Genomic DNA, 1,153,433 nt, shown 5'->3' with positions numbered 1-1,153,433 from the left:
ACTTTGACCACCTCCTCTGCAGCACATTCCAGGCACTTACACCCTCTGTGTAAAAAAACCTGCCTCTCATGTCTCCTTTAAACTTTCCCCTTTTTACCTTAAACCTATGTCCCCTAGTTATTGACAATTCTACCCAGGGAAAAAGGCTCCAACGCTCCATTCTATCCATACCTCTCATAATTTTGTAAACTTCTATCACATCTAGCTTTGCTATTCATTATTGGTCCTAATAATGCACAGTGTGAATCTGTTCAGTTTAACCCTGGTGCTTCCCATTGTGAGAGTGTTGGTGCCCACTTCCTTGTTCTCCCTGAAAGTATTTCTCCAGCAAGCTGAAGCAGAACGCTGGGTCATGGCTCTGTGTTAGCACATTCATGTTCAGAGTCAGGTAGGTGGCCTGGAATTTACGTGTCATAAAGATATTTAGACAACAAATAACAGAGCCTAAATGCTCTCAAAAAGAGCTAATTAAAGAGTAGGTGCATTGTCCCTGAGAATGGACTGGGTACAGTGGCAGTCCATCAGAACAAAGAACAGTAAACACAGGAACAGGCTCTTCAGCCCTCCAAGCCTGTGCCAATTATGATGTCTGCCTAAATTAAAACCGTCTGCACTTACAGAGTCCAAATCCTTCCGTTCCCATCCTGTTCATGTATTCATCTAGATGTCCTTTAAATTCTGCTATTGTACCTGCTCCCACCAACTCCCAAGGCAGTGCGTTCCACCCTCTGTGTAAAAAACTTGCCTTGTACATCTCCTTAAACTTTTCCCCACGCACCTTAAATCTATGTCCCCTAGTACTTGACTTTTCTACCCTAGGAAAGAGCATCTGACTATCCACTCTATCCGTGCCACTCATAATCTTGTAAACATCTATCAGGTCGCCCCTCAACCTCTGTCGTTCCAGTGAGAACAAACCAAGTGTATCCAAACTTCTCCTCATAGCTAAGAAGCTAGCATGGAGTTAATACTCAAGTCTGTACCCTGGAGCTCTTAATATACACTTAATATCAACCACACAAGCTTCCAGACCTCTTCATAAGACACTAGACACTTACACTGATCCTGGCCCTCGATCAATATCACACAAAAAAACAGATCATCCGATCAACATCATGATACATGTGAGAGTTTGCTGTGTGCAAAATTGGCTGCTGTATTTCATGCATGACATTGTCTACATGTCAAAAGAAGTCCATTGGCTGTAAAGTACTTTGAAATGTTGCAGTGGTCATGAAAGGCTCAGTTAAAGTACAAAGTCTTCTGCTTTTTTAACTGCTTTTCAATTCATTTATGTGATGTGGCTGTCGCTGGCCAGACCAGCATTTATTGCCCACCCCGAGTTGTACTTGAGAAAGAGGTAGTGGTGAGCTGTCTTTTTGAACCACTGCAGTCCATGTGGTACAGGTACTCTCACAATGCTGTCAGGTAGGGAGTTCCAGGATTTTGACCCAGTGACAGTGAAGGAATGGTGACATAGAGTGAAGTCAGGATGGTGAGTGAGTTGGAGGGGAGCCTTCAGATGGTGTTCCCATGCATCTGCTGCTCTTGTCTTTCTAGATGGTGGTGGTTTTGGGTTTGGAAGGTGCTGCTGAAGGAACCTTGGTGCGATCTTGTAATGCACCTCGTAGATTGTACACGTGGCTCCTAATATTTGTCAGTAGTGGAGGGAGTGAATGTTCGTGGATGGGGTGAGAAACAAGCTGGGCTATTTTGTTCTGGATGGTCCTGAGCTTCTTGAGTGTTGTTGGAGCTGCACCCATCCAGAGAAGTGGACAGTATGCCATCACACTCCTGTCTTGTGCCTTGCACAGTGGCACAGTGGGTAGCACTACTGCTTCACAGCGCCGAGGACCCGGGTTTGATTCCTGGCTCGGGTCACTGACTGTGTGGAGTTTGCACATTCTCCCCGTGTCTGTGTGGGTTTCCTCCAAGTGCTCTGGTTTCCTCCCACGTTCTGAAAGATGTGCTGGTTAGGTGTGTGGAAAACGGGAGAATTTCATGGTAACCTCATTGCAATATTAATGTAAGCCTTATTTGTGACTAATAAATAAAGTTTTACTTTACTTGTTGAGGGCAGGCAGGCTTTGGTGAGTCAGGAGGTGAGTTACTCGCTGCAGGATTCCTGGCCTCTGTCCTGCTCTTGTGGTACAGTATTTATATGGCTAGTCCAGTTCAGTTTGATGGTAATCCCCAGGATGTTGATAGTGGGGGATTCGGTGATGGTAATGCCATTGAATGTCAAGGGACAACAGTAACATTCTATCTTCTATAATCAATGCCTGGCAGTGGAACATGAATGTTACTTGCCCCCACTTGGGTTACTGCCACATGGATTTCCTCTGGGTGCTCCGGTTTCCTCCCACAGTCCAAAGATGTGTGGGTTAGGTGCATTGACCATGCTAAATTGCCCGTTAGTGTCCCGGGATGCTTAGGTTAGAGGGATTAGTGGGGTAAATGTGTGGGGATGGGATCTGAGTGGGGTTGTGATTGGTGCAAACTCGATGGGCTGATCGGCCTCCTACTGCACAGTAGGGTTTCTATGATTCTATGATTCACTTGTCAGCCCAAGCCTGGGTCCAGGACTTGCTGCATTTGGACCTGGAGTATTTGAGGAATTATGAATGCATTGTGCAGTCATACATATACAGCAGTGGTTTGATTCCAAAATCTGCTTAAAAAGAATAATGTTTTCTCCAAGTATTCTCCTTCCGCCAGACTAATTGTCATCTTTGCCCTCCAATATATCATGGATGACAATCTCGGAAACTCAAGAACTAATGTGCAGAGGCACGAGTCCAATTAATTTCCCTAATTTTACTTCATATCTTAGCCAGAGCTGTAAGAGGCACAAGTTCAGGTCAGAAAGCAACAGTCACAACCTTGGAATTGCTGTATATTTGCAGCGATAGATAATTACAATTCAAGATTCATGCTTCACTACCACAAAAGCTTAAAGCAATTATACATTGCCTTCACTATCTTTCAGGCCAATTTGTATCTGTCTACCTTCAAAATGTGACCAAAAGACCCTAAAATAAAAACCATACAGTATCAAGAATTGGAGAGTACACATCAGAAAAGCCAAGTTTAGTTCACAACACTGGTTCCTGCAGACTTATAAGTGACTCAGTCTCATCATTTATTCAGCTGTAAGACCAATTTATTGTTTTGAGAGTTCAGCAACTCCGGCATATTTTCTCCATGCAATGTTCACTCAGTAATCCTGGAACTCCCTCCCTGTAGGTGTCCCTAAAAGAGGATCTCATTGAAATGGAGCACCACAGTGGTTAGCACTGCTGCCTCACAGTGCTGGGGACTTGTATTCGATTCTCTGCTTCTGTCACTGTCTGTGTGGAGTTTGCACATTCTCCCCATGTCTGCATGGGTTTCCTCCAAGGTGCTCCAGTTTCCTCCGACCTTCCAAAAGACATGCTGGTTAGGTGCAATGGCAAATTCTCCCTCAGTGTACCTGAACAAGCACTGCAGTGTGGTGACTAGGGCATTTTCACAGTAACTTAATTGCAGTGTGAAGAAAGAACAAAGAACAAAGAACAACACAGCACAGGAAACAGGCCCTTCGGCCCAACGAGCCCGCGCCGCCATTTTAACATTATGAGTGCCCTCCTCTACCTATGACCTTTGTAAACGCCTATTGGGGAAGATTGAGGGAAGGCTAATTTAGGGATAATTTATTACACCAATCAGCCTAAGAGCACTTTTTTGGGGGTGTGGGAGGAAACCGGAGCATCCGGAGAAAACCCACGCAATCACGGGGAGAATGTGCAAACTCCCGCAGACACCGACCCAAATCCATGTACCTGCACAGCAATCAGTAATAGTCACTGACCTGTCATGTTGCCCGTCAGATGGTCCAGTTTAAGCATACACTAACGACATGAAGCACTAGGCAGCTCTCAAAGCAACATCCAAGAGCAGCCCTCGCATGACCCGTCGCGTGTATGCTCCTTGTTTGGACAACAAGGCGGACTGAATCACCTGTGAAGTAAAAGACATCAATAAACATGTAAAACTTAGACAGACATTTATGAAATCCCCAGAAGCTCAGAAGTAAGACAAGTGAGCCATACAATATGTTGGAAGGTCCGTAGGAATCAATTGATCCCCAGGGACATCCCAAGGCTCTTGATCTTTATTTAGATCAGTCTCCTGTATCCCTCCATCTCTGGTCTGCTCATGTGCCTATCTAAGTAAGCCTTAAATAACTCTAGCGTGCCTACCTCCACCACCCTACTTGGCAGTGCATTCCACACCCCCACTACCCTCTGTGTGAAAAACCTCCCTCTAACATCTGAATTATACCTCGCCCCCCCCCCCCACCACCACCCCCCCGCCCCTCACCCTAAGCCCGTGGCCCCTTGTAATTTTTGTATCCAACCTAGGAAAAAGCTTACCTCTGTTCACTCTATCTATACCCTTCATAATCTTATACACCTCTATTAGATCTCCCCTCATTCTCCACCTTTCTAAGGAGAACAGCCCCAATTTGCCCAATCTCTCCTCATAGCTCAGTCCTTCCATACTAGGTAGCATCCTGGTAAACCTCCTCTGCGCTCTCTCCAGGGTCTCCACGTCCTTCCGGTAGTAAGGCGACCAGAACTGGACGCAGTACTCCAAATGCGGGCGAACCAACGTTCTATACAACTGCAACATTAGACGCCAGCTTTTATACTCTATACCCCTCCCTATAAAGGCAAGCATACCATAGGCCTTCTTCGCCACCTTCTCCACCTGTACTGCCAACTTCAAGGACTTAGGTACTTGCATCCCCAGGTCCCTCTGCGTTTCTATACTCTTAATAGGCCTACCATTTATCGTGTAACCCCCCCTACATTATTTCTTCCAAAATGTATCACCTCGCATTTATCTGAATTAAATTCCATCTGCCATTTCTCTGCCCAATATACCAGCCTATCTATATCCTGCTGTATTGCCTGACACTGCTCCTCACTATTAGCAAGTCCAGCCATCTTTGTGTCATCTGCAAACTTGCTGATCACACCACTTACTCCCCCTTCCAAGTCATTTATGCATATTACAAATAGCAAAGGTCCTAGTACTGAGCAATGCGGCACACCACTAGTTACAGACCTCCAGCTAGAAAAGGACCCTTCCACTACTACTCTCTGTCTCCTGTTACTAAGCCAGTTCTCAATCCATCTAGACACCTGTCCTTGTATCCCACGATCCTTAACCTTTTCCACCAACCTACCATGAGGGACTTTGTCAAACGCCTTACTGAAATCCATATAGACGACATCCAAGGCTCGTCCTTCGTCGACCATTTTTGTCACCTCCTCAAAAAATTCTACCAGGTTCATCAGGCACGACCTCCCCTTTACAAAGCCATGCTGCCTATCACTAATCAAATTGCCACACTCTAAATGCTCATACATCGTATCTCTAAGAATCCTTTCCAACAACTTCCCTATCACTGACGTCAAACTCACCGGCCTATAGTTACCCGGGTTATCCCTCCTACCCTTTTTAAACAACGGTACCACGTTCGCTATCCTCCAGTCCTCTGGGACCTCACCTGTGTCCAAAGAAGAGACAAAGATTTGCGTCAGAGGCCCTGCAATTTCCTCTCTCGTCTCCCTAAGCAGCCTGGGATAAATGCCATCGGGCCCCGGAGATTTATCAGTTTTAATACTACCTAACAACCCTAACACTCCCTCCCTCGTAATGGATATTTCCTTCAACTGGTCTACAGCTCTCTCCAAGACAGCACCGGACAACAAGTCCCTCTCCTTTGTGAATACTGACGCAAAGTATTCATTCAGGATCTCCCCCAGTCCCTCGGACTCTAAGCATAGTTCCCCTCCTCTGTCCATAAGAGGACCGATTTTTCCTCTAACCACCCTTTTTGTTTCTAACATGGGAGTAGAATGTAAGCCTATGCGTGACTAATAAATAAACATTCTTTAAACTTATAAAATTCTAACAGGGTTAGACAGGATAGATTCAGAAAGAATGTTCCCAGTGCTGGGGGAGTCCAGAACATAGCTTGGGGATAAGGGGTGAAGCTTTTAGAACTGAGGTGAGAAGAAATTTCTTCACCCGGAGGGTGGTGAATGTGTCGAATTCGCTGCAACAGAAAGTAGTTGGGGTCAAAACGTCATCTGATTTCCAGACGAAATTAGGAATAGTTCTTGGGGCTAAAGGGATTAAGGGAGTTGGGGAAGGAGGTAATCAGGATATTGAATTTGGTTCAATTGATGGTCAGCTATAATCATAATGAATGGCGGAGAATGTTCAAAGGACCGAGTGGTCTACTCCTGTTTCTGGTTTCTATGTTTCTACATTTACCTACACCACACGGACAGCTCATGAAGGCATCTTATCATCACCTTTCTCAAGGGCACTTCAGCGCAGGCAATAAATGTTGGCCCAGCCAGAAACACCCACATCCCACAAATAAAAATAAAGACACTTTGTGAAGCAGGAGCACTGCATTTGAAGTAACTTTCGTACAGTGAATTTGTTGTTTGATTAGTACCACAAATTGCACAAAGGAAGCCACCCAGTCTCAAGATTTACTTCATTGTTTGAAGATCTGGTCGGAATTTTTGCACAGAGTGAATCTAAAGCACCAAAGTGATGTAGAATGGTTAAAATCTGACAACCAATTCTTTATTGTGCTGGGTGTGGGAAGAGCTGCTTGATGCTAAAGCAAGGACAAAAATCAGAGCAATGGTTTTGTTTTGTGACTTCATGTTCTTTTTGAGCAGTGTGAAGTCGTGAGAAGATTCTGAAACTGAATAAATGTCTGACTGGCTGCAGCGTGAATGCTCTTTCCTCATGGTGACCACCAACATGCCAGTCAATGGATTGGTCAGGTTCGCCCTACACAAGTGGGAATGTTTTCCACGCTCTCACATGGATGATAGGATGCCACCCAGACCCAGCAGACAGGGGCTGAATCCTGCAAGTTCCGACTCACGCCAGAATTCTACCGCCTCGCCCACCACAGAATCGGAGCGGGTGAGTGGCGGGCAACAGGCGTGTCTGTTGACTTCTGGCGAGCATTTCCAGTCCTGCTTGAGCGAGGCTGTAAAATCCCGCCCTGAGAGATGTGGCAATTCCAGCCAAGGGCTCACTCCATTGCAAAAATACAACCAAACCAGACAAAGCAAAGATTTACATTTCACCTCAATGTAACCTCGGGAAAATGCCTTTGAACCAGAATGACTGCAATGCTCTTACATTTACTCAGCTAGATCGATTGATGTTCATTTAAATGAATATGAACAGAGACTCATACTTCTCTACCCGAACCTAGTGGCGCACTAAGGCAACCTTTCATCTGTTCCCATAGAAAGTAATTGCCAGAACAGTCACTAGTTTATCACTCGGGCTTATAGCTTGAGAGGAAGCCACTCTGCGTCAAGCTGGCTGGCCAGCAGTCCCTCCCACGCCAGCCATTGGCATGTTTGGAAGGATTTGCAGGTTGACACTCAACCTGTTTGACTGTGTTCTGAACACACCTTACTTGTCCATCAAGTCCTGGGGTGGGACTCAAACCTGGAGCTTAAAGTTTGAAAAAGTTTATTTATTAGTGTCACAAGCAGGCTTACATTAACACTGCAATGAAGTTATTGTGAAAATCCCCTAGTCACCACCCCCTGGCGCCTGTCCAGGTACACCAAGAGAGAATTTAACACGGCCAATGCACCTAACCCAGCACATCTTTTGGACTGTGGCTGGAAACCGGAGCACCCAAAGGAAACTCATGCAGACACGGGGAGAACTTGCAAACTCCGTACAGACGGTGACCCAAACCGGGAATCAAACCCGGGTCCCTGGCAGTGTGAAGCACCAGTGCTAACCACTGTGCCAACGTGCTTCTGGTTCAGAGGCAGTGGATGGTGCTACCCACTGCATCACTAAGCCACCTATCAGCAGGGATAGCTTGGCTGTATGATATTGTGATGTGCATATACCTTTGAGGAGCATATCTCAGACTGCCATTGTTTAATTTTCATTACAAGACAGCGTGTGATTACAGGACTCTGTAGACAGAACACAGTAGACCCAATGGAACAGGCGAGTACGTAGCCTACTATTGTGTTTATACCCTCAAATAATGAACCCATATTATGTTTTACCAATCCTTGGTATATGATCGATATACTTGCGATAAACAGAAGAATGCAACATTACAGAGCATATAGCAGGAATAGGCTAGATGGGCTGAAGGGCCTATGCCTGCTCCAATTGGTTTGAATCAATGCTGTTATGTACAAACGAAGCATACCACCTAAACAATGACTTCAGATATGGCTTTTAAAGATAGATTTGCCCATAATAAAGATTTGACATAAAATTATCGTGACTGCAGTGAATCCACATTGTGCCATCTTTCCAGCCAGATCACTCCTGAAAATATAGGCAGCAAGAGAGAGAGCACAATCTGTTATGTGTGAGAGAATTCCTCAGGAACATCAAGTACCTGCCAGTATCGAGCACTATCTGCTGTAAAGCAGGCTAGTTTAACGAGTCCAATGAAAGGAAGAAGGTAAGTTTCTAAGATAAATTAATCAGGGAGGGGGTTCAGACATTGCAGGAGGGTGTTGGCTCAGGGTGGGCGCTGGAAAGGGGTGTCAGGTGGGTGGGGGTGTTGGGTGGGGGAGCTGTTGGGTTGGGTGGGTCTAACAGCATGTCACTGGGGGGTTTTAACTCACCTAATGTTCTTGGGGACCCCGAGTTAGACCCACCCATCATTGCAAAGTGACTGGCCAGAACGTCCATGTATCACAGATAGATGGTCAACACTGCCACATCAATACTGGTTGCTGACCATTTCAAGCCACTATCTTATATGGGAAAAGGTAAGAAGCCCTTCATTTTGGGACCAGGAATGCAACCTTTAACTATTTAGGAAAATGAATAAACATTTAAGCAGGGTGGCACAGTGGCTTGCATTGCTGCCTCACAGTGGCAGGGTTCACAGTTCAATTCTGGCCTCGGGTCACTGTCTGTGTGGAGTTTGCATGTTCTCCCCGTGTCTGCGTGCATTTCCTCCGGGTGTTCTGGCTTCCTTCCACAATACAAAAACGTGCGGGTTAAGTTAATTGACCGTGCTAAATTGTCCCTTGGCACTAGCAGGGTAAATACATGGAGGTAGGGCCTGGATGGGATTGTGGTCAGTGCAGACTCAATGGACTGAATGGCCTCCTTCTGCACAGTAAGGATTCTATGAAATTATCCTTTGATGAAATTAATGGGGGATCTGCGTCTTTTTTGGATTATTTATTGGTCACTGAGGGTCAAAAGAGGAATAAGTTTTTTTTGTGTAACTTCAATTTACAGTGAGGCAGGATTGATTTTACACTAATACCAAAATTCGAAATTAAGATCAGGTGGTGAGGTCCAGTCAGGGATTGGAGTGGGTGGAGTGAGATTCCCTTGTCCAGGGAATATCTTCCCGTTCTGTGCCGGATCGTCACCTGACCCGGATTCAGGCTCCCTTTGCACTGTTACACCGAGTCAGTGCAAAGCGAACCCTATTTGTTCCGATGTTCGAGTTGTGGAGGAAACGTGCTCCAGATTATCCTTGTGCGTTCAAAATAAAATTCTTAAATCATAGTTATTTTTATTTCCCTGTGTCATTAACATTTTACAAACTTGAATTTGACTGAAAGCCGCACCAGATGGAACGGAATTTATAACATTTGACGCAGATGCCACAATTTGTTTTGATTACACCTGAGGCAGCCGTTAAAATTCTGTCATGTGGAAAGTCTATGTTGACTTTTACTAGTAATGATTATACATTTATGAGTGATCACCTCGAAACCATTAAACATCATTGCTGCTAATTTATACACTTTCAATGAAACTCTTCCCAACAAAATTACACTTTATTTGCTTTCATTAGAATTCAATGGCTATTGGGGCTACGTTACGAGAACTAAGTCGTCTGGGTGGCTCAGTGGTTAGCACTGCTGCCTCACAGCACCAGGGACCTGGGTTCGATTCCCAGCTTGGGTCACTGTCGGTGTGGAGTTTTCACATTCTTCCCGTGTCTGCATGGGGTTTCCTCCCACAGTCCAAGGATGTGTGGGTTAGGTTGATTGGCCATGCTAAATTGCTCCTTAGTATCAGGGAGACTAGTTAGGGTAAATGCATGGGGTTATTAAGATTGGGACTGCGGTCAGTGCAGACTTGATGGGCCAAATGGCCTCCTTCTGCACTGTAGGACTTTATGATTCTGGTGTACAAGGGTGTTCCTGGCTCAGAGTCTCGCAGGAAGCTCAGTGCATCCTGCACAATTTTCAGAAAAACAGAACTTTGCTGGAAATCACTTTATTTGAAAAGTTATCAATTGGATGACCTGAGAGAGAGCTTTCCCAATCATATTCCTTCACCTGCCTCTCTCTCAAAGGTAATAAGCTACTGTAGGGTTTTGGCAGCTTTCTGACATTCGGCCCACTTAAGTTGTCATTGGCATTGTATGGATCTGTGGTAAACTGGGAAACTTCCAACTGCATTTCTTGTCACCTCCAGATTGAATAATTTCAGTGCTGTCCTGGCCTGTCCATCCTTTCCATCATTCTCAGTTCATCCAAAACTTTGGAAGTGGAATTCTAACTTTATTCAAATCTTACACATCCATCTCCCTTGGTCTCGCTGCCCTCCATTGACTCCCAGTCCCCTAATACCTACAACTTAAAATTCCCATTCCTGTGTCCAAGTCTTTTCAAGGTCTTATCCCTCCGTAACTGCGCCAACCTAACAATACAGGCAAATTTTCCCATCCCGCCTGCCACAGAATCGTAACGGGCTTGGGGGGGTGGGGGGGCCATGCAAAGACCCGGTGACCTCAAATGGGATTTTCCGATCTTGGGGCAAGCACGGCTGGAAAACGCTACAGTGCAGAAGGAGGCCATTGAGCCCATCGAGTTTGCATCAACAACAATCCCACCTAGGCCCTATCGCCGTAACCCTACGCATATACCCCACTGATCCCTCTAACCTACACATCCTGGGACACTAAGGGGCAATTTAGCATGGCCAATGCACCTTACCCTCACATCTTTGGACTGTGGGAGGAAACTGGAGCACCCGGAGGAAACCCACACAGACACGGGGAGAATGTGCAGACACCACACGCAGATAATCACCCACGCTGGGAATCAAACCCAAGTGTAGTGAGGCAGCAGTGCTAAAAACTGTCCCACCCTATATCTTTTTGCCCACACCCCCACCCTTGCACTGGAAATCTCAGCTCCTGAACATACACAATGCACAGGCCTCCACGCTCTGATCCAGGGTCCTCTCATGCAGAGCTCCACACCAGAAACCACCGTCCCCATACCTCATACTTGTCGGATTCTAAAGAAAACAAATACAAACATAATTTTGTCACCTCTAGCACAATCGTCCTGACTTTGCTATGTTTTGACGCACAGCTAGGCTCCATGAATTGTCTCCCTCAACCTTTCCACTTTACCTCCTGTCATGGCTCCTTCAAGACACAGAAACATAGAAAATAGAAGCAGGAGTAAGCCATTTGGCCATTCAGGCCTGCTCCGTCATTCATTTTGATCATGGCTGATCATCAAATTCAATATCCTGATTCCCCTCTTCCCCTCATATCCCTTGATCCCTTTAGCCCCAAGAGTTATATCTAATTTCTTCTTGACATCACACAACATTTTGGCTTCAACTACATTCTGTGGGAGTGAATTCCACCACCCTCTGGGTAAAGAAATTTCTCCTCACCTCAGTTCTAAAAGGTTTACCCCTTATCCTCAAACTATGACTCCTAGTTCTGGACTCGCTGACAATTTTTCCGAATCTACCCTGGCTAATTCCTTCATAACCCATCTCTTTGATCAAGAAATAAGGCAGAGTTTTCCCTTTGCAGGCAGAGGTTCTGTAGCGTTTAGGGTGCGTCACAGGCTGAACTCTGACTAGCTTGACAAATGTCGCATGTGGGGCTCTGAAGATATTCAGCGAGATCAGGATTGAATGTTGCTGTGAGTTTCACAGTGACTGACAGGGTATTTGCCTCACTACACCCAGGTCAGGCTCCAATAGGCAACATTATACACTCATGCCAGCCTTTGATAAGTGGAGAGGGCAAAGGTTGATCTCGACAGATGTGTCTGAACAGGTGTTCCGGGGTCTGGAAATCTGTTTCCTTGAACATGAGACACCCAAGCAGCACAGACAGCTGTGTGCTTCCCTTCTGACTAAATTCCGCTCCCTCCTCCCAATCCAGACCAGCCATCAGCAGGATGGAGTGACCGTGCTGAGATGGTTGGAGCTGAGGTCAGCAACTGGAGGCTACGGCAATGAAAAGGGGGCCAGGTTTGTGGACAATCAGCAGCAAAAAAACGATGGCCCAGAGTTTGTTGTAGAGATGCCGGCGTTGGACTGGGATAAACACAGTAAGACGTCTCACAACACCAGGTTTAAATCCAACCAGTTTATTTGATAGTGATCCCACAAGCTTTCGGAAACGGTGTTCCTTCGCCAGGTGTGTGGAAGGTTCATGAGGACTGCCTCAACCGGGACCTGGGGTTCATGTCGCACTACCTGTAACCCCCATGACTTTCCTGGGCTTGTAAGATCTCACTTACTGTCCTGTCTGGAGACAATACACATCTCTTTAACCTACACTAATGCTATCTCCACTCACATTGTCTGCATCTTTAAGACTTGAATAGCAGATTAGCTGTAAAGACTTGCATTCTAATCAGTATTCTGTAAACTGTGTGTGACTTTATGTGCCCTTCTCTGATCAGAACCTTCCACACACCTGATGAAGGAACACCGTTTCCGAAAGCTTGTGGGTTCACTATCAAATAAACTGGTTGGACTTAAACCTGGTGTTGTGAGACTTCTTCCAGAGTTTGTTGCCAGAAGAATGGCAGCTTCAATGGAGCTCACCATGTGTAAATCATCCACAAGTTTGTGGTGATTTGTAATTCACAAGTATCTGTTCCTCATGAGTTGCAGAGTGATTTCAGCCTTTCCAACACTTGCCTCATGAACACAGCAGCTCCGCTCTGAATCTCCCGGATGTTTTGTGTATTAATATCTACTCAAACCCATGGAATATTAGAGATAATGGGCCCAATTTTACCATCGCGTTGCACCTGTTTTTGTGCGTGAGATCTTGGTAAAGTCGGGCGTGAGGAGAATAGGCTGGTTTCCCCCTTTACCAAGGCCCAAAAATGTCTGCAATTGGGACTGTGCCCGAAACGGGTACGATGGCCACTTAGATGCATTTGCATGCATTTAAATTGACTTAGTGGGCAGCGCACTGAACCCTAATGGTATTTCCCCCACTGTGTTCGCTCATCCAAGATCAGCATGAAACAGATAAACTCCACAAAAATTTGATTTGTGCACTCCCATTACTGAGGAGATAAGTGCCTAGCGTCCAACAGCTCTGTGCTTGAGATCAATGGGGGGAGGAAGGATGGGGGAGTCTGCTGCATCTCTGTCTGAGATCAGTGAGGGGGGAAGGGGGGGGGTCCGCTGCCACTCTGTCTGAGATCAGTGAGGGGGGAAGGGGGGGGTCCGCTGCCACTCTGTCTGAGATCAGTGAGGGGGGAAGGGGGGGGGGGGTCCGCTGCCACTCTGTCTGAGATCAGTGAGGGGGGAAGGGGGGGGGTCCGCTGCCACTCTGTCTGAGATCAGTGAGGGGGGAAGGGGGGGGGTCCGCTGCCACTCTGTCTGAGATCAGTGAGGGGGGAAGGGGGGGGTCCGCTGCCACTCTGTCTGAGATCAGTGAGGGGGAAAGGGGGGGGTCCGCTGCCACTCTGTCTGAGATCAGTGAGGGGGGAAGGGGGGGGGTCCGCTGCCACTCTGTCTGAGATCAGTGAGGGGGGAAGGGGGGGGGTCCGCTGCCACTCTGCCTGAGATCAGTGAGGGGGAAGGGAGGAAGTGGCCCACGGTCAGTCTGGGTGGCGGAGGGGTAAGGGGAGAAGGGGGTCAGTAATGTGGTGGGGGTGAGGTAATGTCTGTGGGGGCCGGGGAGGGGGGCATTATCTGGCCCGGGAGCGACGTGGCAGGAGAGCCACATTCACTCATTTTTTTTGTGTAGTTGGAGGCGCCAATTGGAGCTGCAGGATTTCAGGCACGTTAAACAACCCCCAAAGGCTTCTGCAGGGTGATTGGGAATCGCTGGTATTTTTTCAGGCAGGATGCGTATGGGGGTGCCTGAGAACAGATGTAAAAGTTGGGTCTGAAACATTCCCAGATTCAAGTCCATCCAGCACTTCGAATCAAAACAGTAAAATAGAGATTGAAATTTTCAAACCTGATTCTTGCAAAGCTCGCTTAGCTGACCTGTTGCATTCTACCCTCTGGGGGAGGCGATGGCCTCACAGTATAATTATAGAATCCTACAGTGCAGAAGGAGGCCATTCAGCCCATCGAGTTTGCACCAACCATCGTCCCATCCAGGCCCTATCCCCATAACCCCAAGCATTTACCCTAGCTAGTCCTCCTGACACTAAGGGGCAATTTACCACGGCCAATTCACCTACCTGCACATCTTTGGACTGTAGGAGGAAACCGGAGCACCCGAAGGAAGCCCACGGGGAGAACGTGCAAACTCCATACAGACAGTGACCCAAGTTGGGAATCGAACCCGGGTCCTTAGCGGTGTGAGGCAGCAGTGCTAACCACTGTGCCACTAGACTATTAATCCAGAAACTTAGCTAATGTTCTGGGGACCCGGGTTCAAGTCTTGTCGCACCAGGTGATGGAATTTGAACTCAATAAAAAATATCTGCAATTAACACTCTACTGATGACCACTGTCAATTGTAGGAAAAACCCCATCTGGTTCACTAATATCCTTTAGGGAAAGAAATCTGCCATCTGTACCTGGTCTGGCCTACATGTGACTCCAGAGCCACAGCAATGTAGTTGACTCTCAGTTGCTCTCTGAAATGGGGCTAGCAAGCCATTAGTTGGATCTGTTTCAAGAAGGCAGCTCATCACCTCCTTCTCAAGGGCAATTAGAAATGGGCAATAAATGCAGTGTTGTCCATGTCCAACGAATGAATTATAAAAAAACTCAGCTCATCCAACACTCTGTTATCTATACTTCACACTAAGGCCTGATCTTTCCAGCCCCTCATACCAGCAGGACCGTCTGCTCCTGCCAAAGTCAACAGACGTTTGAATGTCTTGCCACCCTATGAATCATTGGTTGCAACTGCATTTTGGGACAATGTGAAAAAATTAGACAAATGAAAGTCCTTTCTTTATTCAAGGTTCTCTAAGTGTTGATGAGTGTCACTCCATTTGTTCCTCTCATTTCCCCCGTGAGCTTTTAATTAAAATAACTGGTTCTGGTGAATAAACAACAGTCTATATGCGAGAAGGATCTAGGAAAATTTACACTTTGCCGTGTAATTGGAGGAACATGCAATAAAACTCTGCAAAGCTCCCCATCAGGTTTTGCAATTTATTATTGTCAGCAATGTAGCTGGAGAGCGACATGAAACAACAAGAATGGAAAAGGATCCGGTTATTTATGAGATCTGTGTTCAAGGAGCATTTCTGCATGACAAACACAAAATGACAAGATAATTTAACACTACATAAACGTGCAGTAAAGTTTATCGCAGCTAAATGTAGGTGACAATATTTTTGAAGTATGCGCCTGAATACTCATCAGTAATTCGATTTCGTAAGTGAGAACCAGCGTGGCCCTCGGCTATTTGGGAAGATAGAGATTGGCAATAAGGAGGTGATTCAGAATCATATCCCTCTGTCAGCTCTGCTCAAAATACAGCAAAATATGGACCAGCAAAGCTCAATAACTATTAAAGCAACAAATAAAAGGGAACTTAATGCTGGGTGATTATTTTTATTATTATTTACAATACTCTCGATGCATTTAAAAGGAAGTTATAGATAAACACATGAGGGAGAAAGGAATAGAAATTTACTAGGCTGATACCGGAGATGAGAGGGTTAGCCGATAAAGAGAGACTAAATAGACTGGGTCTGTACTCGTTGGAGTTTAGAAGGCTGAGGGGGGATCTTATAGAGACGTATAAGATAATGAAGGGGATAGATAGGGTAGAGGTAGAGAGATTCTTCCCGCTTAGAAAGGATAGCAGGACTAGAAGGCACAGCCTCAAGATAAGGGGGGGCAGTTTAGATCGGAGTTGAGGAGGAACTTCTTCACTCAAAGGGTGGTGAATCTCTGGAATTCTCTGCCCGTTGAAGTGGTGGAGGCTACCTCGCTAAATATATTTAAGTCATGGGTAGATAGGTTTCTGATAGACGAGGGAATTAAGGGTTATGGGGAGAAAGCGGGAAAGTGGAACTGATCCACTTCAGATCAGCCATGATCTTATTGAATGGCGGGGCAGGCTCGAGGGGCTAGATGGCCTACTCCTACTCCTATTTCTTATGTTCTTATGTTCTTACAAACTTATGTTGGGCTTGAGAAAGAAAGAACAAGGTAATGCTTTTCATAACCTTTTAGTCCAACCCACTTCACAGCCAGTGCAATAACTTCTGAAGTGCAGACACTGTTGTGATGTAAGCCAATTTGTGCACATGATGTGGAGATGCCGGCGTTGGACTGGGATGGACACAGTAAGAAGTCTCACAACACCAGGTTAAAGTCCAACAGGTTTATTCGGGATCACGAGCTTTCGGAGCACTGCTCCTTCATCACTCACCTGATGGAGGGCCAGTGCTCCAAAAGCTTGCGATTCCAACTTGTGCACAGCAAGCTCCCACAAACAGCGGTGATGTAGATTGAGGGTAAACATTAACTAGGGGGGTGCTGAGGGCAACACCTCCGCTCGCCTTCAAATCGGTGCCATGGGATCATGGACACTCACCTTCCAGGACAGAGGATGATAAGAAGAGGAGTGGGAGGAGACTCAGATGGAGATTAAACAGGTAACATAGAGAACATCGTGTGAACCTGCTACTCTGCTTAAAGGTATTTTTGAATTGAAAAATCATTTGCAGTACAGCATCATAGTTGAAGAATAGTGAATGGTCTATAACATTTGACTCTGCAGAGATACCCTTGGCCTGTTCTGGACACTGCCTCATAGAACATGCACGTAAGCATTGAGCTTACATGCATGTTCTATGAGGCAACCCATAGGCTGGCATTCTGTAATAGCGTGGCCCTTGAAGGGGGAGGAGTGTTCCAAGGGCTACATGACCAGTGAGGACTCCATGGATCGCCCTGGTTGGAAGCTGAGCTAATCGGCAGGGGGTCACGGACCACAGCTCAACAAAGGATCAGCAAGTAAAGTCTAGGAGCCCAAAAGAACAGTTGCACCATAGCCTGGTCTTGTCCTGTTGTATGCGAACATAAAAATTCTGTTGGCAATAAAGCCTTTATAGTTAAAGCTACACTGAGTCACCCTTGATCTATCACACGTTCCAAATCCTGCGCCAAACTCATATTGGCTCTAATGACTAGCAGTGAATATCGGGAGGTTTCTATGAAGGTAGGCTGGACAGCTAACAGTGGTTAGTACTGCTGCCTCACAGCACCAGATACCCAGGTTCGATTCCAGCGTTGGGTGATTGTGTGGAGTTTGTATGTTCTCTCCGTGTCTGATGGGTTTCCTCTGGTGGTTCCCTCCCACAGTCCAAAAATGCGCAGGTTAAGCGGATTGGACATGCCAAATTGACCGTTAATGTCCAAAGGTGTATAGGTTCGACGGATGAGCCATGGTAAATGCGTGGGGCTATGGGGATAGGAGGGAGGTGTGGGCTTGGGTGGGATGCTTTTTCAGAGATTTGGTACAGAATCAATGGGCCAAATGGCCTCTTTCTGCACTGTATGGACTCGCAATGCCAATTTCTGGCAGGAATTAAGACAAAGTGCCTGTATGGGTTTCCGCTGGGTGCCCCAGTTTCTTCCCACAGTCCAAAAGAAGGCTGGTTAGGTGAATTGGCCATACTAAAATTCTCCCTCAGTGTACCCAAACAAGTGCCGGAGTGTGGCAGCTAGGGGATTTTCACAGTAACTTCATTGCAGTGTTAATGTAAGCCTACTTGTGACAGATAAATAAACTTTGCTTTACTTAAACATATCACATTGTTCCCTGCATTAGTCTTGGGAAAGTCATTATTATTTCTTTGTAATCACATTATCCGCTAGCCATTCCAGGAAATATTTCTCCATTATTTCAAACACATCTAAAATTATAAAAATCAAGATTTAAAGAAATGTCATTAGAACGGCAATCTGACAGCTTGATTGCATGCGGTGTTTCAGATAATTCTTCAACTTAAAACTACTGATGCTGTATTGCAGAAGGTTTTCTTTCAATCACCCAAAATTACTTTTTGACAGAGCAGCAGAAATGATCGCACAACGCACAGAACACCTTTCTGCTGCAAATGGCACTCGGCACAGTGCTGAGATCAGCACACTTCGGGAAGAGAGGAAATTGTTTCCATGTGAGTTCAGGTGACATTCACAAATCCCTTGGGCGTTTATCCTGCCATTGCTCCTGAACTCCTTGATTAGCTTCCAGTCCCGTAGCTAATTCCCTGAGCTCACTCCCAGACCCGCACGCAGCTCACTCCCAGGTATTCAATTCTTCTGGTTGTAACATGTGCTTAAAATTAAATTACTGTGCTTGATTGCTCTTTCAAGGTGACATCATCTCACTTTAAACAGGCTCTGTTAACAAAGAACAGTACAGCACAGGAACAGGCCCTTCGGCCCTCCAAGCCTGCACCGATCATGTGTTCCTAGTTGTATCCCTCTATTCCCAGCCTGTTTGTGTGGCTCTCTAGATAAGTCTTAAATGATCCTAGCGTGTCTGCCTCAACCACCTTGCTTGGTAGTGCATTCCAGGCCCCCTCTGTGTAAAATATGTTTCCCGCACATCTATATTGAACCTTGCCCCCCCCTCCTTACCTTGAACTTGTGACCCCTTGTGTTTGTCATTTCTGACCTTGGAAAAAGCTTCCAACTGTTCACCCTGTCTACGCCCTTCATAATTTTATAAACTTCTTTTAGGTCGCCCCTCAACCTCCAAGGAGAGCAACCCTAGTTTACTCAATCTCACCTCATAGCTAATACCCTCCATACCAGGCAACGTCTTGATAAACCTTTTCTGCACTCTCTCCAAAGCCTCCACGTCCTTCTGGTAGTGTGGCGACCAGAACTGGACGCAGTATTCCAAATGTGACCTAACCAACATTCTATATAATTGCAACATCACCAGCCAACTTTTATATCTGTGCCCCACCCAATAAAGGCAAGCATGCCATATGCCTTCTTCACCACCTTTTCCATCTGTGCTACCACCTTTAAGGATCTGTGGACTTGCACACCCAGGTCCCTCTGTGTGTCTATACTCCTGATGGTTCTGCCATTTATTATATAGCTTCTCCCTGCATTAGATCTATCAAAACGCATCACTTCACATTTATCTGGATTAAATTCCATCTGCCATTTCTCTGCCCAATTTTCCAGCCTATTTACCTCCTGCTGTAATCTCTGACAATGTTCATCACTATCTACAACTCTGGCAATCTTTGTATCGTCCGCATACTTACTAATCAGGCCAGCAACATCTTTTTCCAAATCATTTATATATATATCAGAAACAACAGAGATCTCTGCGGAACACTACTAATCACAGACCTCCAATCAGAAAAAGACCCCTCCACTGCTACCCTCTGCCTTCTATGGCCAAGCCAGTTCTGTAGACATCTAGCTAGTTCACCTTTGATCCCGTGAGATTTAACATTTGCGCCATCGTGCCATGAGGGACCTTGTCAAATGGTTTACTAAAATCCATGTAGACACCATTCAAGACCCTTCCCTTGTCAATAAAACCCAGATAAAGGCAAATTACTGCAGATGCTGGAATCATAGAATCCCTACAGTGCAGAAGGAGGCCATTTGGCCCATCAAGTCTGCACTGGCCACAATCCCACAAATCCCTGTAACATCACATATTTACCCTGCTATTTCCCTTTACATAATGGGACAATTTAAGATGGTCAATTAACCTAACCCGCACATCTTTGGAATGTGGGAGCACCCAGAGGAAACCCACACAGGCACGAGGGGAACATGGGTCTCCAGCAGTGTTGCCTATACCCTGAGGTTGCCTTCCATCCCTTCGCTCCGGTGCTGTCACCCAAGGCTGGAATTGAGCCCAGGTCCCTGGCGCTGTGAGGCAGCAGTGCCAACCGTTGAGCCACAGTGCCACCCGACTGGAATCTGAAACAAAAACAGAAAATGCTGGAAAAACAAAAAAAGGCCTCAGAGTGTCTGTGGAGAGAGAATAGAGCCAATGTTTTGAGCGAGGATTACACTTTGTCAGAGCTGGTGAAGGGTCATCCTGACTCACAGTGTTGGCTCTAATCTCTCTATTAAACCCAAACTGGACTGTTTTAGTTCAGACCGATCCTCCTGCCATGTTTCCTATCTTAACCCCACATGAAGTTAAAGATATCATGGTCTGAAATTTTCCAGTCATTACTGCCAGCAGCATCTTCCAGTCCCACCAAGTGTGTGACCAACAAGGAAACTCGCTGACCTTGGTGGGTCTAGAAGATCCTGCCCACAGACTTTCTGCTCAATGCCGGATCTGTTATCACAACGGCAACGGGAATAACTTCTTCACCGTGTCAAAACACCGAAAGGAAGTTCAAGCAAAATTTGGCATCGGACCACATAAGGACATGTCAGAGAAAATGGTCAAAGGTTTGGTCAAAGCGTAGTATTTAAACAGCATGGAACCATAGAAAAATCACAGCACAGGAGGAGGCCATTCGGTTCATCTTGTCCGTGCTAGACACTCAGGTGCCCTCTCTAATAGTGACACACTGGTCAGATCTGCTGCCTCACAGCTCCAGGGACCTGGGTTCAATTCCCAGCTCAGGTCACTATCTGTGTGGAGTTTGCACTTTCTCCCCATGTCTGCATGGGTTTTCTCCGGGTGCTCCTGTTTCCTCCCACAGTCTAAAGATGTGCAGGTTAGGCTTACCGGCCAAGCTAAATTGTCAGGGGATTAGCAGAGTAAATATGTGAGGTTATGGGAATAGGGTGTGAGTGGGATAGTTGTCGGTGCAGACTCGATGGGCCGAATGACTTCCTTCTGCACTGTAATGATTCTGTCCTACTCCAATCCCACCTCCCTCACCCAAGCCATAGCTTACAGCACTTAAGGTGCAGATCCAGGTACTTTATAAAACAGTTTAGAGTCTGTGCCCTTAAAGTATCTGAAGAGAAGAAGGAAGAGTTAATTACGATGGGCGGGGAGGTTTCGGGAGAGAATTTCAGACTTTAGGACCTTTGCAGCCTAGGACATGGCCACACGTGAAGACAACATGTAATGAGAGAATCAGCACACACTGTGTCTCTGAGCAATGCAGAGTGTTCCTGCCGTAGACAGGAACACACAAACAACAAAGACATCATTCAGCCCCTGGAGCCTGTTTGTCATTTCAATTAGAACACGAGCTGTATTTTTACTCCATTTCCCCTGATAACCTTCCCCAAGCAGAGACTGTCAAATAAAACTAAATACCGTGGATTCGGGAAATCGGCAATAAAATCAGAACGTGTTGGGAGGAGTCAGCACATCTGGCAGCATCTGCGCGGAGAGAGAAACAGAGGGGGCAATTTTCAGTTTTTATTAACTGAGTGTCGAATTGGCTGTGGAAAGAGGTGATTACAACCCCCACCCTCTCCCCCTCCATGGCTGCACTCCTTTACCCAGCCTCCACCCAATCCGTCCCTCCGCACCTCCCACCTCACCCGGTTCCACTCCATTACCCAGCCTGCCCCCCACCCCATCCGGCTCCACTCCTTTACCCAGCCTGCTACCCCCCCCACCCTCCGTTGATCCCTCCCTACAGACATGGAGAACAACCTCCCATGCATATAGGAAATCTCCCCCCTCCATAGACACAGGAAACCAGCCAATGCCATGGAGACCCCCCTCCCATGAATATGGAGAACCTCCCCTCCCAACAGACACAGGGGCCCCCCCCCCAACCCCACGGACATAGGGCACCTCCCTCCCCACCACAGTCACAAGCCCCCAACCCCACCGACATGAGGAACCTCTCTCCCCCAACGGATACAGGCCCCCAACCCCATGGACACAGGGAATCTCCCCGCTACAGACGCAGGGCCCCCCACCCTACAGATGCAGAATACCTCCCCCCCCCACCCCCTTGCACATGGGGTATTCCGCTCCCCCATAAGTCCACACGGAATCCTCCAATGACCCCCCACCTCCAAAGGAAGTCCCCTCCTTAGGACTGGCCTCAGGCACTACCGCCGCAGTGCCAGGGAGCAGTGCTAAGGTGGTGTCATGGGCAGTGCAGGGGGGCAGACTACTAGGGTAAAGCCTGGGCATGTGCTCTCTCCCCCCAGGGACTGTACTTTCAATGAGCGTCACCAAGTTCCTGTTTTTAAAAACCTGTTGTAAATGAGGGGGAGGTTAACGAAGGAATCCCCACTAATGACATGCTAATGGATAATAAGATTCATCACCTTCCTGGGCATGACCAAATTATGTCAATGTCGGGAGGTTTTGCACATGTAGAATCATAGAATCCCTACAGTGCAGAAGTGGCCATTCAGCCCATCGAATTTGCACCAATGCTCTGAAATAAGCATTTTACCAAGGCCTAACACTCCGCCCTATCCCTGAGCATATAGCATTGGCCAATCAATCAAACCCCTGCACATCTTTGGAGTGTGGGAGGAAACCGGAGCATCCGGAGGAAACGCCACAGGGAGAACATGCAGACTCTACACAGAGAGCCACCCAAGGCTGGAATTGAACCCAGCTCCTTGGCACTGTGAAGCAGTATTGCTAACCATTATACCACTGTGCTGCTCCATTTCACCCATGGCAAATGGAGGGGGGGGGGGGTGCAAAATCCCAGCCAGAGTTAGTGGCTGAAATTCCCCCAGTAGGATCTTCTGGTCAAGCTAACAAGGCTTTGCCATGTTCAATGGCAACCTCTGCCACCACAAAATGGGTGAAGGTTGGGGGGGGGCAGTGGTGGTCACTGTGAGGCAGCAGTGCAAATCACTGAGCCACCATGTCAACATGAAGTCTCACAATACAGGTTTATTTGGTAGTAAATGCCACCATCTTGAAACAGCATTTTGAAAGCTAGTGGTGTTTACTACCAAATAAACCTGTTGGGCTTTAACCTGGTGTTGAGAGACTTCTTACTGTTTACCCCAGTCCAACGCCAACATCTCCACACCATGACCACCATGTCAAGTCAGAGCTCACTGGACTCCAACACCTACAGGGATCATTTAATCACTCTGGCTGCAATTTTCAGTGGGCAGTATTGCAAGTGGAGGCAGAGAATCCAACAGGAGTCCCCAGACAGCTTTTATGTCAACAGGATTTCCCATCCCAATTGTCCCCCCCTCAAGTAGTAAGGTTACCCACCGCCCCCCGCCCCCCCCCCCACCACCCCACCCCTCGCCGAGGCAACGTCATGTTGGAGGGATTTACAACAGGTCCTTGCAAACAGGGACCTGGCGAAGTGAAGGCTCACAGGGAAGTACAGCCTGCATGGAACAGAGTCATGCCCGGGCAGTACCTGGGCAGTGCAGAGGCACTACCCCCTTGGGGACTCCTCCAGGCTAAGAAACAACTCCGGAACAACAGCTGGATTGATTCTCCTCTCTTGCAGGGAATAAATCCCCATCCGGGAATCATTCAAATATGGCACCTGGATCTTTGACGCCCTGAGAAAGCATTTGCAGGCTGACTTCCTTCTTATCCTCACCCCACAATTCACCACACTCCCAGCCCGTGGATAGCTAATTAGTTCCCCGCTACGTAATCCCACCTGGCCAGCCCATCCGACCCTGAGTGAAAGGGTTGCTCACTTTGAATCCCATCGCCAAACTTCTACATCTACACGTCTACAAGATTCCGCCCATTGCCTCTGACCAATTTGGTGGGCAACTTGCAGCCTGGGGGTCACATGCAACCCACCTGGGTTTTGAGTCTGACCCACGAGACATTTTGTTTCTCCAATGCCCATGCGCAGCGTTGCCGCATTCTGCTGATTTCTGCCCGTGTAGTTATCCTCCTCCCAGTGTGACTGAAATGATTCACACGTAAAACAAGACAAGTAAAGTGAGGTACTCGCTGACTGCTCAGAGCAACGACTGTGACAGCAGTGTGCTCCCGCTCGGTGTCCTAAATTTAAATAGTTCTTTTGTTTTTATCGTTAGAAGTTAATGACAATATATGAATGATTAAACATTTTCTAAATAAAGTTTATTAGTCACAAGTAGGCTCACATTATCACTGCAATGATGTTACTGTGAAAATCCCTTAGTTGCCTGTTCGGGTACACTGAGGGAGAATTTAGGATAGCCTATCCACCTAACCATTTTGGACAGTGGGAGGAAACCAGATCACCAAGAGGAAACAGACATGGGGAGAACATGTATACTCCACACAGACAGTGACCCAAGCTGGAAATTGAACTCAGGTCCCTGGCACTGTGAGGTAGCAGTGCTAACCACAAGATTATAAGACCATAAGACATAGGAGCAGGATTAGGCCACTCAGCCCATCGAGTCTGCTCCGCCATTCAATCATGGCTGATATTTTTCTCATCCCCATTCTCCTGCCTTTTCCCCATAACCCCTGATCCCCTTATTAATCAAGAACCTAACTATCTCTAACTTAAAGACACTCAGTGACCTGGCTTCCACAGCCGTCTGCAGTTCCACAGATTCACCACTCTGGCTGAAGAAATTCCTCCTCATCTGTTTTAAAGGACTGTCCCTTTACCCTGAGGTTGTGCCTTCTGATTCTAACATCTCCTAGTGGAAACTCTATCCAGGCCTCACAGTGTCCTGTAAGTTTCAATAAGATCCCCCCTCATCTTTCTAAATTGCAATGAGTACAGACTGAGAGTCCTCAACCATTCCTCATACGACAAGCTCTTCATTCCAGGGATTATCCCTGTGCCCTCCTCTGGACCCTTTCCAAGGCCAGTACATCCTTCCTTTGATACGGGACCCAGAATTGCTCACAATACTCCAAATTGGGTCTGAGCAGAACTTTATACAGCCTCAGAAATACATCCTTGTTCTTGTATTCTAGCCCTCATGACATGAACACAAACATTGCACTTGCTTTCTTAACTGCCGACTGAACCTACACATTAACCGAGAGAATCTTGAACAAGGACTCTCAAGTCCCTTTGGAAGAGGAATGGAAACATAGACTATTTTCTAAACAGGAAAACGCTTAGGAAATCAGAAACACAAAGTGCGTAACCTCACACTTTTCCACATTGTATTCCATCTGCTACTTCTTTGCCCACTCTCCTAACCTGTCCAAGTCCTTCTGCAGCCCCCCTGCTTCCTCAATACTACCTGTCCCTCTACATATCTTTGTATCACCTGCAAAATTAGCAACAGTTCCTTTTTCCAAATTGTTAATGTATATTGTGAAAAGTTGTGGTCCCAGCACTGAACCCTGAGGCACACCACTAGTCACCGGCTGCCATCCTGAAGAAAACCCATTTATTCCCACTCTTTGCCTTCTGCCAGTCAGCCAATCCGCTATCCATGCCAGGATCTTACCATTAACATCATGTTAACTTATTTAACAGTCTCCCATGTGGCACCTTGTCAAAGGCTTTCTGGAAATCTAAATAAATCACATCCACTGGTTCTCCTTTATTTAACTTCCTTGTTACTTCCTCAAAGAACTCAAACAGATTTGTCAGACATGACCTCCCCTTGACGAACCAATGCTGACTCAGTCCTATTTTATCATGCATTTCCAAGAACTCTGCAATCTCATCTTTAATAATGGACTCTAAAATCTTGCCAATGACTGAAGTCAGGCTAATTGGCCTATAATTTCCCATCTGCTGCCTCCCTCCCTGCTTAACCAGTGGTGTTACATTCACTACCTTCCAGTCCTATGGAACCCTGCCTGCCTCTAGTGATTCCTGAAAGATCACCACCAACACCTCCACAATTTCCTTTAGAAGTCCGGGGTGTAGTCCATCTGGTCCGGGTGATTTATCCACCTTTCAGTTTCCCCAGTACCTCCTCCTTAGTGATGACCACTACACTCACCTGTGCCCCCTGATTCTCTGGAGCATCCCACTGGTGTCTTACACTGTGAAGACTGATGCAAAATAACTATTCAGTTCCTCTGTCATTTCTTTGTTTCTTATTATTACATCTCCAGCTTCATTTTCCAGTAGTCCAATGTCTATTTTTGCCCCTCTTTTACCTTTAATATATTGAAATAAACTCCTGCTATCTTCTTTTATATTACTAGCTAGCTTGGGTTCTGAAAGAAATGGCGGAGGTGATAGTGGAGACCTTGGTGGTTATTTTCCAAACGTCGCTGGGTTCTGGGGAAGTGCCGGAAGATTGGAAAACGGCTACTGTTACGTTGTTGTTTAAGAAGGGTGGCAGGCAAAAGGCAGGGAATTATAGGCCGGTTAGTTTGACATCTGTTGTAGGTAAAATGTTAGAATCCATCATCAAGGAGGAAATAGCGCGGCATCTTGAGGGGAATTGCTTGATAGAGCAGACGCAGCATGGTTTCGTTAAGGGGAAGTCGTGTCTGACAAATTTATTGGAGTTCTGTGAGGATGTGTCTAGGGTGGTGGATAGAGGAGAGCCGGTGGATGTGATCTTTCTTGATTTTCAGAAGGTGTTTGACAAGGTACCTCGCAAGAGGTTATTGCAGAAGGTAAGGGGGCATGGAGTTGGGGGTAGGGCGTTAGCGTGGATAGAGGATTGGTTGTCAAATAGGAGGCAGAGAGTGGGGGTCAATGGGTGCTATTCGGATTGGCGGTTGGTGACTAGTGGAGTGCCCCAGGGGTCGGTGCTGGGGCCTAAGTTATTTACCATTTATATAGATGATCTGGAGGAGGGAACCGAGTGTATGGTGTCGAAATTTGCTGATGACACCAAGATTGGTGGAACGGCAAATTGTGCGGAGGGTGTGGAGAGTCTGCAGAAGGATCTAGATAGGCTGGGCGAATGGGCCAGGAACTGGCAAATGGAATTTAATGTTGGCAAGTGCAAGGTGGTCCACTTTGGTAGGAATAATGGTAGGAAGGACTATTACTTACGGGGTGAAAAACTGCAGCAGGCGACGGTGCAGAGGGACCTCGGGGTCCTTGTGCATGAGTCGCAAAAACCCAGCCTGCAGGTGCAGTAGGTGGTCAGGAAGGCTAATGGGATGCTGGCCTTCATAGCGAGGGGGATTGAATATAAAAGTAGGGAGGTCTTGCTGCAGCTGTATAGGGCATTGGTGAGGCCACAGCTGGAGTACTGTGTGCAGTTTTGGTCACCGCACTTACGCAAGGATATTTTGGCCTTGGAGGGAGTGCAGAGGAGGTTTACTTGGCTGATACCGGAGTTGAGGGGGTTGAGCTATGAGGAGAGGCTGAATAAACTAGGCTTGTACTCGTTAGACTTTAGAAGAATGAGGGGAGATCTCATTGAGACATATAAGATGATGAATGGGATGGATAGGATAGAGGTGGAGAGACTCTTCCCGCTCAGAAAGGACAGTAGGACTAGGGGGCACAGCCTCAAGATAAAGGGGGGGCGGTTTAGAACGGAGTTGAGGAGGACCTTCTTCACTCAAAGGGTGGTGAATCTCTGGAATTCTCTGTCTGTTGAAGTGGTGGAGGCTGCCTCGCTAAATATTTTTAAGACGCGGGTTGATGGGTTTTTGATAAGCGAGGGGATTAAGGGTTATGGGGAGAGGGCGGGAATGTGGAACTGAGCCACGACAGATCAGCCATGATCTTATTGAATGGCGGGGCAGGCTCGAGGGGCTAGATGGCCTACTCCTGCTCCTATTTCTTATGTTCTTACACTCATATCTCACCTCTCCTCCCTTGTTGATTTTTAATTACCCTCTGCCTGCTTTTAAAGGCCTCCCAACCTGTGGCTTTCCACTAATCCTCGCTACTTTGTGTGCTTTTACTTTTGCTTTCATGCTGTCCTTGACTTCCCTCATCAGCCTTGGATGCCTCGTCCTCCCCTTACTATGTTGCCTCCTCCTTGTTCCTCCCGAATAACCCCCATAAACTCCTGTCATTGCTGGTCCACTGTCTTCCCTGCTAGCCTTCCTTTCCAATCAACTCTGACCAGCTCCTCCCTCATGTCTTTTTAGCTACCTTTATTTAATTGTAGGACCATTACGTCTGATTCCAGCTGTACCATTGTGCCACCCAACTCATAATGAAACTCATGATGAAACATTCAGCATGTACTAAGCATGTTTAATCTTATTCATGAAGTCACGGCTAATGAACAATCCCGCTTTCAATCTTGTGGCCCATAGAGATGAAGGAGAGCCACGCTCGTGGCCCACTCACTAGCCTAGGTTGCCATCATTGTCTTGTCCTCGAACACCAATTCAGCTGATGCAATCTCAATACGGGTGCCACACAATAGGAAGAGAACCGTTCTTCATTTTTGGATATCATTCATCAGTTACAGAGACTGAAGAAACATTCTCTTGGAGGAGAATAAGAGAGGCCATTGAGTGTTTGGATAACAAGATTCAAGTACGCCGCTCCTCACTCTCCCCTTTCAGGTCCCCCCTGCTCTCTGATTGGAGAGCGTTAGGGGAGTTCTCCCCAATGTCCTGGCAAAAACGTATACCTCAGCCAACATCATTAAAACCAATTATCTGGTCATTTATCTCGTTGCTATTAATGAATTGTTGCAGTGTTTTCTATATTATAGTAACGAGTACATTGCAAACATACTTCATTGGCTGTAACATGCTTTGGGATGTCTTGAGATTAAATGATTTCATTGATTTTGATTGATTTGATTTATCGTCACATGTATAGGGATGCAGTGAGAAGTGTTGTTTCTTGAGTGCTATACAGGTAAAACATACCATTCATGAGGTACGCAGGGGAATAGGAAAAGGATAGGATACAGAATATAATATTGCACTTACAGGTAGGATGAAGAGAATGATAGGACCATTCAAAAGTCTGATGGCGAAAGCTGGGAGAAGCTGTTCTTGAGTCTGTTGGTATGTGATCTCAGACTTTTATATCTTTTCCTGACGGAAAAGGATGGAAGAGAGTGTGTCCAAGTACATGGGTCCTTGATTATGCTGGCTGCTTTCCCAAGGCAGCAGGAAGTGCTGACTGAGTCAATGGATGGGAGGCTGGTTTGCTTGATAGATTGGGCTACGTTCACAACCCTTTGTAGTTTCTGCAGCCTTGGTCAGAGCAGGAGCCATACCAAGCTGTGATACATCTGGAAAGGATGCTTTCTATGCTAAGATAGAGACTATACGGATGCAAGTCCTTTCCATTATTCATCATCGTTCCACTGGGATTGCACACCAAAGATGCCTACTAAACCAAAAGACACAGTCCTTAGAGCACAGAACATGCTACACGTATAGACAGGTAATAGAAAGCAAGATAATGAGCTCCTTATGTATGCATTTACATATAGCTCCAAATGTACCTCCATTTTGAATTAATTTAACATATCATAGAATCATAGAACCCTACCGTGCAGAAAGAGGCCCTTCGGCCCATCAAGTGTGCACCCAACACAATCCCACCCAGGCCCTACCCCCATATCATACCCACTAATCCCTCTAACTTATGCATCCCTGGACACTAAGGGGCAATTTCTTAGCATGGCCAATCAACCTAACCCGCACATCTTTGGACTGTGGGAGGAAACCGGAGTACCCGGAGGAAACCCATGCAGACACGAGGAGAATGTGCAAGCTCCACACAGACAGTGACCCGAGCCGGGAATCGAACCCAGGACCCCGGAGCTGTGAAGCAGCAGTGCTAACCTACTGTGCTACCGTGCCGCCATATCTATCCGCAGGCCGGAGATGACCATTTTCTCACAGTACAGTCACTTCCAAACACAAACAACAGAATCAGGTTCACAAAAAACAAACTATTTTGGGCTCCTCCTGAATTCTGAATAAACAGAAATGTTTTTGCTACCAAATGTATTTGTCGAGCTGAGAAGCTGCTTCAGGGCTTTCAAGGGGGGGATCAATAGCATTATAATGCGGAGCAGAGAGTATTACCAGGGACGTCGCCACGGAATCAATTACCATGGTTACTGCCGGCCTACAACGAGGAGCGGCAATTAAACAATTCTAAATCCCTTCATCAGCTGCTAGTGGTAAATATTTCCAATATTCTGCCTGGAATTTTTAGCGTTGAACGTAAGAAATAGGAGCAGGAGTCGGCCATCTAGCCCTTCGAGCCTGCCCCGCCATTCAATAAGATCATGGCTGATCTGAAGTGGTCCAGTTCCACTTTCCAGCCTGCTCCCCGTAACACTTAATTCCCTTGTCTATCAGAAATCTGTCTACCCGCGACTTAAACAAGTCAGTTGAGTCAGTAAATATTCAGGAGTACCCGAGTGTTATTGAATTCAGCTGAAGAACATCGGAAACAGGGGCTGACGGCCTATCGAGCCTGCTCCCACCATTTGATCATGGCTGACTTTCTACCTCAGCTCTACTTTCCTGCCTGCTCTCCCTGGGCGTGATATTCTGATTCCTGTTGCCAGCAGGATCATCGGGTCATGGACGGTGAACCCCAACGGTGTGGGGGGTTATGGATTAAATGGAAAATCCCACTGGCAGCAACTGCTGGCCAACAGTGGGCTCCCTCCCACTGCTAAGAAATCTGCTGTGGGGCGTGTGTGGAGAATCCCTCCCCACCCCCCCAACCCCCTACCTCAACCGCCCCCCCCCACCCCCCCTCCTCTCCCCACCCCACCACCACCCCTTCCCTCCCTCCCTCCCCCACCCTCTACCAATATCCCTTGATGCCCTGAGAGACTAAAGATCTATCTATCCCAGTCTTAAATGTATTAAGCAATGGAACCTCCACAGTCCCCTGGGGTGGAGGCATCCAAACAACCTTTGAGTGAAGAAATTTCTCCTCATCTCAATCCTAAATGCTCGGCCCCTTAACCTGAATGCAGTTTCCCCAGCTGGGGAAACAATCTCTCAATATATATCCTGTAAAGCTTCTTCAGAGAATATAGCTCTGATTTATAGTCCCGGATGTGGAGAGGATGTTTCCACTCGTAGGAAAATCTAGAACCAGAGGGCACAACCTCAGGCTGAAGGGACGATCATTTAAAACAGAGATGAGGAGGAATTTGTTTAGCCAGAGAGTGGGGAATCTATGGAAGCCTTTGGCACAGAAGGCTGTGGAGGCCAGGTCATTGGGTGTCTTTAATACGGAGATAGATAGGTTCTTGATTAATATGGGGATCAAGGGCATTGAGGAAAAGGCAGAAGAATGGGGATGAGAAAAAGAATCAGCCATGATTGAATGGCGGAGCGGACTTGATAGGTCGAGTGGCCTAATTCTGCTCCTATATTTTATAGTCTTATGGACTTATCAGCATAAGGCAATGTACTCATCCCCAGGGACCAATTTAGTAAACTCTTGATTCACCGTCTTCAATGCAAATACATCCTTCCTTAAATAGGGAGACTAAAATTGCACACATTATCCTAGATGTGTTCTCACCAATATCCTGTAACATTGTAGCAAGAAATTTTTATTGCTTGTACTCCAAGCCCCTTGCAACATGTCACTTGCTTTCTTAACTGCAAGCTGCAACTACATGCTAACTCCTCGTATTCCTTGTATGAATATACCCAGTTCTCTTCATTCATCAATATTCACAAAGTTTCACACCTTTTTATAAAATATTCTGCTTCTCTATTCTTATGACCAAAGTGAATAACCTCACACTCCTCCGCCCCACCCCCCCCAACCCAGCATTAAATTCTGTTTGCCATTTTGTTGCCCACTCAATTAACCTGACTTTATCCCTGCGTAGCCTATTTGTGTCCTCCTCAGAGCTTGCATTCCTATCTAGCTTCACATCATCAGCAAAATGTAGATACATGACTCTTATTCCTTCATTTAAGTCACTAATATGGATTGTTAACAGTTGCGCACCTAGCACTGACCCATGAGACACACCATTAGTCACAACCCACCAACTTGGAAATACCTCATTTTCCCCGACTCTCTGCTTGTCTGTTAACTAACCTCTATCCATTTAATATATGACTCCCAGCTCCATGAGTCATTATCTTATGGAGTAACCTTTTGTCTGGAGTCTCAGCAAATTACTTTTGGAAATGCAGGTATATGACATCTACTGGATTCCCTTTATCTGCCCTGATATTTACACCCTGAAAAAAATTTAAGACATTTGCCCAACAGTATTTCCTTTCTTAAAACCTCATTATCTTGTTCTTAGCATACCATACTTCTCTAAGAGCATTGTTAAGACTTCTTTAAGAGCAGTACTTCCCCGATTTTTTAAGTGAAGTCATCCAAGTATTCAAAATATCCAATTTACAGTAAATAGAACAAAAGGAGAAGTAGTTTGCATTTATATAGCACCGTTCATGATTGGTGACGATCCCAAGGTGCTTTATCATCAGTTATGTACCTTTGAAATGCAGTCACAGTTGTAATGTAGGAAACAAAGCAGACAGTAAGATCCCAAGAACATGGATGTGAAAATGAGTAGGTAATCTATGGTTATGATGTTAATTGCATTCCAATTCTTTTCCTGCACCCAGTAGTGCACTAAAGCAGGCTTTCATCTGTTTCCATAGCTGGTAATTCCTGGAATACATCACTAGTCTGTCACCAGGGGCTTAGAGCTTGAGGGGTGTCAGTCCACATCTCTCCTGCTCTTTATGCCAGCCATTGGCATGTTTGGAAGGATTTGCAGATTGGCACCCAACCTGTTTGACCGTGTCGTGAATGCACTTTCTTTGGTCATTAAGTGGGACTCAAACCCAAAGTATCTGGCTTAGAGGTAGGGACACTAACCACTGCGCCACGAGACTCCTGTGATGTCAGTTCAGAGATAATAATTGACCAGAATATCAGACAGAACTCACTTTGTTGAAATAGTGCCATGGGATTTTTTAAATTATACTTTTAAGAGATAAGAGTGTTGCTGGCTGGCCCAGCAATTTTTGTCCATCCTCAAGTGCCCTTGAACTAAATGGCTTGCTCAGCCATTTCAGAGAGCATTTAACAGCCAACCAAATTTTTGTGGATCTGGAGTCACATATTAGCCAGACTGGGTAAAGACATCAGATTTCCCTCCTAAAGGTCAGATGTATCTACCCAGGAGGGCAGAGAGTGTAGTCCAATGTGCCAACTGAAAGGTGATGGCCAGATTTTTACCATCCCACCGACCATGAGAATCATAGTACGCGAGCGGCGCAGACCCTGGAAAGGTCTGTTGATGTCGAGCGGGATTTTATGGTTTTGGGATGAGCCGTGCAGCAGAATCATACTGGAGGACAATCCTGACATTTTCTACAGACACCAAAGACCGCTGACCTGAAATTGTGATACTAATAAAATTATGACCTGAATTTACTGTTCCCTCACCAGCAGGTGTTTAGGTGGTGGGTGGTGGCTGGGGAGGGGGATGGTGGCTGGGGAGGGGGAGGAAGGAGGGTGAGGGGGAGGGGGGGGAGGGGGAGGAAGGAGGGTGAGGGGGTGGGGGGGGGAGGGGGAGGAAGGAGGGTGAGGGGGTGGGGGGGGGAGGGGGAGGAAGGAGGGTGAGGGGGTGGAGGGGGTGTGTGGGTGGGTGGGGGAAGCACGCAATGGAAACAATGGGTGTCCCACTGGGCTCTTTGTTCTGATTTTATGCTGGGGCAGGCTAGGCCTCAGAACATCCCAATTCAGACTCTCATGTGACCAATTATTTATTTATTCGTGTCACAAGTAGGCTTACATTAACACAGCAATGAAGTTACAGTGAAAATCCCCTAGTCGCCACACTCTGGCGCCTGTTCGGGTACACTGAGGGAGAATTTAGCACAGCCAATGCACGTAACCAGCATGCCTTTCGGACTGAGAGGGGAAACCGGAGCACCCAGAGGAAACCCATGCAGGTACGGGGAGAATGTGCAGACTCCACACAGACAGTGACCCAAGCCAGGAATCGAACCTAGGTCCCTGGCGCTATGAGGCAGCAGCGCTAACCACCGTGCCACCTTGACATGCCTATTATTAGCCACTTAAGGGGCATTTCCCACCCAGCTTCCATGGCAGAGGGATTTCCTGAGCGTGGGAGAAGATTGAAAATGATCGAGATTTGGCCTCAGCTAGGAAATAGCACCGCCATTAGAAGTCCCCTTCTAACTTTGGGTGTACCAACTCCACCCCAAGCACCCCCCCTCCCCCACCCCCGCCACTTAAGGACCAGTGGCCACTAGATCTCCCTCCCCCTCCCCTCCCCCCAGCTTCCGCCCACTTTCCATTTCCACAGGCATTCCCCTACTCTACCCTCCTCCCAGCTGGATGCCCGAAAACTTACTTTTCCATCCAGTCCATGGACTGAGGCTCTGGTATCTTCATGCATTTCCTCTACTACCCACTGCAGTTTCTTTTCACGGCAAAGTTTGGACAGCTGCCAGCCAATCAGATTAGCTAACAGCTCTCTAAGGTGGGACTTCCTTCCAAGGGATGGGCGGAGATCCTGCCTGCAGCCAATTGATGCTCACTCGAGATGGTGGGAAGGGAGGTCCTGTCGTCCAAAATATCCTGGCCCGTGTACTGTTTGGTCCATCCAGTGTGTGCTCCTCAAATGAGGCCAGCATTTATTGCCCATCCCTAAGTACACTTAAGAAGGTGAAACAGCTCCTTGAACTGCTGCAGTCAATATAGTGTAGGGAAATCCGCAGTGCTCTTGGGAAGGGAGATCCAAGATTTTGGATGATGAAGGAATGAAGACACATTTCCAATCCAGGATGGCATGCGAGTTGGAGGGGAACTTTCATTTAGTGTTGCTCACATGCATTTGATGCCTTTGTCCTTGCAGGTTGTAGGTTTGGGGCTGTAGTTGAAGAGGCTTTGGTGAGTTGTTGCATTGTGCAAGGCGTACCATCCTCATAATGGTGAACACTGTCACCCTGGCAGAGGAAGTGGAAGTTTAAGGTGTTGAATGGGATGCCAGTCCAATGAGCTGCTTTGTCCTGTATGGTATCAACCTTCCTGAGTATTATCAAAGCTGAGGTTAGCCAGGAAAATGGAGAATATTCCATTGCACTCCACAATTGTGCCTTGTTGATGCTGGACAGGCTTTACAGGGGCAGAATGTGGGTTACTCACTGTAGAATATCCAGCCTACGGCCCGAAATTGTAGCCAAAGTATTTATCTGGCCATCTCATTAAATTCCCAGTTATTAATGGTCCTCAGGGTGTTGATGTTTGGGTTTCCAATGACCACAATGCAATTGAGTTCCAGGGAAGACTTCCCCTCTATTTGATATAGTTATTGTCTGGCATTTGTGTTGCGTGGATTTTCCCTGCCAGTTACCAGATTGTGCCTGGATCTTATCTTAATCTTGATACCTGCAGCCTTGGACAGCTTCATTTTGTGAGGAATTCTGAATGGCACTGAACACTATAACTATTAATGAACATCTCCATATCTGACCTGATGATGAGAAGGTCATTGGTGAAACAACAATAAAAACAACAACAACTTCACAGCATCACAGAAGGAGGCCATTTGGCCCATTCTGGCATCATCATCTCTCCAAACAAGCATCGTGACTTGCTGTCCTTTTCCCATAGCCCTGCATATTGTTTCTATTTAAATAACCATCTAATGCCCTCTTGAATGCTTTGGTTGAACCTGCCTCCACCACACAGGGCGGCACAGTAGCACAGTGGTTAGCACTGCTGCTTCACAGCTCCAAGATCCTGGGTTCCATTCCCGGGTTGAGTCACTGTCCTCGTTTACACATTCTCCTCGTGTTTACGTGGGTTTCCTCCGGGTGCTCCGGTTTCCTCCCACAGTCCAACGACGTGCGGGTTAGGTTGATTGGTCACGCTAAGAAATTGCCCCTTAGTATCCAGGGATGCCTAGATTAGTGTGTATAATACGTAGGGAGGGGGGTAGGGCCTGGGTGGGATTGTGTTCGGTGCAGACTCGATGGGCCAAAGGGCCTCTTTCTGCACTGTAGGGTTCTATGATTCTATGACACTCCTCACAGTGCATTCCAGACCCCAACCATTCATTATGTGAAAAAGTTTTTTCTCACATCAAACTTGCTTCTTTTGTAAATCACTTTAAATCTGTGCCCTCTCATCCTTGACAATTTTACAATTGGGACAGTTTCTCCCTATCTATTCTGTCCAGCCCTCTCATGATTTTGAACATCTCTATCATATCTCCTCTCAGCCTTCTTCACTCAAAGGAGAGCAGTCCCAACCTCTCCAGTCTATGCTCATAACTGAAGTTTCTATTCCCTGGAACCGTTCTTGTAAACTTCTCCTGCACTCTCTCCATTGCATTCACATCTTTCTTATAATGTGGCTCCCAGAACTGTATATGATATTCAAGCTGAGATCTAACAAGTGTCTTCATAGAATCCCTACAGTGCAGAAAGAGGCCATTTGACCCATCAGGACTTTCTGATAGAGCATTCCACCCAGGCTTCATCCCATGGCTCTACATATTTGACCCACTAATCCTCCTAACCTACACATACATGAAGGATCACTAAGGGATAATTTAGCATGGTCAATCCATCTAATCTGCACATCTTTGGACTGTGGTTGGAAACCGGAGCATTCGGAGAAAACACACTCAGACACAGTGAGAACATGCAAACTCCACGTACACAGTCACCCAGGGCAGGAATCGAACCCGGGTCCATGGCACTGTGAGGCAGCAGCGCTAACCACTGTGCGACCATCTTGCATAAGTTCAGTATAACCTCCTTGCTCTTGTATTCTGAGCCCTTCTTAATAAAGCCCAGTAAGCTCTATTAACTGCTTTATCCACCTGTCCTGCCAGCTTCAATACTCAATGAGTTTGGTGAATTACCAAGCTAAATTGTCATTAGTGTCCAAAGATGAGTAGATTAGGGGGAATTAGGAAGGTAAATACATAGGGTAATGGGGATAGGGTGGGGTTGGGGACACCTGAGTAAGATGCTCTTCAGAGAGTCGGTTCAGACTTGATGGGCTGAATGGCCTCCTTCTGCACTGTTGGTATTCTATGACACCATGCATATATACGTTCAGATCCATCTGCTCCTGCACACCCCTTTGAGAATTTTAACCATTATTTTACATTGTCTACCTGTGTGGCCTTTCTACCAAAATGAATCATCCCACACTTTTCTACATTGATCTGCCCATTCCAAGATCTTGTCTGTGTCCTTTTGAAGTTTACATTGTCCACTTCACAGTTTACAATACTTCCAAGTTTAGTATGATCCACAAGCTTTGAAACTGTCCCCTACACGCCAAGACCTAGATAATTAATATATACCAGGAAAAGCAAGGGTCCCAATAGCAACACCTGGGGAACACCAGCACAAATCTTCTCTGACCCGAAAAATATCCATTGACCGTTACGCTTTGTTTCCTATTATTTAGCCAATTTTGTATCCACATTGCTAATGTCCCTTTTATCCCATGAATCATAGCACTGTGGTTGGGTAGCACAGTGGTTAGCACTGCTGTTTCACAGCTCTAGGGTCCTAGGTTGAATTCCCAGCTTGGGTCACTGTCTGCGTGGAGTTTGCACGTTCTCCTCATATCTGCGTGGGTTTCCTCCCACAGTCCAAGATGTGTGGGTTAGGTTGATTGGCCATGCTAAGAAATTGCCCCTTAGTGTCTAGGGATGCGTAGGGTTAGAGGGATATGGGGGTAGGGCCTGGGTGGGATTGTGTTCGGTGCAGACTCAATTGGCTGAAGGCCCTCTTTCTGCACTGTAGGGTTCTAAGATCTATGAACTTTTCTCACAAGCAGTGTGGCACTGTATCAAAAGTCTTCTGAAAGTCCATGTACATCACATCATTTACATAGTGCCTTTAATAGAACAAAATTTCACAGCAGTGCTCTGAAGCAAAATTAGACTCGAGGCCACGTAAGGCATTTCTGGGGCAAAAGGCCAAAAGCTTAGCCAAAGGGGTAGCTTTAAGGAGTGCCATAGAGGAGATACAGAAACAGAGAGGGAAAGAGGCTTAGGAAGGACATTCTAGAGTTTTGGGCCTTGCCAGCGGGAGGCACACCCACTAATAGTGAAGCAAGTAAAACTGGAGTAGAATTATAGAACCCCTGCAATGCAAAAGGAGGCCATTCAGCCCATCGAAACTGCACTAGCAACAATCCCACCCAGGCCCTATTCCTATAACCCCACAGATTTACTCTGCCAATCCCCCTGACACTAGGATCAATTTAGCACGGCCAATCAACCTAACCCACACACCTTTGGACTGTGGGAGAAAAACCGGAGAACCCCAGAGGAAGCCCACACAGACACGAGGAGAATGTGCAATCTCCACACTGCCAGTGACCTGAGGCCGGAATTGAAGCCAGGTCCCCAACGCGGCAGTCGTGCTGACCAGTGTGCCACTGTGGACATATCTATTAGAAGTGAACACCCATCCTTTTTCTCAAAACAGGTAAATAAGAATATCAATTCTAACAATTAAATTAATTAATTATAATTTTGAAATAAGAGCAGGAGCCTAATTACTTTCAACTGCTCCTTGGAAATTCAAACAGATCTTTTCCCCACCTTTGAAGAGTTTCAAACAGCTTTGCCCCTGACATGTTTAAATTGATTTTTACATTTGAAGAGAAATGTTCTTTGTTTGAAATCTGGGGAATTTCAGAGAACAGAATTAGATGAACACAGGTACCACAGCAGGTTATAGGGCTGTAGAAGATTACAGAGATAGGGAGATAGGGATGTCATCGCTGAAGATAGCTGGGCCCAGGATTTTGCCCTGAGGAATTCTTGGGCCTGAGACAATTGGCTTTCAACAACCACAGCCATTTTCCCCCTGATTACCTTCAACTCCAGTTTTGTTAAGAATCCTCAATGCCACATCCTGTCAAATGCTGCCTTGATGTCAAGGGCAATCATTCTTGTCTCATCTCTGAAATTCAGCTCTTCTGGCCATGTTCAAGCCAAGGGTATAATAAGCGCTGGAACCAAATGGCCTGACACAACCCAAACTGAACAGATTGTTAATGAGTAAGCACCACTTGATGATGCCATTAATAACACTTTGCATATTTTGTGATGTTTGAGAATGAACCATAGAACCCTACAGTGCAGAATGAGGCCCTTCGGCCCATCGAGTCTGCAACAACCACAATCCCACCCACGCCCTACCCTCACACCCCCACATATTTTACCCACTAATCCCTCTAACCTAAGCATCCCAGGATACTAAGGGACAATTTTAGCATGGCTAATCAATCTAACCCACACATCTTTGGACTGTGGGAGGAAACCCACGCAGACACGAGGAGAATGTGCAAACTCCACACAGACAGTGACCCGAGCCAGGAATCGAACCCAGGTCCCTGGAGCTGTGAAGCAGCAGTGATAACCACTGTGCTACCGTGCCACCCATATGGACTGATATGAGGTGGCAATTGGTAGGAGTGGGTTTGTCCTGCTCCTTGTGGGCAAACCAAATCTGGGCAATATATCAAATTTTAATATATAATAACACCATCTATTTTTATCTATTGAACAGATAATAAATCCAATGTTTATGTGCACCTTAAAGTTTGTTTATTAGTCACAAGTAAGGCTGACATTAACGCTGCAATGAAGTTACTGTGAAATTCCCCTAGTTGCTTTCTAAGTTCTTGTGTGCACATTTTTAATGGAAGTTGCCCATGTAAACATAATAATTACAACAACCTGCCAGTATATAAGAATCTTATGTTTTACGAGTATAGTTTCCTTCACTGATGGTGATCTGACAGAGGAAGTCATTTGAGGAGTAATATTTGGAAGCAGTTACATATAGGTGGCACAGTGGACAGCACTGCTGCCTCACAGCACCAGGGACTTGGGTTCGATTCCTGGCTTGGATCAGTGTCTGTGTAGAATTTTCACATTCTCCTGGATTTCCTCCGGTTTCCACCCACAGTCCGAAAGATGTGCTGGCTACGTGCATCGGCCATGCTAAATTCTCCCTCAGTGTACCCAAACAGGCACCTGAGTGTGGCAACTAGGAGATTTTCACAGTAACTTCACTGCAGCGTTAATGTAAGCTGACTTGTTACACTAATAAATAAACTTCAAATATTATTTTTGAGTGAGATTGTAAGTTAGTGGTAAAAGTTGAGGCATGAAGAGCTGCCAAGTTTGAGAAGGAACTCTAGGGATTTGAGAGAGGCTGAAATTATACAAGTGGAGGAGAGGCTGATGGGAGAACGCGCAAACACAAACGGTGATTATGAGGAAAAGCGTGGGAAGCAAAGCATAAACTTCTAATATATCAACGAAGGGAACTTAGGAGGATTCATGGACTTTTAATGAAGATATTGACCTTAATTTCAACTGCAGGTGAAGTTAGCATGGTAGGCGCATGAAGGGGCCCCAAAATTTAGTCAATCTTATAGAAATTTAGCCCAGGCTGCTTCATCTGCCTGTGGCCTCAACTGAATTTCAGCCGCTGATTTCCCACCCAGATTGGAAACTATTAGGAAAACTGCCTGTTAAAGGTAGGTGGCATCAGTGGGTGCAAGGGATGTGCCAAATTGGGCGAGTGAGGGGGCCAGCGGTGGTTCTTGGGAGGGGTGGCCTAGGTTTCTGGTGTAGCTTGGAGGAGAAATCCAGCTCCCTCAATCCCCCCCCACCTCCCCATCAATAGAAGCCTTTTCTGGCTTCTTCTCCTATCCTGACAGTCCCTGACTGACCTTCACAGTAACTTCATTACAGTGTTAATGTAAGCCTACTTATGATCAGGAGATGGAGCTGTGGTGGCTTTTCCAATCAGGTCTTCTTTAGAATTGCATGCGGATTCCAATGACATCACTGAGCTCTGACATATCTATTTAAAGAAAGCGCCCCCCGGCCCCCATCCCCACCCTGGTCAGATTACCACTGTGCTATTTTACAGTAACTGGTTACTCTGAAAATATCTAAGAAGGTAGAGGGACAAGCAGCTTCACATGCTGATAATTCAAAAAGTGTAAGGAAACTGGACAATCGAGAGAAAACAGTTTTGAATCCTTCTGTAAAGAAAGTCATATTTACCTTGATCTGGCTTTTGACCTGTTCAGTGGAGAAACCTGCTAACAAGGAATATAAAATCTTTGTTCAAACCCCCAGTGGAGAGATCGAGTGGAGGAGAAATTATCACTTAAATCTCATGTTTAAAAAAAATGACAAAGGAATGTGTGGCTTGTGTTCTGAGGTTATATAAGAACATAAGAAATAGAGCAGGAGTAGGCCATCTAGCCCTTCGAGCCTGCCCCGCCATTCAGTAAGATCATGGCTGATCTGAAGTGGATCAGTTCCACTTTCCTGCTTTCTCCCCATAACCCTTAATTCCCTTGTCTATCAGAAACCTATCTACCCATGACTTAAATATATTCAGCGAGGCAGCCTCCACCACTTCAACGGGCAGAGAATTCCAGAGATTCACCACCCTTTGAGTGAAGAAGTTCCTCCTCAACTCTGATCTAAACTGCACCCCACCTTATTTTGAGGCTGTGCCCTCTAGTTCTGATATGTTATGATATATGTTACAATAAAACACTTCAATATCACTGCAATTGTAACAAGACAATTTTTCCAGCAGAAAGAACTCTATTAAATATTAAAGCTACATTTTTAAGAGTCAAGTATCTAACTGCTCCCTGCATCCAATTGGAAGAGTTACTTTGCAACTACCACTTAACTCTGCTGCCGTCAGGACAAGAATGTGACGAGGATTCTCTACGGCATTAAGTCTGTGGCTGGGATTTTCCAAGAAAGATAAAGAGAATTCCTGAGGTCATGGCCATACGCGGGTCCCAAAACTGTGTGTTCAAGCAGCGAGACTGGGGTGGAAACCTTCCTGGCTGCAACCTCTTAATGGACCCATCATCCAATCAACGATAGCAGGCCCTTACCACACTGCCAGCCCAGTCAGAGGGCCAGCAGTTCTGTAGTCTCAGTAAGCCCCACCGTCAGAGGTAGGCACTGCTAAGATTCGAATCATAGAATCCTGGCATTGCAGGAGGAGGCACCGACAACAATGCCACCCAGTCCCTAACCCCATAACCCCACACATTTACCCTGCTAGCCCGCTGACACTAAGGGCCAATTTGCCGACGGATGGCATGGTGGCACAGTGGTTAGCACTGCTGCCTCACAGCTCCAGCGACCCAGGTTCAATTCCCTGTCTGCGCAAAGACTGCATGTTCTCCCCGTGTCTGCGTGGGTTTCAGCTGATGCATTCAGAGTGGCTAAAAGTAGTGGGCGATTAGAAGATTGGGAAAAATTTAAAAATCATCACAGAATGACTAAGACGGTGATAAAGAAAGGAAAGATAGACTATGAAGCTAAACTAGCACTAAGTATAAAAAAGGACAGTAAAAGTTTTTACAAATATATAAAGAGGAGGAGGCTGGCTACAGTGAATGTTGGACCCTTAGACGATGAGAGGGGGGATTTAGTGGTAGGAGTGGGGGGCAGAGAGTGGGGGTCAATGGGTGCTATTCGGATTGGCGGATGGTGACTAGTGGAGTGCCCCAGGGGTCGGTGCTGGGGCCTCAGCTATTTACCATTTATATAGATGATCTGGAGGAGGGAACCGAGTGTAGGGTGTCGAAATTTGCTGATGACACCAAAATTGGTGGAACGGCAAATTGTGCGGAGGGTGGGGAGAGTCTACAGAAGGATCTAGATAGGCTGGGCGAATGGGCCAGGAACTGGCAAATGGAATTTAATGTTGGCAAGTGCAAGGTGGTCCACTTTGGTAGGAATAATGGTAAGAAGGACTATTACTTACGTGGCGAAAAACTGCAGCAGGCGACGATGCAGAGGGACCTCGGGGTCCTTGTGCATGAGTCGCAAAAACCCAGCTTGCAGGTGGTCAGGAAGGCGAATGGGATGCTGGCCTTCATCGCGAGGGGGATTGAATATAAAAGTAGGGAGGTCTTGCTGCGGCTGTATAGGGCATTGGTGAGGCCGCAGCTGGAGTACTGTGTGCAGTTTTGGGCGCCGTACTTATGCAAGGATATTTTGGCCTTGGAGGGAGTGCAGAGGAGGTTTACTAGGCTGATACCGGAGTTGAGGGGGTTCAGCTATGAGGAGAGGCTGAATAAACTAGGTTTGTACTCGTTAGAGTTTGGAAGAATGAGGGGAGATCTCATTGAGACATATAAGATGATGAATGGGATGGATAGGATAGAGGTGGAGAGACTCTTCCCACTCAGAAAGGATAGTAGGACTAGGGGGCACAGCCTCAAGATAAAGGGGGGGCGGTTTAGAACAGAGTTGAGGAGGAACTTCTTCACTCAAAGGGTGGTGAATCTCTGGAATTCTCTGCCCGTTGAAGTGGTGGAGGCTGCCTCGCTAAATATATTTAAGACGCGGGTTGATGGGTTTTTGATAAGAGAGGGGATTAAGGGTTATGCGGAGAGGGCGGGAAAGTGGAACTGAGCCACGACAGATCAGCCATGATCTTATTGAATGGCGGGGCAGGCTCGAAGGGCTAGATGGCCTACTCCTGCTCCTATTTCTTATGTTCTTATGTCCTTACGAGTTGAGGAAATGGCTGAGCCTTAAATAAGTTTTTTGCCTTGGTCTTCACGGAGGAGGACGCAAATAGTTTGCCAGATCTTAAAGATAGAAGGATGGTAGGAGTTGAGGGCCTGAATGAGATCACTGTCACTAGAGAGGTAGTGCTTGATAGACCAACGGGACTAAAGGTGGACAAGTCCCCAGGACCGGATGGAATGCATCCCAGGTTTCTGAATGAAATGGCAGAGGTGATAGTGGATACCTTAGTAATTATTTACCAAAATTCGCTGGATTCTGGGGAAGTGCCGGAAGATTGGAAAACGGCTAATGTCACACCGCTGTTTAAAAAAGGTAGCAGGCAAAAGGCAGGGAATTATAGGCTGGTTAGTTTCATGTCTGTAGTTGGAAAAATGCTTGAATCCGTCATCAAAGAAGAAATAGCGAGGCACCTAGGAAAGAATGGTTTGATAGAGAAGACGCAGCACGGATTCGTTAAGGGGAAGTCATGTTTGACAAATTTATTGGATTCTATGAGGATGTGACTAGTGCGGTAGACAGAGGGGAACCGGTGGATGTGGTGTTTTTAGATTTTCAAAAGGCGTTTGATAAGGTGCCTCACAAAAGGTTGCTACAGAAGGTTAGGATGCACGGAGTTGAGGGCAAGGTGTTAGCGTGGATAGAGGATTGGCTGTCTTAGAGGAAGCAGAGAGTTGGTATCAATGGGTGCTATTCTGATTGGCGGTTGGTGACTAATGGAGTGCCACAGGAATTGGTGCTGGGGCCTCAGCTATTTACCATTTATATAGATGATCTGGAGGAGAGGGCTGAGTGTAGGGTGACGAAATCTGATGACACGAAGATGAGTGGAAAAGCAAATTGCGTGGAGGGTGTGGAAAGTCTGCAGAGGGACCTGGATAGGCTGAGTGAGTGGGCGAGGACCTGGCAGATGGAGTACAATGTTAGCAAGTGTGAGGTTATCCACATTGGCAGAAATAATAGTAGGAGGAATTACTATTTAAAACGTGAAAAGCTGCAGCATGCTACGGTGCAGAGGGACCTGGGGGTCCTTGTGCATGAGTCGCAAAAACCCAGTCTGCAGGTACAGCAGGTGATCAGGAAGGCGAATGGGATGTTGGCCTTTATAGTGAGGGGGATTGAATATAAAAGTAGGGAGGTCTTGCTGCATCTGTAGAGGGTACTGGTGAGGCCACAGCTGGAGTACTGTGTGCAGTTTTGGTCGCCGTACTTTCACAAGGATATATTGGCCTTGGAGGGAGTGCAGAGGAGGTTCACTAGGCTGATACCAGAGATGAGGGGGTTAGACTATGAAGAGAGATGAAATAGACTGGGTCTGTACTCATTGGAGTTTAGAAGTATAAAATAATGAAAGGGATGGATAGGGTACAGGTAGAGAGATTCTTCCCGCTTAGAAAGGATAGCAGGACTAGAGGGCACAACCTCAAGATAAGCGGGGAGGGGGGGGTGGGGGGGGGGGGGCAGTTTAGATCGGAGTTGAGGAGGAACTTCTTCACTCAAAGGGTGGTGAATCTCTGGAATTCTCTGCCCGTTGAAGTGATGGAGGCTGCCTCGCTAAATATATTTAAGTCACGGGTAGATAGGTTTTTGACAGACAAGGGAATTAAGGGTTATGGGGAGAAAGCAGGTAAGTGGAACTGATCCATTTCAGATCAGCCATGATCTTATTGAATGGCGGGGCAGGCTCGAAGGGCTAGATGGCCTCCTCCTGCTCCTATTTCTTATGTTTCCTCCGGGTGCTCCAGTTTCTTCCCACAGCCCAAAAGACATGCTGCATTGGCCATGTTAAATTCTCCCTCAGTGTACCCAACAGGTGTCAGAGCGTGCCGGCTAGGGGAATTTCGCAGTAACTTCATTGCAGTGTTAATGTAAGCCTACTTGTGACACTAATAAAGGAATTTTAAAATCTGGCTGGTGGTAAAGTTTCATCCTTTCTCTTTCTACTCTGTCACAATCTAATTGTGTCTTTTTAGTAATATTGCTGCTTCACTCCTTTCCCACTCTCCCTGCTTTTAGTGACGTTCCTGCTGTTTTACTTTGCCATGCCACAAATACGATTCTGTAAAGTATTAAGTCTGTGTCATTCCGACAGATCCAGAAACATGCAATTTTCTTTTTAAACCTGAACTCGATGCTCCAACTAAAGGAAAGGGTTACATCCCTGTGCATTTCTGCTGCTTCCTCTGAGCTGATCTTGGGATGAAAACACTTGGCAAAAGTTCTCCTTGTCAGAACACCTACTGGCCTCTGTATTTTGGTCGCCGGCCAATAATAACAGTTTAAAAATAGCGAGAAACCATTTTTGATGATGACATAATGTAAAGCAGCCTTACTTATATCCTTCTTGAGTGTAAGGGGATAGTCCATTACATTGTTCATGAAATGCAACCCCAGAAATTTCAACTGATATTATCAACATTGTTTGTCATACATTAACCTTTACAACTGCTCATTTCTAATGCAGTCAAAAACTGGGTGTGTAATGAAAATATTGCATGGGGTCTTTTCATACTCGCCATCTAAACACAGGGACTACGAGAACAGTCGGAGGCGCAGGATACTGTGGCGAGTAACTCAACTCCTGATTCCCCGAGTCATCTACAAGGCACCAGTCAGGAGTGTGATGGAATACTCCCCATTTGCCAGGATATGTGCAGCTCCAACAACACTCAAGAAGCTTGACACTATCCAGGATACTCGATTGGCACCACATCCACAGCCTGCCCCGCCGACACTCAGCAGTGTACACTAGCTACAAGATGCACTGCAGCAATTCACAGAAGATTCTTAGACAGCACCTTCCAAATGACCACTTCCGTCTAGAAGGACAAGGGCAGCAGATACATGGGAACACCGCCCTCCCCTCCAAGCCACTTACCATCCTGACTTGGAAATATATCGCCGTTCCTTCATAGTCCCTGGGTCAAAATTCTGGAATTCTCTCTCCAACGGCATTGTGGGTCAACCCATAGACCGTGTACCGCAGGATTTCAAGAAGGCAGCTCACCACCACCCTCTCAAGGGCAACAAGGGATAGGCACTAAATGCTGGTCAGCCATGTCCCTCGAGTGAATAAAAAAACTATCCCTCGCCTCGACATTTAAATGTCATAAACAGATACAAACTTAAGTATCAGTTTGAGTTGGTGTGTTCTTGCATTTTGGCTTTCTATTTGAGAATTCCTACCTTGTTTCTTACTGATCTCAGTTATTGCAAGGGACAGTGAGAACTAATGAAATGCAGAAGCAATCCTAAGCTGAACTCTGAATCACTTTTGTGGAGTCTGGTTACAGAGTAAGCCTGGCATTGGCTTACGAGCGAGCTGCTAAATCTATCCCTAGTAGCCAGGGAGTGGGTCACTAAAGAAAAGAAAATAATCAGAATAGCACATCCCCCCTCTCCCCACAAAAAAAATCCAAACTTTAACTTTGGCTTCACCATTTCTTAAAACATCATATCAGAGGAACAGCAGCGAAAGTATTTGTTTAAACAAGCTGGAGTTAGAGTCCAGAGTGCGACAGTAATGTGAGAGGCCGGACAGCTGAACGTCAAGGTATGAAGAGAGCCAGACGCAGTCTCAAAGACTGTTTACTCTAAGAAACCGTAAATCCCTAGAAAAACATTGCCTACTGTGCACAAGTCTACATAGCTGCAATATTTTTAGATATGTAAGTTTGTAAGGGCAAGTTTGCAGCTGGCAAGATGGGACTGAGGCGAGGAAAGTGATTTGATTTATTATTGTCACCGGTATTGAGATACAGTGAGACGTATTGTTTCTTGCGCGCTACGTACAGACAAAACATACCGTTCATAGAGTACATAGGGGAGAAGGAAAGGACAGGGTGCAGAATGTAGTGCTGCAGTTACAGTTAGGGTGAAGAGAAGGATCAGCTGAATATATGTTAGGACCATTCAAAAGTTTAGGCCTATACTCTCTGGAATTTAGAAGAATGAGGGGAGATAAAGTTGACGTATACGAGATGACAAAAGGTATGGAAAAACGTTGACATGGAGCAGGTGCTTCCTCTTCAGGGCATTCTAGGATGAGAGTAGGATAAAGGGCAGCAAATTTAAAACAGAGATGAGGAGAAATTGTTTCTCCCAAAGGGTTGTGAATCTGTGGAATTCACTGCCCCAAAGTGTAGTGGATGCCAGGATAGTGAGTGAACTTAAGGAGAAGTTAGACAGATTTTTAATTGGTAATGTGTTGAAGGGTCATGGGGAGAGGGCAAGGAAATGGGGATGAGGAGCATATCGGCAATGATCGAGTGGCAGAGGACACGATGGGCTGAGTGGCCTAATTCTGCTCCTGTATTTTATGTATTTATGAAAAGTCCGATGTCAGCAGGGAAGAAACTGTTTTGAGTTGGTTGCCACATGACCTCAGACTTTTGTATATATTTCCTGAAGGAAGAAGGTGAAAGAGAGTATGTCTGGGAGGCGTGGCGTCCTTGATTACCATTTTGATTCTAAGTATTGAGTGGACTTGAAACTGGGACTGTTTTAGATCCGACTTTCAGACCCGTTCTGAGGCACCCCCATACGCACTCTGCCTGAAAAAATATCAGCGAATCCGAATTGCTCTGCAGAAAGTGGGGATTCACCTATCAGAAACCCCACAGCTCCGACTGGCACCTCTAACTGCGCGTGTGCAGAAAAAAAATGATAGAATGTGTCTTCCCTGCCACATCCCTCCCAGACCAGATAATGCCTCCCCTGGCCCCCACAGACATTGTCCCACCCCTCAATATTACTGACCCCCTTATCTCCCCATCCCTTCCATCACCCAGACCGATCATAAGTCCATCCACCCCTTCCCCTGCACCAATCTTAGGCAGAGTGGCAGCAGAACCCGCCCCCCCTTTCCTTCTCATTGATCTTGAGAAGAGTGGCAGCGGACCGCCCCCCCCCTTCCCTCACACCAATCTCAGGCAGAGTGGCAGCGGATCCCCCTTCCCCCGCACCAATCATAGAACCCTACAGTGCAGAATGAGGCCCTTCGGCCCATCGAGTCCGCACCGATCACGATCCCACCCAGGCCCCACCCCCACATCCCTACACATTTTACCCACTAATCCCTCTAACCTACGCATCCCAGGACACTAAGGGGCAATTTCTTAGCATGGCCAATCAACCTAACCCGCACATCTTTGGACTGTGGGAGGAAACCGGAGCACCCGGAGGAAACCCATGCAGACACGAGGAGAATGTGCAAACTCCACACAGACAGTGACCCGAGCCGGGAATCGAACCCAGGACCCTGGAGCTGTGATGCAGCAGTGCTAACCACTGTGCTACCATGCCGCCCTCAGATCTCAGGCAGAATGGCAACAGACTCCCCTTTCCCCTCACTGATCTCAGGCAGGGTGGCAGTGGACCCACCTTGCCCTGCGCCAATCTCAGGCAGAGTGGCAGCGGATCCTCCTTCACCACCCCCCCACACCCCCCGACCGCACCGAGAGTTGTTGGACCCTCAGTAATTACCTCCTCACTAATTGGAGTGTCCGAATCGAACCTTTGTGGAGTATATCTGTTTCGTGCCCATTCTGGATGGGCGAATGCAGTGGGAAAGTGGGAGGTGCCAGTAATGTGGGTCGTGAAGCCCAGTAAGTCAATTTAAATGCGTGCAAATGCACTTAAATAGCCATCGTGTCCATTTTGGGCTCGGTCCTGACTGTGGCCATTTTCGAGCCTCGGTAAAGGGGGAAACAGAGCCGAGGATCGTGCTACTCGCCTTACGCCTGAGTTTACCAAGTCGTCACACCTGAAAACAGGCAAAACTTGATGGTAAAAACAGGCCCTGTGTATCTTTCTAAATGCCTCTGGATCATTATTATAGAAGGACATGCAGTGTGGAAAAGAGGTGGGGTGGGGTCAGTTAAGGATGAAATCAGTGCAACAGTGAGAGAGGATATTGGCTCAGAAAATCTAGATGTAAATCAATCTGGGTGGAACTAAGGAGCAGCTAGGGGAGGAAATATTAGTGGGAGTTGTCTTTTGGCCTCCAAACAGTAATGGTAAGGTATTAAACAGGAAATTAGACATGCCTGTAGCAAGGTTGTTATTGTAATCATGGGTGACTTTAATCTAAATATAGATTGGGAAAATCGAATTGGCAGTAATACTGTGGGTGTCTAAATTCCTGGAGTGTGTATGAGATGTTTCTTTATACCAGCATGTCGAGGAACCAACTAGGGAACAGACTATCCCGGATTTGACATTGTGCAATGGCATTGGTGCAATAATTAATAATCCTGTTCTTTCGGGATTGTTAGGGAACAGTGATCATAACATGGTAGAATTCTTCAAAGAGTCATGGAGTCAGACAGTGTAGAATAAGCCCTTCGGCTCATCATGTCTGCACTGACAAAACTACACGAAATCTACACTAAACCCACTTCCCAGCACTAAGCCTTGAATGTTAATTTGTGCTCATCCATGTACTTTTCAAAGGTTGTGAGGTTTCCTGCCTCTATTAGCTTCACAGGCAGTGCATTCCAGACTCCCACTGTCCTCTGGGTGAAAACAACCTTTCCTCAAATCCCCTCTAAACTTCCTGCCCCTCACCTTAACATTATGCCCCTTCGTTATTATCTATTGACCCTTTAATAAGGGGGACAACTGCTTCATATTCATCTTGCCCTTGTTATCTAATAATTAATCTTATTGTTATCGTATCATTATCTCATCTTCATTGCAGTGTTAATGTAAGCCTTACTTGCGACTAATAAAATAAACTTTACTCTAAACCTCAATCAGCTGCCCTCCCACACCCATGCCCCCCCACCCCCCGGCCTCCAGTCACACAAACAGCCTTCTACCACTACATTCTGTGTCCTACCACTAAGCCAGTTTTGGATCCATCTTGCTAATATATCCTGGATCCATCCTTCTTTATCAGTATCCCATGTGGAACCTTGTCAAAGGCTTTGCTGAAATTCATATAAAATACATCAACTGCACTATCCTCATCATCGCACACCCGATCATCTCCCTGAAAAATTGAATCCAATTCGTTAGGCATGACCTAGACGAAGGTCATGCTGATTATCCCTGATCAAATCTTGTCTCTCCAAGCGGAGATTAATTTTTTCCTTCACTAGTTTCGCTAACTCTGACGTGAGACTCACTAGTCAATAATTCCCTGGTTTATCACGACTACCCTTCTTGAAAAGTGGAACCACGTTAGCTGTCATCCAATCCTCTCACACCTCCCCTGTGGCCAGAGTGGAATTAAACATTTGGGTCAGAGCCCCTATAATTTCCTCCTTTGCCTCCACAACAGCCTGAAGTACAAGTCATCCAGACCTGGGGATCTGTCCACTTTCAAGCCCAGTACCTCTTACTCTCTACGTCAAACTATTTAAGAACCTCACAGTTCCTCTCCCTGAATTCTGTACCTACATCTTCCTTCTCCGGAAGGAAGACAGCTGTGAACACCTTACCAATGTCCTTTGGCTCCGTGCATCTATTATCCCCTTGGTCCCTAATGGGCGCTGCTATTTCCCTAGTTATCCCCCAGAATCATACAGCACAGAAGAGGCTCTTTGACCCATCGAGTCCGCACTGAATCATTAGAAACATCTGAATCCCACCTAATCCCATCTGCCAGCACTTGGCCCATAGCCCTGAATGTTATGGCACACAAAGTGCTCATCCAGATACTCGTTAAAGGATGTGAGTCAACCCACCTCCACCATCCTCCCAAGCAACGCATTCCAGACCATCAGACCAGAACTTTTTCCTCACATCTCCCCAAAACCTCCTGCCCCTTAGAATATCTTGGGATTCTCCCTAAATCTTATGCACCATTTCTTTTTCATGCCCCCTCTTTTCTTAAGTTTCTCCCTGCATATTCTATATTCAAGACTAGAGGGCACAGCCTCAAGATAAAGGGGGGGGTGCAGTTTAGATCGGAGTTGAGGAGGAACTTCTTCACTCAAAGGGTGGTGAATCTCTGGAATTCTCTGCCCGTTGAAGTGATGGAGGCTGCCTCGCTGAATATATTTAAGTCACGGGTAGATAGGTTTTTGACAGACGAGGGAATTAAGGGTTATGGGGAGAAAGCAGGAAAGTGGAACTGATCCACTTCAGATCAGCCATGATCTTATTGAATGGCGGGGCAGGCTCGAGGGGCTAGATGGCCTACTCCTGCTCCTATTTCTTATGTTATGTTATTCTTAGTAAGGCCCCATTGATTTAATCCCTTCATACCTTCAAAAACCTTCTTTTTTCCTTTCTTATTGAGTCCTGCATGTCCACATGCAGTAAGACTGGGACAACATCCAGATGAGGGGGAGGCAATTGCTATTATCGCTAGACTATTAATCAGCTAACATTCTGGGGACCTGGGTTCGAATCTCGCCATGGCAGATGGTGGAATTTGAATTCGATTTTTAAAAATTTGGAATTAAAAATCTACGATCACCACAAAACCATTGTTGATTGTCAGGAAAACCCATCTAGTTCACTAATATTCTTTAGGGAAGGAAGTCTTTACCTGGTCTGGGTTGCATGTGACTCCAGAGTCTCAGCAATGTGGTTGACTCTCAACTGCCCTCTGAGATGGCCTAGAAAGCCACTCAGTTGTCCCTCCCTAACGGCATTGTGGGTCAACCCACAGCACCTGGACTGCAATGTTTCAAGCAGGCAGCTCACCACCACCTTCTCAGGGGCAACTAGGGATGGGCAATGAATGCTGGCCAGTCGGCGACACCCATTTCTCATGAATGAATTAAAAAAAGGCTTGGGCTGACAAGAATAAAGTAACATTCGTGCCACACAAGTGCCAGGTAATGACAATCTCCAACCAGAGACAATCTAAGCATTTCCCCGTGACTTTCAGTGGAGAATCACTGAATCTCCTACTATCAACATCGTGGGGATTACCATTGACCAGGAATGAACTGGATGAATCATATTAAAACTGTGACTATCTCTGCAGGAGAAAAGCTTATCACCTGATTCTGCTAAACTTGTCCGCCATCTACAAGGCACAAGTCAGGAGTGTGATGGAATACTCCCCTGGATGGGTGCAGCTCCAACAATGCTCAGGAAGCTTGACACCATCCAGGACAAAACAATGTGTTTGATTGGCAACCCATCCACCACTTCCAATATTCACTGCCTCCATCCCTGATGCACAGTGACAGCAGTGTGTACTAACTACAAGGTGCACTGCTGCAACTCACCAAGGCTCCTCTGACAGCACCTTCCAAACCCACAACCTTTACTGCCTGGAAGGACAAAAGCAGCAGATGCATACAAACGCCACCACCTTCGAGTTGCCCTCCAATCCACACATCGCCAACTCCCAACTGCCTTTGGGAAAGGGGTGATGAGCTGCCTCTTGAACCGCAGCAGTCATTGTGGTGTAGGTACACCCACGTCTTTGGACTTGAAGGGGCAATTTAGTATGACCAATCCATCTAACTGGCAGGTCTTTGGACTGTGGTAGGAAACTGGAGCATCCAGAGGCCGTATTGACGTTGGGAAGGCGGTGGCATTGTGGTAAGTCACTGGACTCAAATTTGATTGAATTTTTTGAAGGGGTAATCAAGAAGGTAGATGAGGGCAGTGCAGTTGATTTTATCTACATGGACTTTAGCAAGGCCTTTGACAAGGTACCACATGGTAGGTTGTTGCATAACATTAAATCTATTGAGATCCAGGGTGATGTAGCTAAATGAATACAAAATTGTCAGAAGCCACAGGGTGGTTGTAGAGAGTTGTTTTTCAAACTGGAGGCCTGTGACCAGCGGTGTGCCTCAGGGATCAGTGCTGGGCCCACTGTTATTTGTCATTTATATTAATAATTTGGATGAGAATATAGGGGGCATGGTTAGTAAGTTTGCAGGTGACAGTAAGATTGGTGGCATGGTGGGCAATGAGGTAGGTTATCTCCAATTGCAGCGGGATCTTGTTCAATTGGGCCAGGGGACTGATGAATGGCAGATGGAGTTTAATTTAGACAAATGCGAGGTGATGCATTTTGGTAGATTGAACCAGGGCAGGACTTACTCAGTTAATGGTAGGGTGCTGGGGAGAGTTACAGAACAAAGAGATTTAGGGGTACATGTTCATAGCTCCTTGAAAGTGGAGTCACAGATGGACAGAGTGGTGAAGAAGGCATTTAGCATGCTTGGTTTCATTGGTCAGAACATTGAATACAGGAGTTGGAATGTCTTGTTGAAGTTGTACAAGACATTGGTAAGTCTACACTTGGAATACTGTGTGCAATTCTGGTCATCCTATTATAAAAAGGATATTATTAAAATAGGAAGAGCGCAGAAAAGATTTACTAGGATGCTACCAGGACTTGATGGATTGAGTTATAAGGAGAGGCTGGATAGATTGGGTCTTTTTTCTCTGGAGCATAGGAGGCTGAGGGGTGATCTTATAAAGGTCTATAAAATAATGAGGGGCGTAGATCAGCGAGATAGTCAATATCTTTTCCCAAAGATAGGGGAGTCTAAAACTAGAGGGCATAAGTTTAAGGTGAGAGGGGAGAGGTATGAAAGTGTCCAGAGGGGCAATTTATTCACACAGGGGGTGGTGAGTTTCTGGAACAAGCTGCCAGAGCTGGTAGTAGTAGAGGTGGGTACAATATCCTCACCAAGTTACCTCCATGACAGTGTGAAGTGTCGACTCCACATTAAGGGTACACTCCACCATGTTGTGCGACACTACCATCATGCTAAATGGGATAAATTTCAAACAGATCTCGCAACTTAAGACACTGTGGACAACCAAGTGTCCTTGGCCACAATCTGGAACCTCATGGCCCATCATATCCCCCATCCCCCCAAAACCACCAAGCCGGGTATCAACCCTGGTTCAATGCAGGAGGGCATGCCAGAAGCAACACCAAACATACCTAGCAATGAGGTATCAACATGGTGAAGCTACAACACAGGGCTACTTGCGTGCCAAACAGCATAATCAGCAAGTATGGGCAGAGATAAGCGATTCCATAACCAATGGATCAGGTCTAAGCTCTGCAGTCCTGCCACATCCAGTCATGAATGGTGCAGGAAGTTCTTCAAAACATCCCCATCCTCATTGATGGAGGAACCCAGCACATCAAAAGATAAGGCTGAAGCCTTCACAGCAATCTTCAGCCAGAAATACCGAGTGGACGATCCATCTCAGCCTCTTCTGGAGATCCCCAGCATCGCAGATGTCAGTCTTCAACCAATTCAATATCACTTCATATGATATCAACAAATGGCTGAGGGCACTGGATACTATAAAGGCTACGAGCTCAGTCAATATTCCAGCAACTATACTGAGGTTTTGTGCTCAAGAATTTACTGCGCCCCTAGCTAAGCTGTTCCAGTGCAGCTACAACACTGGCATCTACCCAGCAACGTAGAAAATTGCCCAGGTAAGTCCTGTGAACACAACTCTTCACTCACCTGAAGAAGGAGCAGCACTCCAAAAGCTTGTGCTACCAAATAAACCTCTCACCTTAAACTTATGCCCTCTAGTTTTAGACTCCCCTATCTTTGGGAAAAGATATTGACTATCTAGCTGACCTACACCCCTCGTTATTTTATAGACCTTTATAAGATCACCCCTCAGCCTCCTACGCTCCAGAGAAAAAAGTCCCAATCTATTCAGCCTCTCCTTATAACTCAATCCATCAAGTCCCGGTAGCATCCTAGTAAATCTTTTCTGCACTCTTTCTATTTTAATAATATCCTTTCTATAATAGGGTGACCAGAATTGCACACAGTATTCCAAGTGTGGACTTACCAATGTCTTGTACAACTTTATTGTGAAACTTTTCACTGTACACAAGAAACAGGACAAATCCACCCAGCCAGTTATCGCCCCATCAGTCTACTCTCTCGTTAGCTGAAGTTGTAAAAGGGCCAGATAGATAAGAGCTCTTATCTATCCCCATTGTTGACACTGTTCTCCCAATAATAAAATATGAAAGCAAACATTCTCTGTTTCCAACAGCTCAAGGAAAATGAGGGAAGGACAATAAATCAATGGGGTGGGGGGCAAAGTGGAAATGATCGAGCTTCAAGTTTCTAGGTGTCCAGATCTCCAACAACCCATCCTGGTCCCTCCACACTGACACTATGGTGAAGAAAATCTAACAACACGTTTACTTTCTAAAGAAGCTAAGGAAATTTGGCATGCCTGCTACAATTCTCACAAATATTTACAGATGCATCATAGAAAGCATTCTTTCTGGTTATCACAGCTTGATATGGCTCCTGCTCTGCCGGAGACCACAAGAAATGACAAAGGGTTATGAGCGAAGCCTAGTCCATCACACAAACTAGCTTCCCATCCATTGACTCCATCTACACTTCCCCCTGCCTCAGAAAAGCAGCCAGCATAATCAAGGACCCCACGCATCCTGGACATTCTCGCTTCCACCTTCTTCCATTGGGAAAAAGATATAAAAGTCTGAGGACACGTACCGACCAAATCAGGAACAGCTTCTTCCCTGCTGCTGTCAGACTTTTGAATGGATTTACCTTATATTAAGTTGATCTTTCTCTACACCATAGCTACAGCTGCAACAATATATTCTGCACCCTCTCCTTTCCTTCTTTCCTATGTCCTCAGTAAACTGTGTTATTGTCTGTGTATTGCACAAGAAACAATGCTTTTCCCTGTATCCTGATATGTGACAATAATAAATCAAATAAATCAAAAATGCTGGTCTAGCCAGTGAAGCCCACAACCCATGAATGAATAAAATAAAGACTTAGGTTTCTTTTTGAGCTAACCGCTCTTTGCTTCTCATTCTCTTTTCTTCATTTCCTTCGTTAAATTTCAATATTCATCTTAGCTCTCGGTTGAATTCCAATTGATGTAAGCTTTCTTTTTCAGCACAGTTTAATCTTTATTATTCACCTCTCCCAGGGAGATTGAGTATTGGATGTCTTTCTCTCTCCTTTGTGGGGATTGGTCCACTCTACAGCCAAAACATTTGTTTTTGGAGGCCTCTCATTGTTAAATTCCCATTTTTCCTCCAAATGTTTGATTACAATTCAGCTAGAAAAAAAATCCCATTTCAACTTACTGAAGCTGGAGTCACTTTCCATTTAGGTCTTTTTATGCTCAATTGTAACTTTTTCATAACTATTCTAAGCCTAATGATATTATGATCACTATTCCCCAAGTGTTCCCCCATTAAAACATGCTCCACATCATTCTTTTGAACTACATCCAGTGTTTTTCCTTCCTCTTTGGGATAGAAACACGATGGGCAAGGATGTCCTTTCTATTCTCAGAGTGGAATCTGATTGGGTTCAATGTTGGCCTGGGAGATGTCTCTCCAACAACAGGTTAACCCGCAGAAAAGTTCCATCTCTTCAAATTCCCATCCCACTTTAAGAATTGGGAAAGCATTACTTCTATAATCATTAAGACCTAATTAAACCAGTAATTAAGGATTTGAACAGTAGAGAAAACACCCAGCCATGTTTCTTCGATAATTGTGCCAAGGTTAAAGGCTGGTAACCTCCAGATCAAGATACAAACGTACTCCAATGCACCCGTTGGCCCGATCATTCCACAGAACTGTCTCTTGGTGCAGTGTTGGGTTGAGATTAACACTTTGAATATTAATTCATCTGAATCAACAGCTGCTTCACATTGCAGAGGATCAGGGAGACAAGACATCTTGTCACAGGATTTACAGATGAGGTGCTAATTACCTGCATCATTTTTGAAAGGCTGTGCCTGAGGAGAGTTTGGTTCAGTAGACAATTTGCCAAGTGATCGTGTAAGCCATTCTGTACTTTCTGACATTATCAATCTGCAGTGACATTCACATTAGTTGGAGTTGTAAAAGGCTCAATAAGCTCTTGTCTATCTCCACTGTTGATACCATTCTCCCAATGATAAAACAGAAGAGCAAAGTTCCCAAGTCTCCAAATAGCAGATCATCTTGAGAGGTTATGACAGGATATTAATGGCAACCAGTACAGATAAGGGTGTGGAAAGGAAGTAACTTGTAATGATCTATTGCCTTTCACAACCTCTTACAGTTATGAGAGAGTTGCAATCGAGCATAAAACCACATAAAAGGTAGGGGACCCCAGCTTCAGTAAGTCAAAAAAGGACTTTTTTTTCCCCCAGCTGAGTTGGAATCAAACATTAGAAAGAAAAACAAGAATTTAGCAATGAGAGGCCTCCAAAAACAAGTGGACAAAGGAAAAAGGAGGAGGGAAAATAAGGACCTTAACATCTCACATAAAATGCACCCAAGCACCTTACAATCAGTAAAGTACTCTTGAAGCATGGTCACTGTTCTAATAACTGGGGTGGCATGGTGGCACAGTGCTTAGCACTGCTGCCTCACAGCGCCAAGAACCTGGGTTCGACTGGGTCACTGTCTATGCAGAGTCTGCACGTTCTCCCTGTGTCTGCGTGGGTTTCCTCCAGATGCTCCAGTTTTCTCTGACAGACCCAAAGACATACTGGATAGGTGCATTGGCCATGCTAAATTCTCCCTCAGTGTACCCAAACGGGCGCCAGAGTGTGGCGACAAGGGGATTTTCACAATAACTTCATTGCAATGTTAATGTAAGCCTACTTGTGACACGAATAAAACAATAAACTTAACACAGGAAAGTAGCAGCCATTTTGCATGCGGAAATCTATTCCCTAAGTGACGTTGGTTGACGGATAGATGCTGTACGCGACAGCAGAAAGAACTCTATTCTTTCATCTCTGACATGGGATCTTTTGCCATTTTGAGAATGAAACAGAGGCCTTAACATCTCATGTAAAGGACATCACCACCATTGTTGCAAGAGCCCCACCATTTAGCACAGTCTGCTCTGGAGGGGAGGCTGAATCCGCACTGTTGGGAGTCAGAGACAAGAATGTTGTCACTGAGCCAGTGGTGGTGCATGATGATTTGGTGAGCAAGAAAGCTATATGTTTGTTATTGAGAGCTCAGGATTGCACATGTATAGCAAACGCACTCATATTAATTTACCAAAATTCGTTGGACTCTGGGGGCAGTTCCCACAAATTGTAAAACAGCAAATGTGATACCACCGTTTAAAAAAAGGAGGTAGACAAAAGGCAGGTTAGCTTAACTTCTGTAGTGGGGACAATTCTTGAATCTACCATCAAGGAAGAAATAGCGAGATATCAGGATAGAAATTGTCCCATTGGGAACTCGCAGCATGGGTTCATGAAAGACAGGTCACGTTTAATTAATTTAGTGGAATTCTTTGAGGACGTTACAAGCACGGCAGACAATGGGGAACCAGTGGATGTGGTGTATCTGGATTTCCAAAGGGCATTCAACAAGGTGCTGCACAAAAGGCTGCTGCATAAAATAAAGGTGCATGGTGTTACTTTGATTTATTATTGTCACATGTATTAACATACAGTGAAAAGTATTGTTTCTTTCTTGCACACTCTATAGACAAAGCATACCATTCATAGAGAAGGAAATGAGAGGGTGCAGAATCTAGTGTTACAGTCATCGATAGGGTGTGGAGAAAGATCAACTTAATGCAAGGTAAGTCCGTTCAAAATGGAAGAGGTTGTTCTCGAGTCGGTTGGTACGTGACCTCAGACTTTTGTACCTTTTTCCCAATGGAAGGAGGTAGAAGAAAGAATGTCCGGGGTGTGTGGGATCCTTAATTATGCCGGCTGCTTTGCTGAGGCAGCAGGAAGTGTAGACGGAGTCAATGGATGGAAGGTTGGTTTGCGTAATGGATTGGACTTCATTCATGACCTTTTGTAGTTTCTTGCGCTCTTGGGCAGAGCAGGAGCCCATACCAAGCTGTGATACAACCAGAAAGAATGCTTTCTATGGTGCATCTATAAGTTAGCGAGAGTCGGAGCTGACATGCCAAATTTCCTTAGTCTTCTGAGAAAGTAGAAGCGTTGGTGGGCTTTGACTATGGCTGTGAGTGTAACACTACATTCTGCAGCCTCTCCTTTCCTTCTCTACGAACGGTATGCTTTGTCTGTATAGCAAGCAATTCGCGTTGACACTAAAATGAGTGGCAGAGCAAAGCGTGCAGAAGACACTGAACATCTGCAAAGGGATATAGATAGTTTAAGTGAGCGGGCGAGGGTCTGGTAGATGGAATACAATGTTAGTAAATGTGAGGTCATCCATTTTGGTAGGAATAACAGACTATTATTTAAGTGGTAAAAAATTACAGCATGCTGCTGTGCAGAGGGACCTGGGTGTCTTTGTGCATGAATCACAAAAGTTGGTTTGCAGGTATAGCAGGTCATTAAGGCAAATGGAATTTTGTCCTTCGTTGCTAGAGGGATGGAATTTAAAAACAAGGAGGTTATGTTGCAGCTGTATAAGGTGCTGGTGAGACCACACCTGGAGTACTGTGTACAGTTTTGGTCCCCTTACATGAGAAAGGATATATTTGCATTGGAGGGGTGCAGAGCAGATTCATTACGTTGATTCCGGAGTTGAGATGGTTGGCTTATGAGGAGAGACTGAGTAGTTTTTAGTTTATTCCTCTAGCATCAAAGCAATATCAAGCCTCAGGGAAAAGTATAACTCCAAGAAATAAACTATTTACGGCAAATATTCACTTCTAATGCCCCAGAGAGGAATGGCATGGTGGCACAATGTGCCGTACATACTCTTGCAATTTGGCCAACGTTGTCTACCTGATACACTGCAGGAAAGGATGTCCCGAGGCATGGAAAACCGGGGAGACCATGCAGACGCTACGATAACGGATGAATGAACACCACTCAACAATCACCAAGCAAGAGTGTTCTCTTCCTGTCGGGGAACACTTCAGCAGTCTAGCTTCTGATCTTTGGGTAAGCGTTCTCCAAGGCGGTTTTCCCGACACACGACAGCGCAGGGTCACTGAGCAGAAACTGATAGCCAAGTTCTGCACACATGAGGACAGCCTCAACTGGGATCTTGGGTTCATGTCACACTATCTGTAACCCCCACGACTTGCCTGGGCTTTGCAGAATCTCACTGACTGTCCTAGTTGGAGACAATACACATCTCTTTAACCTGTGCTTAACCTTCTCTCCACTCACATTGTCTGTACCTTTTAAGACTTGATTAGCTGTAAAGACTCATATTCCAACCATTATTTTGTAAATTGAGTGTGTGTCTTTATATGCCCCGTTTGTGAACAAAACTCCCACTCACCTGACGAAGGAGCAGCACTCTGGAAGCTTGTGGCTTGTGCTACCAAACAAACCTCTTGGACTTTAAACTGGTGTTGTGAGACATCTTACTGTGCTTACCCTAGTCCAAAGCTGGCATCTCCACATCATTCCTCCAAAGATGTACGAGTTAGGTGGATTGGCCATGCTAAATTGCCTCCTAAGTGTCCCAAGATGGATTAGCCATGGTAAACATAACAGGGATAGGGTGGGGTAAAGGCCTGGGTAGGATGCTCTGATGTGGAGATGCTGGTGTTGGACTGGGGTAAAACAGAAAGAAATCTCGCAACATCGGTTTAAAGTCCAACAATGCTCTGTCGATGCAGGCTCGATGTATCAAATGGCCTCCTTCTGCACTGTATGGATTCTACCTCTGTTCTGTTCAAGGCTTCAGTTCCTCAATGCCATCACTCATCAGGCTTGTTCCACTGCCCAGCTCCTGGCTGCAGTCCTGTTCTCTCATTCTCTTTCTCTCATGAAACTTCTCAGACTCAGTGGTGCTACCAGTCAGTTTGGCTGGATTTCCAATGGCCTCCTCTCTCCTTAGCCAATCTCCAAGGTCTTGAACAGCCATTGGCTTCTGCCACAATGTCACTCACAAGCCCTTGGTTCATCCTTGCTGCTTTCTGTTTCACCCCAAGGCTTCTAGCCCCACCCTTCAGCTTGTCAAAGATACAGCTCCCTGCAGGGAGAGTTTCAGGGGGTCTGCTTGGTCCTGTCCACCAACATCGCCTCCTGCTGCCGGAGGACCCAACCTGCATATCTATTCCTCAACCAAAATTGTTCAAAACTACCTGGATATCACATTGCTGTTTCCGGGAGCTTGCCGTGCAAAAATTGGCTTCCATATTTCTACATTTCAACAATGGCTATACTTTCAAAGTATTGTATTGTTGTGAAGCATTTTGAAATTGTGGAAGTCCTGGGGTGTTCATAGTCTTCATAGTCTTCATTTCTCAGGTTTGCCTCTTCCCACATTGAAGTTAAAATTTATTCAGTGAGACTACCTCATATTCTCCTGAACCTAAGAGAATGTCAGTCCAAATTACTTGCCTCATGGGACAGTCCCCTCATTCCAGACAACGATTTAGTGAACATTCTCTGTGTCGCCTCCAATGCAAGGAAATACCATTTCTTAAACACGAAGATTAAAACCGCACAAAGGTTTCTGGGCGTGATCTCACCAGAGTCCTGTACACTTGTAGAAAGACTTCTTTATTTTTGTACTCCAATCCCCTTGCAATGACCTGTGTTTCTTGAGCGGGGATAGGAAAAATGCACATCAGACGTCAGATCCACTTCTGACCACTTGCAATGACCCCTTCTGGAATGTGTGTACATGTGTGTATGTCTGTGCGTGTGTGTGTGTGTGTGTGTGTGTGTGTATGTATGTGTCTATGGGTGTGTGTGTCTATGTGTGTGTGTGTGTGTGTGTGTCTGTGTGTGTCTGTGTATGTGTGAGTGTGTGTGTGTCTATGTGTGTGTGTATGTGTGTGTGTGTATGTATGTGTATGTGTCTATTTGTGTGTGTGTGTGCGTCTGTGTGTGTATGTGTCTATTTGTGTGTGTGTATGTGTGTGTGTGTATGTGTGTGTGTCTATGTATGTGTGAGTTTGTGTGTGTGTCTATGTATGTGTGAGTGTGTGTGTGTGTGTCTGTGTGTGTGTCTATGTGTGTGTGTCTGTGTATGTGTGTGTGTGTGTGTGTGTGTGTCTATGTATATGTGAGTGTGTGTGTGTTTGTGTGTGTTTAAGGTTAACATTATTTATTAGTGTCACAAATAAGCTCACATTAACATTGCAGTTACTGAAGTTACTATGAAAATCCCCAAGTTGCCACACTCCGACGCCTGTCCGGGTACACTGAGGGAGGATTTAGCATGGCCAATGCACCCTGACCAGACTGTGGGGGGAAACCAGATCACCATTATTGCTGTTGCATTAATTTTTGTCTGCAGTTTGCTGCTGATTCTTACAATTCAGGAAACATGTAAAGTGCTGGTGCCTCCAGTTGCTGAACTGACCTGCTACTTCCTGATCACGTCCTGACTTTGGAAGAGGGCCAGGAGTTTAAGCAGGAGTACAATGTACTTTTTGCTCAGGCACGTATTGTCTATCCAGGATCAGCCCTCTAATCTTGATCTTGATTTCACACCCTGGCGGTCACACAAAATCTGACCATGTTTGAGGAAACCAGGGGCATGGCCCCTGTCTACATCAGTGGGAGGAAGTAGATGTGGTTGAGAGCTTCAAGTTTTTAGGTGTTCAGATCACCAACAACCTGTCCTCGTCCTTGAACACAGACGCTATAGTTAAGAAAGCCCACCAGTGCCTCTACTTTATCAGGAGACTAAGGAAATTTGGCATGTCCACAACAACTCTCACCAACTTCTACAGATGCGCCATAGAAAGCATTCGTTCTGGTTGTATCACAGCTTGGTATGGCTCCTGCTCTGCCCAAGATTGCAAGAAACTGCAAAAGGTCATGAACGAAGCCTAGTCCAACACTCAAACCAGCCTCCCATCCATTGACTCTGTCTACACTTTCTGCTGCCTCAGAAAAGCAGCCAGCATAATTAAGGACTCCACGCACTCCGCACGCTCTCTCTTCCATCGGGAAAAAGATACAAAAGTCTGAGGATGTGTACCAACCGACTCAAGAACAGCTTTTTCCCTGCTGCCGCCAGACTTTTGAATGGACCTACCTCGCATTAAGTTGATCTTTCTCTGCACCCTAGTTGTGACTATAACACGACATTCTGCACTCTCTCCTTTCCTTCTCTATGTACGGTCTGTTTAGCGTGCAAGAAACAATACTTTTCACTGTATGATAGCTCATGTGACAATAATAAATCAAATCAAATCATATTTGTCATCTCTGTGTTGACCAATGGAGGATGTGACAGAGTTGTGCCATCTGCTGGATCTGGGAATACGCACAAGGTTGAACTCAGGGACATCTCTGCCTATTGCTGTGAAAGTCATTACAGCTCTACAACTCTTACACAGCCGCATCCTTCCAAGGGTTCCCCTGGTGACATTTGCCACATTAGTCAGGCTTCATTCCACTGATGAATCCAGAAGGTTGCAGGAAGTTTGTCTGTCGCTTTTCTTTCTATTTTCCCCCAGGAGAGGAGGCAACAGCATGAAAGTGCGAGCACGTTTACCAGCTGCTGGCAGGCTTCTCTAGTGTGCAGGCCTCATTAGGAGCAAACGCGTCACTATTAATATCTTATATAATACAAAAGCAAAGGAGTTATGCTAAATGTCTATGAATCACTTGGTTAGGCCTCAGCTGGAGGATCATGTTCCGTCCTGGGCAGCAGACTTTAAGAATGATATCAATTGATTCCTACAGACCTTCCAACATATTGTATGGCTCACTTGTCTTACTTCTGAGCTTCTGGGGATTCTGTAAATGTCTAAGTTTTGCATGTTTATTGATGTCTTTTCTTTTACTTCACAGGTGATTCAGTCCGCCTTGTTGTCCAACAAGGGGCATACACGCGGTGGGTCGTGCGAGGGCTGCTCTTGGATGTTGCTTCGAGAGCTGCCTAGTGCTTCACGTCGTTAGTGTACGCTTAAACTGGACCAACTGACGGGCAACACGACAGCTCAGTGACTATCACTGATTGCTGTGCAGATACATGGATTTGGGTCGGTATCTGTGGGAGTTTGCACATTCTCCCCGTGATTGCGTGGGTTTTCTCCGGGTTCTCCGGTTTCCTCCCACACCCCAAAGACATGCTCTTAGGCTGATTGGTGTAACAAATGGTCCCTAAATTAGTCTTCCCTCAATCTTCCCCAATAGGCGTAGACAAAGGTCATAGGTAGAGGAGGGCATTCGTAATGTTAAAATGGCGGCGCGGGCTCGTTGGGCCGAAGGGCCTGTTTCCCGTGCTGTGTTGTTCTTTGTTCTTGGAGAGAGTGCAGAGCTTATTTACCTGAATGGAACCAGGGATGAAGGGCCTCAGTTTACATGAGGAAATGGGAGACGCTGGGAATGTCCTCATTGGGCAGAGAAGGTCAAACAGAGCTTAATTAAAATTCAGAGAGATTTTGATCAAGTTCTAAATCATTTTGGGCGTCAGCTGAATACATTCTAATGAGTATGTAGATGCTAGATGACATTGTCTCAGCCTTATTCCGCAGCAGTTAATCACTAATGATGCCACTTGAATGATTTTAACCACTTTTAAGGCAAATAGATGCCCACAATTGATGTGGTTTGAACAACGCGTGATTTCATTTTGGGCCAGTGATTTCACCAGATCGCTAGTCGATGTTAAATGATGACTGATTGGTTGCTTTGGAACATAGGTCACATCAAATTCATGCAAATAAACGCTGTTGAATGCAGAATGAGGTATCAACATTTTATGATGTGGAGATGCCGGCATTGGACTGGGGTGGGCACAGTGAGAAGTCTCACAAACACCAGGTTAAAGTCCAACAGGTTTATTTGATGGTAAACGCCACAAGCTTTCGGAACGCTGTTCTTCGTCAGGTGGCGTTTACTATCAAATAAAACTGTTGGACTTTAACCTGGTGTTGTGAGACTTCTTACTGTACAAGGGCAGGACAGAGGCTAGGAATCCAACAGGGAGCAAATCACCTCCTGACTCCCCAGAGCCTATTCACCATCTATAAGGTACAAGTCGGAGTGTGATGGAATGCTCTCCACTTGATTAGTGCCATTCCAACAACACTCAAGTAGCTCAACACCATCCAGGACAAAGCAGTCTATTTGATTGGTACCCCTTCCACAAACATTCACCCCCAACACCAGAAACACACAGTAATAGCAGTGTGTACTATCTTCAGGATACACTGCAGCAGCTCGGCAAGTCTCCTTACACAGCACCTTCCAAACCCATAATCACTACCATCTCAAAGGATAAGAGCAACAGACACTTGGGAACATCATCATCTGCAAGATCCTCTCCAACAGGTTCACCAGCCCGACTTGGAAATATATCACCATTCCTTCATTTTTGCTGGATCAAAATCCAGGAACTCCCTCCCACAATATTGTGAGTCAACAAACACCAGATGGACTGCAGCAGTTCAAGAAGGAAGATCACTCAAGGGCAACTAGGGATGAATAATAATGTTGGCCAGCCAGCAATGCCTACATCCTGTAAATGAATAAAAAAATTCAACTGCACAGGTTACCGAGTTCATAAGTCCAGTTACTGGCAGCCCATCTAGATCACCATGATATGGTAAGACAGCACAAATGTCTAGGGCTTCCTTGAGTGCCTCATTGGTGAATAGGCTAGCAATACCCAATGAGCGCTTGGCCATGGCCTTTGCAATAACATCCAGGTCTTGTACAGTCTTCGCAAAAGTGAAGGAATTCTTCACCATTTATAAAACTCAGAATCCCCAGTCCACCTCAAATTAGCCTGGAAGGACATCTCAAAAATTTGATTAACATTACAACCAGTGTTCCAAATTACCCTTCTAGGGCACTTTGGATCTCTTGGCCAGGATTTAAAAAGCATTAAATGTAACAAGAGTAAGAAAAGCATGAACAAAGTGAGGAGACGTGTGATTTAAAATAGGGTGACTGCAAAAATGGCCCTTGCGCTGGCCAAGACTTGTTTGAAAGTAGATAAATAACCTTAGAAAGTTTGAAAAGTGTAACTAAAACTAAAATTGATTGAATTGGCTAATGCGTTACAATTTGGATTACCTGTGGGGATTAAGAAAGCTGAGGTAATTGCGGAAATAGCTGTTATACTTGTTGACCATGTGGTGGCAACACCAGTGGTGTTTTCCACAGTTAGGATGCTGCCATCAAGCCAGGAGGACATCCTGCCCACTGCACAAATGGGTCAGGTATTCTGTGAGTCTCAGTGCCCTTGTGTTGGCAGCTACGTAGGCTGCCAAAGACTGATGGATCATACTAAACAGCACGTCCTTTCGGCTGTCCACAATAGGCAGAGTACTGACTGTATTCAACCAACCCATGCTTGCAAAACTCAGAACATCATGTCTAACACGGGCTAAAATTCCACAACTGCAAAACACATACTGAACAATTCTGCGTGTGTTAAGAATTACAATGACAACAAATTTAAGATTATCAGTCAGCCGCAATGTGGCTCTCTTACCTTTGTTTGAAGCCACTCATATTCATATACAGACCTTGCCTCTGCAAGCAAAAAGAGCATGTCCAGGCATTGTACCTTTTTTAAGTTCTCTCGTGCATTCTCCATTGCAACACCTCATCCAATCAGATTTACTTGCCAAACAATCAGCACCCTTTTCCTATGCATTATAAATTGTTATTCCCTTTGAATCTTGGAGTACATGCATCTGTCCTGATGAGTGCAAGACAAAAAGCTTCAAGAGCATATCCCTTTTCCCAGAAATAATCAAATTTAGAATTTATAATTGAGTTGGCATCAATTGACATTTGCAAAAGGAAGTTCCAAAGAGTTAGGAAACTCCATTGTAAAGGTTGGGGTAGTTGAAGGCACGATTGCCAAGACTACGATAAAGGGAGTGCAAGATGCTCGAGAGGCCACAATTGGAGGCATGCAGATTTCTTGGAAGATTGGAAGATTGGGTGAGATTACATAATTGTGACATATTTGTACCAAAGAATGAGGACTGAAGGCATTTGGATTTGGAGCCAACGCAGACCTGTAAACAGAGTCAATGGTTGAATGGGGCATTGAACCTCCAATTTGTATCCCTGAACCAACAAGGAGAGGGGGTGGTGCATATTCAAATGAACACCCTTGTCCAATCAGAGAGATTCACCAGAACATTCAGCACACGAGCGTGAGATATTTTATCTGTTGATCCTGTGTTTCAACAATGTAAGAATCCATGTGAAAGTCACTGAGCAAACTGCAGCCTTCGTATCACCTGCACTCGATATCCCATTCCCTGCTGCCTCTTCAAGGTGGAAATGGTAACGTCCAGAGGTGAATAAGCCTAGTACAGAAAACAGATTCATTGCTTCAAAATGTTATTATATGGTGCAAGGACTGAATGAGTTCTTGCATATGGATTTGTAAGTCCTGGGATTTTTGGATGGCCATTAAGCTAAGAGCTGATAGGTAGGGCAATCACTGAGGGATTGCTGAGAATTAGATGATGTTAGTTACACTGCAGCATAGTTTCTTGATCAATAAGGGGGTCAAGGGTTATGAGGAAAAGGCAGGAGAACCGGGATAAGAATCATATTTAGTTACTTATTTATTGGTGTCACAAGTAGCACGTTAACACTGCAATGAAGTTACCGTGAAAATCCCTTTGTTGCCACACTTTGGTGCCTGTTTGGGTTCACTGAGGGAGAATTTAGCATGGCCAATGCACCTTACCAGCACGTATTTCAGATGGTGGGAGGAAACCGAAGCACCCAGAGGAAGCCCACGCAGACACAGGGAGAACATGCAGACCCCGCACATAAATGACTCAAGGTGGGAATCGAACCTGGGTCCCTGACACTGTGAGACAGCAGTGCTAACCACTGTGCCACCACGCTGCCCCCATATCAGCCATGATTAAATGGCAGGTCAGACTCAATGGGCCGAATGGCCTAATTCTGCTCCTATATCTTATGGTCTAATTCAGGAGATGGTTAAACTGATAGCACAGCTATAGCATTGGTTAGGAAGGCTCGAGCTGAAATACCAATGGCTAAAGATAAGGTTGCACAAGGCTCTCCCTGTGCCACGTTCGGGGCACCAAGTCTGACTCTGGTCATGGTGCTGCAGCGTTGACACCCCTCGCAATAGAGACAATGCAGAATAAGAGCAGCCAGTCAGGAGCCTGAGATGAAGCTGAAGAATTGTTCATTCTGGAAAAATAACTAAATAGAGAGAGGATTCAGGATACTTAAAGGAGTAGATGAATGGAGGAATCTATAATAGAGGGGTATGAATGGAGAGCTTCAAAGAGAAGGGCTTTGGTTTAATAAATTAATGTAGGGGAAGGTAAATGTAGTATAAGGCCTGGCACATATAGGGTTAATCTAGGACTGAGTACACTATTGTCCACGCAATGATGTAAAAGACACATGACCCACAATCAGGATCAGTCTAGCATTGGACAGAGCAGTGTGTGCAAGCAAGCACGGAGCCAGCTCCTAGATTTCACCCTTTATTGTATATTTTTCAATAGCTCTGAGAGTTAATAAAGGCTTATAGTAAACCTTCCTATGACTACAAAGAGATCTGCAGACCAAACCAGCCCATAAGCAACACCATACAACATGGTGGCAGCTTGTGGTAAAACCCAAGCAGGAAAAGAAGAGAAAATGCTGAAAGACTGAGAAAAAAATTCTGTAAAGCAGCCTGACCTGGAAGGACTCCAGAAACAGAGACCCAAAGAACAAAGAACAAAAAAAAATCACCAGAAGAAAAATCACCAGAAAATGGCCCAAAAGGTCCAGCTTGGAATTTAAAATGCCTGAGTGTGGGAGAAAACGCCACTGAATCTCCTTCGAAAGTCTAGCTTCTAATCCCAGAGTGCTGAGACAGCAAACCAAGCAGGGGTGAGCTAAATCTTTTAAATTCCTGGTTACATCAAGTCCAGAGAAATCTTTAAATGAATCAGGGTCAGAAAAAAACCTGTTGTCAGAAGTCGAACCCTGAGCCGGTGTCTGAGTTTGCTCTGAAATTGAGAAGATAATTGTCAAATAATCTGGGTGAATCGCGGCTTTTAAACTCATAGAATCCCTACATTGCAGAAGGAGGCCACTCGGCCCATCGTGTCTGCATCGACCACAATCCCACCCAGGCCTTATCCTCATAACCCCATGTATTTACCCTGCTAATCCTCCTGACACTCAGGATCAATTTAACATGGCCAGTCCAGCTCTGGAGTGTGGGAGGAAACCAGACCACCCTGGGGGAAACCCACGCAGACATGGAGAGAACATGTAAACTCCACACAGATAGTGACTCAAGGCAGGAATTGAACCGGGTCCCTGGCACTGTGAGGCAGCACTGTGCCACCCCAAACAATGGTTTCCTGGTCATCAGTAGACTGTAAATCCCAGGTATTTTTTAATGAATTCAAATTGCACCATCTGCCGTGGACGGGATTCGAACCCCCGTTCCCAGGACATTAGCTGAGCTGGATTAATAGCCCTGTGATGATACCACTTGGCCATCGTCTTCATTGCCTCAGCTGATGGAAAGCAACAACCAGGATTCAACAAATTCTGGAAATAAAGTCTAAGGCTGAGCAAGAGAACTCTCCAGGCAATAGCTCCAAGCAGCCATCGTTGTCTAATTCTCTGGTTGGCCATGTACAATGGCATAGTCTGCTGTTGGCTGAATTCCACAGCAATCATAATCCTTGTTCAGTGTCCTTCAATATGATGAGAAAAGCTGTCACGTCTCTGGTACCTGCTGCTGTGAGATCTCTATCCTGGTCACTGCAGGGTCTCTGTTGTCCCCTGGATGCTTCTGGGCTTGATCATCCACCTGCTGTGTGGAAATAACATCTGGTGGGAAGTTTGCTGCATCTGGCAACCATTTCCCTGCTTGACGGTGCCTTCTGTGTTAATTACTGTCGTCTGTCGAACTACAAATAGCCTGGCAGCATTGTATAGAAGGGGGAGAAAGCACAGTACCCACACACTATTCTATTGGCCACAGAATTTGACTAGCTCCTCCATGGCATGTTATATAATCCAATTAAAATACATTTGCTAATTTCTGGGCTATCTGCTCACTGGTCTGGGTGGCACAGTGGTTAGCACCGCGGCCTCACAGCGCCAGGGATCAGGGCTCAGTTCTCAATCTGGGTCACTGTCTGTGCGGAGTCTGCACATTCTCCCCGTGTCTGTGTGTGTTTCCTCCGGGTGCTCCAGTTTCCTCCCACAGTCAGGAAGACGTGCCAGTTAGGGTGCATTGGCCATGCTAAATTCTCCCTCAGTGTACCCGAACAGGTGCCAGAGTGTGGATTTTCACAGTAACTTCATTGCAGTGTTAATATAAGCCTCCTTGCGATACTAATAAATGAACTTAAAAACTGCTTTAAGATGGGTGCCAGGAACCCAGGTTCAATTCCTGGCTTGGGCCACTGTCTCTGTGGAGTTTGCACATTCTCCCCGTATCCACGTGGGTTTCCTCTGGGTGCTCCAGTTCCATCCCACACTCCAAAGATGTTTGGTGGATTGGCCATGCTAAATTTCCCCTTAGTGTCAGGGTAATTGGTACGGGAAATAAGTGCAGTTACGGGGGTAGGTGGGATCGTTATCAGGGTGGACTTTATGCACAGTAGGGATGTTACGGTCTGGGCTCTGGAAGTTGGTTGGCAGCTTAAATATTTCACTGAGACTGCAGCCTCTATTTTTACTGGTTTAAAGCACTCATTGTGGGAGCAGAATGGGCTAACACAATGGATATTCTCATTTATGGGGTCTATGGTGACATGCCACTGATATCAGGCAGTCATTTCTAAGGTACAATGGGAATTGTTCCTGTCAGTCACTAAGCACATACTGTAAATATTATAAATAAACTGGGTTTTAAATAAACATCCTGATAACTCTGTGGCTCTTCCTTGCTAGAACCCTCGCCCAGCTCATTCTACTTGGGACCAGGAAGAGCTGGAGTGATTCCACTCCTGGCACCCCAAGATCCCACCACTCCGCCATAGAGAAGCCCTACTCTGCAGAAGGAGGCCATTTGACCCATCGAACCTGCCCCAACAACAATCCCACACAGGTTCTAGTCTGTAACCCCATGCATTTACCCTGCTAGTCCCTGACATTAAGGAGCAATATAGCATGGCCAATTGTGCTAAGCCACACATCTTTGGTGTGGGAGGAAACTGGAGCACCTGGAGGAAACCCACGCAGACACGGGGAGAATGTGTATACGCCACACAGACAGTGACCCAAGGCCAGAATCGAACACAGTCCCTGGCGCTGTGAGACAGCAGTGCCAACCACTGTGCCATCATGTCATCATATATCAGGATCGTACAGTGCCACCTCTGCCAACTAGGATCGGGCCCATCCTCAAGGTAGAGGAACAGACCACCTCCAGTGGGCCATTCTACTCTTGCAGCCTGTGCTGGAGGATGAACCTATCAATCAGGTGGATTTCCAGTGGAGTGGAACCTATCAAGGAGGAAGGGGCCATGCTGTGGAGTTTCCCTCTGAAACTCCAGCCCTTTTCCCTCAGTCAGTGCTATCCACACTAGAGTCCAGGTCTGTGGGATTCGAACCCTATCCAGTTCCTCTTTTTAAAACGGGATGTGAAACCACAGAACAAGCATTTATTTTCGAGGAATGATGGGGTTTGGTTTGGAGTCAAATCTCATTTCAGGATCTCATTCCTTTACGGGCTTAGCTCCAATTCTTGGACACTGGGTTCCTGTGTTATTTGGCAGAGTGCTTCCCCTAGTTCCCCATCACCACTGGATCCACTCACTGTGGCTAAGTGCCTTCTCCAGCCCACTCATCCAATTCCTCTTCTGTATTTCAACTTGAAATTGATGGAGATTTTCCTTTTCTTCATTTGTACGGCACCAGTGCTAACGCTTTCTGCCTGAGTCTGGATAATGAGCGTGGTGGCAAAAAATGCTCTTCTCCAATTTGAGCTTTACACACACACACACACACACACATTCCAGAAGGGGTCATTGCAAGTGGTCAATAGTGGAATCGACATGCAATTTTTTTCCATCTCTGCTCAAGAAACGCAGGTCATTGCAAAGGGATTAGAATGCAAGAATAAAGAAGTTTTTCGACAACTGTACAACTTGAAACCTTTGAACAAAGAACAACACAGCACGGGAAACAGGCCCTTCGGCCCAACGAGCCTGCGCCGCCATTTTAACATTATGAGTGCCCTCCTAAACCCATGACCTTTGTCTACGCCTATTGGGGAAGATTGAGGAAAGACTAATTTAGGGACAATTTGTTACACCAAAGTTACTACTTTGTGCAGTTTTGGTCTTCATGTTTAAGAAATAATGGGGGTAATTCTCCCGTCACGACCCGCAGCTTTCCTGGCAGGTCGGGTTAGGAGATGCACGTCATTGGTCTTATTCGGGATTTGTACACGTGCCAGGAACATACGCACATCTCCCAAAGCCGGGGAACAATCGGAGACCACCCCACGCTGGAATCTGGCAGGAAGGCAGGTAAGTAATTTGAATCTTTTTTAAAATGTATTTTAAATGTATTTTGAATGTTATTATCGGGAACTTGCTGGTCCCAATTGAATCTCCCACCTTGCCAGGTGTACTTCATTCCGGTGGGGTTTGGAGTAGTTCCCCATGTTCGGGTAACTAGCGGGAGACTCCGCCGGAAAGAAGGAGGGGCTATCAGAGCCCCCCCGGGGGTTTGGCAGATGGGGCAGCGGTGCTCCCTGGGCATGGGCAGCCTGGCAGTGCCAGCCTGTGCCCCCAGCACTGCCCAAGAGCCAAAGTGCCCATGCCCATGGGATACCTTGGCACTGCCCAGCAAGCATCGGTCAGTGCCAAAAGGGTGGGGTCTATTGTGAGTGGTGCCCAGGGGTGATCGGTGGGGAGTGGAGGGGTCCCACTGCCAGTCTGCACTGCGATCTATCTGGGGTGGAGGCCAGTGATTGGGGCAGGCTGGGAGGGAGATGGGTGCTCTGCGGGGGTTGGGGGGGGGACCTTCCTCTTGGGGGTGCTGTCAGCAGTGGGGAGTCTGCCAGGGGTGAGGGGGTGGGAGGATCGCCACTGCCCTGTGCAGGGAGGCTAGATATTGGTACACTCTTGGTCAGAGGGGTCAGGGTTGGCCTGGGAATTGTTGTGGGGGCCACATCGGGGGGGGGGGGGGGGGTGGGGGTGCGGGGGGGCAGGGTGGGGGGGTGCTGGAGGGGGTCCCAGATGATTGAGTTGGCCAGGAAACAGGGAGTCTGACAGATCAGAGCCACTGCGCACGCACAGAGTTCCAGAACTGTCAAACTCCAGCGCAAATAGGCTCCTTCCTGCTGGGTTTTAATGATAGTCATGGATTGTGACTCTGCAGTACACAGAGCGTGGAGATTCGAGTGAGAAGTTGAACTGACAAAACAACCATGATCTTGTGAACGTTTTTCCCCAATGATTCTGCACTTTTGGGAGAATTGCCTCTGATATTTCCTTGCATTGGAGATGATACAGAGAATGTTCTCTAAATTGTTGTTTGGGATGAAGGGATGTCCCACAAGGCAACTAAATTGGGTCGGTATTCATTCTAGAATACCGACCATGCAGAATGAGGCCATTCAGCCCATCGAGTCTACACCGGCCACAATCCCACCCAGGCCCGACCCCCATATCCCCATATATTTACCCGAGCTAGTCCCCCTGACACTAATGGGCAATTTAGCACGGCCAATCCACCTAACCCGCACATCTTTGGACTGTGGGAGGAAACCGGAGCACCCGGAGGAAACCTGCATAGACAAGGGGAGAACGTGCAAACTCCACACAGACAGTGACTCAGACTGGGAATCGAACCCAGTTCCCTGTGCGGTAGCAGTGCTAACCAAGATGCCACCCTTCACTCAGGTTTAGAAGGATATGAGGTAGTCTCACTGAAACCTGCCAAATTCTGAAGGGGCTTGATAGGGTAAGACACTGAAAGATTGTTTCTGCTGATCGGGGATTTAAACACAGGGACATGGTTAAGGGGTCGATCAATTAGGACTGAAATGAGGAGAAATATCTTCACTTGAAGGATTGTGAATCTTCGGAATTCCCTACCCTGGAGATTTGTGGATGTTCCATTGCTGAATATGTTTGAGGCTGGATAAACAGATTCCTGATCTCTCAGGAAATTTATAGATATTCACAGAATCTCTAAAGTGCAGAAGGAGGCCATTTGGCACATTGAGTCTGTACTGACTCTCTGACAGAGCATCCCACCCTGGCCCTATCCCCATAGTTAGCCTGCTAACCATCCAACCTACACATCTTTGGACACCAAGGGCAATTTATTGTGGTCAATCCACCTAACCCGCACATCTTTGGACTGTGGGAGGAAACCGGAGCACCCGGAGGAAACCCCCGCAGACACTGGGAGAACATGTAAACTCCACAAAGATAAGGAGGATGTGGAAGCATTGGAGAGAGTGCAGAGGAGATTTACCAGGATGCTGCCTGGTTTGGAGGGTAGGTCTTATGAGGAAAGGTTGAGGGAGCTGGGGCTTTTCTCTTTAGAGCAGAGGAGAATGAGAGGCGACTTAATAGCGATTTATCAGATGATGAGGAGGAAAGATAGAGTGGACGTGCAGAGACTATTTCCTCGGGTGGATGTAGCTGTTACTAGGGGGCATAACTATAAGGTTCATGGTGGGAGATATAGGAGGGATGTCTGAGGTAGGTTCTTTATTCAGATAGTGGTTGGGGTGTGGAATAGACTACCTGCTGTGATAGTGGAGTCAGACACTTTAGGAACTTTCAAGTGGTTATTGGATAGGCACATGGAGCACACCAGAATGATAGGGAGTGGGATAGCTTGATCTTGGGTTTGGACATAGCTCGGCACAACATCGAGAGCCGAAGGGTCTGTACTGTGCTGTACTGTTCTATGTTTCTATGTTTCCACACTGACAGTGACCCAAGGCTGTAATCAGACCTGAATCCCCGGAGCTGTGAGGCAGCAGTGCCATTGGATTAAGTGATAGGGAGAGCGGGTGTGAGAGTGGAGTGGTAGCTCAATGTCATCCATGTTGGTATTGAATGGCAGAGCAGGCACAACAGCCCATATAGCCTAGTCCTACCCCTGGGGTGTTTGTGCTTCATTCCCAATCACATGCCCTGCTCCTCCAGAGTTCTTTGTTCTTTCTTTTTCATTCCACACAAAAGGCCAAGATCGACCCGGGTCCCTGGCGCTGTGAAGCAGCAGTGCTAACCACTGTGCCACCATGCCTCCCATCAGGTGGCCCATGGTGCCCGTGCCAGCTCTGTGAAAGAGCTATTCGATTGGGCTCACTCTTCCTGAGAGAAAGGTGGAGGTGTTAGCTGCCCCTATTGCTAGAGTCTCTTCCATCCAATTCCCTCAAGCACAAATTAACGCTGCAATCTTGAGCCCCTGGTCCACATTGATTGCACAGTGAGAAGTCTCACGACGCCAGGTTTAAGTCCGACCAGTTTATTTGATAGTAATCCTCATGGATTGCCACAGATGCTGCCGTCAGATCATCTTTTCCCCATTCTTTGAGATACAAATTTAACACACTGGCTGCCTGCCACTCTGCTTCCAACATCCACCCAGAACAGATGCATAAACCAATGTAGAATTGCCAATCTCAGTTAAGCCACTAAACCATCGGCAATTTCTTTTGTGTGTGTGTGCGTGTGTGACGCTATTTTTAAAGTGGACCTTGTTTTAAGAATCTGCCAGTCCGTCGAGGCCTTTGCATATTTCTCCTCCTGTGTAACCATTTACCCTGAAGCTATTTTAGAAAGCCTTTGCGCTGTGTTCTGCATGACACATGCTGCAAGTGGCTCATTTGCACTGTAAACAATTTGACTGCAACTGGGAGTCGACAATTTTTTGATTTCCCAGTCTCGTAAGTGGGTTTATGAGGGTCAGGAGGTTAGACATAACGTCAACTTTCCATAAAATAAATCCCATTCAACGACACATTTGGAAAGTTACTTACCTCCAGGACTATAATTTTCATCACGTTAAAATTCTCACTTGATTTTAATCTTTTGGAAAAAAAAATAAGAGCAGAATGATATTGGAATGGGTTTTTTTTTTGAAAAGGAAAGGGTGTGCAATTGTCTTTAAATACCCCATTACTACACCATCTCCTTGCTGCTCTTTAAATGCCAAAGCTGATTCCCAGTCAGGGTCGAAAGACGAAATAATTCTGGAGTTAAGCAATGGCAACAAAACATGCATGTGTTTGAAAGATTATCTGATTATGTTGCTGCCAAATTTGTTTTAAGAAATGTCAGAAATGTTTTGCCAGTAATTTGCGAGAATGCAATGCCAGGTATTGATCACTGAGCTCATCTTTTGGAGCTCATGGGTTTATGTTTATTGAAACAGCACTCAGTCCATTCACTGTGTCAGCATAAAGAAGGATTATTGAATGGGGGAGTGATACTAATGGACAGGCTAATTGCTTCTACAGTCCCCAGTCTTGGACATTTAGTTAAGACTCTGCTCTAATCACAAGGAACGATTCATTTTCTCGATTTTTTTTTGATTCGTTAGAGCTTACTTTCAACAGGGAACTGGGTGGGAATGGCTCGAGCAATTGGGGCAGCTAACACCTCCGTCTTTCAGGATGAGTGAGCCCAATCGAATAGCTCTTTCAAAGAGCTGGCACGGGCACGATGGGCCACAGGATGGGCAGCACGGTGGCACAGTGGTTAGCACTGCTGCTTCACAGTGCCAGGGACCTGGGTCAATCCTGGCCTTTTGTGTGGAACGAAAAAGAAAGGACAAAGGACAGTACAGCACAGAAACAGACCCTTCGGTCCTCCAAACCTGCACCAATCATGACGCCTGCCTAAACTAAAACCGTATGCACTTACAGAGTCCATATCCTTCCATTTGCATCCTATTCATGTCTAATTGCCCCTTAACTGCTGCTATTGTACATTGGAGTTTTGCTACTGCTATTGGAATTTCACATTCTCCCCGTGTCTGCGTGGGTTTCTTCCGGGTGCTCCATCTTCCTCCCACAGACCAAAGGTGTACAGGTTAGGTGGATTGGACATGTTAAATTGCCCCTTAGTGTCAGGGGGATTAGCCGGGTAAAAACATGGGGTTAAATGGAAAGGGCCTGGGTGGGATTGTTGTTGGTGCAGGTTCAATGAATCTAATGGCCTCCTTTTGCACTGTAAGGATCCTACATCACTACGAAACTTGCATTTCTACTGCCATGGTGCTCCAATTTATCCTACAGTCCAAAAATGTGTAGGGTAGATAGATTGGCCTTGCTAAATTGCCTCTTAGTGTCTCAAGATGTGGAGGTTAGGGAGGATTTGTGGGGTAAATACATGGGGTTGTGGGGATAGGGCCTGGGTGGGGTGTTGTGTGGGAGAGTCAATGCAGACCCAATGGGCTGAATGGCCTCCTTCTGCTCTGCAAGATTCTATGAGTGATGTCACCAATAACCTTGTTTCAAAGTCAGAACCGTGTTCAATCCTCGTGCACTGGGACAGCAAGGGGTCTTGAACAAGGTTGTAATGTTCTTGCAATGTCAGTTACCAAGCAGGCTGCATGTTCAAGTGAAGGTGTTGCAGTTTATAAACAGCACGCTAAGAGGGAAATCACACTGAAATACATGATGGTGAAATTAGTACATGGTTCCATTGTGCTAAAAGCAGCAGCGAGACTGATTGGGTAAAGTTACTGAAGCAGCAAGGAGAGGCAGCATGATATGGGGGATACATTCACCTCTAGCCTTCTCTCTTAACCACAAAGTTAATAGAGAGCTGCTTTTCCAACTCATCGCTGTAACCGGAGCAGAAATGGAAGAAAATGAGGATCAGATACTTCCTGGAATATTTTATTGCCCTAAAAATTATTGAATTGTTCAATAATTTGATTTCGGCGCAATAAATCACATTGTTAACGCAGGAATTCAGCGATGGAGAGGAGTTGCATTGCTGCATATCTTGAACAAGGCAGCTTTTCGATAAGAATAGAAAGCAGGAAATGAAGCTCCGAGGAAAATATACACAAGAATACATTTTTATTCAGGGGTGTAGAACTTCTGAACAATTCTGGGTGGAATTTTCCATCCCTGGATTAAGTCACAGAATCGCAGAATACTACAGAGGCCCTTCAGCCCATTGAGTCTGCACCGTGGCACAGGCAGAAACCAGGACGTTTTCCGCTGTAGAGGTCAGTGGGAATTCACACCATCCCACATAACGCTGTAGTTATGCAGTTGAGGATTTCCCAACATTTTGCGTTCCAGGGCCTGGTTGGAACATACACACGTCCCACTATCATATCCAGGCGCCATGATTAAAAGGCACTTTGTTTTACTCACTGGTGAAGGAGGAGATGGCCCAGTGATTACAGTGACCGTCAGCCCCCAGACTCAGTGACGCATCCCTGGATCCTTCTCAATGCAGTGGAGGTCAGGATGGCCGCCCCCTACCCAGAGGGTATGAGGAGGAGGCCGAGCTGTTAGATTATCCCAGTTTGGGAGGGAGTGTCCAGGGTGGTCAGTGTCAGAGCCTCCACCAGAGGATTGCCCTGTGATGCCGGGAATGGACTCATCCACTTAGCCAGGGGTAAGGAAATCTTCAACTGCTTGTACTCACCTCACTGAATGGTACAGGGGGGCATGGGCCTCAGTGCCAAGGGCACCATGCACGCGGCCCATGTATAAAGAGCTACTCAACGTGATAATGTGATGCCTTATAGCCCCACTGCAGTCCATCTATGCCGCAGGTGGAGAGGCCACTGTGGGTCCCTTCAACACACACAGAGCTCAGGTTCTTCCTGGGAGGCAGGCGGGGGGGGAGGCAGAGTGTTAGGCACTGAAGGAACCCGCAAGCACAACTAATGACATTCCTCTGTGAATTATGAGCGGCACGGTAGCACAGTGGGTTAGCACTGCTGCTTCACAGCTCCAGGGTCCTGGGTTCGATTCCTGGCTCAGGTCACTGTCTATGTGGAGTTTGCACATTCTCCTCATGTCTGCGTGGGTTTCCTCCGGGTGCTCCGGTTTCCTCCCACAGCCCAAAGATGTGTGGGTTAGGTTGATTGGCCGTGCTAAGAAATTGCCCCTTAGTGTCCAGGGATGTGTAGGTTAGAGGGATTAGTGGGTATAATATGTAGAGATATGGGGGGTAGGACTTGGGTGGGATTGTGTTCAGTGCAGACTCGATGGGCCGAAGGGCCTTTTTCTGCACTGTAGGGTTCTATGATTCTATGATATCCTTCTAACAGCAGGGGCTGACTGCCCTGGAAGAGCTACCCCAGACCCGAGTGGACAACCTGCATCGATCACATGGCCCACAATCCAGTGAGCCATTTGTAAAACTGGAATAATGAGAATGATAACAATCCCTATTATCCCCAACCTGTGTCTTTCTGCAGGAAAAGATGAGGAACATGAGAGGGAGAGAAAGGAGATTGGAGGGGGGGCCTCAAGAACCTCAGCGACTTTGAGGAGCAGGCAGCTTGGCTGGACCGAGGAGGAATCACCCTGAGGCTGCGGGAGAGGTCAACGTGTGTCCTCCATCCAGTAAGGATCCTCCATGATGTAGTCACACAGAAACCCAAGGGGCATGTATTCCTCCATGTTGGAAGCAGCTCGTACAGTCACTCACTTTTTCCTCTCTCACTTACAGGTGCCAGTAGGAAGAGGGCAAGGGAACAAGAGGAGACCCTGTCCAGCAGTTCCTCCAGCTCACAGAGGGAGGAGGACATTGGGGAGGAGGAAGGAACTGAACCTGTAGCGGTACCACAGCAATCACCTACACCCTCCATCGCAGAGACACACATCTCAGCGGGTGCGAGATGTAGCCAGGTTTCACATCCTGGTGGTCACTGCACTGCCCGCAGCAGGTGGGGCCAGGGTCAGCCAAGGTCACCAACATTCAAAGGGCCTGCTGGGAAAGAGGAGAAGGACATCGAGCCTCTGGGTCGGGCCCTGTTCAAGGAGCAGCAAGAGGTAGAGGAATGTCGGGCAGATGTCCCTCAGAGTCCATCCGCCTGCTCACTAATGAACTGCTGCCGACATGTATGTACAACGAGGTTTCTATGGAGATGAAGGTGGACTTCATGGGGATCCCAGTCCAGCTTCTGCTGGAGCTATATATGGACCTGGAATCTGCTTTTGCAGTGACTTTGTGTGGTAACCGAAGAGCACAAAAAAGGTACTCAGATGCATTGTTTAAAGAATGATCTTTATATAAATATATAACAACATTTAACGATAACAGTTACTCAGCAGAGCAGTAATAACTATGAAAACAGATTTTTTTACCAGGAGATTTACCAGGATGTTGCCTGGTTTGGAGGGTAGGTCTTATGAGGAAAGGTTGAGGAAGCTGGGGGCTTCTCTCTTGAGAGCAGAGGAGGATGAGAGGCGACTTAATAGAGGTTCGTAAGATAATGAGGGGGATTGGTAGAGTGGAAGTTCAGAGATTATTTCCTTGGGCGGTTGTAGCTGTTACTAGGGGACATAACTATAAGGTTCATGGTGGGAGATATAGGAGGGATATCCAAGGCAGATTCTTTACTCAGAGAGTGGTTGGGGTGTGGAACGCACTGCCTGCTGTGATAGTGGACTCGGACACTTTAGGAACTTTCAAATGGTTATTGGATAGGCACATGGAGCACACCAGAATTGGAGGGGGTGGGATAGCTTGACCTTGGGTTTAGACACAGCTCGGCACAACATTGAGGGCCGAAGGGCCTGTACTGTGCTGTATTGTTCTATGTTCTGTGTTCTAGAAGCACTAGTAAGACTGGTCTTGCTTACAGAACACTCTCTTGCAGACTGAAAAGCCCCTCCAAAACCTACATATGCTCAGAATCTCAGCAGATACAAGTGAAGCAATTTCATTGGAGGGAAGGCATCTAAGAACACTCTGTACTCAAAATGACACTCTGTACCATAGCCTGCCCCTTAAATTTTAATCGCCATCAGGACAGAAATACAATAAAAATAATACCTTAACTATACCAATGTCTGGCAGGAGCTTTGCAGTTACTTTCTAACCTACACAATGCCACAGGTGAATTTTGTAATGATTGATCTGGAATCATAGCTGAAGATTGTACAAGAATGTTCCTCTTCCATTCTCCCAGCTAAGTCACCAGCAAACCCGCAAACACAGGAAGCACTCTGTGGTGGACACCCACAGCAGCATTTCCTTCTGCCGTGTTACCTGTAATGTTGCTAACTCCGAAACTCTGAAACTTTTCCTTGAGTCATAACGCAAACGCAATATGGTCTTGGTGTCTGTGAACAACTTTTCCGTGTTGCAGTCTCAAAATACCAGTCCATTTGAGTTTAGAGTTATAACTACCTCTGATTGCTGCCAAAGTTGCTGGTGTGAATCTGATTATCCAGTTTGAAGTGCCTCTCTTTGGTATGGTAATCATGTCCATGGTAGTCATGTCCCTCTTTCTTCTCTTGTCTCCTACTCACTTTCGCTCTGAGATCAGGATGAAGCAGATCCGGATGAGATTTTGGCCTTCTTGCCAACAATAATTCTTCTGGAGAGAGCCTGGCTGTGGATTATGCAGATACAATCCTGGAATAAAAGTCTTCAGTGCTTTGTAGTCAAAGTATAACCAGCCATCCTCTTCAATCCTTCCATCAGGATGTGACCAGCTCACTCTGCCAAACCATTCAAAGCCAGATGAAATGGTACAGCACCCACATACCATTATTTTGCATGAATTCTTAAAATAATTCACCTGTAAATACAGTGCCCATCTGGTAAACCCTAAATTGCAAAAATTTGACATAGCTTCTCAATTGCCCCAGGAGCTGTAATATTGCTCGTGATAAAATCAAAATCCTGTGAATGCTGGAAACAAAAACAGAAAATGCTGGAAAATCTCAGCAGGTTTGGCAGCATTTGTGGGAAGACAATAGACCCAATGTTTTGAGTATAGATAACCCTTTGTCAGAGTTCTGACAAAGTGTCATCTAGACTTGAAACATTGGCTCCATTCTCTCCCTAGCATAACTCATGATATGTGCTTCCAACCATTCCAAACACATGTCTACAACAACCAACAACATGTGGTACATGAAAGGTCCCACAAAGTCCACATGCAGTCTGGACCACATCCTATCGGGCTAAGGATGAAGTGGTGCAGATGACACCATCTTCTGGTGTACCTGACAAGGCAAATGGGATTTCACCTTGTTCTCCAAGTCTAGATCCATATTAGACCACCTGGCTAGACTTCCATTCTAGGAGCACCTGGATGAGACTCACAAATTTCATCCGTGACTTGTGCACAATCGGGGGGCTGAACGACAGCTCTCAACCCCCACGGTGTCACAGTATGCATCCATCCTACACAATTAACTCATCCCTATGCTTCACATAAGGTTTCAACTCATCATCTTCTGTGACAGTCAGCTATCCTTTCATCAGAAATCTTTTCAGAAGGATCTTTGTCAGTCTACTGCTTAATCTGCTTTGCACTGACTGGAGAATGTGCAGTGTCACGTAAGAAAATTGTCTCTGGTAGTGGGAGATGACACAATGCATCTGCATTTGTGCTGTCTTTCCCTGCTCTGTACATGGTGTTGTACCAGTTAGTGGACACTGTAAGTGCCCAGTGCTGTAGTCTCACTGAGGCCATGGGAGGAACATATTTCAACTCACTGGAAAGATTTATCAATGGATTGTGTTTGGTACAAATGGTGAATAAATGATTACAGAGGCACTGATGGAATCTTCTTACTGCAAAAACGATAGCAAGACCTACTTTGTCCAACTGTAAATCTCTGTAACCCATCCTCCATTAAATGAGAAAGTCCACCCCTGCGGTGTAGTGTGTGCGGCATCGCATGGCATATGTTCCCTGTCTGGATCAAAATGGAAGCCTGACAACACCAGGTTAAGTCCAACAAGTTTATTTGGAATAACGAACTTTCAACAACAGATGAACGGACACCTCGCGATAACTGCCAGGCAGGAGTGTTCCCTTCCTGTTGGAGAACGCTTCAGTAGTCAAGGGCATTCAGCCTCCGATTTTCGGGTAAACATTCTCCAAGGCGGCCTTTTCAAGGAGCAACTTCTTTTCTTATCATTTTCTCCTCATTGCCCAAAAGAAGGGGTGTTGAGATCGTAATAATGTAATGGAGTGCATAGTTTAAAGAATATATAAATAAATAACCAAACTGAACAATAACAATAACTCAGCAGGGCAGTAATAACAGCGATAACTGTGAAAATAGGAGGATTAGTAAAACAGGTCTTGCTGGCAAAATATTCTCTTGGAGACTGAAAAGCCCTCCAAAACTCACACACGCTCAGAATCTTCAACTGATGCCAATAAAACAATTACGTAGAAGAAAAGGCTTATCAGAACACATTGTACTCAAAATGACACTCTGTAACGCTATGCAAGATCTTGACCTCCCTCCAGGTGCCTCTTCCTCTCAAGCGGTCTAATATCCCCCCAGGTATAGACCATCGCCGTCCATTACTATTGCCCGCAGCTTTCCACAATGAGATCTACCTTGTGGAGTTGCTGGAGGATGTCGAGGATTCAGGTGGCTGATGCTCCTCCAGCTACTGCTGCTTGTGGTGTTCCAGCCTCCACGGACACGGAGTGGGGGGGGGGGGGGGGGGGCCTCCATCTTCCCATCGCCACAGCTTGCCCCTTCAGGTCAGTGCTGACATCTGCAAACTCCACTGGTCCAGATGTGTTCTGGATCGGCTGGAAAGCCCGCTGGCGGCGCGGATGATTGGCAGGGAATGAAATTCCAGCTGGGCCTTCATCTCCATCCCATTGACGGGATGTAGAAAGGTTTCATGCCGGCCTCTGGCAGGATTGGAAACCCGCCAGGATGGGTAGGAGTGCCGGTTCCTGCCATCACTTCACGCCGGGGGTAGGACTGGAAAATTCTGCCCCCTGTAACTCTGCCACCTTCAGCATTTTTGGACTAGCTTTGAGAAATATTAATTACTACACCTCAGCCCAAGCAGTTAGCTGTTGGGTACTGAAGACACAGGGTGATGTACCATAAGAACAAGTTTCAAATCTGAACACCATCGTCACCTTTCGTGCCATATCGAGTTCATCCAATCACAGCATCCCTACAGTGCAGGAGGAGGCCTTTCGGGCCATCAAGCGGCACGGTAGCACAGTGGTTAGCACTGCTGCTTCACAGCTCCAGGGTCCTGGGTTCGATTCCCGGCTCAGGTCACTGGCTGTGCGGAGTTTGCACATTCTCCTTGTGTCTGCGTGGGTTTCCTCCGGGTGCTCCAGTTTCCTCCCACAGTCCAAAGATGCGTGGGTTAGGTTGATTGGCCATGTTAAGAAATTGCCCCTTAGTGTCCAGGGATGCGTAGGTTAGCGGGATTAGTGGGTATAATATGTAGGGATATGGGGGTAGGGCCTGTGTGGAATTGTGCTTGGTGCAGACTCGATGGGCCGAAGGGCCTCTTTCTGCACTGTAGAGTTCTATGTTCTAAGCTTTAACTGACACCAAACCCACTCAAGTCTTATCCCCATAACCCCACCTATCTACTCCCCTAATCCCCCTTTCACTAAGGGGCAATTTAGCATGGCCAATCCAACTAACCTGCACATCTTTGGAGTGTGGGAGGGAACCAGAGCACCCAGAGGAAACACATGCAGACATAGGGAGACAGCGACCCAAGCTGGGAATCGAACCCGGGTCGCAGGCACTGTGAGCCAGCCGTGCTAACCACTGTGCCACCCTGACGCCCATCAGCAACTAGAACTATAACAGTCGTAATGAAGCTCGTGCTGGCATTCACTGTAAAGCGTGAGGCCAACTGAGGAATAGAAACATTTTCTCCAATTAAATAATCACCCCTAATTGACGGTTGTTAATAGCAAATGGAAAAAAAGTGAAGTGCTGGCAAACACCGGCATTTTCCTGAATGTGTTCAAATATCGAAGACCAAAATACCTTCAAGTGCCAAAGAAATGGTTGAAATTGATGGTGAAAGACTTGCGAAGCAGTTGTGAGCCTTGTTATTGAGTGCAGAAACTTGGGAAGATCTAGAGCAGAGAAACGATGACTGGATACTGATGGGACGCAGATGCTGAGCTGGATATGCGAAGTAACAAGGATAAGATCGGAAACCAGCAAATCAGGGGATCAGTGAGGATTGTGGCAGCTTTGAGAAAAATTAGCTGACAATTACTGAAATTGTATGATCGTATGTTACACAGAGAGAGAGAGAGAGAAAACATGGTGTAAGTGATGGAGGGAGAAATTCCAGGCAGATGGAAATAAGGATAGAATCATAGAACCCCTAGAGTGAAGAAGGAGGCCATTCAGCCCATTGAGCCTGCACTGACAACAATCCCACCCAGTCCTTATCCACGTAACCCCACATATTTACCTTGCTAGCCCCCTTGACATTAAGTGGCCCATTTAGCCTAACCTGGACTGTGGGAGGAAACCCACGCAGGCACGGGGAGAATGTGCAAATTCTGCACAAACAGTGACCCAAGCTGGGAATGGAACCCGGGCCCCTGACACTGTGAGGCAGCACTGTGCCGCCGTGCCATTCTTTATTTTCTACCCACCAACTAGTAGAGTTCCTGACTACCAACAATTGTCATCAATTAGACTAACTTCTTAAAAGCCAGAAAAGAAACTCTCACCTTGCAGCTATGGTAAGGATTCCATCCTGTAGAATGAAGGCATTGCGTCCCAGACTGCTTCAGGCTGCCGGTGACTGCAGAGTACACACTTCCCAGATAGCCTAAGATCAGATGGAAAGTTGGGGTTTCAAGGGACTTAAACACGGCTGGATTGGAAGAGGAATGAGTAACTGAGGGGAGAGGATGGAGAGGGGTGATTAACATCAACAGGGTGACCCCAAATCAAATGGGAAAGGCCAAAAGGAGGTGTTCAAATTACCCATTCCCCTCTTGCTGCCCCCTTCCCAAACACCCCCACCCTCGGTATCAATGGGAAAATGCTTTCAGCTTGCCTTTAGTAGTGAGGACTGGTTCAGGTTGAGGGTTGGGACAGACCTGCCAGGTTTCTGTGTCCTGAATGTGCATTCTACTGAGTGACCCAGCTTAAAGACAAGCACCGAGTTCCCAGGTCGTCTGAAACAGTAATTGAAGCTTGGGGCTTTTGGCTCTTATTTGAACTTGCCTGTACAGATTTGAATTTTATTTGAACCTGCCGCTGTACAAAACCTTAGTTAGGCCTCATTTAGAATATTGTGTACAATTCTTGTCACCACATTGCCATCAGGATGTAGCTACTTTGGAGAGGGTAGAGAAGAGGTTTACCAGGACGTTGCCTGGTCTGGAGGGTATTAGCTATGAGGAGAGGTTGAATAAACTTGGTTTGTTCTCATTAGAATGACAGAGGTTAAGAGGGTGAAAGAAATCTACAAGATTATGAGTGGCATGCACAGAGTGGATAGTCAGGTGCTCTTTCCTAGGTAGAAAAGCCAATTATCAGGGGACATAAGTTTAAGATAGAGTCATAGATGTTTACAGTATGGAAACAGGCCCAACTTGTCCATGTCGCCCTTTTTTTTGAAACCCCTAAACTAATCCCAATTGCCTGCATTTAGCCCATATCCCTCTATACCCATCATACCCATGTAACTGTCTAAATGCTTTTTAAAAGATAAAATTGTACCCGCTTCTACTAATACCTCTGGCAGTCTATTCCTTCTGTGTGAAAAAAATTGCCCCTCTGGACACTTTTGCATTTCTTCCCTCTCACTTTAAACCTATGCCCTTTAGTTTTAGACTCCCCTACCTTTGGATGCATGGGGAAAAGTTTAGAGGAGAATGTCTGGAACACACTGCCCTGGGGAGGTGGTGGGAGCAGGTACAATAGTGACATTTAAAGGGCAACTAGACAAATACATGAATAGGATGGGAATGGATGGATACGGACTCGGTAAGTGCGTATGGTTTTAGTTTAGGCAGACATCATGATCAGTGCAGGCTTGGAGGGCCGAAGGACCTGTTCCAATGCTGTACATTTGTTCTCTCTTTGTCCTTTCTTTATCTGTTGCTGACCATTGCTGGCACGTAATCTGGGGTTATGGTGACTTTGACATGTGAACATCTCAGAATAAATATGTTGGAACAAGCATTGTTTTCAAAATGCTATGCAATATCCATGTAACACACAGCCTTGCTTACCTTGTGATTTCAGGCCAGCAATTTTGGAAGGGAAATGTCTAAGTTTTGTTTTTGAAACTTTATTTGTTAGTAGCACAAGTATAGTTTACATTAACACTACAATGAAGTTACTGTGAAAAATCTCCTAGTGGCCACACTCTGGCACCTGTCCAGGTACATGAGGCAGAATTTAGCATGGCCAATCCACCTAACCTAACCAGATTTTGGGAGGGAACCTGAGCACCCAGAGGAAACCCACACAGACACGGGGAGAATGTGCAAACTCCGCACAGACAGTGATCTAAGCTGGGAATGGAACCCGGGTCCCTGGCACTGTGAGGCAGCAATGCTAACCACTGTGCCACCGTGTCGCCCTAGTGAAATGTGAAGCTCGAATGTCTTGTATTAATTTTTAAATGCCTGGATATTCAGTAGAAGCTGACTGGTCTGAGAAGGATCTGGCCGTTACATTTTTATGCACCGCAGAATCAGGTCAATTGCTAAAATTAACCACTCACAATTTCTCTTGGACGTGATTTAGTTTAGTCAGAGCTTGCTAACTAGGATAGGGACACCAGAACGGAATCACTTATGCACAGCCTCGTTGGTGATTATTTTTGCATGTACTGCGTCCGTGTCTTAAAGGTATAGCACGATACTGCACAGATTGGGCCATTTGGAAGGAGTGCCTATCACTGCCTTGAACAGCAGGGACAGACACTCTCACCCAGATAGAGATAGAGGGATCAGATTTTCAGTTCCTTTGGCTCGAGTCAGCATTGATTGGCTGCTTGGCAGACAGCCAAAAGTGCATTCTGACTCCAGCCTCTGCCAGTAATAAGCTGCCTAAACCCTGAATGCAAGTCTTGTCTGCTTTGCACTCAGGTCAGCTCGCTGGCAAATTAATATGTAATAATACTGACATGATGCTATTCCTGTGCCACACAACCGATCGACAAGAGAGAAGGTTTCTCCTCCCCTTCATTTTCACTCGAGCCGATTTCCTGGTGATAAAAGGTGTCAAAGTAACCTTGCCGACACAGCTAAAGGGAACAGCATAGTTATTTAGTTTGAGGGATTCAGGGCATTACAATTAGCAACGGAAACTGAAGACATGTCAGGTGGAGAGTAATGCAGGAGCCTGCTCTGGGTGTATAAATAATCAGGCCTCATTTAGCAGTGGCAGGTTAACCGCCTGTTTTATATCAGGACATGGGCTTCCTCTGTTGTCCAAGTAACTGTTTCCCTCAATGTGACGCAGCATCCCTACAATCAACTTTTCCCACTGCAACTCAAAAGCGAGTGAAAGGATGTGTTATTACGTTGCATCGTTCTCCAGCTTGGGACCTTGCAAACCACTTCAAACCCAATTAAGTACTTTTCAAAGAGCGTGTACTGCTGTAATGATGGAGTTTTGGCAGCCAATTTACACGCAGAACGTCCTATATTTGCATCCAGGAACAACAGTATTGTATTGACCAGGCACTGCAGTGAGGAGAATATCTCTGCTCTTTTTCTGATAGGGATTTGGGATCTCTGGGACTTTTATATCCATCTGACAGATGGGGGCCTGCATTTTTAATTCATTCATAGGATGCAGCCATCACTGCCTAAGCCAGCATTCATTGTCCATCCCTCATCGCCCTTGAGCTGTTGGGGTGAGCTGCCTTCCTGAACCATCAAAATCCTTTGGGTAACAGGTGCACCCACAATGTTCATAGAGGGGGGGAGTTCCTAGATTTTCATCCTGTGACACTGAAGGAACGGTGATATATTTCTAAGGTGCCTGATTTGACTTATTATTGTCACACGTGTTAGTATATAGCGAAAAGTGTTATTTCTTGCATGCTATACAACACACACTATACATAGGGAAGGAAAGGAGGGAGTGCAGAATGTAGTGTTACAGTCAAAACTAGGGTGCAGAGAAAGATCAACTTAATGCAGTCTCTAGCTAAGACTGTAACACTAGGGGAGGAGGGAAGGGAGTCTTGAAGCAATAGTTGTAAGTGATGGTAATCCTATGAATTTGCTACCCTTAGCCTTCTGGCTGGTAGAGATCACAGGTTTGGAAGGTGCTGTTGTACAAAAAACAATGTATAAAAATATTAAAAAGACAAGTCTAAAGGCAATGTATCTGAATGCACGGAGCATTTGCCATAAGATGGATGAATTAACAATGCAAATTGATATAAACGGGTATGATATGTTTGCGATTACAGAAGCATGGCTGCAGGGTGGCCAAGGCTGGGGACTTAATACCAAAGAGCATTTGATATTTAGGAGGCACAAGCAAAAAAGGGAAAGGAAGTGGGGTGGTGTTATTAGCTAAGGATGAAATCAGTGCAATAGTGAGAGAGGATATTGGCTCAGAAAATCCAAATATAGAATCAGTCTGGGTGGAGCTAAGAAGCAACAAGTGGCAGAAAAAAATAGTGGGAGCTGTCTATAGGTCTCCAAACAATAGTAGTGAGGTGACATTAAACAGGAAATTAAGGTGCACGTAAAAGGGGTGCTACAGTAATCATGGGTGACTTGAATCTATGTGTAGATTGGACAAACCAAATAAGCAAGATGAATTCCTGGAGTATGTACAAAATGTATTTTTAGACCAGTGAAGCAAAGAACCGACTAGGGAATGTGTTATCCTAGATTTGGTATTATGCAGTGATAAGGGGTTAATTAATAATCTTGTTGTGTGGAGTCCTTTAGGGAAAACTTGACAAGTTGTTGCCGTGCACCTTGCACTGAATTCACATTGTGTATGTGGTGGAGGGAGTGTTTAAGATGGTAGCTGGAGTGACAATCAAACAGGGTGCTTTGTTCCGGATAGTATTGACCTTCTTAAATGTGGCTGGCGCTGCGCTCATCCAGGCAAGCAGAGAATATTGAATCGTTCCAGCAAGGACAAAATGTGTTTGCTCTCTTAGTGTTTACTATCAGCATGTTTTGCACAGAAAGAGGTGCATCTTTTCTTACCCTTGGAGTGTGTGTTCCAATTGGACAATTCAGCAGCAAGATTCTGAGAGTTGAAAATAAGAGAGGCTATTTCCTTTCCATGCATTTGCTTGAATTAAGGCAACATCACACATGGTCTCATGAACAGAAACATGCAAAGATTGGACACATAAAGATATTGCACTTTTACTGATTACATTAATTCAGTATCAGAGTCCATGATTTACGATCTCCTAGGTGGCAGTCCCATGGTTTCTCGAATGTATTTGATGGTTTAACGTTGGAGTGAGGGCTTTGTAAAGTTTTGAGGGTTTTCTTGCAGTCGAAGGTTGGTTCTCAGGTGAAATTGGAACAAGTTCAGTACTTTGGCTACTCAACAACTTGCAGCTAGTTTCAGAGTCTAAATCTCAGACTGGCTGACAAGTGACAGCTCTTTAAAGGGAAAGGTGGCCCAGCCTTTCCTGACAGGTATTGTCTTGACCACGTTCATCTGCAGTCTGCCTCGGACTCTGGTGGATTTCAAAATAATAAATGAGCGCAGAATCCCTACAGTGCGATGGAAACCATTCAGCCCATCGAGTCTCCGCCACTAACAATCCCACCCAGGCCCTATCCCTGTGACCCCACATGTTTACCCCACTAACCTACACATCCCGGGACACTGAGGGGCAATTTTACCATGGCCAATCAATTTTACCATGACTAATCTGCACACCCTTGGACTGTGGGAGGAAACCAGAGCACCTGGAGGAAACCCACACAGACAGTGACCCAAGCTGGGAATCGAATCCGGGTCCCTGGTGCTGCGAGGCAGTGGTGCTAATCACTGTACCACCGTGCCACCCACAAATCTTTTCTGATCTCAATACTTGAAGGCACTTGTCAGTCACATAGTCAGTGGCCACGTCCACACAGAACGGTTTCAAACCAAAAGATGTTGATTATGCAATAGGAACTGGATATTATCAACTTTCCTCCCTTCATCTATAAACCTGAAGACATAGGCCCAGATCCTCTGGTCTCCAGATAATCAGAGACTGGATGAACCCTGGAAGATGTGGATTCCGAGGAAGACCCAATGCAATGACTTTGTGAAGTGCCTGGGCAGTTTGAACTCCCAATGGATAATTTCCCTATTCTCCACAACCCTCCAAAACAATCTCTAAGTCTGAGTTAGAGTGAGAGGCTGCAGACGATTCCAACTTATTTACCTGGATATTTGCCCAGGAAATGTTAGCCAGAGAAAACCTAGTCGAACTCTGGGGTAACTATAGCACTGAGCCCCAAATTCACCACTCAACTCTAACCCCTCCTGGACCTCCCCCTTCCCTTCCCCAACGTCCCCCAATCCCACCCCCCCAATCCCAGCCCCCCAATCCCAGCCCCCACCCCCACCAATCATGACTCTCCCGACCCAACTTGACTAGACCCAAACCAGACCTGACAGCCCCTCCCAACCAAACCTGACAAGCCCAACCCAGCTACGCACTCACAAACCTCACCCTATTGTCTCACCCTCCTACCCTGCCACCTCGCCCAGCTGCCATACTGTCACCCTGTCAGTTCAACTACTTAACACTATACCCAATGGCCACCCAACCCCCCCTACCACTCTACCTAGCTGCCACCCTGCTTCTTTACTGTCCCTCCGCAGCTTTTTAAAGATGCTTTTGGACGCTTATACTCTTGATGAAGACAACGGTTGGTACCGTTAAATGAGAGCATGGCCAAATTGTTAAGTGTTATTTAATTGCCCTTGAGGCGTAGATCTTAAACATTGTGGTCGATTTGGTTTAGTTGGTTAAGACAGATATGGTCAGATATAGGGTGTGTTGCAATTATTATGAATCCACAGGTCACTCTGTCTCTTCACATCATTTATAACCGTGTCTTTCCCTATCTCTTCTGCCAAAAAGGATCAACTCACACTTCACTGTATTAAACTTCATTTACCACTTGTTTGCCCATTCTACTACCCTAGATATCTCCTGTTGTAGACAACTGGTATCATCCTCACTGTTTTCCACATCTCCAAGTTTGAAATGTTACTCTCTAATGCGGAGAAGTGTGAGGTAATTCACTTTGGTAGGAATAACAGATGTGTCGAGTATAGGGCTAAGGGGAGGACTTTGAATAGTGTGGATGAACAGAGGGATCTAGGTGTATGTGTACATAGATCCCTGAAAGTTGGGAATCAAGTAGATAAGGTTGTTAAGAAGGCATACGGTGTCTTGGCGTTTATTGGTAGGGGGATTGAATTTAGGAGTCGCAGCATCATGTTGCAACTGTACACAACTCTGGTGCGGCCGCACTTGGAGTACTGTGTGCAGTTCTGGTCCCCACATTACAGGAAGGATGTGGAGGCTTTGGAGAGGGTGCAGAGGAGGTTTACCAGGATGTTGCCTGGTATGGAGGGGAGGTCCTATGAGGAGAGACTGAGGGATTTGGGGTTGTTTTCGCTAGAAAGAAGGCGCTAAGAGGGGATCTTATTGAAACATATAAGATGATTAGAGGTTTAGATAGGGTGGATAGTGATAGCCTTTTTCCTCAGATGGAGAAAGCTAGCACGAGGGGACATGGCTTTAAATTAAGGGGGGGTAGTTATAGGACGGATGTCAGGGGTAGGTTCTTTACCCAGAGGGTGGTGAGGGATTGGAATGCCCTGCCTGCTGCAGTTGTAAATGCGCCTAGTTTGGGGGCGTTTAAGAGATCCATGGATAGGTTTATGGACGAAAAGGGATTGGTTTAGGTTAGTGGGTCATTGTTTTTTAACTGGTCGGCGCAACATCGTGGGCCGAAGGGCCTGTTCTGCGCTGTAGTGTTCTATGATCTATGTTCTATATTCAAGTGCTTGATTTTGTTTTCCTTGATCAGTGTTTTAGGAACATTACTCACCACTGATGGAAATTTGACAAGCCTCCAGTAACTAGGACAACAATTTCTTGATGAAAGGTGTGATATTTGCCATTCTACAATGTTCTGGTACTGTCCCTGCACATCGAGGGAATTTTGAAAGATGATGACAAGCCCTTCCACCATCTCCAACCCCATGCAAGTCATCCGGACAGGAAACTTATTGAAGCATAGCCAGCTCATCCAGTATGTTCTATCAATCTTCACTCCATCCATTACCTACATTTCTACAGAGATTGTTTCAGCATCCTCTTAATGAGCACTCAGTAAGTATTCTAGCCTGGCTAGAATATATCACTCTCCTTGCTCTAATAGGACCCACCCTGTCTCTTACTATCCACTCATTATTTACATGCTGGGAGAAAAGTTTTAGAGTTCCGTTTTATGTAAATCACTGTCCTATTATAATCTTTCTGCCAGGCTTATTTTCCCTTTCAATTTGTTGTATTCGGCCTAGTTCTTGCTGGAGAAATTTGCTCTGGGTTGACTGGAAGATTTCTAGTTGACTTCTGAAATGAGTAAGACACTTGTTCCAAAAGAGAGAGAGGGACCTTTTTGCCTGTCTCTTCTGCTGAAGTCTTTCTTGCAATTTCACTGCAGTGCCTACCTGTTATATTTTATTTCTTGTGTATCTCCAAAGGATATTGGGTAGGTCTGTTACAACTGTTTCCGTATCCAGCACTTTGCATTTAATGTCTCTTCCTTAGATAGCGACAAATCATGGGAAATAATTCTCATCCTATTTTCAATGTAAGGGCCATCCAAACCCGAAATTTAACGCTGCTCTCTCTCCACAGATGCTGTCAGACCTGCTGAGATTTTCCAGCATTTTCTGTTTTTGTTGTAGGTAATTTTCCACATTGTTGGGTAGCTATTGGTGTTGGAGCTGCAATAACAACCACTTTGCCAGAAGTACCATTAGTTCTGGAACACAAATCTTCAGTATTACAGCCAGAATGTTGTCAAGAGCCGTAACTTTTGATGTATGCAATGTACTCAGCCAAATCTTAACATCGCGAGCAGCGAATTAAATTGGCTGAAGGATACTGGAACATAAGAACAGTATTCACAATCTAACCACTAACGTCTGTTCTGTCATTCAACGATATCATGGAAGGTCCACAGTCTAACTCCACATACTACCCTTATCCCATATGGTGGCACAGCGGTTAACACCGCTGCCTCACAGCACCAGGGGCCTGGGTTCAATTCCCTGGTTTGGGTGACTGTCTGTGGGGAGTCTGTACATTCTCCCCTTGTCTGCATGAGTTGCCCCTGGGTGCTCTGGTTTCCTCCCACAGTCTGAAAGACATGCTGGGTTAGGGTGCATTGGCCATGTTAAATTTTCCCTGTGTACTCGAACACACCGGAGTGTGGTGACTAGGGGATTTTCACAGTAACTTCATTGCAGTGTTAATGTAAGCCTACTTAGAACCATAGATCCATAGAAGATTACAGCTCAGAAACAGGCCTTTTGGCCCTTCTTGTCTGTGCCGAACCATTTTTTGCCTAGTCCCACTGACCTGCACTTGTCCCTCCACACCCCTCTCAGCCATGAACCCGTCCAAGTTTTTCTTAAATGTTAAAAGTGACCCCGCATTTATCCAGCAGCTCATTCCACACTCCCACCACTCTCTGCGTGAAGAATCCTAATATTTCCTTTAAACTTTTCTCCTTTCACCCCTAACCCATGCCCTCTGGTTTTTTATCTCCCCTAGCCTCAGTGGAAAAAGCCCGCTTGCATTCACTCTATCTATACCCATCAAAATCTTATACACTTGTGACACTAATAAACACAGTTTAATCTTTAAACTTTAGTAACTCTGTGGCAAGGAGAAAGTTCTCAATTTCAGATTTAAAATTGATAATTGGTTGAGCACATTTGTGGAAGAGAGTTGCACATTTCTGCTGTACTTAGTGTGAAAGAATGTTTTCTAATTTTACTCCTGAAAGGTCTGGCTCTAATTTTTAAACAATGTCCCACCGTCCCCTATTCCCCGATCAGTGAAAAGGCTTTACCTCTATCCATTCCATCTGATGCCTTTAATATTAATAATAATATTTAACTTGAATCACACCATGCTTTGGCTTCATAATTTTCACAGAATACAACCCCAATTTGTGTAATCTCGCCATGAAATTCAACTCCCTGGGTTCCAGGTATCATTCTGATTAAACTGCATTCCCACCCCCCTCCCACTCCCAAATCCAAATACCCTTCTTAATGCATGGTTCCCAGAACTATCTATAGTATTCCAGGTGTGGTCTAACTTGGCCTCATGTTGATGTAGCAAAATTTCTACCTTTTGTTTTTCAATCCTCTAGAAATTAAAGACAACATTCCATTAGCCTTTTTGATGATTTTCCGTACCTGTCCATGGTAGTTTAATTATCTATGTACCTGGACCCCCAAGTGTTTTTTGGCTCACCGCTATTTCTGTTTTTTTCACCATTCAGTAAACACTCTTGTCTGTCCTTTTTCAAAAAAGTCTCACGTTTACTTGCATTGAAACCTCTTTGCTACCTGGGCAAGGTGTTCTCTTGGAGAATCGGTACAGACTTGATAGGCCGAATGGTCTCCCTCTGCTCTGTCGGAATTCTATGATTCTATGCCTCATTTGAAGGTACATCCGATGCCAGTCTTCTCACTGAATTAGGTGTGGTTGCCCTGATTGGTGATAAGAATGAGAAACAGGAGGTCACAGGTTGTAGTGGAATATAGTGAGGTTGCTGATGTCCCACTGCTGCTCAGGGCTGCCCAGTTTTGATGCTCAATATCTCTGTTATACCTATCCCATTTAGCACAGTGACAGTACAGCACACAATGAAGTAGAATGTCCTCATTGTGAGTATGAGTTCATTTCCACAAAGGCTGTGCATTGGTCAATCTTACCAATATCGTCATTGACACATACATCTGCTGTCGTTTTCTTGAGGTTAGGGAATTCTTTAAGGTTTACCTGTCACTCTAAGAATGCTACCATAGACTGTTATATGTAAAACGCATCCCTGTTTATTTACAGATCTATGCCCATCTCAGTGCTCAGCACAATGGTTAACACTACTGCCTCACAGCGCCTGGGACCCGGGTTCAGTTCTTGGCTTGGGTCACTGACTGTGTGGAGTCTGCATATTCTCCCCATGTCTGCGTGGGTTTCCTCTGGGTGCTCTGGTTTCCTCTCACAGTCTGAAGGACATGCTGGTCAGATGCATTGGCCATGCTAAATTCTCCCTCCGTGTAGCCGAACAGGCGCCAGAATGTGGTGACCAGGGGATTTTCCCAGTAACTTCATTGCAGTGTAAATTTAAGCCTACTTGTGACACTAATAAATAGATTTTAAACTTTTAAGACTACAGATTCCCACCAGATCTTGGTCTCTTTGTCATCCGATATTGCTCCAGTAGGCATCAGGTGCTCCTGATGTTAAATTTTCACTCTTTATCTTCCCTTAGTCTTTATCCCAACGATATACATTCTCTAACGTCTGCGACAGATAGATTGGTGAGGACAAAGTCAAGGAGACTTTCCCTCGTGTTGCTTTTCTTGCAGCCTGCCACAGACCCAGTCTGGAAGATATATTAATTTAATGAAACAAGCCAAGGTTCTTCACGGGAGCATGAAACAAAATATGAGACCAAGCCACCTCAGGAGATATTAGGTCAGATGACCAAAGGTCAAAGATGTCAGCTTTGAGGAAAGCGGGTTCGATAGAGAAGGAGGTGGTGTGGTGTCAGGTGGGTCTCCCAGAGCTTCGGGCTTTGGTAACTGAACGTGTGACCACTAAGGATCGAGTGACTAAATTGGAGCTACTCAAGGGGCCAGAGTTAGAGGACTGCAAGTTCTCAAAGGATTGTGGGTTGGGAGATGCAAGAGGCCATGGAGGGATTTGAAAACAACCGTTTTAAAATCAAGGTGTTTCTTCACCAAGGAACAAGGAGGTCAGTGATTAGAGGGGTGACAGAGGAACTGGACCTGTGCGTGTCACTCTTGGTGGTGGACACTGAAGTCCCTTACAACGTTGCACATTCTATGCTCCTGTCCCCGTCAGTCCTTCCACATCCTGACACACAACTATGGTCCGCAAAATATCATTCTAATTAATTTTAGGAACTCCCGATTCGTAACGTGAACAGAAAGTCCTGGTGGATAAAATCAATTTCTGCAGACATAAATCCACCGAATAGGAATTCAATTTCTTCCCTGGAAGGAACACTGAACTATTCTGAAAGCAGATTCTCAAATAGATTAAGCCATAAAAAAGTTAATAAATACTGGATTTCATGAAAAATAGAATATAAAAGTGATGCTGTATCAAACCACAATTAGACCACTGTTGGATCACGACACAGAGTTTAGATCTCCAGACTATAGGGAAGGATGTTGTGACTGGCAAGCTGCAAATACAAAGAAAGACTAGAAAGATGTGAGCTATTTTTGTTGGAAAGGAGGAGATTGTGAGTCGACGTGATAGGGCTGTTGAAAATTATGAAGGGGTTGGACAGTGTGGAAGGAAACAAACAGTTTCCACTGACTGAACAGTTTCAGCAAGGAGAGAGAGAAAATTGAATGTAAGACATCAAGTGCAAAGAGTAGGGAAAAAAACATTATTGCGCAGAGATTTTGTGAGGCTGTGAAATGCCCCAGCTGACCAAAGCAGAGAGCATGTCCATGTTTGAGATTAGGTTAGGTAGGTAGATGAAGAAAAGAGGGATAAGGGGAGATGGGGAAAGGGGTGGGCATGGGGAAGGCTTGCTATGGACAAGAAACACCAACATTAGGCCAGTTTCTAGATTGTAATATCTGGGTAATATGCTAACCACATATTTAAAAACCGCACAACACGGATAAGACATCTGTGTGGTGTCTATCACATCTTTTCCTTGATTAGTTTAGTTCAAGTTTGGACAATCTGATGTATCCGGAAAGCCCTGCAGAAAGTACAAGCCAATAATCTCACTCATTTTCTTTTGTTTCCTTATTAAACAGAATGAACCAATGTTGATGGTGATGGTCAAGTATGACCCATGGATGGGCTCCTGCCGAGATAACCATGGGAAGATGGAGCTGAGGAATTGAATATGGAGATCCCATTGGCAAGCATGAGGGCTGAACCAAAAATGGGCTGATACAGTGACAAAAGCGGGCGATGGCATGGAGATGGATTTCAGCAGGTTTTGTGTGATGTGTATGAAGTTGGAAGCTCAGGCGAGGGTCAGATAAAATGCCAAGGAGGTCAGCTGCATGGTTCAAGTTCGAGTAGAGGCCTAGGATTGGGACAGAATAAAGTGTTGGAACCAAAGATGATTACTGTGGCTTTCCAATCACTTAGCTGTAAGAAGTTACATCTTACAAATAGCCTGACGATATATTGACCGTGGATAAGTTGAGAGAAGTGGTGGAAATTGAGCACTCGGTACCATCGATACAAATGTGGAATTATTATGATCAGATGAGAAGGGGTCAAATGCTTCTCTTCGATTCCCTCTTCTTGATTGATTGCAACAGGGTTTAAAAAAATATGCTTACAATTCCGTGAGCATTTAACTTTTTGTTTGATATTATGTGCTAAAACACACAAAAGGTTTTCTTGTCAGGTAACATTCTCTCTCTAACTGCCAGAGATTCAAATATGGTTACGGCTAGTGTATTCTAGTTACTTTGATTGGTTCATGGCTGGGAACCCAAGTGATTATGTCAAATGGTTTGACTCTACCGAGTTGAATAGTGAGACAATTGCCTGGACACTTTGCTAATAAGGTACGAGATGGTGCTGCTGTGGCCTTGCAGGCAGATTGGACAGGATTTTCCTGCCCTGAAACTGGAAAATCACACCAAAGGACGGTCCGCCCCTCGCCTACTAAGATTTCCATGGCAGGCGAAATGAGGAAGTTCGCCCCGTTCCAATGGTTTTGGAATATGGAAGGTACAGGATGCAAATGACAAAGAACAACACAGCACGGGAAACAGGCCCTTCGGCCCAACGTGCCCACGCCGCCATTTTAACATTGTGAGTCCCCTCTTCCGCCCGTGACCCTTGTCTACGCTTCTGGCATTCCACATTGGAAACCAGATTGAAGGGAGACTAATTTAGGGACAATTTGTTACACCAATCTGCCTAAGAGCACATCTTTGGGGTGTGGGAGGAAACCGGAGCACCCGGAGAAAACCCACGCAAGCACGGGGAGAATGCGCAAACTCCCACAGACACTGGCAGATAAGAACATTGGACTTGGGAGCAGAAATAGGCCATTCAGCCCTCAGGCTGCTCCACCATTCAATAAAATCATAGCTTATCTGGTTGTGGCCTCAGCTCCATTTTTCCGTCTACCCCAATAACCTTTGGCTCTCTTGTGTTTATCAAAAACCTGTTTCATTTCTGCCTTGAATAAATTCAATGACCCAGCCTCCACTGCTCTCTGGGGAAATGAATTCCTCAGACTAACAATCCTTTGACAGAAGATATTTCTCTGAATCTCGGTCTTAAACAGTTGACCTCTTATTCTTAAACGGTGTCTCCTGTTGTTAGTCTCTCCCACAGGTGCAACATCTTTGAACATGATCCCAAGTGACTGGAGTATGGTTTTAGTCTTCAAAAAAAATCCTTTAAAGATTTTCAGTCAGTGAATTCAAAGTTTTTGATATAGATCATAGTTTCACAGCAGGATGAAAATGTCAAGGGACATCATACAGATCAGGATGAAGAGCAAACCAAGGATGGATTTGTTTTGGGAGATGTTCTGACTGCAATTGGATAGTCAAAAGTGGAGAAGGCAGTCCCAGGGTGGAGGGGGAGATCATGTGATCCAGTATGTCAAAGGTTGCAGAGAGGTCCAGGAGGTCAAGCAGCGATAATCTAGCTCAGTCACAGTGGATCATCTGTGACCCCAGTTCATTCTGTTTCAGTACCGTGGAGGCAGTGGAAAATATTTTGGAGGAATTTGCTCAGGGATGGCTGTGAGAGATGGGCGTGGATCCCAGAAAACATGACCTACAAGAACTGGAAAGGAGCTGGAGGTTTAATTTGGGACAGGATGATGGGAAAAGATGCCATGAGTGTGCATTGTGAGGAAGAGATAAGGACGGCAGTGTTGAAATTTTATCACAAGCTAAAAGAATAACATTCACAACTCTTGCATCGGTCATTAAGTTTTCAGAACTGTGAAGCTAAAAGGAAAGTAACAAACCAGTTGGGTGTTAAATGTGGCTGTATGGATATCAATGAGATGGCATATATGATACTGAGGAAGTCTTGTGGGTGTGTAATTGTGACATTTGTGAATTCATTATTTCACAATGTAAGCAGCAATGACAGAGGCTGCAAGTATCACAAACTAATCTATATCAGGAAGAGGAGTCAAATTCACATCACAAACCATGAATAAATCTGTGTTCATGGATTGAATTGGGATGGCACAGTGGTTAGCACTGCTGCCTCACAACGCCAGGGACCCAGGTTCGATTCCCAGCTCGGGTCACCGTCTGTGTGGAGTTTGCACATTCTCCCCACGTCTGCATGGGTTTCCTCCGGGTGCTCCGGTTTCCTCGCACAGTCCAAAGATGTGCAGGTTAGGTGAATTAGACATGATAAATTCTCCCTCAGTGTACCCGAACAGGCGCTGGAATGTGGCAACTGGGGGATTTTCATAGTAAGTTCATTGCAGTGTGAATGTAAGCCGATTTGTGACTAATAAGTAAACTTTACTTGAATGTTAACAGGTAGGGCGGCACGGTAGCACAGTGGTTAGCACTGTTGCCTCACAGCGCTAGGGACCTGGGTTCAATTCTCAACTTGGGCCACTGTCTGTGAGGAGTTTGCATGTCGTGCCCGGAAGTGCATGGGTTTCCTGCGAGTGTTCTGGTTTCCTCCCACAGTCCGAAAGACATGCTGCTTAAGTGCATTGGCCATGCTAAATTCTCTCTTTGTGTACCTGAACAGGCACTGGAGCATGGTGACTAGGGAGTTTCTCGGTAACTTAATTGCAGTGTTAATGTAGTGTGACACTAATAAATAAGTAGAGTTAATGTTACTCGTTGTGTAAGTAAACGTGCTTATCCTTTGAATGCTGTCATTGGCAGCACAACTTGAATCTATTAATGTGATTGTGTAATTCTATTCTTTAATTCGGTTTTCTCATTTTCAGGAATAAAATCTTGATATTGATGTTGGTGCTTTTCCTGAGTGCTTCTGGGACTTTTACTTAGGCCACAGCCAGTCAAATCAGTGGCCCCAACATCCAACACTGGAAATGGGGTGAGCTTCCTATATAGACCCCGACGACCCCAGCTTAAACAATTGAAGCCAATTATCAGGCCTTCTGGTTGGGATGTTGACCTTCACTTGTTATGGACCCAAATTCATCTAGAACCAATTTCTGCCGTTGTGACTCTCCATACGATATACAATATGGGTGACGTTCCCGTTGGGGAGCAAGGCAAAGTGGTTAAAACATTGTTGAAAAGTAAGAACAAAGAACAACACAGCACGGGAAACAGGCCCTTCGGCCCAACGAGGCCACGCCACCATTTCAACATTGTGAGTCCCCTCTTCCACCCATGACCCTTGTCTATGCTTATGGCACTCCACATTGGAAACCAGATTAAGATGGACTATAAAATGGCTACCGTCCAATCCATCAGCTTTGCTCCATCTCCCTCAAAGAGAATTTTTGTTTAGGCCATTTTTGGGATGTGGTCATCATTGGCTGTCCAGCATTTATTGCCCATGCCTAATTGCCCCTGAACCAAATAACTTGCTTGGCCATTTCAGTAGGCACTTAAGAGCCAATCATATTGCTATGGACTTGAAGTCAAATGCAGACCAAACCAGATTTTCTTTCCAAAAGGAACCAGATGGGTTTTAATGACAACGGTTCTGTAGTCATCACTAGCCTTTTAACCCCAGGTCAAGATGGGCTGAATGGCCTCCTTCTATGGTGTAACTGTTCGTTGATTCTATAATCAAGGAGGATTCTTTTGGATGACATCACATTTCCAAACATTGAGCAGGAAAATAACACACAAGACGGCAAAGGCTCATTAGTAACTTCAACACTTGTGGTGTTGACAAGTTATCTCCCTGTTTATCAGTTGATGGAAGGAAGGTTAATGTTGTTGGGTTAACCTTGCACTGACAGTAGCTACACTGAGGTTCACAGAGAGAATGATGGCCAGATACTCAATGCAGGTGCACCTGTGGTGTGACCACAGGAAAAAGTCAGCAACTGACATCCTCTCCTGATCAATTGAAGTCTTACGAGGTTCGTTAGCGATTGAGGAGCTGATTGGCTGCATCTGAGCCCACACGGTGGCTCTACCTGCCAATTTCGGAAAGACATCATCTTATAAACATCAACCAGCAAAAGTCATTGTGAGCATGAACTTTATATCACTGAAATCCCACAGAACCCCTATTATTAATAACTCTTTGCTTCTGACTGAACTTTAATGTGCAGCTGACATAAGGCAGTGACTGTTTTAGCAGCATTCCTTCCCAATATTGCTTCAATTAGTTCATGCATTTCAGTGCAATTAGTTATAATGATTAAAAGGATAACTGAACCAGGATCAAATACATATCTAGAAGCAGATTGCCTTTATCTGATGGTATGCATAGAATCAGTTACCAATATAGTTACGTGCGTGTGTGGGCAAACGCCCACCAACAAGGACTTACGGTCGCAAATAGGTAACATAAGGTCTTCCTTTCCATAACTGCTTGAAAATGTAACTATTTTAATATTACTAATCAGCTAATGTTGTACTTCATAATGAAATAAAGGTTTTCATTTTTTTGGGAGAGTCTTTTGAAGTGGGTATTGCAATTTTCCAGTCTTATCTTCAATCCTACAGTTAAGCAAAAGAGTGTCTTAACCTGCAAATTATCGTTAGATATCACTTGAAATCTGGAACACTCTCCCCCCCACCCCAGAGAACTGTTGAGGAGGGGGGTGTCAATTGAAACTTTTAAAACGGAGATCATTCCATTTCTTTTGGAGGTAAATATTAAGAGATATCGAGATTGGTAAATGAAGGTCAGATACAGGTCAGTCGTGATCTAATTATGAAAAGGCTGGAGAGAAAGGTGGGATGGAAACGGATGGGTAATTATAAGAACATAAGAGCATAATAAGAATATAAGAAATAGGAGCAGGAGTAGGCCATCTAGCCCCTCGAGCCTGCCCCACCATTCAATAGGATCATGGCTGATCTGAAGTGGATCAGTTCCACTTTCCCGGTCTCTCCCCATAACCCTTAATTCCCTTGTCTATCAGAAATCTATCTACCCGTGACTTAAATACATTCAATGAGGTAGCCTCCACCACTTCAACGGGCAGAGAATTCCAGAGATTCACCACCCTTTGAGTGAAGAAGTTCCTCCTCCTATGCCGATGGAGTTAGATTTTTTGATTTGATTTATTATTGTCACATGTTTTAGTAAAAGTGAAAAGTATTGTTTCTTGCGCGCTATACAGACAAAGCATACCGGTCATAGAGATGGAAAGGAGATAGTGCAGAACGTAGTGTTACAGTCATAGCTGGAGTAGAGAAAGATCAATTTAGTATACGGCAGGTCCATTCAAAAGTCTGACAGCAGCAGGGAAGAAGCTGTTCTTGAGTCAGTTGGTACTTGATCTCAATCTTTTGTATCTTTTCCCCAATGGAAGAAGGCAGAAGAGAGTATGTCCGGAGTGTCCTTGATCATGCTGGCTGCTTTTCCAAGACAGCTGGAAGTGTAGATGGAGGGTTAGGAGGAGGCGCGTGTGGAGCTTTAGGATGGCATAGATTTAATGGGCTGAATGGTATGTTTTTGTGACATACATTCTGTGTCTTCCTGTGAAATTTGAATGTGGGACAGCTTCACTGAATGGTCTACGATGTTCCTCTATTCCTGTGTCAAAACACAGAGAAGTAACAATATTAAAATCATTCTCTAAAGCTCCAAATACTTAGACTGTTGTGCAACAAATGTCCCAATAATCCACCATCATTAGACCAGAGCAAGTGGACAGGATATCCAAAAACATTTTGCATATATAAATTAAACATCTCAGATATTACACTTGCAACTGAGGATTGGGAGGGATGTTTGTCAAATAGTGTCCCTTCAGAGCCCTCAGACATTCTGACGCAGTAGAGGAAATTAAGGCTTACAGGACACTAGCCAAGAAAGAGGTTGAGGCTGCCATTCAGACTGTTTTGAGCCTCTGTTAAGTATGCAGCAGTCTGAAGAATACAACCGGAGACATGTGTCTGAGGAGGCGAGTCCATAGATTAAACTGCTAATGAAATTTCCTATCTCTTGTCCATTATCCTTCACATGAGTCAGAGGTTCAGACAGTTAAGTGAGCCTTGAGGCACTAGATGGTAAGCTGTGTGGATGATGGTGTATCACTGAGATTACTGCGCTGTGAAGTCATCCCAGTGACCTGCTACGTGAGCAAGCCAAGTTTACACTACTCATGCACACTTGTGGCTAATTGACCATCCAGCCTGACTCATCAATGGCACTTGGAGGGGATAAGTCTGTCATTGAGGTTGATGCGTCTCTAGACACTACTGGCAAAAGGTAAATAGATTTAGAGCTGTACTCCAAGAATATCAGAAGAGGTATTATCTGAGCTGATTTGGGTCATAACCTCGGTTGCAGTGCGTGACTTAAGTTACTCTCAAACACTGTGTCTGAGGTAACTGAAGGTTGAAAGACTTGAGTCAGTGTATTGTACTGTGGGGGTTTTGGAGGTTGGATGTACAATATCTCCAACAGTACCTGACCAACCTGGCCTATAAATCCTCCTTGGTTTCATCTCTCTCTCCACACATGGGAGTTGCTACTAGAAAATCCTTTGTGGGGTACTATGAATTGGGAGGAGTGCGTGTGTGTGTGTGTGTGTGTGTGTGTGTGCATGTGTGTGTGTGCATGCATGTGTTGTGTGTCTGTGTGTGTGTGTGCATGCATGTGCTTTGTGTGTGTGTGTGTCTGCATGTGTGTGTGTGTGTGCATGTGTGTGTGTGCATGCATGTGTTGTGAGTCTGTGTGTGTGTGCATGCATGTGCTTTGTGTGTGTGTGTGTGTCTGCACGTGTGTGTGTGTGTCTGCACGTGTGTGTGTGTGTGTGTGTGTGTGCACAAGTTGGGGGATAGGCTTGGTGGGGGGTGCATCAGCAGATACAGTTAAGCTTTAGCTATAATATATCAGCTATAGTTAAGAAAACCCACCAACGCCTCTACTTTCGCAGGAGACTATGAAAATTTGGCATATCAGCTACAACTCTCACCAACTTCACAGATGCACCATTCTGATGCATTCTTTCTGATTGTATCACAGCTTGGTATGGGCTCCTGCTCTGCCCAAGACCACAAGAAACTAAAAGGGTCATGAACGAAGCCCAGAACAACACACAAACCAGCCTCCCATTCACTGACTCTGTCTACACTTCCTGCTGCCTCGGAAAAGCAGCCAGCATAATCAAGGACCCCATGCACCCCGGACAGTCTCTCTCCCACCTTCTTCTGTTAGGAAAAAAGATACAAAAGTCTGAGAACCGTCTCAAAAGCTGCCATCAGATTTTTGAATGGACTTGCAAAAAATTAAGTTGACCTTTCTCTGCATCCTAGCCATGACTGTAACATTACATCCTGCACCCTCTCCTTTCCTTCCCTATGTATGGTATGCTTTGTTTGTATAGTGCACATGGAGCAATACTTTTCACTGCATGCCAATACATGTGACAATAAGAAATCAAATCAAAGAAGCTCTTGGTAAGAGATACAGAGTTATAGAGCTTTGCAGGGCAGAAAGAGGTCATTCGGCCCATCATGTCTGTGCCAACCATCAAGCACCTGCCTATTCCCATTTACTAGCACTTGGTCCATAGCTTTCTTTGCTGTGGCATTTCAAATGTTCATCTAAACGCTTCTTAAATATTATGAGAGTTTCAGTTCCCAGCAGCCTCGGAACAGGATGCTGGGAACAGGATGAAAAGAATTTTCCTCAAATCCCTGCCCTGCCCCTCACCATAAATCAATGCCCCCTGGTTACTGACCCCTCTACAAAGGGAAAAAGTGTCTTCCTATCTACCCTAACTATGTCCCTGATAACTTTGGACACCTCATCATGACAGAGGAGAAAGCAGGTGTCGTCAGCACGATGGGTAATTCCCAATTCCTGCTCTGGGAATGCAATGTCTTTGGCCCTTTAAATTCGTCTCCGCCTTCTTCTGACGTGCTTAGCAACAGCCATCACCGATGAGTGTCAATGAGGCAGGAATTACGTAAAACATGACGTCGTCACGTCATTACCATCTCATTTGCATGCACCTGCATGGTGTAAGCTGACTCCCACCCTCCACTGGGAAATAATAGCAAGAAATGGGGGGGGGGAGGAGGCCTTAATCCGACAGCAGAGACCCAACTCACAGAGATAGAGAGCTACAACCAGGGGAGAGAACAGTTACAACACGGCAGCCAAGAGAGAAATAAAAACAAACCCATAGACCAGAGTAACGTCTCGGAATAATTCCAAAAATAGACTCGTGTTCCTATACTTATTGTGTACATAATTCACTGTCAGATTTCACTTTTAACAAACTGTTCTATTTGTAAATATAAATAAACCTAGGAATACGGGATGTGGGATGTCTCAGAAGCAGTTTATCCTGTTCCATCCAGTTAACTCAAATAATTCCTGTCCTCCCATCGGCTGTTAAAGCCGGAATTCTAAAATCTCTCCCTCAACCTGAATTAAATGAAGTCTCCCAAATGTGCAACTAATGATATAACTGAGAATCTTTGCGTGTTCCCAAGTATCTGCGGCCCTTGTCTTCTAGATGGAAGTGGTTATGAGTTTGGAAGCTGCTGTCTCAGGATCTTTGGTGAATTGCTGCGGTGCATCTTGTAGATAGTACACATTGTTGATGCTGAGTGTCTGTGGTGGAAGGATTGAATGTCTGTGGATGGGGTGCCAGTCAAACGGGTTGTTTTGTCCTGGATGGTAACAAGCTTCTTCAGCATTCTTGGAGTTGCATCCATGCAGGGAAGTGAGAAATCACATTCCTCACTTGTGGCTTATTATAAATATCAAGAACATTGAAACTGAGTTGAGGCAACTCAGAGAGTAACACGTCATTTGGAGGAAAGTTAAACTCTGTTGCACTTCCTGTAATTTTTCAATTTGAAATGTTTTGTCTGCAGGTTGTACGTCTGACATGGAATGCATATTCTAAATATCAAAATTACAGGTTGAGTATCCTTTATTCGTAAATTCCAGAAACAAACACATCCAAAATCTGCACCTTATTTTAACCTCATTGACCTTTAGCGCAGGAAGCCTGTGACACAAGCAGACATGACCTGAGTCAATGTGAACCTCTGCAGACCACACCTGCCCTTTAGCAGGGGAAGTTTAGCTCTTTGTCTGTGTTTGACACACGTCTGGTACATATATTTATTATTCAGTGATTTTCTTGCCATTTTATTGACTTACTGGCTTAGGCTATTGTATTGTCAGTAGGACTAATCGTATTTGCAGTATCGGAAAACCGAAATGACCTGAAATCCAGAACCCAATTGTACCCAGGAATTTTGGATAATGGACACTTGTCCTGTATTACAACTGTATCAAGGCACCTGAGAGTGGGACAGATTGCATGGAGGCAAGTTGAACTTTATTGCGTTTCCCGTAATTTTCAAGTTGAAATATTTTGTCATGTAATTTTATAAATATTATGAACAAAATATACTTTGTGGAATAAAGGCACAATCCATATTAAGTAGATCAGAGGGATCTTTTAGTCTGCTATGCACTTGCAAGAAGTCTGGTTTTATGTACAAGTCTTGTAATTTACATTTATATAGAATCTCTCAATGGCCTCAGACCATCCATCCCAAAGTGCTTCACAACCAATGAATTACTTGTGTTAATCGATGTGTAGTCACTGTCATTATGTAGGCAAATTTGGGCATGTGGGGTAGTGATGGCCGAGTGGTATTATCTCTAGACTATTAATCCAGAAACTCAGCTAATGCCCTGGGGACCCAGGTTCAAATCCCGCCACGGCAGTTGGTCCAGTTTGAATTCAGTTTAAAAAAAATCTGGAGTTAAGAATCTAATGATGACAGTGAAATTGTTGTTGGGAAAAACCCATCTGGTTCACTAATGTTCTTTAGGGAAGGAAATCTGCCTTTCTTACTCAGTCTGGCCTACACCTACATGTGACTCCAGAGCCACAGCAATGTGATTGACTTCCAGCTGCCTTTGGGCAACTGGGAATGGACAATAAATGCTTGCCAGCCAGCGATGCCCATATCCCATGAATGAGTAAGAAAAAAACATTAAGCTCTATAAACAGCAAGTGAATGAATGATATGAATGAAATGTGATGCGGGTATTGGTTGAGTGAGGAACCAATAAGTGAGGAATGTTGGTTGAACTCTCTACTTCCCTTTGAATAGACCCATGAGATCTATTCTGCAGAAAAATTCAACCATTTCCAGCTGCATTCATCAATGACCTTCCACTCTAAGGTCAGAAGTTTGTTGATGATTGTATAATATTCAGTTATCATCCGCGATTCCTCAGATACTGAAGCAGCTGACGCTCAAGTGCAGAAAGACTGGGACAGCATTCAGACTTGGCTGATAAGTGGCAAGTAACATTTGTGTCATACAAGTATCAAACAATGACCATCTCCAACAAGAGAGACGCTAACCATCTCCCATTGACATTCAATGGCATTGCCATCACTGTCAACATCCTGGGGGTTACCACTGATCAGAAACTGAACTGGACCCAGCCTACAAGGTCAGAGGCAAGGGATTAGGTGGTGAGTAACTCATCTCCTGACTCCCCAAAGCCTGTCCACCATCTAGAAGGCACAGGTCAGGGGTGTGACGGAATACTCTCCACTTGCTTGGATGAGTTCCAAGACATTCCAGTTCCAACAACACTCAGGAAGCTCAGCACCATCCAGGTCAAAGCAGCCCAGTTGATTGGCATCTCATCCACAAACATTCATTCCTTCCACCACTGTCGCACAGTGGCAGCAGTGTGTACCAACTACAAGGTGCACTTAGAAATTCACCAAAACTCCTTCGACAGCACCTTACAAACCCACAGTAAATCACCCAGTTCCCCACCTACCTCTGATATCAGCTGCAGATAGCTGACTCAGCAAGGGTAAAATAAACTCGGAATCACACAATCGAAAAGTCGTCTAAAATTGAGAGTAATTGAAGGATGAATGTGTCATTTCAAATTGGCAGAATAACATAACCAGGTCCAAATACTGTGATGTTCAGACCCACTGATAACAGGCTGGGCTAACAGCACTCATAGTTTCTTAGTTTTAATTTTAAATGAACCTGGCTGCCCTGTCTGATCAGTGACAGAGTTCCTTCACAGGGACACGTTGCTACATGTTTTCTCTACAGGGGAATAAGATAAACGGACTGATTCTGTCCAACAAGTTAACTTCGTCTTGTACGGAGGAACTGCGCACTTTCAGGTTAGACAATATTACCGATACCTCCTCCAACAGTTGCTTTGACAGTCGGAGTTACTCCCCTTACCTACAGCAGGTCTGGCTGAGAGGAACAAGCACTATTCTAACAATAGTGTGCGTCTGTGTGGAGTTTGCACATTCTCCTCGTGTCTGCATGGGTTTCCTCAGGGTGGCACGGTAGCACAGTGGTGAGCACTGCTGCTTCACAGCTCCAGGGTCCTGGGTTCGATTCCCAGCTCGGGTCACTGTCTGTGTGGAGTTTGCACATTCTCCTCGTGTCTGCGTGGGTTTCCTCTGGGTACTCCGGTTTCCTCCCACAGTCCAAAGATGTGCGGGTTAGGTTGATTGGCCATGCTAAAATTGCCCCTTAGGATGCTTAGGTTAGACAGATTAGCAAGTAAAATATGTAGGGATAGCGGGGTAGGGCCTGGGTGGGAATGTGGTTGGTGCAGACTCGATGGGCTGAAGGGCCTCTTTCTGCACTGTAGTGTTCTATGATTCTACGAAGGTATCATCAAATAGGACAGCTGTTGGAATCAAGCAAACACTCTTTGCAATAAAGGACCCAACATATGGGAAATGGCCTCTGGTGAAATGCCAGCTTGAGGTGAGCACTGGCCATCTGGAGCACTGATTAGTCAACGAAAAAACACCAATGATACCATTGCTTAATCTAACCATTAGCCAAGCCTGTGAGAATGAGAATAAAATTTGGTTAATACATAGACCTCCTGAGTCACAGACAATGCACCCGGTATCCACCGTGGGGAGAGCTCAGGAGCCATGCTAAGTTGAATTAAAATGAAGTTCTAAGTATCTATTACGGTTTTCTCGATAATAAAACAAAACTCTCATTCAAGAAAGCTTATTCAACGCAGTGAAGCTCCTTCAAGGACTTAATCCATTATGAAAACAAACATTTGTATTCAAATCCCCACATTGAAGACAGCCAAACATTTAATAATGTCTTGATGCTGTAAATCAAACTATGAACTCACAGTGATCACTCTCTTCACCAGCCACCCACTCCCCCTACCCCCCTGCACCCCACCCCCCACTATGATGATGAAAGGTTCTGGAAGCAGTCAAGCAGTATATAGTTATAATGATAACTCTTAGGGTAATGGCAACAATCATCCATTGAAATTCTCAGAACAATAACTTCATAACCTCACAGGCAGACGGGTAATTTTTTCTCCAAAAGTTAAAAGGCAGGGGATTTAAATAACTTGACAGCTTGACAGTTATACCTTACCCGCTCTTCGCGAGCATTTATGTGTCCAGAAGAAGTTCATGGGGCAGACAGTGTGGGTTGAGCCCATTCCTGGAGGGTAAGTCAGACCTGCTTGAGTGCTGGGTTTAAGTAGTCCGTAACTCCTGCCTGCATGCAACACATCCCGCTCCCCTCTTTCCCCTCCCAGTGAAAGTGGAATCTGCTGGAAATAGAACAAAGAACATAACAGCCCGGGAAACAGGCCCTTCGGCCCAACGAGCCCGCGCCGCCATTTTAACATTATGAGTCCCCCCTCCACCCATGACCCTTATCTACGCTTATGGCATTCCACATTGAGGGAAAACTAATTTAGGGACAATTTATTACCTCCAATCAGCCTAATAGCACATCTTTGGGGTGTGGGAGGAAACCGGAGCACCCGGAGAAAACCCACGCAAGCACGGGGAGAATGCGCAAACTCCCACAGACACCGACCCAAATCCATGTGTCTGCACAGCAAACAGTGATAGTCACTGAGCTGTCGTGTTGTCCAGTATCTGGTCCAGTTTAAGCACACACTAACGACATGAAGCACTAGGCTATTCTCGAAACAACCAAGAGCAGCCCTCGTACGACCCATCGCGTGTATGCCCCTCGTTGGACAACAACGCGGACCGAAGCACCTGTGGATTAAAGAGAAAAACATCAATAACATGCACATCCTTATATGTTACCAGGGACGTCCCAAGGCTACTGAACCTTATTTAAAACAATCTCCTATATCCCTCCATCTCCAACCCACTCACGTGCCTGTCTAAGTAACTCTTAAACAAATCCAGTGTGCCTGCCTCCACCACCTTGCTTGGCAGAGCATTCCATACCCCCACTACCCTCTGTAATGGGGGCAGGACTTTCATATCCGGCCATTTTCAAAAGTTTGTGAAAACCCAGCCTCAAGTGTGGGGATAAATCAATGGGAAACGATGATTTCCATCATAGAAGGTTATAGTTCACTACACAAACACTTCTCTGTTTTTCATGGGTCTGATTTTGACACACAGCTCCAGCAAGCCCACGTCTCACAACAGCACATGTACTTTCTAACAGTACCACAAAAAAAACCAGCTGTTTCACCTCCATGTCACCTCACTACATTTATAATATGTCTGTTAAGTAAAAGCTGGATAAGTTCAGTGGGTCTGGCACGGAGAGAGAAAGAGTGAACATTTCGAGTTGAATATGATTTCTTCGGCAACGCAGAAGTGGAACGTCATGTTCAGTTCTAATGATGGATCACCTACCTGAAGCATTGTGTGGAATTTTCCAATCCCATCAGTGGCTGGGGTTCGTGGCAGGTGGCAGTGAAAAACCCTGGATTAAGGCCAAAAGTCTGATTCCTCTCAGCGGAAAAATGAATTGGACTTTTCTCCTTATTGCTTCGCTGTGGATGGCACGGTGGCACAGTGGTTAGCACTGTTGCTTCACAACACCAGGGACCCGGGTTCGACTCCCAGCTTGGGTCACTGTCTGTGCGGAGTCTGCACATTCTCCCCGTGTCTGTGTGGATTTTCCCCCAGTGCTCCGGTTTCCTCCCACAGTCTGAAAGACACACTGGTTAGGTGGATTGGCCATGCTAAATTCTCCCTCAGTGTGCCCAAAGAGGTGGCAGAGTGTGGTGACGAGGGGATCTTCACAGTAACTTCATTGCAGTGTTAATGCAAGCCTACTTGTGACACTAAGTAAACTTTACTTTCATGGCGGAATGATGGCTTATCAGAAGATGTCATTTATCTGTATTAGCATGTCACAAATAATTATTAAAAGTGGAACTCAATGGAATCATGTTCTGCCTCCCAATCAGATGCCACGCTAGCAGGGAATGAGACCTGCCAAAATCACACTGGATATCAGTGGTATACAGCTGTCCATCCACACCTGAGTTGTGACTTTACAATGAGTGCAACATGTAAATCTGGCCTGCGATAGCATTGCCCCAATTCCTCAGCAATGCCAGTATTAGCCCTACACAGCTGTGGGTATTTGAGGGGTTGCTCACCCTGGCTGCCCAGGATGCCAATGTGGTCAATTCACTCTTGGCTTCCTTGAGTGTTGAGCTGATCTGCTGCCCTATTTCAGCAGGACACATTGTGTTGTCAGTCAGGGCAAGAGAGACCAGAGTAACTGAAGAGGTGGGTGGAACATTCATGCCAGAGACATGGGGGTTAAGGGGGTCTGGGAGGTTTGGGAGGGATATATTAGGCAGAGGGAAGATTCAGAGAACAGTACAGGAGGAAGCCATTCAATCCATTGAGTCTGCACTGACCACAATCCCACCCAGGCCCTATTCCCAGAACTCCATACATTTACCTTGCTAATCCCCCTTACACTAGGGTCAACTTAGCATGGCCAATCAGCCTAACCGGCACATCTTTGGACTGTGGGAGGAAACCGGAACACCCAAAGGAAATCGGAGCACCCGGAGGAAATCGGAGCACCCAGAGGAAACCCATGCAAACACGGGAGAAAGTGCAAACTCCACACAGACAGTGACCCGAGGCTGGAATTGAACCTGGTTCCCCGGCGCTGTGAGATAGCAGTGCTAATTACCGTGCCACCTGATGTGAAGGCACGAGGCCCACATGGGGTCATCAACAGTGATAGGCTCAGGGGGAAGGGTCAGGAATGTCCACTACAATGTGGATCCAAGGTAACTGGTGGGAGGCTGGAGTATCACAAGAGGAGGTTCTACCTGCACATTGTGAGGTTTCAGGAAGATTTGGGAGACCTGGACATTGACAGAGGGTGGGGTGGACGGGGTTGAAGTGGTCTCAAAAGAGAACTGCAGAACCACCATCTTGAGACACCAAAGTTACGACACAATTTAAAATCAAAACTGGAACTGGATCTGCCCGGGAGGGATCTGAGGCAGCGTGGGAGAAGCTCATGGCTGGACTTATAGGGTGTGTCCTCATTTTGCTTAGAGTAACAACATAGAAATGAGCTGATAGAACTTAGAGAGGGTTTAAGTTTATTTTATTAGTGCCACAAATAGGCTTACATTAACACTGCGATGAAGTTATAGTGAAAATCCCCTAGCCGCCACACTCCGGCGCCTGTTTGGGTACACTGAGGGAGAATTTAGCATGGCCAATGCACCGAACCAGCACGTGGGAGGAAACCAGAGCACCCGGAGGAAACCCACACAGACACAGGGAGAACGTGCAGACTCCACACAGACAGTGACTCAAGCTGGGAATCGAACCCGGGTCCCTGGTACGATGAGGCAGCAGTGCTAACCACTGTGCTACCGTGCTGCTCCATTGGAGCCAGTGACATGTGGAAGCTTTAAAGTGAGACTGCAGGGTCTACAGGAAGTTAATCAATTGAAGCATTCACAGAGAGAAATGTGAGAATGGAAGAGGCAGCCAGCCATGAAGAAAACACAGCTGCTGGATATCTACAAGATGATCAATGAGACTCTCTCAGGTGCTTTCTACAATTGGCAATGGCTACCGGGTCAACGCACATCAATTATCCCAAAAGCGCAGGTTCGGTATAATCAGTATACCAGGTTGGACACAGTCTTTGGTAAGGGTTGGACATATCCTGGAGGTGCTGAAGCCTCTGGGTCAGCTCTGACAAAGGGTCATCTACAATCAAAGAATCATAGAAAAATTACAGCACAAACAGGCCCTTCAGCCCACAAGTTGCGCCGATCTTATCTCTACCTACAAAGCTTACCTATAACCCTCAATCCTATTAAATCCCATGTACTCATCCAGAAGTCTCTTAAAAGACCCTATCAAATTTGCCTCCACCACCACCGATGGCAGCCGATTCCATGCACCCATCACCCTCTGAATGGAGAACTTACCCCTGACATCTCCTCTGTACCTACTCCCCAGCACCTTAAACCTGTGTCCTCTTGCGGCAGCCATTCCAGCCCTGGGGAAAAGCCTCTGAGTGTCCACCTGATCAATACCTCTCATCATCTTATAAACCTCTATCAGGTTCCCTCTCATCCTTCGTCTCTCTAAGGAGAAAAGACCGAGCTCCCTCAACCTATCTTCATAAGGCATGCCACCCAATTCAGGCAGCGCCCTTGTAAATCTCCTCTGCACCCTTTCAATGGCTTCCACATCCTTCCTGTAATGAGGCGACCAGAACTGAGCACAGCACTCCAAGTGGGGTCTGACTAGGGTGTTATACAGCTGCAGCATTATCTCCCGACTCCTAAACTCAATTCCTCGATTGATGAAGGCCAGTACACCATATGCCTTCTTAACCGCATCCTCCACCTGTGAGGCCGATTTGAGAGTCCTATGAACCCGGACCCCAATATCCTTCTGACTCGAAACATTGGCTCTATTCTCTGCTCACATATGCTGTCAGACCTGCTGAGATTTTCCAGCATTTTCTGCTCTTGTTGCTGCTGAATGCTGCGTTCTGTTGTCTTTGGTACCTTTGGCAAGTGTCTTCTGGAAGTCCAAGGACTGTTTGGGCCTCCTGCTGTGAAGCAGGTTCACCCTCCTCTGCCCATGGAGCTGGGCGTGGATGGGCAGCAGGGATTGGGAATTGGGATTGGCCGTACAGTCGTGGAGTCACCTAAGTGCTGAGCTGCAGGGTGTCCGGCTGCTGATCCCCCTCCCTGTTACTGACTCAGTCAGGAGCAAAGAGACCTGCAAGGAAGGTACGGTGCTCAGACCTCTTTTGCCTAGCCAATGATGGATCACAGCAATACTTAAAATGGTGGAGTGCGGGTCGGAGCGCAAATCCAACAGCACCTGCAGTACCAAGATCTCCAAGATGGCCATCACCCTTCCCATGGAGACTGCGAGGCACTCACATGTTGAAGCCATAGTATGGCATCGGGTGGCACAGTGGTTAACACTGCTGCCTCACAGCACCAGGGAGTTGGGTTCAATTCCCGGCTCGGGTCACTGTCCGTATGGAGTGTGCAAGCTCTCTCCATGTCTGCTGGGTTTCCTCTGGGTGCTCCGGTTTCCTCCCACAGTCCAAGGACGTACAGGTTAGGTTGATTGGCCATGCTAAACAGGAGGACTAGCAGGGTAAATATGTGAGGTTACAGGATAGGACCTATGTGGGATTGTTGTTGGTACAGGCTCGATGGGCCAAATGGCCTCCTTCTGTACTGTGTAGGGATTCTATAATCGGGCAGAACGTGGACAGACATCTCCATCCTTCACCCTCGCCTATTGACTGCCTCTCACATTGCTACCGGATGTTCCGCCACCTGTCTGAGCATCTCCAGCATGTTTATGATAGACGTACAGGGGGGGTAGGAAGAAACACAGAAAGGGATCGACAACCAGAGGGCACATAAGGTTTAGCATAGGTCCTATCCTGTAACCTCACATATTTACCCTGCTAGTCCTCCTGTTTAGCATGGCCAATCAACCTAACCTGTACGTCCTTGGACTGTGGGAGGAAACCGGAGCACCCAGAGGAAACCCAGCAGACATGGAGAGAGCTTGCACACTCCATACGGACAGGCACAGAGGTTTAGCATAATTTGCAAAAGGAGAAAAAGCGGCATGAGGAAAAAACCTGCTCACACAGTGAGTGGTTAAAGTCCCGAATGCACTGTCCGACAATGTGGTGGGAGGCAGATTCAATCACAAAGAAACAAGACTGTTACCCGTAATAGGAAGAATGGGCAGGGTTACGGGGAGAAGGTGGGGGAATGGCACTTGGTGAGGAGCTGGTGCCAGTGCAATGGGCCGAACGGCTTCTTTCAGCATGGCAAGCATTCTGAGATTCCGTAAAACAAGAGCCTTTCCCAAGTGAGAGATGGGAATATTGGAAAGTCGGTTATATGAAGCTATTGTCATATACCTTGCCGACCCGCAATAGAATGACATTTACACAGGGCATGAGCGAGACAGTGCCTCTGAAACCATAAAGAACAGCGGAGAAATGTAAAAGTGAAATGCTTGCCCTTAACTGGGATTTGAACCACAATCTTCAAACTGAGAGACAATCGCGGTACCAACTGAGACCTTCCAGTGCTTTCAGACTCTCAGCATGGACCCAGGTCATAGCGTGACTCTGGGTCCTAGTGTTGGCAGCAGCATGTAATATAGGTGGTGGGGGTTGGGCTGGAAACTCTGAACTGGCAGTACTGCAGCCTCAGGACTTGTCAAGCAGCAATGCCTGGGGTCACTATTGCATGGGTGCTGGGTGTGTGTGTGGGGGGAAGGGAATAGGTAGGGCTGTGTTGCCATTCTGAGGGTTGTTGGAGGGAGGATGGGGAGAGAGAGCGTCATGTCATTCAGCAATTGGGACCAGGGGGTGATGTGGGGGCCATATGCAAGGGGGGTCCCGGAGGAGGGAGGTGGGTAAAGTGGGTCAGTGATGTTGGGGGCTCCCCAGTGTCTGTAGGGGGGTAGTGGGAGGCTGTATTTGGCCCGAAGAGGTTCTGTCAGGAGAAATGCTGTTTCTTAGCTTTGTCCGCATATGCGCAGTTTGGGACTCCGATCTGAGCTGCTGGCGGTCTGGTGAGTTAAGCCCCGCCCACTGCCTCTAGTGGCTAGAAATGGCCACGCCCATATTCTCAATGTCTAAATCCATAAGATTGGGAGTGAAAACTCACCCAAAAAATGAATCAGGAACTCTCCAGTTCTCACACTAGCTGGGCATTTCGAAAAAGGTCTTGTAAAATACCACCCACTGTCTCTCACCACATCAGAAAAGGACATGAATTATATGAGGAAAACAGGAAGGAGCCACAAGATCGCTGTCCAGTGGGGATAAGCCATTAGGGAGGATTGGAGAATTAGGAAGGATAGCAGGACTAGAGGGCACAGCCTCAAAATAAGAGGGGGTGCAGTTTAGATCGGAGTTGAGGAGGAACTTCTTCACTCAATGGGTGGTGAGTCTCTGGAATTCTCTGCCCGTTGAAGTGGTGGAGGCTGCCTCGCTAAATATATTTAAGTCACGAGTAGATAGGTTTCTGATAGACAGGGGAATTAAGGGTTATGGGGAGAGGGTGGGAAAGTGGAACTGATCCACTCCAGATCAGCCATGATCTTATTGAATGGCGGGGCAGGCTCGAAGGGCTAGATGGCCTAATCCTACTCCTATTTCTTATGTTCTTATGTTTAGAAGGTTAATCTCCATAGATTAAAAAGGCAGTGATTAAGGTGAGACTGCATCAAAGCATGTCAATACTAACTGATACTGATAATTTTCCTCTGGTCAGCTCAAGACCTTTTTCAGGTGTATGCAAGCTACCTAGTTTGGAGAGAGGCTTCAGATAAATTAAATAAGAGCAGAAAATGCTGGAAAATACTCAGCAGGTCTGGCAGCATCTGTGGAGAGAGGAACACAGTTAATGTTTCGGATTGACAGCCTTCAGAAACTCACTTGCCCTATGTCCTTTGATCCCATCATCCCAAGAGCTACACCTAACTGCTTCTTGAAAACATTCAATGTTTTGACCTCAACAACTTTCTGTGGTTGTAGATTCCACAGGCTGACCCCTCTCAGGGTAAAGAAATTTCTCCTAATCTCTATCCTAAAGGTTTGCCCTTTATCCTTGGACTATGATCCTTGGTTCTGGGTGCCCCACTATCGGAAAGAACACAGAACCCTTCCAGTGCAGAATGATGAGAGGGAGGAAGGTGAGATCAGGTTGTTGAGTTGGATGATCAGCTATGAGAATAATGAATGGTGGAGCAGGCTCGAAGGGCCAAATGGCCTCCTCCTGCTCCTATTTTTATTTTAAATCTTTTACTGTATCCTTAAATTTACAAAGCCAATGCTCAGAATAGACCAGGCAAACCCAAATCCATTCCTTGCTCACTCCAAAAAAAACCAAATTCAAAATCCAATTGAATCCAATTCATGGTCCCCACAAGAGAGACAAACAAGATCCTGGACCCCACCTTGGGTTTGATCCGATGCTTGATCTTAGCCCAGAGAGAGTGCTACTCCGACTCCTATTTTCTATGTTTCGATGAGAGAGCACACGGCTCTCACAGGTAATGTTGTGTACAGTCAGGGTACACCTCACCTCACGTGCCTATGCTTTACGTGTGAATCACTTCAGTCACACACCCGTAGGAAATAAAACTGAGGCCGTTTGGCCTGTCGGGTCTGCACAAAATCTCCGACCGAGCATCACGTCCTGGCCAATCCTGTAACCTCACATATTTACCATGACTAATCTCCCTAAGGGGGCAATTTAGCCAATCCACCTGCACATCTTTGGAGTGTGGGATAAACTGGAGTATTGTGGCAGTATGCCAGCCACTGGACGATATTAAATCTATACGGTATCAGGGTGTTCCATGGGGGCAATTCTCCCAGCCTGCTGTGCTGCTCGAGCGCAGCGGGCAAGGATTACATCAGTGGGAGGCCTGTAACCGGCAATCACAGCTGACATCGCGAGTCTCCGAGGCTACATTTTTGAACATAATCAGCCCCACACCAGAAATTGTCGCGAGGCCGATTACCATATTTGAAATTCCAATTTCAATATGATTCACGAGCTCTGATAGGCCAGCTATCGAGAGGGGGGTTTGGGAAGTTGGAGAAGGTGGTTGGTGATCAGGAAGCCAGTGATGGAGCAGCCAGTCTGTGTGCACTGATCTCTGCACTGACAGATCGGTTTATTTTGGGAGAATCCCAGCCTTTGACTCTGATACTTTCCGCAGGAAGTGTCGAATGCATTACCCACACTGAGATTGGAATATTAGGGGGCAACTCATGAGGATGGCGAGACTAAAGTACAAGACGAGATTGACTAGGTTAGGCTTTTCTTTGCTGGAATTCAGGGGGGATCTCATAAAATTCTAACAGGACTAGACAGGGTAGATCAGGAAGGATGTTCCTGATGGTGGGAGAGTGCAGAACAAGGGGTCACAGACTAAGGATTCAAGGTAGACCATTTAGGACAGAGATGAGGAGACATTTCTTCACCCAAAGGGTGGTGAGTCTGTGGAATTCATTACCACAGGAAGTAGTTGATGCCAAAACATTGAATGTATTCAAGAGGTAAGTAGATATAGCACTTTGGGTGAAAGGGATCAGAGGTTATAGGGAGAAAGCAGGATTAGATTGTTGAGTTTGATGATCAGTAAGGATAGGCAACAACATCTCCTTTACGATCATCCTCAACACCAGTGCCCCACAAAACTGTGTTCTCAGCCCCCTACTATACTCCTTATACACCAAAACTGTGTGGTCAAATTCCCTTCCAACTCAATTTTCAAGTTTGCTGACGACACCACCATAGTTGACAGATCTCAAACAATGACCAGGCAGGAATGAGGTAGAGAATCTGGTGACCTGGTGTGATGACAATAATCTCTCCCACAATGTCAACAAAATGAAGGAGATTGTCATCAGCTTCAGGAAGTGTAGAGGAGAACATGCCCCTGTCCGCATCAAGGGGGACAAAGTGGAAAGGGTCGAGAGCTTCAGGTTTTTAGGCGTCCAGATCACCAATAACCTGTCCTGGTCCTCCCACGCCGACAATATAGTTAAGAAAGCCCTTCTACTTTATCAGAAGAGTAAGGAAATTGGGCATGTCAGCTACGACTCTCATTAACATTTACAGATGCACAATAAAAAGCATTCTTTCTGGCTGTAACACAGCTTGGTATGGGCTCCTGCCCTGCCCAAGATCGCAGGAAACTACAAAAGGTTGTGAATGTACCCCAATCTATCACGCAAACCAGCCTCCCATTCATTGACTCTGTCTATACTTCCTGCTGCCTTGGCAAAGCAGCCAGCATAATTAAGGACTCCACGCACCCCGGACATTCTCTCTTCCACCTTCTTCCATCGGGAAAGAGATACAAAAGTCTGAGGTCACGTACCGACCGACTCAAGAACAGCTTCTTCCCTGCTGCCTTCAGACTTTTGAATGGACCTGCCTTGCGTTAATTTGATCTTTCTCTACACCCTAGCTATGACTGTAATACTGTATTCTGCACTGCCTCGTTTCCTTCTCTATGAACGGTATGCTCTGTATAGTGCACGAGAAACAATACTTTTCACTGTATCCCAGTACACGTGACAATAATAAATTAAATCAAATCGAATCAGCCATAACCTTGATGAATGGCAGAGCAGATTCGAAGGGCCGAGTGGTCTCCTCCTCCTCCTACATTCTATGTTTCTATGACATGTGGATTAAATGTCAGCAAGTTAACATTATGTGAAGCACCGGCCTGCAGACAGCAGTCCTGAATGTGAAATCATCTCGTTTCCATGGTAAGGCATTTGGCCAGTTGGCTTGTGTGAAAAGTGGAACAGAATCGTCTGGCAGGTAATTGCCAGCTTCACACAGCTCGCATCAGCTCATTCACAATGGATAGTGGGAATGTGATGAGCTGGAGAAGAGATGAAATCTGAGGATAATCTGCCTTTTACGATCCCAAGCCAATTGTCAGTGCCAATAACTAATGTACTTCACAGTCAGTGAAATAAACTACAGATCTGAATTTTGATGGCACCTTTTACAACTTCAGGATGTTCCAAAGCGCTGGACAGCCAATCAAATGCAGAATTTGAATCGCAGTCACCACTAAAGCAAAGCAGCCATTTTGTGCACTGCAAGATCCCACAAACAGTGCAATAGATCACCAGATTATGAGTCCAATATTCTGATGAGTGGCATTCATCATTGGATTGCCACTCTCTTTCTATTATTCTGCACTGAGGTAGACCTCTGCATTCCTGATCCTGAACCTCTGAACCCAGGCCTTTCAGAAATGGGGAGCATAACTGTTCTGGGATCCCTTCTTCGGAGCATAGGATTGTCAGGAGAAGTTACAACCACAGTTCTCTGGTCTTGCATGCCCTGCTACTGCTGATGGTGGGAACGGAGCATTTGGCAATCAGCCACATCTTCATTCACTGCAGCAGGGTTAAAGCTGGGACCTGAATATCCAAGGATGTATGACGTTCTAGGAGAACAGAAAGTTGAAAAAAGGTGGGAGGGAGCACTGTTAATCAAAGAGGGCATTAGCGCTGTAGCGAGGGGTGGCCTTAATTCAAACATCAGGATGTAGAACGCAGATTGGGTGGAACTAAGAAACAGTACAGTGTCGAAAGTATTGTTGAGAGCGTTTATAGGCCACAAAATAGCAGTGGTAATGTAAATCACGGTATAAGTTTTGAGTTTAAGTTTATTTATTAGTGTCACAGTATAAGTCAGGAAACTAATGACAAGGGTAAGGGGAATTTCAATCTACATAACAGCTAAGTAAACCTCACTGGTGCTAATGTTGTGGAGGATGAATTATTGGTATATATGTGGGATGGTTTTCTAGAGCAGTATACCAAGGACCCAACTAGAGAATGAGCTATTTTCGATTTAATAAATGAAAAGGGATGAATTAATAATCTTGTTGTGAAAGGAACCTTGAGGAAAGAGTGATCATAATATGAAGGAATTTTATATTAAATTTGAAAGTGATATAGTTCAATTCAAAAACTAGGATCTTAAATCTAAACAAAGGGAACTATGGAGGTATGGGAGACATAGTAGTTATGACGAATTGGGAAAGCAGCATATAAGGTTTGACGATAGAGGGGTAATGGCTAACATTTAAAGAACTAATACATAGTTTGTAACAAAAATACGTTCATTTGATGCACAAAAATGCAAGGAAAATGTTCCAACACTGGCTAGTGAAAGAAATCAAGAATTGCATTAAATTATAAAAAGAAGTGTACAGAATTGCCAAACAAATGGTAAGCCTGAGGATCGAGAACATTTTAGAATTCTGTGAAGGATGATCAAGAAAAAGATTAAGGAAGGGGAAACGTAAGATGAGTAAGAAACATGGATTTATGAAAGGGATATCATGTTTAACAAACTTGTTTGAGTATTTTTGAGGAGTTTTTTTATTATTAATTGACTGAACATTGGAACCATTGCATTTTTACTCATCCCTAGTCGCCCCTGAACTGAATGGCTTGCTAGACCAGTTCAGCGTCAACTACATTGCTGTGGCTCTGGAGTCAAATGTAGGCTAAACCAGGTAAGGACAGCAGATTTCCTTCCCTGAAGGACATTACTGAACCAGATGAGTTTTTCCAACAATCGGCAGTGGTTTCATAGTTATCAGTAGATGTTTAATGCCAGATTTTTTTGATTGAATTCAAATCCCACCATCTGCCAGGGCAGGATTCGAACCCAGGTTGCCAGAATATTAGTTGAGTTTCTGGATTAATAACCTAGCGATAATACCACCCCAGGCCATTGCCTCAAGAGTGTAACTAGCAGAATGAATAATGGAGAACTGGTCGATGTGGTATATTTACATTTTTAGGAAGCTTTTGATAAGATCCCACACAAGAGGTTAGTATACAAAATTAGATCATAATAAATGGGATTGAGGGGGAATATACTGGCATGGATTGTGAACTGGTTAACAAACAAAAAATAGAGTGGGAATAAATGGGTCATCTTCTGGGTGGTAGGCTGCGACTAGTGGGTACCAAGGATCAGCGCTTGGGCCCCAACTATTCACCATCTGTTATCAGTGATTTGAGCGTGGGGGCTTTAAATGTTATGTTTCCAGTTTGAGGATGACACAGAACTCGGTGGGAGGGTGAGTTGTGAGGAGGATGCAAAGATGCTTCAAGTGGAGTTGGAGAGGCTCAGTGCGTGGACAAAAAGTGCGGCAGATGGAATACAATGTGGAGAAACGGGAGGTTATCCACTTTGGAAGGAAAAACAGAAATACAGATGTTTTTTTAAAATGGTGAGTGTTGAACTTCAAAGGGACTTGCGTGTCTTTGTTCATGAGTCGCTGAAAGTTAACCTTCAGCTAGAGCGAGTAAGGAGGGAAGCAAATGTGATATTAGCCTTTATTACAAGAGGATTTGAGTACAGGAGTAAAGATGGGTGTAGCTGTTACCAGGGGGCATAACTTTAAGGCTCATGGTGGGAGATATAGGAGGGATGTCCAAGGTAGATTCTTTACTCAGCAAGTGGTTGGGGTGTGGAATGCACTGCCTGCTGTGATAGTGGAGTCGGACAATTTAGGAACTTTCAAGCGGTTATTGGGTAGGCACATGGAGCACACCAGAATGATAGGGGATGGGATAGCTAGATCTTGGATTCAGACTTAGCTCGGCACAACATTGAGGACCAAAAGACCTGTACTGTGCTGTACTGTTCTACGTTCTATGTTCTATATCTTACTGCAATTGAATAGAGCCTTGGTGACACCTCACCTGGAGCGTTGTGTACAGTTTTAGTCTCCTTACCTAAGGAAAGATATAATTGTCATAGAGGGAGCACAACAAAGATTCACTAAATTAATCCCTGGGAGGGAGGGATTGTCCTGTGAGGAAAGATTAAATAGACTGGCCCTTTACTCTCCAGAGTTTTGAAGAATGGGACGTGATCTCATTCAAACGTACAAAATTCGAACAGAGCTCAGCAGAGTAGATGCAGGATGGATGGTTCCCCCTGGCTAGGGTATGGTGTCTGGAAAAGAGGGACACATTCTCATAATAATGGGCCATTTAGGACTGAGACGAGGAGGAATTTCGTCACTCAGAGAGTAGTGAATCTTTAGAACTCTCTACCCTAGAGGGTTGTGGAGATTCGGTAGATTTCTACATGTTAAAAACATCCAGAGGTGAGGGAATAGTGCAGGAACATGGTGGTGAAGTTGGAGATCTGTCATGATCTTATTGAATGGTAGAGAGAGCTCAAAGTGGTGAATGGCCTACTCCTGTGTTCGATATATTCAGTATTGCAGTCTCAATCTAGATTATATACACAAGAGTCCAGATTGGGACTTGAACCCAGAGAAAAGCCAAGGCTAACATCAATATTTGGCATGTGGGTGAGGCTAGCCTTATTGTTTCTCTAAGACTGATTGTAGTTTTTCTTACGGATCCAATAATTGGGCAACAAACTCAAATCCACCTGAAACCATAACCGAACATATCCAGAGTTCAGCGCCTGTGTCCTGATCTCTGACGTAAAAAATTAGCAAGTTTCAGTGTTATTCCCTCTCTTGGCAGAGTGCATCCAAGTACTCACCATCAGAGGATTACTTTCAAAAGCTCTCACAGGGAAAGCCCGAGGAAGCTGAATTGCAATCAGAAGTAATGGCAGAGAGTGGAAAGGCATTGTGAGGGGGATTATGGCCACTCCACCTGAACAGCAATCAAGTAACAAGTTCAAAGATAATGAAACACTTCACCAAAATGATGTGTAATCTTAACGATTTAGTCTGTGGCAATGCTGAATCTTCCAGGACAACTGCGTTACGTTTCTCAGTCCAAGTCATAGGAGAACAGATTAACCAAATAATTACCCGTTGGGTCTGAAAGTAGCAAAGTTCTGGTTTGTCATTCTTCACTTCTTGGATCTGGATTCCATGTGCAAGATCGACAAAGAATCTTACAATGCTCTGCAAACTCAGTGAGTTCACGACACAATTGCCAGGAGATTATTGGTCTGTAAGCATATCCCAAAGCCAAAAAACTGGTGGTGACAAGTTTTCACTCCTATCCATTGATTCAGGCTAAGACTGATATTTGATATGTGACTGGGGAGGTGATGGTCTAGTGGTATTATCGCTAAACTATCAATCCAGAAAATCAGCTAATGTTCTGGGGACCCGGGTTCAAATCCCACCATGGCAGATGGTGGAATTTGAATTCAATACAAAACATCTGGAATTAAGAAGCTACTGATGACCGTGAAACCATTGCCGATTGTTGGAAAAACCCATCTAGTTCACTAATGTCCTTTAGGGAAGGAAATCTGCCATCCTTACCTGGTCTGGCTTACATGTGACTTCAGAGCCACAGCAATGTGGTTGAATGTCAGGTGCCCTGGGCAACGAGGGATGGGAAATAAATGCTGGCCAGCGATGCCCATATCTCAATAATGAATTTTTTAAAAATCAAGCTGATTCTCAACATTGGGAAACAAAATAATTTGCACAAAGATCATTCTCAATAGAGCTCTCTCCACTCAACCTCAAGAACATATTAAAACCTTTCCACAAACTTGGTAAATCATCAATGTTATCAACAATCTCTCACACTATGGGCTAAATTAAAAGACATAGTGATAAGCCAGAGGTAATCCCATGGTCAAATCCGGGAGTCCCATTGGGATATTATCCAGGATCTCTGCAGGCAGCCATCAAGATTCCCAGCTCTGATAGGTGAACATCCAAGAGCTCCCGATCAAACAGAGGCTGGCACCTCGTAGATACCGGAGCATCACTGGGAGCAGTGGCCACAGGCGGTACTGCAGTGGGCGCAAGGATCAGACTGTCGCTGGGGCCTTGGAATGCAGGTAAGTGGGGCAGGGTCACCAGGGCCAGGCATGGAGGCCCCAGGCAACTGGGGAAAGGTGATCAGTGTAAAGGGCACAGATCCTCTCGCCATTGGAGTCAATAACTGAGTGTTTGGAAAGCGGTGATAGGATCAGTCCAAGTCAGCATGGATCTACTGAGGGGAAATCATACTTGACAGATCTTGTGGAATTTTTTGAGGGTGTGGACAAGAGTGAACCAGTGGATGTTGTGTGTCTGGACTTCCAAAAGGTCCCACACAAGAGATTAGTGAGCAAAATTAAAGCTCATGGTACTGGGGGTACTGTATTGATGTGGATAGAGAACGGGTTGGCAGACAGGAAGCAAAAAGTGAGCAATAAAATGGTCCTTTTCAGGGTGGCAGGCATTGACTAGTGGGATACCCCAGGGTTCAGTGCTGGCACCCCAGCTATTCACAATGTACATTAATGACCTGGACAAAGGAATTGAATGCAATGTCTCCAAATGACACTAAGCTGAGTGGCAGTGTGTGCTGTGAGGATGCTAAGAGGCTGAAGGGTAACTTGGGCAGGCTGCTGAGTGAGCTAATACTTGACAAATTCAATATAATGTGGATAAATGTGAGGTTTATCCACTTTTGTGGCAAAAACAGGAAGAAAGTTTATTATCTGAATGGTGGCAGTTTAGGAAACGGGGGAGTGCAACGTGACCTGGGCATCATGGTGGAACAGTCACTGAAGGTTAGCATGAAGGTACAGCAGGTAGTGAAGAAAGCTAATGGCATGCTGGTCTTTATAGCAAGAGGATTTGGGTATAGAATGGGGATGTCTTGCTGCACAGGGCCTTGGTGAGGCCACACCTTGAGTACTGTGTATAGTTTTGGTCTCCTAGTCTGAGGAAGGACATTCTTGGACATTCTTGTCCCCCTTGGCCATTGACACTTTGCCCCTTAGACAGCGCTGGGGGCCCAGACTGGCATTGCCAAGATGCCAATGCCCACGCATACCCTCCTGCATCCTTCGTGGTGAAGAAACTGCCAGGTCAGCTCAGAGATCCAACATAGAAATATGAAAATAGGTGCAGGCGTAGGACAACGTCTTCATTCAGAGAGTTGTAAACCGTTGGAATTCTCTACCACGGTAAGCTGTTGGGGCCAGTTTGTTAGATATGTTCAAGAGGATGGGGCCCTTGTGGCTATAGGGATCAAGGGGTATGGAGAGAAAGTGGGAATGGGATTCTGAAAGTGCATGATCAACCTTGTTCATATTGGATGGTGGAACAGACTCAAAGGGCTGAATGGCCTACTCCTACACCTATTTCCCATATTTCTATGTTGAGTCCATAAGTTAACCTGGCAGTTTCTTCACAATGAAGAGTGCAGGAGGGCATGCCAGGAGCAGACATACCTAAAAATGAGGCATCAACTGCTGAAGCCACAGGATTACTTGTGTATCAAACAGCAGAAGCAAAAGGTGATGGACACAAAAGTGATCCCACAACAACCGGATCAGATCTAAGTTCTGTCAGCCTGCTGTATGCGGACCAGAATGGTGTGAGGCAATTGAACAAATCACTGGAGGAGGAAGGTCCACAACTATCTCCATCCTCAATGATGGGAGATTCCAGCATTTCAGTGCAAAAGATAAGGCTGGAGCATTTACAACATTTTTGGCTATCTCTACATCCATCTCGGCCTCCTCCAGAGGTCCTCAGCAGCATACCTGCCAATCTTCAGCCAATATGATATCAAGAAATGGTTGAAGGTACTGGATATAGCAGAAGCTATGGGTTCTGACAATATTCAAGCAATAGTACTGAAGACTTGTGCTCAAGAACTTGCCGCGCCGCCAGCCAAGTTGTTCCAGTTCAGCTACACTCTGGCATCTACCCGGCAATGTGGAATATTGCCCAGTAATGTCCTGTACACAAGAAACAGGACAAATCCAACCCGGGCAACGGCCACCCCATCAGTCTACATTTGATCATTAGTAAAGTGATGGAAGGGGTCATCAAGAATGCTATCAAGTAGCACCTAGTCAGCAATAACCTGCTCACTGACGCTTAATTCCTGACCTCATTATGGTCAGCACGGTCCTTCCTAATTCATTAAACTGTCTGGGCAATTTTGCATTCTTTAAAAAAGTGTATTAAGTATAAGTTTATGTAAAGATGAACATTTCTCTGTTTTTATTAAGTGTATGGAAACACATACACAATTTTGATGACAATTTTACAAAACAGATGATCTGTGCTCTGTGTAGTTGGGACAATAGCTTCCATCTCAAACCTCACTGACAAAGAATGACATCAGGATGGCATAGTAAAGGCAAGCTGCTGTCCACAGCATATGTCCTGCACAAATTTGTTCAGACATCCCCTTTCCAGGAAACACATTGCATGCGTTACGATTCACAGTTACAGGTTACACACACATGCAGAAAGTCACCACACACAAACAGAGATCTATTAATTCTAATCTGTCTCACATTTATCTCCACACATATTTTGCACACATAATGTTTAAACTGTTCAGGTGCTCAAATGGTTTGTGTGTGGGTCATTGTTGGTTGTTTATCTGCTGCTTGCTGGCTCCTTGGGTGATGTTTCCTTTCCAGGGAATGTCATTGCCATGAAGAGTATTACCACTGACCCATTACATTTGGAGAGTGGTTAACATCACAGACTGATCGTCATTCTGTTCCTTGTTCAGGTGGTGAAATCAACTCTTCCTCACCACCTTTCTGCTGTGTGAGGAGCTACTCCATTTTACGAATGTGTCCACGGTTTCAATGATGTATCTGCTTGTTCGTTTTCACCAGGTATGATTGATGTGATAACTACTTTGCACAGGTTCCAAGTTGCCAAGTGGGTTGACTTTTGCTGAGTTTGTTGAATGTTTGCACTCTGACTGGCTCTCCAACGCAATGAGTTACCTACCATGTACTCATTGGTTTTCTGTCACTCCATTTTGATTTTGTCACATCTCTTCCTACTTCTGGCTTCAGTAGCTTTTTTTTGCTATTGGGAGCATAGCCTGAGTGTGATCGGACATTAGTCGCTGGACTGGACTACTTTCTATGCCATCAGTAGGTGTGTTTCTCTACACTAAGATTGCCTTGTACATATCTATGCTGCATCTACTTGATGTTTGGTCAATGCTTTGACAATAGGAGGTGGTGGCATAGTGGCATTGTCACTGGACTAGCAATCCAGAGAGCAAGGGCAAGATCTGGGGACCTGGGTTCAAATTCCACCATGGCAGATAATAAAATTTGATTTCAGTAATAATCTTGAATTAAAAGTCTAATAATCACCATGAAATGATTGTCGTAAAAAACTAATCTGATTCACTAATGTCCTTTAGGGAAGGAAATCTGCCTTCTGTACCTGGCCTGGCTTACGTGTGACACAGCAATGTGGCTGACTTTCAAATGCTCTCTGAAATGGCGGGCAGTTAGCAATGGGCAATAAACATTGGCTCAACCAGCAATGTAAATGAATAAAAAACAACATTTCTACCACTGCCTCAGCCTTGACTGGGTAAAGTGTAGAGATGACATGTTGTACTGAATTTCCCAATCATTAATGAAGCATCTGAATTCATCACCCGTGAACTGAGGGCCATTATCACTCATCACAATGTCATGAATGCCATCAGGATTTTGGCATGTGCTTTCAGGCATTTTAAAGCTCACAGGCAGTCATTGACATCAATGTCAGAGAGAAACACAGCACAGAACCAGGCCCTTCGGTCCGACTCATCCATGCTGACCAGGTTTGCAAAACTGAACTCCCAATTGCCTGCGTTTGGCCCATATCCATTACCTGTCCAAATGTCTTTTAAATGTCGTAATTGTATCTGTCTCTATATATGGACCACCCTCATTTTGAAAATTTACTCTCAGGTCCCTTTTAAATCTTTCCTCTCTCACCTCAAACCTATGCCCTCTAATTTTAGTAATGGCAAATTACCACAGATGCTGGAATCTGAAACAAAAGCAGAAGCTTGTCCAATTTCCAGTAATATGAATATCCGTTAACAGTGTTGTGCTAAGTCATTCCAAAGAGAGTGAAGAGGTCTGCTCCAAGCTTCATCCATGGTCTGTTTTGGTCATCATGAGTGGCTGTTTAGCTTGCTTAGCTTGATGTTCAGTACAAGCACTGCACTGGCTGAAGTGGTTCTTAATCTCTGTTACAACTAACCGCAGATCATGTTCCCCAGCAGTTGTTGTTTCAGCCAAGATCCTTGTTTTGTCACTACCCTGGGCATGGAGACCCTCAGATTGTACAGATGTGCGTGAGGAGGGACGTTTCGTTCTCTTCATTCTGTACACTCTCTGCTGGTAGCAACAAGGTTTAATCTAACGAGGTACGGTAGCACAGTGGTTAGCACTGCTGCTTCACAACTCCAGGGACCTGGGTTCGATTCCTGGCTTGGTCACTGTCTGTGTGGAGTTTGCACATTGTCCTCGTGTCTGCGTGGGTTTCCTCAGGGTGCTCTGGTTTCCTCCCACAGTCCAAAGATGTGCAGGTTAGGATGATTGGCCCTTAGTGTCCTGAGATGCGTAGGTTAGAGCGATTAGTGGGTAAATGTGTAGGGATATAGGGGTAGGGCCTGGGTGGGATTGTGGTCAGTGCAGGCTTGATGGGCCAGATGGCCTCTTTCTACACAGTAGGGTTTCCCCTTCTATACCTTTTCCAGACCCAATAGTTATGTTTTAAAAGGAACCAGACTTTCTTGAGTTAAAATAGAATAAGTTTATCAACTACTAAAAGGGGAAGGATAAATGGTAAAACACATCCATCTACATTCATACAGATTAGAAGTACGAATTGAGTCCAATAGCAGGTAAATATAAATAGAAAGTTATACAGAATTGTCCTTGAGTTGTAAGGACTGGATGATGACAGGTTGTGGTTGATATGGGTTGATTCCAGTAGTTGGTTTTTCAGGTGCCGTATGGTTCAGTAGAGATTTTAGTTTCTTTTCCAACTGCAATCCATCTCCTGGCTAATTCACTTTCACAGTCTGAGGGAAAGTTTTAGACATTCCAGCAAATGTTGTCTATTTTTGCAGGGGTCCTGGCTCGGTCACTATACTCTCTTCAATGTGGCAACATCTAGCTGTGTTTGGTAACACACACAGATGTTTTTGCACTCACACACCCACACACTAACACACACATAGTAATACACACTTACACACACATTATAGTTGAATGGGACACTTAAATAATTATATACAGGGTCCCTGAGATGAGATCATCCTAGAATCCCTACAGTGCAAATGGAGGCCGTTTGGCCCATCAAGTCTGCACCGACCCTCCGACAGAGCACCTTACCCAGACCCAGCCCTATCCTCATAACCCTATACATTTAATCCTCCTAATCTACACATCTCAGAGCACAAAGGGGCAATTTAGCTTGGCCAATTCACCTAACCTGCACATCTTTGGACTGTGGGAGGTAACCAGAGCACCCAGAGGAAACCCACACAGACATGGGGAGAATGTGCAGACTCCACACGGACAGTGACACAAGCCAAGAATCAAACCCAGGTCTCTGGCGCTGTGAGGCAGCAGTGCTAATCACTGTGTCACCGTGCTGCCCTTGTTATGTTCCTTTCTCTTTACCAGTTTTGGTAATTAGTCTTTGGATGGTTTTACTTTGTCTAGAAACACAGGGAGAGATTCAATTGTTCCTGAGAGAAACCTTATGCAACTCTTCCTATCAATGATTGGGCTGTGTCCTTTTTAAAAACATGTAGAACTAAGGTCTTTTTAAAATCATAACCCTACAGTGCAGAAAGAGGTCCTTCAGCCCATCGAGTCTGCACCAAACACAATCCCACCCAGGCCCTACCCCCATATCCCTACATATTATACCCACTAATCCCTCTAACCTACACATCCCTGGACACTAAGGGGCAATTTCTTAGCACGGCCAATCAACCTAACCTGCACATCTTTGGACTGTGGGAGGAAACCGGAGCACCCGGAAGAAACCCACGCAGACACGAGGAGAACGTGCAAACTCCACACAGACAATGACCCGAGCCAGGAATCGAACCCAGGACCCTAGAGCTGTGAAGCAGCAGTGCTAACCACTGTGCTACCGTGCCACCCTGTAAAATATTTCTGATATTTCTGTGTATAATTCCAAGGTTTTTGTCTCTATCATTTAATATCTCATTTTCATGTTCGGACTAGTCACAATTCCTTGATGACTTGCTTGGGTGCACATCAGCATCTCTTTTCTCATCCCCTTAGGGCTGATGACTTTAGTCCATTTGTGCAAGATTCCATCTTCGGTGATCACTTTCACCCTGCCTGCCCAAGGCTCTCTCACAATAACAGGTGGTTTCAGGCCTACTTTTCATTATGACTTCCTGTAACACTGGGAAGTTGCACCTCACCGTGAGCTAGATGCTTGTCTGTATATCCATTGTGTCTGTTGGCTTAATGACTTCCAGAGTGTGTTGTGCTGTTGCTTCATATTGAGTCTGGAAGTTTTAACACTCTGTACGCGCATCATCAACCTCCTTCAAAAGGATGGTGGCTCTCGCCATCCTGTTGGTGATGTACATCTGCTGCTCTTTCTTGTATTTCACCTCCAAGTGACACCTCTGCAGATGAAATAACATCATTGAATGATGCTTTGGGCCAGATTGGAGTGGACTGAAGATGCTTTGAACTGGCTTGTGGTCAAACTCCCCTGTCACTTTATCTCTCCCAAACAGGTACTGATTAAAATGCTCACAAGGCAATCAGAGAATCCCTACAGTATAGAAGGAGGCCATTCAGTCCATCGCATCAGCACCAACTCTCCAATAGAGCATCTTACCCAAACCCTATCCCTGTAACCCCATGTATTTATTCTGCCAATCCCCCAACCTACACATCCACAGACTCTAAGGGGTAATGTAACATGGCCAATCTTCCTAACCTGCACATCTTTGGACAGTGAGAGGAAACTGGAGCACCCAGAAAAAACCCAGACAGACACAGGGAGAATGTGCAAACTCCACACAGACAGTCACCCAAGGCCAGAATTGAACCCGGGTCCCTGGAGCTGTGAGATAGAACAAAAAGAACAAAGAACAAAGAACAACACAGCACGGGAAACAGGCCCTTTGGCCCAACGAGCCCACGCTGCCATTTTAACATTATGAGTGCCCTCCTCTACCTATGACCTTTGACTACACCTATTGGGGAAGATTGAGGGAAGACTAATTTAGGGACCATTTGTTACACCAATCAGCCTAACAGCACATTTTTGGGGTGTGGGAGGAAACCAGAGCGCCCGGAGAAAACCCACGCAATCACGGGGAGAATGTGCAAACTCCCGCAGACACCGGCCCAAATCCATGTATCTGCACAGCAAACAGTGATAGTCACTGAGCTGTCGTGTTGCCCGTCAGTTGGTCCAGTTTAAGCGTACACTAACGACGTGAAGCACTAGGCAACTCTCGGAGCAACATCCAAGGGCAGCCCTCGCACGACCCACTGCGTATATGCCCCTTGTTGGACAACAAGGCGGACCGATAGCAGGGCTAACCACTGTGCCTCCGTGCCGCCAGAGACCTTTTCACAATTTGGGCATAACTTTGCCAGATTGCACTAACACTCTGGATACAAACACGCTGGGCTGCCCTTGCTGCATGGGAGTTACTCCAAGTACTGTCTGGCTGGCATCGCACTGCAGGGTGACTTCATAGTTAACATCGGAGCAGCTCAGAACTGCTGTTCTTATCACTCATTATTCAATGAGAGTGAAAGCTGCTTCTTCATAGATCAATGAATGCCAACAGTACAGAAAAAGGCCATTCAGCCCATCGAGTCTTTTTTAAATTCATTCATGGGACATGGGTGTCACTGGCTGGGCCAGCATATATTGCCCATCCCTAGTTGCCCTTGGAGGGCAGTTGAGTGTCAACAACATTGTTGTGGCTCTGGAGTCACATGTAGACCAGACCAGATAAGGACAGCAGATTCCCTTCCCTAAAGGACATTGGTGAACCAGCTGGGTTCTTCTGATGAGTGACAACGGTTTCAATGGTCATCAGTAGATTCTTAATTCCAGATGTCTTTTATTTCATTTAAATTTCACCATCTGCCATGGTGGGATTCAAGCCCGGGTCTCCCAGAACATTAGCTGAGTTTCTGGATTAATATTCCAGTGATAATACCACTGGGCCATCGCCTCCCTGCACCGACCACAATCCCAACCCGGCCCTATTCCCATAACATCTCGTATGTACCTGGCTAATCCCCCAACACTGGGGTTAAGTTAGTATCAACCTAACCCTAATCAACCTAACCCGCCCATCTTTGGACTGTGGGAGGAAACCGGAGCACCCGGAGGAAACCCATGGGGAACGACAACAGATGTCACATGATGCTAAGGTCACATGACAATGGCAAGCCACGATACACAAGATGCACAAAGACAAAGGCATTTTTTCCAAACAATCTGATCATTATCACGTTGCTGCCTGTGTTTTTTCATTTGTTCCTGGGCCATGGTGTCTCTGGCTGGGTCAGCATTTACAGCCCATCCCTAATTACCCTTGAGAAGTGGTGGTGAGCCGCTTTCTTGAACTGTTGCAGTCCATGTGGTGTAGGTGCACCCAAAGTAATATTAGGGAGGGAATTTCAGGACTTTGACTCAGTGTCAGTGAAGGAACGGCGATACATTTCCAAGTCAAGATGGTGGATGGCCTGGAGGAGAACTTCCGGGTGGTTCTTGTTCCTGTTCCCAGGTATCTGCTCTTGTCCTTCTCGATAACAATGGTTTTGGGTTTGGAAGGTGCTGTCAAAGGCACCTTAGTGATTTGTGTCTCCTTACCTTACGGTACATAAAGTAAGGGTGGCACAGCGGTTAGCGGTGTAGCACAGTGGTCAGCACTGCTGCCTCACAGCACCAGGGACCTGGGTTCAATTCTGGCTTTGGGTGACTATTTGTGTGGAGTCTCCACATTCTCCCTGTGTCTTCATATATTTTCTCGTATACTCCGGTTTCCTTCCACAGTCCAGAGATGTGTGGGTTAGGTTGATTGGCCATGCTAAAATCGTCGACTAGTATCAGGAGAATTAGCAGGGTAAGTCACGGGGTTATGGGGCAAGGGCCTGGATGGGATTGTTGTTGATGCAGGCTCGATGGGCCAAATGGCCTCCTCCTGCACTGTAGGGATTCTATGTTTGGAATTTTATGGCCTTGCTAGACCCAAAACCGGAAATTCCCACCCAAGGTCAATGGACATTTCCACTGTCCGTCCCTCGCCCAGTCCACGACAGGCCAGATGGTAAAATTCCAATGCGTGTTTCTCACCACAGTGGTTGCACTTCAAGGAAATAAGATTTCATTGGCTGTAAAACAACTTTGGGCAGGATTTTCCATTCCCACCCAATCGGCGCAGGGGGATGAACCAGCTGGTGAGAATTTCCAGCCCTGCAGCGGGTGAACTGGAAAATTCCACCCTCTGTATTTCCCCAAGTTTGGGAAAACTGCCATATAAACAAGTGTGTTTCTTTAAATAGAGTAAGCCCGGGCAGATTTTAAGTTTGGTGTGGTGATTTATGAATATCTCAGTACGGCTTGTTTTCTTTTATCTGCAGCCTTCCTGTTTCCTTATTCATTGGAAGCAGGAATTTCCCCGTTGTCCACTTGTGAGCAGGGAAATATAAGATTGAGGTACCGCAGTGCTGTCGCTGGAAAAGGAGTGTAAATGCAGCAGAACAGTTTTATACGGACAGTTTCCATTATAAAAGAACAGAGGAATTGAAACGATAAAGAATTATCCTAAAACTATGACAAAAATGTGACAACGTATTTTGTAGACACACAACTCAAATAGATATATGTCTTTAATATAAATAACAATGATCAAGACTTTCTACACTTGGCACTAGGGGCACTGTCCCACAAGCGACAACGTGTGCCAGTGTTGGGGCTGGTAACTCCAACCCAATACACAACCAGTGATGAGTTCAGAAGAAACTCCTTTATCCAGGGTGTGGTTGGAACATAAGAACATAAGAAATGGGAGCAGGAGTAGGCCATCTAGCCCTTCGAGCCTGCCCCGCCATTCAATAAGATCATGGCTGATCTGAACTGGATCAGTTCCACTTTCCCGCTTTCTCCCCATAACCCTTAATTCCCCTGTCTATCAGAAACCTATCTACCCATGACTTAAATATATTCAGCAAGGTAGCCTCCACCACTTCAACGGGCAGAGAATTCCAGAGATTCACCACCCTTTGAGTGAAGAAGTTCCTCCTCAACTCTGATCTAAACTGTCCCCCCCTTATCTTGAGGCTGTGCCCTCTAGTCCTGCTATCCTTTCTAAACGGGAAGAATCTCTCTACCTCTACCCTATCCATCCCCTTCATTATCTTATACGTCTCTATAAGACCCCCCCTCATCCTTCTAAACTCCAACGAGTACAGACCCAGTCTATTTAGTCTCTCTTCATAGGCTAACCCCCTCATCTCCGGTATCAGCCTAGTGAACCTCCTCTGCACTTCCTCCAAGGCCAATATATCCTTGTGGTATTCATTACACCAGATGTATCCGTGGCAGATGCATAGATGCGGTTAAGGGAAATGTTGATGAGCCCATAAGGAGAATGCAATAGACAGATACACTGATAGGATAGATGAAGAAGGTGGGGAAGAGGTTTGTATACTGCATTCAGGCTAGCATGGATCTGTTGGGGCTGAATGGCCTGATTCTGTGCCGCATGTTCAGTGCTGTAACATATTAAACCATAAAGTAAGAGTCAACAGCGTTAAAACTGGGTAATCACAGCATGTCAGGTCCCTGAAATTGCACATCCACACCGAGTTAAGGCTTGTATAAAAGAAAAGGCTCAGGAGGTGTCAGAAATAGTCGCAGATCAGAGGACTGAGAGGTTTTTAGAATATAGTAAATGTTGGGCAAGGAAAGAAAGGGAAAACAGAATATGAATGCAATCCAGGAAAAACATAAAATTATTTTAAAAATTAACAAAAATATAAAACATGAAAATCTTCTTTCGGTGGGTAGAAGGGAAGCATTTGGTGAAGACAAGTGTGGGTCCATTACAGGTAAAGTCAGGAGAGCTTATAATAGGGAATAGAGAAAGGGCAAAAAAGCTAAATCATTGTGCCTGTCTTCACTGAGGAAGATACAGGAAATCTCCCAGATGTAGAGCTCCAAGGGACTCAGAAAAGTGCAGAGTTGAATAAGATTAGTATAAAAAGGTCGTATTGGAGAAATTAATGGGACTGAAAGTTGGTAATTCCCAGGACCTGATACTAAGTATCCCATGGTGTTGAAAGCCATTGCTACACAGATAGTGGATACATTGGTGATCATCTGCCAAAATTCTATAGATTATGAAATGGTTCCTAAAGATTGGAAGGCAGCAAATATCTCACTATTGAAGAAGGGAATGAGGGAGAGAACAGGGTGAGAGAGACCTGTTAACTTTATATCAGCGGTAGGGAAAATGCTGGAATCCATTATAAAGGATTTGATAAATGGATACTTGGACTGTCATGATCTGATTGGGCACAGTCAGGGTGGATTTATGAATGGGAAACCATGGTTGTGGTTTTTTGAGGATGTTACTCATAAAATTGATAGAGTGGATGGACGTTGTATATTTGGATTTTCAGAAGGTTTTCGATAAAATGCCCCGCAGGAGGTTAACCAGCAAAATAAAAGCACATGGATTCAGGATTGTAATATTGGAATAACTGGATCATTCTCGTGTTGCAGGATATTGGGTTACTGCAAGGATCAGTACTTGGGCCCCAACTGTTCACAATATATATTCATTATTTGGATGTGGGGACCCAATGTAATATTTCCAAGTTCACAGTTGACACAAAATTAGGTGGGAATGTGAGTTGTGAGGAAGATGTTAATCGGCTAAAGGAAGATTTGTACAGACTTAGTAAATGGGCAAGAACATAGAAGATGAAATATAATGTGAGGTGATCCACTTTGTTGAAGGAGTAGATGTACAGAGCATTTCCTAAAGGATAAGAAATTAGCAAGTGTAGGTGTACAAAGGAACCTGGGTTCCCTTGTCCATAAGTTACTGAAGACTAACAGGCAGGCTCAGCAAGCTATCAGGAAAACTAATGGAATGTTAGCCTTTATCGCAAGAGGATTTGTGTACAGGGGTAGTGAGATCTTGCTTGAAGCTTGGTTTGGCCACACCTGGAGCACTGGGTGCAGTTTTGATCCCCTTACCTCAGAAAGAATATTATTGTCAGAGAGGGAGTGCAGCAAACCATACTTGTTCCAGGGATGGCAGGATTGTCTTATAAAGAGAGATTGGGCAAACTGGACATTGGGTTTCAAAGAATCAGAGCTAATCTCATTGAAACCTACAAAATACTTAAAGGAATAGACAGGGTAGTTGTAGGTAAGATGTGTTCCTTGGTTGGGGAGTCTAGAGCCAGAGACACAATTTCAAAGTAAGGGAGAAACCATTTAGGACTGAGAAAACCTTCTTTACACAGAGGATTGTGGATCTTTGGAATTCTTGACCCCAGAGGACTGTGAAAGCTCAGTTATTGAGTATGTTTAAAGTAGAGATTGACAGGTTTCTGATTAACAATAACATAAAGGGCTGTGGGGAGAATGGGTGTAAAAGGCATTGAAGTATCTGATCAGCTATGATCATATTAAATGGCAGAGTAGGCTCGATGGGCCGAACAGCCTACTCCTTGTCCCTATCTCCAGTATGAGGTAGTTTGCACTTTGACCTTTATGAGGTAGTTTGCACTTTGCACAACATTACTGCCATAAATAGGGAGAGACAGTAACCTAGTGGTGATAGCACCAGACTTGTAATCTAGAGGCCCACATTAATGCTCCGGGTTCATGGGTTCAAACCCCATCACAGTATTTGGTAACAGTGATCTCGGTAACAGTGATCGTGAAAAGAAAGACTTGCATTTACATAGCCACAGTGCCATCCATTTCACTAATGCCTATATGCGATTCCAGACTCACAGCAATGTGGTTGACTCTTAACTGCGCTATGAAATGGCTCAGCAGTCACTCAGCTGAAGGGCAGTTAGGGATGGTCAATAAATGCTGGCCTTGCCCATGATGCCCATATCTCATGAAGGAATATTATTAAAAATAGGTAGGAAACTATTTAGCAAATTCACAGCTCCAGGGACCTGGGTTCGATTCCCGGTTCAGGTCACTGTCTGTGTGGAGTTTGCACATTCTCCTCGTGTCTGCGTGGGTTTCCTCCGGGTGCTCCGGTTTCCTCCCACTATCCAAAGATGTGCGGGTTAGGTTGATTGGCCATGCTAAGAAATTGCCACTTAGTGTCCAGGGATGTGTAGGTCAGAGGGATTAGTGGGTATAATATGTAGGGATATGGGGGTAGGGCCTGGGTGGGATTGTGTTCGGAGCAGACTCGATGGACCGAAGGGCCTCTTTCTGCACTGTAGGGTTCTACGATTCTATGAAATTTCAAAGAGTTCCCCCAAACAAGTTACTTAACCTGTTTTAATACAGAAACAGGACTATTTTAAAGTTTATTTAATAGTGTCACAAGTCGGCTTACATTAACACTGCAATGTAGCTAGTGTGAAAATCCACTAGTCGTCACACTCCGGCACCTGTTCGGATACACTGAAGGAGAATTTAGCACGGCCAATGCACCTAACCAGCATGTTTTTTGGACCAATGCACCACAATTAAAATATAACAACAAATGATCACTTTTCCCAAAGATTTAGCCTGTATAAATTTAATGTGACGGAATCCTACTGACCTCTGAGAAACAAGACAGTATTGCAATCCAAGCTGTCTCCCCGAGTGGAATCTAGCACAGTATAGTTGATGCTGACACTGAATGTTCCGCTCAGTGAAATATTTCACCTGTATAAAGCAATGATAATGTGGAAACGTGTCAATAGGAACAGGTCACTCAGCCTCTCCAGCCAGATCTGTCATTCAATGAGATGATGGCTGACCTCTGACCTGGGCCTTTGTCCCACAAACCCTAACACCTTCGGCCCACAAAAATCTATCAATCTCAGATGTAACACGAGCACTTGACCTCGCCTCAACTGCCATTTGCAGCAGCAAGTTCCAAACTTGGGTCACCCTTTCCGTGTGTAGAAATGTTTCCCAACATTATTCCTCGCCTGTCGCTAGCTTTTGAGTTTGCTTGCTCGTCCTAGATTCTCCGTGACAGAAAGGACAGATCGAAATAAACTATCAGGTCTTATTTATATCTCAAAAAATGATATTTTTAGCTTTTAACCTTCCAGGAATTACAACTCCAGTTGGTGTACTCCCTCCTCAGAATTTAACATTTGGGACTCCTGATATTATTGTGGTGAATCTATGTTCCACTCTCACCAAACCTTCTGAAAAATGTGCTGATCAGAACTGAACGCTGTTCTCAAGGTATAGCCTAACTTATGCCACAGTTATTTGCATAACTGTGGCATACGTTCTGTCCCCTTATAGTCATTTGGTTGTACAGAACTTGGGTATTGATGAAAAAATACATTTTATTGAAACTTTTCATCTTGCATTCATCAGGACAATTGCAGGATAGCCAAAAGTCAATGGAAACAATAACTTCATATTGTATGAGAAGAGGATGCTGATCTGTTGGCAAGTAGACTCTGATTGGTAGAGGCGTTGCCATTGAGACTGCACCACTTGATGGTGACTGACAGTTAACTGCCAAGCATTGTTTGAAAATTTAAACTAGGTGGCTTGACTCTGATTGGTCAAAGCATTGCCCTGAGGAATGAGCCAGTAAATGGCTGACCGATATTTTGTTTAGCTGAAACCGGCACAATGTGTGTACCTGTTCTTCCTGTCTGCCAATAACGGGACGCCATGTATTAATATATGTAGCTTCCAGTACATGCAAGTGCACCACACTGAGAATCTGACTGACAATCTTAAATTGATTTTCAGCATAATGAGGAATAATTAGCAAACGTTGCCCAATCGTGGAATCACATTTAATACTGGATGCCGTGTTTTGAGTATTGCAAACACAGGCTGGTTGAGTGCTGTCTGTTTCTTGCCCATTGCCAACCGTAAGTTTGACATGTTATTTGATACAATCCACCAGTCTTTGAGATGTTCTTCCTACATAGCCAGCATCACACTGGTTCTAAAATTCAGATAGCACATTAGTCAATTGTGTGATGGGCTGACGGCAGCATCGCATCAGTGGCTGGTTTCCTGACATTGATAATTTTGTGATTATTAAAGTTTAAAGTTTATTTATTAGTGTCATAAGCAGGTTTATATTAACATCGTCATGAATTTACTGTGAAAATTGCCCAGTTGCCACACTCCGGTGCCCGTTCGGGTACACTGAGGGAGAATTTAGCACGGCCAATGCACCCTAACCAGCACGTCTTTCAGACTGTGGGAGGAATCCGGAGCACCCCGAGGAAACCCACGCAGACACGGGGACGATGCGCAAACTCCATATAGACAGTGACCCAAGCCGGGACTCGAACCCGGGTCCCTGGTGCTGTGAGGCAGCGGTGCTAACCACTGTGCCATCCTCTGATGAGTGCAAGATAAAAAGCTTCGACAAAATGTCTTTTTTCGGCAATACGCAAGCTCCATCTCTTTTTTTATACTTGTAATCTATCAATTATTCACTGTGTTTCTGGAGTTTATTATGTTTGTCTTTTAACCCCTTCTCAAACTACACAGCTAGGATGATTTATAGTCTATGTCTTGCTTGCCAGCAATGTCTGTGTTTAAACCGCAGTATGAATTCTCATGCACACCAAACCTTTCCTACTTTTTACAGTATCTTTTTGTTAAAGGGATTGAAGGAAAGCAGGACAGGACTCTGAGTCAGATGGGCAATTATCAGTAAGTCCCTTTGTTAAGCTGTCTTGTGAGGACTGGTGAGGTTTAATCTCTAATGTCTCGTGTACAAACAACGGCGAAGAAGGTCGAAGGTAACCCCCTGCCCCTCGCTATGGAATGCGCTGGAGTTCTAAATAGAATAACTGGAAAACACCATCAAACTTATTAACGTCGACAACTCAGTGCAAAGTATTAGTGAAAAAAAGGTTGAAGCACATGGAGTGGCTGGGAGCAGGAACTGAAAGAGAAATGCTCTGTCACTCTGCCACATGACGAATCCTGGACAAAACCTGCAATTATTTAGAATCAGGAAATGAAAGTAATTCTGCGGCTGCACCACGCTGGTTTATCTGCCCATATCTCCCAGTACTCAAAAACGCAGCGACGGAGGAGTCTCGCTCACTTTGCAGTCGGATAAAATTTAATGACATCTTGTTTGGGTGGGGAGCATCACAATGACCTTGTGAGTTTGACAGGAATGAAAGAAAGTTAAGGCCGATCTTCAATATCGCATCACTGATAGCGTAATGGGATAACTGGCCACATGTGCATTTGCAAACGTACAGTTAATCTGGCAATTAAAAAAAAAGTTTAAAATATATTATAAACAGGAATAGTGGGATCATGAGCTATGAATAAAAGAGAATACTTTGAATTTAATGATTATTTATCCTCACACAGAATGACGATTTCCATGCTATTTAATGAGGTTTGAGTTAATACAGCAAAGTAGTTCATTACCACACATTAAGAGTTACAAAGGCTATTTGTGTTCAAAGATCAGCCTCTACACAGCACAGAGACTGGCTGAGTATGTTCACTCTGACTTCGAGATAAATGACCCTTGTAATATAACCATTGAACCAGGACAATAAGAGTCAAGACACTATTATACCCTGTTATATTTTAAAAGCCTAACCAAAATATTACTTATCTGTATTCAAGTGTTAAAGTTAGCTGGCTATCTAACAATAATTTATTCAGCACAGCGCCCAAATAACAGCAGTGTGCTGGATAATTATTTACACAAGTTGTGAGCCAATTTGCAGCCAAGTTATTGTACATGCAGCTAAAGTAACATTTCCTCTGTATTTCTTATGAATATTTTCTAAATACAAGTAACGTGTGGAAACAATACACACCATTTTGTTTTGTTCCTTCATGAGATGTGGGCCAACATTTATTGTCCATCCTTTGTTGTCCTTGAGTGGTGAGCCACTTTCTTGAACCGCTGCAGTCCATGTGGCGAAGGTACCCACAGTGCTGTTAAGAAGTGAGTTCCAGGATTTTGACCCTGTGGCAGTGAAGGAACGGTGATATACGAGCTGTGACTTGGAAGAAAACCTACTTGGAAGCTGCAAAGCAATGATAAGTTATCAACTAAAAAAAGGATATAAACCAAAAATGCTATTTGAATAAAAATCTTTTTCTTTAAGCAATGACTTTTGTAACTTCTAAAGAATCTTTCCATACAAGTTTTGTTCTTGTTAACTTAACCTCCTGTTATACAATGAAACCAGGGCCCAGAGTGTCATTTCCACGATACTCATTAGGAGAAACCATATAACTGCTTTATAAATCTGTCCTTTCACATTATATAGCCTTCCTCTTTGTGTTATTGAAGACCATAAGTGTTCCGTATTTATCATAGAATCCCAACAGTGCAGAAGGAGGCCATTCAGATCATCAAGCCTACACCAACAACAATCCCACCCTATCCCTGTAACCCCATGTATTTATCCTGCTGATCTCCCTGACACTAAGGGGCAATTTAGCATGGCCAATCAACCTAACCACACATCACTAGAGTTTGGGTGGAAACCCACGCAGACATGGGGAAACATGCAAACTCCACACACAGGCTGGAATTTTACCAGCATGCCTGCCCCGATTCCAGGGCTCCGAGAATGGGATTCTCCCTTGGCCTCGGGCAGGCTTGTACGAACCTTGGGTGGATGTGTCGGTAAAATTCCTCCCAGAGAGTCACCCGAGGCCAGAATTGAACCCGGGCCCCCGGCAGTGCTAACCACTGTGCCTCCCTGATCTTCAACAATTCATATTTTCCAGTTTAAAATAACCAAGAATAAAAGTTCCATCCTCCTTTCTAGTTATCTTACTTTCATCTCTCCTTATAGCTTGTCTGACAATGTCACCCTGGATGGAAAGGTTTGGTGTTTGCCACAGGCTGCTAGAGCTTCTTTGTCTATCACGGTGTGTCATCGTTCTGGTTCTGTTGTTGACCTAGAAGTACAGTAGACTGATCTATACTTGCTGTTTCGCTCTGCACTTGAAATAAAACTGCCCCCAGACTTGCTGGCGATGTATTTGCTGTCACTCTGGTCATCAATTCTTGGTCACGATGTGCCAAGATTTTAGAAGAGATTAAAAGTTGTTTAATCCTTTTGAAAGCAGTTTGCTGCTCCCCATTCCAGCACCACTGTTAATTCTGTCTCAACAGCTGTCCCAAGGGCTCATTGACCTCTCTAAATTTAGTACGAACTTGCCCACTTGGTTGACCATCCGGTGGAATCTTTGAAGCTCAGTGATATTCCTGGGTTGTGGAAATTCTCTGTTTTTTTGTGTGGATCAACTGTGATTCCATTGGTTTGTACGATGTGACCTAGAAACCTAATGATTAGCTTTGATGAACTCACATTTTTCATCAATGTCGGGCCGGCGTCCTGTAAGGCTCTGGGAGTTCCTCTGACCCTGCTCTTCCCTTGTGGAACCGAGTACGTGTGCACATGGCATTTAATCTCTTCCATGCCTTCCAGAGTAAGAGATATTGTTCCGTGAAAAATTTCTGGAGTAGATGCTATTCCAAAGCACAATCTATCGAACCATTAATGACTAAATAGGGTTATTAATGTAGCAGCAATCTGGATTCTTTGTCCAGAGACAAGGTCTAAAATCCACTGTTCATGTCCAACTTGGTAAATAGAGTTAGTTCTCTTGGCTAGTTTGGCAAAGCACCCATCCGCTGTACCTGCTTCTCCCCTTCCACTGATTTATTTAATTGAGTTAAATCTCACGTACACTCTTAGACAGCAATTTGACTTTGGGATGGAACCATTCTTGAACACTACTTTGTTGACCGATGAGATGATCCCTTGCTGTCACCTCTTTTCAGTTTCATCCTTGACTTTATCCAAGACTAGGTGAGGGAACTTTGCATGGTAATCTTTTTACTCCAAGCCATTTTATATCCCTATCATATTTACATCCTTGAAAGATTGTAGAATTCGTTCTGAAGGCAATTTTGCTTACTTCTAACTAATTTTCTAACTAAATTTATCTTTCCATTCATTGTAGATGTTTGACCTCTCATTGCCTTTTTTAAAAAAAAGTCTTTTAAGGAATGTGGGCATCACTTGCTAGACCAGCATTTATTACCCATCACCTCTGAGGCTACTGCACTCCATGTGGTGAAGGTACGCCCAAAGTGCTGTTAGGAAGGGAGCTACTTTGTAGCAGTTTGACACAACTAAGTAGTTTGCTAGGGCATTTAAAAGTCAATCACATTGCTGTGTGTGTGTGTGTGTGTGTGTGTGTGTGCCTGAACTCACATGTGGGCCAGATTTGGTAAGAATGGCATATTTCCTTTTCTACAGGACATCAGTTGACCAGATGGCTTTTTACAACAATTAACAGAGGTTTCGTGGTTGCTATTAACAAGACGAGCTTTACGTTTTAGGTTCCATTAATGGAATTTAAATTCCATCAGCTGCCATGGTGAGATTTGAACCTGTATCCCCAGAGCATTAGCCTAGGCCTCTGAATCACAAGTCCAGTTTCATTACCACTACCTCCCCACTTCACCAACTAAGGAACACGTTCAAGGGAGAGACAGGTAAGGAGTGGCAGAGATTTAGGCTTGGGTTTCTTTCCTGGAGGTGGTTAGCGGGAGAATTCCCAGCTCTGCCTCAGGAGAAAATGTCCACAAAGGATTTTCGTCGAGGCAATGGTTGGTTTAGCCGACCTTGGAAAAACTTCAGAGGCAGCCACAATGGGGAGTTTAAAAGGCCCACCTCAGTGCTCTGGGACTTCATCCCAGTTATAATGAAGACAGAAAGTCCATCCAGCCCTTATCCCTCACCCCAGACACTCAGGCTCCACCCATACTGCCCCAGGCATCCACCAAACCCTATCACCCCTCATGCCCCACACCAAGGTCAGCCTGGCTCCTCACTCCCCCCCTCTCCCGTATAAGCTCCTCATGTTCCCATGTTAAATCACAGCACTTTCACACCTATTCAATCACTACAATTAACCCACTTATAACAGTAGGATATCTAAAAAAGCTTTAAAAATGTATACATTAATTGCATTCCACTTTCTTAAGGAAGAACATTTTTTATTTCAAGGCAATAAAAATGCCAATAAGCATTGACTTGAGCCGGGTCTCTACCTTAAAAAGAGACTCTGTGCTCATTAGAACATTGCCTATTGAGGGACCTTTGTGCAAATTGGCCACTGTAGCTCCCTTCAGTACAGCAGTGACTGCAAAAACAAAGCCTCGTAGGCTGTAGAGCATTTTGGGACAGAGTAGATTGCAGAAATTGGATGGCAGTGTTCCCATTCCAACCATTCAAGGGGTCGACAAGACATTGCTGCAGCTATTTTACACGGTAAAGGGTGTTAACCGGCAGCAAGTGGGATGTCAGGAGAATGTCCCTGCCGCTGCCGGCAAATCTGATTGGCTAGTAGTTTTTCTGTCCCAGACACTGCAGCGAACAGGACTGATGTGAGTTAATGCTTTGGAAGGTCTAATACAGATAGGAAATATACAGTAAATGGCAGAACCCTTAAGAGTATTGATAGGCAAAGAGATTTGGGTGTACAGGTACACAGGTCACTGAAAGTGGCAATGCAGTTGGAGAAGGTAGTCAAGAAGGCATACGGCATGCTTGCCTTCATTGGCCAGGATATTGAGTTTAAAAATTGGCAATCATGTTGCACCTTAGTTAGGCCGCACTTGGAGTATAGTGTTCGATTCTGGTCGCCGCATTACCAGAAGGATGTGGAGGCTTTGGAGAGGGCACAGAAAAGATTTACCAGGATGTGGCCTGGTATAGAGGGCATTAGCTATAGGACAGCTTGGAGAAACTTGGTATGTTCTCACTGGAGTGCCGGAGGTCGAGGGGAGACCTGATAGAAGTCTACAAGATTATGAGAGGTATGGACAGAAAGGATAGTCAGAAGCTTTTTCCCAGGCTGCAAGTGTCAGTTACTGAGGGACATGGGTTTAAGGTGCGATGGGCAAGTTTTAAAGGAGATGTACAAGGCAGATTTTTTACACAGAGAGTAGTGAGTGCCTGGAACTTGCTGCTGGGAGAGGTAGTGGAAATGGATATGGTAGTGACTTTTAAGGGGCGTCTTGACAAGTACATGAATAGGATGGGAATAGAGGGATTTGTTCCCAGTGAGGGTTTTAGTTCAGTCGGGCGGCATGGTCGATGCAGGCTTGGAGGGCCGAAGGGCCTGTTCCTGTGCTGTAATTTTCTTTGTTCTTTGAGACTTTCCCAGAGTCTAAAATTCCGCGAGTCCAGGACTGGGTAAATTTTGGAGGTCTCAGGCGTGGGGAGGGTGGGGGTGTTGGCGGAGACCACCTGCAGATGTCAGATCTAGTGGGTTGGTGGAATTGGGGGCTGGGGGAAGGCGGGGGGCGGGGGGGGCGGTGGGTGTTGCCTGATGTTAAGAAGAGGTATATTGAGAGTTGTAAAATCATGAGGGGCATAGATAAGGTGAATAGCCGAGGTCTTTTTCCCGGGGTAGGGGAGTCCAAAACTAGAGGGCATAGGTTTAAGGTGAGAGGGGAAAGATTTAAAAGGGGCAACCTTTCCAGTAAGGTGCGAATATGGAATGAGCTGCCAAAGATGGTGGTAGAGACGGGTACAATTACAACATTTAAAAGACATTTGGGCAGGTATCTGGATGGGAAAAGTTTAGAGGGATATGGGCCAAATGCAGGCAAGTGGGACCAGCTCAGTTTAGGAAACCTGGTAGGCATGGCCGAGTTGGGCCGGAGGGCTGTGCTGCATGTCTCCATGGCTCTAAGTGGCTGTTGATAGAGGTGCCCCTCTCGTCCCTGCCCCTGAACCCCTCCTACTTGCCTGAACATTGATACTGGGCGGAAAATGACCTTCAAGTGGTCATTAATTGGCTACTTAAGGGTCAAGGGTGAAGTGGAGGGTGGTCTAGGCTGGTGGGAAGGCCATCCAAAGAATTCTATAGTCCCCCCCGCGCCCCCCAATAAACCCATCGACAGAGAAAGACAAAATTCTACCCTATATAAACAGAGGTTCTTTCTTTACACGGGTAGCCCAGTGTCAGATCAGCAGCTTCATTCAGGTGATTTATTCCATACATCACCAAAATGCGATATTTTCAGCCTGTTTCAGAAGCAATGCACGGTTAACAATAACAAGTAAGTAGCAGCAGAATTCTAACAGAGCTTTACAATTGTATTCCTTATCGTTGAAATGAGACATTGAGTATTTAACAAACCACAGCCGGCTGGAGGCTGAGAAACAGAAAACAATTTATAAAGAGCGATTGAAACTAGGGGCACAAAATTCAAGAAAATATCCCCCCCCAACCCCCTCCAGTAACGTGCAATCAGATCGAACGACCTGGTGCCAAGCGTCAACAATTTCCTAAATTCATGAATTATCATCTTCTTTTAGTAATTTACAAAACTAATAATAAGGTAACGGAGATTAACAGCACTCCCAGAAATTAAGCCAGGAGGCAGGCAGGCTAGGACCAGGGTCAAAGGTTGGTTCCTAAGAGGGAAGAAAGCAGCAGACAGAACAGGCAGAGCTTTGTCTGAAAGCTGCATCTGCTGCAGCAGTGATCCTTCTGCTAACAGCTCAGCACTGGGCTTGTTACTCTGCAGCCGCTCAGTAGATATTAGACCTCAGTAACTGAAGAATCAGATATTCCCCTTTCAATGTCCAAATTGAACCCAGTAAGATCTGAAACACGTATTTAACTGAGAGCTGCAACTGAAATCTATTCACATTGCTGGGGCTTTGAGCTGTTGGCGACATCTTTTCCTTCACCTGACTAGGGTTTTTTTCTAAAAAAAGAAGGTCCCGCAATATGATCATTTCCTACAGAGCTCAGTTGAAGGCAGCACTCAGCAGTTTCATAAATAATGCCGCGCTATCTGAGCGAGGGCTAATATTTCAGCCCCTGAATCACAGCCTTTCTGTCTAAGTCTCCGAGAGCTCAACTTCAGTTACAGCAGCCTGGGGACACAATGAGAAAATGTCAATCATCCTTACTCAGTGGGTGGAGAGGGGAGGACAAGATATTCCTTCAAATTATAACAAACACCCTCTCTGACCACTTTCTTCTATTCAATACCTGCTGCAGGAATTAATGCCAAGTATCGTACTTGGCAATCGCCTGGTTAAACCAACCAACTTACCCATGAGGGCAAACCATGAACATGCAAACTCAAAATTCAAATCAATTTGAAACTGAGCTATGACGCTTTTCAAAAAATGATTTCATAGGCACAAGGATTACCCCTTTAATGAAAGTATTAGTGGACTAGCCTATGTTGACTCACCTTGCCAAAGGCAGATGTCTGTCACACAGCTGATGAGGAAACCCAATGAGGCTTAGCATTACAGTTGCTGGAAGGTGTTTCATGGAGATTAGGTTTGAAAATGCTGACTCATATATCTACAGCAAGAAGTCTCACACCAGGTTAAAGCCCATTAGGTCTATTTGGAATCATGAGCTTTTGGAGCGCCTGTTCCTTCACCAGGCGAGCAGAGGTAGGTTCACAAACACGTCATATACAGGCAAAGACACAACTGCAAGATAATTACAGATTGGAATGTGAAGAATGGTTGGAGTGCCATTCTTTACAGGCAATCAAGTCTTTACCAATACAAACGGTGTGCGTGGAGAGGAGGACAATCGCAGGTTAAAGAGGTGTGAATTGTCTCAAGCCAGGACACTAGGATTTTGCAAACCCAGGCAGTATGGTGGGGGTTACACGTAGTTTGACATGAACCCAAGATCCCGGTTGAGGCCGTCTGCATGCGTGTGGAACTTGAAGGAGTTTCTGCTTAGTCCCATATATCTACAGTTTGGAGACTAACGAAGTCAAGGATCTGCTGATGACATCCGTGTCTCTAACTAGAGGATGGTGCCATTGAAGTCATACATATTTGGGTGATTTGTGATACTGACTATACTCTGCAGGAGTTGCTGGTACTTACTAACGATCTGACCTGTCACGGAGCTAACAACAAGCTGCAGTGAAAACTCAAAATTCTGGAAATATCCAGCAAGGTCAGGCAGCACCTGTGGAGAGAGAAACGGAGTTAATGGCTGGTATTTTATAATCTCGTTCGGGCAAGGCTCATAACATCCCACCCAAGGCTAACATAGAATTCCGTTTGTGAGCCTTGCTTGCTCTGATTATGGGGCAGACAAGGCAGTAAAATTCTGGCCAATGTTTCATGTCAAGGACCTTCCATTACCACAGATGCTACCCGACCTGCTGAGTATTTAAGCATTTTGAATTTTTATTTCCAGCATCCACACTATTTTGTTCTAACTACCAGTATTGCCCATCCTTTTGCTGGGGGGGGGCGGCGGGGGGAGGGGTGGGGAGTTGGGGGGGGGGGGGGAGGTGCGGGCGGGGGGGTAGACAGGATCTCTTTGGGATTGGTTGAGCGACTGGAACTAAGTTAATCCTCTGTGGTAGTCTTGGTAAAACCACAGCTGAACCAAGATGATCTGCACATTAATTAGATCGAATCCAGAGGGGGGGACCCGTTAGCACAGCTGGCATTTACCACTCAGCTCCTGATAACCACAAGAGCTGATGCTATAGACTGATTCTTGAAGATAGTACTGAGAGACTGCTGCATTGTCAGAAATGTGGTCTTTTGGGTGAGATGTTAAACAGAGACACTGGTCTGAATTCTGTGGTGCTGTTATGGCAAGGGCAGGGGCAGAAAACGTGGCAAACCGTTCAAAGGTCCATTGACTTCGGCAGGACCAGAAGATCCTGCCTGCAGTAAGGTCCACACACCACCCATCTTTCCGGGTTGTTGTAAAATGTCCTATTACATTACACACCTTAAATAACCTGAATAACCTTTCATCTTCAACCCTCATTGGGATTTTGTATTGGAACACAGAACAACAATGAAGACAATTAAAAAATGGTGCATTTTGGAGCACCTGCATATGAAGTTTTCTTTCTAATATAGTGGTAAGCGGTTAAAGAAACACTTAAAATTGAAGTCCTTTTTGAAAAATTAATTTTTTCGGGATGTGGGCATCACTGGCTAGACCAACATCGATTGCCGTCTTTAGTTACCCTGAGAAGGTGATGGTGAGCTACCTTCTTGAACTGCTGCAATCCCTGTGGTGTAGGTACAACCAACCCACCTTCTACTTTGGATAGCATGCTGGCACAGTTAGCACTGCTGCTTCACAGCGTCAGGGACCTGGGTTCAATTCCTTGGGTGACAGTCTGTATGGAGTTTGCATGTTCTCCCCATGTCTGCGTGGGTTTCCTCCGGGTGCTCCGGTTTCCTCCCACACTCCAAAGATGTTTGGGTCAGGTGGATTGGCCATGCTAAATTACCCCTTAGTGCAAGAGATACTAGCTAGCATAAATGCATGGGGTGAGATTGTTGTCGGTGCAGGCACGATAGGCCTCCTCCTGCACTGTAGGGATTCTATGACCTCCGTTTTGGCCTGTAAGATTGCCCCTTTGTGACATTGGAATATAACCCAATTGGTTCCTCTGTATTCAGAAGATGCACTGCCATATTCTTTTAAAAATTGGCCTTTGAATGCATAGACCGCAGCCTCCTAGCCACCAATGACCTCCAGAAAAAGTTTGCTTTAAATTTGTCTCAGATAATTTGTCTTTTCTGGGCATACTTGTGCCAGAGATCTAATCTTGTCATTAAACTGATCTGTCTGGCTGCCTCCTTTCCGAAGCTTATGGGCCAACAGATAAACATCCAACGTAGGACTGCGTTTGAGGCTTGGGTAACTGCCCCCACCACTTGAAATATAATCACTCTCAAGCACCATTTAATATCAATGCATATTTAAGCTGTCAACGAAGTTCCAGAACAGAAGGTTGGCTCACATCTACCTTGAGGCACAGCTCAACAGCCCCTCAAACAGAGTTAATGCTGATTTATTTTTTAAAAAAACAGGGGAACGATCTTAATATGCTTGTCAATTGATGCCCCAAAGGATGCTGGATGCAAAATCAGGATAGCAACCAGCCAAGAATAATTTTCATGGGCAGTAAAATAAATATGCAATGACGTGCTGAAGAATGCGTGTAAACATGCACTTCAGCAGTAATTTTAGATGTTCCTTATAGATACAAATGGAAGTACATTAATAAAGAGGAGCTGCCGGTGCTGTAATTAGCATTCTTCTCTGCATATTAAATCAGTATGATTACAGGTAAGTGCATGACCCATTCTAATGTACCCTAAAATAAAATCCCGTATCAGTTAACAACTAAATTTCATCCTGTATATTTTCACAAGATTGAAACAATTACCAAGCTGATTCACAGTGCATAACATCTTGCTGAAAGCATCAGAAGATTTATGCGAGAGATAAACTTTTCAATAAAAGGTTTCCCGCTTAATTTTTTTTAGCATAAAGTATAGCATGAAGTATGAAGCATAAGTACTGGTATGGTGGCACACTGGTTAGCACTGCAGCCTTGTAGCGCCAGGGACCCAGGTTCAATTCTGGCCTCAGTCACTGTCTGTGTGGAGTTTGCACTTTGTCCCCGTCTGAGAGTTTCCCTACGGGTGCTCTGGATTCCTCCCACACTCCAAAGATGTGCGAGTTAGTTGGATTAGCTATGCTAAATTTGGCCGTGTTAAATTGACGCTAGTGTCAGGGGAATTGGCAGGATAAATATGTGGGGTTACAGGGGTAGGGCCTGTGTGGGATTGTGCTCGGTTAGGACTCGATGGGCTGAATGGCTTCCTTCTGTACTGTAGGGATTCTATGATTCACCCAGGGAGCAGTTTGCATGGTGGTACAGTAGTTAGTACTGCGGCCTTACAGCGCCAGGGACCCAGGTTTGATTCCTGGCTCAGGTCACTGTCTGCATGAAGTCTGCACATTCTCCCCACGTGTGTGTGGGTTTCCTCCCACAGTCCAAAAGATATGCCGGTTAGGTGCATTGGCTATGCTAAATTCTCCCTCAGCATACCCAAACAGGTGGCAGAATATGGCGACTAGCGGGTTTTCACAGTAACTTCATTGCAGTGTTAATGTAAGCCTAATGTGATACTGATAAACTTAAAGCAGTTTGAGTGTGGAACTTGCTGCCACATGGGGTAGTTGACGTGAACAGCATGGATGCGCTTAGGAAAAGCTAGATAGAATATCATAGACATGATAAATAAACAGATAGAAGGTTATGAGTTGAATGGATTAGATGAAGTAGAGTGGAGGATTTTCAGTGTTGCTAGGTAGTTATTTCCAGTATTTTGACTGAGCAATGATGGAGGAATGGTGACACACGTCCAAATCAGAATGGTGTGTGGCTTGGAGGTGGATGTCTTTTCATGTCCCTCTGAGCGGTGGAGGTCCCAGGTATGGGGTCACAGTGAAGCTCTGGCACGTTTCCGATGGTTAGGATATGCTGGAGATATTGTGCACCAATGATGCAGAAAATGGATGTTTATGTCAGTAGTCGGGATGCTGATAAAGCAGGCTGCTCTGTCTTGGATAGTGTCAAGCTCTTTGAATGTTGTTGCAGCTGTTTAGATGTAATCAGCAGAGTCACTGAAATCACTGTCCAGAATGTACTGTAATAACTGCAAACTGATGTCTGAAAGGAAGAAACTATCACTATTTCGAATGGTATAGGAAACGTCAGAAACAAATGAAAAATTTACAACTGTTTTTTGCTACAAAAATCTCCAGTTAAAAAGTGCATCTATCTTGTTTAATGTGGAGTTCACACAATTTCCATTATAATGTATAGATCGGAAAACGAAAAACGAGAGAAAGTTATGGTAACAGGAAATAAGGTTTTGTAGACAGGAAACATATACGGATGTAAGATTTTTAAAAGATATTTTGATGCACTGTGATTGATATAAAATATAACTTTATTAATGCAGCATTTCATAAAAGATAAGCAAATTATTCTAATTCCTCTAATTTGTTTCTTTTGATTTGCAAACGTTTTTAAAAATGCAATTTTTCCTTTGATTTTTACCTTCCCCTCCTCCCATGTTGGAGACCCATTAACTGCCTTGAGAGCAAGAAACCTGAATCAAGCTGGATACTGGGTACATGCAACTGTTAAGCTGGGTGCTTCTTGTCCACATATCGATTGAGGGACATATGACAGACAGTCACTTTGCACAAAATGATGGCCTCACAAATGTGACCTTAAGCAGCATTTCACTTTACAGAATCAATGTTTAATCAGATTTCACAATACAGGGAGAACTGAAACAGTTCTCTGCATCACGGATTATTGATCAGAGCTAATGTTACATGTCTGTTAATGGATTCCAGGCCTGAGATCATCACAGAAAATGCTGGAAATGCTCAGCAGATCTGGCAGCATCAACGGAATAGGAAACAGCACCAACGTTTCAGGACAATTCTGAAATACCGTCATCAACCTAAAAGGTTGGACGAGATTCAGCGGCGTCCCAAACGCGTGTTTCCCGCTGGCAGGATGTGGCGTGTTGTTTGTTACTGGCAGGATTCTCTGGTCTCACTGCTGCCAAATGGAATTCCCACTGACGTCAACCCACAACGCAGGGAATCTGGACAGGGCTGCGCCGCCGGCGGGACTGGAGAATTCAGGCTGTTAACTCTGTTTCTTTCTCTACAGATGCTGCCAGCTAGAGCAGCTGAGCATTTCTAACATTTTCTGTTTTAATTTAGGTTTCCAGAATATACAGTAATTTGATTTTGCATTGAGGAAATTGCAGTCTACTTTTAATTCAAATCACTGACCACTCAGGTTTTGAAGGACTGTGTTTCCAGCAATGCCTTTCCAGTTTGCTGTGCCACTTGTCTTGCTCAATTGGGATAATTCAAACAGTTTTTGTGCAAAATCACTCATCATCAGCAGTGGATTATACAACTGCCACGCAATGTTAAACAAAGGAAGTGGAATCTTAAACCAACCTCGTAAAGGATTACATCTTTCTTTTGTCATCATGTGCTTTGGGTTAAGGCAGAAAAATGTGAGCAAAGAATTTGAGATTTGAATCAAATACACCCAAAGCTGGGGCGAGTATACATAATATTCCATCTCTTTCGAGATTACTTTTCACTTTTCCCTCCATTCACATGAGCAAAATCAGTGATGAAACTAGGAAGAATTAAAAATTGACACAACGAGATTACAATATTCACAGCAGCTAGAATATCCATAAAGCCTTAATGGAGTGAAAATGTTCTTGAAAGTAACTAAAATTTGTTGTAGCAATCAGAGCGACGCACTGCTGTGTTCAACAGCACGTCAGTGTCATCACAGTGTCACCTTTGCTGACGTCTTCAATACAAACCCACAGTAGTACAGTGTAGCTAAACCACCTGTTCCATTTCTGCCCATTGCATTATTTTGAAATGTGCACTCATTACTATTAATTTTAACTTGGTAAGACTGGAGTAGGTCTTACAGGGAGACTCAAGTAGGTGAAACATTCTTAAAAAATCTCAACCTCGATTGTCTGATTCAGGATCGGGGAATTTTTCCTGCTTGAAACTCTTAGGCTCCTTAAAAGTAATTCAAAACACACCAGATCGATCTATAAACTGCAGAGGGTACCACACAAATGCCTGAGTTAATTTCCCACAGCAATTTTAGTTTCAAATAACCGTGGCACATGTTCATTCAGCAAGAAGTCTTAGCACATAAATATCATCCTTTTGTCGGTCTTTAACTTTGGCTAATGGCGTTTTGTACTTGACACATACAAGGAATTAGAATAGAGGTCTGATTTGAGTGTGAAGGTAATCATGCCACGGGAACAAATTAATATTTCTAGCCAACCCTCAATTATGCACGTTTTTGATTTCACCTTCAACTTTCTGACTATTCTCCACACACACAAATAAACATACTGGAGAAAGTTTGTGTTCTGGAGCAATTATTTATTTTTGCTGAGCGTTCTCTGCTTCTCGGCATGCTCCACAATCTTCTCTTCCACGTACAGCCCTTTCCGCCTGCGCACAGTATTCATGTACTTCTGTGCCTGGTTTACCGTATCGGCCTTCTCTCCAAAATGCAAGTACTCTTCTTCTGTTGTGGGAACCCAGTAGGGATCGCTGGGAATTACCTGCATCACAAAGCGAACGGCAACTGTTACAATGGAGTTGAACCGAATCACGACAAAGAATTTTGGGGTGGGGCAGAGGGAACAAACAGCTATGCACAAAAGAATAAAATCTTCCTGAATAATTCAGCGTATGATCATCGAGTGAGCAGGATGGCAAGTATATAAACACCGTGATCTTTACGCCATTAAGGGCTGGAAGCTAGTGTTGCAGAATGAAATACTTTCCACCCTTGGGACACAGGCTGGGAAAAGAAGAGCAGATGTGCGGCAAAGCTTCCTTGTCTCAAACTACAAACCTTAATCCCAAATTTAGAATAGCACACACCACTTAAAATTCTTCATTTCTCTCATTTTAAGGCACCTCTGGGTTAACTGTCAACGTCACGATAAATTCAATGGTCCAACTGGTTAAAAGGAGTGCAAGTCAAAGAACGAAGACTCCGATGTTGTGGACATGTGTACGTGTGGCTCCTTTCAAACACATTTACTTACTGGTCAAACACACTTAAGCTAGCACAGAGGGGAAACTTTTATCTCAGCAGATTGCTGGCTTCAGATTCTAAGTTTGTAGCTGTTGTCATTTTTTCACCTTGCAGTACTGACCTGCTGGTATCACATTCTCATCAGGTTCTGTTCTTCTCTCAACCCTGTGTTTTCTGAACTCCACTGATTCCTGGTCAAGCAATGTCTGTGATTATAAAATTCTCATCCCTCACCCCTCCCTATCTCTGTAATCACCTCTAAACCCACAATCCTCCAAGAAATCTACGCTTCTCAAATTCTGGCCTCTTATACAATCCTAATTTTAATCACCCCATAATTGGTGGCTGTGCCTTCAGTTGCTGAGGCCCTGGACTCTAGAATATCTCCCTACACCTCTCTGTCTTGCTTTCCTTTAAGACAAGCTACCTCTTTGACTAAGATTTTGGTCATCTGAAGTAACATCTGTGTATGGGGCTCAATGTAGTACTTTGGGACATTTCATTGCATTAAAGATGCCATGTATAAGTTGTTACTGTGTTGAGCATTGTTTGAACTTCAGAACATATTTACAGATTAGAGAAAGTTAACAGGTGATCGTTTTATTCACTTGTATCATGATCTTAGGAGGGAATTTAATGACAAACATTATTTTTGTGCAAGTCTCCTTTGTATATAATCGTTATATAATATTTTTGAATATCAATAAATGAGATGGTAAAGTTTCTCATACTGAATCTAGTAAGATTCCTGACTTGAGTCACTGTCTGTGTGGAGTTTGCACATTCTCCCCATGTCTGCATGGGTTTCCTCCCACAGTCCAAAGATGTGCGGATTAGGTGGATTGGCCATGATAAATTGCTCCTTAGCGTCAAAGGGACTAGCTAAGATAAATGCATTGGGTTATGGGGATAGGGCCTGGGTGGCATTGTGGTCGGTGCAGACTCGATGGGCTGAATGGCCTCCTTCTGCACTGGAGGGATTCTATGAGTCTCTGATGAAGAATTTTATATCACACAGTACCCACAGTATTGCTAATAATGAATTTGAATAATATGAATAATTCAAATTTAAGGATTGTGTCCTGATAACCTAGTTACTCAGCTATCAACTACCTGCTAAGTTGGAGGAGGCAATTTTTGTTACAAAGTTCAGAATGCTGTGCTGTGCAGTACTAAGAATTTGGGTCAAGGCCAACCAGTCTCTCAATTGTGCTGGGTAACTGGAGAACGAGTGAATGACAAAGTGCTTCCCTTCAATACAGCAGGGAGAGAACAATCAGTGTGGAGATACTGCAGACTACCCCATCCCCCCCGTGCACCTCCTCGCTCCAGACAGCATTGGCAAATGCCTGGGAGCAGATCTATGCTAACTGGTCGAAAGATCAAGGTCAAGTGCTGAAGCTCTGAACCCCACAAATAATTGGAACCATCAAGCTCAAGAAATATAAAATAACCTAGGGATTTGTTGTGAAACAAGCAAACAACAACTGGACCTTTTGCAAGATCCCCCAGTCTATGCAGAATTGGCTATTGCAGGTAAAGAAGTGCCAAAGCTAAACTTCAGTATTCTAATTAATTTAAATGAGGCTTTCCTGTTGGTTTTGGGTAGGATTGCAGCATGCACTCAGATTGCCTATCTGCAGGGGTTAATTAGGAAGTGTGGAAATGGCTCCTAAAAGTCTTCAAAACTGTAGGTTTTAATTTCATTTATAATTTGCTTAAAGCTCTCGAAAGGCCAGGCATGTCTTCTGTAATTTCTGTTGTTAGGGTTTTCTAGCATCTTTCGAATGGTGGCTTTTGTTCTTTTTATAATCACTGTCCTTTTCTGTCATTTTGTTTTAATGGGTTTTGTTTGAGAAAACATACATTGAGCATCCAGCAGAGATTCTGAACAAGAGCTTGCGTACATCAGTGGGAGAGAGACTGCACCAGTGGGAGAGAGACTGCAGCCAAATGAGATTTCTGGGGGGACCAGCACAAATCAGATGGTCTGCACCTGGGCAGGACTGGAACCAATGTCCTAGGGGGAGTGTTTGCTAGTGCTGCTGGGGAGGGTTTAAACTAATGTAGCAGGGGGATGGGAACAGAGTCAGGAAGTGGGGACAGAAACAAAAAGGCAATAACGGGAAAAGTGGAAGGCAGAGAAATCAAAGACAAAAGTCAAAAAGAGACATGGTACAGAGTACAGAGACTCTAGAGAACAGGTCCAGTAAGGCTAAGAGAAATAACACAGGGAGAATGTACAAAACATGTCAGAACAGGTAGATGGTTTGAGGTGTGTTTGCCTTAACGCAAGGAGTATGACAGGTAAGGCAGATGAACTTAAAGCTTGGATTACTACATAGGACTCTGATGGAGTGGCAATTATGGAGACTTAGATGAAAGAAGGGCAGGACCTCCAGCTTAGCAATCCAGGATTTAGATGTTTCAGGTGAGATAGAGAGGGTGACAAAAGAGGTGGGGGTGTTGCTTTACTGAATGTCACAGCTATACAGAGGGAGGACACCTTAGTGGGATCATGCAGTGAGGTCAAATGGGTAGTAGTCAAGAACAGGAACAGTGCAATCACACTATTGGGGTTTTACTACAGATCTCCCAACAGCCAGTGTGAAGTGGAGGAACTGATATGTCAGGGAAGATGTCAAAACAACAGGGTTGTTGTGATGGGCAATTTTAACTTCCCCCAACATAGACAGGGATTCATTCCCTTAGTGCCAGGGGCTTGGATGGGGCAGAGTTTGTTCAGTGTGTCCAAAAGTGCTTCTTGAGGCAATATGTAGATAGTCCAACTTGGGAAGGGGCCATCTTAAACCTGGTTCTAGGATACGAGCCCAAACAGATGATTGATATCTCAGTGGGGGACCATTTTGGGAATAGTGAGCACAATTCCATAAGTTTCAAAATAGTTGTAGAAAAGGATAGTAGTTACCACAGAGTGAAAATACTAAACTGGGAGAAGGCTAATTTCGACAGCATTAGACAGGAACTAGGGAATGTAGGCTGGGGGCAACTGTTTGAGTGTAAATCCACATCCAATATTGGCTAAAATCTTTGTATCCTCTTCAGCCACGGGCAAGGTACCAGAGGGCTGAACAGTAGCTAACAGTGTTCCTCTGTTTAAAAAGGGCAGAAGAGACAATCCAGGAAATTGCAGGCCTGTGAGCTTTACATCAGCGGTGGGGAAATTGTTGGAGAAGATTCCTAGGTACAGGGTAGTCTCATATTTGGAAGAGAATAGGCTTATTATTGATAACAGCATGGTTTTGTGAAGGGGAGGTTATGTCTCCCAAACTTGATTGAGTTCTTTGAGGAAGTGACAAGAAAAATTGACCAGGACAGGGCAGGGCAGTGGATGTTGTATACATGGACTTTAGTAAAACCTTTGATAAGGTTCCTCATGCAGGCTGACAGAAAAGGTGAAGTCATCCAAGATGAGCTAGTGAGATAGATGCAAAACTGGCTTGGGCATAGAAAGCAGAGGGTTGCAGTGGAAGGGCACTTTTCTAACTGGAGGACTGTGTCCAAGTGATGTTCCACTAGGATCAGTGCTGGGGCTTCTGTTGTTTGTAATATATATAAATGATTTGGAGGAAAATGTAGGAGGGCTGATTAGTAAAGTTACAAATGATACAAAAATTGGGGGAGTAGCAGATAGTGAGGAGGACTATCAGAGGATACAGCAGGACATAAATCAGCTGGAGACCTGGGCCAAAAGATGGCAGATGGAATTTAAGCCAGACATACGTGAGGTGGTGCAACTTGGAAGGTCCACTGCAGAAGGAAAGTATATAGTAAATGGTAGAGCCCTTAGAAATGTTAGCATACAGAGGGATCGAGGCACACAGATCCATAGTTCACTGAAGTGGCAACTCAGGTGGACAAGATGGTCAAGAAGGCATATGGCATGCTGGCTTTCATGGGTTGGGGCGTTGAGTATAGGAATTGGAAAATCATGTTGCAGCTGTATAAGACATTGGTTAGGCGTCATTTGGAGTATTGTGTACAATTCTGGCTGCCACACTACCTGAAGGATTTTGATGCACTGGAGAGAGCAGAGGAAAGATTTACCAGGATGTTGTCTGGTTTGGAGGATATGGACTATGAAGAAAGTTTGAACAAACTTGCATTGTTTTCATTGGAATGTCGGCGGATGAGGGGGGAACCTGATAGAGGTTTACAAGATTATGACAGGCTTGGATAGAGTGGATAGTCAGTGTGTTTTTCCTAGGGTCAGAGGGTCAACTATTCAGGGGTATAGGTTGAAAGTGAGAGGGGGAAAGTTTAAAAGAGATACAAGGGGCAAGTTTTTCATTCAGATGTTGGTGAATGCCTGGAACACACTGCCAGAGGTGGTGGTGGAAGCAGATTCTACTACATTCAAGGGGCATCTAGATAGATACATGAGTAGGCCACGAAGGCAAGAAAATATGAGAGGGCCATCTGTGTCGGCACAGGCTTGATGGGCCGAAGGGCCGGTTCCTGTGCTGTACTGTTCTTTGTTTATCTTCAGTTTGGATATTCGTGTAATAAAACAATACTGTGCGATAACCGCTTAGCACGTTTATCTGAAATTTCTCTTTTTTAAGCGGAACATTAACTCATTTGAAATAAATGCAGTCCGAGTAAAATTTCAAACGAATGTGATAACCATCTCATTCTCCAGTGCGATTTACAGGCTTTGGGTTGGTGCAGATCACATTTCCAAAACACAAATCTATTCAGTCAATAAATTGTAACTTCTAAAACAATATTATTTAAGCACAAAGCCTAATGCCAACAACAACATTTGGAGGATTCATTGATTACAGGCGAGAGACTGATTTAATAACAGATATTGCCCGTGACCCTGTATCCTTCAGCATGAGTTGTGCAGTAGATAATTCAGTCTATTTATGTAATCAGGGATCATCAACTCCTTCACGCCATCCTCTTTATATCATTAGTGCTTATTGTTTGAAAGAAAGAAAAGACACGGAAAAAAGGTTTATTATGATTGAATCCAAAGAGTCTAAAGATTAGCTGGCTCGGTGGATCGGCCATTATGAATCGACCCCTTAGTGTAGGGGGACTAGCAGGGTAAATACATGGGGTTATGGGGATAGAGCCTGGGTGGGATTGTTGTCGGTGCAGGCTTGATGGGCCGAATGGCCTCTCTCTGCACTGTAGGGGTTCTACGATACATTCTAAATTGTTTTTTTTAAATAGGGGCACCAGCTGAAAAACTCTCTCCCTAAAACTCAGTGTACTAATGATGAAAATATTGATAGATTTATAACTTGGGCTCTAACCAACTAGCAGTAAATATTGTGATCATATTGGTATGTAGGTCACTAGCACAGATACCAAGCAGGGTGTGGACCAGTTGGAAAGTAAAGAAAAAGAAGAAAGAACAACCCAGCACGGGAAACAGGCCCTTCGGCCTAACGAGTCCGCGCCACCGCATCATCCTACACCTTTTTCTACCCTGCGTGTCTACGAATGGAACCCCTAACTTAGCCAGATTCAGGGAAGAATAGTGTCAATTTGGTAAACCAATCAGCCTAAGAGCACATCTTTGGGGTGTGGGAGGAAACCGGAGCGCCCGGAGGAAACCCACGCAACCACAGGGAGAATGCGCAAACTCCCACAGACACATGCCCAAATCCATGTATCTGCACAGCTAGCAGTGCTAGTCACCGAGCTGTTGCGGCGCCCATCTACCGGTCCAGGATCAAGCACACACACCGACACGAAGTACTAGGCCACTCCCGGAACCTCCAAGAGCAGCCCACGCACGACCCACCGTGTGCATGCCCCTCGTTTGACAACAAGGTGGACCTCCACCTACGGAATAAAAAGACAAAAACGTTAACATACAAGTCTGCATTTCCGGTGTCTCCCGAGGCTGTGACCTTATTTAATACCCCCTACTACAACCCTCCATCCTCGTTTCGCTCATGTGTCTGTCTAAGTAACTCAGTCCCTCCATGCCAGGCAACATCCTGGTAAACCTCCTCTGCACCCTCTCCAGAGTCTCCACGTCCTTCCGGTAGTAAGGTGACCAGAACTGGACGCAGTATTCCAAATGCGGTCTAACCAACGTTCTGTACAACTGAAGCATTAGACGGCAGCTCTTATACTCTATACCCCTTCCTATAAAGGCTAGCATTCCATAAGCTTTCCTCACAACCTTCTCCACTTGTGTCGCAACCTTCATGGACTTGTGAACCTGCACTCCCAGGTCCCTCTGTATTTCTATACTCCTAATCGGTCTACCTTTTATCACGTAGCTCCTCTCTGCATTATTCCTTCCAAAATGCATCACCTCGTATTTGTCAGGATTAAATTCCATCTGCCACCTATCTGCCCAATGTACCAACCTATCTATATCCTATTGTATCACCTGACATTCCACTTCAGTATCCGCCAACCCTGCCATCTTGGTGTCATCCGCAAACTTGCTGTAGAACCATACCTTGCTTTAAAAAGGGATTGCTTGAAATATATAGTCAGGCCATTAAGTCTGCAATACTGCTTTTCTCCAATATAAACCATCTTACTCAATCTCACACTTCGCTTTGTCTCCAAACATCTTTAAGGCAAAATACTCAAGCAACCATCTAAGTGCTTTTCAAAGAACATTGACTCTGCTTCAACAACAGTTTACACCGGGGAAAAACATATTCCAATCACCTCGGAGCAAAGGATTTTTATTCTTTAACTTCAACATAATTCTTACGATCATCTTAAGTTTGCATCACATGTTACTGGCTGACTGACCAATGGAACCAAACCATCGCTTTAAAGCCTTCATTTACAAGAAGGTAAGGAAGCTGTTTCCACTCGTGCACAAATCCAAAGCAAGGGTGCATAAATATGACAGCTACTAATATGGAGGAATTCAGCAGAAATGATTTTGGAGTGTGAAGTGGTTGAGGCGAATAGGATCACAGAATCAAGATTCATTTAAAGGCAAATTAAATGTGGAAGGAGGGAACAGCAAGATATTTTAAGAGGACTCAACAGAGCAAGATGAGAGGAAAATCGGGAAGAGCACAAATTCCAGCATGGAGCCATTGGGCCAAATGATCTGTTATTGCGCAGTGATTTTCTATGTAACAATCGGATCATTCTTCGGCTAACTCAGTCCCTGTGGAAAAGAGTTCCAAATTCTCCATTTCCCTTCACAACTGCAACCCATCAGCGCTGGGAAGTCCAGTATATGTTACAGAACGGTCCCTCACTGCACTGTCAAAGATGCAAAATATACGCCAGAATTTACTGGGAATATTGACGGTTCTCAGATTCTTTTAATTATTTTAACTGTTTAGGGGTGAAAGGAAGAAAGTTCTACATTAGCTGAGCTTTACAAAGTTAAACATAAGCTGCTTTGTTCGTTAAACCCTTTGATAGAAGTATCCGTTCAACAACTCAGAAAAAAAAAGTAACCACACTGACAGGAAATCTCGATGACTTCTGTGGAACATAAAAGCAGCTTTTGCAGGAGACAATTATGACAAGATTACTTTTTTTTATTAACTTTAGCCTTCAAGCCACTGGACTGGAATGCCACTTAGGATTTATGCTGCTGATTGCATGACCCAACATTCACGCTGCAGTCAAAAATCATAATTACTGCACCAGCACAGGCAAGCCCTTACACCTGGTTGGGAATCTAAGCTAGTGAGATGTCTAATTTAAAGAACACAGATGGCAGTGAAACCAACGACAAGATTTACTGTAAAACAAAACCCTTTTCTGCTCTGAGAACTCAGGGCAGTGCCGGAGGGGCATATGTCACCGTACATCTGCTTCTGTTTAGCAGCACAGAATTTGTGAAAGCATAGCAAGACTGAAAAAAAATGCACTTATCCTGCCAGTCAGGAGCCCTGCTCTCCAAGATGAATTAGTTCCATGCGATGGTTCAGCTGTTGTTTTTGCCTCTCTCAATTTCTCCTCTCCTGAAGGTACTGGTGCCAACAACCCTCAGTACCTTTATTTTTGTGGCCCATTCTTTATGAGAGAGAGTGAGAGAGGGGTTTAAGGTTTTGTCGACTGTTCAGCTATGGGAGTCTTCGAATCCCAACAAGCTTTGCTTTTTGTCATGGTCCATAAAAGCACAGTTTCTAACAGCGGAAGTGGCCAGTATCAGGAACTTGGCTGATTTCCCCAATGCCTTGGCTCAAAGCTACTGATGGTCAGTCGCTCGCCCTTTCACTATTTTAGTTGAAGTCAGCCTAGCTGATCATGGACCAGAAATCAAACTTTAAACCTTTCTGGTCTATATGTCTCAGTCCTGCAATGTATGCTGGATTTAATTAGGTTTATCATTTAAATAAGATTTGGTCCTCAATGCTCACATGGATTTATTGAAAGAATGCAAACAAAATCCATTTATGATGAGATTACCCAGCCCTCATTACTTTTTCACAATTGAGTTATATTCACAATTGAACTTTATCTCATTCACTTTGTGACAAGGCAGCACTCATTATTCCAAACATGCTTAGCACTGTGATGACTAATATTTTTGAAAGACTTTTCCCCAGATTATTTCAGTGCTTTTGCTTTCTGTGTTTCAAACCATTCTTGTGGATGAGTCCTCAGTCATATGTCCCCAACACTACTGTCAGTTGTCCTAATATTGAGATGAAATATCATAGCATGTCTCAGATGACAAACAGATTAGTTAACCTACCAGCTTTCCATTCTTGGATAGAATAATGCCCTGCAAGACCCTGTTTTAAAGTTTAACTGAATAGTGCTAATAAAATTTTTAAATAGAATCATAGAATCCCCTCAGCAGAAAGAGGCCATGTATTTCTTACCTACATAATTCCTGTCATTAAATTATCACCCTCTTCTGTCAAATTCTTTGATTATAAATTTCTGCTTCTACATTGATAACAGAAGTTGTCGACATAAACTTGTCACACTGCCAATGGATGCAAAGCAACATTTCCAACTCCTTAGGGTGGGATTCTCTAGCCTCTCAGCTGTGTGTTTCTCAGCAGTGGGAACTGACGTGCTGTTGGTTGGTGGTGGGATTCTTTGGTCCCACTGCTGTCAATAGGATTTTCCACTGAAGCCACCCCACCCTGCCAGGAAACCCGTGGGTGGGGGTGAGCTGCCGGCAGGACTAGAGAATCCTGCTGCCAGCGAATGGCCGGAGAATCCCACCCTTAGTCTGCATTGCAGATAACTTTAACCAGCTTTGCTTCCCAAACTGCGAAAAGATTTGTTAACCGTATTACACAAAAGAGACAAAAGCTATTTAAACCTCTGTGTCTGATGGCTACATTTTCAAAGCCAAAAAACAATGAAGAAACTTGGCTTTGTCTTTGTGTAATCTATCTAATGCAATTAAATCAAACCACTTTATTTCAAATCTTCCAATAATTCAACAGTTTAAGCACCAAACTCCTATTTTGCAATGAGGTTTATATTGCTGAATTCAAATGATTGGATATTTCAATTTTTTAATACCATATCATCTAAATTATTGTAGATTGTAGCAAAAGCTAACAAACAATTCACAGATGTTTCCTAGCCATAATCAGTTTAATCTTCCCTAAAAAAGAAAATTAACCTCAACTTAATCACTTTGGAAGTCCCCCTCTTCAAAGATTCAAGATTTGTTACCGTATGCAACATGCCTCAAGAACCAATCTCTAGGGAAGTGACAGTTACATCTCATCAATTAAGATTTGAGAAAGCAGCCCCACAGCAATCAAATTATGCCTCAATTATAGCCACCCATGTCCAATCACATTTACTTTTACTGTAGTTTGAATCTTAAGAGGTTTACAGCATGGAAACTGGCCCTTCGGTGCAACTTGTCCATGCCGCTCAGCTTTTAACCACTAAGCTGGTCTCAATTTTTTTGATTTGATTTATTACTGTCACATGTGAAAAGTATTGTTTCTTGCGTGCTATACAGACAAACATACCATTCATAGAGAAGAAAATGAGAGAGTGCAGAATGCAGTCTTACAGTCATAGCTAGGGTATAGAGGAAGATCAACTTAATGCAAGGTAAGTCCCTTCAAAAATCTGACAGCAGCAGGGAAGAAGCTGTTCTCGAGTCGGTTGATAAGTGACCTCCAACTTTTGTATCTTTTTCCTGACAGAAGAAGGTGGAAGAGAGAATGTCCGGGGTGTGTGGGGTCCTTGACTATGCTGGTTGTTTTGCTGACAGAGCGGGAAGTATAGACAGAGTCAATGGATGGGAGACTGGTGTGCGTAATGGATTGACCTTTTGTAGTTCCTTGTGGTCTTGGTCTTGGCCTGCATTTGGCTTATATCCCTCTATACCAATGTAACTGTCTAAATGCTTTTTAAAAGACAACATTGTACCCGCCTTAATTACTACCTCTGGCAGCTTGTTCCAGACACACACCATCCTCTATGTGAAAAAATTCCCCCTCAGGACCCTTTTGTATCTCTTCCCTCTCACCTTAAACCTACGCCCTCTAGTTTTAGGCTCTCTTCCCTTTGGGAAAAGATATTGACTATCTAGCTGATCAATGCCCCTCATTATTTTATGGACCTCTATAAGACCACCCCAAGCCTCCCACGCTCCACGAAAAAAAGTCCCAGTCTATCCAGCCTCTCCTTATAAATCAAACCATCACATCCCAGTAGCTTCCTAGTAAATCTGTTCTGCACTCTTTCAAGTATAATAATATTATAATAGGGTGACCTGAACTGTACACAGAATTCCAAGTGTGGCCGTACCAATGTCTTGTACAACTTCAACAAGACGTCCCAACTCCTGTATTCAATGTTCTGACCTATGAAACCACACATGCTGAATGCCTTCTTCACCACTCCATGATGATATCCATCATCAGCTTGTGGCTTTGCTGCGAAGGTTGGCATTTACTGTCCTTCCCTAACCGTTCAATGCACTTGAGTATCTTGCTCATAAGAACATAAGAAATAGGAGCAGGAGGAGGCCATCTAGCCCTTCGAGCCTGCCCCATCATTCAACAAGATCATGGCTGATCTGAAGTGGATCAGTTCCACTTTCCCGCTTTCTCCCCATAACCCTTAATTCCCTTGTCTATCAGAAACCTATCTACCCATGACTTAAATATATTCAGCGAGGTAGCCCCCACCACTTCAACGGGCAGAGAATTCCAGAGACTCACCGCCCTTTGAGTGAAGAAGTTCCTCCTCAACTCCGATCTAAACCGCACCTCCCTTATTTTGAGGCTGTGCCCTCTAGTTCTACTATCCTTTCTAAGCGGGAAGAATCTCTCTACCTCTACCCTATCTAGCCCCTTCATTATCTAATATGTCTCTATAAGATCCCCCCCTCAGCCTTCTAAACTCCAACGAGTACAGACCCAGTCTATTCAATCTCACCTCATAGGCTAACCCCCTCATCTCCTGTATCAGCCTAGTGAACCTTCTCTGCACTCCCTCCAAGGCCAATATATCCTTTTGCAAATGCGGCGACCAAAACTGCACACAGTACTCCAGTTGCGACCTCACCAGTGCTCACCAGTTGCAGCAAGACCTCCCTGCTTTTACATTCTATCCCCCTCACTATGAAGGCCAACATTCCATTTGCCTTCTTGATCACCTGCTGCACCTGCAGGCTGGGTTTTTGCGATTCGTGCACAAGGACCCCCAGGTCCCTCTGCACCTTAGCATGTTGCAGCTTTTCGCCCTTTAAATAATAATCCTTCCTACTACTATTTCTACCAAAGTGGATAACCTCACATTTGCTCAGTCGCTTCAGGAAACAATTAAGAATCATATCATTGGTGTGGACAGGACATATTTATAGACAAGATTGGATAAGGATGAGAAGTTAATTTCCAGAAAACAAATTAGTGAACAATTTGGGTCTTTACAACAATCTGACAAATTCATCATCACTTTTAGCACCTCTCTATTTCCATATTTGTTTCTAAATCAAGTTACCATGGTGAGATTTGAACATATTTGGCAGAGCCCTGACAAAACTCATAATGTAGGTTCTACTCTCTCTCCACGATGTTGTCTGATCTGCTGAGATTTTGCAGCATTTTCTGTTCTTGTTTCAGATTCCAGCATCTGCAGTATTTTGCTTCTATCTGGAGATTTAATAGCATGGACAGTGAAAGAACTTTCCCCCTGGTTGGGAAGTCACTAACAAGAGACCTATCGCTAAAAAATTGGAAGTGAGGTTGGGGGTCACCACTGACCACTATTATTTCTGACTGCAAAAGAGGAGATCAGCAAAACTCAACTCATGAAATCCAGAATGGCAAGTCAAGCTTGGCAACTGGGTTCATGTACATTTCAGGTGATGTGCTGGCGACTCACAATTGAAGAGGGCACTGGTTTACACTGCACTGAAACAGTTTAACGTGCACCTTTGTTTCTAGGGTGGGTTAAAGTTCAAAATGATGGCAATCAGGTGTTTGAATGGGACGTTATCTCAGAACTCATTCCAGTGTTTCTCAGGACTGAGTGAGAACACATCAGCGGGATCCCAGCGAGGAACGCTCTTAGAGGTTCTGGAGTTCACTGTATACTAGTAAATTCAAATTGGCTATGGTTTGATTCTGCTTACGGGTTATGTGCACCTGTCTGGGGGGTGGAATTTGGTGTCATGGTGGGCACTATTGGATGGATGTTGGTTTCAGTGTCCAACAGAGTTAGTTGCAGAGTTAAGCTAAGCAACTGGGGGTGTGACATATATGTTGCAACGCCCTCCCTGCCCCTCTTTGGAATACCTTGGGGTATTTGATAATATTCAAGGCGCAACAATTTATCTTTGAATGTATTTGTCATTATCTTTAGGTGAGTAGGAAGATCTGGACAAATATTACTACACTGTGCTTTTGCAGCACGGAAACTTTGTCACGGAATGGATAGGATGGGGAGCATTACATATTAAGGGTAATTTGGATACTGGGCTACAAGGAAAGCGCAGGAGTGGGATCAGATTGCTAGATCTGACAAGATGGGGCAAATGGCCTCCACCTGTGTTTTCAAATCCTATGCTTTAAATACAATTGCAGTCCAAATACTATGGATGGGATTCTCTGAGCTTATCCATGGCCACCCCACTGCCAGCGGGTGTGGAAAATCTGGCGCTCAGCCAAAACTCTGTTCACTGCAGCGGCACTCCAACTGTGGCCAAGGTCAGAGGTTTTTGGCACATTTCTTTTGACATCATGGTATGGCTTTGCCTGAGTATGATATTCGGGCACTAAGTTTAACAAAGTTCTCAGTGTTGATATGCCATTTCCACAGTATTTCATTTACATATAAGCTAACTTGCTGTCATTTCTTGATCATTTAGAATGCAATACATATATAGATGTATGCAAAACAGCACTGATTCCTCTTTTTTTTCCATTTCATTGTCAATGCAATTACTGCAAGATTTGTGAGTGAACTACATTTATAAGAACTCTTATTCAGTGCCACTTTAGAAACAAAAATAAAGCCAGGAGGTAACAGCAGCTCCAGCAATGTATGAAAAGGAACAGACAAGATAACATTTCAGATTCTCTCATTGTCAGATGTTCCATGTATTGTCAGCATTGTGCTGTTAGTTTCAGTAGTTACAGCTCCATCTGCCTCAAGGACGTATTAGTTCACAGTTACAAGAAATGGGACTGGCTTTACTGCTGAGGCTGAACATGAAGCTGAGCAAGGTTAGCAATTCAATAAAACCCAAGCTGCCCTCAAATTCATTGTTTCTTAGCACTGACCTCAGTGGAAATTGCAGAACTCACTTTACACTGTAATAAGAAGCTAGTCAGTGATGGCCATATGTTCGGAAAACTATTTTGTGTGATGGAGTTTTTCAAGGAAAAGCCATTATTCAAGAGATTGAATTACATGAAATACAATGTCACGTCTTTTCTTAGCATCCATTACCGGCAGAGAATTTATGGGTTGCTTTAATTCAAGATTGAGAGAAAACACCAAACCTAACAAGAAACTAATGCGAAATACTGTGGCCCTGTTGAGTTTTAAGCAAACAAACATCAGACACCGAAGTTACATGATAGGACACCAGCACACAAATATTGAAACATCTTCCAAAGTTCTGTTCTTCGCTATTTTAACAAAGTTATTTCTGAAACAGCATGGATAAGGGATTTCTTATAAAAGTGTCAAAGTGTTTATGTGTTACTGTCCTAGAGTTCTGGCTTCCACTTCTACAAGGTGCTATTGTGGAATTGGAAGCAAATGCATCATCAGCGATATATGCACAAGACATGCAGGCTGCTGGAGGGGAAAGTGAGGCTTCCAGGTCGTGTTAACTGTTTGGAGCTAATCTGCTGATCTCTGTGTTGTCAGAATAAATCTGTTACTGCAAAAAAAAAGTGACTTTTCTGGAACAGATTATGTTATCGCAATAATTTTCTTATAAAAATATAAACTCAAACCCCTTGTTTGACACTGAACCACAGTGACCAGAAAGATGCAAGGTTTGAGCTATGCTGAGTTAGTCAGTCTCAACTGAGAAGGCAGAGGAGGCAGCAACAAGCTTCAATCATCTCTGACCGAGGGAGATGAAATGGCCATTAGACAGGCTTCCCCTTCTGCTTGTCCAGACACTTTGTTTTAATTGCCAATATTGAGGATGCTGTGTGTGCACTAAAACCTCGACAATATTAATTGATTTTCTCTTTCAGCCCCGTGCTGTCTTCCTTCACCTCACCATTAATTTTGACATATTCTCACAGTTCACCATACATTTACTTATTGAACTCTCCTTTCTCTCCTTCAATTCTCATGCTTTATTTTCCCCATGCTTCAGTCAATTCTGACATCCTTTTCCTTCCCATCATTGTCTTTTTTGAGCTCTCCTTCCATCTGGCATGTTAATTCTACCACTCTTATTGAGGTGAGGGGGGAATCTGGAGCAGCACAGTGGGATAAGTTGGAAGTAGTTTTTTGATCTGATTTGATTTATTACTGTCACATGTATTAGTACACAGTGAAAGTATTGTTTCTTGCGCGCTATACAGACAAAGCATAATGTACGTAAAGAATGAAGGGTGACAGTGCATAATGTAGTGTTGCAGTCATAGCTAGGGTGTAGAGAAAGATCAACTTAATGCAAAATAGGTCCTTTCAAAAGTCTGATGGCAACAGGGAAGAAAGAAGCTGTTCTTGTGTTGGTTGCTTTATGATCTCGGACTTTTGTATCTTTTTCCGATGGAAGAAGGTGGAAGAGAGAATGGCTGGGCTACATGGGATCCTTAATTATGCTGGCTACTTTTCCGAGGTAGCAGGAAGTGTAGACAGGGTCAATGGATGGGAGGCTGGTGTGCGTGATGGTTTGGGCTACATTCATGGCCTTTTATAGTTTCTTACAGTCTTGGGCAGAGCAGGAGCCATACCAAGCTGTGATACAACCAGAAAGAATGCTTTCTGTGATGCATTTGTAAACGTTGGTAAGAGTCGTTTTTTTTCGAGCTGGCGGGAATAAACCAGATATGGTACAGTGGGGGTAAAGAGAAAGTGAGGTCAATAACTGGGTGAGGGAGGACTAACAGACATTAACTAAAGAGTTGGGGGGGTGGGGTGAGTGACAAAATATCAGGTTCTTCTGTGGGTGGATATAGAACGCCAGTTAAAATTGGGAAGGAGAGTGCCAGCATTGGTTAGGAGGATGTGCAGGAAAAGGAAAATATAAAACTCAATGTTTGCTGCCTACAGATCCCTCCGGAACATAGCAAATAGGATCAGGTTCAGATGCTGGTTTAGGATGAAACCATTAAAAAGATAATATTTAAAACACTTTTCTATCATTCACAGATTATCTGATGCCACTGGAGAAAAGGGTAATTAATTCCCCAAACTGTTAAAAAAAACCCAATTCCCATATAAAATTAAAACTGTAGCCACCAGTTTCATTGTGTTAAATTATAAAATCTACAATGCATCAAACAAAATGCCAACATTTTCCAGGTACCCATGCCTTCAACATCTATATTCCTCTTCATGTGCTTTTGCCTCCAATATCCACCAATGAAAATTTGACATACCTAAAGCCTAAATCGTAACCTTAAACCCTACTGTAGTTTTAATACTGGCAAGACAAGACTTGGTGATAGCACTCTTACCACTAAATCAGATTGTGGGTCAACTCCAGACAGTTCAGCATCATTTTTTTAAAGTTAAAGCTTAAAGTTTATTTATTAGTGCCTTACAGTAGGCTGACATTAACACTGCAATGAAGTTACTGGGAAAATTTCAACAGGTCTGGCAGCATCCGTAAGGGGAGAAAAGAGCTGACGTTTCGGATCCAGATGACCCTTTGTCAAAGCCCATTATCTCTTTTGGTTTCAGATTCCAGCATCCGCAGTGATTTGCTTTTATTACTGTGAAAATCCATGAGTCGTCACACTCAGGCACCTATTCGGGTACACTGAGGGAGAATTTAGCACGGCCAGTGCATCTAAACAGCACATATTTCATTCTGTAGGAGGAGCACCTGGAGGAAACCCACACAGACATGGGTAGAAGGTGCACACTCCACACTGACAGTGACCCCAAGTCGGGAATTGAACCCAGGTCCCTGGTGCTGTGGGGTGGCAGTGCTAACCACTGTGCCAAATCTAGGATGGCATTCCACTGGAGGGCTGAGGGTGATGTGAAGTGCACTGTTTTCATATGAGATATTACATTAAGTCCCTGTCGAACCACTCAAATGGATGGACCAGATTCCACACCACTTGAAGAGTGAGGAGGAGTTCTCTTGGTGTTGTATCATTATCCACTTCTCAACTAGATGTCTAAACCAGATTATCTGATCATTAGCACAATGCTGTTGCCAATGGAAATGGTGTGCACCATTGGCTTGGGTTTTTAAACTTTTGTTACTACGGGGTCTGCGTTTGAAAAAGTAATTCATTGGCAGTGAAGCACTTTCAGACGTTCTGAGATTCATTTAACAAATTTGTTCTTCACAAATCATAGGTTTATATATTCAGGGATGTTTGTGGAATTCAGCAGCCGGGGTCCTTTGGTAACCTTTGAACTGTACCCCAGGATTTATCATTGGGGGGCAGATGGAGGTAAGTGGCAAAAAAAAAGGGGATTAAAGGGAAGCAGCAAGTGTGGAAGACTCTCGGTAATCATTAAAGGCAAAGATAAAAATATTCACAAGTTGTATCTGCAGCAACCAGGTTATTTTAAGGTAAGTTTCAATGGACATAAATCAGGGTAAGTTCCGCGCTCCCATAGTGATGCTGGCATGGGTTGATGTGTGGGCTGCAACATTTCGTTCTGATTGTCCGAACCATGCCCCAGTTTGAGTGCAGGACCACTGAATTTATCGAAGAGAAAATAGATGGTCCTTACAACAAAACAGATGCTCAAATATGCTGATCTATCCACTTAATAAAAGCCATATGTTAAAGTTTTATAGCAGATCAAAGTTGGAGTTACCCTCTTTGTAGGCCTAGAGTTCCACTTTTGAGAATTTAAAAAATGTAGATATAAACCGTTTTTTGAACGTTATTCCAAGCTCTCAGCTTCCCACCAGCACCCAATACCAGTGAGAAGCGCTGCATCAAAAAATGCTCCACGCTTTATTACAAACATCCATGACACAAGAATAACATGTATGTTTCCATGCATGTAACAGGAACTCATCAGAATTACTTCATGGCACCATGCCTAATTTCAGGGATTGTTTTTAAATCTGAAACTATGAACACGTACTTTACTCACTGTCATGTCATTCACAGAAAAATTGATGCATTACATACATTCACAAAAATGCACATGAAGTATATTTATAAATGTGCACATGCTTAAGCATGCACTCACATGTAAATATATTAAACGTGCTAGTGATCTGAAAGATAAATAGAAATAATGATGGGAATTAGATCAGCAGACATCATTACAGAAAAGGAGAGAGGTTATAACTTGTCAGGCATGCATCAAACCTGTAAGGAGATGTGCACCAGTATAAGAAATTGGATAGCCATTTTAGGAAAATAAACTTGCAGAGTTTTGGGGATAATAAGAACATAATAAGAACATAAGAAATAGGAGCAGGAGTAGGCCAACTAGCCCTTCGAGCCTGCCCCGCTATTCAATAAGATCATGGCTGATCTGTCGTGGCTCAGTTCCACATTCCCGCCCTCTCCCCATAACCCTTAATCCCCTCTCTCATCAAAAACCCATCAACCCGCGTCTTAAAAATATTTAGCGAGGCAGCCTCCACCACTTCAACGGGCAGAGAATTCCAGAGATTCACCACCCTTTGAGTGAAGAAGTTCCTCCTCAACTCCGTTCTAAACCGCCCCCCCCTTTATCTTGAGGCTATGCCCCCTAGTCCTACTATCCTTTTTGAGCGGGAAGAGTCTCTCCACCTCTATCCTATCCATCCCATTCATCATCTTGTACGTCTCAATGAGATCTCCCCTCATTCTTCTAAACTCTAACGAGTACAAGCCTAATCTATTCAGCCTCTCCTCATAGCTCAACCCCCTCAACTCCGGCATCAGCCTAGTAAACCTCCTCTGCACTCCCTCCAAGGCCAAAATATCAGGGAAAACTGACTGGATTGTTTCACAAAGAGTTGGCAGAGACTCAGTGGGCTGAATGGCCTTCTTTGGTGTCAGGGTAACTCTATGGACAGGATCTTATGGTCCCGCCAAAGGCAGCCCCCTGCAGCGGGGCAGATAAGCAATTCAAAGCGCTGTAGATTTTAGCAGGACTGGAAGATCCCACTGGCAGCCAATGGCAAGTCACCTCCACCACTGGAAAAAGTTTCACGGGGGACTGGAAAATTCCAGCCTCTATTGTTTCTCTGATAGATCTGCTATATATTTCTATAATGTTATTACATAAACACCTAGACATATATATTGTACGCACGCACTAATATATAAGATTTATGGGTTTTAACTAAAGAATAATTTTCTTTCTGAAATATTTGTCTAATTGTCACTTAAATGAGGTACTTAATCTCTTTAAGTAACCAAAGAAAAGAATACTAACGCTATATTGGCCTAGATTTTCATGCAGTTATGGAGACGCCACACCTCAGACAAAATGGTGACAGGGACCTGGATCTGAAGTGCTGCTCCCATTTCCATCAGATCTTATTTTTGCCGGGGGAGGGAAGAGGATTGGATGTCATTCACAAATGGAGCAAATCTGCCAGGATTACTGAACCCGGCACTGAGTGCAAACAGCCTCGATTTTTGCTGGAGCGAGGTCTGTTTCCCCAGCACCTGACTGATTTACGAGAGTAGATCGCAATATGCGTAAAAGGTGGATAGCGTCAGGCTGTCAAGTTATTTAAATGTCCTGTTCTTTGTATTTATAAAAAAAAGCCCGCTGTGGTTCTGAGTTGCAAATTTCAATAGCTGTTTGCTCCCATTTAGCCTGAGATCTACCATTATTGTGTTATTGCTGTTTGCCTGTTTCCACAACCTATCATCATCAGAGTGGCCAACATGGAAGTTCACAGTTTGAGTGACAGCTTCAAGCGATTATTGAGAGATTAGCTATTTCTGATGTGGGGTTATGAATACAAGGGCAAAGGATAGTGGGTGGGGGCATAAGTTGACATAAGAGGTGGGTAGAGCACAGGTTGGCATAGAGTATACAAGGGGCCTTGGACTACAAAAACAGAAAATTCTGGAAAATCTCAGCAGGTCTGACAGCATCTGTGGAGAGAGAACAGAGCCAACGTTTTGAGTCTGGACCATCCTTCGTCAGAGTGAGCCTTAGGGGCTGGATGGGGACATAAGCTGGCAGGAATGGGAAGGGAATAAAGAACAAAAAACAAAGAGTGCAGGAACAGGCTCTTCGGCCCTCCAAGCTTGCGCCAATCAGTGATGCCCTAACTGAATTAATATCTCCCTTGAATTTTCCCCCTTTCACCTTGAACCTGTGCTACCTTGTAATTGACAGTGGGAAAAAGCCTCTGTATATCCACTTGTCCATACCTCTATCAGATCTCCCCTCAGCTTCTGTCTTTCCAGTGAGAGAAAACTGGAATGCGGGGTGTGTGTGCGTCTGGGTGTGTGTGTGTGTGTGTGTGTTCAGGGTAAGGTCAGAGAAGCTGATTATTTTTATTCCAACTGGAACAAAATTCCAGAAGATTGAGGTGAGGCTTTTAAACAGTCTACCCCGGGCTTTGATAGCCCATGTGCCCGCCTCATGCTGTTTCTTGGGGCAGCGACTTGACCCCACCACCCCTTGGAATGAAAATCTGGCCATTCAGGTTAGTATCAACTGAAGCGGGTGCGAAAATCTGGTCCATTGGCTGGGATTTTGGACTTGCATTTGCCACCATGATATTTGTGGCTTGATTGTCCTTGTCTCTGCTCCCCATCATTGACATAACAAGGTTCCCACTCAGGAAGGTCGAGAAACTCATTTAAATAGATGAACATCTAATTATAGGGCGTAGTCGCCATATCATCCTCCTGCATTGGGATATCCTCCTCACCAATGTGAGATTTACAAGAAGTTAAGAACAGGAAGCAGGTAACAGAACTCCACCAGCTAAGTACAGCCCTGGCGGGGGAGGGCAGTGTCCTTTTGCAGTGCCAAAGGGACTCTTTGGAGAGTTCCATGGGATGGGGGTTCTTGTGGGTAGATCTTATGTGGAAAGGTTGAGGGAGCTAGGGCTTTTCTCTTTAGAGTGGAGGAGGATGAGTGGCGACTTAATAGATATTTGTAAGATGATGAGGGGGATAGATAGAGTGGACGTTCAGAGACTATTTCCTTGGGTGGATGTAGCTGTTATTAGGGAGCATAACTATAAGGTTCATGGTGGGAGATATAGGAGGGAAGTCTGAGGTAAGTTCTTTACTCAGAGTGGTTGGGGTGTGGAATGGACTGCCTGCTGTGATAGTGGAGTCAGACACTTAAGGAACTTTCAAGTGGTTATTGGATAGGCACATGGAGCACACCAGAATGATAGGGAGTGGGATAGCTTGATCTTGGTTTCGGACAAAGCTCAGCACAACATCGAGGGCCGAAGGGCCTGTACTGTGCTGTACTGTTCTATGGTCATCCTGATGTCACATGATTACATGATAATGGAGTTGTTGGCTAATCATAGCGTCAATCCTATATTAATCTGTCTCCAACTGTATATGAAAAGATCCCATTGGAGGAAAGCTTTGGGAGCCAAAGGTCTAAATTAGTTTGTTGCTCCCGAACATGCCACTCACCAGACAGCATCTCTCAAATTACTCACACACTGTATCTCAAAATTACGCTGAGTGAGCCTTATCTGTCAGCAATATAAGATATAGGGTCAGAATTAGTCCATTTGGCCCATCGGGTCTGTTCTGCCATTCGACCATGGCTGATCTGCTCCTCATCCCCATTTTCCTGCCTCTTCCCAAAAACCCTTCAACCCATTACCAATTAAAAATCTGTCTAACTCCTCCTTAAATTTACTCACTGTCCCAGCATCCACTGCACTTTGGGGTAGTGAATTCCACAGATTCACAACCATGTGGGAGCAGCAGTTTCTTCTCAGCTCTGTTTTAAACTTGGAACCTCTTATCCTACGACGATGACCTCTCATCCTACAATATTCCACAAGGGGAAGCATCCGCTCCACGTCTACTTTATCCATCCCATCTCTAGAGTTCTCTCTAGAACAAGTCTATCATCAGTCCACACATTGCTGATGAGAGCGCAGACCCGGTGGGCAGGTCATGCCATCCGTATGCCAGATGAACGCATACCCAAGCAGCTCCTTTTTGGGGAGCTATCTGCTGGAAGACACTCACACGGAGGGCAGAAGAAACGTTACAAAGACACACTCAAGGCCTCCCTGAAGTTGCTTGACATTGACACGACCACCTGGGAAACGCTGGCACAAAACCGCTCTACCTGGTGTTGCCTCATCCACAAAGGCTGTCAAGTTTATGGAGCAAGGTATATTGCTGAAGCACAACTTAAGCACGAGTTGCACAAATCCAGAGCCACCAGTGCAACAACTACAGTGCCTACACAAGTCTGTCCAATATGTGCCAGGACATTCTGTACCCGAATTGGCCTGATCAGTCATCTTCGGACACACCACATCCAGCCTCAAAATGACTAATGGTGTTGAGGTCTTCATCGAAGACGATGGATAAACAACAACAACTTTATCCATATATTCTATCATCTTGTATACCTCAATTTGATCTTTTCTCATCTTTCTAAATTCCAGAAAGTATAAGTCTAAGTTGTTCAATCTCTCTGCATATGACAAACCCCTCATTTCTGTAATCAATCTAATGAACCCTCTCTGAACTGCCTCCAATGCCACTACATCTTTCCTCAAATAAAGGGACCAAAACTGTGCACAATACTCCAGGGCAGTCTCACCAATGCCTTGTACAGTTGCAATGATACTTCCCTAGCTTTATATTCTATACCTTTGGCTATATATGCCGACATTCCATTCACTTTCCTTATTATCTACTGTACCTGCATGCTAGTTTTTTGTGACTCATGAACGAGGACACCCAGATCCCTCTGCACCAGAACAGCCCAAAGTCTCTCTCCATTTAGATGAAGTTGCCTTCCCATTTTTCCGACCAAAATGCATGACCTCACATTATATCTATATGGACTTCCTGATCATTCAGATTAATGGCTGAATTTTGGATAAGGGTTCCACACCATAAGGCTTTAATACCATTATTCCTAAGGGACTCATCTCCAAACTTCATGGACTGGGGCTCTGCTCCTCCCACTGCAACTGGATCCTAGACTTACTAACCCACAGAGCGGAGTCAGTAAAGATAGGCAGCAACATCTCCCCCACGATCATCCTCAAAATCAGTGCCCACAAGGCTGTGTCCTCAGCCCTTTACTATACTCCTTATACACCTATGACTGTATGGCCAAATTCCCCTCCAATTCAATTTTCAAGTTTGCCGATGACACCACTGTTGCGGGTTGAATCTCAAATAATGACCAGACAGAGTACAAGAAAGAGATAAAGAACCCGGTGAAATGATGTGGCAACAATAATCTCTCCAATGTCAACAAAACGATAGAGTTTGTCATTAACTTCAGGAAGTGTAAAGGAGAACATGTCCTGTCTAAATCAATGGAGACGAAATAAAAATGGTCGAGGGCTTTAAGTTTTAGGTGTCCAGATCACCAACAACCTGTCCTACTCCCTCCATGCAGATGCTACAGTTAAGAAAGCCCACCAAAGCCTCTACTTTCTTACAAGACTAAGGAAATTTGGCATGTCCGCTACAACTTTCACCAACTTCGACAGGTGCACTATAGAAAGCATTATTTTTGGTTGTATCCCAGCTTGGTATGGCTGCTGCTTTGTCCAAGACTTAGTGAATGAAGCCCAGTCCATCACTCAAACTAGCCTCCCATCTACTGATACTGTCTACACTTCCTGCTGCCTCAGAAAAGCAGCCGCACAATCAAGGACCCCACATACCCCGTAAATGTTCTCTTCCATCTTCATCCGTCAGCAAAAAAATACAAAAGTCTGAGATCATGACCAATTGACTCAAAAACAATTTCTTCCCCACTGCCATCAGACCTTTGAATGTACCTAACTTGCGTTACGATCTTTCTTTTCACCCTAGCTATGACTGTAGTACTACATTCTGCATTCTCTCCTTTCCTCCCCTATGTATGCTTTGTCTGCATAGCGTGCAAGAAACAATGCTTTTCACTGTGTACTAATACTGTGACAATAAATCAAATCAAATTATGGTGGCAGAGGTCTCCTGCTAGTCATAAAATGGCTTCTGTGTACGTAAGAACATGGAGCAGCAGTAGACCATTTGGTTCCTCAAGCCTGCTCTGCTGTTCAAAAAGATCATGGCTGATCTTTTCGTGGACTCAGCTCCACTTACCCGCCCGCTCACCGTAACCCTTAATTCCTTTACTGTTCGAAAATGTATTTATCCTTGCCTCATAAACATTCAATGAGGTAGCCTCAACTGCTTCAGTGGGCAGGGAATTCCACAGATTCACAACCCTTTGTGTGAAGCAGTTCCTCCTCAACTTAGTCTTAAATCTGCTACCCATTATTTTGAGGCCATGCCCCTCTAGTTCTGGTTTCACCCGCCAGTGGAAACAACCTCTTCTATCTTATCTATTCCCTTCATAATGTTTCTGTAAGATATCTCCATATTCTTGTAAATTCCAGTGAGTATAGCCCCAGTCTACTCAGTCTCTCCTCATAAGCCAACCCTCTCAACTCCAGAATCAACCTGGTGAATCTCCTCTGCACCCCCTCCAATGCCAGCATATCCTTTCTCAAGTAAGGAGACCAAAACTATAGACAATACTCCAGATGTGGCTTCACCAGCACCTTATACAACTGCAACACAATCTCGCTGTTTTTAAGCTCCATCCTTCTAGCAATGAAGGACAAAATTCCATTTGCCTTCTTAAGTACCTACTGCACCTGTAAACGAACTTTTTGTGATTCATGCACAAGGATTCTCAGGTTCCTCTGCACAGCTGCATGCTGCAATTTCTTACCATTTAAATAATAGTCCATTTTACTGTTATTCCTACCAAAATGGATGACCTCACATTTACCTCACTCCATCTGCCAGACTCACTTGCTCACTCACTTAAACTATCCATATCCCTTTGCAGACTGTGTCTCCTCTGCACACTTTGCTCTACCACTCATCTTAGTGTAATCTGCAAACTTTGACACACTACACTTGGTCCCCAACTCCAAATCACCTATTTAAATTGTAAGCAATTGCAGTCCCAACACTGATCCCTGAGGCACACCAATAGTCACTGGTCGCCAACCAGAAAAACATCTATTTATCCCCACTCTTAGCCTTCTGTTAGTTAACCAGTCCTCTATTCATGCTAATACATTACCCGTAACGCCATGCACCTTTATCTTATCCTCTATTCATGCTAATACATTACCCGTAACGCCATGCACCTTTATCTTATGCAGCAGCCTTTTGTGCAGCACCTTGATGAATGCTTTCTGGAAATCCAGATACACCACATCCACCATTGTCCACTGCACTTGGACTGCCTTCAAAGAATTCCACTAAATTAGCTAAACATGATCTGCTTTTCACGAACCCATGTTGGGTGTCTTCCCAATAGGATGATTTCTCACCAGATGGTTCATTATTTCTTCCTTGATGATAGATTGAAGCATTTTCCCCATTACAGAAGTTAAGCTAACTGGCTTAACCCCGTTTTTTGTCTACCTTTTTTAAACAGTGACATCACATTTGCTGTTTTCCAATCTACTGGAACTGCCCCAGAGTCCAATGAATTTTGGTAAATAAACACTAGTGCATTTGCTATTTCTCCCGCCATCTGTTTTAGTACCCTGGGACGCATTCCATCAGGGCCAGGAGACTTGTCTACCTTTAGCCCCATCAACTTGCCCAACTCTACTTCTGTAGTAATAATAATTGTTTCTAGGTCTTTACCTGCCATAGCCTTCTTGTCATCAATTTTTGGCATGTTATTTGTGTCTTCCACTGTGAAGACCAACACAAAATACCTGTTCAGTGATTCAGCCATTTCCTATTATTAAGTCCCCCTTCTCTTTTTCATTTTATATATTTATAGAAACTTTTGCTATCTGTTTTTATATTCTGAGCTAGCCTGCTCTCATAATCTATCTTACTTTTCTTTATCTTAGCTCTCTTTTGACCTTTAAAGATTTCCCAATCCTCTCTTTCCCACTTCGTATGCATTTTCTTTCAATTTGATACTCTCCTCTATTTCCTTCGCTATCCATGGCTGATTATCTCTTTTTCTGCAGTTCTTCCTCATCATTGGTGCACACTTTTGCTGAGCACTGTGAAAAATCGCATTGGAAGTCCTCCTCTGTTCCTCAGTTGGCCCACCATAAAGTTTTTACTCCCAATCTACTTTAGCCAACTCCTCCCTCATCCCATTGTAGTCTTCTTTGTTTAAGCACAAGACACTGGTATTGGATTTTATCTTCTCACGCTCCTTCTGTATTTTAAATTCAACCATTACTGTGATCACTTCTTCTGAGAGGATCACCAACTGTGAGATCATTAATTATTCCTGTCTCATTACACAGGACCAGAAATAGAATAGCTTACTCCTTCATAGGTTCCATTACATACTGTCTGAGGAAACCATCACGGATACATGCTATGAAGTCCTTCTTAAGGCTACCTTGACCGACCTGGTTTGACCAATTGACATGTAGATTAAAGACCCCTATGATAATTGCTGTACCATTTTTACATGCATCATTTATTTCCCACCATGACGTTATTATTTGGCAACCGATAGACTGGGCCTATCAGCGACTTTTTCTCCTCACTATTTTTAATTTCTAGCCAAATGGATTCAACACTTTTCTTTATAGAATCTATATCATCTCTCACTACTGCCCTGATATATATCCCTAAATATCAGAGCTACACCACCTTCCTTAACTTCCTGTCTGTCCTTCCAAATAGTCTGATACCTCTGGATATTTAACTCCCAGTTGTGACTACCCTGTAAGCATGTCTCTGTAATGACCACTAAATCATATTCACTTGCGATGATTTGTGCCGTCAACTCATGTATCTTGTTTCGAATGCAACACGCCCTTATTCTAGTTTTTATATTTTCTTTTTGAATCCTAACACCTCCATTAATAACAGTTCCTGACTTCTTCTCCCATTTTAATTTTTTTTGTAATTTTCCATGTAGTTGAAACCATGCTGTGGATATACAATGCTTTATGGTCACCCTTTCAACATTTAATAACTCTTCAAGCAACCCTACATTATGCATATTTTTATATTGCAGGTTCAGACCACCAGAAAATAGATTGAAATGGCTGCCCCTTCACCTCAAGGCATTTGCATTTGAAACCAGCCAAATCAGTAGGTTGACCAGCTCTTGTTCTGATGTGTAACATACCTCCAATTTAAAGAAACACTTGGTTCTCATTCCACCTATTTTAGAGGCAAATAAAAAGTGTTAAATTTTGGTGTGCAATGCTGCCTGAAAACATCTGACCCAAAACTAGGTAGGGACAATTCCTTCTGGATCCAGCTGGGATCCATCCTTAGCTCATCCTGGCTATTACTTGGCAAGGCAAGCAGCCCAAAATGTCATGATTCAGTTGGGTGGACTGTCTCTGGGCGTGCTGCAGACGGTGAAACGTATATGTGGTAAGACATCAAAGATCCACCTGCAATTTTATTTTATTCATCCAAGGGATGCGGGCATTGCTCATTGGCTAGCATTTATTGCCCATCCCTATTGCACAAGAGCAGTTGAGAGTCAACCACACTGCTGTGGTTCTGGAGTCACATGTAGGCCAGACCAGATAAGGACGGCAGATTTCCTTCCCTAATGGACATTAGTGAATCAGATGGGTTTTTCCGGCAATCCATAATGTTTTCATGGTCATTATTAGATGGTTAACGTCAGACTTTTTTTCACTGAATTCCACCATCTGCTGTGATAGGATTTGAACCCAGGTCCCCAGATTAGCTGCGTTTCTTGATTAATAGTACCACTAGACCATCACCTCTCCGATATTGTAATTGTGCTACTTCCACCCCACTGACCAGTTTCAGATTCAGCAAGGACCCATATTTCTTCTTGATTCATATTCATTCCACATGAGCAGCTTTGTCACAGAATTCTATAGTGCACAAAGAGGCCATTTGATCCACTGAGTCTGTATCGACCACAATCCCATCCAGGCCCTATCACCATAACCCCATACATTTACCCTAGCTAGTTCCCTTGACATTAAGGGCCAACTTAGAATGGCCAATCCAAACACCTAAACATCTTTGAACTGTGAAAGGAAACTGGAGCATCTGGACGAAACCATTGCAGACACGGGGAGAATGTGCAAACTGCGAGTGGTTGGTTCTTCGGCAGTTTGATATACTAATCCCATCCAGGGGTCTCCAAACTACGGCCCGCAGCGGGCTGCATCCGGATTGAAGTTTGGAGACCGGTGATCTAAACTGATGCTCAAAAATCTTTATGAAATCAGTGAATCACTTTCCTATGTACTGTCAGCCCCTTTTATCATGAGAGATCACATTTAGTCTCTCAGCAGCAGACCCCACACTCTTCAAGAACAGTGGAACATGTGGCAATCCCAAAGTTTTGACCCAGTTTCTCCATTCTTCCTACATGGATAAGAGGTTAATCCAAGACCCTGGGATGTAAAAGATCCTATGGCGCTTCTTCAAAGAAGAGGGGAGTTTTCCTTGGTGTCCTGGCCAATATTTATCCCCCAAATAACATTACTAAAACTGATCCACTGGTCACTCACCTCACTGCTAATTTACCAGAGCAGCTCTGCTGAAATTATCTTGTAATTCTGGGGTAGCACGAGATAAAATACCAAAACACGAAGGAACAGTAACAACTAGTGAAAAGTAAAAGCTTTTGGAAAAATGTTATGAAGAATCCTCCTACTATGCTGCAGTCATATAATGGCTGGAATTCTCCAACTTCACGTGCAGCTGGGATTCTCCAGTTCCGCTACAGGGAGTAGAGCTTTGGCCGAGCATCAAATTCTCTTTTCTTGCTGGCAGGGCGAATGAGATTGGACAATCTCAGCCAATATCTTGTTTTATTCCATTAGTTTAAAGAAAGAATATAATGAATATCAACTATAGAATAAGTAATGTTGCTTTGCTGAGTTGGACATATGGATTATGGTGTCGCCAGGGGCTGTGTGCTGGAAGGGTGGTGTTTCCCTCCCAATATGCTCCAGTTTCTGGATAAGAGCCTTCCCTACCAAGATAGCCACGAGAAGTCACATTAAGTTTTAAGTTTAAGTTTATTTATTAGTGTCACAAGTAGGCTTACATTAACACTGCAATGAAGTTACTATGAAAATCCCCTAGTTGCCACACTCCAGCGCCTAGTGTTCGGAATACACCGAGGGAGAATTTAGCATGGCCAGAATACCTGAGCAGATTGTAGGAGGAAACCGGAGCGCCCGGAGGAAGCATGAGGAATCGGTGCAACAAGGATCAGCTGCACAGCCGTATCAGACTATAAAAGCAGAATACTGAGTCCTGACCAGGAGAGAAAGCCACTTGTGACTGAGAGGAGGCTGACTGAGAAAGGGAAGGATTTACTGTGAGCAAAATTAGGCTGAAGGAAGAGTTAGGTATTTATTTCCTTTTTTCCCCATTTAGGTGAGTGTCTAGAGACCTGTAAATAAACATTCCCCTTTATATTGGATCTGGACAACTGAGACTTATTGCATTGAGAGAATTCAACCCCACCTAGTGCAATCCCCAGCCCCTGGTGACATCAAAGGACCCACGTCCAAAGGCAACAAAAGTAGTAACCGAAAACTGGTCAACTTGCCAAAAACAAATAAAAACTAGAACTAAAACAAAAAACAGAAATGTGCTAGAAACGCACACACGTTAGTCAGCATCTGGAAAGTGAAAAGACAAATGAATAGAAAATGCTGGGAACATTCAGGTCAGCCAGCAACTGTGAAATATACAGATTGGTTCACATTTCGTGTGTGTATTATTCCGATAGTGTCCACACTCACTACAGCAACCTGTTTCTTTATTTCCTCCAGATGCTACCCAACATGTTTAGCATTTCAATTGTCTCCTGTCTTTATTTCTGACTCCGTTTTTCCCTTTTTATTTTAAAACTTAATTATCCACATAAATAACTTGAAGCAATTTGCCTTTTTTAAGATAAAGAATGAATTATTGCAATATAATTTTCATAAGCAACTTATGCACAGCTTTTCACAAGGCAACATCTGCATCAATTAGAAATAAACAGTTCATATCATTACAAGTTTCTAAAAGGACCTGACTCAAAATACATTCACTTAAAGAATTAAAATTGGGACCTTATTTTCCAAGGAGCATGTGATCTCCTTATTCTTCCTCCTGAACTTTACATTTATGTTAAGTTCATGTTCCAATTGCACATCCACTCTATCTGTACATGTGGAATTTTATACTTGCTCAATGTAGTCAGTACACTTCTTCCCACTTTCTGCCAGTCCAAATAAATATCTTTAAGTCCTGATCTCTGCTTCGACTTTGCAGCTTGCTTGCTATCCATTGTTACGTGTAGTACTCTATCAAACACCTTTTGGAAATACAAATTTATTAAACCCGCTGTGTGGCACACAGCTATCGCTTCTGTTACTTCTTCAATAAAATGTCTCACAACACCAGGTTAAAGTCCAACAAGTTTATTTGGCAGCACGAGCTATCGGAGTGCTGCTCCTTCATCAGGTGAGTGGAGAGTTGACTTCACAAACAAGGCATTTACAGATACGGACTCAATTGCAAGATAATGGTTGGAATATGAGTCTTAACAGGTAATCAAGTCTTTATAGGTACAGACAATGCGAATGGAGAGATTAAAGAATTGTGAATTGTCTCAAGCCAGGACAGTTAGTAAGATTTTGCAATTCCAGGTAAGTCACGGGGGTTACAGATAGTGTGACATGAACCCAAGATTCTGGTTGAGACCGTTCTCATGTACATGGGACTTGGCTATCAGTTTCTGCTCGGCAATTCTGTGTTGTGTGTCTTGAAGGCTGTCTTGGAGAACGCTTACCAAAGATCGGAAGCTGAATGCCCTCGACTGCTGAAGTATTCCCCTACAAGAAGGGAGCACTCCTGCCTGGTGATTGTCAAGCAGTGTCCATTCATCCATTGTCGTAGCGTCTGCATGGTCCTGCCGATGTACCATGCCTCACCTTATGAAGGAGCAGCACTCTGAAAGCTCGTGCTACCAAATAAACCTGTTAGACTTTAATCTAGTGTTGTGAGACTTCTTACTGTGCCCACCTCAGTCCAATGCTGGCATCTCCACATCATGGTTACTTCTTCAAATACAATAAGGTTGATCAAGCATGATTTTCCCTTTTGAAATCCATGCTGACAACCTTACAATTTAGTTTTGGCTTCTAGATGCTTTTCTTTTACATCTTTAAGTAAGGATTTCATTATCTTTCCTACAGCTGATATTAAGCTAATGGTCTTCAGTTCCCTGGACTTGCTGCATAGCCACTTTGAAGATAGGAATCGCAATTGCTGACTGTCAGACATCTGGCGCTATTCCTCTTTCAAATGCATTTTGAGATATATATGCAATAGCATCTCTGTCACCTCTTCTCAAACTTCTTATACTATGCATGGATGCATAGTAATAATCAGACATAAGAACATAAGAACATAAGAAATAGGAGCAGGAGTAGGCCATCTAGCCCTTCGAGCCTGCCCCGCCATTCAATAAGATCATGGCTGATCTGTTGTGGCTCACTTCCACTTTCCCGCCCTCTCCCCATAACCCTTAATCCCCTCTCTTATCAAGAACCCATCAACCCGCTTCTTAAAAATATTTAGCGAGGCAGCCTCCACCACTTCAACGGGCAGAGAATTCCAGAGATTCACCACCCTTTGAGTGAAGAAGTTCCTCCTCAACTCCGTTCTAAACCGCCTCCCCTTTATCTTGAGGCTGTGCCCCCTAGTCCTACTGTCTTTTTTGAGCGGGAAGAGTCTCTCCACCTCTATCCTATCCATCCCATTCATCATCTTATACGTCTCAATGAGATCTCCCCTCATTCTTCTAAACTCTAACGAGTACAAGCCTAGTTTATTCAGCCTCTCCTCATAGCTCAATCCCCTCAACTCCGGTATCAGCCTAGTAAACCTCCTCTGCACTCCCTCCAGGGCCAAAATATCCTTGCGCAGGTTCGGCACCCAAAACTGCACACAGTACTCCAGCTGCGGCCTCACCAATGCCCTATACAGCTGCAGCAAGACCTCCCTACTTTTATATTCAATCCCCCTCGCTATGAAGGCCAGCATCCCATTCGCCTTCCTGACCACCTGCTGCACCTGCAAGCTGGGTTTTTGTGACTCATGCACAAGGACCCCGAGGTCCCTCTGCACCGTCGCCTGCTGCAGTTTTTCGCCACGTAAGTAATAGTCCTTCCTACCATTCTTCCTACCAAAGTGGACCACCTCACACTTGCCAACATTAAATTCCATTTGCCATTTCCTGGCCCATTCGCCCAGCCTATCTAGATCCTTCTGCAGACTCTCCACACCCTCCGCACAATTTGCCTTTCCCCCAATCTTGGTGTCATCAGCAAATTTCGACACCCTGCACTCGGTTCCCTCCTCCAGATCATCTATATAAATGGTAAATAGCTGAGGCCCCAGCACCGACCCCTGGGGCACCCCACTAGTCACCAACCGCCAATCCGAATAGCACCCATTGACCCCCACTCTCTGCCTCCTATTTGACAACCAATCCTCTATCCACGCTAACACCCTACCCCCAACTCCATGTCCCCTGACCTTCTGCAATAACCTCTTGTGAGGTACCTTGTCAAACACCTTCTGAAAATCCAGAAAGACCACATCCACCGGCTCTCCTCTATCCACTGCCCTAGACACATCCTCATAGAACTCCAGTAAATTTGTCAGACACGACTTCCCTTTAATGAAACCGTGTTGCGTCCGCCCTATCAAGCAATTCCCTTCAAGATGCCTCGCAATTTCCTCCTTAATGACGGATTCTAACATTTTACCTACCACAGACGTTAAACTAACCGGCCTATAATTCCCCGCCTTTTGCCTGGCACCCTTCTTAAACAACGGCGTAACATTAGCCGTTTTCCAATCTTCCGGCACTTCCCCGGAATCCAGCGACGTCTGGAAAATAACCACCAAGGCATCCACTATAACCTCCGCCATTTCTTTCAGAACCCTCGGATGCATTCCATCCGGTCCTGGGGACTTGTCCACAATCAGCCCCTCCAGTCTGTCGAGCACTGCCTCTCTAGTAACAGTAATGTCATTAAGACCCTCCATTCCACCACCTTTCCATCTCTAACACCCGGCAAATTATTCACGTCCTCCTCCGTGAAGACAGAAACAAAAAAGTTATTCAAGACCTTAGCCATATCCCCATCCCCTACCACTAGCTCCCCTTTCTCATCCTCTAAAGGACCAACGTTCACCCTAGCAATTATAAGCAATTATTTACTATTTCTAGCAAACTGAGGAATACGTACTTGCAGAATGTTATAAATGCCTAATGCAGGCTGTACACTCTCTCCCCATTGGGGTACGTACCCAATTATCTAAATACACAAAGTGTAAGCACAGGTTAGCAGAGTTGATGTTTAAGGATCTCCAAGTGTGCTGAGGGTATGCTTAAGTTTAACCAACGTACTGATAACTGTCCTGCTGTTTGACAAGCTTGGAACATCCTTTCCATTAGGAAACCCTTGTGTGAATATTTTGGGGTTCATATAGGAAAAAGGGCCCACAGTAAATGCACAGAACTGGTTTATAATAAACCCAATTATTCAATTCTTAGTGCACGGAAATGCAATTCCCCTGTGATTCCTTTCAAAGGACAAAGCAAATAATGTTTGAGCATTTTTTTTAAAGACCATGTACAATGTACAAGAATTCATACCGTGTGTTCAAGGGGATTTATGCTGTTGTCCTGGCTGCGATAAATTTGCTTTCTTTGCATCACACAAGCATAAGTGCTCACACAGTATTTAGCTACGGTCACTGTTTGGAATAGCCGGGGGGTTATGAAAGATGCAGTAGGGCTGGTTGAGAGTTTTAAACGTCATTGCTAAGTCGTGAATACGGCTATGATTTCAGGGAGGCACTTGCTTAGGCAGTGATGCCTAATAGGTAATGAGCAATCAGAAAGCTTCACAAGGCAAAGCAACAAAATAGGACAATAGTGATTTCATTGAGATCAAATATTAAAATCAATGTCTCTCAGAAACGCTGTTCTCCTCTGCTCTTTACTAAACTTGTGTGGATTTTCTTCGATTTTCAATAAGTGATACACCAATTTGTGTAAGAAATCATTTCGATTTCAAGGCACAAAAAAAGACAGAAAAGTAAATTTTCTTATAGAGTTATTAAGTGATGTGATGCCACAATGAAATAATGTAACAGAATAGGAAATGGTTTAGGCTATTGGATACTGCAATCAAAGCATGTAACCGGATCTGAAATGGTTTTGAAATCGTGCCTCTTCCGAATTTTCACATCAATAAAACCGAACATCTGGAAAAAATCCCATTCTTGTACAGCATGGCATACAGTCAATGCAAAGCACATTGCCATTTCAAAGCTTGAATCAAATACAGTCCTACATTACAGTCCAAGGCTCATCATTGGTCTGCTGAGTTTAGGATAGTTTATTACTTTTAAAAAGGAGCATGTGACAGATATCAAATAGCAGAACAGCTGACAGATTGAGTGGGGTTCATATTGCACATTAAGCTAAGTCCATTAAACGCTCCTCACTAATTATGGTTTCTTCCATATGGCCAGTGGAAAAGGGCAAAACCAAAGTGGCACACTTTACAGACACAAATAAAAATACCATTTTCCACTAGACTGTGAAGTACAACTTATTTTTAAATATCTCTAATTTTTGTGGCCTTTTGTGGTAGTTACTGTGAGCGACATAACTATTTAAAGGTACATCTATTTAAACACTGATTCAAATTCAGTTCAGAAATGAGATAAAAGTTTCCCCTTTCGTCTGGCTGTGAAATAAGTTTAGATGGTCTCTAAACAAGTTGAAGACACGCAACAGAAAAGTGCCCTGAGCTTGATACCATGTTGGTTATCAGATTCAGACAAGTAACATCTGAAGGATTCCTGCATAGTACCCTTCTGGTGTTGGAACAAAGACATTTTGCATTGAGATCTGACAAGATTTGATGCTGACAATCAGAGAGAAGGTTCTATCATCCCTCGGCACAGGCATCCTTCACTTGATCTATGCCTGGCCTGCCTTGTTCGCAACACAACCTTTAGAAGTGTACATGCTGTCCAACCATCAATCCTCTAATGAAGAAAACAAATGGAAAATAACTGACTGCACTGTTAGGGCTGATAATGTGCTGAGAGGTACTTGTTTTGAGCTGATATGATTAGATGTAGAAGTCTGTGGCCTATCTCAGACGTGTTAAGCACAAACTGCAAGCAAAAAGCGCCTAATTTAGTAGAAACCTTTCAATCAACTGTGCGCAAGACTTGTAAAGACTCTGTGTTTATGTTAATTAGCAACTATTTCCCTTATGCAGTGGGAGTGCCTGAAATTGCTCCAAACATGAGGCGACCATTTCCAATCAGAGCTTCAGGCAAAGAAGCTAAAAATTCAAATGCTACCACTTCCTTTCATTCCAGTAAATCTTTTCATCTCTAAGGCCTTGACATCCTCCCTAAAGGTGGCAGCAGTTGGGGGAGAAATGGACAAAATACTTTGCTGGGGCCTGACCAGTAATTTACAAGGGCTCGGCACGACGACCTTCTTTTTGAACTCTAAGGGGGTGCAGTTTTCCCATTCCACGGGAATGGTAATAAGCTGAGGGCGGGGGGCAGGGGGAGGTGCGCGTGGGCAGTGGGAGGCTGTGGAAAGGCTTGTGGGTCGGTTTCGGGGTGAGCACGGCCTGACAATTCTGCCCTAAGCCTCTAGCAATAAAGTCAAGAATACGTACTGTTCTAGTCATGAGTTCATCTCTTGTTATTATCATGCTCTTTCCTCAGAGGTTTTAACACATTGGCTGGAACCCTACCACCTCACTCACCACGGAATCAGCGAGGGTCCGAGAACAGAAATCTCCGTTGACCTTGGGCGGGAATTTCCGGTCTCGCCTGAGCAAGACCATAAAATCCCGCCCAGTGTCTCATACACACACACATACCAATAACTGATACAGATGAGAAAGAAAACAACAAAATTAAAAGTTGAGATGATTTCAGTCTTGCTCTCAGCAGGCCTGTAGTTTTTTTTTTAGCTGAACTTATGCTGTGGCTGGTGTGGATGTCATGTAAAGCAGAAGATTCTGAATAAGCTGTGAGGTTTCCTGTGGTTGAATTGCTATCAGGTTGGGTCTCAGGTGAACTTGATAATAACAACTTGACTGCAAATGGCCAATTCAACATATATGAATGGCTGAATTACAAATTGGTATCAAGGGCTGATGCTATTTCACCATGTTAAGGTCTGAACACTTGAAACATTAGGGTAGAGAGCTGAACAAATAAGACAATACTAATCCTACTGTGAAATGATATCCTTGAGAAGATTAACAGAGGAAGCAAATAAAGGCAGTAGTGTATGTTTAGAGTGGGCTACAAGTGCACGAGTGTGACTGATAACAGCAGCAATTCTAAGAGGAAGACGGGACAGGAATAGGGAAAAAATATATTAAGTTAGAGGAATATTTATTTTCTCCTCTTTTGGCATTTGTCACAGTGGGCAGCATGTGGCACAGTGGTTAGCACTGCCTCTCAGTGCCAGAGACCCAGTTCAACTTCCGGCTTGGGTCACTGTCTTTGTGGAGTTTGCACATTCTCTCCATGTCTGTGTGGGTTTCCTCTGGGTGCTCCAGTTCCCTCCCACAGTCTGAAAGACGTGCTGGTTAGGCACATTTGCCTTGCTAAATTCTCCTTCAGTGTAGCCAAACAGGTGCCAGGTTGTGGCAACTAGGGGATTTTCACAGTAACTTCATTGCAGTGTTAATGTAAGCCTACTTGTGACAAGAATAAATACATTTTAAAATTTATATGCTGGTTAGGTTGGCCATGCTAAATTGCCCCTTACTGTCAGAGGGACCAGCTAGGGGAAATACATGGGGTAGTGAGGATTGGGCCTGGGTGGGATTGTGGTCGGTGCAGATTCGATGGGCCGAATTCTATGTAGGATTCTATGATCTGTGTCATGTCCAGTACAGTCATGAAGATATTACAAATTTTGTTTTTTTTTGAATGGACTCAGTTTTTAACATAACTGAAAACATATCATTGGCTCCAGACGAGATGAAGCTCAAAGCAAATGCCTCATTAAAATATGAATAATCCTGGGTACTTTTGAAACTCAAGTCCTTTCGTTTAAGGATAAACTGTATACAAAAAAAGACTCTCAAACAATAATAGAGATGTAAAACTCAATGGGCATTAGGTGAATATGACTTGCGTTGACTTTTCATTGTATTGCAATGGTCACTCATCTCAAACGTGAAGACCCTTGTTGCCTCAAAATATTCAAACATGGTAATGCCACAACACAGGGCGTGTGTCAGTCATGCCCACTCCTCTATTGAGGAAAAATATTTGGGCTTGTATTGGTCATATGGTTAAAGCAGTCACGTTTGTAAAAGTTACAGCTTGTGCTGTTCAGATTAGAGAAACACTGTGAGATCCCATTTGAAATGCCATTAGAACAGCAGCAAGACAATGCAGCCGAGGTAAAAACAGCTATAACCTGAACGGGGAAGAAGAAACCTACCCCAAACCTGTTCCAATCTCACCTGAGACCCAACCTCCTGACAACTCAACCACAGGAAACCTCACAGCTTATTCAGAATCCTCTGCTTTAATGCAAATCCACTCCAGCCACAGCGTCAATTCAGCTTAAAAAAAACAGCATCTGCTAAGAGAGAAACTGAAATCATTTCAACATCTAGTTTTATTGTTTTCTCTCTCAGCTGTATCAATTATTACATGTGTGTACATATGAGACATTGTGCTAAAATCTCTGGGGAAACAGCATGATAATAAATAATCTACTTTATTTTTAAATTCACAAAAGCTTGCTGCTGGAAGTAATTTAAATTGGGGCAAACACACATTAATCTCACACAAAACTTTGATCATAAACAATAGGGAAACCTCTGTCTATGACACTGGACTTAAATTAAGTGCTTAGCCAAATGGACGAAATGGTCCTTGTTGGTCCTGTGTATTTCTACCCAACATTATGTCAAATGTGTCTGTAGGGGGCAAAGGGACAGGTGGAGAAGATGATGGGTTGTTGGAATGACGTAATGGGTATAAATGTTATTGGGTCTAGTGGTGTTTCTATTGCATTGCTGCACTGTTCTGTGAATGTATAATCTCTCCAACTGTTTATGTAACCCAAATCACCTACGATAGCTGCGTCGACAGATTACTGATACCTGCCGCAACTTCATAAATATGTAACTTCAAAAAATGTAAAAAATAATGCATTTCTATCCATGACTTTTATCATTTTTACAGAGGGGTGGTACGGTGGTTAGCACTGCTGCCTCACAGCACCAGGGACCTAGGTTCAATTGCCGCCTTGGGTGGCTGTCTGTGTGCAGTTTACACATTTTCTCCATATCTGCGTGGGTTTCCTCCCATAGTCCAAATGTATACAGGTTAGGTTGATTGGCCATGCTAAATCACCCTTACTGTCAGGGGGGCTAACGGGGTAAATGTGTGGGATTGCGGGCATAGGGCCTGGGTGGGATTGGTCAGTGCAAGCTTGATGGGCTGAATTGCCGCCTTCTGCACTGTTGGGATTCTATAGGGTTCTACAGGAGACCACCTGGCTTCAGGTAAGTTTAGAGACAGTATATTTGATGTACTAGGTATCACAATTACATGGATAGGCCAGAGAGTTTTTAACCTCTTTATCCTTCTTTGTATGTTTACATATTACAAACCAGTTGTCATATGTATAGGAAAAATATACTGTATGCTGTCCAATATGTTGTTCCTTCTCCCCTCTTTGTAAAATTTTTATTATGCTAAAGACGAGTTGCAGCTGAACAGGGTTAGAATCAATGTCCTGGTAAACAGATTAACTAGTAATTGTTTTGATTTATTATTGTCATTTGTATTGGTATACAGTGAAAAGTATTGTTTCTTATGTGCTATTCAGACAAAAATACCGTTCATAGAGTGCACAGGGAAGGAAAGGAGAGAATGCAAAATGCAGTATTATAGTCACAGCTAGGACGCAGAGAAAAATCAATTTAATATAGAGCAAAAATCAATAACAGAAGAAAGAATAGTTTAGGAGGAGCAGAAATTGGACAGAGGGAAGAAAACAAGCAGAATAGCATGGTGTTGGAATGCACGTTTCAATGCAAGGCGTATTACAACTAAGGCAACTGGGGTTCTGATGCATAGAATCACTACAGTGCAGAAGGATGCCCATTGGCCCATCAAGCTGCACTGACCACAATCCCATCCAGGTCCTATCCCTGGAATCCCACCTATCTACCCTGCTAATTCCCTGACACTAAGGAGCAATTTTCCACGGCCAATCAATCTAACCAGCGGATCTTTGAAGACTTTATATCTTTGATATAATGCCTGTATGGGAGACTTTGCTTAAAAATGGTCAGGAATGGGAATAAAACATGCCTGGTACGTTGTATACAAGGAAGATATACTGAAGGGGAAAAGACAGTGGTCGGGCAGAGACTATATTGATTAAAGGTAATTTTACAATTCTACCGAGGGACAATATACTATAGGGTTTTACTGCACACTGTATAAAATTCAGGAACAGAGAAGATGTTTAATTCTTTACCACAGAGCACAAAGAGGTGATCGAGGAGCAAATATCTGCAGGCAAATGTCAGACAAATGTAAAAGTAAGACCATTATTGGTAGACAACTCCAATTACTTCAAACAGACTGGGAGAGAAGCAGAATACAAAACAAGGAGGGTGAAGAATTTCAAAAATGCGTGTAGGAGAACTTTCTTTAGCTCAATGAGGAATGAATCAGTGCTGGATCGAGTTCTGGGGATCAAGTAAAGCAGGTGGTGTGTGTTTCAGTGAAAGATCATCTGGGCAATAATGGATTATTACATCATTTAAGCTTAAATTAACCAAGGAAAGGGACCAAAAAAGATGCAGAGTGAAAATACCCAATTTATAGAGAGCCAATTTCAGTGATGCTCAAAGTAATTTCACACAGATCAACTGGAAACAAAGAATGGCCAGGAAAACAGTAAATAAGTAGTTCAGCTAAGTGCCAAGCATTTTTCCATGAGGAAGATAGATGGGGCATTCAAAACTGGGTGATACAGGAAATTAAAGACGAAGAGAAAACAGAAAAAGGTTATGACAAGTGCTGGGTATGGAAGTCAATAGAAAATTAGCACATAGAGTGCAGGGAGGAACTGCAAAAGGATACAACAAGAGCAAAGAGAAAACATGAGGAAAGATGAGCAGAGAACAAAAAATAAAACACACAGTGTTTTAGAAACATATAAACAATAAAGGAATGATACCGGACAAAGAAAATCTTCCTGTGGAGACAGAGAAACTGAATGAGTAGGGCATCTGACTAGGGCGGCAAGGTTGCACAGTGATTAGCACTGCAGTCTCACAGTGCCAGGGTCCCAGGTTCAATTCCGGCCTCTGGTCATGTCTGTGTGGAGTTTGCATTCCCCCCTTGTCTGTGTGAGCTTCCTCTGAGAGCTCCGGTTTCATTCCACAGTCCAAGGATGTGCGGGTTAGGTTGACTGGCCATGCTTAATTGTCCCTTAGTGTCAGGGGGACGAGCAGGGTAGAAGTGTGAGGTTACAGGAATAGGGCCTGGGTGAGTCAGTACGGACTCACCCAGTATGGGCCATATGACTTCCTTCTGTACTGTAGGGATACCATGGTTCTGGATTTCACGAAAGAAGAGGGTTAATGTCGCAATGTGTTGTGTATTAATAATGATTTCTTAACAGCGGCTTTGAAGCTGGACACGCACTTTAAGGTAATACATGCATGACGTTAATGGAGATGACGTCATTGATCATTTACAAGGGTAACTGCGCAGAGTAAGATTGTAGCCTGTAGCAAACATATCGCCTTAATAAAGCTCTTAGTTTGTTGAACCCCCATGGTCTCCTAGCCTCAATTCTGCAGATGCCACACACAAAAACTGGCGATGAGGGAATCGAATAATGCTCATAGCCACCTGGAGGAAACAAATAAATTATCGAAGAATTCAAGGAAAAGAACTTTGAAGATAAGTTCTTCACATGTTTTGACCAGAACGAACTTGATAGCCATGAGGAACAATTACTCTGTAGCAGCAAATCTAGAGCTGGGGCTGTTTTGAAACAAGGAAAACAGCCTGAAGCTTGTGTTGTGTTTTGTTTTAAAAGAGGAAGAGCAAGGTAGTAATAAAAATCCAAGGTACACCGTGGGCACTCAGGACTTCCATAGAAAGAAAATGGCAGGAGTTATTGGTGTGAAGGGACCATTTGATGAGAATACAGTGTGATGGAGCTTATATATGGAATGGTTTGACTATTTTGTACAAGCTAACAATATAGCAAAGGATATAAAAGTTCTTACATTCCTGAGCTTAATGATTTGGGGGGGGCGGGGGAGGAGGTGGTGGTGGTAAATATTTAACCTCCGCAGGAGTCTGGTGCAGCTGGCAATTCTGCAGGACCACTATTCATCAAAACCTTTAGTCATTGCAGAAAGGTTTAGATTTCATAAGCGCAATCAAGATGAGGGAGATAATGCAGAAGAACCTTTTGTCGTTGAGTGAGCAGTTTTCCTTTATGTGAGCAGGAATTGGCTCAATAAAACTTGTTCTGTGGCTGCCTTTAACATTTGCTTTGTTTGTACAAAACATTCTGCTAGGCTGTTTGCAGCAGGATTGTACTGTGCAGAACTAATATGTTGTATTCCATTCTTCTACAAGAAGTTTTCAAGTTCTTGAGATATGAATTGTGGTCCATTATCACTCATCAATCAGGGAATCCGCTGAAGGTTTCTCCCAATCGTTCTCTCTGATGAGGTTGACGTAAGAGGTAACATTTTGAATGAGCATCGACTGTAATTAGAAGTATGTGTCCTTCAAAGGATCCTGTACAATCAACACATACTTGCTGCCTAGCCTCTTCTGGACATTCCTAAGGATGCAATGGTGCTAACCGTTTTTAACCTTCGTGCAAGATGAACATGTTTCTGCCTTCTCTTCTATTTCAGCGTATAATGCAGGCCACCAGAAATTGCTCAACATCTCCTTTATTCTCACAGTTCCACAATGGTGCTCGTCTATTTGGTTCAACGATGGTCTTCTCAAAGGTGGATGAAATGATTAGTCCTCTCCCCCAAAGGAGACATCCTGTCTGTTTCCATAACTCAAACCTTCGAGTGGAGTACAACTTCAAATCAGGGTTTACTCCTGAGGTCTTGTCTAAGCACCACACCCAATATCTCAGAGAGTACTGGATCACTTTGAAGTGCCTCTTCACTTGTCCTGAGTTGACAGGAGTGTAATCTACTTGTTCAGGGTAGAAGATGCTTCTGCTCGAACTACCTGTTGACAAACTGGTTGGTAATAAGTTCTAAAGTTTTTCTAAAGTTTATTTATTAGTGTCACAAGTAGGCTTACATTAAAACTGCAATGAAGTTACTGTGAAATCCCCTAGTCACCACACTCCAGCGCCTGTTCGAGTACACAGAGAATTTAGCATGGCCAATGCACCCAAGCAGCATGTCTTTCAGACTGTGGGAGGGAATCGGATCACCCGGAGGAAGCCCACGCAGATATGGGGAGAACGTGCAAATTCTACACAGACAGCGACCCAAGCCAGGAATTGAACCTGGGTCCCTGACACTATCAGGAAGCAGTGCTAACCATCGCGTCATACCACTACTTGGTCCAGGGGATGTATCCTAGGTTCTGAAGAAGTCAAGGGTGGCAGCAGAATCTCTCAATGTAATCTTTCAAGCCTGCTTAGATTTGGGGATGGTGCCAGAGGACTTGAGGATTGCAAATGTTACAGTCCTGTTCAATAAAAAGGTACAAACCTGATAACCACAGGCACATCACTGTAATATTAGAGGCAGGAAAAATACTAAAGGCTACTGTGAAAGACAAAATTAACTTTCACTTGGTGAAGTATGAATTAAGAACAAAAGAACATAAGAAATAGGAGCAGGAGTAGGCCATCTAGCCCTTTGAGCCTGCCCCGCCATTCAATAAGATCATGGCTGATCTGAACTGGATCAGTTCCACTTTCCCGCTTTCTCCCCATAACCCTTAATTCCCTTGTCTGTCAAAAACCTATCTACCCGTGACTTAAATATATTTAGCGAGGTAGCCTCCACCACTTCAATGGGCAGAGAATTCCAGAGATTCACCACCCTTTGAGTGAAGAAGTTCCTCCTCAACTCCGTTCTAAACTGCGCCCCCCCCCCTTATCTTAAGGCTGAGCCCTCTAGTCCTGCTGTCCTTTCTGAGTGGGAAGAATCTCTCTACCTCTACCCTATCCATCCCTTTCATTATCTTATACGTCTCCACAAGATCCCCCCTCATCCTTCTAAACTCCAACGAGTACAGACCCAGTCTATTTAGTTTCTCTTCATAGTCTAACCCCATCATCTCCAGTATCAGCCTAGTGAACCTCTTCTGCACTCCCTCCAAGTCCAAAATATCCTTGCACAAGTGCGGCAACCAAAACTGAACAAAGTACTCCAGCTGCGGCCTCACCAGTGCCCTGTACAGTTGCAGCAAGACCTCCCTGCTTTTATATTCTATCCCCCTCGCTATAAAGGCCAGTGTCCCATTCGCCTTCTTGATCACCTGCTGCACCTGCAGACTGGGTTTTTGTGACTCATGCACAAGGACCCCCAGGTCCCTCTGCACCGTAGCATGCTGCAGCTTTTCTCCCTTTAAATAGTAATCCCTCCAATTTAAATTTAAATTTAAAATTAAGGTGGGAGGGTGGGATTCTCTACCTGTGTAAAGGGTCGGGTATCCTCACTGCGCTAATTTATAGGATTAGGGGCTCAAGAAAAAAAAACTACAACTACCGGTAAGCGTCCTAGTGACGACTTCCGGTTTCTAACTAATTTAAAAAAAAAACGCCGAAAAACTCGCGACTTAAATTAGAAATTTAAATTTAAACCAATATTTCTCTTCGGTGTTCACGCAGGGGGACATGAATGTAGCTGTGGAGGACACTGGGGTGCAGGGGTGTAAAATAGAAAGTATTGCAGTTGAAACCGGGGGTGTGCTGGATATTCTAGAGGGCTTGAAAATAGATAAGTCCCCTTATAATAATATAATAATATAATAAGGATCTTATTGAAACATATAAGATGATTAGAGGTTTAGATAGGGTGGATAGTGATAGCCTTTTTCCTCGGATGGAGAATGCTAGCACGAGGGGGCATGGCTTTAAATTAAGGGGTGGTAGTTATAGGACGGATGTCAGGGGTAGGTTCTTTACCCAGAGGGTGGTGAGGGATTGGAATGCCCTGCCTGCTGCGGTTGTAAATGCGCCTAGTTTGGGGGCGTTTAAGAGATCTATGGATAGGTTTATGGACGAAAAGGGATTGGTTTAGATTAGTGGGTCAGTGTTTGGCCGAAGGGCCTGTTCTGCGCTGTAATGTTCTATGTTCTCCTACTATTATTTCTGCCAAAGTGGATAACCTCACACTTGCTAATATTGTACTCCATCTGCCAGGTCCTCGCCCACTCGCTCAGCCTATCCAGATCCTTCTGCAGACTTTCCACACCCTCTGCACAATTTGCTTTTCCACTCATCTTTGTGTCATCAGCAAATTTCGTCACCCTACACTCAGCCCTCTCCTCCAGATCATCTATGCGAATGGTAAATAGCTGAGGCCCCAGCACCAATCCCTGCAGCACTCCACTAGTCACCAACTGCCAATCAGAATAGCACCCATTGATATCAACTCTCTGCCTCCTATTAGACAACCAATCCTCTATCCACGCTAACACCTTACCCCCAATTCCATGCCCCCTAACCTGAAGCAACCTTTTGTGCGGCACCTTATCAAACGCCTTTTGAAAATTGAGAAACACCACATCCACCGGTTCCCCTCTGTCCACCGCACTAGACACATCCTCATAGAAATCCAATAAATTCGTCAAACACGACTTCCCCTTAACGAATCCGTGCTGCGTCTGCTCTATCAAACCATTCTTTTCTAGGTGCCTCGCTATTTCTTCTTTGATGACGGATTCAAGCATTTTTCCAACTACAGATGTTAAACTAACCGGCCTATAATTCCCTGCCTTTTGCCTGCTACGTTTTTTAAACAGTGGCGTAACATTAGCCGTTTTCCAATCTTCTGGCACTTCCCCGGAATCCAGCGAAGTTTGGTAAATAATCACTAAGGCATCTACTATCACCTCTGCCATTTCCTTCAGAACCCTGGGATGCATTCCATCTGGTCCTGGGGACTTGTCCACCATCAGTCCCGTTAGTCTATTAGTCAGGGATAGAGAGCATTTTTTTTAATGCATCTGCCCGGTTGAATTCATTGACTAAATAAGAGAGGCATGTGATAAAGCAACACATAGAAAATAGAAGTACAATGGAATTAAACACAGTGATAACTTGAGTAGGTAACTGGCTAAGAAATAGGAAGCAGGGAGTAATACTAAATGGATATTTTAGCTCCTGGAGAGAGGTACATTGTTGGTTCATCTGGCAAAGCATTCTGACCACTTGTTTGTGATTAATAAATGACCTGGACATGGCAATAAGGAGCACAATTTTGAAGTTTGCCAATGATATAAAACTTGGAAACATAGTAAACGTTAGCAGTAGAGTTCTAGAGAGACAGGTAAAGTGGGTAGACACATTGCATGTGCAATTTAAGAAGAATAAGTGTGAACTGATGATAGAGACTTAAGAACAGCTCCTTCTCTGCTGCTATCAGAATTTTGAATGGACCTACCTCACATTAAGTTGATCTGTTTCTGTACTCTAGCTATGACTGTACTACTACATTCTGCATTCTCTTGTTTCCTTCTCTATGAACGGTATGCTTTGTCTGTATAGCATGCAAGAAACAATACTTTTCATTGGAAACTAATAGACGTGACAATAATAAACCAAATTAAAATCAAGAGAGGGTGAATATAACCTAAAGTGCCCTATTTTGAAGGGGCAGTGGTTTAAGAAGAGGGATCTCTTACTTTTCATACACAATCAGAATTAAAGTGATATGTTAAACAAATCTGTAATTATTCACCTTTATTTCTGAAACTTGATGCAAGTTATCCATCAATATTCCAATGCTATAAAACTTGAGCGTTGTTGTACTTTTTGACTGAATTACTGTTAAGTTTTTGGTTTCTCTTTGGTTATTTTGCAATGAACGCAATTTTTTAACAAAATGATTGAGTGAATTTTACATAGATAGTTCTTTGTTTGACTGCTTGGTTTTAATGAAGGGGAAGTAATGGTATGTGTCAGTAAACCTACTTCAAGCTCAGAGCTCACACGCACCATGTGGCCTAATGCTGAATCATACCTACTAGGGACAGGTTTGAGTTATCAGATGCCAGCTGGAAATCCCACATCGTGACAAATACTACACATGGCAAGATCTTAGGAACAGCCAAATAAATGGATGGCATATCATCTCGTAGTAATATTTTTCATTGGATGAATGGGTTTCCTTGTTCTTTTCTCTCAAGCCTTGTAAAGAAGGGCTGCAATAAGCCTCCTCTATTCTTCTAAATCGTAAACTGGATGGCACTGGTTTGTGTGCCCCGAGCCCCTGGTGCAGAGATTCTGACTTGGAAATATATTGGAACGTCCTCCCTAAAAGCACTGCAGTCAACCCACAGACTGCAGCAATTCAAGGCGGCAGCTCACCACCACCTTCTCAAAGGCAACTAGAGATGGGCAATAAATGCTGGCCAGCCAGTGACGCCCATGTCCCAAAAATGGGAAAAAAGAAAAAAATCTCTTCAAAACTATCAAGAGTGGAAGCGGAAGATCACTGTGACAATGCCCACATTGTTTGTTTCCCTGACTGTGGTTTGAAGGGTCTCTTTGATGCTGAATCAGATTGGTTCATTGATTTAATTAGAAAATAGCTCTTTGATCTAAGGAAATTTCTTGTTCCATTGTAAGATACAGGTTCAACTGAGGTGAGTGATTGCTCATATCTCAGTTAATCTGAACATGCATTTTGCAAGCCTGTCATCTCTGTCTAATTTTACTTCAGTGATCAATTAATTTTTGTCTGTTTGCATTTCGATAAAGTACTTTGAGATATTTTTCTATGTTAAAGAGGTTGTATAATTGCAAGATGCTGTATTGTTTGATACAAAAATGTGCGGGTTAGGTTGACTGGCCATACTAAAAATTGCCCCTTAGAGTCCTGAGATGCGTAGTTTAGAGGGTTTAGCGGGTAAATATATAGGGGTATGGGGCTGGGGTCTGGGTGGGATTGTGGTCGGTGCAGACTCAATGGGCCAAATGGCCTCTTTCTGCACTGTAGGGTTTCTATGATTCTATGATTGTAGAAAACTCCTTTCTGAATCGCTAAAGTTAATGTCATATAAGGAGACATTAAATCGGTTAGGATTATATTCATTGGCGTCTCGAAGAGTGAGAGGGAATCTCGTAGAAACTTATAAAATTCTAACAGGGTTAGACAAGGTAGATTCAGAAAGAATGTTCCTGATGAGGGAGGAGTCTTGAATTAGGGTCATAGTTTGAGGATAAGGTTAAAATTTTTAGGACTGAGGTGAAGAGAAATTCTTCACTCAGAGAATGTTGAATCTGTGGAATTCACTACCACAGAAAGCTGATGCCAAAACATTGTGCGATTTCAAGAAGAAATTAGATGTAGCTCTTGGGGCTAAAAGGATAGAAGGATATGGATGAGGGGGGATCGGAATCAGGATATTGAATTTGATGATCGGTCATGATCAAAATGAATATCGGAGCAGGCTCAAAGGGCTGATGGCCTACTCCTGCTTCTAGTTTCTATATGTTTCTATGTATGCATGTTGTTTAACCCGAGAAAAGAGAACATGTAAATACATTGTCTTCTGGCCAAGCAAAGCCTCAATTTTAAAACTTTCATCATTGCTTTCAAGTCTCTCCATAGCTTCCTCATCCTTCCTATATCTGTAATCTCCTCCACAACCTTCCAGGGTACCTACGCTCATCTAACTCTGGTCTCTTGAGACAACCAATTTTAACTACTCCAAAATTGGTCGACGTGCCCTAGGCTGCCTAGGCCCTAAGCCCTGATACTGGGAGGTAATAGAATGTCAAACTCAGTAAGCAGATTACTGCAAGGAGGTAACAACTGTTAGCATAAAAAAAAGTATTGTGCTTGCCCAACTCTCTATATGCTACAAGATCAGTTGTTTCTCAGTCAATACATTTTAATGATTTAATGCTCTTAACTAATCACTTCAGAATACTACCACACCACTGGCAAACTACTACTTCACCTGTGTTCTTTACATCAAAGGCATGAATCCGAACAAAACCCAGATGTTGAAAGAAAACCCATATCATCATAATGCTAGATGCTTTTTGTCAGTCACAGCATTAAAAGTTGAAACATCCACCATTCACTTTATTGAAATCCTAGAGGCAACACTGGGATATACTCTCTTCCACCAGCATGTGGCTAATACCTTGAGCTGTGGATTATTTGACTTAGAACATGATGCCTGACCATGAAATTAGTGAAATGGCTAACGGATCTTTGGTATGGTCGGTAACATTAGACACATTAACACAATCAAGGCTGTCACATGAATAGAACTACCAATGTGCATTGGCTTCTCATAGGAGTTCATGTGTATAGGAATCTATCATTCAAACAGCATTTTTTAAAAGCCAACCCCAAAACCTGGCTTCTCATCCTTATGCTATGCTAGATCTCACATTTATGACTGCAATACTGCAGGATGAATTGTCTTAATACTTGCAAATTAGAAGAATGCACAAGTATCCTATGTAGTGATGAACTTAATAGTTGACTTATTTTACTCCTAATGCCAAGAGGATTTTGTCCTTAAAATGTTTAAGTTTTAAGTGTATTTGAAAAGCACCATCCAAGGCACTGACAACAAAGAATAATTGGTCCAACATGCTTAACTCAAAACAGGTTTTCTAGACATTTCTTGGTCAACCTCTCCATGTGGGAGACTGAATGTTGAAGGGAAGAGGAAATTGTGTATGCCAGAAGCTTAAAAAATGTCTTTATTAGACAACGTGAATGGGACAATTTTCTGAAAAGATGATAATGAGCCATAATCCACAAAGGAACAAAGGTATCTCTCTACACTAGAGAAAAACAATTGGTTATATATAGCCTGAGGGGAACCACTCTGCAAGCTGTGGGGCAAGACGAGGAGGCAGACCTCCATGTACTACGTCAGCCGGTACAGGGACTGAACCTGCGTTGTTGGCACCGTGTTGTATCACACTCCAGGCAAAGTGATGAGTGAACTTGTTTCCTTATTTACTTGAGAGAGTTAGAGAACTCATATGTCATTTTTCCAATGAAAGATGATGTTACCTATGACTGCCATTTTAGGAAAACACTTTTGGAACAATTATTTTTATTAGGTTTAGATTGAAAAATACGGTCAAGAAATATTGAGGCTGAACATGAAGCTAAAAGTGGTTAACTAACACCCACTGGGCTGAGGAACTGAGGATCTTGTGAAGCATCAAAGAATATTTATTTAAAGTGAACTAAAAAGAGTAGGGAAAAAAAATTATTTGAAACATAGCAGGAGAAGCCATGTTGAAAAATTACAAGCGATCATAATAAGACATACGTGAAAAATCAGAAGGACACATGAATGAAGATAAAAGAACCTAGATTTTGTGTCATTTACACTGAGAATCCTAACATAATTCATACTGAGCATCTGGCTACATTAAACTCTTGTGAAACTAATCTATTTGAGATCACAATGTTAATAAGGGGAAGAAATCTTCAAAAGGACTTGCCTTGTTGGGTTTGCTTTGGCAGCATAAAAAGTTTTTAAAAACCCTCAAAATTCTTTCCCCTTTTTGACTTCTGCTTGACTATTCTGAGAACAATTTGAACCAATAAAAGTAAATTGGTAGCAGCCACATTAATCAGTCATACGAGTCTAACCATGGAGGCCACCGACATCTATGCGAACAGGAACTCTGGATCCTGAAGACTCAAAAAGCATCACCAAATTGGATTTACAGGGCTATAGCTTCCTGGCTCCTCAGCGTCAGATTTGGGGATAAAGACGTGCTGCAGATTCCATCTTCAAAGTTTCTACCAAAGGGTTTAAAGGACAAAGGAAATTACAGAAAAGGAACAGGCCTTTTGGCCCTCCAAGCCTGCACTGACCATGCTGCCCATCTGAACCAAAATCCCCTACCCTTCCGGGGACCATATCCCTCTATCCCATCCTATTTGTATATTTGTCCAATCACCCCTTAAAAGTCACTGCAGTATCTGCTTCTGCTACCTCCCCCAGGAGCAAGTTCCAGGCACCCACCACCCTCTGTGTAAAAAACTTGCCTAGCACAACTCCTTTAAACCTTGCCCCTCACACCTTAAACCTTGGTTCTCTCGTAATTGACTCTTCCACCCTGAGAGAAAGCTTTTGACTGGCCCCACTGCCCATGTCCCTCATGGTCTTGTATCAGGTCGCCCCTCAACCTCCGACATTCCAGTGAGAACAAACCAAGTTTCTCCAATGTCTCCTCAGAACAAGTGCCCTCCACACCAGACAGCATCCTGGTAAATCTTTTCCGTGCCTTTTCCAAAGCCTCCACACTCTTCTGGTAATGCACTTTACTTAGTGTAGTTTACGTGGCAAATGTCTAGGAGGGCTAACTTCCTGAGGAAATTGCACTGGGAACAATCTGACAAAGCAACTTGTTCTGACAGTTTTACACCCATAGTTACTCTGAAAAAGTTAGATGCAAAAACAAGCACTTCTAACTTCAGGGTAACTATTTTAAACACACAGACTGAGCCTCACATGAACCACACCCCTCCCTCCCCCACCCCCCACCCCGGCAACCACCCCAGAGGAGCTCCCAACCAAGCAACTGCCATGTCTTCCCCCCCGCACCCACAAGGGATCCTACCCCGCCTGATCTGACTTGGCTTGACCTCAGACTGACCTAGCCATCCTTCCCAACCATTCCCATGACTGTGACGACCCTTCCCCCACAACTCGTCACCCTTTCTCCTCAATACCCCTCCTCCTCACCCGACCACTGCCCCCTCAACCCCCCCCCGCAGCAAGTGCAGCTAGTGCTGTAAAACGGGAGTACATCCTCCTTCACTCTGCTCCTTTTGTGCTTTATTGCTGCAGCCACGGACCTGCTTCGCTTCTTCAGTCTCACTCAGTCTGAGTCAGGAAAGTCAGGCAAGACAGGCACTTTTGAATGAGAGTGTGGGTAAGCCACTACAGAGTGACAATCCACTGATGATTGCAGCTCTAAGGAAGTTACGGGTAAATGTTACAAACAGGAACTATATTAACAGATTGCTTTGGTGATTCAACTTCCAATTCTTTCTATAAATAATAGTTCTAAATATGGTCCTGAAAGCCTTATGCTATAAAGGTGGCCAACACAGTAATGACATCTTAGAATCAGCACTGATGCTAAAGTTATGAATATTTATCAGTTTTAATTTGAGACACCAATTATTTTTCTCTATCAGGTTCCACTTTTCCCTGTCGAAGATTTAAATACAAATTAAAATACAAATTAAAATACATTGCTATGAAACTGTCACCACCGTGTAATTTAAAATTTACATTTTATTTTGAAATTCGTTTTGCGTAATATAAATTCAATCCTATGGTATTCCCTTTGTGATTCATTTTGCTCCAGGTCTTTTCAAGTTTATTTATTAGTCACAAGGAAGGCTTACATTAACACTGCAATGAAATTACTGTTGAAAATCCCCTAGTCGCCACACTTCAGCGCCTGTTCGGGTACACTGAGGGAGAATTTAGCAGCACCAATGCACCTAATCAGCTTGTCTTTAGATTGTGGGAGGAAAGCGGAACACTCGGAGGAAACCCATGCAGTGACAGTGACCCAAGCCAGGAATCGAACCTGGGTCCCTGGCGCTGAGAGGCAGCAGCGCTAATCACTGCGCTCGTTATTATACACAATACATTTGCACACTGAATCAAAGTTAACTACATGCTTTGTGAGAGAATTTAAAAGTGTTACCAATATTTTAATTCGCAGCATGCACGGACCATAATGACCACAGAAAATGCTTGAGTAGACTAACCAATGCTGGTATTTTCTTTTACTGAATTATGAAGTGACCCTTTGAGCTAACCATGATCATCTGACTGCAGTTTGATGTGCAATTTTCAAACAACTTGCATTACAAGCAAAGCGTTTGGTTGAATAAAAAATATCTCCAAGTAGTCAACACAAAGTAAAATACATGGACTTTGATTTTGCCAGCTCTTTTTTTTTTGCAATTATATATTGAAATTAAATAAGGTTTAAAATCTAGTTGTGCATTGTGGTTTGAGTAGTAACGTCTGGTCCTTTGATTTTTTTTTAACAGTGGAAATAGACATTTATCTGTGATCAGTGCGCAATGAAAATGTGTATTTCAATCTGCTGAAGCACATTTAGTTTTACTCAAACAATACCCTGTTCCACAATCCCAGGTGTTCTCCTTAAAGCAGGATGGTATCAATTATGAAGAGAAACTTGAGATACTTGGGACTATCTCCGCTGGATTAGAGAACACTCTGGGGGTCATTTCTAGAGGGATAGAATTGAAAAGCAGAGAAATTATGCTAGACTTGTATAGACTTTGCCGTACCACGATCAATCCTGTTTTCCATATCCTAGGAAAAGGATTCAAAGGCAGTAGAGACAGTGGTAAAAATTAATCAAAAGAATGAGTTATGAAGGCTTTTAAGATTTTAATTCCATGATTCTATGAATGAAACCAGAACTGAGAGATTATATCGCTTGGAAAAGATTGAAAAGGCTGAAGGCTCTTTCCTCAGGAAGAGAAGACTGGGTGGTGACCTTATGAAAGTCTTTCGGATAATGAAATGGTTTAAGACAGGGTTAGAGAAGGTGTTTTCATTTGTGGATGTGCCCAGGTTAGGGGCAATAAACAAAGATAGCTACTAATAAACCCAATGGGGAATTCAGGAGAAATACCTTTACTCAGTCAGTGGTTAGAATGTGGAACTTAGAAATAGAAATCATAGAAACCCCACAGTGCAGATGGAGGTCATTCTGCCCTTCGAGTCTGTACCAACCATAAACCCACCCAGGCCCTATCCCCATACCCCTACATATTATACCCACTAATCCCTCTAACCTACACATCCCTAGACACTAAGGGGCAATTTCTTAGCATAGCCAATCAACCTAACCTGCACATCTTTGGACTGTAGGAGGAAACCAGGGCACCCGGATGAAACCCACGCAGACACAAGGGGAATGTGCAAACTCCACACAGACAGTGACCCAAGCCGGGAATCGAACCCGGGTCCCTGGAGCTGTGAAGCAGCAGTGCTAACCACTGTGCTACCGTGCCACCCTTGCTACCATACGGAGTGGTCAAAAGGAATAATATAGATATATTTTGCACCGTCTCCAGACAATACTGATAATCCGTCTGCACAAGCGCGTTGGCCTGCTCAGAAGTCCATTGGTGTCACTGCTTGAGATTGCAGACTGGAACTCAGACTGACAAAAGGAGGAAGGAATGAGGACAGGTAATATAATCTAACACTCACAATCCACTTACATTGCGGAGACAGAGTTTAGAAACATTGACCAATGCGATTGCAATAAAATATCCCACAAGGAAAAGATTTTACTTTCCCATCTGCAAACCTTCCCATTTAATCCCCTGTAAAAAGAGCTTCAAAAACCCATCACTGTCAGCCCAGGATAAAAACTAACACACTCTCCTCCCGCTGCCAGGGACAGTAATGACTGTGAATGAACCCTGCCCCCTATAAAGATGATGTACACTAACCTGGGTCTACCATCAGTATGCATCTGCTTTTGCCTGGTGTTGAGGGCAAATGTAACATATACTTAAGGGGAAGCTAGGTAAGTACATGAGGGTGAAAGATATGAAAGAATATATTAATTGGTTAGGTGAGAGAGGTGAAAGGAGATACATGTGGAGTATAAAAGTTGGCATGGGCAGTTTTTGTGCTGTTAACATTACAAAGTATGAACAGTATAAATTAAGCTAATTCCTCTGCACTCAACATCTATAATCTCCATCATTGGTGTATCAGAACTGAGTATATATGGTCTTACGCTGCAAGAATTCACCAAGGTTACTTCAACAGCATTTCCTTTTCCTACGACCAGAATTACCGAGGAAAGCAGAGTCGTAACACTGTGGGAGTATTATCCATTCCAGATTGCACTCCAAATCACACATTATCTTGATGTTGCCATATATGAGGCTGGTAAGTTAAAGTCCTGCTAATGTAATAATTTTCATCCGTCAACAAGGGAAACTAATTTCTTTATTTAACTCTGTTCTACTTTCAATTAATTTTGTCACCACCCAGCCTCTAAACAGCATGGGGAGTTGTGCTAAATTTTGACAAGCAATGAAAGGTGATCTATTTGATGACTTTCAGCAAGACTGGTGCAATAGACAGCAGATGAGATAACTGATTTCTTTCATAGGTCCTATAACCTTGCATTGTTTACAGACACGGAACCTACAATTTCAGTACAGATCCATGAGTCTCGGGAACTTGTGAGATCCCTTTCTGATGTGCGAGGACAATGAAGTCGGATGTTGGATTTTTTTTTGCAGACGGTGATTTAAAATGGGCAGATTTAAAAGAAACGGACAATATTTGAACAGAGAAAATTGTTCACAAAATCAGCAAACAAAAAGGTCAGGAGAAGCTGGCCAGTCATCAGTTTAATGAAAATAAGGTTGGAGGATCAGGAGGTGAGGCTTGTGGATAAGATTCCGGCTTTGCGTGACTGTCTGTGTGGGGTCTGCATGCTCTCCTCATGTCTGCATGGACTTCCTCTGGGTTCTTCAGTTTCCTCCCACAGTCCAAAGATGTATAGGTTAAGGTGGATTAGCTATGTTAAATGCATGGGGTTATGGATGGGGGGGGGGGGGGGGCGGCGGCGGCAGGGTACAATGGTCTTCCAGAGAGTCAGTACAGATTCGACAGGGCAAATGGGGCAGTGCCTTCTGCACTGTTGGGATTCTACAAATTGGAGAAGGCATGAGATGAGATAGGCAAGAAACTAAAGAAAGGTGTGAGTTCACAGATAGAGCATGAGAAAGCAGCATTAGAGGAAATTCTTGTTGGAAAAGAGTGTGAAGAATATAGACATATATTGTAGATAACAGAGACATATAAGATAATGAAGGGGCTAGATAGCGTAGAAGTAGAGAGATTCTTTCTACTTAGAAAGGAAACCAGAACTAAAGGGTACAGCCTCAAAATAAGTTGGGGGGGGGGGGGGTGGCGGCGGAGGTGGTGTCAGTTTGGAACAGATTTGAGGAGAAACTTCTTCTCTCAGAGGGTAGTGAATCTCTGGAATTCTCTGCCCATTGAAGTGGTGGAGGCTGTCTCGCTGAATATGTTTAAGTCACGGGTAGATAGCTTTCTGATCGATAAGGGAATTAAGGGTTATGGGGAGCAGGCGGGTATGTGGAACTGATCCACTTCAGATCAGCCATGATCTTATTGAATGGCGGGGCAGTCTCGAGGGGCTAGATGGCCTACTCCTGCTCTTATTTCTTATGTTCTTATTTCTTATGTAAGAAGACAGGACAGAGTGATTTAACAAGGCGGCTTGTGGTAGAGAAGCAGAGACAATCCTTGCATTCCAGGACGATCCTAGACTAGTCAGTAGCTTTAACAAACAAGAGCAGGGCCTGATAATGATTTATGTGCTCTAGTCAGATCTGATGGTAAGTGGCTAAACCAGTTATCCATCATATTATTTCAAATCTTCATCCCTTGGAAATATGGAAATGAGTATGAGGACCATACTAAGGCGTGAGAGTTTTATTGTTTGGTATAGAGATTGAAAGAGGGAAGAAGTGGCAATATTGTGGTTGGGAAATTTTTATCATATTTGAGAGGGTGGTAAAGAATGATGATTTTGAATAAGACACGAGGGATGGAAGAAGGTGAGATGCTCAATGGAGAAGAAAGTGCCAGAAAAGTAGGGAGTTAGGTCAAGGTATGATTTGGTAATAAGTGGCACACCGTCCCACTTGTGGGGAAAATGTAGGAAGGTGTAGCCATGCGCCGAGTGTCATTGTGATGCCAATGTAATCATCCACAATATGTAAATGGATGTCAAAGCTTTCATTCATAAGTGAACAAGAGGGAGATGTGCAGAGGGGCAGTGAGGTATGATCCTTTGTTAGAGTCTGCAGGGGTTAGCAGCAGAAAGGGCGAGTTGGACAGGAAGGAGACTGGCAAGATTAGCTCCAAGAGACTGCACTGGGTGGGAAAGGTGATGAGAGAAATAGGATAGAGCAACTGGAATTGCTGCTTGCCATGAGTCAATGCCTCGAACCTTCATTAGAGTGAAAAAATTCTGTTTGATCAATTTCTGTTTAAGTTAGTTATTCATTTGAAAGAATCTCTCTCTTCATTGCTCCTGTTAAAAATAATGCATTAATAAACATGCTTCATTTGAATATATGCTTTCTCCGCTGATTTAATAATGGAAAACATACTTGTCTGTCTCTTGCTGGTTAGCTGTCAGAATTTGCGGGGGTGTAAATGCCTTGTATTAGACATTGTCACGTGCACAGTCTGTTAACATGATTTCGCCCTGTGGTGCATCCGCAGTTTCAGACTCAAGAAATATTAATGGACTGATTTCCTAATCAGACAGTGAAACCCGGTGTCTGATTTCTGTTGTTTAAACTTTTAAATATGGAAAATCAGGTGCTGTGGGCCTGTGATCATTCAACTTTTAGTTTTATTCATTTCTGCCCAGCCATGCCCCAAGAAGGTGGGGAGTGGGCCTCCTGTAGAAGCTTAAAAATAAGTGTCTCGTCAAGCTACTTCAGACTATACTGGAGTCACGTGGTGATGGCTGGTTTCTTTTCTTCAGGGAAGCAGTGAACCAGTTAAGTATTTACAACAGCCCAAAACTTGCCATGGCGGAATTCAAATTGTCAACGTCTGGATTCCTAGGCCAGTACCATAGGATTAAGCTTCAGTTTCCCAACAACACCTGTCCTTACTTTCAAGGCCTGGATACTGGGTGCTGCATTAAACAGACAAGTGCAATTTTAAAAAAACTATTCATTTCCCAACGTTACAAAGCTGGTGCTCAGGGTGGATGGGGCAATCCTTTAATCCATTTCATTGCTTGCTGTAAACAACAATTCAAATTGAATCCAATTCATGGTCCTTACAAGAAATCCAAGCTGACAAGAACAGGCATGCACCTGATAGAACATTACAACACAGTATAAGCCCTTTGGCCCTCGATATTGTGCCAAGCTATCCCACTCCCTATCATTCTGGTGTGCTCCATGTGCCTATCTAATAACCACTTGAAAGTTCCTAAAGTGTCTGACTCCACTATCACAGCAGGCAGTGCATTCCACACCCCAACCACTCTCTGAGTAAAGAACCTACCTTGGATATCCCTCCTATATCTCCCACCATGAACCTTATAGTTATGCCCCCTAGTAACAGCTACATCCACTCGAGGAAATAGTCTCTGAATGTCCACTCTATCTATCCTCCTCATCATCTTATAAACTTCTATTAAGTCGCCTCTCATCCTCCTCTGCTGCAAAGAGAAATGCTCCAGTGCCCTTAACAATTCCTCATAAGACCTACCCTCCAAATCAGGCAGCATCCTGGTAAACCTCCTCTGCTCTCTCCAATGCTTCTTATAGTGAGGTGAACAGAATTGCACACAATATTCCAAATGTGGTCTCACCAAGGTCCTGTACAGTTGCAACATAACCCTACGGCTCTTAAACTCAAAGCCCCTGTTAATAAACACTAACACACTATAAGCCTTCTCCATGGCTCTATCCACTTGAGTGGCAACCTTCAGAGATCTGTGGATATGAACCCCAAGATCTCTCTGTTCCTCCACATTCCTCTGAACCCCACCGTTGACCCTGTATTCTGAACTCAAGTTTGTCCTACCAAAATGAATCACCTTGCACTTATCAGAGTTAAACTCCATCTCACTTTTCAGCCCAGCTCTGTATCCTATCAATGTCTCTTTGCAGCCTACAAGAGCCCTCCACCTCATCCACTACTCCACCAATCTTGGTGTCATCAGCAAATTTACTAACCCACTCTTCAGCCTCCTCTTCCAAGTCATTGATAGAGATCACAAATAGCAGACGATCTTCGGCTTGATCTGACCAACAATTGATCTTAGCCAAAGGGCCCAGAAGTAACAAGCTAGAGTAAAAATTGAAACCAAAGGCAAAATACTGCCAATGCTGGAATCTGAAATAAGAACAGAAAATGCTAGAAAATCTCAGCAAGTCTGGCAGCATCTGTGAAGACAGTATAGAGCCAAAAGTTCAAGTCATCCAAACACAAAACATTGGCTCTATTCTCCCTTCACAGATGCTGTTAGACCTGCTGAGATTTTCCAGAATTTTCTGCAAAATTTGGGACTTCCTGGTTATGTCTCAAATTATCACTACCCATGACAGCGACAACGTCTGTGAGAAAAGCATATTCTGACAGACCTCTTTAAACTGAGTGTTGGTCTTCTCATGAGAAGTAGTTTTCAACAGTGTGACTATACATAGCAAAATAAAATCATTAATTCCAAAGTGCTCCAAGAGCTTCAATCAACAATTCCTAATTTTGATTGCACATAACAAGTCAGCTCTTTACATGGCTTGAATCTTTAACTGCTCAAAACTGGTTTCCCAAATGATGTCATTGACATTCACAGTTAAAGGAAACGTACATGTTGTCAGGGTATCAGCCCAGCATAATCACCCCATAGGTTCTGGGGTCAAGTCGCACTGCAAAAAACTGGCTGCACTGAGGGAGTGTTGGTCTGATGAAAGTGCTGTCTTTGAGAATAGGCTATAAGTCAACATTTGTGCCTTCAGGGGTACATGCAAAACCCCATTGCACGAATGGAGCGGTGGAGTTCTCCCCGGTGTTCAAGTTAATACATGTCCCCCATCGAAAAAATAGATTAAAAGCAAATTACTGCAGATGCTGAAATCTGAAACCAAAAGAGAAAACGCTGGAAAATTTCAGCAGGTCTGGCAGCATCTGGAAGGAGAGTAAAGAGCTGACATTTCAAATCCAGATGTCCAGCTTTGGCAAAGAGTCATCTGGACTCGAAACGTCTGCTCTTTTCTCTCCAAGCAGATGCTGCCAGACCTGCTGAGATTTGCCAGCATTTTATTGATAAAAAATAGATTATCTGATCATTATCACATTGTTTGTGGTGTGAAAATTGTTGGTGTGGTTCCTACATTGTATCATGACAATCAAATTAACTTCATTGGCTGAAGTGTGTTTTGGGAACATCTGGAGGTCATGTAACATAAGTGCAAGTCTAGAGTCTGCCCAATCCCCCTCCCAAGTCCTTGGTTTTAAAACAGCATATTAATGATGATTCATCCTTCAATTCTAGGAATTTTTAAAGATGTACTGTGTGTCACCTCTGTTAGATAAACATCTCTAAAAACTCTCCAACCTTTGTAGGATATTGAGAACCCACACCACATGGAATTTTGTTTACCTCCCAGTGACTGAACACCAGCTGCGGGCTAGCTAGGCCACTCGTCCGTTTCCTGATTTCATCAGCAAAGCCAAAGCTCTCTGCGACCGGCAAAATGGCCTTGATTATGAACATTTCTGTCCCTTCCTTCATCTCTTCCTGTAACACCCGGCCTGCACGCTTTGAAAGGACTGCGTAGACCCGACCTATGAAAGCATAAAGAGACTTATTAAAACATTCGCTTGAGAAACCTGAAAGCAAAATGATGCGGATGCTGGAAATCCGGAATAAAAATAGAAAGTGCAGGAAATATTCGGGTCAGGCAGCATCTGTGGACAGAGGAACAGGGTTAACGTTCTAGGTCAACAATCTTTTAAGCTTATAGAAAGGTCAATATGACTCCATTTTCAGTAAATAGCAGCCACTGTACAAGTTTGTCTGATATTATAAAGGCATAGCCATCAAAATAAACACTCAAGTCTTGAGTATATTTGTTGTATTTTTCAAGCCAAAATTAAACTCTTAATCTGATTGATTGCTGTTTAGTCAGGAAATGCACTCCTGTGAAGTAGAGATAGTTCTGCCAATCATTCTTCTCTCCGAAATGGACTGTCTACCTTGGGTTAGCTTGACTGAAGACTTTAAAACTTGCCCAGTAAAGCTGAGAAAATTCACTTTATTGAAGTTGAGATCTGCAGTTCCAACTGTAGAGCTCATCTACATGTTCAAATCACTGCATACATTTCCCCCTCCAATAACCTCCTCCAGCCCACCTGCAACTCTGCTCCTTTTGTACAATCTCTACTTCCCTTGCTCCACAACTGACTTTTACTCTTCTGGGTTTAAGGTCACGGTACCTTCTAAACTCTGAATTTTTTTCCCTTAAATTTCCCCACCTTTTAACTTTTACCTAAAACCTGTGTCTTTAGCAAACCTTTGGTCACCTTCCCTTTGCAACTCAGTGACAATTTTACCATGAGGATGGTTTTTACAGTGTTAAAGGTGCTATGTAAAACCAAGCTTCCCTATGACTCTATGTTGTTATTAAAGCTGGATGTTCAATTCTCTACCTTTAGATCGTTTGACCAACCTATTATGCAGGTGTCGACTACTACAGGTCCAAAGCTCTTGCTGCTTTGTCTGCAGAAGCAAGGGAACTACAATTAACTTGCTGTTAAACCGACTCATCTGACAGCATAAATGTAGTGTTAACTTGTAACAAGATCAAAGTCCAGAGATCAGTGGTGGAGATTTCAACTCTACCCTTTCTTTCCCACTCCTCCAAACCCTCTCCGGTGTCATTCTGACACTAATGCCACCTTAAGTGCTGACTGCAATAGTGAAACCACCAGCAGAATTCTGGCAGAAGAGGCCCAGTTAAGTTCAAATGTTTGATATTTTTAAGGTTTCTTTCAGCCCAGGTGGACTTGGAGCGCTCCTCTGTGTGGCCCCTGTGTCAACTGGTAAACTATGTCAGAGACTGTTGTCGTAGATCACGATGGCAGCCTAGTGCCAACTAGAACTGAACTCCTGCCAAGGTCCTAGGTTCCTTCTACAGGATTCTGGCGGGAGTTTGAGGTTGATCATTCAAATGAGGCCCAGAATAATGATCTCAACAGTTAAAACCTTTGATTGCTGCCCACTTTGACTTCCACAGGCCGCACCTCCACATAAAATCGAATCTTGTGACTGGCTGCTTGCACATCTTAAATTTTATCAGCAAAATGATGCTTCTGTAGGATTTTTTTTCAAAGGTACATTAATATAGAACAATCATTTAAGGATTCTCTCAATACATCTTACATCGAAAGCCAAGAGAGCAGAGGCCTTGAGCAACTCATGGAAAAACACCTCTGTATTGGAAAAGTAAAAGACCTTTCAGCCTTTCAAGTCTAATTTCTCATGAGCGCTCAGTAGAAGACAATGGTGCTAAATGTTGGTCCGGCTATAGTCAGAAGGAAGGATATCAGAGTAATAGATAGGGTACATTGTAGAATGATGCTAGAAATGGGGAGGGGGGGGGGTTAAATTTAGAAGGAAGTTAGACAGAATGAGCTTTTTCCCTGGAGAAATTGAATGAGATTATCCAAAATTAGGGAAGTGTTTTTTAGAGGGTATTTTTCAAAGGTTGATAAATTGGCAAAAAGGTATTCGGTATTTGAATTATCCTTAAAGAGAGGAAATGTAACCTCGCCAAGGCTAGTCCTGGGGTACAACATTGCTTTATTAAAACAAAGGAAAGGCTGTGTCTATGGCTTACATCAATTCAAGGCCTGTGTTCTGGACTTAGAGAACCTGTGGCAGCTCTAAACTCCCACTGCATGTCTCTCATTCAGCATGCTCTTGCTCGCTGAATAGAGAACCTCATGTTCCACAAAGCCCATGGGAGCTCTACTAGTGATATCCCATGTCCTTTATGGCCACTGTAGCACCCCTTCCCTTCTGGATGTATAAGCTATGGGTCTTTCTGTTCCCTCTTCCCAACAATGTGAAAGCACAACCCTGATTCCATAAGGGACATGTCACACATCAGGGTGAGTTTCGCAAGGGATGTGTCACATGTCAGGAGATCCATAAGGGATGTGTGACACAACAGGAGGAGTTCTGTAAAGGATGTGTGACACATCAGAAGGAGTTCCTTCTTAGGATCAAAATGGACTAACAAGTTTGATGGCAATAATTCTTGTTTTACCTTGTTGAAGGCCTCAGCCTGGGATGCCTTCCATGGCTATCTTTGATGCTTCAGCGGCAGGTATTGCAAAGGGACCAGTAAGATAGCTAAGGCCGGAATGAATTTCCTGTACTAGTTCACCAATCATAAGAAAGATTTAAACTCTGATATTCTTTGGGGCCGGTACCCCTTGATGGTCTTTACTTTCTCTTCTACAGGGTGTAAACCTTTTGCATCCATGCAATAACTCAAATAAATCGCCTTGTTTGCCTGAAAGGCACATTTTTCTCTCATTCAGCAGATCCTAGCTCTTGAAAATCTTTTTAGCACCTCACCTAGGTTTGCTAAGTGCTCTCGCTCTGAAGTGCCTGTGACCAGGGTCCAGGTATACTACTATTTTCGTAGTCTCCTTTGTCCACTGGAATATGGCACATGCCACATGCCAATGAGACCTCGAAGGGCAGGCAAGTATATTCATATAAGCCCTTGTGTGTAATTATGGGATGCCTCATCTAGTTGAAGATAAGCATGGTTCAAATCCAGCTTAGTGAACATTTGGCCACCAGCTAACTTGGAAGCCAAGTCCTCAATTCTGGGATAGGATACATGCCTAACTTAGAGACCCAGTTGAACATTAATTTATAATCCCACAAACGTAGACCGATTTATCTGGCTTGAGTACAGGGACAATAGGTGTAAATTGTACAGTCTTATTATGGTTAGATCTTTCAAGGTGCCAGAGTTCAGCTTCCACTTTCTCCAATAGGGAGTAATGGACAGGACTTGCTCTTCAATATTGAAGTGTGGCATCGGGGTTGGATAGGGTTCCTCTGATCTTTCCTGAAAAACTTCAGGATGTCTGTCAGTGACCTCATATAGTGTTCCCCCACCTCGTCGAAAGAACTCTATCCAATTTAACCTGATTTTCTGGAGCCAATTTTTCCCCATTATGCTCGATCCTTGCCCAAGCGTGACAACAAATGGGAGTCAGGCTGAATGTCTTAGTGGTTCATCTGTTTAGATGACTAACCTGGCCTTTGTTTTCCAATTTAAAAAGTTGAATACCGGTTTGGAGATAGTTATATCCTGCACCACAATAATAGCTCCTGTGTCCTCCTCCATTTTCAATGGCTATCCATTTACCAGCTATTCTAACCTAATTTGGGTGACCTTTTTGTCTATTCCTGCAACTGTGCCTTGGCTGAATGGCCTGGCTGTGCCTACAACAGTCCAACGTTTGGCACATGCAACCTCCCAGAGTATGATCTCCTCAACATTTGGGGATATCATTGTATTTCCTTGATTGCTTGGTGACACAAACTGGGTTTTGGTATTTATAGAATCATAGAAGCGCTACAGTGCAGAAGGGGCCATTCGGCTATCAAGTCTTCATCGATAACAATCCCACCAGGCCCTATCCCTGTAACCGCACATATTTACCTCACTAATCCCCCTAACCTACACATCCCAGGAGACTAAGGGGCAATTTAGCATGGCTAATGGACCTAACCCGCACATCGTTGGACTGTTTGTAGTGTATTGTGATGGAAACTTGGACATCTTACTTGCACAGGTACCCTCAGTTGAGGGATGGTCACTACTACTCAATGTTTCTCTCCCTAACCAGAGAATCTCGCTTAGAAACCTTCTTTTCAGCCCTTGAGCCCCTTTATCTCTACTTTGCAGTGACAGGGCTATTTCAATAGCTCTATTTAAGCTCAGATCAGGTTCTGCTAATAGTTTGTTTTGGATTATTGAGTTGTTCATTCCATACACCAAATTCATTCAAAGATGATCCAAATTCACAACATTCTGCTAATACTGCAATTTGGCCAAAAATTCCGTAATGGATTCCCTAAGGGCACTCCCTGTTGTACTAAAGTAATATCTCTGGAGTATTATAATGGGCTTTGGATTGTAGTGGGGTTTTTAACCAAATCTACAACTTCATTGAAAGTCTTCGAATCAGGGGTACCTGGATGAGTCAGGTTCTTTTATTGTTCTAAAAATCGGAGCCCCATGATCCATTCTGTCTTGCATCTCCCTCAATGTTATTTCCCTGGATAAAGTAACACAGGTGCCTTATGTATTTGGGCCCAGTCTTCTCTGTTCATGTCATAAGGCTCAAATTTACTGAAGAAAAACATTTTTGCTTTATTTTTCTTTCAAGAGATTAAATCACTGCTTTTCTGCTCAATGATAAAGGCTACCAGGAGTAGAAAAAGAAAAAAAACTTATTCATTTTCGTTGCCAATGTCATGACCTCACCAAGGCCAATCCTCTGGTGCGACAATGCTTCATTCAAATAAAAGAAAGGCTGAGTCTGCGTCTCACAATAACTCAACACCTGTGCTCTGAATCTATATAACCCTGGTCCAGGCTGAGTGTGAGAGTTTCGAACTCCTGCCACTCATTTTTCATTGGGTGAGTTCTCGATCGCTCAATAGGGAAGCTCGTATTCCATGAAGCCCATGGGGAAATCTATTAATGACTCCCCCCTGTACTTTATGGCCACAAAACAGAAAGATACTAGAATGATTTGCACGCAAGGAAGGCTGTAACATCATTTAAATGGGTAAATGTAAAAATGATTGAAAAGAATGCAAACAGATAGAAGGACACCAGAATGGAATCAGTTCTGGCTGAAGAGTTAACATAGACTCGATAAGCCAAATAAATTCAATGATTCTAGACTTAAATCTTCGACATATAGGAGGGGGGAGTGGAAGCGCAGGAATGTACATCTCCAATGGAAACATTTAGAAAGAAGTTGCAAGAGCTCTTCTCAGACATGTGAAGCAAGTGACACAAGCAGTGGAGCAAAAGGGGAGACTGTTGCACGAGCATCCTAGCTGATGCTTCCCTGTATCCAGGGATATTTACCCATACTGAGGAAGTCTTCAGGCAGCTCATTTGCCAAGGGCCAATTGAGGCCCTTACACGTAGAGCAAAGGGTTAATGTCAGAAGCATACATCATGCTGAAGTAATAATAATATCAGATCACACAAGTGAGGAGAGAGAGAGAGATCTGGAAACAGGAGAAGCTTCAACCTTGTTTGGAGGTCCAAAAGAGTATGATCCACAGTGTCAGAGTAGTTCCCAGAGTCTGACAGAGTGCAGGACTAACAATGAGTTTGCCAAACCTACAATCAAATTTCCAGGTCACATTGTATAAGCCACTGGAACCAGTTGATCCACAAAAGCAATCAAAGAATTTTCACAATTCAGCTTCAAAGATTCCATCGGATGGTCAACCAAGTGGGCAAGTTCGTACCAAATTTAGAGAGGTCAATGAGCCCTTAGGACAGCTGTTGAGACAGAATTAACAGTGGTGCTGGAATGGGGAGCAGCAAACTGCTTTCAAAAGGATTAAGCAACTTTTAATCTTCTCTATAATTATGGCACATTATGACCCAGAACCACTGACAATGGTGGCGGTCAGTACGGACTATCAACAAGTTTGGGGGCAGATAGAAGGGGGAAAGGTCACAGAGGGTTTTGAACACAAGGATAAGACTTTGAAATGTGAGGCTCTGGTGCATGGATGATTGAACTAACAAGTCTAGAAGTAGCAAAAGCACAGACTGAGGGTTTCATCAGTAAATGGGCTGAGGCAGGTATGGAAGAAAAGTAATTCTCTAAAATAAACATCTCAGTTGTATGACATGATGGGTGGAAATTTAGAAAGGAGAATAATTTATTTCCCTAATCATTGCAACAGCGCACAACTTCTATTTTTGCTTCCAATTAAATCAGTAAAGGACTGTTCCAACAGACCTTCCTTATTTTCTGTGCTCTTTCCAATTCAAAGGTCAATTCTGTCTCCCATAAAATCCATATAGATGATATAAATTGTGTTATTCAATGCTGGATAATTTCAGTACAGTGCCCAGGTATCATTAGGGAAAAAGAAACAGAAGGCAGTCAGATACGTCACACTACAAAATAGATAGACTCAGCTTGGTACAAGGACTGCCTCCAGTGTAACGAGACATAAATAATAGTGTTAGATGGCATTAATTTTCTGATTGCTCAAACCTCAAATTCTTGATAAGGGTGCACAAATACTACTTCCATCAGTGGCCAGGTTTTCTTCAGAAAGAGTTAAATTCAAAGCAGATATAACTGTTCCCTACAATTCTTACCTAATACTTCGGCAGTTGCCATGATTTCACATGTGTACATTGCTGCCATTAGCCGCTGAGGCCGTGCCTGGAATGCAAAACGACAAGCTTCCTTCATTGTAGCAATGAGCTGGCCTGAGAAAGGACCATAGCAATCTGCAAGCACCACCTCAGAGTTACACTTGCCATCTGCCATGCCATCAGCTGGAGTCCGACTGCTCTGGTCACCTTGTCCCGTTGAGTTTTCCAATATGGGCTCCAATTCAGAAAGGCTATTTTCGCCTGAGGTTACCTGCTGTTGTAAATCCTGAGTCTTTGCTGTTTGTCCCTCAGTGGAAGATTGATTGTGCGTTTGAACAAGTTGCTGTACTTTACTCATGTCCCATTTTTCTAAAATGAAGCAAACACCCATGAGAGGTTCTTCACACACAGGACCTGAAAGCGTAGCCAATTGAAATCCACTGATTATACTGTTGTCAAAATCTTTGTAGGTGCCCAAGTCCTTACTGGTTTTGTCAAGACACTGCCACATGGATGGCCGATGGTAATCTTCTACTCTATTTAGTAAAATATTAGGACCACAACGGCGTGGTCCAAATGATGAAATTTGGTCCACTGCATTTCTCCATTTTCGGCCTACGAAATTTTCCTCCAGCTTTTGCTTAAACTTTTGAACAGCTTCAAGAGTTGTCAGATTGATCTCCAGAGCTTCTCTTCCCTCTTTTATTGATAGGTTGAACTGCTCTATTGTACGAATCAAATCACTGTTTTCTTCAAGTAGCTGTGTCACTGCTTCAGGTAGTGGCATGGCTCTCACACTAAGAGTGGACAACTTATTGGGTGTATTCAAGGTCACAAGTCCATCTGAATCCACAACGACACCTTCAGGATATTTATTCTGATCCTCCTTCTTTTGGTGAATGACAGCAATCTTTTGCTGCGTGCCTATGTCTTCATTTACCATGTCCACTTTTGGTGGCCGAATGACGGTCTCTCTGAAGGGAACAATTGGTTCTGATGAACTTATTTCAACCTTTGCAAACCTGCAACAAGAAAGAAATGCTCATATTATGTAATATTGAACAAACTGACCATTGCTTTTGATAAGTTTCCAAACAAGATGCTTCTTTACAAGAAAAAAAGTCTTCAGTAGTAGTTGTAACAATTGAGCTAGATTATGAACAGGCTGGAATAGTGTGGGCAGAAAGCACTTAGAGGATTTTAGCTTTGTATGGAAATCAGTCACCAGGGAGTGGTGTTGGCACTGTTGCCTTTTACGATGTATGCTAATGTTGTGGATGTAAGTACTGGGAGCAAGTTGCACATGAAGATATTCTATGCAAGATTGCAGTTAATGAGATAATGCTCGATTGCTTCAGATGGATTTAATGTGTTGGCGGATTGAGCTCATGATTGGCAAATGCTGTTTGATTTGAAAAACTGCAAGGTTATACATGTGGGCAGGATGAACATTCAACATACGTACACCGAGGAACCAGAAAATGGAGGAGCTGCAGAGAGAAAGTAATCTGGGTATTCTTGTATATGGATCTTGAAAGGTTCGTATTCGCTTCTATAAGGCAAAATTCAGAGTGAATTGAGTGTTAGGATACATTTATACTACTGAGTAGAAGATGAGACAATTTTGCCTTTGTACAACATCTTGGTCAGACCTAGTTGGAAGACGTTCAGTTTTGGTTTTCCCACACTGATTGATTTCTTACTGTCACATGTATTGGGATATAGTGAAAAATATTCCTTCTTGCGAGCTGTACAAACAAAACACACCGTTCATCGAGTACAAAGGAGAAAAGGAAAGCTTAGTGTTCTTGACGGTTTGGAAAGGGGACAGGGGAAGGCTACCCGATTAATGTCTAGTTTAAAGCATTTTAGTTATCAAGATGATCCAAGGGATCTGGAACTTTGCTCTTTAGATAAGCGTAAGCTTAGGGCGTATTGATTTAAGGTTTAAGATGATAGAGTGAATGGATTTTCCTCTGAATTGAGTTGGCTCCAATTAGGTAAGGGAGAATCAGGTGTCACAGTTTTAAGTTGTGTCAGGACAGGCGTGGGTTAAATGGGAGAATGTGCTTCATTTCCCAGGGAATAGTAAACCTTTGGGACTGGCCGCTGGCTTGTGCACAGGATGCTGATTCACTAAATTCCTGCAAGCAGGAGCTGGACTGGTTTCTGGCTCAGGAGATCACCTCGTAAAATAAGTTAGGCACCTCATGGAATTCCAGGCTGAGGTGACCTGCTGGGCCAGTTTTCACTGCCTGGGGGACAGTGGAAGGTATCAGAGAGCAACTTCTTTGATTATGTCCCCAAAATTGGGCTGGATCTTTATCTGGAATATCGCCTGTACTGAGAGATCAGAAGGGGCGGAGTGGAGAATCTGTATGTTGTGATAAATAAGATATCAAAATCGGGCTGGTTGAACCAGGGCATCTTTTAAATCCAACATTTTTTTGTATGTTCATAAATGTAGTAGAATTGTCAAATTACCAGAAAATTAGTAAAGCTCTGAAAAAGAAAATTATAGTGAAAATAAGCAAAAACCGTTTCCAGCAACACAAGATTTAGTATCTGTGAGACATAGATTTAAGTAAAGTTTACTTATTCGTCACAAGTAGGCTAACTAAAATCCCTTAGTCGCCACACTCCGGCGCTTGCTCAGGTATGCTGAGGGAGAATTTAGCACGGCCAATGAGCCTAACCAGCATATTTTTCGGACTGTGGGAGGAAACCAGAGGAATCCACGCAGACAGGGGGAGAATGTACAGACTCCACACAGACCCAAGCCGGGAATTGAATCTGGGTTCCTGGCGCTGAGTGTGAACCACTGTGCCTCAGTAGCAAAAGAACCAGAGACAATGTGAGAGATCTTCTTTAAAATAGTTATTAAGACGTAGAATGTGCTGCCTGAAAGGATGGAATAGGAAGATTCAAAAAAGAATGGGATAAATGCTTCAAGGAAGAAAAAGATTACAGGGCTATGGGGAAACAGTGGGGAAGTGAGATTAGCTGAAACATCTCTAATGAACAGTATACACAGGCATAATGGGCTGAATGGCCTGCTCCTGTGGTGTAGCATCGTAAAATCCTATGAAGAGTGGTGCAGCACGTGACTGCATTGAAGAACAGTATCTTGAATGCTTTGATTTCAAACATGAGGGCAGCATGTGGATATGACCAGGGACGGATCATTCCCTGCGGGAGCGAAACAAATGTGCGTGTAGCTGACCCACAGGTCTCTAAACTGTTCTTATACAACAGCAGTGCTGTAACTCCACAATCATCGGTGAAGCAGTATTTAAACCACCACACCCCATGTGTTGCACTTGAAATGCATTGAGCTCCATCCAAAACTCAGTGGCACTAATCGTAGATTTTTGCAGCGATGCTCCCCGCTTCAAGCTGTGAGTATGTTAGGCTCCATTATTTGGCCACAAATGCATATCACCTGATTTTTTTTTCTCAAATCGATGGGATCCAGTGGGTGTGGGGGGGAGTGGGAAAGCAATCTGCTCTCCAGCACTCAAGCAGCCATTCAAAGCATTCAAAAAGAAATCTCACCCCATAAAGAAGTGCTTGCGTATGCAACTTCCATCCGGATAGCTTTAGTTTCTGGCAGCTTTGCTGCAGAGTGTGCCAGCTGAGGCTCAGCTCCCAAATCCTTCAGTTCCACAGCTGAAAGTAAGTTGGGTGAGGGCTGCATCTCTAGCATTAACAGCAATCACAGCTGAGACAAACTTTACACTATCCAGATAATCCATCACTTTTCGTTCCAGGCACCAGACAATGACATATGGGTTACATAGGCAAACATGAGAACGCTTAAAGCAAAAACATTGCAGAAGGCTGTATATTGGAGGAACTCTAAGTTAACCAACTTCTCCAGAACGTATGCAAATTGCGAGAGGAGAAAAAGATTAACTCGGTCTCGAGTTGCATACAATAGTGAAATTGTTGAATAGTCATTGCAGTCAATCACCATTGATTAATCTATAAAGAGGCAATGAAACTGCCCTGGAAGGATTCGGAAGCTATAGATCCAAAATCACCTGCTGCTCCTAAGTATGCCTACATACCATATGTCATATCCCAAAATACTGTATCCCGACATATTTTCTGAAGGAAATAAAATTCTAATTTGGCTCAATCAACGCAATCTGCTCCACAAAGAGGTTATTCTACTGGTTCACTGAAATTAAGATGTGGAGTTGCCGGCGTTGGACTGGAGCAAGCACAGTAATTAGCCTCACAACGCCAGGCTAAACTCCAACAGGCTTATTTGTAGCATGAGCTTTCGGAGTGCTGCTCCTCACTCACCTGATGAAGGGGCAGCGCTCTGAAAGCTCGTGCTACCAAATAAGCCCATTGGACTTTAACCTGCTGTTGTGAGAATTCTTACTGCGCACTGAAATTAAGTTCCTACAGATTGGTTTGATAGTATACGCCACGTCCTTTCATTTTTAGCTTGGGGCAAAACGAAACAGCTTATTGTGATCCAAATTACCTCGTCCACTGAAAACATCAGTCATGTCACCTCTCAACCTTCCAACATATGATGAGACAAGCCCAATTTTCATAATCATCTTCATAGTCCAATCCCTTCATCCTCTTAATAATTCCATACCCTTTTCAATAGCCACAATATCCTTTTGCAGCAACTAGAACTGCATATGAGATTCTACGTGTGGGCAGGAAACGCCATGTTTAATAATTTGTCCATGGTTTAGTTGTGTATGATGATCAAGTAATCAAAGTATATCAATTATGCTAATCATAGAATCCCTTCAGTGCAGGAGGCCACCATTCGGCCCATCGAGTCTGCACTGACTACAATCCCACCGAAGCCCGATTCCCTCAACTCCACATATTTACCCGGCTAATCCACTGACACTAGCGTCAATTTAGCATGGCCAATCAACCTAACCCACACATCCTTCAACTGTGGGAGGAAACCAGAGTACTCAGAGGAAACACATGCATATACAAAGAGACCATGCAAACTTCACACCAACAGTGACCCGAGGCCTGAATTGAACCTGGGTCCCTGGCCCTGTTAGGCAGCAGTGCTAAGCACTGTGACACTATGCCATTCCACAATATGATATTTTGTTTAAATGTAGCCAAGGTAAGACACTAATATTGCACCATGCGAGTCTTTGTCTTAGCTGCAGCCTTATTGAACAGGATACAGCATGGCCCTAGCTCCGCTGGAAGTCAGTTATTGCTGAGCGCATCCAAGGATGGAAACATCATACCTCCTAGCCATTAACGCTGATCAGTTATACAAGAGTTAGAAGGTCCTATTGTGTGAAGTAAAACAGTTTTAGGTAGGATCACTGCCTGTGTGTAGTCTGCATGTTCTCCCCATGTCTGCGTGGGTTTCCTCCATTTCCTCCCACAAGCTGAAAGATGTGCTGGTTAGGTTCATTGGCCATGCTAAATTCTCCTTCAGCGTACCCGAACAAGCCCGAGTGTGACAACTAGGGGATTTTTCACAGTAACTTCATTGCAGTGTTAATGTAAGCACACTTGTGACAATAAATAAACTTTAAACTTTAAAAGATGTTGGGAGCCAGTGTTCACTGCATTTTTATACTTACTACAATTCACTTAATACATTGTGAAACTTGTGACAACATACTCATACCCAGAGTAGTCTGTAGCTAGCAATTTCCTTTTAGCTCTCCCAACTCTAACGATTACAGTCAAGCTCTGAGATCATCTAGGTGCGAAACGTTGGCTCTATTCCCTTCCCACAGATATTGTCAGACCTGCTGAGATTTTTCAGCATTTTCTGTTTTTGTTTCAGATTCCAGCATCCGCAGTATTTTACTTTTATAATTATAATCGACTTTGGCCTTATAAAAGTTAGACTGAACCCCAGATCTTGCATGTGGCCCCCCCAATAATCTATAAAGCAATAGGATCGCACCACCATTTTATTTCAATAGGACTTTTAAGTACATCTCCAAAGTTTTTTTTACCTACGCCCAATGAGTATTGTTGCAATAGCTTCTATTTATTGTCAATCAGGTTTCCTGGATCTCTTATTTCCCTTTTGTATTGCTTCTTCCATTTAAGTGATACCTGCTTCCTAGCAGGCAATTAGCTAATCCCTTGTGGCTAAAATTCTTTGAACTACAGTTTAATTATAACTCATTATCATCATCAGTAGACAATTACCTGCCTGCACACGCTTAGTCCATTTGTGGTTGTATTCATTGCTCCAGTAATGCCAGATTAGGTTGAGTTTCATAAATTTTATCTTCTTTGTAAATAGTTGCGATGGTAGAGTTAAATAAATGGAAGTAATCCAGCAGCAAATCACTCTGCTCCCTTGTAGAATATAAGGTAACTTTTGCAATAACTTGCTGCTTTGCTGGCAATGCCTTTTTGTTGGATTCATTTAATGTAAATTAAGTATTACTGTTGCTCCTTGAACAGGGCAGACACACTCCATCCTGTACTCCTCCAACAGCAACATATAAGTAACCATAGTCTACAAAGGAGCATAGGCAACCCTCTCCATTAAAGAAACAATTGATTTTTCATGGATAGAGTTGGGAATGAACTGAAAACCCTGTACACTTTCCCTTTGTGCATGTGTGTGCACGTGCGTGCGCGCGTGTGTGTGCGTGCTCAATTTAAATAATTGCAAGCTTTTCTGAGTTTAAATAGAGAGGGTTATTATGTTCTTATGATTTGAGAGCTGGGTGTCTCAAGTTCAGTGAAGCTCATTGTATATCCAGTTTTCAAAGGTTGGGATCAGTGGAAGACTATGACCCCTTACGTTGTCTTGCTCTTGTTGTTCATCTAGTTGAGTTGGAGGTGGTCGGATGTGCCAGGTCCTTGTCACCTGTCGGGGCCTAGGCTTTTCTTTGCTGGGCTTCAAGCCCACTTCCTGGCAGAGGTGCAGAGACTTTATGACACTCTGGATGGAGCTCGATGATCCTATCATGACTTTTGCCTTTTCAAGCACTTTGTTCCATTGAGATTATAATCCTGGTTTTGCGAATAACATGCAGGCACAGAGGCATCTGCCGTCTGTTATCCTGTTACACTGTGAAAATCAGGATTGTCTATTTTTTATTTTTGATGGTGTTCATCCACTGGCGTGCTCTGGCAGTGGAACGAGTGAGGCTGTAGTTTGTTAACGGGTCTCCTTCTTTCCAGGATTATGCTGAGTTGCTTGTATGACATGAGGGTTGTGCTGTATTTACCTGGTTTGCTTTTGTATGTGGTGTAATCCTTACACTGATGCTCAGGGTGTAGTCTTCACTTTATACAAGATGATTGGTGCCACAGCAGGGTGGCAGGTTGGTGGTTTTGTACAGAAATTATTGGTATGGCATTATACAAGCTCGTTATGGGCGAGCAGAATCCCCCATTAGAGGTTATGTTTCTCTTTTGTAATTTTGTTGTTCTGGGAATTAGAAATCCTTGCTTGCTTCCTGAGAAAGTACAGACAGATCATATATACAGGAAAAGACTTGGTTTTTTTTGTCACTGGTGTCTCTGGTGCTATTGGAGTGGGGACGATGTAGATGATTAATCCTTGGATTTCTAACCTGTTAGGTTGGTCTTGTATTTTGATTTGGCTATGCGGGCAATGGCAGTGGTTACTTCGTTACTTGGCTCATGGAATGGATGGTGGGCATATCAGCCATTGTTAGGGTTTCTCTGCCATGAGGAAATGGATTGAATTGCATTGATAGCAGGGCCTGGATGGCATCTCTGCAGTACTTAGAGAAAGGGATAGTTTGCTTTGTCCAATGTATAACAGTGATGTGAATATTCTTGGCTTGTTATTTTAATGTGTTGTTGAGCAGGTTAGGGCAGAAAAAGCCGTGTTTGTCTGAGTCAGGTGGACGGTATGTTGAATGGGGAATAGGGTGCCCTCTCCCAGGATGTCCCTTTTGGAGGCTTCTGACTGTCTCCTTTTTGAGATTTGATTCCCTTGAGATGTAGTGTCCTGTTGGTTGCAGAGCCCGAGTTTGAGTCTGGGTGCTTTGGTTCTGTGTTGCTGGAGTCCCTTTTCGGTTGGAGATTAGGCTGGTTTGCACGTTCCTCACCGTTTGCGTGGGTTTCCTTCAGGTGCTTTGGTTTCCTCCCACAGTCCAAACATGTGCAGGTTAGGTGGATTGGTCATGCTAAATTGGCCCTAGTGTCCCAAAATATGCAAGTAAGATCAATTAGCCATTGTAATGGTGTGGGATTAGAGGATAGGATGTTGGGAAAGGGCCTGAGTAACACTGTCTGTCAGAGTGTCAGTGCTGACTTGCTGGGCTGAATGGACTCCTTCTATGGTTGGAGGAGAAGGTTGCCTCCTCCAATTGGTCTAAAATGGAGAATTTTAATCTGCCTGTCTTCTAGGTTGGGCTCCCTGGAACGGGGATAGGGACAGGCGTGCAGGAGGACGGGGAGGGATGAGGGGAGTGGGGTTCCTTGTGAAGGTTATGCTGCCCTGTTCCTGGTATCCTTGCAGTGAAAGTGCATTACTTCCAGACCTTTAATTCCAATTCATCAGGGACATACCCATTCCTCAGTCACTAGAATTGGCTCTTTTTGAGTTTTGAGAAAGTATGTAATTAAAACATTATTATTGCAATAGTTACATCTGGGTGTATTTTATGAATTAGTAATTGACAAAGCCATATCCTGAGGATGTTGTTCATTTTGGTGGTCTGTGCTAATCATTAAAGGAAATGAACTGAAGCCGTGACAACCAATTCTCCCTCTCACCTTTCTCGGAGGTCATCCAAGCAACGCTGTAGGTGCACCTCTCCAGCAGTTACTAATACGTGCTCTCCTGTCTCTTGGACGAGCACTTCCACACATGGGTCAGCCTGGTTAAGCAGCTTCATTCCTCTCACCAGCTGGGGCATTTCACCTGGATGAGTAAATAAAACAAATCTAAGAATGAAGAAGGCACAAGGTATAAACTGCAATCTGAATCAACAGATTACTAACTCACACCATTCGTTTAGATACCAGATTTATGACTCAACTATGATCCTCACTACCCTCTGTGGAGTCTGTCGGCAAGAACTGGCTCCATTCAAAAGCCTATGAATTCCCTTAATGTAAATCTCCATTTTATACAACGATGATTCTATATTGGCACTAACCATTAATTCCAATATTGTGGTGAAGTATATCACTTCAGAACATTTTGTGCATTTTTCCCCATCACAACTGGCTGGCCAATATATCTTTTTTGGAAGTAGGTCCAAAAAGCAAAAGAATACAGCCTTCTTTTTGGAAGAAGACAACCAATGCATCCACTGTTTCCATGGTCATCTCCTTTAATACACTGGGATGGAGATTATCAGGCCCTGGAAGTTTATTGGCTTTCAGCCTCATTAATTTCTCCAACACAATTTGCCTAATAATACTAATTTCCTTCAATTCTTTCTTCTCACTAGACCTTTGATTCCTTAGCATTTCTGCAAAGTTATTTGCGTCCTCTGCAAAGACAGAGCAAAGCAAGTTGTTCAACTGCTCTTCATTATAAATTCCCCTGTTTCAGACTGTAAGGGACCTACATTAGTCTTCACTAAACTGTTTTTACATTTATAGAAGCTTTTACAGTCCACTTTTATGTTATCTGCAAGTTTAATCAATCTCTTTTCCTTAGCTGAACACCTACTTTAGTAACTTTATAGGACTCTACTTTGGTTCTAATATTATCCTTAATTTATTTTGTAAGCCATAGTTGGACCACTTGTTTTGTTTTTGTGCCAGAAAGGAATGTATAATTTGCTTCTTCATTATCAGCCATTGTCTATGGCATTGACCTTCCCTCATCCTTCCCTGGACTGCTCCACTACCCTTCCTGACAACTTCTTCCACTCTGACTATCCTCCCAATCCATCCCCGATGACCACCAACCCACACTGATCCTGGACCCACCCTACCTCATTTCTCCCTCCCTATCCTAACCATTTACCTTCTCCCTGGCTTCTCAAAGTGCTTGGGACCAACAAGTGTCATAAAAAGGGGACAAGGCTTCACTTCCCCTGATGCTGCTGCACTAGTAGTCATGACGTGGAGATGCCGGTGTTGGACTGGGGTAAACACAGTAAGAAGTCTGACAACACCAGGTTTAAGTCCAACTGATTTATTTGATAGTAAACTCGCAAGCTTTCGGGGTTTGCCCCTTCGTCAGGCGAGTGGAGAGTTCTGGCCTCAGACAGGAGTTCTTGGACTTAAACTTGGTGTTGTCAGACTTCTTGCTGCTGCACTACACAGGCCTTGGAAAACCATTGCACTTCACTTTTCTCACTTGTATTGACTCGGAAGGTTGGGTGGGAAACATGTAGCTTCATTCCAAGGTAAATAAAAAGCAGCAGTGTGGCAATCTGACTCTGATTTCCATGCCTCAGGAGTTCTGGATGTATATGCTTTTTGTGCTATGTTCTGTCCACAAAAAACAGGAAAAATCCAACCAGGCCAATATCTGCCCCATTAACCTACTCTGGATCATCAGCAAAATAGTGAAAGGGGTCATAGACAGTGCAATCAAGTGGCGCTTACTCAGCAATAACCTGCTCACTGATGCTCAATTTTGTTTCTGTCAGGGTCATTAAACTCCTGTCCTCATTATAGCGCTGGTCCAAACATGGACAAAGGAGTTGAACTCAAGAAATGAGTTCAAGAGTGACTGCCCTCGATATTAAGGCAGCATTTGACAGAGTGTGGCATCAAGGAGTAAAACTGAAGTTAATGGGACTCAAGGAGAAAACTCTCCACTAGTTGAAGTAATGGTTGTAGTTGTTGGATGCCAATCATCTTAGTTCCAGGATATCATTGCATGAGTTCCTTAAGATAACGTCCAAAGCCTAACCATCTCCATGCTTCACCAGTGGCCTCCCTTCCATTATACAGTTAGAAATGGGATTGTTCACTGAAGATTGCACAATGTTCAGCACCATTTGTGACTCCTCAGATACTGAAGCAGTCCATGTCCATATGCAACAAAACATTGACAACATTCAGATCTGGGCTAATAGCTGGCAAATAAGACACCACAAGTGCCAGGAAATGACCATCCTCGACAAGAGAGAGTCTAACCACATCCCCTTAATATTCAATGGCATCACTGAATGTCTCTCTATCAACATCCCCAGGGTTACCATTGACCAGAAATGGAACTGGACTAGCCACGTAAATACTGTACCTACAAGAACAGGTCAGAGCTAGGAATCCTGTGGTGAGTAAAACAGCTCCAGATTCCCCAAAGCCTGTCCACCATCTACAAGGGACAATTCAGGAGTGTGATGGAATACTCTCCACTTGCCTGGATGAGTGCAGTTTCAACAACACTCATGAAGCTGGACATCAACCAGAACAAAGCAGCCTGATTGGCACCCCATCCACCAGCTTAAGTATTCACTCCCCCCACCACTGATGCGTAGTGGCAATACTATCTTTACAAGATGCACTGCAGCAATGCTCTTTTGACAACACTTCCCAAACCTGTGAAGGACAATGGCAGCAGATAGATGGGACCACCACCACCTGCAAGATACCCTCCAATGTTGCGTCCAAATTTCCACTATTTGCACCTGTACAGCTCACAAAGAGAAGGCTCAGACAGCCTGTTCGAACTTGCTCTTTGCTATTCAGTCCTGACAAGGACACATGAAAATAAGTGATTTTCTACAACTGCCGCATCCCCAATTCTGATTTTGTAGTCTCCTCTTTTTTCTGCTTTGCATTCAATCTCTTTTAATTTATTAAAATCATCTGTGCTCTGTGCACTGGCTTCTGTTCTTTCTTTCCTAATTTTACTTACACTACACTCTGTCTTACATTCCTTCAGGTTTCAATTATGGAATCAATAATTAATAAGCACCTTTGTCAACCTTAAAAGAGGCCCTCAAAAGAAACCGGCTGAAATTATCATGTGAAATCATTTCATTTTACCAAATTACAATATTTCCAATTTAGCCAGCTGGCTCTGAATGTGTTTAAAAGTTGAACAGTTCATCAATAAAAGTACACAAAGATTTCCTCTTGCATTCTAAAACATAAAACTCTTTTCACCAATAAAGCTCCATAAAAGCTTGCAACATTGCTCATTGTGTAGACCACAAAAATGGAGAAGGCATGTTTACCAATTTTTGTATGTAATAAATGGTGAGGCATGGTGGCACAGTGGTTAGCACTGCTGCCTCACAGTGCCGGGGACTCGGGTTCGATTCCCAGCTTGGGTCACTGTCTGTGTGGAGTTTGCACATTCTCCCCGTGTCTACGTGGGTTTCCTCATGGTGCTCTGGTTTCCTTCCACAGTCCAAAGATGTGCAGTTTAGATTAATTGGCCATGCTAAATTGTCCCTTAGCACCTCGAGATAGGGGAATTAAAAATGTGTGGCTATGGAGATAGGGCCTGGGTAAGATGCACTGTTGGAGAGTCGGTGCAGACTTGATGGGCCGAATAGCCTCCATCTGCATTGTAGGGATTCTATGGACCAATATTTCTTGGTTAGGTCTCAGTTGGAATGATGGGTCCAATTTTTATCTTCTCACATGGTGGCTGATGTTGTGGCTTTGGTGAGGGTGCAGTGAAACCTTACTAGGCTAATTTCTAGTTTTAAGTATTTTGGGTATCAAGATAAGCTAAAAAAAAAATCGGGATTTCACCCTAATGGGAGCACAGATTTAGGAGTGGTCTGTTTGAGATTTATAAAGGAGTAGATTGTGTTCAAACTGACAGTTTGTTCCAATTCAATAGTTTGGGGCATATTCGGGATTACAATTTTAAATTGTATAAGGCCAAATTGAGTAAGGTATCAGGATGTGGCTCTTTCCCCAGAGATTAACTAATCTCTGGACTAGGCCATCAGATAATGCAGTGGATGACAATTTGCTGGATTTCGGCAAGTGGGAGATGTACTGGTTTCTGGCTCAGGCACAGATCACCTTGTACAAAAGGAATGGCATTTTCTGGGCCAGGACTATCTTCTGGTTTTGATTACTGGGGTTGAAAGGCAAGAGTTGGGAGTCAAGAAAGGATTTTCCCAGGTTTGCCCCTCAAATTGGCTCAAACTTTGAAGATACTCATTCAGCTTTCCCGGGTCACATGATTTTAGGATGGGAGTGGAGAGTGAATATGATGTGATATGTGAAATATCACAATTGAGAGACACAGTTTGGGTAGCCCAGTGGGGCCTTTTCTGATTGTCACTATTGGCAACTCTTCATATTCACTAATTAGGTTGAGGATTCTGATCTCCACATTGACACTGGAGCTGGTTCAAGAAGTTCACACACAAGTTTAAACAGAAAAGGCTGAAAAATAAGGCAACGATCAGGTGAATCAATTATTTTTCATGCATGTTATTGCTGGAGACAGAGTGGCGAACAGGCAATCAGACACTGAGCACATCCGTTCTGACTTGTCCCACTGGGATTTTATGGGATCATACTGATCATGGGAAGATCTTAAACACTGAAATACAATGATGCTGTGCCTTAAAATAGGGAACTTCTAAAACAAAATGAACATAAACTTGCTCTTTGAAGGCACCTGTTAAATGGATTAGAAGCTAAAAATAGATACTTGGTAATGACTTCCAAACGGTAATTGACTGGAGGGATCCAGTTTATGTCATTAACCACAACAAAAAAGCTCAGGCAAGTTGCAAAATCCATCAGGAACCCTCAATAGCCTCTGAACTCACTCCAGGTTTTATTAAAAATGTCGTTCCTATTTTGCTATGTCACAGAATAAAACTAAGGGCATTTATTGTTATAGTGACACCTGACCAAAAGCACGGACACAATGAAATGCAGGCACACATCTCAAATTCCTGATCAAATAAGTCTACGCTGGTGCAATTAAGTGATAGAGCTACAAGAACCTAATTCATTCAACCTTTATTTGAAAGGGGCTATTTCATCACAGATTAAAAGAAAACAAGTTAAAAGCTAAAATATGCATTTTCACAATGGTTTATCTAGTTAGCCAGTGAGTAGCAGACACTATACAGAACACAACTGTCCCAAATTTGATTTTTAACCCTGTTCTGGATGAAAATAGGATACATCGCAATTGGCCACATTCTTTTTTGTTCAGGGAGGGAAGAACCAACCAGTCTGATGTCTAGTCACAGATTTCAGATGGACTTTGGGCAATGTTAGAATGAAACACTGCTGCTTGGGGTGGCCCAATGCGGTCGAATATAATGTCAGGGCTCACAGTCAAAATTTTCCATGTACAATACCCACTCTGGCAAGAGAAACTCCTATGAATGATGCCTATTTGACAACCACTAGCAGTGGAACTGAACCAATTCCTGCAGAGGGACAAGGAATTGAGAATGAAACAAGGAGTATGTTAGGTTTTGTAGTAACGGACAGCGTTATAAAGTAAAAGAAAAAAAAGAAAAACCCAGAGTTGAGGAGGGATGGCAAATTGCTCCAGCTTTCTTTTCAGTTCATGATGAAACCTAACTTGCTTAAGTGTGCTGCTACTTGATAACCCATCTCTAGCTATCCTTCAACTTTTGTGGATAATAATTGCTCTATTATGCCTTATGCACTGTTCACCAGCTAAATTCAGATAGTTATCTGCTGCACTTCACTGTCAGTTAAACGGTCTGTCAATGTCTGTCTACGGGCTCTACATTACATTACCATACAGAAAGTATCTCTGTCATATCACTGAATGTCCATTCCCAGGATATCCATGCAAGCTTGTTCCAAGTTACACAGTGAATGCAAGGGGTAAACAAGCATCCTTGGAATATTCCTGTAAACGTTGTTTTATAGAGTCACAGTATCATAAGTGTGGGGGAGGCCATTCAGCCTTCAAACCCAGGCTGTCTTTCTGATGAGAAATCCAGTCAGTCCTTTTCCTTTGTTCTATCCCCTTAGTCGTGCAAATATAGCTCCTTCAAGCAGCCATCCACTTTCCTTTTGAAATCATTGACTCTTTCCCCTTCCATCACCCAGTGGGTTCCATGATGTCATCGCTTGCCACAAAAACATTCTCGTCGTATCTCCCCATCTTTCTTGCCCAAAACCTTAAATTTATCACTCACAGTCCTTGTACAATCAGCTAACATAACAATTTTTATGCCTCCACCTTCTCAAAACCTATAAATTTATGGGGTAGCATCACCACAACAGCAAGTTGCACTTCTACAGCACTTTCATAGAATCTCTACAGTGCAGAAGGAGGCCATTCAGCCCATTGAGTCTGTACCAACCACAATCCCACCCAGGCCCTATCCTGTAGCCCTCCACATTTACCCTGCTAATCCCTCTAACCTGCGCATCCCAGAACACTAAGGGGTAATTTAGCATGGCTAATGAACCAAACCCACATATCTTTGTGGTGTGGGAGGAAACCGGAGCACCTGGAGGGAACCCACACAGACATGGGGAGAATGTGCAAACTCCACACAATGTAGTAAAACTTCCAGGGTGCTTCACAGCAGAGTTAGGAAACAAATTCGACTCTGAGTTACGTAAAAGATGTTAGGGCATGTTACCAATAGCTTGGTCAGAGGTAAGCTTTAAGTAGAATCTTGAAGGAGTAGATATGATGAGGATTATGAAGAGTATTCGTAAGAGTTTAGAGCTCAGGCAGCTGAAAGCATGGCTGCAAATGGTGGAACAATAAAAATTGGGGTTGCTCAGGAGGCCAGAATCGGAGGAGTGCAGAGATCTTGGAGAGTTGTCAGGCAAGAGGAGGTTACAGAAACAGTAAGAAGTAAGGTCATGGAGGGATTAGGAAACAATAATCAGAATGTTAAAACTGCGCTAGACACAGTGTTTCATTAAACAACATATTTTAACTAGTCTTACTAGGCAATGTCAATACTATCTGCATTTGTTATAATACACAATACATACTTGGATGTTTGGGCTCCACAGCAACCCGCACTATAGGAGTTGCCTCGAAGTTCAAAGGTGTAAAAGGTGGACATACAGGGGAAGTTGACAACGTAGCAGATTTTAGGACGTAGTCTTCTAGGCCTCCAATACCTGTAGATGGAAAATAAAAACAGAAACACTGTCAAAGAGGAAAAAGCTGAGCAAACCAATTAAGGCAGTGTCTCATCTGAGTCAAGTATTCCGATTAATGGCGTACAACTTTATCTGCATTGTATTGATTGAAATCACTTCAGTATACATTATAGAGGTAAACTGGTTAGATAGGGAACTTGAGTAAATGGTTTCACATCAGCAGATAAGAACAATGAGAAATGCTAACTGGTTAAAAAGTGGATGCTTACAACTTTTGTGATTTTGAAGCTGTGTCACAAATGTTTCATCACAAGCGATCGAATTTAAAAAAGCTGCAAATGGAAGCTTTTAAAAGCAGTTTAAAAGCTTTAAATAGCACTAAGTGAATGTGCCTACGTTCTTCAAATGTCGCGAAATATTAGGTCTTAAGACGACTCCATAATAAAGCATCAGCCAATATTTTTACAAAGTACACCCTTTGCAGGATTTAAAGTAGAACTTCTGCAGTGATGCAGAAAATTGACATTTTCCATCTAAAAGCAGCAGCATTTTGCCAATTTCAGAACTCAACTTTGGGTTCAATAAACTTATTTTTAAGAATGTGTAAAGATTGCATGTTCCTTTTGAGCAGTACATAAATCTTCACACAATGTTAGCCCTTGCTAAACTGATGGATTAGACCTCTTCCCAAGTACTTATACTTCAATGTAACCTGTGCGTGAAGGGAATGTTCAAACACACAATGAAAAGAGGTTTTATACATCTGGGTAACGATCATTGAAAAGGAGTATGTGGGGGTGGCAGAGGAGTGAAGTAAAATGATCACACAGCCTTTCCATTATTGGGTATGTAATAGTCATTTGGAAAGCTGGAGTGAAAGTGCAGCAGTTCAGGCCGAGAGTGGAGACTCCCAACTTGTCGACACATGAACCCTGCCAGGAAAGACTGGTTGTAATTGCTCAAGGTGGTGGTGGAGGGGTGGGGAGGCATTGAGTGGAGCACATCGATGAGGGGCCCAAGCATAGTATAACATGCTTCACTACAGGAAGTGACTATAGCCCAACTTCTCAATAGCTCCCGGGCAGTGGATAAACAGCACATTGATGTGGGGAGGGGGGGCCTCCAAAGCATGGCTCAGCATGCTTCAATAGCTGGAAATGACTATACTCCATCTTCTCAGCAGCTAGTGGGTGACAGTTGAACAGCAGCAGATTCTACAGAGAGCAAACCCAGTGCTGTGTGGAGAGCACGTGTAGGATGCCTAAGGACAGGTAAAAGGTAAGATTGATGGAAGAGGAAGACTGAGATTTAACAGGGCGAGTAGGCAAGAAACTCAAAAGCCTGTAAAAAATGCAGCTTCAGGACATTTTTGTTTATTCATTGATGGGGTGTGGGCATCACTGGCTGGATCGACATTTATTAGCCTTTAACTGAGTGATTTGCTAGGCCATATCATTCATTTAAGAGTCAACCAATTACTGTGGATCTGGAGTCACATGAAGGCCACATCAGGTAAGGATGGCAGATGACCTTCTCTAAAGGATGTTAGTGAACCAGATGGGTTTTTACAACAATCAACAATGGTTTCACGATCACCATCTGCCTTGGTGGGATTTGAGAGCCTCTAGAACATTACCCTTGGTCTCTGGATTACTAGTCTTGTAACAATGCCAACACGCCACTGCCTCCCCATTTGGTGTAGCCAGCAGTAAGGTAAAGTCACCACAGTCCCAGTTGATTATAGACTTTGAAGGGAAGAGCTGATGGGTGGTGATTTAACCTGAGGATGACCACACCTCAGGCAAGGTTGAGGAGGCAGAACCTTCATGAATAAACTCAACTGGTACAGGAACTGAGCCCATACTGTTGGCATCGCTCTGCATCACAAACTGAGCTAACCAGCATCCTAGCTAGCAGCCAGACACTGAAAGGTAGGTGTTTGGGGATGGAGGCATTTGGGAGATTACAAGAAGTAAATAAGGAACTTCTGAGAACAAATGAAAATAGAAACTACTGGGTATATTCAGCAGGTCTGGCAGCATTTGTGGAGAGAGAAACAGTTAACATTATAGGTCGATGACCCTTCATCAATGCTGGGAGTGTTTAGAAGTTTATTACCTTCAAGGAAGGCAGGAAATGGTGGTTGAGTGGGGGGCGGGGGTGCACAAACCAAAGGGAAAGTCTGTGACAGGGCAGAAGGTAGGAAAAATTAACAAAAGGGGTGATAGTATAAGGCTAAAATAGATTGTAATGAAGCAAAGGAACAAAAGACATGTAAATGTGAAAAGCCGAATGATTGGGGGAATGAAATATTCAAAATAACTTTCAGAGCTTGCATGTTTAGCCTCAGGTTCCTTCCTTCAGTAACCTCCCCAAGGATGAGTTAGGAGAGAATACAGCAACCAGGCAGACTAAGCCATCAAGTCTAAGCACAAAAAGTGAGGCCAGACAACACAACATGAGTTCTGATGTGAACGTTAATTCTGTTTCTCTCTCTGCAGCTGCTGCCAGACATGCTGAGTGTTTCCAGCAATTTCTTTTTACATATTTGCCAGATAGAAAGAGGCCAGCTGAGAGACAAAGCGTGGGCTGATTCTAGGGCAGGGACGAAAGGGGGGCTGCAACTCAAACATCAGAATTTGAAAATGGAAAAGAGTAAGGGCAAGTGTGCAGATTTCTGCCACAACCAGAAACACTAGCAGAAGAAGCCTAAGATGTAGGAAGGCAGAAGTGTACAGCAGAGATGCCTGAATGCAGGACAGGGTGGCACAGTAGTTAGCATTGCTGCCTCATGTATGCCAGGGACCTGGGTTCGATTCCCAGCTTGGATCACTACCAGTGCACATTCTCTGTGTGTAAGTGTTTCCTCTGGGTGCTCTAGTTTCCTCCCAGAGTTGGAAAGATATTCAGGTTAGGTGGATTGGCCATGATAAGTTGCCCCTTAGTGTCAGGGGATTAGCAGGGTAAATACGTGGGGTTACAGGGATAGGACTGGAGTGGGATTGCTGCTGGTGCAGGCCTGACGGGCTGCATGACCTCTTTCTGTACTGGAGGAATTTGATGATTCTACAATTCGATGAGCTTGAGACACCAGTATAAACAGCCTGACTGCATCCGGACAGGTTAAGTCCAAAGCACAGTGGATGGTGGGAGAGAGCCCTAACAGAATTCTGGAGAGGACCAAACAATAACTCTGAAAGGGCGAGGAACTAAAGAGAGGGTGAGAGGCTGCAACTGAGACAGCCATGACTGGCAACAAAAGCAGTCATCATGTTGAATAGGATCAGGCTGGGTATTTGGGTATAAAAAAAAATGGCAAAAGCTTGATACCGAGAGACCAGATGGTAAATGCAAAGGTAGATAATATCCTGTGAAATAAACTGACTGGACAAAGAGCTCAAACTGTGACTTGGAATAAATGATTTGAATGCCCTTCTGGATTACCTGTACACACAGTCATCATTCAACACTAGCCCACTTTGACAAGTAGTGACTTAAGAATATTAACAGACAGGTGATTGCATCGCTGTGACAACCCAACCAACAAGGTAGAATAAAAGTAGGTATGCAGCTTTGGAATGCAGCAAAAAAAAACTGCAGTCTGTGAAAAGCCAAACTGACTGCAAATCCTGTGAACCTTGCAGTCTCACTCAGGGATCCAAGCTATTTTTCAATTATAATCCTTAATTTAATGATAAGAAAGCAGACTGTAAGAAATTATTCAGAGCAGCGTACCTCTACAGTTATAGCATTAACCTTTAGATCACTGAAATGCTGCGAAAAATTCTCTATCCAGACAGCCAATTAATATTTTTCTGGTTTCAGACCGCACTCTGTGATATTTAAACTGCCAACATTCCAGCTACTCAAACATCACAAGTAATTTTATTGTGCAATATTAGACATACTCAAACCAAAATGTACTATTAAATCAAAATTTTAATTTTACAAGGGTGGCACAGTAAGTAGCACTGCTGCCTCACAGCGCCAGGGACCCAGGTTCAATTCTGGCCACAGCTCAAAAATTACCCCTTAGTGTCCAAAGATATGGAGGTTAGGTAGATTATCCATGGTAAATGCATAAGGTTATGGGGATAGAAGGGGGTGGGGAAGTGGACCTCGGTAAGACGGTCCTTCCTGACACAAGTCGGTCAGACACGATGGGCTGAATGACCTCCTTCTGCACTGTAGGGATTCTATGGTTCTAAGTTAAAAGACATACACAATAGAATTTCGCTGGTTTCTATTTCTCCAGACCAACGCTTTGTAATACTCTGGAAAAATAGGTTAAAAATATTACAAATTTCTTTCCTTAAAAAAAAAATCACTGGCCGTAAACCAGTTAACAAGACTTCCTAAATTGCAGTACTCCCCTAGTTCTGTCACAGGTTACAGATGGCATCCAGATCAACTTTAATTTTTTTTTCACACATCAAAACCAAGGGATTCAATGAGCACAATTAAATGTGAATGGGCCGGATAGTCTGTTTCTGTGCCGTAAATCCCATGTAATCCCACTAAGAGGAAGCGGCCGGATTGTTAATCTCAAAAGCATGCTGGAAGAATTTGGGAGTAGAGTTATCCAAATACATTGGGGTTAGTTACACAACTAGTGCTCCTATGACGGGTCCTCCAAATACCCATCAATGGGTTTGTAATATCAATGTTACATTTACTTCTGAAAATGGCAACAATCTTCTTTTTATGGTTACTCAAGTCAGAAGGTAACTGGTGTAAACAATATAGGTAACAACATTCAATTGTAAAAAGAGTTGGAAACACACTGACAATGAATGTGTAAACATCATAGTTAGTTAAAGAGAAAAAGATGTTCTCTTTAGCAAGGTTGTAAATGATGTTCACTACCAAGTTGGATACTGAAATATATTACCAAATCAGAGTGTATGGAATGAGAAAAGGCCATCCAATCTGTCAGGTCTGCACTAAGTCCAGACTTGAATGAGCAATGCACTAATGGGAATCTACATTTCTCAGTCCATTTAACCTGAACAAAAACTGGGAACAAAACGCACATTTGCCTATGTAACAACCGTCAAAAGTAATCCACTGCCTCCGAAGCGCTGTGTGATACTGCAGCGCTAGAAAAAAGATTCTGTATGAATGAAAGTCTGTCTTTCGTTTCACAAATGCAAACAAAAATATCTGCAGAACATCTGGCAATATCCACAACTCCATTATTCTGTTTGTCCAACTGCTGGTGTCTGGAAAGGATGCTTCATTTGTACGTGGTCTTGTCAAAACTCCATCGGGAGCACTTTGTTCAGTTATGGGTCCTGAGCATCAGGGGAGATATCTTGACCATGAAGGGAGTATGCTGAAGATTCCACAGAATGACATCATGGCTTACAATTATGAGGATAGGTTGCATAAACTGTTTCCTCAGGCGACAAATATAGTTTAAGACTTCATCTTAAAATTGGAGCTAGGCCACTTAGGAGTGAAATCAAGACTTTTTTTCACATAAGGGGCAATGGGAATTTGAAGTTTGCTGCAACAAGTGATTGCTAGGCCAATGAAAATTTTCAAGAGCAAGTTCAATAGATATTCAGTGAGGAAAAAAATTGAAGACATATGGTATAAAAGGTAAATGAATGCAGCTGATGGGCAGACCATAGAAAGCATTCTTTCTGGTTGTAACACAGCTCGGTATGGCTCCTGCTCTGCCCAAGACAACAAGAAACTACAAGGGGTCGTGAATGAAGCCCAATCCATCACGCAAACCAGCCTCCCATCCATTGACTCTATCTACACTTCTGGCTGCCTCGGAAAAGCAGCCAGCATAATGAAGGAACCCATGCACTCCGGACATAAGAACATAAGAAATAGGAGCAGGAGTAGGCCATCTAGCCCTTCGAGCCTGCCCTGCCATTCAATAAGATCATGGCTGATCTGGAGTGGATCAGTTCCACTTTCCCGCTCTCGCCCCATAACCCTTAATTCCCTTGTCTATCAAAAACCTATCTACCCGTGACTTAAATATATTTAGCGAGGTAGCCTCCACCACTTCAACAGGCAGAGAATTCCAGAGATTCACCACCCACATTCTCTCTTCCACCTTCTGTCAGGAAAAAGATACAAAAGTCTGAAGTCACGTACCAACCGACTCAAGAACAGCTTCTTCCCTGCTGCTGTCAGACTTTTGAACAGACCTACCTCGCACTTTCGCTACACCATAGCTATCACTTTAACACTACACTCTCATCTTTCCTTCTCTATGAATAGTATGCTTTATCTGTATAGCATGCAAGAAACAATACTTTTCACTGTATACTAATGTATGTGACAATAATAAATCATACCAAATCAGCCATGACCCATCTGACTGGAGGAACACATTTGAGGGTCTGAATGGCCTACTTCTCTTCCTGTGTCCTATTCCTCTATCTTGTCTCCTTGCAGCATTGAAATCATTCTTTCACATGGAACACTTGATGAACAAACTATATATTTAATCTCTCCAGTTTTAATTTCTGTTCTCAGTCAAATATTCATGCAGCTCTTTAGCAAAGATCAGCTGCTTTCGTCAATAGTTTTATTTGTCATTGCACCTTAACTAGTGGAGCAAAAGATTCTAGTCTTGAATTCTAGTCGAGAATTATTAATGAACACTAGTTTTTGTTTTACATACAGCCCAACTCAACACAACTTCTACGCTTTTGATTTGGAATTGAAAACAATTCTGAAAACCGCTCGTCTTATTTTGAAAGCCTAAGATCTAAAGGATCATCAATGGTTCCTCCCTGGAGCAGTTTCTATGTATCTGGGTTCTTTCATGTTTGGGTATAGTCCCTCCTAGTTTCTTCATTGGTTCAGCGAATTTAACTCATGAGCAGATGACTGATTACTGTGGTTTTCCGATTTGATCTCTGGCGGACAGCATGGTGGTACAGTGGTTAGCACTGCTGCCTCAAAGCACCAGGGACCCTGGTTCAATTCTGGCCTCGGGTCACTGTCTGTGTGGAGTTTGCACGTTCTCCCCGTGTCTGCAAGGGTTTCTTCTGGGTTTTTGGTTTCCTCCCAAAGTCCAAAGATGAGCAGGTTAGGTGGATTGGCCATACTAAATTAACCCTAGTGTCAGAGAGATTAGCAGGGTAAATATGTGGGGTTATGGGAATGGGAATAGGACTAGCGTGGGATTGTGGTTGCTGCAGATTTAATGGGCTGAATGGCCTCCTTGTGCACTGTAGGAATTCTGCAAGGTTAAGTGATCTCAGCAGTGGTGAAGTTGCAACAATTGGACTCAGCTACCTCAGCAATAAAATAAAGGACAAAATAAATAATACCCAATTCTGGGTATTTAGCAAACACTGATGGAAGTCTTGTGTAAAACAAAACAGGATTGATACAGCTGTAATTTTCCCAGTGCAAAGTGACCTGCCAACATTCAGTTAGTCTCTATTCAGGCCAGGGGGTACTGGAGAGTGCTTGGTACTTGTGGAATAATATCTCAGCAAGTAATCAGTGCCTTCAGAAAAAACGGAGAGAGACTTTGTAGGAAAAATACTGGTTTTCATAACAGCACAAAATCCTCCATTTTACGTCACCAGTTATAAGGTTACAATAACCTCACTTAATTTAGTCAAAATGCACCATAATGTTTGATTAGCATTGCAAGTAACAGCTTCATATTGACTGCAAACATTCAGTAACTGACTGATCATCACACCCCATTCCTATTCCCTCACTAGCTTTGCTGGAGGATATTCTTTGTATATGTTTTGTGTTTCCAGTACAACAAAACCTTTAGCATCAACGATTAAAATATATTGTGAATGTAGACTGAGAAATTCCAGGACGCTTGCAAATGCATTCATTTCCTTAAGTACATAATTGCTGAATAAAATGTAACTCAGTAACAGGCAGTCATGTACCAATTTTACTGGTAGTCGTTCTTGCCTTAAACAACCTCAATTTATAAATTTGAATTAAATTAGCCGGGCTGGCTAAAGAGAAGGTATGTATGACAATACTGAACTGAAACCAGTTTTTAAAAACTCATTCATGGGATGTGGGCATCGTTGGCTGGGCCAGCATTTATTGCCCATCCCTAATTACCCTTGAACTGTGAGGCTTGTTAAATCATTTAAATGAAATTAAATTAAATCCACTTTGGTAGGAAAAATGGTAGGAAGGACTATTACTTACGAGGCGAAAAACTGCAGCAAGCGACGGTGCAGAGGGACCTCGGGGTCCTTGTGCATGAGTCGCAAAAACCCAGCTTGCAGGTGCAGCAGGTGGTCAGGAAGGCGAATGGGATGCTGGCCTTCATAGCGAGGCGGATTGAATATAAAAGTAGGGAGGTCTTGCTGCAGCTGTATAGGGCATTGGTGAGGCCGCAACTGGAGTACTGTGTGCATTTTTGGGCGCCGCACCTGCACAAAGATATTTTGGCCTTGGAGGGAGTGCAGAGGAGGTTTACTAGGCTGATACCGGAGTTGAGGGGGTCGAGCTATGAGGAGAGGCTGAATAAACTGGGCTTGTACTCGTTAGAGTTTAGAAGAATGAGAGGAGATCTCATTGAGACGTATAAGATGATGAATGGGATGGATAGGATAGAGGTGGAAAGACTCTTCCCGCTCAAAAAAGACAATAGGACTAGGGGGCACAGCCTCAAGATAAAAGGGGGGCGGTTTAGAACGGAGTTGAGGAGGAACTTCTTCACTCAAAGGGTGGTGAATCTCTGGAATTCTCTGCCCGTTGAAGTGGTGGAGGCTGCCTCGCTAAATATTTTTAAGACGCGGGTTGATGGGTTTTTGATAGGAGAGGGGATTAAGGGTTATGGGGGGAGGGCGGGAAAGTGGAACTGAGCAGCGACAGATCAGCCATGATCTTATTGAATGGCGGGGCAGGCTCGAAGGGCTGGATGGCCTACTCCTGCTCCTATTTCTTATGTTCTTATGTTCTTATTTCAGAGGGCAGTTACGTGGCTCTGTAGTCACATGTAGGCCAGACCAGGTAAGGATGGCAGTTTCCCTTCCCTAAAGAATGAACAGTAGTGAATCAAATTTTTTTTTTGACAATGGTTCCATGGTTATTATTAGGTGGTTAATTTCAGGTTTAAAAAAAAAATCACATTACATCCTGTGGTGGGATTTGGACCCTGGTGCTTAGAACATTACCCTAGCTCTCTGGACTATTAGCGCAGTGACAATACCAATGCATCCCCAAACCCAATAATCATGCCATTCAAACATCAGAATTAAGGGTTTAGCCATACACTATCCCTTTCAGCAGTAAGTTAAAAAAATCAACCAAACAATTTGAAATATGTACGATGTTGTCCTTTATCCAAGATACCTAAGTGTAAATTTATTCTGTTGCATTAAGGTTTGCGAAGCAATGAAAACTTTATAGTCACAAATCTCCATGTCGTCTAAATTCCAGACTTCTGAAAGTGTTCAGGTTTCAAATTGTGCTTCCGTATCTAAAGTACACAAATACACGAACTGCATATGCAGGGCTGGTAAACTGTAAATAGGCTCGGTTTATTTGAAGATAAAGTACAGGGTGGGTCAGAAAGATCTGCTTTGTGGATTCAGCAACCATTACTCACAGGGACAGCGTAGTTGCAATTCTTACACAAACTGCTGGTCTCATGCTGCTTTAGATTCTGGTCACTTTCTTATTTGTATGTTCCTTAAAGGATTATCGCAACACAAACAACATTGTCTGGCCCTCTGTTTTACATGACAATTACACAATAGAACGTGTAAAATATCAATCATGTGATCATGCCTGCCAATTAAAAAATAATTTGCTGGGATAGTTCTAAAAGCAGGAATTAACGGTTAAAGATGCCATTGGGTAGAGTTCTGAACCAATGACTCGCGAGGTCCTAGATTCATTTGTTATTTAGTCTCAAACTAAGCAATGGTTGAGAAGAACATCCTTTATGTCTTTAGTGTGAATGGGGGACGTTTGTCTGGGTGTGGGAGGTTGCGGAGCAGAGAGAGAGAACAAAACTAACCAAAGTTTTCACAACTCATCTCTTTTCAGTCACCCCCACTGGAAAAGTCATGTGGAAAACGGGTAGGGCTACAGCACGGTCAAGTATAGAACATAGAATACTACAGCACAAACAGGCCCTTCGGCCCACAAGTTGCGCTGATCATATCTATACCTACCAAGCCATAGAACTATCTGTAACTCCCAATCCCATTAGATTTCATATACTCATCCAGAAGTCTTTTAAAAGACCCCAGCGAGTTCGCCTCTACCACCACTGACGGCAGCCGATTCCACTCACTCACCACCCTCTGAGTGAAAAACTTACCCCTAACATCTCCTCTGTACTTGCTTCCCAGCACCTTAAACCTGTGTTCTCTTGTAGCGACCATTTCAGCCCTGGGAAATAGCCTCCGAGAATCCACCCTATCTATTCCTCTCAACATTTTATAAACCTCTATCAGGTCGCTTCTCAACCTTCATCTCTCCAGGGAGAAGAGACCTAGCTCTCTCAACCTATCTTCATAAGGCATGCCTCCCAATCCAGGCAACATCCTTGTAAATCTCCTCTGCACCCTGTCAATAGCTTCCATGTCCTTCCTGTAGTGAGGCGACCAGAACCGCGCACAGTACTCCAAGTGGGGTCTGACAAGGGTCTTATAAAGTTGCAGCATTACCTCCCAGCTCCTAAACTCAATCCCTCGATTAATGAAGGCCTTCTTGACCACATCTTCCACCTGCGAGGCCGATTTAAGAGTCCTATGGACCTGGACCCCAAGATCCTTCTGCTCTTCAACACAGCTAAGACTCCTACCCTTGAAATTGTATTTCTGCATCCCATTGGTCTGCCAAAATGGGCCACTACACATTTATCCGCGTTGAAGTCCATCTGCTAAAATGCATAACTGTGATGCTTCTCCAACATCACTATGTGATCATATACCAATACAATGGTGGATGTCTACCTGTGTAAACTTGTGTATGTCCAAAATTCTGCTATCTGTATCCTGCACGGCACTGAGTCCTGCTCATTCATCACTTATGAGCTTGTTGAGTTGAAATGGACTGCAGTCCAACACTCCAATTTTAAAATTCTCCTCCAAGATCTCTGCTTCTCGAATTCTGTCCTCATGTCCAGCTCCAGTTTTCACAATTCCACCACCGGTAGTCTAGGCCCTAAACTTCGGAATTCCTTCCTCATTGCCACTCTATTTTTCTCTTCTCCTTTAAGAGACTCCTTAAAACCTACCTCTCTGACCAAGCCCTAGTCCAATTAGTTCCTTATGCAGCTTGTTGCCAAATTCTGTGAAGTGGTTTGGGACATTATACTTGTTATATAAGTTAGAAATCATAAAAGCCCTACAGTGCAGAATGAGACCTTTTGTCCCATTGAGTCTGCACCTACAACAATCCTACCCAGGCTCTATCCCTGTAACCTCACATATTTACCCCATTAATCTCTCTAACCTATGCATACTGGGACACCAAGGTGCAATTTAGCATGTCCGATGCACCTAACCCGCATATCTTTCGACTGTTGTTGATGCATCATTGCCCACTTAAACATACTCAAGTACAAGTCACTACTACATTGAGGTAGTTTCTTCTGCTAATGGCCTCACACGCTGTGTTTGGCAGTATCAACTAATATCTCTCTTCCAGCACAATTTCTAATTCCTTGAAAAGTACTTTGGACACTGTTAACCACTTCATATTCAACAATATCTATTTTCAGTGTACACTGTTAGGGTTTCTAACTTCACTCTTACCTAATACATTGCTGCCAGCAGTTTATCTGATTGTGCTCCTCTTTTTCATCAAGTACACCTTCGGACATCTTATTCAGAGACAGTGAAGAAAGTTGTCTCCAATTGCAACTGGATCTTGATCAATTGGACCAGTGGGCTGATGAATGGCAGATGCAGTTTAGACAAATGCAGGGTGATGCATTTTGGTAGACTAAACCAGGACAGGACTTGCTCAGTTAATGGCAGGGCATTGGGAAGGGTTACAGGACAAAGAGATCTAAGGGTACAGGTCATAACTCCTTGAAAGTGGAGTCACAGGTGGAGAGTGGTGAAGCAGGCATTCGGCATGCTTGGTTTCATCGGTCAGAACATTGAATACAGGAGTTGGGACTTGTTGAAGTTGTACAAGGCATTGGCAAGGCCACACTTGGAATGTTGTGTGCAGTTCTGGTCACCCTATTATGGAAAGGATATTATTAAACTAGAAAGAATGCAGAACAGATTTACTAGAATGCTACTTGAAGGTTTGAGTTATAAGGAGAGGCTGGATAGACTGGGACTTTTTCTCTGGACTGCAGGAGGCTGAGGAGTCAACTTATAGAGATCTATAAAATAATGAAGGGCACAGATCAGCTAGATATTCAATATTTTTTCCCAAAGTAGGGGAGACTAAAACTACAGGGCATAGGTTTGAGGTGAAAGGGGAAAGTTATAAAAGTGTCCAGAGGGGCAATTTTTTCACACAGAGGTTGGTGAGTGTCTGGAACAAGCTGCCGGAGGTAGTAGTAGAAGCAGATACACTTTTGTCTTTTAAAAAGCATTTAGACAGTTAGATGGGTATAGAGGGATATGGGCCAAATGTGGGCAACTGGGACAAGCTTACAGGGTTTTAAAAAAAGGGCAGCATGGACAAGTTGGACTGAAGGGCCTGTTTTCATGCTGTAACCCTGTATGACTCTAAATTCTGCAATCTGGGGGAAAAAGGGGTTCTGCAGTGTAGAAGGGAAATACCTGGCAGTGTTACAGGGAGAGAATGTTATACTAGTGGACAGAGGGTTATTTGGACTCGAAACATTAGCTCTTTTTTCTCTCCTTACAGATACTGCCAGACTTGCTGAGATTTTCCAGCATTTTCTCATTTGTACTATCAGCTGTCAGAGAGTATTAAGGGATTGCAAGACTGGTTTTTCTACATCATATGCCACATTAAATAGGTGACTAACCAACAGTTGTAACAGCATAGCATAGCAGGAAGCTGTTGCAAGAGCACCATTTAAAGGGCATGTGAACTACACCCAGAATTTTACAATATAATTCACATATATTATGCTGATTGATGTGTTGTGGCATTGCGTAGCTGAAGATTTCTGTTGGGATCCTAAGATAAGGTATTTGGGAACTTGAGTCGCATTTGAAAACATTTCAGCACAAACTCTGTTGCAAGAGGTAAATATAGTATTAAACTCTTCCAAGATGTAAATACAGTATTAAAATCCGTGTTTGAGATCAACTGAAAATCTCCCTGCAGCATTCCATGGAAGGTAAAAAATTGGGATGAGGATGCAAAAGGTGGCTTGTCCCTCAACCTGCCTGATAATGGGGAACAGAGATCTGGCAGAAGGTCACGGTTGCAGAAGGATCCAGGTGATATGCAATTAAATATGGGCCATGCAGAGACAGCCCAGACTGCTAAGTGTGGGTGGCAACTAAATATCATGTTCTCTCCATCGCTCCCTCCTTCCCTCCCTCTTCAATGGTCTTAATGTCATAGAATACTATCCTACAGTGCAGAAGGAGGCCGTTCATTAGAACATAAGAAATAGGAGCAGGAGTAGGCCATCTAGCCCTTCGAGCCTGCCCCGCCATTCAATAAGATCATGGCTGATCTGTCGTGGCTCAATTCCACTTTCCCGCCCTCTCCCCATAACCCTTAATCCCCTTGCCTATCAAAAACCTATCCACCCGTGTCTTAAATATATTTAGCAAGGTCCATCATAGAACATAGAACATAGAACATTACAGCGCAGAACAGGCCCTTCGGCCCACGATGTTGCGCCGACCAGTTACAAAAACAATGACCCACTAGCCTATACCAATCCCTTTTCGTCCATAAACCTATCCAGAGATCTCTTAAACGCCCCCAAACTAGACGCATTTACAACTGCAGCAGGCAGGGCATTCCAATCCCTCACCACCCGCTGGGTAAAGAACCTACCCCTGACATCCGTCCTGTAGCTACCCCCCCTTAATTTAAAGCCATGCCCCCTCGTGCTAGCTTTCTCCATCCGAGGAAAAAGGCTATCACTATCCACCCTATCTAAACCTCTAATCATCTTATATGTTTCAATAAGATCCCCTCTTAGCCGCCTTCTTTCCAACGAAAACAACCCTAAATCCCTCAGTCTCTCCTCATAGGACCTCCCCACCATACCAGGCAACATCCTAGTAAACCTCCTCTGCACCCTCTCCAACGCCTCCACATCCTTCTTGTAATGCGGGGACCAGAACTGCACACAGTACTCCAAGTGCGGCCGCACTAGAGTAGTGTACAGTTGCAACATGACGCTGCGACTCCTAAATTCAATCCCCCTACCAATAAACGCCAAGACACCGTACGCCTTCTTAACAACCTTATCTACTTGATTCCCAACTTTCAGGGATCTATGTACACATACACCTAGATCCCTCTGTTCATCCACACTATTCAAAGTCCTCCCGTTAGCCCTATACTCGACACATCTGTTGCTCCTACCAAAGTGAATTACCTCACACTTCTCCGCATTAAATTCCATCCGCCACCTCTCGGCCCAGCTCTGTAACCTATCTAAGTCTCCCTGCAGACTATGACACCCTTCCTCACAATCTACCACACCTCCAACTTTGGTGTCATCAGCAAATTTACTAATCCACCCAACTACACCCTCATCCAGATCATTAATAAAAATTACAAACAACAGTGGCCCCAAAACAGATCCCTGAGGCACACCACTCGTAACCGAACTCCATGATGAATATTTACCATCAACCACCACCCTCTGTCTCCTATCTGATAGCCAATTCCTGATCCAACTTCCTAGATTACCCACAATCCCATACATCTGCATTTTCTGCAGAAGCCTACCATGGTGAACCTTATCGAACGCCTTACTAAAATCCATATATACCACGTCAACTGCCTTGCCCCCATCCACCTCTTTGGTCACCTTCTCAAAAAACTCAATAAGGTTAGTAAGGCACGACCTACCCACTACAAAACCATGCTGACTATTTCTAATCAATTCATTACACTCCAAATAACTATAAATCCTATCCCTAATAATTTTTTCTAAAACCTTTCCCACAACAGAAGTAAGACTCACCGGTCTATAATTCCCGGCAAAGTCTCTGTTCCCCTTCTTAAACAATGGGACAACATTCGCTATCCTCCAATCCTCCGGGACTACACCAGAGACCAATGACGACCTGAAGATCAGAGCCAGAGGCTCTGCAATTACCTCTCTAGCCTCCCAGAGAATCCTAGGGTAGATCCCATCCGGACCAGGGGACTTATCTATTTTCAGCCCCTCAAGAATTTCCAGCACATCCCCCTTATCAACCGTAATACTGTCTATTTTACACCCCTAAGTCTGCACCAATCACAATCCCACCCAGGCCCTATCCCCATAACCCCATGCATTTACCCTAACTAGTCCTCCTGACACTAAGGGGCAATTTAGCATGGCCAATCCACCTAACTTTGGACTGTGGGAGGAAACCGGAGCACCCGGAGGAGCCACGCAGATACAGGGAGAATGTGCAAACTCCACACAGACAGTGACCTGAGGCCGGAATCGAAAGCAGGTCCCTGGTGCTGTGAGGCAGCAGTGCTAACCACTCTGCCACCCTATCTGTATCTCTGGCTTACGATCTCGCACACGTCAAATGTTGTAATTACACACATTCTCACTTGTTTTCCTGTTCTTGGTTTTCACTTTGTGATCGTTCTCTCTTCTCTTCTATATCTCCCTCACAGGTCTTCCTAGCTGTCTTGCCTCTCCAATAGCCGTGGTGAGTGTAGAGAGAGCTGCACACACTATTGAATACTCTGGTGCAAGCCCCACTACCAGGTTTGCTTTGATTCTCCTCCCTGCTCACCATCCCAAGTCCCAAACACTGTTACCAGGTGAAGTGGTGCGCCTTCCTTTCATCTGGTCTAATGCATTTGCTGTTCCCAATGAGGTCTATTCTACATCAAAGAGACCAAATTCAGACTGGGTGATGGCTTTGCCGAACACCTTTGGTGTGTCTGGTGGCAGGACCCAGATTTTCTTAACACTTGCCATGTCAACACACCATTCTGCTCTCATGTCCACAGTCCACCCTTGGCCTGTTGCAATATTCCAGTGAAGCCCAATGCTAGCTGCAGGAACAGCACCTCATTTTCCGATTGGGCACTTTACAGTCTCCCGGGCTGAACTTCAACAACTTCTCAGCATGAACTCTCTCCTTTACCTTCACCTCATTTATTTCATTTCTTTTTGTCTTATTCATCCATTACTTTATATCCTAGTACAGATCTTAAATTTTAATTTCTTCTACCGTTGTGTGGAGTTTGCATGTTCTCCTTGTGTCTGGATGGGTTTCCTCCAGGTGCTCCAGTTTCCTCCTACAGTCCAAAGATATGAGAGTAAGGTTGATTGCCTATGACAAATTGACCCTAGCGTCGAGGGATTAGCAAGGTAAATATGTGAGGTTATGGGAATAGGGCCTGGGTGGGATTGTGGTCAGTGCAAACTCGATGGGCCGAATGGCCTCTGTGCACTGCAGGGATTTTATGTTCCATTTGTCCACTTCTAAGTCTCGCTTTCCAATTTGTTTCCACCCCCCGCCCAACTCACTAGGACCACCTGCCACATTCCTTAGGTTGTCCTCTGACACTGTGCACCTTTGTTCTGCCACTTACACATTCCGACCTCTAACTGGACAATATTAGCACCATTCTCAGCCTTTCTAACCACCAATCACATTTTGTCTTTTTATCTGAGACATCTTGGTCAATTACCCACGACCACCCCCTCCCCCTTACAGTATCAATTGTGTCCTATTATCTTTGTCCCTAGCTTTGACAATGGGTCATCCAGACTTAAAACATTGGCTCTATTCTCTCTCCACAGATGCTGTCAGACCAGCTGAGATTTTCTGTTTTTGTTTCAGATTCCAGCATCTGTAGTATTTTGACTGTCACCCGCCATGGCAACCGACAGGAAAAAAAAACAGGTATTGAAGTTATGAAAAGAAGGAACTTGCATTTGTATAGAACCTTTCACAAACTCAGGGTGCCCAGAGTCGCTTCACAGCCAGTGAGCAACTCCTGAGGTATGTTCACTGTTGTAAGGTAAAGAAGATTTGCTGCCACTTTTCACAGGCAATATAAAAGCATTAAGATTAATGACAAAATCGTTTTAGTGGTGCCGGATGAGTCATAAAACTTGCCCAGGGTATTGGGATCACCTGCTAATCTTTGATTAGAATCTTTAATATCCACATGAGGGAATCTTAGTTAATCCAAAAGGCGATACTGCCAGGAGCAGAGTGCATCCCTCAGCACTCTGTTAAATGGATCCAAGCCAGATGGTGAAGTATGAAACTAGACATAGGTCCTTTTTCTGTTTGTTGTGTTATTCACAGAATGCAGCATTACATGTCTCCATGTCATAACAACTAACACCTCAGTGTCCCAGCAGTCCCTCTTTGTATGTGCTCAAGCTACTTAACCAATTAACATCCTCCACCTGTTTATCTTTAACGTTAACAATAGAATTAACAGAACTGAACTGGCGTATTAGCTGAGATTGTGTGTTGAAGTCCTGGAGCGTATCTTGAACTCATGATCTTCTGACTTAGGACAAGAGTGCTGTCTTTTGATTTGCTTTATTATTGTCACATGCGTTAGTGTACACTGAAAAATATTGCTTTTTGTGTGCTATACAGACAAAGCATACTGTTCATACACAAGGAAAGGGAAGAGTGCAGAATGTAGTGTTACAGATATAGCTAGGGTTTAGAGAAAGATCAATGTAGTCTGAGGTAGGTTCACTCAAAAGTCTAACGGCAGCAGGGACCAAGTCGGTTTTGAGTAGGTTGGTACATGACCTCAGACTTCTGTTTCTTTTTCCCGATGGAAGAAGTTGGAAGAGAGAGTGTCCGGGGTGCATGGGGTCCTTGGTAATGCTGGCTGTTTTTCCGAGGCAGCGGGAAGTGTAGGCAATGTCAATGGGTGGGAAGCTGGTTTGCGTGACGGGACTAGGCTTCATTTGTGACTCTTTTATAGTTTCTTGCAGTCCCTGAGGCAAGGTTGAGGCTATGTCCTACAGCACCCTTGCCTGTCTCCTTGGGATAAGTATGCTGGACACATACCCAGTGCAGAGGCATGGCCATTGCCCCCACTTGAGGAAACCTCAAAACTTATGGGTCAGCATTTTTAGGGCAAAGGCCTGATACAATGGAGCTCTCCATCCAATTTTCTCTTCTCTGCGTCTCGAGAACTGAGTGCTCCCTCAGCGTAACAAAAATTAATTTGTTTTATTTAATTTATTTATCTTTTCAGTGCTGCTCCTATTCCCTAGTAAGTAGGAGGCAGCTTGTGGAAAGGTTTCGGCAGAGAGAAAGATTTAATTCCACTGTAATTAAGAAAATCCTTCAAGCATTTAATGGATAAAATTACTTTCAGCAAAATTTTACATTATCATATTCAGGTGAAATTCCTCTGTGCAATTTCATGATGTATTCATTAAGTCAGTTAAACAAATGTATTAAACAGTGCATGGAAGGATTTTGTATGAATGCATGTTAGTTATCGCGAGATTAATTTAATTCTCTGCTTTTCATGACAAAAACTAAAGGACAACTACACAAAACAGTTATTATTTTTCTCATCTTCTCGTTCAATGCCTGTTACCTGCTGAATTAGACTACTTTTATTATCACGATTGTTACGTTTTCATGTTTTAACCTGATTGCTCTGCCTCGATATGATTTTTTTTGTTGCCAGTTGCATTGCAATGCAGCCTTTGAGTTGTGTGTGTGTGTTTCTTGAACAAAATACCATCATTATTATTCTCAATGGGCAACACAAAGGGAGAATCAATTTGTATAAGGGAGAAGCTGAAATACGGTTGTGTCTTGAGGAATTAAAGCATCTCAGAAACCACCTGCATAGAGAACAGGCTCAAGCCATTATCAGGAACGAAAGATGAACAAGAACTGCAATTAAATCGGAACAAAGGGGGCAGAAGGGAGAACAAAGGGCGGAGAAGTAACAGTGCAGTGACCTATATCCAGCTTAAAAGAAACACCAATTTTGTTCAGTGACCGCGATGTCCTTAATATCAGACAGGGGAAAGAAATACTTAAGAAAATTCTGAAAACAAAGAATACGTAAAAGGCTATGGCAGGAAGAAATGAGAAGACTGGAGACATTGAGGTCAGCAGGTCAGGTCTTAAATTAGACAACACTGAAAAAACACAAACGGGGAGATTCACCAGCCCCTTCGCCACTGGCGGGAATCCCAATGTCCTGATGAATGGGACACTGGGGCCATTCACCTGGACTTGCCCGCCCTGCTGGCCCAATCAGTTTCTTGCACTGATTGGGCAGGAACCAGCTGACTATTGTAATAAGCTCATCTTGATGCAATTCACTGGCTGAAGCCACTCGCTATTTGCCAAGCAGGATCTGCACTGGGCAGGCTTTGTGGCTACTCATGAGCACCGTGGACCTGGCATGATGGACCCCAAGTGGGGTCAAGGAGACAAGGGCAATACCTCCACGTCACAGCAAGACTACAGGGAACAGGTTGCCCAAAAGTCCTGGGGGTGGGTGATCTCAGGCTGGTGGCAAGGGCACTCTCCCCCAGGATGGGGTCTTAATGCTAGACTGTCCCATATAGCCCAGAAAAATTGTTAAGGCAAATGACCCTGGACAATCTCGTCTGGGACTCACTAATAATATTAAAATAGAGTCATGAATATTTGAAATCAGCCTCACGCCCTTCCTGGACAGAACTGGGCTGGTAGCATCACGAGAGGTGAGAAACCAGAACGCGAACATGATTTTTTTGCCCCTTATTGGTTCACCATGCCATTCGACGGGTATGATGAGCCTGTAAGATCGTTCCTCAGTTTACTTTTGCTGAAAATACAATATACCTTTGAACCACGGCATTTTGAGACTCTGGGAAGTTCTTATGTACAAAACACACAAACAAGTTTTCTGTGGTCAGCATGTCCATTGAGAGGACTATAAGAAATTTGCATTTCCTTCCACACTACTTCTGTACCGTGGTGGGTCTTTGGTAATCTTAAAAAAATGCATCTTCTTGGAAAGTTTGTGATATTCACAGAATCCTTACAGTGCAGAAGGAGGCCATTCAGTCTATCAAGTCTGCACTGATTCTCTGACATCTTTCTCTAATGTACCTCCCCTGTCCTATCCCCATAACCCCATGCATTTACCATGGCTACTCCATTTAACCTATACACTCTGGGACACTAAGGGGCATTTTTTTTTTACTTAATTCACTTAACGTGCATATTTTTGGAATGAGGGAAGCTTGCAGAGAAGTCAGGAACATTCTGCAAGGTAAGCGTAAGATCCTGTCTATTGGTTGACAGGCAATCTAATTTGAAATTTGAAAGATACAATCAGTTATTTCAATTTCAGGCTCTGGGAGTTGCAATAGCTGTGATACCTGTGGCTATCATGAGTGTCTGGCTGAGTTCCAAAAGCTAAAGATCTGATGATTCAGGGGAATGACAAGGCGATTCAGTTTTATGGAGCTTCTAATATCATATTCAGTCTTTAATATGGTTTCAGAATACATGATTGTTTATTAACACAGCTCAAAGACCAATTAAAGGGTTTACTTTTTGCAAAGGGGAAGTTTTTTGCAATCCCTTGAATAAATGCTTTATTAATTACACTGTCCCAGGTTTAATTAATTTACACCTACATTCAAATAATTTCCATTGCTATTTCTTAGCTTCTGAGAACTCTACATAGTGGACACTGGATTAGTGGCTATAGAGGATACAGGGGAGTGTGATGAAACTCAAAACACCTAGCTCAATTGGCGTCATAGTCAGGAGCACCAATTCCCAGCAGGCTTCAGCCTTCTCCGCATGTGCCGGCAGGGAAACGTCCATATGTGCACTTCATTTTTTAAGTGTTCTTTAAACTGGGAACTAAATCTGCATGCCAGTATCAAAGAGCAGGTGTCCCAGGGAGCAGAGAGAGGTCTTAGAAGGAAGTCCTAGGAAGGGACAAAGACAGGGATCAGAAACAGATCCTAGAAGCAAAGTTAAAAGTAAGAAGCAGAGAAATTTGCTGCAAATTAAAGACAGAGAGGACTTGAAGCAAAGTTGAGAAAGGTGAGAGAAGCCCAGAAGACCCAGGACAATAGCCTAAGTTTGATGGCTCTGTGCTATATGTGGTCAGGACAAAGGTATCCCTTTGGATCTGTGACGTTCTGCTTGGCAAGTGGAGCTTGAGTATACTTGGAGATCCAGGACAAAAAAAGTCTCAGAAAGTGAGACTGAAACATTGGAGGTGGATCCTTGTTGAAGCCGTCCAAGTAGGAGTGAGAGAATTCAAAGGCTTGAGTTCTTTGAATGTGATGAGATGAGAAGAAAGGCAGAGTTTCAGTGAAACCTGTTGGCTCACAGTGCAATAAGCACCTGGGGGGCTGTCTAAGAAATCTGATGTGGTCACATTTGTCATTTACTCTGGATTGCCGTGTGTTTGATCACAGATCCTTGTTATTTCACATGTACTGCACACTTACCCTGAATATTAGAGTACAAGATAGATGAGGCAAATTGTTTCATCTTTTCCGATTTATATATATCTGTAAGGATATAGCTAGGGTGAATGAATAATGAGTATTTGAATCATATTCTTGTATTTGTACTGAGGTCTTTCTGATCTTTTTGGTTGGTGTAATATAGCTATTTTTCTTGGTTAATGATTTTTTAGAACTTTTTTTTTATTAGTGTCACAAGCAGGCTTACAATAACACTGCAATGAAGTTACTGTGAAAATCCCCTAGTTGCCACACTTTTGTGCCTGCTTGGATTCACTGAGGGAGAATTTAGCATGGCCAATGCACCTAACCAGCACGTCTTTCAGACTGTGGGAGGAAACCGGAGCACTCGGAGGAACCCACGCAGACACGGGGAGAATGTGCAAGCTCCACACAGACAGTGACCCAAGCCGGGAATCAAGTTCAGGTCCCTGGCACTGAGTTATTCTGTTTGTTTAAAGTTCATCAGCAGATTCCTGTAAATCTTCCTACACGGCTTCAGAAAGGTTAGGATCGCTAATTTATCCTAAATTAACATCAGCTGGGATCACAATAGGGGGCATGAAGACTGCATGGGCAATCTGAGGGAGCATGGAGGTGGTATGGGGAATCTGAGGCTGCACGGGAATGTAGAATGTAGTTTAGTGGTCCTTTAAACAATGCTGAGAGCTGGGCTGCTGTAGTAGATAATAGAGGGGGCTTTCTAACCGACCAGTCTCTGCATTTACACACTTCCTGTACTCCAACGTGGCTTGCAAACTGCACTGCAAACCTGAGTTCTGTGTGGAAAAGTAAAATACCAAGGTAAAGCCACGCATGGGTTGGATGTGCAGTTCAGAAGCTGCAAAATTTATTTATTTAGATTTCCAGAAGGCCTTTGACAAGGTGCTACAGGAGACTGTTAAATAAGGTAAGTGCCCATGGTATTAAGGATAAGATCCTGGCAATGGATAGAGGATTGGCTGACTGGCAGAAGTCAGAGAGTGGGGATAAAGGGGTCTTTTTCAGGATGGCAGCCAGTGACTAGTGGTGTGCCTCAAGGGTCAATGTTGGGACCACAACTTTTCACAATATACATTAACGATTTGGAAGAAGGAACTGAAAGCACTATTGCTAAGTTTGCAGACGATACAAAGATATATAAAGGGACAGGTAGTATTGAGGAAGCAGGAGGGCTGCAGAAGGACTTGGACAGGTTAGGAGAGTGGGCAAAGAAGTGGCAGATGGAATACAATATGGAAAAGTGTGAGGTTATGCACTTTGGAAGGAAGAATGGAAGCATAGACTATTTTTTAAATGGGAAAATGCTTAGGAAATCAGAAACACAAAGGTTCTTGGGAGTCATTGTTCAAGATTCTCTTACGGTTTATGTGCAGTTCAGTCTACAGTTAGAAAGGCAAATGCAATGTTAGCATTCATGTCGAGAGGGCTAGAATACAAAAGTAGGGATGTACTGCCGACTTTGTATAAGGCTCTGATCAGACCCCATTTGGAGTATTGTGAGCAGTTTTATGCCCCATATCTAAGGATGGGTGTGCTGGCCTTGGGATGGGTCCAGAGGAGATTCACAAGAATGATCCCTGGAATGAAGAGCTTGTCGTATAAGGAATGGTTGAGGACTCTGGGTCTGTACTCGTTGGAGTTTAGAAAGATGAGGGGTGATCTTATTGAAACTTAGAGAATACTGTGAGGCCTGGACAGAGTGGACATAGAGAGGATGTTTCTGCTAATGGGAAAAACTAGAACCAGAGGGCACAACCTCTGGCTAAAGGGACAATCCTTTAAAACAGAGATGAGGAGGAATTTCTTCAGCCAAAGAGTGGTGAATCTGTGGAATTCTTTGCCGCAGAAGGCTACAGAGGCCGGATCATCGAGTGTCTTTAAGACAGACATGGATAGGTTCTTGATTAATAAGGGGATCGGGGGTTATAGGGAAAAGGCAGGAGAATGGGGATGAGAAAAATATCAGCCATGATTGAATGGTGAAGCAGACTCGATGGGCCGAGAGGCCTAATTCTGCTACTATGTCTCATGGTCTTAAAAATGCCCAGCTTGCGTTTTCCTGAATGGACATGAAACTCCCGGAAGTTAACTCTGTTTCTTTCTCTTAAGGTATTGTTCAGAATTTCCAGCCTTTCTGCTTTTTAAGGAATGATTCTGCTGTATACTGTACATGGCTTTATTGTATTAAGGAACAGTTCCACTTCATCAAAGACCAATTCTGATTTGCAACAGCAGTGTAACAGAAGAAATGAATTTGGTAGCAGAGAACAACCTATTATTTGCTAAAGTTGAGAATAACTGACGCAAACCGTACAGAACAGCTCAAAACATAGAATTAAGGAAAGACCTAGACAAACCATTTTCCTTGATTCACAAATGTCATTACTATAATGGACACAATATCCTATGATTGGAACATTAGCGTTTTTGTCTCGTGCCATGATAAATCTTCCTAGACAGCAAACAAAATCGAAAATGAACCTGACAAGTTAATACTCAGCAATGAACGGCACATTGTATATAAATCTTTCAGGCATGGGAATTTATAATTGAGTTAAAAAGCAAAATGGATATTTGGAAAAGGAAGATTTTAAATAAAAGCTTTATTCCTCTTTTTCCTCAATTTAAATATCATACACAAAACAGCTTGCTTCAAAGAAAAAATCATGCTGTGAATAAACAGAAAATACATGAAGTTCTAAGCTGTCATCTTAGTGTGCTGAGCACATTTGATTCTACATGGCCATTCTGTGACTTGCAGTACTTCCTAGCTTATTTAGTCTTTACAAGATAAACTGCATAGAACTCTATTGTAAATAGTTCCCCTTCAGTATCATTACAACCATTTTAATAGAGTATTTACTGTGATACATCTGATGCCGAAACTGAACCTTGCAGCAAGAATGAGTTCTCATTGAATACCTGCAGTTAATATTTGAGAGGTCACGTGCCACACTGAAAATAATATCTTTTTTTGGGATGGCACAGTGATTAGCACTGCTACCTCAGCGCCAGGGACCTGGGTTCGATTCCTGGCTTGGGTCACTGTCTGTGCGGAGTTTGCACATTCTCCCCGTGTCTGCATGGGTTTCCTTCGGGTACCCCAGTTATCTCCCGCAGTCCAAAAAAGATGCGCTGGTTAGATGCATTGGTCATGCTAAATTCTCCTCAGTGCACCCGAACAGACATCAGAGTGCGGCACCTAGGGAATTTTCACAGTAACTTCATTGAAGTGTTAATGTAAGCCTACTCGTGACACTGATAAATAAACTTTTTCTTTTTCATTCATGGGACATGGGCATCACTGGCTGGCCAGTATTTATTGTAAAAAGTCTGACAACACCGGGTTTAAGTCCAACCGATTTATTTGATAGTAAACTCACAAGCTTTCAAGGTTAAGCGAGGTGAAGAAGAGCTTAACCTCGAAAGCTTGTGAGTTTACTATCAAATAAATCGGTTGGACTTAAACCTGGTGTTGTCAGACTTTTTATTGTGTTTACCCCAGTCCAACGCCAGCATACCCACATCATCAGTATTTATTGCCCATCCCTGCAGTTCACAAGCTGTGGGTTGCCATACATGCTGTTACGGAGGGAATTCCAGGATTTGATTGATGCAACTGAGCAGCTTGTTAGACCATTTCAAAGAGCAGTTGAGAGTCAACCACATTGCTGTGGCTCTGGACTCACATGTAGGCCAGACCAGATAAGCAGATTTCCCTAAAGGACATTAGTGAACCAGATGGGTTTTTCCGACAATCAACAATGATTTCACAGTCATCAGTGTTCTCTTAATTCCAGATTTTTTTTAATCGAATTCCGCCATCTACCTTTATGTGATTTGAGCCCAGGTCCCCAGAACCATTAGCTGAGTTTCTGGATTAATCATCTTGTGATATTACCACTAGGTCATCACCTCCCCAGTCCCCGCTTCCTGTTAAGATAGATCCTGTACTAATTGTAACTTGGGCTTCTCTGGGTTCACTATAAATCCTAGGTGCTAGAGAATTTTAAAGGTCTGCTGGGTGATTATCTTTTTTGTGTCTAGGAAAGACTTTTGCCAGTCCACTGTAAGTACTATCAAGATGGTGACTGTGAGGAAATTTCAGGGCTGCAGGGACTGAACATTCTATAAGTATGTCAAGATGCCGAGAATGATATTATGTTCCAGTATGGGATCACTGCTATAGGACTTTGCAGTTGTATGGAGGGGAGTGGTATTATTCACAAGGAATTCCCTGGAGAGATATGCCTCTAGAGAAGTCATTGGTAGGGCTCAGGTTAGCAGCCCCTTCTCACTTTTGGACATCATGGAAACATCAGTGAGCCAGCAACAGCAACATCAACATCAACAGCCTGCATTTATAAGGCTCCTTTAATGTAGCAAAACCTCCCAAGATGTTTCACTGGAACATTATCAAACACAATTTGACACTGAGCCATGGGAAGTTTTGGGTAGTTGTCTAAAGTTTTGATCAAAGGGATAAAAAGCTTTCTAAAGGAGAAAAATGGATTAGAGTGGTGAGAGGTTTAGAGGCCTGAAGACATGGCCATCAATGATGAAGCAATGAAAATTGGTACGCAAAAAAAGTCAAAATTAGCAGAGGACAAAACTCTTAAGAATATCATATGGCAGCAGGTGGTTACAGAGGTAAGGTTATGGAAAAATCTGAAAAAAGGATGAGCGAGAACTTTAAAATGGAAATTTTGGCAGAGTGGGAGCCAATACAGGTCAACAGGCGAAAGACATTTGGTGCAACTTGATAGATGAACAATGATCTCAAATTTATGGAGGAGAAAGATGGGAGGTGAGCCAGTGAACACTCGAATGGGTAATGTTTTTGGTCATGGTAGCTTTCAAGATCAGTCAGTACGCAATAAACATCCCAACTGTTCATTATTGCTGGAGCAGTACAACTGATACATGGATCCTGCAATCCCACTATGCATTGGCTTGCAAAGTACAGCAACCAGACAAAACCTGTAATGCATGATAGAATGACTAAGTTTAGAGGTAACAAATACATAGATGACCCAAGGCAGGACAGAGCTGGATGATGGATGAAGATGGGCGATCTTGGAGATGGAAAGGGTATGCTGTTGGAAGTTTAGCTCAAGGCAGACAGGCTGCCAAATGATGTGCAAGAGTCTAATTCAGCCTCAGACAACAGTCAGGGAGAGGGAATAGATTTGAGTTTGGGAACAAAACACATTGACTTTTCATCACTGAAAGATTCTACAATTTAAAGTACTCCTTCCCATAGTACCAAATCACCAGGCTGTGGCACAGATTCCTCTCATATTCCCTCAGGATGAAAAGTCATTGGTAGGGCTCAAACACCATCTATCAGTGATGTTCTCCCGGAATGGGTGCAGAAACTTCATCACAAATACATAACTACAGATTGTGGAGTTGCACCTTGATAAATAAGTGTAGGCCTACTTCTTTCACACAAAGGACAAACATTAAAAAAAACTTCATCCACTTAATTAAGTTTACGGCAATATGAATCATTCTTGTGTGATACTAAGGTTCAGCCATTGTTAATGATTAACTACGTGTTCAAGAGCTTGTGACAAAGGTTTGAGCATGTAAAGTGTTATAGAGTCAAATCCCTATGTGGTGTTCATCACTTTGGCTCCAGAGGTTCCCAACTGCTAATCCATGGCAAATGGAGATTCCTGAACCACCTGTTTGTCCCACTCAGTGTCATGTCCATAAGACATGAAAGAGATTGTGAACTGAGTAAATCAAACCTTACTTTCTGCTTATTTAAAAATGGACTTTGTAGAACCAAAAAACACAGCTCAGGTCTCATGATTTGCAAGTTGGCTACAGTTCTAGAAACCTTCAACACTAATTACAGGTTCAATCCTCATCTTTGTCAAATCTTGCACCTATCATTGTGTAGACTCATTACAATCAATAAATCAAGGAGGCAGCAGATAGTCTGTCTCCCTACCTTATAACAAAGCTGTCAAAAATTGTCATACCTGTGGAGGTGCTAATCCCCTAAAATGAACAATGGTTTTTAACCAGAGACAAAAAAAGTGATTGTTAACCTTGAACTAGCTAATCAATGAGCAACATAACACATCCAAAGCTCCTTCCACCTTTGGAAAGTTTTAATGCTACATTCTTGAACTCCCAGGGCAGCCTGCTGTTAACATTCAGCCTATCAACACCAAACATGGCTCCAGGCTGACAACAAAGCGTGTCTCAATTCTAACCTTCCTCAAAGCCTTGTACTCTGGAAGATTCCTCCATTGCCTGAGTTCATCAAATCTATGGATACTTGTTACATTTTGTTGAGTTATCACCAACTTTGAAGGAATTTGACAACTCCTGTTTTTGGACACCTGAACTCACCTGACCTTTAATTCCTACATAAAAGAACCTTCATTGGACTCTGGCATTCAGGTTTCTGACATTCACATGAATTAATATCCATATATTTACGTTTTTTTTTGTTTTGGGTTATTTCTAATTTGGCACAGTGGTAGGTACTGCTGCGTCTCAGTGGCAGGGATGTATGTGTGCACGTGACCATGCTCCGGGTTTGAATGTATGAATAAACAATACTTCTGATTTAAAAGAGCGCTTGCTGTGAGTCACTTTAAAATTCTTTCACAAACAGCAAATTTGGGGAAACACTCCACAGTCTATTTCAAAAATTGAAAAATCTATGAAATTGCAGTTGGTAAGAAAAATAAAGGAATTCAGTTTGCCTCTCTCCCCTTCCTCTAACACACAGAAAGAAAGACATTCTAAAGTGCTTTACTGCCAATTATGTGCTTATCAAGTGTAATCATTATTTTAATGTAAGGAGTCCCAGCATACAATTTGCACACAGCAAGATCCTGCATATATTACTTTAACAGAAAGCCATACAAGTTGCTTTAGTGATGTTGGTTGAGGGATGAATGTTGACTAAGAAACCTCCTGTGCTCTTTTTCCAACAATGCACGGGAATCTTTCAAATTACCCAAAAGGGTTTCAGTTGGACATTTCTTTTGAAAAACAGCATCTGCCTGTATCGCACTCTGTCAGCGCTGCACTGGAATGTCAATGTGGATTGAATGCTCCAGTCTCTGGATTGGGACTTGAACACACAACCTCTGACCCAAAGGGGAGAATGTTATCACTGAGCTAACACATCATCCAAATGAATGAAATCTGAAGTCATCACAATGATGGGTTTGGCTCATTAACCCTGAGCTTGACTCCGATGATACATTTGTGGGCCACAAAAACTATAAAGTGATCGTGTTAATTTAATCCATCTCTCATTAATGAGCTTAAATGGTGCTTTTGCAGCAGGTTTGTAATCCTGTTTCCAACATAATAAAGCTGTAATGACCATCCACTGTGGATAACTGATTCAGTGTGCACTGCACAGCTGTTTCCAGGTACTATCATTAGACCATCAGAAACATAGCCCCAGTGTTCCTTGCTGACTGTTTCCTCCACCGGATGACAGTAATTCACAACCATATGTTGAGCCAAAATAAAATGAGGAAGAATTCTGCTAATTTTATTAACCTAAATTGTCGTAAATTAGATCAATCTCTTCCTTACGCTTTCAACACAGTCTGAAATACTTTATTAAAACACAGAATAAACAAAGAACGGCTAACAAATAGCAGTGCAGAGGCAGCCCACTTTTAACTCACACATCAAACACATACCTTGAGGTTGTAGGAGTGATCCTTATCTAGTTTATTAACCAAAGCACTTCTGGAAGCAAATAGACCCCTCTATACCACAAGATGATCATTAACAGCACAGCAATATAGCTTTTAAGGTAGTGGACCATCAGAGTTGTGAATTAGTTTAAATCTTAGCACAAGAAACTTTGGATCTGGTTATTGGCTAGCAGCAGAAAAAAAATGGTCAAATGTCTGATTGTTGTAAATTCCAACTAACTTACTAACCTTTCTTACCCAGTTTCTTGTTAAATCAATTCAGAGAGTACAAAGAGGAAGTATTCAAAGGTCAACTTTATACACTATACCTAATTTAAGTTATCCATGATAGGCACTGCTGACTCACAGCGGCAGGGACACAGATTCGATTCCTGGCTTGGGTCACTGTCTGTGTGGAGTGTGCACATTCTCCACGTGTCTGCATAGGTTTCCTCTGGGTGCTCAGGTTTCCTCCCACAGTCCGAAAGATGTGCTGGTTAGATGCGTTGGTCATGCTAAATTCGCTTTCAGTGTACCTGATCAGGCACCGGAGTGTGGCGACTAGGGAATTTCCACAATAACTTCAATGTGGTATTAATTGAAGCCTATTTGTGACTAATAAATAAAAACTTAAACTTATTTCCATTAGATAGGGTGAATTCTAAATAAATTAGGTGGCCAAATTTCAGCTTGAACTAATTCTAAAGGCAGCTAGATATATGAACTGTGTTAAATTAAAAGAGCAAAAATACTAATTTTTGATTTTGAGAGCAATAAACTAAGGGCATCTGGTGGAATGTAATAGTCCAAGTTGACATGCAGCTACTTGTGGCCTAAGAGATGCTTAATTACTGTTGTAATGGGCATTTTGGAGACCATATGTCTCAGGATTTGGTGCTAAAGCTCTTCTAACTGCAAAGAATGAAATTTGTTTGAACCCACAAGTAATATAAGGACATGTAATCCATTCTTCATACTCGGCACTATTCTCTAATGGTGGTGATACAAGCCCAGAACTATTTCGCCAAACCACCAACAAAGTTGGCTTTTATACAAATTGTATCAACTGCATTTTTCCTCTGTGTGTTTGGCAGCTGTTTCTCCCTCTCCACTGTGGTTTTAGGTAATTTCTCTTCTCTAGAGTCTAAAACTACTTAGAACAATCAATAAACCATATCTAATGTTGTCTTGCTATAAATATTTATTTTTGTAACATATTTATCCCCCAAAATCAAAAATGCTACAATGAAAGACAAATGTTTTAATAATTTAAATGTAGTACATGTGTACCATATAATGGTAGATTTCATCGGACATGTTTCTTGAAAGAAGATTAAAATTATACTTCTGTTCAGTGGTATTACTCTCATCACTGGGAAGGTTTTGTTTTCATGTCCCACTTCAGTTTCTTGAACGTATAACTTAAGATGACACTCAGTGCAGGACTGGAGAAGTGCCACACTTTCCAAGGTGCTGTCTTTCAGATGAGATGTTAAACCAGCATTTGCTGGTTTAGCATCTCAGGAGATAAAATATCCCATAAAAGAGAAAAAGTCCCTAGTGATTTGGTAAATACCCATCTTTCAATCCCTTGTGAGAAGTAGTGGCGTAGTGGTACCTTCACTGGGTTCGTAATCTAGAGATCCAGGGTAATGCTCTGGGGACCTGCATTTGAATCCCACCACAGCAGATGGTGAAATTTAAATTCAATAAAAAAAATCTGCAATTAAAAGTCTAATGATGACCATGAACCATTGTCAATTGCCATTAAAAACCCATTCAGTACACTGATGTCCTTTAGGGAAGAAAATCTGCCGTCCTTACCTGGTCTGGCCTTCATGCGACTTCAGAGCTACAGCAATGTGACTGACTCTCAAATGTCTCCTGAAATGGTCTAGCAGGCCATTCAGTACAAGGGCAATTAGGAATGGTCAATAAATGCTGGCCCAGCTGGTGAAGCCCACATCCCCAGGAACAAATTTTGAAAAAAATCAACATGGCTAGAAGAGATTATTTGGTCATTTACCTCAAGTCACGTTTGTGGAACATGGCTTTGCTCAATTAGCTGCTGCCTTTTCTACATCAACACCAGTTACTATGCTTCACTGACTTTAAAGCTCTTTGAAATATCAGCAAGTGTGAAAGTTGAATCAACACCGTATTTTTTTTAAAACCTTCCGCACAAACAAACGCCCGGGGGATGCTGATGCTACAACTGATACTGAAACGTGCAACTGTTTAACACGGAAATTTAAATTTAAGTTCATTTATTATTGTCACAAGTAGGCTTACAGTAACACTGCAATGAAGTTACTGTGAAAATCCCCTAGTCGCCACACTCCAGCACCTGTTCGGAAACATTGAGGGAGAATTTAGCATGGCCAACGCACCTAACTAGGACATCTTTCAGACTGAGGGGGGAAACTGAAGCTCCTGGAGGAAACCCATACAGACATGGGGAGAACATGCAGACTTCACACACACAGTGATGCAAGCCAGGAATCAAACCGGGATCCCCGGAGCTGTGAGGCAGCAATGCTAACCACTGTGCCACCCATTGTTCTTAATGAACTGATTGACCAGATGTATTGATAAGCCAGGTCTCTCATGAGACGATCTGAAACAGTTTGTTTCACAAGGTAACCGGCTCTAGAAGCATGAGGAAAGTTTGGCTAAAATTCCACTGACTTCAATTCCCTGCCATGGTTTCTCTTAGTAAAAAGTCTGACAACACCAGGTTTTAGTCCAACCGATTTATTTGATAGTAAACTCACAAGCTTTCGAGGGGACTGCCTCTTCGTCAGGTGAAACCTGGTGTTGTCAGACTTTTTACTGTGTTTACCCCAGTCCAACACCGGCACATCCACATCATGGTTTCTCTTTACATTCTGTACTTTTCATTGCACTCCTGTCTGATACTGTATGCCTTGCTTATGACTCAATGTCTGCCTGTCTCACTGTCATATTTGGAGAGTTGCAATTGCATTGATTAGAGTCTGATACTTAACCAATGTTCCAGTCCTGCAGTAATAGCAAATGGCCACTATGGGCAAGTTCAAAGTGGCTAACCAATGTATCGATTGTGCAATTTGACTGAGGTTGCAAGCACAGAATTTTACTGAGAGTCTGGAACAGTGGGAGAGACAATCAGAAAGAGGCAGATAGACAGAGGCCTGGATCTAACTGTAAGTGCATGATTTTGAATGAATTAAATTGGCTAAAAGACACTGAAACAGATATGGAGAGGACCTGAGTGTGGGAAAGAGGTGGCAGGAATAGAGAGAGAGCATAAATCATTTTAGTATATTCCCCAGGACCTTAGTCCTTCTTGAGGTGGATTGCCACATATTGGACAAGTGCTCATCTCCTGACGCTCCTGTCCACCATCTACAAGGTAAAAATTAGGAGTGTGATGGAATACTCTTTACTTGCCTGGATCAAGGTAGCTCCAACAACACTCCAGAAGCTTGACACCATCCTGGACAAAACAACTCATTTGATTGGCACCCCATCCACCACTTAAATATCCACTCCCTCCACCACCAGTAGCAGCAGTGTGCACCATCTATAAGTTGCACCACAGCAACTCAACAAGTCTCCTTCTACAGCATCCTACAAATATCACCAAAAAGTAACTTTAATTTTTCTTGCTTTTCTAAATCACTATCATGTAAAGGAAGCTAATGGGATGTAACTGGTTAAATAGGATTAGAAGCAGAAAGCCTGCAAAGGACAAACATCAATAAGAAAGGTGTGAAGGCAAGTGGCTAAATAAGTTGATGAACCAAGGATGCCAGAAGACCTGGCATAAGAATTTACATAAAGCAAAGGACAGGGCATTTTGAAATTGGATTGTTGTATTTCAGAAGGGAACATATAATTGGAATTTCTAAATAGATGAGTAAAGATAGAGTAAGTTTATTTTTAAAACATAGAACCCATATAGTAAAAAAAAAGTTAATCAATACTGGGGAAAGATACAAAGGGCAGCAGAGTAGCTCAGTTAGCACTGCTGCCTCATAGCACCAAGGACCCTGTTCAATTTTGGTCTTGAGTGAATGTGTGGAGTTGTACGTTCTCGCTGTCTCTGTGTGGGTTTCCTCCGGGTGCTCTGGTTCCTCCCACAGCCCAATGATGTGTGGATTATCCATGATAAATGCATGAGGTTACGAGGATAGGGCAGAGTGGTGGGCCTGGGCAGGATGCTCTTTGGAGAGTTGGTGCAAGCTGAATGGGTGGAACAGCCTTCTTCCAGACTGTAGGCGTTCAATGGATTGTAGAAAACAATAAAGGGTAAGATCAAGGAGAAAAATAAATATAAGAAAACACTGCTTGTGTAGTGGTGGCTGGTAAGATCAAAAAAAGTGCGTGAACAAGGCCAGACCTGGGAAGCCAGTTTCCTCAGAGAACACCCGAAGAGCCGCAGGGGATTATGGTACAGCTATTGGAATTTTATAGATTTGAAAATCTATAAAACCTGTTGCCATTTAAAGGGTGAGCTTAGCTCTGAGTTACTTAAGCCAAGATTTCTTCTGAAAGGTTTAACAAGTACTGTTAACTGCATCAAGGTGTTCTTATATTTAAGTGTAATTTTTTATTTCTTTATATTAATAAATGTTTCACTTTAACAGAAAATCATCATAATTGGTCTGTAAAATTATCGCTTGACTTCGGAAAATCTCCTCATAATATTCAAACTGCAAAACTGTTTTGGCAGTTGTTTCAAATTTCCCTTTGGAATTTGGGCAGCTCTGCACTTACCATATTGTGTACCATGTCATATTACAAGGTCAAGGCTAGGGCGTTGGTCATGGTGAATGGAATCCAGAGCAAATTATCAGTGCATTGGCACCAATATCTGAGAGGTGCCTTTTCCCAAATGGCAGCATTTCCACCCAAGAATCAGTGGATAGGGGTTCATCCCAGTGATTGCAGAATAGAGCACTGGCCTTGGGTGCTAGGTAAACATCCAGCGAGCTATTCAGCTTTAGGAGCATTCCCCTCCTCATCTACTGGTTGTTGAAAAGCAATGCAATCCTTCCACCATACAGTGCTGGCCGTCCCATCAGCAAACTATTACTATTTAAAATCACTGGCAAAAGATCTAGAAGGGAGACCAGGAGATATTTTGTTTCTCAGAGTTGCCAGGATCTGGAATGTTTGATTTGAAATGGTGTTTTAAGATGATCCCATAAATAATTGTAAATGGGACAAAATGCTGGGAGTGTGGGACCAGACACAAAAGGAAGCAGCCCATGCCTGCAGGTGTGTTGTGAATTACTGCCCTTGACATCAAGGCAACATTTGACCCAGAATGGCAACAAAACACCAGAGCAAACATGAAGTTAATGGGAATAACAGAGAGAGAAACTCACGCTCTGCTGGTTGGAGTCATACTTGGAACAAAGGAAGAAAAGGCTGTGGTTGTTGGAGGTCATACATCTTAGCTCCAAGACACGGCTGCAGACATTCCTCAGCCTAGTGACCAAGGTCCAACCATTTTCAACAACGAAAACAGAAAATGCTGGAAAATCTCAGCAGGTCTGATAGCATCTTCGTTGATCGAAACGTTGACTCTATTTCTCCCCATAGAAGCTGTCAGACCTGAGATTTTCCAGCATTTTCTGTTTTTATTTCAGACTCCAATATCTGCAATATTTTGCTTTTACCCAATCATTTTCAGATGTTTCAGCCTTCCCTCATCATAACGTCAGAGGTAGGGATGTTCTCTGATGAATGTACGGTGTTCAGGACCATTTGCGACTAGAATCATAGAAGCTTCACTGTGCAGAAGGAAGTCATTCAGCCCATCGACTCTGACAGAATATCTTACCCAGGTCCTCTCCCTCATCCAACCCCATACGTTTACCCTGGCCAATCCACCTAACCTAAACATTTTGGACACCAAGCGGTAACTTAGCATGACCAACTCACCTAACCTTGACATCACTGGACTGTGGGAGGAAACCCACGCAGACACAGGGAGAAGATGCAAAGTCCACACAGACTTCAACATCCTAGTTCCTTAGCAATGGAATGTTCTCCATAGGTAAACCTCTCTCTCTTCATTGACCAAGCTTGTGAGATCACCCTTTTGATATCTCTGCATTTGGGTCAGTGTAAGCTTTTGTCTGGTTTCACTGCTGTGGAGTGTCTTGGGGTGTTTCCCTATGTTGAAGGCAATATATAAATTAAAGTTATTGTTGTTAAAATGCTCACAGTATAAGAGAGACATTCAGTTATACTACTTTCTGTAAGTTGAAAGGAATGTCAGTAATTCAGCATCGGTTCATACACTGCACAGCATACAAAATCTCCTCTTTCAGACTATCTGTAATTATTTGAAGCCTTAAATAAATAAAGAGCATGAAATTAAATTACATCTCATGACTCGCCAACAGATTTTGTGCAAAAACTGTTTCTGCTGTCGTCTTATCAAAATAAAAATCAGTCTCTAGAAAATGGACTAGCTGGGAGTGAGGCAGAAATTGCTTTTTGATTTTTCTTCACTACTCAACCATTGCCCTTTAATCAAATGTAGCCTTTCAGGGCAGTAATTATGCAATGGAAATACAAAAAATATCACAACAATATCGGTATCAAAAATCCAGTCAATTTGTGCTTTTATATAGGCAGCTCCTCTCAAACATCAGTACAATATTTATCACAACATGTCATTCTTAGCGAGAAGCACTATTGGGGAGTGGATGTATAGGTCTCAAACGAACAAGTACTATTGTTTAGGTGTATATTTCAACAACAACTTCTATAACATAATAAAATGGCCCAAGCTTCTTCACAGAAGTATGAAATAAAACTTGACAGCAAGTTACTTTTAGCGATGCTCAGGCAGATAACCAAAAGCTTGGTCAGATGGAGGATTTTCAGCAACTTTTTCTTTTTTTTAAAAGATCTCAAACATTTGCAGCTGTTTGTCTTTTGTCTATACTCTCTCCATCTTGCTGCAGATTTCTTTTTCCATAAAGAACTAGCCAGCTGCTCTTACCTGTTCCCTTAGGATTGTACTGATCAATCCTACATAGCATAGTGTGTGGGGTGGCTCAGTTCTTTTCAAACAGTGTGTACACTACAGCATTTTGGTAACCAAGCAAAATCCAGCTGAGTGGGAGGTAAATCCCCCGATCTTTCCACAAATTTCCTTTGCCCACTCAGCTGGGTTGTGCCTTTTCATAGACGCAATGGAACCACTTACAGCATGAGGGAAGGCTCGGGAGCCCCTTATTATCTTGTTATGTGAGAGAAAGAATAAATAAAGCAAGTAAAAAAGACAGTAACAATGAAGTACCACAGATTTAAATTGCTTGTATCATGTAATTGGATTCAGCTCCAAAATAAAAGCTGAAATATTTGGAAACATTAATCAGGTCCATCAGGATATAAAAAGAAAGGTTAATATTGCTGATGACTGGCTTGCTCTGTGGATTTCCAACATTCCTCGCTTCCCTTTAAGATTTCCAGCATTTGTGGTTTTTGTTTAATCCATCTTGTCAGATTTATTCCATAAAGAACTGGCCAGTCATTGTTGGGGGGAATAATTTTCTCCAAGCAGAGAATACCACTGCCAAATAAATCTCTGAGATCAAAAAAATGTACGGAGCGTCTGCTCTCTCAGGTCAAGAGTCCCCTTAGGTCAGGGAAGCACCAGATTTTATGTGCCAATTAGCTCACAGTTGCATTGACATGTCTTTGGCCCAGGACCACAAGAATGTGGCACTCCTGTCCCACAAGGGAAGCATCACACTGACGTACCTCCTGCCCTTCTGCAGCAGATACAGATTTGACAATGCGCTCCGGTGAAGGACGCTATATGAAACACGAAGCTTTTGTTTTCACATGCTGACTCGCATACAGTAGGTCGACAGCATCTCTGTCTTTATTGCTACTTCAACTGTCGTCCTCTGAAAGAGTCCATTGCTAGCCTAACAGTACATATTTCAGTGTCCAGTCCGTAATTATACACAGAAAATCCAAGTAATTGATGTTAACTGGAAGCAGATGTTTTCTAGTTAAAGATACGATGCGCAGCGATGAAGGAACTATATCAGTGTCCTATTTGTCAGGCAGCAGATATTTTCTAGTCTTCATCTTTAATTAACATTAACACCATATTTGTATCACCTTAGTTAAAACTGATTTCAAATATATTCACAAAGATTTTTCGATGTTGCTTTTCTTGTTTGGTTTATAGTCTGCTCAACTTAATTCAAATTATTTGATTATTGAGATTTTTCAGCATTAAATTTCCACAAGGTTGCATTATTTGCATTGTTTAATTTAAATTATTGGGCGAGACACTTTTCTTAAAGCATAAAATCCTTTGAACTACAAGGACTAGACTGTATTCCAGTTATGAGGACAAACAAAAAACCTGTTTTCATGGATCTAGCGGATGCAATAAACAGTATGGCACATTTGAGTTCTCAAACTTTGCAACTGACCTTCCTTCAGAACAAAAGTGGCCAAGTTGTAACACTTGACGGCACAGATTATCAAAAACAATGATAGCCATAACATGCTGTCAATACAGTTGGTTAAATTAGTCCATGAAATGTATGCACTGAAAACAAAAATCTATGAAGCACCCATGGGAGTGTTAAACTTTCATGGGGAGATTATGGGCGGGATTTCCCTCCCCCATTGCAGTGTGTTTCACAGTAGCGAGAGATGGTACAATGATCAATGGTGGTGGGATCTTATGGCCCTGCTGTTGTCAATGAATTTCTGTTGAATGCACCCTTTTCATTGGGAAGCCCATGGTGGGGATGTGTTGAGGGCAGGATCATGATATCCTGCTGGCATAAACTGCAGCACGATTTTGGCTATTGTCACTGTTTGGTGGTCATGCCGGGAAACTATTCTGGTCAGCCTTAAATAGCCCAAGCACTCACTTGTAGCTGTTTGTTGAAAAGTACATTAACTTCTGAACCAAGGTTCCAAACCATTACAAAGACACTGAGAGCAAAGAACTCCTTTAATATCTTCCAATAATTTTAGCTTTAATATTGCATATATGAAAATGATTGGTCAATCCACGCACTACCCAACATCAAGATATGGGAAGGCAGTGGCTTGGTGGATAAAAGCAAATTACTGTGGATGCTGGAATCTGAAACCAAAAGACAAAACGCTGGAAAACCTCAGCAGGTCGGGCAGCATCTGTAAGGAGAGAAAAGAGCTGACATTTCAAGTCCAGACTACCTTTTGTCAAAGCTTTGACACAGGATTGTCTGGACTTGAAACATCAGTTCTTTTCTCTCCTTACAGACGCTGCCCGACCTGCTGAGATTTTCCAGCGTTCTCTCTTTTGATGACATTGCGGTATTGTCACTGGGCTAATAAGCCAGAGACCCTGGAAAATGCTCTGGGATCCGGGTTCAAATGCCACCATGGCAGATGATGAAATTTGAATTAAAAGTCTAACAATAATCATGAAACCACTGTCAATTGTTGAATTAGTAAATCTGTCATCCTTACCTGGTCTGGCCTACATGTGACTCTAGAGCCACAGCAATGTGGTTGACTCTTAAATGTTCTCGGGCTCGGGCAATAAATTCTGGCTCAGCCAGCAATGCACAGATCACTTGGCCGAATTTTAAAAAAGTTAGTCCTACAAGTAGGCAATTGTAATATAGGTTCTTTAACATTTTGCTAAAATTAAACAGGGGTTAAGACAATGAGGTGAGAATAATGTGCTGGATAACCTGCTTTTATACTGAGCTAATAGTGCCAGTTCTCGCCACTGAGGTCTCAACGTAGAACTAAACTTGCCTGAATTCACTAAGGCCTGCAACCGGGGAGACCCATTTGTACAATAACCAGGGGCAATTGTGATGCTTCAGAGTTACGTAATTGGACAGGGGGCATAACTTTCAACAGTCCCCCATCCATTAATTGTTGAAACATGTTATTTAATAAAAAGACGTGTAATGTTTTAATCTTTTGGGAACTGCTGGGCTTTTCAGCAGCTTCCAGTGAACAATGTTGTTCTCCACACTTTATTAATCCATCAAATAGATACTTAACCTAAATCTAGCTCTCACCTGGCAATAAGCCTTAATTTAAGGCTTGAATTAAACATTAGGTACAGTTAATGGGGAAAATGATTAATCAGGACATTGTCAAACCTAACCGCTTCCGCACAACAGTCAAAGCCACATTTAATATCATTAGAGATTTATGCTGATGCAGTTAAAATATTAGCTTAAAATAAAAACAGGAAATGCTGGAAACATTCAGCAGGTCAGGCAGCATCTGTGGAGAACAACTAATGCTTTGGGGTCGATGACAGTTTCTCAGTACATACAGCATTTTATGTTTTTATTTCAGATTTCTAGCTTCTGCACCTTATGCTTTTATAAAACATAATTTGATTCCTTTTAAATTTAGAATAAATGTTTTACACCAGCAAATCCAAGTTTAGGAAATGTGTCTTAAATATATGTTCTGGGGCAGCACAGCTGTCTCTCAGCTTGAGGGACCCAATTTCAATTCTGGCCTTGGATGTTGACATTCTCCCCTTGTCTGCGTGGGTTTCTTCCAGGATCTCTGGTTTCCTTTCACTCTCCGCAGATGAGCAGGTTAGGTAGATTGGCTATGCTAAATTGCCCCTTAGTGTCCAAAGATGTGCAGGTTAGATGGATTAGCCATGGTAAATGTGTGGCATTAGGGGGACAAGGTGGAGAAGAAGGCCTTGGTAAAATACTTAAGAGTCAGTGCAGACTTGATGGGCAAAATGGGCTCTTCTGCACTGTAGAATTCTATGTAGAGTAAACATATTTGCAATTATATTATAAATGAGCAGAAAACAGAAAACTTAAAAGCTCTGGGATGAGGTCTCAGAATGGTTTTAACTTGAACCATCTTAAAGATGCATTGTTTTCCTGATTATATTTAAAAGCTTGCACTGGGTAGCAAGATTTTTCTCAGTCAGATTATCATCAGGGTCTTAATTCTGAGGCTGAGTGTATATGAGTGATATGACATGACTTGCCTTGCCAAAAAAAAAAGCTCTTCCCAGCTGCAGGCATGCTGGAACATTTGCAAGAGCAGCACTCGTCACACTGCCACATTATGGCTCGGAAACTTAGAAATGTTGTTAGCTCCAAAGATATCTTCCTGGAAAAGTCCACCCATATTACCAAGAAACGGGTTGATTTTTTACTTCCTTGTCCTTGCTGGTGCAAAAGACATCTGGAGATAGATTCGGGAAAAGGATTGGAAAGTTAGAAAGTCCAACAAGGACCCTACATTAGTTACTCTACATTTGCAATGAAGACAACTGATAGCGTACCTTCAGAGAAAGATAGCTTTGCTAAGAGAAGCAAATATAATGTGTTACAGGTAAGTTTTGTGATTATTTTTCATAATTCTTTACTTTTTTTGTGATACATTTCAGCTTTTAGATGTTTTGGTAGGGAAGGTGAGGGAGGTGTGAAGTGGCAATAAGCCTCAATTAAAGAATTTAATCAAACTGCTCATTTTGTAAGTGATGTGGTCAGCTTTTATGTTATGTGAATGGAACGGTTTAAACAATCAGACAATGAAGTGCATGGTGTGCTTTTTCTTCCGCCGGAATTAGAACCACAAATTGAATTTTAAAAGCTTAGGTTACTGTAAAACATATGACAATTTACTAATTGGAGCACAGGGGGTTTTCTGCAATACAGCTAGAGGAACTGGAAGGTGCAAAATTAGAGGGCAACAGCGCCACCATTTATGGGAGGCTGTAACCACAGTGGCACATTGATAGAACCATAGAATCCCAACAGTGCAGAAAGAGGCCATTCAGCCCATCGAGCCTGCACCGACAACAATTCCACCCAGGCCCTAACCCCGTACGTTTACCCTGCTAGTTCCCCTAACTCTACGGGGCAATTTAGCATGGCCAATCAACCTAATCCATACATCTTTTGGACCGTGGGAGGAAAGTGGAGCACCCGGAGGAAACCCATGCAGACACTGGGAGAATGTACAAACTCCACATAGACAGTCACCCGAGGCAGGAATTGAATTTGTACATCTGATGCGGCTAAGTGTAATTTTACAAGATGTAAATTTTAAATTTAAACTTTAGGCAGCCTTGCTAACCACTGTGCCACCATTGATTTATGAATATAAATATTTAATTCAAGTAAGTGAATTAAGTAATTAATATATTACAGATAGGTATGTAGGGTAATCTGTAGCGTTGTTCACAAGTATTTTGAAAACCAGAGTATGTGCAATACTTACCTGATAATGTGGCCTGGATCAATTACTTCAGATTGGACTGCAGCAACTCAGGAAGGTGGCTCACCACCATCTTCTCAAGGGAATTAGGAATGGGCAATCAATGCTGACCTTGCCAGCAATGCTCATACCCCGCAAAAAAAAAGGAGCCAAGCTAATGGAAATCTCTGAGATCAATAAATGGCTTATAAATTTCTGGCCTTGTGATTGAGGCAAGCTCTTGGGTATTGTACTGAAGAAAATGAATAACATCCCAGGCCTAGTAATCGATTCCAGCTTTACTCTGATGCCAAGGTAAAGGACATCGCTGAATGCGTGCAGAACTTTTCTCAGAGGGAAGAGAAAAGCCTAAGGTTGTGGTCCATGTTAGAGCCAATGGCATAGGTGGAAAAAAAAGGGTTTAGGTTCTACAGATAAAATTTCATAGTGAACAGAACAGAACCTTTAAGATAGTAATTCTTGGATTACCTGCCAGTGCCAACAGCCAGTGAGCATTACAGCATCTGAGAGATTGAAATTCAGCTGGAGAAATGCTGCAAGTGGGGGCCTCAGATTCTGAGACACTGGGATAAAGTACCGAGGCAGGAGGAGCAATACAAGATGATAAGGTTGTACCTTAACAGGACTGGGAGTATTATTCCTTGCGGCAAAGTTAATTAATACAATGAGGAGGGCTTAAATTAATTTGACAGAGGAAGCAGATGAAGAATGAAGCCTAAGACAGGAAATAAAAAGAGCACAGAGGGCTAGAAAAGGAGCACTAGGCTAGAACGAAGAGATGCTGATAAATGGCAGGGTGGGGTGCAATTAAATGGTACGAGGAGAATCTGAAAATGATTAGGATATGCTTTGAGTGCATATGCATAAATTCCAAGAGACTGGTAAATATGGTTGATGAACTTGAGGCACAAGTAGCCATATGGGTTCATGATGTAATCACAATAACAAGAAGAATTGGACACTTAACAATCCTGCTTACAACATATTCAGGAAAAATAGGGGAGGGAGAAACAAAGGGACAGGGGGCGACAGTACTGAGCAAATATATCGTTACAGAACTAGGGAAAGATGATGTACTTGGGAGTTCAAAAGCAAAATCTATTTAGATAGACTTACAGAACAACAGAGGAGCTAATATCCTAATGAATGTGTAACCATAGGCCAGTAATTTGCAGGAAAATTTCAGAAAGAATATTTGTGTGGTGAAAATGGGGGACTTCAGGTATTCGGATATAAAAATATGTATGAGTGATATATAGAGTTCTGGAGGTGAGTTGGGGCAAGTGAGCATGTTTCAGGACAACATTTCAGAAATAAAATGAATAATTGTGAAAAATATTAAGATCTCTGCAGGGATTTATAACTTTTAAAAGATATTTGCATTCCTGTGACTGACTCATAAGATTTCACATTTTAGACTTTTACTGTAATGAACAAACTAAAAACAACATTGACTAAATATATTTTGAAGGCAATCTATAATCGAAAATACAGTAAATTTCCCCATTAACATTTTAAATGATCAAAAATGGCTGTACTTTACTCTGTAGCTTAAATGGACACTTCATTCTCCCAGAAGCATTTCAAACTATTTCTCTGCTCCTGATGGCCTGCTTTCTTCTTCCTTTACAGCCAGATGACTTTAAACCCAGAACTGGCTTTTATGGTTGGGTTACACTTGAGATTCCTTCCCTCAGCCCAAGTTAGTTGAATCTTCCACCCTTCTTCAAATCCTCACAAACCTAGTATTTAAGCTCTCACACATGTTGTACAATGTGCTGAACAATACAATGAAACTTTTTTCTGTTTCAGGTGCGGGGTATTCTAGAAACCATGTAATCTGATACTAAATTGGCCTTCTGTGCTATTTTACATTGCAATGTTCATCTCCATGCCAATCTGAATCGCATGGGGCTTGCATTTTAGGTAGAAATGCTAATTAGCTATTTTCAAGATTCCCACCTCCCCCAACTCCATTCTATTTTAGAATTTATTATGACAGCCACAATGGCTATGGGGAAGATTGGGCCCAATATACTGAGTGCACGCGTTACTTCTTCCATGCTAATAATATTGAAGGAGACAAAAATCAACAAGTGATATTGCTAACAGCATATGAGGCCCAACTTTCAGCGTAATAAGAAGTTTGACCTATTCAAATATGCCTGACTCAAAAACTTTAATGAACTGGTAGACCTGGTAAAAAACCACAACGATCCGAAGCCCCTGGTAATTCTCCAGTAATATTTCTTCAACATGGCTGGGAGTTCTTGGTGAGGTTGTGGAAGATAGCTGAACACTGCCAAGTTGGACCTCCTCTGAATGAAATGTTGCAGGACAGACTGGTATGTGATATAAATGACTGAACCATTCAAAAGAAGCTGTTGTCAAACCTAATTTGGACTTTAAAAAGGCTGTTGAGATAGCATTATCACTTGAGAATGCAGCGAAAGAGGCTCAGGAGCTACCAGGGGCATCAGGCAGCAATATTTTCCAACTAGGGGGACACACCTTAGGCAACCAGTAACCAATCAGGTATTAAAGGATCCCACTGTGTCTATCAGGTATTAAAGAGCCCCATTTGTTATGGGAACCCCAATGTCAGCACTTGACAGTCAAAGAATGGCAGTGCTGACTCCAAAAGTATGAAAGAACATACTCCGGAGAAGCGGAGCTGCCAGTCATTGAATTACTGCAAGTTCTGACAGAGGATGCAGCCAAGGCTATTTATCAGGAATAGCAGAAGGCGTGTTGCCTGGGAAGAAAGCCAAGGCTGATACCTAAGCATATAATGCAGGAATCCCTTCTCCCAGAGATAGGGACACTACAACTAAGTCGAATTTAGTGATGATCCTGTGTTATTAATGTTATGTTTAAGGGGGTCTGCTTTAAGATGTAGCATCTTGCTACAAACAATCGGTTTGTCTGGTAGGAGTACAGCAGATGCTGGAAAGCAGGATAATTAATTACTTCTTTCTTTTTAGTTATTTAAATGTTTATTTTGCAGAAGTAAGTAAGTTGTTAGAAAGTATACTGAGAAACAGGCTCTACAAGCATTTAGAGAGGCAAGGACTGATCAAGGACAGTCAGCATGGCTTTCTGAGTGGAAAATCACATCTCATGAATTTGATTGAGTTTTTTTAAGAGGTAACCAAGAAGGTAAATAAGGGCAGTGCAGTTGACATTGTCAACATAGACTTTAGCAAGGCCTTGACAAGGAACTGCATAGTAGGTTACTGAATAATATTAAATCTCGTGGGATCCAAAGTGAAGTAGCTAATTGAATACAAAACTGGCTTGATGATAGAAGACAGAGGGTGATTGTAAAGGGTTGTTTTTCAAAATGAAGGCCTGTGATCAGCGGTGTGCTTCAGGGATTGCTGCTGGGTCCACTATTATTTGTCATTTATATTAATGATTTAGGTGAGAATTTAGGAGGCATTGTTAGTAAGTTTGCAGATGACACCAACACTGGTGGCACAGTTGACCAAGAAGAACGTTATCTGGGATTGCAATGGGATCTTGAATGATTGCGCCAATGGGCTGATGAAAGGCAGATGGAGTTTAACTTAGATAAATGTTTGGTGATACATTTTGGTAGATCAAACCAGGGCAGGATTTACTCAGTTAGTGGTAAGGTGTTAGGGAAAGTTATGGAACAGAGAGATCTAGGGGTTCAGGTTTATAGCTGCTTGAAAGTGGAGTCACAGGTGGACGGGGTGGTGAAGAAGGCATTCGGCATGCTTGGCTTCATTGGTCAGAACACTGAATACAGGAATTGGGACGTCTTGTTGAAGTTGTACAAGACATTGGTAAGGCCATACTTGGAATACTGTGTAGAGTTCTGATCACCCTATTATAGAAAGGATATTATTAAACTAGAAAGAGTGCAGAAAAGATTTACTAGGGTGCTACCGGGACTTGATGGCTTGAATTATGAGAGGCTGGATAGACTGGGATTTTTTTCTTCAGAGCATAGGAGGCTGAAGGGTGATCTTATAGGGGTCTATAAAATAATGAGGGGCACAGGTGAGGGTGATAGTCAACATCTTATCCCAAAGGTAGGGGAATCTAAAACTAGAGGAGCATAGGTTTGAGGGGAGAGATACAAAAGGGTCCAGTGGGGCAATTTTTTCTCACAGAGGGTGGTGAGTGCCTGGAACGAACTGCCAGAGGTAAGAGTAAAGGTGGGTACAATTTTAAAAAGCATTTAGACAGTTACATGGGTAAGATGGGTATAGAGGGATATGGACCAAACGCGAACAATTGGGACTAGCTTAGTGATAAAAACTGGGTGTCATGGACAAGTTGGGCCGAGGGGCCTTTTCCATACTGTAACCTTTATCACTCTCTCAGCTTTTGTTTACCAAAGAAAAAGAATCCTGTGCTGTTTTCTTGAATAAGTGGGTCTCTGGACTGAAGAGGAACCAGAGAAGAAACCTGCTTTGGTAACCCTGCATCACTCCTTCTGGAAAATAAAGTTCCCTATTCAGTTCACAGCGTCTGACACAGCCCTGCCTTCAACAGATCTCTGCCCGAGCGCCATGCGTCACGAAGGACTTCCTTGCAGTGGGGGTGCTGGGAGAGACATGGACCTAAGGGAGGGGGAGGGAATGTTATGATGACCACAAAGACCACAGGGAATCAACAGTAGATCTCCCCGTGGCTTTACTGCATGAGTAGAGGCTTGCCCAATGGGGAAGCAGCCAGCAGAGGCTTTTAAGCCTGTAACATTATCCGGATTGGTGCTGTAAGTCGCCAGGTGAAGACTACCTGACTTTAATCTGCAGGAGCAGCCTTTTCCTTTCGTGCACAATAACGGGTGCTTGTGATGGGAAATTGGCATTTTGCTGAGTCAGAAACAGACTCTCTAGAGTATATCCATTTAGAAAGCCTGACACTCCCAACACCAATTGCTGAGACTTGGAGATTAAAAGCCTATCCACAATAGGTGTGACTGCTTTTATCATTGCGTACAGATGCGAACCACCTTCTTCCCTGTAAGTCAACCTGGCTCCCCCCCCACTCTAACCACCAAGACACTTCAGCTTGCTGTCGGGCACAGCAGGTTACATAACCCACCATCTCCACCCCTCCCATTTTACCCTAAATTAAAGAGATGACAATCTTAAAACTTTAGTGTTTGTAACAAAAAGGACAAAGCAAATTGTGAAAATATTCAACGGGAGTCGAGTTAATTTCAGTGAGTTGAAAAGGAACTGAACGCAAGTGAATTGAAATCAAATATTGGCAGGTAAAAAAAGTAAATGAGCAATGGAAGCCTTCAAGGTGATAGTTCAGCTACAGACTAGACACAGTCAACGAAGGATACAGAGGACACGCAAATCTGTCAAGGCTAAAGGTATGGAATTGGAACATAAAAGAGAAAGGAACATCCTGACACGTCAAATTAATAATTAGTGGTGAACTAAGCTGAGTAACAAAAAATGTAGGGAAGAACTGACAAAGAAACAAAGAGGGATAAAAAGAGTATGAGAATAGATCAGTTAGTAATATAGTAGGGAATCTAAAAGTATTTTATAAATAGTAGAAAGGTAATCAAAGGCAGAGGGCATGGCTGAGGTACTAAATGAATTCTGACCGGGTGGGATTTTACAGTTGTGCTTGATCTGAGACCAGAAATTCCCACCCCAGGGCAACTGGACAGTCCAATATCCTGTGAAACTGTCTGTCCCATCCACGACGGTTCCCACCGCTGGCTGGATCAAAAGATCTACACCCACCTTCGTGGAAGATGGTGCCGATGTCACAGTAAAGGAGCAGGAATTAGAGAAATTGGGCAGGATAAAAATATATCAAGAGTTGGTACTTAAAAAGCTGACAGTCCTTAAAAGTCAGAAGATCCCCCACGTTTTGATGGGATGCATCCTAGGTTGCAAAGGCAAGGTGCAATCATTTTGATCCCCCATTACATCCAATTGCATTTGAAATCTAAAATCGTAGAAATTAGAAAATGACAAATGGTATCAAAACTGCTGTACATAGTCCAAAATCTCACAACACCAGGTTAAAGTCCAACAGGTTTATTTGGAATCACAAGCTTTTGGAGTGCTGCTCCTTCCTCAGGTGGATGACGAAGGAGCCTGATGAAAGAGCAACACTCCGAAAGCTCATGATTCCAAATAAACCTGCTGGACTTTAACCTGGTATTGTGAGATTTCTTACTGTACAGGCATCAGAACAATGAGTAGGTGGAAGATTTTAATCATGTTTTTCACTTACCACTTCATTTAATGTTTTAAATGAGATATGGATGTGTTTTAATTTATTTTAAAATGCTGATCAGGTGGGCTTTGGCCCGACCACTATTTTCTAATCCACTCCAGACATGGGGAGTGGTGATCGGGGTCTGCAGGTTGTAATGAACAAACTCACCAATCACTGGTCAATACTCAGGGACAAGGGGACAGGAGAGATAGTAACTGGAAACTTGGAGAAACGTGGACTAATAAATAAGCCAGCTAGACTGATTCTTTGATGAAGTAACACAGAAAGTGATATGGATCATGTGGTTGAAGTATATTGTTTTATATGATGAACTTGTTAGAAAAATTGAAATCCTGGGGATTAAAGAGGCAATGTCTGTGTGGTTATAAATTGGCTAAAAGACAGAAAGCAATTGAACTGCTGTTTTTCTCGACTAGAGAGAAGTGCTCAATGATGTTCTCTAAAGGTCAGTGTTTGAACAATTGTTTTTTTTTGATACATCTTAATGATGCGGGCTTGAATTTACAAGGCATAATATTAAAGTCTGCAGATGACAAAAAACTTAAAAATGAGACGTACAGTGAGGAGGATAGTAAGAGTTCAAACAAACTGGCCGAATGAAATTTAATGCAGAGCAGTGTGAAATGATTGATTCTGGTAAGAAGCATGAGGAGAGGCAACATGAACCAAATGGCACAACCTGAAAGAGGGTGCAGAAACTGAGTCCTGGGGTTGAGCCTACACACATTGGGAAAGGTGTCAGGACAAGTTGAAAAGGCTGTTAAAAACATATCAGAACCCTTGGTTTTATAAATAGGGGCACTGAATACAAGTGGAAGAGAGTTGTGCTTAACCTGAATAAAATACTGGCTACTAGCTGCATTATTGTAATCAACTGCACCATACTTTGGAAAGGTGTCAGAGCCTGAGAGGAGTTTTATAAGACCTGCACTAGTTACGTGAACAGACTCTGAGGTTGTTCTCCTTGGAGCGGAGATCATAAAAGTGATATTTACTGGAGATATCCAAAGCCTTGGAGAGCTTAAGTAGAGCAAATAGAGGAAAGTATTTCTAGTGGCAGAATGATTGGTAACCAAAGGACACAGATTTAAAGTAATTGGCAAAGGAACAAGTACGACTTGCAGAAATATTTCTGTTTATAGTTATGATAACCTGGAATTCACCAGGGTGCAGCGGCAGATTCAATATCAAATTACAAAAGGCATTGGATAAATACTCAAGAAGAAAAATATGCGGGGCTATGGGGAAGTTCCAGGAACTTGGGACTGATTGGGTTGCTCTTTCAAAGAGCCAGCACAGGCAAGATGGGCTGCGTTGTCTCCTTTTATAGAGCAGGAGTAGGAATAGGCCATTTGAGCATGCTCCACCATTTTATATGACCACAGCTATTCATCCAACTCAGTAGCCTATTCCAACCTTCACCCCATATCCTTTGATCCCTTTAGCGCCAAGAGCTATATCTAACTTATTTTTGAAATCAATGTGTGTGCTATATCATTCTATGACTGGACTCTCCCCCCAGGTTTTGCTTCAAGTGTTGAAATGTGGAACATCACAACTGCTTTCTGTGTTCAAAATGCCATATGGATTTATTTTATAAATGATAACTGACACATAATAGAATCCTTACAGTGCAGGGAGAAGCCACTTGGCCCATCGAGCCTGCACCAACAATTCTACCCTGGCTCTATCCCTGTAACTTCACGTATTTACCCTGCTAATTGTCCCTAACAGAAAAGGGGCACTTTAGCATGGCCAATCAACCTAACCTGCACACCTTTGGACTGTGGGAGGAAACCAGAGCACCTGGAGGAAACCCATGCAGACACAGGGCAAATGTGCAACCTCCTTACAGACAGTGACCCAGGGAATTGAACCTGGGTCCCTGGCACTAACCACTGTGCCACATGGATATATTTATTAGAAACGAACATCCATCCTTTTTCTCTTTTTGAGGCGGCACAGTAGCACAGTAGTTAGCACTGCTGCTTCACAGCTCCAGGGACCTGGGTTCGATTCCTGGCTTGGGTCACTGTGTGGAGTTTGCAAGTTCTCGTTGTGTCTGTGTGGGTTTCCGCCGGTGCTCCAGTTTCCTCCCACAGTCCAAAGATGTGCAGGTTAGGTTGAGTGGCCACGCTAAAATTGCCCTTAGTGTTGTGAGGTGTGTAGGTTAGAGGGATTAGTGGGTAAAATACGTAGGGATATGCAGGTAGGGCCTGGGTGGGATTGTGGTCGGTGCAGACTCGATGGGACGAAGGGTCTCTTTTTGCACCGTAGGGTTCCTATGATTCTCAAACAGGTAAACAGAAATATCGATTCTAAGAACTAAATTAATTAATTATAATTTTGAAATAACAGCAGGAGCCTAACTACTATAAACTTCTTGGAAATTCAAACTGATCTTTTCCCCACCTTTGAAGAGTTTCAAACAGCTTTGTTCCTGAAAATTTTAAATTGATTTTCATTTGAACATAAATGTTCTTTGCTTGCTATCTGAGGAGACTTCCCAAATTCAGAATATCTGGCAGTATATTCATTATTTAGAAAGGAATCTTACACGCAAAACTTGAAGCAATCAAACAGCACAATTTCAATTTGATTTTGTCCTTCACTACAAGTTGAAACCAACAAAATCTGCCAATACCAAGCCCTGAACTTTGCGGCCAGTGGTGGTGACTATGGTCACTGCCAATTGTAAGAAAGATGTTCACAAGGGTCCTGCAATCCATGTGGCTTGGATTTCATCTTTCCTGTTATTAACTTCATTCAGGTTTCAGCTAAAGCAGATCTCCGGCACTCAGCAGTGATGCTTTCTGGGACAGAATAAGCAGCCAATCACATTGAAGGCTTCTCACAGGCAGCAAACCAATAAGTAAAGAACACTGAGGGCCCGATTTTATCATTTTCATTCTAAGTGCTGAATCTGGTTGTAATGCAGATATGACTTAGAAATCTGCTTTCAGGCACCTCTCTACACAGTTAGCTTCAGAAAACATCACAGGTCCCATTTGCATTGCGGGTGGGGCTTAGCACGCTCGAAACGATTGGAGCTCTGGACTGTGCTTGCGCAGTTAGAAAAAAAATTGAAAAAGCGTGCCCGTGTCAGATTGCTCCCTGGCTGCAGAAAGTGGCCTGGGAGTGATAAGTGGGAGCGATGGTGCACACACACATCACTGCCCTCCTTATCCACCCACCCCACTACCCACACACATCACTGTCCCTCTTATCCACTCACCCACATGCATCACTGTCCTCCTTATCCACCCTGCCCACTACCCGCACCCATCACTGTCCCCCTTATCCACCCACCCCTGTCCCTCTTATTAACCCCCCCCACCCCGTTACCTAGACCGATCGCCATTCCCCCCCAACTGATCACCCACAGAGTGGCAGCAGATCCCTCTGCCCCCCCCCACCAGAGATCCATCTGCTCCCCCGCCCCCTTTCCACCAGTGAGCGATCGGGCCTCCCCCACACCAGAGATCCATCTAACCCCAAAACCCCACCCCAGAGAATGGTCTGGCCTCGCTCACACCAGCCCCACTGCCCGAGGAACATCTGACCCGACTCCTCCTTCCCCACCACCAGACAACGATCAGCCCTCCTGCCCCGCAGATAATGATCGCCGCCGCCTCCCCCCCCCACACCCGAGGTACATCTGACCCACCTCCTCCTACCCCCCCACAAACCAGACAACGATCTGGCCTCACCCACACACCCCCCCACCCCCCACTCCCAAGTAGACAATGATCTGACCCCCCCTCCCTCCTCTCCCGCACCACTGATCTGAGTCAGAGAGCCATTGGAAGCTCTTCAGCAGCTGGAGCACCCGATTCAGACTTTTATTTAGCAGGTCCATTACGGTGTGGTTCCAGATTGGCAAACGTGGTGGTAAAGGGGGAAATGCCAATAAAGTTTGGCAAATGCATTTAAATTGCCGTTGCACCAGTTTTGGGAGCAAAGCGGATCGCTGCCATTCCCGGGTTTTGGTAAAGTAGCAACCTGCACGGACGCAGGCACGGATCGCGTTAATGGCCTCACACCTGACTTTACCACGTCAATGGTAAATTGGGCTCTGAATGTCCTTCACTTAACCATTTACAAAGCATAAAATAAATGTGGAATACAAATGTGACATTAGGATGGAAGCTGCAATATTATTACCTTTATATTTTTTAATTCTGTGGAATACATTGAAGACATTTAACATTTCACAGATGTAAAATTAGTTTTTCAAGGTCAGAGAGTTGCAAAGCACTAATTATGGCTTAGTACCCTGTTATACCTCATTCAACAAGGCATAACATTTTCAAGAGTTTAACAATGAGATCAATAGTTTAAAAAGTGGTGGTATGCATCTAATCCAGTGAACTTGAAGAAGCTGTTATTAGTTTCACGATTGGAATGACAGTGAACACTATCAGTTTTGTCAACACTAAAAACTCAATTTGGGCTTCAGCGTACAGTCCTTAGTTCTGGTCATCTGGGTATAGAAGCATGGGAGACTGTGCAAAAACAAAGATACACTAGGATGATACCGGAACAGAGAGTTTTTAACTATCAGGAAAGGCTGAACATGCAGGGATTATTTACTCTAGCAGGCAAAGATAAGAGATCTCTAAAATTCTGAATGGGTTTGACAAGGTAGACTTGGAAGAAAATGCTTCTATTTGTGAGGGAGTGCAGAACTCGAGGCCATAAATATACCACTAATAATACCAATAAATTCAAGAGGGATATCAGGAGAAACCTTTATACTGACAGAATGAGGGTCAGAAAGTGGAACTTGTTACCACAAGCAGTGGTTGAGGCAAATAGCACAAATGCATTTCAGGGAGAGCTAGGTGGGTACACGAGAAAGAAAGGAATAGTTGACGATGGTAGACTCAGGTGAAATGGGGTGAAAGGAGACTCATATGGAGCAGAAACATTGGCAATTGACTGATTATGCTAAATGGTTTGTTTTGTATGAAAACAAGCTCACTACAGGAATCCAATCTAGCGTTTTTTTTTGAAATGCTAATCTGCTATGAGTGAAGTTAAAGAAGTGATAATTAACCAAAATGCCATTTTTATGCCACAATTACCACCATGAAATTTGATTGCTTCAGATGCAGGTGTAACATAGAAATGTGCATGCGCCTTTATGGGGGCTGAAACAGGCATGAGGCACAAGATTTCTACATGTATGAATTACACAAGATCATGGAAGCCCGTCAGTACAGAAGAAGCCATTCAGACATCGGGTTTGCACCAACTCTGACAGATTACCCAGGCTCTCTCTCCCGCCCTATCCTATAACCCCACACATTTCCCATGGTCATTCCATCTAATCTATACTTCTTGGGAAACTTCAAGGCATGGCAAATCCACCCACCCATCATTGGACTGAGATGATCTGAGTAGCCTTTTAACCTCACACGAATCAGTGCCTTCTAAGATGCCCCTTCCTGGAACTACAAAACATGTTGTTCATACAGTACTAATCTCTATCACCTATCCCACCTTGTGACCTGCTCACTAAAACCTTTGCCTTGAATGTAAGAGTTGTGTAAATGGAAGAACCTGCATTAAATCATAACTGTGGCTGTGAAAACATCTATTTTTTTTTCTGTTCACATTCAGCTTTCAAAAGTTAATGCTAAAGGGTTATCACACTCATATACAAAAATGATGTCCTGGCGCTACCTTTATACTCGGTTTCAAGTCACAATCTCATTCAACACTTCATCTTACTTTTAGGAAACAGTCAATCCTGAATACAGCCATTTGATGATGTGATGGTTATATTTCTTTGACAAGCAGGTTTCTACTCATCGCAGAAGAACATTTCGGTTGTCATGAAGATATGCTTTATGCAAAATAAAAATGTTTAATTCATTTGCTGGAAACCTGAATTGAACTTTTAAAAACAGACCTTTTAAAAACTGAGAGACTGAAATGATTTGAACACTCAGTTTTTACACACTCAGCCCAAGATGGCTAACCCCAATTTACATTACAATACATTCCACATTCCAATTTACTGGAGGGAGTCGGTCTGTTTGCAATAAATCCATCAAAAATTATTTCTTCAGTGGAGTGTAAAGGACTCTGTTCTTCTGTCTAATTAGCAAGACATCTAAGGCACCCAATTGAGGTTTTCAACTGAGATGGGCCATTAAGACTGATCATTTGGACAATGGGATCCTGGCTCATAGCTACCAGACACAAGCTAATGAAGTTACCTTTGGAATACATGGGCAATATCTTTATTTGAATCCCCTGGGCAGTTGGAGGCGGAAGGTCATATGATAAGCCAACTGTTTGTCATGTGACCATTAAGGTCATGTTTTGACCCTAGTATCAGGGGGATTAGCAGGGTAAACGTGAGAGGTTGTGGGAATAGGGCCTGGGTGGGATTGTTGTCAGAACAGACTCGATGGGCTGAATGACCACCTTCTGTACTGAAGGGATTCTATGATCTATGTTTTCTCAGGAGAAAGGAGGACAAGCAAGTTAAGAAGATCTAAGCAGGATTCCGCTTGCTTCCTTTTATCTCCAACCCACCTCATAAGCTTTGAGCTCTGTTGGCTGACTCCGATCCTTCAGCGACACCCTGCTGCAGGCATTGATTTCTTAAAAGATTTCCAAATCAACAATGCCGTCTTCTAAAGAACAACCAACTCAGTCATCTACATCTTAAATTTGAAGCATCAAGACTGAATTCAGCTCCAAGCCAGCAAAGTTAATGAACTACAGACTGTATTCTTTTTCATTTTTCCTATCCTTCTGGATTCTGTAATTTGTATTTGAGTGTATGAACTTCAAATGTGCGTGGGGTACATACTAAAGGCAGTGCATGTGTATTATTTTTCTTAGATCAGTTTAAGTATAATAAAGCTAACTTCTTTCTCTGTTAAACCAAGCAAACCTGAAAGAGGTAGAGAATCTGGTGGACTAGTGCGATTACAATATCTCTCTTCCAATGTCAATGAACGAATGAGATAGTCATCGATTTCAGAAAGCGTAGTGGAAGACATGCCCCTGTCTATCAATGGGGATGAAGTGGAAATGGTCAAGAGCTTCAAATTTCTAGGCGTCCAGATCACCAGCAACTTGTCCAGGTCCCTCCACAATGATGGTATAAATAAGAAAGCCCACCAGCGCCTCTACTTTTTCAGGAGGCTAAAGAAACACAACATGTCCACCATGAGTCTCCACTAACTTTTACCAACATACCAAAGGAAGCATCCTTGGTATGGATCCTGCTCTGCCCAAGACCACAAGAAACTACAAAGGGCCCTGAACAAAGCCCAGTCCACCATGCAAATCAGCCTCCCATCTACTGATTCTGTCTACACTTCCTGCCACCAGCAGCATAATCAAGGACTCCACACACACTGGAATACTCTCTTCTATTCTCTTCTGTCAGGAAAAAGATACAGAAGTCTGAGGTCATGTACCAACAGACTCAAGAACAGCTTCTTCCTTGCTGCCATCAAACTTTCTGAATGGACTTACTTAGCATTAAGTTAATCTTTCGCTACACCCTAGCTATGATTATAACACTGTATTCTGCACCCTCTGCTTTCCATCTCTATGAATGGCATGCTTTGTTTGTCTAGCATGGAAGAAAAAATACTTTTCACTGTATACTAATATGCATCACAATAATAAATCAAATCAAATCCTATAGGTTTTTTTGTGATCACAGAATGCGAACAGTTAAGTATTAACTGAATTGGCAAGTATATCCTTTACAAACAAAAGCAAAACCTGTTGCGATCAAATGAGGAGAGGACAAAGAGGGAACTATTTGGTTGTAACACAGTCTAAGGATATTCATCCACGATCTATAAAAATTTATGTACTTCTCATTTAATCGCCATGAATATTTGCACACCGTACAGCTGGATGGTTATTGTGATTTACATCATTAATTGGCAATTAAAGCACTGAAAATATAGGTAAATCCTGATTTGCACTGATTAATACAAATATATTAAGACTGTATGGAACCAAAATGGTGATCTTCACTCATTACGTTCTACAGAATAAGGGTCATTATTATCCTATTATTAAAAACAAATATACTTGTACATTCTTACATACTGTATTTCTAGTAGACCTGGAATTTCAGAGTCAAAGGCAACATTTCACATTCAGTTTAATCCCCATGCTTTAAATGTCAGTCACGGCCCGGTGCAAGATTGAAGGAGTGTTTCAACGACAGAGGCGAGATACAGAACTCACCTGATGATCCCCTGACACCCTCCAACACTCTCTATTCTCTCTGGGATGGAAAAGATCCCATACAATAATTATTCAAACAGCAAGACAGTTCTTGCAGTATTTTGGCCAACAAATATTCCTTCATCAACACACAATAACAGTTTGTGGTCATTTATCTCAGTGCTATTTGTTGTTTCACAAATGTGCCACATATTTCTGTACATTACAACAGTGATCATCAGAATGACTAATTTCACCATGAAGCACTTTGGGACATTAAGTGAATAGTGCAAAACAAATCAATGTTCTTCTTCTTTCTTGTTACTGTTTTGTCTTAGAATCACAGGTGTTTCATTTACTAAAAATCCTTAGTGGCTACCTCAAGGAATATTTATTTGGAAACAGGCAAGACTCTTACAACTGATATTTATCATCCATAATTTTGTTTAGTTACTTGTGCACAGCATGGAGCATCACTTGCAGGCCAGCATTTATTGCCCACCCCTAATTGCCCTTGAGCCGCCACCTTGAACTGTTGCAGACCATACAGTGTATTAACACCCACAGTGCTGTTAGGAAGGGAGTTTCAGAATATTAAACCAGCAACAGTAAAAGAATGGCAATATAAACATAGTCAGGATGGTGTATGGCTTGGAGTGGAAATTAGAACATGATGTTCCCAAGGATCTGCTGCCCTGGTTCTTCCAGGTGATAGAAGTAGCAGGTTTGGAAGGTTCTGTTCAGTATTATGGGAGCTGCACTCATCCAGGCAAGTTGAGAATATTTCATCACACTCTTGACTGATGCCTTGTATTTGATGGACAGGCTTCGTGGAGTCAGGTGGTGAGTTATTTGCAGATGAATTCCCAGTCTCTGACCTGTTTTTGTAGTCAAAATGGTGGGTCCAGTTCCAAATCTAGCCAATGGTAACACCCAGGATAGTGATAGTGGGAGGATTCAACAATGGTAATGCCGCTGAATGTCATGGGGGTTACGTTCTGACTTTATAATGGAGGGAAGATAACTGATGAAGCAGAAGAAGATGGTTGCACCTGAAGAACTCCTGCAGCGATGTTGTTTCAGGAGTGAGATGATTGACCTCCAACAACTGCAACCATCTTCTTCTATGCCCAGCTTCTAGATATACCTCCAGCCAGTGGAGTTTCTCCCCCTTAGCCCATCGGCTGCAGTGATGCCCCAATTGGTCAAATGCTGCTCTGACGTCAAGGGCAGTCACTTTCATCTCACTGTTTCAGTTCAGCTATTTTGTCCATGTTTGCACCATGGTTATAGGAGCCGAGTGGGCCCTGGTGGAACCCGCATTGAGGAGGTTATTGCTCAGTAAGTGTGGCTTGGTAACATAGGCAACCCCATCTGCCACTTTGCTGCAACTAGGGTAATTGGCTGGGTAGGATTTGTCCTGCTTTTTCTGGACTGGACATATCTGGGCAATTTGCCATATTGTTGGGTAGGAGATATCCATGTTACAACCATTTTGAAAAAGCTTGGCTAGGAGCATGGCGTAAGTCTTCAGTACTATTGTCGAAGTGTTGTTAGGGCCCCTAGCATCCAGTGACTTCAGCTGTTTCCTGATATCACCTGGAGTGGATCAAATTGGTGAAAGGCTAGCATTTGTTATGCTGAGGATGTCAGGAGCAGACCAAGATGGATCATCCAGTTGGCACTTCTGACTAAAGATGGCTACAAATGCTTCAGCCTTGTCTTTTGCACTGATGTGTTGGGTTTCCCAAAATTGAAGATGGGGATATCTGAGAGCATCCTCCTTCTGCATCTTGTTTGATGTCCCCCACCAATCACAACTGGATGTGGAAGGAATGCATTACTTAGCATCTGATTGTTGTGGGATCGCTAAGTTTTATTTATCACACACTGCTTGCACTGTTTGACACAAGTAGCCCTTGTGTTGTATCTTCAACAGGTTGGCATTTAATTTTTAGCTATGCCTGGGTACTGCTTCTGGCATGCCCTCCTGTACTCTTCATTGGACCAGGGTTGACCCCCAGGCTTGATGCTAAGGATACAGTGGAAGCATATGCCAGGCCAGATTATAGATTATGGTTGAATATAATTCTGCTGTAGCTGATGGCTCACAGCATTTCAGTTCCGATCTGTTCAAAGCCTATCCCATTTAGCATAGTGGTACTGCCACATAATGCGACACAGAGTATCCTCAATGTAAAGACAGGACTTTGTCTCTACAAGAGCTGTGAAGTGGTCACCTGTTCCTGTCATGGACAGATGCATCGGCGACAGATAGATGTTTAAGTGGCAATCAGTAACACTGACAGAATAACACACTGTTAACTCAAGGTTCATTGTAATAACTTAATCAATTACATGAGGAAGGATATTAATTTCTTGAGCCCAACCCTCATTGATCAATGAAAAATTGATGCTCATGCTTTCCTTAACAGATGGACTTGAGCATATGGTGTCCCATAATCTGTTAGCTGTACATTTGGTTTGACTCTTTGTATGCAGGCTGTCTTTGTATGCAGAACTGACCAAAGCTTAAATGCACGGTTTACCAAATTCAGAGCCAGCGGCTGGCTAATCGTTGGAGTAACTGCTGCTGGCTAACGCTACCGTAAGGGGAAAAAAAAGTAAAGTGAATGCAAGAAAACTCATAAGAGTTTTCTTTCTTAACAAGGTATCAAAAATTTCACAAAGGACCATCGTAATCACAAACATTACCATATCAATAGAGGTTGCAAGTCAAACTCAGGCCTCCCTTCACACAGTAAGATGAATGCTCTCTAACAACAGGTCTCCCAGGTAACCTGTTTTCACTGAAAATGGCATAGCATTTTCATGAATGTGCTACGGACTAGGAGACTCGCATTTGAATCTTTCATCGCTGATGACTGCCCCCAGATCTCTCTCTGGGTTTGAAATTGTAGCTGGTTGGGCTATCTGGTGTTGGGACGGAATATGCCTAAGCATGACACTACAGCACCTCCTAGTGACCACACTTGGAGAATGTCCCAAAAGTCCAAACCAAATTACTTCAATTCTTCCAGTGAAAAAGCAAAACGTCATGAAACACAAAGAAAACAGGAATATGAATTGTAGCATGTTGTACGGTGAAAGACCAAGGTCACAAATTAACTTGCATTTATAGACTAGATCAAACACTACCAACCTTCATTAGCCTATGATGCAAACAATATAGGAAATGGAGATTAGACAAAATGGTTTGGTTGGACAGCTAGCACGGTCACGACTGAGTGAATTGTTTTCCTTTCTACCGCAATTTCCATGGTTCAATTACAGATTTAAGTGGAAGAAAATCTATAAATTGCAATTTAAATATTAATATAAATGACAGATAGTTTTATTCTGTTAATTTAAAATAAATTATTCAAAACGTAATACATATTTTTTATTCCATTAAATTTTGGTATGCAGCTTGATTACACTTGAGGAAACTATTCGCAGGAACATTAAAAAGTCAACAGTTAAGCTGAATTCAGAAACCGAAGCCACTGAATAAGGTGATTTTAAAAGATTGCTTTCAATGTGAATATGCACTCAGCAATTTCATGACTTTCAATTCAGCAAATAAATAAAGACAGACTTGTATGTGTATAGCACGTCTAATGATTACTATCTCAAAGTGCTTTATAGCCAAAGTACTTTTGGGAGCGCAGTCACTGTTATATTGTAGAAAACACAGCAGCCAATTTCAGCACAGCAAGCTCCTGCAAACAGCAACTGATAATAGCCAGAGAATTTTTCTTTGTGATGTTGACTGAGGCATAAGTATCGGCCACAACACTGGGGATAACTCCCCTCTTCTATTTTGGCATCTTATACGGTGGGCAACATGATGCACAGTGGGTTACACTGCTGCCTTACAGCACCAGGGACCCGGATTCGATTCCTAGCTTGGGGCACAGTAACTTCATTGCACTGTTAACGCAAGCCTTACTTGTGATTAATAAATAAACTTTAACTTTACATCCCCGTGAAGAGTCAAGCGAGGTCTCAGTTTAACACCTCATCTGAAGTATAACACGGTAGCACAGTGGTTAGCATTTCTGTCTCTCAGCGCCAGGGACCCGGGTTCAATTCCCGGCTTGGGTCACTGTCTGTGCAGAGTCTGCATGTTCTTGCCATGTTTGTGTGGATTTCCTCTGGGTGTCTGGTTTCCTCCCACAGTCTGTGCTAAGTTCTCCCTTAGTGTACCTGAACAGGTGCTGGAGTGTGGCGATTAGGGGATTTGCACAGTAACTTCATTGCAATGCTAATGTTAGCCTACTTGTGACATTAATAAATTAACTTTAAACTTCTTCATACTGAGCTGGAGTGTCAGCCTTGATTTCTGGGCTCAAGTCCTGAAACAGGGCTTGAAGCTGGAACCGATGTGACTCACAGGCGAGAGTGTTACTAACTGAATTGTGGCTGACACCAAGACGCAAAAGTAGCAACTGTCTGATACGCAATAACAAAACACCACCGCTGTCAAGAAAAACTGGTGAAATGGAAATAAGTTAATAGGGATCTGCATAATGACAGATTACTGATGATCTTTTATACTCTGCTGATTAACCCTGTTGAAGATGGAAACATACAAAATGACTTGTGGAAAAAGACCAGTTGCTCTGTCCTACACCATGATAGCTGGCTAGACTACAGTATCATGCCTAAACATATCTTCGCTGCCTGATAACCCACCCCACCCCCCAGACAACTTCCTCTCCTGGTTAGGCCTTGCATTTACACAATCAGCTTTGAGTCCCCTGATTCAATATAATTAAATGTCTATTTGTAACTTCGGAAACACTTTACCTTAGAATAGTTTTCTAAGAGCAACTTTTAAATTTTCAAAGTGAACAAAAGAAGAGAAGCATCCAGCCTGGTTCAACCAGTCATCCCTAACCAAGCTGACATCTGGGCAAAGCATAAAACAACCTGCAGCAAATTCAGGAGAAGCTCTTGAGAAAACTTTCTTTTTCCTTAAGATGATTATGCAGACCTTAGGGATCATGGCTAGCCGTGACTCATCACAATGCAACAACTTACAAATGGAAATGCATTCCTCTCTCAGGAACCTCAGATTCTTTTAAGAAGATTATGCTGACACCAAAATCACCACATCTCAACCATTGTTTAATTTATGAAATAACTGACGGCAACTTTCAAAGATTTGGTCTAGATTTTTGAAAAATGAACCACAACACAAGTCCAAATGACAATAGAGTGAAGCTACACTCACAGTGAAGCTAACATCATTTATGGACATAATCCCAAACTGGAACTGAGAGAAATTTGAAAGTGGTAATCCAAAGTTTTATAAAAGACATGCATTTTCCTCTTTGTTTCCCATACAAGGAAAGGGAAGAGGAGCAGGAGTGGGTCATCCTGCTTCTTGAACCACTCAATAAGATCATGGCTGATCTATTTGTGTTTCAAGTTGCCAGGGTGTCACCATCGCACTATCATTGCCAGAGTGTCAGTGCCAGGATGGCAGGGGACATTACAGAATGGCAGAGGGAATGGTGGAAGCTTCTTCTATGTCTGAAAGCTAGTTCCAATGCAGGCTTGCTAAGAGAGATTGAAGAAGGCCCACTGTAAAAAAAAAGTCAGCTAAAGAGAAAGCCTGTTTTAAAAAAAAACTGCAGTTAAAATCAAGGAGGCACTTCAGATTTAACCAAACATGAAAGGAAACAAAAATAAACCAAATTGTTGTCTACTGTGAAATAGCCTGGACCTGTCAATCAGGAGGCCAGTTAAAAGTATTGAAGCATAAAATTGAATATAAACAAAACACTTAGGCTTCACAGCATGGCCAGGGCGTTGAAAGGAAACTGCAGTGGTAATTAAAATGGGGCCATATGGAACAAATCTGGTAAAAAGAGGAGGTTCCTGAGGCTTATTAGAGCATGAACTGATTGTATCAACAATGAACTGCTTGATCTGCTCAAGAACTATCAATCAAAACCATTCAAATTGATCAGGCAGTACCTGCAGCTCATTTAGACAACAAAGGGGAATCAATCAAGTGAAACTGACATCTTATGTCAATTACAAGTGCTTCAAAGGGGTCTGGTCACACCTGAGGCTTCTGAGAGAAAGCAAGGGCAGTCCCATCTGTGGAATAGAGTACTCCTCTGATGTTAAGGCTTCCAGGAGTTCTGTGGCATGGATATTTGTGACCAGGCCACTTCAAAGATTTTACAGAATGCAAACAACAATAGAGGTGGCACAGTGATTAGCACCGCTGCTTTTCAGCGCCAAGTACCCAGGTTCAATTCTGACCTCGGGTCACTGTCTGCATGGAGTTTGTACGGGTTTCTTCCAGGTGCTCTAGTTTCCTCCCACAGTCCAAAGATGCGCATTAGGTTGATTGGCCATGCTAAATTGGCCCTAGTGTCAAGGGGATTAACAGGGTAAATGTGTGGGTTACAGGAAGATGGCTGGGTGGGATGTGGTCATTACAGACTCGACGTACTGAATCCTTCTGCACTGTAGGGATTCTATGATTCTAACAAAGATTTTTAACAGAAAGTTCCCTGAAGTCACTGCGTCAAGAGTGATACTGATGTTTCCCAAGAAGAGCAAGAAGGAGAATTCCAGTCACAAGACCCGCATCTCAAGGGAGAGTCCCAAATTCAGCCAGAATCCACCCAACTCCCAGGTCCCTTGGGAGACCCTCCCTATAATCCTGGTAGTGGCAAAGGGGCATATGGCACAGTATTTACCTCTTTACCCTTGTCCCCTCAAAGTCCAAGGTTCTATGTTTACACTTGTCAGGACATATACTGTTTGATGCCCACTGGACTTCCCGCTTGGTAAGAAGTCTCACAACACCAGATTAAAGTCCAACAGGTTTATTTGGTAGTAAACGCCTCTAGCTTTCAGACTTTGCCCCTTCATCAGGTGAGTCCCGCTTGGGGGCAGGGGAAGAGCGTAGCAGCATAGAGAGGTCAGCCTCAAACCCGCTAATTATGTTGAAATCATTAGTCATGAATATTCAACTGGTTCTCGACCACTCTGGGCAACAATCTGATCAGGGCCAGTAGACACGCAACGAGTTTGACACATGGTGAGAATCCCATTACAACCCTCATGCCAATTCAATGGGCCATTGGGAATCCCACCTGCAGCTAGTGGCTCCAGAGAATCCACACTCCTTCCCTTATGTCTTCCGCATAACACACTTTCCTATCTATCTTTGTGACATCTGTAGATTTAGTTACCGTACCTTCACATGCCTCATCTAAGTAATTGATACAAATCGCAAAAAGTTGGGATCCCAGCACATGCCCCTATGGGATTCCACTTGTCACATCCTGCCCATCAGACAAAGATTTATTTATTTATACTCTCTGTGTTCTGTCAGCCAGCCAATCTTCTATCTATGCCAGCATGTTACCCTCTACACTATCAGGTTTTAATTTCTGCAATATCTTTTCAAATGCCTTCTGGAAATCCGAGTACAGCACATCTCCAGGTTCCCCTTTGTCCATAATAAATGGATGATACTTTCCCTGACTTTTTTGGTTAACCGTGGATGATGAGTCCTCCCTTTAAAATTTTTTAAAATTCTCGGAATATAATCAATATTTGTTAGTTTTCTGAAATACTCCTTTAAAAGTTTGCCACTGCTTCTTATTGATCTATCCCCTAGTCTAGTATCCCAGTGCACTTCAGCCAGCTCAGTTTTTATGCCCACGTAATTGCCCTTATTTAAGTTTAAAATACTAGTCTTAGACCCACTCTTCTCCTTTTCAAGCTGGATGCAAAATTCAATCATATTGTGGTCACTGTTACCTAGGGGTACCTTGACTCTGAGGTCATTAATTAATCCTGTCATATTACACAATACTAAGTCTAATTTAGCCTGATGTCTGGTTGGTTCCAAAATGTGCTGCTCTCAGAAACCATGACATTGATCTTATCGCCTGTTCATGACACACTCCTGCTGCAGCGAGAAGTTGGCAACAAGTCCAAATCTCTGCTCACTGCAGCAGGATGGGAAAATCCCACTGCCATGAATGGTCCTAAAATTCCAGCCCATATCTAAAGCATTTTATGAACTTCTTTTCCAAGCTACTATTGCCAATCTGATTTTTCCAGTTCCAATGCAGATTAAAGTCACCCATGACTATTGCCGCTCCTTTATCACAAATACCCAATATATCTCCTTGACTACTTTGTCCTACATTGTGGTTACTATTTAGGGGGCCTGTAGACCACTCCCAGTAGTGATTTCTTTCCCTGACGATTCCTCGTCTCCAACTAAACCAATCCTATACTGTGATATCCTGAATCAATATATTGGGTTTGGGATATTCATATTGGGAAAGAAGAAAAGCATAGGTTTGAGTGCCTGACTCTAATTTTGAATGATGCATGCCTTGTGATTGGTAATACTCCCACATAATTTATATTTAGTATTCAGGATGTCTATTTCATTTGAAGAAGTTACTAATTAAAACTGAATGAAATGTGACATTAAAACTGACAAACTATCTACACAAGAGCTGAAGGACACGTCTATAATCACATGTATTATCATAGAATTCCTAAGGTGCAGAAGGAGGTCATTCAGCCCACCGAGCCTGGACCAACAACAATCCCACTCAGGTCCTATCTCCGTAACCCCATGTAGTTACCCTTCTAATCCCCTAACACTAAGGGGCATTTTTTTTTAGCATAACCAATCAACTCAACCTGCACATGTTTGGACTGTGGGAGGAAACCAGAGCACCCAGAGGAAACCCACGCAGACACAGGGAGAATGTGCAAACTCTACACAGGCAGACATGTATGAAAAGATAGGTTAGAAGGGTTACACCAGGAAGACATAGGATCAGCTAAAATGTTTAAAATATAAAAATCTTGTAGAATGAATGCCTCTGAACAGGGTAGGGTACTCTCTGCCAACGATAAAATGTCCCTAGATTCCCACTTCTTTAAAGGAGAAATGTAAATCTGTATAAAATCATCATTCTGCCATGAAATAAATTATCTTATATTAAATACCAGCTTACGTAACACGCATCCAGTAAGATGCATCTTCAACAATAATCCCATCTAAATGTCCTGTTAACTTTTTATTCAAAACACAGTTCACAGTTAACTTTCCCAGCAACTAAAACTCATGAGTACGACTCTTTTCTATAGTACATTGATAGACAGTATATAATGAGGCAGCCAAACTTAAACTGTGCCAATTTATCTGCACATGAATCGACTCCAGGCCAACAGCAGTGTGATAACATTATTTCTGTCTGCTAGCTCATGCTGGTTAAGTTGAATAATCCCAAAATGTAAATATTTTAAACAATGCAAAAAAAACAGGCATTTTAACCCATGCGTCCATCTAAATTTGCAAGGTTTGAAAAGAATTCCATGACGGTGTCTCAGTTAAAGTCCACTGCAATTATTCAGTTCGTAATGGATATGTCAGTGACAGACAGACACAACAGAACAGCTCAGCTTTTGATTCGAGACAGAACATAGACTGCAAGTGTGAGAATTTAGAACCAAACAGAAGGAGCATTAAGAGAAAGAGCTTTATTAAATTAGATCCATCTAACATTCTAAAATTACCATATGCCTTAACATAATAAGGAAATTTAGCATAGGCGGGAGTATAAATAAATTTCAGGAACCAATAACATCCATCTATTCAGATTGTAAAAAGTAAATTGTTAATAATTTATTCTATAAATTATTTCAGAATCTCAGCCACATACGCACTACAAGTCTAATTGCACTTTGTAAAGTTAGTCAAGGTTAAATATTTGAAATAGGCTCACCTTTGGCACTGGTCAGTAGCCATACAGATATTTTCGGTAGATTGAGTAGACACATATGATTAATTCATTTATTAGATATTCATGCACTGCCTATCTAATCTGGCATATGCCAACTTTTATTTACTTTGTTAAATATTGGCTCATTCACCAACTATGGCATATTGGCATTTCAGTTAACAACTGGTTATCAATTCCCTGACTCACCAGCTAGATGTTTCCATATTCACAGACCTGCAAAAAACTGTATATAATATTCTAATTGAATAGTGAACTAGGAAATGAAAAACACATTTACCATGGTTGCATTATTTGTTCAACAGAAACTGTTGGTAAAAGGTTCAGAATGGAGAAGTACATCATACTATCACACCAAAAATTTGTACTCAATTTATGTATGGCTGACATGATAAATCATCTGCTCAAATCTCATACTACATGCATCTTAACAGCAAAACATTAAGATAGATAGAATACACCAATAGCAGAAATGCAGGCATACATACTAATATGCCTCTCCCATACCCAGACTCCAGATGGACAACCCAACAGAATACATAAGGATAATGTGCATAAACATTTTATTTCCTCAGCAATTCAGTGGATAACATTGTACTGACCCATACAAAGTCATAAAGCCCAGGTTTAACCTCTGGAATGCCCTGAGTTACTTCATCCCAAGAGCAGTGTAGCATGAGGGTGGGAAGAGGGAATGGAATCAATTAACATTCTGCTTCTAATTTTTATCCTGCGCACATCAACAGACACCAGTTGAAGCCAAGATCAAATCTGGCTGTCATGTCTGGACTCCCTAACACACTCCCATATGAACAGTCTAACACTGGTTATCCAAGCTTAAAGTAAAGTTTACTTATTAGTCACAAGTAACACTGCAATGAAGTTACTGTGAAATTCCCCTAGTTGCCACAGTCCGGCACCTGTTCGGATCAGAATTGGGAGGAAACCAGAACACCTGGAGGAAACTGATGCAGACACAGGGAAAATGTGCAGACTCCGCACAGTGATCCAAGCTGGAATCAAAACTGGGTTCCTGGCACTGTGCCGCCCTATTGGCCATTAACATCTTTATCTCAGCTTCTCTGCTGCTGATAACTTTACATATGCCTTTGTTACTTTTAGACCCAAGCTTCCAATCTTCTCCTTCCAGCCATGCTTTCCACCAGTCTTCAAATAACACCAATGTTTCCAGCACTCTGTGGTATTCATCTTGTTCCAGTTCACCCATCACCCATATCTTCACTGTCCGCTACTGGCTACCTACTCCTCTCCCCCAATATGACATTTTAAATTCTGTCCCGAGGCTTGCGATCCTGACTTTTTTTGAAACCTTACCAGGCCCTACAGTCCAATTACGCTGCTTCTTTTCATGCATTCCTTCTCTCATTAGCCACGATTTGACAGTTATGTTTTCAAGTACCTGAGCCTCACTCTTTGGAATTCCGTTTCTAAACCTTATTGAGAAAGTAATAGAAGAGGTGAACTGCTACTGCAATTTTTAATTTCTCTTATTGTTACCAACTGTTAAGCTTTTCTCATGGTATACAATTGTTAGGAAGGGGCTGAAGATTCTTCTAACCAGCCTCTCTGAAACTCTATCAAGGGCAATGTTATATAGACTAACCTACCAGTTACTTAGTTGTGGTTGTTGAAACGGCTTCACATATGATCCTCTAGAGTTAAAAGAAAGAGGACACTTTTATCTAACAGTTCAAACTGGATTCAGATCCAGACAGTGAAGATTTGCGTTATATCCGCTGCAAACACCATTCTTTTCCTCTCTTCTTGTTCATATTCCAACTCTGATGGATTGTATAGAGTACTAGAACCATACAGCACAGAAAAGGCCTTTCGGCCCACCGAGTTTGCAACGACAATAACTACCAGGAAAGTCACATCTCCGGGCACTTGTCCCATATCCTTGAATGTTATGATGTTTCAAGTGTAGAACTTTGGAATACTCCAGAAGGAGGAGTGAGAAGTCAGGAAGTGAAGCTATTGTTGGAGATGCTCTAGTGCAACTGAACCCAAGTGAGCACAGTCACATGGAGAAGGTATTGGAGAAGGGACATTGAAAAGAAGGAGGTGTGATTGATCACATCCCAGCCAGTAGAGAGATCACGGAGAGATAATACACTATTGTCAAAGAGAACACCATTGGTCACTGTGCTAGGGTTAGATCATAGAGTCATACAATGCAGGAAAGGTCCTTTGGCCCATCAAATCTAGAATAACCAGCACTAAAGTCACGCTAATCCCATTTTCCAGCACTTGTCACATACGATATGTTATGATATTTCAAGGGCTCATCCAAATATTTTGCAAAGGTTGTAAGACTTCCAGCTTTCACTACATTCCCAGGCAGTGTATTCCAGGTTCCCAATACTTTCTGCATGAAAAAATGTTTTCTCAAATCCCCTCTCCTGCCCCTTATGCTAAAACAATGCCCCCTCATGTTTGACCAGGTTCCTAGTCACTCCACCCCGACCCTTCATAATCTTACTCACCTCAATCATGTTCCCCCTCAGCCTTCTCTGTTCTAAAGAAAACAATCCAAGCCTATCCAATCTCTCCTTATAGCGCAAATGCTCCATCCAAGGCAATATCCTGGTGAATCTCCTCTGCATCCCTTCTAGTGCAATTACATCCTTCCTAATAGTGAGGTGACCAGAAGTGCACACAGTACTCCAGCTGTGGCCTAACTAATGTTCCATACAGCTCCAACATTATCTCCTACCACTACCACTGAGTTATAAGGCATGCCCTCCCTCTGACAAAGGGAGGCTGATTATCCCTAATTAACCCATGCCTTTCCAAGTGGAGATTACTTCTCTCCTTCAGAATTTTGTCCAATAGTTTCCCTACCACTGATGTGAGACTCACCATCTGTAATTTCCTGGTTCATCTCTACCACCCTCCTTGAAAAGTGGGAGCACATTAGTCATCCTCTAGTTCTTATGTATTTCCCCAGAGAGGAATTAAAAATTTGTGTCAGAACCCCTGCTGTCCTTCTCACAAGCAGCCTGGGATGCAATTCATCAGGGCCTGGAGATTTGTCCATTTAAAAGCCCCGTCAGAGCCTCCAATACCTCTTTGTTTTCTATGTCAATCTCTGCAAGTTCCTCACACTCCCTTTTCCTGAATCCAATACCTACATTCTCTTTTTCCTGAGTGAAGACCGATGAGCAGTATTAATTTAACAGCCTTCCAATGTCCTGTGCCTTCACACGCAGATTGTCCCCTTGGTCTCCAATAGGCGTTACTCTTTCCCCAGTTAATCTCTTCTCCTTAATGTAATTATAAAATATCTAATCTCGTTTGCAAGTCCTGTCTGAATGTTGCTGAAAAAGAGACATGCCGAAGTTCTTCGCCTTGCACTCATCAGGACACTTTGCAAGAAAATCAATGAAAGGGAAAAGTAAATGACAATTTATACTTTACAAGAAGACAAAGGTTCATTGGCAAGAGGGCTACAATTAGTAGAAGCATTGCCATGGAGAATGCACGAGTTGATAGTAACTAACAGTTAACTGCCAAGTATTGTTGAAATTTTAAACGGGCAGCTTGAACCTGATTGGTCATGGCATTGCAAACGAATGGCTGTCACTTATTTGTTCAGCTGGAATAGGCACAGTGTGTGTACATGTTCATTCTATCTGCAAAGAAAAGGGCCTGTATAATAGTATAAAGTCGCCACAGTCCAAGATGATGATAAGTTGCTGACTGGTGGTGATTAACCTGAGGGTCACCACACCTCAGGCGAGGGGGAAGATTAAGAAGATGGGACCTTCATGAATAGTCTCAGTTGGTATGGGAATTGAACCAGAGCTGTTGGTGGCACTCTATCACAAACCAGCCATTCAGCCAACTGAGCTAACTTGACGCTGACGACATAACCATGTGTGTAGCTTCCAGTACATACAAATGTGCCACACTGCTGATCTTAAATTGGTTGTCGGCATAATTTTTGGCACATTGGACATTTGCTAAACGATCCTCAATTGCAGAATCACATCCAATGTTGGGCTGGTCAGGCACAACCAGATACAATTCAGCCGACTTTGCGACGTATGACCTATGCACCTTGGATCGCAATGCCACTCGAATTCAGATACCACGTTCTTTTACCACATTTATCAAATAGCATGTCCCAGTTGCTGTTTTCAATGGGCAAGGTACAGACTCTACCAATTTGATACTGACAGTCAGGCTTGCTACGTGGTGCATGTGTGTGTACTGGAAGCTACATGTTTTAATACACAGGGCCCTGTTTTATGTGGACTGAAAGAATGTGTACACACATTATGCTTGTTTCAGCTAAACAAAATAAGCGACAGCCACTTGTTGATTCATTCCCTAGGGCAATGCCTTGATCAATTAGGTTCAAGCTGCCTGGTTAAAATTTCAAATGATGCTTGGCAGTTAACTGTCAGTCACCATCAACTGGTGCATTCTCATGGCAATGCCTCAACCAGAGTCACTTGCCAACTAATCAGCATTTTCTTCTCAAACAGTATAAATTGCTGTTTGCCCCTTATATTCTTGCAAAGTGTCCCTGTGAGTGCAAGATGAAAAGCTTCTACATATCTCTTCAATTCAAACTTCTGCACTCCCAGAAGACCGTATATCTGAATATAGTACCACCTACACTTTTAATTGTGTCCCTTAAATTGAATTATCTATTAATTCAAAATGTTTTTGAGCACAAATAATAGTAAGGGCTGTTTTAATTACGCTGCTGAATCAAATTGATATTTGACTTTTTCCCCACAAAAATAACTAAGGATTAATATGATTAAATATGTGAAGTGCACCTGCTGTCTGCATGGTGATATAATCACTTGATTATAAAGGTTCATCTCAGTGCAGATGCAGTAAACAGTCTGACTGAAACTCTCAATCCTGCAGGGAGAAAAACATCCAGCCAGCTTTAGGTCAGCTTCATGACCCAAAGTAACAGAACATGCAACACAATGTTCCAATTAAAGATTCACTCAATTTCCAGTTTAGTTTTATCTACCTTGCTGCTTTCTCAGTTGGAACACTGCGTCGTCAGCTCTTTATTCAATACAGTCCATGACAAAACTAAATATTGCAAATGCAACAGCGATTCACCCATCACTGAATACAGGAAATTTACTATAGCTATATATCAGATTACTGTGGTAAGAATATTACATGCCTTGCTGATGCTGAAAAATACAGAATCTTACAGATATATTATCATCTGTTCCATCTCACAGATATATTATCATCTCTTGTCATTCATGTCTTAGTCACCATCGATTATTCCAATGCTTTCCTGGTCAGATATCTTTCCTCTATCAACTTCCTTTCATCCAAAATTCTCCCGCCTGCATTTCAACCCAGGTGGAGTCCCTGTTCTCGCTGATCTGCGCTAACCCTCAATCTCAAATTTAAAATTCTGATCCACAAGTTTTAATCTCTTTATGGCCGCACTCCTCACTTTTTCTGTGACCCCCTTCTAACCGACAACAGTCCCTCCAACTTCTGTTTCTGGTCTCTTGTGCATTAGACTCCCAGAACAATCTACTCCCATCCACAGAGTTATGCTATAATGTATGTGAACAGGGAACACCGCATAAACAGCTCTCCATTCGATACAGCTCACGACAAAACCAAATATTGTAAATGCAACAAAGATTCACCCATCACTGGATACAGGAAATTTACTATAGCCTATACCATATTTACTAAAATCTGTGTTAACTAGAATAAGAGGAAAGTGGAGGAATGAAATGAAATAATAGCTTTCATAATTTTATAGGGTACTTCCAAATTCAATCTCTATAAGGTTTCTTTGTGATAGATGTGCCATTACCCATTCCACCTATACATTTTCCACAAAAACCAACAAAGTGGTGACAAAAAACCAACTGTAAAGTCTTACCTAGCACATTGCCAACAGGTACCTCCTGTACATTCTCTAATTCTTTTCCCATTAGTAGAAACAAGTCTTCCACCGTGCAATGAGCCAGATGTGGGATCAACAAGTCATCACCAGGTGAACAGCTTGCCGGCAACTGAATAGATAAATATGAATTAGCACAAGTGCAAGTGCAAAATCTGTTTGTGGTAGTCATATGCATTCTTAGCTCGATAATAAACTAATGAAGAGTAACAGACATCTATAAAGATATGTTAAATCTACAGAAGTTACATTTCTCTGCATCAATCAGTGAGATAAATTCTTAAATCAGTACATCTGAAATCATGTCATCCTATAATGCTGCTGGTCAAAAAATGAATTTTAAATCAAGAGTCTGAGTATCTATTACTGTCTGCCAGAGCATCCTTACTGTCCTTCTGAGTAACTAACACTAAATGCTGGAATAAATTCAAAGAAAATAACATATCAGGAGACTGAGATCACATTAATAAACCATTGAAACTTGTCTGCTGAAGTTTACAGCACAATCTCAACGTCTTCAGCATGTTAGCCGACATTTAACAATAAATTATAAGATCAGATAAGCATGGGAGATAAAATCTGCTATAATGCCTGATATTAAGAAAAGACTTTCATGCATTTTAGAACTGCTCCCCCACGTATTTTTGTAAAATAGTAGGACTTAATGTACATTTATGCTGTCAACAAAATCTATCGCTAACACCATTTCCATAAGATGGAACCACAATGGCTGCATTATAAATATCGACCAGTAATTAAACTTCGAATGCCCAGAATTTGCTCAAATTTTCTCAGGGGCGGCACAGTGATTAGCATTGCTGCCTCACAGCACCAGGGATCCAGGTTCAATTCCTAGCTTGGGTCACTGTCTGTGTGGAGTTTGCATGTTTTCCCCGTGTTTGCATGGGTTTCCTCCCACAGGCCAAAAGACGTGCTGGTTAGGTGCACTGGCCACGCTAAATTCTCCCTCAGGATACTCGTACAGGTGTCGGAGTGTGGCAATTAGGGGAATTTCACAGTAATTCCATTGCAGTGTTAATGTATGCCTTACTTGTGACTAATAAATAAACGTTACTTTAAATTTAAATGAGCATGCATTTTTGAAGTCATTATCAATTTTAGTTTTTCTATAAATATTGTAATTGATTTTCCATTACTTTAAAAGATATTTTAGACTTCACTGCAATTATGTTGACATGGAACCCTAACAACTTGCATTTGTGTAGTGCCTCTCATTAAAAACTTTCCAAGGACACGGGATTTGAAAGAACTGCAGTTTGTAGACAGGCTAAGGGTTGGAGGCATTGTAATAGGTAAATACCAAACACTTTAGCATCAGATGAGTTGATGGAGGGTGCTGTTACAGAAATGGATGTAGCTAGTCTGTAATGGAGAGAATCTGGAGTCAGAAACTCTGCTCAGATTGGAATAGATCGCCAAGCTGTGAACATTCTGGGCAGCCTGAGACAGTGGCTATGAGGGTGATCAGATTGATGGCAATATGTAGTTTGTGGCAGGGGCTGAAGACAATGGCTTGGTCATCCCAATGTTAGTTGAAGGAAGCTGCAACTGAAACAGGAATAAGATGAGCAGTTTGATAACACTGAGATAACAGAAAAAAGGTGGTGGAGATAGAGATGGGTATCATCGGCTACTTGTGGAAGCTGACACCATATCTGGAGATGACAATACCAAAGGACAGTATACTGTTGAAGTAGAGAAGGGGGCCAAGACTAGATTCTTTGTAACTCTGGAAATAACAACACAAGAGCAATATGAGGATCTAATGCTCGATATGTCTGGCTAAAGTCAGATAGTTAAGAGTGAGTTGATATGAGAAGAGCCATTAATTTAGATTGAGACAATGAAGAAGAGGGATTGAAGCAGAATGATGTGATCCACCATGTCAGAGATGTAGGAGGGCAATGAGACTTTAGTTATATCGCACTTGAAATATTGCATGCAATTCTGGTCACCACACAACCAGAAGAACATGGATGCTTTGGAGAAAGTGCAAATAAGGGGGCATAACTATAAGGGTCATGGTGGGAGATATAGGAGGAATGTCCGAGGGAGATTCTTTACTCAGAGAGTAATTGGGGTGTGGAATGCACTGCCTGCTGTGACAGTGGACACTTTAGGAACTTTCAAGCAGTTATTGGATAGGTACGTGGAACACGCCAGAATGATAGGGAGTGGGATAGCTTGATCTTGGGTTCGGACATAGCTCGGCACAACATCGAGAGCCGAAGGGCCTGTACTGTGCTGTACTGTTCTATGTTCTATCCAGTCGCAGAGGGAGGTGCTGAGGCCCAGGCCACGGAGTTTGGAAATGAGTTTAATGGAAATAATAGTGTTGAAGGTTGGGCTGTAGTCAATAAACAGGAGTCTGACAGAGGTGTCCTTGTTATCTAGATGTTCCAGGGTTGAGTGCAGGGCCAGGGAGATGGCATCTGCTGTGGACTTGTTGCAGCAGTAGGCAAACTGTAGTGGATCCAGGTAGTCCAGGAGGCCGGAATTGATTCATGCTATGACTAACCTTTCGAAGCACTTCATAATGATGCATGTCAGATAATGCACCACATTCACAGAGGATGGCATTGTGAAGTTGGTTAGAGTGTTTTGCAGTAAGCTAACCTGATTGGAGAAATTCAACATATTCAATAAGTTTGGAGATGGGGAAAGAGGGATAAGGGTGGGTGTTCTGAGTTGTGGGGGTTAATAGGTGCTTTGAAAGGTAGCAGCACTAATGGAAAGGGTACCATTTACAATGGCAGCATGAAAGGGGCATGGGAAGGGAGATGGTCAGCAGCTTAGTGAGCTTTGGGTTAAGGGAAGAGAAACCGTGAAGTGTCATGGGGATGATGAGATCAATAGTGGCGAAGAGGGAGATAGGAGGGAAACTAGAGAAAGAAAGGTCCAAGGCTAGTGGAGCAGATGGGGGATGATCACGGGGGTGGAGGGGGAGCACAGGCAGGGGAGGCAAGTGGGCAGGGGAGAGAGGTGGGCAGACAGGGGAGGGAGGCAGGCAAGGGAGGGGAGGTGTACGGGTAGGGAGTAGCAGCAAAGGCAGCAGAGTGAATTTGAGAGTGGCTAAGAACAAAGCTCACGGAAACAACTGGCTTCAGAGAAAATAAGTCATATGTTATTTTCTGCCTCCCGGGTGCTCGTGGTTAGTTTTGGAAGAGGAGACTGAGGCTCCAGAGCTGGGAAATAATGCCAGAACTAGAGCTTTGCATCAAATATGCTAAAGGGTTTGTTCTTTGAGCCAAAGGGAGCAAAGGAAGGGCCCTTAAGTAAGGAAATAGCTAGGTTTTGCTGTGAACGAGTGTCTCAAAGGCACAAATGAGGGGATAATTGAGAAAATCAACACCTCTGCGATGACTGGAAGGCCAAAGGTTAGGCAGTTGAGAAATTGAAAGTGCGGTTGTAAATAATCAAGTGAGGAAACAGACAGAAGTGAAATTGGATGTGTGTCAAGAAGGATGCAAGTGGTGAGGGACAAAAGGAAGTGGTCAGTGATGGCCCTGCCTGCAATCAAAAGCACGAAATACGGGGGCCATGGGAAATGTTGGCTTTCAGTCTGACTGAGCTCACCTGAAAGAGATATTTAGATTAAGAGCAAAAGTAAGTCATTTGGTGCTTGAAGAACACTGTGCCATTCAATAAAATCATGGCTGATTGGATTGTGATCTCAGCCGGGATTTTTTTTGGACGGGTTTGGCACTGAGAGCTGAGTCACATTTCACACTGATGTAAACGCATGATGCTATTGTCCCCAACCCTGTCAGTGGCATTGGGAAAGTCATCTTCATACATTACCATCACACTATCAGGCCTGAATCGCAACCCCCTCCACACCCATAAGAAAACCCATTCAAGTCAGTGTGAAGACAGACCGGTGTGAATCACACCTGGTCTCCTGAGGTGTGCACCTGATGTCTAGAACTCCCAGAGGAGCTCAGGTGCTCCCTCAGAGGGGAGAGGGTCAAGTCCAGGGCACTACCCTGGGATGCTGTACTGTGTCTATGGGGGAGAGGAGGGTTCCTTGTTAACTTCTGTGCATTAAAAACAGTGCCCCGATCTTCAAAGAACGGAGTTGCTGGGAGGGCAGGCTTAATCAGAGCCCACCCTACCAGCGAGATGTCATGGGGTCTGCCCCTTGCTTCTTTTTAACTAAGTCCAGGGCGATCAGGTGGAGAATGCCACCGTCAGAGGCTTCAATGCTGCTTTTCCCACCTGCTATTGCCTTTATATATTCAGGAACTCAACTCCACTTTCCTATCTTTCCCCATAAATCTCAACTCCTTTGTCAATCAAATATCTATCTAACTCAGTCTTCAAAATATTCAATGACCCAGCCTCCACTACTCTTGGGGTTGAAAATTCATGACTCTCGAAGAAAAAAAGTCTCTTCTCTGTCTGAAATGTGAGACTCTGAAGTTTTAAACACAATCCCCTAGTTCTAGACTCCCCCAAAAGGATAAACATCCTTCCAATATCCATCCTATCAAGTCTCCTCAGAAGCTTATATGCTTCGATAAGATCACCTCTCATTCTTCTAAATTTTTAGAGGTAGAGGTCCAACCTGCTCAATCTTTGCTCCTAAGGTAACAACTGCATCCCATCAGTTGAGCGAACCTTCTCTCAACTCTGAGAGGCAGGAGGGTTGTGAATTCATAGGGAAGAGGTGAGATTGAACCTGGAATCACTGAGGATAAGGAGTTTCTCGTGACATGAAATCTGGTTATAAACTTGAACGATGGCTTGGGACTGCAATAGACAATGGATGTGATAGGAAGTGGAGCCACAGGTGGACAGAGCGAAGAAGGCATTCGGCATGCTTGGTTTTATTGGTCAGAACATTGAATACAGGAGTTGGGACACCTTATTGAAGTTGTACAAGACATTGCTAAGACCACACTTGGCATATTGTGTACAGTGCTGATCATCCTATTATAGAAAGGATATTATTAAACTAGAAAGAGTGCAGAAAAGATTTACTGGTATAATACTGGGACTTGATGGCTTGAGTTATAAGGAGAGGCTGGATAGACTAGAACTTTTCTTTCCCTGGAGGAGAGAAGGCTTAGGGGTGATCTTATAGAGGTCTATAAAATAATGAGGGGCCTAGATCAGCTAGATAGTCAATACTTTTTCCCCAAAGGTAGGGGAGTCTAAAATTAGAGGGCATAGGTTAAGGTGAGGAGAGAGAGATACTAAAGGGTCCAGAAGGGCAATCTTTTCACACCAAGGGCAGTGAACGTCTGGAACGAGCTGCCAGAGGCAGTAGCAGAGGCAGGTAAAATTTTGTCTTTTAAAAAGCATTTAGACAGTTACATGCGTAAGATGAGTATAGAGGGATATGGGCCAAATGTGGGCAATTGAGATTAGCTTAGTAGTTAAAACTGGACAAATTGGGCCCGAGGGCCTGCTTCCATGCTGTAAAGCTCTCTGGCAATGCAACTTTTAAAGGGGAGGTGAGCAGCAAGAAAGGAATAATAGCTTTGAGGTGCTCAAAGGAATAATAGCTTCCAGAACAGTAGGGGGTGAAGCCAAATTATGACAGTGATAAGGCCTTAAGAAAGTGAAAATTATCACTGTCCTTGAGCCACATTTCAAGTTAAGAATCATGCCACTGTGATAATCCACAATAAGATCATGACTGGCACAGTCCAAAGGGGTAATGCTGGTGGAGGTGAACCAGATAGTAGGCCAATCTCAGGCTTATTACCTGAGCCACAAGGAAATGGGTATATGATAAATAAGATTAGAGAAATGAACGTGTGGTTCAAATGCTGATGTGGGGGAAATGGGATTTATTCATGAGGCACTAGCACCAATAGTGGGGAAAGTGTATAAACAAACTGTGGAAACTGGAGAAAACCATTCAAGAGACATGGTTATAGGCTGACCAAGGCTAGGACTGGAATATAGGATGGGATAGCTCTGTTAAAGATGTCATCATTACATTTGTATAGTAGCAAAAGGTGACAGCTCGAAGAGCAAGATGCAAAATCAGTTTGGATACAGATAAAGAATAGGAAAAGTAAGAAGTCACTTGTGGGAGTAGATTATAGGCCCCTTAATAATAATTACGCTGTAGAATTGCAGTGTGTAATGAAGCTACTGCAATAATGGTAGGTGACTTTGATCTATATGTAGATTGGAAGAATCGGATTGGCAAAAATAACTATAAAACTAATTCATAGAGTGTTTGAGAGATAACTTAGAGCATGCTTGAGCCAACCAGGAAGCAAGGTAGTCTAGATCTGTAATGAGGGATGAAACAGGATTCATCAACACCCTCAAATTAAAGGAACCTCTAGTTGACACCAATAATTTTACATTTGGTTTGAAGAGGTTAAGTGTGGGTCTAAGCCTAGTGTTTTAAACCTGAATAAGAATATAATGGTACAAAAGCAAAGGCTAGCTGAAGTGAACTGGGAAAACAGTTTAAAAGGTAAGAAGATTGAGATGTAGTGGCAATCTTTTAAGGAGATGTTTAATAACCTCAGCAAAGATTTATCCCAGTAAGACAGAAAGACTCTCCAAGAAGGATGCATCATCCATGACTGAATGAAGTAGTTAGAAATTGTCTCATTGAAAGAAACACTACACATCTGCAAAGTGGTAGGATAGTGGTAGGTCAGAAGATTGGTCAGATTTTAAAAGTAAACAAAGGCTAACAATAAAAAGGGAGAAAGCTGTGAACAAAAGAAAGCTAGCTAGTAACATTAAAACAGACAGTAACAGTCTTCACAAGTATTTTAATAGGGAAAGAGTAATTAAAGCTCATAATGGTCCTGTGGAGAGTAAGTCTTTTGGCAGGGCGGGGGAAGGGGAGAGGAACTGATAAAGGAAAACAAGGAAATGGAGGAGGTATTGAACAGGAGCGGGTGGCATGGTGGCACAGTGGTTAGCACTGCTGCCTCACAGTTTCAGGAACCCTGGTTCAATTCCCGGCTTGCATCACTGGGCGGAGTTTGCACATTCTCCCCATGTCTGCATAGGTTTCCTCTGGATGCTCCGGTATCCTCCCTCCATCTAAAGATGTGCAGATTAGGCTAATTGGTCACGCTAAATTGCCCCTGAGAGTCCCAGGATGTGTAGATTAGAGAGATTAACGGGTTAAATACATGGGGTTACAGGTATAGGGCCTGAGTGGGAATGTTGTCGGTGCAGATTCAATGGACCAAATGGTCTCCTTCTGCAGAGTCGGGTTTATATACGATATGATAGAGGACATGTATTTCTTGTCTACCTTCACTGAAGTTAACTTCAAGAACTTTCCAAAGAAACCCAAAACTTAAGAGAGGAACAGGAGCGAGGAACATGAGGGATAAGGTGCTGGGATGTCTATTAAAACTTAAAGGCTGACAAGTTTTCAGGTCTAAATATAATAGGGTTATTATAATAGGATCTGTATAATAGAGTTTTAAAAGTAGTGGCTGCTGAAATAGTAGATGCATTGGTCATAGTCTTCCAAAATTGGCGGGTCCCCGTCAATTGGAAAATAGTTGGTATAAGATTTTCAATTAAGGAGGGAAACAGAGAGTGGGAAGCTATGGATGGAATGCTCCTAACCAGCCTATAGCAGGATTGGAGTCAGGCAGATGCAGTGAATCTGGCGGAAGCGAATAAGTCTAAAACCCGCTATCGCAAAATCATGTTGCAATTTCTCCAATGGCAGCATTTGTATCTCATGAATGCTCATTAAAACAGCTGGTCATCAGCATCCCATCAGGCTTTTCAATCTTGCAGCACGTCAGCGGCAATTTATGTTGGCATCAAACCTGGTTACTAATGAATGGCATATAGAAGGCAGTCCTCAGCTCGCCAGAAACTTCAGGATGAGTGCAACAACTTTCTGCCTTGGTGCTACACTGCCTTTGATGCGCTATATATCACTCTGTGGGGGGCAGATCATTTCCTGCCTGCATATTCACGTTGAGCTGGTCTTCATGGACAGCACCATGCTGCTAGACCCATGGCCACTGCTTTGTCACTCAGCAGATCAGTACTGAGTCTGAAGCTTGTGAGTCCTTGCTCTGGTGCCACAGGCTCTAGGCAGGACTGTGTGGCAGGGTTCATGCAGCCACTGCAACAAAAGTCTGGAGTTTAACCCAAGGGGTGGCCTATTAAGACAAGTGACAATGTGGAAGGAGGGCTATGCAAGGAGTAGTTGTGGGGCTGAAGGGGTGTCTCACGATGGCATGTAGAGAGACAAGGAAGTGGATGACAAAGATGAATATGCTGCAACTATACAAGACCTTGGTAAGACCACGTTTGGAATATTGTGCGCAGTTCTGGTCACCTCACTATAAGAAGGATGTGGAAGCATCGGAGAGAGTGCAGAGGAGATTGATGAGGATGCTGCCTGGTTTGGAAGGTAGGTCTTATGAGGAAAGGTTGAGGGAGCTGGGGCTTTTCTCTTTAGAGCAGAGGAGGATGAGAGGCGACTTAATAGAGATTTATAAGATGATGAGGCAGATAGATAGAATGGATGCGCAGACTCTATTTCCTCGGGTGGATGCAGCTGTTACTAGGGGGCATAACTATAAGGTTCATGGTGGGAGATATAGGAGAGATGTCTGAGGTAGATTCTTTACGCAAAGAGTGGTTGGGGTGTGGAATGCACTGCTTGTTTTGATAGTGGAGTTGGACACTTTAGGCACTTTCAAGCAGTTATTGGGTAGGCACATGGAGCACACCAGAGTGATAGGGAGTGGGATAGCTTGATCTTGGGTTTGGACATAGTTTGGCACAACATCGAGGGCCGAAGGGCCTGTACTGTGCTGTACTGTTCTATGTTCTACGAACAGTAGAAAGCAGGGGGAAGACCAAGGGGAGGGAAGCTGACCCCAACATGACTGCATGAAAAGCTCACAAACAAGGGGTTCGAAGGGAACCTTGACTGGAAGGGGGTGAATGAAGATTCCAGATGTGGTGGGTAGCGATCCAAGAGAGGATGGGCACCTCACAGAAGATGGGCTCAGGGAGGGTAGTTGAATCAGGCAACAGACTTCCTCAAAACTGCTAGCACTCCCCCCGCCCCCCCCCCCGGGTTGCTGACTTCCTGTACTGTCTGGTGAAGACAGGTGGGCTGGAGAGAGTGATGGGCGTGTGTGCTAGACTGGTTTTAAATATGGATCTTCAAACCTACCAGCTGAGGGTAAGTGGGTGAATCAGCTGCTGGTCTGCCATGAGAGACAGAGTGGAACTTGCTTGTGCATAATTAATGAGGGTTCAAGCCCTGAATCTTGCACGGGATCCCACCATTTTGGCCAGTGGGACAAGTGCCACTGGAGCTGCCCGCCACTGCACTTAGTCGCAAAGTGGGAGAATTCCACCTCACATCTGTCATAGGGAAACTGCGAAGTTCCATTACTCAGGAGGCGATAGCAAGATATAGAGAAAATCATTGTTAACATGGCTTTGTGCAAGGAAAACGATGTTTAACTAAATTTGCTAGAGATTTTTGAGGAAGTAAGCAGGGTCGTTAAAGGGGAACCTTTGGATGTGGTATACTTGCATTTCTTAAAGGCATTCGCCTGGATAGTCTATTAGTATGAATAAAGGCTTGGTGAGCTAATATGAAGCAGAAAGTAGGAATAAATGCTACCTTTTTTAGGTTGGCAAGCTGTGACAAGTAGAATGCCACAGGGATCACTGTTGGAGCCTCAACTATTTACAATGAATTGGATAAAGGGACCAAATATATGGATGCTAAATTTGCCAATCACATCAGGATAAGTGGGAAAGTAAGTTGTCATGAGGAGGTAGAGAGTCTGCAAAGGGACATAGGCAGGATAATTGAGGGGGCAAAACATTAGCAGAGTATCATGTAGGAAAATGAGAACTTATCCAGTTTGGCAAGAACAATGAAAAATCAGTACGCTCTTTAAATGGGGAGATTGCAGAATTTGGTGGTACAGAGTTACAAAATATTAAAAACAAGTTCTCAGGTTCAAATCGCCTGCATTCTAGGATAGTAGATGCATTGTTTACATGTGATTAGGGAGACAAATAGAATATTGGTGTTTATTGCAAGGGGAATGGTATATAAAATCATGAGGGTATTGGAGAGATGACTAGGGTCTTAAATCTGAACAAAAGAAACTCTGACGGGCAAGTTAACTATGGTGGATTATGAAAATACGTTAAGATTTGACAATAGACAGACGATGGCCAGTATTTAAGGAAATATTACACCATCTATAGCAAGTGTATATTTTTCTAAGAGACAAAAGTCCAACAGGAAAGGTGAATTAACCACGGCTAACAAAATAAGTTAATGATAGAATTAAATCATTGGAAGAGATTTATAAAGTTGCGAGAAAAAATGGTAAGCCCCAGGAGTGGGAACAATTTAGAATCCAGCAAAGGTGGACCAAGAAACTGATAAAGAAAATATAAAGAGAACATAATTGCAAGTGAGAAAGAAACGTAAAATTTCTTAAATATGTGAAAAGTAAAAGATTAGCAAAAACTAATATGAATTTATTACATGTGGAGACAGGAAGAGTTATACTGGTGAATAAAGAAATGATGGAGAAACTAAACAATTATTTTGTGTCTTCATGGGGGAAGAGGCAAAAAAATCTACCAGGGAACCAAGAACTTACGAAAGTGAGAAACCAGAAGAAATTATTAAATTAGTACTTGAAAAATTAATGGAATTGAAGATTGATACAGCTCCGGTCCAGATCAGTTAACTCTCAGAGTGTTGAAGGAAGTGGCTATAGAAATAGTAGATGCATTGTGGTTATTTTTTAAAATTCTAAAGATTCTGGAAAGGCTCTTGTAGACTAGAAAAGTAGCAATGTTATCCCACTATTTAAGAAAGGAGGGAGAGAGAAAACTTGAGAATGATAGACCTGAAAGTTTGATGTTAGTTGTCAGGAAAATGCTAGAGCCTGTCGCAAAGGATTTGATAGCTGGATACTTAGAAAATAATATTATGATTGGGCAAAGTCAATATGGATTAATCAAAAGGAAATCATGCTTGACAATCCTGTTGAGATGCTTTTTGGCATGCATATCATAGATAAAAGGGAACCAATGGACGTGGCATATTTGGATGTTTCAGAAGGCTTTTGAAAACGTTCCACAAAGAAGGTTGCCAAACACAACTACAGCATATGGGATTGGTAGAAATATACTGACATGGACAGAGAAACAGTTAACAGTCAGAAAACAGAGCACGAATAAATGGGTAATTCTCAGAATGGCAGGCTGTGAATAATGGGATGTCACAAGGATTAGTGCTTGGACCCAGCTGCTCACAATACCAATGATTTGGATGTGGGGACCAAATATAATATTTTAAAGTTTGCTCATGGCATAAAACTAAGTTGGAATGTAAGTTGTGAAGAGGATGCAAAGAGGATTCAAGAATAATTGGACAGGCAAGTGAATGGAAAATAACATAGTAGATGGAATATAACGTGAATAAGTGTGAAGTTATCCACTTTAGTAGAAAAAATAGAAAGGCAAGGTATTTCTTAAATGGTGAGAGATTGGACAGTGTTGATGTCCAAAGGGACCTACCCTGGGTGTCCTTGTTTATGAGTCACTGAAAGTAGCATGCAGGTGCAGCAAGCAATTACGAAGGCAAATAGTACGTTGGCTTTCACCACAAGGGGATTTGGGTACATGAATAAAGATGTCTTACTGAAATTCTATTGAGCCTTGGTGAGACCGCACCTAGTGATTTGTGTAGAATTTTGGTTTTTTTGGGAGTGTTGAAAGAGCCACCTCCTTCAACACTCTGGGAGTTAACTCATCTGGACCCAGGGATGTATCAATCTTCAATTCCATTAACTTTTCAAGTACTAATTTAATAATTTCTTTTGGTTTCTCACTTCCGTAAATCCTTGGTTCCCTGGTAGATTTTTTTGCATCTCTCGTTGAAGACACAAAGTAATTGTTTAGTTTTTCCATCACTTCTCTATTCATCAGTGTAAATTTTTCTGTCTCCACCTGTAATAAATTCATATTAATTTTTGCTAATCTTTTCCTTTTTCACATATTTAAGAGTTTTTACATTTTTTCCTCACTCGCAATCCACTTTTGCTGGAATCTAAATTGTTCCCACTCCTCAAGCTTACCATTTTTGCAACAGAGATTCACCAGGCTAATCCCTGGAACAGTAGAATTGTCTCATGAGGAGTGACCGAGGAGACTTGGGTAACATGGTAGCACAGTGGTTAGCACTGCTGCTTCACAGCTCCAGGGACCTGGGTTCAAATCCCAGCTCAGGTCACTGTCTGTGTGGAGTTTGCACATTCTCCCTGAGTCTGCATGGGTTTCCTCCCACAATCCAAAGATGTGCTGGCTAGGTTGAATGGCCATTCTAAATTGCCCCTTAGTGTCCCAAGATGCATAGGTTAGAGGGATTAGTAGGTAAATATGTAGGGATATGGGGATAGGGCCTGGGTGGGATTGTGGTTGGTGCAGACTCGATGGGCCGAATGGCCTTTTTCTGCATGGTAGGATTCTATGACTTGGTTTGTATTCTCTGCAACTTTGAATAATGAGAGGTCTCATTGAAACTTACCAAATTTTTGCAGGATGTGACAGGGTAGATGTAGATAAGATATTCACCCTAACTGATAAGTCTAGAACTATGGGACAGTTTCAGAATAAAGGGCAGTCCATTTGAGATGAGGAGGATTTCTTCACTCAGAGGCTGCTAAATCATTGGAATTCTCTAGTCTAGAGGGGTGGAAAAACTCCACCTTTGAGCACGTTCAAACCAGAAACTGATAAATTTCCAGTCAATAATGACATCAAGGGATATAGGGGTAGTGGGGAGAAATGGTTTAGAGGTAGATGATCAGCCATGATCTATCTGAATAGTGAGAGGTTCGGTGGGCTGAATTCTCCTATTTCCTATCTGTTGTCCAACTGCCAGACTGATCAACTTGCCGAATCTTTGAACCATTTTGACATTTATTTACTACAAATGTTTATGCACATTTACTCAAGTACCATCATAGGAAAGAGGCTCGGATTGTCCGACCTCTCTCGCAGCTGGGATTTTCCGGTCCCGCTGCAGTGAATGGAGATTTGGCTGAGCGCTAAATTCTACCTTCTCGCTGGCAGTGACAGCAGGGCACAAACAGCCAGAAGATTCTGGCTAGAGACTGTGTAGTCCTTACACTACAGTGGATGGAACAGGGGAGTGAAGATACTTTGTAAGCTAACATTTCTGTCCATCCATTTGAGTCAGGCCAATTGTTCTGATCTTGATTTTTAACGAAGTTGCTGTGTGTTGAAATGTAAATGGGAAAAGTGTCAAAACATTCACAGGGAAGAATGAAAAGCTATCAAAATGTCAAGAGATGAAAGTGTGCAATCACGTAAATGTTGTTTTTTAAACACAATTATTTTTCTGTTGTGAAATATGATTGCCCTTTCATAGTAGTTACATGCTATGTCAGATTAATCTGCGTTACAATGCTTGGTCATTCTTAACGTCTTGCTTAACTCAGAATGTTCAAAACCTGCAGGTTTATTTTTAAAAAATCTAGTTTCCAATGAAGCACAATTATGTACAAACATAAGCCAACTTTTAATATATTAATATCTGCAAATCTAAAGGAGAAAATTCCTCTTTTAATGGATAGATGGATTTTAGGCTTTATTTGTAATTAAAAATGGTTTCTCAGAAACTACACACATCAAAGCTGGCAGATTGTTAACTACAATTGAATAGATATTATAGTTTTTATTGCAACAGGAGGTGTGATTTGTTAAGAGATTTTCTTCTTTGTCTACACATTAAATAATATGCCAAAATTTTATTTCCAACTACCATCTTTTGGTAAATAATCCTTAATGGCCCCAGCAGGCCTAAATTGTTTTCCATCTATCATTACACCACAAATTTTATGGAGGTTCTGTACCAATGCTTTTCCAAATCAAATATTTCTTGCTGTCATTAATTAATAAAGAACATTCTCACCTAGTAAGCTGGAAAAATAACTGAAATATGTAGCACAATCTGCCCAAGGGCAGCATGGTAGCACAGTGGTTAGTTAGCACTGCCGCCTCACAGCACCAGGGACCCAGGTTCAATTCCAGTCTTGGGTAACCGTCTCTGGGGAGTTTACACCTTCTTCCCATGTCTACGTGGATTTCCTCCAGGTACACCAGTTTCCTTCCACAGTCCGAAGACGAACAGGTTTGGTTGATTGGCTGTGCTAAATTGACCCTTAGTGTCAGAGGACTGGTAGGGTTAATATGTGGGGTTATGGGGATAGGGCCTGGGTGGGATTATTATTTGGTGCAGGCTCAAAGGGCTGAATGGTCTATTTCTGCACTGAAAGGATTCTATGATCCTAATCTATTGCTTAAAGAATAAAAAGGAACTAAATGATTAAGTTAGCTGGACTCTTGTCAAGACTATTCAAACATTTCACGTGCAACAGATAATGCTTGGAATTTACAAAATGACAGAACCCAGAACTCAATAAAATGCAATGAACCTCTTAATTACAGACACCTCAAGGATTGGCATCAGCTGTTTCTTTATTACAAAGATTCTTCATTTCAAACAGCCATTGTATGTGCTGACAGTTGCTATAAGAAGGTTCATCCCCAGTAGCTGACAGAGATACTGACTACTGGGGAGGTGCGCAAAGAGAGAATTCAAAGGCAGAGACAGCACCTGCAGGAGATAGATTCAGACCCCAGTGCACGCAGAGAAAGTAACTGAACGGGGGAAGATAGAATTCCCATGCTATTACTGACAGGGTTGGTGACTTCTTGGAAGATGAGAATTCTAACCCCGATTTTGCCAGGGCCTCAATTTGCAAACGTCCTTGCTTTCAAAGCGCCTCTTGTACCTTTTTTGATGCCAAGTTACTTGGGACTGTTAACAAGTGTCTGCTTTTTAGTAGGTGTCTGTTCTTTTAAGGAGTGCACATTTATTCAGGGCTTCTGCAGCGAAAGTATCACGTATTGTGGGTTATTGGAGCAGTAATCTTCCTTCATCCATCAGTAATTTCACTATTAACCCGCACAAGTGCCAAATGTGGCAGCAGTTAATCCCTGGGCACTGCTTCTCATGCTTGGAAGAGAAACGAACATTTATGTATTGCCTTTCACAACCTTCCGAATTTCCCAAATGCTTTACAACAAGCAATGTACTTCTGAAGGGGAGTCACTGTAATCAAGACGGGGAGCCATTCAACACAACACTACAAAAAATATTTCACTAGCTGTAAAAGTTTTAGGATGTTATGAAGTAGTGAGAAGCGCTACAGAATTCTTCCTTTACAATAGCCATGTTGCACAGCAGGATTCCATAAATTGCAATGAAATAGCTGTTGGATGGAATATGGAATTAACTCTTCTTCAAATAATGGCATTGAATTTTTTAACATCTTGCCTGAGAACACGGTTACAGCCAAGATTTAATATTTCATCTGGCACCCCGACAAAGTAGTCTTTAAACCTCTGAAGTGAAACTTGAAGCACAGTCTGACTCTGTTTAGCACAATATACTAAACCAAGTCTAGTTATTTGTAATCTATAAAATAAAGTGCATGCTTCGAGTTTCTTTCCTAAGGCATTGTGTCGCTAAAATGTTAGTGAGTCTGCATTTTAAAAGACAGGAAAAAACATATTTGGGCAGTGTGTGAGATTGCACTACCCAACTGTTCTAACTTGAGGCTTTAGTTTACCATCCTGGGTCATTCAATTATACAATTAGATTTTTTTGTTCATTTGTGGGACATGGCCGTCGCTGGCTGACCAGCATTTATTAACCATCATTAGTCACCCTTGGAGGGCAGCTGAGGATCAATCACATTGCTGTGGCTCTGGAGTTACATGTAGGCCAGACCAGGTAAGGATGGCAGATTTCCTTCCCTAAAGGACATTAGTGAACCAGATGTGTTTTTCCAGCAATCGACAATGGTTTCATGGTCATGAATTAATTCCAGATATTTTACGTTGAATTCAAATTTCACTATCTGCCGTGGTGGGATTCGAACCCCGGTCCCCAGAACATTAGTTGATTGCTTGCTACCCCTTCCAGAAACATTCACTTCCTCCACCAACTACGCACTGTGGTAGCAGTGTGTACACCTAGAAGATGCACTGCAGAAACTTAACAAAGTTCCTTTAACAGCACCTTCCAAATCCATGAGAACTACCATTTAGGACAAGAGTAACAGATATGTGGGAACACCACCCAGAGGTTCACCTCCAAGTCACTCACCACCCTGACTTGGAAATATATTGGTGTTCCTTCACTGGTACTGGATCAAAATCTTAGCATTCCCACCTTAACAGCACCATGGGTGTACCTGCACCACATTAACTTCTGCAGTTCAAGATGGCAGCTCATCACTACCCTTCTGAAGGACAACTAGAGATTGGCAATAAATACTGGCAGAGCTAGTGACTCCCACATCCTATAAAAATGAATTTCAAAAAAATCTGTCAGTGGCAGCACCTACCAAAAATCTATACAAGCAGACACCCCTTGGCCCACAATTTGTAGGTTTCTTGTATGGATATTAGGTATCAGTTATATGTCCCAAAATTACAGTGCAATCATTCCTTACCAATGATGTCTGTTAGAATGTAACCAAGGACCTGTTGTAGTGTGACCAATGATATGACTCAGTTGATCCAGTAAACTATGTAACCAATGACAAAATGATGTGGTGACCAGCTGACTCAGTATAAATAAGAAATAACCTGAGGTTTGTGGGAGTTTGGAATGGCCCAGGGTGAGGCCTCAAGCATTGGACTAAAGAAATGTCTTTATTAAATCTTTTTCTTTGATTTATAAGTTGGAGTAAGTCTTGTTTTATTTTATTGCCTACAATTGAAGAGTTCCTTCTGGAGGATCAACGATGTCTATGCATCATCAAGTTTAAAATGTATAAATGCTAAATATCCTCTGCCCCTCTTCCAAATTATTCTTTAAAAAGTATTCAACTTTGGAATGTGAGCATTGCTGGTAAGAGAAGCATTTAATACACGTACCTAACTTCCCTTGAGAAGGTGGTGGTGACCTGCCTTTTTGAACTGCAGCATCAGTATACCCACAGTGCCGTAGGTGACAATGAAGAAACAGTGACGTAGTGGCCACGATTCTGCAATGTCGTTCTTGCCAATAATTTTAGCTGCATATATTGATAATTTAGAATTTGGAAGCAAATTCACTTTAAATTAATACAAAAAATAGCTTAGCCTCCAACGCTTGTCCCATTTGAATTTCTTTCACCATGAATGGACCCACCATTAAGTTGATCTTTCTCTACACCCTAGCTATGACTGTAACACTACATGCTGCACCCCCTCCTTTCCTTCCATGTACTCTATGAGCAGTATGTTTTGGCTGTATAGTGCGCAAGAAACAATATTTTTCACTGTATTCCAATGCATGTGACAATCCTAAATCAAATCAAGAATTTTTTTCCCACTTTAATCCCTTACAAATAGTTATTTGTCTGTCAGTTCCCCCTTTCTAAATCTAGATTAAGTGATTTCCTACTTCTGTGAACGCTATGCACAAAAAGTATTGCCATCATCTCATTATGACAGACCATCTTTCCTGTATACATACTTTTCACCCAAAAAGATCCCCAGTTGCCGACAGTCAATTGTCTTCCATATGCACAGCCATATGACCACTCACGGCAATACGTTATTCCATGCTTTCTTCCCATCTTCCCAAATAACAACCCTAGGTAATGCTGCTAGATCGTTTGCCAGAAATTGGAGATGCTACTGGTGCATAACATAAACAGTGTTTGCGAATCTTTTGATCTAGATTTAGAATGGAGGCATGAAAATGCTACAGAATTGCTTCATATGTTATATTTTTGTACTCTCTCAACAGATCTCCACAGCTGCCCATAATGTCATATATTTTTACATCTTCTACTGTTTTCTTTTATCTGTTTTCCTCTGCTTTCATCCTTCTCTTAGAAAGCAATACGAGTAGGTTTAACATCATCTGCTCTGCACATGATTTCAATGGCTTGTTCAGGTCAGCCCAGTCCTTCCGTTCTCTGAACCATATCACCTTACCCGAATGTCATTTCATTTGCTTCATTTACTTATGTTTGAGCGCTCATGAGGGAACATCCTTGAAGCAGCCATTAAAAAAAAGGGGCCATTTCGACCAATTATTTAATGAAGACATTATGGGAGCTCTAGACACGCTGAGTATTCCAAGTCCAATTCTTCGCTAATTGCACATTTAAACAACAAAATAAAAAATAAGCCAGCTCTCTCTGTATGGACAAGAAGAAATGACTGACACACAGTTTGACCAGCTTCACTTGTTTGCTGAATAAGAGAGTAGTGTTTGATAACAATGATGCGTTGCCAACAGAACATCTTGAGTATGATGCCGCACTGCGGAATGTGATACACATTTCTATGGTTTGTTTCCCTCCTCAAACAAAAGGGTTTGCTCAATAATCTGGTGTGAAAATGATAATTTTGCATAATATCTTGCTTAGAAAATAAGATCCTTGTTATTGTACACCAAATCTCACATACGAATCCACTTCCACATGTTAAATCGTCTAATCTCAAACAATACCTCTTATATCACCAAATACCTCCACTTTGAGACACTAATCAGCACTAATTTTGAATGGAACGTTTGGAAGAAAAGCCCCAGAATATCCACACATTAAAACTCGTATGCACGCACCTTGGCTAAAGCTTCTGAAGGATCATACTTTGGTCCTAGCACAAACAATTTCTGCCCTCTGCGGATTGTTCCACTGTACACTCTGGCAAATGCAATGAAGCATTCTTTTTGTTGATTGTCCTGTCTGCAAGTGCTGAGATCCGTCTGCTCCATCTGGTTCGCTACCTGAGTATCTTCAGTGGAATGAAAATAAAGACATGTAATTCTTTATTATAATCAGATTAAATGTTATGAAACATAAGCAGTGGTGCCAGCAGTACTGGTGCAAGAGTTTCAGACAACCTTCAACCTTGCCCCCCTTCACCCATATCCCACCACTGTTAATATTTAAAATTAACATTTAAAATTGAATATTGTGCATTAGTATGAATAGAAATTCTGCATTTATCATGATATGCTGCAGTCAAGAATCAACACGCTCAAGTTTCAGTTTTGACACAGCACTGTTGGGATGAGGGCTGCCACATTCCAACAGTATAGAACATAGAACACTACAGCACAAATAGGCCCTTCGGCCCACGAGTTGCACCGATCACATCAACACCTACCAATCTATAGACCTATCTATAACCCCCAATCCCATTAAATTCCATATACTCATCCAGAAGTCTTTTAAAAGACCCCAGCAAGTTCGCCTCCGCCACCACTGACGGCAGCCGATTCCATTCACTCACCACCCTCTGAGTGAAAAACTTACCCCTAACATCACTTCTGTACTTGCCTCCCCTCACCTTCAATCTGTGTCCTCTCGTAGCGACCATTTCAACGTGGGGAAATAGCCTCTGAGAATCCACCCTATCTATTCCACTCAACATTTTATAAACTTCTATCAGGTCGCCTCTCAACCTTCGTCTCTCCAGGGAAAAGAGTCCCAGCTCCCTCAACCTAACTTCATAAGGCATGCCTCCCAGTCCAGGCAACATCCTTGTAAATCTCCTCTTTATCCTTTCAATAGCTTCTACGTCCTTCCTATAGTGAGGCGACCAGAACTGCGCACAGTACTCCAAATGAGGCCTGACAAGGGTCTTATAAAGTTGCAGCATTACCTCCCGATTCCTAAACTCAATCCCTCGATTAATGAAGGCCAGTACACCATTCGCCTTCTTGACCACCTCCTCCACCTGCGAGGCCGATTTAAGAGTCCTGTGGACCCGGACCCCAAGATCCTTCTGCTCTTCAACACTACTAAGACTCCTGCCCTTGATAGTGTACTCGTTCATCCCGTTGGTTCTGCCAAAATGGACGACTACACATTTATCTGTGTTGAAGTCCATCTGCCACTTCTCCGCCCAGTCCTGCATCCTATTTATGTCCTGCTGCAACTTTTGACATCCTTCCAGACCATCCACAACACCACCGACCTTCGTGTCATCAGCGAACTTACTTACCCATCCCTCCACTTCCTCATCTAGGTCATTTATGAAAATGACAAACAGCAAGGGTCCTAGAACAGATCCCTGGGGCACTCCACTGGTGACTGACTTCCATGCCGAAAAAGACCCATCCACAACCACTCTCTGCCTTCTGCAGGCAAGCCAGTTCTGGATCCACAAGGCCAAAGGCCCTTGGATCCCATGCCCTCTCACCTTCGCAAGAAGTCTTGCATGGGGGACCTTATCAAACGCCTTGCTGAAGTCCATGTACACCACGTCCACTGCACTTCCTTCGTCAATGTGTTCAATCACATTTTCGAAGAACTCAACCAGGCTCGTAAGGCACGACCTGCCCTTGACAAAACCATGCTATTTCTGGTCATGTCAAACCTCTCCAAATGCTCGTAAATCTTGTCCCTCAGAAGCCTCTCCATCAGCTTACCAACCACTGAGGTCAGACTCACCGGTCGGTAATTTCCCGGGCTATCTCTGTTCCCTTTCTTGAAAATAGGAACTACATCCGCAATCCTCCAATCTTCCGGAACCTCTCCCGTCTCCATTGACGACGCAAAGATCATCGCCAGGGGCTCTGCAATCACTTCCCTCGCCTCCCACAGTATCCTGGGGTACATCCCATCTGGTCCCGGCGACTTATCTATCTTGATAGAATTCAAAAGTTCTAACACATCCTCCTCCTTAATATCCACATACTCAATCTTTTCCATCTGCTGCAAAACTGTGGCAAAATCTCCCAGATCAGTTTCCACTGTGAATACTGAGGCAAAGTACTCATTAAGCACCTCTGCCATTTCCTCTGGTTCCACACAGACCTTTCCCCCTTCACCTTTTATAGGTCCTATCCCTTCTCTTCTCATCCTTTTACTTTTCACATATTTATAGAAGGCCTTGGGATTCTCCTTAATCTTACCCGCCAAAGCCTTCTCATGACCCCTTCTGGCTCTCCTAATTTCCCTTTTAAGCTCCCTTCTACAATCCTGGAATTTAATGTTGGCAAGTGTGAGGTGGTCCACTTTGGTAGGAAGAATGGTAGGAAGGACTATTACTTACGTGGCGAAAAACTGCAGCAGGCGACGGTGCAGAGGGACCTCGGGGTCCTTGTGCATGAGTCGCAAAAACCCAGCCTGCAGGTGCAGCAGGTGGTCAGGAAGGCGAATGGGATGCTGGCCTTCATAGCGAGGGGGACTGAATATAAAAGTAGGGAGGTCTTGCTGCAGCTGTATAGGGCATTGGTGAGGCCGCAGCTGGAGTACTGTGTGCAGTTTTGGGCGCCGCACCTGCGCAAGGATATTTTGGCCTTGGAGGGAGTGCAGAGGAGGTTTACTAGGCTGATACCGGAGTTGAGGGGGTTGAGCTATGAGGAGAGGCTGAATAAACTAGGCTTGTACTCGTTAGAGTTTAGAAGAATGAGGGGAGATCTCATTGAGACGTATAAGATGATGAATGGGATGGATAGGATAGAGGTGGAGAGACTCTTCCCGCTCAAAAAAGACAATAGGACTAGGGGGCACAGCCTCAAGATAAAGGGGGGGCGGTTTAGAACGGAGTTGAGGAGGAACTTCTTCACTCAAAGGGTGGTGAATATCTGGAATTCTCTGCCCGTTGAAGTGGTGGAGGCTGCCTCGCTAAATATTTTTAAGAAGCGGGTTGATGGGTTTTTGATAAGAGAGGGGATTAAGGGTTATCGGGAGAGGGCGGGAAAGTGGAACTGAGCCACGACAGATCAGCCATGATCTTATTGAATGGCGGGGCAGGCTCGAAGGGCCAGATGGCCTACTCCTGCTCCTATTTCTTATGTTCTTATGTTCTTATACTCCTCAAGATCCTTAACATCTCCTAGTTCCCTGAATCTTTTGTACACCTTTCTTTTCCTCCTTACTAGGTTCACCACAGCTTTCGTGCACCACGGTTCCCGTGACCTACCAAAACCCCCTTGTCTCATCGGAACGTTGTCATGCAGAGCTCCAGTCAAACATTTCTTGAACATCTGCCACCTTCCTTCGGTACTTTTCCCTAAGAACGCCTCCTTCCAGTTTATTTGTCCAAGTAACGTCCTGACTTCTTCGTATTTCCCCCTACTCCAGACAAACACCTTCCTAGCCTGCCTGATCCTATCTCGTTCTAATGCAATTGTGAAGGAGATAGAATTATGATCACCATTCCCAAGATGCTCTCCTACCGAGAGATCCATCACCTGTCCTGGTTCATTTGCCAGTACCAGGTCAAGTACAGCCTCTCCCCTCGTAGGCTTATCCACGTACTGTGTCAGGAAACCTTCCTGAACACACCTAACAAACTCCTCCCCATCCAAACCCCTTACCCTAGAGATATTCCAGTCGATGTTTGGGAAATTGAAGTCTCCCATCACGACAACTCTGTTATTACTACATCTCTCTAGAATCTGTTTCCCTATCTGCACCTCAACTTCCCTGTCACTATTGGGCAGCCTATAGAATACACCCAGCAAAGTTTTCGACCCTTTGCTGTTCCTAACTTCCACCCACAGAGACTCAGTAGATAGTCCCTCCACGGCATCCTCCTTCTCTGCAGCCATGACACTGTCCCTGACCAACAGTGCCACTCCACCAACTCTTCTGCCACCCTCCCTGTCCTTCCTGAAGCATCTGAATCCTGGCACCTGAAGTACCCAGTCCTGTCCCTGAGACATCCAAGTCTCCGTAATGGCCACCACATCACATTCCCAAGCAGCAATCCACACCCTAAGCTCATCTACCTTATTCACTACACTCCTGGCGTTAAAATATATACACTTCAGCCCCTCAGTCTGGGCATTACCCTTCTCCACCCCCTGTCTAACCTCCCTCTCATACTGCCTGCAGTCCTCTCCTACCTGGGAGCTAACCTCCTCCGTCCCAGTCTCCCCATCACAATTCCCTCCCCCCATCCTTTCTAGTTTAAAGTCCCCCCGGTAGCCTTAGCCAGTCTTCCCACCAAGATATTAGTCCCCCTGGGATTTAAGTGCCACCCGTCTTTACTGTACAGGTCGCACCTGCCCCTAAAGAGGTCCCAATGATCTAGGAACCGAAATCCCTGCCCTCTGCACCAGTCCCTCAGCCACGCATTCAGCCTCCACCTCATTCCATTCCTGCCCTCATTCTCCTGTGGCACAGGCAGCAATCCTGAGATTACTACCTTTGTTTTTCTCTTCCTCAGCTGCCTACCCAGTTCCCTATAGTATGTAATTGCTCAATTGCAAATTTAAATATCACATAGCCCATCATGATCCCATGTTTAAAAGAATGTGCGTGAGATCCGCTCAAACTGAAAGAAGGGTCCCAGGGTATTGCCATGTTCACCCTGGGCTGGGTTCCCCCTCTTGAACAGAAAGTCCTCTAGAACCAGAGCAAAGTCAGCCTGCTACTGATCCCCACCCTCCAAAGAGGTTTGGTGTGCCTCTTGCAGCCTCAGTTTTCTGATTCTCTGGTGTTATGGAGAATGCGAATGGGTTAGATTCATCATTAAGCATCTGGCAAAAGGTTGGGTGACAGCACAATCAAAAACCTCCTGCACATCAACAATGCGGCCAGCCAGGTTAACTGCTCATCAGCCTCCAATGAGAGACGTTGCCTTGCTGTTCCTCCAATCATAGATTCTATCTCTGGAGGAGCAGCAAAACTGGAAAGAGTCAACCTGTGATTGGAGGAGATGGGGCAGCCAGAGTGAGAGAGGCAGATTCTGTCGTTCCCAGGTTTGCTGTTCCTCCAATCACTGCTCTGCACTCGGTTCCCACTCTCAGCAACTGTCAGTTTCACTGATTTAGTTTTTATAAAGCTGACAGTTGCTGAGTGCAAAGTAGACCTGACAGTCCTAAGTTTTTATTTAAAGCTCGCTGGAAAACCACAAAGTTGCTCCAGAAATCAGGGGAGCAGTTTCTACGCACAGTAACCAATAGTGAAACCAGTCTTTTGGGTCTGAAGGTTGGAAAGGAAGATACCAATGATGGATTTTGAAACCCCATTGTTGGAAATGTGCCATTTTGCAGAAATTTTAAGATCCTTGAAATTCATGAATAGCACTGTAGGGACTCCACATTTAAAAGCCATCCGAGCAGACACCCCCCCTCCCCCCCAAATTTTTTGCACCCCCCCCCCCCCACCCTTTCCAAAGAAACGTTTTATTGGACTAAAACTATGATCGAGAAAGCAAAAAATTACGGTCAAAAAACTTCTGCAAACGTTATTTTAATAATGAGGGCAGGCACATGAAAAAATGGCATGATTTAATGCTACAGTAGCACTGTAAATGTATATTTTTCATCATCATTTACCAATAAATTTGTCAACCATCATGTTGCAGTTGCCACTCTCCCACCACAGGTGGGGCTGTTGTGTCTTCATTGGCCAACCACCCCACCAATGCCATTCACCTTCCATCCCAACCACAGACTGATAATCAGATAATATATGACAGATATATGTATTGTCAGGAATGTGTGGTTATATTTTAGATTTTAAGGTCAACTGATTTAAAGGTACATTTTTGCTATCAAACCTTTGCGCTCAAAACTGGATAAAAGATACAGGCGGCACAACGGGTTAGCACTGCTGCCTCACAGCCCCAGGGACCTGAGTTGAAATCCGGCCTCGGTTTCACTGTGTGGAGTTTGCATGTTCTCCCCGTGTCTGTGCGTTTGCTCCGGGTGCTCTGATTTCCTCCCACAATCCAAAGATGTGTGAGTTGGATTGATTGTCATGCTAAATTGACCCTTAATAGCAGAGGATTAGCAGGGTAAATAAGTGGGGCTGCAGGAATGGGGCCTGGGTAGGATTGAGGTCAGTGCAAACACGATGGGCCAAATGGCCTCCTTCTGACTGTAGGGACTCCACATTTAAAAGCCACCTGTGCAGAACTCCCCCGCCAAAGAACACAGACATCATCAGAAAAGGTTCTCAGAAAAGGGAGTGCAAATCAGAAGGTATCCTGAAATCAACTGCTGCTTTGTTGAGAAGAATCCAAGTAATCTACACATGCTGGAACCACAGGTTTGTTGAAGGGCAAGGAACCTTCTCTATCCCAAAACTTGCTGCGTCTGCCTGAAAAGGCGAACACCAAGTAATCGACTGCAGAAGCCTTCGCAGCTACTGAACACAGCACTTTAGTTTCACTCCACACAACCAACCACTTTATTGCAAGCTGCAGACCCGCAACATTGTGTTAAAGGACTGGACTGAATATCCCCTTTAGAAGTGTCTTTTAAACTTACCTGCATTAAATCTTTGTACGTTTTATCAATAACTTGACTATTCACGAAGATTCTGCCTTCTCAACCTTGCTCTTTGCCTGAGGTGTGGTGTCCTCACGTTAAATCACCAGTAGTTAGCTGTCCCTCTCACAAGGCATAGTAGCCTCTGGTCATCTAAAACTGTGGCAACTTCACCTTACTTTTACTTAAGTAACTTGCAGCAGTGTTGTTTTTGCAATAAACTAACCTTCTCTGGTTTAAGACAAAAGCTTTGCTGCTGGTTAAATTGAATCACTCAAATTAAAATGGGGCTCCATAAACACACATACAGATTCTTAGCATTTGGACCACTTTGAGGAGACATCTTTTATGTGGTTGTTACAAGATGTAATTAAATATGCACGCAGAAAATAGCAAGTGATTCAAATTGTAGAAAAATGTGTCAGGAACAATCGAGTTTTGCAGATGTGTAAACCGGTAACTAAATTAAATATAGTTTCAAGTCTGTTTTTATATCGCTCGACACCGGGAAACGCTAGATCATGGGTGGAATTCAGGGTCAGCGGTCTCTCATAAGTAATTACAGTGTCAAATCTGGTGACAGTACAGTTGCTCAATTCTTGAAGACAGACTGTCAATACATAATCAGTCCAACATCAATCTATGGGCTTTGGAATCAGCTAACCACTTACAAATGGAACTGAATAAATAAATCTGCTGCCAAAAACTGTTCTAAATACATATAACTGGATTTTAGCAGCACCCAGCCTGCCAGGAATGAATAACCAACCCATAAAACATTTCATAGCATACTTGGTACTGTTCAATAATGAATTAAATAATTGAGTGCAGAATACTTCCTTATAAAACATTACTTCCTCTGACGTCTTGTCAGCAACATCAGGTCCAATAAGCAACAATTTAAAAAATTGCAGCTTGTAATATTATTGCTCCTGACATAATGATCTATAGATTGAAAAACTTGAGGGATTACCTTCATTTTGTTAAATTATTTGATGCTATCACACTATCAGAGACAGCAGGGTCGCACAGTGGTTCGCACTGCTACCTCACAGCTCCACGGACCTGGGTTCAAATCCCGGCTTGGTTCACTGTCTGTGTGAAGTTTGCACATTTTCCCCGTGTCTGCGTGGGTTTCCTCCCATAGTCCAAAAATATGCAGGTTAGGTTGACTGGCCATGCTAAATTGCACCTTAGTATCCTGGGATGTGTAGGTTAGAGGGATTAGTGGAGTAAATACGATTGATTGTGGGGATAGGGCCTGGGGTGGGACTATTGTCGGTGCAGACTCAATGAGCCAAATGGCCTCCTTCTGCACTGTAGGGTTTCTACGGTTCTATGGTTTCTATGAGAAAAGTTGCTAAAATACTTCATCTAAAGGGCCCCTGCTAAAATTAAAAATAACATATTTTGAGAATATACTTGCATTCCAGAATTAATACCATTTACAACAATTAGAATTTTTACCTCCTGTATCTGCATTAACCGAGGAGATCTCTAGGGTCTTCTCAGGTGGGCTCTGTTCTAACTTCTGCGCCTGATTTGCAAGTTTTTCTGCATGTCTTTTCCTCGCCTGCTCCCGTCTCTGAGCCATCTCTTCTTGACTCAAGGGTCTCCAAGAAAAAGTAGAGAAAGCAAACACATTTACAAATCATCATCATCAAAGACCTTTTACTAAAAAAGAATAACTCAACACCTGCTGTTAATAAAATGAAGGCACCAGAACAAAGGCTTTCAGCGTAAAACACCTTCCAGATCCTTAGGATGTTCCAAAGCACTCCACAACCAATGAAGTACAGTGGTTATGAAGGTAAATGTGACAGCCAATTTTTGTAAAGCAAAGTTCAACAGATATGCATGAGATAATTTGTTTTTGCTCAAATTGGATGAGGGATAAATACTGGCCAGGACTCTAGAGCTCCCTGCATCTTTCAAATAGTCATGATGTGGATGTGCCCGCGTTGGACTGGGGTAAACACATAGTCCAATCAGTTGGACTAAAACCTGGTGTTGTCAGACTTTTTACTGTCTTTCAAATAGTGCCAGAGATGTTGGGTGGAATTTTCCCAAAAGAACTCCTAAGTGTCGAATTTGCATGAAATTCGTGTTGGTTTTTTTCACAGCAGAATCTCCCACACTCTATGTAATGCAGAGGCCATCAACGTGAATATCATGAAAAGCTATGGGGCGAGGCCTATCCCTGCTGGAGAGGCTGAAACTAGCGTGCTGAGCATGCACAGATCTGTCAGTGCCAAGTTCCAGTGGCCCCCACACTGATGGCCTCTCAATTGCTGGCCAGTCCCACGACTCCTGTAATACCAGCTCTCTCTGGCATTGGGAGACACCAGCGGAGAATGAATGTGTGTGTGAATCTGGCAATCGGCTGACGCGACAATCTCGTGGCCCACTGCCCTAAAAAAGTATCTCAGCAGGATGGGAGAATTGTGGCCATTATGTCTGCCTGAAAAGGAAGACAGGGTGTTAATTTAGCATATCATCTGAAAAACAGCACCTCTAACGATGCAGTATTATGAGTTGATAACAACCAAGCATCAAGTCCGAGTGTGGGATTTAAAGTTTATTTATTATTGTCACAAGTAGGCTGACATTAACACTGCAATGAAGTTACGGTGAAAATCCTCTAGTCGCCACACTCCAACGTCTGTTTGGGTACACTGAGGGAGAATTTAGCTTGGCCAATGCACCCAACCAGCACGTCTTTTGGACTGTGGGAGGAAACCGGAACACTCAGAGGAAACCCACACAGACACGGGGAGAATGTGCAGTCTGCACACAGGCAGCGACCCGAGCCAGGAATCGAAGCTGGATGCTTGGGGCTGCAAGGGTGCCATCATGCTGCCCAAAACACAACCATTTGAATCAAAAAGTCAGTGTTTAACTGCTAGGGATGGCACCTTTGATCACGTGAAACAGGGCTGTACACTTTCATCAAACATATCGATGTTTATAATCAACTGCAATTTTTCTGAGATTGTATTGAGACAGGAATATTAGAAATAAGGTATCATTCATCATAATGGCAATGCATAATGTTTCCTATTTTACAAAGAACTTTAACTCAAGTGTCTGCCAAAATAATACATACGAAAAATGAATTCCTTCAAAAACAGTTTCATACACGATCAAATTAGAATATATTCATGCCCACCAAGTATATCTGCACTCCATACAAGGAATGCAGATAAAATGAATAACCACAGAATTCAATTGGAAAAACAGACTAAGCAGAGGCTAGGTTGAAAACCTGACCTCTTAAGCAATCTTTGAAAGCTGATTCAATGTAGCTGGAGTTGAGGCCCACAGTGGTTTCCAGTTATGACCAATTTAAATAGCTTTATTTTTGTTAATAATCATGCTTTTAAATAACATTGCCCCGACCACTTGTTGAAATCCGCTTTAGGTTCAGTGAAATGAAAAGCTCTTGTATTTAACTTTGTTTGAAAAATATGATCAAAGCCATAAACACTGTGATCAACAGCTTCAGTTGGAATAAATAGCCGGAATTCTTGAATGTCATATGGCCCACCACTGCTGCCAGTGAGAACGGAGAACTTGGATCTCAGCCAAACCTCCAGTCACAGCAGTGGAACCAGAGATTCCCAGCTGAAGAGGAGGTCGGAGAATTTGATTTGATTTATTGTCACATGTACTGGGATACAGTGGAAAGTATTGTTTCGTGCGCGCTATACAGACAAAACATACCATTCATAAAGTACATAAATGGACAGGGTGCAGAATGTACTGTTGCAGTTACAGGTAGGGAGAATTGCAGCCAACATCAAAATTTATCACATGAAAGTCCTGATCATACAATGGTATTTGGCACATTGAGTAATACTAGTCTGGAACTGGGCGTTTGGGAATATTCTGGAGTTGAATTCCAAGGGTAGTGTGATGAAAGCCAGAGTTTTCCCAAATGCTACTCATCCTGTTTAAGTTTAATAACTAAAGGGAGTTAAGCTATTATTCATAAGCCAGTTGCAAATGCAAGTTAACACTTACAGGTTTATTTTTCCTTCCAATTTTCTCAGCTTCTTTTTTGATCTCAAGTAATCAACTCCTTGCCAACATGTAGTTCCATGTGCGGCAAGCAGAATGTTGACAGGCTAGTTTTCCAAAAACAAAGGGTCCATACTTAACTTCGATCTTATGACCAAACTATTTCTACATGTGCATATTTGCAGCAAAGAGGCTGGATAGCAATCAGGAATTCCAAACTTGTGTGCACTAAGACCAACAGTTCAGTCAGAACCGCTGTCCTGTATGAGAATAGCCACTGAACAAATGCAATGAGAGGCACGGTGGTGGCAAGGGGGAATGAGAGAATGGTAGCGCAGTTTGACACTTTGGTCATAATTCACCACAAGATAGGAATGTCCAAGTAAAATATATACATATAAGTACACTAAATGTGAAGATTTGGTGAAACACAACCTCAAAGACTTAGTAAAACTGAGCGATTTAAAACAGACTTCAGACTTACTGCCACTTTGCTGCTGCAAACACTATGAGAAAGATGTCAAAAGGCAATGAAACAAAGATCACACTATCACATACCATCAAAGTGGTAGCCCCGTTATAAAATCTCACCAGTAACCATCATTTATCCACCCACATCACTATCAGGCAATGATGCAGAATTATTTTACTTATAGTTTAGAATGCATTTCATCCTTTTAAGGATTGTCTCTTCAGTTACCAGTCTGTGCTGAGTTAGTTGTTTTCATGCAACATTGGCTCCATTCCTTGGTTAAACTTCATAACAAATATAAATTTATACCTGATTACATGTTGTTATAATGCAGTAGGTTAAGTCATTAAATACATCATATACAAATTAATGGATTAAACAGGCAAACATAAATAAAATTATTCACGGGAGGTATTTTAAAGTGAAGACCTGCTCTTTGATTGGTTTATTTTATAATCACTTATTCAATCAGCTGCCACATTTTTCCAGTAAGGGTCGATCCCAGCGTGTTTGATGTATAAACAGGACCTAGCTCCTCAGTAAATGTCATCTCATAATTTACCAATATAGACCAAACAATTTTCAGAGTGAAAAATAAATGCTGTTTTTCATTTCATATACGGCAGATAAGATCCTAACAGTTTCTTACAATAAATGCCTTAAATTCATTTTGGTTTCTGTCTGTCATTTATCTTATTTCCCATCAATCGGAGCTACGAAAACTCCAATAATTCCAATAAAGGGCTCTAATAATTCCAATATGTGTTCTGCAATCTGTACCTTGTAAAAATTGACTTTAAATGTGAAATTCATTCTTACAGGCTTGATTCATAATCACCTTAAATAAGCTGTTCGTATAAATTATTAACTTGGATCTAATATTTGCCCAGAAAAGTGGAATCAGCCTTGTATTGTGCCATTTCCAGCACAAATCTTTGTTCAAAGGGGCAGAACTCAAACAATGAGAATCCTATGACTAAAGGTGTCTACAGCACAGAAGGCCATTAAACCCATCATATCTGTCCCAGCTCTACAGCTACTGGGGTTTGTGGGAGCTTGGAATGGTCCAGGGTGAGGCCTCAAGTGTTGTTTCACTGGAGCTAATTGGACAAAACTAACACCAAAAATAAATCATTTTGAATAAAACAGTGTTTCTGCATTGTATTTCCTATGAATATACCACAGAAAATCAATGGGCGGAACTTTACAGCCTCACTGATCTCAAAACTATAAAATCCCACCTGAGGTCAACGGACCTTCCCTTGCTTCACCCCTCACCTGTTCCAATTCCCGTGGCAGGCGTGCAGTAAAATTCTGGCCAATTTCTTTTCAAATAAAAAGTAGATTCTATACCCACCTTCAAATATACATTCCATATCTAGTCTTGATCCTATGTACCCTGACATACAAAATAATGTCAAATAAAATAATAAAGCCACTATCAAGAGAAAACCACCACTCATTTTTAATTTCACTACCAATTGGATCAATAATTAGACTAACAAAACAAAACCATCATAGGCACTATGGAAGAATGACAAAAATAATTTGTGAAGTTTAATCACTCGCAATAACAGGTGCCAAGGCTAAATAATAATAATGATGAAATACTGCCTCTTTCTTGATCTTTTATTTTAGTAATTCAAAGGTTATACCTTACCAAAACTAGAATTTGAAATTCAAATCTCTGAATGGGGCATCTGAACATTTGTCAACCATTTCCCTCATGAAATCATACTTCAACAACGGGTCTCTTTATGGGAAAGCAAATGCACACAAGTCTTTCATATGATGTTTGGTACAGTTAATTTTTCCAATCAAGGATAAGTGCCACAGTTAAGGCCACAATGCCACCTTAACCAGGCTTATACAAACAAAGGTTGATTTTAAATCCATATCATAAGAACATAAGAAATAGGAGTAGGAGTAGGCCATCTAGCCCTTCGAGCCTGCCCCGCCATTCAATAAGATCATGGCTGATCTGTCGCTGCTCAGTTCCACTTTCCCGCTTTCTCCCCATAACCCTTAATCCCCTCTCTTATCAAAAACCCATCAACCCGCGTCTTAAAAATATTTAGCGAGGCAGCCTCCACCACTTCAACGAGCAGAGAATTCCAGAGATTCACCACCCTTTGAGAGAAGAAGTTCCTCCTCAACTCCGTTCTAAACCGCCCCCCTTTTATCTTGAGGCTGTGCCCCCTAGTCCTACTGTCTTTTTTGAGCGGGAAGAGTCTCTCCACCTCTATCCTATCCATCCCATTCATCATCTTATACGTCTCAATGAGATCTCCCCTCATTCTTCTAAACTCTAACGAGTACAAGCCCAGTTTATTCAGCCTCTCCTCATAGCTCAACCCCCTCAACTCCGGTATCAGCCTAGTAAACCTCCTCTGCACTCCCTCCAAGGCCAAAATATCTTTGCGCAGGTGCGGCGCCCAAAACTGCACACAGTACTCCAGCTGCGGCCTCACCAATGCCCTATACAGCTGCAGCAGTGAGGCCGCATATCATGTCAATTTGGATCAACAGTTACCATTGGCTCAATGATTAAAAAAACATTGCCACAGTGAGATTAGTTGGGAAGATTTTCTTTGTCAAACAAAGTTAAATACAAAGTGAGAGAGTCAGGTTCATAATTTTGTCATTTTAGAGAAGTTTTGTGCCTTCAGAATCAAATTCAGACCAACTGACAATAACCTATTTGTTTAATATTTGAGTTACATGTACTGCTAATAAGCTTGACAAAGCTCTGCTAAGAATAATTGTACAAGTGTAATTGAGACATATTTCTGCCCATCGTTTGAAACATTTATGTCTTTCAATGAAGGTCCACGAACTATTTTTGATCACCACACACACACTAAAATATGACTAGAACATTTGTTCCCCTTACTTCTCCAATTAGTTGTGTGTACATAATTTTTGTTACAATCTGGCCAGAGACTGTTAACACTTAAAGAAGAAATCGAACATCCAGCAATTAAGCAATACAACGATGCTTCAAGATTTCACATTATTTAAAAAAAACAAACTTTATTGTATATCAGAAAGAATTGAGGGTAGTAAGTTCTCTTAACTTAACACCATAGCTTATAAAGGTTGATGCTATAAACTCAGTTCTACCTTCAGTTTCTCCAGCAAGAGTTTCCGTATCGTAAAGAATTTTTAAGGTTGATTCACTTTTCCTGGCACCAACTCAGAAGGTAAAATACCACTCTCCAGAATTCAGAGTTCTCTTCAGTGTTCCAGCTATTCGCCAAGGTACACGATTACATGAGGATCTTCCTATTACATTTTGGCAAAGTAACACTCCATTTTCCCCATTGACCTCGTGACTCTGGATTCCACAGCTCCAGCACAGGCCTCCTTCTGACATCTGCCTTAAAACACTAGAAAACACCCCTGGTTTTCAGTAGCCTGCGACTATGGTTTCAAATCCAACCAAGCTAATTAATTTACGATAGTGCGATAGGATGAGAGTGGAATTGGCGAATGTAGATTGGGGGCTCAGATTGGTTGGTAGGATGGCTGAGGAACAGTGGGGGATTTTTAAGGAGATCTTTTTCGGTACTCTGCAGAAATATATTCCAATGGTAAAGAAGGAATGTAGGAGAAGGGATAACCAGCCGTGGTTATCTAAGGAAATAAAGAAGAGTATTAAATTAAAGGCTGATGTGTTCAGAGTGGCTAAAAGTAGTGGGTGATTAGAAGATTGGGAAAAATTTAAAAGGAATGACTAAGAAGGTGATAAAGAAAGGAAAGATAGATTATGAAGCTAAACTAGCACTAAATATAAAAAAGGACAGTAAAAGTTTTTACAAATATATAAAGAGGAGGAGGCTGGCTAGAGTGAATGTTGGACCCTTAAGACGATGAGAGGGGGGGATTTAGTGGTGGGAGATGAGGAAATGGCTGAGGCTTTAAATAAGTTTTTTGCCTCGGTCTTCACGGAGGGGACACGAATAGTTTGCCGGATCTTAAAGATAGAAGGATGGTAGGAGTTGAGGGCCTGAATGCGATTACTGTCACTAGAGAGGTAGTGCTCGATAAACTAATGGGACTGAAGGTGGACAAGTCCCCAGGACCGGATGGAATGCATCCCAGGGTTCTGAAAGAAATGGCAGAGGTGATAGTGGATGCCTTAGTAATTATTTACCAAAATTCGCTGGATTCTGGGGAAGTGCCGGAAGATTGGAAAACGGCTAATGTTACGCCGCTGTTTAAAAAAGGTAGCAGACAAAAGGCAGGGAATTATAAGCCGGTTAGTTTAACGTCTGTAGTTGGAAAAATGCTTGAATCCGTCATCAAAGAAGAAATAGCGAGGCACCTAGAAAAGAATGGTTTGATAGAACAGACGCAGTACGGATTCGTTAAGGGGAAGTTGTGTTTGACAAATTTATTGGATTTCTATGAGGATGTGACTAGTGCAGTAGACAGAGGGGAACCGGTGGATGCGGTGTTTTTAGATTTCCAAATGGCGTTTGATAAGGTGCCTCACAAAAGGTTGCTACAGAAGGTTAGGGGTGCACGGAGTTGGGGGTAAGGTGTTAGCGTGGATAGAGGATTAGCTGTCTAATAGGAAGCAGAGAGTTGGTATCAGTGGGTGCTATTCTGATTGGTGGTTGGGAGTAGTGGCGTGTCACAGGGATCGGTGCTGGGGCCTCAGCTATTTACCATTTATATAGACGATCTGGAGGAGGGGGCTGAGTGTAGGGTGACGAAATTTGCTGATGACATGAAGATGAGTGGAAAAGCAAATTGTGTGGAGGGTGTGGAAAGTCTGCAGAGGGATCTGGATAGGCTAAGCGAGTGGGCGAGGACCTGGCAGATGGAGTATAATGTTGGCAAGTGTGAGGTTATCCACGTCGGCAGAAATAATAGTAGGAGGGATTATTATTTAAAAGGCGAAAATCTGCAGCATGCTACGGTGCAGAGGGACCTGGGGGTCCTTGTGCATGCATCGCAAATACCCAGTCTGCAGGTGCAGCGGGTGATCAAGAAGGCAAATGGAATGTTGGCCTTTATAGCGAGGGGGATAGAATATAAAAGTAGGGAAATCTTGCTGCAACTGTAGAAGGTACTGGTGAGGCTGCAGCTGAAGTACTGTGTGCAGTTTTGGTCGCCGCACTTGCGGAAGGATATTTTGGCCTTGGAGGGAGTGCAGAGGTGGTTCACTAGGCTGATACCGGAGATGATGGGGTTGGACAATGACGAAAGACTAAATAGACTGGGTCTGTACTCGTTGGAGTTTAGGATGAGGGGGGATCTTATAGAGACGTATAAGATAATGAAAGGGACGGATAGGGTAGAGGTAGAGAGATTTTTCCCACTTAGAAAGGATAGCAGGACTAGGGGGCACAGCCTCACGGCGGGCAGGGGGGCGCAGTTTAGAACGGAGTTGAGGAGGAACTTCTTCACTCAAAGGGTGGTGAATCTCTGGAATTCTCTGCCCGTTGAAGTGGTGGAGGCTACCTCGCTAAATATATTTAAGTCACGGGTAGATAGGTTTTTGATAGACAAGGGAATCAAGGGTTATGGGGAGACAGCGGGAAAGTGGAACTGATCCACTTCGGATCAGCCATGATCTTACTGAATGGCGGGGCAGGCTCGAAGGGGTGGATGGCCTACTCCTGCTCCTATTTCTTATATTCTTATGTTCTTATTTCACAACTCCAAATGCTACAAGGTTAACCACCTTTATTGAAAATGATTGTAGAATTCTTCCTTTACATTTTTACTGACATTACTACAGATGTTATGTGTCCAGTTCATTAGGTAAGACCACCTGATATTTTATGACTCTCATCCCTTTTCTCATACTTTACCCAATAAACACAAATTACTTGTTGAACTGTAATTATTTCAAGTATGTGTAGTTTGCCAACTTCAAGATGTTTACCAGGTCTTTTTTTCCCACTGAAGTAACATTTGAATGTTCAATTTATAACATTAAAATTAAGTCTTTGAAACGTATTGATCAAGCCCAAGATGGTGTGCAATGCTTCATCTTGTCAGCTTGGATCTTGTTTGTGTTCCTTGTGGGGACCTTGAATTGGATTCATTTTATTTTGAATTTGTTTATTGGAGCAAGCAATGAAATGGATTTGGGTTTGCATCGTCCACTCTGAGCACTGGCTTTGTAACTTGAAGAATGAAGTAAAAATTTTCAAACATATGAATGATGACATGAGGCACTGTTGGTTTCCTAGCTTATACCAGGGGTGGATGTTGGCATTAACAGTTTTTATAAGGCACTAAAGTAATAGCTGCATTCTTCCACAAATCTGACAGATGTTGCTATGTGCCATTGGCATCAATTCCATTAAAACAAAAATCATTAGTGGATCGTGGAAATTGAATTAGTAAAATACTAATACCACAGTCTCATAGCAAGGCAATTTCTGATTATGTGGCTATTATGCCAAGACATAACATTCCATATTGAATTATGCATTTCCTTCCCCATTGGTGAATAGAAATGAAGGAACAGACATGTTAATAGCACAAATCTAATTAGAGAGTCATAAAGGTATACAGTACGGAAAAAGACCCTTCTGCCCATCGCACCTGTGCCAATCAAAGGCAACCCACTTAACTATTCTAATGCCTTGTATGCGTTGGCATCACAAGTGCACATTTAAAAACTTAACAACAATGAGGGTCTCTGCTTTCACCACCTTTTCAGGCTGACTCCCATCACCCTTTTGGGTGAAAAAGTTTTTTTCTCATATCCCCTCTAAGCCTCTTATCCCTTACTTTAAAATCTATGCCCCTTGATCCCTCCGCCAAAGAGAAAAGTTTCTTCCTGCCTACTCCACCATGCCCCTCATAATTTTATACATCTCAATCCTGTTTCCCACCTCCCCCCCGCAAACCCGTCTCCTCTGCTCCAAGGAAACCAACCACAGTCTTTCCAATCACTCTTTATAACTAAAACTCTCCAGCCCAAAGAACATCCTGATAAATCTACTCTGCACGTTTTCCTGTGCTATCACATCTCTCTTGGAACGTTGGTTCCAAAGCTGCACACAATACTCCAATTTTGGCCTAATCAACATTCTATATAGTCCCAGTATAACCTCCTGGCTCTTAAACTCAATGCCTCAGCGAATAAAGGCAAATACACCACCTGCCTTCTTAACCATTTCATCCACCTGACCTGCTACTTAAGGGACCAGTGTAAATGCACATCAAGGTCCCCCTGATTCTCGGTGCTTCCCAGAGTCCTGCCATTCATCAAGTATTCCTTTGCCTGGTTTGTCCTGCCCAAGTGCATCATCTCACATTTACATTGGATCTAATTTATTGTTATTTTTGTAGTACTCCAGGAAATGCCAAGGAACCATAGTTCCTCCCTCTTTCGTCTTCTTCCATTTAACTTGGAAAGGCAGTGGCATCGTGGTATTGTTGCTGGACTAGTAAACCAGAGAGTCGGGATAATATTCTGGGGTCTAAGGTTTGAATCCCACCACAACAGATGGTGAAATTTGAATTCAATGAAAATTTGGAATAAAACTAAGGTTTAATGATGACTGTGGCACAATTGCTGATTGTCATAAAAGCCCATCTAGTTCACGAATGTTTTTTAGAAAAGGAAATCTGTCACCCTTACCTGGTCTGGCTTACATGTGATCCGAGATCCATAGCAATGTGATTGACTCTTAAATGCCCTCTGAAATGGCCTAACAAGCCACTTAGTTCCATTCAAGGGCAATTTGGGATGGGTAGTAAATGCCAGCCAGTGATGTCCGCATTCTCTGAACAATTTTTTTTAAACTTGGGGTCATTATAATGTTGTTTGGTCACTCTTCTCCATTACTTCATACTGATAGAGCTATAGTTCTATGCCATGAAATAATAAACAACCTTTTATTTGCAGTGTATTCTGACATATCATACACCAGAAAGTTCCTGGAGACTGCAAATGCATTAGACCTCTCAACTTATAGAAAACCACATTAACATCATGCTGAGCTACTCATATCTTTCTCCCTGGCATTAGCAAAACTTTCTAGCTGAAACTCAATCCAGTTCACAAAGTATATATTCAAAAAAACAAAGTTACTGCAGTACTGAACATAGCAACTGAAATTGAATTTTTAAAAATCAAGATAGAGTATACAGGTTACTAAACACTAAGTTGTCGGGAGTATGCACGCGCACGTATGTGCTTGGGGTTCAGCGAGGGGTGGGAGGGGGGAGTAATAGAACAAAGAGCAAAGAAAGTTGCAGCACAGGAACAGGCCCTTCAGCCCTTCAAGCATGCACCGACCACGCTGCCCGCCTGAACTAAAACCCTGTACCCTTTCTATGTAGGACTATATCCCTCTATTCCCCATCCTGATGTGGAGATGCAGGCGTTGGCCTGGGGTAGACACAGAAAGAAGTCTCACATCATCAGGTTAAAGTCCAACAAGTTTATGTGGTGGCACGAGCTTTCAGAGCATTGCCCCTTCATCAGGTGAGTGCCTGATGACTCACCTGATGAAGCGGCAGTGCTCTGAAAGCTTATGCTACCAGAAAAACCTGTTGGACTTTAACTTGGTGTTGTGAGACTTCTTACAGTGAATTCCCCATCCTAATCCTAGTATTTGTCCAGATAATCCTTAGAAGTCACTATCGTGTCTGCTTCCATTACCTACCCCGGCTGCAAGATCCAGGCACCCAACACCCTCTGTGTAAAAAAACTTGCCTCATATATGTCTTCTAAACCTTGCCCCTCGCACCTTAAACCCATGTCCCTGAGTAATTGAGTCTTCCACCCGGGGAAAAAGCTTCTGACTATCCATTCTGTCCATACCCCTCATAATCTTGTAGACTTCTATCAGGAAGTGAGTGTTGTAGATGTCTATCACATTATCTGAGCAGACTGAAATCAAAAGGTGAAGGCACTCCTCAATTGTATTAAGTTCTTCTGTATTTCCCATCTCGGCATCAGATTCGGGCCAGCAGGCGAACACACTATGCACACAAGCTAACGCACGGGCAAAGCTTGATTCCCAAATGATATTTTTAATAATTTTCAGAGCAGGGGTGGGAATGCTGACTTCCTTAGCACAATTTTAAAAAACTTGATTCGGAGCTTGCAATGCAGTTGGCTCAATTTACTTTCCAACAAAACTCGACCGGCACTATGCTTGCACTCCACATGGCATTACGCTCAGGCAGTCTGAGAGTTTCCCCAAGGGTATCTCATATTGCTACATTCCAGCCAGTTGGAACCTGACTAGGGAGCCATGCTGCCATTTTCACATCAAAACAGAGAAGTGGAAAAGGTTGCACTTCTGACATAAGACTGGCAATATAGCTGCACCCTTAAAACGTGCATTTGAGTTAATTCATCCCGTAGCTTGGCTCCTGGAATAATTGGTGATATTCTACTTTCGTCTAAGTCGAAGGATAAGTGAAAGCACATTTTTAGCTCGAAATGCTAGATATTAAATTACAGCAATAATGGACAAGGAAAGAAAAACATACAAAAAAGGAACATTTGCAATTACACATGGGAACAAGGCTTTTCTTTATGCATTTAACCATGTTTTAACAAAATATTATGCTGAATTGCAGCTTCACTGAATAGACTTTGAAAAACAGACAAAATAGACGATGTCAATACCAGCTGACATGTTTTCTACAAGAGATTTGGCTGATGTCATAGAATTGCTGATAATTTACATTCAACAAAAATTCTCTGCTGCACAAAGTGTTCATGGCAAATGTTTGTGCATCAAATGCTAAGCTGTGACAGGAATTAAATTATCAAATTTCAAGAATCCTTCAAGGGGGAAAAAAATACCAAAGCTAATGGTAAACTTTACCGCGCAACTGTTATAAGGTCAGTTGCTTGCTGCTTGGCTAAAGATTTATGAACAAAAAGTATCTACACTTGGATGCAAAGAAGTTACAATAGGTTACTGCTGAATGTTTAATAAGTTCAATGTGACACTTGGCACTGAATCAAATCCTACAGACTTGCTGCTGTGCACTGCCAAGTATGCTGTTCACTACCATTTGTTTTGACTGTGGTTTCCATTGTCTAACTTTCGCATGATGGATACAATCTGAAACAACAATGTCCTATATTTAGGCAACTCACCATGTTCCAAAACAAGCTTCTCTTTATCTGGGAAAACACAGTAACAGTATGCAGAAATTACTGGGAATGTAAATGTGAGTTTGGGAAAGGTTTAAAGTCTAATTTCTGAAAACCATTTTGTGGACTGCACATTACTTGCAGATTTTTCCTCCAAAACAACTGAATGAAAACTATAGATTTAATTTAGTCTTCATGAGTTTCTAATTTTATTTGCAAGGATTTCAAACTAATGTAGAAACAATTTAAAATATCGTGCCTTGATTTATTTTACTACCTGGCAGATTTTATTCTGGAAAATTAACACAAGGCTGTATATGATTTAATGACGGATTGTTCGTTGACATCAGGGTTGACATAGTTTTAAAACATTATTTGGGTCAAAACAGCTTGTCTGGAACTTTTTCCAAATAGTGCACAATCCAGCAATAAAGTTCAGCAGTGAGTTATAAGTGAACTCATTTGCAGTTTCATCAAGTATTCTGACAAAGAACAGCAATTCAAGGTCCAAATTAATACAACAAAAAAACTCTGCATGATTGCAACTCAAAGCCGAGTACCGCAGGTGAACAACAAACGTACACAGTTATATAATCAAGATGCTCTGACCATAATTGTCTTTGGCATATAATAAAACCCCTCTGTCATTATAATGTATAGTGCCTTAATAAAATCCTTCACACCATGAACTGCACCACCGCCCCCCCCCCCCCACCCTAGCAGGCAAAACACCCCTCTCTTGACATAGTAACCCCCCTAAAAAGCATAATAAATAGCTTCTAGCCACATCAACAGCACATTGGCAGTGTGGTTAGCAACTGCCACATTCAAACAGTGGATGGCACAGTGGTTAGCACTACTGCCTCACAGCGCCAGAGACCCGGGTTCGATTCCTGGCTTGGGTCACTGTCTTGTGTAGAGCCTGCACTTTCTCCCCATGTCTGTGTGGGTTTCCTCCGGGTGCTCCGGTTTCCCCCTTCAGTCTGAAAGATGCGCTGGTTAGGTGCATTAGACATGCTAAATTCTCCTTCAGTATACCTGAACAGGTGCCAGAGCGCAGCAACTAGGGGATTTTTACAATAACTTCACTGCGGTGTTAAAGTAAGCCTACTTGTGACACTAATAAACTTTAACTTTAAACATCCCTCAGCAACACTCAAACTCCCCACAGATCATGATGGCTTCCCCCTTCATGATAACCTCACTCCCCTCACTATAATAACCTTCGCCCTTGTCCACCCTCTGGCAATAATTCCCAGGGCCATAATAGTTATCCTATGCTCCCTCAGTATTAAAATTAGGGTTGATTAATTAGTTATCTGATTAATTTCTAAGTTCACGCTGAGTCAGTTGGGCTGAGTGGGAGAGGTGAGAGGACTACCACTTGTAAGCTCAAGTCCTCTTCTCAACTTCGATTGGTGAGACCACATTTGGAATACTGTGTTCAGTTCTGGTCACCTCACTATAAAAAAGGAAGTGGAAGCATTAGAGAGAGTGCAGAGGAGATTTACCAGGATGCTGCCTGGTTTGGAGGGTAGGTCTTATGAGGAAAGGTTGAGGGAGCTGGAGCTTTTCTCTTTGGAGCGGAGGACGATGAGAGGCGACTTAATAAGAGTTTGATAAGATGATGGTGGACGTGCAGAGACTATTTCCTCGGGTAGATGTAGCTGTTACTAGGGGGCATAACTATAACGTTCATGGTGAGAGATATAGGAGGGATGTCTGAGGTAGATTCTTCACTCAGAGTTGTTGGGGTGTGGAATAGACTGCCTGCTGTGATAGTGGAGTCGGACACTTTAGGAACTTTCAAGCAGTTATTGGATAGGCACGTGGAGCACACCAGAATTATAGGGAGTGGGATAGCTTGATCTTGGGATTGGACGTAGCTCGGCACAACACTGAGGGCTGAAGGACCTGTACTGTGCTGATGCGTTCTATGACTTGACCACTTACTCTTGGCTGGCATTGCAAAGAAGCACTGAAAGAGTGCTACTTTATCAAAGGTTTTGGTTGAAGCATTGTCTGGCTGCCTGTTCAGGTGGATACAAACAATCCCATGATATTTCATAGAACCAAAGAACCCCTGCAGTGCAGAAGGAGGCCATTTGGCTCATTGGGTCTGGCCTAACCACAATCCCTCGCAGGCCCTATTCCCATAACCCCACATATTTATGCTGCTAATTCCCCTGACTTTTGGGCCAATTCAGCATGGCCAATTCCCCTAACCTGCATATCTTAGGACAATGGGAAGAAACTGGTGCACCTGGAGGAAACTCATGCAGGCACAGGGAGAAAGTGCAAGCTCCACACAGACAGCGACCTGAGTCTGGAATTGAACCCGGATCCTTGGTGCTGAGAGTAGTGCTAACCACTGTGTCACTGTACCTGCCCCTTGAAGAAGAATGGGGTACTTGCCCGGCACTTTGTTCAATATTCCTCTCTCAACCAAAACCAGAAAAATGGATTGTTTAACAATTTATTTAATCATTGGTAGGATTGTGCTGTACACAAATTGGCTGCTATGTTTGCCAGCCTAACTACAGTGGCTGCACTTAAAAAGTAATATATTAGTTGAGAGGCACTTTAGGACATCTCAAGGATAAGCAAAATTCTTTCTTTAATTGGTCCATCTCATTAAGAGAATGCTCAGATATTCCATGTGAAGGGGAAATCAAAATGAGCAGTGTTGGAGATTAACTGTAAGACTACTGCTGAGGGTTGCAGATTTGCCACAACTTGCAGATATGTAGCTCCAACTCTTGGGGAGCGGCCAGTTTACCAAGGTCAGAAAAACTTCACAAAACAATTTTCTTTCTGTTTTCCTACAGTTTTCATTTCTAACACAGAGAAGTCCGAAGATGACCTCCGAGATAACAGAATGCCATGTGCAAGATGGCTACCAGCATATTAGACCAATACAGGAGAAGAGTCAGAATGAACTGATTAAAAATAAAGGTCTGATTTGACAACCAAGAGAACAATTCCATCAAATCCTTCTAGCGTCAGTTCATTTATATTCTCTTACCCACTGACAAGAAAATCAAAGGTGTAAATGTCACTGTATTTTATTAATTAAATCTAACCCGTCTAATACACTGTAAAATGAACAAAGTAAATCCGTATGTTTCAATTTCAACTAAATTGGATTGTACAAATCCCTCAAATCAAAACCATCAGCTCCATGCACAGAATATTTTTCTTCCTTTACTGCAGATCAGTACGTGGAATTAAAGGCACAAACACAGTTTACAAACAAATACTTCCTGTGAAAGGTTAGGCATATTTTGTGACAAAAACTACAAACAACCTTTTTCCACAGAAACATCGATTGGTTGTTGATTGGTAAGGAGATCAAAGCTTAGGGGGAAAAGGTGGGCGAATGAGGTTATGAAACTTTTTTTTATTCAATCATGGGACATGGGCGTCACTAGCCAGCCAACTTTGTTGTCCATCTCTAGTTGCCCTTGAACTGAATGGCTTGCTGGGCCACTTCAGAGGGCAGCTGAGAGTCAACCACATTGCTGTGGCTCTGGAGTCACATGTAGGCCAGACCGGGTAAGAATGACACATTTCCTTCCCTAAAGGACATTAGTGAACCAGAAGGGTTTTTTGGACAATCAACAATGGTTTCATGGTAATCAGTAGATTCTTAATTCCAGATATTTTAATTGAACTCAAATTTCACCATCTGCCGTAGTGGGATTTATTAAGCTTATTTATTAGCGTCACAAGTAGACTTACATTAACACTGCAATCAAGTTACTGTGAAAATCTCCTGGTCGCCACACTCCTGCATCTGTTTGGGTACACTAAGGGAGAACTTAGCCTGACCAATCTACATGACCAGCACATTGTTTGGACTGTGGGAAGAAACTAGAGCACCCCGAGGAAACCCATACAGACATGGGGAGAACATGCAAACTCCACACAGACAGTGATCCAAGCTGGAAATTGATCCCAGTCCCCTGGGCGGTGTGCAGCACTGTGCTGCCCCAGGTCCCTAGAACATTACTGAGCTTCTGGATTAATAGTCTAGCAATAACACCACAAAGCCATTGCCTCCTCTACAAATATCAGTGATGTTCGAATGGTGCAGCAGACTCAATGGCCCGAATGGCCTAATTCTGCTGCTTTATCTTACGGTGGTCTACACTGCAAGTTTTAAATTTAGTATTTCTTATTCTTCTCCAAACAGTTGTTTCATCATTGATTTCAGCATTGGCGAGATTGCGCAAGACACAAATTAGTTGCAATGTTTGCCAACACAACACTGACTGCACTTCAAAAGTAAAATAGTGAAGCACTTTGGAACATCTCAAGGACAGGCAAGGTTCTTCCCTCAACCAGGCTATCTCTTTAAGAGAATGTTCAGATACTCCATGTGAAAGGAGTAACCAAAGTAAGCAGTCCTGGAGATTAACTGCTAGACTACTGAGGGCTGTAGATCTGCAAATACCCAGTTTCATTAAATGTGGTTTTTCCAAACACACTGCCTTCACCATTAACATTTTTCACTTCATATAATTTAAAGCCAAACATTTTACTGGGGAAATAAATTTATTACTCAATAACTTTTTTTTTAATAACTTGTGAAATTTACTGTTAGAAGCACTTGTGTCTAGAATACAAATGATAGATTATAGTTTCTGGCAGGATCATCTTCATTCTGTATAAAAACTTGCTCCAAATAAAATAAGAGACCAGGGATTCTTCTCTCTGGTCTCTAAGGAACTCTTGAGGTGCATGTAAATGTTCACATTTTCACCCGTAGTGATGCTTCTTGTGGCAGACACCATCTAAGTTAATTCATTTTGATCTGGGTGGCAGCAACTCAGCAATATGATATTGTCCTAAGGCTGGATAATTTAATACTCAGAGGAGACTGTGTGGTAGTAAAGGCCAGAACATGGTGTACAAAGACTACTTTCCTTCAAGGAATGAAGGCGACCATCTCAAGATAGATAATCTGTCTTTCTTTCCACAATACCAACACATAAAGCAATGCATTTTAAGAAAAGGGACATTCCCAGAGTTTACTACCAGTGTGGTAGGGCATGTCAGTCAACACGTTGTACAGTTGTAAAATATAAACGTAATGATGCATTAATGTTATCAAATAGGTGCTCGCTAAGATTTGCCCAGGAATGGGCGAGTTGATTTTTAATTTTACCCAATGGGCTGCTATCTTCAAGACAGTTGGAATCAAAATTGCATTAAACCATGTTCTATTCAATAATGGCCACAATATGATAGGAACAATGGATCTGTTCTGCAGGTTTAACATAATCAGCAATCCAATTCAAACAGTGAGGAAGGGGACCATAATCTTTTTTTACTAACTGTCATCAAGAAAAAGCTTCAGGTATATATTCCAGATGAATTTTAAAGATAAGTGAATAAGGATGCCAAAAATAGTAATGTAATAGTAATACTGAACCAGTTGGCTAGTACAACAATAAATGTTTGGCCAAAGTAGTTTTCAGGAAAAGCATTTGCTATGGTACTTCACATCAGATCAAACAGATATACCATATTCTTGTAACACTATACCAAAATCCTAGTTTGGGCCAGTAAGGAACAGAATTTCCAGATGTTCAGTAATAACCAGGATACTGAGTTAGAGGGCACTCAGCTTGGATTCCAAAATAAGATGTCATACTTAGCTAACCAGCCTTTTTCTAAAAAATGACTTGAATGGCAATGGTTTTGTACTTTGTAAGGGAAAATGAGACGAAATGTGGACTAAAGCATACAATTTTAAATGGGGTGGAGTAACAGGGAGAACTTGGGGTTTCCATTCATAAATCTTTGACGGTGACAGCACAAGTTGGTATCAGTTTATGGGATCCTAGGCTTTCTAAATAGAGGCACATAGCGTATAAATAGAGCATTAAAAAAGGAAGTCACTACAGTGTTAGCCTTGAGCTGGACCATTGCTAAGGCTACTTATTTTCACCTCTGTTATAATGCCCATGTTCTGCCCTCTGTTAGCCTGTGGTGATCACCATATGCTCAATGGTGGGTATGTGAGGCCAGCCAAGAGTGCACTGGAATAGTCAAGTCTAGAATAATGAAGATAGGATTGAAGGTTTTAGTAGATGAACTGAGGTAGGAACAGAGTTGGCCAATGTAACAGAGGTGAAGATAGGCAGCCTTAACAATAGTGTGGTTTGTTGTCACAAACATATCTAGGAGTCAACATGACACTATGTTTATGGACAATCTATTTACCCTGAGTCAGTTGTCAGGGAATGGGGATGGAGTCTGTAACTAGGGAACAGAGTTTGTGGTAGGGAGTAAAGACTCTGACTTTTGTCTGCCCAATATTTATTTGGAAGGAGATTCCTGCTCACTGGATGCGAGCTGGACAGTGGAGGAGTCAAGAGAGGTGATAGTGAGGTAGAGCTGAGTGCCATCAGTGTAAGCGTGGAATCTGATGCAATGTTTCAGATGATGTAACTGAGGAGCAGCATGTAGGCAGCAAATTGGAGGGGGCTTAGGAGAGATTCTTAGAAGACGCCAGAGGCAATGGTGCAGGAATGAGAAAAGAAGCCATTGCAAGCGACACCCTGACAATGATTAGATATATAAGAATAGAACCAGGTGTCTGCAAAATTATCCAGATAGACAACTGTAGAGAGGTGTTGCAGGAGGATGAGGTATTAACTGTATCAAAGATTGCAGACAGACAGATGGATAAGGAGGGATATAATTTACCTTTGTGATAGTCACATAGAACTTTATTTATATCCTTGATGAGGGCTATTTGAATACAGTGGCAGGGTGGAAGTCTAATTAGAAGGATTCAAACATGGAAATTTCAGGAATCCAGTGGAACAAGCCTTCTGAAAACAATGATAATGTACCAGTTCACACCCCAATTATCTTTCCGCATTTGTCTCCCCCACCTGCCAAAAAATGGGCAGGAAGGTGGCAGAAAGAATAAGCCAACAGGCGTTACAGAGGCTTGGTAATGTGCTTCATTGTTACATTTGGGATCAGTGAAAGCACAATTCATTCAATCTTCATATGATTCTATCAAAGCTTCACATGAAAACTGACCAAAATCACTGACTGGTGTAGTAAGCAATCATATAGATAAGGAACAGAAAATGACAACTGCAGAAATCATACAAGACTAACATCTCTCACCTCAGCTTATTCTGGGGCAAAGCCTTGGAATCAACAGCAATCATCTTGCAAATAAACACAATGACTGGGGCCGAATCATCACTCTTGCATTCAAGGAAAGCTGGATATATAAAAGGAAGAAAGATAGTTGTTACTACTTTAATAAATCAAAGGGGTTGCACTATTGTGCTGACAAAATCAAAGGCCTAGGAAGAATATGCAAGTGAAACAGTTCTTCATCCTCAAGATACAAGATTTGAAGAATAGGATGTGATTTTCTTCCCTACAATTACAAATCTCAGTTTCTGACAAGGCACTATCAGAAAATTGCTTTATACAATAATTGTGTTACGTTTTCTGCTGATTTTCTCTTTTAAATGACATGAACCAAGATAAAAATCTGCAGTTTTAAAATAGATTTTAATATCTTGCAAATCAGTTCTCACTGGAAGTAGAAGAACAATCTAATTACTGACTTAATCCACAATCCACAAGAGCACAGTTGTCCAAATAAGTGAAATAGAGATAAAACAGAACGTCTGTGTTACATCAAGAACTGTGGCCTATTTTAAAATCATGCATGGAACTGTCGGACAACTGCTGAACTCAGCAAGGCTGGTTCGCTCATTAAAAACAGACCAGCTCCCTGTACAACATTTGGTCATCCTCCAGTGCACAATCAGACCAAGGGAAAAATGCATAAGGACCTTTCTAAGAAATAATACAGTTCAGGATTGCATTACTCAGTAATGCAAAAGCTACCAACCATTTTTGTGTTATTCAAAACTTACCAGTTCACGTAAACATTTTGGCTTGACCTTTGCAGTGGCCTTGACCTCTGATACATTTTTTTTCAAACTTTAAAGCCTTAGTAAACAGAAACATTGGGGGGAACAAGATAAATCAGCTCAAAGAACAATTTTTACCTGAATACTAAGCTTGGACAAAGAATAGGGGAACAAAGATATCACGTTTGGGTCTATTCTATTTCAACTTAAGGTTTTTAAGTTTGAGAAAAAAAATCTACTGGGGGCGGGTGGCAGCATTCACCTGAACATTTATATTGTAAAACTAATGTATAATAAAATTGATGTGGGCCCACTTTACATGGAGCCCTAATTAACAAGACCTCTCCCATAAACTACGTGAACGATGCGTGGATGCCAATGAGGGTACATGTCACTACTGATCCCTTGTTGTACAGAAGGAAACCCCCAGTGTAAGAACAAAACCCAAGTCGGGTTAACCCCTCTGCATCTATGCTACCCGCAATTCCCACCAGGGACATGGAGAGTGTGCTGAAAATGCATTGATATTCCCACAATACTGACAATAATCTATTAATAAGATGCTTTACTGCAGAAAAACTTATACCTTTAGTTCTATTATGGAGTTAAAAACAGTCAAAAAAAGACACAAAGAAAAATAGAAGATTCAACTGTCAATAGTGAGGTGCCACAAAGGGAATTGAGAAAGGGTGAGAGTCAAAGGAATGGAGTGTTTGGGAAAGGGGAGAATTTGAAGTGTGAAATGGTTACAGCAGAGGTTTCCAAACTAGGGTCTGCCGGCCCCTAGGGGTTTGTAAAGAATATCCAGCAGTCCGCAAGGTTGGCAGCTACCACGTAACAGGCAAACAACAATTCAAACACAGAAAAGCTTTTAAAAATTAGAGAAATTAGAGAGGCGGCACGGTGGCACAATAGTTAGCATTGCTGCTTCATAGCACCAGCGACTTGGGTTCTATTCCCAGCTTGGGTCACTGTATGTGTGGAATTTGCAGTCTTCCTATGTCTGCTTGGGTTTACTCCGGTTTCCTCCCACAGTCCAAAGACGTGTGGGTTCGGCGGATTGGTCATGCTAAATTGACCCTTAGTGTCAAGGGGACTAGCTAGGGTAAATGCATGGGGTTGCGGAGATAGGGCCTGTGGTTGGTGCAGTCTCGATGGGCCGAATGACTCCTTCTGCACTATAGGATTCTATGAAATCAAATGGGCCAATCAGACTAATGCCTTTTGCAGCGCTGGATGCTGTTAGGCTGATTTAGTAAAATGGTCAAAGTGACCTTCAAACTACTTTTGTTTCAATAAATGTACTTTCCCATGAAAATCTAAGGTGTGTTTTTTGGTTCAATCACTGTCTGGTTAATAGGTCTCCTCAGTTCCAAATGATAATCAGAACCAGTGGGATTAATTTATGGGCATTAGAAAGGTGGCAGAAGGTTGTTTAATTTTGAATAATCCCATTTTACAAAAATCTAAAATCTCTATTTCACAAAAGCTTCATAGTGAAAATCAGGAGATGAAGAGGAATAACAAAATTTCTTATTCAGCATTTCTCTTTTGAAAGGTGGTTACAATCTACATTTTTAATGTAAACGGAAAGGAAAAGGAATGATATGTCATGCCAGACACATTTTAATGCAGTACAAACTGATTCCCCTCTCCCTGCCAATTTTCTCCATATGTTTTCTCCTTAGCCCTCCTGATGGCAGTGACCCTTTCCTGAGTTATGGTTTCTACTGGGGCCTTTAGTGACTTGTCAAATTGGCCATTATACATCTGTGAGCTTTGTCAGGCATGAGTAAACTCAGCCCGATTTTTCCCTTATATTACACACTGTTTTCAAATATTTTCAGCTGGGATCAGTATTGAGAGTTTACAAACCCTGAGCTGATTTCCAGCCCTGGAACCCCTAGTAGGCAAACAGCTAACAATACTAAGACTAAGGGACTGAACCAGAGAACGTCTCCAGTTACATGCTCTATTGAACAATGAGGAGCTTTAAGAAACTTTTTTAAAAACTGTGTTTATGGAATGGGGGCATCAGTGACTAGGCCACCATTTAGTACCCAACCCTATAAGTGGTGGTGAGCTGCCTTCTTGAACCGCTCAGTCCATCTAGCGCAGTTACACTCACAGTGCTGTTAGGAAGGGAACTGTAGGATTTTGACCCAGAGACAGTGAAGAAATGGCGATATAGTTCCAAGGTCAGGATGGCTTGCTGGGCAACTTGCATGCATCTTTTGTGCTCTTCCTTGTGTGGTAGAGATCACTGGTTTGGAAGATGCTGCCAAAGGCTTCTTGACGATTGTCCAAGTGCATCTTTTAGATGGCACTACTGTCACACTGCACGGTGGGGGGGTGGAGGAAGGGAATGTTTAAGATGGTGCATGCCAAATGAATGGGCTGCTTTATTCTGGATGGAGCCAAGCTTCTGAAGTGTTGCTGGAGCTGCACTCATCTAGACAAATGGAGAGTAATCCATCACAGTCTTAGCTTATTTATGGTGGAGAAGCTTTGAGGCGTCAGGTGATGAATTACTAGCTGCAGAAATCCTAGCCTCTGACCTGCTCTTGTAGCCACAGTATTCTGGTCAATGGTAACCCTCGATATGTTGAAAATGAGGGACTCAGTGATGGCAATACCCTTGAATGTCAAGGGGAGATGGTTAGGTTCTCTCTTTTCGGAAAAGGTAATTACCTGGCACTTGTGTGGCAATAATATGACTTACTTGTCAATCTAAATCTGAATATTGTCCAGGTCTTGCTACATTTGGACACAGACTGGTTTGGTACCTGAATAGTCACAAATGGTAAACATTGTGCAATCATCAGCAAACAAAGGAGGTTTCTTTATACAATTTCTGGGTCTGTTGTCATTAAATTGTCATGTTTAGTCAACAACTCCATTATCATTACTAACAGGTCAGTGGGACAACAATTTGAACTTTAGTTGTGCGCTAACCTCACCATTTCTAACTTTATATGACTGTGTATCCTCTCAAATCCATAAGCATAACCTTGTTATCAAAACTATGAATTATCTTCCTACATTTGATCTCTCGAAACCGACCTAGGAAGAATAGAATCATAGAATTCCCTACAGTGCAGGAGGAGGCCATTCAGCTCATCAAGTCTGCACCAATCACAGTCCCACCCAGGCCTTATCCTCTTAACCCCACATATGTACCCTGCTATTTCCACTGACACTATGGGACAATTTACCATGGCCAATCAAACTAACCCACACATCTTTGGACTGTGGGAGGAAACTGGAGCACCCGGAGAGAACATGCAAACTCCCCACAGACAGTCACCTATGGCCGGAATTGAACCCAGGCCCTGACACTGTGAGGCAGCAGTGCTAATCACTGTGCCACCATGCCTTTTATTACTTTAAATAAATTAGCTTAAAAAAGTTAGTGTGTCAAAGACAACAAAAACAGAAAATGCTGGAAAATCTCAGCAGATATGACAGCATCTGTGGAGAGGGAACAGAGCTAATGTTAAGTCTAGATGATCCCTTAGCAGAGCTGAAGAAAACTGGAAATGGGATGAGGATTATACTGCTGCTGGGGGAGGTGTGAAGCTATAGAGGCCAAGAAGAGGGCCATCGATAAATGGAAACCGGGGATATATTGACGAAGATGTCATGGACAAAAAGACAAGGGGAAATTAAATGGTGATGATCAAAAACTTGTTTTGTGAGTATATTAAGAGAAAGCAGGTGGCTAAGAGTGAACTGGATCTCTTAAAGACAGAGACAGGTGACACTTTAAACAAAACTCAGAAGTTCTGAACAGGCTTGAGATACTGAATGGCCTACTCTTGCATATTATATGTCCTCAAAAGATGGACAGGATCAGGTCTATCAGATGGTCAATTCAACTGATAAGTATGATCTACAGGTATATAGTAATAAAGACAAGGAACTTTTATCCCATCTGCACTTAGCGTCTGATTATTCAATGAAGAGCCAGTGAACTTGGCTAGAGGATTGAAATGAATTTCCCTAGGCGTTAAACAGTTTCTGATGCTCCTGGCACATTCCACATGGTGTGATTAGGATCTCGACCTAATCAGAACTCATTTGTATTCATATTAATTTCATTAGCAAGATTAAAATTGAACGCAGCGATCTCCCAGTATGCTCCTGATGCCCCTCCCCCAATTGGAAGTCACCCAGTTGCCAATCACAGCAGATCCCTAAAGACAGGGACCAGGCACTATGGACTCCAAGGGAAAACAAGGAAGCGAGTACCATTCTCCATTTTCCTTCAGGGTGTCCAAAGGCAAAGTAAATGCTCTCAGGTACAGAAGAGTTCTTCAGGGGAGCTGGGGTTTGGGGGCAGCTCTGATTTGGCTGGCAGTGTTCAGGTCAGGGGTCAGGTGGCGAGTTTTCCCTCTGCTATTGTAAATGCATTGCACCATCTCTTAGCACGTCAATTTCAAAGATCTACGAGATTGCACTGGATAACGGGGATTGGGGTCACTACCTGTGTGGAGTTTGCACCTTCTCTCCATATCTGTGTGGGTTTTGGCCGGTGTTCCAGTTTCCTCCCAAAGATGTGCAGGTTAGGTGTAGTGGCCATGCTAAAGTATCCCTTAGTGTCCTAGCATGCGTAGGTTAGAGGGATTAGCGAGGTAAATATGTGGGGTTATGGGGATAGTGCCTAGGTAGGATTGTTGTCTGTGCAGAATTGATGGGCTAAATGGCCTACTTCTGCACTGTAGGGTTTCCGTGATTCAGTGAGCCTACTCTCTGTTGTGAAAGTTTTTACGTATCACTCAGCATGTCAATTTCAAAGAGCTGTCAATTGGTCGTGGCTGGTCTTCTTTCTGTTGCTTTTAAAAGCTTTGAAGTGCTTTGTTCACATTCTATTACACGCCTCATTAACTTTCACAACCCATGGGAGCGGCAGTTCTTGGCTCTTTCAAAGGAGAGATTATGATTATTTATATAGCTCTTCAGGGTCCATTAACTCTAAAGTACTCTCTCAGTCTGAGCTCATTTCTTTAAGGGGATTCTTTTGAATTCTGAAGTGCCTCCCAGAATGCGCAGGTATACAGTCCTAGTGCATTTTATTTTAAAGGGATTTTTTTCTAACATTACTGATTGAACAGCATGCCTTTACTGGAGGCTGATTTTAACCAATACACACAGCTGGCACAACTCAGACACTCAATTCTAAGGGTTCCTCGATGACGTTCTTCTTGTAGCTGCTGCTGAATTCTCTGGATAGATGTGATAACCATGCCGGGGGGGGCTCGCAGGCCATCACAGCCCCCAGGTAGTCAGGGGCATGATGGACACTACATCAGCACTGCCCCAGAACATGCAGTACCTAGCAGTGCCAGGTTGCAACTTAGAGGGTGCCAGGGGCAGTGTCAACAGGTAAGGCCGGAAAGGGGAGGGGGTGCATTTGGCGGGGTTTCACTCACTTGGGAGGTGGGAGCCTGATATCCCAATGCCGGAGTCTTTGGAGTAGCGAGTGAAGGGGTTGGGTCACCCTGATGTCTGCATGGTACGGGTGGGTAGGAGGGGACTCGAACATTTCATTGTTGGGTGGGGGGGGGAGCAGCAAGGGTCGTGGGTCTTCCCCTCATCTACAGGGGGTCATGTGTGTATGAGGGTTGGAGGGAGGAGGGGAATCTGTCTCTACTTTGAGGAAAAAGTTTATAAACTGTTCATTGCATGCAAATTGATATTTCACCAACAGATGGCAGCAATTAAGCACAGTTCTCTACTCTGGTCATGTACGTAAATAAGCCATTAAAGGTGTGAAATTCACCTTGATGTGTCCTGCTTTGTATTCTGGACATTGTTCATTTGGTATTAGAGAGAAACCAGCTATTGTTGGGTTTCGACTGGACTGAAACAAAAATGAGTTGGTACACCAAATTTCCTTTGGTCAGCATTAATTTCAGATCCAATTCTTTACTCCATTCTTAAAGTCACAAAGCCAACGCTCAGTGTGGACCGGGCAGAACCAAATCCATCTCTTTGCTTGCTCCAAAAGCCAAATTCAAATTGAATCCAATTCATGGTTCTCACAAGAGATACATGCAAGGTCCAAGCTGACAAGATAAGGCACTGCACCCATCTTGGGCTTAATATTATGCTTGATCTTAGACAAAAGGTTAAAGAGTGCAAAGAGCCGAAGCAACAAGAGTAAGAATGAAACAGTAAAATAAATGCAAACAAGAACAATCACAAATAAAACAAAAGAATAAACATAATTAAGACTGTTTTACAACGGGAATGGGGGGGTGGGGGGGCAAAGTTCCAAAAGCATTGCAAACTATTCATAGCCTTTGCAAGTCTAAAGGTGTCAGCCATGCCTCTGGGTAACAAAGAACAGACATGATTACCTGTAAAGGCTCACATTCCAACCATTATTTTGTAAATTGAGTTTTGTCTTTATGTGCCATTTGTGAACAGAACTCCCACTCACCTGGCGAAGGGGCAGTGCTCCAAAAGCTAGTGGCTTGTGCTACCAAATAAACCTGTTGGACTTTAACCTGGTGTTACGAGACTTCTTATTAACAAAGAACAGTACAGCATGGAACTGGCTCTTCAGCTCACTACGCCTGCTTTGACACATGACATCTTTCTAAACTAAAGGCCTTTTGCCTCTACAGGGTCCCTATCCCTCTATTCCCTGTCTATTCACGTATGTCAAGATGGCTCTTAAACATTGCTATTGTATCTGTTTCGACCACCTCGTCTGGAATTCCAGGCACTTACATCCTCTGTGTAAAAAAAAAATTACCTCTCACATCTCCTTTAAACTTTCCCCCTTTTACCTGAAACCCATGACCCCTAGTCATTGACATTTCTACCCTAGGAAAAAGACTCCAGCACTTTCACTTTGGAATAAAAAGAACAAAGAACAAAGAACAAAGAAAATTACAGCACAGGAACAGGCCCTTTGGCCCTCCAAGCCTGCACCAACCATGCTGCCGACCTAACTAAAATCTCTTTCCCTTCCAGGGACCATATCCCTCTATTCCCATTTTATTCATGTACTTGTCAAGACGCCCCTAAAATCACTACTGTGTCTGCTTCCACTACCTCCCCCCGCAACAGGGTCCAGGCACCCTCTACTCTCTGTATAACAAATCTGCCTTATACATCTCCTTTAAACCTTGCCCCCTTGCACCTTAAACCTTTGCCCCTAGCAATTGACTCTTCAACCCTGGAAAAAAGCTTCTGATTATCCACTCTGTCCATGCCTCTCATAATCTCGTAGACTTCTATCAGGTCCCCCCTCAACCTCCGTCGCTCCAGTGAGAGCGAACCAAGTTTCTCCAATATCTACTCATAGCTAATGTCCTCCATACCAGGCAACATCCTGGTAAATCTTTTCTGTACCCTCTCCAAAATCTCCACATCCTTCTAGTAGTGTGGCAACCAGAATTGAACATTATATTCCAAGCATGGCCTAAGGTTCTATAAAGCTGCAACATGACTTGCCAATTTTTAAACTCAATCCACTAGCCGATGAAGGCAGGCATGCTGTATGCCTTCTTGACTACCTTCCCTACCTGCATTGCCATTTTCAGTGACTTGTGTACTTGGATATCCAGATTCCCTTGCCTATCAATACTCTTAAGGTTCTGCCATTTACTGTATATTTCCTATCTGTATTAGACCTTCCAAAATGCATTACCTCACATTTGTCTGGATTAAACTCTATCTGCCATCTCTCTGCCTAAGTGTCCAACTGATCTATATCCTGCTGTATCAGCTGATGGTCCTCATCGCTATCCACAAATCCACCAACCTTTGTGTCTTCCGCAAACTTTTTAATTAACCCAGTTACATTTTCCTCCAAATCATTTATTACAAACAGCAAAAGTCTCAGCACTGGTCCCTGAGGAACACCACTTGTCACAGCCCTCCATTCAGAAACGCACCCTTCCACTGCTGCCCATCTTCTTTGACCAAGTCAGTTTTGTATCCACCTTGCCAGCTCACCTCTGATCCCGTGCGACTTCACCTTCTGGACCAGTCTGCCATTATATCATAGATTCAAGAGCTACTCCAGAGACCTGAGCACATAATCTAGGTTGGTACACCAACGCCAGTGCAATACTGAGGGAGTGCTGTGGAGTTGGAAGAAATTGTTTTTCAGATGAGAACGGAACTAGGCAGACCCACCTATGCCACATCACTGGGAGTTCGCCCTAGTGTCCTGGCCAATACTTAGACCTCAATCAACAATTCAACCAACACAGATGATGTGGAGCTGCCGGCGTTGGACTAGGGTAGGCACAGTAAGTAGTCTCACATCATCAGGTTTAAGTCCAACAAGTTTACTTAGTAGCATGCACTTTCGGACACTGCTCTTTCATCAGGTGAGTGCAGGATTTGTTTCACAAACATGGCATATATAGACACAAAATCAATTATAAAACAATGGTTGGAATGGGAGAAATCAAGTCTTTACAAGTGCAGGCAATGTGAGTGGAGAGAGGATTAAGCACAGGTTAAAGAGGTGTGAATTGTCTCAAGCCAGGGCAGTTAATGAGATTTTGCAAGCCCGGCAAGTTGTGGGAGTTACAGATAGTGTGACATGAACCCAAGATCCCGGTTGAGGCCATCCTCATGTGTGCAAAACTTGGCTATTAGTTTCCGCTCAGCGAATCTGCATAGTCGTGTGTTGTGAAGGCCGCCTTGGAGAACGTTTACCCAAAGATCAGAGGCTGAACGCTCTTGACTGCTGAAGTGTTCCCTGATAGGGAGGGAACACTGGCTGGTGATTGTTGAGCAGTGTTCATTCATCCCTTGCATGGTCTCGCCAATGTACCATGCCTCAGGACATCCTTTCCTGCAGTGCATCAGGTAGACATGTTGGCCGAATTGCAAGACTATGTACTGTGTACCTGGCAGATGGTGTTCTCACGTGAGCTGATGGCATCTGTGTCGATGATCCGATACATCTTGAAGACGAACATTTCATCAAGGCTATCCCCACACCCTCACTACTTGCCTTCAAATAGGCACGCAACCTCAAACAGACCATTGCACGCAGGAAACTACTCAGCCTTCAGGAGAACAGTGACCACGACACCACACAAGCCTGCCACAGCAACCTCTGCAAGACATGCCAGATCATTGGCACTCTAACTGTCCTCGCTTGAGACAATTCACACCTCTGTAACCTGTGCTTAACCCCCTCTCCACTCACATTGTCTGCATCTGTAAAGACTTGATTACCTGTAAAGACTCGCATTCTAACCATTATCTTGTAATTGAGTTTGTCTTTATATGCACTGTTTGCAAAACCTTGCATTCACCTGATAAAGGAGCAGTGCTCCAAAAGCTTGCACTACCAGATAAACCTGTTGGAGTTTAACCTGGTTTGTGAGACTACTTACAACACAGACAATATAACCATTATCTCTTGGTGCCTTGCTGTGCTTAAATTGGCTGCAGTATGATCCTACAAGAATAACCACGCTGCAAAAGGATTTAACTGGCTGGCAGTGCTTTGGAAAGTCTCAAGGCTGTCAAAGTCTCCAAGTACAGATAAGATTTTCTTTCTTAAGCAGAATGGATTTAAATAGGTGAAAATGAAGGAATAGATGCAGAAAAATGGAACGGCCATGAATCTATAGGTAAGTTACAGAGGAGTCCAGTGTCTGGATCCCTTTTAGACATCTATTAAAGTGGGAGCATTGCTATTTAGTTGTAAGAAAGGCTTCACCATCATCATTATCATCCTCAAGTCAGCACTGCTTCAGGCCTACTTACATTTACAATATTTATTCCACTTTGCTTCCCCTGAACTAAAAAGTAATCATCTGTAAAGGGTTGGAGAGGAACTAAAGACACCTGAAGGATTTGAAACAAGATAGGGGTGGGGTGGGGGGCGTAACCCATTCCAGATCTCTTTGTTGTTTGAGAGGGAGAAATACCACATACTAAACATAATGCCCTTGTGACCCTACACATCGGAACGCTAACAGCGATCTCATCGCTGATTACTATACTATCACTGCTTACAATGTGATCTCCTCTACATTTGGGGAGAACAAAATGCTGATTGGGAACCAATTTACAGAACACTTCCAATCAGTCCGCACACATGACCCCAAGCTTCCAATGGTAATGCAATTTTAATTGTCCACTTGCTGATAGCTGTGACTTTGGCCTGCTGCACTGTTCTAATGAACTTAACACAAGCTTGAGGAACAGCACCTCATCATTCAATTCGGTACTATGCAGCCTTCCCGTTCCGACATTGAGTTCAACAATTTCAGACTATAAACTGGGCCCCTATTTTGTGTCCTTTTCTGTGCTTGTTTCAGTTTTTTCTCATTTCTCTTTCGCTTTCAGACAGTTGCACACCTACTCTTAGGCGCATCCTTTGTTTCTTCTCACAACCCATTATCATTCCCTTTGGTCATCTGCAACTAACGCCTCTGTCATTCGGTTTTTCTTTGCTCCACCCTATTACAGACATTCCTTTATCGTTAACTCACCCACCCCTTGCTCAAATCCTATTACGTTGCTACCTTTACCCAGTTAACAGAAGACCTTGATCTTCTCCCCCCACAGATGCTGAGCGTTTCCAGCATTTTCTGCTTTTATTTCAGGTTTCCAGTCTCCACCGGGGTGGGGGGGAAGTTTTTGTCTGCTTTTTGAAGAACTAGTGTTTTGCCCAATATTCATCCGTGAATGCTGATGTATAGCGCCAAATATAGTGGTAATGCTCCCACATCTAAAGCATTACACTGGTTTATGCAGTCATTACTACCATTACTGGGATTAAAGTGACAAGCCACATCTACTTTCAGGCTCTTGCCACACAAGAAGCAGCATTCACTGCCTGGCCTGCTGAGAGTTTGCAACATGTTCTACTTACGTTTTTCAATTTCCAGTATCTACATATTTATTGGCAGAAAAACCCAAACAAAAAGGCATTCTAGCTGTTCAACAGGAATTGGACATCATCTAATAAATAAAAGCGCACCCTGCGATGATAAAATTGTGTGCTCTTTGTGAAACAGGAAGGAAGCTGAAAATTGCACTCGTCCTTTCACACTAATAAGTAAAAAAAAACACTTACAGATGGTGACAGGGTTGATCTAATAGCTAATGCAAAACAGCCTAGAAAACCAGTTGGATTTTTACTGTCTCCTCATATGTTGCGTCTTCAAGCAATGAGAATGGGACTGAGGCAGGAGTTAAGATTCCCTATTGAGACTTCATTTCTATAGCTCCTTTCATGATCGCACTTCAGAAGTGCTTTATAGACCAGTTAAGTGTTTCTGAAGTGTAATCACTACTATAATGACAGGAAACAATAAACCAATTAAACATCAGGAAGACCAAAGTCTAGCTTCAAAACAGAATTAAAACAACGTGGAGTTTTTTTTTGTTTTTTCCCACCATGTGGCCAGTAGTCAGTGAGGCAAAAGAGATGGAAAGTAAATTTCAATTTCACATAGTGTTAAAGCATTTGCAACAATTGCTGAGTGGATGACCCATCTTAGCCTCCTCAGGCGGTCTGCATTTTAACAGACTCCAGTCTTCAGCAAATTAGATTCACTCCACGTGATATCACAAAATAGCTGACGACACTGGATATGGCAACAACTATGCGCCCTGACAATATTACAAGCAATAGTACTGAGGTCTTGTGTTCTAGAACATGCTGTGCCCCTAGCCAAGCTGTTCAAGTACAGCTACAACATTGACATCCACCTGACAATGTGGAAAATTATCTAAGTGTATCCTGGACACAAAAAGCAGGCCAAATCCAACTTGGCCAATTACTGCGCCATCAGTCCACTCTCAACCATCAGTAAAGTGATGGAAGTGGTCATCAACCACTTTTTGCTGCTTAGCAACAACCTGCTCCCTGATGCTCAGTTTGGGTTTCGCCAGGGTCACGAACGTCATCATATCCTGACCTCATCACAGCCTTGGGTCAAACATGGACAAAACAGCTGTGCGCCAAAGGTGAGGCAAGTGTCAAGGGGTAATCATTAGACTTTCTCTTGTTGAAAGAGGAAGTAGCATTTCTATTTGTGTGGTGGAAATGCTTCTCGCCACTTCTCAGTCCAAGTGTCTGCCCTTGACATCAAAGCAACATCTGATTGTGTGTGGCATCAAGGAACCCTAGCAAAACAGAAGTAATGGGAATCAGGGGAAAAACACTGATTGGAGTCATACGCGGAACAAAGGAAGATGGTTATGGCTGTTGGAGGTCAATAATCTCAGCTCCAGGACATCACCACAGGAGTTCCTCCAGGTAGTGTCCCAAGCCTGACAATCTTCACTGCTTTCCAAAGACCTTCCTTCCATCATAAGGTCAGAAATGGGGATGTTTACTGATGATTGCACAATGTTCAGCAGCATCCACTTCTCCCCAGATACTGAAGCAGTCCATGTCCAATTCAATATCCAGGCTTGGGCTGACAGATGGCAAATAGCATCCGCGCTGCACAAATACTAGTAAATGATGACTTCTAATAACAGAGAACCTAACCATTGCTGCTTGACATTCAGTGGCATTATCACCACCGAGTATCCAAGCATTGGCGCCTGGGGGGCTTACCACTGACCAGAAACTGAACTGGACTAGTCGTATAAATACTGTGACAACAACAGCAAATCCAAAGCTGGAATCCTTCAGCAATTAATTAGCCTCCTGACTCCCTAAAGCCTGTCCATCATCCAAAACACACAAATCAGGAGTCTGATGATTTACTCTCCACTTTCCTAGATGGGTGCAGCTTCAACAACACTCAAGTAGATTCACATCATCCACTACACAAGTTGGTAATGTTAAAATGGCGGCACGGACTCGTTGGGCCAAAGGGCCTGTTTCCCAGGCTGTTTTTGTTCTTTGTCTGCGTAGGTCTCCTCCAGGTGGTCCAGTTTCCTCCCACAGTCCTAGGACGCGCTGGTTAGGTGCACTAGCTATACTAAATTCTCCCTCAGTGTACTCGAACAGTTGCCGAAGAGTGGTGACTAGGAGATTTTCAGAGTTACTTCATTGCAGTGTTAATGTAAGCCTACTTGTGACTAACAAATAAACTTTTTTCATGACCTTCGAACATCCAAACATACTCTACAGCCAATGAATTATAGAAATGTGTGTGAGATTTGTTTGATTGCTTTTAAAAGAATGTGATGCCTTGTTTTCTATGAGACTCTCAGAACAGTCCGTTGTGCAATGAACAGTACCACTGGGAAAATGAACCTAATTAACCTCTCTGTGCTTAGTAGTATCTGCCGCATCGAACAATGGTGACTGAATTTCACATGCATAAACTGGGTTCAGCATTCAACGCCGTATATCAGGCAGGCTGGTGATCAGAAGGAACTTTTCATCTTGGTGCTGCTGGTAGGAAGCCATATTTCCTGGATGTATGCTGTATAAATCTGCGTGTCTGCTCTACCTGATTCTCAGAGAACTAAATTTAAAATGGATGTAAAAACGTGCACATTGCTTGACAAAAGCTCTATCCTCCCCAACTTCAGGATGTCTAAAAGGTTTTATAACCAATGATGTTGTTTTGATACATTTCCGATTGTAAGGTAGGAAACGTGCCAACTAACTTGTGCAACAAAGTCTTACAAATAGTAATTTCATAATAGCCACATAATCTTAGTGATGCTGGTTGAGAACCTGGTCAAGATGTCAGAGAGAACAACCCTGCTCATCTTTGAGTAGCATAGTGGCATCTTATGCATCCACCTGAGGGACCAGGTGTGGCCTCAATTTAACTTCTCACCTGAAAGACAGCACCTCCAACGGTAGAGATTTTCTGTGACCATACTGTGCCTTAAGAAACGCATTTTAATCATGTTTCTCTGCAGAATGTTTCTGCAGTCCTTGGCAATTTGTTGGCACTGTGTTGTCTGTAGCCAGTGTCTATTATTGTTACTGAAGCAATATAATTGACATCATGTTTATTTTTAATCTGGCCTAACGCAGTATTCTTTGGTTTGAATGGGATTGCTGAGTGGAGTTCGACTGAGGTTGATTGACAGATCATGTCGTGTGGCTAAGGACAGCTAAGCTTCACACAGAAGTCCAGTTTTTGGTTTTGTTTCTCCGTTGCTGCCTGGAGCTGGAGGAAGAAAGGAGCGTCTCTGTCTCTCTCTCTCTCTCTCTCGCTCTCCAGAGGCCTTCTGAAAGTTCCAAGACTGGGGAGCCTCACAAATTTGATCCAACACTCAAAGAACTAATTCACAGCCGATGTTAAAAAGTTGACGATCCAGCATCACATGAGCATACTTGCTTTTTTATACCAAGTCTGAAGAAGGGTGTGTGTCTATGGGACGGTGTTTAACTTTGAACAGCAGAAATGGCTAGCTTGTCAGAAGTTATACTACGTTAAGTTTAAGCAGTTGGTAAAAGTGATGCTAATTCTATTTTTTATATTTTATATGTATTCTTAAATAAACTTTATTTGATAAAAGCTTCCTAGGGGCTTACTTGAATCATACCTGGAGTGATATGCCTTATGCTCATGCAAGCCAAAATCAAATGTAAAACTTAGGGTCGAGGCTAACTTCATAAAACACCTTGGAGTTTCTAGCCTAGGTCAAAACAGCTCCTTAGAGTTGCACTGAAGTAACAGCCTTAAGAATGCAGTCAGAATTCTGGAATGGAACATAAAAACATCATTTATTGTTTCAGAGGCAAGAGTGTAACCACTGAGCCATGGCTGACCCATCATGGGTGCACATATCAGGAACTGTGATTAGTGCCTCAGCATGATACGAGAGCCACAATAGGCATTTTCAGTTTGCTCTGTTTTCGGAAGACATATTCATAAAGTATGCCCCTATGACCCCAGGAGAAAGATCTGTGTTGAGAGATCAAAGTAGCCGGTGCTCTGACCTTGATTTAAAAGCACAGGAGATAGAATTTCTGAACTAAATATTCTGGCCAGAAGAGTAATGTTTTAATACATCACCACCATCATGTAATGTTCCTTATTTTAAAAAAAACTTTGATATGACTGTTTTTAGATAAATATACATTGAGTACTCAGCAAAATGTGCAGTTTAAATTGAGATTATTTACCTCCAAATTAAAGAAATTGGAAGAAAATCGTGATGCATCAGCAAGACTTCTCCGGAAGGACTTCTCTGAGAATTACATAGAATTATTTTATATGTTTAACAAAAATCCATTCCCAAATTCCACAGTTAACCTCAAATCTCAAAAAGAAACGCAAACATTTTTGAAAGCAAGGCCCTGTCCACAGGTAAGTGGTAAAGATTTCAAGTTTAAAGGTCAACAGAAACTCTCAAGCACCCTATCCTGGTCAACACTCATGGCTCTATGGAATAATAAGTGAAGATTGCTGCTTCTGGGATAGTTTCTGAGTGAGAATTCACTACTGGTCTTTGTCGACTTATCACAAGTGGCTGCACTTCAAAGCTAATTTGTGTGAAGCATAGTGTGACCTTGCCCAGAGATGTGATAAGGCATGACACAAAATGCAAGTCTTCCCTTTCTTTCAGTGCCATGGTCAAAGGTCAGTCAGACAACTAGTATTTGTTCCAACATTAACATAAATAACTGATGGGAGCTAAGCAACTACTTGGAGCAATGAATAAAAGCAGAAGGCTTTTTATCAAGGGATAAACCCTTGCTATCCAGAAAACAAATTCTGTCTCAAGACAGGAACATTGACTTGAACAATGTTCTACATTTTATTACATTGCAGAATTTGCATCAGGTCACAAAGAGCTTATTTCATCAAACAATTTATCATATTTTCATTAATTTACTGTTGTCAGATTGTGATACAATTTCTGCACCACAACAGATTTAAAATTAGGCAGCTTCATTACTCAAGACTCTACTAAAATTATTGACACTTATTTCAATTATTTGTCTGTGGAGGCAATTTTTCTCCATTCAACTGCATACTTTCGGTTAAACTTGTTCGTAATGTCAAGGTGACCTCAAAAAATACAATGCTCTTAAGCTGTTTACGGCCAACAAAACTGATCAGCATGCACACAAAATGCTTTCATCTGAGTTTACGTTCACTTTTAAAATAACTTTCCTCTGGGAAATTATATGTAGCCACCATAGAAAGCAGAAAATAACAAAAAGAGTGGTCATTTCTACCTTTTTGGACGTCAAAAGCCCACTAATAATTAAAGAGTGGAAGCATAATTAACCAGTGAGCTTGTGCACGGCAGTGAGAGAGAGACTGCAGCCAGAGTGAGTTTCAGATAATCGAAAACTTGGTAAGCTGAGTGGGAAATCGGTGCTGAGGGGAACAGGTGCTCACTTTTGGGAGGAGTGGAAAGGCGGACCTATGAGGGAAACTCGAAGGCAAGCAAGGGGTAGAAAGAAATCGAACCGTGACATCACAACCAGCAGGTAAGCAATTGGCTGGTGACTGGTAAGTAGTTTTTCTTTCTTTCTCTTGGCATTGTAATTGTTGTTGTAAGTTAATTTAAGAGTTAAGTCACGGCAGGAGATCCCAGATGCGTGTCATACTCTTGTGCAATGTGAGAATTCAGGACCCTTCCAGTGTCCCTGGCTCCTTCACTTGCAAGAAGTGTGTCCAGCTACAGCTCCTGTTAGACCACTTGACAGCTCTGGAGCTGCGAATGGATTCACTTTGGAGTATCCACGTTGCCGAGGAAGTCATGGATTCTTGTCCAATGAGTTGGTCACACCGCAGATAAAAATTACAGAGGGAGATAGAGAATGGACGACCACCAGACAGACAGAGGAAGAGGAGGAATGCAGTGCAGGGGTCCCCTGTGGTCATCTCCAGACAAAACAGGCACACTGTTTTGGATACTGTTGGGGCAGATGGCTCACCAGAGGAAGGTGGCAAGTTCATGGCACCATGGCTGGCTCTGCTGCAAAGGACAGCAGCAAAAAGAGTGGCAGAGCTGTAGTGACAGGGGATTCAATTGTAAGGGGAATAGATAGGCGTTTCTGCAGATGCAAACAAGATTCCAGGATGATCTGTTGTCCCCCTGGTGCAGGGGTCAAGGATTTCTCAGAGCAGCTGCAGGGCATTCTGAAGCGAGAGGGTGAACAGTCAGTTGTCATGGTGCAGATAGGCACCAACGATACAGGTAAATAACAGGATGAGGTCCGACAAGCTGAACTTAGGAAGTTAGGAGTTAAATGAAAAAGGTGGACCTCAAAGGTAGTAATTTCAGGATTCCTACCAGTGCCATGTGCTAGTCAGAGCAGGCATTTCAGGGTAGTTAAGATGAATACGTGCCTGAGGGATGATGTAAGAGGGAAAGATTCAAATTCCTGGGACACTGGAACCAGTTCTGGGGAAGATGGGACCAGTACAAATTGGGTGGTCTGCACCTGGGCAGGACTGGAACCAATTTCTGAGGGGAAGTGTTTGCTAGTACTGTTGGGGAGGGTTTAAACTAATGTGGCAGGGGGATGGGAACCAATGCAGGAAGTCAGAGGGAAGTAAAGTAGGGACAGAAACAAAAAGCAGTTAAGTGGAAAAGTGGAAGGCAGAGAAACCAAAGACAAAAATCAAAAAGGGTCACAGTGCAGAGACTGTGGAGAGCTCAGTGAATGGGTCCAGTAAGGCTAAGAGACATAAAACACAGGGAGACTGTACAAATCATGACAGAACAGATGGTCTGAAGTAGTTTGTTTTAATGCAAGGAGTAGTGCAGGTAAGGCAGATGAACTTAAAGCTTGGATTACTACATGAAGCTATCTATGATGTTGTGGCAATTATGCAGACTTGGATGAAAGCAGGGCAGAACTGGCAGCTTAGCATTCCAGGATCTGGATGCTTCAAGCAAGATGGAGAGGGTGACAGAAGATGTGGGGCATTGCTTTACTGATTAGGGAGAATGTCACAGCTGTACAGAGGGGAGGACACCTTGGTGGGATCATTCAGTGTGGCCACAAGGGTAGAATCTAGGAACAGGACTGGTGCAATCGCACCATTGGGGTTGTATTACAAACCTCCCAATAGCCAGCGTGAAGCGGAGGAACTGATATGTCAGCAGAATATGGGAAGATGTAAAATAACAGGGTTGACACAATAGGCGATTTTAACTTCTCCAACATAGATTGGGATTCTTTTAGTGCCAGGTGCTTGGAGAGGTCAGAGTTCGTTCAGTGTGTCCAAGAGTGCTTCTTGAGGCAATATTTAGATAGTCCAACTCGGGAAGGGGCTATCTTGGACCTCATTCTGGGATATGAGCCTGGACAGGTGATTGATGTCTCAACGGGGGTACCATTTTCTACAAGTATCTTAAAACTTATAGAATTGTAATCACAATTCTATAAGTTTCAAGGTACTTGTAGAAAAGGATAGAAGTAGGCCCAGAGTGAAAGTACTAAACTGGGGGAAGGCTAACTATGACAGTATTAATCAAGAGTCAAGGAATGTAGATTGGGGACGGCTGTTTGAGGATAAATCTACACCCAATATGTGGGAGTCTTTTAAAAGTTGGTTGTTCACAATTCAGGACAAGTATGTCCCTGTAAAAATGAAAGATCGAGATGGCAAGATTCAGAACCCTGGTTATCTATAGAGATTGAGAGCTTAGTGAAAGTGAAGGAGACAGCATATATAAGTTTCAGGAAATTGGAAAAGAACAAGGCTCCTGAGGAATACAAAGATAACAGGTAAGAGTTTAAACAAGGACTTAGGAGTGAAAAGGGTGCCACGAAATGTCCTTGGCAGACAGAATTAAGGAGAATCCTAAGGTTTCTTATGTATGTATGAGGAGGAAGAGGATAGCTAAAGAAAGGGTAGGTCCACTCAACAACAGTAGAACGAATGTGTGTGGACCAAATGAGGTGGGTGAGGTCCTTAACGAGTACTTTTCATCAGTATTCATAGAGAAGAATGTGGTGGATGGTGAGTGTAGAAAGGAGGATGTTGACATTCCAGGACATGTTGAGATAAAATAGTGGAGGTTTTGAAAAACATTAAGGAGGACAACTCCCCCATGCCTGATAGAGTCTATTTAAGAACACTGACAGAGGCAAGGGAAGAAATTGATGAGGCCTTGTCCAAAATCTTTATCTCCTCTTTAGCTATGGCAAAGTACCAGAGGATTGGTGAGAAGCTAATATAGTTCCCTTGTTTAAGAAGGATAGAAGAGACAATCTGTGAAATTACAAGCCTGTGAGCCTTACATCAGTGGTGGGAAAATTATTGGAGAAGATTCTTGGGTACACAGTATACTCGCATCTGGAACAGAATAGGCTTATTAGTGATAGGCAGCATGGTTTTGTGAAGTAGGTCATATCTCACAAACTTGGTTGAGTTCTTTGAGGAAGCAACAAGAAAAATTGCCCAGGGAAGTCAGTAGATCTTGTATACATGGACTTTAGTAAAGCCTTCAATAAGATTCCTCATCGCAGGCTGATACAGAAGGTGAAGCCATATGGGATCCAAGGTGAGCTGGTAAGATGGATACAAAACTGACATGGGCATAGAAAGCAGAGAGTACAGTGGAAGGATACTTTTTTAACTGGAAGTCTATGACAAATGGTATTCCATAAGGATCAGTGTTGGGGCCTCTGTGGTTTGTAATACAAAAATGATTTGAAGGAAAACGTAGGTGATCTGATTAGTAAATTTGCAGATGATACAAAAATTGGGGGAGTAGCAGATAGTGAGCAGGATTGTCAGACAATACAGCAGAATATAAAGTGATTGGAGACCGAGGCTCATGATAGCAGATGGAATTTAACTCAGACAAATGTGAGGTGATGCAATATGGAAGATCCATTGCAGAAAAAAAGTGTACAGTAAATGGTAGAGTCCTTAGAAATATTAGCATACAGACAGCTCTAGACATGCAGATCCACAGTTCCCTGTAGGTGGCAACTCAGATGGACAAAGTGGTCAGGAAGGTTTACGGCATGCTGGCCTTCATTGGTCGGGGCATTGAGTATAGGAACGGGAAAATCATGTTGCAGTTGTATAAGGCTTTGGTTAGGCCACATTTGGAGTATTGTATACAATTCTGGCTGCCACACTACTGGAAGGATGTTGATGCATTGGAAAGGAGAGATTTACCAGGATGTTGCCTGGTTTGGAGGATATGGACTATGAAGAAAGGTTGAACAAACTTGGATTGTTTTCATTGGAGTGGAGCAGGGTGACTGGGGACCTGATAGAGGTTTACAAGATTATGACAGGCTTGGATAAAGTGGATAGTCAAAGTATTTTTCCCAGGGTTGAAGGGTCAATTACTTGGCGGCAGAGGTTGAAAGCGAGAGGGGGAAAGTTTAGGAGAGATGTAAGGGGCAGGTTTTTCATAGAGGGTGGTGAATGCCTAGAAGATTGTGCCTGAGGAGGCGGTGGAAGCAAATTCTATAACGTTCTGGATAGATGCATGAATAGGCAGGGAATAGAGGGATATGGACCATATGGAGGCAAGAAAATATTAAATTAGAGGCACCTGTGTTGGCACAGACCTGGTGGGCCGAAGGGCCTGTTCCTTTGCTGTACTGTTCTTTGTTCTTAATGTAGCTGTCATTCACAGGATTAAACAACTTGCTTATTAGGGTCTTACTGATGACTTCTCATTTTAAAAACCTGCAGGTTTCCACAATATATCTATTCAAGCACATAAACAGAGTTCTGTGCTTGTGTGCAGCACTAATTCTTGTAACAGAATGACTGCTGGCTTTGAAGTATCGGCAGGACAGATCACAGGTGATTCTTTAGGCCTCTAGAGAATCAGCAATTGGTCTTAGCAGCTTTTCCATTGTATACCAGCCACCTCAGCAGATGGCAGACTCAGAATATAAGCTTGACATTAGACTTCCCGCTGCCTGAACAAACCACTTCAGGAGACAGCTGTGCACGAACAGAAATTATTAGGACTTAATGGAATTGCAGCGCTTAAACTGAGTTCGATGTGGTACCCAATGAAAGATGCTCAGGGACAACAACCATCTGTGCTCCACTGCCAGATGTAGTGAAGTTCATCTTACCTTTTACTACAATATTAGGTATCCAAAGGAGTCACTGCAATGGTTAGTCAGCATGCCAACCAGCAGTTTATTACTGTAAAATAAAGCCTCATTTTCTTCCTACCTGTTTCCAGTAACCATAAGGAACAATGGAAACAGCTGTCACCATATTCCTTGCTTCTTTAAGTTACAGGCATCACTGATTCCACCCATAGCCATTTATATCCATGTTGACCATTCCCGGAAGGGCCACTAGTCTATCAATACGTTTACTGAGGTTAAACACAGAAACGGGACATTCAGCGCGCAAACCAGTCCATGTCAGTGTTTACACTTCACACAATTAAATTCCAAAGATTCAGCTTTCTGCAACTTGCATCAAACAAACTGGCTTAATCTGAGAAAATTATTTTGATGCTGCATTTGTGTGAATTTATTGCTGTAATATTCAAAACTCAATGCATCAATAAACCATTGGTAAGTATGATAGAGCCCGCATAAAAATCTCAACACAGGCAGGGTTGCTTGAGAGTTGACACAAAAGTTCTTGAAATTTCTGAAATGCAGCCACTGAAATTCCTCACTGCTTTGCTATAATTTTCTTTCTCTGTTGCCAAGGGAATGCAGTTTGTTGTAAACCACAAAACCAGTACTTTCTGGCATAGTTGTAAAACGACATGCTAATGTAAGAAGTGCACATCAGTTTAAAATATACATTTTACTAGCCAAATCTTCCTTGTTCACATCAATCAAACTCCGCGCAATGCGAGCATATAATAATTGCTGAACATGCAGGAATTCCTTCATCGAGACCACAATATATCTATTCAAACCTCAACATCCAATCACAACTGTTATGATGTGGCGTGTACACAGCCCACAAATAGCATTTATATAACAGTTACTACTTCAGAAGCATCTAAGCCAGGTTTTAAAAATGCAAACCCACTAACAGTGGTGAGGGAGTGCTGCACTGCTGAAAGTGCCATCTTTTGGATGAGGTGTTAAACTGAAGCCCCGTCTTCCCTCTCATGTGATAAACGATCCCATGGCGTTATTTCAAAGAAAAACAAGGCAGTCATACCCAGGCCTTGACCAATATTTATCCCTCATCCCACACACAAAAACAACACACATTCAAAAAGATTACCCAGTCATTATCACACTGTTGTTCGAGGCTGCTTTCTGTGCACGTATCGGGCTGCTATGTTTCCTACATTAAATAGCAACTATACTCCAAAAATATTGCGTTGGCTGTAAAGAATTCTGGCTATCCTGTTGTCATGAAGGTTGCTACATAAATGGAAGTCTTTGTTTTTAATATTCAGCCAATAATAATTTATCCCACTTAGATGCTACTGGAATCACGATCAAGTCTGAAACTCTACTGACTAATTTGTTCTGAAAGTCCTTCCCCAGCAATCCTGCTCCTTTCATTGTCAAGGCACATTAGAAATATTCTACATTTCCTGTCCACAAACTTCTTCCTGTGGTAACATTTAAAATGGTTACATATGCTGCTGAGCGGGAGAGAGAGTGACAGCCAAGCGGAGGGGAGGAGTGCTGGTGAGTGGGGGGAGGGGCGCTGGCGAGCAGGGGGGGAGGGGTGTTGGCAAGCGGAGGGAGGGGCATTGGCGAGCAGGGGGAGAATCCTTGGCGAGCAGGAAGAGAGTGGTTGCTAGTGGGGGCAGCGTACAAATATGAGACAGAGTGAGTTTCGGTGTATGTGGGACAGTGTGCGCTTAAGAGACGGAATGAGTGCACATAAGACAAGGCTGCTGTTTGTGCATGTGAGAATGTGTGCGTGCGTGCGTGTGTGCATGCATATGTGCATGAGTGACCGTGTAAAGACAGGAAAGGGCTGTGCATGAAGTGTGTATGTGAGACAGTGAATGCATATGCAACAGAATGTCTCCCAGCTCACTCTCAGTTTCAAGGTTCACACACATCCTCACACATCAAACACTCACACCCACTCACATAGTGGTGTGGGTGAGGATAAGTGAGAGAGCAACCTCAGACTTGGAATGAGCTGGAAACAAACAATCTGAATCTCTCGAACTCTAATTGTCATCTTCATTATTTTTTTAAATTATCAATTTATTGCGCTGGCATTGTTTGTTTGCTCAACAAGTGGTTTCTTTCATTCATTCCTCCTCATTTTATTTAAATTTATGCTTAATGTTGTGAAACCCTATCTTTCCTAAACTGCTCATTGGCTGAACTATGAATACATGGCCCTTGACATGAAAAGGTTGGATAAGCCCATTTTAGATGATCCTGGACCAAATGCATTACAAAGAAATAAAAACCTAAATTTCAACATGTGATTCTACATAATATCTCAGAATCCATTATGAACAGCAACATCATCACGCAGGTCATCTTTCACACAATCAGCTGGAGTAGTGTTCATGGTATTGGTCCCTTTACCCAAGGAAGAATATACTGGCTTAAAGGGAGCCCTGGATGAGATCATTGTCCTTTGAGGAGATACTGAGTACAGAAGGCCTATATTTTGGAGACTTCAGAAGACTGAGAAGTGATCTCATTGAAACATATGAATCTTTCTTAAATAGTCTGTCGGGGAATGTGTTGGGAGAGTGATTTCTCCAGATGGGACTCTAGAACTAGAGGTTGCAACCTCAGAATAAGAAGACGGCCGTTTAGGACTGGTGAGGAGAAATTTCTTCAAAAGTCTGTAAACCTTTAGATTTCTCCACTTCAGAGTTTTGGGTGCTCTGTCATGAAGTACGTTCAAGGTAGAGAATGATAGATTGTTAGATGTTAAGGGAATCGAGGAATATGAGAAGAGTGTGGGAAGGTATAACTAAAGCAGAAGATCAAACATAATCTCCTTGATTGTGGAACAAAAGTCGAATGGCCTGTTCTTGCACCTATTTCTTATGGCCTTATATTCTTTACAACTCGCAGGTTGAGAGACAATGCTCTGGTAGCTAAGTCATAAAACTGGCCATAAAACTCTTATATACATTTGAATCATACGATAGAGATTACAGATTCCAGCATAGGAGCAGTATGGCTCTCGATTTTGCTCAACATTGGAACGTCATCTGTGACAAGACAATATATCCTGGACAAGCCGAAGTACATCTCACAACATTTCTGACTGACTTTACCAGGGAAGTGCATGATCAGCAGGAGAAACATTTGTACTTGATGTGAATTAATTTAAAATAAGAAGTTGACCAGTCAAGTGTACAAAAATATAGAAAAGACAGTGTAACACAATGTAGTTATTTCTTCACCAAATTGTACTTAGGTTCTTGAAATACACAGAGCTATTTACCTTGTTTGAGGGCTTGAGTTTGTGCAGGCAGTGAATCAAATCTTCTGCTTCGAACGCACATGAGCTTTTCAACCCGCTCCGCAGTAATATCCAAAGGGCTGGGCAGCTTCTTACACACCATTGCTGTAGTCTTTTGTCAAGGAATTCCAAAGTGCACCAATGGACTCATCTGGATGATTCCCCATGATTTCACATTCTACCATAATCCAGAACAACTTATTTAGGTTGGCAGGGCAGATGATCATTGTACAGTTTCACTTTATACTCAACTATTTATTTATTATTAGTATCACAAGTAGGCTTACATTAACACTACAAAGAAGTTACAGTGAAAATCTCCTAGCTGCCACACTCTGGCGCCTATTCGGATACACTGAGGCTGAATTTAGTACATCTTTTGGACTGTGGGAGGAAACCAAAGCACCTGGAGAAAACTCATGTGGACACAGGGAGAACGTGCAAATTCCGCACAGACAGCAACCTAAGCCGGGAATCAATCCCGGGTCCTTGGCGCTGTGAGGCAGCAATGCTAACCACTGTGTCACTGTGGCACCTTACTTTCCACAAACAATTCAGTATCCGAGGTCACGTAAATTGTCTGCGATGGTTACCTACACATTTATTTAAGTAACCATTCTAATACATTTTATTAGCATTAATATAAAACTTCCCGTAGCTTTATGAATCCTTTAAATGAAATCATCACTGTTCCCTATGGATTCTTGCCTTACTCACACACATTGTACTGAATCAGAGGGCAGGCACACTTCATGTTGCTGGAGTTAAATCATGTTGTCTGAAGTAAACTAATGCTTTGTTATATTTTTTAAGTTGCTTTTGTTAGCTTACATTTCAAAGCATGAAAAAATCCAGTAAATTGCTCCCACAAAATTCAGTGTGGCCACTTACTTATGGTAGTCTGGATCGCTTAGCGTCACATCATATGATTCATTTTACTTTCCTTGTCTTTAGTCAGCCTACCTGGCAGTTTAATTGAATAATGCTTAAGCATTTGACTTATTTAATATTGAAGATATAACATGTTAACAACTCCTATTCTGCTGGAGAGGTGTGACATCTGTAGAGGATTTTCTAATTTTCTCACAATGGAATCAGGTACCTGACTGGCAGTCCTTGCCCACTCCTATTTTAACTGGGTCTTTTGTGGACATTTACATAAAATCCAAATTACTTACTCCCATGTGCTTTGCCCATCTGTCAAAGAGGTGGAGATGCTGGCATTGGACTGGGGTAGGCACAGTAAGAAGTCTCAACACCTGGTTAAAGTCAAACAGGTTTATTTAGAATCATGAGCTTTCGGAGCTCTGCTCCTTCATCAGGTAAATCAGAAAGAGCAGTGCTTCGAAAGCTTGAGATTCCAAATAATCCTGTTGGACTTTAACCTGGTGTTGTGAGACTTCTTACTGTGCCCACCCCAGTCCAATGTTGGCATCTCCTCCTTAAAGCTTATTGAATTTAACCCGACATCAATCTATTCAATCTGTTGACTTAATCAAGATTTGCATGCCCTCCTGAAGTCATCCATCAGTTACCTGAACATCTCACTTTTGTCTCGCTTGCAATGTTTCATAATCACAATTCAGAATTTTAGTGCACATGGTTTACCTACATCATGAGCAACAGTGATCTGAACACAGGATCCTGGTAAGCAACCAAACCATCCCCCCATGTCCAAAAATATTGATTCATCCCAATGTTGTCTTCTTCAAACAGCTTTCTACACGTTAGAACATTCCCCTTAATATCATGCTATTTAATTTGATCAACAAGCCTTTCATCCAGAACTTTACAATGCTCCCTTTGAAAATCCATACACCTATCATCCATTGCACTTCCCTCTTTTAATACAGTCAATTATTTTCATTTAAACCCAAAATATCTTGGCCTCTACTATTCAAGAAAAGAACAGGGAACTACACGCCAATTTGCCTGTTATTACTTCTTTTTTATTCATTCATGGGATATGGCTGTTATTGGTTACCTCATAGTAAGTAGTCTCACAACACCAGGTTAAAATCCAACAGGTTTATTTGGAATCACGAGGTTTTAGAGCGTTGTTCCTTCATCAGATGAGTCATTAGGTCAGCATTTATTGCCCATCCCTGATTGCACCTTTGAGGTGCCTTCTTGAACCGCTACAGTTCCTTTGGTGTAGGTACATCAACAGTTCTGTTAGGGACAAAGTTCCAGGATTTTGACCGAGCAACAGTGAATAAACAGCGATATAGTTCCAAGCCAGGATGGTGAGTGTCTTGGAGGGGAACCAGATGGTGGTGTTTCCATGAGTCTGCTGCCCTTGTCCTTCTATATGGTAGTGGTCTTGGGTTTGGAAAGCGCTGGCTAAGGAGGGTTGGTCAATTCCTGTAGTGCATCTTGTAGATGGTACACAATGCTGCCACTGTGCATCGGTGGTGGAAGGAGTGAATGTTTGTAGGTGGGGTGCCAATGAAGAGGTCTTTTCCAGGATGGTGTCAAGTCCCTTGAATGTTCTTGGAGCTATACGTGTCCATGCAAGAGGAGAATATTGCACCACACTCCTGACTTGTGCTTTGTAGATTGTAAACAGAGTCAGGAGGACAAGTTACATGCTGCAGGATTCCTAGCTTTTGACATACTCTTGCAACCACAGTATTTATATAGCTAGTACAGCACAGTTTCTGGTCTATGGAACCCACAGAATGTGCTTAGTGAGGAATTCAGTTATGATAATGTCATTGAATGTCAAGGGGTGAAGGTTAGATTCTCTCTTGTTGGAGACAAATTATTGTCTGCCACCTGTGTGATACACAAATGTTATTTGTCAGCCAGACTATCATCCAGGTCTTGCTGCATTTGGACATGGAACAAAATATTGTCACCCGAGTTTGTCCACTATTCTGAAAACCAAGGAGAGCATCTTGGAACAGTTCAATGAACAGACATTCTGTCCAGGAAGAAAAAGAATGAAAATGGCTGTCTATCTTGATGCTGAAGAAGCTCTGCTAATGTACTTCAAGGCAGCCTGAATAGGGATTGTGCCAATTTCTGGTCCTATCCCACAGGAAAGGGGAGTCACCATAGCAAAGAAGCTGGAAGCTCTGGAGTTTATCTGTAGCAGTGGATGGCTGGACCAATTCAAGACAAGGTATGACATTGTCTTGTGCTCAGCAAGTGGCAAGAGTGCTGCTGTCATGACAGAAATGGCATATGATAGATCCCAAAATGGAGTCTTCCACATCTTGAATGTTTATGCACAGAGACATTTTTGACATGGATGAAACTAATTGCTTTATTGCCTCTTGTCAGCTTGCTCTTTGATTTTTCAGCGGGGAAGCACGTGCAATGGCAGAAAGCAGAGTGGGAATGCATCACTGCTTTGGCCTGCAGCTACACAAAAAGCTGCTGCGTCTCATGAAAGTGAAGTCTGCCAAACGTGGTCATTTAAGTCAAAGTGCAAGACAAATAAAACTGTCAGGATGACCTCCAGAATTTGTGAGGTGAAGGTCAGGAAGGTGGGCAAAACATCAAAAAAAATAGAAGACCACCACCATCATGGACAACTGCCCCACATATTTTTGTCACTGCTAATCTGAAAAGCATCAGGCTAATGTTGCCTCACAACACCATGGCAAAACTCCAGTCAATGGATTGGGGATGATCAAGAACTTGAAAACCCACAACAGCAGCAGATGATCTCTCAGCCTATTGAGGCCATCAATAAAAAGCAGGACTACAATCCCACTGTATTAGAGGCCCTGCTATTGCTGAAAAAGGCATGAAAGATAGTAAAGGAAGTACATTAACAAACTGCTTCAAGCACACTTTGTTCAAACAGGTTATGGCCACAAAAGCCAAAGAGAACAAGTAAGAGCAGAGTTCTTCTTTATTTGTTCATGGGACATGGGCATCACTGGCTGGCCAGCATTTATTGCTCATCAGTAGTTGCCTGACGGCAGTTGAGAGTCAATCACATTGCTGTGAGCCTAGAGTCACATGTAGGCAAGACCAGGTAAGGACGGCAGATTTCCTTCCTTAAAGGACATTCGAATTCCTACAGTGCAGAAGGAGGCCATTTGACCCATTACCCAGGCCCTATCCCCATAAACCCATGCAATTACCCTAGTCAGTACCCCAACACTAAGGTTCAATTTAGCATGGCCAATCCACCTAATCCACACATCTTTGGACCATGGGAGGAAGCCAGAGCACCTAGAGGGAGCCCACATACACAAGGAGAATGTGCAACCTCCACAAAGACAGTCACCCAAGCCGGTAATCGAACGCGGGTGCCTGGTGCTGTGAGGCAGCAGAGCTGACCATTACTTAATCAGCAGGGTTTTTCCAACAATCAACAAAGGTTTCATGGTCATCGGTAGATTCTTAATTCCAGGTTTTTTCTTTATTGAATTCAAATTCAATCACCATCTGACTTGGTGGGATTCGAACCCAGGTCCCCAGGACATTAGCTGAGTTCCTGGATTAATAGTCTAGTAATAACACCACTAAACCATCGCCTCCTCCTTGGGTGATGCCAACCAACCTAATGAAGAGACATTTCTCACTCGTTCGCAGGTCGGTATGGAGATTCCAGTGGAGACCACCAGTGAAAATTTACATGGAGGTGACGATGCTGTACCACACACAATGTAAATAGGTAGATGATACCATCAAAGATACAGGACAGTCTATTCTTCAGCTGAGGAGGCGTGACCCTGAAAACTCCAGTGAATGCCCAAGCAATCATCCACACCTGCTTTCCTGTCCGATTCTGGTACTTCGGAATTTTGCATTATGACACAAAAGCACCGAAAATATGTTTGACTGCATTGATAACGCGGCAGACTCTACGTCCACACCCGAAAACAGCAAGTCGGGCAGAGACAGATCACAGCATTTTTCCAAAACTAAATCCCGGTCTTTTTCAAGGTCAACACAATGTAAGCCACCAACAAATGGAATAAAGATTTTTTTCTACTCTTTTACTTTGTTTCACTGTATTAGCTTTCACATTCAGCATCTGAATCTGAAAAATAGTGTTAAAATTAGTTTTAGGCATAATGGTTTCCATAGAGACACATTCATATGAAAAATTATTTTCAATAGGTGAAAAGTTATATATGTTGATGTTGAGTGTGTCTTGGATATAGTTATACAAAGAAGGCAAAGTTGGTATGCAGATATAGGAACTAGAAAGGTGAATGGCATGTTGGACTTTATTACAAGGAGCTTGGAGCACAAGAATAAATAAGTCTTGTTACAGTTATGCAGGAGGACTTTAGTGAGACCACGCCTGGAATACCCTATACAGTTTTGGTCTCCATAATGAAAGAAGGAAATGCTTGCATTTAAGGTACAACAGCAATAAAGGTTCAATAGCTCGATCCCTGGAATAAAAGGTTATCCTATAATGACAGGCTGAGTAAATTTGATCCATCTTCTCTGGAGTTTAGAAGAATAAGAGAACGTCTAATTGAAATATACAAAATTCTGGAGGGGCTTGATAGGGTTTGCAATAAGAAGTTGTTTCCGCTGTGGAAATCTAGAACACAGGGGCATAGTTTCAGGACATGGGATAGGATTGATCATTCAGGTCAGGGATGAGAGAAACTTCTCCACTCAAAGATTGGTGAATGTTTGGAATTCATTACTCAAGTGAGTACTTAATGCTGCATCATTGAATATATTATGTATATTAATAAAATATGTACAAGGCCAAGCGTTCTGGTCTCTCAGGGAGATCAGACAGGAAAGTAGAGTTAAAGCTAATGATTAGCTATGATCACATTGCATAATGGGACAAGTTTAGGGACTCTAAGGACTATTCCTGCTCCTATTTCTCATGTTCTTTAAACATTGATAGGATTAACAACTTTCTTATTTGAACCCATTATAGAGAAAATACAGACCATACAAGGAGCTACTGAACAATCAAGTTACACAATAAACCACAAAAACTATCGTTTAATACTAAGGGTGTTTGTGCATCATGAGGTTGACAGATGTTTACCCTCACATTCCAAAGCTGAAAATGGCCATCACACATCATGCTGAATTACTGCTTAATCTATTGCCCCATCCTACCTAGCAGTACCAATTGTACCTGGATACAAGTAATACTAAGTTACCTTACAATCCCAAATGTTCAGAAGGCAGCTACAGATTCTTTACAAACCAAGCTTGGGTTGGCATAAACCGACTTTCACAATTAACTGAGATATGTTAACCCAGACATGTTGTAGTCATATTATCCAAGGAAGACACTTTTTCAAACATCCTGGGGGCATCAGAAGGCCATTGTTTGATCATTTACATCCTAAAAGGATTTTGAATCCATTGCCAGACCACAGCACACGAATGATATGAGGAAGGATAATCAACCTCAGTTTTAGCTGCCTTAGGGTTGATTTTATTTCTGATCTACAAAGTATGATGGAGTTCTCCCAATTTCTTTGGCACAGTGAAGTAACGGAAGCAGAAACCCCTAAGGATCCTCTACAGGCTGGAACAAAGCCAGTAAAGTGGAAGAGTAAAAGCAATAACACATGTTTGATAGCTCAATATTCTATGAGCTTCAGACACCAGTCTGCTCGAGATTTTGAAAGATTACTGATGGTTACTTCTAAATGTTGGTGTCTTTTAGAATGGATGCTGTCTTTAATACTCATTTTATGCAAATACATGTATTAATGCAATAAATATACATGAAGCTTGACTCAAGTAGATGTCAGCTATTTTTAACATGACAAGCTTCCTCCACCTTTTGTTTGTGTTTTGGAAGTAATATATTTTCTTTTTCCTAACCTTTTACCAAACTGTATCCAGGAGGTGATCAAGGATTCGGGCTACTTACTGGCATGGCTCTTTTAATTTAATTCTATAACTATTCATTAGAAGCCTGAACTCAACAGCTCAAAGCAACAAATCTAAGGCATAAATTCAGTAAAGTTTCAGTGCACTATACCAGCAATTCCCAATCTTTTTTACTTCTGAGGCCCCTTGCCACTGTTATAAAAATTCCACTGCTCCCCTGTAACACAAGAATTTTTTTCCATGTAAAAGATAGTTATACAATCTAACATACTTACTATCTTTGTTTTACTTACATAACATGAAATCTGTTGCTGGTACTAAGCATGAGAGCAAGGCTTGGGTGAGGAGGGTAGCCATGTGCCGCAGCTGTGAGCCTTCTTGGATCTTTGTGAGCAGCAAAGTTCAGTTATTGGCTGCTGGTGGAGTCGAATGTTTGTGGCGCTCAAGTGCGGGTTTAAGTAATCATTAGAAAGATTAGAATTGAGCAAGACCTGCATTCTACACATTCTCTCATTATTTTTGGTCAATCCTCAGTTGGAAGCCCCTGGCCTCTGCCACATTCTCCTCTCTCTGCTTTTAAAACTTACAACTAGGGCAGCTCGGTGGCAATGCTGTCTCACAGCCCCAGGAACCCGGGTTCAATTCCCAGTTTGGGTCACTGTCTGTGTGGAGTTTGCACATTCTTCCGCGTCTCCATGGGTTTCCTCCGGGTATTCCTGTTTCCTCCCACAGTTCGAAAGACACGTTGGTTGGGTGGATCGGCCACACTAAATTCTCCCTCAGTGCACCTAAACAGGCACTGGAGTGTGGTGACTAGGGGATTTTCACACTAACTTCATTGCAGTAAGCCTACTTGTGACACTAATAAATAAACATTAAACTTTGAAAGCTGAAGCTTAATAGTTTACATCTGAAATTTATGAAAGGGCACACTTTGACCACCTTACCACATTTTAGGAAATACAGATGAATTCATCAGCAGTTATAATCTCAATCACTTATAATTTGGTCAATCATGAATTAAATATAAAAATTTAAAAAATTAACTAATTAAAGGATACACAACACAGCATAGGAGATGGGAAGCCATTGAGTGCAAATGGCGTTAAGATGTACTTTAGGATCCGTGTGACGGGAATCACGAGGTAGAATGGTTAGACCCAATGAATTTACTATCTTATCAATCTTCTCTTTGTCCCTGGAAACAAAGACAAAAGGTTACTATTTCTTCACACATACACAAGACAGCTACATTCATTCCTTAAAAGACCGCAGTCAAAGGGAGACTCATAAAAATTCTCATTGGAAAAATGTGTAAAACTAAGACTGTTCAGAGGGTAATATATACTTACAAAAAAAAGGCTGTTCACATTTCATGTTTAGCTCAGTGCTGAAGTCACCGTATTACTGGTTTTGGCATCCAGAAGTCCCATATCGGTGCTCAAATGAGTACAGTGCACTGTCATGGTGACTGGAGAATTGAATAATTAAATAACTTTGCTGCCCTTAGCAAATGTTAGATTGTAGGAAAAGGCTGTGAAATATAATTCCTCCTAAGTCCTGTCTGCAATTTATTCATTTAATGACCACGTAAGCCAGCACTGCAGTGTCACTGCCAAACAAAAAAAAATCACATCAAGTTTGACTCCATACTGAAAGGTTTCTCATGGCACTGCTCTTGAGTAGTCTGGAATGTTAGTCTTGATGTTTACTGCAGTCCTGTTGCAGTATAACTGACAGGATTCTCCCCTCACTATAACACGGCAAATTTACTGACGCAGCAATCTGCATCACTGGTTAAAAATACCAGATACTATACTAACATTGGAAGTTATAAGCATGATGTGGAGATGCCGGCGTTGGATTGGGGTAAGCACAATAAGAAGTCTCACAACACCAGGTTAAAGTCCAACAGCTTATTTGATAGTAAACGCCACAAGCTTTCAGAATGCCGTTCCTTCGTCAGGCGAGTGGAGAGTTCTGATCAGAAACAGGGCATATAAATATAAATTGTAAGACTTCTTACTGAGTTATAAGCATCACAGAAACATCAGCAATAATATTTTTCTAGCACTTTTCAGAACTTGCAAGTAACTTGCCCCAACTCTCCAGAAAAACCTTTCATTTTTAGTTATTTACAAAGTATGTACTTTCCTCTCAAGATGGATTTGCAGTGATAGTTCCGTATTTGACCAGTTCCTTCCCTTAAACATATTTTCAAACACAATTTGAGGTCAGCATCAAATCTTCTCAATTATTCCCCTCTGGGAAAAGATGTTAGTTTTCCTTAGCAACTCAAGAGTAATCACCTCCGTCATCGTCCCAGAATTGCATGTCTTCCTTTCTGTGCCTCCAAAATTAAAATCCACAAACAAAATTTTACTTACAAAGAAACTGCTATGAATAGAGAGGAATGTGCCTCACGAAGCCCTTTACCTTTGATATCACTGAAGCTGAAGATATACAACAAGATGATAATGTAGATACACCAGTTACAGATAGGCACCTGGTATTTGGCAGAATTGTTGGGAACGTTTGGAAGCCTGGACATGAGGAGTCTTGTGACCTTGTATCACTGTGGAGGGAGAACTGGGAGATGAAACATGGGATCGCGTTCACTGGCTTGCATCTGGTAACTGCCAGTGTGAAAGGGAGTGGGGCTGCCAACAGTTCTCAATTGCCCTGGAATCTCCAGTATCCAGACCTGGACACTACTCTGAACTACTCAAAGAAAGCACGGAAATTAGTTTGATTGAAACTTTTGTTGATTAGCTAACAAAATATCATACATGAACAGAAATTGCTATTTGACTGGCCATGATGGTCAGGGCCATCAGTGATGTGATAAAACCTTTAAGGATATGCCCAGAGTTGGAAAGCTGAGGGAAGGCATAGGGCTCCCAAACTGTAAGGATGAGAAAGAGGCAAAAGGTGAGGAGGGAAATAGAATGCAAAGGGGAAAGGAAAGAAGCAATGATCAAAAATTGCAGGAGAGGGGAAATGAAGCAAGGTAAAAGGATAAAAGAGGGTAAAGGGGGACTCAGGCAGAGGGAAGTTAAGGAAGGAAACTAGGGGAAGGTTGGAAAAAGGGGGCAGGGGAGTAGAAAGAGGGAATGGTCCAGCAAAACTGGTAAGAATACATTTGTTAGAAATTAGATTTAATGCTTCACTACCACAATGCCACTGATGCCAGGCAAGTATTCACATTGCATATCTCAGACTTCCTTCAGTTAAGTGTCATAGGTATTGACCAAAAAAACAGGACATCCAAACTCAGCTTTGGCTTCAGATGCAGGGCTTTAATTGAACGTTTTAAAGATAGCATAAATTCATACGGCTACACTGTCTGAACAGTGATATGTAAAGTATTATTCTAAGCTCACTGCCATGACCTCATGATGGTTCAGCCAGTTTGTGTAACACACAGGGTACCACTTGGGTCAAATCCGGACTCTGTAAACACACCCAAGAACTTATTTTTGTTTCAGCAGTTGGCAGCTTTTTCAAACTCAACCCAAAAATAGGAATCATTTGAAAGGGTCACAAAATCCTGCCCGATCAGGAATGATGTGGGTATGCCGGCGTTGGACTGGCGTAAACACAGTAAAAAGTCTGACAACACCAGGTTTTAGTCCAACCTATTTATTTGATAATATACTCGCAAGCTTTCGGGTTAGCCCCTTCGTCAGGTGAAGGAAACCTGACGAAGGGGCTAACCCGAAAGCTTGCGAGTATATTATCAAATAAATAGGTTGGACTAAAACCTGGTGTTGTCAGACTTTTTACTGTGATCAGGAATGCACAGACGTTCACGGTCATGGTCATTCACTTCGGATTAGTCTGGGGAATGATTCAAAGCCACTTGAACCAGAACAAAATAACTTTTCCTGACTTGGCATTCTGCGTCAACCGCTTGGCCCATCCAAAGTGCTAACATCATACGAACAAATGGAGCTGTTTGGCGATGCATGCAGCAAGACATGATGCTAGTTTTCAATATTGCCTTCAACACTGACCTTTACTCATTGGAATATTAATAATGATCCAAAAGCTCAAGAACAAACATACTACTTCCTATTTACAGCAGTAATAAAATATTACTCTCTAGTCCAAGGGTAAATATCCATCTCTCTCTCTGTCTATCTAGCTAGCAGGGAGCTTCTATCTAATTCACTACAATTTATTCTCATGGATGCTTGATTAAGTTAATAATTTGAATAAATCCTTAATCACTGTGATTGGAGACAGTGAGGAATGGGGGTACGGAGGGCTGGGGGAGCTGCCTCTGATACTGACAAGAAGAAATACCAAATTTTCACACTGCATTTTTATGGAACATATGCACGCCACCCCTATGGTATATACCTAACAGCCTGTCATGACAATCTCTTTTTCACCAATGACCCACCAAAACCAGTACCGAAAAGAACAAGTCCACATTCTGCCACTACACGGAACTCAAAACCACCACAACACTGCTGGACGTTATTGCTATCATTTGGACTAGTCATTATACACAATCGATGGGGGTGAAATGAACAAGCCATTGCATTACAAACTTGCATTGCCCACTCACCATAACAGCAACACTACAATATCTGAAGTAATTACAAATGCGATGTACAGAAAATCATGCCATAAAATACTGTGCTGATAACTGTGCAAGCTTTTAACAAAAGAAGCTTTTGTTTGCATTAAGCATTTAGACAGTGGCTGCCAATCTTCATTACATACTTGTTACTGAAGCAGAACAGTTCACTATTATGAGTATGAGCCACAAAAATTTCTGCTGTCAGACTCGACTATTATTCATAATGAACATATATAATAGCACACAAATATTTTATTATTTTTAGCATCAATGCTTCATGTGCAGTACAAAAATGTCACAGCCAGAATACATAAACTTCTTTACCCTTCAATAAAATGTCACATAAAACCACTGCTAAGCTCCAAGATGAAATGTGAATCCTATTCAACCTTTTCTTTCTCATATATCAGTAATTTGGTTTGTGCACACTTGTATTAAGTGAATTCCTTTGAACTAGCCACCTAGATAAGCCAATGTGTAATAACTAATGAATTGTCAAGGTACAGGTCATGTTTTGGCTACAAGAAACAAACTCCTCCATGCTGCAAACCTGAACATTTATTTCCAAGAAAAGCAACCCAAATCTGTAGCCAAGAAGTAGGTGGCGTTTTTTAAAATTCATTTAAGACATGCGAGTGCCTCTGGCTATGCCAGCATTTATTACCCATCCCTAGTGATGGTGAGCTGCCTTCTTGAAGCATTGCAGTCTCTGAAGGTAGGTACACCAAGAGTGCTACTGGGGAGGGAGTTCCAGGATTTTGACTCAGTGATAGTAACAGTGATATATTTCCAAGTCAGGATGGTGAGAAACCTGGAGGGGAACCTCCAGGTGATGGTTCATAGAAATAGGAACCCTACAGTACAGAAAGGAGCCATTCAGCCCATCGAGTCTTGCACCGACCACAATCCCATACAGGCCCTACCTCCATATCCCTACATATTTTACCCACTAATCCCTCGAACCTACGCATCTTAGGACACTAAGGGGCAATTTTAACAAGGCCAATCAACCTAACCCACACATCTTATGACTATGGGAGGAAACCGGAGCACCCGGGGGAAACCATGGTGTTCCCAGGTATTTGCTGCCCTTGTATTTCTAGATAATAGTGGTCATGGGTTTGGAAGGTGATGCCGAAGAAGCCTTAGTGAGCTCTTGCAGTGCATCTTGTAGATGGCAGATGCCTCTGCCACTATTCATCAGTGTTGGAGGAAGGGGTAGCAATCAAGTGGGCTGCTTTGTCCTGGCTGATGTTAAGCTTCTTGAGTGTTGGTGAAGCTGCAAACATCCAGGCAAGTGAAGTGTATTCCATCACATCGACTTGTGCCTTGTAGATGGTAGACAGGCTTTGGGGAGTCAGGAGGTGAGTTAGTCACCATAAGGTTCCCAACCTGCTCTTACAGCCACAGTAATTATAGAGTACACAGCTAGTCCAGTTCAGTTTCTGATCAATGGTAGCCCCCCAATCTACCCACACATTCCCATTTATTTTAGATTTGCTAGTACTTCTTGATGACATAGTCAGTCAAATGTTGCCCTAATGTCAAGGACAGTCACTCTCACCTCACCTCCCGAATTCAGCTCTTTTGTCCAATTTTGAACCAAGGCTGAGATCAAATGTTCCCTTCTATGACTTTACTGATGACAAAGTTAAAGCTTGTTTATTAGTCACAAGCAGTCTTACATTAACACTGCAATGAAGTTACTGTGGAAATCCCTCGTCGCCACACTCAGGCACACTGAGGGAGAATATAGCATGGCCAATTCAGCTAACCTGCACATCTTTGGTCTGTGGGAGGAAACCGGAGCACCTGGAAGAAATCCATGCAGAAACAGGGAGAACGTGCAGACTCCACAAGACGTCCCAAGCTGGGTCACTGCGAGGCAGCAGTGCTAACCACTGTGCTACTGTGCCAGCCCAAGATCAAGAGTATCAAGAATGACCAAAAGTAGACTGATCAGGCAATAATTCACAAGATTGGATTTGTCCTGCTTCTTGTGTTCACAACACACTTGGGCAGTTTTCCACATTGCCAAGTAGATGCCAGTGTTGTAGCTGTATTAGGACAGCATAGCTAGGGGCACAGCAAGTTCTGGAGTTCTGGTCTTTAATACTATTGCCAGGGCCCATCGTCTTTGTAGTTTCCAGTGCCTTCAGCTATTTCTTCAGATCACGTGGAGTGAACCGAATTTGGATGAAGACTGGCAACTGTGACGCTTGGGACCTCCGGAGGAGGCCAAGATGGACCATCCACTTCTGGCTGAAGATCGCTGCAAATGTTTCAAACTTATATTTTTCACTGATTTCTGAGCTCCTTCATCATTGGGGATAGGGATATCTGTGGAGCCTCCTTCTCCAGTCAGTTGTTTAATTGTCCACTGGCATTGATGTGGTTCCTGCTCTGATCAAGACTGCAAGAAACTACAGAAGGTCATGAACGTAGCCCAATCTATCACGCAAACCAGCTTCCCATCCATTGACTGTCTACACTTCCCACTGCCTCGGCAAAGCAGCCAGCATAATTAAGGACCACACACACCTTGGACATACTCCCTTCCACCTTCTTCTGATGGGAAAAAGATATAAAAGTCTGAGAGGTCACATATCAATCGATTCAACTACAGCTTCGTCCTTACTGCCATCAGGCTTTTGAATGGACCTACCTCGCATTAAGATGATCTTTCTCTACACCCTATGACTGTAACTCTCTCCTTTCCTTCTCTATGAATGGTATGCTTTGTTTGTATGGCGCACAAGAAACAATACCTTTCATTGTATGCTAATACATGTGACAATAATAAATCAAATCAAATTCATTATTGGATGTGGCAGGACTGCAGAGCTCAGATCTGATTCAATGGTTGCGGAATCACTTAGCTCTGTCTATTACTTGCTGCTTCCGCTGTTTGGCACACAAGTTGTCCTGTGTTGTAGCTTCACCAGGTTCACAAGGTCTTACTCTTGGCATGCCATCCTGCGTTCTTCATAGATCCAGGGTTCATTCCCTGGTTTGATGAAAATAGCAGAGGGGGAATATGTTGGGCTATGAGTGCACAGATTGTGGTTGAGTACCATTCTGCTGCTGATGGCCTACGGTGCTTCGTTGATGCCCAGTCGAGTTGCCTGATCTATTTGAAAATTATCCCATTTAGTAAGGTGGTAGTGTCACGCAACACAATGGCGAATATCTTGAATGTGAAGATGTGCCTTCGCCTCCACAACGACAGTGGGATGGTCACTCCTACTGATATTGTCATGGATAGATGCATCTGTATGTATTTCTGGGACAATATCCTCCAATAATCATATGTACTTCTCAGGTACTCCACAAATTCTAGCACCTCTCCAGACCTCCCCAGGCACCTCACCAAAAGCATTCTCTAGATCAATGAACTCAATCATCCTTGTTCCATTGGCCATCCTGATATTTCTCCATCACTTACCTCAAAACAAACAAGTGGTATGTCATCTGGATATGAGTCCACACTGACCTTCATGGATTTACACAAATAATAATCAATATGAATCTACAGGTTGCTCATTCTGGCTAATCTGTTGCTACATAGGTTGGACTAAAACTTGGTGTTGTCAGACTTTTTACTGTGTTTACGCCAGTCCAACGCCGGCATACCCACATCATAATCTGTTGCTGGCAGTAAACATATGCAACACATTTCCGCATTGACACTGCATGAAGGCTTTGTTCATGTGGCAATTGAAGGGGGTGTCCTTAATTTTCAAATGCACTTTAATAGAACAGGCACGATTGATACCTATGCAAGGCTAGTGCTACAGCAACGGATACAATGAAAAATGTGTAAAACAACCAGGAAGTGATCAAAGTAGAGTTAGTGGACAACAAATGCATAGTAATGCATGTTAAAATTGACAGCAACAATGATTATATTGCTATGACACAACATTACTGAATTTCAGAAGCCAAGTCAACTTGCAAACTTCTGCTCAGCGGAAATTTTACACAGTGGCTAATTACATATGCAGAAACAGGAATATCATACAGAGGATATTCAGCCTAGAATAGATGAAATTGAATTAGGGTGGCACAGTGGCTAGCACTGATGCTTCACAGTGCCAAGGATCTGAGTTCAATTCCTGCACCGGGTCACAGTCTGTATGGAGTTTGCACATTTTCCCAGAGTCTCGTGGATTTCCTCTGGGTGCTCTGGTTTCTTTCCACAGTCCAAAGATATGTGTGGGTTAGGTTAATTGGCCATGCCCAATTACCCCTTGGTGTCAGAGGGATTAGCAGGGTAAATGCGTGGGGTTACAGGGATAGGGCCTGGGTGGGAATGTTGTTGGTACAGGTTCAATGGGCCGAATAGCCTCTTTCTGCACAGTAGGGATTCTATGAATTTGCAACTCAAGACTTGGAGTTAGAGATCGCAAAAGTTGTGATGTTTTAAAATAATTTATTTCAAATGGAACATAACATTAAGCTGGGGACACACACTAACCAGTATGTAAAATAAGATGCAAAAGGACAAGTCTCAATCCCTGCATCCAACACCATGATCTCACAATGTAATATTTCCAGACTGCTTTATATGTTTTCAAGGCTGTTATAGATAGCAATAATCCATATTTATATGTGTATAAAAGCTACATAGCGGCATAAGAAACATTCTTACCTTCTGACAACTACAGCCTCATACAGACTCCAGATGTTTTCCAGCACTAACTGTACAAAGAGTGGTTTTTTCCCTTTTGACTGCAATGATGGAGAAAACAGTCTCAGTTAATCAAAAAAATGAAACTAATTGACAAAGGAATTAAAACTGCTCTAAAAGATGCCAAGCTAATATTTGTTATAAACTTTTTATACCACAGTCTAGGGAGAACTGTATTTAATTGATTTTGCCTATCCTCTGCCAAACATTATGGTAGAAGGGAAGAACTCACATAGAATTCCAGATTACGTCAATTTACATCATGAACATTCGAATTAGGAGGAGTAGCCCACTCGGTCTCTTAAGCCCTTTCCAGATTCAATAAAACCATGGCTGATCTGATTGTAACATTAACGCTACATTCCTGTCTACTCCTGATAGCCTTTCTTTGTGATTAATGCACTAGAACACCCAGATCCCTCTGCATCTCAGAGCTCTGCAATCTCTCACCATTTAGACAACATGCTTCCTTTCTATTTTCCTGTCTAAATGAGCAATTTCACTTTTTCCAGTCTTCTCCATTTGACACTCACTCACTTACTCTGTAGCCCCCTTATATTCTCTTCATAGCATATTTTCCTTCCTATCTTGTGTCATCAACAAATTTTAGCAATCATCCCTTCTGTTCCTTCGTTCAAGTTATTTATATAGAAATATCAAGGCCCCAGCTTTGATCCCTATGCCACACCATCCATTACATCTTGAACAACCAGAATGTGACACATTATGCTTAATCTGTTTCCCATTAGCTAGCTACTCTTCCTTCCATGCCAATATGTTACCCCCTACAGCATGAGATTTTATTTTCCGCAATAACCTTTGATGTGGCACATTATCAAATACTTTCTGGAACACTTCTGTTACATTTGCATTCTTAAAGTAACTTAAACATTATCTGCATATCCTGGTGACACAACTTTTTTTTTGAAGTTTGTACTTGAGTCATGGACAATTTTAAGGTGTTACCTTTTATTGCTCGTGAACAATTTAATAACATATGGATATGTAAGTCTCCTTACCCTAGGAATCAATGTAAATGATGCAGCAGCAAGCTTTTGTATTTCTAAATTAAAGTTTCATTTATTTCTTAGACAATTGCCCTGGAGGTTAATGAAAACTTGACATCTCACTCATGTGAATCACCCACACTAATGTACGCACAAAAACTAGACCAGTTGAACGTAAAAGAGTAATTACAAAATGAAATTTAACTCTGTCTCAATTCTGGTGAAATTTGATACTCAAACTGAATTGAGCATGGGATGGTTCTGAGAGTTGATTTGCCCAGAGGTTGTTTTTACAGGTAGGCTTGAAGATGGGACAAGTTAGAGGGGTGAGAGGCTTAGTTCCTCTTTCTAGATATTGTGCACAGTTACTCTGCTGCTTAATTGACTACAGCAGTCGATGACTTTGTCAGTGGATGCTTGCTGATGGAATTCTGTCCACATCTCTGGGAATGTCTCTGAAAAGTAGAATGAATTTCTGCTCTATCACCTGTGAGAGAGGGGAGAGGGCAAACCTGGAAAAAAACATGTCAGAGAGGGAAAGGAAATAAATACTAAGCATGACTCAGGGTTGACAGTTAGCTCGGAGAGAGGAGACAGTGGATCTGTCACGAACATGCCGGACAGGGAGAGGTTAATTAGACAGCTTCTAGAAAACACCAGGTTTAAAAAAAGAAAATCAAGCAGTGACATCTCAAGGAAATTGTAAGGTGATTGGGAACTACTTCAGAACTGAGTCTAAACTGAAAGTTTTAAAAAAAAGGGGAGTAGTTATCTTTTATTCAAGTTTATATATTAGTGTCACAAGTAGACTTACATTAATACTGCCATGAAGTTACTGTGAAAATTCCCTGGTCGCCATGCTCCAGCACCTGTTCAGATCCACTGAGGGAGAATTTAGCATGGCCTATGCACCTAACCAGCACGTCTTTCAAACTGTGGGAGGAAACCGGAGCACGCAGAGGAAACCCACACAGGCAGAACGTGCTGACTCAACATAGGCAGTGGCCCAAGCCAGGAATCCAACCTGGGTCCCTGGCACTGTGAGGCAGCAGTGCTAACCACTGTGCCACATGACCAGTAAAGTATAATAATTATTAGTAGGGCTTATCAATATTGCTAAGGTTTATGGTAAATCTAGTAATATTGGTAAGGGTTATTAGCAGTACAAGCAGTAACAAAGTTATCAGTGAATAAAAAGAGAAAAAAGCATGGATGCTCCAACTTCAAGAATGTCCATCATAGGACGCTTCCCATGTCCTAATAACCATTTGTGCTGTCAGTTTCAGCAGCTTGAACCCCAAGTTGTGGAAGTTAAACAGCAGCTGGCATCACTGCAGTGCATCTTGAGGAGGACACTACATTGATAGGTATGGTCACCCTGCAGCTTAACAATATTCAGGAGAAGTGGTGACCACCAGACAGTCAAAAAGGAACAGGCAGGTATCCTACAAGTACATCCCACTATCCAATTGGTATTCAGTATTGAATACTGATGAGGGCGATCATTCATCTGGGGAGTCCAGTCAGAACCAATTCTATGGCATTTGAAACAGGTAGTTCAGCTGTACAGGAAGTAATAAAGCATGGAAAAATAACAGTGATAGGTGATTCAATGGTCATGGAAATAGATAGGCATTTCTCTGTTTGCAGATGCAAATCCAGAATGATGTGTGGCCTCCCCGGCGGGAGAAAACTGGCACACTTGGAGGAAACCCACACATACGCAGGGAGGACGTGCAAAATTTCACACAGTCATCTAAAGCTGGAATCGAACCCAGGTCCTGGCACTGTGAGGCAGCAGTGCCAACCACAATGCCACCCCTTGAGATTCTTGAGACATTGGGATGGCTCTGCAGGAGATGGCACCTATACAGGTCCGACAGGTTGCAACTTAACAGAGATTCAAAAGAGTTTCTTTCTCTGTCCCAGTGTTTTACTAGTGTTATTGGAAGATTTTAAGCTAACTTCGCAGGGCTGTGAGAGCCAGAAGATAATATTAAGTGAGGAGTAACAATGCACTAAATAAGGGGAGAGATAGCACAAGTAGGCAACGGTATGTTAATAGATGGAACGAGAATAAATGAGGAAGGAGTACAATTGAAATTAGGGTTAATATGCATGTACGCAAACGCATGAAGTGTGACAAATAAGATTGGTGAGTTACAGATGTGAATTGCCATGTGGAACTTTGATATCATGGCTACAACAGAGACCTGGCTCAGAGAAGGGCAAGACTGGATACCCTTGGATACAAGGGCCAGAATTTTACCATCCCGGCCACCATGGGAATCGGAGCGGGCAAGAGGACAGACAACGGAAAGGTCCGTTGACCTCAGACGGGATTTTATGGTTTCGGAACGAGTGAGACCGTAAAATCCCAGGGTGTTCACGAAAGATAGGAAAGGAAGAAAAGGGGAAGGTTGGCAGTATGGATAAAAGAGAACATTGCAATGCTGGAGAAGGGATAAAGGACAAAATAGCTCAGGGACAGAAAAAGGGTGATGACATTGTTCGATGTAGTCCACAGGTCACCAATAGATGGGAAATGAATAAGTGGAAATTTGCAAAGAAATTAGACAGGAACAAAAATTAGACATTCCTATTAATGAGGCAGTTTAATTATCCAAATATAGACAGGAATAGTGTCAAAGGATTGTAGGCCAAATAAACCCATATGTCATTGGTGAACACTGGTCATTGCACTGTATGTTTTAGACTGACTGTGGCAAAGGATAAAGAACTGTCAAGAGTAAAAATAACTAACTGGGGGAAAGCCAATTTCACTGGGTAAGAATAGATTTCGGCACAATAAATTGGACTCAAAGATTGGCAGGAAAATTGGTAGCTAATCAATGAGCTACTTTAAAAGAAGAGGTGAGTTGGGGATAGTCAAGATATAGTCCATCGAAAGGGAAACGTATAGCAAACAAATCCAGAGCTCCATGGGTGACAATGGAGAAAAAATTAAGATAGCAGAAGAAAAAGCGTGCTCATGTCAGGTAGAAAATACAACTGATAACCACTCTGAATATAGAAGGTTTAGCAGACAGGTGAGGAAGCAAATAAGAGAAACAATGAGAAAGTATAAAAAAAAACTGGCAGCCAACATAAAAGGGAATTCCAAAGTCTTCTATAAGCATATAAATAGTAACGGTAAGACCAATTAGGGACCAAAAAGGGGATTTACATATCATAGAATCCTAACAGTGTAGAAGGAGGCCATTCGGCTCATTGAGTCTAACTCTCCAACTGAGCATCTTAGAGGACCAACCTCTGTCCTATCCTCATAACTTCACACATTTACCCCAATAATTCCCCCGTAACCTGCACATCTTTGGACACTAAGGAGCAATTTAGCATGGTCAATCTACCTAATCTGCTTGTCTTTGGACTGTGCAAGGAAACCAGAACATCTGGAGAAAACCCATGCAGACACAGGGAGAACATGTAAACTCCATACAATCACCCATGGCCAGAATTGAACCCAGGTCCCTGAAGCTGTGTGAGGCAGCAGTGCTAATCACTGAGCAATTATACTGCCTCCTGGGGGAGATGACATAGCTGAAGTGCTAATGAATACTTTGCATCTGTGGTCGCAAAGGAAGATGATGCTGCTCCAGACATGGTAAAAGATGAGGTAATTCAGAGACTAGGTAGGTTTCAAATGAAAAAGGATGTGGTATTGGATGGGTTATCTGTTTTTCAAGTTGATAAGGCACCTGGACTGCATGAGAAGCATCGAAGGATACTGAGGAAGGTGAGAGTGGGAATTGTGGGCCACTGGCCATAATTTTTCTGTCTTACTTAGACTCTGGTGTGGTGCCACAGGACTGCAGAATTGCAAACATCACATCCTTGTTCAAAGAAGTGTGTGAAAATAAACCCAGAACCTACATGCCAATCAATCTAACTTCAGTGATGAGGAGACTTTTGGAAACAATAATTCAGGATCAAATTAATAATCAAATGGACAAAGGTGGGTTAATTAATGAAAGCCAATGTGGATTTATTCAGAAAAAAACATGTTAAACTAAGTTGATGGAAAACAGTAACAAAGAAGATTGTTGATATGGTGTATACGGACTTTGAAAAGGCATTTGATACAGTGCCATACAAAAGACTTGTGAGCAAAGTTACAGCTCATGGAATAAAAGGGACAGTAGCAACATGGAAATGGAATTGGCTGAACAACAGGCAAGAGTGAGTAATGGTTAACTGATGTTTTTCAGGCTGGAGGAAGGTCTGTAGTGGTTTCCACAGGAATCAACCCTTGTTCTTCCTAGTTAATACTCATGACCACATTTTGATGTACAGGACACAATTTCAAAATCTGTGGATAACATAGAACTTGGAAGCATTACAAACTGTGAGGAGTGTTGTACAACTTCAAACAGACATACACAAGTTGGTGGAACAGACGGACAAGTTGCAGATGACGTTCAATGCAGAGAAATGTGAAATGATTCATCTTTGGTGGGAAGAACATAAAAAAGGGTACAACTCTAAAGGGGGTGCAGGAGCAGAGGCACCTGGGTGTAGATATGCATGTTATTAAAGGTGGCAGGACAAGTTGATAGAGCAATGAGAAAAGCATACAGTATCCTATGCTTTGCTAATAGGGCACATTGCGAAGAACAAGGGGGTTATGTTGAACTTGTATTAGATACTAGTTCAGCCAGAGTTGGAGTGTTGTTTCCAAGACCAGGTGCTGCCTTTTAGGAAAGATGTTGAAGGCATTGGAGAGAGTGCAGAAAACATTCTGGGAACGGTTCCAGGAATGAGGAACTTCAGTTATGGAGTTGGACTGGAGAGGTTTGGACTATTTTCCTTGGAGAATCAAAAGCTGAAAGGAGATTTGAGATATTCAAAATCATGGGGAATGATCGAGATGGAGTAAATAGGAAAAACCTGTTCCCATTAGTAAAAGGATCAAGGATGAGGGGGCACAAATCTGAAGCAATTGGTAAAAGAAGTAAAAGCAACATGAGGTAAAACATTTTCATGCACCATGTGATTTATGTCTGGAATGCACTTCCTGAGAGTGTGGTGGAGGCAGGATCATTCAAAACGTTCTAAAGGGAATTAGGCTGTTATCAGAAAAAAAAGGAAGAATGCAGAGTTCCGGGAAAAGGCTATGACACTAAGTTGTTCTCGTCTTCTTCTAATTCCCCCTCCTTGCCACAAATTCATTGTACCCTCAGACCTTTCCCTCTCTGATGCTGGATGATTTGTGCTTAATAAAGTACCCACTTCGATCTCCTTATGCTTCCACCTTAAGAAATTTTGAGCAGCACGTAGAGCTCTTTTCTTCTAATTTATTCTTTCATGGGATGTGGGCATCGCCGGTAAGACCAACATTTATTGCTCATCCCAGTGGCACATCACTAGTTAGAGGTTGGCTAACTGATAGAAAATAGAGTTGGGATAAGAGGGGCATTTTCAACCTTTAACTAATGGAGTACCACAGGGATCAGCATTGGGGCCACAATTATTTACAATATATATTAATGATTTGTAAAAGGGAAGCGAATGTATTAATTCCAAGCCTGCTGATGACACAAAAATAGGTGGGAAGGCAAGTGGTGAGGCTGACACAAAGGGTGGGACTTTATGGCCTCATTCATCACGAAACTGTAAAATCCCGCCCGAGATCAACGGACCTTCCCATTGCCCGCTCCGATTCCCATGGTGGGTGGTGAAAGAGTTTATAGAGAGATATAAACAAGTTTAGTGGGCAAATACTTGGCAGATCGAATATAATGTAGGAAAATGCAAAGTTACACACTTTGGTAGCAAGAATAAAGGAGCTGAATATTACCTAAATGGAGAGAGAGTGCTGAAAATTACAGCTCAGAGGGATTTGGGGATTCTCATGCAAAAATCACAAAAGCTAGCGTGCAAATTCAGCAGGTTATAGGGAAGGCAAACAGAATTTTTGTCTTTATTTCAAAGGATATGGAGTTTGAAAATAGGGAAGTCTTGCTAAAACTATATAAGGAACTAATGTGACCACAACTAATTTTGGTCCCCATACCCAAGGCAAGATATATTGGCATTGGAGGTAGTCTAGAGAAGGTTCACTAAGTTGACCATGAGTATGGAGGGATTTTCTGATGAAGAGAGATTGAGTACATTGGATTCTTACTCACTGGAGTTTAGAAGAATGAGAGGTGTTATTGAGACATATAGGATTCTCAGGGGCTTGACAGGATAGATGTGAGAGGTTGCTTCCCTTTGTGGGACAGTCCAGGACCAGAGGGCATAATCTCAAGAGTAAGAGATCGCCCAATTAAGACACAGACGGAGAATCTGTGGAATTTTTTACTGAAGAGGGCAGTAGAGGCTGTGTTCAAGGCTGAGATAGACAGATTTTTAATCAATAAGGGAATCAAGGGTTATGGGGGTAAGGTGGGAAAGTTGAGTTGAATCATAGAATCCCTACAGTGCAGAAAGAAGCCATTTATCCCATCGAGAGTGCACCAACAACAATCCCACTCACGCCCTTTCCCCATAACCCCATGTTTATACCCAGAGGCAACTTAGCATGGCCAATCAATCTAATCCATATAGCTTTGGAGTATGGGATGAAATCGGAGCACCCAGAGGAAACTCATGCAAACACAGGAAGAACGAGCAAACTCCACATTCAACCAAGGCCGCAAATGAATCTGGGCCCTTGGGGTTGAGAGACAGCAGTGCAAACCCCTGTGCCTATCCCAGGTCTTTCAACTTGTTCTTCATCACTTCAACTGTGTATAACCCATCACATTTCTGTCCTGACAGAGAGTCATCCAGACTTGAAACTTTAGCTGTGTCCTCTCACTACAGATGCTGTAAGACTTGTTGAGGTTTTCCCGCACTTTGTTTTTGTTTCAGATTCCAGCATCCGCAGTAACTTGTTTTTATATTTCTACCATCCTTCAGTTTTGAGGAGTCGTACTTCACTTAAAATGTTAACTCTGTTTCTCTCTGCACAGCTGCTGTTACCAGACCTTCTGAATAATTCCGGCATTTTCTCGTTTTATTCCGACAAATGAATCTGTGACAAGACACAAAGATGGAGCCCGCAGGGGGAAAAACAATTTGGAAACAGATGAGGTAAACTAGAGTAAGATACTTTCAGTTACAATGCAGAGAATTGCACCTGCCAGTATTATCCACGAATTCTTTTAAATACCCACTCAATCTCCAAGTGTGAAGCCCGATTGTGAACACTGGCAGGCCAGCAACACAGCCAAGCTAATACCATCCTAATTCAAACACACAATGTGTGGCTGGAGCCACTAGATCATATCAAAGCAGGGGAACTCTGTCTAATTGCTCCCTTACATCTTGGGATCTCGGAGTCTAACTGTCCCACTGCTACGTCGGCAGGATTTGGCCAACAGCGCAATTGAATCTGACATCATTATCAACATTACATAAGGAATATTTATCCAGAGCTATTCAGGAGCTCACACAGCCTTGTTACACTTCTGGTAAGTAGGACAAAGAACAAAGAAAATTACAGCGCAAAAACTGGCCCTTTGGCCCTCCAAGCCTGCACCGACCATTCTACCCAACTTAACTAAAACCCCCAAACCTTCCGGGGACCGTACCCCTCCATTCTCATCCTATTTATGTATTTGTCCAGACTCCCCTTAAAAGCCACTAGCATATCTGCTTCCACTACCTCCCCAGGAGGTTGCCTTCTGAAATCAGAGAATAGCATCAGTATGAAGTCATAGATTCCTTACAGTAGGGAGGATCCATTGAGTCTGCACCGACAACAATCCCACTCAGACCCTATCCCCATAATCCCACATGTTTACTCTGCTAATCCCCCTGACGCTAAGGGGCATCTTGGCATGACCAATCCCCCAAACCCACACATCTTTGCCACTAATGGACAATTCAGGGTGGCACAGTGGTTAGCACTGCTGCCTCACAGCTTCAGGTTCAATTCCCAGCTCAAGTCATTGTCTGTGTGGAGTTTGCACATTTGCCCTGTCTCTGCCTGGGTTTGAACAAAGAACAATACAGCACAGGAACAGGCCCTTCAGCCCTCCAAACCTGCACCGATCATTCCTAACTACACGATCCGTTTGTAGCCCTCTATTCCCAGTCTATTCATGTGGCTCTCTTCGCAAGTCTTAAATGATCCTGGCGTGTCTGCCTCAACCACCTTGCTTGATAGGGCATTCCAGCCCCCACCACTCTCTGTGTAAAATATGTCCCCCGCATATATGTATTGAACCTTGCCGCCTCTCCCCACCCCCCCCCCCCCCCCCCCGCCCCGCCAAGGGTTTTGCTCCGGTTTCCTCCCACAGTCCAAAGATGTGCAGGTTAGGTGCATTGGCCACACTAAATTACCCCTCAGGGTCAGGTGGACTAGCTAGGGTAAATGCAAGGGTTATAGGGATAGGGCCTGGGTGAGATTTTGGTTGGTGCAGACTCAGTGGACCTCCTTTGCACTGTAAGATTCTATGTTCTAATTTAGCATGGCCAATCCACCCAACCTGCACATCTTTGGAAACTAAGGGACAATTTAGCACGGCCAATCCACCTACCTTGCACATCTTTGGACACTAAGGGACAATTTAGCACAGCCAATCCACCTAACCTGCACATCTTTGGACACTAAGGGACAATTTAGCATGGCCAATCCACCCAACCTGCACATCTAAGAGACAATTTAGCATGGCCAATCCACCTACCTTGCATATCTTTGGACACTAAGGGACATTTTAGCATGGCCAATCCACCTAATCTGCACATCTCTGGACACTAAGGGACAATTTAGCATGGTCAATCCACCAAATCTACACATCTTTGGACAGTAACCAGCAATTTAGCATGGCCAATCCAACTAAACTGCAGTCGTGCTTTTGGAATTTTTAACTTCCAAAAAAAAATACAACCTGCCAGGACTAATTGCCACCTTTTGGACACGAACAGCAGACATATAGGCACAGACTCAGTTTACAAGATTCACTCACCTGATGAAGGAGCAGCGCTCCAAAAGCTCATGCTACCAAATAAACGTGTTGGACTTTAATTTGGTGTTGCGAGACTTCTTACCTTGTTACTTAGTGAAAGTGTCTGAGCATTAGTCAACGTACCTGTGCTCCTTTCATTATCTTCTTTGCCTTTGTGTTTAGGTAGTAGTCACCCCAGAGAGTCTTCAGCAACACTTCAGCGCTAATACCCACTTTCTGGCTGTACATTTGGACAAACTGTTCAATTCTGCAACAAGAAAAAAGGTTTCCTCATCTAACACCACTACTGATCAATTTCTGCTGTGTTGTCCATCAGTTGTAGGTCATGTATTGTATTCACACCAGAACTGCAGAAAACAAAATGTTTTTGATCCTAGGGTATAGCAGTCAATATTGCATCATCTTTTAAAATCTGGGACTGCATCTAATTTTCACCAATGATAGCCATACCTTCAGCTATCAAGGTCCAAAACTCTGGATTTCCCTTCCTAAACTTAGCCATCTCTCTCTTTCCCTCTGAATCCTCCTTTTTTCATATTCCTTAAGACTTAGCTCTTTGGTCAAGCTTTTGGTTATAAGAACATAAGAACATAAGAAATAGGAGCAGGAGTAGGCCATCTAGCCCTTCGAGCCTGCCCCGCCATTCAATAAGATCATGGTTATCTTTCCCAGTATCACCCTGTGCCACACAGTGTCAAATTTTGTTCGAGTTTAGATGACCCTTCATCAGAGCTCTGACGAAAGGTATCTAGATTCGAAATGGTGGCTCTTTCCTCTCCTCTCAGACAGCCAAGATTTTCCAGCATTTTCTGTTTTTGTTTCAGATTCCAGCATCCGTGGTTTTTGTCTTTTATCACAGGAATTCAATAACAAAAGGGATGATGGTACAAGGTACAAGAAGATGGTAAATGGACAAGTATAGAAACAAAAGAAAATATGTAAATGAGAGTAGCAGGAATATCATCAACAGTGGTAGCTGAAAAAAAACAGTAGAGGTTGTGATTCGAAATTGTTGAACTCAGTCTCAAGTTCAAAAGGCTTTGAAGTGCTAAACTGAAAGGTGAGTTGCCATTGCACAAGTTTACATTTAGCTTCATTGGAACAGTGTAGAAAACGACAGAGAAGTCAAGGGAGCAGGGCAGTGAATATAAATAATGGGCAACCAGAAGCTTGAGGTTGCATCTATGTGGTGAACAGAGGTATTGCAGAAAACTATCACTTGATGTGCGTTTGGCCATCCCAACTGCTAATGTTGAACTTGTGCTGCAATAGAGTATATGCTTTAAACTGAAGCATAGCTGGCCCCAACTGGGCAAGTATTAGGATACATAAACCAGTTCACTGTGTTTGTCTGACAGCAATTGGGAGTGTCTTTGACTTTAACTTATTGTCTTGGAAATAAACAGGCTCGTCTCAGAATCATTCTTCCTCAATACACTATTATTGGAATTAAGACGGTAGCAGAGAATGAATATTAAGATTTGGTGACTGGCTGCTAAATCAGAAATGCTTCATCTCCGTCCTCTGATAGGAAAAGAAGCATACTGCTGTTGACAAACTCAACTGCACAATGGTAAAAGAACAATGCAAAATCTCAGGTTCTGACCATCCACTGATTTTTTTTGGAGCTGAACCATATCAGCAATGGAAAAATGAAGTTGGGATGTGGACACGGGTCACTTTGTCACTCCAAAAGAAGCAAGATATGGCTTTAACATAATCAAAAAAAAAGTACAATTAGGATTACTTTCAGCATTGGATGTGGGTTAAAAGCAAATTACTGGGGATGCGCTGGAATCTGAAACCAAGAGAGAAAATGCTGGAATATCTCAGCAGGTCTGGCAGCATCTTAAGGAGAGAAAAGAACTGATGTTGAGTCGAGGTGAGCCTTGGATTACCAAAGAGGGATTGATTTTTCAATTGTGGTTTTGGATAAGTTTTGCAAAAAGGATAATTTATTGGAAATCAATGAAGCACGGTGAACCTTTCATAGATTTAAGAAAACATGATTGATCCATGGAGGAGTACATTATCAACTTTGATAAGTGATAAGAGATTGATAAAAGTTTAAGCTTGAAATCCTGGAATTTAAATTGTTCGATTGTGCACGCATTTCTCATGTCAACAGACTTTTGGGATTGACAGGAATGCAATTCCACGGGAAAGACTCTCTCCTAGACCAAATGGCTGCTGCTCTAAACATTTTTAGGAAAACAGCAACTTCCAGTTTCTTTCCTATAAAATGCAGGCAATCACATTATGTATTAATGATATATATTAATGATTTGGGCGGCACGGTAGCACAGTGGTTAGCACTGCTGCTTCACAGCTCCAGGGACCTAGGTTCCATTCCCGGCTCGGGTCACTGTCTGTGTGGAGTTTGCACATTCTCCTCGTGTCTGCGTGAGTTTCCTCATGTTTCCTCCCACAGTCCAAAGATGTGTGGATTAGATTGATTGGCCATGCTAAAATTGCCCCTTAGTGTCCTGGGATGTGTAGGTTAGAGGGATTAGCTGGTAAATGTGTAGGGATATGGGGATAGGGCCTGGGTGTGATTGTGGTCAGTACAGGCTTGATGGGCCGAAGGGCCTGTTTCTGCACTGTAGGGTTCTATGATCTATGATTTCAAAAAGGGAACTAATTATATTATCTCCAAATTTGCAGATGATACAAAGTTGGGTGGAAGAGTGAGCTATGAGGAGGACGAAGAGATGCTTCAGCGTGATTTGGACAAGCTGAGTGAGTGGGCATATGCATGGCAGATGCAGCATAACGTGGATAAATGTGAGGTTATCCGATTGGCCTTCTTCTGCACTGTAGGGATTCTATAAAATGCATGGGAATGGTTGGTGTTATTGGTACAATTCTAAGCGTCTTTATGCACTAAAAAGCCCGCAGCAAAAGATTCATGTTTTCGAAATATTGCATGAAATAGATTATTCTGAGGCTGAAAATGATGGGGACTGCCATGAAGGAATTCTGTTGGTCATTATTAGTTTGAATCTGGTGATGAGTATTTTAACGGCTGATTTATTCACCTGGGCAGTTTTAGATATTGGTTGCATTCACAGTGTGTAAAGTGCATTGGCTTAAGAGCTATCTGGAATCTCTCGATGAGGCAGATCGGCACAATGTGGTAAAGAGTATGGAAGTTTGGGAATAGATAAGCTAAATTTCCTTTTTAAGTCTTCAAAAAGAGTACTCCTCCCTTGCAAGATGGCTGGGATCAGTCTCTGCATCATTACTGATGTAGTCTCTAATGAGATAATTCTATTGTTGAGCAGATCTTTGATGGAGAAAGTACAGCAGAAGCTAGACATGGAGAATGACAGAGCGATAGTGTCTGGGAAAATTACGGGTCGACATTTTACTTGGTCAGGCAATTGCTGCCTGCTATTAAGAAAGGGAGATACTTCTCAAAGAAATCAAGCAGTTTTCTTCAGTTCTAGGGATAAAGGTTTGATGGACAAGATGGTGACTAACTGGAAGTTGCCGAAACAATTTGCACATCCAGCATCACAAAAACGGAAAGTTATACTACAGGACGTTGGGGCGAATGATAAAGAATACAACAACATTATTGATCAAATCACAGCTCAATGTGACATTTGTGCTAAACTTCAAAGGGCACTGCCCATCGGGAGCCACAGACTAGGAATTTAATGATACAGATGCAATCTGGATGACCACTTCGGAACACTATTGTTCAGTACGCATGCCTCGCTCTAAGCTTCCAGTCACTTTTCTCTACTCTATTTTGGTCCCCTACGTTGTTGCAAAGAAGTTCAAAGTAGGCTTGAGCAATAGCACCTCATTTTTTAAGTGGTACTTTCCAGTATTCCAAACTCAATAATTTGAGTTCAATAAATCCAGACCTAAAGCAGGACATTTACTTTTTTCAGCAGTTGATAATGATTCAGTATTCCATATTCCTTAACATTCTGCACCGATTTCCCTCATGGAGAGATTCCAGATAGCAGTTAAGCCAATGCACTCTACACACTGTGTGAATGTAACCAATATCTAAAGCTGCACAGCTGAATAAATCAGCCATCAAAATACTCATCACCAGATTCAAACTCCCTCTTGACTCCTCATCTTTTGTCTCTTGTTCCACCACTGTCTCATGTTGCCTCATCATCTTTTATCAGGTAATCATAGATCTTCCTCGTTTGTCCTTTTTAAAACATACTCCTGCCTTTGCGCTTGCTTAAAACCTATGACAAATCTAACTTTTTCTGGCAAAACGTCACCAACCTAAAACAGTAACTCTATTTTTCTTTTTACAGGTGATGTCTGACCTGTTGAACACTTCCAGCATTTTCTGCTTTTAATTGCAAATAATGCTCATGTTTTTCTACACGCTCAAGTTAATACATTGCAGTTAAAGGGCAAATTAATCACAGACTGGGAGCAGTAAGCTTGCTTGCTCGCTCTGAATTGGGACTGGCACATTGGCTGATTTCTAGAGAACAGAGAAACAGCAAAATAAACAACAGGGAATTCAACTAACCCGCCAGTTGAATATTCCAATGGTTTCCTTGCTGACAAACCACACTCTACAAACTCCCAAACTGCACAAAATACAGCTATTTGTATCTAGCCATATACTAAGAATAGCTCATCTACCTCTTTCCATTCTCATGGACCTAAAACAGCTCCTCTCCAACCGCCTTCCAATCATTCCCCCCAGTGCACCAAGCTTAGAATCATTCCTTAGACTGGTTCCACACTATTTCTGCAACCTCTTCCAGAATTAATTTGATTCTTGCATCCTTCCTTCACATTAATTTGACTGCTTCAGCATTTCACCCCCCCCTTCCATCCCAACACTTGTGACAGAGATTTCAAGTAGAGCTTTGAAATGCCTATACCCTATTCGTTGGAAGACATTCCCATCCCTCCAAGATCAGGTAGAAGAAATCTGAAACATTATCCCCCAAAAGCCAGTTGAATTTTCAAGGTAGATCAACTGTAGTATCAAAGTTGGAGACTGGTTAATAGACTGAGTGCACAGGCTCAAGGAGCTGATTAGTCTACCCCTATTGCTATGTTAGAATCCAAACTAAAGTTTAAATTTAGAGTATTTATTAGTGGCACAAGTAGGCTTATAGTAACACTGCTCTGACGTTATTGTTAAAATCCCCTAGTCATCACACTCCTGCGCCGGTTTGGGTACACTGAGGGATAATTTAGCACGGCCAATGCACCTAAAGAGCACGTCTTTCAGACTATGGGAGGAAACTGGAGCATCTGGAGGAAACCCACACAGACACGGGGAGAATGTGCAGACTCCATACAGACAGTGACCCAAGCCGGGAATGGAACCTGGTTCCCTGGCACTGTGAGGTAGCATGCTAATCACTGTGCTAAATTGGCTCTCCTACAAATTTTTTTATTCATTCGTGGGACATGGGCATTGTTGGCTGGCCAGCATTTGTTGCCTATCCTTAGTTGCCCGAGGGCAACTGAAAGTCAACACATTGATGTTCCCACAAAAGATGCAATGAAACAAATGGAGGAGTTGCATAAACTGTCAAATTGCAACAGGGTTTAAGAATGGGCAGCTGAGATTGTGGCTAGTTGTAAAACCACCAAGTTGTGGGGAGCGACTACGCTGCCATTGTTAATAACTCGTTTCATCTCATTCAGGGATAAAACGGGTGTGAGTGACAAAACATGTAGGCCAGCTGCCTACCTGCATGACTTCATGTTTGCAGTTAAATCAGTAGATTTAAATTTTTCCCCAGCACAGGGTGTTACCCCATCAATCAGCACGGGAAATCTGAGCCAAGAAATTTAGCAGCAACACAAACATGAATAAGGAGTCAGCGAGCAGGTTTTGGCAGCATAGCCTCTCTGAAACCTGATCAGACCCTTTTGCAATGCGAGAAGCAATGCAGCCACCAGTGAAGAGCCAGGGATCCATAAATTGTTAATACTGCAGTGTAAGCGGAACATTTTGGACTGTATCCATCCACATAAAATATCATGATGTAAACTCAGAAGGGCAAGACCACAACAGGTCAAAAACATCCTTGTTTCTGAGACTCGAAAAATGAAGGCTTCATCGGTGGATGTCTTTGTGCTGTACATATGACATCCTTGGAACAGCTAACATGAAACAGCCATGGCCTTAACAGACACATCTTAAAAGTTTATTTTATTAGTGCCTCAGGTAGGCTTATATTAACACTGCAATGAAGTTAGTGTGAAAATCTCCTAGTCACCACACTCTGGCGCCTGTTTGGGTACACTGAGGGAGAACTTAGCAATCAGCATGTCTTTCGGACTGTGGGAGGAAACCGGAGCAACCGGAGGAAACCCCTGCAGACACAGGGAGGACGTGCAAGCTCCACACAGACAGTGATCCAAATCGGGAATCAAACCCAGGTCCCTGGTGCTACAGAGAAGAAATCGCCAGAATTTTTATTGCAAATCAAAATAAATATTTCGTTTGAAGCGTTTGGGTTTTTTTTACTGTGTTGTGGAGATTCTTCTATGGCTTTTAATTGCGTTGTTCTGTTAGTGTTTGGGAGACCTATCAGACTGTCCTATGGGAGATCTTCTCCTCTTTCAAACGCCAACTAGGAACAGGTATGACTGGGTGGGCAATGTGTCTGACACGATGAGGAAACTTCCAAAGTAATATCTATAGCTTATTTTGTGCATCGTGCAACATCTGATCTTAACTAACCTCATAAATCCCAAAGAGGAAATGTGAGAAAATATGTTATTTATTTACTTTCAATCTAAGCATTAAACCAGATTTGCTAAAACATGCAAAGGAAGTAGAGCATGTGTTAGAATTTAGCAGCAATATGATGGGTGTTTGTAACCCAGCAGAATCATGTTGCAATATGGGATTTAGTCAATTGGATTACTTGCATCAGGCAGCACTGGAGGGGAGAGGGGATGTTGGCGTCTGAGAATAGGCAGACCCAAGGCATCTCCAGTGGAATAGGTCACATATTACACCCCAATTCTGCCAATTTAAGAGAGACTGGATTAATTGTTTTCAATTTTTCCCATTAGTTTCCATAAAACAAACAGATCCAATCTTCTTTAAATACACACCTTTATCAACATGTGCAGAAACTCCTCTTTCAGCATTAATTCATCTGAACAAAATTTTTCCAATTTATCCTCTAGCTGTCCTTCACGTAATTTGGACCAAACATATACATTCAAAGGCAAAAGTGAGACTGATGAGCTAAATTGGTTGGACAGCTGATGTGCAGCAACACCGACAGTGTGGGTTCAATTCCAGCTGAGGTTATTCACTAGGGTCCTGCCTTCTCAACATTGCCCAGCACCTGAAGTGTGATGACCCTCAGATTAAACCACCACCAGTCAGCTCTCCCTCTCAAAAGGGAGATTAGTCTGAGACGTAAGAACACAAGAACTAGGAGCAGGAGGAAGCCACCTGGCCCCTCAAACCTGTTCCGCCATTCAATAAGATCATGGTTGATTTTTCGTGGACTCAGCTCCACTTAGCCGCCTGCTCACCATAACGCTTAATTCCTTTACTGTTTGAAAATTTATCTATCCTTGCCTTAAAAACATTCAATGAGGTAGCCTCAACTGCTTCACTAGGTAGGGAATTTCAACAGATTCACAACCCTTTGTGTAAAGAAGTTCCTCCTCAACTCAGTCCTAAATCTGCTCCCCCTTATTTTAGGCCATGCCCCCTAGTTCTAGAGACCGGTGACTTTTCATTTAATTTCCATTTCAGCTAACACAGTCTGACCAATAGATCTCGAGAAGCTCCACACACTGTACAAGCTCAGACTGTGGAAGTTTCCCTGATACGTGGCCATAGTGCTGCATAACACATAAGAAAATTATTAGTTGGGTTTTTGAGAGAACAAGCAAGTAAAAACATTAATTAAAGTCCTCAAAGGGATGGAAGAAAACTGATAGTCAAGGTTAGTCACGTTATTGTGAAATATTTTATCATTATATTTTTGATGCTGCAGACTATCACCAGGAGAAAAATCATTCGCTAAATGTGGTTTGCACTTGTACAGACTACAAATAAATTAATTGGAATTTCAGCCAATTTTCACTCCAGAATTTGAATAAGTTGCTTGCCAGACACAATGATTTTAGAATATTAGCTGATCTGTGGTAGTTTTCAGTGAGTTTCATGATGTAATATTATCAGCGCTACTGATTTATAGTAGCTAAGGAGAATGATTTTTTTATTGCTTCAGGTTCTTAAATTTTAAATGTGTTCTGGGAACTAAATGTTCTGATTCTGTCCATTTTTTCCTCTAAATACTACAAATCAGACACACTGCTGATTAAATGCTCAACTTTCTAAACTTTTTTTTCTTAGCTTGTTTCTAAATTCCATGATTAATATCACAATGGTAATCAATACGCACTGGGACGGACATAGCTAACTAATGTTTAGCAATACAGAACCCGGACTGTTGAGGAGTATCCTAGCCTGCCTTTGTATAGAGTAATGAGTTAATAAGTATGTTGATGATTATTCACCATCTGACTACTAATGTGTCAGTCGTAAGACCAAAAGACGCCAAGAGAGCTAGGAACAGAACAATCTGTCTCCTATATACCGTGTGCTTACCCTGAGCTCTTTGTAAATAGTTAATAAAAGGTTTGAAGTTAAACCATACTATTTCAGTCGGTTGAAGGGAAGCAAAGCTTCATTGAGGTTCGAACGGCACAGAACGGAGGGGAGGGCCTGGGTGGGCTGTTTTGGAGAAATCGGTGCAACTCAATGGGCTGGATGGCCTCTCTCTGTGGGGATTCTACAGTGCTATGATGTTAAGAAAGTGTGGTGTAAGTGAAACCTCATTAAAATTTGGCTACAGCAACAAAAAGTACTACTGGGGATCCTGGATGACAAACTGTTAAGTTTGAAGTTTATTAGCATCACAAGCAGGCTTATATTAACACCACAATGAAGTTACTGTGAACGGAGGAAGGCTCCACATCCCATTGATAGCATTTGAAAAGCCACTTATTTGTGCCCCCACCATAGCAAATATACCTCTATAAAAACAAGCTTTAAGTAAAAATTGTTTTGGAATTTCCATCTCTAGGCACAGCAGAGAAATTAATTGGGTGTTCTTGATCATTTCTTGATGTTTTCTTCTCATGTTCTAATCTCAACAAGCTTCCCAAAGTTCATCTGTTTCCAGTTTGGGAAACTAAACAAATAGTTACATATGGAAGACAGACATAATTTGCAGTTTTTGAGAGTATGAATAAGTTTCCAAATAGGAGCAAAAAAAAAACACAACCAGTGTACCCACTCTCTTACTAAAAAAAAGTGGCACAGTGGTTAGCACTGCTGCCTCACAGCACCTGGGACTCAGGTTCAACTCCCAGTTTGGCTCAATGTGTGTGGATTCTGCACATTCTCCCTGCGTCTGTATGGGTTTCCCCTGGGTGCTCTGGTTTCCTCCCACAGTCCAAAGACATGATGGTTAGGTGCATTGGCCATACTAAATTCTCCCTCAGTGTACCTATAAACGGGTGCCAAAGTGTGGCGAGTTTTACGGTAATCTCATTGCAGTGTTAATGTAAGACTAGTTGTGACACTAATAAATAAACTTTAAGAATGCCTGAAATTCATTTTTCAGTTTGTACTCTGGACAATCAGTCTTGAAGCTGATCACGAAAACAGCATTTGCTTTCTCCGACTAAGTTCAGATACCGTCCTGAAGCTAATGGGTCGTCAAGTTTTTACTGAAAATCTTTGAATTGTTAGTGCTTTTTCACTATACTCTAAATTTTAGCAAGTTTATCCCTCGAGTGAAAAAAAGAGAGATTCAATCGCTTATATACAAATTGTCAACAGAATAGAATCTATTTGAAAATGATTTGGAAAAGGAACTCAGGAATCTGATTACAACATGAGGAAAAATAGCATTCATGCCTGCTGGAATATTCTAGACCAGGGGCTTCCATACTTGGATCTGCAGACCCCCATGAGTCTGTAAAAGTCTCCAGGGAGTTCACTGGACTGGCAGCTACCAAGTGACTGGCAAACAGCTACTCAAGCGGCACAACTAACTAATTTCAAAAACAATTACAGCAATGAAATAGCCATTCAGAGCAAGGCCTCTTGGAGCACTGGATGCTGGTAGACATAATAGTTAGTGATCCGAGACGCTTTTCTCTGATCGGCCCATTAGATTTATTCCATCTCTCTATTGCTAAACAGAAATGTCCAAGGGAAACAGCAAGGATTAATCCTGAGAATGCAGCTGGCAGCAAAAGAGGCAGATAGAAGCAGTGAAAGGCGAGAGAGAGAATTTGGGCAGGTTTGGGCCTTGGAGAGATGTGTGCAAGAGCACGGGGCAGGAGATGGCTTGCACATTGAAGACGTGTCAGGGACAACAGGGTGGTTTGGTTGGGGAAGGGAATGGGGTTAGGTTCTGGTCTCACTGAGGTGTGTGTGAAGGGTGGGGGGGTGGTGGGTGGGAAGAGTGCGCGTGCGTTTGTGTGTGTGCACACAAGCGTAAGAGTGTGTGAGAAAGAGAGGGTGCGAGGGTGTCTTGGTGTTAATTTGAGGGGTCAAGTGTTTTGAGACTTACATCTCTGCATATATTAGGAATTAGGGAGAAACACAAAGACTTCATAGAATCATAGAATCCCTACAATGCAGGGGGAGGCCATGCGGCCCATCGACCCTGCACCAACAACAATCTCACCCCGGCCCTATCCCTGTAACCCCATGTATTTGCCCTAATCCCCCTGGCACTATGGGGCAATTCAGCATGGCCAATCAATCTAACCCACACATCTTTGGACTGTGGAAGGAAAGCAGAGCATCTAAAGGAAACCCAGACAGGCACGGGGAGAATGTGCAAACCCCACACAGGCAGTCACCTGAGGCCAGAACTGAACCCGAGTCCCTGGTACTGCGAGGTAGCAGGGCTAACCACTATGCCGCCGTGTCACTCACACACAGGGTCTGCACACACTGTGACTTGTTTACGTTTCGTTTCTGTGCTTACACTTACTTCGTGGCCAAAACAACCCGTCAACATTATGAGAATGCTTGCGCTTCCACGAAGATCTTGGGAGGTTACGAGGGGTTTTCAGACTGGAAAAGTTTGGGAAACCTTGTTCTAGGTTTTACACATGCAACATTGAATGAAATGGGGAAACAATGTTATGTTTGTTTGTGGCAAACTTGAAAGTTTTGAGAGAAGCTGAGCTCATTGTAAAATTTTTAATGAAAGCCACAAAAAGACAAATATGAGAAAGCATAATGTTACTTTGAAATATGCAATTCAATCATTTTATTTTGTCTGGAACCTCAAATTGGACATTGGAAATGTCATTAACTGAGGAAAACAAATGGGAGATGAAATAATTTGAAAATGGCAAGCTGAACATTAGTAGTTTCTCCTAGCTAGTCATTCAGCACTTTGTTTTTAGGGTGTCATCATAGTTTACCATCAGTAGCTTTCTACCTGATTTCCTTACGTTTGACTTGCACGTTGTCTAGCTCTTTAATTTGTATTTCTTTGTTTTAATGAGTTAATAAATGAAATGTGCCGGAAGAAATGTGCTGGTGAAAGTAAACATATACCATATAGATGTTTCATATGTCAATACCTTGTTAATTGTAATTTACCAGAATGATACCTGGATTTTGAGGATTAAATTACCAGCAGCGATAACACAAACTAGGTCTGTATTCCTTGGATTTTAGGTGGTTAACAAGCGATTTGGTCAAACTGTTGACAATATTAAGGGGACTAAGTTAGTTAAAGAGAGAGAAATGATTTCAGCTGTTTGGGGATTCTAGAGATAGGTGCACAGTCTAAATATTGAAGCCAAGCTATTCAGTAGTGAACTTAAGAAACTACATACAAATGGTAGGAGGAGTTTGCAATTCTCTTCCACAAACAGGGATTAGTGCTAGGTCAACTGTAAATTTTAAATCAGAAATTGAGATTTTTGTTTACCAAAGGTATGACGAGACATGGGATACAGTCATTTATATTAATGACTTGGATGAGAAAATAGGAGGCATGGTTAGTAAGTTTGCAGATGACACCATGATTGGTGGCATAGTGGACAATGAAGGTTATCTCGGATTGCAACGGTATCTTGATCAATTGAACCAGTGGGCTGACGAAGGGCAGATGGAATTTAATTTAGATAAATGCGAGGTGATGCATTTTAGTAGACTGAACCAGGGCAGGGCTTACTCAGTTAATGATAGGACATTGGGAAGAGTTACAGAACAAAGAGATCTAGAGGTACAGGTTCATAGCTCCCTGAAAGTGGAGCCACAGATGGACAGAGTGGGTGAAAAAGGCATTCAGCATGCTTGGTTTCATTGGTCAGAACATTGAATACAGGAGTTGGGACGTCTTCTTGAAGTTGTACAAGACATTGGTAAGGCCACACTTGGAATACTGTGTACAGTTCTGGTCATCCTATTATAGAAAGGATATTATTAAACTAAAAACAGTGCAGAAGAAATTTACCAGGATGGTTTGAGTTATAAGGAGAGGCTGGATATACTGGACCTTTTTCTCTGAAGCGTAGGAGGCTGAGGGGTGATTTTATACAGGTCTATAAAATGAGGAGGGGCATAGATCAGCTAGATAGTCAGTACTTTTTCCCAAAGGTAGGGGAGTCTAAAACTAGGGGGCATAGGTTTAAGCTGAGAGGGGAGAGATACAGACGAGTCCAGAGGGGCAACTGTTTCACACAGGGGGTGGTGAGTCTCTGGATCAAGCTGCCAGAAGTAGTAGTAGAGCATTTAAAAAGCATTTAGACAGTTACATGGGTAAGATGGGTATAGAGGGACATGACGTTGAGTTCAGATGACCCTTTGTCAAAGCAGTCATCTCACTGCTTTGACGAAGGATCACTGTGACGCAAAACATCAGCTGTTCTCTCTCTTTACAGATGCTGCCAGACCTAAGATTTTCCAGCATTTTCTCTTTAGGCTTACATTAATACTGCAATGAAGTTACTGTGAAAATCCCCATCACACTCTTGACGCCTGTTTGGGTACGCTGAGGGAGAATTTAGCGTGGCCAATGCACCTAACCAGCACATCCAAAAGCCAGTGTTGAGGGTCATGAGGTAATGAGGAAGGTATCAAGGTCGCAGGAGTGTATAGGCAAACAGGATGGTGGTTTGAAATGTACCTACTTCAATGCAAGGAGCATCAAGAATAAGACAGGTGAACTTGGAGTGTGGATTGTTTCTTGGGACTATGATGTTGTGGCCATTATGCAGACATGGTTAGAACAGGGACAAGAATGCTTGTTGTCAGTTCCAGGGGAGAGATGTTTCAGTAGGAGTAGGGAAGGCGATAAAAGAAGTGGAGGAATAGCATTGTTAATCAAGGATAGTTTAACGGCTGCTGAAAGGCATTTCAACGGCGATCTGCCTACTGAGGTAATATGGGCTGAAGTTAGAAATATAAAAGGATCGGTCACATTGTTAGGAGTTTTCTATAGGCCCCCAAATAGTAATAGAGATGTGGAGGAGGAAATAGCAAAGCAGATTATGAACAGGTGTGGAAATCACAGGGTAGTTATCACGGGTGACTTTAACTTTCCAAATATTGATTGCAACCTTTATAGGTCGAATAGTTCGGATGGGACACTTTTTGTACAGTGTGTGCAGGAGGGCTTCCTGACACAATATGTGGATAAACCGACAAGTGGAGCCACACTGAACTTGGTACTGGGTAATGAACTGGGCCAAGTGTTAGGTTTGTTTTTGGGAGTGCACTTTGGAGATAGTGACCACAATTCAGTGTCATTCATTACTGCAATGGAGAGGGATAGGGTCACATGGCAGGGCAAGGTTTATAATTGGGGCAAGGGTAATTATGATGTGATTAGGCAAGAATTAGGGAGCATAAGATGGGAATAGAAACGGTCAGGTATGGGCACAAACGAAAAGTGGAGCCTTTTCAAGGAACAAATACTGTATGTCCTTGATAAGCATGTCCCTGGCAGGCAGAGAGGAAATGGCCGAGTGAGGGAACAATGGTTCACAAAGGAAGTTGAATGTCTTGTCAAGAGGAAAAAGGAAGTGTATGTAAGAATGAAGAAACAAGGTTCAGCTTGAGGGTTACAAGGTAGCTAGGAATGAGTTCAAAAAGAGGGCTTAGGAGAGCTGGGGGAGGGCATGAGAAGTCCGTGGTGGGTCAGATAAAGGAAAACCCAAAGGCTTTTTACTCTTATGTGGGAAATAAAAGAATGACCAGCTTGAGGTTAGGGCCAGTCAAGGATAGTAGTGAGAACTTGTGCATGGAGTCAGGAGAGATAGGTGAGGCATTGAATGAATACTTTTCTTCAGTGTTCACTAAGGAGAGGGGCCATGTTTCTGAGGATGTGTGAGAGATACAGGCTGATAGGATGGAGGAGGTAGATGTTCTGAGGGAAGATGTACTAGCAATTTTGAAAAACCTGAGGGTCGATAAGTCCCCTGGGCCAGATGGGATACATCCTAGGATATTTTGGGAGGCAAAGGATGAGATTGCGGAGCCTTTAGCTTTGATCTTTGGGTCCTCACTGTCCAGAGGACTGGAAAGTGGCGAATGTTGTTCATCTCTTCAAGGAAGGAAATAGGAATGACCCTGGTAATTATAGGCCAGTTAGCCTTACTTCCATGCTCGATAAGTTAATGGAAAGGGTCCTGAGAGATAGGATCTATGGCCATTTGGAAAGATGCAGTTTAATCCAGGATAGTCAGCACGATTTTGTGAGGGGTAAGTCCTGCCTCACAACTTTGATTGAATTCTTTGAGGAGGTAACTAAGTGTGTAGACGAAGGTAGAGCAGTTCACGTTGTATACATGGATTTTAGTAAGGTGTTTGACTTAATAAGGTGTTTCCCCATGGTAGGCTCATGAAGAAAGTAAGGTGGTGTGGGATAGAAGGAAATTTGGCCAATTGGATAAGTAACTGGCTGTCTCATAGAAGACAGAGGGTGGTGGATGGAAAATTTTCAGACTGGAGGCCAGTTACCAGCGGTGTACCACAGGGATCAGTGCTGAGTCCTCTGCTTTGTGTGATTTTTATCAATAACTTGGAAGAGGGGACTGAAGGGTGGGTTAGTAAATTTGCTGATGACACCAAGATTGGTGGAGTAGTGGATGAGGTGGAGGGGTCTTGTAGGCTGCAAAGAGACATTGATAGGATACAGAGCTGGGCTGAAAAGTGGCAGATGGAGCTTATCCCTGATAAGTGCAAGGTGATTCACCTTGGCAGGACAAACTTGAATGCGGATTACAGGGTCAATGATAGGGTTCTAAGGAGTGTGGAGGAGCACAGAGATCTTGGGGTTCATATCCACAGATCTCTGAAGGTTGCCACTCAAGTGGATAGAGCCGTGAAGAAGGCTTATAGTGTGTTAGCGTTTATTAACAAGGGATTTGAGTTTAAGAGTCATGGGGTTATGCTGCAACTATACCGGACTTTGGTGAGACCACATTTGGAATATTGTGTGGGGTTCTGGTCACCTCACCATAAGGACGATGTGGAAGCATTGGAGAGAGTGCAGATGAGATTTACCAGGATGCTGCCTGGTTTGGAGGGTAGGTTTTACGAGGAAAGTTTGAGGGAGCTGGGGCTTTTCTCTTTAGAGCGAAGAAGGATGAGAGGTGACTTAACAGAGGTTTATAAGATAATGAAGGGGATAGATAAAGTGGACGTGCAGAGACTATTTCCTCGGGTGGATGTAGCTGTTACTAGGGGGCATAACTATAAGGTTCGTGGTGGGAGATATAGGAGGGATATCCGAGGTAGATTCTTTACTCATGGTTGGGGTGTGGAATGCACTGCCTGCTGTGATAGTGGAGTCAGACACTTTAGGAACTTTCAAGCAGTTATTGGGTAGACACATGGAGCACACCAGAATGACAGGGAGTGGGATAGCTTGATCTTGGGTTTGGACATAGCTCGGCGCAACATTGAGGGCTGAAGGGCCTGTATGGTGCTGTACTGTTCTATGTTCTATATCTATCTTTTGGACTGTGGGAGGAAAGCCACACAGACACTGGGAGAAAGTGCAAAGTCCGCACAGACAGTGGCCCAAGCCAGGAATCAAACTCGGGTCCTTGGCATTGTGATGCAGCAGTGCTAACCAGTGTGCCACCATGCCAACTTATTTTAAAAGTTATTAAAAGTTATTTCATTCATCAGTGTAGGAAGTTAGCAATGTAACATATTTCAACTTAGAGGGTGTAATGTTTTAATATTTGAGATAGGAGAAGTCCTAAAGAACCTAATTATAGTTTTAACAGTGATTCTTATGGGAACCTGTGTTTCACTAAAATTTGTGCTTTTCAGGAACATAACCACAACTGAAATGAGGACTGACTGTCCAACCTATGCAAAAATGCTGAAACCAACTACTGATCACTGTGAAGAAACCACTAAACAGTTTGGGAACATGCTGCAGAAAGGATTGGGCCCATCTATAATGCTCTCCCAAGCATGACTGCACTCAACGACACAAACTCAAACATGAAAAATAACTACAAGAATAAATACTGAAGGGCCATCAGTGACAACAGTCCCTAGTCCAGCAAGAGTCAGTACCTCCAAGAACATTTTCCTGAACAGTTCAGTGACTCATGTATTGGACAAAGTGTAACAAAATGTCACCACACTGAAATGGATGTTTCTCTCTCTGCATATGCTGCTTGACATGCAGAGCGCTTCCAGTATTTTGGTTTTTTTACTAGTAAGGTCATCACACCGTATCGCATCATTCCCAGGAGAGGATGATGCTTATCCTGTTTTCTATCTAAAAAGAAATTTTCCTCTAAATACAAGTTTTTTTTTAAAAGTTACTTCCTTCCTCTTTTAGATCCTGCCCATCATTCCCTATCCAAAACCAGGAAATTTTCGGGCTGCTGCCAATTTAAGCCCGACAAGAGTGATCTGGGATAAGAGAGTGTATGTGGTTCACTTCAGTTTGTGTGGAACCTTCCTGGCACTCAGAGGGCCTGATAGAGACTCAAGGCCATATCCCCCATTCTAAAGCACGTGCTGTACCACAGAATAATCTTATCTGCCTGAACATTATCAGTTTTCCATTCAAAAGTAAATAATGTGCATAATAAATTTTAAATTGAACAGGAAAAAAATAAATGAAAACTCAAGCTGTATGTAAAACTCTCTAACTCTCAACACCTCCTTTTCTCCTTTTAAGACGCTCCTTGAAACTTGCCTCGTTGACCAAACCTTTGGATATCTGACCTCATGTCACCTTATGTAGCTTGGTATCTAACCATGCTTTACAATGCTTTTGTCAAGCACCTTATTACGAGAGGATGTTTAAAGGGCTATAAAAGTTGTTGTTTTGCTCCACTGAAGATGTTCATTAACAAAAGTTATTATTATATATAGCACATTTAACATTATGAAATATCCCAATTCAGGATACTAAGGAAATTTGGCATGTCCAATACAACTCTCAACTTTCACAGGTGCACCATGGAATGCATTCTTTCAGATTGTATCACAGCTTGGTATGGCTCCTACTCTGTCCAAGACTGTAATAAACCACAAAGGGTTGTGAACGAAGCTAGTCCCATCATGTAAACCAACCTCCCATCCATTGACTGCCTTCACTTCCTGCTGCCTTGGAAAAGCAACCAGCACAATCAGGTACCACACACATCCCGGACAAACTCTCCTTCACTTCCTTCCAACAGGAAAAGTTACAAACGTCTGAGACACGTACCCACTGATTCAACCACAGCTTCTTCCCTGCTGCCAGACTTTTGAATGTACATACTTCACTTTAGGTTGATCTTTCTATACACCCTAGCTATGAATGTAACACTATATTTTGCACTCTCTCCTTTCCTTCTCTATGTATGGTATGTTTTGTCTGTATAACGCACAAGAAACTTTTCACTATATACCAATATACATGACAATATAAATAAATCAATCAATTCAATACAAAATATGAATAATTTATAACCTGCTCCCTAAAGTAGGCAGTTTCTAGTATTCCAGTTGAATTCATACTTGCCTGTTTGACTTTGAGTTCATCAATTAAATGCGTTGGGGAAACGAAGTGATATACCCACAGGAAGTGCACAGCACATGCAAGATTTTACACAGCTGGATACAGCTCATACTAAACTACAGTAAGATGTCTTACAACACCACGTTAAAATCCAACAAGTTTATTTGGAATCACAAGCTTTCAGAGCATTGGTCCTTCATCAGTGACTCACCTGATGAAGGAGCAGCGCTCTGAAAGCTCATGATTCCAAATAAACCTGCTGGATTTTAACCTGGCGTTGAGAGACTTCTTACTGTGCCCAGCCTAGCCCAACACCAGCATCTTCACATCATGACTAAAATACTAGGGGAATGTGGATTGTGGTGTAAATCTCACAGGTCTTTTGTAATGTTGTCAAAAGTCAGTTCATGAATTCATGAAAAAGATGGCAACAAGAGTTTTAAGTTTTTTAAAGTTTATTTATTAGTCACAAGTAGGCTTACATTAACACTGCAATGAAGTTACTGTGAAAATCCCCTAGTCACCACACACCAGCGCCTGTCCAGGTACACTGAGGAAGAATTTAGTACGGCCAATGCACCAATCAGCACGTCTTTCGGACTGTCAGGGGGAACCCATGCAGACATGGGGAGAATGTGCATGCTCCGCACAGTGATCCAAGCCGGGAATTGAACCTGGGTCCCTGGTGCTGTGAGGCAGCAGCGCTGACCACTGTGCCACCATGTTAGATGAAAGAATTCAGTGACTCACTCCACAGCACCATCTATTGACTACTTTCTGCAATTACAAGGTTTTGACTCACCCTGAAAGATTTCCACTCCACCTGCCCAACAGAGTAAAACAACAAACATTCTTGATGAGTTTGAGAAGAAAGCAATTCTTCCAGACTCTGTTTTGGTTGCAGTAGTAGATTATCAGAAGCTTAGCCAAATTTCAGACATATATGCAGAAACATACATTTAACTCCAGTACATTTAAGCTTAATGACATAGGTGTAATACAGACAAGAAAGAAGATATTAGCAATTGGCTTTATCCTTTAAAATGATTTGATTGATTATTGTCACATGTACAGTGATACAGTGAAAAGTATTGATTCTTACTCACTATACAGGCAAAGCATACCGTTCTTAGAGCACGCAGGGGAGAATGAAAGGAGAGGGTGCAGAATGTAGTGCTAAAGTCATAGCCAAGGTGTAAAGAAAGATCAGCTTAATATACGGTAGGACCATTCAAAAGTCTGATAGCAGCAGGGAAGCGGCTGTTTTCGAGTCAGTTGGTACATGTTCTCAAACTTTTGTAGCTTTTTCTCAATGGAAGAAGGTGGAGGAGAGTATGTGCAGTGTCTGGGATGCGTAGGGCCCTTAATTATGCTGGCCGCTTTTCTGAGACAATGGGAAGTGTAGACAGAATCAATGGATATGAGGCTGGTTTGTATGATGGGACTGGGCTATGTTCACGACCCTTTGTAGTTTCTTGCAGTCTTGGGTATGGCTCCTACTCTGTCCAAGACCGTAATAAACCACAAAGGGTCATGAACGAAGCTAGCCCATCATGTAAACCAACCTCCCATCCATTGACTGCCTTCACTTCCTGCTGCCTTGGAAAAGCAGCCAGCATAATCAAGTACCACACACATCCCAGACATACTCTCATTCACTTTCTTCCATCAGGAAAAGTTACAAAGTCTGAGACACGTACCCACTGTACCATTCCAAGCTGTTATACAATTAAAAAGGATGCTTTCTATGGTGCATCTGTAAAAACTGGTGAGAGTTGTAGCGGATATATGGAATTTCCTTAACTTCCTGATGATTAACTCAGCAGGGAGAGAAATACTGTCACTAAACATATACCTGGCAATTCAAGCAACATAAAAGAAACCAAGTTTGCTAAATATTTTTTAGATGCAAAAAAAACTGAATTATGAAAGCAACAATAAAAAGGAATTGTACAGCTTAAAATTGTAAGAAAAAGTCTTACAGAATTGATCTGGTACATGATTCAAACTGAGAAGTCAAAATACAGTAAAATCCCTAGAGGGTCGGATCTCAAACAATGCTGAGATGGAGTACAAGAAAGAGATAGAGAATCTGGTGATCTGGTGCGACGACAATAATCTTTCCCTCAATGTCAGTAAAACCATGGAGATAGTCATTGACTTCAGGAAGCATAGTGGAGGACATGCTCCTGTCTACATCAACGGGGATGAAGTGGAGATAGTCGAGAGCTTCAAATTTCTAGGTGTCTAGATCCCTATCAATCTGTCCTAGTGCCACCATGCTGATGCTGTAGTTAAGAAAGCCCACCACTGTCTCTACTTTCTCAGAAGGCTGAGAACGTTTGGTATGTCCACTCTGACTCTCAATTTTTATGGATGCACCACAGAAAGCATCTTTTCCAGATGTATCACAGCTTGGTGTGGCTCCTGCTCTGTCCAAGACTGCAAGAAACTACAAAGAATTGTGAACATAGCCCAATCCATCATCAAACCAACCTCCCATCCATTGATTCTGTCTACATTTCCTGCTGCCAGCATAATCAAGGATAATCAGCATAATCAAGGACCCCATGCACCCCAGATATGCTCTCTTCCACCTGACTCTCTTCTTCTGACATCACATACCAATTGACTCAAGAACAGCTTCTTCCCTGCTGCCATCAGACTTTTGAATGGACCTAGCATATATTTAGCTGTTCTTTCTCTACACCTGACCTATGACTCTAACACTACGTACTGCACCCTTTTCTTCTCGTCTTTGCACTCTATGATGGTATGCTTTGTCTGTATCGTGCGCAAGAAACAATACTTCTCACTGTATCCCAATAGATGTACAATAATAAATCAAAACAAATAGGTTGAAAAAAGGATTTTCCTTAAAATGAGAATTGTGTGATTCATCCTTAGATTTATTGTAAAATAAACCGATATTAATAACATTGGAAAATAAAACATGTAGGCTTATGTTTTTCCTCCATTAACACATACGTAGCCTACTGTATATGATTGCGTAATCGCACTAATAGGTTTGACACATTATTGAGACAGGCGAAAGAATCAGACAGCAGAAATATGGATAAACGAGAAGCGTGCACTCAAGCGATTTCATGTGGTTCAGAGCAGCATGCGTCAGTTTACAAGATCGTACAAATTATAGAATCCCTACAGTGCAGGAGGCCACCATTCAGCCTGGTTCTGCATCGACCACAATCCCACCCAGGCCCTATTCCCATAACCCCATACATTTACCCTGCTAATCCCCCTGACATGAGGGTCAATTTAGCATGGCCAATCAACCCAACCTGCACATCTTTGGAGCGTGGGAGGAAACCGGAGCACCCGGAGGAAACCCACGCAGACACAAGGAGGATGTGAAACGTCAAAAAAGATGTTTGAAGCTTTTTTTAAATTTATTTATTTTTTAATGTCACAAGCAGGCTCACATTAACATTGCAATGAAGTTACTGTGAAAATCGCCTGTTTGCCACACTCCAAAGCCTGTTCAGGTCCACTGAGGGAGAATTTAGCGTGGCCAGTGCACCTAACCATCACGTCTTTAGACTGTGGGAGGAAACCAGAACACCAGCAGAAAACCTACACAGATATCGGGAGAACGTGTAGACTCTACACAGACAGCGACCCAAGCCGGGAATCAAACCCAGGTCCCTGGCAATGCTAACCACTGTGCCATCGTGCCACCCCATCACTGCTTGAAATTCAGAAAATTTGCAGCAATTAAAGTCTGCTGCCTCACTGCGCTAACATTCTAATTGCACTCTAACAGGGGAAAGTTCTTAGGTTTCCTGTTAACACCATTTCCTGCCCCCATCTCATCGTAGATCCTGAATAGTTCCAGTCTTTGGAAAGCATGGTCTGCGTCAGGCTATACAGGCGTGAGTATCTGCAATATCATACTTCCTTCTAGCCATGACCACTGGCATGCCAACAACATGACTAATGACCAGGTCATCTGTTTTAGTGATGTAGTTTGAAGGATAAACATTGGCCAAGAGTGTGGAGAACTGAACATTACTCATAACACCAACAATTTAGTGACGCCTATACCATATCGAAACAGTTTCAAAATTGTGCAGGTGCAACCAAAACCCACGCGCATCACAACAACTTACAAGTGCAGTGACATGAATTAGCACCCACTGTCCCTCATCTCAATCAGCACCCTCAGAAAAGGGACACCACCATGTCCTCATATTCCAAAGTACTTTCAAGTCACTTGAGCTACGTTGACAAGTGAGCATAATCAGGCTTCAATGACAATGAAATCACGAACAATTAATCTGCCTTGTTGTTGTTGGTTAAGGAATGGCCAAGACTTCAACTTTTAATTAAAAATGGAGAAGGGGATAAGGGGAGCAGGTGGGGAGATGGATTTGAGACCAGGGCGAGATCAGCCATGATCTGAATGAATGGCAGAGCAGGTTCGAAGGGCTGACTTTGCCTACTTCTGCTCCTAACTCCTACCTTCCTATGTTTTGAATACTAAGGAAGCTTTTATATTCACCTGAATAGAGTGTGTCATTGTCTAACGCCATACCTGAACGACAGCATGTCTAAAAATGCAGCACTCTCTCAATACTGCTTCAAAATGCCAGCTTGTACTTAAGTCAACAGTGGAGTTTGCAATGATATTTCTGAATCACAAATGTGAGCTATTAACCGGGCCAAATTGACATCTAAACACATGCCAGACTACACATGGTGCATACTATGAACATGTCAACGCATTTCAATCAATTTACAATTGCAATTCAAGCAAGAATAGGATACAAAGGGATATATGGACAGAACAGCCAAAAACGTTTTACACTATAAAACGGAAGGAAAGACATTAAAACTCCTTCAAGGATCCATACATATGAAGTTAAAAATGAACAGACATTGCTAACAGTCTTATACGCAAGTATATACAATACACATTGAATTTTGAATGTCTTGTGATGTGGAGGAAAGTGGATTGTTGTTGAGCTGAGGGTAAAGTTTGGTGAACTTGGTCAGTTTTATGTCACTGTGACTGGGCTAACATTTGGAAGTTGCAAGTTTCTAATCCGGCGGTCACACCGCAGGAAGGGAACTCCATACCTCCCTCAAAAACATACCAAGAACATTTGCACAAAAATACACCACAAAATGTCACTGTTGTTACTGAATAAAAGCTGCTGCGCATCCTGCACTCTAAATGTACCTTAGTGCTCTGCCAAGATTTCCCAATTCTGATCATATTCTACTCTGCCCAGTTTGTAAATGAGATGTTCCTCTGTTTAGTCACACACCAGGAGTAAATAAAGAACAGATACTTGGGGCGACAGCAATAGACAGCAAGTTTCAATAGAGCGCTGTGCATCACAAGACAGCGCCATATGGTTTATGACAGCTGCTGAAATATGACTTCAATGATCAGACAAGCAAAACAACAGTTGCTGAATAGATGAGGATGACTTGGGGTTTTAACGAGATTAGCATTTCAGAGTGCAAACCACCTTTACCAAGTCAAGAGAATTCATGCTGATATACGCATCCAGACATGGGTTTGATGAGCAAAAAAGTGATAAACTTGCCAACTGCTGCAGTTGAAAGATGAACATTCAATCAGTTAAACAGGAAGAAGTATAAGCTACGCAGCTCACAAATTAAAGTTTTGAAAAGGTACCTTCAAATGTAGCACTAGGAAATTCCATTTGCTAATTAGCCATGGCTGAGTTAGTCCCACCTCGGTCTGAAACATAAAGTAACTCAGCAGCTTGAAGCTATCAGTGTATTTATTCTTACATCTCTTTCTGTTTTCCTACTATGTCTGAGTCTTTGGGGCCTTTTGCAGCTCTTCTCCATTTCTGGTGATGAGCTCCATCTGTGGCAACAGCACAGTGGACCTTTTAACAAACATCCTTGGTAAACCTTAACAGTCACAGTTTTTGGTAACTGAAAAGTCTGATAAAATGCCCGTTAAGACAATAAGTGAGGATTTATAGTTCTCATTCATAAGAAAAAAGAAGCAACTCTGATGCCAGAGTGTAGCAGATGGTTTGAGAGATATTGAATTCAGAAGCAAAGTGGAGGAAAGATCACTGCCAGCTGCCTTTGTGACAGCCATTCTCATACAGGATTAACAACTCATGAGACTGTTGCTCCACCTCCTGGCTGCACGCAGTGCTGCACCCTATTAGTAAAATTTTCTCATTAACATTTTGAAAAGAATCTCATATGTACAACTACGTCAGCTGTGGCTCCCTTGCTGGGCAGAGTACAGCTGTATGCCTGCCTTTAAAACAAAAGCTAAAAGTGATTCAATGGATGTAAAGAGTTTTGGGGATTTGAGAAATGTGACCAGGTACTGCATAAATAAGTTTTAAAACTGAAAACATTTATCAATTTTGACAATGCACCAAATTCCATACATGCAGAAAAGTATTACAAATTTGCTAAGAATCAAAATAGTTTTATTGAACAGAGTTCATAAACTTACTGAGCTGACAAGCATGTCTTCAAAAGATGGCCATTCTAGCATTATGCTATTACACTTTATTATTCATGAAATACCTGTGTGCAAATATAAAGTAATGAAGTGGATATACTGGCATTGGACTGGGGTGGGCACAATAAGAAGTCTCACAACACCAGGTTTATTTGGAATCATGAGCATTCGGAGCACTGCTCCTTCATCAGGTGAGTCGAGAGGTAGGTTTCACAAACACGGCATATATAGACAAAGGCACAATTGCAAGATAATGGTTGGAACGTGAGTCTTTATAAGTAATCAAGCCTTTACGGGTACAGACAATCCGAGCAGAGAGGGGGATGATCGTAGGTTGAAGAGGTGTGAATTGCCTCAAGTCAGGACAGTTAGTAAGATTTTGCAAACCCAGGCGGAATGGTGGGGGCTGCATGTAATGTGACGTGAACCCAAAATCCCGGTTGAGGCCGTCCTCATGCGTATAATATAAAGTTATTGGTAACCAATCCAACCAGTTGCCCATTTACAACGTGTGTAGTAACAGCCTGAACTCCCTCTGCCAACCTTGGCCCAGTTGAGCAGCACTGAAGCAGAAAGTTGTGGGTTCAAACCCCATTTCAGAGACTTGAGTACCTGTAGGTTGACACTGCAGGACAGTACTGAAAGAGTTTTCACTTTTCAAATGAGGCATCAAACAGAAGCTCTGCCTGCCCTCTCAGGAATGTAAAAGATTCAGTGGCATGATTTCAAACAGCAGTGTTTCTCCACAATCTTGGCCAATATTTATCCTTTAACCAACATCACTAAAACAGGTGACCTAGTCATTAGAACATGTAGGATCTTGCTGCAGCAAACTGGCTGCCAGAATCTCCTACAGAGACTACTTGAGAAGTCACTTAGTCACCTGTACATCACTTTGGGACACCTCAAGATTATGACAGGTGCCATTTCATGGGGAGGGAAGGGCCTGTAAGGTAAAGAAGAATATTGGGCAGAAGCTGGTGACTCTTGGTATTGTCCCCTTTCTGGCTCCAATGCAGAATTCTAATGGGAGGGAAGACTGTTTTTCCCATCCTGCAATCACTGCAAAAGGCTGAATGGACAGAGTACCGTTCCTCACAAAACATGGAATCAGTTCCACCTATAACAGACATGCAATGGATCTGCCTGAGGTAGGCACACCTGCTGCACAAGCATTAGTTTAGCTCACACTGCCATAATCCCAAAGGTAAGTTCAATTTTCATGATTCAACATTGAGTTTAGCAGCTTTAGATTTGTGATCTTTCTACTCCATCTTAAACCTTCCATTTAAAATATCCTGCTCCCCTCCACATCAGGCCGTTTGTCTTTAAAGTTGATTACAATCTCTCGCAGCTTAAACATATTCGCCCTTTCTACAGTCCTAAAAGCCAAAGCACTCGAAGTGTTAACTCTTTTCTCTCCTGAAGCTGCCAGACTGGCTGAGTCTTTCTAGCATTCTCTGCTCTTGTTTCAGATTCCAGCATCAGCAGTATTTTGCTTATTTAAGGTTCAGTTGTTCTCTGGGGAAGCAACAATGATAGGAAAGATGATTTCTGAAAAAAAAACACCCACTATTTGACCAGACAGGTGCATCACCCAACAGATCATTACCATTCCAGACACCCAGAGTACATTAAATGCTTGACTGCTTGATCCCTCTAACCTCCCCAGGTACACGAAAAGAGGTCAGCAGCATAGCAGATAAGTATGTGGACATGCTACAATGTGACAGCAGTGTGTAACACGTACAAGATGCGCTGCAGCAAAACATCAAGCCACTTGCAAAAGCACGATGCCAAACCCATGACCTCTACCGTATCGGAGGACAAGGGCAGCAGAAACACAGGAACATCACTTTCTGCAAGTTCCCCTTCAGGCTACACATCATCCCGACTTGGGACTATATCACCGTTCCTTCACTGTCACTGGCTCAATAACTTAGAACTCCTTTCCTAACAGCACAGTCGCGTTTACACCAGGTGGGACAGAACTCTCCAAGAAAGCGTTTCCCCACCAAGGGCAACAAGTGCTGACCTTGCCAGTAACAACTCCTATCCCAAGAAAGAACTTTTAAAAAGCCTTCATAAGATGCAACGGCCCATCAGAAATTTCTCGGCCAACCTCTTTAAACTAATCTGCCTAAGCCAAGTGTGTGCGATATTAACTATTCAAGCCTGCAGTATATATATTTTAATTGATTAGTTACGTGAAAATAGCCCTGTTGACAAAAATGCAAATAAAGAGCAATATACTGCTAACCCTGCCACACTCGCCATTCAAGGATGGTAATCTGATTCTGCTGCAAGATGCCCAATGATAGGGCTACGATAGAGGTTCTTCAACTTTAGAAAAGCACGCAAAATATTGAGCACATCTTCTGGTTATTTGGAAGTGGAGGTAACAATATAAAAACTGATAGCAGTTTGGTAGTATTGAACTTAGTAAAAAGTCTGACAACACCAGGTTTCAGTCCAACCGATTTGTTGGACTGAATCAGTTGGACTGAAACCTGGTGTTGTCAGACTTTTTACTGTGTTTACCCCAGTCCAACGCCGGCATACCCACATCAGTATTGAACTTGAGCAGTGCTGAAAAGAAAAGTCACCCTATTAAGACTTTTCATCTTACACTCATCAGGACAGATTGCAAGATAAATTAACGGCAAACAGAACAACAATTTATATTACATGAGAAGAGAATGTTCACTGGTTGGCAAGTGGACCCTGATTAGTAAAGACATTGCCATGGAGAATGCAGCAGAGAAACAGTTATCTGCCGGGTTTTTATTCAAATTCAAACTGGTAGGGCTGGTCAAGATATTGCTGAGCGGGGGTGGGGGAACAAACAAGGGAACAGCTGTTTCCCAAGTTTTTGTTTAGTTGGAAAAGATGCAATGCATGGACATGGACCTTGTGTCTGCCAAGGAAAGGACCATATACGAATATACTCTTCTCATGCAGTACAAGCCGTTGTTCCCTTTGCTACTCATTTATCGTGAGAGATATCCTGCAAGATGAAAAGCTTCCAAAGTGTGTCTCTTTTCTTCAGCAATATACAAGCTGCTTCAATTAGTCTCTTCTATTTGATGCACCACTATTCTCAGCTGATTCCAACTGCAAAGCTCCAAAGTTCACCTCCTGACTCCCCAAAGCCTATCAACAAAGCACAAATTAGAAGTGTGATGGAATGCTCTCCACTTGCCTGGATGGATGCAACTCCAACAACATTCAAGAAGGTTGACACCATCCAGAGCAAAGCATCTCACTTGATTGGCACCACATTCACAAACATTCATTCCCTGTGCTGCCAACGCTCAGCAGCAGCAGTGTCTACTATCTGCGAGATGCACTGCAGCAATTCACCAAAGATCCTCAGAAAGCACCTTCCAAACCCATGACCACTTCCATCTAAAAGGACAAGGACAGCAGGCACATGGAGACATCACTGATAAGTTTCCCTCCAAGCCATCCAGACTTGGAAATATATCACCATTTCTTCGCTGGGTCAAAATCCTGGGATTCCCTCCCTAACGGCATTGTGGGTCAACCCAAAGCACGTGGGCTGCAGCAATTCAAGAAGGCAGTTCATCACCGCATTCTCAAGGGCAACAACCCATGTCCCATGATTGTATTAAAAAAATGCTTTGCCGCTTTACATGCTTCCAAACAAAATTCTCACAGCTACATTTCTTAAATTCAGAGTGCCTTTCATAACTAGTTTCTCTGACATTACAACCTGATAGATGGTTGCCAGCTTCAATATTTTAGAATGGATTTCAGTGTCTTATTAGGGGTAGTCATTTAAAAGCTTAATTAATTTGCTTCAGGATTTCAGAGTTTACCAGACAGTCCCCAATTTTCTGGTCACTCCTCACACACCACACCCATCAGCCCTGACTCCCCACACATTCTTCCTTTTCTCAGCTGGAAGGCATCAGGTGCCATCAATGTTGTTCCTTCAACTGTGGCACAGGTGGCACATTGCAATTGGAAACACTACCTGAAGTTAATTTCCTCTCTTCTCCACAAACGTGGTGCACAAAATTGACAAAACATTTGGTGAAATTTGCAGTGCAAACATACAAAGTGCTATTCAGGTTGGGTGCGGGTTCGCCGGTTTGGGATTGCGTATGACAATCGCAGCTCTCTTAATTCTCATGGAAAGAAACTTTCAAACCGTAGAATGTCCCAAAGCATTTCACAGCCAACTAAATACTTCTGTAATCATAACTGTTATAATTTAAGGAAACACAACAAGCAGCCTGAGCTCATCATGCCCCGCAAACAACAAGAAGATAAGTGACCCGATCATTTTATTTCTCCTAAGTGATGTTAGTTGGTGAATCAAAGTTGGCACAGAGAAATTCTCTGTTCTTCATTGAACAGTGCAATAGCTTATTTTTCATTCACCTGAGAATAGCGTTGATTTAACACCTCATCAAAAAAGGCAGCAAGCCTGACAATGCAGCACTCCTTCAGTACTGCACTGGAGTGTCACCTCAAAAGGGGTAGAAAACCACAACCACCTGTCCCATAGTACTACCACTGAGCTGGGGCTGATTGCAGTCAAATACCACAACTCTCTCCATTTCACAAGCTCCATTATTTCCAATCAATTTTACCCTCTTCCTTTCCCTACACAACAAATGTCTATACCTGGATACTACCTTTCTCAAGACTTTCTTTTGAGAAGTGACAGATCATTCTTGTTATTGAAAAACAATGATGTTACTGAAATTTGAATATACATGTACCAACTCATTACAAAAACACTTGTGTAATCAAAGAAACATAGCTAACTATTGACCTAACAGATTAAAATTGATTGGCAAAGTTAATTAGGCCAGCTGCAAGCACTTCATCACAAATAATTTCAGACAGCTGCACAGCTGAGACTCCAGAATTATTCAAATCTGTTATATCATGCACGATTAATGCTCAAATTTACATATCCAATTCACCAAGTTCAAGCACAAGTTTTGAATTTTGACATGGCCCAATTATTTCCAGATTCACTGTAAAAATACAATATGTATGTTTCATCCTTCCCTGCCAGCACCATCCCAGTTCTAAAGCCCCCTTGCACTTCAAACTCAAAGCACATTTTCTGGACATATCAGCTGAACTCAGTGGGCAGCAAAGCCAGTAAGTACAATGCCATAAGATCTTGGCTACTGAATAAACAAAGGAAAGAAAGTAATGTTTATAATGTGTCTCATCACATCCTTAGGTGCCACATTGAATAGGTTTGTGTTCTGAAGCATAGTCACTGTTACAAAGTTGACTCATACATCATTCAGGCGGCACAGTGGTTAACACTGCTGCCTCATGGTACCAGGAACCTGGATTCAATTCTAGTCTTGGGTCACTGCCTGTGTGGAGTTTGCATGTTCTCCTTGTGTCTACGTGGGTTTCCTCCAAGTGCCCTGGTTTCTTCCCATAGTCCAAAGATGTGCGGGTTAGGTTGATTGGCCATTCTAAATTGCCCCTTAGTGTCGGGGGGCAAGCAGGTAAATGCATGGGGTTGCAGGGATGGGGCCTGGGTTAGATTGTTGTAGGTGTGGGCTCAATGGCCTCTTTCTGCACTGTAGGGATTCAATGATTCGGACAAAAGTACCTGAAGAGTACAAAAGCATGACTAAAAATCATAAATACATTAAGTAAAGAGGAACTCTTTTCTTAGGGCATGGACAACAGGCGAGGAAAAATAAGGTGCATTTCCAAAACAAGGACTTCTAAACAATGAAGTTTAATTGATGACAGACTGTAGCACCATCATTTCAATCTCTCTATCTGACATCCTGGGGTATGATAGGTGTTGTTCAAATGCAATTTACTTCCTCTTTTAGACAGACAGGTAGTAGACTGCTCACAGGTAACCATAAATCAAGAGTTCCAGTACAGCAAGCAACTTTTCACTTATAATTACTGAATAGAATTTATGATCCAAGTGGCACCATTTCCCAATGATTTCTACCTCTTTTCCTGATGAACGTTATTTGAATAAACAAATAAGGATTTACAATGTACACACATGCTGGAAGACATGCTGGTTAGGTGCACTGGCCATGCTAAATTCTCCCTCAGTGAACCTGAACAGGCTTCGGAGTGATAATTAGGGGATTTTCATAGTAACTCCATTGCACTGTTAATGTAGGCCTACTTGTGACACCAATAAATAAAAATGAAAAAAAAAACTAAAAATTAAAACTGAACAGATATAAATTTAATTTTTTAGTGTATATTTGGGCAGCACAGTGGCTAGCTTTGCTACCTCAGTATCAGGGACCCGGCTTCAATACCGACCTCGGGTCACTGTCTGTGTGGAGTTTGCACAACCTCCTCCTGTGTCCGCATAAGTTTCCTCCTAGAACTCCAATTTCCTCCCACAGTCCAAAGATGTGCAGTTTAGGTGGATTGGCCACACTAAATTGCCATTTAATGTCAGGGTAACCAGCAAGGTAAATACATGGGGTTACGGGGATAGAGCCTGGGTGGGATTGTTACTGGTGCAGGTTCGATGGGCCAAATGGCAACTTCTGGCGCTGTAGAGTTTCTATGATTTTCAGAGATAAATTAATGACACATTCAAATACATAATTACTTCATTATCATCTTTTCTTTAAAAATAGTTTACCAAGAGGTTGTTGAGACATTTAGCCAAGATGTCTTCAATGTCAAAACTGGACAAGCAACTTGTCACAAAGTTAGGACAGCACTAGATGGACTTAAACAGTTTTTCCATCTGAGACACAGCGAGAGGCTGGTGGGTGGGAATCACCCAGAATTTTGCACCCCCATTTTTTTCCAGTCGAGTTTCTACGTTTCTAGAAAAAAGCCAATGTGAAAGACTTCCATACCTGAAACCCCAGCCATCAATAGCACTTCCAAAAACCACATTTCCCTGATCAGGGGCAAAATAAAGATGCGAATCATCGGTCTCTTCCAGGCCAGCACTCCAGTCATAGAAGTGTTCAGTGCTCTTGGAATCTGAACTTGACTTTTCTGTGACTTCCATCTCCGCTCTCTCTTCCAATACTTTTGAAGTAAACAGACTCCCAGTCACGGCATTTACCTGAAGGTTTACATACAACAAAATAAATCTACTGTCAAATTTATTATTTCCCACTCTCAGCAAAAGATTTTGAAGACAAAATAAAGGATGTTTGACAATAGTGCAAATGTCACTATTATTATTTTTGGGCTTTCAATATTATTGGGGTCAAACAGCTAGCACAGGATCACGAATTTATAGAATCCCTACAGTGCTGAAGGAGGCCATTCGGCCCATTGATCCTGCACCGACCACAATCCCACCCAGGCCCTAACCGTGCAATCCCTGCTAATTCCCCTGACACCAAAAGGTAATTTATCATGTCCACTTCATCTAACTTGCACATTTTTGGGCTATGCGAGGAAACCGGAGCATCCGGAGGAAACCCATGCAGACACAGGGAGAATGTGCAAATTCCACATAAGGGGTGACTGTGGCTAGAATCAAACCCAAGTCCCTGGTACTGTGAGGTATCAGTGCAAACACTGTACACCATGCCGCCCTCATACTCAAATTGTGCTCCTTATTGCTCCTGTTGCCTGGCACTGTGGGGAAATCGGGATGGATCCCTGTTGGGTCAGATCTCTGGCTCTGCTACGTTGCTCTGACATTTCGTAGATTCCCCCTTTGATCTTCAAGGTCATGACAACATTTTCACATGTGCTTTCTACAGTGCCAAAAAAAGGCAGCTTTAATCTTGCGATGTGAAAGATACTTAAATGGAAACTTTATCTACAAATAACAGCATAGCCTGACTTTTCTTGAGCCACACACATTCCATTATTTTCCATGGAAATGTACATGAAAAGCATTCAGAATTAGTCATTACCAAAATTCTCTAATATCCCAAGTACAGAAGTATACAGATTTGTTAAATATATAAACAAATATGGCCTTTTCATTCTCCTAACTTTTCTCTTGCTCCTTTCTGTAAGCACTCATTTTCTGAGTGAGTTAATTTCTACTTTCATCTGTGGGAGTATTAGACAAGCCATTCTCCCCAAACAGCCAGCTCATTCAGTTACCAATCTGAGTATACTCATGAATTGGTTTCAGGGGGAAAAGTCTACCCTTGCCCAACCCAAGTCAACATTTTTTCTTAATTTCTTTAGTAAAAATAGCAACCTTTTATTTCAGTTCCGCTCCACTTTGGACCTCCAGTTAACTCAGTTATGCTGCAAATCGAAAGAAGCTGCTCCAAGCTGATAGAATGTCTACTGGCGAACACCACCAACGCCCCCCCCACCTCCTGCCCCCACCGTGATATTGTACTTGGATGCCAGCCATGAGCTAAATGATTTACCAAATAGACAAGTCGAACAGAAGCTAAAATCTGGAGCCTGTACTGGGGAAAAAAGTGAACTAAGGTTGCATTGAAATAGATTCAATTGTGAGGATGGAACCAAAGTGGGAGCACCCAAGGTGGGGCTCAAATAGGTTTGAAAGCAAATGAACTTTGGGTGTAAACAGTTGGTTGCCTGCCTGAGAAAACAATATGGCCAATAAATCAGACAAAACCATTCAAGTGATTTGACTGGCTTTGTGAATTAAGATGGCTCCTACTGATAACTCTGATACAAAAAAATCTCCAATTTTATTCATGCAAGTTGCTATGGTGGGTCTACATTTGGCAGAATATGATTAACTTAATAAATAATAATGTCCGCTCCAAAGAGATACAAATGCAGTGATTATATTTTTCCATGCATTCTGAGCACCTATTAGATGATAGAACGGTCAGAGTTCAAACCCTAGTACAGACATGAACATGTCCAGGCTGCTTCTTCAATGATGGAGTGATGCATTATTGAAGATGCCATCCTTTACATGAAACATCAAACCAACTCTGCCAATGCAAGTGGAGATAAATATTTCTATGGCATCATACAAACAAGAGTAGGAGTTCACTAATGTCCTGGCCAACATTACTCATAAGAACACCCGGTCACTCAATAATTTTGTGTTCCTGGAACTTTGTGGAAACTAACTGCTCCATTTTCCCAAATAACAATAACTGCATTCCAAAAAAAAACTTCAATTGGTAAGTGCAGGTTGCTGGAGGAGCTCCAGCTCAAGGTGGATGAGCTGGCCTCTGAGCTACAGACACTGAGGCTCATCAAGGGGAGAGAGGGTGCCCCTAGACTGGCTAAATCTAAGGGTCAGGGACAAAAGGGGGCTGCTGGGAGGAGGAGGAAGGGGGGTGAGGAGCGGAGGCCTCAGCCTCTTAATCTGCATAACAGGTTTGAGGTTCTTGCTTCCAGTCTGGAAGAGGACGAGGCAGGTGAGGTTGGTGAGCAAACTGCACACGGTACAGTGATGCAGCAGGACATAGGCAAAGAGAAGGGGAAAAGGAACGTAGTAGTGATTGGAGATAGTGGGGTGAAGAGTATTGACACTGTCCTTTGTCACAATGACAAAGTGCACAGAAGGGTGTGTTGTCTGCCTGGTGCTCGGGTACAGGATGTCACAGCTGGGCTGCAGAGGAACCTGGAGTGGGAGGGTGAGAACCCGGTCGTTGTAGTACATGTGGGTGCCGGCGACGTAGGCAAAGTGCGGACTGAGGATCTGCAGAGGGAGTATGAGAAGCTGGGAATGGAATTAAAAAGTAGAACCGACAAGGTGGTCGTCTCTGGGCTACTGCCTGAACTGAGTGCAGACGGGCGTAGGATTGACAGGATAAAGGAAGTGAATGGGTGGCTCAGGGATTGGTGTGGGAGGAATGGGTTCGAATTTATGGGGCATTGGCACCAGTATTGGGGTAGGTGGGACTTGTTCGGGCGGGATGGGGTTGGTCTGAATCGTGCTGGGACCAGAGTGTTGGCGAATCGAGTAAAGAGGACTGTAGACAGGGCTTTAAACTAATTAGGGGGGGGGAGGGTGCGAGGGTAGGTGACGCTACGAGGTCTAAAGTTAAGGATAGGGTACAGGTAAGGGAAGAGGCCAAGGATGTCCCAATTGGTGGCGTTACGGCAAATAGGGTCCAGGTGAAGGCTGGGATGAAAGCGCTTTATCTGAATGCACGAAGCATTCGGAATAAAGTGGATGAGCTGGTGGCGCAGATCGACACAAATGGATACGATCTGGTGGCCATTACAGAGACGTGGCTGCAAGGTGACAGGGACTGGGAGATGAATGTACAGGGCTATCAAGTGTTTAGGAAGGATAGGCAGGAGGAAAGAGGGGGTGGCGTAGCTCTGCTGATTAAGGACAGCATCAAGGTGGTAGCAAGGGATGATATCGGAGCCAAAGAGCAGAACGTGGAATCGTTGTGGGTGGAGATTAGGAACAGCAAAGGGAGGAAGACGCTGGTGGGTGTCGTCTATAGGCCCCCGAATAATGATCTGGAGGTGGGGCGGGCTGTTAACACGCAAATAAGTGCGGCGTGCAGGAATGGGACGGCAGTAGTTATGGGAGATTTCAATCTGCATATTGATTGGTCGACCCATGTTGGACGAGGTGGGCTCGAGGAGGAGTTCTTGGAATGCTGCCGGGATAATTTCCTTGAACAGTGTGTGTTGGAGCCGACGAGGGAGCAAGCTATCTTGGATCTGGTGCTATGTAATGAGGCGGGTAGAATTAGGGACCTTGCGGTGAAGGATCCTCTTGGAGAGAGTGATCATTGTATGGTGGAGTTTCTGGTGCAGATGGAGGAGGAGAAAGTGGGTTCCTGGACGCGCGTCCTTTGTTTGAATAGAGGGGAGTATGGTAGGATGAGAGAAGAATTGGCGAATGTGGACTGGGGGAATGTGTTGGAAGGTAGGTCTGCTGAGGAGCAGTGGAGGATCTTTAAGGAGATCTTTCTTGGTGCTCAGCAGAAATTTATTCCGATGGTTAAAAAGGACAGTAGGAAGAGAGGTAATAAGCCGTGGATAACGAAGGAGGTGAAGGAAAGTGTTAAATTAAAAGCGGAGGAATTTAGAGTAGCTAAGAGCAGTGGGCGAGAAGAGGATTGGGAAAGGTTTAAATGTCAACAAAGATTGACAAAGAAGTTGATAAAGGAGGGTAGGAGAAGCTATGAGGCTGGGCTAGCACTTAATATAAAAAAGGATAGCAAGAGTTTTTATAAATATATAGAAAGGAAGAGGCTGGCTAGGGTGAACGTTGGTCCTTTAGAGGATGAGAAAGGGGAGCTAGTGGTAGGGGATGGGGATATGGCGAAGGTCTTGAATAACTTTTTTGTTTCTGTCTTCACGGAGGAGGACGTGAATAATTTGCCGGGTGTTAGCGATGGAAAGGTGGTAGGAATGGAGGGTCTTAATGACATTACTGTTACTAGAGAGGTGGTGCTCGACAGACTGGAGGGGCTGATTGTGGACAAGTCCCCAGGACTGGATGGAATGCATCCGAGGGTTCTGAAAGAAATGGCGGAGGTGATAGTGGATGCCTTGGTGGTTATTTTCCAGACGTCGCTGGATTCCGGGGAAGTGCCGGAAGATTGGAAAACGGCTAATGTTACGCTGTTGTTTAAGAAGGGTGCCAGGCAAAAGGCGGGGAATTATAGGCCGGTTAGTTTAACGTCTGTGGTAGGTAAAATGTTAGAATCCATCATTAAGCAGGAAATTGCGAGGCATCTTGAAGGGAATTGCTTGATAGGGCGGACGCAACACGGTTTCATTAAAGGGAAGTCGTGTCTGACAAATTTACTGGAGTTCTATGAGGATGTGTCTAGGGCAGTGGATAGAGGAGAGCCGGTGGATGTGGTCTTTCTGGATTTTCAGAAGGCGTTTGACAAGGTACCTCACAAGAGGTTATTGCAGAAGGTCAGGGGACATGGAGTTGGGGGTAGGGTGTTAGCGTGGATAGAGGATTGGTTGTCAAATAGGAGGCAGAGAGTGGGGGTCAATGGGTGCTATTCGGATTGGCGGATGGTGACTAGTGGGGTGCCCCAGGGGTCGGTGCTGGGGCCTCAGCTATTTACCATTTATATAGATGATCTGGAGGAGGGAACCGAGTGCAGGGTGTCGAAATTTGCTGATGACACCAAGATTGGGGGAAAGGCAAATTGTGCGGAGGGTGTGGAGAGTCTGCAGAAGGATCTAGATAGGCTGGGCGAATGGGCCAGGAAATGGCAAATGGAATTTAATGTTGGCAAGTGTGAGGTGGTCCACTTTGGTAGGAAGAATGGTAGGAAGGACTATTACTTACGTGGCGAAAAACTGCAGCAGGCGACGGTGCAGAGGGACCTCGGGGTCCTTGTGCATGAATCGCAAAAACCCAGCTTGCAGGTGCAGCAGGTGGTCAGGAAGGCGAATGGGATGCTGGCCTTCATAGCGAGGGGGATTGAATATAAAAGTAGGGAGGTCTTGCTGCAGCTGTATAGGGCATTGGTGAGGCCGCAGCTGGAGTACTGTGTGCAGTTTTGGGCGCCGCACCTGCGCAAGGATATTTTGGCCCTGGAGGGAGTGCAGAGGAGGTTTACTAGGCTGATACCGGAGTTGAGGGGATTGAGCTATGAGGAGAGGCTGAATAAACTAGGCTTGTACTCGTTAGAGTTTAGAAGAATGAGGGGAGATCTCATTGAGACGTATAAGATGATGAATGGGATGGATAGGATAGAGGTGGAGAGACTCTTCCCGCTCAAAAAAGACAGTAGGACTAGGGGGCACAGCCTCAAGATAAAGGGGAGGCGGTTTAGAACGGAGTTGAGGAGGAACTTCTTCACTCAAAGGGTGGTGAATCTCTGGAATTCTCTGCCCGTTGAAGTGGTGGAGGCTGCCTCGCTAAATATTTTTAAGAAGCGGGTTGATGGGTTTTTGATAAGAGAAGGGATTAAGGGTTATGGGGAGAGGGCGGGAAAGTGGAACTGAGCCACGACAGATCAGCCATGATCTTATTGAATGGCGGGGCAGGCTCGAAGGGCTAGATGGCCTACTCCTGCTCCTATTTCTTATGTTCTTATGAAACACTATCTTACATCTCTGGAATGTGATAGTTGTTATTCAAATGCAAATTATTTCTTCTTTTACATTAACAGGTGATAGACTGCCTACAGGTAACCATAAATCCAGAGAAAAAGAAGTTCCACGTAGCAAGCAACTTTCCATTTATAACCACTGAATAGAATTCACGATCCATGTGCAAAATATCTTTACATTGCCCAACTCCGAGATAAAATGAAGCCAATCTGTGGTCAAATTACACTAAGTACACAATAAAGCATTACATTTTAGCAGTTTAGTCTCTCTTTTTGCAAAAGTACAGACTGGAAAAGCCAAAATGCTGAATTAATGACTAAACAGGGTCTGAAACAACATTTTTTTTGGTTTATCATATTACAATTCCAGGTCAGATCAGTTAGCTTATGAAGACTGAACATTATTGCTTCTTGAATGCTACACACTGCTGGGTGCTGAGCCAGCTCCATAACCCCAGAGGGCACCAGTACCAAATAACCAGCAAATTCGTACTGGGTAATGTAAAAGTTCATCTCCCGCACAAGTCAAAGGTGATCAGGCAGACACTGCACAACTCAAATTTTGTCGTCATCTGTAAGTCACCTGTCGAAATTTTTTTTTAATGCTTCTTTCATCACTTAGAGCAGAGAAAAAATACATTCTACAGCAGGTGGTTTTCAGTTTCAAGACTGCGTTCAACCTAATTAACGTGTGTGTTGCAGAACCACTTGCTCCATACGACTCCTTAGACAGTTGAGTCCACGAGTGAGTGCCAATTATTCGGATTTTATAAAAGGCTGCTTGATGTCAAATAAAAGCTGAAATAAAAGCTACTCACAGGCATGTTCACCTCGAGCTTCCATTTATGCCTTTTCTCTGCATTAGCAAAAATAACATTAAAGCCTTCTTTCCCTGTTTCATTCCCTCAGCCTTTTACTCCGTACTTTGACTTCAAAAATGCTGGTCAGCATATTTCCCTTTTAATTTTGCTGTATTCTTTCTCACTCTCTTAATTTCAGCTTCCACTTTTAGTTTTCTTCTTATTCCTCCTTTTATTTTGCAATCATTCCCCCAATTCTTCTGCTTTCCTAGTTCTATCCCTTTAGCCTCCAAGTTTTGATGCAGTCCACAAATATCACCAAATGACAGCTGCTGTTTCCATTATTATTTCAGTAACTATATAATTGAAGTTGTGCCTCTGGCTTTTCTTTGTAAAATACAAAAGTATGTAAATTGTTTTAAATATGTTTTCATTTACATAAATTCAAACGATCACAAGATGATTGGAGCTAGGGAAGGTCATTCAACCCATATTAATTTATTCCTCCACAAATATCGAAAAATCACTCTCCTGCAACACAGCATCCAACTGTTTCTCAAATGATTGCACGATTTTTGTTTCCACAGCTCTCCCTGGCAGACTATTTCACATCTTGATCGCTCTTTATGTGAAGAAATTGCTGACACAGGTGATAAATTTGCCTTTTATTAGTCTGAATCTGTGCCTCCTTGTCTTAGGATTGCGATTTGATGTAACATTATATTCCAGATTTAACCTTTCCATTTTCTTTAAAATTAAGCATACTTTGTACTTTTGACTGGCCCAATATATAAACCTTAACTAATGCCACCAAAAACGGATTAAGTTGTTGTTTATTTCAGTACTATTCATGGGAACTTGATGTATGCAATTCGGCTATCACACTTTTCTGCAGAACAAGTTCAAAAGTATTTCAAAATTAATTAAATGGTTTTGAGACATGCTAAGGATGAGGAAGGTGTAAATGTATGAATATTTTTAAGGTATTCTCGCAAAGGATCCTTTCCAATTGAAAAGTCCCAGTTCCTCTAAGTTTCCTCACACACACATCTTTGACATCTGCCTTGAAGCTTTTACTGCACTCGTTCTGGTGCTTGACTATTTCACTGACAAGAATTGGGTACAGTATTTAAAGTACACTGGCTAAAAGAACTGAATACCAGCAACTTTCTCCTGTGTTCCATTGTGCTGTTACATTTGTGCTGTTGCAAATGTGGTGCCACTGTTTAAAAAAAGGAGTTAGACATAAGGCAGATTCCAAAGGCCGGTTCACTTAACATCGCGGTGGAGAAAATGCTTGAATCTATCATCAAGGAAGAAATAGCAAGACATCTGGATATAAATTGTCCCATTGGTAAGACACAGCATGGGTTCACAAAGGGGTCATGTTTGACTAATTTGGTGGAATTCTTTAAGAACATTACATGTGCAGTAGACAACAGAGAACCTATGAATGTGATGTATCTGGATTGCCAGAAGTTATTTGACTAGGTGCCGCACGAAAGACTGCTACAGAAAATAAAGATGCACAATGTTACAGGTAATGTATTAGCGTGGATAGAGGATTGGTTAACTGTGAGTCCACGAGTGAGTGCCAATTACTAGAATTTTATGAAAGGATGCTTGATGACGAATAAAAGCTGAAATAAAATCTATTTACAGGCACGTTCACCTCGAGCTTCCATTTATGTCTTTTCTCTGCATTAGCAGAAAAAACATTAAAGCCTCTTTCCCTGTTTCATTCCATCAGCCTTTTACTCCGTACTTTGAGGGTAAAGAGTGAGGATAAATGGGTGTTTTTCTGGTTGGTGATCAGTGACTAATGGTGTGCCTCAGGGATCAGTGTTAGGACCGCAATTGTTTACGACTTACATAGATGATCTGGAGTTGGGAACCAAGTGTAGTGTGTCAAAATTCGCAAATATCACTAAGATGATTGGCAAAGCAAGGTGTGCAGAGGATGCTGAAAGTCCGCAAAGGGATATAGATAGTCTAAGCAAGTGGGCGACGGTCTGGCAGATGGAGTAAATGTTGGTATATGTGAGGTCATCCATTTTGGTAGGAATAACAGTAAAATGGACTATTATTTAAATGGTAAAAAATTGCAGTATGCTGCTGTGCAGGGGGACCTGTGAGTCCTTGTGCAAGAATCACAAGGAGTTGGTTTGCAGGTGCAGCAGGTAATTAAGACGACAAATGGAATTTTGTCCTTCATTGCGAGAGGGATGGAGTTTAAAAACAGCGAGATTATGTTGCAGCTGTATAAGATGCTGGTGAGGTTACATCTGGAGTACTGTGTACAGTCCTTACTTGAGAAACGATATACTGGCTCTGGAGGGGGTGAAGAAGAGATTCACTAGATTGATTCTGGAGTTGAAAAGATTGGCTTATGAGGAGAAACTGAGTAGACTGGGGCTATACTCATTGGAATTCAGAAGAATGAGGCGCGATCTTGTAGAAACATAAGATTATGAAGGGAATAGATCAGATAGAAGCAGGGAATGTGCTTCCACTGGCAGGTGAAACTAGAACTAGGGGGCATAGCCTCAAAATAAGGGGAAACAGATTCAGGACTGAGTTGAGGAGGAACTTTTCCATCCAAAGGATTGTGAATCTGTGGAATTCTCTGCCCACTGAAGCAGTTGAGGCCATTTCATTGAATGTTTTTTAGGCAAGGATAGATAAATTTTTGAACAGTAAAGGAATTAAGGGTTATGGTGAGCGGGCAGGTAAGTGGAGCTGAGTACACAAAAAAGATCGCCACGATCTTGTGAATGGCGGAGCAGGCTCGAGGGGCTAGATAGCCTACTCCTGCTCCTAGTTCTTCTGTTCTTACATAAACAAAGAATAGTACAGCACAGGAACAGGTCCTTTGGCCCTTGAAAGACTGTGCCAAACATATTGTCCCATCTAGACCAACTGTTTATACTCTTCTAATCCCTGTCTGCTCATCCTGTCTGTCCAGATAAATCCTAAAAGTCGCAAATGCGTCTGCCTCAACCGCCTCACTTAGCAGTGCATTTCAGGTCCATACTAACCTCTACGTAAAAAAATTTCCCACACATCTCCACTGAACCTTTCCCTCCTTATCTTGAACTTGTGCCCCTTGTAATTGTAAAGCTCTGCTGGTTTGGCTGATTGCTGGTTGGTAACAACGAGCCGAAGATTCCAAGTTCACTTTTGTCCAAGTTTGAACTATCAATCCCACCTATGAAATCCTTGAGCCAATTACTAGAGGAAGAGTAACTGAAGTGGATTACTATTGCCTTCCTCATATTTTATGTCTTTTCTTAGATGAGTTGCAACTGCCATTAAAGATTCCCAAACACTTTCTTTCACGAAAGGGAGAAACCACCCACATGCATAGTGCTGTGGCATGCACACTAGCGACTGGATTTTCTGACCACTCGCCCCAAGACCGGAAAATCCCACCCAGGCCAGCGGACCTCTGCAAGGTCTGTTTCTACGTGCTAAAATTCCCATGGTGGGCAGGACAGTAAAATTCCACCCTAGGTGTTAAACCAGTATTACAGTGGGCACTCCACCTACTGAAGATGTCTGGTATAGTGCCTAAGCACAACCCTTCTGACTCAGAAACATCACTCAGTCAATGGTCACCCCTTCTGATTACGAAACATACCTTGCTAAATATGAAAACAGTTCTTCAAGATTATATTCTGGTCTCCATTTACTAGGATTGTCTAGAGTGGGGTTCAAACCCTACATCCATTTATTTTATGGAAATCACTCCAACTTCTGAACTGCCTCCTCCAATTCCACCTCTGATCCTACTTTGGCGTCGTTGGCAAATTTAACCACTACACGAATCAGTCATTTATGAAAATGTTAACCAGTAGCTGTCCGAACACCCATCTCCTCTAATAAATGCTCTGTGTTCTATCCTACAGTCAATATCTTTCAACCATTCCCACAGTTTATCCAGAACCTGAGTTTTGTGTGGGAATTTTCGTTAGGTGTCTTTGGAAGTCCAAGTACACAAACCACATTGAAGAGTTCGCCACAATTCATTTTCCCACTCCCTCAGGAAAGTTGTCTAGGCAGGATCATCCCGTACTGAATGCATGGAGCCTGCCTTTTACAACAGTTTGCATTTAAATAGCACCTTTATCACAGTAAAACATTCCAAGGCACTTCACAGGAGCACCATCAAACAATCTTTGATACACATGTTATTATTGTAAATATTGTCCTCAGATTTACTGAATCAGGATTAAATTCCAGTATTTTACCCATATTGGAAGTGATATTCATGAGCCAACAGTAATCTGTGTTGGTTCTGTCTCCCTTTTCCCTTATGGGCACCGCCATCCAGTCAGTCAAGCCTGTAGCAGTTATGGCAAGCTGCAATTTGTAGTGTTGTATTCATTCCAGGTTGGCAGCTGGACTGGCACCAAGTACAGCCATTTCAGACATTGCTTTGTTGTTTCCTGCTAGAACCTGATCTGACCCACAGATGCTGTGACTCCTCCTGGCCACAAGAAGCTCCATGCTCCCCATGAGTGCTAATTCTCCACTCTGCATGGTGTTCATGCCTCCCCCCTCCCCCCCACATTCCAACACTCTGTGCCAAGAGTTCTCAGACTTATCTCTCGACCCTCTCCATGGTCACCATTCCAGACATCTTCCAAGACCGTTATGCCTGCCCCAAGTAACTCCAGTCTCTAGCTCCAACAACGAACAACATATTCATACAGCTCCTTTAATGTGATAAAACATTCACAGGAGTATTATAAAACAAAATTGTACTTTGAGCCTAAAGAATCATTTTTGGGCTGACTTGAAAAAAAAAAGACAGGTTTTAAGAGTATCTTAAAGTAAGAAGGCGAGGCAGAGAGGTTTAAGGGCAGGAATTCAAGAATATAGGGCCTTGACAGCTGAAGACACTGGATCATCACGCGTCTGGAGCAAGCAGATAATTTGGAGGGTGAGGTGGGAATTAGAGATGCGCAGGTTAGGTTGATTAGCAATGCTAAATTGGCCATTTGTGTCAGGGGATTAGTAGGGTAAATACATGGGGTTACGGGAATAAGACCTGGGTGGGATTGTTGGTGCAGGCTCAATGGACCAAATGGCCTCCTTCTACACTGTAGGGATTCTATGACTCTTTGGATGCTTAGGGGGCACCACAGAGTGTAGAAGACCAGCCACTGCAGCTGCTTTACTGGCTACTTCTGGCTAGAGAAGAATGGTCCCAAACCCAAGTCTCCTTTTCCTGCCTCAGTTCTGAAGTTTGTCAATTACAACAACGAATGTCCTGGACATCAAACTGCCCTCCATTCAAAGTGCTCTTACCCTTTCCCTTACTCTGGATAACGGTCTTTTCAGATGTCAGTAAAGAAATGAAATGTTTTCAGTGAAACAATGAATAAAAGTCTGCAAAAAAAAAAGGAAGCAGGAGCTTTTATCTTCAGCTTCAACCACAATAAATATCTTATTCGAAGCGCATTTTTGGAATCAATTCTTTTGAAATTTCTAATAAATTTTGAGTGAGATACATTTTTTTTATTCATTCGTGGGACATGGGCATCACCGGCTAGCCAGCATTTATTATCCACCCCTATTTGCCCTGGTTCAGAAGGCAGTTCAGAGTCAACCACATTACTGTGGCTCTGGAGTCACATGTAGGCCAGACCAGGTAAGGATGGCAGATTTCCTTTCCTAAAGGACATTAGCGAAGCAGGTTTCATGGTCATCTACTGGTAACCATGAAACCACGGCAATGGTTTCATGGTCATCAGTATATTCTTAGTTCCAGATTATTTTTATGAATTGAATTCGAATTCCACCATCTGCCACGGCAGGATTCGAATCCAGCGGCCCAGAATATTAGCTGGTTTCTGGATTAATAGTCTAGTGATAACACCACTAGGCCATCACCTCTCCTACAAAGCAAATTAATCTTCCGCATCCCACTACAGTGTGAGGGCACAGAAGACCAGAAGCAGGAAGAGGAATAAAAGGAATTATTCCTGGGAATGGAAATTGTGCAAAAATAAATTTTCAACAGAATATTATCAGCGACTTGTTCTTACCTGCTCTAGAATCTTTTGCAAGTGAATATAGGCTTCAAGTGGAGTCAACTTTAGCTCAATTATCAGTCGGTCTATTTTGTTAATGACTAAAACAGGACGAATGTTTTCCAACCAAGCCTGGCGTAACACTGCCTGTGTCTGAAAATGAAACAACACTTTTGTTGATTGTCATTTGGGAAGAATTAATGCAGCATTCACAGCAAATTAATTGGTTGCTATTTCAGTATTAAAATCATGGTGATGCATTCTTCTTACTCTAGTTAATTGCAAAATCTGCTGAAAGAACATTAGAATCATAGAATCCCTACAGCACAGAAAGAGGCCGTTCGGCCCATTGAGTATGTAGCGTCAACAATCCCATTCAGGCTCTATTCCCTAACCCTCATGTATTTATCCTGCTAATTTCCCTGACACTAAGAGGCAATTTAGCATGGCCAATCTACCCAATCTGCACATCTTTGGACTGTGGAGGGAAACCAGAACACTTGGAGGAAACCCACACAGGCACAGGAAGAATGTGCAAGCTCCACACAGTCACTCAGAGCTGGAGCTGAACGGGGTCCCTAGCACTGTGAGGCATCAATGCTAAGTATTGTGCCACCATGTCACCCGAATAATAGTGCCAGTGAAATTAAGAACTAATTTGGGCAAAAAAAAATTTGACGCAACTGTATTAAGAAATGCCCTTAGCCAAATGTCCTTCGCAATGAAGGCACTGATACCCCAATAACTATTTACTGTAATTTTAAAGTTGCCATGGTTAAGGTTTATTTGTTCCTATCGATTACCTGGGGACAAACACCTTCAACAACATCGACCATGACAACAGCACCATCACACACGCGTACAGCAGTTGATACTTCAGAGGAAAAATCCACATGGCCAGGAGAATCTATCATATTGATTAGGTATTCTTGATTATCTGTGAAACAAGGAACATCAAGTTATCAAAATGTCAACAAATAACAACATTCACAGACCATTTTTACTAATCATCATCAGGGTACAACTTAGTATCCATTAATCTTAAGTTAAGCTTCCATGTTTTGAAGTTTAAAATGATGATTTTCCAGCTTTAGTTTGGATTCCAACCATTCATTGCATCCATAAAACAACTGCCAGGACTTATGCAATCACTCATTCTTGGCTAATCTGATTTTTTTTTGGGGAGAGTTCCTCTTCAGATCTACCATCTCAGTTTATCATACGATGTATTGATGAACAGGTGAACTCCTCAGAATTACTTTCTCCCCCCAGGATAATGACCTTAATTTTAAGAAAAACATTCAGGAGAGAAGCTTTATTTAGATACGTGCACTGTTTTCATGAAGCAGTGAAGGGGAATAAGGGATTTAATAGGAGGTTTGTTTTTTAATTTTGAAGGGGTTTGATCGAATAGTACGCAAAATTCTTTCATCTGCTTTTGGAATTAATAATGAATGTTCATTAATGGCGCAGTCTTTCAGACTGTTAAACTGCCTGTTGTTAAGGGCACAATTGATGGTAAATGGGGTGGCACAGTGGTTACTCTGCTGCCTCACAGCGCCAGGGACCTGGGGTCGATTCCTGGCTTAGGTCTGTGTGTGTGTGTGTGTGTGTGTGTGTGTGTGTGTGTGTGGAGTTTGCACGTTCTCCATGTGTCTGCATGGGTTTCCTCCCAGTGTTCCAGTTTCCTCCCACAGTCCAAAGGTGTGCCAGTGAGAGGAATTGGCCATGCTAAAAATTCTCCCTCAGTATACCCAAACAGGTGCCGGAGCACAGAGACTAGGGGATTTTGTCCAACTTCACTATGACACCTTTCTTTCATACTTGTACATCTTATCCTTTGAATCCTAACCCATTCAAATCTATTCATGTTTGTGCCCACTCTTACTAAATTGCCTTAGGTAAACATCTGTTTGCAGTCTTGCTCAGCTCGTTAACATATCAATGCAGTGTTTAGATTCACAGTCACTCTGTCTCTTGCCTTAATTATCCTCCCGACAGTTTAAAAATATAACCAGAGCATGACGAACAGAAAATATCACAATTTCTTAGATTTCTCTGATATGTTTTTGTGACAATGAATTATTCCACTAATTTACAAGGCTATCTCCAATGAAAGAGTATGAAAGTGTGAAAACAGCTACACCATATTTCAAGTCACCAAACCAACTGATTCTCTAGATATTAAACAATGCTAAAACAGCAATTTAAATAAATTATCCACAGGGTAGATAAATACTCAAGGAGGAAAAGTGCGCGCAGCAATGGGCAAGAAGGTGAGTGGGACTGACTGGATGATCTTGCAAAGATCCAGAATAGACACAATGGATCAAATTGCCTCCTTGTGCAATGTTTGATTCTGGGATCCTATGGGTTGTGAGTCTTTGAGATTACTTACCCATACTGAAGTGCAATGATATGGAACTGGATTTCATTGTGATTCCTCGGAGCTGCTCATCCTCTCGGCTGTCCATGTACCGCAACTACATAGAAATATACAATGAATTTACTACATTCAATGTTGTACAACAAATGTACAATATAAACTGGCAATTTACTCTTTCCACAAGGTACCACTGCAATTTCTATGAAACAGTCACATTACAACACATAACCAGGTCTACCTATTTGGATGTTTTGAGGTTATCCATCACCCTCCAGATTCCACATTTTGAATAGAATACCAACAAACCACAATTCAAAAGTCTTACATTGAAGTATACAAAAAAGGGGAAAAATATGTACAATTTTTCTACTGTTTTTAAGATAATTTACAAGTTTGTTGCAAGAATGAGAGGGGGAAGCAGCCACAAATTTTTTTTAAAATTCCAAGAATAATAATCAGCCTCTAACTGACCTCAGGACATAAATATACAACTTCCCCACAGGGAGTAACACAACTTTATAAGGACAGGCTCAGTTAACGTCTAGCTATTATAAATGTGGTCCAAAACCTCAATGCATGATATCAAATATTAGATTTTAAGATATCACATTGATACAAAAATATATTTTAAGATTTTTAGATCCCTTCAAATAATAAAATGCAAGTAACATTATGGATGGCACTGTGGTTAGCACTGCTGCCTCATAACTCCAGGCACCTGGGTTCGATTCCCAGCACCATCTGTGTGGAACTTGCATGTTCTTCCCGTGTCTGTGTAGGCTTCCTCCCATAGTCCAAAAGACATGCTGGTTAGGTGCACTGGTATGCTAAATTCTCCCTCAGTGCACCTAACAAACGCCGGAGTGTGGCAACTAGGGGATTTTCACAGTAACTTAATTGCAGTGTTGATATAAGCTTACTTGTGACAATAAAATAAACTTTAACATTGAAACAAAATACTTAGTACGATATGATTCACAAAATAAAAAATAATAAAAGCAACTATGAATTAAGAGAAATCCCTGTAAAGTCTGCCAAGTGCCTTAGTCCCACCTCACTCTGCCAGTCAACTACCATGTCCTTGTTGTGTAAAGATAGTTAGGTACCCTGGTGTGCACCAATACGGCTCTGAATTGGCTGCTAGGAAGTACTAACAGAGTAGGGATGGTTCTCCTCATTTTTATCACTATTTTTGTGTAGGAATGTGCATTTTATCTGTTATGCTTCTTCCAAAATGTAGCAGAAACTTTGTGATCAATGCTGCAAGGAAGCTATCCACGTGTGCTGTATGTTTGACATGTAACGAAACTTGTACTTATTAACTATTATTGCAAGTGCAATGAATAACATGCAGTATTAAAAGAAACTGATTTGGTGTGTACCTTAACGTAATGTCAACTTTGACTGGTCACAGAATGTACTTCTATAAATGTTATTGCTAAATATATTTATGGTATATGTATAAAGTATCAAGCTTGTGCACAAAATCTGAGCAGAAATCCCAGTGGAGTACTGAAGGAATGCTTCAATACTGGAACTGCTTTTTTTCAAAAGAAAATTTAAAACCTGTCAGTGAGCACAAAAAAACTCATGGTGCACTTTTTGAAGATGATTTAGGAAATGCACTCTGCTGTCCTGTTCAAATTTATCCCTCAACCAACATAGTTACAACAGAATTACCTGGCCATTTTGGCAGTGCTGTTAGTGGGGACTGGCTGCATGCAAATTAGCTGTTGCTTTCCCATGTTATGACACTTCAAAATTACTTCACTGGCTTTAAAGTGTTTGAGAAATGAAAGGTGCTATTAAAAAGTCAAGCCTTTTTTAAATTGGTGTAAATAGGCCCAAGATTCTGTTGGGTTGGGCATACAGATTCCTAACAAGTTGAGTTTTCAATAGTAGAGCTGGTAAAAACATTAACTAAATGTTGCTGTATGTAGCAAAATCAAACCAACTTTTCAAAAGGACAATAATGTGATATCACCAGATGTAGATTTTCCCAATCCGTGCTTTCTGCTAATGCATAAAGAAACTGACCTGATGAAGGAGTGGTGTTCCAAAAGCTCGTGCTACCAAATAAACCTGTTGGACTTTAACCTGGTGTTGTGAGACTAATTACTGTGCATAAAGAAGCGTCACAGGAGCATCAACTCCCGGCAGGTTAGGAACTTGAAAATCTGTTTTTTTTTTATGCGAACCTATATTCACAGACAATAGATGCATCACAAAAAAATAGCAGTGGTCTCCACAACAGTGCAGGAATGGGGAGAAGCTGGGGCAGTGTTAATATCACTGAATTAGTAATCCAGAATTAATTAATTGATTCAAATATTTAATAAATCTGGAATTGAAAACTAACCTCAGTATTGGTGACCACAAAACTAACAAGGGACAAGGGCAGTACATATATGGGAATACTATGGGGCAGCACAGTAGCATGGTGGTTAGCACTGCTGCCTCACAACACCAGAGTCCCAGGTTCAATTCCAGCCTCGAGAGTTTGCACTTTCTCCCCATATCTTTGTTGGTTTCCTCCGAGTGCTCCGGTTTCCTCCCACAGTCCAAAGATGTGCAGGTTAAGTTGATTGGCCATGATAAATTGACTCAAGTGTCAGGGAGATTAGCAGGGTAAATATGTGAGGTTACAGGGTTGGGTCCTGGGATTGTTGTTGGTGGAGGCTTGATGGGCCACTTGGCTGAGTCTTAACTGCTCTCTGACAAAGCTTAGTTCAGTTCTAACAAATCACAACAGAAGGAATAAAAAGGGATGGATCACCAGGCTGCAGCTTCAGCATATTTAACCACAACGTCCATTGAGTTTGCAAAATCCTCCACGCTGATAAAGCTGGTAAAATTATGAAGGATATAGTTGCCAGACTAGGGTCTGTGCCAGATGGTGGAAGAATCACTAAAAGAAAAAAAATCTACAAGACCTTGTCCTCACCAACCTGTCACAGAGGCATCTGTCCATGACAGTAAGTGTGAGCATCACAGAATCGTCCATTTTCACACTGAAGATACCTTCCATCCTGCTGTGTGATACTACCACCGTGCTACATCAGATAGACTTGGAGCAGGTCTAGCAACTCAACATTAGGCATCGTTGGTCAGAATTGTATTCAACCACAATCCATAACCTCATGGTCCAGCATATCCCTCAATCCACAATTCCCATCAGACAAGGGTTCAATTAAAAGATCAGGAGAATATGCCAGCAGCAGCAGCATGCATACATACAAATGAAGTGTCAACTTTGTGGAGCTATTACACAAGACTGCTTGCATGCTAAACAGCAGAAGCAGCATGCAACAGACTTGGCTAAGTGATCTCACAACCACTGAATCAGATCAAAACTCTGCAGTCCTGCTACATCCAATTATGAATGGTGGTGGAGCCAGCATGTTAGTGCAAAAGACATGACTGAAGTATTTGCAACCATCTTCAGCCAGAAATGCTGTAGGGATGATCCATCTAGGCCCAAAGATCACAAGCTGTCCCATTGTAACCTACAAAATTCTGACGAGGCTTGATAGGGTGAAGAGGTTGTTTCAGCTGACAGGAGAATCTAAAACATGAGGGTAAAATCTCAGGGTAAAGAGCTGATCATTTGGGCTGAGTTGAGGAAAACTTACTTCACTCAAAGGGTTATGAATCTTTGGTCTTTCAGGGAATCAAGGGATATGAGCACAGGCAGGAAAATAGGATTGAAGCCTAGCTCAACTATGTTTGTTTTGAATGGTGGAGCAGGTTCAACATCCATGCCTTGTACCTGCACCAGTTGGACGGCAGTTATTCAAGGCAGTGGCTCACCAATTCCTTCTCAAGGGCAATTAGGGATGGGCAACAAAAGCAGGCCTGACAGTAATACCCAAATACCATGACAACAATATACTTCAGAAGGGCTCCATGATAAAGTAGAAATATCAGAAAGCACTTCTTTAAATTCTATTAATTTCAAAGTGATTTGGAAGTATAGCATGCCTATTTTGTTAACAGCTTACCTTTCCTGCAAGCCGATTAGAAATGATCCCATTGCTAGCAATAAGGCTGTCAGCCAAGGTGGTCTTTCCTAAGGATATAGAGGACAGTTCATTTTAGATACAAAAACTTTTCACAGATTACAGAGTCAATCATATCATTTACCTACAATGCACAGCAGAAAAACAATTCTACTTCCACAATCAGGTAGTGTTAATAGTGACCGCAGGGAAAAGAAACAGCTAAAATGAGAAATGTTCACATATTATGAACAAGTGGATTCCCTATTGTATACTACTCAACTCTTATGATGGAGATTTGCATTAGTGGTACATATATTGCTAAAAACTATTCGCTGGATGAAATTCTTCAAACATTAAGAACACAACATAAGAAATACGAGGAGTAGGCCATCTAGCCCCTCAAGCCTGCCCCGCCATTCAATAAGATCATGGCTGATCTGTCGTGGCTCAGTTCCACATTCCCACCCTCTCCCCATAACCCTTAATCCCCTCGCTTATCAAAAACCTATCAACCCGCGTCTTAAAAATATTTAGCGAGGCAGCCTCCACCACTTCAACGGGCAGAGAATTCCAGAGATTCACCACCCTTTGAGTGAAGAAGTTCTTCCTCAACTCCGTTCTAAACCGCTCCCCCTTTATCTTGAGGCTGTGCCCCCTAGTCCTACTGTCCTTTCTGAGCGGGAAGAGTCTCTCCACCTCTGTCCTATCCATCCCATTCATCATCTTATACGTCTCAATGAGATCTCCCCTCATTCTTCTAAACTCTAACGAGTACAAGCCTAGTTTATTCAGCCTCTCCTCATAGCTCAATCCCCTCAACTCCGGCATCAGCCTAGTAAACCTCCTCTGCACTCCCTCCAAGGCCAAAATATCCTTGCGTAAGTGCGGCGTCCAAAACTGCACACAGTACTCCAGCTGCGGCATCACCAATGCCCTATACAGCTGCAGCAAGACCTCCCTACTTTTATATTCAATTCCCCTCGCGATGAAGGCCAGCATCCCATTCGCCTTCCTGACCACCTGCACCATTAACCCCACTCTCTGCCTCCTATTTGACAACCAATCCTCTATCCACGCTAACACCTTACCCCCAACTCCATGCCCCCTTACCTTCTGCAATAACCTCTTGTGAGGTACCTTGTCAAACGCCTTCTGAAAATCAAGAAAGACCACATCCACCGGCTCTCCTCTATCCACTGCCCTAGACACATCCTCATAGAACTCCAATAAATTTGTCTTCCCCTTAACGAAACCGTGCTGCGTCTGCTCTATCAAGCAATTCCCCTCAAGATGCCTCGCTATTTCCTCCTTGATGACGGATTCTAACATTTTACCTACAACAGACGTTAAACTAACCGGCCTATAATTCCCTGCCTTTTGCCTGCCACCCTTCTTAAACAACGGCGTAACATTAGCCGTTTTCCAATCTTCCGGCACTTCCCCGGAATCCAGCGACGTTTGGAAAATAACCACCAAGGCATCCACTATCACCTCCGCCATTTCTTTCAGAACCCTCGGATGCATTCCATCCGGTCCTGGGGACTTGTCCACAATCAGTCCCTCCAGTCTGTCGAGCACCGCCTCTCTAGTAACAATAACCTCACTGAGACCCTCCAGTCCTACCACCTTTCCATCTCTAACACCCGGCAAATTATTCACATCCTCCTCCGTGAAGACCGAAACAAAAAAGTTATTCAAGACCTCAGCCATTTCCCCATCCCCGACCACTAAGCCCCCCCTTCTCATCCTCTAAGGGTCCAACGTTCACCCTAGCCAGCCTCTTCCTTTTTATATATTTATAAAAACTCTTGCTATCCTTTTTTATATTAAGCGCTAGCCCAGCTTCATAGTTTCTCCTACCCTTCTTTATCAACTTCTTTGTCAATCTTTGTTGACATTTAAACCTCTCCCAATCCTCTTCTCGCCCACTACTCTTAGCTACTCTAAACGCCTCCGCTTTTAATTTAACACTTTCCTTCACCTCCTTCGTTATCCACCGCTTACTGCCTCTCCTCCTATGGTCCTTTCTAACCATCGGAATAAATTTCTGCTGAGCACCAAGAAAGATCTCCTTAAAGATCCTCCACTGCTCCTCAGCAGACCTACCTTCCAACGCGCTCCCCTAGTCAACATTCGCCAATTCTTCTCTCATCCTACGTACTCCCCTCTGTTCAAACAAAGGACACGTGTCCGGGAACCCACTTTCTCCTCCTCCATCTGCACCAGAAACTCTACCATACAATGATCACTCTCCCCAAGAGGATCCTTCACCACAAGGTCCCTAATTCTACCCGCCTCATTACATAACACCAGATCCAAGATAGCTCGCTCCCTCGTCGGCTCCAACACACTGTTCAAGGAAACTATCCCGGCAGCATTCCAAGAACTCCTCCTTAAGCCCACCGCGTCCAACATGGGTCGACCAATCAATATGTAGATTGAAATCCTCCATAATTATCGCCGTTCCATTCCTGCACGCCGCACTTATTTGCGCGTTAACAGCCCGCCCCACCTCCAGATCATTATTCGGGGGCCTATAGAAGACACCCACCAGCATCTTCCTCCCTTTGCTGTTCCTAATCTCCACCCACAACGATTCCACGTTCTGCTCTTTGGTTCCTATATCATCCCTTGATACCACCCTGATGCTATCCTTAATCAGCAGAGCTACGTCCCCCCCCTCCCGCCTATCCTTCCTAAACACTTGATACCCCTGGACATTCAGCTCCCAGTCCCTGTCACCTTGCAGCCACGTCTCTGTAATGGCCACCAGATCATATCCATTTGTGCTGATCTGCGCCACCAGCTCATCCACTTTATTCCGAATGCTTCGTGCATTCAGATAAAGTGCCTTCATCCCAGCCTTCACCTTGACCCTATTTGCCCGAACACCACCAACCATACTCTGCGACTCAATAATCTAAAAATTCAAACCTACAATCTAAAGCAGGAGTTCTCAACCAGGGCATGTTATAATTCCGCCTATCCTTGCATCATTAGCAATTTGTATGGATGACTCTCTTTCCCATCATCAAAATCATTAAAAAATATGATGAATAGGTGAGGCCCCAACACAGATCGTTGCACTATAGCACAATTGTATCCTGTCACTAAGTGTGCCAGTCCATTAACTCCACACTAACTTCTGCTGCTGAGCCTACTGCCTAACAAGGTCAATAATTTACCTTCATTTTCATTGGGTTCAATTTAAGTTTATGGGGCTTTAGCAACTATTTTTGAAAGTCCATATAAACAACATCCCTCTTCACTATTTTAATCCCTTCTTCACACAATTCAATCAATCATCTCATCCAGGACCACACCAACAGCAATTCCATCCAGGCCCTAGCCTGTATTTACCCTGTTAATCCCCCTGACACGAAAGGACAATTTAGCATGACCAATCAACCTACTCTACACATCTTTGGAGTGTGGGAGGAAACATACGCAGACATGAGAAAAATGTGTAAACTCTACACAGACGGTGACCTGAGGCCAGAATTGAACCTGGGTCCCTGGCACTGAGGCAACAGTGCTAATCACTGCGCCACCGAGCTGCCCTTAAGTTTACCTGACATGATCTTCCCTTTGCAAATCCATGCTGACTCTCTCTGTTGAGTAAAAATTTTTAAAATGTTCAACCATCCTATCCTTCGGCAGACTGATAGTGATTTAACCTGAAGATCATCACATCTCAGACAAGAGTAAAGTTTGAAAAGGAGGGGGCTTCATGAATAATCTCAGCCAGTACAGGAATTTAACCCGCACTGTTGACGTCACTCTGCATTATGAACCAGCCGTCCAGCCAACTAAGCTAATGAACTCCCTAACGTTCCTTTATTCCCTGGATGGAGACCATTTGTTCCCAAGGATTTTTCACTCTTTAGTGTTATTATTATCTTTGTCACAGTTATTTTGCTTATGTTAATTTTGGTTCAGCTCGCACCGTGGTTAGCACTGTTGCTTCACAGCACCTAGGACCTGGGTCCAATTCCCAGCTTGGGTCACTGTCTGTGCTGAGTTTGCACATTCTCCCCATGTCTGCGTGGATTTCCTCCGGGTACTCCAGCTTCTTCCCACAGTCTGAAAGACGTGCTGGTTAGGTGCATTGGCCATGCTAAATTCTCCCTCAGTGTACCCAAACAGGCACCAGAGGATGGCAACTAGGGGATTTTCACAGTGACTTTGATGCAGTGTTAATGTAAGCCTACTTGTGACAATAATAAATAAGCTTTAAACTAAACTCTGTCCTTGATTAAACATTAGCTTCCTTCAGATTTTCAGCATTCTCTAAGTGCCTGACACTTGTCAACGTGCCTGTCATTCCCTTATTTTCATTGACAATATCATATCAGTTTTCAAGAGGCCCATCTTTTTCTGAATATCACCGTAAAAATTTGGGGATTCATTTTGTTACCCTGTGCAAGTTTTGTCTGATACTTCTTTTTGCAGCTCTTATCAACTATCTGCCACCCTTTGCTGTTCTCTGCATCTTTTTCATTTGTCAGAATTTGTTTTATTTTGCATTATGCATGCTCTTTCTTTTAATGCTACACTTCTCTTAACTCATTGGCCAGGGCTGCTTTTTTGGCAAGATTAGCACAGGCCTCTTAGTAGTATGAACTGGTTCTGTATCATATTAAATAATGTCTGAACACTTTCCACAGAATGTCTGTCATTTTACCAGTTGTTCAGATTACTGTGTGCAGTTTTAGTCTCATCACATTGAAGTCTGCTCTATCCAAAATTTAGGATCTAAGTAATTGTTTCTTGAATTTCCCTTTCAAGCAGTACATTGAGTTCAATCATATTATGATGGCTATTAGATAAATATTCACATATGGTTAAGGCTGTTAAATAAATCTGGTAAGAAGTCTCACAACACCAGGTTACTCATTATTGTGCTTACAAGGCGCTCACAATACCAGAGACTTCTTACTGTGCTTACCCCAGTCCAATGCCAGCATCTCCACATCATAAATAAATCTGGCTTATGGGTCATTTTCTCTAATACCTCTTTATGGTTCTAGGCCATATTTATGCAGAACTCTTTCCCAGGCACATACAACAAACTCACTAACTTTCTGACATGTGCTTATCCCAATCCATATAAAAGTTGAAATCTCCATTAAAATCACTCTGCCTTTAATACATGCTTAACTAAAGATACAAATTGCATAATAATCTAGAGATTATCACCCTTGAGGTCCTCTGCTTTACTTTCTAGGTCCTAATACCCTCCAAATCTGACCACTTGCCTTCCCTATGCTGTTAGTCCTAAATGGGCCATAATGATTGAACCCTCCTCCCCCAACATCCCATCACGAATGCTCAACATGTCCCTCACCCTGGTACCCTCAGGCAACATGCTATTGTGACAATAGGTCTTGTTTATGAAGGATGCCGTCTAATCGCCCATAATTATCACATCAAGTTTCCCCTCATCCCTGTTTTGGACAGCATCTTGCCTGTCCTTCTGACAATCTTTATGCTTATTCACTCAGGCAAACTGTGGCCTGAGCCTCGGCACCTCTCTCTGTGACTGGATCTTGAACTTCCTAATTCACAGGCCACAATCAGTAAGGACAGGCAACAACACCTCCTCCAGATCATCCTCAACGCCAGTGCCCCACAAGGCTGTGTTCTCAGCCCCCTACGATACTCCTTATATATCTATTACTGTGTGGCCAAATTCCCCTCCAATTTGATTTTCAAGTTTGCTGACGATAGTGGGTAGGATCTCAAACGATGATGAGACAGAGCACAGGAATGAGATAGAGAATCTGGTGAACTGGTGCGGCGACAATAATCTCTCCCCCAATGTCAACAAAATGAAGGAGGTCGTCATCGACTCCAAGAAACATAAAAGAGAACATGCCCCTGTCGACATCAATGTTGTCAAAGTAGAAAAGGTTGAGAGCTTCAAGATTTTAGGTGTCCAGATCACCAACAACCTGCCTTGGTTCCCCCCCATGCCGACACCATAGTTAAGAAAGCCCACCAACACTTCTATTTTCTCAGAAGGCTATGGAAATTTGGCATGTCAGCTACAACTCTCACCAACTTTTACAGATGCACCATAGAAAGCATTCTCTCTGGTTGTATCACAGCTTGGAATGGCTCCTATTCTGCCCAAGGCTGCAAGGAACTACAAAAGGTCGTGAATGTAGTTCAATCCATCACGCAAACCAATCTCCCATCTGCTGACTCTGTCTACACTTCCCATTGCTGCATCAAAGCAGCCAGCATAATTAAGGACCCCACGCACCCTGACATTCTCTCTTCCACCTTTTTCCTTTAAGATACAAAAGTCGAGGACACGTACCAACTGACTCAAGAACAGCTTCTTTCCTGCTGCTGTCAGACTTTTGAATGGACTTACCTTGCATTAAGTTGATCTTTCTCTACACCTGAGTTATGACTGTAACACCACATTCTGCCCTCTTTCTTTTCCTTCTCTATGAACAGTATGCTTTATGTTTATAGTGCAAAAGAAACAATACTTTTCACTGTATGTTAATACATGTGACAATAATAAATCAAATCAAATCAGGTAGCAACACATTGTACCCGTTAAACAGGTCCAAGTTCTACACATCCTCATTCTTTATTGTGGATGGGTTCTCCCTTTCTTTCGACACCAATGATCACTCCAATCTTATTCAGAACCTGCATCTCCTCACAGGATGTGGCCAAAGTCTATAGCAAACTTTCCTGATATTTTCTCTGCTCCCTGTGTGTCGGGATATCTCTGATTTGCAATGGCTCTGAGGCAGAGAGATTTGATGTGGAGATGCCAGTGTTGGACTGGGGCGAACACAGTAATAAGTCTCACAACACCAGGTTAAAGTCCAACAGATTTATTTGGTAGTAAACACCACTAGCTTTCGGAATGCTGTTCCTTCGTCAGGTGAGTAGGAAGTTCTGATCAGAACTGGTGTTGTGAGACTTCTTGCACAGAAATTTGACATGGAGACATCTACTGTATGTTTACTCAAGACAAGTCTCACTGTCCATTAACCTTCACATCGTCCAGTCACACAACCTTCACTGCCATATTTAAATCTATATTATTCAAATCTAACTTTTGTTTTGTTAATTTTGATAATGTACTCTGAACTAACCCAAGCATAACCAAGACAGGACAAATACCAAGTATGACATGCAAATATGCCTTTTAAAGATACACTCATGTTTTGTTCAGCATCAGCAACAAGTTTCACATAAAAAGTAAATTGAAACTAATTTATATAGAATTATAGAACTAATATTCTGTGGAATTTTTATATCATGGGTGGTGGGCTTCAAAAGCAAAAAGACTGAGAACCCATCACTTATATGAAACCCTCATTTTCATGTCAATTTATAATCAAGAACATCAAATCCACAATTTCAAGCTCACTGTTCAAGGTGCTCATTTAATTTAGCGATAAGACATTTATATACTGTGGCTGCTACAGCAATTGGAGCCTACATCAATTTATGGACATTGTGGCTATTTATCAACATGTATAAACATAACTTGAAATGTCTGTTAGAAATGTCATGTCATTCAATCCTTTCTGAGAGTTTGGCATTGACTCACTGAACTGATGTAAGCATTATCAACATTCCCACTGTTTCTAAGCTCATGAAACCAAACAAGGAGAAATGCCCCTTTTCAGATCTTACAAAGGAAATAGACTTTCCAAATGCCCCTTTTCACATCTTACAAAGGAAATAGACTTAAGCAACATAAAAATAGATAATGGCAGGGAGCTGGTGCCCTCTCCACTATATTTACAGCTATTCAAGTTTTTGAAATGTTTTTGTTTTAAAACTAAAGAGAAATCTTACCATGGTCCACATGAGCGACTATACAGATATTTCGGATGTTGGCAGTATTCTTTTGTAGTTCAACAATATTTTCCAAATTAGTATGACCCATTTTGAATTTGATTCTGTAACAAAATGCAAATAAATTGATAGCACAGCATATCCTATTAATAATGCATATTAAATATTCCAAAGTGTCATGTTTTACATTCAGAATGCCAAATATCAGGGCATACTGTCAGTCTTTAGCAATGTTCAATGATCCAGGTTAGGTCATAATATGGGGCTTTTAGTAATGTGTAAAACTTGTATTTTAAAATGATGAAGAATCTGAAACAAGTAGCAACTAACTATTGACGTAGCCAGATCAGTTGGATGACTTCACAAGAACAGGTGCACATTAGCTATCGATATATTGTGACATACTAATTGAATTGATAAAATGCCACATAACTCATTAAAGTATATATGTTACATTATTAATGGATTTTTATAGAATGATGCATCTTTCACAGAAATATTTGTAGGTCCTTGAAATACTTGGAACAATAGTGCATCTACCGTAGCAATGTGTCCAAATCTGTAAAGTATCATGCATTCCCCACAGTAATGTTTGCATGTCCATAAAGAAACAGTCCTTGTACTAAAATTCCTCTCATGGCGGTCCAAGACTAACCAAAATTAGTTTGTACCAGATCCCAAGCTCTATGCAAAGTGCAAGGAGTTCTCAATGTCTTGGGCAGCATTTATACCTCAGTCAGCACTATCTGAAATAAATTCTACAGGTCACTAATTCATTGCTGTTTGTGGCATTTTGTTGTCTGCAAATTTGTTGTTATGTTTCCCACACTAATTAATGTTAAGTGTGGTCATTGTTGTAATTGGCTGTCAAGCACTTTGGTATGCCCACAGATGCAAAACAAAAGTTAAAATTTGAATGCTTCTTCCTCTTCCCTTTTCCATACCTCACCTCCTCTCAGACTGCTCAAGTCTGTTGCTGCAACTTTCCCTGCCATCAGCCTCCATGCCGCAAGCATTTTTCACTATCCTTACATATCATGCATTCTCACAACCCATTTATTTCATACTGTACTCATCAGGCTTTACCTGGGTTTAGTGCATCAGGCATTTAGAGTCATAGAGGTATACAGCGTGGAAACAGCCCTTCAGCCCAACTTGCCCATGCCAACATTTAATTCTGTTTAATTTCAGAGATCTGTCAATGTATGTGGAGAGCAAACCAAAACATATTGGTTCTTGCGTATAGATTGTATTAGTGGTGCAGTACAGGCTAGAACTTACGAGTGCAAACCCAGAGAGAAACATTTAGAATGTATGTATATTTGCAATTTCTGAAAGTAGCAAGAGGAGGTACAGTCAGTAAGTGCATCAGGTAGATGGTGAGAAGAAAGATCTTGTTTTCTCCTGTGGCAAAATGAGAGGAGAGGGAGAAATCGCAGCCATAACCAGAAAAAATTATTTCTATTTTTATTGTCCTCATGGTAATTTGTCAGATTAAGACAAATGGTTTCAGTTGACAAGGATTGACAAAACTGCATTCCTATGTTGTGACATATTTAAAGTCTCATGTGACCATGTATAAAGACACAGCAATCAGTTTTGATGTTTTTGTAACATAGAAGTTAAAGGAAGTAATAATTTATGTTTGATGTAAAATGAAAAATGCCTTAAATGCAAAAAAAACTACTAAAACCAGACCAGTATCTTTAGATTTTTCTATATATTTTTGGAACACTCTTCTTTCTCTATATCCCCTGCAGCTGGGAATCTTGTAGCCCAGGCTGCCCAAAGTACATACACACTTTATTATTACAGTTAGCTGTCTTCTCTTTACTACTGGACACTAGCTGCAGAGACTGCCTAAAATCATAGGGTTCTCAAATCCACAGAGACACTTCTATTCATTAAATAATTAAGCAACTGCAAAAGGTGGGTTTCGTTCAAAACAGGAACAGCATGGGGCAGCGCATGGCTGCCATGTCTGTGGAGCAAAGCGTGCTGGCTGTTCCACCTAAGGAGCAGGCATGCATGGGAGAATACCAAGAGCAACACAAGGGTCACCAATTAAACCCGCATGTACCATGACAAGTTTTGCACAGCAGGTGAATTCAGCCTTCTTTAAGGGAGGGGAGATTCAAATATTCACAGTGCTCAGTGGGAGTAGCCCCATTCACCCCATTGACGTCTAAGTAAATACCTTTTCTAAATTAACTGCATTCTTTACACGCAATACTTTCATACTATGCATATTACAAACTATTGTAATTTAGATGAAGGGTCCATGATTAGAATCAATTTGAAAAGGTGTTCTTCCACCAAAACAGTTGAAGAACAACTATTGTGAAAAATTGATTTCAGCAAGCCAGAGCCTTCACAGTCAATGATTTTTATTAACTGACAGCAACTTACATGACAGCTTTTCTCAATCAATAAAACTTGAATGTAGCGGCACTCAGGTGGTACAGTCAGTTAGATGTTTGTCTTTCACTGCTGCGATCAAATCAATTTTGGCCTGATCTCTCCTACATGTGGGGGTGCTTTGCAAGGTTCCCAACCCTCCAGGATTCTCCTGGCATTTCCAAATAACTGAATTAGCTCCTGGACACTGCTATGAACAAAAGCCAAAAGGGAGGTCATGGGCACATTAAAAATAATGATATGCTTCTCTTATTTTTTGCAAACATTTCGGTTAATCTCTTATAAAAATATTTAGTGGTGGCAACAAAGATTGACTGAATCTTGATTACCAAACAATCAGGTAATGAAGAGTTTTGTTCAGTCTCTAATTGTCCTGGGAAAGCTGTTGATATATCAGGCAACCACTGATGGGAGTGCCAGTTAGAAGGATTGCTGCAAGATGACCAGAAGGGAAGCTTCAATGGACTCATGCAAGGGAGATGTCAAGTCAGAATTGGCAACCTGAGCTATGTGCAATAGCTTGAGTAGAAAGAGATCCACGCACAAAAATAAAAGCTGACTTTGGTCTCTATCAGTTGTACGTGAAGAGTTGCGCCCAGAATAACTGATGCAAAAAATTTAGAATGTTAAATTGATAACATCAGTGCTGTAAATCTAAACCATAATATAAATCCTGCAAATTCCCAACAGGATCAAGCACTCATGTAAAGAAAGACTGGCATCGATATTGTGCTTTTCTCAAGATGGGGATGACCTTAAGCCAGGGAACCGGGGTCAATACCAGCCTTGGTGACTATGTGGAGTTTGCATGTTCTTCCCTTGTCTGCGTGGGTTTCCTCCCACGGTTCAAAAATGTGCAGGTTAGGTGGATTGGCCACGATAAACTGCCCCTTAGCATCAGGGAAATTAGCAGGGTATTTACGTGGGGTTGTGGGGATAGGGCCTGGGTGGGACTGTGGTCAGTGCAGGCCCAATGGCCTCCTTCTGCACTGTAGGGGTTCTCTGATTCACTTCAGAGCCAACAAATACTTTTGAAATATCATCACCATTATAATACATCCGGTTTCTAATATCGATAATGGGTACATGTTAGCCAGGACATTACAGAAAACTCTGCTTTTCCCTTGAACAGTATCATCAATCTTTTAAATGCACCTGGACAGCAGAATGACACATTTAACCCTCATTCGAAAGACAGCAGGGTTGATTCTCTATCCCTTCAGACGAGTGGCGGGAATCCTGATGCCTCAGTGAATGGGGTGTCAGCCGAAAATTGGGATTCTCTATGGCACGGGGACTCTCAGGATTTATCCAACCAATCCCGCCTAGCAGAGAATGGCGAGGTCAATTCCTTGCCCCCAGCTTGAGACCATTGAGGGATCCTTCCTCTGCAGCCTAGAAGCAGCAAGGGGTACAATGGCCACTGGACCTACCACCTCAAGCCCCTGCAGGGCCGCAAGCTCTAGGCTAAGGTGTCAATGTTACCAGACATTGCACTGTTGGCACTGTCCTCTTTTAAGGGGGCTGCGTGGAGTTTGGGGTGGAGGAAGGGCCGAGAGGTGATTAGGTCAGGTCACCCTCGTGCCCCACCTGCCCTGATCGGTTTCCCGTCCTAAGCGGGCAACAACCCAATAATAATTCAGACCTACTTATTTAAATATCATTAGCAGATTTGACAGACCATTCACCAATCTCCCATCATTCACCCACCTCGCCAATGTGAACAGCACCAGGTGGGCTTTTCATGTACGAGCCACAAGTGGGAGCACAGCCTGCTGGACCCTGAGGGGAGCACCAGCAACCCCTTGGAAAAGGGGGGCATCCTCCCTCCTCCCCTACCACACCATGCAGATATGAGGATGACCTGACCCAATCCCCTCTTGGCCCCCTTCCCCTCAGCCCCCCCCACTACACAAGGCCCCCTTAAGGCTGAGCGCCTTGACAGTGCCAACAGTGCAATGTCTGCTGCATTGACACCTTGGCCTAGAGGGGCTTGAGGTGGTAGTAAAGTTGCCATTTTCTCCTCTTTGCTGCTGCCAGGGAGGGTCCCTCAAGGGTCCTAGGGGTTGGATGGTCACAGACTGGGAGCAAGAGTTGACCTCATCATTCCTTGCCGAGATTGGGGTGTAGTGACTGGACTGCCCCTTCTAGCCCTGGCAGACCAGGAATGATGAATTCAGGCAGGCTTGTTATCAATTTCTGCGTTCCTGCCTGTCAGCTGTGGAAATTCTGAAGTGGTCAGGTCACTTTAACCTTCATGACTCCTGGTCAGTGAGAGGGGCACCATTTCATTTTCTGTGGGGAGGGCCTGTCTCCCAGGGCAGAAATCAGGGAGCCATTTGAAAATGGCAGTCTGGTCTCAGAACAGCAGGTCTGGCCAGCAAGTTGCTCCAAATGAGCTTATTACCATCTTCCAGGTGGGTGGGTGAAACACTTCCATTTTACAACTGGGGTGAGCTGAGGGTGAGTCTCAGAATAGAAGAATTGGGCCCAGCACCTCCAGTAGCAACTCTTCAGTTCTGCACTGGGAATGTCAAACTACATTACATGCTCAAGTCCCTGGTTTGGGATTTCTATCCAAGACAAAGGCAAGACTACTCCCAACAGAGCCAAGGTTCCATGAAGATATACGGCAGCTGGGTGGAAGCCTTCCAGGTTCTGAAGTTGGGACTGGGACCGACACACACAACATAGTCGGAGACATGTAGATAAAGCATCAAGCAAAGAATAGTACAGCACAGGTAACAGGCCCTTCGGCCCTCCAAGCCTGTGCCGCTCACTGATCCAACTAGACCATTTGTTTGTGTCCCTCCATTCCCAGTCTGCTCATGTGACTACCCAGGTAAGTCTTAAACGATACCAGCATGTCCACCTCCACCACCCTACTTGGCAGCGCATTCCAGGCCCCCACCACCCCCTGTATAAAAAACGTCCCTCTGATATCCGAGTTAAACCTCACTCCTCTCACCTTGAGCCCATGACCCCTCATGATTGCCACCTCTGACCTGCGAAAAACCTTCCCACTATTCACCCTAGCTTCCCACTGTTCACCCAGAGGTCAATTTTGCTGCACAGGTGGCAATTGCTCCAGGCCCCAGCACTGCCTGGCTGGATTGGGTACATCAGGATCAAAAGTAGGCCATTTAACCCCTCAAACCTGCTCCACCATTCAACTAGAGATCACAGTCAATCTTTATAACTTCAGTACCATTTTCCACCCACCTCTGCCTGCCTTGCATATATTCAATGACTGACTTTCCACAGCCTTCATGGGTCAAGAGTAGCAAAAATTTGAATGACGAAACTCCTCCTCATCTCAATCCTATCCGTCTCACTGAATCCTTCCAGTGGAGGCCATTCAACCCATCTAGTCTGCACCAAAACTCCGTCAGAGTATCTTATCCAGGCTCTATGCCTGTAATCGCACATATTTACCCCGCAAATTCCCCTAACCTACACATCCTGGGAAACTAGAGAGCATTAGGCAAGACCAGACAATTGCAGGTTGGGTTCCCCAGTTGTACAAGATTCCCCCACCCCCAAAGCCACCCTCTCCATCCCTCCTCTGCCCTCAACCCCCAAAGCCTCCAGCACCACTTTTCATTGAATCTTACAGTGCAGGAGGCCATTCAGCCCATTGAGTTTGCACTGACAACAATCCCACCCAAGCCCCTATCCCATAACCCCATGCATTTACCCTAGCTAGTACTCCTGACACTAAGCAGCAATTTGGCATGGTCATTCCACCTAACCCGCACATCTTTGGATTGTGGGAGGAAACCGGAGGAAATTCACATATCTACAGGGAGAAAAACCTGCAGACTCCACAGGTTTAAGGTGCTGGGGAGGAGATACAGAGGAGGTATCAGGAGTAAGTTTTTCACTCAGAGGGTGGTGGGCGAGTTGAATCAGCTGCCAGCGGTGGTGGTTGAGGCAAACTCGATAGGGTCTTTTGAGAGACTTCTGGATGAGTACATGGGACTTAATAGAATTGAGAGGTACGGGTAAGCCTAGTAGGTATGGATATTATCAATGCAACTTGTGGGCTGAAGGGCCTGTTGTGCTGTAGTTTTTCTACGTTCTACTTCTCACAGACAGTGACCCAAGTTGGGAAATCAAATGCAGGTCCCTAGCGCCGTGAGACAGCAGTGCTAACCACTGTGCCATTCACAGTGGCTTCATTGCAGTGTTAATGTAAGTCTACTTGTGACACTAATAAGAAAAAGTTCAACCCCACCAAGCCACCCCCCCCCCCTCACCCAGAGAACCCCATCCTCCAAATCCAGGGTAAACATCTTTCCTGCAAAGATCCCCTGCCCAGGCCTGTCTACGTCTCAGTGGCATAGCCCGTTATTTCCCTAAACACTGGGGGGGGTACAAGCCCACTCTCCTGGCAGAGGCCCTCCTGGCCCCCTCCTCAGGCTTCAGGCACCCTGAGCCTGACCCCAAAGCCTCAATAGGGGAGATGAGTGGGGGAGGGGGCTGGTTCAGAGCAACGGGTTTGAGCAGAGCTTTGGCACGGTGTGGGTGAGCGACAGGAAGGACGAGACAGAACCCAGCACCAGCAGCCCCCGCCAAGAGTCCCCCCCCCTTCGAAACCGCCCCGGCTCCAGCTCCAGCGGCGTTAAAGCAGCGAGTTCCCGGCTTACCGAGTCGGCGGAAGCCGCCAGACAGCAACCCGGCGCGTGGGGGGGAAAAGCCTCACTGCGCATGCCCGCGCCGGCACCCTCTGACCCCCCACCTGACCCCTGACCCGACGTCCGGCGCTGCGCCGTTGCTAGGACGCGGCGGTTGCCAGGGTGACTGTTGCCGGCTTGGAGACGGGGGCCCCCCTACACAATAAAGAGCGCCGCGCTGAGCCGGGGAAGTAGGGGCTGCTCTCCAGGCACTTGATGCTTGAGCATTGCCAAGAGTTTAAAGCTGCAGACAAATTATATTTGTACAATTTATATATATATATATAATAGAGATTAACCAACAGCGGCAAAGATGACCCGAAAATGCATCTGCGAGATTTGTAACTGTGGGTAAGTGCTGCCAAGCTGACAGAAACTCATTTAGTTTATTTATTAGTGTCACAAGTAGGTTGATATTAACACTGCAGTGAAGTTACTGTAAAAAAATCCCCTAGCCGTCACACTCTGGCACTTGTTCGGGTACACTGCGGGAGAATTTAGTATGGCCAATTCACCTAACCCGTACTGTGGGAAGAAACCCACGCAGACATGGGGAGAATGTGCAGACTCTGCACAGACAGTGACCCAAAGCCGGGAATCGAACCCTGGCTCCCTGGCGCTGCGAGGCAGCCGTGCTAACCCACTGTGCCACCCCTATTTGTTTTGTTGAGTATCACTCTCACTCGTCTCTGTCGCAGGAGGTGTCAGTTTAAGATCCACTCTGGAGACTTGAACGCAATATCTAGGTTGGCGGTGCAGTGCTGTGGGAGCTCTCCCTGTTGGAGGTGCCACTTTAGAGTCATTGCAGCACAGAAAGAGGCGCTTCAGCCCATCATGTCGATGCCAGCCATCAAGCACCACATAGAATCCCTACAGTGCAGGAGGAGGCCATTCAGCCTGCACTGACAACAATCCCACCCAGGCCCTATCCCCATAACCCCAGATATTTACCCCGCCAATAGTCCTGACACTAAAATCACCCTAACCTGCACATCTTTTTGGATTGACCTCAAGGCAGCAGTTGATTGATTGTGGCATCAAGAAGCCCAGCAAATCCAGAGTCAAAGAGAATTGGGGAAAGCTTGATTTGATTTATTATTGTCACATACATTGGGATACAGTAAAAAGTATTGTTTCAAAACATATCTGCCATAGCGTACATAAGGGAGAAGGAAAGGATAGGGTGCAGTATATAGTGTTGCAGTTACAGATGGGTGAAGAGAAAGATTAGCTTACTATATGAAAGGACCCTTCAAAAGTCTGATGACAGCAGAAAAGAAGCTGTTCTTGAATCTGTTGGTATGTGTTTTCAGACTTCTGTATATTTTTCCTGATGGAAGAAGGTAGGAGAGACTGAGTGGGCTGCTTGGGGTCCTTGATTATGTTAGCTGCTTTCTCGAGGCAGCGGAGAATTTAGACAGAGTCAATGGACTGGGCCACATTCTCAATTCTTTGTAGATTCTTGTGGTCTTGGTCAGAGCAGCAGCCATACCAAGTTTCTGGACAGGATGCTTTCTATGGTACATCTGTAAAAGTTGATGAGAGTCATAGTGGACATGCCGAATTTCCTGAGCCTCTGAGAAAGTAGAAACATTGGTGGACTTTCTTAACTATGCCATCAGCATGGAGGATCTAGGACAGATTGTTGGTGATCTGAAGACCTAGAAACCTCAAGCTGTCAATCACTTCCACTTCATCACTGTTGAAGTAGACAGGGCATGTCCTCCACTATATTTCCTGAGGTCGATGACTAGCTCTTTCATTTTATAGACATTGAGGGAGAGATTATTGTCATTGCACCATTTCACTAAGTTCTCTTTCTCTTCCTCACCAATGGTTGGAGCCATACCTAGCACAAAGGAAGATGGTTGTGGTTGTTGGAAATCATCTCAGTCCCAGGACATTAATGCAGGAGTTGCTCAGGGTAGTATCCTAGGTTCAATCACCTTAAACAGCTTCATCAATGGCCTTGCTTCCATCATAAGGTCAGAAGTAGTGTTGTTCGTGGATGATTGCACAATTTTCAGCAACATTTGTTGCAACTCCTTCAATACTAAAGCAGTTCATATCCAAATACAGCATGTTCTGGACAATATTAAGGCTTGGGCTAACAAGTAACATTCATGTCGTACAAGTGCCAGGCAATCATGTTATGGTTTAGGTCAGAAACTCCAAAGTGTTTAATGAAGCCCTCCTGGTTAGTAAGCTTTGCACTTTGAATTTGGCTAGGACAAGCATGATATGCTTCACTTCAGTTATGATTCAAATGACCCACTAGGGAGCTTTTATCAAACAAATTTTAATTATAGTTAATGTACCTGGAAAGAAAATTAGCAATATCTTTATCAATTACAAACAAAAACAAAACAACCATGGTGATGTATTATCACATGTATCGAAGATGTTCCAATTAAAATTAACCTTCCTTTCGACAAACCACTCGTCACAGGTCGAACATAGCAAAGACTAATGCTCATATGATACTGGAATTGAGTCCCTTGGATGAATAGTGCAGTCTTCTTAAAACATTCAGAACAGTTTGAAGTCAGAACAGTTTTCCAAACCAGGGAGACTCCCTGGTCAAGCCACCAACAACAGAGTTTCTACTCCAGAAAGGCTTTCAACTAAACAACAGAATTTCCCAAAACCAGGGAGAGAGAGAAAGAGAGACTGCTTTTAGTTTGATGTCCCTTCTAAAAACTAAAACCTGCAGCACAGAATTGAAAATGAAAGAGCTCCGGTCAGGTCACCTGACCTGCCAACCAGCTTTCCTCCTGACAATGCAGGGTCATAAAACCAATTCCCAAAGTAAAAATAAACAACCCCCACTTAAGCTACTTCAGGAGCTATAAAAGGACTCATCGTAGATAATCCTGTGCCACAATAAGAGCAGAGAGTTACAGAGAACATGATTTACCAGAAACCCTTAAAGGAACACTAACCCCACAATAACCATCTCCAGCAAGACAGAATCTAACCATCTCCCCTTGACATTCAATGGCATTGCCATCACTGAATCCCCTACTTCCATCATTCTGGGAGTTACCGTTATCCAGAAACTGAACTAGATTAGCCACATAAAAACTGTAAGAATAGGTTATAGGCTGGGAATTCTCTGGAAAATAACTCACCTCAACTCTCAAAGTCTGTACATCATCTTCAAGGCACAAGTCAGGATTGTAACAGAATACTCTCCACTTAGCTAAATATGTGCAGCTTCAAAAATACTCAAGAAGCTCCACACCATCCAGTACGAAGCAGTCCACTTGATTGCCACCTCATTCATCACCGTAAACATTCAGTCCCTCCACCACTTATGTGGAGTGGCAGCCATGTGTACCATCTACAAGGTGCATTGCAGGAAATCACCAAAGCTCCTTCAGCAGCACCTTTCAAATCCACAACTACTGCCATCTAGAAGGACAAGATAACTAAATACACTGAAACACCACCACCTGCAAATTCCCCTCCAAGCCATACACCATCGTGACTTGGAACTTAATTGCCATTCCTTCACTGTCACTAAGTAATAATTCTGGAACTCCCTCCCTGTGGGTATTCCTTTAACACATGGACTGTAGTGGTTCAAGATGGCAATTCACCACCACCTTTTTGAGGGCAATTTGGGATGGGTGCTAAATCCTGGTCTAGTTAGCAATGCCCACATCCCACGAATACATTTTTTAAAACACAAGATGTTATTTTTATACTAGATGCTATCATTCTATATTTAGTCAAAAACTCTTGCGAAATAATGTAGGACGTTACTTGTCCTAGCATTTCAAAAACAGAGAGGTGTCTCTGAGAAGTTTGTAGGGAGAAAGGAAATAGTAAATTCATTAGTGAAAGGCAAAAATACATTGAAAGGCAAGGCAAAGACAGGGTTGAAGAGAAGGGATTTTAGAAGGCTTTTGAAAGCAATGGGATTACAGTGGGAGTTGCTGTGCCCAAAGAAATCAGCCACTGAGGTCAAATGAAAGAATTGGTCAAAGAGAATAAAACATAGAACATAGAACGTTACAGCGCAATACAGGCCCTGCGGCCCTCGATGTTGCGCCGACCAGAGGAACCAATCTAATGACCCTCTAATCTAAACTATTCCAATATTATCCATATGTCTATCCAATGACCATTTGAATGCCCTTAAAGTTGACGAGCCCACGACTGCTGCAGGCAGGGCATTCCACGCCCTTACTACCCTCTGAGTAAAGAACCTACCTGTAAATAAGTGAGAGGTGATAAGGAATGTACATACAGGAGTATTTAGAATCATAGAATCATAAAATCCTACAGTGTGGAAGGAGGCCATTTGGCCCATCGAGCCTGCACCTACCACAATCCCACCCAGGTCCTATCCCCATAACGCTATTATTTACTCTTGCTAGCCCTCCTGACACCAAGGGGCAATTTAGCATGGCCAATCCACCTAACCCGCACATTTTTGGACTGAGAAGAAACTGGAGCACCCGGAGGAAACCACGCAGACCTGGGGAAAATGTGCAAATTCCACACAGACAGTGACCCAAGCCGCTCACTTAATTAATTAAATTTAATTAGAAGAATTTGCTGAGGTATGGAGAAGTGAGACAATAATTTTGAAAACAAGGATGAGAATCCTAAAAATAATTAATTGAAACATAGGCAGTCATTGGAAATTTGTAAGGATGTGAGTGTATGCAGGTGAGTACGAGAGCTGTTATACTCTTAATGAGTTGTAAATAATAATATTCTTTACACTGTCCAATGAAACATGGTTCATGTTCTCACAGTAAATTTTCTGATGTAACAACAACTTCCTTGTGAGATCCTAAATCTGCTTCTGATAGAACTAACATATCCTTCATCAAACAAAATCACCAAAAATCCGATTAACTGACTATTCATCTCATTTATTGCTCTTGGGACATTGATTAACCTTGAAATGTTTGGAGCATTCTTGTCCCCCATTCTTTGGGGGGGGGGGGGGAGCACTCTAGAAGAGGTTTCAGGACCAGGAAAGTCTGAACCCCAATCCCTTGGGGCAAATGGGGGGAGGGCGTCCAATCCCCAACTCCTGGGTGTATGATCCCATGCAGGGGTGGTGGGGAGGGCTATTTTTTGTAATGGGCACAGGTATGATAGTGAATGATGCTCGCCTGGTGGTTGGGAGGAAATAGACACTTGCCCTCTCCTCAAGGCTTTCTTCTGGTCGCTATGGCTGCTGAGTTTTCAGGGGTCATGATGTGGGTATGCCAGCGTTGGACTGGCGTAAACAGACTAAAACCTGGTGTTGTCAGAAAAACTGAGTTTTCAGGGGCCCAGGAAATCAACCTGTTAAAATTAAACTGGAAAAGCTGTTTGAATTAAATGACCACAACTTCGGCAGGTTGAAGCCGGCTTCCTAATGTGTTATGAAATTTTCCCATTTCACTTATTGTCTTTACAACCTGGCACACAATTCCACCAACTCATCCATGTTAAAATTCCCCTTTGTGATTCCAGGTATTCAATTTAAACAACTGGCACTGAAACTGAATAAAAATTGATGGACTGTTAACTACTCAAAACTTTTACCCTCACAACAAAGCACCCAGTATTTATTTAGATGAAGGGCATATTTCAGAAACAACATTAATTTTATTTCAGATACAACATAAAATGAATAGGGAAGGAGAACTTTTCAACATTTTTAAAGTACCTTAACTAAATTACTTGGAGGTTCATTTTGGATTAAGTGCCAAAGTGCAGATGTACAGTTTCTGTCGTAGATGATAAAATTATTAAATTCTAAAACACAAATTCCCGCTTCTAAAATCTAAAACATCTGCGTTAAGTATTCGTACATAAATATGTCCTTTAGACATTTTTTTTCCTTTCTTTCTTATAATAGAGTAATTTATTCAAAAATTTAACAGCTTCTTCCCTACTGCCGTTAAACTTTTGAATGGTCCTGTTATATATTAAGCTGATCTTTCTCTACACCCTATCTTTAATTGCAATACCATATTCTGCACCTTCTCCATTCCTGCCCCCTTATGTGCCCTATGAACAGTATGTTTTGTCTGTATAGCATGCAAGAAACAATACTTTTCACTATATCCCAAATACTTGTGACAATAATAAATCAAATCAACCTTTAGAGGCCCTTGGCTTCATGTTGAGAGTACAGAGTTCGATCCCCGGCTTGGCTCACTGTTCTCCTTGTGTCTGCACGTTCTCCTCGTGTCTGCGTGGGTTTTCTCTGGCTGCTCCAGTCTTCTCCCACAGTCCAAAGATGTGCATGTTAGTGGATTGGCCAGGCCAAATTGACCCTTAGTGTCAGGGGACTAGCTGGGACAAATGCATAGAGTTATGGGGATAGGTCTGGGTAGGATTGTGATCGATATAGATTTGATGGGCCTAAAGGCCTCCTTCTGCATTGTAGGATTCTATGATCCATTCGTTTTTCCAAACTTACCCCATGTTGAATACTTCACTTGTAGGCTGTAGGGTACAGAAGGCAATTGTAAGAAGCCACACTCAACGTGGAGATGAGTATGTTCTATAAAATGCTATGTGCTTACTTAAATATACCTGTGTTACTATTTTGCATCTAATATATTCTTTATCACAGCTTATATATACGTTCAAAATGTCAAAAGTGCAAAATTAGACAAAGAAGTATAGCTGTTTCTTTCTGATTTTTTTACTTGGAAACATTTGGAAAAGCCAAAAACCAAACTATGGGGAAGTGTCTCAATGGTTAGAATAATGGAATGATCGTGCCAGTTTCGTTGCGCACTCGGGCGCTGTTTGGCTCAGTTGCCCTGATCTCACAGTGCATTGGGAGATCCCCTCTCACACCCCTCACATGCATAGACATCGGGATCCCCCTTTCCCTCCCTCATCAGCAGCATGTTCCCCCACACCCTTCCCGACACTGTGGTTACCAGCATCTGGGCCCTTCCAATGGATCCCCCACCATGATCCCTGACATGCTCCCCCCCGCAATCATGATCGCCTTGATGATCAACCACCAGAAAGCCCGGTGAGATCGGAGAATCACCCCGTCTATTATACATTCTTAACAAAATGAAATTTCTTGTAATCAATTTCAATATGTGACTGCCTGCAACAATATAACCAAATAGCTTTCAAGTGGTGTGCTCTGTAGCAGACACCTCCATGTTAGCAGAATAATATATTGCATAACATATGATTATAATGATGCCATCCTTAGAAAAAAAGGAGATAGAGGCCAGCGTTCATGATCTGAGGGATCAGTTGCTGGAACAGATCGCCCATCACTTGCTACCAATTAATTGGCAAAGCAGTGAAGATAAAATCCATCCCCAGTGTGTGCACTGACTTACCTTTCATAACACTACCATTGTTCAGTAATATTATGAGTCAATAGTGTTCGCAAATCTGAAGCCCATTTCCTCTCAATAAGTATTTTAAATATCAGAAACAAGCCTGGAGAAGTACACCACTATCATTTGATGGTTATTTCATTAAACTCTAGCAGTCAAGTTTTTTAATTAATTTACTATTGCTTGGATCAGATTATCCTTGTACATGGATAATTTTTAATCAATTTACTATTGATTTGGATCAGGTTATTCTTGTACAGGATCTTTAATTAACAATCAAATAATTTATTGGTCAACTCTTTCTATTTCAGGTGAATTGGTGATCTAAGTGCAAGGGTATACTGAAAATCATTTCAATTTTAGAAAATGTTTTGTACTCAAACTCATTTGCACATTACCAAACATAAAATCTGTCCTGAACTAATACAAACAGGAGGCATTTCAGAATGTAATCATTTGGACAAACATTTTTACTAAACCCATTCCTGGATATACTTAAGTTTGGTAACCTAGTGTTAATACAGCTGGAAATGGATTATCACAGACATAAGCATTTTTAATCAGAGTGCCCATTTCTAAGGTCTAGGAATAATCTGATTTAAATTAGCTGAAAATTAGTTAAAAACCTATGTACAGAACTAGTAAACACATTGACTAGTTACACTGGTGGATAGCCAGTTTCTTAGAAAATTTAAAAACAGCCTATTAGTGCTTAATTTTAAGATCTCCAGGAAGGGCCACAGGCACAAGTAGTGGAAACTCGCTGCAGTGATTAATTTGACTTGAGGCGCAGCAGTTTTGATATTGACTTGGACATCTACCACAAGGTTTATTCAACTAACACAAACATATTGCAGCATGTAATTTGCACTTCTTTAAAATGCTAATGTGACCAATTTCAAGTAAATTGCACCAAAAAGGAAATTGCACAACCTGTCAGAAACACCGCACCTTTATACCAGAGGAAGTTATTTTAAAAGTTTTATTTTGGAAAGCGACGGATAGAGTAACTAGACACTGTACACAAATGCCCCTATTGTTCCCAAAGATTTAACCAATGATGTAAGTATTTAAATAGCAGCACATTGAAGGTATTGTTTATGGTGTTAAGACTGTGTTGTTAGGGTGTAACAACATAACAGATAAGGTGCAACAGCAGGAAATGCTAAATAATGGCAATGACAAGATTGTGGCATTGTAGCAATAATTGATCGATCACACAGAGTAGAAAGTAGATGACAAAGAGTAAGAAACAGGAATACAAAAGCTAAAATCTTAGCAACCATTGTCGTGTGATTCAAGAATACCAAATATTCCACCTCATGTGAGAACATTCACTGCTCAAGCATCAGATATTCTACTGAGAAATTCAATGTACATAATTGCTTAGCAGCATTACAACTTTCTGTTCCTTTTCACTTTCCATGGCGCAGTTTGATCACTATTCATCTATTTTAGTTTCCTCAGCATTTCCCAATTATAACTGATAAAAGTAAAGGGCATATTGAAAACTGGTAGTTTTGCATGTGGGGGGCAATTCTCCCTACCCGCCACACTAATTATTTAGTGCAGTGGACCGGAAGAATCTCATGTTGGCCGATATGCGGGATTTGTGCATGCTTCCTGCTGTGCATGCATTTGCCAACGCCGGATATCCGACGCAGTCGGACCCACTCTAGAAACTGGCGGGAACACCAGGTAAGTCATTTCAATATACTTTACATATATTTTTAATGTGATTTGTGGGCTCCGGACTGAATTTTCCAGGCCCCGCCAGCATCTCCCATCCCGTCAAGAGTATTTCACTCCAGCAGGGTTTAGGGTAGCTCCCCACTTTCGGGGAACAATCAGGATGACCCAACTGGAGTGAAGGTTGGGGCGGGCGGGCAATTGGGCAGTGATAGGGTTATGCCCCCTGACCATGGGCACTCTGGCAGGAGGCACCTTGGCACAGCCCATCAGGCATGGGGTAGTGCCAAGTGGAGGGGGGGCTAGTGGACAGATGAGTGAGACCTTGTCAAGGGGCATTCATTGATCCTGCGACAGCAATCTCTGCAAGACATGCCAGATCATCGACATGGATGGCATCATCTCACATGGGAGCACCGTCCACCAGTTGCACGGTACATTCGCTTGCAACTCGGCCAACGTTGTCTACCTGATATGCTGCAGGTGGGGATGTCCCGAGGCGTGGTACACTGGGGAGACCATGCAGATGCTACAACAGCGGATGGATGAATGCTGCTTGAAATCACCAGGAAAGAGTGTTCTCTTCCTGTTGGGGAACACTTCAGCAGTCACGGGCATTTGGCCTCTGATCTTTGGGTAAGCATTCTCCAAGGTGCCTTTCACGAGGCACGACAACACAGAATTGCTGAGCAGAGACTGAGAATGGCCTCAGCCAGGATCTTGGGTTCATGTTGCACTGTCTGTGGCCCCCATGACTTGCCTGGGCTTGCAAAATCTCACTAACTGTCCTATTGGCTGGAGACAATACACATCTCTTGAACCTGTGCTTAATCTTCTCTCGACTCACATTGTCTGTAATTTTAAGACATGATTACCTGTAAAGACACGTATTCCAACCATTATTTTGTAAATTGAGTTTGTGTCTTTCTGTGGCGTGTTTGTGAACAGAACTCCCACTTATCTGATGAAGGGGCAGTGCTCCAAAAGCTAGTGGCTTGTGCTACCAAATAAACCTGTTGGAATTTAACTTGGTGTTGTGAGACTTCTTACTGTGTTTACCCCAGTCCAATGCCAGCATCTCCACATCACGGTGTTAGGAGTGGCAGCACTACGGAGGTCCTGAGCTGGCCTGCAAACTACAGGCTGACAGATAGGGGCCACTGCGCATGTGCAGAGGCCTGGAACTGTCAGCCTCCAGCATGAATAGATCCCACCCACGAGCTTTTAATTATATTCATGATTGTGGCTTCTGCATCACACTCAAATCTCCCACAATCTGTGTAAAGTTGCACTGAAAAAACTGACGTGATTTGCACCAGTTTTTCCATGAATTCGACACTTTGAATTTTTTTGGGAGAATTGCGGCCATGAACTGTATGACAATTGTAAAGTTGCAGTGAAGAGGTGCATGTCATTACAGCTTGCTAACTGTTGGCAGTTAGTTGACAGCGGCACAGTGGTTAACACTTCTACCTCACAGCACCAGACACCCAGGTTCGATTCCCGGCTTGGGTCACTGTTTGTGTGATGTTTGCACATTCTCCCTGCGTCTGCATGAGTTTCCTCTGGGTGCTCCGGTTTCCTCCCACCATCTGAAAAATGTGCTGGTTATGTGGATTGGCCATGCTAAATTCTCCCTCAGGCACAGGCGCCGGAGTGTGGACTACGGGATTTTCACAGTAACTTCATTTTATAGTGTTAATGTAAGCCTGCTTGTGACTAATAAATAATCTTTAACTTTAAAAGCTTTGAACACTGAAACTGCGAATCAAATTCTGAGCTGGAAGGAAATCAAATTGGCTACTTCAACGAAGTTATTAGTCAAATGACCATTTCAATCAAACAAGATAAAGCCCAGCCAATTCCTTTCATAGTCTATATTTCAGAATTGACAAGTCCCACTATCAACTTATTGGGATCACTGTGGAGCAGAAGCCAAACTGGATGATCAAATATAATAAAAATAAACACATCTTCATTACTAGTCCACCAACTCCTGCAGCTATCTCTATTACAACACCTCACACACTGCTTCTTATAAGGATTCCATCCAATTCTCCCAGTTTCCCCGTCTCTGTCACATCTGTTCTGATGGTACCACCTTTAAAAATGGTACCGCAGACATGTCAGGCTCAGTCCTTATCCGAGGTTCCCCCACCACTGTGCTTGACAGGGCACTCAATCAGGTTCAATCCATTTCCCACACTTCTGCCCTCACCCCTTCCCTTCGCTCCCATAAAAGGGTCCTCTTGTCCTCACTTTCCGCACCTTCAGCTTCTACATTCAAAAGACCATCCTCTGCCATTTCTGTCAACTCCAGAAGGATGTCACCATGAAAAACATCTTCCCCTCATCCCCATTGTCAGCTTCCGCAGGAAATGTTCCCTCTTCAGGGCGGCACGGTGGTACAGTGGTTAGCACTGCTGCCTCACAGCACCAGGCACCCGGGTTCGATTCCTGGCTTGGGTCACTGTCCATGTGGAGTTTGCACATTTTCCCAGTGTCGGCGTGGGTTTCTTCCAGGTGCTCCGGTTTCCTCCCACAGTCCAAAATGTTCAGGTTGGGTAGATTGGCTATGCTAAATTGCCCCTCAGTGTCAGGCGGACTAGCTAGAATAAATGTATGGGATTACTGGGATAGGACCTGGGTGGGATTGTGGTTGGTAGAGACTTGATGGGCTGAATGGCCTCCTTCTGCATTGTACAAGTCTATGATTCTATGATTCTTTAACACCGTGATCCACTCCTCCATCACATCCAACACCTCAGCACCTTCCCATCCAATTGCAGAAGATGCAATATCTGCCCCTTTACCTCCTCCTCCCTCCTCATCATTCCAAGATCCCAAACACTCTTTCAGGTGAAGCAGCATTTCACTTGCACCTCTTTCAATTTGAGATCTTCTGTATTCGCAGTTCCCAATGTAGTCTCCTCTGCATTGGAGAGACTAAACACAGAATAGTTGATCGCTTTGCAGACCACCTTCACTCAGTCCGCAAGAATGATTCCAACCTTACTGTCACTTGCCATTTCAACACAGAATCTTGCTTTGATGCCCATATGTCCAACCTTGGCTTGCTGCAATGTTTCAATGAAGGCCAATGCTAACTGAAGGAGCAACACCTTATCTTCCAATTAGACATGTTTCAACCTTCAAGACTCAATGTTGACTTCAACAACTTTAGACTGTGACCTTTCCCCTTCATCTTGATCCTGGATATTGCAAAGGTTGTGGACCCTGATAAGATTCCAGCAGTAGTACTGAAGACTTGTACTCCATGTCCACCACCACCCAGAGGGACCTCAGGGTCCTTGTGCATGAGTCGCAAAAACCCAGCTTGCAGGTGCAGCAGGTGGTCAGGAAGGCGAATGGGATGCTGGCCTTCATAGCGAGGGGGATTGAATATAAAAGTAGGGAGGTCTTACTGCAGCTGTATAGGGCATTGGTGAGGCCGCAGCTGGAGTACTGTGTGCAGTTTTGGGCGCCGCACCTGCGCAAAGATATTTTGGCCTTGGAGGGAGTGCAGAGGAGGTTTACTAGGCTGATACCAGAGTTGAGGGGGTTGAGCTATGAGGAGAGGCTGAATAAACTAGGCTTGTACTCGTTAGAGTTTAGAAGAATGAGGGGAGATCTCATTGAGACATATAAGATGATGAATGGGATGGATAGGATAGAGGTGGAGAGACTCTTCCCGCTCAAAAAAGACAGTAGGACTGGGGGCACAGCCTCAAGATAAAGGGGGGGCGGTTTAGAACGGAGTTGAGGAGGAACTTCTTCACTCAAAGGGTGGTGAATCTCTGGAATTCTCTGCCCGTTGAAGTGGTGGAGGCTGCCTCGCTAAATATTTTTAAGACGCGGGTTGATGGGTTTTTGATAAGAGAGGGGATTAAGGGTTATGGGGAGAGGGCGGGAAGGTGGAACTGAGCCGCGACGGATCAGCCATGATCTTATTGAATGGCGGGGCAGGCTCGAAGGGCTAGATGGCCTACTCCTGCTCCTATTTCTTATGTTCTTATGTTCAGTACAGCTACAACATTAGTATCTACCCAGCAATGCAGAAAACTGCCCTGGCATGTCCTGTACCCAAAAAGCAGAACAAATCCGTTCCAGGCAATTACTGCCCCATCAGTCAACTCTTAGTCTTCAGTTAAGTGATGGAAGGGATCATCAACAGTGCCATCAAGTGGCACTTATCCAGCAATAATTTTGCTACCTGATGCACAGTTTGGGTTCTGCCAGGACTACTCAGCCACTGATGTCATTACAGCCTTAGTCCAAACATGGACAATAGAGCTGAACTCAAGATGAGAGTTCAGACGTGACCTCCCTTGACATCAAGGCAGCATTTGAATGAGTATAGTACCAGGGACCCCTAGCACAACTGGAGTCAATGGGAATTGGGGGGAAATGTTTCCAGTGATTTCAGTCATACCTAGCACGAAGGAAGATTATTGAATCATATCAGTCCTAGGTCAACATTGCAGGAATTTCTCAGAATAAAGTAGTTAAAAGGTCAAGTCTTCTTTAAATGGTTCATCAATGATCTTCCCTCCACCATATTCTGGGCCTGATTATCTATCTAAACTCATCTGAGTCCAATTTTAACTCTGTGTAAGTGAATGAGTTCTGAGCAAGTTTAAATCAAGTCAGAAGTAGGGATGTTTACTGATGATTGCACAATGTTCGGCACTGTGACTCCTCAGATAATGAAGTAGTCCATTTCTATATGCAGCAAGTCTTGAACAACATGCCTAGATTGATGAGTGGCTGGTAATTTATGCTGCACAAGTGACAGGCAATGATCATCTCCATCAAGAAGAAGTCTAACCATTCGCCCTTGACATTCAATGGCATTGCCATCATTAAATTTCTAGTATTGGTATTGCTGATATCTGCCACTGTAAACTACTGGCTAATGATATGAATTAAGCATATAATGTTTTTAAACATGTGGGATCTAATTTCAGTTGACAAAGTGTATGTGGGCCATGCTACAGGATTGCAATTTTCACCATGGTTCATGTTGAACTACCAATGAAGTACAATGGTACTATCAGGTAGAATGTTTATAAATGGCAACTATGAGATGCAAGAGGTAAATAAGTTACTCTAAAAACAAAGTGGTTTAATTTTTCATTTTTTAAATTTAGAATCTTAGCTCTTGTTGATATTTTTGAATGTGTGTGTGCGTGTGTGTGTGTATTGTGAGAGAGAGAGAGTGAGCGAGAACTGCACACATCATGAGCATTGTAGTTTCACGTCTTTCTGTGAAACAATACCCACAAGACATCACAACAACCAACATCATATGACTCTGGTGAAAAGCTTGTAAACAACAACAAAAAAGATATCGTTTTGTTGGGCTTCAAAGAGTTTAAACAATCAAAACTGAAATGAGGAACTGGACAGAAGTGTTTGAGATACGTGGACTTGATTTTAATTTGCTCAGAACTCATTCACTTACACAGAGTTAAAATTGGGCCCAGATGAGTTTAGATAGATAACATGGTAAATGACCACCAAATCAATGGAGATTAGAGGAAGGTAAAACCCCACAATCACAGTATTACAGCAACAGCAACCTTTTGAGAACTACAACTTTACCATGTAGGGGATGAAAGGATGCTTTATAATCTGGGAAATAGCTGCAAAAATGCTGAAAGAGGGAGGAATAAACAAAGAAATAGAGCCTTGATCAGACCACACTGCACACACAATATATAGTCCTGGTCTCCATGTTACAGAAAGCTTATAGAAGCACTGAAGAAAGCAGAATACAGATCTGTGAGGATGTTACCAGAACCGAGATACTGCAGCCAACAGGAAATCTGAACAGACTAGCGGTTTCCTCTAAAAACAAAAAAGACGAGGGGACCTGGTCGAGGCCTTTGGAGTTATGATGAGATTTGATAGGGTCAATGAATGAAAGATGATTCCGCTTGTGGAGAGTCCAAAAACAGGGGCCGCAAATATAATTTTATTCACCAATAAATCCAATCCAATAAATCTGGGTGGCACAGTGGTTAGCACTGCTGCCTTACAGCTCCAGGGACCCGGGTTCGATTGCTGGCTTGGGTCACTGTCTGCGTGGAGTTCGCACATTCTCCCCTTGTCTATGTTGGTTTCCTCCCACAGTCCAAAGATGTGCAGGTTAGGTGGATTGGCCATGTTAAATTGCCCCTTACTGTCAGCGGGACTAGCTAGGGTAAACGCATGGGGTTATGGGGATAGAGCTTGGGTGGGATTGTGGTCGGTACAGACTCGATGGCCTCAATGGCCTCCTTCTGCACTGTAGGATTCTGTGATTCTATGAATAAGGAATTTGGGAGAAATCTCTTTCCTCAAACTTGGAGTAGCTGGCGTGAATGATATAGTCACTTCCAAGTGGAATCTAGATAAGAACATGAGGAAGAAAGACATAAGGTCGTTTATCTCCCAATTTGGAGTAATTCCAACACATGAGGACCAAAATTAAGGCTTATGGGGCCACAAATGTGCATTCCTGAGGTTTTCCATCACCATCATTTTCATTTCATTGGGATCCCTGGCAGATTGTAACCAGGTGTTTACTTAAAGAGATGTCAGATTCACAATTAAAATCTCTGGTGGAAATTCAAAGTTTTCTGCTTTTGGTATTTTCATGTAGGAAGATGGGTTATTGAAGAGTGTGGGAATCCCACCCAATAAGTAAGTGAACTTACTTTTGGAAAAGCCTGCTGAGGACTTTGGAAGCTTTTTTTACAGTCAAGTTTCAAAGCCGTTGCCTATGTTCTTCCTATCCCTTATGTCCCTTCCATTTCCTTCAATTCCCTTTGATCCAGCATGCCAGAAGCCCTTCCATATTCTTTCCATTATGTCCTTTTCATGTCCTCGCTCCCCCCCCCCACAACTCTCCCAGTATCCTCTATGTAAATAACCAATGAGTCATTGGCAAGTCTTTAAAATGACCTTGAATATAAGTAGAGGCTTTGAAAATCTCATTTGAAGAAGAATACCCACTAACCACTTTTAAAAGTGTCAATCAGTGACAGCCATTCATAGTATCAATGTCAAAGTCTTTCATCTACTTCACTCCTCTTTATCTTGTGTAACAAACACACAGGCGATATCAAAGAATCCAAGAAAGAATCACATCAAAGAAAGAATAACTTACCACAAGCTAATAATAATACTAGTCAAACAAAGCTTCCATTCCCCTGCATACTATGTTAGTATTGCCTGGTGAGTGGAGTAAATTAGCCATTCTTGGAGCTCAGCCAAACATTCACCTGCCAACTGTATCCACAGAAAGAGAACAGATGGCCAAACATTTGTTCTTCCAGATGGCCTCATTATGAGGGGTAGGTGGCCTGAAAACTATGTATAGGACTGAACCAATGTCCCAGAGTACCAAGGTTGCTTTCTAACCAGCCTGTGTTGGCATCCACCCACATACGTCATTACTTTGGAGGCAGCAGACCTGAACCTTGCTCACCCACATCTCACAGAGACAACAATTCTGTGGGAGTGGGACAGGTACAGGATTGCAAAATCAGGAAGCAGCCCGACATTTCGAAACAAAGGTTAAGATCTAGCCCATTGGGTTAGATGAGGTACTGTGGGAGTGGGCGGTCGGGGAGCGGGGCGGGGGGTTGCATGATAGCTGGAGCATAAGCACCAACATAGGTACTAAATAAATTGTATATAATTGTAAACTAATTTCTTGCATCTTGGCCAAATGCAGTAAGCATACTGTGGACACAGATCAAAAAATATATTTTTCAGTGCAATGTTAATGATGTAACTTTGATGCCACAATAGTCCTGGGAAATAAGCAATACCTAGCAATGTAAATATAAATGTTTTAATTTGGTTGCAAAGCACTTGAAGGCATCCTGAATTCATGAAAGGAACTGTATAAATGCAATTTTTTGGGACGGTATTTTCTGGTCCCACCAGCAACAGAAATTTTCGTGCGTGGAACAGAAAATTTGACGACCATCAAAGGACTGTTGACTTAAGCTTGGGAGTAGGACCGGAAAATCCTGACCTTTCTTTAAGCTCGCAGTAGTGGAAAAGGAATAAGAGCAAAATTATTGAACAAATTTTGTAAGACAGTAAGTAAGTGGTGCTGCAATTATTATATCTGTTGTCCCTGTATCTTTGGCACCAGTGAGATCTATATTTTATCTTGTCAGTTATGTGATATATTGTTTCAGTAAATTAACTGCATTGTTGTGAGGAACAAACTGTTCTTGCAATGAACTGTAGAAAATATTAGAAACCTTGTTCCAGCCCTGAATTACCCAGCCGAATATATATTTTTGTTGAAGGAAGTTTTAAAGTCAGTCTTAACCTCTTTTGGTTTGTGTTCATCAGTTGTTAAAAACAGAATAATAGATATCAGGGATCGAATTAGAAGGTCGTAATTTTATCGCCATATTCAGATATCCTCATGAAGCTTCAGAGAAATGCTCAGAAGGTTTTTGAATGTAATATGAAGCCAAAGGTAGAATTACCACCAGCAATTCATTTCCAGTATAGTATATGCAACATTTACTCATTTTCCTCAGATATATTGTTAACAGTTACTAGATGTGATATTGTTAGGAATATTGGTGATTATTAACACTGTCAACAGATGGATTTGGCATTTTTTCAGTATAGGTCTAAGTGTCCTAATAACTGATTAATTCAGCCTGAGATGTTTGATGACCTGATGCCATATTATTGATGATGAATATTAATAAGCAGTACCTAGCACAATGCAAAATGTAAAAACAAACTCACTGGTATCCTGTTCATTTAATTTACAATAATATTAAAACTCAATGAAAAATTCATTATTGAGCTATTTACATGAGAATCAGAGGAGCATTGAGGGTTGAGATTGGCAGTCCCCAGTAAATATTCCAATGTTTATTCAAGTAATTTGATACAGCATTGAGCACTAGCAGAAATAATGGAGATATAACACCACTCCTGACATGATGAAATTTGTTCTCTCCAACTGTCCCTCAATAATCTCAACATCTGACATGTACCATTTAGAGGCAGTATGTAGGATACTTTATTCCAGTGCATCATACTTGCAATAAGATACTTTCTGGAAGATTTTAGTCAATATCATCTGGGTATAAAGCATCACATGGACAGAGCACAAGAAGGAACGTCACTCATGGAGCATTACATGCTCAACAGAGCCCAACCAGTTTCCTTCCACTTAATTTTTTTTTAAAGTGAAGCAGTCTCTGAAATGGGCATCAAATTACCACCGCTTAGTTTTCATCTCTGTTTCATCTAGGTGGCTGAGACAGAAATCAATTTTCATTTCACCAGAGTGTGGCGACCACTGTATATATAATAATTCATTTTGAATTATAACAGCACAAATCATTTTCAATTCTAGCTATTAACATGATTATTCTAACTCTGGACATCTTTACAATACTTAAAATAGTAGGAACTGGTTAATTTCAAAATATTGTAAATTGGATTTGATTAGATTCCATGGTTCACATAACATTCATGTATTTCCCAACTTCTGATTTTGATGATTGTATCATCTCAGCCCCACAATGTGCACTTCATATGAGAGAGTATATGTGTTGATGCCCCTGTATAGATTTCCAATCACATGCACATTATAATAGAGCTGCAGAAATGCCCACGCTTTATCATCTTCTTTATTAAAAAGTAAATTATCTAGCCAAGCATAAATATTACACATTAACTTCTCTGGTCCAGAGATCTAAGGGTGATTTTACCAAAAAATTCTAAGTGCTGAATGAGCACGAAAAACCAGAAAGTTTCACATCCACAGGGCCACAAATGGAATTTTATGGCACTCAGTGCTCAAAATAATGCACAGTCTGATTCCTACCAGAAGGGCGAGGGGGAAGGCCCTAGGTTGCTGGAAAGCCAGCAGATCACACTAGAGGGTGCAACTGTGCACGCACAGATCACTCTTTTCTGTTGCACAAAACAGAAAGACCTGTCAGTCACCTCATCCCTCCGGATATTGACCAGCTCACGCCCCATTCCCCTCCCTCCCAGATATTGCCCCCTACCCACATTGGCCTATCGCAACTCCCCGCTGGCCCAGTCGATCATGCCCCTATCCTCAGCCCAGTCGAATGTCCTACCCCATACCCCGGCCGGTCCCAACCCAGCTGGTCAGAGTGCACAGCACTCCCCCTTCCCCTCCCCTTATGCCCTCAGATCCTTCCATTGTGGCACTGCCCAGTGCTTGGTGGGCAGAGCCAGGCTGGCAGTGTCAAAGTGCCAGGTTGGCACTGCCAGGAAGGCACTGCTCAAGGAACACTGCCACTCCTGCCCCTGACCTCCTGGGGGGCCTCAATAGCCTCCAGTTTTACAGGAAAGGCTATCACATCAAGTCCCCTTTGATGGGGGCAACACATTATTGTCCAGGCTCACATGCCTAAGAGGCCTCACTAATGAAGGTCCCCACTGGCGAGGCCACTAAGGCAAATGAGCCTGAACAATTCCGTCCTGGGCTCACTAATAATAGTTAAATCAGCATTAATATTGCTTTAAATATTTCCTTGGTGCGAGGCTGATCACGCTGGAATTTCCGGCGAGAGATGGAAAACTGGACATGAACCTGATTTTTTTTGGCTCTTGCGGGACCTTTCTGGCTTGTTCCATCCATTGACCAACATGACAAGACAATAAGATCACCATCCCTATTGTTTGGGAACACCAATTCAACAGTTGTCCAGAAACTGAGCAGACCCATAAGAACATAAGAACATAAGAAATAGGAGCAGGAGTAGGCCATCTGGCCCTTCGAGCCTGCCCCGCCATTCAATAAGATCATGGCTGATCTGTCGTGGCTCAGTTCCACTTTCCCGCCCTCTCCCCATAACCCTTAATCCCCTCTCTTATCAAAAACCCATCAACCCGCTTCTTAAAAATATTTAGCGAGGCAGCCTCCACCACTTCAACGGGCAGAGAATTCCAGAGATTCACCACCCTTTGAGTGAAGAAGTTCCTCCTCAACTCCGTTCTGAACCGCCCCCCCTTTATCTTGAGGCTGTGCCCCCTAGTCCTACTGTCTTTTTTGAGCGGGAAGAGTCTTTCCACCTCTATCCTATCCATCCCATTCATCATCTTATACGTCTCAATGAGATCTCCCCTCATTCTTCTAAACTCTAACGAGTACAAGCCTAGTTTATTCAGCCTCTCCTCATAGCTCAACCCCCTCAACTCCGGTATCAGCCTAGTAAACCTCCTCTGCACTCCCTCCAAGGCCAAAATATCCTTGCGCAGGTGCGGCGCCCAAAACTGCACACAGTACTCCAGCTGCGGCCTCACCAATGCCCTATACAGCTGCAGCAAGACCTCCCTACTTTTATATTCAATCCCCCTCGCTATGAAGGCCAGCATCCCATTCGCCTTCCTGACCACCTGCTGCACCTGCAGGCTGGGTTTTTGCGACTCATGCACAAGGACCCCGAGGTCCCTCTGCACCGTCGCCTGCTGCAGTTTTTCGCCACGTAAGTAATAGTCCTTCCTACCATTCTTCCTACCAAAGTGGACCACCTCACACTTGCCAACATTAAATTCCATTTGCCATTTCCTGGCCCATTCGCCCAGCCTATCTAGATCCTTCTGCAGACTCTCCACACCCTCCACACAATTTGCCTTTCCCCCAATCTTGGTGTCATCAGCAAATTTCCAAGCAACTTCATGGAAATATTTTAGCTTTCTTTATTCATTCATGGGAAATGACATCACTGGCTGGCCAGAGTTTATTGCCCATCCCTATTTGTTTTTGGGAAGGTGTGGTGAGCTGCCTTTCTGACACATAAAGCCGTTAGGGAGGGAATTCCAGGATTTTGATCCAGCAACTGTGAAGAAATGGCAATATATTTCCAAGTCAGGATGGTGAGTGGCATCGAGTGGAACTTGTCCTTCTAGATGGAGGGCGTTGTGGGTTTGGAAGGTGCTTTCTAAAGATCTTTCATGAATTTCTTCAGTGCATCTTGTAGATCGTACGCACTGCTGCTGTTGAGCTTCGGTAATGAAGGGATTGAATGTTTGTGGATGTGGTGCCAATCAAGCAGGCTGCTTTGTCCTGGATGGTTTCAAGCTTCCTGAGTGTTGTTGGAGCTGCACCCATCCAGGCAAGTGGAGCGTATTCCATCACACTCCTGACTTGTGCCTTGTAGACAGATTTTGGGGAGTCAGAAGCCACAATATTCCTAGCCTCTAATCTGCTCTTGTAGTCACTGTGTTTATGTGGTGAGTCCGGTTGAGTTTCTGGTCAATGGTAACCCCAAGGATGTTGACAGTGTGTGATTCATTGACCGTAACACCATTGAATGTCAGGGGTGATGATTAGAGTGTCTCTTACTGGTGATGGTCATTGCCTGACAATTGTGTGGTGCGAATGTTCCTTGCCACTTGTCAGGCCAGACCTTGTTACATTTGAACGTGCACTGCTTCAGTATCTGAGGAGTCACGAATGGTGCTGAACATTGTGCAATCATCAGCGAACATCCCCACTTCTGACTTTCTGAGGGAAGGCCATTGATGAAACAGCTGAAGAAGATTGGGCCTAGTACACTACCCTGAGGGAATCCTGCAGAGATGTCCTGGAGCTGAGGTGACGGACCCCTATCTTCCAATGTGCCAGGTCTGACTCCAAACAGCAGAGAGTTTGCCCCCTGATACCCAGTGATTCCAGTTTGTCTAGGACTCCTTGATCCACACTCGGTTGAATGCAGCCTTGATGTCAAGGGCTATCCCTCCCACCTCTAGAATTCAGGTCTTTTGTCCATGTTTGAACCAAGGCTGTAATGAAGTCAGGAGCTGAGTGATCCTGGCGAAACCCAAACTTGGCATCACTGAACAAGTTATTGCTGAGCAGGTGCTGCTTGATTGCACTGTTGATGGCCCCTTCCATCACTTTACTGATGATTGAGAGTAGACTGATGGGATGATAATTCACTGGAATGGATTTGTCCTGCTTTTTGTGTACAGGACACACCTGGGCAATTTTTCGCATTGCTGGGTTGATGCCATCGTTGTACCTGAATTGGAAGAGCTTGGCTAGGGGTGCGGCAAGTTCTGGAGCACAGTTCTTCAGTACTATTCAGTACAGGACTTTGGGAACAGAAGCACGGAAGATATCATAGTTAAATATGCAAGACAATTTTTAGTGCTCCTTTCTAATGTTTTATCACTGTTTTATGCTTCAGGTATTTATATCTATAGTGCTTTCTGGTTCATGTTCAAGGTTAGGCATTCTAACAACTAAAAATGACTTGGCCCCAAGCATTCCAAACGAGAGAGGTTTGCTTCCACATGAGTAAATATATGGCTGCTTTCCTTTTCAAGATGTGGAGATCTGGCGTTTGACTGGGGTAAACACAGTAAGAAGTCTCACAACACCAATTAAAGGTCAGGCCTCTGACCCTGACCTTTGTCAGGGTCAGAGGCCCGAAAGCTAGTGGCTTTTGCTACCAAATAAACCTGTTGGACTTTAACCTGATGTTGTGAGATTTCTTACTTCCTTTTCAAGAGCAAGAATTATCTTCTGTTGTCCAAATAATTAACTACAATGCACGCAACGAGGTATAGTTGGCATATTCATCACAAAGGTTCAAGGAGTTTTAAAACAAAATTATATCCCGTGCACACATAACCAACAGCTCTCAACATCTTTCTGTAAATATCACTCTGTCTACCTCTCTCTACCTACACCTTTCTTGAAACATCTCTCTCTATGAAATAGCTTCTTGAGACCCTTTATTTCATGTCTTAAAAATGTTGAAAGCCAACTTTAGCTAATTGTTGAAAAAAAGCTAATTGGCCTATAACTTGTCAATAATGAAATAAGAATTAGACAATTCTTTTAGCTATTTCTGCACATTGTCTCAGCTTTAAGACAAAGTCTCTTCTCAACTTCCAGAGGTGATCTTACCAGCCGGTAAGATCGCGAGAGAACCGAGGAATCAGGTTCATGCCGGATTTCTCGCCTCTCACAACCTTACCAGAACGGATAGGCAGCTTGTTCAGCCTTGTGCCCAAAAAGGGCGTGCGGCTGAATAAATTATTTAAATAATCTGCAGTCTTTCCACATCCAGTTGTGAATGGTAGTGGATAATTAAACAATTCATTGGAGGAGGAGGCTTCACAAATACCCCACCCTCAATGATGGAGGCTCCCAGCACACAATTGCAAAAGATAAGGCTGAAGCATTTGCAGCAACATTCAGCCAGAAGTGTAAAAGTGGATGATCAAGGGCAACTAGGGACGGGCAATAAATGCTGGCCAGCCAGCTACACCCATGTCCACAAATGAATAAAAAAAAATTCAAATCGTCTTTACATGGAATTAGCAAGCCCAGGACAGTGTCATCTGGGCTCACTTGTCTCTGTGGACTTGCCGGGGAAGTTTCTGTCCAATGAAGATCACATATGGTCCCCATCAAGGGGGATGGCATCGCCTGTAGAACTGGAGGCCATTGAGACCCATCCGGGAGATTGGGGCATCAGGGCTGATGCTCCTTGGACAGTGCCAGCCTGGCATCCTAGCACTGCCAACTGAGCAACTGGCAGTACCCACCAGACACTGAATAGTGCCAAGGGTATGGAGCAATTGCGGTGCAGGCCATGGGATTGGGACAGCTGCACATTCTGCACAGTGATCATTATGGGGTTGGAGGGGGGAATCGCAGCATACTCTGCACAGCAATCAGTGGGGGGAGGGAGGGGGAACAGCTGCACACTCTGCACAGCGATCGATGTGGGGAGGGAAGTGGAGAGGATTGTAATCGTTCCATGCAAGTGAGTCGCAAACCGCGGGGAAGGGGTGCGGGTTTAGGCCATGGAGGCCTGCTGGCTGTAGCAGCAGAGATAATGACACTCTCTGCTGCTGTCAGCACAGAGACCTGCATATGTGCAGTGGGCCCTCTGCTGCTATCAGCTGGCATTCAAGCAATTTAGGCCCCACTCCCCTTGCAGGAGGAAGAGGTTGAGAGTTTTTTTATTGCATAAGATTCAACTGGTAGCCTCGCTGAAAAAAGAATCTGAAACTCTCCCGTTTTCCCACCCATTCCGGACTTAGAATTATTTTGGTAAGATCTCCCCCTATATCTCTTATATTGAGGTAGGCTGAGTGTCGGGGGATGCAGTGGAATATTGGTATCATCACTGGACTAGTAATTCAAGACACTGTGTGATGATCTTGGGACCAAGGTTCAAATCTCACCACAGCTTCTGGGATTAAAAGCCTGATGATGACCATGAAACTATTTTCAGTACAAACCTATCTGATTAATTCTTGTCCTTTAGGGAAGGAAATCTGCCATCCTTACCTGGTCTGGTCTACATGCAACTCCAGACCCACAGCAACGTGGTTGACCCTTAAAATGGCCTAGCAAGTCATCCAGTTCAAGCACAATTATGGAAAGACAATAAATGCGGGCGGAGCCAGTGACACACATCACTTGAATCAATAAAGAAAAAAAATGGTTAACATAGCTATTTGTCATTTAAAGTTGAGATATCTTGAACAGGAGCCTATTAATTCCTTCCAAATGTTAACCAGTCACGTTATCTTTATTCTATCTGAGAAGGACACAAGCTTATAATTCCCAGAGCATTTTAAGGATCAGTATTAATAATCAAGTGTTATTAATGTGTTTATAATTATAAATGCTATAAACTTTTGTGTTCCAAATTACATTTCTAGCCTTTTTAACACATTTATTAATGAATTACTTATACTTTAATTGTCACAATTAAGGCTGTCAACTAATCTGGCTGGTTTCCAATTCTGCTGGTTTCGTTTTTATTAAAATGGCTTCTAACAATTTTAGAACAAAATGCTTAAAAATATATTAATTTAAACTACAAAATGATGGACTAAAATTAATGATTTTAAAAGTACCAAGAACTGTTTCTTTCCATCCACTCTGTACAGACTGCCCATGATTTTGAACATCTCTATCAAATCTCCACTCAGCCTTCCCAAAAGATGACGGTCCCAGTCTCTTCAAAATATCCACATAACTGAATCCTTCATCCCTGGGATCAGTTTCATAAATCTTTTTTGCCCTTTCCCCAATACCTTCTTATCCTTCCTGAAGTATGATGCCCACAGTTGGACATGATACTCCAGTTAAGAGCAGAACCAGTGTTTCATAATAGTTCACTATAACCTTTGTGCTCTATACACTATATACTGTATGGGTAGCACAGTGTTTAGCACTGCTGCCTCACAGCGCCAGGGGACCTGTGTTCAATTCCTGCCTTGGATGACTGTCTGTATGGAATTTGCAAATTCTCCCGTGTCTGTGTGGGTTTCCTCTGGATGATCCAGTTTCCTCCCATAGTTCAAAGGTGTGCGGGTTAGGTTGAGTAGCAGGGTAATTACGTCTGATATACTGGGCGGGCGGGATTATTGTTGGTGCAGGCTCGATTGGGCCAAATGGCCTCCTTCTGCATTGATGGGATTCTATGATACTTCTGTAAAGTTTTGGACCCCTAAGCCTCATTAACTATTTTCTCAATTTGCTTTGAATACGTACCCTCTTTTACTGTGTTTTGCTTTATTTTATATAGCCTTGTGTTATTCTTGCTCTCATAATGTGCCACTCTACATCTTTCTGCATTAAATTTCATCTGAGCAGACAGAATCATTTTGTCACCTTTATACAACAGTGAAAATGGTAATCTTAAATCATGTGGGTTACAGTCAATTTTATTTTTCCTTCTTTCCAGACTCTTGCTTTTGTGCAGTAACCTTGACAATTCACCATTTGATTAATTTGTCAACACACCTACTTTACAATTGGGGTGGGAGGGGTGTTGGGGAGTGGGGTGGGCATGGGAAGTGGAGGTGAGTAGTGGCTTTGTCTGATTCTCAAGCTTAGCCTCTACAACAACTAGCCTCAGACCCAAGGCAACTGAATGCTTCAAGATCCTACCAACATTCTAAACTATTATTCATGTGATCAGAGATGTCCACTACCTCTAAGTGCTTGAAACTCTAGTTTCTACCTTCCGTTAGTGCTCATAGGCCTCACAGTCTTCCGAACTCCCATTTAGGGGACAATCCTTTAGCTTCTTCCAAATTCCTCCATCCAGCTCCAGCATGTTGCCAATGCATTTTCCATCGTATCTCTCAAATCTTGTTGCATACCTTAGCTTTAAAAGAAATATAGAAATTGATAACAGATCACTGTAAAATCATGCTGACAGAATTGGCAGACACACAGAGAATGGGGGAAAATATAATCTTTACTTTTATCGATAAGGAAGACCATTCAGTCATGTTTGTTCACCCACATATAATCGCTTTTGCATTGTTGTATTTAATTTTTTTAAAATGCAACGAGGGTTTTCACTTTTACGACTCTGCCTAGAAATCCATTATAAGTACTGCTCACTTTCTGTATTAAGAAGAACTTTATCACGTTTGTCCTTAAGTTACGTTATATTATTTTTGAAATTATATCATCTTGTCCTAATCTTACAATATAATTTGAAGTAATATTCTGGACTTACTTTTTCCATACCATTGACTATCTCTCAGGTGCCTTTGTTCTAAACTTAAAATCCTGAGTGTCTCTAACTGCAGGAATCAGACTTGTGTCTTTTCTCTTCATTTTTCTCATGAAATACATGAGTGCCAAGTAGATTGCAAAGGACGCTGGCAAATATTGGGATAAATAGTTTTTGATGTGTGCATTAGCATCTGTCATGTGCAAGGATTTCTGACAGCTTTTTCACAAGAAGAACTTGACATAATTTATATTGAGATTAAATTAAATTTAATTTGCAAAGGATTAAATTCTCTCAACAGAAATTGAATTAGAACCTGTCAACCTAGGCCATTCAACCATTCACTTTTCGGTTGCTGCCAGTTCTCATCACAACATGGGAGCAGCTTATGCAGCTCTACCTTCCACCTCTGCCAAAGGGGAAGAACAGAAGCCACATATCACTATGCTCCAGCAGCAGAAGGAGCAACACCAGCTGCCTTCTCGTCAGCTACATACCCTTCCAAAGGGGAGATAGGATGGAAACCTCGATCCAACCAGAAGGAGAGGAAGCCCCGAAGCAAGGTGTACAGACTGAGGATGCATGGGAACAACACCTCCTGCCCTCCCTAACTAGTCTGGGAATCCAGAGATAGGATGCTAATGCTGTTCCTCTGAGAAAGAACCTCATGAGGCCAACTCATTAGGAAATCAGGTTCCTGCCGGAGTGTAAAGTAACTTTACTCTCTCCCGACAGTGGGAGTGAAGGCGGGGTAGTGGGGGGAGTGGGGGGGGGGGGGGGGGGGTTGAGGTTGGGAAGGCATGTAAAATCCAGCGGATTGTCTTCCTGCCACCTACTTGCCAGTCCCAACCTGCAACCTGCCTCCACACCCAACTGGAAGCCAGGCAGCTGTAGCTGCTTGGGCAGGTGTGCTCTCCTAATGGTCATCTTCCCCTTTAACCCTCCCCATCTGGCCTCTGGAACCTAATGTTCCCCTCCACCACCCCTGCTGAGACTCCTGAACCTGGACTTACCTGGGCTGTTCATTTGATGGGATTGTCTGTTGTCCCTGCAGTGATTACCACTTCCATTGGGACGAATGGGACTACATAGCTGCTGGTCATTGGACCAATGACCAATTATAAAACTAACTTGTTTACTCCAGCATTTTTGGAGTTTGAAAGCTGCCTCTACTTACAACTCTACTTAGTAGCGTTTGGGAAAAAAAATTGCAAATAAATGCATCAAATACTTGTCCTTTTTTAACAGGGGCTTAAGTGCTGGCAGTATCAATCAATAGATCAATTCTGTGAGCAAATATGACTGCTAATGCATTGTAAATGATTTGTTATACTAATGCGGATACGTTCTATTCATCTGGGGTTGCCTGTTTATTGTGGAGAGCCTGAAGGTACAAAAAAGACTCTTTGCAGATTGAAAAGAAAATGTATAATTAACCAAGAGCACTCACTGAAAGCCATCCTGAAAGATAACACTGCCTCCAGGTGCCTTGTGCTTGGAACTTTGTGCAAAAGGAAGAGTATCGATGTTAATTATGTCATGTTGCAACTTACTGGCATTACTAGATGTCACAGAAGAGCAGCATGTAGATGAGAACAAGAGCGCACTAGGGATGTATTTTGGGATGACAGGGATAACAATGTTGGAACAGGAAGAGAAGCCATAGCTGGGTGGTCCTCCGGCTATAACTGAATTGACAAGAATGGAAACAGACTCGCTCAGATGGACAACCGAACATTCTATGTCAGAGAGCTGAAAGTCAGAGAATATTCTGTTTCTCTCTCCACCCATGGTGTCAGCCTTCCTGAGTATTTCCAGCACTCTGTTCTTATTTCAGGTTTCCAGCATCCACAGTATTTTGCCCTTGTTTTACGGTAAATTTCAAAATGCTCATCAGAAAGACAAATAGTCATTTAACTTTCCCTTGGAAAAATATTGTCACTCTTACCTTATAGTGCTGTTAATCAATCACAGAGAGTGAGGTACACATAATGGGAACCTGTGATTCATTTCACTTCTCTGAATTTTGTCCATATAAACACATGTATTGAAAAAACTCTTCAAAGAAATACCTGGTTATAACAAGTTAACAAAGATGGCAATCATACAAGATGGTGCTCCTATTTGTAACTGAGTAAACAGATCCCTGCTGAGCTAACTACATTAGACATTTTTGCAGCTCAACCAAACATTCACAATGGGACCATCTGGCAATTATATCAATATGCAGGTTGAACAGGTAACCACACTTTTGTTTTTCCAGATGATCTCATTATGATTGCTTTGTTCAGCAGCTCACAAACTGAACAGTCTGCTAGTCCACTTCAGAGCTCAGTAAAAGTAAAGCACAAAGCATAATGTGTTGACATCAAGTTTGGTGAAGTGCTTTGGTAGAAAAAATATGTAATTTAATACAAAGTAAATAAATTGTGCAATTAATCTTTCATATGTTAAGCATGTTTTAAAATTTATTTACACCTTAAATGGATAGAAATACATAAATATTTATTCTCAGTGATTTATAAGATTATCAGTTAAGCGCAGAAAAATATGTAAAATTAATATGCTTAAAGAAAAAACTTACAATCAATTTGAGCTTTATTTTCCAATCCCAGCAGTAAACAAGTACTCCCTATATACAGGAAATGCCAATCTAACATACCAAATGTAGTTTCACAAAAAAGTGTCACAGGACATTTTTGCATTTCAATCTCTAAAAAAACGGAATTTATCATTATGGTTGTTAACAACAAAAGCACCAATATTGACCGCCTTGCACAATGAATTTATCACAAATATACAAAGATTATCATTACAATGATTAAATACATGGAAGTTACTGCTTTATACATTTTAACAAACATTACATTTGTTTTATTGTATTAAACCACCTATAATAAGGGAACGTTGGACCCTTAGAGGATGAGAGGGGGGACTTAGTGGTAGGGGATGGGGAAATGGCTGATGTCTTGAATAACGTTTTTATTTCGGTCTTCACGGAGGAGGACGTGAATAATTTGCCGGGTGTTAGCGATGGAAAGGTGGTAGGACTAGAGGGTCTCAATGACATTATTGTTACTAGAGAGGCGGTGCTCGACAGACTGGAGGGACTGATTGTGGACAAGTCCCCAGGACCGGATGGAATGCATCCGAGGATTCTGAAAGAAATGGCGGAGGTGATAGTGGGTGCCTTGGTGGTTATTTTCCAAACGTCGCTGGATTCCGGGGAAGTGCCGGAAGATTGGAAAATGGCTAATGTTACGCCGTTGTTTAAGAAGGGTGGCAGGCAAAAGGCAGGGAATTATAGGCTGGTTAGTTTAACGTCTGTTGTAAGTAAAATGTTAGAATCCGTCATCAAGGAGGAAATAGCGAGGCATCTTGAGGGAAATTGCTTGATAGAGCAGACGCAGCACGGTTTCGTTAAGGGGAAGTCGTGTCTGACAAATTTATTGGAGTTCTATGAGGATGTGTCTAGGGCGGTGGATAGAGGAGAGCCGGTGGATGTGGTCTTTCTTGATTTTCAGAAGGCGTTTGACAAGGTACCTCACAAGAGGTTATTGCAGAAGGTAAGGGGGCATGGAGTTGGGGGTAGGGTGTTAGCGTGGATAGAGGATTGGTTGTCAAATAGGAGGCAGAGAGTGGGGGTTAATGGGTGCTATTCGGATTGGCGGTTGGTGACTAGTGGAGTGCCCCAGGGGTCAGTGCTGGGGCCTCAGCTATTTACCATTTATATAGATGATCTGGAGGAGGGAACCGAGTGTATGGTGTCGAAATTTGCTGATGACACCAAGATTGGTAGAACGGCAAATTGCGCGGAGGGTGTGGAGAGTCTACAGAAGGATTTAGATAGGCTGGGTGAATGGGCCAGGAACTGGCAAATGGAATTTAACGTTGGCAAGTGCGAGGTGGTCCACTTTGGTAGGAATAATGGTAGGAAGGACTATTACTTACGTGGCGAAAAACTGCAGCAGGCGACGGTGCAGGGGGACCTCGGGGTCCTTGTGCATGAGTCGCAAAAACCCAGCCTGCAGGTGCAGCAGGTGATCAGGAAGGCGAATGGGATGCTGGCCTTCATAGCGAGGGGGATTGAATATAAAAGTAGGGAGGTCTTGCTGCAGCTGTATAGGGCATTGGTGAGGCCGCAGCTGGAGTACTGTGTGCAGTTTTGGTCGCCGCACTTACGCAAGGATATTTTGGCCTTGGAGGGAGTGCAGAGGAGGTTTACTAGGCTGATACCGGAGTTGAGGGGGTTGAGCTATGAGGAGAGGCTGAATAAACTAGGCTTGTACTCGTTAGAGTTTAGAAGAATGAGGGGAGATCTCATTGAGACATGATGAATGGGATGGATAGGATAGAGGTGGAGAGACTCTTCCCACTCAGAAGGGACAGTAGGACTAGGGGGCACAGCCTCAAGATAAAGGGGGGCGGTTTAGAACGGAGTTGAGGAGGAACTTCTTCACTCAAAGGCTGGTGAATCTCTGGAATTCTCTGCCCATTGAGGTGGTGGAGGCTGCCTCGCTGAATATTTTTAAGACGCAGGTTGATGGGTTTTTGATAAGCGAGGGGATTAAGGGTTATGGGAAGAGGGCGGGAATGTGGAACTGAGCCACGACAGATTAGCCATGATCTTATTGAATGGCGGGGCAGGCTCGAAGGGCTAGATGGCCTACTCCTGCTCCTATTTCTTATGTTCTTATGTTCTTAATATCCAGATCCTTTCACGACTCATAAAAACATAAATTAAAGCTGAAGTTATGATTGGCATGAAACAGCAAGAGTATTTAATTTCAACAGATATGACAACACACACAAGTATAAAATTAATCTATTTTTACAGCCTTTTATTATGATTAATTACTGTACATAGTTTTTGGTTCACTAACTGCAGAAGACTCTTGTCAGTCCAATTATACTCAACATTTTGTTCAGAAATATGTTTCCATGGTTATCTAATTTAGTGTTGGATTTGTAATATGATTCAACTATTTTGTTTATCTGTCGTAATTATGCATAGTTTCCCAATCAATTCTAAAAACCTGATTTTCAAAGTTGACATTTTTCCAAAAGGCTGGATGGACAGTGGGTTAGATTAGTGTCCATGCATCTTTTGGAATATTGGTTGGAACTTAGCCCAGACTGAAAATTCCCTTCCTTTACCAATTTTGTTGGTACTAAGGTTGCTACAGTCCTCCAAGTCAGTCCTCTTATGTATCTCTGATTTTCCTTTGCTCCACCATTGGTTCATTGCCTTCAGTTGCCTATGCTTGAAGTTCTGGAATTCCTGCAATAAATGTCTTTGGATATCTCTCTATGTGGCTTGGTGTCAAACTCCTGTGAAATGCCCTGGGACAGACAATATTGAAGGCACATTACAAGACCAAATTATTGGAAAGAGTAAATATTCCAATGTGCTGTTCTTTGGCATGTATTGCATTTCCTTATCTGGCAGACCATAATTTTACAACTTATATTCCAGCATGAACTAAGGATGATGCATTGGAATTTTTATTCCCAAGTGAAATGAGATTGAGCCATCTAAACCCATCACAAAACTGCCCAAACTCAATGTAAAACATGGTTTGAAAGTAGAAGATGTCAGGACAGAACCACCAAGGGTGGCAACACAGACGCACGTAGTTATACACCCATTTGGAGTATTGTGAGCAGTTTTGGGCCCAAAGGACCTTCAAAGGAAGGATGTGCTGACCTTGGAAAGGGTTCAGATGAGGTTCACAAGATTGATCCCTGGAGTGAAGAGCATGTCGTATGACGAACAGTCTGTACTCATTGAAGTTTAGAAGAATGAAGGGGGATCTTATTGAAACTTATAGAATACTGCGAGGCCTGGATAGAGTGGACTTGGAGACGATGTTTCCACTAGTAGGAAAAACTAGAACCAGAAGGCACAACGTCAGGCTAAAAGGAGTATCCTTTAAAACAGAGATGAGGAGGAATTTCTTCAGCCAGAGGGTGGTGAATCTGTGGAATGCTTTACTACTCTGTAGAAGGCTGTGGAGGGCAGGTCATTGAGTGTCTTTAAGACAGAGATAGATAGGTTCTTGATTAATAAGGAGATCAGGGGTTAGGGGGAAAAGGCAGGAGAATTGGGATGAGAAAAATATCAGCCATAATTGAATGGCGAGCAGACTCAGTGGGCCGAATGGCCTGATTCTGCTCTTGTGTCTTATGGTCTTACATAATTAGAAGGGAGTTGCCCTGGGTGTCCTCAACATTGTCTCTGGACCCCATGAAATCTCATGACATCAGGTCAAACATGACAAAGTGCTAAAAGATCTGGAGAGAAAACCTGTTTCTTTCTCTGGAGAGGGGCACACTGGTTTTCAATCAGATCCTGACACTTTGCATTTTTTGGTAAGTTTCCACCCATTATGTTTTCTATCTCCATATTATTAAATTAAATGGCAAAGTAATGCCACTGTGTGATTTTCACAAGCTAAAAGTTATATTTGTAATTATCAGGCAGTCAATGGAAATGGTAAAATAAATAAATAATCAATATTGGGTTCAACAGTGCACAAGTAGTTTTTCCACAGATTTTGCTGTATCAGATCATTTTGTTATGAGTATTTATAATGCTCTATTTTGAACTAGTAAATAAAACGCTGTAATTACATTTGCTAATGCATTAGAAAGTTTTTAAAAATCTCTCATGATATAGTTGTGCTGGTAAGACCAAGATTTGTCACCCAACTCTAATTGCTCATGAGAAGATGGTGTTGAGCTGCCTTTGTGGACAGCTGCAATCCAAAAATAAACAAGGGGCATGTTTCACACTGTGATTCGGAGGGGCGGGCTGTGCACACCAGTAAAGTGTTTGTGATCGGGGCACTGATTAAAATATCGGACCAAGAAACAACTAAATCCCAAATCACAGAGGTCTCAGGGGCTCCCCCCATCCTCCTCCACCTCCTCTCATCGCCCTGTGATCAAAGGGAGCATCCCCTCCACCCACCTCCCCCCCACCCCCCAAGTCGTGGTCAACACTGATATCTCTCCCTCCCCATCCCCTCCTTTGCCCCCACCCAATCACACCATCATTTTTTCCCCATTTCCCTCTGATCAACATCAGTATTACCCCCTCCATCCACGATCAACGCTGGCAACACCCACTCTCTCTTCCCCACACCTGTGCCCCCCAACCAGTGCTGGCATTACCCTCTCTCCCATCCATCCCCCACCCCCCCATGAACAATCATCGCTGGCATCTCCCGCTCTTGCCCCAATTTAAAACACATGCCCCTCCCCAGCCCCAATGAGACTCCCATTTGGGTCTACCCCAGGGCACTGCCCCCTGACACAGGTTGGCATTGCCAGGTCCATGCCAGACGCATTGCTGGACGCCATGTCAGTGCCTTTCCCCAGGTTCTGTACTCATTTTTACACCCCTGGGTGTGGGAGGAGTGGGGGAATCTCCATAACATGGGTAGAGGAGGGCACTCAATGTTAAAATGGCGGCGCGGGCTCATTGGGCCGAAGGGACGGTTTCTTGTGCTGTGTTGTTCTTTGTACTTTGTTTAACACTCTCACGTCTGGGTGAAACTCATGTAAACCTCACCAACATGATGTCATGTCGGTGAGATTTGAAAATACAGCCAGGGGATATATAGAGAAGGGTCTGTTAATTATGTTAAAATATATTAAAACACATTTAAATTAGGTCTTTGCTCTTTGTGGGCTTGATTCTCACAATATCACTGGTAAGGGGCTGGGATAAATTGTGGAACATGATGGTTCTGGAGAGAATCACATTTCCCAACTCTCTCCGGATTTTCTGCCTGCATTGCCTCCTCTCTGATGGTGATCACGGGCTGAAAATCACCTCCATTGTTATTAACATTTAACACGTTTCTCTACGCTCTTAAAGAATCCTTGCCCCATTAATTTAAATGGGGTAAAATTCCTCTGTTAAGTGATGATCAACTAATACAACAGAATAGGTCATTTTTAGGTTGCGCTATGTGACACATTGCAATTCATCTAAGCATGCCTACGGTATTTGTTTAATTCTTGCTCTGTCAAAAAGTAAACCTTATTTCCTTTCCATTTAACAGGCGGCATCACTGTCCACATATGCCAGTAGGATTCAGTGACAAGACTTTGCAGCCTTGTCTGCTGACTGAATACAATGAAAAATACCCTTCCTATGGAGATATCAAACCCCGGGAAAACTTCAAACCAAAACCTGAAATTCTGACTCAACGTGGCAAAATGGAAGGAACCTCAACATTTAGGTAAATGTCTGAAGACAATGGCATCTGAAATGGAACCAAGCAATTGTTTAATCAATCATATTAAATGCACAAATTAGACTGATCCTGTTGATCTGTACTACCAAAGTTACAGCACTTCATGCTTTTCCTTGCATTGTAATATTCATTTATGATTAATATTATTGAGCCTTCTTTAAATACAAGACAAAATATCTCCCTAAAGAATAGCATTTCTTTGGCAATTCTTAAGCATGGCTTCATAAAACGTTTTGGCATTCAAATATTTCACAACACCATTTTGTCTGTCTGAATGTATTGCTTCTCACAGATTTGAACTTAGAAGGGTGCAAAATTAGCTTCCACGGAATTATTTGCAAATTTAAATCCAGACCCTTATTTTTCTCAGTTTGATAGTATTGGCAGTACATATGAAAGGGTGAAATGCCTCTAAAATACGAATAGACTTCACCCATGTTTATTGCTGCTCTGAATGTTTACTCCCTCTCAAAACGGATGAACAATGGCAAAAACTATAAGAGCCACATTTTACTAAAACCTCATTAAAAGTAACTAATGATGAACTTGTGTAGCATTCTGCAACTCTGCAGTCAATTCAAAGGAAATATTTCATGTTAACTATGGCACAGGAATTTAATCTGGTTATGGGGTTGGGAATGATGAAAACTTGCAATTCTTTGTACTGATTTCAAATTTGCAATATCAGCTAAGTGCTACACTATTGTATGCCTTTTTTGTGAGTCCAGAAGGCCTTGGGTTGTGACAACAAATGCACCTCTCCTGAGTTTGAGGTTGCCATTATGACCCTATAGGAATTTGTATCCCTACCAACACTACTATTTCTGTATGCCATGCTGATTTTGGAAGCCCCAAAAGGGACCTTATGACCACTGGAGAATGCCTGCTGTGGAAGGTGGAACCTTTTTTAAGGGTAAATGTTCACATTTTGACAACTTCTAATATCGTTATTGTATTGGATTCTGTATTGTAACATAGATGTGTTTTAACTGCAGTGAGTTGTCAGAGGGCATTACTTAAGTTTTGATATGCACCCAAAACTATAGAAAACACTGCTTGAGTGTAATAATCTGAAGTGACTTAAATGCCCTGAGTTATTCTAAATGAAAAAAAAGACATTCAATGTTTTCATTTAGGGAAAAAAACCCCACTAGTTCCTGGACTGCTTTGATTAACAGGGCCTCCAATGAAGTTCAAAATAGGCCATCTGTTTTTTTTTTCAGTTTATATAGACTCCATTGTTTACATTCCAATGGTTTGTTACAGCTGAGCCTATCATGAATGCTTGGCTGAACTTCAAAGTTTCAAACACCATTTCAAGAACTATGTTCACATTTTGATTAGCTGTTTTAAGATTTTATTAAATGATTACATGCCTTTGATGTAATAAGTGAATAACTGTTTGCCCATTTTTATAATAAGTTAATCATCTGAGGATTTTTTTTGGATAGTTTTTAAAAATTAGATTTTTTTTTCTGATTGGATGTATATTTTGTTATGATCCCAGTTGGTCTTATCACTGGAAGTTCCCAGAATGGGACCCTGGTTCAAAAGACAATGGGCAGGATTTTACAACAAGTGATTCCATGGCTGGGGGCAGTAAAATTCCAGTGCAAAACTTCTACTTTTTATTAGAAAACATAGATATAGAGTCACAGGACTGCCAATTTGTTTTTAATAACAAAATATATTAAACATGAAAAGTTTGACTATAATACAATATTCCATCATTCCTACATACCTTCACAAAAATGTACACTTTCTAAAGGATAATACAAGTTACAACATATAGCGTATGCTGTAAGGTTTTCAATAGTCACACAGTCCCTATAACCCAACAGGCTAACCGTGGTCAAATGACACTCCACGCTGAAACCACGTGACAGATGGCATCCAAACATGGATTTTTCTTCAAATGCCCCCATATGACTATTATACTGTAAGCCAACTGATCTCACTGAACTCTAGCTTCCAACTCAAACAGACATGCCTTAGAATGTTATTTCAAACAATGCTTTCCCTCAGCTGTTTTGAGCAACGATTCTCCTCCAGGTTTTCCAACTTTCTTTTCAGTATTCCTTTGTCTTGAATAGTCAGGAACTTTCAAATGTTCAGACAAGCTTGCACTTCCAGCCACTAATTGCTTCAGAATTCCTTCACCCTTTTATTTCACAGACTGTAGATTTCACCAACCTTAGAAGTACCTCAGATGTCACTGGCATTTCACTAGCTAACCTCTGTTTCCTAACAATTTGAATGACACCTGTATTGGTTAATTGAAGCTTATCTGTTTTTAATGTCCATTTCAAAGACATCTTGAGGTCTGACCCTACTGATGAGTGGCTATGTCTAATACATGGGAAGCATGGAGGGGACAGAGTGTGTATGAAAGGGCTTGGGGAGTATGAGAGAGCATGAAGGGGCCTAAATTGACCATTTAGGATAAATACTCAGTCTTACTTTTGTTCATATTTTGTGATGAAAAGTTACATATAGAACATGAGTCACACAATGAATAATATTTAATGGAGGTGATAGGGATCTTGAACTTGGCTGGAGAGTCAGCAAAATGCTCCTGGTCGCCTCTTTTTGGGAAAGCTTGCCAAATTAAGTGCCAATCAGGTACTTAACTCAGCAATCAATTGCACCATTTCTACAGTCACTCTGACTACTTCATGCAGATGTAATGAAAGAAAGACAAAACTTACATATATACAGCACCCTTCATGATGTCCTAAATTGCTTAGAAGCCCATTGAGCTACGAGAGGACACCGGTTTAAGGTGCTGGGAAGCAAGTACAGAGGGGATGTTAGGGCTAAGTTTTTCACTCAGAAGGTGGTGAGTGAGTGGAATCGGCTGCCGTCGGTGGTGGTAGAGGCAAACTCAGTGGGGTCTTTTAAAAGACTTCTGGATGAGTATATAGGATTTAATGGAATTGGGAGTTACAGATAGTTCTATGGCTTGGTAGGTACGGATGCGATCGGCGCAACTTGTGGGCTGAAGGGCCTGTTTGTGCTGTAGTGTTCTATGTTCTAAGTATATTTGCATTATACACTTGTATAATGTAGGCAATATTATGAAATGGCAAAGCATGCAGTCTCGAGAGGACGAATGGCCTGTTCCTGCTCCTAATATCTATGTTCATATGTTATTTGGAATAGATGAAATGGACTGGACTAGCTAGATGATCTTTGTCATCCATAATTACCTTGTGAACGAAGGTCGGATTCATGCCTGGAGTTCTGTCTATATTGTTACTAATGAAAGTTTACTACGAGTGGACTTTGTGGGGTGAGATTGCCAGGACTGAAGTGTATAATGGAGTCATAGAGAATTAGGAACCTGTTTTACACTATACATGGTCCTCAAGCGTCTTTTTCATTGGCTTGTCTATTTACCTGTTATTCGACTTTAATTTGGTGCTTTTCAAAGAACGGTTTTGAGGTATTGTAATATTGTGCCACAAGTTATATTGCAGAGTATATTGTAGGGAGAAACAGCAATCACAGAGTCTTCAGTTTGCTGATCATCAAACAGACACATTTGTGAACCATTTAGTCTTTGTCTCTGGCCATTTAAAAGTTTGTAGAACAGAGACACCTGAGGGCCCCAAAACAGAAGAAGCACCAGGGCCATGATTTCTCTCCTTGGCCCTGCCTCCAACATGTGGCTAAATGCAACAAGATCCTTGTCAGCACATCCAGTAATGATTTTAGGGTTGGAACCATAGAAAAACTGATCATAAGGAGATTCAGTAGAGTAAGAATATTAGAAAAACTTAAACAGGCAATATGTAGTAATTCTCAGTAGAAAGATAAATGGAAGCCAAGGGGATGTTACAGAAGGACCTGAGAAGATGAAGAAGGCTAGAGCATTGATCAGAATCATGGAGAGAGGCAGAAAATCCTGGCTAGAATGTTTGTTTGTTTTTATAATGGAAGGACCACTGGCGGGTATTTAACCTTTTTTATGAATGAGATTTTCTTCTTGTGTGAAGTGTGTTTGAGTGAGAGCTCTGTTAGACTTAGAAGTTCTTTTTTAAATTTCTACTTCAAAGCCTCTCGAGGTCTTCCCATAATGGATATTGGATGAATGACTTTGAAGGATATATGGGGAACATGAAAACTACATGTGGAACATTTTTTAAAATTCATTCATGGGACATCAGTGTCGCTGCTGGCCAGCATTTATTGCCCATCTCTAGTTGCCCTTGAGAAGGTGCTAGAGAGCTGCCTTCTTGAATCACTGCAGTCCATGTTCTGTGGGTTGGCCCTCAGTGCCGTTAGGGAGAGAATTCCATGATTTTGACCCAGTGACCACAAAGGAATGGCGATATATTTCCAAGTCAAGATGGTGAATGGCTTGGAGGAGAACTTGCAGGTGTTGGTGTTCCCATTTATCTGCTGCCCTTGTCCTTCTAGACGGAAGTGGTCATGGGTTTGGAAGGTACTGTCTAAGGATTTTTGATGAATTGCTGCAGTGCATCTTGTAGATAATACACACTGCTGCTACTGAGCGTTGGTGGTGGAGGGATTGAATGTTTGTAGATGTGATTTCAATCAAACAGACTGCTTTGTCCTGGATGGGTGTTGTTGGAGCTGCACCCATCCAGGCAAGTGGGGAGTATTCCATCACACTCCTGACTTGTGCCTTGTAGATGGTGGACAGGCTTTGGGGAGTCAGGAGGTGAGTTACTCACCGCAGTATTCCTAGTCTCTGACATGCTCTTGTAGCCACTGTGTTTTTGTGGTGAGTCTAGTTGAGTTTTTGGTCAATGGTAACCGTAAGAATATTGACAATGGGGGATGGTTACACCATTGAATGTTAAGTTGCCTCTTATTGGTGATGGTCATTGCCTGGCATTTGTGTGATGTGAATGTTATTTGCCACTTGTCAGCCCAAGCCTGGATATTTCCAGATCTTGTTGAATTTGACCAGTATCTGAGGAGTCACGAATGGTGCTGAACATTGTGCAATCATCAGCTAACATCCCCACTTCTGACCTTATGATGGAGGGAATGTCATTGATAAAGCAGCTGAAGATTGTTGGACCTCGGACTCTTTCCTGAGGTGCCAGTGATCTTGGCTGGAAAGTCAGCAGAAAGCCCCTTGTCACCTCTTTTGAGAAGGTTTGCCAAATTATGTGCCAATCAGGTACTTAACTTGGTACAGTAGGCCTTCTGAATCAGGAAGCCAGGCAGGGTGGAAATCTCAGAGGCCGAAAGCTGTGCATTGCTCAGTAGTGTCAGAGGGACTGGTGGCTGTCGCTGGCAACACACCTGTTTCATGTTTAAGAACAACAGTACTTCATCAGTGCTTTTCACTGAGAACTTTTATTGAACTCATCAGAAGTAGTAACAGTGGACATGCCTCATGGCAGGGTCACATAACTGCAACAAATCAGACATGACATCAGGCTGGTTACAATCCAAACATAGCCCTTTACGTATCAAAAAAGATATAAACATTCCTTTTTCCCAGCGAACCTACAACATATTTGCATACAAGGCCTGTGTGACTATGAGTTACCTAAGGTACCTGTTATACACGCACTGTTTATCAACTATTTGTTCTATTACTCACTCTCTGAAGATACATTGCACACTTAGGTCACTTAATGGTATGTGTGCTGTTTGATGTCAGCTTTTTGTCTGGGTGATGTTCCTTGCCCGGAAAGTGTAATTTACGTGGTCCTTTTTTGCTTGGTTGACTGTTGTTGTTCCATTGCAGTTTTTGGGGACATATGGGGCTCTCGAATTGACAAAGTTCTGTACTTGGTACAGCTGGTGTGGTCCCTTCTCTCTGACACACCAATTGCTATGAAGGAACAGCTTCCCTAGTTGTTTGAATATGCCTACACCAATATACTTGGCTGTTCACTTCCACTGCATACGATTAAAATGACAATTTTCCCATGAATGTGTCAAGTTTCCATGTGAACTGACTCCTTTTGAGAGCATTGAAGGTTTGCACCCTGACTGATTCTCCAATGCATCAGGTCTAATATCTGCCAGGCTGAGAAATCAGTCTTAACAAAAATATGGCGGTTAATAAACTGGTTAACTGATTAAGAGGTGTGAAACTTTGGGGTGGCACAATGGTTAGCACTGCTGCCTCACAGTGCCAAGGAACTGGGTTCAATTCCGGCATCAGGTGACTGTGTGGCGTTTACACGTTCTCCCCATGTCTGCACAGATTTTCTCTGGGAGCTCTGGTTTCCTCCCACAGTCCAATGTGTGAGTTAGGTTAATAGGCCATGATAAATGCCCCCTTAGTGTCAGGAGGATTAAGACTGCAAATATATGGGGTTGCGAGGATGGGACCTGGGTGGGATTGTCTTCAGTGCAGGCTCATTGGACCAGATGGCCTCCTTCTGCACTGTAGATTCTACGATTCAATAAACTAGTGCAAATACAGTTACATCATCTGTAAGGGAGTGAGATTATAGAATGTGAGGAGCACTGATCTGATCAGAGGAGCCTTAGATAGAATACTCAATCTATTTGTAACTATAAATGGAAACATGTTAATGGTTATTGTTAATAAGGCGGTATACATCATGGTGATTTAATGTGCATTTTTATAGTATATTCTCTCTCTATCATGTATATGATCATTTGTATAATCTGCCTTATTTCACTTTTAACATTACATGTAAGTAAAAAGAGCTACGCCATATGTACCACTCATAGGCATAGCTTACTCTCATGTCAATAATTCAATTAATTATCATAGAATCATAGATGCTGACATTTATTTTAATTTATTTAGTAAGTCACATTTATGCTCTTGTTTTTGTATATAACATTCAAGTTCCTTTTCTCTGAGTCTCCTATCATGTCCTCTGCATAACAGAGGAGTGTTGCTGCAGCCTCCCATGTGTTGCCATGTGAAATGACTTTTTCTGCATGTCAGGGAACTGTGTTACCCACCAATTATATGCGTGCATCACTCCATTGCTGTGCCAACCAGGGCCTCAATGGTAAAGTAGCCCATTTTCTGCTGGTGTTCATACATAGTCTGCAATGTTTGAACTTTCAACAGCTGAATTTCTCAACATATTGCATTGTTACTAATTGATTGGTTCATTGGCCATTGTGAAGAATGAAAGGATCATTATTATGTGTGGGTTTTAATTGGATGCAGATATTCCTCTGCTAAAAAGACTGAATTCTCACAATGTATGTTTGAAAGCTTTTGTGATGCCTTCAGTGTTTTTTGGATATTTTCTCCCATTTTTAACAAAGTCAGCCCTTTTTGTTCTTCTAAGTAAATAATTAAGAGGTTAAAGCAATAAGTTAACTACTTTGGTTAGCACTGCTGCCACCTCAACTCGGGTTTGATTCCACCCTTGGGTGACTGTATGGAGTTTGCACATTCTCCCAATGCTCTGGTTTTCTCTCAGTTTAAAAATGTGTGGGTTAGGTGAATTTGCCATTCTAAATTGCCCCTTTAGTGTCCCATGATATGTAGGTTAGGGGGATTAGCAGGTTAAATGCATGGGGTTATGGGGTAGATCCTGGGGAGGACCTGGGTAAGATGCTCCTTCGATGAGTTGGTGCAGACTCAATGGGCTGAATGTCCTCCTTCTGTACTGTAGGAATTCTATGATACATTACAGAAACATTTGATTCTTATTTTCCCATCTGCAGAACAGATTATATACCTTATGAAATTACACATCGACCACAGCCTTTGCAGAACGATTACAGACCAAAATCTGGTGAGATAGATCATCATACAACCTACAAGACAGACTTTGGCCCTCACAAAATTAAGCCTGTCCAAAGTATGCGCCCTCCACCACCAAAACCTGGGAAAGCAACAAAAGTAGACACTGTACCAACATATAAAGGTAAATTCTAAAATTACTGAAAATGTTAATTTCTAATCCCTTCCTTCATGAAGCCTGCACACTGTAATTGCAGCAAGTAATAGGATGTCTTTATACATATGTGTGTACAAGTAGCCATTTGGTGGTACAGAACTTGAGCATTGTTGAGAAAGATATGTATTGAAATTACAAAAAGCTTTGACAATGTGGCCTTTTTCAGCAATAAATGAATGACCATGATAATGTCGTGGTTCTTATACTGACTAGCAATCTTGAAATGGCAACTTCAAGTATTACTATGGCAGTTGTGAATATGAATTCATAGCATCTAATATTTTTTGCTGGCATTAAAAAATGACCATGAACCATAAAATCCCTACAGTGCAGAAAGAGGCCATTTGACCCATTGAGTATGCACCGACTCTCCGAAAGATCATCTTACCCAGGAAACCCTTGGGGACAATGCGCAAACTCCACACAGAAGAGTCACCCGAGGCTAGAATCGAACCCGTGTCCCTGGTGCTGTGAGGCAGCAGTGCTAACCACTGTGCCACCATGCCATCCTGATCAAGCTGTTATATTGATAAAAAACCCAATGAATTCGAGGAAGGGAGTTTGTACCAGGCTTGATCTATACACAGCTCAGCTTTTCACTATCTGGTTGACTTATAATGCCCTCTGAAGAGATTTAGCAAGCCAACCAGCTTTGAAAAACAGTTTAGGGCACTGGGATGGGCAGGAAGTGCAGTTTTGCCAGCCACATCCAAGAGAACAAATTAAAAGTTAATTGCCTGTAGTATTTCCCAAAGAGAATGAATAAAACCCTTATTCACAATCACTTAAAGTTTCAAATCTTGAGTTTCAATCGCCCATGGTAGTGGTATGAACAGATTCCACAGCCACTTGTTTTGTTGCAGGTTACAGTTGAGACAACTGTTGTTGCAATGGTAGTCTGGGGATACAATTTGACTATTATACACTTTCAAAATATCCAGCCCACAGAACGGTAGCAAGTGATGAATGTATTCCTGAAAATTCTCTTTGAAAGTAACCCAATTGAAGTCCACACTCCTCAAAAGGAGAGAACTTCTGGAAGAATATTCACCTTGTGTTTTACTCACATTGCTACAAGTGCTTAGCACTGAGTAGTAGTGGCAAATGCATTCTCAAAAGCAGGGCAGCAAATGAAATGAATATCATTGTCACTGTATCTTTAAATCATGTAAATAATACATTGTACAACATACAGGGCGAGATCTTCTGGTTCTTCGTGCAGGCGGGACCTTCCGATTCTGCTGACAGAGTGACTCCGCTGTGGGTTTCTTGGGAGTGTGGGGTGGAATCAATGGGAAATCCCATTGATAACAGCAGGATTAGAAGGTCCTGCCTCTGGCCAGACGCACACTACTTCCCGCCCCGAGAAACTCACAGCAGGGAGGCCAGAAAATCCTGTCCACAATGTCCGTTTGACATGATTTAGTGTACTTTATCAAATGCAGGATTATTTGAACTTTAATATTTATGTGTCAATTACATTCAGACTGCTCCATGTGAGAGTGCAAAGTAGATCATTACTCCCCTTTGTAATTAATAAGCATAGTCACCTCCCTGTCCCCAATTTTCAACAATGCTGGAGCAAAAATATTGAGATGTGATATGCTAACTAACATTTTAATTTTGCTAAGACTTTTGTGAAAATGCAATATGTCCCATGTCCATTAGATTAAAAGTATTGTCCAATATATTTATGAAGCCATAAGCTAATATACCAGCACTTTTTATTTTTAAAAAGATGATTATCGACTATGGGACATTCCCAAAAGAAAGCCTAAAGCTCCAGATGTTTACTGCCCTCCTAAAGCACGGTTTGGAAATCCATCTACATTTCAAGATGACTTTGGTCCCAAGGCATATGCACTGAGGGAGAGTTTCAAACCACCCGAAGTACCAAGGACTTCTGATGTCCCCTTTGATGGTCTAACAAATCACAAAATTGCTTATGTTCCTCATCCGCTGGGGGAGCGATTTGTTAGGCCACCAGATGAATACAAACCGAGTGATAAACCTTTTGACAGCACCACCACTCACCGTCGTGATTTCAGAGGGCTGCATGGAGATCCTACTAAAAGCTTAAAACCTGATCCTGTCAAGATAGGATCAGACGCACCCTTTGATGGCAGCTCAGAATTTCGTGATCGTTTTCAGCCTTGGCCTACCACCTTGCCATATGTCCACAAGCATCCAGATTATGTGCCACCAGAAGGTGCAATGGATTTAAATAGCACTTCCCACCTTGATTATGTTGGGCATAAAGTCAAGCCACCTTCTCCATTTAAACCTGCAAGTTCAAGAAAGGTGCATGCTCCCTTCCAAGGGAGCACTACAATGAGAGATGACTTCAAATCTTGGGATATAAAGAAGCCAGAGGTAATCAAAAAATTTGAAGAAATCGGACTACCAGATGCGAAATTTGATGGTTTGACAACCTTTAAAGCCAATTTTGTCCCTCATCCAATTAAGCTAACTCAGAGCTTCAAACCATCAGATGCTCCTGTACATAGTACAATACCATTTGATGCTGGAACCTTATATCGCACTGAGTATACACCAAAGAAGCTGGAAATCTGTCCTGCAAGCTATCCTACTCCATTAGGCTATACCTATGAAAGCACTGATTCACGTGGTCATAAATTCTTCCGCAAGACAACCCCATCAGAGGAAAAGCTGGCAGTGCCAAATGAAATGCATATTCCTAAAGAAGTGGCTGTAGCATCCTAAAGTCTTCAGGTGCAACTTTAATGTTAGTTATGTACCAAATACCAAACCATTTACTCATTGTATAATGCAAATTACAATTCCTTTGTCTTACTCTGAAAAAAAGCATTGACATTGAATTTTTGCTCCCTCTAATCACAATTCATTTGGTCTATTTTTATAGTTAGCAACTTTATTAATGAAATAAGTATATCTTTAAAAATATCAGAAGTGACAGTTTTTTCAATTTCCATTGAGATAATTACTTCAAAAAATTGAATTGTCGGTATATTTAAAAACAGACACAGCAAGGTGTCTTGAACCTGGCTGATTTTTTACAATGTCCACCACTTAGTATATAATCACTCCTATTATCCATTCAAGCACTTATTTTAGAATCCTGAAAATTGTCCTGTTTGTAATTACCCAAATAATTTAGCTATTTCATAATTTTACAGTGAACAAAAACAAGGCTTCTGTCCCTAGAGTATTAATCACAATGAGAAATATATATAATTGAAATATATTATCCCCAGAACGCTCTATTCAGTAATCATCTACTTAATATTTTCAGACAGCGCATAATTATCACAATAGGCCCTTTCAAATTTAGTCAAATTCTCAATATAATTATCATCAACGAAAATACCATTGCGCCTTTCTGCAAAATCACAGTGATAAAAAGATTTCCACATTTTGAGATAATTATTGGAAAGCATTCTGATTGATCCACCCTTTTTTTGTTATGTAACAAGTCTGATTTTCACCTTTGTATCAAACCAAGTAATTTTCTAGGTAGGAGTATATTCAAAAGTTGTATTTACACTGAAAAATGCACAGACTTGAAAATAAGTTAGCAAATGACAGTTGTGATTCTGTATCATCTTCCAAATTGATTAGTTTATTTTTGTTCATTAAAGTTTTGCTGACATATTCTATGTGTTTTTTTTTAAAGAGGCACTAATTTTAAATTTCAAAGTGTCATGTTAGATGTAGTGAGCAGGGATTGTAATTTGGTTAGCTCTGTCACAGGTATCTGCAGCAGAAACCTCTGACCTTGCCCATGGCTGGGATTCTCTGGTGCAGCTGCAGTGAATGACGTTTTGACTAAGTGCCAAATTCTCCATTTCTTGCTGGTAGCGCAGGCGGGGTGAATGATATTGGAGAATCCCGCCCATTTGGAGTGTTTGGTGATGGTACACCCATCCGTCCTCTCACAACTTCACCTTCCTCAGAGAGGGAAGTTGTTAAATTTGTGGTGGGGTTCTTTCCGTATACACCTCCAGGAGAAGAGTTCAGGACATTTGCTTCCTTCCCATTCTTGTAGTCACACTTCCCATAATTAGTTACATGTAAAATAATGGCTGGAATTTTACCATCCTGCCCACCATGGGAATTGGAGCGAGCAAGGGAAGAACCATGGAAAGGTCCATTGACCTCAGGTGGGATTTTATGGTTTCGGTATAAGGAAGGCTGTAAAATCCCGCCCAGTAAGCTACACAGAGTGAGACTATTTTCTCTGTGCCTGAAGTCAGATGGAAAAGTGATGGCACATAACAAATGCCAAAATAGTCACAGATCCTATTTATCCACATTAAAAAGTTGTTATATCATTGCACAAAACTATAAATTGCATCTGGCTAAACTGTAAGTTGGAGACAACTGGAGTAGGCATGTCTACATGTTACAAACAGTCCAAACAGAAATGTAGTCAACTTGTCTTTCCTGGATAAACTAATCCACTTTTCATTCCAGAAATTTTAATTGATACAGGTATCCGCAAAGGCACAAGGAACTTTGTGGGCATAGCCACTAGTATAACTCCCACACCCACATACATTATTCTTCATAACAATACTTCAGAAAATGCAATTAATTACATGATCACTTTTGCATAATAAAGATTAGTAGCTATCAAGTTATCCCCACTGTTAGAATAAATTGAACATTTCATTCACTTGATTATGTCCACTCTGTTCTAAATAATTATACTTAATCAGTGGAAAATTTGGGATAATTATCAACTCCATATCATTGGATAAATTATTTAGACAGTTTAATATAACCACTTGCTTGTATTGGTAAACATTCTTATTTAAACATAATCCCTAAACATCAGTGGAAAAAACCCAACCATTTGGTTTTAGCAGACTTTATACAGGTGGAAGTGTTAAACCCACGCTCAATACGAAATAGAGGACTTAAACAGATTAAAAATATGGCCTATATGTTCCTTCTGATTATCTTTTTCTTTTAGATTTCTTCTTTAAAAAAAAAGGTTGTTAAAGTTAGCCTTCATGTCACCAATCTCAACATGGTGCAACCCTGATTAATCTTTCCTTCAGAATGATTTCCTTCCCCATTTTTTATCAACAGACCAGATTTTCCTGGACCTGAATTTGGATATTTTTCTACATCCTTCAGTTTGAGCATCTCTGCCCTGTAAGTTGTTGAAAGTGTGAGCTGCTTACCTTGATGAGCAATGAGACCAGCAGTCTAATCTCCTTAACCAAAGAGGTTTAAGAATTAAGGAAGAAACAGAGGAGAAAAAGAATAGTGAATCAAGTACAGAAGTAGAGATAAAGAGAAGGAAAGAAAATTGCATTAAGAGGGAAAACAGACAGAAAGGAAAGAAGGGGAAAAAAATGATACTTTTATGTGGCTGCGCTTCCCACAGGGCAAGGGAGACCATGTATAATGGAGGGAATGCCCATTCCATCACCTTCCCATACAGCCCAAGGGACAGGTGGGCCTGCCACATATAAATAAATAATTAAGGGTCAATTAAGCTTGTTATCAAGCCAATTAATGTTTTGTGTGAGCAGCAGAGTGGAAGGAGGAAGCTCAATCTTTAACCCAAGTGCTTAAAAAGCAGGAGGGAAGGTGGGCAGTTGTTCTTTGGGGGCTCCGTTACTGATCACTGGTTGGCCCCTCTTTAGATCCAATTGAACCATAGAAAATTACAGCTCAGAAACAGGCCTTTTGGCCCTTCTTGTCTGTGCCAAACCATTTTTTTGCCTAGTCCCACTGACCTGCACTGGACCATATCCCTCCACACCCCTCTCATCCATGGACCATCCAAGTTCTTCTTAAATGTTAAAAGTGACCCTGCATTTAGCACTTTATCCAGCAGCTCATTCCACACTCCCACCACTCTCAGCGTGAAGAAGCCCCCCCTAATATTCCCTTTAAACCTTTCTCCTTTCACCCTTAACCCATGCTCTCTGGTTTTTTTCTCTCCGAGCCTCAGTGGAAAAAGCCTGCTTGCATTCACTCTATCTATACCCATCATAATTTTATACACCTCTATCAACATTCCCCCCTCATTCTTCTACGCTCCAGGGAATAAAGTCCTAACCTATTCAACCTTTCTCTGTAACTCAGTTTCTCAGGTCCCGGCAACATCCTTGCAAACCTTCTCTGAACTCTTTCAACCTTAGTTACGTCCTTCCTGTAACTAGGTGACCAAAACTGTACACAATACTCTAAATTCGGCTTCACCAATGCTTTATATAACCTTACCATAACACTCCAACTTTTATACTTGATACTCTGATTTATAAAGGCCAATGTACCAAAAACACTCTTTACAACCCTATCCACCTGTGACGCCACTTTTAGGGAATTCTTTCCCTGTATTCCCAGATCCGTCTGTTCAACTGCACTCTTCAGAGTCCTACCATTAAGCCTGTATGTTCTACTTTGGTTTGTCCTTCCAAAGTGCAATACCTCACACTTGTCTGCATTAAATTCCACTTGCCATTTTTCAGCCCATTTTTCTAGTTGGTCCAAGTCCCTCTGCAAGCTTTGGAAACCTTCCTCACTGTCCACTACACCTCCAATCTTTGTATCATCAGTAAATTTGCTGATCCAATTTACCACATTATCATCCGGATCATTGATACAGATGACAAACAACAATGGACCCAACACCGATCCCTGCGGCACTCCACTAGTCACAGGCCTCCACACAGAGAAGCAATCCTCCACAACCACTCTCTGGCTTCTTCCATTGAGCCAGTGTCTAATCCAATTTACAACCTCCCCATCTATATCTGGTGACTGAACCTTCCTAACTAACCTCCCCTGAGGGACCTTGTCAAAGGCCTTGCTGAAATCCAGGTAGACAACATCTACTGCCTTCCCTTCATCCACTTTCCTGGTGACCTCCTCGAAAAACTCTAATAGATTGGTCAAACATGACCTACCACGCACAAAGCCATGTTGACTCTCCCTAATAAGTCCCTGTCTATCCAAATATTTGTAGATCCTATCCCTTATCACACCTTCCAATAACTTGCCAACCACCGACGTCAAACTTACTGGCCTGTAATTTCCCGGATTTCTTTTGGAACTTTTTTTAAACAACGGAACAACATGAGCCACCCTGCAATCATCCGGCACCTCCCCTGTGAATACTGACATTTTAAATATGTCTGCCAGGGCCCCTGCAAGTTCAACACTAGTCTCCCTCAAGGTCTGTGGGAACACCCTGTCCGGTGCTGGGGATTTATCCACTCTGATTTGCCTCAGCCAGCACCTCCTCCTCTTTAATCTGTAAAGGTTCCATGACCTCCCTACCTGTTTGCCCCTTCCTTTTTATTCATTTCCTCTCCTAAAACCTCCTACTCCCACATTGCTCCACATTCCCTCTCCCTAACGCACCCAAACCCTCCCAGCCCAAAACCCCAGATTTACCTGCCGCAGGTTCCAAAACGCTGGGGTACTTTCATCTGCAGCAGTACTGACAGCAGCCACTGACACCTTCCTGATGGTGCCAGGACTGATGTGAATATGCCGGCGTTGGACTGGGGTAAACACAGTAAAAAGTCTGACAACACCAGGTTTTAGTCCAACCAATTTATTTGATAGTAAACTCACAAGCTTTCGGGTTAGCCCCTTCGTCAGGTGAATGGAGAGTTCTGGCCCCTCCATTCACCTGACGAAGGGGCTAGCCCAAAAGCTTGTGTTGTCAGACTTTTTACGGTGCCAGGACTGACAGAGCTCCCAGCCAGTCTGATTGACAGAGGGAGGGACCCCTGCCCCAGAAAATGTTTGAAGTCCCACTTAGAACCATAGAACCATAGAAACACTACAGCACAGAAACAGGCCTTTAGACCCTTCTTGGCTGTGCCGAACCATTTTTCTGCCGAGTCCCACTAATCTGCAGCCGGACCATATCCCTCCACACACCTCTCATCCATGTACCTGTCCAAGTTTTCCTTAAATGTTAAAAGGGAGCCTGCATTTACCACTTCATTTGGCAGCTCATTCCAAGCTCCCATCACTCTCTGTGTGAAGAAACCCCCCCCTCCCTAATATTCCCTTTAAACTTTTCCCCCTTCACCCTTAACCCATGTTCTCTAGTTTTTTTCTCCCCTAGCCTCAGTGGAAAAAGCCTGCTTGCGTTCACTCTATCTGTACCCATCATAATTTTATACACCTCTATCAAATCTCCTCTCATTCTCCTACGCTCCAGGGAATAAAGTCCTAACATATTCAACCTTTCTCTGTAACTCAGTTTCTCAAGTCCCAGCAACATCCTTGTAAACCTTCTGTATACTCTTTCAACCTTATTAATATCCTTCCTGTAATTAGGTGACCAAAACAGCACACAATACTCTAAATTTGGCCTCACCAATGTCTTATACAACCTCACCATAACATTCCAACTCTTATACTCAGTACTTTGATTTATAAAGGCTAATGTTCCAAAAGCATTCTTTGTGTCCCTATTTACCGTGACACCACTTTTAGGGAATTAAGTACCTGTATTCCCAGGTCTCTCTGTTTTACTACACTCTTCAGTGTCCTACCATTTACCATGTATGTTCTACCTTGGTTTGTCCTTCCAAAATGCAATACCTCACACTTGTCTACCTCAAACTCCATCTGCAATTTTTCAGCCCATTTTTCTAGCTGCAAGCTTTGAAAACCTTCCTCACTGTCCACTACACCTCCAATCTTTGTATCATCAGCAAATTTGCTGATCTAATTTACCACATTATCATCCAGATTATTGATATAGATGACAAACAACAGTGGACTCAGCACTGATCCCTGTGGCACACCACTAGTCACAGGCCTCCACTCAGAGAAGCAATCAATCCCCGAATACCACTCGCTGGCTTCTTCCATTGAGCCAAAGTCTAATCCAATTTACTACCTCTCCATGTATACCTAGTGACTGAACCTTCCTAATTAACCTCCCTGACTTTGTCAAAGGCCTTACTGAAGTCCAAGTAGACAACATCCACTGCCTTCCCTTCATCCACTTTCCTGGTAACCTCCTCGAAAAACTCTAATAGATTGGTTAAACATGACCTACCATGCGCAAAGCCATGTTGACTGTCCCTAATAAGTCCCTATCTATCCAAGAGCTGCATTATCTTGGCTTGCATTAGTCCACCCTACAGTCCTTTATGGCTGCAGAGTGGAGTCGACTCAACATCAACATGGTTTCCAAAGTGGAGGGGATTGGGATGCAACAATCTACCCTATATATTATTCAGCTCTTAAAATCTCAAACTGTTATATATTATACAAATAGGCTCACATTAACACTGTAATTAAGTTACTGTGAAAAGCCCCTAGTTGACACACACTGGCACCTGTTCAGGTACACTGAGGGAGAATTTAGCATGGCCAATTCACCTAACCAGCACATCTTTTGGACTGTGGGAGCAAACTGGAGGAAACCCAAGCAGATACAAGGAGAACATGCAGACTCCGCACAGACAGTGATCCAAGCCAGGAATCGAACCTGTGGCCCTGGCGCTGTGAGGCAGCAGTGCTAACCACTGTGCCAGTGTGCCAACAGTGTTCACTAACTACTGGAATAAAACAGTTTTAATGGGCCAGAAAAATTAACATTTCGACAACAATCATCGTGTTAAAATTAATTAGGACACCAGACTTCATTTGCTCAGTTCAATGGGCAATTCATGTGCAAATGCAGGGAAGCTAGCAGTGGAGCAGAGTAAATCAAGTTCTGGAAATCTGCAAATTGCAGCGTATCTGCTCAGTCTTCGAATTACTGGATAATTTCGGCATTGTTAATGATGTGTTACTCCTGCCAGATTTTGGCGATTATGAAAGAAAGGCAGTAAGATTCTTTGCTCAGACCCTGAGAAAAAAGAATAGAAATTCTGCACTCACACACATTGGTATTAGTTTACACCTGAAATCAAGCTTAATGTCTCCACAGCATATTAGGATATCACAATGTCCTGAGCCGGCCTCAGGGAGCACAGAATCTTACAGCATTGAAAGACTCTATTTGACCTCATACTGGTTGTTTGTAAAATTAATCTTGCTCCGTTGTTCTTCTACATTCATATTTTCTTTAAATTTATTTATCCAATTCCTTTTTGAAACTCATCACTGAATTTCCTTCTACCATTCTGTTAGGCAACATATTTCAAACGATAATGAATGACTGAATAAAAATAATTCTACTCATGTCCGCTGTTGTTTTTCTGCCAAGTGTCTTCAATCTGTGTCTGGTTATTAATTTTCCTGCCAATGGGAACAGTGGCCAGAATTTTACTGCCCCGCATGCCACAGGAATCGGAGCGGCTGAGGGGTGGACAATGGAAAGGTCCGTTGACCTCAGGCAGGATATTATGGTTTCAGGGCAAGTGAGGCCGGAAAATCCCACCCAGCATCTTCCCATGTTCTCGATCCAAACCCCTGGGCTACTTAGGAGGATTTCCACTTTTAACATGGGCTTTGCAAAACTGAAAAATTCTGAACTTTCAGAGAAAACCCTCAGGCTTTCTATTTTACGTTTATTTATTAGTGTCATAAGTAGGCTTACATTAACACAGCAATGAAAATTCCCTAGTCACCACAATCTGGCACCTGTTTGGGTAAACTGAGGGAGAATTTAGCGTGGCCAATACACCTAAACGGCACGCCTTTCAGAATGTGGGAGGAAACCAGAGCATCCAGAGAAAACCACGCAGACATGGGGAGAACATGCATACTGCAACAGTGACCCAAGCCAAGAATTGAACTGGGTGTCTGGTAGTGCTAACCATTGTGCCACCGTGCCACCCTTTTTTTTGGACAGTGACAGCAAGGCTGACATTTTTGGTGATGTTGGACATTTTTCTTTGTTGGTTTTGATATTTCTTAGCCTCTTCAGAGGAAAATTACAATTCACCCATGTTGGTGCGGGTCTGCAGGTATGTTCAGGCCAGATCAAGGAAAAATGCAAGGCCTCTTTCCCAAAAGGAACCACTTGGGTTTTTATGAATCTCCTACACCTTCATGGTTACTTCTACTGATAGCAACATTTTTCAATTTCCAGGTTTCTGGTTAAAATCTCAATTCAAATTCTCAGCTGCCCTGCTGAGATTTGAAATGGAACTCTGATGCCTTGACATCATTCAGAAAGGAAACAAACTAGTGCTGGGATTGATGCCAGTGGAGTCAGAACAGGAGTAAGGAAGGAGACCTGGGAGGAAGACCTGGGTGGGGAGACTAGAGAAGGATGCTAGAGTTGGACTGGGAAATGAGAGGGGGGGGTCTCAGTGTGACTGTTAGGATTTGATGAAATGATGAAACTATGATCTATATTCAATTGCTGGTAGGGACCAATCTCCCCTTCCTCACAGGAGCGATCCCTGTCCTCCCAGCCAGCTCAACTGCAGCCTCCTTGAACTCAATGACAGCAGTGCCTCCCAAGTATGCCACATCCTCCCCAGAAAGGCCAGTGGATGGAGTGTGAACAGCACAATAGATGGAATGGTGATGATGTGAAAGTTTTCATGGGAAGATGAATGGTGATATGTGCCCATAGCTAGTGGATGTGCGAGAACCATGAAGAAGATAACCATTTCAGTACAAGAAGCCATGATGAGAGTTGAAATTGAAGGGAGTTGAAGGATAAGATCAAAGAACAAAGAACAACACAGCACAGGAAACAGGCCCTTCGGCCCAACAAGCCCGCGCTGCCATTTTAACATTCAGTGAGTGCCTCATCTACCTTCTTCTACCTATGACTTTTGTCTACGCCAGATTAAGGGAGGTCTAATTTAGGGACAATTTGTTAACACCAACAGCCTAAAAGCACGTTTTTGGGGTGTGGGAGGAAACTGGAGCACCCGGAGAAAATCCACGCCAGCATGGGGAGAATGTGCAAACTCCCACAGACACCGACCCAAGTCGGAGATCCAACCTGGGTCCATGTATCTGCACAGCAAACAGTGATAGTCACTGAGCTGTCCTGTTGCCCGTCAGTTGGTCCAGTTTAAGCGTACACCAACAACGTGAAGCACTAGATCACAGAGATCATTTATCTCCTTCCTGCAATGGATGGCATTTCGGACACCGTTGTCGGTTGCACTAACTACTTGCGTAACAGCCTCCCAGGCTGAAGACCTGAGGCGGGTGGACTTCCTGGAGCCATCCCTGGGATGCAAGACATCCACACACCCACATTCTTCTGATCAGTGCCCCGAGGGCCTAGTTAGTGAGTGAAGCAAAAGACTGCCTTCTTAAGGCTTAAAAACTTCATCTTGTATGTGGAAGTCATCCTTGTGGGTCTTCTGGAGAAAGATGGGTATTTTAAAAAGGCATCTGGACCGTTGAGCCTGATGTGGAGATGCCGGCGTTGGACTAGGATAAACACAGTAAGAAGTCTCACAACACCAGGTTAAAGTAGGTTGGAGATTGGACCTTAACCTGGTGTTGTGAGACTTCTTACTACCTTTGACCCTGCCAGTGAATGTCGGGTGGATGAATCAGATCCCACCCTGCCAGGTGATTTGATCTGATACTCTCCTGAGTATAATTAAGGAGCTTCCAAGTGTGGAATCGGGTGTGAGTCCCCGCCATTCTGAGCAGAAGGATAAACACTGCTGAAACCATCTGCCACCACACTTAATCTCTTTAATAGAAAGCTCTGCTTAATATTTCAGCTTGATGACCTTTGGTTAGAGCTGAGAAATAAAGACAACTATATAATGGGAAAACTTGTCACTAAAAACTTAATACATGAAAACAGGAGGGAAGGTTTGATATTCGGGATGAAAGCAAATTATTGCAGATGCTGGAATCTGAAACAAGAGACAAAATGCTGGAAAATCTCAGCAGGTCTGGCAGCATCTGTAAGGAGAAAAAAGACCTGACGTTTCAAGTCCAGATGACACTTTGTCAAAGTTAAAAGGCAAAGTGGGAGATATTTATACTGCAGGAATGAAAAATGAGCCATAGCCACAAAAATAAGGGGAAAAGGCTGCTAATGGCAGTCCGTGGAGAGAATAGAAGGTGTGAATGGCTAAACGGCAGAGAAGCTGAGATCAGAAGTTAAGCTGTGGCAGATGAAGATGTGGGAGGAAGGGGGGAGATGGATGGGTGGGAGAGAAGCAAAATTGAGAAAAAGGGGGGAAAGGGGAAGCAAAAGGGGAAAAAAGGTAAGAAAAGGGAGGATAAAACAGGGAAAGAGTGAGAGGGAAGAAAAATAAAAAAAGACAATAAAGAAATAAAAGGTAGAGAACAGTTAGAAATGAAAGAAAATGAAAACAAAGGGGTCGAGGTGGGGTAGAGCTAGTCATCCGAAGTTGTTGAATTCAATGTTGAGACAGGAAGGCAGTAACGTGCCTCACCAGAAGTTGAGATGCTGTTCCTCCAGTTTGCGTTGAGCTTCATTGGAACATTGCAGCAGGCCAAGGACAGACATGTAGGCATGAGAACAGGATCGAGTGTTAAAATGGCAAGCTCTGGAAGGTCAGAGTCCTGATTGCTCACAGACAGAAGGTGCTCAGCAAAGTGATCACCCAGTCTACATTTGGTCTCTCTGATATAGAGGGGACCATTGGGTGAAATTTGATATTTGGGAATTGAGAAAGGCCTTCAAACTGAAACATTGGTAGAATTCACCCATCTGAGATAAGTCCGGTGGCAAGAGTGGGACTGGGAGAGTTTTCAGTGATGACTCCCTGCATATTGTCCTTGCAGGCCTGGAGAAATGTACAGCACCCGGCTGATGGGAGGAAGAGGAGGCTGAGCAGGAAAACCAAACCTGCACGGGCACAAGTGGTCAATGCTGTCAGTGCCCAGGGGGTAAGAAGAGGGCAGCAATACAATGCCGCAAAAGGATGCATGACCCCATTCACTCCGTCAGGGCAACTAAAGCTTCAGCTGCTTGCACTAACCACAACAAGACCAAAATGTCAGGTACATGGGCCTCAGTGGCAACGGCTCAGTCACACCTCACTGCAGTGCATCCACTCTGGGGTAGGGTGGCTACTACACCTGTGTGTGCGTGTGTGCGTGTGCGTGTGTGTGTATGCGTGTGTGCGTGTGTGTGTGTGTGTATGCATGTGTGTGTGTGTGTGTGTGTGGAGGGTGGTGGGGAGGAATGGGCTCAGGTGTAGAGGGAATAAGCAACCTTCACAAATCAGCTTCTCTCTGAGCCTTGCCCTCTTCACTGTGTTCTGGATTGAGCTGACCCCACAAGCTTTCTGGACAACTTGCAGCACAGTAATGGCTTGCCATATAACCCTGGGCTATCTAACAGTACAAGAATGTGAACTGAATGTCAAAATGTAATGTGCAAATGGATGCCACATACAGCTCCTCCCAAACACGTCTTCTGTTGAATTGAGCACAACAGTAGGGAAGATGGGAAACCACATTTGAGTTATCTCAGGGAGATTCAGGAGAGGGCAGCTCAGCTGGCAGGCACGGAACACACCTGGACGATTGGAGATGGGCAGTGTTGACTTGGGCATCCAGGTAAGGATCCATCCATGATTTAGAGACCTGAGGGTCAAATGTACCTCCATGTTGGGGGAAACTCCTCATTCTTTCCTCTCTCATATACAGATGTCACCAGGAAGAGACCAAGGCTGAAGGATAAGGACACCTTGTCAGACCTCAGCAGAAACCCTAGCCTAGAGAGAAGCCATGAGAGAGGTTAAGAGGAGAGATGCTCACCTATAGAGGCCTCAACAAACGCCCTTTACCAGCCCTCGGTGGTTATTAGTTTTAGCTTAGGAAGGGTCTCACAATGGTGATCACCACGTGGATACATACCCGCAGCAGGAGGAGGCAGAGCCAGTTTAGCTCAGCAGCACTCAGAAAACTTCTGGGGAAGAGGCAACTACGAGGTTTGGCTCCAATAACAAGCCTCTGGAATTGGCTTTCCAATTAATGGTGGAGAATCAGGAAGAGGTGGGGCATCATGAGGCAGAGGTATTGAAGGCCCTCAACAGAGTAGCATGCGAGTGGGAGGAGTCCACTCACCTGATGAAGTGGTGCCAACCCATGTGTGCATCAAAGGCTCCATGGGGAGATCAGCAACGTAATGGTGATTCTAGTCCAGCATATCCTTCCAGAGTTGCATGTAGTCCTGTCCTAGGCCCAACCATCTTCAGCTGCTTTATCAATGACTCTGCATCATAAGGTCCAATTTGGAAGGTTGGGTGATGATTCAATGTTCAGCGTTGTTCGCAACTCTTCGGGTACTAAAGCAGTCCATGTAGAAATGCAGCAAGACCTGGGCAGTATCTAGGCTTGAGCTGACAAATGGAAATAAATTTTATGCCAGGCAATGACCATCTCGAACAGAAGATAATCTAATCATTGCCCTTTGACATTCAATGGCAATGCCATTACTGAGTCCCCCACTATCAACAACCTGGGGGTTACCATTGACCAGAAACTCAACTGGATTAGCTATATAAACACAGTGGCTACAAGAGCAGGTCAGAGCTAGGGGTCCTGTGGCAAGTAACTCACCTCTGGCACCCATCCATAAACATTCATTCCCTCCATCACTGTTGCATTAGCGGCAGCAATGAGCAACTTCCAAATCTACGACACTACCATCTAGAAAGATAGAGCAGAAGATCCATAGAAACCACCATCTGGAGTTCCCCTCAAGACACCTACCTTCCTGACTTGGACCAAAATCCTGGAATTATTTTCCTAACAACGCTGTAGTTATACCTATGTGACATACTGCAGTGGTACAAGAAGACAGCTCACCACCACTTTCTCAAGGATAATTAGAGGGGGGGGTGTAAATGTTGGTCTAGCCAACGTATCCCACATCCTATGAATGAATAAAAGTAACTCCACTGCAGTAACCCTGGGGGAAGCAGTTGCATTTGGCACAGGGGGTCAGGACACCCCTTTCCCTCAAGGAGACAGGCAGGAACCTTCAGGCGCCTTCAAGGAGGAAAGACAGCAGCTAGACACTGGTTATCTCCTCAGGGATCTCAGAGTTTGTACACATGTGTAAGCACTCACCCATGCATGCTGACCCAACTCCCCTCAATCTGTATCCTGCCTGCTTTGGAGTGTCCTTGGTCTTGGACAATGAAATTGAGCCTAGAAACTTTGTGTGTCCAAGGGAAACTCAGCTGTGAAGATCAGATCTAGAAACATGCAGTTAAATTTTAGTAAAATGGTGTTAAATTTCCACAAAGGCTCTTCTGTAACTTTAGTAGAACGGCATGCCCAAGGCCATTTATACCATTCAGTGCAAGGCTCATCTTACTTTTAATTGGATGGGCATGACGGTTGTTAATGTTCTTTCTTTAATTCAGTACCATTTTCCCTCCCTCTGTCACTCCCGCCCTTTTCCTCACCCCCAACGTTACCTTTGACCTCTCTTTTTTCACCCTCCAACCCAAATCCATGGCCTTTGATAATGTCCAGCAGAACAATTACATTCCAATCCTGCCCAAAAATCCCATCCTCCGTACACATTGACCTGTCCAGCCTCATCTCATCCTGGCCATCCTTGTTAACCTGTACCTCCATCCTAGTCACGTGAATGATCCGCTCTGCCCCTTCACATCCTCCCATCCTACCAGCCCTGTACCTTTGGCCATTCCGATCATACCAATCCTGAGCACCCCAGGAATCAGCAGTTGACTCACCCTCCGAGCCTATTCACCCAGACATTCTCCCCCTCTTCACACATCTGGAAGTTAACCATTTCCCTGCCAAACAACCAACTTGCGTCTTGCCAACCTCTTCATCCAAACTCGGTGCTGCCTGGCTGCTCACCAGTAAAACCATTTCCGACATTCCAACCACCAACATCCCCCTCTAGCCTCCACCACCCCACCGCCCCACCCCGCCTAACCACACCTGCAGTCCTCCTAACTTTTGACCACCCTCCTGCCAACACTATATCACTGCCCAACTGTATCTTCTGCTGCCCTCTAACCTGCAACCCAAGGATCTGATCCCATGGCCAAGTCTTTGTATGATTGTCTGAACCTATGGAGATGTTCCTGGAAGAAAGTCTGAACCGATGGCAAAGTCCCTGGAGGAAGGTCTGATCCCATGGAGAAGTCTCTAGAAGAAGGTCAGAGGTGAGAGTGATGTTGATGGGTAGAGAACCCCCATCTTCTGGAAGCTGCTTCACAGAGGAGACATGTGGATGAAGCTCTGCCCAGCCTGTGCTGCACCTGGTGACCATGACGTGGAGATGCCGGTGTTGGACTGGGGTAAACACAGTAAAAAGTCTGACAACACCAGGTTTAAGTCCAACTGATTTATTTGATAGTAAACTCACAAGCTTTCGGGGTTTGTCCCTTCGTCAGATGGACTTAAACCTGGTGTTATCAGACATTCACCTGACGGAGGGACAAACCCCGAAAGCCTGTGAGTTTACTATCAAATAAACCGGGTGACCATCCCAGGGTTTGGCGGCTGGAAACCTGTCTTGTCGGATGTCCATGAGTTGACCTGAAGGTAAGTCCAGACTTTTGTATGCCATGTTAGCCCAGATGTGTTTTGGTCCAGCATGTTTTCCTGCTGTGTCCCAAAGAATTGGACATGGGGGGGAAGATTTCGATTGGGCGTTAATTTGCACCCTGTTAGTGGAATGCAAATCAGTTTCATGCTGACCTCCAGTGGGGATCCCAATCCACCTTGGCAGCAGTATTGAAAGATCCTGCTGTCTCTCCACTGGTTACTTCCCCCTCCTGCCCACCATTGATACCACCAACATGGGCAGGGAAGAACTCTATCCATTAACTCATCTCTTTTCTCAGATGAGTATTTCAAGCTTTTATTTCAAATTTTCAAACACTTAGGATATGTTAATTCTGTTATTAAGTGTGGAAGGGGGTTCTGGGTTAATGGGCAGAACCACAGGCAGATTCTTATGTTTAGTAGCAGTTTGGGGAAGGAAAGAGTTAAGATATCTTTCATCTAACAAGTTAAGTGTTTGCTCATATGTGAAGACTAAACTCTATTGAAAGGAATGAGAGATGATTTTAAGTATCCATATTTATACTGAATGATAATAATATACTAATATAAATTAAGTTTAATAAAAAATATGTTCACCACAGTCAAAAATGTGGGCACTGAAGGGACTATAGAAGCTCAAAAGTTCATATTTAAAAGCCATTTAATCAGCAGAAACATAATGATATTTCAAACTTGTGAAACATGCTGAAACATTTAATGAAACATTTAATGTCAAAGATGAAAGGCCCTATTGTCTGGGCAAAAGAGTGTATCCCAAGGGCCCTTGGACTGATACAGTCATTGTCCTGGCAAAGAGCAGTTGGGAAAGGTGTATGGATGATAGTGTCCTTAGACACTAGTCTAGTTCTTTGGCTGCCTATTAGGCCGTCTAGGCTTCATTCCTTCACACCCCATCACACTGCTACCCGCTTCCCATGCCTCCTCCAAGACCCCAATGCCAATTCATGCCCCCTACCCACCCACCCCACAAGCTCCTTATGACCATAAGCCATGACTGTAAGTCCAATCTTAGTTATTGGGCCACTAATCTGTTCCTTAATGTAGTGGGGGGATTTCACTGTTGGTGGCCTGATTCTCTTAAAAACTTATTAATTAGAATTAAATTCACAAAGTCAATATTTTTATGTTTTAAGACATAACTAAAACTAAGATTGGACCAATTCCCAGAGATCCAAGGTGGGCTTTTTAACCAGCGCCTGTGGCTGCCTCCAATTTGTTTCTGTGGATAAAGGGTCAGACTCCAACCTGCCCCCACCTCCCAAGTCTGATAACAGCATGTGAAGGGACAGTTTGTATTGAGGTGGGCCTGCTGAGTAGGTAAATTTCCTGAATCGAGCTACCCACCTCAGTTGTGAAAATGCAGACACTAATTCACTCAATGTATAGGGTCTCTATTAGAATGGAGTCCCAGTAATGTTACTTTTCCTTCACTTGCTGCCTGACCTCATGTGGCACCCCATCTATCCCTTCCACTCTATCCCCAAAACCCTGTGCATTTATGATACCTAATCCATCTAACCTACACACTTTTGGAAACTGAGGGGTAATTTAGTATGGCCAATTCACCTAACCTGCACATCTGAGTAGCTACATCTCGAAAGTACTTCATTGGCCATACGGTGTTTTGAGATGTCCAATCATTGTGAAAAACATTGTATAAATGTCTGTCTGCCATTTTTATTCTCTGGAATTTAGAAAGTTATGGGGTGATTTGGTTTTAAGATATTGAGGGGAATAGAAGGGGTAGATAAAAGGAAACAATGTCCACTGGAGGGCAGTCGAGGATTAGAGAACATGGGTAAAAAATTAGAACCAGATCTTTCAAGAGTGAAGTTCAGAAACTTGCAAAGAGTGCTGAAAGTTTGCAATTTTCTCCCACAAATGTCAATTAATGCTCATTCAATTCTTAAATTTGAAACTGAGATGACAGATTTTTATTATTCAATGTTTCGAGGATGTGGAGTTAGGTCAGAGAACAGCCATAATTTCATTGAACAGAAGAACATGATTGAGAGGCTAAATGGCCTCTCGGTGTTCCTATGTAGCTACACTCACTTTATTTAATATTTTTTGAGTGGTGTCCTGAATATCACAAATATTTCTGTTGCATAAATCTAACATTTTCACCACAGGATTTGAGGTCAATTAAAGAACAAAGAACAAAAACAGCCCGGGAAACAGGCCCTTCGGCCCAACGAGCCCACGCCACCATTTTAACATTACCAGCTCCCCCCCCTCCACCCATGACCTTTATCTATTGTTTATAGCATTCCACATTGAGGGAAACTAATTTAGGGACAATTTATTACCTCCAATCAGCCTAATAGCACATCTTTGGGGTGTGGGAGGAAATTTATTTTCAAAATTCTAAAATCTGATGTTATTCTCTCCCAGGTTCTTTCTCCCAATCTCCTTCTGTTATTGTGAGTTTATTGAAGGAATTAAATAAAGATCTTGCCTGCTTGTTTTAATGAAATTGAATTTTGATCTTCTTTGTCACATCATGGTATACCAGTTTTGTGAAAGTACTCATGTGCACGATTTGTAGGATAATATGTCACATTTACCAATTTCCTCTTAATTACACAGTATGTAAAGGATTATATGGAATGTGCACCATGTTTTCTTATCTATTGTACAAGCGCAAAGATACCACACCATGATGCTTTAAGGGAGATGGTTTAGCTTGCACAGCATTGCTGTTAATTACTTTCCTCAGATGGGGCAGTGTAAAACAATAGACAGCACGGTGGCACAGCGGTTACCATTGCTGCCTGACAGCACCAGGGACCCAGGTTCAATTTCTGGCTCGGGTCACTGTCTGCGTGGAGTTTGCATGTTCTCCCTTGCTTGCGTGGGTCTCCTCTGGATGCTCTATTTCTTCCCACAGTCCAAAGATGTGCAGGTTAGGTTGATTGGCCATGCTAAATTGCCCGTTAGCGTCAGGGAGATTAGCAGGGTAAATGGGGTTATGGGGATAAGGCCTGGGTGGGATTATAGTCGGTGCAGACTTGATGGGCCGAATAGCCTCCTTCTGCACTGTGGAGTCTCTAGTCTCTCTATGAAAGCTGGGAATTGGGGAAGATTGGACTGTTCCATAATTACATGTCGACAAATTGTTTTTTTTTGTTAAAACTATGTAATTTAGTGACCATACAAAAATTTTCAATGACCCAGTAAATTAAGAAATTAGTCATTTTAACAGTTAGACAAGATTCTTCTTGGAAAGTGATGGATCATTTATTTTTCAAGTTAAGCGGCAAACGGAATCACTACTTGCACAGTTCTGGCTTTGAATAATGTACAATTTGAATTTATTCTAGACAAAAGCTCTCTTGATGGTTTCAGATGTGCATATTTTGATAATTCACCAGTGCATTGGAGTGAGTTGAAGTCATACAAATAAAATGCTTATTATCTTTCAAAGGCCCATTAATTTGCATCTCGACTAATCCACAGATCAAATAACCTACTGCCATTATTGTGGCAGCTGGACTCCATTATTAAACATAATACGAAGAAACAACGTTTGGTTATTTCTTTAAAAAAATAGTGATCTTGTAGATTGACAGGAAGTGGTGTTCTGTGATCTCTGTAAGTAAGTCATGGTTCCAGTTCGGAGTTAGGTCTGTGCTGCCTTAACCAAAATTCTTTGCCTTGCAGTTCCTGTGAACACAGCTTCCCACTGGGATTACAGGATCACAGCTTTAATACAGAAGCCTGCGCAAATTGTCAAATTGGATAAATATCGATCAGTTAGTCCGACATTTGGAACTGGGAAAGTATTGGAAAGTATCTTTCCAAATTCCATCTAAGCGTTTTGAGGTTGTAAGGGGAGGCAAAAGGCCATGCAACACAAGTATGCTTTAATTATTTTGAGACACTGGCTTCAGTAATATCCAGTGGGTATAATCTCTGAGTGGATTTTCAAAAGTTTTCCATGACGTTCTACATTGTAGCTTTCAAAATAAGGGAGAAATGCATTGCATCACTGGTAAAAGAATTGGATAGTCAGCAAGCTGACTAAGCACCAAAAGCAGAATGTGATGATGAAGGGTTATAGCTTTGTATGGAACACAGTTTCCCAAAGAATCTGTTTTGTGTCCTCTGTTGTTTATACTGTTCAGACGTAATGTGGTGACAGTGCTCAAGGAAGCACCATAAATAGGTTATATGGCCAGGTGTCTGCTGTTCAGAATATGGGAAACTTTGTCCCAGAATTTGCTGGGTGAATAATGAGTTTAATGCACACCTTCTGACTAATCTTTAAATACCTCCAGCAACTGGTGATGAGAGAAAGTTATGCCATGCGTTTCACATTGCCACAAGTTGCTGGATGAGTTGCCTTACAGAAAAAAAAAGCTCATCCTCAATTGCCCCATAAGTTTCAAGCAGCTGCTGCATTTCCATAACAAAAGGAGAAAATGCTGGAAAATCTCAGCAGGTCTGGAAGTATCTGCAGAGAGAGAAGCAGAGTTAATGGCCAGAATTTTACCACCACTCCTGTCTCAGAATCGGGTGGGATGGGGCCGGATCGCAGAACGGAATTCCTCGTTGGTCTTGGGCAGGATTTTACAAGCCTCAGCCGAGCGAGGTCATGAAATACCAGCCAATGTTTTGAGTCTGTATGATCCTTCTTCTGAGCCAAAGAGAGGGAGAAATGAGTTGGATTTTATACTGTCAGAGAAGGGGTGGAACTGTTGGAGCAAAATAAAAGGTCAAGGATAGTCCTGATTACTGTACCCCAACACAGCAAATGGTTCTGTATATTTTTTAAAAGGCTTTTTCAGTCTACCAATTATCAGTCATCAGTAAATTGGTATATTCTTCATGGCAACATCTCAACTAATCCGAGTCCACTTTCCAACCAATCTCTTCTTACGCAGTATAAATTGTTGCTCCCTTTACATTTGGTATTCTTGTGAATTATTATGAGTATGAGAGAACTAACAACTGGCACAGGGCCACATGGTGGCTCAGTGGTTAGTACTGCTGCCTCATAGCTCCAGGGATCTGGGTTCGATTCCTGGCTAGGGTGACTGTCTGTGTAGAGCTTGCACGATGTCTACGTGTGTTTCCTTCGGGTGCCTCCGGTTTCCTCCCACACTCCAAAGATGTGAGGTTAGGTGCATTGGCCATGTTAAATTGCCCCTTAGTGTCCGGGATGCATAGGTTAGAGGGATTAGCGGGGCAAAAATATCGGGCTAAGGGGGTAGGATTGTTGTCGGTGCAGACTCGATGGGCCGAATAGCCTCCTTCTGCGCTGTAGGGGTTCTATAACCTGAACCAAACAAAATATTGAAATAAGTTCAATTCTAAACATCTCCAGGAGAAAATGACAATAAAGATTTGGGATAGAACAATTTAAAATAGGGAAATAATCTGTTAATACTTAACATCTGGGAGTCAAATACTGAATACAGCTAACACACTCTCATCAATAACTGCTGACAGCTCCAGGTTGTACATTTTATAAATCATATCCATATTGTCTGCCTATTGTGAATTTGATTACTATTTCACCTTTCAATATATTGCTGCTCATTGTTTGGTCATAAGAGCCATAACAATTAACAAAGCTAAAATCGAATAGCTCTAATGTAAAATATAACAAAAACTTGTGCAACTGTGTTCAAAAATATTCAGTTTTCTATAATATTGAATTAATAGTACAATTTCACAGTTATATCTCTTCTTTGTACTTGATGTTATGTCATTGCTGTGTGTGGAGCCTTGCTCTCTACACATTAGTTTCTGTTTACTTACAAACAACAGATACATTGGTCTAGATTTTCCACTCCACAAGTATTTTTCCCAACCCAGCACAACTGCCCATTTCTTCTGGGATTTTCCGACCCCAGCAGGCAGAGAACTGGGCAATGCAGCACGTCCTGCCTATTTGAAGTGAACGGAGTAGAGTTGGGGAAAGGGGAGGACGTGCCTCCATTTTTATGGCAGCCGCTGCTGTATTTGTCTGAATTTTTTTTAAGGTCTGTGAAACAAAGCTAGGTTAGTGAATGGGTGGGTGAATGGGTCAAGTGAGTGAATGGGTACCTCAGTAAATGGGTAGATGGTCAGGTGGATGAAGTGGGTAGGTGGAGGAGGCAAATAGGTGTGGATGGGTGGGCGAATGGATATATGGGATAGGTAGGTATATGCAGATGTGTGAGTCAGCAGTCGGATGAACTGGGAGTAGTTGGGTGGTCAGGGTGAGTTGATGGTCAAAGGGTTGTTGGTTCTAGTTGGAGGGTAGCACTATAGAATCCCTACAGTGCAGAAGAAGTTCCATTCAGCTCATGGAATCTATACCAACTCTCTGAAAGAGCAGCTTATCCAGGTCCACCCCTTCCTATCCCCATCAGCTCACGTATTTACCATGTCTAATCCATGTAACATACACATCTTTGGACACTAAGGGGCAATTTACCATGGCTGATCTCCCTAACCAGCACATCTGCATCTGGATGGCGGCATGGTGGCACAGTGGCTAGCACTGCTGCCTTACAGCCCCAGGGACTGAGTTTGAATCCCGGCTCAGGTCACTGTTCATGTGGAGTTTGCACATTTTCCTTGTGTCTGCGTGGGTTTCCTCCAGGTGCTCCAATTTCCTTCCACAGTCCAAAGATAGGCAGGTTAGTTGAATGGCCATGCTAATTTCTTCCTCAGTGTACACTTAAGGGTGCCGGAGTGTGGCAACTAGGAGATTCTCACAGTAATTTTAATTGCAGTGTTAATATAAGCCTACTTGTGTCTAATAAATAAACAAAGTTAAATAAATTTTTTCACTGCAGGGGAAAACTGGAACATCCAGAGGAACCAACAAAGACATGGGGAGAATGTGCAAACTCCACACAGACATCACCCAAGGCCAGAATCGAATCAGGGTCCTCGGTGCCGTGAGGCAGCAGTGCTAACCACTGGTCCGTCTATAGTCTATTTGGGTTAGTTGAATAGTCAGGTTGGGTTGGGGATGGTTGGGTGATTGGGGACAATTGGTTTGTTAGGTTGGGTTAGGATAGGTGGTAGGGGGTAGCTGGGTCTGGTTGGGCATAGTCAGGTTGCTGGGAGAAGTAGTTGGGTATTTGGGGGTTAGTCACGTCAGGGATAATTATGGGAGGGGCAGGGTGGTGATTGGGCAGGGGGGACCTTATTGTGTTGGTACCGAGCTTTTAAACCAGATATCTGTCTGTGTTTCCAGGGTAAGTACACAGGTAAGCTCTATGTATTTGCTCCAGGTCTCCATCCTAAGATCAAGGTTGGAGACATTTAGAACCATAGAACCATAGAACATTACAGCACAGAAACAGGCCTTTTGGCCATTCTTGGCTGTGCCGAGCCATTTTTCTGCCTAATCCCACTGACCTGCACTTGGATCATATCCTTCCACACCCTCTCATCCATGTACCTGTCCAAGATTTTCTTAAATGTTAAAAATGAGCCCACATTTACCATTTCATCTGGCAGCTCATTCCACACTCTCACAACTCTCTGTGTGAAGAACCTCCCCCCTAATATTCCCTTTAAACTTTACCCCCTTCACCCTTAACCTATGTCCTCTAGCTTTTTTTCTCTCCTAGCCTCAGTGGAAAAAGCCTGCTTGCGTTCACTCTATCTATACCCATCATAATTTTATACACCTCAATCAACATTCTCCCCTCATTCTTCTACGCTCCAGGGAATAAAGTCCTAACCTATTCAACCTTTCTCTGTAACTCAGTTTCTCAAGTCCCAGCAACATCCTTGCAAACCTTCTCTGAACTCTTTCGACCTTATTTACATCCTTCCTGTAATGAGGTGACCAAAACTGCACATAATACTCTGAATTCAGCCTCACCAATGTCTTATACAACCTCACCATAACATTCCAATTCTTATACTCAATACTTTGATTTATAAAGGCCAATGTTCCAAAAGCACTCTTTATGACCCTATCTACCTGTGACTTTTAGGGAATTATGTATCTGTATTCCCAGATTCCCTCTGTTTTACTGCACTCTTCAGTGTCCTACCATTTACCATGTATGTTCTACCTTGGTTTGTCCTTCCAAAGTGCAATACCTCACACTTGTCTGCATCAAATTCCATCTGCCATTTTTCAGCCCATTTTTCTAGCTGGTCCAAACCCCTCTGCAAGCTTTGAAAACCTTCCTCACTGTCCACTACTCCTCCAATCTTTGTATCATCAGCAAATTTATGGAGGGCAACAGGGAATAGCCCATCATAAATTTAAATTTTCTGGAGAATTCCCACATCCATCTTTGCAGGATTCTTTGTAAAGAATACAATTTCTTTATTAGCTCCCAGTAGCTCTATTAAAAAGCTTGCACTCAATAATCAATAACATACGTAGTGTGATGCTTTATTTTTAAGGAGTCTCACCCTGTCTCCAGATTTTCGAGAGTTCTAATTTTAACACAGATATGTGGACCTACAGATTGAATTTCATCCTTATGGTGGCTCATTTACCATTGAGCTGCTGGCATTTTCCAGCCATCTCTAGGTAGTTCATAAGCAAAGTGAATTGTAGTTTCATGTCATTACATTGCCAACATTCAGGTAGACTCTGGGTAGAAGTCGGGTGGTGTGGGCCTGAGACTAACAGGGCAGATAAAGCAGTGGTCAGGAGGAGGTCATTGAAAAATTGACTGCCATTTTCAAAGTCCCAGTGGGGTCAAAAGATCCATTCTTTTTTCCCCAGATTCCACCATCATTTCTTTTGCGAACTGTAGATTAGGATATACGCTAGACCATGGACAACAATTGACTCGGGGCAGTAAGATATAAATGGGGTAGCAAACAGGTGTCTGGTGGCACAGGCAGGAAAGGGCATTTACTGAGTGTCCACACAGACGCACCATGTAAGAATAGCCAATGGACATTCTGTGGGTTTTGGTGAAACTACCCCTGTGTGAGTCAACTCCAGCAGGAGCAATGGAGGCAGGTAATAGAAAAAAGAAACCCCTGAGTTGTAAAGGGTTCAAAGTCATCTTGTGCTTTTCACTGCAGGCTATTGATTTTGACTATAATTGAATACCAGCAGATTCACATTAAGAACCATAGTAATAAAGAACACTTTTCAAAAAAATGAATTAAAATGCTTCCATATGTGTCAAACATGAATATGAAAGGCATGCACATCATCACCTCCAAGTCCTCTTGCATCTTGACTTAGACACATGACCACCAGTCCTATATTATTGCTGGGACAACTCCATACAATCGCTCACCTAAGCCAATTATGGAAACACTTTCACCAGGTGGACAGCACTGATTTAAGAAGAAAAATTTTAAAAAGCAGAATGTTTTTTGAGTGGTAAGAGACTTGGAAATGTTTGAATGCAGCAAACAATTAGAAAGCCAATAATATGTTAACTTTTGTTACAAAGAGATGGAGTATAAGAATAAAGAAGCGTTACCATAATTTTATGGGACCTTGGTGAGTTTACATCTGTAGCATTGTGCATGGTTTGGTCTCTATCTAAGTAAGGGTTACAGGGGTGCAACAATTGTTCATGAGCCTGACTCTCAGAACAAGGGCACTGTCCTATGAAGAGAGATTGAGTTTGCTACACCTATAATCTCGAGATTAGAATAACAAGAGGTGATCCAATTGAAAATTCTTAAGAGGCTTGAACAATAGAGGCTGAGAAAATATTTCTCCTGATTGGGGAATCCAGAACACAGGGTCAGAGCATCTGAATAAGAGGTTGTCCATTTAGGACTGAGACTTGGAGAAACTTTTCCAGTCAAGAGTTTATACATCTTTGGAAATCTCTATTCTTGAGAACTGTAGATGCCTCAGATGCAGGTTGAGCAATTTGTGGGTACTGAGGTAATTAAGGGATGTGGAGATAGCAAGGTAGAGTTGATATAAAAACTCAGCCATGATCTTATTAAATTGCAGAGTGTGAAGCTCTTGGGACAGAAAGAGTCAGAGACACCTAGAATGTATAACCACATGAGCAGTCAATGATTTCCTTTTAATTCATCTTATTGCAAGCTCTTTCTGCTGGCACAGATGTGCATGGCAGCTCGAAGTGAACAAAATGCACATTGCAATTTTCAATATGCAACATCCTTCTCCTTCTTAGTAAATGAGAGATATAGTGGCCAAATCTTCCTGTCTCCGGATCATTGCAGATCAGACACGACTGAAGAGATATGTCAGGACCTTATGGAAGTCCTGGTGTGCAGACCTAGGTATAAATTGCTCATTAGAAGCTGCAAGGGCAATACCCCTGCTTCCTAGAACTGAATGTCTCTGAGTTAGAGTTGGAGACTTCAGACAGTTGATTAACTGGGTAGTTACCTAGAAAATGCTTAACACATTTGCCTGACTATCCCAAGACCTGAGTGCACCTCCTAGCCACCGAATTACCTCCCAATCTGCCCTGACCATCTCCCAATCACCCTCATAACATGATCCAACAACACCCCGATTGGAATACTCACATGACAGCTCACCTATTTACTCCCTCGCCCAGCTATTGCCTCCCCCTTTCCCCTCTCCCACCTACTTTCTCACCCTTACACCTCACTAACTTTACCCACCTATTCATTGACCTTCTCACTTATTCAGCTATTCATTTCATTCACTAACATTAAACTTACTATTTGACAGCTACTGCTGTTAAAAAAATGTGTCCTGTCTTGCCTGACTCTTTTGTTTTTATGATACCCGGTGGCACAGTGGTTAGCACTGCTGCCTCACAGTGCCAGGGACCCAGGTTCAATTCCAGCCTCGGGTGACTGTATAGAGTTTGCACTTTCTCTCCATGACTGCGTGGGTTTCAGAATCACAGAACACTACAGTACAGAAAAGGCCCTTCAGCCCATCGAGTCTGCACCAATGGATGAAATGCCCTGACCTGCCCACCTAATCCCACTTGCTAGCACTTGGCCCATAGCCTTGAACGTTATGGATGCCAAATACTCATCCAGATACGTTTTAAAGAATTTGAAGCATCCCACCTCCAACACCCACACAGGCAGTGCATTCCAGACCATCTTTTACCCTCTGAGTAAAAAATATTTTCCTCAAATCCCTCTAAACCTCCCACCTCTCACCTTTAATTTGTGTTCCCTCGTAACTGACCCTTCAACTAAGGGGAACAACTGCTCTCTATCCCCCCTTGTCCATGCCCTCACAATCTGGAACATCTCAATCAGGTCACCCCTCAGTCTTCTCTGCTCCAGCGAAAACAACCCAAGCCTAACCAGCCTCTCTTCATGTTCCATCTCAGGTAACATCCTGGTGAATGTCCTCTGCACCCTTCCAGTGTGTTCATGTCCTTCCTATAATGTGGTGACCATATCTGCACCGGGTTTCCTCCGGATGCTCTGGTTTCCTCCCACAGTACAAAGATGCACAGGTTAGGTGGATTGGCTATTGTAAATTACCCCTTAGTGTCTGGGGGATTAACAGGGTAAATATGTGGGGTTACAGGGATAGGGCCTGGTTGGGATTGTTGTCAGTGCAGGCTCGATGGGCCTAATGGCTCCTTCTGCACTGTAGGGATTCTATGATTCAGTCATATTGGAAAAATGAAAGATTTGTTCAGTAACTAAAAATAGCTCACTTTGAAACACAATCACTTACATATGGTGGGTGTCTTCTGTCAACAATCGGATATCATCTCACCTCAGATGTGGTCTTATTTAACTCGTTCTTCATCTGCCATGTTATCAGATTCAATGGGCACGCAGAGTGTTTTCAGCACTTTGAAAAATGACGCATTTCATACGATGATTTGTGAATTACACTCAACAAGTTATCATGAATCCTTTCGTGCTGGCCACAACAAACGGCTGGATGTTATCCGGGGCCATTTGCGTTCCAACCAAATCTCTTTATCTCCTGGCTTTAGCCACGATGGTGTCAGCCTACTCGTGATACAAATAAATAAAGTTCATTTTTCACTCGCTCTCATTCGATCCTTCTCAATTGTCCTCACATACATGTTGCTCATTAGCTCTGCGGGGCAGTTCAGGAGGATGTGTATGCGTAGGGTGGAGGTGAGGGGGGCAGCTGGGTCAGGTTGTTGTTGGGTTGGGTTAGGCGGATAGTTGGGTGATTGGATGCTGGTCAGCTCGGGGTGGTCAGTGGGAGGGTTTGGGTGGGTGAAGGAAAGTGGATACTAGCCAGATTGGGAGGTAGTGGGTGCTTGCACCTGGAGTTTTTCCAGTAATCGGGTGAGGTGTTGCCCTAAAATTTCCAAGAAAGTGATACGGCTCTTGCTTCAATGACTAGTTCTGACCTGGAGCCGAACATATCACTTTTTTTCAAGGTATTCATAAATCTCTTAACTTTTCCATGAGCTGTTGGCCAATAGGTATGATTTTTCAATGAATGAAAACTGGCTGATATTCAATATGGAACTCATATTCTTGTAGCTTCAATATCCAAAGCTCAGTTGGAGTTGATGGTGGATTGTTGCTAGTTATCTGTGATCGGTTATGATTTCAAACTCGATTCCACACGAATCGAGATGAAAGCTAACCCGTGTGATTGAGAGTTCTTTTCTCACTGTTTGTGAATTATAACATTGCTGTGTGCGTGTTAGTGATTGGCTTGCCATCACACCAATCAATGGGGCTCCCTGCCTTGACTTTTTGTATAAAAATTATAGCTAAACCAACCGGGATTGCAATGAGTTGAGTCAATTTCTAAGGGTTGATTTTTTTTTAATTCATTCGTGAGACATGCGTGTCACTGACTGGTCAGCATTTATTACCCATCTCTAATTGAGAGTCAACCTCATTGCTGTGGCTCTGGAGTCACATGTAGCCAGATCAGGTGAGGACAGCAGATTTCCTTCCCTAAAGAACATTAGTGAACCAGATGGATGTTTCTCGCAATCTACAATGGTTTCATGATCGTCAGTAGATCCTTAAATCCAGCTATTTTTTACTGAATTCAGATTTTACTCCCTGCCATGGTGGGATTCGATCCCCAGAACATCAGCTGGGTTTCTGGATTAACAGTCTAGCATAATACCACGAGACCACAGCCTCCCAATTTTGTTCAACTTTTTGACAATTAATGTTTGATCTGGTGCACCATCTGTTTGCGTGATGTATCCCACTCCCACTTAGATGTCTATTGTTTCAGATCACATGGTGCAGAAGGGGGCAGCAAACTTTGGACTTTCCTGTACATTTGTATTTATAATGGCTTCAACATTTTGTGGATCTGACCAGAGAATTTGATTTTGTTTACATAGGACAAGCACTTGCCGTTATTCAAGGTTATATTATCCTTGTAGACATGAATGCAGGTGTGTCTCAAGTTCACTTTCACTTGGCATCAAAGATGCCAAAAGACAGAACCGGACCAAGCTAGAGTCCCAAGCTAGCCATATGGATCCCTGCCAACTATGGCAAAGTCTGCAAGATATTACAGGCTACAAGGTGAAAACACGTGTAAAATCACCACCTCCAAGCATGCCTCCCCGATGAACTCAATGCATTCTATCCTTGTTTTGAGGTAGAGCTCAGTGAAGGCATGCCCTCTGCCCTGGAAGCCTCGGATGAACCTATCCGAGGTCACCATTGCAGATGTCAGAGCCACCTTCTCGAAGGTCAACCCACGGAAAGTGACTGGCCCAGATGGGATACCGGTCGAGCACTCAGATCCCGTGCAGACCAGCTGGTGAGGGCTTTTGCAGACATCATCAATCATCCTCAACACCGGTGCCCCACAAGGCTGTGTCCTCAGCCCCTTACTATATATTCCTTGTACACCTATGATTGTGTGGCAAAATTCCCCTCCAACTCAACTATCAACTTTGCTGATGACACCACTGTAGTGGGTCAGATCTCAAACAATGACGAGACAGAGTACAAGAATGAGATCGAGAATCTGGTGAACTGATATGGCAACAATAATCCCTCCTTCAGTGTCAGCAAAATGAAAGAGATAGCCATCGACTTCAGGAAGCGTAGCAGAGGGCATGCCCCTGTCTACATCAATGGGGATGAAGTAAAAATGGTCAAGAACTTCATGTTTTTAGTGTTCAGATTACCAACAGCCTATCCTGGTCCCTCCATGCTGAAACTATATGAACCTCTACTTTCTCAGAAGACCATGGAAATTTTGCATGTCTGCTCTGACTCTCACCAACTTTTACAGATACACCATAGAAAGTATTCCTTCTGGTTGTATCACAGCTTGGTACAGCTCCTGCTCTGCCCAAGACCACAAGAAGCTACAAAGGGTCGGGAACGAAGCCCAGTTCATCACTCAAACCAGCGTCCCATCTATTGACTCCATCTTCACTTCCTGCTGCCTCGTCAAAGCAGCATAATTAAGGACCCCAAGCTCCCCGGACGTACTCTCTTCCATCTTCTGTTGGGAAAAAAACACAAAAGTCTGAGGACACCAATGGCAGATGAGATGTTGTAGTCACATAGTTCTGAGGGACGACAACAATTTTGTCTAAGCAATTTCCAAAGACATGCAGGTTAGGTTGATTTGCCATGTTAAATTAGCCCTTTGTGTCAGGGAAATTAGCAGGGTAATATGTGGAGTTACACGGACAAGACATGGGTGGGATTGTTGTTAGTACAGGCTTGATGAACCAAATGGCCTCCTTCTCCACTGTTGGGACTCTACTTTCTACTGAATCTCACCATACCTGGCATCAGTCAAACATAGTAACTCATATTGGCTGATCAATGAGAGTGTTAGGAAGGCCTTTAAAGATGGTTATGTGCTAATTATTGGACAATAAGATAACGTGAAAGAGCACTCGTTTATTTTCTTATACTTTATGAACCTAAATCATAAAACAAAGGATGCTAATTAAAGTGGGTAGTGAACCTGTGGAACTCTTTACCCCAGAGGACTGTAGCGGCTGGGTTGTTAAGTATGTACAAGGCTGAGATAAACGGATTTTTAATCAGTAAGGGAATCCAGGGTTATGGAGATAAGATGAGAAAGTGGAGTTGACATTTATCACATCAGATCAGTCATGAACTCATTGAATGGTGGTACAAACCTGAGGGGCTGAATGGCCCTCTTCTACCCCTATGTCTTATGGGATCTATGGTCTTAAATGACCTTACATTTAAAGTTCAGTTTAAATTCAGTCAAAATTTGTTCACTACTATAGGTGTGTTTTTAAAATGTGATAACAGAGTTTAAACATTGCTTTTCTCACTGAATATTTGCTTATTAATTTTGCTGATTACTATTTTTTTGAAGATGCAATATTTGAAATAAAGTCTAATAGTGGATGCCACAACACGCTGGATCTCCTCTGCTTTGTATCTCAAATTGATAAGACATCCTTAGATCAGAGCAGGTTAAGAGGTGGCGGTGTTCAAATTCATGAATGCTTCAGATAGAGAAACCGTCTCCAGTGGCAGTAGGGTCAGTAACCAGGGGGACACAGATTCAAGGTGATTGCTGATAGAACCAGAGACAATGTGAGGAATTAATTACAACAAAGCAGGTTGTTGCAGTGTGGACTGCATTTGCTGCAAAGTGTGCTGGAAGTGGAATCAGCAGCAACATTCACAAGAGAAAATTAGATAAATATCCAAAGGGAAATTTTAAAAATGACAGGGCTGCGGGGAGGGAGCATAGGAATGGGGCTGATGGGATAAGGCTATCAAAAAAACAGGCTGAATGATAAAATGCTGGAAAATCTCAGCAGGTAAACCTCACCAGGTCTGAGAGCATCTGTGGAGAGAGAATAGAGCCAACACTGAATCAGGATGGCCCTCATCCAGATCCAAAACATTGGCTCTATTCTCTCGCTACAGATGCTCTCAGACCTATTGAGATTTTCCAGCGGTTTCTGTCTTTTTTTCAGATTTCAGCATCTGTTGTATCTTGCTTTTATATATAGGCAGGATCATGATGGCCTGAATGATTCGATGACTATGAGGCATATGTGATTCTGGTTCATAGCTGTGCCATGATGCAGAAGTGCCAGTGTTGGACTGGGGTAAACACAGTAAAAAGTCTCACCACACCAAGTTAAAGTCCAACAGGTTTATTTGATAGTAAATGCCACAAGCTTTTGGAACGCTGTTCCTTCATCAGGTGAGCTTTTTGGAACACTGTTCCTTTGTCAGGTGATGAAGGAACAGCGTTCCGAAAGCTTGTGGCAATTACTATCAAATAAACCTGTTGGACTTTAACCTGGTGTGGTGAGACTTCTTACTGTCATTGCTATGCCACCAGAGGGAGCCATTGTGCAGTGTGGTGATTAACTTTGGGTCTTGCTCAGAAAGTTTATTAAAAGTCAATGTGTGTAAAGGATTCTTCATCTATCAGCAAAGGACACAGTCTATTGAGTATGCTGATAAGTATTCATTAAAACAGTGAATCAGATTAATTTAAATGACTGAAAATTAGATCAACGTCGATTTGAGTTGTGAGAGGACGTTAGCCTTATTCCTGGAGATTCAGTCATTGACATTGAGTCATGGAACACTGTTCAGATTCTCTCATGAAGAACGGACACTTGGGGTAGCTAGTGTCCACAAAATCATTCCCAAGTGAGAGCTCGTGCCAGGGAACATAGTTCAGGGAGTCAGTGTGAGGATACCCCGAGTCAGAGTCAGAGTCAGTGTGAGGGAACTCGACCCACGTGAGAGTCAGTGTTATGGAATCATGGAATTGTTACAGCGCAGAAAGCACCCATTCAGCCCATCGTGCCTGCACTGGCTCTCCAAATGAGCATTATAACTTAATGCTATTCCCCTGCTTTTTCGTTATATCCCTGCACATTGTTTCTATTCAAATAATCATCTAATGCCCTCTTTAATATCTCAGTTGAACCTGCCTCCACCGCACTTCCAGGCAATCGCTGTGTGAAAAGGCTTTTTCTCAAATTCCATTTAACTTCTTTTGCAAGTCACATTAAATCTGTGCGCTCTCGTTCTTGATCCTTTTACTAGAGGGAACAGTTTCTCCCTCATGATTTTGAGCAACTCTATCTAATCTCTTCGGTGAACAGTCTCCAAGATGGACAGTCCCAACCTCTCCAATCTATTCTCATAACTGGCGTTTCTCATCCCCGGAACCATTCTTGTAAACCTCTTCTACAATCTCTCCAATGAGTTCTCATCCTTCCTATAGACTGGCACTCAGATCTGTATACAATACTCTAGTTGAGGTCTAATTAGTGTCCTACACAAGTTCAGCACAACCTCCTTGCTTTTGTACTCTATCCCCCTATAAACAAAGCACAGAATAACGTATGCTTTATTAACTGCTCCCTCTACTTGCCTTGATTTGATTTATTATTGTCACATGTATTAGCATACAGCGAAAAGTATTGTCTCTTGCGCGTGTTACAGACAAAGCATACCATTCATAGAGAAGGAAACAAGACTGCAGAATGTAGTATTTCAGTCATAGCTGGGGTGTAGAGAAAGATCAACTTAATGCAAGTTAAGTCCACTCAAAAGTCTGACAGCAGCAGGGAAGAAGCAGTTCTTGAGTCGCTTGGTATGTGACCTCAGACTTTTGTACCTTTTTCCTGACGGAAGAAGGTGGAAAAGAGAATGTCCGGGTGCACGCGGTCCTTAATCATACTGATTGCTTTGCTGAGGCAGCGGGAAAGTGTAGACAGTGTCAATGGATGGGAGGCTGGTTTGCATGATGGATTGGATTACATTCATAACCTTTTGTAGTTCCTTGCGATCTTGGACAGAGCAGGAGCCATACCAAGCTGTGATACAACCAGAAAGAATGCTTTCTATGGTGCATCTGAAAAAGTTGGTGGGAGTTGTAGCTGACATGCCAAATTTACCACCTTCAGTGATTGATACACATCTATGTCCAGGTTCCTCTGCTCCTGCACACCCCTTAGAATTGTTTTATTTTATATTGTTTCTCCATGTCCTTCCTAACAAAGTGCATTAACTCACACTTTTCCACATTGAATTTCTTCTGCCACCGAACTGCCCACTCCACCAACCTGTCTCTGTCCCTTTGATGTTCTGTATTACCCTCTTCATGGTTTACAATACTTTCAACTTTTGTACTGTCCATAAACTTTGAAATCGTCTTCTACATACCAAGATCTAGGTCATTAATATATAATCAGGAAAAACAAGGGGTCCAATACCAGTCCTTGGGGAACACAACTACCAACATTCCTCAAGCCTTAATAAAATCCATTAACCGTTCCTCTCTGGTTCCGTCTATCCAACAGTTTTATATCCATGTTGCTACTGTTCCTTTTATTCTATGCACTGTAACTTTTCTCACAAGTCTGTTGACTGTATCAAATACCTTTGAAAGCCCATGAACACCACATCAACCTCATTATCTTCATTGACCCTTCCTGTTTCCTCTTCAAAAAACTCCAGCAAGTTTGTTAAACTCGATCTTTCCAGAAGAAATCCATGCTAGCTCTTTCTAGTCAAACCCCATTTTTTTCCATGTGACCATTAACTCTATCCAAAATAAATTTGTAGAAAATTCCCCACCATTGAAGTTAAACTGACTGAAATTGCTGGGCTAATCCTTACAAATGTTTCTGAACGAGGGCACAATGTCTACAATTCGCCAGGCCTCAGGCAGCCTGTTGTCTGAGATGCTCTTGGCGAATGTCCTCTGAAAAACCGAGACTTGGAGGGCCCCGGCCTACTTTCAGGTGGTACTAGTGTTGTTGCATCAGCCTGTTCTGTCCGCTGTGGATGAGTTGTGCTGGTCTCAGGCAGGGCGAGTTCAGATTGACTGGGTACTCCCTGGGTATCCTCGATGGAAGACCCCAGGCTGTGCTCCAGTGGATCCTCCTCACTCTGAGTGCTTGTGGGCCTCTGGGTAATGTCACCTGATGGAGGAGCAGTTGGAGTGAGTTCCAGAAGCCTCAACATCATCTGACGTTACCAATCCTGGAGGCCCAGTTGAAGCCCCCAGTCATGGTTCTCAGGGACTGAACTATGCTTCGGAGTTCTGATCTGACTTTGAACCCCAGGCATTCCACTGTGGACACTACCCTTGCAGTGTTGCTTTGAGTGCCACACATTGTTGGCACCATCTCTTGTGAGGCTTTGTGACTCCCGCATTCGGCCTTGCGGTTGCAGGAGTGTCGCTGACATCCTCTCCTGGGATTCACAGCTTTGCATCTCCAGCAGCTGAAGCATGAATGTGTCCAGAGACATGGCACCTGCCTGGTGAACATGAGTCTTATGTTCTTATGTTCTTAGTCCTGGAATCCAGCAGACCAACAAGTGTCCAATCCTTGGGACGTCCCTACCTCCACCTGATGTACATCAGAACCAGTACGGTGCTCACCAGAGAGTGACCTGGAAACATGCCCACTAGGATTAACCTCTGGCATTGTGTATAAGCAGGAAAGGTTCTGAAGAGAAGGGTTAGGGGGTGCAAGGAAGCTTGTAGCAGGTCAGGTGCTGGGGCCCTGCTATGTCCAGTAAGAAGTCCCACAACACCTGGTTAAAGTCCAACAGATTTATCTGAAATCACGAGCTTTCGGAGTGCTGCTCCTTCCTCACCTGCTGAAGGAGCAGTGCTCCGAGAGCTCGTGATTTCAAATAAACCTGTTGGACTTTAACCTGGTGTTTGTGAGATTTCTTACTGTGCCCACACCAGGCCAGCATCGGCATCTCCACATCAGGGCCCTGTTAGGTGGGGTTGAGGTGAATTGAGGGGTGACAATAAGGTGAAGACAGGGCACAGGGAACATGTATCTGGCAGGACAGAGTAGGTCGTTCATCTTATTGAAGATTCTCCCCCACTCCACCCACCCCTGTTCTCTTGTGGAGGCTGGGGGCATTGACCAGTGTAGCCACCGTCACCAAGATAGGATTCGTCTCCTGCCAGCCGGAGAGTACGCTGTTACCCATCTCCCCTCCAAGACATCTACCATAGAGGTGAGGGCCCCTCCATGAATTGAGGAGCAGGTTTCATCCTCCTGGCTTGAATGAGGTCCAGTGCTATGGGGGCCAGCCGTTTCAATGCAGCCTTGATTAAAGTGTTCAGATAACCCCCAGGATGGGTAAATCAGACACTTCACACCTCAAGTGTTTCATATGGGGAAAATGCTTTTCTCTCAAAGTGCCTAACAGTTGCAGCTTGGATCACATCACTGGAGTCACAGAATCCCTACAGTGCAAAGGAGGTCATTTGGCCCATCATGTCTGCACCAACTCGCTGACGGCCTTTTCCCCCTCCCTATCCCTGTAACTTCACGCTGGAGTGACACAGTGGTTAGCACTGCTGCCTCACAGGGACCTGGGTTCAGTTCCGGCCTTGATCACTATCTGTGTAGAGTTTGCACATTCTCCCTATGTCTGTGTGGGTTTCCTCTGGGTGCTCTGGTTTCCTCCCACACTCCAAAGATATGCAGGTTGGCTCATGTTAAACGTCCTGGGGGTTATCTGAACACTTTAATCAAGGCTGCATTGAAACGGCTGGCCCCCATAGCACTGGCTCTCATTCAACCCAGGAGGATGAAACCTGCTCCTCAATTCATGGAGGGGCCCTCACCTCTATGGTAGGTGTCAGGGAGGATTAGCAAGGTAAGGGAATAGGACCTGGATGGGATTGTTGTCGGCGCAGGCTTGATGGGCTGAATGGCCTCCTTCTTCACTGTAGGGATTCTATTTACCATGGCTAATCCACACATCTTTGAACACTAAAGGGGCAACTTAGCATGACCAAATCCATCTAACCTACATGTCTTTGGACTGAGAGAGGAAGCCTGAGCACGTGGAGGAAATCCGTGCAGACGCTGGGAGAACATGCAAATTCCATACAGTCACCTGAGGAATCGAACCCGGGTCCCTGGTGCTGAGAGGCAGCAGTGCTAACCACTGTGCCAAACCTCCCGCTCAATGGGAATCGTACCGGTTTTCACGCCAAGATGGATACTTGGCCATTTTTGTGGGAAAATTCCACCCAGCAAGTCTACTAATTATCAACAGGAGTGAGTTTTAGTAGATACTCAGGAGTGGAAGGGACAGCATCATTGGCTGTAGCATGTCTGACCAAGAACAAATGGACCAATCCACTGGGAGAGGACAAGATCCACCAACAGAAAAAATCGTCAGGAAAATAAAAACTATTTATTCAGGGTGAGAACTGGAAGTTAACAGATTTGTCATTTATGGGAAGACAAATTCATGGTATCTTGTCTGAAGAAAAAAACAATTCACAGATGAGAATAACATTTTCTAAATTCAGTAGGAATGGATATTTGTGGTTAAAAGTTCAATTTTATTAAACTGTATTAAAAAAAATTCACACAACAAATCTGGATTACATACACAGCACAAATATTGTTTCCAATGATTATATATTTCCAATACAATGTGGGTTTATTGTAACTTATTAAGATGAAGCAAATTCAACAAAATATACGAATATTCAACGTCCCTGGAATCACAAATGGGGCTGTGAAGCCATGTTGGAAACATTAGTCAGAACTCAAACCTGCTCCATATTGTAGCAGGGGTGTCCAAACATCCCATTGCGTGTACCAGGGAGAATTGAGGCCACGGATAAAACTGAATAATGACCAACTGATTGTATTAAATAGTGCCTCTGATTTAGAAAGGTGATTCAAGGAGATGCGGCCAAAACAAAAAGAATTAAGTCAAAGTTAATTAAGAGGGATGAGAGCTTGGATAAGAGGACAGAGAGCAGATTGTATTGCAGAAGACTCCAGAAAGTGAACTGGTGCAGCGGGTTAGTGTCGCTACTTCTGAGCCAGAAGCTCTGGGTTCAAATCCCACCTCAGGACTTGATGGCCAAGGAAGGTGCGTTTATAATGTGGGTCAAACACTTTGATTACCTTCCAAACACGCCAATGGTTGGTGGTAAGAGCAGGAGAGACTTCTGATCAGACACACTTGATGCAGAAAGGCACCCCTTAAGCTACAAGCCCCTGGTGACAGATTAGTGAGGTCTTGTAGGAATTACTAGCTGTGGAACAGTCAGAGATCTGCCTTAGTGCACCACATGGTGCAGGAAGAGGATTGAAATTGATGTTCCAGAGACCAGAGACTGTACAGCCACAGACACAAGCCCCAAATGATAGGGTGAAGGAAATGGGGAGGGATATTTAAGAATTTTACATCAGAGAAACAGAGGGTGGAATTTGCCCACAAGCAGGATGATGATCTGGGAGAAAGGTGGGGTGCAAGACTGATATGTTCCTGTGGCTGGGTTACTGGGTGGAGACTGTGCTTACTGACGATGATAGGCAACTATGCAGATGAAGGAGGCAATTAATAGGTATTTACCAGAGATTTACAGATTTTTCCAGTGACGCACAATGAAGAATGGAGCTTCAGAACTTTGCTAGTTGTTAGGTTAGTGTTGGCTACAATTGGCAACCATTGCTAATGTTGCAGTTCAGGGCAGTGAGCGCGAATAAAGCATGAGAGTTGGGAAAACAGATCAGAGGTAGAATGATTGATGAATCTCTCCGAGATACATTTATATATGCCGAGTAAGGGAAGTGAGAGGCCTTAACTGGTGCATTCTGCATGTTAGAATGAGTCTCATATCCTCTAGCAGCTGCCATGTTGCTGCGGACTCCTATATCTGGACTGGCCATCACCCACTTTGTGTCCTAACACTGGCACCTCTCCACCGACAGCAAAATTCTCCTCTCAAGAGTTTATGATGGGGATGGTGAGAGAAGGTTCCAGAGATGGGCAAAGATGAGGTCACGGAAGGAATTAAACACAAGAATGATCATTTTACATTTGAGGTGTTGAGGGGTCAGAAGTCAATGAGAGCAGCAAAGACATAGGCAGATGTCTCAAATAGTTGACACTATTCAAAGGCTGGTCTTCTGTTTCAGAACTGATCCATCTCTAAAATCTAACCCTGTCCAAACCCCCAGGACCACAGATATATTTAGAAATAAGAAACAAGCACAAATAGGATTTTGTCAAATCGTCTTTGCAAGCTCGTTGTGAAGGGCCACGTGTGTCACCTACAGGCTTCAGTTTGGACACCCCTAGCATCATTGGCAAAGCTGATCAATAATTCATAATTTCATTGCTACGTAACATGCATTTCCACGTCTGGAGAAGGAGGAATTAACTTAGGCAAATTTGGCAAGTGCTTTACTTAGCTATAAGCATTTTAACTATAAATAGAAAGTGAAGAGCAATTTAAAACCAAAGCTTTGGTAGTAAAAAATAAAAGTCCCAACAAAAATATTCTTTATAAACACACAATATACAGCATTCAGTATTGCACTTAACAGGAAATAAATATTTACAAGTAATATGTTACAATTATCTTTCTTTAATTTATGCACAACCTTTGCAAAAGGCCAAGACCCATTGATGATTGGATAATGTAAAGAGAGAGTTCCCCCCCCCCGCCCCGCGCCCCCCCCCCCCACCCCACCCCCCAGGTACCTAGTATCCTACGAATGGAAAAGACCAACTTAAAACAGCTGTATACAGGAACATAATCGGAGCACTCACCAACACACAACTGTACGTGAACAGACAATAAATGTTTCCATCATCTATAATACTGTTAAACTCAACTTAAACATATGCCTATTGTTGAACATAAATGAATTTGTCAACTGAGTTACAAAAAACCGGTGGCATTGACATTCTAATTCTCCAGAAGAAATGTCTAAGCTGAATTAACATCCCACATCATTACCTTGTCAACTGATAATAAAAATAAATATTCTGTCATCTTTATTGTAGCCAGAATATTCATGTTAATAAAGCCCAGCAGATACATTAAGTAAACAAAGGGGCTGTTAAGAATCAAAGCTTAAATTAAGGAGCGTGTAGCTGTGATATATAATTAATGACACCAAATGTGTTTGTGCTTGTTAACAGCTGCATGTTGAGCACTTTGACACAGTATTGCTGTATACCTACACGTTTTACTGAGATAAGGGTAATTTAAGTTTCCAAGCTTTATTAGTGTGACGAGTAGGCTTACATTAACACTGCAATGAAGTTACTGTGAAAATCCCCGAGTCACCACAGTCCAGTGCCTGTTTGGTACATTGGGGGAGAATTTAGCATGGTCAATGCACCTAACCAGCAAGTCTTTTGGACGGTGGGAGGAAACCGGAGCACCCGGAGGAAACCCACGCAGACACAGGGAGAACCTGCAGACTCTGCACAGACAATGACCCCAGTTGGGGATTGAATCCAGGTCCCTGGCGCTATGAGGTAACAGCGCTAACCCACTGTGCCACCACTTAAATTCAATTATCTGTAACAGTTAAGTACCTGAATACTGCTGGATGTGGAAGGATAGGCGTGGGGTGCAAGTCCCAGTCACAAGACAACTCCAGAAAGTCCAAAAAAAAGGAAGCCCAATGAGTGGGTCACTTTGGGTATATCTTGTAGACTGGTCAAGTAACAGAGCCTAGAAATGGACTACTTTGTGCATTGTTCCTTTAGTTGAGGAATTGCAGTGGAATGAGGTACCGTTTGAAATTAAGGGATAAAAATAGAGGCATGGAAAATGGAACATTACAAACTGAGGTAACACGTTATAAATAACACTGAAATGTGAGCTTTTTTGTGACCTCACTACTCATGTAGTTCCCAGAACCTACCTTACGTATTAATTTGAGGGCAAGTTTTAAGATGACCAAGTCAAAACAGAAATTCCATTACAATTTGGAAAGAGTTAACAGGAAAATCTCAGTTTTTTTCCAAGTAGTCTCTGAATAATATTTCTAAGAACCCAAAGGGTCAGAACAATTGATTCACCGGATTATTTAATTCTTCAGAAAGCTTTGGAAAGTAAAAGCATTGTATCTTAGTTTATATTTGGGGTTTACAATTAATGAAATTATTATTATTATATGATCGGTTTTACATGCACATAATCATCACAAGTATTCTGCACTGAAAGTGCCAGATATACAGTGTATAGCTTACTCTGCCAGTAACTGATGCGGGAACCATTTTCGGCATGTGGTTTTTATAACAGGCTGCCACAGAAAACTCCCACACACTGATTCTAACCTGATTTAGCCCTGGGAATTTTAGGTATTACATCTCTGAGAAAAGCAGAGGCCTCAAATCTCTGCAGCAACATTAAGTGAACAGTATAAGGTCAACTATTAGCTGGATAACTGAGAGCGGTTGGGATTCTCCGGAGACAGAAAGGTTTTACATTTATTTTTTGGATATTTCCTTCGATATTTGAAGTGTAATGTAAAATGCACTTGTGCACTAATTGCACATTGCAACTGGCTACTCTGTTCCGGACTTTATTAATAGTGGTTTTCTACTTTTTCTTGAAAGGAGCATCTTGAGACGGGAACACATAAAACTAGAAGAAACACCACACTATAACTTAGGCATCCCAGCTGGAGACACAACCACAATAATTGGCTGGCTTGAATTTAGAATTCTGCAGTCGAAAACAAAAGACACTCAGTGAGATCAGCTTTATCCCAATCATGCCTTATGACTTGTGGTATTTCTTCACAATCACGAACAATAGAATAAATTCAATATTTTCATGCTGAGGGTAATGCACACTTGAATCCATGGGGTGGATAAGCCTACAACACCGTACGTCAGTTCTCTGACTGTATCCCAAAAAAACACGGCATTCCGCTGGGAAGGGAGCTTCCTTCATTTCTTAATGTTCAAAATGGACATTAATTTGCAGTTGATTTGGGCATCTACAAATTACAGGACCAAACTACTGAGTGCTTCATTCTCTTGTGTTTTCTTCTGTCTACAGTTTGTAACCAGTAACATCAGCTGTGAAATGGAAGTGGGTTACAGTGATAAAACGGGATAAAGACTCTTATCAAAAACTCACCTGGGCTGAAAGCTTTTCCTGATCCTCGCTGTCAGTTTGTGAAACATCAGCCCATTCAGACTTTCAGGAAAGGTTTTAGTCCCAGGTGGAAGCAAATAATCCACACACCGTGATGCAACTTTAAACACATATCTCTTGTAACTTAGGAAAAAAAAGGACACTAAAGCACAACAAATCCGTATTAGACTGAAAAGCAGAACTGTTTGAGAAGCTCTTGCTTTAAGGATCAGCTGGTACACATTTGACTAACATAAGGGTCAGTGAGGAAACCTTTTTTGCGCATTTCTGTATGTACAAGCAGATTTACAACAATATGAAAATATCTTTCTGGTTCAACTTGCACTAGGTTCGCCCGCTGTCAGTTCACCGCCACGCAGTTCTGTAGAAATCGCCTCACTGTCTATTTCGGATTGATCCAGCGAACGGTGGCGTGGATGAGTTACAGGTTCCTGCAGGAAGAGCAGCACCTCTGCTTGTAGGTGTTCAGGTGGCACAGCCGGAGGCGCTTCACAAGGGCACAGTAGCGCGTTGTATCCGTACATCCTCCTTCAGAAGCTGAAAGCAACGCATCCAAATCTAAATAACTGGCACGTTATAGGGGTGAAGGAATGGAAACATGATTCGCTTTTTCATTTGCCGTAGACTTAGCACACAAGAAAATTGTAACGAGATCCCTACAGAGTGTACCCAGCCTTATGCAGATTAGGTTCAGAGCAACACTTGTTAACGACTGCACAAAGTTTGAAGTCAAGCATTTATTTTGTGGTGAGAAATGTCATTTTATTTTGATCTTGAGCAAAGCAGAAATGTACTCACTGTCACAGGAGGTTAGATTGCAGCGCTGCCATGTGATCGGTCGCTTCCTCCATCCACAGTACTGATCAGCCACAACCTTGTTATTTTTCTTATGAACACAGGTCACCCGGCGAGACTGGAAACCATTCCCACATGTTGCAGCACACTGCCTCCACGGCCCCGCTCTCCATTCCACGTTACACCGATTCGATTTACACCGTCTAGCAGAGACAGGCCTGTGGATTACAGCACCTTATTACTCATGACTGGTGCGAGAGTGGGCAGACAGTGCGGCTGTTTCAAAATCAGCGCCTTGGGACTACACGCAGCGCCTGAGCTTCGGCAGATTCCTCGCCGTCAGTGCCACCGGTTCTTTACGCAGGAGAAACGGACAGAGCTGTGGGGAGTGGCGTCGTGGTGTTGCCACTGGACTGTTAGGAATGGGTCAACTGCAACCTTCTTGCCACCTAATTTGTATGTTAATCATTCAGTAGTACTCACCAGGATATATAAAGGCATTACAGTGGCACTGAGTGCTGGGTGTGTGTATGTGGAGTTGTAAAAGAGAATAATAATGAGTTTGTAAAGAAACTGGACTTGCATCATCTTCTAATACCGGACTGCAGCTGAGAGGTTTAACATGGACTAGTAATCCAGAGAGCTGGGGTAATGCTCTGGGGATCTGGATTCAAATGGTTATCTTCCCAATGTTTAATTGGAGAAGACTTCAGCTCATCCAGTACTGGATATCCAATCTGTTAATTTATCAAGAGTGAAGGAGTGGAGAGGTGTTGGTGAGGTAGGGTTGTGTGTCATCTGCAAACATACAAAGAACAAAACAGCCCGGGAAACAGGCCCTTCAGCCCAACGAGCCCGCGCCGCCAACAGTCCCCTCTCCACCCATGACCCTTGTCTACGCTTATGGCATTCCACATTGAGGGAAGACTAATTTAGGGACAATTTGTTACATCAGTTAGCCTAATAGCACATCTTTGGGGTATGGGAGGAAACCGGAGCACCCGGAGAAAACCCACGCAAGCATGGGGAGAATGCGCAAACTCCCACAGACACCGACCCAAATCCATGCGGAAATTAATGCTGTGTTGACATTGTGATGATGTTGCCAAAGGTCAACATATAGATGGGAGACAGAGGGCCCATAGATATATAGATCCTTGTGGGACACTAGAGATAATGATGCAGCAACCAAAAGAGAGATATTGCAAGTGATATTAGGCACATGATCTTATCTGAATGATCTTATCAAGAACAGTCCCACCCAGTTAGACAATAGGGGAGGCAGTGGCGTGGTGGTATTGTCACTGGACTAGTAATCCAGAGACCCAGCGCAATGTCTTGGAGACTCAGGTTCAAATCCCACCTCAGCAGATGATGAAATTTGAATTCAGTAAAAAAAATTTGGAATTAAAAGATGATTGTGAAACTATGACAAAGTGCCAGCCGAAATAGCTCAGTTGGGAGAGCGTTAGACTGAAGATCTAAAGGTCCCTGGTTCAATCCCGGGTTTCGGCAGGATCCCCTTGCTGGCTTTCTGTGCTATCTGCTAATTGGTGAGGTGTTGGAAGAGGATGGCATGGCCAACCTTGTCAAAGGCTGCAAACAGTTCAAGAAAGATGAGGTGGAATAGTTTACCTTTGTCCGTACACGGCACTTGGGTAGCGTGCTGCTGTGACAACCATGTCCAATCAAAGAACTGCATGACTTCACCAGCAGAGGGAGCAGACACACTGAATGACATCTATAGAATCCGCGACAGTGCAGAAGAGGCCATTCAGCTCCTCGAGTCTGCGCCCACTCTCTGACAGAGCATCTTAGTCAGGCCCCCTCCCCCTGCCCTATTCCTGTAACCCCACATCAAGGCCAATCCCAACTAACCTACACATCCTGGGGCGCGGAGGGGCAAGTTAGCATGGCTAATCCACCTAACCCGCACATCTTTGGAGTGTGAGAGGAAACCAAAGCACCCGGAGGAAAGCCATGCAGACACGGGGAGAATGTGCAAACTTCACACGGTCACCCAAGGATGGAATTGAGCCTGGATCTCTGGTGCAGTGAGGCAGCAGCGCTAACTACTGTACCACCTTGCAGCCCAGTCAAGTATATTTCAATGGTACATATCAATATCCATTGTATATGTTTGAGAAAGTACTGAAAATAACTTTCTCCATATTGCAGATATTGCAGAGCTCAATTTAAACTTTGCTCTTGTTTGATGTACCATTTAAAATACTTATCTGATATTTAATTATCGGAAATCAAAACCATTCAATGCAATCCACAAAAACGTTCAATAAGTTGGCCACAAAATTGGCAATGTTACACCATGGAAATGCCACAAATTATACAACTGCCTTCCCTTATTGGATTAATACCTCTTTATTTTGGCACAGGTGATTTCTGCAGTTGCAGTTCCGTTTGTATACTGGCAGACAACGTGACGATGCTGTACAGCAACATTGTGAGCCACACAACGACCAGAGCACTGTCAAACAAAACAAAAAATGTTTATTGTTGCTGCTTTCGAAAGTGATGCTGGCTCCTAGTCTGGAGGAAGTTGGTCTTTGCAGTACGATGGGATTTAGTAATACTGATTAGCATTTGGGGAGGTGATGGTCTAGTGGTATTATCGCTAAACCATTAAGCCAGAAACTCAGCTAATGTTCTGAGGACCCGGGTTCAAATCCCACTACGGCAGATGGTGGAAATGTGAAGTCAATAAAAAGTAGCTGCAATTAAGAATGTACTGATGACCGTGAAACCGATTGTCAGGAAAATCCCATCTGGTTCAATAATGACCTTTAGGGAAGGAAATCTGCCATCCTTACCTGGTCTGGCCTACATGTGATTCCAGAACCAAAGCAATGTGACTGACTCTCCACTTCCCCTGGGGAACTAAGGATGGACAATAAATGCTGATGTGGAGATGCCGGCGTTAGACTGGGGTAAACACAGTAAGAAGTCTGACAACACCAGGTTTAAGTCCAACCAATTTATTTGATAGTAAACTCACAAGCTTTCAAAACATTTAAACCTGGTGTTGTCAGACTTTTTACAATAAATGCTGGCCAGCCAGCGATGCCCATATCGCACAAATGAATAATAAAAAGTAGTCATCTTGCTTTATGGTGCTGTAACCTGTCAAATTCACAATACAAAATCGAAGCTCTTGTAATTTTATACATTTAGTTACTTTACGAACCTGTGCTCCCCTTTATCATTTCAACAAAGTAAGAATGGACTTCAGGATGTATCCCTGCCACTCACTCTACTTTTTTCCAGAGATCTTTTCTCTTTTTACTTCCTCCCTCTGTTTGTCTCCTTGGTGTGAATTTGTGATTCGCACCTTCCCACTCAACTTTAGGGAGGGCATTTAAACTTTTCGTGTGCCTTAAAGTCACATTTTATTTGCCTACCTCAACCAATCACTGTGCAATGAGAAGACAGATTCTCCAGCAAGGGAAGGGCTCAGTCTCATGCGATGAGTTAGTGTGTAAAAATCTGGACTACACGCAGCTCTACAGCCAGCGTAATGTGGTTGATTCTCAACTGCCCTCTGAAGTGGCCCAGCAAACCACAGTTGTATCAGCGATTCAAAAAGGTGGCTCAGAGAACAAGGAAAACTACAGCACAGGAGCAGGCCCTTCGGCCCTCCAACTCTGTACTGACCATGTTGCCCGACTGAAAATGGGATGCTGGCCTTCATAGCGAGGGGGATTGAATATAAAAGTAGGGAGGTCTTGCTGCAACTGTACAGGGCACTGGTGAGGCCGCAGCTGGAGTACTGTGTGCAGTTCTGGTTGCCGCACTTGCGCAAGGATATTTTGGCCTTGGAGGGAGTGCAGAGGAGGTTCACTAGGCTGATACCGGAGTTGAGGGGGTTGAGCTATGAGGAGAGGCTGAATAGACTGGGCTTGTACTCGTTGGAGTTTAGAAGGATGAGGGGGGATCTTATTGAGGCGTATAAGATGATGAAAGGGATGGATAGGGTAGAGGTTGAGAGGTTCTTCCTGCTCAGAAAGGATAGCAGGACTAGAGGGCACAGCCTCAAGATAAGGGGGGCGCAGTTTAGAACAGAGTTGAGGAGGAACTTCTTCACTCAAAGGGTGGTGAATCTCTGGAATTCTCTGCCTGTTGAAGTGGTGGAGGCTACCTCACTGAATATATTTAAGTCACGGGCAGATAGATTTCTGATAGACAAGGGAATTAAGGGTTATGGGGAGAAAGCGGGAAAGTGGAACTGATTCACTTCAGATCAGCCATGATCTTATTGAATGGTGGGGCAGGCTCGAGGGGCTAGATGGCCTACCCCTGCTCCTATTTCTTATGTTCTAATGTTCTTATGAACCAGAACTCCCTACTCTTCCAGGGATCACATCCCTCTATTCCCATCCTACTCATGTATTTGTCCAGATGTCCCTTAAAAGTCACTATCATCTCTGCTTCCACTACCTCCCCCTGGCAGCAAGTTCCAGGCACCCATCATCCTTTGAGTAAAAATACTTGCCTTGTACATCTCCTTCCCACTAGCACCTTAAATCTATGCCCCCTAGGAATTGACTCTTTCACCCTGGGAAAAAGGCTCCTGGCTATCCACTCTGGCCCCTTCATAATCTTGTAGACTTCTATCAGGTCGCACCACCTCCTTCTCAAGGGCAACCAGGGATAGGGCTTTAAATGCTGACCAGCCAGCGACACCCATTTCCCACAGATGAATCAAAACAAGTCGATCAGTCCATATTGGTGCAAATCCGAAGGCAATTTCTAGGAAAGTAGTCACCCCATTGGCAAGAGGGTGGAATCAATTTCCATCTTCACTACCCGGGTTTTGATGCAAGAACTGCATGGAGCTCAAATACATTGGAGAGAGTTGCGCGCCGGTAACAGAATCCATTCGATCCTCTCTCTGATTAACTTAATGGAAGATGATGTTCTATAGCATGCAGGAAACCTTGGACATTTGATAGTTTTGAGTGAATGAATCGCAGTCCTTGCTTACAGCACAGATGATGAAGACAAGGAGCTATCCAGAGCTGTTGAATTACTGGAAGTTTGTCACCTGCTGAGTGAGACTGCACATCTGTAATCCCAAAACAGCGTTGCAGGAAATATGACCTGAGATGTATTATAATTGATATTTTTTACCTACGTCATTAAATACTATGGGGAAGATCCCTTTAGATTGGAATTTGGCTATTTTTCACTCACTGATAAAGCCACTTGAGTAAAATTCTTCAGCTGAGATTTTTTAAAAAGTAAAACATGTAGTGAGGTCAGCACAGGAATTTTACACAAGAGCTTTAACCAGTGCGCTAAAAATCTGGCCTCTACAAAACTTCTACTTCCTCATTCTTCTTCACAGTCATCATTCACATCAAAGAATATCAAACCTTCCTCAGTAAAGAACCATATCATTACCTCTCCCCATGCTGGACTCCTCCATCCCACACAAGGCTGCAATAGGCAACCCTCCACTTCAGGGGGCTGCTCTGCTGTCTCCGCACAAAACGCTGGGGGTAATGTTCTGACTGTTCCTCGGGCTGTTTGCTGCTCACACGTCACCCGTTGTTGACGGATTCCTTTCCCGCACGAGACCGAACACGCTGACACTGCAGTCGTAACCCACCTGGAGGTGCAGAGATTAGCTTCATAAAGTTGTGTGCCGTGAAACTATTTCAGATCAATATCCCGCATTGCCACACCATTTCTTTGGACGGCCAGGAAAATAAGTTGAGGGAGGGAAGTTACAGCTTAATAAAGATATAGGCTGGAATTTTACCGGTGTATTGCCCCGGAATCGGAGTGGGTGAGGTTTGCAGAACGGAATTTTCCGTTGTCTTCAGGTGGGATTTTATGAGTCTCGCCCAAGCGAGTTCACAAAATACTGGCGATATTGTTAGCCAAATGCACTTTGATCACTAATATAACAAAACTTATACCCAAGTCTGTGTAAGCAAGATTTACTTGGAAGAAATGATATGGAGATGCCGGCATTGGACTGGCGTAAGGACAATAAGTAGTCTCACAACACCAGGTTAATGTCCAACAGGTTTATTTGGTAGCACGAGCTTTCAGAGTGCTGCCCCTTCATCAGATGAGTCATCTGATGAAGGGGCAGCGCTCCAAAAGCTCATGCTACGAAATAAACCTGTTGGACTTTAACCTGGTGTTGTGAGACTTACTGTACTTGGAAGAAAGCAGAGGGCAGGATTATCAGGCTCTGCTGGGGGTATGGAGTTAAATGGGGCTCAGAAATACTGGCGTTGGCTGGCACGCTGCTTTCCCAACCCAGTTTTAGTCAAGGCTGGGTCAGGGCTTAGCAAGGCTACCCATGCCATTACCCTCCACCCTTGCCTCACCCCTGCCCTGGTAGTCAAATAGGCTCGTTAAGAGCCTGGCACATACTGGGGGCAATTTGGAATTTTCCAGTTGGTGTCCAGTTTCTCACACTAGCAGGGGCCACCCTGGAGAGATGATTCTCCCCTTACACCACTCACGGTGATGGCCTGGTTGCTGTATCTGTTTTTTAATTGCAGATTGAAAATATGTTAGGGACAGGGCACCGCCCTCTCAGTTAGTTACCATTCATAGCTGTCCCTTTTTGACCTCTGATCGGTGCACTCACTTCAACAACCTGACAACTGCCCTTAATTGGGCAGGAAACCTGTCTCCATGCCAATTAACAAGACACTTCCGTCAAAATCCCAAGGGGTGACTGTTTCCCCCTGTGGGAGGGTTTGGGTCCCAGCAATGGTCTTGACATGTGTTTGCTGTCTCCATAAGGAAAATACAGCCTTTATTCTTTAAACCAGAGGCAAAGTGAGTGAAGCTGACAAGTATCAGCATTCCCTCTCTCTCTCTCGCTCAAGATTGCTTATGGCAAACAGCCAATTTGAGCAAGTTGGCTCTTTCAGAGGGTTGGTACAGACTTGATGGACTAAAAGAACAGCTACAGTGATGTTACAATCCCAGCTGATGTTACCAGTGGACAATCAAGTCCTGAATTGGACCACAGCTCATTACACCATAATTTTTTTTAAGTTTAGAGACATGGATGAAGAGAGTCACTGATTAACATTTAACAAAAAAGTCAGGTATTTATGAAACAAGAAAACATTTGCTATAATACACTACTCCTTCACCCTACCTGTATCTTTAAAAATATGGACCAGAATTCTCCAACCTCACCAAAGGCTGGGATTCTCCAGTCTCGCTGCAGTGAATGGAGATTTGGCTGAATGCCAAATTCTCTGCACTCATTGGTACAGACAAGACTGGAGAATTCCGGCCAAAGACAGATTTGTAAGGATAATACAAGTTACAAACTGCATCTTATTCTCTAACGTTCTCAGTAAGTACACAGTCTGTGTAAACCACATGGTGATATTTGATCAGACACAACACACTCTGAAGAAACTAATTGCAAGAGGCCACTCAATACAAATTCTGTGGATTTCTCATCAAATCCCCTCAGATTCTTGTCACACTGTGAACCAACTGGTCATACTGGAACTGTGACTTCTAAACAAGTGTTTCCAAACTCCTCTTTTGGAAAACACGCTTGGAATCTTCCTCCAGACAAAATTTTCTCCTGGATACCTTCACTAAGGAAGCAACCTCCAGATTTCAATCTCTCTTTTTGATATTCTTCAACTTTGGATTGCTACGTGCGTTCAAGCTTCCCCTCAATCTCTCAGCTACCCAATCATTGCCAACAGAACACTACTGCTTCACAGAATGTATTAAGGTGTCACCAAACTTTTGATTTATCTCGGATGTCTGCCTTCTCACCGAGTCAACTTTAAACCTGGTTCTCTCAGCTGCCTCTTTAGCTCAGAGCACTTTCTCTGAATTCTCCTGGACAGGACTTTGTTCAACTTCTTGTTCTTTGTTCCTTTAACTGTCTTCTTAAGACATTCTTTTTGTCCCCACTCTTTGGTTTTTGGGATTTTCTATTGTTCGTTGAAGAAGTCTGTTTTCTGTAGCTCCCTTGTGCTATTCTGGCTCTTGGCTTTTTCCACTCACGAAGATGAGTGGAAAAGCAAATTGTGTGGAGGGTGTGGAAAGTCTGCAGAGGGATCTGGATAGGCTGAGTGAGTGGGCGAGGACCTGGCAGATGGAGTACAATGTTAGCAAGCGTGAGGTTATCCACTTTGGCAGAAATAATAGTAGGAGGGATTATTATTTAAAAGGCAAAAAGCTGCAACATGCTATGGCGCAGAGGGACCTGGGGGACCTTGTGCACAAGTCGCAAAAGCCCAGTCTGCAGGTGCAGTAGGTGATCAAGAAGGCAAATGGGATGCTGGCCTTTATAGCGAGGGGGATTGAATATAAAAGCAGGGAGGTCTTGCTGCAACTGTACAGGGCACTGGTGAGGCCGCAGCTGGAGTACTGTGTGCAGTTTTGGTCGCTGCACTTGCGGAAGGATATATTGGCCTTGGAGGGAGTGCAGAGGAGGTTCACTAGGCTGATACCGAGATGAGGGGTTTGGACTATGAAGAGAGACTGAATGGACTGGGTCTGTACTCATTGGAGTTTAGAAGGATGAGGGGGGACCTTATAGAGACGTATAAGATAATGAACGGGATGGATAGGGTAGAGGTAGAGAGATTTTTCCTGCTCAGAAAAGACAGCAGGACTCGAGGGCACAGCCTCAAGATAACGCGGGGGCAGTTTAGATCGGAGTTGAGGAGGAACTTCTTCACTCAAAGGGTGGTGAATCTCTGGAATTCTCTGCCCGTTGAAGTGGCGGAGGCTACCTCGATAAATGTATTTAAGTCACGGGTAGATAGGTTTTTGATAGACAAGGGAATTAAGGGTTATGGGGAGAAAGCGGGAAAGTGGAACTGATCCACTTCAGATCAGCCATGATCTTATTGAATGGCGGGGCAGGCTCGAAGGGCTAGATGGCCTACTCCTGCTCCTATTTCTTATGTTGGCTAAAACTAATTCAAAATTTCTTTCTGAGAAAAAGTCCAACGGGTTTATTTGGTAGCATGAGCTTTCGGAGCACTGCCCCTTCATCAGGTCAGTGGAGAATTGGGTTCACAAACGGCACATATAGACACAAACTCAATTACAAGATAACGGTTGGAATGCGAGTCTGAACAGGAAATCAAGTCTTTACAGGTGTAGATAATGCGAATGGAGAGAGGGTGATGCACAGATTAAAATGGTGTGGTTTGTCTCAAGCCAGGTCAGTTTGTAAGATTTAGCAAGCCCACACAAGTCATGAAGGCTACAGGTAGTGTGACATGAACCCAAGATCCCGGTTGAGGCCATTCTCATGTGTGCAGAACTTGGCTATCAGTTTCTGCTCAGCGATTCTGTGTTGCCATGTGTCTCGAAGGTCGCCTCAGAGAACGCTTCCCCAAAGATCAGAGGCTGAGTGCCCGTGACTGCTGAAGTGTTTCCTGACAGGAAGGGAACACTCCTGCCTGGTGATTGTCGAGCAGTGTCCATTCATCCATTGTCATGGTGTCTGCATGGTCTCGCCAATGTACCATGCCTTGGGGCATCATTTCCTGCAGCGCATCAGATAGACAACATTGGCCAAGTCGCAAGAGTATGTACCTGGTGGATGGTGTTCTTGCATGAGATAATGGCTTGGGAGCCCAATTCTTCTCTCACCTGATGAAGAAGCAGTGCTCCGAAAGCTCGTGTAACCAAATAAACCTGTTGGACTTTAACCTGGTGTTTTGAGACTTCTTACTGTTCTGTTTGTGGGACATTGCTGTGAACAAATTGGTTACTTACACAACTGTTTCTCAACGTTTAAAGTTTATTTACTGGCGTCACAAGTAAGTTTACATTAACACTGCCTTGAAGTCACTGTGAAAATCCCCTAGTCGCCACACTCCGGTGCCTGCTCAGGTTCACTGAGGGAGAATTTAGCATGGCCAATGCACCCAACCAGCACGTCTTTTGGACTGTGGGAGGAAACCAGAGCACCCAAAGGAAACCCATGCAGACACAGGGAAGACGTGCAGACTCCTCACAGACAGTGATCCAAGCCAGGAATCGAACCCGGGTCCCTGGCGCTGTGAGGCAGCGCTGTGTTTAGGGTAGAACACTTACTGAGGAATGAATGAAAGTCACTGTTTAATGTTCACTAAAATATTCCATCCCTGGAGCATCATAGAGTCATCGAATCCATAGAGTGGAGAAGGTTTGGTTAGAACTGTCACCTCCTCGGAGAGGAAGAGGCTGGCATTTATGGAACATTTTTAAAAACCACCGGTTGTCTCAAAGTCAGTGACCTCACTGTGGCAATGTAGGAAATGTGGCACTTAATTCGCACGCATCAAACTCCCAAACATGGCGATATGATAATAACCAGATAATCTGTATTTGCAACGTTGGAAGAGGGATAGATAGTGACCAGGACACGCAGAAAACTCATCTGTTCTTCTTCAAAATTATCCCATGGGCTTTGTACACCTACCCAAGAAGGTCCAAGTTTAATATCATAGAATCCCTACAGTACAGAAAGAGGCCATTCGGCCCATTGAGCCTGCACCAACAACAATCCCACCTATTCCCATAATCCCACGTATCTATTCCCTGACACTAAGGGACAATTTAGCATGGCCAATCAACAGAAATTAAGCACTGAAACAGGTGGCAGTGTTCCATCAGAAATCCCTTCGTGATATCTAATTTAAAATTGCTGAGGACACCAATATCTGCTGCTTTCCATGAGTGGGAGTTAAAGGACAAACCAGTGTGGCAGAGCTGGCATTGACAGTGACAGGAAAACCTTTCACGGCAGGGGAGACTACACCCCAGTAATTCAAAAAGCAACTCCATTTTCAGACAGTCACAGAATCCCTACAGTACAGGAGGAGGTCGTTCGGCCCATCAACCCTGCACCGACCACAATCTCACCCAGGCCTTATTCCCGTCACCCCACACATTCACCCTGCTAATCCCCCTGACTCTGAGGGTCAATTTAGCACGGCCAATCAACCTAACCCCGCACATCACTGAACTGTGGGAGGAAACCGGAGCAGTCGGCGGAAACGCACACAGACACGGGGAGAAAGTGCAAACTCTACACAGTGACCCGAGGCTGGAATTGAACCTGGGTCCCCGGCACTGTGAGGCAGCAGTGCTAACCACTGTGCCGTCTTAAGAAGAGGGACTGTCTGGGGGATTAGCAGCGTAAATGAGGATAAACGGGAATAGGGTGGGATTGTGGTCGGTACAGACTCAACGGGCAGAATGGCCTCCTCCTGTGCTGTACGGATTCTATGCTTTTCACACGGTGGAATTGAGAAGCCGTATTGCTGATTTGCTTGGTTGCCAAATTGGCAAGTGGACAGTAAACTGTTGTGTTTGAGAACGCATAACAGCTTCTTCCTCTATTCTTTTCAAGCGCTCTGACATAATTGGCAGCAGAGATTCTGGCATGCACTTACCAGAGTCCGACTTTGACCTCTTCTTGTGGTCGCACATGACGTTTGTAGCTTTCTACTGATTTGGGAAATTATTTGACAGCGTTCATTGAAATAGATGAGCAAGAGAGCAGCTGGCTACACAAAGAGTGTTCGGAGACACCAACAACCTGCTCCTCTGGGATTAGTAGTTTTGTTCCGGGATCCAACTTTTCAACAAGTTGAACTTTCTTGTGAGTGATTCTTCACTTGACTGATCGAGCTGCTGAGGTCGAATGGAACATTTGGTACCAGCTCTTCAGTTTTGGGTGATGGATCCGATTTGGCAATATTTGAACAAATGAGGTATGGGACCCTACCTTCGCAGAGTTGTGTCTTTACGTTGGAAACATATTTGTGCATTCTTCCACCAGTCCTTGGAGTTTTAGTTAATAATCCTTAAGTTTGGAGTTCAACTTGGACTTGTACCTTTGATGAGCTGTCAACTGAGCCTCTTCATATTGGGAAATGGTTTGGCAATATGATTTTCAGTTGTTTGGCTCGCCTGATGTTTTCCATTTATCAACACATCCTTGTTTTCTTGGCTCACCCACAACTTGTATAAAGTAAGAACTTGAGCCAAACTTTGGCTGAATAAAATTCAACGATATATACAATCTTTCTATTCTGCTTTAGCGAAAATCTCAGTCACTCAAATATTCGATAGGATTTCAGTGCAGTCTGGTATCTCTTTTTCTCTTGCCTAAGTGGCATTTTGGGGCATTTTCCCATGTTAAAGTTGTGATATAAATTCAAGCCCTTTTTGTGATTGGCATGATAAAATCCAAGGGATCTATCAGATAGTTTAACTTTTCTGCCAGTTGCCAAATGGTTGCAAAAAACGCTCATTGGAAGATCTTGTCGTTCAATTTTGTTTCCTTCAAATAAACTTTAATACAAAACGTGCTGAGCATAGGAAGAAACAAAAGTCTTCCATTTGTGCAATATCTTTAAGGGATATTCCAAGGTGCTTCACAATCAATGGGAGATTTGGAAATGAAATCAGTGTTGCACTGTAGGCAGAGAGGCAGTCAATTTAGACACAGCAAGCTCTCACAATCACTCTCTGTGGTCCAAGTCATTCCTTGGCCAGGATTTTCCATCCCCCACAGCATGTTTTCCAGCAGCGAGGATAGTTAGACATTGGCCTCCAGTGGGATCTTCCAGTCCCGCCGAGGTGTATGGCATTCTGCGTGGGCTTAACCACCTTGCCACCTGGGAACCCATCGAAGGGGGAGGGGGTCGGGCGGGGAGGCCTTTGGCAGGACTGGAAAATCCCGCCGGCAGGAAAGGGATGGGAAATCCAGCCACTTGTCTCGACTCCCCTTACTCTCGATCCTCCTCTGACGCAGTTTCTAAGCTTTCAATCTCTTTCTTTTTATTCTGTTTTTATTTCTTTTCTCCCTACATATCTCAGATTCCACCCACCAAAAATAGGTCCTCAATGACCTCCAGTAATTTTATGTTTGGTTTACGGCCAACTACAGGGATCTGTTTGTCAGAGATCCAGTGGATCAACCATACAATACAGAAATCCTGAAAATGTTCACAGTTATACTTAAACAATCTTTAAAAATAAATAGATTGCTCCAACCACTGTGCAGTTTTATACCCACCCCACCCATCAATAAGCAGAAAATAGGCTGTTGTAGTTCTGACGGCCGCGATTCACGTGACTGGTCTCGCTCAGATTACTGACATCGGATTGCTACCACATTTCACACCATGGCATCTTCAGTGGCAAATTAAATGTTACAATTTAAAAAAAAATCCATGGCATTTTGGATGTTAAATAAAGCAGATGGCCTGAAAAGGGGCCATGGTGCAGTAAAACCCAGCAGGTTGTCAAGATGATGACATGACTTTTTCTGAGCTTCACTTCCAATTTAATTTCTCGTACATCCGAGAAAGCACCTGTACCGTGGTTTTCACATTAAGAGTCACTGCAAATTTCAAGCTTGCTCCAGAAGGCTCGAACTTGGGTTGGAACCAATAGCTCATTACAGCTGGAGTTCAGATTATTACACAAGGCAAGCATGAGAGAACACATTGTACAAGGAATCTCCAGGGGTATCCAAAGGCATGCTGACAATTTAACATATTAAATTAGCACTGCAAGTGAATTTCAGAAAAAATACACACGGGTAAAATTAAAATCAAGTGTTTTGGCAAACGAGTATGTGACAGCAGAAAACCATTCTTGTACAGATTATCCAACCCAAATCCACACAGAATAGACTTTTGCCATTTCTTTCCCTTGAAGTAAACCTCGAGGGAGATAGTGGCAAAGTGATAATGTCACTGGATAGTAATCCAGAGGCCCAGGCTAATGATCTGGTGACATGGGTTCAAATCTCACCACGGCAGCTGGTGGAATTTGAATTCAATTAATATATCTGGAAGACGAAGCTAGTCTCAGTCATGGTGATCATGGGATAGTCAGAGGCAATTTGCCCAGGGTGGAAGTGTCAGTTACAAAGGAGCTGCAGGTTCAAGGTGAGAGGGGGAAGTTTAAGGGAGATGCGCAGAGGAAGTTTTTCACGCAGAGAGTGATGGGTGCTGGAATGTGTTGCCAGAGGAGATGGTAGAAGCAGGCACACTGGTAACATTTAAGAGGCATTGGGATGGGTACATAAATATAGAGGGAATAGAGGGGATACAGACTGATTCAGGGCAGAAGGTTTTTTTTAGTTTAGTTAGGACATCATGATTGGCACAGGCTTGGAGGGCCAAAGGGCCTAATCCTGTGCTGTACTCTTCTTTGTTCTTGTTCCTTGTTTAATCATGGTCTGGTAGGAAGAGAATTCACTACCTTTACCCGGTCTGGCCTACAGGTGACTCCAGACCCACAAAAATAGAAAACCACTCAGTTCAACTGGGGATGGGTGACAAAATGCATGCATCGCCAGCAATGCCCACATCCCATGAATGGGAAAAATAAAACAAAGCAATGGTTATTAAGTGAAAAGATCTCTTCAACTTTAGAGCCGATTGCTTTTCACCAGCTGTAGGAGCCCAACTGTGAAAGCATATTGCACCAAGACAAACCTTAAACTCGATAAATCCTTAGTACGGGGCAAAAACAGATCAAAATAAAGGCAAAATACTGCAGATGCTGAAATCTGAAACAAAAACTGGCAAAACGCAACAGATCTGATAACCTCTGCGCAGAGAGAGAATAGAGCCAACGTTTCCAGTTGGGATGACCCTACATCAGGGTCTTTAAATGTTGTCCAATTGTTTGCAACAAACTTCTGAATTTCCACTGTTGGAAAATTCCGACTAAAAGTGCAAGATTTGAAAATTAGTCAACAGAAATATCCCCCAGTGACTTTCAGATGCCATCACTATCAACATTGTAGAGATTACCATTCACCAGACACCAAACTGGGACCAAACACATAAATACAAGAGCAGGTTTATTATAGCAAGCAACTCACCTCCTGTCTCACTAAACCCTGACCACCTTGCACAAAGCACAAGTCAGGAATGTGATGGAATTCTGTCCACTGCCTGGTTGAGTACAGCTCCAACAACCCTGAAAAAGCTCGACACCATCCAGGACAAAGCACCCTGCTTGACTGATACCCCATCCACCACCTTTCACATTGACTTTCTCCATCACTGGCACACAGCAGCAGCAAGATGCACTGCAGGAACTCACCAAGGCTCCTTTAACAGCACCTTCCAAACCCATGAGCTCTACAACATAAAAGGACAGGCCTGCACACACACACACACACACACACGGAAAACCGTCACCTGCAAGTTCACCTCCAAACCACGCACCATCCTGATGAGGAACTATATCACCATTCCTTCACTGTCGCTGGGTGAAAATCCTGGAACTTCTTCCTAGCCACACTGTGCGGGTACCTACACCACCCGTACTGCCATAATTGAGGAAGGCAGCTCACTGCTATCTTCTCAAGGGCAATCAGAGATGGCCAATGAATTACTGGCAGAGCCAACAACATCCACACACCATGATAAAATATACAAAACAAATGGCTCTTCATCAGAGTGAGGAATTGGGTACAAGTGTTCAGTTATGGGGAGGGGGGTGTAAGGTGGGATCTTGGTGGTGGGGGATTCCATTTCCAAGGATTGTAATGGTGACGTAGATCAGGAGGTTCCAATTTGCTGGAACAAAATGGATAGGTTATCTTATGAACAGAATGTCCACTTGAACTGTTCCTCCACAAACCTGCACCCCTCCTGCCCACCCCTCCATATCGGAACACTTGTACCAATTTCTTCACTCTGATGGAAAATCACTTTTTTGTCTATTTTTTCGTGGTATGTGGGTGTTGATGGCTCGGCCACAATTCACTGCCTGTCCCGAATTGTTGCTGTTGTGGCTGGAATTCTCCGGACGTTCACGTTGGAGAGATTCTCTGGTCTCGCTGGTGGTGTACTCCCCCTGTCTCGGGTTTGCCGACGGCCTAGGGTGACTCCAGTAGGAATTCTCATTGACAGTGGTGGGACCAGAGGACCCTGCCACCAGTGAATGGTGCATTGGCTCCCACCGTCAAGAAAACGCTGGGGACGGCTGGAGAACCTTGCTCAGTGTGTGCAGCAGCTCCCCTCTATAGTTAACGCATCAACAAGTTTAGATATTTTGTCCTACTCCCTACACTAGCACTGAGAATGCTAGCTGGTCTCTGTAACTATTTAGCCTGTATCTGTAACAGTTCAGCCTGTACCCGTAACCATTCAGGCTGTATCTATAACTGTTTAGCCTGTACCGTAACTGTTCAGCCTGTACCCGTAACTGTTCAGCCTGTATCGTAACTGTTCAGCCTGTATTTGTAACTGTTCAGCCTGTACCCGTAACTGTTCAGACTGTATCTATAACTGTTTAGCCTGTACTGTAACTGTTTAGCCTGTACCGTAACTGTTCAGCCTGTACTGTAACTTTTAGCCTGTATCCGTAACTGTTCAGCCCGTATCCGTAACGGTTTAATGCAGGAATACTGATGTTAAAAATAAAATTAAAATGGTTTTCTTTCTGCCTTACCTGGCTGGACAATCCTGAGTATTACATGGCTGAGTAACCAAGGGAGGTTTGGGAAGCTCATAACAAGCCGACTCATTCACCTCAATGCCATTCGTATTCAGGCAGAGCAGTCTGCGTTGCCGGACTCCTGCATTACCACAGGTTGTTGTACAGGTTTCCCAGTCACCAGGCACCCACATGAAATCTGATTTGGGAGAAAATAAATCATTGACAGAAACTTGTGAGAGAAGTTAATTGATTGTTGCAAAAATACAGTTGTAATTTCTTCAATAATTTTTCTCAGAATGACTTCATTGCTTCAACATTGAAAAAAGACCAGGAATAGACACTAAAAGCAAATTATTGAGGATGCTAGAAACCTGAAATCAAAATCTGAAAGTGCTGGAAATTCTCAGAGGTCTGGCAGCATGTGTGGAGAGAGAAACAGAGTTCACATTTCGAGAAGAAGGGTCAATGGACTTAAATCGTTAACTCCGGGCTAAATCTTACCAAAAAATGGAGGACTGTTGGTTCTGGCAAAAAAAAACATATTTCTCTCCAGATCTTACCACTCTCTGCCACAATAAAATAGGTGGATGTGTTCCACGCCATCAAGTCAGCGGGAGACTCACATTGGCAAAGCTTGGGATCGGGGCACAATGCTTTTAGGGCAAATATCAGAGCAAACATCCCCCACTAGCCCATCACGTAGGTCTCGGGGGCTTCCCTCTCCATCCCTGTGATTGGAACTGCTCCCCCCACCCTCGGATCAGAGCCCCTCCCCACCCCGTCAGAGTTATACACAAAGAGCTCTGCCTGAGATAACATTTGATTTTCTTTTGTTAAAAAATGTAATTAAAATCATAAGCAAAAGCTATCCTTGATGATTTTGAATAGTTTGTGTCACGCGTTAGCAATACTAACTATCCATAGTTATCTGATTTAGGTTTAAGAATCTCTACAGTGCAGAAGGAGGCCATTTGGCCCATTGGTCTGCACCAAACTACCTTTTTTTTAAACTTACCCAGGCCCTATCCCCGTAACTCCACAGAATGTCCACTTGAACTGTTGAATTTGCCCCACTAATTCCCCTAAGCTACATCTTTAGACAGTAAGGGGCAATTTAGCATGGCCTAACCTGCACATCTTTGGACTGTGGGAGAAAATCCATGCAGGCAGGGGGAGAATGTACAAACTCGGAGTTGAACCTGGGTCCTTGGCGGTGTGAGGCAGCAGTGCTAAATACTGTGCCGCCCATATTGATGTAGGTTTTATGCATTACTGATGCAGCAGCACTAAGAACAGCCCTTTTCAATTTTAAACAAATCAACAAATAAGAAAAATAAAAACAGACCGGACAGATTTGCTGGGACTTTATGAAGCAGAACGCCAGCACTCGAGACGACCAGTCGTTCATACGTTGTCACTTGTTCACCCGATATTAGAGAACGTAAAATTTGTTAGCTTTCCCTGGATGTCTCTACCTTGGCAATTAGGTGCGATGTTGATTTATTTCTGTTCAGAATCCCTGTTGCACCAAATTTTCACAGAAGCCTGGTAAGATTTACCCCACTTACAGCTGTGGAAACTATGTGTGCGGTGACTGGAATAACGGCATGCCACTGAAGTATTTCACAGGCCTTGGAAGTGCAGAAGCAGAGAAAGAGTTGCAAAGCTCCACTGACAGAAATAATGACTTTAACAGGAGTTAGCATCACCCTGTCCAGAGCTGCTTTTCTCCCAATCTGCCCCTTCCTCCTTTACTCTACTAACACTCTTGTTTCTCATCCAATTTCGCTTGCTGATCACCTCTTTGCCGAGTTTTCTTTCCCATTCGGTTAAAATGGGACGGCACAGTGGTTAGCACTGCTGCCTCACAGTGCCAGGGACCTGGGTTCGATTCTCAGCTTGGGTCACTGTCTGTGCGGAGTCTGCATGTCCTCCCCACGCCTGCATGGGTTTCCTCTGGGTGCTCCAGTTTCCTCCCACAACGATGTGCTGATTAGGTTGATTGGCCACGCTAAATTGCCCCTTAGTGTCCCAGGATGTGTAGGTTAGAGGGGTTAGTGGGGTTGTGGGGTTGGGGCCTGGGGTGGGATTGTGGTCGATGCAGACTTGATGGGCCAAATGGCCTCCTTCAGCACTGTAAGATTTCTAAAAATGTTGCACACGGCGCTCACTTGGCACTGGCTGGAGTGATGTGACTATCCTCCGCTTTGTACTTCACCCCCAGATGACCATCTTCAGCCAAACTTTACAATCGACTCCTCTCTCCCAGAAGTAAAATGGATTTTCAAGTAATTTGATTGGCTTCCTAATTCATCTATTTTTTAAAAATTGCTTTTATTCTTTCATGGGTTATGGACATCACTGGCATTTGGGTGACCTGATAGAAGTTTACAAAATTATGAGAGCCATGGATACAATCTGGCTGGAGGCATTTTTCCCAAGTGTAGAAATTACAAGGGGACATAGGCTTAAGGTAAAAGGGGAGAAGTTTAAAGGAGATGTGAGAGGCCTTTTTTTTACACAGATGGTGTTAAGTGCCTGGAATGTGCTGCAGAGGAGATGGTCGAAGCAGATGCAATAGCAACGTTTAAGAGGCATCCTGACAGATACACAAATAGGCAGGGAATAGAGGGTTAGGGATCATGTAGAGGCAAATGGTCTTTAGTTTATAACAGTGTCATGTGTCAGCACAGTCTTGGGTCACTGAATGTGTGGAGTCTGCACATTCTCCCTGTGCCTGTGGGTTTCCTCCTGGCTCTCCGGTTTCCTCCTACAATCTGAAAGATGTGCAGGTTAAGTGATGGTAAATTGCCCCTTGGTGTCCCAAGATGTGTAGTTTAGGTGGAGTAACCATGGTAAAGTGTATGGAGTTATGGGGGAGACCTAGATAAGATATTCTGTTAGAGGGTTGGTGCAGACTCAACGGGCCAAATGGCCTCCTTCTGCACTGTGGGGATTCTAGACTGTTCTATATAATGTACCTGTAGGATACTTTGTTATTTCTTTTCATATTTGATGCTGATGTCTGAATATGAAATTTGAACAAAAGACGGGAGCATAATGCAAATTCTACAGAGAACATTAACACAACGGGGAAGGAAAGGAGTGACATTATGCTGCTATTGTTGCATTATCAATAAGCACAGTTGTGGCAGTGTGACAGGTACGAATTTATTCACTTATTAAAACACAATTTAATGCAGATTGTGAGTACATCTCTATTTATTTTTAATCTATAGTCCAAATACAGAATAGGAGACCTGCTGTGTGCTTTTATTGGGGTGGAGGATAAAGAAGGGTCCGTGAGCTCTCACACAGCAATCCCGCCTACTGAATTTCAGAGTGGGCATTTTGGAACTCCCACAACCTCCTTTCGCCTGATTTTTCCATTGTATTTGGTCGGTGTTGAATTGATTTATCATTGCCACGTATTGGGATACAGTGAAAAGCGTTGTTTCTTGTGAGCTATTACAGACAAAACATATCACTCAGAGTACATAGGGGAGAAGGAAAGGAGAGAGTGCAGAATATAGTGTTGCAATTACCAGTACCGCGAGGAAAAAGATCAACCTAATATGTGAAAGGACCATTCCGAGACCCACGGGAGGAAACTTACTCTGTAGCTGGAAAACTATTGAAAACTAAGTTCAAATGGTGTTGACAACATCAGATGTTATAATGTAATGGTGTACGCAAAGTTAATTTTTTTTTAATGATGGGGCATTGTTGAGAATGGATAAGCACCTATTAAATTGAATAGCAATGAGTGAGTGCTCAGATGCAGTTAAAACATTTTATCCAGCACAAAGTTCTCTTTTTCATTTTAATACATCGATTTTCCCCTTCGATTTTATATGCTCTTGATTGCAAGTCTGGCCATCTGTTGAGCCTTTGAAGCAGTGGAATAATGGCTGATTGAAACCAAGCCATCTGTTGAACCTTTGAAGATTTTATTGCTTATTCAACTCTGGAGGAATTGTTGGCAGAGCTGTGCAATGGAAATTCTGACTGACAGTTTTATGTGCAGGATTGTCTTTTGGAAGCGGGTTTTTAATTGTTGCTTATTTTGACAGTTATGAGCATGTCAAAGACTTCACACTCTTATCCTAGGGTTCATGAGCACTACCTGTAGTGCATTGTCAATGAGTGGACATTGGTGTGATGGAGGGGGCATGCTGAATCGGTGGGCGGTCAGGAAAGGTAAGGGGTGAGGAATGGGGTGGCTATCACTTATCTACAGAAATAGGATAATGTCCCAGTGAATGAGGCCTGTCTTCTACCCTGCCTGTGCTGGGATCAGCCTGGCTTCGTTCCGACCTTGGGTCTGCCTCTGGAGACTCCAGCTTATCCTGGCTACTGTGCCACAAAAAAAAGCATTGGTGCCCCCTGCCAAGAAGGAGGCCGATGTCGGGAAATGGTCCATCTTAAGGATGAAAATCTAGACCAATGCCTATGGAAGTTATACTAAATGGGAAAAGACATACAGAGAAAGATTGCCTCTTGTAAAGTACAGAAGTAACAGAAATTGAGTAGTAGACATAAATTAATATTGTAGCAAACATATTATTTTGTACAAAGGATCCATTAAACAACACTATGTATTTTAGTTACATCAGGTTGTAATATCTTCATTGTTCAAGCCTCCCTGTCTCAATTTATAGATGTTCCACTCTGCTACGCACCCCCAACAAATGCTACTCTAGATGGTAAAAAGCAATAAGAAAATAAATTCTTAGCTTACCGAAGAAGCTCACATCAACTGAAGCAGAAACAAACTGAGTATTATTAGAAGCCAGACATTTGTACTGCCCCGCCAACCTCTCCAAGGCCATGTTCACTTCAAGGACTCGTCCCCTGGCCAACACTTTGTACTCAAGTCCTGGGACTGTATGAATGGGTTGATTTCTGAAATACCAGCTGATGGCCATTTTGTGTTTAGCAGACACTGGACAACCTAGGAAACACGTTTGATGGATCAGTTTCAGAGCAAAGACATAAGTAATACACAAAATAATGTAGCGGGACTTCTCAAAAGGCAGGTCGGTACATTGTATTGATTCTTTTAATTATGAAATATAAGAACATAAGAAATAGGAGCAGGAGTAGGCCATCTAGCCCTTCGAGCCTGCCCCGCCATTCAATAAGATCATGGCTGATCTGTCGTGGCTCAGTTCTACATGCCCGCCCTCTCCCCATAACCCTTAATCCCCTCGCTTATCAAAAACCCATCAACCCGCGTCTAAAAAATATTTAGCAAGGTAGCCTCCACCACTTCAATGGGCAGAGAATTCCAGAGATTCACCACCCTTTGAGTGAAGAAGTTCCTCCTCAACTCCGTTCTAAACCGCCCCCCCTTTATCTTGAGGCTGTGCCCCCTAGTCCTACTGTCCTTTCTGAGTGGGAAGAGTCTCTCCACCTCTATCCTATCCATCCCATTCATCATCTTATACGTCTCAATGAGATCTCCCCTCATTCTTCTAAACTCTAACGAGTACAAGCCTAGTTTATTCAGCCTCTCCTCATAGCTCAACCCCCTCTACAATACAATTTATATATTGTAGCGATACTTGGATTGTGCAAGTTAAGGCGCTATGATTGGGAAGTAAAAGTGATAAAGACAGATGTACTATTTAATATTAATAAGGAAAAGTTCAGTTGTATGACTAATGAACATCGCGTATCTGTTTGATCCAAAAAACAGTTTCCCCAAAGTGCAATGAAAAATACAACTCCTCCCCCGTAAATTGTATCCTCACTGTTTGGCCCTTATTATTGGCAGCCGTGCTTTTAGCTGCCTTGCTCTAAAAGTTGGAATTCAGCCTTTAAACCCTTTGCCTTTCCACCACTCTCTTCTCTTTCAAAACTCTCCTTGAAACTGACCTTCTTGACCAAGCTTTTTGATCACTTTCTGAATATCTTCTTCATTGGCTCAACTCCATTTTTTTTAAAGATTTCATCTTGGATTCTTTTCTAAGTTAAAAGTCCCCACTCGTTGCTCATCCTTTAATTTCTCTTGAGAAGGCATTTGGGAGCTGACTCCTTGAACTGCTGCAGTGTTTGCTGTAAGTTATCCCAAGTGCTCTGAGGCAGGGAGTTCCTGGATTTTGACTCAGCTCCAAGTCAGGAAGGTGAGTAGCTCAGAGGGGAACTTTCAGGTGACGGTTTTCGAATCCGAGAATCCCTACAGTGCAGGAGGAGGCCATTTGGCCCATCAAGTCTGCACCAACTACAATCCCACCCAAGCCCTATCCCCATAACCCTATGTATTTAATCTGATAATCCCTCTGGCACTTAGGGGCAATTAGCATGGACAATCAACCTAACCCACACATCTTTGGAATATGGGAGGAAACTGGAGCATCCGGAGGAAACCCACATAGGTACGGGGAAAACATACAGACTCCACACAGATAGTGACCTGAGTCAGGAATCGAACCCGGCTCCGTGGCACTGTGAGGCAGCAGTGCTAACCACCGTGCCACCCCAATGTTTTCTCAAACATCTGCCACCCTTGTCTTTCTAGATGGTAGGTGTCGGGGTTTGGTGCTGTTGAAGGAGGCTTGATGAACTGCTGCTGTGTATCCTGTAGATGTTGCCAGTGTCCGTTGGTGGTGGAGGGAGTGAATGTTTGAAGTGGTGGCTGTTTTGCCCTGAATGGTGTCCAGCTTTTTGAGTATTCTCAGAGCTATATGTATCCATGCAGGTTGGACAGAAGCCATGACAGGCTTTGAAGAATCAGGAGGTGAGTTACTTGCTGCAAAATCTGCAGCCTCTGACCTGCTCTTGGAGCCACAGTATTTATATGGCTAGTTCAATGTGTTTCTGGTCAATAGTAAGCACCAGGATGCTGAAGGTGCTGAATTCAATGCTGGCAATGCCATTGAACATCAAAGGGCAATGGATAGGTTCTTCCTTGTTGGAGATGCCGGCGTTGGATTGGGGTGGGCGCATTAAAAAGTCTCACAACATCAGATTAAAATCCAACAGGACTTTAACCTGGTGTTCGTGAGACTTCTCATTGTTCGAGAAGGTCATTGCCTGCTACTTAAGTGACACGGGACATTCACATCACACATCAGCCCAAGTCTGGGGTTATCAGATGTTCCTATCATGCCAGCGAGAATCACTAATGCTTTCCAAAAATGGAAAGCTGTTGTGATGACCACATTGTTTTGGGGGGAGGGGGCGGGTTGGGCTCGGAGGTTAGTATAGCCCCCTAGGTGGTGAGGGACGTGGGTGGGCACTGCCAGATTGGCACTGCTAGAGGAGGGGCCAGGCAGTGGGGCCTCTAGGGAACCCCATTAGGACAGGGATGCTGGTGCTGATGGGGGAAGGGGAGGGATCGGGGGGCATTGAAGCCCCAGTGCCAGTTATGATGTGAAGTTGGGAGGCGGGAAGGTGGCTTTACCTTCACTTTTGAAAAGGGTGCCCCAAATCTCTGTGCAGCCAGAAATATCAGGCCCATCAGAACGACGGTGCAAAACACTCCCCTTTTTTGTGGCAAAGTGTCAGAAGGCCTCTCGTGAAAACCTGGCTATATTTCTGGGGAGAAATAATGCCGACTTTCAGTCAGGACTTTGTCACTTTATCGGAAAATTCCGCCTCTCGTATCTTTTTTGTTTGGATTTGATTTATTATTGTCCTATATATTAGTATGCAGTGAAAAGCATTGTTTCTTGCGTGCTATACTGACAAAGCATACCGTACATAGAGAAGGAAAGGAAGAGAGTGCAGAATGTAGTGTTACAGTCATAGCGAGGGTGTAGAGAAAGATCAACTTAATGCGAGGTAGGTCCATTCAAAAGTCTGATGGCAGCAGGGAAGAAGCTGGGTTCAGCTCATGATCATTCTGCTCAGCCACACAGTCACACTTAACTATTTAAAACCAGCTGATACCAAAGCTGGCCTCAGTGTTACAAACTATCTGTGTGAAATTTTCCCAGAAGTTTTCCAGAGATTTATTTCCACCGACCCAAAAAACTTTAAAGGTTTTAAAAACAGATACATATCACCAATAGGCAGAATGGTTGAGCAATTTATTTGAATTGATTGTTCCCACGGTGTATTATGGTAAATTTAACATTTTTAAACCGTTGAAAGTAGTTTGATTCGAGCCCACAGTTGCTGATACATTTCAGAAAAGGAGAATCACAGACCCACCAATACGTAAGACATCTCCTCGTTTTACAGTCAGCGGGGTGCTAGCCTGCGATGCCATTAAGATTCGTTTCCTTTCCTTGCCTTGATGGGTTGTTACAGACTGAAGAGTGGCTCCTGGATCTAAATTAAAATTTTAAGACAAGCTGTTGAGAAATTTTTTTTTCATTATATTTTTCATCAAATTTCATCTCCAGCTCTCTCACTCTCTCTCTCTCTCAGAGTCATAGAACATAGAGGTTTTCAGAGAAACAGGCCCTTCAGCCCAACTTGTCCATGCTGCCCCTTTTTTTAAAAACCCCTAAGCTAGTACCAATTGCCCGCATTTGGCCCATATCCCTCCATACCCATCATACCCATGTAACTACCTAAATGCTTATTAAAAGACAAAATTGTACCCGCCTCTGCTTCTACTTCTGGCAGCCTGTTCCAAACACTCACCACTCTGTGTGAAAAAAATGCCCCTCTGGACACTTTTGTATCTCTCCCCTCTCACCTTAAACCAATGCCCTCTAGTTTTAGACTCCTCTACCTTTGGGAAAAGATATTGACTATCTAGCTGATCTGTGCCCCTCATTATTTTATAGACCTCTATAAGATCACCCCTCAGCCTCACATACTCCAGAGAAAGAAGTCCCAGTCTATCCAGCCTTTCCTTATAACTCAAACCATCAAGTCCCGGTCGCATCTTAGTAAATCTTTTCTGCACTCTTTCTAGTTTAATAATATCCTTTCTATAATAGGGTGACCAGAACTGCACACTGTATTCCAAATGTGGTCTTACCAATGTCTTGTACAACTTCAACAAGACGTCCCAGCTCCTGTATTCAATGTTCTGACCAATGAAACCAAGCATGCTAAATGCCTTCTTCACCACTCTGTTCACCTGTGACTCCACTTTCAAGGAGTTATGAATCTGTACCCCTAGATCTCTTTGTTCTGTAACTCTCCCCAATGTCCTACCATTAACTGAGTAAGTCCCGCCCTGGTTCAATCTACCAAAATGCATCACCTCGCATTTGTCTAAACTCCATCTACCATTCGTCAGCCCACTGGCCCAATTGATCAAGATCCCATTGCAATCGGAGGTAACTTTCTTCACTGTGCACTGTGTCATCAGCAAACTTACTAACCATGCCTCCTATATTCTCATCCAAATCATTAATATCTGGTTGCAAATGTTGCCCACTTCAACAGAATGGGCAAGGCAGCACACTCCATGTCATTTTCCCTGAGATAGTTCTCTGGCTGGCTAACAGTAAGTGTACTTCAATAGGGAATAAAATCAAATTGTTTCAGACACTTTTCTCTCTAATGTCGAAGGAATCATCTACTTTTCTTTTCAGGTTGCCTTTGCTCTGTTGCTCGAATGCTTTACCCTTGATTGGCTTTGCCACTCTCCCACATACCCAGTGTTTTGAGGGGAGCTCAGGTGAAGGCATGAAGTTATTTTGTTTATAGTGCTCCTGTCTCTGAACACGCAATAGGGTGGCATAGTAGCGCAGTGGTTAGCATTGCTGCCTCACAGTGCTAGGGAGCTGGGTTCGATTCCCAGCTTGAGTCACTGATGGTGTGGAGTTTGCACATTCTCCCCATGTCTGTGTGGGTTTCTTCCGGATGCTCCGATTTCCTCCCACACTCCAAAGACATGCGGATAAGGTGGGTTGGCCATGCTAAATTGCCCCTTAGTGTCAGGGGGACTAGCTAGGGTAAATGCATGGGGCTATGGGGATAGGGCCTGGGTGGGATTGTGATCGGTGCAGACTCAACGTGCTGAATGACATCCTTCTGCACTGTAGGATTCTATCATTCTAACTGGAAAAGCTCCAGGGGAGCAAAAACAGAAAATGCTGGAAAATCTCAGCAGGTCTGACAGCATCTTAAAGAGAGAATAGAGCCAACATTTCCAGTCAGTCTGCAGAGCTCTGACAAAGGCTCATCCAGACTCAAAACGTTTCCAGCATTTTCTGTTTTTGTTTCAGATTTCAGCATCCGCTGTATTTTGCCTCAAGCTCTGGGGGGGTCTGGAAAAGCCTCCTTTCATCACACTCCAATGAGTTTTCATCCTGTTCCTTTTGCAGATGCTCTGAAAGCCCCAGAAACCCAGAATTACACAAGGGGAATGATCTCAACTTAATGGACCTTATGTAATAATAGTCATGAGGTTATGAATGTTACCCCATTGAATTCAGTGATTTTTCTGAGGCTCCGATGATTTTCTTTACTTTTTGGAAATTCAAGATGTTTCTCCCCTTATTCTTACCAATACAGAGCCTCTCTGAGGAAGTGGACAGGTAACTAACTCATTTCCAAATCCCAAATTAAATCCCCACCAATAGCTCTTTAAAACTTGTTATGGATGTGAGGTTTTATAAGGTGGTTATGTTTTAAACTGTCTGCTTTTAATTCAAGTTGAAATAGAACATTGATCTCCTTTTCATTTTGCCCAGTCATAAGCCAATGTAATCTGGTTGACATGGGGAAAAGGGGTCCAAGGCATGTCCAATTAAAGTACAAGTGCTAATTTTCACACTGGGATACAAAAAAAAGGAACAACTAGCTCTGCTCTTGGTAGACACGGACTCTCGACTTGACTGACTCATTTAAAAAATATATTATTTGCAAGATATGCGCGTCGCTGGCTGGCCAGCATTTACTGTCCATCCCTAGTTGCCCTTCAGAAGGTGGTGGTGAGCTGACTTCTTGAACACCTACTGTCCCTGAGGTTTAGGTACACCCTCAGTAGTGCTGGGGAGGCAGTCCCAGGATTTTGACTTGGAGACAGTGAAGGATCACAATATATTTCCAAGTCAGGATGGTGAGTTGCTTGGAGGGGAACCTCCAGGTGTTCGCAGATATCTGCTGCTCTTGTCCTTCAAGCTGGTAGTGGTTGTGAGTTTGGAAGCTACTACTTAAGGAACTGCAGCCAATATTCATCAGTGGTGGAAGGGCTGAATGTTTATGGAAGGGGTAGCAATCAGGCAGGCTGCTTTGTCCTGGATGGTGTCAATCTTCTTGAGTGTTGTTGGAACTGCACTCATCCAAGCAAGTGGAGAATATTCTATCACAGTCCTGACTTGTCTCTTGTTGATTGTGGACAGGCTTTGGGGAGTCAGGAGGTGAATTACTCACCACAGGATTCTCAGCCTTTGACCTGCCCTGGTAACCACAGTATTTATTTGGCTAGTCAAATTCAGTTTCTGGTCAACGGTAACCCACAGAATATTGATTGAGGAAGATTCAGCAATGGTCAATCCTGGCAGAGTCCCAGAGACAGACCAGACAACAGCTTTTGTGGAGAGTATGGAAAAGGACTGTTCTCTGTTAGCCACCAGGCAGAATGTTGGTGAGGGCTCATTCTCTGGTTGAAGAGATAGGACTGATGGCAATTTAAGGGCCCGGCAAGATTTGTTGTGGTGTGGCTGAGAGAAGGAGCAATTGTAAATGGCCCTCCTGCTGGAAATCAGTTTCTGATGAAGTAGGGAATGAGTTAATGAACTTTGTAATACTTGGAGATTTTTAAAAAAGTATTATAAGACTTGCTTTCATGTATCCCAGACAGATAAAGCAGCTGTCCCTGCTATTGTACACACGTTTTCCCAGCTAATTGTGTTCAGGAATGTGGCTGATCCAGCTAGAATGTATTTTTGTGTCTTTAATATTATGGACTTCGTAGAATCATAGAACCCTATCATGCAGAAAGAGGCCCTTCAACCCATCGAGTCTGCACTGACCACAATCCCACCCAGGCCCTACCCCCATATCCCTCCATACTTTACCCGCTAACCCCTCTAACCTGCACATCTCAGGACACTAAGGGGCAATTTCTTAGCATGGCCAATCAACCTAACCTGCACATCTTTGGACTGTGGGAGGAAACTGGAGTACCCGGAGGAAACCCACGCAGACACAAGGGGAATGTGCAAACTCCACGCAGACAGTGACCCGAGACAGGAATTGACTTCTATCTAACATAGTGGAGCTTACATGCATGCCTTCATATATATTTGTTACGTACTATTTACGTATTATGTACCGATATATTGTACGCTATACAGGTACCTACGAACATTAAATTGTTATACCGGCCCTGTTACGTTGTATGCCAGTTAGCTTGTTTGTGCTGGCCTGTATGATAGCTAATAGCTAATCACACCACACGTGTCGAGATGTGGGACAATTGTGGCCTTGAGATAACCATGAAGAAATTACCGAGACAGCCATGTTCACACGATGGAGGACCAGCCACAGTTTGGGAATCTGCCGAGTATGGCAAAGTGCGGACATGCTTGGGGGAGGTTATAAATATGTGTTCTTAATTTGTGTTCAGAGAGAAGCCTGGGGAACCGCTGTTAGGTGCCAGGTGTGTCTCCCAAAAGCTTTTGAATAAACCTGCTATACTTCGACTCACAACTGGTCTCAGAGGTATTATTTCACCGATAACACAGGATTCTCAGCGGACAGAGGGAGATGGATTTTGATGGATGCTAGGTATTACAGTTCATTGAAATGGAGAGAAGTGAGTTACAAAGAACAACACAGCACAGAAAACAGGCCCTTCGGCCCAACAAGCCCGCGCCACCATTTTAACACTCACTGAGCGCCTCATTCTAATCCTTCTTCTACCTCTGACTTTTGTCAATGCCTCTTGGACTCCACAATAAAGGTGTGCAAATTTAGAGAATTATATGTGCGCCAGATTAAGGGAGGTCTAATTTAGGGACAATTTGTTAACACCAATCAGCCTAAGAGCACGTTTTTGGGGTGTGGGAGGAAACCGGAGCACCCTGAGAAAACCCACGCAAGCACGGGGAGAATGTGCAAACTCCCACAGAGACCGACCCAAGTCAGAGATCCGACCCAGGTCCCTGTATCTGCACAGCAAACAGTGATAGTCACTGAGCTGTCGTGTTGCCCATCAGTTGGTCCAGTTTAAGCGTACACTAACGACGTGAAGCACTGGGCAAGTTAGTTAGAAACTAACAGTAACTTTGGACGGGTTCCTGCAAAGACTACAATTCTGCAGAGAGTGTCTTTATAACATATATCGGTGACGTGGGCTTTTGATTCTGCTCAAAATTTTAAAGGGGGTATCTTTTTGTAGTTTAGTGTGTTAATGAGTAACATTTAGCCAACGTTGATTTTTGTGTGTTGGTCCTGGGAAAGGTTTTAAAACATGCTTGGCAGGTGATCCATCAGTCATTGCCTATTCAAATCTCTTTGTAAAGGTGATCGGTCTCTCCAGGGATCATAACAAACTGAACATTGTAAAGCACATAAGGATAGCATGAGGGTGACTTTCCCTCCACTTTGCCCCGGTGAACAATGAACACAAGCTGACATTTCCACTTTATTGCCTAATTCATATTTACTATTGTGAATGATCTCGTTCTGTACTAAGTTTTAATATAAAGAACCTACCAGCTAATTTAAGAGATGTGGATGCAGTTGCTTGTCCGATAACATTTGTGGCTAAACAGTCGTAGATTCCTTGATTTGCAAGTGTCACATTCGTCAGCACCAAAGAACCATTCTGAAGAACAATAGAATTGCCAGCCAACGAGCCACCTTTCTTTCGCCATGTAACCTTTGGTTCAGGTACACCTGTTGAAGCAAAGAATATATCACCAACTTTCCAGATACGCTAATCGTATGACGTCATTTTTCCAAGGCAAGTACTGATAAAAGTCATCAACCTGAAATACTGGGCAGAGTTTAACGTCCCTGCACATTCTCTCTTCCCAGAGATGAGTTTGGAGGTGGAGGGTATTTACTGGGGCAAGAAGGTGTGGGTGGGGATTAAATCCAGGTGGGGAGGCCCAAGGGCGGCCTTCCTGTCCTGATGCCTTTGAGGCCCTGAAGTGTGAATTGAGGCTTGTGTGTTTTCTTTCTGCTTTTTTCCACCCCATTCTTGATTAGATGTTGCAGGCACTCCGATCAGCAGCAAGGAATGTCCATGCACCAACTCCAATCTAGATCAACTTGAAGTCTGACTTTTAGATATTCATGTATCACAGATGTGGGTCACCTGTGGATCTCGTGACGACAGCAAGTTCACATAGAGCAAGTCTTTGGGGATGACGCCATCATCAATTTGCTCACAAGACCCAACCAACGGAGCTACTGGTGACACAAGAGAGCAAACACTTCTGTACTTCCATATTAGACATAAGAGCAGAATTAGGCCATCACAGTAGCTCCGTTGGTTGGGTCATCTGAGCAAATTGATGATGGCATCACGAGATCCATAGGTCACCCACAATCTGCGATACAGAATATCTAAAAGTCAGGCTTCAAGTTGATCTGGATTGGAGTTGGTGCATGGACATTCCTTGCTGCTGATCGGAGCGCCTGGCAACATCTAATCAAGAATGGGGAAAAAGCAGAAAGAAAACACACCAGCCTCAATTCACACTTCAGGGCCTCGATGGACAGGAAGGCTGCCCTTGGGCCTCTCCACCTGGGTTTAATCCCCACCCACACCCTCTTGCCCAAATAAATACCCCCCACCTCCAAACTCATATCTGGGGAGGGGGGATGTTGCAAGGGCAATAAATTCTGCCCCGTATTTCAGGTCAATGACTTTTCATCAGAACTTGTTTTGGAAACATTTGACCCATCGAGTCTGCTCCGCCACTCAATTGTTGCTGATATTTTTCTCATCCCCATTTGCCTGCCTTTTCTCGATAACCCCTGATCCCCTTATTAACCAAGAATCTATCTCTGTCTTAAAGACACTCAATGACTTGGCCTCCATAGCCTTCCATGGCAAAGAATTCCACAGATTCACCACTCTCTGGCTGAAGAAATTCCTCCTCATCTCTGTTTTAAAGGATCGTCCCTTTAGCCTGAGGTTGTCCCCTCTGGTTCTTGCTTTTCCTACTAGTGGAAACATCCTCTCCACGTCCATTCTATCCAGGCCTAGCAGTATCCTGTAAGTTTCAATAAGATCCCCCCTCATCCTTCTAAACGCCAAGGGGGTACAGGCCCAGAATCCTCAACCGTTCCTCATATGACAAGCTCTTCATTCCAGGGATCATTCTTTCCAAGGCCAGCACATCCTTGCTTAGATATGGCACCCAGAACTGCTCACAATACTCCAAATGGGGTCTGACCATATTCAACACTCTGTCCTGACAAGAGATCCCCAATATTTTTCTTAGATAGTGGATATAGGACAACACTTTTTCCACGGGTTGGTGAGTTGTTAACCAGAAGGAATAAGTTAAAAGATCAACAGTGGAAGAACACATGGAAAAGAGAGTTTATTTTCTTCTAATTGGTGTCCCCTTGGCAGGGGTGGGGGGGATCAGTGTCTGTGATTACTGTTCAAAGCACTGGGACGGCAGAAAGGAATGAGACTGATGTGTCATCCCTTGGAAGGAGATGACCGAAGACTCAGTAGTCCTCTCTCTGTCTGTAAAATTCTCCAGTAACCTGAATGTATAATGCAATACTCTCTAAACAAAAATGCTGCAGACGGCCCCAGCTGTTTTACTCACCTTCAACAGGACAGGAAATGGTGATTGTCGCCCCCAGTCTGGCAAATAAAACACTTCCGACAACTGCTGTTAAATTCCACGAGGTGAGATTTGTGACATTCTCTCTGGAAGATCTGATGACTGGGCTTTCTGGTGACAGATCAAAGAAATATAATTTGCATACAATGCAAAGCTGAAATAATAGGTTAACACCATGAATATTTACTTACACTTATATGTAAGACTGGATTTTCCGCAGCCTTTTGTGACTGGAAGTGCAGTGGCCAAGCCATGGGAAAGGCCCTGTATCAGCCTCCCGGCTTCCAAGGGCAGGATGTCAATTAGGCGCATTAATGAGCTACTTGACATCCATAATCCTGGAGTGCTTTGCAATTTGGTGGTGACAAGAGGATTGAATGGAGGTCGCGCTGGTCTCCCACATTCTTGGAAGGCCGCCCTGTGAAATCTGTTGAGCCTTCCAGAGGCCGGCTGAGAGGTTTCCTCACATCAGGCGCTCTGCGCACCATCGAGGGACCTAGCGTCAGGCAGGGGGCTGGTTGCCAAAAGCCACGCCTTGCCCTTGCCTCTAACACCATCCGTCACATTCCCTTCTTCGGTGACCCAGCCTTCACTCAGCTGTGGCCCGGGGTCCCTCCGTAATACTTGGAGTATTGCGTACAGTTCTGGTCGCCGCATTATAAGAAAGATGTGGAGGCATTGGAAAGGGTGCAGAGGAGGTTCACCAGGGTGTTGCCTGGTTTGATGGAAAGGTCTTATGAGGAAAGGCTGAGGGAATTGAGGTTATTTTCGTTAGAGAGAAGAAGGTTAAGAGGTGACCTAATTGAGGCATACAAGATGATCAGAGGGTTAGATAGGGTGGATAGTGAGAGCCTTTTTCCTCGGATGGTGATGGCTAACATGAGGGGACATAGCTTTAATTTGAGGGGTGGTAGTTATAGGACGGATGTCAGACGTAGGTTCTTCACTCAGAGGGTAGTAAGGGCGTGGAATGCAGCAGTTGTGGACTCGCCAACTTTAAGGGCGTTCAAATGATTGGATAACACTGGAATAGTTTAGGTTAGAGGGTCATTAGATTGGTTCCACTGGTCAGTGCAACATCGAGGGCCGAAGGGCCTGTACTGCGCCGTAATGTTCCATGTTATCCTGAGCATCGGGTGGGTACAGTGCCACTGGCAGCCGCTCCTCCCATTGGCACTGGCAACATGAGGAGCTGCCAACCTCTGATTGGCAGGCGTGACTTCTGTCATTGGTGACCTTAATTGCAGGAGGGTTCGATGGTGGCCAATTAAATGCCTGAGGGGTACTTGATGCCATGGGGCATCCCCCAACTGAGGGGGAGCTGAGGGGGCTTCCCTGCTGATTCTCCTTGCTGGTACAGACTTGATGTAATTTGGTGATTATGTCCGTAAGCTGCTGATGCTGAGTTTTTCCAGCACTTCCTGCTTTTGTTTTACAATTTCTGCATCTGCAGTATTCTGCTTTCATTTTAGCACCTGTGGAGAGAAAGATTATCGACCCCAAGAGAATATTAACTGGGTTTGTCTCGCTGTAGATGGTGCGTGGCTTGCTGAGGGTTTGCAGCATTTTCCTTTAGCCAAGTGATTTAATATTTTCTGATATACTTTACCCGGACACTTTGAAGCTATGTACAAGTCACAATACCATGTGTTTGCTTTGTGCATTATTTTAAAGTTAAATTATTCTGCTCAAATTGCAACATGTTTCCATGCAGGAAGCTAACTTTGCTGCTGTGTAACTGTTCGACCAGATCTCTAGCAGAGATGCAAGTAGATGTTTTGTATCTTATCAACAAAAGGATAAGACACAACTCAAAGCCTCCCTCTTTGATCAGGCCTTTGAGGTGGAGATGCTGGAGTTGGGTTGGGGTGGGCACGGTAAGAAGTTTCACAACACCAGGTTAAAGTCCAACAGGTTTATTTGGAATCACGAGCTTTCGGAGCGCTGCTCCTTCATCAGGTGAGTGGAAATTCAGCCTCTGATCTTTGGGTAAGCATTCTCCAAGGCCTTCAAGACACACCACAACGCAGAATCGCCGAGCAGAAACTGATAGCCAAGTTCTGCATGTACGAGGATGGCCTCAACTGGGATCTTGGGTTCACGTCACACCATATGTCACCCTCTGGGTGGGGTACTGCCTGGGTTTGCAAAATCCTATTAACCGTTCTGACTTGAGACAATTCACATCTCTTTAACCTGTGATTATCCCTCTCTCCACTTGCACTGTCCGTACCTGTAAAGACTTGATTACCTGTAAAGACGCACATTCCAACCATCTTTCACATTCCAATCTGTAATTATCTTGCAGTTGTGTCTTTGTCTATATATGACGTGTTTGGGAACTGACCTCCACTCACCTGAAAGAGCAGCACTCCGAAAGCTTGTGATTCCAAATACACCCGGTGTTCAGACTCTACTTACCAGCCCTTTGGACATTTGCTCTAAAGCAGGACCACCTTATTGACTCAGTGTCAAACTATGTTTTATAATGCTCCTGTAAAGGCTGTAGAGGCGCTATATAAATATAAGTTGCCATTGCTAAATAAGTTGAAAGTAAAACCAAAGAATAATACCAGTTGCCACCATTCTAAATCTTCCAATTTACAACTCGGCATGCACTCATTGTGTTGTTGAAGGGACTGGCAATCCATGAGATTGTGCAGAGTGAATAACGATCAGCATCATTTCCTACACAACATCACATTGCTGGTGCCAGTCTTAACATAACCCAACAGCCATGGGACGGTCAGAATTTGTAGTATGGTGGCACAGTGGTTAGCACTGCTGCCTCACAGCGCCAGGGACCCAGGTTCGATTCCCGGCTTGAGTCACTGTCTGTGTGCACATTCTCCCCGTGTCTGCATGGGTTTCCTCAGGGTGCTCCGGTTTCCTCCCACAGTCTGAAGGACATGCTGGTTAGGTACATCGACCTGAACGGGTGCCAGAGTGCGGTGACTAGGGGAATTTCACAGTAACTTCATTGCAGTGTTAATGTAAGCCTTACTTGCGACTGATAAATAAACTTCTAAAAATGTTGTGACTAATAAATAAACTGTAAATAAACTTACTCTCCATTGAAGAATTAGCTTGTAATTACCACAAAGTTTTACCTCTAAAACTAATGACCTCAATATACCTGGAAGATGTTTATCCCATCTTAAATTGAGGGAACTGGGCCGTCTCTCCAGTCAGGTTGGACAGACCCACAACAGTGGTGTTAACCCTGCTGTGCTATCATTATTCAGAATGGCACTTCACTTCTCCAATAATCCTGGAGAGATGAAGGTTAAAATTAAAATGAATTTATTTGATCTTATAGAGCAAAACGGAAAGGTAACCGATCCCCTCTGGATGTATTCAGTAATGATGTAGAGATGCCGGCGTTGGACTGGGGTAAACACAGTAAGAAGTCTCACAACACCAGGTTAGAGTCCAACCGGTTTATTTGATAGTAATCTCACAAGCTTTCGGAAATGGTGTTCCTTTGTTAGGTGTGTGGAACATGTGTGGAGAACCTTCCACACACCTGACGAAGGCACACCATTTCCGTAAACTTGCAAGATTACTGTCAAATAAACTGGTTGGACTCTACCCTGGTGTTGTGAGACTTCTTATTGTATTCACTAATCCCTGAGCTAGCCAAGGAGCTCCTTCTAAAACTCCCAGCAGATGTAGGGAGGCCAACCCCCATCATAAGTTTGGGGTGTATGTAGTTAAATCTCAGCGGACCTGGGGACAGCTCCAAATTCTCATTCCCCGGGTTGTAATATCTCTAACTCTCTTCCCCCCATCCCACTTCTTGTTCTGCCATCAGAAAAGACCAGACAATGGTTAAAATCCTGTTTCTCTCTCTCTGCGCTGTGTCAGAAAGAACACTCATAGGTTGATGACTACCTTTGTTTATGCTCTGCTGGCTTTCCGTAAGAGTTCAGACATATCAGACAACAGGATTTCTATCACAGACTTTATCCCAAACGGATTGTGAGAAAAATTCTTGATGCTAATGAATTTTGTTGAGTTACCCCGTAGACAATAAATTAGATTGCGTCAGTTGGCAAGATTCCTGGTCGTATTATCAATCATCATAAGTGTCATAAGATTACAATTTATTGCTGTTAATAATCTGCAATGGGAGAACAGTTTTCTGCAATGACTGTTACAGCAAGCCATGTTAAAGTTTTAAGCCAATATTACTGCACACTTGTTTATATGAGGTATTGCAAATACAACTATATTCATTCTTTCCACCAACAAGGCCATTCATTTCATCCTCTACAACACTCCCCACCCTTGTTGAAACACGCGCCAGGGACCCAATTCGATTCCAGATTTGGGTCACTGTCTGCGTGGAGTTTGCACATTCTCTCTGTGTCTGTGTGGGTTTCCTCCGGGTGCTCTGGTTTCCTCAACAGTCTGAAAGACGTGCTGGTTAGGTGCATTGGCTATGCTAAATTCCCTCTCAACGTACCAGACAGGCGCCAGAGTGTGGCGACTAGGAAATTTCCCCAGTAACTTTATTGCAGTGTTAGCCAAAGCCTACTTCTGACACTAATAAATAAACTTTAAACTTATCCATGCATTTGCCATTTCATTATTCAACTGTTGACACTTGCTGTGTGCCCACCCCTTATGAATTGTATCCTGTCCAATTCTGTCCTGCATACCACCGTGCCAATCCCCCGTAGTAAATGCTTGTATGCAATAATCTTTACTGTAGCTTGATTTCATCAGAGTGATGTAGCTGTCTTTCAGGACATTTAGTGGTGGGATGAATAGAAACTTTCAAGATTGAATTATTCTGAAAGAAATGAATATTGTCCTTTGTTTTGCAAGATGCATTTAAGGGATCGCAGCATGGCATCATTGGAAGGGAAGTGTGTCATCTGATCTGATCTTTGTTTCCCTTTTGCCTGGGAGCAGGACCCTGCTACTGATGTCTTCAAGCTTTCTACATTTGTTCAAATCTTTCCATGTTCCTCGTCTTAATAAATTAAACCACAACATGTTTACCCAATCCCTCATGAATGATTGGTGCATTTGTATCATTACAAAAGCTTAGCTTGGTGTTCAGCAGTGGTCAAAGAGTGTGGCAGCAAGATTATGACATTTTTAACAACCTTCGATCCTATTACACTACACGAGGATTATTTCGGTCAGACTGCAATGGAGTTGAAGAATCAGATAGGGTTAAGAGAGCAGCATGGTGATTGGGCAGACATGTTTTGAGGACATCAGTGTCCGAGCTGTGCTGTGTTCTACCCACGGGCAAAAGTGAAACTAAAACTGGATCACATGACACACTGCCCCTCTAGTCATGACATGTTGCTATTCCTTAAAGACATATTACGCCTTTCAGTTGTTCTGTGGGTATATTGGAAGTTAGTGAAAGTCAGTCTATTCTTGCCAACCTTCTCTAGTTCCCTACCTGTCCACGCACCAATTTCAAAATCGTTATCCTCTTCTATCACCCTAGATCTGTAATCACATTCAGTGCTACGTTCCACTTTTCTGATCCAGGTCTCCTTTGTAGCCTTTCTCACTTTGGGCAGAATTTCATGCTCTCTAAGGACTGGGTTGGCAGGTGAGGAATAGGGAGCATAAAATGGGGCACCATGCAGCGACATTGTGCCCGCCACCTACCCGCCCACCCCCATGACTTCAAAGCCTCCCTCGTGCCACTGCAGAGAGTTTACTTGCAACAGGGGAGGTTGGTATCCAGGTTGAGGGGTGGGTAGCAGGAGGTAGGCAGAGCTATCTTCTCTTTGGACACACAGTGTCCATTGGAACCCTTTCCCCATCCATATATTTCACCCACTCCACATTTCTCCTGTCCCTCGCTCTATCGCTCAAAGCACCACCCCCACCCCTCCCCTCACCACATCCCACATCAATCCTCATTTGGGCTGGTCAGCCGAGCCCTCATGAGACTCCGGTTCAGGCTCCATGCTGCTCACCTTTTGGGACTGCCTGAAGACCCAGTGGTGGCCATTGCATTCAGTGGCACTGCTGGGACAGGAAAACCGCTGGGCATTTGGTTGACCAGCAGCTCTTTGATGGTAGGGATGGGGGTGCGAAAGTCCTACCTCAACCCTCAGGCTCAGCAGCCATTGAATAGTTGTGGGGATGAACTGGCTAAGAGCAAACAGGCTTTCAATCAGAGCATGGGCCTCCTGTCCCCAACATAAAGTTCAGCCCTTCATTCTAATTTTGTTTGCAATGCATTCTGGAACAATATCATTAAGCTACCTTCCTCCCATCAAAACATCCTCTTATTTTATATCTTGGATCTTGGTTTTGATCCCTATCCCAATCTCCCATTCTTGTCCTCTATGGAAAGAGTTTCGGAAAATGCTCTATCCAAGCACAAGTTGTTGTAAAATTCCTAAAGTTAACATACATTCTAACCTATTCAGCGATCATAACTCATCGTTTAAGTAGGGCAATATTTTTGTTAATACCCCTCATTGGAAAGAGATAAAAGGCAAGTTTACAATTTCAAAGTCACACATTTCCTCACTGTGGAATGAACAAATAATTTGAACAAGAGGTCATAGAAATATCATGTGCAAATTCTGTGTGGATGTAATAAACGGAATCTAAAATTTCTTCTATTTGGAAAAACATGTAGAATTTTCTGTTCAATAATTGTAAAAATGGTTTTCAATTTACACTTTCAATTTACACAATTATGAATTTCAACTTACCTGAATACAACAGTAATGAGGTTTCAGTATCTGCTCCAAGTTTACTGCTCACTGTGCATCCGTAAAGACCAGTATCCTGGCTTGTGACATTCTGAATCTGAAGTCTTGAAGATCCAAGCAATAATATCCTGCAACAAGCACAAATGGAAGTCCAGATGAGGGAGATCATTTAAGCTGGTGGCACATCCTTCCAAAGGAATCTCTCTAACCCACATACTTTGAGTTGATAAACAAATGTCCTGTTATATAATTAATTGCCTCATCCCCTCATTTCACAAAATTCAACACATCTCGCACACCTTTCTGCGGAAATCTACACCTCCTATCTGACATCACTCAGCCGAGCTAACGCATCCAGCTACAGAAATGTCCAACTTGTCCCTCCTCAAATCATTTGGCCAAATTAGCATACCCTTGCAAAGGAACGTCCACTCCCCATTTCCCACACCATTCCCCCTATCAAAAACATTCTTATACATAAACTTTCAACTCTCCCTCTCTCAGTATCCACCTGCCTCTCAAACTTATTGGGGGCAATTTTGGCAAAAATATTCTAAATTCAGAAAGGGCAGGCAAACGGGAGAGTTTCAGATCCGTTTTTTCGGCGAGGACACCAGTCAAATTTTATGCAAAAGCATTCCACTGTAGGTGGGTGCGAGCTCACCCAAAAGCTGGCTGATAGCAGCAGAGAGTGCAATTGCGCGTGTGCAGGTCTCTGCTCTGAGAAAAGAAACCTGTCACTGTCTCTGTTGCTGTAGCAGGCCAGTCTCTATGGCCAAAACCCAGCTCCCCTTCATCCCCCCCCCTCCCCCGCTGTGGGGCTCCGCAGACATTTGCACCCTCACCTCTGCAGCCGTGATGATCCCCCCCACCCCCACCCCACCCTTGGCTCACTAATTCCATTTAAATGATCTTTAAGATACATTTAATTAATTTATTTAGTCTCACAGTGGAAATGTGCATGAGGCTGGTTGCACTGGATATCCGGTGCTGATAAGAGGCAAGAAATCGGGTGCAACTTTGATCTCTCGCGATCTAACTGGCTCACCTCACCCATCGGTTGGCAGGGCGCAGTGGTAAGATTGTCCCCATGTGTTTTTGTCCTCTGCACCACATTGAAACTGGGGCTTTACAGGCTTTTCAATCACAGTGCAAATTAAATATTCTTGAATACTTCTCTTTGATTAACCCACTGATACATGCTGAGGGATTTTATTTGTATGTTTTCGATGTTTAAATGCAAAGAGAAATTAGAACCAGTTATAATGTGCATTAGTAAAAGTCCATGGGTGGGATTCTCTAGCTGCACTTGCCTGAAATCTGGAATTTCTCCCCCCCCACCCTTGACTTTGATGGACCTTAACACGGTCCGCACCCCCCGCCTGCTAGAATTCCAGTGGCAGGTGGGATGGGAGAATTCTGGCCCATGACTTATAAAGGTATAACATAAACAAAAATAAAACAATGCATTACCCAGGCACACACGGATCCCATTGTTGCACATCTGACTATTTTAGTCCTTAAAAATATTCTAAGGACACAAACTCTGATGAAGAGTCACCCAGACTTGAAATGTTGCCTCGACCCTCTCTCCACAGATGCTGTCAGACATGCTGAGATTTTCCAGCATTTTTCTGTCAGCCATACAAATACACTGGCTACAAGAACAGGTCAGAGACAAGGGATTCGGAGGTGAGTAACTCACCTCCTGAGTCCTCAAAGCCCGTCCATCTACAAAGGCACAAATCAAGACCACTCTCCACTTTCATACAGCTTCAACAACAATCGAGAAGCTTGACACTATCCAGGAACTAAGTATTTCATTTGTTCGACACACCATCCACCAATTTAAACATTTACGCCCTCAGCACTGATGCACAGTGGCAGGAGTGTGTATTATATATAAGATACATTACAGCAAATCAATAAGGCTCCTGTGACAGTTCCTTTAAAACCTGTGACCTTTACCTTTAGAAGGACAAGGGCAACGGATACATGGGAGCACCACTACTTGGAATGTTCCCCTCCAAGCCATTCACCACCCTCATTTGGAAATACATCACCGTTCCTTCACTGATCCTGGAACTCCCTCCCTAACATCACTGTGAGTGTACCTACACCTCATGGACTGCAGTGGTTCAAGAAGGCAGCCCCACAGCACCTTCTCAAGGGCAACTAGGGATGTGAACCTTTCCAAAGATACCCATATCCCATGAGAACACAAAAACATCTGTTGCGAAGATGGTCCCATAAAAGAATTGCACACTATTTCAAATGGATATAAGTGGCTTAGGTCTTGAGAGAATCTACTGGGCCAGTTGGGAGACGATGAGATGAAGGATTATTACACAGTTATAAACAGGAATTTTCTGTTTCCTGAAGATTTACAAGCTTATCTGAGAAACTGGGTCTTTAGATTAAAGCAGATGAATCAAATTCCATTTGAAACAATACCAAAATGTAATTTAGTTTTGTTCAGCACAATGTGCTGTACTGCCCTTTGCAACGAGTGGAAAAAATGATTTGCAGAACTAACACATATGGTGCATCATTTTACAGGGGAACGTTGCCCAGTTAGAGAAACAGTAAACCAGGCTAGCTGTTCCCAAGGATCGGCCTTGGTAAGTTTTAGCCAGTTGTCGATCAAATCACCTTCAGGCATCTCACACAGGACAGTGAATACTAAAAGGCTAAACATTCAAAAGCTGCGGATGAATGGAATAAAATCAGCCATGGGCTGACTGGATTTGATTTATTATTGTCACATGTATTAGTTTACAGTGGAGAGTATGGCTTCTTGCGTGCTGTACATACAAAGCATACCGTTCATAGAGAAGGAAATGAGAGAGTGCAGAACGTAGTGTTGCAGTCATAGCTAGAGTGTAGAGAAAGATCAACTTAATGCAAAATAGTCTATTCAAAAGTCAGATAGCAGCAGGGAAGAAGCTGTTTTGAGTCGGTTGGTACTTTGGTACATTCTATTTTTCCAAAGTGCTTCAATGAGAAACATCAAACCTTGTTTGAATTTGTTCATGAGAAGTGGATGTCACTGGCAAGGCCAGCACTTGTTGCCCACCTCTAATTACCCTGACAGCAGCTAAGAGTCAACCACATTGTTATGGGTCTCGAGTCACATGGGGCGGCACGGTAACACAATGGTTAGCTCTGCTGCCTCACAGTGCCAGGGACCCGGGTTCGATTCCCGGCTTGGGTTACTGTCTGTGTGGAGTCTGCATGTTCTCCCCGTGTCTGCATGGGTTTCCTCCTGGTGCTCCGGTTTCCTCCCACATCCTGAAAGATGTGCTGGTTAGATGCATTGACCCGCATGGCGGCAGACTGTGGCGACTAGGGGATTTTTCAAAGTAACTTCATTGCAGCGTTAATGTAAGCCTTACTTGTGACTATTAAATAAACTTTACTTCAGAGGCCAGATCAGGTAAGGATGGCAAAGTTCCAATTTCAAACCTTTCAATTCCAGGTTTTTTAATATCAGTTGAATTTGAATTCCACCAACCGTCATGTTCCCAGAGCATTAGTCTGGATGTCACCGTGACATTACGCTGCCCAACTTGGAGCTGTGGAGCAAGTGATATCACCCATAATGCTCTCTATATTTCATCCAATCTACTAGATGCCTGGTTTTTAACTATTACTTCCAAGTATTCATGTGAAGATACTATGTGGGTCAATGGGATAAGTACACTAAGTTGTAAGTTTATTTATTAGTGTCACAAGCAGGCTTACATCAACACTGCAATGAAGTTACTGTGAAAATCCCATAGTCGCCACACTCCAGCGCCTATTCGGGTACAATGGGGGAGAATTTAGTATAACCAATGCACCTAACCAGCATGTCTTTCAGATGTTAGGAGGAAACCAGAGCACCTGGAGGAAACCCACATAGACATGGCGAAAATGAGCAAACATTGGTGAAAATGTGCTGACCACTGTGCCACCATGCCATCCACATTAATCCCTCAGTCCCCATAATGTGCCCAATTTAACAGAAATTGGCAAAAGTCTCCCAACACCGTAACACCAATTCTCATCTGTCTGAGCGTGGTTGTATACAGGATCAGTAAATTCACCCTGTTAGGTACCAGTAGAATATCTCTAAGCAGTAAAAACATATGACTTGCAATATGAGCAATGTTGAGATTGCTGAGGGTTATCTGTGGTACATTATGAAGTATATCATTAACCATTCAGTCCTTCAGGAATGCCATAAGACGTAGGAGCAGAAGTAGGCCTTTCGGCCCATTGAATTTGCTCTGCTATTTAATGAGGTTGAATGCGCTGTACTCTTTTCATGTTTCCATTTAATAAATATATGTGTTCCAACAAAGTAAAAGCTTTAATTATATAATACTTTTAAAACAGCACCATTTGCCATCTATCGTGTTTTTGTAGTTGATCAGTTAATATCAATAGTTTGTTTTTATTAACAAGTTTAAATGAGTCCCATATTGTATCTTTCCATCAAATCTAGAGAGATGTCTTTCCAATAAGATTCGGTAGCTAATTGATGCAATAGGAAGCCCAAATTCACACTGGGAATAAATTAATTTGTATTGACTGGGATATAGTTCCTTTTGTGACTTCAGTATGTCCTGTGGTGCTTTACATCTAACTGAGGTATGTCTGAAGTGTTGGCACCAGGCTATAATCTTCACTCCCCCCTAACAGCCAGACTCCTGGGGGGATACGTTTGTCAGTTTTGAAGGGGAGGAAGGAGGGAGGTGGGGGTGGAAATTGAGAGGGAAAATCCCTCTCCTCAAACCCCTGATGAGGGTTAACAATGCAGCACCGATGATGACTACATTTCCACAGTCTGGATTGGTTTGGTATTCTATTCAAAATGATTATTTGGCTATAAATACTGAGTTTAAATATTAAGTACTTTACATCTAGTGAGCAAAACACTCCTCTATAGACACGTGTACACAATCAGATACAGAAAGCAAGATTACATACACGGCAACAAGAGACTGTATTTCTAGTATAATTTATGGCATGCAAATTACTTTGGAACGCTGCGTGGATGTGATAAGAGAATAAGCAAGTGCACGTTATTCTTTCTGACATGTGGTAGGTGTAAATGATATAGATGTTACATGCAGCGCACAGTGAAAGAAGTAGATTCAAGGACCGCTGGAAGGGAGGGTTATAATTACCAGTACGGATTGTCAGACACAGAATCACTGAGGTTAGGTTGTCATGCTAGGAATAAAAATCTCCACATCAACTAGCAACTGCTGAGGAAAATCAGATGGTAATGAAATGACTGGGAACAACCACCTGGGACATCGACACCTGTGAAGTTATAGAAGCTAAAATAGGGAGGCAATGGAGAATGCAGGGCGATTCATAAATTTATGCTATATCATCTCATTTTTCCATTACTTGTTACTTCTCATTAATGGAGTCAGACAGATACACCACCACATGACACTGGGCAAGAGTTCGAGAGGAGGCTGGAGCCAGATTTGGACCACCCACAATTTTTGATTGATGCCCTGTTTAGGTATACATTTTAACCTTCTCAGCAAGTACTCAGGCGCTAAATGTATCCATCAATCTGTCATAACTGGTCATCAGATACCTGAAATGAGGGGCTAAATGTTACCACAGAAATGGCAGAGTGTTGTTTCTGGTGGGAAAACCAGCATGTTGGGCTGGTTTCTCTCTCCAGCTTTTATGACACCTGCCAAAAGAAATCATGGGGGCGTTTCACGCCTTTACGCAGGGAGACAGTGACTAAACAAGCCAGCAAAACACAGAGACCAGGGCGCCATCTTTAAAGGGGATCTCGCTCTAATATTGAGGTTATGCTTCCTTGGGCTGGACTCTTCCCACCAGAAGAAATAGGTTGATATCTAACTTAACAAATCATTTAATTATCTTAATTTGGTCATTGCTTAATCTTCTATTTCTCTTCTTTCAGGTGATTTATTTGAGGCCCTGTCTCTCGGATGTGAACAATCCCATTGTGTGAAATAAAGAGGAACAGGGAGTTTTCCCCAAAGTGCTGACCAATATTTATTCACTCAATCCACATGGTAAAAATCCAGATTACATTATTATTGGAACATTACTGTCCATGGGAGCCTGCTGTGTACAAACTGACTGCCACATTTCCTACATTAGGCTATGGTCCAAGTGCTGGTAAATGGGATTAGTACAGATTGGTATTTATTTATAGTTTATTTATTAGTGTCACAGTAGGCTTACATTAACACTGCAATGAAGTCACTGTGAAAATCCCCCAGTCACCACATTCCGGCGCTGTTCAGGTAACCCTGAGGGAGAATTGAGTATGGCCAATGCACCTAACCAGCACGTCTTTCAGACTGTGGGAGGAAACGAGAGCACTCGGAGGAAACCCACGCAGGCATGGGGAGAATGTGTAGAGTCCGGGAATCAAATCTGGGTTCCTGGCGCTGTGAGGCAGCAGTGCTAACCACAGTGCCACCATGCCGTAAGGTTACTGTCGGCACAGACATGGTTGACCCAAGGGTCTGTCTCTGTGCTACAAGGCTCTGTGACAATAATGACCACATTTGGAAAAAGAATACTTCCCTGGCTGAAAGGCGTTTTGCGATATCCATTTATCATGAAAAGCACAATACAAATGTAAGTTTTTTTCCTTGTTTATTTCCTTCTTTCTTTCTCACTTTCCTGCTCCCTGTACTTGAGGGAATATACCCATGAAATCATGCATCTAAGAAGAACATCCAGCACAGATTGCGATTCAGCCGAATACCATGATGTCATATTAATAAAATCCTATTTATTAACATCGATGGATGCGATATACGAGCCTTGTGGAAGTCTGGTTTATGTAACCCCGAACAAAAAAACCACTATAAATGACTGAACTTATGACTGGGGGCTGCAACTTGGGAATAAGAAAATTACAAACAGGACTTACTGAACAGACGTACTGTTACCGAGAAACAGAAACCAAAATAAGTGTAATAAGATTAGTCAAGGAGATACTTAAAACTGAAATAAGATCCACAGTGCATTTAAGAAGTTGCTAGATTGCAAGTCAGTGGCTCGCTTTTCAACTATTGTGATGGCAAAAGTAACAATAGTTTTCTTCAATGATGATTTATGGACTGTCATTTCTTTGAGCCTGCAAGCACTTATTTCAACAATTCCCCCAGGGGGGCATCAGATTGAACTTCAAATCAGAATTGAAGACGGTGCCTTATTTGGACTCCGTATCCCAGGATATTGCTGCAAAGAAAACATACGCTAATCATAAAACACGGGCACGATACACTTTAACGTGTAGCTTACTCTTCCAACTCAAACATGCAAAATGAGGATAAAAAAAATGACCGTCAATGCATGCCAAACACTTGAGTTTCAAGTATTCAATAGTCAATACAGTTACAATTATCACACTAAATATAATTCTGACCATCAAGTATTATAAAACATAGAACGCTACAGCACAAACAGGCCCTTCGGCCCACAAGTTGCGCCGATCACATCCCTACCTACCAGGCCTATCTATAACCCTCAATCCCATTAAATCCCATGTACTCATCCAGAAGTCTTTTAAAAGACCCCAGCGAGTTCGCCTCTACCACCACCGGCGGCAGCCGATTCCACTCACTCACCACCCTCTGAGTGAAAAACTTACCCCTGACATCTCCTCTGTACCTGCTCCCCAGCACCTTAAACCTGTGTCCTCTCGTAGCGACCATTTCAGCCCTGGGAAATAGCCTCTGAGAATCCACCCTATCTATACCTCTCAACATCTTATAAACCTCTATCAGGTCACCTCTCATCCTTCATCTCTCCAGGGAGAAAAGACTGAGCTCCCGCAACCTATCATATTATTGGTAATACCTATTATTGGTAACTAATGATACGAATATGAGGAGTGCTTGTATTATCGTGACAGATAATCATTTGATTTGATTCATTATTATCACATGTATAGGGATACAGTGAAAAATATTGTTTCTTACCTGCTATACAATGGTAAGGCCACACTTGGAATGCTGAGCGCAGTTCAGCTCATCCTCATTATTAAACAAGAAAGTGTGCAGAAAAGATTTACTAAGATGCTACCGGGATTTGATGGTTTGAGCTATAAGGAGAGGCTGGATAGATTGGGATTTTGTTCCCTGGAGCGTAGGAGGTTTCAGAGTGATCTTAAAGAGGTCTATAAAATAACAAAGGACGTAGATCAGCTAGTCAACATCTTTTCCCAAAGGTGGGGAGTCTAAAATTAGAGGGCAGAGGTTTAAGGTGAGAGGGGAGAGATACAAAAGAGTCCAGAGGGGCAATTTTTTCATACAGAGGGTGGTGAGAGTCTGGAACAAGCTGCCAGAGGTGGTAGTAGAGATACAATTTTGTCTTTTAAAAAGCATTTCGACAGTTACATGGGTAAGATGGATATAGAGAGATATGGGCCAAACGTGGGCAATTGGGACTAGCTTAGTGATTAAATAAAAAGGGCAGCATGGACAAGTTGGGCAAAGGGCCTGTTTCCATGTTGTAAATCTCTTTGATTCTATACACACAAAACATAGAGTGCATAGGGGAGAAAGAAAGGAAAGGGTGCAGAATATAAAGTGAAAGTTTAATTATCAGTCACAAGTAAGGCTGACATTAACACTGCAATGAAGTTGCTGTGAAATTCTCCTATATAGCGTTAATATTGGCTCTACCTCTGCTGAGCTCTTGAGGAGTTTGATGTTCATGATCTGCTTTGTATTGTTCAGCTGAACGCAGCAAATTCACCATGAGAAAATCAGAGACTGGTAATGGTGCTGCACAGCATTGTACCAAGAATAAGAACATAAGAACATAAGAAATAGGAGCAGGAGTCGGCCATCCAGCCCTTTGAGCCTGCCCCGCCATTCAATAAGATCATGGCTGATCTGTCGTGGCTCAGTTCCACATTCCCGCCCTCTCCCCATAACCCTTAATCCCCTCGCTTATCAAAAACCCGCGTCTTAAAAATATTTAGCAAGGCAGCCTCCACCACTTCAACGGGCAGAGAATTCCAGAGATTCACCACCCTTTGAGTGAAGAAGTTCCTCCTCAACTCTGTTCTAAACCGCCCCCCCTTTATCTTGAGGCTGTGCCCCCTAGTCCTACTGTCCTTTCTGAGCGGGAAGAGTCTCTCGACCTCTATCCTATCCATCCCATTCATCATCTTATACGTCTCAATGAGATCTCCCCTCATTCTTCTAAACTCTAACGAGTACAAGCCTAATTTATTCAGCCTCTCCTCATAGCTCAACCCCCTCAACTCCGGCATCAGCCTAGTAAACCTCCTCTGCACTCCCTCCAAGGCCAAAATATCCTTGCGTAAGTACGGCGCCCAAAACTGCACACAGTACTCCAGCTGCAGCCTCACCAATGCCCTATACAGCTGCAGCAAGACCTCCCTACTTTTATATTCAATCCCCCTCGCGATGAAGGCCTGCATCCCATTCACCTTCCTGACCACCTGCTGCACCTGCAAGCTGGGTTTTTGCGACTCATGCACAAGGACCCCGAGGTCCCTCTGCACCGTCGCCTGCTGCAGTTTTTCTCCACGTAAGTAATAATCCTTCCTACCATTATTCCTACCAAAGTGGACCACCTCGCACTTGCCAACATTAAATTCCATTTGCCATTTCCTGGCCCATTCGCCCAGCCTATCTAAATCCTTCTGTAGACTCTCACCACCCTCCGCACAATTTGCCTTTCCACCAATTTTGGTGTCATCAGCGAATTTCGACACCCTGCACTCGGTTCCCTCCTCCAGATCATCTATATAAATGGTAAATAGCTGAGGCCCCAGCACCGACCCCTGGGGCACTCCACTAGTCACCATCCGCCAATCCGAATAGCACCCATTGACCCTCACTCTCTGCCTCCTATTTGACAACCAGTCCTCTATCCACGCTAACACCCTACCCCCAACTCCATGCCCCCTGACCTTCTGCAATAACCTCTTGTGAGGTACCTTGTCAAATGCCTTCTGAAAATCAAGAAAGACCACATCCACCGGCTCTCCTCTATCCACGCCCTAGACACATCCTCATAGAACTCCAGTAAATTTGTCAGACACGACTTCCCTTTAACGAAACCGTGCTGCGTCTGCTCTATCAAGCAGTTCCCCTCAAGATGCCTCGCTATTTCCTCCTTGATGATGGATTCTAACATTTTACCTACAACAGACGTTAAACTAACAGGCCTATAATTCCCCGCCTTATGCCTGGCACCCTTCTTAAACAACGGCATAACATTAGCCGTTTTCCAATCTTCCGGCACTTCCCCGGAATCCAGCGACGTCTGGAAAATAACCACCAAGGCATCCACTATCACCTCCGCCATTTCTTTCAGGACCCTCGGATGCATTCCATCCGGTCCTGGGGACTTGTCCACAATCAGCCCCTCCAGTCTGTCGAGCACCACCTCTCTAGTAACAGTAATGTCATCGAGACCCTCCAGTCCTACCACCTTTCCATCTCTAACATCCGGCAAATTATTCACGTCCTCCTCCGTGAAGACCGAAACAAAAAAGTTATTCAAGACCTCAGCCATATCCCCATCCCCTACCACTAAGTCCCCCTTCTCATCCTCTAAGGGACCAACGTTCACCCTAGCCAGCCTCTTCCTTTTTATATATTTATAAAAACTCTTGCTATCCTTTTTTATATTAAGCGCTAGGCCAGCTTCATAGTTTCTCCTACCCTTCTTTATCAACTTCTTTGTCAATCTTTGTTGACATTTAAACCTCTCCCAATCCTCTTCTCGCCCACTACCCTTAGCTACTCTAAACGCCCCCACTTTTAATTTAACACTTTCCTTCACCTCCTTCGTTATCCACGGCTTATTACCTCTCCTCCTACGGTCCTTTTTGACCATCGGAATAAATTTCTGCTGAGCACCAAGAAAGATCTCCTTAAAGATCCTCCACTGCTCCTCAGCAGACCTACCTTCCAGCGCGCTCCCCCATTCCACATTCGCCAATTCTTCTCTCATCCTACCGTACTCCCCTCTGTTCAAACAAAGGACGCGTGTCCGGGAACCCACTTTCTCCTCCTCCATCTGCACCAGAAACTCCACCATACAATGATCACTCTCCCCAAGAGGGTCCTTCACCACAAGTTCCCTAATTCTACCCGCCTCATTACATAGCACCAGATCCAAGATAGCTCGCTCCCTCGTCGGCTCCAACACACACTGTTCCAGGAAACTATCCCGGCAGCATTCCAAGAACTCCTCCTCGAGCCCACCGCGTCCAACATGGGTCGACCAATCAATATGCAGATTGAAATCCCCCATAACTACGGCCGTCCCATTCCTGCACGCTGCACTTATTTGCGCGTTAACAGCCCGCCCCACCTCCAGATCATTATTCGGGGGCCTATAGATGACACCCACCAGCGTCTTCCTCCCTTTGCTGTTCCTAATCTCTGCCCACAACGATTCCACGTTCTGCTCCTTGGCTCCAATATCATCCCTTGCTACCACCCTGATGCTATCCTTAATCAGCAGAGCTACGCCCCCCCCCCTTTTTCCTCCCGCCTATCCTTCCTAAACACTTGATACCCCTGGACATTCAGCTCCCAGTCCCTGTCACCTTGCAGCCACGTCTCTGTAATGGCCACCAGATCATATCCATTTGTGTCGATCTGCGCCACCAACTCGTCCACTTTATTCCTAATGCTTCGCGCATTCAGATAAAGCGCCTTCATCCCAGCCTTCACCTGGACCTTATTTGCTGGAACGCCGCCAACCATACTCACGCCCCTTACTCCCTCTATTATCCCTGAGCCAATCCCTTATACCAATCCCTGAGCCACCCATTCACTTCCTTAATCCTATCAACCCTACGCCCGTCTGCACTCGGTTCAGGCAGTAGCCCAGAGATGACCACCTTGTCAGTTCTACTTTTTAATTCCATTCCCAGCTTTTCATACTCCCTCCCCAGATCCTCATTTTGCATTTTGCCTACCACATGAACCACAACGACCGGATTCTCACCCTCCCACTCCAGGTTCCGCTGCAGCCCAGATGTGACATCCCGGACCCGAGCACCAGGCAGACAACACACCCTTCTGTGCACTTTGTCATTGTGACAAAGGATAGCCAACATTTAAATAAAGACTCTGTGCAAACTCTGAGCAAATGCATTTTAGACTGAGTCAGAGTCTAGTCAGCAACAAGCGATCAGATGAATGAGATTCCACACCAGTTTCTCGGACCCTTGTCACCCAGCAGAATCAGAATCGACATTCCTGGTTCGAAACTCGATAAAAATGGTCATTGGGATTGGATTACCTGCAGCACACAGAAATAGAACGAAGGTGATGAAAGGGGAAGAAGCAATGGTCTGATAGTTTGGGGTCCTCCAGGGACAGGAAAGGAGGTGGGTGACGTTGCAGTTTCCCAGTGTCAGCCATTTTTTGCTGAGTTGGGTTTGGGCCTGGCATGGATGCCCGTCCCTATGTGACAGAAAGAACCTAAATAAGACCAATTACAGGAGGCTGATTGGAATTGTGTTGAAGGACTCTCGTCATCCATTAAAGTTTGCTGCTCCTCTCATGTTGGAAGGTCCCCCCAGTTTTGAGAGCCGGCCTACTGTCTGGAGGGGAACCTTCCTCCATGGAGGGCCCATGTGAAAATCCCAGTGAGTGAGTGACACCCCACCCCACGAGTTTGAAATATATCACAGAAGGCTCTCCTCTATTTCTGTCAGCTTGCACTATTGTACCTAGTTTATGGCAACAACCTAGAACAGTGAGTTCAAGTTGCAGCAATGTTAAACAAAATCTGGCACAATGGTTAGCACTGCTGCCTCACAGTGCCAGGGACCCAGGTTCGATTCTGGGTGTGGGTGACTGTGTGTTCTCCCCGTGTCTGCGTGGGTTTCCTCCAGGTGGCTCCGGTTTCCTCCCAGTCTGAAGGACGTGCAAGTTGGGTGCATTGGCCATGGTAAGTTGCCCCTTAGTGTCAGGGGGATTAGCAGGATAAATGTTTAAAGTTTAATTATCAGTGTCACAAATAGGCTTACATTAACACTGTAATGACGTCGCTGTGAAAATCCCCTAGTCACCACAATCCAGCACGTCTTTCAGACGATAGGAGGAAACCGGAGCGCTCAGAGGAAACCCACGCAGACACGGGGAGAACGTGCAGACTCCACACAGACAGTGACCCAAGCCGGGAATTGAACCTGGGTCCCTGGCGCTGTGAGGCAGCAGTGCCAAGCACTGTGCCACCATGACGCCCCGTGTGTGATTGTGTGCCATTGTGGGGGTAGGGCTTGGGTGGGATTGTCATCGGTGCAGACTCAGGCCAAATGGCCTCTTTCCGATTGTAGTATTTTGTGATCCTGATTGGGTCTCACAAGCTGTAACGGAAAAAAACAGACTTTCTAAGGGTAGTGGCTACTTAGCAGAAAAGCAACTAAAATAGAGTGATCTTCAGTGATGTCCAACTCACCTCAAAAAGCCCTGATTCTGCCACAATCAAAGTGAATCCCGAGTGACCTATTGGTGTTATTGCTGTGGGATATCTCTAAGCCAACCTGATTTCTGTTTAAATGTGGGTAGAGATTTCAGGAACATATGAAATCCATTTTACATTGATATGAAGTAGCCACGGTTTTGTAAGTGTTCTCCAAAAAAACCACTCCAAATGTTGTCAGGGTGAAATGGAGTAAGACAGTAACAGCTGGGCTGGCAGGGGTTTATCTCTCTGGTCTCTATGGATATCTTGTTATTTCTGAGATCATCACAGCACAAAATTGGGTGATGTTTAACAAGAGCATATGTTCCTAGCTGTTTGGCTCTGACAAACACAACATTAAATCCAACTCATCCCCATTCACTTCTATGGAAGACTACTGTGATAAACAAATATGGGAATTTCCCGACATTACGCCAATGAAAAATAACACAGATCGTTAATCATCTTCTGCAGAGCTTCTTAAGAACTGCTCTCAGGATGTGGGCAAGACTACATTTATTGCCATCTTTAGTTGCCCTGACAGTGTTGCTGGGGGACCATCGACCTGAACTCCGGCAATCTTTAGAGTGACTGCTTTCCCATGGTGTTGCCAGCTGGGGAATTCTGAGATATTGTTCCAGCGATGATGAAGGAGTGTTGAGATATTTCTAAGTCAGGATGGTGAGTGACAGGGAGAGGATATTACAGCCAATCCTATTTTCTACATTGTAAAACATTGTCTAAGTGAGTAATATTCTCCGAATGCACCTAGTTGTTGTAAATCATAGAATCCCTACAATACAGAAGGGGGCTATTCAGCCCATTGAGTCTGTACTGACCACAATCCCACCCAAGCCTAATGCTAGTACAATTCCCACACATTTACCTGCTAATCCCCTCGACACTTTTGTGAATTGAGCATGGCCAATCAACCTAACCCGCTCATCTTTGGACTGTGGGAGGAAACTGGAGCACCCAAAGGCAGACATGGGGAGAACTCTGGCACAGACAGTGACCCAAGGCTGGAATTGAACCTGGGTCCTTGGCACTGTGAGGCAGCAATGCTAACCACTGTGCCATTGTTGCAACATTTAAAGGGGAACCAAGATCATTGAAAGATGACTGAACCTTTTTTAATGAACACACAACGTAATGCCATAATGTGGGACGAAATATATTACAACCTTAATTGCGCATCACATCAACAGGGAAATGTTACAATACTCCATCACCTCTCTACAAAGTTTTGTTAAATACCCTTTCTATTTCTATGGCGTATAGGAGACTGAGGGGTGATCTTATAGAGGCTTATAAAATAAAGAGGGGCATAGATCATCTAGATAGCCAACATCTTTTCCCAAAGGTAGGGGAGTCTAAAACTAGAGGGCGTAGGTTTAGGGTGAGAGGGGAGAGATATAAAAAAGTCCAGAGGGGCAATTTTTTCATACAGAGGGTGGTGAGTATCTGGAATGAGCTGCCAGAAGTGGATATAAATTTGTCTTTTAAAATGCATTTAGACAGTTACATGGGTAGGATGGGTATAGAGGGATATGGGATAAATTCAGGCAATTGGGGCGAGCTTAGTGGTTAAAAAAAAGGGTGGCATGGACAAATTGGGCTGAAGGGCCTGTTTCCATGCTGCAAACTTCTATGACTCGATGAGGCAAGGTCACTTAAATATTGGGAGTGGTGGGGAGAAGGTTGGAGGACTGAGCGATCACAGGCCTCTGGAGAAATAATGGATCAGAGATCAAAGGACTCAGAGCAAGGAGGAGGTTTAAAGCTCAGAGGTTCGTGGGGCTGTGTGGGAGAAGAAAGAAATCTGAGTCTTCTGGGATAGATAGATGGGAGATCGGAAGGGGTTAAGGATGTTGGCCATTTATGGGGATGTGACAGATATATTCAATTTCAATCTAACAAATAAGTAGAAAGGCACTTTGCTTCCACATTTAACAAGCCGTCTCGCCTTGCAGCTGTCAGATGGCACAGATTTGGGGAACTTGTACATGAAGAGTTAAACTTAGATACATGATGATACTGTGCCTTTAAGAAATGTAATTTTATTATGTTTCTTGGAAGGGATATGTTTAAAATTCAGCTCTGTTTTACAAGCTGCTGATTTGTTTGGGCAACAGGCAACTCAAATGTTAAGCATGCAGGATAATCATGGATTAGCTAATGAGATATTTGTCTAATCTGAGCTAATACATTTGTGTTTACTTGGATTTTCCCCTGGGGTTTCAGAGCAGGATTTTGATTAGGTTGCTTGACAGAGACATTCATGAGTTAATGGGAAAGAGCTGAGCTAGCAAGAAAGATGCACAGTTTCTTCTTCTTTAAAAAACAGTTTCTGCTTCTTCTGTCATGGTTCTGAAAGCAGCAAGACGTGTATCTCTGTGTCTTTCTGCAGAAGTGCTCTAAGAACTCTATGATTGGTGACCTGGGTGCAAACATGTAAGCCTGTGTTAACTAACCGATTTTGAAGAGGGGTTTTAAATTTATAAGAGGAATATTGCTTGAATTGGAACTCATAGGGATAGGTTAGCCGTTAAGAATTGCATCTTGTCATGTTTAAGTATTGTTCAAATGTTAAACGTTAAGCTGATTAATTTGTCATAGTTAAACTGTGTTGTTAAATAAAGTTTGTTTTCATGAAAGCTTTGTAGTGTGTCAGTAGAACTGTGCTTGGAGTGAAATATCATATCCTCGCGTTAATGCCAAATAGTTGGGTGTCTAGTCTAACTTAAAATATATGTACCTTAATATACCTTAGTGTTTCTGATCTTGTACGCTGACAAATGGTGCATAAAAATAAAGCACAGCCTCTTATAACATTTAAACTGCCAAACTGTCTTGAATTGGTTGCCTGCACCCTCCCCCACCCTGTTCTGCTTGGATTAATACTGAAAGTTTGCAGTTTGGCGATGGGCTAAGGTTGGGATTCAGATTTCCAATGCTTTAACCTCTTTGTCAATCCAAAACATCTGTTGAAATTTCTAATATATCTCATCCATGAAAACAAGGGTAGCATGGTGGCACTGCTGCCTCACAGTGCCAAGGATCCGGGTTCAATTCCGGTCTCGGGTCACTGTCTGTGTGGAGTTTGCACGTTCTCCCTGTGTCTGCGTGTGTTGCCTCCGGGTGCTCTGGTTTCCTTTCACAGTCCAAAGATGTGCAAGTTAGGTTGATTGGCCATGCTAAATTGACCATAGTGTGAGGGGGATTGCTAGCGCAAATGGGGTTATGAGAATAGGGCCTGGGTGGGATTTTGGTTGGTGCAAATTGCCCCTTAACATCAGGGGGTTAGCAGGATAAAAAAGTGGGGTTATGGGGATAGGGCCAGGGTGGGATTCTTGATGGGCTGAATGGCCTCCTTCTATACTTTAGGGATTCTATGATTCTATGAAAAATAACTTCATTACCAAACTCATTTTAATGGCTATTCTTCAACAGTCCGATTCTTACCAGTAAAGTCAATTCACTCTGCTGGACTACATTCAAATCTGTGTCATTTTAATCCCTTCTTCTCCATCTGAAGTTATGCCAACATTCGCACAGACCGATATATTTAGTTAATAGATTCCCAGGAAGGTATATAAGGTACCAGCGACCGAGTTAAAGTTTGGATGAAGTAGCTCCCCTCAGACTTTGTCCGTTGCATCATTTTGAATTGTTTTGATTCACACGAGTTATGGAGAATGCATAAAGAACGGGAAAACAAGCTTTCAAAAATGGTATGTTTTGAGTCTGTTGTTTCAGGCTAATGCCTGCCTTTAAACCCCTTAACCTTCCATAATCCCCTCTTCAATTCAACCATCTGGTTCAAAAGAACTGATGACTCACACTCTATCTGTTTGTACAATAATATATATGTTTGGAATTCTCAATCCCAGAGAGCTGTCACTGAGTGTGTTGAAGACAGAAACTGATAGATTTCTAGATACTAATGATATCAAGAGATATGGGGACAGTGCGGGTAAGTGCTGTGGAGGTGGATAATCGGTCCTGATCTAGTTAAATGGAGGAGGAGGAGGAGGTTCAAAGGACTGAATGGCCTATTCCTGCCTTCCTTTCAACCGCTCTCAAAAACTCCTCACTGCGCTGCAAATATTCCAATTTAAAACCAGCAAAATAGCTCACCCACGGATCAACGTCACGCTGGCAAGGTTCACAACAGCTGTATAAAAATGGGAATCAGTCGAGGGGAACCCACCAGGGGCACCAAGGCAAGTACAATCCCCGGGAGAGAGGGCTATGCCCTGGCAGTGCCAAGAAGCGAGCCCCATGGTGGGGGTTGGTTGGGGGAGGTTTCCCCTTACGTGCATTGGGGGTGGTGGGGGGGAGCTAATTCCTGTCGAGGGGGAGTGTGCCCCGATACTTCTGCAGCAGTAATGGTGGGGGGAGAGTGCCCCGGATAGTTGCATGGTTGGGGGGAGTGGTCACTCCGGTGCTGTGGTCAATTCCTCTATCAGACCCTGCCCCACAAGAGTAATGATGCTAAAACACCCCCATAGTGTCTGTGCACCGAGTGCCAGAAGATCGATCTGGTCTGAAAACTCAGCTGTGCACCCAGAGAGAGAGAGAGACACTGGTTTTCACTCGTCTGCCCAGATAATCTGAGGCTGAGAAAGATCAACGGTGAAAGAGATGCCGGTAAAGAAGATCTTAAAGAGCCTCACAAACTGGATGAATGGACAACCAATGAAGATGATCCACGTCTCCAGAGGAAGATTAACAATGGAGATGCTCGGTCACTGCTGCTCTGTTAGGGACAGTACGTGAAGAGAGGGGGAAAGCTCGAATCAATGTATTTAACCTGATTGACGGGGTTGATAGAATCTATTTTCTCCCGTGCGATAAAATCCAGACCGAGAATATAATTTTAAAATCAGTGCTAGGCTATTGGGAGTGAAATTGGGAAGCACTTTTTCACACAAAGCACAGTGGAAATCTGGAATCTTTTCTCTTTTAAGGCCATAGTTGGATAAGAGGTCAAATGAACTTCTCAGGACTGGGATTGATAGGACATGGGGAGAATCCGTCTCCTCTTTAGAATAGTATCTTTATTCCTTCGCGGCATGAGGTGGTCATCGGCAACGCCAGCATTTACCATACATGGTTAATTGCCCTTGAGAAGGTGATGGTGACCTGCCTTCTTAAACTGCTGAAGCCCATGTTGTGTAGGTACACCCACATCGCTGTTAGGGAGGGAGATCCTGGATTTTGACCCAATGACAGTGAAGGAATGCCAACATATTCCCAAGTCAGGATGGCTGAGAGGGGAACTTGCAAACGATGCCGTTCCCATGGATTTGCTGCCTTCATCTTTTGAGGTGGTAGAGGTGGTGAGTTGGAAGGTGCTATCTAAGGAGCCTTGGTGGGTAGTTGCAGTGCATCTTGTGGCTGGTACACATAGCTGCCACTGTGCAGTGATGGTAGGAGGGAGGGAGAATGTTTAAGGAGGTGGATGGGGTTCCAATTGAGTGGACAGTTTTGTCCTGAATGGTGTCAAACTTCTTCTGTGGTCATCCAGGTGAGAGCAGAGTATTCCATCACACTCATGACTTGTGCCTTGTGGATGGTGGGCAGGCTTTGGGGAGTTGGGAAATGAGTTACTGACTGCAGAATTCCCAGACTCTGACCTGTCCTTGTAATCTCAGTATTTCTGTAGCTGGTCCAGTTAAATTTCTGGTTAATGGAAATTCCCAGGATGTTCAATGTTAAGGAAATATGGTTGCATTCTCTCTAATTTTTTCACATAGAGGGTAGTGAGATTCTGGAACAAGCTGCCAGAGGTAGTAGTAGAGGTGGGTACAATTTTATCCTTTAAAAAACATTTAGATAGTTACAAGGTACGATGGGTACAGAGGGATATGGGCCAAATGTGGTCAATTGGGATTAGCTTAGGGGTTTTTAAAAAAATAGGTGGCATGGACAAGTTGGGCCGAAGGGCCTGTTTCCATGCTGTAAACCTCTATGACTCTATAACAAAGTGAAAGTTTGGTGAGCATTTCACTGGTTGACCACATGCCAGGTCATCAGTATACCTACAGGACTGTCTGCCTCTCTCCCAAAGTTGGAAAAGCCAATACCACAAGGTACATTAGCTTAGTCTTCAGTAACTTACTACAAAAACATCAATAAAAATAACACGCTGGTGTTGATGGAGCTAAAAGAGCTTTTAGGTTGGTATGTTCTGACTCCCATGTTAATGTTGGCTCGGATCGGATATGCACACTGAAACGATTTCAGATTCCTTTCTGCCTGAATCATGTGATAGATTGAAATGGTCAATTGCTCTTTGCTTTAAGAAAGGATTTTGACCAAGACGAAGGAAGTGGGCAGAGTGATCATTTACAAGGCCCCGATAACAAAATCAAGCAAAATGCCAAAGGTTTTTCTTTCCCCCCTTCGCCGGACATCACAGGAAGCAGTGCAGCAAAAACAAACACAACGAGATAACAGCTCGAGTTATTATCCATAAAACACTGATAAAGGAACCGTGTCTGGCTGCGCGACATTATAAACTGAGTTTCATGACCTCATATGGGATCAGAACACTTAGCAGAGGAATGCTTTTTTAAGCATTTCACCAAACCTCATCATTCCTCAAATATGGTGTTCCAAGAGATTTCACAATAGTTTGCATATTCCAAAATCCAACTGCGTCTTGGCAGGACAGAATTTGTGGGGAATCTTGGTTAGACCGGACTCAGAGTAATGTGTACAGTTCTGGTCATATTACGAAAAGAATATAGAAGGAAGGGGAAAGATTTACGATGATGGTACCAGAACTAGGAGGTTAAAACCATTAGGAAAGGCTCAATGGGCTGGGACTGTTTTCTTTCGCAGGGAAGGTTGAAAGTCTTTAAAATTAAGATGGATAGTCACTAATAAATTAAGATAGCCACTTATAAATCTCGTAAAGGACTTGAGATGTATTTGTTTTGTTTGAGTTTGGAATTTGATAGCACATGCAGTAATTGAGGCCAATAGCAAAGTACATTTAATGGAAAGCTAGATAAAAACAAGATGAAGAAAGCAGTAGAAGGTTATATTTGGTGGAGTTCGATAAAGTAGATGACATACGGTTTACCCAGCATGAACCAATTGGGCCAAATAGCCTGTTTCTTGTGCTGTGAAATCTATACAGTTAAATCACAGTCTATTGGAAAGTGTTAACCATAGAGTGTCTACAGTGCAGAAGGAGGCCATTCAGCCCATTGAGTCTCCAAAAGATCATCCCACCCAGGGACTCCCTGAATGGGATGATCATTTACCATGGTTAATCCATCTAACCTACACATCTTTGGACACTAAGGGGCAATTTAGCACGGCCAATTTATCTAACCAAGACATCTTTGGACATTAAGGGGCAATTTATTATAGAATGTTATCATAGAACCCTGACGGTACATACTGCGGCCATTCAGCCCAGTGAGCCTGCACCGATGACAATCCCACCCAAGCCCGTAACTCCGCATATTCACCCTGCTAATCCCCCTGACACTAAGAAGCAATTTAGCATGGCCAATCATTCTAACCTGCACATCTTTGGACTGCGGGAGGAAACAGGAGCACCTGGAGGAAACCCACACTGACACGGGGAGAATGTGCAACCTCCACATAGGTAGTCACCCAAGCCCAAATTGAACCTGGGTCCCTGGCGCTGTGAGGCAGCGGTGCTAACTGTGCCATCGTGTTATGATGCAAGTGGACATGTGTAAATGTGTGTTGCGGTTATGTCACATGTTAGAAGTTATGCAGTAACTCCCTCTGGGGATCCTTTATAGCATGGGCTCACGCAAGCCTTGCTCTGGAATACAGGATGTTCCCACGCTAACAGAGTGAAGAGAGGTATGTAAGGTGGAGCTGACCTTGCCTGTGTTTATCCTGAATACTCGTAATGATTCAGGACTGACATCAGCACATTGTGCACGGGTGCTCCTCACTCCATTATCACGAGATTCATTCCCAGCCTGGTGTAAGATTCAGTGACATTTCTGTGGGAATTCTATCATGTTCTAATTTGGAATATTTCCCACCTGGGTTCGGGGGTTGTTGTACTTGTATTTCTTTTGTGCAGACCAGTAGTACAATGTTATAAGTGGATGGGAAATGTATCAGACCCCACATTGAGAATGGTGCCAAAGTGGTACCTCAAATGGAGTGGAACACAAACATAGTCACAGCCTGGTACAAAAGGTAAAAGGCCATGGACCAAAAACAGGTCTCGTTATGCGAGATTACCCATCACTCACTGCTTCAGCTGCAGAAAGCACCCAAACCTCCACTCACCGAGTAATTTAAATAATTACAGCCCTGTAGCCAGCACTGAGCAACGTGCTGAATGGCTGCACCTCTGAAAATGGGGTGCAAAATCCTGAGAGGTCAACATGAGTTAAAGCTATCCCATATTATTTAAAAACAACCCACACCCCTCAACATGGGGGGTGGGAGAGGAGGCATACAGGCTGGTGCAGACTCAGAGACATTCTACAACTGATTCCTTTTTATTAATTCATTCCTGGGTCATGGGCATCGCTGGCTGGCCAGCATTTATTGTCCATCCCTCGTTGCCCTTGGAAAGGTGGTGGTGAGCTGCCTTCTCGAGTCGCTGAAGTCCATGTTTTGTGGGTTGACCAAAGTGCCGTCAGGGAGGGAATTCCAGGATTTTGACCCAGCGACTGCGAAAGAACAGCAACGTATTTCCAAGTCAGGATGGTGAGTGGCTTGGAGGGGAACTTGCCAGTGGTGGTGTTCCCCATGTATCTGCTGCCCTTGTCCTTCTAGATGGAAGTGGTCGTGGGTTCGGAAGGTGCTGTCTCAGGATCTTTGATGAATTGCTGCAGTGCATCTTGTAGATAGTACACACTGCTGCTACTGAGCGTCGGTGGAGGAGGGAGTGGATGTTTGTGGATGTGGTGCCAATCGAGCAGGCTGCTTTGTCCTGGATGGTGGCAAGCTTCTCGAGTGGAGAGTACTCCTGACTTGTGCCTTGTAGATGGCGGACAGGCTTTGGGGAGTCAGGACGTGAGTTACTCACCGCAGTATTCCTAGCCTCAGACATGCTCTTGTAGCCAGCGTGTTTATGTGGTGAGTCCAGTTGAGCTTCTGATCAATGGAAACCTGAAGGATGTTGCCAGTGGGGGTTCTGTGACAGTGACACCATTTAATGTCAAGGGACGGTGAGTAAATTGTCTCTTATTGATGATGGTCATTGCCTGGCATTTCTGTGGCACAGATGTTACTTGCCGACCTGGAAAAGATGGGAGAATGGCACAACCTGGCAGAGAGTGGGTTCCAAAGTTTGGGAACACTGCAGAGGAGCCCTGGCACAGATGGGTGGACATCATTTGTCAACAGTTGGCCCACAAAGCAAACTCTGCAGAGGCTGTGGGAGCCATGATGAGTGCTGCAAAAATGAAATAATCTCATGTAAGTGGTGAAGGTCTCCTCCTGCTACCAGCACGCTATCAGACTGCTGCCACTCAAGCCAAGATGATGCAGGCTGTAGCCAGGTGTCCAGAGATGCTCTGTGCAAATGGCCTTCCAAAGAAAGTTAGCATCCTTCCATCAGCCCTACTGCGGCCATTGGGCTAGTACTGGCGAGGAGCAAAGGATTGGCAAAGACACTGGGACTGAGGGTTTGCACAAGGGCGATTAGTTGATGTTTGTATGCAATATAGCATGATTTCGTTTATAAATTTTGTTAGGAATGCTTAATTTGCTCTGGTTATTTTTTCCTTCGTTGTTCTCAAGTACAAGCCATAACGATCAATATTGCTGTATTAAGGCCTGGAAGCAAGTGGTTTATGCAGAATCTTTGAAGTCAGAAAAATGTCCTTCAAAACAGTATCGGTGCATCTAGTATCAGAAATGTGCATGTGCACAGCAGGTGGCATTTTGGAAGAACAACAATGTTCATGGATTTAGGAGCAGGAGAAGGCCATTTAGCCCTTGTAGCCTGCACCAACATTCAATAACTTCCTGGCTGATCTGGTCATGGTAACTCTGTGTTCTGGTCTGTCCTCCCTCATAACTCCTGTCTCCCGGGTCAATCAGAAATCTGTCTAACTGTACCTTGAATAAATTGAATGACCCAACATCCACTACATTCTGGGGAAGAGAATTCCACAGACTAATGACCCAATGAAAGGACAGAAATTCTCCTTAAAAGTCTAATTCTTAAACTGTCCTCTAGTTCTAGACTCCCCAAGTAGAAACACCCTTCTGGTATCTATCCAATTAAGTCCCCTAAGCACCTTATATGTTTTAATAAGACTACCATGTATTCTTCCCAACTCTGGTGGGTACAGATGCAACCATAGAATCCCTACAATGCAGAAGGAGGCCAAAAGGCCCAGCGCGTCTGCACTGACTCTCCAAAAGAGCATCTTACCCAAGCCCAATTCCCCTTTTTCTATCCCATAACCTCGCACAGTTAGCATGGCTAATCCACCGAACCTGCACATCTTTAGACTGGTCAAACTTTCTTCTTAAGAGAAGCTCCTCAGTGCAGGAATGAGTGTACCTTCTCTGAATTGCCTCTGACTCATTTATGTTATCGCAACAAATGGGCACGAAACAGCCCATTTTGCTGGATTGTTTTCCTTCTGGGATACGGGCGTCGCTGGCTGCACCAGCATTTATTACCCATCCCCGAGGGCATTTAAGAGTCAACTACATCACTGTGGCTCTGGAGTCACATGTAGGCCAGACCAGGTAGATTTCCTTCCCTAAAGGACATTAGTGATCCAGATGAATTTTTACAACAGTTGACAATGTGCCCTCTTGGTCATCATTAGACTTTTAACTCCAGATTCTTATTGAATTCAGGCTTCATCATTTGCCATGGTGGGGTTTGAATCTGGGACTCTAGAGGACTACCCTGGGTCTTGGGATGACTAGTCCAGTGCCAATACCACCTCCCCCCATTATATTTAATGGCAAATTTCATGTCCCATGAGTTTTCCACTGAAATAGACTTGAGATGCACAAAGGCATTAACTGGAAGAAATCAAACTTTCCAGGAGAAGGTTCTGTAGCCTCTCCTTTCCTTCTCCACTATGTAGTCTATGAATGGTATGCTTTGTCTGTATAGTGCGCAAGAAACAATACTGTTCACTGTGTCCTAATACATTTGATGATAATAAATCAAATCAAAGATAAGTAGATAAGTGCAAATAAGATTGAGACAACCTTTGAGGTTGAAAAGACAACCAGAAAGATTAAAACTACAGTGGATGAAGTGAGAGAGAAAGTGAGAGAGAAAGGGAGAGAGAGAGAGAGAGAGACAGTGCTCTACAATGGCCACTAGGGGGCATGTCAGTACCTAAAAGTGTTCATGTCACCTGACAACATTACCCAAGCTCCTCAGGCTGGGACTTCAATGGAAAGGGATGGAGCCCAGGTAGACAATAAGCACTTTATAGCACTATCATTACAGTTTGAGATAATTTCTGAGGAAAATGGTTTCTCTCCTTGGATCCTATAGAAACTCAAACATTTTAATTGTCTCAATCAGGTAAGCCCCCAGTCCCCGATTGATGTTTGTACAATTTGTCTTTCGAATTGAACCCTCTTAGCTCTGGATCGCAAATTATAAAAATTTTTGAGAATTAATGGTCAAACATCGATTCCAATAGCTGCTGAATTGAAACTTTCAAAAATTCTTTTATGGCACTTGGATGTCACAGGAACATCAGAACAGGAGTAGGCCAATCAGCCCATCAAGCCTGTCCCACCATTCGATACAATCATGGCTGATCAGGCACTTCAATGACTTCTACCCAACACTATTCCATAGCTCTTTACTGTTCATCTGAAATCCAACTCTACCTTAAACATACTCAGTGACTGAGCTTCCATAAGCATCTGGGGTAGAGAATTCCAGAAATTCCCAATCTTCTGTGTTCTCTGTTCTCGACATCATTCAGGACAAAGCAGCCCACTTGACTGGCATTCCATCCACCACCTTAAATATTCGCATGTTCCCCCACACAGTGGCACCCGTGTGTACCATCTACAAGGTGCACTGCAGGAACTCACCAAGGCTCCTTGGAGAGCACCTTCCAAATCCACAACTGCGACCATCTCGAAGGACAAGGGCAGCAGACCATTGGGAAGATCACCAGCTGCAATTTCCCCTCCAACTCACACACAATCCTGGCTTGGAAATATATTCAGTAAGAAGTCTCACAACACCAGGTTAAAGTCCAACCACTTTATTTGATAGTAAACTCACAAGCTTTCGGGTTTGCCCCTTTGTCAGGTGAATGGAGAGTTCTGTAATCAGACAGTTTAGTTAATCAGTATTCTGTAAACTTTCTGTGCTGTTATACGCTCTGTCTGAGGCCAGAACTCTCCATTCACCTGATGAAGGGGCTAACCAGAAAGCTTGTGAGTTTACTATCAAATAAATTTGTTGGACTTTAACCTGGTGTTGTGAGACTTCTTACTGTGTTTATCCCAGTCCAACGCCGGCATCTCCACATCTTGGAAATATATTGCCATTCCTTCACTGTCACTGGGTCAAAATCCTAGAACTTTGGGTGTACCTGGACAGCACATGGATGGCAGAGGTTCAAGAAGGAGGTTCACTACCACTTTCTCAAGGGCTATTTGGGGTGGTCAATAAATGCTGGCCTTGACCACGTCTTGTGAAAGAAACCAAAAAAAAACTTACTCATGTCTGAAAGCTACCAACGAGCTCACACGGTATTTATATTACAGCACACTTGCCACAGGATTATAATGTTCATAGGAAACACTCCACAATAACACCCAGCTTCCAATGGGCTTAGATCTTATTGTTTCATTGAGTCGTAATGTTTTTGGAGAATTTCCAAACCAACTACCAGTCATAAGGCTCACATTTCCTTGCTTCACCAGGGCAAATCTTCCAGAGACTTTATTGTTACTGGATGTGTCTCTTTGACCTGAGACTACTCTTCCTTTTGTGTTCTAACTAGTCGAACACCAAGTAGAACACCTTGGTTCTCACCAAGGACTTACAACCTTTTCCTCTCTGCTGACTACACCACCTGTAGCATTTTGTCTCTGTGAATCCTCCCTCTTGCTCGCTATAAGTCTCGATCTGTTCTTGTGGTAAGAAAGCCACCCAGGCTTGTTGTTAAGCAGAGTTCAGAGCTGGTCACATGACCTCACTAGCGAGGACACCCCACGAACTGTAGCTCCATGTAACACAACACCATTATGAAGGCACCATAAGCCATTGCCGGGACTGCGGTAGAGGAAGATAGATACCTGGAGCAGGTTTTGGGCTGGGAGGGTTTGGGTAGGTGAGGGAAGGGGGCAGAGGAGAGAGGGTAGGTTTAAGAGAAGGAGCAGGAATGAAGGAAAGGATGGGTTTGGCCTTAGAGGGGCCGCTCTACAATTGGCAAAGAACAGACCTTGAAGTGTGACAACAGCATCCCCTCCCCTCCCCACCCCCCACTTCCATCACCTCAGGGAATATAGCCTGCTCCTGTCTGTCTGCCCATGCCAATTGTTTTATGGTATGGGTAGCTTTATCATGAGTCAATTGGCTTGATAACAAGTCTAACTGACCCTTAAGTATTTATTTATATAAAGCAGGCAGACCCACCCTTTGTATTATGGCAGCGAGCTTGGGATGGGTGGGAAGGTGATGGGGTTGGTGCCTGTCCTATCTTACATGCCCTCGTCCTCGGGAAACACATCCGTCGGGGGTAGGTAGAATCCACCACACAATGTTTGTTTGCACAAGTAAAGTGGTTTCAGGGGTTTGTGGTTTTTGTTATTGATAGTTTAAAGGGTCTGGATGATAGACGCAAGTCATCCAAAGTTGAAATCTTTGCTTGGTTCTCTCCACAGATGTGGTCAGGCATGCTGAGTTTATCCAGCATTTTCTGTTTTTGTACCTAATGCGAGCCTAGTTGTTGTAATGATATTTAGCCGAGGAGAGCCAGCAGCGATGTCTTTTGGAGAATGTTTGGATACAAAGCTGCCAGAATGATTTCACTTTCAAGGAAGAATTTGAAAACATTGTTCAAATAAAAACATTAATACATTCATTAAGTTATTCCTTCAAATAAAGTAAAATGAAAGAAAGGTCAAACAGTCATGTCAGATAAAAACTCTATAGTGTAATTATCATGCAGTGGTAATATGTCAGGGGACCATTAAAACATTTATTATTCATTCTAATATCCCTAGTGAACAGTTATAAGAATTAGGAGTAGGAGTGGGCGGCACGGTAGCACAGTGGTTAGCACTGCTGCTTCACAGCGCCAGGGTCCTGGGTTCAATTCCCAGCTCAGGTCACTGTCTGTGTGGAGTTTGCACATTCTCCTCGTGTCTGTGCGGGTTTCCTCCGGGTGCTCTGGTTTCCTCCCACAGTCCAAAGATGTGCGGGTTAGGTTGATTGGCTATGCTAAGAAATTGCCCCTTAGTGTCCAGGGATGCGTAGGTTAGAGGGATTAGTGGGTGGGATATGGGGGTGGGGCCTGGGTGGGATTGTGTTCGGTGTAGACTTGATGGGCCGAAGGGCCTCTTTCTGCACTGTAAGGTTCTACGATTCTAAATCAGCAAATTTAGCCTTCGACCTGCTCCGCCATTCAATCAGATCATGGCTGATATCTTCCTGGTCTCAATTCCTGCCCATTTTTTTATTAGAAATATTTCTATCTCCTTCTTGAAACCATTCAATGATTCAGATTCCACCACGGTCTGGGGTAGCGAGTTCCACAAACTCACCGCCCTCTGCGAGAAGTCATCCCTCCTCATTTCAGTTTTAAATCTACCGCCTCCCAACCTATACCCGTGACAGTTAGAAGCACAAGCGCAAATAATTGTTTTTTTTTGATCCTAGAATTGCTACCGTACAGAGGAAGGCCGTTCGGCCCATCGAGTCTGTACCGACCACAATCCCACCCAGGCCCTATTTTCGCAACCCATCTAATCCTCTTGACACTGGGGTCAATTTAGCACGGCCAATCAACATAACCCGCACATCTTTGGACTGCGGGAGCACCCGGAGGAAACCCACGCAGACGCTGAGAGAAAGTGCAAACTCCACACAGACAGTGACCCGAGGCCGGATTTGAACCTGGGACACTGGCGTTGTGAGGCAGCAGCGCTAACCACTGTGGTACTGTGCTGCCCCAGACTGCTCTTGGAGGAACACCCAATGTTGCTGTGTTTAATAAGGGCATCTTGGACATGTTGATATGAAAGCAGATGTGGTCCAATTTAAAAAAAACAAAAACTTTGGATGGTGCTTGAACAACTTGGACAACTTGGCAAGCATCACCAATCTGGAAACTGTCCATGCCACAAAGTGAAACAAATTGCTCAAATAATTCACTCATGCTGTCTTGAACCAACATTAACTCATATAGAGTTAGAAATGTTATGATCCCTGTAGAGACTAATAACTTTAAAAAAAAAGAAATATGAACTTCCAGTTAAATAGCTGATCAGATGATACATCAATATTTTATGTCTGAAGATATTTACTGTAACAAATGATTAAAATACTAAAAACTGAATACAATCTTTGTAGGCAATTTATACTTAAAGCTACAGAACAGAATATCCCCATCTTATTCCAAGCCCAGCAAGAAAATAAGCAATTCAGAGGTATGCTTTACACTGTCTTTTATATATTTCCACCGAATCAATCCATAGTGATTTCTAGCTTCCTGCTTTTTTTTTTATTTTCAGCTTGGTACTTGCAATCTTAGAACTGTCTTACATAGTGAATTTTTCTTTTACTGGAGACCTGTCCTCTGGCCCAAGCTAGGTGACTCTTCCAGGCTTGTTTTAACTTGCTATGAATTTACTGTTTTTAATCCAAATGCAAGCTTCCACTTAAACACCTACTTGGGAAACTTCATTTGACCTCTAGCTGTTTCTTCTCTCCTAGATCTGAGCAAACTAGAGACACTCCACATGATATTCAGCAATATTCTCGAAAAAGCCTGTGTCCTGAGCTTTATAATGGCTTTCTTTGCATCTTTGGTTATGGTAATGTGAATCACATAGGTTTGTATCGAAGTAGGAATGCCAATTAGCTATCCTTGAGACCCTCTTTCACCTTGGAACTAAATGGACAGTTTAAAGCACAGTTGTTTATAACCCAACATTCTCAACACTTTTTTGGGATTTTTGAATCTCCATTGCCGACACACGAGCTCCTGACATTGTCTCCGAGCTTCTATGCCATACACTCTCTTCCCAGTAAAACAATATAATTCCTCCTCTGGTCACTGACAGTTACCCAGATTGTCAGACTGGCTGATTCCTTTCATTTTACCCCCAATTTAAAGATACAATCCTCAAAAATAATAATATTTTAAACCTCATAATTGTAATTACACTGCCAACCTATCTGATGGCAGTGTAAAAACCAGGTTGTACAATTTTGAAAACCAAAGTCACTAAACCGATGCAGTTTTTCTTATGTTCACACTCTTTATAGGATATTGCTTTGTACGATGGCATGAGTTAATGTTGGTTCAAGACATTAAGACAGGGGTATGCATCTGTCCTTTTGACTGGAGGCTGAGGTTTCAGTTGGAAATTTCACCGGGATCTTGGGGAGGTGGGGGGGTGGGGTGCGGGATGGCGATGGTGATAAATTTCCAGCCGCTTCAGTTACATATTGGCCAGGTGAGTGAGAAATGCATCATGGGAATTTTAGGCCTCCCTTCCTTGGAGCCAGGAGGTTGAGAGGACCAGAGAAACAGAAACATAGAAGATAGGAGGAGGCCATTTGGCCCTTCATGGCTGATCATCCAAGGGAGGGTGGGCAGGGACTTAGTTTAAAGTTTTATTTAAAGAAAAAAGCACCCGCTGATGGTGCAGGCTTCTATCAGTGCTGTTCTAGAATGAGGCCTAGTTTTGCTGCCACAACCATCTGCCACAGTCATGCCACTGAGCCATAGATGTCAATAAATAAAAACATCAGGCGCCATAATCTCCTTCTAATGTTTCTTCCATATGTAAGATCACGCTGCCAACTTGAGAGAGGAAACGAGGTATGAGGGGTCTGGAGCATATCCCGGCTAAATAGAATGGTGAACACTTATCTTCCCCCATAGTTGATCTATCTCCTGTTTACCAAAGCACAGACTTGTTTGAGTTGCATATCGGGGGGGGCCTGGATATATCGAGGGGAAAACTGCACAACTAAATGAAGGAATATCTTTTTGTACCAAGTAAGAGAGCAGTTGAAAGACATTTTATAGCTGCTCTGATGCACCCACTGAAATTCCTCAAACAGCAGAATCATGTCCAAAGGATGATAATGTATTGCAGAAAGTCGAGTATTGGCAGCCTGCTAACTATTAAACCTTGCAGTGAACTTGTATGCAGTAGGTTTTCTAACACGACTTGGCAATAGGCACGAGATGTAACATGTTTCTCACAGAAAACTAGCTGACCCCCAGTCGGACTGGACTCTCATATCTTTTAGGATCCTCAAGCCTGTCCTTTTCACACATCGCATCCAAGGTTCGAATGTCCTTTGCTCCAGTTCAGCAATCACTAACATCGATGGACAAAAAAACCCCACAAATCTAGAAAATAATCAACAGTTTGTTGCCTTCACAGTGAACAATGTTAGCCTGTGACACCTGCATCTTCTTACCAACAATTATTAATGAGTGCAGATTAAAAGCTTAAAGTTCAGTCTTTCATCAAAACGTTCTAAGTTTCTACACTTTGCCAAGGGTCGAATCGTCCCACACACTGAAAAATAACAATGACATTGCAAATACAGGCACACACACATGCGTGCGCACATCAGCGCGCCAACACACACATAAGAACATAAGAAATAGGAGCAGGAGTAGGCCATCTAGCCCTTCGAGCCTGCCCCGCCATTCAATAAGATCATGGCTGATCTGTCGCTGCTCAGTTCCACATTCCCGCTTTCTCCCCATAACCCTTAATCCCCTCTCTTATCAAAAACCCATCAACCCGCGTCTTAAAAATATTTAGCGAGGCAGCCTCCACCACTTACACACTCACGCAAGCACACATACATGCATGCACACACACATGTGCACACACAAGCAGACATGCATACACGCACATATGCACACACACAAGGTACAACATAATGTTTGATTTAAAAACAAATCCAGAGATAAAGTTTTATATGTGTGCAAGGTGCCATGAATGCTGTTAGTTGACTCAAAATTCTCTGCTACATTGTTCACTGAAGTTCATAGATGGAGAATACAACTTATGACAATCAAAATTCACAATATCAATTACTGAACTATCATCTACATTATAGGGCCACATTTAAATAACATGCTGATTATATATGTGATCTCCATCACCTACAAAAGGCATATTCTTGTCTATCAGAAAAGCTCTGTAGCTGTTACAATGAAAGCTGTGGAGTTTAGGACTTATTCTAACAAATGGCCTTTGACTAACAAGCTCTGCCTCTGCACATTTGGCTTGTATAATAGTGTGCAAAATCACTGATGCACCAGATGAACATATTAGAAAACGTTACATTAATACAAGTTCACCTGTTGAAATAAAGCTCTCACTGATATTAGTATTCACTCACTTGCCATACCTTTCATTAAATTTCACCGGCGCGCCGTCCTTTGTCCAAGTTACTTCTGGTTCAGGGATTCCAGCAGCTTCACAGACTAGTGTCACATGGTCGGTATTATCCGTCAGATATGCCAGTGCTCCAATTGTTACACTGACATTTCTCTCAGGCAGCACAGGAGCTTCTTTCTTTCGCAAAATAATTGGAGGTTTCTGTTTCTCCGTCTGCTGATACGTATCTTTATGGAAAGAAGTTTCCGATGTGTTGGGAGCTTTGTCTAACAATTTTGAGTTGGTTGCGTTATCATCAAGTGGTGCCTTCCATTTCTCCAGAGTCGGCTGTGGTCTAGACACTTCCGCTGCTAATTGATACATCAGCTGCGAAGCAAAATCTTCAGGTAGCTCCCCAGACTCGATCCAGAGACTTATATTCCGCAAGATTTCTTCAAACTGCAGAGTATCCATACTATAGGCTCCTTGGAAATTAGAGCTTTCGAGATGTTTATCATAAAGCTCTTGAGAACCGTACAGCTCAGCAAAATTAGTCTTTGCCTTTGAAACCAAATGATTTCCAAGTAGGCGCAGGAAAACGTGATCAGCAGTTTGGCTATCATCCACATAGAATTCATTCTTTTTGCTCCAACTTTGCCACATCTTGCTCATTTGAGCCCATTTCTCCTCTAGCCTGTTGGATTCATTGTGACTCACCTTCTCCGACCCAATATTTTGTTTTGTTTTTGCTCTGGTGGAAGAGGGTGGCTCAACTAATCTATTATCATTGCCGATCAGTTTGAGGACAAAGGTGTCTCGAGTAGGACCCGCAATGCAACTGTAGACGCCAATATCCCTCGCCTCCAGGCTATGAATCTTCAGGGATCCCGATTTAGTGATTCCAACCTGTTTTGTATTGTGTAGACGGTGTCCGTCCTTCTCCCATCTGATCAATGATTTCTGGAATCTTCTCACGGGGCATCTGATCACAATGGAGGTCTTTGGGAGTAAATATGCCCGACCACCAATGCTAAAGTGAATGCGTTTCTCTTGTCTGGTTTGAATGTACACTCGGTGGACGCTGAGAATCTGAGGGTCACGGGTAGCTTGCTTTGGTGGAACTTTTGGTTTCGCTTTCTTGGCAAACTCTAAAAATGTACACAAATAAACATTAACAAAGGGCTCCAGGATATGAAGCAGCATATCTAAGTAACTTGTCATAAAGAATATGTATCTTTTAAAGAAGAATGGCAAAAATTTGAAGATATATTTTTAGTATTGTACGTTTTGTCATATGAGGAGAGACTAAGTCAGTTAGGATTGTATTCGTTGGAGTTTGGAAAAGTGAGTGGGGAATCTCATAGAATTCTATAAAATTCTAACAGGGTTAGACAGGGTAGATTCAGAAAGAATGTTCCCAATGGTGGGGAGTCCTGAACTAGGAGTCATAGTTTGAGGATAAGGAGTAAACCATTTTTGGACCTTTCAGGGGAGGCGATGGCCTCGTGCTATAATTGTTAGACTATTAATCCAGAAACTCAGCTAATATTCTGACCTGGGTTCAAATCTCACCACGGCAGATAGTGGAATTTTAAATTAATAGAGAAGATTTGGAATTAAGAATCTACCATGAAAACCATTGTTGATTATCAGAAAAACCCATCTGGTTCTCTAATGCCCTTTAGGGAAGGAAATCTGCTGTCCTTACCTGGTCTGGCCTACCTGTGACTCCAGAGCCACGCCCTCAGGCAACTAGGGATGGGCAATACATGCTGACCCAGCCCGCGATGCCCACGTCCCACAAATGAATAAAAAATAAATAAAACTGAGGTGAGGAGAAATTTCTTTACCCAGAGAGTGGTGAATGTGTGGAATTCACGACCACAGAAAGTAGCTGAGGCCAGAACAGTGAGTGATTTCAAGAAGAAATGAAATATAGCTCCTGGGGCTAAAGAGATCAAGGGACGTGAGAGGAAGAGGGGAATCAGGATATTGAATCTGATGATCAACCATGATCGAAATGAATGGTGAAACAGGCTTGAAGGGCCAAATGGCCTCGTCTTGTTTCTAATTTCTAATAAAATGAATTGCCTTGAGACTGGCACGCCTATTCAGAAGCTGATGTAGTTAATACTGGTTGCATTAACACTGTGCTGTCATTTCAGAGAATTAGTACTATTGTGTTTGGCCCTCTTTCTAACTCACTTTCCCTCCAAGCACCTCTTCCCAGGAGAGGAGAATGGGTGAATTTTATAAAGAGATCTCATTCTTCCACCCTTTCCCAAAACATTTAGTTCAATTTATGTGGCATAAATGATCCTTGTGCTAGCTACAGTGGGTTGATTTTTTTAAATTCAATTGTGGGACATGGGAGTCGCTGTCTGGCCAACATTTATTGCCCATCTGTAATTCTGTGGCACCTTTGAAATGATCAACAGTGTGGAAAGTTGCTGGCAGATTTCCTGACCACACTTTCATTCTTGGAAGCCATAAAATGTAGGGGGGAAATAAAAACAGGAAAAGGAGATGCATTGGATGGAAAATTCATGCATTCCCTTCTCCTGGGAAGAGACACTCTGCGGGGAAAGTGAGCTGGAGAGAGGACCAAACACAATAGTCTTGATAAAGGCAAACTACTGTGGATGCTACAAAACTACAAAAGGTTGTGAATGTAGCCCAATCCATCTCGCAAACCAGCCTCCCATCCATTGACTCTATCCACACTTCCCGCTGCCTCGGCATAATTAAGGCTCCCACGCATCTCAGACATTCTCTCTTCCACCTTCTTCCTTCGGGAAAAGGATACAAAAGTCTGAGGTCACATACCAATCGACTCAAGAACAGCTTCTTCCCTGCTGCCGTCGGACTTTTGAATGCATTAAGTTGATCTTTCTTTACACTCTTGCTATGACTGTAACACTCCCTTCTGCACTCTCTTGTTTCCTTCTCTATGAATGATATGTTTTGTCTGTATAGTGCACAAGAAACAATAGAAAATGCTGGAAAAACTCAGCAGGGTTGACAACATCTGTGGGGAGAGAATAGAGCCAACATTTCAAGTCTGGATGACCTTTTGTCAGAGTTCTGTCAGAACAGTGCTGATTCTGAGGTGGGAGTACAGAATTAGCATATTGAGCATTAAATACATCAGCTTCTGAATGGGCTTGCCTGTCTCACACAATTAATTTCATTAGGTAAACAGAACATATAAAATTATCCCTCTGCTTTGCCGGCTTCAGGATAAAAAGAGCATGAGAGAGCACCTTGCTTTTCATCAAACTATATTTGTAGGTTAGATTCCCTAAACTGAGAGCATGAAAAATGATGCAGTGGAAATTCTAATGTGGACGGAGTCTCTGTTAAACCCGACTTTGGGGCGGCACGGTAGCACAGTGGTTAGCACTGCTGCTTCACAGCTCCAGGGACCTGGGTTTGATTCCCGGCTCAGGTCACTGCCTGTGTGGAGTTTGCACATTCTCCTGGTATCTGCGTGGGTTTCCTCCGGGTGCTCCGGTTTCCTCCCGCAGTCCAAAGATGTGCAGGTTAGATTAATTGGCCGTGCTAAATTGCCCCTTAGCGTCCCGGCATGCAAAAGTGAGAGGGATTAGTGGGTAAGAATCATAGAAACCCTACAGTGCAGAAAGAGGCCATTCGGCCCATCAAGTTCGCACTGACCACAATCCCACCCAGGCCCTATCCCCATATCCCTGCATATTTACCCACTGAATATGTAGGGATATGGGGGTAGGGCCTGGGTGGGATTGTGGTCGGTGCAGACTCGATGGGCCGAATGGCCTCTTTCTGCACTGTGGGGTTTCTATGACTTGATAATGCACTGTGGTGGCTGGAAAGAAAAGGTAGTAATGTGTTTCCCAGCACTGAGAAAGATCACCTTGATAAACACAAGATACATGAACAACTTGGGAAAGTATCAAATGTGTGCGTCTGGAATCTACGCACGTTTAGTTATTCACGTGTTTCCTTTAAAATGTAAGCAATAGCTCTTAAAATCTATTGGACCTGCTTCAAGAGTTGGAGCTTGCAGACGTTTGGCGTTTGAACACTGGTGGTTTGCCAGGAAAATAATTGTCAAGCAACACAAATCTGTTTTACTTAATGAAAAAAACATTTTCATAAATGTGAACGTTTTAACATCTGCATATGATTCTTATAACGAACAAATGAGGGAGACTGTGAGACAAATCCATCCTTCTGTAGGAATATATCAAGCTCGAAACACTCTGCTTCCCAGAGAAACCACAGTCAGCTGGGCCGAGACATCCTCGCACCTTGCAGTGGGCCAGTTGCACTATCAGTTATTTCTGCTGCTACATTTATTTGTCACTGTACGAAGCAAGTTTTTTTTCTACACAGAGGGTGGTGGGTCCTGGAACTCGCTGTTGCGGGGAGCTAGCAGAAGCAGATACGATAGCGTCTCTTAAGAGGCATCTGGATAAAAACGTGAATAGAATGGGAAAAGAAGGATATGTTCCCCGGAAGGGTAGGGGGTTTTAGTTCAGATGGGCAGCATGGTCAGTGGAGGGCTGAAGGGCCTGTTCTCATGCTGTAACCTTCTTTGTTCTTGTGTCCACAAGTAGCACAAGGTGTTTATTTGGCTGTAAAATGATTCTGGGTGTTGGGGTGGGCATTAAAGTAAATGACTTACTTTTGCAGGGAGGCATTCTGCAGGCCTGGATTATGGACGGTTTGACGAGCGCATTACAGAGATCGCGATTTACTGGGATCAGCCAGCCAGCTGCTGTGAGTTTCTGACAGACCCATTCTCTGCTCTGGGTACCTTCACCACAGCTTACAGAGCACTGGAAAGAAATGACAACATTAAAAATTATTTCTAAGCTATCATTCGTCTAAATTTTCACTGCCAGAAATCATGGGAAGAATACTTAAATTACACACAATTAAAACTGAGTTAAATTTATATATGAAGGGTTCGTTCAGCTAAAAACAGATATGTAGAATCATAGAATCCTACAGTGTAGAAGGCCATTCAGCCCATCAAGTCTGCCCCAAACTCAATCCCACCCAGGCCCTATCCCCATGCATTTACCCTAGTTAGTCCCCCTGATACTAAGGGGCAGTTTAGCATGGCATATCCACTTAACCCACACATCTTTCAGACGGTAGAAGGAAACCGGAGCACCTGGAGAAAACCCACGCTGACATGGGGAGAATGTGCAAACTCCACACAGACAGTGACCCGAGGTCGGAATCGAGTCCGGGTCCCTGGTGCTGTGAGGCAGCACCGCTAACTGCTGTGCCACCATGCCGCCCAATCATTATCAGTCTCTACACTCTCATTATTTTAAATTGCTGAACTTGTGAGGGGAGTGCACTGATTCTTGCACCCCAATGATGAGATTATTTGTTTTGTTGTCACAGCCTCAGTTCACGTCAGCTTTTCTCCCACCTGAGTCATGTTAACATATTTGGAATTCTCCAGTCTCGCCCGCAGCTGGGATTCTCCAGTCCCGCTGCAGCGAATGGAGATTTGGCTGAACGCTAAATTCTCCGTTCTTGCTGGAAGCACTGGCAGGGCATACGAAACTGGAGAATAGCGGCCAATTTATTTTCCTGTGATCCCTCTAACAGGTCTTTCTCTGGTCATCCATCTCTGGCTATTTCTCCCTCACTGAGACAACCTTCAAGTCTCATGGCCCTACTCTCTGCAACACTCCCTGAAATAACCAACTTGTCTGTATCACATTGTACTTTCAAAGGCCTCTAGAATTTTGGGTGGGATTCTCCAGCCTCTCAGCCGTGCGTTTCCCGCCAGTGGGAGGTGGTGCGGTGTTTGCTAGTGGTGGAATTTTCTGGCCCCACCGCTGTCAACAGGAATTCCCATTGCGGGAAACACCACAGGCAAGGGTGCGCTGCCAGAGGGACTGGAGAATCCCACTGGTGTGAAAAGCCGGAGAATTCTGATCCTATTCAATCACCTCCAACAAACATTCTTGTACTGTGTGGCAAATCTTTTTGCCTCCCTTCCTGTGTCACACCAATTATGTTATATAATCCAGCTTACTGTCTGCTGTGCATTGTAATGCAATGCATTTGCGTGCGATTATTCACATGAAGTGCTGTGACACCACCTGAGTCGTTCGTGGGTTTTTATCTCTCTTCCATGTTTGGATTTCAATCAGGTAAGACCTTGTTAATAAATCTGTGTTGCGTTGGTTCAAAACCCACAGTGTGGCAGTTCCTCATTAGTTCCATGGTTAGTGTCCCCACCTGTCACGCGGGAGACCAGGGTTCAGTGCCCCAAAAGAGAGCTGTGAAGTTTGACTGACGGAGCGCCGGTGGGGTGTCTTTTCAGCAGGGGTTTGGAGGACCTAAGGGCCTGTTCCTGTGTTCTTTGTTGTCATCTTTTGCCTTGTTAATGTTACTGGTTAAGACATCTAATGTGTACACTATTTCAACAGATACCAGCAGAATGCTTTCTTTCTACAGCCCGTGTCAATATCACTGGGGTTGTATGATTACTGAACCAAAAAACAGTTAGATATTGTAAGCAGAATATGAGAATACTCAACTTTTTTATCAAAGGATTCAACAAGACATAAAGATGATGAACTTTGCAAAAGGTGCGAGTTGTTTCAAATGAAAAGTTTTTAAGTTGAAGTTTATTTATCAGTGTCACAAGTAGGCTTACATTAAAACTGTAATGATGTTACTGTGAAAATCCCTTAGTCGCCACACTCCGGTGTCTGTTTGGGTACACTGAGGGAGAATTTAGCACCTAATGCACCTAACCAGCACGTCTTTCGGACTGTGTGAGGAAATTGGAGTGCCTGGAGGAAACCTATGCAGACATGGGGAGAATGTGCAGACTCTGCACAGACAGTGACCCAAATCGAACCCAGGTTCCTAAAAAGCATGCATACACAGACACATAAGAACATAAGAAATAGGTGCAGGAGTAGGCCATCTAGCCCTTCGAGCCTGCCCCACCATTCAATAAGATCATGGCTGATCTGAAGTGGATCAGTTCCACTTTCCCGCTTTCTCCCCATAACCCTTAATTCCCCTGTCTATCAGAAACCTACCTACCTGTGACTTAAATATATTCAGCGAGGTAGCCTCCACCACTTCAACGGGTGGAAAATTCCAGAGATTCACCTCTAAAATTCCAGAGATTCTAAACTGCCCCCCCCTTATCTTGAGGCTGTCCCCTCTGGCCCTGCTATCCTTTCTAAGCGGGAAGAATCTCTCTATCCCTACCCTACCCATCCCCTTCATTATCTTATACGTCTCTATAAGATCCCCCCCTCATCCCTCTTAAAAGATCCCCCCTCATCCATCTAAATAATCAGGCATAGATATCTTTCTTCGTTGAGTCATTCCATACCTTGGACCACTTCCCTAGTGCCAGGTGTGGTGGGCAATCGATGGCGGCACAAGCCTGCTGCACCTGGGGCTTGAGATCAAGGCAAAGCTCATCAGCAAGGCTGAGAAAACTACCATCGGTCCGGAGCTGTTTGCACGTGACTTTGCGAGATTGTACTCCTCTTCCACATGTTTGTGAACACTGCAATGAGAGATGGCGCAAGAGAACATTAACTTGTCAGCAGGGGTACATTAACATTTTCCAATTTGCTTCCTCTGTGTTAGGTACCTTAAAGAGCTTGGGTGGAATTTTCCAGCTGTTCACGCCAGCAGGATTCTCCAGTCCCGCCGCAATGAACAGAGATGTGGCTGAGCGCCAAGTACTCCATCCTCGCTAACAGCGGCGGTGGGATGTGAATGGCCAGAAAGTCCTGGCCAACATATAAAGATCAATATATTAAACCAAAGGAATGGAGCATCTTTCAACATTCACTAATCGATTTAACAGTCTCAGCGTTATTTAAAAACTACACTCTGCCCATCAAATTCTGACATTGAAGCCAACTATACTTCTAGCCTAGAAAAGGGTTTCCAAATGGCCTCAATATGTGGTCTCCATTCAGACTAAATATTTCATGAAATGCCCGCTACACTATTTGAGTCCACTTCATACAAACGATTCTGGAAAAAATCTGTCAATGGCAGAATGGCACGTTACATAATTCCTTCAACGAGGGATGGCACGGTGGCACAGTGGTTAGCACAGCTGTCCCACAGAGCCAGGGACCCCGGTTCGATTCCTGGCTTGGGTCACCGTCTGTGTGGAGTTTGCACCTTCTCCCCGTGTCTGCGTGGGTTTCCTCCGGGTGCTCCGGTTTCCTCCCACAGTCCAAAGATGTGCAGGTCAGGTGGATTGGCCATGCTAAAATTGCCCCTTAGTGTCCCGGGATGTGACAAATTAGAGGGATTAGAGAGTAAATATGTGGAGTTACAGGGATAGGACCTTGGTAGGATTGTGGTTGGTGCAGACTGGACGGGCCAAATGGCCTCCCTCTGCATTGTAGAGATCCTATGACCTATAGCGTAGCCTATGGTGCGTTGAGCATAAAGAATCCTGATTGCTTCAAACGCTTTGGTTTCTTGACATCATTTCACATCATAACATTCTCTCTGGGTCACTTTGGAACTTCCGCGCTCACTGTCTTTCAGGGTGACGCTTCTCTTTCTGAAATACTATCTCAGATTGCTTTTCTGATTCAGTTTCAAACTTACGTCCATTCTAAACCTGCAGCTGCTTCACGTCAGCGTGCTCAGCGTAGAGGCAGCGGAGTTATTTACTCGATTAGTTTCGAGTAACTATCACCTTCTGCTGCTGGCTGTGAACCAGTGCAGTTTGAATCAAACTGGTGTAAACAGTCTGAATCAAATCCCCAGCCATTCCTTCCCAGAAGGGAAACGCTGCACTGGCAACCTGATAGTGTCTGGCAAGTGCACTTGGTTCCAGCAGAGCTGATTGCTTCATTCGAAGATCCTGCATTCATCCCAAATCAACTCGATCCGACTGCAAACCATCCTGTGTAAATGGGCTGACTCGTTCCGTAGGCTGAGATGACAGGGAGGGTTACTTAACCTAACTCGCACTGGGTGGGATACACCACAGGAGCGGGTAGAATGCTGCTTTGTGCACCCTGCCCAACGTTACTCCGTGTAAATCCCAATGTGGCACAAAACCATCCAGTCAGGCCCCCAGCCCACCCCGTTCATGCCCCACTGTTACTGCCAACGAGAATGGAGAACCCGCACATCTTTGGAGCGTGGGAGGAAACCCACGCAGACACGGGGAGATGGTGCAAACTCCACACACAGACGGTGACCCAAGCCGGGAATCGAACCCGGGTCCCTGGCTCTGTGGGACAGCAGTGCTAGCCGCTGTGCCATCCCTCGTTGAAGGAATTATGTAACATGCCATTCTACCACTGACATTTTTTTCAGAATCTTTTGTATGAGGTGCACTCAAATAGTATAGCGGGCATTTCATGAAATATTTAGTCAGCCAAATCTTCATTCACTGCAGCGGGATTGGAGAATCCCAGCTGCGAGCGAGGTTGCAGAATCTGGCCCCATGTGTCACCAGGGTTACAATAGTTTCGTACTTCCTTTAGATTGCACGCACATTGTGTGAAACACTGTCAATAAATCTGCATCGGTCTGTGGAGAAACCAAGTATTTAAATCTTGGCGGGGTCCGAAGGAGCAAGATTATGGTGACAACAGTCCATTCTTGGCAACTTGATGAGATATCACCTACCGGTTGCCATTCTCCCTCATGCCATGAAGGAGGGCAGTCAATTTGGTTGCAGGCCTGTAACTCGGGGGGTTTCGGGTCCGAACACTCCTCGTCAGCAACCTTGACGGACTCCTCAATGACGTGGGCCACCGGGCGTTTACAGTAAACATCTCGTGTCTGTATACCAACTCCACAAGTCGCACTGCACGGTCCCCACGATCTTGTGGCCCATCTGATGGAGTGAAAAGAAGAATGACAGGTCAAGGAGCTGGAAGGGGCATTATTTTGGAATACAATAATGATTTTAGTTGATGCAGGTTTCATTAAACTCTGGTTGACTTTAGTGGGTTGTTGGTGGCAGCCCTGATCAGCTGCAGTCCTGGAACGAAATGAAAATCTCCTTGGCTAACAGTCTGTAACCACAACTAACCAGGGGCCTGAGTTCAAGCTCAGCCAGTTGAAAAAAAGATCACTTTGGATCTCAGATTAAATCACTGAAGAGGAACTCAGATCCTGAATTGCTGCATGAGAAGATTCCCTTGTCCCTATTCTAAGCTGTCGCAGCTGTGCTGGGGAGGAACTCAGCATTGTTTTAAGACATTCAGGGAAAAGGGGCGATATCTTGACTTCTGAACTGCTGGCAGTTCTTCTCAGTAGGCTTTTGCAAAACGTGATCCCACAAGAGACAGACTATTCTGAGACCGGAACATCAAAATATAACCGAAGCCAAAATAAAATGTCAGATTTTAGCTGTGAAAGAACTCACTTTCCAGAGTCACTATAATCAGTCTTTTTAATTAGAGTAAATTAGAGTTCAAAAAATCCAAAATTGATATTCTGTTTAGCCAATGAGGGGAATTAATTAGAGGAATGGAACATAGGAGTGGATCACTTGACTCCTCGAGCCTGCTCTGTCATTTAACTAGATCGATCTTTTGCTTCAACACCTGCACTTTCCCATGTTCCTTAGTATCATTGGGATCTAGAAATCTATTGACCCCTGCTTTAAACATGTGCAATGACTGTGGGTGGCACGGTGACACAGTCCTTAGCACTGCTGCCTCACAGCTCCGTAACTGAACCTGGGTTTGATTCCCGGCTTAGGTCACTGTCTGTGTGGAGTTAGCACAAACTCCCTGTGCCTGTGTAGGTTTCCTCTCACACGCCAAAGATTAGGTTAGGTGGAATGGTCATACTTAATTGCCCCTTAGTGTCAAGCGGACTAGCTAGGGTAAATGCATGGGGTTATGGGGATAGGACCTGGGGGGGGTTTGTGCCCCCTTCTGCACAGTAGGATTCTATGATTCTACGATTGAATCTCCACAGCTCTCTTGGGTAGAGAATTCTCAAGATTCATCACTCTCTGACTGAAGAAATTCCTCTACGTCTCAGTCCCAAGTGGCCTACCTCTTGTTCTGAGACTGTGATTCCTAGTTCTGGACCCCTTTACCTACCACCACCCCCTCTCCCTGCCACCTCCCCCAACCATGGGAAACATCTTTCCTGCATTTATCCTGTCAAAACCTGTAAGAATTTGGTACATTTCAATAAAATCACCTCTTAGTCTTCGAAACTCTGGAGAACACGGATTCAGTTTTCTCAATCTCTCCTCATAACCAGCATACAGCACAGAAGTGACCCTTCGGCCCATCAAGGCCACACCGACACATTAGAAATACCTGAACTCCCACCTAATCCCATCTGCCAGCACTTGGCCCATAGCCCTGAATGTTGTGATGTGCCAAGTGCTTATCCGGATACTTTTTAAAGGATGTGAGGCAACCCGCCTCCACCACTCTCCCAGGGAGTGTGTTCCAAACCCTTTGGTAAAGTTTTTCCTCACATCTTCCTCTAAACCTCCTGCCCCTCATCTTGAACCTATATCCCTTCGTGACTGACCCTTCAACCAAGAGGAACGGCTGCTCCCTATCCACACTGTCCGTGTCCCTCATAATCACCTCAATCAGGTCACCCTTCAGTCTCTGCTCCGATGAAAACAACCCAAGCCCATCCAATCTCTCTTCATAACTTAAATCTTTCACCCCAGGCAGCATCCTGGTGAACCTGCTGTACCCCCCCTCCACTGCAATCAAATCTTTCTCATACTGTGGCGACCAGAATTGCACACAGTGCTCCAGCTCTGACCTCACCAAAGTTCGATACATCTCCAACATGACTTCCCTGCTCTTGTAATCTACGCCTCGATTGATAAAGGCAAGTGTCTTACAGGGCTTTCCACCTCCTACTAACATGCCCTTCCGCTTTCAGGGATCTGTGGACAAACATGCCATGGTCCCTTTGTTCCACAGAACTTCTCAGTGTCCTGCCATTATAATTCATTATAAGGCAACCCAGGAACTAGCCTGGTGAACCTTTACTGCACTCCCTCTCCTCCTCAGGTAAGGAGGTGTTCCAATGTGTGTGTGTATCTGTGTATGTGTGTGTCTGTGTGTGTCTTGGCCTGTGTGTGTCTGTGTTCAACAGTGTTGCTGTCCGAATACGCAATAGAAGTTTTTTTTATGATGTTGCAGGTAAATGCTGTTTGTATATTGGTGAAAAATATATTTCTGAGTGAAAACATGGTCATCGGTGACTCCAACAAATCAAAATCAAGAAATACGACAATTTAATCATTTCCATTCAGGTTAATTGAGTTGGATTTGATTTCCCTTTGAATAACCTGCTCTTCTCAACACCGTTTCATCAAGAAATATTTGAAAATTTACATTTATATAGCACCTTTCAGAACTTGCATCACAAGTGCAGCCAATGAAGTTCTTTTTGAAAGATGTGAGTTAAGAAATGTTGCGTTGATTTGCATTGAACAAGCTCCCACGTGCAGCAAAGTCGTAATGAGCAGATACTGGCCCAGGTTTCCCAGCGTCATACTGGGAGCTATCCCAAAGATCCGCTGGATTATCCTCTTCAGAGTTTCCCAGCTAAGCATGGCAATTGTCCAGCAGTCCCCTGGGTGACTGCCCTCCTCTGGGAACCATCTGAAAATGCAATCTAAATCGCAAACTTCAGATGGTTCCACCTAGGTTACACCAATAGATAGTTGGGAAAAGTTAGGAAGACTAAAACCATTTCTAACTGGGTAGCTGTTGTACAAACCCAGACTGACATCCTAAACCCCCAGGAGTCTCTCTCTCACCCTCAGCTACCCCACTCTGAGATCTCCACCCACACTGCTGAGCCCCTCAGAGGACACTTGATTCATCAACCCCAATGAAGTCCCAGGGATCATTCCCCAACTCAGGGATCGCTCCCCACCTTTACACCCTCCCCCTCCACCCTACCCTCACCCTCCCCACCCCTCCCATCTTCTCGCTGCACACTTCCTTAGTCCCTCCTGGCCAGGCCCCACCTGACCTGAGGCCTGACCCCCTCCAACCCCTTCCTCGATCCTCCCCAAGGCTTAACCTGTTCCAAGGCCTGATGTCCCCTCCACACAGTCTCGACTCAACCCACACCACAACCTTCCTCCCTCTGACTCCTCCAACCTCTGAGCCCCGATTCCCAAAATCCCCTCCATTTACCTGAGATACCTACCTTCCCCCCGACCTGTCAATGACCTTCAGATTCCATGGGCCTATAAACTTACCTGGTTCACAATCGCTGATGCTGTTTAAAAAACAGGGGGAGTGGCTTCCTTCCTTTTGACTCAGTTGCACTTGGGTGTGCCGCAGTGTTGGATCTCAGCCAGCCAGAGTCGGAATGTTGAGGGGCTGGGAAAAGTATCGGCTAAGAAATTGGGCATGGGGTGGCGATCCTTCACTTATGAACACTCCGAGGAAGTTCTGTTTTTAGAGTCGCTGAGCAGAGACTGATAGCCAAGTTCCGCACATGAGGACGGTCTCAACAGGGATCTTGGGTTCGTGTCACACTATCTGTAACCCCCATGACTTGCCTGGGTTTGCAAAATCTCACTTACTGTCCTGTCTGGAGACAATACACATCTCTTTAACCTAATGCTCTCTCCACTCACATTGTCCGCATCTTTAAGACTTGAATGGCAGGTTAGCTGTAAAGACTCGCATTCTAATCAGTATTCTGTAAACTGTGTGCGCCTTTTATATGCTCTGTCTGAGACCAGAACTCTCCACTCACCTGACGAAGGGGCAAACCCGAAAGCTTGTGGGTTTACTATCAAATAAACTGGTTGGACTTTAACCTGGTGTTGTGAGACTTCTTACTGTGTTTAGGTGTTTGTTCAGGGATATCCAGCAACACAGTAAAAAGTCTGCCAACACCAGGTTTCAGTCCAACCGATTTATTTGATAGTAAATTCACAAGCTTTTGGGTTAGCCCCTTCTATTCTGTAAACTATGTGTGCTTTTATATGCTCTGTCTGAGACCAGAACTCTCCACTCACCTGACGAAGAGGCTAACCTGAAAGCTTGCAAGTTTACTATCAAATAAATCGGTTGGACTGAAACCTGGTGTTGTCAGACTTTTTACTGTGTTTACCCCAGTCCAACGCCGGCATCTCCACATCATATCCAGCAACAGCAGGAAGAACATTGCTGCTTTGTTGCAAAGTAGGGCCATGAGATCTTACACATTGACCTGAGACAGCTGACAGCACCTCAGTTCAATGTCAGCTCTGAAGTCCAATAGCGCAGCACTCGCCCGGTACTACATGAAGTGGCAGGCAAGATTTTAAAGAGAATTGTTATGGCACAGGAAGAGGCCAGGTTTCCCATCATGCTCTGGAACTCGAAGAGCGTTCTGAGTCAATGGTCAAACTGCTGCCCGCCACAGAAGAGCGAAAACTGTTGGCATCAGAAATGAAATGTTCCCACCCATAGTCGAGGGAGTTGTATATTTCTCTAAGTGTTGCAGCACATATCTGGTTGTGGAATAGAGGCTGAGGTTACATTTTCCATCTGGCATTGATGCAAAGCACTCAACAGATATTGAATATCACTGAAGTGGCAGCTTAAATGGAGAGTTAGACACATATTCCCCGAGTGCACTGCAGCGAACCACCTTACACAGCCTGGGCGCCACTCTGGGGTTGATTATAACTCTGTCCTGCTGTGAAACCAGGTTCTTAGAAAAACTGCCCAGGGATCCTCTGCGAGTGTTATCACTTTAACAGGGTATGTTTGATAAAAAGTGGAAAATCCTGGAAATATTCAGCAGAATGGGAAAGGTCTGTGGAGAGAGAAACGGAGTTAATGGCCCGGATTTCTGGCACGTCAGAGAGGCAGAAATTGCGGATACGGCTGAAAATCCCAAGATCTGTCCCCAAACATACTGTTTCCTATCTCCAATGGGTGGGATTAGAGTTGGCTCAGGGTACATGTGGATATAGATTGTCCGGAAGCTACTGGCCAACTAAAACACCAGCTGTCTCTGCTGAAGTGAGATTTGGGAAGGCTAGGAGTGCAAAACCCACCATTAGCAAATTAAAGTTTAGTTTAGGTTACTTATTGTTGTCACAAGTAGGCTTACATTAACACTGCACTGAAGTTACTGTGAAAATCCGCTAGCTGCCACATTCTGGTGCCTGTTCGGGTACACTGAGGGAGAATTTAGCATGGCTGATGCGCCTAAACCAGCACATCTTTCGGACTGCGGGAGGAAACCGGAGCACCCGGAGGAAACCCATACAGACACGGGGAGAACATGCAGACTCCACACAGACAGTGACCAGAGACAGGAATTGAACCCAGGTCCCTGGCGCTGTGAGGCAGCAATGCTAACCACTGTGCCACCCTATTAGGCAAAGTAACAACATGTTTGAACATTGTGGACCAATTGAAAAGTCAGGACCCCTTTGGAGAGACAAATTCCCTTTTGGGTGTGATCCTAGCCCATCTTCGGGATAGGTGAGGCACCTTTTGGAGCAGGTGAGACACTCAGTCTTTTTGGATTGTTTTTCAAAGTAAACATGATTTTGTGTATAAAGCGCATAACCTCATTGGAAGAGTCGATGGATTTAACTCAAATTGGCTTCAAATTTAATAAAAGTCTGCCATTCAAAAGAAAATCACTGTTTGAAATTTCACTCCATCTATTGACATAAGCCTGAGGCTACCATTATGGGATTTGTGCTGTGATTGATTTTACACACTAACATTATCACATTGGGATGCTTGTTAAGTGAGTGTTTGATTGGCAGTTCCAAGTGGTGAAAGAATAGAAATGTCTGTTTTCATTGGAGATTAGTTGAAGAACTTTTTATGTATTGAAAGGTCTTTTAAAATCAATGTGAGTTTTTCTTTTGTTTAAAAACGAGGCACTGAAATAACTCCTCAGAGGGTGGTGTCCCTTCACTTGATTCCAGTTTTTAATAAACTCTGGTCCACTCCTAGGGTGCTCCAGGTACAAAGTCAGAATCATGGGTTCCAGTGAACCTGACTCCCCCATATTGATATACGTGAGGGTCTCTCATTGGGTAGACAATTATAACCTCACTCAGGGAGCTCATACTCCAAGAGGCCAATGTCATGGGCCTCACTGAAGTCAGTACAGGCATCATTAAGAGACACATTACTTTATTTTGCAACAGCATGGTTTGCCCATGGTGGACAGAAACATAGAAGGTAAGTGCAGGAATAGGCCATTCAGCCCTTCAAGCTTGCACCAGCTAAGAGGTGTGACTACCTCCTGGTACAAAGCATCCAGTAATTTCCCCCCTCCCTGTTGTGTCACAGTGTCTGCAGCTCAGCCTCCAGCTCAATAACTCTCGAGTTGAAGTTCCTCGAGGTGTAAACACTTGCTACAGATGTCATTGCCCTGGATCACACTGGCAAGCAGAAGCTGTCAAATACTGCAGCCATGACACATTAGCTGTCCTGTTGTTATGTTTTAATTACTGAGTTATATTATTAAGTTACTTAGTTATTACATTACTTGCATTTTTATAGACTTTATTAACTTTAGTGCTAATGTGCATGATATTTTATACCTAGAATAGACCACACCCATTTCACAGAGTCCCCACAGTGCAGAAGGTGGCCATCGAGTCTGCACTGACTTCTTTTTTTATTCATTCGTGGGACATGGGCATCGCTGGCTGGGCAGCATTCGTTGCCCATCCCTAATTGCCCAAAGGCAGTTGTGTGCCAACCACATTGCTGTGGTTCTAGAATCATAGAACTCTACAGTGCAGAAAGAGGCCTTTCGGCCCATCGAGTCTGCACTGAACACAATCCCACCCAAGTCCTACCCCCATATCCCTACATATTATACCCACTAATCCCTCTAGCCTACACATCCCTGGACACTAAGGGGCAATTTTTTAAGCATGGCCAATCGACCTAACCCGCACATCTTTGGATTGTGGGAGGAAACCAGAGCACCTGGAGGAAACCCACGCAGACACAAGGAGAATGTGCAAACTCCATACAGACAGTGACCCGAGCCGGGAATCGAACCCAGGACCATGGAGCTGTGAAGCAGCAGTGCTGAGGTCACATGTAGGCCAGGCCAGTTAAGGACAGCAGATTTCTTTCCCTAAAGGACATTAGTGAACTAAATGGGTTTTTCCGACAACTGACAATGGCTTCATGGCCATCAGTAGATTCTTAATTCCAGATATTTTTAATGAATTCAAATTCCACCACCTGCCGTGGTGGGATTTGATCCCGAGTCCACAGAATGTTAGTTGAGTTTCTGAATGAATAGTCTAGCAATAATACCACTTGGCCATCACCTCCTCCAACAGAACATCCTATCCAGGCCCTATCCCTGTAACTCCACCTATTTATCTTGCTAATCCTCCTAACCTACACATCTTGGAATACTAAGGGGCAATTTAGCATTGCTAATTAACCTAACCTGCACATCTGTGGAGTGTGGAAGGAAATCAGAGAAAACCCATGCAGACAAGGGGAGAACATGCGGTGACCCAAGCTGGCAATCAAACCCTGGCCCCTGGTGCTGTGAGGTAGCAGTGCTAACCACTGTGCCACCTCACTTACCAGATACACACCGAACCAACCAGTTCCTATCTCTGTAGTAGGGTAAGAACCAATTCAGGGAGAGAAAGACAAAAAAAAAGAAAATAAAGACCTCCTCCCCCACCCCATTCACTGAACTCCCTCACTCACCAAGCTCCAAGTATACACTTCCTCAGCTTGTTCCTGGGAGGGGCAGTGGGGGGTTGGTGGAGGGGGCGGGGAATGTGGTGATGGTGGTGGGGGGGCAGGTTTGACTTCTAATTCAGCCCACTGCCCCCACAGGAACAAAAACTGGATCTGCACGCTCCCAGTTTCCAAGGTGAGGTCTCCAGAAGCCGGGAATTCTCATCCCTGCGGACTAAACCCAGGAGTGAAAACCCGGGCCAAAGTCTCAATGACCTCTCATTAAAATTGTTTGCCCTCTGCCAAACTCGAGTATCTTCCAGTGTTTTCTGATTTGATTTCAGCTTTCTCTCATCCAAGGTATTGCATCTTTTGCGTAAGGTTTGTTTGTAAAGCTCAGAAAGTGTACCTTGCTGCCACCTGCTGTCTCCCTAGATTAACAAAATAGCTGGCAGGTAGCAGAGCTGTCTGGCAGACAGAATGTAGCCTGCAACGTAAACCTAGTCCTGTCAGCTACACTTTGCACTCAGTATTCATATAATGAAACTTGTTTATAATTCCAGATCTGAAATGATTAGCGAGGAAGTAGAAATGAGCATGTGTGCATCTTCAGCACTCAATCCTTTGAACCTCGAGTGTGATCCTATTGACAGAAGGGGAATAGCAACATTTTTATAAATGGGAGTGTTTTAATTTAGGGGTTTTTTTAAATTCATTCACGGGACATAGGCATCACTGGCAGGCCAGCATTTATTGCCCTTCCCTTGTTGCCCTAGGAGGGCATTTGGGAATTAACCACATTGCCATGACCCTGGACTCACCTGATCAGGTAAGGATGGCAAATTTCCTTCCCTGAACAACATTAGTGAACCAGATGTGTTCTTCCCCAGAATCAGCAATGGTTTTGTGGTCATTAGTAGATTCTTAATTCCAGATATTTTTTATTGAATTCAATTCCACCAACTGCTGTGGTGGGATTCGAACCTGAACATTAGCTGAGTTTCTAGATTAATAGTCTAGTGATAATACTACTAGGCCATTGCCTCCCCATAAAACATCTAACTTTTGTCACTTCTCTAAGTTTACGGACATCAGTAATAGTAAAAGGCTTCGAGTTCAAGGGAAGGGGTCATCGTCATCTGAGTCCACTGTACCTTTAGCCTATGAGGGGTTAGCTTATGAGGAGAGATTGAGTAGATTGGGCCTGTACTCGTTGGAGTTTAGAAGGCTGAGGGGTGATCTTATAGAGACATATAAGGTAATGAAGGGCTAGACAGGGTAGAGGCAGAGAGATTCTTTCCACTTAGAAAGGAAACAAGAGCTAGAGGGCACAGCCTCAAAATAAGTGGGGGGGGTTCAGTTTAGAACAGAGTTGAGGAAGAATTTCTTCTCTCAGCCGGTGGTGAATCTCTGGAATTCTCTGCCCATTGAAGTGGTGGAGGCTACCTCGTTGAACATGTTTAAGTCACGGGTAGATAGATTTCTGATCGATAAGGGTTATGGGGAGCAGGCGGGTAAGTGGAAGTGAACCACTTTCAGATCAGCCATGATCTTATGGAATAGCGGGGCAGGCTCGAGGGGCTAGATGGCCTACTCCTGCTCCTATTTCTTATGTTCTTTCACACCCAGTAATACTTTTTAACCTTTTTCTAATTCTGGGTCAGGATTTTGTGGTCAGCAGCAATGCAATGGTGCTGGCTGGTCACTACATTTACACTTTAGCGTACGAGGTAGCAAACAAAAACAAAAAATGCTGGAAAATCTCAGCAGGTCAGATAGCATCTGTGGGGAGATAATAGAGCCAATGTTTTGAGTCTAGATGATCCTTCAACTCCCCATAGATGCTGTCAGACATGCTGAGATTTTCCAGCATCTTCTGTTTTTGTTTTAGATTCCAGTATCCGCACTATTTTGCTTTTTCCTTAATGCGAGGTAAGTCCATTCACAAGTCTGATGGCAGCAGGGAAGAAGCTTTCATTTGGTACACATCTTCAGACTTTTGTATCTTTTTCCCGACAGAAGAAGGTGGAAGAGAGAATGTTCGGAGTGCATGGTGTTCTTGATTATGCTGGCTGCTTTTCTGAGGCAGTGGGAAGTGTAGACAGAATCAATGGACAGAATGCTGGTTTGAGTGATGGACTGGGCCTCATTCATGACCCTTTGTAATGAGGTTCAGGAGCCTTGGGACGTCACAAGAACATAAGAACATAAGAAATAGGAGCAGGAGTAGGCCATCTAGCCCTTCGAGCCTGCCCCGCCATTCAATAAGATCATGGCTGATCTGTTGTGTCTCAGTTCCACCTTCCCACCCTCTCCCCATAACCCTTAATCCCCTCGCTTATCAAAAACCCATCAACCTGCGTCTTAAATATATTTAGCGAGGCAGCCTCCACCACTTCAACGGGCAGAGAATTCCAGAGATTCACCACCCTTTGAGTGAAGAAGTTCCTCCTCAACTCCATTCTAAATCGCCCCCCACTTTATCTTGAGGCTGTGCCCCCTAGTCCTACTGTCCTTTCTGAGCGGGAAGAGTCTCTCCACCTCTATCCTATCCATCCCATTCATCATCTTATACGTCTCAATGAGATCTCCCCTCATTCTTCTAAACTCTAACGAGTACAAGCCTAGTTTATTCAGCCTCTCCTCATAGCTCAACCCCTTCAACTCCAGTATCAGCCTAGTAAACCTCCTCTGCACTCCCTCCAAGTCCAAAATATCCTTGCCTAAGTGCGGCGACCAAAACTGCACAAAGTACTCCAGCTGCGGCCTCACCAGTGCCCTGTACAGTTGCAGCAAGACCTCCCTACTTTTATATTCAATCCCCCTCACTATGAAGGCCATGTCCCTGGGAATCAATTGATTCCTATGGACCTTCCAACATATTTTCTGGCTCACTTGTTTTACGTTTGAGCTTCTGGGGATTCCCTTGAATGTTTGTCTCAAGACGTGCATGGTATTGATGATTTTCTCTTTTAATCCACAGGTGCTTCAGTCTGCCTTGTTGTCCAACAAGGGGCATACACGCGATGGGTCGTATGAGGGCTGCTCTTGGGTGTTTCGAGAGTAGCCTAGTGCTTCACATCGTTAGTGTACGCTTAAACTGGACCAGATGCTGGGCAACACGACAACTCAGTGACTATCACTGGTTGCTGTGCAGATACATGGATTTGGGCCGGTGTCTGTGGGAGTTTGCGTATTCTCCCCGTGCTTGCGTGGGTTTTCTCCGGGTACTCCGGTTTCCTCCCACACCCCAAAGTTGTGCTCTTAGGCTGATTGGTGTTACAAATTGTCCCTAAATTAGTCTCCCCTCAATCTGGTTTCCAATGTGAAGTGCCATAAGCGTAGACAAGGGTCATGGGTGGAGAGGGGGCTCACAATGTTGAAATGGCGGCGCGGGCTCGTTGGGCCGAAGGGCCTGTTTCCCGTGCTGTGTTGTTCTTTGTTCTTTAACCCAAACTCCGACAAGTTCGACACCTTAAAAGTACTTGATTGCTATAATGCGCCTTGGGACATCCTGAGATTGTGAAAGGTGGAATATAAATGCAAGTCTTTCTTTTTAAGAGGTCAGACTCTCTGGTGAGATCCTACTGAAAACAAGAGCAATAATGGCAGTTTAGACTTAGCAGAAGATGCAAGGAGGTTTTGTGGCCCAGTGGATAACACTCCTGCCAGAAGCTCAGGGTTCAAGCCCCGCACCAGAACTTTCTCTTTTCTTTATTCTTTCACAGAACATGGGTGTTGCTGGCGAGTCCAGCATTTCTCATCCATTCCTAATTTTGCTTGAACTGAGTGGCTTGCTAAGCCATTTGAGAGGATAGTTAAGAGCCAACCACATGGCTGTGGATCCGGAGTCACAGAGAGGCCAGATTGAGTAAGGATGGAAGGTTTCCTTCCCTAAAGGGACACTGGTGAACCAGATGAGTTTTGACAATAACTGACGATAGGTTCATGGTCCCCATTACTGAGACCAGATGCATATTCCAGATTTATGATTTGAAGTTACATTCCGCCAGCTCCCATGGTGGGATTTGAACCCATGTCCCCAGCGCACTTTTGCTGGCTACGGAAGGGATCACTGATGGCCAAGTAAGTTGATAATCAATTTGCTGAGACTTCCAGTATGCCCAGGGCGAGTTGTAAGAGTGGGAAAGATTCCTAGTCAGTCATTATTGAAAACACGCCTTGGCAATGTGTCAGCATGTGACAACAATCTTTCATGAAGACATGAGGCAGGCTAAATCCTACAGTGAATGAATATAACTGAAAAAGAAAAGATAGAACTTTGGCATCTCTTCACATTGATGACAGTAACAGCCTGGTGGGAAGCTATTTAAATCTGAAAATTGGATTCCCTCCATTTCATTTATTTTCTTCCTTTCAACTTTTACACTAATTCCTCATTCTGCCCCTCAATTATTTTACCTCACTCTTCCGGTATTAAATTGTCCATTCTTCACACCAACAAGGCAGTGGCACAGTGGTATTGTCAATGGAACAATCATGCCGAGACTCAAGGTATTGCTTTGGGGACTTGGGTTTGAATGCCACCATGGCAGATGGCGAAATGTGAATTCAATGAAAATCTGGAAGTCAAAGTTTAATGGGGACCATAAAGCCATTGTTGTAAAAACCCGCCCGGTTCTCTTTACCAACCCACTGATCCATGGCAAATTGCCACGAAAAGTACTAAAATGCAAACTTAGCCCCCTTAACCCTTAATAGTCCACCCAGCTAACATCCAGGAGCTCATGTCAAAATTAGACAAGTCACTAGTCATAGATGCAACACCAGACAAGATAAGGATGGCAGATTTCATTGGCTCCTTCTACACTTCCCACTGCCTCAGAAAAGCAGCAGACATAATCAAGGTCCCTGGACATACTCTCTTCGACCAAAAAACTGACACAAAAATCCGAGGACACATACCAATTGTTTCAAGAACAGTTTCTGCATCTGACTTTTGAATGAACCCACCTTATAATAAATTGATCTTTCTCTGCACCCTAGCTAATGACTGCAGCACTACGTTCTGCACTCTCTCCTTTCCTTCTCCTCCTATGTACTCTATGAATGGTATATTTTGTCTGTATAGTGTGCAAGAAATAATATGACAATAATAAATCAAATTAAATCTTTGTCTAAAGGGCATTAGTGAACCAGATTACTCGTCAAGCAACATAGCCAACAAGACTGAGGGGTGATGGCAATGAAAGGAGGCATTGATGACGTGGCCAATAAGTTGATAATCAATCTGTTAATATCCCCAATATGCATAGGGAAAGCTGTAAGAGTGGGAAAAATTCCACCATCACCATTCCTGGCCATGCCCTGGAATAGAAAGAGCCAGCAGAGGTAGCAGTGGCACAGTGTAGAGGGAGGAAGTTGCCCTGTGAGTCCTCAACATTGACACTGGGCTTCATGAAGTCTTATGGCACCAGGTCAAACATGGGCAAGGAAGCTCCTTGCTGATTATCATTTACCCCCCCTCCCCCCAACTCAGCTGATGAGTCATCACTCTTCCATGTTGAACACCGCTTTGAGGAAGCACTGAGTGTGGCAAGGGCACAGAATGTACTCTGGGTGGGGGAAGAATGGCTGGTGGCATCACCACAGACTGAGCTGCCCAGGTCCTAAAGAACATAACTGCTAGAGTGGAACTGCAGCTAGTGATAAGGGAACCAACAAAGGGAAAACATACTTCACCTCATCCTCACGAACATGTTAGCCAAAGATGAATCTGTTCATGTTAGTATCGGTAGGAGTGATGATCGCATAGTCCTTGAAGAGGCAAATACTCATCTTTACATTGAGGAATCCCTCCATCGTGTTGTGTGGTACAACCACCATGATAAATAGGATAGACTTTGAACAGATCTAGCAACTCAAGACTGGATAACCATGAGGTGCTGTGAGCTATCAGCAACATCAAAATTGTACTCAACCATCAACTGGAACTTCATGTTCTGGCATATCCCCCAAAAGAACAGAATCTCTACCGCACAAAAAGGCCAATTAGCCCATCGAGTCTACACCAACTCTCTGACAGACTGTCTTATCCATGTCCTATAACCATAACCCACAGATTCGCCACGGCTAATCCACCTAACATATACATTTTTGGATTATATGAGGAAACCGGAGCAAAATGCAAAGACTATGAGCCCTGGCTAAATTCCAACAATAGTACTGAAGGTAGGGGATAGGGTTGGGAGGTAGCGCCAGGGTAAGATACTCTGTCTGACCGTTGGTGCAAACTCAAAGAGCCAAATGGATTCTTCTGCATGGTAGGGATTCTATGATTCCATGAAGATTAGTGCTCCAGAGCTAGCCACACCCATAGCCAAGTTGCTCCAGTGCAGTTAGACTGGTATCTACCTGGCAATGTGGCCCTTGTACACAAAAAGGACAAATCCAACCCATTCAATTACTGCCCCATCAGTCTACTTTCGGTTATCAGTGACGGAAGGGGTCATCAACAGCTCTATCAAGTGGTACTTGCTTCACAATAAACTGCTCACTATTGCTCAGTCTGGGTTTTTCCCAGTAGCCCACAGCTCCTGACCTCATTACAGCATCGGTTCCAAAATGCAGAAACAGCTGAACTCCAAAGGTGAGGTGACAGTGACAGCCCTTGACATCAAGGCAACATGTGACTGAGCGTGGCATCAAGGATCCCAACAAAACTGTAGTCAATGGGAATCGGGGGAAAAGTCTCCGCTGGTTGGAGCCATACCTGGTACAAAGGAAGATGGGTGAGGTTGCTGGACGTCATTCTCAGTTCCAGAGCATCACCACAGGAATCCCTCAGGATAGTGTCCTAGGCTCAACCATCTTCAGCTGCTTCATCAGTGACCTTCCCGCCATTATAAGGTTAGAAGTGAGGATAGTCACTAATGGCTGCACAGTGTTCAGTTCCATTCATAAATCCTCTGAAACTGAAACGACCCTTGTCCAAATGCAGCAAGACTTGGGTTGACAAATTGCAAGTAATGTTCATGTCACACAAGTGCCAGGCAATGACTATCACCAACAAGAGAGAATCTAATCATCATCCTTTGACAACCAGCGCTGAATGCCCCAGTCTACCAATATCCTGGGGAATGATTAGAAAATGAATTGGACTGGCCATATAAATACTGTGGCTACAACAGCAGGTCAGAGTCTGGGAATCCTGTGGCAAGGAACTCAGGTCCTGACTCCCCAACCTCTCCACCATCTACAAGGCACAAGTCAGGAGTGTGTTGGAATATTTCCCAATTGCCTGGATGAATGCAGCTCCAACAACACTCAAGAAGCTCGACTCCATCCAGCCTGGTTGATTGGCACTATTAAACACAAGTATTCACACCTTCAAGCAACAAAATGAACTGCAGGAACTCACCAAGGCTCCCTAGACCTTCCAAGTGCTCTACCACTATCACCTAGAAGACAAGGGCAACAGACACACGGGAACACCACTGCCTGGAAGTTCCCCTCCATGTCACTCATTATCCTGACTTGGAATTATTTTGCCAATCCTTCACTATTACTGGGTCAAAATCCTGGAACTCCTCCTCTCGCAGTGCTGTGGATGTACCTACGCCACAGGAACTGCAGCGGTTCAAGATGCCCACATCTCATGAATGAATAAAGTAATTGTCCTGAAGTCTTTTGTAATCCTACTTCTGTCAAACCTTCTAGAATCATGGAATCATAGAACCCTACAGTGCAGAAAGAGGCCCTTCAGCCCATCAAGTCTGCACCGAACACAATCCCACCCAGGCCCTACCACCATACCCCTACATATCATACCCACTAATTCCGCTAACCCTTGCATCCCTGGACACGAAGGGGCAATTTCTTAGCATGGCCAATCAACCTAACCCACACATCTTTGGACTTCCTACTTTTGTATTACAATAAAATTTCAAGGCTGTGTTCCCTATACCTAAGTTATCAACTTGGACCAGAACAAAGGTGGATCAGATATTGAATCCTGGGGTACACAGTCTCTATACCTTTCCCAATCTCAGCAATGGCTGTTTGCCCTGATTTTTGCTTCCGGTCATTTAACATCCTATTCACACTGTTACATCTCTCCTTACATCATATTTCTGACACACCTCCCATATAATGGAAGACCTTCTGACGATGCATATAATCTCCATCCACCACATGACCTTCAGTTAATCAATTGGTTACTTCTTCAAAAAGCTCCCAATAACTGGTCCAACAGTACTTGCTTTAAGCAATCCATGCTGACCCTTCTTGATGAACCCATACACTTTTAAATGCCCTTGCCTAGCAACACAGTGGTCTCTCCCAGTACTTGCTGACTATGGAAGGCAGCATTGATGGCATGGCCAAGCCAGTCAGTAATCAATCCGCTAATATTCCCAATACGCTTAGGGCAAGCTGTAAGAGTGGGAAGAATTCATGGTGAACGGCATTGAGTAGCTAGTTAACAGTTACTTGGTTTTCGCCCTTCTTGGTGCAACATCAGTCACCCTCCAGTCTAATGGAATAATTTGTATATTTAACAAGGATTGAAAATTAAAGCCAAGGCAAAGGTCAAATGAAGGGTGTGACCAATCAAAAACCAAAGAGGAAACCACCTTGAAGAGGCAGAGGCCATGGGTTGAGGTCATAAATGACTACATAGAAAAACTACAGCACAAACAGGCCCTTTGGCCCACAAGTTGCGCCGATCATATCCCTACCTACCAGGCTCACCTATAACCCTCAATCATAGAAACATAGAGAGACTACAGAAACATAGAAAACTACATCTTAGATGAATATTTGGAAATTTCTGGGATGTGGACGTTATTGGTAGGCCAACATTTATTGCTCATCCCTAGTTGCCCTGGAGAAGGTGGTGATGAGTTGTCTTCTTGAACTGCTGCAGTCCCTGAGGTGTAGGTACACCCATAGTGCTGTTGTGGGGGGGGAATGTTAACTGTTGTCAACGTAACAGTAAAGGACTAGCAGACAAATTGGATTGGATTAAAAACAAAGAGGAGGCACTTGATGGTAGAAAAGCAGAAGGATACATCCCAAGCTATTGAGGGTGAAAATAGTGGAGCGTTTAGCCAAAATTGTTCAATCCTCCTTAGCTGTGGCACTGGTGCCACGTAGGCTGAGGCGAGGGAAATGTTACCAAAAAGGGCAAAGGACTAAACCAGGTTTGCTTTCTATGGGCTGGGGTTTCAACTCTCAACTTGAACTGCAGGTACCGACCTCAGCAGCAATGGAATCAAACAATATCATACAACGAGTTCAGAAAAAAAAATGCAGAACTAACTGGAAATGATTGGTTTCCATCCATACAACTCTCGTCACTGCCAGATAGCATTTTTTCCATCACCTCCAATTAATTCATTCTTGACACGTGCATTTAATATGTTAAAAACTGTCACAAATATACTAAAGAGATGAGCCCAAAAGAACCCCCAAGTCTTTCACTTACTCCAGAAACAAGGTTTCATTTTGCTAACTGGGAATTTGATATGCATTACATGGCTGTAACTATGTGTTAAATTATTAAATGAATACCAGACTGGAGCCTGAAGTTCACTTCTTTGTGTTTACGCCAAGGAGTCAAGTGAATTTATTGTTCCCCAAACAGTTCGATAGTTTCATATTAAACTACCAGAGCTCTGGCTTCGCTTCAGTACTCCAACACACTCTCGTAGTAATTACACAATAATTTCTTTGCAATGTTTCCGTTTAGATCTATACATTGATGTGCTGCGATGTTTCAATTCTGGTAACTACAACAATAAAGGCTTTGATCCTCAGCTGCAAGATCTATGTCCAGGGGTGTACGAGTGATTGCACTCAGTAGGAGTGTGCAAGGAGAAATAGGGGAGGGGGTGCAACAGAGGGACTTTAGCTGTGCTGATTTGTACGCACAAACACCGAGCAGGCTCCTAAGACATTGGCTGTCATTGCAGGTTGGTGGTTGGCTTCCATCTGACATGGTGTTCAGGATCCCCTTCTTAAATGGCATTCATACACTGCACTGTGGGTGTACCTACACCTCAGGGACTGCAGCAGTTCAAGAAGACAGCTCATCACCACCTTCTCGAGGGCAACAAGGAATGAGCAATAAAGCAATTTTCTCACTCTCTGTCAGATTTGGATAAAGAGTGAGCAACACAGAGATGGTGGATTTGTTCTGCAAAGCCAGGAGATCATGGGAAGGGAAAGCAAGAATTTGGGAGTGGATAGAAATAGAGGAAAAATTGTACAAAATCTCTGCTTTCTTAGCTTTTATGAAGTAATATTGTGTAGCTTACGCAAAATAATTATTAGGAAAAAACACTCATTTCTACTGAACAACAAGGGGAATCTATTAATTATAATTTCCATGTGAGATTACATTCAACATCAATATCATCATGCAATCGTTCCAATTTCATAATTCCCATTTGATACAAGGCGATATGATATAGAACCCAACAGTGCAGAAAGAGGCCCTTCGGCCCATCGAGTGTGCACAGAACACAATCCCACCCAGGCCCTACCCCCACATCCCTATGTATTATACCCACTAATCCCTCTACCCTACACATCCCTGGATACTAAGGGGCAATTTCTTAGCATGGCCAATCAACCTAACCCGCACATCTTTGGACTGTGGGAGGAAACCCACGCAGACACAAGGAGAACGTGCAAACTCCACACAGACAGTGACCCGAGCTGGGAATCGAACCCAGGACCCTGGAGCTGTGAAGCAGCAATGCTAGCCATTGTGCTACCATGCCGCCCATATATAGGAGCAGAATTAGGCCATTTGGTCGGTTGAGTCCACTCCATCATTCAATCATGGCTGATAAGTTTCTCAACCCCATTCCCCTGCCTTTGTCCCTGTAACCTTTGATCCCCTTACCAATCAATAACCTATCCATCTCTGTCTTAAATACACTTAATAATCTGGCCTCAACAACTTTCTGTGGCAATGAATTCCACAGATTCATCATCCTCTAACTGAAGAGATTCCTCCTCATCTCGGTTCTATAGGGTCGTCCCTTTCCTCTGAGACTCTGCCCTCGACATAACTGGGCTGTTTAAAAACATCGATACTCCTCATATTTTTAAGTTACTTTATTCCCATCTATGACTCTGTGTTCAACGTCACCCCACACCTTCAAATTAAAGCAAATAGCTGCCTGACACTGAGGAACAACCTTAATGGGGAGGTGATGACCTAATGGTATTATTGCTAGACTATTAATCCTGAAGCTCACTTCATGTTTTGGGGACCTGGGTTCGAGTCCCATCATGGTGGCTAGTGGAATTTTAATTCAACAAAAATATCTGGAATTGAGAATCTATTGATGACCATAAAACCATTGTCCATTGTCAGAAAAACCTATCTGGTTCACTAATGTCTTTAAGAGAAGGGAATCTGCTGTCCTTACCTAATCTGGCCTACATGTGACTCCTGACCCCAGCAATGTGGTTGCCTGCCCTCAAGGACAAATGGGATGGGTAATAAATGTTGGCCATCCAGCGACACCCATGTCCCAGGAATGGATGAAAAATATTCTAACCTGCTGAGATCAGGAATAATGCTGGTTTTCCAAACTGCTCAATTCTACTCTCCATTTAAATCAATGGAGGTGACATTGGACAGGGAGTAAAATTGGCAATTCTATTTGTTCCTGTGGACATCCTGCCTGGCAGACTAAGTTAAAGTTGTGCCCTTACTCTCAGTTAGTCTACAGAGGAAAGCTTGCAATCACAGTGTTTCATCTTACGCTGTGCAAACACCTACATGATGTGGAAAGGAGAGTAAAAGTTGGAACAAAATTCAACAGAGTGGGGAATGATTAAGAAAAATTTTAACCATTAAACAGAAAGAACCAAAAACAGAGCAATGCCTCCAATTTAAAGGACAGAGAGGCTTGTAATAATAGGAGGGTAAGCAGCAAGGGAACAGAGGGTAATAGCAAAGAGGATGAACATGATGGTACAGAATAGAAACAAAGGACTGGATTTTCACAGTCAGGATGAGTTGGGAGGCAGTTATAAAAATGGCAGGGTCACTATTCCAGCATTCCTGACCTCTTCCCGGGGCTTCTCAGAAGTGCCTTTTCAGGTTGTGGGTTGGTTTGAGTTGTGAATCTCCACCTGGCACTCTCAGTCCGTCTGGGCTCCAGAGTGAAGAGAGACATGTCCTAGTCATCTGGAAATTTCGCGGAATCAGGCCAAGATTTTGAGCAGTCATAGTTCACAGAATCTCAGATGAGACATGAACTATAGCCTGCTCAAGGCGACCTTTGAAAAGTTGTGTTCGAAAGGTCCCTTGCACGTCCACAATGTTACCTGACCCACCCTCGTGGAGACAGGTATCCAAATCAAAACGTTGCACTCCTCACAGTGGAATAGACTCACTTCAGCGTGTGTCTTCTTATGGTTTGTACATATTTCTATGGGTAAATTCTTCTGCGTATACAGGTGGTACTTCACTCTGGAATTAACTGTTGAACCAATGGAGTCTTCTTCTTTGACACCCTGCACATCTTTGCAAGAGTTTAGAGTATGGGCTGTGCTTCACCCCTTTGTGCTGGACATGCCGTTCTAACTCGATGAGCATTGCTACAATTTGGGCACAGTTTTTAAGGTATCTGACTGTGATAGGTCACATATTGATGAGATTGCTGAGATTTCCGTGGCCGGAATTCTTGCCCCTGAGCTGATTAGGTCAGCTCAGTCTACAATCCTGAATCAAAGGGTGCATCACTGTGTAACCTCTTCGAATCTAATCTGGCAGGTTTGATTTGGACTTCCCAAAGTCATCACTTTTTCCAAAATTAGATCATCATCCTTCATGAGGTGATGTCACTTAATGCGCAGAATTAAAGTCTCTTTAAGGAATTGGGTCATGGGTTTATTGATTAGTTTGTGTGTCAAACAGAAATCAATTGTTGCCCAATTCATATTTCCCTGGCATCTCATAGGAACGTATCTAGCTTTGAGTTTAAGAGCCGTGGGGTTATGCTGCAAGTATACTGGACATTGGTGAGACCATATCTGGAATATTGTGTTCAGTTCTGGCCACCTCACTATAAGAAGGATGTGGAAGCATTGGAGAGAGTGCAGAGAAGATTTACCAGGATGCTGCCTGGTTTGGAGGGTAGGTCTTATGAGGAAAGTTGAGGGAGCTGGGGCTTTTCTATTTAGAGCGGAGGAGGATGAGAGGTGACTTAATAGAGGTTTATAAGATGATGAGGGAGATAGATAGAGTGGACGCGCAGAGACTATTTCCTTGGGTGGATGTAGCTGTTCCTAGAGGGCGTAACTGTAAGGTTCATGGTGGGAGATATAGGAGGGATGTCCGAGATAGATTCAGAGAGTGGTTGGGGTGTGGAATAGACTGCCTGCTGTGATAGTGGAGTCGGACACTATAGGAACTTCCAAGCGGTTATTGGATAGGCACATGGAGCACTCCAAAATGATAGGGAGTGGGATAGCTTGATCTTGGGATTGGACATAGCTCGGCACAACATTGAGGGCTGAAGGGCCTGTACTGTGCTGTACTGTTCTATGTTTTTATGTATCCCACTGAGCATCTTCGAATCTTCAGCGTGCCAGTGACAGTATTGTGCTCGGTAATTCAACGGCAGAGCTGGAGTTGGTGGTGAATTGTTCGGATCAAAGTGGCCAGAAATACAGACTCCTGACGTGTTGACAGGATAAAGGTTATGGGAATGGGAGGAAAGACCTGGAAGATTCTGATTAATGGAGTTCAGCTTGAACAGGTTGGCGTCTGCTGCAATCTTGGCTCACTCATCACAGGAGATGCAGAGAGGAATTTTCCAGTCCCGCCTGCCACGGGAATCCTCGCCAGCAGGACAGGGAGATGCAAAAGTCCATCGAGCTCAGGGGGATTTTCTGGTCTTGGAGCGAACGCAGCTGGAAAATCCCACCTGCTGGGTCCACCAAAACATGTCGAGCTGGACTTAACAAGAGGATGAAGCAGCCGTAACATCTCAATTACAGCAAAAAAAAATCTTCTGCAAGCTGTTATGTAGCCAGTGGCAACGTATGGCTGTGAAAGCTGAAATGTCAGAAGAGTGATGAGGCTCAAAGCATAGCATTGAAATAAAAGGCTTTAAGTGGATATTACGTGCATCATAGGTGACCATGCAGACAATAGGTGGGTGCTCAGGAAAGCTGGTGCTGAGACGAATCTGTTTGAGGCAGTGATATGAAGGAACTGCACATATTTGAACAAGTAGTGAGTGTTTTTAGAAAGGGGTAATGGCAAGGTAAAACACCTGGAAAACACACTCAAGGAAGACCCAAGATGGCAGAGGTGGTTAATATCAGAATTTGGACTGGCCTGGGACTGACAGCGAGGGCAGCGGCCAATAGAAAATCAGTGGAGAAAGATTTTTCATAGTGTGGCCAATTCTTGAGACAAGGTTGGATGGAAGACCCGATGACAAAGCTTCACACTATTCTTCAGGTCATTTATCAAGAACACTTTACTGCCATATCAAACCTCAATGTCCCTTCTGTGTGCTACTTAAATATTTCCTAGTTCTCTGCTCCAAGTTAATGTACAAGTGTTGCTTTCTCGTGGATCACTGCTACATCCAGATTACCAGGCTGTTAGCAAACCGAATCCATGCTCAAGAAACTACAAAGGGTCACGAATGTAGCCCAATCCGTCACACAAACCAATCTCCCATCCACTGATTCTGTCTACATTCCCCACTGCCTCAGAAAAGCAGCCAGCATAATCAAGGACCCCACACATCCCAGACATTCTTTCTTCCATGTTCTTCCATCAGGAAAAAGATATAAAAGTCTGAGGTCACATACCAACCAATTCAAGAACGGCTTCTTCCCTGCCACTGTCTGACTTTTGAATGGACTTACCTGGCACTAAGTTGATCTTTTACACCCTAGCTAAGATGTAACACTACATTCTGCACTCTCTCCTTTCCTTCTCTATGAACGGTATGCTTTGTCTGTATAGAATGCGTGATACAATACTTTTCACTGTATACTAATGCAAGTGACAATAATAAATCAAATCAAATCACTCTGATGACATGGGAGAATCTCCCAGCGATGAAAGAAATGGTTCAGAAGCTAGTAGTTAAACTTTACTGAAACATCATTGTTGCCAATTTTACTATGTGTTCACCAGTTTGCTACCTATCTTATTCATGTCTGATTTGTCTCAGAGCAATGTAGAGATGACACTAGTCCCAAATCCAAACAAGTTTATTTATAATACTTGAAAACATCTCAGAACTAACAAGGACTTTAGACACATACATGGGTGGGGGGGGGGTGGAATTCTCAGCCTGTCATGGGAATTGCAGCGGGGGTGTGGGGGGGGGGGGGCAGTCCATGCAAATATCTGCTGACATCGGTGGGATTTTCTGGTTTTCGGGCAAACACAGCCAGAAAATCCCACCCATGGTCTCAGCTCAGGTCTCCTCTTTATGGTTACCTGTTTTAAATAGCTCCCTGGCTCCACTCACTGGTATAAGCAATCAAATACAGTTACACAGATCAGAAAATCCACTAACAATCAAACACAGAGCGGTCAAACCATTGAACACTGCAGATGTGTAGCAGGCAAATGGATTTCAATATGACTAAATGTCGGGTGGCGCATTTTTGATAGGCAGAATAAGAGGACCAATTACTCCTTAGAAAATTAGAGTCTAAATGGAGTAGAAGTGCAAAGGGATTTTGGGGTACAGGTTCACAAATTATTCAAAGTAACAACACAGATAAACAATTCCATAAAGAGTGAAAACAAAGCACTGGGGTTTATCTGTAGAAGAGTAAAGAAATATGTTAAACTTATTTAGAATGTTGGCTAGACCACACTTGGAGGTCCATACACAGTTGTTGCGTTGATGTTACAAATTGGGTACAGAATCATTGGATAAGCTGTAAAAATAGATTGGCAAGAATGATATCAGACTGAAGAGGATGTAGTTCATTTATTAAAAGCACAATTAATCAACCCTCAACATTGGTCCTTGCACCTGGGAGTCACTACCTGATGTCGAAGGAAAATGGCCTCACTTCCAATGGGTTGGTGCCACCAAGATGTGGAGATATTGGCGTTGGACTGGGGTAAACACAGTAAGAAGTCTCACAACACCAGGTTGAAGTCCAACAGGTTGACCAGGGGCCACAGCAGCTTGGCAACAATTGCCAATAGCGCAAACAACACGTAGCTATAGCTTAATGTGTGGCACTTGTGGCAGAATCTGTCCCTTAGGGATTGGCCTCTTCAGTGTCTAACAAAGGTGCGCCACCTGAAGATACCCCCGTTGGAAAAGGATTTATTAACTGCACAGCCATCCTCTTTTGATAATGGAGAGATACTGAGGCAAGTACTAATCTCTTGATCCAGGTATGCTGTGGCGATTGTCCTTGTAAGGCATTTTTTAGAAAAGTCTGGAAAATAGTCAAATATGTGATTGGTTGCCCATGATTAAACATGGTCACGTTGAATGGCAGAGGAGGCTCAATGGCTGAATGATCTACCCCGGCTCCTATTTTCGCTGTTTCTCACTATTCAGTGATGCATGATGTGGCTCTGTATGATCTAGATCAGAGCCCTAGCTTATATATCACAGAAAACTCATGGTAGCAGTGACTGAGTGACCAAAAATTACCTCAGTGTCCCAAACCTGGGACAGAAACAGTAATCAGCCGAGGCATCCCACTCCCTCACGGCACCTACTGAACATGTTGGTAAAATAAGGTTCTACTGAAATGTACCTATGGTTGGAATATGCCTTGATGTTCACCTCATTGGTGATGTCCATCACCAATGAGGATGAGTCAGTGATGATAGAACCACAGCACCAAGTCCGAAATTTGGGGCGATGGAAAATTATGGTGTTGGGGAGGGAGTGGGGAAATGTTGAAATAATTGCTACACCGTGGTTGGATTTTCTGGCCACCCTCGTCCCAGTGCTGGAAATTCCCGCTTGAGATCAATGGACCCTTGCATGGTCCCCTCCACCGACCCGGTACGATTCCTGGTGGCGGACGGGACAGGAAAACACCACCCCACAAGTTGCTCTTGTGATTGTCCCTCAATGATAACACAGCAGAGAAAGGACCACATGGCCTGGGTTGCCCTTTACAGGGACAATCATCACAGTCTACCTTGTGGGTTTATTTCTCCACATAGAAGTTTTAGGAAGCAGTTGGAAGATCTCAATGAATCAAGTAGTTAATGTGTAGAATAGGCTCAAAAGCAACTCTGAATATTGAGTGTAACTGAAGAAAGTTCTTTTGGTTTACAATGAATGTATTGGCTAAACATGGAGAGAACGTTCTTCCCATTAATATGAGATAAAGTTTAAACTTTATTTTATCAGTAGGCTTACATCAACACTGCAATGAAGTTACTGTGAAAATACCCTAGTCGCCACACTCCTGCGCCTGTTTGGGTACATTGAGGGAAAATTTAGCATGGCCAATACACCCTAACCAGCACGTCTTTCGGACTGTGGGAGGAAATTGGAGCACGCGGAGGAAACTCACGCAGATACGGGGAGAACGTGCAAACTCCACACAGACAGTGATCCGAGCCGGGAATCGAAGCAAGTCCCTGGTGCCGTGAAGCAGCAGTGCTAACCATTGTGCCACCGTGCCGTCCTCTCCCACTTAAACTGGAGCGTACAATCTGACTGACGAGCAATCTTTTAAAGCCAACATGGACAAACATCTCAGCTTGTTAACACAAATCATTCTATCTGGCTTCCCGGGTACACAGTACCACTGAAATTCCAGGAAAGGACGGACTGTTACACTGCAATGACGTTACATCGCAGTGAGGCTGCCAAGAGGAAATTCAAACCGACAGTGATTACAAATAGTCTTGTTGAAGTTCAGTGGCAATGGATATGGCTGCAAAAGTGCTACTAGATTCTGTTGTCTTTGTATCAATTCTCACATCATCTATTCCAAACTTATAACTATCATCTGTTTCTATTTTGCTCTACAAAAGAATATTTGTCAAGTCTCAGTATTACAATATCAATTTATCATCAAGCTACTGTACGGTGATCAAAGTTTATAGAAAGGAAATTAAATTCTGGAAAGTATTATTTGCAGTTTAAATATATCTAATTTTCTATTCTATATACATAATATATACATACACTCCAAAGATGTGCTGGTTCGGTGCATTGGCCATGCTAAAATCTCCCTTAGTGTATCCGAACAAGTGCCGAGTGAGGTGACTAGGGGATTTTCACTATAACTTCATTTCAATGTAAGCCTACTTGTGACACTAATAAATAAACTTTAAACATATATTTATTATAACTAATGGAACCCGCAAGGGAGCAAGAGAACTCTGTCTTTCTTTCTCTTTTCAAATTAGGCACAAAACCTTTTTACGTGTTTCAAAACGTGACTAATATCCGGATTGGAGATGTGCGGGTTAGGTTGATTGGTCATGCTAAATTGCCCCTTTGTGTCAGGAGAATTAGCAGATTAAATATATGGGGTTAGGGGGATGGGGCCTGGCTGGCATTGTCATCGATGGGCTGAATGGTCTCTTTCTGTGCGTTAGGAATTCTATGATTCTATAACATCATCAACACATAGCCCTCAAGAAAGATCATCAACAAAATTAGACTATCCTTCATCACAGTGCTGCTCGTGGGATCTTACTGTGCACAAACTCATGGCAACGACGACCACACTTCAAAAGTACCCAGCTGGATGTAAGGCTCTTTGGGACATCCTCAGGTTCTAAGAAGCGCTGCAGAAATCCAAGTGTTTTCCTTCTGTCAAAGCGTTTATTTGTTCTCCTTCACTGCCAGTTAACAAGTAGCCATTCTCAAGAGGAAATGCTAAATCTGCGAGTGGTGCAAATTTCCAACAGGTATTTACAGGTCTGGCAGGCAAAGCTGTGTACCAACAGTGCAACTTGGGAAGACCGTGTCTCTCATCTTGTTTGGTAGAGAACATTAAAGATGCTATGGAATTGTTTGAAGTAAAGTTAAGAGTTCACTGGTGCTCTGGCCAACAGTTCTCCTTCCAACCGTACCGCAAAAAAAATGGACTAATTCATTTCTGCCGCTGTTGTGCTTGGCTACTTAGCTGTAATGGGAACCACAGAGTAATTGCTTGTGTGAAATGTGGAGACATTTTGGTGCAGTGATACTGTATAAACACACTGCCTTTTTTGACATAGTCTAGAACTTCACATTCCATCAAAAAAAAGTTATGAGAAGCAATTGAACATGACTTCCCCCATCGCCGTGGGTGCCTTTCCGAATTGCATGGGGTAAAAAGGATTAACTGGGTGAAGTGAACTGAAGAAAATCAGGGAAGGCCACATGTACGGAGCAGAGGGCCACTGATTCCCCACCCATTTTAATCCAGATGTGAAAACCAGCACTAAGGGAGTCAAAAGAAGGACGGAAAGGAAGAAATCAATGTCACAGGAGAGGAGAAAGGGTCATGGAAAGCCATGTTTTACTTTAGAAAAATGATCTGTTACTTTATTGGTTGGAAACCCATAATTGATTTTTTGAAATATAATAAATGACTAATTCATAGAATCTCTGGAGTGCAGGAGGCCATTCAGCATACATCGACAACGATCCCTCCCAGGCCCCATCCCCGTAACCCCAGGTATTTACCCTGCTACCCACTGAGGGACAATTTAGCATGGCTATTCAACCTAACCTGTCATCTTTGGACTGTGGGAGGAAACCCATGCAGACACGGAGAGAACATGCAAGCTTCACACAGACAGTCAGCCAAGGACGGAATTGAATCCTGGCACTGTGAGGCAATAGTGCTAACCACTGCGCCACCGTGCCACCCAATTCAATCACATTCCAGCCATTTAGATCAAACTCCAAGATGGTTGCACACTAGGATCACTGTACTTGCTACATTCCAAAATGATTGAAATTAAAGTAAACTGCCTGCAAAACCACATGTGGGACGATGGCCTTGAAAATGGTGAATGGTGTTCACCAACTATTGCATTGGCAAAGTATCCAAATGCTCACCTGGATAGTCACCTAGCTGGAGGCAAACCATTGGATGTAATCACTTGGGCATTGGGGCCCTGGCTGAGAGAGGAATTCTCAGTCACGATCTCATCAGGATTACTGGAAAACAGTAGCCATGACCATATTTGGGTCACTGAACAGTTGGAAAGAGAAGTTATGTGACCAGCATGGCCTGTTGGAAGACAAGGGTTTTAAAAAACAACTCAACTCTGTCTCCAGAGGAACAGGGGAATCCTCCACTTGTATCTTTAAGCCGTCTTGACAACAAAAGCAGGATGGCCACTGAGTTGAACCTAAAGCCAGCCGAGTCACCGACAGTTATGAACTGTACACTGCTTTCATTTTACTGGACTCCAAATTACTTAACTTCCCGATCTGTGTGTGTGAACTTCAAGTTCACAAGGGTTAGATGGCCTACTCCTGCTCCTATTTCTTATGTTCTTATGTATGTGAGCGTGTGGAAGTCGGGGCTTTTTTCCACTTAACTGGATCTAAGTAAAATACTCATGAAAACCTGTCCGATTGTGTCCTTTATGGTCATAGCACATAAACAGTTAAGCACTCACAGGAGAGGGAAACATGAGATCCCTCATCCTTTTATTATTTCAGGGGATACGGCTGTCAGTGGTAAAGGTACCATTTGTAGCCCACCCCTCATTGCCCTTGAACTGAGTGACTCAGTAGGCCATTTCCGAGGGCAGCTCAGGGTCAGTGACATTGCTGTGGGTTTAGGGTCACATGTCGAGCAGTCTGGGTGAGGACAGCAGTTTTCCTTCCTTGCAGGTAAATTAGTGAATTGGATGGATTTTTATGACAATTGGCAATGAGTTCATGATCAGCATTCCAGACTTTTATTGAATTCAAATGCCACCACCTGGTCTGCTGGGATTCGAACCCAGATCCCCACTGCATTACCCTGAGTCTCTGGATTACACGCCTACTGACAATGCCACTAGGCCACTGCTTCCACCTGATTCTAACAACAGAATACATGCACAACAAGTTGGAATCTGGTAAGAGGAGTGTAAGCTCGATAGTAGAAAACATTAACCATTCAGCATCAACAACATGGTGCATGTTTCCAGACAGAGGTCCCCTTTGAAACATAGAAGGATGAATATTGACTGGGAGCAGGAGACAAAGTTGGTGCCTAGGCAGCAGTGACTTGGAAGACAAACCCACACACCAAGAGGGGAAGGACACAAAACCAAAATGAAGCCCAGCCCAATCCATCACTCAAACCAGCCTCCCATCCACTGACTCTGTCTACACTTCCCACTGCCTCAACAAAGCAGCCAGCATAATCAAGGACCCCACACACGTGGACATACTCTCTCCCACCTTTTTCCGTCGGGAAAATGATACAAAAGTCTGACATCGTGTACCAACCAACTCAAGGACAGTTTCTTCCCTGCTGCCATTAGACTTTTGAATGGACCTACCTTGCATTTAGTTGATGTTTCTCTACACCTTAGCAATGACTGTACCACCACATTCCGCACTCTCTCCTTTCCCTCTCTATGAACAGAACACTTTGTCTGTATAGCGTGCAAGAAACAACACTTTTCACTGTATCCTAATACATGTGACAATAATAAATCAAATCAAGGATCACAGGAAACCATTTAAGAGCAAGAGGTGTACAATGCTGTTTGACTTCCACTTTTCAGATCCTCCAACAACGTGCTCCATCACTTGGTTCTGCTAATTCCTGCTTCCAAGCTAGTTTAAACCTATACTGTTTAGTGTCTACTTTTTCTTTTAACCCAGATGGCCTTTGGAAAGACTGAAAAGTACTTTTTGTACCTACCTATAGTCTTTAAGCAGCTGTTCCTTTTTTAATTTTGGTGGTAGTCCTATATGAGTGAAGGGTGTTCTCTAATTCTAGACACCTGCCACTGTCAAAATGCAGTCATTTTAACTAAGGGTTAAACCTGGAAGATATGGCGAGTTTGGAATGAGTGAAAAGCTCAACGCCAGAAGAGGAAAATAGACCTCTTACTTTAATCATTCCTCTCAAAAGGTGAAAGGTTGATTTCGCACAAGGCAAATTCTTTGGTTCTACTACCTCCAGATGTACGAGGCAGTATTTTAGAAACCACAAACAGGCAGTTCAGTTAAACAAATTAGGCAAATTTGTTGCTGCATTTAACTTCATTCATCTTTCCACTTTGCAGGGACGGATTAACATACTTGGTCATTACATGTAGCACTGCAGTGTTTTCGGAGTTCTTACTAATTGCTCTCTAAGCTCAATAGTCATTTGTGGTAGCTGCTTGCTCGCAATTTGCAGCGTTACCCAGGAGTTGATTAGGAATGGATTGCTGCTTTAATTACAGTCGTCATTTCCGACTTCCTACTAGTTGTGCGACAGTGATTAAAGCAGCAATCAATCCACGACTTAAGCACAAAGATTGATGTCTAACAACACTACTTTTACAACTGAGATTAACGATTAAAGGACCAATCTACAACACAGCAAATTATTATTGAGTTTAACTACAAAGCATAACACGTTCAAAGGTGCCGATATTCGACCAGCCAGTGACACTGAAGACCAACACCACCACAGTATCTTCAGGCCTCAGGTTCAGGCAGCTTCGGGCTTCATACTGCAGGCAAGACAAAACAAAGCAATTCCAGGCTTCAGTTCAGCAAGGCAATGTGATTTCCAGCTTCCTCCGTAGTTTACATAGGAATTAGGAGCAGAAATGGGCAAATTCAACCCTTCGAATCTGCTCCGCCGTGAGAAGTCACACGGCACTAGGTTAGAGTCCAACAGATAAGGTTTGAAACCACAAGCTTTCTAATGTCCCTTTGGGAAGGAAATCTGCCATCCTTACCCGGTCTGGCCGACATGTGGCTCCAGACTCACAGCAACGGGATTGGCTCTTGACTGAAATGGCCCAGCAGTTCAAGAAATGGACAAGGAGTGCTGGCCTTGCCAGCGATGCCGTGAAATGAATAAATAAAATTTAAAAATCATTATCAGTGAATTTGGTTATTGGCTAATTTACTTGGACAGCATTGGAAATGTACAGCACAGATGGACAACATTCTGTTAGCCAGCTGATTACCATTCCCCAGCTCGAGGTCTCAGTCCTGTAGATTACAGCTCTTTCTGTATATCAGAGTGATTTGTAAATGCGGTGAAGGTTTCTGCCTCTTTCAGGCATCGAGTCCCAGAGCCCCACCACCCTCTAAGTAAACAATTCTCCTCACCTCCCCTCTATCCCTTTCGCCAATTAGTTTAAATCTCCGTTCCTGGTTATTATGGATGCACTTACAGGTAGAACAGAACAGAATCGTAGAATTCCTACAGTGCAGAAGGAAACCATTCAGCCCATCGAGTCTGCAATGGCAACAATCCCATCCAGACCCTTTCCCCGTAACCCCACATATTATCTTGCTAATCCTCCTGACATCAAGGGGCAATTTAGCAGGGCCAATCCACCTAACCCGCACATCTTTGGAGTGTGGGAGGAAACCGGGGTGCCTGGAGAAAACCCAAGCAGACACGGGAAGGATGTGCAAACTCCACACAGACAGTGACCTGAGGCTGGAATTGAATCTGGTCCCTGGTGCTGTGAGACAGCAGTGTGCTGCTGTGCTGCCCATAGTAAGGTGCAGAAGAACCACAAAACAAACCTCTTAAGTTGAACACGGGAGAACACTTTGTTGTAGGTGTGCGTTGTCCCACATTTATGGCCCAGACTGCTTACCCAGGGTTGACCCTAGGAGGAGCTAGCTCCACTACAGTCATCTATCAAGGCAGCTGATAATTTTATGTATCTCAATTGAAGCTTCCTTCATCATTCTGTGTCCCAAAGAAATCAAACCCAGCTAATCTAAGCTTTCCTGATGGCTATCTTCTCCAATGGAATACTCAAGAGGTTTTGGGCAGGATTTTTCAGCCACGCTTGTCCCAAAAACAGAAAATCCCACCCGAGGTCAATGGATGTTTGCCTCCCACCTGCTACGATTCCCATGGCGGGTGGGACAGGAAAATTGCCCCCTAGGACTTTGCCAGAAGAGCAATAAGCAAATCCTTGCATTGTTTGATTGTTTCTATCAAGGGTCAGCCAGCCTCTGAGGTCAGGGGGCCCCAGGGTCAGGGGGGCCTCCGGGGTCAGGGGGGCCTCGGGAACAGGGGGGCCTCCAGAGTCAGGGGGGCCTCCGGGGTCAGGGGGGCCTCCGGGGTCAGGGGGGCCTCCGGGGTCAGGGGGGCCTCCGGGGTCAGGGGGGTCTCCGGGGTCAGGGGGGTCTCCGGGGTCAGGGGGGTCTCCGGGGTCAGGGGGGTCTCCGGGGTCAGGGGGGCCTCCAGAGTCAGGGGGGCCTCCGGGGTCAGGGGGGTCTCTGGGGTCAGGGGGGCCTCCAGAGTCAGGGGGGCCTCCGGGGTCAGGGGGGCCTCCGGGGTCAGGGGGGCCTCCGGGGTCAGGGGGGCCTCCGGGATCAGCCCGCCTCCGGGATCAGGGGGGCCTCCAGAGTCAGGGGGGCCTCCGGGGTCAGGGGGGCCTCCGGGGTCAGGGGGCCTCCAGAGTCAGGGGGGCCTCTGGGGTCAGGGGGGCCTCTGGGGTCAGGGGGGCCTCCGGGGTCAGGGGGGCCTCCGGGATCAGGGGGCCTCCAGAGTCAGGGGGGCCTCCGGGGTCAGGGGGGCCTCCGGGATCAGGGGGCCTCCGGGGTCAGGGGGCCTCCGGGGTCAGGGGGGCCTCCGGGGTCAGGGGGGCCTCCGGGGTCAGGGGGGCCTCCGGGATCAGGGGGCCTCCTGGATCAGGGGGCCTCCGGGGTCAGCCCACCTCTGAGGTCAGGGGGCCTCCGGGGTCAGCCCGCTTCTGGGGTCAGGGGGCCTCCGGGGTCAGCCCGCTTCTGGGGTCAGGGGGCCTCCAAGGGTCAGGGGGCCTCCTGGGTCAGCCCGCCTCTGGGGTCAGCAGCCTCCGGGGTCAGGGGGCCTCCAAGGGTCAGGGGGCCTCCGGGGTCAAGGGGCCTCCGGGGTCAGCAGGTTCCCAGGGTCAGCCCGCCTCCAACAACATGGCTTCCACTGAAAGGTCATCAGTCTGAAAGGTCAGATTCTGTTCCTTTCTCCATTGATGCTGCCTGTCATTGTGAACACTTGCAGCATTTTCAGTTTTTATTTCAGACTCCCAGCATCTGAACTATCCTCCTTCTCTGCCACAAATGTGATTTAAGGCAGAGCGATCGGAGGAGATGGACCCCTCTGTGTTTTCAGTCAAGTTTCTGTCCTGTTACTGGTGCAGCTGCCAAAGCAGCTCCTCATTCCATCTGCGTCAGTGATCTAAAAAACAGGTTTCCTTCAGTTCTTTCTCTCTCTCTCTCTCCACATGCCATGAGGGATATCTGGCTGAACTACAAGGGGATAAACAAATTTTCCAACACAAGTGTACAGACTTGCAAGGTTCACAGAAAGTTGCATTAATCTACACATCTAATTCAGAGCTGTTAGCTTCCAGTGATAAATAAGTGAAAAAATGCTGCGTGTAATATTTCTCCCGGGTGAACATGACCCCAGGTCAAACCTCACAACGCCGAAATTCCTCTCAAAGCACAAAGGAGACATAAGGCCATTTTTTTTTTGCAGGGCACGGTTTGTGCTTCTGGCACAGAGGAGCGACCTTCCCGAGTTCCCCCCCCCCCAAGGTGACTGGCATCACCACGCGTGGCTGCAGAAGTCAAAGGTTCAGAGTTAAAGCGGTGTCAGCACTTTCCGTCTTCCCAGGATTCTCCGGTTCATCTGGTTTTGTTGCGAGCTGTGGCGAAATGAGCCAGAAGACTGTACTTTCCCAGGGAGAAGTCAGGACAGCTGCCTGTTTCCATGATAGCCCAGAAGGTTTGACTGGAGCAAGTCATGGCAATGAGGTGTCCCGTTCTCGCTCCCGAATAACAGTCTCATTAAGCTGCTGCCTTGACTGAGATGTCGGGGCATTCAGATTACAGCATTTTTGCTCTCACGAGGCCAAGTTCCCAGATAGGAAAAGCTCCAACATCTTATAATTTGCACGGGGAAATTAAATGTAGTGCTTGTTGCTTTGTTCAGTAACTGTATAACATTCCTGCACGCTTTAGCTGGGATGACTCTCTCCTGTAACAATTTCTGACAGGCAGTATTTTTTAAAATTAATTTATGGGATGTGGGCATCGTTGGCCAGGCCAGCATTTATCACCCACCCCTAATTGCCCTTGAGACAGTAGTGGCGAGCTGCCTCAGTCCCTGAGGTGTCCACCCACAGTCTGTTAGGGATGGAGTTCCAGTACTTTGACCCAGTGATAGTGAAGGAATAATGATATATTTCCAAGTCAGAGTGAGTTGGAGGGGAATTTCCAACTGATGACGTTCCCAGGTGCACTTGGCCTTCCAGACATAATGCTCATGGGTTTGGAAAATGCTGCCCAAGAAACCTTGGTGAGTTCCCGCAGTGCATCTTGTAGATGGGACACACCGCTGCCACTGGTCATCGGTGGAGGAGAGAGTGAATGTTTGTGGAAGAGGTAACAATCGAGCAGGCTGCTTTGTCCTGGATGATATTGAATTACGTGAGTGTCATTGGAGCTGCACTCATCCAGGCAAGTGGAGAGTATTCCACCACACTCCTGACCTGTGCCTTGTAGATGATGGACAGGCTTTGGGGAGTCAGGGGGTGAGTTACTCAACGTAGGATTCCTGGTCTTTGATCTGCTCTGGTAACTATATGGCTAATCCAGTTCAGTTTCTGGTCAATAATAATCCCCAGGATGCTGACAGTGAGGGATTTAGTGATGGTGATGCCAGTGATTGTCAAAGATCAATGATTAGATCCTCTTTTCTTTGGCAGTGAGTCATTGTCTGGCACTTGTGTTACATGAATGTTAATTGCCACTTGCCAGCCCAAGTCTGGATATTGTCCAGGTCTCGCTGTGTTTGGACAAAGGACTGCTTCAGTACCAGGGGTTGTGAATGGTGCTGAACATTGTGCAGTCATCAGCGAACATCCCCACTTTTGATGGAAAGAAAGTCATTGAGGAAGCAACTGTATTGCGACATGAAAAATAGATAGAATTGAAGGGGAAGAGGTATTCTAGCAGGAGCTCAGCAGAGAGTGAGACAAAGTTCGGGTAGGGGAATGGAGAAGAATTTCGAACACAGAGGTTCCTTTTCAAACAGCCGAGATGTTTCAATTGGCTGTACGTATTTTGACCTTGCCACATGTAGAACTTTTATTTTTCCTGGTAAAGCTCTCATTGGCCTGAGATCGAAGGTGATACTGTGACACATTCCCCAAATCCACACTCTCGTGCTGTACATTCAGACTCCCTTCTGGTTTCTTTTACATCAATGGAGTTCAAATTCCATTTGCATATCTGATTACTGAAACACATTAATTCGGAGGCTGTGAGCTTACACTGATGATGAGGTGAAAAAATGCTGTGTGCAATATTTCTCCCTGGTGAACATGACCTGAGGTCAAACCTCACAATGCTTTAAACTGCTGGGGCTGAAGTGGTTTCCGGGAGTGTTTGTGGGAGCCAGGAATTTAGGGATTGTGCAAATCCAGCAGGCACACAGTAAACTCCGTCACCATCTGATCTGCTAGTCTAATTTGTGCAAGTTCTCGTGATCAGCAGAAATGTTCTTCCTGTTTAAGAGATGATCTTAGGAACAGTGGCATGTTGGTAGTCACTGGACTGGCAATCCAGAGGCCCAAGGTAATGCTCCGGGGACTTGGAGTTCAAATCCCACCATGGCTGATGGTGAGATTCAATTTTTTTAAAAAAATTTGGAATTAAAAGTCTAATGAAGGCCATGAAACCATTGTCAATTGTTATGAAAACTCATTTGGTTCATTAATGTCCTTTAGGAAAATAAATCTGTTATCCCGGTCTGGTCTGGCCTACAATGTAACTCCAAATCCACAACAATGTGATTGACTCTTAAACGCCCTGACAGATGGGTAATAAATGGCGGTCTAGCCAACGACGCCCACATCATTACTTGCCAACAATGCTCCTTAACTTGGCCAGATGATTTGGTTAGCAAAACCTAACCTGCTGGAATCCGTAGCAACAACTCTGAATCTCTGGTGCTTCCTCACACCGAACAATCCTTTTCTAACTCTGACCTCCTGCACACTTCCACTTCCTGCACTCCACCAGTTGTGCCTTCAGCCATGGAATTCCCTCCCCAAACCTCCTTGGTTCTCCATTGCCTCGGATCTTCTAGGATGCTGCTTAAAGTCTACACCTTTGGCCAACCTTTCGGACCTTTGACTCTGTGTCAACTGTTGCCAGATCAAGCCCTGTGCTTAACTGTTGCTATATAAATGCAAATTTTGGTTTTTGCACGACACAGCTTGGCTTCAGTCATCTCTTCATAATACAGCAACAGCTAATGTATCAATGAATCCCTGTAGATAGCCGAGACCATGAAGCAGACAGGTTGAGAACAATGCTGGTGTGAAAATCACTGCAATGTCTATCATAGACAGACCCTGCAGAGCCTGCACAGCTGCTCAATAACATAACTGTTTCTGCTACAACTGACCTGTGTCCCTGAACAGTTTATGCTTTAATTTGTTCACCTTCATTACACTTAGACAGAAGCTTCCTGTGTCTGTTGACTTGTGAGGCAGCACATGTTTATACCCATTTCCAGTGCTAAGTAAGGATCTAGAACAGGTCCCAACTTGTACCCAGAGGCTACAACTTGAGGAGCACTGCTTCACATCAAACATGGCCATCCACAAAACTCTCCTATTCTTCCAGCCCACCTTAAACACTGGACGGTGGTGGTCTAGTGGTAATCCAGAGACCTGGGGACACAGGTCCAAATCCCACCATGGCAGTTGGTGGAACTTAAATTCAATTAATAGAATCATAGAGTCATAGAATACCTCCAGTGCAGAAGGAGGTCATTCGGCCCATCGAGCCTGTGCCAACAACAATCCCATCCAGGCTTTATCCCTAATAGAAAATCTCGAATTGAAACTTTGGCCAGAATTTTCCAACCGTTCATGACAGCGGAATTCTTCCATCCCCCTGCAGTGAACGGAGATTTGGCTTGTTGCCAAATTCTCCGTCTTGGCTGCAGCGAGAGCGTGGCGTGAGCAGGCGCTAAGATTGAGCCCTTAGTCTCAGTAATATTGACCAGGAAACTATCATCAATTGTCATAAAATATCCTTTCGGGAAGGAAATCAGCTGTCCTTCCCTGGTTTGACCTACATGCAACTCCAGGTCCACAGCAATAACTGGCCCAGAACACCACACTGTTCAAGGGAAATTAGGGGTGGTCTTTTGGCTAAGACCAAGGGTCAGTTCAAGCCCAAGATGGGGTCAATGCCTTTTCTTATCAGCTTGGATCTAGTTTGTCTTGTGGGGACCATGAATTGGATTCAATTTGAATTTGGTATTTGGATTAAGCAGGGAGATGGATTAAGGGCTTGCCCCATCCACTCTGAACACTGGCTTTGTAACTTTAAGATTGGAGTAAAATGTGTAAAAAAAGAAATCAGGACAGGCAACTAATGCAGGCCTTACCAGCGATGCCCACATCCCATGAAAGAATAAGAAGCATATTGGAGGGATTTACAGGTTGATACCATGTTATGAGCACACCTTCCCTGTCCAGCAAGTGGTGGGGTTCGAACCCAGAGTTTCTGGCTCTGTGACTGGGGCACTGGTTAGGATTTTCCAGTCTTGTCCACAGCAGGAATCATCGGAGGCGGGACAGAATATTTGGTGCATTGGCCAAAGGTCCATTGCCTTCAATCCTGGTCACTATCCGTTGAGCCATGAGACCTCCCTCTGTAATGCCCTCTTCCTCAATTCTCGATTGTGGGGTGCGGGGAAGGGAGGGGTCAAAAATCCCCCAAACTGACAAGCTGGGAAGCCTTTGAGACGTGAAATTGCATGAATCTCAGTGAAAGGTTTGATCTCAAAGGACTTGCCCTGAAAGCCTACATTCATTACTTTGAATGTCATTTCACCTACCTTGGAGTTTATTTATAGAATAGTATCATAGAATCCGACAGTGCAGAAGGAGGCCATTTGGCCCATCACCAACCACAATTCCACCCAGGCCCTATCCCCATAACCCCATGCATTTACCCTAGCTAGTCCCCCTGACACTAAGCATGGCCAATCCACCTAACCTGCATATCTTTGGACTGTGGGAGGAAACCAGAGCACCCGGAGGAAACCCACACAGACACTGGGAGAATGTGCAAACTCCACAAAGACAGTGACCCCATCGAACCTGGGCTCTTGGCGCTCTGAGGCAGCAGTGCATAGGCCAGTTCTGATACAACACCGTGCACCCTCTTACATTTAACAGCATCAGCTCGAGGTCAGAGCCCTCTTCCCATTTATAACTTTCCCCGCACAATTCTGCCGGAGTTTCTCAGGGAGCGAGTGAGGCTAAAAGAAAAGTTCATGACCAGTTTTCTATTGGTGAGACCCTCCTCCTGCTATGTTTGGTCATATATATTTCAAAACAAACTGCTGTATGTAAATTACTTGGAGACGCCCTGGGCCTGATAAATCACCAATCAAGGTTTTTTTTCCTGATGAATGCAGAAAGAGGAAAATCCTGCCCTCTGTAACCACTGCAAACTGTAACCACAAATTTCAAGGCTATTTCCAAAAGGGTCACAATCCAGTGAAGAGAAACTGAAGGAAAATCAGCAGAATAAATAAACAATCAGAAAAATTGGGAAGAATGCAATTCTACAGTTCATATCACAAGTACATTTCTGGTTATATGAAAGCTCCCAAGTGTATCTTCTAATTTTACAGAAATTAGTTCTGAAGGAAACTGACTTTCATTTCCTCTGTTTAATTAGTTCAACTTCACCATGATCACATGACAGGAGTAAGTAAGAAGTTTGCTCCCAGGCCCTTTAAAATGCTGTCATATAACGGGCTAGTCACTAGGAGGTACGAGTGTATTGTGTAGGAGAGTGTTCTGCTCCCTCAGGATTACGGCCTGTATCTGCACTCTGGCTTCCCCCGGATCCGCCATTTGGAGAACTCACAGGTTCGGGGGCCATAAATCAATGTCTTTTATCACACTGTCACACATCACTAAACATCCTTTGTTGTTCAAACTCTCTATTCCAACCTTTCTCGGCCTTTCGCTAGCTCAAATGTCTGCAAACATTAAGAGCTGGTTACTTAAGCCAATGTTGCCTTTTAAAAAAAAGTATACATTTTCGTTTAAAACTTCTGTTTCTTTTAAGCATTTAGCTTGTAACTATTCCACTGGACTCACAACCCAGCAAAATCCTACTTCTGTGAATGCAGTCTTGCTGTATTTGCCTTTTATTCAATTCATTCTTGTGATGTGGGCATGGGGCCAGCATTTACTGCCCATCCCTAATTGCCCTTGACAAGGTGGTGGCGAGTTGCCTTCTTGAACTGTTGCAGTCCATGTGCCGTAGGGAGGGAGTTCCAGGATTTTGACCCAGCGGCAGTGAAGGAATGGCGATAAATTTCCAAGTCAGGATGGTGTGTGGCTTGGAAGGGAACTTGCAAGCAGTCAGGGTGTTCCCAAGCATCTGCTGCGCTTCCCCTAGATGGCAGCAGTCATGAGTTTGGAAGGTACAATCGAAGGAGCCTTGGTGAGTTCCTGCAGTGCATCTTGTAGACGGTGCGCACTGCTGTTACTGTGCATTGATTGTGGAGAGAATAAGAATTTGTGAATGGGGTACCAGTCAAGAGGGTCACTTTATTCTGGATGGTGTTGAGCTTTATGAGTTCTGTTGGAGCTACACTCACCCTGGCAAGGGGAGAATATTTCATCACACTCCTAACTTGTATTTTGTAGGTGGTGTAACAGGCTTTGGGGAGTCAGGACGCGAGTTACTCACTGTACAATTTCTTGCCTCTTGTTGTCACTGTATTTGTATGGCTAGTCCAGTTTAGTTCCTGGTCAATGGTAACCCTAGGATGTTGATAGTGGGGGATTCTGTGATGGCAATGCCTTTGAATGTTACTGCATACTTCACTGTGTCACCAGTAATTATAAAGGTTATGAATATGAACTGGTTTTGGATCTCTCAGTTACTCTTTGAAACTGTTTTCGACTTCAAAACTAGTGGCTGGAAGCAGATACTGTAGGCTACATTTCTCTCTACTGTTCCATCAGGTCTCCTGCAGAGAGCCAGTCTGGAATTGATGGGCCAAATGGCCTTCTCTTGAACTGTAACCATCCTATGATCCTCATATTAGTGTCGAAAACTAGATGGAAATATTGAATCATTGCCTGTATTACTAATAGCATAATGTTGCATCTGCCCAAATACCAATAAATATATTGAAATAAGACCATGATGAATCATTGTCTACATTGTCTTGCTATATGTTAAATCTTGCTATATGTCAAATGTTATACTTCCTGTCATTGTCAGTTCAAGAAAGTTGGATGCTAACAATGTTTATCATTGTTACACCAGGTGGACTGTCAATCTCAATTTAAATGGAGAGTGCAGGCAAAAGTAATGGATCATTGTTATTGGTGTTGCTACCGGTTCTTCAAGATGTTCCAGCTGCAGGATTCTTGCCTTCACAGCAGCTGTCTCCTTTTGCCTCCCTCCACACCCTCCCTTCACTAGAGTTGGCAGTATATCTATTGGGACACCCTGACACTCCAATGCAGCGGAATGGATCGAGCTGGGAAAAAGCCCAGATTCAGATTTTCCATTTCATTGTTTTCAAATCTGGTGTCAATGAGGAGTTTCACACAAAACACTATTCCTTCTCAAAACTACAGCCCAATATTACAGCAGAGGACTGAAAGACAACAGTTAGGCTTCCACATATCTCCCTTTACAACACTTTCCAATTCCAATTCTCTTTCCACACCTGGTGGTACACTAAGGCAGGTTTTCATCTGTTTCCACAGCTAGTAAATCCCAGAACAGGTCATGAGTGTATTGCTAGGGTCTTATATAGTGAGGGGGATAGAATATAAAAGTAGGGAGGTCTTGCTGCAACTGTACAGGGCACTGGTGAGGCCGCAGCTGGAGTATTGTGTGCAGTTTTGGTCGCCGCACTTGCGGAAGGATATATTGGCCTTGGAGGGAGCGCAGAGGAGGTTCACTAGGCTGATACCGGAGATGAGGGGGTTAGCCGATGAAGAGAGACTAAATAGACTGGGTCTGTACTCACTGGAGTTTAGAAGGATGAGGGGGGATCTTATTGAGACGTATAAGATAATGACGGGGATGGATAGGGTAGAGGTAGAGAGATTCTTCCCACTTAGAAAGGATAGCAGAACTAGAGGACACAGCCTCAAGACAAGGGGGGGACAGTTTAGATCAGAGTTGAAGAGGAACTTCTTCACTCAAAGGGTGGTGAATCTCTGGAATTCTCTGCCCGTTGAAGCGGTGGAGGCTACCTCGCTAAATATATTTAAGTCACGGGTAGATAGGTTTTTGATAGACAGGGGAATTATGGGTTATGGGGAGAAAGCGGGAAAGTGGAACTGATCCACTTCAGATCAGCCATGATCTTATTGAATGGCGGGGCAGGCTCAAAGGGCTAGATGGCCTACTCCTGCTCCTATTTCTTATGTTCTACAGTTTGAGGGATGCCACTCCATATCAAGCATGGCTGACAATGGGTGGAATTTTATACAGTCCTGCCCACGGCAGGAAGCAAAGCAGATGGGACACAGGCCTTACAAAGGTTCGTTGACCTCAGGTGGGATTTTCCACTCTTGGGGACGAGTGTGGCCGGAAAATCGTGCCCCAGGAGAGTTTCCCACTCTTACCACCAGCCACTGGCGTGTTTGGAAGGATTTACAGGTTGATGCTATCAAGCGGTGAGGCTTGAACCTGGAGTTTCTGCCTCAGCGACCGGGACACTGGCCAGGATTTCCCAGTCCTGTTCACAGCGGGAATCATCGCAGGCGGGACAGAATATTTGCTGCATCAGCCAAAGGTTCATTGTTTCAATCCTGGTTATTATCCAGCGCGCCACGAGACCTTTTGCTGTAACGCCTTCTTCCTCAATTCTCGATTGTGGGGTGCGGGGAAGGGGGGGATCAGTTAAATCCTTGAAGCTGACAAGCTGGGAAGCCTTTGAGATGTGAAATTGCATTAGTCTCAGTGAAAGATTTGAACTCACAGGACTTGTCCTGACAGTTTACATTCACTGTTGTGAATGTCATTTCATTTACCTTGGAGCTTACCCATCGTCACATCAACTTCCACTCAACCTGTTTGACCGCGTTATGAACACACTTTCCTTGACCATCGAGTCCTGTTGTGGGACTGGAACCCGGAGCTTCTGGCTCAGAGGCAGGGATACTACCCACTGCGCCACAAGACTGCTACACACTTGTCGAATTGAATTGAATATATCTTCATTGAATGTGGAACATCAATTACAAAACACAAAGTGTGAAAGTGCTGTAAAGGTTGTTTCCCAGAAGTGGAGAGTGAAGCATACCTGGGAGGACAAGGCCCAGTACCGCAAGCTCGAACCATATGGGGAGGACGCTTGAAGGTGTCGCACAAACTGTCGTCCACGCTTTCCTGCGTGTGTTTGTTACGACACACAACGATCGTTTCCTGTTTCCCTGATGGTGGAAATAAACACAGAATTATTGAAGGAATCAACGTTGGCACAGAGCTGATTAACTGATATAGAACATAGAACATTATAGCGCAGTACAGGCCCTTCGGCCCTCAATGTTGCGCCGACCAGTGGAACCAAACTAATGACCCTCTAACCTAAACTATTCCAATATTATCCATATTGCGGGCAGCGAGTGTGGGCTCAAGATGGCTCTCTATGAGTTGTTTCCTATTTTTCAACATCAGAAAATGGAGAAACAAAATCTCAAAATTGGATTAACATTACTCAGGAATTACACGACAGGATAAATGTGTAATAAGGTGTGAATCGCAGGTCACAGACGCCTTATCCAGCAAGTGACCGTTTGCTCCACAATGTCACTTTTCACTGTAATCGTTTTTCACATTTCTAAGAAAACCGATTTAAAAAGAAAAGTAATTTATTATTCATTTCTTGCTGCCACTGAGAGAGAGTGTGTGTGTGTGTGTGTGTGTGTGTGTGAAGGTATTTCCAAGGTGGTGTTACACAGAGAGTCCCAGGATTTTGATCAAGCAATAATGAACTACTATTTGTTTAAAGTTTTAAGGTTTAAGGTTTGTGCACCTGCACAGACCTATTATTAGTGTCACAAGTAGGCTTACATTAACACTGCAATGAAGTTACTGTGAAAATCCCTTAGTTGCTACACTCCGGAGCCTGTTCGGATACACTGAGGGAGAATTTAGCGTGGCTAATGCACTGAACCCGCACGTCTTTGGACTGTGGGAGGAAACCAGAGCACCCGGAGGAAACCCACGCACACACGGGGGGAATGTGCAAACTCCACACAAACAGTGACCCAAGCCGGGAATCGAACCCGGGTCCCTGGCACTGTGAAGCCACAGTGCTAGCCACTGTGCTGCCCCCTGAGTTTTGTCCTGAGTTTGTGAGGAATTTGGTGCATGTCACTGTGCTCAAATTACCACTTCAAGCACCACTCCCCTCACATGATCCATTCTGATAGAAGGAATGTGGAGAGACAATATCAAAGGGTAGAATTGTAAAAGGAGTGTCGGTGATGAGGGACCTGGGTGTATAAGTGAATGATTCATCAAAGGTGCCAGGACAGGTTGAGAGAACAGTGAATAAAGCATATGACAGATATCCTAGACCTTATCAATAGGAGCATTGAGTACACAATCATGAAAGCTACCTTAAACTTGTACGAAATACTGGTTCATCCTCAACTGAAGTATCATATCCAATTCTGGAGAGCACGCTTAGGAAGGATATGAAGTCATTCGCGAGAGTGTTTCAGCTAACACAGAAAGAGTGATGAAATTGGCACTGTTCTCTTTGGAGGACAGAAGGTTAACAGGACTTTTGGTACAGGGAATCAAAATCATGAAGAGTCGGGACTGAGTGGATAGAGAGAAACCCGTTGGTGGGTAAGGGAGCACAGATTTAAGATAATTGCCAAAAGAAACAATAGCAACATGAGGAAAAATCTCTTCACACAGCGAGTGGCACTGGTATGGATTGCATTGCTTGAGAGTGTGCTGGAGGCACACTCATTGAAGCTTTCCAAAAGAAATTGGATTCTTATTTAAAAAGGAAAGGTTTGTAGGGCTATGGGTGAAAAATGCAGCACCACAGACTCATCACTGGATTGTTGGAACTACTGGAGCCATAGAAGAAACCCTGCAGGACAGAAGGAGGCCATTCAGCCCATCGGGTTTGCACCGACCACAACCCCACCCAGACCCTATTCCCATGACTCCACATATTTATCCTGCCAACACTAGCCATTGATGTCATCTATATGGATTTCAGTAAGGCGTTTGACAAAGTCCCTCACGGTAGGCTGGTAGAAAAGGTTAAGGCGCATGGGATACGAGGCCAGGTAGCTAGGTGGATTGAGAACTGGCTGGGAAATAGGAGACAGAGGGTAGTTGTGGAGGGGACCTTGTTGGGCTGGAGGCCAGTGAGCAGTGGTGTGCCGCAGGGCTCAGTACTGGGACCTCTCCTCTTTGTAGTCTACATAAATGACTTGGAAGAGGGCGTAGGTGGTGTGATCAGCTTAAACCTGGTGTTGTGAAACTTCTTAATGGGTGAGAAAGGCAGGGCTATGACACATGTGAATTGCTCTTTCAGAAGGCCAGTATGCACATGATAGGCCGAATGGCCTCATTCTGTGCTGTAACCATTTGATGATTCTATGAGAAGAGAAGTGGGTGGGACGAAGGTTCTCAGTCACTGCATAATGACTATTCCTGCAAACCAAAGGTGTAGAGTTTGGCCTGCATTGGGATGTAATCAAACAGCTTGATGACATTAATTTGGGTCTGCTAAAATAACAGAAAGAAGAAATTGATTATGCAGTAGTCTTGTTTAGCTTAGTTTTGGGACTAACCAGAGTCAAGAAGCTTAATGGTGCAATTTTTGAAGTCATGAAAAGAATACCTCTTAAACATGAAGCTGAGCATGGGGTGAAACCTTCATATTCCCAGTCAAATTGCTCTTCCATCTCATTGGCATCCCAATCACGGTAAGTCACCTCTGATTCATACATTGCAGTCGCCCCATCACACGGTGCCAAGAAACAAGTTTGCTCGGTGGGTGGTTTATCCTCTTCACATTCCTCATCTGGCAGCTCCTCCACTGTTTGAGAAAATGAAAGCAGAACACGGCACTTGACCACTCGTACTTGTTTGCCAACTCCACATGAAGCACTGCATTGTGACCAGGGCTCGGGAATGAATCTGTGAAGAAGCAAGAAAATCAGCAAGGTTATTTTTACAATCTTTGCAACATTAAACTTTACAGCCCCCCCCCACCTCACCTCATACAGCCCTCACTGTTACTTATGTGTAAACCAGACAACAACTTCTGTGGATGTGCGCAGTTAGACTTAGAAAAAGGATTTTGGTGTCTGAGATACCATCTCATCCAAAATCTGAATGGAAATGTGCGGTTTCCCATTGGATGGTGTGAAGTCTATCTTCTGATTTCATAACTAGGGACTAAGATTACCACAGAACTTTATGGTTTGTCCACTTCAGTCCCTTTTAATGACGCGACAAGTCCTAAAATGCGAAACAATTTGGCATGGAAAATCTGCTTTCACAATTGTGGAATCTCACTCTTTCAGTTATTCATAACTCTTTTAGTTATTCATAGCATCCCTACAGTGCAGTAGGAGGCCATTTGGCCCATCAAGCCTGCACCAACAACAATCCCACCCAGGTCCTATCCCTGTAATCCCACGTATTTACTCTGCTAATCCCCCTGACACTAAGGGGCAATTTATCATGGGACAACTCCCATGGGAGTTACGATGCGATGGCCTGTAATGGCCAATCAGCCTAACCTATTATTGTTAGAGGTTTAAGCTTTGTTTAAAAAAGAAAATATATTTTTAAAACATTTATCAAACTTGTGTCTTTTATCCTTTCCGGTTAATTCAGTCTTTTTTTCCCTCTCATTAATTTTATTATTGAACTCCTATTTTAACTGACACTTCTGGTTCAGATTCTATGCTGCTCTTTAAGGGTTCAGTTTGCTTAAGGAGACACAATTTCTCGCTCTGGACTCACAGGATATCTCTTGCTATTTTAGCTTTGAACTGGATTCAGACATGTTTATATCAGTACAGTCCTGTTCCCCTCTACTGACCCCACTTCCATTGACAAAATGCAGCACCACAGACTCATCACTGGATTGTTGGAACTACTGGAGCCATAGAAGAAACCCTGCAGTACAGAAGGAGGCCATTCAGCCCATCGGGTCTGCACTGACCACAACCGCACCCAGACCCTATTCCCATGACTCCACATATTTATCCTGCCAACACTAGGGTGAATTTAGCATGGCCAGTCAACCTAACCCACACATCTTTGGACTGTGGGAGGAAACCGGAGCACCTGGGGGAAACCCACGCAGACATGGGGAGAATGTGCAAACTCCACACAGACAGTGACCTGAGGCCGGAATTGAATCCGGGTCCTTGGTGCTGTGAGGCAGCAGTGCTAACCACTGTGCCACCGAACTAAGCACAAAACAAAACTTAATTTTGGGGAAGGAGCCATCCTGCAGAATGGGGTTCACAACACATTTTGACAGTGTTTCATTACACTCCTTGCTCAGTAAAGTACCTTTCCCGCATTTATTTGTACGCAGTTGTGCAACATTCTTTTTAAGGCCATCCATCAGGACTGGGACAATGGAATATAAAATGTAACTCCTGAAAGTTAAACACCATCATTGTTCTGTAATGTAAATCTTCAAAATTTTGACTAATGGATTTGGATTAGCTCCACTGTGTTTAAAAACAGGCCACCAGAATTCTCGGGAATGTGTTCTTGTTACTTCTAAAGCTCAATTCTTATTAGCATCACTCAGTCTTATTCATTATGGCTTTCCTTAAATCAGTCAATGGCTGTTCTTAATATTTAACTTACTTTGATGTATGGTGACGTTTCACTGGCACGTTAAACCGCATTCACCACAAGATCGCTAGATGATGGAATGGCTATGCTACTGCACTGCATGTCATTTCTACATTACAGACATGATTTCCCACGGGAGTTACGATGCGATGCATCGTTCCGTGCCAATTGCCTGGAATGACTATTGTTAGCAGACATTTTCATGCTTTCAAGATTAAAAGCAATGGGCCCAATTTTCCTCTGTGAATCCTTACTTACTGCACCGCAGGGACGATGTACTGTTCGCCAGGAATGGGGTGTGCAAACATAGAATTCCTATTAGTGAAGCCTGGAGCAAGTCCTTGAAACTGGCTATATTGTGGCTGGCCTGAGAAATAATTGTCACAGTACTGGGGCCAAATGCTAAGAACATGTTGAAAGGCACGTTTTACACTGAGAAGGAAAAAAAAAAGTTGCCCAAACAATTGTCAATTCATACATTGGTTTAGTGCTTTAGCTATTAAACTATCCCTCTTGTCTGAACTGAGACAGCTGTTTGCTACACTTGCGCCTGCACAGACCTATTATTTGGTCTTTGGTCCAGAAGACCATCTAGCTATTGAGAAAGAACAGCGCCTTGGATAGAGGACACACGTGGACAAGAGAAGCAATCATGGACGGAATTTTCCCACCTCACCACCTTTCCCACGGGAATCACAGTGGGTGATGGCAGACCACGCAAAGGTCCATTGACCTCGGGTGGGAATTTCCAATCTTGGGGCGAATGCGGATCCGCCCCCCCCCCCAATGTGTGTTAATCAGATTGCAGAACCATTAGTGAGCGACGCAGACTCTAAACCAGGAAGTGTCAGTTAGAACGTTCGATTCAATATCAGACAAGGTATAGAAAGTGAAATTCAAGTCTACATAAATGCCCGAAGGGCCCATTTGACATTCTAATTACAAATGCACAAACTGACTGCAGTCACTCTTTGAAATCTTCGGCTGTGATATCCACTAAACGTCAGGATAAATTCCTGCACATTTCGGAATGAAGCTTCTAACAAAACAGTGAAGTTCTTTGCAGGATTTGAACAATGCATATTTCAGCTGAATACAGAACAAACAATAAGGAAGCTTGCAGAGGAACAGCATTTCAGAAGTAGTACGTCAAAACGTGGTGAGAGTTTTCTGAGATATCTGACTCAGGACCATCCCTCATCAATAAACATGTACTTGAAAGTAAAACTAAATGATTGTCTGAAGTTCTCTATGTACCACATGAGAAAAAGCAGAAATGAAGGACTGTGTTTTTCCAACCCTGTGATGGTGGACTTGGTGTCACAGAGTCATAGAGGTTTACAGGATGGAAACAGGCCCTTCGGCCCAATTTGTCCATACTGCCCCTTTTTTTCAAAACCCCTAAGCTAATCCCAATTGCCCACATTTGGCCCATATCCCTCTATACCCGTGTAACTATCTAAATGCTTTTTAAAAGATAAAATTGTTCCCACCTCTACTACTATCTCTGGCAGCTTGTTCCAGACACTCACCATGCTCTTTGTGAAAAAACTGCCCCTCTGGACACTTCTGTATCTCTCCCCTCTCACCTTAAACCTATACCCTCTAGTTTTAGACACCCCTACCTTTGGGAAAAGATATTGACTATCTAGCTGATCTGTGCCCCGCATTATTTTATAGACCTCTATACAATCATCCCTCCGCCTCTTACACTCCAGGGGAAAAAAGTCTCAGTCTATTCAGCCTCTCCTTATAACTAATCCATCAAGTCCTGGTAGCATCCTAGGAAATCTTTTCTGCACTCTTTCTAGTTTTATATTATCCTTTCTATAATAGGGTGACCAGAATTGCATACAGTATTCCAAGTGTGGAGATGGGGGAATGGGAAAATGGTGGGAAACTGCAAGAGGAAGCTTCTCAATGCATTCCTGCCATTAATGAAGTTTCCTATTAGCAAGCAGGTTGCCAGACTGTTTGCCTGTGCAATGAAAGAAACTGACTATAAGCCCAATTGTATCCAACTTTACGGATGTGCCAATATTTTGCCAGTGGCAGTGTTTTTTTAAGTTTATTCATTAGTGTCACAAGTAGGCTTACATTAACACTGCAATGAAGTTACTGTGAAAATCCCAGAGTTGCCACACTCCAGCTTGGGTACACTGAGGGGGAATTTAGCACGGCCAATGCTCCTGAGCTTTACGTCTTTCAGACTGGGAGGAAATTGGAGCACACAGAGGAAACCCAGGCAGACATCGGGAGAATGTGCAAACTCTGCATAGACAGTGACCCAAGCCAGGAATTGAACCTGGGTCTCCGACACTGTGAGGCAGCAGTGCTCACCACTGTGCCACCTGGAGACCACCAGCTGCGTTCAGAGGCTATTTCCTTCGGGGAGGTCAGCTGGGGCTGGGGCTGGGGGTTGGGTGGGGGGGGCATCAAGGAAGCACAAGCCTCAAAGGGGCATCTCCCAGCAGGAAATGTCACACTCCAGCCTGACCGATGCACCTGGAAACAGCCAGGCCTCTGCTTCGAGGGAGTCTGAAGCTTCTCCCCAGCAAGTTTAACTTTAAATACATGCCTCTGAGAGTGCCTTCACTTTGAGGAGTTACCAACCCATCTCAGTAGCTCCGATCTCTCATAGAATCCTAAGTGCAGAAAGAGGCCATTCGGCCCATCGAGTCTACACCGACCACAATCCCAACCCGGCCCTATCCCTGTGTCCCTACATATTCACCCACTAATCCCTCTAATCTACGCATCCCGGGACACTAAGGGGCAATTTAGAATGGCCAATCAACCTAACCCGCACATCTTTGGACTGTGGGAGGAAACCGGAGCACCCGGAGGAAACCCACGCAGACACAGGGGGAATGTGCAGACTCCACACAGACAGTGACCCGAGCCGGGATTTGAGTCCCTGGAGCTGTGAAGCAGCAGTGCTAACCGCTGTGCTACCGTGCCACCCAACCACTGTGCTACCATGCCACCCAACCACTGTGCTACTGTGCCACCCATCCCTCCTGATGGCATTGCCATGGCCCCAGAGCTGCTGAATCTCTGATTGGGGTCAACAGCATTAACAGCCAATCTGCCACTCTCAACAAAATGACTGTGCCCGATTGGCGCATTGCCTGTAATTGTACAGCAGGGTCCCCACTGGCATCCCAAAGCTTGTGGGAGAATCCAAACTGCAGTTCAATCCTCAAAAGGTCACTGTATAATTGCACAAATTACAGACCGCTAAAAACATATTGCGCAAGTGCAATGGTTACGACTCTCAACGCTGTCTCACTATTAAACAAATACTGCATTAAGCATGATGTGAAAATGAAAACCCGTGAACTCACGTTGGCTCCTCAGAAGCGGCTCTAGGTTCCTGCAGTTCCTGTGCTTGCTTAATCCAGGGTACTTTAGCTTCCACAGGAAGTTTTTCTGGAAATACCACGCATATGTCAAAACCAAGAGTCCCCAGACTCATGCAAAACAATTATTACATTGTACCATTCAATTAAGAATTCTTTCCTGCCGGTTTAATCGTATTAGTTCCCCAACTGAAGTCCTCAAAATGTTATTGTGCATTTTAAATCAATCCATGGAGCCATTCTCCAGGATAACAAGATACTGCTCCCGTGGGATTGATTTTGCCTGTAGAATAAGGAGCTCCGAGACTCCTTTATCCCCCCACTCGGAACTCTGTGAATGTTTTGACCAGTTATCTGGGCTCTCTATCAATCGTTACTTATTTCAATTATCCTATCAGTAGGATACCAGCGATACATTTTGAAATTCGTACAGGTGACACTACAGGCTTTGCAAATACACTGCAGAATTTTCATGCAAATACATAATACATCCATAAGGAATTCCTGCTTTCCATATATAATACAAATTCTGCCTTTTGATCAGGGAATTGTAAATGTCATTCCATCACTTAAAAAGGGAGGAAGAAACCAGATAACTTTAGACTTATCAATAGTTGGGAAGTTACTGAGTTCTAATGATAAGAGGCAGAGTAAGCAGTCTCACAACACCAGGTTAAAGTCCAACAGGTTTATTTGGTAGCACGAGCTTTCGGAGTGCAGCTCCTTCATCAAGACACTCACCTGATGAAGGACCGGCACTCTGAAAGCTCGTGCTACCAAATAAACCTGTTGGACTTTAACCTGGTGTTGTGAGGCTACGTTCTGTGCCTATCCCAGTCCAACACCGGCAACTCCACATCATAGTGAGAGAAGCACTTGGACAGTTATCAGTTAATCAGAGGGTCAGACGGGATTTCTGAAGGGTAGGACCATTCTGAGGAAGTCATTAGGAGATGAACAGGAGAGGACCGAATGAAGTTAAAACAGAAGGTGACGGACGCACTCAGCAGGTTAGGGAGCTTCCGTGGAGAGAGAAACAGAGTTAACATTTCAGTTTGAAGACCCTTCATCAGAACTCAAGTTCTAGATGGTTAGCACCTGGCTAATGTTGAGGCAACACAAAAGCAATTGGAAAGTCGATGAAACGTTTGGTGGCAGTGGCACGCTGATGGAAGCTGGCTGAATATTTACAGATGATTTTGCTGCATGTGGGGTGACACAGTGGGTTAGCATTGCTGCCTCACAGCACCCAGGGACCCAGGTTCAATTTCTAGCTTGGGTCACCGTATGTGCGGAGTCTGCACATTTACCCCATGTCTGCATGGGTTTCCTCCGGGTGCTCCGGTTTCCTCCCACAGTCTGAAAGACACGCTGGTTAGGTGCATTGGCCATGCTAAATTCTCCCTCAGTTTTTTTTTATTCATGGGACATGGGCATCGCTGGCTGGGCCAGCATTTATTACCCATCCCTAGTTGCCCGAGGGCAGTTGAGAATCAGCCACATTGCTGTGGAGTCACATGTAGGCCAGACCGGGTAAGGACGGCAGATTTCCATCCCTAAAGGACATTAGTTAAGTGTACCTGAACAGGCACCGGAGTGTGGTGACTAGGGGATTTTCACAGTAACTTCACTGCAGCGTTAATAGAAGTCTATTTGTGGCACTAATAAATAAACTTAACTTAAACTGGATAATGTGGGGTGGGGGGGGTGGAATTTTGTGGCCATTCCTGCCAGTAGGGTCTTCCAGTCCCACTGACGGCGACCCCATACCATGGGTTCCCAGATGGCAGAGGGTGACCCAAGGAAACACAACTGACAGCGGTGGGTGCAAACGATTCCACCGTTAGCCTATGGCTGGCCACCTCTGCCACCACAAAATACAAACCCCAGCCTATAGCTCTTACAGCCAGTCACTGAGGCTGCTGTTTTAAAAAGAGCAGAAAGAGCAAGAGACTAAAAGACCATAACAGGCTCCATAAAATATGACATACATCAAACTTAACATGAAACAACAAGCTTTTACTAACAAAATTATTTGATCTTTAGAACTCCACCAAAGTTTATTTTGTTTAACCATTCCTCTTATTTAGCAGATTGTGGAGGAATAGAGTCATCACGCAGAGAGCCACTAAGGCATCTTGTTCTAAGATTACCTTTAGTTTTATAACATGGAATTAGCACAGTGCACTCCTCCTTGATGTGTGGTTTGAGCTGTGAGTTACATCCCCCTGTATGTTGCCCTCGGTAGTCTATGCATAGCACAACTCTGTACCGCAGTCCTCGTCCACACGTTACTGTGCACTGTAAGGAAACACACACATTCTTAACAGCTTCTTGTTCATAAGGAGTATTTATCAGTTGTTACAACAAACTGATTCTCTTGTTCCATTTCATTTACATTACAAAGATAATATTCCAGTATAGACGTTTTCTTCATATGTTATAATCAGCCATGAAGCAATTTAAGTTATCACATTCAGTTCTCTCTCCTACATCCCAAAGGGAAACTTGAACAAGCTATCACAACAATTTGTATTTTATGAGGAGGCATCTGAAGTCAGGAGAAAGAATTTCAAACCACTTGTGAAGATTTTAAAAACTAAATTTAAATATTAATTTAAGAAAAAGAAACTTAGATGCAAGATTACATTTATGCAATTAACAGTACTTCAACAAACACATACAAAATGGGGAGGTTGTGGGCTCGTGGTATTGCCACTGGGCTAGTAATTCAAAGACCCAGGGTAATGGTCTGGGCATGGCTGATGGGGAAATTTGAACTAAACAAAAATCTGGAATTAAAAGTCTAATGAGGACCATGAAACCAGTGCTGTAAAAAAAACCAGTTGGATCATTAATATCCTTTGGGGAAGGAAATCTGCCATCCTCTTACCTGGTCTGGTTGACATGTGATTTCGGACCCAAAGCAATATAGTTGACTCTTAAATGCCCTCAGGGATGGGCAATAAATTCTGGCCCAGCCATGGGCTCCACATCCCACGAACAAATAAAATTTCCCAAAACAATTTCTGCTTAATTAATTCAGATTTTTAGGCAAATGGTCTTCATAGATTTCAAGTTCTTTTTAACCACATATTCACTGTTGCCCTAGTGAAAATCTTACACAAGCTTTTCTTCCAGCATGCCTCCAGAATCTCACTGATACAAAGGGTGAAATTTTCCCATCCCGCCTGCCACGGAAATCATAATGGACGGGGTGGACCACGCAAATGCCCACAGGCCTCGGGCAGGAATTTCCGGTCTTGGGGCAAGCACTGCTGGAAAACCCACCCAAAAATCTTCTCACTGAGGATGGTGCCAGCTGTTTCTTTACAGGTCTGTCTGAAGCATGTACTCTTTCAGGATCTCATAGCCACAGGACTACTATACAGTCTTCCATTTCTCGTTAACTAGGATTTTCCTCTTTCATCTTTAACCCACCTTTAGATGTTTCTTTTCTCAGAATTTACACATCCTTCATTATAATTTTTATGGCCAATCCTTTTGGGTAAACATAAACTTAGTATTTTGCTTTATTTTATTTACGGTCTCCTCCAACACTCTATCTTCCTTTTGAAACACTATAGTTAACTTCAAGCCACTTTCCTCACCTTTCTAATGCAAATTTCCACACATGCTGCTGACTATTCACATCTTAGCCCTGCTGAATTTCCATTTCAGAACACTTGATTTCACACCTAATTGTTTTAATGTTTGCAATCTTCCAATCTAACTGTCTTCAGTCGAATTAATTTAGTCACGCACACATCCATCCATGTGTGCGCACACAAACACCCTTCACAGTACAGCTTATTTATTACTGTCACAAGTAGGCTTACATTAACACTGCAATGAAGTTACTGTGAAAATCCCCTAGTCGCCACACTTTGGCACCTGTTCAGGTACACTGACAGAATTTAGCCTGGTCAATGCACGTAATCAGCATGTCTTTCGGACTGCGGGAGGAAACCGGAGCACCCGATGGAAACCCAAGCGGACACAGGGAGAACGTGCAGACTCCAGGCAGACAATGACCCAAGCCAGGAATCGAACCTGAGTCCCTGGTGCTGTGAGGCAGCAATGCTAATCACAGCACCCACCATGCCACCCAGCACACCACAATAACGTTGGAAAAACATTATAAAATGTCATATTTTGGCCACATATTTTTTCCAGCATTCTCATCAAAATGGTGAAGAATTATTAGTTTTTATCTTCCAAAATAGCAGCTCAGATTTTAGTTTGGAGAGCTCTAACACTGGCAGAGTGAGGTCTTGCTGGCATATAATCTGAGCTCTTAACAGAAATAATTTACACAGGGATAACCAATTAACCAACAAAATTATATGATAAAAAGCTTAAAATAGGTATATATATATTTTTCTTACTGGCGACCATTCCATGGCAATCCATTTTGGGCAGTCAAAAAGATTGCAGTTTTGAATTACTGCAGGTTTAAAAGCGTACATGCACTTCCATTCCTCCACTGGTATAATTTCACCGTACATGTTCTCCTCAACGCAAGGAACACTTCGAGTTTGTATTCCACCTCCACAGAAAACCGAACACGCAGTCCAAGGGTTGCTTTCCCAACTGGTAAAACAGAACAGAACATAAACATCATCAGATTAAAGTTGCATGCGTTAAAAGATCTTCCCTGATACAGCTCATTGGGGGAGAAATCCTGGAGTACAACCTCTCATCTTTCCGATGATCACTGCCAATCTGGGGGAGCCTGAGCGCAGAACACTTTGCTACGTTACAGGAGACTCGCTAAGGAAATGCATCGTATAACTGACCTGTTAAACATTTACTGATACTTCAAGATATGAGCTTCGCAGTGAAAATATTTGTAAATCTACCAACTCATAAAAAAGTTGTTTTGTTATTTACACAACCAACAAGGCAGATAAACCAGCAGGAGTTTATTTGGGGGAAAATCACTATATACAAGACTGAGATAAGAATGCTTCCAAACTCCACAACTCCCACTGCCAAAATCCTGCACTCCTGTGCTCAATTCACATGCATTGCTATGATTGGCTTGATGGGTCATTTAGAAACTAGAAGCAGAAACGTAGAAACTAGAAACAGGAGTAGGCCATTTGGCCCTTCGAGCCTGCTCTGCCATTCATTTTGATCATTGCTGATCACCAAATTCAATATCCTGATCCCCCCCTCAATCCTCCTTATCCCTTTAGCTCAAGAGCTATATCTAATTTCTTCTTGAAATCACACAATATTTTGACCTCAACTACTTTCTATGGTAGTGAATTCCACACAATTCACCACTCTCTGGATGAAGAAATTTCTCCTCACCTCAGTTCTAAAAAGTTTACGCCTTATCCTCAAACTGGACTCGCTCACTATTTGATTTATTTACTATTGTCATATGTATTGAGGTCCAGTAAAACAACATTGTTTCTTGTACACTATACAGACAAAACATACTGTTCGCAGAGTACAAAGGGGAGAAAGAAAGAATAGGGTGCAGAATACATTGTTGCAGTTACAGATAGGGTGAAGAGAAAGATCGGCTTAGTATGTTTGGATCAGGAATTGGCTAGCTGATAGAAGACAGAGGGTGGCAGTTAATGGGAAATATTCAACCTGGAGTTCAGTTACAAGTGGTGTGCCTCAAGGATCTGTTTTGGGGCCACTGCTGTTTGTCATTTTTATAAATGACCTCGATGAGGGTGTAGAAGGATGGATTAGTAAATTTGCTGATGACACCAAAGTTGGAGGAGTTGTAGACAGTGAGGATGGATGTTACAGTTTGCAGAGGGACACAGATAAGCTGCAGAGCTGGGCTGAGAGGTGGCAGATGGGGTTTAATACAGAAAAGTGTGAGGTGATTCACTTTGGTAAGAGTAACAGGAGTACAGAATACAGGGCTAATGGAAGGACTCTTAGTAATGTTGACAAGCAGAGAGATCTCAGGGTACATGTGCATAGCTCCCTGAAAGTTGGCACCCAGGTTGATAAGGTTGTTAAGGCAGCGTACGGTGTGTTAGCTTTTATTGGTAGAGGGATTGAATTTCAGAGCCATGAGGTCATGTTACAACCGTACAAAACTCTGGTGTGGCCGCACTTGGAGTATTGCGTACAGTTCTGGTCGCCACATTATAAGAAAGATGTGGAGACATTGGAAAGGGTGCAGAGGAGGTTTACCAGGATGTTGCCTGGTATTGTGGGAAGGTCTTATGAGGAAAGGCTGAGGGGCTTGAGGTTATTTTCATTGGAGAGAAGAAGCTTACGAGGTGACCTAATTGAGGCATACAAGATGATCAAAGGATTGGATAGGGTGGACAGTGAGAGCCTTTTACCTCAGATGATGATGGCTAACACAAGGGGACGTAGCTTTAAATTAAAGGGTGGTAATTGTAGGATGGATGTCAGAGGTAGGTTCTCAGAGGGTAGTAAGGGTGTGGAATGCCCTGCCTGCAGCAGTTGTGGACTCGCCAACTTTAAGGGTGTTCAGATGGTCAGTGGATAGGCATATGGATAACATTGGAATAGTTTAGGTTAGAGGGTCATTAGATTGGTTCCACTGGTCGGCGCAAGATCGAGGGCCGAAGGGCCTGTACTGCGCTGTTATGTTCTATGTTCTATGTGACAGGACCATTTGAAAGTCTGGGGTGGGATTCTCCCAAAAAAATCCGAAGTGTCAAATTCAAGTAAAAACTGGAGTAAACCCCACTGTTTCTTTTTCAGCAGGATTTTCAAAATGAATCTCCCATGCTCTGTGCACTGCAGAGTGTCCTAAAGTGAATATCATTAAAATCAGTGGGTAGGACCTATACCCGCTGAACAGCACAACGCTGAGTGGGCCACTGCACATGTGTCAGGAGTCTGGAGTCACATTGTAGGCCAGACCAGATAAGGATGGCAGATTTCCTACCCAAAAAGGACATTTGTGAACCAGATGGATTTTTAATCAACCAGGTAGATTTTTGTGACAATCGGTGATAGTTCCACGGTCATCATTACTGAGACTAGCTTTACATTCCAGATTCAATTAATAGAACTTAAATTCCGCTGGTTGCCACAGTGGGACTTGAACCTGTGTCCCCCAGAGCACTAGCCTGAGACTCCAGATGACTAGTCCAGTGACATGACCGGTACACCACCATCAATTAATGATGTAACATTCCTTACTTATTAACAATTGATTTCTACCTATGGAGCACAGTACAAAACCAGCAAGGAATTACTGGGGATATTTGAAATATCCCTAACTTGTGACAATGAGGGTAAATGCTAACAGCCATGATAATCTGAAAAACACCCAATCTCACCTGATCTTGGAAGCTAAGCAGACTCAGGTCTGGTTAGTACTTGGGTGGGAGACTCCCTGGGAGTATCAAGTGCAGTAGGCTTTGGTGGCACAGTGGTTAGCACTGCTGCCTCACAACGCTAGCAACCCAGGTTCGATTCCCAGCTTGGGTGACTGTGCAAAGTTTACACATTCTCCCCGTGTCTGTGTGGGTTTCCTCTGGGTGCTCTGGTTTCCTCCCACATTCCAAAGATGTGCAGGTAAGGTGAAGTGGCCGTGCTAAATTGCCCCTTAATGTCAGGGGGACAGGCTGGGGAAATACATGGTGTTATGGGGGGAATAGGGTTTGGTTGGGATTGTGATTAGTGTAGACTCGATGGGCCAAATGGCCTCCTTCTGCACTTCTTCGACTCTAACACTGGTTAAAGCAATAGGATAAATGGGTAACGGAGCAGCTGCCTTGGTAACCAGATGGTTTGAGTTTCAGCGGCAGAGCTGCTGCCACTTGAATGTGTCAGCCACTGTGGGGCATGTTTCTGGTTAATTTTGTGTTTGGACACTACTTGGGATGCCAAGGAACATCTGGAATCGTAACTTCACAGTCAGGGAAAACTAACATAATCAAATCCGTCTGCAGGCCAATCACAGTGAAACTGATAGCAGTGCTTATAAAACCTGTGTTCCAGATTGGCGAGTCCCACTTACTATCGTTAACAAATAGCCTTTTCAAAGCAGAGGAGTGAGATTTCTCTTTAAAGAAAGTGATTCTTCGCTTCACATGTAATGGTTCCAACCACTACATACTAATCACTGGTCAATGAATGAAGATATTGCTGTTTCACTTGGTTGCCATGCTTTTTACATTATAACAGAGGCTACACTTCAAAAAGATCGCTTCATTAGCTGTGACGCACTCTGGGATATCCTGAGGTCAAACACCTTCATTTCTTCTGAGCAAGCTTAGAGTACGCTCAAGTACAAGCGAGCAGAGGCCACACTTGCATTGAGAAATATCCAAACCCATTTGCGCCAAATCCCTCTCTGCAAAATAAGCAGGTTAACACCTCAGTTTTAACAGCGGAGGAAATAATCTGATCCAAGAAATCATGCAATCGGTATTATAAAATTGCTCAAGGTAATTCTCAGAGAATATGCGGCATGATTTTTATTAGATAGCCTGGTTTCGATGTCACAAATTCTTTCCCACTTAGAATTCCATGGATTATGGACCTTTAACTTGCAACTTTTAGGCAATATAGAACAATTTTTTCCTTTGTACATGGAATCCACTGATAGATTTATTTGCACAAACTAGCACATTGGTTCCCACCAGAGATACATTTTATTTTACAATCTTGACCTAACCAGCACTAATTAAGATGCCAGATTAATACTTGGGCGATGTTTAAAGCTAAAATTCCAAAGGAGACTGATAAAATCAAGTAAGAAATCATTGTCTCAGCCATTTTTTTGCTGACGTTTTATTTGGAAAAAATGGATTATAGGAAAGTCAATACTTGTTCCAAGGGATTGTGGTATGGGATTAAATCAATCCACTCCGAACAGGATTGGATATTTAAGTACAGTAATGAAACACTATCCCAACGCGGAGGAGATGGGAAATCATCTTCCGTCTTTTGCCTGGATACAGGTCATAGCACCATGACCTCCATCACCAGTAAGGCAAAGAGTAAGGCCCCAAATCCACCCAAACAGAACAGGAATGTTGTTGACACCAATCTGATCCACAGACATATAGCCAATTGAGCCAATTTCCCCCACCCCATCCCACCTTTGCCGAAAAGGGGTCAACTGGCTATGGCACTTTAATGTGCATTTTGTCACCTAGTCGCGATGGTCAAAATTCTTTCCTTCAAATGGCTAAGTAGGAATCTTTCCTGCTCTTACTGCCTGCTACAGAAGTACAGAAAATCAAAGCAGGAGTAGGCCATTCAGCCCTTTGAGTCTGCTCCACTATCCGATATGATCCTGGTTAGTTCTTTATCTCAATACCATACTCCTGCGCTCTTCTCACACCCCTTTACACTTTTAGAGTCTAGAAATCTCTCCATTTCTTCCGTAATTATATTCAGTGACTTTTCCTCCACAGCTTTCTGTGGTAGAGAATTCCACAGGTTCACCACCCCCACGAGTGGAAATGTTTCTCCTCACCCCAGTCCTAAATGCCCTACCCCATAGCCTGAGACTTTGACCCCTTATTTCAGATCTCCGTTCCCCAGCTAGAAGAATCAACCTCTTGCATCCAATCTGTCCGGCCCTGTCACAGCCTCACGTTTCAATGAGATCCCCTCTCATTCTTCCAAATTCCGGTGATTACAACCCCCGGCAATCCAATCTCACCATCCCAGAAATCTGTCTGATGAAACTTAATTGCAATCCTTCAATGGTAAGTATATTCTTTCTTGGATAAGGAGACCAAAATTGTTCACAATATTCCAACCAAGGTCCCGTACAGTTGCAGTAAAAACTCCTTGCTCCTGTACCCAGGTCTTCTCGCAATGAATGCCAACATACCACTTGCCTTCCTAACTGCTTGCTACACCTGCATGTTTTCTTTCAGTGACTGATTTATAAGGCCAAGGCCCTTTTGCCAATGCCATTGCCATTGCCAACCTGTTTGGCCACATTGCGTATGCACCTTCTTTGACCACCAAGACCTGGAATGGGAGTTGAACCTGGAGTTTCTGGCTCAGAGGCAGGGACATGCCTCGCTGGACCACAACACCTCCAGAAGGAAAATACTGTAAATAACATAAGTTGAAATAAGCAAATCGGTTCTTCTGCTGGGATGAGGAGGACATTATTCTGGGGAAGCAGAGAGCAGGAGCTTTGAGGAAGGCTAATAAGGCAAGGAAGTGGGGCAGCAAATGATAGGATATTGAGAAGTGTAGAGGAACAGAGAGACCTTGGAGTGCATGTCCGCAGATCCCTGAAGGTGGCTGGACAATGTGGTCAACAAGGCATATAGGAGACTTGCCTTTATTAGGCAAGGCATAGATTATAAAATCAAGAAGACCATTTTGGATCTGAATACACAAGTTAGGCCACATCTGGAGAGCTGCCCGTATTCTGATCATTACAGGGAATGATGTGATTGCTCTGGAGTGTCCTGAACGGGAGAACTTTAGTTCAGAGAGACGTTTGGATAGGCTAGGGTTTTTTGTTTATTTGGAACACAAGTGACTTAGGGGAGACCTATCCGAGTCTCTAAAATTATGAGGGATTGGGATAGAGTGCAGAGGCCTTGTGATGCAGCGGGAAACATCCCAGCCTCTGAGCTCTGGGTACAAGTCCCACCCCCAGGACCGAATGGCCAAGGGAGATGCGTTCATAACACAGTCAAACGAATAGAATATCAGCTTGCAAGTCCTTCCAACAGATGCTAACTGCAGGCAGTAAGAGTAGGAGAGATTCTTGGTCAGGTGGTGGAAAGAAAACTGGAGCCTTGACCATCATTGTCCAGGGCCCCAGGCATGGCTGCTCAGTGACAGGACAGCCAATGTGGATCAGGCTTGTGGCAACTGCACAGGATTCAATCCCCATTCCCAGGTTTGGTGAAGTTGGGGCCTAAGGGATTCAACAGGAAATTTTTTCACCCAGAGGAAATGACTGCTCACTGCCTGAAAGGTTAGTGCATATGCAAATCTTTCATAAATATTTCAAAAGCACTTAGAATGCACATTCAGTGCCATAACCTACAGGATTACAGACCGAAGTGGGAAGTGGGAATAAGTCAGATAACTACTTGTCAACTGACATGGAAATGGGAACTAAATTGTCTCCTTCCATGCTATAAACCTCCGTGGCTCTCCAATAATTCTATCCTGGGTAAGACAGAGTTATTCATAAAGGACTGTTCTGCTGTGGCACACTGGTTAGCACTGCTGTTACGCAGTGCCAGGGACTCGGGTTCAATTCCCAGCTTGGGTCATTGCCTGTGCAGTATCTGCACATTCTCCCCATGACTGTGTGGGTTTCCTCTCACAGTCTGAAAGACGCGCTGGTTAGGGTGCATTGGCCGTGCTAAATTCTCCCTCAGTGTACCCGAACAGGCGCCGGAGTGTGGCGGCTAAGGGATTTTCACAGTAACTTCACTGCAGTGTAAGCCTACTTGTGACACAAGTAAGTAAACGACAGTCCTCTGCAGTATCTTAATCCAAAGTTAGGCGACCATGGCTTTCACTTTAAGGAGTGAAGAAGTGATTGGGCAGCAAATTGGCACGGACAGTGATCCAACTTTGAGTACAAATAATATTGTGGCATATTGAGCTTTATGGTCAGAAAGCTGTCACTCGTTTTCACGCTAAGTGGTTTCAAAAATATTTGCTCAATAAATCACTCGAGCACCATTTAAATTGGACTGGGGAAATCATAAATGTACAAAATATCTTGGGCAGTTGCAATACATAAGTGAGGTTGGAAGCCATCTGTGCCTCGGGGGCCACACATTAGCAATCCACTCCACTTCTTCCAATGTTCAAAAACAGACAGACCACAACAAAACCGTAAAAGGAAACAAACAATTAATGGAATTAGAGGCAGGATCATGCTGAATTTGACTGGTGAAGACAGGAGGAATGAAGAATGAGTTGAAGAAGCCAAACAACAAAGCAACCAACTGAAAGGAAATTGTTAGCAGCAACTGAAAAGATTTCAGTCTAACTTCCCGTTGAACATGTTTATAACAAGCTTGTCAGCGCCTAGTAACTGGCACAGAGCGTATGGAGAGAGAGGGCTGCCACATTTAGACCACAAATGCAATTCTAAACGCAAACTGGAACACTCGTCAACATTGGGAAATAGGGAGGCATGATGGCACATCGTGCACTGCTGCCTCACAATGCCAGGGACCCGGGTTTTATTCCAGGCTTGGGTCTGTGCGGAGTCTGCACATTCTCCTCATCTTTGCGTGGGTTTCGTCTGGGTGCTCCAGTTTCCTCCCACAGTGCAAAAGGTGTGAGAGTTAGGTGGATCGGCCATGCTAAATTGCCCCTTAGCATTAGGGGACAAGCTTGGTTAAATACATCGTATTTTGGGGATCGGGCCTCGGTGGGACTGTGAACGGTGCAGACTCGGTGGGCCGAATGGCCTCCTTCTGCAATGTAGGGTTCTATGATCAATGATCTATGATCTACACTGCACAAGAAAAAAAAATATATGTTTAATTTGTTTTACAGTTTATTTATTAGTGTCACAAGGAAGGTTTTACATTAACACTGCAATAAAGTGACTGTGAAAACCCCGTAGTCGCCACTTTGTACCTGTTTGGGTACACTGAGGGAGAATTTAGCATGGCCAACGTGCACCTAAGCAGCACGTCTTTCGAACTGTGGGAGGAAACCAGAGCACCCGGAGGAAACCCACGCAGACACGGGGAGAAGGTGCAGACTCCGCACAGACAGTGACCCGAGTCGGGAATCGAACCCAGGTCCCTGGCACTGTGAGGCAGCAATGCTAACCATCGTGCCACCTGTATTGTTATATTCTTCTTCCTTATCTTCGTTATGCGGAAAGTATATGTGTAATTAAATATCCATCTGTATCTATATCTTCTCTTATACATATCCAATAGGACTAAAAACAGATGCTGAAGTCAACTGATGGTAAATGTGCACTTATATAATCCCAAAATCTGCTGCCATAGTTTTTTATCTATTCTTGACTGAAGAACAGAAAGGTGCTACACAGATCCCCAAGACCTTCTTCAATTTAATTTCTGGGTTAGTTGGCAGATCACGGAATCGCAGAACTATTAAAGTGCAACAGGAAGCTATTTGGCCCATCATGTCTATACTGGCTCTCCAAATGAGCGATTCATTCAGTTCCATTCTCCCACTTGTTCTCCATAACCCTCCATATTCTTTCTTTTCAAATCACAATCTACTTCCCTTTTGAATGCTTCAACTGAACCTGCCTCCACCACGTTCTCTGGAGGTGTATTCCACATCTTAACAACTGAAAAAGATGTTTCTCATCCCACTTTTATTTCCTTCGTCAAGTTAGTCTTTAAAGTACACTTGAGAGATTAGTCCTTATTCCCAAGAGACTCCTAGGCAATTCTGGAAGGTTGACAACCTTGCCTGACCAGACTCTGGGGCTAATGCTTTCCTTTTGTACTTCCTACCAAACATTTTCTTCCTCCAAATAGGTATGTCTACCACATCTGAAATGAAATCAGAAAATGCTGGAAAAACTTAGCAGGTCTGGTTTCACTTTCCTGATATCTGCCACATCTGTTTGCTGTTTTACCTGCAACCTAGATGAAACAGGGGGAGGTTTCTATTTGATGAAAGTTCAAGCACAGATAGTCAAAGCTGTGAAATGAGCCCAGGTACTCCAGCTCGCAATGTGAATCAGCATAAATAGTTCACTGACCCTAACCTTGTGACCTATTATGTAGCCAACAATACAGGAGTGATCAACACCAATAACTTGCACTTGATAGCACCAAGATTCTTCGCAACCAACAAACACAATCTGACACTGAGCCACAATAGGAGATAGTAGAACAAGTGATCAATAGAGGGTGGCTTTAAGAAGAATCTTCAAGGAGCACAGAGAGAGATGTGGAGGTTTAGGAAGGAAATGCTGAAGATTAGGGCCTACGCCACTGAAAGCACAGTTTCCATCGGCAAGGAATGTGTGTACAACCCAGCTTGTCTTCTTTGACTTATGGATATTTCATTCTGCTGTCAACACTGGGGCACACAGTAAGAAGTCTGACAACACCAGGCTTAAGTCCAACCGATTTATTTGATAGTAAACTCGCAAGCTTTCGAGGTTTGCCCCTTCGTCAGGTGAATGGAGAGTTCTGGCCTCAGACAGAGCATATAACAGCGCAAACAGTTTACAGATTACTGATGAGAATGCGCGTCTTTACACCTAACCTGCTATTCAAGTCTTAAAGTGGCTGACAATGTGAGTGGAAGGAGCATTAAGCACAAAGAGATGTGTATTGTCTCCAGACAGTACAGTAAGTGAGGTTTAGCAAACCCAGGCAAGTCACGGGGGTTACAGATAGTGCGACATGAACCCAAGATCCCTGTTGAGACCGTCCTCATGTGTGCGGAACTTGGCTATCTGACAGCCCCCGTGACTTGCCTGGGTTCGCTTACTGTACTGTCTGGAGGCAATACACATCTCTTCAACCTGTGCTTAATGCTCCTTCCACTCACATTGTCGGCCTCCTTAAGACTTGAATAGCAGGTTAGGTGTAAAGACTCGCATTCTAATCAGTAATCTGTAAACTGTCTGTGCATTATATGCTCTGTCTGAGGCCAGAACTCTCCATTCACCTGACGAAGGGACAAACCTCGAAAGCTTGTGAGTTTACTATCAAATAAATCGGTTGGACTTAAACCTGGTGTTGTCAGACTTCTTACTGTTTACCCCAGTCCAACGCTGGCATCTCTACATCAACACTGGGGCATCCACATGAAGGAATAAACAGCTTAGGTAATCTGATATACAATTAGAGGGTTATAATTTTTTACTGGTAGGGGATTTCAACATGCAACCACAGTCTGCTTTCTTGCACAAAATGTGAAATGAGTACATCAGTAAATGTCATTTTCAGGGTGAGAGGTGAAAAGGTATCTACTGGTGAACAAAACACAAGCGGATGAACAGGCCATTCAGCCCCTAGAGCCTGTTCCAGAGTTTGATGAGAACATGGCTGAACTTGCTGTGGCCTCAACTCTACTTTCTTGTGTATCTGATTGACCGTACAATCAAAGGTTATCAAGAACCTATTTTAACTCAGCCTTAAACATGTTCACAGAATCCCTACAGTACAGGAGGCGGCAATTCGGCCCATCGAGCCTACAGCGACAACAATCCCACCCAGGCCCTATCCCCTTAACCCCATGTATTTACCTTGCTAATTTCCCTGTCAATTTAGCATGGCCAATCACCTAACCTACTCATCTTTGGACTGTGGAAGGAAAGCAGAGCACTTGGAGGAAACCTATGAGGACACGGTGAGAATGTGCAAACTCTACACCATGCAGTCATCTGAGGTTGGAATTGAGCCCTGGTCCCTGGCACTGTGAGACAGCAGTGCTAACCACCGTGCCACCATGCTGCAAGGGACTTGCTTTCCGTCTAAGGTCTTTGCTCTGACTGGTGAGGTCTAAGACCCAATTATTACGCGTGCCCCTCAAAATGGCTGCCTAACCATGAATTGGAAAGGAAGATGAGGTTGGTAACCCCAGAATGCCCCAGGCCAGCTTATAAGCACGGCCTTGCTCAGCTGGGACAAGGCTGTGGGCACTTTCTCCTGAATACTCCAGGCAACAAGGAGTAGCATCATGAACCTCTGTTTCATTTCCAGTGTTCTTTCCCTTGGCAAGAATTAGGCCTCAAACATTGAAAAATTGCAGCCAGGATACCTGTGATTTTCCAAAATGCAATCAGAGTGTGTAAGGCAGTACCAGACACATTACTCTTAAGATATCATGTTGCCTAGTGAGATTATACAATTAAATTTCCTTTTGAGTCCCAGTAGAAGTAAATTGGATTGGTACAAAGTAAACTATTCAAATTAATTGTGAGAGAAAAACATTCTTTATCATTGCCATTTGATAGGGGCTTCAATACACTTAACAATAAAACATTTCTTCCAATTGATCATTTAAGCATATTAAAATGAGCTTTGCGAAATCAAAATACAATATAATGCTTTATCCAGCAGTCAACATTTCAAACTATTCCACTGAGACCTTTACATTCCAATTGAAAGAGTGTAGCATTGCATTGCAAAATATGAGAAAAGAGATCAGCATCTTGCATTTACAGAATAGCTTTCACATCTTTCAGCAAGTGCGGTGCTTTTCAAATGCAGTCACCATTGTTATGTCGGAATAATTGCCATGTGTATACCATAAAATGACCTACAGTCAAACCAGCAGTGGTCTGCGTATTGGGGTCCACTTATAAACATGGCCATCAATAAATCAACTGGATCAAAGTCATCACAGAAGCACTTTTTTGAAGACTTCAAAAGCGAATTAAACCCCTTGAGCCGGAACGTGAGTCTCACAAATATCACTCAACCATCTCCAGTGTAATGTGTCAGTAGTTGCTTCATTCAGGACATTCAGGCTAAACTGGAACATTTTGCGATTTAGCAGAACAAATTTTCTCATGTATTGGTTGCTCAACATCATGTTAAATAATCTACCTTCCAGGGCCTTTGCCTTCACACATCCCTGTAACTTGTTCAAATCTTGATTTCTAGGCAAGTTATATATTCAGCATGTTACTATATTGGATGTAGTGCTCAAATAGGTCACTCAGGCCAACCAGCCTGTGCCGGTGTTTATGTTCCATACAAGTCTCCTCTCGGAGAATCCATAGAATCCCCACAGTGCAAAAGGACGCCAACTGGCCCATTCAGTCTGCACCGATTCCCCGACAGAGAATCCCAACTTGACCCTACTCCATATCCCTACGCAACCGCCCCCGTCAATCCTCCTAACCTACACATCTTGGGACACTGGAGTGCCCTCCGATTCATCTAAATCTACCACTATAACAGTCTATTTTCTTCTCTCTCATATGCTTTTCTAAACTCCCCATAAAGCATCTATACGATTCACATCAACTGCCCCTTGTGGTCCTGAGTTCCACATTGTTACCACTCTTTACAGTGAGGAGTTTCTTCTCAGCGACCTATGGGCTGTGCGGTGGCACGATGGTTAGCTCTGCTGCTCTTGACCCAGGGACCCAGGTTCAATTCCTCGGGCGACTATGTGGAGTTTGTATGCTGTCTCCGTGTCTACATGAAGTTCCTCCAGGTGCTCTGGTTTCTTCCCACTCTCTAAAGATGTGCAGGTTACATTGATTAGCCGTGGTAAATGCGTGGGGTTACGAGGATAGGATGAGGGAAGGGTATGGCTAAGGTACCCTGTCAGAGAAAGGCAGTGCAGACTCGATGGGCTGAATGACCTTCTTCCACACTGTAGGGATTTTATGATTCTTGGTAACATTCTTATGTCAGCAAAGATTTCCACCTTGGACAGCCTAAATGTGGATCAGTAGAAATATAGCAGCGAAAACTGCATTCTACTGGTTTACCATCTGTTACCAATCTCTTCTTTATGAAGCACAACGATCTTAATTGAGCTTCTAGTATTGCTGAACACGGAAGCAGAGTACAACAAGCATTGGGCAAAATCTTACCAAAAAATGGCAGGGTATTGGTTCCAGCAAGAAAAACAGCATGTTTCTCTCCACCGAAACACGTCCGTTTTCTCTCCAGAACTACTAAAACTCTGCCAAAGAAAAGTGGGGGGGGGGGGGGGGGCATGTTTCACAATGTCATGTGGAGGGGGGTAGGGCCTAACAACGCTGGCAAAGCCTGACTGCACTGAGATCGGGCGCCATCTTTAAAGGGCGCCTCAATTAGAGGAGAAAATAACCTCCTCACTCCCCCACCACAACCACCTCCCCCCTGCCCACATGCCCTCATGGTGGTCTCAGGGGCTCTCCTCTACCTCCAATTGGAGCTGGCATTCACCCGCTCCCCACCTGGCAATCGCAGCCACCAAAGCCACCCACCCCAGGAAACAGTTAATACCAGCATACGCCCCACCCCACCCCACTAAACAGTCAATGCTGGCACACCTCTATCCCCCAGGCAGTTCATGTTGGCATTCCCCCACTTCGTCCCGAAATTGAACCCCAAACAGCCAGCACCCCGGCTCCCCCCGCCTCCACCACCACGTATCAATGAATTCACCCCCTCCCCCAAATAAGGCTTCCACTGGGGTCTGCCCTAGCACAAGCTGGCACCATCAGGATGGCATTACCTGGTTGGCACGGTGCCAACCTAACATTGACAACTTCTGCCAGGGGGCACTGACTGGCCATGTCCCTGCTCCCCCGCCCCCAGGCAATTCTCAACTTCACACATCGGGGTGGAGAGGATCCACACAACAGGTTTGGACCTGGGTTAACCTATTGTAAATCATGCTGACACAGTGTGAAAATACATCTTGGGCTCCATATATGGTGAGGGAGTGGTTAATATTATGTTAATGCATTTCAATGTATTAAAGTCAGGTTCATGCTTGTTGGGACATGAATCGGATCACACTGGCAATGAGCGACAGTGAAAATACTTCCTGGTCTCTCTGGATTTTCAGTCTCTGTCACTCTTCCCGTGGGCAGCGAGTGCAAGCTCCAGATCACCCCCAGTGTTAATACATGGCTCATGCAAAAATGTGGCAAAAATAATTGCTTCATTTCCAGGCAATTGGAATTAACTTGAGTAAGAAATCTCCTGCGAATCCTAAAAACAACTCAATCCTCCTGATCCAGCAAGTTGGGATTCTTCCAAACCGCAAAAAATGCACAACGTAAAATTGCAATTCCAAGTCCACAATTTTCTGCTCAATACTTGGGAAAATTGACCAGAGTTTCAAGCTAATGCTGCTCCAAAATAGAACATACATCACCTAATACAGAGCTAATTGATTTAGCGCACCGTTCAGCAACCTTTTCCAATCCATTGTTCAAACCCTTGTTTAAACATTGTTGTAACAACCACAAAAAATGGCAGCACGGTGGCTCAGTGGTCAGCAGTGCTGCCTCACAGCGCCAGGGAAGCGGGTTCAATTCCAGCCTCCGATCACTGTCTGTGCGGAGTTTGCACTTTCTCCCCGTGTCTGCATGGGTTTCCTCCCACACTTCAAAGATGTGCAGGTTGGGTTGATTGGCTGTGCTAAATTGACCCGAGTATCAGGGAGATTAGCCGGGTAAATGTGCAGCGAAACGGGAATAGGGCCTGGGTGGGATGTGGTTGGCACAGACTCTATGGGCTGAATGTACTGTGGGGATACTATAATTCTAGGATTCTATAAAATTTCTATACAAAGTAGCACTGGACATTTCTTAAAGTTGTTCCATTGCTGAAGCTTCGACAAACGTGTATCAGAAATCCAGTTTATGGGCTTTCTGTTGCACTTACAGTGAGGGAGACGTTCATCTCTCCCTCACTGGAGAAGGGCGAGGGGTGGGTGAGTGAGGGAGACGGGGGCGGCACGGTAGCACAGTGGTTAGCACTGCTGCTTCACAGCTCCAGGGATCTGGGTTCGATTCCCGGTTCGGGTCCCTGTCTGTGTGGAGTTTGCACATTCTCCTCGTATCTGCGTGGGTTTCCTCCAGGTGCTCCGGTTTCCTCCCACAGTCCAAAGATGTGCGGGTTAGTTTGATTGGCCACGCTAAGAAACTGCCCCTTAGTGTCCTGGGATGAGTAGGTTAGAGGGATTAGCGGGTAAAATGTGCCGGGATGTGGGGGTGGGGCCTGGGTGGGATTGCGGTCAGTGCGGACTCGATGGGTCAAAAGGCCCCTTTCTGCACTGTAGGGTTCTATGATTCTATGATTCTATCTCCAATCAATTTCCTGGCCGGATTTAGATGAAAAGTTATACCCTCCAGAACCAAAGGGCAAATTCTGCCTGTAGATTACCATGGTGCCGAGATGTTGTTGTTGGTCTGAGCCAGGGGTGATGGCCTGGTGGTATTATCATTAGATCAGAAGCCCAGCTAATGTTCTGGGGACCCGGGTTCGAATCCCACCACAGCAGATAAGTGGAATTTGAATTGAAAAAAAATCCGGAATTACAAATCTACTGATGACCATGAAACTATTGTTGATACCATAAAAACCCAGCTGGTTCACTAATGCCCTTTAGGGAAGGAAATCTGCCATCTTTAACTGGTATGATCTATGTTTAACTCCAGGGCAACAGCGATGTGGTTGACTCTCAACTGCCCTCGGGGAATTAGGGATGGACCATAAATGCTGGGAAGCCAGCAATGCCCGTGTCTCACACATTGGAAATTGGCCACTCGGCCCATTTAGTTGTTCTAGTTCTTGGAAAGAGCTATCCAATTAGTCTGTACTTTCAAGGCTGGAAAAGAATTTTCCCTCCAGCTATTTATCTAATTCTCTTTTGAAGGTCACTTCTGAACCCGCTTACCTCACCCTTTCATTCAGATCACAACAACTCACTGCATAAAATCAAACCAACAGATTCCCCATATCACTGCTGGTTATCCTGCCAACTACGTTAAATCTGTATCCTCTGCCAATGGAGACAATTTCTCCTCATCCGACCATTCAAATTCCTTTATGATTTGAGCACCTCTGGTATAATAATTAAATATCCATAAATCCCAAATAGGCCATAATGCTTGCTGAATTCAGGTAAAGCACAATGATAGACTCACCACCAAGACCCTGATGTGATAAACAAATGTAGCAACGTGAATTATGATTGAAAAGATTGCATTTCAATGTAAACAGCAGGTTTACTACATTAATGCTTGAAACCGGAAGGTGGGCCTTGTGTGACCATCAGCAGTGCAGGATAGGAACTAAAATTGCTAAAGTGGTTAAGGACAGTGCAACAGAGACTATACAAGGGCAGTTTTAGGAACTGTACCGCAAGGGAGATGGAAGCAGTAATCAGGAAAATGATCAAGGGTGGAATTTTATCGTCCCATCACAACGGGGGGCAGGGCTGGAAAATGCAGCGAGCTGTTCAAAAGTTCATTGACTTTGGCGGGACTGGAAAATCCCACCGGCAGAAAGGGTCGTTCAATTCTGCACTAAGAAGCTGCCCTCTGGCGATGCCCCCGGCAGTGCCTCAGGGGGCAGTGACTAGACATAGCCCCCAGCCCCCGCAGGCACCTTTGCGCCCTGGCATGGTTATCATTGACTGGTTTTTGTTTTGACCAAAACGTCTCCAGGAGGATTGGGGATTTGGGGAGGTGGGGTGGGGGGGGGGGAGTACAGAATAAGTCATGTGCTGGCATTATGGTGTCAAGCCCATAATAGCATGACAATTTATTTAAACGTATGTAAAGCACCTCCACGTCCAGAATGGTTGCAATCATACCATCGGAGAGAACCAGGTCGGATCTCAAACTGAGCGCGCAAATCCAAATCTTGTTTTTGGCCACTTGCGAGATTTAGTGAGTGTTACGTGAGTCAGAGACTTCCACAGCACAGTAAGAGGCCCATCATTCTGATGGAGTTTAGTAGCAACTTAGCCACTTTATCCATGGCTGATTTGTGACCCAGTGAAACAAAAAAGAATGAACAAAGAATAGTACCGCAGAGGAACAGGCCCTTCGGCCCACCAAGTCTGTGCCAACACAGATGCCTCTCTAACCTAATACTTTCTTGCCTCTATGTGGTCCATATCCCTCTATTCCTTGTCTATTCATGTATCTATCCAGATGCTTCTTGAATATTACGATAGAATCTGCTTCCAACGCCTCCAGCAGCATGTTCCAGGCATCAACCATGCTCTGTGTGAAAAACCTACCCTTACATTCTTTTAAACACTCCACCTCTCACTTTCAACCCATGGCCCAAGTAATTGACCCTTCAACCTGGGAAGAAAACTGACTATCCAGAGGAGATAACTGGAAAAATTACTGATCTGATAGATTGTAGAACTAGAGGGCACAGCCTCAAAATAACAGAGAGGGGGGGTGCAGTTGAGATCAGAGCTGAGGAGGAACTTCTTCACTCAAAGGGTGGTGAGTCTCTGGAATTCTCTGCCCGTTGAAGTGATGGAGGCTACCTCGCTGAATATATTTAAGACACGGGTAGATAGGTTTCTGATAGACAAGGGAATTAAGGGTTATGGGGAGAAAGCGGGAAAGTGGAACTGATCCACTTCAGATCAGCCATGATCTTATTGAATGGCGGGGCAGGCTCGAAGGGCTAGATGGCCTACTCCTGCTCCTATTTCTTATGTTCTTAAGGTGTTAATAAATCAATAGCCAGAACTATATATTCTCTGATAAAAATGATATAATAACTTCTTATTCGTCTTGGATCTTCACGAAGCTAGTTCCGTAAATCGCTTGTTGCCAACTGCATAGTATTTATAGTGGCTGATAGACAGCAGCTGCATAATGAAATTAAGTCAGCGTACAGAATGGAGTTATACCTACCGAGGAAGTGGCTGAAAATGGTCATAAATTGCAAGTTGCTTGAAGCCGTCACTGCAGGAGGCAAACAGAGTTAATTTAGGTTAAAGACAGTACAATTCTAATATTTCTACACACATTTCAAGTTTCTAAAATAAATTTTGCAATGAAATGCAAAAGAATTGGCTTGGCAGAATGACAGTGTAAACTGTGAGGAATGTCCTATATCTGCTGTATCTGCTATATCTGCTATAGGGATTACGATTTAAAGGGCGAAAAGCTGCAGCATGCTATGGTGCAGAGGGGCCTGGGGGTCCTTGTGCACGAATCGCAAAAACCCAGTCTGCAGGTGCAGCAGGTGATCAAGAAGGCGAATGGAATGTTGGCCTTTATAGCGAGGGGGATAGAATATAAAAGCAGGGAGGTCTTGCTGCAACTGTACAGGGCACTGGTGAGGCCGCAGCTGGAGTACTGTGTGCAGTTTTGGTCGCCGCACTTACGCAAGGATATTTTGGCCTTGGAGGGAGTGCAGAGGAGGTTCACTAGGCTGATACCGGAGATGAGGGGGTTAAACTATTGAAGAGAGGCTGAATAGACTGGGTCTGTACTTGTTGGAGTTTAGAAGGCTGAGGGGGGATCTTATAGAGACATATAAGATAATGAAGGGGATGGATAGGGTAGAGGTAGAGAGATTCTTCCCGCTCAGAAAGGGCAGCAGGACTAGAGGGCACAGCCTCAAGATAAAGGGGGCGCGGTTTAGAATGGAGTTGAGGAGGAACTTCATCACTCAAAGGGTGGTGAATCTCTGGAATTCTCTGCCCATTGAAGTGGTGGAGGCTGCCTCGCTAAATATATTTAAGTCACGGGTAGATAGGTTTTTGACAGAAAAGGGAATTAAGGGTTATGGGGAGAAAGCGGGAATGTGGAACTGATCCACCTCAGATCAGCCATGATCTTATTGAATGGCGGGGCAGGCTCGAAGGGCTAGATGGCCTACTCCTGCTCCTATTTCTTATGTTCTTATGCTGTTAGTACCTGTGGTGTACATTATGGGTGGGATTTTCCACCCCCGCAGCACCCTCTCCCCGTCTCCAAATGGGATCCTCAGGTTTTGCCGTTGTCAATGGATTTCCCATTGCCGTGGAGATGCCGACATTGGACTGGGGTAAACACAATAAGAAGTCTCACAACACCAAGTTAAAGTCCAACAGGTCCAATTGGTATCAAAATCCAGTAGCTTTCAGAGCGCTGCTCCTTCATCAGGTGAGTGGGATTTCAGTTCACAAACAGGGCATTTAAAGACACAAATTCAATTTACAAAGTAATGGTTAGAATGTGAGTCTTTGTAGGGAATCAAGTCTTAAAGGTGCAGACAATGTGAGTGGAGAGAGAGAGTTAAGCACAGGTTAAAGAGATGTGTACTGCCTCCAGCCAGGATAGTTAATGAGATTTTGCAAGCCCAGGCAAGTCGTGGAGGTTTCTGTAACCCCCCCACGACTTGCCCTGACTTGCAAGATCTCACTGACTATCCTGGCTGGAGACAAATTCACACCTGTGTAATCTGAGCTTAACCCTCTCTCCCCTCACATTGTCTGTACCTTTAAGACTTGATTTTCTGTAAAGACTCGCATTCCAAACATTATTTTGTAAATTGAATTTGTGTCTTTAAATGCCCTGTTTGTGAACACAAGTTCCACTCACCTGATGATGGAGCAGCGCTCCGAAAGCTAGTGACTTCTGCTACCAAATAAACCCGTTGGACTTTAACCTGGTGTTGTGAGACTGCTTACTGTGTTTTCCCATTGCTGTCAGTGGGAAACTGGCAGCACGGTGGCACAGTGGTTAGCACTGCTGCCAGGGACCCAGGTTCAATTCCCAGCTTGGGTCACTGTCTGTGCAGAGCCTGCACGTTCTCCCTGTGTCTGTGTGGGTTTCCTCCAGGTGCTCTGGTTTCCATCCACAGTCTGAAAGGTGTGCTGGTTATTAACTATGCTAAATTCTCCCTCAGTGTACCCGAACAGGCGCCGGAGTGTAGCAACTAGGGGGATTTTCACAGTAACTGGTGTAGAGAGGATTTATGAGGTCGCTGCCAGTACTGAAATTATGACTGAAGAGTGGATAGGCTGGGACTGTTTCCCTTGGAACAGAGGGGACCGAGGGGAGATTTGATCGAGATGTTGTGAGGGGCCTGGATAGAATGGATGGGGAAGGGCCTATTAACCTAAGCAGAGAGGTCAGTGGTTAGGGAACATTGGTTTAAAGTGATTGGTAGAGGGCTTTTGAAGGGAGATGAGAAAACACTTTTCACCTAAAGGCTTAAGGAGTCTGTCTGAAAGGGTGGTAGAGACAGAAACTCTCATCACATTGAGGTGCTGTCTGGATGCCTCAAGATGCAGTGTAAGTGGACCAAATGCTGGAAAGTGGGGTGAAGCTGGATGGTTTAATTCTTCAACCAGTCAATCCAGAATGAGCCAAGTGGCCTCTTTCCACACTGCAAGCTTTCTATATATTACTTGCTTTTCATTGTGGGCGGGTGACAGGCATTAACTTGTACGAGAATAAAGAGGCACAGGGTGAAACTGCGGCTGTCGGGTTGCTTCTAGATCGTAACTCCGCAAATAAACGTGAATAAAAGTCTGTAAATGTTGACTCTAATTCCATTCTTCATCAGCTCGTTGACTGGAATTTAATAGGGGCCTTCAAAGGCTGACCTGCCTCACCCAGCCACATGCTTGTAAAGAGTTACCCTCCCTCTGCTGCCTGACATACCAACAGGGATCCCTACTCATTATCAACTGGCCTTCCCCTACACCAATGTGCAGGTCTCCAAGTTCAAGAGAGCTTCCGGCGTTACAGGCCCCCAGAAAACAAAGCAGATTGCTTCTGCTGCTTTTCTATCTCGAAGCTGACTCTTTTACTCTGTTGCTGTTTGCAGTGCTGTTAAAGAAGTAAAAAAGGTGTACAGGAGAGTCTTAGGATAAGGGGTAGCAAATTTAAAACAGAGTTGAGAAGAAACTACTTCTCCCAAAGAATTGTGAATCTGTGGAATTTGCTACACCAAAATGCAGTGGGTAGATGCTGGGATAGTGAGTAAACTTAAGGAGCAGTTAGACAGATTTTTAATTGGTAATGGGTTGAAGGCTAATGGGAGAAGGTAGGAAAATGGGGATGAGGAGCATATCAGCCTTGATCGAATGATAGAGTGGACTCGATAGGCCAAATGGCCTAATTCTGCTCCTATATCTTGTAAACTTATGAACTTATAAGTGGCTTGGCCGCAGTTGAAAGTGTAACTTCCCACTGTGAGTGACCTGACCTGGACCATTGCTATGTTGGCACTGGTTTAAGATGGCATTCGAGGAGGCTGGTATCAGCAGGGCACCCTCTTGTCTTTGCATTCCTAAACCTCAGCAGACTGACACAAAAGTTTTATATTGCGGTGAGACATTTTTAAAGGAGTCTGATTTAGTAGTTTATAAAATAGGCGCCAGTCTCCTGGGCTCTAAACTAAAATGATGCCATTATAAAAGCTAGCTTAGATCTGGAGAATTTTAATTTATTTTAAATCTCGTGTTCCTGCTCTATATCTCCGAGTTCGAAATGTACTTGCTCAGCATCTCTCCGACTTGCCCCATTGCCTGCATCCTAACCTCTCACATTTTAAACCGTCTCCAACAATCAGGGAATTAATTCTGTTGCCGGCAGGCAATAAAAGTCAGCACAGAGCAGAAATCATGAGGATCAAGTCCCGACACCAAGCTTTACTAGCTGTTAGCGTGGGCTCGGAGTCCACATTGCACAGAATCACAGGCCTGTCTTCCAGCTATCCGCACAGCTGGGGAATCTCTGCCCAGTCAGTGAATCCTGGCCATTTCTGAGCAACACACCTGGAAGGACAATCGTCCATGTTGCACTCTTGCAGCTTGGGCTTGGGCTTCTTATTTTCTGGATAGTAATTGCAGGAGTGCTCGGGAACAACACGACCAGAACGTATATCCACGCATTCCGCAGAGCTAAGCTGATAGCCTGAGAAGAGATGGAGGAAAAAGAAACATGGTGAACTTGACACTCGACAAGCACACTAGTTGCTGACTAAAGTTTGTGATACGCTCTTAAATAGAGCACCATTTACATATTCTAAGCTCGCCCCCTTTCCAGCCAACAGCCACCTTGGTGCTTGAGGCAGTCGAATTGTAAGGACAAAATAAAAGGATCTCAGGTTCTGGGACCAGATTCAGGGCAGCACGGTTAGCACTTAGCTAACCAGTGCTAAGCAAGTGGTTAGCACTGCTGCCTCACAGTGCCAGGAACTTGGGCTAATTCCGGCCTCCAGTCACTGTCGGTGTGAAGCTTGCACATTCTCCCCGTGTCTGCATGGGTTTCCTCCCATAGTCCAAAGATCATGGAATCATGATCTTTGCAGAAGGAGGCCATTCGTCCCATCGAGCCTGCACACACAACAATCCCACTCAGGCCCCTATCTCCATGTATTTACCCTGCTAATCCCTCTGACGCAAAGGGTCAATTTAGCACGGCCAATTAACCCAACCTGGACTGTGAGAGCACCCGGAGAAAACCTACGCAGGCGCGGGGAGACAGTCACCCAGGGCTGGAACTGTACCTAGATCTCTAGCGCTAACCACTGTGCCACCATGCCACGGAAAAATTGCCCCTTAGTGTCCCAAGATGTGCTGGTTAGGTGGATTGTTAAATGCATGGGGTTATGGGGATGGAGTAAGGGTCAGAGAGTCAGTACAAACTTGATGGGCCGAATGATCTCCTTTTGCACTGGAGTCGTTCTATGATTCAGCAGAAAGCTTCTAGAAACAATCAACTGAATACATCAGCTGTCAATCTCAGCTGCAATGGCAGAATATCAAAGGTACCCTGGTTACGAAAGGTACGTATGCCCGATTTCCCATCCCTGAGGTGGTCAGAAGACTGTGAAAATTCTCAACTACAACCCAAAGTAATTTTGATCTAACTTTCTGGGCTTGAAACTGGCTTCAAAAGAGAGTAAAATTAGCTGAGCTGTAAAACTAGTGTTGTTCCCAATGCTTTAGGCTTCCCGATAGACTGGTTAGATTAAAATTGCCAGCCAATATAACCTCTCCCTGTTGCCATGGTCAAAGAGACTGCAGACGTTTACTGTCAGTGCAGACATGAAATAGTACATCACCGTGGTCAAAGTATCAACTTTCAGGAGAAAAATGGCAAAAGTGGGGAAAGGTAGGACAAGGAGAGGCAATGATGTATTGGTATGATCACTGGACTTGCAATCCAGAGATCCAGGATAATGCTCTGGGGATCCCACCGTGCCAGATACTGAAATTTGAATTCAATAAAAGTCTGAAATTAAAAGACCATCACATCTTTGCCAATTGTCAAAAGAAATCCATCAGGTTCACTAATACCCTTTGGAATCATTGAATTCCTACAGTGCAGAAGGAGGCCATTCGCCCCATTGAGTCTGTACTGACCACAATCCCTGCCCAGACCCTGTTCCCGTAACCCCTCATATTTACCCTGCGAGTCCCCCTGACACTAAGGGTCAATTTAGCACGGCCAATCCACCTAACCCACACATCTCTGGGGAGGAAAATGGAGCACCCACAGGAATCCCACACAGATACGGGAGAATCTGCAACCTCCACACAGACAGTGACCCGAATTGAACCTGGGTCCCTGGCGCTGTGAGGTAGCTGCGCTAACCACTACGCCACCGTGCCATCCTTTAGGGAAGGAAACCTGCCATCCTTACCCAGTCTGCCACTCCAGAGACACAGCAATGTGGCTGACTCTCAACTGCTCTCTGAAATGGCCTAGCAAGCCACTCAGTTCAAGGGCAATTAGGCCCCGACAGCGATGCTGAACAAATAACAAACAAAAAAAAGCAGCAATTTTTCAGACACAGGCATGCTGATACTTAATATTTAAATTTTCAGGTTAGACTCCATTTACACACAGGAAAGTCAAAATATTAAAGGGCTCCTGGAGTGATTTGTTACCTCCACCACACGTTGCAGTGCATGGATAGAAATCGGTCTCTCTCCACTGGTGGCTGATTGGTTGATAGAACATAAATTGGACTATACTGTCCCTCGATGAGACATACCTGGTCTGTAACAATCAAAAGAGGAAGAGAACATTAATTAATGACACTCACCCATTCAAAATGTACCATAGAGAGCCTTAGATTAGCAAAGAATACTTGAAAATTATTCAACCCGAGTGAGTGGGTTGGAAGGATATGGGACAAGTGCAGGAATTTGGCCTTAAAAGAGGCCAAGTTCTTGCACTTGTCCCATATCCCTCCAAACTACTCACTCAGATGAATAATTTGGAACTTGGGATGAGCGCCCCTTAGTGGTAAATTAGTGTCAGTGCAGACTTGTTGGGCCGAATGGCCTTTTCTGACACTGTAGAGGAGTTTGTATGCAATGCTACTTGGCTGCTGCGCTTGCACTGGTTTTTCTTTCAGCGCATTTCACCCAAAATGGGACAACCCAGCGCAAAAGATCAACAAATTTCAAACACAATTACGTGCTGTGTCGTTATTTTTTGTGAGGCTGCCAGAGAGGTTTAAACGATTACGCCTTGCCAGTTTTCAACAAATAAGTTGCAGAAGTAATAAATGGCATGGTCTTTAACCCACGCCAGGAAAGATGCGACAGAGCTTCTGCCCACTGTCTCGTCCTTGACAACGTTATGACCCATTTCCCCACACAGGGTCATTGGTTGTGCATCCTGCCCAATGAGAGGGGCCCTGCCATTGCCATGGGCTGGGCAGTGGATCAGCCTGTGCCTTATGGTCTTATTGGGGATGAGAGGGGAGAGTGGAGCTCAGGGTTATCACATCAGGTCAGTTATATTCTCGTTGCACGGTGGAGCAGACTCGATGGGCCGAATGGCCCACCTGCATTCCTAAGTCTTATTGTTTTTATGAGAGGTGAGACCATTTTAAGTGGATGGAAAAACCCGGATGATCGAAGATGAGCTTAGCAGTTTTAGGCGTTGGACATAAATGGGGCCTAACAAGGTTAAAGATCTGAGAATCTTTTGGAAGGAAGTAATGACAAACAATGGATTCTCCCCTCAGGAAAGAGACATCAGATGGTGTTCCACTCTTGTCCCAGGTAACACTGCCACCTTTCTTCTGGTGTTCTCGGGGGTGGGGTTAGTGGTGGGGAAGGGGGGGGTAGGATACACCAATTGAAGGCAGGAAATGGGGTCACTTATCCCACTCCAGCTCCTATAACTATAGAACATTACAGCACAGAAACAGGCCCTTTGGCCCTTCTTGTCTGTGCCGAACCATTTTTCTGCCTAGTCCCACTCACCTTCACCTGGACCATATCCCTCCACACCCCTCTCATCCATGAACCTGTCCAAGATTTTCTTAAATGTTAAAAGGGAGCCCACATTTACCACTTCATCCGGCAGCTCATTCCACACTCCCACCACTCTCTGTGTGAAGAAACCCCCCCTCCCTAATATTCCCTTTAAACTTTTCCCCCTTCACCCTTAACCCATATCCTCTAGTTTTTTTCTCCCCTAGCCTCAGTGGAAAAAGCCTGCTTGCGTTCACTCTATCTATACCCATCATAATTTTATACACCTCCATCAAATCTCCCCTCATTTTCCTACACTCCAGGGAATAAAGTCCTAACCTATTCAACCTTTCTCTGTAACTCAGTTTCTCAAGTCCTGGCAACATTCTTGTAAACCTTCTGTATACTCTTTCAACCTTATTAATATCCTTCCTATAATTAGGTGACCAAAACTGTACACAATACTCTAAATTCGGCCTCACCAATGTCTTATACAACCTTACCATAATATTCCAACTCTTATACTCAATATTTTGATTCATAAAGGCCAATGTACCAAAAGCACTCTTTACGACCCAATCTATCTGTGACGCCACTTTTAGGAATTATGTACCTGTATTCCCAGATCCCTCTGTTTTACTACACTCTTCAGTGTCCTACCTTTTACCTAGTAAGTTCTCCTTGGTTTGTCCTTCCAAAGTGCGATACCTCACACTTGTCTGCATCAAACTCCATCTGCCACTTTTCGGTGCATTTTTCTAGCTGGTCCAAATCCCTCTGCAAGCTTTGGAAACCTTCCTCACTGTCCACTACATCTCCAATCTTTGTATCATCAGTAAATTTGCTGATCCAGTTTACCACATTATCATCCAGATCATTGATTATAGATGACAAACAACAATGGACCCAACACCGATCCCTGTGGCACTCCACTAGTCACAGGCCTCCACTTAGAGAAGCAATCCTCCACTACCACTCTCTGGCTTCTTCCATTGAGCCAATGTCTAATCCAATTCACTACCTTTCCATGTATACCTAGCGACTGAACCTTCCTAACTAACTTCCCATGCGGACCTTGTCAAAGACCTTACTGAAGTCCATGTAGACAACATCCACTGCCTTCCCTTCATCCAGTTTCCTGGTAACCTCCTCAAAAAACTCCAACAGACTGGTTAAAGGCACGCACAAAGCCATGTTGACTCTCCCTAATAAGTACCTGTCCATCCAAGTATTTGTAAATCTTATCTCTCAGTACCCCTTCCAAAAATTTACCTACTATTGACGTCAAACTTACCGGCCTATAATTTCCTGGATTACTTTTTGAGTCTTTTTTAAACAACGAAACAACATGGGCTACCTTCTAATCAGCCGGCACCTCACCAGTGGATACTGACACTTTAAATCTATCTGCCAGGGACCCTGCAATTTCCTACTGCAATTTCCTCACGGTGGATTGGGAAGAGATGCCTACCTAGGATGAGAAATAGAGACCGAAAGAGGAACATCAGACTTCCCTGATTTTCCTCCATCATTCTAACCCACTTCAGGCAGGATAATGCAGGAAATTCCAACCCAATGAGTCATCAGCTTTCCTACTGAGTTCAACCATATCCTGCAGTCACTTACGTACTCATATTTCTCACTTCTTTTGATACTGGAGCTAAAAACTGCAGTCAGCCCAAAGTATTAAGCAACAGTTATTAGCAAGAGCAGCAAACAGGATTGGGTGCCTGCCTGTTATAAATTATTATTCTTTAGCATCCAGATTGAGGAGGGCAGTACGCAGGGCACAGCCTGAAAAGTTATCGGGCAGAAACTTTCTCCTGGATTTCGGCAAAAAGGTCAAACGAGGGTCAGAAGCCCAAAGTGTGGGGAAAAGTCACCCGATTTTCCCTGAATTAGCCAATTAGTGAAGGGTGGTCGGGCCAGCCAACTGGAGGCCTTTTCAGGTCAATAAGAAAAGGGTGTCTCAAGTTAGAGATACATTCTCTTCACTTTTTTTTATTCAGTCACGGGATTGGGCATCGCTGCCCAGGTCAGTGCTCTTCCCCATCCCTAACTGCCCTTTGGGAGAGCGGTGGTGAGCCGCCCTCTTGAACCACTGTGCTCTCTGAGGTGTAGGTACACCCACAGTGCTGTTAGGGATCTGACCCAGCCACAGTGAAGGAACGATGATAATGTTTCCAAGTGATGGAGTCATAGAGATAAATAGCACAGAAAAAGGTATTTCCACCCGTCTGGTCAAAGGCAATTCCATTTCTAATCTAAATCTAGTCCCATTTTCCAGCACTGGCCCATAGCCTTGTGCGCCTCGGCACCACAAGTACACATTTAAATACTTTCTAAATGTTATGAGGGTCTCTGTCTCCACCACCCTTTCAGGCAGTGAGTTCCAGAGCCCCATCACCCTTTGGGTGAAAAGGTCACATCCTCTCTAAACCTCTGGCCCCCTGACCTTAAATCTATGACCACCCTTTAATATTGTTTGCCAAATAAATTATTGGGACATCTATGGGTCCCTTCACCAAAGGAGTAGTCTCTTCCTCTTTATCTACATCCTTCATAATTTTATACATCTCAATCATGTCCCCCTCAGTCTCCTCTGCTCCAAGGAAAACAACCCCCGTCTACCCAATCTTTCTTCATAACTACAACTCTTTAACCTAGGCAACATCCTAGTAAATCTCATTTGCACCCCTTCCCGTGCTATTACATCCCTCCTATAATGTGAATCCCAGAAAGGCACACAATACTCTAGCTGCGGCCTAACCAATGATTTTGTACAGTTCCAGCATAACCTCCCTGCTCTGAAACTCAATGGGCACAATCTTACTGGCTTGTTGTGGTGAATGATGAGTGTGGTGAGCCAGGAAGGTTATGGATGGAGTTGCCTCTGAGCACCTGTTCCCTGATATCTATAGAGACTTGGAGGCTGCCTGGATAATTCCAGTCGGCCTCTGACATTAAGCCTGAAATTGGCCTTTAATGAACCTCAATTGGCCACTCACCATTTGTGGAAAAGTAGGATCCCCTTCTCCCAAATCACCTCAAACCAACATGTTGGCTACTGGCACAGAACTCGGCACCCATGTGCTGCTATGGCCACCCCCCCAATCAGGATGGAAAAGTTCCACCGGTTGTCTTTTTGAGTTGCCTATGGCACAGATTTTGGTAGAATTTACACTGTCGACCTCCTAAAAACCTGCCCATAAATATCAACCAATCGTCTTTTTGCAGATTCTCCTTTCTCGTTGGTTAGATTTTGGTGACAAGGGGCCTGAAACAGTGATGTGTCCAAGTAGGGTAAGCAGCCAATTATATTGAAGCATTCCCACTAGACAGCAAGCCAAGAAGTGAGATGCACTGAGCACCCTCCACCTTTAGTATTGTTTGACAGAGAACAAAATAAATTATTGGGACGTGCGCACGTGATGGACACTGAAATATCATGAACTTTAACACACAAAAATTGTGGATGTTTGTTATAATCTGATGACAGAAACCTGGCATTCCACAAATATAAAACCAAATGTTCAAGACTTAAGGAGATTTTTCATCAGTAATTAGGAACTTATGTCGGGATTTTCTGGACCCCTCGTGGCAAGTTTTCCAACAGCCTAGGCGGGTTCTCATTGGCTGATGGGTTTCCCAGCACATCGACGCCAAGCTGTGGAAAACGCCATTGTGTTCGGAGGGTCTGGAAAATTCTGCTGCTGATCAACAGCAGGCTGCCTTCACTACCGGAGAACACACCATGTGGGGAGGACCAGAGAATCCCAGTCTCAGTCTGCCATTTAAATCTCGCTCAGCAGTGTGTAACTTTTCCAAGGTTTGGCAAATGCCGCGAGAGGGGCAAGTTTTCACACTTCAGTGGTTTCTAATTGATTGCTGTCTGTGGAGATTCAACAGTACACCCTACAGAGCCAAATCACGGAGAACAACTGTGGGATTGACATGTTTAACAGCACATGTATGGGGTTCAGAATTCAGTGGAATTACAACAGTGAACGCTGGCCATTTCATTGCCATTACTATTGATTAACCAAAGAATAAAGAACAGTACAGCACAAGAACAGGCCCTTCGGCCCTCCACGCCTGTTCTATCATGATGCCTGCCTAAGCTAAAACTGTATGCACTTATCCTTCCATGCCCATCCTATTCATACATTCTCTAGATGCTTCTTAAATGCTGCTGTTGTATCTGCACCCAACACCTCCTCGGGCAGCGGGTTCCAGACATTTGTGTAAAAAATCTCCTCTAAACTTTTCCCCATGCACCTTAAAACCTATGTCCCCTAGTACTTGACTTTTCTACCCTAGGAAAGAGCATCTGATTATCCACTCTGTCCGTACCTCTCGTAATCTTTTAAACCTCTATCAGGTCACCCCTCAACCTCCATCAATCCAGTGAGAACAAGCCGAGATTATCCACTCTCTCCTCATAGCTAATATCCCCCAGACTAGGCAACAGCCTGGTAAACTTCTTCTGCGCTCAGTCTTGGTCCATTGATGTTTTGAGCTGCCCATGTGAGGGACGGCACGGTAACACAGTGGTTAGCACTGCTGCTTCACAGCTCCAGGGTCCTGGGTTCGATTCCCGGCTCGGGTCACTGTCTGTGTGGAGTTTGCATGTTCTCCTCATGTCTGTCCGGGTTTCCGCTGGGTACTCTGGTTTCCTCCCACAGTCCAAAGATGTGCAGGTTAGGTTGATTGGCCACGTTAAGAAATTGCCCCTTAGTGTCCAGGGATGCGTAGGTTAGAGGGATTAGAGGGTATCTTATGGCGGGGGGGTAGGGCTTGGGTGGGATTGTGTTCAGTGCAGACTCGATGGGCCGAAGGGCCTCTTTCTGCGCTGTAGGGTTCTATGATTCTATGAGTAATCTCATTGCTACACAATGAATAGGTGTTACAGCTCATACACAAAACTAAAACACAGTCGAAGCGGGAAACTGGAAATAAAAACTGAAAACGCTGGAAGAATTCCCCTGGTCACGCTTTGATCTGTTTCCCTCCACAGATGCTACCTGACATGCCGAGTCTTTCCAGCACTTCCTGTTTTTATTACGTTCAGGCATGCTTTCCACGTGTTGGGGTCAGAAGCTTTAGAGTCAATCCATTTTTTGCAGACAGCGGTCAGGATTCTCTGATTTTGCCTGCAGTTACGATTATCCAGTCCCGCTGTTGCGGACGGAGATTTGGCTCAGCGCCAAATTCTCCATTCTTGCTGGGGTGTGCGAGTCCGGAAAATTCCAGCTGGTGTGCTCGTAGAAGATAAAAATTGATCTTGGTCACGTGATGGAACAGAATAGCATAAAGACGAGCAGAGAAAGTAGGTGAGGGATATCAATGGCACCAGTTTGTGAGGTGATCCATTGTGTTTGCTGATCCAAGGACGGCACAGTCTCCGGAGGATCAGGATGCAGTTACATGCCATTTGTGTCGAGTAGGCTTGCAGCCAACTTTAAATATCACTGCCAATTGCTGTCCATGTGACTGACTTGATATTTTCAAGCTTCCAGCTCCTTCCAAGTAAGAGCATGGAACATCAGCAAAATTAACCGGTTTGCGGTCCAAGTGTGTACGGAACAGTTGACTAATGTGTTCCCAATGAACTGCAGTGGAACCATAACACGGCTGTCCAATTTCATGTGACTGCGAAATTTCCAAAATATACAGAGGGTGATTGATGCTTCATAGAATCACTGAATCCCTGCAGTGCAGAAGGAGGCCACTCAGCCCATCGAGCCTGCAGTGACGACAATTCCACTCAGGCTCTATCCCCGTAACCCCACGTATCTACACTGCTAATCCTGCTGACACTAAGGGGCAATGTAGCATTGATAACCAGCACATCTTTGGAGTGTGGGAGGAAACTGGAGGAAAGCCACAAGTGTCTGGGCTGCTAAACGTGATACAATGGGTTGTACGAATGGTTTGTGTTTCGGCTCCACCCTGTGACCAGAGTCCCTGTGAGTGGTATATTTTACACTCCCCTCCTGTGCTGGCTGGGAGGTGTTGGGCTGTTGGGATGGGCTTGGAGGCGATGGATGGGAATGGAACAAAATCAGCTGGGATGGTGAGAAAGCCTGACAGCCTCTCTATGGGCTGATGCCCCTCCAGATTGGGTACACTATGGCCCATGGATGACGGTCGCAGGAGCACACAGACCACCTGTGCAGGAAGATGCCCTCACAAGTGGGCACCTCCCCCTCTGATTTGATTTATTATTGTCATACGTATTAGCAGAAATGAAAACTATTGTTTCTTGCGCGCTATATGGACAAAGCATACAGTTAATAGAGAAGGAAAGGAGAGTGTGTAGAATGTAGTGTTACAGTCATAGCTAGGAAATAGAGAAAGGTCAACTTAGTGCAAGGTAGGTCCATTCCTGCCCCCCCCCCCCCCACTCCTCACAGAGTATGTGTGGTATTAATGTGCAGGTGGGCAACATTGAGGAAGTAGCAGCGATTTCCAGACTTTTGTGATAACCTTGTGGGCAAATTATTCTTTTAAATGTAAACTCAATGATTTACAGACCAAATTAAAAACATTGATGAAGGGACAGACTGCATTCTGACGACAAATTTGCTGACGTTACGAGGATAGACAAACGAAACCGAGTTGTGAGGAGGATACAAAGATTCAAATACGGGATATGGATTGTATTATGGATAGTCTAAGTGGGTGGGAAAAATTTGGCAGATGGAGTACAATGTGGGAAAATGTGAGTTATCCACTTTGTTAGGATGAACAGAAAAACAAAGTATTATTTAAATGGAGCGAGACTGCAGAAATGCTGTGGAACAAAGCGACCTGGATGCCTGAGTAAAAAAAAAATCACAAGAAACAATTAGGAATGCAATGGAATATTGGCCCTTACTGCAAATTGGATGGAGTATAAAAGCACGGTGGCACAGCTGTTATCACTGCTGCCTCACAGTACCAGGGGCACGGTTCCATTCTAGCCTTGGGTCACTGCCATGTAGGGTTTGCACATTCTCTCCAAGTCTGCGGGGGGGTTTCCTCCATCTGCTCTGGTTTCCTCCCACACTCCAAAGACCTGAAGGCAAGGTTGATTGGCTATGCTAGACTGACCATTAGTGTCAGGGGAAATGGTAGCATAAATACGTGGAGTTACAGGGATAGGGCATGGGTGGGATTGTTGTCAGCACGGTCTCTGTGAATGGGGTGAATGTCAGTGCACAGTCTGCACGTTCTCCCTGTCTCTGCGTGGGTTTCCTCCGGGGGCTCACAGTCCTAAAGACGTGCCGGTTAGGTGGATTGGCCTTGCTAAATTTTCCCTCAGTGTGCCCGAACAGGAGGGTGGCAACTAGGGGATTTTCACAGTAATTTCATTACAGAGTTAATGTAAGCTGACTTGTGACACTAACAAATAAAATAAATGACCGCCTTCTGCACTGTGGGGATTCCATGAAATTGCGTTACAATTGTAACATGGTGAGGGGGGGGGGGGGGAGGTTTTACTCAGATATCAGAGGAACGTATTTTACACAGAGGGTGGTGGGGGCCTGGAATGTGCTGCCAAGCAGGGTGGTGGAGGCAGACACGATGGGATCGTTTAAGATTTATCTGGATAGTCACATGAGCAGACTGGGAATGGAGGGACGCAGAAGAATGGTCTAGTTGGACGAAATGAGCGGTGCAGGCTTGGAGGGCCGAAGGGCCTGTTTCCTGTGCTGTACTGTTCTTTGTACAGACTCAGAGCACTGAGCACCATCTTTGTCCCTTTGTTTAAGGAAGGATATACTTGCGTTGGATGCAAATCAGGGACAGTTCCGCAGGCTGATTTTGGGCTTAAGGGGTTGGAAGATATTGAACGCGGTTAAGAGGGTAGAGGCTGAGAGGACAGTCCCCCATTATGAGGGGGATCTGGAACTAGGCGGCACAGTTTCAGGATAAGACGGAGGGGAGGAGGAATTTCTTCTCCCAGAGGGCCATTCGTGTTTGGAAATCAGAGAGCAGTGGGACGTTGAATATATTCAAGACTCAGTCAGATTTTTGATTTGCAGGAGAGTCAGGGCTTAATGTGGGGAACCAGGTAGGAGGGCGAACAGAGGTGACAAGAAAGTAGAATTGAAGCCACAATCACATTAGCCAGGAGTTTAGTGAACAATGGAGTAGGCTCGAGGGGCCAAACAGCCTTGTCCTGCTCCTACTTCTTATGTTCTTGTGTTACATAATACCATAAATCATAAGACTAAACAATACAGAATTTTACTGTATGGAAATTGTGCAACAGCCAACCCATTCTTCTTTGCATTTTTACGTTTAACTCATACCTAACCGATTGATTTGAGCAAGTCAATAAATTCCGACCCAGCCTCCGGTATTCAATTTAGAATCACATTCCTTCCATCTCATTCTCTCTTCAGACTGGAGTTTCACACGAGGGGTGTCGTTCTCTTGATTTCCAACATGCTGTCTCTCACCTCCGCACACAAACTTCAATCCGGAGTTCAACCTGAAGCTTTCCTCCTCGATGTATATTTACATCATGGCAGATGTACGTGTTAACTTCTATTTAATTCCACTCTGCAACATGGCTTGATTTATACTTGGTGAAGGGGAGATTGATATTGTCAGGAGAGTTAATGCAAAGTTGTAAGTTTAGATGCCAATTGAAAAACAGGAATGAAAGTTTACTGGAACTTACTCATGCAGAACTGTCCTGGTATTGCTGCTAATGCAATTTCCTACTGGTGTTATGTTCCCAAATGTAAGCACAGGATATTTGTAACGATGGTTTTATGGTTGAATTCTGGTGCAGGTTCCTTGTTTTTATTACTTAAGTAACGATAATGATTGCTGTATTCACTTAAATCTGAAGACGGTGCAGAATATTAAGCGGGGAGGGTGGGGACAAAGGCAACAAAACCCAGTTTAACATGTGAAAGCCTCTCGCTAGTTGGATGATGTCTGTAGGATTGTACAGAATTTACAAAACACTTCAGAAGAAAAATGGTGACTAAATAGTTTGATTAGTTTTCTGATACACAATGCTCTAACTGTCTGTGCAACAGATGGAAATGTTAACTGTTTGATTTTCCAGCCAAGTGGTACTTGTTCCCACCTTAACAAACTAGATTTCACGCAGTCAACATTGTTTAACAGATAATGGTTGGAGAACTTGGCCTTTCTTCTTACAGCCAATAATTCTTTCTTTTGTTTTATTTGGCTATGCTGACCTCTGTGTTATGACAAAGTATAATACGCTATGGATAAACCTTTCTTCATTTATATCACAGTTAGGGACAAGAGGGGGATTAAAACAGCCCTGAATTTCCTCTCACAACCCATTCGTAATCAGAAGCATGTTTTTGATTTTTATTTGATGTCCTCCTTTATATACTGTCATTTATCACTCCATTTGTTTTTATGTCCTTGTGATGCCCCAGTCTCATGCTTGGTTTGTTTTGTGTAGCACTGAATCATAGAGTGATAGAGGTTTACAGCATGGAAACAGGCCCTTCAGCCCAACTTGTCCACGCCGCCCAGTTTTTAATCATTAAGTCAACCTCAATTGCTCCATTTGGCCCATATCTCTCTATCTTACCCACGTAACTGATTAAATGCTTTATAAAAGACAAAATTATACCTGCCTCTACTATCTCCTCTGGCAGCTTGTTCCAGATACCCTGTGGGGGAAAAAAATTGTCCCCTAGGCCATTTTGTATCTCTTCACTCTCACCTTAAGTCTGCCCTCTCGTTTTAGGCCTCCCTCCCTTTGGGAAAATATGACTATCTACCTTATCTATGCCCCTTATTATTTTACAGGCCTCAAAACATTAAGTCACGGGTAGATAGGTTTCTGATAGACAGGGGAATTAAGGGTTATGGGGAGAGAGCGGGAAAGTGGAACTGATCCACTTCAGATCGGCCATGATCTTGTTGAATGGCGGGGCAGGCTCGAAGGGCTAGATGGCCTACTCCTGCTCCTATTTCTTATGTTCTTATGTATCCCTAAGTCTCCTACGCTCCAGGGAAAAAAGTCTCAGTCTATCCAGCCTCTCCTTATAACTTAAACCATCAAGTCTAGGTAGCATCCCAGTAAATCCTTTCTGCACTCTTTTTAGTTTAATAATATCCTCTGTATAATAGGGTGACCAGAAATGTACACAGTATTCCAAGTGTGGCCATACCAACGTCTTGTTACAACTTTAACATGATCATTTATTTTGTTACCTTTCCTATTGTCAATGTGATAGTGTCATTTAGCATGTTGTTGAAGAATTGTTTCAACTCTGTTTTCCTTTTGCTAACTATTGGTTTTGAATTCACCAATATCAAAGGAAGAACCTTCCGGTAAACAATAGCTTTCAAATTCACCTTGTGGGAGTTCTGTTGGAAATTGCAAGTGGCGTCCAAACTGATAAGATGGAAAAGACAAGGTTGGATGAAGAGAGTCTGAAGATAGGATTTATTTTGTGGTTAAGTCCAAAGAGATATAGCAAACCAATGTACAAGAATGAAACTTCCTGCAATCAGCATTGTGAGGAAATTCAAACCAAGACATTGGAGACAGAGTCTCAGTTTGACACTTGTTCAAAATCTTTTGTTTGATTTCTGAGTTAGAATCAGCATAAAATATATCAGTTTTAAAGTTTATTTATTAGCGTCACAAGTCAGCTTACATTAACACTGCAATGAAGTTACTGTGAAAATCCCCTAGTCGCCACACTCCTGTTTGGGTACACTGAGGGAGGATTTATCATGGCCAATGCACCTAACCCGCAAGTCTTTCGGGCTGAGAGGGGAAACCGGAGCATCCGGAAGAAACCCACGCAGACACGGGGAGAATGTGCAGACTCTGCACAGTGACCTAAGCTGGGTCCCTGATGCTGTGCGACAGCAGGGCTAACCATTGTGCCACCGAGCCGCCATTAGGGATTTTTAAAATTATGTTAATCAACATCAAAGATTCTTCATTAAAATGTGACGGAGGGGTATGGTAGTTGGACAGTTCGATGACCGACCTTTACCCTGACCATTCGTATAATGCAGATTTGTGCTGATGAAGTGATGATCTGATCTGTGGTTCCCCGGGCCTTGGAAAAGTACCACTTTTCTTAGCCATGAAAATTATGTCACACAGCCCTGCGGATTCCTGCTGCTAAGTTACATGAGGACTAATATTGACTTTATTCCCAATTTTTCCCATTAATTATGCCTGCTGCCTAAAGGGCCAGGCATTGTTACAACCTAATCCTATTTCACGCACAAAAGCTGAAATCAAATATCTTAAGCAGCGGTATTGCAATGTTTTGTCTTCAGTTCAAGATTGTGAATGTTGTTACTGTATTTTGTGGCGGATAAATTATCCATGTGTATATAGCACCGACATGGTGGAGGCAACTGAAAATGCCGCAGGGATTTCTGTCTATTTAAATCTATATTTACGCAGAAGGAAATTGCAGAATGGCTTGGCATCAAACCTGTAAAAATAGCCAAACTGATCTGAAACATGATCAAAGTCCTTCATCAGCTGAATAATAGTGACTTAGTTCATGTGGCCTTTTAAAGATGGCCCCTTCAAAACCTCGCCTACTTTACAAGCCTCCCCCTTTATCTCCTTGTCAATTCTCCCCCATTCAGAGGTGGTGATAGAGGCAGGCGCAATTAAAGTTTATTTATTACTGTCAAAAGTAGGCTCACATTAACACTGCAACAAAGTTACTGTGAAGATCCTCTCGTTGCCACACTCCAGCCCCTGTTCGGGGGCAGTGAGGGAGAAATTAGCATGGCCAATTCGCCGAACAAGCGTGTCTTTTGGACTGTGGGAAGAAACCCAACATTAACATTACAACATTTAAAAGACATTTGGACAGGTACATGGATGGGAGAATTATAGAGAGACACGGGCCAAACACAGATAAATGGGACTAGTTCAGTTTAGGAAACCTGGTCAGCATGGGTCAGTTGGGCCAAAGGGCCTGTTTCCATGCTGAATATTCTCCAACCCTTCAATTCTGGAATGATCCAATCCCCTATTAATAATTGGTGACTTTCTTTGGAATTTGATTTCATGCAGTCACAGGGGGGCATTAGCATCTTTTTAAAGATAACTTCCAAACACAGATGTATCCAGGAGGTTGCTTTTGGCAAGGTTCACAACTATGCTAACTTTAGAACATAAGAACATAACAACATAAGAAATAGGAGCAGGAGTAGGCCATCCGGCCCTTCGAGCCTGCCCCGCCATTCAATAAAATCATGGCTGATCTGTCGTGGCTCAGTTCCACTTTCCCGCCCTCTCCCCATAACCCTTAATCCCCTCGCCTATCAAAAACCCACCAACCCGCGTCTTAAAAATATTTAGCGAGGCAGCCTCCACCACCTCAACGGGCAGAGAATTCCAGAGATTCACCACCCTTTGAGTGAAGAAGTTCTTCCTCAACTCCGTTCTAAACCGCCCCCCCCTTTATCTTGAGGCTGTGCCCCCTAGTCCTACTGTCCTTTCTGAGCAGGAAGAGCCTCTCCACCTCTATCCTATCCATCCCATTCATCATCTTATACATCTCAATGAGATCTCCCCTCATTCTTCTAAACTCTAACGAGTACAAGCCTAGTTTATTCAGCCTCTCCTCATAGCTCAACCCCCTCAACTCCGGTATCAGCCTCGTAAACCTCCTCTGCACTCCCTCCAAGGCCAAAATATCCTTGCGTAAGTGCGGCGACCAAAACTGCACACAGTACTCCAGCTGCGGCCTCACCAATGCCCTATACAGCTGCAGCAAGACCTCCCTACTTTTATATTCAATCCCCCTCGCGATGAAGGCCAGCATCCCATTCGCCTTCCTGACCACCTGCTGCACCTGCAAGCTGGGTTTTTGCGACTCATGCACAAGGACCCCGAGGTCCCTCTGCACCGTCGCCTGCTGCAGTTTTTTGCCATGACTTTGACAGAGACCAATCCAGCCAGGACACCAGAATGTTGACAGAAACAGAAAATGCTGCAAAATCTCAGCAGCTCAGACAGCACCTGTGGAGAGGGAGTGGAACCAATGTTTTGAGTCTGGATGACCCTTCGACACTGGGCTTTGCTGCGATTTCTGAGTTCCCACTCATGCAGATGGTATAAGCTGTACTCATGTGGCTATCAAAACTCCCTAGCAAAATGCTTCCACTATATAAATGTATAGCTGGTCTGCGAGCGTGGAACATCACGATAATAACGTGGCTGTGAGGATAACAGCTCCAGTACACTGAATTGGGAAGATTGTCACACTTATCGGTGAGTTTATCAGATGTTGAGTGGATAATGGTCAAAGCAGTCAGGACCTCATGTGATTTTCAACTCTTTGAATGAAAACCTTGCTGGATGACAGAGAACATGGAGTTCCGGTACGTCTGAACCTTTTCTATGTGATAGAATATCTTTGCTTGCTCACCAAGCCTTCACTTTCAACAAGGAGACGGCTGTACACGTGTCTCAATCTTACACAGCCATTATCTAACATTCCACAGCCCAGCAAAGCAAGAAAATGAGCTCCCTCCCAGAAATACACTTTACTGTAAGGATGAGGTACAACTGATACCAGAATCAGGTTGGGAAAAGGCGCATGGTGTAGTTAGTTGGAAGCTACAAAAGTGACCAGCGGCACATGAGAGTGAGGTGGGTGATATGTGGAGCGAGGGGCATGATATCACACATGACTGACACCAACACAGCTGATCATAAAGAGGCATACACAAGAGGCGATATGAAATGGGTGTACTTGTGGAAGATACATACATGTTAAACACCCATGCCAACAATGTGATTCTAACATTCTTTAATCTTCCTAACCCTACCACTACACCTTGGTGCCAGCTGGACATCCACAGTGGAGGTGGATACAGCCTGCTGACTGCTACACCCTGCTCTATGTGATGACAGGTATCCTCTGGAGGCCCAAGGCCTGGAGGGTCCCGGCCTGCTTTGCGTATCCCGCAGTGGGGCAGGTGTACCCTCCTCAACCGATGGAGCTGATTCTGATGGGGGTCATAGGAAGAGGAGATTTGGATTAGCTGGAGTCACCTGGGTGGATGGCCTCAGAGTGTCCACCTGCTGGTCATCCTCCCTATAGATGCCTGAGGACCCTGGTTTACTCTTCCAGAAGATGGGGCAGCTGCAGTGCAATCTAGGTGCCCACCTCTTCTTTCACAGAGGCAATGGATGCCACCAAAGGCTTCAGCGAGGGAATGCTGCTGTCGCAGTGCAGGACTGATCTCCTGGACCCAGGTCTCCATGGCGGTATCATCTTATTATTAATGTCGACCTCAGTGCATTGGCATCGCTATCACCCTAGACAGAAGTGGACAGACTCCTCCATCATCCATTACAGTCTGAAGGATGCTGCTTACATCCCTTCCTGCTCTTGCTGCAATTGTCACTGCAGCTCCAGAAGCTGAGGAAGGGCTGAGTCTACACACTCATTATCTGAATCGGACGCCCCACCATCCTGGCCAATCCTCCAAGTGCCGGATACCCCAGACATCCCTGCCTCTCCCTGCTTTAGGCCGGGTTACGTGCTGTGCTCACCAGAATCAGTTCTAGAACGAGGCCTCACTGCAATGTGTGTCCCACGGAGCGTGTGGGTGACAGGGTGATGGGCCTTCTAGGGTGTTGTCCTCAGCTTTCTCATCTGAGCTCAGGATGAGGTCCTGGACGGCTGAGGATGCTGGGCACTTGGCAGAGGTGCTTATGAAAGAAAGCTGAGATGATTAGTGCATGACAGAGTATGGTTGTCTAAGAAATGAACAAGGGCAGGGTCCTCACTTGAGTGACTGTCACCAACGTCTCCATCATGGCAGGAATGGTCCATGTCCATTGCTCCCAACTCAACTGCTCTGTTCAATGTCTGTGAGGACATTAATGTCAGCCCCCTCTCCCAACCACATCTTCCAGTCTGGGACCTCTCCCTCCAACTGTGCACAAGCTTCTCCTGCATAAAGGTAGATGGAGAAATTGTGACGTGAACACTTGCCAAGTCTGATGATAATGATGCCTGCCTTGTCTGGATGCTGAGTGAAGCCATGGACAGGATGAGATCATGAGCTCAGCCTTGGAGGGAGTACAGAGAAGGTTCACCAGGCTGATACCGGAGATGAGGGGGTTAGCTTATGAGGATAGATTGAGTAGATTGGGCCTGTACTCATTGGATTTAGAAGGCTGAGTGGGGATCTTATAGAGACTTACAAGATAATGAAGGGGCTAGATAGGGTAGAGGTACAGAGATTCTTTCCACTTAGAAAGGAAACCAGAACTACAGGGCACAGCCTCAAAATAAGGGGGGGGAGGTTGCAGTTTAGAAAAGAGTTGAGGAGGAACTTCTTCTCTCAGAGGGTGGTGAACCTCTGGAATTCTCTGCCCATTGAAGTGGTGGAGACTACCTCGTTGAATATATTTATGTCACGGGTAGATAGGTTTCTGATAGACAGGGGAATTAAGGGTTATGGGGAGAAAGCAGGAAAGTGGAACTGATCCACTTCAGATCAGCCATGATCTTATTGAATGGCGGGGCAGGCTCGAAGGGCTAGATGGCCTACTCCTGCTCCTATTTCTTATGTTCTTATGAGCTGCACAAGATATGAGGAGTTAGCGATGTGAAAGCTTGTGTGAGAGAGTGAGTGGAGATGTCCTTTGAGATGCCCCCGAGTGGGATCCCTGTGGAGTGTCATCCTGCGAATGGCACTGTGGCAGCCGGGTGATGGCCTGGCTGACTTACCCTTGTGGAACGGATGAGATCATTCATCATCTCCCAGCACCGGATGGCTGACCTCGTCTGTGGAGCATTGGCACTGACTGCCTCTGCCACCTCATGCCAAGCCAGAGTGGTGGTGTTGGTGGACCTCTTGCAGCCAAAACAGGGGTAGAGGTCAGCTTAGAGTGCCAATGGAAAAATCCCGTGCCAAGGATTCATCCGCTAAACCTGAGTTACTGCTTGTGCAGCTGTACACTAAACTGTGTTCTCCACGATCTATCTCCCATGCTTCTCTTGGCGTTCTCCAAGAGCCCCATCAAGGTATTTGTTGCTGCCTCCTTGTGAATTGCAACCTCAGCTTGCCCCCTTATCAACCTGTTTAGCCAACTCACCCAATGGGAGCTCATATCACCAACCCACTTCCTTTCATGTTCATTTCACCCAAAATAGTGCCCCTCGATGTTCCCTTCACTCACAATTAAGGCCTCTGTCATTGCCAACACTATTTCCAACTGCAGTGACATCCTGGCTTTCACTGACACTTAAGTCATAGAATCCCTAGTGCAGAAAGAGGCCATTCAGCCCATTGATCTCACCCAGGCCTATACCTTGCCCTATTCCCGTAACCCCACACATCTTGGAACACCTGTGACACTTGGCTCCCAGGCACAGATACACTATTTAGTGAGGCCTCCCGGCTAGGCACAGTGGCACGGTGGTCAGCACTGCTGCCTCACAGTGCCAGGGACCCAGGTTCAATTCCCAGCTTGGGTCACTGTCTTCCTGGAGTTTGCATGTTCTCCCCATGTCTGCGTGGGATTCCTCCGGGTGCTCCGGTTTCCTCTCACAGTCCAAAGACGGGCAAGTTAGGTTGACTGGCCATGCTAAGTTGCCTCTTAGTGTCGGGGGGGTTAGTAGGGTAGGGTTGCGGGGATAGGGCCTGGGTGGGATTGTGGTCAGTGCAGGCTCGATGGGCTGAATGGCCTCTTTCTGCACTAGGAATTCTATGATTTAAGTGTCAGTGAAAGCCAGAATTTCAATGCAGTTGGGAATCTGAACTCTAGGATCCTATGATTTGCCCAGACATTAATGTTTGGCATTTAGACTAACGAACACTCATTCCAAACATCATCTCGAGAGTACTAGCATTGAGTGAAATATAACACTATATCCACTCAACAACTGTGGCTAAAGTGACCCTGTCCAATGCTTTCAGGTGCAATTCTTTGAATACTACCATCATTTTTATCTGCGTACATTTTTGTACCCATAAACAAAGAAGTGAAGGGCACAATTTGAAGTCCGGGGCTGTTACTTTCTCCATTGTGAATGTTGGCAGTGTGAGTTGGCATGACAATACTGAGCCAGTGTGTGTGTTTGTGCTGGGGTTCAGGTACGTGACACCAAACCTCCCACTCCACCCTGATTGATTTCCACGTGGAAATCAATCGACATGCTGTCCGATTGCAAGATTTCCCTGAGGTTACGATGCCCTTAGCCTCCCTTGGCGAAGTGCAATGTGAGGGCTCCGAATGTAAATCAGCCACAAAGAGGGAGATGGTTCCTGCTTCCAGCCAACCCCCAACCACCCCCCACCCCTGTAATCTTCCCACCAGCCCCCCTCCCAAACCTCCCTACGTCTCCCAATCCACTTGCTGCTTCTGGAGGTGGAGGTTGGAATGATCCTTGATAACTGGGTTTTAATTCAGCAATTTCACTGTTAGTAGAGACTATGCAGTGAAGCAGTGTGGCGCTGGCAATGTTGAAGAGTGCTGTCAGAACCATGTACATGGTTTAAAATACAGCTCAGGTTCTGGCACAGTGCAACTTCTAAATATGAACCGCAACCTTTGTAGAATTAATATCTGAGGGCCGTTCCAAGTAGACGACAATACATGTTTCTGCGTCGCTAATAAAAAAATTACAATTTCCATTAAGTAACATATAATACTCTTGAAGATATTTATTAACTGTTTTGCCCGTCTTCACAAGTATGTACAGGGGAGAAGAATGGGTTTAACTTAACAAACACTTAATTTACAAAGATATTTGATACAATTCATGCTTGTGTATTCAAAGCTCAATTTACAGTTGACTTTATTGGACCAGAAACACATAAAGGATACAAATCCTTGGAAACCCTCCGCTGAAACCCTCTCCCAGCTGTTGGATCAGCACAGTGGCACAATGGTTAGCACTGCTGCTTCACAGCTCCAGGGGCCCCAGTTCGATTCCGGATGATTGTCTGTGTGGGGTTTGTACGTTCTCCCCGTATCTACATGGGTTTCATCTAGGCACTCTGTTTTCCTCCCACACTCCAAAGCTGCGCAGGTTAGGTAGATTGGCCATGCTAAAATTGCCCCTTAGTGTATCAGGATGTGTCGGTTAAGGGAATTAGTGGGGTAAATGCATGGGGTTACAGAGATAGGGCGGGGGTTGGGTTGCGTAAGGTGCTCTGTCAGCGACGAAATGGTGTCTCTTTGCGCTGCAGGATTTTATGAGCTTCATCTTATGGCGCCACTCGACCCAAGAACGAGGACTTTCCCATTGTCCGCCCCTCGCCTGCTCCAATTCCCATGGTGGATGGGGCGATAGGTTTCCGGCATATGATTCTATCTCAAACTCCTCCAGGTTCAATAACACTTGGGAGGAGCAGTGAGGGCGGCACAGGATACACTCTGTGGGTAAAAGACATCACTAAGGGTGACTCAATAGCAGCACCACTGAATGAGCTGGTTGAGTTTTGAAATATTGGCCTTTGTGGCCTGCCTTTCCGAAAACATCGCATCTGGCAGCGTGTATTTAAAGAGGAAAGTTGATCAATTGATTGAAAAATGTGGCGTACCACTTGGAGAAAAGGCTATTTTTAAATCCTTCATAGGATGTGGACCAGCGTTTACTGCCCATCCCTGATTGCCCTGCCAGACCACTTCAGAGAGCATTTAAGACGGCACTGAGCCACATGTAGGCCAGACCATGTAAGGACGGCAGATTTCCTACGCTAAAATGACATTAGTGAATCAGATCGATTTTTTAATGACAATTGGCAATGGTTTCATGATTATCAGTAGACATTTAATTCTAAATTTTAGTTGAATTCAAATTTCACCATCTGCCATGGTGAATTCAAACCCAGGTCCCCACAGGAATACCCTGGGTCTCTGGATTACTGGTCCGGTGATAATACCACTGCGCCACTGACTTTCCTGCCTTAACATTCCCTAATTTATTGCTGCATCTTAAATTCTCACATGTGGTCCAATGTTAGAACATAGAACAGTACAGCACAGTACAGGCCCTTCGGACCTCAATGTTGTGCCGAGCTATGTCCAATCCCAAGATCAAGCTATCCCACTCCCTATCATTCTGGTGTGCTCCATGTGTCTATCCAATAACCGTTTGAAAGTTCCTAAAGTGTCCGACTCCACTATCACAGCAGGCAGTGCATTCCACACCCCAACCACTCTCTGAGTGAAGAGTCTATCTCGGACATCCCCCCTATATCTCCCACCATGAGCCTAGTAACAGCTACATCCATCCGAGGAAATAGTCTCTACGCATCCACTCTATCAATCCCTCTCATCGGCTTATAAATGTCTATTAAGTCGCCTCTCATCCTCCTCCACTCCAAAGAGAAAAGCCCCAACTCCCTCAACCTTTCCTCATAAGGCCTACTCTCCAAACCGGGCAGCATCCTGGTAAATCTCCTCTGCACTCTCTCCAATGCTTCCACATCCTTCTTATAATGAGGTGACCAGAACTGCGCACAATATTCCAAATGTGGTCTCACCAATGTGGCTAACTAGTATCTCGTAACTGTTAAAAACAAATCCACTCAGCCATCGGTGCACCTTTCTAAGGTGAGGAGCCTCAACCTGGCAACAGGCTTGGCGCCAGGGACATGAAAATGACCGAACCCACCAAAGCTAGACACTCTGAAGCCGTGACAGGCAACACAGTTGCAACATGCCTCAGGCACGTTGAGTCTTTCCTGAACCCTTGCCAAGCAAAGAGAGGGATACCAAGGCCAATTTGTTTTTCTATATTGTGGGCATATTGAAAAATGTAATCAAAACTTGCCTTTGGGTACAACAATTTTCCAACAAAGCCAAGCCTTGGCTGCTCTGTGAGGTCAACTATTCAGGTATATTGAGAACAGAATTACAGGAAACTTTGAACGGAGTCCAGAGAATGCAGTCATCATTCTTATGCATGTATTATGTTTGTTGAAGCTGCCAAACGAAACGATCAGTGTCTGGAATTTGAGAATTCACTTCAGTTCAAATTATAGTCTGCCTGAATATATTTGAAATGTGCTATTCTCCTACACTGGCACATTATCTTTTGATTGTTCAAAAAACATTTCTGTTACCCGTGTCAATTTTGGTTGGAAAGTAAGTGGCTGTGAAATTTCACCTGTCCTCGGGTTTCTGCGCAAGGGTATATCGCGTTTCAAGATGTGCAGAGAGCTCACTGCTCCCTTTGTTTCGCCGAAACTTGCTTCCAGTCGACCATAACACATGGGAGCAGAAGTAGGCCATTCGGCCCATCGTGTCTGCTCTGCCGTTCAATGAGTCACAGCTGAGCTGACGTGCTAATCCTCAACTCCACTTTCCCATTTTACCCCCATAATCATTAATTCCCTTACTGATTAAAAATCTCTCTATCTCAGCACACTTAATAATCCAGCCTTTCTAGCCCTTTGCAGTAAAGGATTCCACAGATTCACTATTCACTGAGAGAGGAAGGTCCTCCTCATCTCTGTGTTAAATGGGTGACCCCTTACTCTCAGACTATCCTTTCTGGTCCTGGAGTTCCCCACCACCTTGCCGTACTTCAACAATTTCAAACCAAGTGTGGCTGCATAATCCTCATAGAACATAGAACACTACAGCACAAACAGGCCCTTCGGCCCACGAGTTGCGCCGATCACTCTATACCTACTAAGCCATAGACCTATCTATAACCCCCAATGCCATTAGATCCCATATACTCATCCAGAAGTCTTTTAAAAGACCCCAGCGAGTTCGCCTCCACCACCACCGGCAGCCAATTCCACTCACTCACCACCCTCTGAGTGAAAAACTTACCCCTAAGTAACTTACCCTCTGTACTTGCTTCCCTGCACCTTAAATCTGTGTCCTCTCGTAGCGACCATTTCTGCCCTGGGAAATAGCCTCTGAGAATCCGCCCTATCTATACCTCTCAACATCTTATAAACCTCTATAAGACCTCTCCATCCAACCTCTATGGATGGAGAGACTCATGGAACCAATGTCTCTCTCCATCCATCCTTTATGCAACACTAACATCATAACATAATAAATACTAAGATAAAAGCAAAATACTGCTGGAATCTGAAACAAAAATGAGAAATACTGCAAAATCTCAGTAGGTCTGACAGCATGTGTGGAGAGAGAATACAGTCAACATTTCAAGTCTGGATCACACTTTGTCTTCAGTTCTGACAATCAACCAGACTCAAAATATTGGCTCTGTTCTCTCTCCTCAGATGCCGTCAAGCTTGCTGAGATTTTCCATCATTTTCTGTTTCTGTTAACATAATAAATGATGGCCCCAGTTGCGCTGCATCCCTCTTGCCAGGGTCTGGTTCCCAAATCCTGAATCGCCCCAGGGTCTCATTCCTATCCTAGTCACCCTGAACCATCCACATGCCCCCAGTCTCTTTCTTTCCCATTTAGCCCAGGCCCAAAGCTATCTAACACAGAATTCTAGCAGCTTAAAGTGAAAGCTCATGCTAATTCTGGCTAATAACCCAAAATGTACATCAGGACAGAAAGCCTTTTGGATACCAAGGAGGCAAAGGGATAAGGGATAGTGTGAGAAGGTGGAGATATAGTTGAGGATCAGTCATGATCTTGTTGAGGCTGGCTCAGAGAAGCAAATGGCCTTCTCACTCAAGCTTCTATTTGCCAACATTCAAATGAAGGTGGCAGATACAACCTTCAAGCCACAGCCAATGCATTTTATCCCAGGAAGGTCAGCTCTCCCCATTCCTTCAGCTCCAAGGAGAGGTCCCATCTTTTATTTGGCTGAGAGTCAGAGCCTTAAGTCACACTCCAGACTGCCATGAAATGAGAGGAAAGGAAAATAAAGAGACACATAAAACCACAAAAATTATGGGGAACGTACAATAAGTCAGGATACAGGTAATGAGAAACCTATAGAAAGGGGGAAAAGCAGAGTGGAGTGCAAGTTTGCAGCTCAGTCTTCATACAGTGGAAAATGTTGATATCTACAGAGTACAGACTGAAAATTGAGGGGGAATTGTTAGGGTACGAGATCAGAAATCCCAAGGTACATTATGAGGTGAGACTAGACCCCAACTATTTGCAATTTTGACATTGTGAAGATAAATTGTTTCACTCCAGGTGTGACTTTGTTGACACACTAGGAAGCATTTATCAGTTTAACTGTAACAAATGAATTAGCTTAGCATTTAGCAATGGAACAATAATTAAACATGACAAGATACAATACTTAATGACTAACCTATCCCTATTACTTCCAATTTAAGCAATATTCCTCTTATAAACTTCAAATCCCTAATCAAAATCAGTTAGCAACACACAGGATTACGTGCTTGTGCTTGTTAACAGTCCTGGAGCCTTTTGAACAATTCTGAAGAAAGAGAGAGAGATATCTGTCTTCCAACAGCCCCAAACAGCAGTTTCCAGAGAGGGACAGACAGAAAGTCACCTCTTGCTTCTTTCAAGGCCATTGTTTTCAAATAAAAAAGAAACAAGCTTAACTCCTCCCATTAACTCACGACTCTCATCGATCAATGTAACTAAAACGCTACTCTGAAACCCCAAAGGAAACATGAGTGAACACAAATACATAACTCTGTTTAGACAAACACACCATTAGCTAAACTTGGTCTTTATCCTGTATTTTCAACATTTGAGCTGCCTGTTGCCCAGACAAATTGACACTATGTAAAACAGAGCTGAATTTTAAACATACCCCTCACAAGAAACGTGGTAAAAATACATTTCTTAAAGGTGCATTTTTCACAGAATAAAACGTTGAGAAAAAAGAAAATAGATGTTAGAAAGGACGCAAAAATAACCGGCAACACAGAATGGCTACCGGACAATATTTTTCAATTCCATGTGGTTGCGTTCATGGAACATTGAGACCAGAGGCCTTGGTGACAAGGGAAATGAAGATTTTCTGATCTTTTTTCCATTGCACACATGATAAGGAACAAGAACCAATTTCTTACCATATGCAGATATCACGAATGAAAACTCAAAGTTGCAAGTTCGCATTATAGCAATATTATGACAACAAAGCTATTCATTGTATCTGTTTCAAATACTACATATCCAATTTATATTTCATTAGGATTCAGCAAGACAAATTAAAACATGTTTATACCAGAAACTCAAAAGAAATTTTGAGTGTAACAAGATCATTATTTTTGCACAGTCTCCCTGTGTCTGCGTGGGGGTGCTCCAGTTTCCTCCCACAGCCCAAAGATGTGCAGGTTAGATGGTTTGGCCATGCTAAATTGTCTCTTAGTGCCAGGGGAACTAGCTAAGCTAAACGTATGGGGTAATGGGGATAGGGTCTGGGTGGGATTGTGGTCAGTGCAGATGGGCTGAATGGCCTCCTTCTGTGCTGTAGGATTCTGTGATTTTACAGAAATCTCACTTGGGGGTAAGACAAGCGTATTTCATTTCCTTACTGTAGCTTTTCATTTGTTTGGTTCTGCTAAAGTGCACACCTAATGACATTTACTTGTTGCAATCTAACTTCTTAGAGTGGAATTGTAGCATTGGAGAAGTTAATTTTTAAAAGATCATGATTGATGCGGGTTTCAACCATTACTAGGGACGAAGCTCTTCAGCCAAGACTCATTCAACTTGTAGGACCACCTCACCCCCGCCCTCCCACACACACAACAAAAAAATTGAGAACTCTATTCCAGCCTTTGCAAACACAGAAATGTTTAACTCAGATAGCTGGCAGACAATCTGAGGACCAAAACTGAATCTTTTTTTTAAAGTGGTAATGTTAAAAGGAACCAGTCCAACATTTCTCTGCCTATCAAACTCGAGGAAATTGTATAACTGACACAAAACGTATGAACAAGCCAATCTTGCTAGACGTACCTGGCTATTGAGTGTTCAATGTGAACACACTAAATTTTAATGGACGCTGGATTCACTTACAGGAGTTGGACCCTCTCTAGTGTAATAACCCAACAGCACGAAGTGAAGCGAGCACAAGTTTTACTCTTTAACCATATTACTTCATCGGAAAGTTGGCACAGTGCATTACATAGTTGCAACACCATAAAGCAGATCTAATCAGATCACAGAGGCCAGGCTTGATTGATTAGTTCAGACACAGGAACCCTGAGACAGTATTTGAGCCACCAACTTAGCCAACTGTGAGTTTATGTAACAATATTCAAGAGAGTGAGCTATTTTGGCTGGCTTACGAGGGAAAATAGGCATCCAAAGTTGGATGAACTAAAGAGTATTCTTTGTTTAAGAGTTTACCTTTTTATCCCCGTCACCTTTTCGCTACCTCCAATGTTGCCCCAGTCAATCATTCCAAGATTCTCCCAATGTTGCACACACTTAATCCAAAACGGCTCCATTAACTGCCAGCCTGCTTTAGTATCATGCAGGAGCAGCACGATTATTAGGGATTGTGGCAATGGAAGCTTCTGCAATGATGGCACCGAATGTGGTTTCCAAAGGAATCATTTTTGATTCGTCATCTTCCATCTAGAAGCAAAAGGGCAGCAGATACAGGGGAACACCACCACCTGCAAGTTCCCCTCCAAGCCACTCACCATCCTGGCTTGGAAATATATCGCCGTTCCTTCGCAGTCGCTGGGTCAAAATCCTGGAATTCCCTCCCACATGGACTGCAACACTTCAAGAAGACAGCTCACCACCACCTTCTCGAGGGCAACTAGGGATGGGCAATAAATATTGGCCAGCCAGCGATGCCCATGTCCCACAAACGCTGAAAAAATAATTACACTTCACAATGCTCGGTGAACATTATCCATTTTACATTTTTTTACTCCAATATTCCCTTTTGGTGCACTGCATCAGCTATGGACAGTACAAAACAATGTGTTCCGTGGTGTATTTGACTACACAGTGCCTACCTCCCTCAATAACATCCACTTGAATATCGAACGCGATATATCATCAACTCCTTTCTGAAGGATGAATGCAATGCTAATCTGTATTTACTCAACTTGATTTCCACGTTTACAACATAATTGGGGAAAACTATTTCTCGCAATCCTAAATCTCAAGCTTGTTAATGAGAATTCTGTGTTTACAGTGGAATCAAAAAACCTACTTTTGTCCATGTCATCTCTTCCTCTCAGCAGTTCAATGACTTGGATTACATTTCCCTTCAACTTTAGTTCCTCCAATGAAAGGAACCTCAATGTTTTGCAACTTTTATTTTAGCTTGGACAAAATAAAAAGTATTTTTATTTAAACTAAAAAGCCCTGGTCTCAAGTTGGTCATTTTATTCAGAACCCTTCCTGAAAGTCAGATGTCGAACATTGTACACAAAATTCCAAATATGTCCTCAAGATTGCTCTATCTGAGGAGAGTAATTTCTGATGTGTAGTGTCTGGGAGCTGGGTTTGATTCTTCCTTGTGATAACAACTCAATCAAGTTTTTGATGGATGGGTTGAGAAAGAAGAACCTGTTGATGCCCTTGCAATTTCCTAAAGCATTTGATATTTTTGACGTATAATTTCTGTTATGTAGGGAAACAGTCAACTGACAGAAAAAGTCCTACAGTGACAATATAGGAAAATGGTAAGTTAATCAGTTTTTGATAATGTTATTGAGGGAGGAATGTTGGCCCAGCAACCCAATCTCTGATCATCGTTTATGTCCACTGAACAGGACCTAAGTTTAAAGTCTCATCTGACAATGCAGCACTTTTATCGTGTTACTTTGAACTATCAGCCTAGATTTAGGGTGGCATGGTGGCACAGTGGTTAGCACTGCTCAGCACCAGGGAGAGGAGCTCGATTCCGGCCTTGGGTGACTCTCTGTGTGGAATTTGCATGTTCTCCCCGTATCTGCCTGGGTTTCCTCTCCAGTTTCCTCCTACAGTCCAAAGGTGTGTGGGTTAGGTTCATTGGCCATGATAAACTGCCCCTTAGTGTCAGGGGCATTAGCAGGGTGAATACGTGGTGACACAGGGATAGGACCTGGGTGGGATTGTTGTCAGTCCAGGCTCGATGGGCTGAATGGCCTCTTCTTGCACTGTCGGGATTCTATGGTCAAATGCTCAAGACCTTTACGTTACAGGCAAACAGTGCTACAAGCTGACTATGCACAATTTCCTTCTCTACCTTAACTGCAGCGGGTGGAAATCTATTGATTTCCATTCCAGTGTACATTAGATTGCATTGCATTATTCCAAAATTCTTTCTTCAATCTGCTTCATTGCTCTAGACATTTTTGAATGCCAAATAACTTCATTATTTTTGTTGCCACCATATTGTTTGATATCGCCTGTAATGGTTTTTTCATTTGATTTATTATTGTCACATGTATTAGCATGTTTTTTGCACGCTATATAGACAGAGCATACTGTTCATAGAGAAGGAAATGACAGCCTACAGAACGCAGTGTTACAGTTATAGCTAGGGTGTAGGGAAAGATCAACTTAATGCGAGGTAGGTCCATTCAAAGGTCTGACAGCAGCGGGGAAGAAGCTGTTCTTTAGTCGGTTGGTACCTGACCTCAAAGTTTTATATCTTTTTCCTGACGGAAGAAAGCGGAAGCGAGAATGTCCGGGACACGTGGGGTCCTTAATTATGCTGGCTGCTTTGCCGAGGCAGCAGGAAGTGTAGACAGAGTCAGTGGGTGATGGATTGGGCTACATTCACGACATTTTGTAGTTTCTTGCCGTCTTGGGCAGAGCAGGAGCCCATACCAAGCTGTGATACAACTGGAAAGAATGCTTTCCGTGGCGCATCTATAAAAGTTGATGAGAATCGTAGTGGACATGACAAATCTCCTTAGTCTCCTGAGAACGTAAAGGCGTTGGTGGGCTTTCTTAACTATAGTGTCGGCACAGGGGGACCAGGACAGGTTGTGGTGATCTGGACACTTAAAACTTTGAAGCTCTCAATCATTTCCACTTCATCACAGGGGCATGTTCTCCTCTATGCTTCCTGAAGTCGATGACAATCTCCTTCGTTTTATTGACATTGAGAGCGAGATTATTGTCGCTGCACCAGTTCACCAGATTCTCTATCTCATTCCTGTACTCCGTCTTCTCATTGTTTGAGATTCGACCCACTACGGTGGTGTCGTCAGCAAATTTGAAAATTGAGTTGGAGGGGAATTTGGCCACACGGTCATAGGTGTATAAGGAGTATCATAGGGGGCTGAGAACACAGTCTTCTGGGGCACTGGTGTTGTGGATGATCGTGGAGGAGGTGTTGTTGCCTATCCTTACTGATTGCTGTCTGTGGGTTAGGAAGTTCAGGATCCACTCGCAGAGGGAGGAGCCGAGGTCCAGGCCATGGAGTTTGGAGAGGAGTTGTGTGGGAATTATGGTGTTGAAGGCTGAGCTGTAGTCAATAAATAGGGATCTGACATAGGATGTCTTTGTTATTTAGGTATTCTAAGGTTGAGTGCACTATGATGAGTGGTTTATGATGATTACTGGCAGTATTCTCACTCAGACCATTTCAAACAGTTTAAACAGCAGGATATTTGAGTTCGAGCCTGCCCAAACCCCCTGCTCAAAACCCCAACTCAACACCTAATCACTGCCCTGTGCCCAAATTCCATTATATTCTCTTTTCTATCGCCAACTCAGTTTTGGATACAGCTAGCTAATTTGTCATTAACTTTGTGAACTTTAGCCTTCTTTGTCTCTCAAAAGAATTCTGTCAGCGCCTGCTGAAAATCCAACTAAATTTATAGAGCGTCCAGCCCTTGTCCTCTCGTTTGCTTATTACTTCCAAGAACTGCACAACACAGGTGACATGTGTCCCATTCCAGCTAAATCCTCCTGACTGCTACTTCCAGTTTCGATATTCTTTAGATTGATATCAATTGATGTCAAGATTGAAGCATAACTTTGAGGGTGGCGGTTGCACAGTAATTTATTATTTGTACGAGTTAACAAATATCAAAACTTCCGTAGTTACCTTAATAATAAAATCTGCGCCCAGTGGCCCCTGTATCTTCAGAACTTCTTTATCAGAGCTTTTCTGAAACTCGACTGTTGTATTCTCAATGACAAACATTCCTGACGCATTTAGCATGTGATCTCCTTTATGCCCTTGTAAGGTTTTCGATTCGATATCTGAAATAAAGTTGATTCAGAGAGTTATATATTTGAGGCTTTCCAACATGTTTGACATCGTAAATATGGAAATGTTATTACACAAATACACTAACAGCTACATCCTTCTAAATGTGTTCATGGAGAAATGTTGACTCAAAATTCAGAGATCTCAAGCACAGTATGTGGAATGCTGGGTTACTCATCGTAGCTTTGGTTCTCTCTTTTTTTTGCAAGTTAAACATGAAAAGTAAGAGCAGCAGTAGGCCATTCTGCCCTTCGAGCTTGCTCCGCCATTCAATAAGATCATGGTTGATCCTCCATCTCATCACCATTGCCCTCGATGTCTTTAGAGCCTAGAAACATATTTCCTTCAATAAATATATTTACTGACTTGGCCTTCTGTGGTAGAGAATTCCATAGGTTTGCCACCCTCTTGAGTGAAAAAGTTTCTCGTCATCTGAGTCCTAAATACTTGCCCTGTATCCTGAAAGTCTGACCCCTTTTTAGAAATCCTACCCCAGGAAATGACAACCTTGCATCCAGTCTGTCCAACTCTGTCAGAATTTTGTACATTTCAATAAGATCCCCTTTCATTCTTCTAAACTCTAGTGAATACAAGTTTACTCAACCCAATATCTCCTACCACAATTCTGCCATCCGAGGGATCAGTTCAGTGCTCACATATAATTAAAAACACCACCTCAAAATGGGCGGATCGTCCAAGCACAATGTCTTTTTACATAGAAACTAGAAGCAGGATTGGGCCATTTGGCCCTTCGAGCCTGTTCCACCGCTCATCTTGATCATGGCTGATCAGCGAATTTGGAGAAATTCTTCCATTCTGATTAATTGTGTGGAACAATGCGTTCTGAACATGACTCGTTTTAACCACTCAAAACACTGAGATTGTGAACACAAGGCACAACACATATCAGGGAGTACTAACTTGGAAAAGAAGCATGCAGGGATAGACTGGGTGCAAGTTCTTGCATGCAGATAACATATTTTAAGGAACATAGTCTACAGCCATATATTCTATAACCAAACTTGCTCATGTGTTAAGTTTCTTCAAATAGAAATATACCAACCAGTCGTAAAGTTCTTTGGAACCACATGACCAGATTACTTTGACTATTACAGTCCTATAGTGTTTCTTGTTCTGTCTTTAACACAAGTTATGCTTTTGAATATTTGTAGGGTATTTCAGACAGCTGCTTTGTGGACAGATTGGAGGGTAGCCCTGTATGTTTTAGCCCAAGAGGCAGCAAATGTACAAAAGAGGCTTTGACCTATCTATTGAGAAAGAGAAAAATATTTATTACCTCAATCTCCAAATATATGTTAAGTGATGGTTAATCCAAAGGTTTTATATCATGGTAAACTTATATTTCCTCTGAGGAAAAAAGCAAAGCTTTTCCTTCAAGGGATTAGCTGGTCTAGAAAGACTAAGAGGCGTAAATTCTCGTCGAGGTTAATTTTAACCTAACTTGTTGAATAAGAAACTGATGGGATGGGTTTGCTCCCCCCATTTTACACCCCTTCATGCCATTCACATTTTAATTTCCAAAATTTAAATAGACAGCCCGTTTAAACCTATATTATTCCTGCTGGGATAAAATTAAAATCGCACCCTGTTTGAGATCATAGAATCCCTACAGTGCAGAAGGAGGCCATTTGGCCCATCAAGTCTGCACCGACTTCAATCCCACCCAGGCCCTATTCCCGTAACCCCTCATATTTACCCTGCTAATCCACCGAACAATAGGGTCAATTTAACATGGCCAATCAACCTGCACATCTTTGGAGTGTGGGAGGAAACTAGAGCACCAGAAGGAAACCTACACAGACATGGGGAGAATGTGCAAACTCCACACAGACAGTGGCTCGAGGACAGAATTGAACCCGGGTCCCTGGCGTTGTGAGGCAGCAACGCTAATCGCTGTGTCACCCTTACAATTCATATTACAGTCGCTGTGAGCAGGGTTCAAACCTGAGCAGGGAAAACCCATTGGATTTCAAGTCCAACGTCTTAACCACTCAGCAATCATAGCAAAACTTGAACAATTTAAGATTTTGTTAATATTTTGGGCTACTTAAAAAGAATGTAAAATCTCACGTCATTTAACTTGCGCTGTATCTCAATTTAGATAACACAAGATTGTGCGTAAAACTTCGATTTCTTGAAACAAGTGACTAAATCAGATGATTTTGTTTGGCTAAGACAACGAATAGCGTTTAAGAGCCACATTTGCCCATTCGCAACTTGTATTCATATGGCACCTTTACTGTAATAAAGTGTTACAAGTTGCTTTGTTAAAGCAAAGTTTGATATCAAACCCTGTGAGGAGATGGTTGGCCAGATGGCCAAAAGCTGGGTCAATGAGGCAACATGTTAAAGGAGGAAAGAGGTAGAAAAATAGGTAGGTTTTAGCAGCAGACATTCCAAGGCTTGGGGTTTTGGCAGCTGTAGATACAGTCATCAATGGGATGTAACTTTTTTATGTGCCTCACACATGCAATTGAAAACTACAATATAAACATTTCCTATGGAATTTGGAATATGAAAATGTCTGGTTAGCTGTCAGCCTTCCCCATCACGCCTGTAGGTGATGTTTTGCATAGGCAATCTCATTTTAACTTGATCAGTGAGCTGTCACAGATCCTGTCGTGTCCGGTGCAGGCTCTAGAGTACGCTGATCAAAGCTCCCTTCTGTAGGAGCAGCCTTTTCGGTTGGAAGTAAATTACGTTTGCACTCTATTGATCTCTGTTCGTCAAGTTCTGCGTTCCACTCTGCTGAAGCGGCCATCGGGTTCCCACGGACTGCACGACTGATTTTAACTGAGGGGTTGACTTTAACTGCCTGTGCCTTGTGTAAACGAGTTGGTAGCAAGCTGAAATGTAAAGTCTGGCTCTCGTCAGTTAGTTTCCACTGGCACTGCCACGTTTAGCCTGGTCCTGAGAACAGCAGCTGGAACACCTGCCTGTTTAGGGCAGGGTGCCACTGTGAATATGCAAGTTGGGGGTCGAAGTCGGAATTTTTGTTCTGCTACTGTGCCCCATGGTTATCCAGGCGCCAGTGTAACTTCTGCTCACAGACCTCAGTCAGACACCAATGTAAATAGAAAAATAGAATCTGATTATCATCTGACCGTGAACAATGCCACATGCAATTATATATCAAAAATCCCTTTAATTCAGTTTGCCAGAACAGTGCAAGAAATTTGGAATCACACAACTCCCCAACCCCCTTGGATTGAAAGGATTGACAAAAGTCTGTTTTAAAATCCCTCACATCGCAGCTTCAAGGTTTCTGCTAACAGCCTGACTTTCTAGATGACACTGGGGAGTTTGGAATTTGTTGGGTTTTCCCGACTGACAATCCTGCTAAATAACAATTCACAAGGCAAAATTGCAACAACGTGAACTCTGAGAGATCCGAGCATGATAACATTTAAAATTAAACCAGAATCAGTGGGATACTTCACACCCCCAATAGCTTACACTTATCACCCTCACGCGCGCATTTCAACTGTTTATGAAGGTTCACATTTGAGGTTTTTCCAGATGTAAGGAGTGCTGCTAGGGAAAACTAAGTTGGCCCTCTTATAATATGTGCGGTCAACAGGAAATTTTACTTTTCATGTACAGTATCTGTCAATGCACCAGAATTAGGTAGGTGCAAAATTCCAAGTTCAATTATTCCTGAAACAAAATCAAGTTTTCCTCTGTAACTGGGCGGATAAAGGAGTGGCAAGCAATAATATCTTCTCTGCTTCATCTCACAAAGCATGGCACAGTGTTACCGCTGCTGCCTCGCAGGGCCAGGGACCCAAATTCAATTGGACCAATTGATGGGCAACACGACAGCTCAGTGACTATCACTGTCTGCTGTGCAGTTACAGGGACCCGGGTCGGATCGCCGACTTGGGTCGGTGTCGGTGGGAGTTTGCACGTTCTCCCCATGCTTGCGTGGGTTTTCTCCGGGTGCTCCGGTTTCCTCCCACACCCCAAAAACGTGCTTTTAGGCAGATTGGTGTTAATAAGTTGTCCCTAAGTTGGATCTCCCTTAAACTGGCGCACATATAATTCTCTAAATTTGCACCCCTTTATTGTGGAGTCCCTGAGATGTAGACAAAAGTCGTAGGTAGGAGGAGGATTGGAATGAGGCACCCACTGAGTGTTAAAATGGGCGGCGTGGGCTTGTAGGGCCAAAGGGCCTGTTTCCTGTGCTGTGTTGTTCTTTGTTCTTTGACTGACTACCTGTGTGGGGTTTGAACATTCTCCCTGTGTCTGCATGGGTTTCCTCTGGGTACTCAGTTTCCTCACACAGCCCAAAGATGTGTAGGTTAGGTGGACTGGCCATGCTAAATTGCCCCTTAGTGTCGGGGGATTAGCAGGATAAGTACATGGTGTTACGAGAATAGGGCCTGGGTGGGATCGTGGTCGGTGCAACTCAATGACCTGTTTCCTCCCACACTCCAAAGATGTATGAGTCAGATGGATTGGCCATGCTAAATTGACCCTAGTATCAGGGGGTCAGCAGGATAAATATGTGGGGTGACGAGAATAGGGCCTGGGTGTGATTGTGGTCAATGCAGACCCAGAAGGCCGAATGGCCTCCTTTCCCACTGTAGGGATTCCATGGTTTTAATTTTTAGTGTGAGCGGAAATTGAAGGGAAAACATGAATATGAGTTCATTCTTTATTTTTATGATTGTCACAAGTAGGCTGACATTAACACTGCAATGAAGTTACTGTGAAAATCCCCTGGTCTCCACACTCCGGCGCCTGTTTGGATACACTGAGGGAGAATTTAACATGGCCAATGCACCTAACCAGCACGTCTTTCGGACTGTGGGAGGAAACTGGAGCACACAGAGGAAGAACGTGCAGACTACACACAGACAGTGACCCAAGCCAGGAATCGATCTGGGGTCCCTGGCACTGTGAGGCAGCAGTGCTAACCACCGTGCCACCCGAGAGGCTGGTAGGGGATAGAGGGTTGTTGCCATGGCTCCCAGATTACAACCTTGGCGTATGCTTGTCCTGGGAAGTATCCCCATATCTCCGTCATAGTTTTTGTAAGGATGGAGAGTGTGATTCAGCCTGGTGAATCTACACAAGGTTGGACTTTGATCTTGGTGACCCTGCCACCACTCTCTAAAGCCTGCTGAGGTCCTGCACTACCTCCTGCTGTGTACTTCTGTCAATGTCAACGCCCAGCCTGGGCTAACGGTGACTCGCTTTGATGCTGCTGAAGCCGGTTTGATCTCAGTTTCCGATCCCTGTTTGAAATGTGATCCATGGGCCGAGCTGACGAAATGATTTGCTCCCTGCACCTTTTTTTTCCAGGGCTCAGAACGAGAGCGGCAACCGCCTGCTTTCATTCACAAGACTATTTCTCTCTTCCAGCTCCTTCCAACTTGCGGACTTAAAAGTTCAGCACACTTAGCTTTCCAGCTGAATCCGGAAACTTCATAATGATTGGTGGAGTTAGCTTCTCAACTCCCCTCCCCCAGCCCGCCTGTTTCCTGAGTAATCAATTCCTTTAACATGAGCTCTACCTTATGGGAGCAATTTAAAAAAAAAATCATCATTCCTGCAATTTCAGCCCTGCAGTTCAAAGCATCTGACTGGTTTTGACATTCTTAGCTCTTGAATGAGTTAATATTCAATAAGCACATTTGTATTAATTGGTTATCTTTGGATCCTAATGATAACCTTGCTTGCTTTGTGATGTATTAGTCCATTATGAACTACTGGACGCACAATACCCAAAGCTGCACATCTCCAGTAATTCAAGATAATTGCAATTATATTGGCAAATTTAGGCCGTTGAACTTTAGGACTGTCATTTGTCATAGTGACACAAAGCTTCTTAAAGAGTCAATCCTGGGAATGAATCCCAGAAAAACTTTTGGCAGAAGAGAATATTTAATTTATTCGGACAGAAGGAAAGTGAATGTCCTTCTTTATGACTGGCCTACTGTAGACTGAGATAATATATTAACCCATTCTCGAACGCTTTGCTTTCAGTTGTATACAAGAACTATGGGCGGAATTCTTCAGCCCTTCCTGCTGGCGGGATCTTCTGATCCCACCAAAGTTGACCCCCCCGCCACAGTGGCATGGGCGAAAAATATAAATTGCCCTCAACAGGACTGGAAGATTGCGCCACAGACCAGTGGCGAACCGCCTCCATTGTGGGAAAACCCATCCGGGCAGCATTGGGGCTGGAGAATTCCACCCTATATTCTCTTGCCATTGAAAATAGTGTCACAAATCCTTTTGAAAGCAATCTTTGATTTGATGATTAAAAAAACCACAGTGTGAAACTGGCGCTGATAGTCGCTGTTCCCAAAACTGTGATCAGTGCTCTAGGGAGGTGGTCTGTTGTTTCATTAATCATCAGTCACAGTAATGTGAAGGCTGACTGTACTATTGAAATCCACTGAGCTAATCTGACGGAAATCAATCGGATGTATCAACTTCAGATGCACTCATTTTCTTAGAATTGGAAAATTATTTTTTTTTCCCTTCTTATGGAGTCATATCCATATACACATCTTACCCAGGTAAATGTCTAAATGCTTTTCAAAAGACAAAACTGTACCCGCCTCTACTATTACCTGTGGCAGCTTGTTCCAGACACTCACTACCCTCTGTGTGAAAGAATTGCCCCTCTGGAACTTTTTGTACCTCTCCCCACTCACCTTAAACCTATGTCTTCTAGTTTTAGATTCCTCTATCTTGGGAAAAGATGGTGACTATCTAGTTGATCTATGCCCCTCATTATTTTATAGGCCTCTATAGATCACCCCCCCCAGGTCTCCTACGCTCCAGGGAAAAGAGTTCCAGTCAATCCAGCCTCTCCTTACAACTCAAGCTATCAAGTCCCAGTGGCATCCTAGTAAATCTTTTCTGCACTCTTTCTAATTTAATAATATCCTTTCTATAAATAGGGTGACCAGAACTGTACACAGTATTCCAAGTGTGGCCTTACCAATGTCTTGTACAACTTCAACAAGACGTCCGAACTCCTGTATTCAATGTTCTGACCAATGAAACCAAGAATGCTGAATGCCTTCTTCACCACTCTGTCCACCTGTGACTCCATTTTCAAGGAGCTATGAACCTGTACCCCTAGTTACTTTTCAATTTCCTTCCTTCACCTTTCCTCCCTCTCCTTCCAGTAAGTTAAGAATTGTTCTGTCTCTTTCAGGCAAAGCTGCTATTCAAAAAGGAGGTGTGCAGATGTTAGATACGGTGCCTGTGACAATGTGCTCACCCAAAGGCAGACCTCATTCCTGTCTTGTGTACTGAAGGAGGGAGGCTCAATAATGAACCATAGGAAAGCTTTTGTGAGAGATCTGTCTGAGGGCATCACTTCTCTTTCACTGGAGGCAGAGCAGGTGAAATGTTCCCAGAGGTACGAACTACATGACTTAGTTTGATTCATTATTGTAAAAGTATACAGTGAAAAGTATTGTTTCTTGTGTGTTAGGCAGGCAGAGCATACCATTCATAGAGAAGGAAATGAGAGAGTGTAGAATGCAGTGTTACAGCCATAGCTAGGATGTAGAGAAAGATAAACTTAATGTGAGGTAGGTCCATTCGAAAGTCTGATGGCATCAGGGGAGAAGCTGTTCTTGAGCTGGTGGTACGTGACCTCATATCTCTGTATCTTTTTCCCCGATGGAAGGTGGAGGAAGGGAATTTGTGCGTGGAGTCTTTAGTTATGCTGGCTGCTTTTCCGAGGCAGCGGGAAGTCAATGGGTGGGAGTCTGGTCTGAGTGATGGACTGGGCTTCACAACTCTTTGTGGTTTCTAGTGGACAGAGCAGCAGCCATACCAAGCTGTGGTACAACCAGTAGGAATGCCTTCAATGGTGCATCTGTAAAAGTTGGTGAGAGTCGTAGCGGACATGCCAAATTTCCTTAGTCTTCCAGAAGTAGAGGCGCTGGTGGGCTTTTTTAACTACAGCGCTGGCATCGAGCAGCCAGTACAGGTTGTTGGTGACCCGGACACCTAAAAAAATTGAACTTCTAACCCAGTTTTACATTGTCTCAGTTGATGTAGGCAGGGACATGTCCACCACTATGCTTCCTGAAGTCAATGACTATTTCCTTCATTTTGTTGACATCAAGGGAGAGATTATTGTCATCGCACCAGTTCACCAGATTCTCTATCTCATTCCTGTGCTCTGAATCAACATTGTTTGAGTTCTGACCTACTATGGTGGTGTCATTAGCAAACTTGAAAATCATGTTGGAGGGGTATTTGGCCACACAGTCATAGGTATTAAAGGAGCTTGGTAGGCAGCTAAGAACACAACCTTGTGGGTGTTGAGGATGATCGTGGAGGAGGTGCTGTTGCTTATTCTTACTGATTGTGGTCTGTGAGTTAGGAAATTCAGGATCAGTCACAGAGGGAGGAGTTGAGCCCCAGGCCACAGAGTTTGGAGATGAGTTTCATAGGATTAATGGTGTTGAAGGCCGAGCTGTAATCAGTAATTAGGAATCTAAGATAGGTGTCCTTGTTATCTAGGTGTTCCAAGGTTGATTGCAGGGACAGGGAGATGGTGTCTGCAGCGGACCTGTTGTGGCAGTAGGTAATCTGTAGTGGATCCAGGTGGTCCGGGAGGCTGGAACTAATTCATGCCATGACTAACCTTTCAAAGCACTTCATAATGATGGATGTCAGAGTCACTGGCCGATAGTCATTAAGGCACACTGCTTGGCTTTTCTTTGGTATCAGGATGATGGTCATCTTCTTGGAGCAGATTGGGACCTCAGATTGTTGTAAAGAAAGGTTGAAGATATCTGTAAATACCCCTGCCAGCTGATCCACGCAGTATCTGAGTGCACGTCCGGGTACCCCAGCTGAGCCAGTCGCTTTCCGTGGGTTGGCCTTCGAGAAAGCTGCTTTGGCTTCCGCAGTGTGACTTCAGACAAGCTCAAAGTTGCAAATGCCAGACTTTGGACTGACTTGGCGAACTGAACGCAGGCATCATGAAAGCTGTGAAAGCGCGTGGGAAAATTCTTTATCAGGCAAACTGTAGGTTATTTCTAGTTAGCCTGCAAAACTCAGCTAACTGCCTGTCTCTCACGCTTTTATCTGCTTTTCACAGCTTGCCTGCCAACCAGACATTACCACTGCCGAGATTAACATTTTTCACAAGAGCTATAGATTCACAAAATTCTACAGTGCTGAAGGAGACCATTCGGCCCAATCGCGTTTACACCGACTGTGTGACAAGCTAGCATCTTACCCAGGCTTTGTCCCCATAACGCCTCGTATTTACCCCGCTAATCCCCCTACATATATTGGGACGCTAATCCCCCTACACATACTGGGACGCTGTGAGGACTTCATTACACACATAATTGTTTTAACACTATAATGTATTTTTTGGGTTGGGCTATTCTGTAAAGTTGATTATGGTTTAGGGCTATCATTATAATTTTATAAATCATAGAATCCCTACAGTGCAGAAGAGGTCATTTAGCCCATCACGTCTGCACCGACTCTCGAACAGAATATCTTGCCCAAGCCCTCTCCCCCACCCTATCCCTGTAACCCCACAAACTTCCCATAGTTAATCCAACTAACCCACACATCTTGGAACGCTAAAGGGGCAATTTAGCGCGGCCAACCCACCTAACCTGCACATCTTGTGGGAGGAAACCGGAGCACCCAGAGGAAACCAGAGCACCTGGAGGAAACGTAGCTTAGAAAAGAAAACAGAACTAGAGGGCACAGTGGGGGGGGGGGCGTTTAGAATGGAGTTGAGAAGGAACTTCTTTACTCAAAGGGTGGTGACTCTCTGGAATTCTCTGCCCGTTGAAGTGATGGAGGCTGCCTCGCTGAATATATTTAAGTCACGGGTAGATAGGTTTCTGATAGACAAGGGAATTAAGGGTTATGGGGAGAAAGCGGGAAAGTGGAACTGATCCACTTCAGATCAGCCATGATCTTGTTGAATGGCAGGGCAGGCTCGAAGGGCTAGATGGCCGACTCCTGCTCCCATTTCTTATGTTCTTATGAAACATACACAGACACGGGGAGAATGTGCAAACTCCACACAGACAGTGACCCAAACCAGGAATTGAACCCAGGTCCCTGATGGTGTGAGGCAGCAGTGCTAACCATTGTGCTGTTCCCCCAACTATGTATTTGGTTTCTCACAATGGAGAAGGAGAGAATGCAACACTGAATTACAAAAATGCCTGTCACATTTAGGGAGGAAGATGAGGGAAAAAAAGGCACAAGACAAAGAGAATATACACAAAGAGTAGGAGGAAATAGTTAGAAGGCATAGGTTTAAGGTGAGAGGGGAGGGATACAAAAGGGTCCAGAGGGGCAATTTTTTTTTCACACAGAGGGTGGTGAGCGTCTGCCAGAGGTAGTAGTAGAGGCGGATACAATGTTGTCCTTTAAAAAGCATTAAATATTTACATGGATAAGATGAGTTTAGAGGGATATGGGGCCAAATGCGAGCATTTTAGGGGTTTTAAAAAAAAGGGGCAGCATGGGTAAGTGGGCCGAAGGGCCTGTTTCCATGCTGTAAATCCCTAAGACTCTATGAAATGGGAACATAGAGCATTGAGTTTTAAATAAAAGAATCACTGAGAAATGAAACTTGGATTTGAATCAATGTTATAATATATAATTATTTTAGCAATTAGTGTAATTATGTTAACACAGCGTATTGTCAGTTTTAAAATTTATTTTTATGCGTACATGGGATATGGGCGTCGCCGGCTAGACCAGCATTTATTGCTCTTGCCGATTAGCACAGCTTTACAGGCAAATTAAAGTGAAGCAAATGTGTAAACAATAAAAGACCTATATTAGAACATAATTTACCCGAGGTTTTCTTCAGGGACACCAATAATTGGAGGGCATTTCAATTTGCAAAAGCAAAAAAAAACTGTGGAGATTGCAACTTTAACAATAATTCTGTGTATGAACATGTCCCTTCAGATGCTGGAAGTACGAAGCAGTACAATAGCAGATACACACCGGATCTCATTACACTGGGAACTTGGAATCAGCGAGGAACTCAGCGGTTTTCAAATTTTCCCCATGATACAAACCCCAAAACAGTGTAACTCTGTTATAATAACTGGCACTGCTACCTCAGCCTGGCCACATGATCACAAAAGCACCATATTTACAGATACAAAAATGTTCTTGAAAAGATTGCTTCCATACTCCTTTTACACAACTGCCAAATAAAGTGGCCAAATTTAGGGAGTTACACGAAACCAGATGATCATATTATAAGTATTTACAAACATACACATACACGCCAGTAGGAATGTGCGCTAGTTGATCAGTATGTTCTTCTAAAACACACATATACATTCTGTCAGGGCTTTCAAACAAAAAAATTAGTACAAGTGTAAACCAAGATAGTTCACATTTGTAGAATTTGATCACTAAAGCACGCATGTTGTAAACATTATTCGATTTCACGGGATTTTTTAAGAAGGCCTGACTACGTTGCTGTTATAAAGCAATATAACCTCTAATTCCAAACATTTCTCACAAAGAAATGTGCAAAAGCCAAAGAATGAAAACAGCAGAACATAAACCACGCAACCAATAATATTTTCCAATTATTTTTTCAGCTGCAGGAAGTAAATGCAGGAAAATGGGATTAGTGCGCCTTCACGGGTAGATATTGTTGGTGCAGACTTGATGGGCCAAAGGGCCTTTTCTGCACTGCATAATTCTGAAGACAGACCCCAGAAACTACAAGAAGTGATCAAACCCGACCAATAAAAACAAAATGACCCAACATAAATGTCACTTTTTCCAAATACCCAAGACTGAAAATATTTTAAAACATAAAAATATTTTAGGTTTAGTTTATTTAATATTGTCACAAATAGGCTTACATTAACACTGCAATGAAGTTACTGTGAATATCCTCTAGTCACCACGCTCCGGTAACTGTTCAGCTACTCTGAGGGAGAATTTAGCATGGCCGATGCCTCCTAACCAGCACGTCATTCGGGATGTGGGAGGAATCGGAGCACCCGGAGGAAACCCACGCAGACACGGGGAGAATGTGAAGGCTCCGCACAGACAGTGACCCAAACCGGGAATCGAACCTGGGTCCCTGGCACTGTGAGGCAGCAATGATAACCACTATGCTCCCACGGCTCCCAATATACATACTTTAAAATGACAGGAATAAACCTATGTGTCTTTCATTCGATTGCAAGAGGTGGCAAGCTTCAATTTGGTTATTTGATCATTTGTAAATCACCAGAGTTTACTGAAAGGTAGCACGGTTGCATTGGTGTTGAGTTATCCGAGTCATTAATACAATCATAGAACCCTACAGTGCAGAAAGAGGCCCTTCGGTCCATCGAGTCTGCACCGAACAGAATCCCACCCAGGCCCTACCCCCATATCATACCTACTAATCCCTCTAACCTATACATCCCTGGACACTAAGGGGCAATTTCTTAGCATGGCCAATCAACCTAACCCGTGCATCTTTGGACTGTGGGAGGAAACCGGAGTACCCGGAGGAAACCCATGCAGACACGGGGAGAATGTACAAACTCCACACAGACAGTGACCTGAGCCGGGAATTGAACCCAGGATCCTGGAGCTGTGAAGCAGCAGTGCTAACCACTGTGCTACCATGCCGCCCAATAGATATGGTGACCAGTTTAGTTGGGTAGCATCAGTGCATTGTCCTCAGAGCCACAAGGTGAATCAGTTGCTGCCCTCAAAGTAGAGCAGACCTACTGTTTTGTGTGAGGGAAGCAAGTGTTTTTTCATTGCCTCATGTTTCCAGAACAATTTGCAATCATTCCTTTCTCTGATTGGCTTATCAATATATTTCACTCATTTTCCTTTCTGCATCATTTTCGGTGCTGATTATGCCCCTTCAAAATGTGAACCTGTTTTTGTTCATTTCTGATGCCGACAGACCTGATGTTACTGTTTTACATAAAGATCTGTTTGCACAGTTACAGTGAACCAGATGGGTTTTGCCGACAATCGTTTTGTGGCCACCAGTAGATTCTTAATTCTATAATTTTTAATTGAATTCAAATTCCACCATCTGCTGTGGCAGGATTCGAACCCGGGTCCCCAGAGCACTAGCTGAGTTTCTGGATTAATAGTCTAGCGATAATACCACGAGGCCATCACCTCCCGCTAATGCAACTACACTACAGTGTCATTAAGTATTTCTTTATATTTGCTTGAGTGAAACCACAAACAAGACTTTTCTCCTGCATATAATTGAACACAATTGATATATAACTAACATTAGGCATTTGGTTTTCCTATTGCCCTCCAGGACCTCCTCAATTCTTGGCCTCTTGAGAAAACTCAGTTTTCTTTGCTTCGCCACTGGCAATTGTGCCTTCATTTGCCGAAACCCTAAGCAAGTGGAATCTCCTCTCTAAACCTTTCCATCTGCCTTTCCTTCCTCAGTGTGGGCAGTCCGGTGGCACAGTGGTTCGCACTGCTGGCTCACAGCACCAAGGTTTGACTTGAGTTCTCCATGTCTCTGTGTGGGTTTCCTCCCGGTGCTCCAGTTTCCTCCCACAGTCCAAAGGTGGGCACATTAGATGGATTGGACGTGCTAAATTACACCTTAGCGCCCAAACATGAGTAGGTTAGGCGGAATTAGTGGGGTAAATATTTGAGGTCATCGGGATTGGGCCTGGGTGGGATGCTCCTTTAGAGAGTCAGGGCTGACTCAATGGGCCGAATGGTCTCTTTCTGCACTGTAGGGATTCTACAGTTTTATGAAGTTACTGCATAGAATCTGCATCTTTGATCAAACCCTAACAACTCTCTGCTGTTTGGTTTCTAATAATGTCCTTCCCGATCACCTGAGGATGTTTGCTGACATTATGGGACCGGTGTGAGCATTTTGATTCGAAATGCTGAATCTGGGAGTGTTTCCGATCCGACTTTTAGACCCGTTCTCAGATGCCCCCATATGCACTCTGCCTGATAAAAAGCAGCAATTCTGTCCTGCCATTTCGCTCCCGGGCTGGATAATACCTCCCCCTGGCCCCCACTGACACTGTCCCACCCCCATAACATAACAGACCCCCTTATCCATACATACCCCCCACTTCCCACATCAATTACAGCACCCTGCCCCTCCCTTGCCTTTCCGACCACCAACTGCACACAGAGTGCCAGCAGACCTCCCCTTCCCACCCCCCCACTGATGGCACGCAGAGTGGCAGTGGACACCCCCCCCACCCCCACCAGAAAGCCATCCTACCCACATCCCTTTTTCTCCTCAACTTCCCTGCCCCCGCCAGAAAGCTATCCTATCCGCCTCCCTCTCCCCCAAAGATCCATCCGACCCACCTCCCCACTCCCGCCAGACAGCCATCTGACCCTCTCCTCCACTCCCCCAACCACCGATCTGAGTCAGACAGCCGCCGGAAGCTTTGAGCTTACCTCCTCAGGAGCTGGAGCTCCCAAATTGGACCTTTGCGGCCTGAATCTGGACGGGTGAACACGGTGGTAAAGGAGGAAGTGCCAGTAAGATTGGGCATGCAGCCCATGATGTCGCGGTCCAGATGGCTGCCATTTTTGGTGACTGACAAAGGGGGAATGGGCACGGATCGTGCTACTCGCCTCACGCCCGGACTTTACCAAGTTTTTGAGCGTGAAAATGGGCGCAAGTTGATGGTAAAATTGGGCCCCGAGTGCAAACTCTTGGTGCGTTCATTGGAGTTGTGCATCTTTCTTTTACATTGCAGGACCAACTCCCTGCACCAACATAAATATTTGATTAACGTGCAGCAAATATCACGGGAGATTTCCCACCGTTGTCAGACTGGGCCAATTTTCCGGGTGCCATCATCACACTTCCTCTTGAACATCCTCACTCACGGGTAATACTGTAAAATTCACACCACCGTAACTCTAATCCACAGTGTAAAATGCTCACTCCAATCTGTTTTCAATTAACTTAGAGCCACAAACTCCAATATACCAGGCTCAAAGTGAGCTTTCTCACATAATAAAAAAAAAATCAAGTTACATATTTTGCATGCAAACTGCCCGTGTGCATTACCTTTCCATTGCTACCAATATCTTTATTAATGTTTTTCTTCAGAGGCCCTCTTTCAGAAACCCAGGATGAAAGTTGGACCCTGTATCTAAATCTTACGCACATTCCATTTCGAAACAAAAAGACTTGTGTTTAGACCACAGTTTTCATGACCGCTGAACATCGCAAAGTACTTAACAGCCAATGAAGTCAAGTTGCTTTAACATGGGAAATGGGATCGCCAATTTTTGCACAGCAAGCTTCCACAAACAGCAATGTGATAATGAGCAGATAATCTGTTTTTGCAGTGTTGATTGGGGCACAATTAGTAGGACAAGAGTGGGTAAGGCCCCTGCTTTCCTCTGAAGTAATGACGTGGAGATGCCGGCGTTGGACTGGGGCGGGCACAGTAAGAAGTCTCACAACTCCAGGTTAAAGTCCAACAGGTTTATCTGGAACCATGAGCTTTCGGAGCGCTGCTCCTTCACCTGGTGAGTGTCCAGCAAGCAAGCTTCCACAAAGAGCAATGTGATAGGGCAGCACGGTAGCACAGTGGTTAGCACTGCTGCTTTACAGCTCCAGGGTCCTGGGTTCGATTCCCGGCTCGGGTCACTGTCTGTGTGGAGTTTGCACATTCTCCTCATGTCTGCATGGGTTTCCTCCGGGTACTCTGGTTTCCTCCCACAGTCCAAAGATGTGCGGGTTAGGTTGATTGGCTGTGCTAAGAAATTGTCGCTTAGTGTCCAGGGATGCGTAGGTTAGAGGGATTAGTGGGTATAATATGCCGGGATATGGGGGTAGGGCCTGGGTTGGGATTGTAGTGGTCTATGATTCTATAATGAGCAGATAATCTGTTTCTGTGGTATTGATTGGGGCACAATTAGCTAGGACAGAGCAGGTAAGGCCAAAAACTCACAATTCCAAATAAACCTGTTGCACTTTAACCTGGTGTTGTGAGATTTCTTACTTTGAAATAACGCCATTGGATCATTTTACATCCATCTGGTTTACTGCCTCACCCAAAGGAAACCATGTCCAATAATGCAGCACCGTACCAGTGTCAGTTTTATTGTTGCGCTCAAGTTCTGGGGTGGGACTTGAACCCACAACCCCAAGGCAAGAACACCATTAACTGAGCTCCGGCTGACAAACGCACCTGACAAGTTGTCTATGCTCCTAATCATGTAACACCGGATATGAAATGCATGTTTCAAATATCACATACTTAATGGAACACCAAACCTGTAATTCAGTAATGTGCCAATGAGAAAATTACAAGAGGAGGAATAAAACTGACCAAACGTGAAATCCAGACATTCCAAACCAGAGTCACCAAACAGCTACCAATAAGAGACAGGATAGGAGTCAATTAAATTGCTCCAACTACCTTTGAAAATTGTTTCTAACATCCACACACACAATTTAGAGCATAACAAGAACATAACATAGGGGTGGCACAGTGGTTGGCACTGCTGCCTCACAGTGCCAGGGACCCGGGTTCGATTCCCAACTTGGGGTCACTGTTTATGTGGAGTCGGCACATTCTCCTTGTGTCCGCATGGGTTTCCTCGGGTGCTCCAGTTCCCTCCCACAGTCTAAAGACGCGCAGGTTAGGTTGACTGGCCGTGCTAAATTGCCCCTTAGTGTCAGGGGGACTAGCTAGGGTAAATGCATGGGGCTGTGGGGGTGGGGCCTGGATGGGATTATGGTTGGTGCACACTCGATGGGCTGAATGGCCTCCTTCTGCACTATAGGAGTCTAGAATCTACAAAATGTCCATCCGACAGTAAGGAACTTCAGTTGCAAGCAATAAAGTAATTAAGTTCGCAAGGTAAATCAAAGAAAAAAGGCTTGAAGAAAGAAACTTCATTACACCAACTCTCAGGACACAGCCTGAGCCACACAAGCTCCCCACAGTCCCTATCTACACTTTATTTATACTGGGTCAGCTGATCACCACATCATTGTTACATTATCTATCTGGTCAGCTGACCCTCACAGCATTGGTTACATTACAATAAGACACAAAGACATTTGCCAGAAACAACATGTTCACTGTGTGTGGCCTCTGAATCCCCTTGTTGCGATTCCCCTGTTGTGGAGGAATCCCTGGAAAGGAATTTGGCCATAATGGGGAAATAAGGTGAAAAAAGTTAATTTCCTCATAACGAAAGTATAAACAAAATCAAAAAGGGTTCTTTTATTTTAAATGTAAAATACAGTTCACACTCCATGCCTATGGGCCTCTGTAATAGGGACAGCAGTTGCACAGAGTTATTGTCACTGGACTGGTAATTCAAAGGCTCAGGGTAATGTTCTGGGGAACCTGGGTTCGAATCCCATCACAACAGTTGGTGAAATTTGAACTTAATTGAAAGAAATCTGGAATCAACAATCTAATTTGATTGTTATCTGCTTCACCAATAGAGAAGGAAACCTGGCTGGCATGTCTTTGTATGCCATGCAGTTAACTTTTAAAATGGCCTGAGTTTGGGATGGGCAATAAATACTAGACCAGCCAGCAATGCCCACATCCCCATGAATGAATGAACAAAAGCTCCTGATAAGAACGATCTAAACTCAAAGTCGCAAAAGTAAATCATCACCTTTACAATTCTGTCAGGCATTCAGTCACGAGGGCAACACAATGGCCCAGTGGTTAGCACTGCTGCCTCACAGCTCTAGGGACCCCGGTTCAATTCTAGTCTTGGGTGACTGCGTGGCGTTTGCATGTTCTCCCCATATCTGCGTGGATTTCCTCTGGGTACTTTGGTTTCTTCCCAAACTCCAAAGATGTGCAGGTTAGGTGGTTTGGCCATGCTAAGTCACCTCTTAGTGTCCAGAGATGATAGGTGGATTAGCCATGATAAACGTACAGGATTACAGGGATACAGCGAGGGAGCTAGGTAAGACTCGGTCAGAGACATGATGGGCCAAATGGCCTCTTCTACATTGTAGGGATTCTATGTTTTAGCATATTATTATGATAGCCCTAAACCACAACCAACTTTACAGAACTAGCCCAATCCAAAAAATACATTATAACATTAAAACACAGTCATCTGACTAACGAAAATTGAGCAACATGAGTTCTCTCAGCCTGGGCTTCTTTGAATCAATGAGGAACAGACCTTCCCTGGAAATTAGCCGCTATACAATTAGAAATCAACAATGGACCTGTTTCAAAATTAACAGTGCTACAAACCTCACTTGTAACATAAGAGACTAAAAACCTAATTACAATTAAGATGCCATCCCATACCTAAAATAGTTACCGAGTCCCAAGTAATGCTGTAAATACTGAGGACATATATCAGATTTTGAGATTTGCTGACTATGACTATATTTTAGGGTGTGATCTTACCTGTCATTCATGCCACTCTCCCGTTGCCGCAAAGACGGAGAATTCAGCGTCCAGCCAAATCTCCGTTCACTGCGGCGGGATGGGAAAATCCCACTGGCATGGATGGTTGTAAGATTCCAGTCTGAGGGTCATGGTGAAGGTTGGACAATTAAGGTTTCTAGAGGCAGCATCCTCTAACTAACTCTGTAGCCTTCACTTGGGGATTTAAGGGAAATCCCACTAAAATAATTGATAGATATCCTCCTTGAAATATGTTACTGTGATAAGAATTGGATTTAAAACTGGATTTACTACTAAAATTAAGTGTTTTCTCTCCTTTCCTTGAACTGTTTAACATTGTGGTGGACTGTTTTCCTCTGTGAATTGCATGTTCAGTTCTTTAATAAACTTTGACAGATATTAGAATTTTTGCCGAGTCACATAATCTTCTGTGTTACTAGCTTGCGAACCCAACTGTGTATCTTGTGTGGGGAGGTGGGGTGGTGGGGTGTACATTACTGTGTAATTGTCACCTGACCCAAATAATATCCAGGATATTATAATCTACCTAAAACACTCATCTGGATACTTCCAGAGGGATCCGTTCCTTTCGGGGGAAGATAGATCACATCCTTAGATGGATCAGTCCTTCAGATTCATTTAGCATCTTCAGTTACTATCCTTTTCAACCGGATATTGCGAGGGATCATCTGGGATGTATGTCCGATCTGGGATTGTTCCAAAGAAAGCGGGGTAGGGTTATAATCCACTACAAGGTGAGAGCAGTGAAACGTGTGTGTTCTATATATTGTTTGTTATTCCCAGCATCTCATCTTGTGCTGGTGGAAAGCCATAAGTGAAGTACTTGTCTATTGGGTTTCAGTGTGTGTGTGTCCGCCCCATGAGATGACCATGCATCTGGGTTCGACCGTGCACGCATTTACAGCGTAAGCTGTTTTTTTTTGTTTGCTTTCTGGCACATCGACCATAATTTGAGTGGACGGGGTCTGAAGGGTCCAGATGTGCTACAGATGGTTCTGGGCCTGCCAAATGCTCCATCCATGCTGGACTGCAGTTCAGTTTCACAGTACACATGAGGAATAAACCCCTTCAGATGCATCAGCAAGCTCAGCGTGGTTTTTCAATGACTGCAGAAAGCTGAGAAACCAGCTCACTCTTAAATGTGAAAAGTGTGAAGTCTCGATATAGGGACACGGCCTTTGAGGAAGGATGTCCGCTGGTTCTTGACCAAGGGGTTTTTGTGTGACTTTGTCAAGTTCAAACCTCGATATTGCAGCTTCAAGGAGGAGAAAATACGTCTGACAATTTATTTCCCTGACCATGCATTTTATACAGTCTGTTAAACATGGTGTGCTGTACGATATCATATTCCAGAACAAAACAGCACACACTCCAGCACAGTTCATATTAAAAATTAAACTTTCCAAAGTCTAAATCCAAGGATGGCAAGTAATGTATCATTTCATTCAGCTGGCATACCGTGGACCTAATATACAAGATCACCGCTTTAATTTAATTAGGTTTCCACGGCAAAAATTGGAGTTGTATCCATCTCACTTTTCTTGATATTACGTTGCCAGCTCTCCAACAGTTTGGTACAGCCCCCATTCTGTCCAAGACCACAAGAAACTACAAATGGTCGTGAACAAAGCCTGGCCCAACATGCAAACTAGCCTCCCATCCATTGACACTGTCTGTACTTCTCACTGCCTCATAATAGCAGCCAGCATTGTCAAGGACCTTATACACCCCAGACGTTCTCTCTTCCACCTTCTTCCATCAGGAATAAAATACAAAAGTCTGAGATCACGTACCAACCGACTCAACAACAGCTTCTTCCCTGCTGCCATCAGACTTTTGAATGGACTTACCATAAACTAAACTGATCTTTCTCTACACCCTAGCTATGACTGCAACACTACATTCTGCACCCTCTCCTTTCCTTCTCCTATGAACGGTATGCTTTGTCTGTATGGCACATAAGAAACAATACTTTTCACTGTATCCCCAGTACGTGTGACAATAATAAATCAAATCAAAAAACGCTCGGCACTACTTCTGTCTCTAGAACGATTATGACTAATGATGCTTCTGCTATTTCTTCTCTCGTAACCTTGGAGGCTTATCCTCTTATTATGTCTTACCTGTTAACAACTTCCTTGTGTGGCCTTAGCATCATCTGCTGCTTTGTGAAGATGCAAAGCGTTCCATTGAGTATTTTAGTCACATCCTCTGCCAATGTACAAAGATTACTCTTTAGTCCTTTAATAAGCTCAACTTTGTCCCTAGGAAACCTCTTACACATCAGGCGCAGAATTTCGCCGCCCTGACACAGGTATCGATAGCAGACTCGGACACTTCCACCCGCGACAGGGGTGACTGGCTAACCACAATTGTATGGCACCAGCCAATAAACAGGACGTAAATCACAGGGCTTGGCTAGTTTTATCACAGGGACAGACTTGCGTTCACTAACCCTTCCATCAGCTGTGGGGTGGGCGGGTGGATTGGGGATGGGGGGATGCGGTTGTAGTACCATTTTTACGCAGCACCCGGACATACTTATAGCAACTACAAGGCAGCAGCGTCGATGTTCCAGCAGCTGAGAGGAATTCAGATCATCACCCTGATGCAGGAGAAAAAGGCACAGAATGCCAGAGAACGTGCAAAGACAGGTGGAGGAGGGCTTCACACAAATGCAGTCACCTCAGTAGATAGGTGATTGAGGTTGGAATTGAGGTCACAATTTAGTGAGCACACTGCACACACTCTGAAGCCACTGGTGGGGGCTGAATCTCCATCTCTTGTTGGGGCTGAGCTTGGAGGGGGGAGGGGCATGCTGGTACCCCTGAATCCTGCCCCCTTCCTGTTTCCACCAGAATTACATTCTGTGAAGGAAGGCCTTCAGTCAATCTCTTGCCTTGCTGCCAATTGAAGCCCCTCACTGGCCAACTGATGCCAAATTAAGGGCCTCATCTCCCAACTCAACCCACCAACGCCTCTTTCTCAGAAGTTTAAGGAAATTTGCCATGTCGGCTACAACTCTCACCAACTCCTACACATGCACCATAGAACATAGAACATAGAACATAGAACATTACAGCGCAGAACAGGCCCTTCGGCCCACGATGTTGCGCCGACCATTTACAAAAACAATGACCCACTAGCCTATACCAATCCCTTTTCATCCATAAACCTATCCAGAGATCTCTTAAATGCCCCCAAACTAGACGCATTTACAACTGCAGCAGGCAGGGCATTCCAATCCCTCACCACCCGCTGGGTAAAGAACCTACCCCTGACATCCGTCCTGTAGCTACCCCCCCTTAATTTAAAGCCATGCCCCCTCGTGCTAGCTTTCTCCATCCGAGGAAAAAGGCTATCACTATCCACCCTATCTAAACCTCTAATCATCTTATATGTTTCAATAAGATCCCCTCTTAGCCGCCTTCTTTCCAACGAAAACAACCCTAAATCCCTCAGTCTCTCCTCATAGGACCTCCCCACCATACCAGGCAACATCCTAGTAAACCTCCTCTGCACCCTCTCCAACGCCTCCACATCCTTCTTGTAATGCGGGGACCAGAACTGCACACAGTACTCCAAGTGCGGCCGCACTAGAGTAGTGTACAGTTGCAACATTACACTGCGACTCCTAAATTCAATCCCCCTACCAATAAACGCCAAGACACCGTACGCCTTCTTAACAACCTTATCTACTTGATTCCCAACTTTCAGGGATCTATGTACACACACACCGAGATCCCTCTGTTCATCCACACTATTCAAAGTCCTCCCGTTAGCCCTATACTCGACACATCTGTTGCTCCTACCAAAGTGAATTACCTCACACTTCTCCGCATTAAATTCCATCCGCCACCTCTCGGCCCAGCTCTGCAACCTATCTAAGTCTCCCTGCAGACTATGACACCCTTCCTCACAATCTACCACACCTCCAATTTTGGTGTCATCAGCAAATTTACTAATCCACCCAACTATACCCTCATCCAGATCATTAATAAAAATTACAAACAACAGTGGCCCCAAAACAGATCCCTGAGGCACACCACTCGTAACTGTACTCCATGATGAATATTTACCATCCACCACCACCCTCTGTCTCCTATCTGATAGCCAATTCCTGATCCAACTTCCTAGATTACCCACAATCCCATACATCTGCATTTTCTGCAGAAGCCTACCATGGTGAACCTTATCGAACGCCTTACTAAAATCCATGTATACCACGTCAACTGCCTTGCCGCCATCCACCTCTTTGGTCACCTTCTCAAAAAACTCAATAAGGTTAGTAAGGCACGACCTACCCGCTACAAAACCATGCTGACTATTTCTAATCAATTCATTACACTCCAAATAACTATAAATCCTATCCCTAATAATTTTTTCTAAAACCTTGCCCACAACAGAAGTAAGACTCACCGGTCTATAATTCCCGGCAAAGTCTCTGTTCCCCTTCTTAAACAATGGGACAACATTCGCTATCCTCCAATCCTCCGGGACTACACCAGAGACCAATGACGACCTGAAGATCTGAGCCAGAGGCTCTGCAATCACCTCTCTAGCCTCCCAGAGAATCCTAGGGTAGATCCCATCCGGACCAGGGGACTTATCTATTTTCAGCCCCTCAAGAATTTCCAGCACATCCCCTTTATCAACCGTAATACTGTCTATTTTACACCCCTGCAACCCAATGTCCTCCTCAGCTATATTCATGTCCCCCTGCGTGAACACCGAAGAGAAATATTGGTTCAATACTTCTCCAATCTCCTCCGGTTCCACACACAACTTCCCCCTGCTGTCTGTAACTGGCCCTAATCTTGCCCTGACCAACCTTCTGTTCTTGACATACCTATAGAACGCCTTAGGATTCTCCTTAATCCTATCAGCCAAAGTCTTCTCATGTCCTCTTTTAGCCCTTCTCAACTCACTCTTCAACTCCCTCCTAGCCAATCTAAAGCTTTCTAGTGCACTATCTGAGCCCTCCAATCTCATCCGAACATAAGCCTCCTTTTTCTTTTTAACCATCGACTCAACTCTTTTAGTGCACCACGGTTCCCTAGATCTACCAAATCCACCATGCCTGACAGGGACATACCTATCAAGGACTCGCAGTAGCTGCTCCTTGAAAAAACTCCACATTTCAGATGTTCCCAGTCCCTGTAATCCCCTAATCCAATCCATGCTTCCTAATTCACTCCTGATAGCCTCATAATCGCCCTTACCCCAGCTAAAATTGCTGACCCGAGGTTCATGCCTATCTCTTCCCATCACTAAGGTGAACGTAACCGAATTGTGGTCACTATCACCAAAATGCACACCAACTTCCAAGTCTAGCACCTGGTCTGGCTCATTTCCCAGCACCAAATCCAATATAGCCTCACCTCTAGTTGGCCTGTCTACATACTGAGACAAAAAACCTTCCTGCACGCTTTGTACAAACACTGACCCCTCTAGCGAGCTAGAACTATAGCAACTCCAATCAATATTCGTAAAGTTAAAGTCCCCCATAACAATTACCCTATTACTTTCACTCCTAACCAGGATTGTCTCCGCAATCCTTTCCTCAACCTCTCTAGAACTTTTAGAAAGCGTTCTCTCTGTTGTATCACAGCTCGGTATAGCTCCTACTCTGTCCAAGACCTCATCAAACTACAAAAGTTCATGGATGAAGCTGTCCATCGCACAAACCAGCCTCCCATCCACTGACTCTGTCTACACTTCCTAATACCTTGGCAAAGAGCATAATTAAGAACCTCACGCACACCAGATATACTCGCTTCAACTTTTCCCGTCGGGAAAAAGATGCAAAAGTCTGAGGTCACATACCAACCAACTCAAGAACAGCTTCACCCCTGCTGCCATCAGACTTTTGAATGGACCTATCTCGCATTAAGTTGATCTTTCTCTACACCCTAGCTATGACTGTAACACTACGTTCTGCACTCTCTCATTTCCTTTTCTATGAATGGTATGCTTTGTCTATCTAGCACGGAAGAAACAATACTTTTCACCGTATCCCAACACGTGACAATAATAAATCAAATCAACCTCAGATAGGCCTGCACGACAGGTGAACCTGTGGGGCCTACTTGTCACCTTGCCATAGAGCGGGGTGGGGCTCAATCAACAGCACAGGTTGAGAAACTGAATATCAGAAAGGGAAAGAGCCCGTGGAAAACTAACGCCTGCAATCCTCTCTAAATGACCCCCATGAAACCACATTACCCAAATGCAGTCTTGGTCCTCTGTGGCCCTGGGACTCTGGGGTGTGTTCTTCCAGCAACAGCCTTGGCCTCCTCAGTGGCACTGGCCTCTGATTGGCTCTCTATAGGCCAACTCCCTCTCCGGGGGTCCTGAACTCCAGAGGAAGGCTGTCTTCACCATTGCCTGATTGACCTGTCCGTTGGCAAATCTTTTTGAAAAGTGACACTGCGGGTGTCCTGCCAATTTGCACGTGGCAGGTGAGACTCCCGGTGCCATAACCAAGATTCTGTCCCAAGACGCTCACACTTGCAGAGGAGGCAGAGGTGGAATTGGCCAGAGAGAATGACTGCCTGGCCATCATTGACAGTGAGATAGGAGTCATGACGTGGAGATGCCGGCGTTGGACTGGGGTAAACATAGTAAGAAGTCTCACAATGCCAGGTTAAAGTCCAACCAGATTATTTGATAGTAAACCCACAAGCTTTCTGACTGTGCAAACCCCAAAAGCTTGTGGATTTACTATCAAATAAACTGGGTGGACTTTAACCTGGTGTTGTGAGACTTCTTACAGTGAGATAGGAGTGCAGAGTAAAGAGAATGAGGAGGTCTCAAGCTTGGTTCTAACCATTTGGCAGAAAGGCGATGTGGATTAGAGAGAGGGAATGGGAAGGGGGATTATGAATAACGTGTACCTAATTCTTTGTGTTCTCCAATGAGGATCTTTGCATTCTGGAGTCCTATCATCCGCGATGCAGCCCCTGAGGAGGAGAGCTGAGCCTGCGAGGGTGCACCATCCACCTTCCCTGTGAACCCTCCATCAGCACAAATACAGTCACCTCAGTGGATAGATGATTGTGTTTGGAACTGAGGTCACAATCTAGCGGGCACATTGCACACACTCTGGAGCCGCTGGTGGGGGCTGTGCTAATCGAGGGGGCCCAACAGACACAGAGAGGACTTTTAAAGGCCAGGGCTATGAAGAGCTGCAGAAGATGACAGAGCTGTGGTGATGGCCACAGAAAACTTACTGTAAATACAGAAACATTAAGGGCATTTAAATGGTCATTGGATAAACATATGGATGATATTGGAAATAATGTAGGTTAGATGGGCTTCAGATTGGTTTCACAGGTTCACATTGAGGGCTGAAGGGCCTGTACTGCGCTGTAATGTTCTACGTTCTAATGCATGCACTAGACAGGAGAACCTCTAGCAGAGCTGCCAGAGATGTTGTGCAGGCAGGCACAGAGTTCTGTGATATCTCCGATGGGCAATGACTTGCCCTTCCACATGGAGAAGTTGGCGATTGTCACTGGCTGCCGAATAGGCGCTCCAACCTGCCTGCCATTGCTCAACACAACGGAGACTGGGCGAGAGGGTGAGCTGTGAGGAGGATGGAGAAATACTGCAGTGTGATTTGGACAAGCTGAATGAGTGGGCAAATACATGGTCGTACAATGCATGGTAGATGCAGCATAATGTGGATAAAATATGAGGTTATCCAGTTTGGTAGCAAAAACAGGGAGGCAATTTATTAGCTGAACAGCTACAGATTGACAGAGGGAAGTGTGCAGTGAGACCTGGATGTCCTCGAACGCCAGTCACTGGAAGTAAGCATGCAGGTGCAGCAGGTGGTAAAGAAGGCAAACAGTATGTTTCCCTTCATACTGAGAGGATTTGAGTCCAGGAACAGGGACATCTTACTGCAGCTGTACAGGACCTTGGTGAGGCCACACCTGGAATATTGTGCACAGTTTTGGTCTCCTTATCTGCGAAAGGATGTTCTTGCCGTACAGGAAATGCAGCGAAGATTTATCAGACTGATCCCTGACTAATGAGGAGAGATCGAATTGACTAGGAATATATTCACTGGGGTTTAGAAGAATGGGGAGGGAGCAGGAGTGGGATATCATCGATATCTATAAAATTCTAACAGGACTTGACATGGTAGATGCAGGACAGATGTTCTCGATGGTGGGGGAGGATAAAGGGTAAACCTTTTTAGGAGGAATTTCTCCACCCAGAGAAGGAATTCCCATTGCAGAATTTGCTCCGACAGAAAGCAGTTGAGATCAAAACATTGTATATTTTTAAGGAATTAGATATAGCTCTTGGAGCGAAGGGGATCAAAGGACCTGGTGGGGGGGGGAAAGACAGGATCAGGGTAGTGAGTTGGATGATCAGCCGTACTGAATGGTGCAGCAGACTCAAAGGGCTGAATGGCCTACTCCTGCTCCTATTTTCTACGATGCTCATAAATATACATATATTAAGAAAACTAAAATTGTAGCTTTAATTTAGCCAGAACTTGATTCAAATACACTAGCGGTGGTTGAACTGAGATTCTGGGAGGGATTTTCCAGCCCTTCCCATGATAGGATCTTCCAGCTCTGCCAAAGGTTTCCAGGTAGTGTTACATAATCCAGGGCTTCTGTTCTTTTTTTAAATCGGTGGAAGCTGCTGAGAAAGATAGCCTTTTTTTTGTAAGGGAATCAGGAGAATCTTACAACCGAACGCTTTGTAAACTTAAAACATGCACTAAAAGTGCCACAAAATCCCACGTAAGCCATCTGTTACACATATCTGGCAGGGGATTCAGTCTGGCAGCATTTTCGCTGCTTACCTGCTGAAATCTTCAGCCTTCTTAAAGGCTTGCTCCTGCAATATCAATTTCCTCAGCAAAGAAATAAAGAACCTCCATTTATATAGCTCCTTCCATGCCCTCAGGAAACCTCAACATAATTTACAGCCTAAGAAGTGCTTTTGAAGTGTAGTCACTGTTGCAGGAATTACTCCCCTGTCACACAGGAGTTGTGTTTGATCACTGACAGTGGAACTGTATCCCCAGTCGACCGCAAGGTCAGTGATCTGTCTAGTCATCCAGTGGAAATACTGCATCCAATAAGGAAAGATGGCATAAATGGCCCTGTGAATTTTTTAACACATGTTAATGACCAATGTGCTAAAGCCCGGGACTGTGCAATTAAAGCAACTGCATCAAATAATCCTGAGCTGTACCAAACATGACTCAAGCTCAGTCCTAGTTTTCATTTTCGTAGGCAGGGGGTGAGGCTAGCCCATTGCACTGAGAATGTGTGGACCAAGGCTAGGGTGAAATAAAGGACAGTAAAAAGTCTGACAACACCAGGTTTAAGTCCAACCGATTTACTTGATAGTAAACTCACTAGCTTTCGAGGTTTCCCTCTTCGTCAGGTGAATTGAATAACGGATCAGGGTAGCCAATGGAGTTAAACTGAGGCTTTACCTGCTGGAATTTTTCAAAGCCATCTCAGCCTTTTCACTAAGGTGAAGTGTCAGATCAAGAACAGTAAAGGGGTGCAATGTTTCATCTTGTCAGCTTAGGTCTTTTTGTCCCTCACATGGGAACCATGACTTGGATTCAGTTTGAATTGGTTGGAATACAAGTACCGAAAGAAGAAAAAGTCAGCGTAAAGGAAAACACAAGAAATAATAGGATTTAAAACACAGATTGTTCGTAATCCGGCAATCGAGGAGAGAGCCTCTTTTTGTTTTACGTTACTGACCTAGACTTTGGTGTACAGATCACCATTTCAAACTACGCAGAGGATGCAAAACTTGGAAGAATCGTGAACTGTGAGGAGGATAGGGTAAAACTTCAAAAGGACATCAACTATAAAGAAGAAAGAAAATTACAACACAGGAACAGGCCCTTCAGCCCAAGCCTGAACTGACCATGCTGCCCAACTGAATTAAAACCCCCTACCCTTCCGGTGACCATATCCCTCTTCCCAAACGATTCATGTATTGGTCAAGACGCCCCTTAAAAGTCACTTTCGTATCTGCTTCCACTACCTCCCTCCGGCAGCAAGTTCCAGGCACCCACCACCCTCTGTGTAAAATACTTGCCTCGTACACCTCCTTTAAACCTTGCCTCTCGCATCTTAAACCTAGGCCAACTAGACGACAAGTTGGTAGAACAGGCAAACAGATGACTGATAGGTTCAATGCGGTGAAATGTGATGTGATTCATTTTGGTAGGAAGAATATGGAGAGACAATGTAACAGAGAGGGTACAACACTAAATGGGGGCAGGAATAAAGGGACTAGGGTGCACCTGTGTACAACTCATTAAGCATGACAGGACAATTTCAGAGAGTGGTTAATAGGCCATACAGTATCTGAGGGTTTATGAGTAGAGGCAGAGAGTACATGGCTAAGGAGTTTATGTTGAACTTGTATGAGACACTAGTTCAGCTTCAACTGGAGTACGGCTTTCAGTTCTGGAAACTGCACTTTTGGAAAGAGGTGAAGGCACTAGAGAGCGCGCAGAAAAGATTCACAAAAATGCCTCCCTGGATGAGGAACTTCAAAGATAAACTGGGAGGCTTGGAGAAACCAAGAGGAGATTTGAGGGATGTATTCAAGATCATGAAGGGTCTGCACTGAGTAGTTAGGGAGAAACTCCCCATTCATGAAAGGACTGAGAGGAGACGGAATGGATTTAAAGTAATTGGAAAAAGAAGCAAAAGGAGGAGGAGGAAAAACATTTCCACCGAGTGAGTGGTTAGGGTTGAGAATGCACTGAGAATGTGGAGCAGGCCACGCCAATCGAGGTCATTGAAAAAGGACCAGGGTGGCACAGTGGTTAGCACGGCTGCCTCACAGTGCTTGGGACCCAGGTTCAATTCCAGCCTCAGGTCACTGTCCGTGTGGAGTTTTTACATTTTATGTATGCCTGCGTGGGTTTCCTCTGGGTGTTCCTGTTTCCTCGCACTGTCCAAAGATATGGAAGTTATGTTGACTGGCCATGCTAAATTGATCCTAGTGTCGGGGGATTAACAGGGTAAATATGTGGGGTTACGGGAATAAGGCCTTGGTGGAATTGTGATAGGTGCAGACTCGATAGGCCAAATGGCCTCCTTCTGCACTGTAGGGATATGATTCTATGAAACTGTTATCTGAATGGGATGAATCTTCAAAGTTAAAGTCAGGCGGTGGTGGAATGAGACTAGGCAAATTGCTCATTTGGAGTGTTGGTCCAGACATGATGGGCTGAATGGCCTCCTTTTGCCCCCTAACAATTCTGTGATTTGGTGAATTAAATAGTTTGAAGTCTTAAAAGTGGGATTGAAATGTCACACCTCTTAAAAGCATCATAGATGAAATTATGACAATATTAACAATACTGATTGTCGCATTGACTGAGTGTGAACTTGATAAATCCCATTCCACTCACAGGGTTACTGGAGAACACTTAGAATCAATATCCACCTAACACCGCAACTAAATACACTACAGTTTGGTTTTCCAAAGGTACCATTTCCAAAACAGCAAGTATTACAGTGGAAACAGGAAAAACAAAGATTACCTGCAGGTTTTGGAGAATGGTAGATAAATACCAGAGTTATAAACATTCCTTTGTGAGGCCTTTATTTTCACCATCAAGAAATGATCTGCCCGATCTAAAAATACAGCTTTACAGACGGGAAAAAAGCCACTAACTTCAACTGCTGCATGACCGAGAGCAATGTAACATGATAACTACATATTTAAATATTTGTTACGATACTGTAATGAATACACTTCATTGGCAGTAAGGTGCTTTGGGGATTCCTGAGGTCATAAAAGATGCAATGTAAATTCAATTATTTTTCGAAAATAGAATGATGTAAAACAATGCCTCAAAACAACAACAGCCTATATTTATGTAGCACCTTTAATGTAACATTTAAAGTTTATTTTTGGAAGCCTTGCATCAATGTTTTAACAAAATAGAGGGGATTGTATAGCAATAACTATGCAAACTTTAAGTATTAGTTCACAAGTTGGCTTACATTAATGCCACAATGAAGTTATTGTGAAAATCCCCGAGTTGCCACATACATCACTTGAAGGCTCAACCAGCTGACAACTACAAAGGAGGTGTGGTGGTTGTGTCGCTGGACAGAAGACGCTCGGAGACATGGGTTCGAATCCCACTAGGGCAGCTCGTGAAATTGGAATTCAATTATTAAATCTGGAATTGGAAGGTTCTTTCATAGAAAATAGGAGGAGTAAATTCGAGCCTGATTTGTCATTCACCATCTTTATGGCTGATCCTTCATCTCATTGCCATACTTTTACATTCTCATACCTCTTGATGGCTTTAGCGTCTATAAATCTATTTCCTTCTGATCCATAGAATCTGCCATGTGTTTACTCATAACTTATCTAAATCACACTGAAGCTCTAATACTGTTTCACCATGATCATGAAACTACCAGGACATCGGAAAAAGTCAGCTGGTTCACTAATGCCCTTTAGGGAAGGAAATCAGTGACTTAATTTCCATTTGGATGCCTCAACCAGAGAAGACACACACCTGCACGCAGTTATATATATGATATATGTAATGTATATATCAAATGTATACATTGATCTATTTTAATGTTTAAAATTCACATTATCAAATGCAATACATTGCAATGAAATCCCACTCTTCTTAATTTAATGAGGCAGAGAGATTCTTCCCGCTTAGAAAGGACAGCAGGAGTAGAGGGCACAGCCTCAAGATAACATGGGGGCAGTTTAGGTCAGAGTTGAGGAGGAACTTCTTCACTCAAAGGGTGGTGAATCTCTGGAATTCTCTGCCCGTTGAAGTGGTGGAGGCTACCTCGCTAAATATATTTAAGTCACAGGTAGATAGGTTTCTGATAGACAGGGGAATTAAGGGTTATGGGGAGAAAGCGGGAAAGTGGAATTGATCCACTTCAGATCAGCCATGATCTTATTGAATGGCAGGGTAGGAGCGAGGGGCTAGATGGCCTACTCCTCCTCCTGTTTCTTATGTTCTTAATTCCAGTGAATAAAGGCCAGTCCAAACTCTCCTCATATATGACAATCCTGCCATCCCAGTATTCAGTTTGGTGAACCTTAGCTGCACTCCCTCTGTGGCAAATATATCCTTACTTTGAGAAGGAGACCAAAACTGCACACAATGCTCGAGGTGTGATCTCACCAAACTGCAGTAAGACATCTTTGCTCCTATGCTCAAGTACTCTTGCAATGAAAGCCATTTGTCTTCCTAACTGTTTGAATACTTGCACATTTGCTCCCAGTGATTGGTGTACTAGGACAGCCAGATCCCTTTGTATGTCAACATTTTCCAATCTGTCACCATTTAAATAATACTCTGCCACTCTTTTTCACTGCCTGAAATGGATAACTCAACACTTGTCCACAGTATACTGAATCTGCCATGTATTTACTCACTCAACTTGTCTAAATCATCTTGAAGCCTCTTAACATCATTTCATGATGACCACAAAACTACCAAGCTTGTCATAAAAAGCCAGCTGGTTCAGCAATGCCCTTTAGGGAAGGAAATCTGCCATCCTTACCTGGTCTGGCCTATGTAGTAACTCCAGACCCACAATAATGTGGCTGAATGTAAATTACCCTCTGAAATAGCTTAGTAAGCCCCTTGATCCAAAGGCAATCGGGGTGGGCAACAAATGTTGACATTGGCAATGATGCCCTGGTCCCAAGAGCTAAAAAAAATACTCAACTCTGGTGAAATAATTGGGGGATGTATTCACCTGGTTATATATGAATTAATGTTCATTTTTTTCCGAAACCATGCATACCTTCATCACATTTTGTCATTTTCTTTTGTTGACTACTGATTTTTGAACTATTTAGTGCATCAAATGTGAAACCTGATATTTATTAGGGCAATCCACAGGTGTTAGTTTCACAACTCTGGAGATTAGCTTGAGGGTACCTCGTTCACTGAAAACCAATCACTACTTTATTGCTCACTTGTCAATTTGGAGAGTCATAGTACACCAGTTCTACACGGTCTGTTTCATCTATTACTGGAATGGTACCAAATGCTGAATGCTTTCAAGTGCTTACTCCATCTGAAGATGTCCAGAGTAAACAGGTTGGGCATGCCTCAAATTTAGGAATGCGAATTCTCAAACTAAACGGATTCAAAGTAATAAAATGGACTGCAACATTTGGAGTATTGCGTGCAGTTCTGGGTGCCACACTACCAGAAGGATGTAGAAACTTTGAAGAGAGCGCAAAGAAGGTTCACCAGGAAGGTGCCTGGTCTCGAGGGTGTTGGCTATGAGGAGAGATTGAATAAACTAGGATTGTTTTCACTGGAAAGATGGAGGCTGAGGGGAGGCCTGAGAGAGATCTACAAAATGAGAAGCATAGAGTGGGTGGATAGACAGAGGCTTTTTCCCAGGATGGAAGTGACAACTACAAGGAGGCACAGATTCAAGGTGACAGGTGTACAAAATGAGAAGCATAGAGTGGGTGGGATAGACAAGAGACTTTTTCCCAGGTTGGAATTGTCAATTACAAGGAGGCACAGATTGAAGGTGAGAGGGGGAAAGTTTAAGGGAGATGTGTGGGGTAAATTTTCCATGCAGAGTGTGGTGGGTGCCTGGAACGTGCTGCCAGAGGAGGTGGTGGAAGCAGGCACATTAGCAATATTTAAGAGGCATCTGGATGGGTATATGAATTGGTCCAAGTAAAGGCAGAAAGTTTGCGGTTGGACGGCTAAAGAGCTGTTCCTGTGCTGTACTTCTTGTTGTTCTTAAAATCAGAAAATGCTCAGAAAAAATCTCAGCAGGGCTCTGACAAAGGACTCAAAACGTTGGCTCTATTCACAGATGCTGTCAGACCTGCCGAGATTTTCCAGCATTTTCCGTTTCAGCTTCCAGCATCCACAGTAATTTGCCTCAATAAAGGACTGCAAGTTTTGGTTTCAAGATACAGATTTCATTCGGCACCACAATCGTGAACATGATGACAAAGTATGTTTATTCAGTTGTTTTGGATTTTGTGTATTTGTTTTTTTTTTAAAGTTACTCTCTGTACAGACTGCAGCATTCAGCAACTGGTGTCAATAACTAGGGAGAAGACCATGATCGCTGGCACGCAGGGAGATGTTGAAAAAACTGCACTGGCGCCGCAATCTTCAGCAAGTTTCGATTAACTCTGGCTTTGAGTTTTTATCTACTAAAGAGAGCTTTAAACAACAAAACATCCTGCAAAGGAGCTCCAGAGGCAGGAGAAGTGCAGGAAAGATCATGCAGGCTTCTTAGATTCATTGGAACCTTGAATTAATCTTGCACTGATAATGTTTATACAGTTTACGTTAAGCATTGGCAACTCTGAGATTTTACTCCAGATTTGGGGGGATTCTCCCATCCTGCCAACCATGGGAATCGCAGCAGGCAGGTGGGCTGACCACACAAAGGTCCATTGACATCGGGCGGGGTAATCCGGTGTTTGGGCGAGCGTGGCCGGCGAATCCCATCCATTATCTTGGAGAGGTTAATTGCTAGCCTGAATTTCCTGTATGGAACAGATATTTCACATATCTGTATGATGAACAATCCAAGAGGTAGGACGATTAGGCAGAAAGCTGTAATCTTCTCCCATCCTTTTGATATATTTCATCCTTATTTCCAACAATCACGGGAGGCGGGATTGCGAGGCATGGTGGCACAGTGGTGAGCACTGCTGCCTCACAGAGCCAGGGAATCGGGTTTGATTCTCGGTCTGGGTCACTGTCCGTGTGGAGTTTGCACATTCTCCTGCCTGGGTTTCCTCCGGGTGCTCCGGTTTCCTTCCACATTCCAAAGATGTGCAGGTTAGGTGGATTGGCCACGCTAAATTGCCCCTTAGTGTCAGTGGGACTAGCTACAATAATGCGTGGGGTCGTGGGGATAGGCCCTGAATGGGACTGTGGTCGGTGTAGACTCGATGGGCTAAATGGCCTCCTCCTGTATTGTAGGATTCTATGACTCTATGAGGGGTAGTGAAGTACTTTAATAGGCAAGAATGGATAGGCTGGGAGCTGCTGTGCGTAGTGTGAGGTTGTAGCAAATGTAGGGTTAACGTGGGACTGAGTACAGTACAGCCCACACAGAGGTGTAAGTGCATGATCCACCCTCAGAGTCAGTCCAGTATTGGACAGAGCAGTGTGTCCCAGCAAGCATGGAGACAGTTTCTAACTTGTACTCTTGTAAATAGCTCTATCAGTCAACAAAGACTTAGTTATCCCTTGTATGGATAGAAAGACTCCTTCAGTCCTCCCAAACAAGAAGCAACACCCTATACCAGCGGCCAGTTAAATTAGGAGAAAAATGACTGGCTCTTTCCTGCCGATGTCTGGGTTTCACTTGAGCACGCTTGGCTGTGTGCAAGTAACCTGCTCTGAGGAACCAACAAGGTGATTAGGGCAGGTTGGTGGATAATGACTCAGAACTGAAACAAAAGATGGTGCCCGGAATCTCAAAGTGCTTTATGGCACTTATGGGAAAGCGACAGCCAATTAGCATATAGGAAACACTCACAAACAGCAATGATGATGATCAGATGATCTGCTCCTGTTGATTGAGGGTTGAATGTTGACCAGGACACGAGGGATAACCCCCCCCTTCCTCTTTTTCAAAATGTGCTTGGGGTCCCGAGCAGCCTCCTGAACCCAGAGTTTGGCATTTCATCTCACTTCCAACAGTATGGCGTACTGCACTGCCTCATCAGGCAACATCTTTGCATTCAAGCCCTGGAGTGGGCGTCGAACCTGGGATTTTTTAATATGTAGACGCGAATGTTACAGCTGATAACTGGATGCACAGACAGGTCCTTTCACGGCAACTTAACTTTCCTTCAGATTTGACATCTTCAACACAAGGGCCTGGGAACCTGATCAGTATAAAGAGGCAGGTTACAGGTACTCTTGATGGGAATTTGATCTACTTTGGATAGGCTGAACTTAATGAACGCCCAATTCTTGCAGCTGCCTTGTCAGTTCTCTCTGGCAATGTTTAGCAGAAAGTTCCTCTACATATTTTGGAGTATTTTCATCGAAATGAGAGGTGCCTTGCGCATTTCTAACAGAACGAAGATAATTACCAGCCACAGTAGTGACAGCGTGCTGTAGGGGGATCAGGGGGTACATAGCAGCGAGGTGGAGAGGAGAGAGACTGTGGTCACAGAGAGGAACAACCCATGTAACTGAGGGTACAGAGACAGAGCTTCTTTGACCATTTTGTGCTCCGCAGGCATCTGCGCACAACACAACACAAGAAATAGAAGCAGGAGTGGGCTACCAGGCCCTTCAGGCCTGCCCCGCCATTCAATATGAGCTGATCTATGTTGCCTCAACTCCTTTTCTGTGCCACTTCTCCCTAGCCCTCTATTCCTCGATATAGCAAGTATTTATCCACCTCCACTGTGAATACTTCTGATGATTCATTGGGCCAGCGAATTCCAGATATTCAACACCCTCTGAAAGAAGAATGCACCTCAGTTTTAAATGTCCAGCCCTTTATCATATAGCTATGTCCCCTTGTTCAAGACTTTCCCATTAGTGAAAACACCTCACCATCTGCCCTGTCAAGCCCCTTAGGATCTTATATATTAGTATAAGGTCACCCCTTACTCTTGAAAACTCCAAAGAATACAGTGCCTGACTATTGTTCGGACAACCTAAGTTAGGACTCTCTTGTTAGGACAACCCTCTCGTCTCAGGAATTAGATCATTAGATATTAGATATTAGATATATATAATTAGATATCAGTTTTTCACTCAGAGGGTAGTGGGTGAGTGGAATGGACTGCAGTCGGTGGTGGTGGAGGCAAATTCGATAGGGTCTTTTAAGAGACTTCTGGATGAGTATATGGGACTTAATAGAATTGAGGGTTGTAGGTAAGCCTGGTAGGTAGGGATATCATCGGTGCAACCTGTGGGCCGAAGGGCCTGTTTGTGCTGTAGTTTTTCTATGTTCTTGTTCTATTAGCCTGGTGCATCTTCTTCGGATCGCCTCCAATGTTATTATATCCTTTTCAAGGTAAGGGGACCAGAACTGTGTACCATATTCCAGATGTAGCCTCAGCGACGCTCTATACAATTGCAGCAAAAACCCCCCATTTTTAAACTCCAACCCTTTTGCAATGAGGCCGCTCGCCTTCTTAACGGCTGGTTGGACCTTGCTTTTCGTGATTTATCTTGTGCCTCTCACTTGCTCCCTGCTGGGATTGGGCAACCACCCATTCTCAGTGGCCGCGGAAGGTTAACAGTGCCCTCAGTATTTTAGCTTCTGGCTCTCTCCAGGGTGCTAACTGAGAAACACTAAGACTCGTGCAGTCTGATGTACGTAAATGTATGGGGCAGGAGATGACGGGTGGACTGTTTGCCAATGTTGAGAGTTGTGCAATTTTCCATGCAATTGCAATAGCCGGGATGAGCGGGCAGTCACACTTGCCTCTCCGGCAGGGGGTTTCTCTTCAGTTACAGGGTGCCACTGATTGCTCACATATGGCAATCTGAGCACCATTAACATAATCAGGAGGTTTTAATCAACCGCAAGGAATATTATTCCATCAGTGCACAGCTGGTGCGCAACCACAAGAAAAGATTCATGCAGATGTGAGCCAGATTCTTTGGGAACTTTCCTACCCGGGCAGGCCAACATTCCAGGCCTTTTCACTCCAGGAAGCAGGGTTGAGGACAGGTTCATGAGAAATACGGGATATCCCCTTCAAACCTGAACTGTGACAGAGTGAGGAATCTCTGCGAAAGCCACAAGACCAAATGTGTCACAGAGAAAACAACTGGAATGATGAAAATGTGCTTCCAGTGTCTAAGAATGGAGACACCCTTCAGGATTGACCACAAGGGGAGCCGGGATAACAAGAGCGTGCTGCGTCTTGCTTCATCTTATGCAGAGCGGAGATTTCAGAAGTGGAAGATCGTAGAATCCCTACAGGCCCATTGAGTCAGCACTGGCCCTCTGCAAGAGCAATCTACCTAGGCCCAATCCCCTGCCTTATCCGTGTAACCTCGTACATTGATCGTGGCCAATTGGTAGCACAGTGGTTAGCACTGCTGCTTCACAGCTCCAGAGACCTGGGTTCGATTCCCGGCTCGGGTCACTGTCTGTGTGGAGTTTGCACATTCTCCTCGTGTCTGCGTGGGTTTCCTCCGGTTTTCTCCCACAGTCCAAAGATGCGCGGGTTAGGTTGATTGGCCATGCTAAAATTGCCCCTTAATGTCCAGGGATGTGTAGGGTAGAGGGATCAGTGGGTATAATATGTAGGGATGTGGGAGTGGGGCCTGGGTGGGATTGTGGTCAGTGCAGACTCAATGGGCCAAAGGGCCTCTTTCTGCACTGTAGCGTTCTGTGTTCTGTAATCCATCTGACCTGCACATCTCTGGTGGGAGATCATGGTGTGGGAGGAAATTGGAGCAGCCAGAGAAAGGTGTTCATCAGTTATTCTCAGACAAGGAGAACAATAATGAGAAACAGAGTCATAGAATCCCTATAGCACAGGAAGAGGCCATTCAGCCCATCGTCTGTACCAACCACAATCCCACCCAGGCCCTATTCCTGTAACCCCACACATTTACCCTGCTAATCCCCTGACACTCAGGTCAATTTAGCATGGCCAATCAATCTATCTTACACATCTTTGGACTGTGGGAAGAAACCAGAGCACCCAGAGGAAACCCACGCAGATACGGAGAGAAAGTACAAACTCCACACAGACCTGAGAGTGAAGGGAATGAGAAGAGGCAGGAGGGCATCGAGGATGACTTCGGTCGGGTGAAAGATTCCTATTGCTTCTACACAGTCCATTCCATGTGGTGTCAGCTGGGATCAAGGCAGATTGCTCAGGTCGCTGCTCCGACTGCTGGGCTGCGTCTGGCCTGCAGCTTCTGGCTTTCAGAGCTTAAAGATGGCACGAGCTACCCCAGCGCAGGGGCAGATTCAGCAATCGGGAGATGAAGTAGCAGTGTTGAGTAGCGGTTTAGGACAGGAGAGGGTGGGTTGCCAGGAGGAGAAGAGGGAGCAGTTTGATTGGAATTCCTGCTTGCACGGCCCCCTTTTGTCATCATCCCTTTCCTGAGCCGGTAACATATCACCCTGACCAACTGAGACCAGCCTCGTAATGATCAATGGCTTGTTGGCAATGTGTCATGATGTGGAGATGCCAGCGTTGGACTGGGGTAAACACAATAAGAAGTTGGCAATGCCACTGAGAAGGCGCAAAGTAGTGCATTCAACAGAAAACTCTGCTGACAACAGCCAGACCAGAAGATCATGCCACGGCTCAATGGTGGGCTACCTCTGCGATACACAGAGTGGGTCGCGAAGAAAATCCCACTCCACGACTTTGAATGCAGGAAGGCCAGTTGCTTCTTCCATTGTGTGCAGGCATTAAAACTTGAACATAACTTTCAATAAGTTTTGAGTTGTTGTCTCTACGGTCCAGGTCACATGGGTTTATCTCTGGGCAGGTTTTGTAGGAGGTCACATTCTCCCTTTCCAAAACATTGCAGCTTACCTTGAATTAAAGGAGACGGTTTCAAACATAACCACCTTTCAAGTTCAGCGTTTGTAAAGCTGGAGTGGTTCTATTTTATTGCTGCACGTTGGGAATCTGACAGGGAGATTTCTCTCAAGATCGATCTACTGACTGAGGTCCCACAACACCAGGTTAAAGTCCAGCAGGTTTACATGGAATCACAAGCTTTTGGAGCACTGCTCCTTCTTCTGGTGAGTCACCTGATGAAGGAGCAGCACTCCGAAAGCTTGTGATTCCAAATAAACCCATTGGACTTTAACCTGGTGTTGTGGGACTTCTTACTGTGCCTCACTCCAGTCCAACGCCAGCATCTCCATATCATATCTACTGATTACAGACAGAATAAAGACCTTTGGGTTGGACATAAAGCTCGTTCAGCATGGAACATTCTAGATAGCCAGTGTGGCTTCAGGAAGATGACGATTGATTTCAATCAGCAGCAAAATATAGTGGTCACAAATCTGATACCCTGATTCAATGAGGTCATCACTGGATTTAAGCTGCAGCTCATATTGTCACCCTGACTTTGTAGCTATCCCAACATCAAATGGAACCAAGCACCAAGCATTAATGTGAACCAGTATTTGACCTGACAGCAGCGTTCAAAATGCATTGGCAAGAGACCGCAGAACTGATGGTGAGCTCAACACCCTTACGGTGGCTCAGCACGCAGACTGCCTTGTTACGCGGGCCTGAGTATCATTAAAAGATTCCAACTACAGCTCCAAATGTTTGCCCACTTTCTCTCCACCTCTCCTGGAATGACCCATGTTTTTCAACCACTGAAATGTTTATCAGCTGGCTACAGGACATAATTAACTACTCAGTGAGTGGTTTGCTATATGAACCCTAACTAACTGATTAACCAGCAGTTAGCCAAACTTAACTAACTCATTAATCAGTATTATAGAATCCCGACAGTGCAGGAGGCAGCCATTCAGCCCATTGAGTCTGCACCAACCACAATCCTACCCAGGTCCTGTCCTATTCCCATAACCTGACACATATACCCGCCTAACCCCCTGACATTAAGGGTCAATTTATCTTGGCCAATCAACCAAACCCACACATATTTGGACTGTGGGAGCAAACTGGAGCACCCGGAGGAAACCCACGTAGACAGGGGGGAAACGTGCAGATATTAAACTAGGCTTAACTAGGCTTGTACTCGTTAGAGTTTAGAAGAATGAGGGGAGATCTCATTGAGACGTATAAGATGATGAATGGGATGGATAGGATAGAGGTGGAGAGACTCTTCCCGCTCAGAAAGGACAGTAGGACTAGGGGGCATAGCCTCAAGATAAAGGGGGAGCGGTTTAGAACGGAGTTGAGGAGGAACTTCTTCACTCAAAGGGTGGTGAATCTCTGGAATTCTCTGCCCGTTGAAGTGGTGGAGGCTGCCTCGCTAAATATTTTTAAGACGCTGGTTGATGGGTTTTTGATAAGTGAAGGGATTAAGGGTTATGGGGAGAGGGCGGGAATGTGGAACTGAGCCACGACAGATCAGCCATGATCTTATTGAATGGCGGGGCAGGCTCGAAGGGCTAGATGGCCTGCTCCTGCTCCTATTTCTTATGTTCTTATGTTCTTATTCCACACAGAATGTCACCCGAGACAGGAATTGAACCCAGGTCTCTGGCGCTTTGAGGCAGCAATGCTAACCACTGTGCCGCCATCAAAGATGTGCAGGTTAGATGGATTATCCATGATAAATGCATAGGGTTACGGGGATAAGGTTGGGAGGTGGGCCTGTGTAAGATGCTCTTTCGGAGAATCAATACAATCTCAATAGGCCAAATGGCCTCCTTCTGCACTGTAGGCATTCTATGAACTCAACTAACCGGTTAATCAGCAGTTAGCTAATAGTCAAGTACCTGGTTCACCAGCGATTCCAGATGTTTATATTTGCTGATTCCCCGTCGCTGTCCGAATTCGGAAACTGACATGAGGGATGGGAAGTTCTGGCACTTCCTGGTGGCAGGATCTTCTGGTTGCTGTAACGGGTACCCTGGTGGCATGGTTAGCAAGCAACACGAATGGTCATCGAATGGAAGATCCCATGGATGGCCAATGGTGCGTCACCTCTGCTGCTGGAGAACCCAGCTGGAAAATCCACTGCGGGGCAGGGTTGGGGGGTGGGGGGGCTGGATAATCTTGGTCGATATTTAACACCGTACACAATCATGAGATCTTTGCCCAAAAGCAAACAGATTCACATTTTTAATATCACATATTTAACACCGTATATTGTCAGGGAGAAAAAAAACATTTGCACAAAATTTTATTGAATTGGAACAGCGGAGTAGAAATTAAAAGCAAACTTTACAAGATGAGATGGGGGAACAGTGAACAGCTCAGACTGTGAATAGCAGCGCTGGACAGACCTGTCCAATGTTTCCTTATTTAACTTTGAAGTATTCCAACACATGCTGAACCTCCTGCTGGCATTTGCCTTGAAAATGGTTCCTACGTTTCATAAAAATTTCCAGCTGAAAATAATGTTTAGTTTAAATCAAAAATATATAAGCTATTTAATTATGATGACATATCACTCAGCTCACTGGCTGTCATGGGTGCCACCACAATAAAATGAGTTCTCAGCCGTTTTCACACTGTTCCAGCACACACACCTCTGGGCCAGTCAGTCCCATAGCACAGAATTCAACATGTCCCAGGCTGTCACTCAAGTGCGAGAATGCGGCACCCTTGGAACTGCTGTCCTCCAGATCAGACGTGAAACTGAGGCCCTGGCTAGCCTCTCTGATGGGCATAAACAATCCTGTGGCGCTCTTCCAAAGCGGAGAAGTGAAGTTATTCCCAGCGCCCTGGAAAGGATTGTGAATGTAGCCCAGTCTATCACGCAAACCAGTCTCCAATCCATTGACTCTGTCTGTGCTTCCCGCTGCCAGCATAATCAAGGACCTCACACATAACTGCGGACATTCCCTCTTCGGGAAAAAGATACAAAAGTCTGAAGTCACGTACCAACGGACTCAAGAACAGCTTCTTCCCTGCTGCCATCAGGCTTTTGAATGGACCTACCTTATATTAAGTTGATTTTTCTCTACACCCTAGCTATGACCATAAGATGAAATTCTATACCCTCTCCTTTCCTTCTCCTCTATGTACTCTATGAACGGTATGCTTTGTCCGTATAGCATGCAAGAAACAATACTTTTCATTGTATCCCCAATACATGCAACAATAAGAAATCAAATCATAAAATCTTTCCCTTGACAAATCTTCCACTTTGACAAACAGTCAACTGGACTCAAAGCATCAGCTCCTTTCTCTCCTTACAGACGCTGCCAGACCTGCTGAGATTTTCCAGCATTTTCTCTTTGGTTTCCTTTTCCAGTATGGGGGTGGCCTCAGCAGCCAACACCATCACCCCCACCCCCTCTTCCTAATGCCAGGTACCTTGATCAGGCAGTATACGCCTGGCAATGAGTCCCCCAATGCCTGGAGCACACAAACCTGACAGGATTTTCCTTTTTGCATGGTAAACCATTTGCCTATCGCCGCTGATTGAGTATCAGCAGCAGGGTGAGGCCCTTAACGTGCGGCACGGTGACACGGTGGTTAGCATTGCTGCCTCACAGCACCAGGGACCCAGGTTCGATTCCCGATTTGGGTGGCTGTCAGTGCGGAGTTTGCACGTTCTCCCCGTGTCTGCATGGGTTTCCTCCCACAGTCCAAAGATGTGTGGGTTAGGTGGACTGGCCATGCTAAATTGTCACTCTGTGTCGGGGGATTAGGGTAAATTTGTAAGATCACAGGAGTGGGGACCAGGTCGGATTGTTGTCGGTACAGACCCGAAAGGCCGAATGGCCTCTGTCTGCACTGTAGGGATTCTATGTGTTTTTAAGTGACCCTTAGTTGGCCACTTATGGGTTTCAATTAGCAGGGTGGTGTGAGAAGGAGCCTTCCCACCCTGGATTCATCGGGGGACAGAGGCGGGAAGGTGGTGTGGACTCCAATGGCCACACACCCACCCAATCTGCTCTGATAGGGCAGAATTTAATGCCCTCCCCCATTGTGGGTTTGGAGGTTGGGGTGGCGGGGGGGAGGGGAGGGCATTAAATTCTGCCCTATCACAACCAACTTTACCAAGATGGGAGAGAACTGAAAATAAAACGAGAACAAAATATCTCATTGAGATCAAAGATTCTGTGAGAGGGAGAGAATACATTGAAACTTGTATGTAAACTACGGACATGCAACATTTATCAGGAGGGGCTGAACAAGCTGTAACTCTTTTCCCTGGAAAATAATCTACAAGTACTTAAAACAATAAAGACATTTGGTAGCGCAGATGCAGAGAGAATGTCTTCACTTGTAGGAGAGTAAAAAGCTAGAGATACAAGATAGACACCAATAAATTCAATAGAAAATTCAGGGTGTCTTTGCCTGAAGAGTGATGAGAATATAGCACAAATAAAGAAAGGAATGGAAGGATATGTTAAGAAGTTTAGATGATGAGAGGGTGGAGGAAGCTGTTATGGGGCATAAACAGTTGGCATGGAACAGTTGGATCAAATACAAATGGTTCTGTAAATTCTAGAAAATTCCAGATGAAACCCTGTTGTAAACAGGTGGGAAAGTAAAAGATGGCTGTGTGTATATTTGGCCTGAAAGTCCTTGAACCAGCTTAAGATGATAACAACAATGCTATTCATATAGTGCCTTTATCGCAATGAAATGCCCCAAAACACTTCACAAGAGTATCATAAAACAAAGGATAACACCAAGACACAAAAGGAGATATTCGCCAGATTTTTATCACCCTGCCCGCCACGGAAATCCGAGTGGGGAGGGGCGGACAATGGGAAAGGCCGTTGACTTTGGGTGGGATTTTATGGTTTTGGGACAAGCGAGGCCACACAGACCCATCCATGAGGTCAGACAACCAAAATCTTGGTAAAAGAGATAGTTTTTAAGGAGTGCCTTAACGGGGGAAAGTAAGGTAAAGGGTAGAGAGGTGCAGGGAGGGAATTACAGAGTTTGGGACCGAGGCAATTGAAGGCACCAACAGCAGGATTGTGTCTATAGGTCCTACCTGCATTGACCCCGCTGGAGTTTGCAATAGAAATTGGGAAGTTTCTTATTAGCACAAGACAGCCAAATACATGCGTTACTTCTGATGCATGTTTGTGTACACATTTTCCCAATTCACCCATAACTTTAGGCCTGTGCCTGCCAGTCGCTAGGGTTCATGGATGCCAGGCATGCCTTTAGTCTGCAAGTTGGTTCATACACTTCACTCAGCTGGCTGACCTCCACTGACACAGTGGGTCCCGGTCTATTATAAGGAGCGTAACTCCTGGCATAGGCAGTTTTAACCCAGATCTGTGCATTACCATCATCTACATTGCCAAGGCAAGACCAGGAAACTTGTCAATAATGGCCAGGGATCTGGAGCAACCAGTCTCCACTATTTTCTGGCACATTTTCCAGTCTGCAGTCACAGTTAAGAGTCGGTAACTGCTCAGCGATCCCAAGGTATTTCTGTGTCATTATTCCGTCATCATAGTTATTTGGAAGGCTTTTATATTTTCCACATCAGCATTATTTGCAGAGGAAAAATATGGAATTTTCATTATACCTAAGGGGGGAACGATCAGGAAAAAAGTTATAATATCATCCTCCCTTCAAACATACAGATGCCTCCATAACCAGGTTAAAATAATAGCATATGTTTTGTTGCTGCATCTGACCTCTACATCACCTTTTCACATTGCAGTTTCAACAATGACTTCCACAAGGTTCCTCCAGTAATTTAGTTGAGCAACCCACTGTGATTAGATTCAATTACCTTTGCTTTTCAGTCCCTAACAGGGTCTTGAAACAAAATTTAAAAATTCCTGTATCTATCACGGTTGCCTGTTTTTACAAAAGGATTGTGCAGAATTGCTTTAGTCGGCCTAGTTGATCTTCTCAGTGGGGCTTGTAACTAAATGGTTAAAGGGAAAAATTGTGCAATTCCCATTCGAACCATAAAAGTATTTTAGTCATTTGGTAGAGAACTTGAGTACCTCTGGAATAAAAAAAAAGACATACTGTTGAAGCTTTTCATCCTGCACTCATCAGGACAGATGCCAGACGACCAAAATTCTGAGGGAGCAACAATTAATACTGTCTGAGAAAAGGGGCAACTTTGATTGGTTGAACATTGCCATGACGAATTCAATGTCTCCCAGGCTTTTGTTTAATTTAAAAAAGGCACAAAGTCTGGACATATTCTTTTTGCTTGCACAGATCAGGTCCTTGCATATGAATACATGCAGCTTCAAGCACGCGTAAGTGAGCCACATCATAAACCCGACTGATAATCTTAAGTCTGGCGTAATTGTTAACACACTTGGGATTATTCAGCAAGTGCTGTCCAATCACATCTACTGTTAGTGATTATGAAGGGCATTATCCAGCCCCTCTGTAGCATGTTTTCCATCAGCAGAGGCAGCTTGCCATTGGTCATTGGCAAGATCTTCCAGTCCTGCCAAAGTCTATGCCGTTTTGTTCTGCATGGGTCACTCACCCCGCCGCTGCGAACCCACCGGGGGGGGGTGTCACCTTCAGCGGGACTGGAAGATCTCACTCGTGGGGAGGGCTAGAAAATTCCACCCGATATTCTGCAAGAAAGATTTTGCAATGCTCTGTAAAAGCACCGAGTCACTCACTGTACACGGGTCACTGCACCACATCCTCAGAGGAGGAAAAAATAGACTTGACTGATTCAGATCCAATATTCCCTCCCCACCCATAGCTGGTATTAGCTGAATTAATCAAATAGCAGGATTAACAATAGAGAAATATTTTGGATAACTGAGATCAAAGTACCTCGCATGATGGTTAGCAGAAGCCAGTGTCAAAATTGTGGAGCAAATGGTTACCATGTTAGGCACTGGCTAAATCAAGATTAACATCATCTGAGATTAATAGCATATGTCTGTTTGGGATGTTGTTGTACACTGTGATGTGTTGCAATGGTTACAGAAGGAAAGCATGATGTGCGTTCACAGGGTTAGTCTGATATGGAGCAATTAATTTTTTTGTTATCACAAGTAGGTTTACATTAACACTGCAATGAAGTTACTGTGAAAATCCCCTAGTTGCTACACTCCGGTGCCTGTTCGGGTACACTGGGGGAGAATTTACCATGGCCCAATCAACCCAACCCGCACATCTTCGGAGTGTGGAAGGAAATCCGTGTAGACAGGAGGAGAATGTGCAGACTCCGCACAGACAGTAACCCAAGCTGGCAATCGAATCTGGGTCCCTGACACCTCTTGAGGGGGTAAACACTTTTTAAGTTTATTTATTAGTATCACAAATCAGCTTACATTAACACTGCAATGAAGTTAGTGTAAAAATCTCCTAGTTACTGCACTCCAGTGCCTGTTTGGGTACACTGAGGGAGAATTTAGCATGGCCAATGCAGCTAGCCAGCATGTCTTTCAGACTGTGGGAGGAAATCGGAGCGCCTGGAGGAAACCCACATAGACACGGGGAGAACGTACAGACTGCGCACAAACTGTGACCCAAGCTGGGAATTAAACCCAGGTCCCTGGTGCTGAGAGGCAGCAGTGTAACCAGTGTGCCACCACGCTGCCCAGAGAGCACAGTCCCCTCCATCCACCCTCCCTGCACTACAATACCAGCAGCCCCACCTCCCTCGTCCACCCAATGTGCCCAACATCTCCGACTTACCCGAAACTGGGATCCATTGGAGCCTCCCTCCCAGGCATCCTGGCAGCTCCCGCTAATGAGTTCTGGCACTCCTGGGACTGCAAGAGGTGTCGGTCAATCTAATTGCCCAGCGGCTCCTGAGGGTGGGACTTCCTTGCAGCGAGGGGGGTGGGAGTCCCACAGTTTCCTTGTTGTAGCCTAAGCACAGCAGACTTTTCTGTTGATTGGTTTTCGACCAACCTTTAAATCAGAAGGGTTTGGGGGCGATATGTACCACCACTCTCCAACCCCTCCCACACCCCTCCCAGTAAAACCCCAGTCCACGCGTTGGTGCAGATCCGATGGGCTGAAGGGCCTCTTCTGCACTGTAGGAATTTGTGAATCATTAACTCAGTTTCTCTCTCTGCAGTTGCTGCCTGACCTGCAGAGGGGCGACACGGTGGCACAGTGGTTGGCTCTGTTGCCTCGCAGCGCCAGGGACCTGGGTTCGATTCCCGGCTTGGGTCACTGTCTGCGTGGAGTTTGCACATTCTCCCCATATCTGTGTGGGTTTCCTCCCACAGTCTAAGAGACGTGCTGATTAGGTGCAATGAGCCAAACAGGCGCCGCAGTGTGGGGAATTTCAATGGTAACTTCATTGCAGTGTGAGCTTTACTTGTGACTAATAAATAAAACTCAATTGAATATTTTCCGCTTTTATTTTGGTTTGTTTGGCTGCTTGGGAAAGTTGTGAAGAGGGAGGAATAAATTCTGATTAAAATTTGTAGCCTCTGGTGACAGGGTTGCAATCGATATGGGCAGGGGCCCTGGTTACAGATCAAAGGCAGTCAAGCCCTCAGGCATGGAAGCTTCTAGGCTGTGGGACCTGAAATAATATGGAGAGGTTTATACTGCACAGTGGTCTGAAAATCAAAATGGGAATTATCAGCAGATTACATGTCAACAATTTCAGAAATACATCGTTATCCAGGAATCCATTTAAGTCGAGGTGAAACATGTTGAATGTTGCTGCTTAATGACACTAAGTGTACTTTTCTGGCAAATGTATTTTATAATTACTGAATGCAACATTCTATACAGAAGGTGACAAAGTTGATCATTTCTGCATAAAATAAATCAGATTAACAATCATACGATTAAAATAAACTGATTTATTTAGATGATGTTAACAGGTCCCAATCGACTGAGATTTATCAAAATATGTTTCCCATTCAACAGAGGTACTGTTCGCACCAGGAAGTGTTTTTACACTAATTTACAGACTTGAGAACACAGTGTTACCCCTGAGGAACAGGATGTGATAGATCAGGCGGCACAGCGGTTAGCACTGCTGCCTCACAACGCCAGAGACCTGGGTTCGATTCCAGGTTTGGGTCACTCTCTGTGCGGAGTCTGCACATTCTCCCCATGTCTATGTGGATTTCCTCCCACGGTCTGCGTGATGGGCTGGTTAGGTGAATTGGCTAAATTCTCCCTCAGTGGAACAGGAAACATCCTTTCAACATCCTCAGGGTTTTATAGGTTTCAGTGAGATCAATCTTATTTACGCACAGGAAGACAACTACCCCAGAACACCTGGTTCGGGGGACCATTCGCTCTTGAAGAAGCTCCTTTCTTGATCTCAGGATGTTGCAAGATGCTTTATAGTCACAGAGGCCACTGCTACAATGAGGGAAATGAAGCAGCCAATTTGCGCACAGCAAGCTCCCACAATGCGATTTGTCTTCCACTGTGAAGACCGACCAAACAACATGCCAACAATTGAAGACAGGAAAGCTATGGCAGGTAAGGACCTAAAAACTATTATTCTCACAAAAGAGGTAGTGACCAGCAAGCTAATGGGGCTTAAGGTGGACAAGTCTCCTGGTCCTGATGGAATGCATCCCAGGGTACTAAACAGACACCAAAGTATGGCGACTAGGGGATTTTCACAGTAACTTCATTGCAGTGTAAATGTGACAGTAATAAATAAACTTTCCTTTGTCCAAACTTTACATGGCTCTTGTTTATTGTACGGACACAACTCCCATAGTTAGTGAAAGGTAATTGCTTCATGGAAATTAAGTGATAGCAGAAAAGTCAGTTTAAGGCTGAGGAGATGCACCAATACAGATCTGATGTGTCCACTGACACTGGGTTTATTGATGACTAGCAAAATTTTGCTCGCATTTCAATCTTTTCAGCGGTTGCAGGAAAGCATTTTAAAGTTGAACTTACAAAGGTGAGCGGGTCCTTTCACTGTGATTTTCACGTGGCGACTCCCAAACGGAACTGCAATAACCACATCTTCCACTGCAGGGTTACAGAAACAGAGGTCAGTTGGACCAGTGTGTGGACTAGCTTTTATTAATCTATCACACCGCACACTGCTAAAAGCCATACAACATTTCATTTGGTCGTGAACTATCGGGAGTGTCAAAAGTGTGGCTGCACAACAGACTGCATTGAATCTGGTTCAGGTTCCTAACTTGAGGGTTCAATCTTGAGCATAAACTTAGCTGTGGCTTCACTCTACAGCTTAAAAACCTCCTGAATCTAAACATCTGACAGCATGATGTGCAATAACTCATTAACAATGAATAATTTGCCTTATAGTTAAGAGATAAAAAGAACCAAAAGAGAGATGGCATTATGTGTACGATTTCTACATTTTAAGAGCTGGTTTCCATAAGATATAGGAGAAGAATTAGACCATTCAGCCCATCGAGGCATGATGGCTCAGTAGTTGGCTCTGCTGCCTTACAGCGTCAGAGACTCAGGTTCGATTCCCGGCTTGGGTCACTGTCTGTGTGCACATTCTCCCTGTATCTGCATGGGTTTCCTCCAAAGATATGCAGGTTAGATGGATTGGCCATGCCAAATTGCCCCTTAGCGCCAGGGGGACTGGCTAGGGTAAATACATGGAGCTATGGAGATAGGCCCTGGGTGGGATTGTGGTCAGTGAAGACTCGATGGGCCAAATGGTCTCCTTCTGCACAGTAGGATTCTATGATTGAGTCTGCTCTGCCATTCAATCATGGCTGGTACGATTCTCATTCAGCGCGTTTGTGTTACAAACTGCTCGTGAGGCTCAATTTTTAATTTTAATTTTTAGACAGGTTTGTTGAGTGCTTCACTTACCACGTAGGATGGCAAAGTTTTCATTACAAATAATCTTGTACGCTTCGGATTGTAATATGTGGCAAGTATGATTGGATTTTGATAAAATTCTGGTAACTGCATTACGCTAATTACACATCTGCTGAAATTTTGACCTTTCGGAGAAAAAAAAATTAGTTTTGTTGCCCACAGCCTTGACCATGGGAACAAATAAAGTTGCCACATTCCTGCTGCTTCTGCTAGTTATTACCTTTGACATTAAGTGCTGAGGTTGCCATTTCTGTTTTCACTCATCACAGCACTTAGCAAGGCTGAGATCGTGCCAAGTTCCATACCGGGAGCTTGGAGGTACATGGCACGTTTTTTTTTTAAAATGGCAATAAAGTTTTGTTTACATTACATCTTGAAAGTAACTCTGAAAGCTTTAGGGAATTAAATTTCCAAAATAAACCTCTGAGTGTGTTAGATGTTTCAAAAACGCCGGTTTTTTTGCCATGCGATTAAAAGAATATTCTTAAAAAAAAATCAAATTTCAACGTAGGTTTAGGTACGTAAGTTATAAATCATTATATAGGTGTCACTTAAACAGAACACAACATACAGTTGTCTTAGCTATTTGTAGCAGTAATATAACACTAGCCACAGAGCCAATTAACGCAGAAGCCTAATGAAATTACACTGTAAATTTAGAACAGCTTGAATATCATTCTCAGGTTGGCTTTTTTGTAACTGATGCTCCCTTACTGTTGATTGCTTTCTCATGGCTGTTTGAACAGCACACAGTCTCGCAGTTGTACAACTTGCCACCTCATACACAGAGTACAAAGGGTCAATACGACTATGACAGCTGGACAGAGTTGGACTTGCAATCTATTGACTGTTAGTTCGGACACTGTGTGTGGATAAAAATGAATCTGCCTGCGCTGCTACAAACACCAGGTAGCTTTTAACAATAAGGATCTTGTTAATCATCTGGACAGCCCCAGAAGTCAGAAAATCTACTGCAGTGTTGTAGCAGGATGGCTTCAGGCTGCACTTCAGACTGATGTGGCACAAAGGGTATTCTTAGTGACCTCAAGAATAAATAACGTCAACGTTTTGCAAGGCTTAAAACAATTCCAAGTCTTCCATGTCCTCGACTGCTTTCATCTCAGCTTCAACTCATGGCCCATATGTCCACCTACACAATCAGGCTGATTGGAACATTATGTGGCTCTGGCAGTCGCTGCTTACTGTCTTTATTTTTAGGCTACTTTTTAAAAATAAAGTCTCCAGTCACATCAGATTTGGCTGGGAAATCGTGCCGCAGGATAAGAGATACAAACACTTTCTTATTGCGAAATTACTCTCTTTCCCCCCTCCACCCACTCACTCACGTTAGCGGAGGCACAAAGCAGTTCTTAAATCTTTTAGAGATCGTACGGATCCGAAACATTAACTCCTTCTTTCTCTCGCCACAGACGCTGCCAGACCTGCTGAGTTTATCCAGCAGTTTCTGTTTTTAAGGCCACAGATTTCTGGTCCTGCCCCACCATGGGAATCACAGCGGGCCAGACAGGAAATTTGGCAGACCGTGTAAGGATGGATTGAGCTCCGGCAGGAATTTCCAGTCTTGGGGCACGCGTGGCAGGAAAATCATAGAAATATCGAAACTAGAAGCAAGAGTGGGCCATTTGGCCCTTCTAGCCTGTTCCGCCCTTCATTTTGATCATGACTGATCATCAAATTCAATATCCTGATCCTCCCTTCCCTCCATAAGCCTTGATCTCTTTCGCACCAAGAGCTACATCTAATTTCTTCCCAAAATCACGTGTTTTGACCTCAACTACATTCCGTGTAGTTAATTCCACACATTCACCATCCTCTGGGTGAAGAAATTTCTCCTCATCTCAGTCCTAAAAGGTTTATTCCTTATTCTCAAACAATGACCCCCTAGTTCTAGACTCCCCCCACCATTGGGAACACTCCTTTTGAATCTACCCTCTCTAACCCTGTTAGAATTTTATAAGGTTCTACGTGATCCCCTTTCACTCTTCTAAACTCCAGTGAATATAATCTTAACCGACTTAGTCTCTCCTCATATGACAGACCTGCCATCCCAGGGATCAGCCTGGTAAACCTTCACTGTGCTCCCTCTATAGCAAGGACATCCTTCCTCAGATAAGGACACCAAAACTGCGCACAATACTCCAGGAGTGGCCTCACCAACACCCTATACAATTGCAGCAAAAGATCCCTATCCCTATACTCAAATCCTCTCACTACGAATGCCATTTGCCCTCTTCACTGCCTGCTGTACCTATGCCCTTACTTTCAGTGACTGATACCCTTCTTTTAAAGATGGATCTCACAGCAACATATTAAATGTTTGTACTTACTTTTCCGCAACACAATTTCAATACTTAGAACTAATCAATTTTTGCATCATTTTAATTTTTTTTATTTTCAGTTTCTAATACCCATTCTTTTTCCCTCATTAAGCTTCTCATCTGTTGCTAGATTCCAGACAGAGTTCTGCATTTGCTTCATGTTCACACATGTGCTTTGTATCAGGGGGCCTTGGACAGTGCTCAGAAGCAGGACCTTTGAATTTCATTGCCTTTCGCTCGCAAACCAGGCATCAAGGAGTAAATTGTACCCCTCCTGCTGCTAACCCGGTCCAGAACAGGGATCGAACTTGAGGACTACCCAATTTGGATCGTCCAGCCATTCAACATGCAAATCTATTGGAAAATCAATGTACTTCCATAAGTGTAACCCATCTCCAGGGGTTCAATCCACGACACGACAAAGGAAAATCAACCTTATCATTTTATCACATCAGGAGATGAGGGGGTTAGCCTATGAAGAGAGACTGAATAGACTGGGTCTGTACTCGTTGGAGTTTATAAGGCTGAGGGGGGATCTTATAGAGACATATAAGATAATGAAGGGGATGGATAGGGTAGAGGTAGAGAGATTCTTCCCGCTTAGAAAGGATAGCAGGACTAGAGGGCACAGCCTCAAGATAAGGGAGGGGGGGGCAGTTTAGATCAGAGTTGAGGAGGAACTTCTTCACTCAAAGGGTGGTGAATCTCTGGAATTCTCTGCCCATTGAAGTGGTGGAGGCTACCTCACTGAATATATTTAAGTCACGGGTAGATGGGTTTCTGATAGACAAGGGAATTAAGGGTTATGGGGAGAAAGCGGGAAAGTGGAACTGATCCACTTCAGATCAGCCATGATCTTATTGAATGGTGGGGCAGGCTCGAAGGGCTAGATGGCCTACTCCTGCTCCTATTTCTTAAGTTCTTATGTCTTTGGTGAGACAATAAAAACAGCTGAGGTAATGGATATTACATTTAAAACTCGCTGAGTGTTTTTTTGTTCTGTAACAAGTAACCTTATTTAGGATTTGTACTAAACTGAGATAGTTATATCAACTTTAGAATCAGATTGTGATGCAGGATTAATTTGTTTCATGGAATCATGAAGGAATTAATTCAAAAATAAAGGAATCTTGTGGCACCTTTACAATGTTATCCCTGGTTCCACACAACAGTGAGCATAGAGATCGGAGGAGCGAGGTTTCTGAGTCTGGGTTATCGAGATAGGATCGAGGGGAAATTGGAATCACATTGGGCAATGGATTGCACCTTTAAGTGGCTGGAATCAAACTCTTTGTTGACTGGTTTGCTTGTGGGTGTGTTTGATTTAATTTGGCTGAAGGGGAATCGAAAACAGGATTATAGAAAAAGTAAGGTAAGGGCTGAGGGTCAGAGGAAACAGGAATGCAACGAGGTCTAAATTCGGTTCACAATGCACGTATGTGACTTTTAGGAGCACGGTAAATAAGGTTGGTGAGCAGCAGGTAGTCATGTGGAAAATGTGGCTAAAGCCTTCGGCCTTGTCCGTGACTGGGATTTTCCAGTGCCGCCGCAGTGAATGGAGTTTTGGAAAAGTGCTAAATTCTCCATTCATGCCGGCAGCAGGGCGGGAATGAATCGGATCCCGCCCATGGTGTTCTGAGAATAGAGATGAGGCTAAAATAAAATGTCATGTCTGGAAAGTAAATACTCCTGGGCACAAGGGCCTGAATCTTCGCAAAGCTGGGAGGGCTCTGTGTAGTGGCCAAAGTAGTGGCAGATTCTATAATCCGGAAGTTCCATCTCCAAAACTGGTGCCTGCCATACTTTTGCAGGGGGTGGAAGGGGTAATCGTGGTGAAATTCACACAGCCACATCATGGGGGCTCTGGCACATTTAAAACTACATCAATCTTTCATCAGAAGCTATTTTGGTGAAAGATGCTTCATGAACTTTATGAAAGGCTGGAACCTACTAGAGTTATTTGGTAGAGGTCATGATTCCTTTGGGAAGGGTCAGGTGCCCTTTGGAAAGGCCAGGCACCCTTTGGGAAAGGTTAGGTACCTTTTGGAGAAACCAGGTGCCCTTTGGCAGCAGTCAGGTGCCTATTTTAGATCAACAATAGACAAGAATGTGCATATAAGTATTTAAGGTCTGTGGAACTATCAAGCTATCAAATGTTTAAATCCCCTGCCCTTTAAAACGGGCTTTCTCAATGGGTGTTTTATTTAAATATAGTGAAGCCATAATAGAACTTTATTTTATTTCATCTTACCATGGCTGCTGATGTCTGCCCATGCTGGATATTGGGTGCATTTTAATGGAGGATGGTAGGGCAAATGGTGGTGGGTGTGGGTTGGCATGAGCTGACACTAAGTTGGCATGGTGGTTCTAAAGGGTCATGGGTTGTCATGGTGAGTATGAAAGGCCATTGGGTGGGCAGTGGCATTGGCAACATATGGGGGACCATGGGGGAGGTAGAGGGGTACAGGTTAGAAGAGGGGATATAAGGAGCCAAGGGGATGGCTTAGGAGCCTGAATAGACATGAATGGAGCATAGGCACTGTGTGGGGAAGTGGGGGGTGATGAGGGGATATTAGAGGTGAGGACCGGGGGCTGTTTTTTGTTGTATTGTTATCAACACAACTGTGATCAAGTCCCAAGGCACTGAGACCTTTTAAACAGCCCACCGTCCTTGTGGCTTCCTCCAAACTGTTTCCAGCGATGCCAGGCGTGACCCATTAGTACCCAGTCCCAGAACACAAATGCAGCGGTGGGTTGGCGCAGTCTCTGCCGACTTGGGTTTGTGAAGTCAGGAATTTCTCAACTCCATTTACCGTTAACATTGGAATGAAAATTTGGAATAAAAAGTCACTCAAGGGCAGAGCTTTACATTGCTAAGAGGAAGGAGGTTGTCTTTTGAGACTCAAAGGTAAGTCCTGGAATTTTGTGAGGCAGGGATCGGGAAAAGGGCTGGGAGAGCAGAAATGGGGCTTCAGGAACTGGGTGCAAGGGGGGACACAGGGGTGGGGAAATGCCCCTCCAACGGGCACAGGGGGTCTGTAAATAGTAGTACCCTCCCTGCTTCCCACTTGCTTTGCTGGGCATCTTCCCACCCTCTCCAATCATTGTAACAGAGGCAGAATGCAATTCCTTAACTGACCTAAGGGCCTCAAGGCTTATGGGCAGGTAGACACACTGCCTGATGCCTTACCCGCACCCCCAGGGGATGGGGATAGCTCGAAGCTTGAAGGCTAGTCACCCACTTTATGTACCTCATCTCCCCGCCCAACTTGGAACTACCCTGGCTAGGGGGATATAAAAACTTGTCAATTTATCTGTATCTAATTGGCTTATGGAGGCTGTACAACTAATACTTGAGCTGCCTGTTAGCTTTATCTTCTTTCTCTGTTTCTGACTCTTCTGGTTTCCTGTCCAGCTGGCTCTTTATTAGATCAAGAATAAAGGGGCAGCAGGGTGGCAGAGTGGTTAGCATTGCTTCCTCACAGCGCCAGGGACCCAGGTTCAATTCCAGCCTTGGGTGACTGTCTGAGTGAATATTTTCCCCCTGTTTGCATGGGTTCCCTCCCACAATCCAAAGTCTTGTGGACTACGTGTATTGGCAATGATAAATTGCCCCTTAGTGTCCCTAGATGTGTAGATGGGTTAGCCGTGGCAAATGAGCATTGGGCAGGGAAGAGGGTCTGGGTAAGGTACTCTGCCAGAGAATCGATGGGCTGATTGGCCTCCTTCTGCACTGTAGGATTCTATGATCAGTGGTGGGCAACTGTAACAGTGGTGGGTCTGGGGGCTGCATGTAGCCCACCTGGGTTCTGAGTGCAGCCCACGAGACATTTTGTTAACTGCTTCCCGTGTGCGAGGGTTATCACATTCTGCTGCTTTCTATCTGTCTCATTTTTTTCCTGACTGAAGTGATTCACACATAAAACAAGGGTGAGTGAAGTGAGGTGTGTGCTAATTGCTCACAACATTGACTGTGAGAGCTGTGCTGTGTCCAAAGTGTAAATACTTCTTTTGTTTTTAACCATTGGTGAGAGTTCTATTAGTGTACAAATGAATGAGCGTTTTCTAAAACTCATTATGAAATATTTGGCGTGCATTAAATGTATTTAATCTTATCCAGGGGGTCATGGTTAGTGAACAAGCCCGATTTCAGTTCTTGCGGCCCACGGAGATGAAGTGGGTGGGGGCTTTTGTGTGGCCCACTCACTAATCTCGGCTGCCCGTCACTGATGTTCCTGGAATCATAGAATCCCCAGAGTGCAGGAGGAGGCCATTTGGCCCATCAAGCCAGCACTGACAACAATTCCATCCTATCCCCATAACCCCTAATTTACCCTGCTCATCCCCTCGACGCTTAGGGGCAATTTAGCACAGCCAATCAACCTAACCAACATATCTTTGGGGGAAATGGGAGCAGTTGGGGGAAACCCACAGAGACACGGGGAGAACGTGCAAGACTTCCACACAAGAGAGCGACCCCGAGCCGGGAGTCGAACCCGGGTCCCTGGCGCCGTGCTAACCGCTGTGCCACCCTGCTGCTGTCGGAGAAGCTGAAGAGAAACCTTAAGTACAAGCTGAGAAAGTGGCATTATCTCCTTTCGAAGTAGATCTCGTGTTGTGGGCTGACTGAGGTTGCGGGATAAATGTTTTGTTAGAAAGGCAGGTGACTTATATATATATTAAAAAAAAAGAGTCAAATGATATAAAATGGTAGACGCACATTTTTCAGGCGACACGTGTGATTTGGACTGTCCTCGTACAAGTCTGCATGTTGAACCGCTGCCTGCACAAACTCCACAGTTGTCTTCCTTGGCCTTACTCCCAAGTTGCCGATCACAGCCTACCACCTGCCAACAACAACATCAGAGTGAGGAGAAAGGCTGGAGCTCACAGCACACGCTCAGGTTACAGGAATTCTGTTTATTTTTACGTTCCCCTTTACATTCTGAAGCTGGCCTCATTCTGTCACAGCGCGGCTCATTTTATTTGACTCTTAATTTGCTTGGAATGCCTAAAGTGTGGTTTTTAATTTCTGGAGAATTTCACAGCGTTACATTTTTTCAAGCAAAAAAGTCAGAGAATCCGTATCAAGTCCGTGAAGCGAATTCCGCCGCTGTGCGGATCTTCACCTCGCTCTAAGATTACACACACTTACGGGTGGCCCCGTCGCTTGTAATTTGTAAGTCGGTCGTGATAAATGGGGATTCCAGCCCGCCTCCAGGAACCCAGCTCGTAACCTGGGCTGACATTCCAGCGCAGTACTGAGGGAGTGCTGCATTGCCAGAGGTGCCATTATTTGGGGCCATTCGTCTGGTGAGGCATTGCTCGGAGGCCCCCCTTTTGCTTACTTAGGTGGAGGCGAAAGATCCCACAGCTCGCGTCAAACTCGCAGGGAGTTTCCCCAGCATCCTCGTCTGCATTCCTCCCTCAACCAGAAACAGATGAACCACTTCTTCAACTGTGATTTGGCTCCGTACAAACTGGCTGCAGCGTTTGTAGGCCAGAACAATTCCATTTCTCAAAGTAATTCACCTGACGTGAAACACTCTGCGGGTCTGCTAAAGCGTCACGTAAATAGAAGCCTGTCCTTGTGGGATTATCCGGATTTAATAAAACAATAGAAAGCTTTCAAGTCTGGTTCCTCGGAGTAAAACACCAAGCGTTAAGCTTCAGCAGGCTTTAAGAGACACTACAGTCTAAGCATCCAGCGTGTTTGTGTGAAAAATCCTTTGATGAGAGCTCTAATTCATTTTCTTTTCTCAAAACAATGGAGCAAATAATTTAATACAAACATATCGGGTGCACATACCGTGACATCGCACAGTGCAAGCTCCAGTCGGAGGTGTTAAGTGATAAGTACAACAACACTGCTCAGGGTAATTTACGAGCTATAAAAACATGGTTAATGTTGCTGCTAAGACTAACAAAAAGGGGGAGAAAATGAGATCGCAACTAGAGCATGCCGTTACAGCTCAGGACTTTGACAGACCTTACTCCCTGTGTAAACAGAGATTCCAAAAAGTGCCACTTAGTGCAACCTGCACCCTTTAAACGCTACTGGGACTGGAGCTAGTACAACTGTAGGACTAGAACACAAAAGCAGGGATGTGCTGCTGAGGCTTTGAGGCTGTGGTCAGAGCACATTTGGAATATTGTGAGCAATTTCGGGCCCCTTATCCAAGGAAGGCTGTGCTGGCCTTGGAGAGGGTCCAGAGCAGGTTCACGAGAATGACCCTGGGAATGAAAAGCTTGACACATGAGGAGGGTTTGAGGATTCTGGGTCTGCACTCGATGGAATTTAGAAAGATGTTGGGGGGGGGTGCGAAATCTCATTGAAGCTTACAGAATACTGAAAGGTCTGGATAGAGTGGACGTGGAGAAGACATTTCCAATAGTGGAAGAGACTAGGATCCGAGGCACAGTCTCAGAGTAAAGGGAATGACACTTTAGAGCTGAGGAATTTCTTCAGTGAGAGGGTGGTGAACCTATGGAATTCATTGCCTCAGAAGGCTGTGGAGGGCAGGACATTTGATATGGAAATAGGTAGGTTCCTGATTATAAGGTGAACAAAGGTTATGGGGAAAAGGCAGGAGAATGGGGTTGAGAAACATATCAGCCATGATTGAACAATGGACCAGACTCAATGGGCTGAATGGCCTAATTCTGCTCCTATGTCTTATGATGCCAGTGGCACACCTGAACCTAAATTGAAAATTGGGGCAGGATTGAAGATGTCAGCTTGAAATGGTAAACTGATTCTCCATCTGCCTGTCCAAAAAGCCTGAGGCATTACTTACAGGGATTCTCCTCAGTGCCTTGCTCAAAAATTCAACTATTCTCTCATTTATAGTTGGTGGGATCTTTCTGTACTCAGATTGGCTGCCATCTTTACCTCCATAACCGCAGTGGATGCTTTTTAAAGATTACTAATTGGTCTTTAACCTCTTTAAGAGGCTCTGATTAGATTTATTTATAATGAAACAGATTTTTAGAAGAACAAGGCAACATATAGTAGAGGCAGGTACAATTTTATTTTTTAAAACTATCTTTTAGATAGTTACATGCGTATGATGGGTATAGAGGGCTATGGGTCAAATGCGGGCAATTGGGATTAACTTAGGGGTTTTAAAAAAGTAGGGTGACATGGACAAGTTGGGCCAAAGGGCCTGTTTCCATGCTGTAAACCTCGATGACTCCATATTGTACCAAACAACAGACATACGGGAGCCGAGAATAAATCAGTCAAGGTTGCCAAGTTGAGTGATGCCCTGGGTCACAATAATAGGTCACAACCTTCCTCGTATTAATTTATCTTTTTCACATCTCAGGAAGATTCTCCGGCCTACCAGCCGCGCGTTTCCCGCCAGTAGGAGGTGGCACACTGTTTGCCAGCGGCAGGATTCTCCGGTCCTGCTGCTCTCAATGGAAATTCCCATCGACGTAACCTCATCCTGGCAGGAAACCCGCAGGCGGGGGTGCGCTGCCAGCACAAAGGGAGAATTCTGGTGCTCAAGTTTTGAGTAGTTGCGTTTAGTAAAACTATTACTGGTTACAGCTTTTAATTCTTGTTGAATTGGAACAGTTTTTTTTCCCTCCTGAGAAACATGTGTTGCAAACATCACCAATAATAATTTTAGGCTAATAAGTCTGTCAACATTTCCTAATAGTTACAGTGCCTCTCCAGTGATGTATGTATCAGCCTTGCAAAACTGGAGCCTGCACAACACTGGGGGAAAATAATAGCTGCTGGCAGCACCAATGGAGCATATTAAAAAGGATTAACCTATATCCATAGTATCCGTTGGGACGCAACACAGTAATCCTGACCTGATGTTAATTTTGGGGAATAACGTGCCACAATTTTGTATAGCACTGACTAGAGTCAGCAATGGTCATCATTGTCCTACTGTTCCTGAGCAGAGAGACATACACAAGGATTCTAAATCGTCCCGTCTGTAAAAATGCTTCTTGGACCTGAAACTATTCCCACCTCCCGCATCCGCCCGCCTGCCCCAAAGACTGGGTTGTAGCATTTGTAGTCTTTACATAATAAGGTTTTCCTTGCTTGAAAAATTCAAAATAACCATCAAAATTCAAAGAAATAAGAGAAGTATAGAATAGGAACAGGCCCATGCTGCCTAAACTAAACAAAAAAAAAACCCCACACAGATACACACACACACCCACCCACGTCTCCCTCTCTTTCACACACACACCCACCCACCTCTCTCTCACACACACACACACACACCCACGTCTCCCTCTCCCTCTCTCACACACACACACACACACACACACACACACAAAACGGACAGTCAGCAACCCAAGCCAGGACTCGAACCCAGATCCCCGGCGCTGTGAGGCAGCAGTGCTAAGCACTGTGCCACTTGTCTCCTGCCTTTGACCCACCAATCCAAGGGATCAGCATTCTAATCTGCAGCGAATCCATTCAATGGGCTTACTAGTCTTTACAAGAATGCAGGGTACTTTATGCCTTCTAGCCTCAAAGTCACAACCACTTAAACTGTATTTATAACTTCCTGTCCTCCCATAACTGCCCCTCCTCTGATTTATGTGAGCATTGCAATGAGAGATGCAGTAGCAGTTAATGAAAAGGTGATTTCTACGTTCAGCTGTGTTGTAAAGAGCTCTTGAGTGCCTCTGAAGTATAGGAGAGGATGTGAATGAGTACTAAAGAGGGCATTATAAACATTGAACATAAATGTCATGTTGCCATTTTTTTACCAAAGATAAATAGTGTTTTTCCCTGGTGGGTATTGAGGGTGGGATTTGAATATGTACCTCAGCCTTTGAGAAAACTACAACCAAACTATTACCAGAATATTCTTTCACATTGAATGTTTACCCTTTGTTTAATGTACTTGGATATTTAGCTGCACCATATACAAGTTACAGATGTGTGGGGGAGAGTCTTTCACGCAGAGAGTGGTGGGTGCCTGGAACGTGCTGCCAGAGCAAGTGGTGGAAGCAGGCACATTAGCAGAGGCATCTGGGTGGGTTCATGAATAGGGAGGGAAAAGACAGTTATGTACTTGGATTGGTGGGTTAATTTAAAAGCAGGAGACAAGCGGCACAGTGCTTAGCACTGCTGCCTCACAGCTCCAGGGATCTGGGTTTGATTCCCGGCTTGGGTTGCTGTCTGTCTGGAGTCTGTGCATTCTCCTAATATGCGTGTGTGCTTATGTGTGTTTCCTCCCACAGTCCGAAAGACGTGCTGGTTAGGTACTAAATTCTCCCTCAGTGTACCCGAACAAGCGCTGGAGTGTGGCGACTTTCAGTGAATTCATTGCAGTGTTAATGTAAGCCTACATAAATAAATCCAAAACAAGTGCTGCAAATTTGCCACTTTTGTACGCTGCCGATTTTATCGACTGCAGCCAGAGTGCACGTTAGGTGGAGTGGTGAATATTAAACACAGCGGCATGAGCACCGATTAAGAGGAACCTCTTCATAATAAACGGTGCAGGGATCCCTAAGTGTTGCTGAGTTGCACTCAGCCAGGCGACTGGTGAGTTCTCCATCAAATGGATGATCTTCTGGGTTGAGATTGGGCAGACTGACACTTTGGTGCATTATTTAGGATGCATTATACAGAAGACAAGAGATCAAAACTCTATTTGCCCTCTCAGATAGACGTAAAATGTCCCACAACAGGAATTAAGAGAAAAGATCTTCTGTTTCCTGGCCAACATTTGCCTCTCAACCAACACCTAAATCCTGCGCTCTGCTTACTTATTTATTTGCTGCTTGTGGGATCTTGCTCTGCACAAATTAACTGCCACATTTTCTACAGTACTGGTCATTAGACTTCAACCGTGCTTCATTTAATGTAAGCTCTAGAGCACATAGGGGAGGTGACGGTGGCACCGTGGTATTGTCACTGGACCAGTAATCCAGCGACCAGGTTAATGCTCTTGGGGACGTGGGGTCAAATCCTACTATGGCACATGGTGAAATCTAAATTCAATGAAAATCTGGAATTAAAAGTTCAACGATGATCATGAAACCAAATGGTTTCATGATTCTTTTGGGAAGGAAATCTGCCATCCTTACCTGGTCTGGCCTACATGTGACTCCAGACCCACAGCAACTCTTAAATGGCCTCAGTCACTCAATTCAAGGGTAACAAATGCTGGCCCAGCAAATAGTGCCCACGTCCCATGAATAATTTTTTCTTGAAACATCATTTAATTTGAACACTGTCTTTGGATCGAGGATAACTTCTCATTTCTCTGCTGCCTGGTTGGCGAGGTATTTAGCTGAATAATTCGGCTAAACCAGAACCCGGTAAGCAGGTTGAATAAATGTCTGTTGACAATAATTCAACTCCTCAAACACATTTCACCATTTAACTGGCTAATTTGTACCAGAACCTGACTAAATTAACTTTGTCCTGTATTCTTTATTCAACAAAAATCCATCAATCTCTGAACGTTTTTGTTGACCCAGCATCCACAGCCTTTTGGGGGCATGGAGTCTCAGATTTCCACTTTCCTTGTTGACTTCACTCCTGAATGACCTTGTCTAATTTTAAAATTATGCTTTCTCGTTTCTAAATTCTCCCGCTGGAGGAAATAGTTGCTGTGCGTCCACTTATTTATCATTTGAAACAACTCGATTGGATCACTCCCCTGAACTCAAGAGAACACAAGCCCTGGGTTTACGCGACCCTTTAAGTCCCGGTATCACTCGGGCGACATCGGCTTGGTAACCCCCCCCCCCACTCCCCCAGCAAGACCAATATATCCTTCCAGTGGTTGGGTGCCCAAGCTCTGAGAGCAGTACTCCAGATGAAGTCTGACCAAGGCTGTATACCACTGAAGCATTGCTTCCTCAGCTTTGACCTGTGCACGACACAGCCCATTAACTCCATTCATCATTCCAGGATGTAACACAACCTCGTGAATTACTACAGCAAAATGGCACCTGTCAGGACCGAGATGTAGTGAAAATGGAATTCGGTAACCCCAAGAAAGCATTAAGATCAAATCCAAACAAAAGAGCTATAAAATTCACTGCACGAAGAGGAACATTCATTTCAATTTAAGGAAGCCAGATTAAATTTTACCGTGCAGAAACTTCGAACAAATGGGGGTCGGGGGGGGCGCTACTTAAACAATTCCCTACTGTGCAGAAGCAGGCTATTTGAGTCTGCATCGACTCTCCAAGAGAGCTTCTCACGCAGGCCCTATTCCCCGTAACCCCATGTTTTTTACCCCATTAAAGGTTTTAAAGTTTATTAATTGGTGTCACGAGTAACACTGCATTGAAGTTACTACGAAAATCCTCTAGTTGCCACACTCTGGTGCCTGTTTGGGTACGTTGAGGGAGAATTTAGCACGGCCAATGCATCTAACCGGCACGTCTTTCAGACTGCGGGAGCAAACCCACGCAGAAACGGGGAGAACATGCAGACTCCGCACAGACAGCAACCCAAGCCGGGAATCGAACCCAGGTCCCTGGTGCTGTGAAGCAGCTGCGCTAACCCACTGTGCCAAATCCCTCCAACCTACACATCCTGGGACACTAAAGGACAATTTAGCCTGGCCAATCATCCTACCCTGCACATCTTCGGACTGTGGGAGGAAACCTGTTCACGTGGAGGAAACCCATGCAGAATCATTTGTCCCTTTTTGAAAAAAGACAGTGGCCTAAATCTTGATCCACCACAACCAGTTGGAAATGCTTTAATTCTGTGACCAATGAGTATTCATTTGAAAATGCGATGACTCCAACTCGGAGTTAAACTAAGCCTGCTGGATTTCAATGTTAGTTAAGCGAGACTTCTAATTACTGTGTTATTATTACATGTATTTAAAACAAATTGAATGGCTTATCCACCAAAATAATGGAGACAGAAATTTGATAATGCAGGAAGATTTCCTACAACACACACAATGTGTAATTTCCAAACGCAATCTTTCAATATTCTGGAGGACACCGGTAATTAAGGAAACCTGAAGCGTGGATCACAAATGAGCTTTAAACCCGAGCATTAACTTACAGGGAGTTGCAAAGTAAATATTATTTAGGGATTTAAGATATCCCTGAAGTCATTTTCTTGGAGGAGAAACGTACTTACCAATCTTCTCCTCCCAATATGGCATGTGAGTTATTGCCTCAGGTTTTAAATCATGTCAGTGACCCTTTAATTGCACAGCAGAGCTCTGTGGCACTGCCTCGTGCGATACAGGCTCCCGTCTACGATTTTCCAATCGGGCTACATTAGTTCCTGCTTATCCCCTCTGCCTCTAGGAGTTCTTATGAAAATGACGGGTTGTAGAATATGGGCAGCAGTGTCACTTCAGTGCAGCACTAATGGAGGCAGCTACATTGTCAGAGAGAGCGTTTTTTGGGGGTGTGGAGTCAGATTTAATGAGCCTCTACCTCGTAATGAAGAGTGTACAATGTGCTGATGACTGAAACATGTCATTTTCTCTATTCCTTGCTCTTTGTGCTGTGCTGACACTCCACTTATATCCAATCTTGTTTAGGGATAGGTTATGGCCCAGTCAAAGTCAAATGACTTTGAATTTCAGCCAAAGTGGCCACCAGTACAAGGCGAAAAGCCTCCGACGCCCTTTATAATATCTCTTGATTCACTTAATTCCAGTGGACTCTTTGGTAGAGGTTCAGGGGCCTACTAAAGTGAGGCAACTGGACTTAAGGCCGGAAAATTGGGTACAAATCCCAATTTTACTAAAGTGAAAGAACTCGGCCTTTTCATCCCATATCGTTAGAACTAATATTAAGCATTGGCTACGCTTTTACTGCAGGAGGACGATACCTGGAGACAAGCCAGTCTAGGTAGGTTTCAGCGCAAGATTGTCAAGAAAGCTTAGAAATAAATCACACACACATACCATCTGAATCATGACAACGGGAAGCCTAAAAAAACATAATGGGTGGGGAGTATTTCTATAATTATAAGTTTCATATCTGGCTTCTCTGCAGGGCTTAAATACTCGCAAGTCATGGGGGAATGTCTGACATGTCTAAAGAATACAAAAACATACTGATGGCTAAACACACCACTCAAAATATTTCTACGCTCAAAGTCCATTTCCATATTGGGAAAATCCTCGTTCATAAAAACAACTGGAGACAATCATATCCCATCTTTCAAATAAAAAATAGAAAGTCTTTGGATATCGCAATGCTTCACCATTTCCCTCACATCACCGGTTTATTTCAGGGACTCATAGAATCCCTACAGTGCAGAAGGAGGCCATTTGGCCCACCGAGTCTGCACCGACCACAATCCCACCCAGGGACTATTCCCGTAACCTCAATATTTACTCTGCTAATCCCCCTGACATTAAGAGTCAGGTTAGCATAGCCAATCAACCGCACCTCTTTGGAACGTGGGAGGAAACTGGAGCACCCAGCGGTAACCCATGCAGACATGGGGAGTAAGACCTGTGGCCGGAATTGAACCCAGGTCCCTGGCACTAACCACTGTGCCAACCGACTCGTGAAAAAAGAATGTTAAAATTCTTGTACCTCAACTTTAAGTGGCACGGTGGTTTGCACTGCTGCTTCACAGCTCCAGGAACCTGGGTTCAATTCCTGGCTCGGGTCACTGTCTGTGTGGAGTTTGCACATTCACCTCGTGTCTGCGTGGGTTTCCTCCAGGTGATCCGGTTTCCTCCCACAGTCCAAAGATATGCGGGGTTAGGTTGATTGGCCATGCTAAATTGCCCCTTAGTGTCCTAAGATGCATAGGTTAGAGGGATTAGCGGGTAAAATATGTAGGGATATAAGGGTAGAGAATGAATGGGATTGTGGTCAGAACAGACTCAGTGGGCTGAATGGCCTCTTTCTGTACTGTAGGGATTCTATGAAAAAGTAATATTGATTCCCTTCTTCTTCTCGGAACATGTGTCCATTTTGTTTTCTCTTAGCACTCAAACGCCTTACTTTCTCTGCAGTGAAGGATTTCTTTTTTTCCAAATTGGTTAAGATTGGTTAAGTGTAGAAAGTTATGAGGGATGTAGATAGGTAGATAGGAAGAAACTTTTCCCCCCAGTAGAAGGGTCAATAGCCAAGGGACATAGATTTAAGGTGAGGGACAGGGAGAGGGGAGTTGACGAAAATCTCTTTCACCCAGAGGATGGAGGGAATCTGGAACTCGCTGTCTGAAAGGGTGGTGGAAGCGGGAACCTCCACAACATTTAAGGAACATTAAGGTGAGCATTTGAAATGCCATAGCCACGAGGCTACAAACCAAATGCTGGAAAATGGCACTAGAATTGAAGGGTGTTTGATGGTCGGCAGAGACATAATGGGCCGAAGGGTATCTTTCTGTGCTGTAAAACACCATGGCTGAAACTTTCCACCCGTTCGCGCGAGAATGGGGAATTTGGCGCTCAGGCAAATCTCTGTTCACTGCAACAGGACCAGAAAATCCCACATAAACGGCTAAAAAATTCCACCCTAACTCCAGGGAATCAAGTTTAACCTAGCCCACTTGTTGGAAAGCTACGTTAGATTGACATCACATCCAATATTACTTTGTCATAGAATCCCTACAGTACAGAAAGAGGCCATTCAGCCCACTGAGTCTGCACTGACCACAATCCCATTCATTCTCTACCCTTATACCCCTACATATTTTACCCACTAATCCCTCTAACCTATGCATCTTAGGACACTAAGGGGCAATTTAGCACAGCCAATCAACCTAACCCCGCACATTTTTGGACTGTGGGAGGAAACCGGAGCATCCGGAGGAAACCCACGCAGACACGAGGAGAATGTGCAAACTCCACACAGACAGTGACCCGAGCCGGGAATCGAACCCAGGTTCCTGGAGCTGTGAAGCAGCAGTGCTAACCATTGTGCTACCGTGCCACTTAAAGTTGAGGTACAGCCATGTAGGTAGACTTTTATGATACACCGATATATTAATAAAATGTCTTTTTGGCATCAGTCATTAAACTCTGACCACTGTGGCCGAGAAACTACCACCCCCCTCCCCTCCCCACACCCCACCGGCTTCACCATTGGCAGATAAGGTAAACAATTTTCAAGTCAATGTTCATTCCTTGGCTGAAGGCTATGGCACTGGCACGAAAATGAGAACCCCTTTACTTAGGTTACATCAAAGACCTTCTGTCTGAAGTTCAAACTAAAGACAAAACATGTGAAGTGATTCATTTTGATAGAAAAAACTTGGAGAGACAAAATGAAACAGGGGACACAACTTTAAAGGAAGTGCAGAGGGATTGGGTGTATGTGTGCATAAGTTATTGAAGGTGGCAGGATGAGGTTGAGAGCCTGATTAATAAAGCGTATAGTACGCTGTGTTTTATTAATAGGGGCATGAAGTACAAGGGCAAAGAGTGGGAATAAGTCACCAATTTGACCTCAACTGGTATAGTGCGTCCAGTTTTGGAAACAGCACTTTACGAAAGCTGTGAAGGCATTGGAGAGGGTTCAGAAAAGATTGACAAGAATCATTCTGGGTGAGGAATCTCAGTTATCGAGAGAGATTGGGGAAGTTAGGACTATCTTTCCTAGAGAAAAGAAGGCTGAGTGGAAATTTGAAATTAAGAGGAGTCCGGAAGAGTAGATAGGGAGAAACTGTTCCTACTTGTGAAAGGATTAAGAATCAGAGGACACACATTTAAAGTAATTAATGAAAGAGGCAAAATGATGAGAAATCTTTACACGCAGTGAGTGGTTAGGACTTGCCTAAGATTTTGTGGAGTCGGGTTCAATTGAAGCATCCAAAGAAAATCAGGTTGTTACGTGAAAAGGAAGAACGGACAGGGAGAAGGCGGGTGAATGGCACTCTGAAATGCCTAACTGGAGAGCCAGTGCAGACACAATGGACCAAACGGCTTCCTTCGGCACTGTAACAATTCTGTGGGTGGAATTTTCCATTCTGGATCTTTGCTCCCATTTCTCCTATCCACCCCATCACAAGATTCACCAACCTCCTCACCAATTGGTTTTGCCCCAGTGGCAGATGGAAATGTTGGTGTGGTCCCCGCTGGGCGGATGAACACACACAATCTTCTGCTTTTTGGCTCATTAGTTGTGTCTTAGTGAGGAGGTTGGTGAATCTTGTGATGGGGTGGACAAGAGTCATGGCAGCAAAGATCCTTGCACTATATTTGAAGGGTATCCGGGCAGACGTCCATTCATTGCAGACCAGGAACTCCACACGACAGAGCTCATGCTGCAGAAGCTGAAAAATATGAACACCCACACTCTGGGACATAGGAGGGCACCTCTGGCATTTCCTTTTCCCCATGTCTAGCTAAGAACACCGCTGGTGATACACCCCAGTCACACATTAACTCTTGCTCTGCCGGACACCCTGAGACTCCACCTCCCCCTTCAAGTCTTCACCCAACACATATTTACTAAACAATCTGCCTTACATGCTACCCTTTCTCCACACCACCCTTCCCCCACTACTTTGTGAATTGGAAGCTTCGCAATTCTTCCAGACCATGTTACTTTCACATTTGGAGGGGGATCAGACTCAGTTGTTTCGGGCAAACTTTCCTCGGTTTGGAGGTAGTGTTGTAGTGTCTCTGGCAATGTGGGTGTCACCAGTTGGTTTTGCTTTTTGTTCTCCTTGAGTTGCACCTTCCTATAATCGACAGTCCGGGTGTCTATGATCAGATCCCATGGGCTTATCCGCTTCCTTCTGAAAAGATTGTTCTCTCACTTCTTTGATAGAATGAACTCGGATTCTCTTTTTCCGTGTTCTCCATGGAATTTTATAATCTAAAAAAACCCGAATCTTTATTTTCACTTTTTTCACAATTTCAGTCCAATATTTGTTTACCCTTATTTTTCAGCATTTGAATCCTACCATTCCGCTGTGGTTCAGTTCTCTTTGTTTCAGGTACTATGCATATTTAAACATTGTATATGGGGCAGGGGGAAGGGGGGATTCGGAGAGCAGAGGCCTGAGGGATTGTAAGCCAGAGTGTGGATGAGGTTTGATTTGATTTATTACTGTCACATGTATTAGCATACATATATATAGTGTATAGTATATATAGTGAAAAGTATTGTTTCTTGTGTGCTATACAGACAAAGCATACTGTTCACAGAGAAGGGAGGGAGAGAGTGCAGAATGTCGTGTTACAGTCATAACCGGGGTGTAGGGAAAGATCAACTTAATATGAGGTAGGTCCATTCAAACGTCTGACAGCAGCAGGGGGTCCACATAGAATGACATTGGAGGGGTTGGAGCAGGATACCTGATTGTATGGGTGCATGAGGTTGACAGGGCTTCTATACTGAATCCAGCAGTCATTGCTTTGCCCTAGCTGTTTGCATTTAGAGACAGTAAGAAGTCTGACAACACCAGGTTAAAGTCCCACCGATTAATTTGATAGTAAACTCACAAGCTTTTGGGGTTTGCCCCTCTGTCAGGTGAATGGAGAGTTCTGGCCTCAGACAGAGCATATAACAGCACAGACAGTTTACAGATTACTGATTAGAATGCGAGTCTCCATTCACCTGACGAAGGGCAAACCCCGAAAGCTTGTGAGTTTACTATCAAATAAACCTGTTGGGCTTTAACCTGGTGTGGTGAGACTTCTTACTGTGTTTACCCCAGTCCAACGCCGGCATCTCCACACCATGCATTTAGAGAAACAGAGCCAGTGCCCAAATTCCTTGTGACAGCTTAGCATTTTTCTTTAGTTTTGATGATCAGTTGAAGAATAGATTGGAAAGACAGGATGTGACGTCAGGCAGGTAGTCAGGCGACCAGGTGACATGATCAGAAGCACTGACAGAAAGTTGGGCACAGACTAAAATCAGCATTGCCTGCCTGTCTGAGACTCCCGTTGCAAGTGTTTTGCGAGCAATACAAGCTAAATTCAGACTTACTTGCAGCCAAATGGCTTCCTTAAGTATTTTGGCCACTGCAGCTTTTAAAAAATTCATTCACAGAATCTGGGTAACAGTGGTTAGTCCAGCATTCATGGCCAATTACTGGTCACCCTTAAGAAGGTGTTGATGAGCTGTCTTTTTGAACCATTGAAGTCCCTGTGGTGTGGGTACATCCACAGTGCTGTTAGGGAGCGAGTTCCAGGATCTTGACCCAGCAACAGTGAGGGAACGGCAATATATTTTCAAGTCAGGATGGTGAGTGACGTGGCGGAGAACCTCCAGGTGGTGATGTTGAAAATGTATATCAATCATCTTTAAAAATAAAATTCCTGAGACACACTGGCTTAGAAGTGATTTTTAAAAGCATACTTCCTTCCCCAAATCCTAAGCTTTTCAGTTTCTTCATCCTGTGCAACATTTTACAACAGGCGCTCCATTCTTCCAGCGTTTAAAGTATTGATGTATCACAGAACAATGCCATTTGTCTCTTGTACTCTGCCTGGGACGGTTAAAAAATGTCTGTTTAATGTCACCGCGGGAAAATGTAAAATGCCTGGGAATGAGAGGGACTAAGATCTGGAGAGAACTGTACATTCCTATCCAACAGTTCCCACACATAAATGCACTCTGCCATTCAACTGAAATATTCCCCTTCAGCGATGAAGTTAACAATCGCAGAATTAAGTTACTATTTATAATTCAACTGCCAGTTGTCAGTTGCTGAATTATTTGGGTCAGTGGCAGTGTTGAACAAAAGACTGATCTTGTGTCCTGTGAATTACAGCTGAATAAGGCCATTTAGCTGCCCTGAAGAACATTTACCCAAATGCAGGCTGAATCGAAACTAAATAGGACACTGAGGAACAACCTTGCTGAGTGCATTCCATAATTGCAAACTGATAGCCAGCAATAAAGCGCAAAACAGTGAGGACTATGTGAAAAATGTCTCTCCTATTTCTGTCGATAAATCAGCGATCCTTTATCTCTTATCCATAGCTTCACCGAGTAAGATAAATACCTTCGAAGGGAGGACAGTAAAGGTTAAGATTTACGCCACACTCCGTTTATCAAGCCCCAAGCTCTGCAGAGTTTAATTTTGAGGTTAGGGAAGAGCTTCCTGTCTAAATACACTGTCTTTGCTTTATAATGTTACATGGGTTGAATAGCACTAACTGTTGTTTGATATTTTTAAAAAGGTCTTGCGACAAGGCGAAGGCCAAAACGGAAAAGAAATAGGTGGGATTTTATGGCCTCAAAACTGTAAAATCCCAGAGCTTTCCATGATCCGTCCCTGACCCGCTCCCATTCCCGTGGCGGGCAGGGACGGTAAAATTCCGGCCAATATCTTTTCCTTTATTACCTGAAGTGTAACCAAAAGGGTGCTCCTTTGAGGCTAATCCTTTAAGACAGGGACCAGGAGGGAATCAAGATTTTCTTTTGCATGATGAGTTAGGAATATTGGAGCAGGAGTGGGTTATGATCTGGAATGTTCTCCCTTAGAGGATGGAGAAAGCAGATATGATAATAACGTTCGAAAGGCAATTAGATAAATACCAGAAAAGGAGAAATGTTCGGTGCGATGAGGAAACATAGGAAAGTGAGATTAATTGGATAACCCTGGCAAAATCTGCCGGGGCCTGTGTAATAAAAACAGAAAGTGCTGGATAAACTCACCGGGTCTGGGCAGCTTCTGTGGAGAGAGAAACAGAGTTCACGTGCCGAGTTTTCCCATCCCGCCGCCACAGGAATCGAGTGGGACAGGACCATGCAAAGGTCTGTTGACCTCGGGCAGGATTTTCCAGTCTCAGGGCGAGTGTGGCCAGAAAGCCTCGCCCACTGTTCTCATCTCACCCTTCGACAGAACAGTTTTGCAGCAAGTTCATATCGACTCGAAACGTTGACTCTGTTTTTCTGTCCACAGATGTTGCCAGACCCGCTGGGTTTATCTGGCATTTTCCGTTTTCCAGCATTCGATTTTATACGCTCATTGCACGCGTGTGGCTCTGATCAATAAACAAACCCAAGAAAAATTGTGTTTGTTCTAAACAAAAAGCCAAGCTGCAGGACGAAGAGTCATTGCGCAAGGCCCCAGAGATGAGTCACGAAGCAGTGATTAGCTGAGGTCATGTTTTGGTTTGTGAGCACTGAAGATTGTAGGCCAAGGAGATGCTGAGGGAATTCCAGAGTTTGCAGCTTTGGGCCCCCTTGGGAAAGAAAAAGAGGAAGCGATGTGATGTTTTTTGATTTTAGTCCAGTGGAGATATAGGGGGAAATTCCCCCATCCCGGGAATCATAGTGGGCAGGGTATGGACCACACAAAAGTCCATTGACCTTGGGGATTTTCCAGCTTTGGAGCGAGCACGGCTGGAGAATCTCACCCACAGATTGAAGAATGAAATGGTTCACGTTGGCAAAAGAGACTGGAAAATCATTGAGGTGAACGCTGGCTTTTTTTTAAAGCAAGATATTAATATTGATAAAAATAGAAAATGAGACATCGGAAAAGTTGTCATGGAGAATAAGTGAGAGAGGAAGAGATTGAAGAGTAGAAATCCCCGAAGGATTGCTGGCGTTTCTGAGAGGCACAAGTGAGATGCTTAAAGACTCATTTTGGAGAGGATGCAGTACTTAAATCTGGAATCGAGATGGGTTGTACAGAGAGTAAATAGTTACTGAGGGTGAAAAAAAAATTTGGCACAAAAGGGGAAACTACAGGTTAGTAAATACAGTGAGGCCAAGAATATTGATAAAATAAAGGCGTAGGGGTGGAGATATCAGAGGTAAGATTGTGTACCCCGAGATTAAACCCGTGAAAAGGCATGAAGAAACGGAGTAAATTTTCCATTTGCACGTTTCTGGTGTGGAACCGCCGGGGATTGCAGATCAGGAAATTGTGCAAACACGGCCCACAATTTTCTTTCCAATAATTTTAAATGGATGTAAAAATCATGGGTTGTCTACACGATTTACTGCTGCGAGCTCCCAGTGGACAATGCTCCGTGCCAGGATCTTGCAAGTGGAAAACTGACCCCTGTGTCTTTTGCAGAACGCGAAGCAACAAGTTTTATCGAGGGGCATGGAGAGGTGCAGCGTCGCAGCTGCTGTTCTGCAAGAGGACTGGAGCTCGGGCTGTCACCCTCCAAGAGCGAACAACTGCAAAATGCATGTCATTAAGAGATCGGGAAGACTTGATGGTGAGTGGAGGTGACAATTGCTATTGAGTGGAACGGAGCATAAAGCTCTGCTTTTTGGGGAGGCGGAGGTTGCAATGCCAGGGGGGGGGTTCCTGGAATGACTGAAATAAGATCCAGCGGGTGAGGTATGAATTAGGTGAAGTCATTTAAGGAGAAACTGAGTAGATGTGAATACAACTTTGTTAGAATGCCACACAATAATAATTTGTCTCGTGTCCAACACTAAGGCTGAGCGACGTCCAAGCCAACAAATCCATATTTTAATAACCAATGCCAAAAATGTGGGCCAGTGGTTGCTGGTACTTTGTCCAGAATAAACTTCTCTTAAGAATGGTCTTTCAGTTTACCTTCATGGAACAGTTCCCCTTAAAAAAAAGGCCTGGGTCACTTGCTTCCCACCACTAGGCAAAGGCAATGCAATCACTACACCCTTCGCCTGTCCAATACATCATCTTTTATGGACAATTAACGCTGATTTATTCTGACTCCTCGGATGAGGGAGTTACCCTGACTGTGACATTTGAGTAGACGAGACCAATCTTCCATAGAGTTTGCAGGGGAGATTTTCCGACCTTGCCACGCATCGCGCCAATCCCAAAAAATAGATTGCAGGTTGAAAAATTGATTTTGAGCCCAGTGCCTAACAGTTTGCAATCGTCCTGATCGCAAAACCGGATCATGTCCAGAAAGGGCGTGAACTCGACCGGCATGTTTAAAGTAGCATTTAAATATGCTTAGCCAGTTCGACACAGGATTCTCCCAGCTCCCAGGATCTTCTGACCTTTGGGCACTGAGCAAGAATGAGAGAATCACACTTGGTCTCCATTCGCAAAAACTAGGTGGAATGGTCACACCAGAAGGGGTGGGGGGGGCAGGGAAAGAGAGAGTGAGGAGGAGGGGGGAGAAGGCGGGCTCAGAGGCCATTAAAGGTCAAGGTGGTCAGAGGTATGGACAGTGCCCAACACTTGACCTGATTTATTATTTTCACGTGTATTGGGATATAGTGAAAAGTACCGTTTCTTGTGCACTGTACAGACAAAGCATACCGTTCATAGAGAAGGAGAGTGCAGAATGTAGTGTTACAGGCAGTAGAGAAAGACCAACTTAATATCAGGTAGATCCGTTCAAAAATCTGATGGCAGCAGGGAAGAAACTATTCTTGAGTCGGTCAGTACGTGTCCATGGACTTTTGTATCTTTTTCCCCAAGGAAGAAGATGGAAGAGAGAATGTCCGGGGTGCGTGGGGTCCTAGATTATCCAGCTGCTTTTCCGAGGCAGTGGTAAGTGTAGATGAAGTCAATGGATGGGAGGCTGGTTAGTGTGATGCACTGGGCTTGGTTCATGATCCTTTGCAGTTTTTTGCGGTCTTGCACACAGACATCAGGCAGTGCGTAAGTGGCATTGCCCACCAGACACCCTGCAGTGCCAGCTAGGTGTGTGGCTTAAGCATGGTCTCTGATGTGGGGGGGCAGTAATGGGGGTGCTGTGCTGGGGATTGCGAGGGGAAGGGTCATGCAGGTTTGGATAATGAAGGGGGGTATTTATACAGGGGGGGGTCTATGTCAGGGATCAGGCAGAAGGGCCTATTGGAAAGGCCCCAGTGCCCATGTTGGGGAGGGGGTGGTGTAACATACCGCCACAGATGGGGATTTGCTGATGTCCACAGAGGAGTGGGGTCTGCTGCTGCACTGAGAGATTGAAGCGTCTTTCCAAAATGGTGCATTTGCATTTTGTAGCCAGGCTCACTGGCTTGTTTAGGTCCAGCAACCCCCACCCCAGTACCAGTGTGCCACTCCCAAAAAGTGACTGAGGGCAGGAATTTCCAGCCGCACTTGCCCCAAAGCTGGAAAATCCCGTCCAAACTCAATGGACTTTTGCATGGTCCGTGCCCCATCTACTACAATCTCCGTGGTGGGGGGGATGGTAAAATTTCACCGAGTGTAGGATGAATGCAGTGCGGAGTGCGGCCAACAACCATCGCGGATCGCTCCGGTATTATCGCCGTTATAAGAACATAAGAACATAAGAAATAGGAGCAGGAGTAGGCCATCCAGCCCTTCGAGCCTGCCCTGCCATTCAATAAGATCATGGCTGATCTGTCGTGGCTCAGTTCCACTTTCCCGCCCTCTCCCCATAACCCTTAATCCCCTCTCTTATCAAAAACCCATCAACCCGCGTCTTAAAAATATTTAGCGAGGTAGCCTCCACCACTTCAATGGGCAGAGAATTCCAGAGATTCACCAGCCTTTGAGTGAAGAAGTTCCTCCTCAACTCCGTTCTAAACCGCCCCCCCTTTATCTTGAGGCGGTGCCCCCTAGTCCTACTGTCCTTTCTGAACGGGAAGAGCCTCTCCACCTCTATCCTATCCATCCCATTCATCATCTTATACGTCTCAATGAGATCTCCCCTCATTCTTCTAAACTCTAACGAGTACAAGCCTAGTTTATTCAGCCTCTCCTCATAGCTCAACCCCCTCAACTCCGGTATCAACTCAACTCTTCACGGAGGAGGACGTGAATAATTTGCCGGATGTTAGAGATGGAAAGGTGGTAGGACTGGAGGGTCTTAATGACATTACTGTTACTAGAAAGGCGGTGCTCGACAGACTGGAGGGGCTGATTGTGGACAAGTCCCCAGGACCGGATGGAATGCATCCGAGGGTTCTGAAAGAAATGGCAGAGGTGATAGTGGATGCCTTGGTGGTTATTTTCCAGACGTCGCTGGATTCCGGGGAAGTGCCGGAAAATTGGAAAACGGCTAATGTTACGCCGTTGTTTAAGAAGGGTGCCAGGCAAAAGGCAGGGAATTATAGGCCTGTTGGTTTAACGTCTGTTGTAGGCAAAATGTTAGAATCCGTCATCAAGGAGGAAATAGCGAGGCATCTTGAGGGGAACTGCTTGATAGAGCAGACGCAGCACGGTTTCGTTAAAGGGAAGTCGTGTCTGACAAATTTACTGGAGTTCTATGAGGATGTGTCTAGGGCGGTGGATAGAGGAGAGCCGGTGGATGTGGTCTTTCTTGATTTTCAGAAGGTGTTTGACAAGGGACCTCACAAGAGGTTATTGCAGAAGGTCAGGGGGCATGGAGTTGGGGGTAAGGTGTTAGCATGGATAGAGGACTGGTTGTCAAATAGGAGGCAGAGAGTGGGGGTCAATGGGTGCTATTTGGATTGGCGGATGGTGACTAGTGGAGTGCCCCAGGGGTCGGTGCTGGGGCCTCAGCTATTTACCATTTATATAGATGATCTGGAGGAGGGAACCGAGTGTATGGTGTCGAAATTTGCTGATGACACCAAAATTGGTGGAAAGGCAAATTGTGCGGAGGGTGGTGAGAGTCTACAGAAGGATCTAGATAGGCTGAGCGAATGGGCCAGGAAATGGCAAATGGAATTTAATGTTGGCAAGTGCGAGGTGGTCCACTTTGGTAGGAATAATGGTAGGAAGGGTTATTACTTACGTGGAGAAAAATTGCAGCAGGCGACGGTGCAGAGGGACCTTGGGGTCCTTGTGCATGAGTCGCAAAAACCCAGCCTGCAGGTGCAGCAGGTGGTCAGGAAGGCGAATGGGATGCTGGCCTTCATCGCGAGGGGGATTGAATATAAAAGTAGGGAGGTCTTGCTGCGGCTGTAAAGGGCATTGGTGAGGCCGCAGCTGGAGTACTGTGTGCAGTTTTGGGCGCCGTACTTACGCAAGGATATTTTGGCCTTGGAGGGAGTGCAGAGGAGGTTTACTAGGCTGATGCCGGAGTTGAGGGGGTTGAGCTATGAGGAGAGGCTGAATAAATTAGGCTTGTACTCGTTAGAGTTTAGAAGAATGAGGGGAGATCTCATTGAGACGTATAAGATGATGAATGGGATGGATAGGATAGAGGTGGAGAGACTCTTCCCGCTCAGAAAGGATAGTAGGACTAGGGGGCACAGCCTCAAGATAAAGGGGGGGCGGTTTAGAACGGAGTTGAGGAGGAACTTCTTCACTCAAAGGGTGGTGAATCTCTGGAATTCTCTGCCCGTTGAAGTGGTGGAGGCTACCTCGCTAAATATTTTTAAGACGCGGGTTGATGGGTTTTTGATGAGAGGGGATTAAGGGTTATGGTGAGAGGGCGGGAATGTGGAACTGAGCCACGACAGATCAGCCATGATCTTATTGAATGGCAGGGCAGGCTCAAAGGGCTAGTTGGCCTACTCCTGCTCCTATTTCTTATGTTCTTATGTTCTTATGTATCAGCCTAGTAAACCTCCTCTGCACTCCCTCCAAGGCCAAAATGTCCTTGCGTAAGTACGGCGACCAAAACTGCACACAGTACTCCAGCTGCGGCCTCACCAATGCCCTATACAGCCGCAGCAAGACCTCCCTACTTTTATATTCAATCCCCCTCGCTACGAAGGCCAGCATCCCATTCGCCTTCCTGACCACCTGCTGCACCTGCAGGCTGGGTTTTTGCGACTCATGCACAAGGACCCCAAGGTCCCTCTGCACTGTCGCCTGCTGCAGTTTTTCGCCCCGTAAGTAACAGTCCTTCCTACCATTATTCCTGCCAAAGTGGACCACCTCGCACTTGCCAACATTAAATTCCATTTGCCATTTCCTGGCCCATTCGCCCAGCCTATCTGGATCCTTCTGCAGACTCTCCACACCCTCCGCACAATTTGCCGTTCCACCAATCTTGGTGTCATCAGCAAATTTCGACACCATACACTCGGTTCCCTCCTCCAGACGTTTATTTTTTTTTAGAAAATTCTGTCGTACAAGGATGAAAGGTGATCTCACTAAAAATTCTGAAGGGGCTCCACAAACTTGATGTGGGAAGAATGTTTCTCCAAGCTGGGGCGCATCGAGTTGGGGGTCCACACTCTCAGAATTAAGGATCGCCATTAGACTGAGATAAGGATTGTGAATGTTCTGGATTTTTCTATCCCAGAAGATGCTCAGTCATCGGGCACATTCAAGACATAGATTGTGGTTCTGTAAAGGAGCTGAGAGGATAGTGAGGGACGGTGGATGTGAGGTAAAAGATCAGCCGTGATCTTATTGAACAGCAGTGCAGGCTGGAAAGAATGAATGGCCAACCCCATTCCCACTTCTCAGGTTCTTACGATGAGGTGGCATTAGTGACCTCAAAATTATGAGCAAACTATCTTACCAACTCTGGAGAAATGGAAGAAAATTGCATTGAGGAACAGGAAATAATTCTATAATGGTTTGAGACATGAATGAATTAAATCAGAAATTATAGGTTAATCACTAATTTTTTTCTAGGTTAACGCTTTTGAAAGCAACATCCATCTTTTCCTTCATTGTTTCACGTCCATTGGATGTTTGGATAAAAATTGCAAGATAAAGACCTTCTTGGCAGTCAAATGGCCAAAGGTTCAGGAAACATGCTCATAGGATGACACAATCCCTACAGCGCAAAAAGAGACCATTCAGCCCATCGACCCCGCACCGACAATCCCACCCCAGCCCTATCCCCATAACCCTACGTATTTACCCTGATACTAAGGAGCAATTTGGCATAGCCAATCAACCTAATCTGCTTTGGACTGAGAATTCTGGAGAAAACCCACGCAGAGACAGGGACAACATGCAAACTCCACACAGGCAGTCAAGGCTGGGTCCCTGCCGCTGTGAGGCAGCAGTGCTAACCATTGCGCCACAGTTATTAATAATGAATATTTTATTTGTAATGCACAGTAATGCACAGACTGACTCCAATAAAGATTTACTTTGAAACACAGATTCACCAGGGGTGAATAGAGAAGGGTACGTAAGTTACCTGGCAAATCCCGCTGATGCACATGTTCAGAGATTCTGTGTTGCATCGGGTACCATCCAGCACCTTTGGCGATAACTCCACAATCAGTGACGTCCCTCGGGCCTTACACTTCAGCGCACACGGAGCTTCATGGTCATTGTAGAGAGGAATCCACTCGTAATACTGACCCTGGTATTTCACATCATTGTGCGCGGAGCACTGCTGATGTCTGAAGTCACCCGCCTCCGGGGGACACTCCTTAAGCACAGACAGAAACGAAACATGAACGTGAGAAAGATCAAAGATACTGGACGCTGTACTTGACCGCGTGTTTTTACTACACCCAGAAATCAGCGATATGGCAGCCACGAACTGACGCTGTGGAAGGTTACAACACAAAAGCTGAATCTAATACTGAGGAGCCTAGTCAGTGGGCCAAGGCCCAAATTGCAAATCTGCTGTAAGGTTGAGGTGCACCAGGAAAGTGATTTAATGGTACATAAATAAACAAAGTATGCTGGGCTGAAACTGTGTCCACACACACACACACACACACACACACACACACACACACACACACACACACACACACACAGAGTAAAAATGCAATATTGGCAGAAAACACTGCTTTTGAAAGATGTAGCATTATAGAACGACAGGTTTTGGGACGATAGACAATTCGAGCCCAGTCTGTGTGCAGATCCTTCTCAAAGTTATTCTTTAAAGCAGAGCTCCCCAGACTTCATCCTACTGTGACTCCCCCAGTTGATGAAGTCCACAACAGCCACCATTGACACGTTAAGGAAGATATTTGTCATCCATAACATTCCAGAAGTGGTTGTGTCGGACAATGGCACATGGTGGAAGAATTCCAAAAATTTCTCAAGTCCAATGGCATTTATCCTGTAGGTTCAGTACCTTACCGCCTGGCATCAAGTGGACTGGCACTTTGAGTGGCACAAACATTGAAGTCATCAGTGAAAAAACAGGTGGACAGGGCCCTGTTTTTATGTGTAGCCAGTTTTCTATGGTCACATTACACCACCCCCAAATGTGACCACAGGGGTTATGCCAGCAGAGTTACTGATGGGACGTACTTGAAGCTTATTTATTAGTGACAAGTAGGCTTACATTAACAATGCAATTAAGTTACTGTGGAAATCCCCTGGTCGCCACACTCCAATGCCTGTTCGTGTACACTGAGGGACGGGGCAGGGGGGTTGGTTGGAGGCCATTCAATCCATTGAGCCTGCATTGACGACAATCCCACCCTAGCCCCGTAACCCCATGTATGTATCCTGCTAATCCCCATGACACTAAGAGGCAACTTAGCATGGCCAATCAACCTAAACCCACATCTTTGGGCTGCGGGAGGAAACCCACGCAGATAACGGGGAGAATGTACAAACTCCACACAATCACCCGAGGCTGGAATTGAACACAAGTCCCTGGCGCTGTCAGGCAGCAATGCTAACCGCTGTGCTGCCTGTAAAGGTCTGAGGGCCCCCTGAGAGGGAAGAAGCCCCCTCGTCTCTGTCTTAACTGGGAGACGCCTAATTTTTAAACATGGGGAGTTCCCATGTTCTACTCCACGCAGGGAATCAACTTAGTATCCAAAATCATTTATTGTTTACTTGCTCTGATGTGGCATGTTAACTGCTTGATTTCTTGGAGCTTAAGATCTACCAAATAATGTTCTGTGACAGTACCAGATAATTTGATCGTTCCCTGTAAAGGGTCTAGAATGCTGCACATCTGAGAAATGTCTCTGCTCTCCACACATTTCTATAAGAAGATATGTGAACCACCACCTTCTCAAGGGCAACTAGGGATGGGCAATAAATGCTGGCCAGCCAGTGTTGCCCATGTCCCATGAATGAATTTTTTTTTTAAAAAAAAAACTACACGCGGATTGGGGTGGTACGCACATCTTATACAGACAAAATGATCATCTGGTTAAGCAGTTATCTGACTGTTTCTTTGAGATGGGTCACTGGTGGTGCCGTAGCTTTAGGAAACTTGTACGAATCCCAATTTTAAGCAAGCATACAAATTATGCATTCTCGTAACTGGTTTAAAAATAACAATTGGCAAAGGTTTTAACGATGATTTAGTGCGCTGTATATGCAAGAAGGAAATCCAACCCGCAACTTAAGAAGCCCAAGATAGTGTACTACTTTCAATCAAACCCAATCCAACAAGAATGCTGATAATATGACAAGAATAATTATGAAGATTAATGATAAAAGCATTTGTAGGAGAATTATCTAATTGGAAGTAGCATATTGTGAGCTTGAAGGAAATATTCTACACAATATCTGATAAGTCAATCATCGCAATATTAATACTTCTAATATTATTATTAATCTGACACTTTTCAACAAAATTCTATTAATATCTGCTTAAAAAGGGTCTCATTCATTCACTGCTGGTATTAACCTAGTAGTGGTAATACTGGAGACTTACCATGTGGGATGTAGGACAATTAAAATTGTGCAGGGTTGCTGAGGGAGTGTCCTCTTTAAAAGGCCCTCAATGCCTGAACAAGGAACTTGACATTGGGAAGGGGAACTACCTGAGAACCTCATCCCCCTGCCCTTGATAACCATCATTCCTTCCCACTGGACATTCACGCGGTGAGGCCTTCCCACTACCACTCATCTGTGGCCTGGGATCCCAAGATAACACCAGACCTTGGATGGGTGTCATCCTGGCAGCAGTAACTGTCTCATAGAATCCCTACAGTGCAGAAGGAAGCCGTTCAGTCCTTCAGTTCTACACTGACTCGCTGACAGAGTACCTTACCCAGGCCCTCTTCCCCCACCCTATCCCCGTAACCATTAAACAATTAATTAAACCCTTTTTATGTTCCTGGTGGGGCTAATCCATCTAACCTACAGATCTTTGGACTGTGAGAGGAAATTGGAGCACCCCCCACACCGACACGGGGAGAAACTCCGTACAAACAGGCAGCCCAGGCCGGAATTGAACCCAGGTCCCTTGCGCTGAGAGGCAGAGTGCTACCCGCTGTACCACCGTGCCTCCCTGCTAGCATAGCCATTCAACAGAGCTGCCAGCTTCTGATCGGCCAACAGCTCTTGGTGGCAAGACTTCTGCCCCCAGGGTCTTTGACGAGGGGAAGGCATAATGTCGTCTAGTTAAGTGCCTGAGTGGCATTTTATTCAACAGGCCTTCCTTAAAAGAGGTATCACGGGGCTCTCACCAGTTCTCCAGCAACGGGCAAGACCTTCATTGCCACGATAAAATATCACGCTTAATCCCAAATTGAGACCCAAATATCATCGAAACACTCTTTGCCTTTTGCATTCTTGGACACCCTTTCCACTTGAAAAGCCACAGTTTTGGTTCCACCGACAATCTAGATCACAGAATTCCTTGGATTGTTTCAAAATTCCTGCCCAAGGTCTTGTTGTCATTTCAACTAAGGCAAGAGACAGTCATTCTTCATTTTTAGCCTTACTTGACAGTGAACGACACAGGCAATGTAATGATGTTCATCCCTCCCTGCCTCCATCTCTAAGGTCTTATGAGGAAAGGCTGAGGGACTCGAGGTTATTTTCATGAGAGAAGGAGGTTACGAGGTGACCTAATTGAGGCATACAAGATGATCAAAGGATTGGATAGGGTGGACAGTGAGACCCTTTTACCTCGGATGGTGATGGCTAACACGAGGGGACATAGCTTTAAATTAAGGGGTGGTAATTATAGGGCGGATGTCTGAGGTAGGTTCTTTACTCAGAGGGTAGTAAGGGCGTGGAATGCCCTGCCTGCAGCAGTTGTGGACTCGCCAACTTTAAGGGCGTTCAAATGGTCAGTGGATAGGCATATGGATAACATTGGAATAGTTTAGGTTAGAGGGTCATTAGATTGGTTCTACTGGTCGGCGCAACATTGAGGGCCGAAGGGCCTGTACTGCGCTGTAATGTTCTATGTTCTATGTTCCACAGCAAGCTAGCAAGATGCCTCACAGAAATTAAACCATTTTTATATTCTTTTGGATGAGCGAGTGACCTGGTTGCAACTTATCTATTTGAGTAAATTAACTGGGTCCTTTATTAATCTCTGTCCACACAAGAACCCATCACATGGTCACATCTTTAGCATTGCACAAGTGAGTCTCTGTGAATATAAAATCAGCCTACGCCATAACAGAAAGGAAAAGCTCGCAACTTTACCACAACTTCAAGACAGCATTGTACGCCCGATTAATTACTTTTAACGGGTAGTCACTCTTGTAAAAGTGGGACCTACGTCCACAACAAGTTCTCAGAAGCGGCATTCAAGAAATGACCAGCAAGTCTGTTGTTTTTCAAGATTCTAGTTTTTGCAGGGACGTTTTTCGAATTCAGCCACAGAATCTCTTCTGTCCACCAAGAGGGTCAACTGTTTGACATGTGATCTGGACAGCACCAACTCAGACAGGGCGACACGGGAGTGTCAGTTGGATTGTGCTCGACTCTCTAGAGTGAGATGACTGTATTAACCAACTTTTAAAAAGACATGCTGGCTAGGCCAGCATTTATTGTCCATCCATGGTTGCCTTTGAGAAGGTGGTAGTGAGCTGCCTTCTTGAACCGCGGCAGTCTGTGTGGTGTGTAGGTACACTCACAGCGCTCTTAGAGAGGGTGTATCAGGAATTTAACCCAGAAACATTGAAGGACCAGTGATATAGTTCCAATTCAGGATGGTGAGTGACTTGGAGGGGAACCTTCAGGTGTTCCCAGGTGTCTGCTGCCCTTATCCTTTGGAATGGTGGTGGTCGTGGGTTTGGAAGGTGCTGTCTGAAGAACCTTGTCGAGTTCTTGTAGACCATCTTGTCGACAGTACACACGGCTACCAATGTTTGTTAGTGGTGGAGGGACTGAATGTTTGAAGGGGTAGCAGTCAAGTGGGCTGCTTTGTCCTTGAATGGTGTCAAGCTTCTTGAGTGTTAGCGGAGATTTATTCCACTACAATCCTGATTTGTGCTTTGTCGATTGTGGACAAGCTTTGGGGAGTTATGCATTGTAGGATTCTGCCTCTGACTTGCTCTTGTAGCCAACATGACTAATCCAGTTCCGCTCTGGTCAATGGTGTCCCCAGGATGTTGATAGTGGGGGATTCAGCAATGGCAATGCCACTGAATTACAGTTAGACCCTCTCTTGTTGAGCAAACATAGTCAAATCAGATGCTACATTCTCTGAATTGCTCTCAGTTGAACCAGTAACTCAGCTGGATATAAATTCAGGCAAAACATTATTCACTGGAGAATGGGTTGAACTGGCCAAAATCCTTCTGTTAACGAGCTTGGTCAAATATTTCCATTTCTTTCTGGCAGTTTAACCTCCTCACATAATAACCATAACTGCATTTTGTTTCTAATCCATATTTGCAAAGCTTCTTGGGACGTTCTATTCTTTCAGACCAACCAGAACACTGAAGAGCAGGATTTGACTTATACAAGGAATTGGAGTAGTGTTCTTTTCATGAGGCAGTGCTGCATCTTCAACAATCCTTTAGAGGGGAGATTACTGTCATATGTGACTCCCTCCCTCATTCGTTGCCCAATGAAAGGGATCCAATGTCAGCCAATTCAATGGATGGCATCTTTTCAGCCGGTGGCGGTGATTCACCATTGGCCAGCGGTAGGATTGGGCTGCCCGCTCTGATGTCTATGGCGCTTTGTGTGGTTCACCCATCCCGCTGTCGGGGAACCTGCCTTGCGGTGTCACCTTCAGCAGGACTGGAAAATCCCATCAACAGGAAGGGCCAGAAAATCCCCACCCAATTAAGAACATAAGAAATAGGAGCAGGAGTTGGCCATCTAGCCCTTCGAGCCTGCCCCGCCATTCAAGAAGATCATGGCTGATCTGAAGTGGATCAGTTCCACTTTCCTGCTTTCTCCCCATAACCCTTAATTCCCTTGTCTATCAAAACCTATCTACCCGTGTCTTAAATATATTTAGCGAGGTAGCCTCAACCACTTCAACGGGCAGAGAATTCCAGAGATTCACCACCCTTTGAGTGAAGAAGTTCCTCCTCAACTCCGTTCTAAACTGCACCCCCCTTATCTTGAGGCTGTGCCCTCTAGTCCTGCTGTCCTTTCTGAGCGGGAAGAATCTCTCTACCTCTACCCTATCCATCCCCTTCATTATCTTATACGTCTCTATAAGATCCCCCCTCAGCCTTCTAAACTCCAACGAGTACAGACCCAGTCTATTCAGCCTCTGTTCATAGTCCAACCCCCTCATCTCCGGTATCAGCCTAGTGAACTTCCTCTGCACTCCCTCCAAGGCCAAAATATTCTTGTGCAAGTGCGGCGAACAAAACTGCACACAGTACTCCAGCTGCGGCCTCACCAGTGCCCTGTACAGTTGCAGCAAGACCTCCCTGCTTTTATATTCTATCCCCCTCACTACAAAGGCCAGCATCCCACTCGCCTTCTTGATCAATCTCCAATCTCCTCCACACCCGCCCTGCTGCCAGCGAGTATGGAGAATCTGGCGCTCAGCCAAAACTCTAATCACATCAGCAGCACTGAAGAAACCCAGCCATGGGTGAGGTTGGAGATTTTCAGTGAATGCCTTTTGATGCATTCTGGTTCCTTCAGAAGAAAGTCGGCGAAACTTTACCTTCATTTAATAAAGAAAAGGCGACCGCATTCAGGATTTGAAATATTCCGCTCACTAACTTAATTCCAGGGAAACCCTGGAATGAGGCTGAACTAGGAAAATAAATTCATGAAAAGAACAACATCATGTGGCTGCCTGGTGCTCCGATCCGGAATTGCTGCCATGCTTCCTGAGACCAGGAACTCTCAGCTGCACCGCTCGTGGCAGTGACCCATTTTCCCAGAGAAAAACCGGGAAAAAGCTGGAGGTCATTCCTGTGGGTTGTGTAGCGGTGAGCTAGGAAGCTTCAGTTGCAGATGTGGGGAAACATGCTGCTGCCTTACAGTTTAGTTGTCGCAACACACAGGAGAAACACTCTAACTCACGCCTAACTGAGCTTTGAATAAAGTAATTGATTTGTTTGAGGCAGTGTTAGACAGATTTCTGGGGATTCAAGGGTTATGAAGAGGGGGTTGTTGTGGGGTTGGTGCGGAGTGGAGTTGTGATCACAAACAAATCAGCCATGATTGTGAAGAATGGGCAGGGTGAAATGGTCAAGAGGTTCAAGTTTCTAGGTGTCCAGATCACCAGCAACCTATCCTTGTCCCTCCATGCCGATGCTACAGTTAAAAAAGCCCACCAAAACCTTCACTTTCTCAGGAGGTTAAGGAAATTTGGCACGTCTGCTATGACTCTCAACAACTTTTACTGACGCACCGTAGAAAGCACTCTTTCTGTTTGCAACACAGCTTGGTGTGACTCCTGTGCTGCCCAAGACTGCAAGAAACTACAAAGGGTCATGAATGAAGACCAGTCCATCACGCAAACCAGTTTCACATCTATTGACTCTGTCTACACTCCCCGCTGCTCTGGCAAAGCAGCCAGCATAATCAAGGACTCTACACATAATCTCTTCCAACTTCCTTTGGGAAAAAGGTACAAATATCTGAGGTCACGTACCAATCGACTCAAGAACAGTTTCTTCCCTGCTGCTGTCAGACTTTTGAATGGGCTTACCTTGCATTAAGTTGATCTTTCTCTACACCCTAGCACTCTTGCCGCAGCTGTACAGGGCACTGGTGAGGCCGCAGCTGGAGTACTGTGTGCAGTTTTGGTCGCCGCACTTACGCAAGGATATTTTGGCCTTGGAGGGAGTGCAGAGGAGGTTTACAAGGCTGATGCCGGAGTTGAGGGGGTAGAGCTATGAGGAGAGGCTGAATAAACTAGGCTTGTACTCGTTAGAGTTTAGAAGAATGAGGGGACGTCTCATTGAGACATATAAGATGATGAATGGGATGGATAGGATAGAGGTGGAGAGACTCTTCCCGCTCAGAAAGGACAGTGGGACTAGGGGGCACAGCCTCAAGATAAAGGGGGGCGGTTTAGAACGGAGTTGAGGAGGAACTTCTTCACTCAAAGGGTGGTGAATCTCTGGAATTCTCTGCCCGTTGAAGTGGTGGAGGCTGCCTCGCTAAATATTTTTAAGACGCGGGTTGATGGGTTTTTGATAACCGAGGGGATTAAGGGTTATGGGGAGAGGGCGGGAATGTGGAACTGAGCCACGACAGATCAGCCATGATCTTATTGAATGGCGGGGCAAGCTCGAGGGGCCAGATGGCCTACTCCTGCTCCTATTTCTTATGTTCTTACGTTCTAGCTATGACTGTAACACTACATTCTGCACTCTCTCCTTTCCTTCTCTATGAACGGCATGCTTTGTCTGTAAAGCGCACCAGAAACAATACTTTTCACTGTATATTAATACATGCAACAATAATAAAATCAAATCAAAATTAGGCTCAAAGGACCTATTGCTCCTATAAAGCCTATGTTACAAGTTCTAAGTAAAAACATTTGCCAAGGGTTAGAAATCCAAATTTCACATCTATGAACAGTCTCTATACTACTACTGGAATATATCTCATGATTTTGTTTGCAGTGTGGTTGAGTTGAGTGATTCTCATCTTCATGTTTGTGTTCCCAGTCTTGCTTCCATCTTCATCTCATTACAAAAACAAATAATCACAAGTAAAATAAGAGGCCTTGGAATGTGAGAGACTCTATTTACCAAGAGGCAGGCCAATTTCCAATTCTTGTTTACTAAGGGAGGTTAGAGAAGTTAAGTTGCTTAGATTTCAAGGTTAAATTGGAGAAGGGTCTTGAAGAGAAACACATCGTTTGTTGGCAGAGGTAGGAAATGAATTGAAGATTTCATCCAGCACTGAAAAAATTCTGATTCCATTTTTAGGTTCACTTCTCACCATCTTTGGCTTCTCTTCCCCTTTTGGTTGGAGGTGCAGGGAAAAGACCACGGATTTTGCTCGTGGGGACAGTTGGAAGAACAGAGTGGGTGACAGTAAGCAAGACCCCAGAGGGTTCATGTGTGAGAGGAAACATGCACCACTTCTATGAACACTGCATCAAAGCAAAGAGCAAAATTAAACTCCGCATCCTCAAGTTGCCGTGCGGCTTGACGTTGAAGCAGCTAACATCTTAATTTTTCTGGAACTGCAGAGAGAAAGGCAGTGTATTTCCAGATGGTCATGAATCTGAAGATTGGGGTGATATTGATAAACCATTTGATGCTCTGTGCAATCGTGCCTGCTGCATTAATCACTTCCTTGAATATTTGCAGAAACCCTACAGTGGCTCAATGTTTTCCTTTAGGTAGAAAATATTTTTTTTCCCTATGATATAAATCACAGAATCCCTACAGTGCAGAAGGAGGCCATTCAGCCCATCAAGTCTGTACCGACATCAATCCCACCCAAGCCCTATCCCCATAATCCCATGTACTTACCCTGCTAGCCTCCACCCCCGCAACACTAAGGGGAAATTTAGCATGACCAATCCACCTAACCCGCACATCTTTGGAGCGTGGGAGTAAACTGGAACAGCCAAGAGGAAACTCACACAGACATGGGGGGAATGTGCAAACCACACAGGCAGTGTGACCTGAGGCTGGAATTGAACCCGGGTCCCTGGCGCTGCGAGGCAGCAATGCTAACCACTGTGCCACCCATGCCGCCCTTAGATAGCAAATTTTTTTTCTCCCTGTGCCACGCAATGAAATGAAAACCTAACACTTTTCTGACTCTGCATTCTGAACCCAAAGAACTGAGCCACAACAGATCAGCCATGATCTTATTGAATGGCGGGGCAGGCTCGAAGGGCTAGATGGCCTACTCCTGCTCCTATTTCTTATGTTCTTATGTTCTTATGTAACTGTATGTTGTAAACCCTGGGTGGAAAAATTGTGGGAAAGCAGTATATCTCCCGATAACATATTCCTACGTGGGTGAGACTCCATTGATGACCGCGCTGCCCACCGGATCAAGTCATGTGACTTAACAAGGAGGGCTGCCATGCATCAGTGTCAACAAGACACCCCCTGCTGGTAATTAAACAATATTTGCCAAAAGTGGAATAAAACAGCCACCACAAACGCCAACTGTGTATACATTCCACACACGCACAGGAAAAAAAAGGCAGGCTGGAGTTCATTGCGAGGGCACAATACATCTCTGAATTCACAAGACATTGATAAACTGCCTGAACTTTGGCCTTTAAATTGATGAGGTTATTTAAACATCTTGATGCATTTCCGCCTCGTGACGCGCTCCAGCCTACCTTTGTTTGATGGAAAAACTGAATTCTCAGAGACAGCCAAGGGATATAATCTTTGCAAAAGGAAATATGTAACCTAACAGTAACACAAGGCTCGCCGAAGCTATTCACTGAACTAAGTTTACCCACACGTTTAGTAACTCCGTGACGCTGCTCACATTTTGACAACGCAACTGCAATTCTAAGCCAAACAAACTGATCAGCAATCAATCATTGCAGTCACACACACATTGCTTCAACTGCGCACTCGTTACGTGAAAAGGAAACTCTTAAGGCAAATCACCTTTACGTTCTGGGTTGAAGGAGCTTTGTGCGGCTGGTAAACAATATTATAGATCAGTTCAGGCTAAAATCGCCTGCTTCTAGGTAATGTGATGTTTGTTAATCTTAGTAAGTGATCACCAGCCCTTTATCCGTGTCAATGGCCACAGGCCAAGTAAATAGGAGTAGGTAGGTGGTCAAGTGTTTCTCGTGTCGGTACAGACTCGATGGGCCAAAGGACTGTTTGATTCTCTCAATGAAAATGGTGATTGGAACCCGTGCAAATCATTGCAGCAAAACTTTCCACAACCATTTCCCCTTCCAATTTTATTGTCATTGTATACTGCACAAATACAAACACAAGGAAAAGTGGGCTTTCCCAAGATACAAAGAAAAAATCAAGTGCAAGTGGTCATTATAGAATTATATGAATAGTCATTAAGTGCGTACATGCATATTGCACAATATCTGGGAATATGTGAAAGGATGGAGTTCAGTTGGGTAACAGCTCTGGGGAAGAAGCTCTTCCTCAGCTGGATCGTATGAGATTGAATGCATCTTGTAGCACCTCCCAGGTGCCAAGGGGGCAAACAGTCTGTGGCTGGGATTCCTAGCAATGCTGAGAGATCTCCGCAGACAGCGTTTGTGATAAATATCCTGGTAGCTGGGTGCTGTTGGGCAGGTTTGACCACCCGCTGTAGAGCTTTCCAGTCAGAAATGGAGCAACTGCACCGCAATGCAGTTCGACAAGATACTCTCTACTGTGCTCCGGTAAAGGTTTGAGAGGAGCTGCGGGGAACATGTTGGCTCTCTTTAGCCTCCTCAGGAAGTATAGGCGTTGGTGATCCTTCTTCACTGGGGGAGGAGGAGCTGAGGGACCAATGCAATGCAACAACGAGCAAGAATGGAAGGTTGAGAAGGTGGGGCCTTCACAAATATCAACTGGTACAGGAGTTGAACCTCAGCTCTGCATCACTAACCAGCCAACTGAGCTAACCAACCCACAAACACGATGAACCCCAATGATCACGAGAGTTATAGAGAGCTATCAACAAATTAAATAGCAATTTATTTTAAGGAAACCTGATTTTGAAAGCACAGTTTCCTCATGACTAATCTGCAAAGTAGTTAAAGTCTGGAGCATAGATTCTCTGATTAGATATGAAATAGTCAAAGCACTGCCTGACCTTGTGAACAATAAACGAGCCAGGTTGAGTCTCATTAAAATGTCTTGGACAAGCTCAAAGTGTCACAAACACCTCCGAGAGGGATAGGGAATACCGTGCAGCTGAGGTGCTGAAGACTCAGAGCAACTTCTGAGAAGCAGAAGTGGGTTCTGGCACTCAGAAGAAATGTTGTCCCAACATTGACCATCAGGGGGGACATTGTGAACCTGGAACTGCTGCCAAGGAGGCAGAGCTTATGATCCTATTAAGCAGTGAGTAGCACAGGCCTTTCATGGTGGTTGCCTATAGATGCGAGCATGAACGGAATCATTCTGCATGGAACCCACTTTGTGCAGGAAGAGCTTCAGTGTCCGTACTAGGTCCGGCAATAATACAGGAGACAGTCAACGATGGTGCTATATCATCACAGCTACCACTTTACACTCAATCGTCCCTCATACTCAAAGATCTTCAATTGCTCAATGCCAATGTCCATAGCATAGTGTGGTGTACTCTACAGTCCCAGCCTTCACCTGCAATGTGGGAACTGTGAAATTCCTGCTCCGAAATCTTGCTGCCATTTAATCCAGCGGCACGGTAGTACAGTGGTTAGCACTGCTGCTTCACAGCTCCAGGACCCTGGGTTCAATTCCCGGCTCGGGTCACTGTCTGTGTGGAGTTTGCACATTCTCCTTGTGTCTGCGTGGGTTTCCTCCGGGTGCTCCGGTTTCCTCCCACAGTCCAAAAATGTGCGGGTTAGGTTGATTGGCCATGCTAAGAAATTACCCCTTCGTGGAGGTTTGAGGGATTAGTGGGTGAAATATGTAGGGATATGGGGTAGGGCCTGGGTGGGATTGTGTTCAGTGCAGACTCGATGGGCCGAAGGGCCTGTTTCTGCACTGTAGGGTTCTATGCTCTATGTTATGGTCCCCTTGCTTTCTCTTGCCCCAATTAAGACCCTGACATGGCCACTTAATGGCCTTTCCCTGCAGAGTCTCAATCTTGAGGCTGGGGGACAGATGATATATCTGGGGTGGGGACCCAAAATTAACCGAACTTCAATTTTGGGTGAAAAGTGGTGGAGGTGAAGGAACATCAGAAGCCCCCTTCTGACTGGGGCTGCCCTCCCCTTAGGGCCCACTGACCCCCGGATCACCCACCCCCAACCTTGATTTCCTTCCACGTGAACCCCCAAGCCTTCCATACATGCCCCGCCTCCCCCTTTGATCCCTGCCCCCTGCCAGTAACTTTGCCTTCAGTTCCCAGCACTGAGTTGCACTCAGCCCAGCTGCAATGCGTCTTCTGGCCACTGCAGCGCTGTTCCTGGAATGACTGGAAAGCTGCCGGTCAGTCAGGAGTTCCCCAAGGTGGGATGTAGACCCGGTGATGGTCCTTCCTTCTACCAATCAACACTCTTTATTGAGCATGACATGCTATTGAGCTTGTTGGAGTCAGTGTAGGTGGCTGTTACCCAATCCCCACCATCCTGAAAATTCTGGCCCGTGTTTTCTTTAAGCATCTTTCTGTTCAGCAAGAAGTAGTGGGCAACGTGGTGGCACAGTGGTTAGCACTTCTGCCTCTCAGTGCCAGTGACCCCAGGTTCGATTCCCGGCTTGGGTCACTGTCTGTGCAGAGTCTGCACATTCTTCCCGTGTCTGCGTGGGTTTCCTCCAGGGGTGCTCCAGTTTCCTCCCACAGTCCAAAGATGTGCTGGTTAGGTGTATTGGCCATGCTAAATTCTCCCTCAGTGCACCCAAACAGGCGCCGGAGTGTGGCGACTGGGGGATTTTCACAGTAACTTCATTGCAATGTTAACATAAGCCTACTTGTGACGCTAATAAATAAACTTTAAATCTATGAGCAATCCCACCTGACAAAAATGCTCGATTTTAATTACAGATGGAGTCAGACACATACAGCATTTCTTCAGAGCATCAATAGTGTGCTGTTTCAGTATAGGTTAAAAGGACTTTACTATTGCGATGATAAGCTCATATCCTACCTCACAAATCATCATGGCTGCAGAGTGCCACCTTGATCACTCCCAGATATCACCCTGAGAATTGTGTCACTCAATCTAAACATGTTGAAACTGGAGACTGCAGTAAAAAGCCATTATTGTAATATTCCCACCCAGGAAAGACAGAGTTTACAAGCTGCTGCTTTCCAACAAGCTGTGCATTGAGGAAGGGCAATATTTTCCCTTAACATCAGTTGAACAATCGAGAAGTGGAGTGTACAGAGTCTGCGTACATGTGCAGCACACTACTCCTCACATTCTTGGGCAGATAGTGGCAAAGTGCTAATAGCACTGGACTAGTAATCTAAAGGGCCAGGCTAACGCTCCAGGGGGTATGGGTTCAAATCCCATCAGAGCAGCAAGTGGAATTTAAATTCAATTAGTAAATCTAGAGAAAAGCTAGTCTCAATAATATAGCATATTATTATACAGCACCTTACCTTGGTCTTTCAACAAGTTCTTAAACTTGTACTCCTATTCCGGATACAGAGCTCCCAAAGGTTTCTGGCTGACTTCTCACCCCTCTGTCACCCTGTTACATTCATTGGTATCATCATCTTCACGGAAGACTGGCTGTTATGGATCCCACCTCTGTCTGTTCTAAGCTGTAAGCAGTCTGACAACACCAGGTTGAAGTCCAACCAATTCATTTGATAGTAAACTCACTAGCTTTCATTGAACACCAGGTTGGACTTAAACCTGGTGTTGTCAGACTTACTATGTTCACTCCAGTCCAACGCCGGCATCTCCATATCATGTTCTAAGCTGCCCATACACATTGCACAGAAGTCCAAACAGTTCATTATATTCATCATCCATTTACGCCTCTGCTTCCCTCTCCTATTTCTTCTGTTGATCTTTTCCTCCGCTGACAGTCTCTCTATACCTCTAATGACGTGGCTGAAGTATTGCATCTATCTCTCTTTGCACCAATTCTATGCACCAATCTCCTCTTTCCATCAGCTACTTCATTCGTCGCTCTGTCTGTGTAGGATCTGTGTCACATACTGCTAAATGTTTACATCTGTTACACTAGACAGTTAAACTCAACTTTAGCTGATTTTGTTTTCACGGTATATTTATTATGGTGTTACGTCAAAACTGAACACTTCACTCTTGCTTATTAAAATAATACACGCATTTACATGAATCTTAGGCTTGAAGGAATGGTCTATTAACCTAGAACGAGAAGTTTGTACAGAGACTCTTCTCTGCATTTAGACAGTTATAGAGTCGTAGAGGTTTACAGCATGGAAACAGGCCCTTCGGTCCAACTTGTCCATGCCACCCTTTTTTTTCCAAAGCGCAAAGCTAATTCCAGTTGCCCGCATTTGGCCTACATCCCTCTATACCCATTTTACCCATGTAACTATCTAAATGTTTTTTAAAAGACAAAATTGTACCCACCTCTACTACTACCTCTGGCAGCTTGTTCCAGAAACTCACCATCCTCTGTGTGAAAACAATTGCCCCTCTGGACACTTCTGTATCTCTCCCCTCTCACCTTAAACCTATGTCCTCTAGTTTTAGACTCCCCAGCCTTTGGGAAAAGATATTGAGTATCTAGCTGATCTGTACCCCTCACTTTACAGAACATAAGAACATAAGAAATAGGAGCAGGAGTAGGCCATCTAGCCCCTCAAGTCTGCCCCGCCATTCAATAAGATCATGGCTGATCTGATAGTCGTTCAGTTCTACTTACCCGCCTGCTCCCCATAACCCTTAATTCCCTTATTGGTCAAAAATCTATCTACCTGTGACTTAAACACATTTAACGAGGTAGCCTCCACTGCTTCAATGGGCAGAGAGTTCCAGAGATTCACCACCCTCTGGGAGAAGAAGTTCCTCCTCAACTCTGTTCTAAATTGACTCCCCCTTATTTTGAGGCTGTGCCCTCTAGCTCTTGTTTCCATTCTAAGTGGAAATAATCTCTCTGCTTCTACCCTGTCTAGCCCCTTCATTATCTTATATGTCTCTATAAGCTCTCCCCTCAGCCTTCTAAACTCCAATGAGTACAGGCCCAGTCTATTCAATCTCTCCTCATAAGCTAACCCCCTCATCTCCGGAATCAACCTGGTGAACCTTCTCTGCACTCCCTCTAAAGCTAATATATCCTTTCTCAAATAAGGGGACCAAAATTGCACACAGTACTCTAGTTGCGGCCTCACCAGTACCTTGTACAATTGCAGCAAGACCTCCCTGCTTTTATACTCCATCCCTCTCGCGATAAAGGCCAACATTCCACTTGCCTTCTTGATCACCTGCTGCACCACTCTGTCCATCTGTGATTCCACTTTCAAGGAGCAGTGAACAAGGAGCTGTGTACCCCTAGATTACATGGAGAAGATGGGTATAGAGGGATATGGGCCAAACGTGGGCAATTGGGATTAGCTTAGAGATTTAAAAAAAGGGTGGCATGGACAAATTGGGCTGAATGGCCTGTTTCCAGGCTGTAAACCTCTATGACTTGAAAACAGGAAGGTGGGGGGGTCTCCCCAGTGAGGAGGGCTGACAATCTACTGTTAGGAACGTGGGACACTAGCTGGGAGGCCCTTACACTCCGCCCTCTGGGCGACCAAGTTCACCAGCTGGAATGTCAGGGGATTAAATTGTCCGATTAAGCGCGGTAAAATATTTCAACATCTTCAACAACTGTGTACCCAAATTGTATTCCTCCAAGAGACCCACCTCAGGCCAGTAGACTATTTTAGGCTCTGAAGAGGATGTGAGGGGTCAATGCTTTCACTCAATTCTATACACCAAGGCATGGTGGGGTGGCGAGGGGGGCAGAAAGGAAGGGCACAATCCTCATCCACAAGTCCTTACCCTTGGTAGGAGCCAATGTCTGCCTCAGATGGCTGATATGTCATTCTCATGAGTAAATTACATGGGACGTCCCTGCTATTAGCCAATGTGTATGCCCAATCTGGGACCGTGAAAACTTTTTACAATCATTTTTCATGCTACTTCTGGATTTGAATTCATATTTAGAACATAGAAAAACTACAGCACAAACAGGCCCTTCAGCCCACAAGTTGCGCTGATCATATCTCTACCTACTAGGCTTACCTATAACCCTCAATCCCATTAAATCCCATGTACTCATCCAGAAGTCTCTTAAAAGACCCCAGCGAGTTTGCCTCCACCACCACTGACAGCAGCCGATTCCACTCACTCACCACCCTCTAAGTGAAAAACTTACCCCTAACATCTCCTCAGTCCCTGCTCCCCAGCACCTTAAACCTGTGTCCTCTCATAGCGACCATTTCAGCCCTGGGAAATAGCTTCTGAGAATCCACCCGATCTATACCCCTCAACATCTTATACACCTCTATCAGGTCACCTCTCATCCTTTGTCTCTCCAGGGAGAAAAGACTGAGCTCCCTCAACCTATCCTCATAAAGCATGCCACCCAATCCAGGCAACATCCTTATAAATCTCCTCTGCATCCTTTCAATAGCTTCCACACCTTTCTTGTAATGAGGCGACCAGAACGGCGCACAGTACTCCAAGTGGGGTCTGACTAGGGTCTTATAAAGCTGCAGCATTATCTCCTGACTCCTAAACTCAATCCCTCGATTGATGAAGGCCAGTACACCATACGCCTTCTTGACCACATCCTCCACCTGCAAGGCCGATTTAAGAGTCCTATGGACCTGGACCCTAAGGTCCTTCTGATTCTCTACACTGTTAAGAGTCTTACCCTTGGTATTATATTCCTTCATCCCATTGGACCTGCCAAAATGGACCACTACACATTTCTCCGGGTTGAAGTCCATCTGCCACTTCGCCCAGTCTTGCATCCTATCTATGTCACGCTGCAACTTCTGACATCCCTCCAGACTATCCACAACACCACCAACCTTCATGTCGCCGGCAAACTTACCAACCCATCCCTCCACTTCCTCATCCAGGTCATTTATGAAAATTACAAAATTATGAAAATTTGTTGATACTGGGTGGTGATTTCAACTGTTGGTTGAATCCTGCCCTGGATCGCTCCTCCCTCAGAACCGCTGTATCTTCCAAGTCGGCAGAAATTATTAAATCATTTCTCATGGAATATGCAGTGTCAGGCCCATGGAGGTTTCTTAACCCCACTAGGAGGGAATATTCTTTTTTTTTCCACCTGCCCAACACATGTATTCATGTATAGATTATTTTTTGGTAGATAATAAATTGCTCCCAGCTGCGCACTCATGCTCCTACAAATCCACTGTAATCTCGGACCATGCTCCCTTGACAATGGACTTGGTAGTGGGAAGGAGGGTGGGCCCCGTTACGCCTTGGCAATTTAATACTGGTCTGTTCTCTGATGATGAATTTGTTAGATTTCTGGTAACCCAGATCGATGATTTCTTCAAGTTTAATGATGCTCAGGGACTCTCAGCTTATGGAAGACATTGAAGGCTTATTTAAGGGGCCAGATCATATCTTATTCAGCACATGAGGCGAAGCTGAGAGGTAGGTGGTTATCGGAATTGCTGGGGCGTATCGCTCAAGTTGATGCTGTGTAAGCTGTGGGCCCGTCCCCAGAAGTATATAAGGAACGCTTACTCAACAGGCGGAGTTTGACACCTTGTCTTCATGTCAAGCGGAAGTGATGCTGTTCAAGTCTAAGTACACACACTATGAGCATGGGGACAATGCAATCAGGCTACATCAGCTGCACCAATTCTCCACCAAAAGTCTAATACCACTAATGCAGATTCTGAATGTGATCTCTACTGATCCACAGCGAACAAATGAACTGTATAGGGACTTTCACTCAACCCTCAAGAGCTTGGAGAGTATTGCCAATGAGGCGGACTTTCAAGAGTTCTTTGGGGCACTGAATCTCCCTGTGGTGGACAGGGGAGAGGCTGCAACACTGGAGAAACCAATTGATATTGAAGAAATCGTTCAGGCAGCCAGAACAATGCCAAGCGGGAAGTGTCCGGGACCAGATGGGTACCCCAACGAATTCGACAAAAAGAAATCTGTGGATAGGTTGGCTACACCACATGATCAAAGCATCAAATGAGAACTGCTCTCTCTGCTGCACACTTTGAGGCAAGCGACAATTTCATTTATCCTTAAAAAGAATGAAGACCCTCAAATCTGCAGCTCTTATAGACCGATCTCACTGCTGAATGTGGACTGATGTCTAAGATTCTGGCCATTCACTTGGAGGACATTCTGCCCTCTATCATCTCGCGTGACCAGACTGGGTTCACTAAAAATAGACACATGGACTTGAATATTGGGCAGCTCTTTAACAGTATGTACGCACCGGCCACTCCAAGCTACCAAAGATGTTAATCTCGCTGGACTCTGAGAAAGCATTTGATCGGATGGAACGGGATTATTTATTTTATGCTCTCAAGAGGTTTGGGTTCGGCCCAAAACTCAACTCCTGCGGTACTCTGTCCCTCTGGCCTTGTTCCGGACAAATGATGTGCATTTAGCTTTTATCCCTTTGTCCGGAGGCACCAGGTAAGGATGCCCCCTCTCCCCCATTATTTGCCATTGCTATTGAACTTCTTGCTTCGGCTTTTTGCGACAGCAAATGAGTAGTGGGGATTGGTCTGGAGGGTATCGAGCGAAGAGTATTGCTGTATGCGGACAACCCGCCCACCTCGATTCCTGAAGTCTTATCTATACTGGAGAGGGTTGGTCATATTTCAGGGTACAAGCTTAACTTGAATAAGAGTGAGCTCCTTCCCTTAAATGCAGTGGCTCGTAGCCTCCTGCTCCACACCCTGCCTTGCAAGGTTGTCACTCGACAGTTTACTTGATTGAGAATGCAAGTGACTAGCAAATTTATTGAGCAAATTTTGGAGCTAACTTTATTCCACTTAAAGGGCGGACAGAACAGGACCTCAAACATTGGTCCATCCTCCCCGTTATCATTCGCGAGCTGTATCAATGCGGTGAAGATGGAGGTACTTACCTAAGTACCTCCATCTTCACCGGCACGGTAGCACAGTGGTTAGCACTGCTGCTTCACAGCTCCAGGGTCCTGGCTTCAATTCTCGCCTCGGGTCACTGTCTGTGTGGAGTTTGCACATTCTCCTCGGGTCTGCGTGGGTTTCCTCCGGGTGCTCTGGTTTCCTCCCACAGTCCAAAGATGTGTGGGTTATGTTGATTGGCTATGCTAAAAAACTGCCCCTTAGTGTCCAGGGATGTGTAGGTTAGAGGGATTAGTGGGTATAATATTAGGGATATGGGCGTAGGGTTTGGGGTGGGATTGTGTTCGATGCAGACTCGATGGGCCGAAAGGCCTCTTTCTGCACTGTAGGGTTCTATGATTCTAAGTTTTTATATCTTCCAGTGTGTCCCAGTGTTCATTCCCAAATCCTTTCTTCATTGACTTGATTGGCTCATTTCAAGCTTTTTCCAGAATAGGAAGAAGCCCAAGAATGCAGAGGACAGTCTTGCAAAGTCCTAAACGGGAGGGGAGTATGGGATTGACCAATTTCCCATTTTATTATTGGGCAGCTAATACGAGAGCGGTAGTTTGTTGGGTGCAGCGAGAGTGGCAACAGGAGGTTCCTTGTTGGCTGCAGTTGGAATACTCCTCCTGTGCTCTGCCTTCCCTGGCTTCCTTGGTAAATCTGCCCAGTATTCTAGGGAATCGAGTGCACTCGGCAAGTCAATTCTTAGAATTTGATCGCAATTTAGATGCCACTTTGAGTTTCAGGCCTGGTCGCTGGCCTCCCCAGTATCAACTAACCATTTTAGAACCATAGAACCCTACAGTGCAGAAAGAGGCCCTTCGGCCCATCGAGTCTGCACCAAACACAATCCCACCCAGGCCCTACCCCCATATCCCTACATATTATACCCACTAATCCCTCGAACCTACGCATCCCTGGACACCAAGGGGCAATTTCTTAGCATGGTCAATCAACCTAACCCACACATCTTTGGACTGTGGGAGGAAACCGGAGCACCCGGAGGGAACCCACGCAGACACGAGGAGAATGTGCAAACTCCACACAGACAGTGACCCCAGCCGGGAATCGAACCCAGGATCCTGGAGCTGTGAAGCAGCAGTGCTAACCACTGTGCTACCATGCCGCCCCCATCTATTTTGGATGGTGCCTTCAACATATGGATCAAGCACGGGATCACAGCATTTGGGGGTTTGTTAAGTGGACAGTGTGTTTGCATCATTCCAGCAGGTGGTGGATAAGTTTGCTTCACCTGCAATGCACTTTTTCAGATATTTGCAAATTTGACACTGTGCGTACCCCCAATTTCCGACACTCCAACCTCACTACTCCATGGACATCTTTTTAGTGCCTTCTACGTGTATCATTTCTGTTCTTTATTCTCAAATTCTGTCCCAACAGAATTCTCTATCAGTGGTTAAATCTTTATGGGAATGAGATCTGGAGTTCTCGGAGGAGGATTGAGACATGGTGCTGCATCGAGTACACTCCTCCTCAATACGTGCCTAGCTGGGTGTGATACAATGTAAACTCTTTCACAGAGCATATCTAACCATATAGCGAGGGGGTTAGAATATAAAAGCAGGGAGGTCTTGCTGCAACTGTACAGGGCACTGGTGAGGCCGCAGCTGGAGTACTGTGTGCAGTTTTGGTCACCGCACTTGCGCAAGGATATTTTGGCCTTGGAGGGAGTGCAGAGGTGGTTCACTAGGCTGATACCGGAGATGAGGGGGTTGGACTATGACGAGAGACTAAATAGACTGGGTTTGTACTCGTTGGAGTTTAGAAGGATGAGGGGGGATCTTATAGAGATGTATAAGATAATGAAGGGGATGGATAGGGTAGAGGTAGAGAGATTCTTCCCGCTTAGAAAGGATAGCAGGACTGGAGGGCACAGCCTCAAGATAACGGGGGGGCAGTTTAGGTCGGAGTTGAGGAGGAACTTCTTCACTCAAAGGGTGGTGAATCTCTGGAATTCTCTGCCCGTTGAAGTGGTGGAGGCTACCTCACTAAATATATTTAAGACACGGGTAGATAGGTTTTTGATAGACAAGGGAATTAAGGGTTATGGGGAGAGAGCGGGAAAGTGGAACTGATCCACTTCAGATCAGCCATGATCTTATTGAATGGTGGGGCAGGCTCGAAGGGCTAGATGGCCGACTCCTGCTCCTATTTCTTATGTTCTTAACTATGGTTAGACTCTCTAGGAACAAGCCCCATTTGTGAATGGTGCCGGCAAGCTCCCGACACCCTGTTACGTATGTTCAGGACTTGCCCATCACTGTATAACTACTAGACATCGATATTTGAGACAATGGTAGCCATGTTAGATGGGGAAATAAGTGCCCCCCCCCCCCCCGCCCCCCCTCCCAAGGCTGCCCTGTTTGGGGTCGTGCCTTCAAATCTACTGCGACTGAAATTCCAAGCTGATTTTGTAGCTTTCATTACACTCCTGGCAAGACAACTAGTCCTGTTTAGGTGGAAATCAGTTGCACCCCCGATGCACTCGGAGTGGGTGAAGGAGGTGGTAGACACCATTAAGCTGGAGAAGATGAGGAGGTGCACGCTACATGGGTCCACTGCTAGGTTCTGTAAGATCTGGCAATCACTTATAGCGCACATTGGGACACTACAATTGGAGCTGGTAACTAGATACCCGATGGTCACAGGACCCTGAGTGCTCCCACAGAACCACCCCCCCCACCCCTCGATTGGTGGACACGCCTCGGCCCTTCACCCACCTCGCCAAGGTGTGGTGACCAACACGACAACTTTATTGCCTCTCACTCTCTTTCTTCTCTCTCCTTTGCTGTCTCTCTTTCCTTCCTCCGCTCGCTAGTTTATAGCTGGGCTGTTTGGGCACTCAGTTGGTTCTCCAGCGGCGTTCCTCTGGCTTTTTGTCTATTTTGTTATTACCCTCATTACCTGTGCAATTAGACTTGGGCAGGGTGGGTGCCAGAGATACCAGGGGTTTGTCCCTAGCCATGGGGAGTCCGGTGCCCAGTCGCGTTGGTACGTACACGCGAGCACTGTGTGGATCTGTATCTGTGTTTGTTTGCTATGTAAAATATAAGAACATTTTCAATAAACATACCAAAAGAAAGCTGTGATCTTATCCATCTGTGATTTATTTTATTTATCCATTCTTGTCCAGCATTTATTGTCCATCCCTAATTGCCCTTGAAGTGAGTGACTTACGAGGCCGTTTCTGAGGGCAGTTAAGAGTCAACACATAGTGTGAGTCTGGAGTCGAGTGCAGGCCAAACCGGGCACATACAGCAGATTTCCTTCCCTATAGGGCATGAGTGAATCAGATGGGTTTTTGCAACGATCGACCATGGTCATCATTTGGCCTTTTTTTTAAATTAAATTCCAGATTTTATATTGAATTCAAATTTCACCGTTTGCCATGGTGGGATTTGAACTCAGGTCCCACAGCATTACTCTGGATCTCTGGATTACGAGCCCAGTGACAATACCAGTACACCACCGCCTCCCCGTGACTGAAGCAGGTCGTATATCTTGCTCCTCAGGAATACACAAGCTATACAAAAGAAACACAAGTGAGCTGGAGACAAGTGAGAAACACTTTTATGCATTCGGATGCAATCAGTTGTAAATGCCCTGCTACTTGCTGTGAGTGCCAAAGTTGGATATTGGGAGACAGAAAAAAGCTAGGGATTATTCGATAATTCCCATTTTATCGTGCCACTGCCTTCAAACTATGGCTCTCAGTGTGAGACTGAGAAAGCATTTTATTCATAAATGCTAACATCATGCGCACTAACAAAGCACATGTGAAAGGAAACACGCTCACTTAGTGTAATTTCTCCATCTGTGACAGCGGAGAAGAGAACCGTAATTCATAATAATGACTAATCAGATGCATTTTATGGCGTACTTACCACATTGCTGCAGGTTTTGTACCTAATGTTCCGCCCTTCACAACGCCTGCAAGAGAGCAAATAATAAAAAAAAAATGACACAGAGAACAGTCTTTCAAAGCATCGAAGAAACATGTGTCAGGCACTTTACAAAAGCCCCCATTATAAACCAGTTTTAACATATGCGCATGACTCGACAAAGGAAGGCTCCACGCTCAAAATCCTCTAATCCCTGATAATTTTTAATGCTCTTCAATGCTAATAGATTTGGGTCGTCAGCCAAGACTGGCGCAGCAAATGAAATCATTCTCGACAAGGGCTTTCGCTCTGGTTCTGAATTGAGCTGACTTTTTCTTCACCTGTCAAAACATTCGTAGAAAATACCTGCCAGGGTCTATGTATAATGAAGCCAGTCATTGACTGAAATCCCACTGAGCGGAGGCAAACAGTCGCTCCTGAAAGGCTGAGCTTATAAAACCCGCTTTTTTTTCCAAAACATTTCCTACAACTATCATGATCAAATGTTCGTTGGCCAAATAAAATTCCCTTCCACGCTGACTTGTTTTTTTGAATAAATTTATTATGTGTAGTTAATCACCATTAAAAGGACAGACAACAGAATATATTCCATTTTATCTCTTCTACTCGTTGCAATTAAGGCCTTTCAAAATGAACTTCCTTCCAGAAGAAAAAAAAATCCAAGTCTGTTCAAGATTATAATGAATAATCTGTTTTTTTTTTGCCCTCTGTCAAACAAGTCTATTGCACAAGAAAGTACTGTTCTGATTATTCATTATGCAAGCAGTTTCTAATGTGAAATTACCAAAACATGTTGCCAGCTGACCTCGGCACTGTGGAGCCAGCCATCTATGCCAACATCGCAAGTACAATAAAGCACTGCAAACCTCCGGCTACAAATGTAAACCTGGGTAAACACAGGCACAATCTCAATACCAAATGCTAAGCTTCAAAATTAAACAAATTAATATGGTTTTCTTCACTGGAAGACAAGCCAAGGGACAAATTATAGTTGAAATAACTTGGTGGATGTGGTACTATATACTTAAGCGTGCAGGACGATAATCTGTTTCAGTCTCTCTCCAAGTTTGTCGTCTCGCGAGCGCTGCCAGACACGTGCCCCAGGACAACATGGAGATGATGGCACAGTGCTAATATCACTGGGTTTTTAAATCCAGAAACCCAAGCTAATGTTTTAAGGACATCAGGGCCAGGATTCTCCGCCTGTTCATGCCCTGCATTTGGCGCTCAGCCGAATCTTCATACACTGAAGTGGGACCAGAGAATCCTGCTGGCCTGAATGGCTGGAGCATTCCGACCCTGGTTTCAAATCCCACCAGAGCAGCTAATGGATTTTAAATTCAGTTAATGAATCTGGAATATAAAATTAGTCTCAGCAATGGTGACTGTAAAACTATTGGCAATCGTTGTAAAAATACATCTGGTTCACTAATGCCCTTTAGGGAAGGAAATCTGCCGTCCTTACCTGGTCTGGCCTACGTGTAAACTCCAGACTCACATCAATGACTTTGACTTTGCACCTTGAAATGTTCTAGCAAACCAATAGGTTTAAAGGTGACTTTGGAACGGGTAATAAATGCTGGCCTCGCCAACGAGGCCCACATCCCATGAAAGAGAAAAAAGTCTTAGTGCTAAACTCATCCACAGACAGTCATACTCGATCAAACAAGCTGCATAGCTTAAACTTTGGATTTGCAATCTTGTACCTTATGTAATGTCTCTCTAATCGCATGCTTAAACCTATGAAACTGGATAGTAATTGCTCTGACAAACAATTTGATAGTTTTGGAAAGATTACTTCTCTCCTACTGCTGCTCACCGAATAAAATGGATATTTTATAGATTTGATGGTTCAATCTTTGGCATTAGTTGCCAGCTTTTATATGTTGCCTCTCTGGCCTGACCCTAGTTTTCCTCCTGCTTCTGAGACTGCCAATGGCCAGTCCTGTCTCATGACTCCAGCCTTTCTGTTGCTTGCCAATTCAACTCAGCCTCTTGTTCTAATGTCCATCCCTGGTCTGCTGCAATGTACTAGTGAAGCCCAACGCAAACTGGAGGAACAACACCTCATTCTCCAATTGGGCAAGTTACAGCCTTGTGGACTCAAAACTGAATTCAAAAACTTTGGAATTGTGACCTTTCTCTTCTTGTAGTTTTGTTGCGAGTTCCTTTTCAGCTCCCTGGTTTGGCTGAACACAACCCCATTCCTCCCGCACTTGGCCATCTGCCACTTGGGGTTCATTTGCTCCCATTATTGCCCCTTAGTGTCCAGGGATGCGTAGGTTAGAGGGATTAATGTAGGGTTATGGGGGTAGACCCTGGGTGGGATTGTGTTCGGTGCAGACTCGATGGGCCGAAGGGCCTCTTTCTGCACTGTAGGTTTCTATGATTAACACATCCTGCTATCTCACCTTTTGCCACTATTAGCACTACATCCCTTAATGGCATCATTACCATTCCCCTTAATCTTATGTCAGTGACAAGTTTGTCCATATCTACTTAACCCTTGTCTTCTGTTCTGCCCCACCTCCTTTGTCCCTTTTCCAACTACATAATTCTTTACACTTCCATCAGAAGAATCGTAAGAAGAACTAGGAACAGGAGTAGCTACTCAGCCCCTTACGCCCGCTCCACTATTTAATACGATCACAGCTAATCTCACCTCGGTCTCAACTCCACTTATCTGCCCGATTGCCACAGCCCTTCAAAGCCTCACTAAATAAAAATCTGTCCACCGCTACCTCACATTGACTCAAAGTCCCGGCTGAAGCATCACTTAGACCCAAAATGTTAACTCTGTTTCTCTCTCCACAGGTGTTTGCAGATGTGCTGAGCTTATCCAGCATTTTCTGTGTTAATATCAGTCCTGTCTCATGATGGCTCCTGTTGCTGGTTAAACATAGAAGCTGGATGCAGGAGTAGGCCATTCAACCCTTCGAGCCTGCACCGCCATTCATTTTGACCATGACTAACTATTGAATTCAATATCTGATCCTCCCCCTTTCAACCCAAACTCCTTGATCCCTTTAGCCCCAAGATCTAGAACAAATTTCTTCTTGCAATCAGACAAAGTTTTGGTGTTGACTACTTTCTGTGGTGGTGAATTCCACATGTTCACCACTCTCTGGGTGAAGAAATTTCTCCTCACTTCAGCTCTAAAGGTTTTACCTTTTATTCCCAAACTACGACCCCTAGTTCTGGATTCCCCCACCATTGGGAACATTCTTTCTGAATCCACCCTGTCTAACCCTGTTTCTGCTGTCGCTGGTGTAATGATTCTAAGGCCTCCTGATGGAGGGGGGGGCCTAACAGAGGTTTCCTCAATTCAATTCTGACCCAGTGAACTTGCCTTTTGTTTTGGGAACCTGTCTCAGTATCAACATTCTGAATTCAACATTACACTCAAATCATATACTTTTTCTTATTCATTCATGGGATATTGGCTTCACTGTTTGGCCAGCATTTATTGCCCATCCCTGGTTGCCCTTGGAGGGCAGTTGAGAGTCAACCACATTGCTGTGGCTCTGGAGTCACATGTAGGCCAGACCAGATAATGACAGCAGATTTCCTTCCCTAAAGGACATTCATGAACCAGATGGATTTTTTTGACAATCGACAATGATTTCATTGTCATCAGTGGATTCCTAATTCCAGATTTTTTTTGTTGAGTTCAAATTCCACCATCTGCCGTGGTGGGATTCAAACCGGGTCCCCAGAACGTTAGCTGAGTTTCTGGATTAATAGTCTAGTGACAATAATTTCTGGATTAATAGTCTAGTGAGGAGGAGGCACGGTGGTTAGCACTGCTGCCTCACAGCTCCAAGGACCCAAGTTCAATTCCTGTCTTGGGTCACTGTCCGAGTGGAGTTTGCACATTCTCCCCGTGTCTGCGTGGGTTTCCCCCGGGTGCTCCGGTTTTTTTCCCACAATCCAAAGGTGTGCGGGTTAGGTGGATTGGCCATGCTTAATTGACCCCAGTGTCAGGAGGATTAACAGAGTAAATATGTGGGGTTACAGGAATAGGGCCTGGTTGGGATTGTGCAGACTCGATGGGCCGAATGGTCTCTTTCTGCACTGTCGGGATTCTATAATGCCACTAGGCAGTCACTTCCCAGGCAGTGATAACATTGAAATAGTTTAGGTTAGAGGGTCATTAGATTGGTTCCACTAGTCGGTGCAACATCGAGGGCCGAAGGGCCTGTAATGTTCTATGTACACTCAACTAATGTTTCAGACACGGTGCTTTCATTTAGATTCATTATGTGTGTCCCCTTGTAGCCTCATCCAGTGTGCGTGTGAAATGATAGTTGAGTAGGAGTATGGTAACAGGCTATGGATCAACAAAGACATGGATGACCCGCTCTTCCTGATGCTCAGTCACTCAATGGGCCTACAGCTGCTGGCAGTATGTTTGAAAGTTAAGCTGGCTGCCTTCTCCTGTTCACAACGTCACAATTATTCCCTGGTCTTAGAGAGGATTCGGCTGGGGCGGACAGGTGGGGAAGAGGCAGCTGTCTGACACTCATCACTCCCAAAGGTTAGGCTGTCCTCGAGGGTGTCCAGCTCCCTGCACTGAAATAGATCATTGGATATTGTCTGAAAAATCTCCAATCTGTCCCCAGTGTTGTCTAAAGGTGCTCAGTGTTAATTGTACATTAATTGTCTATGTATCAGGATTCGAGTGATGGGCATTGATTGACCCATGTTCAGGCGTATAGGAGCATGTTGGATTGGAAGTGCATAATCTATAATGAGTGTTCCTGTCACTTATAGTTACAGATCTAAGGAATAAGTTCCACTTCAATGTTTCACTGTCTAGTAAAAAAACCCCAATCGGTAACTCAATAAAACTTGCCACAGGAATATTCCAAAGAACAAATTCCAAACTTGAAGTGGATTCAAATGAAACATCTTTGCCAGGTGGATATAAATCATCACAGGATGCAGTAGGTGGCCATTCAGCCCATTGTGTTGGCACCAACTCGCTGAAAGAGCCAGGCCCCCCTTTCCCCATATACTTATCATGGGTAACCCATCAAACTACACATCTTTGGACTGAGAGGGGAAACCGGAGCACCCGGGGGAAACTCACGTAGACACAGGGAGAAGCAGTGTCATCCAGGGCTGGAATTGAACCTGGCTCCCCGATAAGCATGTGCAACTCCCTGCCTGGGAAGTGATGGCCTAGTGGCATTATAGAATCCCTGACACAGCAGTGCTGACTGTTGCCCATTACACTCAGAACAGTGTCCCAGTTTTGTAGATTGATCCGAAGAATATGAACTCAAATGAAGCAAAGTCTTCACTCAACACAAAGAATGGGATTTTCCAGCCCTTTCCACCAGCAAGATTTTCCAGTCCCGCTGAGGTCGATCCCCTGTGGTGGGTTTCCCATTGGCAGAGGGGCTGACGAGCCACACAAATGGCCATTGATTGGAAGATAGTGCCGGCGGCCAACGGCGATGGAAAATCCCAGCCATGTGTCGCCGTATCACAAGCTGCAAACCAGTTTACTGACTTTCTGAGGGACAGAAAAATAGTCAAAACATGTTCCCTTCTAGTTCATTTTTGTCCGTTTTTCTTTGCTGTTTTGTTGCCAATAAATGTCTGCTCACTATCATATATTGCCCTACAGCTAATAAAGTGAGTAAGTTTATAATGAGGACTTCTCCAAATCTGCTCTACAAACAAGCAGAAAATTCTCAGTAAACGTAAGAAAGTTCAAATAGCGTAGTCCCGGGACCTGGGTTAGAATCAACTGCTGTTAAATAATCAATGCATAACTAATTTCCCAAGAAATGTTTTGTCTGGGATTTCTATAGAAGCCAACATTCATGCGACGGTGCATCAATTATTCTTAATCGCCTTCGAGGTAACACCAACATCACATAGCTTGCCAGACCATTTCAAAAGGCAGTTAAGAGTTTTGTTAGATACAGGCTAAAACTGGATAAGGATGGCAGATTTCCTTCCTTAAATCATAGAACCCCACAGTGCAGAAAGAGGCCCTTCGGCCCATCGAGTCTGCACCGTACACAATCCCACCCAGGCCCTATTCCATATCCCTACATATTATACCCACTAATCCCTCTAACCTACGCACCCCTGGATACTAAGGGTCAATTTCTTAGCATGGCCAATCAACCTAACCCACACATCTTTGGACTGTGGGAGGAAACCGGAGTACCCGGAGGAAACCCACACAGACACGAGGAGAATGTGCAAACTCCACACAGACGGTGACTCGAGCCAGGAATCGAACCCAGGACCCTGGAGATGTGAAGCAGCAGTGCTAACCACTGTGCTACCATGCCACTCGTGCAGGATCTTGCCGAACCGTACACTAAAGGGCATTAGTGAGCCACAAGGGCGTTTGACAACAATCTGGTGGTTTCTTGGTCCCCATTAGTTAACATAGCTTCTTAATTCCAGATTTATTAATGAACTAAAATTAAAATTTCCCAACTGCCCTCTTGGGATTTGAACTCTTGTCTCCAGATCATTAGCCCAGTAACACAACCACAATGCTATCGTACACATTTCTGGATTTTTAAATCACAGTTTACACCATCGTTCAGTCAATAATTTAAATTGGAAGCTTAAGGAAAGGCTGGAATGTTATAGCAGGACTTTTCCATCCCGCTGCCAGGAACGGAGATTTAGCTGGGTGCCAAATCCTCTGACCTCGCTGCAACAGAACCGTGTTGTGAATGGCTGGTAAGATCACATCCGAAGTAAATATTGATTGAAGCTATTGAAAGGGTGCAGAGGAGATTTACAAAGAAGTTGCCCGGATTTGGTGCCTTACAAGAATAGGTTGAGAGAACTCGGTCTTTTCTCCCTGGAGAGACGAAGGAAGACAGGTGACCTGATAGAGGTGTATAAGGTGTTGAGAGGTATAGATTGGGTGGATTCTCAGGGGCTATTTCCCAGGGCTGAAATGGTCGCTATGAGAGGACACAGGTTTAAGGTGCTGGGGAGTAGGTACAGAGGAAATGTTAGGGGTAAGTTCTTCGCTGGAGGGTGGTGGGTGAGTGGAATCGGCTGCTGTTAGTGGAGGAGGCGAATTCGCTTGGGTCTTTTAAAAGCCTTCTGGATGAGTACATGGGATTTAATGGGATTGAGGGTTATAGGTAAGCCTAGTAGGTAGGGATATGATCAGTGCAACTTGTGAGCCGAAGGGCCTGTTTGTGCTGTAGTTTTTCTATGTTCCATGATTGACTATGTTTTGTCCTTCATCTGTAAGCAATTATGATAGGACACCAAATACTCTCTTGTATCTGGCCTTTATTCCTGTGTAAGCCTATAGTGTCAGCAGGTTTCTTGACCTTGGGGATCAAGGCAAACCTAAAGACCCCATTTGGACTTTCGAACGGGTGAACTGGATGATGATTACACCCTTGTGATCTCACTTCTCCTTCCTCCACTTCCTACCCCAAAGAAACACATCAATTTTGGGCTTCCCACCATCATTTTGGATTCGGGTCAGCCAACTGAACAAAAAATGAGATTCAATATCACACCAGCCACTTCACTGGTGGGGGTGGGTGACAATAGGAAGTAGAAAATCAATTAGCAATGCCTGGGAGTTAGGTTGCGAGGGGTAGTGGATTCCATGACCAAATAATCATGCAAGAACTCTCAATTAAAATGGGGTTGATGGCTCCATAGGTCTTTCTTCACTCCTGATTTAATATTTATTTCTTGGTGTCATAAGTACATTAACATTGTAATGAAGTTGCTGTCAAAGTCTCCTAGTTGCCACACTCCGGCGCCTGTTTGGGTACACTGAGGGAGAATTTAGCATGGCCAATGCACCAAACCAGCACATCTTTCCAACTGTGTGAGCACCCAGAAGAAATCGATGGAGACGTGGGGAAAATGTGCAGACTCCGCAGAGACAGTGACCCTAGCCTGGAATCGAACACATATCTCTCGCGCTAAGTGGCAGCAACGCTAACCACTGTGCCACTGTGTGGGGCTAATAGGTCCATAGGCCTTTTTGCACTCCTAGTTTAATATTCTTCTCTACCCAAAGAGCAACTGGTGAGTTTAACCGGTGTGTTGTGACATCTGGAAGACTCAATGGGCCAAATGGCCTAACTCTGCTCCAATGTCTTATGGTATTATGGGCTATAGAAGCAAATTTGCTCCATTTAAGTGCTGAGCCTAATGAAATACATAACTGGGATTATAAACTTAAGTGCTATGCTTGGATCAAAGATATTATACTATGGGAATAATGAAACATGCAAATGGATCAGGCATGTGTTTATCTGAGCTCGCATTGTTTAAAAATCAAAGTTTACAACTTCTGATCCACGGGTTACTTTCTTACTCCGCACATCCAAATATGTTAAAAACCATCATCTGCTTCGACTAGACTGACTTCTTCCTCTCTCATATCTTTCTATCACATACATTTCCATCAGAACTCTGGGGTTAACAACATTTACAAATCTTTCTGTTTATACGATGGAAAAATGTTGTACATGCACAATCTGCACATTCCAGTCTGCGAAACTGAAGACTGGGAGAGATAAGTGCTGAAATTAAAGCTTGCCCTTTAGAATATTTAGTTCCACAATGGTGCTGAGTTCACGAGTTGATTGCGCTATTTGGCAAGTCAAGCAGTACAAATATCCCGTTCACTTGTGTTTATTGCAAGCAAAATATTAAATTCCAAAACTGATTGTAACATATACAGTTCTACAGATTTGGTCACTGTTGATTCTTCAGCACTGGCTTACTGGCTACACTCCTGCGATATACAACTTAAGAGGCCGTTAAAAGTACATTTGTTGCATCTTCTCTTTGAATCAAGCCACACTGGAAATAAATGACGACTTTTGTTTGTATTAAAGGTGGGATTTTCCAGTCCCCCAGCACCAGGACTGGAACTTCCCACCCGAGATCAACGGTCCTTTAGCTTTTCCATCATGTTCACTACCCCACTGATTCACAATGGGCAAAACCAAAGGGTTTAGATCTTTCACAGGGTGGGGACATCCTTTATAGCAAATTAATTGTTGTAATGTTGGGAAACACAGCAAACAATGTGTGCCCACCAGGGATGCAAACACAGCAATGTTTTCATGACCTGTTTTAGTAATGCTAGATGAGTGATAAATATGAGGCAAAACTCTGGGGGAGATCTTCCTCGCTAGTCTTTGCAATAAAACTATTGGATCATTCACTACAGGAGATGATCGGGACTAAGTAGCTGGAGACGGGAGATCCTCACATGTTGAGGTTTGACAGTTACAAAAGAGCTGTGACATCAGGAACTAATTCAGAAGTAGTAATTCTCTTTTTTTAAGAGCGTTCAGTTGACATTTTCTAGAAATAATCTTAGTCTATTTTCCCCAGTTTGCAAGTCCCACCTTTCAGCATGGATAGGCAAACACCACAATCAAAAGTTGATGAACAGGGGGATATGGTGACATCCTGGTGATACAGCTGGGGACATGCGCTGGGATCTTAGAGTCCTGCCAAAGTCAATGGCCATTTGCGTTGCTCGCTAGCCCCACCATCAGGGAACTAACCACTGGGGTTGAAAGTGTCTCACCTTCGGCAGGACTGGAAGATCCTGCCGGTGGGCAGGGCTGAAAAATCCCAGCCATGGATTCACATCCCCTATGGCAGCTGGAAAGAATTACATTCAAATAATTAATCATTTGAATGAATTTTTCTGGAACTGAAAGCCAGTCTCAGTAATGTGGCCATGAAACGATCATTGAAAAAAAATCTTCTCTCCCATGTCCTTCAGGGAAAGAAATCTGCCATCCTTTCTCAGTCTGACTGCCAGCAATGCAGTCGGTGCTTAAAATGCTATGACCAAGCAAACCATTCTTCTCGAGAGCTTTTAGGGGTGGGCAATAAATGGTGGTTTTGTTAACAATGTCCACATCCCATGAAAGAATAATAAAAAAGATCCATTCCCTGCCATACATGGAATCCCTACAGTGTAGAAAGCAGCCATTTGGCCCATCGAGTCTGTACCAACAACAATCCCACCCAGACTCTATCCCCATAACCCCACATGTTTACCTGTTGGTCCCCCTGACACTAAGGTGCAACATCGCATGGTCAATTCACCTAACCTGCACATCTTTGGAGAAAACCGGAGCACCCGGAGGAAACCCACGCAGACACGGGGAGAACGTGCAGACTCCACACATACAGTGACCCGAGACCAGAATTGAACCCGGGTCCCTGGAGCTGCGAGGCAGCAGTGCTAAGCACCGTGCTGCCCTGTACAGTTTGTCATCTGACAGATCGGCAAGCAGGCAAAAGTAATCCTGGTGTCACGACTGAGCGATGAATGAGCTGAAGGGTTCAGTGCTAAAGTTTGAGCAGCGGCCAGGTGACTGTCAAACTGGAGCTCTTTAATTCTCCTTTTGAGGGTTAGGTGACAGCTGGTGTGAGAGAGGATGTGGCTGGAACAATCTGACAATTGACACTGCAGAACGCAAAGCAAAGAAAATTGGAACACCAGAAGTGTACTTTTTACAGTCTGATTTTATCATTTGTTTTTTGTTCTAATGCTGTTGGAACAAGGGATTGCTTCTCAGATGGGTGGAACCCAAGGAGCCCCAGCAATGTGCTCAGATTTTGGCTTTTCTTTCCTTGGCTGATGATTAAACATCCTGATTTGCAGTCTGGTGTAACCAATCATTCTTTTCCCCTCTGAGCAAACCACAAGAGTCGTCTCGGTTCACGAGTCTATCTAAACAAACAAACGAGAAACATTTGCACAGCTAAAAGCTGCAGAGTGGACTTCACGAAGCTTTAAACTTTTACACGTAACAATATCGCTCCGACCTCGATCTATCGACTGATTCTCTTTGGTAATGATCTCCATTACCAAAGCGATAGTAACATCGTGCCTTATTTTGCAGGCAGCATGTACGGGATAGTAAAGCAGGCTGTAGCAAACACTTCAGTTTGACGGTGACACAGCCCCTTTTGAGCATCAGTTACGAGAAAGGGCAGCACAGTGGTTGGCACTGCTGCCTTACAGGGACCCGGGTTCGATTCCGGCCTTGGGTGACTGTCTATATGGAGTTTGCACATTCATAGAACGTTACAGCGCAGTACAGGCCCTTCGGCCCTCAATGTTGTGCCGACCAGTGGAACCAATCTAATGACCCTCTAACCTAAACTATTCCAATGTTATCCATATGCCTATCCACTGACCATTTGAACGCCCATAAAGTTGGCGAGTCCACAACTGCTGCAGGCAGGGCATTCCACGCCCTTACTACCCTCTGAGTAAAGAACCTACCTCTGACATCCGTCCTATAATTACCATCCCTCAATTTAAAGCTACGTCCCCTCGTGTTAGCCATCACCATCCGAGGAAAAAGCCTCTCACTGTCCACCCTATCTAATCCTCTGATCATCTTGTATGCCTCAAATTAGGTCACCTCTCAACCTTCTTCTCTCTAACGAAAACAACCTCAAGTCCCTCAGCCCTTTCCTCATAAGACCTTCCCACCATACCAGGCAACATCCTGGTAAACCTCCTCTGCACCCTTTCCAATGCTTCCAATTCCCCTCAAATCTGCGTGGGTTTCTTCCGGGTGCTCCAGTTTCCTCCCACAGCTCAAAGATGTTAGATGGATTGGCTGTCTAAATTGCACCTGAGTGCCAGGGGAATTAACAGGGTTATGGGGATAGGGCCTGGGTGGGATTGTGGTCAGTACAGACTCGATGGGCCAAATGGCCTCCTTCTGTACTGTAGATATTCTATTCTATAACTTATGAAGTGACACATGGAAAAAGAATGCTCCTGGACTCGCTGCCAGGAGATACCCGTATGCCTTAAACTTTCTGGGACACAAAATTGAATGAAACCTTCTGGGCAAAGACACATTCACTGGAATTCTAACACCCCGCCCGCAATGGGAATCGAAACAGACGAGGGGAAGACAACAGGAATGTCCGTTGCGCTCGGGTGGGATTTTCCAGTGTTGGGTCAAGCGAGGCTGTAAAATCCTGCCAATCGTCATTGCCCAAGGAGGTTAGTGGGCATGCTGCAGAAATGCTCAGAGGCTGAGATATAGCAGGAAAAGCCTCAGGAGGACATTGCTGAATCTCAATGCAACGCTGCATTTGGTAGATCTATGCTATCGTGGAGAAAGCGACAACTCATTAACCAGAAATCAGGTGGCCCAACCAGACACAACAGTTGAGTACTGGAATTGAGTTCTCTCAGGATCCCAGAGCAAGGCTGGCCCATAGAAGCTCGCAGCACAGAAAGAGGCCATTCAGCCCATTGCTCTTGTTTTCAAAGAGCTTTCCAACCAGCCCCATACCGCCAAGAAATTTTTTATTCAACGAGTGAATCTAATTCCATTTTGGAAGTTGCTGCTCCATCCAGGACCTTTTAAGGCACTGATATACCATGGCTACCCAAATGCTAATTGCCTCCTATAGAAGGTCATCATTGTGGTAGCGTACTTCATCCTTCCGCACAGATCAAATGCTTCATCACGATCTCGGTATCTGCGTGGGGCTCATTATATTTTACTCTGCTTCCATCCATGTTGCTGCAATGTGTCTTCAACCAAATTAAAAACCCAATCACTTTGGTCTCTGCAAAAACATTCTTTGACAATTGCTTCACGTTCAAATAATCAGATAGTCGTCTTAAAATGAAAGCATTGTGACCTCCGCTCAGGAAACAGGTGTTGGCCGAAATGACATAACGTTGGTCATCACTTAAGAACTGCAATATAATCCCCTTTCTATTCTTCTGGACACTGCTTTTGACATTAATGCTTGCCCACTGCTGATATGCCTGACCTACCTGCCAGTTCCCAGAGTCAGACCAGTTTAAAGATGTTGGGTAGATGCACAAACTCTCGTTGGTGCAAATGGAGCACCAGTTTTACCTTGGGACGATGAGCATATTTTCCCATAATGCTTTGCCGTACAGGACAATGCGGTCAATAAGGCGTTACATCTGCTCATTGACAGGAATATTAACGTGTCCTTATTTTAAGGAAGTAAAAAGTCTTCATGCTGGTCAACATCCTTGCCTCAATAAACACGGCCAGAGGAACTGATCACGCGACCCAATCGCTATTTGTGGAATTGTGCTTTGCACCATATTGCTGTTTGCCTAGTCATAGAATCCCCAGTGCAGGAAGAGGCCATTCGGCCCATCAAGTCTGCACTGACAACAGTCCCACCCAGGCCCTATCCCCAAAACCCCATATATTGACCCTGCTAATCTCCCTGACACTAAGGGGCAATTTTTTTAGCATGGTCAGTCAATCTAACCCGCACATTTTTTTCTGGACTGTGGAAAGAAACTGCAGAACCCAGAAGAAAGCCATGGTGAGGATGTGCAAACTCCACACAGATAGTCACCCAAGGCCAAAACTGAACCCGGGTCCCAAATGTGTAGTGCTGTGAGGCAGCAGTGCTAACCACCGTGCCACCCAGGGCCACTGCCCAGGAAACAGGTGTTGTTCTCAATGACACAATGTTGGTTATCACTTAACAACTGCAAAGTGTTTCAACATAACCCCTTTCTGTTCTTCTGGACATTGCGTTCTACACCATTAATGTCTGCCCACTGCTGATAGATAGGTTCTTGATTAATAAGGGGATCAGGGGTTATGGGGAAAAGGCAGGAGAATGGGGATGGGAAAATTATCAGCCATGATTGAATGGTGGAGCAGATTCGATGGGCCGAGTGGCCTCATTCCGCTCCTTTGTCTTTACAGACATGCCTGGGCCACTTGCAACCTCTGAGCATTGCTGAGATTCAGCAATGTCTTCGAAGTAAATCAATGGATTTTAAGTCATTTGTGAGATACATAATAAAGGAATGATCTTTAATTTAAGAATCTGGTTCTCACCGGCCGTTTAAGCATCGTCGCAGGGAGTAGGAGGCTCCTCCACCACAGGTTCTTGAACAGTCGCTCCAAGATCCCCAAGCATCCCAGCCAGAATCCTTATCCTCATCTGAACGGGTGATTCTTGATGTCTACAGGATCAAGAGAGTGGAATAACACTGAGTAATCATACACAACTGAATCATACACTAAACTGATCTTTCTCTTCACCCCATTGGTGCAACTGCAACATTATACCCACTCCTTTCCTTTCTATGTACTTTATGAATGGTATGCTTTGTCTGTATAGCTTGGAAGAAACAGTACTTCTCACTGTATCCCAATACATGCAGTAATAATAAATCAATTCAATTCAAAAGAGGGGAAATCCTTCCAGTTAGGCGCGATTGGGTACAGGATATTCCTAAAAGCTCATGCACTTAATTAAGCGTCTTTCCAGTGAGTGCCTGGGCTGTCATAGAATCATAGAACTCCCTACAGTGCAGAAGGAGCCCACTCGGCCCATCAAGTCTGTACCAACCATAATCCCACTCAAGGCCTAGTCTCGTAACCCTCATTTACACTACTAATCCCACTGACACTATGGTCAATTTAGCCTGGCTAATTAGCCTACCCGCACATCTTTGGACTATGGGAGGAAAGCACAATGTGGTCTGAACATAACGCCGTTTATTTTGCATTTCGATTTGAAGGGTAGAGCCTTCGCTCATGACTTGGCTCGCAATCAACATGGTTTGAAAAGTTGCCATTCTTTGCTCCACACTTACAGCGAGCCAGGTAACGCTCTGTGGGCGAGCGCTCAAACATTCCCTTATATGTAAGTGCAATAAATTTTCCACTTTTTTTAAAAAAAAGTGCTTCTCAGCGAGGAATAACCTGATCCATTTCATATGGTCTTACTCAGAATCGCTGAATTCCAGAAGAAAAATTCACAAATATCCATCCTCGTGGCCCATATCATTCACTGGTGACGTTTCTGAGCTCACCATATCCAAACTGTCATGTTGCACAAATCATTTTTCATTCTTATTTGAACTTATCGATAGAAATCTTTGACTATATATACTTCCAAATGACATATACTGACATATAACCTTTAAAAACATGCTTATCGAGATGAACTATTTCAGCTGGAAACCTATTCTATATATTTCATCTCTCTCTTTTAATCTCAAGGCTCACTGGAGCCTTGTTAATTTCATACCAAATTTAAGAATGACACAATGTAACAGCATTCCAGTCCAGCTTATGTCTTTCATCATTTTCACAGTGCAATTTGATTTATTATTGTCACGTGTATTGGGATATGGTGAAAAGCATTGTTTCTTCTGCACTATACAGCCAAAGCACACCTTTTTTTGGAGTACATAGGGGAGAAGGAAGCAGAGGGTGCAGAATATAGTGTTACAGTTACAGGTAGGGTGAAAGATCAGCTTAATACCTCAATGTTACGTACAAGTGCATTATTTATTCAGCATGCGCATTGTCACAGTATCAAACAATAGCCTCGTCAGCGCCTAGACGTGAGTTTTTAAGCCTGCTGAAAGTGTGCATTATGATGGTGTTAAGAACTGACTGCAACGTGCTCTAAGTATTTTAATAAACGGACACTTTAAAATATGAGACCAAGCTCAAATGTTATGGAAAGAGAGAACAACATTTGGGTTAGAACCTCGTTTCCAAGTGCTTGAAGTGATGTGACTGTTGGAAGGCTAGTCTGGGTTAGTTTGTATATATCAATATCACTCTTTTAATTTACACTGATGGATGATGCTCAGGTCAAGTATCCAAAACCCTGGAGGCCAATTGCATTTCAGCATTCGGATATTTTCAGTTTTCGGATGTGCTGCGCATACCGCAAATAGTCTTTTTGACACGGTGGGATTAAATCACTAAATAACCACAAAATTAACAAGGTAAAGCAAACAATTAGATTTCCCAAGCTAAAGGTCAGGTCCAAGCAGCAAGGTTCACATCGGCTTGGGTCACTGACTTTGCACACTAAAGGTCAGGTGTGGACAGCACAGTTTGTGTCAGCTCAGGTAACGAGATTTCCCACACAGAAAACCTTCAGTCTTGGGATGTGTTTGGCTTTTAGGTGCACAGAAAAACAGTAGAAACTATTTAGTTGTTCATATCACCCAGTCTACACTGTTGGATATTTTCCTTCAATTGGGTATTACTCTCACTCCTGTATTTCTTCAAAGGCAGCAAGTATGCTTTACCCTAAATGTCAAGGCCTTCAACAAAATATTGCCCTTTATATTTGGCACTTTGCTAATAATTTCTGAAAAATACATCTACTGCCGCAGAGAATCAGCCCAGGATCCTCTCAATGCTAAGCACTGCAGTGGATTTCATCAGCAAAAATCAAACAACACTGTTCTCTTGATTTCTGACCAGTGTTCAAGATTTTAAACACAGCACTCTGGCTTCTAAACTGGTACCAATTCAATGCATACTGGACTGGATGTTGTAGTAGAGCTAAGATTATTAAATGGAAATCTGACAGGGAACTCTGATGATCACGCATGCGAAGATAGACATGAAAAGCTGGAAGTTGTTGTCCTACATGTCACGTTCTTTCAAAAGCTTCCCAAAATGGTCCTGTACTATCCAGTTCCCTGTTGAAATGCATTGTGAATTTGCTGTGTTTACCTCATGGATATGGAATAAATTTGTCAGAAAAAGTTAAGCTTCGTCCATTCCAGTATTTTTTTTAAAAGTTGTGATAAATCCTAAATACTCCTAACCAACCTCTATGACACTGAAAATGAGCTTTTACAAGTGCGGACACATAGATGTGTCATTCCTTCAGATTTTAATTATTGTTGGAGTTTTTTTTATAAACTAATTTTTGTAACTTTTTCTTTATCTCTGCCTCTTAATCCAATCTTCATTCTCATAAGAACATAAGAAATAGGAGCAGGAGTAGGCCATCTAGCCCTTCGAGCCTGCCCCGCCATTCAATAAGATCATGGCTGATCTGAAGTGGATCAGTTCCACTTTCCCACTTTCTTCCCATAACCCTTAATTCCCTTGTCTGTCAAAAACAGACAAGGGAATTATCTACCCGTGACTTAAATATATTCAACGAGGTAGCCTCCACCACTTCAATGGGCAGAGAATTCCAGAGATTCACCACCCTTTGAGTGAAGAAGTTCCTCCTCAACTCCAATCTAAACTGCACCCCCCCCCCCGCCCCCGCTTTATCTTGAGGCTGTGCCCTCTAGTCCTGCTGTCCTTTCTAAGAGGGAAGAATCTCTCTACCTCTACCCTATCCATCCCTTTCATTATCTTATACGTCTCTATAAGATCCCCCCTCATCCTTCTAAACTCCACTCTATTCTTTCATTTCAGCTTGATCTGACATGGTATTCAATATTCTAACCGATAGTTCCTGGTGCAGAGTCTGCACTAATCATGAACAATTCTTCAGTCTAATTAGTTAAGGAAAGACACTCTCCTCACAGCTTTCAGGTGCCCTGTGAAAGCTTCTTGTAAGAGCTGGTTGACAGTAACAATGGTAAGACAATGTGTGTGTGTGGTGTTAAATAGTGAGTGGGATAGTGTTAGATTACAGGAGGATATAGGCAGGCTGGTCAGATGGGTTCTTCACTGGCAAATGGAATTCAATCTGGATAAGTGTGAGGTGATACACTTGGACAGGAGAAACAAGACGAGGGAGAGGACATGACAAACAGCAGGACTCTAGCAAGCATTGAGGATCAGTTAGGTCTTGGCATGCATATACATCTGTCCCTTAAGGTAGAGATGATGTGAACTTACCAGACGAAGGAGCAGCGCTCCAAAAGCTTTTGCTACCAAATAAACCTGTTGGACTTTAACCTGGTGTTGTGAGACTTCCTCCTGGCCTTAAGTAGAGGACAGGTGATTGAAATGGTTAAGAAGGCATAGGGAATATTTCCCTTTATTAGCCAAGGAATAGAATTCAGGAGCAGGGAACTGTATAAAATAATGGTTAGGCCTCAGCTAGAGTATTGTGTGCTGTTCTGGAATCCACATTATAGGAAGGGTGTGATAGCACTGGAAAGAGTGCAGAGGAGTACATGAGGTTATGGGGATAGGGCCTGGGTGGGATTGTCAGTGCGAGACTCAATGGGCTGAATGGCTTCCTTCTGAACAGCAGAGATTCTAAGATCACTCCACGATTCCCACATTGTGGCCTTGCAACAGCCAAAAAAGGGATGTGTTTGAACTCAGCCCTGAATTCAAACAGCCCTGATGCATTCAGATGTGTGCGAATCATGCCCTGCCCCCTTTCCCCCCAACAGCAAAAATAAGATCCGTCTTCCCGACTCTGCAAAAAAAAATCTCTTCGTCTATAATTGACAAAACGTGCTCTTTGGCGCTCCTGAATGATATATTCTGTCGGAGGCTCGCTCACGTAATCCTTCACCGGTTTATTAATAAACAGACGACTCACTCAAAGCCACCTTTGCCAGGGACCCAGTTGGAGAACAAAGTCTTTCAGCAAATTACAACCTATATCCTATTTATATCGCAGCCCAGTCTCCCGAGCTGCTATATTTATGAGGTGGCACTGACATCTCCTGAGGAAGAAATATTATCTCACAACACGGTTTTGTTTATTGCCTCCAGAGAGAAAACATCGCAAGGAGCAAGATAAATAAGAGTTAGCCATGCTTTTTTCATTTCCCCCCCCCCCTGATAAAACTGTCATCCTATTCTGCCCACTGACAGGCAGGGTGTTTAGAAAGTTCTACATTGCTGGCCAAGCTAAGGAGTTCTGACTGACGTTACTGAGAATCTACACATTAGGCAAGGGAAAAGGCATGAACTCAGCCATCCAACAACTGCAAGCCGTCTTGCAATATTGGAAAACAAACATCTAGATCATATTGCTTCTGCATCAAAAAAAAAATGAACCATCGGACACCAGTTGGATTTAAATCAAATGCTTGAGGTAATTTCCAAATCCCTCTCAAGCCGTAGAACAAAAATACACATCCCTTCCACGATTCATGCTCGAAAGAAGCTCTGCCTCAGGGAGGGGACTGCCAAGGTCACACAAAGTCTCGCAAACCCCTCGCCGTGTAATCTAGCTCCTGACCAAAGGACCCCGGCCATCGCTGATTGCAGTCTGGCAACTGAAAAAAAAAACAAAATCAGGCAACTACCTTCCTCTTTCCAAAATGAAAAAGACATTCGGGGTCTGAACCGTTGACGTTTTGATCGGCGCGAGATTGAGAGAGATTTTACAAGCAGCCGCAACTCTTTGGTGCTTAATTAAAAAAGCTTTCCCACTCCGCTGGTTGGCTTTCCCGACCATTCCCTGCACCTGCAGGCCATCAGGAGAAAAATAGGGCCTCAAGAGACAGCGTTTCTCTGGCAAAAATGGCAATCAGAAGCAGCGTACAGACTCTGCAGACGAAATGATGTATGGGTAAAACAGCTGGTAAATAAGCACTCAAATGAAACACCTTTTTGGCTGCGACTGTGGAGGTGGACGACATGCCTATATTTTTGTGGGGAGGAGGGGAATCTTTTAATATCGTCTCTAAATGGGAGCTCAAATCAACCCCAAAATTGCTCTCTCCCTCATTTGTGGCAGTCTTAAAGTCCTGGGAGCTCAGTTTACAAAGATATTAACGCCACTCAGATCAGGTTCTCTCCTCTCGCCGTTCCAAGCTTTCAAAGCCAGCAGTCCTGGCTGCATTCAGATTGCAAATTGCTACATACTTTACTGCCTCTTTAATGACAGACTAATCCCTCCATTTGTATAATGCATTCCATACATAGCCTCCAGCAGCGCAGCAGGTTAAAGACTCGCGCCCACTCGCAATGTACACAGTGTGATGAATAAGCAAAATAAATTAGCTCTGTAATTTGCTTTCATGTCGGAGAGGGGGAAAATTAGGGAATGGTATACTCCGTCCCTTGCTGATGGTTCACTAACGTTGCCAATAGCCCGAAATTAGGTTCTCTCTCGGTTACACTGCCTTCCTGGCTCAGGAAAATAAACTGCTTAAAAAAAAGGGTGGAGGAAGAATTGAGGCAACAAATTTCATTCCTTCAACCTTCTTTCCTTGTTCAAAAAAAATAAATAAATTCTGCTCGGGGGGAAATCAATGGTTGGGAATCGAACACCTTTCTTGCACATTTAGCAAATAAGATCAAGAACTTTCAAATCCTTGGGTGTCATGGCTGCCTCACAGGGCCAGTGACCCAGGTTCAATTCTGGCCTCGGGTCTCTGTCCATGTGGAGTTGGTACATTCTCCCCATGTCTGCATGGGTTTCCTCCCACAGTCCAAAGATGTGTGGGTTCGGTTGATTGGCACTGTTAAATTGCCCCTTGATGTTGGGAGGACGAGCAGAATAAATGCATAGGGTTACAGGGATAGGGCCTGAATGGGACTGTGTTTGGTGCAGGTTCCTTCTGCACTATGAGGATGCTATGATTCTAAAGGGATGTTACCTCCAGAAAGATATGTTTTTATATGCTTTTAATGGACAGTTAGTTTGGTCAGTGCATGGGGACACTGACAAGGAGGGTATATTGGTGCATCAGGCCCTTAAAACAGGTGCTATGTCCTCTATTTCCAAGCACAAAAGGTCCAAATGCCAGTTCCATGGTTCCGATGCCTAAAGAGAGCCTTTGCCAGAATAATGGGTGGTGCACTTCTGTCTCAAAATCTACACACTGTTCATTGTATCGGATGCTTGCTTCCTTCATACTTGTAAAATGGATGCAGTGTCAACCAAGATCTAGGCCACAGTGCCATCATTTAGCACTTGGAGTCAAGAGTAGCAGAGGCAGCTTCAGATGAACATGCTATTATCTACTAATGTTGTTGACTGCACCCTTGCTAATTCAGCTCTCTAACATTCAAGACCAATCTTTAAGCCAGCACTGTGTGATGCCACCAGTTTAAACCTCTTGCCAGCCAGAAGGACAAGGGCAACAGATCCATGGGAACACCACCGAGTGCAAGTTCCCCTCCCAACCAAACACCATCCGACTTGGAATTACAGCTGGAATTTTACCACCTCGTCTGCCCGAGGCCAACGGAGGAAGCCGTTGTGCGAGCCTCGCTTGCCCCGATTTTGAGGGGGGAGGTGCAAGGCAGTAAAAGATATCTCCGCATTTTCAATGTTGCAGGGAGGCAGTGGGCTAGAGGTATTATCACTGGATAGTAATCCAGAGACCCAGGGTAATGCTCTCGGAGCCCAGATTTGAATCCCATCACAGCAGATGTTGAGATTTGAATTCAATAGAAATCTAGAATTAAAAGTCTAATGATAATGATGAAACCATTGTCGATTGTCGTAAAAACCCATCTGGTTCATGAATGTGCTTTAGGGAAGGAAATCTGCCGTCCTTACCCAGTCTAGTCTACATGTGACTTCAGGCCCATAGCAATGACTCTTAACTACCCTCTGAAATGGCCTAGCAAGCTACTCGGCTCAAGGGCAATTAGGGAGGGGCAATAAATGCTGGCCCGTGGCAGCCATGCCCACATCACACAAATGAATTCTTAAAGAAAACTCTCTTCATTACAGCACTGTGGGTGACTGCATCTCCACTAGACGGACTGCAGTTCAAGAAGACAGCTTACCACCAACTTATCAACAATGCTCAGTATTTCTGTTACTTACAATGATTTGAACCTGTCCTTATTTTGAAAAGGTGAGCTGATGGTGGGTCACCGAAAATAACAGGGACCTGTGGGTTTAAGAGCCCCAATCAGTGAAAGGAAATGGTTAATAGAGGAGATAGGAAGCTGGGCAGGATGCAGAGGTGCTGGCATTGGACTGGGTAAACGCAGTAAGAAATCCTACAACACCAGGTTAAAGTCCAACAGGTTTATTTGGTAGCAAAAGCCACGAGCTTTCGGAGCTCTGCTCCTTTGTCAGGCGAGTGGGATTTCAGTTCACAAACAGGGCATGTAAAGACACAAACTCAATTTACAAAATAATGATTGGAATGCGAGTCTTTACAGGCAATCAAGTCTTAAAGGTACAGACATTGTGAGTGGAGAGAGGGTTAAGCACAGGTTAAAGAGATGTGTACTGTCTCCAGACAGGACAGTTAGTGAGATGTTGCAAGTCCAGGCAAGTCGTGGGGGTTACAGATAGTGTGACATGAACCCAAGATCCCGGTTGGGACTGTCCTCATGTGTGCAGAACTTGGCTATCAGTCTCTGCTCAGCGACTCTGCGCTGTCGTGTGTCGTGAAGGCCGCCTTGGAGAATGCTTACCCGAAGATCAGAGGCTGAATACCCGTGACCACTGAAGTGTTCCTCAACAGGAAGAGAACACTTTTGCCTGGTAATTGTCGAGCGGTGTTCATTCACCCGCTGTCTGCGTGTACCATGCCTTGGGATATCGTTTCCTGCAGCGCATCAGGTAGATAACATTGTGAAGCAGCAGTGTTAACCCATTGTTGCTCCCCCCCAAGGTGTTTGAAAATTTAGCAGGAAAAGCCAGCAAAGTGGTTGGCCAGACTACTCTCCACCTTTCCTGCCCAAAACAACACTTAGAAAAAGATCATAAATCTCCTCTCACAGGCTTAGGTGCAACTGGAGTAGTGCGTTATTGTTGGGCACTGCAGTTAGGAGGCATGTGAAGAGAGGGTGCAGAACAGAGTCACAGGAATAGTTCTAGAGATCTGGGATGGCACAGTGGGACAATGGGTTAGCATTGCTGCCTCATGCACCGAGGACCTGGGTTCAATTCCAGCCTTGGCTAATTGTCTGTGTGGAGTTTGCACATTCTCCCCATGTCTCCGTGGGTTTCCTCCAGGTCCCCCGGTTTCCTCCCACAGTCCAATGGTGTGTGGATTAGTTTGATTGGCCATGTTAAAATGCCCCTTAGTGTCAGGGGGATTAGCAGGATTAATGCGTGGGATAGGGCCTGAGTGGGATTGTTGTCGGTACAGACTTGTTGGGCCAATGCTCCACAAGGATGTTCAGTTATGGGGATAGGTTGGATGGAGAGGCTGGGACTGTTCTTCAGATTGAGGAGAGTAAGAGGAGATTTGATAGATAGAAGAGTTCAAAATCATGAGAGGTCTGGGCGAAGGAGAAACTGTTCCCTTTGGAGGAAGGGTCAAGAATCAGAGGACACCAAATTAACGTGATTGGCTAAAGAAGCAATGATGACTGGCAAAAACCTCCATGCACAGCAAGTGATTAGGATCTGGAAGGCACTGCCTAAGAGGAGATAGGTTCAAATATGATTTTCAAGAGAGATTCTCTATTTGTCTGAAGAGGAAAGGTTTACAGGGGCTCCAGGGAAACGTTTGGAGAGTTGGACAAGCTGAGATGCCGATACAGCACTGACACCATGGACCAAACAGCTTCCATTGCTGCCATGAAGTGGTAGGGATGGCATGGGACGTGAGGGGGGATGTGAGGGGGTTAGAGCTGTTCAACGTTCCGATGCTTTCAACCCAACAGTGCGCCCAGCAGTCTCTGCACACCATCCTGGGAAGCAACAGGCTCCACTCCCAGAAAACCCCGGTCACCCCGGAACAAAAATCCCAACTTTGGGGGCACATTTTCCTGAGTTTGCAGAGTGGGAAATGTTCTGAGCCAGCAGCTCCCCACGCAGGGCAGATTTAAAATTTGGCAATCTTTTGTGTCATCAAATCGGGAAAATTGTGCCAAAAAGAAGTTGCCATGCTAAATGGAAACTCTGCAAACTGATAGAAGTTCTCTCCTATAATGCTTTCGTTTGCTCGTGTACCCTACAGCTCTGCCTTCACACTCCCAGGAGGCGATTAAGGAAAATCATTTCCACCCCTCATTAATAAGATGCTTAGCCATCATTGCATTTTATCCCAAGCATCTGAAACACTGGCAGACACTTCATGGAGAACACATCAAATTCCTCGTGGACTCCTGTTATCACTTTTAGTTCAGGCATTCCACCTTTCAATGCAACAAAATGATGGATATGACACACCGCAGTTTTCCCCCTCTAATTTATGTGTTCACTGTCTGCTGACTGCCGAAGGGATTGGGGAGCAGACATCACTCGCTGACTGCTGTTTCAAATCTTTCCTTACTTTGATTTGTTGGAGGCTGGGTGTCTGCGCACTTTCTCGGTGCAGGGGGCAGCAAGAACCCAGAACGATTTGACATCATGTGTTAACAATGAGCAACCCGTCACTTCGAGCCAGTTGTGGGGTTGCGAGATTTTTCACTATTGCACATTGCAAAGAAACACCTACTGAAGTGAAGGGGTGCGACAGTGGTGAGCACTGCTGCCTCTCAGCACCAGGGCCCTGGGCTCGATTCCCAGCCTGGTTTGTCTGTGCAGAGTCTGCACATTCTCCCCGTGTCTGTGTGGGTTTCCTCCGGGTGCTCCAGTTACCTCCCGCACTCCGAAAGACGTATGAGACAGATGCATTGGTCACGATAAATTCTGCCTCAGGTGTACCCGAACAGGCGCTGGATTGTGGCAGCCGAGGAATTTTTGCAGTAACTTCATTGCAGTGTTAATTTAAGCCTACCTAATACATAAACTTTAAAACTTAGTTTGGATAATATCGTCACTTGGCTGTCTATTCGTTAGACAGAATCCCTGCAGTGTAGGAGGCCATTTGGCCCATTGAGTCTGCGCTGAATACACTCCTACCCAGGACCTATCCCCACAACCCCATGCATTTACCCTAGCTAGTCCCCCTGACACTAAGGAGCAATTTAGCATGGCCAATCCACTAACCCGCATATCTTTGGACTGAGAGGGGAAACTGGAGCATCTGAGGAAACCCATGCAGACATGGGGAGAATGTGCAGACTCCACACAGACAGTGGCCCAAGCCGGGAATCGAACCTGGGTCCCTGGCGCTGTGAGGCAGCAGTGCTAACCATAGTGCCACCCCTTTAATTACTGACTTTTAAAGAAAAAAATTCTTTCATGTGCAATGAATCCAGGCAACATCCTCCATCAGCTGTCGACCTGAAACCATCCTTGAACTTTCTGTGCTTATAATAGCTCGTGCTTCAAAACATATTTAAAGTTCCCGTTAGCGTTTACATAATTTAAAAAACTTTGTACTGGATCGGTGTTAACCAGCCGGGCCACATTTTTCTTACAACTTTACTCGCTTTGGCTCTCTCCCTCGTATTTTTCAGGACTTCTAGAATTTAATCAATCCTTTGGCAGAGGAGAAATAAATCTGCTCCGATATCCTTAAAGGCTGATCCCATCTTCCTTGCAGCATTTGGTCTGGTGACAGACGAATCGCCCCTCCCCAGACCTGGGAGGCTTTACAATCCATCAAACCCTGCCATTACTAAAACACCACTAGTATTACCACAGGACAATGAATCATGAGCCCTCTGATAGCAACGCAGGGGGAAATCGATCCTGTTTACACTAAGTTAATAATAAAACATTAACACGTTTCATTCAGTTGCGGGGCCTCGGTGCTCACTCCAGCAAGTGCTGTCAAAATTTATCGCGCAACTTTTTCCTACCCTTAAAATAAGGCAAAGAAAATCCCAGTGGGATTACTTGTAAGTCAACACTTAAAATAGAACTGAAAAAAGAGAAACCAGAAGGGAAAACCTCAGCAGGTCTGGCAGCATCTGTAAGGAGAGAGAAGAGCTGAAGTTTCGAGTCTAGATGACCCTTTCTCAAAGCTTTTATCTTAAAATAGAGCTAATTGTCAAATGCATAGTTGAAAAGAATATAGAACATAGAACATTACAGCGCAGTACAGGCCCTTCGGCCCTCGATGTTGCGCCGACCAGTGGAACCAATCTAATGACCCTCTAACCTAAACTATTCCAATGTTATCCATATGCCTATCCACTGACCATTTGAATGCCCATAAAGTTGGCAAGTCCACAACTGCTGCAGGCAGGGCATTCCATGCCCTTACTACCCTCTGAGTAAAGAACCTACCTCTGACATCCGTCCTATAATTACCACCCCTTAATTTAAAGCTATGTCCCCTCGTGTTAGCCATCACCATCCGAGGTAAAAGGCTCTCACTGTCCACCCTATCCAATCCTTTGATCATCTTGTATGCCTCAGTTAGGTCACCTCGTAACCTTCTTCTCTCTAATGAAAGTAACCTCAAGTCCCTCAGCCTTTCCTCATAAGACCTTCCCACCACACCAGGCAACATCCTGGTAAACCTCCTCTGCTCCCTTTCCAATGCCTCCACATCTTTCTTATAATGCAGCGACCAGAACTGTACGCAATACTCCAAGTGCGACCGCACCAGGGTTTTGTACGGTTGTAACTTGACCTCACGGCTCCAAAATTCAATCCCTCTACCAATAAAAGCTAACACACCGTACGCCGCCTTAACAACCTTATCAACCTGAGTGCCAACTTTCAGGGAGCTATGCACGTGTACCCCGAGATCTCTCTGCTCATCAACACTACTAAGAGTCCTTCCATTAGCCCTATATTCTGTACCCCTGTTACTCTTACCAAAGTGAATCACTTCACACTTTTCCATATTAAACTCCAAATATGTTCCAATTCTTCCTCAACTAAACTGAACTCAGTGTTGGGTCGATCAACAATGACGTCCAAGGTCGTAAGATTACCTACTCAGTGCAGAAGGAATATCAAGTGCCAGGTGTCAAAAATATGAAACATTTGAAACATTTACTGGAACCATCAGCTCACTTCAATAGCAAGTACGAAGAGGAAAAGGCCCCCCAAAATCAGAGATAACCACAAAAAGTAAAGTGCATTCTTGTTCAAGGGTTAGCTTTTTCCAACTTCAACTCAAGACAAGGCTAAAACATGACATATGGGAAAATGCTTTACAGATATTACCAAAATGAAAAAAATATTGCAAGTTTCAATTCTGCTCTGCACAAAATTATATAAATCAAATATTTTCCTGTAAAAGTATCCATAGTGAATTCATAACGAATAGTTAACATGAAAATGTTTTAATAATATACATATGTTCAAGGTATACATCTACAATAGGCATTTTTTGGTACTTTTCGGTACTTTAACTCTAATCAAAAAGTCAAATTAAGTCTAATCTTGGTTCCTACATGAGGGACAAACCAGATTCAAGCTGACAAGACACATTGAGCCCAAGATGGGATGCAATCAAACAGGATGAGGCTCTCCCACCCATCCTGGGCTGGATCTAACGCTACATCTCAACCAAAAGGCTTCGAAAAACTAAGTAAAGCCTCAGTTTAACCTCATTGGCTACCCCTGCTCACTTAGCTGAGGCAAACCATGATTGCAGGTGGCAGCACATAATCTCTGCTTGATCATGGTTTCACCCTCGGGACTGCACTGTGTTCTGGGGAGAACAAGTTCTGTGTACAGGTCTAGTGCTCATGCTTACAAATATGAGACTTGATGCCTATTGATTTGCAGCCAATCGATTTTATATGGCAAACTACAGAAACCAAATGTTAGGTCCTTGGGCAGGATTTTCTATATGCCCCCCCCACCGACAACTTGTGGTGTGTATTCCAGTGGCTAAGGCGGCTCACTATTGGTCAGTGGCAGGATCTTCCAGTCAGAATCATAGAATCCTGCAGTACAGAAGGAGGCCATTCAGCCCCTCGAGTCTGTACCAACTATAATGCCACCCAGACCCAATCCCCATAATCCCATGTTTTTACCTGAGCTAGCCCCCCTGACATGAAGGGGCAATTTCGCATGACCAATTCAACTAATCCACACATTTTTGGACTGTGGGAGGAAAGCGGAGCATCCGGAGGAAACCTACAAAGACACGGGGAGAATGTGCACACTGCACAGACAGTCACTCGAGGTTGAAATTGAACCTGGGTCCCTGGCACTGTGAGGCAGCAGTGTTAAACACTGTGCTGCTGTGCCACCCCAGTTCTGCCAATGTACACAGCATTTTGCATTGTTCATCTGCCGTGGAAGAGGTGGGAGTCACCATTGGTGGAACTGGAAGCTCCCGCTAGCAGGAACAGCTGGACCATTCAGCCCGTTGTATCTGTTTGCTAAAACCTGCTCCATTATTCAGACGATAGCTTCTTGCTGACACCAACTGCAACAAAAAATGCTCACTGTGTGACGCTCAACAAGGACAAAGTCACATATGCGATGCCCGAGATTGACTTCCTGGGGAATTGCCATGCAAACCTTACCTGGGAATGTCCGGGCTGAGATCCCCAATGCATCTTTGGGGGAGCCCCTAACACTACCCGCCTGCTGATCTCATAGATCCACAATCACTGAGTCTGCACCGACAACAATCCCACCCAGACTCTATCACTATAACCCTGCATATTTAACCTACTAATTCCCCCCAAGTCTGGAATTTTAATACCTTGCCCACCACAGAAATTGGAACGGACAAGGGGTGGGACACCTCGGGTGGGATTTTACAGTTTTGGGATGACCGAGGCTGTAAAATCCTGCACTAAGGGGCAATTCAGCATGGCCAGCCCACCTAACCTGCACATCTTTGGACTGTGGGAGGAAACCAGAGCACCCGGGAGGACATGCAGACACAAAAGAGAACGTGCAGATTCCACACAGTCACCCTGGGCTGAAATAATACCTGGGTCCCTGGTGAGGCAATGCTAACCATTGTGCTACCCATGTTTGGTGTTTGTGTGTGACTGTTGGTTGTTCTCTGTATTGTTAATCAAGCCAGTGGGTCTGGCTGGAGAAAGGGCAACTGAACTGAAGCAAGAAGCTGTAGGCACGAGTGCAAACATTTAAAAGCATTGTAAATAAAATTTCTGTTCAGAAACTGGTGTCATTTCCACATATCAGGGAGCTGATGGTGTCGTGATATTGTCACTGGATTAGTAAACCAGAGACCCTGGGAATAGTCTAGGAACCCAGGTTTGAATCCCATTATAGCAGATTCTGAGATAAAAAATCTAATTGTCATAAAAACTCATCTGGTTCACTAATGTCCTTTAGAGAAGGAAATCTGCCATCCTTAACCAGTCTGGCCTACATGTAACTCCACAGCAATGGGTCTGGAGTCTCTTAAATGGCTCAGCCATTCAGTCCAAGGGCAATTAGAGATGGGCAGCAAATGCTGGAGGAGGTTAATGCGCAAGAAAGGAGTGGCACCAATGAGGGATTAGAAAACAAGATTGCCAATTTTGAAATTGAGGCATCAGACCAGATGTCAAAATACACCAGTGAGCACCAAGACAGTCATAAAGTCTAGCTTGTTAACTACCTATGCAAACAAACTGAACCAACGTTCACTGCAGTTCAACATATGCATATACTTTCCTCTGTACGTTTACACATTATGCACTGTTCTTTGCACATCACAGCATCTTGTCTGTAGACACAGCATATCGCTGATTTATTCAGAGTAACATCAAGGGTTTTGCTATCAATATATTCAAAATCTGCTTTCCTCCTGCCATCACATCACGTTTCCTGGGCAGACTTTTCCAGCCACACTCGCCCCAAAACCGAAAAATCTGCCCAAGGTCACTGGACTTTGCATGGTCCGATCCCCCTGCCCGTTACGATTCCGATTCCCATTCCCGTGGTGGGCAGGATGGGAAAATTACACCCCCCCCTCCTGTGCCACACTTAGAAGAGGCAATTCATTTCCAAACACAATTGGCCGGGATTCTCCCAAAAACATTCTAAGTGCCGAATTCGTTTTCTCGGTGGGGTTTTCAGAATGAATCTCCCACACTCTGTGCGTCACAGGGAACCCTAGCGTGAATCTTGATGAAAATCAGGCGCGGAGCCTATTCCCACCCAGGAGGCCAGCAGCAGAGAAGTGAGCAGGTCACTGTACACGTTCCAATCTGTCAGTACCAAAATGGGCGCATGCGCAGCAACCCCCGCACTGCTGATCTCCCGATCGCTGGCCAGTCCCGTGACACCCACATCGTTGGCCGTGTGGCCCTCCTACCCCCTCGACTCTTGGCCCCTCAGACATGTCTGGGCCAGCCAAGGCTTAGGCATAACCACTTTACCCTTGGGCAGTGACAGGGGGCCAGGCTGAGACAGCCAAGCTAGCAATGCCTAGGCATTACCCCTCTCGCCATGCCACCGAACTTCTAAGGGACCTCCGTGGCCTCCTCCAGGGGCAGGGCTCTGAAAGCTAATGGCTTGTGCTACCAAATAAACCTGTTGGACTTTTTTAACCTGGTGTTGTGAGACTTCTTACTGTGTTCTCCCTTCACTCCAGCAGGCCACCAGCTCTCCGTTAGCAGGGAGCTGTTGTAAACCCTGTTGGGGTGAAACACTCTTGGCGGGGGAGGAGGGAAAAGAGGCTAGCGGGCCTGGAGAGTTCAGTTCCAGACCCGCCAACGAGATTGAAATGTAGATTTAGATATTTTAATCAGCTCTGCGGCAATTTCTAGTGAGGAGCTGACGGTGCTGCAAATATGGCAGCTGGAGACACGTGGAAGCCATGGCGCGTAGCGGCAGCCCGCTCCACATCTCCGTTCGTGTCTCCTGGCCCACGACACTGCTCTAACTGCACAGCGGGCTGGGAGAATAACCCCAAATCCTTGCAGCTGCTAAACAATGTCTTGCAAAAATCTTTCCAGAGAAGAGAAGCAAAGTCGAGACAATCTATCCTGCACTCCAGTTCTTATCAAATGACACACTGTGAGACTTGGTGCGCAACTCCACACATCTGCTTGCTTAGTGATAACGCTAAACATCCCGCACCTGTAGGCATTACGTAATGTCACACTCTCATCATCACAGTTCGTTGACAGTTCAAAGTAAAGAAAAAAAATTGCCCACTCATAAAAAGAAGAGAAGTAGGAAATGCCTGAATCAAAATGGGGAGAGTGCAAAGGGATAATGAAAACAAGTGATCTGGAACAACCGCTGAGGCGTGCTGTCAATCCAACATCAGTCAGCTGGTTAAAACGCAAGGCGCTGCAGCATCCTGGTTCCAATTCTTTTGGTGATGCAAGGTTTTGACGGTTGGCCATTCTCCGTTTCCATAGATGCATTTCCAGCTGGCCCACAATCGAGTATACAACTGCTCCTTTTTATTGAGTACGTTGATATAAGCTCATTTTAGTAATTTCAACCGATTCCAAAACATAACTGCGAAGATCAAAGCTGGACTGTTCCTCTAATCCTTGCCAAAGTTCCATCGCAATTGCAAAGCACAGTTATCTAATCCGTTCACTTAAAAGCTGATTGATTCAAACCATTTGTTGTGGAAAAAGATTTTCAGCGACTGAAGATATATTTTTGCACTTATGGTATGAATCTTTATTTTTAAAAAACTGATATTTAGATTTTAGTTTTGGCACCTTGCTGTGTACATTAAAAGAGCAATTACAGTTTAAACCTACTTTATTGGCTGTAAAACATGTGGCAATAGCCATGGTCTTGCTATGCACTATATCAAATCATAGAATCCCTACAGCGCAGAAGGTGGCCATTCAGTCCATCAAGTTTGCAATGACTCTCTCCCACCCAGGTCCTATCCCCGTAACTCCACATATTTATCCTGCTAATCCCCCCAACCCACACGTCTTTGGAAACTAAAGGGCAAATTAGCTTGGCCAATCCATTTACCTGCATATCTTTGGACAGTGGGAGGAAATTGGAGCACCCGGAGGAAACCCACGCAGACATGGGGAGAATGTGCAAACTCCATACAGACAGTCACCCGAGGCCAGTGCTAACCACTGTACCACCATGCCACGTTGCCCTTATATGCCGTATGTAAATGCAGACTGATGTATCACAGATGAGGGGACAAATTTTCCTGTTCCGCCCACCAACGTGTGAGGGGTAGACTATAAAAAGGTCTATTGACCTCGGACGGGATTTTCCAGACTCAGGGTGAGCTTGGCCAGAAAGTCCTGCCCCACATCTAACAGAGTTACACTTTTATTTAGACCTTGATTTTGCAGACAGTAATAAATTGACAGCGCTCCACGCACAGCTAACCCTGAATAAAGCTGCTCAAAAAGATCTCACCAACTCTGCGGCATGGATTTCCCCTGCACCAGTTGAATCTGGTGCCAAGCCAATGGGATCTACAAGTGTCCAGCAACAGTGATGTCATCAAGCCGGGTGATCAGCCAATTATATGGAGGCATTCTCACAGACAGCAAACAAGGAAGTAAAATACACTACACTTTTCACTTAAAAGCTTTCCAAAACTTGACATTTCACAAGTATAAGATTAATTTTGCAGGGCCAGTGAGGGTGCTTGGCAGTATTTATGAAGTCAGAATGCCATTAAAACTGTAATTACATATCTCATTCAATAATGTGTAACTTTTACATAATCAATAGTAGGTACAAGTTTTAATCTGCTTCTCTCTCTATACAGTTTGGAATCGAGGACCTTGGGTTTTGAACAGCACCACCCCCTCTCCCCAGCCTTTGCCTTGCTGCCAGTCTTGCCTGTGTAGCCTGGCATGGAATCAGAATAGCCATGAGCCCAGTAGGCAGGTGAAAACATCTCAGATGCACATCTTTTATATCCAGCCTAACTAGCCACGGGCAAGGCGTTCCGATCTGGTGTGTGAGCTAGAGACTGATGACCTGACTTCATAATGAGCATTTATCTAAGCAAATACAGTTCCTGACATGACTTGGTGAGAAAGTCGGCAATGGAGAACCACTATCTCTTCCACAAACATCCACTCCCTCCACCACCAGCGCTCAGTAGCAGCAGTGTGTGCTATCTACAAGATGCACTGCATCAATTCACCAAAAATCTTTAGACAGCATCTTCCAAACCCACAACCACTTACATCTAGAAGGACAAGGGCAGCAGATACATGGGAAAGCCATCAGTTGCAAGTTCCCCTCCAAGCCACACACCAGCCTGACTTGGAAATGTATTCCTTTGCAATCAGTGGGTCAAAATGCTGGCATTCCCTCCCAAACAGCTCTGCGGGTCAACCCACGTCTCGCGGACTGCAGCGATTCAAGGAGGCAGCTCACCACCAACTTCTCAAGGGGCAACTAGGGATGGGCAATAAATGCTGGCCAGCCAGCAACACCCATGTCCCACAAATGAATAAAAAAAAGACATTTTTGCGCTAACGCATAGCTGATTTTTGGCCTCTCTCCACACTTTCCTGTCCCGCTTGCCGTAACGCAGGTAGGACCTACAAACGCCACCCATAATCACACACAATCTTTATGGAAATTTACCATCTTATTTTGATAAATACTCAACTCGAAAGAAATGAGAATCTTCACTCAGGCCGTTGCAAGTGCAAATGGGATGGGATGTCCTCAACGAGGAAGGAATCAGTGACGGGGTCACTGAGCACAATCATGAGGTCGCCTCTCCAATTAAAATCCTTTCAGTTGCTCGTGCGGACGGACTCCGTCACCTACCTCCCACAGCCTTTCTTTAAATCATTTTTATTGTAAGGTAAAAGGTGAAAAGAAGCAGAGACAATAGAAGCGAAAAAGAACATCGTGTCCGTTTCCCCAGAAAGGAAGAACAAGGTGTCAGATAACGAGAATTACTTCCACCGTAACAGGATTAGGAAATCCGATAACCAGGTCAAAACATCATAAAGATCAGTCCGTGTATCTCCCACTCAAAATTAATCTACTTGTTTGAGACTTTCAACCACAAAGGCTGCTTTATATTTAATCTTGTCATAAAATTAGCTGGTTATGAAGCCAAAAACCATTCTTATTATAAATAGCAGCCTGCCATTAACTTGATTCTTTATACTTTACATTACTTTATTCTGATATAGAGACTGATTCTTTTTGAGTTTAAGCTAAAGAGATAATCTGCATTTAATTCCTCTGAAGGATGCATTATAAAGGGGAGGCACAATGATTAGCACTGCTTCCTCACTGCACCAGGGACATGGGTTCCAATCCTGGCTTGAATCACTGTCTGTGGGGACGTTCTCCCTGTGTCTGCATGGGTTTCCTTCAGGTGCTCCAGTTTCCTCCCACAGACGTGCTGGTTAGGGTGCATTGGCTATGCTAAATTCTCCCTCAGTGTACCCGAACAGGCCCCGGAGTGTGGCAACTAGGGGATTTTCGCAGTAACTTCATTGCAGTGTTAATGTAAGCCTACTTGTGACACTAATAAATAACATTTTGAAACTTAATTCCTTTGAAGGGTACATTCATAAGGGACGGCATGGTGGCACAGTGGTTCGCACTGCTGTTTCAAAGTGCCAAGGACTCAGATTGACCTTCGCCCTTGGGTGACTATATTAGTTTACACATTTTTCCTGTGTCTGTATGGGTTTCCTCCGGGTGCTCCGATTTCCTCCCTCATTCTAAAGATGTGCAGGTCAGGTTGATTGGCCGCGCTGATTTGCCCCTTAGAATCAGGGGAATTAGCAGGGTAAATACATGGGATTACAGGGATAGGGTCTGGGTGGGATTGTTGTGGGTACAGGCTCAATGGGCCAAATGGCCTCCTTCTGCACTGTGGGGATTCTGTGACTTTGCTATGGCTCGCTTGTACATATAGACTGGATCTTAACCTCTTACTATTGCAAGTTGGTTCATGTTTTACAATAGGGTATTAATGGTGACTCACACGCTATGGTTCTGAATCGCAAGGTCAGTGAATTCACAGGCCTGAATTTTCACTCCTGGGTTGGGAGCACGGGGTCAGGAGCATGCCCAAATCTGTGGACTCGGCTCCTAAACAGCTGAGGAGGTTGTGATCACCATCCAAAGGTGGGAGTTGTGGGAGATGGCAGCTGACGATCCCTGGGAACAGTGTGTGGGGTGCTGGGTGCAGGATAGGCTGGGCAAAAGGTTTCATCTGGAATCCAGCACTGTCCCAGCTACAAAACTACAAATAAAACAAAAAAAGTTGTCCCGCTCTCAAATCCTCAATCCCCTACCCCCACATAATCCCATGCCCTATCTGTGCCAACTCCATCATTGCCTCTCACACCCTCCATCCCAAGCTGGGCCCTGCTTCCCATCTCCAATGGCTCTTAATAGACCTTATGCCAATTTAGTGCCAACTCGTGTTCCCAGCTATCACCCTTTACACACTCCACGTCAACTTGCCTCACATCTACCACGGGCATATCTCAGAGTCTATGACGAGGTGACACGGTAGCGCAGTGGTTAGCACTGCTGTTTCACAGCTCTAGGGTCCTGGGTTCGATTCCCGGCTCGGGTCACTGTCTGTATGGAGACTGCACATTCTCCTCGTGTCTGCGTGGGTTTCCTCCGGGTGCTCCAGTTTCCTCCCACAGTCCAAAGATGTGCGGGTCAGGTTGATTGGCCATGCTAAGAAATTGCCCCTTAGTATCCAGGGATGCGTAGGTTAGAGGGATTAGTGGGTATAACATGTAGGGGTAGTGCCTGGGTGGGATTGTATTCAGTGCAGACTCGATGGGCTGAAGGGCCTCTTTCTGCACTGTAGGATTCTATGAAAACAAAACACTACGGGTCTATTAATGCATTCACTATTTTTAAAAAAAACCTCATTAATAAAAATCCATTCAGTACATTTAAATCATGGAATCAAGTGATAGAATTTCTAATGGCAGCTCTTTGAGTTGTTACAGTACAAAAGAAGGGCATTCAGCCTGCTCTGACAACAATCCCACCCAGGCTCTATCTCCGTAACTGCATGTATTTACCCTGCTAATCCCCTGGCACTAAGGGGCAATTTAGCACGACCAATCAACCTAACCTAAATCCTTTCAAGCATTCCTTTATAATAACATGAATTTGTCTTCATGGTTCCACTTCAAGGCTTTATAAGCATTTGGAACTGTCAATCAAACTAAACATGCAGACACCCACTGTGAAAAGTATATGCTATTAAATCAGTCAAGCAGTGCTATTCTATAATGTTTACCCTCAGGCCTATTTAAACAGACAAAATGAAATAGCAAGCACTGTTATTTTTAACACTGCCATTTTTTTTCAAATATTTAAAGGGCAGAAGATTTAAATTCCTTGGGCAACTCGCTTGACAACTCAAAGGAGCACTTAGCTCATCCAAAACGGCACCTCTCCTCAAAACATATGCAAAATGGTAACTTTCCTCTCCAAAAGTGCTCGCCAAAGAACTCCAGTAACTGTAGCCCTTCTCCTGATGTGCAGTCATATTTTGGACAAATCATGAATAAAAATTGGGTTTGACTGAAGGCCGACGCATGTTAAATGTGCAGTTGCCTCCATGAACAACAGATATGCAAATTGTGACCAGTTCAGCCCTCCCCCCAACCCTGTGAAATTGTGGGAGCGGTGTTCAAGCTTTGGGACCTTGGGCTCAGCCACCATTTCGACTAAGACAGGCACCCTCACTATCTGAGCAAAAACTCAGGCCATTCATTCTTTTCGCCTCGTTGTTATACTGTCAGTAGCCAGCTGATGAAGGAAGAAACCAAAGCCAGTCTTCACTTGGAATCGATTTATACACAGAGTGAATCATTATAAGTACATATCTCCTGACTCTAAATATCTAAAACAGAAAAGAATAGCTAAGGTAAACATTGGTCCTTTAGAGGATGAGAAGGGGGATTTAATAACAGGAAACGGCTGAGGCATCGAACGGGTATTTTGTGTTGTGTCTTCCACTATGAAGACCAAATTACAGGTTAAAAATTGATGACAAGAAGGCTATGGCAGGTGAGGACCTAGAAATTATTATCACGAAAGAGGTATTGTCGGACAAACTAACGGGGCTAAAGGTAGACAAGTCTCCTGGCCTTGATGGAATGCATCCCAGGGCACGAAAGAGACGACAGGAGATATAGCAAATGCATGAATGGTAATTTACCAAAATTCGCTGCAGTCTGGGGTAGTTCCCACAGATTGGAAAACAGCAAATGTGACACCACTGTTTAAAAAAGGTAGAGATAAGGTGGGTAACTATTGGTCAGTTAGCTCAATTTCTGAAGTGATGTTTGAAACTATCAAGGAAGAAACAGCGAGACATCTGGATAGAAATTGTCCCATTGGGAAGACACAGCATGAAAGGCAGGTCATGCTGAACTAATTTACTGGAGTTCTTTGAAGACATTATGAGTGCAGTGGACAATCGGGAACCGATGGATGTGGTGTGTCTGGATTTCCAGAAGGCATTCGAGAAGGTGCTGCACAAAAGGCTGCTGCATAAGATAAAGGTGCATGGCGTTACGAGTAATGTATTAGCATAGATAGAGGATTGGTTAACTAACAGAATATAAAGAGTGGGGGCAAATGGATATTTTCCTGGTTGTCGATCAGTGACTGTTGATGTGCCTCAGGAATCAGTGTTGGCACCGCAATTTTTTAAGATCTATTTTTACATAGATGATTTGGAGCTGGGGACCAAGTGTAGCGTGTCAAAGTTTGCAAATGACACTAAAATGAGTGGTACAGCAAAGTGTGTAGGGGACATTGAAAGTCTGCAATGGGATATGAATAGTTTAAGTGAGTGGGCAAATGACTCCAGCAGCTGGAGTGCAATGTTAGTAAGTGTAAGGTCATCCATTTTGGTAAGAATAACAGCAAAATGGACTATTATTTGTGTGGTTAAAAAAATTGCAGCATGCTGCTATGCAGAGGGATCTGGGTGCCTTTGTGCATGAATCACAAAAAGTTGGTTTGCAGATGCAGTGGGTAATTAAGGCAGCAAATGGAATTTTGCTGTTCATTGCTAAAGGGAGAGAGGTTAAAAACAGGGGAGTTATGTTGCAGCTGTGCAAGGTGCTAGTGAGGCCACACCTGGAGCACTGTACAGTTTTGGTCTCCTTACTTGAGAAAGGATATACTGGCATTGGAGGGGGTGCAGAGGGGATTCACTAGCTTGATTCCAGAGTTAACAGTGTTGGTTTCTGAGGACAGACTGAGTAGACTGGAGCTATACTCACTGGAATTTAGAAGAATGAGGGGAGATCTGATAGAAACATATAAGATTATGAAGGGAATAGATAAGATAGAAGCAGGGAAATTATTTCCACTGGCAGGTGAAACTCGAACTAGGGGCATGGCCTCAAGATAAAGGGGAGCAGAATTAGGACTGAGTTCAGGAGGAACATCTTCGCACAAAGGCTTGTGAATCTGTGGAATTCCCTGCCCAGTGAAGCAGTTGAGGCTACCTCATTAATGTTTTTAAGGCACAGATAGATTTTTTTTTAATCACTAAAGGAATTAAGGGTTACAGTCAGCGGGTGGGTAAGTGGAGCTGAGTCCATGAAAAGATCAGCCATGACCTTATTGAACAGCTTAAGGGGCCAGTTGGCTGACTCCTGCTCCTAGTTCTTATGTGCTCATGCATCTGTGCATATCTCTTAATACGTGCTTTTTTTAAAATTCATTTGTGGGACATGGACATTGCTGGCTGCCAGCATTTATTGCCCAACCCTAGCTGCCCTTCAAAGGGCAATTGACAGTCAACCACATTGCTGTGATTCTGGAGTCACATATAGGTCAGTCCGGGTAAGAGGGCAGATTTCCTTCGCTAAAAGGACATGAGTGAACCAGATGGGTTTTTCCAACAATCAACGATAGTTTCACGGTCATCAGTAGATTCTTAATTCCAGATGTCTTTTTTATTGAATTCAAAATTCCACCATCTGCCTTGGCAGGATTTGAACCCAGGTCCCTAGAACATTCACTGAGTTTCTGGATTAATAGTCTAGCGATAATACCACTAGGCCATCTCCTCCCCTGTAACCATTTAATCAATGCCCTCCACCTGTATGTATTTAACCTCAATTGCTACAACTAATATTAGTAAGGGAAGTACGTTGAAAGGGAACATGGACTCTTTGACCCACAGACTGCAATTTTAAAATAAGGTGCAAGAACAGAGAGACCTGGGATGTTGATATATACAAATCCTTGGCAGAACAAGTTGAGAAAGCTGTTTGAAAAGCCTACAGTATCTTGGCTTTATTAATAGAGGATGTTATATTAAACCTTTCTGAAACTTGGATTAGGCCTCAGTCGAAGTATAGCATTCAATTCTGATTCCACACTTTACTAAGGATGACAGTGCCTTTGGCACGATGCAGAGGAAACTTATTACGGTACCAGATATGATCATAGAATCCTACAGTGCAGAGGGGGAGCCATTCAGCCCATCGAGTTTGCACCAACTACAATCCACCCAGGCCCTAACTCCATAACCTCGTGTATTACCCTAGCTAGTCCCCCTGGCATTAAGGAGCAATTTAGCATGCCCAACCTAACAACTGTACCGCCCTTTTGAGTTGTTCATTTCAGAATAAAGAAAATGAAGAGGGAATTCAAAATCATGACAAGTTGAGGTAGATTAAATGAAGAACTATTGCTTCCAATGGCAAAAAGATAGACAGAGGCCACTGGTGAAAGTTGATTCATGAAGGAATCAGCAGTGAGATGAGGACAGATGTTTTCTTATGTTAATGATTTTCAAAGCATTACCTGAAAGGGCAAGTGAGACATATTCAACAGCAACATTCAAAAGAGAATTGAATAAATACTTGAAGGGTAAAGTTATAGGGTGGAATTTTCTCATCCTGCCTGCCACAAGTATCGTAGCGGGCGGCACACAGGCCTGTCAACCTCAGGCGGGATTTGCCAGCCTTGAGGCCAGTGCAACTGGAAAATCCTGCCCATAGAGTTAAAAGGAAAGAAAAGGGGAGGGGCAGTGGTAGCATAGTAATAATGTTATTAATGTGAATAACCCAGAGGACTAATGCTCCAGAGGTGTGGCTTCAAATCCCACCATCACAGCTGGAAAATTTAAATTCAGCTTTATTTTAAGAATAAAAAACGGGTTTGGATGATGGTGACCATGAAACTACCAGATTGTCGGTGTCATTCGGGGAAGGAAATCTGCCGTCCTTACCCGGTCTGGCCTACCTGTGACTCCAGAGCCACAGCACTGTGGCTGACTCTCAGATGCCCTCTGAAATGACCCAGCAAGCCACTCAGTTGTATCAAACTGTTACCCAAAAGGTAAAACGAGAACAAAACAGCACACGCTATCCGGCAACAACTTTGACAATGGATATGACAATAGCACACAGTACCGAGTTAATCCTGCTAATTCCTCCTCACTAACACTCAGGGACTTGATGCCGAAAGTGAGAGAGTTGTCCGTACAGTGGTCAAGTGTTGGCCTAACTGTCATACTAAGTCACACCTCATAATCAATGTTTCAAACTATCTCTGAGGGTCACCGGTAAGACAGAAGGGGCGATACAATGGGACACTTTTGGTAGGAGGCAACTCTGGGAGTCCTCAAGTCTCATGGTGTCAGATCAAACACAAGCAAGGAAACCACAGGTCGGGACCACCTAACATCCTCCCCCAACTGATGAATCAGTACATCTCCATGTTGAGGAGGAGAAATTCCTCCCAATTGGAGGAGGAACTGAGGGTAGCGAAGATATAGAATGGGGTGGGAGATGGATCCACTCATTCTCTCTCTAACACCAGCACCTGGTGGCAGCTGTATGTACCATCTACAAGATGCCTTGCAGCAACGCCAAGGCTCCTTCAACAGCATCTGCCACCTCCACTACCACAAAGAACAAAGGTGCAAGGTGGCATGACCACCTGCAAGCTACCCCTCAGCCAACCATTCAGCATCTAGAAATGTATCACCATTGATCCAGTGATAGCAAAGCAAAGTCCTAAAACTCCCTTTCTAATAGCACTGTGGATGTATACAGCACATGAACTGAAGCTGTGTATGACCATAAGACATAGGAGCAGAATTAGGCCACTCAGCCCATTGAATGGCAGAGCTGACTCAATCATGGTTGATATTTTTCTCATCCCCATTCTCCTGCCTTTTCCCCATAACCTTTGATCACCTTATTGATCAAGAACCTATCTATCTCTGTCTTAAAGACACTCAATGACCTGGCCTCCACAGCCTACTGTGGCAAAGAGTTCCACAGATTCACCACTCTCTGGCTGAAGAAATTCCTCCTCATCTGTTTTAAAGGATCATTTCTTTAGCCTGAGGTTGTGCTCTAGCTTTTCCTACTAATGGAAACATCCTCTCCACATCCACTTAATCCAGGCCTCATAGTATCCTGTAAGTTTCAAGAGGATCCCCCCCCCCATCCTTCTAAATTCCAACAAGTACAGACCCAGAGTCCTCAACCGTTCCTCATTCGACAAGCTCTTCATTCCAAGGATCATACTTGTGAAGCTCCTCTGGACCCTTTCCAAGGCCAACACATTCTTTCTTAGCTGCGGGGCCCAAAACTGCTCACAATACTCCAAATGGGGTCTGACCAGAGCCTTATACAGCCTCAGAAGTACATCCCTGCTCTTGTATTCTAGCCCTCTCGACATGAATGCTAACATTGCATTTGCCTTCCTCACTGCCGATTGAACTGTGTTCGAAGGCAGTTCGCCAACTGACTGGCCAAACGTTCTCCTAGGGCTAGATGGCTGACTGCTGTTCCAATTTCATGTGTTCTTCTGATCATGGGGGTCTATGCTGGCTGATTTGCGCATTAGCAACACCATGTGTCATGAACTCATCATTATATTTCCAGGCAGATTTGGCCCTATTTATCCATGCAGTCATAAACGTCTAGACATGAATGTGTCTCAGTACTTTCTGGGAACAATAAGTCCCTATTATTGCATCAGGTCTAAAAAAGCACGCAACTTAACAGGGTTAGATTATTCACGTGGCAACCCATGTTCGAAGGAATGTGTGCAACTAACATATTTCAAATAAAATTGTATATATGTGTGGCTCAGGGAAAGGAGTTGATGTTCTCCTCATAAACCTTCAGGAATTGTTAAAGTAACCAGTGTGAACGTTAAACCATATGCGTGTTTTCCAAAATTAAAGGCATATACTTTCGTAAATCACCAAACAGTTGCCTAACACAATAATTCAGTGAAATGGCGCAGGGAGGGAACAAAAAGCTCGGGAGAGCCAAAGTAAATGGTTGGAAGCATGCGAGATTAGGTGGTGATGACTGCTTCTGCTTAACAGTGACATCCAGGAAAGCAAGGGAAAAGGTTTCTTGAAAGGATGCGGTAATGCTAGTTGGCCGAAGAGAGATCGCAGGAAAGCAGGGCTGTCCCCCTGAGAAAATGGACCATTGCAAGAGGGAAACCCATTCAGGGTAAAGGCTGGGCGTTGGCACCACGAGCCTGGGAAAGCACACCACTCATTTGTTTCCCTGCGAATGGGCATCGAGGGATTGCAGGAAAACGGCTCATAAATTCCACTGCATTATCAAAACCTTTTGAGGGCATGCAAAGCATAAAAGAAGTCATCCTGAGGCTCATTTCCAACAATATTTTTCTTTTAAACGCGAAAGGAAAACATACTCAAGTTGAACATACTCTTCACGTTACAGGTTTGACTCTTCCTCTCTGTTACAGATATAAATAAGTCTCACAACACCAGGTTAAATAACACTGAGCCATACAATACACAGAATCACCATATGGAGCCATTTGTCAGATGTACATTTTTTAAAAATTGGCGTGATTTTAAAATCTAATGTTCATCCGAGCTGGTGTTTTGACTTGCCACCTCATTTATTACCCACCACCATTCTGCATAAGGGAATATTGTGAAACTGCATTTCAATGCTATACATTTCACCAGTGCTTCCCCGAGTCAATCCAGCCATTCCACTAAGCTTAGGAAATGGAAGGAGGGGTTTCGAGCTTCCCAATGCTGGATTAGGAGAGGCACTCCACCTTTCTAATGCTGGCCCCAAAACTAATCCCATTCTCCCCGTGTCTTCATGGGCCGATTTACTTCCACAGTCCAAAGGTGTGCAGGTTAGGTGGATTGGCCGTGCTAAATTGCCCCTTAGTGTCCCAAGACGTGTAGGTTAGAGGGATTAGCTGAATAAATAAGTGGGTTTATGGGGATAGGCTCTGTTGGAGAGTCAGCACAGGCTAAATCAACTAAATGGCCACCTTCTGCACTGCAGGGATTCTATGAAAACAGGAAGCATTTGAGAGCCAGAATTAAACCTCATCACAAAAGGTACTGTTTTACTTACTTGTACATGGAAATATTAGACCTGGAAAGAAGTGAATTAAATGCAAGTTCCCATTTGTAATTTCATTGATGTTCCTTTGATATCCTGCTATTGTATCGCTAGGGTCATTCAATTATAACTATCGATTGCAACTTCAGCCCTACATTCAACTCCAGATGCCTACCCCCACTAACCTTTCATCCCATTGTAAATCAAGAATCCATCCAGCTCATCCCTAAAATGATTCAAAGACTCTGCTTCCACTGCCTTTGGAGGAAGGAAGTTTCAAAGACTCCATCAGGGATGAGTAATAAATGCTGGCCTTAACCAGCAATTTCCCCCATCCCATGAGTGAATTTGCAAAAGATGAGACACAATACTTGGCCTAAGGCTGATCAATGATTTATAAAGCTTTAGCATAGCTCGTTTCCTTCTCTTTGCTTATACATACCATATTTACGAAGCCAAAGATCCAAGCTTTATTATCTTGCCCGAAAGACAGTGACGCAGTGGTTAGCACTGCTACCTCACAGCACGAGGGACCCAGGCTCAATTCCTGGATTGGATGACTAACGATGCGGAGTTTGCACAATCTGCACAGGTTTCCTCCGGATGCTCCAGTTTCCTCCCACTGTCCGAAAGATGTGCTGGTGAGGATGTATTGGCCATGCTAAATTCTCCCTCAGTGTACCCGAACAGGCACTGGAGCATGGCGACTAGGGGGGATTTTCACAGTCACTTCATTCAGTAAGCCTAGTTGTGCCACTAATAAATAAACTTTATAACTTTACCGCCTTAAAAGATTTGCATGTGGAAATTGCGACGTCAGTGTTCCTGCAGCCTCCGGCCCCAATCCAACACTTTCTTCTCATGAACATTCTTTCTAAAGGGCTTTCGTTGGAAAGGGATAAAATCTCAGCTGAAAACACTATGGAAATACGCTACACTTGTATAAAGGCAGCAAATGGGACATTGTTTTGAATTTTTGACATAACCACACATCTGGCAGTAAACAGCAGAGCTAGCAAATGCGCGAATCTATATTGCCAAACATTACTGCTGCCAGCAGAAAGTAAAACAATCAAACTCCTTAATGTGTTTTTCAAATCTATATTTCACAAACCAGCAAGCACGACAAAGCCAACTGAATCACTCAGCCTTGGCAGACGGTTGATGAGAGGAGAGTGTCAGCTACGGCTCAGTGGTAACACTCCTGCCTCCAACTTGGGACCGTTTCAGCTGCCTGGGCCCCAAAGGTCTGGAGTTCTCTCACTAAACCTCTCCTGCTCTCTATCTCCTCCCTCTCCTCCTTTCAAAAAATCCAAGCTTTCGGTTACCTGATGTCTTGTATGATGTCTTGTCAGTGTCAATTTTCAACTGAGAACTTTCCTGCAGAGCACTTTGGGCGTTTCACGTTGAAGGCGCAATCCAGGCGCACAATGTTACTGGAAACCCTCCTGCCTTATATCGGTGCTGCACGGGGTCACGTTTTGACTGATTGTCACTCCAGTTGAGTGCCTCGAGGTCCTGTGACACAGTGGTAGCGTTCCAGGACCTCTGGGTTCAAATCCAAACTCCAGGAATTGTTGTCCACAGGAGAAGCGTTCAATGGGGAAATAATCAGCTTGGGAAATCCTTCCACCACTTCCCCCGCTGTTCCTAAAAGGGTAAAAACTGTCTATGCATGTGTGCGTGTGTCCATGCATCCGTGCACATGGAAACATAGAAAAACTACAGCACAAATATGCCCTTTGGCCCACAAGTTGCACCGAATGTGTCCCTACCTACTAGGCTTACCTATAACCCTCTGTCTTACTGAGCTCCAGGCGCAGACACCTTTAAACAAAGCACTTTGCGAAATTCTGACAAGGTCAACAGTGCTCTGTGGAAGCTGTTGTTAGCAATGGACACTTGGTATGATTGTTTACCCCAGTCACTGACACACAGCATCCCATTTGAGAGTTTGGCCAGGGCTGCTGTGGCAGAGCCAAAAATCCAATTGGAGGGATCCAAACGTGAATTAGGGCACAGATTTGGAAAGTGGCATTATATTCAGGGGGCTTTCGAGTGGAAAGGGGTATTTGGAAATGGGGTGGGAATTCAGACAGACCAAAGCAATGAAGGCCAGCATTTCGGGGAGTGGGGTGCAGGTAATGAATGATAGCGGAGGGGGAAACAATATCAGCTAACATAGGGGCAAGAAAGGGAAGTTTGGTGATCAGCACTTTAGTGGGACAAGGATTAGGGAGTAAGAAGTGGATCTCTTGTACAAGATGAACTAGGAGATAAAAGAGAAACTAGAGGAAGATGCAAGTTCAGCACCAGAGAAGGATTGGACAAGGACTGTATTTTTTTTAATTCATTTATGGGACGTGGACATCACTGGCTAGGCCAGTATTTATCCTTCAGAAGGCAATGGTGAGCTGCCTCCTTGAACCGCTGCAGTCTGAGGTACAGATACACCCACAGTGCAGTTAAGGAGGGAGTTCCAGGATTTTGACCCTGTGAAAGTGAAGGAACGGCAATGGCACAGTGGTTAGCACTGCTGCCTTACTGCGACCCAGGTTCGATTCCTGGCTTGGGTCACTGTGTGGTGGAGTCTACACATTCTCCCCATGTCTGCATGGGTTTCCTCTGAAGCTCCAGTTTGCTCCCACAGTTTGAAAGACGTGCTGGTTAGGTGCATTGGCCATGCTAAATTCTCACTCAGTGTATTCGATCAGGTGCTAGAGTTTGGCGACTCGGGGATTTTCAGAGTAACTTCATTGCAGTGTTAATGTAAGCCTACTTGTGACAATAATAAAAATAATAGTTTAGTTTATTTACTAGTATCACAAGTGGGATTACATTAGCATTGCAATGAAGTTATTGTGAAAATTCCCTCGTTGCCACATTCCGGCACCTGTTGAGATACACAGAGGGAGAATTTAGTATGGCCAATGCACCTAACCAGCATGTCTTTCAGAGTGTGGGAGGAAACCGGCACACTGAGGAAACTCACGCAGACACGGGGAGATTGTGCAAACTCCACACAGACAGTGACCCAAACCAGGAATCGAACCCAGCTCCCTGGCGTTGTGAGGCAGCAGTGCTAACCACTGTGCTACGGTGCCACCCATACTAATAATAACATATCCCAGTCAGGATGGTAAGTGACTTGGAGGGGAACCTCCAGGTGATGGTGTCCCCAGGGATCTGTTGCTCTTGTCCTAGATGGAAGCGATTGTGGGTTTGGAAGGGATGGCCTAAAGAGCCTTGGTAAGTGCCTGCAGTGCATATCTGATATTTGTCATGAAGAATATGGAGCCAAAATTATACCGTACTATCCATAAATTCTATAATAATGAAAATATAGTGCATAGGTGTGAATTCCATGCTACAGTTGCAAATCTCTGCTCAAGTGTTTATAATGTAATGGAGTGCTCACAGTTTGCAGTATGATCTGAAAACCACATTGAGATTGCTGCTTTTCACTGACTAATCTTCTATACAGTAAGAAGCCTGACAACACCAGGTTAAAGTCCAACCGATTTATTTGATAGTAAACTCGCAAGTTTTCAGGGTTTGTCCCTTCGTCAGGTGAATGGAGAGTTCTGGCCTCAGACAGAGCATATACAGCACAGACAGTTTACAGATTACTGATTAGAATGCGAGTCTTTACACCTAACCTGCTGTTCAAGTCTTAAAGAGGCCAACAATGTGAGTGGAAGGAGCATTAAGCACAGGTTACAGAGATGTGTATTGTCTCCAGACAGTACAGTAAGTGAGGTTTAGCAAACCCAGGCAAGTCATGGGGGTTACAGATAGTGCGACATGAACCCAAGATCCCAGGAAAGGATGTCCCGAAGCATGGTACATTGGGGAGACCATGCAGACGCTACGACAACGGATGAATGAACATCACTCAACAATCACCAGGCAAGACTGTTCCCTTTCTGTTAGCAAACGCTTCAGTGGTCACGGGCATTCGGCCTCTGACCTTCGGGTAAGCATTCTCCAAGGCGGCCTTCCCGATAGCGCAGAGTCGCTGAACAGAGACTGATAGCCAAGTTCCGCACACACGAGGACGGTCTCAACAGGGATCTTGGGTTCATGTCGCACTATCTGTAACCCCCATGACTTGCCTGGGTTTGCTAAACCTCACTTACTGTACTGTCTGGAGACAATACACATCTCTGTAACCTGTGCTTAATGCTCCTTCCACTCACATTGTCGGCCTCTTTAAGACTTGGATAGCAGGTTAGGTGTAAAGACTCGCATTCTAATCAGTAATCTGTAAACTGTCTGTGCTGTTATATGCTCTGTCTGAGGCCAGAACTCTCCATTTGCCTGATGAAGAGGCAAACCTCGAAAGCTTGTGAGATTACTATCAAATAAATCAGTTGGATTTAAACCTGGTGTTGTCAGGCTTCTTACTGTGTTTACCCCAGTCCAACATCTCCACATCATAATCTTCTACATCCCAACGCTCAGCCCACGTTATTCAGTAATTAGATCACTCCAAATGTGCCTTTCAATTAAATAACACTTAGTGTTTTAAGCAGCTTTTTGTTTATATGCTAGCATGACATCTTTATTGAGAAATTTAAGTGGATTGCCAAACCCCACAATGATGAACTTCACCACGGGGGGTCCAAAGGACAGGAGGAAAGGCCAAGGAATCGAAAAAATAATAATCAGATAGCCCCAAACTTAGAGTCCCTCAAACTATCAAGATACAATCAGTAGGTTACAACTTTTGTTTCACAAGTGACAAAAACTGCCCCTTGCAAGCATCCAGAACGTAGTTAAATATCCTTCATGTTTCTAAAAGGAAGCTGTTATCTGATAGTGTTGCCTTCTGAGTGAACCGACCCTTAAACTGTCAGTCCAGAATGAAAAGTAATACTGTCAGATATCTTCATCACCATCAACACCACAAGTAACGTCTTTTGTTTGACAATCCATCAGCTGGGATGAGGTTAGGAACTGATCTCACAGATTACAGCACGATCCATTCAGTCTCTTGACTGTTCCCGGATTGGAGAATTCCTCAATATAGAATAGGAAACACCTTCAGTGGAGGGGTGTGTGTAGGAAAAGAGCGTACAGTCAGATGTGTAAGACATGCCCCTACCTGAACACACTTTGATCGTGCGAGATATCACTCCACAATCCCTTCAAACAGGAAGTTGCTAAATGCGACTTTCCTGGAAAAGGGGCAAGTTCTTCTTGTCAGGATTGCCCCCGGAACGTGCATTAAACTGGACAGCAACTAGATATAAAACTAAAAGGTAAAATCACCATAGCCCCAGATGACCACAGGCTGCTCTTCCCTTTGAGGGGAAGTGCTGACTGCTGGTGACTTAATGAGCCTCATGAGGGGTAAGGTTGAGAAGGCTGGGCTTTCATTAATAACCTCAGCCAACATGGGAATTGAACCTCAATCAAGTTGCCCCTCATTCTCCTCTGCTCCGGAGAAAACAACCCAAGCCTTTCCAATCATAACTCAAATGTTTCATCCCAGGCAGCATCCTGGTGAATCTCCTCTGCACCTCCTCCAACGCAATGATGTGTGTTGTCGTCTGCAGGGTCGTTGAACCGAGATCGATTCCACATTCCGCACACGAGGACAGCCTCAACCAGGATCTTGGGTTCATGTCGCATTATCTGCAATCCCCACGACTTGCCTGGACTTACAAAATCTCACTAACTGTCTGTCTGGAGACAATACACATCTCTTTAACCTGTGATTAACCCTCTCTCCACTCACACTGTCTGTACCTTTAAGACTTGATTATCTGTAAAGATTCACATGCCAACCATTATTTTGTAAATTGAGTTTGTGTCTTTATATGCTCTGTTTGTGAACTGAACTCCCACTTACCTGACGAAGGAGCAGCACTCCGAAAGCTAGTGGATTTTGCTACCAAATAAACCTGTTGGACTTTAACCTGGTGTTGTGAGACTTCTTACTGTGTTTACCCCAGTCCAATGCCAGCAACTCCATATCATGACTAGAACTGCACACTGTACTCCAGCTATGGCCTCACCAAAGTTCTATACAACTCCAACATGACTTCCCTGCTTTTGTAACCTATGCCTCGATTGATAAAGGCAAAGTCCATATGCCTTTTTCATCACCCTGTTAACATGCCTTGCTATCTTCAGAGATCTATGGACAAACATGCCAAGATCCTTTTGTTCCACAAAACTTCCTAGCGTCATGCCATCTCTCAATTCTTAACAGTTGAGACAATCTTGGGGACTTCGATGAAAGATGTACATCTTTGTCAAACACAGTAAAAAGTCTGACAACACCAGGTTTTAGTCCAACCTATTCATTTGATAATATACTCGCAAGCTTTATTATCAAATAATATTATCAAATAAATAGGTTGGACTAAAACCTGGTGTTGTCAGACTTTTTACTGTGTTTACGCCAGTCCAACGCCGGCATACCCACATCATCTTTGTCAAAGACAGTGCAGCGAGGTGGGAGTCATGTGACATGGCCTTCTAGCTTGTGAAACCAGTAATATTGCCTTGTTGAACTGCAAAGCTTAATCTGCTGCTTGACCATTTGTCCAGCAGGTCACAATGATGGAGTTCCAGACCAGGTTGGACATCCAGCCCCATCTACCCAGTTCTGTACCCCCCTCCATCTGTGGTAATATTGAATATGTGGCATGGACAGTATGTTAAACTGAACCAGCTACTGGGGCCAGGGTGAAGCAGTTGGGATTTATTACAAGAAACATAACTCTGCATCTCAGAGTTTATCTAGATGTATTCAAGCATTTGTGGTCTCTTGTTACTTCTGGTTGACATTCTATCTTGGCAATGCCTAGCATGTTGCCACTCACTAATATTTGGACTACCTGCTCATATGTGGATGCCATCTGTAGCTGACTATCCTACCCAGATTAACTTAACAAATCACATTCTACTGAATAGCCAATGTCAGGGAACCATACCCACTTTCAGTGCAGACTGGGAAACCATAGATATGATGTCCCAGATTCCTCGTACATTAGGCGGCACAGTGATTAGCACTGCTGCCTCACAGCACCAGGAACCTGGGTTCAATTCCAGACTCGGATCACTGCCTTTGTGAAGTTCTCACCCTATACCCAGTCTCTACATGGGTTCCCTCCCATACTCCCAAGATGTGCAGGTTAGGTGGATTGACCATGCTAAATTAACCCTCAGTGTCAGGGGGATTAGCAGGGTAAATACGGGGATAGGGTCCGATGTCATTGCAGGCTTGATGGGCTGAATGGCCTCCTTCTGCACTGTAGGGATTGTATGATTTTAGACAGACAGCCAGACACAATTGTGTCAGTTTGCCAGTGGAAAAGTAACCACCATTTTTTTGAATAAGCTTTCTTCCTCTTTCTTTCTAATATTAGGAACAATGCTGTAAAATTGATGGGTGTGGAATGTAGAACTGTAACTACTGCAGACCAATTGATCCGAGATCTTATCCCTTTCTTTTCAAACCAGGAATATATGAGTGAGCTTCAGACGCTGACCATTTGCTTGGATGAATGGCATTATAACGTTATTAAATGTTGAGAAAAGCAGAATCACAAATTAGTCAAATGTCACACACAAAGAAAGTAATTTATTACCACAGCCCCTGAACTGCACAGAAATTAGTACATTGACACTGGAGGATTTTCAGAATTCTAGCTCCCTGGCTTTGCAATCGGGAAGTTTAAAGTTATTTATTAGTCACCAGTAGACGTTACATTAACACTGCAATAAAGTTACTGTGAAAATCCCCTCATCACCACACTCTGGTGCCTGTTCAGGTACACAGACAGAAGTTAGTGTGGTAATCCATTTACCTGTACATCTTTTGGACTGTGGGAGGAAACTGGAGCACCCAGAGGAAACCGGAGCACCCAGAGGAAACCCACACAGCCACAGGGAGAATATGAAAACTCCACACAGACAGTGACCCAAGCCAGGAATCGAACTTGGGTCCCTAGCGCTGTGAGACAGCAGTGCTAACCACTGTCATAGAGAATTGTAGAGTGGTGCAGTGCAGAAGGTGGCCATTCAGCCCATTGTGTCTGCATTGACCACAATCCCATCCAGGTGCTATCCCCATAATCCCATGCATTTACCCTAGCTGGTCCCTCTGACACCAAGGGGCAATTCAGCACGGCTAATCCACCTAACCTGCACATCTTTGGACCTGGAGGAAACCCACGCAGATGTAGGGAGAATTTGCAGACTCTGCACAGACAGTGACCCAAGCCGGGAATTGAACCTGGGTCCCTGGCAAAGTGAGACAGCAGTGCTAACCACTGTTTCTACCAGAGGCTTGCAGGGCTCAAGCCCCCCACCTCCATCCCCACCCCCACTTTATTGGCTGAGAAAATATGTTGTAACATACACGTGATAACGAACGGATCAATGTTCTTTTAAAATCATTTCATCTTGCTTTTAATAGAGAGATATTTCAGTCAAGGTGCTTGCCTTCCACGAAATGAAACCATTATGCTCGTCCACAAAGTGAGGTCTTCTGCATGCTTATTTACAGAAGGCTTATAGTTTAAATCTGGGATACAGCTGAGATAACAGATTCAGCTGCAATGCCCAGATATATAGTGAACGTATTGATCCAGCAGCAAGCTCTGTCCCTATTCCACTCTAACACGTGTTCACCGGAGAAAATGGAGCGCTTTCGATTCCATCACACAAATTCACCGGCTCTTACTGTACACTTCCTCAGTGCGTGTGTCACTGGAGCAGTGGTTAGCACTGCTGCCTCACTGTGTCAGGGTCGTGGGTTCAATTCCGGCCTTGGGTCACTGTCTACGTGGAGTTGTGCATGTTTGTGTAGAGGTTCCACATTCTCCCCAGATCTGCGTGGGTTTCCTCCGGGTGCTCCAGTTTCCTCCCACAGTCCAGAGATGTGCAGGTTAGGTGGATTGGCCGTGCCCCTTAGTGTCCCAAGATGCGTAGGTTAGGAGGATTAGCAGGGTAAATAAGTAGGTTTATGGGGATAGGGTCTGGTAAGATGTTTCAAGAGTCAGTGCAGACTCGATAGTCCAAATGGCTTGCTCTGTAGGGATTCAGTGATTCTACAAATTGATCCAAATTATCTGTTTCTGTGCTGTAGAAGAATATTGAATCCCTACCGTGGAGGAGACTATTCAGTGCATTGAGTCTGCACGGAATCTTACCCAGGCTTACCCCAAAATCTGTTCTGGGACCCTTACTCTTTGTGATTTTTATAAATGACCTGGATGAAGAAGTGGGAGGGATGGGTTGGTAAGTTTGCTGATGACACAAAGACTGGAGGTGTTGTGGATAGTGTGAGGGATGTCAGAAGTTGCAGGGAGACATAGATAGGATGCAAGACTGGGCAGAGAAGTGGCAGATAGACTTCAACCCGGATAAATGTGAAGTGGTTCATTTTGGCAGGTCAAATAGGATGGCAGAATATAAGTGGCAGGACTCTTGGCAGTGTGGAAGATCAGAAGGATCTTGGGGTCCGAGATCATAAGACGTTCAAAGCAGCTGCGCAGGTTGAAGCTGTGGTTAAGAAGGCGTATGGTGTACTGGCCTTCATCAATTGAGGAACTGAGTTTAGGAGTCAGACCCCACTTGGAGTACTGCGCTCAGTTCTGTTCGCCTCATTACAGGAAGGATGTGGAAGCCATAGAAAGGGTGCAGGGGAGATTTACAAGGATGTTGCCTGGATTGGGGAATATGCCTAATGAGGATAGGTTGAGGGAGCTTGGCTTTTTCTCCTTGGAGAGATGAAGGGTGAGGGGTGACCTGATAAAGGTGTATAAGATGTTCAGAGGTATAGATCGAGTGGATAGTCAGAGGCTTTTCCCCAGGGCTGAAATGGTTGCCACAAGATGACGCAGGTTTAAGGTGCTGGGGAGCAGGTACAGAGGAGATGTCAGGGTAATTTTTTCACTCAGGGTGGTGGGTGCATGGAACAGGCTGCTGGCAAAGGTGGTGGAGGTGGATTCAATAGGGTCTTTTAAGAGACTTTTAGATAAGTACATGGAATTTAGTAAGACGATGGTTATAGGTAAGCCTAGTAATGTTTAAGGTAGGGACATGTTCGGCACAACTCTGTGGGCCGAAGGGCCTGTATTGTGCTGTAGTTTTTCTATGTTTCCAAACTCCACTTATTTACCCTCCTGATCCCCCAAACCTACACACCTTGGGGACACTAAATTTAGCATGGCCAATCCACTTAACCCGCACATCTTTGGACTGTTGGAGGAAACTGGAGCACCTGGAGAAAACCCACTCAGATATGGGGAGAATGTGCAGGCTCCACACAGACAGTGGCCCAAGTCGGAAATCGAACCAGGATCCCTGGCACCGTGAGACAGCAGTGCTAACCACTGTGTACACTCGAGGTCACCCAGTGCAGAGTGCTGAGTGTTAGAGACACTCGAGCCAGGTGTTCAGTATCAGGGTAACAGAGGCATTAATATGGGTTGCAGGAGCAGATGAGCTGAGAGAGGGGCAGAGTTCAGATAACAGAATATGTGCGGGAGGAAGTGAGTGAGCCTCATGCAGTTAAATTTGAGCAGAAACCTGTTTCTCAGTGCTCAGCTTCACGAGTACTAATGTGACGTTCATTCCAGTTACTTTTTAACTATTTCCCCTGCTTGATATTACAGTTTTTAATATCTGAAACAGCAGTTTGAGAAATTTAGTCCAGTCAAGGTGTAATAAATTGATAGGACAATTGAATAAGATTGTGACATATTTTGTTCATGATTGGATTGACTGAGCCATGTTCTTCGGTAACAGAGACATTTGGCGGCCTTCTCTGGCGTGCTTCTCACAGTGGAAGGCAATGGCGGAACCTTCCGGTCCTGTCACCGTCAACAGGATTTCCCATCGACTGCACCCCACGTTGCCGGGAAACGCACGGTGGAGGTGTGCCCAGGAAGGTCCCTCCAGCATGAATAGCTGGAAAGTTCCGGCAATCGGTTACACTCACACAAAAGATTCTGGATGGGTCCCAGGGAATTGGAAAGTAGCAAAGGCATTCAAAGGAAGCAAGGAGACAAAAACAGGAATCTATAGGCTGGTTAGTCCAACATCAGTCACAGGGAATTTGCTCAAATCTGGTATTAACAAGGTTATTGCAGGATAATTAGAAAATCATCCTGAAATCAGAGAGAACCAACATGGTTTTATGAAAGAGAAATCATTCCTTAACTAATTTATTTGAGGAAGGAACAAACAAGTTGGGTAATGGGGAACCTGTAGATGTGGTGTACTTAAATTTCCAAAATACATTTGGTAAGGTGTCACATCAAAGATTACGACACAAAATAAAAGTTCATGGTGTAGGGAGTAAGGCGTTAGCTAACCAATCCTTGAGCCATGCTGACAGGAAACAGAGAGCAGGGAAAATGGGACTTTTTTTTAGGTTGGCAAGCAATAAATAGTGGAGTGTCACAATTATCAGTGTTAGGGCCTCAACTATTTTCCATCTACATCAATCATTGTGTGAAGAGATCAAACGAATGGGAGCTAAATTTCCGACTCACCAAAATAGGTAGGTAAGAAAGTTAAGAGGGTGTAGAGAGTCTACAAAGAGAGTGGGCAAAAATCTGGCGGATAGAGTTTAACGTGGGGAAATGTGAACTTGTCCACTTAGGCAGGAAGGATAGAAAAACAGAATAATATTTAAATGGGGAGAGATTGCAGAACTCGATGATACGGAGAGATCTGGTACATGAATCACAAAGTTAGCATGCAGTTATAGTAAATGATTAGAAAGACAAATGGAATGTTGGCATTTATTGCAAAGGGAAATGGAAAATAAAAGTTGGGAAGTTTTACTGCAGCTGTATGGGGCCTTGGTGGGACCACATCTGGAGCACTGTGCAAAGGTTTGGTCTCTATTTGAGAAAGGATATCATTAATTAGAAGCAGTCCAGAGAAAGGTTCACTTGATTCATTCCTGGGATAAAAGATTTATTCTATGAAGAAAGGTTACCCATTGGAGTTTAGAATGAGACATGATATTATTGAAACATATATGATGCTGAGGCGTAGATACTTGGAGGTTGTTTCCTTGTGAAGGAGATGAGAAGTAGAGGTCATGGTTTAAAAACAAGTGGTCTCTCTTTTAAGCTGAGAATGAAGACAAACTGTTCCTCTCAGAGGGTCATTAGTCTGTGAAATTCTCTCGCCCAGAAAGTAGTGGATAATGGGTCACTTAATTTATTGAAGGCAGCCTGGGATAGATTTTGTGATAGCAAGAGAGTCAAAGGTTAGAGAGGGTGTTTGCAGGAAAATGGAGCTTAGCCCACAATCAGATCAGCCATAAACTTTCCTGATGGCAGAGTAGGCTCAAAGACCAAATGTTTACTCCTGATCCTAAGTCCACAGCATCTACATCTTGCCACGGCCAAATTACACAATCAAGCCAACTTTTGAAGACAATTTAACATGCGCCATGGCGAGCCAACGTACGTCTTTCATAACAAAACTAAAAAAAAGTAATTTGAAATACCGTGAAACATCTCGAGTTCAGGCCAAACGACCAATCATGGAACATGTTACCATTCCTCAAAGCTTCAATCATTTTAAATAAACTGGGGCCTAATAAGCCTTATACAGGGTGTCGGTGAGGCCACATCTAGAGCATTGTATGCAGTTTTGGTGTCTTTACCTAAGGAAGGATGTCCTTGTAATAAAGAGAGTACAGCAAAGGTTTACCAGGCTGATTCCTGGGATGGCAGGTCTGTCATATGAGAACAGACTAAGTCGGTTAGGATTATATTCACTGGAGTTTAGAAGAGAGAGGGGATCTCATAGAAACTTCTAAAATTCTAACAGGGTAAATTCAGAAAGAATGTTCCCAATAGTAGGAGAGTCCAGAACTAGTGGGTCATAGTTTGAGGATAAGGGGTAAACCTTTTAGAACGGAGGTGAGGAGAAATTTCTTCACCCAGAGAGTGGTAAACGTGTGGATTCAGTACCACAGAAAGTAGGTGAAGCCAAAACATTGTGTGATTTCAAGAAGTTAGATATAGCTCTTGGAGCTAAAGGGATCAAGGGATATGAGGGGGGAAGGGGCAATGAGGATATTGAATTTGATAATCAGCCATAACCAGAATGAATGGTGGTACAGGCTCAAAGGGCCAAATGGCTTACTTGTGTATTTAGTTTCCATGTTTCTAATGATTAAAAACATAACTTTGAAGTAAAAACAAAAATCCCTTTATTTTCCTTCAGCTATGGATGTTTCATGGTGTCAACTGTACTTCAGGGATTTGCCTGGTGTGTCAGAATCAGTGGATTCAAGTCCCACTCCAGAAACTTGAGTACAAAATCTACACTGGCACTCCAGTGCAACAGCAAGAATTGCTGTGTTTGGATAACTCATTAAAATGAAGACTCAATTTTCAATCTGGTTGCAAAAGAGCTATCATTTCAAAGAGCGGGGGGCTGTTTTCCCTGACTAAGCCATTCAATATTTATCCCTCAAATCAATATCATATAAAGAGAGAATTCTGGAAAAACTCAGCATCCGTAGGGACAGAGAAACAGAGTTAACGTTGCGAGTCCATTTGGCTCTTTATCAGATTTTGAGAGAAGGGGAAGTCTGTTAGATATTATCTGTTGCTGGAAAAGATTGCATTAAAATTAATCAAACCTAAGAACAAACGACAGATGACCAGGTGTGGAGGGCAGGGAAGGGGAAGGAATGTTTTGCTTTGAGACAAGAATAATGTATCAAAAAAAAAGGGTTAAGATGGAGGAGAAAGGTCAAAGTCTAAAGTTATTGAACTGAACGTTGAATTCTGAGGGCTCTGAGGTGTGTAATCAGAAGATGAGATGCTGTTTCTCCAGTTTGTGTTGAGCTTCGCTGGAGGACTGCAGTAGGCCAAGGAGGGACATGTGGGCACGAGAACAAGACGGAGTTAAAATGACAACCGGCAGGAAGTTTGGGTCATGTTTGCAGGCTGAGCAAAATTGGTTCACAAAGCGGTCACCCGGTCTGCGTTTAATCTCCCCAGTGTAGAGGAGACTGCATTGGGAGCAGTGAGTACAGTAAAGCAAATTGAAGGAGGCGCAAGTGAAACACTGCTTAAACTGAAAGGAGTGTTTGAGGCTTTGAATGGTGCAGAGGGAGGAGGTAAAGGGATAGGCGTCGCACCTTCTGTGATTGCAAGGGAAGGTGCCATTGCAATGGGATGGGGACTTCGGTGTGATGGAGTTGTGGACCAGGGTCACAGAGGGAGCGACCCCTGTGGAATACTGATGGGGTGTGGGGAGAAGTGAGGGGAAGATATGTTCCATAGTGGCATGATGCTGGAATTGGCAGAAAAGGCAGGGGATGAGCCTTTGGAAGCTGGCGGGTGAAGAGGAGACAAGAGGGATCCTACTGTGGTTCCGGGCAGGAGAGAAGGGGGGAATCCCGGTTAAGGAAAAACACAGTCATGGCAGAAGTGCCATTTTTGAAGGTGGCATCATAGTAGATGGAATGGAGGTGGAAAAACTGGGAGAATAGGACAGAGTCCTTATTGGAAGGGGGGCTTGAGGAGATGCAGTGGATGTAACTGTCAATAGGCTTGTAACAAATATTAGTTCTCAGTCTGTCAGTGGAGATAGAGGGGCCAAGGAAGGGAGGGCAAGGTGTCAGAGATGAACCATGTGAAGGTGAGAGAAGGGTGGAAATTGGAAGCAAAATTCCATAATTCTTTTCCAGGTCCAAATGAGATCATGAGCACTGATACAGTCATCGATATAACAGAGAAAGAATTACTGGAGTGCTATTTATAAATTGGCCGCCATGTTATAGACCTGACAACAGTGACTGCACTGCAACAAAGTAGCTCATTGGCTACGAATTGCATTGGGGTGTTCTGAGGTTGTGACAGTAGGTGCATTAATGCAAGTCCAACCAACTCTGAACAATTTCTTTAACTCTGCTCCAGTGGACTGAGAAATGTTTGTTTTGCTCTGAGCATATCTCTCATTTGTGGAATTTATGGCAAATATATTCCACTTTCTAGTGAAAACAATCTTCTGCCTTGCCAACAATCAGTTTTGATTCTGACTTCACGCTGCACATGTGACACATCCAATTTAATATCAGATGCAGTAAATTTGTACCTAATCAGTAATGTGAACTATTAATCTCATACATCATCCTTGGCTGGATAACTGATCTGTTATAGGACACAAGGGCTGGTGAAATGATCAGACAAACAAAATAAAGAGTGAAAATTTCACTTTAACATAAAGAAAAAGTGAAATTCTGACTGAAATTTGATTCCACAATCTTTAACACACTGAAAGCAGAGTGTTCAGATCAGCCTTCTGAAACGGGCGATTGGTACGAGATTTTTGTTGGTGGGTGCAGCTTATTTGCAACACATGTGAACTTTAGTCTGGAGTTTGCCACAGCTGAACTCTTTGATCTTTTTGTTATTGCCTCAAGCATTGTGTTTATTTTCAAGGGGCATTTTCCCATGTTTTTTGATCGTAAACTCCACCGTAACTAAAATTAAAATGCAGGACACGGAAATTCCACTGACGCCTCCTTTCCTCCTTATTTACAGGAGGAAGTGGACAGAAGGGAGGGACACAAAGTCAGCCCAAGTGGAGAGCCTGTTCTTACCCAATGCACCGATATCTATAAGGTCCAGCCGCATGTGCTGGGAATACCCCCAACAAACTAACTTTACGGGCTCCACTTTAGGCAGTGAAAACATTGTGCCTTTAGCTGAAATCTTATCTTCAGATAACCTCCCTCAGGAGGGATCAGCAAGGTCAGCCATCCGTGTGTAGGTGCATTGGACAATGTACTGAGGTATGGTCCAACACAGCAATCATATTCATGTTTTTCCACTTGTGGTTTGTGCATATTGCAGGATTCCCCAGAGACCAGAGCTTAATCAATGGTCTGTTCTCAAACTATCTAATTACCCTATGTTTGTGTTGGCTACTAAAGGAATGAATGTGGCAGGGCGCTGTAAGGTATTGCTTTATTAATCCAAAGAGTTTGAGTTGAAAGTAAACCTCTCGTGTACAACGCAAGGCTAAATTAGGGAGCCTTAAGCTGATTGGGGCAGTTGGCAGTGATTTGTAAATGTCAGGTCATGCTTAATTAACAAAGCTGTTTTTGAGGTGCTTGCGTGGTATAAAGGGAAAGTTGTGGGAACGTGTGGAGTCTCAGAAGTTGTTTGATGCTGTGCTCCATTTGTTACAGAAACAAGGACGACTTGGTGAGAGAGAGAAGGTCATTACATGGACGGGGAACTGCCTTGGCAAATGAATTAGGGACCGTGGCAAACAGGAGAGTGAAAACACGTCAGCAGAGCAGGCAGCTCTACAACAGATACAGAACCTTCCGACAACTGTGAATTAGCACATTTTTGGAGAGAAAGTATAATTCGTGAGCATGAGCCCAAACAGATTGGAGGAACAAGGAGCAAAGGGCACATAGACCTTAAAGTAAGGAAGTTAAAGCAGATAAGACGGATAGGAATTTGAGTTCAATGCATTGAATACAAAAGCAACGAAGTGACGTTGAGATTGTAGAAATAGCTTGGGTAAAGCAATACATGCAAATGAAGAAGCCAGATTATTGAAAGGCTTTGGAAAGGTACAGTGGGGATTCAGTAGAATGATACAGGGAAGTAGTCACAGCTGTTACAGTTACAGACCGCAAGAAACTACAAAGGGTTGTGAATGTAGCTCAGTCCATCACAGAAACCAACCTCTCATCCATTGACTCCATCTACACTTCTCACTACCTTGGAAAAGCAGCCAGCATAATCAAGCATGCCACGCAACTTGGACATTCTCTCTTCTCACCTTCTTCCATCTGGAAAAAGGTGGACATTTCTTCCCTATTGCCAACAGACTTGAATGAACATATCTTTCTCTGCACCCTAGCTATTACTGTAACACTATACTCTGCACCCTCTCCTTTCCTTCTCCCCTATGTAATCTGTGAACATCGTGCTTTGTCTCTAACACTAACCCTTGCTTTCCTTCTTCTCTATGTACTCCATGAATAGTATGCTTTGTCTGTATAAAATGCAAGAAACACTTGTATACTAATACATGTGACAAGAATAAATCAAATCGAGGAAGAATATTTCAACAATATGACTTATTCACAAGAACTGAAAAAGGTTATGGGGCAAATCTTTGAGATTTGCAAGACCATGAAAGATGTAAATAGTGCAAGATTGATTCCACTCTTGCGAATCAGCGATGAACAGGCATAGACTAAGGCTGTCACCAGAAGAGCTAAATGAGAGGGGTTTTTTTCTAAAATAAAGATGGTTATTAGGGCAAGAAGTTACTGAATCAAAGATGATAACATCATTGGGTAATAAAAAAAGGCAAATATCTGAAAAGGAAGACGATGAAAGATACAGAAAGGGTAAGGAAATGGGACTCGGATATACTAGGAGTAGCATTGGCAAAAGGCTGAGTGGTCTGCTTCTGCGATATGATTTATATGATTTGGTTGGAAGAAAATCTGAAAGAATTGTCTGCAAATGTGAAAGTTCTATATCTTTAAATACAAACACAACCCCTCTCAGTAACTCCATCTTAAAACTAAAGCACGAGGCTAAAAAGGTAGAAAGCAAACAAATTGGTCGGGGCAACTTTTCATGTTGAAATAAGTTGTATACAAAATAGTTTCTTAATTAAATATGACAATGTCACCTTTTGTTAGAAACGGCACTCTGAAGGAAATCAGTTTTTGGATGAACTGGCAGAAGTTTAAATTTGAAACTCTTTCTGCATTTCCCATGAGCAGATAACAGACACTGATTATGCTCAACATATTTTTGTTACTGAAAAGGAAATAGGCAAGATTTTTCTTCAGTTGCGTTGCTGTTAAATTGTGTTAGAGCAACAGATGTTCGACACTGACACTATTTAACGGCCCACACAAGAAAACAGCAGCGTATTTTGCCTCCAATCCCCATTAGTGGTAACTTCTAAAGTACAAGGGAGGCAGCAAAGGAAATCATTTTATCCGGCACATAACGAAACAGCGTTGCATACACGAAGCAATCTCCCACCAGATTATTTGTGGGCCGTCTGTTATTCACTACAGAAAATCATGGACAATGCTAGCCCCAATTTGTGATATGAAAGGTCTCTGTTGCCAGTGCAAACTCAAATTTGCTTTATTCTCTGTTACAGACAACTTAATGTGTCAAAGATTTAATGGATGATGACATTATTGACAAGGCATTGAACACAGACTTAAGCATGGCTGATTAAAGGAAAAAGACAGATGCTGTCAAAGCTTTCCATCTTGTTTTCATCAGGACAATTTGCAAGTATACCAAATTGTAACTGAACAAAATTAGGCAATAGCCATCCCCTGGTTCATCCTCAGGGCAATGCCTTGATCAGAGTCAACCTGCTTGGGTTGAATTTAAACAAAACTGACAGTTTACTATGAGCTATTAGGGGTTAACTGGTGCATTCTCCATGGTAACGCCTCTACCAAACATAGTTCACTTGCCAACCAATCAGCACTGTCTTCTCATGCAGTATAAATTGTTCTTCCCTTCACAATTTGATATTCTTGCAAATTGTCCTGAGTATAAGACAAAAAGCTTTGATGGCATGTCTCTTTTGGCAGCAAAACTCACATTCTGTGCTATCAAGCAACTACTTAAACACTTGGACATTAAATTTAATGGGCTGAAGATGCGTTTTGTTGCTAAGATAGCTTAGAGGTTCGAGATGAAGTATCGACTTTAGCTGTCTAGGTCCCAGAACCATAGGTTCAGGAGATATAGAATCCCCATCCCTAATTGGGCAGGGAATTCTAAGCAGTATGAAGATAATTTCACACATTTGTTACTGAAATTAAACATTTGTGATCAATTTTTTATCTAGGTTACCACCCCATTTATCTGTCAAACTGAAGGAAATGTGAGGCAAAGATCGTTCCATCAAATTACTGATAGCTGTCTATCAGTTCCAGCTTTCAGGCATGCTTTGATCTTTACCGCAAGAGCTTGTTTCTCACTGGAAACAAGCAAAAGGCCAAAGGATTATTGTAAAGATGGCAGCTTTATATTTATTTCCATAAGCAAACCAACCCACTCACCAAACTTTGGACAATATTGGGCAGGAGGTGCCCATTACAACCCACTTTCAAATGTCTTCTTACTGCCCTCGGGCAATCAAAATACTGGAAGATTTAAGGAGATAATTTACATAGTATATTACAGAATTTTGTTTTGCATATTAAGCTATATTAAAACACAGGCAATGACTATACAACATTCTGAATTACTCCAAGCTTTAGGAAACATATCTTCTGACAATGAGTGGGACTTTCTTCCCTCTCTATGGTGTGTTTCATGGTGGCGCAAGGCCGCATGCCCCTCACCGGTGACAGCATCTTATGGTGCCACCAGGGGTTGGGGGGGTTGTATCACCCCCCAATCTGCTACCCACTGTCACCTTTAGGACAGAGTGTCTTGCTGCAGCCACGGTGACAACCTTGAGCTCCTTTTGTCTTTGGCTCCTCCCAAGCTGCCAATGGGGATGGCGGTAATGTCAGTCTGCTTGTTCTAAGCAGGTGACTGAAGCCAAACTAAAGACAGTCTTTGTTTCCTGACTGGCTAACTAGAAGCAATAGGAGCTCACACAGATTGCAGGAACCCCTCCAAATCCAGCGTGTCAGTGTCTACATTCACAGAGGTCACATTCTGGACACGAAAGAGTGATCATCAGCCTTTATCATTTACATTGGTTCTTCAGCCCTGCAGGTCTATGCCAGTGACTCAATCTCAGTTCCTCAGCCTCATGTGATGATCTAACTTCTTCTTAATTGGATCAAACAAAGTGCCTGAGCTATCCCTCAGGTTGGAGATCCCACACTGTACGCACACACTGGGTTGAGAAATCTCTCTTGAATTTCCATTTATTAATGGCTATGATATATTTATATCTTCTAATCTGGCTCTAGCCTGCTTGTGGAAACTACGTAGACCCTTTCAAACCTATTCAGATTCTTACAGACCTCGAAGAGACCCAGTCCGTTCAAACTTTCTTGATGGATATAACCTCTCAGTTCTGCGGTTGTCTTAGTAAATCTCCTCTGTTTCTTCTCTAATGCTTTTATATCATTTTTAGGATTTAGAAACAAGAACTATTTGCCTATTTATTTCAAATTTCTGGACTTAACTTTCACATAATCCTAATTCTTAAACTGCTGTGAGTTTAGTGAGTTATTTGCACATTCTCCCCATGTCTGCATGGGTTTCCACCGGGTGGTGCAGTTTCCTACCACAGTCCAAAGATGTGCGAGTTAGGTTGATTGGCCATGCTAAATTGACCCTAGTGTCAGGGGATTAGCAGGGCAAATGTGTGACGTTCTGGGAATAGGGCTTGGGTGGCATTGTGATCGGTGCAGATGCAATGGGCTGAATGGCCTTCTGCACTCATGAGATTCTCTGATTTTATTCATAAGAATCATGGCAAAGCAGCTCAAATTGCCCAATGACTGAAAGCAAGCCACAGCTCCGGGACATCTTTTCCTGGCTACAAGTTGCTTGCCAGTGTGTGCATTAGCATTGGAGTGCGTCATTCAGATGGCATTATTTAAATCTTATGGTCTGTACCAGCAGGGTGTCAAGTTTCCATGCTGCTCTTAGTGAGTCATCATGCACCAACAGGAACAGAAAGAACATAGAAAAATTACAGCATAAACAGGCCCTTCGGTCCACAAGTTGTGCCGATGATATCCATACCTACTAGGCTTATCTATAACCCTCAATCCTATTAAGTCCCATGTACTCATCCAGAAGTCTCTTGAAAGACCCTATCAAATTTGACTCCACTACCACCGACGGCAACCGATTCCACTCACCCGCCACCCTCTGAGTGAAAAACTTACCCCTAACATCTCCTCTGTACCTACTCCCCAGCACCTTAAACCTGTGTCCTCTCATAGCGACCATTCCAGCCCTGGGAAAAAGCCTCTGAGAATCTACCCGATCTATACCTCTCAACATCTTATACACCTCTATCAGGTCACCTCTCATCCTTCGTCTCTGAGGAGAAAAGATCGAGCTTTCTTAACCTATCCTCATAAGGCATGCCACCCAATCCAGGCAACATCCTTGTAAATCTCCTCTGCACCCTTTCAATGGCTTCCACATCCTTCCTGTAATGAGGTGAATATTTAATTATTTAATATTTAAATATTTAATAGGAATATTTAAGCTAAAGCACCAACTAACTCCTGCAAAAATCTTGTAGCCAAACTATCCAGCAATAGGATTCAACTTAACCCAATTCAAAAGTCAACCAAGGCAACTGTCTCTTCATTTTGTTTGTGTTAAGCTGCTACCCGTAGTTCCATTCTAACCTGTTTCCAATCATTGTAATGATACAGGTCAGGAACTCCAAGGTGTTTTACATAAAGTCAGCCTAGACCACAATTCCTGCAATTTGGCACAGGTGAGCATATGGTGTTTTATTCCAGGTACGACCCACTAGGAAGCTTTTATCAAACAAAAGTTTATTTAAGAGCACAGATAACATATACTAAGATAAATTAGCATAACTTTTACCAATCACAAAAAACCCCCTATAATATTGTATAAACCTTAACAGCCAAGTATACTGTTCAAAATCAAACAACACCCACAAATATAGTTCTAGGTTTGGTGCAGAAAGCAAGTGATGCTGGATTTTGCAACTTTTAACACCTGCTGTGGATTGACCTTTTAAAACGCAAGCTTAAAACTCTGAGGCTTCCCAGCCCTGGAACTTTCAGCACACTCTCAAACAAGAGACAGAAACACACTTCTTTCAACAGCTTCCCAACCCCAGGGAGTGAACAATAAACAAGAGACACTGCTTTCTGTCTACAGTCCAAATAGCCTCTGAGCAAAAATGAACCTAAAACCTTGCTCTTTGCTGCAGGGGAAAAAAACTGTCCCTCAGACACCACCTGATCTGTCAATTGTTCGCCACCAGCAATTCAAAAGGGTCATTAAAAACCCCAGGATACTGCATTAGCCCAGATTAGACATAAACATTGCTTTGGCAGCAATAAAAGATACTGGTTACAGACAGCACAGCATCAAAAAAGGCCAGGCTTGCTTGAAAAAACCCCGCAGAGAACAGGATTAAAATCCATTCCTTAAAGGCACAGCATCATCATATCATGACTCATTGTATTAACCAAAAACTGATCCTTGAAAACACTATCCGTTAGTTTTTAATGGTTTGAATAATTACCTTGATAATTATGTCAATATTTCCAAGTGTGATTTGGTTCTTTAGTCCCATCTGTGCTTTGTTTTGATGGAAAGATCTCATTAAATGTCCATGAAAAGGTGAAATATCCGAAATAAACATAATGGATCAAGAGGCATTCCCAATGGCCAACAGAATATCACATTGCACATCATTTTCCAATATGACCAGTTATGGGACATGCAGCTCCCCAATAGCGTTTGCTCTGAAAACCAATCAGATCGGAAACTATGGACAGGATTTTCCAATCCCGCTGAAAGTCAATGGATTTCGGCTGACTCTTAAAATTTTCCATTCCGACTGCCACGGGCAAGACCTGAAAATCCCGGCCTACATTAATCAATGTAGAAACCATCCTCACCTAATCAACCAGCTTGTGACGCCTAGGGCGAATTGATTTGTTTTGTGTGGGCATTTTAGGCAAGCCAGCATTTTATTGCCCATAATTGTCCTTTGAAAGGGTGGTGATGAGTCACCTTCTTTAACCACTGAAGTCCATGTACAGGTGCTCCCAAAGAACATACTAGAACTCAAGTGGTAGAAGAAGCAGGCCACCAGGTTCTTAAAGCCTGTCCTGCCATTCAGTATGATCATGGCCGATTTTTACTGGCCTCGGTTTCTTTATTGTGCCATTTCCCCGTAGCCCAGGTCGCTGATAGGGAGGGAATTCTGAAATGTTGACTCAGTGACAGCAAAGGAACGGTGATAGACTTCCAATTCAGGATGATGCATGACATGGAGTGGGGCTTGCTGGTGGTGAGTGTCCCCTGTGCCTTGTTCTTCTAAATGGCAGAGGTTCTGCATTTGGGAGGTGATGTTGAAGAAGTCAACCATTTAGCACATTCCTGCTTGGAACAATATTTACAACTAAGCTCGGAAGTATATAGCGGCCCGCCCCCATCCCCCAGTATTTGATATTGAATCGAAATCTGTCTCTATGCAGAAACTTCCTTTGTGTGGGTGGGCAGGGGATATTGCCTAGCAGACAGGATTCTGCATTGTATTCCCAGTTACAATTTGAAAGGGCAAAATTGCAATGGAAATTTTTAATCCTTCCTGTCTCACTCACCCAACCACCTGATTGAAACAGAAAATGTGTCTCATGGGGAAGCAGAGATGATACACTGTGTGTCATGACCTCATCTGACCCAGTGCTGGTATCTCCTCAGGGAGAGTCAAGCCTGGTTTCCCACCTACTTCTCATATCTACAGCCTTTCTCTAACTGTATTCCCCACGGGATGCCATAATATCCCTGAAATCTTCATTTGTGGATTTGGCAATTGACACTGTGGAAGACTTGACTTGATATTTCCTTAATTCCCAGAGTTTTATAAAGAATTTGTTTGTAACCACAATCCTGTCACCAAATCATAGAGGTTTACAGCATGGAAACAGGACCTTCAGCCCAACTTGTCCACACCACCCTTTTTTTTAAAACTCAGAAGCTAGTCCCAATTGCCTGCATTTGGCCCTTACCCCTCTATAGCTATCTCACCAACATAACTGTCTAAATGCTTTTTAAAAGAAAAAAAATTGTACCTGCCTGTACTACTACTTCTGGCAGCTTGTTCCAGACACTCACCACCCTGTGTGAAATAATTGCCCCCGTCATGAACATTGTTTAAATTTTACTTCTAATTTATATCCATCGCAAATTGTTTGTTTTCTAATCTTCTCCTTCCATCTGTTTTTATTGAACAAGAACAAAGAACACACAGCACAAGAACAGGCCCTTCAGCCCAACAAGGCTACACTGAGACACAGTTTCTAGCCCTCTGTTCCCCTCTTGTTCATGAGGCCATCAAGATACGCCTTGAATGTTGCCTGCTTCCACAACCTCCACTGGCAATGCATTCCTGGCACTCACCACTCTGAAAAACTTACCCCCCCACCCACCTTGATTGTGTCCTCTTGTAATCGACCACTGCACTCTGGGAAAAAGTCCGACTAACCAAGCTATCTAGGCTTCTCAATTTTGTAGACCTCTATCAAGTTGCCCCTCAGGCTCTGTCTTTCTAGGAAAAGGAATCCAAATTTATCTAACCTCTCCTCATACTATGGGCCTCAGTGACACAGTGGTTAGCACTGCTGCCTCACAGTGCCAGGGACCCAGGTTCGATTCCCAGCTTGGGTAGAATTTGTAGAATTTGTCTGTGTAGAATTTGCATGTTCTCCCCATGTCTGCCTGGGTTTCCTCCGGGTGCACCAGTTTCCTCCCACAGCCCAAAAGGCATGCTGGCTAGGTGCATTAGCTATGCTAAATTCTGTGTGTACCCAAACAGGTGCCAGAGTGCGGCAACCAGAGGATTTTCAAAGTAACTTCATTGCAGTGTTAATGCAAGCCTACTTGTGACACTAATCAATGAATAAATAATACCCAAAACCCTCCAGAAAGGGCAATATGCTGGTAAACTTTCTTTGCACCCTGTCCAAAGTATCTAAATCCTTCTGGCAGCGTGGTGACCACAACTGCATGTAATATTCCAAATGCGGGTGAAAATTTTAAACAACTGTGGTTCTCAAAACATTTCCTATTTTGCCTTATTCCCTAGTTTCTCAGACCCTTTATATTATTTCACAATCTTTTTACAGACTTTTATTGTTTTATTTCCTAGCGCCAGCTTTTATTTCCCAGTTCCTGAATATTAAGAGTCTCTCTTTGAGTTTTGACCAGAATTGGTTCTTTAACATATTAATCCTGAGATTTCCGCCTTTGGCACCTTAAGTACTAAGAGAAAATAAATATTAGTATTTGCAAAGAACTTGGTGCATGACCAGTATATACAAACGATACTCAACATACCAGGGTTTCGAGTTAGCAATTGAAATGAAAGGCGCGTTGTGTGAAAACAAAATACAACCCAGATTAATTTTGCTTCCCTTTAAGTGTTGCTACTTGTGCCAAATGTACAAAAAAAAGTGGGAAAATTCTCTGTTTTTGCCATCTTCAGAAGCTTCTCATCACATTTGCTTATATACGGGAACAAATAATTTTGTGAATGGTATTACTGAGGCAAAACCGCTGTGAAATTGATGTGGTGTAGGTCAAACAAAGTGCACTGCACAAACTTGGCAAAGGACGAAATTTCCCACTGCTAACCTAAATCAAAGCCACATACATATATTTTTTTACTGAAATGAATATCAAAACTTCAAGTGAGTTAACAATTAACAATTTTAAGTTGAAGCAACCAGTGACTTATTGTCTGCATAGCATCCACAATAGTGAAACAGGTTTGAGATCTGGTCAGATTAGACGCTGTAAACTATCCATCAATACGGTTTGCCTCTAATTTAAAGCTACCACAGCAACTGTCTGTCAACTGTGTAAGACAAGTTTAGTCACAAATAAGGCTTACATTAACACTGCAATGAATTTACTGTGAAATTCCCCTAGTCACTATACTCTTGTGCCTGTTCGGGTCAATGCACCTAACCAGCACATCTTTCAGAGTGTGGGAGGAAACAGGAGCACTCGGAAGGAAACCCACACAGACACAGGGAGAAAGAGCAAACTCCACACAGACAGAGTGACCCAAGCCAGGAATCGAACCCGGGTTCCCGGCGCTGCGAGGCAGCAATGCTAACCGCTGTGCCACCGTGGTGGCTACTTCAGGGGAGAACTTAGTGGGAGCTGTAAGTTCTCATCAAACCAATTTAAAATCTCTTTGATATCCACCACAAATTACGCCCTGCGTACAAATTTCCTTTCCTGCTTTGAATCTGGGGAGCCCCATTGCGAGGGGCTAAATTATCCGTTTAAGTAAATAAATAAAGAATTGTCTCAGGCACATAAAAAAACTATTTGCAAGTTGGCCTTTTTCTCTGCCAAAGTTGGAAGAGGAGTGAAATTGAAATCGGACTCTCTGCTCTCATGTTCTTATTTCCCTGTCTAACAGCCAGTAGTCATTCCCTATCATTCCCATACTCCACAAGTTGGGTGGTAATGCTACTGTTGTATATCGTACATCACAGATAAGGTTTACTTACTGGCAGTACATTCTAAAGCTCTGGGAATCGAACCCAAAATTTCTGCAACATGTGTCAAAGTATGAACTTTCCTCTTTGTAAAGATATTCTGTTTCCACGGACCTTTTGCTTTATGTCCAATCTATGGACAAGATGGCAGTTGAAAGAACTTCCTTGCTTCTTTCCTCCACACTCACTGTTGGAGCTGGGTGGGATTTTCTGGTGCAGTCACAAGGCCAGAAAAGCCCAACCAACGTCCGCGTCCCTCCCGCTATGATTCCCGCGGTGGGTAGGACAGGAACATTCCGCCCATTCCATCCCTTCCTTCTGGAACTAATTTTCCAAAATCCCTCTGCCATTCTCCTGTCCCGATTGCTTTCCATATTGTTTGCAATGTCTGGCAATATCATGTTCGGTATACATAGAAAGGTATGAAGATAGGAGCAGGAGGCGGCCACTTGGCCCTTCAGGTCTGCTCCGCCATTCATTATAATCATGGCTGAACATCCAACTCAATAGCCTAATCCTGCTTTCTTCCCTTAACCTTTGAACCCATTTGCCCCAAGTGCCATATCCATATACATTCAATGTTTTAGCATCAACTACTTCCAATGGTAATGAATTCCACAGGCTCACCACTCATTGGGTGAAGAAATGTCTCCTCATCAGATGCTGGGGACAGTTATAGAACAAATATCTAGGGGTACATGTTCATCGCTCCTTGAAAGGGGAGTCACAGATGGACAGAGTGGCGAAGAAGGCATTCAGCATGCTTGGTTTCATTGGTCAGAACATTGAATACAGGAATTGGGATATCTTGTTGAAGTTGTACAAGACATTGATAAGGCCACGCTTGGAATGCCGTGTACAGTTTTGGTCACCCTATTATAGAAAGGATATTATTTAACTAGAAAGACTGCAGAAAAGATTTTCTAGGATGTTACCAGGATTTGATGGTTTCAGTTATGAGGAGAGGCTGGATAGACTGGGACTTTTTTTTTCCCCTGGAACGTAGGAGGCTGAGGGGTGATCTTATAGAGGTCTATAAAATAATGAGGGGCACAGATCACTAGATAGTCAATCTTTTCCCAAAGGTAGGGGAGTCTAAAACTAGAGAGCATAGGTTTAAGATGAGAGGGGAGAGATACAAAAGGGTTCAGAGGGGCAATTCACATACAGGGTGTTGAGTGCCTTGAACAAGCTGCCAGAGGTAGTAATGGAGACAGGTATGATTTTGTCTTTTAAAAAGCATTTAGACAGTTGTATGGGTATAGAGGAATGTGGGCCAAATGCAGGCAATTGGGATTAGTTTAGGGTTTTTTTTTTAAGTAAGGGCAGTATGGGCAATTTGGCCCAAAGGGCCTGTTTCCATGCTATAAATCTCTATGACCCTTCCTCAGAAAATGAGATGAAAACTGCACACAATATTCTAGGTGTGGCCTCACCAAGACCTTGTATATTTACAACAACACATCCCTGCACCTGTACTCAAACCTCTCACAATGAAGACTAACATACCATTTGTCCTTTTATACAGCCTGCTGTATCTGCAGGATAATTCTTCAGAAGGAACTTTTCAAAATGAAGCTAATGAAAATACAAAACTTACACCAGTTTATAAGTCAAAGAAAAGGTTTCATAAAGAAACATCTCATTACTCCAAACTTGGGGCCTTTCCCTGGGCCAATCCAAGCTCCCCACAACTTTGCATCATTCCTCATTTATAGTGAATTAGCTGGTCAGCTGACTGTCACATCACTCTGTAATTGGTTTACTGGGTCAGCTGACCCTTACATCTTGTTCCCATTGGTCACATTACATCCAATACAAAATTGTCACTGGTTACATTCCAACATAGTGATTAGCAGGGTAAACGTGTGGGGTTACAGGGATAGGACCTGGGTTGGATGCTGCCGGTGCAGTCTCGATGGGCCAAATGGCCTCCTTCTGCATTTTAGGGATTCTATGTAAATTTAGCACAAATGTTCGGACAACTAAAAATATTTCCATTTTAAGTTCAAAATAGCTTGGATTCCCTCATGAAATGATGCAAACATTTGGATAAACAGATTGAGTTATGATCAGCGAGGTTTTTGTGCTAACACAACAAAAGTACACAATTTGGTCCTTACATATTTTGGCTGAGGCATCAAAGCTGCTATCAATTTCCATCACAAACTGACTGGAACAACATCAAACAGCACAGTTATTTCTAATCTTTTAATACTCATAAGCTTGTTGAAGCACTTTGTCATTTGGCAAGGCACATGAGGAAGTGCATTGCCATATGCTACAACGTGAATAGTTATTTGGTTTATGTATCCATTATTATCTCTGAAGTTTTTTTTTAAGCGTGGAAATAGGGCGTGTCTGAGGTCTACAGTAATTTGAAAAACAGCCTGGAAGAGAATGTACTTGTTGCTCCCAAGATCTCTGGTGACATTTGGATGTCAAGGAAATCTGGTCGAGGGCCAGATCTCTGACATATGGGAATGTACATCATGGAACCTGCAGTATCAATTCCACACTTGTGCCCAGTATCTTACCCACTAATCTGCGAGAGAAAAAGAATTGAAGGAAGAAAAGTAACAACAATTAAATCATTTTAAATTTCCCCGCACGATCGGGATAGAGATTAGAATAGAGCATTAAAGTTTAAGTTTAGTGTCACAAGTAGGCTTACTGCAGTGATTCTACACTCTCTCGTTGCCTTCTCTCTGAACGGTATGCTTTGCATAGCGCGCAAGAAACAATACTAATACATGTGACGATAATAAATCAAATCAAAGAAGTTACTGTGAAAATCCCCTAGTCGCCACACTCCAGAGGCTGTTTGGGTAAAGTGAGGGAGAATTTGGCACGGCCAACGCACCTAACCAGCACATCTTTCGGACTGTGGGAGGAACCTGGAGCAAACCCAAGCAGACACGAGGAGAATGTGCAAATTCCACAAACCTGGTGTTGTGAGACTTCTTACCAAATTCCACACAGACAGTGACTCAAGCCGGGAATCGAACCTGGGTCCCCGGCGCCGTGAGGCAGCAGTGCTAACCACTGTGGCACCGCGCCGCTCTATTATTGTGGAGTTTTTACACATCCTACTTTCTATTTGCTAGAAATGTGGAACAAATGCTTATTTATCAAGCATTTGTGATCTATTGGTGCCTCCGATTTTAAAATGGTGGGAACAGGGCAGCAGCAAAATCAGGGAAAGGTGTGCAACCAATTATTAAACATCCCTAAACAATTTCCTTCAACTCCTTCTCGAACAGCTTACAAAACACCTAGCTCGTAAAACGAATGCCCAGAAGTTCAATCCAGCTGTAGCATTCTCATGTTTTTATAAGATGATTGAGTAACCACAACGAAGAACATGTTCCAGAAAGGCATGTAACAGAACATATCCCTATACTCTGAACCTTATAGACCACCCTATGGAAAAATAGCAGAACCTCGCTGGTACGACAGAAATCACACAGAAGTTAAATCCTGTATGACTATTATAACATGCCAGGCATGTGGAACAAGTGTTTTAAAAAAACACAAGTCCAAAGCAAGAAACAGCAACTGAAGGAGACTTGAAGTCATTAAGGGTAGCTTGAGAAAGTGTTCTGTTCACACAGGGAAAGCCTGTTTGCAAAGATTTGGCTTCTTGCATTTAAATAGTGCCTTTAGTGCAGTGAGAATTTCCAAGAAACTTTGCAAACACCAAGCAGGTATGGCCTGGAACAGCAAAGGCTGTCTGATCCCAGCCAGGCCATATTGGGGTTCATTCCTCACATCAGCACTCATCCTAAATTTAAACTTTATTTATTAGAGCTGCAAGTAGACTTAGATTAATGAAATTAGTGTGGAAATCCCTAGTCACCACACTCTGGCACCTGTTTGGGTACACCAAGGGAGAATTTAGCACCACGTCTTTTGGACTGTGGGAGGAAACTGGAACACTCCAAAGAAACCCACACAAACACAGGGAGAATGTACAAACTCACATTGAATCCTGTCTGAATGAATGAGGAATAATAGGAATTTGGTAATAGCAGGGCGGATGGCATTATCATAGAATGCCCACAATGCAGAAGGTGGCCATTCAGCCCATCGGGTCTGCACCAATCACAATTTCACCCAGGCCCTATCCCCGTAACCCCACATATTTACGCTGCTAATCGCCTTGTGTAGAAGGTGCCACCCCCACACCTCTCCCTGGTGGCGGAACAGGCATGCCATGCACAATGTCGTAGAGACCAGCGGGATTGGAAAATCCCACCCTATGTTGCAATGAAAACAAAATGAGATAGCAGTTGCCGCTGACAATGGACTAGAGGGCGGACAACGGGCCAGGGTCATTAACCATCTCACAGGCTGTCAAGGTGACCGAGAAGCACAAGTGATACCCAATCACAGCAGTGGTGAAAATAGGATTAAACTAAATTACATACGGAAAGGAAGGTTTATTACTGGGACTAATGTATGTGGGGTCAGGTCATCCTGTCTCAGTCCATGCTGCTTTTAGGTTTTAAAGTCAAAACATGCACTTGTTAAACAAAAATATACTTTATAGTATTGTTGCTTGAAGCAATTCAACTTGTAGCGGACAAATTGCTGAATATGGGATTCCGCCTGGAATTCCTAAACAGCTGCACAACAGATGAGGAAGGTGGGTTCACGAGGGGACATCAACTGCACGTGTTAGAACATCTCGGGGCTATTTCCACTTGTCAGTACCCTCACACTCATCATGACAGACCCCACACTACCACCGAGTCATTCTGTCTTTGTTATCACGGGAACGCTACAGGAGTACAGACGAGTGCAATGAGCAAATGGCAACTGAACACCAAGGCCTACACAAAAGCTAGAATAAAATTTTGAGCAGATACTCTTAAAAACAATGCCATCTCCTTCAGGCTTCTGTCTGCACATTCAAAACTGGCACTGCCCATGTTCAGCAATGAAGATGATCCTATTTTGGGTTAAAACAATTGAAATAAATCAAACAAACTGAGGGACAACTGGAAAGGTGGCCTCTTAAAGGGATACTGTCTTAAACAAAATTAAATCGCAAATTAAACAAAAAATTAAACCAATAAGGCAGTCCTGTCCCCATGCTGCCCACTGGGTAGTTGAGGCTTGACGGTCAGAGAGTCAAACAGGTTTACAGCATGGAAACAGGCCCTTCAACCCAACTTGTCCATTTTTACCACTAAGCTAGTCCCAATTGCCCGTGTTTGGCCCATATCCTTCTACACCCATCTTACGCATGTAACTGTCTAAACACTTCTTAGAAGATAAAATTGTACGCAAATCAAGTCCCAGTGGCATCCTAGTAAATCTCTTCTGCACTCTTTCTAATTTAATAACATCCTTTCTATAGTAGGATGATCAGAACTGTACACAGTATTCTAAGTATGGCCTTACCAATGTCTTGTACAACTTCAACAAGACATCCCAACTCCTGACCAATGAAACTAAGCATGCTGAATGCTGTCTTCATCAACCTGTCCAACTGTGGCTCCACTTTCAAGGAGCTATGAACATGTATTCCTAGATCTTTGTTCAGTAATTCTCCCCCATACCCCAGCATTAACTGAGTAAGTCCTGCCCTGGTTCGATCTACCAAAATGCATCACCTCACATTTCCCTAAATTAAACTCCATTTACCATTCATTAGCCACTGGCCCAATTGATCAAGATCCCATTGCAACCCTAGATAACCTTCTTCACTGTTCACTATACCACCAATCTTGGTGTCATCTGCAAACTTACTAACCATGCCTCCTAAATTTTCATCCAAATCATTATGATGAATGACCTAGCACTGATCCCTGAGGCACACCAGTGGTCAGGGTCTCCAGTTTAGAAAAACAACCCTCTACCACCAGCCTCTGTCTTCTGTGATCAAGCCAATTTTGGATCCATTTGGCTACCTCACCCTGGATCCCATAAGATTTAACCTTATGCAACAACCTACCATGTGGTACCTTGTCAAAGGCCTTGCTAAAGTCTATGTAGACAACGTCAAATGCACTGATCCACCTTCTTTGTTAACCCTTCAAAAACTCAATCAACTTTGAGAGACATGATTTTCCACTCAAGGGCATGCTGGCTGTCCGTCAGTGTTTTCCGTTCAAAATGCCTGTCTCTCAGAATACCTTCTAACAACCTACCCACTACAGACATTAGGCTCACTAGTCTGAAGTTCCCAGGCTTTTCCCTGCAGCCCTTCTTAAACAAAGGCTCAACATTTGCCACTAGCGGAGACTAGTGCTCCTCCAGAGACACCCAGCTGCGAATGTAGCTGTGGTAGAGGAGTAGATAGTCGGGTCCCCCTGCTACCCACTGCCTGGACCTGCTGATGGCAACTTTGGCTGGAAGACAATGAAGATTACCACAAATTAAATATTTATGTAAAACCTTTGCAGGGATGTCCTGAAAAATCAGACAGTTGCACTTCAGTCCCGCATTCCTGATTTACGGACACCTGGTGCGGAGAGGGTAGGGTCGGGATGGCGACCTCCTTGTGAACCTACTCCTGGGCTTGGTGAAACGGCCATTTACAAGTCCAGGCAGCAGGTGATCGAGGGGGCCATCCATCCTGACTGTCTGCCCCTCTACCACAGCTACGTTCACGGCCAGGTGTCCCTGGAGAGGGAGCATGCGGTGTCCGTGGGTGCAGTTGACGCCTTTCGCACTCATTGGGCACCACAGGGGATGGGGTGCATTCTTGATCTGAATAAACACATTTTAATTTGATGATTGTTAAAGTTTCCTTTGTACTTTTGTTTTTGTTCGGGCTGTTCCTCTTCCTTTTGGAGAGCTGCCCCTTTTACTTTGTCCTAATTTAGTTTGAGTTTGTTTATTTGGTTTGAGTTTAAAAGAGGATCAGGCAGTGTGGAGATGTATTAAGAGAAAGACGGAATATACGTAAGGGGTGATAGTCCTATTACTTTCCTTTCAAAAGACTTTAATAGGACATGGCTTCAAACTTTGATATGATGGTAGTGTTTATCAGAACACAGTAGATAATAGATGACATCCAATATAAACAATGACTTACATAAACAGTGAGAGCTTCCATTAACCAATTGGAAGCTGGCCACGGAATCATGATGCACAGTGTGTGATATCCAGACATCATTTCGAATTATACAACTTTTCAATATAGTGGTTCAAAGCTAGAGTGCTGAGATGCCCAGTGTATCAGTCACTGCAAGTAAGTGTAGCAGTAAAAAAGGCAAATGATATGTTGGCCTTCATAGCAAGAGCATTCGAGTACAAGGATAGGGATGTTTTGCTGAAATTGTATAGGGCATTGGTGAGCTATTCCTAAGTACTGTGTGCAATCTTGGTGTTGTTATCTGAGGGAGGATGTCCTTACTATAGAGGGGGTACACTGAAGGTTTACCAGGCTGATTCCTGGGATGGCAGGTCAGTTATATATGGAGAGAATAAGTTGGTTAGGATTGTTACCCACTACAGACATTAGGTTCATTGGCCTACTGTTCCCAAGTTTTCCCTGCAGCCCTTCTTAAACAAAGACATAACATTTGCCATCAGTGGAGACTGTGTGGTCTCTCTCAGGGGACACCCGGTCACATGGTGGCACAATGGTTAGCGCTGCTGCCTCATAGCCCCAGGGACTCAGGTTCAATTCCCAGCTTGAGTCACTGTCTGGGTGGAGTTCAACACATTCTCCCCGTGTCTTTATGGGTTTCCTCCGGATGCTCCAGTTTCCTCCCAGACATGTGCGGGTTAGGTGCATTGGTCATGCTAAATTGCCCTTAGTGTCAGCAGGACTAGCTAGGGTAAATGCATGGGGTTATGGGAGAAGGTGTGGGTGGTTTTGTGGTCAGTGCAGACTCGATGAACCAAATGGCCTCCTTTTGCACTGTAGGGATTCTATGATGACATATTCACTGGAGTTTGGAAGAGTGAGAGGGGATTTCACAGAAACTTATAAAATTCCAACAGAGTGGGGTACAGAAAGAATGTTTCCAATGGTGGAACACCCAGAATTAGGGGTCATAGTTTGAGGATAAGGAGTAAAACTTTTAGAACTGAGATGAGGTGAAATTTCTTCACCCAGGGGGTGGTGAATGTGTGTGGGATTCTCTATCACTGAATGTAGTTGCAGCCAAAATGTTGTCAGATTTCAAGGAGAAATTAGATAATAGCTTTTGGGGATGAAGGGATCAAACGATATGGGAGGGAGGGGGGAAAATCAGGGTATTGAATTCGATGATCAGCTATGATCAAGATAAATGGCAGAAGACTGAATGGCCTACTCCTGCTTTTAGTTTCTATAATAGAAGAGCCAAGCTAACCTCTTTATATCAGGCTGCACCTTCCACTGTGAAAGCTCGAAACAATAGAAGATTACATTGGGATATAAGGTTCAACCAGAAATAATGGAACAAGCAATTCACCACCTTGTCCATTCAGGTGGTGTGCTTCCTGACCCAGCTATAAGGTCTAAATTAATCATGGCCTATTTGATGATTTTGCAATAGCGTAGGAACAAGCCTGTACAACACCTAGAACATGCTCAGTAGAAGAGGAAGCTTCTTTGACCCTCTTAATTCTTTCATCTTCATTCAGACTTCACCTGACTCATAGCCTCCCTGTTAAGAACATAGAACACTATAGCACAAACGGGCCCTTCAGCCCATAAGTTGCACCGATGATATCCCTACCTACTAGGCTTACCTATAACCCTCAATTCTATTAAGTCCCATGTACTCATCCGGAAGTCTCTCAAAAGACCCTATCAAATTTGTCTCCACCACCACCTCCGGCAGCCGATTCCACTCACCCACTACCCTCTGAGTGAAAAACTTACTCCTGACATCTCCTCTGTACCTACTCCCCAGCACCTTTAGCCTGTGTCCTCTCGTAGCAACCATTCCAGCCCTTAGAAAAAGTCTCTGAGAATCCACCCGATCAATACCTCTTAACATCTTATACACTTCTATCAGGTCACCTCTCATCCTTCGTCTCTCTAAGGAGAAAAGACCGAGCTCCCTCAACCTATCCTCATAAGGCATGCCAACCAATCCAGGCAACATCCTTGTAAATCTCCTTTAAAATTTAAATTTTAAATTTAAATTAACAATTTAAATTTAAATTAACAATTTAAAATTGTTAAACCTGAACCTATTGCCATACTGCAACTTCTTCACCTCCAACTAAGTAACTTTTGTAATCGATCCTCTCAAGGCCTCTTGCACTGAGGTATCCAGCACTTACCAGACTAAAACTGAACCAAAAGATTCCCTGGCATTATTTGTTCCTGTCACTACAATGGTGATGTGTCAAAATATTTAGCCACTGTCACATCAATACCTCTAAATCTGAAATGTTCTCGTCTTAATGCATAATTTTTTCAAAAGGTTTTCATGATTGGTGTTCAAAAAATTAAATTGGCTTTCTGAAGCTCATCATTGGATGCCATCAGTTCTCACAGTAGCGTTACATTGATGCCTTCCCAAGGGTAAGTCTGCTCACTTCTCAATATCTCGCTGTTTTGTCATTTCCTCCTCAGTTGCACATAAAATCCTCCCCATTTTCATCTTCAGTGAGAAACCTAACTGGAGAAAGAATACATGAGATGATTGCCCCTTGCCTTGTTAATAGGTGTGCTTCGAAGAAACAAATCCTCTTCCCAAAGGATTCCCTGTCTGAAAGGAGCCGGTATTGTTCCTTGCGGTTATAGTTCCTCCATTACCACCATTGCAAATTTGCAATGGGTTCCACCATTGGCAATTGCTCTGAGCACGAGAACCTTCTCTGGGTCTGGACAGGGGCATTTTGATTAGCTGTAAAGACTCACATTCCAATCATTATGCATGTAAATTGAGTTTGTGTCCTTTTTACGATCAGAACTCCCAGCCACCTGAAGAAGGGACAGGCTGTCCCGAAAGCTTGCGGCATCTGCTACAAATAAACCTGTTTGGATTTTAAACTAGTGTGGGATTTCTTTCTGGACAGGGACAACCAGCACCTGAAGTCTCAAACAACCCTGCTACATTGGGTATGTACAATCAGATTAATTTACACACATCTACTTTTTTGTTAAACTGCAGTGAGTAGAGTTCTTTACTATTATAGGCTTTGCTCGTAATGAACTTTACTGCACTTCTACATTGCTGCAGATGGTTTTGTTTTAGATTTTGTTTATTGCAACAGTTTTGTCTGCAGGAGATTTTCTCTGCATTACGCCTCTGTAACACTTTGGGATATTTTTCAATTTCATTAAAAAGAAGCTTTGCAAACGCAAGTCATTATTACAAAGTATATTTGCGCAACCAATTTATTTTCTGAAGTGGGACTGATTAGAAATGGTGGGAGGAATGTAAGGGAAAGGAACAGATACCCAGCCTGGATGATTAAACGGTCTTGTTATCAGGCGTGAAGACATGGTAATTGTGATTGATTTTGTTCTAGTCCAGTATTATTTTCAGACCACAATGCTAAGCTCCACACAGACACTCAACCGAGGCAGGAATTGAACTGGGGTTCCTGGTAGTGAGAGGCAGCAGTGCTAACCGCTGTGCCACCATGCTGCTTATCATATGAAAGACAGCACCTTCAGTGGTTCAGTCCTCCTTCGTGCTGTACTGGAGTGTCAGCCTTGGCCTCTCGAGTTCAGGCCCTGGAGTTGGATTGGAACCCAGAACCTTAAGAGAGCTACTGACTGAGCCACATCTGACATCCAGATGATCCTGGAATACTGAGGAAGCAGTGGTCAAGCAGGGTCTGCCTCTGCTGAAGAACTGCAGTAGACTATTTTCAGGATCAATTCCATTATTAAACGTGGAATGGAAGTTCAAAAATACACTGGCCTTTTTTCTGTACATATCTTTCCTTTGAACCTGGGAACCAGAATAGCTCAGTAGCATTAACTTAAACTACCACTCACAAATCATATTGCCAGGATATCAAAAGGAGAGTTGTTGGAGATGAAAACCAGCTCATAGCACCTTCAGAAAGAGAGGTCAGTGACCTCACCAACGCAGTCGCTAAACATTCTCATTCAGCTCGAAACGAGGAAAAAGAACAATGCAGTGTGGTTCACATTTGAACACAGCTCCTGTAGGATGCATCAAGGATTAAGGACAGCAATATGAATTTTCCCCTCCATCTTGACCCCCCCATTTTGTATTCTGTTATTTGGTTTCCCCTAGCTTATCCCAACACTATCCACCCCTCCCTCATATGGCTGCGGTCTCAGGTTTTGCTCCCACTAAGTACGGATATACGGATAAGTACTGTGGTGGGTGGCATGGTAGCACAGTGGTTAGCACTGCTGCTTCACAGCACCAGGGTCCTGGGTTCGATTCCCGGCTCAGGTCACTGTCTGTGTGGAGTTTGCACATTCTCCTCGTGTCTGTGTTGGTTTCCTCCGGGTGCTCCAGTTTCCTCCCACAGTCCAAAGATGTGCGGGTTAGGTTGATTGGCCGTGCTAAATTGCCCCTTAGTGTCCGGGAATGTGTCAGTTAGAGGGATTAGTGGGTATGATATGGGGGTAGGGCCTGGGTGGGATTGTGTTCAGTGCAGACTCGATGGGCCGAAAGGCCTCTTTCTGCACTGTAGGATTCGATGATTCTATCAATGATATCATATTAACACATTCTGCTACCCCACCTTTGCCGCTACCAGTGCTCTTTCATCCCGACTGGCACCATTAACAGCTCCTTTGGCTCATGTTCATGACATCTTTCCCAATCTCCCCTTAGCTCTGACTTCCCATTCTCCTCCACTCCTCCTCCAAGTATATAATTCATCACATTTCTACCCCTTTTCAGTTCTGTAGAAGGATCAAGGACCTCGAAACATTAACTGTATTTCTCTCTCCACAGATGCTGCCAGACTTGCTGAGTTGATCTCGCATTCTGTTTTATTTCAGTTTTCCAGCAGTGTTTTATTTTATTCAATATTTTTTATATCTGGGAAAGAGGAAATAGCAAAAGTGAGACAATAAGTCGAACGGGTTTATTTGGAATCACGAGCTTTTGGAGCACTGCTCCTTCATCAGGCTGGTGGTTCCAAATAAACCTGTTGGATTTTAACTTGGTGTTGTGAGACCTCTTACTGTGCCCATTCAGTCCAATGCCAGAATCCCCCACTTCAATCATTTTTAACACCCCGATATTTTTCTCCAAGGTTGCTCATGGCATTTTGGAGATCGATCTTCAATCACTCCAGGCCAATAATGGACAGTTCAGAACCCTCAGCCAGGGTCTATGATTGGACACTGGGATGTAAACATTTCAATGAAGGCGCGTTCGATCGCGGCATTGCCTGCCCCTCAGTTGCCGATTGAAAGTGACGTGATTTTACAAGTCTACAGGTCTAACTTTCTAACTTGTGACTACGGGTGCACCCACCGATAGTGTTCTGCCAAACTTATCCTATAGCATATTCCATTCATAAACGTAACAGTAGTGATTTCTGGATTTTCCGTAAAAGAGAAATCTCCAGTGTCGAGCAAAAGGTCTGCTAACTTAATGAACCATCCAGCTACTGTGAGCCAGATCCAAGCATTGAAAATTTCTCATTAGGAGGTGACAGAAAAAAAAGCATCTCAAAGGCTTCAGAGAAGGAGAGACGAGACAGACCATCATTTTGGAGGAAGCTCGAAAACTTGTCAACACAAGTGCAGAAGCAAGGTTACGAAAACAGTTAAGTCAGGGGTCGGGGGAGAGAAGACAAGAAATTCCCTGAGTTGCCAGCAAGCAAAGAGTTAACACCAGCGCTTCAACAAGGCGCAGTCTTCCCCATATAATTTAGTCTGGAGCATTAAATGAGGTCCAACCATCTTCCATGCTCCGTAGGTTTTTGTCTACTTCTTAATTATACTGATGAATGACAAAATCTAAATCAACACTCTCAGAATGACAGCTCTGTTGTTCAAAAGGAGACTGTTATTTTCGTTGGCACGTGCAAATGAAATTCTGCTTAAACAGGTCTTTCAGTGTTACATGTTTGGCAGTGCATTGATTGACAGGAACATTACACTGCTATTTTTACTGAGTTATCCTGCCTTTGGTGTACAAATAGAGCTGCTTACTGGAACGTTTTAAAACCATTTCAGCCATGGCTCATTTAGAGCGCTCCTGTTCCTGCATCAGCAGGTTGACGATTCAAGTCCCATTGCCGAAACGAGGGGAAATTCTAGGCGGACACTCTGGTGTAGCACCACTGTGATGTGTTCCATCTTTCAAATGAGCTACAGAACGGAGTGAATAGAATAGAATCTCTACAGTGCAGAAGGAGGCCATTCGGTCCATCAAGCCTCTACTGACAACAATCCCACCCCAGGCCCTATCACTTTAATCCCATGTATTTTTTTTATTCATTCGTGGGACGTGGGCAGCATTTATTGCCCATCCTCAGTTGCCCTTGAGAAGGTGGTGGTGAGCTGCCTTCTTGAATCGCCACAGATCATGTTCAGAACCACAATGTTATTAGGGAATTCCAGGATTTTGACTGCGAAGGAACGGTGATATATTTCCAAGTCAGGATAGTGAGTGGCTCAGAGGGGAACTTGCAGATGGTGGTGTTCCCCTGAATCTGCTGCACTCGTCCTTCTAGATGGAAGTGGTCATGGGTTTGGAAGGTGCTGTCTGAGAATCTTTGGTGAATTGCTGCAGTGCACCTTGTAGATAGTAAACACTGCTGCTACTGAGCATCGATAGAGGGGTTTGAATGTTAGTGGATCTGCTGCCAATCAAGCGAGCTGCTTTGCCCTGGATCAAGCTTCTTAGTGTTATTGGAGCTGCACCCGTCGAGGCAAGTGAGGAATATTCCATCACACTCCTGACTTGTGTCTTGTAGATGGTGAATAGGCTCTGGGGAGTCAGGAGGTGAGTTACTCACCACCTCCAAGCCTCTGAACTGTTCTTGAAGCCACAGTGTTTATGTAGTGAGTCCAGTCAAGTTTCTGGTCAATGGTAACCCCAAGGATGTTGACAGTGGGGGATCTGGTCCCCTTGACACTAAGGAGCAATTGAGTACAGCCAATCAATCTAATATGCACATCTTTGGACTGTGGGAGGAAACCGGAGTACCTGGAGGAAACCCACGCAGACACGGGGAGAATGTGCAAACTCCACACAGTGACCCGAGGCTGGAATTGAACCCGGGTGCTTGGCACTGTGACACAGCAGTGCTACTCACCCCCATATCCCCATCTGCCATCTCAGGTGGATGTAAAAGATTCCATTGCACAGTTTCCAAAAAAAGGGCTGGGTCTCCCTGGCGTTCTGGCAAATATTTATCGAGCAATACCACTGGAACATGAACGGTGGCCCAGGTTAGCACTGTTGCCTCTCAGCGCAGGGACCCAGGTTCAAATCCAGCCTCGGGTAACTGTGTGAAGTTTGCACATTCTCCTCGTGTTTGCGTGGGTTTCCTCTGGGTGTTCCAGTTTCCTCCCACACTCCAAAGATGTGCATTTTGGGTGGATTGGCCATACTAAAATTGCCCCTTAGTTATAAGGGGATTAGCAGGGCAAATATGTGGGGTTATGCAGATAGAGCCTGGGTGGGATGGTCCTCGGTCCTACTCGATGGGCTGAATGGCCTCCTTCTGCACTGTAGGGATTCTATGATTCTCCAACCATGCACGTTGGCAGGATCTTCTGATCCCACCAACAGTGACACCCCACTGACGATTCCTTGGCGACGGAGGTACAAACAATGGGAAACCCTGTGGACAGCAGCGGGACTGGAAAACCCTGCCACCGGCTACTAATAACAATGCGTCTCTGCCACTGCAAAATACATTGTGGGACGAGCAGAAAATCTCACTGTTATCTAAAGTGCTGCAGTTTGTGGGATCTTGCTATGTGCAAACTGGCTGCTGGATTTTCCTATGTTACATTTTCAAAAGTATTTCATTGTCTGTCAAGTGCGTTGAGACCCCCTGAGATTGTGGGAGGGGGCTGCATAAATGCAAGTATTTCTCTTTCTTATATTATTTATTTTACAATCAATATGCCTAAACAGTAGGTTAACAGTCGTACCAATCCAGGATTAACTAATGAAATATATTAAGAACCATTAGTTAATATAATCCAGTTTCCGTTGGTGTAATCACTGTACAAGCTACTCCCAACTGATCTCCTGTGCAAGAAGCTACACTATTCAGAAAATGAATTTATCTTCTAGCCCACAAACCAATTAATCTCTCAATAAATAGAAATAAATTTACTGAAGAAAGACAAGCAAAGGCACATTTATTTCTTAATATTTGCTCAATAAAAACACAAACAACCTGAACATCTAAATCAAATAATGCATCATAATTTTCTGTTATCAGAAATGAAAAAACATTAAGATTGTTAGTTTTTAAAATAAACTTCTGTTGTGATTTGTCAGCTGTATTGGGATGCAGTGAAATGTATCACTGTTGCACACTATACAAAACATACTGTTCATACAGTATATAGGGGAGAAGCCAAGGAGAGGGTGCAGAATGTAATGTTACAGTCATAGCTCGGGTGTAGAGAAAGATCAACTTAATATAAGGTAGGTCCATTCAAAAGTCTGATGGCAGCAGGGAAGAAGCTGTTCTTGAGTTGCTTGGTACGTGACCTCAGACTTTTATATATTTTTCCTGATGGAAGAAGGTGGAAGAGAGAATGGGGAACTATGGAAACTCCATTCATTTCATTAATAAATACTCACATCCCTTAACGTGAAATTGATAATTGTTAGCTGACATATTTTTTACTTATAAGAAGCTGAGTAGGACCAAAACCAATGTCATATCTCGGAAACAAACCCTCCGTCCCAGAAAATAGGTATGTTTAATTGTCATCCTATGTACAAGAAGTCAACATGTATGTTTTTGAACTGAGAGCTCACCCTGTTTCGCTGATACATGATAAATATCAGGGGCTGGGAGACTCAAGCGGAGGCTACGTTGCGGGTTCCCCACTAGGCACCAAGGCCTCCACAAATCTCCAGCTACTGGATTTCCAGCGCTGTCAACTCCATGCCAGAAATTGGCAAGGAGCTGTAAAAATTTGCATATAATTAGCGTGCCCAGGACTGAGGTCTCCGTGTCCACTTGAGTCTCCCCCCACCCCCTGCACCAAGAGATTTTCATTCCAGCGCGGTTTACAATAGCTCGCTGGATTGAAGACGGGGGGGTTGCCCTCCCCACAAAGGTCGTCAGAGATAAGGGGGTACCTCCAGGCATTGTTGGCATCAGCCTGGCCTCTGGCATTGCCCAGTGGGCAAAAGGGCAATGCCCAAGGTGCATTCAGGCAGTGCCAAAGGGATGGGGCAATTGGTGAGGGTTAGGGGAGGATCCTGCAGCCACTCTGCACCAGGCAGTGACAGAGGGAGGCCATGACAGATCAGCCCATGCGCAGTGGCTCGCTCAGCACTATGCTGCTGGCCTCTCCAGCCGCAATAGGTCCTGCCCCAAGATTTTTTGCGTGATTCATGCTGGTGCACTCTGCAGTGCACTGAGGTGTGGGAGATTCATTTTGAAAATCCCACTGAAAAAACCAGCAAGATTTACTCCAGCTTTTTTAATCCAAATTCGACACTTAGAATTTATTCAGGAGAATCCTACCCATTGTGTACTTAACATCTTAAAGTGGGGTTCTAAGAATTTGAAGCTTCAAACTGCATGAGGGGGAGTCATTACCAGAGGGCATAGCTTGGCACAGAGGGTATGAGGAGATGTGGGGGCGAGTAGGCAGCATTGGCTGGCTTGGGGTATATGAGGGTTCATGAGGGGTAGGCAAAGAGACATGAAGTGACATGGGTGGGGCATGGGGAGGGTTTTGGGGGGTGAGGGAATGTGAGCAAGAGGGCCTCACACCATTTATTTTAACTGGGAAGAAGTCTCAGAGTCCCAAGGCAGGTTTTATAACCAGCCCATCTCCACACACAGCTGCCTCTGCACTGGTTCCCAGGTCAGCAGGTCGGACTTCAGTCAGCACCCACCACATTCCCAAAATTTAGAAGCCTCCTGACTCCTCACACCTGAGCCCAAAGCAAAGATTGGGGCTGAGGAATTGAAGATATGTGAACGCCAGAATTCGGAGCAGGAGAGTAGGTCATTTAACTCTTCGAGCTATCAGACTGTCACCACAGCTCAACATTTCTGTCTACCCCTGATAACCTTTCACCCCTTTGCTCATCAAGAGAGATTTACTTTAGTCCAACAGAATTTGCTCTCGAGGGAAATGCAGGACAGGAGCACGCTGCTTAAAAATAAATCTAAAATAAGAGTTCGACCAATGAGGAGGGCAATCAGGAAGGTATTTTTCTTGCAAAGGGTACTGGAAATCCAGAACTCTTCCCCAAAATCTGTGGACACTCGGTCAACTGAAATTTCCCGAGATCTCTGCTTGGTAAGGGTATTGAGGGATTATAGATTTCACTTGAATGAATGGACAGGAGGCACAGATCAGCTGAGTGAATGCTGGAACAAACTTGAGGGGCTGAATGGTCTCCTCCTGTACCCACATTCTTATATCCTCAAGGAATGTAAAATACCACAGCAGGTCTTCATTCTTCCAGATTACCAGCCTCACTTCATGAAGGTTCAGGGATCACTTGACAACGAAACGAATCACTATTTCAGCTCGTAAAGGTGGGCTGTGAAACTGAGCCCACACATCTGTTACTCTGTGCTCAGAACGCAGGCCAAAGGGGGAAGCTTACAAAGCTGTGCTAACTTGCTACTGTGGAATCCTGACAGTTCAGAAGGAGACCATTCGTGCGTCTAACCTGCACCGATTCTCTGACAGAGCATCTTATCTAAGCCCCAACCCTGTGTCCTGTCCCCGTAATGTACTTACCCAGCTGATTTCCCTAATCTATACACTAAGGGGCAACTTAGCATGGTCAATCCACCTAACCTGCACATCTTTGGGCTGTGGGAGGAAACTGGAGCACCCAGAGGAAACCCACGCAGACATGGGGGGAATGTGCACTCAAGGCTGGAATTGAACCTGGGTCCCTGGTACCGTGAGGTGGCAGTGCTAACCATTGTGCCACCGTGCCACCCAACCAGGGTGCTTCTGATCTTGCTTTAAGCTAAGGAACTTAGTGGCAAAAGCTTCTTCATCCTAACTAGAATTTTTAAAAATAATATTCAATGTATTTCCACAATTAAATATTCACGCACACTCATGTTTCAAGCTTAAGGGATTTTCTCTACATCCTCTTGCCTGATCCAAACTTTATAAGCATCCATAATAAGGTTCTACTTGGATCACAGATAGCGAGTTGGATAAAAGAGCAACCCCACAAGCTGAAACTAAACAATTGCAACAAGGCCATCAATCTGTTCACCGGACTAGAAAGCTGACATCTGTACATCATTTCCCTGTACTTATCGCCAGTGGCAGAAAGCAGGCTCCAGTCTGCATATAACAAGATGTGTGGTTTCATATAACATTCCTTTACAATCGGCAGACAATAATCTTGTTTATTGTCTCAGAAGTTCTTGCACAAAACATATACTATGTACATCAGTAGAAAAATCTACGCATTGCCAATATTTTTATAATGAAGGCCAACAGTTCAATATAGCCACTCCTCACAAAATGCAACAATTGTTACTTACGTTCTGGAACAGCAATGTACTCAACAATGCTTTCTGGTTTAGGAGTCTAAGTACATCTGCCACACAGCTGCCTAAAGGCATACTGATACATAAAACATCACCCATCTTGGTCTAATTTTGAAATGATACGGAGGGATGCTTCTTTTTATTTTAAATGCATTCGGATGCAAAGTTGGGATCCATAATATCGACGCCATGAACACTATTTTTCAAACAGAACATTTTTGAGTGTCAAAAATGCAATGTGTCATAGTGTGACAATGGCACAAACAATTGCAGCATGGACAAAGCGAGAGGGATACTGTTCCTCTGTAACAAAGCCCAAATGTCATTATCCACAATCCCCAGAAAAGACTGTCAATTTCTGAGATGAGTTCCTTGTTGCACACACAGTACAAGGTCTAACATCTCGGTATTTGGTGGTAATGGCTAGCACGAGGGGACATAGCTTTAACTTGAGGGATGATAGACATAGGACAGATGTCAGAGGTAGGTTCTTTACTCAGAGTAACAAGAACGTGGAATAAGAACATAAGAAATAGGAACAGGAATAGGCCATCTAGCCCTTCGAGCCTGCCCCGCCATTCAATAAGATCATGGCTGATCTGAAGTGGATCGGTTCCACTTTCCTGCTTCCTCCCCATAACCCTTAATTCCCTTGTCTATCAGAAATCTATCCACCCGTGACTTAAATATATTCAGCGAGGCAGCCTCCACCACTTCAATGGGCAGAGAATTCCAGAGATTCACCACCCTTTGAGTGAAGAAGTTCCTCCTCAACTCCGATCTAAACTGCTCCCCCCCTTATCTTGAGGCTGTGCCCTCTAGTCCTGCTGTCCTTTCTAAGCGGGAAGAATCTCTCTACCTCTACCCTATCTAGCCCCTTCATTATCTTGTAATGCCCTGCCTGCAACAGTAGTGGACTCGCCAACATTAAGGGCATTTAAATGGCCATTGGATAAACATATGGATGATATTGGAATTGTGTAGGTTAGATGGGCTTCAGATTGGTTTCACAGGTCGGCGCAATATCGAGGGCCCAAGGGCCTGTACTGCGCTGTAATGTCCTATGTAATATACGTTAGAATGTACTGAGTATATGCTGTCAGCTGAACGAGCATGTTGCAATGATGTTACAAAATCACATCTTCAGCAAGAACTCACTGCCTGGAGTGTCCAATAAAAGTATTCAGGTGCTTACTCCCCATGGTGTTCTGTCCATTAAAAGTAATGGTTAAAACTAAAACCGTGGGGAGTCCCAGCCAACATCCTTAACATGATAAATAGGCACAGTTCCAAGCTAGGAGTTTAGTTTTAAAGTTTATTTATTAGTGTTGCAAATAGGCTTACATTAACGCTGCAATGAAGTGAGTGTGAAAATCTCCTAGTCACCACATTGCAGCGCCTGCTCGGGTACATGGAGGGAGAATTTAGCACAGCCAATGCGCTTATCCAGCATGTCATTCGCTGGAACACCCAGAGGAAACCCATGCAGACACAGGGAGAACGTGCAGACTCCATACAGTCAGTGACCCAAGCCAGGAATCAAACTCGGGACTCTGGTGCTGTGAGGCAGCAGTGCTAACAACTGTGCCACCCAAGTGTGAATTTGTAAGATGACTGCCATGGCCCATCAGTTGGAAGTCGGTGATGGGTGACTGCTCGAGGTGTTGCTATCTTAGGGGATAGCTGTAGGGACTGAGCTCAGGCTCCAGAAAAGATTACTTCCATTGGATAATGAACAAACATCCAAAATTCTTGAATGTAAGGAAGCTAAACAAAGGTCCCTTCAATTTCAGATTGCATGCAAATTGTAACTGAAATCTGTTCCTGTTGGGAAAGCCAAATGGGAAAAGCTTGCATAATGGCTACCTTGGCAACCTTATGAGATCATCTTAAAATAAGCCAATCAACTCAATATGGATGGAAGCTGCTTTAACTAACAAAAAGCATTTAATGAAATTTGGGAGCAAAGTGTTTCCAAAAGTTATGCATCCCACACTGACGTTTCTTTCTACGACATGGAAACCCTTGTCCTCGTGGCAATATTGTCCTCTGGTAACCTGATAAATGCGCACTAGAGAAACCCAAGGCTCCAGGCTAGTGTGAGAGGATGATTTTCTGAGGTAATGCTGGTGTTATAGAATCTCATGCAATAAACATGAGCCTACAGTCCGACTATTGTAAATTATTTCATCATAGAATTCCCACAACGCAGAAGGGGGCCATTCGACCCATCGAGTCTGCACTGACTCTCCAACAGAGCATCTCACCCAGGCCCAGCCCTGCCCTATTGCCACAACCCCACATATTTACCCTGCTAATCCCCTAATTTACACATCTCGGGGCACTAAGGGGCAATTTAGCAAAGCCAAACCATTTAGCCTACTTTTTAATCTTTGGACTGAGGGAGAAAACCAGAGCACCCGGAGGAAACCGATGCAGAGATGGGGGAGAACATGCAAACTTTACAGAGAGGCCGGAATCAAACCTGTGTCCCTGGTGCTGTGGCAGCAGTGCTAACCACTGTGCCAGCAATGCCAACCACTGTGCCACCATGCTGCCAATAGAGTGTCCAAAGTCGATTTGTACTGTGACCAGTTTGCCCCTTTATCTAAGGAAACATATAATGGCATTGGAGGTAGCCCAGAGAAGGTTGACATGGTTGCTCCCGGGAATGGTGGGATTTTCTTACGAGGAGAGGTTGAGTAGGTTGGGCCTCTACTCATCGGGGTTTAGAAGAATGAGACCTTGTTGAGAATATAGGATTCTCAGGGGGCTTGACAGGGTCGATGCTGAGAGGTTGCTTCCCCTTGTGGGAGAGTCCAGGATCAGTGGATATAAGAGTAAGGGAGTCACCCACTTAATGGAGATGAGGAGGAATTTCTTCTGAGGGTAGTGAATCTGTGGAATTATTTACCGCAAGTGGTTGTAGAGGTTGGGTCATTAAGTATGAGATATACAGGCTGAGATGGACAGATTTTTAATCAGTAAGGGAATCGAGGGTTATGGGGATAAGGCAGGAAAATGGAGTTGAGGTTTATCGTATCTGGTCAGTCATGATTTCATTGAATAGTTGAGCAATCTGGAAGGGCTAATAGCCAACTTCTGCTCCTAATCCTGAGGGCATCTGTGATCAGTTTCAGTAGCTCACCATCTGTAGGATGCATTTACTTTAATCCAAGGACATGATGACAGTTACGATGGAAACCACATAACCGCACAGAAGGAAGCTAATTGGCCCATCACACCCATGCCCGTTCACTGCAAGAACAACCCACTCAGTCCCACTCCTCCCATCATCCTGCAATTCTTTTTCCTTAATTATCTCTTTTGTGTGAACTGTATGTCAGCTATCATGCAAGGTAATTGAAAGTGGCGCGATAGCACGGTGGTTAGAACTGCTGCCTCACAGCACTAGGGACCTGGGTTCGAATCCCAGCTTGGGTCACTGTCTATGCGGAGTATGCACATTCTCTCTGTGTCTGCGTGGGTTTCCTCCGGGTGCTCCGATTTCCTCCCACAGCCCAAATGACTTGCTGGTTGGGTGCATTGTCCACGCTAAATTCTCCTTCAACATATGCAAACGGGCACCAGAGAGTGGCGACTAGGGGATTTTCACAGTAACTTTATTGCAATGTTAATGTAAACCTACTTGTGACACCAATAAATAAACTTAAAAATGTCAGGACACAAGTAACAATTTTACAATCTTATATTTCCCACATGGAGCTTCATCTGCCCAGAGCGAATAAAGGCAGAGTCATGTTGGGGAAATCATTGATGCACTTGTTCTGCATCATTCCTGCAGTTTCCTGTTGTGCACAGTTCCTCATTTGATAGTAAGGGCTTTGAAAATCTGAGCCTATTCTGTATATAGAAATCACAATATGAAAACAGACTCCATTCACCAGCCAGTCTGTACTTAACTCCACGTCTTCATCACTTTATCTCTTTTCCCACATCGTCATTTTCCTCTCCCTTCATCCAGCCTAATCTTGAAATTAACAGCTTCTGTGTCAACCATTAATTCATGAAATTGAATGCCCCTGCTTCACAACTCTGACCGCATGGTGTATGAGATCATTTTCAAGTTTCAACCAAGGAAGCGATCCACACTTTTGGATGCCATAATTTCTCTGCAACCCCTTACCTTTCTGGGGCTAAGGTAATGCGGTCATTCTGGTGGGTTGGTGGGGAGTGGGCAGACCACACCCTATACTATACCTTTATGCTTCAAAACTGTTAGCGGGGGGGAGTATATATTCCAATCCCATGTTCCGCATTAATCTTTGACGTGAATCCTTAGTAGTCTGACTGGACTTGATAACTGGAAGCAATTTATAACACACTCAAGCAATTAACAAGAGCCGCTTTACGAGATTATCTCATTGTGCTGATTCAATCTCATGCCTTCAAGTAATTCCCCTTGTTTTCCAAAGGTGAAAAAAAACCCAATGAAATTTTCTGCACCCCTTGCGTGTTTCTCGGTGGCAAAATCAGCCAACGGAGGGATCTTCTGCACCCCACTGTTAAAGGGGTTGCTGCCACGGACGGGACAGGAAGATCCCACTTGTGGGAACAGGCGGAAACCCCTGGCCTGTTACTCCGGATTTAACGCAACAAATGCATGAGCAAGCAAATGTAAGTGCTACAACTGCTTAGAACAGTAATAAATCTCTTGGGTTTCTTGTCACATTTGGATACATTGGCCGAAATTCTCCTCTCTCATCTGCCGTGGGAATTGGAGCAGGCAAGGCAAAAAATCTAGCAGACCATTTAAAGGTCCATTCAACTCGGGGGGGAATTTTGTGGCTTGGGGCGCGCAGGGCTGGAGAATCCCGCCCACAGCTACAATACTGTGCAACATTTTAGCTAACACTACGGCCAGTATTTTCCAGCCGTTCGCACCGGTGGGATTCCCTGCTCCCCGCTGCAGCGGACAGAGATTTAGCTGAATGCTACATTCTCTGACCTCGCTTGCAACGGCAGCGGGACGTGAACAGCTGGAAAATTCTGGTCCTCGGTCTCCCCGCGGCACAAGTACCCGACTTGTTTCACACGGACATATTTCAAAGATGACAAAAAGCCTTTTGCTTCATCAAAGTTCTGCGACAGATTGAAGGAGCGGAACTGGATAATAAATCCCCAGAAAATAATAACCCAAACCAAGCATCAGAACACTGCACTAGATTAAAAAAATGAACAATTAGGCATGCATCATAGAATGAACCTTGGAATCCCTAGAGTTCAGGAGGTGATTTGAGCTTGGTATCTTAATACCTTGCTTGCATCTGAATTGGCTTCTCCTTGTCCTTTGACCAACAAATCTTCACAACTGTGTCCCAAGCTCAGCCAGGTCAGGATTTCTCTCAATGCAGCTAGATTTAATTCCTTATGCAAAATGACAACATTATTTTTTTTTTTATTCATTTATGGGATACGGGCATCGTTGGCTGGCTAGCATTTATTGCCCATCTCTAATAGCCATTGAACTGAATGGCTTGCAAGGCTATTTCAGAGGGCAGTTGAGAGTCAACCGCATTGCTGTGGCTCTGGAATCACATGCAGGCCAGACCAGGTAAGGATGGCAGATTTCCTTCCCTAAAAAGGACATTAGTGAACCAGATGGGTCTTTCCGACAATCAAGAATGGTTTCATGGTCATCATTAGGTTCTTAATTCCAGATTTTTTTTCTTAAATTCAAATGCCACCATCTGCCGTAGTGGGATTTGAACCCAGGCCCCCAGAACATTAGCTGAGTTTCTGGGTTAATAGTCTAACGATAATACCATTTGGCCATTAATCTCAGGTTAAATTTGGAACAATGGAGTGGCACAGTGGTTAACACTGCTAGCTCACAGGTTTGATTCTCGACTCAGGTAACTGTGTGTGTGGAGTTTGCACATCTTCCCCGTGTCTGCGTGGGTTTCCTCCGGGTGCTCCAATTTCCTCCCACAGTCCAAACATGTGCAGGTTAGGTTGATTGGCCATGCTAAATTGCCCCTTAATATAAGCAAGTTACTGTGGATGCTGGAATCTGAAACTAAAAGAGAAAATGCTGGAAAATCTCAGCAGGTCTGGTAAGGAGAGAAAAGAGATGACATTTCGAGTCCAGATGAGTCTTCATCCTGTTTTTTTAATTGGTAGATAGTATATTGCCAGAAATAGAGACAGAAAGGTCATGGAAGGGAAGGGGAGTGTCTGAGATGGACCAGGTCCATCCAAGGGTCGGCTGGACTCGAAATGTCAGTTCCTTTCTCTCCGTACAGATGCTGCCAGACCTACTGAGATTTTACAGCATTTTCTCTCCCAGTTGTGCACGATTGTGTTGGAGGGATTAGCAGGGTACAAATGCCGGTTTTCGGGGATAGGGTCTGGGTGGGATTGTTGTCGGTGCAGACTTGATGGGCCAAATGGCCTCCTTCTACAGTGCGAGTTTCTATGATTCTATGAAAAATATTTCATTTTGATGCATCAGGAATACTGCTGAATACTTACTGCATTCTGATCAAAAATTTGAAATGCAATTTACTGTCGCAAAATTATGGCTGGGACTATCCTGGCCTGCCTGTCGGCAGATATTCTGGTAGAGTCAAAGGCAACAACCACAACCTGTAGATTCCCTAGTAACAGCCAACGGCACGGTAGCACAGTGGTTAGTACTGCTGCTTCACAGCTCCAGGAACCTGGGTTCGATTCCCGGCTCAGGTCAGTATCTGTGTGGAGTTTGCACATTCTCCTTGTGTCTGCGTGGGTTTCCTCCGGGTGCTCCGGTTTCCTCCCACAGTCCAAAGATGCGCGGGTTAGGTTGATTGGCTATGCTAAAAATTGCCTCTTATGTGTCCTGAGATGTGTGGATTAGTGGGTAAATATGTAGGGATATAGGTGTAGGGCCTGGGTGGGAGCAGTGCAGACTCGATGAGCCAACTGGCCTCTTTCTACACTGTAGGGTTTCTATGAAATGGCCATTGACTCTGGCGGGACTGGAAAATCTCGCCAACGGTGAGCTGTCTCTGCCGCTGGAAAACATGCTGTGTGGGTGCACCAGAAAATCCTGGCCTGTGCTTTCTCACGAGTTAAATGCACAGCTTGTATTGGACGCGTTTTGCCTTTTATTTTCAAGTGGGCTTACTGAATCAGAATGTGGCAAGATTAATCAGTTCAGTTACATTTGGCCTCTCTCTCTCAATTTAAATGTTTTCATTTTGAAGGAAAAATGGGGAACGAAACATGAAAGAACAATGAAGATACAAATTCGCTCCAGATGGATTATATACACAACATGCAACTTGACGTCAACATCAATAATATCAGTGTCAAAGGAAGGGGATTTTTTTCTATATTGAATAGTTGCACTCGGCATTCGATTTCTCATTTACATTTTCTGAATCAGGCTGAAAACAGTTTAATACAAGGTGACAACATCAATGCTACATGTTTTGTTTTCCATCACTCTTATGGGAAGAATATTTGTGAAAATTTGGTCATTCATCAGAAAATCCGAGATCTGGGAATTGCCAAACTCTGGGCTCCAGTTCCAAAACGAGGTGACATGAGGAAAAAGTTTAAAGTTTATTTATCAGTGTCACAAGTCGGCTCACGTTAATACTGCAATGAAGTTACTGTGAAAATTCCCTAGTCGCCACACTCCGGCACCTGTTCGGGTACACTGAGGGAGAACTTGGCATGGTCAAAGCACGTCTTTCGGACCGTGGGAGGAAACCGGAGCACCCGGAGGAAACCCATGGAGACACAGAGAGAATGTGCAGACTTTGCACAGATGGTGGCCCAAACCGGGAATCGAACCCAAGACCCTGGCACTATGAGGTAGCAGTGCTAACCACAGTGCCACCAGGTGTATAGAGTGCAGGAAATCCAACTGGTAACGGTAGGACCAGAAAAACTTGCCTCCGACCAACGGCGAGCCACCTGCAAAACATGCTGTAGTGAGAGGGAGGAGTGGGTGGAAAATCCCACCCCTTATAATGGAAAAAGAAAGAAGGTGACATCTAGAAGGTCAGGGTGTTCCCAGGATTCGCAGACATAACAAAAGCTTTTTACTTAGGCTGAAGAAGTTTCAGGCACTTGTTTTCAGTAGTCTGCAACGGCCTTTTGTTATCTCAATCGCCAATGATGGTTCTCCAATGACGAGAGGTAGGAATTCCCAATCGGAGTTCCTGCTCCTCCCACCTTCCACTTCCATGTTCCATGTGGTGCCTATGTCAAATCTCCATCAACCAGATGCATCTTGGTTGGTGGGACTCTCATTTCAGGCTGGAATTTTACTGCCCCTACATGACAGGTTTCCTCAAGGTAGAGGGGGAGCACATTGGCTGCCAATGGGATCTTCCAGTCCCGCCGAAGTTGCCAACATTTTGCCTGACTCACCTGCACTGGGGAACCCAAAGCGAGGGTTGACTTCAGTAGATCCCACTGGCAGGATAGTCGGAAAATCCCGCCCCTTCCAGTCTAGCTACTTAAGCCCACCCATCTAGGGTAACATGAGCGCAGTGTTGACAGAGTGCTACACTGTTGAAGGTGCCATCCTTCCCATACGATTTCAAAATGAGATACCATCTACCCGTGAGACATCCTATGATACTATTTTGAAGAGGAGCAGGGGAGATCTCCCAGATCTCCTTTTCAATAGTTATCCCTCAACTAACATCACTAGAACAGATCATCTCATGGGCATTTGCTGTGTGTAAATTGATTGCCACAGTAACTACCGTCCAAAGATTATTTAACTGACCCTCAAAGAACCTTGGGGCAAACTAAGTTCAAATCCAGACAGTATCAGGCAAGGTTGTATGATAACCCTTCACTATTTACAATCTACCTGGCAGTGGCTATTCACCTTAAAACTCAACTGTCCACTGATCTCAGTATTAAATACATCTCCATGGAAAACTCTTTAACCTCAGTCGCCTCCACGCCAAAACTAAACTTGGCTGCCACAGACATACACGACACACGTGTGCTGATACCTACATTGCACACTCGGAGTACTGTGCGCAGTTCTGGTCACCCCACTACAGGAAGGATGTGGAAGCTATTGAGAGGGTGCAGAGGAGAGTTACAAGGATGTTGCCTGGATTGGGAGGCATGCCTTATGAAGATAGGTTGAGGGAGCTCGGTCTCTTCTCTCTGGAGAGACGGAGGTTGAGAGGCGACCTGATAGAGGTTTATAAAATGTTGAGAGGAATAGATCGGGTGGATTCTTGGAGGCTGTTTCCCAGGGCTGAAATGGTCGCTACGAGAGGACACAGGTTTAAGGTGCTGGGAAGCAAGTACAGAGGAGATGTCAGGGGTAAGTTTTTCACTCAGAGGGTGGTGAGTGAGTGGAATCAGCTGCCGTCAGTGGTGGTAGAGACGAACACGCTGGGGTCTTTTAAAAGACTTCTGGATGAGTATATGGGATCTAATGGGATTGGGGGTTATAGATAGGTCTATGGCTTGGTAGGTATAGATATGATCAGCGCAACTTGTGGGCCGAAGGGCCTGTTTGTGCTATTTTGTTCTATGTTCTATTAAGATATGCAAGCCACTACACTCCTGCAGTACAGTGAGCTCTGCATAAAAAGCATTTGATAAAATGCAAGTCTTTTTTTTGAAACATAGAAATTGGGGCACCAATGATAATTAAACTAAGTTTTATTTTGAGAGTTTTTCGAAAAGCGATTTCATGTTCAGTTTCAATCTTCTCAGTGGATGCCTGAGGCTCGCACTTTAACTGCATGCCTGTCAGTAAAGGGGAAACACTCAATAAGCTTTGCCCAGTGGAGAAACACAACAACGAGGAGGCATTTAAACAGCTGAAATAGCACAATGGAAGGCAAGTCAGCTGGAAACTGTCTGAAGCTACTGTGAAAGGGAGCACACCAGGGTTAGGAAGATGGAATTTGCAGTGTGGCGACTGGAAGCACGTGTGGATCGGGCAGTTCCCCGAGGTGCCCGGTGCAGCACGCAGGAGAGGCAATGGCAGCAAGTGTGAATCCTGTCCGCTGCACCTGCAGGAGTTGCAAAGACATTAAGAAAATGTGTCAGAGTTCAAGAATTCTGCTCTCCAAGACAAACACTTCCCCAAGTACCCATGCGTGAAAAAACAGAAGTCCTCTCAGCAACAATTTAGACCTTTAAAGTCAGTGAATAATTAGCAGCAAGGGTTGGGTTCGCTATACAGCTTGTTTAGCAAAGTTCGGTGTCTGCGTGGGTACAAAATTGGGCAGAGAGCTAAGAACGGTGCAGAGCAGCTGTTCCTCGGGCTGGAGTGAAGCAGGCACTAGTGTTCACCAGGGTCAGAAGAGACGACTGCTCCTTTTGATTCTGGACTCGAGTACACAGCTCGACATTTCAAAGTTTGCAGATGACACAAAACTTGGAAACGCAGGAAGCAATGAGGAGTCCCTTAGACAGGCTGGCGAGATCACCAACAGATGGCAAGTTCTGTTTAACAAAAGTAACTGTGAAATCGTAGATTTTGGTAGCATGGACGAGGCTAAATGATACCATTCTAAATGAGCCACAGGTACAGAGAGAACTGGGAGTTCCACCAGTTAAAAGATAGCAGGACAAATTTCACAAAAACACAGATGAGATTCTTGGCTTTACAAATAGGCAAGGACGTTACGGTAAATAAAATACCAGTGAGGCCTCCGCTGGGGAAGTGCGTTCATATCCGAGCACCCTATTTTAGGAAGGATGCTAAAGCCTCGAAGTGGGTGCAGAGGAGATTCACTGGAAGGGTGTCAGGCCTGAGGGACACGAGTTATGTGGCAAGATCGAAATTGGGATTGTTCTCCTTCGAACAGAGGAAAGGAGGTTAAAAAGTAACTTGATCGAGATGTTCAAAATTGTGCATGGCTGTGGCAGGAGAGAAAAAAAGGAACTGATTCCAGTAGCAGAATGGTTGGTAACAACAGGACACAGATTATAACTGATCAGTGAAAGTTCAGAGGTGATAAAGGGGCAAAATCTAATGGGGGTGATAGGCGTCTTGTCCACCAGCTGTTGGGCTAGTGAGGGCCTGTGCAGCCTCTTATGGGGAAGGCCCATCTGAATAAGTATCAATTATCTGGGTGTAACAGGCCTTTTCTGGGTCTGGGGAGGGTCTACTCCTGCCCAGGTTACAGGTGAGTGATGGCAGGACAGGGGTCACAGGGCAAGGGTGGCTCTCATTAGGTCTGCTATTCTGGATGATGGATCTCTTGATTAGGACAACAAGGGACCCCACTTCCTCACTCCACCTCCTCACCCCACCCTCCCCTATCCCAGAAGCTCATAAGTAAGGTTTGATTGCCAGCAGGCTTCCTGGTACTGCTGGGGACACCAACTCCCCGTACCCCGCAACTCCTCCAGAGACCTACAAGCAATCTCAACAGGATTCACTTGTCGGATTACCAGCTTGGCAATTGAATATCAGAAACAGTAGGACGAGGCTATCTCAGAAAAGCTGCTGGCATAATTAAAGACCCCACGTACTCCGGACATCCTCTGTGTCACCTTCTTCTGCTGGGAAAAGATACAAAAGTCTGAGTTTACGTACCAACTGACTCAAGAACAGCTTCTTCCCTGCTGCCATCAAACGTTTGAATGGTCCTACCATACATTAAGCTGAACTTTCTCTTCACCCTACCTGTAAGTGCAACACTACATTCTGCACCTTCTCCTTTCCACCTCCATGAACGGTATGCTTCAGCTGATAAGCGCCCAAGAAATAATACTTTTCAATATCAAACTAGGGGGTAGGGGGATGGTGGTGGTGGTGACATTAAGTTCCTTTCAAAGGAATACATTTCTTTTTGGAGGAAGCAAATTCAATTACAAACATTTTTAGAAAGGATGTTGAGAAAAAAAGTGGGACGCCCCACGAGAAAGCCCATACAAGCAGGATAGGGTATTTTTGTACTGTAACATATTCTGGTTCTCTCTGTGGTACTTTTATGGTAATAAAAATAATATGGTACGAACGGTAGGAAGGACTATTACTTACATGGCAAAAAACTGCAGCAGGCGACGGTGCAGAGGGACCTCGGGGTCCTTGTGCATGAGTCGCAAAAACCCAGCCTGCAGGTGCAGCAGGTGGTCAGGAAAGCTCATGGGATGCTGGCCTTCATCGCGAGGGGGATTGAATATAAAAGTAGGGAGGTCTTGCTGCAGCTTTATAGGGCATTGGTGAGGCCGCAGCTGGAGTACTGTGTGCAGTTTTGGTCGCCGCACTTACGCAAGGATATTTTGGCCTTGGAGGGAGTGCAGAGGAGGTTTACTAGGCTGATACCGGAGTTAAGGGGGTTGAGCTATGAGGAGAGGCTGAATAAACTAGGCTTCTACTCGTTAGAGTTTAGAAGAATGAGGGGAGATCTCATTGAGACGTATAAGATGATGAATGGGATGGATAGGATAGAGGTGGAGAGACTCTTCCCGCTCAGAAAGGACAGTAGGACTAGGGGGCACAGCCTCAAGATAAAGGGGGGGCGGTTTAGAACAGAGTTGAGGAGGAACTTCTTCACTCAAAGGGTGGTGAATCTCTGGAATTCTCTGCCCGTTGAAGTGGTGGAGGCTGCCTCGCTAAATATTTTTAAGACGTGGGTTGATGGGTTTTTGATAAGCGAGGGGATTAAGGGTTATGGGGAGAGGGCGGGAATGTGGAACTGAGACACGACAGATCAGCCATGATCTTATTGAATGGCAGGGCAGGTTCTAAGGGCTAGATGGCCTACTCCTGCTCCTATTTCTTATGTTTTACAGAAACATTGACTATAAAGAAGCAAACATAGCAACAAAAACAGAAAACACTGGAAATCCTCAGCAGAGCGAATAACAGAGCAGTAAGCCTGGATTTTTATTCATTTGGACTGATTCAGGAGCCCTTTAATGAATGGTGGGTATGTCCCAAAGCAGGGAAGCCACACCCATGTCCAATGACTCACTGTACATTGCCCAGAACCAGTGAACACTACAGAGTACAGTAGGATGTATAGATAAAAGCTTTTACAAAATTATAATTCATTGATACTTTCAAGCATAGGCAAAAGTTAAGTCTTGTCAATCATCAAAGCCCTTTGAAATTTCAAAAACCACAAACCATAATCTCTTGAAACCACTTAACTTGCAACAAACATGATGAAATTGACCACAGAGCTCGGGGAGCTTAAGCTGTCAATCAAACAATGTTTCCTCTGGGGAGCAGATGTTTTGGTACTGTAATAGCTGTCTGGGCTCTCAGCCAAGTCTCATTATGCGTACATTTCTTAGTCAAATATGGTTAACGCTAACAATCCTTATCGACACTGCAGTGCATAAGCGGTTGGCACCACTCGAGTCGACATTCCATTCGGTACAGGCATTCATGAATTGCAGATAGTCATCATGCTGCTGAGCTTAACTAGAACTCCTACAATATGGTTAGTGGAAAGTTGGTCACCCATGTCACTTAGACAATCATAATCCAGTGAAGAAGCCCATGATGGAAATACAGATTAAGGATTCAGACAAGGATACTACTCTCAGGCTGGGAAACTCCACACTGGGAGTGCCATTTTATAAAACAGATTCACACTGTTGCCCTTCTATTGTCACTCGGGAAACAGGAATTTCACATGGAATATACTGCAGTGAAAATAGTGCTGAAACAGGAATGTAGCAGGATAAAGATGATGATTTCTGGGTGCTTTTAAGAAAGAGCAACTCTAACTACTCAACCCAAGCTAGCCACAGCTGATAAGACTCTATTCACAATCAGTACGCCTGAGAAACAGTTTATTTCTAAAGTTTATTTATTAGTGGCACAAGCAGGCTTACATTAACACTGCAATGAAGTTACCGTGAAAATCCCTTAGTCGTCACACTCTGGTGCCTGTTCGGGTACACTGAGGGAGAATTTAGCATAGCCAATGCACCTAACCAGCACATCTTTCGGACTGTGGGAGAAAAGCCACGCAGAAACGGGGAGAAGGAACACACAGTCGCCTAAGCGGGGAATCAAACCCGGGTCCTTGGCACAGTGAGGCGGCAGTGCCACCATGCATATCAGAAGAGGTAGACTGTGAGTATTAAAGCATTATGTAACACTGGGCAAGTGAGAGGAATTAATTTGTTGAAGCTCATACTTTTCTCCTTTAGCACCCAGGAATTCATTCATACATGCTAAAAACAGTATTCCTGCTGAATAGGGAAAAAAAAGACACCTACATGATTTATTGAGGTGAGACACAATTACCCATAACTGTTCAGTTTGGAGGGGAGAGGAATCCATCACCCATATCTATACAGAACACAGGTTCTCACCACTGTCGACTGCAAATGTCTGATTCTCTGACAGTGACTGCGCAGTCCTCTGTGGTGCACGCTTCGGTGATATAGGAATCTCAAGGCAATTAAAATCTCAATAGGCTGTCAATATTGTTCTGTCAAAGCTGGATTTATCTGAGGAACTCTGTTGGAAATTGTCACGCAAAGATGGATTGTGCAAAGTTGCCAACATAGATTGCAACATTAAGAAACAGTGCAGCTCTGACATTCGCGGAAAGGCACTTTAAATCAATATCCAGCACACTCGGTCCTCTTGATTCATAATCCAGTAGCTAATTCCTCCTGTCACTTTGATCACTGTGCACTGCTGTGGCTTGAGCACTTTGCTCTTTATCTTGGAACACAATGCCTCTTGGCAAAGTAAACGCTATGCAGCACACAGCAGATGAAAACTATTCAACATGATTCTCACTGTTCTGTTTCCCTGATCATTTGAGTATTTAACAGACTGATGCTACGTGCAATAATGACTCGAGATGGAGTGTTCACTGTTCCCATGATGTACACACATTTATCATTGACGTAATGGTGCCCTGGACCATGCTGGGAGACAGCCAGACTCTCCCAGTGCCCAGCCCTCTGTAATTGGGTCTCCTCCATGAAAGAACAGCACAAGAAATTTCTTTCAGACAACTTTCAGGAGATCAGTGACTCGTCTTCAGAGGTCAATGTGAGTCGTGGAATGCTAGCAAGTTGGCAAAAAATATCATGTGGCATTTCTTTTTGATGCCATCCAAATTAAACAAACGTAGGGGCAAAGCAAGAAGAGCGAGCTCCAAAAAGAGAACCATCCGAACCAAAACTTAAAACATTAAATCAAATTGAGACTAAAGGGGTCAATAATACACCCCAGCGGTGCCCAACAAGCATGGGAGGCCTCAATGGTGTCCCTTTCCAGGCACAAACAGCTGCGAATATAGCCACAATAGAGGGGCAGACAGTGGGTCGGAAAACCCCTTCAGGGATCTGTTTATGGTAAACTTGGCTAGGCGCAGGAGCAGGTTAACAAGGAGGGCCTCCGTCTTCCCTGCCCACTTCTGCACTGGGTGCCCGCAAATCAGGAGCGTGGGACATCAGTAAAAGGTTTTACAATAACTAAAAATTGAGTGCAGTCTACAACATGGAACACAAACATGGTCCACAGACTCCACCAGGTCGCAAAAGATGCAAGTTGAGAAGGAAATTCCTCTTGATTCATACAGGAAGCAGCGATGTACAGCTGTCTCGGATGGGTGACATAATTGCAAGTAATTACTTGCCTGGATTAAAACAAAGACCAGATCTATGCCAGGACTATAGTGTCACTAATCAGCAGCAAGCCCTGCTGAATAATCTACCAGTCCAGAGGAAAGTGGCCAATGAGACAATATTCCCAGGCTCATCGGAATTGAGCTAAATGCATAGTACATAGTACTAAAACAGCAGCAGGCAGCCCAAAACTGAAAGAACTCTTGCCATGACTAGTCAATCATTCTTCCCCCAACAATTCAAAAGGTCGTAAACTTCCAGAAAATGCATTAGACCCTGGGTAAAAATAAACAAAACCCCATTTAAACCATTTAAGCAGTAATAAAAGAACATCTAAGCAGGCTGCTGGTGCCACAACAAAAATTAAAGGCTGGCTTACAAACTGCAGAGAAAATGATCTTTTTTAAATTCTTGAAGGTTGTAAGAGGGCATTTAGAATAACTTCAGACTAAAAGAGTAACAGATCAGAGTGAATAGAGCACAAAATGCCTGAAATATGGTTTACAAAGTTCTGTTTGCATAGAGACACATATAACTACTGTTAGAGAATTTAGATATGTATTTTTGAAAACATCTTGCATTAAAAGCATACACTTTAGTGAATGACACAATGCTCTAAGACATGATGGGACATTGTCAGGTAAAAGGAATCACATTTCTCAGAGCAACATGGCTACTGAGTGAAGGGAAAAGCCTTTTCAGTGTCTCTAGATGGCCCTAATGAATACTATATTCACTAACCAAGAGCATACCAGAGATCTTGGACAGTTCTCGTGAATAGGATATATATTACACCAGATAAGGTTTATCTAGCAAGTATCATGAGACTGAGAATGACTCATGAAGCCCACAAGCTGAACCAAGCTGAGAAAATAATGTCTGTTACCACAAGTTTTTGTGTTAGCTGAAATGAGGAGAAAGCCTCCAACTGAAAGCCAGCATAATACATGGTCTCTAAAAAAATACTCCTGCAAAGATACAGTATCACCAAATCAGATTGTCCAACAATGGGACCTCCCTGTACAACTGATATGCCAAACTGTTCTTGCTCTTGTTTCTTTGGCAATTTCAGTGCTAATTAAAATTAAATAATAACATAAAAAAAACTTGAAACTCACAATTTGAGTAACGATTAGCCCATTTTCAGCTACAGCATCGAGGTACAGCCTACAGCCATATCAGTTCAGTAATGGTGGTTCCGTCACTTATGCAACACACCACAAAGTCACACAGCACAGAAGGAACTTGTCATTAACAATCTGGCTCTTTGAAAGAACAATCCAATTAGCCCCATTTCCCTGCTCATTCCCCATAGCCCTGCAAATGTTTCCTGTCCAAGTACATATACAATTCCCTTTGGAAGGGACTACTGAATCTGCTTCCACTATCCCTCTCGGCATTATGTTCCACATCACAACAACAAGAGTATTAAGATTTCCCATCTCCCTCCGGAGGGGAAAAATTACTTCAACTTTAAGGTGTTATGACAGCCTTCAGGAGATCAGTGACTGTCCTGTATTATTCTGAGCCAGTGCTCTCATGCCAGTAACTATTAGAACAGAACCGAGAGACACGAAGAGAAGGAAATCCCTCCTGATTCATACAAGATACAGCAAAATGATGGGCGACACAGATGTAATCTATTAACACCCCTACCCTCTGTCCTCATAACTTAACCCTTTAAACACCGGTGTCATTCATACATTACATCCACTGTTCTCCAGGTGCAATTCAATCATCTGTATTTGGGGATAGTAGTGACATATAAATCATGGTATATGTGTATGTAGCAAAGGTTCCATTACAGCAGTATAATCGAGGAAGCAAATGTACATTGACAAATCAGCTGCTCAACTATTAGTTATCAAGTTGCGTCAATTTCAGAAATATAGGCCAGGATACTTCCAAAAATATTCTAAGCTCCCAATAGGCAGGAAAATGCAAGTAAATCCTGCCATTTTTTCTAGTATATTTGCCAGAGTGATTCTCCAACACTCTACAATGCACAAAGTGACACAGCGAGATCCCTCTGGGAAGTTGGAGAAGGAGCCTATTCCCACCCGAGAAGTTTGCAGCATAGCGAGGAGTGCGCCACTGCACATGCGCCAATCTGTCAGTGCAGAAATTGCCACATGTGTAGTGGCCCCCCCATTGTGGACACGGGGTCCAATCCCCCAGTGCTGGCCCACCGATCCCCTCATCCCACCCTTCACTGGCCTCCCACGCCTCCCCGGACCAGCCCCTTTGTTCCCAACCCCCTCTGCCCCCTCCAATGGCCAGCCCCAATCTCCCCAATCGTCCCAAAACACCTTCCCAATCCCGATGACCAGCCCCAATGTCTCCCCCCATTCTTAACCCCAGTCTCCCCCGAACCCCCGCACCCAGATGGTCAGCCCTGATTGCCCTCACTCCCTCCCTCTCCCAGTGATCCCAACTGCAGCTGATGATGCCAAAAATCTTTAGCCTGGGTGATGCGTGGAGGCCGTGACATCCAGCAGAAATCCCGCAAAATAGCCATGGCTCAATTGCCCCCATATTCTGTTACACGATGGAAAAAACAAAGTCCTGAAAAATATGGTAAGCAGGACTCAAAATACAACTGAACGCCGTAAAACACAAAGAAGAAAACTTCTACATTTGTATAGTACCTTCCCCAACTTCAGGACAATCATTTCTCAGTCAATGACATGTTCTGAAGTGACATCACGATAGGAAACATTGCAGCCATTTTGTGCACAGCGATCTCCCACAAACAACAATGATGGTGTTGATTGAGGAGTACGTATTGGTCAGGGAAATGGGGTACTCTGCTGTCCAGACATATTGCTGAAAAAGGAGGGTCGCTCTTGAAAGTTTCGGTCCCGTATACGTCAGGACAGATTTACAAGAATCTCAATTCTAACAGGAACAACAATTTATACCGCGTGGGAAGAGAGTGCGGATCGATTGGCAAGTGAACTCTGGTAGAAACACTGCCACAGAGAATGCAGCAGGGAACGGTTAACTGACAAGAAAACAGCAAAATACTGCGGGATACTAGAATCTGAAACGGAAATAGAAAATGCTGGCAAATCTCAGTAGGTCTGACAGCATCTGTGGAAAGAGAATAGAGCTAACGTTTTGAGTCTGGATGACCCTTCCTTCAGAGCTGAAGACAAAGGAAAAAGGATAAGATTTATACTTGAGAATGGGGAGAGGGTAAATGGCAAAGATGTCATAGACAAAAAACCCAAAGGGAATGTAAATGGCGGTGGTGAAGGCAGAAAAGGGTGCTAATAGCATCCCTTAAAGAGATCAGAATATGTAAAAGGCAGATCTGCACCGTAACAATTTTGTGGACTGAAACAATCAGTGTCTTGAAGCTTTGGACAACATTCATTTTAAGGCACTTTTTTTCTATTTGGAGTTTTGATCCAATAATGTTTCCAGAGACATTTCATCATCAGCTTCTTCCCCTCTTCAAACTATAACCTCCTCTCTATCCTTCCCCTCGAGCTCTGTCTATTCCTAATTGGTTAATTGGGGCATTCTGAAGTGAAGTAATATTAGGTTTCTCTGGCTGCGCTGACTGAGGTTTTGATAATGCAAAGATTCTGCAATATCTTTAACACTCTTCTTCCCAGAGTCCAATGAATTGTCCAGCGGGCTTTATGGTTCCACTGGCAAGTTCTTCAGGCTTAGCTTTGTTTTCTCAAAAGTCAGTGCCATTGTCGTTGAGGGTGGAACCTCGACTAAGAATGATGCACTCGGAAGTTGTTACAGGTCAAATCAGTTTCAGGTAGAGATGTTTTCTTGTATAATGCTTCAAAACAACTCCAATGTCTGTTGGGATACCTTTTGTTTGCTTTGACTATCTTTGAGGGATTATGGTTTTATGTTATTTTGTGACTATCTCATGACCAATATTTCAAGCAACATCAGCACCAGTGGGATTTGAGGCCTCTGAAGATATTCTCTATCACTACACCAACCGTTATTCATCTTGAAGAGTCTTTAGCTTACTTGGAACTCAGTTTCAAATGATTACAGAAACATAGAAACTAGAAGCAGAGTAGACCATTTAGGCCATTGAAGCTTGCTCCATCATTCAATATGACTCATCCCCGCATCCTCCTCATACCCCTTAATCCCATTAAAACCGAGAAAAATATCCATCTTTTTCTTGAATCCATTCAGTATTTGGCCTCCACAGCCTTCTGTGGTAGAGAATTCCACAGGTTCACCACTCTGAGAGAAAACATTTTTCCTCATCTCAGTCTAATCCGTATCCTGAGACTGTGACCCAACCACGGAAAACATCCTCCCTGCATCCAGTCTGTCCAACCCTGTTAGAACTTCAATCAGATCTCCCATCATCTTCCTAAACTCGAGTCAATGCAGGACCAGCCAAATCAATCTCTCCTCATAGGACAGTCCCACTAACCCTGGTATCAGCAATAGTGAACCTCCACTGGAATCCCTCAATGGCAAGTGCGTTCTTTCTTAGGTAAGGAGACCAAAACTACACGCAATACTGGTCTCATACACACCTTGTCAGCTCTTTCAATGTCAACTGAATTCGCAAACTGAGGAATGGGAAAGAATCCTCAGCACCAGTTGGTGTTTACAACATGCAAAGTTCATGAACCACTCCCTGCCTTGCACGACTGAATCTGTTTAATTCTTGGCACTGTCTCCCCAGCAACAAACTCAAGCAATGCAAGTTCAGCCAAATTGGCTGCATATCTAGGGATCTCTGTCAACCTTGGCTCAGCGGTAACACTCTTGTCTTTCAGTCTGAAGTTTGTGCATTCAGGTCCCACTCCAATTCTGAGTACAGAATTTAGGCTAAGAGTTCAGTGCAGCACTGGAGGAATGTGGTAATGTGGCATTGTTGGAGATGCTGTCCTTTTGGATGATGCATTAAACAAGGCCGCGTCTCCTTGAGTATAGGCGGATGTCAAAGTTTCCACAGCACTATTCAGCACACTTGCACGCAGCAAAATCCCACTAGCAGCTGTCAAATGGATCAAATAATCCATGTGGAACTGGTAGAAGGGCAAATGTTGACCAGGATGCCAGGAGAACTTGGCACCATTCATAGAATCCCTACAGTACAAGAGATGGCCATTTGGCCTATCAAGTCTGCTCTGATTCTCTGAGAGAGTATCTTACCCAGGCTCCCCACCCACAAGAACATAAGAAACAGGAGCAGGAGTAGGCCATCTAGCCCTTCAAGCCTGCCCCGCCATTCAATAAGATCATGGCAGATTTGAAGTGGATCAGTTCCACTTTCCCACTTTCTCCCCATAACCCTTAATTCCCTATCCAATGGCGAATCCATTTAACATGGAAAACTAGGGGGCAATTTACCATGGACCTAACCCACACATCTTTGGACTGTGGGAGGAAACCGGAGCACCCAAAGGAAACCCATGCAGACATAGGGAGAACATGCAAACCACACACAGACAGACAGTGACCCAAGGCAGGTATCAAACACAGGTCCCTGGCGCTGAAAGGTAGCATGCTGACCACTCTGCTGCAACATTTTGTGCTGTAATTCCCTCTGTTCTTTAGAGGGATATGGTCCCCTAAAGAGTAGGGGTTTTAGTTCAGTCGGGCAGCATGATAGGTGCAGGCTTGGAGGGCCGAAGGGCCTTTCCCTGTGCTGTAATTTTCTTTGTTCTTTATATTATTCAAATTGCCCAGTCGTATCACAGAAAGTGCCTCAACTTAAAACCCCCCCCAGGAATGCGACACCCTCATCAGTACAGTGCTGAAGTGTGCGGCTAGGTTTCATGTTTAAATCCTGGAGTGGGAGTTGAACCCCCAGTCTTTTGATTCAAAGGCAATAGTACCAAGGCTGGGGCAAGCTGATACTAGGCAGCCTTCAAAGCAAGAAAAGAAATGTTTTGATTCCTTGAGCAATATGGGCAGAATCAGAGTGCTGGCTGAAAGTTACTGAGCTTCTGTGAGCTAAAGGTAAATGTTTAATTTTGTTGGTAGCGTGCGACAGATAAGTGAAAAGAGAATCATCAGCAGATGGTCGACTGCAAAGTGGTGCCAAAAAAAACCTTTGTCTCCTTGAGAAGTCGAAAATCTTTGAAGCATTTTTAAAGTTTTGCCTGTGCTTACTTGCTGGCCAACATTACAAAAATTAAATGTTGCAAGAAGCTGGAGATCTGAAATGAAAACAGAAAATGCTGGAAATATTCAGCGAGTTTTTGGGGGGGGGGGTGCACAGTGCTGCATAGCGCTGCTGCCTCATAGCACCAGGGACCCGAGTTCAACTCCAGCCTCGGGTCACTGTCAATGTGGAGGTTGTATGTTGTGCTTGTGTCTGCGTGGGTTTCCTCTGGGTGGTCTGGTTTCCTCCCACACTCCAAAGACATGGGGGTTAGTATATTGGCCATGCTAAATTGCCCCTTAGTGTCCAAAGATGAGTAGGTTAGGTATATTGGCCATGCTAAATTGCCCCTTAGTGTCCAAAGATGAGTAGGTTAGGTATATTGGCCATGCTAAATTGCCCCTTAGTGTCCAAAGATGAGTAGGTTAGGTATATTGGCCATGCTAAATTGCCCCTTAGTGTCCAAAGATGAGTAGGTTAGGTATATTGGCCATGCTAAATTGCCCTTTGGTGTCAGGGGAACTAGCAGGGTAAATATGTGGGAATATAGCAATAGGGCCTGGGTGGGCTCGTTGCAGATGCTGACTCAATGGGTCAAATGGGCTTTTTCTGCATCTATGAGTCAGGCAGCATTTGTAGAGACAAACAGAATTGTTGTCCCATGACCCTTAGGGAAAAGGTATCAATTCTGACAAAATGGCCATCGACCTGAAACATTGGCCGGAATTTTCGATGGTCTTGGAGGTGGAACTGTTGACATCGGCCAACATTTAGAACAAAGAAAATTACAGCACAGGAACAGGCCCTTCGGCCCTCCAAGCCTGCACCGGCCATGCTGCCTGACTGAATTAAACCCCCCTACCCTTCCAGGGACTGTACCCTTCTATTTCCATTTACTCACTGTAACCGCGAGAAACTTTGAGAGTCTGCACGTGCGCAGAGTGAAGTGGAAAATCAGAATTTGCAGTCAGTGATTGTGTCCCTGCAGAGGTTGCACTGTTGACTTACTCTCAGAACACCAGACCCAACCATAGGTTAAAAAACATCCACTTTCCCATTTTTAGCCTCACTGGAAAAATCCTCAAGAATGTTAGACCTTATTGAATGAGGCTTTTCAACTTCATAATTTTCAAATCATCCTGAAATGGTAATTTTAAATGTCAATTTTCTCTGCTTTAAGAAAAGAAATTTAGTGTATTTTTTTAACAGTTTGGGCTGAATATCACAATGGGGGCATCATTTAGTGTAAAGCCACGGGCAAGTCCACTTTTTTTACTCTTTCACGGAATGTGGATGTCCGATATGGGGTGGGGACCTGGGTAAGATGCTCTTTCAGAGAGTTGGTGCAGACTCGATGGGCCGAATGATCTCCTTCTGTACTGTAGGGATTCTACAGTCCTAACTCTAAACCCGACAAGACGTGTGGTGGGATGGGGTGCTGTGTCGGAATGGAAGAGTGCAAGGCTCATCATTCCATATTCATTGACACATGAGGCGTCCACTGGAAGTCAACTCCATCACTGGTTGTCCTTTGAATCAAGGATGATGTCAACCTGGGGTCATGGGTTTCTGCCGTGACTCATGAAGCTGGCTCTCGACATCTTTGGGTAGGACGTCCCACAGGTCATGAGTAAGGCGTTTGGGCTCAAAGCATGATGCAGCTTGATGGAAAGGTTGTTGCCATTTTGAATGATTGGTAGCAAGCTCCTCCCAGTCACTAAGTTTAACCATGTTACGCTTCCACCCACCAAAGGAAAGCTGAATTGTGAGCTCAAAATCCCTTCTTACTACCTCTTTTCCATGGGCTTTTTTGAATTCAAAATTCCAGCAGCTAGCATGAATAATGATGGAAAGAATTAGGAGGGAGAAAAAAAAACAGAAAATATAATGGCAATTCCTTCTGGACCTCTGCCAGACCCTTCTATTGCAACCTGTGTAAATCTTCCAATCTGTCCTCTTTTTCTGACTTGCAATTACTGTCTTTGCGAACCCAAAGCTAACCTTTATTACAAACCATGAGCCACCAACACTAATTTCCCTTTTCATCTCAGAAAAAAAAAACCTTCCTCCGTTCTCCATGGCCATTATTGTGATCAGCTTTGAAAATTTATTCCATCAGGCAGTCCTTTGGACTCCAGCGATATTCTGCTCCTGACAGAATTCCTTCGTCACGTGCTTCTGAAGATGCATGCCTCCAAATTTTTTTTTACATATATATATAGTCCCCAGTGCTTCACAGACTTCCTGCTCCCAATGTCGAACAGTTGTTGACTCCAATTCAATTTCTGCCAAGACTTCTGAAGTATGCAGTTCCTTACCGCTTTCTGTCTCTCCTACAGCCGTCAGAATTTTAAAACTCAAACTTGGCTTGATCTAGTCACGACTTCCTGATTTCTACAATCTTTCCAGCATTACTCAAAGGGATTCACAGCAGCGGTCAGGTAAAGTTGAATGGAACTTTTGGACTCATTCGTGAGCCTTCCTCTGCTTCACTGTACGCATCTCTCTCGGCAACAACCAAAACTGGAGCTGTTCAACTTTTAAGAAACGGTTTTCTGATGGGACGGGAGATGATTGGGATTCAATAATTATATTCTCTGAGTGAGGTAAGGGCACAGTGGGGCTTGCAATTTAAAAACAAAAAAATCAGACAGTTAAACGTAACAGCAAAACTTGTCCAGATTTGCTGCAAAAACAGTTTGCCCTGGGTGTAGATGGTCAACTGGGTATAGCGAGGAGCTTGCCCTCATGTCCATTCTTGGCCTGTTGCAATGTTCCAGTGAAGCCCAATGCAAACTGTAGGAAACGCACCTCATCTTCTAATTAGGCACTGTACAGCCTCTTGGACTTAACAGAGTTCAACAACTTCAGACAGCGAACACTCTCCTCCACCTTCACCCCGTTTTATAACTTATATTAATTTATGAGTGCTGCCTCAGCATCGGTGACCCAGGTTTAATTCCGGTCTCGGGTCACTGTCTGTGTGGAGTTTTGCAGGTTCTCCCTGTGTCTGCGTGGGTTTCCTTTGGTTTCCTCCCACAGTCCAAAGATGTGCAGGCTAGGTGGATTGGCCATGCTAAATTGCCCCACAGAGTCAGGGGGATTGGCAGGGTAAATGCGTGGGGCTTACAGGAATAGAGCCTGGGTGAAAATTTGTTCCATCAGGCAATAGTGATGGAATCTAACTAGCCGATTTGAAATTCCCTTCAGGGATTTGGGGGGGGGGGGGGGGTGCGGGGGGTGGTGGATGCCATTCAGCCCATCAAGCAGTGCAGGCTTGATGGGCAAAATGGCATCCTTCTGCACAATAGGGATTCCACGATTCTATTTTCATTCCTCCATCCCTCTTTTATCCCGCTTTCCATCTTTTTTCCCTGACCACTGTCTCCCCTCCCCGACCCCATTCCAGTAGGGACATTTGGGGTTGTTCTTTGTCACACTGCTTAACTTTGTTCTGCCATCAGTTGTGATGTGGCAGTATCAGCACCACTCTTAGCCACAATCACCGCCATTTGCATTCCGTTTATCTTTTTGTCTGTGGCATTTTTGTCAACCTCTCCTTAGCCTCCATCTATCACTGGCCCTCTATTCAGCTACCTTCCCCACCCCCTCAACAATCTAAATCTCATCCTATTTCCAGTTTTCATCAGCTGACAAAGAGATATTCAAACTTGAAATGCTAGTTCTGTTCTCTCTCCACAGATGCTGTCAGATCTGCTGAGATTTTCCACCATTTTCTGTTCTAGTGCCAATTTGAAGTCTGTGGGATAAATGTTCTGGACAGGATGGATAATTTGAGAGTCCATTTAAATGTCCATTGATTTTGAGTGGGAATACCCAGTCTTGGGGCAGCCATGACTAAAATAATCCTGCCCTATATCTCAATCTCCGCACATCTCCAAAGAGGCCAACCATCTTTTATCAAATATGCAAGTTAGGCAGTTAGACAACTACAACTTGCAGGATCACTGTTCAATAATATTTGACACCATAGAAGGGAATTTCAGATCAGCTAACAAGATTCAGAGACAGATATAGTCTTTTAGGTGACAAGACAGGTGATGCAGCTGTATAAGACCCTAGTCAGACCTCTCTTGGAGTACTGTGCACAGTTCTGGTCACCTCATCACAGGAAGGATGTGGAAGCCATTGAAAGGGTGCAGAGGAGATTTACAAGGATGTTACCTGGATTGGGTGGCATGCCTTGTGAGGATAGGTTGAGAGAGCTCAATCTTTTCTCCTTAGAGAGATGACGGATGAGAAAGAACCTGATAGAGGTGTATAAGGTGACGAAAGGTATTGATCAGGTGGACTCTCAGAGGCTTTTCCCCAGGGCTGAATTGGTTGCCACAAGAGGACACAGGTTTAAGGTGCTGGGGAGGAGGTACAGAGGAGATATCAGGGGTAAGTTTTTCACTCAGAGGGTGGTGTGTGAGTGGAATCGGCTGCCGTCGGTAGTGGTGGAGGCAAATTCTTTTAAGATACTTCTGAATGAGTACATGGGACTTAATAGGATTGAGGGTTACAAGTAGGCCTAGTAGGTAGAGATAGGATCGGCACAACTTGTGGGCCGAAGGGCCTGTTTGTGCTGTAGTTTGTCTATGATTCTAAGATAGTGAGAAGGGGTTAAATGATTCTTTATAACAAGTTAATAAGGACATTTGCTCATGTGAATACAATAACAATATTGAACAAGTGGATACAATTTTTAAGTATATAACAACATATTGAATGTATTTTAATATATAAAATTTATTGTTCACCTCAGTCAAAAAGAGCAGATGTTGCAAAGTGTAATGCAAGGCCAGGTTAGAGCTGTAAGCTGGGAATCCATTTGTCAGCAAAAAGTATTAGAAAGTTTCAAGTTTTGGGGACAAAATGTCATAATATTTTAGTGGTATACCGGCATACATTGTCCAGGCATAAGAAAGTTTGTTTCTAGGACCCAGAAATCATGCATCTTTCTGTCTTGGCAACGTGCCCATGGGAAAGGTTCACCCACGGAAAGTGTCCATAGTTACAAAGCAACCAGGACGTGGGTTTAGTCAAAATGGGAGGGTGTCTGGATTGAATGGACTGATGAGATACCCTTATACTGAGTGACAGACTGAGATACTTGTCAAAACCTGGATTGACATGTGAACACTTAATTTAATTGATTTTAAGCTAATGAAGAGGTGTAGTTTAGATAACAAAAGGTATAATTGTTCTGTATTTTGGCTTACTGCCTCAGATCTTTGGAGTGGTTTCACAGCTCTGAACTGGAGCTGTATAACTCTTTGGAGACCTCCAAATGGCCATGTGTTAATGCATTGTTTGTTCTGTTTGATCTGTGTTTCTAAATAAATTTTGGTTACGTCCTTTGAACAGAGACTTTGCCTTTTGCGAGCTTTGGAATAGAGTCCAAGTTTTTAGACATGGGCCACATTTTTAAAAAAATAAACTCCCCATTACAGACACCAAGTCGCATAAGATGATATTAGGAGAAATGGAAGAAGATTTTTTAGGAACATCATGAAGGAGAGGGGTTTGGATAGAAAATTCAGGATAAAAAGCATGGTACAAGAGAGGTAGGTAAGCAGCGATGAGTGTTCTGAGCTCTGAATACAGTTTCAGTCTGCTGTGCTTTTCACAGCATCGTTGACAATGATTGAGGAACTTGCAACTAATCATTCAAAAAGGCAACAGCCTTTCCCTCAAGCTTACAACTGAGACAGGTAAAGGCACAGCCAATGATGGAGTGATGCACTGATGATGCCAAAGAGACCAGAACCAAAACAGCAGAGAAATCTTAGCACTAATAATTTCTGCTCATCAGCTAGGCAAGTATCAACTGCAATATTTATTGACAAATCACGATAATGCAGAGGTTTAAGCCTCATGGCTGCCTATCAGCTTCCAGAACTGAACTGATGCAGAAGCCCACACTTGCTGGGATGATCCACCCTTGTCCAATTGATTACCTGGATCACATAACCCTTGCGACAAATTGCCCCATAAAGGAGACAACTGGCACATCCCTCCCCCTTTAAGTTCTTTCATACAATGATCAGAATCAAGTTACTTAGCTCCCAGTCATTAGAACATGAAACACATGCATTTAGCCTATCATAAATTGAGGTGGTTCCCAATTTCTAGTGAAGCAGCCTAACTTCTTTATCCAGAGCTCTCCCTGCTGAAACCACCATACCAGGTATCTCCTCAGGTACTGGCACCTCACCCATCTGCATGGGGGCAGCAGACTCGCCTGTCACCAGCTGCCTCAGTTCTTCCCTGTTTGGGCAGTCAACAACATGTCCTGCTGGCAATATGGTCTTGGGTGTCAGTACTGGCTGCTGGGACAACTCTTCATCGTAAATGGTCTACAAATTTCTGGATGATTCTTTCTTCTACGTCCATTTTGTAAAACAAAGGTCATGATTTTGATACAACGACACCTGGGACCCAACTGGAGCCAATTTCTGATGCACACAGCTTCCGCCACTGAAAACAACCTTGTTGATTTTTCTGAATTATGATTTCTCTTCTGAAAGCACTGCCTGGTCCCTTCCCTCCTTGACAAATTCAGAAACACTAGGTTTAGCCTGGTCCTGAGATGCCAGCCCATCAACAACATTGGCCGCAATTCTTCGGCTGTTCAGGCCAGTGGGATCTCCTGGCCCTACTGAAGGCGCACTCCTGCTGCGGGTTACCTAGTGTTGTGGGGTGGAGGGTCCAGAAGATCCCGCCACGAGTGAATGGTGTGCTGTTTCCCGCCATGACAAACACACAGCAGGGAGGCTAGAGAAATCCCCCCACCTTGATACTTACAATAGGACAGTGGAATGGTTTCTATACATTGTAACAAGCTCTTTGGACAGGTCAATGTCTAGTTAGTCATGAGGAGAGTTGAATTTCCTTCAATGTAAAACCCAAAGTTAACTGCACCCATGATTTCCAGTGCTTAGCTAAGCTCAGCCAAGTCAGCACTGACCAACCAAACCCAAAACTTTCTTCATCAAAATGGCTTCCTCCCCAGTTGGGATAGAAGCCTTACCCTGAGCCAATTAATGCCCCGCTGAGTGTAAAATGGCTGCAGGGCAGGAACAGGAAGCATAGCAGCATAGATAAATTGTGACTTGCTTTCAATATTAAGTGGCAGCTTGCCTTAAACACAATGGCTGATTTTAACATTAAGCAAAAAACGTTCCCACTGGTGAACAACACTTGAAGACTCAGCAGTCTGGTTAATTGTGGAGATGCCGGCGTGGGACTGGGGTAAACACAGTAAGAAGTCTCACTGGTGTTGTGAGACTTCTAATTGTGGGTGTGCAGCTGTTCCCAAGCCCCATCTCTGCTTGGAGTGCCAAATAGCAGAAGAGTTCCCACAAAGAATTCCGACAAGTCTCAAAATTCCCAGGAGAGAAATAGAGGCTGGGATTCTCCAATATCGTATGCCACACTGCCGTTGCTGCCAGCAAGAACAGAGAATTTGCAGCTCAGCCAAATGTCCATTCGTTGCAATGGGACTGGAGAATCCCAGCAGCGGGACTGGAGAATGCCAGCAGCGGGACTGGAGAATCCCAGCAGCGGGGTGAGGTGGGAGAATTCCAGCCAGAGTTTCAGTCCGAGATCATCTGTCATCAGAAATTATGTCTCATCAGATGCTGCCAGACCCACTTAGTATTTTCAAAATTCCTTTGCTTAAGACACACATTTTCCCCATGATGTTCTTCCCTATGCAACTCAATAGTTCACTTCTCGTTTCGGAAAATATATTGGCTGGAATTCTCTGATGGTGCTTGTGCTGGGATTCTCCTGTCCTGCTACAGTGAATGGAGTTTTGGCTAAGCACCAAACTTCACCAGTCTCACTGGCTACAGTGGCAAGGTGAATGAGAATCCCTGCCATTAAATTGTCTATAGCTGTCACTTGCTTCTTTTTTGGGTGTCACCATTCCCTCACTGTCAGTTTTGCCAGCAGCTAGATATTTTTACCATTACATAAAGCCCAGGTATTGAATTTGAAACATTAAATTGAGACAATAGACCCCCACATCTAAACTCGTAGTACCTTTGAGGAGAGAAAAAGAAATCTTATCCTTTATCCTGAATTCCCATTAATAACACCACACATGTAAGAAGGAAATAAGATTCCTTCCCTAAGCCTGGCTTAAGAGTATTAAAATCTTATTAGCTTAATCCAAAAGTGAACAAGTCTTTAAATCAAAAAAAAAGAATGGTAGCACAGTGGTTAGCACTGCTGCCTCACAGCACCAAGGACTTGGGTTCGATTCCCGGCTTGGGTCACTGTCTGTGCGGAGTCTGCACATTCTCCCCATGTCTGCATGGGTTTCCTCCAGCTGTGCCAGTTTCCTCCCACAGTCCGCTGGTTAGGTGAATTGGCTAAAATTCTTCAGTGTACCCGAACAGGTACCGGAGTGTGGCGACTCGGGGATTTTTGCAATAACTTCATTGCAGCGTTAGTCCACTCCGAGAGTGCTTCAGATGTACAGTCAGAATCCAGAAGACCTGACACTCCAATTTTTATATACAAGTGAGGCTCCTTGATTCATGCTGTCAGGGAGCTATGCTCTCAATCGGGGAGCTCATACTCTAAGAGGTCCTCCTCATGGGCCTCATTGAAGCCATTACAGTTTGAGTTTGAAAAGTGTTAAAGAAAGGGAGCATTTTTTTGCATTCGTGCTCTGAACACATAGCTCTATGTGACGGGGCACATGCAGTAAATACAGAGGGGAGTGAGTACTCCATGTGCATTTAGAGAATGAAAAATCATCGACAGTGGAATGTACTCAGTGTTGGAATTCCCAATCTTTGGTCTCATTGGCATCAAGTGTTGCATTGAGAATACTGATTTAGGAAACAAAATTATCTGCAGATGTGTGCGATATAAATGAAGCTTTAGACCAGACTGTGAATTTGATTTGAAGTTTATTTATTAGTGTCACAAGTAGGTTTCATAATAACACTGTTACGAAGTTGCTGTGACTATCCCCTCGTTGCCACACTCCAGCGCCTGTTCGGGTACATTGAGGGAGAATTTAGCATGGCCAATGCACCTAACCAGCACATCTTTCGGACTGTGGGAGGAAACCGATGCAGACGTGGGGAGAACTCCGCCCAAACAGTCATCCAAGCTGAGAATCGAATCCTGGGTCCCTGGCGCTGTGAGGCAGCAGTGCTAACCACTGTGCCACAAACATTTATGAAGCTGATTGCCTAATAAATCTAGGCAATGCTGGCTCTTTCATTTAAATTAAAGAATACGCACGCACGGCATACTTTGCAGCTCACGTCAGATTTCTGGTAGATTTAAGTTTAGTCCAAGAACGCCAACGCTTGGTGCAGTATAAAAAGTAATTTAATCACCTCTCTATTTCACGGCGTGCTTTAGAAAACACATTGTACTCATTATTTCCTTTTTCCAAAGTAGAATGAACTTGATGAAACCTGCACCAATAAAAGCTATACGCAAAAATATTAAATAGTATTTCGCCAAATGATTTTTTTTTAGTTGGTTCCCTACATCTATGTAATACATACCCTGTAAAAAGACTTTAAACGTCTGGCATCAGACGTACCATAAACAGCTAACGTTTGACTTGACTGCATCCAAAAAAACAAGTTATACCATTGTATGATTCTTGGAAGCAAGTCCTGAAAGTCATGCCCAAAATGTGTTTTTATTTTACTTTAGTCGATGGATTGAACACCATGTTCAGCAATAAAATGCCACATTCTCTCGGCTAACAATCTGTGCTCTTTCCAAAGCCGGCATGTTCATTTCATTCTTAGTCAGGCTCGAAATAACTTGTGCTAATGCAGTGGGTGGGTGGTTGGGTATTTGGGTGAGGGAGTGTGCGTGTAGTGAGGGAGGGGAGAGGGAGAAGGAGCGAGTCAGGTTGCGGTAGGGGAGGAGAAAAGAAACGTGAGCAGGAACAAAAGGAATCAAAAGAAAATACGAAAGGGAGAAAGCTGGTAGTGTCACACCTATTTGGGAACATGTTTCCTTGGGCATTTGGTTCATTGCTACTTTGACAAGAAGATACTAAACCACAGTTTTCATCCTTTTGGACAGCGAGGGTCAGATTTTCACCATGATGGACAGACTCTCATGGTGGCAAAATGGTACAATTAGCCAAAAGGTCCTGCCTCCAAACCATAATTTCCCATTTGCATGGGGTGTGGGGAGGTGTGAGGATTGGGATAGGAAGCAGGAGGCATTTCATGCATGCGTGTTATGCATGTTCTTTGGGAAGCAGTTGGCCATTTAAATCATCAGCTGCCTCCTTTGAAGTGGGATTTTGGTAAGACTGCGATGTGCAGACTAGACCATGTAAGGGGGTGGCTTGAACTTCGTAGATTCTTTGGGATATTTCTTTGGAGAAATAAAGTACCCCTCTGGATCTCTCCCTGAGACATCTCTTGGAGAGTGCAGGTGCCTTTGGGATAAAACCCTTACTGTCAAGCTCATTGGAATAATCAACAGACCTGTGAAAGTAAATTGCCAAAACTGTCAAGGCATTTAAAAGTCCTGACTTTGAAATCTTTGAAAAATCTAATGTCTGGACTGTTAAAAAAGTGCTTGCTATTTCACTCTTGTCTGCTGATAAAAGACTGAGGATTTCCATTGCTGGACTAGCGAAGCAGGACTAATTGCACACCTATCCATTATCACTATTTTACAGATTGATTGACAGCTACAAGTGGTTATATACTTCTTGGTATGGTTTATAAATTCCAATGCCTGTTGTTACAAGGATTATACACTTGAATGAAATGTTGTTTTAATGCTTCATTTCGCTGTAATATAAATGTAGTTTTTTTGATGAAGGAGAGCATTCTTTTCAATATAGTAAACACCATGATAGACACTTTGAACATTTGGTCTAATTTCTGCATGGATCCTGAGGTGTGCCCATGATGGATATGGGGTGAATTGATATGGCAGGTATAAGGGAAAAGGATGGTAGGTGAAAGGTATGGGCGGCCATGAGTTGGCATTGTTGCTATGGAAAACAATGGGGTTTAGGTGAAGGGGCATAGGTTGGCAGAAGGGCTATACAAGGCCTTGGGGAACAGGTGCGGTGTGTAGGTTGACATAGGGGCTATAAAGAGTCATGGAGGTGCTGGGTACGGGGAATGAGTTGGCACATATGGGGCATGGGGGTGAGAGAGGGGATGAGGGCTGGAGGGATATTTATTGTTTTAAATCATTAGTTTTAAACTTGGTGCCGGCCACCCCAGACAGGACTGCCACCTTGTCTGCTTTTGCGCCTGGCATCCTCCTCAGTTCCTCCGGGTCACCACCCTTTGGAACATTCCAGTGAGAAAACATTAAAAATGCAAACGGATCTCTCCTGTGGAATTAACAGCCACAAGTCCTGAGACTTATGGAAACTGTTACGCCAGAACCCCACTGACTGGAGATCAAAACGTAAAATCAGTCAGTGCAGAAATAAGAAAGATCAAGGGAGAGAAGTCCCTGTTAGGGGTGTTCTGTAGGTCCCCTAATATTAATTCCACAGTCAGACACAGTATAAACCAAGAAATTCCATCACAAGGAGATGGAAGTGAAACCTCATTGACACGCACCATTTGTGTGGACAATATGAAAGCAGATTAGGGAAACCTGACTCAAATCAGCTCGTGATCAGAAACATTTGTTAACACAAATTTTTAAGAGCAGTCTCAGTGAAAAGGTCAGTCAGTCTGGGAGACAAGGACTCAGATGGAAGAGATCCAACCCAGCAAAGGAAGGACCCTGCCTGCAATGCATTAGCAGGGCTAGCCTTCAGCTCACCAGTTTGAGGAGCCAAGCCACATCTTTGCTACAGGGGCTCGACTGCACTCCAACCAGGCCAAAACCAGGAAACCTGCAATAAGTTTACCCCCAATTCATTGCCAGAAACTTCCATTTCCTCAGTGAACCAAATGAGAATCGTCAGGCTGTGAATTTTCAGCTACCATCTTCAAAGGCATCTTCAAAGGTAAGTGATTTCTTGGGCATTTTAAAAACCTATGTGCATGCTACTTCTTTTATACTCACCCTTACACGTGTGTGCATTTCTTGTGTGCGTGACAGAGTGGGTGCTGCTGTGATTACATTTGGGTGCTGAAAAATGAACAGTTATCCTTTTTATTTCAAACGTACTAGCAAATCTGTCTTCTGCCTGTTCGCCAGCTCTTCCAGATGTGGTCAGCCAAGGGATGGAAGAGGGGATGGAAATCATCCTCCTCCCATCCATAACAATTACAACAAACCTTGGTAGAAATCCACAAGGTGCAACTGCAGTCCCCTTCAGAGAGTGGGGATGTAGAGTTATGGTTGAAGCTGACTCATGAACAGTGATAATCAGAAAGAATTTCACATGACCCAAACCCCACATGACCCTGACCCCTGTACCAGTGGGACTAATTGTCCAGATTAATTGCCCAATGCACCTTTCTCTGATCGCTATTTGAACTGCCCTCTTACTATTTTATGCAGGAATCTTTGCACCTTCCAATCGCACCTCCAGTTTGAATTCAGCGACAAAGAACATACTGGAAGCCCAAGTGGTGTGCATAATTCCACTGCAGCCACAATACTTTCACCGTAAACCCTGGAGATGCCCCTTCAGGTCTGTATTCAATTCTTTGGCTTGCACTGATTGTAAATGGGGCGGTTACTTCTGAAACTGCACAACCTCGCCCCCAAAAAAACTCACCCGCCATCCCTCAACCCCCTCCTCCTCCTCACCTGAAAATGCTCAATCCCCGTCCCATCATCCCATCCACATCCCTCAATATTGTTGTGGAGCAGATTATTTTATGAAATAGTCTCAAGAGATTCAGGGACAGAGTGATCGGTTATTGGCCGATGTGTTGGGAGAACGCAAGTTCAGAGAAAGGTCTCTGAAGCAGATTCTGCTCAGCTGAAGAACCATGACATATTTACAGAGTGAAAAATCACGTATGCAGTACATAGTTTTAAATTACAACATTGCCTATTTTAGATTCACATTAAACAATTTACAGATTTTGAAGCAGGGTGTATGTTGCTCCGAGAATTATCAGACTTTCCTAATCTCTTGTTAGCAGGCTTAGCTTTGCACTGTCAGCCTGTGGTGGTACTCAGGTCACTAGCCATCCTAATGGCACAGTGGTTAGCACTGTTGCCTCAGTCCCAGGGATCCAGGTTCAATTCCCAACTTGGGTCTCTGCCTGTGCGGAGGGTGCAGGTTCTCCCAATGTCTGCATGGGTTTCCTCTGGGTGCTTCCTCCCATAGTCTGAAACATGTGCTACTTAGGTGCATTGACCGTGCTAAATTCTCCCTCAGTGTACCCAAACAGGCGCCGGAGTGGGGCGACAAGGGGATTTTCAAAGTAACTTCATTGCAGAGTTAATGTAAGCCTGCTTGTGACACTTATAAATAAACTTAAACCATCAGCCCAAACACAGCTCATTCCCCCAGGCGGCTACAAGCCCACAATGCTGACTTTTTCCACAGCGGCTAAACAGGAGGTACAAAGGCCAGTAGGTGAGCGAGGGGAGGATGTGCAGGGAGGGGGCATTAGCAATGCCAAGAAGGGGTGAACATTTTTAGGATTGGGGGTTGAACACTGGCAAAAGGGATGGTGATGATAGGGTGAGTGGTGTGAGCCTTGGCGGGGTTGCCATGGTGCTGGGAGGCTGCGTGTCACACTTCTGAACAGGGTACAGAGAGAGAACAGAGCTCAAGTCTGTATGGTGCTGGTTCCCTGATCCCACAGTCAGTAAATCTCACAGCCAATCCAGCCAGGGTCAAACCTGCAAATGGATGTTTAAACTCCCTGCGTTAAGTGTGCACGCACTGAATTTGCTCAGGGTCCCGAGACACATCAGCAACTTAGAATCAAGTCATTTGCCATTGCCCGTGTTGGAAGATTCAGGACATAATCCCTGTACTAAACACTTACAGGCAAATTCCTCCTGTGTGATACCATGTTAGACTCTGCATTGCCAACCCAAAAACATGAGTTGGCATTAGAAAAATATGATGTGAGAAAAGCTTTTTTTCCACACAGTGTGTGGTTGGGGTCTGGAATGCAGAGCCTGGAAGTGTGATGGAGGCAGGTTCAATCGAGGCAAGTCAGAGAGAATTGGATGATCATTCGAATAGAAACAATGTGCAGGGGTACAGAAAACAGACATGAAAATGGCATTCAACCAAGATGCTCATTTGAAGAAATACCAATTGGCCAAATAGCCGCCTCCTTTGCTGTAACAATTCTAGAACATAGAACCCTACGCTGCAGAAAGAGGCCCTTCGGCCCATCGAGTCTGCACCAAACCCTGAGGACAGGCCCCGAACCCTGACCCTACCACCCAGGCCCTACCCCCATATCCCTACATATTATACCCACTAATCCCTCTAACCTCCAATACCTGGACACTAAGGGGCAATTTCTTAGCATGGCCAATCAACATAACCCGCACATCTTTGGACTGTGGGAGGAAACCAGAGTACCCGGAGGAAACCCACGCAGACACCAGGAGAATGTGCAAACTCCACACAGACAGTGACCCAAGACGGGAATCGAACCCAGGACCCTGGAGCTGTGAAGCAGCAGCGCGAACCATTGTGCTACCGTGCCACCTCTTACAATTCTGTGATCTATGATATGGTACAATACGGATGCTGCTTTTTTTTTGTCAGATTAGGTTCAGGCACACTAGCTGAAAGTCCTTTAATATAAGTATTGCCCATGATAATTTAGAGAGCGCACTGTTTCAACAGGTGAGAAACGATATTGGGTGGTTTGGTGGCACAGTGGTTAGCACTGCTGCCTCACAGCACCAGGGACCGAGGTGGGTATGTGGAGTTTCCACATTCTCCCTGTTGTGAAAATGATAAATACTTGTAAAATTGTTTAAAAGGTGGTTTAGTTTGTTACTGTACTAAAGAGTTGCAGGTGCAAAAATCAAGTACAAACTGAAACAACGCATCAGGCAAAAGCAACAGGGTTGCTTTGGTAACAGGTTTTAGGCATTTGAATCAGAACATGTTTTTGAATTTTAACCACTCAATTTAAATTAGGTACTTGAATCACAGCAACCTGTCAAATTTGAATTTTATATTTTGATAACCTGTAAACCAATCCCATTGTGCAAATGTTGGTATGTCATTGGGGGTACAAAGGCTGCAGCTCCCAGCTCCAAACGGCCAGAGGTCCACCTGCCCACTACTGCCACAGTTCACAGTTCTCTCAGAGAGAGACAGACAGGCACAGACAACAGCTCTAACAGTGTAACAGCCACATTAATGTCTTAAGAGAAAGCCTCATCTCATCTCAGAAGAACAGACCATGGAACACAGAAGTCAGCAAAGTAGAAAGAACGTTTGGGAAGATGACATATTTTCTTTTTGTTAAAAATGGGAATTGTAATTATCTAAACAGCCTTTCATTAGAGTAGTGTTTTGTTCAGTTTCGTTGACCTATTTATTGTTAGAAAGATAAAATGTTGTTTCTTTAGTAGTTATTTTGATTTAACCACTAAAATTTGCTGTAGGCGGGCAAATTGTACTATATGTTACAAACTCTAATAGATTATGAAGGGGGGTATTTCTCTGTGTGTTAGTTTTCTGACAGGAGATCACCCTCCCCTTCATAATACCCCCATGTCTGCCTGGGTTTCCTCTGACAATCTAAAAGATATGTAGGGTGGGTGGATTGGCCGTGCTAAATTGCCCCTTAGTGTCCAATAATGTACAGGTTAGGTGGATTGGCCGTGCTAAAATGTTCCTTAGTGTCCAAAGATATGCAGGTTAGGTGGATTATGAGGAGAGGAGGGTCTGGGTGGGACTCTCCCCTGGGGAGTGGGTGCAGACTAGATGGGCGAAAAGCCTCCTCCCTTACTCTGGAGGGACTCCATTGTAATAAAGAAATATACCAGTGTGTTATTCAGCTGGCAAGCTTCAGCAGTACCCCTTTAAGGGCACAAAGCCAGTTTAATTAAAGTCTGAAGTCACTGACAGGTCAAATCCACTCAGACACATCATAAGGTCATTGAAAGGGTATTATTTCTCTACAGACTAGCAGGTGGCAGCAAATTCCTGGCTTCACCCAAATGTCAGAGTAATCAGTCTGAAAAAAGAATAGATTATTCTGCATCTGTTACTGATTGAAGTGTGACACCCGAAGTATGACATTAGGATTGTGATGGACACAATCCCAGAGGCAAGAGTGTATATTGCACTGTCATTGCTCAAGAGTTCAGAATATTATTATAGAAAGATAAAAGCTTTACACCATGTGCATTATTCAACAGTCCAAGTCACAATGTTGTCTCATTCCTGCTGCATGCAAACATGGGCTGCTTCTGTATCTGAGGGGTGGTAAATAGTCCTCACTGCCAAGCTGCTGGGGGGAAGGTCACTTTTCAATGTTTCTTCATAGGAGTAAGATAGCTTGTGGTCATCTCAGAGTTACAGATTAAACATGGGTGTTTTGAAGTAAAAAAAATTGAGGAATTATGCCCTGATAAGGTTAAGAAGTGAACTTGCTCCTCAACTGCACTGTGGAGAGGGCTGAATAACTAACACCAGAAGCAAAGGAAGCCAGGGAATCTCAGACAGACAGTAAAATTAACCACAGAATCCCTACAGTGCAGAAAGAGGCCATTTGGCCCATCGAGTCTGCGCCAACTCTTCGAAAGGGCATCTTATCCATACCCGCCCTATCCTCGGAACCCCATGCACTTACCATAGCGAACCTACCTATGTACCTTTGATAAGGGGTAGTTTAGCATGGCCAATCCACCTAGCATGCACATCTTTGGACTGTGGGAGGAAACCCATGCAGATGCAGGGAGAATGTGCAAACTCCACACAGACAGGCACCCAAACTGGGAATCAAACCCAGAACCCTGGCTCTGTGAGGCAGCAGAGTTAAACTGGAGAGAACACATTGGAACAACAGCAAACAGGCACAAGTCTTGTCTGAAGCAGATGAAATGTAATCAAACAGTAAAAAGCAAATGGGCTCATTAGTAAAAGAAAATGGTAAAACCTAATGCGGGCAATATGAGATTGTAACAGGCACTATATAAATCCTTCTTGTGGTTAAATTTCCTTCTTATTGGGCAGAAAACTCGGAATCGGACAGAGAATTAATTGTCTTGGGGGCAGAGGATGACATTTTAGCACATTCAAATCCATTCACTTGCACAGAGCTAGGACTCGAGTACCAATAAGTACTGATTGTAGTCTAGAATATAAATCAAACTCTTATATGTAAATTTACTTAAAGTATCCATTGTGACATTATAATTATTGTGGAATGTTAGAAATTGCTGATAATGACTTTCAACAATGGCAGAGCAGATGGTGAGCCATTTATATCTGCAGAAATCTTGCTAAGTACATGAAATCAACTGTCAAGTGCATAACTGCAGAAGAACAAAACTTGAAATGCAACAGAGATAATTATACTTGAATACCCAGACGCTTAAAGCTCTTGTGAGCTATCACGGAGCCATCTGAAGATAGCTTCCATGACAGAATGAATTACCAAGGGCACAGAGAAGGCAACTAAATGTTACCTCATAAAACTGGATTTCATCTCTTATGCCACCCACCCCTGCTATTACCCCTCCCCCTACTCCCCAAGTTTACAACTCTCAAGACCCCACTGAATGCCAATGGAATGTGGTCAGACCTGACCTTGTTGGAAATGGTCATTTCCTGGCATTTGCATGGCACAGATGTTCAAAGCTACCATGAATTTCACTCAGTCCCCCTCACTCCATTCAATGAGTAAGATAGAACAGTAAGGAGTCTCACAACACCAGGTTAAAGTTGGTAGCACAAGCCATAGGCTTTCAGAGCATTGCCCCTTCATCAGGTGAGTGGGAGTTGTGTTCACAGGGCACATATAGACACAAACTCAATTTACAAAATAACGGTTGGATTGCAAGTCTTTACAGGTAATCAAGTCTTAAAGGTACAGACAATGTGAGTGGAGAGATAGGTTAAAGAGACGTGTATTGTCTCCAGCCAGGATAGTTACTGAGATTTTGCAAGCCCAGGTAAGTCGTGAGGGTTACAGATAGTGTGACATGAACCCAAGATCCTGGTTGAGGCCGTCCTCATGTATGCGGAGTTTGGCTATCAGTTTCTGCTCAGCGACTCTGTGCTGTTGTGTGTCGTGAAGGATGCCTTGGAGAATGCTTAATCAAAGATCAGAGGCTGAATGCCCATGACTGCTGAAGATAGAACACCCAGAACAGCACAACCTAATAAGGAGGAAACTTAACCACAAGAAAGAACTGGGCATTTATATAGTGCCTGTTACAGCCTCTTGATGTGCCAAAAATCCTTAAAGCCAATTTGCATGCTTCAGTGTTCTCAGTGGGTCGGGTGGGGGTGGGGAGGGGCTCAAATCTTGGGGTTGGATTGAGGTTTGTAGTGTGGGTGAGAGGGTTTCACAGAAAGAATGGGCTCAGCGTGGAGGCAGGAAGCTTTTAGTTCTGAGATGAGTGGCACCAAGACCAATTTGCAGGTGACAAGTGAAGCGGGTCAGAGTTAAGGGAGAAAGTGGTGTATCCACCTTGGAAACTGCCCTTGTCAAAATTAGAGGCGAGCAACATTAAAAAGGTTAGTTGAATCATCGCATAAAAATATTTCCCTAACATGACAGAAAAAGCACAATAGCAACAAGTGTGAAAGGTGAGCGTTGCAGGAAGTGTTGATTGATAACCTGCACATAGATTCATTATAGGGAGAAGGAGGCCTTTCAGCCTATCCAGCCTGTACTGATCCTCCAGAGTGTCTTGCACAGAGCCACCCACCACCACCATCCCTGTAATGCCACCCATTTACCCTATTAATCCCCCTCACTTACACACCTCGGGAGACTAAGGGGAAATTTAGAATAGCCAATCTACTTAACCTGCACATCTTTGGACTGTTGAAGCATATTCGATATAGATGGGTTATCAAGCTTTAAAATATTAATCCAATTGCAAAGGTAAACTTCAGAGTATTTCCCCCAAGCGATTGGGTCTTGGGTATATCTGAGCTGGTCGTGAATGACCCTGACTGATCAGACTGACTCCTGCGATGGTGGGGTTGAGGTAATGAGGGGAGACTGAGTCGGTTAGGATTGGATTTACTGGAGTTCAGAAGAACGAAGGCGGAATCTCATACAACCCTACATAATTCTAACAGGACTAGGCAGGGTAGATGCAAGAAGGATGTTCCCAATGGTTGGGATGTCCAGAACCAGGGGTTCAGGATAGACCATTTAGGACAGAGATGAGGGAAAATTTCTATACCCAGAGTGTGGTCAATTTATGGAAGTTGCTACCAAAGAAAGCATTTGAGGCCAAAACATTGAATGTTTGCAAAAAGCAGTTAGATACAACACTTGGAGCGAAGGGAATCAAAGGATGTGGAAGTATAGCAGGATTAGAGTTGGATGATCAGCCATGATCATAATGAATGGTGGAGCAGGCTCGAAGGGCCAAATGGCCTTTTCCTGCTCCGATATTTCCGTGCTTCTATGACAATGGGGGAAGTGCTTCTTTCTCTAAGATTATAAGATACAGAAGTAGAATTAGATCATTTGGCCCATTGAGTCTTCCTCACCATTCAATCATGGCTGATAAGTTTCTCAACCCCATTCTCCTGCTTTTTCCCTGTAACCCTTTATCCCTTTACCTATCTCTGTTCTAAATATACTCAATGGCCTGACCTCCATGGCCGTTTCTGACAATGAATCCCATAGAGTCACCACCCTCTGGCTGAATAAATTCCTCCTCATCTCGGTTTTACAAGGGTGTCCCTTTACTCTGAAGCTGTTCTCTCAGATCCTAGTCCTTCCTATTCATGGAAACATCCTGCCCACATCCACTCTATCTAGGCCTTTCGGTATTCTGTAAATTTCAATAATATCCCCCCCTCCCCTTTCTAAACTCCATCAAGTACAGGCCCAGGATCCTCAGATGCTCCTTATACATCAAGCTTTTTATTCCCAGGATCATTCTTGTGAACTTCTTCTGGACCCTTTCTGAGGCTTGGATATGCGTCCCAAAATTGCTAGCAGTGTTCTGAATGTGGTCACACCAGAGCCTTAGCAATACATCACTGATATTGTATTCTAGTTCGCTGCGAAATGAATGCTCTCATTGCATTTGCTTTCCTAACTACCCAAAACATCCTGCAAGTTAACCTTAAGGGAACCCTGAACTAAGACTCCTAAGTCCTTTTGCGCTCCTGATGTCTTCTGCTACTCAGCTTGCTGAAAGCAAAACTGAACCGAGGATGCAAATGTGTGAAAATGAAAAAGGGACGGCAAATCGAGAGGGGAGGAACTGAGGAAATGTTGGTTCAGTTCTACATTTTTGGGGAGTAGGCGTTGCTACCTTTTTCCTCCTTGTGCTGTCCACTGAGACTGGTATCGCTCCCGAACACGTTGCAATATCTTTATCAGATACACAGCCAGGCGGATACAGCCTCAAAACAGTTTTTTTTGGTGTACTGGCTGCTCTCTAACTGAGAGTTGCTTTTATTTGACAGTTGCGGATTCTTTTGTTATTTAAATTTTGCACAGCTGTTTGCTTTGAACAAACGCTGCAAATTCCACAAAAACTCCGGACTGAAATTTCGCCAACAAGTTAACTCCATCGCCAGAGCATTCCTGAAACACTGGGTTAAGGAATGCAGACGCGGAAAACAGGCGAGATTATTTTGACAAGTTAGCTTGATAAATTCTATCAGGGATTAGGATAATTCAGCAGGTATTGTTGCCCATTAATGAAATAATTCCTTTCAAAGCATCTTCTGCCTTCATTCTTCTGTGAGACAGAGAGAGACAGAGTGCAAGGCAGCAGCAATTCCTTAACTGGATAATCACGAGTACTTTGAATAATTCATACTCCATATTCAATGCCAAGATCATCCAAAAAAAAACGCTTGGGCAGCAACGATAGTAATTATCCCAGAGACCAGTGTCAGGAATTAAAGGCCTCTTCCATTCCATTGACTGTGTGGAAGACGATGGAACACAGCTAAACACAAATGACTCACTTGGCAGAATTCCCCGGATATTCTTGGACGGATAGTTTTTCAGGATTCATAAAATGGATTTTAATTGCAGGAACTTCTGACATCCGAACCAAGTGATTCAGTTACTTGTTATTCAAATGTTGTTATTCTAAAGAATGTAATCGTGTAGTTGCATTTGGCCCGTTGAACGCTGATGCAGCAACGGAACTAAATATCTCAGTGTGTGAATCCACTTTCTGGGAATATTTACATTTTCCCAGAATATGTTTGACTAAAATTTGCCAGATTATATTTATGTACTAACAAGCAATGTGGTTTTTATTCATTCACGGGATGTGAGTGTCACTGGCAAGGACAGAATTGCTCATATCTAATTGCTCGCCAAGGTGGTCATGAGCCTTCTCAAGTTAGTCCAACTGCAATGTTCGTAGTAAGATTTCTCCTCCGTGCAAGGCATCACACTACAATTTAACCCCAGTAGTGGCGAGGAGTGATCCCAGAATGGGGGAATTAAATCTCATAGGGAGGTAATCCCTAAACTGCGACTCCGTCAGTCACTTGGGATGGACATGGACTTGATTTCACTCCAGTTCAATGGGTTCTGAGATGGCTGGCAAGTCCCACTACAATCTGCAGACTCTGTCACAAGCAGGTTATTGCTTGACGGATCAGAGAGATCAGTTGCCTGGAGGTTTCCGATGTCTCGCAGATGCCTCAATTTCATCTCTGTATTTTCCCACAAGACATAGGAGCAGAATTAGACCATTTGGCCCATTGAGTCAACTCCACCACTCAATCAAATTTAATAAGTTTCTCAACCCCACTCTCCCACCTTTTCCCCGTAACCGTTGATCCCCTTACCAATCAAGAACCTGTCTTAATTACACACAATGACCTGACCTCCATAGCCTTCTGTGGCAACGAATTCCAGAGATTCACCACCCTCTGTCTGAAGAAATTCCTCCTCATCTCTGCTCTAAAGGGATACCTTTACTATGCCCTCGGATCCTAGTCTCTCCCGCTAATTGGAGCATCTTCTCCATGTCCACTCTATTCAAACCTTTCATTACTCTAAGTTTCAGTGAGATCACCCCCTCATCTTTCTAAACTCCAACAAGTACATTCCAATGAAGTCTCTTGAAGTGTTTGGTGCCGTTCCAAATGAGCCTTTCCCACTTTGGTCGGTCACAAGCCAAGGACTCCCCGACTTTGGGGGAACATTTTAAGTCTTCAGAGATACTTTGCAAACATCCTTAAACTACTACCAGATATTTCACGACAAAGCACAGAGATATAGGAACAGAAAGCCTACCTATACTCTCAAGATAAAGGTATTTAATGTAAAACAACCCAAGTAGATGGCAAAGATAGCAAACTATATAATGTACAGGTCATAGAAGATTTAAGAAACAGAATAGGGCTATGATTGCAAGTTATATCTTCACTTAGTAGCAGATTTCTGTTACAATTAATTGACATTTTCTGAAACATCTGGGTACAAAAACATGAGTGTTAAAATAGTTGGCAACTTATTTTGGACACTCGGTAAACGGCCTTTGGTTGTTTCAGCATCTCACAGGAAAGAGTCAGGAAAGAGAATAAAAATGTGTTGCCAAGGAAGTGGCCAAGTGCCAATGGCAGCAGTTTTTAATTAAGAGTGTTTTGCCTAAAACTTATCCAAGATGTGCTAATATTCTGGAACCACACATTCAGATTTCTTATTCAGTATCAGTCAGTTGCTTCATTTCTCATCCATTGCGTGTATTCAAAAATATTTGACTTACCAAATTTACCTCTTATGTGTTTTGAAGTTTATTGTGTAACGTAACTCAAAAATATTGATCGCAAAAAGACAAATTTGCTCCTGAAAAGATCAGAGGAAAACAGAAGGCCTAATTAAATTCTTGGCTCAAATCTACAGTGGAAATCTCCGACCTCGCCCGTGGCTGGGATTTTCCAGTGCCGCTGCAGTGAATGGAGATTTGGCTCAGCGCCAAATTCTCCATTCTCGCTGGCAGCAGTAACGAATGAGATTGGAGAATCCTGGCCCTAGGCTGTTTAAAAAAAGTGGAACTTCTAAATGGAAGTTTTTAAAAGGACTCAGATATGCTATAAGGTGACTCATTCTTCGCCCCAACACTAAGGTTGCAGACTAACTCGGGAGATATGAATTCAGAGGGAGCATAGTTACAGCTCAGAGTAGAGAAAGCCATGTCGCTTCTCCACAACACACCAGATACAATTTACAAACTTATCAAGGCTCCTACTCACTTTGCAAATGTACGTGGGGCTTATTTACATTTAACCGAACTTGTGAACTCTCCCTCCTATGACTTTGGTACACCTGGGCACACATTTTCCGAGGTACAAGAATTCCAACAGCAGTCAGCCAGAACGAACAAGGTTAATTCGAGGTTGGCGGTACAGATGTATCTCAAGTTTGACTGCCTCTGTCCATGTGAAATATCCCAACATCGGTATATAATTCGCCTGCTTGACAAAGAGAGGCAAGGGAAATAACAGGAAGCCAGGAAAAATACATTTTTCACATAAGAAGCCAAAATATTTATTGTTTGGGTCTTATTTCTCAATTAAGCTCCTTTCAGTATTAAGAATGCACAGCGGAAGGAACGCACATGTTTCCAGGTTGACCTCCTTCTTAAACAATAGAGGCTTATCAAGTAATTTAATGGAGCCATTTATCATTTTATTCACATTTATTTGAACCCTACTTCCTAAGAGTTTACCTTACTGAACTGTAATGTTATTTATGGCAAACAGGAAACTGGCCATTATTTTTCACTTTTACTCTTCCCTTCTGAAAACAGTAATTTATATTTCTGTTACACTGCACATGTACCATTTGCCCGAGCGTACCTTGCCCAGGATTGAACCTCCAGAACATCTTGGTCGTTGTAGCTCAGCACTTCACCGGAAATGTCACTGAGCTGTCAGGGGGGCCATAGTAATTTTACCAGTCGACTAAATTCAGAAAATTCTTAAATCGCACACGTGGAGGTTAAGTAGTGTAACTGATTTGCCCCAAGACTGGTGTCAGTACATTGGCATGAACAGAATCATAGAAACCCTCCAGTGCAGAAGGAGACCATTCAGCCTACACCAACAATCCCACCCAGGTCCTATCCCCGTAATCCCCACATTTACCCTGCTAATCCCCCAACACAAAGAAGCAATTTAACATGGCCAATCAACCTAACCTGCACATCTTTGGAGTGTGGGAGGAAATTGGAGCATCCGGGGGAAACCCACACAGGGAGAACAAGCAAACCCCACACAGACACCTGAGGTTGGAATTGATGTGGATGTGGCGAACACTTCAGTGGTCACGGGCATTCAGCCTCTGATCTTCGGGTAAGCGTTCTCCAAGGCGGCCTTCACGACACACGACAGCGCAGAGTCGCTGAACAGAGACTGATAGCCAAGTTCCGCACGCATGAGGACGGTCTCAACAGGGATCTTGGGTTCATGTTGCACTATCTGTAACCCCCGTGACTTGCCTGGGTTTGCAAAACCTCACTTACTGTACTGTCTGGAGACAATACACATCTCTTTAACCTGTGATCAGTGCTCCTTCCACTCACATTGTCGGCCACTTTAAGACTTGAACAGCAGGTTAGGTGTAAAGATTCGCATTCTGATCAGTAATCTGTAAACTATCTGTGCTGTTATATGCTCTGTCTGAGGCCAGAACTCTCCATTCACCTGACGAAGGGGCTAACCCGAAAGCTTGTGAATTTACTATGAAATAAATCTGTTGGACTGAAACCTGGTGTTGTCAGACATTTTACTGTGTTTGCCGGAATTGAACCCAGGTCCCTGGTGCAGTGAAGCAGTAGTGCTGACCTCTGTGCCACTCCCCGTGGCCTCTCCTTTTTGACTCCCTCGCTTCATTTACAAATCAGCTCCCATCGCCTCATAGCAGAATTGAAAAGTCTACACTCCTGTGGGTCCAGAATTTTGTCAGGATAGTGTCATCATTAACACTGCCAAGTGCAGCCATTTGAGGGAAATGGCTTCCCATGAAAGCTGCATTAAAAAAACTGTAAAAAAAAAGACCCACACACAAAGACAATGTGCAGAATAATTTTGCAGCAGAGTTTCCTGAAGTAAAAGTAAGCAAGAGGATATAATCTTCAGTAGTGCCGACACTATAACTGGAGCCATGTTGAAAAAGTTGCCACATCATCTAATGAACCAAGCAGAGGCCTCTTTTGAAACATAATTTTTAATGTTTTTCATAAGAACATGGAGTAGGCCATCTGGCCCTTCGAGCCTGTTCCGCCATTCAATGAGATCATGGCTGATCTTTTCGCGGGGTCAGCTCCACTTACCCGCCCGCTCACCGTAACCCTATCTATCCTTGCCTTAAAAACATTCAATGAGGTTTAGCCTCAACTGCTTCACTGGGCGGGGAATTCCACAGATTCACAACCCTTTGGGTGAAGAAGTTCCTCCTCAACTCAGTCTTAAATCCGCTCCCCCTTATTTTGAAGCCATGCCCCCCCGAGTTCTGGTTTCACCTGCCAGTGGAAACAACCTCCCTGCTTCTATCTTGTATATTCCCTTCATAACTCTATGTTTCTATCAGATCGCCCCTCATCCTTCTGAATTCCAATGAGAATAGGCCCAGTCCACTCATTCTCTCCTCATCAGCCAAACCCCCTCAACTCTGGAAATTTTCATGATAAATGGGAAGGGACAGTAACAGCTTTACTGTGCATTCAGCAACCAGTATAATTTCCCACTCGCACAACTACAGGCTGACAGTGAAGCTATTGATTATGGATAGAAAGTCACAGAATAGTGAACAGCATAACTTAGGTCCACCAACACATGCAGAACGTACAGACCCTCTGCCAGATTCTTGAGATGTAAATAGATCAGTCAATGATAAACATTAAATAACGTCAGTGCAAATTCACACTTCAAGTATCAATTTAGGACAGAAAACCGGTTTCAAAGAGTAGGCACCTGTAAATGACCACCTGAGCTGGCCAAGCACTTTTCACTCTGTAACATTCACAGGAACATAGGAATTAGGAGCAGAAATAGGCAAATTCAGTCCTTCGAGCCAGCTCCGCTATTCAATCAGATCATGGCTGATCTCTCCTTGGTCTCAAATCCACCTCTCCACCTGTTCCACATATCCCCGTTTCGCGAAACCATTCACTGCTTCAGATTCCACCGCGCTATGGGGCAGCAAGCTCCACAAATTCCATCCCCCTTTGTGAGAAGTAATTTCTCCTTATCTCAGTTTTAAATCGACCATCTCGCAACCTATACCTCCGACCTCTTGTTTAAGATGCCCCACAAAAGGAAACATTTGGTCTATGTTTACTTTGTCAATCCCTTTTAGCAATTTATATACCACGATCAGATCCCCCTCATCCTTCTAAACTCCAGCGGGTACAAGCCCAAATTGTTTAATCTCTGTCCAAACAATTAACCAGAGCCTGCACATAGTTAAAATCAGACTTAGTATCTTTAAAGTGATACAATTATCTGAACTAAAGTACACAGTAAAAGGCAGAATACAGCTACCCTGGGAAAACAGCGTATCATCTACCATGCCACGGTAGAACTGCAGTAAAATTAAACTTGCTAAAGTTGTGTGCTGGTCAGCCATTAAAGGCCATCAAAAGTTCCCTTCTATAAGCTTTTAACAGTTGCATTTTCTCCACAGTAAATCTGAGAAAATTCTCAGCTGTAAGTTCTTTAGAACGGTCACACAGCTGTCTCGCTAGGTTTATGCAGCCCCCAACTGCAAAAGGGCCATACCTCCCCAACCATTGTAAACCCCTTTGCCACAACTACCCAATAACCATCGACAACAACACATTTGGCCATCCGATTTACAATCAAAATTAAAGGAGAAAAATTGGACAAATAAAAATGTTGTCACTTATTCGCATCATTCCAGGGATGTTAATCTTTTTAATGGATTATTTTATTTGCTCTTCTAGATATTTAATCTCAATATCTGGGAGATATTTCACATGCTGCTGGATCATAAAACTTAACATAGATTTGAAAGAGGAAAATTGTTGAGGTGCTAGATACAAAAAAAAGAATCAAACTTGAACCAAAAAAAGAATCATTCTTAACCTTCAGAAGGATTTACCAGAGCAAATAAATGGTCTCTGGAGATGCGTGAAATTCACATTAACAGCAGCAACACGTAGCCAGCCTCTTGTTAAGAGGACAAATCACTAAACCACCCCAAATACCGCCAAGGGCTGAAAAAAAGAGACACTAATATTCTCAAACTAACACTGCCGTCAGTCGTTTAAATATTTCCCTTCCATGATTTTGTATTTTCATTCTCTAGTACTGCACAATAATTACTGTAGGCTCGCCTCGCAATATACTAAACACATTGATTAGAAGTATTTAATGGGTGGAGAACAGGCATTTTCAGAAATGCATTCATTCCTCTGGAACCATCACTAGTTTCTTCACCTTATTGGCCAGCAATTCAAAAAGAAATTGTGACTAGTATGTGTTTGGCCTTCGTGGCTGAGTGCTTTGGAAGAACTTTTAAGTTTACATTTATTAATTTGTTAGCCACAAGCAGGCTTATATCAACACTTCATTGAAGTTACTGTGAAAATCCCCTAGCCGTCACACTCCGCTACCTGTTTGGGTACACTGAGGGGGAATTTAAAGTTAAAGTTAATTTATTAGTCACAAGTAGGCTTACATTCACACTGCAATGAAGTTACTGTGAAAAATCCCCTCAACGCCACAGTCCGGTACCTATTCTGATGCACCAAGGGAGAATTTAGCATGGCTAATTCAGCTAACTGCACATCTTTGGACTGTGGGTGGAAACTGGAGCCTCTGGAGGAAACCCACGCAGATATGGGGAGAACATGCAGACACCAAACAGACAGTGACCCAAGGCAGGAATTGAATCCAGGTCTCTGGTGCTATGAGGCAGCAATGCTAACCCCTGTGCTGACCCTAACCTGTCACTGACAAGATTCCTTCATATGAGCTAGAAAACAGTTCAGTCAACACCTTGTAGCTGTGTTGTGCATTTTCTAAAAATTCTCTCAAGGGATGTGGGCATCGTTGGCTGGGCCAACTCATTGCCACCTGTAGTTACCCTCATGGTGGTGATGAGCTGCCTTCTTGACCTGCTGCAGTCACTGAGGTGTAGGTACACTCAGTGCTGTTCGGGAGGGAGTTCCAGGATTTTGTCCCTGCAACAGTGAAGGAATGGTAATGTATTTCCAAGTCAGGATGGTGAGTGACTTGGAGGGGAACCTCCAGGTAGTGATGTTCCCATGTATTTGTTGCTCTTGTCCTTCAGATGGTAGTGGTCATGGGTTTAGAAGGTGCTGCCTAAGGAGCCTTGGTGAGTTTCCACAGTGCACCTTATAGATGGTACACACTAAGCATAGATGGTGGAGGGAGTGAATGTTTGTGAAAGGAACACCTATCAGGCTGGCTGCTTTGGACTAGATGGTGTCAAGCTTCTGGATTGTTATTGGAGCTGCACTCCAGCTAAGTGGAGAGTACTCCATTACACTGCTGATCTGTGCCTTGTCGATGGTGGACTGGCTTTGGAGAGGCAGGAAGTGAGATACCTGCCACAGGATTACTGGAAACTCACTAAGGCACTTTAGGCAGCTCTTCCAAATCCATGACCACAATGATCTAAAGGACAAGGGCTGCAGACGCATAGGAACACCACCACCTAGAGGTTCCCCTCCCAAGTCACTCATCATCCAGATTTGGAAATATATACCATTCTTTGCTGTCAATAGGTTAAAATCCTGGAATTCCTTCCATAGCAGCATTTAGTGTACCTACACCTCAAGAACATCAGCAATTCAAGAAGGCAGCACACACCTGCCTTCTTGAGCGTAACTAGGGATGGGCAATAAATGCTGGCCTAGCCGGTGACATCCACACCCCATAAAAATATTTGGCAAAGAGCCCAGACCATACTGCAAAGTGGCCAAATGGAGGAGGTGTGCTCCCCCTAACCTTTCACCCGGTGAGGGGGGGAAGCAACTACCTTCACATCAAGTTCTAGGGAGTGAATTGAAACATCCCCAGCTAAAGGAACAAGACTCCACACCTACAATAGTTAATTTTCAGTGCCAGAGAGGTCAATTGGCAGTCCTAAACCTTTACTACATTGTGGAAAAAGTGCTTCCACTGGTAATATTAAAACCAACCATTATGTAATGAGTCTAACAAGATACTTACACACTAATACAATAACATACTAAAAGAAAAGTAGGTCAAAGGGTAAGGTGACTTTTTTTTGGAAAGCTGATGGCAGAGCAACATAATTCAGAGAGCAATTCTTCAATCCTCCAAAACAGTACACTGAGCTGAGCATCTGCCTCTTGCCTGAACTTTGTGACATTTACCCATACATAACTATTCAGCCTCATCATCTGTCAATTTGACTCAGTTACAGCAGATTTGAAGATATAAGAGAGAATTGTGGCTTCAATCCAGGACCAGAATACATATTCTAGACTGATACAACAGTGCAGTTATGGAGTACAAGTACACAACAGAGGATCAATACAGCAACTGGCTTTTAACCTCAGTTGTACTTCCAACACACTAAACAAACCAACTCCACATAAAATACCTACAGCAACTGCTCCAGCTGTGTTCATTTATACTCTTTAGGAGGTTGAGCCAATAACCATTAGCTGTCTTTAATAAGGCAATTAGCTTAATATAATTGTCACAACGTGCACTTACTGACATAAAAAGGAGTGTTAAACAAGCCCGTGGCTTGGATGAGATAACCAATGAGAAAAGACCCTGTCTACCCGTTTAGCTTTTTTTGTAGAAAAAGTTGTCAAGGCAATACTAGGAGAGCAAGGAATTCTTCCTGGTACTGTGGCCAAAGTTTGCTTATTATCAAAAGCCAACAACCTTGCATTTGCTGATCTTGGGATACTGCTATCCACAAACTGACACATCTACCAACTACCATTACATAATTGTGATTACACCCACTGTCCGAAAGATGTGCTGGTTGAGTGCATTGGCTGTGCTAAATTCTCCCTCACTGTACCTGAACAGACACTGGAATGTGGCAACTAGGGGATTTTCACAGTAACTTCATTGTAACGTTAATGTAAACCTAATCGTGATACTAATAAATAAACTTTAAAAGAACTAGCAACCCTACAGTGCAGAAGGAGGCCATTCAGCCCATCGAGCCTGCACTAATCACAATCCCACCTAGCCCCTATCCCCATAGCCCCACATATTTATCCTAGTTAGTCCCCCTGACACTAAGGGGCAATTTACCATGGCCAATAAACCTAACCCGCACATCTTTGGACTGTAGGAGGAAACTGGAGTGCCTGGAGGAAACCCACGCAGACACGGGGAGAATGTGCAGTCTTTGCACCAACAGTGACCCAAGTCGGGAATCAAACCCGAGTCCCTGGCATTGTGAAGCAGCAGTGCTAACCCGCTGTGCCATCCTGCCATCATACGCTTAACTGTAAAGCTTGTGTCTTGCAACGGACATTTGTTGGGATCCTATAAACGAGAAAAAGCAAATAATGTCCAGAGTTTTTACTGTGGAGTGGTATTAACCTTGGTTGTCACTGTCAAACTCTATTTGATATCTTGAGAAATAAAGTTCTTTAACAAAAAGAAACAACTTTATGAGGTCAGCTTGACTGAACTGCTCACACCATCACCTGTGGTTGAGAAGGTTTGATAATGCTTCACAGAAATCCCTATACAAGATGGAAAGGTGCTATTGAAGTGCAAAAAGAGCACATAGTAACTTTGATAATAATAAGGTAGTTTGATTTAGAAAAGTGAGACTGACAAGTGATAATCAGGATTTTAAGGTGAACTGCCACACGTGCTATTCCTTTGAACAGAATCCAAAATGCAATCCAGCAATACAAGAGCTTTCTTTCTGACATTTCATGCTCACTTTTACAACGAAGGTTAATGCTTTCCCCATCCTTCTGGGGAGCTGCCCCTTTTACCTGGTCCTGATTTAACTTGAGTTTGTTTATTTGGTTTGACCTTAAAAGAGGCCAAGGTTAATGCTACTCCACAGTAAAAACTCTGGACATTATTTAGAGGATCCCAACAAATGTCCGTTGCAAGACAGTTAAGTCTATGATGGCAGGATGGCACAGCGGGTTAGCACTGCTGCCTCACAGTGCCAGGGACTTGGGTTTGATTCCCGGTTTGGGTCACTGTATACGTGGAGACTGTACATTCTCCCCGTGTCTGTGTGGATTTTCTCCAGGTACTCCAGTTTCCTCCCACAGTCCAAAGATGTGCGGGTTAGGCTTATTGGCCATGCTAAATTGCCCCTTAGTGTCAGGGGGATCAACTAGGATAAATATATGGGGCTATAGGGATAGGGGCTAGGTGGGATTAGTGCAGGCTCGATGGGCTGAATGGCCCCCTTCTGCACTGTAGGGTTGCTAGTTTTTTTTAAAGTTCATTTATTAGTGTCATGATTAGATTTACATTAACGTTACAATGAAGTTACTGTGAAAATCCCCTCGTCACCACATTCCAGCGTCTGTTCAGGTACACTGAGGGAGAATTTAGCACAGCCAATGCACTTAACCAGCACGTCTTTCGGACAGTGGGAGGAAACCAGAGCACCCTGAGGAAACCCCTGCAGACACGGGGAGAACGTGCAGACTCTGCATGGTCAGTGACCCAAGCCACTGGGGTGAGGCCGCAGTGCTAGGTTTATATTTTAATGAACTGAAATTTTCCAACACCTTCCAATGCTTTATTTGTCCCTGATGAATACAGGAAGTACATATTCCAACTACAGTCAAAACAGGACCATCTCCATGGAACATCCTATGTAGGCATACAGCAGGATCATGCTTCAGTTGCAGTCCAATGCCTGGAACTGACACAGCCATACATCTCACATGTAAATTCATGATGCAGTTTAAGCCATGGGTGCAAGAAAAGCTCCAAATCTGCAGGAAACCTTATCCCGTATCAGTGCACATCAGATAGCGTAATAGTGATTATCCCAACGGGGAGTGGCAGTTGCTGAGGTTTAGTATTTGGCTAAGTAAGCACTCCACCTGTTCCAACCTAAATAATACACTCCATTGTTTAAGTAAGTCAGTGTGTTTCACAGTGCTGACGTGAGTTACAACAAAGGCTTTAGTGGACCCGTGCGTAGGTTAAGAATCCACCAGAGGAAAAGGGTTTAACCAGGGGATATTTTCCGCTGCTCCAGGTATTCTTAGGTATAATGTAACCCGAGCAATAAAGGCACATCTAACTTTGAACTGTGCTAGTGAAGGGAAAGCGAACAAGTTCGGGTATATTAAACAAACAAGAGCCTGAGAATGACTGAATACTTGTCACACTCATGAACAAATCCATCCCAATGATACTTTAGCAAAGGATTTAACAGATTCATTAATGCCTCTGTTAAAATAGAGGCGTAGAGTTTTACAGCACAGAAAGAGGCCCTCTGGCTGTCTGCGCTGGCCATCAAACACCTGTCTAATCCCACTTTCCAGCTTTTGGTCCGTAGGGGAGAAAATAATTTGATACAAGCAGATTACGTTTTTGCTTAACATGTTGACTGATCTCCTGTTCATTGTTAGCTCTTCATGTGACCTGTCCCTTTAAGGAAACACATTTGGTTACTCACTGCAGGGTAGGGGTAGGTATTGATTCCGTTTTACTTAAAAATAAAGCGTTGTTGCTGGAGATTTAGCTACACTGGCAGCTGCTTCGCTCTTCCCCTTATCTCAATAACTCCTTCAGGTATCCGCAAGGTCAAAAAAACTACAGGAAATGAGGTATGGAGAAAAAAGCCCCTTTACACAATGTCTGCTACCTTGAATGAAAGGTACAGATTTTTTTTTTTTGGTTTTTATTCCAATCTAATCAAATCAAATCCAATTCAGAGTCCCAACAAGTTGGGACATTCCCGATCCAAGCTGACAAGACAGGACTCTGACTTCCTGTCTTGGGCTCGATCTACATGATCCAAGCTGATTGGAGTAGGCGTAGCTCCTCCTCCAAGGCTTGATCTTGTTTCATCTTAGCCAAAAGGCCGAGACGCCGCTTTTAAAAACTCCTTCAGATGAAACTACCCTTGATCTTAGCCACACCGTGAGGTAATTTATATCATAATGATTGCATATCTATCATAAAATATTCCAGATTTCCAGCATCCACCGTATTTTGCTTTGGTAAATCTATCGTTTGTGTTTTTGTCACCACACTGTGGCCAGAATTTAACATACAAAGTCTGGCTGCACTCCCAGCCCTGAAGTGTGTAAAATTGCATGCTCATTCAGTATAGAACCCCATGCCACTGCGGCCTCAGGCAGCATGTTGGCCGGTGGACACGCGAGTTGGAAGTTTGCCCGTCAACAGTTAAGACGCCAATATAGATGAAATGACGCCAAGTGACTGTGGTTGACACTGTCTGCTGAGCAGGCCCCATGGCCTTTAGGTTTCCACTGTAATTTCGATGCAGGGTAGGGTGAAAGGTCAGAACCTAAAATAAATTAATAAATGTATCTGGGGACTGAGGTCTGTGTACAATTGTGCGTACACAAGTGGCATTGAGGCAGCAGTACGTAGCTCAAGTTGTAAAGTCCAGACATTATGACAATAGGTAGGTGGAAGATTTTAATCACATTTAACTTATCGCCTCATTTGGTGTTTTAAATGAAATATTCATTGTATTTTAACTGATAATAAAATGTTGCTCTTAGACTCATTTTAACATCGATATTTATTCTACCCAGGTCAGAAGCTCCCCGATTCAGCTCCACAGTGGCTCTCTCCCCACGAAAGCACATTGAAAACGCCAACCCAGACCCTCCTTCATCTTGGTGCCCACCCTCCCCCCAACGTTCAGCCTTTCACAGAGCTTGTTTAACCCTGGATGGCCATTGATTGACCAGCCAATACGATATTGAGTTTCGGGGCCTACTGCAGGCTTGTTTCACGCCCATTTCCGGGCTCGCTGAGTTTGGACGTCAATGGCTGTAAAATTCAGTTCTACGTGTCACATCTCAGTCTCAGACCAGTTCCACCTCAGCGATGCATTTTCTTATCATCCGATTTTTCAGGCCGTTCACTGAAATTTATTGCAGCTCAAGTCAACTTACTCCAAATTGGTTGGCGTTTATTCATTGCGATTATGCATAGAGTCCTATAGTGCAGAAGGAGGCCAGTCGGCCCAGCGAGTCTGCACCGACCACAATCCCCACCGCAGTCCTATTCCTGTAACACCATGCATTCACCCTAACTGGTCCCCCTGACGCAACGGGGCAATTTAGCATAGCCGACCCACCTAACCCACACATCTTAGGACTGTAGCAGGAAGCAGCAGACAGGGAGAATGTGTAAACTCAGCAGAGACAATGACCCAAGCCAGGAATCGAACCTGGATCCCTGGTGCTGTGAAGCAGCCATGCTAACCACTGCCGCCGATTATTTTTGACAAATTTCTTGACAGTTGAATTGAGGCAAAGAATGGAAATTAGTTGAAAATAACTCCTTTACAATGTCAACTTCCTTTTTTTTAAACTTCTAAACCAATGGTAAACCAAGTTAAGTTTTGAAGTTTTATTACACGATTGACCATTAGATTTAAGTTGACCCTTGTTTCGGGCCTTCATTAATGTTGTTACTTAGAAACTAGAAGTAGGAGTAGGCCACTCGGCCCATCGAGACTGCTCTGCCATTCGTTTTGATCTTAGCTGATCGTCGAATTCAATATCCTGATCTCCCCCACCCCCGAACTTTGCTCCCTTTAGCCCCTAGCTATATCTAGTTTCTTCTTGAGGGCATAGGTTTAAGTTAAGAGGGGAAAGAATTAATGGGAAGTAGAGTAGCAACTTTTTTTTTAAACACAGAGGTCGGTACGTATCATAGAATCATAGAACCTACAGTGCAGAAAGAGGCCCTTTGACCCATTGAGTCTGCACCGAACACAATCCCACCCAGGCCCTACCCCCATATCCCTACATATTATACCCACTAATCCCTCTAACCTACACATCCCTGGACACTAAGGGGCAATTTCTTAGCATGGCCAATCAACCTAACCCACACATCTTTGGACGTATGTGGAATGAGCTGCCGAAGGAAGTGGTTGAGGCAGGGACATTGACAACATTTAAGACATTCGGACAGATACACGAATAGGAAAGGTTTAGAGGGATATTGGCCAAATGCAGGCAAATGGGGTTAGCTTAGATGGGCATTTTGGTCAGCATGGGCCAGTTTGGGCCGAAGGGCCTGTCTCTGTGACATAGCTTCTATGATTCTACGGAATTGGACAACATTTTGGCCTCAATTACAATCGGAGCAGGAGTAGGCCATTCAGCCTACTCAGAAGTCGACGTCTCTCTCATAAAGCTCGATTTGAACGTTGCTAATTTTGTCAAGAACCAATCTCTTTACAACACCATCACACAGCCTCGAGACTGCGTGCCCCAAGTGCACCATTTCCAGGATGAAGCTTCTTTCATGTTTCCAAGAATTGAGAAGAGTACAAATTTCCAACACTTTAATCAAAACAAGGGCTGCAGGGGATTGGCTAAGAGGAATAAAAGCAGACAGAGATCAGATCTGACAGGCCCCACACAACTATGCTTTATTTCCTTTAGAATTCCAAAACAATTAACTTTTTCCATGGAAAGGAACAATTGTGGCTTTGTATACAGAAATATCTTCACTTTTATTTTGGAGGTGATTTGAACACAATTCAAATATGAACTAAAACTTTTCCTTCTTTCTGCTAGTCAACAAGAAGTTCAACCCTGTCTGACTCACCCCTGTCGATGTGGGGTAAGTGTCACCCCTTAGGGCAAATCAAGTCCTTAGGTGGTCAGTTAGTGGTCACCCAAGCTCCTCTTCCCATTGCTGCTGGCATCTTAACCTGGCAGCTGACCTATAGGCTCAGGGGAGCGGGGGTTCCTCCTGATTGGGTGCTCTATGCCCCATGAGGAGAAGGAAAGGAGAGAGTGCAGAATGTAGTGTTACAGCCATAGCTAGGGTGTGGAGAAAGATCAACTTAATGTCAAGTAGATCCATTCAAAAGACCGATGGCAGCTGAGAAGAAGCTGTTCTTGAGTCAGTTGGTACACGATCTCAGACTTCTGCATCTTTGAGGTGGAAAAGACTATGTCCAGGGTGTGTGAAGTCCTTGATTACGCTGGCTGCTTTTCCAGAGGCAGCGGGAAGTGTAGATGGAGGCAATGGATGGGAGGCTGGTTTGCATGATGGACTAGGATATGTTCACAACCCTTTGTAGTTTCTTGCGGTCTTGGTCAGGGCAGGAGCCATACCCATCTATGATATATCCGGAAGCAATGCTTTCCATGGTACATCTGTATAAATTGATGAGAGTTGTAGCAGACATGCCAAATTTCTTTGGCCTCCTGAGAAAGTGGAGGCTTTGTTGGGTTTTCTTAACTCGAGCATCATCGTGGAGGAACCAGGACAGGTTGTTAGTGATCTGGACACCTAAAAACTTGCAGCTCTTGACTATTTCCACTTTATTATTGTTGATGTAGACAGAGGCATGTCCTTCACTACGCTTCCTGAAGTTAATGACTACCTTCTTCGTTTTACTGACATCGAGGGAGAGATCAGGTGGGAAATCAGCAACCCACCGTCATTTTGAATTAAATAATTAACCCAATTAAGCCAATTGACCCAAATATGATGCTGCCCATGTCATAATACAGTCAGTGTGAGCAAGTGGCCAGGAGGGGATAGTGTCTTTTATACACAAGTGTTTAAAAAGGGTGAGTAGGGTGATGGGGGGAGGAAATGACAGGGAGAAATGTCTTTTGGCCACTATCCATTGGAAACAGTCTCTCCTCACCAACACCCACCCATCACCCCCCCACCCACCAAAAGATGTTATCCCCTCTTTTCCTGCTCAGCTAGCCTCCTACACCCACCCTACCCCCACCCCCTCCCTCCCACACCCAAGGTTGTCTGATTTGTTCCGAGACTAAATGTCCAGGACTTACCTGGCTGCAAAGACCTTCACACACCCCTTCGTGTGTGCCAGCTTGTAGTACCAATGCTGCCCACTTTTGAGTGACTAGGGCTAAGAGAGCTAGTGGCCAGTCAGCCCCAATCCACCAGCTCTCGGAGGTGGGACTTCCACCCAGTGAGGGGCAGAAATCCCACCCTCAGCCTGTTCAGCCTATTAGCAGCACTTCATTTGTGCGGAGGGTGTGGAGAGTCTGCAGAAGGATCTAGATAGGCTGGGCGAATGGGCCAGGAACTGGCAAATGGAATTTAATGTTGGCAAGTGCGAGGTGGTTCACTTTGGTAGGAATAATGGTAGGAAGGACTATTACTTACGGGGCGAAAAACTGCAGCTGGCGACGGTGCAGAGGGACCTCGGGGTCCTTGTGCATGAGTCGCAAAAACCCAGCCTGCAGGTGGTCAGGAAGGCGAATGGGATGCTGGCCTTCATAGCGAGGGGGATTGAATATAAAAGTAGGGAGGTCTTGCTGCAGCTGTATAGGGCATTGGTGAGGCCGCAGCTGGAGTACTGTGTGCAGTTTTGGTCGCCGTACTTACGCAAGGATATTTTGGCCTTGGAGGGAATGCAGAGGAGGTTTACTAGGCTAATACCGGAGTTGAGGGGGTTGAGCTATGAGGAGAGGCTGAATAAAGTAGGCTTGTACTCGTTAGAGTTTAGAAGAATGAGGGGAGATCTCATTGAGACATATAAGATGATGAATGGGATGGATAGGATAGAGGTGGAGAGACTCTTCCTGCTCAGAAAGGACAGTAGGACTAGGGGGCACAGCCTCAAGATAAAGGGGGGGGGCGGTTTAGAACGGAGTTGAGGAGGAACTTCTTCACTCAAAGGGTGGTGAATCTCTGGAATTCTCTGCCCGTTGAAGTGGTGGAGGCTGCCTCGCTAAATATTTTTAAGATGCGGGTTGATGGGTTTTTGATAAGCGAGGGGATTAAGGGTTATGGGGAGAGGGCGGGAATGTGGAACTGAGCCACGACAGATCAATCATGATCTTATTGAATGGCGGGGCAGGCTCGAAGGGCTAGATGGCCTACTCCTGCTCCTGTTTCTTACGTTCTTATGTTTTTATGTTCATTGTCACGGGACAGATTCCTATCAGGATCCCTATGAGACGCTTTGTTCAAATCCATCCAATACTAACTCTATACATGTATCATCTGTACTATCTTAATCAACATTCTCTGTTACTTCTGATACCAAAGAATCCAGTTAACTGAGTCAAGATTTTGACTTGGGCAAATCTTCAACTCCCCTTAATTAACGAAAAGGAAACAATGGCCTAGTGGGTATCATCGCTCAATCAATAATCCAGAAACTTAACTAATGCCAAAAGAGAAAATGCTGGAAAATCTCAGCAGCATCTGTAAGGAGAGAAAAGAGCTGACGTTTCAAGCTTTGACAAACGGTCGTCTATACTTGAAACATCAGCTTTTTTCTCTCCTTACAGATGCTGCCAGATCTGCTGAGATTTTCCAGCATTTGGTCTTTTAGTTTCAGATTCCAGCATCTGTAGTAACTTACTTTTAACTCAGCTAATGGTCTGGGGAACTGAGTTCAAATCCCGCTGTGGTAGATGGTGGAATTTGAATTTAATATAAAATAAATGGAACTAGGAATCGTGAACCCACTGTCGATTGTCGGAAAAACTCACCTGGTTCACTGATGTTCTTTAGGGAAGGAAATCTGCCGTCCTTATCTGGTCTGTCCTACATGTGGCTCTGGAGCCTCAGAAATAGCCTAGCAAGCCACTAAAGGATAACTAGAGATGGGCAATAAATGCTGGCTCAGCCAGTGTCGCCCATGTCCCACAAATGAATGAATGAAAAGAAAACCCATTCCTTTCCAAATGAAAGTTTATTCCATTAATAATGGTTTCCAATAACATCCCCAACAGCAATTTGCGTTGACTCACAAGTAGTTTATCCCTGTTCCCTTTCTCAAATAGAGGGACATTCACAAAACTCTAAAGTTCTCCAGCACTACTCCTGCATCCAATGAGCACTGAAAAATGATGATCAAAGTTTTGTTGTTTTTACCCCTGCTTCTTTCAATAATGTAGGATATATTCCATCCATATCAGATGACTTAGCAATTTCCAGTAATACAAATCTTTCAGTGCATCTTCTATCTTTCATTATCCTGTTCATTACTTTCCTCTTTTCTTTTAGTCTGAGCTTCACATCATCTGCATCCTCTTTGTTACGCCCCTTATCTTTCAAAGTTTATTTAAAATCTACCTTCTTTCCTGAATATTTTTCCCAATTCCTGCACAGGGCTAGATTTCCACTCCCGAGGCAGCTGCGTAGAGTCAGATTTTCCAGCTTGCCGCACCCACCTCAGGAAAAGTGGCCCGAATGGTGAGATCTTCATTCCCGAGTGGGAGAGGCTGCCTGCTATGGCTGGACCTGCCATCTACCCGCTGCCCAGATATGTATCAGAGGCAGCCGCAGGTGTTGCCACATGCTGAGGTGGCCTGTTTAATAGGTCAGCTTTGGCTCTTGGGACTTCATCCCATCTGTGCTGTTAAATATTGGGTGCTCTGACCTTCACCCCTCAAACCACCACCCACTCCCCATGCAGCATTTGCACCAATCCAAGTTTCCAACTAATCTTCATGCCTTCTACCCTTAATGATCCCACTCATGATACCCCACTAATCCCCTAGTCCCTTACAGCCTATCTGCCAACTTAATGCCAATTCTGCTAACCTGTGCTCCCCACACACCTTATTTTGCTTTTATACCCCCCATGCCAATTCACCCAGGAAATGCTGAGATCAAATAAAATTCTGAGCATTTATTCCAGATTTCACTACAAAAATAACTAATTGCTGATGTCCAATCAATACATTTAAATCCTCTCAAGTGCTTAATCCCTTATAAAAGAAACATTTGTATTCAGAATCCCACGTTGAAAACAACTCATCCTTTAATAAATTCTTGGACTTGTCAATCAAACCATGAATTTACAATCCCCACTATAATAACAACAATAGGTTATGGCAGCATTTGAGCACTGATAATGCACTGAGGGTTAGGTCAACAAATATCTATCAAAACTGCAAGCACTGATTTCTTATCAAAATTTAAAAGACTGGCCATTTAAATAACTTGACAGTTTGATAGTTCTACAGTCCTTATCCACTCTCTATAGGTATTTAAGTCTACTCTTTAAAGAAATTAAAACTCACTCACTGTAGGACTGCAATTTAGACTCAGCAGTGAACTCTGGTTTCTCCCATATCAGTTATGTCCTGTGCTTCTATTGATAATAGAAAATGGCCATGGGATCGCCAGATCTGGATTCCTAGGCCGTTTTAGAAAAGCTATAAATCTTCATGACACCGGAAAAAACCTCGGCCTTAATGTATGAAAATTCCCCTCCTTTTAAAGCAGCTTGAAACATTTTACAACATTAAAAGAACTCTACAAAAGTGTAAACTGATGTTCTGTTACAGCATCTGTAAACTCGTAGTCAGGCTAACTAATTTAAATTCATTCAGTCATAGAGATATACAGCACACAAACAGGCCCTCCAACCCAACACCTGATCAGGTTTCCTAAACTGAGCTAGTCTCATTAGCCTGTTTTTGGCCCATATCCCTCTAAACTTTTTCTATTCATGTGCCTATCCCAATGTCTTTTAGATATTGTAACTGTACCCGCCTCTACCACCTCCTCTGGCAGCTCATTCCATATACGTACCATCCCCTGTGTAAAAAAGTCACCCCTCAGGTCCCTTTTAAATCTTTCCCCTCCCACCTTAAAACTCTAGTTTTGGACTCCCCTACCCTGGGGAAAACACCTTTGCTAGTCATTTTATCTATGCCCCTCATGATTTTTTTTTACATTCATTCATGGGATATGGAGAGCATTTGAGAGTCAACCACATTGCTGTGGCTCTGGAGTCACATGTAGGCCAGACCAGGTAAGGATGGCAGATTTCCTTCCCAAAAGGACATTAGCAAACCAGATGGGGTTTTACAACAATTGACAATGGTTTCATGGTCATCAGTAGATTCCTAATTCCAGATTTTTTTTATTGAATTCAAATTCCACCATTTGCCATGGCAGTACCTGAACCCATAGAACCATAGAAAATTACAGCTCAGAAACAGGCCTTTTGGCCCTTGTCTGTGCCGAACCATTTTTCTGCCTATTCCCACTGACCATATCCCTCCACACCCCTCTCACCCATGAACCCATCCAAGTTTTTCTTAAATGTTAAAAATGACCCCGCCTTTACCACTTTATCCAGTCCCTGAATATTAACTGAGTTTCTGGATTAATGGTCTAGCAATAGGCCATCACCTCCTCTGTGTAAACTGATGTTCTGTTATAGCTTCTGTAAACTAGGAGTCAGACTAACTAAACTATGAAACAATTACAAGAACATAAGAAATAGGAGCAGGGGTAGGCCATCTAGCCCTTCGAGCCTGCCCCGCCATTCAATAAGATCATGGCTGATCTGAAGTGGCTCAGTTCCACTTTCCCGCTTTCTCCCATAACCCTTAACCCTTAATTCCCTTGCCTACCAAAAACCTATCTACCCGTGTCTTAAATATATTTAGCGAGACAGCCTCCACCACTTCAACGGGCAGAGAATTCCAGAGATTCACCACCCTTTGAATGAAGAAGTTCCTCCTCAACTCTGTTCTAAACTGCTCCCCCCTCCCCGCTTATCTTGAGGCTGTGCCCTCTAGTCCTGCTATCCTTTCTGAGCGGGAAGAATCTCTCTACCTCTACCCTATCCATCCCCTTCATCATCTTATACGTCTCTACAAGATCCCCCCTCATCCTTCTAAACTCCAATGAGTACAGACCCAGTCTATTCAGCCTCTCTTCACAGTCCAAAATAATTTGGACTATTATACAAAATAATTTCTTGCTGAATAAAGCTTAATTTTTAATCAACATTACATCTGGTCCTTTACTTGGGTTTGAACTCGGGTCTTGTTGCTTTATTTTTCAATATTCAAACAGCTGTAACCTATCAATTGTGAAAGCTGCTCCTTAAAATTTGCCCTCACTGGTGTTTGTAGCTAGTGCATGATGTTCTGTGACATCTCATTAAATTACATATACAGTAGTAGTGATAACCTGAAGTGCTGTATTATGACAAGCAATAACATGCTACAAGATGCAATGATCATTTTACATTAGATGTTCCTTTCTAATACATGAGCCTTTTTTTTCATGCGTTACATAGTCAAAAATGTATAACATCAATCATGGGTTATTTACTCAATCATACCTGTATTTAATTCTAACATAAGGGGCTGGATAGGGTTGCTGTTGAGAAGATGTTTCCCTTCACTGGGGAAACTAGAACTCAGGATCACAGTCCGGGCATAAGGGGTCAGCTATTGAGGACTGAGATGAGGAGAAATGTTTTTAATCAAAAGGTCTGGATCTTTGGAATTGTCGAGCCCCCAGGGCCCTGCAGATGCTCAATTATTGCGTAGGTTCAAGCCAGAGGCCAATACACTTTCAGGTACTAAAAGAATTAAGATGTTTAGAAATTGTGCAGGAACGTGGATATGAGTTAGAAGATCAGCCATGAAATTGTTGAATGGGATAGCAGGCCTGAAGGGCCAAATGGCCTCCCACTGTTCTGATTCCTATGGTCCTGTGTTCCATTATGAAGATTGTTTTAAAGAAATCATTTAACACCCTGACCCTCTGCCTTTATTTCCATTGAGTCCCTTTTCTCCTAGTCAATGGCCTGCACATTATATATTTCCAAAATGCTTTAGGGTTCATTTAGTACAGCCTGCTAATCCTCTTTCCTCCACTTTCTTTGTCTCCATGTTAACTTTTCCAATTTCTTCCCATATCGTACCTAGGGTGGGATTTTCTGCACCCAGTGCATTTTCCAGTGGCAAAGGCGGTATGCCATTAGTGGGATTTTCCAGTCCTATCAATGCCACACACTCTTCACTGCCAGGAGAACATGCCATCGGCGGGACTGGAAAATCTCGTCAGTGGGAAGGGTTGGAAAACTATGGGCTTAACATTTTTAAGGCTTATTTATTAGTCACAAGTAGGCTTACATTAACACTGCAATGAAATTACTGTGAACATCCCCTAGTCGCCACATTCTGGTGCCTGTTCGGGTACACCGAGGGAGAGTTTAGCATGGCCAATGCACCTAACCAGCACAGCTTTCAGACTGTGGGAGGAAACCGGAGCACTCGGAGGAAACCCATGCAGAGATGGGGAGAACATGCAGATTCCAGACAGACAGTGACCCAAGCCAGGAATCAAAGCCGGGTCGCTGGCACTGTGAGGCAGCAGTGCTAACCACTGTGCCACCTGATCTTCCTGATTATCAATTGAATCTTGCTCCTGGAACTTATCATAAACCTCCGTCATCAGTCCTATTTTGTCTTTTATTTCCAGGAGGGTGTGCTGGTTTTGAATGCTACACCTTTTCCCTTCAAACGGAATGTGCTTAGTTTGCATCTAAACTATCTAATGTACGAATGTTCTCACTCATTGCTTCATTAATGCTTTACTCTGCAATCACTTTTTCCTCCTTCAATTTAGCTGTGTTAGGTCTCATCTTAAAGCAGTGAAATTAGTTCTTCACCAGTGTAGCATTTCCCCCTTCAAATATTTTCTAGTCTCTTTCTATTATTTTTCTGAATAAAATTATATCGCGATGAGTGTAGGCAAGACAATTTCCCACTGCAACATATTACATTTCCCCTGAACCAGATCCAACACTGTTACTTGCTACACTGTTCCGAGAAATTGTTCTCGCTCCCTATCCTCAAGCACTTCTTTCCTCCCTCACCCCACCCCCCAAGTCTATATTTTTGTTACGTTTTCCAAGGTCTAAGTGAGTGAGCAGAATAAAGCTCTAGCTGGATGAAACACCTCCTACCACTCCCAATACTGTAAAATGGCAATAGCCTGGGTGGAAATTCACTTTACAAGTTAACTGTGGGATGACAGCATTGAATTAGCTTGAGTATAGAACGTTCAGAGATAATCTAATTTTGATGTTTAGAATAACTGGAGAATTTGATAGGATAAATGGAGAAAAACATGGTCAGGGAGGTATAATCTTAAAATTAGTGCTTGGGTGGTCAAAGGTAACTTCAGGAAATGCTTCTTCCAGCCAAGGGTAGTGGAAATTTGAAACCCTATCCCCCAAAAGGCTATTAAGTCTGTGGGTCAATGAGGATATTCCAAGCTAATTTGATTTTGTGTAAGGTAGGGGCATTAAGCGGTATGAAGTCACGGTAGGGAAATGGAGCTGGTGTATGGGTCAGGCATAATAGAATAGAATTACAGCACAGACTCTAGGAGCTGAAAGACCTACTGCCTGTACCTGTGACTGGCAGTAACAACACCAGGTTAAAGTCCATCAGGTTTATTTGGTAGCAAACACCACTAGCTTTCGGGGCTCTGCCCCTTCGTCAGGTGAGTAGGGAGTTCTGATCACAAACAGGGCACATCGCTAGGGCTACCAAATAAACCTGTTAGACTTTAACCTGGTGATATGAGACTTCTTGTGTTTACCCCAGTCCAACGCCAGCATCTCCACACCTTTAACTGGCACCAGGTTTAGGCTCTGAGCATTATAGGTGCCATTTGTAAGCCTGTGGATGCAGTTTCCTCAAACTGTCTTTACCTCCTCTTCAAACAGAGAGAAACCTGCACATTGTGGATAGTCCACAGACAACCAATTGCTGTCAAGCAAGCAATTTTTTTCAAGTTTAAAGGTTATTTATTAGCATCATAATTAGGCTACATTGACACTGCAATGCAGTTACTGTGAAAATCCCCGATTGCCACGCTCTGGCACCTGTTCGGGTACACTGAGGGAGAATTTAGCCTAACCAATCCACCTAACCAGCACATTGTTCAGACTGTGGGAGGAAATCTGAGCACCCAGAGGAAACCCATGCAGACATGGGGAGGACATGCAGACTCCGCACAGACAGTGACCCAAGCCGGGAATTGAACCCGGGTCCCTGGTGCTGTGAGGCAGCAGTGCTAACCACTGTGCCATCGTGCCACCTATTTTTTTTTCATTCTTAACAAATTTGTTAATTTGAATTCAAACTTCCTACATCTGAGTGCTGGGCACACAAAGCTAAGAATGTCAAATATTTTAATATCCATTTGGTTATGTGAAAAATTCTTTAAAAAGTCCAACAAAATCTCATGTTCAAGAAAGGTGGTGGGTTTTTTTTTGACCTGACTGCAAGTTCAAACTGCCTCCTTCTAAATCCTTGTGGTGTTTAATATTCTCTTTTATCATACTTCCCTTTTTTCTATCTGAATTGTCCATTTTTATTCTTGTCATTTCTTGAACCTTTTCAGTGAACACTGAAACAAAGTATGTTTACTATCGCTGCCTTTTCCGAAACATCCTGCTAGTTTATCTTGTTCTGCCTTTGTGGTCGAGATAAGAATTGGCCAGGACACACACAGAGAGAAATTCTCTGCTCTTCAGATAATATCACCGCAACATATCTTCCCCCCAACCTGAGCAAGCTGGCTAAATTGTCTGCTCTCATTCATTCTTTGCCACACTCTCTATCTTTTGTCCCCTTTTGTGTGTGTGTGTGTGTGTGTGTGTGTGTGTGTGTGTGTGTGTGTGTGTGTGTGTGTGTATATATACACATACATATGCATGCAGATAGATACACACACATACACAACAGAAATGTCAGAATGACAGTAAACTTGTTTCTGATACAATATTTTACTGTGCAGGAGCGCAGACAGTGCTTATGGTCATCACTCTGAAACTGATAGCAAATTTTTCAAGTCAGCACATGTGCAGTTACATGTGAAAACCAGATTACTGCCAATGGCTCTATTCTTCTCCCTGTAATGTGCTGTTGAAGATTCCCCCTCCCCAGATTGGAATCAAAATCTCAACTGACCAAGAATGTCCCCTTTTTGCTGTAAAACTGCTGTTAAAACTCACCCAGAATAAAGCATATCTTGTTATTTAGGTGAAACTGGGCTTTTATGGTGGGAAGGTCTTATGAGGAAAGGCTGAGGGACTTGAGGTTGTTTTCGTTAGAGAGAAGAAGGTTAAGAGGTCACCTAATTGAGGCATACAAGATGATCAGAGGATTAGATAGGGCGGACAGTGAGAGCCTTTTTCCTCGGATGGTGATGGCTAACACGAGGGGACATAGCTTTAAATTGAGGGGTGGAAAATATAGGACGGATGTCAGAGGTAGGTTCTTTACTCAGAGGGTAGTAAGGGCGTGGAATGCCCTGCCTGCAGCAGTTGATTCGCCAACTTTAAGGGTATTCAAATGGTCAGTGGATAGGCATATGGATAACATTGGAATAGTTTAGGTTAGAGGGTCATTAGATTGGTTCCACTGGTCGGTGCAACATCGAGGGCCGAAGGGCCTGTTCTGCGCTGTAATGTTCTATGTTCTATGTAACAATACCACACAGAAACAGGCTCTTCAACCCACTGATGTGCGGTCTCTATCCGTCTGTTTGCCTCCCGTTCATGTGTCTATCCCAATACACCTGGAACATTGCTAATGTACCCCTTCTACCACCTCCATTGGCCGTGTGTTCCAGGCACCCACCACCCTCTGTGTGAAAAGCTTTCCCCACACAAAACTGGACAGCGCTACAGATAGTGACATATATTTTATGCTGTAGATAGCGTAAAACTATAACAAGCTATTGATAGGTTGGGTGAATGGACCAAGTTGGGGCAAATGGATTTTAATATAAACAAGTGTGAGGTGATTCACTTTGGATCAAAAAAGGATCGATTGGGGTACTTTGTTTTAGAAGCACAAAGTTAAGTTCAGTAGATGTCCAACAAGATTTGGGGGTTCAGATCCATAGCTCCTTAACATGCCGATGGAATGCTGATCTTCATGTCTAAAGGGATGGGGCTTGGGGATGCAGATGTTATGTTGCAGTTATACAAAACCCTAATTAGGCTCCACTGAGGATGTTTTGGCCCTGGACAGAGTTCAATGTGGTTTACAAGGTTGATACCTGGACTTCAGTGGTTAAGTTATGAGGCAGGATTAGACAAATTCAGCCTTTATTCTCTCAAATTCATAAAATGAGGGGTGATCCGAAAGAAGTCTACACAATACTTACAGGGAAGGACAGGGTAGATAAGAATAAACTGCTTCCATTGGTTGAAGGTTCTAGAACCAGGGGCCATAATCTAAAAAAAAAGGCCAAGCCATTAAGGAGAGATGTTGGAAAACACTTCAACATGTAGAGTGGGGGAGGTTTGGAACTTTCTTCCTCAAACGGATGCTGGTTCAATTGTTAGGTTTAAGTCTGAGACAGACAATTGTTTTATTGAGCAGGGGTATCAAGGGATATGAGCCTAGGGCAGGTACGTGGCATTAGGCCACAGATCAGCCTTGATCTTACTGAATGGCACAGCAGGCTTGAGGGACTGAATGCTTATTCCTGTTTCTATGTTCCGAGAAAGATGAATCCCCAACTTTCTAAGTATATACGGCAAAATGGACAGCTACTAATTGGCGCTCTCATGCTTGCGTGGACATTTGGAAGTTTTAGTGGTTTCACTCAACAAGGTGCTAACAGTTCAAATGTAAACATTGCGTAAAGAAAGATACTGAAGGTTTGTTCCCCAGCGAGGTTTTTTGGGATGATTTGGAAAAAGGTCAATCAGAACTCCGGTCACAGGAGCTGCAGTGATGGTGATGTATGGCGGGAAACAACACACTACGAAGCTTCAAAATAAAGGGTGGGATTCTGCGCCACGCTCGCCCCAGAACCAGAGAATCCCGCCCGAGGTCAACGGACCTTAGTGTGGTTTCCCCCATCTCCCCGCCCCACTACGATTCCCGTGGCAGGCGGAACAGGAGAATTCCCACCCGAAGAGTCACACCAAACCTCGGAATGATTGCTGTGGATCCGAAATCAGCCGGAATTCTACTGTCCCGCCCGCCACAGAATTGGAGTGAGTGAGGGACGGGCAATGGAAGTGTCCGTTGACTGAAATTTCCAGTCTTGCTTGAGCGAGGCTGTAAAATCCTGCCCCAGATTTCTGAAATAAGCTGATATTGTGAACAAAACCACTCAAAGGTGAGTCGAAAGACAGTTCTTTTGAAATTTGCAATGTTTTTAACCTGAAGTTTATTTATGAGTCACAAGTAAGGTTTACATTAACACCGCAATGAAGTTACAGGAAAATTCCTCTAGTCGCCACACTCCGGCATCTGTTCGGGTCAATGCATCTAGCCAGCACTTGTTTCCGACTGTGGGAGGAAACTGGAGCAGCTGGAGGAAACCCACGCAGACACAGGGAGAATGTGCAAATTCCACACAGTGACCCAAATGGGGAATCAAACCCAGGTCCCTGGCACTGTGAGGCAGCAGTGCTAAATCACTGTGCTGCCCCCAATCATCTTAGACATTAAAGATTTTCAATGACTGTGGTAAATAAAACGAACGTGAGAATTTTTTTCCTTAGGTGGTTTGATTGGTTTGCAAAGCAAAAGGTCTGCTTTATCTATCTGATCGTTATTAAACTGTTGCTTGTTGGACCTTGCGGTGCTTAAGTCAGCTACTGTGTTCTCTACAGTGACGACAATAATCTCTCCCTTAATGTCAGTAAAATGAAGGAGATAGTCATTGACTTCAGGAAGCGTGGTGGTGGACATGCTCCTATCTACATCAATAGTGATGCAGTGGGAAGGGTCAAGACTTTTAAGTTTCTGGGTGGCCAGATCACCAACAACCTGTTCTGGTCCCTTCACACCGACAGTATCGTTAAGAAAGCCCAACAACGCCTCTACTTTCTCAGGAGGCGAAGGAAATTCTACATGTCTGCTACGACTCTCTCCAACTTTTACAGGTGCACCAAAGAAAGCATTTTTTCTGGATGTATCACAGCTTGGTGTGACTTTTGTTCTGTTCAAGACCTCAAGAAACTACAAAGGGTTGTGAATGTAGCCCAGTCCATCACACATACCAGCCTCCCGTTCACTGACTCTGTCTACACTTCCCACTACTTCAGAAAAGCAGCCAACATAATCCAGGACCCCATGCATCCCAGATATTCTGTCTTCCATCTTCTTCCATCAGGAAAAAGATACAAAATTCTGAAGACAGATACTAACCGGCTCAAGAACAGCTTCTTACCTGCTGCCACCAGATTTTGAATGGACCTACCACATATTAAGTTGATCTTTCTCTACACCCTAGCTTTGACTGCAACACTACATTCTGCACCCTCTCCTTTCCTTCTCCACTATGTACTCGATGAACGGTATGCTTTGCACACAAAAAACAATATTTTTCACTGTATCCCAAAACATGTGACAATAATAAATCAAATCAAAATCAAAAACATTGAAACAGTGTCTGTATCTCAAAATAATTGGTCCTAAACTGCTTTGCATTGTCCTGAGATTATGAAAAGTGTGATAGAAATGGATACCTTTCATTTCTCTTTTAATACATCCAGATAAATTTGCAAACAGTCAGCTGAAGGAAAAGTATTTTCAGTTGAATAAGTTGATATGTCATTGAATCATTGTAAGTAGCGTGGGCCCGTTTCTGAAAGTTACATTTAGCTGTGTATCTTCTGCATGAATTACTGGGAGCATACAGCAATGCAAACTCAAATCAACACATGGAAAATTCCGCACATTACACTTACCATTTCTCGATATGGTTTATCCAACATTAGCTCTAAGAGTGTAAAGACAGATATTTCCATCTTTCTGAAACTTCTCTAATTATACGAACAGACAAACTAGGAGCAGGAGTAGGCAACTCAGCCTCGCGTGTCTGTTCCACCATTCAATAAGATCATGGCTGATCTGATTGTAACCTCACATTCCTGCATACCCCCACTAACCTTTCACCCCCTTGTTAATCAAGAATCTATCTAGCTTAGCCTTAAAAAGATTCAAAGACTCTGCTTCTAGTGCTTTCAGAGGAAGGCTGAGACAAATTCTCCTCATTTCTGTTTTAAATGTGGGACACCCTTCGGCGAAATTCTCCAGCCATGGGATTTTCCAGTCCCGCTTCAGTGAACGGGTATTTGGCTGAGTGCCAAATTCTCCATTCTTGCTTGTAACAGGAGTGAACAGACAGAAAATTCTGGCCTTTATTTTTAAACAGTGACCCTCTAAGTTCTAGGTTCTCCCACAAGAGGAAACATCCTCTCCACATCCCCCTCAGGACCTTGTATGTTTCAATCAAACTCAAGATTCAAATTCCACCAGTTGTCAGGGTGGACTCATGCCCCTGGAATATTAGCCTGGGGCTTCTGCACTATCAATCCAGTAACATCACTATCATGCCACTATCTCTACTGCAATGTATAAGTTTAAGAACATAAGAACATAAGAAATAGGAGCAGGAGTAGGCCATCTGGCCCTTCGAGCCTGCCCCGCCATTCAATAAGATCATGGCTGATCTGTCGTGGCTCAGTTCCACTTTCCCGCCCTCTCCCCATAACCCTTAATCCCCTCTCTTATCAAAAACCCATCAACCCGCTTCTTAAAAATATTTAGCGAGGCAGCCTCCACCACTTCAACGGGCAGAGAATTCCAGAGATTCACCACCCTTTGAGTGAAGAAGTTCCTCCTCAACTCCGTTCTGAACCGCCCCCCCTTTATCTTGAGGCTGTGCCCCCTAGTCCTACTGTCTTTTTTGAGCGGGAAGAGTCTTTCCACCTCTATCCTATCCATCCCATTCATCATCTTATATGTCTCAATGAGATCTCCCCTCATTCTTCTAAACTCTAACGAGTACAAGCCTAGTTTATTCAGCCTCTCCTCATAGCTCAACCCCCTCAACTCCGGTATCAGCCTAGTAAACCTCCTCTGCACTCCCTCCAGGGCCAAAATATCCTTGCGCAGGTGCGGCGCCCAAAACTGCACACAGTACTCCAGCTGCGGCCTCACCAATGCCCTATACAGCTGCAGCAAGACCTCCCTACTTTTATATTCAATCCCCCTCGCTATGAAGGCCAGCATCCCATTCGCCTTCCTGACCACCTGCTGCACTTGCAGGCTGGGTTTTTGCGACTCATGCACAAGGACCCCGAGGTCCCTCTGCACCGTCGCCTGCTGCAGTTTTTCGCCACGTAAGTAATAGTCCTTCCTACCATTCTTCCTACCAAAGTGGACCACCTCACACTTGCCAACATTAAATTCCATTTGCCATTTCCTGGCCCATTCGCCCAGCCTATCTAGATCCTTCTGCAGACTCTCCACACCCTCCACACAATTTGCCTTTCCCCCAATCTTAGTGTCATCAGCAAATTTCGACACCCTACACTCGGTTCCCTCCTCCAGATCATCTATATAAATGGTAAATAGCTGAGGCCCCAGCACCGACCCCTGGGGCACCCCACTAGTCACCAACCGCCAATCCGAATAGCACCCATTGACCCCCACTCTCTGCCTCCTATTTGACAACCAATCCTCTATCCACGCTAACACCCTACCCCCAACTCCATGTCCTCTGACCTTCTGCAGTAACTTCTGCAGTTTCCGAATACTCTCAGTGGAAAAACTTCTTTTAAACTCCCGAGACAGCGCGCAGGTGAATAAAAACTTACATTTGACAATGTGTGTGACTAAGTTATCCATATATGTTCCTTATGGGGCAACACAGTGGCACAGTGGTTAGCACTGCTGCCTCACAGCGTCAGGGACCCAGGTTCAATTCTGGGGGTTGGGTGACTGTCTGTGTGGAGTTTGCACATTCTCCTCATGTCTGCGTGGATTTCCTCTGGATGCTCCAGTTTCCTCCAAAGATTAGGTTGATTTATCAAGCTAAATTGCCCCTTAGTTTCACAGGGATTATTAGGAGGGAAATGCATGGGATTGTGGGGATAGGGCCGGGATGGGATTATCGTCAGTGTTGGCTCGATGGGCCAAATGGCCTCCTTCCGTACAGTTGTGATTCTAAGAATAACTACAGTCCAAGATTGCTTTCCTCGAACATACGATAAGCTACTTCACCAGTTGCAGGTGTATGCGTACAACTTTCGGCAGCTATGTGGTGGATCCATTTGGTACATATTAAAAACCTGGATCGAGTATAAAGCTATTTGTCCTGGGTTCTGTGCATAATAGTTCCCTTTCTGCTCCAGTGGAAAGAACCTCCCCAAGGAGAACGCAAGCCCTGGAGGTTTGTCTGATAAAACGCGATACAGGGTATAGGTTCCACAACTGCCCGCAGTATCATCAAATCACCAGTTCCTCAACTCTCCTCGCACTTCCCACTCTCCCGACAAGAGCAGGCAAGCCAAGAGCAGAACCATCCTCCCCGAACCAAATCTGCTCACCAAGCAAGCTGTCATTTCACTCACACCGTGACTGTGCTCCGGGCTCAAGCACTGAATTGTTATTACTGCGGAACTGAGAAAAGATCCAACTGCATTTCAGATACCAGATGTTGCAGTAACTAATGCTTTAGCTGGCCCAGAGGCTCATCTCACAGTCACTTTATAGACTGGGGAGGCATATGTCCAGAATTGATGAAAGCATTTAAAACCAGATGTCAGGGCACATTTCAGTCCTGCACTACCAATCAATTTCTCATGCATACTTCAAGCAGAGAGTGAATACAATTTTTTTAACTCAAGTGCTAATATCTGACTAAGTACTGGTTCGAATGGTTATTTCCCAGAACGAGTATTATTCCTGTTGAACAATGTCAGCATTTTAACTGAAAACTGTATTCGTTCAGACTAATTTTAAGGGTGATATTGGTGGGGGGGGGGGGGGGGTGGGGGGAGCAATGATGGAGGAGTGGGTCATGCTTTCAGGTAGGGATGGTCAACGAGGCTAGGGGAAGGGAAGCAAGGCCAACACAAGGTCATGTAATAATTCAAGCTCCCAAACGCAATGGTGTAAGCCCCATTTACCCTCCCATAGACACGCACCCAAAATGTGGAATTTAATGCCCTGCCCCCATGCTGAGTTTGATGACGGTGAGAGGGCATTTAATCAGTTGGGTGGGTGGCAGGTGGGGAACCTGCAACCTTCCCGATTAAATCCCTGACATTAGGGTCCATGGAAGACCCTCCAACCAAGTGAGATGCTGGAGTGGGTAATTAGTGCCCAGTTATGGGTTCCTTCATGCCACCACTAACATGAGAAGAAGACTGGTCTACTACTACACGGGGGGGGGGGGGTATGAGAGGTAAACATGTGAAGGTTGCTTGTCATCTCCTGGGGGAGGTGTCCCTTTTATTCAAAAATACTTAGTGCCTGATTGGGAACTCAGCATCAAGAAGGTTGGGGGGAGGGGGGAGGGGAAGGGAGCTGAGAGTCATACTTCACTGTGATCCTCATATAGCAAAACCCATCATCCACCTCTGGCCTACATCGCTCGACAATCCTGGGCCTCCACCGGGTGTTGTTCCAGCAGCAGCCACCGGCTCCCCAGTGGCACCGTTGAGCAAAAGAGCTGCCAGCCCCTGATTGGCCAGCAACTCTAGGCAGGCAGGGCTTCTCACCCTGGGGCACTGAAGCCATTGAAGGCGGCCTGTTAATTACCTGATCAGTTCTCAATATTGGTGGGCTTTCCCAGATGAGGAAATGTGTGTCTTTCACTGGCTCTTTAGCTAGTGGCCGAGACCCATGTCACTTCCATAAAACTCCCCCCGAAGAGATTCCAGAGGTGAGTACGCAAGAGGTGTGCAAAAACAAAAAGCAAGACCCTCAAAAATGAGATCCTCATACACATAAAAATGAAAATCCATTTCCTCAATTCTTCAGCAAAACCAAAAGAATTGGAATCTTCAACTGATCCGTTCTTGGTTGTCACGGTGCAGACAGCAATCTTCTAAGCCGTGCAACGTCAAAGAATTATATAAAAATTGGAAATGGAAACTGGCAGAATGGTTTGTTTTGACATTTACTCTCCACACAAAGAGCACAATGATCCCATGTGCCCATTCTGTTTCCAAATCCCATTATTCCATTTCCTACGCACTCATAAGGAACAGTAATCAGAGAACCTCCTCTGGTTTACTAAAATCAATGATGGAAAATCAGGTGCAATGACCTCTTCCAAGCAAGGCTCCGCAGCATCAGAATCCTGGGGTTGATATATTTTCTCTGTCATTACTGGGAGTGCAAGATCGCCTGACACCCAGCTCACTGAACACAAGGGGAAAAATATACCACAAAATCAGAAATATTTAATAGTCGCTTAAGCCACTTGCTGCAGCAGGTATATCATTTGATCTTAGTATTTATGGTAATGCTGCAAACCACTGAGTTACCTCTGAGATACCATTATGGCAGGTCTATCATAAGGGGAAGGACTAAGTCAAGTAGGATTGTATTCATTGGACCAGGTTAAAGTCCAACAGGTGTGTATGGAATCATGAGCTTTCGGAGCGTTGCTCCTTCATCAGGTCTCAGGAAGGAGCAGCACTCCGAAAGTTTGTGATTCCAAACAAACCTGTTGGACTTTAACGTGGTGTTATGAGAGTTCTTACTGTGCCCACCCCAGTCCAATGCCAGCATCTCCACATCATAGATCCGTTTGAGTTCAGAAGAGTGAGAGGTGATAGAACATAGAACATAGAACCGTACAGAGACAGGCCCTTCGGCCCATCGAGTCCGCACCAATCACAATCCCACCCAGGCCCTATCCCCATATCTCTACACGTTTACCCTCTAACCTATACATCCCAGGATACTAAGGGGCAATTTTAGCATGGCCAATCAACCTAACCTGCATATCTTTGGACTGTGGGAGGAAACTGGAGCACCCGGAGGAAACCCACGCAAACACGAGGGGAACGTGCAAACTCTACATAGACAGTGACCCGAGCCAGGAATCGAACCCAGGTCCCTGGAGCTGTGAAGCAGCAGTGCTAACCACTGTGCTACCGTGCCGCCCCTTCTATGATCTCATAGAAGCTTCTAAAATTCTAACAGGGTTTGACAGGGTAGATTCAGAAAGAATTGTGGAATTCACTACCACAGAAAGTAGTTGAGGCCAAAAGATTGTGTGCTTTCAAGGGAGAATTAAATATAGCTCAAGGGGCTAAAGGGATCAAGGGACATGGAGGGCAGGGGGAAGGCAGGATCAGGATATTGAATCCAATGATCATCCATGATCAAAATGAATGGCAGAGAAGACCCAAATGGCCTACTCCTACTAATATTGTCTTACGTTTCTGTGTTTCTATGATATGCTTATTTGGTTAAGGTGATACAAATCTTGTGCCGTTCATCATTCAACTGGAATATAGAAGGGGTTTTAAGCTACTCAATGAGTAGACAATCATGGGATCAGATCAAACCTCCTATTTTACCTCCATTTGATATAATGGAAAGCAAAATGGAGCAGGGTGGAAAACCAGCTTTGCATCCGATCGATAATTTGCCGTCCTCCCTGTCGCTGCTCATTTCATTGATGAGACTGCATTAATGTCATCCACTGAGTCACCAATTCCTTTGTGATCAATAACTGTACTGCAATCTTATGTTCTGCCACAGGACACACACTTGCTATCTACTTGAACATGTACTTAAGCAAAAATCAACACTCACTACATTATGTTTGAACTTACAAAAATGAGACACAAGGAAAGGCCAACCATCAATCAAGCAATTACTTGGAAGGGTCAACGAGACACGCGTGAAAAAAAAACAAAGCCCAACTGATTGGGTTGGGGGATTTGGGGTAGTAGGCATAGTAGGAAAAAGTTCCCTCTAATCGCTGTAAACTGCCAAAATCAAACCCAGGATACTACACAGACTATGCTTGTATTACTTCATATTCCACCTATGATACTTATCAGAGTTTCTACATGGATATTCTAGTATAGGCCATCAGTAGAATTTAATGGAAGCTGTGATGGGGCTATCCGCCAGCTACAGAGCTGGTGGCAAATCTGCCACAATCATTTTTTAGGATCCTCATTGCAAATTAGTACCAATAAGGCAGCCATTGGCTGCCATTGAACATAAGAACACAAGAAATAGGAGCAGGAGTAGGCCATCTAGCCCTTCGAGCCTGCCCCGCCATTCAATAAAATCATGGCTGATCTGAAGTGGATCAGTTCCACTTTCCCGCTCTCTCCCCATAACCCTTAATTCCCTTGTCTGTCAAAAATCTATCTACCCCACCCCCAGCTCCACTGGGGGGATGGGAATAGTTTCCCACTGGAACTCCTGCAGCGCACTGAATATCCCACTTACAAGTGTTGCCAGTCAATAAGGGAGCAACGGTCACCGCGGCTAACGCAGCGGAGTTTACTAGGATTGACAGCGGAGCCCCCAGACCAAAGTGGGAGATTGATGGAATCGGTCAGGAAGGTCCCAGTGAAGATAGCGGAGGGGGCAAGATGGGAGGGGGGGTGGACAGGAAGAGGCGAGATGATACGGGGAAGGATGGTAGGGGGAGGGTAAGTGAGGGGTTGTTATCAAGGATAGAGATGTGGCATCGTATAGCTTTCCCCATTTTCTCTTTTGGGCTCAGGGTATAGGCATACTCTCGCAGGCATGCCCACCAGGACTGAATACCAATGTTGGAATGAGACGCTTGGGTTACCATTTAAGGGTCTCACTGGCCTCTGGAGAGGAAGGCCGACCTCAACCATAGAATCCCTACAGTGCAAAAGGAGACCATTCAGCCCATCGAGCATGCATTCTCAACAATCCCACCCAGGCTCTGTAACCCTATGTATTTACCCCTCTAGTCCCCCTGACACCTAGGGGCAATTTAGAATGGCCTATCCATCTAACCAACACACCTAATCCGGAGGGAAAGGGAGTTAGGAAAACGACAGAGTCTTCACCCAACACATTCCTGCCCATTATTCACCAGGATTGGGGAGTAACTTACATCACATCCCACAATGAAACAACTCAACAAAGATCTAAAAAGGCAGGACAGGAAAACGGAAGCTGTTTGCAGCACGGTTGAGGTTACTGTTACTTCAAAGAGAGTCTCATGATGGCAGTGTTAATGAACAGTCACTAATTAAGCAGATCACCACATTTAAACACCTGTACAATTATCCAGCGCACGTGTTGCAAGAAAACACCATCAGTAACATTAACAGAAGATTATTCGGATCAGAAATCCGGGAGAGACAGCAGGATATACACAAGTAAACATTTTTCAAGTTTGGGGAGTTTAATCAGATCAGCCACCCTGTAATAAAATCAACAGGATGCCAACTGCAAGCAGCCACAGAATCTTCGCGATCTGATTATTTTATAATGTTCTTTTCAAATGCTAACCTTCTGACTTCCAAAGCCAACAAAAACTCTCAATCATGTTACAACATCTTAACACACTCCCTGTGAACTACCATTTTTCAGTTCCCCTGTTATTCTATCCACTTGCAGAACTTTCCTCGGTCTCACATTATAATGTTTTTACCAGATTCCTGTATTCCTTTCTCAGTGCGGTGCAACATTGCGTCGTTGGGAGAACGATGGAAAGGCCTGTCACAGAGCTGATTCTCTCACTTCTTAGCCACATAAAAAGAGAGTGTTAATGCTCAGGTCTACCTTCGCGCTCAATTTTAACCCTTAGGATGCTGAGGCCTGTCACGGAGCTGATTCTCTCACTTCTTAGCCACATAAAAAGAGAGTGTTAATGTTCAGGTCTACCTTCGTGCTCAATTTTAACCCTTAGGATGCTGAGCAGGTGACCTTTTTAAATAAGTTTTATATGTTTATTTATAAGCAGGTTTACATGAGTAGGATGGGAATGGAGGGATATGGTCCCTGGAAGGGTAGGGGGTTTTAGTTCAATCGGGCAGCATGGTCAGTGCAGGTTGAAAAGGGACAAAGGGCCTGTTCCTGTGCTGTAATTTTCTTTGGTCTTTTACATTATCACTGCAATAAAGTTACTGTGAAAATTCCCCCCTAGTCGCCACACTCCGGTGCCTGTTTGGGTACCACAAGCTTTTGGAGCACAGCTCCTTCATCAGGCACTCACTTGATGAAGGGGCAGCGCTCTGAAAGTTCACAATATCAAATAAACCTGTTGGTCTTTAGCTTAGTATTGAGAGACTTCTTTCTGTGCCCACTCCAGTCCAAATCCAGCATCTCCACATTACAGAGCATGATTCTCACACCCTTGGTGAACCTACCAAGTGGCTGGGTTGGAGGAACGATGAGAGAGAGAAAGAGACAAGAGAGAGAGAGGAAAGAGAGAGAGGACAGAGAGAGAGAGAGAGAGAGAGAAAGAGGGGGAGGGAGTGGAGAGGGAGAAAGGGAGAGAGGAGACAGAAAGATGTCAGAGAGTGAGAGAAAGGAGGGGAGAGAGACAGAGTGGAAGGACAGATGGGAGAGAGAGGAGGGGTGAGGCACCGTGGAGAGAGAAGCAGACAGACTGGAGAGAGAGAGAGAGAGAGAGAGGCAGACAAACAGAGAATAGGAGAGGGAAATTGATAGAACAAAGAGAGAGAGAGACACACACACACACAGGAAATGGAGAGTGAGAGGAGAGACAGAGAGAGAGAGAGACACACACAGAATGGAGAGTGAGAGGAGAGACAGAGAGAGAGAGTGACACACACACAGAATGGAGAGTGAGAGAGGAGAGACAGAGGGACACACACACACACACACACACACACACACACACACACACACACACACACACACACACACAGAATGGAGAGGGAGCAAGGAGAGACAGAAGCAATTAGAATGGAGACAGAGAGGCACATTGGAGAGGGAGCGAGAGAGTCAGACAGACGAAGTGGGGAGAGAGAGAGAGAGAGGAGAGAGAGGCAAAGAGGAGAAAAAGAAAGAGAGAGAGAGAGAGAGATACAGGAATTATTACGTGTCACTCCAAAGTGAGCAATGCTTACCAATCACATATAATCAGTTTTCCCTGCCAAGGAAATACTGGAAAGCAAGAGATTCAGACGAGGCGTATAATGCAAAAAAGAAACAATAATTACCAATTTAAACTGCACGTTGCACATTTTCCCATATGACCAAAGTAGACTGAGTCAGAAACTAATAAGTTTGCAGTGTTTCTCCTCAATTCCAGCCAACAATAAGGTCTCACAGCATTAGTGACAAGTGCATCAGGTTCGGCATGCCAGAGACATTTAGCAATAAATCCTGAAGAGCTTTCATTGTGCTGATTCCAATCCCAAACTATCCAATATAAACAAAGTGATACACACCCTCAGAACAAGATTTAGACAAGGAATTAGTATGGCTATCAAATTCCTGTAGTACAGGAAAAATGGTTTTGTCCAGAGTTTGGAAATCAAGACAGAAATCCAAGGAAACTATGAAAAGCAATTTAGAATAGAAAAGGTCAAATATTTGGAGTAAAGAAATAAAGAATCACTGTACTAAGAGACCTCTTTCAGAACGATAATATACAAAGGTAACCTAACCCGTATTAGCAATAACTTTAACAATGATGAAAGTGGGCATGGTTTTATTCTGAGGGTGGAAAAGGTCAAAATATCGTTCACTTTTCTTTGTGTCGCTGCCAAAGTTTTTGAGCGTATTTGCAATGAGTCTTTCTACTGCATCAATGATCTCATTTAATAATGAGACGGCTGTTTAGATATGCCACAATCAGATTAACAACCAATATTACAGTAATCCAAACCTTCTAATTAATGAGTTAAAGTTGACTAATTAAAGGCCTAGGGTTTCAAATTACATTGGAGGGGGGAAGGAGGGGGGAAACGCAAGGTGATTTTGCCCATTGTGACACAACAAAGTTTCCTTCTCTTTGGGAAATATGTAATGCAGGATTCTACCCCAATCACACTTGTCTAAATCATTAAAGTTTGAAACTAACGTAGAACCATTAAATTCCTCCTCGTGGAATTTCTCAACCATTTAGTGAACGATTCCCCCCTGTGGTGCAAAACCTCCCTCATTCCCTCACTGTCTGATCTTTCTTCACTAGCTCTATATATTCGAGGTCTGATATCGGGACTTACGAGGTCAGTGCTAGTAAAGGAACTGGAACTGTTTACCAACACATCCATTCTCTAGCACAGTCAGCCCAAGACTGTCTAGGCAAGCTCCACCCAGGGTGCACTGCTGCCTCACAGCACCAGACATCTGGGTTCAATTCCCGGCGTGGGTCACTGTCTGTGTGGAGTTTGCACATTCTCCCCGTGTCTGCGTGGGTTTCCTCTGGGTACTCCGGTTTCCTCCCACAGCCCGAAAGACATGCTGGTTAGGAGCATTGGCCATGCTGGTTAGGTGCATCAGCCATGCTAAATTGTACCCAGACAGACGCCGGGGTGAGGCAACTTGGGGATTTTCACAGTAACTTCATTGCAGTGTTAATGTAAGCCTACTTGTGACACTAATAAATAGGCTTTGAAACAAAGCAGCTGCGACGGCCAAATGGTTAAGGCGTTGGACTCGAAATCCAACAGTGTTTCCCCGTGTTGGTTCAAACCCTGCTCACAGCGAGTGCGCTCCAGAATGAATCGTAATTCCCAGTGACCCAAAAAGATAGGTCATAATTTCCCCCAAAAAAGATTGCTGGGGGGGGGGGGGCAGCTCCTGGGTCACCTGACCCATTCTCTTAAAGGGGCATACCCCAACATACATAACACTGTAGGGGTGACAGCTCAGAGTATTCCCACAGATATGCTATGAAGCACATCCAGGTTGCTATTTGCTTGTTTCCCAATGACATTGTGAAAGAAGGAACCATTGTTCGGCTTCCACAGTGAGGTAAATGCACGTGAACTTCCCAAGAAAGTAGAAGAGAATTCAAACACCGACTGAAAAAAAAATGGGTTAGGGCAGATGGGAAGGCCTGGGTGGGATAACCCTTCTGAGGATTGTTGTAGATTTGATGGACTGAATGGCCTCTTTCTGCATTGTAGGGATTCTATGGTTCTAAGAAGGGAAGTTGGCATGGGAGAGAAAGTGGGTGGGTTAGGGGGAGGGGGGGGTGGCGGGTGCGTTCAATATGAAAAACAGACACAGGTCAAACAAAGCCAAAATGGTGCAAAAAGCCACAACCAGTTCAGCTGCAAAATGGTTTAAAGGTGCTCAGTATTTATATGACCCAAAGTTGACTGCAGTTATGCACTGACAACTAATGAGTGACCAAATCATGGCCAATCTGACTTGTAAAATGTAATATAAATCAATGGATAAAACATAATAATTTAGTACAGAAAATACTGATACAAATATACACCCTCAACACCCTACCTATGAGTGTAATGCTACATTCTGCACTCTCATTTCCTTCTTTATTAATGGTATGTTTTGCCTGTATAGTGAGCTAGAAACAATTCTTTTCACTGTATGCTAATACATGTGACATTAATAAATCAAATCAAAATGATCACGCATGAGCAAGGCTCGCATATGCAGTTTATGGGCACATTAAGAGGGCCTTGTACCATAGAACCCAGTGCAGAAAGAGGCCATCCAGCCCATCGAGTCTGCACTGACTCTCTGACAGAGCATTTTACCCAGGCCCTCCGCTCTGCCTCATCCTCGAAAACTGCACATTTACCATGGACAATCCACCTAACCTGCACATTTTTAGAGTGTGGGAGGAAACCCACGCAGACGCGGGGAGAATGTGCAAACACCACACCAGTCACCCAAGGCCGAAATCGAACCTGGCACTGGGAGGCAGCAGTGCTAACCACTGTGCTGCTGTCTCTAGGTTGCTGGTATCTCCTCTAGATTATCCCTTAAAAGCCACAACAAGTTCAGGGGCAAAACGGAGTGAAGAGGGCAATACTGGCATTAAAAACCTCTCACATAGAAGAGCATGCTGATCGAAAACACCACACTATACAGCTCCAGAAAGCAAGCTCCTAAATTACTCCAATTTTTCACATTTTTACTCAGTCTCACCTAGCCCTCTGGCTACTGTTTAATTCATGCATTCAAACTGATTACTATGCAGCGTAGCTCACACAGTTCAAATAAAGTCTACAACACAGAAGTAAGCTCCTTGATCAAACTGATCTATGACCAGATTTATGTTTCATACAAGCCTCACCCCATTCTAATTAATTCTAATTACCCTTCCCACACTGCCCTCATATCACGGTGTCCCCTTCTCCTTCATACATCCATCAAAGCCTCTTGCCTCTCTTTTATTGCATCAAAGCTATGTTACTTCAACCACTCAATGGGGCAGCAAGTTCCACATTCTCGCTATTCCATTTCAAGAAAGTCCTCTTAAATTTTTCTGTTAGCGGCTACCTTGTATTTATGCTCCCTTGTTCTGGACTCACCCACACATGGAAACAATTTTCTGCACAGCCACTTTATCAAACGCACATAAAGTACTAACTTCTAAAATTTCAAATCTTTTACTCTGTCACCTCTTTCATACGTCTTCCCGTACGCATAGCTGGCCTTCCTGATTAGCTGAGAATGAATAAATAGTATGGGAGAATGTCCCTCACTTTCAGAAACAGTCACGTTAGCCTTAACCTTCTAAGATAGGCTTATGAATGACAAATTATTTTTATTCATTCATGGGCCACTGGTATAGCTGGCTGGTCAGTATTTAGGAAAGGCCGAGGGACTTGAGGTTGTTTTCGTTAGAGAGGTTAAGAAGTGACCGAATTGAGGCATACAAGGTGATCAGAGGGTTAGATAGGGTGGACAGTGAGAGCCTTTTTCCTCGGATGGTGATGGCTAACACGAGGGGACATAGCTTTAAATTGAGGGGTGATAAATATAGGACGGATGTCATAGGTAGGTTCTTTACTCAGAGGGTAGTAAGGGCGTAGAATGCCCTGTCTGCAGCAGTTGTGGATTCGCCAACTTTAAGGGCGTTCAAATGGTCAGTGGATAGGCATATGGATAACATTGGAATAGTTTAGGTTAGAGGGTCATTAGATTGGTTCCACTGGTCGGTGCAACATCGAGGGCCGAAGGGCCTGTACTGCGTTGTAATGTTCTATGTTCTATTACTCTTATTGCCCAAGGGCAGTTGAAAGTCAACCACGTTGCTGTGGCTCTGGAGTCACATGTAGGCCAGACCAACTAACGATGGCAAATTTCCTTCCCTGTCAAATAACATGATCACCATCTTTTGACTTTGACAAGCAACTTTCTTATAGTCAGGATCGAGCCATTGGGTGGGATTTTACACCCTCCCGAAACTATGCACGGTGGCCCAGTGGTTAGCACTGCTGCCTCACAGTGCCAGGGACCCGGGTTCGATTCCCAGCTTGGGTCACTGTCAGTGCAGAGGCTGCATGTTCTCCCCACATCTGTGTGGGTTTCCTCCAGGTAACTCCGGTTTCCACCCACAGTCCAAAAGACGTGGTTAGATGCACTGGTCATGCTAAATTCTCCGTCAGTGTACCTGAACAGGCTCCGGAGTGTGGTGACTCAGGGATTTTCACAGTAACTTTGTTGCAGTGTTAACGTAAGCCTACTTGTGACACTAAAAATAAACATTAAAAACTTTAAAATCCCACCCGAGATCAACAGAGTTTCCATGGTTCGCCCCTTGCCCACTCCAATTCCCTTGGCACGCAGGGTGGTAAAATACTGAACTTTGCACCAACAATTATTTACCACATTTAACCAACACCCAAGAATTATCCTTTTTTCAAAATTCTTTCACAGGGTGTGGACAAAGCCAGATTTTGTTGCCCACCCTTAATTGCCCTTGAACTGAGTAACTTGCCGGGATATTTTGGGGTCAATCATATTATTGCGTGTCTGGAGTCTCATGTGGGCCAAATTGGCTAAGGACAGTAGATTTCCTAAAGGACATGAGTGAACCAGATAGGTTTTTCCAATAAATCAACAATGATTTCATGGTCACCATTACAGATAGTTTAAAAAAAATCTTATTTTCCAAATTCATTTAAAATTCCACCAGTTACAGTGGTAGGATTTGCACCCATATCGCCAGAGCATTAGCCCAGGCATCTGAATTACTAAAAGTTGTTAAAAGTTTACTTATTAGTCAGAAATAGGTTTACATTAACACTGCAATGAAATTACTGTGAAATTCCCCCAGTCGCCACATTCAGGCACCTGTTCGGGTCAATGCGCCCAACCAGCACGTCTTTCAGACTGTGGGAGGAAACTGGAGCGCCTCGGAGAAAAACCCACACAGGCATGGGGAGAATGTGCAAACCCCACACAGACAGTGACCCAAGCCAGGAAGCGAACCCAGGTCCCTGGCGCTGTGAGGCTGCAATGCTCATCCAGTGACATTACCACCACACCACCATGTCCCCACGATGTATTGTATCTAATGTACTCATTTCACTGTCCAATAGCAGAAAATATCTGTTCTCAATTCCCCTTACTGTGAATGCTGAAAGACTCACTGTGTCATCAGATATAACCTACACAGCCAAGCGCATCTTCACGATCTCAGTGACCAATATGCTCTGAAGATGAGATTTGTTGATTGCTTGTTGACTCCAATGAAGACCCTCCAACCAGCTCTCTCGATTCACCCCACACAGAACAAACATAAGGGAGAATGAAGTTAGGCGTTTGTGCTCAGCTTAAGAGCTAAGGGGAGGCCAAAGGCTTTGAGCGGGTCCTCCTGACCGCAGCTGTACCACTGGGGAACCTGCCATGGTGGGGGGAGGGTATGGACACGCCATTGGCAGATCTGAAAGATCCCATCAGCAGAAACAGCCTGAAAATTTGATTTTTTTGTTTCCCAGCATATCTGAGATCTGAGATTGTGTCTTTGCACAACTATCAGAGACTTTGCAGAGCCATTGGTGATACAAAGACTGGACCTAAAGAAAAGAGAGTTTTACATTGATAAAGCACTATTCACCTTGTTTTTAAGGTAGGAAGTGTGGCTGTGAAATTGGGATCAGCAGCTTCTGTAAACATGACAATAATGATCAGATCTTTGTGCTGATGATTAAGGGATAAATATTGATCAGGTAACTCCGCTGCTCTTCAAAATAGCATGGGATCCATTTAATCGGACAAATGGGACTGTGATTTAACATCACATTTGAGAGATTATACTTCTCACAGTGCAGCACTCCCTCAGTACAGTAGTGCAATGCAACCTTGAGTCCAGAGCCTGAGTTCAAAAATCAAAAGGTAAGAGTGGGGCCAAGTAACCTATAGCTGACGCAAGGTGAAATCTGTGTGAATTGCTAAAACTAATTATTGTCTAGAGATAAATTTAATCATAAACTTAGCTAATATTACTGGCTCTAATCAACCCTATCAGCTCCCATTGAAAGTTCAGTCCTGCAGCAGCTTCCTCTATTATCATCCCATTGCGTTAGAATGTAACCAATGATAACATTGGATCTGCAGTAGTGACCAATGGTAACATGCTGTAAGGGTCAGCTGACCCAGTAAATTATGTAACCAATGACAAAAATGATGTGGTGGTCAGCTGACCAACTGATTCAGTGTAAGCAGTAACATGTTGGGAATTGTTAAATTGCTTGGAATGGCCCAGGGTGAGGCTTCAAGTGTTGGAGTAATGATGTTTCTTTATTAAACCTTTTTCTTTGATTTATCAGTTGGAGTAAGTTTGTTCCGTTTTTTTGCCTACAATTGAAGAGTTATTTCTGCTGGATCGATATCGTGGAGGTAATCAGTCAATAATAATCATGGAATCGCTATAGCGCAGAAGGTCATTCAGCCCATTGAGTTTGCACCGATCCTCTGACAGAGTTTATTACCCAGGCCCTATTCCCGTAACCCCATCTATTTACCCCATTAATTCCCCTAGCCTACACATTTTTGGACATTAAAAGGGGCAAGTTAGCATGGCCAATGCATCTAACCTGCACATGGTTGGAGTATAGAAGGAAACCGGAGCAACCGGCAGAAGCCCATGCAGACACAGGGAGAATATGCAGACTCCACAGTTACCCAAGGCCAGAATCGAATCCAGGTCCCTAACGCTGTGACACTGTGGCATGCTTTCTAACCAGCCTCCACAGCAGAAAACGCTCCACATTCCTGCCCTGGAACTCATCCTAGGATGGCAGAATTCCATCGTAGAACAACCACAGGGGAGACGATGGCCTACCAATATTATTGCGAGACTATTAATCCAGAAACCCAGCTAATGTTCTGAGGACTCCAGTTCGAATCCTGCCACGGTAGGGAGTGGAATTTGAATTTTTTTTTAAAAACATCTGGAATTAATAATCTACTGATGACTATGAAACCATTGTCAATTGACAGGAAAACTCATCTGGTTCACCAATGTCCTTTAGGGAAGGAAATCTGCCGTCTTTATCTGGTCTGGCCTACATGTGGCTCCAGAGCTACAGCAATGTGGTTGACACTGAACTGCTCTCTGGAATGGCCTAGCAAGCCATTCAGTTGTATCAATCGCTCAAGAAGGCAGCTCCAGGGCAATGAGGGATGGGCAATAAATGCTGATGTGGAGATGCCGGCATTGGACTGGGGTAAACACAGTAAGAAGTCTCACAACCAAGTTAAAGTCCAACAGGTTTATTTGGTAGTAAACACCACGAGCTTTTGGAGCGCTGCTCTTTCGTCAGATGAGTGGGGAGTTCTGATTACAAACAGGGCATATAAAGACACACACAGTTTACAGAATACTAATTAGAATGCGAGTCTTTACACCTAATCAAGTCTTAAAGGTGCAGGCAATCACTTGGTGAGATTTCCACTCACATTGCCTGCACCTTTAAGATTTGGTTAGCTGTAAAGACTCGCATTCTAATCAGTATTCTGTAAACTGTGTGTGCCTTCATATGCCCTGTTTGTGATCAGAACTCCCCACTCACCTGACGAAGGAGCAGCGCTCCAAAAGCTAGTGGCTTTTGCTACCAAATAAACCTGTTGGACTTTAACTTGGTGTTGTGAGACTCCTTACAATAAATGCTGGCCAGCCAGCGACGCCCATCTCCCCAAAATTAATGAAACCGCTGAAGATACAAATCCTGGACCTGGGTGAAATGGTTGAAAACTAATTGCTGAAAGTTCAAAAAGAAAAAGCACCAGCTATAAATATAAGAAATACTTTGCGATTTGATTCAATTCCCTCATTCCCACAGTAGGATCCGAAGCCATAATAGGCCCATGTTGTTAAATAAATCAATGACAGATGTGAAATTTTCAGATTGCTGCTTCACAATTTCTCAGAGAGGCTGTGAAGGCCAACAGGCACTAAAACACAGAGAACCTCATAACGATCGTAGCTTAGCACTCTCCGGAACGGCACACGCACCTAAGAATCATTTTAAGCAGACTGACTGTGCATTTCAACTGCAGTCCCAGTAAGCTGACAAGCCCCACTCTGCTGCTCCTTAGCAAGCAGGACTGTGCATGTTTAGAACGCCGGTCATTAACAAGTTCTATTTGATCCAGCGGATTGTAACGTCGCCCATTCATAAAATTCATAGCGAAAGGAACAAGTCGTCTTCCAACGCACAAATCCCTCGTGCAGATTTTTCCCAGTGAGGTGTCGCACAGATTTCCGCAAAAGAAAACAAAATCCGCGATTTTGTTTTGGGATTACTGCCGATAAGAGTAAGTGATTAAAATTCCTTCAGGATTACCTGGTTTCCTCATTCATTCATGAGGGCAAATGTCTGATCCGCCGCCAGCAACGTGCCTTTATGTAATCTCTTCAGTGTGTAAAAAAAAGTTCCGAGATGCTTTAGGAAAGGGGAGAGGAAAGGAAACATAGAAAATAGAAGCAACAGTTGGCCATTCAGTCCTTCAAGCCTACTCCGCCATTCATTATGATCATAGCTAAAGCTTAACTTCAATATTCTAATCCTTGTTTAAGTTTATTTATTATTCACCAGTAAGCTTACAGTAACACTGCAATAAAGTAGCCAATCCACCTAACGTGCACATCTTTCAGACTGTGGGAGGAAACCAGAGCACCCGGAGGAAGCCCAAGCAGACACAGGGGGAATGTGCAGACTTCACACAGACAGTGACCCAAGCTGGGAATCGAACCTGGGTGCCGTGAGGCAGCAGTGCTAACCACCGTGCCATACCTGAATAGGTGCTGGAATGTGGCGACTTGGGGATTTTCACAGTAACTTCAATGCAGTGTTAATGTAAGCCTACTTTTGACTAACAAATTTGAACTTTAAGTTACTGTGAAAACCTCCTAGTCACCACATTCTGGTGTCTGTTTGGGTGTACTGAGAGAGAATTACCATGGCCAATGCATCTAACGTCTTTCTGATTGGGGGATGAAACTGGAGCACTCAGGGGAGACCCACTCTGACACGGGGAGAACGTGCAGACTCTGCACGGACAGTGACCTGAGCCGAGAATTGAACCTGGATCCCTGGCGCTGTGAGGCAGCAGTGCTAACCACTGTGCCACTATACAGCCCTTGAGACATAGAGAAATCAAGAGCCATGATCAAGAAACTCTGGTCAAGATAATGGACTTAAGACGACTTTGAATGATATTAATTGCACAACAAATAAATAAAACCCGACTTACAGCCATGAAATGAAAAATTGCATGGCTGATGACAAAGAAAGATTTCTTATCATAGAATAACTAACCAGATGACAAGTAACACTGTTGAAATTGAAGAACTGGAATGGGTTGAACTGATCCATTGATTTCAGCAGAAAGAGAGCACACAACATTCTGCATACAAGACAATAACCTCACTGTTGGGAACAATCCAATCATCAAAAAAATCAACACATTAAATAGAGAACAAAATGCTGCAGGAATCTAGGCTGAAACCTGCTCTTGTTCCTTGCCAAGCATGTTTTCCTAAGATATAGAAAGTAGGTGAGAATTAAAAACCTACCTGTTGGGGAAAAAAAACCATTTACTTTAATAAAAAGATAGTTCTGCAATTTACTCAACATGTGTGAAAGGAGCAGTTTGATCATTCTCATGGCTGCATCTTAACTTTGGATCCAAGGGGTTCTTGAAATGTTTCAGAATGGGCACTTGTACGATCACTTAGCCCCGTCGACAGAAGTGGATTTGACATTATGTGCGCAATCATCCATAACCTTAGGAAATAAGCCAGGTCAACAGGAAGTAACTTTGACTTCATTAAGATACATAGCCCAACAGTACAGGTCTTCAGGGAGTTTTACTCCTGAAATAAATCAGAGATTTAAATACAACTGCTTTATTGTACTCGCACAACAAACACGTCCAAACAATCAGATAGATCAGGCGTGTTTTCCACTGCCCGATGTTGATTGCTGAATACGAACCCATGAATATTTCAAATGGAGATCTGAAACTATGATGAAGTGATTACGTCTATATATAGAACATATAGGATAGAGAAAGGCCATTCTAACCAAACCACCAGTTCCAAAAATGTGATATTCCTTTGTCTGTTACTTTAGTGTCCTGTCAGAAGTAGTATAGTTTCAGGACAAAGGCAGAAAATGCTGGAAAATCTCAGCGGGTCTGATAGCATCCGTGAAGAGAGAATAGAGCCAACGCTTTGGGCAAATTTTTCCTGTCCCGCCTGCCATGGGAATCTTAGTGGGAGGGACACAGACCATGCAAAGGTCATATGATCTCGGGTGGGATTTTCCAGTCTTGGGGCGAGCATGGCTGGAAAATCCTGCCCTTCCAGAATGGATTTCCCTTTGTCAGAGCTCATTATACTACTGATCCTTCGTTAGTAGTATAATTTCAGAATAAATGGGTTAATGAACCCACTAAATTGAATGGAGGAATATCATAAGAGTGTTGTTAAATAATCATCCAATAACACTGTCAAGAATATTTCCTGCGCTTAAGTGGATAAACATATAGGCCAGACTTTTCCAGCCCTTCATGCTGGTGGGGTCTTTTGGTCCCGCCAACGTGAATGGAGATTTCATTGGCTTGCCAGTCCCGCCATGGGTTTTGGGGCTGGAAAGTTCTGGCCATGGTGTGTTACAGTTCATTCATTGCAGTGGCAACATGTACATTATTGGCTGGAGCTATGAATAGTGATGGCTGGGGTTCCAATGTTCTTTCCACAACATGGCTGACCAGGAATCTCTCTGCTCTTATTGTCTGCCATTAGCTTGTGTTGGAAGGTTTTGCAGGTTGATACTCAACCTGTCTGGTCACGTTTTGAGCAGATCTTCCTTGGCCGTCAAGCCTTGGAGTGGGATGTGAACAGTAGAGCTTCTGGTTTAGAGAAAGGGACACTACCCACTCTCCCACAACACCAATAAACATCTACATAATCTTAAATATCCACACAGAATATCTATTAACCATGCACCTAGTTGAAGAAATACATTGGAATTCAATCATTTCCAAAAATGGCATTTGGAAACCAGGTTATAAATTTAGCCAATGGAGCCTACTGATTAATAAAAGCCCGAAAACTTATTAATGTAATTCTGTGATTAATATAGTGAAGAGAGAAGCCCTTTGGTTCATTGAGTCTAGACTGGCATGTGAGAAACACCTAACCTACCTGCCTAATCCCACTAGCGGGATCCCAGGGAACTCCTAAACTGCCTGTGTCTTTCTCTTGGACTGCCTGGTAGTCACTCATTTCCTTCCTTACTCAAGTTCTTTCAGTTGAGATGTGACCACCTCTCTAATTGTGCGATCCACGGTTTTCTCAGAATTGAGGACGCTCCACAGGGCCCCCAGCCACCATTGCAGCTCTGAAACCCAGGACACGCTTCCTGCTGCTCCCAACACTGGAAACACAGCCCGTCCTCCCAGATAGAGCAGGAGGAGCAGAACATGGCTTCCAGCTCTCCTACCGTGACTAAACCTTTGAAATTTAAAACTTTGGAAGATTTTTTAAAAAATAAATCAAATAAGACCCTACACTTGCTTAAATAATGACTTGCAATTTAATATAGTTTGGAAAGTATCCACCGGGAGTTTATTCACTAATCAGCTGCTCCAGTTGTCCCATTTGACTTTCTGAACTGTGACGTCACGTCAGAATGCTGCCTTCTTTCCTCCGTGTAACTGCCAATATACCCTGCCATTGCTGTCAAAAAGGACCTCTGTACCAGTGTCCTCCTTTTGCACTCTCCTTTAGGTGCTGCTGACCATCTGGCCCCTTGTCCTCCTCTCGCACTCTCCTCTTGGTGCTGCTCTCTGTCTGGCCCGTTGTCCTCCTCTCACACTCTCCTCTTGGTGTTGCTATCTGTCTGGCCCATTGTCCTCCTCTCGGTGCTGCTCTCTGTCTGGCCCCTTGTCCTCCTCTCACATTCTCCTCTTGGTGCTGCTGACTGTCTGCCCCAGGATCCTCCTCTCGCACTTTGCAAGAGATGCATCAAGTAACGAATAAACCTGTGGTTATGCAGTGAACACTCCAACTATACAACTTTCAAACAATGTAACTGTGAGTGAATGCAAGGCTGCTCACAGATTAAACATGACCAATAGTTATGTTGCCAATTTTACTTTGGTGAAGATAATAATGAGGTTTTGATTATTTTATCGAAAAAACATCTTTTGTGTTGGGACAATTCAATTTTTGTTTGCCTGAAGACACCAATAAATGCTTCAGTCCTGATGAAATTCATCGATCTGAAACATGAACTTGACTTTTTCTCTGCACAGATGTCTGACTGCACGGTACTGCCAGAATTTTCTGTTTTTATCTACTGTAGACTTGCGTACTGAGATGATGTCAGTTGCTGCATTTCAGGAGATAAATAACATTAAGTTCGCCAAGTACAACTAAGAAAGGCCATTCAGCCCCTCTAACATAATATCACACAAAGCAGACTATAAATCTACACATCACTTCTCATCAGCGCCAAGATAAAGACATGTGCCACCCTGTCCATGTGCCGTCAAGTATTAGTCAGTGGTCGAAGCAGACAAGTGTACTTACCTCAGCGTTCCCCTCCCAATGACGGTTGACAGTGACAGTGAAGTCAATGCTAGAATAATAAAGGCCAACTCTGCCTTCGACAAGCTACAGAAAATTGTCTGGGAATGAGGGGTACCTAGTTTTCAATAGACATGAAAGCTCACAGCATGGTTTGTCCTTCCCACTCCTCTTGTTCACTTGGGAATTGTGGATAATGTTGGGAAGGTCGTGGTATAGTGGTATTGTCACTGGACTAGTAATCCAGAGGGTAATGCTAGGGGGAAACCTGTATTCAAATCCAAATAAATCAAACCATGTTCATGAAATCAGTGTCAACTATTGTAAAAACCCGTCTGGTTCACTAATGTCCTTAAGGGAAAGAAATCTGCCATCCTTTATCTGGTCTGGCCTGAATGTGATTCCAGATCCACAATAATGTGGTTGAGTCTCCCTGTGGATTGGACTAGCAAGCCAGCCAGTTCAAGGGCAATTAGGGATGGGCAATAAATGCTGATCCAGCCAATGACACCCATACCCTGAACAAATAATAAAAAACACTCCACTTTTATCACTGCTTGCAGACACTACTCAAGATCCAATGGCAGGGCAAAGTTCCTGATATTGAAGTTCTCTTTGTCTTTGATATGTCCAGTAGCTACACTCTGCCAGAAAGAGTACAGATAAGATTTTGATTTGATTTGTCACTTGTATCAACAAACAGTGAAAAGTATTGTTTCTTGCGCATACAGACAAAGCATACCGTTAATAGAGAAGGAAAGGAGAGTGTGCAGAATGTAGTGTTACAGTCGCAGCTAGGATGTAGAGAAAGATCAACTTAGTGTGTGGTACATCCATCCATATGTCTGATGGCAGCAGGGAAGAAACTGTTCTTGAGTCTGTTGTTATGCGATCTCAGACTTTTGTACGTTTTTCCTAATGGAAGAAGGTGGAAGAGAGTGTGTCTGGGGCACATGGGGCCCTGAATTATGCTGGCTGCTTTTCCAAGGTAGCGGGATGTGTAGACAGAGTCAATGGATGGGAGGCTGGTTTGTGTGATGGACTGGGATAAATTCATGACTCTTTGTAGTTCCTTGTGGTCTTGAACAGAGCAGGAGCCACACCAAGCTGTGATACAACCAGAAAGAATGCTTTCTATGGTGTATCTGTAAAAGTTGGTGAGAGTCAGAGCTGATATGCCAAATTTCTTATGTGCATGATATGTTGCCAGAATACCTGATGTGTGCTTGCCAAAAAGGCTGTTCTGCGATGAGCTAAGTGAAGGGACATGGAGGCCAGAAAAAGTCTTTCACAACACCCTTAAGGTGTCAGTGAAGTGTTTCAACATTGCTCTTCAGACACAGAACCACACATGGCATCGCTCTATCTGGCACAGTGTCATCAGCAGTCAGCTCCTACAAACAGAACAGTCACACTATCCAACAGAAAATGTGAACTTTGTCAGTCTAGGTCTATAAGCGCCCCCTACACACCAACAATACAGCCAAACATGCACCAGATATTTCACTGCTGCAGCTGGACTGATAAGTCATCTCCCAAATACTTGCACCTACAACTCAACTCAATGAATTCTAATTGATGTTTTGGTCACTTTCGGTTATGAAGGAGGAACATCAGAGTAGATGAGGAATTCTCCCCACCAACCCTATCCCTGGCAAAAAGCTGCAGCTACTGAGACTATTTAAACTTTCACGACTGAGCTAGAGAAATTCGTGTTGGTTCAGGAAATCAATTCCGGCCTTGGGGGACTGTCTGTGTAGAGTTTGCACGTTCTCCCGATATCTGCGCGGGTTTCTTCTGGGTGCTCCGGTTTCCTCCCACACTCCAAAGATGTGCGGGTTAGATTGATTGGCCATGCTAAATTTCCCCTTAGTGTCAGGGGGATTAGCATGGTGGGGTTGCAGGGATAGGATGGGATTGTTGTCGATGCAGACTCGATGGACCGAATGGCCTCTTTCTGTACTATGGGATTCCAGTCTATGATTCTATGATCAGCTATTATCTGGCTGAAGTGTGGACCATACTCAAGCAACTAAACATAGAACATAACAGCGCAGTATAGGCCCTTTGGCCCTCAATGTTGCGCCGACCAGTGGAACCAATCTAATAAACAGACTACCCCTACCCCTATCTTTCTATCTACACATTCCCATCCTGTGTACACACTTTCAAGGTGAATAGAGCCAAATATGTCTCAATTTTCCCTCTTAAACCAGTCCTCTGGCTCCAGGACACCTCGGGGATCTTCCATTCACTGTTGCCAGTGCTTGCATGTATCCCTAACGCTATGATGACCTGGAACAAATACTGTGTTCAATTTCGTAAATTTAAATCAAGGAACGCTTTTCACAAAATCAGTGCACATCTTTAAAATAAATGTAATACTGAAACATCCGCTTACAAATTCAGAGTGCACTCATTTGAAATTCATTTTTCCACAGTTTTTAAGCTCTAGACTGAAAATATGAGGATTAGCACCTTTGTGTAAAAATAATGGAAAGAGTTAAGCTCTCATATATAACAACTTGCACTTGCATAGCTTCTTTAACACAGTAAAATGTCCCAAGGCACTTCACACTAGTAATTACATTGGGTGATTGCAATGTAAACAATGCTATTTCCAATCTATAACAGATAAGTAACTTCTGCCACGTTATTGAAACTTAATTATCATTGCTATTTTGACACCAAGGAAATGTCAATAAATGTTGGATTCAGTAAATAATATTCTGTACTTCCTACAGCCTGGAGTTATGAAAATTCACCTCCGATTGCCTAATATTTAGCATGTTTAGTAAATGTCAATACAGACTGACACCTACAGGCATGGAGCCTGACGCTGACAGGACACCTCAGCCTACTGTAGCTTGCTGCAGCACCCTCATACCTTGATTCATACGAGTCATAATACATTTGAAAAGAATAACAGGCTTGTGTTTTTCCCCCCGAGCGCAGCTTTCTTCCAAAACAATATCATCCGTGTTCACTTCTGTTGCTTTGTAGCAAAAGTCACTTTGGTTGTAATTTGCCAAGATGCAGCAAGGATAGAAATGGCTTTGGGGTTGTATTACACGCATCAGAAGTGGCACTTTCAAACAGCGCTTTATCTTCTGCAAAACAAGTAACAATCAATCGAAAATATTCCAAGAATCTGCATCAATGAGCGAAAGAAATTTATGGGTGAAGATTTAGTGTACACTCTGACAACCCTGAAAGCCCAAGCAGGAAATGTAAAATCACCCATGGACTTGACATCATGTCCACAGGGCTATACAGTAAATACTTCAACTCTTTCAGCACTTGTCACTTTCTATTTCTAACAGAAACTTATCAATGTCACCACTGTATAGCCTTTAACAATGGCACACTGTCTGCTGCACCATGCAAACAGAACAAACTGCATGCAACATGCAAGATTTGAATTCTTTTCACTTACAATGAAATGTTAAGTGTCGACTTCTGCTTCTGATAAAGCATCTGTGTGCACGTCAACATGCAGTCATAAAATTTCCTTTTCTTAAATGTTTGGCGTGCTTTTGCTTCTTGCGTTCTATTCTCAAATTAAATTTTTTTTTGAGTGGTTATAACTTCAACTGATCTGAAATGAACCTGAAAGGGTGGTTAGCACTGCTGCCTCACAGTGTCAGGGTTCGATTCCTGCCTTGGTATCTGTGTAGGAGTTTGCACATTCTCACCGTGTCTGCGTGGGTTTCCTCTGGGTGCTCCGGTTTCCTCCCACAGTCCAAAGATGTGCAGGTTAGGTAGATTGGTCGTGCTAAATTTCCCCTTCGGGTCTCAAGATGTGAAGATTAGGGGGATTAATGGAGTAGATACCTGGGGTTACGTGGATAGGGCCTGATAGGGATAGAGGATGCCTTGCTGGGGCATGGGCTGAATGGCCTCCATCTGCACAGTAGGGATTCTATGATCTTTATAACATAAACTGACTTGCCAAACACAATCCATATTCCACTCAATGGATTGTATTTTATTTCTGGAGTGGGCTCACTCCTGCAACACTAGTAATGAATGGGAGGGGTATAGATCTTGGTTCTGTTTGCAAATGAAATGATGACTGTGTGAGTTACGTCATCAGAGTATGCAACGTCAAACACAGAATTGTCCAGTTATTTAAAGTTTTAAGTTTATTTTTGTTAGTGTTACAAGTTGGTTTGCATTAACACTGCAATGAAGTTACTGTGAAAGTCCCCTAGTTACCACACTCCGACACCTGTTTGGATACACTGAGGGAGAATTTAACACAGCCAATGCACCTAACCAGCACGTCTGTGGGATGAAACTGGAGCACCCGGGGGAAACCCACGCAGACACGGGGAGAATGTGCAGGCTCACACTATCCAATCCGGGAATCGAACCCAGGTCCCTGGCACTGCGAGGCAGCAGTGCTAACCACTGTGCCACCTAATATCGCTGGAAAAGTAATCCAAAGGCCCAGGTTAAGGCATCAGGAACATGGGTTCAAATTCCATCATGACTGCTGATAATTGAATTTAAATTCAATTAATAAAAAATTGAATTAAAATCTAGTTTCAATAATGAAACCATTCGGGAAGGAAATTTGCCATCCTTACTTGGTCTAGCTTACGTATGAGTCTAGACCCACAGCAAAATGGTTGACTCTGAACTGCCCTCTGAATTGGCCTTAGCAAGCCACTCAAATCAAGGGCAATTAGGGATGGGCACCAAATGCTGGCCTTGCCAGCAATGCCTACATCTCAAATGGCAGCCCCAGTGTTAAGTGGGTTTGCACCTGAACTCATCACATGATTTAAGCGGTGGAAATATTGTAGAATTACCCAGAGTCCAGATTCTGACATTGCAACGTGCAAACATTACCAGGTTAAGGTCACAAGTCAATTCACCCCAAGACCCATGTGGTCCTTTTGCTTCTCCAATTCAAAATGCAACCCAAATGATCATGGGAGATTTCTTAGTTGTACATGCAGCAGTAACAGAAGATAAAGAGCAGGAGGCAACCCATTGTTCTTCAGTCACCGTGCTCTCTTGTGGTGTACGGACGTTTTCAGCACTTCACAGAATCCCCACAGTGCTGAAGGAGGCCATTCTGCCCATGTTTAGCACCAAGTCTCTGACAGAGTATTGCTGCCCCATTGTACCAGGGACTTGGGTTTTCCTTGTGGATTCTGCACGTTCTCCCCATGGGCTTCCCCCGGATGCTCCAATTTGCTCCCACAGTCCAAACAGTAGAATCCCTACTGTGCAGGAGGCCATTCAGCCCATTGAGTATGCACCAGCAAAGCATCAGGCCCTATCCACGTAACCCCAGGTACCTACTCCATTAAAATCCCGCTAATCTTTACACCTTGAGACGTGAAGGGGAAATTTAGCATGACCAATCCACTTAACTTGCACATCTTTGGACTGTGGGACAAAACCGGAGCACCCGGAGGAAACCCACGCAGACACGGTGAGAATGTGCAAGCTCCCACACAGATACCAAGGCCGGAATCGAACCCATGTCCCTGACACTGTGGCGCCCTTTCAGGTTCATTTCAGATCAGCTGAAGTTATAACCACTCAAAAACGTCCCACAGTCCAAAAGACGCGCTGGTTAGGTGTATTAGCCATGCTAAATTCTCCCAATGTCCACATTAGGGAAGGGGTGGGGGAACATGCTGCGATGAGGGGAGGGAGTCCTGATGTCCATGACGGGAGGGAGGAGGTCTCCCAGTGCATTGTGATATTGGGGTGCTCTTGCTAAATGACACCCAAGTGATTTGCAGCCAGGCTCACTGGCATGTTTAGGCCCCACCCATCCCAGTACCAGCATGCAACTCACCACCCTCTCAAAAAGCAATGGAGCGTGGAATGAATGGGGTGCAGAATGCGCCTGATGAGCAGTGCAGATCGCTCCAGCTTTCTCACTTAGCTTTTTCTGGGGACATTCCGCCCTTTGTGATTTATTATTTACTTAGATCCCTTCCTCAAGCATAAACATGGGATGCACAATCTGACTCATGCATATACAAAGTGACTCTTTTCACAATGATAAATTGCTATTTTTATTAAGAACCTCTTTGCTTTATGCATCAGCAGGATTACATTTTCACATGTCTAAACATTACAACAATGAGCGAGTTGAATCTGTCATTTCTGGTAAAACGAGAGGCTTTGTGCTAGATGTATAACTAACACTTAGCATCTCCAAAGTTCCCGAGGAGAGTCATACTGGACTCAATGTCAACTCAGTTTTTCTCTCTCCACACATTCTGCGGGACCTGCTGAGATTTTCCAGCATTATTCCAGACCTCCTGCATCCATAGTATTTCGTAGCTCATATTTGGACTAAATTAAAGTGCAATAAAGTTATCAGTAAATTCATTTCATAAAATCATAGCATTTTAGTAAATAAATCTGGTCCCTGCTTAGTATTCAAATAATTTATTCATAGAATCATTGCAATGTAGAAGGAAGCCATTTGGCCCATCGCGTCTACACCGACAACAATCATACCTAGGCCCTATCCTCGTAATTCCTCATATTTACCTGGAATATATGCCCAATACACTGTCATTTTGATAAATGGGCCTTGGACCTCATCTATCATTAAGCAGATCAATAATAATATAACCCCACATATTTACCTTGCTAGTCCCCAGACACTAAGGGACAATTTTGCATGACCAATTAACCTAACCCGCATACATCTTTGCAGTGTGGGAGGAAACCAGAGCACCCAGTTATTGCCCATCCCTAATTGCCCTTGATTTGAGTGGCTTGCCAGGGCCAGTTCGGAGGACAGTTCAGAGTCAACCACTTTGCTGTGGGTCAAGACTCATACATAAGCCAGGCCAATTAAGGATGGCAAATTTCCTTCCCGAATGGTTTCCTTATTGAAACGAGATTTTAATTCAATATTTTGTTAATTGCATTTAAATTCTATCAGCAGTCATGGTGGAAGTTTGAAGCCATGTTCCCAGTGCATTAACCTGGGCCTGCGGATTACCATTCCAGTGACATTAGGTGCCACAGTGGTTAGCACCGCTGTCCCACTCTGGGGGCTTCCGCAAGTTCTGGGGCACCACCGTCTTGGTGGGCAGTCACTCTTAATCCGTCCACTAACAAGAAAACAGCGTCACTGACATCACCACCAAAGGGAAATTTCCCACAGAAGCTCAACTGTGATACGCAACGGAAAGCGATTGCAGTTGACAAGCAAACAGATCTTTCTCTCCATCCCAAATGATTAAGTCAACTGTAGATTGCATTCACCTACTCCTCCTGAACGTTTCATGATTTCTTTTTTTGCTGCATGGCTGGAATCATGTTATTCTTGGATAAAAGGTTTTATTTATTATTGATTTGTTTGATGATAGATGGGATCCAAGGCCCATTTATCACAGTGACAGTGCGTTGGGCATATATTCCAGCTGAATTATTTATTACTTCAGATATTTCTAACCAGCTTTCATCATTTATTTTGGCACGATTTATCTCCTCTTCCAACAGAGGAAAAAAAAATCACTCAAGTACCATTGCTGCCAGTGGACTCCGTATCATAAATCCTATTACACATGCAATCAATTCTATTTCACTTGAAAGCAGGCACAGAAAAAGTTTAAAAATTGGAAACTGTTCCACAACTGCTTTCTACTTCTGATATGACCAATGTTTGCATTAGAGGTACAGGAGTGAAGCAAAGTGATCAGAAATATGATTCACATCGAGGTAACTCGCTGGCAGTGCACTGTACAAAGTCTCTGCTGCACTCTATTTGGGAAATATAAGGTGTATTCAATCTTACCCGCTGCCACATCTGTCTGCGTTTCCACAAAGGCCAATCAGTAGTCAGTGGGGGGGGGGGGGGAGGGGGAGGTTAAGTCTCTATTTAAAGAAACGTGTACACAGCACAAGAGATTCACAAGCGCAATAAAAACCTATCTTGTAAATTTACTGATCCCACCATGCTCCCACTGGGAATCAGCCCTGACTCCAGTCCAACACCACAAGTTTATGTTCCCACTGCAGTGGCCAAAGAAACCACTTGACTGACGAGGCAAGGGGCCCCCTCAAAGTGACTGGAGATGAGCAGTCTAACCAGTATCGCCCACATCCAGAGAACCAACCAAGAAAATCATCACCTACAAGGTTAATAATCACTTGTGGTGATGTTGATGTTCGTGCTACTAATGTGCTTGTATCTAAATTGCTCTCTCCTCTTATATATTTTAAGTTAATTAGCCCCTGTTAAAAGATGAGGAATTGTGAAGGGGGTGTATTTAGTCTATGCAAAATAACTCTACCCTAAAGTAAACTCTTCCCTGCATTGCAAACGCTAACACAATTGTGTTTCTTCAAACACAAAAGGTGTGGTATTTTAAACTGGTACAAGACCCTTAGAATCAAGACTGCACAGTGGTTGGCACTACTGCCTAACAGCACCAGGGGCCCGGGTTCGATTCCAGCCTTGGATGACTGTCTGTGTGGAGTCTGCACATTCTCCCCATGTCTGCATGGGCTTCCTCCAGGTGCTCCAGTTTCCTCCCACAGTCCAAAGATGTTAAGTTGATTGGCCATGCTAAATTGCCCTCATTGTCAGGGGGATTAGTAGGGCAAATACACGGGGTTACAGGGATAGGGCCTGGGTTGGATTGTTGTCAGTGCAGACTCAATGGGCTGAATGGCCTCCTTCTGCACTGTAGGAATTCTTTAAGATCATTTGGTACAATGACCCATTAAAGCAAATTAGCACCCCCAAACTCTAATTATATTTTCCTCCCTACGTTAAAACTTTCAACATTTCTATGATACATTTCTATGTCCTTACATATGAAAACTGCCAATGTAAACCAGTCATACTGTAATTAAACTTTCTCACCACTGACTGTGCTGTAATGTCTCAGTTTGGGATACCCCCAGCATCTCAATCAGTACGGAAGATAAATTCTTACGCTCCAACAACTGTTTCTGTGCTTCTCAAATTGCTGAATATTTTTCTATTTTACTATGTTAAATAAACATCAAACTATTGGATAAAAATAAGGTCAAGATATGTGACTTCAAATTGGCAACTGAATTAAATCCACAGTTAGGTCCAGCTGTGGGTTATGGGGTAGGGTGGGAAAGCAGAGTTGAGGATCAGATCAGCCATAGTCTCATTGAATGGTGGAGCATTCCCGATGGGCCGAATGGCCCACTTCTGCTCCTGCATCTCGTGGCTCAACTAGGCTTCATTTCAAAAACCACACTGGGTCTTGATTCTCCGCATGCAGCTCAATAGCAAACAGATCATTGTGCCAAAAGTAAATGAAGTGCTCCAATTTCTTGCCAGTATGATTTCATTGACAATATTTGCAGAATGAAGATTACATTTCAGCATCACAGTTTGCACATTCTTGTGCGTCGCTTTCTACGAACTGCACTTCAAAAGTAACAGCAGGCAAGTAATTAGGCTTGTTAGCATCTTCCATGTTATACGCGTCTCAACCAGCAGTCTCGGGCCAACTTTCAGAGAAAGATCAAAGTCCTTCACTCCCTTTATAACATTCTAGATTATGAGGCAACTCAAGAAGCTGTATACCTCCGTGAAAGCAGCAATGGGATTGCACAATTGTCATTGCATCTACCGAAATCCAATAAATAATACAGCTAATATCCATACAGATATTATCATCTTCAACTGAGGAATGATTCCACACCTAGACCTCAACCGTAACGAAACGAAAGCCATATTGTTGCAATATTGTCAGACATTCTTGTTTATAGAAAGCCAACTCAACATCAGGCCAACACATGCTGTTTGCTTTCTGCTCTCCAAACCACTGATTCAACTGACTAATGTAAAAATAGCTTAATCCAGTAACAAGCATTTAGCCTGACATTTTATTCCTATTAAGTCCAGATGCAATTCTTCCTTTAAAAGAAGATGTTATTACCCTTGTTGGTACCTTTTGTTTTTATTCATTCGCGGGACATGGGCATCGTTGGCTCACCAGCAACATATTGCCCATCCCCTTGAGAAGGTGACGGTGAGCTGCCTTCTTGAACTGCTGCAGTCCTCGTGCTGTGGGTTGACCCGCAATGCCGTAGGGAGGGAATTCCGGGATGTTGAGTCAGCGACTGCGAAGGAACGATGATATATTTCCAAGTCAGGATGGCGAGTGGCTTGGAGGGGAACTTGCAGCTGGTGGCGTTGCCACGTATCTGCTGCCCTTACCCTTCCAGATGGAAGCGGTTTGTGGGTTTGGAAGGATCTTTGGCGAATTGCTGCAGTAGATAAATTGAGGTAGGTGACAGATTTTCCCTCGCCAACTTTTCAATTTTGAAATTGGCAATGTGTCACTTTAAAAGGGATGATAAGGCCAGACCAAGAATGCACCAACATCCACTGGTACGTGCTTTCAAGCAGGAATCACAAGATAGCATCCATGGTCATGTAATCAATTGTAGCATCCAAATTGGTCCTTACTATGATCAAGAATCGAGTTTGAGACTCTGAACTCTGTATGGTTCAGTGATTCACCAAATATTTGCCATCGTTCACTAAGCATTTAAGATGTCTAGGCTTTTCTGCTAAGGCTCAGAGCTCATGCTACAAATATATCACATGCCAGTAAATATAAATGTAACAATAACTTAAAATGATGGAATCATGGAGTTTAATTCAAAAATATTTAAAGAGTCACATAATTGTACAAAATGTGAATATTGCTGAAAAGAGAGATGTGTTGTTGAAGCTTTTCATCTTGCACTCATCAGGACAAGCACAAGAATGCCAAATTTCAAATGATCACAAGAATTTATACAACAGGTCAAAAGGGTGCTGATCTGTTTTGCTCCTACAGTATAAACGGCAGTGATCATTTGAAATTTGACATTCTTGCATTTGTCCTGATGAGTGCCAGCTTTGGTACATGTCTCCCTTTTAAGCAATACTGAAATGACGATACATCTCATCAGACTAGCTACAGGAACAGTACAGTACTATCGACATCTTCGATCTGATCGCGGACTATGTACTCAATTGCCGACTTCACCTTGGGAAGAGAAATAATTGATACTTACATCTGTCGGCCCTACCTACTGAATGGAAGTGTGCAGCTCACTCATATTGCTTGCTGGCTAACTGTGTGTTGCATGTGTATGTCACAGCACATAATGAACTGAGTCATCGGTCCAAGTCCGTAATTACAGCCTTCAGCTTTCACTTAGCAGCTTGTCAAGGTTTACCCAAATGTTCCTTTCTTGCCCAGTTATTTTTTTTTTCAGTCTAATGTGATTCTCACAAGAGTGCCAGCATGAGTTAGACAATAAAATTAATGACTGAGCAAGGCACTGCAATCTGGAAAACACAGCTTTAGCTTCAGTGTGGTTAACAAGCACAAATATCTGGGGACATTAATTAGAATGTATCTGCTATGTCTCAGCAATAGCTCCATATTGTCTGCTTCAAAGCACTATTGATGTGGATAACTAGGAGATACACTCATCAATTTCTCACCTTAAGCCTCTGGCTAATCAAAAAAATATTTCTGGATGGGGTCACTGTTCTTGCACATTAGGATCACTGTCTGACTTGGAAGTTGGGAATGAGTTTCTTCACAGAAATGAAATCCAGTCTTTGTGATGAAGGGTTGGCACAGTGGTTAGCACTGCTGCCTCACAGCGCCAGGGTCCCCAGTTCAATTCCGGCCTCGGGTCACTGTGTAGAGTTTGCACATTCTCCCCGTGTCTACATGGGTTTCCTACAGGTGCTCCGGTTTCCTCCCACAGTTCAAAGACGTATGGGTTAGGTTGATTGGCCATGCTAAATTGACCCTGGTGTCGGGGGACTAGCTAGGGTGAGGTTGCGGGAATAGGGCCTAGGTGGGAGTGTGGTTGGTACAGACCGATGGGCTGAAAGGCCTCCTTCTGTACTGTAGGGATTCTATTTTATGAAGCTTGTCCTGACTGAAACCAAAGTGGTCTCCAAATGAATGAAATAGTCACTCAATTGGCCTCATCCTTGCTTCAGGGTTAAAGGTATTCAATGAAAATGTAGCTAAAATATTTCTGTCCTCCTCTGTGGTCAGGATTCTCTGGTGCTGCTGAGAGTGTATAGTGTTCTGATTGGAATGCCAAATTTTCTGTTCCCGCTCTCAACATGCTGGCACATCAAGAAAATCCCACCCAACAAAACCAAAAAAAGTTGGCTTCAGCAGAAATCAAAGATAAAATTCTCCGGGTAGGCGATGACCTGGTGGTATTATTGCTAGACTATTAATCCAGACATTCAGCTAATATTCTGGGGACCTAGATTCGAATCCCGCCAAAGCAGATGATGGAATTTAAATTCAATAAAAAATACCTGGAATTAAAAACCAACCAGTTGGTAACCATGAAACCATCGTCAATTGGCAGAAAAACCCATCCAGTTCACTAACGTCCATTAGGGAAGGAAATCTGCCGTCCTTATCTGGTCTGGCCCTGCATGTGACTCCAGAGCCACAGCAGTGTGGTTGACTCTCAACTGCCCTCTGAAATGGCCTGGCAAACCACTCACCACCAGCTCTCAGTGGCAACTAGGGATGGGCAATAAATGCTGGCCAGCCAGCGACGCCCATGTCTCGTGAATGAATAAAAGAAACAAGATGAATCCAAGTGGAACAATGCCAGAAATCAACTGAAACAAAATAATGTCAATAATCAAGATAAATCTCTGCAAGACTTCAGAAAAAGGGAAGATATTTTGATGCATGACTCAAAGCACTGGAATGCCATTGAACGCATTCACTCTGGAATGTATTGAGATAAACAGAGTCGTAAGAAAATAAAACAACGAGACACAAAAAATAAAATGAGCAATAATGCAAACATATGGAGGAAAACATGGGGCGGCACAGTGGCACAGTGGTTTGCACTGCTACCTCACAGTGCCAGGGATCCACGTTCAATTCACAGCTTGGGTCACTGTCTGTGCGGAGTCTGCATGTTTTACCTGTGTCCTCCGGGTGCTCTGGTTTCCTCCCACAGTCTGAAAGACGTGCTGGTTAGATCCATGTGCCATGCTAAATTCTCCCTCAGTGTACTCGAACAGGTGCCAGAGTGTGGCAACTAGGAGATTTTCACAGTAACTTCATTGGGCGGCAGTGGCAAGTGTAGCTGCTTCAGTGCCAGGGACCCAGGTTCGATTCCTGGCTTGGGTCACTGTCTGTGTTGCGCATTCTCCCCGTGTCTACATGGGTTTCCTGCAGGTGCTCCGGTTTCCTCCCACAATCTAAAAATATGCGGGTTAGGTGGATTGGCCATGCTAAATTGCCCCTCAGTGTCAGGGGGATTAGCTGGGGTAAATGCATGGGGTATGGGGATAAGGCCTGGGTGGGGCTGTGGTTGGTGCAGACTCGATGGGCTAAATGGCCTCCTTCTGCATTGCCGGATTCTATGATTGCAGTGTTAATGTAAGCCTACTTGTAAAACTAATAAACTTAAGCTTAAAAAAAAGCATAAGTATGTGACACAGTTGGGAGGACATAGTTGCACTCATGCAATTCTTGCCTCTTGAGTATCTTGACTTTAATCACTCGAGAATTGGTGGCTATGCCTTTATTTACCTCAAACTAAGCCCTGAATTCACTATTTTGCCACTCTCCATCTCTCTACCTCACCTTCCTCCTTCAAAACACCCTGAAAATAGATATCAAACGTTTACTCTTTGTGAATGCCGATTGACTTGCTGCATTATAAAAAAATGCTTCTTTAGGTAATATGAAACAGTTCTTTTAGAATGTCACATTAATAAAAGTTTAATCTCCACTGACACAGCATCTGTAACTTATTCATTGTTTATTGCAATATATGCATCACTTACACCAGGAAACCAGTGTTCATCATCCTGCTCCCTAATCCACAATAAGAGATGTACCAGTGCAAACACACAGTCTATTTTCCTCTTCTGTTTAATTAAACTTACAGGACATTGTGTTTCACTTCACAAATATTATTTCCTTTATATATGGTACTGTCGTATTATTTACAAGGCAATAGTGAACCAAGGGAAATAGTCACTGCTGTATTTAATAGTCAATTTGTAGTCTGAACTGGAGTATTGCTGGAAAAATGACAGGCTATCGAAATTTTTTGCCTTGCACTCATCAGGCCAGAATCTGAAAGAGTTATAAAGGGAACCACAATCGACACTGCCTGAGCAGATGTGGAAATTAAGTTACAACAACTATGGCAGATAGCTCTGTCAGCAAGAACGGAAAGTGCTAATGTGCAGATAAGGCCTGAGTGAGGTCAGCGGTTGCCTATTCAGAGAAGTGACTAATCTAACCTGTCCGTTTCTTAAACATTGTGTTCCCGGCCATGGGCATGGCCACAGGAACAAAAGATGAGAACAAATACCAAAAAAAACAAGATATGTCAACATATTATACTAGTAATGGGTTAGAAGGAGACGGTTTTCTAGGAGGTAAGAAAGGACAGTAAGCTATACCATGATAGGTGGGCTATGTATGTAAATTAAGGATTAGAATATTGCTCATTTCTCACTTGCTGTAATGAACTATTACTGCAATACATCTGTATGAATCCAACAGAACACCCTGCAGTTTATCCCACTGTATGTGTGTCCTGTCTTCCTTGTGTACAAGTAATAAAGCTTGAATGTTTCAGTACTCTTGGTGCCATGATCTTGATTATACCCAAGTCAAAGACGCAGAGAGTGCAAGCATACTCTGATTAGTAAAGGTGTTCACAGTAAGAAGTCTCACAACACCAGGTTAAAGTCCAACAGGTCTATTTGGTAGCAAAAGCCACTAGCTTTCAGAGTGCTGCCCCTTCATCAGGCAATTGGGAGTTCTGTTCACAAACAGGGCATATAAAGACACAAACTCAATTTACAAAATAATGGTTGGAATGCAAGTCTTTACAGGTAATCAAGTCTTAAAAAGGTACAGACAACGCGAGTGGAGAGAGCATTAAGAACAGGTTAAAGAGACATGTATTGTCTCCAGACAGGACAGTTAGTGAGATTTTGCAACCCAGGCAAGTCGTGGGGGTTACAGATAGTAAGTAGATGTGTTGCCATGGAAAATGCACCAGGGAGTAATTAACTGCCAAGCTTTTGTTGAAATTCAAACAAAATTTGGTTGACGCTTGCAAATTATACGCAAGTTAAATTAAACTGCTGACATATTCGATAGCCATGAGTTAGAGAAAATGGAAAAGATTAGGGATGTAATCTTTAAGCAGCTTTGTAATAGAAAGATAAAACATTAAATATCCTCAACTCGCCATTAGATTTAAAAATAAAGCACTATGCACATAACATAACTATAATAATTTAGAATTTCTGTCCTCTGAATCCATGTTCATGGGGTTGTGTTCCCCTTGGTTATAACATTTACCAGCCAACAAAGCTTCACTTCAATTTCAGCCAAAGACAAATATCTTGGCTCTTGCTTAAATTAAGCCAATTACATGGATATTTTCATTGCTAAGTACTGCATGCCGTGCAAACATAATTCTCGATCGTCTGTTGCAGAGCTTTTCAATATCCGAACCGTTGGAACGCAGGCACCATTGCGACCTTTTATTTAATGAGCATTTATGTTGAAGAAGATTGTGCTGAGAGATATCACCAATCCACAGTCACGACTTGACACAAACATCTACTTTTAAATAAAGGATCTGAACAGGTTAACTGAGGAGAACATTTTCCAGTCAGTCTGAGCATTTCATTTTGTGTAGATTGCAGGAGATAATCTTTTGGGAAATATTTTGTTTGACCAAACAGTTAGAGCTCCAAACCATTTTACTGATGCTTTTAAACAAAAGCTGCTGATAAACAATATCTCATGCTCCAACGTACATATTTCTAAATTTATGACATTTTTAAGTTGGTGTTTCAATGGGTCTATTTTCTACTACAAATTAAGGAGTCTTACAACACCAGGTTAAAGTCCAACAGGTTTATCTGGAGCGCTGCTCCTTCATCAGGTGAGTGGAGAGGTGGGTTCACAAACACGGCACCTCTCCAGGCAAACTCTCCTCACCATTCACCTAATGAAGGAGCAGTGCTCTAAAAGCTTGTGATTCCAAATAAACCTGTTGGACTTTCATCTTATGTTATGAGACTTCTTACTGTGCCCACCCCAATCTAAGACTGGCATCACCATATCTTGATTACAAATCATATTGCACAAAATCAAACCAATCTCATAACAATAAATAACTAATCATATCTTACTCCCCCAAAGAATCAGTCACCGTTATGTCACTACCTGGGTTCAGAGGAAGGTAATCCAATAACAGGATGTCATTTACACCAGTTGTCTCTTGAGATTAAACAGTATAAAATGCTATTTAAAATATACATTGTGAGATTTCATCATAGCATCCCCAAAGCTTGTCTGCCGTCAACAAGACACAAGTCAGGAGCGTGATAGAATACTCCCCACTTGCCTGGATGGGTGCAGCTCCAACAACACTCAAGCAGCTCGACACCATCCAGGATAAAGCAGCTCGATTGATTGTTTGTGGATGTGGTGCCATTCATTCCCTCCATCACCAACGCTCAGCAGTGTGTACTAGCTACAAGATGAACTGTAGCAATTCATCAAAGGCCCTTAGATAGCACCTTCCAAACCCATGACCACTTCCATCTAGAAGGACAAGGGCAGCAGATACATGGGAACATCACCACCTACAAGTTCCCCTCCGAACCACTCATCATCTTATGTTGGAAATATATTGCTGTTCCTTCGCAGTCACCACGTCAAAATCCTGGAATTCCCTCCCTAATGGCATTGTGGGTCAACCCACATGGACTGCAGTGATTCAAGAAGGCAGGTCACCACCACCTTCTCAAGGGCAACTTGGGGTGGGCATTAAATGTTGGCCAGCCAGCGACACCCATGTCCCACAAATGAATGAAAAAACCCTAGGTGTGCAAAAGGAGGCTATTTGGCCCATTGAGCCAGAACGGAAAATAATCCTGCCCAGGCCCTATCATTTATCCTAACTCATATTCCAGTCATTAGCTATCCAACATATCAATCTGCCAACAATAGTATCATTATCCTCCAGCTCTTCTGTTGATTCAGAGTCTGGTCAGGATGAAATGAAAGAAGAAAATATTTCTGGATGGGGTTTTCCAGCCTTTCCCACTGGTGGGATTTTCCATTCCTGCCAAAGGCAGCGTCCTGTGGTGTTAGAATGTAACCAATGATAACATTGGATCTTTTGTGGTGTGGCCAATGATAACATGCTGCAAGGGTCAGCTGATCCAGTAAACTCTGTATCCAATGACAAAATGTTGTGGTGGTCAGCTGACTCTGTATAAATATGAAGCTGCTGAAGTTTGTGGGAGCTTCGAATGGTCCAGGGTGAGGCCTCAAGTTTGGAGTAATGATGTTTCTTTATTAAACCTTTTTCTTTGATTTAAGTCTTGTTTTATTTTATTGCCTACAATTGAAGAGTTCCTTCTTTAGGACTAAAAGGCAGAGGGGGTGGAATTTCCCACCCTATAACTCTTCTTCTGGGTGGCTAATATGCTTAATTTTAGGAGAATCCAGGATCTTGGCAACCGCAGACCTGGGATTTATCTTCAGCACCCTGATCTGAAGATGATTCTGCAGAAACCGGGCCTCAATTTGTGAGCAGACGGAACCAGTTAGAAACATTAAATTATCTCAGCTCAATCATGTCAACTTTTTCAGTAAGCAGTGTGACTGAAGGTATATCAATATTGCAATGCTGCATTTCACAGTCCAACAGAAAATAATTAGCCCCTTGAGACCGGGAGTTAGTTTTCGCTTTTCCGTCAAACTTTGTCAGATAAATTCTGAAGCATTTCTGGTAGTCATTAAAACAATTTTGTGTTAATCAAACTTTGAAGTGCTTTCAATTCTAAGAACATTAAGGATCAAGGGGCACCCCATGTCAACATCCTTTTGTAAATATAACAATGATAGCAATCAGTTTTTATAAGCTTCTAAATCTGGGAAACTTCATTAATTTCACAGAGAGAGACATAAGAAATAGGAGCAGGAGTAGGCCATCTAGCCCTTCGAGCCTGCCCCGCCATTCAACAAGATCAGTTCCGCTTTCCTGCTTTCTCCCCATAAGCCTTAATTCCCCTGTCTATCAGAAACCAATCTACCCGTGACTTAAATATATTCAGCGAGGTAGCCTCCACCACTTCAATGGGCAGAGAATTCCAGAGACTCACCACCCTTTGAGTGAAGAAGTTCCTCCTCAACTCTGATCTAAACCTTATTTTGAGGCTGTGCCCTCTAGTCCTGCTATCCTTTCTAAGCGGGAAGAATCTCTCTACCTCTACCCTATCTAGCCCCTTCATTATCTTGTAAGTCTCTGTAAGATCCCCCCTCAGCCTTCTAAACTCTAACGAGTACAGACCCAAGTAGCACTCTTTGTTAACTTATGCTCGGTGTAGAAAGGTCCCAGCTTTCTTCCTTTTCCTATGGTTGACAAGAGTAGGCCACAATGCCAGAAGGAAGAAAGAATCCACATAAGTAGATGTTGCACAATAAAAGGTGTTGTTTAGATTCCCCTGTACAGTATTATAAAGGGAGGTAATGGTTTAGTGGTATCACCAGACTATTAATCCAGAAACTCAGCTAATGTTCTGGGGACCCGATGATGGAATTTGAATTTAGTTTAAAAAAAAAATCCGGATTTAAGAACCTACTGGTGACCGTGGAACCATTGTCGATTGTCGGAAAAACCCAGCTGACTCATTTAATGTTCTTTAGGGAAGGAAATTTGGGATGGGCAATAAACGTGGCCAGCCAGCAATGCCCATATCTCACAAACGAATAAAAAAAAATGCAGGTCTGCCCACCAAATCAAAAATATCGTGGCTCTTGAGAGGACAAAAAACTGACGTGGTTCTAAGCACTGGAAATCTATATCTTGAGGAACAGTTAAGAAAGTTGCACAGTTCATTTTTGAGCTACAGTTTTGAGAACAGTTTAAGCACTGGAAGAGTAGTTGCGTTACTGCTTTAGTAATCCAGGGGTCTGGACGAATGGTCGAAAGACAAAAGTTTCTATCCTACTACAGGAAAAATTAAATTCAACAAATAAATCTGTAATAAAAATTTAGTGCAAGGAGACGGGTTTCTCACCTGCTGGCTAGATAGGCTGGGCGAATGGGCCAGGAAATGGCAAATGGAATTTAATGTTGGCAAGTGTGAGGTGGTCCACTTTGGTAGGAATAATGGTAGGAAGGACTATTACTTACGTGGCGAAAAACTGCAGCAGGCGACGGTGCAGAGGGACCTCGGGGTCCTTGTGCATGAGTCGCAAAAACCCAGCCTGCAGGTGCAGCAGGTGGTCAGGAAGGCGAATGGGATGCTGGCCTTCATAGCAAGGGGGATTGAATATAAAAGTAGGGAGGTCTTGCTGCAGCTGTATAGGGCATTGGTGAGGCCGCAGCTGGAGTACTGTGTGCAGTTTTGGGCGCCGTACTTACGCAAGGTTATTTTGGCCTTGGAGGGAGTGCAGAGGAGGTTTACTAGGCTGATACCGGAGTTGAGGGGGTTGAGCTATGAGGAGAGGCTGAATAAACTAGGCTTGTATTCGTTAGAGTTTAGAAGAATGAGGGGAGATCTCATTGAGACATATAAGATGATGAACGGGATGGATAGGATAGAGGTGGATAGACTCTTCCCGCTCAGAAAGGACAGTAGGACTAGGGGGCACAGCCTCAAGATAAAAGGGGGGCGGTTTAGAACGGAGTTGAGGAGGAACTTCTTCACTCAAAGGGTGGTGAATCTCTGGAATTCTCTGCCCGTTGAGGTGGTGGAGGCTGCCTCGCTAAATATTTTTAAGACGCGGGTTGATGGGTTTTTGATAAGCGAGGGGATTAAGGGTTATGGGGAGAGGGCGGGAATGTGGAACTGATCCACTTCAGATCAGCCATGATCTTATTGAATGGCGGGGCAGGCTCGAAGGGCTAGATGGCCTTCTCCTGCTCCTATTTCTTATGTTCTTATGACCCAGAATTGCCTCTTTTTCAGAACACCTGACCTATTTAAGTGCCAATTATCTAGGCATCAGAGGGCCATCCTGTGATCATGGACCCTGGTGCAGAGGTCCACCCATTAAGACTGCCAGCCAATCAGCAGCTAGTCGTGGTGTACAGCTCAGCAGCGCCTCTGGGGGAAAATGGTGGCTGCTGATGGTACTGCACCCACCTGAGGCCCACGATTCCCGAGATTGTGGGAGGTTGGCAACAAGGAAGTGGGTGGCTCTCAATGGGCCCTTCCATTCATGATACAGGGTCACTCAATCAGGCACTGAGCACCTTTAAATGAGGGACCACATCCTACTCGGCCTCAAACGACAGTGTTTGGTTTTTGGGTCTCCTACGTGGTAGATACTGGTAGCATCAGGACAAAGTGCTAAAGTGAACATTAATTGCCCTGGTTAAATGCCCCCATGCACCAATCTTGCCACCGGGGACAGTATAAAATTATGCCCATTGTGTTAATAACGCTGACAATGCATTGTTGCAAAAATCCCATCTGCTTCATAAATTGGGTAGCACCGCTACAGCACAGCTCCAGGGACCCAGGTTCGATTCCTGGCTTCGATCACTGTCTGTGTGGAGTTTGCACGTTCTCCCCATGTCTGCGTGGGTTTCCTTCAGGTGCTCCAGTTTCCTCTCTGTCTGAAAGTCGTGCTAGTTAGGTGTATTGGCCATGCTACATTTTCCCTCAGTCCCGAACAGGCATTGGAGTGTGGCGATTAGGGGATTTTCACAGTAACTTGATTGCAGCGTTAATGTAAACCTACTTGTGACTAATGAATAAACTTTAAACTTTTTAATGTTCTATAGGGAAGGTATTTCACCATCTTTATCTGATCTGGTTATACGTGACTCCAACCCCACAATACTGTTTATCCTCTAAAGTGATCCAGCAATCAACTCAGCTAAGGAAAAGTTAGATTTAGTTTAAGTTTACAAGTAGGCTTACATTAACAAAAATTAAGTTGCATGCGACACAAAATAACAGTGTTCCAGCCAACACCTATAGCTCAAATGTTTTTATTCAAAATAGTTTATTAGTCACAAATGGATTGACATTAACATTGCATTGAAGCTACTGTGAAAATCCCCTAGTCACCACACTCCAGCACCTGTTTGGAGAGAACTGAGGGAGAATTTAGTATGGCCACTGCACCCAACCAGCATGTCTTTCAGATTGTGGGAGGAAACCCACGCAGACACAGGGAGAATGTGCCGATTCCACACAGACAGTGACCTAAGCCAGGAATTGAACCCAGGTGTCTGGCGCTGTGAGGCAGCAGTGGTAACTGCAGTGCCACTGTGCAGGATGGCCAATAACGTGGTAGCAATGCCCACATCCCATCAATGAATAAACAAATAATCAATGTGAACTAGCTGAAGATGACCGACTAATGTGATTCCGTGACATTCCTCTATATGGTCAAGAACACACATTGTGGGCACATGTTCTAAATGAATAAGTTGAAAAGGAAAATAAGAAAGTTCTTTCTTTTAACATTGTAAAGATTTGCAAAATGAATTACCAAAGATGCTATTGAAGCGAAGACTGATAATATATTTAAAAGATGCACAGATATCTTTTTGGAGAGGAGATAGGTTGAGTGACATATTGAGAAACCCTCTAGAGTTTAGTTGAATCAAAAGAGGACAGGTTGTGATTCAAATAATGAGGATGGCACACTGGTTAGCACTGCCACCTCACAGCACGAGAGACCCAAGTTCAAATCCGGCCTCAAGTCATCATCTCTGCGGAGCTTGCACATTCTCCCCGTGTCTATGTGGGTTTCCTCTGGGTACTTCGATTTCTTCCCACAGTCCAAAGGTGTGTGGGTTAGGTTGGTTGGCCATGCTAAATTGACCCTTAGTGTCGGGGGGAACTAACTGGGTAAATACATGGGGTTGCAGGGATAGGATGGGTTTGTTATCGGTGCAAACTTGATGGGCCAAATAGCCTCATAGAATCAAACAATCCCTCCAGTGCAGGAGGAGGTCATTTGGCCCATTGAGTCTGAACCAACCACAATCCCACCTAGGTCCTCTTCCCATAACCCCCACATTTGCCCTGCTAACCCCCCCAACACCAGAATCAATTTAACATGGCCAATTAACCTAACCTGCATCTTTTTGGACTGTGGTAGGAAAGTGGAGCTCTCGAAGGAAACTCACGCAGACACGGGGTGAATGTGCAAACTCCACACAGTCACTGGGGCCGAAAGTGAACCCGGGACCTGGTGTGTGTGGCAGCAGTATTAACCACTGTGCCACCCTCCTTCTGTACTGTAGGGATTCTATTCTATGAACGTTCTAAATTTATAGCCAAGTCCTTTGAAACCATCTGAGCACACACTAGAATTTAATAGCAATGGCAATCAGTATCACTGAATCAGTTTACAGTGACATAATGGGCGTGGTTTTCCCCGTCTACTGTGCTACTCGAGTAGCGCAGCAAACCGGGAAATGTAAGTGGGAGAGCTGTAACTGGGGTAGGGTGAACGGCGCATGCGCAGTGGCCCACACAGCACGCTGATGCCAGCTTCTCGGGCGGGATTGGGCCCCGCCCTTACTGACGTAAATCCCAAGCGGACTCTAAGAAGACCAGTGTGCAGGAATTCAACTGACTAAGTGCACACAAAAAAAATGGGAAAGTCTCCCATTTTCCCACTCATTGGGCATTTGGATCTCTTTTGGGAAAATTGTCCCCAGTGTCTTCATTTCTGAAAAATGGAACTTACGATGAATATTAGATGAAGTGGACATGCAAATTAAGCAGAATGCTGATGTTTGACCTAGTTGCTAAAGGAATGTGTCATGACGTGTCTGATTTCAGATCATCTGGCTTCTGCCTAATTGCTCCTTTGTTCAAAAACAGGCATGTTTGATGAGGCCTTGCACTGACCTGATCATCGTAGCGGTAAGTCAAGACCTGCTCGCCTGTTGTGTCTTCCAGAAAACTCCCCTGTGGAGAAAGTGCAAATTCGGGAAGGAAGTAGACCGTCTGCGATTGTTCCCCATTTCCCTGGAAAGAAAAGAATGAATAACATGATGTTTTTCTTCTTCTTCTCCATTGCAGAAACTAAATATCAACAAAGACTTTTAAAGTGCTTTTATTCTAATAGCTCCAATTTTCCAGTCACTTCAACCCATTTCACCAAATACCATCCATCATTATTAGCATGATTTCCTCTCTGAAATTATTCTCAAGGTGGACATTTAGTCACGTATCAAAAAATTGTTCAAGCGTACAGTGAGTTTGCAAATACCAAGCAAGTCATGTGTATTTGAGAAACAGTTAAATACGATTGCTAAGAGATGAGTGTTTCTAGTTTTCGTGTACAAATATTTGTTTAGCAAAACACAGTGGTGCATTGGTTAGCGTTGCTACCTCGCAGCGCCAGGGATCCAGGTCCAATTCCGGCCTCGAGTCACTGTCTGTGTGGAGTTTGCACATTCTCCCCGTGTCTGCATGTGCTCCAGTTTCCTCTGGGTGGTCCAGTTTCCTTCCACCGTCCAAAGATCTGCAGGTTAGGTGGATTGGCCATGCTAAGTTGCCCTTTAATGTACCCGAACAGGTGCTGGAGTGTGGCGACTAGGGAATTTTCACAGTAACTTCATTGCGGTGTTAATGTAAGCCTGATTAATAAACTTTCAAAAAAAAAGTGCCACTGACGGAGGTGCCAGTTTTTGGATGAAAGGTTAACTGAGTTGCAGTGGATGTAAAAGATCCCACATACTACAGTAAAGAAGAATAAGAGGGTTCTCCCAGGAGGCCAGGCTAACATTTATGCTTTATCAATATCGCAATAAAGAAAGCAGATTATCTGTCATGATTACGTTGTCGTTTGAGAGATATTGCTGAGCAAAAACTATCACATTTCCTCTATCATCATTTAAAAAGCTGCTCATTGGGTGTAATATTCTTTGGGATGTTTTGAGGTTGTGAACGGCAAGATATAATCTTTCTATCTTGCCGATAAGGCAATCTTATATTTGAATGGATGAATTAATCGACTTGTGTTAAAGATCTAATGCCTGCGTCATATTAAGGGACAGAGAAATGTCAACATACATGCGAACATAATGAGCTAGGAACAGGAGTAGGTCACTGTGAGGACAGCGCTATTAATTCATCTACATTGCGGCAGCTGTCGAACCTTTAAAAGAAAATTGCAGGATTTCCAGGAGGCTGGAGTTTGATTTCCACATTTGAAAGGGTTCCTTTCATTGTAGCGAGCGATGTATAGAATGGGAAAGCAAATTCTGGAAAGACACAGCAGGGAAGATTTTAACCTAATCTGTCTGCCAAGAAATTGGCAGAATAAGTTCAGACACCAATATTATATCTAGTTAGAATTTGCCCTCCATTTGGAGTCAAGATTAAAATGGGACAGGCTGTGAAACCACTGTGTGACTATATCCCATCAATTTCCACACCGGCAAGTTAGGTTCAATTGCCCCAAAATCTCAGGAACAGAAAGCCCTTTTCACATTTCAGGTGTAAGCTGTTAATCAGAAGGAGGTTAGTGTTTGGCAATTGTAATGTTTTTATTGTTTTGATTGAATAAGATTGTTGGAAGAAGTGTAACTGGAATTATTTACCATTGCACATTCCAGGTTTAAACGGTTCAATGTTTCTGGGTTTAAGGGCATTTCTGCCCCAGCTTAAGACAGCAGGGGAGAGTGAAATTTACATGCATGGGATTCCCTCTGGAATCCCGCAATCCAGGACAGGACTAGGTTTTACAAAGTGGTGGGCAATGCCAAGGATGGGAGGTGCATCCTTTCCCCAAATAATGCCATTAAGTGGCCCCCAATGGCCACTTTCGGTGCTTTTCCCAGTCAACCTCAATTTTCCGGCTGGTGGACATTGGATACTACGACAACGGATGAATGAACATCGCTCGACAATCACCAGGCAAGACTGTTCCCTTCCTGTTGGCGAACATTTCAGCAGTCACGGGTATTCGGCCTCCGATCTTCGGGTAAGCATTCTCCAAGACGGCCTTCACGACACATGGCAGCGCAGAGTCACTGAGCAGAGACTGACAGCCAAGTTCCGCACACGAGGACGGCCTCAACCGGGATCTTGGGCTCACGTCGCACTATCTGTAACCCCCATGACTTGCCTGAACTTGCAACATCTCACTTACTGTCCTGACTGGACACAATATACATCTCTTTGACCTATGCTAATACTACCTCCACTCACATTGTCTGCACCTTTAAGACTTGAATAGCAGGTTAGCTGTAAAGACTCGCATTCTAATCAGTATTCTGTAAACTGTGTGTGTCTTTATATGCCCTTCTCTGATCAGAACCTTCCACACACCTGACGAAGGAACACCGCTTCCAAAAGCTTGTGGGATTACTATCAAATAAACTGGTTGGACTTTAACCTGGTGTTGAGAGACTTCTTATGACATTGGATATCTCAGAGTGGGAAATGGAAAAATTCACCATCCTTGATTTCTGGTGAGAAGTAGGTGGGGTGGGGTGGGGTGGGCTGGTAGATAGGAAGATGCATAGGAAGCCCCCCCTCTGACTGGGGGTACTTGCCCTCTCCTCAAGAAGCAGACACCTGCAGACCTCAGCCCCACCCCCCCCCCCCCCCCCCGTTTCTGACCTTATCCCCCAAAAACCCAAATGCTCCCCTTGTGTATGCTACCATCCTCCCCACATCCCCTAGGCATTCCCTACCCTCCCCCACCCCCCTCTCTCTGGGATCTCTGCCATTTACCTTCATACTGGCTCCCTGCACTCCGTTCCAGCTGCACTGCTGCAGTACCTCTAGGATTGTCAGAGGATACAGCAGGATATAAATCGGCTGGAGACCTGGGCCAAAAGTTGGCAGCTAGAATTTAACCCGGGCAAATGTGGGGTGATGCAATTTGGAAAGTCTACTGCAGAAGTATATGGTAAATGATATTGGAAATGTTAGCATATAGATGGATTGAGGTGCACAGATCCACAGTTCCCTGAAGGTGGCAACTCAGGTGGACAAGGTGGTCAAGAAGGTGGATGGCATGCTGGCCTTCAGCAGTTGAGTATAGGAATTGGACAATCATGTTGCAGCTGTATAAAACTTTGGATAGGCCACATTTGGAATATTGTGTACAATTCTGGGGTTGCTACACCAGTGAAAGGATGATGATGCATCGGAAAGGGTGCAGAAGAGATTTACCAGAATGTTGCCTGGATTGGAGGACATGGACTATGAAGAAAGATTGAATAAACTTGGATTGTTTTCACCAGAATGTCAGAGGATGAGAGGGGGACCTGATAGAGGTTTACAAGATTATGACAGGCTTGGATAGAGTGGATAGTCAGAGCCTTTTTCCCAGGGGCGAAGGGTCAATTACTCAGGGGCATAGGTTGAAAGTGAGAGGGGGAAATTTTAAGAGGGATGTAAGGAGAAAATATTTCACACAGAGGCTGATGAATGCCTGGAACATACTGCTCGAGGTGGTGGAAGCAGATTCCATAACAATGTTCAAAGGCATCTGGATAGATTCATGAATGGGCAGGAAATAGAGGATTATGTAGAAGCAAGAAAATATTAGATTAGAGAGACATTTGTGTTGGCACAGACTTGGTGGGCCGAAGGGCCTGTGCTGTACTGTTCTTTGTTCTCTTCTGCCCATTGCAGCACCATGCCTGGATGGGCTGGGGAGCTGCCAGCCAATCAGACTGGTTGGCAACACTCCAAGGCAAGATTTCCTTCCCACCTACTCTTAATCAATGTTTATTTGGAGTGAAATGGCAGTGGGTTTGTTAGAAATCACATCCTCTCAATGCCTGGCAGTGAGCATCCAGTCACAACCACTGATGCTATCCATGGCCTCCAAATGGTCATGCTCAGAGGCAAAGAGGGGGGAAAGGGAGGTAAACAAGGAGCGATGAGCAGTGTGAGGGAAAGCTCGGTGTAAAGCACATTATTGTCTGCAAGGGGGAAAACAGAACAAGCTGTACAGATTACAAAAAAAAAGAAGAAAAGCGGACCTCACGTTGTAGAGACTGGCTGGATCAGAGCAAATAATCATCTGGGGAATCAATAAATCCTGGATCAGATATCCAACCAGATTTGCAATTGGAGAGAGATTTTCATCAGGGAATAACCATGAGGGATACTGTGTGGGAAGACTGGGATCTGGCAATATAGTGGGATTGTGAAGGCCAGAAAGAAGGATTTGAGAGATTGGAAGAGCTTCCATTCTTGCCAGGCATGTCAACTTTTTTTTTGTTCTCTTTTGCGTTTCTCCTCCTCTTTCTCTCATTTCCTCCAAAACCTCCACACCTCCAGTTACCCATAATTCTTTACTTCCAAGTATCAAATAAACCAATAAGCACCATGAATGAACTGCCAAAACAGAGGGCGCCCAAGCTGGGGAGAGGAGTGAGTGGCAGGCATAGAAAGAATTCAGATTGAACTGAGCTAGCAAGCAGCACTTGGAAGAGCAAGTCAGCTGGTCTACTGGGAGGCAAGTCAACATCTTGAGTTGGCTGAACAATGAAATATGCCAACAACGCTTGTGGAAAGTACAACCAAAAGCCAAAGAAGGAGCACTTGGCCCGGATGGGCAGGTCTCCCTGTGCCCCAATCTCCGATTGCCGATCAAAGGCTTAGAATCATAGAATCCTACAGTGCAGAAGAGGCCATTCGGCCCATCGAGTCTGCACCAACCACAATCCCACCCAGGCCCTATCCCCATAATCCCATTTACCCTAACTAATCCTCCTGACACTAAGGGGCAATTCAGCATGGCCAATCCACCAAACCCGAAACTGGAGCACCCAGAGGAAACCCACACAGACATGGGGAGAATGTGCAAACTCCACACAGGCAGTGACCCGAGCCGGGAATCAAACCCGGGTCCCTGGTGCTGTGAGGCAGCAATGCTAGCCACTGTGCCACTGTGTTGGAAGGTGGCAATTATCGACAATATGTTCTGTTAATGGAGAATGATAGGTAAGGGAAAACTGGCAGATGGGAAGCACGTCGTCTGGGAATAATCTTGGACGGGCTGCAGTGGTCTGGAGAGTGCCAAGCTGTACAGGGCTGAGGCTGCTGAATTGGATCGGAACTCAAAAAGGAAGCAGAGAGAGTGGTTGGGTTGGCCACTGAGCACAGAGAAACACAGTGGTTGAAACCAGTGATGGCCAAAATTTATAGGCACGCGGCACAACTGGTATTGACAACTGCCAAATCAGGAGATCCCAAATTGTGAGGAGGAGGAGGAAAGGACTGTGGGCAATAATTTGAGTTTCAACCAATTTATTCCAAATCGAGTCCTAGACTCCTCAAATAAAAAGGAAGCAGCTGAAATAAAATGCTTACCAGGAATTTACATGATCATACCAGCAACTGTGTGGCTGAGTAACAGGCTTTGGATGTAACTGTTTAATTTTTATAGGTCTGCATTATTTGCATGAGTAAATTTTCAACCATCTGAAAAAAAACAGCTCAAACCACGCTCAGATTTTTATTTGGCCGATTTACGCGGCTGTTTTCTGCTATTCGCAGAATGGGAGTGATACCTGTGAAAACAAAAACAGCTCAATTTTCTGCTGTTTATACACTATTCCCATTGGTGTCAATACTTTAAACAATCTGACCTTTTACATTTCAAAAACACACATTCTTGATTGGCAGTTTAGCAGCTAAAGCAATTCAATTTTCTAACGGCCGACAGGAACATGTAGCTTTGATATTCTGAATTGGAACAGTTTCAGCCAAGATACTGCGAAGGAAAAAGACCTGCACTAAACACCTAGATGTTCATTATATATCATATCCTTTTATGGTACCAGAATTGCTCATCAGGAATGGATAGAGAGCCTGAGCTCTTCTCTCTTGAGAATAAAACCCATCAGGTTTATTTGGTAGCACTAGCTTTTGGAGCGCTGCCCCTTCATCAGGTGAGTGGAGTAAGAGCGAGGGTAGTGCTCCGAAAGCTCGTGCTACCAAATAAACCTGATGGACTTTAACCTGGTGTTGTCAGACTTCTTATTGTGCTTACCCCAGTCCAACACCAGCATCTCCATATCTTGAGAACAAAAAGGCTAAGAGTGTTGTGTTTTTATAATTATAGAATTGCTACCATGCCATTCAGTCCATCGGGTCTGCACTGACAACAATCCCACCCAGGTCCCATCTCCGTAACCCCACATATTTACCCGCTAATCCCCTCTAACCTACACATCCTGGGACACACAGGGGCAATTTAGCATGGCTAGTGCACCTAACCCACACATCTTTGGACTGTAGGAGGAAACCGGAGCACCCAGAGGAAACCCACTCAGACACAGGAAAAACGTGCAAGCTCCACACAGACAGTGACCCAAGCCGGGAATCGAACCTGGATCCCTATTATAATCGTATAATACCTTGGGCTTACTTACTGTACAAGAAATTTGTACAGTATAACCTCACTACCATGGATGTGGCTACCCCTTTCCCTGAGAATCACGTCTGCCAAAATAGTGGTGGGGAAATATTTCCAATATGGACTGCCCACCGAGATCTAATAAGATCAGGGTTCAGGTTCCACATCCAGAATTTTCCAGGAGGTGATGGGTAAAATGGGTGTGACTCAGCTGAAGCCTTAGAGTATCACCCAATCATTCATAAGGAATTTGGTAAATATGTTGTGGGTTAATTTCTTAACACAAAAAAATGTGAGAACAGTTATACGTAGGCATAAAGCGTGAAGACGTCAGAGCTGTATGTGCTGTGCTCTGCTCAAAGCAAAAGTGAAACTAAGACTGGATCACACGATATATTTCCCTTTTCATGATGTCATGAGATCCGATAAAGGTGTATTACAACATCCCCCCTTTCTTTTTAAAGATACTTTACACATACCAAAAAGGTTTAACCTTTGACAATACATGTTCATAGTTAGGTGCCATCACATAGCTGGTATAAAATGGTTCAATCTACAAGTCTTCAATGTGTAGAGGTAGTCTGCTGTCCAGGTGGTAACCTTGCCTGGAGGTTTCTTTAATTGCTCGCAAAGCCACCTATTATAATCACAACCTTTTGCGGCCCAATGGTTTTAAAAATTTTTTATTCGATTCCTTCTCACTCACTATCAATCCAGCTCATAGAACCATAGGATCATAGAACCCTACAGTGCAGAAAGAGGCCCTTCGGCCCATCGAGTCTGCACCAAACACAATCCCACCCAAGCCCAACCCCCATATCCCTACATATTACACCCACTAATCCCTCTAACCTACGCATCCCTAGATGCTAAAGGGCATGGCCAATCAACCTAACCCACACATCTTTGGAGCTCATACTCTGCTCACTTGGCTTTCTCAACTGAGCGAAACCAGTGGTGGTCCGATTGACGAGCTATGCCACTCGCTGAGTTGAGAGGTTATGTGCAGCAATCTCCATCTCCAAAGCATTTCTATTCAGTCACCACTCTCCGATGCTACAACTCCACTGCAGCCTGACCAAATGTCGCGAGTCTTCTCGTGCTATATAGCATGGCCCAAAATTGTTCTCCATGGCATATATTGCTGCCACCTGTCACCATGTTGTGTCATTATAATGATATAATGCCTAATTCACCATACAAGACAAAGGCACCAATCACTCATAAGACATTTGGAAAACATATTATGGATTCATTTATTAAGGCTAGGCACATGAGTACAGTTATACATAAGTATAAAGTTTGAAGACACCAGAGCTGAGTGGGTGTGCTTGGCTCAAAGCAAAAGTGAAACTAAGACTGGGTCACATGACACATTTCCCTTCTACTGATATCAAGCTGCTATCCCTTATAAATATATCACAAAAATATATTACAGTCCGAAGATGTGCAGGTTAGGTTGATTGGCCGTGCTAAAATTGACCCTTAGAGTCCTTGGATGCGTAGGTTAGAGAGATTAGTGGGTAAAATATGTAGGGATATGGGGATACGGCCTGGGTGGGATTGTATTCAGTGCAGACTCGATGGGCCGAAGGGCCTCTTTCTGCACTGTAGGGTTCTATGATTCAACAGACAGATGACCAAAAAGATGGCACTGGCATGTTATTATTTACTCAGGAAGTCCATTTGCCATGGCAAGATGCACTTTTACATGCATGTTGTAGCCAACAGCTGTGGATAGTGACAGTAGCGGTTCCAACTTTCCTTCTATCGCATAGCTGACCAGGCATCTCTCCTGCTCTTACGACCTGCCATTGACATGTGTTTGAAGGGTTTGTAGCTTGATGCTCAATCTGATTGTACCTTTCTTGAACATTAAGTCCTGAAGCAGGACTAACCTAACAGATATTCATGAAATTATGAAAGGTTTTGTTAGGCTGCATTAAGAGACAATGATTTTTGCAGAATCAATTCCGTGACTCCCATTACCGATGGGTAGTGAGCCCACACACTTCCCTCTCGACCTGTCTGGTTCCATTGCTGACGTAGGCATCACCACGCTCCCACAGCTTTTTGGGCCAACTTGCGATAACCCGTGGCTCATTGCCCCTAAGAGGAGCCGTGAACCACAGGCCAGAATTCTCTGACGTCACGTGCAGCTGAGATTCTCCAGTCCCGCTGCGGAGAATGGAGATTTGGTAGACCATCAACTCTGGCAATGGGAATGGAGTACACAACATAGGAGAGCTCCAGCCATAGTCTGGATTTGGGAACCATTTGAAAAGCAAGCTCAAAAAGTCTTACCCATCCCCCATGCCAACTCAATGCCAGTTCATGTTCCTCAGCTACTTCTCATGGCCCCTCATTTTGCCCATGCCAACTCAATGACAGCTCATGCCCTTTCCATGCCCATTCACCCAGCATGTACCACGTGCTTAAATAATGAGCCACACAACAACCATGGCTTGTGTGGAACTGCGGGGAGAAAGAAAACACCCATTAGCAAATCTTCTGTAGAAAATAAAACTGTTTTTCCCATAAAAGTGTTGGAGCATTGATCAGACAGGCCATTGAGTATTAAAAATAGGCTCCAAACACTTCACACCTCTTATGGCTTTTCCAAACAAACATTGAGACATTGACAAAAGAGATCACAGAAAGAAGAAGTTATTGTAACCACTTAAAGATGTCAATCAAGCAAAGTCAACAATTCTCTTCAGCTGTCAAAACAGAACTCTTCGCTGAACTCATGCTTTTATTTGTTTTTTTTATAATGTGCGTGCCTGGCTGTGCACCTAAACCAACAATAAAATTCTGCCCAACATTTTAGATCGCCTCAAACAAAAGGTTCAGTGTGAATACTGCACCACGGCCCAAGTTAGTATCGTGCCACCCTCAGCAATCAAAGCCTCCCAGAAACTGGAGGGGCTGACACTCCAAAGGATATTTTATAAATCTGATTATGAACTGGGTCTTCAATTCCTTCTGGTACAGTGGTTCAAGCTTCTTTCAAAAGGACTAAACAGATTGGGTCTATACTTGTTGGAGTTTAGAAGGCTGAGGGGGGGATCTTACAGAGATGTATAAGATAAAGAAGGGGATGGATAGGGTATAGGTAGAGAGATTCTTCCCGTTTAGAAAGGATAGCAGGACTAGAGGGCAGAGCCTCAAGATAAGGGGGGGGGCAGTTTAGATCAGAGTTGAGGAGGAACTTCTTCACTCAAAGGGTGGTGAATCTCTGGAATTCTCTGCCCAGTGAAGTGGTGGAGGCTACCTCGCTGAATACATTTAAGACACGGGTAGATAGGTTTTTGATAGACAAGGGAATTAAGGGTTATGGGGAGAAAGCAGGAAAGTGGAACTGATCCACTTTAGATCAGCCATGATCTTATTGAATGGCGGGGCAGGCTCGAAGGGCTAGATGGCCTACTCCTGCTCCTATTTCTTATGTTCTTATGTTCAAACTACTTGCCCTCTGAAAGTGGTCCATCAGGACAAAACGAGCTTAAATATCGTACGTTCCAAAATAACGTTATTTCGGCAGCTTTTTAGGATACAGCGAAAGTGACGCTGAAGTCTTATTTGAAGACGGTGTACAAGCCTAGAACTCGTGCAGAAATCAATGGAGCAGCTTTTCAAGGTGGATCTGGCCAGTTGATAACGAAAGAGAATCTCGAGGCCTTTTGCCTGCGCCCATTCAGAACACGATTTATAGCTTGGAGAGAAAGAAAGACAGTAACCTCCGTACAACAAGTATCTTTCAATCCACATCAAATTAGGAGCTGGGGGTGGGGGTAGAGGAGATTGGTCACATTACGGTCCCGCTGCAGTGAGGTCGGAGAATTTGGTGCCCAGCCGCAATTCCATTCACAGGCTGGGAAAATCCCGTCAGCCGGAACGGTGGTAACACTTCAGCCTGCATTTTAGTACAAGCACAACAATGGTATATCTGTCGGGAGGGGAGTTGTCCCTTTCTATCAATGCTACATCTTCAGAGCACCGTGTTGTGGAGGACATGCCAATAAACAAACTAGTTTCTGAACCGCCAAAGTTGAACATCTGGAAAAAAAAAGGTTTTGCAGCAACCTTGGCTCAGCGACCCATCATGAGACTGGCTTTAAGTAGGGTGGTTGTAGCAGGTTGGAAAGCTCAATGGAAATCTTATATTCGCTGGAAGGAACAGAAATTGTCCCAACCTTTAAAAATTCTGCTCCAGAGATAATTTTTTTGATTTTGCGCTGCCTGCAGAACCAAACTGGGAATCCAGACACGCGTTAAACATGATTTTCTGATCACTGGGTTGAACTTTCTATGGAATGACAATCACCATTTGATCGCCAATCCGTTCCATTTCATTTTACCCCAGATTGGAGCTCACCATTCCTCACCCAGGCCTGCTGAGAAATGTGCCGCGCTGCTGCCCCTGGAGTCCACTCCGTGTACTGCAGGATCATTGTGGAAAGGGAAGCCATACTCCCTTTTTACAGCACTATACCAGTCACTTTAAGAGGCTAGGAGAGACGGTAAGTGTGTATTAGTGAGTAGGTTGTATGTAGGAGGATTGGGGGCATAGCAGGAGAATGAAGGGTCAGAGTATGAAGAGTCAGAGGACTCACTTTGGTTGGCGAGTGGGAGGGTAGACTGGTGGGAAGGGGGGGGGTTAGTCAGGTGGTGAGAGGCGTTCGGGGATATCAGTTGGGTTTGAGGGATAGTCGGAGTAATTGGGGGTAGCAGAGGTGGTAGTCAGAGGGTAGGGTAAGGTAGGGGCTCAGGGGTGTTAGTCGGATGGACCAGAGATTTGGAAGACTAGTTGGAGGAGGGGGTAAATCAGTTGGATGGTGTAGTAAGGAGGTCTGATAGAGCTAGGAGTGGTCAGTAATGTTGTTACCAGTTAGAAATGGTTTAAATCCTTCTAACAATAGAACCATAGGAAATCTGGGTGCAGAAAGAGGCCTTTCAGCCCATCACATCTGCACTGGCAAAAAGGAAAAGAAAACAAGAAACTAGCCAATCATTTTAATCCCATTTTCCAGTGCCTGGTCCATAGCCCTGCAGGTTACAGTATTTTAGATTCAGATCCAGGTAGCTGTTAAATGATTTTAACATTTCAGTCTCAATCACCAACCTAAGCATTGAATTCCAGATATGCACCATCTACAAAAGGTTTTTCCTCATGCCCCTTCTAATCCTTCTATCATTCCCCTTAAATCTGTGCCCCCTAGTAATTGACCCCTCAACTAGGGGAAACAAGTCTCTCCTGTTTACCCTCTTAGACTCCTCATAATTTCATACATCTCAATTAAGCCATCCCTCAGCCTCCTCTGTTCGAAGGGAAACAATCCTAGTCTATCCAATCTCTCCTCATTGCTGTAATTTTTCAAACCCTGGCAACATTCTCCTCTGTACTCTCTCCAGAGCAACTATGTCCTTCCTGTAATGTGGTGACAAAGTTCCCGCTCTAGCCTAATGGTGGCACAGTGGTTAGCACTGCTGCCTCACAGCAAAAAGTCTGACACAGCGCCAGGGATCTGGGTTCAATTCCTGAGTTGGGCCAATGTCTGTCCGTGTTCGCATATTCTCCCCCACGTCTGCGTGAGTTTCTTCCAGTTTCCTCCCACAGTCCGAAAGATGTGCTGGTTAGGTGCATTGGCCATACCAAATTCTCCCTCAGTGTACCCAAACAGGCGCTGGAGTGTGGTAACTAGGGGATTTTCACAGTAACTTCATTGCAGTGTTAATGTAAGCCTACTTATGACAATAATTAAATAAACCAACATTTTATACCGTTCCATCATTACATCCTTGCTTTTGTATTCAATGCTTTGCCCAATGAAAGGCAACACTCCATAGGCTTTTGTGATTACCTTTGGGGTGTTTGGTGGTTGTGATTGAAGCAAGTCTTTCTCTTTTTTCCCCCTTTGCCTCCAATTCCTGACAGCTCACCCTCCTCCCTTCAATCCCACTCTCCCTCTCTACGTCCATGCAGAGCCTCTCCCCAGTTCAGCTCTGCCATAACACTGCTCCAGGTTTCCAACCTACAACCTCAAAAAGATTACCACTCTCAGTTCCTCTCTTACTGGCCAACACTTTGCAACATCCCCTCGCTGTTCTACACTGGGGGAGATCGAATATGTGAACTGCGAACCACAGCGGGCAACAGTGTTCAACCTCATGGAGAAACAAGCACAAATACAGAGAAGATAATAACGCCCTTAACATCGATTGCCCACGTGAAATGTTCATTGTTGGTCCGGGAGTACATCTACTTGAAAAAAAAACCACGTCTGACCTGACAGTGTCCAAAGACCAAAGCAAATCTGCCAGCTTCGAAAACTTGACACTCCGTTCCTCTGTTTTAGTAGAAACATGTGTCAGGTGAGCTGGCTGCAGTTTGCTGCACATCACCTTCCACCTTAACATTAAAAATACGTCCCGGCACACATCCGAGGCAGCTTCCCAATCCGCGTCAGGATAAAGCGGCCCGCTGTGCCCAAATGTGATTTCTTTCAAAAGATCTCTGGACTTTGGTGCATCTGTTCAGCAACTGTTGATCACAAAGATGAGGATCTCACTGAACAGTAGGGGGGTGGGGGTGAATGGGGAAGATTGCAATCTGCACCAAAGTTACTTTGGGGCATCGCTTCACACCAACAATATCTCATGTGTGGTAAGGAAGTAGGTGCAATAATTCAAAATATTGTTCGCACATTGCCTCCGCACAAAGCAACAGACTTACAAGCTTTCTGCTAAGTACATCTGTTCTCTGCTTAGTGTCTCAAATATTTTAAGAATTTGTTCATAGAACCATCGAATCCTTATAATGAAGGAGGCGGCCTTTTGGCCCATCGAGCCTGCCCTAACTCTCCAAAACAGCATCATACCCGTATCCCCACATATTTACTCTGCTCATCCCCCTGGGACACTAAGAAGCAATTTACCATGGCAAATCAACCTAAACTCCCAACACTGCAAAGTCCAAAGATGTGCGGGTTAGGCGGATTGGCAGTGTTTTAGGGCAAACTAGCTAGGGTAAATGCATGGAGCTATGGGGTTAGGGCCTGGTTGGAATTGTGGTTAGTGCAGACTCAATGGGCCGAATGGCCTCCTTTTGCACTGTAGGATTCAATGATTCTACCTTTAGACTGTAGAAGGAAATTGGAGTACCCGATGAGTGCGTGGGATTTAATGGGATTGAGGGTTATAGGTAGACCTAGTAGGTAGGGATATGATCAGCGCAACTTGTGGGCCGAAGGGCCTGTTTGGGCTGTAGTTTTTCTATGTTCATCCAGAGGAAACCCACGCAGACACGAGGAGAATGTGCAAACCCCACAGACAGTGGCCAAAGCTGGGAGTCAAACCCAAGTCCCTGGCACTGTGAGGCAGCAGTGCTAACCACTGTGCCACTATGCTGCCCACTTAGTTAAGTTCTCTTAACCAATTAATTCAACCATCTCCATTATTTCATAGAAAGATATAAACTTATCTTAATTTGTGTTGGTTGTATATGTTAAGCAATATTATTAACAGTTTCTCTCTTCAGGTGTTGTCCCTCTCTCCTTTAAATTTGCAGTCATTGCCCCTCCTCAGAAAGTCCAATCCTGGACCTCTCCATCTGTCAAGCCTTCAACCTCTCTTTCCTCTTCAAAGACCTTGAACATGTCGCTTCCCAAATCTGTTTCCATCTCTCCCAAGATGATACATGTGAATCCCTGCCAATCAAGTTTATGCCCTTGCCACAGTATTGAAAAGGCTCTCAAAAGGGGGTGACACAGCGGTTAGCACCGCTGCCTCTCAGTGCCAGGGACACGGGTTCGATTCCCGACTTGGGTCACTGTGTGTGGAGTTTGCACATTCTCCCCGTGTCTGCGTGGGTTTCCCCTGGGTCTGTTGGTTTCCTCCCACTGTCCATGCTGATTAGGCGCATTGTCCATGCTGATTAGGCGCATTGGCCATGCTAAATTCTCCCTCAGTGTACTCGAACAGGTGCTGGGGTATGGCGACTACGGGATTTTCACAGTAACTTTGTTGCAGTGTTAATGTAAGGCCACTTGTGGTGCTAATCATAGAATCTTTACAGTGATAAATAAACTTTAAGCCATTGTCAAAACGGTTAGCAGAAGGTTTTGGGAGGTGAACCCATGAGGATAGAGAACGAGCAGGAAAGTGGAGATGAAGCTGAGATGAGATCAGCCATAATTGTACTGAGTGTGCAGAGTAGGCTCAAGGGGCTAGATTGCCTGTTTCTGCTCCTAGTTCCTTTGATTCTTTATGATTCCCACTGCCACGAGAGTTCCAAAGACTTGTGGACCTCCGAGAGGAATAAATTTTCCTCACCTTTGCCTCAAATGGGCGACCACTTATTTTTAAATAGTGACCCCTAGATCTCGATTATCCCACAAAGGAAACATCTTTTCCACATTCATCCTGTCAAGACCCTCAGGATCTTATACGTTTCAATCAGGTCGCACATTTACAGCGAAAAAGCAGTGCAACTGGGTCTGTCAAATCTATCTGAATAACTTGCGAGGCCTGAAACGAAGAAGACAATGCACACAAAACGTATCCAGGACACGAAACGTCCCTTTGAAGAAAACCTAATCAACGCCTGTTTTCCCCCCCAAGAGAGCACTAGTAAACTGACACTTACTTTAAGTTAAACCTATAGCCGTGGAAAAACCATTCAGCGTTGTCAATCATCTATATTTTGTTTTCAAATTGAACTCACATTGGAGCCAACCATTTAGGCTTCAGTTGTGCACGTACTTAACTAAAGAGGTAATGAGCCAGGCGTTTTGCATTTCCAGTGTCATTAAAACAGGCCAGGTTTAAAAGAAAAGAATCTTCAGTGTTGCAAACATTCAGTTGCAGAGAGAAAAAAAAAAGACTATACCATTTGTTTAAATGCTTCTCCCTCCGAAGCAACTCTCTAATGAGAGTTCCCAGAGTAGCGCTCAGCAGTTTAGGGCTCGAGTTTTCCCTTTTTCAAAAAGTTTGGCAGCAAAACCTCATGCTCGTTGCCAAAATCTTTTGAGATTTTGGAACAACTGGACAACAGAATGATGAAGGCAGTGGAAAGGTAATTCGAATGTTGTGTTTCTTTTTAAAAAAATTGAAAGCTTGCAAGACGCTGGTCGCGGGACTGACCAAACAAATGTGGAACTTGTTTGCGATGACGTCTCAATCTGGCCAATCAATAAATGTCACACCTGCGGGGGAAATATGGATCATGCGTTTAATCAGGGGCCTACACTGAAGATCTACAGTAAAAATATACAGATGGTAATCCCCTTGACATTTTCCATATTCTTCTGAATAATAAATTTTAAGCATTCCTCATCTGTGATGACCGGAACAACCTTCCTTTCTTTTAAATGCAAAAGACGTTGACTTCTTTTCCAGCTCTTACCGCATATGTACATTTTAGGGTTTATTAACATCTTGAGCTAGGATTTCAGATTAACTGAAGCATGCTGGCTCCTTTTGCACTACAGCTGCGTGAAAGCTTACTCCTGGAAATATCTAAGTGATAAAATCCCACGGGGGCCCCATTCGAATTAGCATCAATTTGAACGGCATTAAATCAATACTCTGATTTGCAAAACTATTTGCATGTAAATCTGCAAAACAACTTCCACTCCAAGATAAAGCTGGATAAAAACAGGGTCATCCATCGTGCCAGGAAATTACTAATGTTAAACTACCATGTACAGATGACATGATTTTTTTTGCTGTAAACCTCTTTGTTGCCAATGTTCCATAATCTACATTTAATACAGATCAACGATAGGAGGGTTACACTGGAGATACTTCAGATTCTTTTCCTGGAATGAGTTAACATTTGGTGTTGTTTAGAGGGGACTTGGGCAGGGTGGGGGGAGTGCTTAACTGATCAATACTGCAGATAAAGGCTTTGTTAGTCATAGTCGTGCACAAATCGTCATATTTATCCCCCAGGTACACTGAGGGAGAATTTAGCACGGCCAATGCACCTAACCAGCATATCTTTCGATTGTGGGAGGAAACCGGAGCACCCGGGAGGAAACCCACGCAGACACGGGGAGAAAGTACAAACTCCACACAGACAGTGACCCAAGCCGGGAATCAAATCTGGATCCCTGGCGCTGCGAGGCAGCGGTACTAACCACTGTGCCGCCCTGTCACAAAATGAGCGGTGGAGCAGGCTTGAAGGGCCAAATGGCCTATTCCTGCTTCTAGTTTCAATGTTTCTATGAATCTTTGGAAGATTAAAGTACATGCCAGCAAAATTCTTTCAATGTGTTTTTTTTTAGAAAACAGATGGGGCTTTTAAGGGTTTGGTACACTCTATGATATTCTGCTCTTTAAGAGGTACCCCACACTGCAGATCATTTAGTAAAAGATCTTCAATCACAAACCAGTCTCCAGTGATATTTAATTAGCCTTCTAAGATCTAACGTATTATCACAAAGCTTTTAAGTTCAACCAAAATAATGTGCAATGAAGCAGCAACATCTTAAATAATAGACAAAACAGTCAGATTATGCATTTTTTTACAAAACTATGTAATATTTTATACAGACATATTAAAAAGTAACCTTTGAGAAAGAGCAGACATAATTCAGCAATATAAACCATCAAGGGTCTACAAGAAAAGCTGCATGAAAAATAAACTTTTGACATTGAAGATCGTGTGTGTGTGTGTGTGTGTGTGTGTGTGTGTGTGTGTGTGCGCGCGCGCGCGTGTGTGGACGTGTCACTGCGTGATTAATAAAGTCCCTTAATACTTAAAATGCCTGTATGTTGAGAAAGTGATAAGATCGCCTAATTCTCCTGCATCTAACCATTTTATGTCAACATCATGTTACTGATACAATCTTAACAGAATGCAGTAGCAGGCTGAATTAGCCATTCACACCCAGAGCAAATTAGGTTCCTGGGTTAAGGGGACAAAACAAACCTGGTCACGGTTTTTGCTCCAGGTCACTCGGCAACCTCCACAGTAAACGTGCATGTAAATTATGGAATCCCTACAGTGCAGAAACAGGCCATTCGGCCCACTGAGTGTGAACTGACCCACAATCCCACCCAGGCCCTATCCCCAAGCATTTACCTTGCTAACCCCCTGAAACTAAGCAGCAATTTAGTCAGGTCAAATCAACCTAACCCGCATATCTTTGGACTACGGGAGGAAACCGGAGCACCCAGAGGAAACCCACACAGACACGGAGAGATGCAAATTCTGCACAGACAGTCACCCTAGGCCGAAATTGAATCTGGGTCTCTGGCACTATTTTGGGCTATAACGTCCTAGCTTCCCAGCACTGAATTGGGGTGGATGGCCAAGGAGGCACTGGAGAATCCTCTCCACAAGATCCCAGGTAAAGATTCGCTGGACAGTTGCCCAGAAGTGCAAACTTCCCCTGGGCAATTACCCTGCATTGGAAGTTATCTAAAAGCACGATATAAACTGCAAACTCTGGGTGCTTCAAATGAGTTACACCAATAGCTACCCAGAAAATGTTAGAATGACAAAGATCTCTGCTAACTTCTAGGTAGCTACTGCACAGATCTAGACCGACCCCCTCATGGGTCTCTCCCCTATTCCCCAACTATGCTCTCATGGGCCACCCCTAACCCGCACGGGAGTACTCTCCCGCCATGCCCCTCCTCCACCCCCACAGCAGGCCTGGTTCTCACCTCCACATCCTCCAGGAGGCCCAACCAGACAAGACACATTTGCCTGACCGTTCGCTCCACCACCTTCGAGGCTACCCTCTCTAAAACCACCCCCTTCCTCCTGCCGAGGGGAAGGAAACAGGCCCAGCCCATCCAACTTACCCTCATAGCCCAACATACTGATTCCAGATATCAATCTGGTAAACCCTCCTCTGACCACCTCCAACACATTTACAAAACTACACATGGTATTTGAGATGTGCTCTCACTAATGCTCTGTATAACTGGAGCATACAATCCATTGTGTATAATAACTGATTATATGCTTCATCAATTACTCTTTATTCAGTTCCTCCTTATAGTAAAAGGATGGTATTTCATTGACCTTCTTCATTACATGCTGTACCTGCAAACTAGTTGTTTGTGACTCACGCATTAGAACATCTAGATCTCGCTGTACTTCAGAATTCTGCACTTATTCTTCCTGCCAACTGAACAACTTCACATTTTCCCATGTTATACTCCATCTGCCAGATTGTTTTCCCAATCACTCAACCTATCTACATCCATCTACAAAGTTCTCACTCTCATCATACTTTCCTACCTAATTTTGTGTCATCTGAAAAAATTAACTACCATACATTCGCTCCCCTCCTCAAAGTCATTGGTGTAAAGTGTAAAACGTCAAGGCCCCAGCACAGACCCCTGTAGAACTCCACTTGCCACATCCTACCAAAGACCCATTTATGCATACCCTTTGTTTCCTGCCAGCCAATCTTTAGTCCAGACTAATATATTGCCCCCTACACACGAGCTTTTATTTTCCATAACAGCCTTTGATACGGGAACTTCTCAAATGCTTCCCGTAAACCCAAGTACAACACATCTACAGGTTCCCCTTTTTCCACAGCACGTTATTTCTTCAAAGAAAGAAAATAATTTGGTTAAACAAAACCCTGCTGACTCTTTCCAAGCTCCTAAACGCCCAGCTATAACCTTTTTAATGATCAATTCTGGCAGCTTCTCCACGACAGGATGACAAGCTAACTGCGTTATAATTTTCCTGTCTGTCTCCCTTCTTGACTAGACAAACTGGGGGGAAATTTTCCAATCCCACCCACCACGGGAATCATAGCAAGCAGGGGGCAGACCATGCGAAGGACCTCGGGTGGGATTTTCCAGTTTTGGAGTGAGCCTGGCTGGAAAATCCCACCTATTTGCTACTTTCCAGCTGATAGAACTTTCCCAAAAACCAGGGACGTTTGGAAACCAAAGTTTGGAAAGTTAATATCAGTGCACTTAGGACCTCATTAGCCACCTATTTCAAAGGCCTTAGGATGACGCCCATTTGAACCCCAGGATATGTCAGCCTGTAGCACCATCAGTTTGCTCAGCATTGCTTCACTTGGGACTGTGATTTCACCAAGTTTCTTTCTCCCTTTCATCTCCCGATTTACAGCTTTACTGGAATGTTTTTTTGTGTACTCCAATGTGAAGCCAGAAGTTAGGGGAAACAGTGGCCTAGTGGTAATGACATGGGATTTATAATGCAGTAACCCAGTGTAATGTTCTGGAGGATGCGGGTTTGAATCCTAGCTGGCCAACGGTGAAATTTATATTCAATAAAATATGCAGGAAATCAAGAACGACCACAAAAACAATTGTCAATTGTTGTTAAAAAAAACATCTGGTTCACTAACGTTTTTTAGGGAATAAATCATACTTCCCTTCTCCTGATTAACCTTTTAGTCATTCTCTGCAGTTCTTTATGTTCTGACCAGTCATCTGGCCTGCTGCTCATCTTTGTGTAATCATGTTTTTCCTTAAGTTTGATGTTTTCCTTAACTTTAGTTAACCACGGATGATCAATCCTCCCTTTAGAATGTTTCTTTATAGCAGAAATATACTTAGAGTATTTTGAATATATCTCTTAAATTGTCCGTCACTGCTTCTCTATTGATCTTTCCCTTAACCTAGTATTACAGCTCACTTCAGCTAGACCAGTTTTCATGCCCATATAGTTTCCCTTATTTAAGTTCTGCTCTGTGCAAGACCACATGAAACTACAAAAGTTTGTGAATGTAGACCAGTCCATCACACAAACCAGCCTCCCATTTATTGACTCTGTCTACACTTTCCACTGTCACAGCATAATCAAGGACCTCATGCACCGTGGACATTCTCTCTTCCACCTTCTTCTATCGAGAAAAAGGTACAAAAGTCTGAGGTCATGTACCAACTGACTCAAGAACAGCTTCTTTCTTGCTGCCATCAGACTTTTAAACGGACATATCTCAATTTGATTTATTATTGTCACATCTATTGTTATGTAGAGAAAAATATTTTTTCCTGCATGCTGCACACAAAAGGAGGAAGGGGAGAGTGCAGAATGTAGCATTACAGTCATAGCTAGAGTATAGAGAATGATCAGCTTAATATGAGCTAAGTCCAGTCAAAGGTCTGATGGCAGCAGGGAAGAAGTTGTACCCGAGTCAGTTGGCACATGACTTTATATTATACTTTTATTAAATTGATCTTTCTCTACATCCTAGTTATGACTGTAACACTATAGTCTGCACCCTCATCTTTCCTTCTATCCTATGTACTCTATAAATGGTATGTTTTGTCGCTAGAAACAACACATTTCACTGTATCCCAATACATGTGAGAATAATAAATCATCAATCAAAATTTAAAATAGTTAGCTTAGACCCACTCATCTCCCTTTCAAACTGGATGTAAAATTCAATTATATTCTGATCGCTATTACCGAGGGGTGCCTCAATTCTGAAGTAATTAATTAATCCAGTCACATTACACAATGCAAAGTCTAACGTAACCTGCTTCCTGATAGTTTCTTCAAGCAGCACATTATGGAACCAATCTCAAAAACATTCTAAGAACTCCTCATCCAGGATCCTGCTGTCAATCTGATTTTTCCAGTTTCCAGATTAAAGTCATCCATGATTGTTGTTGTCCCTTTATGACAGGACCCCAATATTTTTGCTTGTGCACTTTGTCCTCCATTGTTGTTGTTACAGAGCCTCTAGATCACTCCCACTAGTGACTTCTTTCCCTCACCTCAACCCAAACCAATTCTGCGGCCTGATCCCCTGAACTCAAGGTCATTGCTAACTCAGAACCATAGAACACTACAGCACAGAAACAGGCCTTTTGGTCCTTCTTGGCTGTGCTGAACCATTTTTCTGCCTAGTCCCACTGACCTGCACCTGCACCATATCCCTCCACACCCCTCTCATCCATCTACCTGTCCAAGTTTTTCTTGGATGTTAAAAGTAAGCCTGCATTTACCAATGTCATCCTCAAAATCAGCCAAGAGTGGATCAGAACAAAACTAAGGAAGAAATTGGGCACAGAATGACAATCCGGTGTTGATTGCCACTCCGAGGACATTCAAGCTTATTATCGTCAGAATGGTCCAGAGGTATGTGACTCTGGGAAATAAAATGGTGAGTAATTGCGACAGTAACATCCAAAACCTTTATACCTACATCAGAAATCATCAGATCATAAAGGATACAGGATTAGAGAAGGATAGAGTAAAGCAGATTCTAAGTGATTTTCAGATTGAGCTACTATGTAGCACGGCACAGCAGTTAGCACTACTGTTTCACAACACCAAGGACCCGGGTTCAATTCCCAACTTAAGTCACTGAGTCTGCACGTTCTCCCCATGTCTGCGCTGTTTCCTCCGGGTACTCCTGTTTCCTCCCACAGTGTGAAAGATGTGCTGATTAGGTGCATTGGCCATGCTAAATTCTCCCTCAGTGTACCTGAAGTGTGGTGACTAGGGGATTTTCACAGTAACTTCATTGCAGTTTTAATGTAAGCCTATTTGTGACTCTAATAAACAAACTTTAAATATATTTAATTGGCATCAAATTTTACTCTTCAGAATCACAAACCTTTTCAGCACAGCAGATCACGTCCTCGGATTGGCAATCAATATCAGATTGTCATTCTGTGCCCAATTTCTACCTTAGTTTTGTTCCAATCCACTCTTGCCTGATCTTCAGAATGGCATTGGTGCAATAGTTAGAGATGAGCTTGGGTTCAGGGGATCAGACTGCAGAATTGGTTTGGGTGGAGATGAGGGAGAGAAGTCACTAGTTAGAGTGATCCATATCTAGTCTATAACTGCACTGGCTCTCCAGAGGAGCAATTTGCCCTGTGTCATTCCTCCACTTTCTCCCAGTAACTCTGCATATTCTTCCCTTTTACAGAATAAACTCCTGTGGGCAATGCTTGTGTAGCAGAGGAGGAGTTATCAGTATCAAACAGCATTCATCTTAAAGTAGATAATACTGGTTCCAGATCCAGATAATATCATCCAAAGAGATGGGACACAAGGTCTGTGAATCCTTTGCCTCATAATTGCAATAGTTAAATACAACCCAGGATCATTTCCCTGGCCTGGAAGCTGAATCTATCAATTCTTGTTTTCAAAAAGAAGGGACACATTAAAGCCAGGAAATCACAGGCCGATCATAGAATAGGTAAATAGAATCCTTACAGTGTAGAAAGAGGCCATTCAGACCATTAAGTCTGCACTGACCACAATTAAACCAAGGCCCTATCCCCATACATTTACTCTAGCTGGTTCCCCTGACCCTAAGGGGCAATTTAGCATGGCCAATCCACCCAACCCGCACAAATTTGGACTTTGTCATTGGGAATATGCTGAAAGGGATCACAAAAAGATGTCCCCAGTGTTCAGTCAGCGAGGGAGAGGGCATTCAAAATTCACAACAATGCTTCTAGTGGAAAAGAAACTGAGCCTACGAGATTTGACAGCATTTTTTTGAGAAAGTCAGGCGCACAGCAGAATAGAGAAATCCAACAGGCACCGTCTACCTGGACTTTCAGAAAGCTTTTGATAAAGTTCCTCATGTTTCACAGGATTAAATATTGTGCTAGCAGCAGAAATGTGTATCACTAGGTTTGAAATTGGCTCCAGTCCTGGAGCCTGAACATTGCAGTTAACAGATATGATTCTGCATGAAGATACATAACCAGTAGTGTCTCCCCTCACCCCCTCAGTCCTCACAGTTTATAATAATGATCTGGGCAGTAGTGTGGAGAGTACCTTACGTGAGTTATAGATGATGCCAAAATCTGTGCAAGAGCTAAAACAGAGGTGTGCAAAAGATGTCAAGGGAGCCGAGAGTGACCCACAATTTGTATTTAATTTAGATAAATGACGTATCATGTATATTGGTCAGGTCAATGTAAAATACACATCATCTGCAGGGAACAATACTGAAAGATGTTGAGAAAGGACAAAGCTCTTGGAGTTATCATTCACAGATCCCTGAAGGTTCATGACAACTGCAGAGAAACTAGCTCAAGTTCAAAGTTATATTCACAGACCCAAGCAAGATAAATCTAAAGGACACCATTTTGACAGTGTGAATGTCACTGGTCAAATCACATCCCTAGCACTGTGCCCAATTTTAGTCTGTCCACACGGTAAATGATAGGGGAACTTGGAAAGGTCTGGTGGACAGCTTAAAGAATGATTCCTATCTAAATAACAACCTTAGCTACTTAGATAAGTGTCAAGAACTCTGGTTTCCTCCCATAGTCCAAAGACATGCAGGTTAGACTGATTGGTCAGTTTAGCATGGCCATAGTGTCAGGGGGACTAGCAAGGCAAATATGTGGGTTTACTGGAATAGGGCCTGGATGGGATTATAGTCGGTGCAGACTCGATGGGCCAAATGGCCTCCTCCTGCACTGTTGGGATTCCCAAAATTCCTGAATCACAGAAAGACATCCAGATTGCCAACCTTATCTCCAGTTCAGGACAGATGGATTTCCCCATGCCACCTCACTAAGATGGTTCAACTATAAGCTCCAATACTTGATATTTACCAAAGAGCTGTCAAACTCTCCAAATTTACTTACAATTTCAATTGAATTATTATTAAAAACTTTTGAAGGACTTAAAGCTAGAATTTTCCACACTTACATTGTGTCAAATGTACAGCCTTCCTGTTGAAATTTATATTTATTACAACACTATGTTGTTTGCACCTTTAAGTTTAGATTTTAAACGTGGCCTGTAGCTTTTGGCACGCTACCAGATATTGCTGTCAGTCTCAGGGAACATTGGAGCACATCATAGTGTGCAACTTAGACAGGTCTCTGCACAGGAATAGTCCAGAAAATGTTTTATACATACTGGATATCAATTATTGAAGATAATATATCATGTAAAATTACTAAATCTGTGTTCACTATCCAAGCAACCTTATTTTTTAAATTATTGAACCAATGTCCTGTGCTGGGAAGGCATATACAGAGACACATTCACATGTGAAAAAAGGTTTTATGACAATTTGAATGTCTGTAGTAAAAACTTGAAACACAAACACCACAAGTTCTTCCAGTGACTATTCTTAACAAGTGCCAACAGCTGTTCAAATACATTTGCACACAGCTGAACTCCCCTCTTTAAATAATAGTAATGAGTGCAGCCGTGCAGCCACATATAGGGTGGGATTTTCCAGCCCCGCTCACCACCCCTGGATTATCCAGTCCCGCCAAAACTCAGTGGACCTTAGGCTGGGCTGCCAAATCTCCCAAGGCGGCTGCCACCATCACAAGGCTGGAAAATCTCAGCCATTGACACATCCACAAAGATAGTGTAATATTAAGGTGTTTGAGACTGTAAGGGGTACTGGGGCAGCGGTACCACCCACATTACGATGATGAGAGTCACATGGGAACAGTAGTCATTAGAATACAATCAAAGAATTCCTATAGTGCAGAAGGAGGCCATTTGGCCCATTGAACCTGCACCGACAACAATCCCACCCAGGCTCTATCCCCATAACCCCACATAGCTACCCTGTTAATCTTCCTAACACTACAATAATTTTACCATTACCAATCCACCTCTTTGGAGCATGGGAGGAAACCAGAGTACCCAGAGGAAACTCACGCCGACATGGAGAGAATGTGCAAACTCCACATAGACAGTGACCCGAGGCCAGAATGGAACCCAGGTCCCTAGCATGGTGAGGCAGCAGTGCTAACTTCTGTGCCATCCCTCATTTCTAACTGCAGGAACATTATGTAGTAGTAGTGAGTCCAGGAGCAATTGACATGAAGTTAGCACCAATAATCGGTATACATGTGCATAGTTATTTCTTCTTAATGAACAGCTATTGTTCAGACAAGCATAACATACCAGTAAAACTTACAACAGACACACCAACATACACACACCAACATATATACACACACACACACACACACACACACACCCCTCCACGCAAAGACACACCAATGTATACACACAGGAGGGGATTAATTTAAAATTATCCTGATTACTCTTCTCACGAACAGAAAAGTTGTTTTTATTCTAAGTTATCCCTTTATAAATGGTGGTGTATTTTCTGCCAACTTTAGATTTGGAGGGTCCAACCCTCTATCGATAACATGCATAGCAAACTGAGGCAAGGAAAAATAAAAGGAATCAGGGCACAAAACAGAATACAAGTTATGGGTTTTACATGAATCCAGAGTCCAGAATCAAATCTCGAATGAAATGTCCCTTCAGAAAGGAAGTGGCTGATTGTCAGCTGATCCTGTCTATCCAGTAGTGAGACTTCCACATTGGACAAGGTGCATGGAGTGAGTAAGTCTTTCAGGCATAAATTCCAACATTCCCGTAGTTTGCAGTTTTACTGAGGGCCAGAGTTCTTGCTGCTGCCACCTGCTTGTTGGTATGCAGCGTGGGTTGTTGCCTGGAGTCCTGCTCTCAGAGGCCAAATAGTAACTGAACACATAGGGCAACACAGTAGCACAGTGGTTAGCACTGCTGCTTCGCAGCTCCAGGGTCCTGGGTTCAATTCCCGACTTGGGTCATTGCCTGTGTGGAGTTTGCACATTCTCCTCATGTCTGCATGGGTTTCCTCCAGGTGCTCCGGTTTCCTCCCACAGTCCAAAGAAGTGCGGGTTAGGTTGATTGGCCATGCTAAAATTGCTCCTTAGTGTCCTGAGATGCGTAAGTTAGAGGGATTAGCGGGTAAACGTGTAGGGGTATGGGGGTTGGACCCGGATGGGATTGTGGTCGGTGCAGACTCAATGGGCCAAATGGCCTTTTTCTACACTGTAGGGTTTCTATGATTCTACAACAAGGTCCAAAGATGGTAAGATTAAAGGGGTTCAAACAACCCAAGTCTCGGTCATGTGATACTGGTTCTGAACTGTTAAACAAGGCCTTATTGTTGAAACCATTGTGTTCTGACAATTAATTCTCAAGCGATTAGCACCATTATTAGCGATCAGGACCTGTGAATGGCTGGAACAGACAAACCATTGGCTGGGCCATTGTGTTAGCTGGATTGGAAGGGTTGTGTGACGCAAGGTGCATTACATTCCATGATCTTTGGGATGTTAGTTTTGTTTGTTTTGAAATGGCTCAGAAACTCCTGGAACCTAGCATGTGACCAGATGGAACCATCCTGTCAGTTCAACAATAACCCATTTTGAAAAGCACAGAAAAGAAGTGTCTTTATAAACTAGGCCAGCTGATGAACATATATAAAAATATATTTTTTTATTTCTTGATCGTGACACCCGCAGGCAGGCATGGGGCAGAACAGCGGAACAGTGGTTAGCACTGTTGCCTCACAGCACCAGGGACCTGGGTTTGATTCCCGGCTTGGATCACAGTATGTGCGAAGTCTGCATGTTCTCCCCGTGTCTGCGTGGGTTTCCTCCAGTTGCTCCAGTTTCCTTCCACAGCCCCAAAGCCGTGCTGGTTAGGTGCACTGACTATGCTAAATTCTCCCTCAGTGTACCCGAACAGGTGCCAGAGTGTGGTGACTGGGGGATGCTCAAAGTAACTTCATTGCAGTGTTAATGTAAGCCTACTGGCAACAGTAATAAACTTTAAAAACATACACAAGATGTGCAGACATCGTTAATCCATCGTTCCCTGGCTGAATTAACCCACCATTTCAAAACAAGAATAGAAAATTGGCACGATACATTTCCAATTTTATGCACCTTAAACTACAATGCAAGTCCAGTGCCGATTGATTTATTTCCAGCAGTGGAAACATTTTCAAATGCATTAAGAATGAGAATCAGATTGATGTCGGAACCCAGTTTTAAAATTAATATCTTTTCCAGTCAGCTTGACTTTGGCCATCTTCAGTTAACAGGTTTGTTCGATGAAATGCAAGGAGGCACAGGAATGTAACTACTCACTGAATTATCAAACACTGGTAATGGATTTGAAAAGGTCTGGCCAGTCCCAAAACAAAAACCTGCTTAAAGAAATTCTCCACACTATTCGTGGGGTAGAATTTTAAATGCAGCTGCCAACTCTCAAACACCCACTGCCATTTAACAATCACTTGAGCATTGACTGACAATGGACGAGATGTCCATCTGCTCTTGGAGGTGACTCCTGCCTGGAACCTGACAGCACTGAACCAGACAGAAACACTACTGCAGCACTGGGATTTTTGTAGAGGTCAGTCTCAGAGGCTGGAGGTCAGGGACACCCACAGTTGCAGAGGGCTGAGGGGGGGTGGGGGCGCAATCGTGGCACCGTGGGTGTCATGATGGCCACCAACACCAGATTTTTGAACGGTTCTGTCATTTATTAAGTTGATCTTTCTCTTCATTCTACCTGCAACATTGTATTCTGCACCCTATCATTTTCCTTCTCCCCTACGTACTCTATGAACAGTATGTTTTGCCTGTTTAGTGCACAAGAAACAATACTTCTCACTGATTCTCAGTACATGCGACAATAATAAATTAAAGCATATCAACAGATCTACCCATGGGATTTGTAGAGTCCAAGCTGCCTTTTTGGGCGAGTGGAGAAAGGCTCACCCCAATGGGAAGGAGCCAGCGGGCATTTTAAACCTGTAACTTTACCTGGATTGGTGTTGTTCATCCCAAGGTGATGACTGTAACCTGCAGGAGTGGCCTTTTTGTTTGGTGCATGATAAAGGGTGCTGGTGATGGGAAATTGCTATATGGCTGAATCATGACAGAGGAAGTTGGCAAGTTGGAGGTGGGGGTCCCAAAGCTCCAACGTCCCTGGGGGGGAGGGCACCCTAACCCTAAGAGGGCTTTCAACCTGAGATGTGGAAAAGATTCCCACTTTCCCACCCACTCCCACCAGCCCAAAAGGTCCTTACCCCACTCAAGTGCCCACTTTAGGTGAATGAGCAGCTTTCCCATCCCAGGCTCTGCCTGCCCAAGGGAGCGGGTTCCTAAGTGGGGATTGGGAGAGGATCCCATCCAGTTTTATGTCCACCTGCCTTGCCCACGATGACAAATTCTGTAACTGTGTTAGAACCCAGTTCAACAGCTTTACTTCAAGAGTTTTGACTTTACATAAATTCTGCCCCTCAATGATCACATATATCCTTCAAAAAAAATTCCCAAAGTAGTCTCTCACTGAAAGCCACCACACTATACAATCACACGTTTGATGGGGCCTCAAATTTACACGAATATAATTCATGGGCAGGTGGCAAATCCAGGTCACTGTCGAGGAAAGCACAGCTAAATAATTATTGACTATTATATCAGCGGCAGCTACCAATTGCTTTCCTTGGTTAGGCAGTGGTGACAATAGGAAATGGGGCTGAGATGGGAATGAGTGCTTACCACGTCTGAGTACACGCACAAACACAGCCAATGGCTACCTTCCCAAAGCAGTTTTTACAAGACCCTGGGCCCTGTTGTCTTTTTTTTTGTAATTGACATTTTGGTTGTTATTTATTGAATAGGGGCTTCTACAACATCACGAGAAGACTGTACTTCACTCTCCATTTTAACAATGAGTTGTCAGGAGCTTTGCAATTACTGCCAACAATAGTTGTAGATAAAAGCTTCAAATAATCTGGAAACATTTTTCCTGCAGTTATCCCAGTGAACGAATGAATGAACTTTTGTCTTACGGCCTCCCAATGACAGGGGTGGCATGGATGAATGGTCGCCACTTTTGAAAGTGTGGAGGAGTTTCTCCTCTGTCCTGATATCCGTACCAGTTTTGGGAGTGAACAGCACAGCCCTTCTGCGTTGGCCTGTGAGGACATCCCCCCCACAACAACCAACCCCTCAACCCCCACTCCCTGCCTTCTATGTTAGCTTGTCACCTTCCCCCTCCTTCTGTGTTAGCCTGTGAAGACACCACCCCCCCAACTTCTGTGTTGGCTTTTAAGGATACATATCAGCCCCTCCCCAATCTGTGACCTGTTTTGTAGCAAGCAGCCACTTTACCCTGTGGGGTTGCCAAGGCTCTAGATGAATAATTCTCAACATCCAAGTGGAAACATTAATTCCATCTGGCTTTCTTAAGGCTCAGGTGATGCCCAGTGGTGAGAATAGTTTTTGACAAGGGTTGAGATTGTGTTTCAGATGGTTAATACAGTATGCAACAACTTCCATAGAACAGGTACAGGGCCCACTAAGTCTGTACACTAGCACAGTGATGATGGCAAAAGGTCCCTAATAGCAGAGATTTACAGACAGAGAAAGGCACCCGCAGGCAAAATGGAAAGTTGGCTGTTTTGCCCTATGATGCATTAAAGTAGTAACCAAAATACCTCCCCTTCTATCAGCTGAGACCAACTGGAAATAAAGAACTTCCTGTTGCTTGGCACCAAGTTCTCTGACCGTGGCGATAGCTCACCTCTTATCGCCATCAGAACCATGCATTAAATTCCTTAGCAGCTCAAGCCCTATTCATACCAATCCCACCACTTTAATCCTAGACTTTTACAGAAGCAACGTAGAAAATATTCTTTCTGGTTGTATCACCACTTGGGATGGCTCCTGCTCTGCCCAAGACCGCAAGGTTATGAGTGTAGCCTGAACCAACACGCAAACCAGCCCAACAACCATCGACACCGGCTACACTTCCCACTGCCTCGGAAAAGCAGTCAGCTTAATAAAGGACCCCAGACATAGGCTCTTCCACCTTCTTCCGTCAGGAATAAGACGCAAACTTCCGAGGTCACATTACAACCGACTCAAGAACAGCTTCTTCCCTGCTGCCATCAGACTTTTGAATGGACCTACCTTGCATTAAGTTGATCTTTCTCTACATCTAAGCAATAACTGTAACACTACATTCTGCATATTTTTCTTTCCTTCTCTATGAACGGTGTGCTTTGTCTGTATAGCGCGCAAGAAACAATACTTTTCACTGTGTGTTAATACATGCGACAATAATAAATAAAAATCAAAACCTCTCAGCTTGCAGCTTCATCTGCACAGAGTCCCCAGTTCCATCACCCGAGACTCCCCCAAATTCAATGGGTTTTTTTCTGCTCCAGTTACCTTGGTAAAACTTTCAACGCCACGTTTAACTCCCTGCAGGACTTCGCCTCACTGTGCTCCAGTCAGCGTTTCCAGTCCTCTATCCCCACGCACATCTGCACTCCTTTAACACCAAGACACACTGTCTCCCCCATCCCTTCTGCTGAAACAATGATGGCATCTTATTCAACTGGCACACCTGTTACAGGTAACTAGTTCATGGTTTTGAAATATAGTGTTTTGGTTTTAAGAATTAAAGTTTGAACTTCAGAAAAACGGGGAATGCAATGTACACTCCCTCGTTTTCATATCTCCTTCCCTCAATCCTCCCCTTCCCTATATACGCACGCAGTACATAGAGTCATAGAGGTTTACACCATGGAAATAAGCCTTTCGGCCCAACTTGTCCATGCCACCCTTTTATTTCAAGCCCCTAAGCTAATCCCAATTGCCCGCATTTGGCCCATATCCCTCTATACTCATCGCACCCATGTAACTATCTAAATGCTTTTTAGAAGACAAAATTGTACCCGCCTCGACTCCTACCTCTGGCAGCTTGTTCCAGACACTCACCACCCACTGTGTGAAAAAATTGCTCCTCTGGACACTTTTGTATCTCTCCCCTCTCACCTTAAACTTATGCCCTCTAGTTTTAGGCTCCCCTACCTTTGGAAAACGATATTAACTATCTAGCTGACCTGTGCCCTTCATTATTTTAAAGACCTCTATAAAATGGAACAATTCTTTGGACTAAATGAAAAAGTTGAATAAATTCAAATATTACTTAAGTAATTAATTTCTTTGTATTTTTCAATGTGGGTTGTTGAGTATGTGAGCTAGGATTGAGCACATTGATATTAAATGACAAAAGGAGCTCAAAGCTATCCAAAGATGGCAAAAGTCTGCTCACTGCAAACAAACCTACTCCAATTTAAACAACTGGATGTCAAATTGTGTGTTTTTGAGCAGACTGAACACAAAACTAATGTCAACGTTTTCAGGTCACAATGATCTACTGGAATGAAGGGAAGCAGATACACTAATTTGTCTTTAATGTTTCATCTTTGGCAGACAGCGATGGAAGAAGTGAGTTGCCTCATGTCCCATGAGGCAGGGGACTCTTACAAACTATCTACGATTGGCAGAGACTGCAAGGTGGTGTATTTATTGGGTACTGCAGCATTAGGAAATGAGAGGAGCAGTCGAACAGCAAATGCAACATGCCGAGAGAGAGCAGAACAGTCAGATGGACAGATCCGCAATGTGCATGGAGCAGGTCACAGGCCCAAGTCAAAATACGGCTGGAATTAGATCAGTGTCCTATTAAATATGGACAGAAACATCTGGTGGCACAGTGGTTAGCACTGCTGCTTCACAGCACCAAGGACCTGGGTTCGATTCCAGCCTCGGGTCACTGTCTCCTTCAAATTTGCATGTTCTCCCCGTGTCTGTGGGGGTTTGCTCCGGTTTCCTCCCACAGTTCAAAGATGTGCAGGTTAGGTGGATTGGCCATGCTAAATTGCCCCTTAGTGTCAGGGGGATTAGCAGGGTAAATATGTGGGGTTATGGGAATAGGGCCTGGGTGGGATTGTGGTCAGTGCAGACTCGATGGGCCAAATGGCCTCCTTCTGCTCTGTAGGGATTCTGTGATTCTATGAAACTTCCCTCAACTACTGCCATTCCATGGATTTGACTTCAGAATATTTAAAACAAGACTAGATTATGCACTAAACACACTGAGGAATGTGTGTTAAGATGTTCACTTTTGGGTCGTTTGGTTGTGTGTTCATTCTTGCATCGTTACAATTCAAAGTTCATTTTCTTAGAAGTGCGTGCAGTTATCAGCAACCCAAAAATTCAGGTATTCCTTTGATGTGTCTGAACTGACTTCAACTTTATGCAAATCTGAAAAATCTCACTGCCAAACCCAATACTTGTGAATTGTTCCAAATTTATGTCTCGTTCCTGTGGAGTGAAATTTCCAGTTCAGCGTTGAAGGAGTCAGATTGCAGCACAGCGGGCTTAATACTTACAAACACGGTACAGGACCAAACTCATGAGAATTCCCTAAGTGTCCCTTGACCAAGCAAGTCAAGATGCCAGACTGGATCTGGAGCTAAGGGCTCTCCAAAGGGAGAGGCAGAAAATTGTACAATTGATCTGCCCTTACAAAAGCTGCAGGCAACACGTTTTTTTAAGGAAAAACGTAGAAAATTAAAGGTAAGTGGACACATACGGGGGGAAACAAGATATTTCCAAGTAAGCAAAATTAATTTTTCAGCTTCTCCCAAGGCTACATTGGGAATAGAACCAAGGGAAGGCAGAATAAATATAAAGCGAACAAACAGGACTTTTGCAAGTGTTTGCATCTTGTTGTGGGATGACTGGTTTTGCCATGCGATGCTGCTGGAAGAGGTTTGCCAAACTGAATGCCACCCCTAACACCTTTCCCACAAGTTGGTTTGGCAGTATGCCTGGCAAGGGAGGCCTTCCAGGCTCACTGTTTCATACATTACTCATGGAACTCACCAACTACAAAAGGTGCTACACCTTAAGTATACCAAAACGTCAAATTCATCATTTAACAGTTGCAAGCCACAATGTACTGCTCACTAGTCTGTCCCAATTATGTCTTATAATAGACCTGCACACAAACTTATATACGTAGTGGAGTTTGTCAGTGAAAGATGGTGGGATCACTGCTTTTCTTGATCCGCATTAATGCCTAGCATTTGGTGAGCACAGTAAGTGGTCTCCCAACGCCAGGTTAAAGTCCAACAGGTTTATTTGGCAGCACAAGCTTTCGGAGCACTGCTCCTTCATCACGTGAGTGAGGACTCGTGTTTGCATTCCAACCATTATCTTGTAAATTGAGTTTGTGTCTGTGTGCCCTGTTTGTGAACCCAACTCCTCGCTCACCTGATGAAGGAGCAGTGCTCCGAAAGCTTGTGCTGTCAAATAAACCCGTTGGACTTCAACCTGGTGGTGTGAGACTGCTTACTGTACCCACCCCAGTCCAAAGCTGACATCTCCACATCACAGAATTTGGCATACAAGGGCACAATTTTAAAATGTGCAGAATTAACACAAAGCTTGGAGATACCGTGAATTGTGGTGAGCTTAGTGATAAACTTCCAAGAACGTAATCAGACCGGTGGGATGTGCAGGCAGGTGCAGGTGAAGTTTAATGCAGAGAGTGTGATGTGATTCATTTTGGTAAGAAGAATGAGGAGGGACAATACAAAATAGGTACAATTCTAAAGGGGGCACAGAAGCAGACAGACCTGGGAGTATATGGGTGGGATCTTATGGCCTCACTCATCCTGAGACTGTAAAATCCCACCCGAGGTCAACGGACCTTCCCATTCTCTGCCCCACACCCGCTCCGATTCCCATGGCAGGTGGGCTGGAAAAATTCCGGCCTTTCTGTACAAATCATTACAGGTGGCAGGGCTGTTTGAGAAGGTGATTAATGAAACATACAGGATCTTGAATTTTATAAATAGGGGCATAGAATACAAAAGCCAGGAGGTTATGGGGAACCTGTATAACACAGTGTTGAGGCTTCAACTGGAGTATTGTGGCCAGTTCTGAGCATTGGAAGAATGTGAAAGCATTAGTGAGCATGCAGAAAAGATTGGCAAGAATGATTCTAGGGATGGGGAACTTTAGTGATGTGGACTGATTGAGGAGAATACTTCAGCGTAACCAGAGAAGGCTGAGAGGAGATTTCAAATGAGGTGTTTAAATTCACAAGGCACTTGGGCAGGATAGATAGGGAGAACAGTTCCTCTTAGCAGAAGGGTTGAGAACCAGAGAACACCAATTTGATGTGACTGGCAAAAAGAAAAATCATTTTTACAAGGCACATTTGCCTGAGAGCGTGGTGAAGGCAGAATCAGTCAAGGCTCACAAAAGGAAATTAGATAATTATCAAAAGAGAATAAATCTATGGGGGAAAAGACTTCCTTTTCCAGAGGACTAGCACAGACAAAATGGGCTGAATGGCTTCCTTGGGTGCTGAAGGAGTAGATAGTCTATGATACTGTTCCATAATCTTATAGCTCTTTCATTCACACTCATTTTTCCAGCTGGGCATATTTAGAAAATACAATTTACAATCAAAAGCTTTTCCACCTTCATCCTAAAAGATTTGCACACAAAAGAAAATCATTGCAACAAAAGCTTAGCTGCATGATTACTGATTTGAAAAGAGCTGGACTGCGATTAGGGGTGTGTCTGTCAATGATATGTCAAGTTATACATGTAGACTATTTGTCATCTTGTGTGACTGGATGCTACATTATACAAGGGAGCTCTGAAAGTAGTTGCCCGAGTTTGCTAGGGAGAGTCAACACTGGACATTTATGTATGGACGAGCCCATATGGGAAAAGGGAAAGTTAAGTTGCACATTTCCCCAAATCTCAGGGTTCACACCAACAAACCCCACGGTTGATACCCCCTCTCTCGTTTCCTTCCAACACTTCCCACAGCACCCAGGCCACTCTGCATTTCAGTGTACATATACCTTATAGATATGATGAGCATCTTGTAAGGAAACAGTGAGTGGACTTGTAAAAATCTTTACTTTAAGGGTTATGGTTTTCATCAGTTTTCAATCATCTGGTTCAGCAAAAATTCTTGATGTTAGCCAGCTTTCCACTGAATTAGCAAATTAATTTAGTTGGTCATAAACAACTGGCGATATTACAGAAAAAGAATTGGAGCACATTTGTAAAGAACACATTAGGTAGACTCAAAAAAATGTGTAAAAGGACCAAAAATGTACAGCAAAATTAAATGTTAAAGGGCTAAAAACTGCCAATTTAAGAGCTCCTACCCACACAGTAGGCACAGGACACACAGATGCACACAGGACACCCACACACAGGACACACACAGTACTGATTAGATCAAATACAACTCCAAAGACAGTGAGGAAAAATGCCCTGTGCCTAATTTTAAATATAATTGCTATCTTTGTTCCTGCTCATGGCCATTACATATAAAGCACAACACACAAGCACAGTGATTTTCTTTAAAAATTACTCCAATCTCACACTGCCGTTTTTGACCATTCCTGAGCTTTAAACATTGCCTTACGAGTGCAAAGCAGCAGGTGACGTTGACATGACATTTACAAGTCCTAAGGGAGTCACAATATAAATTAAGGATTAACTAAGGGCATAACCTTAACTTAATTTTCCTATTCAATTTCAGCATTCACAAAATTCCTTTTGAAGTGCCAAACATCCTCAATGCGAGGTATGTATCTGTTACTGTTATTATAAAATAACCACATTACATTATAGAATTTTCCTTCTATGATCCATTTCAGTTCAAACTACTGGTAATACAGTTGTGCCCATCTGGAGTTGGTCTAATAGGGGCAGCATGTGTGCAGGAACGCAAAGAAACAGATAGATTTTAGCCTTTTAAAATTTAATTTCCCTCTGCACTTTATTAAAGGTAACTCAAGTAACATGCTACAGTACTTTTTTTTTGGGAGAGTGGCTGGTTTCAATGTCAGTATTCATTCGGAGGTCGGCTGTTTCTCCGATGTTGCAGCTCTCACTTTACACGGTACACTTGCATTAAATAAACTTCAATTCCAGACTACCAGTTCTTTCCTAAGCAGTTCACAGCAATGCCTTCTTCTGGAGGCAATGGTCCAGTGGCATTATCACGAGACTAGTAATCCAGAAACTCAGGTAATGTTCTGGGGACCCAGGTTCGAATCCCACTACGGCAGATGGTGGAATTTGAATTTGATAAAAAAAATCTGGAATTAAGAATCGACTGATGACCACAATACTATTGTCAACTGTTAGAAAAACCCATCTGGTTCACTAATGTTCTTCAGGGAAGGAAAGCTGCCGTCCTTACCCGGCCTACAAAGACTCCAGAGCCACAGCAATGTGGTTAATTCTCAACTGCCCTCAGACAACTAGGGGTGGGCAATAAATGCTGGCCAGCCAGCGATGTCTGTGTCTCACAAACGAATAATAAAAAAACTTAAATCATGAGAAGTCCTATTTGCAATGCCATTAGGTAGCGACTGATGAATGAACACGAATAGAGATAAAATAATTACTAATCTTATATTACTTTTGTTTTGGTCACTCTGAATAATTTACCTTACATCAGTGATAAATTGCTTCTGCTGATAGGAATTGTAGGCACGGGATCTCAGAACTGCTTTTGTTCCATTGCCAACAACTATCTTCATCACTAATCACGTCAGGCACTTTTTTGACACACTCCCTAACTTTTGCTTCCTGTGAATTTTTAGACAACGAAAAGCACTGTTTTCCTCTGATTTGCTCTTGAATCTCTTCACAAATTCTTTCACAAGTTAAATGTTCTCCCCGTGTCCACATGGGTTTCCTCCAGGTGCTCCGGTTTTCTCCCAGAGTCCAAAAGAAGCCTTGGTTAGGTGTATCGGCCTCGCTAAATTCTCCCTCAGCGTACCCAAACCAGGAGTGTGGCAATTAGGAGATTTTCACAGTAGCTTCATTGTAGTCTTAGATGTAAGCCTATATTTGACATTAATAAATAAACTTAAACTGGTATCTTGCCCACTTCTATATTCTAGCATTCTCATGCAACAAAATAATCTCTGAATTACAAATAAGTTGGGGGACAATCTACTATAACTCATTAAAAAAGTCCTCATTTCATGCCCCCATTCCACCCTTCCAAAACATTGGGTATTAAATTCTCAGGTCCTGCCTGTCATAGGAATCATCGCAGGTGGGACAGAAGATCTGATGGACCACTGAGAGATCTATGGACCTCGGGCAAGAAATTTCCAGTCTCAGAGTGGGCACAACTGGAAAATCCGACCCTGTATTTAAAGAACAAAGAACAACCCAGCACGGGAAACAGGCCCTTCGGCCCAACAAGCCCGCGCCGTCGCATCACCCTACACCTATTCTACCCTGCATGTCTACGAATGGGACCCTACTCAGTCAGATTCAGGGAAGAAATAGTGTCAATTTGGTAGAAACCGATTAGCCTAAGAGCACATCTTTGGGGTGTGGGAGGAAACCGGAGCGCCCGGAGGAAACCCACGCAACCACAGGGAGAATGCGCAAACTCCCACAGACACAGGCCCAAATCCATGTATCTGCACAGCTAGCAGTGCTAGTCACTGAGCTGTTGCGGCGCCCGTCTATCGGTCCAGGATCAAGCACACACACCGACATGAAGTACTAGGCCACTCCTGGACTTCCAAGAGCAGCCCACGCACGACCCGCCGTGTGCATGCCCCTCGCTTGACACGAGGTGGACCTCCACCTGTGGAATAAAGACAAAAAATATTAATCATACAGCCTGCCCTTCCGGTGTCTCCCGAGGTTTAACCCTATTTAATAGCCCCTACCATATCCCTCCATTCTCGTTTCACTCATGTGCCTATCTAACTGCATCTTAAACGAGTCCAACGTTCCTGCCTCCACCACCCTACTCGGTAGCGCATTCCAGACCCCCACAACTCTCTGCGTAAAGAACCTTCTTCTTACCTCCAAATTATACCTCCCCCCCTCACCCTTGAGTGATGACCTCTCGTGTTCGTACCCAGTCTAGGGAGCAGTCTCTCACTATTAACTCTATCTATTCCCTTCAGTATCTTATATACCTATTTTGAACATTCTCCACCATTAGCTTATTTTACAGTACATCTTAATGCTGTCCCAATTAACAAGACTTGAGTAAGAGATATTGATGGAGCACGTAAAATACTTCAACAGTAAATAAGCAATCCAGGAACACCATGGTCAACTACGTTATCGCTGATGCCTTTCGGGCTAATCATTAGGGACTCGGGGCAGGTTAAAATTAGTTACTTATATTCAGGGAGATCTTGTTCAACAAGTCCAAACTCTGAAAAATTGTGGGGGTGGGATTTTCCAGCCAGACTTGTCCCAAAAACTGGAAAATCGTGCTTGGGGTCAACAGACCTTTGCAGAAGACAATAAGATCGAGGAGCAGAATTCGGCCACTCGGCCCACTGAGTCTGCTCTGCCATTCAATCATGGCTGACTTTTTTTCTCATCCCATATCAGTCAAGAACCTATCTCTGTCTTAAAGACACTCAACGACCTGGCCTCCACAACCTTCTGCAGCAAAGAGTTTCACAAATTCACCACTCTCTGGCTGGAGAAATTCCTCCTCATCTCTTTTAAAGGATTGTCCCTTTAGCCTGGGGTTGTGCATGGTCTGCCCCTGCCCATTATGATTCCTGTGGATGGTGGAACGGGAAAATTTGGTCTACATCTGGAAAACAGATGTCCTTTTCCCATCAGCTGTCACAGCACAATACCTCAATAGCAAGATCCTTTAAAATATAAGCCATTTGCCATATCTTGGGAGCCTCTACTGAATGAAAGTTGAGATACTATGAAAATCATCATTATCTTCAATGTCCCAGCTCAGTCTTCAACCAACTGAGGAAAAAAGTACTTCAATAAGGTCATGGTTTATTGGCAGCATTGATCCCCACACTCTTACATTCTTTAGAAGTTTGGATAACCCACAGCAGTGGCTAAAAGCAGGGGAGAAGTGCCATTAGTGATATGGTCATCAGGTCTTCCAAACAGGGTGGCAACAAAGGGGGCCCAACAGCAGCATCCTCTTCCCAAGCCAACTTGCTCAGGGTTGAGTTTCTAATTGCTCATTCATATGCCCGACACCAGACTCTTCAAGCTCGGAACATGGTTATGGCACGAGCCTCCCAAAAAGCAGAGTGGATGTCCTCAAAGCATCCCCAAAAGAGATCAAATATCCCCACTGACTCATGGGAGTTTCTGGCTTGAGACTGACCAAAATGGAGAAGCCTCACTTGGGAAGGCACCAGAAGCATGGAGAGACAGGGAGCAGACAGGGATGAAATCGAGGCATCATCTCCAAACATGTCGTGTGCCTGACCCTTCACAAATCTTCTGACCTGCTCATGGCAGAGTTGGCAGGTCAGGCATTGGACCATCAGCCATGGAGCTGGTGTGGAAAAAAGCCATCTCAATCCTGAGGGACTGCCTAAACAGAATGATATTTTGGAGAAGTTTTTCTCTCGGTCCATTTTTTTCTTAATTTCGCTTTCTGCGCCCAATTAGACATTCAATTAAATATTCGAACTGACATTTCCTGGTTCAGAGTCTGCGCTGCTCGTTATCAATTCTTTAATCAGTTAGCTCAAGGAGCTACACTGCTGTCTGCCCTGTTGAGGCAGGTCGGAGATCTCCAGTAGAGGGTGCTGCACGGCTGCTACTCTTTATAATTTACTGCAAGCTCTAATGCAAAAATTCCAAAGCAGGTCAGTGAGCAAGCGTTAAAGTGTAATGAATAACTGATGCCATTCATTCACTGCAGGGAGTAACATCCAACCTCCAATATGAAATCGTTCAAAATGCACCCCACAAAGAGTTACAACAGTAAAAACATACTTGCCTACCACAAAACATCCATTCCCAAAGGAGACTTTAAAAAAATACTAATTTTTTTAAGAGTTAGAGCTGTTAATAATTAGTGTTATGACATTTTTGTCGCAAATAAATATATACAAATTCTGGACACAGTTTCACCACCTTGGAAAAAAAAATGGATAAATCTCTATCCAAAAATATCTACTTCCGGTCTCAGATTTTCTAACTTGTGGATTTTGCTTTATGTACCTTGCATATATTATTCTCCTTTCTCGTGTTAGAAGACAGACCATAATATATAGGAGCAGAATTAGGCCATTCAGCCCATTGAGTCTGCTCCATCATTTGATCATGGCTGATGTTTAGATTGTTTTCTTATAATTTCACATGTATTTCTACAATCTTTTGCTCTGCAGTTTCACTTGTGACTTCACATAGCTATTGCTGCATTTCCTGAACAATCTTTTCATTTGTATTGATACGTTGTGATTAACACAACACCATCCCATATACAAAATAATACAAATTAGTTCAGAGTCATTTCATGCAAACAGAGAATCAGTTATATCCCATTTTTGCCCCAGACCAACTCAGGATCACAAATTGATCTATTATTAACTACAATGGCCCGATGGTTAGCACTGCCGCCTCACAGCGCCAGGGACCCGGGTTCAATTCCAGCCTCAGGTGACTGTGTGTGGAGTTTGCACTGTCTCCCCATGCCTGTCTGGGTTTCCTCCCACAGTCCAAAGATGTGTGGGCTAGGTTGATTAGCTATGCTAAATTGACCCGAGTGTCAGGGGGATTACCAGAATAAATAAGGGTTAGGGAATAAGTCTGGTGAAATTGCGGTTGGCGCAGACTTGATGAGCCAAATGGCCTCCTTCTGTACTGTAGGGATTCCATGAATGCAAACATCCAAACTCCATATATCCCATTTCTCTCAAAGGAAGTGCGCATCAGGGAACTGCCCCTACAAACCTGGAGAAAACCCAGATTCTCACTCGGAATATGGAATCCACACATCTGGAGCAAGAATCTTACGTTGCTCAAGGGTCTCTCCCCCCATATTAGTAGAGAGCCAGCCTCCCATTCGGGCAGGTTACCCTACAGCCATTTAATACTCAGCAGGTCATCAATTGGCTTGAAGCGATACTTCCACCTCTTCCCTCACCCTCCCGCAGCAATTCTAAGGAGGGAGTCCTGCCTTGAGAAGACGACGGCCGAACAAATGGCCAGCCGCTCCCTGGTCCCAGGGGCAGTGGGACTGCGGCCAGCGCCCGTCAGTGACTATCACTGGACATGGACGGGGAGGTAAGTGGGGGCACACTAGCAGATCCTGACAAAGGAGGTGGATAGGCCAGAGGACAGCAGAAATCCATGGTTGAGGGTGGGAGGGAATATTGGAATGGGGGCCTCCAGCGTATCTGAGGGTTCGTAAAGGAGCAATCCCTCACCTTGTCGAGGCAAACGTACACACGGGTGGGAAGAGGCTTTTATATTAATTACTTCAAGGTTTCAATTCTCTCACCAATGCGTAGCCAGGTATTCCAATGCCTCCCTCACTGTGTATAAAATTACACCAGGCCAGTGGGTAGGAACTGGAAAGAGCGCCGGAATATTACACCCAATTTTATGCTTCACACCTGCCTGCCAGCCCACCCCTGGGGAGGGGAGAATAACACTCAGAATGGTAAAAAAAAGCTTATGTTTCCATTTGAGCTATTTTCATTGCCCCCGCAAAACATTTCACAGTGACCTCATAGGGACTTTTTTTACATCCTTATCTCACACGACCCATTCCACTGACAACTAATGCTTCTCCCCCAAGCCTGTCAGTCTTCACTTTACCCAAGCACAAGCCTGGCTTCAGAAGAGGAAGGGATTACCTTATTTATACATATAGGATTCTGAGGGAGGTCTGACAGGGTTGGTGCTGAGGTGTTTTCACTAATGGGAGATGCTTGAAAAAGGGGGTCACAGCTACAAGACAAATCATAGAACCCTACAGTGCAGAAAGAGGCCCTTCAGCCCATCGAGTCTGCACCGAATACATTCCCGCCCAGGCCCTACCCCCGTATCTCTACATGTTTTACCCACTAATCCCGCTAACCTACACATCTCAGGACACTAAGGGGCAATTTTAGCATGGCTAATCAACCTAACCCACACATCTTTGGACTGTGGGAGGAAACCAGAGCACCCGGAGGAAACCCACGCAGACACGAGGAGAACGTGCAGGCTCCACACAGACAGTGACCCGAGTCAGGAATCGAACCCAGGACCCTGGAACTGTGAAGCAGCAGTGCTAACCACTGTGCTACCGTGCCGCCCGATGGTGGAGACTGCATCAACAGAAGTATTTAAGATGGAGATGGATGAATATTTGATAGACTGGGGAATGGAGGGAAATGACACTGAAAAGGAATTGAGCTGACACAGATCAGCCATGATTGTATTGAATGGCAGGGCTGGCTTGAAGGACCAGATGACCAACTCCTGCTTCTATTTCTTGTGTTCCTGAGTTCTTGTCCTGACTAATTTCCTGAATGTTTGACAATGTCAGTTGCCTCATTGTTCCTTCAAATTACCACTTCAAATCCTCTTCTTGAACATTCTTTTTGGTTATGGTCTCAGCCCAATGTTACACAACCCAATAAGTAACATCATCCAAGTTCTCTTCTTGAAATAAGATTTGACGAGACACGTTTTGTTCCTTGATGGACAATATGAACTAATGTTTACGTAACGCATTATTTTTCACAGTGATACAACGTCCCTCTCCCCAATGGTCTGAATGATCCTAACTTTTTCTCCTCGTGGAGTCAACATCATTCAATCAAGGTAAAATTAAGAGTTTGTATTCTTATAAACCGTCTGAACAGAAAGGTCATACAATACTGTAGTTCTTAACAGTGCAACAGTTAGAATTAAGCTGCAGATGCAAGGTATCAACATATTGAAGAAAAATAGTCTAGTTAGCACAACATCACTTATTATCCAGTTTTAAATTACACCTTTTGTATGTGCTGATATTTAATATTTCATTTAATTTGCAAAGAACTGATTCTACTAATATAGAGTGAAACTAAGTAAGTATTTAATCTTATGTTACTCTTTCACTGTTATTTTTTCTCAGGTTGCTCTGGAATTTCACTGAGGAATTAAATGTCACATTCGAACAACAACCCAAAGTGTGGAAATTTGATTAAGATGGCTATCACTGTGATGTCAGAACCATAGCTTTCTTTTATTCTTTCATGGGATGGAGGCATCGCTGGCAAGGCCAACATTTATTGCCCATCACTTAGTACCCCCGAGAAGGTGGTGCTGAGCCTCTCTTTCTTGAACCAATACAGTCCATCCTCATCCAAGTACACCCACAGAGCTGTTACAAAGGGGGTTCCAGAATTTTGAGCCAGCAATAGTGAGAGAACAGCGATATAATTGCAAGTCAGGAAACCTGGAGGAGACCTCATACAGGTGGCATTCCCATGCATTTGCTGCTCTTGCCCTTCTAGAGAGGTCACTGGTTTGGAAGGTGCTGTTTTAGGAGGAATGGTGGTGAGCTGCCACAGTGTATGCTGTAGGTGGTACACACTGCTGCCATTGTACGCTGTTAGTGCAGGAAGTGAATGTTTAAGATGACAGAAGGAGTGCCAGTCAAGTGAACTGCTTTATCCTGGATTGTGTTGAGCTTTTTGAGTGTTGTTGGAGCCACACTCATCCATGCAAGAGTATCCCATTGTGCTCCCGAATTGTGCCTTGTAGATGGTGGATGGGCTTTGGGGAGTTGGGCAGCGAATTACTGACCTCAGAATTTCCAGCCTCTGACCCGCTTTTTAAAGACACAAGGTGGGATATTGCAGCCACACTCACTCCAAGACCGGAAAATCCTGCCCGAGATCAACTGACTTTTGCATGGTCCATATCCCGCCTGCTACAATTCCTGTGGGTGGGCGGGATCGGACAATTCCATCCACAGTATTGAAATGGCTGGTCCAAATCTGCTTTTGGTCAGTGGTAACTCCCAGGATGTTGACAGCGAGAGATTCAGTGTTGGTTACTTTATTGAATAACAAGGGAAAATTTGCTCTTTAAGGGTGGTCAACACCTGGCATTTTTGTGGCCACTTTTCAACCCAAGCCGACATGTTCTCCAGGTCTTGCTGCATAAGGACAGGGTTTGTTTCAGTACCTGAGGAGTTGCGAATGGTGCGAAACACTGAGCCAATATTAATTCCCCCGACACTATTACCTCTGCTTCAGGCATGCACAGTTGAAGCATGACAAACAGTTGGAAGGGAATTGAAAATCTACGTTGCAACTTAAGTTTCATCTCAGTGCCACTTCAATAAAGACCAAATTTTCAACATTGAACAAAAGAATCGCTGAAGTCTGTCGTTTTAACTGATGCATATGAAGTCCAACACACATTCATTCCGATGGGTTCCTGCTGTGACTTAGAACTTACAAGCAACAAGCCAATTACCCAACAGGACTTCACTTCAATGAGCTTTCTCCCCAAAGAAATAGTCAAGATAAACCACCTCTAATAAATTTAACAACTCGAGTGACTGCCATTGTACTAGCTTATTGAACTATTCCCGTCGTAAGTTAGTGTTATTTCATCTAAAATAATACTATTGTGCAAATTAAAGAAATGGTAACTTCAGGGAGGAATATCTACAAATGATACAGCTGTAAATTATTGTTTTTTTTAAAGGTATTCATGTTGAAACAGGATATGATGACATCAGAAAAACTAACTGGGAATAGCCACCAAAATCAACGATGTGAAAAAGCTGAACTAATGCAACAGAAAGAGTCATTCAGGCAGGTGTTACAGCCAATACGTCACGTACGTATGCTTATTTAGCTCGATTATTCTGTCAAATCTTGTGAATAAACTCTTCAGAACAGCAACGGGTTTCACATGTAGGGCAGCGGCTAAAGCTTCCCACAGCTCCCACTGCAGTTTAATCATGACACATATTGACACAATTATAGGTCCTTTTCTTTCCATTCCTTTCACACTGTGGATTTACCTTTCTGCCCCAATATTGAGCCTCCAATGGCCAGCATCTGAATGTACCACCAAAACCCTACCGTCAAAGTAGACTGACTTTATTTGATCTCGGGGAGCAGCTCAAATAGCCTGTTCTGGTTCTGAGGCAAAAATCAGGTTACATGTGACACAAAATAACTGCGTACCAACCAACACCTATAACTCAGATCATTTTATTCAATAAAGCTTATTTATTAGTGTCACAATAGACTTACATTGACATTGCAATGAAAATCCCTTAGTCGCCACACTCCGGCACCTGTTTGGGTACACTGAGGGAGAATTTAGCATGGCCAATGCACTTAACCAGCACGTCTTTTAGACCGTGGGAGGAAACCGCAGCACCTGGAGGAAATCCTCACAGACATGGGGAGAACGTACAGACTCCACACAGTGGCCCAAACCGGGAATCAAACCTGGGTCCTTGGTACAAAATCCCTGGTCCTCGGTATAAAAGAAAGATGCATTTCTATAGCACCTTTTTAAATAGGAGAATATCCCAAAGCACTTTACAACCAAATAAGTACTTGCAGTCACCGTCATAAGGCAGGAAGTTCTCACAATGTACAATCTGGTGATTCTGTTTCAGTGACATTACTTCAATGATAACTATTGGTCTGGGAAGTACTGGAAGGGAACTTGTACCTATCACCTTCTGATACAGAGATAACAATGCTACTAAAAGGAACTACATGTACCTTGAAGTTGTTATTTGCGAATATGTGGTTTTCACAATACATTCATTTGTATTACAGTTCAAAAGACACACGCATACGCAGAGGGATTGGGGTGGGGGTGGAATTCCTAACTGAAACACTGGGCTCCAGACAGCAGCAAGAGGTCTACATGGAAAGGAAATCTCACAGGCATTTCTCATGTTAAAGAAATATTTTATTGGCAAGTCTCACGATATTCTAGTATGTAAATTGTATGTATCGGCCATGTTGCTTTCAGTTGTATAAGCGAGTGTTGACACTTCATCAGCCTGTGATCAAGAAGGCGAATGGGATGCTGGCCTTTGTGGCAACGGGGATAGAATATAAAAGCAGGGGGGTCTTGCTGCAACTGTACAGGGCACTGGTGAGGCCGCAGCTGGAGTACTGTGTTCAGTTTTGGTCGCTGCACTTGCGCAAGGATATTTTGGCCTTGGAGGGAGCGCAGAGGAGGTTCACTAGGCTGATACCGGAGATGAGGGGGTTGGACTATGAAGAGAGACTAAATAGACTGGGTCTGTACTCGTTGGAGTTTAGAAGGATGAGGGGGGATCTTATAGAGACTTATAAGATAATGAAGGGGATGGATAGGGTAGAGGTAGAGAGATTCTTCCTGCTCAGAAAGGACTGCAGGGCTATGGGGCACAGCCTCAAGATAAGGGGAGGGCAGTTTAGATCGGAGTTGAGGAGGAACCTCTTCACTCAAAGGGTGGTGAATCTCTGGAATTCTCTGCCCGTTGAAGTGGTGGAGGCTACCTCGCTAAATATATTTAAGACACGGGTAGATGGGTTTTTGGTAGGCAAGGGAATTAAGGGTTATGGGGAGAAAGCGGGCAAGTGGAACAGATCAGCCATGATCTTATTGAATGGCAGGGCAGGCTCGAAGGGCTAGATGGCCGACTCCTGCTCCTACTTCTTATATTCTTATGTTCCCCGAACACTTCATCAAACTTTGTCAGTAAAGCCTTCTCGTTCTTTCTTCCTTAATTCTAACTTCAGATTTGGAGTTTAGATTTCAGAAAGAATGTTCCCCTTGGTGGCAGATTCAGAATTAGGGGTCATAGTTTGAGAAGAAAGGGGAAAACCTTTTACGATTGAGGTGAGGAGAAATTTCTTCACCCAGAGGGTGATGAATTGTGGGGCATTCACGAACACAGAATGCAGCATTGTGAGATTTCAAGAAGAAATTAGATGTGGCTCTTGGGACTAAAGGGATCAAGGGATATGGGGATGGGGATAGGATATTGAATTTGATGATCAAAATGAATGGTGGAGCAGGCTCAAAAGGGCCGAATGGCCTACTCCTGCTTCTAGTTTCTATGAATGGTTCTAGGTTTCCACTTAAATGTGTCGACGCAATTCACCTCGACCATTCCTGTTGCAGTGAGTTTGACATGCTAACCTCTCTGCATAATAATGTTCATTTCCTGAGCTCATGTTATGACATTTATTCATTTATAGAGTTAAGTAAATTGAGGGATCCAACTTGCTGCTGGCTCTTTATTCCTATTTGATAATATTTTGCTCTTTGAAGTGTACAGATGTTAATTTTAAATAAAATTGTGGCAACGCCGCCCTCACAGCAGGCAGTTATGTTTGGAGGAGCTAAAAGAATCACAACTACAACTCCAGCCCCTACTCAGTGAGAGCACCGGATCCTGTAAGGGGCATCAAATCATCGAATTGCCCCTTTCCTTCTAAGTGACAAAATCTATAAACTAAAGGAAGACCCGACTGCAGTTTCAATCTTCAAATCCTCGTCATGTTACTATCTGTGTGTCAGTGGAGAATTAAATGCTTATCACTGTTCACAGTGTAATCTAAAACTGGGCAAACATCGTAAGCTCAATTCAAAAAGGTAACTTCACGCTCACTTAAGCTTCCATCTATTGGAATACTATATCATTCCAAATAAAGCTAATGCTTTTAAAAACTGTTGGATTTTACATTTGAGCATCAATAAAGAACAAACAAGATAATTGATTAGAATTGTTAAAAGGTATCAGCCTGGATTCTGATAACACTCAACAAGGGTTCAAACTCCCACTTTGGAGATGAGCACCATAACCCATGCTGGCAATTTACATTTAAGTATTAAGTTTATTTATTAGTATCACAAGTAGGCTTGCAGTAACACTGCAATGAAGTTGTGCAAAAATCCCCTAGTTGCAACACTGTTCGCATATACCGAGGGAGAACTTAGCATGACCTATGCACCTAACCTGCACATCTTTTGGACTGTGGGAGGAAACCAGAGCAGCCGAAGGAAACCCACGCAGACATGGGGAGAATGAGCAGATGCCACATAGGCAGTGACCCAAGCTGGGGATCGAACCCAAGTCCCTGGTGTTGTGAGGCTGAAGTGCTAACCACTGTGCTACTTCAGTGCAGATCTGAAGAAAAGTTGCACTGTCTTAGAGCTGGTATCTTTTGAACGTTGAAAGCTTACATTGAAAGTGACCGCACGTCAGTGAAAACCTCACTGGCTGTAAAGTGGTTTTCATAACATCTCCAAGCCCTGAATAAAAACCATCTCTTTCTGAAAAAAAACCTACACCACTGGATGGAGCTGTGCATATATACTTAAGTACACATGTGGAAAGTTATGCATGCAACCATAAAACAGTGTGCAGCCAGTAGCGTAAGCTAGTGCTGTCAGTTTGGTGTAAGTGCCAAAAGAGATGTAGTATGATCAGATGAACAAAACAGTAAGCAGCAGTATACAACGATTATCACTTCTAATTTTATCACAATTAAATGCAATACTGTCACTGCTTTTAAGACAATTACCAACGAGGTCTCCCAGTTCATCTGGGCATTCAACATAAGCCTCAACACGGTGACACAGTGGTCAGCACTGCTGCCTCACAGCATGAGGGACCCGGGTTTAATTCCTAGCTTGGGTCACTGTCTGTGCGGAGTCTGCACATTCTCCCCGAGTGTGCGTGGGTTTCCTCCGGGTGCTCTGGTTTCCTCCCACTGCTGGAAGGTGTGCTGGTTAGGTACAATGACCATGCTAAATTCTCCCTCGGTGTACCCGAACAGGCAGCGCAGTGTGGCGACTGGGGGATTTACACAGAATCTCCAGTGCAGTGTTAAATGTTAGTCTACTCGTGACACTAGTGAAACAAACAAAAACGCGTCTTAAACTCAACATTGAGAAAAAAAGATATGTTTTCTGCACCGCCCATTCCAAGTAAGATTGTCAAATAATCCTGATTTGGAGAAATCAAATTCTAATTCAACAACATCGTAAAAAAAAACTAACTTCTTAACATCACCGCTGGCATTGAGTATTTTTTAAAATTCACTTGTGTTAACATTTGTTTCCCAGCCCCAAAAAAGTTTTATCTTTAAAACACCCACAGTCAAGACCAGTCGCTGTTCAAGCTTCTATTCTGTGGGTGCAGCGTCCTGCCCAAAGTGACAAGACTTGAGTCTGCTTTCCAACCACCGCAAGCTGATGAGGAAGCAACAGTCCCGCTGGTAAATCCGAAGCTTGCAACCCGGCCCTGCCATTTTAAAACAGCAAGGCGTTCATCGCAGGCAAGGCAACACTGAAATTGCAGATAGGGTTCCCCATAAAAGGGAGAGCAGCGCTTTAGGTTGAGAAGCCGTACCTGTGCACAGTGAAACACACACGCCAGGGCATATATGGCTATTTGCTCGCTTATCCTCATTTCCAGAGCTCGGGTTTCAGCCTGTGATTGAAATTAGAGAAAAAAAAACACCCCACATCAATACATATTTTATCCTTTGGCCAAGGTACAGTCAGAATGTGAAGTTTCCAGTCGTAAGTTGGAATTACTAGACACACATATAACAGTGGGCTGAAGATATTGGGGAGAAGCCGGGCGAGGGAGACTATCAGTGCTCCCCTTTCGCTTTCAGAAGGTGCTTCGCTTCACTGTCCAAAGAAATCAGATAAGTTGTAAAGCATCAGCGCCCTGAACGAGCCCCTTCATGCCCGGTGCACTGTCCAGTTCATTTCCCATTTAAACTTGCCCACACTCACTCGCACACAAATATCATAGGATCGACCCGGCACTGCTAATAAATCTCATGTCAAACAGTCCGTGCAACCAAATAAATGTTCACAACCCCCCCCCCCCCACACAAAAAAAAACATTGCAAAAGAAAAAACTCTCACCTTTCACGGGAGCTTTTCAAAGCAATGCATTGATTTATCCAGGCTTTCTTCCCCCTACAGTTTAAGGCTACAGACTGGCAGCCGCAGGCGAAATTATCTCAAGTGCAGTTTCGGACAAGGGGGGGTGGGGGGCAAGGAATTCCTTCCAGGGTTCACTGTCACTTTCCCATTCTACCCTCTGCTGCACCGAAACCACTCAAAGTGCAAACCAGCGACCCCTCCCTCACTAACCCAGCTACTCACTAACTAACCCACCCCAGCCAGCCAGCCTCTCACTCAGTGCCTGCAGATTCTGAAATTGGCTGGGTGGGTGTTACAGCCACAGACCCGTCCTCTTTCTGCCTGCCGCCAACAACCCCCCCTGAGGTTCTGGGCAGAGTGTAGCTCCAAATCCAACTGAGGAGTTATCTAAAACTACTACACAACTGGAAATATATTCCGCCCAGGAACAGCAAGAGGAGAGCGGATCACCCGGCGTTCACACTGCAACAGCAAGGTTCGGAGGAATGTTGATTTCAGAAGGAGAAAATAACAAGTCATTTCACTCCCCTTGTTGTGGAAATCCAGCCCACTGCCCCGTTATTGTTTTTTTTGCAGCCACAAAAAACACCCAACCTGCCCCTCAGCAAATGATTCATTCCTCCAGGGGAGGTTCATTAGAGGGAACGCAGTGAATTGATATAAATCTTTGGAAAAGTTGCCTGCAGTAACTGATTCTTCCAGGAGTTTATTCCTCTCTTAGCCCTGACGCTTTCTGCCACTCAGCCCAAGCAGCATCTTGGCATGAAAAATGTTGGCAATGCTTAGCAAGTCAGACAGCCTCTGCAGGGAGAAAGAGTGATAGAAACCAAGTTTACCGCTCATTTTCCGGTCTCCTGATGGCCGGAAACGGCGTGAACGACGGATCAGGGTTTGACCCCATGGCCTTTTCCACCCGGGCAATTCTCCTGAACCCGCCAATGGCTCCGACTCTTGAGTTAGAGACAGAGATTTTTGGACAGATCCAACTTCCAGTTACACAAGAAAAGTTCAGTGAAAAGTCTAAGGCTAAATGCTGGGGAATTAAACAACTGACCCCCACCCCCACACTGACAACCCCTCCCACACCCTGGCTGAGTGCCACCTCAAACCACTTCCTCCTTCCCTCACTCCTGTACACCAATTTCAAACTACCTCCCCCCCTCAGCACTGCCACCCAGACTCCCACTTGAAAGCACTCCCCCCCATCCTCCACTGTGACTCCCCCCCACACACACACACAGTGACTCCCCCTTCAGAGCTCTGGCCAACTTGCCGAATCCCCACCCATTCTGACCCATCTACACACTCACCAAACCTGCCCACTTACAGGCTCACCCATTCACCATCACTCACTCACCAACGATAACTCACCCACCCTCACTCACTTACTTCCTGGTGCATGGTCCCTAAATCCCTTCTCCCCTCCCCCAGCACTCACTCATCACCCCCTAGCACCCTCACTGTCCCCTCCCCCCTCCAGTACTCACTGATTTGCACACCAGCCTGCCCCCCTGCTCTCCGGCACAACTGCTCTCCTGAATGCACTGGTACACTCACTCCCTGGCACAGTCCTTTTAACCCAGGAGCACCAAGGCTAATATCTTAGCACCTCTTCTTGCCACCTTGCTTAGCGAAGCAAACAGCACAAGCAAATAATCCAGCCTGTCTTATTCTAGAGTTCCATGCTAACTTCCTCAATCACTTCATGAGTGAGCTGAATAAACCCTCTTAACAAAATTATCCTGTAATAAGCAAGGGATGGTATCATTATGAGGAACGATTAGACAGACTAGGTTCATATTGAGTTTAGAAGAGTAAGAGGTGACTTGATTGAAACATGTAAGATTCTAAAGGGTGTTCTCAGGCTGGATGTGGAGAGAAAGTTTCCTCTTATGGTAGAATCTCGAACTAGGGTCACTGTTTAAAAATAAGGGGTTGTCCATTTAAACCAGAGATGAGGAGAATTTCTTCTCACCTAGGGCCATGAGTCTTTGAGACTCTCTTCCTGAAAAGACAGAGGAAGCAGAGTCTTTGAATATTTTTAATGCAGAGCTCGATGTACTTGATAAGCAAGGGGGTAATCGGTTATCAGAGGTAAGCAGATTTGAGATTTTGAGATCAATCACGGAGGAACAGACTCGAGAGGCTGAATGACCCACTCCTGTTCCTTGTTCAGATATTTCTGTAAGTGATGTCCACCTCACAATTTTCCCCTTCAAAACTCTTGGTCACTTCAGAAAATTATGACAACATGTTTTTGAAATATTAGTAAATTGCAACATTTTGAGCTGTCAATTCCAAGTAGGCATTGCTGGCCTAATACTGCCCATAGTTCAGGGCCAATTTCACAAGCTCACTCAGAAAGATCACGAGAGCTGCTGTGAAAATTGACACACTTACATTTAGAATGCCCCGCATTGATAATGATGCTGAAACATACAGGTTAAGTTGAGAGGAATAAGTGGAAAATATTCCTTTCCCCAGCAATAACTTGCCATTCCTAAAAAAAATTTAAGCATTCACGATGCATGTTATTGGAAGTCCAATCAATTCATCAATCCCGTTTTCGCTATCTCGAGAAGCAAATATGTCCACAGGGGTATGTGTTTTAATAACAATGGATGGCCATAATTCTCCCATCTCACATGCCTCACTATTCAGCTGGCAAGAACAAGAATTTGGCGCTTAGCCAAATCTTTGTTCACAGCAGCGGGACTGGAGAATCAGGACTGCATAGAAACTAGAAGTAGTAGTAAGCCATTTGGCCCTTCAAGCCTGCTCCAACATTCATTTTGATCATGGCTGGTCATTGACTTCAATATCCTGATTCCCCCATCGCCACCCCCTCTCACATATTCCTTGATCTCTTTAAGCACCAAGAGCTATATCTAATTTCTTCTTGAAATCACACAACATTTTGGCCTCAACTATACTCTGTGGTAGTGAATTCCACACATTCGCCACCCTCTGGGCAAAGAAATTTCTCCTCATCTCAGTTCTAAAAAGTTTACTCCTTATCCTCAAACTATGACTCTTAGTTCTGGACTACCATTGGGAACATTGTTTCTGAATCCACTCTGTCTAATCCTGTTAGAATTTTATGGGTTCCTATGAGATTCCCTCTCACTCTTCGAAACACATGGGAATACAATCCTAACTGATTTAGTCTCTCCCCATGTAACAGACCTGCCATCCCAGGAATCAGCCTGGTAAATGTTTGCTGTTACTCCCTTTATAGCAAGGATATCCTTCTTCAGATAAGGACACCAAAACTGCACACAATATTCCAGATATGTGGAAATTTGGTCAGCTAATTTTATAATTGAGTTACAAAAAACAATACTGCAGATGTTGGAAAGCTGAAATAAAACACGGAAAGTGCTCAAACGCTCAACAAGTCGAACAACGTCTGTGAGGAGAGAAACAGAATTGAGGGGCTGAATTTCACCAGGCCCCAGGAGGCAAGGTTGGAGATAGGGAGACCGAGAAACTACTTTTCCCCCCTACCTGCCTTCTGCCTACCTTCTGATTGGACCAGCACCTCAGGGGGCAGCAGCCATTGGATGGTTGCCCTGGCAACAGAGACTGAATTAACTTGCATCATAAAATACGACCACGGCTTTCACTGTCCATCAAAAGGAGAGTCATTGCCTCCATAGACCACCCCCACCCCAAACCCCCACCACTGCCCATCCCAGTTTTGCTGACTCTCTTGGCAGAATCCCTACTGCCCCCAAGAAAATCACTAACAATTTTTCAGGTCAATTGACTTTTAAAATTGAGGAAATCCTTCACAGAGGCCAAACAATGACACCACAGTCCCCCCATTGGGGAAAATTATATCACTGAACAATAATCATGTCGTACTTCTTTTTAATCACAAATCAGTGATTGACGGACGACATGTTAGAATCATAGAATCCCCACAGTACAGAAGCAGGCCATGCGGCCCATCGAGACTGCACCGACAACAATCCCACCCAGACCCTATCCCCGTAACCCCACATATTCAACCCACTAATTCCTCTAACCTACATATCCCGGGGCACTAAGTGGCAATTTAGCATGGCCAATGCACCTAACCTGCACATCTTTGGACTGTACGAGGAAATCGGGGCACCTGGAGGAAACCCACGCAGACATGGGGAGAATGTGCAAACTCCACACAAAATGTTGCTGCCAACAGAATAGCAATAAATTAGATTATCATCACCACGGTTTCTTCATATGTAACAATGGGCAAAATATATTTTATAAAAATATTAATGCCCAACTACACTGCACCAGTGCTGTACAGAAAACAATTATCATTTTTGGATTGAAAACAGGAGTGCTGGAAGAGCTCAGCAGTATCTGTGGAGAGAAAAGCAGCATTAATGCTTCAAGTCCAATATGACTCTTCCTCAGAACTACTTGCGGAGTCACTGGACTCGAAACATTTACTCTGTTTCTCTTTTGCAGATACAGCCGAAGCTACTGAGCTTTTCCAGCACTTCCTGTTTTTATTCCAAATTTCCAACATCCGCAGTAATTTGCTTTTACTTATTTTGAATGTTGTTTTTATTTTAAACGGTTAATACAACTTTTAACCTTCTTTCCTATTTTCTTAAAGAGATGTTGGGAATGAGCATTTATCCTTCATCATCTAGAAGAAAATAAGTGTGAACCTTTCATCTGGTTATACTTCTGGCCAGAGGTGAACGATGTAAAACTATTAGAAAAACAGAAAGTGCTGGGAAATTTCAGCAGGTCTGACAACATCAGTGGAGAGAATAGAGTTTATCTTATTTATTAGCATCACAAGTAAGTTTACATTAACACTGCAACGAAGTTCTTGTGAAAATCCCTGAGTCGTCACACTCCGAAGCCTGTTTGGGTGCACTGAGGAAGAATTTAGCACGGCCAATGCACCCTAACCAGCACGTCTTTCAGATTGTGGGAGGAAACCGGAGCGTCCGGAGGAAACCCACACAGACACAGAGAGAAGGTGTAAACTCCACACAGACAGTGACCCAAGCCGGGAATCGAACCCGGGTCCCTGGTGCTGTGAGGCAGCAGTGCTAACCACTGTACCACTGTGCCCCCGCGCCCCCCCCCCCGCCCCCCCCGCCCCCAACATTTCGAGTCTGCATAACCTTTCCTCAGAGCTTGTTATATCAGGAGGGTCATTTCAGAAAATGGCAGCATCGCAACAAATGTGGTGGAGGCAAGGAACTGAGAGAATGAGATGGGGACCTTACAGGATATGGGCTGTGAAGTGCTGTAGTCAAGGTAGCTATGGGAGTCAGTGGGCTTGTAATATTAAACTGTTTATTCTTTCTTGGGGATCTGCTGATGTCTTGTGTGTACCAAATGTTTTCTGTTTTATTTCATTTTTTTCAGCACTTAAATTCTGTTTACTGTTTCATATCTTTTGGTTCACTACAGGCAACTTCCACCTGTTTTCAATATTTATCCAGTTTTTCAATAAAGCCAATTTAACCCATTATCTCCCCATCCTCCATACAACCTCCTGAAATGTACACAAAAACAGCCAAGTTCTATCCATGATCAGTAACTCCAACCTCATTGTTTTTGATCTTACAGTAATTCTCCTGTTCAGAATACATGGGAGTAAATAATTTCTGGATTATAGAAGGACGTTAGCATGTCTAATCACAAGTGTGAGAACCAGAAAACATCGCAGCAAAAAATATTTACCTGATGTGTAAAAATGAGAAAACATTATAAAGCAGTGATTAACTATGTGTCACTTAACCAAATAACGGATCTTCCTTGTTATTGTTACGCTGCTTCTTGATGTTGTAAACTGTTAAGACACCCATACCATACACCTCACATTTTTTCAGTGAAACACCTTCATTTAGTTTCTTTATGATTTTCACTTTTCACTTTGGCAATCCTTGGGTCTACTTAGAAGCAGCACTGGGAAGAGAGAGGAATGGGGAGGAGAGAGAGAGAAAACAAGAGAGAAAGAAGGAGAGATAGATTGGTAGACAGAGACCATCAGAAAGAGAGAGAGGGAGAGTGAGGAGAAATAAATTGAGTGGTTTTGCAACCTCACACTGCATTTTTCTACATTACATATTCATCACTTCAGATGAGTTGTTGCCTTCTATATTTGTCACAGTGTCCAAATGGTCAAGTGATGAGTCGCTATGTTAACTCCAAATATTTGTGGGAAACTGGTGTTTCTGGACCAGAACCATCTTGGTGTCCTGAGTTTGCAAAGCCGTGTTATTAGGATTCTTGTAGCTAAAATTGGTAGCTAAAATCATAAACTAGAAAACGAGTATAATCCGGGCACAGATTACATTCACTGGTAGAAGAAGCAAAAGCGATGTGAGGAAATCTTTTTCACCCACTGAGCGTTTAAGGTCCGGAGTGCACTGCCTGAGAGTGTAGTGTAGACTGTTCTTTGAGAATGAAGAATGTGCTGGTTACAACAAGAAGGCAGGAGAATGGCAATAAGTGAATTATTCATTCAGGGACCCAGTGCAGACACAATGGGCCAAATGGCCTCCTTCAGCACTGTAACAATGTGATTGAGAGAATATAAATGATATTGAGTGGGATGCAAGAACAGAGAAACTCGATGGTATATGTTTACAAAGCTTTGGAGGAGGCAGGGCAGGTTGATATGGCAGCTGAGAAAACCTGAGAGATGCTTGGCTTTGTAAATAGGGACATTGCACAGAAAGGGAAAGAAATTATGCTAAACCTTTACAAATCTCTGGTTAAATCTCAACGAGAGATTTTTTTTATTCATTCATGAGATGTTGGTGTCGTTGGCTGGGCCAGCATTAGTTGCCCATCCTTAATTGCCCTTGAACTGAATGGTTTGCTAAGCCTTTTCAAAGGGGCATTTAACATTCAACCACATTGGTGTGGATTTGAACTCACATGTAGGTCGCACCAGAATTTCCTTCCCAAAAGGACATTAGATGGGGGTTTTACAAAATTCAAATTTCACCATGGGATTTGAACGCAGGTCCCCAGAGCGTTACCCTAGGTCCTCTGGATTACTGGCCAGTGACAATACCACAACACCACCACCATATCCCCCAAAAGTTGTGCACAATTCTGATTGCCACACTTTAAGAATGGTATCAGGGCCCTAGAGAATGTACAAAGGAGATTTACTAAAATTACAGCCAATGATATGAAACCTTGCTTCATATCAGAAAAAGCACTTTTGAATTCACTGGCTGGAAACTCCTAGTTAATTTATTTTTTTTAATACTAAACCCACATTCCAGTTCCTTTGGATCACAGTCAAAGATGGCTGCACATTTGCATCACTGTATTTTCTACATTCCAAAACCTTGTGTGCAAAGCCACACCTGGAACAATGGCCTTGGAGGACTGAGAATGGGGACCATCTCCTAATCCATTGAAAAAGCATCCAGACAATCACATGGGCACTCAGCTGGAAACAAACCGTTAGGTGTAATAACTTTTACAATAAAACTGTGACTGAGAGAGCAATTTCAAGTCATGACCCACTTAAGGTAGTCAGAATACAGTAGTTATGACCATATTTATATCACTGGGCAGTTGGCAGAGAGAGCATCATCTTGACAAATGGGCTCTTTTTGTGTTTAAGTAACTGTTTTATTTCTAAAGCGAATGACCAACAACTAAGATACTGAAGGAATGAATCCTGAGTGAGTTCCCTCTCTCTCTCTCCCTCTCTAGCTTGCAAGTTTTGAACACTGCCTGCTGATTTTGACTGTCCAGGTGCCACAATGCGTGATTTTAAGGAGAATTCAAACCAGTGCTGCTGTCTCCAGAAGAACATATATCTGATCCACCCATAATCTTAAACCACCTCGATACTGAAAGCAGTAGGATCATCAAGTTTAGCTTGAAGTCAGCTGTGTTACCAACCTTCAGAATCTGCAAACCTCTTGTATTTTACTGAAGACTAAATTACTTAAACTCTCACTGTAATCTATTTCAACTTCAAATGTGTGTGTGTGAAAGTCAGTGTATTTTACTAAATTATTTTTCTTAGGCTGGGTTACGTGCAACAAAAAAAAACCTAATTTTCAAAAAAACTCCAGAAAACCTGCCTGTTCATTTCTTTTATGGTCATGGCATGTAAACAGTTAAAGGCTCACAGAATTGGCAAGTGTATCCTTTTTAAGCCACCCTGTGGCAGTCAAAAGAGGAGTGGGAAAAGAGGGCCATTCCTCATCTGGTCGCAGAGTTTTGTTACACAGAGAGTTTGGAGAGGCAGAGGTTACTCTTCCTGGAGCAGAGAAGGTTACAGGAGACCTAATGGATGTATTCAAAATTATGAAAGGTTTTCACTGCAAGTAGGGAGAAGCTATTTCTTCTTGCAACCAGGTTGGTAGCCAGAGGTCGTAACTTTAAAATAATTGGCAAAAAGAGCTAGAAAGGTAATGAAGAGAAATGTATTCACACAGAGGTGTTAAATCTGGAATGGGCGACTGAAAGGTTGGCGGAACTTTAAAAAGCAATTGGAAATGTATTTGAAGAGGACTAATCTGAAGAATTATGCTGGAGAGTGAGATTAAATTGGACAGCACTTTCAAAGAGCTAGCACGGACATGACAGCCCAAATAGTCTCCTGTAAGATTCTATGATCTGTTGGTATTCCCAATTTAAGGCATATCAATTAATGGGAAAATATACCTAAACATTGTATTCATCTACTCACTTCACAAAAGGAAACAATTAAGTAGTTCTGATACAGGGCATTAACAGATGATGAGTTCTTTCTTCAATAATCCAATTCCCAATCTTCTACACCAATGAATCCCAAATTTCATGCCAGCCAAACATGTAGTATTGCAGGCCAGCACAGTGGCACAATGGTTATCACACCAGCCTCACAGTGCTAGGGATCTGGATTCAATTCCAGCCTTGGATCACTGTCTGTGTGGAGTTTGCACATTCTCCCCGTGTCTGCGTGAGTTTCCTCTGGGTGCTCCAGTTTCCTCCCACACTCCAAAGGTGAGTGGGTCAGGTTGATTGGCCATGCTACATTGCCCCTTAGTGTCAGGGGGATTAGAGGGTAAATATAGTATTATAGCAATAGGATAGTCTGTTGGAGAGTTGCTGCAGACTTGATGGGCTGAATGGCCTCTTTCTGCACTGCAGAGCTTCTACAATACAAGTACTATACAAAATTATGCAGAAGCAATTGAGTATGAAATCTTTTTTAAAAAATTCATTCTTGGGACATGGGTGTAGATTAGGTAGATGTGCACTTATAGCCCACCCCTTATTAACCTCAAGAGACCGATGGTGAGTCGCTTTCTTGAACCGTTGGTGTAGGTGCACCCACAGTGCTGTTAGGGAGAGTGTTCCATAATGTTGACTCAGTGAAGGAACAGCAGTGTCTTCCTCATTCTGTAATCAGATCAATTTATCAAACTACCTTTGGATCAAATTATTTGACTTGAAATATTTAAGGCTTTAATCAACAATTAAAAAGGGAGGGGGAGAAGCTCTGGGGATTATTTTGGATACAGTGTCACACTAAAACAACACGATCAGGAAAACATGCTGTTGGTTTGGTTTTTTAAACTAATTCTTGCCTGACAATGATGCACAAATCAAGACAAGATCAGTTGCAAAGTTGTTTTTAAAAAAAGGACTTTAAAATTGCGAATGCCTCCAACCAACATTGGAGCTTGTCGAGACATTGAACGAAAGTGACCAAGAGATTTTGTCGGGTTTCAACACCTAAAGGGTCAATCAACTTTAACTGATCTTCTCCCCACCCTATCAAGCGAAGGGAGATGTGGCCACAAATTTCTCGAGTACAAAATCTTTTAACATGGTGTTTAACTTCCCCATCATTACATTGAGAAATGTTAGTCCATTCTATTATAGAAGCTATATATAAAACGGGCAGTAATTCCTGCACCGACCGTGCAAAATGCTTTACCCATTATAAAAAAAACTGAATTGGTTTAAAAAAATACAATCTTACCAGGTGGCTTTCGAAGAATGGAAAATGCGAAATCTGAACGGAGTTTGACAGAAGCTAATGATTAATGAGCTACTTCAACATAGAGAAAACAGCTCTAACTTTGTTTGGGATGAGAGATATTCACTTCACAGCTTCCATTTCACAACAAATTCAACACAAAACGAGAGGAGAGTGAGTACGATTGTCACACTTTTTAATTACATGTCATTGCCTTACATTTGAAAGCACATTTACCTTCAGCCGAATTCCTGTAATGTTCAGGATTTGGGTGGAAGTTTCTGAGCTGCCTATCCTCTGAGCGCCCTCTGCCGCTGAAATCCACCAAACTCTGGAAGGAATCTTATTAATTCTATTCAATAAGGTGCAGTTTTGTCCGGTGGACACATGAGGAACTATTTCTGTTTAATCCACCTGCCTGTTATTTTGGAAAAGATGGCAGGTGACAGTCCCCATTGCATAAGGATCAGGGGCAGTCAAAGTTTGGCACTAAACCAGAGAAAGAGCGATTGGAGCAGATGACCAGAAGTTTGGGAAAGATGTAGATTTAAGGGATGTCTCTTCAGGAAGAGAAGGAAGTGAAGAAACTAAGGGAGGGAATGAAAGAATGGAGGCTAGAATGGAGGAATGCAAACATCACTGAGGAACCATGATGTGGAGATGCCGGCGTTGGACTGGGGTGGGCACAGTAAGAAGTCTCACAACACCAGGTTAAAGTCCAATAAGTTTATTTGCTAGCACAAGGTTTTGGAGGGCTGCCCCTTCATCAGGTGAGTGGAGGATTGGGCTCACAAACAGGGCATATATAGATACAGACTCAATTTATAAGATAATGGTTGGAATGTGATCCTCCACTCGCCTGATGGAGGGGCAGTGCTCCGAAAGCTCGTGCGACCAAATAAACTTGTTGGACTTTAACCTGGTGTTGTAGACTTCTTGCTTTATCACTAAGGAGATGTAGCAGATTCCACAATTCATACATAGCATTTTTCATCCTTTTAAATTCATTTCTGGGAGAGGGTATCACTGGTTAGGCCACCATTTGTTGCCCATCCCTAATTGCCCTTGAGAAGGTGGTGGTAAGCTGCCATCTTGAACCATTGCAGTCCATGTGGTGAAGGTACACTCACAGTGCTGTTAGGGAAGGAGTTCCAGAACTTTGGCCAGTGACGGTGAAGGAATGGCCAACATATTCCCAAGTTACAATGGTAAGTGGCTTGGATGGGAACTTCCAGGTGGTGGTGTTCTTAGGTATCAGTTGTCCTTGTCCTTCCATATGGTAGTATTTGTGGGTTAAGAAGATTCTACCTGAGGAGCCTTGCTGAGTTCCTCTGTGGTTCCTTGTAGATGGTATATGCCGCTGCCACTGTACGTCAGTGGTGGAGTGAGTGAATGTTTAAGATGGGGGATGTGGTGCCAATCAAGTGGGTTGCTTTCTCCTGAATGGTGTTGGCCTTCTTGAGCATTTGAGCTACACTCATCCAGGCAAGTGGAGAGTTTTCCATCACAGTCTTGACTTGTGCCTTGTAGACGGTTGACAGGCTTTGGGGAGTCGAGAAGTAAATTACTCACTGCAAGATTTCTAGCCTCTGAAGCATTCTTATAGTTACAGTATTTATATGGCTGGTATGGTTCAGTTTATGGTCAATGATTTATCCCAGGATGTTGATAGGTCTATCCTGAGGCCTATCCTTATATGGTAATCTTCAGCCTGTTGACCTTCAGTAGATGAGAAGTATAACAGAGAGTTCTGATATTTCTCTTGCTATGGTCTGGATCAACATGGACTTCTGTTTTTCCTCTTCCTCATCCTTGAAGTTGTTCGGAAAGTGGGACTTGTCGACTTATCCATGCTACTGCGTAGATTGAAATAACAGAGTTTATCTTCCAGAATCTCATTCTATTTGTTAATAAAGTTAGGACTTTATGGGAAGGAGGTTATCGGAGATAAGGAAGGATCTGCGCACTTTAAACCATAGCTGAACGTTTAATTTTTAGAATTGAAAGGTCACTTGCCAATGCCTTGTCACAGCAGGGCATTCATTAATGAGATGTGGGCATCACTGGCATGGGCATCATTACTGTGGATCTGGAATCAGACCAGTTAAGGACGCCAGGTTTCTTTCCCTAAGGATTATTAGTGAACAAGATGGGTTTTTAATGATCATCATTAGACTTTTAATTCCAGAATTTTATTGAATTCAAATTTCACCAGTGGCAGGTCCCCAGAGCATTGCCCTGGGTTTCTGGATTACTAGTCCAGGAACAACGCCAATATGCCACCATCTCCTCATTGACACTGTTTCACACTGTTTCTGGGCGCATTCTGTTCCAGTTTAACGCAATCTTCGTAACGAATGTCATTGAAGTTATGTGGCATTGAAGACAAACATGGGCAGATTTCTGTGTTTGCTTCAATTATTGTGAAGCAAAATCTTATCATGACTAAACTAAACGTTAATACTGCATCTGCGTGTTAACCTGCATTCAGCTACAATACACCCTGGAAGAATTTTAGGAACACAGAGAACAATTATTATTATTGACAAATAACATTGTGGCTGGAATTCTCCCAGCCTGCCCACTACTGGAATTCTAGGTGGGGGGGAACCATGTAAAGGCCGGTCGAGCAGGAATCTTTGGTTTTCAGGTGAGCATGGGCCAGACAATCCTGCCTTGTTTCTTTATACATCATTGCATAACTCATAAATGAAATATGCAAAACTCGCAAAAACCCAGTCTGCAGGTGCAGCAGGTGATCAAGAAGGCGAATGGAATGTTGACCTTTATTGCGAGGGGGATAGAATATAAAAGCAGGGAAGTCTTGCTGCAACTGTACAAGGCACTGGTGAGACCACAACTGGAGTACTGTGTGCAATTTTGGTCCCCTTATTTGCGAAAGGATATATTGGCCTTGGAGGGAGTGCTGAGAAGGTTCACCTGGTTGATACCGGAGATGACGGGGTTAGCTTATGAGGAGAGATTGAATAGATTGGGCCTGTACTCGTTGGAGTTTAGAAGGCTGTGGGGTGATCTTATAGAGACATATAAGATAATGAAGGGGCTAGCTAGGGTAGAGGTAGAGAGATTCTTTCCACTTAGAAAGGAAACCAGAACTAGAGGGCACAGCCTCAAAATAAAGGGGGGTCAGTTTTGAACAGAGTTGAGGAGGAACTCCTTCTCTCAGAGGGTAGTGAATCTCTGGAACTCTCCGCCCATTGAAGTGGTGGAGGCTACCTTGTTGAATATGTTTAAGTCACGGGTCGATAGATTTCTGGTCGATAATGGAATTAAGGGTTATGGGGAGCAGGCAGGTAAGTGGAACTGATCCACTTCAGATCAGCCATGATCTTATTGAACGGCGGGGCAGGCTCAAGGGGCTAGATGGCCTACTCATGCTCCTAGTTCTTATGAAATGCGGATGGCATGGTGGCAGAGTGGTTAACACTGCTGCCTTACTGTGCCAGGGTCCTGGGTTCAATTCCAACCTCTGGTGCCTGGGTGGGATCTGCACATTCTCCCTGTGTCTGCATGAGCTCCCTCCGGATGCTCCGTTTCCTCCCACATTCCAAAGATGCACAAGTTAGGCGGATTGGCCATGCCAAATTGCCCCTTAGTGTCAGGGGGATTAGCAGGATAAATATTTGGGGTTACAGGACTAGGGCATGGGTGGAATTCTTATTGGTGCAGACTCGATCAGCTGAAGGCCTCCTCCTGTGCCTGGGACTCTGTGATTCTATGACATTGGACCAGGCTTGTTGTCCCTTGATCTTGCACCCTTCACTGCCATTTCTATTATCCATTATGTCACTGAAAGTGCGAGCTGATAATAGTACAGTTCAGGAAACAGGGCATCAGGGCCCTGAGTGAGCAAAGCAATCAATAGGGCACCTCCTTAACCAAGGGTTGGGAAATACCCAGCGGAAGAACATGGTGCTTGAATTGAAGAAAGTGAATCCAACGTCAAAATCAAGCGCAGAAAGAGATTAATGAAAAGAAGGGAAATAAACTTTGCCTTCAGGGAGAGAAAAGGGAAAGCAAAAAAAAAGTAAAAATGTATATATTTTATAGCCTCCTAAAACAACATAACCTGAGGGAGTTCAGTTTTAGTGCCAATGAGCCTGACTGGCAATCATTAACACTAATCACACCATTTAAAGGATACTTACCCTTGTCATGACTAGCTGTAAATGCCTGTGGTGAGTTTAGTTCATGTCTACTGTGCCTGTACAGCAGCTTCAGTGTATTTCAATGATGAAGCAGTTTGGAAAATGTTGTGTGGTCAAAGCTGAGGCAGAGCAACAGAACGGTGATAGCAACATTTGGCAATTCATGTGTAACCAACATTCTGTCCCACATCTACGCTGCTGTACCATTTATGAATAAGTAACACTGCGCACCATTAGCCACACCATTGGTTAGATCAGGAAATCTGGCCCATCATTTTCCATGTGTCCTGAGGATGTGGAAAAGGTATTATTTATTGTCCACCCCCTAAATGACCTGAAATGGTGGCATTCTTCGTGGGTGAGTTCTTGTAATTGTGTCACTCCCAAGCCACCTCAAAGACCATTGAGAAACAAGCCTGCCATGTGTAGATCAGACTGGATATGGGAGGCAGGTTCATTCTCGGGGTATTCATTGTTTTGCTGGGCTTTTTTTATAACATCAAGGTAGCTCACAAGATCATTGAAATCAATTAAACAAGAGGCCATAGTGGGAATTCAATATCCTTTTTACACTGTGTTGGTACCATAGGTACTGCACTACTGGTGGCACAGTGGTTAGCACTGCTAACCTCACAGTGTCAGGGATCCGCGTTCAAATCTGGCTTCGGGTCACTGTGTGGAGTTTGCACATTCTCTTTGTGTCTGCATGGGTTTTCTCCGTGTGCTCCAGTTTTCTCCCACACTCCAAAGATGTGCAAGTTAGATTGATTGGCCATGCTAAGTTGCTCCATAGTGACTCAGATGATATATATTGGTGAGGTAAATACCTGGGATTACAGGGTAAATCTGGGTAAAAGTTGGTGCAGACTCGATGGGCTGAGGGGCCTCCTTCTGCACTGTAGGGAATTCTATGATATCTATCCAATATTTCTTCACTAATTCAGTTAATAATGTTTCTGTGCTTTTTCTGTCTGTATAACTGGAGATGTCAAAACATATGGGAATATGTTCCAATGTATCTGGTTGGTTTTTAAAGATTATCTATTAGTGTCACAAGTCAGCTTACACTACAATGAAATCACTATGAAAATTCCACATTCTGGTGCCTGTTTGGGTATACTGAGGGAGAATTTAGTACGGCCAATTCACCTAACCAGCACATCTTTCAGACTGTGGGAGGAAACTGGAGCACCCAGAGGAATCCCACACTGACACGGGGAGAATGTACAAACTCCACACAGACAGTGACCCAAGCTGGGAATAGAACCTGGGTCCCTGGCACTGTGAGGCAGCAATGTTAACCACTGTGCCAGTGATGCCAGAGCTGGTGGTAAGCTTCAATTGGCAAATCTTCTTTTTCCTATTTTTCACCTTTTTAAAGAAAGGGAGTGAAAATTGAGACAAATTTTTTATTTGCGGAAACATAAAGCGGTTTATTATTGCTTTGTCGATGACCTTTTGGAGAACATTAGAGCAGGTTTCCGCTTGGGGAAAATGGAGTTCATTCAGTGATGCAGCCACTAAACCCATTGACAAAACACCTACTCAATGGGAATTTTCATACAATTATTATATCACTTGGTGCAGTGTTACTGTTGATAAGAAAGAATTGTAAGAGAATGCAAACATGGCGGGGCAGGTTCGAAGGGCTGGATGGCCTACTCCTGCTCCTATTTCTTATGTTCTTATGTTCTTATTAACAAGAAAGCAGCATGCATCCCACTAATAATTTGGGCATCTTGCACTGCACAGCTGAATAGCCTGAGCTAAAGAATAATTTGGTTTGATTTGATTTATTATTGTCACATGTATTCGTACACAGTGAAAAGTATTGTTTCTGTTTCTGTACAGACAAGCATACCATACATAGAGAAGGGAAGAAATGTACTGTTACAGTCATAGAATCCAACAGTGCAGAAGGAGGCCATTTGGGCCATCGAGTCTGCACCAATCACCAGGCCCTATACCCATAATCCCATGCATTTACCTGACCTACTCCCCTTGACGTTATGGGGCAATTTAGCATGGCCAATCCACCGAGCCAGCACATCTGTGGGTGGAAACTGGAGCACCCGGAGGAAATGCATGTCACCACAAGGAGAATGTGCAAACCTCATACAGACAGTGACCAAAGGCAGGAACCGAACCCATTACCCTAGCGCTGTGAGGCAGCAGTGCTAACCACCATGCTGCTGACAATAGTTAGGGTGTAGAGGAAGATCAACTTGATATGAGATAGGTCCCTTCAAAAGTCCAATGGCAGCAGAGAAGAAGCTGTTCTTGGTTCAGTTTGTACGTGACCTCAGACTTAACAGAAAAAGATGGAAGGGAGTATGTCGGGGGTGCGTGGGGTCCTTGACTATGCTGGCTGCTTTTTTGACTCTGTCTACACTTCCCACTGCCTCAGTGGGTGGGAGAATGGTTTGTGTGATGGATTGGGCTTCATTCACGACCCTTTGTAGTTTCTTGCAGTCTTGGACAGAGCAGGAGCCACACCAAGCTGTGATACAACCAGAAAGAATGCTTTCTATGGTGCACCTGTAAAGGTTGGTGAGAGTCATAGCAGGCATACCAAATTTCTTTAACCTCCTGAGAAAGTAAGCTTTCTTAACTGTAGCATCAGAGTGAAAGGACTAGGACAGGTTATTGGTGACCTGAACACCTAGAAACTTGAAGCTCTCGTCAACCCTGTTGATGTCCCCAACATGCTTCCTGAAGTCAATTACTATCTCTCTCGTTTTGTTGGCTATGAGGGAGAGATTATTGTTATCACACCAGTTCACCAATTTGAACAGCTGAGAGGTAAATTACAGAAAAAAGTCCATGGTACATCTCAGCTGCAAGTGTCATTCTCTCCCAGTGAAAAGGGGCAGCACGGTAGCACAGTGGTTAAGACTGCTGCTTCACAGCTCCAGAGACCTGGGTTCGATTCCCGGCTCAGGTCACTGTCTGTGTGGAGTTTGCACGTTCTCCTTGTGTCTTCATGGGTTTCCTCCGGGTGCTCCGGTTTCCTCCCACAGTCCAAAGATGTGCAAGTTGGGTTGATTGACCATGCTAAAATTGCCCTTAGTGTCCAGGGATGCATAGGTTAGAGGGATGAGTGGGTATAATATGTCGGGATATGGGGGTAGGGCCTGGGTGGGATTGTGTTCGGTGCGGACTCGATGGGCCGAAGGGCCTCTTTCTGCACTTAGGATTTCTATGATTCTAAAATTGAAAGTCCCCAAGTTTGAAGAGTTGAAGTATTTCAAGCACAAGTAGTGTTAACATAAATACCTATTTCTGTAGTCGATATAAGAAAACGTAATGCAAACTTTTTAAAAATTGAATTATAGAGTACCTTTATTTTCTGATTCAAAACTCAGAAATTGTTTATATGCAATAAAGATAGATACTTTGGTTCTACAGCTTCAAGTCTATAAATCAGTCTTTCAAGATTTGGAAGTGATCATATCAGTGGATTTAGAATGCAGGTTCATTTCCTACTTATAGTCATAGAATCCCTACATGCAGAAGGAAGCCATTTGGCTCATTGAGCCTGCATCAACAACCGTCCCACCCAAGCCCCCTCCCTGTAGCCCCATGTATTTACCCTGCTTAGCCCGCCTGACACTAGGGACAATTCAGCATGGCCAATCAACCTAACCCACACATCTTTGGACTGTGGGAGGAAACTCATGATGTGGGTATGCCAGCGTTGGACTGGCGTAAACACAGTAAAAAGTCTGACAACACCAGGTTTTAGTCCAACCTATTTATTTGATAATATACTCACAAGCTTTCGAGGGACACCCTCTTCGTCAGGTGAATGGAGAGTTCTGGCCTCAGACAGAGCATATAAAGCACAAACAGTTTAGAGATTACTGATTAGAATGCGAATCTTTACACCTAACCTGCTGTTCAAGACCTGAAGTGGCTGATAATGTGAGTGGAAGGAGCACTGATCACAGTTTAAAGGGATGTGTATTGTCTCCAGACAGTACAGTAAGTGAGGTTTTGCAAACCCAGGCAAGTCACGGGGGTTACAGATAGTGCGACATGAACCCAAGATCCCTGTTGAGACCGTCCTCATGTGTGCGGAACTTGGCTATCAGTCTCTGTTCAGCGACTCTGCGCTGTCGTGTGTCATGAAGGCTGCCTTGGAGAATGCTTACCCGAAGGTCAGAGGCTGAATGCCCGTGACCACTGAAGTGTTCGCCAACAGGAAGGGAACAGTCTTGCCTGGTGACTGTCGAGCAATGTTCATTCATCCGTTGTCGTAGTGTCTGCATGGTCTCCCCAATGTACCATGCTTCGGGACATCCTTTCTTGCAACGTATCAGGTAGACAATGTTGGCCGAGTTGCAAGAGTATTTACCATGTACCTGGTGGACGGTATTCTCACGTGTGATGATGGTATCCATGTCGATGATCCGGCATGTCTTGCAGAGGTTGCTGTGGCAGGGTTGTGTGGTATTGTGGTCACTGTTCTCCTGAAGGCTGGGTAGTTTGCTGCGAACAATGGTCTGTTTGAGGTTGTGTGGTTGTCTGAAAGCAAGAAGTGGGGGTGTGGGGATAGCCCTGGCGAGATGTTCGTCTTCATCAATGATATGTTGAAGACTCCGGAGAAGATGTCGTAGCTTCTCCGCTCCGGGGAAGTACTGGACGACGAAGGGTACTCTGTCCACTGTGTCCTGTGTTTGCCTTCTGAGGAGATCGGTGCGGTTTTTCGCTGTGGCGCATCGGAACTGCCGATCTATGAGTCGAGCACCATATCCTGTTCTTATGAGGGCATCTTTCAGTGTCTGGAGGTGTCTGTCACGATCCTCCTCATCTGAGCAAATCCTGTGTATACGGAGGGCTTGTCCATAGGGAATAGCTTCTTTAACATGTTTAGGGTGGAAACTGGAGAAGTGGAGCATTGTGAGATTGTCTGTGGGCTTGCGGTACAGTGAGGTGCTGAGGTGACCGTCCTTAATGGAGATGCATGTGTCCAAGAGTGCAACTGATTCTGGGGAATAGTCCATGGTGAGTCTGATGGTGGGGTGGAATTTGTTGATATCATCATATAGTTGTTTCAGTGATTGTTCACCATGAGGCCAAAGGAAGAAAATGTCATCGATGTATCTAGTGTATAGCATCGGTTGAAGATTCTGTGCAGTGAAGAAGTCTTGTTCGAACCTGTGCATGAAGATGTTGGCATATTGAGGTGCAAATTTGGTCCCCATGGCTGTTCCATGTGTCTGGATGAAAAACTGGTTGTTGAAGGTGAAGACATTGTGGTCCAGGATAAAGCGGATGAGTTGTAAAATTGCATCTGGAAACTGGCAGTTGTCAGCATTGAGTACTGAGGCAGTCGCAGCAATGCCATCGTTGTGGGGGATGTTGGTGTAGAGCGCTGAGACATCCATTGTGACGAGGAGTGTCCCTGGTTCAACTGCTCCGTGTGTGCTGAGTTTCAGTAGGAAGTCCGTAGTGTCGCGACAAAAGCTGGGGGTTCTTTGTACAATGGGTTTCAGGATGCCCTCGACGTAGCCGGAGAGGTTCTCACACAGAGTTCCATTGCCCGATACGATGGGACGGCCAGGTGTGTTTGCCTTGTGTATCTTTGGGAGGCAGTAGAGATCTCCAATGCGGGGAGTACGTGGAATGAGAGCACGGAGGGTGCTCTGAAGGTCCGGATCAAAGGTCTTGATCAGATTGTTGAGTTGACGAGTGTGTTCTTTGGTCGGATCTGTGGGTAATTGTCTGTAGTGTTCCTCATTGTTTAGTTGTCGGTACACTTCTTTACAGTAATCTGTTCTGTTCAGTATGACGATGGCCCCTCCTTTGTCTGCTGGTTTGATGACAATGTTGCGGTTTGTCTTGAGAGCGTGGATGGCGTTGCATTGTGCTTGGGTGATGTTCGGGGCTGTCTTGTGAGTGCGGCTGATGAATCTGGTGTTAACACACCTCCTGATGGTTTGGGCATACAAGTCCAGTCGAGGGCAGCGGCCTTCCGGAGGAGTCCAATTGGATTCCTTCCTCTTAGGACATCTTCTCCGGAGTCTTCAACATATCATTGATGAAGACGAACATCTCGCCAGGGCTATCCCCACACCCCCACTTCTTGCTTTCAGACAACCACACAACCTCAAACAGACCATTGTTCGCAGCAAACTACCCAGCCTTCAGGAGAACAGTGACCACAATACCACACAACCCTGTCACAGCAACCTCTGCAAGACATGCCGGATCATCGACATGGACACCATCATCACACGTGAGAATACCATCCACCAGGTACATGGTAAATACTCTTGCAACTCGGCCAACATTGTCTACCTGATACGTTGCAAGAAAGGATGTCCCGAAGCATGGTACATTGGGGAGACCATGCAGACGCTACGACAACGGATGAATGAACATCGCTCGACAGTCACCAGGCAAGACTGTTCCCTTCCTGTTGGCGAACACTTCAGTGGTCACGGGCATTCAGCCTCTGACCTTCGGGTAAGCATTCTCCAAGGCGGCCTTCATGACACACGACAGCGCAGAGTCGCTGAACAGAGACTGATAGCCAAGTTCCGCACACATGAGGACGGTCTCAACAGGGATCTTGGGTTCATGTCGCACTATCTGTAACCCCCGTGACTTGCCTGGGTTTGCAAAACCTCACTTACTGTACTGTCTGGAGACAATACACATCTCTTTAAACTGTGATCAGTGCTCCTTCCACTCACATTATCAGCCACTTCAGGTCTTGAACAGCAGGTTAGGTGTAAAGATTCGCATTCTAATCAGTAATCTCTAAACTGTTTGTGCTTTATATGCTCTGTCTGAGGCCAGAACTCTCCATTCACCTGACAAAGAGGGTGTCCCTCAAAAGCTTGTGAGTATATTATCAAATAAATAGGTTGGACTAAAACCTGGTGTTGTCAGACTTTTTACGGAGGAAACTCACGCAGACATGGGGAGAATGTCTCTGTGCAGTTTGCACAATGACCCACGGATGGAATTGAACCCAGGGTCCCTGCCACTGTGAGGCAACAGCGCTAACCACTGTGCCACCGTGCTGTAGAACTTTGCAGAGTTCAGCCGGCATCAATGACTGTTGAGACACATGACAGGCAAAGTAAGGAACATTGTGTGGCTAAATGCTGATTTGCCAAATTTCTGACTCATAGGATTCTGCAGAACCACTTTATCCACTCACAAACTGAAGCATTTAGCACTTCTGTTTGGCACTATTAAATAGACAAAGCATTTTTTTTTAATTCTGACTGCCTCTTTACAGGCTGCAGAAGGGCACATGACTGGACTCTATGCAGGGTGGCAGTCTGGACAAAACATGTGTCCCCCCCCCCAGTGTTGCAGAGTTTTTCCAGTTCCTTGGTGCCAGTTGATCTACCTGTAGTAGCATTAGCACTCCCCACCCCCTGCAAATCATATCCCTGCCCCTCTTTACTCAGAGGGTAGTAACGGCGTGGAATGCCCTGCCTGCAGCAGTTGTGGACTCGCCAACTTTAAGGGCGTTCAAATGGTCAGTGGATAGGCATATGGATAACATTGGAATAGTTTAGGTTAGAGGGTCATTAGATTGGTTCCACTGGTCGGCGCAACATCGAGGGCCGAAGGGCCTGTTCTGCGCTGTTATGTTCTATGTTCTAACCCGTACATTTTTGGAATGTGGGAGGAAATCAGAGCACCTGGCGAAACCCACGCAGACACGGGGAGAAAGTGCAAACTTCATACAGACAGTTACCCAAGATGGGAATCGAACCCAGGTCCCTGGCACTGTGAAGCAGCAGTGCTAACCACTGTTCCACTGTGCCACCCATGATCCCGGCTGGAATTACACCCCTTGAATCTTTAGGGCCAGTGTTGAAAACTGCAGGGGAAATTTCTCTGGTTTTCACTCTGTGGGACTGATTTACTGTAAGAGTTTACCCTAGCATGAGTTAGAAATGACCAATTGCACTGAATCCCTCAGGGTTGACCAAAGTGAATTCTATGTGGATTGGGCCTCACGTATTGGGAGCTTTTTGAAGGAGGATCAGATATACTGTGTGTTGGCAGCATTTAAAGATCTGCAGAGAGACGGAACGCAGCCCCGAAAACCTGTTGACAACTTTTACAAATATGCAGGCAGGAAATTGAAATTACTGTCAAAAACCATCTCCAATAGCAGTAGGCACTGAGAACGAGCTTATAAAAGCTGCCAGACATCAAGTAGAAGGTAGGGTCTGGGTGGGATCGTGGTCAGTGCAGACTTGATGGGCCAAATGGCCTCCTTCTGCACTATAGGATTCTATGATATCTATGCCTGCTAATGCATTCCGGCATTAGACCAGCTGGAGTTTGTGCGGTCAGTGGGGAGGTGGGCAGGAGGGGGGTTGGGGCAGGGATATGATTTACAGGGGGATGGGGAGTGCCAATGCTACTACAGGTAGATTAACTGGCACCAAGGAGCTGGAAAAACTCTCCAACACTGGGGGTGGGGGGCGGGACATGTTTTGCTCAGACCGTCACTCTGCATATAATCCAGTCATGTGCCATGACCTGTTGCAGTAGGATGGGCACTTTCATTTCATGGCTGACTTGGGTCATTATCTGTGTGGAGTCTGCAAGTTCTCCCCATGTCTGTGTGGGTTTCCTAAGGGTGATCTGGTTTCCTCCCACAGTCTGAAAGACGTGCTGGTTAGGTGCATTGGCCTGAACTTTCGCCGAAGTGTGGCGACTCGGGGAATTTCACAGTAACTTCATTGCAGTGTTAACGTAAGCCTTACTTGTGACTAATAAATAAATTTTACTTTCATTTCATTGTATGAGGTCTCTCAGCCCGCATGAAGGTAGTACCGAAGACAGGGTGTCAGACATCCAGCTGATGTGAAGGATTCGGAACTGAGGAGTTGTCAATTTAAGTTTTAAGTTTATTTATTCGTGTCACATGTAGGCTTACATTAACACTGCAATGAAGTTACTGTGAAATTTAGAAGGAGTTTAGAAGGATGAGGGGGGATCTTATAGAGACGTATAAGATAATGAAGGGGATGGATAGGGTAGAGATGGAGAGATTCCTCCTGCTCAGAAAGGACAGCAGGACTAAAGGGCACGGCCTCAAGTAAGGGGGGGGAGTAGTTTAGAACAGAGTTGAGGAGGAACTTCTTCACTCAAAGGGTGGTGAATCTCTGGAATTCTCTGCCCGTTGAAGTGGTGGAGGCTACCTCGCTAAATATATTTAAGACACGGGTAGATAGGTTTTTGGTAGGCAAGGGAATTAAGGGTTATGGGGAGAAAGCGGGAAAGTGGAACTGAGCCACTTCAGATCAGCCATGATCTTATTGAATGGCGGGGCAGGCTCGAAGGGCTAGATGGCCTACTCCTGCTCCTATTTCTTATGTTCTTATGTAACACTGCAATGAAGTTACTGTGAAAATCTCCTTGTCACCACACTTCAGGTGTACTAAGGGAGAATTTAGCGTGGCCAATGTGTCCAACCAGCGCGTCTTTCGGACTGTGGGAGGAAACCGGGGCATCTGAAGGAAAAGTTTCACCCTGATTCTAGAATCACAGTAGTTAGAGATAATCCAAATCACATTACAGTTAGTCAGGAAAGTTATAAAGAGCAACTTGTGAGGGATGGGCAGAATTGTTAAAAAACTAAGAAAGATTTATTTTTTCCCCTTGTTTTAGATAGTTCAGGCCATTGAAAAAAAGGTTTGATTTGTATTGAAGTTTCAGGGGAGATTAATGTTTGCCTCTGGGCCGGAAGACAATATTCACAAGGTGCTTTGATGGCAACTTTGGACAATGGTCAATCAGTTTGTGCTTCTACAGCAAATGACCACCTGTTCCAAGTGTCAGTCACTAGAGACTCAATAATGAGGAAACCCCTGGTTTAATCCTGCAACAGCAGCTCAGCGAAAACTATTAATCCACCAAAAGTAAACGGAGATACTCTTTTGACCACTTTCGTAACAGGAATAGAAAAATATTTTTGAGGTGTCACAATTAAACAAATTCAATGTCTGTTACGCCAGTCCTACTTTGCATTCATGAACACATTGCAGAGTAGTGAGACGTGAATTATTTATTTTTTATTGTCACATGTAGGCTTACATTAACACTGCAATGAAGTTACTGTGAAAATCCCCTATTAGCCACACTCTGGCACCTGTTAAGGTACATTGAGGGAGAATTTAGCACAGCCAATGCCCATAACCAGCGGACTGTGGGAGGAAACTGGGGGACCCGGAGGAAACCCACAGAGGCACAGGGAGAACATGCAGATTCCACACAGACAGTGACCCAAGCCAGTAAACAAACCTGAATATTTAGACCATTATGATATAACTATAAATATCAGAAAAAAATACTTCAGATTTCTTGAGGAGCTGTGAGCCTTGCTGGGAGAGGTCTGCTAGAATGACATTTTTTTTGTCATTTCCACTCACGTTTCTTTGAAATGTCCTAAATTTATTATGCACTTCATTGTGGCATTTTGGGCAAGGACCTTTCAGTTCATTCAATTCATGTTTCTACAATGCTCACCGTTATGATTTATTTACCAGATGTGGAGACTAAACCACAAAGCCAAAGTGTATATTCAAAGTCTTGCACAAAAAGAGAGAGATAGCTTTTAGTCAATTCAGAGGAACATCAAAGAATGCAACCCTGCAGGCATGAACTTTTATTTGTCTCATCTAGCTACTGTAAAGTGTAAATTTAAACATTTAACCTGCCGTTTTCTTAAATAACAATTGCAGAATGATTGCATCCTTTATACGTCACATAATTTCCAACAAATATTTAAGGTGCATGGGGAAAAGTTTAGAGGAGATGTACGAGGCAAGTTTTTTACACAGAGGGTGGTAAACGTCTGGAACGTGCTGCCTGGGGAGGTGGTGGGAGCAGGTACGATTGTGGTATCTAAGGGGCAACTAGACAAATACATGAATAGGATGGGAATGGATGGATACAGGCTCTGCAAGTGCATGTGGTTTTAGTTTAGGCATCAGCGCAAATATGAAGAGCTGGGGGGCCTGTACTTTCCTTTGTTCTTTGTTCTTTGCTCTTTGTAACCCTACAAATATCCGTACATGTATTTTGAATTCAGATATAAATTTTAATCATTAAAATTTTGATAAGCCTATTCTGATAGCCCATCAGTTAGTGCTGAATGTGTTGACTTTTAAGTAAAGGCTGCCTTATTGTAAGATACTTAATCTAATGTCTAATAGAAGTTGGAAAAGTAAATCTATTAAGACAACATAGAGAAAGATAATATTTTAGTGCAAACGCAAGGAATAGTAAATAACAATGATATTTCTTAACAGTTGTGTAGGTCAAAAGGTTGATTGCTACAATGCTCTGTGCTATCAAGTTCTGGATAAACTTGATATTAATATAACGACTGGCTGTGGATGATGGAAAGAATGTTATGTTGATATCTGCATTGTTATCTCAAACTGCACAGAGAAAGCCTGAGAGAATGCTTACCAAATCACAGTGCCCTAGGCTTTATTAATAGGGACATAGAGCATAAGAGCCAAAAGATTACATGGAACATGTAAGACACTAGTCTGGCCTCAGCTGAAGCATTCTGTCCAGATCTGGGCACCACACTTTAGGAAAGATGTACTGCATGAGTGCAGAAAAGCTTCACAAAAATAGTTCCAGGGACAAGGAATCTCAGCGATAAAGATAAATTGGAGTACTTGGGACTGTTTTCCTTGGAGAAGGGAAATCTCTTGAGTGGAGATTTGACAGAGGTATTCAAAATCATAAAACTGAGTAGACAGGGAGAAACTGTTCCTACTCATGCAAGGATCGAGGACGAGAGGGCACAAATTAAAAGAAATTGACGAAAGAAGCCAAAGCGACATGAGGAGAAATGTTTCCATGTACTGAATGGATAAGAAAGCACTGTCTGAGAGTGTGGCTGAGGCAGGTTCAATCGAAGTATGTGAAAGGAAATCAGATTGTTGGTTGAAAAGGAAGAATGTACGGGGTTATGGGGAGCAGGTGAGTGAATGTCATGAGGTGAATTGCTCATTCGGAGAGCCAGTGCAGATGTGATGGGCCGAATGCACTCCTTCTGTACTGTAACAATTTTGCAATCCTGTGACATAGAATCTACACTGCAGAAGGAGGCCATCTGGCCCATCGAGTCTGCTTTCCTACTCAGGCGCTATCCCCATAACCCCATACATTTAGCTTAGCTAATCCCTCTGACACTAAGGGGCAATTTAGCATGGTCAATCCACCTAACCTGCATATCTTTGGATTGTGGGAGGAAACCAGAGCACCTGGAGGAAACCCACACAGACATGGGGAGAACATGCAAACTCCATGCAGATGGACTGGAATTGAACCCGGATCCCTGGCAGTATGAGGCAGCAGTGCTAACCACTGTGCCATTAGGAGGAACAGGAGCCAGTCCTCTGTAAATGTGCAGTACATTCTGCAGGGCTAAAAGTGGCCCTTCAAAATGGATTTTATAAAGACGTTGGAAAGACTGAATTTGCCTTCTGATATTTCCAAATGTCACCAGCATCAGCTCCATGACACCTTATGCACAGAAATCATAGAAACCCTATAGTACAGAAAGAGGCCATTCAGCCCATCAAGTCTGCACCAACCACAATCCCACCCAGGCCCTAGCCCCATATCCCTACATATTTACCCACTACTCCCTCTAACATACGCATCTTAGGACATTAAGAGCAATTTTTAACATGGCCAATCAACCTAACCCACACATCTTTGGACATAGTAGTTTCCTTTCCCTGCTTTCCATCTATTTGTGCGCAATAAATGCAGGATCTTAGGAAAACACGCATAAGTCAATAAGAATGCATGGGCTTAATAAAGTATTTCTCCAGCTAAACTTGGCAAATTGAATATCAGCAACACTCGTACTCCTGTATTTAGGTAGCTACTGTTAAGAAGACTTCTGCACACTTGATCTATAAATGATCATTTATTTCAGATTCAGGCTAAGTAGGGCAGTGATAGAACCATCTACCAAAGCTTATTTTTACTGAATGAATGTCGTGTATAGGACGTCAATGGCATGTCAGGGGTGCTCGGTTTCCTCCCACATTCAAAAGATGTGTGGGTTAGGTTGATTGGCCGTGCTAAATTGTCCCTTAGCATCGAGGGATTTGAAAGGTACATGGGGTTATGGGGATAGGGCCTAGGTGGGATTGTTGTCAGTGCAGGCTCGATGGGCCAAATGGCCTCCTTCTGCTCTCTCGGGATTCTATGGTTCTATGAAGTGTACTCTCTCTGTATGTGGGGTTGAGAGAAATGTGATTTGATTTGACCTATTATTGTCACGTGTATTGGTATACAGTGAAAAGTATTGTTTTTTGCGCACTATACACATAAAGCATACTGTACATAGGGAAGGAAAGGAGAGAGTGCAGAATATAGCATTACAGTCATAGGTAGGGTGTAGAGAAAGAGCAACTTAACACGAGGTAAGTCCACTCAAAAGTCTGATGACAGCAGGGAAGAAGCTGTTTTTGAGTCAGTTGGTGCATGACCTTTTGTATCTTTTTCCCGATGGAGGAAGGTAGAAGAGAGAATGTCCAAGGTGCACACCATAATGTGCATTTATCTAGCATCTTGCAACATTGGAAAGCATCCTAAATTGCTTCACGGGATAATTATCAGTCAGCCAAAGATGGCAGCGATATGCGGATAGGTGACTAAAGTTTGGTCAAGCCAATAAATTTTAACCCAGCATCTTAAAGCGGGAGAGATAAATGGAGAGTCGGAGAACTTTAGGGAGAGAATTCTGGAATTCCATGGGAAGACTGCCAATGCACTAGAAACCTAGGCTGGAGGAACAAAGACTTATGAAAGTTTTAGGACTTTGTAGGAAGGAGGTTACAGAGATAGGGGAGAACAAGGCCATGGAGGGAACTGAGCGCTTTAAACTATCGACAAACATTTAAATTTTAGAATTTAAAGATCATTTGCTGGTGTCTTGCAATAGCAGAGCATTCAGAAATACGTAATGTAATTAAACAGAGTCAGCGTGGCTTCATGCAGGGTAAGTCATGCCTGACAAATTTATTAGAATTCTTTGAGGTGATAATGAGCAGGATGGATAAAGGGGAACCAGTAGATGTAACATATTTGGATTTCCACAAAGGGATTCAATAAGGTACCAGAGAAAAGGTTGCCTAATAAGATTAGAGCCCATGGTGATAGTATATTAGCATAGATAAAGGTTTAGCCAACTAATAGAAGACAGGGTTGCGATAAGAGGGGCAGTGCTACAGGGAACTGTGCTGGGGCCATAACTATTTATAACATATATCAATGACTTGGGTGAGGGAAGTGAATATACTGTTGCCAGGCTTGTGGATGACACAAACATAGGTGGGAAGACAAGTGATGAAGATGACACAAAGGAAGGGATCTTATGGCCTCGCTCGTCCCAAAACCGTAAAATCCTGCCAGAGGTCAATGGACCTTTCCATTGTCTGCCCCTCGCCTGCTCTGATTCCTGTGGTGGGTGGGGCATTAGAATTCTGGCCAAAGGTTCTGTGGAGGGATAAGACAGAGTAAGTCAACATGTTAAAATTTGACAGATGGAATATAATGCAGGAAAGTGTGCAGTTATGCACTTTGTTAGGATAAATGAAGGAGCTGAATATTATTTAAATGGAGAAAGACTGCAGAAAACTGCAGCACAGAGGAATGGGGGGGTCCTCGTGCATTAATCACAAAAAGCTTGCACACAAGTTGAGCAGGTAATAAGGAAGGCAAATGGCATGTTGACTTTTATTTCAAAGGAATTCGTGCATAAAAATAGGAAAGTCTTGCTAAAACTATATAGGGCACTAGTTAGACCACACTGTGAATAGTTTTGGTCCCCCTATCCAAAGAAAGATATACTGGCATTGGAGGCAGTTCACTAGGTTGATCTTGGGTACAGAGGGATTTTCTTTTGAGGAGAGATTAACCTGTACTCAGTGGAGCTTAGAAAAATGAGAGAGACCCTCGTGGCTGCAATCAACTCCCGAGATGACTCTGAGTACAGAAGCCTCTGCTTACCAGGGGACCTTCCAGCTGGGTCCCTGGCTCATGTGATCCTTACTCTGTAGATAAAGGGACAATCATCACATGCAGTAACTTCACAGAAGGTAAGCAAAACAAACAAAAGGCAACATGAGATATAACCATTTGGCCCGTCATGTCTACTCCATTATTCAGTGAGATTGTGACTGATCTGAAGTGATGAACTTCAATTCCACTTTCCCACCTTAACCCTTGATTCCCTTTCTGTTTAAAAATCTTAACTTTGAACTTATTTAATGACCCAGCCTCTACAGGTCTTTGCAGTAAAGAATTCAACAGATTTACTGCGCTCAGAGAGACGAAATTCCTCATCTCTGTCTTAAATGGGTGATCCCTTACTCTGAGATTATGCCCTCTGGTCCTAGACTCTACAACAAGGGGAAACAACGTCGCAACATCGACCCCTGTCAAACCCCCTGAGAATCCTACATGTCTCAGCAATACAAGCAACTATCAGCAACTCAAATCAGACCCAAGGTTATGTCATGATAAACACACACAAGCATTGTTCCCATACACGTGCCTGCCTTTCGGCATGTCTGCAATATTCCAGAGGACAATGAAGATTCTGCTGCAGGGGTTGCCACCAGTTGTGGCATACCTTGATGATGTTCTCATAACTGGGTCGACAGAAACCAAGCATCTAACAAAATTAGAGGAGGTGCTGAAGAGATTTCATAGGCTGGAGTTCACCTCAAGAAGGAGAAATGTATTTTTCAAGCCATTGAGGTAACCTACCTGGGGTACCGCATAGATACACAAGAATTATACCCCATGAAAGACAAGGTCAAGGCCATGAAGGAGACATCAGCTACTGTGATAAAACACACCTGAGCCCAAGTCATTTTTGGGAATCATAAATTATTACGGGGAATTTTTACCAAACTTGTCAACATTATTCACCACCTTGCATATTCAGTGAAAGAAACACCACAGTTGGTCTTGGAAGACTGCCTAGAAAGAAACTTTCAATTGAGTAAAACAACTGTTCCATTCTTTGAACTTGCTAGAACATTTCAACCCACCTAAGGACCTGGTGTTGAACTGTGATGCCTCTCCGTATAGCATTGGTGTGGTGTTGTCCCACTGAAAGGCTCATGTCTCTAGAACCCTCCCTGTCTTATCAAGTGGACAAAGAAGGAAGGATCGGCTGAAAACACATAGACTATTTGAGGAAAAGGGAGATGCCCCAGCAGTCGGTATATTGGCAATAAAAGTCCAATGCCATGATATAGATCAGGAAGTATACTGTCATCAGGAAATAGGGACGATTGTTTTAGCAGTGAAGTATCTAGTCATCCTGTGGCAGGCACAGCCAACATCTCCATGGAAACAGATAGTGCTGAATTTCTCCTGCCTGCAGAGGCACCTGTCATTGTGGTTTTGGCCAATAACAATCCTGTGGAAGCTCACCAGACAGGAGAGGTACGCAGCTTCACAAGCATTCGGAAACTCCCTGAAAGGCAATTTATAATTGTCTAAATTCATGTACGAAATGTTTAATTATCAAGGACTGCGTAAATTGGGTATTGACATTTATATAAAAGGACTTCAAGGGGAAGGGATGTGGTGATTGTCCCTTCAAGGATCAATCTGCAGAGGAAGAGTCACATCAGTCAGGGAGCAGGTTGGGTGATCACTCTGATAAATCATCTCAGGAGCTGATTGCAGCCCTGAGGCTGCAAGCTTCAGTCTAGTTTTAACCTGTAAATAAATAAGTTGTATTTCCCCTAAACTGGTATCCTTACACTGCGTTTTGCAATTTTTAAGCTGCAGAATATTTGAAACAAGACAGTTTCTTGAGTCTCTGCACGGATCAATTTAACCATAGACTATAACAGAATCTGACTGCAATCTTAAGTGCACACCCACATTAAAAGTCTTTCCACAGTAACCCAGAGAGCAGTTCTACTGAGACCTCAACATAGGGATGTGTAATCACAAGCCAAATATGTGGGCAGCCACAAACCATAAACCAGTGTAAATCCTTTGACCCACAAAAACCAATAATGTTCCGACTTCAGTGGAGATGAAAGAAAGCTCCAGTGCCAACAGGGACAAGGCTAAGTTTTTAATCCCGTGATTCTATACAAGGTTTGAAGATTAATTTTGAAAGCCCAGGAACGTGGTGTACATATAAATAACTAAATTAAGAATAGGTCCTTTTTTATATCTCGAATTTACTGCAGTCTCTCTTCAACTATTGAAAAACAAACTTGAATTCAAGTTCAAGTTAAGGTGCATAGCTGCTCCAATGCCGAGTTCTGGAATGTATCCTTTCAAGTTTCAGGCTGAACACATGAAACACTCCATTCACGTAATTGATGAGAACATGGTGTGTTTTGCATGCTGATTTTAGTTTTCCACCTTCCCAGCTTAATTTGTGCTCTTTTTAGCATCCATTGTCTGATGGTTTCCCTTCGCAACAACACCAATGATGACACTACCAAAACAATTCATTAGCTGTGAAGCACTTTGGGACATCAAAGGAGCAATATAAGTGCAAGTTTTTAAAATCTTTCTAATAGGGCTATCACAATAACCTCCAGGGCCTGGTCAACCCACACATTGACTCCATCTATACTTTCCGCTGCCTCGGAAAAGCAGCCAGCGAAATCAAGGACCCCAAGCACTCTGGACATTCTCTCTTCCACCTTCTTCCATCGGGAAAATGATACGGAAGCCTAAAATCACATACCAACCAATTTAAGAACAGCTTCTTCCCTGCTGCCATCAGACTTTTGAATGGACCTACCCCGCATTAAGCTGATCTTTCTCTACATCCTAGATATGATTGTAATGCTATATTCTGCACTTTCTCCTTTCCTTCTCCCCTATGTACTCTATGAATGGTATGCTTTGTCTGTATTACGCCCAAGAAACAATACTTTTCACTGTATCCCAGTACATGTGGCAATAATAAATCAAATCAAAGACTCTGCCCTTTTGCAGACTCCTGATCCATCTGGCTTGGCTAGAAGGGCCTCTTGCTCAGCGTTACAAGTGATGGACAATGAGTGTATTCGGTGCAGGAAGATGCAGGAGCTATGACCTTGGAGGGCAATGGCTGGCTGGCGACAGGCAGAGGAAGATTCTCAGGTCTGATTTTTCAGAAGGGCAATGCGAATCCACCTCATGATACCTCTTTCCCTAGTCTCCCCTTTTAGGGGAGGCGATGGCTCTCTTTTACTTATTAGTGTCACAAGTAGGCTTAGAATAACGCTGCAATGAATTTTCAGTGACTATTGCCACACTCTGGTACCTGTTTGGGTGCACTGAGGGAGAATTTTAGCATGGCCGATGCACCTAACCAGTATGTCTTTCGGACTGTGGGAAGAATTTGGAGCACCCGCAGGAAACCCGTGCAGACACAGGGAGGACATGCAGATTCCACAAAGGCAGCATCTTAAGACGGGAGTTGAATCCGGGTTCCTGGCACCATGAGGTAGCAGTGCTAACCACTGTGCCACCAATGTTGCCCCAAGTGGTATTATCACTAGACTATTAATCCAGAAATTTAGCAGCTGGGTTCGAATCCCAACACGGCAGATGATGGAATTTGAATTCAATAAAAAATACCTGGAATTAAGAATCTACTGATGACCATGAAACCATTGATTGTTGGAAAAACCCATCTGGTTCACTAATATTCTTTAGAGAAGGAAGTCTGCTGTCTTGACTCGGTTTGGTTTACATGTGACTCCAGAGCCACAGAAATGTGGTTGACTCTCAACTACCCTTGGGCAATTAGGGATGGCCAATAAATGTTGGCCAGACAGCAATGCCCATGTCCCACAAATGAATAAATAAAAAGTCAAATATGGTCAGTGCAAACAACAGCATGAATAGGGTTAGTACGACTCACATCAACATCTAGCTTCATGCAGACACGTCTGAAGCACGTGTGGGCCCAGACTACCATCATACTAATGCATCAAACCTGAATTCCAACAATGAGTTCATCCACTGCTGCTACGAATGGACTGTTTGGGAGACCAAGGTCTGTAGACGCAGAGTTGAGATGATAAGTCATGTTTAAGCGTTCTGCATTGGTAGAGCTATAGCTATATCCTGCTATCTTTCCAGTCCTTTATTGTTCTTTGTTTCTTTGTCCCTAATAGTTTTTTTCTGCTTTTATTTGCTTGGATTAAATATTCCATTCTACTGGTCATACTTTGTGTCCGTCCGTCAGACAAACAGACCTTCCTGCTTCAAGTCATAAAGCTCTCCTCCATTATTGGTCAAGTCAAAATTGTTCCTGTTTTTTACCTTATATGAGTGTTTCTGACCAGGACCAGCTCATCCCTAATTGCCCGTGAACTAAACAGCTTGTAGTTAAGAGTCACCCATTTTCTTTGTGTCTGGGATCACATGTAGAATTTTCTTTACATTATACCAAAAACTAAAAGTTTGGTGTAATGTTAAAAAAAAGCCAAAGGACAAAATTTGTAATACAAAGTAACATCACCCAGTGTGTGGTAAATGTTTATTAGAAGTGTATTATTTTTATTCATTTGGAACACATTTAGCAACATGTTATTTGCTCAGTTTAATTTTGTGTTGGCAGATTGAATGAGCACTTGCACTCGATCATGCATCTAACTAGATTGCAACTATAATATTGCTAAACAGAGGCTGATTAATTAGCAAATTGGCCATTTTCTTCTTTAAATTGGGAGGCATTGCTTACTCAGCTCAGGAAATTATGTTTGTGAATGGAATGAAAAGTAATCAGGTTGAAGAAAGCAAGACTTAAGCCTGGATTCTCCACTCATTAGCAGGATTGCGGTTACCATAATAATCAGCAATGAAAAACCACCACTAATCCCAACATTTAATTAACTGTGCAAGGCTAATTTGTTCATTGGCTTATTGTCAGCCTTCAGCGACTTAGTGGGTGAGCTTGCACTTACATTGGATCATAGCTGTTTCGTTCCGAGTCTCGAGACTAGCATAGCCTGCACAGCTGAACAAGTGTCTCTGTCATTCTCACACTGAGATGTCTTGGAAGAAATGGACGGCCATTCCGATAATCACCTGTATACTTCCACAGAAACAGCCAGTGCCAGCCATGGCTCTGCCCTTTCAGTCACTTCCTCACCAGCTCCATAGTATAAGCAATGGCACAGGAACACCAATCATACAAACATGCAAACAAGGAGTAAAAGCAGGCCATTCAGCCCCTTGAGCTTGTGCCGCGCCATTCAGTAAGATCATGGCTGATCCGATAATAACTTTAAATCTGCATCCTGCCTTCCCCCAATAACCTCTCACCCCTTTTGCTCACCAATAATCTATCCACCTCTGCGTGGGTTTCCTCCAGGTGCTCTGCTTTCCTCCCACAGTCCAAAGATGTGCGGGTTAGGTGGATAGGCCATGTTAAATTTCCCCCTAGTGTCAGGGGACTAGCTAGGGTAAATACATCAGGTTATGGGGAAAGGGCCTGGCTGGGATTGTGGTTGGTGCAGACTCAATGGGCCAAATGGTCTCCTCCTGCATTGTAAGATTCTATGATTCTATAAAAGAGTCCCAAAGATTTACAACTTTCTATCAGGCGATATGGGGGGAAGGTGGGATCAGGGTATCGAATTTGATGGTCCGCTATGATGAATGGCAGAGCACTAGAGGGCCAAATGGCCCATTCCTGCTTCTATTTTCTACCTATGTTTCTATGTATATTTCTGAAAGAAAGGATTTCCCCTCATCTCCATCTTTAATTGGAGACCCTTTATTTTTAAACAGTGAATCCGAGTTCTAGATTCTCCCACAAGAGGCTACATCCTCTCCACATCCACCCTGTCAGGACCCCTCAGGATCTTATCTGTTTGAATCAAGTTGCCTCTTACTCTTCTAAACTTCAGCGGATACAAGCCTAGCCTATCTAATCTCTCCCCATAAGACAACCCATCCATTTCAGGTATTAGTTTGGTAAAGCTTCTCTACTTCCAGCGCATTCATCTTTCCTTATATAAGGTGACCAATACTGCAGATAAAAATGGCAGTGGCTTCTGAACAGGTACAACTACATTTTCCATAGATCTTCGCATTAACCAATGTCGTGGGGCTTGTAAGAGACTGGGACTATTCAGTCTAAGATGACACTAAGCTTTACTATCTCCAAACCCATGTTCTGTACCAAGGAATTGCCAGGAACCAAAAAAGAAAATGCTGGAAAATCTCAGCAGGTCTGGTAGCATCTGTAAGGAGAGAAAAGAGCTGACGTTTCGAGTCCAGACCATCCTTTGTCAAAGCTTAAACAAAGAGTCATCTGGACTCGAAAAGTCAGCTCTTTTCTCTCCTTACAGATGCTGCCAGACCTGCTGAGATTTTCCAGCATTTTCTTTTTTGGTTTCAGATTCCAGCATCCACAGTAATTTTTATCCAAGGGATAAAAATGTCAGTGGCATAGTGGTCTTGTCACTAACCTAGTAATCCAACCGCAGTGGTGTCGTGGTATTGTCAGTGGATGGGACCTAGGGCAAAATCTGGAGAGTCAGGTTCAAATTCTACCAAGGCAGATGTTGAAATTTGAAGTCAGTAAAAATCTGGTTCCCTAATGTCCTTCAGGAAGTAAATCTGCCATTCTTTATCTGGTCAGGCCTATATGTGACTCCAGGTCTACAGCAATGAGGTTGAAACTTAAGCGCCACCTGAACTTGAGGGCAGTTGGGATGGGCAATAAATGCTAGCCCAGCTAATGATGCCTACATCCCATGAACATTTTTTTTTAAACTCTCTCTGAAAACTGGCAATGAGCTGGTTTTGTTAAGATACTTTCCAATGCCTCTTCTCGAAGGAATTCCATACGTGGACATGCAAAATAAAAATATTTCCAAATGGAAATCAACAGTTAGGCTGTTAAACAGTAATAATACCAGCAAATAGTCCAGACGCAACACCCAAAGTATCTTAAAAATGCTACAAGATGGTAAGGAAGCACCAGCCTTCGGTATGAGCACAGGAAATGGCCTCTATCTGGATGGAAATAGAATGGAATTAGTTGGTAGGGCTGCCTTTTGGATGGGTAAATCCACCTCATTCCCATTCTCTTCTTGCACCCAGGCAGAATTCCATCCGTTTTCGTAGCTAATAATTCTCGGAGGAGGTCGCTGGTCTGCTGCCTGGATGGCTAAGTGCTATAGGTGAATCTTAAAGGGGACTGGTGTATCGTGGAGGTAGAAAGGGCAAGTGCAGTTTCTCTGGGCTGCATTTCAGGCTGTAGCTTTAAGAATCTACTTTACCAATGAAGTACTTTTTTTTGGAGTTTAATCACTGCTGTAATGAAAAAAATAACCTGCTTTTAAGATTATGAGATGCAGATTGGTCAGGACAGCAGAGAGAATCCCTCGCTTCTCTTTGTAATAATAACATGGAATCTTTTTAGGTTCATGTGAAAGGATGGTGCAGCCTGGGTTTAAAGATTTGTCTGAAAGTTGGCACTCCTGGCAGTGCGGCACTCCCTCAGACATTAAATGTCAACCGAGATAACAGGGACAATGAACACATTGTACACACCTGCAGAATGTAAAAATAGGTTCGAGAAAATGTCTGAATTTAGGATAATTGCCAAAGAAAACCATTCTTGTTACCATGATTTACAGAATACTATTATGCATGGGAATTAAAAAGGAAATGGCTGATTAAAGTATGTGGTTAAATTACTTTTAGAAGAAGTAACCTGAAGTTGATCTTAACGAACAGCATCAGCAATATAAACAAATGGCTTTAATCACACAACATATCACAACAAGGCATTTATGCGCTCAGAAGTAATTAGAAGATTGCAGTAATGGCAAGGTTTGACATTCGTGTCTTTGCGGCCAACAGAGTTTCTGAACCACAGCTAGCGAGGTAATTATCTGGAACCATATATGGTGTCAGGGTGACATTGTGTTGACAGTTACCTTGCCGCTGTACAATACACCTTTGTCCGCTGCATACTTTTGTCATTTGCAAAAGTTTATAGCCTCCAATTGGCAAGATCCAGAGCAACAGAGGAAGCTTCAAGCTCATTACAAAGGAGCGATTATTCCATTTTCTTCTGGGTTCGGTGGTATGACAAAACCAGGAGTGCGCGTGCATTTTTTAAAATTCATTCAAGGGATGTGGGCTTCACTGGCTAGGGCAAAGAGAGAGGGAGAATCTGGTGAACTGGTGCGATGACAATAATCTCTCCCTCAATGTCAGTAGAACGAAGGAGATAGTCATTGACTTTAAGAAGTATAGTGGAGGACACGCCCCTGTCTACATCGAAGGAGATGAAATGGAAATGATCAAGAGCTTCAAGTTATTAGGTGTCCAGATCACCAACAACCTGTCCTGGTCCTTCTACACCGATGCTATAGTTAGGAAAGTCCACCAACGTCTCTAATTTCTCGGAAGACTAAGGAAATTCAACATGTCCACTCCTACTCACACCAACTTTTACAGATGTACCATAGAAAGCATCCTTTCCGGCTGTGTCACAGTTTGGTATGGCTCCTGCTCTGACCAAGAACACAAGAAACTACAAAGAGTTGTGAATGTAGCCCAGTCCATCACGCAAACCAGCCTCCCATCCATTGACACTGTCTACACTTCCCACTGCCTCGGCAAAACAACCAGCATAATTAAGGAGCCCACACACCCTAGACATATTTCCAGCTTCTTCTATCAGGAAAATGATACAAAAGTCTGAGGTCACGTACCGACCGACTCAAGGACAGTTTTTTTCTATTGCCATCAGATGTTTGAATGGATCTACCTTATATTAAGTTGATCTCTCTTTACACCCTAGCTGTGACTGTAACACTATATTCTGCACCCTCTTCTTTCCTTCTCCCCTAGTACTCTATGAATGGTATGCTTTGTCTGGACAGCGCACAAGGAACAATATTTGTCACTGTATCCCAATACATATAACAACAATAAATCAAATCAAATCATTTCTTACCCATGCCAAATTGCTCTTGAGAAGGTGGTAATGTGCTGCCGTATTAAACTGCTGCAGTCCATTTAGTGTAGTTACTGCTTGCTGTTAGGGAGGGAGTTCCAGGATTAGGACCCATTGACAGTGAAGGAACAGTGATATAGTTCCAATGTGTAACATCAAGTTATGGTTTTGTATTAGTGGCAATCAAGCTGTAATGGTGGTAAGCACCTGAGTAATGGTGACAGCTAACTCCTAAAAGTGTTGCGCCACTTTCTGTAATGCGATACTTTTTTTAACATTCGCTGAAATGCTTTAGTGACACTGCTGGCTTCCACCATCAATTTCTCAGATATATCCACTTTGCACATACCTCCAGCTCACATATATATGCTGCAAAAGGTCACATGAAGGTTTTGAGGAAGAAATGCAGAGTAAGAAACAAAACGTGGGTGAAGAAAGACGAAAACCTTTGCTCAGCAGAAGGGGAGAGGGCCACTGTAACTACTACCTGGGGGTCAGTTAGCTGGATGGCTGGTTTGTGATGCCAAAAACTTGGGTTCAATTCCCGTACTGATTGAGGTTATTCATGAAGACCCCATCTTCTCAACCTTGCTCCTCGCCTGAGGTGTGGTGATCCTCTGGTTAAATTGCCAGCATTCTGCTTTCTTTCAAAGGGAAGGGCAGCCTATGGTCAACTGGGAGTGTGGCAGCTTTATCTTTACAATCATTAGCCTCGATGCCTCACCCTTCAATTCTGATCTACAAATATTCACGCAGCTTGCTGTTTAATTATTAACATTCACATCAGTCAATCATCCCAATTGAAGAGATGTAATAACATGTACAGATAATGCAAAGTAATGTACTTTCCAGGTTTATGTTGTGACATTGTATTCTGTAATGTCAGAGTATCCTCACCATTTACACTGATGTACTGCAGATGTAGAGATCATTAGCCATTGTTAAGATTTGTCCCTCAGTAATGGTGCAACTGCATAGAACATAGAAAAATTATAGCACAAACAGGCCCTTCGGCCCACAATTTGCACCAGTGATATCTAGACCTAATAGGCTTACCTATAACCCTCAATTCTATTAAGTTCCATGTACTCATCCAGAAGTCTCTCGAAAGACCCTATCGAATTTGCCTCCACCACTGCCGACAGCAGCCCATTCCACTCACCTACCACCCTCTGAGTGAAAAACTTACCTCTGACATCTTCTCTGCACCTACTCCCCAGCACCTTAAACCTGTGTCCTCTCATAGCAACCATTCCAACCCTTGGAAAAAGCCCTCTGAGAATCCACCCAATCTATACCTCTCAACATCTTGTACATCTCTATCAGGTCACCTCTCATCCTTCGTCCCTCTAAGGAGAAAAGACCAAGCTCCCTCAACCTATCCTCATAAGGCATGCCACCCAATCCAGGCAACATCCTTGTAAATCTCTACACCTTTTCAGCAGCTTCCACATTCTTCCTGTAATGAGGCAACCAGAACTGAGCACAGTACTCCAAGAGAGGTCTGACTAGGGTCTTATAAAGCTGCAACATTATCTCCCGACTCCTAAACTCAATCCCTCGATTGATGAAGGCCAGTACACCATATGCCTTCTGAACAACATCCTCTATCTGCGAGGCCGATTTAAGAGCCCTATGGGCCGGACCCCAAGGTCCTTCTGATCCTCTACACTGCTAAGAGTCTTACCCTTGATATTATACTCCTTCTACAGTTGTCTGAACTGAAAGGATTGTATTTGATTAGTCCTAGGATATGGTGTGACCACTGAATGATGTATGCATATGCCAATATTTTGGAGGTACACGTGACACCTACATCATTAGCCAATCAGTCTTTCCCTAATAGTTTGAGGATGAGGCACAGTCCCATTGAACCCCTAAAACCCTAACTGATGTTCTCACTTTGTCACGTGTACCTCCAAAATATTGGCATATGCATACATCATTCTACTTCAATGGTCACACTCTGTCCTAGAACCAATCAAATACAATCCTTTCAGTTCAGACAACTGTAGACCTGTAAATCGCTGCCTGAATGGATCCTTTACCTGGAAAGCTTTCTGCTTAGCATTGTCTCTGCTGAATTGCCGATACAACATGAGTGGAAAAAAGGGTTTCTGTTTTCTTCTCATGTTAGGGTCGACTGAAAAGATGCAGTGGTGTAGAGGTTAAAGATTTTACTCCGGAACGAAGAGTTGATGTGAGATGACGTGTGTCCTGTTCTGAACTGAGAGTCACACATCACCACCTATTCACCAATACTATCATTTAATGCGATCTAAACGACATCATTCACCTTTATATGTAATCCATCTTTCCGACAACTCAAACTCTAAGATCTGCCTCTACTACTTCCATACTCAATTTCTTCAATGTCCTGTTCATTGGCCTTTCAACCAAACCGCACAGGGGCACAATGGTCAGCTCTGCTACGTCACAGCACCAGGGACCCAGGTTCAATTCCGTCCTCAGGTCACTGGCTGTGTAGAGTCCGTACATTCTCCCTATGTCTGTGTGGAGTTCCTCTGGGAGCTCCGGTTTCCTTCCACAGTCCAAAGATTAGGTAAATTGTCCATGCTAAATTGTCCCTTAGTGCCTGAAGATGTATAGGTTAGGGGGATTAGTGGGGTTACAGGCATAGGTTGGGATACTTTCAGAGTGTTAGTACAGACTCAGTGGGCTGAATGTCCACTTTCTGCACTGTAGAGATTCTGTGATTCTAAAATGAAGGACACACATTATGCTCCTATACTCACCATCATCCTTATCCACATTGAACTCTATTGGTTTCCATTCCCCCAGTATATTAATTTGGGGATCCTTGACTTTAAATTCCTCAATAGCCTTATCCATGTCCTTATTCTTAACTCCTCTATTCTAGCTCTCCAACTTTAGCCTCCTGAACTTCACTCTACACCCTGCCCGCACAACATCCTCTTCTCCAACTGCCCCCGCCCCCCAACTCTTACATCAAGGACGGCGCAGTAGCACAGTGGTTAGCACTGCTGCTTCACAGCTCCAAGGACTTGGGTTCGATTCCTGGCTTGGGTCACTGTCTGTGTGGAGTTTGCACATTCTCCTCGTGTCTACGTGGGTTTCCTCCAGGTGCTCCAGTTTCCTCCCACAGTCCAAAGATGTGCAGGTTAGGTTGATTGGCCATGCTAAGAAATTGCCCCTTAGTGTTCTAAGATGTGTAGGTTAGAGGGATTAGCGGGTATAATATGTAGGGAAATGGGGGTACGGAATGGGTGGGATTGTGGTCGGTGCAGACTCGATGGACCAAATGGCCTCTTTCTGCACTGTAGGGTTTCTATGATTCTATGATCAACATCAGAGCTGAGGGCCTTTGGAATATCACCTCTAAACCCTCTGCTTAGTTCCTTCTCTTTCAAAATTTAAATACTTCTTTATAACCTTTATTCAAGTTTATTCTTCCAACTCTTTGGCATCAGTCTCCCCTCTTTGTTGTGCCTTAGGATGTTTCCTACGTCGGTGATTGAATTTGTGTAAGTTATTCTGACAGAACACAGTGACTCTCTCCCAGTCGAGGCAATGTCTTTTCTGAAGCAGTGTTGTTCTGTGGGGCCCACATATTTGCTCCAGCAAAGTAGTCAGCCTCCGAGAGACTTTTGGCTTTTCTCCTCGCTACTCCTATTTCTTCCATTGATCCTTTTCTATGATAATCCACTGGCAATCAGGTGTTCCTGATTTAGGCTGCTCAACTATCCGGCTAAGGAATACAGTGATCTCTGCACACTGTGTGTAATGTTTATTTTAATTGGGCCTGACATACCCTGAGTTTGTGTTGATCATCAAACTGGGGAATTTTGAACCAAGGAGCCATCGTTTGTATTTAACATAAGGCTAAACATGATTAAAACACATTTAACAGATAGATTGTGTGTTACAAATAACCACAGAACACGGAACAAGGAACGATTTTGGGAAAATGCATAATGAGCCTTATTGCATGCACTTAAAAATTCTGGCTAGTGATGTACCTTCTGGTTATGTTGTATAGCTTGAAAATTTTGTCCATTTTACGCGTCAGATTTTGGATTAAATCTTATTTTTGAAATAAAGGTGACCACAAGCTAATGGTGAACATATCATAATTTTAAACATCAGTGACACTCACACCAATTTTCAAAGTAGTTTACAAGAGTTCATTATTTATTAGTGTCACAAGTAGGCTGACGTTAACACTGCAATGAAGTTATTGTGAAAATCCCCCAGTCGCCACACTCCGGTGCCTGTTTGGGTACACTGAGGGAGCATTTTCAGTACGGCCAATGCACCTAATCAGCATTTCTTTTGGACTGTGGGTGGAAACCGGAGCAGCCAGAAGGAACCACACTGACATGGAGAGAACGTGTAGACTCCACGCAGAGAGTGATGCAAACTGGGAATTGAACCTGGGTCTCTGGTATTGTGAGGCAGCAATGCTAACCACCGTGCTTGTTACATGATGATGGGTGGGAAGGGGATTCAGTTTTGAGTATTGAAATATACTTGACAAGCATTTAAAAATATTCCATTTAGTTAAACCACACAGGCTACAGAAAGTACAAAAATAAATAATAGTAAACTACACCAGGGTCTTCAATGAAAACAGCGTTGGCAGATGAGATGAGTCTTTGAGTAAGGATAAAGGAGGATTTGTAAGGAATTGTGTACATTCAGTTTTTAGTTTTCCGGGCTTCCCCCCAGCAATTCTTCAATCCCCTCCACTCACATATGGTGTGTAGTGCCTAATTTCCTGAGTACATTTCCAACATTTATTGTTTCAGTCTGGCTTATTTTCGAAGAATTGGAATGTGTGACTTTAAGCCAAGCATTCCTACTTACTTTTATTACATTCTTCCAAACAGAATTCATAATTGGTGGCACAGAACTGATTTTTAAGCTATTGTGCGAAGCCATTCTTAACGATTTTAATGGTTCTGACTTTAACTCTGGAAATTCTGACTTTGGAGTTTTTTTTGCACTGGAATTGAGAACAAAATATTTGTCACATTTAAGATAGGCACTCGTGCAGTTGAAAATAATGACCATAAGGATGAATTTGCACTGATAGAAACATGAACTAGAGCAGGGGTAGGCCATTTGGTCCAATGAGCCTAATCCGCCATTCATTTTGATCATGGCTGATGATCAAATTCAATATCCTGATCCCATCTGCTCTCCATATCTCTTGATCCCTTTAGCCCCAAGAGCTATATCTATAGAACTATATATGATTATATCTATACAATGCCTTGTATTACTTCAGGGCATCTAAAAGTGTTGTAAAACTCAATGGCACCCACCAATGGACTCAAAAGCCACTGGAGGATCTGGCCTGGTGGATGACTGAAACTGGCAACAAATTCCTGTCTGCAGGTGACATGGGTTTACTGTTGGATCACACGAGGGAGGACCGCTCCGACATTGGGAAGCCCGTATCACCTGATGACCGTGCAGGAGCTGTTGCCATATTTAAAGGGCCATTTCCAATCGTCTGTTAGAGCTGAAATTGTTTACTCATTTTTTTTTAAGAACGTTCCTCAATTTAAATCTCCGGTATCTGAATTTCTGTGGCTCCTACAGAGGAAGGCGCTCCAAACTCCAAGGAGAAGATCCCTCTACCATCACACGAGGTCATTCAGTCACATCGACAAGTTCAATTGAGATCTACGATGTTAAAGTTAAAAGTTTATTTATTAGTAAGGCTTACACTGCAATGAAGTTACTGTGAAATTCTTCTAGTCGCCACAATCCGGCGCCTATTCAGGTTAATGTACCTAACCAGCACATCTTTCAGACTGTGGGAGGAAACCGGAGCACCAGGAGGAAACCGATGCAGACATGGGGAGAACGTCCACACAGAAACTGACCCAAGCTGGGAATCGAACCCAGCTTTGAGGCAGCAGTGCTAACCACTGTGCTACCATGCCGCCCACATCACAGCCCAGTCAGCACATTCCTTCCAACACTCAAAGATCAAGAACGACATTGTAGATGGTTTCCACGCTGCCACTATACCTCACCCTTTCATTGCACACAGCCCATCCCATAGGGACTCAGTCTCTGATGTCACTTTAAGAGCCCTTTTTGCACCTTAGTGCATTTACCCCTTTAAATTTTGGACTCAATGTTTCTGGGTTCTGAATTTCCTGCCCCAGGCTCTGCCCCTTCAGGGTGTGCACTCAGCACGTTGTTGCACAGAGAAAACATCTCCATAAGAAATCCTGTGTCCTGTGACACCATGTCTTGCAGATCCAAAAGACTCTCCATTCTTAAAGCTACAAAGCTAATGCTCCAAGTGGATGGGGTAAGCCCTTTAACCCATCTCATCACTTGCTCCAATTTAAAATTTAAAACCAATTCAAAATTAAAATTGAACCCAATTCATGGTTCCCACAAGAGAGACACGCAAGACCCAAGCTGACAAGAAAAGATGTTGCATCTGATCTTGGGCTTGATCTGACGCTTGATCTTAGCCAAAAGGCCAAGAAGGGATCACAATATATCAATGAAGCCACATGTATATCATCAGCTTTCACTGGGAAACTTACTGAAAGCCTATGAGAAATGTATGAGATTTTTGAGGGGGGAAGCGACAGGATTAAATCAAATCAAATAGCATCTTAATTATGTGCAAGTGGACAATTGAACATATCTGCTGCTGACAGACAGCTTTCCCATTTTGTTGCCTTCCTACCACTGATTTAATTGTTTACAGTTTTCCCAAAGATGGGAATCTGGTGATGAACGCCTGCTCAGTTCTCTGAGTCCTCCTGCCATCTTGCCCACTCCAGCGGGTTCCACAATATCTAACCCAATGATCCACGTTTGAGTTTTATTCACTATTGTAATGAAGGGGAACACATTTTGTGCACAAAATGTGGGTTTTTTTTAATTCATTCATGGGACATGGGCATCGCTGACGGGCCTAGTATTTATTGCCCATCCCTAGTTGCCCTTGGAAGGCAGTTGATAATCTACATTGCTGTGAATCATGTAGGGCCAGACCAGGTAAGGACGGCAGATTTCCTTCCCTAAAAGACGTTAGATGGGTTTTTCTGACAATCGACAATGGTTTCATGGTCATCAGTGGATTCTTAATTCCAGATATTTTTAATGAATATCAAATTCCACCACTTGCTATGGCGGGATTTGAACACAGGTCCCCAGAACTTTCTGGATTAATAGTCTAGTGGTAATACCACTAGGCCATCACCTCCCTTTAACATTATGGTGTTGTCAGCTGAGGAATAAAATTTGGCAGAATATTGGGAGAACTTCCTATTCCATTTGCAAGGTGCCATGGGATGTTTTACACACGCATGAACAGCCGGGCAGAATCTTGATTTAACTTCCCATTCAACAAACAACGCAAAACATCTTCATTACCGGACTTGCCTTTAGATCCTGTCTTGGAGTAAGGCTTGAGTGCACAATCTTCTGACTCGGAGAATGAAGCCAAATGAGCCAAGTTCACACTTGTAATGAAGCTAATGATCTGTTAAGGGGAGGTGATGGTCTAGTGTCATGACCCTAAACCATTGACCTAGAAACTCGACTAATGTTCTGGGGACTCGGGTTTGAATCTCGTCATGGAAGATGGTGGAATTTGCACTCAAAAAAAATCTGGAATTGAGAATCTACTGATGACCTTGAAACCATTGTCGATTGTTGGAAAAACTCATCTGATTGACTAATCTCTTTTAGGGAAGGAAATCTGCCTATCCTTATCTGGTCTTGCCCTACATCATCCACAGCAATGTGGTTGATTCTTAACTAGGGATGGTCAATAAATGCTTGTCAGCCAAGTTCTTGGAAACAATACTTCTGATGCTTCTATTAGTAGGAGAGATTAGATGGTACAGCCTCCAGAGTAAAGGGAACTGAGATGAGGAGAAATTTCTTCAGCCACAGAGTGGTGAATCAGTGGAATTCATTGCCACAGAAGGCTGTGGAGGCCAGATCACTGAGTGTATTTAAGACAGATAGCTAGGTTCTTGATTGGTAAGGGGATCAAAGGTTACGGGGAAAAGCTGGGAGAATGGGGTTGAGAAACTTATCAGCGACAAGTGAATGGTGAAACAGATTTGACGGGCTGAATGCTTAATTCTGCTCCTATATCTTATTATCTTATGATCTTATTATCCTGCACGTTGCAAACATTTCTGCATCTTCCCCAGCCTGGTTAAAAAAATCCATCTCAAGCCCAGTTGCAAATGTTTCTATTTTTGCCCACATGCTATGAATTATGTTTTTCATTGACCTCGGAGGCTTTGAAGCACAGGAAAGTATTAGCAAGATACACATAAACTCACCAATGTGCAAATAAAGCTGGAAAAATTCCACCCACCAAGTGGTCAAGGACAGAGATTTTCCAGATCTACTGAACTGGAAAACAAAACATCTCAGGAGATTAAAATTAACTTTAATCTATTTTGAAAGCATTGTTGTTTTTGTCAATGGTTTGTTTTTGAAACTGATCTTTTGTGCCCTTTGAGAGCTGTTCTTTATACCACTGACTAAAATTTCATCAATGTTAGCAGCTAATTTCATTTCTTCTGGTCAGGGTGGGGGAAGAGAGGTTTAATTTACTCCCTGTTAAATTTAAGTAATTAATTTTAACTAAGTGACAGGTTCATTGAAAGCTCTGAGAGCGAAAATACGATCCAAGTTACTTTAAAACAGTTCGAAGGCTACTTATGTTATTTCAAATGATGTTATGCTAAGCAATTCTATACCATTTTAAACACAAAGGCTGGAATCATTATGCCTGTAGTAATGTTAACAAAGTTAGTGTACATAGTGGTATGATTCCTCTAGCCATAATCTTACTTAGAACGCAATTAACTCCAGTTTACATTTTCCACATTGTACGAAACTCAGCTGTAATCCATTAGTGTACAATGACTCAAAAGCTAGTTATTCCAGGTGGTCTAAATAATAGTAAGCCAATCTGCCAGTTTCTGGACTTTTACCATGTATGTTAGAGCCCTGATATGGTGAGAACCTAAGCACAAATGGAAGAACAGAATGTATAGGTCAGGGCATCTGAATCACGCTGTTCCCTATTTTCCCCTGTCCCTATTTTCTGACCATCAGTTTCATTCTTTTGTCTCTATTATTCAATAGCAACTTCATATCCATTTGACTAAGTATGAATCTTCTGTAATATTTACCTCTTTAGGGGGTTGTTGACAACTTTCTCACCACTTCAAG

General features: G+C 43.8%; 3 protein-coding genes and 1 non-coding gene across 5 annotated transcripts; 2 read left to right on the top strand and 2 right to left on the bottom strand.

Annotated features, from left to right (window-relative positions):
- Nucleotides 1–154,397: 154,397 nt before the first annotated feature.
- Nucleotides 154,398–474,571, bottom strand: efl1 (elongation factor like GTPase 1). 2 transcript variants are annotated; one of them, XM_080214115.1, is made up of 20 exons: nt 474,528–474,571; nt 467,461–467,564; nt 459,625–459,692; nt 455,636–455,720; nt 454,041–454,174; nt 453,253–453,390; nt 440,292–440,506; nt 409,054–409,177; nt 398,907–398,986; nt 390,726–390,862; nt 382,855–382,977; nt 357,855–357,954; nt 337,585–337,730; nt 329,503–329,675; nt 310,788–310,920; nt 239,004–239,135; nt 231,882–232,029; nt 223,146–224,167; nt 216,350–216,534; nt 154,398–156,611 (listed from the first exon to the last, which is right to left on the bottom strand). In XM_080214115.1, the coding sequence occupies exons 2-20, from the start codon at nt 467,549–467,551 to the stop codon at nt 156,423–156,425; spliced, it is 3,423 nt and encodes a 1,140-aa protein (XP_080070241.1). In that variant the 5' UTR covers nt 467,552–467,564; nt 474,528–474,571; the 3' UTR covers nt 154,398–156,422. The 2 variants fall into 2 exon arrangements, with proteins under 2 accessions (XP_080070241.1, XP_080070240.1); XM_080214114.1 differs by lacking the exon at nt 474,528–474,571 and adding an exon at nt 469,870–470,063.
- Nucleotides 474,572–474,803: 232 nt separating this feature from the next.
- On the top strand, nt 474,804–520,032 carry saxo2 (stabilizer of axonemal microtubules 2). Its single transcript, XM_080214255.1, has 4 exons — nt 474,804–474,905; nt 509,163–509,342; nt 517,011–517,213; nt 518,985–520,032. The coding sequence occupies exons 1-4, from the start codon at nt 474,868–474,870 to the stop codon at nt 519,968–519,970; spliced, it is 1,407 nt and encodes a 468-aa protein (XP_080070381.1). The 5' UTR covers nt 474,804–474,867; the 3' UTR covers nt 519,971–520,032.
- A 38,012-nt stretch (nt 520,033–558,044) lies between these two features.
- adamtsl3 (ADAMTS-like 3) lies at nt 558,045–1,106,321 on the bottom strand. Its single transcript, XM_080214139.1, has 31 exons — nt 1,106,069–1,106,321; nt 1,105,539–1,105,619; nt 1,056,253–1,056,372; nt 866,190–866,317; nt 852,298–852,343; nt 828,792–829,028; nt 806,660–806,786; nt 798,689–798,763; nt 749,640–749,797; nt 720,421–720,532; nt 718,300–718,438; nt 714,437–714,487; nt 696,552–696,756; nt 694,317–694,464; nt 692,149–692,233; nt 686,817–687,115; nt 684,246–684,375; nt 641,773–641,983; nt 639,488–639,667; nt 636,788–636,941; nt 632,153–633,269; nt 600,097–600,224; nt 593,375–593,503; nt 591,294–591,476; nt 585,876–585,995; nt 582,457–582,669; nt 577,728–577,911; nt 566,691–566,898; nt 563,648–563,757; nt 561,276–561,490; nt 558,045–561,014 (listed from the first exon to the last, which is right to left on the bottom strand). Exons 2-31 carry the CDS (start codon nt 1,105,596–1,105,598, stop codon nt 560,899–560,901), a joined length of 5,388 nt encoding a protein of 1,795 aa, XP_080070265.1. The 5' UTR covers nt 1,105,599–1,105,619; nt 1,106,069–1,106,321; the 3' UTR covers nt 558,045–560,898.
- Nucleotides 562,715–562,787, top strand: trnaf-gaa (transfer RNA phenylalanine (anticodon GAA)). The gene has a single exon. It is a non-coding gene; the product is annotated as a tRNA-Phe (tRNA).
- Nucleotides 1,106,322–1,153,433: the final 47,112 nt, after the last annotated feature.

The sequence above is a fragment of the Carcharhinus amblyrhynchos genome, chromosome 28 (genome assembly GCF_965287045.1).
Source record: "Carcharhinus amblyrhynchos chromosome 28, sCarAmb.v2.hapA, whole genome shotgun sequence".
Lineage (NCBI taxonomy): Eukaryota > Metazoa > Chordata > Chondrichthyes > Carcharhiniformes > Carcharhinidae > Carcharhinus > Carcharhinus amblyrhynchos.
Note: the sequence above shows the minus strand (reverse complement) of the source record. Positions and strands in the feature narration are given on the sequence as shown.

Excerpts from the sequence above, each read along its gene's own strand:
- efl1 (XM_080214115.1), bottom strand. The coding sequence starts at position 467,551 with ATGGGTCATACTAATTTGGAAAATATTGTTGAACTACAAAAGAATACT. Across the intron at positions 453,391-454,040 it reads TTGAAGGTGTTTGTCCCCAG|ACACAGGCAGTGTTACGCCA; the intron begins GTAATCGATAGG and ends TTTCATTTTCAG. Across the intron at positions 156,612-216,349 it reads TGGTGTTCAGTCACTGGGAG|GTAATTCCCAGCGATCCCTA; the intron begins GTAAACAAAATT and ends TTTGTGATGCAG.
- saxo2 (XM_080214255.1), top strand. The coding sequence starts at position 474,868 with ATGACCCGAAAATGCATCTGCGAGATTTGTAACTGTGG. Across the intron at positions 474,906-509,162 it reads TGCGAGATTTGTAACTGTGG|GCGGCATCACTGTCCACATA; the intron begins GTAAGTGCTGCC and ends TCCATTTAACAG. Across the intron at positions 517,214-518,984 it reads CACTGTACCAACATATAAAG|ATGATTATCGACTATGGGAC; the intron begins GTAAATTCTAAA and ends ATTTTTAAAAAG.
- adamtsl3 (XM_080214139.1), bottom strand. The coding sequence starts at position 1,105,598 with ATGAGGATAAGCGAGCAAATAGCCATATATGCCCTGGCGTGTGTGTTT. Across the intron at positions 1,056,373-1,105,538 it reads GTGTGTTTCACTGTGCACAG|GGAAATGGGGAACAATCGCA; the intron begins GTACGGCTTCTC and ends TTTTCTTTCCAG. Across the intron at positions 684,376-686,816 it reads CTCAGCTTCATGTTTAAGAG|GGAAACAGGAAACGATCGTT; the intron begins GTATTCTTTTCA and ends TTCCACCATCAG.